Below are 1,153,433 nucleotides of genomic sequence, written 5' to 3'. Positions count from 1 at the left end.
CCGACTGAAACACGAAACCCAATGCAAGTCCATGGGGAAGCAAAGTCGGCAGGGAGTGGAGGCCAGGAAACACACCTACAGTGCCCTTTTGAATGCCAAAAATATCAAATCTTATTACTGAAGCTTTTCAACCTTAATTTACTTCATAATACTAGTTACGCATTGAAAAATGGGGGTTATTTGGCTAAATTTGTGGGGGGTAGGGCTAGCTCCAGGTTTTCATGTGCCCTGGGCCAAAGAGCGCCCTTTTAACACATACCACAACTCATGATGCTCCGATACGGCAGAGAAATAGCGGTATAGTACAATGAAAAATACTTCACTTTTTACATCTCATGACTGATATCCATTTTAAATTCTCCAATAGCTCCAAAAACGGACAGTATCTTACTCCATACAGTATTATGGCCACCGCATAATGCGCTATACAGAGTAATGAGGCCCATATATTTCACCATACAGAATCATTGGTCCCATATAATGTTTGAAACAGTATATGATGAGCTCCACATAATGCTACAGTATATGTTGGTCCCCATGGATGAAGCTGCACTGTCTTATGGGCACAAATAATGCTCTATATATAATGGGCCCCATTTCTAATGCTCTAGTGTATAATGGGCCCTGTAAATGCTGCTCCAGTGTCTGATGTCCACCTTTGGAATGCTCCAGTGTATGGTGGGCCCCATCTATCATTCTCCAGAGTATAGTGCTCCCCAAAAATTGCTGTCCCAACATTGAAAAAAATTAAATAAGTCTCCTCAAATAAGTCTCCTCGCTAGGGAATCCCTGTACTAGTCTGGACGTACAGACGTGATGTCATTGCGCTCTCTGATCAGAATATCACTGTCAGGAAATGCGGAAGACGTCATGGCGGTGGAGCAGGGAGAGATAAGAATTTCAACTTTGCAAGTGCTGTGATCCAGAGCAAGCAGGGGGGGCCCACTCGTTGGCGACGGCACTGGCACAGGGCCCCTCATAGTACGGCGGTGTGTCTGACGGCAGGTGGGCCGAACCTGCACTTTCAGCTGCACCTTCCTTTTTGTCACCTTGTAAGGTGGTACAGTATATGGGAAGGGTAACCTGAGTTTCATCTGGGACACATTCAGGCTGTGTATAGTGCGAGAGGAATGTATTGGTCTGGGTCAATGTACCAGCAGAATCATCTAGCAGTGGCTGGGCCTCAGTGCACTTGTGGTGCCTCCAGCAGTACGGTCACCACAGTGGCATTACCTTCCTTCTAGGGAGTGTGATGTCATGCTTGGGAGCAACGAAGGATCTCTCTAGCAGTTAAACCAACACACAACACATTTCCCACTCCAGGCCAGCAGGGAGACCTCTGAACCTGACTGCTGAGGTGCTGCTCTCTGTGGTCGGGAGGAGGTAAGTTAGGGCACTCTGTGAAGGGAAGGGGAAGTGTGTGGACGTGAGAAGGGGAGCTGGAGGATGAGCAGAGTTAAGGCTCACTCCTAGCTTGAGCGCATGGTCCGGATTCCGGTCTCCGAGTTTGTAGGGACACTGACGTTCCTGCAGCAGAAACCGGAGGAAGTAGCAGCTGTAAATGCTCTGTACCCAACTAAAGCTCGAAGGCCCCAGCAGCGACGTGTGGGTGCCAGAAGGAAAAGGCTACGGCTGTCTGCCATACGAGAAAGTTCCAAGAGAGAGTCAACAGGGGGAACTTCATTGAACTCAGCACTGCGAGTACCTCAGATAAGCGCTAGAACGGAGGCCACACTACCTATCTGCAGAGAGAGAATTCCAAATTGGCTTCCAGGCTGACCAACTCCTTCTCCATCTGTACTCTGGGTCCTGGACGGCACTTACCAAGTACAGGTAAAGGAACTGCACGACTGTGTCTGTCCTCTTTCTCCTGCGCCTGGCGCACGGCTCTGCTACATCCTGCACTGCACACCATCTACCAACTCTTTCATGTGCCCTGAGACAATGGCCATACCTGTGCAGGGCTTCTACATCTTAGCTGCACCACAACTTCTGTCCCAGAGAAGCGCCACTGCAGCGCTGGTCAATCTACTCAGAAACAACAGGTGGCGTCACGTATCATTCACCTATAAACGTAATTTACCCCTTTGCATGGACGCCCAGGGCCACGGAACGGGTCACCACCACTGTGACACATCCCAGGGAGACACCGTCCCGGTACCGATTAACCCCCCTGCCCTGCCTGGCCACCCACACTCCATGTCAGATTCATCTTGGACTTGGGAATTCACGATTTGACTTGATAACCCATGCATGGTATGATAGAAAGAGCTACATGGACTAATGTGAAGTGTGGCCTGCTGCATCATTCACTTTGGGTGGGGGTGCAGGAGACAAAGAAAGGGGTTCTTCCTGACCAGGAGCCAGCACTTGATGACTCAGTGCTTGCATTTTTTGAAACTTCAGAAGAGGAGGGCATATTTGCTGGAGTCTGTTTCGGCAATGTAAGCCCAAACCAGTTCCTCATGCTCTGGCTTTAAAAACAGTTAACCTACTCCCAGAAAAGGTAACCTTCTAGGCGTTCCGTAGACAGACCATGACGCAGGCTCAACACCTCCTGCCTTAGCTGCTATTGTGCTTTTGCCACTACAAGTAGATGCACCACCACCATCAGCACCAGCTGGCCCCCCCACGCCCACGTCCGTGGCCTCTTCCACCAAACTTCCAAATTTAGCACAAAATAGACACAAAATAACATCACATATATGGTACTATATCAGAAGTGTACAGCTCTATTCAGTCAAAGGATAATTGTCAATCTCCATATATTCCATGGCTCCCAGGCTCAGTATGGATTAGACAAGAATATAAAAAGTAGACAAAGCGTACAGTATCATCATATAGCAGGTATATATAGCATAGTTTAAACATTAACAGTGTACGTCTATATATCATGAGTAGTGTTGAGCCACCCCGCTAGTGTTTTGGTTCATAGAATCATAGAATCATAGAATCGTAGAGTTGGAAGGGACCTCCTGGGCCATCTGGTCCAACCCCCTGCTCAAAGCAGGATTCGCTAAATCATCCCAGTCAGATGTCTGTCCAGCCTCTGTTTGAAGACTTCCATTGAAGGAGAACTCACCACTTCTCGTGGCAGCTTGTTCCACTCATTGATCACTCTAACTGTCAAAACGTTTTTTCTAATATCTAATCTGTGTCTCCTCCCATTCAGTTTCATCCCATTGCTTCTAGTCTTTCCTTGTGCAAATGAGAATAAAGTTGATCCTTCTACAATGTGACAGCACTTTAGATATTTGTAGACAGCTATTAAGTCTCCTCTCAGTCTTCGCTTTTGCAAACTAAACAATCCCAAATCCTGCAACCTTTCCTCATAAGACAGGGTTTGCAGACAGGTCACCATTCTGGTTGCTCTTTTCTGAACTTGCTCCAGTTTGTTGATGTCTTTTTTAAAATGTGGTGCCCAAAACTGGACACAATATTCCAGATGAGGTCTGACCAAAGAGGAGTAGAGGGAAAAAATGACTTCACGTGATCTAGACTGTATGCTTCTGTTAATACATCCTAGAATTGCATTTGCCTTTTTTGCTGCTGCATCACACTGTTGACTCTTATTCAGTCTGTGATCTATTAGTATACCCAAATCTTTTTCACATGTGCTGTTGCTTAGGCCTATTCCTCCCATTCTGTATATGCTTTTTTCATTTTTATTGCACAGATGTAGTACTTTGCATTTTTCCCTGTTAAAAACCATTCTGTTAGTTGCTGCCCACTTCTCCAGTTTATTTATATCTTTTTGAATCCTCTCTCTCTCTTCTCTAGTATTAGCTATCCCTCCTAGCTTTGGTCATCAGCAAATTTAATCAGTTTACCCTCAATTCCTTCATCTAAATTGTTGATAAAGATGTTGAACAATACAGAGCCCAGGACAGAGCCCTGTGGTACCCCACTTGAGACATTCTTCCAACTGCATGTGCAGCCATTTACGACCACTCTTTGGGTCCGATCACTAAGCCAGTTATGAATCCACCTAACAGTTGCCTTGTCCATTCCATACTCAGTCATTTTTTCAATAAGGATTGTATGAGATACTTTGTCAAATGCTTTGCTGAAGTCAAGATATACTATATCTACAGCATTTCCTTGATCCACCCAATCAGTGATTCCATCAAAGAAGGAAATTAAGTTAGTTTGACATGACTTATTAGTTACAAACCCATGCTGACTCTGTTTAATCACTTCATTCTTATCCAGGTACTGACAAACATGTTGTTTAATAATTTGTTCAAAGATCTTTCCTGGTATAGAAGTCAGACTCACCGGCCTATAGTTGCCTGGTTCCACCTTCTTCCCCTTTTTGAAGATAGGAACAACATTTGCTCTTCTCCAGTCTTCTGGGACTTCTCCTGTTCTCCAAGAATTTTCAAAGATTATGGAGAGGGGTTCAAAAATTTCTTCTGCTATCTCCTTCAGTACTCTGGGGTGTAATTCATCTGGACCTGGAGACTTGAATTCATTTAGGTTAGCTAAGTGTTTCCTCACTATCTTTCTGTTTATAGATATCCTGGATTCTTCTATTCCCTTAATAGGACAGTGAAGAACAGTTGATGTTACATTTCTTTTCTGAGAGAAAACAGATGCAAAATAGGAATTTAAAAGTTCGGCCTTCTCAACATCCTGTCTTACCATTTCATCATTTTCATCCTGTAAAAATCCTATAGCATCTTTGACTTTTCTTTTACTTTTGACATATCCCCAAAATCCTTTATTATTGCTTTTGACATCTCTTGCAAGCCTCAATTCATTGTCAGCTTTAGTAATCTGATTTGTGCCCTGCAGGTTCTGCAGACAGCATTATATTCTTCTTTAGATATGCCTCCCTCTTTCCATTTTATAAACATTTTTTTCTTCCTTTTTAGCATATGCTTAAGTTCTGTGTTCATCCATCCTGGCTTCCTTAATGCTTCCTATTCTTCCCTCTTTTCGGAATTGTTAACAATTGTGCTTTGAGAATTTCATTTTTCAAGATTTCCCATCCTTCCTGGACATTTTTGTCTTTAAGGGTATCCAGCCAGGAGGCAAATTCGTCGAATGTTCGTCGAACCACACTGAAAACAATGGCAGGCAAACACAAACACATACTAACACATACAAAACAATTACAAAACACCTTAAAAAGTGTCCCAAAGCCAACAAAATGCTCAGAAGCCAAAAATAACATATGGAAAAGGGCAACTACATTTCCAAAAGAGGTGGAGGAGTAAAAGGAGGAGGTGGAGGAGACACAGATCAAGGCTTGTCATGCCCTTATGAAGTCAAGAAAGTCTGGACTAAAAATGTAAAAACCAAACCCAAAAAACCAAAATCTGAAAACGAACACGATCATATACCGTCGTACTTCCCACCAAGAAATTATGGCAACTGGCGATCGGGCGGCGTTATTCCCATGAACCTCCAAACAGCGTCCATGAAGCCAAAGTGTTTGCTTTCCGGGGGCAGTATGATTGCAAAGCTGAACCTTAAAGGAATGTCCAAAAGGGCACCACCAGGAGTGGAGCCTGCGGCTTAATTGGACTCCACCCGGGAAACCACAACCATGCCACCTCAAAAAAAGATGCACACATTGAAAGCTTTGTCGATTGTGTGTGTGTGGTGTGGTATGTCCGCTTGTAGTTGTGCTAGCGATATGTCAGCTTTATTCCGTTAACGAACGAGACTCCGGCATGCCCCTGCGGTACGCGTAAAGCTTACTAGAGGTATACGCGAGGCTCTGGCACGCGCGATCGAGCAATAACAGGGGGCTATCATGGCCTTCCATGTCTGGGGCTACATGCGTGCTACACTGAAAGGACCATCTTTTGTCGTTACAGCCGCTGAACACCGTTAGTGATGGGGATCTGGGATTCCAATAATTCGCCGTGAACGATGATTTCCCAGTAAGTGCAGGTCAACAGCAATTCCTGATTTCGGCCTAACCGCCATTCCAGAAAAAATGCGAAATATAACGTGTCCAAACCAAAGGTGCTGTAGATTGCTTAACAGCTCTGCAGCCGTTCTCAGGCCCAGTATGGATTCTACAAGATTCGAGAAAGTTGATAAAGGGTACAGTTTCACCGGATAACACGTATATATGTTGCATAGTTTACACATTAAAAACCTATGTGTATCGATCAGGAGGCAGACTCAGATGGTCTCAGTCCCAGTATGGATTAGACCAGAATGTACAAAGTTGAGATAGGGCACATTATCACTGGATAGCAGGTATATAGAGCATAGTTTAAACATTTAAAATCTCCGTGTTCTCTGCATGGATTACACAACATTCTAAAATCTAGAAAAAAGGAAATGTATTTCAAGTGTACACCATGTTACACTTTTGGTGGTATTTTTAAATCTTCATTTTTACTTCTGTCTCAGTAAGACAGCCCAGACTCTCTGCAATAGGAAATTAGATGCATACAATTATTTACCTAAAGTCTAGTGATTGCAGAAATCTACAAGTTACTATTCACGGGAACAACTTCCATCACAATTCTCAGAGGCGATGCTGACCCTCAATTAATTAGTGTGTGGACACAGCAAAAACCTTTCTTTGTGAAGAAAGTGTTGCTGTATCGCAGTACCGTTGATCCCATCACCGTTACTCATATCCATCCAATTTTGATCACAGGGAGAGATGTAAACATGGTGCTCACTGCCTATCATGATCTGTCACGTAACTTTGGAGTGCAAAACACAGAAGCCACAGGCCGTAGGCGATTCAATTGGATTGGCATGAGAGGGAGGGCACATTTAAAAATGTGCGCTGGAATGTCACACGTCTGTGGGTAGGAAAACTGTTAAAGCTGATGAGAAACCACCACTGCATCTCATTGTGAGTCGACGTCCATAAGAAATGGAAGCCATTGATCATCTGAAGCTGGATCCCGGCCAGCGGGACAGGGCATAGCTACGTCTTAACCATCATCTTCTATCAGTTCACCAAATTTGAAGTGCCAGTCCCAGTGATGGATTTGACAGCCCAGACTACACAGCGGAGGAGCAGGGAGAGGTAAACATTGCAAATGCTGGGGCCCACTCATGGGCGTCGCACTGGCACTGGGCCCCTCATAGTACGGCAGTGTGCCTGACGGCGGGTGTGCACCACCACCGTCAGAGACACTTGATTGCACTATGAGGGACCCTGTGCCAGTGCCCGCGCCCACGAGTCGGCCCACCCATCTGTCCTAGGCAATGGCACTCGCATGGTTGCGTGCGCTCGGTGGTGACCCCGGCCATTGGGGGGAGGAGGCTGCCCAGTTAGGGAGGTTTACAAAATGGCATATGTTGATGTGGGACATTCACCTGCTGCTAAAGGCGATAATGGTCAAGTCCCAGGAACAGGCGGACCAAAGAAAACAATTTTTCTGTCACCCTATGTGTCATCAGGGTAAGGTGGGACAAAATCCTTGGAAACCCATGCATGGTTCATTTTAATGAAGGTTAGATCATCCACATTTTGGGTCGACAGACGGGTCCTTTTTTATGTCAGTATTGATCCAGCAGCACTGAAGACTCTTTCCGATAGCACACTTGCAGCTGGGCATGCGAGCTCCTGTAAGGCATATTGTGCCAATTCAGGCAAGGTGTCCAGTTTAGCTGCCCAATAGTCAAATGGGAATGACCTGTGAGGGAGAACATCGATATGGGAGGAAAAGTTGTTTGTAACCATACTTGACAAGTGCTGTCTCCTGTCACTTTCAATCGATGCAGTATTACCAGTCGTGTGAGCGGGACTTGAAAAATCAGTCCACAACATGGTCATGAAACCCCTGTCTCCAACCCCACTTCTGATGTGTCCACCACCAACACCGCTTCCAAGTTGCCCCCGGCCCCTACAGCTCGTGTGAGAATCATCACCGCTGCTGTGTGCTGGGAATGCCTCAACCATCCGGTTTACCAGAGTAGCTTGTTTGTTAGCTAATATTAGGTCAAGGTTCTCCTGTGGCATTATGTTTTGGAATTTGCCTTTATAGCGTGGATCCAGGATGCTGGCCAACCAGTAGACGTCATCGTTCATCATTTTGGCAATGCGGGGATCCCTTTTTAGGATCTGCAAGGCATAATCTGACATGTGAGCTAATGTTCCCGGTGTAAATGATGCACTGCGAGTGCTGGGTGGAGGAGCACTTTCTGGCAAATCCACATCCCTCCAGTCACGCACAAACCCTGTACCAGAACTTGCAAAGCCAACATTTTCTCTTGCCCCACGAGAAGCATCCTCCTCCCCTAAATAATCATCCCCCTCCTCTTCCTCTTCTTCCTCCACCTTGTCCACGACAGTTCCCTGACCAGACAATGGCTGACTGTCATCAAGTCTTCCCTCTTCCTCTTCCTCCTCATCAACCTCGGCTGCAGACACCTGCTCCTTAATGTGCTTCAAAGTTTGCATGAGCAGACACATAAGTGGGATGCTCATGCTAATGATGGCGTCGTCAGCACTTACCAGCCGTGTGCATTCCTCAAATCACTGAAGGACTTTACAGAGGTCTTTCAGCTTCGACCACTGCACACCTGTCAACTCCATGTCTGCCCTCAAAGTGCCTGCTCGTGTATCCTCCCACAAATGTATTACGGCCTGCCTTTGTTTGCACAGCCGCTCAACCATGTGCAGGGTGGAGTTCCACCTTGTTGCAACGTCGATAATTAGGCGGTGCTTGGGAAGGAGGAGCAATCGCTGCAGCTTCTGCATACGACTGGAGTGTACCGGCGACCGGCAGATGTGCGAGCACAGTCTTCGAACCTTAAGGAGCAGGCCTGTTTAATCCAGATAATTAGTGGGGAAGCACTGCACCACCAGGTTCAAGGTGTGAGCCAAGCAAGTTATGAGTTTGAGCTTTGAAAGGGCTATGGCTGCCACAAAATTCTGGCCGTTATCACTAACTACCTTGCCTGCCTCAAGATGTAGACTGCCCAGCCATGACTCAGTTTGTCGCTGAAAGTAGTCGGCCAGTACCTCTGCGGAGTGTCTGTCGCCCAAACACATCATCTGCAACACAGCCTGCTGACGCTTTCCACTAGCTGATCGATAGGGGGACACCTCGTTTGCAACACTGTCAACTGCGGATGCAGTGCTCGTGCGACTGCGCTCTGTGGACCAGCTTTCGCTTCTGGAGGAGGAGGAGGAGGAGGGGGGTCGAATGCCTACAGCCAACTGTTTCCTATACCGTGGGCTAGGCAGCACTGTGCCACCACCGCTGTCCCCTGTGGTCCCTGCATCCACCACATTAACCCAGTGCGCAGTGATGGACACGTAACGGCCCTGGCCATGCCTACTGGACCATGCATCAGTTGTGAGGTGCACTTTTCCACTCACTGACAGCTTGAGTGCATGGACAATGCGGTCTTTCACATGAAGGTGGAGGACTGGGATGGTTTTGCGAGAAAAGAAGTGGCGACTGGGTAGTTCATAGCGTGGAACTGCGTAGGCCATTAGTTCGCGGAAAGCTGCACTTTCAACCAACCGATAGGGCATCATCTCTAACGAGATTAGTTTTGCAATGTGGGTGTTCAAAGCCAGTGTACGCGGATGAGAGAATGAGTACTTTTTTGTCCTACTCATAGTCTCTGGTAGGGTGAGCTGGACTTGAGAGCTGGATATGGTGCAAGTAGCGGTGGACATGGCGGACTGAGAGAGGGTTGATGATGGTGATGGATTCAGTCTTTCGTTGCAATAACAGTGTGATTCCCTGAATGATTTGCCCTTGCGACGACAACTCAACATTTGCTGCTGGTGGTGTGCTAACCGGTGGACTTACAGTGGGGGAAACAATGTTGCATTGCTGACTACCTTCTTTGGGAGCAGTAGCACATGTGGTACGTGAGTTTTGGTAGTCCATCCACGCTTGCAAGTGCATGGTGGTTAAATGTCTTAGCATGCAACTGGTATTCAAATTTCTCAGATTTTTCCCTCGGCGCACTTCTTACAGATTACCTTTGCCTGATCATTAGGATTTTGTTCAAAAAAGTGCCACACTGCACTCTTCCTACTAGGGAAGACAGTTTGAGGCCTTGCATGCTGTGCTTTTTTGACCGTCTGGCCAAGCTGTCCTGCAATTTTTGGGGTTTTTGTAACCCGTTTTTGGACTGCTCCGGGCCTGCCAGATAACAACTGTTGCGATGTCGATGCCCGCTGCGGATGCTCCTCCTCCTCTTCTGAGCTATTGGCAGTGGCACACTCTACCCCCAATGGATGCCAGTCTGGGTCAACAACTGGGTCATACATCACCTCCTCTTCAATGTCATGTGCACCTTCCTCTGTGTCACCGTGTATGGTGGTATAGTATGCAGGAGGGGGCAACTGAGTTTCATCAGGGTCAGATTCTGGCTCAGTACACTGCGAGGACAATGTAGTGCTCTGAGTGAATGTACCAGCAGATAAATCTAGCAGTGGCTGTGCATCAGTGCACTACATGTCAGATTCATCTTGGCCTGGGTAATTCACGATTTGACTTGATAACCCAGGCATAATATGTGAAAAGAGCTCCATGGAGTAATCTGTAGTGTGGCCTACCGCATCCTTCAATTTTGGTAGGGGTGAAGGACACAAGGAAAGGTGTAGTTCATGACCATGAGCCTCCAATGACGACTCAGTGCTTTTATTTTTTAAATCTTCAGAAGAGGAGGCAATAGAGCTGGAGGCTGAGTCAGCAATGTAAGCCAAAACTTGTTCTTGAAGCTCCGGCTTTAGAAGCGGTTTACCTACTCCCAGAAAAGGGAGCCATCGAGGCCTTGTGGAGCCAGACGATGATGCAGCCTCAACACCTCCAGTATTAGGTGCTATTTTGCTTTTGCCACTACCAGCAGATCCACCACCAACAACACCATCATTACCAGCTGCCAACCCCCGCCCACTTCCACGGACTCTTCCACCACACTTCCTCATTTTTTGGAAAAATCTACCCAAATTTACACCAACTCTCTGGTACTGTAAAACAAGGTACAAGGTGTATGTAGTACTGGGGAGAATTGGAATGTCTCTACACTTCAGGACACTGTGGGATTCAGTCAGGCCCTGTTTATTTAACACCGCAATATGACAGGCAGATTCTCTATGCTGTTAGAAGGATGTATAGAGGACTGTGTAGAATTGGAATGTCTCTACACTTCAGGACACTGTGGGATTCAGTCAGGCCCTGTTAATTTAACACCGCAATATGACAGGCAGATTCTCTATGCTGTTAGAAGGGTGTATAGAGGACTGTGGAGAATTGGAATGTCTCTACACTTCAGGACACTGTAGGATTCAGTCAGGCCCTGTTTATTTAACACCGCAATATGACACGCAGATTCTCTATGCTGTTAGAAAGGTGTATAGAGGACTGTGTAGAATTGGAATGTCTCTACACTTCAGGACACTGTGGGATTCAGTCAGGCCCTGTCTGTTTAACACTGCAATATGACAGGCAGATTCTCTATGCTGTTAGAAGGATGTATAGAGGACTGTGTAGAATTGGAATGTCTCTACACTTCAGGACACTGTGGGATTCAGTCAGGCCCTGTTTATTTAACACCGCAATATGACAGGCAGATTCTCTATGCTGTTAGAAGGATGTATAGAGGACTGTGGAGAATTGGAATGTCTCTACACTTCAGGAGACTGTGGGATTCAGTCAGGCCCTGTTTATTTAACACCGCAATATGACACGCAGATTCTCTATGCTGTTAGAAGGGTGTATAGAGGACTCTGTAGAATTGGAATGTCTCTACACTTCAGGACACTGTGGGATTCAGTCAGGCCCTGTTTATTTAACACCGCAATGTGACCGGCATAAATTGCCTAGTGTATGACAAACTACAAGGTGTATATAGAATTTGGCAGAACTGGAATCTCCCTACAGTGTAGGTCTGTAAGAACGGAACAACTCCTCGACTTATCCTTACAGAGTCACACACAGATAGCTTCACTGTGGCCGTGATAACAGCCGTTACACGGTACTGAGAGAGGAGCGTGCACGTACACCGCTGTCCAGTGTATGTAAAATTGTCAAGCTCTGTGTTTTAGTATACGGACTGACACATGCTGTCTCTCTATAGTTTTGAATGTAATCAAACAGCAAATATACTAAACTGTTTGAAAACCAGACAAAACTATAAGGTGGAGGTCTGTAAGAACGGAACAACTCCTTGACTTATCCTTACAGAGACACACAGATAGCTTCACTGTGGCCGTGATAACAGCCGTTACACGGTACTGAGAGAGGAGCATGCACGTACACCGCTGTCCAATGTATGTAAAATTGTCAAGCTCTGTGTTTTAGTATACGGACTGACACACGCTGTCTCTCTATAGTTTTGAATGTAATCAAACAAAAAAATATACTAATCTGTTTGAAAACCAGACAAAACTATAAGGTGGAGGTCTGTAAGAACGGAACAACTTCTCAACTTATCTTTACAGAGTCACACATAGATAGCTTCACTGTGGCCGTGATAACAGCCGTTACACGGTACTGAGAGAGGAGCGTACACCGCTGTTCGGTGTGTGAAAAATGAACGCTCAGTAACTCACAAGGATAAAACAATAAAATCTGGATTGCTTTGAAAAAAGCAGTTTGCTCAGCAGTGGGCACACAGCAATGCATCTACCAGGTAGCCTTAAAAGGCAGCCTAATAACCAACAGAGCTGATGCACCAAAATATAGCCTCCCCTTGCACTGCACAGTGAATGGTGTGTTGTACAGGCAAAATCGCTAGCAGCAGAATCAGTTTTTCATATCTTCTTCCCTGCCTAACACTCTCCCTACAGAATCAGCAGCAGCTCGCCCTTTTCTGAGATCAGCATGAGTAACATGGCGGTCAGTGTCCCCGCCCTCTTATACCCCCTGTGACGCTCCACAAAGCAAGCCAATCACTTGCATGCTCTTCTCAAAGATGGTGGTGACCACTGCCCATGTCATCACGTTGTCCACAGTGTCCGTTCTTCCTGATTGGCAGCAAAAAGGGCGCTCAAGCATCTTTTGAAACGTGACTTTGGCGCTAAAGTCACTGACCTCGTGGCCGACGTCACGCTAAGGTCGGGTTTCGTTTCATGAAACCCAACTATGGCGAATGTCGGCGACTTTTCAATTTTTTCAACCCGTTTCGCTCAATTCTACTATCTACAGCTTCTGCCTTCTCATACACCAGCCAATTTCTGCCTGTTACATTGCTGTGTAATCTGTCCTGGGCCTGAGACAATAGTTCAGCGTCCTCCAATCTACAGTGAGCTTCAAATTCTCACCAATACTATATACAGACTCTGCCTTCTCATATACCAGCCAATTTCTGCCTGTCACATTGCGGTATAATCTCTACTGGGCCTGATACAATAGTTCAGCGTCCTCCAATCTACAGTGAGCTTCAAATTCTCACCAATACTCTATAGACCATCTACCTTGTTTTACAGTACCATATAGCTGTTGTTATTTTAGGCACCTTTTTCAAAAAAATGAAGAAGTATGGTGGAAGAGACCGTGGAAGTGGGCGGGGGTTGCCAGCTGGTCCTGATGGTGGTGTTGATGGTGGTGCTTCTGCTGGTAGTGGCAAAAGCACAGTAGCAACTAAGGCACGAGGTGGAGAGCCTGCGGCATTGTCTGGCTCCACAAGGCCTCGTAGGCTCCCTTTTCTGGGAGTAGGTAAACCGCTTTTAAAGCCGGAGCTTCAGGAACAAGTTTTGTCTTACATTGCTGACACAGCCTCCAGCTCTATCGCCTCCTCTTCTGGTTTCAAAAAATAAAAGCACTGCGTCATCAGTGGAAGCTCCTGGTCAGGAACAACTCCTTTCCTTGTGTCCTTCACCCCTACCAAAAGTGAAGGATGCGGCAGGCCACACTACAGATTACTCCATGGAGCTCTTTTCTCATACCATGCAAGGGTTATCAAGTCAAATCGTGAATTCCCCAGTCCAAGATGAATCTGACATGGAGTGCACTGATACACAGCCACTGCTAGATTTTTCTGCTGCTACATTCACTCTGAGCACTACATTGTCCTCGCAGTGTACTGAGCCAGAATCTGACCCTGATGAAACTCAGGTGCCCCTTCCCGCATACTATACCACCATACACGGTGACACAGAGGAAGATGCACATGACATTGAAGAGGAGGTGATGGATGACCCAGTTGTTGACCCAGATTGGCATCCATTGGGGGAAGAGGGTGCCGCTGGCAATAGCTCAGAAGAGGAGGAGGAGCATGCGCAGCAGGTATCGACATCGCAAAAGCTGTTATCTGGCAGGTCAAAAACGGGTTACAAAAAACAAAAGATTTGCAGGACAGCTTGGCCAGATGGTCAAAATAGCACAGCGTGCAAGGCCTCAAAATGTCTTCCATAGTAGGAAGAGTGCAGTGTGGCACTTTTTTGAACAAAATCCTATTGATCAGGCAAAGGTTATCTGTAAGAAGTGCGCAAAGACCTTTAGCCAAGGGAAAAATCTGAGAAATTTGAATACCAGTTGCATGCTTAGACATTTAACCACCATGCACTTGAAAGCGTGGACGGACTACCAAACCTCACGTACCTCACGTACCACATGTGCAACTGCTCCCAAAGAAAGTAGTCAGCAACGCTCCATTGTTTCCCCCACTGTAAGCCCACGGTTAGCACACCACCGACAGGAAATGTTGAGGTGTCGTCGCAAGGCCAAAGCAGTCAGAGAATCACAATGTTATTGCTACGAAAGACTGAATCTAGGCCATCAGAAAGATCACCAACTCCATCACCATCATCAACCCTCTCTCAGTCCGCCATGTCCACCGCTAGTTCCACCATATGCAGCTCTCAAATCCAGCTCACCCTACCAGAGACTATGAGTAGGACAAGAAAGTACTCATCCTCTCATCCGCGTACACTGGGTTTGAACGCCCACATTGCAAAACTAATCTCATTAGAGATGATGCCCTACCGGTTGGTTGAAAGTGCAGCTTTCCGCGAACGCATGGCCTACGCAGTACCACGCTATTATTTACCCAGTCGCCACTTCTTTTCTCGGAAAGCCATCCCAGCCCTCCACCTTCATGTGAAAGACCGCATTGTCCATGCACTCAAGCAATCAGTGAGTGGAAAGGTGCACCTCACAACTGATGCATGGTCCAGTAGGCAAGGCCAGGGCCGTTATGTGTCCATCACTGCGCACTGGGTTAATATGGTGGATGCAGGGTCCACAGGGGACAGCGGTGGTGGGACAGTGCTGCCTAGCCCACGGTATAGGAAGCATTTGGCTGTAGGCGTTCGACCCTCCTCTTCCTCCTCCTCCTCCAGAAGCAAAAGCCCGTCCACAGAGCGCAGTCGCACGAGCACTTCATCCGCAGCTGCCAGTGTTGTACATGAGGTGTCCCACTATCGATCAGCTAGTGGAAAGCGTCAGCAGGCTGTGTTGAAGATGATGTGTTTGGGCGACAGACACACCGCGGAGGTACTGGCCGACTACTTTCAGCGACAAACTGAGTCATGGCTGGGCAGTCTACATCTTGAGGCAGGCAAGGTAGTTAGTGATAATAACGGCCGGAATTTTGTGGCAGCCATAGCCCTTTCAAAACTCAGACACATACCTTGCTTGACTCATACCTTGAACCTGGTGGTGCAGTGCTTCCTCAATAATTATCCAGAGTTAACAGGCCTGTTCAAGAAGGAAAGAAGACTGTGCTCGCACATCCGCCGGTCGCCGGTACACTCCAGTCGTATGCAGAAGCTGCAGCGATTGCTCCACCTTCCCAAGCACCGCCCAATTATCGACGTTGCAACAAGGTGGAACACCACCCTGCACATGGTTGAGCAGCTGTGCGAACAGAGGCAGGCCGTAATGCATTTGTGGGAGGATACAAGGCCAGGCACTTGTCAGGTCTGCAGTGGTCGAAGCTGAAAGACCTCTGTAAAGTCCTTCAGTGTTTTGAGGAATGCACACGGCTGGTAAGCGCAGACAACGCCATCATAAGCATGAGCATCCCACTTATGCATCTGCTCATGCAAACTTTGACACACATTAAGGAGCAGGCGTCTGCAGCCGAGGATGATGAGGAAGAGGAGGAGGGAAGCATTGATGACAGTCAGCCATTCTCTGCTCCGGGACCTGTCCTGGACGAGTTGAAGGAAGAAGAGGAAGAGGAGGAGGAGGATGATGATGGGGATGATTATTTAGGGGAGGAGGATGCTTCTCGTGGGGCTAGAGAAAATGTTGGCGTGGCAAGGTCTGGTACTGGGTTTGTGCGTGACTGGAGGGATGTGGATTTGCCAGAAAGTGCTCCTCCACCCAGCAGTCGCAGTGCATCATTGACACAGGGAACATTGGCCCACATGTCAGATTATGCCTTGCATATTCTAAAAAGGGACCCCCGCATTGTCAAAATGATGAACGATGACGACTACTGGTTGGCCAGCATATTGGATCCACGCTATAAAGGCAAATTCCAAAACATCATGCCACAGGAGAGCCTTGACCTAATATTGGCTAACAAACAAGCAACTCTGGTAAACCGCTTGGTTGAGGCATTCCCAGCACACAGTAGCGGTGATGGTTCTCACATGAGCCGTAGAGGTGTTCGTGGTGCACACATCAGAAGTGGCGTTCAAGACAGGGGTTTCATGACCATGTTGTGGACTGATTTTTCTAGTCCCGCTCACACGACTGGTGACTGACTGGTGACTGACTGCATCGATTGAAAGTGACAGGAGACAGCACTTGTCAACTATGGTTACAAACTACTTCTTGTCCCATATCGATGTTCTCCCTGACAGGTCATTCCCATTTGACAATTGGGCCGCTAAACTGGACACCTGGCCTGAATTGGCGCAATATGCCTTACAGGAGCTCGCTTGCCCAGCTGCAAGTGTGCTATCGGAAAGAGTCTTCAGTGCAGCTGGATCAATCCTGACAGAAAAAAGGACCCGTCTGTCGACCCAAAATGTAGATGATCTAACCTTCATTAAAATGAACCATGCATGGGTTTCCAAGGATTTTGTCCCACCTTACCCTGATGACACATAGGTTGCCAGAAAAATGGCTTGCTTTGGTCTTCCACTTCCTCGGACTTGAACAATTTTGCCTTTACCAGCAGCTGAATGTCCAACATCAATATATGCCATTTTGTAAACCTCCCTAACTGGGCTGCCTCCCCCCCATGGCCGGGGTCACCACCTAGCGCATGCAACCGTGCGAGTGCCGTGGACCTGGACAGGTGGGTAGGCCGACTCTTGGGTGCGGGCACTGGCACAGGGTCCCTCATAGTGCAATCAAGTGTCTCTGAGGGTGGGGGTGCACACCGCCATCAGACACACCGCCGTACTATGAGGGGCCCAGTTCGAGTACCAATGCCCACGAGTGTGCCCCCCTTGCTTGGGCAGGGCCCCAGCATTTGCAATGTTTACCTCTCCCTGCTCCTCCACTGTGTAGTCTGGGCCGTCAAATCCATACTGGGCCTGACACCGTCTGAGCCTGCCTCCTGATCTATAGACATATATTTTGAATGTGTACACTATGCTATCCATACATGTTATCCGGTGATACGGTACCCTTTCTCACCTTTGTGCAATCACGTGTAATCCATACTGGGCCTGACACCGTCTGAGCCTGCCTCCTGATCTATAGACATATATTTTGAATGTGTACACTATGCTATCCATACATGTTATCCGGTGATACAGTACCCTTTCTCACCTTTGTGCAATCACGTGTAATCCATACTGGGCCTGACACCGTCTGAGCCTGCCTCCTGATCTATAGACATATATTTTGAATGTGTACACTATGCTATCCATGCATGTTATCCAGTGATGCGGTACCCTTTCTCACCTTTGTGCAATCACGTGTAATCCATACTGGGCCTGACACCGTCTGAGCCTGCCTCCTGATCTATAGACATATATTTTGAATGTGTACACTATGCTATCCATACATGTTATCCGGTGATACAGTACCCTTTCTCACCTTTGTGCAATCACGTGTAATCCATACTGTGCCTGACACCGTCTGAGCCTGCCTCCTGATCTATAGACATATATTTTGAATGTGTACACTATGCTATCCATACATGTTATCCAGTGATACGGTACCCTTTCTCACCTTTGTGCAATCACGTGTAATCCATACTGGGCCTGACACCGTCTGAGCCTGCCTCCTGATCTATAGACATATATTTTGAATGTGTACACTATGCTATCCATACATGTTATCCGGTGATACGGTACCCTTTCTCACCTTTGTGCAATCACGTGTAATCCATACTGGGCCTGACACCGTCTGAGCCTGCCTCCTGATCTATAGACATATATTTTGAATGTGTACACTATGCTATCCATACATGTTATCCGGTGATACGGTACCCTTTCTCACCTTTGTGCAATCATGTGTAATCCATACTGGGCCTGAGAACGGCTGGCGAGCTGTTAAGCAAGCTACAGCACCTGTGGTTTGCACACGTAAGTTTTTAATTTTTTCAGGAATGACAGTTAGGCCTAATTCCGGAACTGCGGTTGACCTGCACTTACTGGGAAATCATCGTTCGCGGGTAATAATTGTAATCCCAGATCCCCATCACTAACGGTGTTCAGCGGGTTATCTGCACCTGTAAGCGACATACGCTGGCCCTTTCAGTGTAGCGCACATGCAGCCACGGACATGTAAGGGCATGACACACCAGTTATTGGCCAATCTCACGTGCCAGAGCCTCGCGTGTCCCTTTAGTAAGCTGGACTCGGACCGCGGGGCATGACGGAGTCTCGTTCGTTAACGGAATTAAGCTTGCAATGTGTGCATCTTTTTTGTTGCTGGGTGGTTGAGGTTGCCCGTGTCGAGTCAAAATATGCCGCAGGCTCCACTCTGGGTGGTGCCCTTCTGGGCATTCCTTTAAGGTTCAGCTTTGCAACCATACTGCCCACGTAAAACAAACACTTTGCCTTCATGAACACTGTTTGGAGGGTCGTGACTCGTGGGAATAACGCCGCCCAATCAGTTAACTTGCTAGAGAGATCCTTCTTTGCTCTCAAGCATGACATCACACTCCCTAGGAGGAAGGTAATGCCACTGTGGCGACCGTACTCCTGGGGGCAACACAAGTGCACTGATGCCCAGCCACTGCTCGATGAATCTGCTGGTACATTGACACAGACCACTACATTCCCCTCGCACTCTTCACGGCCTGAGTCTGACCCTGATGAAACTCAGGTTACCCTTCCCGTATACTGTTCCATCTTACACGGTGACAAAGAGGAAGATGCAGATGAAAGTGCAGGTTCGGCCCACCCGCCGTCAGACACACCACCGTACTATCAGGGGCCCTGTGCCAGTGCCGTCGCCAACGAGTGGGCCCCCCCTGCTTGCTCAGGATCACAGCACTTGCAAGGTTGAAATACTGTGCAGTGAGATGGAAGATGGGGACGACGAGGAGTCCAGACTAGTACAGGGATTCCCTAGCGAGGAGACTTATTTAATTGTTTTCAATGTTGGGACAGCAATTTTTGGGGAGCACTATACTCTGGAGAATGATAGATGGGGTCCACCATACACTGGAACATTCCAAAAGTGGACATCAGACACTGGAGCAGCATTTACAGGGTCCAATATACACTAGAGCATTAGAAATGGGGCCCATTATGTATGGAGCATTATTTGGGCCCATAAGACAGTGGAGCTTCATCCATGGGGACCGACATATACTGTAGCATTATGTGGAGCTCATCATATACTGTTTCAAACATTATATGGGGCCAATGATTCTGTATGGAGAAATAGATGGGCCTTGTCATGAGATGTAAAAAGTGAAGCATTTTTCTTTGTAGTATACCACTATTTCTCTGCCATATCGGAGCAGCATGAGTTGTGGTATGTGTTAAAGGGGCGCTCTTTCGCCCAGGGCACATGAAAACCTGGAGCCAGCCCTACCCCCCCACAACTTTAGCCAAATAACCCCCATTTTTCAGTGCGTAACTAGTATTATGAAGTAAATAAAGGGTGACAAGCTTCAGTAATAAGAATTTATGCTTTTGGCATTCAAATGGGCACTGTAAGTGTGTTTCCTGTCCTCCTCTCACTGCTGACTTTTCTTCCCCATTGACTTACATTGGGTTTCGTGTTTTAGTCGGACCCCCGACGTTTCCCTATAGTCGGCCGATTTCGTTCAACCCAACTTTTGTGAAAGTCGGGTTTCGCGAAACCCAACTTGACCCGAAAAAAGGCAAAGTCACTCATCTCTAGTTTAGAGTAATTGGAGGTAGAGACACACATGCCAATATGACCCCGCAATGTGTGATCTAAAAAAGAAATTGAAGAATTATCAAATTCATAAGTAAACCGCAAATTGAATTCATTATTGTTCAAATAATTGACAAACTCCGGTATGGCAGATATATCTCCCCTCCAAATAAGGAGGGTATCATCGATATATCTGCCATACCAGAATATGGAAGACAAAAGGATTGGATGAAGAATAAAGAAAAAGTTCCTCCCAATAGGACATCACCAGGTTTGCTACTGACGGAGAATGTTTGCCGCCCATGGATACTCCTCTGCACTGGAGATAATAATTCTGATCAAACATAAAATAATTATGATGTTATAGAAAATGTAACACCTGCAAAGCAAACTAAGAAAGATCGGTAGTATAGTCATTATATTTATACAGATGATATTCTACAGCCATAATAGAGACATTCTCAGGCTGGTTTCACACGCATGCATTTTTTCCCCTATATTTTGCATGGGATGCGCTTATGTGCGCATACCCATGAGTTTGTATGCGTTTTTATGCGCATGTGTTTTTTTGTAGTGTGCGCTCAGGCGCACAAAATGCATCCTGTTGCATCCTTTGGGCGTCCGACTTGCCTCAAAAAAATGCATGCACATGCAATGCGTTTTTTTACAGCAAGACACCCATTTTAAGTCTATGGGTGTGCATAGGTGCGCATTAGCATGCGCATGTATGCATTTTTTTGCGCATGCATTTTTTTGTTGACCATTGGTTAGACAATGGCTAAGGGTTAGGGTTAGGGTTAGAGTTAGGGTTAGTTAGGGTTAGTAGAGTTAGGGTTAGTAGGGTTAGGGTTAAGGTTTGGGTTAGTTAGGGTTTAGGATTAGGGTTAGGGTTAGTAGGGTTAGGGTTAGGGTTAGTAGGGTTTGGGGTTAGGGTTAGTTAGGGTTTGGGGTTAGGGTTAGTTAGGGTTTAGGGTTAGGAGTTAGGGTTAGTAGAGTCAGGGTTTAGGGTTAGGGTTAACCCTAACCCTAATAATTGTTATCTTGATTTTTTTTGGTGAGGAGAATGTTGAAAAAAACGCAAACGCACTAAAAACGCATGCAAACGCATAAAAACGCTGCGTTTTTTTCCTGCATGCACATAAAAATGCTTGAAAAAAACGCAACGTTTGTATGCATTTGTATGCGTTTTTTCCATGCGTTTTTTTGCACAAAAAACGTGCAGCAAAAAAACGCAAGTGTGAAAGTAGCCTCAGGTATAGATGTATATACATCGCAACTTATCCAGCAAAAATTCTCATTCCATACAACATCAGAGAGTTGTTCAAGAACATCTTTAGTGTCTCTAAGAACAGCAGGTGTGTATATACAGAGGGGTTGCAATATGGATTCAAGCCACTGGCTAAGATGTTCTGTAACAGAAGCTATGCCAGAAATAATGGGGTGCATTGGTGGCAGTGAAACACCCTTGTGAACTTTTGGTAAAGCATGCATGATTGGAAGTACAGGGCAATCAATCTTAAGATAATCATATTGAGATTTATTAATAACACCTAAAGAAAATCCTTCTTCAATCAATTTAAATGTTTCTTTTTGATATTGCACTGTAGGATCGCCTTTCAATTTAGTATAGGTAGTACTATCCTGTAATAAAAGATTAATTTGAATGCGATAGACAGAAGAATCCATTGCCACTACTAAGCCTCCCTTGTCTGCCATTTTTACGACTAAATCTGGCATGTTTTTAATCTCATTCAATGCTTTATACTGAGAAGGGGTTAAATTAGCATACCTATTGTTCTTAATTTGTCTATCCAGATTTTTTAATTCTCTTTCAATAACATTTTGAAATCGATCCATACAGTCAACCCTAGAATTAACAGGATAAAAATCAGGATTCTTAATGGTAAATCTGTCAGATAGATGGACATTTTTAACCCTTGACGCATCCTCACGATTCAATTCTTGAAAGTTCTTCAGGGCCACCTGCTCAATAAAAGACAACCTGCGGTATTCATTGTTAATTGTGTCCGATGGTTCCACATATGTGCTATCTGATGAAAAAAAGTCTTAATTGTGAGGTTCCGCACAAATTTGTTCACATCCAAAATAGTATTAAACAAATCAAAACGTCTGTCCGGTGCAAAATTCAATCCCAGGGAGAGAACATACATTTGATCATCTGTAAAATGTGTAACTTTAAAGGTTCAAAACATTAGAAAAACAGTCTTTTAATTTTTCTTGCAATGATGAGTTGTCATTCCTGCGGTTGTGGCAGTGTTTACGGGCCCGCACGCCGCTTTGGACGGTTTTTTTGAGAAAAAAATTGCTTTTTTGGTCGTCTATAATATGTGCTGTCATCTAAAGAAATATCATTAGACACATCATGTGAACTACTGTCAAACTATTCAGGCTCATTTGAACTAAAAGATACTCTCAAACCAGGAGAATCTGAGGTGTTACTAGCACATTTAAGAATTGATCGGGTGGTTTTCGGGGTTCTTTGCCACCTCCCCCAATCATACAGCTGGTCATCCTGATAATCCTTAAGATCACGTTGAAGCTTTGTTTTTTTTACAGGTTATAGTCGTATTTTCCAGTTTAGAAATACCTTGTTGGATTTTCTCCAAGGAATCATTAAATTGTGGTTCATCCACCTGTTGTATATAACTGGTTTTAATAGAAGAGATTTCTGTCCGCATATCTTTAAGTTTCAGTTCTTCATATTTGACAATAAGCTGCATCAGTTTTATGGAACATGATAACAATATTTGGTTCCATTCAGGGACAATTTGTTGAGAAAAAACAGAGGTAGGGATTTTTCTAATACGAAGACCTCTTGGGATCATGTTTCTCTGGATATAATTGCCCAAAGTTGTATAATCCCACCAAATTTTCATTTCACCTGTCATTAGTTTTTCCAATCTCTTGAAATCAGTAAATGGAACTTCATTGCTTGCTGAACCATTGTCCGATTCAATGGAAAACAATTGTGCAGCTTTTAATTTACGATTAGAGTCTGTATCCATGATAAATTAAATATGATCGACAACCACAACACCACAATTGAGGCTGTTTGTATAGGCAAAATGCATCAGAGTCCTTCGTTTGTGACTGAATTAGTTCACAGTGAGCATGGTAAAAAAAGACTGTGCAAGAAAAGAGAAATCCTACCAGCTCACCTGTAACAGCCTGTGGTGTGTGGGAGCATGGGATCATGTAGTCCAGCGTGTAATCAATCCAAAAAAAAGAAAAAATCCCAGCTTCTGAAAGATCCATTTATTGAGTAAAAAAGTAAGACAGGGTTCACATAAATGTCTCCATGACGCGTTTCGAACACCAGAACTGTGTTTTTTATCAAAAAGCTGACAACAAAGCTGGCAGGTAACATTTTATACACAGCTTCAGCCAATAGACAACAATTATACACGTGTCACATGCAATTAATTAAAATTACCACTAAAGGTAAAGAGTTTTTACTATAACACATAGGACAACATATAACAATTAAAAACCAAAAAATTTTAAAAAAATAATCACAAAAAGGAAAAAAGAAAAACTACACCATTTGAAAAGGTTTGCACATTAATAATGATATAAGATCTCTTTCTGTGCATTTAAACCGCCTGGTGTGCACGATCCTAACTAGAAAATCCAATAAGCTTCACGTGTCAATAAACGTTTTCTGACATTTCCTCCTCGCGGCTGCTTTACAATTCTTTCAATGTCTGTCACTTTGAGAGATGAAATATTTATCTGGTGGTAAAGAATAAAGTGTTTAGAGGCTGAAGATACATTGTGGTTAAAACTTCCTACCGAAACAATATCTGTGATATGTTCAGAAATGCGGGTTTTTAAATGTCGGGTGGTACATCCAACATAACTAAGATGGCAAACAGTACAGCTAATCAGATATATGACATTTCTAGAATTGCAATTAATGTATTGAGAAATCTTATATTGTTTGGAATTATCACAAATGGAAAATTCGTGAGCCACCACAGAATGAGCGCATGTTCTGCAGCGCATAGAACCGCACTTATAAAAACCAGAATAATTAAGCCACGTTTTGTGAATTTTATCTGAAGTAAATAAACTGGGAGAAATCATGTTACCAATGGTGGTTGTCTTTTTAGCCACTATATGGCAACCAGATGACAAAATAGATGATAAAATTTCATCTTCATATAAAATAGGGAGATGCTGTTGAATGATGGATTTAATCGAATTAAATTGTGGGCTATATTTTACAGATAGCACCATTTTTTTATGTAATTGATCATCTAGTTTATTACTCTTAGGAGCAAAAAAAATCGCACCTGTTTTTCTTCTGGACAATATTAATAGCTCTATTTAAAGACCATTCAGGATATCCTTTCCTTCTTAATTTATTGCAACATAATTCCATCTGTTTCTTTGTTTTTAATGGATTATTGCAATTTCTGGAGATTCGGGTTAATTCCCCCACAGGGATAGATCTGATTGCATGGTGCGGATGGCTACTTACGGGCATGCAGAATGCTGTTCCCAGACATGGGTTTAGAGTAAGTGGAGGTAGAGACACACATACCAACATGACCCCGCAATGTGAGATCTAAAAAAGAAATTGAAGAATTATCAAATTCATAAGTAAACCGCAAATTGAATTCATTATTGTTCAAATAATTGACAAACTCTGGTATGGCAGATATATCTCCCCTCCAAATAAGGAGGGTATCATCGATGTATCTGCCATACCAGAATATGGAAGACACAAAAGGATTGGATGAAGAATAAAGAAAAAGTTCCTCCCAATAGGACATCATCAGGTTTGCTACTGACGGGGAAAGTTTGCCGCCCATGGATACTCCTCTGCGCTGGAGATTAATTATTTTGCCTTATATACAATTCATTAACCTGGAAAGGATGTACCTTAACATATTTCCCAGCAAAATCCATTTTGGTTTAATTTTGGTATGTTTTTTGGTGCACCGGTAAAGATGGCATGAAACTCATAGAATCATAGAATTATAGAATCGTAGAGTTGGAAGGGACCACCTGGGCCATGTGGTCCAACCCCCTACTCAAAGCAGGATTCACTAAATCATCCCAGACAGATTGTTCGGGTTGCGGATTGCACTGAATATAAAATACTAGCTGAAGAGCCCGGCGCTGCCCGGGCATAGCAACTAAGTGTGGTTAGTTATAACAAATTATAATTATCCTCCATCCCATAGTCCCATGCCCATATACCCATCACACATCCTCTATCCCATAGTCAACCATTATGACATCATAATAAGCGGCGGGGTTTGCAACGTATGATGAATCAGCGTCGCCATGCAACCATTATGACATCATAATGAGGGGTGGGGCTTGATACGCACACACTGTTTCCCCATTATATAGAGAGGGGCATTATGACATCATAATGAGGGGCGGGGCTTGACACGCACACACTTTTTCCCCATTATGTAGATGGGGTAAAATTGTTTGGTGAATGGGAATGCGCGGGGTTAAAATGTTGCCTCACAACATAGCTTAGGACGCTCTCGGGGTCCAGACGTGTGACTGTGCCAAATTTTGTGGCTGTAGCTGCGACGGTGTGGATGCCTAACCCGGACATGCACACACACACATACATACATACACACACACATACATACACACATACACATTTTGAGCTTTATATATTAGATAATAAAGTGCGATCGCAACCCAGAGTCCATCGTGCATTGATGGTAAACTGCTGCTCGGTAATGGCGGACACTAACTGAACACCAGCGTAGTAACCGCTGAACTGGTGTGCACAGGAGCGAATGCTGTTACAGCACAGAGCAGCAGAAAGAGACGCTGAAACCTGTTACCTCACAGACTACGGCTTAGGGAACCGCTACTGCGGCGCCAGGGATTAACCCTAGAAAAACGCTGTGCCCTGTTAGCAATCACAGGGTGCAGCCGACAGTTGTGTTACCACACTGCGTGTGTACAGCGCCGTCCTGGCGGATGCCACTAGTCAGCCTAAGCTTAGCACTGGAAAGCGCAGAAACTGCGCACGGACACTGCAGCGTATGCGATACAGAGATGTCTCGTGCAGATGACACACTCTGGCTGAATGTGTGATAGGTGCTAGAAGCACTGCAGCGCTATGCAGTGTCACTGATTCAAGACTCTAAACCATACGTATCAAAGGGAATGGGTTTCTTAATGAGTCATTCAGCGGTTCACAAGTATCCATCATCACACACAACACTATCCATTACTGTCTATTCTAGCGCATGGCCGTGCGGCTATGCAACTCTTTTATAGCAGCATTCTTCCGGGACCTTCCTAGCGGTCCAATGGGAGCAGCAATAGGACCTGAGCATGTGACCTCAGACCTCCAATGAGAGGAATTCCAACGGGCATGCTCAGTGGACCGAAAGAAGGACTTAGTCCCAGGAGCTGCTCGCTGCTGGCTATTGCAGGCTACAATTGCTGAACCCTGATTAGCAGCAGTAACCAAGCGAACAGTAGCAGACTGAGCAAGACGATGACAACGACGTTTTTGCAGAGCAGGCTCCTCTGTGGCTGTAGAGGAATGGGAGACCGCAGATGGCAAGGCTCGGGATTCTTGCTGTGCAGAGGCAGAAACCCGACGCCTAACACAGTTGGAAGAAGCGCGAAACGCACATCAGGGGTGCCCAGACTGATAAGGTATGATACTCCATCTGCAGCAGCTTCTTTTTCCCTCTTTATTATCTGGCCAGTAGCAAGGGATACATTTATATGTACTGCACTATGCACTTTTTTATGGCCGATATGCGCTGTGGCCATCAATAATAGGAATCTAGCTGATTTGTAACTTTTGAGGTTTCTTTAATTTAGGACACATTTTGTCTGTTTATAATATGGAGATATCAAAGGAGATTTTTATATAGGAAGCCTGGATCATCGGGTTCCATTTATTAATATGAAACATTCCTCCTTATAAATACTCCTGTAGCATTGTTTTGTATATGGACTATTAGGATGCAAGTATATATATATATATATATATATATATATATATATACAGTATACAGTATATATATTTGAAACCCGTATGTACCTTTATCAGGTCTGTCTTTTGCATATGTCTGCCCTCATTTGAAGTATATTTTTATATTATTTTCTTAATATTTATTTTAATATTTGTTCAAATAAAATTGTATTTTATGGCATTTAGCTTCCTATCTGTTTTTTGGGGATTTTTTTAGCTATCCCTCCTAGCTTTGTGACATCAACAAATTTAATCAGTTTACCCTCAATTCCTTCATCTAAATCATTGATAAAGATGTTGAACCATAAAGGGCCCAGGACACAGCCCTATGGTAACCAACTTGAGACATTCTTCCAACTGTATGTGCAACCATTTACGACCACTCTTTGGGTCCAATCACTAAGCCAGTTATAAATCCACCTAACAGTTGCCTTGTCCATTCCATACTTAGTCATTTTTCCAATAAGGATGGTGTGAGATACTTTGTCAAATGCTTTGCTGAAGTCAAGATATACTATACCTACAGCATTTCCCTGATCCACCTAGTCAGTGATTCTGCCATAGAAGGAAATTAAGTTAGTCTGACATGACTTATTAGTTACAAACCCATGCTGACTCTGTTTAAAGGGAATCTGTCACCCCTTTTTTGAGATATCATATAATGATATCATTCAATTGTGTGTCACATAAGGATTATCTTAGTACTTTTGCTTCCCCCTGACCCCGCACCTTTCATGCATAAATACCTTTTTTATATTGGTTCAGATGTATGTAAACTGCCGCTGTCCGGTTCGCTGGGCGGGGCTTATTCAACTGCTCCCCCCCTCCCTGTCTTGCTCTACACAAGAAGAAATGCATAGAGCAAGACGGGGGGAGCAGGTGAATAAGCCTCGCCCATCGGACCGGACCGTGGCAGTTTACATACATCTGAACCGATATAAAATGGTATTTATGCATGAAAGGTGTGGGGTCAGGGGGAAGCAAAAGTACTAAGAGAATCCTTATGTGACACACAATTGAATGATATCATTATATGATATCTCAAAAAAGGGGTGACAGATTCCCTTTAATCACTTTATTCTTATCCAGGTATTGACATACATGTTGTTTCATAATTTGTTCAAAGATCTTTTCTGGAATAGAAGTCAGACTCACCGGCCTATAGTTGTCTGTGTCCACCTTCTTCCCCTTTTTGAAGATAGGAACAACATTTGCGCCTCTCCAGTCTTCTGGGACTTCTCCCATTCTCCAAGAATTTTCACAGATTATGGAGAGTGGTTCAAAAATTTCTTCTGCTTTCTCCTTCAGTACTCTGGGGTGTAATTCATCTGGACCTGGAGACTTGCATTCATTTAGGTTAGCTAAGTGTTTCCTCACTATATTTCTGTTTATAGATATCCTGGATTCTTCTATTCCCTTAATAGGACAGTGAAGAACAGTTGATGTTACATTTCCTTTCTGAGAGAAAACAGATGCAAAATAGGAATTTAAAAGTTTGGCCTTCTCCAACATCCTGTCTTACCATTTCATCCTTTTCATCCTGTAAAAATCCTATAGCATCTTTGACTTTTCTTTTACTTTTGACATATCCCCAAAATCCTTTTTTACTGCTTTTGAGGTCTCTTGCAAGCCTCAATTCATTGTCAGCTTTAGATAATCTGATTCGTGCCCTGCAGGTTCTGCAGACAGCATTATACTCTTCTTTAGAAATGCGTCCCTCTTTCCATTTTATAAACATTTTTTTCTTCCTTTTTAGCATGTGCTTAATTTCTGTGTTCATCCACCCTGGTTTCCTTAATTGCTTCCTATTCTTCCCTCTTTTTGGAATTGTTAACAATTGTGCTTTGAGAATTTCATTTTTCAAGATTTCCCATCCTTCCTGGACATTTTTGTCTCCAATTCTCTTTCTGAATCCCTTAAAATTTGCCTTTCTGAAATCTAACCTTGACGTCTGAGTCTTCACAGGTCTTCCTCCTCTAGTTATCCAAAATTCTAAAATAGCATGGTCGCTACCTCCTAGGGTCAAAGCCACTCTTACCTCCTCTACTATTTCCTCCATGTTTATGAGGATTAGATCCAAGGTAGCAGATCCCCTTGTTTTCTCCCCTATCTTTTGGAAGATAAAGTTGTCAGCAAGAGAGGATAAGAATTTTCTTGACCTGTTAGTTTTGCCTGAGAGATATTCCCAACAAATGTCTGGATAGTTGAAATCTCCCATGACAACTATGTCATATTTTTTGGAGAACTTGGCCATTTGATGAATAAAGAGTTCATCCATATCTTCAGCTTGCACAGGCATTGTAAATGCCTACAATGGTGTCCTTTCCATTGTTCTGTCCTTGTATTCTTACCCAAACAGTTTCCACAGAACTCCCAGTCTCTGAAGCTTCAATCTCTGTGCAGATATACGCATTTCTAACATACAATGCGAAACCTCCTCCTTGTTTATCAAGTCTGGTTCTTGCAAATAAGTTGTATCCTTCTAGCTTTGTATTCCAATCATGTGCATTGTCCCACCAAGTTTCAGTGATTCCAATGACATCATATATCTTTTCCTGTGTTAGTAGTTCCAATTCTCCTTGTTTGTTGCCCATGCTTTGTGCATTAGTATAAAAACATTTTAGTTTGTGATTGGTTTCTCTTTCTCCAATATTTATATTATTTAGATTTTTTTGTCTTTGTTCTTTCCTCTCACTTCTAGTAGCAGAATTCTCAATAGCATTTGTCAGGTGTATGGCTTTTTTGGGCCTTTTGCTTCCCTTCCCACATTGTTCTAGTTTAAATCTCTCCTGATGAGTGTAGCAAAGCGACTTCCAAATACATGTTTTCCAGTCTTCGTAAGGTGTACAGTACCCTGTCTATAGCAACTAGTCCAACGTATAGGTAATTCACTCCATGATCCAGAAATCCAAATCCTTGCTGATGGCACCATCGACATAGCTAGTTGTTCACCTGCAGAATCTTATTCCGCCTCCTTGTTCCATGGCCATCCACTGGGAGGATGGAAGAGAAGACCACCTGCCGTCCCATTTCTTTCAATTTCTTACCTAAGTTTTCAAAGTCACTGCAGATGGTTTCCAGGTCGTGTCTTGCGGTGTCATTTGTCCCCACATGTAGTAGCAGGAATAAGTAGTCTGGGCGGCATGGTGGCTCAGTGGTTAGCGCTGCAGCCTTGCAGCGCTGGGGTCCTGGGTTCGAATCCCACCAAGGACAACATCAGCAAGGAGTTTGTATGTTCTCCCCGTGTCTGCGCGGGTTTCCTCTGGGTACTCTGGTTTCCTCCCACATTCTAAAGACATACTAATAGGGAATTTAGATTGTGAGCCCCATCGGGGACAGTGATGATAATGTGTGCAAACTGTAAAGCGCACATGTTAGCGCTATATATGTTAGCGCTATATAAAAATAAAGATTATTATTATTTGTCTGAAGAGTCCTGATATCCTTTCAGACACATCTTTAATTTTTGCACCAGGAAGACAGCACATTTCTCTTGAGGTTATATCCAGTCTGCATATAGCAGCCTCTGTTCCTCTCAACAGGGAATCCCCCATGACCACCACTCTCTAACAACATTGTTTAAAGCTGTGAACTAGGAGTCAGAAATGCTTCCAGGTGCGATCCACATGATGTCCCCGTATCATTTGAGCAGTGTTTCCATCATTTTCAGATGTTTTTAGACCTTAAAAGGACCCCCAGGGATGATCGCGGTAAAAATACTCGGGTCTCCCATAGACTTACATTGGACTCGTTGTTCTGTCCGAGCATCTGTGTATTCCAATTTGCTTGACTCAAGCAACGAGCACCCGAGCTTTATAGTGCTCGCTCATCACTACTTGCAATCAATGCATAGATTAACAGTATGGGAGTACCAAATCAATAATGTGAACTTGGTTTTCATGTGGCCATACAGTAAGTTGGTTTAAAGTCTTATTGGTGTGCATGTAACTTTGTGGCAAGGCGGGCCTTGCATTCAATGCATAGGCAAACTGTATGGCAGTACCAAATAAATAACAATGGGAATTTTGGTTTCATGTAGGCTTCCAGGATGTCTGTTCCAAGGGTTATTGGGGTGCGTGTAACTTTGCGGCATGGCAGGCCTTGCATTCAATGCATGAGCTAAAAGTATGGCAGTACCAAATGAAAAATAATGGGAACTTTGGTTTCATGTGGTCATCAAGGATGTCTGTTCCAAGTGTTATTATGGTGCGTGTATCTTTGGGACAGGGCAGGCCAAGCATTAAATGCACAGGTAAATGCTATGATAGACCCATTTTCTTATAATGGGAACATTTTTTCATGAGGCCCTTCCTGTTTGTCTCGTCAAAGAGGTATTGGGGTGCATCTAAATTTGGGACAGGCCTTGCATTCAATGCATAAGCAATAAAAGTATAGGAGACCCACTATTTAATAATGGGAACAGCAAAACATAGCCGGCTGATGTCCCTTTAAGAATTTTAATGCTGCCTGATGCCCCTATAAAAATAGGCTTTGTGACTTTCAGAGTCCCTCCTTCATAAATGAAGCAGGATATGTCTGATGATGTGTTGTTAGGTTGTTAGGCTGGTTTCACACTTGCGTTTTTTGCGCTGTTTTTTAGCGCAAAAAAACGCATGCGTTTTTTTCCCTACACTTTAACATGGGTGCGCATATGTGCACATACATATGTGTTTGTACGTGTTTGTATGTGCATGCGTTTTTTTGCAGTGTGCACTTGGGCGCAGAAAATGCATCCTGTTGCATTTTTTGTGCGTCCGACTTGCCCCCAAAAAATGCATGCGCACGCAATGCGCTTTTTTACAGCAAAACATCCATTATAGTCTATGGGTGCGCATACGTGCGCATTGTAATGCGCACGTATGCGCAAAAAAACATGCGTTTTTTAAAAAATGCACCAAAACCTGCAAAAAAAGCACACAAACGCATGATGCGTTTTTTCATGCGTTTGTGTGCGCAAAAAACGCACAGCAAAAGAAAGCAAGTGTGAAAGTAGCCTTAAATGTTAAAATGACATTTCCCAGTGAATGAATTTGTCTTGGTTGAAATCAATGGTAAAGTTGAAAAAGGCATCAAAACGCAATGTGTGAACATAGTCCAAGTGGTAGAGGTGCATTATTTTTGTGTTCTTTATTTTGCCTTACATACAAATCATTATGCCCGAAAGGATGTTCCTTAACATATTTACCTGGAAAATCCATTTTGGCTTCATTTTTGTATGTTTTAATGTGTGCCTGTAAGTGACTCAACACTCTGACAACATTGCTCACAGCAGTTACCTGGGAGTCAGAAATTCTTCCAGGGGTCTTCCCCCATGATGTTCCCATGTCATTTGGGCACTGTTCTCATTGATTTCAGACATTTTTAGACCCTATAAGGACTCCCGGGGGGGATCGCGGCAAAAATGCTCAGTTTACCCATAGACTTACATTGGACTCGTTGCTCGGGTCAAGCACCCGAGCATTCCAATTTGCTCAACCCGAGAAACAAGCACCCAAACATTTTAGTGCTCACTCAACACTAATTAAAATCACCATCTCCCTAGCAAGAGGCCGAGAAGTTACTTATACCTGAAGGCTTTTGAGCTCATTCCACCAAAGCGGTAGTAACACCCCATAGAAAATCTTTGGAGGGATTTGAAAGTCTGTGTTGCCCAGTGACAGACCCAAAACATCACTGCTCTAGAGGAGATCTGCATGGAGGAATGGGCCAACATGTCAACAACAGTGTGTGCCAACCTTGTGAAGACTTACAGAAAACGTTTGACCTCTGTCATTGCCAACAAAGGATATATAACAAAGTATTGAGATGAAATTTTGTTAGTGACCAAATACTTATTTCCCACCATAATTAGAAAAAGAAATCTTGCCAAATCAGACAAAGTGCTTTTCTGGATTTGTTTTCTCATTTTGACTCTCATAGTTGTGGTCTACCTATGATGTCAATTCCAGGCCTCTCTCATCTTTTTAAGTGGGAGAACTTGCACAATTGGTGGCTGACTAAATACTTTTTTCCCACTGTATGCTAGGATGTTCGCTCATTAACAAGCAGTGTATTTTTGAATGATGTGTTGGAATTGGGTGGCATAAAAGTAAAGGTAAATTTAGTTTTACATCCTGATCACTATAGAACAGAGCAATATTCAATTGTTTCTATTATATAGAGACAAGAGGGTATTAGCCCCTTCCTGACATTTGACGTACTATCCCGTCCATGTGCCCTGGGCCTTCATGCCCATGGATGGGATAGTGCGTCATAGCGGTCAGCTGCTCTCACGAGGGGAACGCAGCTGATCGCGGCCGGTTGTCAGCTGATTATCACAGCTGACACCTGGCACTATGTGCCTGGAGCAGTCATGGACCACTCCCAGCACATTAACCCCTGGCACACTGCGACCAAACATGATCGCAGTGTTACAGGGGCATAGGGAAGCTTCCCTGAGTCCCTCAGAACAACGCAATGTGCTCACGTTGTTCCGAGGGCCTCCTCCCTGCAGGCCCCCAAATCCAAGATGGCTGACGGGTCCTTCCGGGTCCTGAATGGAGGTGGCTTCACAGTGCCTGCTGAGAGCAGGCTCTGAGAAGCTGCCTGCCCTGCCTGTCAGATCACTGATCTGACACAGTGCAGTGCAAAGTGTCAGATCGCTGATCTGACACTATATAGTAATGTAACACCCCCCCAGGGACAATGTAATAATGTAATAAGGTAAAAAAAAAACATGTAAAAATATTTTTTTTTAAATTCCTAAATAAATAAAAAAAATTCCCTAATAAATTCATTTTTTTGTAAATAAAAAAACAAACAATAAAATACACATATTTAGTATCATCGAATTTGTAAAGTCCCGCCCTATAAAACTGTCCAACTAGTTAACCCCTTTAGTGAACCCCTTCAAAAAAAAAAAACAAGGCAAAAAACAATGCTTTATCATCATACCGCCGAACAAAAAGTGCAATAATATGTGATCAAAAAGACAGAAATAAAAAAACATGGTACCGCTGAAAACATCATCGAAAAAATAAAAATGTTATAGCTCGCAGAATAAAGCGATGCAAAAACAATTATTTTTTATATAAAATTGTTTTTATTGTATAAAAGTGCCAAAACATAAAAAAAGATATAAATGAGGTATCGCTGTCATCATACTAACCCAGAATAAAACCGCTTTATCAATTCTACCACACGCTGAATGGTGTAAACGCCCCCCCAAAAGAAATTCATGAATTGCTGGTTTTTGTTAATTCTGCCTCCCAAAAATCGGAATAAAAAGTTGTAAAAAAAAGTCATGTGCCGGAAAATGGTAACAATAAAAACGACAAAAAAAAAAATAAGACCTCACATGACTCTGTGGGTCAAAATATGGAAAAATTATAGCTCTCAAAATGTGGTGATGTAAAAACTATTTTTTGAAATAAAAAGCGTCTTGTAGCTTGTGACTGGTGCCAAACATAGATACCCACTATAAATCATAAATCAAACCTGCCCTTTATCACCCCCTTAGTTAGGGAAAAATAATAAAATTAAAAGAATATAATTATTTCCATTTTCTGGTTAGGGTTAGGGCTAGGGTTAGGCTCAGGACTAGGGTTAAGGTTGGGATTAGGGATAGGGGTGTGTTGGGGTTAGGGTTGGAGTTAGAATTCAGGGGTTTCCACTGTTCAGGCACATCTAGGGCTCTACAAACGCGACATGGCGTCTGATCTCAATTCCAGCCAATTCTGCGTTGAAAAAGTCAAACGGTGCTCCTTCCCTTCCAAGCTCTGCCATGTGCCCAAACAGTGGTTTACCCCCACATATGAGGTATCAGCCTACTCACAACAAATTGCTAATCAACTTTTGGGGTCCAATTTCTCCTGTTACCCTTGGGAAAATAAACAATTGGGGGCAAGAAGATCAATTTTGTGGAAAAAAATATGATGTTTTTATTTTCATGCCCGGGCGTTATAAACTTCTGTGAAGCACTGGGGGGGTTCAAAGTGTTCACCACACATCTATATAAGTTCCTTGGGGGGGTCTAGATAACAAAATGGAGTCACTTGTGGGGGTTTCCACTGTTTACGCACATCAGGGGCTCTCCAAACGTGACATGACACCCACAGACCATTCCCTCAAAGTCTGCATTCTAAAATGTCACTACTTCCCTTCCAAGCCCCATCATGTGCCCATACAGTAGTTTTATCCCACATATGGGGTATCAGCGTACTCAGGACAAATTGGGCAACAACTTTTGTGGTCTAATTTCTACTGTTACCCTTAGGAAAATTAAAAAATTGGGGACTAAAAGATTATGTTTTTTAAAAAAATGTATGATTTTTTTATTTTCACGCCCAGGCGTTACAAACTTCTGTGAAGGACTTGGGGGTTTAAAGTGCTTACCACACATCTAGATAAGTTCCTTGGGGGGTCTAGTTTCCAAAATGGGGTTACTTGTGGGGGGTTTCCACTGTTCAGGCACATTAGGGGCTCTCCAAATGCGACATGCCGTCCGATGTCAATTCCAGCCAATTTCGGGTTGAAAAATTCAAACGGCGCTCATTCCCTTCCAAGCTCTGACATGTCCCAAACAGTGGTTTACCCCCACATATGGGGTATCAGCGTACTAAGGACAAATTGCACAATAACTTTTGGGGTCTTGTTTCCCTTGGGAAAATAAAAATTTGGGGTGAAAAGATTGATATTTTAATTTTACAGCTGTGCGTTATAAACTTCTGTGAAGCACTTTGGGGGTTCAAAGTTCTCACCACACATCTTGATAAGTTCCTTGGGGGGTCTAGTTTCCAAAATGGTGTCATTTGTGGGGGTTTCCACTATTTAGGCACATCAGGGGCTCTCCAAACGCAACATGGCATCCAGCCAATTCTGCGTTGAAAAAGTCAAACAGCACTCATTCCCTTCTGAACTCTGCCATGCGCCCAAAGTGGTTTACACCCACATATGGGGTATCAGCATACTCAGGACAAATTGCAAAACAACAACGTTTGGGGTCCTTTTACCCTTGGTAAAATAAAAAAATTGGACCTGAAGTAATTTTTTTGTGTAAAAAAGTTAAATGTTAATTTTTTTTTAAACATTCATAAAATTCCTGTGAAACACCTAAAAGATTAATAAACTTCTTGAATGTGGTTTTGAGCACCTTGAGGAGTGCAGTTTTTAGAATGATGTCAAATTTGGGTATTTTCTATCATATAGACCCCTCAAAGTGACTTCAAATGTGATGTGGTCCCAAAAAAAATTGTGTTGTAAAAATAAGAAATCGCTGGTCAACTTTAAACCCTTATAACTTCCTAACAAAAAATTGGTTCCAAAATTGTGCTGATGTAAAGTAGACATGTGGGAAATGTTACTTAAGTATTTTGTGTGCCATATCTCTGTGATTTAAGGACATGAAAATTCAAATTTGGAAAATTGCCAAATTTTTTAAATTTTTGCAAAATTTCCATTTTTTTCACAAATAATCGCAATTTATATTAATGAAATTTTACAACTAACATGAAGTATAATATGTCACGAGAAAACAGTGTCAAGATCACCTGGATCCGTGGAAGCGTTCCAGAGTTATTATCTCATAAAGGGACAGTGGTCGTAATTGTAAAAATTGGCCTGGTCATTAACATGCAAACCGCCCTTGGGGGTAAAAGGGTTAATACTTAGAATATTTGTTAGAAAAAGGCTCCTTTGCCTTTGTAGAATAAGCAATAGACATATTACAAAGTCTTTCTGCCCCCAAAATTATCCTTAATTAATATTAATGTTTAAAGTATCAGTACAATAGTTTTGTACATTAGAAAGATAGATCAGGCAGAGAAGCAATGAATTTCCTTATACATATCTGTCTAAAAGCTCGAGCAAGCTTTATTTTTCCAGCTTAAGTATTATTATTGTTTTAAAAAAAAAAAATCATTAGAGGGCTCTGTTTTACTCTTGGAATGTTGAGGGGAGCCAAATTTATCTGCACCTGGCATTCGTCCTAAAAGTCAGGGGTCTATACACAGACAGAGACCATCTATGGAGACAGGATTTTTATTTAATCAACAATAATGAACTTTTGACATTAATTTATTCACAAATCTCATAATTGTACAAATATAAAAGACTGTATTAAATATAACTAAAATGGTTTCTTACATGACAGCAGACTCTGCAGTGCTTAACATCATAATAAAGAGAAGAAATTACTGAGAATTAAGCAAATTAACAAAGTCCTTCTGACTAGAGAAGAGATTGCAATGTATGAAGAAATAGGGGGTTGACACAAGACATAAAAGAAACCCCCCATCTGCTTGGAAAGATTCTAGAAAATTCTTTCAGGATTCTTCCAGTCAGAAGTAAAACCCAAACTTCTGTCCATTCACCCAATTTTTATCTGCTACATTCGAGCAATGCTCCATTAATTAACCCCCATTTATGCATGGAATTCACTGATAAGCAGATGAGTTTACAAAGTTTCTCTTTGAACGTCCATATTTTGAGAAAACAGAAACTTTAATTTCTATCAGATGCTTTTTGCTGGAAATACAAACATTGGATATAGGATATAAGAAATATAAGTTACAAACATTGGATACAGTTTTCCTGATGTAGAAATGCAATAGTTTATAGGGAGCGTGGGATGGTCATTCTCTTCCCTGGTGGCCTGTGACTACTCAGTATATCATGCATTAAAAAGTGATTATTTTTCAGGAAAGAGTCCAGTGCGAGCACTCCCTTCTGATTACCCTGTCATAAGTACCATCAACATAGACACTCCTTGAAAACTAATGCCAAAAAGGGAAAGATATCACATATGTACAATAAGGTTGGAACTGAGGACAGAAGACATTTTACAAAACAGAAATGTGTTAATAATAATCTTTATTTTTATATAGCGCTTACATATTCCGCAGCACTTTACAGTTTGCACACATTTTCATCACTGTCCCCGATGGGGCTCACAATCTATATTCCCTATCAGTATGTCTTTGGAGTGTGGGAGGAAACCGGAGTGCCCGGAGGAAACCCACGCAAACACGGGGAGAACATACAAACTCCTTGCAGATGTTGTCCTTGGTGTTCAATATTTGGATTTGATCTTACATAAGGGAATCTCACACATGTGTATTCTTCCTACATGTTAGGCCGGGATCACACATGCGAGGAATATGGCCGAGTCTCGCATGTTAATACCCGGTACTGCGGCCGGCACTCGGATCAGAGTGTGCGGCTCCATGTATTGCTAAGCTGCCGCACGCTCCGCTCCTGAGTGCCAGTGACAGTGCCGGGTATTAACATGTGAAATTCGGCCGTATTCCTCGCATGTGTGATCCCAGCCTTAGAATCATTGTGAGTTGTGAGCATACCAAGTTGTCTAGTTCCACAAAGCTTCACTTTAATAAATAACTCCTTAAAGACCGAGACAATTTTGACCTTAATGACCAGGCTAAATTTTACAATTCTGACCAGTGTCACTTTATGAGGTAATAACTCTGGAACGCTTCAGCATATTCCACTGATTCAGAGACTGTTTTTTCATGACATATTGTACTTTATGATAGTGGTAAAATTTGTTTAATATGGCTTGAGTTTATTTGTAAAAAACTGGAAATTTAGAAAAAATGTAACACATTTCACAATTTTCAAACTTTTAACTCTCATGCCCTTTAGTCAGAAAGATATGTCACACAAAATAGTCAATAAATAATATTTCCCACATGTCACCTTTTCATCAGCACAATTTTTGAAATATTTTTTTTTTCGTTAGGAATTTATAAGGGTTAAATTTGACCAGCAATTTCTCATTTTTCCAACAAAATTTACAAACTTTTTTTAGGAACCACATCACATTTGAAGTGACATTGAGGGGTCTATATGACAGAAAATACACAAAAGTTACACAGTTTTAAATCGGAGCACCTCAAGGTGCTCTAAACCAAATTCTAAAAGTTTATGAATCTTTCAAGTGCTTCACAGGAACTGAAGCAATGTGTAAAGAAAAAAAATTAACATACATTAACATTTAATTTTTTTAGTCAAAAAATTACTGTAGAACAAAATTTTTTTACTTTTGCAAAGGTAACCAGAGAAACTGGAACCAAAAATGTCTTTATCAATTTCTCCTGTATATGCTGATACCACATTTGTGGGGGGAGATCCACTATTTGAGTGCAAGGCAGAGCTCAAAAGGGAAGGAGCACCACATTACATTTTGAATGTAAAATTTGCTGGAATAATTAGCAGTAGTGTTGAGCATTCCGATACCGCAAGTATCGGGTGTCGGCCGATATTAGCTGTATCGGAATTCCGATACTTAGTTCCGATACTTTTTTCATATCGAATACCGTAATCGGAAGTTCCCATAATGCTAGGAGCCCGCTCGATTTGATTCAGCCAATGGGGATCCTCAGAAGTGTGGGCACATCCTGTTAGGCAAGTAGGCATGTTAACTACTGGCATGGCTGTGATTGGCTGCTGAAATGATGTCATGATGCACTATAAAAACCGCTGCAGCCGCCATTTCTGGTCACTCTGCTGTGAATTCAGTTAGGAACAGGCTGCTGTTGAAGACTCTGAGAGACAGTTAGAAATAGCGATCATCAAAAATATCTGTTGCTCTACCCAGGCTATATAATCCACCACTGTAGCATTTTTGTAGCCCAGCAGCGCTGTTTTAATAGCTGTCTGCAAGGGCTGTGTGAGTGCAGACCCACGCTGTGTAGTGTGTCCTGCAGGCACGTCTGCTTGTAGGCTGCCCAGCGTGTGTCTCTGCCTCATACACATTTTTCTTTTATTGCTGCTTTTTTTTTCTCCTGTATAGTGTGCTTCCATACGTATCCATATACGTTGGTTGCAAACACTAAAGGAGTGGACAGCGGAGCCTTTCAGCAGCCTTTCAGTGCTATAGCCCATTTCTCTGCACTGTTTTTGGCTGTCTGATAGGTCTCTCTGTGTGTGAGTGCAGCTCACGTTCCAGTGTGTTCTACAGCCACCGCTGGTTGTAGTCCGCTCAGCGTGCGTCACTGCCTCATACACAGTCCTTTTTTTTTATTTATAGCAGCAAATTTGTCCAGATTTTTGCTCCTATATTAGTGTGCTTCCATCTGCATCCATTGTCATTGGTTGGTTGCAAACACTATATAGGATTAGATAGAGGAGCCTCTTTGCTGGCTTGTGCCCTTCAGGGCCAGCCAGACTAGTATCACCCTATTTTTTGGAGCCTCATCGATTGCATTGTAGGTTAGCTTCCTGCATTGTAATCGCTCCAAAAAGTTTGTGATACTATCGCTTTCAAACTTTGGTCACATCCTTTTATTTTTCCCAAAAAAAAAAAAAAAAAGGAAGTAAAGTTCACCCAACACTCCAATTTAGAGTTGTGCAGGCCACATTAGATCATATTAAAGTGTAGTACACACACTCTTGTCAAAATTAGTGTTTCTTTTACTGGTTAGCAGGTGTTCAGGAATAAGAACACTAAGCCCCCCCTTTTTTACTTTTCTGCCTATCTTTATCAGTCTACCAAGATGAAGAAGGCAGGGAGTAAGGCACGTGGTCGTGGCCATGGAGTTTCAGCAGGGAGAGGACGTGGGGATTCAGCAGGGAGAGGAGGTGGGGATTCGGTGCCTGCTGCGGCCACCAGTGACCCGGCATCCCCCACTTTTACCAGGCAACAGTCCTTCATGTGCAGCTTTGTAAGACCTCGCCGTACCCCACTGCTGCGTGACGAACAAATTGAAGCCGTTGTCGGATGGATGGCAGCTAACCCATCCACTTCAATTACTTCCGCATCCTCTCAGGTCCAGAGCACTGAAGAGCAACCATCTGTCTCTTCACCACCTGCCAAATTGCCCAGGCAGTCTGAGAGCCCTGGACAGGAGCCATCTCAATCTTTACTTCTGTTCTCAGAATCTGTTGGCTTGGAAAGAGGTGGCCAGCCAAGCAGCATTCTAGAGCGTGAAGAAGAGGGAGTATGGAGTGATGCGCAACTGCTTTGTCCCTCTGAATCTGCAGAGGTGGGTGGGCCAGTGCCTATTGTCAGCACACCTCAGTACTCATCTGATGATGATGAGACTCAGTTGCCAATTTCTGGTGTGTACGGTGCTGGCGAGACAACCCAGGACCAGCCGGTGCTTGAAGAAGGGAGTGTAGATGATGAGGTCCTTGACCCATCATGGCGTCAGCCACAGGAAGGTGGTGGGAGCAGCTCTGAGGAAGAGATTCCCCGAACGGCCAAAACAGGAGGGAGAGGGCGGGGGCAGACTTGGTTGCCTGTAGCCTCCACTTTGGCACCCCTGAGGAGCAATCCTCTTCCAAAACACAAAATGGGCGCTCCCAGGACTTGAAATGCGTGGTCTTTTTTTGACACAGTTGCAGATGACATTTGCTTTGTAAAAGCAAGCTGTGTCATCAGAAAGTTAAACGAGTGAAAAATGTGAGCAACCTCAATACCACAAATATGTGGGAACATGTGCGTACCAAGCACGAGGTGGAGTTACACAGACACACTGAAGATGTAGGCCAACCTTCAGCAGCACCTACCACCTCTTCAGCTCGTGTTGGGGCCTCTTCCTCCAGCTCACACACAGCTGGTTCGGCTTCCTCACTGGAACGCCATGGAAGAACCTCTGCCACTGTTGTCCAGAAACCCAGTGAAATTCCACCCACTGAACCACGTTCTCAGTCATCATCACACTCCCAGGCCACTCACCAGCAATCGGTAGCACAGGCATGGGAGAAAAAGCGGCCATACTCGGCAAACCATCCCCGAGCACTGGCTCTGAATGCAGGCATTGCCAAACTACCGGCCCTTGAGATCCTGTCATTCAGGCTGGTGGAGACTGACACCTTCCGGAACTTGATGTCATTGGCAGTTCCACAATACAATGTGCCCAGCCGCTTTTATTTCAGCAGGCAAGCCGTCCCTGCCCTGCAAAAGCATGTGGAGGGAAAAATTAAAAATGTGCTTCTAAACGCCGTCAGTAGCAAGGTCCACCTGACCACCGATGCGTGGACCAGTAGCCATGGACAGGGATGATACCTTTCCCTCACTGCCCATTGGGTCAATGTTGTGGAGCCAGGTACAGATCTGGAGAGTGGTTCTGTACGTATTCTGCCAACTCCAAGGATTGCGGGAATGCAGTCTGTACATATTGAGTCCTCCTCCTACTCTAGTTCCTCGGAATCAGCACTGCATGAGCCTGTTAGGACAGATATGAGCACAGGTGTGGCCAAACGTCAACAGGCCGTACTTAAATTAATTTCTTTGGGGAATCGGAGCCACACAGCACAGGAGCTCTGGAATGCCATCAAGCAGGAGAGCGATGTGTGGTTTGTGCCAGCGAATCTCCAGCCAGGTTTGGTAGTGAGTGACAATGGCCGAAATCTAGTGGCAGCTCTGGGCCTAGGCAACCTCACTCACATACCATGTCTGGCACACGTGCTCAATTTGGTCGTGCAGAGCTTTCTGAGGGACTATCCGGATCTTGATGCACTGCTGCACAAGGTTCGCCTAGAGTGTGCTCACTTGCGGCGTTCCAGCATGGCAAGATCGCGCATTGCATCTCTGCAACGCCGATTCCGCCTGCCAGAACATCGCATCATATGTGACCTCCCCACCAGGTGGAATTCAACTTTTGGAAGTGCATTGAGCAGCAAGGTGGTGTGCTGGTAAAAGGGGGAAAAAAAAAAAAAAAAAAACTCTTTTAAATCTTCTTCCTGAGCGAGTGTGAACGAGCTGAGTGTGACCTGAGCGTAAGTGCGAACTGTTGTAAGTGTGTGACTTGAAATTCAGTGAAGAGGTATTTGGAAAACCTATAACAAATACCTGTGTGAGTTGCTGAATTGTAAGTTGCTGAGTGCTTTCTACCTGTTCAATTTTTGCGGGGCTTTGGGGGCTTGTTTAACCTATATTTTCTCTCTTCAGGGTTAATCTCTTATTTTACTATCTGTGTTTTTAAGGGTAAACTATATTGCATTTAAATCTTGAGGTGTAACTATATTAACAAGGGGTTAATTAAGGGTGGGCGTTCATACAGTAATTAAGGGTTTATAAGGGGCAGCTGGTTGGGGCTCAACTCCTTTTGGAAGTGCATTGAGCAGCAAGGTGGTGTGCTGGTAAAAGGGGAAAAAAAAAACAAAAAAAAACCTCTTTTAAATCTTCTTCCTGAGCGAGTGTGAACGAGCTGAGTGTGACCTGAGCGTAAGTGCAAACTGTCGTAAGTGTGTGACTTGAAATTCAGTGAAGAGGTATTTGGAAAACCTATAACAAATACCTGTGTGAGTTGCTGAATTGTAAGTTGCTGAGTGCTTTCTACCTGTTCAATTTTTGCGGGGCTTTGGGGGGCTTGTTTAACCTATATTTTCTCTCTTCAGGGTTAATCTCTTATTTTACTATCTGTGTTTTTAAGGGTAAACTATATTGCATTTAAATCTTGAGGTGTAACTATATTAACAAGGGGTTAATTAAGGGTGGGCGTTCATACAGTAATTAAGGGTTTATAAGGGGCAGCTGGTTGGGGCTCAACTCCTTTTGGAAGTGCATTGAGCAGCAAGGTGGTGTGCTGGTAAAAGGGGAAAAAAAAAACAAAAAAAAACCTCTTTTAAATCTTCTTCCTGAGCGAGTGTGAACGAGCTGAGTGTGACCTGAGCGTAAGTGCAAACTGTGGTAAGTGTGTGACTTGAAATTCAGTGACTTTAGATTTAGGGAGTTTCCAAGGGAGGTCTTACTGAATTGCTGTTATATTAATACTTTTTTTTTTTTATTTTATTTTTGCTTATCCTATTGTATGGTGCAATCTCCATTAGGATGTGCTCCACTATTGCCAATGCCATCCAGTGCACGTCTTGCCGCATGTATGAAATCCTTGAACAGCCGGGGTGCATACTACTGTGCAAGATGTGAGCACGTTGTGCATTTGGAAGCCCAGATACTGGATCTAAATGTGCAGTTGGCAACACTGAGATCCATAGACAATATGGAAAGGAGTCTTCTGCTCACTGAGCAGACGCTCAATGGGATAGATGAGGGGGGGGATGCTAGGTTGGAGCTGCAGGACAGTGAAGCAGCTAGCTGGGTGACAGTTAGAAGGCGGGGTAGAGGGAAGAGCACCAGGGAGGCTAGTCCTGATCTGGCACACCCCAATAAGTTTGCTAAGTTGGCAGATGAGGGGAGTGTTAGTGCAGGAGTAGCACTGCTGCAACCAAGCAAGGCATGTCCTCTGAAAGCCGGAGGAGTGTCTGCTCCAGTAAGGGGGGAAATAGGAGAGCAGGGCAGGCCAGACAGGTTCTGGTAGTGGGAGACTCAATTATTAGGGGAACAGATAGGGCAATCTGTCACAAAGACAGGGATCGTCGAACGGTGTGCTGCCTACCTGGCGCTCGAGTCCGACACATCGCTGATCGGGTTGACAGATTACTGGGAGGGGCTGGAGAGGATCCAGCGGTCATGGTGCACATTGGCACAAATGACAAAGTTAGAGGTAGGTGGAAGGTCCCTAAAGATGATTTCAGGGAATTAGGCTGTAAGCTTAAAGCAAGGACCTCCAAGGTGGTATTTTCGGAAATACTTCCTGTACCACGTGCCACGCCAGAGAGGCAACGGGAGATTAGGGAGGTTAATAAGTGGCTCAGGAATTGGTGTAGGAAGGAGGGGTTTGGGTTCCTGCAGAACTGGGCCGACTTCTCAGTTGGCTACAGGTTCTACGCTAGGGACGGGCTGCACCTCAATGGGGAGGGTGCAGCTGTGCTGGGGGAGAAAATGGCTAGAAGGTTGGAGGAGTGTTTAAACTAGGGACGGGGGGCGAGGGTATTCCTTTTATAGGAGGGGAAGACAGTGTAGATAGAGACCTGGGCACAAATAATGACATTGGGGGTGGAGGTGGCATGGGGGGTGGGGTTAGAACAGTTAATAATTTAAGAAAGAATAGATGTACAGAGAGATACATAAAGTGCATGTATACTAATGCCAGAAGTCTCGCCAACAAAATGGAGGAATTGGAGTTAATGTGGTTGGAACATAATTATGACATGGTGGGGATATCTGAGACATGGCTGGATGAGAGCCATGACTGGGCTGTTAATTTACAGGGCTATAGTCTGTTCAGAAATGACCGTACAAATAAGCGAGGGGGAGGCGTGTGTTTTTATGTAAAATCATCCTTAAAACCCATCCTTCGTGATAATATATATGAATCTAATGAAAATGTAGAGTCCCTGTGGGTAGAGATAAGGGGAGGGGGGAAAAATAATAAATTACTGATAGGGGTTTGTTATAAATCTCCAAAAATAATGGAAGCTACAGAGAATATCCTCATAAAGCAAATAGATGAAGCAGCGACTCAAGGAGAAGTCATTATTATGGGGGACTTCAACTACCCTGAAATACATTGGGGAACCGAAACCTGCAGTTCCAGCAAGGGTAATAGGTTTCTGACAACGATGAGAGACAATTACCTTTCACAACTGGTTCAGGACCCAACAAGAGGGGGGGCACTGCTAGACCTAATATTAACCAACAGGCCAGACCGCATATCAAATATAAGGGTTGAGGGTCACTTGGGTAATAGTGATCACAAATTAATAAGTTTTCATGTATCCTTTAATAAGATGTGTAGTAGAGGGGTTACAAGGACACTAAACTTCAGGAAGGCAAATTTCCAACGGATGAGAGATGATCTTGGTGCAATTAACTGGGACGATATCCTGAGACATAAAAATACACAAAGAAAATGGGAGACGTTTATTAGCATCCTGAATAGGACCTGTGCACAATATATACCGTATGGGAATAAACATGCGAGAAATAGGAGGAAACCACTATGGCTAAATAGAGCTGTAAGGGGCGCAATAAGAGATAAAAATAAAGCATTTAGAGAATTAAAGCAAGTAGGTAGTGATGAGGCATTAAATAAATACAGAAGATTAAATAAATTCTGTAAAAAGCAAATCAAGACAGCAAAGATTGAGACAGAGAGACTCATTGCCAGAGAAAGTAAAAATAATCCCAAAATATTCTTTAACTACATAAATAGTAAGAAGCTAAAAAATGATAGTGTTGGTCCCCTTAAAAATAGTCTGGGTGAAATGGTGGATGAGGATGAGGAAAAAGCCAATATGCTAAATGACTTTTTTTCAACAGTATTTACACAAGAAAATCCCATGACGGATAACATGATCAGGGATAAAAATTCTCCATTAAATGTCACCTGCTTAACCCAGCAGGAAGTACGGCGGCGTCTACAAATCACTAAAATTGACAAATCCCCGGGCCCGGATGGGATACACCCCCGAGTACTGCAGGAATTAAGCACAGTCATAGATAGACCACTATTTTTAATCTTTAAAGATTCCATAATAACAGGGTCTGTACCACAGGACTGGCGTATAGCAAATGTGGTGCCAATATTCAAAAAGGGGACAAAAACTGAACTTGGAAATTATAGGCCAGTAAGTTTAACCTCAACTGTGGGTAAACTCCTGGAGGGTTTTCTTAGGCTACTTTCACACATCAGTTTTTTGCCGTCAGGCAGGATCCGGCTATTTTTAGAAAAAACGGATCCGGCATAAATTTTGGAGAACTGTAGAAACGGATCCGTTTTTTTGCTGGATCCGTCTAGCAGGTTATATCTGTTCCTGGGGGCTGGCCAATTGGATCTGAGCATGCGCAGACTTAAAAAAACCGGATCCGGTGGCTGGATCCGTCTTTTTCTGGATCCGGCGTATTCCGGCGCCCATAGACTTTCATTGTAGCAAAAAGCTGGAAGCGCCGGATCCGGCGCTTCCGGCTTTTTCGCCGGAGACAAAAAACGTTACAGTAGCCGTTTTTTCCAGACGCCGGAATGAGACAAGTTGCCGGATCCGGCAAAAAACGGATGAAACGCAATGCCATCCGGCGCTAATGCAAGTCAATGGGGAAAAACTGGATCCGGCATTGCATTTTGCCGGATCCGGTTTTACAAAAAAAAGCCGGATCGCGCCTGAAGGCAAAAAACTGATGTGTGAAAGAGGCCTAAGAGATACTATACTGGAGTATCTGGAGAAGAATAACCTTATGACCCAATATCAACATGGGTTTACAAGAGACCGTTCCTGTCAGACTAATCTGATAAGCTTTTATGAAGAGATAAGTTCCGGACTGGACCAAGGGAATGCAGTGGACGTGGTGTACATGGACTTTTCAAAAGCTTTTGATATGGTGCCACACAAAAGGTTGATACATAAAATGAGAACAATGGGGATAGGGGAAAATATGTGTAGGTGGGTTAAGAGCTGGCTCAGGGATAGGAAACAAAGGGTGGTTATTAATGGAGCACACTCAGACTGGGTCACGGTTAGCAGTGGGGTACCACAGGGTTCAGTTTTGGGCCCGCTTCTTTTTAACATATTTATTAATGACCTTGTAGGGGGCATTGAGAGTAGAATTTCAATATTTGCAGATGACACTAAACTCTGCAAGGTAATTAATACAGAGGAGGACAATTTTATATTACAGGAGGATTTATGTAAACTAGAAGCTTGGGCTGATAAATGGCAAATGAGCTTTAATGGGGATAAATGTAAGGTCATGCACTTGGGTAGAACGAACAAGTTGTATAATTATGTGCTTAATTGTAAAACACTGGGCAAAACAGTCACTGAAAAAGACCTGGGTGTATGGGTGGACGACAAACTCACATTTAGTGGCCAGAGTCAAGCAGCTGCTGCAAAGGCAAATAAAATAATGGGATGCATTAAAAGAGGCATAGATGCTCATGAGGAGAACATAATTTTACCTCTATATAAGTCACTAGTGCGACCACACTTAGAATACTGTGTACAGTTCTGGTCTCCGGTGTATAAGAAAGACATAGCTGAACTGGAGCGGGTGCAGAGAAGAGCGACCAAGGTTATTAGGGAACTAGGGGGTCTGCAATACCAAGACAGGTTATTACACTTGGGGTTATTTAGTTTGGAGAATCGAAGGCTTAGGGGTGATCTTATTACAATGTATAAATATGTGGGGACAATACAAAGACCTTTCTAATGATCTTTTTACTCTTAGACCTGTGACGGGGACAAGGGGGCATCCTCTACGTCTGGAGGAAAGAAGGTTTAAGCATACTCACAGACGCGGATTCTTTACTGTAAGAGCAGTGAGACTATGGAACTCTCTGCCATATGATGTTGTAATGAGTGATTCACTACTAAAATTTAAGAAGGGACTGGATGCCTTTCTTGAAAAGTATAATATTACAGGGTATATACACTAGTCTCCTTAATATTGCGTTGATCCAGGGAGCTAGTCTGATTGCCGTATGTGGAGTCGGGAAGGAATTTTTTTCCCCAATGTGAAGCTTACTGTTGCCACATGGGGTTTTTTTGCCTTCCTCTGGATCAACATGTTAGGGCAAGTTAGGATAGGATATGGGTTGAACTAGATGGACTTAAAGTCTCCCTTCAACCTTAATAACTATGTTACTATGTATGTTACATATGGTGGAGCGTTTGTGTGAGCAGCATGCAGCAGTAATGGAGTACCAGATGCATCAGGCGCAAACAAGTCGCACTGTGCGCCGGTCACACTTCACCACCACTGAGTGGGCCACTATGAGGGACAACTGCCAAGTTTTGCGTGCCTTCGATGACTCCATGCGGATGGCCAGTGCAGATGATGCACTAGTCAGCATGACTGTCCCCCTTATCTGTCTGCTTCAAAAAACCTTACAAGCACTAAGTGAGGAGGTTTTTGAAGAGGTCGAGGATGAGGAGTCAGAAATGCCATCTGCTTCTGGCAAGTCTGCGCATCTTGGTTCCACACAAAGGCCTAGGCAGGGAACACTTAGTGAGGAGGATGACGAGGAGTCAATGGAGGAGGAGGAGGAGGAACACATCTCTCCAGAGGAGAGAGGTACACAAGGCTCTAGTAGTCAGTGTGTACAGCGAGGGTGGGGTGATGCTGAGCAGGCTGAGATGCTGCCTCAAGCTGGGGACAGCGTTTCCGGTCCAGTTGGCAGTCTGTAGCACATGGTTGATTTCATGCTGCAGTGCTTGTTAAATGACCGCCGCATCGCCAACATTCTCCACATGGCTGATTATTGGGTGCGCACCCTCCTAGATCCTCGCTACCGGGACAACTTACAAAGCCTCATACCACAGTTGAACCAGGAGTGTAAAATGCAGGAATACCAAGAAACACTTGTGCAGGCCATCATGTTCTCCATTCCCCCCGCGAGTTTTGCTGGTAGTGCTTTTCAAAGCAGCCATGTGGGTAGAGGCAGTGGAGGAAGCTCTGCACAAAGAGGTAGCAGAGGCAGTGCCGCAGGACAAGGCAAGGCCAGTATGGCCCAAATGTGGAAAAGTTTTGTGGGACCGCCACAAATGTCTACACCATCACAGACGGCTCCAGTCAGCAGGAGGCAACGTTTCCGTCAGATGGTGACAGACTACATGTCTTGCCCTGTCAGTGTACTCCCAGACAGCTCTTCCCCCTTCAAGATTTGGGTCTCTAAGCTGGATACATGGCCAGAGCTTAGCCAGTATGCATTGGAGGTGCTGGCTTGCCCTGCTGCCAGTGTATTATCGGAACGTGTCTTTAGTGCTGCAGGTGGTGTGGTAACAGACCGTCGCACGCGACTATCCGCCGATAATGTTGACCGGCTTACTTTTGTGAAAATGAACAAGGCCTGGATCTCACCTGAATTTGCCAGTCCTCTTCCAGAATAAATAATTGGCTGGCAACAGGATCCAGGTCTCCTTTTGTGTTCATGTTTCTATGACCTGAACTGTAATTCCTGGGCTACAACAACACCCGTTGTTTTTTCTGTGCGTACAGCACTTCTGAGCACCAACTAGCGTTGTCGGAGCCCAGGAAAAATCAGGTAGTAGGCTGAGGCCTACTAGGTGGCAGTTTTAGATTGTTTCTAGACTACTACTAACTGTCAACGCACTCCAATTAGGCCTCTGTCTTCACTCTGTTTGAAGTATTTCCTCTGGCTTCCAAACACGACAGTTGCTGCTCTAAAATGCCATCTGCACAACCAACACTTGTTCCTGTGTTACTGGGGTTCTGTAACATCAGCTGATCTCCAGAGGTGAGTCCGGCAATGTCTCCCGCTTTGTCTACATTCCCACTACTTGTAGTGGAAAAGTGGACAGAGCAGGAGACATTGCCTGACTCACCTCTAGGGATAAGCTGCTGTTACAGAACCCCAGTAACACAGGAACAAGTGTTGGTTGTGCAGACGGCATTTTAGAGCAGCAACTGTCATGTTTGGAAGCCAGAGGAAATACTTCAAACAGAGTGAAGACAGAGGCCTAATTGGAGTGCATTGACAGTTAGTAGTAGTCTAGAAACAATCTAAAACTGCCACCTAGTAGGCCTCAGCCTACTACCTGATTTTTCCTGGGCTCCGACAACGCTAGTTGGTGCTCAGAAGTGCTGTACGCACAGAAAAAACACTCACTCTTGTGTTAGTGGGGTTCGGTAACGTCAGCTGATCCCCTGCTGTGTGTGTGGCAAAGTGTCCTGCTCCCTCCAAACTCTATGTACCTCAGATTTACACCTGGCTCCAAGTAGGCCTCAACCTACTACCTGTTTTTTCCTGGGCTCCGACAACGCCAGTTGGTGCTCAGAAGTGCTGTACGCACAGAAAAACACTCGCTCATGTGTAAGTGGGGTTCGGTAATGTAAGCTGATCCCCTGCTATGTGTATGGCAAACTCTCCTGCTGGCTACAACTTCTGACTACCTCTGATTTAATATGTTCTCTGATTTGCCCTCTGTCTCCACTCTGTTTTGAGTATTTTCTCAGGCCTCCAACACCGCCTGTTTCTGCTCTCTAGTGCCGTCTGCACAATCAACACTTGTTCCTGTGTTACCATGGTCCTGTAACATCAGCTGATCTCCAGAGGTGAGTCCGGCAATGTCTCCTGCTTTGTCTACATTCCCACTACTTGTAGTGGAAAAGTGGACAGAGCAGGAGACATTGCCTGACTCACCTCTAGGGATAAGCTGCTGTTACAGAACCCCAGTAACACAGGAACAAGTGTTGGTTGTGCAGAAGGCATTTCAGAGCAGCAACTGTCGTGTTTGGAAGCCAGAGGAAATACTTCAAACAGAGTGAAGACAGAGGCCTAATTGGAGTACGTTGACAGTTAGTAGTAGTCTAGAAACCATCTAAAACTGCCACCTAGTAGGCCTCAGCCTACTACCTGATCTCTCCTGGGCTCCGACAACGCTAGTTGGTGCTCAGATGTGCTGTCCGCACAGAAAAAACACTCGATCATGTGTAAGTGGGGTTTGGAAACGTCAGCTGATCCCCTGCTGTGTGGACGGCAAAGTGTCCTGCTCCCTCCAAAGTCAAACTACCTCCGATTTACACCTGGCTCCTAGTAGGCCTCGGCCTACTCCATGATGGTTCCTGGGCTCCAACAATGCCAGTTGGTGCTCGGAAGTGCTGTCCGCTCAGAAAAAACACTTGTTCATGTGTAAGTGGGGTTTGGTAACGTCAGCTGATCCCCTGCTGTGTGGACGGCAAACTGCTGCTACCTCCAAATTCTAACTACTTCTGATTTAAACATTCTCTGATTTGGCTTCTGTCTCCACTCTGTCTCGAGTATTTCCCCTGACCTCCTACACAGCCAGTTCCTGCTCACAGTTGCCGTCCACACATTCCACACTTGTTCCTGTGTTCCTGGTGTTCTGTTACGTGAGCTGATCCCCCACTGTGTGTCCGGCACTGTCTCCTGCGCTGTCCACCTTCCCACTACAAGTGGTGGGAAGGTGGACAGAGCAGGAGACATTGCCAGACACACATCAGGGGATCTGCTGACATTACAGAACCCCAGTAACACAGGAACACGTGTGGATTGGGCTGACGGCTACTGTGCGCATAAACTAGCGGTGTTGGTGGTCAGGTTAAATCCTGGAAACAGAGTGGAGACAGATGCCTAATTGGAGCATGTTGACAGTCTGTTGTAGCTTACAAACAATCTAAAACTACCACCAAGTAGGCCTCGGCCTTCACCATGATTGTCCCTGGGTTCCAACAACGCCAGTTGGTGCTTGGCAGTGTCTTTGGCACGGGTACTCCCTGTTGCCCAGCCTGGTTCCAGCACGCCAGCTGTTTCCGGGTAGTGTCAATTTCAATCCGTTGTCCTGTCGTCTTGCGTCCGGGTTAGCCGACTCTACGGTGCCTGCAGTTTAGGTGACTCCTATGTGGGCTACGGGAACTGGTACTGAAGGCTGGATCCGTAGTGCCAATCGGACATGGACCCCTGTAGGACTGTGGGTTTCGGTAACTGCGGCCGGCTTGCGGCCTTGCTACTTTGCTTTGGATGGGTACCTTCTGCTACCCACCCGGGTTCCAGCACTGTCAGCTGGTTCTCGCCAGAGCCTTTGGCCTAGGTGCCTCCATCTCGGTATCCGAAGGTCCAGCACCGTCAGCTGGTCCTTGGTAGTGCTTTCTAGCACAGGTACCTCCTGCCTAGTAACCGTGGTCCAGCACCGTCAGCTGTTCCTCGGTAGTGCCATTGGCTCTTGTAGCTTTTGCTACCCATCTGGGTTCCAGCACAGTCAGCTGGTTCTCGGCAGTGTCTTTGGCATGGGTACTCCCTGTTGACCAGCCTGTTTTCAGCACGCCTGCTGTTTCCGGGTAGTGTCAAGGTCACTATGCCACCAATCCATTGTCCTGTCGTCTTGCGGCCGGGTTAGCCGACTCTACGGTGCCTGCAGTTTAGGTGACTCCTATGTGGGCTGCGGGAACTGGCACTGAAGGCTGGATCCGTAGTGCCAATCGGACATGGACCCCCTGTAGGACTGTGGGTTTCGGTAACTGCGGCCGGCTTTCGGCCTGGCTACTTTGCTTTGGATGGGTACCTTCTGCTACCCACCCGGGTTCCAGCACTGTCAGCTGGTTCTCGCCAGAGCCTTTGGCCTAGGTGCCTCCATCTCGGTATCCGAAGGTCCAGCACCGTCAGCTGGTCCTTGGTAGTGCTTTCTAGCACAGGTACCTCCTGCCTAGTAACCGTGGTCCAGCACCGTCAGCTGTTCCTCGGTAGTGCCATTGGCTCTTGTAGCTTTTGCTACCCAAATGGGTTCCAGCGCCGTCAGCTGGTTCTCGGCAGTGTCTTTGGCACGGGCACTCCCTGTTGCCCAGCCTGTTTTCAGCACGCCTGCTGTTTCCGGGTAGTGTCAAGGTCACTATGCCACCAATCCGTTGTCCTGTCGTCTTGCGGCCGGGTTAGCCGACTCTACGGTGCCTGCAGTTTAGGTGACTCCTATGTGGGCTGCGGGAACTGGCACTGAAGGCTGGATCCGTAGTGCCGATCGGACATGGACCCCTGTAGGACTGTGGGTTTCGGAAACTGCGGTCGGCTTAAGGCCTGGCTACTTTGCTTTGGATGGGTACCTTCTGCTACCCACCCGGGTTCCAGCACTGTCAGCTGGTTCTCGCCAGAGCCTTTGGCCTAGGTGCCTCCATCTCGGTATCCGAAGGTCCAGCACCGTCAGCTGGTCCTTGGTAGTGCTTTCTAGCACAGGTACCTCCTGCCTAGTAACCGTGGTCCAGCACCGTCAGCTGTTCCTCGGTAGTGCCATTGGCTCTTGTAGCTTTTGCTACCCATCTGGGTTCCAGCACCGTCAGCTGGTTCTCAGCAGTGTCTTTGGCATGGGTACTCCCTGTTGACCAGCCTGTTTTCAGCACGCCTGCTGTTTCCGGGTAGTGTCAAGGTCACTATGCCACCAATCCGTTGTCCTGTCGTCTTGCGGCCGGGTCAGCCGACTCTACGGTGCCTGCAGTTTAGGTGACTCCTATGTGGGCTGCGGGAACTGGCACTGAAGGCTGGATCCGTAGTGCCAATCGGACATGGACCCCCTGTAGGACTGTGGGTTTCGGTAACTGCGGCCGGCTTGCGGCCTGGCTACTTTTTCTTTGGATGGGTACCTTCTGCTACCCACCCGGGTTCCAGCACTGTCAGCTGGTTCTCGCCAGAGCCTTTGGCCTAGGTGCCTCCATCTCGGTATCCGAAGGTCCAGCACCGTCAGCTGGTCCTTGGTAGTGCTTTCTAGCACAGGTACCTCCTGCCTAGTAACCGTGGTCCAGCACCGTCAGTTGGTCCTCAGTAGTGCCATTGGCTCTTGTTCCTTCTGCTACCAATCCGGGTTCCAGCACTGTCAGCTGGTTCTCGCCAGAGCCTTTGGCCTAGGTGCCTCCATCTCGGTATCCGAGGTCCAGCAACGTCAGCTGGTCCTTGGTAGTGCTTTTTAGCACAGGTACCTTCTGCTTAGTAACCGTGGTCCAGCACCGTCAGTTGGTCCTCGGTAGTGCCATTGGCTCTTGTTCCTTCTGCTACCCATCCGGGTTCCAGCACTGTCAGCTGGTTCTCGCCAGAGCCTTTGGCCTAGGTGCCTCCATCTCGGTATCTGAAGTCCAGCAACGTCAGCTGGTCCTTGGTAGTGCTTTTTAGCACAGGTACCTTCTGCTTAGTAACCGTGGTCCAGCACCATCAATTGGTCCACGGTAGTGCCATTGGCTCTTGTTCCTTCTGCTACCCATCCGGGTTCCAATACTGTCAGCTGGTTCTCGCCAGTTTCTCAGCCTTTTTGTACATTCTGCTACATTTCCAAGATCAAGCTTTTTGAAATTGTCTTTGGTAATCCTTATTGATCTCCATGACGACGACCCTGATGACGACAACCCTGAAGACCACACCAAAGAAGACCAGAAATATGACCCAAAATAATATGACGAACAGGACAAAGAACATGAAGACAACCACCAAGATACTGAACAAAAGACAGAATAACAAGAAGCAGAAGAAGCAAAAGCAGAAGAACAGAAAGCAAAAGAACATTAAGCATAAGACTAAAAATCAGCATAGAAGATATCAAGAATTATAAGCAGAAGAAGACTAAGCAGTAAATGGGGGTGAGTCCGTTCCTCCTCGTGGTGCCCCTGGATAATGCCTGCTGCTGCAGGCCAAACTGAACGCGGACAAATCCTGTTGTAAATCTTTTGTGACAGGCAGAACATAAGGTGTAATCTTATAACTTTTATAGATAAGTACTACAGGAATGCCTGTCACCATAAGAAAATGAAGAAGAAGAAGAATAGGAAGAAGATGAAGAAATAGCATATGAAAATTAATAATAGCTGAATATGAAGAATGGAAAAAAAAATTATGGGAAGAAGGTGAAGAAGAAGAAGATGAATAAGGTGAAGAAAAAGTTGATGAAAAAAATGCTACTGCTGCGGATCATGAAGGAGAAAGTGTGGGAGAAGTACAAAAGAAGGTGAAGAGCATAGAAGTTGTGAAACATACATATCTGACAAAATATAAAAAAAGGTTAACATAGTCAATATCTTTTTAACTCCGAACGTCTTGAAAAAAAAAATTGGAATTAATGCTATGCCATGTCATTTGAATAAACCTCTATGCCTTTAATGTCTCCTCCACCTCCCACAATACATTCTACATGATTCTTATTTGTTTTCAATTATGTAGAATTAGCCAACAAGGAAATAAAGGGCGTTTTTTAATTCCGATACCGGAAGTCCCATTGACTTGAATGGGACTTCCGGTATCGGAATCGGCGATACCCGATATTTTTTTCGTATCGGGCGATACCATCCGATACGATATTTTTGGGTATGGAATGGTATCGCTCAACACTAATTAGCAGACACCTTGTCACGTTTGGAGAGCCCTTGATGTGCCTAAACAGTGTAAACACCCCATAAGTGACCCCATTTTGGAAACCACACACCTCAAGGATTTTATCCAAGGGTAAAATGAGCATTTTGAACCCACAGGTATGATACAGAATTTCATAACACTAGGTCGCCATATTGAATAGGTTATTATTAGTGTTGAAAGCAAGTGCTCGCTAATCCAGTTTGCATCAATTATGCACTGAATGTCAGGGGGCTACAAAATTTACAAACACAGTTATATTCAACTAACGCCCATTTCAGTAAAGTCATTGTCTCCTGTAAAAAACAGAAAATAATAAACAACAATAATTAGCACCTGACGCCTCATTCTATTGAAGCCAGGAAATTAATGTCTTCAATGGAATGGGTGTTATGTGAGTATAATTGTGTTTATCTAATATATAAAGCTCAATGTGTGTATGTATGTATGTATGTATGTATGTATGTATGTATGTATGTGTGTGTGTGTGTGTGTGTGTGTGTATGTCCGGGATTGGCATCCGCACCGTCGCAGCTACAGCCACAAAATTTGGCACAGTCACACGTCTGGACCTCGAGAGCGTCATAGGCTATGTTGTGAGGTGAAATTTTAACCCCGCGCGTTCCAATTCACCAAACAATTTTGCCCCTATCTACATAATGGGGAAAAAGTATGTGCGTATCAAGCCCCGTCCCTCATTATGATGTCATAATGGTTGCCATGGCGACGCTGATTCATCATAGGTTGCAAGCCCCACCGCTCAATATGATGTCATAATGGTTGACTATGGGATTGAGGATGTGTGATGGGTATATGGGCACGGGACTATGGGATGGAGGATATGTATGATGGGTATATGGGCACGGAACTATGGGATGGAGGATGTGTGATGGGTATATGGGCACTCTACTAGGGGATGGAGGATATGTATGATGGGTATATGGGCACTCGACTATGGGACGGAGGATATGTATGATGGGTATATGGGCACGGGCCTATGTGATAGTGTATATGTATGATGGGTATATGGGCACGGGACTATGGGATGGAGGATATGTATTATGGGTATATGGGCACAGGACTATGGGATGGAGGATAATTATAATTTGTTATAACTAACCACAGTTAGTTACTATGCCCGGGCAGCGCCGGGCTCTTCAGCTAGTTTTTTTTATAAAAAAAGTAAAATGTGTATTTTTATTTCAAATAACGGATTTTATTCTGGGTGTGTGTTTATCTAATATATAAAGCTCAAAGTGTGTATGTATGTATGTATGTATGTGTGTATGTATGTATGTATGTATGTACGTGTGTGTGTGTGTGTGTGTGTGTGTGTGTGTGTGTGTGTATGTCCGGGATTGGCATCCGTACCGTCGCAGCTACAGTCACAAAATTTGGCACAGTCACACGTCTGGACCTCGAGAGCGTCATAGGCTATGTTGTGAGGTGAAATTTTAACCCCGCGCGTTCCAATTCACCAAACAATTTTGCCCCTATCTACATACTGGGGAAAAAGTGTGTGTGTATCAAGCCCCGCCCCCATTATGATGTCACAATGGTTGCCATGGCGGCGCTGATGTCATCAAGCCCCGCCGCTCATTATGATGTCATAATGGTTGACTATGTGATGGAGGATGTGTGATGGTATATGGGCACTGGACTGTGGGATGGAGGATATGTATGACGGGTATATGGGCACAGGCCTATGGGATGGTGGATATGCATGACGGGTATATGGGCACGGGACTATGGGATGGAGGATGTGTGATGGGTATATGGGCACGGAACTATGGGATGGAGAATATGTATGATGGGTATATGGGCACGGGACTATGGGATTGAGGATGTGTGATGGGTATATGGGCACTGGACTATGCGATGGAGGATATGTATGACGGGTATATGGGCATGGGACTATGAGATGAAGGATGTGTGATGGGTATATGGGCACTCGACTATGGGATGGCGAATATGTATGATGGGTATATGGGCATGGGACTATGGGATGGAGAATATGTATGATGGATATATATGGGCATGGGACATTGGGATGGAGAATATGTATGATGGGTATATGAGCATGGGACTATGGGATGGAGAATATGTATAATGGGTATATGGGCACGGGCCTATGGGATGGTGGATATGTATGATGGGTATATGGGCACGGGACTATGGGATGGAGGATAATTATAATTTGTTATAACTAACCACAGTTAGTTACTATGCCCGGGCAGCGCCGACCTCTTCAGCTAGTCTAATATATAAAGCTCAAAGTGTGTATGTATGTATGTATGTATGTATGTATGTATGTATGTATGTATGTATGTGTGTGTGTGTGTGTGTGTGTGTGTGTGTGTGTGTGTGTGTGTGTGTGTATGTCCAGGATACGCATCCGTACCGTCGCAGCTACAGCCACAAAATTTGGCACAGTCACACGTCTGGACCCCGAGAGCGTCCTGAGCTATGTTGTGAGGCGAAATTTTAACGACGCGCGTTCCAATTCACCAAACAATTTTGCCCCTATCTACATACTGGGGAAAAAGTGTGTGTGCATCAAGCCCCGCCCCTCATTATGATGTCATAATGCCCCTATCTACATAATGGGGAAACTGTGTGCGTATCAAGCCCCGCCCCTCATTATGATGTCATAATGGTTGCCATGGCGACGCTGATGTCATCATAGGTTACAAGCCCTGCCGCTCATTATGATGTCATAATGGTTGACTATGGGATGGAGGATGTGTGATGGGTTTATGGGCACTGGACTATGGGATGGAGGATATGTATGACGGGTATATGGGCACAGGACTATGGGATGGAGGATGTGTGATGGGTATATGGGCACTGGACTATAGAATTGCAGATATGTATGATGGGTATATGGGCACAGGACTATGGGATGGAGGATATGTATATGGGCATGGGACTATGAGATGAAGGATGTGTGATAGGTATATGGGCACTCGACTATGGGATGGCGAATATGTATGATGGGTATATGAGCATGGGACTATGGGATGGAGGATCTGTGATGGGTATATGGGCACTCGACTATGGGATGGAGGATATGTATGATGGGTATATGGGCACGGGACTATGGGATGGAGGATGTGTGATGGGTATATGGGCACTGGACTATGGGATGGAGGATATGAATGATGGGTATATGGGCATGGGACTATGGGATGGCGGATATGTATGATGGGTATATGGGCATGGGACTATGAGATGAAGGATGTGTGATGGGTATATGGGCACTCGACTATGGGATGGTGAATATGTATGATGGGTATATGGGCATGGGACTATGGGATGGAGAATATGTATGATGGGTATATGAACATGGGACTATGGGATGGAGGATGTGTGATGGGTATATGGGCACTCGACTATGGGATGGAGGATATGTATGATGGGTATATGGGCACGGGACTATGGGATGGAGGATAATTATAATTTGTTATAAATAACCACTAGAGTTGAGCGACTTTTGGTTTTTTAGGGTCGCGTTTCGTTTCGTGAAGCCCGACTTTTCCAAAAGTCGGGTCGAGCAAGATCGTCCGATTATAGGGAAAAGTCGGGGTCGTCCCGAAACACGAAACCCAATGTAAGTCAATGGGGAATAAAAGTCGGCAGTGAGAGGAGGACAGGAAACACACCAACAGTGCCCATTTGAATGCCAAAAGCATCAATTCTTCTTACTTAAGCTTGTCAACCTTAATTAACTTCATAATACAAGTTACGCACTGAAAAATGGGGGTTATTTGGCTACAGACTGTGGGGGGGGAGGGCTGGCTCCAGGTTTTCATGTGCCCTGGGCGAAAGAGCGCCCCTTTAACACATACCACAACTCATCATGCTCCGATACGGCAGAGAAATAGCGGTATATTACAATGAAAAATACCTCACTTTTTACATCTCTTGACGAGGCCCATCTATTTCTCCATACAGAATCATTGGTCCCATATAATGTTTGAAACAGTATATGATGAGCTCCACATAATGCTACAGTATATGTTGGTCCCCATGGATGAAGCTCTACTGTCTTATGGGCCCAAATAATGCTCCAAACATAATGGGCCCCATTTCTAATGCTCTAGTGTATAATGGGCCCTGTAAATGCTGCTCCAGTGTCTGATGTCCACCTTTGGAATGTTCCAGTGTATGGTGGGCCCCATCTATCATTCTCAGACGGTGTTAGGCCCAGTATGGATTGCACGTGATTGCACAAAGGTGAGAAAGGGTACCGTATCCCCAGATAACATGTATGGATAGTGTACACATTCAAAATATATGTCTATACATCAGGAGGCAGGCTCAGACGGTGTTAGGCCCAGTATGGATTGCACGTGATTGCACAAAGGTTAGAAAGGGTACCGTATCCCCAGATAACATGTATGGATAGCGTACACATTCAAAATATATGTCTCAGAAGGCAGGCTCAGACGGTGTTAGGCCCAGTATGGATTGCACGTGATTGCACAAAGGTTAGAAAGGGTACCGTATCCCCGGATAACATGTATGGATAGCGTACACATTCAAAATATATGTCTATACATCAGGAGGCAGGCTCAGACGGTGTCAGGCACAGTATGGATTTGACGGCCCAGATTACACAGCGGAGGAGCAGGGAGAGGTAAAGATTGCAAATGCTGGGGCCCTGCCCAAGCAAGGGGGGCCCACTCGTGGGCGTCGGTACTGGCACTGGGCCCCTCATAGTACAGCGGTGTGTCTGACGGCGGGTGTGCACCACCACCGTCAGAGACACTTGATTGCACTATGAGGGACCCTGTGCCAGTGCCCACGCCCAAGAGTCGGCCTACCCACCTGTCCAGGGCAACGGCACTCGCACGGTGTCGTGCGCTAGGTGGTGACCCCGGCCATGGGGGGGGAGGCAGCACAGTTAGGGAGTTTTAGAAAGTGGCATATGTTGATGTTGGACATTCAGCTGATGCAAAAGGCGAAATAGGTGAAGTACCAGGAAGAGGTGGACCAAAGCAAGCCATTTTTCTGTCACCCTATGTGTCATCAGGGGAAGGTGGGACAAAATCCTTGGAAACCCATGCGTGGTTCATTTTAATGAAGGTTAGATCATCCACATTTTGGGTTGACAGACGGGTCCTTTTTTCTGTCAGGATTGATCCAGCTGCACTGAAGACTCTTTCCGATAGCACACTTGCAGCTGGGCAAGCGAGCTCCTGTAAGGCATATTGGGCCAATTCAGGCCAGGTGTCCAGTTTAGCGGCCCAATAGTCAAAGGGGAATGACCTGTGTGGTAGAACATCGATATGGGAGGAAAAGTAGTTTGTAACCATAGTTGACAACTGCTGTCTCCTGTCACTTTCCATCGATGCAGTATTACCAGTTGTGTGAGCGGTATTTGAAAAATCAGTCCACAACATTGTCATGAAACCCCTGTCTCCAACGCCACTTCTGCTGTGTGCACCACGAACACCTCTGCCAAGCTGCCCCCGGCCCGTACGGCTCGTGTGAGAACCATCACCGCTGCTGTGTGCTGGGAATGCCTCAAGCAACCGATTTACCAGAGTTGCTTGTTTATTAGCCAATATTAGGTCAAGGTTCTCCTGTGGCATGATGTTTTGTAATTTGCCTTTATAGCGTGGATCCAGGATGCTGGCCAACCAGTAGTCGTCATCGTTCATCATTTTGGCAATGCGGGGGTCCCTTTTTAGGATCCGCAAGGCATAATCTGACATGTGGGCCAATGTTCCTGGTGTCAATGATGCACTGCGAGTGCTGGGTGGAGGAGCACTTTCTGGCAAATCCACATCCCTCCAGTCACGCACAAACCATGTACCAGACCTTGCCACGCCAACATTTTCACTTGTCCCATGAGATGCATCCTCCTCCCCTAAGTAATCATCCCCATCATCATCCTCCTCCTCCTCTTCTTCCTCCACCTCGTCCAGGAGACGTCCCTGAGCAGACAATGGCTGAATGTCATCAAGGATTCCCTCCTCCTCTTCCTCCTCATCAACATTGGCTGCAGACGCCTGCTCCTTAAGGTGCGTCAAAGTTTGCATGAGCAGACGCATAAGTGGGATGCTCATGCTTAGGATGGCGTCATCTGCGCTTACCAGCCGTGTGCATTCCTCAAAACACTGAAGGACTTTACAAAGGTCTTTCAGCTTCGACCACTGCACACCTGTCAACTCCATGTCTGCTCTCAAAGTGCCTGGCCGTGTATCCTCCCACAAATGCATTATGGCCTGCCTCTGCTCGCACAGCCGCTCCACCATGTGCAGGGTGGAGTTCCATCTTGTTGCAATGTCGATAATGAGGCGGTGGTTGGGAAGGTGGAGCAATCGCTGCAGCTTCTGCATACGAACGGAGTGTACAGGCGACCGGCGGATGTGCGCGCACAGTCTTCGCACCTTCTGGAGCAGGGCTGTTAACTCCAGATAATTTTTGAGGAAGCACTGCACCACCAGGTTCAAGGTGTGAGCCAAGCAAGGTATTTGGCTGAGTTTTGAAAGGGCTATGGCTGCCACAAAATTACGGCCGTTATCACTAACTACCTTGCCTGCCTCAAGATGTACACTGCCCAGCCATGACTCAGTTTGTCGCTTCAAGTACTCGGCCAGCACCTCGGCGGTGTGTCTGTCGCCCAAACACATCATCTGCAACACAGCCTGCTGACGCTTTCCACTAGCTGCTCGATAGGGGGACACATCGTGTGCAACAGTGGCAGCTGCAGATGGAGTGCTCGTACGACTGCGCTCTGTGGACGAGCTTTCGCTTCTGGAGGAGGAGGAGGAGGAGGAGGGTCGAACGCCTACAGCCAACTGTTTCCTATACCGTGGGCTAGGCAGCACTGTCCCACCACTGCTGTCCCCTGTGGACCCTGCATCCATCACATTAACCCAGTGCGCAGTGATGGACACGTAACGGCCCTGGCCATGCCGACTGGACCATGCATCAGTTGTGAGGTGCACCTTTCCGCTCACTGACTGCTTGAGTGCATGGACAATGCGGTCTTTCACATGATGGTGGAGGGCTGGGATGGCTTTGCGAGAGAAGAAGTGGCGACTGGGTAGGTCATAGCGTGGTACTGCATAGGCCATGAGTTCTCGGAAAGCTGTGCTTTCCACCAACCGAAAGGGCATCATCTCAAACAAGATTAGTTTGGCAATGTGGGCGTTCAAACCCAGTGTACGCGGATGAGAGACTGAGTACTTTCTTGACCTACTCATAGTGTCTGGGAGGGTGAGCTGGACTTGAGAGCTGCATATGGTGGAAGTAGCGGTGGACAGGGCGGACTGAGAGAGGGTTGATGATGGTGATGGAGTTGGTGTTCTTTCTGATGGCCTAGAATCAGTCTTTCGTTGATATAACAGTGTGATTCCCTGACTGCTGTGGTCTTGCAACGACACCTCAACATTTTCTGCTGTGCTAACCGGTGGGCTTACAGTGGGGGAAACAATGTAGCGTTGCTGACTACCTTCATTGTGATCAGTTGCACATGTGGCACTTGAGGTTTGGTGTTGTGTCCATGCTTGCAAGTGCATGGTGGTTAAATGTCTAAGCATGCAACTGGTATTCAAATTTTTCAGATTTTTCCCTCGGCTAAAGGTCTTTGCGCACTTCTTACAGATAACCTTGGCCTGATCATGAGGATTTTGTTCAAAAAAGTGCCACACTGCACTCTTCCTACTTTGGCAGACATTTTGCGGCCTAGCACGCTGTGATCTTTTGACCCTCTGGACAAGCTGTCCAGCAACTCTTTTGATGTTTGGAACCTGTCTTTGGAGTGCTCCGGGCCTGCCAGATAACAGCTGTTGCGATGTCGATGTCTGCTGTGGATGCTCCTCATCTGAGCTATTGGAAGCAGCACCCTCTTCCCCCAATGGATGCCAATCTGGGTCAACAACTGGGTCATCCATCACCTCCTCTTCTATGTCATGTGCACCTTCCTCTGTGTCACCGTGTATGGTGGTATAGTGTGCGGGAAGGGGCACCTGAGTCTCATCAGGGTCAGAATCTGGCTCTATACACTGCGAGGACAATGTAGTGCTCTGAGTGAATGTACCAGCAGAATCATCCATCAGCGGCTGTGCATCAGTGCACTCCATGTCAGATTCATCTTGGCCTGGGTAGTTCACCATTTGACTTGATAATCCAGGCATGGTATGTGAAAACAGCTCCATGGAGTAATCAGTAGTATGGCCTGCGTCATCCTTCAATCTTGGTTGGGGTGAAGGACACAAGGAAAGGTGAGGTTCATGAACATGAGCCTCCAATGACGACTCAGTGCTTTTACTTTTTACAACTGAAGAAGAGGAGGCGATAGAGCTGGAGGCTGAGTCAGCAATGTAAGACAAAACTTTTTCCTGATGCTCTGGCTTTAAAAGCGGTTTGCAAACTCCTAGAAAACTAAGCGTTCGAGGCCTTATGTAGCCAGACGATGACTCAGGGTCAGCACCTCCTGCATTCGGTCCTATTTTGCTCTTGCCACTACCATCAGATCCACCACCAACACCATCATTACCAGCTGCCAACCCCCGCCCAATTCCACGGCCTCTTCCACCAGCCTTCCTCATTTTTGGTAGAAATGTAGACAAAATCCAACAAACTATATAGTAATGTAAAACAAGGTACAAGGTGTCTATAGGACAGGGGAGATTTTGAATTTCTGCAGACACTTGTGGACACTGGACACTTTTGGATTGTGTGAGGCCCACTGATATCTGAGCGCTATGTGACAGGCTCGATGGCACAGCTGTGACCAAAGTGACTAGAGGATAAGGGAGATTTTGAATCTCTGCACACACTTTTGGACACTGGACACTTTTGGATTGTGTGAGGCCCACTGATATCTGAGCGCTATGTGACAGGCTCGATGGCACAGCTGTGACCAAACTGACTAGAGGATAAGGGAGATTTTGAATCTCTGCACACACTTTTGGACACTGGATGGACACTTTTGGATTGTGTGAGGCCCACTGATATCTGAGCGCTATGTGACAGGCTCGATGGCACAGCTGTGACCAAAGTGACTAGAGGATAAGGGAGATTTTAAATCTCTGCACACACTTTTGGACACTGGACACTTTTGGATTGTGTGAGGTCCACTGATATCTGAGCGCCATGTGACAGGCTCGATGGCACAGCTGTGACCAAAGTGACTAGAGGATAAGGGAGATTTTGAATCTCTGCACACACTTTTGGACACTGGACACTTTTGGATTGTGTGAGGCCCACTGATATCTGAGCGCTATGTGACAGGCTCGATGGCACAGCTGTGACAAAAGTGACTAGAGGATAAGGGAGATTTTGAATCTCTGCACACACTTTTGGACACTGGACACTTTTGGATTGTGTGAGGCCCACTGATATCTGAGCGCTATGTGACAGGCTCGATGGCACAGCTGTGACCAAAGTGACTAGAGGATAAGGGAGATTTTGAATCTCTGCACACACTTTTGGACACTGGACACTTTTGGATTGTGTGAGGCCCACTGATATCTGAGCGCTATGTGACAGGCTCGATGGCACAGCTGTGACCAAAGTGACTAGAGGATAAGGGAGATTTTGAATCTCTGCACACACTTTTGGACACTGGACACTTTTGGATTGTGTGAGGCCCACTGATATCTGAGCGCTATGTGACAGGCTCGATGGCACAGCTGTGACCAAAGTGACTAGAGGATAAGGGAGATTTTGAATCTCTGCACACACTTTTGGACACTGGATGGACACTTTTGGATTGTGTGAGGCCCACTGATATCTGAGCGCTATGTGACAGGCTCGATGGCACAGCTGTGACCAAAGTGACTAGAGGATAAGGGAGATTTTGAATCTCTGCACACACTTTTGGACACTGGACACTTTTGGATTGTGTGAGGCCCACTGATATCTGAGCGCTATGTGACAGGCTCGATGGCACAGCTGTGACCAAAGTGACTAGAGGATAAGGGAGATTTTGAATCTCTGCACACACTTTTGAACACTGGATGGACACTTTTGGATTGTGTGAGGCCCACTGATATCTGAGCGCTATGTGACAGGCTCGATGGCACAGCTGTGACCAAAGTGACTAGAGGATAAGGGAGATTTTGAATCTCTGCACACACTTTTGGACACTGGACACTTTTGGATTGTGTGAGGCCCACTGATATCTGAGCGCTATGTGACAGGCTCGATGGCACAGCTGTGACCAAACTGACTAGAGGATAAGGGAGATTTTGAATCTCTGCACACACTTTTGGACACTGGATGGACACTTTTGGATTGTGTGAGGCCCACTGATATCTGAGCGCTATGTGACAGGCTCGATGGCACAGCTGTGACCAAAGTGACTAGAGGATAAGGGAGATTTTGAATCTCTGCACACACTTTTGGACACTGGACACTTTTGGATTGTGTGAGGTCCACTGATATCTGAGCGCCATGTGACAGGCTCGATGGCACAGCTGTGACCAAAGTGACTAGAGGATAAGGGAGATTTTGAATCTCTGCACACACTTTTGGACACTGGACACTTTTGGATTGTGTGAGGCCCACTGATATCTGAGCGCTATGTGACAGGCTCGATGGCACAGCTGTGACAAAAGTGACTAGAGGATAAGGGAGATTTTGAATCTCTGCACACACTTTTGGACACTGGACACTTTTGGATTGTGTGAGGCCCACTGATATCTGAGCGCTATGTGACAGGCTCGATGGCACAGCTGTGACCAAAGTGACTAGAGGATAAGGGAGATTTTGAATCTCTGCACACACTTTTGGACACTGGACACTTTTGGATTGTGTGAGGCCCACTGATATCTGAGCGCTATGTGACAGGCTCGATGGCACAGCTGTGACCAAAGTGACTAGAGGATAAGGGAGATTTTGAATCTCTGCACACACTTTTGGACACTGGACACTTTTGGATTGTGTGAGGCCCACTGATATCTGAGCGCTATGTGACAGGCTCGATGGCACAGCTGTCACCAAAGTGACTAGATGATAAGGGAGATTTTGAATCTCTGCACACACTTTTGGACACTGTATGGACACTTTTGGATTGTGTGAGGCCCACTGATATCTGAGCGCTATGTGACAGGCTCGATGGCACAGCTGTGACCAAAGTGACTAGAGGATAAGGGAGATTTTGAATCTCTGCACACACTTTTGGACACTGGACACTTTTGGATTGTGTGAGGCCCACTGATATCTGAGCGCTATGTGACAGGCTCGATGGCACAGCTGTGACCAAAGTGACTAGAGGATAAGGGAGATTTTGAATCTCTGCACACACTTTTGGACACTGGATGGACACTTTTGGATTGTGTGAGGCCCACTGATATCTGAGCGCTATGTGACAGGCTCGATGGCACAGCTGTGACCAAAGTGACTAGAGGATAAGGGAGATTTTGAATCTCTGCACACACTTTTGGACACTGGACACTTTTGGATTGTGTGAGGCCCACTGATATCTGAGCGCTATGTGACAGGCTCGATGGCACAGCTGTGACCAAAGTGACTAGAGGATAAGGGAGATTTTGAATCTCTGCACACACTTTTGAACACTGGATGGACACTTTTGGATTGTGTGAGGCCCACTGATATCTGAGCGCTATGTGACAGGCTCGATGGCACAGCTGTAACCAAAGTGACTAGAGGATAAGGGAGATTTTGAATCTCTGCACACACTTTTGGACACTGGACACTTTTGGATTGTGTGAGGCCCACTGATATCTGAGCGCTATGTGACAGGCTCGATGGCACAGCTGTGACCAAAGTGACTAGAGGATAAGTGAGATTTTGAATCTCTGCACACACTTTTGGACACTGGACACTTTTGGATTGTGTGAGGCCCAATGAATATCTGAGCGCTATGTGACAGGCTCGATGGCACAGCTGTGACAAAAGTGACTAGAGGATAAGGGAGATTGGATTGCTTTTAAAAAAGCAGTTTGCGGAGCAGTGGGTAAACAGCAATGCAGGAATGTCAGGAAGCCTTAGAAGGCAGCCCAACAACCAACACCACTGATACACCACTATATAGCCTCCCCTTGCACTGCACACACAGTGACTGGTGTGTTGTGCAGGCCAAATTGCTAGCAGCAGAAGCAGTTTTTTTTTCTTCTCAGCAGGACAAAAAAAAAAAATTGGGATTGCTTTTAAAAAAGCAGTTTGCGGAGCAGTGGGTAAACAGCAATGCAGGAATGTCAGGAAGCCTTAGAAGGCAGCCCAACAACCAACACCACTGATACACCACTATATAGCCTCCCCTTGCACTGCACACACAGTGACTGGTGTGTTGTGCAGGCCAAATCGCTAGCAGCAGAAGCAGTTTTTTTGTCTTCTTCCCTGCCTAACGCTCTCCCTACAGAATCAGCAGCAACCTCTCCCTATACTAAGATCGGCAGAAGTAAGATGGCGGTCGGCGTGCACGCCCTTTTATACCCCCTGTGACGCCCACCAAAGCAAGCCAATCACTTGCATGCCCTTCTGAAAGATGGTGGTGACCCGTGCCTATGTCATCACGTTGCCCACAGTGTCCGTGGATCCTGATTGGCTGAAAAAGAGCGCAAAACAAACTTTTGAAACTCGACTTTGGCGCGTAAGTCGCCGACCTCGTGGCCGACCTCATCCTAGGGTCGGGTTTCGTTTCATGAAACCCGACTTTGCCAAAAGTCGGCGACTTTTGAATTTTTCGACCCGTTTCGCTCAACTCTAATAACCACAGTTAGTTACTATGCCCGGGCAGCGCCGGGCTCTTCAGCTAGTTTACAATATAACTATAGGATTAATAATGGATACGTCTTATAGACGCCTCTCCACTACTAATCCATAGTCATGATGTCACCGGACAATATAAAAGGGACATCAACCCCACAAATGTTAACCCCACTTGCCACCCTCACAGGGAAAGTTGGAAGAGTATGGCAAAGCGCCAGAACTGGCACATCTAATAGAAGTGCCTTTTCTGGGTGGCTGTGGGTCCCTCTTTTTACACTGGGAGGCCGATATCCATGGTTCCTTACCAGTCTGAGAATACCAGCCACAAACTGTCTGCTTTAGCTTGGTTGGCTGTCAACAATGGGGGGACCTCACACCTTTTTTTTTAATTATTTAATCTTTATTTATTTAAGTAATTTTAAAAAATGGTTTGGAACTCCTTGATAACCAGCCTTGCTAAAGCTGACAGCTGAGGGTTGCAGCCCACAGCTGTCAGTTATGCCTGGCTGGTTATCAAAAATACAGGGGAACCTATGTCATTTTTTTAAATTTAATTATTTATAGCGCAGGCGCCAGCCGACGAATACTCCCAACAGCTGGTGCCTGCTCTCACTATTATTAACATTAGCAGGCGTTAGTTGATGGGAGTAGTAGTCCCATCAGTCAACGCCTGTTACCAGAGGTAAACTTTTTATGCACATGACATCATAACTAGTGATGAGCGAGCACTAAAATGCTCTGGTGCTCGTTGCTCGAGTCGAGCAAATTGGAATACTCGGGTACTCGACCCAAGCAACAAGCCCAATGTAAGTTTATGGGAAAACTGAGTATTTTTACCGCGACCCCCCGGGGGTCCTTTTCAAGTCTAAAAACGTCTGAAAATGATGGAATCAATCCTCTAATGACATGGGAACATCAAGGTGAATGCCTCTGGAAGCATTTCTGTCTCCCAGGTCACAGCTGTGAACAATGCTGTCAGAGTCTTACGTAATTTTTACAGGTGCATCAAAAACATACAAAACCAAAATGGATTTTCCTAGGAAATATGTTAAGGAACATCCTTTCCAGGGTAATGACTTTTATATGAGGCAAAATAATTAACCCAAAACAAAAATGTTCCTCCACCACTTGGGCTATGCTCATATGTAGCGTTTTTGATGCTTTTTTTCAACTTTAGCTTTACTTTCAACTAGAGATGAGCGACTTTGCCTTTTTTCGAGTCGAGTCGGGTTTCATGAAACCCGACTCTCTCAAAAGTCGGATCGACCGAAATCGGCCGATTATCGTGAAAAGTCGAAGGCCGACTGAAACACGAAACCCAATGCAAGTCAATGGGGAAGCAAAGTCGGCAGGGAGTGGAGGACAGTAAACACACTTACAGTGCCCATTTGAATGCCAAAAACATCAATTTTTATTACTGAAGCTTGTCAACCTTAATTTACTTCATAATAATAGTTACGCACTGAAAACTGGGGGTTATTTGGCTAAAGTTGTGGGGGGGTAGGGCTGGCTCCAGGTTTTCATGTGCCCTGGGCCAAAGAGCGCCCATTTAACACATACCACAACTTATGGTTCTCCGATACGGCAGAGAAATAGCGGTATAGCACAATGAAAAATACTTCACTTTTTACATCTCATGACTGATATCCATTTTAAATTCTCCAATAGCTCCAAAAACGGACAGTATATTACTCCATACAGTATTATTGGCACTGCATAGTGCGCTATACAGAGTAATGAGGCCCATATATTTCTCCATACAGAATCATTGGTCCCATATAATGTTTGAAACAGTATATGATGAGCTCCACATAATGCTACAGTATATGTTGGTCCCCATGGATGAAGCTCCACTGTCTTATGGGTCCAAATAATGATCCATATATAATGGGCCCCATTTCTAATGCTCTAGTGTATAATGGGCCCTGTAAATGCTGCTCCAGTGTCTGATGTCCACCTTTGGAATGCTCCAGTGTATGGTAGGCTCCATATATCATTCTCCAGAGTACAGTGCTCCCCAAAAATTGCTGTCCCAACATTGAAAACAATTAAATAAGTCTCCTCACTAGGGAATCCCTGTACTAGTCTGGACTCCTCATCGTCCCCATCTTCCATCTCACTGCACTTGGCTATTTAGGCAGAGGGCGTACAGACGTGATGTCATTGTGCTCTCTGATCAGAATATCACTGTCAGAACACGCGGAAGACGTCATGGCGGTGGAGCAGGGAGAGGTAAGTATTTCAACTTTGCAAGTGCTGTGATCCTGAGCAAGTGGGGGGGGCCCACTCGTTGGCGACGGCACTGGCACAGGGACCCTCATAGTATGGCAGTGTGTGTCGGTGTGTCTGCACTTTGCGTACTATGAGGGGTCCTATGCAAGTGCCGTCGCCCAAGAGTATGCCCCACACCTGCTCAAGAAACCTGCACTTTCATCTGCACCTTCCTCTTTGTCACCGTGTAAGGTGGTATAGTATGCGGGATGGGGAACCTGAGTTTCCTCAGGGTCAGATACTGGCTGTGTAGAGTGTGAGGGGAATGTAGTGGTCTGGGTCAATGTACCAGCAGAATCATCTAGCAGTGGCTGGGGATCAGTGCACTTGTGGCGTCCCCAGGAGTACAGTTGCCTCAGTGGCATTACCTTCCTCCTAGGGAGTGTGATGTCATGCTTGGGAGCAATGAAGGATCTCTCTAGCAGTTAAACCAACACACAACACATTTCCCACTCCAGGCCAGCAGGGAGACCTCTGAACCTGACTGCTGAGGAGCTGCTCTCTGTGGTCGGGAGGAGGTAAGTTAGGGCACTCTGTGCAGGGAAGGGGATGTGTGTGGATGTGAGAAGTGGAGCTGGATGATGAGCAGAGTTAAGGCTCACTCCTAGCTGGAGCGCATGGTCCGGATTCCGGTCTCCGAGTTTGTAGGGACACTGACGTTCCTGCAGCAGAAACCAGAGGAAGTAGCAGCTGTAAATGCTCTGTACCCAACTAAGGCTCGGAGGCCCCTGCATCGACGTGTGGGAGCCAGAAGGAAAAGGCTACGGCTGCCTGCCATACGAGAAAGTTCCAAAAGAGAGTCAACAGGGGGAACTTCATTGAACTCAGCACTGCGAGTACCTCAGATAAGCACTAGAACGGAGGCCACACTACCTATCTGCAGAGAGAGAATTCGAAATTGGCTTCCAGGCTGACCAACTCCTTCTCCATCTGTACTCTGGGCCCTGGACGGCACTTACCAAGTACAGGTAAAGGAACTGCACGACTGTCTGTCATCTTTCTCCTGCACCTGGCGCATGGCTCTGCTACATCCTGCACTGCACACCATCTACCAACTCTTTCATCTGCCCTGCGACTACGGCCCTACCTGTGCAGGGCTTCTACATCTTAGCTGCACCACAACATCTGTCCCAGAGAAGCGACACTGCAGCGCTGGTTAAGCTAATCAGAAACCACAGGTGGCGTCACGTATCATTCACCTATAAACGTAATTCACCCCTTTGCATGGACGCCCAGGGCCACGGAACGGGTCACCACCACCGTTACACATCCCTGTGAGACACCGGCCCGGTACCGATTAACCCCACTGCCCTGGCTGGCCACCCACTCTCCATATCAGATTCATCTTGGACTTGGGAATTCACGATTTGACTTGATAACCCATGCATGGTATGATAGAAAGAGCTACATGGACTAATGTGAAGTGTGGCCTGCTGCATTATTCACTTTTGGTGGGGGTGAAGGACAAAAGGAAAGGGGTTCTTCCTGACCAGGAGCCAGCACTTGATGACTCAGTGCTTGCATTTTTTGAAACTTCAGAAGAGGAGGGCATATTTGCTGGAGTCTGTTTCGGCAATGAAAGCCAAAACCAGTTCCTCATGCTCCGCCTTTAAAAGCGGTTAACCTACTCCCAGAAAAGGTAGCCTTCCAGGCGTTCCGGAGCCAGACCATGACGCAGGCTCAACACCTCCTGCCTTAGCGGCTATTGTGCTTTTGCCACTACCAGCAGATGCACCACCACCATCAGCACCAGCTGGCCCCCCTACACCCTAGACCGCGGCCTCTTCCACCAAACTTCAAAATTTTGCAGAAAATAGACCCAAAATAACATCAGATATATGGCACTGTATCAGAAGCGTACAGCTCTATTCAGTCAAAGGATAATTGTCAATCTCCCTATATATTCCATGAGTCACATAGAGATGTGTTGTGAGTTCATTTTTCCCTTCACCATTGAGGCCTGATGAACTCCCTCCTCTGGTGAAGGAAGGTAGTGAGACTGATTACCAAACACCTGGGCAGCTAGATGATAACTGGGTGGCTGGAATTGAGGACTGGATATAAGGCTGCCGACGCCCTTCTTCCTGGCTGGTGATTTTCCTGCTGGATTCTTGGAGACCAGTCTGATTCCTGTGTCTCAAAGCTAAGTTTTTCTGCTCTGCTTTGTACTCCTCAGTTTTGTTTTTGTTTTGCCTTGTTTTTTGGGAGTTCTGCCATCCCCGGCTGGGGGTGAGCTGAATTCCATTTTTGTCTCTGATCTGTTGATCTTTTGCTCTGTCTTCAGAATATACCTGAGTGCTGATATAGTCTTTTGAAGCCTAGCGACTGATAGGAAAAACAGGCCCTGAAGTCGCTAGGCTTCAAAAGACTATATCAGCACTCAGGTATATTCTGATGACGGAGCAAAAGATCAACAGATCAGAGACAAAAATGGAATTCAGCTCACCCCCGGCCAGGGATGGCAGAACTCCCAAAAAACAAGGCAAAACAAAAACAAAACTGAAGAGTACAAAGCAGAGCAGAAAAACTTAGCTTTGAGACGCAGGAATCAGACTGATCTCCAAGAATCCAGCAGGAAAATCACCAGCCAGGAAGAAGGGCGTCGGCAGCCTTATATCCAGTCCTCAATTCCAGCCACCCAGTTATCATCTAGCTGCCCAGGTGTTTGGTAATCAGTCTCACTACCTTCCTTCACCAGAGGAGGGAGTTCATCAGACCTCAATGGTGAAGGGAAAAATGAACTCACAACAGAGACGCTCACAGGCTCAGTATGGATTAGACAAGAATATAAAGATTAGACAAAGTGTACAGTATCATCAGATAGCAGGTATATATAGTATAGTTTAAACATTCTAAATCTCAGTAGATATTTGAGGAGGCACACACAGACACTCTCAGGCTCAGTATTGGATTACAACACAATCTAAAAAGCTGTAAAACAGTAATGGATCTCAAGAGTACAGCTGTACACAGTGTAGGTGTCATTGTTCTCAATCTCAGTATTTATTTCCACAGTCAGAAAATAACTCTCACTTGGTCAGTTTGGATAAGACCAGAATATAACAAGCAGTAAATGGGTAATTTATCACAAGCGTAGAGCTGTATTCAGTGTTGGGGTAACTTTTAAATGTACATCTAAACTGCAGGAGTAACCCACAGACACTCAAACGCTCAGGATGGATCACACCACAATATAACAAGAAGATCCGCAAGAAATAATCACACATGTGGGACAATGTTACAGGTGTCAATGATACACTTAGAGTGTTGGTTGGAGGAGGACTTCCTGGCAGAAAGGGTACAGTATCAACACATACCAGGTATATATAGAATAGTTTAAATATTAACAATGTACGTCTATATATCAGGAGTAGTGTTGAGCCACCCCGCTAGTGTATTGGTTCGTCGCACAGGAGGCAAGTTCGTCGAATTTTCGGCGAACGTTCGACGAACACCGCCAAACCCCATTGAAAACAATGGCAGGCAAACACAAACACATACAAACACATAGAAAACAATTACAAAACACCTCAAAAGGTGTCCCAAAGCAGACAAAATGCTCAGAAGACAAAAATAACATATGGAAAAGGGCAACTACATTTAGAAAAGAGGTGGAGGAGTAAAAGGAGGAGGTGGAGGAGACACATATATAGGCTTGTCATGCCCTTATGAAGTCAAGAAAGCCTGGAATAAAAATGTAAAATACAAATACCAAAAAAAAAAAATTCTGAAATCGAACACGATCATATACCGTCGGACTTTCCACCACTAAATTATGCCAACTGCCGATCGGGCGGCGTTATTCCCACAAACCTCCAAACAGCGTCCATGAAGGCAAAGTGTTTGGTTTCCGGGGGCAATATGATTGCAAAGCTGAACCTTAAAGGAATGTCCAAAAGGGCACCACCAGAAGTGGAGCCTGTGGCTTAATTGGACTCCACCCGGGAAACCACAACCATGCCACCTAAAGAAAAGATGCACACATTGAAAGCTTTGTCGATTCTGTGTGTGGTGTGGTATGTCCGTTTGTAGCTGTGCTAGTGATTTCTCAGCTTTATTCCGTTATCGACCCGAGACTCCGGCATGCCCCCGCGGTACGCGTCAAGCTTACTAGAGGGATACGCGAGGCTCTGGCATGCGAGATCGAGCAATAACAGGTCTATCATGCCCTTACATGTTGGGGATGCATGTGCGCTACAGTGAAAGGACCAGCTTTTGTCGCTTACAGGTACATATAACCCGCTGAACACCGTTAGTGATGGGGATCTGGGATTCCAATTATTCCCCGCGAATGATGATTTCACAGTAAGTGCAAGTCAACCGCAATTCCGGAATTAGGCCTAACCGGCATTCCTGAAAAAATGAAAAAATTACGTGTCCAAACCACAGGTGCTGTAGCTTGCTTAACAGCTCGGCAGTCGTTCTCAGGCCCAGTATGGATTCGACAACATTGTAGAAAGTTGATAAAGGGTACAGTTTCACCGGATAACACGTATATATGTAGCATAGTTTACACATTAAAAACCTATGTCTATATATCAGGAGGCAGGCTCAGACGGTCTCAGGCCCAGTATGGATTAGACGTGATAGGACAAAGGTGAGAAAGAGTAACGTATCACCGGATTACAGGTATGTATAGCATAGTTTACACATTAAAAACCTATGTCTATTGATCAGGAGGCAGGCTCAGATGGTCTCAGGCCCAGTATGGATTTGACCAGATTGTACAAAGCTGAGAAAGGGTACATTATCACTGGATAGCAGGTATATATAGCATAGTTTAAACATTTAAAATCTCCATGTTCTCAGTATGGATTAGACAACAATCTAAAAAGTAGAAAAAAGGAAATGTATTTGAAGCGTACACCAGTATACATTTTTGGTGGTATTTTTAAATCTTCATATCTATTTCTGTCTCAGTAAGACAGTCCAGCCTCTCCGCAATAGGAAATGAGATGCATACAATTACTGACATAAAGTCTAGTAATTGCAGAAATCTAGGAATTACTAATCTCGGGAAAAACTTCCGTCACAATTCTCAGAGGCGATGCTGACCCTCAATTAATTTGTGTGTGGAGACAGCGAAAACATTTCTTTGTGAAGAAAGTGTTGCTGTATCGCAGTACCGTTGATCTCATCACCATTACTCATCTTCATCAAATTTTTATCACAGGGAGAGATGTAAACATGGTGCTCACTGCCTATCATGATCTGTCACGTAACTTTGGAGTGCAAAAGACAGAAGCCACTGACCGTAGGCGATTCTATGGGATTGGCATGAGAGGGCACATTTAAAAATGTGCACCGGAATGTCACACGTCTGTAAGTAGGAAAACTGTGAAAGCTGATGATAAACCACCACTGCATGTCATTGTGAGTCGACGTCCATAAGAAATGGAAGCCATTGATCATCTGAAGCTAGAGCCCGGCCAGCGGGACAGGGCATAGCTACATCTTAACCATCATCTATCAGTTCAACAAATTTGTAGTGGCAGTCCCAGTGAAGTATTTGATAGCCCAGACTACACAGCGGAGGAGCAGGGAGAGGTAAACACTGCAAATGCTGTGGCCCTGCCCCAGCAAGGGGGGCACACTCATGGGCGTCGGTACTGGCACTGGGCCCCTCATAGTATGGCGGTGTGTCTGACGGCGGGTGTGCACCCTCACCATCAGAGACACTTGATTGCACTATGAGGGACCCTGTGCCAGTGCCCGCGCCCAAGAGTCGGCCTACCCACCTGTCCAGGGCAACGGCACTCGCACGGTTGCGTGCGCTAGGTGGTGACCCCGGCAATGGGGGGGAGGCAGCTCAGGGAGGTTCACAAAATGGCATATGTTGATGTGGGATATTCAGCTGCTGCTAAAGGCGAAGTTGGTCAAGTCCGAGGAAGAGGAGGACCAAAGCAAGCCATTTTTCTGGCAACCTATGTGTCATCAGTGTAAGGTGGGACAAAATCCTTGGAAACCCAAGCATGGTTCATTTTGATGAAGGTTAGATCATCCACATTTTGGGTCGACAGACGGGTCCTTTTTTCTGTCAGATTGATCCAGCTGTACTGAAGACTCTTTCCGATAGCACACTTGCAGCTGGGCAAGCGAGCTCCTGCAAGGCATATTGTGCCAATTCAGGCCAGGTGTCCAGTTTAGCGGCCCAATAGTCAACTGGGAATGACCTGTGAGGGAGAACATCGATATGGGATGAGAAGTAGTTTGTAACCATAGTTGACAACTGCTGTCTCCTGTCACTTTCAATCGATGCAGTATTACCAGTCGTGTGAGCGGGACTTGATAAATCAGTCCGCAACATGGTCATGAAACCCCTGTCTCCAATGTCACTTCTCATGTGTGCACCACGAACACTTCTTCCAAGCTGCCCCCGGCCCCTACAGCTCATGTGAGAACCATCACCGCTGCTGTTTGCTGGGAATGCCTCAACCAACCGGTTTACCAGAGTTGCTTGTTTGTTAGCCAATATTAGGTCAAGGTTCTCCTGTGGCATTATGTTTTGGAATTTGCATTTATAGCATGGATCCAGGATGCTGGCCAACCAGTAGTCGTCATCGTTCATCATTTTGGCAATGCGGGGGTCCCTTTTTAGGATCTGCAAGGCATAATCTGACATGTGGGCCAATGTTCCCTGTGTCAATGATGCACTGCGAGTGCTGGGTGGAGGAGCACTTTCTGGCAAATCCATATCCCTCAAGTCACGCACAAACCCTGTACCAGACCTTGCCACGCCAACATTTTCTCTTGCCCCACAAGAAGCATCCTCCTCTCCTAAATAATGATCCCCATCATCATCCTCCTCCTCTTCCTCTTCTTCCTCCACCTTGTCCAGGAGAGGTCACGGAGCAGACAATGGCTGACTGTCATCAAGGCTTCCCTCCTCCTCTTCCTCCTCATCAACCTCGGCTGCAGACGCCTGCTCCATAATGTGCATCAAAGTTTGCATGAGCAGACGCATAAGTGGGATGCTCATGCTTATGATGGCATCGTCTGTGCTTACCAGCCGTGTGCATTCCTCAAAGCACTGAAGGACTTTACAGAGGTCTTTCAGCTTCGACCACTGCACATCTGTCAACTCCATATCTGCCCTCAAAGTGCCTGCCCGTGTATCCTCTCACAAATGCATTATGGCCTGCCTCTGTTTGCACAGCCGCTCAACCATGTGCAGGGTGGAGTTCCACCTTGTTGCACCGTCGATAATTAGGTGGTGCTTGGGAAGGTGGAGCAATCGCTGCAGCTTCTGCATTCGCTGGAGTGTACCGGCAACCGGCGGATGTGCAAGCACAGTCTTCGAACCTTAAGGAGCAGGCCTGATAACTCCAGATAATTATTGAGGAAGCACTGCACCACCAGGTTCAAGGTGTGAGCCAAGCAAGGTATGTGTCTGAGTTTTGAAAGGGCTATGGCTGCCACAAAATTCCAGCCGTTATCACTAACTACCTTGCCTGCCTCAAGATGTAGACTGCCCAGCCATGACTCGGTCGCTGAAAGTAGTCCGCCAGTACCTCGGCGGTGTGTCTGTCGCCCAAACACATCATCTTCAACACAGCCTGCTGAAGCTTTCCACTAGCTGATCGATAGGGGGACACCTCGTGTGCAACACTGGCAGCTGCAGATGGAGTGCTCGTGCGACTGCACTCTGTGGATGAGCTTTCGCTTCTGGAGGAGGAGGAGGAGGGTCGAACGCCTACAGCCAACTGTTTCCTATACCGTGGGCTAGGCAGCACTGTCCCACCACCCTGTGGACCCTGCATCCACCACATTAACCCAGTGCACAGTGATGGACACATAGCGGCCCTGGCCATGCCTACTGCACCATGCATCAGTTGTGAGGTGCACCTTTCCACTCACTGATTGCTTGAGTGCATGAACAATGCGGTCTTTCACATGAAGGTGGAGGGCTGGGATGGCTTTGCGAGAAAAGAAGTGGCGACTGGGTAGGTCATAGCGTGGTACTGCGTAGGCCATGAGTTCGCGGAAAGCTGCGCTTTCAACCAACCAATAGGGCATCATCTCTAACGAGATTAGTTTGGCAATGTAGGCGTTCAAACCCAGTGTATGCGGATGAGAGGATGAGTACTTTCTTGTCCTACTCATAGTCTCTGGTAGGGTGAGTTGGACTTGAGAGCTGCATATGGTGGAACTAGCGGTGGACATGGCGGACTGAGAGAGGGTTGATGATAGTGATGGAGTTGGTGTTCTTTCTGATGGCCTAGATTCAGACTTTCATTGATATAACATTGTGATTCCCTGACTGCTTTGGCCTTGCGACGACACCTCAACATTTGCTGCTGGTGGTGTGCTAACCGGTGGGCTTACAGTGGGGGAAACAATGTAGCGTTGCTCACTACCTTCTTTGGGAGCAGTTGCACATGTGGTACGTGAGGTTTGGTAGCCCGTCCACGCTTGCAAGTGCATGGTGGTTAAATGTCTAAGCATGCAACTGGTATTCAAATTTCACAGATTTTTCCCTCGGCTAAAGGTCTTTGCGCACTTCTTACAGATAACCTTTGCCTGATCATTAGGATTTTGTTTAAAAAAGTGCCACACTGCACTCTTCCTACTATGGAAGACATTTTGAGGCCTTGCACGCTGTGCTATTTTTACCGTCTGGCCAAGCTGTCTTGCAACTCATTTGGTTTTTGTAACCGGTTTTTGGACTGCTCCGGGCCTGCCAGATAACAGCTGTTGCAATGTCGATGCCTGCTGCGGATGCTCCTCCTTCTCTTCTGAGCTCTTGGCAGCGGCACCCTCTTCCCCCAATGGATGCCAATCTGGGTCAACAACTGGGTCATCCATCACCTCCTCTTCAATGTCATGTGCACCTTCCTCTGTGTCACCGTGTATGGTGGTATAGTATGCGGGAAGGGGCACCTGAGTTTCATCAGGGTCAGATTCTGGCTCAGTACACTGCGAGGACAATGTAGTGCTCTGTGTGAATGTACCAGCAGATAAATCTAGCAGTGGCTGTGCATCAGTGCACTCCATGTCAGATTCATCTTGGCCTGGGGAATTCGCGATTTCACTTGATAACCCAGGCATGGTATGTGAAAACAGCTCCATGGAGTAATCTGTAGTGTGGCCTGCCGCATCCTTCAATTTTGGTTGGCGTGAAGGACACAAGGAATGGTGACGACTCAGTGCTTTTATTTTTTAAAACTTCAGAAGAGGAGGCGATAGAGCTGGAGGCTGAGTCAGCAATGCAAGCCAAAACTTGTTCTTGAAGCACCGGCTTTAAAAGCGGTTTACCTACTCCCAGAAAAGGGAGCCTTTGAGGCCTTGTAGGGCCAGATGATGATGCAGGCACAACACCTCCTGCAATTGGTGCTATTTTGGTTTTGCCACTACCAGCAGATCCACCACCAACACCATCATTACCAGCTGCCAACCCCCGCCCACTTCCACGGACTCTTCCACCACACTTCCTAATTTTTGGGGAAAATGTACCCAAAATACCACCAACTATATGGTACTGTAAAACAAGGTACAAGGTGTATATAGTAGTGGGGAGTATTTGAATCTCTCTGCAGACTTCAGGACACAGTTGTATTCTGTCAGGCCCTGGGTATATTACACCTCAAAGTAACAGGCTGATTCTGGATGGTGTAAAAAAGGTGTATAGAGCACTGGGGAGAAATGGAATCTCTCTACAGACTTCAGGACACAGTTGGATTCTGTCAAGCCCTGTGTATATTACACCTCAAATTAACAGGCTGATTCTGGATAGTGTAAAAGAGGTATATAGAGGACTGGGGAGAAATGGAATCTTTCTACAGACTTCAGGACACAGTTGGATTCTGTCAGGCCCTGGGTATATTTCACCTCAAATTAACAGGCTGATTCTGGATGGTGTAAAAGAAGTGTATAGAGGACTGGGGAGAAATGGAATCTCTCTACAGACTTCAGGACACAGTTGGATTCTGTCAGGCCCTGGGTATATTACACCTCAAAGTAACAGGCTGATTCTGGATGGTGTAAAAGAGGTGTATAGAGGACTGGGGAGAAATGGAATCTCTCTACAGACTTCAGGACATAGTTGTATTCTGTCAGGCCCTGTGTATTTTACACCTCAAAGTAACAGGCTGATTCTGGATGGTGTAAAAGAGGTGTATAGAGGACTGGGGAGAAATGGAATCTCTCTGCAGACTTCAGGACATAGTTGGATTCTGTCAGGCCCTGGGTATATTACACCTCAAACTAACAGGCTGATTCTGGATGGTGTAAAATAGGTGCATAGAGGACTGGGGAGAAATAGAATCTCTCTACAGACTTCAGGACACAGTTGGATTCTGTCAGGCCCTGGGTATATTACACCTCAAAGTAACAGGCTGATTCTGGATGGTGTAAAAAAGGTGTATAGAGGACTGGGGAGAAATGGAATCTCTCTACAGACTTCAGGACACAGTTGGATTCTGTCAGGCCCTGGGTATATTGCACCTCAAAGTAACAGGCTGATTCTGGATGGTGTAAAAAAGGTGTATAGAGGACTGGGGAGAAATGGAATCTCTCTACAGACTTCAGGACACAGTTGTATTCTGTCAAGCCCTGTGTATTTTACATTTCAAAGTTACAGGCTGATTCTGGATGGTGTAAAAGAGGTGTATAGAGGACTGGGGAGAAATGGAATCTCTCTACAGACTTCAGGACACAGTTGGATTCTGTCAGGCCCTGGGTATATTGCACCTCAAAGTAACAGGCTGATTCTGGATGGTGTAAAAAAGGTGTATAGAGGACTGGGGAGAAATGGAATCTCTCTACAGACTTCAGGACACAGTTGTATTCTGTCAGGCCCTGTGTATATTACACCGCAATGTAACAGGCAGAAATTGCCTAGTGTATGACAAACTACTAGGTGTATATAGAATTGGGCAGAATTGGAATCTCCCTAGAGTGTAGGTCTCTAAGAACAGACAAACTCCTCGGCTTTTTCTTACAGAGTCACACCCAGATAGCTTCAATTTGGCCGTGATACCAGCCGGTACACGGTACTGTGTGAGGAGCGTACACGTACACCGCTGTATGGTGTGTGTATGTAAAATTGTCAAGTCCCGTGTTTTTGTGTACGGACTGACACACGCTTATGGGGGCAGTGCTCTAGAATCACTGGGTTGAGAAACACGTGATGGTGTCTCCGCAGTGTTGGATGTTGATCTCCATGAGTTCATTCATCCTCATTTTCACAGTCTTTTACTAGGCATTGCTCCTACCAGCCAGTTTCCTACTCCACACTGATGAGGGGCAATACCCCGAAACAGCTGTCTGTGAATGGATACCATGTTTTTGCATAGGTGGTTTCCTTCATTGGAGACTGCCCTTCCCGTGGTTGTTCCTTCCCGGGGAAAGACCTGGCTGGTCATTGCTTGCGTTGAGAAACATGTGATGGTGTCTCCGCGGCTTCTGTTTTGCATGTTTTGCATATTTCCCATAAGGGATGGGGGCAGTGCTCTAGAATCACTGCGTTGAGAAACACGTGATGGTGTCTCCGCAGTGTTGGATGTTGATCTCCATGAGTTCATTCATCCTCATTTTCACAGTCTTTTACTAGGCATTGCTCCTACCAGCCAGTTTCCTACTCCACACTGATGAGGGGCAATACCCCGAAACAGCTGTCTGTGAATGGATACCATGTTTTGGCATAGGTGGTTTCCTTCATTGGAGACTGCCCTTCCCGTGGTTGTTCCTTCCCGGGGAAAGACCTGGCTGGTCATTGCTTGCGTTGAGAAACATGTGATGGTGTCTCCACGGCTTCTGTTTTGCATGTTTTGCATATTTCCCATAAGGGATGGGGGCAGTGCTCTAGAATCACTGCGTTGAGAAACACGTGATGGTGTCTCCGCAGTGTTGGATGTTGATCTCCATGAGTTCATTCATCCTCATTTTCACAGTCTTTTACTAGGCATTGCTCCTACCAGCCAGTTTCCTACTCCACACTGATGAGGGGCAATACCCCGAAACAGCTGTCTGTGGATGGATACCATGTTTTGGCATAGGAGGTTTCTTTCATTGGAGACTGCCCTTCCCGTGGTTGTTCCTTCCCGGGGAAAGACCTGGCTGGTCATTGCTTGCGTTGAGAAACATGTGATGGTGTCTCCGCGGCTTCTGTTTTGCATGTTTTGCATATTTCCCATAAGGGATGGGGGCAGTGCTCTAGAATCACTGCGCTGAGAAACACGTGATGGTGTCTCCGCAGTGTTGGATGTTGATCTCCATGAGTTCATTCATCCTCATTTTCACAGTCTTTTACTAGGCATTGCTCCTACCAGCCAGTTTCCTACTCCACACTGATGAGGAGCAATACCCCGAAACAGCTGTCTGTGAATGCATACCATGTTTTGGCATAGGTGGTTTCCTTCATTGGAGGCTGCCCTTCCCGTGGTTGTTCCTTCCCGGGGAAAGACCTGGCTGGTCATTGCTTGCGTTGAGAAACATGTGATGGTGTCTCCGCGGCTTCTGTTTTGCATGTTTTGCATATTTCCCATAAGGGATGGGGGCAGTGCTCTAGAATCACTGCGTTGAGAAACACGTGATGGTGTCTCCGCAGTGTTGGATGTTGATCTCCATGAGTTCATTCATCCTCATTTTCACAGTCTTTTACTAGGCATTGCTCCTACCAGCCAGTTTCCTACTCCACACTGATGAGGGGCAATACCCTGAAACAGCTGTCTGTGGATGGATACCATGTTTTGGCATAGGAGGTTTCTTTCATTGGAGACTGCCCTTCCCGTGGTTGTTCCTTCCCGGGGAAAGACCTGGCTGGTCAGTGCTTGCGTTGAGAAAAATGTGATGGTGTCTCCGCGGCTTCTGTTTTGCATGTTTTGCATATTTCCCATAAGGGATGGGGGCAGTGCTCTAGAATCACTGCGTTGAGAAACACGTGATGTTGTCTCCGCAGTGTTGGATGTTGATCTCCATGAGTTCATTCATCCTCATTTTCACACACTTTGTATACGGACTGACACACGCTGTCTCTCTTTAGTTTTGAATGTAATCAAACAGCAGATATACAAAACTGTTTGAAAAATGGACAAAACTCTAAGGTGTAGGTCTGGAAGAACGGACAAACTCCTCGGCTTTTCCTTACAGAGTCACACACAGATAGCTTCAATTTGGCCGTGATAACAGCCATGGTACTGTGTGAGGAGCATGCACCGCTGTACGGTGTGTGAAAAAGTGAGCACTCAGTACCTCACCAGGACAAAACAATAAAATTTGGATTGCTTTTCAAAAAGCAGTTTGAACACCAGTGTGCACACAGCAATGCCGGTAGCCTTAAAAGGCAGCCTAATCACCACCAGCGCTGCTGCACAAAAGCAAAAATCTTCACCTTTCACTGCACACTAACTACAGTGAAAAGCGCTATCAGCAGATGCAGTTTTTTTTTCTTTTTGCCTTCCTAATGCTCTCCCTACAAAATCATCATCAGCAGCAGCTCTCCCTATTCTGAGATCAGCATAAGTAAGATGGCGGTCGGCGTGCACGCCCCTTTTATACCCCCTGTGACGCCACACAAAGCAAGCCAATCACTTGCATGCCCTTCTCAAAGATGGTGGTGACCGCTGCCTATGTCATCACGTTGCCCACAGTGTCCGTTCTTCCTGATTGGCTGAAAAAGGGTGCTAAAGCATCTTTTGAAACGCGACTTTGGCGCTCTGGTCGCCGACCTCATGGCCGACCTCACGCTAAGGTCGGGTTTCGTTTCATGAAACCCGACTTTGGTGAAAGGCGGCGACTTTTGAATTTTTTCGACCCGTTTCGCTCAACTCTACTTTCAACCAATACAAATGCATTCACTGGGAAATGTCATTTTAACAGTTTACAACCTACTTAGGCCATGTGGTTTGAGACACATCATCAGACACATCCTGTTTCATTTATGAAGGAGGTACTCTGAAAGTCACAAAGTCTATTTTTAGAGGGCCAGCAGTCAGCCCTCTCTAGGTAGCAATGATTTGTTGTTCCCATTATTAAACAGTGGGTTCCTTACAGTGTCATTACAGCTGCCCAGAATTTGGACGCACCCCAGCAACCCATTGAACAGACGTCGTAGATGACCAGGTACTCCCATACAGTTTGCTTATGCGCTGATTGCAAGGTCTGCCCTGCACCAAAGTTACATGAACCCCAATAAGCCTTTGAACCCATGTACTGGATAGCCACAGGAAAACAAATTCACAGTATTCGTTTGGTTCTTCCATACTGTTTGCTTATGCATTGAATGCAAGGCCTGCCCTGCACCAAATTTACACGCAACACAATAAGTATTTGAACCCACATACTGGATGGTCACAGGAAAACCCACTTCACATTATTCATTTGGTACTCCCATACTGTTTGCTTATGCATTGAATGCAAGGCTTGCCCTGCACCAAAGTTACATACACCACAATAAGTCTTTGAACTCACATACTGGATGGCCACATGCAACCAATGTTCCCATTATTATGTTTTTTACAGTCACCTAATGTTTGCCCATGGAGTGAATGCAAGGCCTGCCCAAAATATGCACACACTCCAATCCCCCAAGGAAGAAATGTGGAGGATGGCCTCCGAAAAATGTTTTCCCAGGTTAAAGGAACATGTCTCCTATACTTGCTATGCCCATACACTAAGTTTATTGGCTGACAAACATTTCCCCCTGGGGGTACACATCAACATACTGTGTAAAACATTTTTTTTACCGCCATCGTAAACACCCTTGCAAACAATAACGTGTCCTACACAGTAGCTGGTGGGAAGGTGCAGGTTTTTAGCAGAAATATGGTGGATGAGTCGTTGGATGAAGTGATCAGGAAAAGGGGCATGGTGACAGCAGGAATGGGAACATACAAGACTAATTACAGGGAGGCTATGGGAGGTATGCGATTCAGGATCCATCCTACAAAGATTAGTCATTTACCCACCACCAATTACCATAATACGTTTAATGCCTGTCAGAAGATTGGTGTAACAGATGCGCATCTGAAGCTCAGCCTAAAATATGCCCATTACAAATAGGTTGCCAAAGATGCACGTGTCCGTATAAAGAATAAGGTGCAAGATGCTCGTGAGATGCTTAATTCTAGAAAGCAGCAGATCACGTTGGAGGTAAACCAAACAAACTGATGGATTCTCGTGCAAAACAAAGTTTAAAGAGGAGTGCATCGGCCGTAACTATTAACACAACCATGGCACAAGGTTCTTCATCTTCACGCATACATATTACCAAGAACATCCAAATTTCACATCATCCAAAAACGATTTGATCTGGTGTAATGAACACCGTTAAATGAATGCCAATAAACGTAGTTAACCACGAACCTGTGAAACAGCAGATTTCCTCTTTAAAAGATAAGGACGATGATGGTTTTGATGACGACTTGGAACTTTCCAAAATTCCCATCAATGAGATGAAGATAACAGCTGCCCACAATGTGCATAAAAGGCCGTGAAAGTCTGTAAATTATTATTCTCTTGGCCAAACGTTACCTTTTAGTAAAGTGGTACAGAATGATGCATACACAGCTCCCATGTGTACTCAGCACAAAACCTCGCCACCTTTATTGCATACAAATGCTGTAACCAACGTGTCACAGACACTTGTCACAAAAGAGGCAAGTTAATCAGTAGGGCCCACACCAAAAGAGTCTGTCTTTTGCCCTTTCGAAGGCTCAGAAATGACCACTAATAATTTGCATCCAAGAGTCACTGAGGAAGATACCATGGACCTTTTCTATGTATGCAGTGCTTTGAATCACACCTGCTTGTTGAGTTGTGGATTTGCAGAGGTTGTCTTTGTAAGAAAGGAAGATGCAGAACCTCCTCCAGTGTTGCTTAAAATCCTCCAGCTGAAGTTGATCCTGATACTATCTTAAAAGCAATCTTTAAATCCTCAGGGTCATCAGCAATCATCCAACCACCTGCATTTAAGATTAAGCTCTGATGACACCAACAGAATTTGGAGACTGTAATAAGAGACATTCGGAATTCACATATGGGCACAGAGACACCTTTAAAAATAAAAAACCTTCATTTTTATTCTTGGTTTTTGTTTATCGTTGATGATCACCAGCAGGTAGTTGATGTTTGAAGGAGTCTGGCATCAGACATTGGACAATTAATCATGTTCCCAGCATTGTAGTACAGTTCACCTTCGTTTTGGGGCAGTTGTGTTATTGCATCAAGAATTTTTGTTTTCCCCTTGCTCTAGTCTTGTGAAACAGTATGATTTTGGTTCTACTGTTCTGCCAAGGGAGGTTAAAATACCTTGTTTACATTTGTTCAATAATCAGTTTCTATTTTAAAGATAATCTTTGCTGTTTTGTAGTTTTTAAATCTGAATTCCTACAAATGTACTGTACTTCCAGACCTTCATATTCTCGTAAATGGGGGGGGGGGGGAATTACTAAGTGTCCACCGACTGTGTTATAGACCAATACATTTTTCATGCCCAATTAATGTTTCACACTGTAAAATGTCATCCAGAACTGTTCAATCGTAGGCAATACTTATTGCCCTGCGATTGAAGGATGTTGTAATATGTGGGATCTGAAGACTGAGAAATGCTGAAGGGAAATCGATCACGCTAATAGTGATATAAATACTGAGATGTGTGCAGAGGAATGCTGGGAGGACACAGATTGTGGTTTTCTATCAACTTCGTCTGAATTTCAACATTTTTATGTAAGGATGGTAATTATTAAAAAAAATTACTCTAATGTTGGTAGGGTGCCGTGCCATACCACGACTATCTATTTGCCCTTCCTGTACAACCCTATAATTTTTTTCAAATTTATATTTATTTGGACTCCTCATTTCAAGGGGGAAACACAAGAAACAATTGGTGAACTCTGCTGAGAAAAGAAAGAGGCTAAAGGGGGTTTTACACATAGCGATATCGCTAGCAATATCGCTATAACGTCACCGATTTTGTGACATTATGGCGATATTGCTAGCGATGTCGCTATGTGTGATACTTACCTCCGACCGGCTCCCCCGCTGTCCATCGCTGATCGCGCGAGAATGTCCGGCTCCATTTCTCGTCGGCTGCTTCCTGCTGGGCTTCCTGTGGCGCCGACGAGCGACACGTGGAGGCGGGCGGGAGGATGTCTGGATCGCCGCATCTGAAAGGTAAGTATCGTCCGCTGCGTCGCTGCTGTATCGCTGTGAGATCTGTCTGTGTGACAGCTCACTAGCGATCATTTAGCGATGCACCAGAGATCCTGACCGGGTCGTATCGCTGGTCAGATGGCTGGTGCATCACTAAATGTAAAAGGGCCTTATGTCTTCAGCAGAAATGGGAGAAGAGGGGGGAGGTGCTGGGGGGACAGTGTAGAAATTTCTGTGAGTGTGAGCGAGTTTGTGGAGTGGGGGTTCTGCACATGGAGAGGAGAGGGAAGAGAATGTCAGTAGGTTGTGGTCACACAGGGGGAGGGGTGAGTTATTGAGATTAGTAAGGGAACAGAGGTGGGTGAAGATTTGGTCCAGCGTGTGACCATCTTTGTGAGTGGCCGCGGAGGACCATTGAGTGAGGCCAAAGAGACAGTCTTTGGTAAAAGATTAATGGCAGCTGAGGTCAAAGTGTCATTGGGGATATTGTAGTCACCCATGATGATAGAGGGGATGTCAGCAGAAAGGAAATTAAGTAGTCAGGTGGTGAAGTGGTCGATAAAGGTGGAGATGGCTTGTTCTGGGTGGTGTTAGATGACAGCCAGCTTGAGCTTGGAGGGGAACAGATTCAAACGTAGTGCACCTCAAACTAGGGAAGAGTAGCAGAGGGTGGTAGTGGAATTGTGGTAAAGGAGCAGGTATCGGACAGGAGCAAGCCAAGTTCTCCACTACATTTGTTGCTGGGGCGAGGGGTGTGTGAGAGAGATTGAATAGTAACTGAGGCAACTTGGCAGGAGGACACGCATATAGAGGACAGCAGGACACAGGCGGAGGGAGGTGTAACACCCCAACAGGCAGGAAGAAGCAGTGTGGTGGCTGCAGACAGAAGGCGGGCAACCGTTACTCGTAACACCAACACAACGAAAGTTGGCAGCACAACTGTTAGGTCTTCCCAAGTATGGTTGCTTTTTAAAGACTCTGCATATAACCCCAAACAGGCCATTTGCACCACCTGCCATGCCCGCATCAGCAGGGGTAGCAAAACTACCAGCCTGATCACCATCAGCATGATCAGGCACATGGCAGCAAAGCACCCAACTTTAACATAGTAAGATAGTAACATAGTTTTGAAGGCTGAAGGAAGACCTTATGTCCATCTAGTTCAGCCTATATTTAGTGCAGCTGTTCTGCATTGTTGATCCTGGGGAAGGCAAAAAACCCACAGAGTAGAAGCCAATTTTCTCCATAGGGAAAAAAATTCCTTCCCCTAAGCTGGGTCAACCATCTACCTATAATATTCTGTTATTCGTAACCTTCTATACTGTTACTCACAAGAAAAGCATCCATTCCTTTCTTAAATTCATTCAGTGAGTTGGCCATCACCACTTCCTCAGGAAGAGAATTCCAGAGCCTAACTGCTCTTACCGTTAAGAACCCTCTTCTATGCTGGTGCAGAAATTGTCTTTCCTCCAAATGAAGAGAATGCCCCCTTGTTCTTGTCACAGTCCTTGGTACAAACAGTTCATTGGAGAGATCTCTGTATTGCCCTCTGATATACTTGTACATATATATTAAGTCTCCCCTAAGTCTTCTCTTTTCTAGAGTAAATAGACCTAATTTTGATAACCTTTCTGGGTATTGTAGTGAACCAACTCCATTTATCATTTTAGTAGCCCGCCTTTGAACCCTTTCAAGTTCAGTAATGTCTTTCTTGAGCACCGGCGTCCAAAATTGCACACAATACTCCAAGTGTGGTCTGATGAGTGATTTGTACAGAGGGAGAATTATGTTTTCATCTCATGTCCTCAGACCTCTTCTAATGCATCCCATGACCCTATTTGCTTTGGTGGCAGCTGCCTGACACTGGGCACTCCAATTTCGCTTCTTATTGACTAAAATGCCTGTCTTTTTCCATGTCTGACTTCCCCAGCAGTTTCCCATTTAGTAAGTAATTATAGCATCTGTTTCTCCTTCCCATGTGCATAACCTTACACTTATCTGTATTAAACCTCATTTGCCATTTTTCAGCCCAATTCTCCAATTTACTCAAATCTGTCTGTAGTTGCAAACTGTCCTCCTTTGTGTTAACTACCTTACATAGTTTTGTATCATCTGCAAATACTGATATTTTACTGTGTAAGCCATCCACTAGATCATTAATAAATATATTAAATAGTAGGGGGCCCAATACAGAACCCTGTGGTACCCCACTAGTAACCTGGCCCAATCTGAGTATGCACCATTAATAACCACTCTTTGTTTTCTATCACTAAGCTAGCTACCTACCCATCTACACACATTTTCCCCTAGCCCAAGCTTTCTCATCTTACTTACCAATCTTTTATGTGGGACAGTGTCAAATGCTTTAGAGAAGTCGAGATAAACGACATCCAATGATTCTCCTTGGTCTATTTGAGAGCTTACATCCTCATAGAAGCTGATCAGGTTAGTTTGACAGGAGCGATCCTTCATAAATCCATGGTGATATGGAGTTAAACATTTATTAACATTGAGATATTCCATAATGGTATCCTTTAGAAACCCTTCAAAAATTTTATCCACAACAGATGTTAAGCTTACCGGCCTATAGTTTCCAGGTTCCCTTTTACACCCCTTTTTGAATATTGGTACAACATTTGCTTGCCGCCAATCAAAAGGAACAGACCCAGTTTCTATAGAGTCTTTAAATATAAGGAATAGAGGCCTGTCTATCACATTTCTTAACTCCCTTAATACCCGAGGGTGAATGCCATCAGGGCACTGCACTTCTTCCTGGGTTAATCAGGTAATACTTAATGGGGAGTTTACATTATCACTCTGCATTTCCCCTGGCAAATCCTTTTCCTGTGTGAACACTGTTGAGAAAAAAGTATTTAAAACATTTTCTTTTCCCACATCACTCATTGATCTTTAAAGGGCCGACACCATCAATTTTAATCTTTTTACTGTTTATATAATTAAAGAATAGTTTGGGGTTTGTTTTACTTTCCTTAGCAATGAGTCTCTCAGTTTCCACTTTTGCTAAATATATTTTTACACATTTTATTTTTTCTCTATAACTTTTTAATGTTTCTTCATTGCCTTCTTGTTTTAGCTTCCTAAATACCTTGTTCTTGTTATTTATTGCCCTTTTTACATTCTTATTTAGCCACATTGGTGTTCTCCTGTTCCTAGCCCTTTTATTTCTGTACGGTATGGCTAGCTCGCAGTGGGTGTGTAAAACTGATTTAAATATTTCCCATTTATTTTCTGTGCTCCTATTTTTGAGGACATTGTCCCAATCAATTCGGCGAAGGTCCTCTCTAAGTTGATCAAACTTTGCTTTCCTGAAATTCAGCGTTTTCGTAACCCCCTTCCAGGGCACCTTACTGAAGGACAAGTGGAATTGTATTATATTGTGGTCACTATTCCCTAGGTGCCCATCGACTCATACATTAGTGTGGGCTTTAAAGTGGACTTTATATATATAGACAGACTCCACCCCCTTTCCTTTTTTACGATCCCTCCTAAACAAATCATATCCTTGCAAGTTAGCCGCCCAGTCATAGCTGTCATCTAACCATGTCTCAGTTATTCCTACTATGTCGTATTTTCCTCATACACTACCAACTCCAGATCTTCAATCTTATGGGTCAGGCTTCTTGCTTTGGTCAGCATGCAGGAAAGAAGTTTTGCTTCATTTTTCTTAGCTTCCTTCTGAGTACCCTGTCTTGGGTCCTCTTTACCACATCTAGTATCCTTGATTAGTTTGTCCTTCTGCTGCATGTTCTTGTCTGCTGTTTTTCCTCCCATCCCCTCTTCTTCTAATATAAAGCCCTCCTGATGAGTGTGGCAAGTCTTCTGGCGAATGTGTGTTTCCCAGGTTTTGTGAGGTGTATCCAATCTCTTGCGAGAAGTCCATCGTAGAGGTGATTCATGCCATGGTCCAAGAATCCAAATCCTTGCTGCCTGCACCACCGTCGTAGCCAGTTGTTCACCTCTAGTATCCTATTCCATCTTCTGATGCCATGGCCATTGACTGGGAGGATTGATGAGAAAACAACCTGTACATTCCATTCCTTTATTTTCTTCCCCAGAATTTCAAAGTCTTTGCAGATAGTTCGTAGGTTATTTCTTGCCGTGTCGTTTGTGCCTACATGTATCAGTAGGAAAGGGTAGTCATCCTTGGATTTGAGGATAGTTGGTATCCTGTTGGCCACATCCTTGATTTTTGCTCCTGGGAGGCAGCATACTTCTCGTGCGGTTATGTCCGGCCTGCAGATAGTTGCCACCGTGCCTCTTAGTAGTGAGTCGCCCACAACTACAACTCTTCTTTTCTTTCTGGACGCACTGCTTGTTGCTCGTGAGTGTTTTTGAGTGTCATTTGTTTCCGCTTTTGTTGACAGAGTAACTTTTGTTGATAGTGTGTCTTCTCTTGTAGATACGGTATCATCCTGAGCTGTGCCATTTTCGTTCTCCAGCATGAGGGCTTCATATTGGTTGCTGAGCTGTGTGGGTGGTGATGACCACTTGATTAGTTTGCTTCTTTTCATCACATGGCTCCACTTTTCAGCCTCTGTATGTGCTCTGAAGCTTTTCTCACTTTCCAAATCCTGAATGGTTGCTTCTGCTTCATCCAAGAAGTCCTCATGTTCTTTTATTACCTTCAATGTTGCTATTCTTTCTTCCAGTCCCTGCACCTTTTCCTCTAAGAGGGCAACAAGTTTGCACTTCTGACAGGTAAAGTTGAGTTTTTGGGCCGGAAGATCCGTAAACATGTAGCATGTGTTGCAGGTGACCATGTGGATTTTCTTCTCTTCCATATTGCTGATGCAGGCTATGATGGGTTGAAACTCGAGCGCCGTACGGCGCGCGGTTTTGCGATGTCCTCAAACAGCGAGACCCGGCAAGTCCCAGCGATCGATCAGCTTAAGGCGACTCTTCTCCTCTTCCCAGAATGCACCGGAAATATGCAGATGAACTTCCTGCTTCACCAATCCCTAGTTTTGCGATGTCCTCAAACAGCGAGACCCGGCAAGTCCCAGCAATCTATCAGCTTAAGGCGACTCTTCTCTTCCCAGAATGCACCAGAAATATGCAGATGAGCTTCCTGCTTCTCCAGTCCCTGGTTTGTGGGCCAAACCCCAGGCTCCAGGAACAGTGTCTGTGAGTGACAGCACTGCTTCTTCCACTGTTGTGCGTGCAAGCCACTTCCCTGTTCATGGTGCATGCCAAGATGCCTCCTTCCCTGCACCTGTTGTTGGCCACACTCTGCTAGCACCATCATCAAGCACATCCACGTCCTTGTCCCAATGCAGCCTTCTGCTGTCCATACTCCAGTCATTGCAACACAAGGGGAAATACGCAGCCAATGCCCCACAGGCCACAGTACTTAATTCACACAAATCTCATCTGCTTTCACTCTAAAGGTTGCCTTTTAGGCTTGTGGAGATGGAAGCTTTATGTAACCTGATGGCGGCGGCCGTCCCAAGGTACTCGGTCTCCAGCTGCCACGGTTTCTACTGTGTGCCACATCGGCATTATACCATCAAGTACGTGTCCCACAGCATTACCCATGCCCTCAACAATGCAGTTACTGGGAAAGTCCAACTAACCACGGATACGTGGACAAGGGCTTGTGGGCAGGGATGGTACATCTCGCTGACAGCACACTGGGTTAACATAGTGGAAGCTTGGACCCAGTCGGACCTTGGGAGACCATGTCATAGATGTATGGAGGAGAGAGGTTGGGGATGGCTTGGTGTGTCATAGTTAAGGCTTTGAACTGTAGCCTCTGGGCAATAGGAAGCCAGTGAAGGGCCTGTCAGAGAGAAGAGGCTGTAAAATAACGATACTTGGGATGGAACACATCCTCCCAACGCCAAGGATTGCGGACCCTATGTCAATCTGGGTTGTTCCCACAGTCTACAGCACCTTCACCTCCTCCTCTTCAGCCTCCATCTCCCAAATGACCACATCAGTCACAAGCTGGAAGCACTGCAGCACTGCCTCAGGCAAGCAGCAACAGGCTGTGCTGAAGCTAATAAGCTTAGGTGACCAAAAAAACAATGCTGAAGAGTTGTGGACATAGACAGCTCTGAAAGAGCAGGTCGATCTGTGGCTGACACCGCTGAACCTACAGCCAGCCAAGGTCGTGTGACAATGGCAGGAACCCGGTTGCGACTCTGAGGCGAAGCAAGCTCACACACATATCATGCCTGGCCCGTGTGCTTTAACTCGTTGTTTAACGTTTTCTACAAAGCTACCCTGAGCTGCCGAATCTGCTTGGGAAAGTACGCTGCCTGTGTCCCCATTTTAGAAAGTCAGCTAAAGCTTCAGCAGCCTGGGCCGTGCTTCAGCAGTGTTCTCAGCTTCCGTCTTACCGACTGGTGTGTGATGTGACTCCCCACACATTGGAACTCTACACTGCAGATGTTGAAAAGGATTTTTGAGCAGAGGAGCGCAGCAGATGACTACCAGCATCAACAAGCGGTCACTATAATAATAATAATTGTTATTTATAGAGCGCAAACATATTCCACAGTTCTTTACAGTTTAACAGTTTCAAACACAACAGTCCTGAGTAACGTTAACAATAATACAATAATTAAATCTAAATAAATGTTTACAAGGATGCATTTACAATCCTTATTTACAGTCTGGCACGCATAGCTGAATTTAGGTTGCACAGCCTTTCATGTGACCTTTGAGTTCTCAAAATTTTGGTGACAGGCAATACTGATTGGTGACACTTCTAGATCCATGCTACTTATTCCGGAGGCAGACAGATGTACTAAAACGTTGCACTACCAGAGGGCCCTTCTTGCGGAATTACATTATTAAAAAAATTTGAGGTCCATAATTTTTGCGTTTATTTGTGAAAAAAGTGGAAATTTGGTGAAAAGTTTGAAAATTTTGCAATTTTCAAAATTTGAATTTTTATTCTGTTAAACCAGAGAGTTATGTGACAAAATATAGTTAATAAATATCATTTCCCACATGTCTACTTTACATCAGCACAATTTTGGAAACAAATTCTTTTTTGTTAGGAAGTTATAAGGGTTAAAAGCTGACCAGCGATTTCTCATTTTTACAAAAAATTTACAAAACCATTTTTTTTAGGGACCACATCACATTTGAAGTCACTTTGAGGGGTTTATTATGGCAGAATATACCAAAAAATGACACCACTCTAAAAACTGCACCCCTCAAGCTACTCAAAACTACATTCAAGAAGATTATTAATCCTTCAAGTGCTTCACAGGAACTAAAGCAATGTGGAAGGAAAAAATGGACATTTTAATTTTTCCAACAAAAATTTTCTTTTAGCATCAGTTTTTTAATTTTCACATGGGTAACAGGATAAAATGGATCCTAAAATTTGTTGGGCAATTTCTCCTGAGTACACCGATACTTCAAATGTGGTCATAAACCACAAAAGTTGTTGTCCAGTTTGTCCTGAGTACGCTGGTACCCCATATGTGGGGGGAAACCACTGTTTGGGCGCACGGCAGGGCTCAAAAGGGAAGGAGCATCATTTGACTTTTTGAATGGAAAATTAGCTCCAATTGTTAGTGGGCACCATGTCGTGTTTGGAGAGCCCCTGTGTGTCTAAACTTTGGAGCTCCCCCACAAATGACCCCATTTTGGAAACTAGATCCCCTAAAGAACTTATCTAGATGCATAGTGAGCACTTTGATCCCCCAGGTGCATCACAGAAGTTTATAACGCAGAACCATGAAAATAAAAATATATTTTTTTTCCTCAAAAAATGATATTTTAGCCCGCTATTTTTTAGCGGGCAGAAAATACCAAAAAGTGACACCACTCTAAAAACTGCACCCCTTAAGGCTTCTTTCACACTTCAGTTTTTTGCATCAGTCAAAATCCGCCAAAAGGACGGATGGCGGATCCGTTTTAGTACTGATGACAACGGATGCCACCTGTCCGTTTTTTTGACGGATCCGACAAATGAAGAATTTTAAAGGAATCGCTGCCTGGAAAAGGAGAGAGAGAGAGAGAGAATTTTTTTTTTTTTGTCCGGCACCCAGAAAGAATTTCGGGTTAAATGAGTGTCTGGAGGATCCGCCAGAGAAAAAAACGTTGCAAGCTCCGTTTTGAAATCTTTGAGGATGGTGATGGACAGCAACTTTTGGCGGATCCTCAAAAAAAACGGATGCAACGGACAGCAATCCGTCACAATCCGCCATTAATGGAAGTCAATGGGGAAAAAAAAAGGATCCTTAAAAGAAAATTGAGGATCCGTTTTTTTCAAAACCTTGCGGATTGTGACTGATTGTAAAAAACTGAAGTGTGAAAGAGGCCTAAGCTACTCAAAACTACATTCAAGAAGATTATTAACCCTTCAAGTGCTTCACAGGAACTAAAGCAATGTGGAAGGAAAAAATGGACATTTTAATTTTTCCAACAAAAATTTTCTTTTAGCATCAGTTTTTTCATTTTCACATGGGTAACAGGATAAAATGAATCCTAAAATTTGTTGGGCAATTTCTCCTGAGTACACCAATACCTCAAATGTGGTCAGAAACCACTGTTTGGGCGCATGGCAGGTTTCAGAAGGGAAGGAGTGCCATTTGACTTTTTGAATGGAAAGCATGCTTGAATATTTAGCGGTTGCCATGTCGCGTTTGGAGAGCCACTGTGCGCCTAAACATTGGAGCTCCCCCACAAGTGACCCCATTTTGGAAACTATACCTTCCAAGGAACTTATCTAGATGCATAGTGAGCACTTTGATCCCCCAGATGCTTCACAAATTGATCCATAAAAAAAGTACTTTTTTTTTACAAAAATTTTATTTAGCCTCAGTTTTTTCATTTTCACATGGGTAACAGGATAAAATGGATCCTAAAATTTGTTGGGCAATTTCTCCCGAGTACACCGATACCTCATATGTGGTCCTAAACCACTGTTTGGGCGCACAGCAGGGCCCAGAAGGGAAGGAGTGCCATTTGACTTTTTGATTGGAAAATTAGCTCCAATCGTTAGCGGACACCATGTCACGTTTGGAGAGCCCCTGTGTGCCTAAACATTGGAGCTCCCCCACAAGTGTCCCCATTTTGGAATCTAGACCCCCGAAGGAACTTATCTAGATGTGTGATGAGCACTTTGAACCGCCAAGTGCTTCACAGAAGTTTATAACGCAGAGCAGTGAAAATAAAAAAATCATTTTTTTGCTCAAAAATACATAGTAACATAGTTATTAAGGTTGAAGGAAGACTTTAAGTCCATCTAGTTCAACCCATATCCTATCCTAACTTGCCCTAACATGTTGATCCAGAAGAAGGCAAAAAAAAACCATGTGGCAAACAGTAAGCTTCACATTGGGGAAAAAGATTCCTTCCCTACTCCACATACGGCAATCAGACTAGCTCCCTGGATCAACGCAATATTAAGGAAACTAGTGTATATGCCCTGTAATATTATACTTTTCAAGAAAGGCATCCAGTCCCTTCTTAAATTTTAGTAAGGAATCACTCATTACAACATCATATGGCAGAGAGTTCCATAGTCTCACTACTCTTACAGTAAAGAATCTGCGTCTGTGAGTATGCTTAAACCTTCTTTCCTCCAGATGCAGAGGATGCCCCCTTGTCCCCATCACAGGTCTAAGAGTAAAAAGATCAAGTGATTTTTTAGCCCGCTATTTTTTATTTTCACAAGGCTAACAGAAGAAATTGGACCACAAAAGTTGTGGTCCAATTTGTCCTGAGTACACCGATACCCCATATATGGGGGGAACCACTGTTTGGGAGCATGGGAGAGCTCAGAAGGGAAGGAGCGCCATTTTGGAATGCAGACTTTGATGGAATGTTCTGCGGGCTTCATGTTGCGTTTGCAGAGCCCCTGATGTGCCTAAACAGTAGAAATCACCCACAATTGACCCCATTTTGGAAACTAGAACCCCCAAAGAGATTATCTAGATGTGTAATGAGAACTCTGAACCCCCAAGTGCTTCACATAAGTTTTTAAATGCAGAGCCAAGAAAATAAAAATATATTATTTTTTCCTCAAAAATGATTTTTTTTAGCCTGCTATTATTTATTTTCCCAAGGGTAACAGGATAAATTGGACCCCAAAAATTGTTGTCCAGTTTGTCCTGAGTACGCTGGTACCCCATATGTGGGGGGAAACCACTATTTGGGCGCACAGCAGGGCTCAGAAGGGAAGGAGCATCATTTGACTTTTTGAATGGAAAATTAGCTCCAATCGATAGTGGACACCATGTCGTGTTTGGAGAGCCCCTGTGTGCCTAAACTTTGGAGCTCCCAGACAATTGACCCCATTTTGGAAACTAGATCCCCTAACGAACTTATCTAGATGCATAGTGAGCACTTTGAACCCCCAGGTGCTTCACAGAAGTTTATAACGCAGAGCCGTGAAAATAAAAATATATTTTTTTCCTCAAAAAATGATATTTTAGCCAGCTATTTTTTATTTTCACAATTGTAACAGGATAAATTGGACCCCAAAAGTTGTTGTCCAGTTTGTCCCGAGTATGCTGGTACCCCATATGTGGGGGGACCACTGTATGGTCACACATTGGGGCTCGGAAGGGAAGTAGTGACGTTTTGAAATGCCGACTTGATGGAATGGTCTGCGGGCGTCATGTTACGTTTGCAGAGCCCCTGATGTACCTAAACAGTGGAAACCCCCCACAAGTGACCCCATTTTGGAAACTAGACCACCCAAGGAACTAACCTAGATGTGTGGTGAGCACTTTGAACTCCCAAGTGCTTCACAGAAGTTTATAACGCAGAGCCGTGAAAATAAAAAATATTTTTTTCCACAAAGATCATTTTTTAGCCCCCAATTTTTTTATTTTCCCAAGGGTAACAGGAGAAATTAGACCCCAAAAGTTGTTGTGAAATTGTTCCTGAGTACGCTGATATCCCATAAGTGGGGGTAAACCACTGTTTGGGCACACGTCGGGGCTCGAAATGGAGGGAGCACTGTTTGACTTTTTGAACGCAAAATTGGCTGGAATAAATGGTGGTGCCATGTCACATTTGGAGACCCCGTGATGTGCCTAAACAGTGGAAACCCCTCAATTCTATCTCCAACCCTAACCCCAACACACCCCTAACCCTAATCCAAACCCTAATCATAACCCTAACCACAACCCTAACCCTAACACACCCCTAACCCTAATCCCAACTCTAACCCTAACCACAAGTCTAACCGTAATCCCAACCTCAACCCACCCCTAACCCTAATCCCAATCCTAATTACAACCCTAACCCTAATCCCAAACCAAACCCTAATCCTAACCCTAACCCTAATCCCAACCCTAACCCTAATTCCAACCCTAAACCTTATTCTAACCCTAACCCTAATTCCAACCAAAACCCTATTTCTATCCCTAACCCTATTTCTAACCCTAACTCTAACCCTAACCCTATTTCTAACCCTAACCCTAATTCCAACCCTAACCCTAATTCTAACCCTAGCCCTAACCCTAATGGAAAAATAAAAATAAAAATATTTTATTTATTTTATTATTTGCCCCTACCTATGGGGGTGATAAGGGGGGCCGGTGATTTACTTTTTTTTTAATTTGATCACTGTTAATGTTTATCATAGTGATCAAAATAAATGAATGAATCTGCAGTGCTGCAGATTCGAGCCGGCTCACTGCGCATATACGCCCGCCATTTTACAAGATGGAGGCACCCATGATTCGGGACGGCAGGACACTGGGACGGCCAGAGGGACTTCGGAGGCACCGTGCGAGGGCGGGGGGAGCGGAGGAAAGATGGGGGAGCAGATTATTACAGCGGCTCCCGATCGGCATGGTCAGTTGGTGGCGATGGCCGATCGGTGCCATCAGTCGTTGTGGGGGGGGTCGAGTCTCAGTCTCCAGCCATGGCCGATGCTATTTCAGCATCGGCCATGGATGGATTGTAATATTTCACTAAATGTCATTGGTGAAATATTAAAATCGCTCTGATTGGCTGTTTCACTTTTAACAGCCAATCAGGGCGATCGTAGGCATGTGGGGGCTAATCCACGATCCCTGGGGTTAACTATCAAGTGTCCTGTGTGTGTGCTGGTCGGGTGACCTTTCAGTGACCCTGGTCACCCGACCCGCAGGAGGGCAATTAATTCATGACGCCACATAGGCGTCATGGGTCGTATTGGCACGACTTTTCATGACGCTTATGTGGCGTCAAAGGTCGGGAAGAGGTTAATGCAAGCATTATAGAAGGCATGTGATCCAATTTTCTAGTTCAACTTGTACATTACATCCAGAACAGTTTCACTTTGAAGGACTTTGTGGCTCACATCTATGCACAACATGATACTAGTCTCATACTTCACAATTTTGGTGGTAAATCCTTTCCACACAGATAGGTTGTGTGTTGTGACTTCTGTTTCATCATTTGGGTGATAATAATTCATACCTATCTGCTTCATATTTATCATCTTCAAGGCTTCAAAATATAATGTTGTAAAAGAGAAAGCAAGTTAGTGAAGTTATTGGTAAGTAGTTTGTGAAAGTAATTGTAATCTTTACTATTTGTCCATTGCGTGTGCAGCTACCCACCTCAATGATCTTAGTTTGCTTCTTTGGCAAGAAAAGAACAGCTCCATCAAAAGCACGTGCTTTTCCTATTAATTCATCATGCTGGTAAAGTAGAGGTGACCTTAGGGATCTACATTCTATCTGTGGACTGTAGTCAACATGGTACTGGGACAAGACCCACTGGGGTCTAGCATTCAATTTGACATAGTTTGCGCACAGCTGAATAGAATTGGCAGAAAAAACAGATTTGATTCTATGACATGTTGGATGGATTTAGTGGAAACACCCATACCATGGAAGTCACATTTACAACCACCACACTCTCCACTTGACAAATTTTGAAATACAGCCGAAATGTCAAAATCTCTAGCTTCTTTTCTAGCAGGTACTCCTTTTTGATGTCATCGTCATACAAGTTCAGTATTACTTCGTGATGGCTTGTCAGATTTTGGCCCAGGAACGCCAGGTTTGGGTGGTTGCAAGTCCTGGCATGCTCTTCCACGTGCTCTTGCTCTGGATCTTCCAGTCATGTCTAAAAAAGACATCAACAAACTGGAGCAAGTTCAGAAAAGAGCAACCAGAATGGTGATCGGTCTGCAAACCCTGTCTTATGAGGAAATGTTGCAGGATTTGGGAATGTTTAGCTTGCAGAAGAGAAGACTGAGAGGAGACTTCATAGCTGTCTACAAATATCTCAAAGGCTGCCACATTGGAGAAGGATAATCTTTATTCTCATTTGCACAAGGAAAGACTAGAAGGAATGGGATGAAACTGAATGGGAGGAGACACAGATTAGATATTAGAAAAAACTTTTTGACAGTTAGAGTGATCAATGAGTGGGGCAGGCTGCCATGAGAGGTGGTGAGTTCTCATTCAAAAGAAGTCTTCAAACAGAGGCTGGACAGACATCTGTCTGGGATGATTTAGAGAATCCTGCTTTGAGCAGGGGGTTGGACCAGATGGCCCAGGAGGTCCCTTCCAACTATGATTTAATCTAGAAGCTTTTGCCTTCATAATCTGCTGACAGAGTACAAATCCCACCCAAGCGTTCACCCTCTGCTCCTCATACTATCTATCTGCACAGTAACTGACTTTAGGCAGAAGATGATGGTGGTAGTAGTTGTTGCATTTGAGCCCCAGTCATGAAGCAGCCATAAGAAATTGAAACAGAAGTCTTTTTACTGAAGGTAATGGGGCAAATTATTATTTACAAACAGCAGTAAACTGAGGTACGGGATTACACTCACGATTGATGATTGCTGTGTACCTGCAGACAGGCATACGTTAGTAACCTCTGGTTTTATTAAGTCTGAATATCTCTTCTTCAGCACTGTGCTCTGTTTGTTCCCTGAGTTAATTCTCCCTCCTAGAGGTGCAGTGGTATTCATCCTCATGTGAAGACTATTAACTCCCCTTTTCGTGCCAGTCAAGTTTTTAAGCAAAGCGGTAAGGGAGCAAGTAGGTAATTCCTTCACCTACAAAATGGCCTCCTCTTACCAAGATGTCTGACCTCCAACTGCCACTTCAAAGTTTAAAACTCTGCCAAGGATTTGGCTCATCCCCCTTCTATGTGACGTTAGAGCTGAAGCCATTGGCTGAGTGCCCTGAGTCATTCTTCAAGAACCTTCTGCATATTAAAACAGAGCTGGGTCACTTGATCAAACCTGGGAGGAGAAGATGAATCTTTTTAGTGCTGCCTGTCAGCAGGTCTAACAATGTATTTAAAATGCCCAATCCCCATAAACATTCACAGCATTTATATGACAACACACAACACACTATATATCCAGTATCCCATACAAATGGCCACTTTGTGGGACACCACAGTAGCACACAGCAAAAGCAGTTCAATTTAGGCCTGAAATGCCACAATTTGTAGCCCACAGATAGATCAGGTATCTGACGGAGATACCACACTGTTCAAAATGTGGCCTGGATTTAATTATTTCTTACCCAAAAATACTGTATAAACCTAGAGTAACAGACAGCAAATGCAGTAGAATGGAGGCCTGAAATGCCACAATTTGTAGCCCACAGATAGATCAGGCGTCTGACAGAGATACCTTAGAAATGTAATAGTAGTGTGCACTCAGACAATACAGTGAGGTGCTGGTGTAACTAACTGAGAAGCCCCAATATCATAAAAGTCAGTAGTTCACTGCACACTCTTTAGGGTTAGGTGATGCAAATTAGATTTCCATTTATTGTGGTTTAATGAAACAAAAAAGAGCCAGTCTTACAAAATGATCATATAATGCAACCTCGGTAACAACAAGCAATAATGGCAACAAACATTTCAACCCTCCCGGGTCTTACTCATTGTATCGCTGAAAGAAAAAAAACAACATATAAGTACTGACAAATACAAAAAATCATAATCAACACATATTGGAATAGATCAGGAAAATAAAAATACCGAATGATCCCCAGATAGAATAAAAAATGAAAAATGAGAGGCTGAAATCATACAACAGTACGTAAAAAGAATTATAAAGAGTTCATCTAAAAAGGAGTGTAAAAAATTATATTTTTTATAGGTTTTCAAGAATTTTATGAAAAAAGCAAAGAAAAAATTAAATTAAAGAAGAAATTAGGTAATACAGCTTCAGCCCTCTTATTGAAATCAAACTCATGAGGTAATGTCCTCATATGAGTAACGAAAGGTATCCGGTAACAGAGGACAGGACAAGCTGAAATTAATGTGTTTGAGTATTCACCATATGTATAACACCTAATGACAGGTAACAAAACACAAGTTCAATGAGTTAGGAACACCATATTAGTAAAGAAGTATGTAGGTAACTCAATGTATGTCCAGTGTGTATGTTAACAATAGTAGCAGCTGCATAGTTTGCCAATGGATTTGTGTGTTACAAAAAGGTTTATATTGCTTTTGAATTACCTGTATACAATGTTTTGATACAGGTATCATAGCGACCTTTGACACACTCAATGCTGGAATGAATGTGTCACATGGATTTATGTCTTTTTACATCAATTAAGGAATTTGCTCCTAAGACCTTGTGGGGTCATTACAACACAGAACTAGACCCCAATCAGAGGACAATAAAACTTTCACTCCTTATCTATGAACTGGTCCAATATTTATGGCCATAACTGTCTATCACTCCCCCATAATGATAGTTCTGCTTCACGTCACTTGTCTTATCTATTGCATTTTTTCTGTGCTGTGTTGTGCATAAATATATGATTCTTCAGATTTTGTATTAGTCAATGCCTAATGAAGAGACCTGAGTAGTCTTGAAAGCTTGCAATTTGTAACAATCTTTTCCGTTAGCCATTAAAAGGTATCAATCACTGTGGACTCTCAATTCTGAATATTTTTCTGTGTACAATGAACAAGATCCATAGTGGGATTATCTGGGAGACCCAAGAGAAGAGTGCTGTGAAAAGTCATGAGAATCAGATATGGAAAACCTTGGTTTAGGGAACAGTCTGGTGTATAGTGGAAACCCGCTGAATACCTCATAAAAGTGGCTGCCAAACTTGGCGGTAACCTGATGTAGATAGAGTCAAGATCAGTACATAAGTATGGATAAGGCAATATTAATTATACTATACTTGATGTGGCCTGATGCTATCGCTTTGGGAGGGAAGTGTGTGTGTGGGGTGTGTGTGTGAGCACGTGTCTGTGTGGACATGTGTGTGTGTGAGTACATATGTGTGTACATGTGTGTGCGTGAATACATGTGTGTACATACATGTGTGTGTGTACATGTTTGTGTGTGTCCCGCAGCTGCCTGCCCACCCAACTCCGTGCAGTCACAGCCAGCAGGAAAGAGGGTGGTTGGCGGCCTGTGCTGGAGATGTGAGTACATGTGTGTGTATGTGAGTACGTGTGTGTGTGTGTGTGTGTGTTTGTGAGTACGTGTGTGTATGTGAGTACATGTGTGTGTGTATGTGAGTACGTGTGTGTATATGTGAGCACGTGTGTGTGTGTGTGTGAGCACGTGTGTGTGTGTACGTGTGTGTTTAAAGTATGTGAGTACGTGTGTGTGTGTGTATGTGAGAACATGCGTGCATGTGAGTACGTGTGTGTGCTTGTGAGTGTGTGTGTGTGTGTGAGTACGTGTGTGTGTGTGTGAATACGTGTGTGTGTACAGTATTTGAGTACGTGTGTGTGTATGTGAGTACGTGTGTGTATGTGAGTGTGTGTGCGCATGCGAGTACGTGTGTGTGTGAGTACGTGTGTGTGTGAGTACGTGTGTGTGTATGTGAATATGTGTGTGAGTACGTGTACGTGTGTATGTGAGTACGTGTGTGTATGCGATTACGTGTGTGTACATGTACTTGTGTGTGTATACATACATGTGTGTCTGTGTGTATGTACATGTGTGTGTATGTGCATGGTGGGCAGGCAGTGGCCGGTCCGGCGGCATGGCCAGTAGGCCAGCAGCGGCGGGACCAGCAGCGGCGGGGGGTTCAGCGGCAGCGGGTCCCGCGGCGGGGGGTCCTGGCGGCGGCCAGCCGGCAGGAAAGACAACGGGTTGCGGCCTGTGCTGGAGATGGGGTGCGGCACCACCAAAGGGCGCCTGCACCCCATCTCCAGCACAGGCTGCAAGCCGCGGTCTTTCCTGCCAGCTGTGATGGAGGTAGGTGAGCTGGCAGCGGCGGGTTCAGTGGGGCAGGTCTAGCAGTGGCGGCGGGTTCAGCAGCGGCTGCAGGGGGTCCTGGCGGTGTCCCGTTGGTGGTACTGTGGAAGGGCCTGGTACCACCAGCGGGTGCCATATTGGAATACCCATCACTTGGTTGTTCCAATATGGCAGATGGCATACTTCCGGTCGTGGTGCATTGTGAACGCGACACAAGCGCCGGAAGTGTGACAGGGTTTATTGGTAATTATATATTAGATTATGGCAAAAGTAATAGGCCGTCTTCCAAGGGGTAAAAGTAAGGCTTACCTGGTGGTCTCAGTGCAGAGCGGTGCTCCCACACCTTTGCTGTGTTGGCGTGTGTCTCATGGACTGAGCGAGGCACATTTAACAGCGGCGGTGGCCGTTGTACCTGAACTACGTCATCCGGCCGAACACCAGAAGTGATGTAGCGCCATGTGAGGAAAGACCTATATTGCACATGCATGCCGGTCACTAGGGACGCGCGGTTGCTACATCCTGTATGCAATATGAGAGAGGGGGCATGGAGCAAGTATGGGTGATCAACTAGTAAGAAAATTTACCAGTGCAATTTGAGAATCCGAACTGGGTACAGAAAATGTCATGTAATGTGTTGAAATGTAGTGTAAATGAGGAGGAATCAAAACAAAATAGCAGATGTTGTCACACGGTCCTAGTTCAAGAGACAATCCCTGCATGTTTATTGGCGCTCTAAAGAGTGCCAAACATGCAGGGCGGGGACCCGAGCTCCCGCCAAATAATCCCAGAAATGCTCGGTGCTCGCCGAGTACCACAAGTACAGCGATACTCGGACGAGTAGTGTCGAACATGCTCGCTCATCACTAATCGTGCCTAACACTGAATGTTTGGACCCCCATTCAAGTGAATTTGGTCCAATTTCTGGTTCGGGTACTGTTCTGGTACCCGAACTGAACTTTGCTTAGCTGTTTGGTCGAAACCGCTGGACCTGAGTATCCAAGGTTTCACCCATCACTAGCCATAAGATTAGTTCCATGGCTAAACCAATGTATCGCTGAGCTAGTGGAATGCAGACGAAGGCCATGTGCAAACATTGGATATTGAGGAAAAGTATAAGAAAAAACACGTGCACCATTTCTGCATTTTTTTCCCACTCTTGATTTTGGTTTACAAAGGTAGAAATCTCATCAAATATTGCATGTGTGCATATGGCCTAAGGGGGTTAGGATACTGTCCATTATGCCACTAATGTTGGACCAGTGTGAGATTCTCTTGTGAAGGTTTCTGCTTGTTTACTCTTTTCATCATTCGCATATTATTAACATGTCTATGGATCCTGTGATCTCCACTTTACAACTTTTCTTGTTGCTCCATCACAATAGGATTGTGGGAAACATTTCAGAATTGAAGAAAAAAAAAAATCTAGAGCAAATATGGAAAATGTAAACATGATCTTAATCAGAGTGGGTAATTCAATGACTAAAGGAAAGGAATTTTTTCCAGCTTCTTAAAATGTAAAAAATGTGTTGAATTACATTTTTAAAATACTATATGAGTACATGAATCCATACATATGATCAAGTGCAATGCGTTTTCAAATGCATCCCGGCGTTCTTTTTCAAAGCTAATAATGGTAGCTCACAATGGGATTAAGTACAAAGGCAGAATCAATGACAACTAATGCAAAAGTTAGTTATAATTAGTTATACCTGTTTATTTTTTGAGCTACTTTTGTTAGATGTGAGAAAGAACGCTGGAGTGTGTTTAAACCGTGTTGCCTTTGATCATGTATAGATACATGTTCTCAAATTTTAACCCCTTTACCCCCAAGGGTGGTTTGCACGCTAATGACCTGGCCAATTTTTACAATTATGACCACTGTCGTTTTATGAAATAATAACTCTGGAATGCTTCAATGGATCCCAGTGATTCTGACACTACTTTATCGTGACATATTGGACTTCATGATAGTGATAAAATTCTTTTGATATGACTTGCGTTTATTTGTGAAAAAAAACAAATTTGGCAAAAATTTTGAAAATTTAGCAATTTTCCAAATTTGAATTTTCATGCCCTTATATCAGAGAGATATGTCACACAAAATACTTAATAAGTAACATTTCCCACATGCTTACTTTACATCAGCACAATTTTGAAACCAAAATTTTTTTTAGTTAGGCAGTTATAAGGGTTGAAAATTGACCAGTAATTTCTCATTTTTACAACACCATTTTTTAGGGACCACATTACACTTGAAGTCACTTTGAGGGGTCTATATGATAGAAAATACCCAAAAGTGACACCATTCTAAAAACTGTACCCCTCAAGGTGCTTAAAATCACATTCAATAAGTTCATTAACCCTTCAAGTGCTTCACAGGAATTTTTGGAATGTTTAAAAAAAAAAGAACATTTAACTTTAACAAAGAAATTACTTCAGGTCCACTTTTTTTCATTTTTCCAAGGATAAAAGGAGAAGTTGAACCCCAAAAGTTGTTGTGCAATTTGTTCTGAGTATGCTGATATCCCATATATGGGGTTAAACCACTGCGTGCATGGCAGAGCTCGGAAGGGAATGAGCGCTGTTTGACTTTTTCAACACAAAATTGGCTGGAATTGAGATGAGACGCTATGTCGCCTTTGGAGAGTGTTAGGAGTGGCGGAAGGCACTAAATAAAAAATATAAATAAAGTGCCTTCGCCACTCCGGGTCCACCGTGCGGTAGTTGGAAAAACCGCAGCTAAGTGAGGCAGAGCAATCTGACGGTATTGTGCACAGGGTTAACAGCACCCAAGTGCACCTGAGCAAGCTCTGTTATAATCACAGAGCTGCATGCACAAAGAAAATACAGAAACGCTGAGTCTGTTTAAGATCACAGGACTCAGCGATGCACATGTGGTATGTGGTCACAGGAGTAGCCTTAGACAACAGGACTACTCCGTCTTGATCTACCATAGGAAAACGTGTGCGTGGTGTCGCAACTGCGAACGCCCGACAGAACTGCAACTGCAGCGCGGCGAGGACTAAGCCACTGGTAAGATGCCGCTATCACGCTGGCGCAATGTAGGCGCTAAGCTGCTAAGTTAGATGGAGCAAGAGCGCGCTGGTGCTAGCGCTGCTACTGGCAGTAACTCATACACTCACACAGACGTAGTATCAGAGGAATGGGGGTTTCAAATGAGTCATTCACCAGTCCAAGCATCCATCAACAAACATACAGCAGCAAGTATGAAATATATTAGCGCATGGCGGAACAGCCATGCGCACTTTTTATAGCGAACGGGACCTTCCGGAAATCTCCTGGTCTCCAAGAGGAGCCAATAGGATCCGACACAGGACCTGAGCACGTGACTCCCGAACTCCAATGGGAGTTCGTCCCATGAGCATGCTCAGATGAGGGAACAAAGGACTTAGCCTCTGGAGAGAGTTGCCGCAAGGCAATCTCCTCTGCAGCAGATGAAGGGCAGGAGACTGCAGAATGTGAGGATCTATATTTCAGCATAGGAGAGGCAGAAATCTGACTCCTAACATTACCCCCCCTCCTAGGGCCCCCTCCTCCCTGAGCCTTCCGGACCATCAACCTGTGCCCTGCGGTGATATAGGGCTCAAACTCGTCCAAAGGTGAGCTTTGTGTCCTGGTAGGTGATACAGTAAACCGGGACACTTGGAAGGCATCAGTGGAGGCAAGGTCGCCAGGTTTCAGAAGGGACACCTGGGAGATAGCAGGAGCGGCCGAAACAACAGAGCGCCGCCGAGAGTCAATGACCGTCACCACTCTCCGTCTAGGAAGGCTATCCTGAGCACACGAGGCGCAGGCCTGAATAAACTTTTTGATGTCCCGAGCCCTATGGGGCCACCAATACGCTCTGGCCAAAAGCTTCATGGCTTGCATATAGCCCCGATGGTTATGCGCATTGGACGCATGTGCCCAGGAGTGACAAAGGTCTCGTTGACCGGTTCAGACTCAGACCATTGCGGAGAGCTGGCTTCCGGAGAAGCCGCACAGACATGATGACAACCGCAAATGGACTCTTGGTCCGAGTCTGTATCAAAACCGGTGCGAGACACCTCCATGGGCTCAGGGGGTAGAACTTCTGGCTCAGGCAGCTCAAGAGGCTCAAAAAATTTGGGAGCCGAAACAGCTCTTCGCTTGGAGTGAGCACGCTCCATACCGCGCTCCGAAAAACGGAGGTCAATACGTGGGGAGACAGAGATTAGCTCCTCCAAGCTGGTGGGGATCTCTCTAGTAGAGAGAGCATCCTTGACGTGCTCTGCTAGACCTCGCCAAAAAGCGGGGATAAGGGCCTTATCGGACCATTCCAACTCGGACGCCAGTGTCCGAAAACAAACGGCATACTGGCTAACCGAGAGTGACCCCTGAGTAAGTGCGAGTAATTGCAGAGACGTATCGTGCGTGACCCATGGACCGAGGAAAACCTGCTTGATGGCCATTAAGAGGTGACCTGCGGTCCGGATATCGGGATCACCGTGCTCCCACAAAGGCGTAGCCCATTCCAAGGCCTTGCCCGACAGTAGGGAAATGACAAATGCCACCTTGGCCCATTCCGTAGGGAATTGCGCGGCCAGCAGCTCCAGGTGGATTGAGCACTGGCTGATGAATCCCCTACAGGAGGCGCCATCCCCGGAAAACTTATCTGGCAACGGGAGGCGGGTGACTGTCGGTGGAAGACTGGACACAGACATACGGGCTACCGCATCAGTTAGAGCCTGAACAGCAGCATCAGTAGCCTGTGCAGCGGCGAGAGCCTTCTCAACAGTGACTAAGCGGTTCTCAAGCTGCCGTATGCACTGCATAAGTTGCTGCTGATTTGCCATCACTAGCCAGACCCTGGCGCTAGTATAATGTTAGGAGTGGCGGAAGGCACTGAATAAAAATATAAATAAAGTGTCTTCGCCACTCAGGGTCCACCGTGCGGTAGTTGGAAAAACCGCAGCTAAGTGAGGCAGAACAATCTGGCGGTAGTGTGCACAGGGTTAACAGCACCCAAGTGCACCTGAGCAAGCTCTGTTATAATCATAGAGCTGCATGCACAAAGAAAATACAGAAACGCTGAGTTTGTTTAAGATCACAGGACTCACACACGGTATGTGGTCACAGGAGTAGCCTTAGACAACAGGACTACTCCGTCTAGACCTACCGTAGGAAAACGTGTGCGTGGTGTCGCAACTGCGAACGCCTGACAGAACTGCAACCGCAGCGCAGTGAGGACTAAGCCGCTGGCAAGACGCCGCTATCACGCTGGAGCAATGTAGACGCTAAGCTGCTAAGTTAGATGGAGCAAGAGCGCGCTGGCGCTAGCGCTGCTACTGGCAGTAACTCATACACTCACACAGACGTAGTATCAGAGGAATGGGGGTTTCAAATGAGTCATTCACCAGTCCAAGCATCCATCAACAAACATACAGCAGCAAGTATGAAATATATTAGCGCATGGCGGAACAGCCATGCGCACTTTTTATAGCGAACGGGACCTTCCGGAAATCTCCTGGTCTCCAAGAGGAGCCAATAGGATCCGACACAGGACCTGAGCACGTGACTCCCGAACTCCAATGGGAGTTCGTCCCATGAGCATGCTCAGATGAGGGAACAAAGGACTTAGCCTCTGTAGAGAGTTGCCGCAAGGCAATCTCCTCTGCAATCTCCTCTGCAGCAGATGAAGAGCAGGAGACTGCAGAATGTGAGGATCTAGATTTCAGCATAGGAGAGGCAGAAATCTGACTCCTAACAGAGAGCCCCTGATGTGCTTAAACAGTGGAAACCCCACACGTGACCCCATTTTGGAAACTAGACCCCCAAGGAACTTATCTAGATGTATGGTGAGAACTTTGAACGCCAAAGTGCTTCACAGGAGTTTATAACGTAGAGCCATAAAAATAAAAAATCATATTTTTTTCCACAAAAATGATATTTTTACCCCCAATTTTTTATTTTACCAAGGGTAACAGGAGAAATTGGACCCCAAGAGTTATTGTGCAATTTGTCCTGAGTATGCTGATGCCCCATATGTGGGGGTAAAGCACTGTTTGGGCGCATGGCAGAGCTTGGAAGGGAAGGAGCACCGTTTGACTTTTTCAACGCAGAATTGACTGAAATTGAGATCAGACGCCATGTTGCATTTGGAGAGCCCCTGATGTGCCTGAACAGTGGAAACCCCCCAATTCTAACTCCAACCCAAACCCAAACACCCCCCTAGCCCTAATCCCAACCCTATCCCTAACCCCAATGGGAAAATGGAAATAAATACCTTTTTTTTCATTTTTCCATAACTAAGGGGTTGATAAAAGTGGGTATGATTTACTATTCATAGCACATTTTTATGTTTGGCAGCTGTCACATGCTAATAACGCTTTTAACTGCAAAAAATAATTTTTGTATCATCACATTTTAAGAGCTATAATTTTTCTACATTTTGGCCCACAGAGTCATATGAGGTCTTATTTTTTGCGTGATGAGTTGACTATTTTATTGGTACCATTTTTGGGCACATTACCTTTTTTAGCGCTTTTTATTCCAATTTTTGGGAGGCAGAATGAACAAAAACCAGCAATTCATGAATTTCTTTTGGGAGGGCCATTATACCTTTCCACATGTAGTAAAATTGATAAAGCAGTTTTATTCTTCAGATCAGTACAATGACAGCGATACCTCATTTTTTCTTTTTTAGGTTTTGGCGCTTTTATACAATAAAAGCAATTTTCTATAAAAAAAATATTTTTGCATCGCTTTATTTTGTGAGCTATAACTTTATTATTTTTTTGCTGATTATGCTGTATGGCGACTCGTTTATGCGGGATAAGATGACGTTTTCAGCGGTACCATGTTTATTTATATCTGTCTTTTTGATCACGTGCTATTCCATTTTTTGTTCGGCATTATGATGATAAAGCATTGTTTTTTTGCCATGTTTTTCTAAAGGGTTCTGTAAAGGGGTTAACTAGTGGGACAGTTTTATATGGTGGGTCGTTACGGACGTGACGATACTAAACATGTGTACTTTTATTGTTTTTTTGAGGAATTTTTTTTCTTTATTTGGGATTTTTTTTACATTGTTTTTACACATGTTAATTTTTATTTTTTTAACTTTTTACTTACCTTGACAAAGACACTATGTGTGTCGTAACGCGTGGGTCCAAGTACTCTATATGCCTACTACAGGGGGTGACCATTTGACTCTTGGAGGGCTGTGATTTTTTCTTTGGGTAATTTACAACACATTGATTAATATTGTATGGCGTGCTTTATATTGATAACTTTAAATAGATATTATCTTTGAAATTGTTAAATCACATACCCATGTGGAGTTTAAATATGGGGCATTTATGCCTTGGTGCCTCTTTGTAGTGATGATAGCATGAGTAGATTGTTGGACAGTGTCGCAATTTGAATGTTCTAAATCATGGCATACGAATATTTTGAGTATTTTACTCTGTATTATAGATCTTTTTCTCTTGTGTGATGTACCCCAAGTGGGCTTTTAATTGTTTTTATCTGTGTTTTGACATGCAGGAGGTGATCCCAATAGAGATATTTGTGGTGGTGCCCCCTTGCCATTTTCTTTTCTTGGTAGGACCGAGAAAGATCCTACAGCCATCTTGGATTCGGGGGCCTGCTGTCATGTCGGACACGGTTCGCACCAGGTTGTCTGGCAGACAGCGGTAATACCCCATCCTACCACTTTGTTCTCAGCGGCGCCGGTTGGTCTTCTGATCCGACTTGGATTGGGTTAACCAGGTTGTTAGTCTGGGTGAGGGCTTAGCCACGCCTCCTGCCTTTAAATTGTCCTGCGTGACTATGGGCGTTGCCGACTATAGCTCTTGCCTTGTGCTATCGTTACCGGTCTGAAGGGGGCGTCTTAGGAGCATACAATATCTGGTGTAGTATATTCCGTTGTTGCCATTATTTCCTCCCTGCGTGGTATTATTTGGTTGCCCTTGCACCTTATTGTTTTCTCTTGTGTGTACGTGGTGTGGTGCGTTTCCCTTACCCTTGTCCATACTTATTTGTGGGGTCTGGTGTTTGGCCTCTTCACTGGGTGGAGGGTGGTGGGTTCAGCTTAGGGCTGGACAGGAGACAAGGACAGGGTGGAGGCCCAGGCAGGTACACCTTCAGTGTAAACCCTGGGTTGAGGGAAAGTCAGGGTTTCCTCTAGTCTGAGGGACACCGCAGGGGCCCCGGGGTTCAGCCTAGAGTTACATAAGCTTCCCGTGACATTATAGTCGGCCCAAGAATTAGTTACCATGGATCCTATAGTCTCCTTAACCAAGCAGCTGGAGGATCTGTCCTTACAGGTCACTGAACTGAGGGGGGCGGTCCAGCAACAAGGCCTGTCAGTTCCTGCTGTACAAACTGAGGCAGCAGTCAGGGCAGCTGAACCCAAGTTACCTCTCCCTGAATGATTTTCTGGTGATCACTGTAAGTTTGTTGTATTTAGTGAATCCTGCAAATTGTATTTTCGTATGCGTCCACTCTCCTCAGGAAATGAGGTTCAGCGTGTGGGCATGGTAATTTCCTTGCTGAGTGGTGATCCACAAACATGAGCTTTTTCACTACCTTCTGATTCACCTGCATTTGAGTCTGTAGACCTTTTTTTTCTGCTCTTGGTTTCATCTATGACGATCCTGACAGACTGGCGTTAGCAGAATTTAAAGTACGCTCTCTTCTCCAGGGTGAGCGACTGGCGGAGGATTACTGTACTGACTTTCGTCGCTGGGCTGTGGACACTCAGTGGAATGACCCTGCACTAAGGAGTCAATTTTTGCATGGGGTTTCTGGAAGGGTTAAACAGGCTCTGTTAATGTATGAGAATCCCGCCTCTCTGGAGGCTGCTTTGGTGCTTGTAGTACGCATTCATCGCCGCTTTCGTCAGAGTTCGCAGGAGAATTTTCCTGTGGGGGGGGCAGTTTTTGGTGAGGCTACTTCGGGTGAATCCGTTGAGCCTATGCAGATCGCTGGTATATCACATTCACAAAGTAACAATCATAACTGTCCCTTGCCCAGAAAGCAAGGGGTTTGTTTTTTTTTGTGGCAAGAAAGGACATTTTATTAATGCCTGCCGGCTGGTACCTAAGAAGGACGCGCCGGCGGAAAACTGCTAGGCTCAGAGGGTTTGGAGGAGTCTAATCAGAGCCTTTGCATATCCTCCATGCTGGTCTCCCAGTGTATGCTCCCTGCCAAGGTAGTAGTCGGGGGCCAAGAGCTGTCGATTACTGTATTTGTTGATAGTGGTTCAGCTGCTAATCTCATTGATGAGAGATTCGCGCGGACAGCGGGATTGAAGGTGGAGAAGCTGCCTAATCCTATTCGGGTGGTTGCCATCAATGCCTCCCCACTCTCACAAGGGGAGATTAAAGAGTTTGTGGCTGATGTACAACTCCACATTCGGGTCTTACACTCTGAGCAGGTAACATATAAGGTGCTCAGTAATTTACCAGCTCAGGTAGTTCTGGGGTTTCCATGGTTGTCTATGCACAATCCGGTGATTGATTGGAAAACCCAGGACATAATTCAGTGGAGCAGAGATTGCCAGGAGAGTTGTCTGGCCACTTGTATTTCCGTGGTGACTCCCAGCATCCCGGAGCCACTGATGGACTTTGCTGATGTATTTTCTGAAAAGGGTGGTTCAGAGCTGCCATCGCACCGACCCTATGACTGCGCTATTAGGTTAAAACCGGGAGCCAAGTTACCGAAAGCCTGGATGTTTAATATCTCAGGTCCGGGGAGGCAAGCTCTCAAAGAATACATTGCAGAAAGTCTAAGCAAAGGGCACATTAGGCCTTCATCATCTCCATTGGCGGCAGGGTTCTTCTTTGTCAAGAAGAAAGATGGCGGATTATGCCCGTGTCTGGATTTTAGGGAACTCAACCAGATTACGGTTCGTGACCCATACTCGATGCCATTCATACCCGATTTGTTCAACCAGGTGTCTGGTGCCAAATGGTTTTCCAAACTTGACCTCAGGGGGGCGTACAATCTCATAAGAGTCTGTCAAGGGGATGAATGGAAGATGGCATTTAATACCCCTGAGGGTCATTTTGAGAGTTTGGTGATGCCATTTGGGTTGACTAGCGCGCCAGCAGTATTTCAACATTTCATAAATGATGTCTTTTCTCATCTTTTGGGGAAATTTGTTATCATATACCTTGATGACATTCTTGTTTACTCACGCGACCATGATACACACATAGAGCATGTTAGGCAGGTATTACAGTTGCTCAGAGAGAACAAGCTCTATGCCAAGCTTGAGAAATGTGTATTTGTCATCCAAGAATTACCTTTTTTGGGTTATGTTATTTCCGCCTCGGGGTTTAAAATGGACACTGCTAATGTGCAAGCGGTGCTGCATTGGTATAGGCCTGATAATCTCAAGGCGCTTCAGCGGTTTTTAGGCTTTTCCAACTATTATAGGAAATTTATTAAGAACTAGCTGAAGAGCCCGGCACTGCCCGGGCATAGTAACTAACTGTGGTTAGTTATAACAAATTATAATTATCCTCCATCTCATAGTCCCGTGCCCATTTACCCATCATACATATTCGCCATCCCATAGTTGAGTGCCTATATACCCAACACACATCCTCCATCCCATAGTCCCATGCCCATATACCCATCATACATATTCGCCATCCCATAGTCGAGTGCCCATATACCCATCATACATATCCGCCATCCCATAGTCCCGTGCCCATATACCCGTCATACATATCCTCCATCCCATAGTCCAGTGCCCATATTCCCATCACACATCCTCCATCCCATAGTCCGGTGCCCATATACATATCCGCCATCCCATAGTCCCGCGCCCATATTCCCATCATACATATCCGCCATCCCATAGTCCCGTGCCCATATACCCGTCATACATATCCTCCATCCCATAGTCCAGTGCCCATATACCCATCACACATCCTCCATCCCATAGTCCCGTGCCCATATACATATCCGCCATCCCATAGTCCCGTGCCCATATTCCCATCATACATATCCGCCATCCCATAGTCCCATGCCCATATACCGATCATACATATCCTCCATCCCATAGTCCAGTGCCCATATACCCATCACACATCCTCCATTCCATAGTCCCGTGCCCATATACCCATCATACATATCGTCCATCCCATCGTCCCGTGCCCATATACCCGTCATACATATCCTCCATCCCATAGTCCCGTGCCCATATACCCATCACACATCCTCCATCCCATAGTCCCGTGCCCATATACCCATCATACATATCTGCCATCCCATAGTCCTGTGCCCATATACCCGTCATACATATCCTCCATCCCATAGTCCAGTGCCCATATACCCATCACACATCCTCCATCACATAGTCCCGTGCCCATATACCCGTCATACATATCCTCCATCCAATAGTCCAGTGCCCATATACCCATCACACATCCTCCATCCCATAGTCAATCATTATGACATCATAATGAGCGGTGGCAGGGCTTGCAACTTATGATGACATCAGCGTCGCCATGGCAACCGTTGTGACATCATAATGAGGGGCGGGGCTTGATACGCACACACTGTTTCCCCAGTATGCAAATAGGGGCATTATGACATCATAATGAGGGGTGGGGCTTGACACACACACACACACACACACTTTTTCCCCAGTATGTAGATAGGGGCAAAATTGTTTGGGGTTAAAGTTTCGCCTCACAACATAGCTTAGGATGCTCTCGGGGTCCAGACGTGTGACTGTGCCAAATTTTGTGGCTGTAGCTGCGACGGTGCGGATGCCTATCCCGGACATACACACACACATACATACATACATACATACACACTTTGAGCTTTATATATTAGGTTTTTCTATAATTGCTAAAGCGCTCACCGAAATGACTAAAAGAGGTACTAATTTTTCTGACTGGTCTGAGGCGGCGGTGCGCGCGTTTGAATTCCTCAAAAACAGTTTTGCTTCAGCTCCCATCCTGGTTCAGCCTGATGTCTCCCTACCATTTACCGTGTGAGGTGGATGCATCTGAGGTGGGAGTGGGGGCGGTACTGTCTCAGGGCCCATCCTTGGGCAAATTGCATCCGTGTGCCTACTTCTCCAAGAAGCTGTCGCCGGCTGAGCGCAATTACGATATTGGTAACAGGGAATTGTTGGCCATCAAGTTGGCATTTGAGGAATGGCGACACTTCTTGGAGGGGGCTGTCCATCAGATTACTGTTATTACAGACCATAAAAATCTGCTTTATTTAGAGTCTGCTAAACGCCTGTCCCCCAGACAGGCTCGCTGGGCGTTATTCTTCACCCGGTTCAATTTTTTTGTGACCTACCGACCAGGTTCTAAGAATACTAAGGCGGACGCCCTGTCCAGATGTTTTTCGGGGGGAGAGCCATGTGAGGAGCCCCAAGCCTTGGTTTTTCTGTGTGATGCATGTTATAGTGCTGAGCTGCCCGCCTGCTAAAATTATGGGCGTCATCAATAGATTGCTCTGACACATTGCATCACACTTATCAGTGTGACTTATGTCTTAAGCAAGCCTTATTAGTGTGCTTTTTTCCACTGGGCAGCCGGACCATATTGGGTTACTGGCTGTCCTCATCAGTGGTATGCACCTATGCTGCCCCAGCCTTTATCAATGGGGCTCTGCTGCATCCTGCCAGTGCATCAGTCAGGGCTTCGTGAGTTACCTTTCAAAAGATGTTGTTTTTTTGAAATTTTGGAAAAAAAATTTTTTCTCCTTATGTTCGCAGTTTAGATTTAGTGTTAGGGACTCACAATATCTGGGGACCCTTGACGTTGGGTTGTGAGCTTATCTGCTTTGGCCAAAATAGTAACTAATACCCCATATCTACTTATCTTTTTGCACTTTTTATCATTTTTGCAGGATGCAGTTAGAGCCCTTTATGTTGGCTTGGTTTTTCTGTGTGATGCATGTTATAGTGCTGAGCTGCCCGCCTGCTAAAATTATGGGCGTCATCAATAGGTTGCTCTGACACATTGCATCACACTTATCAGTGTGACTTATGTCTTAAGCAAGCCTTATTAGTGTGCTTTTTTCCACTGGGCAGCCAGAGCATAATGGGTTACTGTTATGATGAGTCACCGAAGGAAGAAAAACAAAATACCAGCTAAGTCCAGAAAAACCAGAGAGGTTGGCAGCTATCGGATTGCAGACCCCTGAACCTATCCACAACAACCAGCAGTAGCCGTGGGGGGTTCCTACGGTGCCCTAGACCCCTCGATCACAGCTGGAGAACTACATAGCCTAAAGACAGAAAGGGGAAAAACTAAACTGCCCAAGAGCAGACCCCAAAGCAATAGGCAGCCCCCAACATATAATGACGGTGAAGCAAGATGAAAACACTAACACAGATAGAAAGATAGGTTGAGCAAATGATGGGGCCCAAGCTAACTACATAGGACAGGATAGGAAAGCTGCTGTCTACCATCCGCAAAAACCCTATCAAAATGAGCCAACCGACTGATAGGAAAAACAAGCCCTGAAGTCGCTAGGCTTCAAAAGACTATATCAGCACTCAGGTATATTCTGAAGACAGAGCAAAAGATCAACAGATCAGAGACAAAAATGGAATTCAGCTCACCCCCGGCCGGGGATGGCAGAACTCCCAAAAAACAAGGCAAAACAAAAACAAAACTGAAGATTACAAAGCAGAGCAAAAAAACTTAGCTATGAGATGCAGGAATCAGACTGGTCTCCCAGAATCCAGCAGGAAAATCACCAGCCAGGAAGAAGGGCATCGGCAGCCTTATATCCAGTCCTCAATTCCAGCCACCCAGTCATCATCTAGCTGCCCAGGTGTTTGGTAATCAGCCTCACTACCTTCCTTCACCAGAGGAGGAAGTTCATCAGACCTCAATGGTGAAGGGAAAAATGAACTCACAACAGTACCTCCCCCTTGAGGGGTCACCGAACCCTCATCCATGCCACGAGGGCAATCCGGGTGAGCCCGATGAAAGGCACGCACCAATCTTTCGGCATGAATATCAGAGGCAGAGACCCAGCAATTATCCTCCTGACCATAACCCTTCCACTTAACCAAATACTGGAGTCTCCGTCTAGCCAGACGGGAATCCAGTATCTTCTCTACCTCATATTCCATGTTACCTTCAACCAATATAGGGTCAGGAGGTGCCACCACAGGAACTACTGGTTCAACAAACCTCTTCAACAAGGACTTATGAAACACATTATGAATTTTAAATGTGACAGGAAGAGCCAACCGAAAAGAGACCAGATTAATAATCTCCAAAATCTTGTAAGGTCCAATAAATCTAGGCTTAAACTTAGGAGAAGCCACCTTCATAGCGATATTTTTTGATGACAACTAAACCATATCATCCACCTTAAACTGGGGACCAACGGTCCTACGCCGGTTGGAAAACCGCTGGGCCTTTTCCTGGGAGAGAGACAACTTATCCACTACTTGGTCCCAGATCTGGTACATTGTCTCCACCACAGTGTCAACACCTGGGCAGGCAGAAGGCTCCACCTGCCCTGAAGAAAATCGAGGGTGAAAACCAAAGTTACAAAAAAAAGGTGACATCAAAGTGGCAGAACTAGCTCTATTATTTAAAGCAAATTCGGCCAAGGGCAAAAATGAAACCCAATCATCCTGATCGACAGAAATAAAACATCTCAAATACGACTCCAAAGTCTGGTTTGTTCTCTCCGTCTGCCCATTGGTCTGAGGGTGAAACGCAGAGGAGAAGGACAACTGAATTCCCAGCTTGGAACAGAAAGTCCTCCAAAATCTAGACACAAACTGAACTCCTCTGTCAGATACAATGTTCTCAGGAATCCCGTGCAAGCGAACCACCTGTTGCAAAAACAAGGGCACCAACTCAGAGGAAGATGGCAACTTAGGGAGTGGTACAAGATGGACCATCTTAGAGAATCTATCACAAATCACCCAAATAACAGTCATTCTCTGAGAGACAGGCATATCAGAGATAAAATCCATTGAAATATGGGTCCATGGCCTCCTGGGCACCGGCAAAGGCATCAACAAGCCACTAGAGCGAGAACAAGGTTTAGACCGGGAGCAAGTCCCACAGGACTGCACAAAATTCCTGACATCATGAGACAAGGCGGGCCACCAAAAAGAGCGACTCACCAGATCTCTAGTACCAAAAATACCTGGATGACCAGCCAATGCAGAGCAATGAACTTCAGACATCACTCTCTTCCTCCACTGGTCAGGAACATACAACTTTCCACTGGGACAACGCTCAGGTTTGTCCTCCTGAAACTCTTCCAGAGCACGTCTCAAATCGGGCGAGATGGCAGAAAGAACTACCCCCTCACCTAAGATGGTAGCAGGCAGATTTTGGAGGATTTTCTGTTCCAAGCTGGGAATTCAGTTGTCCTTCTCCTCTGCTTTTCACCCTCAGACCAATAGGCAGACAGAGAGAACAAACCAGACTTTGGAGTCGTATTTGAGATGTTTTATTTCCGCTGATCAGGATGATTGGGTTTCATTTTTGCCCTTGGCCGAATTTGCTTTAAATAATAGAGCTAGTTCTGCCACTTTGATGTCACCTTTTTTTTGTAACTTTGGGTTTCATCCTCGATTTTCTTCAGGGCAGGTGGAGCCTTCTGCCTGCCCAGGTGTTGACACTGTGGTGGAGAGAATGCACCAGATCTGGGACCAAGTGGTGGATAAGTTATCTCTCTCCCAGGAAAAGGCCCAGCGGTTTTCCAATCGACATAGGACCATTGGTCCCCAGTTTAAGATTCGTGATATGGTGTGGTTATCTTCAAAAAATATTGCTATGAAGGTGGCTTCTCCTAAGTTTAAGCCTAGATTTATTGGACCTTACAAGATTTTGGAGATTATTAATCCGGTCTCTTTTCGTTTGGCTCTTCCTGTCACATTTAAAATCCATAATGTGTTCCATAAGTCCTTGTTGAAGAGGTTTGTTGAACCAGTTGTTCCTGGGGTGGCACCTCCAGACCCTGTATTGGTTGAAGGTAACATGGAATATGAGGTAGAGAAAATACTGGATTCCCATCTGGCTAGACGGAGACTCCAGTATTTGGTTAAGTGGAAGGGTTATGGTCAGGAGGATAATTCCTGGGTCTCTGCCTCTGATATTCATGCCAAAAGATTGGTGCGTGCCTTTCATCGGGCTCACCCTGATCGCCCTGGTGGCGTGGTTGAGGGTTCGGTGACTCCTCCTCAAGGGGGAGGTACTGTTGTGAGTTCATTTTCCCCTTCGTCACTGAGGTCTGGTGAACTCCCTATTCTGGTAAAGGAAGGTAATGAGCCTGATTATCAGGCACCTGAGTCTAATGAGGATGACTGGTTGAGTGGAGTCACTGACTGCATTTATATATCCAAGGGCTGCCGATGCCCTTCTGCCCTGCTGGTGATTTCTCTGTGGACTTCTAGGACACCAGTCTGTTTCCTGCTTCCCTAAAGCTAAGTTTCTGCTTTGCCTGTTTGCATTTATGTTTTGTGTTTGTTTTCCTTTTCTGGATTCTGCCATTCCCTGCTGGGATGAGCTGAATCTCCTTTTGCCGGTTGCTCTGTCTTCAGAATATTCCTGAGTACTGACATAGCTTTTTTGAAGCCTAGCGTCTTCAGGGCCTTTTTCACTGTCAGTCTGTTGGCTCTTATTTTCATAGGGTTTTTCACGGATTGCAGACAGCAGCTTTCCTGTCCTTTCCTATCTAGGTAGTTTGGGCCCCGTCTTTGCTCATTCTATCTTTCTGTCTGTGTTAGTGTTTTCATCTTGCTTCACCGTCATTATATGTTGGGGGCTACCTATTGCTTTGGGGTCTGCTCTGGGGCAGTTTAGATTTCCCCTTTCTTTCTTTAGGCTTGTTTGGTTCTCCGGCTGTGACTGAGGGGTCTGGGGCATCGTGGGAGCCCCCCACGGCTACTGTTAGTTGTTGTGATGGGATCAGGGGTCTTAATCCGATAGCTGCCAACCTCTCTGGTTTTCTGGACTTAGCTAGCATTTTTGTTTTTGCCTCCTACGGTGACTCAATCATAACAACCACCCTTCCTAGTCAAATCCGTCAATGGCTTGGCAATACCAGAAAAATTAGCCATAAATTTCCGATAAAAATTAGCAAAACCCAAAAACTTCTGGAGGGCCTTCAAAGAAGTGGGCTGAACCCAATCATAAATGGCCTGTGCCTTGGCCGGGTCCATTTCAATAGTTGACGGAGACAAAATAAATCCCAAAAATGAAATCCTCTGTACCCCAAAAAGGCATTTCGATCCCTTGACATACAGGGAATTCTCCCTCAAAATCCGGAACACAGTTCAAACATGTTCCACATGAGAGTCCCAATTCTTGGAGAAGATCAAAATATCATCCAGATAGATAATCAAAAATGTATCCACAAAATCTCGAAATATATCGTTCATGAAGCACTGGAAGACAGAAGGGGCATTAGTGAGGCCAAAAGGCATCACCAGGTACTCAAAATGTCCCTCCGGAGTATTAAACGCCATCTTCCATTCATCCCCATGCTTAATGCGAATAAGATTATACGCCCCCTGAGGTCAAGCTTGGTAAACCAGCAAGCACCTTTAACTCTGGAGAATAGATCAGAAATCAGGGGTAACGGATACTGATATTTAACAGTAATTTTATTAAGGGCACGATAGTCAATACAAGGCCTTAATGAACCATCCTTTTTAGCTACGAAAAAAAACCCAGCACCTAAGGGTGAAGAGGATGGTCTAATATGACCCTTCTCCAATGCCTCCTTAATATAGGATTGCATAGCCTCGTGCTCGGGTACAGATAAATTGAAAAGCCGACCCTTGGGGAATTTACACCCCGGGTTCAGCTCAATTGCACAGTCATAACTCCTATGAGGAGGCAAAGACGCAGACTCATTCTCACTAAATACATCAAAAAGTCAGCCAAATAGTCAGGAACATCATGCGACTGGGGAGAGGTGGAGAAAACAGGAGCATCACTAAGGGCACACCGACAACCCCAACTCACCACAGACAAAGATTTCCAGTCCAGAACTGGATTATGGATTTGCAACCAGGGAAACCCAAGAACAATGGTATCATGCAAATTATGCAACACCAAAAATCTGCAATTTTCTTGATGGTCTGGGGCGACCCGCATTACCACCTGGGTCCAAAACTGAGGTTTATTCTTCGCCAAAGGAGTAGCATCAATACCCCTCAAAGGGATAGGCGTCCGCAGAGGTGTCATAGGAAATCCACAACGTTTAGCAAAATCCAAGTCCATCAGGTTCAGAGCTGCTCCTGAATCCACAAAAGCCTTGGCGGAAAATGTGGACAGGGAGCAGATCAGAGTAATTGCCAGAAGAAACTTAGGTTGAACACCACCCACAGAAAACGTGTGTGCACAATGTTTCTCTCGTTTAGGGCAGACAGAAATAATATGCGAGGCATCTCCACAAAAAAAAACACAGCTTATTACGCCTTCTGAACTCCTGACATTGCGCCCTAGACAAAACTCTATCACATTGCATAGGTTCAGACATTTGTTCAACAGGTGGCAACATCTCTCATGCAGTTTTGCGTTCACGTAAACGCCGATCCACCTGAATGGCTAATGACATAGAATCGTCAAGACCAGAGGGAACAGGAAATCCCACCATAGTATCTTTTACAGTTTCTGACAAACCCTTCCGAAAGAGGGCTGCCAAGGCACCATCATTCCAGGTAGTAAGGACCGCCCACTTTCGGAATTTTTGACAGTACAACTCTGCCGAATCCCGACCCTGGCTTAATGCCAACAGGGTCTTTTCAGCCTGATCAATAGCATTAGGTTCATCATACAACAACCCCAAGGCTTGAAAAAATGTGTTCACATTATTCAGAATAGGATCATCAGGTTTCAAAGAAAACGCCCAATCCTGGGGATCACCGCGCAGCAAAGAGATGACAATTTTAACCTGCTGCGCAGAGTTCCCCGACGAGTTAGGCTTCAAGGCAAAAAATAATTTACAATTATTCTTGAAATTCAAGAATTTAGACCGATCCCCAAAAAACACACATCAGGAGTGGGAATCTTTGGTTCAGCAGCATGTGAATGAGCAAGATAGGCGGAAATTCCCCGCACTTCAGCAGCGAGCTGCTCCACACGATCAGACAATTGCTTCATCTCCATTGAGAGAAAAATTCCCCCTACGGCCTCAGAGATATAGAGGAAAAAATATGCACACACAAAAAAAAAAATTCTGACACTTTTTTTTTCCTTATTTTTTTTATTTATTTTTTTTTACAATTCTCTCCTGCTATTGAGTACCCTAGGATCTGTGGTATGGCTGGTGATTCTGTTATGATGAGTCACCGAAGGAGGAAAAACAAAATACCAGCTAAGTCCAGAAAAAACAGAGAGGTTGGCAGCTATCGGATTGCAGACCCCTGAACCTATCCACAACAACCAGCAGTAGCCGTGGGGGGTTCCTACGGTGCCCTAGACCCCTCGATCACAGCCGGAGAACTACATAGCCTAAAGACAGAAAGGGGGAAAACTAAACTGCCCAAGAGCAGACCCCAAAGCAATAGGCAGCCCCCAACATATAATGACGGTGAAGCAAGATGAAAACACTAACACAGATAGAAAGATAGGTTGAGCAAATGATGGGGCCCAAGCTAACTACATAGGACAGGATAGGAAAGCTGCTGTCTGCCATCCGCAAAAACCATATCAAAATGAGCCAACCGACTGATAGGAAAAACAGGCCCTGAAGTCGCTAGGCTTCAAAAGACTATATCAGCACTCAGGTATATTCTGAAGACAGAGCAAAAGATCAACAGATCAGAGACAAAAATGGAATTCAGCTCACCCCCGGCCGGGGATGGCAGAACTCCCAAAAAACAAGGCAAAACAAAAACAAAACTGAAGATTACAAAGCAGAGCAAAAAAACTTAGCTTTGAGATGCAGGAATCAGACTGGTCTCCCAGAATCCAGCAGGAAAATCACCAGCCAGGAAGAAGGGCGTCGGCAGCCTTATATCCAGTCCTCAATTCCAGCCACCCAGTCATCATCTAGCTGCCCAGGTGTTTGGTAATCAGCCTCACTACCTTCCTTCACCAGAGGAGGAAGTTCATCAGACCTCAATGGTGAAGGGAAAAATGAACTCACAACAGGTTACTGGCTGTCCTCATCAGCACATAAAAACCCACCATAAATAGTAAATCAATCCCCCCTTAGTTTTAGAAAATTGATAAAATTAAAAAAATATATTTATTTCCATTTTCCCATTGGGGTTAGGGCTGAGATTAGGGATAGGGGTGTGTTGTGGTTAGGGTTGGAGTTAGAATTGGGAGGTTTCCACTGTTTAGGCATATCAGGGGCTCTCCAATCGCAACATGGCGTCTGATTTCAATTCCAGCCAATTCTGCGCTGAAAAACTATGCTCCTTCCCTTCCAGCTCTGCCATGCGCCCAAACAGTGGTTTACCCCCACATATGGAGTAGCAGCAGACTCAGAACAAATTGCACAAAAACTTTTGGGGTCCAATTTCTCCTGTTACCGTTGAGACAATAAAAAAATGGGGGGGAAAATATAATTTTTGTGGAAAAAAATATGTTTTTTTAATTTTTATGGCTCTACATTATAAATTTCTGTGAAGCACTTGGGGGTTCAAAGTGCTCACCAGACATCTAGATAAGTTCCTCGGGGGGGGTTTAGTTTACCACCATATTAAGTGGCCCTTCAAGTCAATATCCAGCTCTTTGGGTTTCAGCATACTCAGGACAAATTGTACAACAACATTTTGGGTCCAATTTCTCATGTTACCCTTGGGAAAATAAAAAAAATTGTGGAATAAAAGATCATGTTTGTAGAAAAAATATGATTTTTTTAATTTTCATACCCGGGAGTTATAAACTTCTGTGAAGCACTTGGGGGTTCAAAGTGCCCACCATACATCTAGATAAGTTACTTGGGGGGTCTAGTTTCCAAAATGGGGTCACTTGTGGGGGGTTTCCACAATTTAGGCACATCAGGGGCTCTCCAAACGCAACATGACACCCACATACCATTCCATCAAAGTCTGCATTCCAAAACGTAACTACTTCCCTTCCAAGCCCCAACGTGTGCCCGTACAATAGTTTTCTCCCACTTATGGGGTATCAGTGTACTCAGGACAAATTGGACAACAACTTTTGGGGTCCAATTTCTCATGTTACCCTTGGGAAAATAAAAAATTGGGGGCAAAAATATATTTTTTGTGGAAAAAATATGATTTTTTTTTATTTTTATAGCTCTACGTCATAAGCTTCTGTGAGGCCCTTGGGGTTGAAAGTGCTCACCACACATCTAGTGAAGTTCCTTGTGGGTCTAGTTTCCAATATGGGGGTCACTTTTGGGGGTTTCCACTGTTTAGGCACATTAGGGGCTCTCCAAACGCGACATGACACCCGCAGACCATTCCATCAAATTCTGCATTCCAAAACGTCACTACTTCCTTTCCGAGCCCCAACATGTGCCCATACAGTAGTTTTCTACCACATATGGGGTATCACCCTACTCAGGACAAATTGGAAACAACATTTGGGGTCCAAATTCTCATATTAGCCTTGGGAAAACAAAAAAAAATTGGGAACTAAAATAAACTTTTTGACACCTTTCACTACCTCCTCAGGCCGAGAGCACAAGCACAGACATTTGTGCTGATGACCTGGCCTCCCACTTTACAGAAAAAATAGATAATATCCGTCACGAAATCTGCTCCCAACCAACAAGTACTGTGACTCCCATCCCTTCCTGCATCTCCCCTGGCTCACTCTCCACATTTGATCCCATCACAGAAGAAGTCTCCAGACTCCTCTCTTCCTCTCGTCCAACCACATGCACTACCGACCCCATTCCCTCACATCTCCTCCAGTCTCTCTCTCCAGTCGTCACAACTCACCTAACTGCAATCTTTAATCTCTCCTTCTCCTCGGGCATTTCCCCATCCTCCTTCAAACACGCCATCGCTACTACATTACTAAAGAAACCCGCTCTTGACCCATCCTGTACAAACAACTACAAACTATTCTCCAATCTCCCCTTCATCTCTAAACTTTTGGAGCGCCTAGTTTACTCCTGCCTTACCCGTTACCTCTCCACTCTCTCCCTTCTAGACCCTTCACAGTCCAGCTTCCGCCCCCTACATTCGACTGAAACTGCACTCAAAGTGACCAATGACCTTCTGACAGCAAAACCTAATGGTGACCACTCTCTGCTCATTCTTCTCAACCTACAGTATCTACAGCTTTTGACACTGTTAACCACCATCTCCTACTCTCTAATCTCCAGTCACTAGGCATTAAGGACACTGCTCTCTCCTGGTTCTCTTCCTATCTTTCTGACCACTCCTTCATTGTTTTGTTCTCTGGCTCCACGTTATCTCCTCTTCCTCTCGCTGTCGGGGTACCTCAGGGCTCAGTCCTTGGCCCCCTTCTCTTCTCTCTCTACACAGCCCCAATTGGATAGACCATCAGCAGATTTGGCTTTCAGTATCATCTTTATGCTGATGATACACAACTATATACGTCATTCCCCAACCTTACCCCTGCTGTACTACAGAACGCCAGTGACTGTCTGTCCACAGTCTCCAACATCATGTCCGCTCTCTATCTGAAACTCAACCTCTCCAAAACTGAACTTCTTCTGCTCACGCTGTCTACTTACCTCCCTAAATCTCACAAAACAATCACTGACCTCAGGGAGACCAGTCAAAGAAAACACTGTGGCAGCCGGCAAAGGCACTCAATCACAGTGAAATCCTAGGTGCAATGCACACTGGGAAATACGAATATGCAAATACAGTCCAAGGAGCCTCATTTAAGAGTCTCAAACACGGGACTAGCCAGATCTTCCTCCAGGGAAGGACCCAGCAAAGGGGTGGCTCCTTTCGGAAACCACCATATTAAGTGGCCCTTTAAGTCAATATCCAGCTCTTTACGAGTTTACAGATATAACAATGGAAATACCAAGGCCAGGTATCCATCCACAGACAGCTGTTTCGGGGTGTTGCCCCTCATCAGTGTGGAGTAGGATTCTGGTTAGGTGGGAGCAATGCCTAGTAGATCAACATCACGAAACAATCACTGACCTCAGAGAGACCAGTCAAAGAAAACACTGCGGCAGCCGGCAAAGGCGCTCAATCACAGTGAAATCCTAGGTGCAATGCTCCTTGGGAAATAGCTCCTTGGGAAATACGAATATGCAAATACAGTCCGTGGAACCTCATTTAAGAGTCTCAAACGCGGGACTAGCCAGATCTTCCTCCAGGGAAGGACCCAGCCAAGGGGTGGCTCCTTTCGGAAACCACCATATTAAGTGGCCCTTTTAGTCAATATCCAGCTCTATGGGTTTCAGCATACTCAGGACAAATTGTACAACAACATTTTGGGTCCAATTTCTCATGTTACCCTTTGGAAAATAAAAAAAATTGTGGACTAAAAGATCATGTTTGTAGAAAAAATATGATTTTTTTAATTTTCACACCTGGGCGTTATAAACGTCTGTGAAGCACTTGGGGGTTCAAAGTGCCCACCATACATCTAGATAAGTTACTTGGGGGGACTAGTTTCCAAAATGGGGTCACTTGTGGGGGGTTTCCACAATTTAGGCACATCAGGGGCTCTCCAAATGCAACATGACACCTGCAGACCATTCCATCAAAGTCTGCATTCCAAAACGTCACTGTTTCCCTTCCGAGCCCCAACGTGTGTCCATACAGTAGTTTTCTCCCACATATAAGGTATCAGCGTACTCAGAGCAAATTGGAAAACAACATTTGGGGTCCAAATTCTCATGTTGCCCTTGGGAAAATAAAAAAAATTGGGGACTAAAAGATCATGTTTGTAGAAAAAATATGATTTTGTTATTTTCACACCCGAGCGTTATAAACTTCTGTGAAGCACTTGGGGGTTCAAAGTGCTCACCACACATCTAGATAAGTTCCTTGGGGGGTCTAGTTTCCAAAATGGTGTCATTTGTGGGGGTTTCCACTGTTTAGGCACATCAGGTGCTCTCCAAACGTGACATGGCGTCCGATCTCAGTTCCTGCCAAAATGCTGCTGATTCCCTTACGAGCTTTGCCATGCACCCAAATAGTGGTTTACCCCCACATATGGGGTATCAGCACACTCAGGACAAATTGCACAATATCATTTGGGGTCCTGTTACTTTTGGGAAAATAAAAATTGGGGGTGAAAAGATAATTTTTGTGGAAAAAATATGATTTTTTAATTGTACTGCTGTTTGTTATAAACTTCTGTAAAGCCCTTGGTGGTTCATAGTTCTCACCACTCTTGTTGAGCATTCCGATACCGCAAATATCGGGTATCGGCCGATATTCGCGGTTTCGGAATTCCGATACTGAGTTCCGATACTTTTATCATATCGAATACCGGAATCGGAAGTTCTCATAATGCTATGAGCCAGTTTCATTTGAATCAGCCAATGAGGAATCCTCAGAAGTGTGGGCACATTCTGTTAGGCATGTAGGCATGTTAACTAATGGCATGGCTGTGATTGGCTGCTGAAATGATGTCATGATGCACTATAAAAGCTGCCGCCGCCGCCATTTAGGGTTCACTCTGCTGTGAATTCAGTTAGGGACAGGCTGCTGTTTAAGACTCTGAGGGACAGTTAGAGATAGCGATTTGCTATATAATATTTTGCTTTACCCAGGCTACATTATCAATCACTGTAGCTTTCTTTTGCCTTGCAGCGCTGTTCACAGCTGTCTGTAAGGTCTGTGTGAGTGCCGCTCACGCTGTAGTGTGTCCTGCAGCCACCTCTGGTTGTAGGCCGCTCAGCGTGCGTCACTGCCTCATAAATATTTTTGTTTTATTGCTGCTCATTTTTCATTAATTCTCCTATTAGTGTGCATCCATCCATATCCATCTACATTGGTGGCAAACACTATAGGAGTAGACAGCGGAGCCTTTCTGCAGCCTTTCAGTGCTAGTGCCCAGTTCTCTGCACTGTTCATGACTGTCTGTGAGGTCTCTGTATGTGAGTGCAGCTCACGTTGTAGTGTGTTCTGCAGCCACCTCTGGTTGTAGTCCGCTCAGCGTGCGTCACTGCCTCATACATAGTCCTTTTTTGGTTTTATTGCAGCTCATTTTTCCTTATTTTTTTCTCCTATTAGTGTGCTTCCATCCATATCCATCTACATTGGTTGGTTGCAAACACTATATAGGAGTAGATAGAGGAGCCTTTTTGCTGGCATGTGCCCTGCAGCCGCAGCCAGATTAGTATTAGCCTATTTTTTGGAGCCTCATCTATTGCATTGTAGGTTGCCTTCCTGCATTGTAATAGCTCCAAAAAGTTTGTGATACTATCGCTTTCACATCTTTGGTCACATCCTTTTTGTTTTTTTGAAAAAAAACACGTAAATAAGTTCACCAAACACTCCACTTGACAGTTGTGTAGGCCACATTAGCTCATATTAAAGTGTAGTCCACACACTTTATAAAGTTAGTGTTTCTTAAACCTGTTAGCAGCGGTTCAGGAATAAGCACACTAAGCCCCCCATTTGTACTTTTCTGCCTATCTTTATCAGTCTACCAAGATGAAGAAGGCAGGGAGTAAGGCACATGCTCGTGGGCGTGGAGTTTCAGCAGGGATAGGACGTGAGGATTCTGTGCCTGCTGCGGGCACCAGTGACTCAGCATCCCCCAGTTTTACCAGGCAACAGTCCTTTTTGCGCAGCTTTGTAGGACCTCGCCGTACCCCACTGCTGCGGGACGAACAAATTGAAGCCGTTGTTGGAAGGATGGCAGCTAACACATCGACTTCAATTACTTCCACATCCACTCAGGGCCAGAGCACTGAAGAGCAACCATCTGTCTCTTCACCACCTGCCAAATTGCCCAGGCAGTCAGAGAGCCCTGGACAGGAGCCATTTCTACTTCTGTTCTCTGAATCTCTTGGCTTGGAAACAGGGGGTCAGCCAAGCAGCATTCTAGAAGGTGAAGAAGAGGGAGTATGCAGTGATGCGCAACTGCTTTGTCCCACTAAATCTGAAGAGGCGGGTGGGCCAGTGCCTATGGTCAGCACACCTCAGTACGCATCAGATGATGAGACTCAGGTGCCACTTTCTGGTGTGTACTGTGCTGGCGAGACTACCCAGGAGAAGCAGGTGTTTGAAGAGGGGAGTGTAGATGATGAGGTCCTTGACCCATCATGGCGTGAGGAACAGGAAGGTGGTGGGAGCAGCTCTGAGGAAGAGATTCCCCGAATGGCCAAAACAGGAGGGAGAGGGAGGGGGCAGACTTGGTTGCCTGTAGCCTCCACTTCGGCACCTGTTTGGAGCATTCCTCTTCCAAAACCCAAAACAGGCGCTCCCAGGACATGCAGTGCGTGGTCCTTTTTTGACACAGTTGCAGATGACATTTGCTTTGTCAAATGCAAGCTGTGTAATCAGAAAGTCAAAAGATGGAAAAGTGTCAGCAACCTGAATACCACAAATATGTGGAAAAATGTGCGGACCAAGCACGAGGTGGAGTTACAAAGACACACTGAAGACGTAGGCCAACCTACAGCACCACCTACCACCTCTTCAGCTCTTGTTGTAGAATCTTCCTCCAGCTCACACACAGCTGGTTCGGCTTCCTCACAGGATCGCCATGGAAGAACCTCTGGCACTGTTGTCCAGAGACCCAGTGACATTCCACCCGCAGCACCACGCTCACTGTCATCCTCACACTCCCAAGCCACTCTATAGCCATCGGTAGCACAGGCATGGGAGAAAAGGCGGCCATACTGGTCAAACCATCCCCGAGCACAGGCTCTGAATGCTGGCATTGCAAAACTACAGGCCCTTGAAATGCTCTCTTTCAGGCTGGTGGAGATTGACACCTTCAGGATCTTCATGGCATTGGCAGTCCCACAATACACCATGCCCAGCCGTTTTATTTCAGCAGGCAAGCCGTCCCTGCCCTGCTAAAGCATGTGGAGGGAAAAATTAAACATGCGCTACTAAACGCCGTCAGTAGCAAGGTCCACCTGACCACTGATGCGTGGACCAGTAACCATGGACAGGGACGATACCTTTCCCTCACTGCCCATTGGGTCAATGTTGTTGAGTCGGGTACAGATCTTGAGAGTGGCGCTGTACATGTTCTGCCAACTCCAAGGATTGCAGGAATCCAGTCTGTACACATTGACTCCTCCTCATACTCCAGTTCCTCTGAATCAGCGCTGCAGGAGCCTGTTACGACCGATATGAGCACAGCCGTGGCCAATCGTCAACAGGCCGTACTGAAATTAATTTCTTTGGGGAATCGAAGCCACACAGCGCAGGAGCTCTGGAATGCCATCAAGCAGGAGAGCAATGTGTGGTTTGTGCCAGCGAATCTCCAGCCAGGCTTGGTAGTGTGTGACAATGTCCGAAATCTGGTGGCAGCTCTGAGCCTAGGCAACCTCACTCACATCCCATGTCTGGCACATGTGCTCAACTTGGTCATGCAGAGATTTCTGAGGGACTATCCGGATCTTGATGCACTGCTGCACAAGGTCCGCATAGAGTGCGCTCACTTGCGGCGTTCCAGCATGGCAAGATCGCGCATAGCAGCTCGGCAGCGCCGATTCCACCTTCCGGAATATCGCATCATATGTGACCTACCCACCAGGTGGAATTCAACGTTACATATGTTGGAGAGGTTGTGTGAGCAGCAGGCAGCAGTAATGGAGTACCAGCTGCATCAGGCGCAAACAAGTCGCACTGTGCGCCGGTCACACTTCAGCACCACTGAGTTGGCCTCTATGAAGGACATCTGCCTCGTTTTGCGTGCCTTCGATGATTCCACGTGGATGGCGAGTGCAGATGATGCACTAGTCAGCATGACTGTCCTCCTTTTCTGCCTGCTTCAAAAAACACTGCAAGCACTAAGGCAGGAGGTTTTGGAAGAGGTGGAGGATGAGGAGTCACAAATGCCATCTGCTTCTGGACAGTCTGCGCAACGTGGTTCCTCACAAAGGCCTAGGCAGGGGACACTTTGTGAGGAGGATGAGGAGGAGTCAATGGAGGAGGAAGACATCTCTCCAGAGGAGGGAGGTACACAATGCTCTAGTAGTCAGTATGTAGAGCGAGGGTGGGGTGATGCAGAGCAGGCAGAGATGACGCCTCAAGCAGGGGACAGCGTTTCTTGGGCAGTTGGAAGTCTGCAGCACATGGTTGATTTCATGCTGCAGTGCCTGAGAAACGACCGCCGCATCGCCCACATTCTCAAAACGGTTGATAATTGGGTGTACACCCTCCTAGATCCTCGCTACAGGGACAACTTACAAAGCCTCATAACACCGTTGAACTGGGAGCGTAAAATGCGGGAGTACCAAGACACACTGGTGCATTCCATCATGTTCTCCAATCCACCCGAGAGCAGTGCTGCTAGTGCTTTACAAAGCAGCTCAGTGCGTCGAGGCAGTGGAGGAAGCTCTGCACAAAGAGGGAGCAGAGGCAGCGCCTCAGCACAAGGCAAAACCAGTATGGCCCAAATGTGGCAAAGTTTTGTGTGCCCGCCACAAATGTCTACACCATCGCAGACGGCTCCAGTCAGCAGGAGGCAACGTTTCCGTCAGATGGTGACAGACTACATGTCTGGCCCTGTCAGTGTACTCCCAGACGGCTCTTCCCCCTTCAAGTTTTTGGTCTCTAAGCTGGATACATGGCCAGAGCTTAGCCAGTATGCATTGGAGGTGCTGGCTTGCCCTGCTGCTAATGTATTGTCGGAACAAGTCTTTAGTGCCGCAGGTGGTGTACTAACAGACCGTCGCACATGACTATCCTCCAATAACGTTGACTGGCTTACTTTTCTGAAAATGAACAAGGCCTGGATCTCGCCAGCATTTTCCAGTCCTCTTCCAGAATAAATAATTGGTTGGCAACAGTATCCAGGTCTCCAGTTGTGTTCATGTTTCTACCACCTGAACTGTAATTCCTGGGCTCCAACACCGCCAGTTGTTGCTCAGAAGTGCCGTCTGCACAGAGAAAAACACTAGCTCCTGTGTTAGTGGGGTTCAGTAACGCCAGCTGCTCCCCTGCTGTGTGTACGGCAAAGTCTCCTGCTGCCTCCACATTCAAACTACATCACATTTTACGCTTGCTCCAAGTAGGCCTCAGCCTACTCCATGATTGACCCTGGGCTCCAACACTGCCAGCTGCTGCTCCGAAGTGCCGTCTGCACAGAGAAAAACACATGCTCCAGTGTTATTGGGGTTCAGTAACGCCAGCTGCACCCCTGCTGTGTGTCCGACAATATCTCCTGCTCTCTCCACATTCAAACTACATCAGATTTTACACTTGCTCCAAGTAGGCCTCAGCCTACTCCATGATTGACCCTGGGCTCCAACACTGCCAGTTGTTGCTGAAAAGTGCCATCTGCACAGAGAAAATCACATGTTCCAGTGTTAGTGGGGTTCCGTAACGCCAGCTGCTCCCCTGCTGTGTGAACGACAATATCTCCTGCTCCCTCTACATTCAAACTACATCAGATTTTACACTTGCTCCAAGTAGGCCTCAGCGTACTCCATGATTGACCCTGGGCTCCAACACTGCCAGTTGCTGCTCAGAAGTGCCGTCTGCACAGAGTAAAACACATGCTCCAGTGTTAGTGGGGTTTAGTAATGCCAGCTGCTCCTCTGCTGTGTGTCCGGCAAAGTCTCCTGCTGCCTCCACATTCAAACTACATCAGATATAAAACTTGCTCCAATTAGGCCTCAGCCTAAACCCTGATTGAACCTGGGCTCCAACACCGCCAGTTGCTGCTCAGAAGTGCCGTCTGCACAGAGAAAAACACATGCTCCAGTGTTAGTGGGGTTCAGTAATGCCAGCTGCTCCCCTGCTGTGTGTCCAGCAAAGTCTCTTGCTGCCTCCACAGTCAAACTACATCAGATATAAAACTTGCTCCAAGTAGGCCTCAGCCTACTCCATGATTGACCCTGGGCTCCAACACTGCCAGTTGCTGCTCAGAAGTGCCGTCTGGACAGAGAAAAACACATGCTCCAGTGTTAGTGGGGTTCAGTAACGCCAGTTGCTCGCCTGCTGTGTGTCCGGCAATGTCTACTGCTGCCTCCACATTCACACTACATCAGATATAAAACTTGCTCCAATTAGGCCTCAGCATAAACCCTGATTGAACCTGGGCTCCAACACTGCCAGTTGCTGCTCAGAAGTGCCGTCTGCACACGGCACTTCTGAGCAGCAACTGGCGGTGTTGGAGGCAAGGGTTAATACTAGAGACAGAGTGGAGCCAGAGGCCTATTTGGAGCACGTTTAAAATCAGTAGTAGTCTACAACAGATATTAAACTTGATGAAATTAGGCCTCAGCCTACACCCTGGTTGACCCTGGGCTCCAACATCGCCAGTTGCTGCTCAGAAGTGCCATCTACACAGTCAACATATGCTCCAGTCTAACTGGGGTTCAGAAATGTCATCTGATCCCCAGCTGTGTGTCCGGCAATTTCTCCTGCTCTGTCCACACTCACACAACTACAGATTTTAAACTTGCTCCAATTAGGCCTCTGTCTCCACTCTGTTTGTAGTATTTTCCCTGGGTTCCAGCACCACCAGCTGTTTCCCGGCATTGTCTTTGGCACAGGTATTCCCTCCTTCCCAGCCTGGTTCCAGCACGCCTGCTGTTTCCGGATAGTGTCAATGTCACTTTGCCACCAATACATTGTCCTGTCGTGTTGCGTGGTGTTAGCTGAGTCTATGGTGCCTGCAGTTTATGGGCTTCCTATGTGGGCTGCGGGATCTGGCAACAAAGGCTGGTTCCAAGCACCCCCTGTAGGACTGTGGGTTTCGGTAACTGCGGCCGGCTCGCGGGCTTGCAACTTTGTTTTTCATAGGTACCTTCTGCTACCCACCCGGGTTCCAGTACCGTCAGCTGCTTCTCGGCAGTGCCTTTGGCTTAGGTGCCTTCTTCTCGGTATCCGAGTTCCAACAACGTCTGCTGGTCCTTGGTAGTGCCATTGGCTTTTGTTCCTTCTGCTGCCCCTCCGGGTTCCAGCACCATCAGCTGGTCCTCGCTAGTTCCATTGGCTCTTGCAGCTTCTGCTATCCATCCGGGTTCCAGCACCGTCAGCTGGTTCTCGGCAGTGCCTCCTTCTTGGTATCTGAGTTCCAGCAACGTCTGCTGGTCCTTGGTAGTGCTTTCTAGCACAGGTACCTCCTGCTTAGTAACCAGGTTCCAACACCGTCAGCTGGTTCTCGGTAGTGCCATTGGCTCTTGTTCCTTCTACTGCCCCTCCGGGTTCCAGCACCATCAGCTGGTCCTCGCTAGTTCCATTGGCTCTTGCAGCTTCTGCTACCCATCTGGGTTCCAGCACCGTCAGCTGGTTCTCGGCAGTGCCTTTGGCTTAGGTGCCTCCTTCCCGGTATCCGAGTTCCAGCAACGTCTGCTGGTCCTTGGTAATGCTTTCTAGCACAGGTACCTCCTGCTTAGTAACCAGGTTCCAGCACCGTCAGCTGGTCCTCGGTAGTGCCATTGGCTCTTGTTCCTTCTGCTGCCCCTCCGGGTTCCAGCACAGTCAGCTGGTCCTCGCTAGTTCCATTGGCTCTTGCAGCTTCTGCTACCCATCCGGGTTCCAGCACTGTCAGCTGGTTCTCGGCAGTGTCTTTGGCACAGGTACTCCCTCCTGCCCAGCCTGGTTCCAGCACGCCTGCTGTTTCCGGGTAGTGTCAATGTCACTTTGCCACCAATACGTTGTCCTGTCGTGTTGCGGTCGGGTTAGCTGAGTCTATGGTGCCTGCAGTTTATGGGCTTCCTATGTGGGCTGCGTGATCTGGCAACAAAGGCTGGTTCCGTAGTGCCAATAGGACAAGCACCCCCTGTAGGACTGTGGGTTTCGGTAACTGCGGCCGGTTCGCGGCCTTGCAACTTTGCTTTTCATGGGTGCCTTCTGCTACCCATCTGGGTTCCAGTACCACCAGCTGGTTCTCGGCAGTGCCTTTGGCTTAGGGGCCTCCTTCTTGGTATCCGAGTTCCAACAACGTCTGCTGGTCCTTGGTAGTGCTTTCTAGCACAGGTACCTCCTGCTTAGTAACCAGGTGCCAGCACCGTCAGCTGGTCCTCGGTAGTGCCATTGGCTCTTGTTCCTTCTGCTGCCCCTCCGGGTTCCAGCACCGTCAGCTGGTCCTCGCTATTTCCATTGGCTCTTGCAGCTTCTGCTACCAATCAAGGTTCCAGCACCGTCAGCTAGTTCTCGGCAGTGCCTTTGGCTTAGATGCCTCCTTCCCGGTATCCGAGTTCCAGCAATGTCTGCTGGTCCTTGGTAGTGCTTTCTAGCACAGGTACCTCCTGCTTAGTAACCAGGTTCCAGCACCGTCAGCTGGTCCTCGGTAGTGCCATTGGCTCTTGTTCTTTCTGCTGCCCCTCCGGGTTCCAGCATCATCAGCTGGTCCTCGGTAGTGCCATTGGCTCTTGTTCCTTCTGCTACCCATCCGGGTTCCAGTACCGTCAGCTGGTTCTCGGCAGTTCCTCAGCCTTCTTGTACCTTCTGCTACATTTCCAAGTTCAAGCTTTTGAAAATCGTTTTTGGTTATCACTCTGGATCTCCCTGACGACGACCCTGAAGACGACCCTGAAGACCACCCCGAAGAATACGACGACCACAAAAACGATGACCCTGAAAATGACGACCTGGAAGACCACCCCAAAGAAGACCAAAAAGATGACACTGAAGAAGATGACCAAGAGGACAAAGAACATGAAGACAACCACCAAGATACAGAACAACAAGAGACAGAAGACCAAGAAGCAGAAGAACAAAAAGCAGAAGAACATTAAGCATAAGACTAAAAATCAGAGCAAAAGATATTTTCTAAATTATAGGCAGAAGAAGACTAAGCAGTGTATGGGGGTGAGCCCGTTCCTCCTCATGGTGCCCCTGGAAAATGCCTGCTGCTGCAGGCCAAACTGAACACGGACAAATCCTGTTGTAAATCTTTTGTGACAGGCAGAACGGAAGGTGTAATCTTCAAACTTTTGTAGATAACAACTACAGGAATGACTGTCACAAATAAGAATATGATGAAGAAGAAGAATAGGAAAAAGCTGAAGAAGTAGAATATGAAGAAGAATAATAGTTAAATAAGAAGAATATGAAGAATGTAAAAAAAAGAATAATAGGAAGAAGGTGAAGAAGAATATGAATAAGGTGAAGAAGAAGTTGATGAAAAAGATACTGCTGCTGCTGAGGATCATGAAGGAGAAAGTGTGAGAGAAGTAAAAAAGAAGGTGAAGAGCATGGAAGAAGTGAAACATACATATCTGACAAAATATTAAAAAGGTTAACATAGTCAATATCTTTGTAACTCCGAACGTCTTTAAGAAAAAAAAATATTCCTGCTATTCCACTTGATTGGGCTAAACCTCTATGCCTTTAATGCCTCTTCCACCTCCCCAATACATTCTACATTATTATTAGTTGTTTTTCTTCATGTAGAATTAACCTTACAAGGAAAGAAAGGGTTTTTTTAATTCCGATATTTCTGTCCCATTGACTTGCATTGGTTTCCTGTATCGGAGTCGGCAATATCCAATACTTTTTGGGTATAGGTCCGATCCAATCCGATCCGATATTTCACGATATCGAGGGTATCGCTCAACACTACTCACCACATATCTAGGTAACTTCCTGTGGGGGTCTAGTTTCCTAATCGGGGTCACTTGTGGAGGGTTTCTATCAGGATCCTGACAGCGCCAGCGTACTGCCTCCGCTGAGCAGGGACTCACCCGCACTGTAGGGACCCCTGGGGACCAGAATAGCCAGAAAGTATAGGTGCACAGGACCTTAGTAATGAAGTTTAGCAAGCCGGCACGGGACCTACGGTCATGTGACTGCAAGGGGGCGGGGCTTAGCGTCCTGCTTTCACAGAAGACAGCAAACTCAGAGTCAGGCAAAACAGAGGTCATTCACAGTACGGACAGCGAGGTACAGAAGGGGTAAACAGATGGCAGGTCAGACAAAGCCAAAGGTCATACACAAGAGGGCGACGCGGTACCAAGGGGACGAGCAGAGAGATGTCGGGTCACAAGCAGAGAGTCATACACGAGAGGTAGCGCAGTACAAGAGGGACAGGCAGAACTTGTAACAGGGACAGAACCGAATCAAAACCAAACAAGCAAGCTATCAGGCACAAGGCACACGTACGCACAAGGTCAACTAACTCAGCCGAGGGCAGGAGTATAACTGACACCGGACCTAGGTCCCTTGAGCATTAAATAGCTGCCCTCTGCCAGGGAGAGGCAGAATAATTAACCCCCGATCAGACCAGGACAGGCCAAAGTGAAACCCCATCCTGGATCATGATAGTTTCTACTGTTTAGGCACATCAGGTGCTCTCCAAACGTGACATGGTGACCAATCTGAATCCCAGTCAATTTTGCGTTGAAAAAGTCAACTGGCGCTCCTTCCTTTCCGAACTCTGCCATGCGTCGAAACCGTGGTTCCCCTCCACATATCAGATATCAGCGTACTCAGGAGAAATTGCACAAATACTTTTGCAGTCCAATTTCTCCTGTTACCCTTGGTAAAATAAAAAAATTGGACCTGAATTAATTTTTTTGTGAAAAAAAGTTAAATGTTCTTTTTTTTAAACATTCAAAAAATTCCTGTGAAGCACCTGAAGGGTTCATATACTTCTTAAATGTGGTTTTGAGCACCTTGAGATGTGCAGTTTTTAGAATGGTGTCACTTTTGGGTATTTTCTATCATATAGACCCCTTAAAATGACTTCAAATGTGATGTGGTCCCTAAAAAAAAGGTGTTGTAAAAATGAGAAATCACTGGTCAACTTTTAACCCTTATAACTTCCTAACAAAAAAAAAAAATTTGGCTCCAAAATTGTGCTGATGTAAAGTAAACATGTGGGAAATGTTACTTATAATTTTTTTGTGTGCCATATCTTTGTGATTTAAGGGCATAAAAATTTAAAATTGGAAAATTGCAAAATTTTCTAAATTTTCACCAAATTTCCTTATTTTTCACAAATAAGCGCAAGTTATATCAATGAAATTTTACCACTATCATGAAGTGCAATATGTCCTGAGAAAAACAATGTCAGAGTCACTGGGATCCATGGAAGCGTTCCAGAGTTATTACCTCATAAAGGGACAGTGGTCAGAATTGTAAAAATTGGCCCGGTCATTTATGTGCAAACCACCCTTGGGAGCAAAGGGGTTAATAGGCACTGTAAGTGATTTATACCTTGTGGGAATAAAAGGCTAATAAATAGGAAAAACCCAGTGTGGCTAAATAAAGAAGTAAGAGAGGCAACTAACAGTAAAATGAAAGCATTTAAACTACTAAAGCAGGATGACACCTTTGAAGCTGTAAAAAACTATAGGGAGAAAAATACTTTATCTAAAAAACTAATTAAAGCTGCCAAAGAGGAAACAGAGAAGCACATTGCTTAGGAGAGTAAAACCTGATCCCAAACTCTCCTTCAACTATATCCATAGTAAAAGAGTCATAAGTTAAAGTGTAGGCCCCTTAAAAAATTATGAGGAAAGAATGGTTGTAGATGACGAAGAAAAAGATAATTTATTAAACACCTTCTTCTCCACGGTATTCACGGTGGAAAATGAAATGCTAGGTGAAATGCCGAAAGACAAAGAAAACCTTATACCTATATTAAGGGTCATGAATCTAACCCAAGAAGAGGTGCAAAACCGGCTAAATAAGATTAAAATAGATCTCCGGGTCCGGATGGCATACACCCATGAGTACTAAGAGAACTAAGTAACGTAATAGACAAGCCATTATTTCTTATATTTAGGGATTCTATAGTGACGAGGTCTATTCCACAGAACTGGCGCATAGCAAACGTGGTACCAACATTTAAAAAAGGGCTCTAAAAGGGAGCCTGGAAATTATAGGTCAGTAAGACTAACCTCTATTGTTGGTAAAATATTTGAAGGGTTTCTGAGGGATATTATTCTGGATTATCTCAATGAGATGGTTTTATGATGGATTGCTCCTATCAAACCAATCTAATCAGTTTTTATGAAGAGGTAAGCTATAAACTGTACCAAGGTGAGTAATTACATGTGGTATATCTTGATTTTTCCAAAGCGCTTGATACCGTGCCACACAAGAGGTTGGTGAACAAAATGAGAATGCTGGGTCTGGGGAAAATGTGTGTAAATGGGTAAGTAACTGGCTTAGAGATAGAAAGCAGAGAGTGGTTATAAATGGTATATTCCCTAACTGGGTCGCTGTGACCAGTGGGGTACCTCAGGAGTCGGTGTTAAGACCTATTCTCTTCAACATATTTATTAACTATCTGGTAGAAGCAAAAAAAGAGGAAAAAATATTTAGCCTACCATACATCAGTGTCCATATAGACCATAAGCGGTCTGATGCCAGGAGATGTCCAGTGCGGTTCAACTGGCGCTATAAATCCAAATCCTAAGGAAAAAAAGAGGGGGTCTCCAGCACCAAAATTAGTGAAAAAAGATAAAACTCACATTTATTAGGAAGGTTTTAAAATCATATTAATAAGTCACCATGACAGGCAAGGCTACCTTATGCGTTTCAGACAGATATTACATGTCCTTAGTCATAGGTATATCTTATCAAAACTAGGAAGCTTAAATAAATGAATACATGAGGAGACTGCAAAGTGAACACCCAATTTCAGGTAATTAAATAGCTCCACCCTATTCAGACCTAAGCAATTAATGTTGCTAAACAAAGCTAACATATAAATAAGAAATATATGCTTGCAGACATAAATGAATACATGCAAAAACAGCAATAAACCATAAATCACAATAGACGTAAATAGATGAGTATTACAAGAAAAAAAAAACATATTACATTATATATTGCAAATCTGATCTATAATTTAAACCTTTCTGTGCACTAGCATCAAGAATCAGGATCCATTTAGCCTCAGTTGATAATAGTGCAGCAAACCAATCACCACCTCGCTCCGCTCTGTTAATTCTCTCTATGCCCCTCACGGACAATGCTGACAAATCACCTCCATGCACTCCTAAGAAGTGTTTTGATAAACCAGAGCTAGGTCTTTTATTGCTATAGCGATCTGTACTCTCCACAGGGGCAGAAGCAGAAATATGTTCAGCTAATCGTTTCTTTAACTTATGTGATGTACAACCAACATAATATTTGCTGCATGCTTCACAACTAGCTAAATACACTACATAAGTTGTTGAACAGTTTATAAATGTTTTTATCTTATAATTTTTACCATTATTATCTGAAAACTCTTTACAATTAGCCATATATCTGCACAGATTACATCTGGAGGTACCACACCTAAATGAACCCACTGTGCTGAGCCACATATCACTGTTTCTAGGGGTGATATACAAACTTGGTGATAGCAAATTGCCCAAATTTGTGGATTTTCTAGCTACAACGTTCACACCATTTGACAGAATTTCCTTCAGAATTGGATCCTGTTCCAGCATATACTTAAGAAAAGCCTTTTTTATGTTAATAAAATCCAGACTATATGGGGTAGAAAATGTAATCTGATTTTTATCATCTAATCCTGGTTCATTATCCCTCAACAAATCTGATCTTGATTTCTTAGTAGCAATAAATAAAGCCCTCTTAAGAGATTTATTGGAGTACCCTCTCTGTTTCAATCTATCAAATATAACTCCACATTCTGAATGAAAGGAAATTTCAGTCGAACACAATCTACGTGCCCTCACAAATTCTCCAATGGGTAAATTACGGATGGTATTAGCCGTGTGTGAACTTGTAGCATGTAATATAGAATTACCGCTTGTAGATTTTCTATATAAAGCAGTGGTGATCAAACCTGTCTTATCATCTCCATGTAGAAAAACATCCAAAAAAGGAGCAGAACTTTTATGAATATCCACCTTGAATTTCAAATTTAGGGGGTTATCATTCAGATATCTTTGAAAATCCACACAAGACATCTGTACATCGTGTTGTGTGTTAGTACGCCAGATAATCACCAAATCGTCTAAGTATCTGGCGTACCAGCAAATTTTGTCACAGAAAGGGTTAAATGACGAATGAATATAAGTGTCTTCCCACCAATAGTGCAAGTTCCACCACTTAAAAAGATGAGAGGCGTCTGTAATTTACATCATAGGTAGACCTCAACTATGGGAGACAAAATGAGAAAAAAAAAATCCAGAAAATCACATTGTCTGTTTTTTTTTCATTTTATTTGCATATTATGGTGGAAAATAAGTATTTGGTCAGAAACAAGCAATCAAGATTTCTGGCTCTCACAGACCTGTAACTTCTTCTTTAAGAGTCTCCTCTTTCCTCCACTCATTACCTGTAGTAATGGCACCTGTTTAAACTTGTTATCAGTATAAAAAGACACCTGTGCACACCCTCAAACAGTCTGACTCCAAACTCCACTATGGTGAAGACCAAAGAGCTGTCAAAGGACACCAGAAACAAAATTGTAGCCCTGCACCAGGCTGGGAAGACTGAATCTGCAATAGCCAACCAGCTTGGAGTGAAGAAATCAACTGTGGGAGCAATAATTAGAAAATGGAAGACATACAAGACCACTGATAATCTCCCTCGATCTGGTGCTCCACGCAAAATCCCACCCCGTGGGGTCAGAATGATCACAAGAACGGTGAGCAAAAATCCCAGAACCACGCGGGGGGACCTAGTGAATGAACTGCAGAGAGCTGGGACCAATGTAACAAGGCCTACCATAAGTAACACACTACGCCACCATGGAATCAGATCCTGCAGTGCCAGACGTGTCCCACTGCTTAAGCCTGTACATGTCCGGGCCCATCTGAAGTTTGCTAGAGAGCATTTGGATGATCCAGAGGAGTTTTGGGAGAATGTCCTTTGGTCTGATGAAACCAAACTGGAACTGTTTGGTAGAAACACAACTTGTCGTGTTTGGAGGAAAAAGAATACTGAGTTGCATCCATCAAACACCATACCTACTGTAAAGCATGGTGGTGGAAACATCATGCTTTGGGGCTGTTTCTCTGCAAAGGGGCCAGGACGACTGATCCGGGTACATGAAAGAATGAATGGGGCCATGTATCGTGAGATTTTGAGTGCAAACCTCCTTCCATCAGCAAGGGCATTGAAGATGAAAAGTGGCTGGGTCTTTCAACATGACAATGATCCAAAGCACACCGCCAGGGCAATGAAGGAGTGGCTTCGTAAGAAGCATTTCAAGGTCCTGGAGTGGCCTAGCCAGTCTCCAGATCTCAACCCTATAGAAAACCTTTGGAGGGAGTTGAAAGTCCGTGTTGCCAAGCGAAAAGCCAAAAACATCACTGCTCTAGAGGAAATCTGCATGGAGGAATGGGCCAACATACCAACAACAGTGTGTGGCAACCTTGTGAAGACTTACAGAAAACGTTTGACCTCTGTCATTGCCAACAAAGGATATATCACAAAGTATTGAGATGAAATTTTGTTTCTGACCAAATACTTATTTTCCACCATAATATGCAAATAAAATGAAAAAAAAACAGACAATGTGATTTTCTGGATTTTTTTTTCTCAGTTTGTCTCCCATAGTTGAGGTCTACCTATGATGTAAATTACAGACGCCTCTCATCTTTTTAAGTGGTGGAACTTGCACTATTGCTGACTGACTAAATACTTTTTTGCCCCACTGTATATAAATTCGCCAAAGATGGTGAAAAAGAATGTCCCATAGGGCAACCACACACCTGAATATAAAACTGCTTATTAAAACTAAAAAAAATTATGTTTAACCCCTTCACTACCAAGGGTGGTTTGCACGTTAACTACCGGGCCAATTTTTACAATTCTGACCACTGTCCCTTTATGAGGTCATAACTCTGAAACGCTTCCGTGGATCCCGGTGATTCTGACATTGTTTTCTCGTGACATATTGTACTTCATGTTAGTGGTAAAATTTCATTCATATAACTTGCGTTTATTTATGAGAAAAATGGAAATTTGGCGAAAATTTTGAAAATTCCGCAATTTTCCAACTTTGAATTTTTATGCCCTTAAATCATAGAGATATGGCACACAAAAAAGTTAATAAGTAACATTTGCCACATGTTTACTTTACATCAGCACAATTTTGGAACCAAAATTTTTATTTGTTAGTAAGATATAAGGGTTAAAAGTTGACTAGCGATCTCTCATTTTTGCAACACCATTTTATTTTTACGGACCACATCACATTTGAAGCCACTTTGAGGGGTCTATATGATAGAAAATACCAAAAAGTGACACCATTCTAAAAACTGCACCCCTTAAGGTGCTTAAAACCACATTCAAGGAGTTTATTAACCCTTCAGGTGCATCACAGGAATTTTTTGAATATTTAAAAAAAATTAACATTTAACTTTTTTTCACAGAAAAAATTACTTCAGGTTCAATTTTTTTTATTTTACCAAGTGTAACAGGAGAAATTGGACTGCAAAAACTATTGTGCAATTTGTCCTGAGCACGCTGATACCTGATATGTGGGGGGGAACCACTGTTTCGGCGCATGGCAGAGCTCAGAAGGGAAGGAGCGCCGTTTGACTTTTTCAATGCAAAATTGGCTGGAATTCTGATCGAACGCCATGTCGCGTTTGGAGAGCCCCTGATGTACCTAAACAGTGGAAACCCCCCACAAGTGACCCCATTTTTGAAACTAGACCCCCTAAGGAACTTATCTAGATATGTGGTGAGAACTTTGAACCCACAAGGGCTTCACAGAAGTTTATAATGTACAGCGGTACAATTAAAAAATCATTTTTTCCACAAAATGATCTTTTCACCCCCAATTTTTATTTTCCCAAGGGTAACAGGACCCTAAAAGTTATTGTGCAATTTGTCCTGAGTACGCTGATACCCCATATGTGGGTGTAAATGACTATTTGGGCACATGGCAGAGCTCAGAAGGCAAGCAGCGCCATTTGACTTTTTTGGCTGGAATTGAGATCAGACACCATGTCGCGTTTGGAAAGCCCCTGATGTACCAAAACAGTGGAAACCCCCCACAAATGACCCCATTTTGGAAACTAGACCCCCCAAGGAACTTATCTAGATGTGTGGTGAGAACTTTGAACCCCCAAGTGCTTCACAGAAGTTTATAACGCCCAGGCGTGAAAATAACAAAAAAAAATTTTTCCACCAAAATGATATTTTTGCCCCAAAATTTTTATTTTCCTAAGGGCAACAGGAGAAATAGGACCCCAAAAGTTGTTTTGCAAATTGTCCTGAGTAGGCTGATACCCCATATGAGGGGGTAAAACACTGGGTGCATGGCAGAGCTTGGAAGGGAAGGAGCACCATTTGACTTTTTCAACGCAGAATTGGCTGGAATTGAGATCAGATGCCATGTTGTGTTTGGAGAGCACCTGATGTTCGCAAATAGTGGAAACCCCCAATTCTAACCCTAACCCTAGCCCTAGCCCTAACCCTAGCCCTAACCCTAACCCTAGCCCTAACCCTAGCCCTAATGGGAAAATGGAAATAAATACATTTTTTTAATTTTATTATTTTTCCCTAACTAATGGGGTGATAACGGGGGGGTTTGATTTACTATTTATGGCGGTTTTTATGTTTGGCGGCTGTCGCACGCTTAAAGACGCTTTTTATTGTAAAAATAGTTTTTGCATCACCACATATTGAGAGCTATAATTTTTCCATATTTTGACCCACCGAGTCATGTGAGGTCTTATTTTTTGCGGGACGAGTTGACGCTTTTATTGGTATCATGTTTGGGCATGTGACATTTTTTGATCGCTTTTTATTTCGTTTTTTGGAACGCAGAATTTACAAAAACCAGCGATTCATGAATTTCTTTTGGGTGGTGCGTTTACGCCGTTCCGGGTGCGGTAAAATTTATAAGGTGGTTTTATTCTTCGGGTCAGTACGGTTACAGCGATACCTCATTTAGGTCATTTTTTTATGTTTTGGCGCTTTTATGCAATGAAAACAATTTTATATAAAAAATAATTATTTTTGCATCGCTTTATTCTGCGAGCTATAACTTTTTTATTTTTTCGCTGATGATGCTGTGTGGTGGCTCGTTTTTTGCGGGACAAGATGACGTTTTCAGTGGTACCATGGATATTTATAAAGAAAAAAGAGGGGGAGAAGCCAGCGCTGCTTGTGGTCAGAACGTAATACATAAAGTGTGAAAACACACATTGGTTTCTATCTGCATTCAAAAATGAGACCTTTAGCAAAAAATTGATCAATTGTTTGAGCTACCCCGCCACGTCAAGGCAGTCTCGTATGGGGAGTCCTACTCTACGTTTTTTATGTTCGCTGTGCCATTACGGCCTCCTAAATGTATAAAAGCAAGACCTCATTACATGCACACTGTACCTCAAGCATTTCAGAATCGCTCCTATGGCACCAGAGAGGACAAGCGCAGGTAAAGGTTAGCCAGGTCCATGCAGACATTTCAGGTCCAACCTCCACACTGCCTGACCAGCACCACAGATAAAGGACGATCCAGGCCCAGATACAGGTGCGTAATCAAATAAAGCCTAGGGCAGGGCAGGGCTGCCGTTAATGTGAACAGCAGCCTAGATCAATCACTAAGAAAACAGAAAGAATGGCGTACGTGACCCAGCGCGCACGGCTACAGTGGTGGTCAGCCACAAAACCAATATCAAGAAAAAAGAGGGGGAGAAGCCAGCGCTGCTTGTGGTCAGAACGTAATACATAAAGTGTGAAAACACACATTGGTTTCTATCTGCATTCAAAAATGAGACATTTAGCAAAAAATTGATCAATTGTTTGAGCTACCCCGCCACGTCAAGGCAGTCTCGTATGGAGAGTCCTACTCTACGTTTTTTATGTTCGCTGTGCCATTACGGCCTCCTAAATGTATAAAAGCAAGACCTCATTACATGCACACTGTACCTCAAGCATTTCAGAATCGCTTCTATGGCACCAGAGAGGACAAGCGCAGGTAAAGGTTAGCCAGGTCCATGCAGACATTTCAGGTCCAACCTCCACACTGCCTGACCAGCACCACAGATAAAGGACGATCCAGGCCCAGATACAGGTGCGTAATCAAATAAAGCCTAGGGCAGGGATGTGATGGATCTAGGCTGCTGTGCACACATACACAGCAGCCCCACCCTGCCCCAAGCTTTATTTAATTGTGCATCTGTATCTGAACCTGCATTGCCCTTCATCTATGCTTGCTGGTCGGGCAATGTGTGGAGGCTAAACCTGACACGTCTGCATTCAGACCTGGTTGGCCTTCATCCGCACTTGCCTTTTCTGGCATCATGGGAGCGATCCAGAAATACTCAGGTACGGATTGCATTTAAAGTGGTCTTGCTTTTAATGTATCTAGGAGGCCGTAATGGCACAGTGTTTATTAAAAACGTAGAGTAGGACCCCCCACATGAGATTGCCTTGGCGCGGCGGGGTGGCTCAATTGAATTGATCAATTTTTTTGCTAAATATCTCATTTTGAATACAGTTAGATGTTATGTGCATATGCACTTTATGTTATGCGTTCTGACCTTGGCAACGCTGGCTTCTCTTCTTCTTTTTTGTATATTGGTATGTGGCTGACCACCACTGTTGCCGTGCGCGCTGGGTTGTGTTCGCCATTTTTTATGTGTTCACTGTGATGGATCTAGGCTGCTGTGCACACATACACAGCAGCCCCACCCTGCCCCAAGCTTTATTTAATTGTGCACCTGTATCTGAACCTGCATTGCCCTTCATCTATGCTTGCTGGTCGGGCAATGTGTGGAGGCTAAACCTGACACGTCTGCATTCAGACCTGGTTGGCCTTCATCCGCACTTGCCTTTTCTGGCATCATGGGAGCGATCCAGAAATGCTCAGGTACGGATTGCATTTAAAGTGATCTTGCTTTTAATGTATCTAGGAGGCCGTAATGGCACAGTGTTTATTAAAAACGTAGAGTAGGACCCCCCACATGAGATTGCCTTGGCGCGGCGGGGTGGCTCAATTGAATTGATCAATTTTTTTGCTAAATATCTCATTTTGAATACAGTTAGATGTTATGTGCATATGCACTTTATGTTATGCGTTCTGACCTTGGCAATGCTGGCTTCTCTTCTCTTTTTATGGATATTTATATGCGTCTTTTTGATCGCGCGTTATTGCACTTTTTGTTCGGCGGTATGATAATAAATCATTATTTTTTGCTTCGTTTTTTATTTTTATTTTTTAAGGGGTTCGGTTAAGGGGTTAACTATTGGGACAGTTTTATAGGGCGGGTCGTTACGGACGCGGCGATACCAAATATGTGTACTTTTATTGTTTTTTTTTTTTTTTTTATTTCCAAAAAATGAATTTATTGGGGAATATTTTTTTTTTATTATTATTTATTTGGCGATTTTTTTTTTTTATTATTTTTACACTTTTTTTTAATTTTTTTTTTACTTTATTACAATGTCCCAGGGGGGACATCACTGTCCTGTGACAGATCGCTGATCTGTCACATCACAGATCACTGTGACAGATCAGCGATCTGTCACAGGCACTGCACAAGCTTCCTCATGCCTGCGCTTTGCAGGCAGTGAGGAAGCCAGCTTCCTGCAGGCCCCCGGAGGTCCACTTCGCCATATTGGATCCGGGGACCTGCAGGAAAGGAGTCCCCCGCAGCAGCGCTGCACATTGCGCTGCCGTGGGGGGCTCAGGGAAGCACGGAGGGAGCCCCCTCCCTGCTGATGCTTCCCTTTAACCCCCGGTACACCGCGATCGTGTTTGATCGCGGTGTGCAAGGGGTTAACGTGTCGGGGGCGGTCCGTGACCGCCCCTGACACATTGTGCCGGGTGTCAGCTATGATAATTAGCTGACACTCGGCCGCGATCAGCGGCGCTCACCACGTGGTCGCTGCTGATCGCGATGACGTAATATTCCGTCCATGGTAATTAGGTCCATGGTCACATGGACGGAATATTACGTCATTTGTAGGTAAGGGGTTAAGCAGAAAGTCTGCAACCTGTAGAATATACTCGGTGTGGGAAGCCTCAAAATCCCCATATTGTTCCAAATGGAAATTGAGAGCTCTGATAGCTAAATGGTGGGGGATATGAGAATATAGGGCTTCAACATCACAAGTAACCCAAATCGAATCTTTGGACCAAGACATACTGTATTTGACAGTGCTTGTAATAAGTGTTTCGTGTCTTTGATATAACCCACTGTTCTCTTAACAAATGGCTGCAAAATCTTATCCAGCCAGGCAGATAGTCTCTCTGTGCAAGATCCTATGCCAGCCACAATAGGACGAAAGGCAGGAGGAAATACCTCTTTATGCACCTTAGGCAGACCATGAAAAATAGCACACACAGAGTTTTCAGACACAAGATAATCAATCATTTTTCTGTCAAAAATGCCCAAAGCTTCCCCTTCACCTAATAAACATCTTAATTTCCTAGTAATTTCTGATGTAGGATCAGCGTCCAATTTTCTGCAAGTATTACAATCTGATAACATACTCTGAATTTCTCTCTCATATAAGGTATTATCCAAAATAGCCAGAGAGCCCCCTTTATCCGCAGGGCGGATCACAACATGATAAATCATTTAAAGCCTTTTTTTCAGCTTTTGTTAGATTGTTTACAGCTCCTATGTCAGTAGTTAGAATACAGTGGGGCAAAAAAGTATTTAGTCAGTCAGCAATAGTGCAAGTTCCACCACTTAAAAAGATGAGAGGCGTCTGTAATTTACATCATAGGTAGACCTCAACTATGGGAGACAAACTGAGAAAAAAAATCCAGAAAATCACATTGTCTGTTTTTTTTTCATTTTATTTGCATATTATGGTGGAAAATAAGTATTTGGTCAGAAACAAGCAATCAAGATTTCTGGCTCTCACAGACCTGTAACTTCTTCTTTAAGAGTCTCCTCTTTCCTCCACTCATTACCTGTAGTAATGGCACCTGTTTAAACTTGTTATCAGTATAAAAAGACACCTGTGCACACTCTCAAACAGTCTGACTCCAAACTCCACTATGGTGAAGACCAAAGAGCTGTCAAAGCACACCAGAAACAAAATTGTAGCCCTGCACCAGGCTGGGAAGACTGAATCTGCAATAGCCAACCAGCTTGGAGTGAAGAAATCAACTGTGGGAGCAATAATTAGAAAATGGAAGACATACAAGACCACTGATAATCTCCCTCGATCTGGTGCTCCACGCAAAATCCCACCCCGTGGGGTCAGAATGATCACAAGAACGGTGAGCAAAAATCCCAGAACCACACGGGGGGGACCTAGTGAATGAACTGCAGAGAGCTGGGACCAATGTAACAAGGCCTACCATAAGTAACACACTACGCCACCATGGACTCAGATCCTGCAGTGCCAGACGTGTCCCACTGCTTAAGCCTGTACATGTCCGGGCCCGTCTGAAGTTTGCTAGAGAGCATTTGGATGATCCAGAGGAGTTTTGGGAGAATGTCCTTTGGTCTGATGAAACCAAACTGGAACTGTTTGGTAGAAACACAACTTGTCGTGTTTGGAGGAAAAAGAATACTGAGTTGCATCCATCAAACACCATACCTACTGTAAAGCATGGTGGTGGAAACATCATGCTTTGGGGCTGTTTCTCTGCAAAGGGGCCAGGACGACTGATCCGGGTACATGAAAGAATGAATGGGGCCATGTATCGTGAGATTTTGAGTGCAAACCTCCTTCCATCAGCAAGGGCATTGAAGATGAAACGTGGCTGGGTCTTTCAACATGACAATGATCCAAAGCACACCGCCAGGGCAACGAAGGAGTGGCTTCGTAAGAAGCATTTCAAGGTCCTGGAGTGGCCTAGCCAGTCTCCAGATCTCAACCCTATAGAAAACCTTTGGAGGGAGTTGAAAGTCCGTGTTGCCAAGCGAAAAGCCAAAAACATCACTGCTCTAGAGGAGATCTGCATGGAGGAATGGGCCAACATACCAACAACAGTGTGTGGCAACCTTGTGAAGACTTACAGAAAACGTTTGACCTCTGTCATTGCCAACAAAGGATATATCACAAAGTATTGAGATGAAATTTTGTTTCTGACCAAAAACTTATTTTCCACCATAATATGCAAATAAAATGAAAAAAAACCAGACAATGTGATTTTCTGGATTTTTTTTTCTCAGTTTGTCTCCCATAGTTGAGGTCTACCTATGATGTAAATTACAGACGCCTCTCATCTTTTTAAGTGGTGGAACTTGCACTATTGCTGACTGACTAAATACTTTTTTGCCCCACTGTATCTCTTATTTCCTTCTCCAACACATCCTGAAAACTGTCCATGATGGGGACCCTTGCTGAAACAGATTAAAAGTCTGGATTTGGAGTTTGTATCGGCTTTAGTTCCATAGATTTTACAATCTTCCGATTAGTAACAAGGTCCATCAAGGTTTTAGATGCTATCTGTTCAGTCAAAGTCTTAGGCTAGTTTCACACTTGCTTTTTTTTGCAGCGCGTTTTTCCCGCAAAAAAACGCATTGAAAAAACGCATACATAAGCATACAACTGCTGCGTTTTTTTCAAGCATTTTTATGAGCATGCATGAAAAAAACGCAGCGTTTTTATGCGTTTGTATGCGTTTTTAGCGCGTTTTTACCGCGTTTGCGTTTTTTTCCAACATTTTTAGGTGGCCCCTCACACTACCCAAACCATGACTTTACTAACCCTAACCCTGACCCTAACCCTAACCCTAACCCTGACCCTAACCCTTAACCAAATCATACTTAACCCTAACCCAAACCCTAAACCCTAACTAACCCTAACCCTAACCCTGACCCTAACCCTAACCCTGACCCTAACCCTAACCCTAACCCTGACCCTAACCCTAACTCTAACCCTGACCCTAACCCTTAACAAAACCATACTTAACCCTAACCCTGACCCTAACCCTAACCCTAACCCTAACCCTAACCCTGACCCTAACCCTGACCCTAACCCTAACCCTAACCCTGACCCTAACCCTTAACAAAACCATACTTAACCCTAACCCTGACCCTAACCCTAACCCTAACCCTAACCCTAACCCTGACCCTAACCCTTAACAAAACCATACTTAACCCTAATCCTGACCCTAACCCTGACCCTAATCCTTAACAAAACCATACTTAACCCTAATCCTGACCCTAACCCTGACCCTAACCCTAACCCTAACCCTAACCCTGACCCTAACCCTAACCCTAACCCTAACCCTGACCCTAACCCTTAACAAAACCATACTTAACCCTAATCCTGACCCTAACCATGACCCTAATCCTTAACAAAACCATACTTAACCCTAACCCTGACCCTAACCCTAACCCTAACCCTGACCCCGACCCTAACCCTAACCCTAAACCCCCTTAACTAACCCTAACTCTAACCCAAACCCCTAAATTCCATGGTTTAAAAAAAAAAACGCATATGCAAAAAAACGCATACATGAGCATGCCAGTGCGCACATATGCGCATCCATAGGCTATAATGGCCATTTTTAGCGCAAAACGTGCGCATATGTGCGCATGCGCTTTTTTGCAGGGCCAAAAAATGCAACATGCTGCGTCTGGAAAATCCCAACGCACACCCCAAAAAAACGCAGCGCATGAAAATCGCATACATGCGCTGACCAGTGCGCAGGTATGCGCACCCATGTTAAATATAGGGGAAAAAACGCATGCGCAGGTGTGCGTTTTTTTCCAGCGCTAAAAAACGCAAATGTGAAACCAGCCTTAGACAGTGGAATAACAGGAAATTCAGACGCTGGATCAGCAATAGATGTTGACATAGTAGTAGAATCCGCCACAGATTGATGAAAGTGTTTTTTCACTGCTAACAAGCGAACAAACTTATTGACATCTTTAATAGTTTGTAACATATTGGCACGAACACTGGGTGCAAACTTGATTCCTTTCTCCAACACTTTAATCTGAGTATGAGTACATATATTTGCTGATAGATTAATAATGGAGTAATTAGACACCTCAGAAAAAGCTTTGTCTAATATCTGCGGCAATGTGACTGTCTCTTGGGGTATCTTTTTTCTCCTCCTGTGCCTCTTCCCTGCCCTATGCCATCTCTGTTTTGACGTTGACGGTACCACTGAATTGGGCACCCTAGCAGATGGAGGGGTAGGGGGATGAGTATCCACATCTGAGAGATCAGTATTATCACCAGCTGTCTCCTGATCTGTAACAAACTCCACTGTTTTATTTGGAGATTGACCCTTCTTGTTCTTAAGAATAGGTTTGATTTTTCTTGGAGGCTTCCAATGATAAACTTTATTCGTTTCATAATCAATACAATCACGTGAATATTTGCTATGTTTAATACTAATAATCTTCTCCTCTTCTTTATTAATTCTATGCAGCAATTTATCATTTTTGGCACTGAATTCAGGGTTCCCAGCAAAATCCTTCAAAGAATTATGATATTCCATAATGGATTTTTCCAACTCAATGACCTTATCAGTTTCCTCTTTAATAATAAGTTTCATTAGTTGCAATGAACAATCCGTAAGAATTTTATTCCATTCAGTCATAAATGACTCTGGAAAAGAATATGTTGGTATTTTCCTGATTCTCAGACCTCTAGAGATCATTGATCAATCAACATATTTTTGCAAAATAGTTGAATCCCACCAGGTCCTCAGTTTTTGTAGCATAGTTTTTTCCAGATCAAAGAAAATATTATCCAAATCTGTGCCAGCTGAATAATCAGAATTAGATTTGTTGGAGAACATAGAATCCAGTTTTTTAAGTCTATCCTCATTATTAAACAAAACCTTTGTGGCTGAATCCATGTTGAAAGAATGCAGCGAAGAAAGAGGATAATCGTCCAAAATCTAACTGCAAAAAGGTATTTTCAAAAGACTGCAAATGTATTTTTTTTTGCAATACTCATCTATTTACGTCTATTGTGATTTATGGTTTATTGCTGTTTTTGCATGTATTCATTTATGTCTGCAAGCATATATTTCTTATTTATATGTTAGCTTTGTTTAGCAACATTAATTGCCTAGGTCTGAATAGGGTGGAGCTAATTAATTACCTGAAACTCAGTGTTCACTTTGCAGTCTTCTCATGTATTCATTTATTTAAGCTTCCTAGTTTTGATAAGATATACCTATGACTAAGGACATGTAATATCTGTCTGAAACGCGTAAGGTAGCCTTGCCTGTCATGGTGGCTTATTAATATGCTTTTAAAACCTTCCTAATAAATGTGAGTTTTATCTTTTTTCACTAATTTTGGTGCTGGAGACCCCCTCTTTTTTCCTTTGGATTTGAATCTGGTAGAAGGTTTACACAGTAAAATATGAGTCTGAATATGAGTCAACAGTGTGATGCAGCATCAAAAAAGGCAAATGCAATTCTAGGATGTATTAACAGAATCATACAGTCTAGATCACGTGAAGTCATTATTTCCCTCTGCTCCTCTTTGGTCAGACCTCATCTGGAATATTGTGTCCAGTTTTGGGCACCACATTTTAAAAAAGACATCAACAAACTGGAGCAAGTTCAGAAAAGAGCAACCAGAATGGTGACCGGTCTGCAAACCCTGTCTTATGAGGAAAGGTTGCAGGATTTGGGAATGTTTAGCTTGCAAAAGAGAAGACTGAGAGGAGACTTAATAGCTGTCTACAAATATCTAAAGGGCTGTCACATTGTAGAAGGATCATCTTTATTCTCATTTGCACAAGGAAAGACTAGAAGCAATGGGATGAAACTAAATGGGAGGAGACACAGATTAGATATTAGAAAAAACTTTTTGACAGTTAGAGTGATCAATGAGTGGAACAGGCTGCCACGAGAAGTGGTGAGTTCTCCTTCAATGGAAGTCTTCAAACAGAGGCTGGACAGACATCTGACTGGGATGATTTAGCGAATCCTGCTTTGAGCAGGGGGTTGGACCAGATGGCCCAGGAGGTCCCTTCCAACTCTACGATTCTATGATTCTATGATTCTATTTCGATATTTGTAAAGCAGTAAATACAAGAGAAGATAGTATTCTGCTACAGATAGATCTGGATAAGTTGGAAACTTGGGCCGGAAGGTGGCTGATGCAGTTTAGCAAGTCATTATCACCACACTGAACGGGAAACCACTGGGTAAATCTGACAGGGAGAAGGACTTGGGGATCCTAGTTAATGATAAACTTACCTGGAGCAGCCAGTGCCAGGCAGCGGCTGCCAAGGCAAACAGGATCATGGGTTGCATGAAAATAGGTCTGGATACAAATGATGAGAGCATTATACTGCCTCTGTACAAATCACTGGTTAGACCGCACATGGAGTACTGTGTACAGTTTTGGGTACCGGTGCTCAGGAAGGATATACTGGAACTATACAGAGTACAAAGGAGGGCAACAAAATTAATAAATGGGATGAGGGAACTACAATATCCAGAGAGATTAGCAAAATTAGGATTATTTAGTCTAGAAAAAAGACGACTGAGGGACGATCTAATAACCATGTATAAGTATATAAGGGGACAATACAAATGTCTCTCCGAGGATCTGTTTATACCAAGAAAGGTGACAGTCACAAGGGGCCATTCTCTGCATCTGGAGAAGAGAAGGTTTTTCCACCAACATAGGAGAGGATTCTTTACTGTTAGGGCAGTGAGAATCTGGAATTCCTTGCCTGAGAAAGTGGTGATGGTGAACTCAGTCGAGGGGTTCAAGAGAGGACTGGATGTCTTCCTGGAGTGTAGCAATATTGTTTCTTACAGTTGTTAGGTTCTTTAGAAGGACATAGATCTGGGGATTTATTCTGAAGGAATATAGGCTGAACTGGATGGACAAATGTCTTTTTTCGGCCTTGCTAACTATGTCTCTTTTTTAAAGGAAATCTGTTACCAGGTTTTTCGACCTCGATTATGAAAGCAGCATAATGTAGTGGCAGAGACCCTGATTCCACTGGTGTATCACTTATTTTCAAGTTTGCTATAGTTTTGATAAAATCACTGTTTCATCAGCAGAAGATTATCAATACAGGACTAGTAAACTTGCTGCCACATAGACCTAAATATTCATGAGCTCTTTATAACCCCACTACTGATTTGCATTTTTCTTCCTGTGCACAGTGTAAACAGAATGCCCCCAATTAGTTGTGTGAGTGGGATAATACAGAGCTCTACATTCAAAGAACTGGTAGATTTGCAGCAGATAACTCCAGGGATTTTATCAAAATTATAGCAAGCAACCTAATAAGTGATGCATCAGTGGAATCAGGGTCTCTACCGTTACATTATGTTGCTCACAAATGGGTTAGCATAAACCTGGTGACAGATTCCCTTTTATAAAGATCCTAAGTGAATAAAGCTAGTAGAACGTTTACTGTAACATTTTTCTTCTATGTGCACCACATGAATATATTTTTTTATCTTAAATATTAATGAGAATGAGTGCTTTTTAACATGTTTGAATATTTACTGATTTTATTTAATGTTTACAGATTGAAATGTCCAATGCAGTGAGGCTTGAGAGTGCTTTATTGAGGGAGTGCAGATTATGGCAGCTGCAATGAATAAGGATTTGGGCGTATGGTCTATCTGCTCCCCTGGGCCCTGACCTGTTTGTAAGTTGTGCCACACGTTGTGCTGGAAGTATATTGTGGGGAATGAAATGTCACATTTGAGAAATGATTAATACCTTAGTGAGGTATGATGGATGACAGCAATTAATCATATCCTGAGCGTGGAATAGGGAGTAGAATTTAGGGAATTTAAATATACAAATAACGTGAATAAGTGAAATTTATGTCCAAACTACAAGTACAAAAGTCACCAGTGATAGCATTAAAGGAAGGATTTACGGTCTGTCTGGTTGTGTTTGGATGAAATTGACAAAGCATGAAATCTGCCTAATGTCAACACTCGTGGGTCCTCTTGACTTGACAAAACATATAAAATATTCCACTGCACTAATGTCAGGAACACCGCACTACACTCGCTCACTGAGCCAGTGCGCATGTCCTGAGTACAAAAAAAGTGCTCAAAGATACCTGTGGAGCAGGGCAGCAGCGGTGACAATGCATGCTTCAAACTATCAGGACCTGAAGCACGGACCAATTTTTTACATTTGCCCCTTAAAGAGTGAGGTCCGTCAAGGGTTTCACCACCTGCGAGAACCCTTTAATGAACTTCCTATAATAATTAGTGAAGCCCAGAAATCTCTGCAACCCCTTCAGGTCATGAGGCTGCTCCCAATCTGAAATGGCCTGAACGTTCCCTGGATCCATGCGGAATCCCTCCCCGGATACAATTACACCCAGAAAAGATAGTTCTTGCATAAAAAATGAGCACTTCTCCAGCTTAGCATACAAATAATTCTCCCGCAGTCTCATAAGAACCGTACGCAGATGGTGCAAGTGTGACTGACTATCCTCAGAGTAAATCAAGATGTCTTCCAGGTAAATGACTACGTAATGTCCAATCAAGTCAGAAAAAAAACCTTAATGAAGTTCTGAAAAACTGCAGGAGCATTAGTGAGGCCGAAGGGCATAACCAGGTTTTCAAACAGCTCCTCAGTTGTCAGGAACGCTGTTTTCCATTTGTCCCCCTCCCGGATCCTTATAAGGTTATAAGCCCCTCGTAGATCGAGCTTAGAAAACCATTTGGCCCCCATGAGTTGATTGCATAGATCAGGAATCAACGGGAGAGGGTACGTGTTCTCAACAGTAATTTTGTTCAGTTCTCGAAAGTCGAGGCACGGTCGCAACCCACCATCTTTTCTCTTTACAAAGAAAAACCCTGCTGCCACGCGTGAGACCGAGGGCTGAATATGCCTCTTGCGAAGGCTTTCTTTAATGTACTCTTTCATAGCTTGGGGCTCAGGCCCGGACAAATTAAACAAACGAGCCTTGGGTAATTTGGCTCCAGGTACTAAATCGATAGCACAATCATATGGTCTATGTGTTGGGAGCGCCTCAGCCTCGCTTTCAGAAAACACATCTTTTAAGTCTATCAGGTACTCCGGAATACCCTCCAGACCGACAGATGACACAGATACAGATTTTATCGGATTGACAAAAGGAACCGGGTTACAACACAGACCAATATCATTACATTCCCATTGGGTGATCTCCCCCTTCACTCAATCAATACGAGGATTGTGGAGTTGCAACCAGGGCATTCCCAATACCAGTCCTGCAGGCAGATTATTCATAATAAAACAACTTAAATTTTCCACATGAGTGAAACCCACTTTCATAGAAAAAACTTCAGACATAAAACAAATTCCATCCCGGGAAGGAGGGGATGAATCCACAGCCACAATTTTAACAGGGTCTTTTTACCTGACTGTCTCTATCTTATTAAGAGTCACAACTTGGGCATCAATCAGATTAATGGAGGAACCACAGTCGACAAAGGCGGTGGTCATAACAGGACCGCCAGCAAGTTCCAATTCAACCTGGAGCACCACTTTTATATGTGAGAAAAAATGTACCTGGGAGTCTGGACAACCTCCTCGATTGTTGCCCAGACTCAGTAGTTTCTCTGATGGTTACTCTGAAGAAGGGCAGGAGGGGCAATTCCTTATCCAATGTCCAGAGGCTCCACAGTAAAAGCATAGTAGGTTGTGTTTACGGTGCCTTCTCTCTTTCTCCTTAACCGAGACTGACCCAACCTCCATGGGCTCAGATACAGGTGCAGTGTCACACAATTTGGGGTACAAGGGAGACTCTTGTTGCATCATTCCTCTAGCACGGAGTCTCCGGTCCATACGGAGCGCCTGCATCATGGAGTCCTCCAGGGTGTCAGGAGGCGGATGTAATGCCAGAGCATCCTGCAGACGGTCATACAGGCCCCTGCGAAACAACCCTCTCTGGGTGCCGTCATTCCAGGATACTTCGGACGTCCAACGTCTAAACTCTGAGCAGAACCATTCAGCAGAGTGCCTCCCCTGTGTCACACTCATCACCATATCCTCTGCCAGACGCATTCTATCAGGCTCATCATAAAATGTGCCCCAGAGCCTCAAAGAACAAATTCACAGACATACATTCAGGAGCAGAGGAAGAGAGAGAGAAAGCCCATGCCTGTGGAGCCCCCCGAAGAAGGGATATATTGACCCCCCACCCTCTGGAACTCATCCCCAGAGGAGCGGGGCCTTAGAGAAAAAAAAAGCTTGCATCCTTCTCTGAAAGTCCTGAACTCCTTCTTATCCCCTGAGAAAGGGTCTGGCAATTTGACTGGAGATTTGGGGGACGCTAATGACACATCTCTACCCCCAGAACTAGAAGCCCCTGCATCGACAGCCCCCTGCACAGTAACCACCAACTGTTGCTGGGTATGAGCCATCGTGCGCTGTTCCACATTGGGTTTATGGAACATTTGGGTCAGGTGCTTGACCTGATCAGCCAAAGCTTGTATGGGATCCATGAGGATAACACATTTTTTTTTTTTCTAACTGAAACGGTCAGCTATAATGTCAGGAACACCGCACTACACTCGCTCACTGAGCCAGTGCGCATGTCCTGAGTACAAAAAAGTGCTCAAAGATACCTGTGGAGCAGAGCAGCAGCAGTGACAATGCATGCTTCAAACTATCAGGACCTGAAGCATGTGACTGCTGGGGGCGTGGCCTTAGCTTCACAGAGCTAGGAGCTGCAGGGAAACTCCTAGAAAGGAAACTATGGGACAAGTTACCAAGGGGCATAGACAGGGGCAGAAACCAGATCAAGCCGGGCTCAATGCATGAGATAGCAGGACTGTACCAAAGGGTTATTCAGAGTGGATAGTCAGGACGTAGCAATAGATCAGAAAACCAGAACGGGCAATAGACGGTACAATAGGGGCAAACGGTAGCGGAGTAACAATAGCCAAGCCAGGAGGTCAGAACCGGAGAAGACAATAGTACCTAAAACGTGAGACGGAGTTCAGAGTGAGGGGACAGGCCGGGTCATACACGGGAATCAAACAAGCAATGCAGTACACGCACACCAGGGGGGTTGGTCAGACACACAGGCAGAATAACAGTATAGCTGACAGAGAATGCTAGTCTGGAGTGAGTATAAATACCCCTCCCAGATCCAAAGAGAGGCCGGCAAAAGATAACCCTGTGAGAACAGGACATTAACCATGTCCTAACCATGACAACTATTATGAGGAGCAGAATTCACAATGTAGAAAATATTAACACATTTCAGTGGTGTTATGCTGTAATATATAATTTATATTATAATTTATAGAATAAAAATGTGTACACATACAGAGGCTCAATAGTTGCCCTTTAGTTTTAAATAGTAGCAGCAAGAAAATATCTTCCCATTTTTCTACTAAACAGCCTACTAAGGCTGCTCATCATTGACATATTTTCAGTCAACTGTTTTTGATGCCTTTTGGCTTTTCATACATTTGTATTCATCTTTTATGGTACAAACAATTAATTCGTAGCTAGTTATTATTTTATTTTATTAGTATTTATCAGATGTTTTGAATTAAAACTTTTCAGGTTAGAAACTGTACAAAATGGGACAAACAAAATAACAAACCCCATGCCACCCACCCCAACAAAGCTCAACAAAATGTGACATGGTACAGAAAAGGAAAGCAAAAATGCGCTTCAGTAAAGAAAGGAATAACTTTGTCAGGATCCTGTCAGCGCCGGCGTGCAGCCTCCGCTGAGCAGGGACTCACCCGCACTGTAGGAGGGGCCCGGGGTCAGGTACAGCCGGAAAGTACAGATACACAGGACCTGTGGATGCTGAAGTTTAGCAAGCAGTCACAGGACCTATGGTCATGTGACTGCAAGGGGGTGGGGCTTAGCATCCTGCAAAACGTCAGACAAAACGGAGGTCATACACAGAGATATCAGTAAAGTACCAGGGATGAGACAGAATGGAAAGTCAGGGCCAAGCAGAAGTCAAAACCAAACAGACATAGAAGGTACCAAGCAGAATCCAAAGCAATATCCAGAGAACAGACCGAGTCATACACAGAGAATCAAGCAACCATAACACAGCACAAACACACTCAGGGGTCACCACACAATGCCAAGGGCAAAAGTATAACTGACAGGGATGGGAGCATCCTGAGGCTATAAGAAGCCTCTCCCAGAACCAAGGAGAGACCAGAATCATAGCCCCAGGTGTGCAGGTAAGCCTGCACTTGGATCACAACCTTTAACCGCAGAAATGCCAGTCATCAGCACTGGTTCCAGACATTAACCCCATGTGTGCGAGTCAAACTGGCACTGAGATCATGACAGTAACCCCCTCTCAACGGGGGGCCTCTGGACCCCCAGGCTTGCCCTGGTACTTAGCATGGAAAGCCCGCCCCAGGCGATCAGCATGCATCAACCGTGCCGGTACCCAGGACCTCTCTTCCGGTCCATACCCTGTTATGAACGAGTCGCCGTAGGAGGCAAAAGCAGAAATGCAAGCTAAGTCCAGAAAACCAGAGAAGTTGGCAACTATCAGATTGCAGACCCCTGAACCTATCAACACAACTAGCAGTAGCCGTGGAGGGTTCCTACGATGCCCTAGACCCCTCGATCACAGCCGGAGAAATACATAGGCCTAAAGAAAGAAAGGGGAAATCTAAACTGCCCCAGAGCAGACCCCAAAGCAATAGGCAGCCCCCAACATATAATGACGGTGAAGCAAGATGAAAATACTAACACAGACAGAAAGATAGACGGGGCCCCAAAACTACCTAGATAGGAAAGGACAGGAAGGCTGCTGTCTGCAATCTGCCAAAACCCTATCAAAGACATAAGCCAACCAGCTGATATGAAAAAGGCCCTGAAGCAGCTAGGCTTCAAAAACTGAATCAGCACTCAGGTATTTCCAGAAGACAGAGCTAAATGAATTCAGCACACCCCAGCAGGGAATGGCAGAAATCCAGAAAAACAAAGCAAAAACAAAGTCAAAGCACAAAAGCAAAAGGCCGAGCAGCAAACTTAGCTTTGGAGGAGCAGGAATTCAGACTGGTCTCCCTGAATCCCACAGAGAAATCACCCGCAGGGCAGAAGGGCGTCGGCAGCCTTATATCCAGTCCATAACTCCACTCAGCCAGTCGTCATCATCAGCCTCAGGTGTTTGACAATCAGGCTCACTACCTTTCTTTACCAGAAGAGGGAGTTCCTCGGGCCTCAGTAATGAAGGGGAAAATGAACTCACAACAGTACCTCCCCCTTGAGGAGGGGTCACCGAACCCTCAACTACGCCACCAGAGCGATCAGGGTGAGCCCGATGAAAGGCACACACCAATCGTTTGGCATGAATATCAGAGGCAGAGACCCAGGAATTATCCTCCTGACCATAACCCTTCCACTTAACTAAATACTGGAGTCTCCGTCTAGCCAGACGGGAATCCAGTACTTTCTCTACCTCATATTCCATGTTACCTTCAACCAATACAGGGTCTGGAGGTGCCACCCCCGGAACAACAGGTTCAACAAACCTCTTCAACAAAGATTTATGGAACACATTATGGATTTTAAATGTGACAGGAAGAGCCAAACGAAAAGAGACCGGATTAATAATCTCCACAATCTTGTAAGGTCCAATAAATCTAGGCTTAAACTTAGGAGAAGCCACCTTCATAGCAATATTTTTTGATGATAACCACACCATATCACCAACCTTAAACTGGGGACCAATGGTCCTATGTCGGTTGGAAAACCGCTGGGCCTTCTCCTGGGAGAGAGATAACTTATCCACCACTTGGTCCCAGATCTGGTGCATTCTCTCCACCACAGTGTGAACACCTGGGCAGGCAGAGGGCTCCACCTGCCCTGAAGAAAATCAAGGATGAAACCCAAAGTTACCAAAAAAAGGTGACATCAAAGTGGCAGAACTAGCTCTATTATTCAAAGCAAATTCGGCCAAGGGCAAAAATGAAACCCAATCATCCTGATCAGCAGAAATAAAACATCTCAAATATGACTCCAAGGTCTGGTTTGTTCTCTCTGTCTGCCCATTGGTCTGAGGGTGAAAAGCAGAGGAGAAGGACAACTGAATTCCCAGCCTGGAACAGAAAGTTCTCCAAAATCTAGACACAAACTGGACTCCTCTGTCAGATACAATGTTCTCAGGAATCCCGTGCAAATGAACCACCTGTTGTAAAAACAGGGGCACCAACTCAGAGGAAGACGGCAACTTAGGGAGTGGTACAAGATGAACCATCTTAGAGAACCTATCACAAATCACCCAAATAACAGTCATCCTCTGAGAGACAGGCATATCAGAGATGAAATCCATTGAAATATGGGTCCATGGCCTCTTGGGGACAGGCAAAGGCATCAACAACCCACTAGAGCGAGAACACGATTTAGACCGGGAGCACGTCCCACAGGACTGCACAAAATTCCTGACATCATGAGACAAGGCGGGCCACCAAAAAGACCGACTCACCAAATCTCTAGTACCAAAAATACCTGGATGACCAGCCAATGCAGAGCAATGAACTTCAGACATTACTCTCTTCCTCCACTGGTCAGGAACATACAATTTTCCAATGGGACAACACTCAGGTTTGTCCTCCTGAAACTCTCCCAGAGCACGTCTCAAATCGGGCGAGATGGCAGAAAGATCTACCCCCTCACCTAAGATGGTAGCAGGCTTGGTCACAACAGGAGAATCAGCAAAGAAACTCCTAGAGAGGGCGGCTGCCTTGACATTCTTAGTGCCCGGAAGAAAAGAGACCACAAAATCAAAACGTGTGAAAAACAAGGCCCACCTAGCCTGTCTAGGATTCAAGCGTTTGGCGGACTCCAGGTAAATCAAATTCTTGTGGTCAGTAAGGACCACGACTTGATGCTTAGCTCCCTCCAACCAATGTCTCCACTCCTCAAATGCCCATTTCATGGCCAACAGTTCCCTATTCCCCACATCATAGCTACGTTCAGATGGAGAGAACTTTCGGGAAAAGAAAGCACAGGGATTCATTTTAGATGTTACAGGATCCTTTTGGGACAAAACAGCTCCTGCACCAATCTCAGAAGCATCCACCTCTACCTGGAATGGAAGTGAGACATCAGGTTGCCGCAAAACCGGGGCGGAGGTGAATCTTCGCTTCAGCTCCTGAAAGGAAGAAACAGCCTCCGGAGACCAATTTAACACATCAGCACCCTTTTTAGTCAAATCAGTCAATGGCTTGGCAATACTAGAAAATTTTGCTATAAATTTCCGATAAAAATTAGCAAAACCCAAAAACTTCTGGAGGGCCTTCAAAGAAGTGGGCTGAACCCAATCGTGAATGGCCTGTACCTTGGCCGGGTCCATTTCAATAGATGACGGGGACAAAATAAATCCCAAAAAAGAAATCCTCTGTACTCCAAAAAGGCATTTAGATCCCTTGACATACAGGGAATTCTCCCTCAAGATCCGGAACACAGTCCGAATATGTTCCACATGAGAATCCCAATCCTTGGAGAAGATCAAAATATCATCCAGATAGATAATCAAAAATTTATCGACAAAATCTCGGAAAATATCATTCATGAAGCACTGGAAGACAGAAGGGGCATTAGTGAGCCCAAAAGGCATCACCAGGTACTCAAAATGTCCCTCCGGAGTATTAAACGCCGTCTTCCATTCATCCCCATGCTTAATGCGAATAAGATTATACGCCCCCCTGAGGTCAAGCTTGGTAAACCAGCAAGCACCTTTAACTCTGGAGAATAGATCAGAAATCAGGGGTAACAGATACTGATATTTAACAGTAATTTTGTTCAGGGCACGATAATCAATACAAGGTCTTAATGATCCATCCTTTTTGGCTACAAAAAAAAAACCGGCACCTAAGGGTGACGAGGATGGTCTAATATGACCCTTCTCCAACGCCTCCTTAATATAGGATCGCATAACCTCGTGCTCGGGTACAGATAAATTGAAGAGCCGACCCTTGGGAAATTTACACTCCGGGCTCAGTTCAATTGCACAGTCATAACTCCTATGAGGAGGCAGAGACGCAGACTCATTCTCACTAAATACATCATAAAAGTCCGCCAAATAATCAGGAACATCATGCGACTGAGGAGAGGTGGAAAACACCGCAGCCTCACTAAGGGCACACCGACAACCCCAACTCACCACAGACACACATTTCCAATCCAAAACTGGATTATGAATCTGTAACCAGGGAAACCCCAGAACAATAGTATCATGCAGATTATGCAATACCAGAAATCTGCAATTTTCTTGATGGTCTGGGGCGACCCGAATTACCACCTGGGTCCAAAACTGGGGTTTATTTTTAGCCAAAGGAGTAGCATCAATTCCCCTCAAAGGGATAGGCGTCTGCAGAGGTGTCATCGGAAATCCACAACGTTTAGCAAAATCCAAGTCCATTAGGTTTAGGGCTGCTCCCGAATCCACAAAAGCCTTGGCGGAAAATGTGGACAGAGAGCAGATCAGAGTAATAGCCAGAAGAAACTTAGGTTGAACACCCCCAACAGAAAACGTGTGTGCAAAGCGTTTCTCTCGTTTGGGACAGACAGAAATAATATGCGAGGCATCTCCACAGAAAAAACACAACTTATTACGCCTTCTGAACTCCTGACGCTGCTCTCTGGAAAAAATTCTATCACATTGCATAGGTTCAGACATTTGTTCAACAGGTGGCAACACCTCTCGTGCAGCTTTGCGTTCGCGCAAACGCCGATCAACCAGAATGGCTAATGACATAGAATCGTCAAGACCAGAGGCAACAGGAAATCCCACCATAGTATCTTTTACGGCTTCTGACAACCCCTTCCGAAAGAGAGCAGCCAAGGCATTATCATTCCAGGTAGTAAGTACTGCCCACTTTCGGAATTTTTGACAGTACAATTCTGCAGAATCACGACCCTGGCTCAATGCCAGCAGGGTCTTTACAGCCTGATCAATGGCATTAGGTTCGTCATACAACAACCCCAAAGCTTGAAAGAATGCGTTCACATTAGTCAGAATAGGATCATCTGGTTTCAAAGAAAACGCCCAATCCTGGGGATCGCCACGCAGCAAAGAGATGACAATTTTAACCTACTGCGCGGAGCTCCCTGACGAGTTAGGCTTCAAGGCAAAAAATAATTTGCAATTATTTTTGAAACTCAAAAATTTAGATCGATCCCCAAAAAATACATCAGGTGTAGGGATCTTTAGTTCAACCGCACGCGAACGAGCAAGGTAGGTGGAAATTCCCCGCACTTCCGCAGCAAGCTGCTCCACACGATCAGACAATTGCTTTATCTCCATTGAGAGAAAAAAAAAAAATTCCCCCTACGGCCTCAGAGATAAATATACACACTTTTTTTTTTTTTTTTTTTTTTTTTTTACAATTCTTTCCTGCTATTGAGTACCCTAGAATCTGCGGTAAGGCGGGTGATTCTGTTATGAACGAGTCACCGTAGGAGGCAAAAGCAGAAATACAAGCTAAGTCCAGAAAACCAGAGAAGTTGGCAACTATCAGATTGCAGACCCCTGAACCTATCAACACAACTAGCAGTAGCCGTGGGGGGTTCCTACGATGCCCTAGACCCCTCGATCACAGCCGGAGAAATACATAGGCCTAAAGAAAGAAAGGGGAAATCTAAACTGCCCCAGAGCAGACCCCAAAGCAATAGGCAGCCCCCAACATATAATGACGGTGAAGCAAGATGAAAATACTAACACAGACAGAAAGATAGACTGAGCAAAGACGGGGCCCCAATACTACCTAGATAGGAAAGGACAGGAAGGCTGCTGTCTGCAATCTGCCAAAACCCTATCAAAGACATAAGCCAACCAGCTGATATGAAAAAGGCCCTGAAGCAGCTAGGCTTCAAAAACTGAATCAGCACTCAGGTATTTCCAGAAGACAGAGCTAAATGAATTCAGCACACCTTATATCCAGTCCATAACTCCACTCAGCCAGTCGTCATCATCAGCCTCAGGTGTTTGACAATCAGGCTCACTACCTTTCTTTACCAGAAGAGGGAGTTCCTCGGGCCTCAGTAATGAAGGGGAAAATGAACTCACAACAATACCCCTTCCAATGAACCAGGTACTGTACCGACCGCCGTACCAACCTGGAATCTACGATATGACCAACCTCCTACTCCACTTGCCCCTCGACCAAAACAGGAGGAGCAGCGGACTCGGAGTCTCCACGGACTGCTTCAAAAGGTTTCAGTAGAGATTTGTGGAAGACGTTAGGGATCTTGAAAGAGTGTGGAAGGCACAGCCTATACGCCACTGGATTGATTCTTTCCACAATCTTGTATGGGCCAATGAATTTGGGCCCCAACTTGGCTGAAGGAACCTTCAACTTAATGTTTCGCGTGGAGAGCCAAACCTTGTCTCCAACCTGAAACGTGGGCCCTGGTGTTCGCTTCCTGTCCGCAAAAAACTTATACCTGCCCTGAGACCTAGATATACTCCGCTGAACTTCTGCCCACGTATTCTGTAATCGCTGAACAGAGCCCTCAGCCCTGGAGCACCCCGAGTCCAGATGAGAAAACTCACCAAAATGAGGACTGAACCCATAATTGATCAAAAAAAGGAGTCATACCCGTGGATTGACTCACCCGACTAATGAAGGCAAATTCAGCCAAAGGCAGTGCAACGCACCAGTCATTCTGTCTAGCAGAGGTTAGACACCTGAGGATCTGTTCCAGGGACTGGTTAGTGCGCTCCGTCTGACTATTTCTCTCAGGATGGTATGCAGACGAAAAGGACAGACATCCCTAATTTTTTCCAGAAAGCACGGCAAAACTTAGCCACAAACTGCACACCACAATCAGACACCACATTCAGGGGTACCCCATGCAACCGGATCACATGCTGCACAAACAACCTGGACAACGTCTCAGCTGACGGTAGTGCGGACAGGGGTACAAAATGAGCCTGCTTAGAAAACCTGTCCACCTTACCCATACCACTGTACTACCCTTAGATGGAGGGAGATTGGTAACAAAATCCATGGATAAGTGAGTCCATGGTCTTTCGGGCACTGCCAAGGGCATCAGCTCCCCTGCCGGCCGGCTATGAGAGCTTTTAGAACGAGCGCAGACCCCACAACCAGCAATGAATTTTTTTATGTGTGAACCAAGGGTAGGCCACCAAAAGATCCTAGCCACCGCCAGACGCGTGGCTGAAATACCAGGGTGAGCACTCAGCTTGGATTCATGGAACTCCTGCAAGAGTTTCAGACGAAGTTGCTCTGGGACATACAACTTCCCCTCCGGCTTGGCCGCTGGAGCCCGCGACTGGCCCCCCTGAATCTCCCGTTCCAATTCAGACGAGACATCTGCTATCACAACCCCAGGGTGAAGAATGGAGGACGGTGGCTCAGGGGGAGACACCGGCTGAAAACTGCGCGATAAGGCGTCAGCCTTGACATTCTTAGACCCTGGACGAAACGTAATAGTAAACTGAAAACGGGAAAACAAAAAAAGACCAACGGGCCTGTCTGGGCGTTAGTCTTTTAGCAGACTCAATGTATGACAAATTTTTGTGATTCGTGATCACCGTAACCGGGTGACTGGCCCCCTCCAAAAAGTGCCTCCATTCTTCAAACGCCAATTTGACCGCAAGAAGCTCTCTATTGCCTACGTCGTAATTTCTTTCCGTAGCAGAGAACTTCTTGGAAAAGAAAGCACATGGCCTGAGGTTGGTTAGAGTGGCAGGCCCTTGGGACAACACCGCCCCCACCCCCACCTCAAAGGCGTCCACTTCCACGACGAATGGTTTGGACGGATCTGGCTGTACTAACACAGGAGCAGACATAAAGCTTCTTTTCAGGGTCGCAAAGGCCTCTTTTGCGAGTGAGGACCAGTTTCTCACATCCGCACCTTTACATGAGATCTGTGAGTGGTTTGACCACCTGTGAAAACCCCTGAATAAATTTGCGGTAATTGGCGAACCCCAAGAAGCGCCGAAGACCCTTAAGGTCTCGGGGTTGCACCCAATCCGCAATGGCCTGCACCTTCTTGGGGTCCATGCGAAAACCCTCACAGGACGCAATTAATCCCAAAAAGACAATTCTTGAACAAAAAACACACATTTCTCCAATTTGGCATACAGATGATTTTCCCTCAGTCTTTGGAGAACGGTTCCTACATGATTCAGATGAGATTGACTGTCGGGAGAGTATATCAGAATATCATCTAAGTAAATAACAACAAAACGACCAATGAGATCCGAGAATACCACGTTGATGAAATTCTGAAATATGGCTGGGGCATTGGTAAAACCAAACGGCATGACTAAATTTTCAAACAGTCCCTCGGTCGTGAGGAACACGGTTTTCCATTCATCCCCCTCCCGGACCCTTATCAAATTATATGCCCCCGAAGATCCAGTTTGGAGAACCATTTTGCCCCTGAAAGTTGGTTACACAAATCGGGAATCAAAGGAAGGGGGTACGTATTTCGTACAGTAATCTTGTTGCGGTCACAAAAATCGAGGCAGGGACGTAAACCACCATCTTTTTTCTTTACAAAAAAAAACCCTGCCGCCAAAGGTGAGACTGAGGGACGTATGTGTCCTTTGCAAAGACTCTCAGCAATGTAATCTTTCATGGCCAAGTGCTCAGGGCCAGATAAATTAAACAGACGGGCTATAGGCAATTTAGCCCCCGGGTCTAACTCGATAGCGCAGTCAAAGGGTCTATGTGGCGGCAACGTCTCGGCCTCGTTTTCAGAGAACACATCTTCGAATTCTTTCAGGCACTCCGGAATACCTTCCAGCTCGACAGATGACACAGATACAGATTTAACAGGTTCAACCAATAGTGCAGACTTATCACATAACATCGAATCATTAAACCCCCACTGAACAATCTCCCCCGTTTTCCAGTTAATGACTGGGTTATGGCGTTGTAACCAGGGCATGCCCAACACCAATCCTGCTGGTAGATTGTCCAGAACCAAACAACTTAATTTTTCCACATGAGTAGCACCCACTTTGAGCGAAAACAAGTCAGACATAAAGAGAATTCCCTCTTTAGTGAGGGGGAAGGAGTCAATGGCCACCACTTTGATCAGAACCTTAAGTCTAACTGTCCCTATCTTACAGCATGTGACCAATTGGGAGTCAATGAGATTGATGGATGATCCGCAGTCCACGAAAGCTGTAGAGGGAAAACAACAATCGTCCACTAACAGTTCCACATGAAGCAACACCTTAGAAAATGAGGAAAAGGGTACCTGAGGGTCTGAGTAGTCTCCCCGCTGACTACCCAGACCAAGTCGTTTCCCGTCGACCGGGTTGAGGATGGACTATCAGGACACTCCCTTTTCCAATGTCCCGTTTTACCACAGTAGAAGCATAACTGCTTTTCTCTCCAGCGTTGTCTCTCCTTTTCCTTCAGGGAGAGAGCCCCTACATGCATGGGCACAGAAACAGTCTCTTTTCCACTAGGGAACAATGGAGTCTCCGCCTGCATCACCCCCCTGGACCGCAGCCTGCGGTCCATCCGGACGGCCTGGGTCATGGCGTCCTCGAGTGAGTTAGGTGGGGGATGTAATGCCAAGGCATCCTGTAAGCGCTCGGACAAGCCTCTGCGAAAGAGTCCTCGGAGTGCAGCGTCGTCCCAAGAGACCTCTGTGGCCCAGCGGCGGAATTCTGTACAAAACCACTCAGCTGAGTGTTTCCCCTGACAGACACTCATCACCATGTCCTCTGCCAATCGCACTCGGTCCGGCTCATCATATATGTGCCCGTGGGCCTCAAAAAATACATTCACAGACACTCTCTCAGGGGCAGTGGGAGGAAGGGAGAAAACCCAAGCTTGTGGGGACCCTCTTAACACAGACATAATGACCCCAACCTTCTGATTTTCGTCCCCAGAGGAACATGGCCTCAAACTAAAGAAGAGTTTGCACTCCTCCATGAAGACCCTGAACTCCTTTTTGTTCCCAGAAAAGAAATCAGGCAGTTTAACAGGTGGTTCTGGGGACACCAAAACAACATCACTCGCCCCAGCCCCCAGAGACCCAGCAGCTAAAGCCCTCCTGCACTGTCTCAGAAACCTGCTGCTGAGAACGAGCCAGAGCTTGCTGCTCCAGCGATAAACCCTGAAACATCTGACTCAGATTTTTCATTTGCTCAGCAAGAGATTGTATGTGATCCATATTTTTCAGCAGAGAAAAAAAAAACCCAAAAACTTACCGGTCAGTTATAATGTCAGGATCCTGTCAGCGCCTGCGTGCAGCCTCCATTGAACAGGGACTCACCCGCACTGTAGGGGGGGCCCGGGGTCAGGTACAGCCGGAAAGTACAGATACACAGGACCTGTGGATGCTGAAGTTTAGCAAGCAGTCACAGGACCTACGGTCATGTGACTGCAAGGGGGCGGGGCTTAGTGTCCTGCTTTCAGAGATGGCAGGACACTATACAGAAAACTCAGAGTCAGGCAAAACGGAGGTCATACACAGAGATATCAGTAAAGTACCAGGGCCAGGCAGAGGTCAAAACCAAAGAGACATAGAAGGTACCAAGCAGAATCCAAAGCAATATCCAGAGAACAGACCAAGTCGTACACAGAGAATCAAGCAACCAGAAAAGAGCACAAACACACTCAGGGGTCACCACACAATGCCAAGGGCGAAAGTATAACTGACGGGGATGTGGAGCATCCTGAGGCTATAAGAAGCCTCTCCCAGAACCAGGGAGAGGCCACAATCATAGCCCCAGGTGTGCAGGTAAGCCTGCACTGGGATCACAACCTTTAACCCCAGAAATGCCAGTCATCAGCACTAGTTCTAGACATTAACCCCACGTGTGCGAGTCAAACCCGCACTGAGATCATGACAAACTTATTTGGTTACATATATTCAGCTTAACAGGATGTGTAGTGAATTTTAACAGTTGCTGATGTAATGTGAAGATAAACACTACTACGTATGCGATCACAAGTATTCTTGTATTACTGATTTTATGAATTTAAAATAGACCCAGGCGATATCTTTGTAAGTCTCGCAATGCCAAACCGGATCCGTTAATCCAATAGGCCCAAAGTTTTTCAAATTTAGTTACTATATTACTTCTTTCTATCTATATATATATTCATCTAATTCTGTCTGTCTGTCTGTTTGGAATGGAAATCCTGCGTCGCTGATTGGTCGCGGCAGGCCGGGCACGACCAATCAGTGACAGGCGCAGTCCGGCCGTGAATTGGCGTGGGATTCGAACGATTCACGCCACTGCCACCGTCGGGAGATCGCCGATCGTGGTGGACCGTCCTGGACCATCTTTTGAACGTCGATCTCCCTCTGGCCATGTTCTAGAATACCCGATGCTTTAGAATCGGGCCACCATCCAGTATTTAATAACCAGATAATCTTATTTATGAATTCTTGGATTATGGGAATTTGATCAGTTATCCAAAACTGAGCTATTAATTTCCTGACCATATACAACATTCGAGCAAAAGCATTTAAAATTTATCAGTGGCAAAATCTTTATTGTGCCTATAATGACTCTGTTGTCAGATTACCCAGGGCCAGGGGCTACTTCACTGTCCCTAACGCTAGGGGCTCCCTAGCTCTCCCTGGATTATTTCTGATGGTGAAGACACCGCGGCCACGTACCTTGCTGATCTCCTGAATCAGTCCTATATCAGTCCAGCTCCCCCAACCATAAAAGTGTGGAGTAATAGTGCTTGTATATACACAAAACAAACAAACAAGGAAAGCGGAACAGAGAAAAAGGAAAAATACCAATCCTACAAATATGCCTTCATGGACAACGGAGGGAAACACCGGGGAGAAAAGGAATGTAAACCAAAAAGGAGAGGAAGAGGATTTGCACACAGCCAAAGACTCCATGCAGCAGTCACAGAACAATACTTCAAATGCCTTTACTAACAACCGTCTCATCCACTTCTCACCAGGCAGTACACTACTTAACACTGGCAATTCAGATTGCCAGAGGCGAGTATATATAGCAGAAGGAATTGCTAATACTGCACAGCTGAGATAATTCAAGCAGGGAGGCTTCAGAATCATAGAATCATAGAATCGTAGAGTTGGAAGGGACCTCCTGGGCCATCTGGTCCAACCCCCTGCTCAAAGCAGGATTCGCTAAATCATCCCAGTCAGATGTCTGTCCAGCCTCTGTTTGAAGACTTCCATTGAATCTATTCTAAACAGAACAGTTTAACTGCTGCACTGCTAACAGAAACCTGCACCATTTAATAAGATGGAGACATGCTTCCAGTCAGTGCGATAGTATGTGAAATCAGACTCTACTTTCTTCTGGAAAGTAGAATAGAATAATATTTGTAATGTCTGAAAGTAGCTTGTGGCTCCTTTACTACAGACGAGGACACACTGCCAGAAACAGAGGATATTCGGGTCAGCCGCCAAGGAGCAGGGGCACCATAATGCTTCTCATAGGATGCCAAACTCCACTGGCTATCAGGTACACATGTTGTGCCCCTGAGGGTCCAGTCGCCACAGAGGTACTGCACCTCAGCCAGAGGTGTGGTACTCAGCTCTTGTGTAAGGAGGGAACACTACCCAGTACCCACACACTAGCACCCTACACTAGACCTCTCCAGGCCAGGGAGGTACTGGATAAAAGGTGTGGGTGGAGAAAGTAGAGAAGGGGAGTAGATTAAGGAAGTGACAGTTAGAGGAGTGTAGTTAGTTGGTGCTGGGGACTGGAGCAGTGAGGAACTCGTCCCTAGACTAGAGAGGAGTAAGAAGTGAACAGAAGGGGTCCTAGGGGCACGGGAAGTGAGTAATCCACCCATGGTACACAAATCCATGACAACTTTAGTCAGTTGGAGGGACTAGGTCGCAGTAGGGGACCGGCCCTGACTAGTGGAGATACTAAGGTCTCAGCTAGCAAACCGGAGGCTGTAGTATCTGTATGTGCTACAGCCAAATCCACACAAATTTGCTGAAAAGACAGTCATATAGGGTCAAGGGGACAAGTAGATTGTTGCCCGACAGAATTCGAGCCTGCTGGCTTGGGACACAGTGTGTGAGGCGCAGGGCAGGAGAGGCGGGAGCCAGCTCAGTGAGACGACCAGAGAAGAAACATAAGAAGGGGGTTCTGGAAAAATGTATCCCAAACTACCTGAGAGCTGGCTGAACCACTGACCCGGAGGACACAGCACCCCGGCTGGGGATTGTAACTTGAAAGATCATGAGTAAAAGTGTGAAGACTGCACTCCGCTGTGTCCTCAGATTTATTTAATGCGTCATCTGCCATTCATAACAATCATTACCATCATCTACTATCTTATATCTGCCCTGGGCCTAGCTCTACGCGTGGAGAGCTGTCAAATCTTTGCTGCGTCATCAACCGCCCCAGTGGATCTGAATTGCAGTGTCGGCCATCTTCTTTTTGCCGAACACCATGGGTGGTGTCATAACATAATTCCCCTATAAACTTTCCCCCTACATTTTAATGCATGCCCAGGGACATGGACCGGGTCACTGCTGCCGTGACATCCCTTGAAGAACTGACCGACCCGAGTACCCCCGGCCCTAGCGGGCGTCGCACACACATACAACTTTCCATGGTCTTTTTATATTTCCTGTTCAATATTTGTGTTGTGTGTGTCTTGTTCCATTATATGTCATAATGTGGCAGTATTAAAGCTGTTTAATTAAAGGTTATAATTTTACTATATTAGGTCCTTGTTTGGCTACTGTTTTCTGGCCTCTCTCTGTCCCAGTAAACCCGTGACAGTACCCCCCTTCTAAGAGCGACCTCCGCAACCTTAGACCCAAGTCTATCAGGGTGTGCTGCGTGAAAGAATTATATTAACTTGAGTGCATGGATATCAGCGGCTGGTACCCACATCCTCTCGTCAGGACCATAAGCCTTCCAGTGTAAAAAATACTGAAGAGACTGACAAACCAAGCAAGAACTCATGATCTTAGCCATGTGAAACTCCAAATTCCCATCAACAATGACCGAAGATGGAGGTGGTAGTGATGTTCAGAGGATGCAATGTATTTTTTTGGAACAAAGATCAGTGAAACACACTATGAATTGTAAAAGCAGGTAAAAGTAGATGGAAAACCAAGGTAAAACGTTACAGGATTGACAATGTTCACAATTTTCACAAGGACCGATGAACCTGGGACCCAATTTCCAAGAAGGGACCTTTTACTAGGGATGAGTGAGAACTGAAGTATTCAGACTCACTATACTCGTACCGAGTATACTGTAACACTCGGGTACTCTGTATGAGTAGCGAGACCAACAAAGCGGTCTGGGGCTGAGGAAAAGGCTAAAAAATGTGTAAATGTTAAAAAAGGTATGCTGTAAACAAATGTATATAACATGGGGGCACCTAGTCAAGGGTTGCACAAGTGGTTTTACACCACTGCTTCACTAGAATGTACAAATACTGTTTGAAGTCCTGTCGTTTTTTTGCCGGCAGAGCGGGACTCATACGCCACTTACGCAGTGCCAGAGATATATCAGAAGTGACGTATGAGAGTGATGATGGAGGCGATCTTCTGAGAGCTAAGTGTGTAAGTGGTGTAAGGAGAGCGATCTGCCCTAGAGGCTATGTGATGGATAATGCAGGAAGAAGCCACCCATCATCAGCATCACAAAGGATTCACAATTATAAAGCTTGGACTACTGGCCTTGTTGTTTCACTGCCCAATGTGTAGGCATAGACATAGTGTCTTCAAAATATTAGCCTTAGGGGCTGTCTCGTGGTTGATAAAGGAAGCAGGGCAGGTCTGAAGGGCCAAACAATTATGATGAAGCTAGGACTACCAGCACAGTAGTTGCAGTGCCCAGTGTCCAAGCATAGCCATAGTGTCTCCAAAAATTAGCCAAGGGGCATGATACCATGGTTGATGAAGGAAGCAAGGCAGGTCTGAAGGGCCAAACAATGATGATGAAGCTAGGACTACTAGCACAGTAGTTGCAGTGCCCAGTGTCCAGGCATAGCAATAGTGTCTTCAAAAATTAGCCCAAGGGGCTGTATCATGGTTGATGAAGGATGCAAGGCAGGTCTGAAGGGCCAAACAATTATGATGAAGCATGGACTACTTGCACAGTATTTGCAGTGCCCAGTGTCCAGATATAGCCATAGTGTCTCCAAAAATTAGCCCAAGGGGCATGATACCATGGTTGATAATGGAAGAAGGGTCTCACTCTCATTACAAGTGCCTCCAAAGGGAAATATTAAGTAATGGAACATTGTTTTTAGCTTATTGACCATGAGGTACATGTGTCAGAAGCACGATTTGAAAACATGTGTAAGAAGATGAAAAGGGGCTTGGATGAAGGGATGGATGTGATCACCAATTTTTTAAAAAAAATAACGTTTTGGGTGACTTTAGGTTGGTATACTGTCATCTGGAGGGCTTAAATATTGTTGCGAAATCCAGTCCTTGTTAACTTTTATCAGAGTCAGCCTGTTTGCATTCTCTGTAGTCAACCGTGTGCGTGTATCTGTGATGATTGCCCCAGCGGCACTGAAAACATGCTCTGACATCACACTAGCAGCAGGGCAGGCTAGCACCTCCAAGGCATATAAGGAGAGGTCTGGCCAACTATGCAGCTTGGATACGTGGTGTCTGAGGGTGCAGTTGCCATCAAATGATCGACAACAGCCCTCTTGAAGGATTCCATTGATAAATCCCTTGGTGATTGCAACTGTAGCAAAGGAAATTTGTCCTTGTACCATGGGTCTAGAAAGGTGGCCAACCAGTAAATGTTGGTATTGAAAATGTGGATTACGCGAGGACCTTGGCACAGACAGTCAGATATGAAGTGTCCCATGTGTGCCAAGCTGCAAAGAGGCAAATCTTCTGTGACCCCAGTATGAGGAACAATACCCATCCTCTCCACACACTGATTCTCCTCCTCCACCTCCTCCTCTCCAGCTCACCCATGCTGGACAGACATGAAGCTGGGGTTGGGATTGCCCTCTGTAGTATGAGATGTCCCCTCGGTACCACTGAAAAATAAATCCTCTCCCTCTTCGCTTTCATCATCATCTTCATCCCCCAATCTTGCCTGATGATATTGGCTGGGCTGGGTAAGGATCACCCATTGTGAAATCTTGCTCCATACCCAGCTGCTGGGTACGCAAAGGTTCCATTTTTTGATTCTGCAGCGATTTTTTTCAGCAGACATAGCATAGGGATGGTTATACTGATAATAGCCTGATCACGGCTCACAAGCTTGGTGCAGTACTCAAAGTTATCAAGCACCTCAGAAATATCAGTGATCCACACCCACTCGACAGTTGTTATGTGTCTTGGCTGAGACTCAGTGTGACGTGCATGTCTAAGCTGGTATTCAGCAAGTTCCCTCTGCTGCTCACTTATCCTTGCCAACATATGATATGTTGAGTTCCACCGTGTTGGCAGGTCGCAAATGAGTCGGTGGTTTGGCAAATTAAATTGCTTTTGAAGCGCTGCAAGTCTGGCAACAGCGGTTGAGGAATGGCGAAAATGGGCGCGAATACGGCACACCTTCTCAAGTAGGTGTGGCAAGTCAGGGTATGTTTTTATGAATTTCTGCAGCACTAGGTTCAGCACGTGAGCCATGCATGGCACGTGTACCAGCTTCCAGAGCTTTAAAGCCGTCACCGGGTTACGCCTATTGTCCCAGACAACCAGACCAGGTTGGAGTTGCAGTGGGGAGAACCACTGATCGGTCTGTTGTTTTAGTCCTTGCCACAGCTCTGCTGCAGTGTGCGGTGTTTTACCTAAGCAGATCAGCTTCAGCAGAGCATGTTGCCGCTTTGCCGATGCGCTGCTGCACAGCTCCCAACTTTGGAGTGATGTGGAGGGTAATTCAGCATAGGATGACGAGGCAGAGGAGAAAGAGGGGAGACAGGACATATATGATGAGGCGGAAACCCTGATTGAGGTTGGACCCGCTATTCGTGGTGTGGGTAGGATATGTGGTGGTCCAGTTTGAGACTTTGTCCCACCTTCCGCCAGGTTGAGCCAGTGTTCCGTGACAGAGATGTATCGTCCCTGGCCACAAATACATGTCCACGTGTCTGTTGTAAGGTGGACTTTTCCGGATACGGCGTTGGTGACCGCACGCTTTAGATTGTTTAAGATGTGCTGGTGTAATGCAGGGACGGCACACCGGGAAAAATAATGCCGGCTGGGAACTGAATATCGTGGGGCAGCCACAGCCAAAAGATCACGGAAAGACTGTGTCCCCACAAGCCTAAACTGCAACATCTCCACAGCTAGCAACTTGGCAATGTGCGCATTCAGTATTTGTGCTTGTGGGTGTGTGGCTTGATATTTAATCCTCCTTTCATACATCTAGGGCACGGACAATTGGACGCTTTCCTGGGAGAAAAGTGGTAAGCTTGTTGTGTCCTGTGTCTGTGCAACCGCAGCTTCTGAGCAAGAGGTATGATGATCACCTACCTCCTGCCCAGCAGATTGGGAAGGACGTTTCACAGGCGATATGGCAGTGGTTTGAAGTAGAGCAAGAAAAAGTCAAACCCATGAAAGGGAGCACCTCAATTGCATAAGAAATATATATATATATATATATATATATATATATGTGTGTAATACAAAATTTGAATTTTTATTATTCACCAAATAATTGGTATATATATATACCAAATATATGTGTAATACAAAATTTGAATTTTTATTATTCGCCAAAAAAATACATACAGAGACAGAGCAAAAAACATATAGTCTAAAGACAATTAAAATTGCATCTGTGTGCAAAGAAGACTCGAGACCAAATGCCACACCTCAGTATAAAGGCAATGACAAACCACAGCAGGCTGCCATAAAAGGTGCTGAATGAATAAATATAACTGGCTTTAGAAATGTATGCCTACAAATGTACAAGTATGTATCACAAAAAACTTATATAAATATAATATGTGCAAAAAAAAATTGCATATACATAGAGTGACAAATGACAACATTTAACAATGAGTATACAATACCAAAAGAGGGTCCAACAGCATTTGTGATCAAACACTGGTTTGAAAAAATATCTAGTTGCTAATATGAAACAATGGTAACCCCTCAAAAGGGGGGAATTTTATCACTGAGTCAAATGTGAAGGACATATAACGAAGAGAAATGTCCAAGAGATGGTAAGACTGAATAAGTGTGTAAAAACACACTAAGGTGCAGAGAAGCTGAGAATCAGGGCAATGGTATTTCCCAGAAACATGAAAAAAAGCCAGCAGCGCCAGCAGGGATAAGGGGAGCCAGTGTGTGGGATGAGATCCCACGCATATCGCCACACAAGAGGTGGCTTCCTCAGAGAAAAATAGCATGGTGTGTTTAACGTTCTGAAGCCATATATCCTCTTATCTGTATAATTAGCACATGGCTCACCTGTGAGGAGGAGGAGGAGAGAGTCGGCGTTCAAGGTGCACAATAGCACATATGCAGGAGAATGACCACAGCCATCTTGTGCATAGGGAGACGATTGAAATAAAGTTGAATTAAAAACACTTACTGCGCATGCGTCAGATTCTCTGATGCTAGTCTAAGGCCGGGGTCAAACTAGAGAGGAATACGGACGAGTGAGAGGCGTAAAAAGCACGCATTACACACGGACAAATGATTCTCTATGGGGTACCTCGCACCAGCCGTATATTTCTCATCCGTATTCTACGGTCCGTGCCAATCGCAGCATGCAGCGATTGTCAGCGTACTACGGCTGTAGTACGCCAATGCAAGTCTATGGGTGCACAAAAAATACGGATTAGTCAAGGAAGAGAAAAAAGGCACCACTGCAGTAAGCGCACACTAAACCACATAGAAATAAATTTTATTGATGCAAAAGGTAATACATTAAAAACACAATAAAACATGGTAAACCACCCACAATATATATAAGGTCAAACATGGCATGTATAACATGTCAGACCTAACACAATAATCCATTTATAATCCATATATAATACAACCCCACTATAATACCCATGACCAATGCCCTATATTTAGGCTCATAGAGACCGAGGGCAATTATTGCACAATAATACAATGTTTAATGCAACCAGCCCTGCATACTACCTGATAATGAATGTATGTCACATGCGGCCACAAAACAAGGTGGCCCAATAAATAACCAAAACTCAATTGTGCCCCATCAACAATAAAGGTACCACTAGGGGAAAATGAGGCTGCAACAAAACATATAGAGAAGTGGGTGCTACCCCAGGACCATACCCCACGCGTATCGCCACAACCCGTGTGGCTTCGTCAGGGGAAGTAACTGACCATGGTCCAAGCTCCTTAAATACCCTGCTAAGATCCAGGTGGAGAAGAGCAAGCATCACAAACAAGGGGGGACCGCCCCCATCTGGAAGTCCAGATTGGGAGACAGAGGGAGAGCAAAGACCGGCGTCCTGGTCATATGAAAGAAGATGGCCGCCACGCATGCGCAGTGTGCTGTGCACGCGACCCTGAGCACAAAGTGAAACAGATCTACCGCGCATGCGCCCAGTGGGACGCAAAAAGCTTTCCCATGGAACGCAGGCCGCATACTGATAATGGCCGCCACGCATGCCCAGTCTACTATATACAAAAACCGAGCATATAATACGCAAGCTATGCCGCGCCTACGTCCAGTGGGACGCAACAGGCTTACCCGTGGCACGCATGGCCTCACACCAATACCGTGTCCATCCTCACGGCGCATAGCGCAGTGGCACCAGGGCCACAACGCCGCGAGACACATAGTACTCCCGAGAGCGCGACACAAAGAGACAGACACAGGCAACACCACATACACAGGTACATAAGGGGGGAAACGAAGAACACACAGCCTAAGGGAAAAGGAATAAAAAAGGCCAATTAATGGCACTAACCTCCAAATATGCAAAAAAGGAGGACGTGATAATATAATAGCAAAAAGAGCATGGTTCAAAATTGTTCGATAGTATAAGGGGCGGGCACAAGAGAGGAAAAGCCCAAATCAAGGTATAACCTAGACCCCAATCTGCAATATAAAGGTGGATTAGAATAAACCAGCCAGCAATTACCAACCATTTTGATACATATACGTTTCCCCATTGACAAAATCCACATGGATCAATGGTAAAGACCCATGCACGAAACGAGCTTATGGTCCACAAAGCATACATGTACCCACCTTAGTCCCTAATACTGGGCACACATACACTACCCCCACAAAATGGGAAAGTAATAAATACGTATGAAACATGTATACATCAAATGTGCAAGACCAAAATATCCTAACGCCCCCCACAGGGTACAACCCTGTACCAATCGCCACAAGGCCCCATAATGAATCAGAAACCAATATCAACCAAACGGTCCCCATGAGCCCAAATCTAATGTTTATAAAGTGCGATTCAGTACAATGTAATTACGGAAACAATGGTAATAGATCTCTACAGCAAAACCCCACAGTACAAAAATCCCAATAATGTTGGAGTCAGCTACGGAGATCCAGCTGGCCCGGCATAAGCAGAGCCAGCAGGACACCCCCAGGACCCCCAGTCCGAAATTCAAAACATCCCATATCATATCCAACAGGACAAAAGTAACACGGCCAGTATCCAAAGCTTTATTAATATTAATGGTACATATAAGGAAAACAGGATCCAGTCCCAGCAAATCCTAAGGGTGATCCAGGGGAGTAAAAGAACCAACCATCCTCGGCATTGGTGGTGACATCCAGACCAAATAGCTGCATAAGGGAAGGAAAGAAGAAAGGGGGAAACAAGATAATTAGTCAACCTAGAAACCCCGTGAATAAGAGATCCTCATTTAACCCCCTCGGACTCAATGAGTCCAAGTTAAAGATCCATCTGGACTCTCTTTGCAGTAGCAATTTTTTAGGTGAACCCCCCCTACTTGATAATACTACCCTCTCCAATCCAACCACCATAGTGCCAGCAACCTTACCAGCATGGTGGGTAGGGAAATGGGCTGCCACAGATGTCAAGGTCTTGCCCTTAGTATGATCAATACGTGCCAAATTGATTGTCGAGAAGTGTTTCTGTATCCTCCTACGTAACTCCTGGGAGGTTTGGCCAATATATACCTGATGACATGGACAGATCAACGCATAAACCACACAAGTAGTTTTACAATTAATATATGACATTAATCTGTGTCTGGTACCATCTCTTGGATTCACAAAATAGTTCCGGGTAGAGTGCATATGGGGACATATGGTACAATTGCCACATGCAAATGACCCCCTTAATGTCATTCCCCTATCCAACCAAACAGTTGGCCTCATGTAATGACTCTTCATCAGAATATCCCTAAAATTCGGAGCCCTTCTTGCTGTGATGCAAGGCCGCTCCGATACAAGAGCGGATGTCTGCAAATCCGTCGTGAGTATGCCCCAATGTCTCCCAAGAATTTCTCTCACCTGTGACCATTGGTTATTGTATTGCGTGATGAACCGGGGCATCGAATCTCGAGTCCTCTCCCGTGGAACCAAAAGGGAATCCTGTGTACATCCAATTGCTCGTTGGTACGCTCGTGAAATACTACCCCGAGGGTAATTCCTCTTCTTAAAGCGTTTAGTAAGATTGAGGGCTTCCTCCCGGAACACATCATCCGATGTGCAATTTCTGCGCACCCTCAGAAATTGCCCAACCGGAATCCCATTCCTCGTGTGGGATGGATGGAAGCTAGTATAATCCAGCAAACTATTCGTGGCCGTGGGCTTCCTAAACAACCTTGTAGAAATACCACCATTCATCTTAGAAACCGTGAGGTCCAAGAAAGTAACTGAAATAGAGGATATATTATAAGTGAGCATGATATTATATGGATTAGAATTTAGTAATCCCATAAAAGCCTCACATTCCTCTACCGTTCCAAGCCAAACAAAGAAAATGTCGTCGATAAAGCGTGACCAATGTCGCACTTTATCCCTGAACATTCCTGTCACATATACCCGAGTGGCCTCCCACCATCCAAGAAATAGATTCGCCAAAACCGGGGCACACCTAGCCCCCATGGCCACACCTGAGGTCTGGAGGTAATAAGATCTGTCGAACAGAAAAAAGTTGTGCTTCATAATGAACCCAAGCAGATCCACAATAAATGAATCATGCATCCTATCCGATTGGACTGCCAAATCAAGAAAATACAACAACGATGTAATACCGTCCGAATGATCAATGTTCGAATAAAGCGATTCCACATCGCAAGTAACCAGCAGAGCCCCAGGGGGCAGGGTAACATCCCAGAATTTCCTAATAAAATTAGACGTATCCTGTATGTAGGAAGGTAAGGTCTTGACTATAGGCTGGAGAAAATAGTCAACATAGATAGACGCTTTCTCACATAAACTACCTATACTAGCCACTATCGGTCGGCCTGGCGGCTTCACAAGATCCTTGTGGACCTTGGGCAACATATAAAATGTAGGTGTAACGGGATGCTCGACCCACAAAAATTCCAGCTCTTTCTTATTTATAATATCCAACTCAAGAGCCCTATCCAATAGTCTTCTAAATTTAATAGAGAAGGGCCCCGTTGGATCTGATGGTAATCTTTTGTAAAATCGAGCATTATCCAATTGGCGGTGTGCCTCCTCCTGATATAGCTCATGCGGCCACAACACCACATTACCGCCCTTATCAGCCTCCTTAATAACAAACAATTTGTTAGACCTGAGGTTGTCCACGGCTGATCTTTCACCCACGTGTAAGTTATCCATATGGCGTGACCCCACTGGAATGGCCAGAAAGTTCTTTTTAACCAACTCTAAGAACACCCTAATAGCTGGAACCAACGAAAAAGGCGGGGCCACTATCGATTTATTTTTGTATGGAAAACGATTTTTACCATAAGTTGTGTCCTCCTGTAAAAGATCCAAAAGGTCCTGTAGCACCTGGCGATCCGTTTGATCCAAGCCATCAGCCACATGTGGTTTATTGTGTAGAACCTGGAGAACCAAGTGTCTGCAAAAGATATAAAGGTCCTTAACCAAGGTAAATTTATCCACACCCTTCACAGGGGCAAAAGTAAGTCCCCTCGGTAATACAGAGGTTTCCAACGAAGAAAGCTTATATTGAGACAGATTAATAATTTGAAGCACATTCTCCTGTACCTGTGTATCCATGATCCCGTCCTCCATGACATCCATCTCCTCTACTTGCGAAAATTCCTGTATTGATTGTATTGCGGGGGCCTTCGTCCCCTGAAGCGTGTGTTTCTCGTAAATAATCGGCCGCCTACGACGGCCCCTTCTGGTCCGTTGTCGGCCTCGCTCTCGGCTGAGGATAAAAAATCACTACCAGATGTGTAATCCGGCCTACGGGCCACCTCAGCTGTACTAACCGGGGCCCTATCCACAGGGGCCCTCCGTCTCATATTCCCTTTGTGCTTCCATTGAAAAACCTGGTTCTCCTCAAAATCTCTTCGATCCCTATGAAATTTAGATTTTTTCTTATTAGTGATCTCCTTATCATACCTATCCAGAGTCTCCTTAAGCTTAGTTTTAAAAGGCAACACCTGGGTCACTTCATCAAAACCGCCCAATTTAGTGTCTAATTCCTTAATCTGTTTTTTGACTGAAACCAACAGCTCCCTGTCATGTTCTAACAGCATATTCATAATAATACCAGAGCATCGCAAGAGTCCCTGCTCCCAAGTAGCACGAAAATCTAAGGAAGGCTCCCATGCCGGGTATATAGAGACCCTCAGGCCTCTAGGCACAATATTAGATTTAATATATTCTTCCAGGGACCGAATATTCCACCACAGTCTAATCCCCAGTTTATGTGCTGTTGTCAACTCTGATGTAACGCTGGCAAATTCTGTACTCGGTGTATTAATCTTGGAAGAGGAGAAAATATCCGAGGACTGCGCCCTCCAGGCTGCCTCCCTTATATCCCAATCCATTTCAGGACCAATAGCAAGGAAAAAAGAGCTGAAAAAAATAAATAACAAAAATTACATAAAAACCATTAAAAGGCGTATAATACACAACAACATATATTATCACCATGCATTAATTATATTACTAGTGCCCGGGTCATATAATAATGCACCAGGTCAATACATAACCACATACACTCCTGATTGAGTGTGTGCAGCCCCCAAGAAGGGCCGGTAAAGAACCGACCAAAACACGCAACAATAGTAATATAAACAATAGGGCGCACCAGCTGTATGAATAAACCAATATACAATTGAAAGGTATAGGTGCCGCAACAGTGGGAAACGCAATTAGTCAAGGAAGAGAAAAAAGGCACCACTGCAGTAAGCGCACACTAAACCACATAGAAATAAATTTTATTGATGCAAAAGGTAATACATTAAAAACACAATAAAACATGGTAAACCACCCACAATATATATAAGGTCAAACATGGCATGTATAACATATCAGACCTAAAGCAATAATCCATGTATAAACCATATATAATACAACCCCACTATAATACCCATGACCAATGCCCTATATTTAGGCTCATAGAGACCGAGGGCAATTATTGCACAATAATACAATGTTTAATGCAACAAGCCCTGCATACTACCTGATAATGAATGTATGCCATATGCGGCCACAAAACAAGGTGGCCCAATAAATAACCAAAACTCAATTGTGCCCCATCAACAATAAAGGTACCACTAGGGGAAAATGAGGCTGCAACAAAACATATAGAGAAGTGGGTGCTACCCCAGGACCATACCCCACGCGTATCGCCACAACCCGTGTGGCTTCGTCAGGGGAAGTAACTGACCATGGTCCAAGCTCCTTAAATACCCTGCTAAGATCCAGGTGGAGAAGAGCAAGCGTTCACAAACAAGGGGGGACCGCCCCCATCTGGAAGTCCAGATTGGGAGACAGAGGGAGAGCAAAGACCGGCGTCCCGGTCATAGGAAAGAAGATGGCCGCCACGCATGCGCAGTGTGCTGTGCACGCGACCCTGAGCACAAAGTGAAACAGATCTACCACGCATGCGCTCAGTGGGACGCAAAAAGCTTTCCCATGGAACGCAGGCCGCATACTGATAATGGCCGCCACGCATGCGCAGTCTACTATATACAAAAACCGAGCATATAATACACAAGCTATGCCGCGCCTACGTCCAGTGGGACGCAACAGGCTTACCCGTGGCACACATGGCCTCACACCAATACCGTGTCCATCCACACGGCGCATAGCGCAGTGGCACCAGGGCCACAACGCCGCGAGACACATAGTACTCCCGAGAGCGCGACACAAAGAGACAGACACAGGCAACACCACATATGTTGTCTTTCATATGACCGGGACGCCGGTCTTTGCTCTCCCTTTGTCTCCCAATCTGGACTTCCCCCCTTGTTTGTGACGCTTGCTCTTCTCCACCTGGATCTTAGCAGGGTATTTAAGGAGCTTGGACCATGGTCAGTTACTTCCCCTGACGAATCCACACGGGTTGTGGCGATACGCGTGGGGTATGGTCCTGGGGTAGCACCCACTTCTCTATATGTTTTGTTGCAGCCTCATTTTCCCCTAGTGGTACCTTTACTGTTGATGGGGCACAATTGAGTTTTGGTTATTTATTGGGCCACCTTGTTTTGTGGCCGCATGTGGCATACATTCATTATCAGGTAGTATGCAGGGCTTGTTGCATTAAACATTGTATTATTGTGCAATAATTGCCCTCGGTCTCTATGAGCCTAAATATAGGGCATTGGTCACATGGGTATTATAGTGGGGTTGTATTATATATGGATTATACATGGATTATTGTGTTAGGTCTGATATGTTATACATGCCATGTTTGACCTTATATATATTGTGGGTGGTTTACCATGTTTTATTGTGTTTTTAATGTATTACCTTTTGCATCAATAAAATTTATTTCTATGTGGTTTAGTGTGCGCTTACTGCAGTGGTGCCTTTTTTCTCTTCCTTGACTAATTGCGTTTCCCACTGTTGCGGCACCTATACCTTTCAATTGTATATTGGTTTATTCATACAGCTGGTGCGCCCTATTGTTTATATTACTATTGTTGCGTGTTTTGGTCGGTTCTTTACCGGCCCTTCTTGGGGGCTGCACACACTCAATCAGGAGTGTATGTGGTTATGTATTGACCTGGTGCATTATTATATGACCCGGGCACTAGTAATATAATTGATGGATGGTGATAATATATGTTGTGTATTATACGCCTTTTAATGGTTTTTATGTAATTTTTGTTATTTATTTTTTTCAGCTCTTTTTTCCTTGCTATTGGTCCTGAAATGGATTGGGATATAAGGGAGGCAGCCTGGAGGGCGCAGTCCTCGGATATTTTCTCCTCTTCCAAGATTAATACACCGAGTACAGAATTTGCCAGCGTTACATCAGAGTTGACAACAGCACATAAACTGGGGATTAGACTGTGGTGGAATATTCGGTCCCTGGAAGAATATATTAAATCTAATATTGTGCCTAGAGGCCTGAGGGTCTCTATATACCCGGCATGGGAGCCTTCCTTAGATTTTCGTGCTACTTGGGAGCAGGGACTCTTGCGATGCTCTGGTATTATTATGAATATGCTGTTAGAACATGACAGGGAGCTGTTGGTTTCAGTCAAAAAACAGATTAAGGAATTAGACACTAAATTGGGCGGTTTTGATGAAGTGACCCAGGTGTTGCCTTTTAAAACTAAGCTTAAGGAGACTCTGGATAGGTATGATAAGGAGATCACTAATAAGAAAAAATCTAAATTTCATAGGGATCGAAGAGATTTTGAGGAGAACCAGGTTTTTCAATGGAAGCACAAAGGGAATATGAGACGGAGGGCCCCTGTGGATAGGGCCCCGGTTAGTACAGCTGAGGTGGCCCGTAGGCCGGATTACACATCTGGTAGTGATTTTTTATCCTCAGCCGAGAGCGAGGCCGACAACGGACCAGAAGGGGCCGTCGTAGGCGGCCGATTATTTACGAGAAACACACGCTTCAGGGGACGAAGGCCCCCGCAATACAATCAATACAGGAATTTTCGCAAGTAGAGGAGATGGATGTCATGGAGGACGGGATCGTGGATACACAGGTACAGGAGAATGTGCTTCAAATTATTAATCTGTCTCAATATAAGCTTTCTTCGTTGGAAACCTCTGTATTACCGAGGGGACTTACTTTTGCCCCTGTGAAGGGTGTGGATAAATTTACCTTGGTTAAGGACCTTTATATCTTTTGCAGACACTTGGTTCTCCAGGTTCTACACAATAAACCACATGTGGCTGATGGCTTGGATCAAACGGATCGCCAGGTGCTACAGGACCTTTTGGATCTTTTACAGGAGGACACAACTTATGGTAAAAATCGTTTTCCATACAAAAATAAATCGATAGTGGCCCCGCCTTTTTCGTTGGTTCCAGCTATTAGGGTGTTCTTAGAGTTGGTTAAAAAGGACATTCTGGCCATTCCAGTGGGGTCACGCCATATGGATAACTTACACGTGGGTGAAAGATCAGCCGTGGACAACCTCAGGTCTAACAAATTGTTTGTTATTAAGGAGGCTGATAAGGGCGGTAATGTGGTGTTGTGGCCGCATGAGCTATATCAGGAGGAGGCACACCGCCAATTGGATAATGCTTGATTTTACAAAAGATTACCATCAGATCCAACGGGGCCCTTCTCTATTAAATTTAGAAGACTATTGGATAGGGCTCTTGAGTTGGATATTATAAATAAGAAAGAGCTGGAATTTTTGTGGGTCGAGCATCCCGTTACGCCTACATTTTATATGTTGCCCAAGGTCCACAAGGATCTTGTGAAGCCGCCAGGCCGACCGATAGTGGCTAGTATAGGTAGTTTATGTGAGAAAGCGTCTATCTATGTTGACTATTTTCTCCAGCCTATAGTCAAGACCTTACCTTCCTACATACAGGATACGTCTAATTTTATTAGGAAATTCCGGGATGTTATCCTGCCCGCTGGGGCTCTGCTGGTTACTTGCGATGTGGAATCGCTTTATTCGAACATTGATCATTCGGACGGTATTACATCGTTGTTGTATTTTCTTGATTTGGCAGTCCAATCGGATAGGATGCATGATTCATTTATTGTGGATCTGCTTGGGTTCATTATGAAGCACAACTTTTTTCTGTTCGACAGATCTTATTACCTCCAGACCTCAGGTGTGGCCATGGGGGCTAGGTGTGCCCCGGTTTTGGCAAATCTATTTCTTGGATGGTGGGAGGCCACTCGGGTATATGTGACAGGAATGTTCAGGGATAAAGTGCGACATTGGTCACGCTTTATCGACGACATTTTCTTTGTTTGGCTTGGAACGGTAGAGGAATGTGAGGCTTTTATGGGATTACTAAATTCTAATCCATATAATATCGTGCTCACTTATAATATATCCTCTATTTCAGCTACTTTCTTGGACCTCACGGTTTCTAAGATGAATGGTGGTATTTCTACAAGGTTGTTTAGGAAGCCCACGGCCACGAATAGTTTGCTGGATTATACTAGCTTCCATCCATCCCACACGAGGAATGGGATTCCGGTTGGGCAATTTCTGAGGGTGCGCAGAAATTGCACATCGGATGATGTGTTCCGGGAGGAAGCCCTCAATCTTACCAAACGCTTTAAGAAGAGGAATTACCCTCGGGGTAGTATTTCACGAGCGTACCAACGAGCAATTGGATGTACACAGGATTCCCTTTTGGTTCCACGGGAGAGGACTCGAGATTCGATGCCCCAGTTCATCACGCAATACAATAACCAATGGTCACAGGTGAGAGAAATTCTTGGGAGACATTGGGGCATACTCACGACGGATTTGCAGACATCCGCTCTTGTATCGGAGCGGCCTTGCATCACAGCAAGAAGGGCTCCGAATTTTAGGGATATTCTGACGAAGAGTCATTACATGAGGCCAACTGTTGGGTTGGATAGGGGAATGACATTAAGGGGGTCATTTGCATGTGGCAATTGTACCATATGTCCCCATATGCACTCTACCCGGAACTATTTTGTGAATCCAAGAGATGGTACCAGACACAGATTAATGTCATATATTAATTGTAAAACTACTTGTGTGGCTTATGCGTTGATCTGTTCATGTCATCAGGTATATATTGGCCAAACCTCCCAGGAGTTACGTAGGAGGATACAGAAACACTTCTCGACAATCAATTTGGCACGCATTTATCATACTAAGGGCAAGACCTTGACATCTGTGGCGGCCCATTTCCTGACCCACCATGCCGGTAAGGTTGCTGGCACTATGGTGGTTGGATTGGAGAGGGTAGTATTATCAAGTAGGGGGGGTTCACCTAAGAAATTGCTACTGCAAAGAGAGTCCAGATGGATCTTTAACTTGGACTCATTGAGTCCGAGGGGGTTAAATGAGGATCTCTTATTCACGGGGTTTCTAGGTTGACTAATTATCTTGTTTCCCCCTTTCTTCTTTCCTTCCCTTATGCAGCTATTTGGTCTGGATGTCACCACCAATGCCGGGGATGGTTGGTTCTTTTACTCCCCTGGATCACCCTTAGGATTTGCTGGGACTGGATCCTGTTTTCCTTATATGTACCATTAATATTAATAAAGCTTTGGATACCGGCCGTGTTACTTTTGTCCTGTTGGATATGATATGGGATGTTTTGAATTTCGGACTGGGGGGTCCTGGGGGTGTCCTGCTGGCTCTGCTTATGCCGGGCCAGCTGGATCTCCGTAGCTGACTCCAACATTATTGGGATTTTTGTACTGTGGGGTTTTGCTGTAGAGATCTATTACCATTGTTTCCGTAATTACATTGTACTGAATCGCACTTTATAAACATTAGATTTGGGCTCATGGGGACCGTTTGGTTGATATTGGTTTCTGATTGTTCATTATGGGGCCTTGTGGCGATTGGTACAGGGTTGTACCCTGTGGGGGGCGTTAGGATATTTTGGTCTTGCACATTTGATGTATACATGTTTCATACGTATTTATTACTTTCCCAATTTGTGGGGGTAGTGTATGTGTGCCCAGTATTAGGGACTAAGGTGGGTACATGTATGCTTTGTGGACCATAAGCTCGTTTCGTGCATGGGTCTTTACCATTGATCCATGTGGATTTTGTCAATGGGGACGTATATGTATCAAAATGGTTGGTAATTGCTGGCTGGTTTATTCTAATCCACCTTTATATTGCAGATTGGGGTCTAGGTTATACCTTGATTAGGGCTTTTCCTCTCTTGTGCCCGCCCCTTATACTATCGAACAATTTTGAACCATGCTCTTTTTGCTATTATATTATCACGTCCTCCTTTTTTGCATATTTGGAGGTTAGTGCCATTAAATGGCCTTTTTTATTCCTTTTCCCTTAGGCTGTGTGTTCTTCGTTTCCCCCCCCTTATGTACCTGTGTATGTCGTGTTGCCTCTGTCTGTCTCTTTGTGTCGCGCTCTCGGGTGTACTATGTGTCTCGCGGCGTTGTGGCCCTGGTGCCACTGCGCTATGCGCCGTGTGGATGGACACGGTATTGGTGTGAGGCCATGCGTGCCACGGGTAAGCCTGTTGCGTCCCACTGGACGTAGGCGCGGCATAGCTTGCGTATTATATGCTCGGTTTTTGTATATAGTAGACTGCGCATGCGTGGCGGCCATTATCAGTATGCGGCCTGCGTTCCATGGGAAAGCTTTTTGCGTCCCACTGGGCGCATGCGCGGTAGATCTGTTTCACTTTGTGCTCAGGGTCGCGTGCACAGCACACTGCGCATGCGTGGCGGCCATCTTCTTTCATATGACCAGGATGCCGATCTTTGCTCTCCCTCTGTCTCCCAATCTGGACTTCCAGATGGGGGCGGTCCCCCCTTGTTTGTGACGCTTGCTCTTCTCCACCTGGATCTTAGCAGGGTATTTAAGGAGCTTGGACCATGGTCAGTTACTTCCACTGACGAAGCCACACGGGTTGTGGCGATACGCGTGGGGTATGGTCCTGGGGTAGCACCCACTTCTCTATATGTTTTGTTGCAGCCTCATTTTCCCCTAGTGGTACCTTTATTGTTGATGGGGCACAATTGAGTTTTGGTTATTTATTGGGCCACCTTGTTTTGTGGCCGCATGTGGCATACATTCATTATCAGGTAGTATGCAGGGCTTGTTGCGTTAAACATTGTATTATTGTGCAATAATTGCCCTCGGTCTCTATGAGCCTAAATATAGGGCATTGGTCACATGGGTATTATAGTGGGGTTGTATTATATATGGATTATACATGGATTATTGTGTTAGGTCTGATATGTTATACATGCCATGTTTGACCTTATATATATTGTGGGTGGTTTACCATGTTTTATTGTATTTTTAATGTATTACCTTTTGCATCAATAAAATTTATTTCTATGTGGTTTAGTGTGCGCTTACTGCAGTGGTGCCTTTTTTCTCTTCCTTGACTAATTGCGTTTCCCACTGTTGCGGCACCTATACCTTTCAATTGTATATTGGTTTATTCACACAGCTGGTGCGCCCTATTGTTTATATTACCAAAAAATACGGATTACACACGGACCTAACGTGTGACCTGCGAGAAATACGCAGGTCTTTTGGCTGCTGCCAGGAAATGGCCCAATCCATCATCAGGAAGCTGAGACATGCAAATGAGCTCAAAAAGCGCTCCAGACATCCAGGAAGTACGCCTCCACGGAGTACAGCAGCATCATGGCGTCCACTTATCTTAATGTGGAAATGCTAATTGTCCTGGTGCAGGAGCGACCCGAACTATGGGACCAACGTGATGACCATTATGCCAACCGGGCAAGAAAGGAGGCGTCATGGAGGTGCATATGTAGGCAGATGTTCCATGACTTTGGTGATCGGCCACGTGAGGAGCAGCAGAAAATTAGTAAGTACAAGCCAAAAAATGAGTAAAATTAGCGCCGAACAAAAAATGAATATAGATTCAGCACCCCCCTTCCTGTGCTTGTACTTTTTTCCTCATGAGGCCGTTAGATTTTGATGTGACACGTGGTTTGACACTGCCATAATTTGGGCCAGGCCACAAGCTCCTCACCCTCCTAGCCAAAAAAGTTATTAAGTGTAGTTACTTGATGCATAAACTAATGTGACCCTGTGTATCTGGCCTGTATGCCCCAATTACATATGCCACCATGGGTAGAAAGCACACCCCAGAAGGCCCCATGCCTAGACTACTGGTAGCAAATGTGACCTATCAAATATGTGAATTTGACAATATTTCCTGTCACATTGCAGTGGAAGATGTCATGAGACGCTGGTGAAACATCCGGGACCAATACCGCCGGGAACGTCAGCCGCGGTCCAGGAGTGGGGATGCGGGGTATGTGAAGAGAAAGTACATCTACTATGACCGCCTCTCCTTCCTCGCCCCAATTCTGGATCTCAGACCGTAAGTAGATACCTCACACCACATTACACAGATACTTTACAGGGCCAAAAATATGTATTTGTTTTTGGCTCTGTTCTATTTCATAACAGAACTCAGTCCAACCTTACGGACAGAGGAACTGGCTCGGAAACCGACCCCATCATCGATCCTTGGTCTGCAGGGGAAGAGGAGGCTGGCCCATCTTCTCCCCCTACTATGAGCAGGGGTGAAGAATCGAGTCAGGATGTGCCATTACCTGCGCCCAAAAGCCCACCACCAGGACCATCTGGTGCTGCTGCAGCATCAGCAAGAGCAGAGGAGCAGGGCAACATCAGCAGCAGCCCAACTGGCCACAGCCGGGGCTCCCCACAGCCTGCTGCCACATCCCGGCGAGGAAGAAGCCGAAGGCGGCAAATACCTGCCACTGATACCCGCACTAATGTGAACACTGGGGTCCTAAATTATTTAGCCAGAGTAAATTGTGATGATGGGGAGGAGGCATACTCATGCAGCCTGGCCAATTATCTCCGTGCCCTTTTCCGTGAGGTCAGGCTCCGTATTAGAGGATGTTTTCAGATCCTGCTTGATGCGTGCACATACCCCAATACGCCCTACGAATTATTTGAATATATTGAGAGGTGGCAGCTTTCCCCAAGAAATCTCCTGCGCCTTAGGCACCCCCCACAAATGCATGCTCAAGCAGGATCTGAGGATCCTCAAATACGTGGGCCTACACCTCAACCCCTTCCTCCCACTACCCAACCTTCAATACAGCAGCCACAAATGTCTACCTCTAGCCAACCCCACCAATATGGCCACTTGTTCCCACCCAGTGTTGGAGGCTGGTCCCAACCTGGTTGGGGATGATATGGCTATGTTGGTGGGTATGATATGGCTATGTTGGTGGGTATGAGACACATGCCTACCACAGCCAACAAGATGCTCCTCCCCATTATTACTCTGGCCAGTACCCCCAACATTCACAGGAGGCAGGACACTTCCAACATCATGGGCATCAGTATGGCCCCACACAGGGCGATGTTGTGCACAGTAGCCAGCAGCAACCACGTTCTCCTTCCCCAACATATGAGAATTTATAATTCTCTGTCCACAATCAGTCTAATGCCAGGAGATGTTCAGTGCGGTTTCACTGATGCTACAAATACCAATCAAAAGGTAAAAACAGGTGGTCTCCATCACCAAAGTTTGTTAAAAATGTGAAAAGTCACATATTTGCAGAATGTTTTCTAATCAGATTAATAATCCACCATGACAGGCAAGACTACCTTACGCCTTTCAGACAGATATTACATGTGTGTAGAACAGAGAATATTTAACCATGCTATACTGGTCAAGTGAAAGGATGAAAATACACTACTCACTTGTTAAGACATAGAGAGAGCGTGATGTTATTAAGGCTGGTCACCTGGATTTGTTACTATACATAGCTGGCTAAAAAGGTGACTACTTCACTAAGGCCAGCAAGCCTTTCCTAGCCATTAGCAAGTGAGTAGTGTATTGTCATCCTTTCACTTTACAGTATAGCGCGGTGAAATATTCTCTTTTGTACAGACATGTAATATCTGTCTGAAAGGTTTAACGTAGCCTTGCCTGTCATGGTGGAATATTAATATGATTGGAAAACATTCAGAAGAAATGTGAGTGTTATCTTTTAGCAATAATTTTGGGGCTGGAGACTACCTCTTTTTTCCTTTGTATGGAAAATTTCTCATGTAGCAATGTTGTTATTGCATATTGTTTTTTTTTGTTTGTTTGAAAATGTTACTTTTCAAAAAAGTTTTATTATGCAAAAAGGGCAATTGGGCCCATTGCCATAGTTTGCATATGGCAATATTATGTTTGCCTTTAAAAGCAAAGAAAAAACAAGGCAAAAGTAAAACTTTGTCTACTACAGTTTACGTATCTGTGTGATTTCTCTAAAACAGTGTCAGCATACTAACATACACTTACCAATGCAATGAAACAGTCATAGAATCCGAAGGGGTATAAATATATATAATTGGACACACAGAAAGCCCAAAATTATAACATTGACACAGCATGCTCTTGCCAAGAAGTTTCCCCCTCAGGTGAGATAAAGTAATTTGTGAAAATATCACGCACTTTGAGACCAGAGAGCGGTCTACATTGAGGGTAGATAGGTGGTCTCACCCTACGCACATCACCAGGAGAGGAGGAACAATCATGTATCCTGGTGAAGTTATGAAGAACCACACAGGCTTTAACAACTTCATTAACATTTTGTTCACTCAGCTGAATGGCAGACTGGAGTACCCGCCATTTGGCACAAAGAATGCCAAAGGAACACTCCACCAGCCGCCGATCACGTGATAGGCGCAAGTTAAAAATTCTGCGCCTGTGGTCAAGGTTGCGGCGGGGATATGGCCTCATGACATTGTGCGTTAACTGAAACGCCTCATCTGCCACAAGGACATAAGGGACTGATTCTTCAGTGGAACCTTGTAGCTGGTGTGGTGGTAGAACCAATTGGTTGGTGCGTAGCCGCCAAGCCATTATGGAAGTATTGAAGACTCTAGAGTCTCCAGTCCTTCCATAGGCCCCAATGTCAACAATTATAAACTTGTATTGAGGGTATGCCAGAGCCAACAATACAACAGAAAAGTATTGTTTATAATTGAAGAATTGGGAGCCAGAGTTTGGCTGTTTACGCACCCGTATATGTTTTCCATCAAGGGCCCCAATACAATTAGGAAACTGGCATTCCTCCTCAAAGTCCCTTGATATCCTCAACCAGTCTTCCATCCTGGGCTCGGGCATGACGACTTGATGGAGTCTTGTCCTGATTTCTATACATGTTGACCTGACTATGCCAGAAATGGTAGACCTTCCAATGAGAAACTCATGGTGGAGGGCGGCATAAGACAGGCCAGTGGACAGGAAGCTGAAGAAAGACAGAAATGGATAATTTTAGAATGCAGAAAGAAAAAAAAATCATTTACATGCCGACCAAACTTGGTAGGAATTGAGATAGACTAGCACACACATATTTGGTTGCACAATGAGTCAGTGATATTCAGTACATATTAGACCTAACATTCTGGTCTGTAAGTTTAAACATATGTGGAATAAGATGAGGTCAATAAACTTAGTCCAATAAGCCAAAAATACATACTTTGGCCCACACATTATGAACGTAGAGAATGTGGTTTTGTAGTACATACCGTAATGTGAGTAGAAGTCGCTCCTCTGCAGATATAGCTTTGCGCATCCTTGTGTCCTGAAAGGTTATCCCAGGGTGCACTGTCTCCAAGAGTCGATCAAATGTGGCAATGCTCATGCGACAGTATTGGTAAAATTTAACAGGATGCTCCCGCATAGAAGAATAGAGGCGGTGAAAATGACCTCTTGTTAGTCGTTGCCTCAAAAGTGGATGTACCCACATGCATCTCCTCCTCCGCGGATCCACTATCACTGGGTATGGTTGCCCAAAGCGCCGTGACAAAAGCCAGTTGAAGAGAACCTGCTCAGTTGTATTGAAACTCAGACCCTCTGCCATGTTACACATACAACACCAACACACCTAGTGAAGGCAAGGTCACAAATGGACAGAATGGAGGCAGCCACCTGTTCCTGAGCCAATAAATAGGGTGCAGGCTAATGATTTAAATAGTTTGCATGCCTCAAAACCGTTAAATGTCCATTTTGCAAGGCTGCGAGAAAATCTCGCCATACGGACTGCATACGGATGCCATACGGATTACATACGGATGCTCACATGCGCAAAATACGCGACCACACCTTGCTTACGGATGACCTACGGAGCACTATTTAGAGGTCATTCATCCGTATTACGCCTGTAAACTACGGACCGTATTTTGCGCCAGTTAGTGTGACCCCGGCCTAAAGATGGCGCCGTTATCTCGTATTGGCACTCAAAGAACGCGATAGTACATACGGAAGGGAACATAGAATCCTTTTCTTGTACATAGAAATGGATTGACAATAAAGTTACATTGAAAGTACTTATTGCGCATGCGTCGGTTTCTCTGCTATTATGCTTTAAAGTAAAGCCGTCATTCCATACACCTCAAAAGCACGGAAAAAAAGAAAAGTAAGGAAAGAAGAAAATGAAAATGCTTACTGCGCATGCGTCAATTAATCAGACAAATACTCCCATATACCGCTATGATCTAATGTGTACAAGGGCGTAGCAACCAATATGCAAGAAAACTATATATAATCCCTATTACAACCGCGTCATCATCAAAGTAAGGGTATGTGCACATGCTGCGGATTCTGCTGCGGATCCACAGCGTATTTGGGCCTGCGGGTCCACAGCAGAATTTGCTGCGTTGTACAGTACCATTATATCCTATGGAAAATGGAAACCGCAGTGCAGACGGTGCGGAATTTTCTGCGCGGTTATTGCTGCGGTTTCTAATCCGCAGAAAGAATTGACTTGTCATTCTTTTCTGCGGATTCCGCTGCGGTTTGCCATCTCCTCCATTGAAGAGGTTATAAACCGCAGGGCAAGCCCGCAGGCTAATCTGCAGATAAACCGCAGGTCTTTTGACCTGCTGATTTACCTGCGGATTTTGCAAAATCCACATGGAAAAATCCGTTTACCAATCTGCAGCATGTGCACATAGCCTAAGTACCGCAACCAATTTGTTCAAACAGAAATATTTTGGGGAACCCTACGCACACAATAAATCTTATAAGAATTATAATGACCGCAAAACACCAAAAATATATTATCGCCGCGAATGAGTCAATTGCTCAATCGCATAGTGCCATTATGCAATGTGTACATAGAGGTACAGACATCAAAAAATGATAATGGACGCAAAACAACAGAGACATTTATCGCTGCACATGTGTCAATTGTTCAGTCAAATATTATCGCATAGTGCCGTTTTGCAATGTGTGCACAAAGGCACTAACGTCCATAACCGTGGTCTTATATATAACCGGCGGAATTGCCATAAAGAAGTAAAGAAACATAGCGCCACCATTTTGTTCAATCAAAGGCAGGCAAAGGTGTTAAAGGGATTACTCCACACATAGATTTTGATTAAGAAGTACATGTGTTGAATGTTAAATGCCACATATTATAAGCGCAAGCGCAAATTAGAAACCGTTAAGAATTTCCTGAAAAAAAAATTTCGGAAAAAAAACCCCCTGAAATTTTTTTTTTCAAAAAACTTTTTCCAAAAAATCCCCAGAGAGATTTATGAGATCACACAAGCCACATCTTGATGTAAATATACTACTGCCTAAAATGTGGATCTCTAAGGACTAGTGTTGAGCATTCCGATACTGCAAATATCCGGTATCGGCCGATATTCGCTATATCGGAATTCCGATACCGAGTACCGATATTTTTTCAATATCGGATATCGGAATCGGAAGTTCCCATAATGCAATGAGCCACTATTGTGGCTCTGATTGGCTGCCGAAATGATGTCATCATGATGCGCGGTCTGTGCGCATCATGATGCGCCGTCAGTTCGGGCCTTCCGGGGGGTCTGTGCCCACTGCCCGGGGGTCGGTACCGGCCTGCCCGGGGGTCTGTACCGGCCTGCCGGGGGTCTGTGCCGGAGGAATACAGTGCGGAAAGATACCTACCTCCCGTCATAGGATTCCTGGAGCCCGTAGAGTACGGTAGCATCAGCTGATGCTGCTGTTCTCCACGCAAGATCGTTGTGGGACACTCGTGGACTTCTGCGGATCAGGGGTAAGTATATTGGTGGTTTGTTATTTTATTATTTATTCCACAGATGACAATGGCTTCGGGGAACAAAGTGACAAGTGATGGTGAGTATGTACTCTATGTTATATGTACTGTATGTCTATATGTATGTATTGTATGAATGTATTGTATGTAGTATATATGTATGTTGCATGCATGTAGTATATATGTAGTATATATGTAGCATGCTTGTTGCATGCATGTGGTATATATGTAGTATGTTGCATGCATGTAGTATATATGTAGTATGCATGTTGCATGTATGTAGTATATATGTAGCATGCTTGTTGCATGCATGTGGTATATATGTAGTATGTATGTATGTTGCATGCATGTAATATATATGTAGTATATATGCAGTATGCATGTTGCATGCATGTGGTATATATGTAGTATGTATGTTGCATGTAGTATACAGTATATGTAGTATATATGTATGTTGCATGCATGTAGTATATATGTGGTATATATGTAGTATGCATGTTGCATGCATGTAGTATATATGTTGTATATATGTATGTTGCATGCATGTGGTATATATGTAGTATGCATGTAGTATATATGTGGTATATATGTAGTATGTATGTTGCATGCATGTGGTATATATGTAGTATGCATGTAGTATGTATGTAGTATGTATGTATGTTGCATGCATGTAGTATACACTGTGTTCCAAATTATTATGCAAATTGGATTTAAGTGTCATAAAGATGTAATTTTTTGTTTATCAAATAAACTCATAGATGGTATTGTGTATCAGGGCTCTTTGGATCAGTGAAATCAATCTCAAATGCCTGTGATAATTAGTTTACCAGGTGAGCTCAATTAAAGGAAAACTACTTAAGAATGATGTTCCACATTATTAAGCAGGGCACAGGTTTCAAGGAATTTAGGAAATAAAAAGGATCTCTCTGCTGCTGAAAAGCATCAAATAGTGCAATGCCTTGGTCAAGAGATGAAAACATTAGATATTTCCCAAAAACTTAAACGTGATCATTGTACTGTTACGAGATTTGTGGTTGATTCTGAGCACAGACATGTTTGTGCTGATAAAGGCAGAATGAGGAAGGTTTCTGCCAGGCAAGTTCATTGGATTAAGAGAGTGGCTGCTAAAAAGCCATTACAAACCAGCAAACAGATATTTAAAGCTGCTGGTGCCTCTGGAGTCCCTCGAACCTCAAGGTGTAGGATCCTTCAAAGGCTTGCTGTGGTGCATAAATCTACTATTCAGCCACCCCTAAACAGTGTTCACAAGCAGAAATGGTTGCAGTGGGCCCAGACATACATGAAGACTAATTTTCAAACAGTCTTGTTTACTAATGAGTGTCGAGCAACCCTGGATGGTCCAGATGGATGGAGTAGTGGATGGTTGGTGGATGGCCACTATGTCCCAACAAGGCTGCGACGTCAGCAAGGAGGTGGAGGAGTCATGTTTTGGGCCGGAATCATGGGGAAACAGCTGGTAGGGCCCTTTAAGGTTCCTGAAGGTGTGAAAATGACCTCTGCAAAGTATATAGAGTTTCTGACTGACAGCTGTCTTCCATGGTATAAAAAGCAGAAATGTGCCTTCAGGAGCAAAATCATCTTCATGCATGACAATGCACCATCTCATGCTGCAAAGAATACCTCTGAGTCATTGACTGCTATAGGCAAAAAGTAGATAAACTCATGGTGTGGCCACCATCTTCCCCTGACCTCAACCCTATAGAGAACCTCTGGAGCATCATCAAGCACAAGATCTATGAGGGTGGGAGGCAGTTCACATCCAAACAGCAGCTCTGGGAGGCTATTCTGACTTCATGCAAAGAAATACAAGCAGAAACTCTCCAAAAACTCACAATTTCAATGGATGCAAGAATTGTGAAGGTGATATCAAAGAAGGGTTCCTATGTTAACATGTAACTTGGCCTGCTAAGCTATTTAACTCCAAAATAACCTTTTTGTTCAGTGAATGTGACCTCCTAATGCTGCAAATTCCACAAATGAGCATTTTCAGTTCTTTAAAACAGATCAAATGTTTAGAAATTCTACTGTGCATAATAATTTGGAACAGTGCAATTTGAGTTTTTATTCATTTTGGAGATTATACTGTTATTATTGGGAGGTTTCTTCAATAAAATTTGATATATACTCTAACGGGTGATGACTTTTATTAGACTGACTGTCATTTGTACCGACTATTTAGGAAAATCAGAGAAAAATATCATTTGCATAATAATTTGGAACACAGTGTATATGTAGTATGTATGTTGCATGTAGTATATATGTTGTATATATGTATGTTGCATGCATGTAGTATATATGTTGTATATATGTATGTTGCATGCATGTGGTATATATGTAGTATGCATGTAGTATATATGTGGTATATATGTAGTATGCATGTTGCATGCATGTGGTATATATGTAATATGCATGTTGCATGCATGTGGTATATATGTAGTATATGTTGCATGTATATAGTATATATGTAGTATGCATGTTGCATGTAGTATATATGTAGTATATATGTATGTTGCATGCATGTAGTATATATGTGGTATATATGTAGTATGCATGTTGCATGCATGTGGTATATATGTAGTATGTATGTATGTTGCATGCATGTAGTATATATGTGGTATATATGTAGCATGCATGTTGCATGCATGTGGTATATATGTAGTATGTATGTATGTTGCATGCATGTAGTATATATGTAGTATATATGTAGTATGTATGTTGCATGTAGTATATATGTATGTTGCATGCATGTAGTATATATGTGGTATATATGCAGTATGTATGTTGCATGTGGTATATATGTAGTATGTATGTATGTTGCATGCATGTAGTATATATGTAGTATGCATGTTGCATGTAGTATATATGTAGTATATATGTATGTTGCATGCATGTAGTATATATGTGTTATATGTAGTATGCATGTTGCATGCATGTAGTATATATGTTGTATGTATGTATGTTGCATGCATGTAGTATATATGTGGTATATATGCAGTATGCATGTTGCATGCATGTAGTATATATGTTGTATGTATGTTGCATGCATGCAGTATATATATGGTATATATGTAGTATGCATGTTGCATGCATGTGGTATATATGTAGTATGTATGTATGTTGCATGCATGTAGTATATATGTAGTATGCATGTTGCATGTAGTATATATGTATGTTGCATGCATGTAGTATATATGTAGTATGCATGTTGCATGTAGTATATATGTATGTTGCATGCATGTAGTATATATGTGGTATATATGTAGTATGCATGTTGCATGCATGTGGTATATATGTAGTATATATGTATGTTGCATGCATGTAGTATATATGTGGTATATATGTAGTATACATGTTGCATGCATGTGGTATATATGTAGTATGTATGTATGTTGCATGCATGTAGTATATATGTAGTATGCATGTTGCATGCATGTGGTATATATGTAGTATGTATGTATGTTGCATGCATGTAGTATATATGTATGTTGCATGCATGTAGTATATATGTGGTATATATGTAGTATACATGTTGCATGCATGTGGTATATATGTAGTATGTATGTATGTTGCATGCATGTAGTATATATGTAGTATACATGTTGCATGCATGTGGTATATATGTAGTATGTATGTATGTTGCATGCATGTAGTATATATGTAGTATGTATGTAGCATGTATGTAGTATGTATGTAGTATGTATATATATATTTTTTTTACATTCAATACATTAGCCGGATGATGGGACTACTACTGTCCCATCATTGGCTAATGTGTCAATCACCGTCATAGTAGCAGGTATCGCCTGATGGGACTTGTAGTCCCATCGGACGATGCCTGCACAGACGCCCGCAGCCTGCACAGACCCCCGGACAGTTGGTTCAGACCACCGGCAGGCCGGCACAGCCCCCCAACAGGCCGGCACAGACCCCCGCAGCCTGCACAGACCCCCGGACAGTCGGCACAGACCCCCGGCAGCCCAGCACAGCCCCCCTGCAGGCTGGTACAGACCCCGGGCAGTCCGCACAGACCCCCGGGCAGTCGGCACAGACCCCCGGCAGGCCGGCACTGACTCCCCGAAGGTTCGTACACCCCCCCAAAAGGCTGTACAAGGACACAAAAGGGTTTTTCATATTCCCATACCGGAAGTCCCATAGACTTGAATGGGACTTCCGGTATCGGAATCGGCGATACCCGATACTTTTTTCGTATCGGGCCGATACCATCCGATCCGATATTTTAGGGTATCGGATGGTATCGCTCAACACTACTAAGGACACAAACAAACAGTGCAGTATATGTGCAAATTTTGCCATATATGAAAGATTACAATGTAGGCGAAGAGATAACCCAGATACGTACATTAGGGTAAAATTTAAGCATTCACAATATCACCCATAATTGAGTGTATGGGAAACCAAAAATCATATGTGCCAACATAAGTCTATGAGTGATTGTCACCAGGTGGTATGGTGAGAACAGATCCCTATGGGTGATCATCACCAAATGGTATGGTGAAAAAGATTCACATAGTATAAGAATACACAAACATAGATATATTAATTTTAAATAGGAGTCATCCTAAGAATGCATAAAAAATGCAGAATTCTTTATTATGTGGACAATTGTAAAACCACATATTGAATCAAGAGATCAAACAGGTGCAAAATATAAAGAAGGACCAAAGAGAGATCAATAAGGGCCAATAAGATAAGCAACAAATTTACGGCATGTGCCAAAAAGATTCAAGGAAATAGCTTTCTGGGGATTTTTTTGGAAGAAAGTTTTTTAAAAGAAAATTTTTTTCAGAGGGTTTTTGTCAAGAGATTTTTTCAGGAAATTCTTAACAGTTTCTCCCTTGCACTTGCGCTTATAATATGTGGCATTTAACATTCAACACATGTACTTCCTAATCAAAATCTATGTGTGGAGTAATCCCTTTAACACCTTTGCCTGCCTTTGAATGAACAAAATGGTGGCGCTATGTTTCTTTATGGCAATTCCGCCGGGTATATATAAGACCACGTTTATGGACGTTAGTGCCTTTATGCACACATTGCAAAACGGCACTATGCAATAATATATGACTGAACAATTGACACATGCGCAGCGATAAATGTCTCTGTTGTTTTGCGTCCATTATCATTTTTTGATGTCTGTACCTCTATGTACACATTGCATAACGGCACTATGCGATTGAGCAATTGACTCATTCGCGGCGATTATATATTTTTGCTGTTTTGCGGTCATTATTATTCTTATAAGATTTATTTTGTGCATAGGGTTCCCGAAATATTTCTGTTTGAACAAATTGGTTGCAGGACTTACTCTGATGATGACGCGGTTGTAATAGGGATTACAGTTGTTGCCAAAAGTATTGACACCCTGCAATTCTGTCAGAAAGTACTCAGTTTCTTCCTGAAAATGATTGCAAACACAAATTCTTTGGTATTATTATCTTCATTTAATTTGTCTTAAATGAAAAAACACAAAAAGAATTGTCCTAAAGCCAAATTGGATATAATTCCACACCAAACATAAAAAAGAGGACAAAAGTATTGGCACTGTTTGAAAAATCATGTGATGCTTCTTTAATTTGTGTAATTAACAGCACCTGTAACTTACCTGTGGCACCTAACAGGTGTTAGCAATAACTAAATCACACTTGCAGCCAGTTGACATGGATTAAAGTTGACTCAACCTCTGTCCTGTGTCCTTGTATGTACCACATTGACCATGGAGAAAAGAAAGAAGACCAAAGAACTGTCTGAGGACTTGAGAAACCAAATTGTGTGTTAGTGTGGGTGGTCTGGAGAAGGAACCTCCGGGAGTGGACCCTCTGGACCGTGGCACCGAGGGGCCCCGGGCGAGCTGCCAGATGGAACCGACCCTATACAGGAACCGTTAGGAGCAGGCCCAGGGGTTTGAGAACCACGGTAGCTGGTACCGAGAGGGGCGGCTCAGGATGGACCAGAGTAAGACTGAGACTGGAGTAAAGAATAACAGAACAAAACTGGAACCAGGAGGCTGGAATGAAGAGAGACAGAAGACTGGAACGAGGAGGAATGAGAGGAGTAGGAACACTGGAGACTGGACAGGAGTAGGACGGCAAGGACACTGAAGGCCGGACTGGAGTAAGGACGGCAGGAACACTGGAAGCTGGACTGGAGCAGGACGGCAGGAGTACTGGAGGCAGGACTGGAGTAGGATGACAGGAACCCTGGAGACAGGACTGGAGTAGAACGGCAGGAACACTGGAGACAGGACTGGAGTAGAACGGCAGGAACACTGGAGACAGGACTGAGTAGGACGGCAGGAACACTGGAGACAGGACTGGAGTAGGACGGCAGGAACACTGGAAGCTGGACTTGAGCAGGGCGGCAGGAGCACTGGAGGCAGGACTGGAGTAGGATGACAGGAACACTGGAGACAGAACTGCGGATGAGAGCAAGGAACACAGGTAGCAGGACTGAGAGGCTGCTGCAGAGAGCAGCCGAGAACGGAACTGCAGGAGCAAAGAGCACATGCTGAAGCGAGGCCAGAGTGCTAGGAAACACAACGATCAGGCGCCTCCCTCAGGGGGAAGCAGCCTGATACGGCCCCGTAACCCCATAACAGTAACCCCCCCCCTAAGCCGCCCCCCTCGGAGGTTAGCAAAGAACCTCTTGAGGATACGGGGAGCATTGATATTCTCCCAAGGCTCCCAGGATCTCTCCTCAGGACCAAAGCCCTTCCAATCAACAAGAAAGAAAGTCCTACCTCTAACCCACTTCACAGCGAGAATGTCCTGCACTTCAAAAACATCATTGGCACCTACCGGCTGCGGACCAGGATCAAGCGAGGAATGGAAGCGATTCAGCACCACAGGCTTCAGGAGAGACGTGAAAGGTGTTCGGGATTCGGAGAGAAGCAGGCAACTTCAATTTGTAGGTGACTTCGTTAATACGTCCCAGAATTTCAAACGGACCGATGTAGCGTGGACCTAATTTGTAGGAGGGCAGTTTTAATCGGACCAATTTGGAGGAGATCCAGACCTTGTCCCCAACACGATACAGAGGAGGATCCAACCTCTTTTTGTCCGCATAGTTCTTCATCTGATCAGCGGATCTCTTGAGTGATGTGTTGGTCTCAGCCCAAATCTTAGAAAATTCAGAGGGCAAGGCATTGGCCGCGGGTACCTCGGAGGCAGGGTTTATCTGAAGAGGAACACAAGGATGTCTGCCAAAAACAATGAGAAACGGAGACTTGGCCAAAGACTCACCAGCATGGTTGTTATAAACGAACTCTGCCCAGGGGAGTAAGTTGACCCAATCGTTCTGGTGGGCGTTGGAGAAGTGACGTAAGTACCCCGTAAGCGTCTGGTTGGTACGCTCTACCTGTCTGTTGGACTGTGGATGGTAGGATGAGGAGAAGTCGAGGGAAACGTTCATGAGCTTACAAAGCGAACGCCAGAAGTTGGAGGTAAACTGAACCCCTCGGTCAGACACAATGCGTCAAGGTAGTCCGTGAAGTCTGAAGATTTGATGAGTAAAGATTTTGGCCAGCTCCGGTGTAACGGGGTCTACCAAGCTGGAGTACCTCTTTCAGTACCACCCCGTGTTTTCGGAGGTCCACTCTGCGTTGGCTGGAGTTTGAATGAATGATGCTGGCTGGAATTCCTTGGTTACATGGGCGCATATAAAAGATCACTGCTTCTCCACGTATTTCCAGTCAGACAACACTTTACTCACAGGACACAGAATATATCACACAGATACAGAGGGCAGGCCAATAGAAAAGCGGCAGGCCAGACATGCATTACAAAAGCCGCAGGTGGCCGGAGCCTGCCGATGTTTACTGTGGGAATTACAAAGGTGGGGGGAGGGCGGACAAAAGGAGAATATCGTGTCCCCTCTGCCCAGGGGCGCAGCCTGTGGGCTGATGCATTAGGGACATGCATCTCACATAGAACCTATTATACATACATATAACTGCACAACATATTCTGGGTGCTGAGTGGTTCTCTAACACGTAACACGGCTCCCCTTTTCAGCGACGCAATCGGCATACACAGTCTGATCCTCAACGGATCGGTTTGGGGATGACCAAAGTTTATGGGGTTGGTACAAGTTCCATTTGTCGACTTAGTCCATCGGCGTTACCGTTTTGTTTGCCGGGTCTGTGGTGGATGGTGAAGTCCAGAGGTTGTAGGGCTAAACTCCACCGCAGAAATCTGGCGTTGTCTCCGAAGACCCGATTAAGCCAGACTAGGGGATTACGGTCCGTTAGGAGGGAAAACTATTGTCCATACAAATATGGTTGCAACTTCTTGAGTGCCCATACTACTGCCAGGCACTCCTTCTCGATGGCCGCATAGCTTACTTCACGGGGCAGTAGTTTCCGACTCAGGTAAGCTACCGGGTGTTCTTGGCCGTCCGTCTTGGCTTAGTACTGCCCCCAATCCAAACATAGAAGCGTCTGTGTGAACCAGGAAACGTTTAGTTGGATCGGGTGCGGCCAATACAGGGGTATTGGTGAGGGCGTCCTTTAGGTGGCGGAAGGCTTCCTCACACTCTGAGGTCCAGGTTACCTGGCGGGGTTGGTTCAGATCAGTGAGGGGCTTGGCTACGCTGCTGTAATTGGGAATGAATTTTCTGTAATACCCCGCCGTCCCTAGAAATGCCATGACCTGAGTTTTAGTGCGTGGGATGGGCCATTTGGCTATGGCCTCAATCTTGGCTGGTTCTGGTCGCTGTTTCCCACTTCCCACCCAATGCCCTAAATACTGAACCTCTGCTTTGCCCACGTGACACTTGTTTGGGTTCAGGGTAATTCCGGCCTGGTGGATCCTGTCCAATACTGTCTCTAGGTGATTTAGATGCTCTTCCCATGTCGCACTGTAGATGGCGATGTCGTCCAGGTAGGCACAAGCATAGTCCTGGAGACCATCCAGAAGCCGGTCAGCCAGCCTTTGGAAGGTCGCCGGGGCATTCTTCATCCCGAATGGCATAACTCGAAACTGGAATAAGCCAAATGGGGTGACAAATGCCGACTTGGAAATAGCGTCAGGACTGAGGGGAATCTGCCAGTAGCCTTTGCATAGATCGATGGTGGTCAAATACTTTGCCCCCGCCAGCTGATCTAACAACTCATCCACACGCGGCATGGGGTATACATCCATCACTGTTTTCTCATTGAGCTTACGATAGTCTACACAAAACCGTGTAGTCCCATCCTTCTTGGGCACTAACACTAAGGGGGATGCCCAGGGACTATCTGACTTTTCAATGACCCCTAAACGCAGCATCTCTTGTATCTCTTGTCGCATCCACTCTCGTACAGACTCAGGGACGCGGAAGGGGTTTTGTCATGGGGGGTCTGATCCTGGGTCTCAAGCTTGTGTTGTGCCAGGCGAGTGTACCCTGGTCTCTCTGAAAACATCCTCTGTTGCAGCCTCAACAACGCCTCCGCCTGCTGTCTCTCCCAGGGGCCTAGGTCTTCACCCAAGTGTACCTGGTCCCATGTTTTAAGCTGAGTCCTTTCCCCTAAGACATCCGGCAAGGGAAGTCCGGCTAAATCCCCTGCTTCAGGTGCACAGATGGCCACTACCTCTTCAGGGTGCTCCCGGTAGTGCTTCAGCATATTCACGTGGAACAGGCGGATAACCCTGGGGTCGTCACAATCGGCGACATTATAGGTTGTGTCGGCTATTTTCCCCACTACCTGGTAGGGCCCCTGCCATGCAGCTTGAAACTTATTCTGCTTAGTGGGCTCTGACACCAGGACCTTCTGTCCTATTTCCAAAGTGCGCTCTCTGGCCCTCCGATCGTACCACACGTGCTGGCGCCGCTGGGTCGCCTGCAGGTTCTCACGTACAACCTGGGTCAGCTACTGTAGGCGGTCCCGGAATTCCAGCACATAGGGTACAATAGGTACCCCTTCTATGAGGCCCTCCCCCTCCCAGTGTTCCAGCACTAAGTCTAGGGGTACCCTTACCCGTCTCCCGTATACCACCTCGAACGGGGAGAACCCCGTGGATTCTTGGGGCACCTCCCGATAGGTAAACAGGAGGTGTGGCAAGAATTTCTCCCAATCCCTGTAGGTCCTGATAAAAGTCCCAATGAGCTGTTTTAATGTCCCGTTAAAGCGTTCACACAACCCATTGGTTTGCGGGTGGTACGGGGCGCTTCTAATGGACTTCATGCCGCACAGCTTCCACAGTTGGTTGGTCACCTCAGCTGTAAACCAGGTACCCTGGTCTGAGATAATCTCCCGGGGAAATCCAACCCGTGAGAAAACCTGGAGCAGGGCGGCCGCCACCGTCTGTCAGTATGTTAGGTAACACAACCGCCTCTGGATACCGTGTGGCATAATCTACCACTGTCAATATATACTTTTTCCCTGATGGACTGGCTTTGACTAACGGCCCTATCAGATCGACCGCTTCTCGACTAAATGGTTCCTCCACAATGGGGAGGGGGCGTAATTTGGTCTTGCATTGATCCCCCCTCTTGCCAATGTGCTGACAACTGTCACAGGTCTGGCAGTACTGACGAACATCATAGGTCACCCCCGGCCAAAAGAAGTTTTATGCCAGACGATGCCTGGTGCGACTGACGCCGAAGTGCCCGGCCAAGGGTATACCATGAGAGATTCGCAGTAACTCCTGCCTATACTTCTTGGGAACTACCAGCTGTTGTTTTATAGTGGAGCTCGTCCCTGTGTGGTGCTGCTCTGTGATCCGGTAGAGGAGTCCCTGCTTCCATACAAACTGTTCCCCTTCCAGTACTCCTCTCCCCTCCTCTGCCTTCCCACGATATCCCTCTAATGAAGGATCCTCAAGTAACTCCCTCTTAAATTCATCTGGGGTGGCCCAAGAAATGTGTCTGGCTATGGGAATATGTGTAGGGCTGGGATGTCTTACCTGAGCCTCCTCTGAGTGTGATTCCGCCTCCGCAGCTCGAGCTTGTCTCCGGGTGGTCACAGGATAGGTCTCAGCCAGAGAGGCCACCAAGAATGCAGACAACATGGGCCCAAGTCATTTCCCAGCAAGACGTCTGCAGGCAAATCCTCCATCAAGTCGACCTCAACAAGGCTATCCCCAACTCCCCAGTCCAGGTGAATCCTGGCAGTGGGCAGTCGATGTATAGCTCCCCCTGCTACACGGACGGCCACAGTCCGGTCCGTCTTCTCTTGGTCCCGGACGAGATGAGGCTTCACAAGGGTCAAAGTTGCCCCAGAATCTCTTAGTCCCTGCATACGTTTCCCATTAACCCACACGACCTGTCGATGCTGTTGTCAATTATCTGCCCGGGCTGCCTGCACGGGGTCTACTTCATGCAGCTCTTCCTCCATCTCTTCCACCCCTTGGTTAGTCGTAGCCCCCAATGCCAGATCAGCTTCGCCTTGGTAGCAGTGTACAGCAGCCCGACTGAAGGTAGCTGTTCCCGCCTTTGGCCACTGGGTATGCTGAGTCCGGTTGGGACATTGTCTTTGCAGGTGGCCCAGCTGACGACAGGTGTGGCAACGCGCCCCAGGGGGACTGTGGTAGGCCGGGTTTCTAGCTAGTCCCCCTAGAATCTTCGGTGGTTTGGGGCCCTCCAGGTCCATAGGCGGGCCCCTAGTGACCACCTTTGATCCGGACAACTGCGGCCTCCTGGCATCATGATGTTCATCGGCCAGACAAGCGGCTTCCTCATGAGTCGTTAGCCGCCTGTCCCGAAGCCATTCCTGTGTCTCGGGGTTTAGTCCATTAAAGAATCGTTCTAACAGGATGAGCTGGAGGACGTCCTCCTTAGTGGTTGCTTGGCTCCGTTGTACCCACTGTAGCAGTGACCGCCGTAATTTACAGGCCCATTCAGCGTGGGTATCGGTTACGCGTTTTATAAGTCCGCAGAACTTTTGGCGGTAGGCCTCTGGTGTCAGCACATACCGGGCCAAGATCACTTCTTTGATCCGGTCATAGTCCATACAGTCCTCATCAGGTACCGTGCGATAGGCGTCCGCTGCCCGACCTGTGGGAATGTGGACAGAGCAGGAGACCTTGCCGGACACACATCAGGGGATCAACTGACGTGACTGAGCCCCAGTAACACAGGAACAAGTGTGGATTGTGCAGACGCCACTTCAGAGCAGCAACTGGCAGGGTTGGAGGCCAGGGGAAATACTAGAGACAGTGGAGCCAGAGGCCATAATGAAGCACGGTTAAAAATCAGTAGTAGTTCGATTGTGGAGGGAGCAGGAGACTTTGCCGCCACACAGCAGGGGAGCAGATGGCGTTACTGAACCCCACTAACACAGGAGCTAGTGATTTTCTCTGTGCAGACGGCACTTCTGAGCGACAATTGGCTGTGTTGAAGCCCAGGGATTACAGTTCAGGTGGTAGAAACATGAACACAACAGGAGACCTGGATACTGTTGCCAACCAATTATTTATTCTGGTAGAGGACTGGCAAATTCTGGCGAGATCCAGGCCTTGATCATTTTCAGAAAAGTAAGCCGGTCAACATTATGGGAGGATAGTCGCGTGCGACGGTCTGTTAGTACACCACCTGCGGCACTAAAAACGCGTTAAGATAATACACTGGCAGCAGGGCAGGCCAGCACCTCCAATGCATACTGGCTAAGCTCTGGCTATGTATCCAGCTTTGAGACCCAAAACTTGAAGGGGGAAGCGCCATCTGGGAGTACACTGACAGGGCAAGACATGTAGTCTGTCACCATCTGACGGAAACATTGCCTCCTGCTGACTGGAGCTGTCTGTGATGGTGTAGTCATTTGTGGCGGGCACACAAAACTTTGCCACATTTGGGCCATACTGGTCTTGCCTTGTGCTGAGGCGCTGCCTCTGATCCCTCTTTGTGCCGAGCTTCCTCCACTGCCTCGACGCACAGAGCTGCTTTGTAAAGCACTAGCAGCACTGCTGTCCGGTGGAATGGAGAACATGATGGACTGCACCAGTGTGTCTTGGTACTCCCGCAGTTTATGCTCCCAGTTCAGCGGTGATATGAGGATTTGTAAGTTGTCCCGGAAGCGAGGACCTAGGAGGGTGTACACCCAATAATCAGTCGTGTTGAGAATGTGGGCGATGCGGCGGTCGTTTCTCAGGCACTGCAGCATGAAATCAACCATGTGCTGCAGACTCCCAACTGCCAAAGAAATGCTGTCCCCTGCTTGAGTCGTCGTCTCTACCTGCTCTGCATCACCCCACCCTCGCTGTACATACTGACTAGAGCATTGTGTACCTCCCTCCTCTGGAGAGATGTCTTCCTCCTCCATTGAGTCCTCATCATCCTGCTCACAAAGTGTCCCCTGCCTAGGCGTTTGTGAGGAACCACGTTGCGCAGACTGTCCAGAAGCAGATGGCATTTGTGACTCCTCACCCTCCACCTCTTCCAAAACCTCCTCCCTTAGTGCTTGCAGTGTTTTTTGAAGCAGGCAGATAAGGAGGACAGTCATGCTGACTAGTGCATCATCTGCACTCGCCAGCCGCATGGAATCATCGAAGGCACGCAAAACGAGGCAGATGTCCTTCATAGAGGCCCACTCAGTGGTGCTGAAGTGTGACAAGCGCACAGTGCGACTTGTTTGCGCCTGATGCAGCTGGTACTCCATGACTGCTGCTTGCTGCTCACACAACCACTCCAACATATGTAATGTTGAATTCCACCTGGTGGGTAGGTCACATATGATGCGATGTTCCGGAAGGCGTAATCGGCGCTGCAGAGCAGCAAGGCGCGATCTTGCCGTGCTGGAACGCCGCAAGTGAGCGCACTCTATGCGGACCTTGTGCAGCAGTGCATCAAGATCCGGATAGTCCCTCAGAAAGCTCTGCACGACCAAGTTCAGCACATGTGCCAGACATGGGATGTGAGTGAGGTTGCCTAGGCCCAGAGCTGCCACCAGATTTCAGTCATTGTCACACATTACCAAGCCCGGCTGGAGATTCGCTGGCACAAACCACACGTCACTCTCCTGCTTGATGGCATTCCAGAGCTCCTGCACTGTGTGGCTTCGATTCCCCAAAGAAATTAATTTGAGTACGGCCTGTTGACGTTTGGCCATGGCTGTGCTCATATCGGTCGTAACAGGCTCCTGCAGCGCTGTTTCTGAGGAACTTGAGTAGGAGGAGGAGTCAATGTGTAGAGACTGGATTCCTGCAATCCATGGAGTTGGCAGAACACGTACAGCGCCACTCTCCAGATCTGTACCCGGCTCCACAACATTGACCCAATGGGCAGTGAGGGAAAGGTATCGTCCCTGTCTATGGTTACTGGTCCACGCATCGGTGGTCAGGTGGACCTTGCTACTGGCGGCATTTAGTAGCGCATGTTTTATTTTTCCCTCCACATGTTTTTGCAGGGTAGGGACGGCTTGCGTGCTGAAATAAAAGCGGCTGGGCACGGTGTATTGTGGGACTGCCAATGCCATGAAGTTCCGGAAGGTGTCAGTCTCCACCAGCCTGAATGAGAGCATTTCAAGGGCCGGTAGTTTGGCAATGCCAGCATTCAGAGCCTGTGCTCGGGGATGGATTGCCGAGTATGGCCACCTTTTATCCCATGCCTGTGCTACCGATGGCTGTAGAGTGGCCTGGGAGTGTGAGGATGACTGGGAACATGGTGCCGTGGGTGGAATGTCACTGGGTCTCCAGACAACAGTGCCAGAGGTTCTTCCTTGGCGATCCTGTGAGAAAGCCAAACCAGCTGTGTGTGAGCTGGAGGAAGAGGCCCCAACACGAGCTGAAGAGGTGGTAGGTGGTGCTGTACATTGGCCTACGTCTTCAGTGTGTCTGTGTAACTCCACCTCGTGCTCGGTCCACACATGTTTCCACATATTTGTGGTATTGAGGTTGCTGACATTTTTACCTCTTTTGACTTTCTGATGATACAGCTTGCATTTGACAAAGCAAAATGTCATCTGCAACTGTGTCAAAAAAAGGACCACGCACTGCAAGTCTTGGGAGTGCACGTTTTGGCTTTTGAAAGAGGAATGCTCCTAACGGGTTCCGAAGTGGAGGCTACAGGCAACCAAGTCTGCCCCCTCCCTCTCCCTCCTGTTTTGGCCGTTCGGGGAGTCTCTTCCTCAGAGCTGCTCCCACCACCTTCCTGTTCCTCACGCCATGATGGGTCAAGGACCTCATCATCTACACTCCCCTCTTCAATCACCTGCTTCTCCTGGGTTGTCTCGCCAGCACCGTACACACCGGAAAGTGGCACCTGTTGCGTACTGAGGTGTGCTGACCATAGGCACTGACCCACCTGCCTTTTCAGATTCAGAGAGACAAAGAAGTTGCGCATCACTGCATACTCCCTTTTCTTCACATTCTTGAAAGCTGCTTGGCTGTCCCCCTCTTTCCAAGCCAACAGATTCAGAGAACAGAAGTAGAGACTGTGATGGCTCCTCATAGAATCATAGAATCATAGACTCATAGAATCATAGAGTTGGAAGGGAACTCCTGGGCCATCTGGTCCAACCCCCTGCTCAAAGCAGGATTCGCTAAATCATCCCAGTCAGATGTCTGTCCAGCCTCTGTTTAAAGACTTCCATTGAAGGAGAACTCACAACTTCTCGAGGCAGCCTGTTCCACTCATTGATCACTATAACTGTCAAAAAGTTTTTTCTAATATCTAATCTGTGTCAGTTTCATCCCATTGCTTCTAGTCTTTCCTTGTGCAAATGAGAATAAAGTTGATCCTTCTACAATGTGACAGCCCTTTAGATATTTGTAGACAGCTATTAAGTCTCCTCTCAGTCTTCTCTTTTGCAAACTAAACATTCCCAAATCCTGCAACCTTTCCTCATAAGACAGGGTTTGCAGACCGGTCACCATTCTGGTCGCTCTTTTCTGAACTTGCTCCAGTTTGTTGATGTCTTTTTTAAAATGTGGTGCCCAAAACTGGACACAGTATTCCAGATGAGGTCTGACCAAAGAGGAGTAGAGGGAAATAATGACTTCACGTGATCTAGACTGTATGCTTCTGTTAATACATCCTAGAATTGCATTTGCCTTTTTTGCTGCTGCATCACACTGTTGACTCATATTCAGTCAGTGATCTATTAGTATACCCAAGTCTTTTTCACATGTGCTGTCACTTAGCCCTATTCCTCCCATTCTATATATGCTTTTTTCATTTTTATTGCCCAGATGTAGTACTTTGCATTTCTCCCTGTTAAAAACCATTCTGTTAGTTGCTGCCCACTTCTCCAGTTTATTTAAATCTTTTTGAATCCTCTCTCTTCTCTAGTATTAGCTATCCCTCCTAGCTTTGTGTCATCAGCAAATTTAATCAGTTTACCCTCAATTCCTTCATCTAAATCGTTGATAAAGATGTTGAACAATACAGGGCCCAGGACAGAGCCCTGTGGTACCCCACTTGAGACATTCTTCCAACTGGATGTGCAGCCATTTACGACCACTCTTTGGGTCCGATCACTAAGCCAGTTATGAATCCACCTAACAGTTGCCTTGTCCATTCCATACTTAGTCATTTTTTCAATAAGGATTGTATGAGAGACTTTGTCAAATGCTTTGCTGAAGTCAAGATATACAATATCTACAGCATTTCCTTGATCCACCCAATCAGTGATACCGTCATAGAAGGAAATTAAGTTAGTCTGACATGACTTATTAGTTACAAACCCATGCTGACTCTGTTTGATCACTTCATTCTTATCCAGGTATTGACATACATGTTGTTTAATAATTTGTTCAAAGATCTTTCCTGGTATAGAAGTCAGACTCACCGGCCTATAGTTGCCTGGGTCCACCTTCTTCCCCTTTTTGAAGATAGGAACAACATTTGCTCTTCTCCAGTCTTCTGGCACTTCTCCTGTTCTCCAAGAATTTTCAAAGATTATGGAGAGGGGTTCAAAAATTTCTTCTGCTATCTCCTTCAGTACTCTGGGGTGTAATTCATCTGGACCTGGAGACTTGAATTCATTTAAGTTAGCTAAGTGTTTCCTCACTATCTTTCTGTTTATAGATATCCTGGATTCTTCTATTCCCTTAATAGGACAGTGAATAACAGTTGGTGTTACATTTCCTTTCTGAGAGAAAACAGATGCAAAATAGGAATTTAAAAGTTCAGCCTTCTCAACATCCTGTCTTACCATTTCATCATTTTCATCCTGTAAAAATCCTATAGCATCTTTGACTTTTCTTTTACTTTTGACATATCCCCAAAATCCTTTATTATTGCTTTTGACATCTCTTGCAAGCCTCAATTCATTTTCAGCTTTAGCTAATCTGATTTGTGCCCTGCAGGTTCTGCAGACAGCATTATTTTCTTCTTTAGATATGCCTCCCTCTTTCCATTTTATAAACATTTTTTTCTTCCTTTTTAGCATGTGCTTAAGTTCTGTGTTCACCCATCCTGGTTTCCTTAAATGCTTCCTATTCTTCCCTCTTTTCGGAATTGATAACAACTGTGCTTTGAGAATTTCATTTTTCAAGATTTCCCATCCTTCCTGGATATTTTTGTCTTTAAGGATATCCAGCCATTGGATCCCTCCAATTATCTTTCTGAATCCCTTAAAATCTGCCTTTCTGAAATCTAACCTTGACGTCTGAGTCTTCACAGGTCTTCCGCCTCTAGTTATCCAAAATTCTAAAATAGCATGGTCGCTACCTCCTAGGGTTCCAGCCACTTTTACCTCCTCAACCATTTCCTCCCTGTTTATAAGGATTAGATCCAAGGTAGCAGTTCCCCTTGTTTTCTCCCCTACCTTTTGGAAGATAAAGTTGTCAGCAAGAGAGGATAAGAATTTCCTTGACCTGTTAGTTTTGCCTGAGAGAGATTCCCAACAAATGTCTGGATAGTTGAAATCTCCCATGACAACTATGTCATATTTTTTGGAGAACTTGGCCATTTGATGCATAAAGAGTTCATCCATATCTTCAGCTTGCACAGGCGGCCTGTAGTAAATGCCTACAATGGTGTCCTTTCCATTGTTCTGTCCTTGTATTCTTACCCAAACAGTTTCCACAGAACTCCCAGTCTCTGAAGCTTCAATCTCTGTGCAGATATACGCGTTTCTAACATACAATGCAACACCCCCTCCTCGTTTATCAAGTCTGTTTCTTGCAAATAAGTTGTATCCTTCTAGTCTTGTATTCCAATCATGTGTATTGTCCCACCAAGTTTCAGTGATTCCAATGACATCATATTTCTTTTCCTGTGTTAGTAGTTCCAATTCTCCTTGTTTGTTGCCCATGCTTTGTGCATTAGTATAGAAACATTTTAGTTTGTGATTGGTTTCTCTTTCTCCAATATTTTTATTAATTAGATTCTTTCGTCTTTGTTCTTCCTTTCCACTTCTAATAGCAGAGTTCTCAATAGCATTTGTCAGGTGTATGGCTTTTTCTGGTCTTTTGCTTCCCTTCCCATGTTGTTCTAGTTTAAAGCTCTCCTTACAAGTGTAGCAAGGCGACTTCCAAATACATGCTTTCCAGTCTTCGTAAGGTGCACCCCATCTCTAGCAAGTAGTCCATCGTATAAGTAGTTCACTCCGTGATCCAGAAATCCAAATCGTTGCTGACGGCACCATCGACGTAGCCAGTTGTTCACCTGCAGAATCTTATTCCACCTCCTTGTTCCATGGCCATCCACTGGGAGGATGGAAGAGAAGACCACCTGCGCTCCCAGTTCTTTCACTTTCTTGCCTAAGTCTTCAAAGTCTCTGCAGATGGTTTCCAGGTCGTTTCTTGCGGTGTCATTTGTCCCCACATGTAGTAGCAGGAATGGGTAGTCATCTGTAGGTCTGAAGAGTCCTGATATCCTGTCAGACACATCTTTAATTTTTGCACCTGGAAGACAGCACATTTCTCTTGAAGTTATATCCGGTCTGCAGATAGCGGCCTCTGTTCCTCTCAACAGGGAATCCCCCATGACCACCACTCTCCGTTTCTTCTTCACAACATTTTTCTTTCTCCATCCAGGAGGACTCTGAAGGCGTACAAGGTTGCTGTTTGTTGGCAAAGTCTTATCCTGATGTATTTCTTCATCGTTTTCCTGCGTGAGAGCCTGGTACTGGTTTCTGAGCAGTATGGGTGCTGACTGCCTCCTGATCCTCCTGCTTCTCTGGATCACATGTCTCCATTCCTCTGTTTCTTCAGGTGCACTTCGAATTTCTTCTCTTTCTGTAACATGAAGAGATAATTCTGCTCTGTCCAAGAACTCTTCACCTTCCTTAATGATCTTCAACGTAGCTAACCTCTCTTCGAGATTTTGCAACTTTTCCTCCAACAGGGACACAAGCTTGCATTTGTGGCATGTGAAGTTTGGCTTTTCCACTGGTAAATCTGTGAACATGCAGCAAGAAATGCAGCTCACCAAATGGCTCCTGGCCTCTTCCATCTTGAGATTTCTTAAAAACGATGAAAGATGAGCCAAAATTCGCATGCCGACAGGCGCGCGGTTTTTCCGATTTCCTCTTTTCAGCTGCAACGGCCAAAACCCAGTGATCATTGAGCTCGCGGAGACTCTTCACTTATCCCAGAAGGCACTGGGAATATGCAAATGATCTCCTCAAGACTCTTCCCCTGGTAACCTACAATGCAAAAGATGAGGCTCCAAAAATAGGTTAATACTAATCTGGCTGCATCTGAAGGGCACAAGCCAGAAAAAAGGCTCCTCTATCTACTCTTATATAGTGTTTGCAACCAACCAATGCAGATGGATACGATGGATGCATACTAAAAGGAGAATAAAAAATGAGCTGCAATAAAAGAAAAATATGTGTGAGGCAGTGACGCACGCTGATCGTAGCTGAAGGACACACTACTCAGCGTGAGCTGCACTCACATACAGAGACCTCTCAGACAGCTGTGAACAGTGCAGCAAACTGGGCACTAGCAGTGAAAGGCTGCAGAGAGGCTCCGCTGTCTACTCCTATAGTGTTTGCAACCAACGTATATGGATACGGATGGATGCACAGAGCACACTAATAGGAGAATGAGAAATGAGCAGCAAAAAAATAAAAATATGTATGAGGCAGTGACACACTGAGCGGCCTACTACCAGACGTGGCTGCAGGACACACTACTCAGCGTGAGCTGCACTCACACAGACCTTGCAGACAGCTGTGAACACTGCTGCAAGGCAAAAGAAAGCTACAGTGGTGGATTATGTAGCCTGGGTAAAGCACACTATGATTGTGAAAATCGCTATCTCTAACTGTCCCTCACAGTCTTGAACAGCAGCCTGTCCCTAACTGAATTCACAGCAGAGTGAACCAGAAATGGCAGCTGCGGCGGCTTTTATAGTTTATATCATGACATCATTTCAGCAGCTAATCACAGCCATGCCATTAGTTAACATGCCTACATGCCTAACAGGATGTGCCCACACTTCTGAGGATTGTCATTGGCTGAATCAAATCAAACTGGCTCATAGCATTATGGGAACTTCCGATTCCGGTATTCGATATGCTAAAAGTATCAGAACTCAGTATCGGAATTCCAATACAGTGAATATCGTCCGATACCCGATACTTGCGGTATCGGAATGCTCAACACTAATCCCGGAATATCTCATTGACGAACTCTTGAAAGACTGCAGGAGCATTGCAAAGGCCGAAGGGCATGACCAGGTACTCGTAATGGCCATCTCGACTATTGAAAGCGGTTTTCCACTCCTCACCTGCACGGATACAGACCAGATTGTAGGCTACTCTGAGGTGCAGCTTGGAAAAGACCCGAGCCCCTCTGAGACGGTCAAACAGCTCCGGAATGAGTGGAAGAGGGTACTGTTATGAATGAGTCACCGTAGGAGGCAAAGGCAGAAATACAAAATAAAAACAGAAAACCAGAGAAGTTGGCAACTATCAGATTACAGACCCCTGAACCTATCAACACAACTAGCAGTAGCCGTGGGGGGTTCCTACGATGCCTTAGACCCCTCGATCACAGCCGGAGAATTACATAGGCCTAAAGAAAGAAAGGGGAAATCTAAACTGCCCCAGAGCAAACCCCAAAGCAATAGGCAGCCCCCAACATATAATGACGGTGAAGCAAGATGAAAATACTAACACAGACAGAAAGATAGACTGAGCAAAGCCGGGGCCCAAAACTACCTAGATAGGAAAGGACAGGAAGGCTGCTGTCTGCAATCTGCCAAAACCCTATCAAAGACATAAGCCAACAAGCTGATATGAAAAAGGCCCTGAAGCAGCTAGGCTTCAAAAACTAAATCAGCACTCAGGTATTTTCAGAAGACAGAGCTAAATGAATTCAGCACACCCCAGCAGGGAATGGCAGAAATCCAGACAAACAAAGCAAAACAAAGTCAAAGCACCAAAGCAAAAGGCCGAGCAGCAAACTTAGCTTTAGAGGAGCAGGAATTCAGACTGGTCTCCAAGGATCCCACAGAGAAATCACCCGCAGGGCAGAAGGGCGTCGGCAGCCTTATATCCAGTCAGTAACTCCACTCAGCCAGTCATCATCATCAGCCTCAGGTGTTTGATAATCAAGCTCACTACCTTTCTTTACCAGAAGAGGGAGTTCCTCGGGCCTCAGTAATGAAGGGGAAAATGAACTCACAACAGTACCTCCCCCTTGAGGAGGGGTCACCGAACCCTCAACTACGCCACCAGGGCGATCAGGGTGAGCCCGATGAAAGGCACGCACCAATCTTTTGGCATGAATATCAGAGGCAGAGACCCAGGAATTATCCTCCTGACCATAACCCTTCCACTTAACCAAATACTGAAGTCTCCGTCTAGCCAGACGGGAATCCAGTACTTTCTCTACCTCATATTCCATGTTACCTTCAACCAATACAGGGTCTGGAGGTGCCACCCCCGGAACAACAGGTTCAACAAACCTCTTCAACAAAGATTTCTGGAACACATTATGGATTTTAAATGTGACAGGAAGAGCCAAACGAAAAGAGACCGGATTAATAATCTCCACAATCTTGTAAGGTCCAATAAATCTAGGCTTAAACTTAGGAGAAGCCACCTTCATAGCAATATTTATTGATGATAACCACACCATATCACCAACCTTAAACTGGGGACCAATGGTCCTATGTCGGTTGGAAAACCGCTGGGCCTTTTCCTGGGAGAGAGATAACTTATCCACCACTTGGTCCCAGATCTGGTGCATTCTCTCCACCACAGTGTCAACACCTGGGCAGGCAGAGGGCTCCACCTGCCCTGAAGAAAATCGAGGATGAAACCCAAAGTTACAAAAAAAAGGTGACATCAAAGTGGCAGAACTAGCTCTATTATTTAAAGCAAATTCGGCCAAGGGCAAAAATGAAACCCAATCATCCTGATCAGCAGAAATAAAACATCTCAAATATGACTCCAAGGTCTGGTTTGTTCTCTCTGTCTGCCTATTGGTCTGAGGGTGAAAAGCAGAGGAGAAGGACAACTGAATTCCCAGCCTGGAACAGAAAGTTCTCCAAAATCTAGACACAAACTGGACTCCTCTGTCAGATACAATGTTCTCAGGAATCCCGTGCAAACGAACCACCTGTTGTAAAAACAGGGGCACCAACTCAGAGGAAGACAGCAACTTAGGGAGTGGTACAAGATGAACCATCTTAGAGAACCGATCACAAATCACCCAAATAACAGTCATCCTCTGAGAGACAGGCATATCAGAGATGAAATCCATTGAAATATGGGTCCATGGCCTCTTGGGGACAGGCAAAGGCATCAACAACCTACTAGAGCGAGAACACGATTTAGACCGGGAGCACGTCCCACAGGACTGCACAAAATTCCTGACATCACAAGACAAGGAGGGCCACCAAAAAAAACGACTCACCAGATCTCTAGTACCAAAAATACCTGGATGACCAGCCAAAGCAGAGCAATGAACTTCAGACATCACTCTCTTCTTCCACTGGTCAGGAACATACAACTTTCCACTGGGACAACGCTCAGGTTTGTCCTCCTGGAACTCTTCCAGAGCACGTCTCAAATCGGGCGAGATGGCAGAAAGAACTACCCCTTCGCCTAAGATGGTAGCAGGCTTGGTCACCACAGGAGAATCAGCAAAGAAGCTCCTAGAGAGGGCGTGTGCCTTGACATTCTTTGTTCCAGGAAGAAAAGAAACCACAAAATCAAAACGTGTAAAAAAACAAGGCCCACCTAGCCTGTCTAGGGTTCAAGCGCTTAGCCGACTCTAGGTAAATCAAATTCTTGTGGTCAGTGAGGACCAGGACTTGATGCTTAGCTCCCTCCAACCAATGTTTCCACTCCTCAAATGCCCATTTCATGGCCAACAGTTCCCTATTCCCCACATCATAGTTACGTTCAGATGGAGAGAACTTTCGGGAAAAGAAAGCACAGGGATTCATTTTAGATGTTACAGGATCCTTTTGGGACAAAACAGCTCGTGCACCAATCTCAGAAGCATCCACCTCTACCTGGAATGCAAGTGAGACATCAGGTTGCCGCAAAACCGGGGCGGAGGTGAATCTTCGCTTCAGCTCCTGAAAGGAAGAAACAGCCTCAGGAGACCAATTTAACACATCAGCACCCTTTTTAGTCAAATCAGTCAATGGCTTGGCAATACTAGAAAATTTTGCTATAAATTTCTGATAAAAATTAGCAAAACCCAAAAACTTCTGGAGGGCCTTCAAAGAAGTGGGCTGAACCCAATCGTGAATGGCCTGTACCTTGGCCGGGTCCATTTCAATAGTTGACGGGGACAAAATAAATCCCAAAAAAGAAATCCTCTGTACTCCAAAAAGGCATTTAGATCCTTTGACATACAGGGAATTCTCCCTCAAGATCCGGAACACAGTCCGAATATGTTCCACATGAGAATCCCAATCCTTGGAGAAGATCAAAATATCATCCAGATAGATAATCAAAAATTTATCGACAAAATCACGGAAAATATCGTTCATGAAGCACTGGAAGACAGAAGGGGCATTAGTGAGCCCAAAAGGCATCACCAGGTACTCAAAATGTCCCTCCGGAGTATTAAACGCCGTCTTCCATTCATCCCCATGCTTAATGCGAATAAGATTATACGCCCCCCTGAGGTCAAGCTTGGTAAACCAGCAAGCACCTTTAACTCTGGAGAATAGATCAGAAATCAGGGGTAACGGATACTGATATTTAACAGTAATTTTGTTGAGGGCACGATAATCAATACAAGGTCTTAATGATCCATCCTTTTTGGCTACAAAAAAAAACCGGCACCTAAGGGTGACGAGGATGGTCTAATATGACCCTTCTCCAATGCCTCCTTAATATAGGATCGCATAGCCTCATGCTCGGGTACAGATAAATTGAAGAGCCGACCCTTGGGAAATTTACACCCCGGGCTCAGTTCAATTGCACAGTCATAACTCCTATGAGGAGGCAGAGATGCAGACTCATTCTCACTAAATACATCATAAAAGTCCGCCAAATAATCAGGAACATCATGCGACTGAGGAGAGGTGGAAAACACCGGAGCCTCACTAAAGGCACACCGACAACCCCAACTCACCACAGACACAGATTTCCAATCCAAAACTGGATTATGAATCTGTAACCAGGGAAACCCCAGAACAATAGTATCATGCAGATTATGGAACACCAAAAATCTGCAATTTTTTTGATGGTCTGGGGCGACCCGCATTACCACCTGGGTCCAAAACTGGGGTTTATTTTTAGCCAAAGGAGTAGCATCAATCCCCCTTAAAGGGATAGGCGTCTGCAGAGGTGTCATCAGAAATCCACAACGTTTAGCAAAATCCAAGTCCATTAGGTTTAGGGCTGCTCCCGAATCCACAAAAGCCTTGGCGGAAAATGTGGACAGGGAGCAGATCAGAGTAATAGCCAGGAGAAACTTAGGTTGAACACCCCCAACAGAAAACGTGTGTGCAAAGCGTTTCTCTCATTTAGGATAGACAGAAATAATATGCGAGGCATCTCCACAGAAAAAACACAACTTATTACGCCTTCTGAACTCCTGACGCTGCTCTCTGGAAAAAACTCTATCGCATTGCATAGGTTCAGACATTTGTTCAACAGGTGGCAACACCTCTCGTGCAGCTTTGCGTTCGCGCAAACGCCGATCAACCTGAATGGCTAATGACATAGAATCGTCAAGACCAGAGGGAACAGGAAATCCCACCATAGTATCTTTTACGGCTTCTGACAACCCCTTCCGAAAGAGAGCAGCCAAGGCATTATCATTCCAGGTAGTAAGTACTGCCCACTTTCGGAATTTTTGACAGTACAATTCTGCAGAATCACGACCCTGGCTCAATGCCAGCAGGGTCTTTTCAGCCTGATCAATGGCATTAGGTTCGTCATACAACAAACCAAAAGCTTGAAAGAATGCGTTCACATTAGTCAGAATAGGATCATCTGGTTTCAAAGAAAACGCCCAATCCTGGGGATCGCCACGCAGCAAAGAGATGACAATTTTAACCTGCTGCGCGGAGCTCCCTGACGAGTTAGGCTTCAAGGCAAAAAATAATTTACAATTTTTTTTTTAAATTCAAAAATTTAGACCGATCCCCAAAAAATACATCAGGTGTAGGAATCTTTGGTTCAGCAGCATGTGAATGAGCAAGGTAGGCGGAAATTCCCCGCACTTCCACAGCGAGCTGCTCCACACGATCAGACAATTGCTTTATCTCCATTGAGAGAAAAAAAAAAAATTCCCCCTACGGCCTCAGAGATATAGAGGAAACAATATACACACTTTTTTTTTTTTTTTTTTTTTTTACAATTCTTTCCTGCTATTGAGTACCCTAGGATCTGCGGTATGGCGGGTGATTCTGTTATGAATGAGTCACCGTAGGAGGCAAAAGCAGAAATACAAGCTAAGTCCAGAACACCAGAGAAGTTGGCAACTATCAGATTGCAGACCCCTGAACCTATCAACACAACTAGCAGTAGCCGTGGGGGGTTCCTACGATGCCTTAGACCCCTCGATCACAGCCGGAGAATTACATAGGCCTAAAGAAAGAAAGGGGAAATCTAAACTGCCCCAGAGCAGACCCCAAAGCAATAGGCAGCCCCCAACATATAATGACGGTGAAGCAAGATGAAAATACTAACACAGACAGAAAGATAGACTGAGCAAAGCCAGGGCCCAAAACTACCTAGATAGGAAAGGACAGGAAGGCTGCTGTCTGCAATCTGCCAAAACCCTATCAAAGACATAAGCCAACAAGCTGATATGAAAAAGGCCCTGAAGCAGCTAGGCTTCAAAAACTAAATCAGCACTCAGGTATTTTCAGAAGACAGAGCTAAATGAATTCAGCACACCCCAGCAGGGAATGGCAGAAATCCAGAAAAACAAAGCAAAACAAAGTCAAAGCACCAAAGCAAAAGGCCGAGCAGCAAACTTAGCTTTAGAAGAGCAGGAATTCAGACTGGTCTCCAAGGATCCCACAGAGAAATCACCCGCAGGGCAGAAGGGCGTCGGCAGCCTTATGTCCAGTCAGTAACTCCACTCAGCCAATCATCATCATCAGCCTCAGGTGTTTGATAATGAGGCTCACTACCTTTCTTTACCAGAAGAGGGAGTTCCTCGGGCCTCAGTAATGAAGGGGAAAATGAATTCACAACAGGGTACCTGTTCTTGATGGTAATCTCATTCAAGCCCCTATAGTCAATGCACGGCCGTAGAGTTCCGTCCTTCTTTTTGACGAAGAAAAACCCGGCTCCCGCGGTCGAAGAGGATTTCCGTATAAAGCCTTTGGCGAGGTTCTTTCGGATGTACTCGGACATGGCGGTGGTCTCTGTGGGAGACAGAGGGTAGATTCTGCCCCTTGGAGGGGTTGAACCGGGAACAAGTTCAATTGGGCAGTCAAACGGCCGGTGTGGAGGGAGGGACTCCGCTTCCTTCTTATCAAAAACATCGGCGTAGCAGCTGTAGGCTGGAGGAAGACCCGGGAGGTTTGGAGATGACCGAGGAGCGGCCACCAGGCGGACAGGAGTCAGACAGTGAGCTTGGCATGGGTGCCCCCCAGCGGAGTATCTCCCCAGAAAACCAGTTGAGAACAGGCTGATGAGTACTTAACCATGGAAGACCGAGTAGAATGGTGTGAGAGAGCTTAGGCAAAACGTAAAGGGCTATCTTCTTTCGATGTAAGGCTCCGACTTGCAACTCCACCTCTTCAGTGACCAAGGTGACGGTCACCTGTAGCGGTTTGCCATCCACGGTGGCAATCTGAATTGGGTTAGGTAGAGTGACTACAGGAATTTGGTATTTGTCCACCTCTTCCGGCCGAATGAAGTTACCCGCTGAGCCCGAATCCACGTAGGCCACCTCGGAACCACGCCTCCCTCCTGAAACCAAAAGCACAGAAATTGTAAGGGGTTGAGAGGGATCATCATCACCTAGGAAGGCCTCTCTTACCTGACCTAGGTGGAGTCGTTTCCCAGTCTCTTAGGACAGGTGCGGACATAGTGTGACGAATCACCGCAATAGAGGCACAGACCTTGTGCCCGTCTCTCTCTCTGATGCAACTTGGCCAACCGGAGACGGTCTATCTGCATGGGCTCACCCGAAGAGAGGGAAGAGGACCCGACCGAACGGGAGCTGACAGACCTGGTGAAAGGAGAAACTGACCTGGAGGACCACCTGTCTCTCGCTGACTTCCGAGCGCGCTCCAGGAAGTGCAGGTCAATGCGGGTAGCCAGCGAGATAAGGTCCTCTAAGGTGGACGGGGTATCTCGACCTGCGAGTTCATCCTTTATTCTACTAGAAAGACCGCGCCAGAATGCCCCCACCAAAGCCGTGTTATTCGAGCTGAGCTCAGAGGAGATAGTGCGAAAGCGAATAGCGTACTGTCCGACCATGAGAAAGCCCTGGTGTAAGTTAAAGAGTGACTCCGTGAGATAGGCTAACCGACCCGGCTCATCGAAAACCTTACGAAACGTATCCAGGAAAACTGGGAGACTCGAGACGACCGGGTCATCACGTTCCCAGAGCAGGTTTACCCAAGACAGGACCTCTCCCTCTAGATGGGACATGATGAAGGCCACTTTGGCCTGATCCGAGGGATATTGCTGCGGCAGCCATTCAAAGTGGAGGCTACACTGATTTAAGAACCCCCTACAGAGCTTGGGATCCCCGGTGAAACGAGGCGGCTTGGCGAGGCGGGGCGTCGGGAGAGCTGTAGGAGTGGAGGGAGGAGTCAGAGCTGCGGCGGCAGAATGTAGGGCCGACAGGCGGCTATCAAAGGAGGCCATATGAGACAAAATATGGGCTTGAGTATCTTGTTGCTGGACCAGCTCCTGTTGAAGACTGGTCAGTAACGTGGCAGTTCCAGGATCGGCCACCTGCAGGGCAGACAAACGGGTGTCCATGGACTTCATGATGGACATAATGCGTCCCTGATTCTCCTGCAGGAAGAGTAACTCTTTCTGGGTGGCAACTGTGGTACCGGCAGGATCCATGGCCTGATTGTACTGTAAGCGTGGGTAGTCTGGAGCCAGAAACTCCTGGAGTGGACCCTCTGGACCGTGGCACCGAGGTGCCCCTGGCGAGCTGCCAGGTGGAATCGACCCCTATACAGGGACCGTTAGGAGCAGGCCAAGGGGGAGGAGTCGGTACTGTAGTGGCAGCCTGGAGGGCCAACAAGCGACTATCCAAGGAGGCCATGTAGGACAAAATGTGGGCTTGAGTATCTTGCTGCTGACCCAGCTCCTGTTGGAGACTGGCCATTTCCAGGATCGGCCACCTGTAAGGCCGACAAACGGGTGTCCATCGACTTCATGACATAATGCGACCCTGATTCTCCCGTAGGAATAGCAACTCTTTCTGGGTAGCAGCCATAGTAGCAGCGGAGTCCATGGCCTGATCATACCGTTAGCATGGGTGGTCTGGAGAAGGAACCCCCGGGAGTGGACCCTCTAGACCGTGGCACCGAGGGGCCCCGGGCGAGCTGCCAGATGGAACCGACCCCTATACAGGGACCGTTAGGAGCAGGCCCAGGGGTTCGAGTACCACGGTAGCCGGTACCGAGAGGGACGGCTCAGGATGGACCGGAGTAAGACTGAGACTGGAGTAAAGAATAACAGAACAAGACTGGAACCAGGAGGCTGGAATGAAGAGAGACAAAAGACTGGAACGAGGAGGAATGACAGGAGTAGGAACACTGGAGACTGGACAGGAGTGGGACGGCAAGGACACTGAAGGCAGGACTGGAGTAGGACGGTAGGAACACTGGAGACAGGACTAGAGTAGAACGGCGGGAACACTGGAGACAGGACTGGAGTAGGATGGCAGGAACACTGGAGACAGGACTGGAGTAGGACAGTAGGAACACTGGAAGCTGGACTGGAGCAGGACGGCAGGAGTACTGGAGGCAGGACTGGAGTAGGATGACAGGAACACTGGAGACAGAACTGCGGACGAGAGCAAGGAACACAGGTAGCAGGACTGAGAGGCTGCTGCAGGGAGCAGCCGAGAATGGAACTGCAGGAGCAAAGAGCACATGATGAAGCGAGGCCAGAGTGCTAGGAAACACAACGATCAGGCGCCTCCCTCAGGGGGAAGCGGCCTGATATGGCCCCGTTTGGTCAGCCATTGGTCCAAAGGTGCTTCCGTGTCAGGGCACAGCCGGAGCATAAGAAGCAGGAAGGAGGCGCGGTCGCGGCTTATGGCGCATGCGCATAGCACGCAGGGAAGGCATTGATCGCGAGCCCGTCTCAGGTGACCGCCGTGGCTGTTGGGTGGAGAGAGGCTGCGACGTGGGAGCGGAGGTTGGGTGAGTATGGCGGAGCAGTGTAACATTGTGAGGAAGCATGAGCAATCTCAAGGCTACAAGTCCATCTCCAAAGACCTGGATGTTCCTGTGTCTACCGTGCGCAGTGTCATCAAGAAGTTTAAAGCCCATGGCACTGTGGCTAACCTCCCTAGATGTGGTCGGAAAAGAAAAATTGACAAGAGATTTCAATGCAAGATTGTGCGGATGTTGGATAAAGAACCTCGACTAACATCCAAACAAGTTCAAGCTGCCCTGCAGGCCAAGGGTACAACAGTGTCAACCCGTACTATCCATCGGCGTCTGAATGAAAAGGGACAGTATGGTAGGAGACCCAGGAAGACCCCACTTCTTACCCCGAGACATAAAAAAGCCAGGCTGGGGTTTGCCAAAACTTACCTGAAAAAGCCTAAAACGTTATGGAAGAATGTTCTCTGGTCAGATGAGACAAAAGTAGAGCTTTTTGGGCAAAGGCATCAACATAGAGTTTACAGGAGAAAAAAAGAGGCATTCAAAGAAAAAAACACGGTCCCTACAGTCAAACATGGCAGAGGTTCCCTGATATTTTGGGGTTGTTTTGCTGCCTCTGGCACTGGACTGCTTGACCGTGTGCATGGCATTATGAAGTCTGAACACTACCAACAAATTTTGCAGCATAATGTAGGGCCCAGTGTGAGAAAGCTGGGTCTCCCTCAGAGGTCACGGGTCTTCCAGCAGGACAATGACCCAAAACACACTTCAAAAAGCACTAGAAAATGGTTTGAGAGAAAGCACTGGAGACTTCTAAGGTGGCCAGCAATGAGTCCAGGTCTGAATCCCATAGAACACCTGTGGAGAGATCTAAAAATGGCAGTTTGGAGAAGGCACCCTTCTAATATCAGGGACCTGGAGCAGTTTGCCAAAGAAGAATGGTCTAAAATTCCAGCAGAGCATTGTAAGAAACTCATTGATGGTTACCGGAAGAGGTTGGTCGCAGTTATTTTGGCTAAAGGTTGTGCAACCAAGTATTAAGCTGAGGGTGCCAATACATTTGTCTGGCCCATTTTTGGAGTTTTGTGTGAAATGATCAATGTTTTGCTTTTTGCTTCATTCTCTTTTGTGTTTTTTCATTTAAGAAAATTAAATGAAGATAATAATACCAAAGAATTTGTGTTTGCAATCTTTTTCAGGAAGAAACTGAGTATTATCTGACAGAATTGCAGGGGTGTAAGTACTTTTTGCCACAACTGTATATAGTTTCCTTGCATATTGGTTGCTGTGCCCTTGTACACATTAGATCATAGCGGTATATGGGAGTATTTGTCTGATTAATTGACGCATGCGCAGTAAGCATTTTCATTTTCTTCTTTCTTTTCTTTTCCTTTTTTCCGTGCTTTTGAGGTGTATGGAATGATGGCGTTACTTTAAAGCATAACAGCAGAGAAACCGACGCATGCGCAATATGTACTTTCAATGTAACTTTATTGTCAATCCATTTCTATGTACAAGAAAAGGATTCTATGTTCCCTTCCGTATGTACTATCGCATTCTTTGAGTGCCAATACGACATAACGGTGCCATCTTTAGACTAGCATCAGAGAATCTGACGCATGCGCAGTAAGTGTTTTTTATTCAATTTATTTCAATCGTCTCCCTATGCACAAGATGGCTGCGGTCATTCTCCTGCATATGTGCTATTGTGCACCTTGAACACCGACTCTCTCCTCCTCCTCCTCACAGGTGAGCCATGTGCTAATTATATAAATAAGAGTATATATGGCTTCAGACCGTTAAACACACTATGCTATTTTTCCCTGAGGAAGCCTTTTTTTGGAAGTGCATTGAGCAGCAAGGTGGTGTGCTGGTAAAAGGGGAAAAAAAAAAAAATATTTTAAATCTTCTGCCTGAGCGAGTGTGAACGAGCTGAGTGTGACCTGAGCGTAAGTGCGAACTGTGGAAAGTGTGTGACTTGAGATTCAGTGAAGAGGTGTTTGGAAAACCTATAACAAATACCTGCGTGAGTTGCTGAATTGTAGGTTGCTGAGTGCTTTCTACCTGTCCAATTTTTGGGGGGCTTGGGGGCTTGTTTAACCTATTTTTTTTTTCTCTCTAATCTTTAATCTCTTATTTTACTATCTGTGTTTTTAAGGGTTAGCTATATTGCATTTAAATCTTGAGGTGTAACTATATTCACAAGGGGGTAATTAAGGGTGGGAGTTCATACAGTAATTAAGGGTTTATAAGGGGCAGCTGGTTGGGGCTTAACTCCTTTTGGAAGTGCATTGAGCAGCAAGGTGGTGTGCTGGTAAAAGGGGAAAAAAAAAACTCTTTTAAATCTTCTGCCTGAGCGAGTGTGAACGAGCTGAGTGTGACCTGAGCGTAAGTGCGAACTGTGGTAAGTGTGTGACTTGAGATTCAGTGACTTTGGATTCAGGAAGTTTCCAAGGGAGGAATTGCTGTTATATTTTATTAATACTTTTTATTTATTTTTGCTTATCGTATTGTCTTTTGCAATCCCCATTAGGATGTGCTCCACTATTGCCAATGCCATCCAGTGCATGTCTTGCCGCATGTATGAAATCCTTGAACAGCCGGTCGAGGGTGCATACTGATGTGCGAGATGTGAGCACGTTGTGCATTTGGAAGCCCAGATTCTGGATCTAAATGTGCAGCTGGCAACACTGAGATTCATAGACGATATGGAAAGGAGTCTTCTGCTCACTGAGCACACGCTCAATGGTGAGGGGGGGATGCTAGGTTGGAGCTGCAGGACAATGAAGCAGCTAGCTGGGTGACAGTTAGAAGGTGGGGTAGAGGGAAGAGCACCAGGGAGGCTAGTCCTGATCTGGCACACCCCAATAAGTTTGCTAAGTTGGCAGATGAGGGGAGTGTTAGTGCAGGAGTAGCACTGCTGCAGCAAGGCATGTCATCTGAAAGCCGGAAGAGTGTCTGCTCCAGCAAGGGGGGAAATAGGAGAGCAGGGCAGGCCAGACAGGTTCTGGTAGTGGGAGACTCAATTATTAGGAGAACAGATAGGGCAATCTGTCACAAAGACAGGGATCGTCGAACGGTGTGCTGCCTACCTGGTGCTCGAGTCCGACACATCGCTGATCAGGTTGACAGATTGCTGGGACATTGGCACAAATGACAAAGTTAAAGGTAGTTAGAGGTAGGTGGAAGGTCCTTAAAGATGATTTCAGGGAATTAGGCTGTAAGCTTAAAAAGCAAGGACCTCCAAGGTGGTATTTTCGGAAATACTTCCTGTACCACGTGCCACGCCAGAGAGGCAACGGGAGATTAGGGAGGTTAATAAGTGGCTCAGGAATTGGTGTAGGAATGAGGGGTTTGGGTTCCTACAGAACTGGGCCAACTTCTCAGTTGGCTACAGGCTCTACGCTAGGGACGGGCTGCACCTCAATGGGGAGGGTGCAGCTGTGCTGGGGAGAAAATGGCTAGAAGGTTGGAGGAGTGTTTAAACTAGGGATGGGGGGAGGGTATTCCTTTTATAGGAGGGGAAGACAGTGCAGCTAGAGACCTGGGTACAAATAATGAAATTGGGGGTGGGGGTGGCATGGGGGGTGGGGTTAGAACAGTTAATAATTTAAGAAAGAATAGAGGTACAGAGAGATACATAAAGTGCATGTATACTAATGCCAGAATCCTCGCAAACAAGATGGAGGAATTGGAGTTAATGTTGTTGGAGCATAATTATGACATGGTGGGGATATCTGAGACATGGCTGGACGAGAGCCATGACTGGGCTGTTAATTTACAGGGCTATAGTCTGTTCAGAAATGACCGTACTAATAAACGAGGGGGAGGCGTGTGTTTATATGTAAAATCATCCTTAAAACCCATCCTTCGTGATAATATATATGAATCTAATGAAAATGTAGAGTCCCTGTGGGTAGAGATAAGGGGAGGGGGGAAAAATAATAAATTACTGATAGGGGTTTGTTATAAGTCTCCAAAAATAATGGAAGCAACAGAGAATATCCTCATAAAGCAAATAGATGAAGCTGCGACTCAAGGAGAAGTCATTATTATGGGGGACTTCAACTACCCTGAAATACATTGGGGAACCGAAACCTGCAGTTCCAGCAAAGGTAATAGGTTTTTGACAACTATGAGAGACAATTACCTTTCACAACTGGTTCAGGACCCAACAAGATGGGGGGCACTGAAAGACCTAGTATTAACCAACAGGCCAGACCGCATATCAAATGTAAGGGTTGAGGGTCACTTGGGTAATAGTGATCACAAATTAATAAGTTTTCATGTATCCTTTAATAAGATGTGTAGTAGAGGGGTTACAAGGACACTATACTTCAGGAAAGCAAATTTCCAACGGATGAGAGATGATCTTGGTGCAATTAACTGGGACGATATCCTGAGACATAAAAATACACAAAGAAAATGGGAGACGTTTATTAGCATTCTGAATAGGACCTGTGCACAATATATGCCGTATGGGAATAAACATGTTAGAAATAGGAGGAAACTACTATGGCTAAATAGAGCTGTAAGGGGTGCAATAAGAGATAAAAAAAAAGCATTTAAAGAATTAAAGCAAGTAGGTAGTGATGAGGCATTAAATAAATACAGAAAATTAAATAAATTCTGTAAAAAGCAAATCAAAACAGCAAAGATTGAGACAGAGAGACTCATTGCCAGAGAAAGTAAAAATAATCCCAAAATATTCTTTAACTACATAGATAGTAAGAAGCTAAAAAATGATAATGTTGGCCCCCTTAAAAATAGTCTGGGTGAAATGGTGGAGGAGGATGAGGAAAAAGCCAATATGCTAAATGACTTTTTTCGACAGTGTTTACACAAGAAAATCCCATGACGGATAACATGATCAGGGATAAAAATTGTCCATTAAATGTCACCTGCTTAACCCAGCAGGAAGTACGGCGGCGTCTAAAAATCACTAAAATTGACAAATCCTCAGGCCCGGATGGGATACACCCCCGAGTACTGCAGGAATTAAGCACAGTCATAGATAGACCATTATTTTTAATCTTTAAAGATTCCATAATAACAGGGTCTGTACCACAGGACTGGCGTATAGCAAATGTGGTGCCAATATTCAAAAAGGGGACAAAAACTGAACTTGGAAATTATAGGCCAGTGAGTTTAACTTCAACTGTGGGTAAAATCCTGGAGGGTTTTCTAAGAGATACTATACTGGAGTATCTGGAGAAGAATAAACTTATGATCCAATATCAACATGGGTTTACAAGGGACCATTCCTGTCAGACTAATCTGATAAGCTTTTATGAAGAGGTAAGTTCCGGACTGGACCAAGGGAATGCAATGGACGAGGTGTACATGGACTTTTCAAAAGCTTTTGATACGGTGCCACACAAAAGGTTGATACATAAAATGAGAACAATGGGGATAGGGGAAAATATGTGCAGGTGGGTTAAGAGCTGGCTCAGGGATAGGAAACAAAGGGTGGTTATTAATGGAGCACACTCGGACTGGGTCACGGTTAGCAGTGGGGTACCACAGGGGTCAGTTTTAGGCCTGCTTCTTTTTAACATATTTATTAACGACCTTGTAAGGGGCATAGAGAGTAGAATTTCAATATTTGCAGATGACACTAAACTCTGCAGGGTAATCAATACAGAGGAGGACAATTTTATATTACAGGAGGATTTATGTAAACTAGAAGCTTGGGCTGATAAATGGCAAATGAGCTTTAATGGGGATAAATGTAAGGTCATGCACTTGGGTAGAACGAACAAGATGTATAATTATGTGCTTAATTGTAAAACACTGGGCAAAACTGTCACTGAAAAAGACCTGGGTGTATGGGTGGATGACAAACTCACATTTAGTGGCCAGTGTCAGGCAGCTGCTGCAAAGGCAAATAAAATAATGGGATGCATTAAAAGAGGCATAGATGCTCAGGAGGAGAACATAATTTTACCTCTATATAAGTCACTAGTGCGACCACACTTAGAATACTGTGTTCAGCGATAACCAGCGGGGGAGCGGTCGGAGGTAAGTATCATATGCAGCAATATCGCTAGCAATATCGCTGTAACGTCACAAAATCGGTGACTTTACAGCGATATGGCTAGCGATATCGCAGTGTGTAACGGGGGCTTTAGACCTGTGACGGGGACAAGGGGGCATCCTCTACATCTGGAGAAAAGAAGGTTTAAGCATAATAACAGATGCGGATTCTTTACTGTACGAGCAGCGAGATTATGGAACTCTCTGCCATATGATGTTGTAATGAGTGATTCCCTACTAAAATTTAAGAGGGGACTGGATGCCTTTCTTCAAAAGTATAATATTACAGGGTATATACACTAGTTTCCTTAGTGTTGCGTTGATCCAGGGAGCTAGTCTGATTGCCGTATGTGGAGTCGGGAAGGAATTTTTTTCCCCAATGTGAAGCTTACTGTTTGCCACATGGGTTTTTTTTGCCTTCCTCTGGATCAACATGTTAGGGCAAGTTAGGATAGGATATGGGTTGAACTAGATGGACTTAAAGTCTCCCTTCAACCTTAATTACTATGTTACTATGTTACCTCGTGTGTGGCGATACGCGTGGGATCTCATCCCACACACTGGCTCCCCTTATCCCTGGTGGCGCTGCTGGGTTTTTTTCATGTTTCTGGGACATACCATTGCCCTGATTCTCATCTTCTCTGCACCTTAGTGTGTTTTACACACTTATTCAGTCTTACCATCTCTTGGACATTTCTCTTCGTTATATGTCCTTCACATTTGACTCAGTGATAAAATTCCCCCCTTTTGAGGGGTTACCAATACATTGTTTCATATTAGCAACTAGATATTTTTTCAAACCAATCTTTGATCACAAATGCTGTTGGACCCTCTTTTGGTATTGTATACTCATTGTTAAATTTTGTCATTTGTCACTCTCTATATATGCAATTTTTTTTTTGCACATATATTTATATAAGTTTTCTGTGATACATGCTTGTACATTTGTAGGCATACATTTCTAAAGCCAGTTATATTTATTCATTCAGCGCCTTTTATGGGAGCCTGCTGTGGTTAGCCATTGCCTTTATACTGAGTTGTGGCATTTGGTCTTGAGTCTCCTTTGCACACAGATGCAATTTTAATTGTTTTTATACTATATGTTTTTTGTTCTGTCTTTGTATGTATTTTTTTGGTTAATAATAAAAATTCAAATTTTGTGTTACACATATATTTGGTATATATATATTTTTTAAGCAATTGAGGTGCTCCCTTTTTATGGGTTTGACTTTTTCTTGCTCTACTACATGCATACTCTGGTGAGACCTCTTGCTCTTACATATAAATATAAATCTCTCTGGTGGTGCCCTCCATTTATTGTGTATACATGGCAGTGATTTGACCCGCAGATACTGATTTGATACCTTGTTGTTCAGCCCACCAACTAGGGTGCTTGGCTGCCATGTGTTTCCGCATACTGGTGGTGCTTTGGTTGGCTTTACCCTGGCCTCTGCTCAGCTTCGTATGTCAGATGCTACAAATGACAACATTTGGTTCAGAAGGACTATCAGAAAAAAATTTCAAGACAGCGGCTGAATGCACCCTTGCCTTGACTTGGGGCACAGAGGGATAATAATAATAATCTTTATTTATATGGCACCAACATATTCCGCAGTGCTTTACAATTTAACAGTTTCAAAACACAAGTCATAAGTAACAACGTTAACAATACAATAATTAAAGCAAAATAGGATGACCCTGCTCGTGAGAGCTTACAATCTGCAATGAGGTGGGGAGATACAGAGTACAGGTGTGTATTTACAATGATGTATTTACAATGATGGTCCAGCCATCTTGAGGGAGAGATGGATAGATGGAGATAGTGAATGGGCTACACACGCACACTTACACATAGAATGACTTTGATTAGTAAACGTGATAGGCCGCTCTGAACAGATGCGTTTTGAGGGAGCGCCTAAAACTGTGCAAAATGTGGATAGTCCTAATTTATTGGGGTAGAGCATTCCAGAGGGATTGCTCTTGGCAACAGTTGATGCACTTCGCACTCTGCTAAAACCAGTAGCCCTTGGTGCCTTTGTTGGTGCTACATATCCACCTTCTTCCTCTGTGCTGGCTATGCCAGGTCAATATAAATCACCAGGAGAAACAAAGAAGACATACATCAAAAGCAGGGATCACCATAGAAAAATTATCAATTTTATTACATGAGATATACAAGACACCAAAAAAAGATTAAAAACATTTAAAAAAGACAAAGGTTATTAGCATAACCTATAACCCTGGGAGCAATGACAAGCCCTACAAAACACCACCCGGTTATATACATATAATGTGTGTGGCAAGTCCACATAACAGATATAATATGTATAATACCCTAAGCCCTCTACAAAGGATCTAGATATATAATATGGCAAGGTACATCAATTTAAAAACGCCAAGAGCCAAATCCTAAATGCAGATATTTATGAGTATGCATTCTGGGGCAAAAAGACACACAATGTGTATGGTTGGCTTTATGCAGCAAATTTAACCTACATGCAAATATTTAGGTAAAGGGAAGGAGGAAACAGGGGTATAAGTATATGAAAATACACTCCATGGAAGTTCTAAATCAATCAGAATGGAGTAATGTGGCATCAAATAATGGTCCAGTATAGTGAACAATAATAAAGGTCACTATATTAACCCGTGTTCAAAAATTCAAAGAGGTTGGTGTATGTGTCGTGAAATGTGTGCTGAGGGTGGTATATGTGTTGAAGCATGTGGTAGTGTGTGGCGCATTTTGTGTGTGTGTTCATATCGCCGTGTGTGGTGAGTATCCCATGTCAGGGCCCCAACTTAGCAACTGTACGGTATATACTCTTTGGCGCCATCACTCTCATTCTTTAAGTCCCCCTTGTTCACATCTGGCAGCTGTCAATTTGCCTCCAACACTTTTCCTTTCACTTTTCCCCATTATGTAGATAGGGGCAAAATTGTTTGGTGAATTGGAACATGCGGAGTTAAAATTTTGCCTCACAACCTAGTCTATGACGCTCTCAGGGTCCAGACGCGTGATTGTGCAAAATTTTGAGGCTGTAGCTATTACGGTGCAGATGCCAATACATACATACACTTTTGCCCCATTATGTAGATAGGGGTAAAATTCTTTGGTGAATTGGACGCGCGGGGTTAAAATTTCACCTCACAACATAGCCTATGATGCTCTCGGGATCCAGACGTGTGACTGTGCCAAATTTTGCTGCGGATGCCAATCCCGAACAAACATACATACATGCATACATACATACACATCCACATTGAGCTTTAGAGATTAATTAGCTGAAGAGCCCGGCGTTGCCTGGGCATAGTAACCAACTGTGGTTAGTTATAACAAATTATAATGATTATATTGCACATAAAAACCATGCATCTAATCCTATCCTGTGTGATACTGTCTGCTGAGCCATGTATCTATTCCTATCCTGTGTGATACTGACTGCTGAGCTGTGTATCTAATCCTATTCTGTGTGATACTGACTGCTGAGCTGTGTATCTAATCCTATCCTGTGTGATACTGACTGCTGAGCCGTGTATCTATTCCTATCCTGTGTGATACTGACTGCTGAGCTGTGTATCTAATCCTATTCTGTGTGATACTGTCTGCTGAGCCATGTATCTAATACTATTCTGTGTGATACTGTGTGCTGAGCAGCGTATCTAATCCTATCCTGTGTGATACTGACTGCTGAGCTGTGTATCTAATCCTCTCCTGTGTGATACTGGCTGCTGAGCTGTGTATCTAATCCTATCCTGTGTGATACTGGGCTCCCCCTGCTGTCTGTGTCAGAGGGTGGTCTGTGTTGGCACGGTAATAAATTGTGTTATTTCCAGCTTTATAGAAGGGCGATAACACCATAGAAATGATAAGAATAATAGGCCTCAGTTACCACAACTGTCTACAAAGAAAACTGTTGCTGATAGCAACCAATCACAGCTTATTTTTCATCTTTTAAACAGCTCTGGGACAGCGTGGCGAGTTTTGAGTGGCGATTTTTGTGTTTCGATTTTTATGTGGTGAGGTTGGTGTATGTGTGGTGAAATGTGTGCTGAGGGTGGTATATGTGTTGAAGCACGTGGTAGTGTGTGGCGCATTTTGCGTGTGTGTTCATATCCCGGTGTGTGGTGAGTATCCCATGTCAGGGCCCCACCTTAGCAACTGTACAGTATATACTCTTTGGCGCCATCGCTCTCATTCTTTAAGTCCCCCTTGTTCACATCTGGCAGCTGTCAATTTGCCTCCAACACTTTTCCTTTCACTTTTTCCCCATTATGTAGATAGGTACAAAATTGTTTGGTGAATTGGAATGCGCGGAGTTAAAATTTCACCTCACAACATAGCCTATGATGCTCTCGGGGTCCAGACATGTGACTGTGCAAAATTTTGTGGCTGTAGCTATGACGGTGCAGATGCCAATACATACACTTTTTCCCCATTATGTAGATAGGGGCAAAATTGTTTGGTGAATTGGAACACACAGGGTTAAAATTTCGCCTCACAACATAGCCTATGATGGTCTCGGGGTCCAGATGTGTGACTTTGCAAAATTTTGTGGCTGTAGCTGCGACGGTGCAGATGCCAATACATACATACACTTTTTCCCCATTATGTAGAATTTTGTAGATAGGGGCAAAATTGTTTGGTGAACTGGAACATGCGGGGTTAAAATTTCACCTCACAACATAGCCTATGACGCTCTCGGCGTCCATACATGTGACTGTGGCAAATTTTGTGGCTGTAGCTGCGACAGTGCAGATGCCAATCCCGGACACACATACATACATACTGTACATACATACACACATTGAGCTTTATATATTAGATAATAAAAAAGACGATAATGATTCCCTTTCTGATGTTTGTGGTTGCCAGGAGGGGATGGAGGAATAAAGTTTGAATGTTATCCCACCTCATGAAAGACACTGACCCATGAGCGTCTTCTTGCAGAAGTATCTGCACCATGATTGTTACCCGTATAGTTATGATTCAAAATAGTGCTGACTACTGGATTGCCAGTCTGTTCTATCCATGATACATACGTAAATTTTGCCAGTTGCTTCCCCCTTGGAAATAGATGTGCCCATGATGCAGTATCAACACATGCTTGAAGACAAACTTGACAATCGTTTTCCCCAAGACAGCAGAGAGACACAAAGTTTGCATCACAGTGATAGGCTTCCAACCTCATGAACATTGAGTCATCAATGCAAAAACATTAGCGGTCTTTCAGCGCTGGAGTATTGTGTTCCAACCCCATCAAGGACAGCATCTGCAAATAGTTTGAATGTTATCCCCGTGTTTGCAAGGGTTTCCTCCCAGTACTTATTTTTCTACCCACACTCCAAAGACATAAAGATAGTAAATTTAGATTGTGAGACCCAATAGTGACAGTGCCAGTAATGTCTGTATGAATCATTGACGCTATATAAGTGATAACAAAAAAAAAATTGAAATTGATGCTCATCCATGCTCAGGTGGCAGAAATATCAGTTTCATAGATTAATAGTCAGAAAAATGTAAGGAGAGTAACACGGGTAGTTGACTTAGTTGACTCAAAGAGTGGAGAACTGCCGGTATTGGAAGCCTCCTGCTACAGGCAACACACATGAAGGAGACTCAACCAGGAGAATACAAAATTTCCAAAAATGTATTTGCAGACACCAAAAAAGTGACATCAATTTCACCACAGTAGAAATAGTATATTAGGGACTGACAAGTCGTCCACTGCAACCAACCCAGCAGATGGACACCCAACCAGCAGTGTCCACTTTTCCAAAAATTAGTGGTAGAAACCAACAAAGTGGCATCAATTACACCACAGTAGAAATAGTGTAATAGTGACCTTCACCTTTTCAACTATACCCAACTCAGCAGATGTACACTCCACTAGGAGTGTTCACATTTCCAAAAATTAATGGTAGACACCAACAGAGTGGCATCAATTACACCACAGTAGAAATAGTGTGATAGGGACTGACAGGCGTTCCATTACACCCAACCCAGCAGGTGTACACCCAATCAGGAGTGTTCACATTTCCACAAATTAGTATTAACATCTGCAGCAGCAGGTATTACAGCAGGCATAGAATCCCCACTCAAGATATAACAGACTGTAATTACGCGAGAACAATCCAGTACACTAAAAAATACAACATCCAATAACAGAAGTTGTCAGTCTTTGGATAGGACATGATGTTGTTGGTTCACTAGTGCCTTCACAAACATTACCACCTACCCCACATACACTTTGAACACCAAGCCTAATCCTCCTTCCACCACCACCTCGCTTTTTCCCAGTCATGTATCTGAGATAGTGTGCTAGGAGCACAGTATCAGCAGCTAAAAATTTGATTTTTTTACTCTGCACACAGCTGAATTTCAGCAACATTAATGAGAAGGTGAAATATGGCATGCTGTATAATTTTAGTCATAAATAATAATAATAATAATAATAATAATAATATTTATTTATATAGCGCCAATATATTTTGCAGTGCTTTACAGTTTAACAGTTTGAAACACAACAGTCATAAGTAATAATGTTAACAATAATACAATAATTGAAGCAAAATAAAACGACCCTGCTCATGAGAGCTTACAATCTACAATGAGGTGTGGGAGGTACAAAGTACAGGTGTGTATTTACAATGATGGTCCATCCATCTTTAGTGAGAGGGGGATAGATAGAGATAGTGAATGGGCTACACACACACACTTACACATAAAATGACTTTGATTAGGGAACGTGATAGTCTGCTCTGAACAAATGTGTTTTGAGGGAGCACCTAAAACTGTGCAAGTTGTGGCTGGTCCTAATTTCTTGGAGCAGAGCATTCCAGAGGATTGTCGCAACATGGGAGAAGTCTTGGAGTCGGAAGTGGGAGGTACGGATTAGTGCAGATCTTATTTGAAAGTCAGTTGCAGAGTGCAGTGTTCAGCTAGGCCGATAGACAGAAATGAGGGAAGAGTTGTAAGGGGGTGCCGCACTGTGGAGAGCTTTGTGGGTGTGAAAAAGTACTTTGAACTGGTACCTATAATGAATGGGTAGCCAGTGAAACAACTGGCGAAGAGCGGTCGCATCCTAGTACCGATTAGCCAGATGGGCGGCCCAGGCTGCAGCATTAAGGATGGACTGGAGAGGGAAAAGTAGAGTGAGGAGAAGGCCAATTAATAGATCGTTACAATAGTCCAGGTGGGAGAGGATCAGGGCAACAGTGAGGGTGTTTGTTGTCTCCATGGTGAGAAAAGGGCATATTCTAGAGATGTTCTTTAGGTGTAAGCGGCAAGAGTCGGCAAGAGATTGTATATGGGAGGTGAAGGAGAGATTGGTTTCAAACATAACACCCAGACAGTGCACCTGCTGCGGGGGTGTAATTATGGTGCCACTGACGGAGAGGGAAATGTCAGATTTAGGGGGGCTAGTAGACAGTGGGAGCAGAAAAGTTCAGTTTTGGAAAAGTTGAGATTCAGGATTCAGATAGAGAGTGGGCATGATGTTGGAGACTCCGGACAGACAGTTACTGGCGTTCTGTAGCACAGCGGGGGTGTCATGTCTGCCCTGTCTGTTTTCTCTCAAGAACTCCTGGAGCGATGTGCATGCGCATATCTTGTCTGCTGTCCTGCTCATTCCCTAGAGCAGTGTGCACACTCACCTCATGTCTGAGCTGCAGGATGCCTGCGTTTCTGCTCTGTCTTCTGTGATCTTCTCATCATGTCTAGAATCTCTGATCAGGTGTCCCTGTTTGGATCCTGCACTGTCTGGTTCTGCAATCATCTCGTCATGTCTGGAACGCTGATCATGTGACCTTTCCTAGGATCCTGCACTGTCTGGTTTGGTAATCATCTCGTCATGTCTAGAACTCTGATCATGTGACCTGTCTAGGTTTCAGCACTGATTCTGCAGTCGTCTCGTCATGTCTGGAACTCTGATCATGTGACTACGCTCTGTTATCCTGTGAATCTGAACCCGGAAGTGCTCCCCTGGTCCTGACCTGGAAGAGGAGGTGCTATGCCCTATATCAGGCCGCCCCTTCCTATGCTCAGGGCCTGAGTATTGTGTTGTGTTCCTGCATGGCTGCTTGGTCTGTGGGGCGCTCCCTCTATTCTGTGCCCTTGCACCTAGCTCTGTCGTGCGTCTCTGCACACACTCCATGCTCGTATTCCATCTCTTGTCTTGTGCCATGTCTTGTGTTGTCTCTCGTGCCATGTTTTGTCCCTGCTCTGCTTTGTCTTGTAGTCCTTGTTTGCTCAAATTCTGTTCCGTGTTTCTGTCCTCGTGTCATGTCTCGCTCTGCTTTGTGGTTTCAGGTACCCTGCCTCTGTACCATGTCCCTGACGTGTCTCCTCACACGTGCAGGCCTCCGCTCTGAACCTCTCCCTGACGTGTCTCCTTACACGTGCAGGCCTCCATCTCTGTACCCTGCCCTGACGTGTTTCCCTACACGTGCAGGCCTCTGTCTCTGTCCCTGGCGTGTCCTTACACGTGCAAGCCTCCGTCACTGTACCCTACCCTGACGTGTCTCCCTACACGTGCAGGCCTCCGTCTCTGTACCCTACCCTGACGTGTCTCCCTACACATGCAGGCCTTCGTCTCTGAACCTGTCCCTGGTGTGTCTCTACACGTGCAGGCCTCCGCTCTGAACCTTTCCCTGGCATGTCTCTACACGTGCAGGCCTCGCTCTGTACCCTGTCTAGTCCCAAGGTCCTTCCTTGGCCCAGCTCTGGGCTTCGGCCTACACTCCGCTGCTAGACTGTCCCTGTCCCTGGCATGCTCTCCGCATGCTCAGGTCTCTGCCTCGTTCTTTGTCTTGTCCCTGTTGTTTCGTGCGCTCTTGCACACTTCGTACTAGGCTTTGCCATGCTGTCTCGCATGTGGCTCTGTCCTGTACCCTTTGCCTAGCCCTGCCTTGTGGGTCTGTGCCTCCGTGCACATGCCTGGTCGCCTGTGCCTGCCTGGTGTGCCTCAGCCTTGCCGCCTCTAGCCGTACTCGCCTGTGTGCCCCAGCCGTGCCTCGTCCAGTGCTATAGTGGTCTGGCTGTGTGGCCCCGCAGCGGTGCCGCATCTAGGCGTGCCCGCTTGCAACTGCCATCGTCGGTACCACCTGCCGGTGCTCCCAGCCGTGGTCTCTGTGCTTCCTTGCACTCACGCTGGTTCTCGCACTGTGCCTTTTCGTGCTACTCTTGCACAAAGCTTTTGTCTCTTTTGCTCTTCTCTGACCCCTAGTTTTCCTGCCGGATTCCATAACCTGCCGACCGCTGCCAGAGGTCCGGACTTAGATGACTGCGGCCTGATGTCCGGAGCTGATGTCCGTAGCCAGACACCTGGACCCTGTTGGTCGATGCCAGCATCTGGATTCCGATGCCACCGTACCTTGTGTCTCTCCCTGGCATGCCCCTTGGCATGCGCAGGCCACCATCCTGTGAACCTAATCCGTCCCTGGCATGCCCCTCGGCATGCGCAGGTCTCTGTCCTGTGAACCTGATCCTGGCGTGTCCGTTGACACGCACCATGTCATTAACCCTGTCTTGTTTCCTTGCATGGAACCCTGGATGACTTCTGGATGTCTGGATCCTGCCGATCACCCTCTGAGCTACAGGCCCTGATGCCCTGGTTGATCGTGGACTGTTGTCCGGAGTCCGATGTCCGCATACCATCTGCACGTTCCATGCTTGGACCTCAGCGTGCCATTGCACGCACCCTGTTCTACGAACTGTGTGTTCACGTTTGCTCCTGTTGCACCCTGAAGAGTTCCTCAAGTCTTGGACCTCGGCGTGCTCTTGCACGCACCTTGCCTTATGTTCTGTGTGTTTTGCACCTGTTGTACCTGAAGTCTTCCATAATGAAGTTTCTTTGAATTAACGACTCGTCTTGCCTTGTCTTGTTTCCCTGAGCCGGCCGTCTGGTCCAGCTGCCGTGGTGGCTCACCCCCTTGGTCTTGCCCCTGACACTCCCTGTATAGGGGGTGGTTCTCATTAGGTCAGCTCGCCCTAGGTGGGTGGGTGCCACGGCCCAGAGGGTCCACTCTTTCTAAGAAGAACGACTCAGCATAAGCTGACACTCGTCACAGGGGGTAAGGTCAGGGTATGACGTGTATAGTTGTGTGTCATCAGCATAAAGATAGTACTGAAACCTAAATCTGCTGATGGTCTATCCAATTGAGGCCGTGAAGAGAGAGAAGAGAAGGGGGCCATGGACTGAGTCCTGAGGTACCCCAACAGTGAGAGGAAGAGGAGATTAAGCGAACAAAACACTGAAGGAGTGGTCAGAAAGATAGAAAGCGAACCAGGAAAGAGCAGTGTCCTTAATGCCTAGTGACTAGAGCCTAGAGAGCAGGAGACGGTGGTCAACAGCAGGGCTGCCATCAGGGCATTACTGCCCTGACTGGAGCATGGGGTCCGATCAGCAGAGGGGGCCCGTATCGGGCCCGGTCTCTTCTGCTGATCGGGCCCCAGCGGCGGTGCAGTAACTGAACCTGCATCCGAGGCGCAAGTTCAGTTACTCTATTGCCTTGTGGGCCATGGTGTGTCAGTATTTGTTCCTTGCATGTGCTATTATTTGGTCACTATGTGATGGTAATGTGTGGTCTGGTTATGGTGTGGTGGTATTTGTTCTTTGTATGTGGTATTATTGGTCATCATGTGGTGGTAATATGTGGTCTGGACATGGTGCGGTGGTATTTGTACCCTGTATGTGATATTATTGGTCATTTTAAAAATTGAAAAATAAATAAAAATATACCTAAATTGCATTGGATATTTTAACAAATTTTAATAGATTAGAGTGGAGTAGGGCCCAGCCAAAAGAGTCTACCTTGTCATGGTGGTGGCTTAAAAAATCTTTTGACTGTGGACAGTTTGAGGGGTGGAGGCAGGGCTGGGGTGGAGCCTTGGGAGAGTCTCAAGTGGGCCCCGAAAATTTTGCCAGTATGGGGCCCCGAAATTCCTAGTGGCAGCCCTGATAGGGGGCTTAAACCTCTGTCTGTCCCTGTAATGGTTTGTCTAATGTCAAAATTTCTGACCATCTTTCTAGTAGGAATCATTGATTGCTTGCACATCCTGTGGGGAAGTTCATTTCAATGCATTTAAACAGGAAAAGCCTAAATTGGATTTACACAAACTATTTACAGAGACGATCCAGAATGACAATGTTCCTGTCACGGGGTTAGCACAACAGAGAGAATCCAGAACACCACAGTGTCAGATTGCTCCTACTGCGCTGAATAGAAGCACTTCATCTTCTTTTTAAACTGTGAAAATTTCTTTTGGCAGTGCAGGGGTTAATTCACTCTGTTGAGGGCTCTAGGAGCCTGGGCTCTCAACCGAGCACGGTTAGCCACTCTTATATCCTACATAATCTAGGTCTTCACTGACACACATCAGAGAGCTAGCTTATGCTGCATGGCTGGGAGGATAGTAGTTGGTAAGGGTAGGTTTTTGATGGTCTTATAGGTGATTGTTGCTTGGTTTAGTGAGTGTGATAATTCTTTTTTTCTCCTACTTTGGTTTTATCCCGTCCTCCACTCCCTAATGCATTACTCTGTTATATGTGTATGCCTGGCATTTTGCGTTTTCCCTGTTTGTGTTACCATGTTCATCTGGTTGGTGTAATACTGTGCACTGTCACTCCCCTCTTCCTTGAGAGGAGGAAGGGTACAAACAGAGGGCAGATTCAGGAAATAAGGAAAGGGACATGGCCCCAGCATCTTCACCTTCTGAAGTAACCCAGGGAACAGGGCGAGCAACGGCACCCCCTAGCATTAGGGGCAGAGAAGGAGGCCCTGGTCCCAGATCACCAGATAATGGATGAGACAGTTCCTGACACTTAAACTACATTAATTCTAATTGCAGTGGGTTTTTGACTGAGTATATGCTAGCCAAGATAAGATTAGAGGTGTCATGATCCATTCCTAGGTTTGTTCCCGGGATGGTCATGCGGGGGTTAATCTTCCCTGCCTCGTTTTGGGATCTGTCTGGCTATTTCTGTCTACTGTTATCTGCAAGCAGTGTCAGTCATAGTTCTTCTCTCTGGCTTGAGCAGGTGACCCGTTATACCCTGATTTGTCCTCTGCCCATTTTTACCAAGGTGCCGTTACTGTGTTCACCTGTGACTTCACTTGTCGTAGTACACGTTCTCGGTGTTGTGACCCCTTGGTATTTGACTCGACTTGACCTCTGACCTGTTTTCCATCTCTAGCTTTTCTGCTCCTGACCGGCTCCGACTTCTCTGGCTTGTTTCTGACCATGTGTATTGCTGTGATCTGTGGCACTTAGTTCCCTCTCTGTTGCTCACCTGGCTTTTCCAACTGCTCTTCTGCCACCTAGTGGCTCCTGCCTGCTGCTCTGTGGTTTCACTGTTAGTGTACCTGTTTTCCTTCACCCGCACTCCCTGGTGGAGGTTTTGCGCTACTGCGCTGCAGCAAGCATTACATTATAACTGACTATATATTTAGAGGGGTTTATTCATTTTTTTTACCTGGCTCTGATCCGCTGCGCAATCTGGCTGACCAGGTGTCCAGTTTGACGCAGATGATGCGGGAATTGTCGGTGGAACATAGGGCCCTGGCCACATCTCATACTCAACTGCAAAAAGAGTTGATGGAGACAATTGAAACTGTTGTCAGCAGGTCTGGCGATTCTATAGCTGTTGCCTTGCACTCTCCCGAACCCTCAATCAAGCTCCCTGAGACCTTTGCTGGTGAGAAGGATAAGTTTCATACATTCAGGGAGAGTTGAAAATTGTTGTTTTCACTTAGACCTTGATCCTCTGGGGATGAGAGTCAGCGGGTGGGAATAATTATTTCCTTACTCAGGGAAGGTCCCCAATCTTGGGCTTTCTTGTTGTCCTCTACTGCCCCTAAATGGTTGTGGGTGGATAAGTTTATTGAGGCCCAACGATTTATCTATGATGAACCAGAACATGTCAGGGTGGCAGAGTATGCTATCATCGTCTTGCTCAGGGAAAGCTCTCAGCCAAGTGGTATTGCTCGGAGTTTTGACCATGGTCCCCAGAGGTCTAATGGAATGACTCTGCACTCAGGTGCCAGTTCCGGAGGGGACTGTCTGACCATTTGAAGGATGCTCTGGCTCTCCATCCAACACCTAGTTCTTTGGAGGAAGCTAAATCTCAGGCCATCTGGATGGATCGAAGACTAAGGGAGAGGGGTGTCATACAGCGAGAAGGTCCTTTGCTTCTTAATAACCCTGAGGCTATGCCTCAGTCCGAGCCCATGGAGGTGGGGGTCACCACCATCACGGAAGGAGAGAGGAGATGATGGGAGACTCTTCTACTGTGGTAGTCTGGGACACTGGAAAAAGGACTGTCCCTCCTGTCCTCCTACTCCCAAGGTGCCGGGAAACGCCTAAGTCTGGGTAACTGTCGAGGAGGTTGCCCATACTCTCAGGTACCTTTTTCCTCATCTCATAAACTACTGTTGGAAGTAGAACTTTGTGTCAAGAATGGTTGTACCTCCCCTTCAGTTTTTGTGGGTTGTGGGTCATCTTTGAACTTGACTGACTCTGATTTGGTGGCTAAATGTAAGATAGGGACAGTCAGGTTGGAAACTCCCATTAATATCGTGGCCAGTGATAAAACACCCCTCACTAAAAATGTTGTTAAGTTTATCTCCGAGTTTATCCTTAAGATGGGGTCCTGTCATCAAGATTGTATTATATGTTTTATTATGGGCAACCAACCTGCTGGACTGGTGTTGGGGTTTCCCTGGTTACTGTTACATAACCCACCCATTGATTGGGAATTTCGGGGCTTTGTTAATTGGGGTCCTAATTGTTCTAAAGGTTGCCTTGTTAATGTGTATGTGTCATCCATCAGTCTGGAGGGTATTCTGGAGTATCTGAAGGATTTAGAGGATGTGTTCTCCGAAAAGGAGGCTGAGGTTCTACCATCACACCGCCCATTCAATTGTGCTGTTAATCTCATCCCTGGTGCCAAACTGCCCAAGGTCTGTTTATGCAATCTCTCCAGCCCTGAACAGGCAGCTATGAAGGAGTATATCTACGATAGTCTTCCTAAAGGGCACATTCGCCCCTCTGTTTCTCCTGTGGCGTTGGGATTCTTTTCTGTGAAGAAAAAAGATAGTGGTTTACGCCTATGCCTCGATTTTTGAGAATTAAACAAGACAACCCTGAGGAATACTTACCCCCTCCCACATATTCCTGATTTGTACGATCAATTGTCTGGGGCCAGGTGGTTCTCTAAGTTGGACCTCCAGAGGAGCATATAATCTCATCCGCATGAGGGAGGGGGATAAGTGGAAAACGGCTTACCTCACCTCCGTGGGTTTGTTTGAGAACCTTTGGTTTGACTAACGCGCCAGCGGTATTTCAGAATTTCATTAATCATGTTTTTTCGAATTTCATTGGGCACTTCATGGTAGTGTATCTTGATGATATTCTTATATATTCTGCTGATAAAATGAAACATATGGATCATCTCTGTGCTGTCCTCCAAAGGCTCAGGGCGAACTCTATCTCTTTGCTAAACTGGAGAAGCGTTCATTTTTTGTGCAAGAATTGTCCTTTCTGGGGTTTATTTTGTCTGCTGAGGGGTTTTGCATGGACCTTAGAAAGGTACAGGGTATTGTTGACTGAGTGCAACCCAATGACCTCAAGGGTCTTCAGAGATTTTTGGGTTCTGCCAGTTACTATAGAAAATTCATCAAGGGGTTTTCACAGGTGGTTAAACCTCTCACTGATTTAAATCGCAAGGGGGCTGATATCAAAAACTGGTCAGCTCCAGCATTAGCCGCATTTTCTTCTTTAAAAGAATGGTTTATGTTTGCCCCTGTACCGATTCAACCTGATCTGTTGGAACCATTTATCGTGGAGATTGACGCCTTGGAGGTGGGAGTGGGGGTGGTGTTGTCTCAAGGGCCCACCATGTTAACCAATTTAAGACACTGTGCATTCTTTTCTAAAAAGTTTTCCTCTTGTGAAAGAAGTTACGATGTGGGTAACCGAGAGTTACTAGCCATTAAATTGGCTTTTAAAGAATGGAGGCATTTTTTGGAGGGGGCTGCCTATCGAATCTCTGTCATCACGGACCACAAGAACCTATCTTACATTGTTGACCAAACGTTTAACCCTGAGGTAGGCGAGGTGGTCCCTTGTTCTTTCTCGATTTCAGTTTTCCATCACTTTTAGGTCTGGATCCAAGAATGTGAAGGCGGATCCCTTATCTCGCAGCTTGGATCCAATATCTCCTCCTGAACCTCCTTCCTCCATTCTTCAGCATGAGGTGGTTGTGGCGTTAGAGTGGGAGATTCAAGAGGCCCAGTCTCTTGCTCCTCCATCCATACCGGATAATACGTTTTTTGCGCCTGTCCAGTATCGGTTAAGGGTGCTCCGGGAATTTCACAACTCAGCTCTTAGTGGGCATCTGGAAATCTCGGCTGTTTTGGTGGTCTTTCACAGGTCTCTGATGTCACTGCATTTGTATCTTCCTGTGAGACCTGTGCCCACGCAAAACCCTCCCATAACCTGCCGGCTGGGGAGTTGGTACCATTGCCAATTCCAGATAAACCTTGTACCCATCTGTCCATGGATTTTATCATGGATCTTTCTTCTTCTAATGGCATAACTGTGGTCTGGGTGGTGGTGTATAGGTTCGGCTAACAAGCATATTTTGTACCTTTAGCAGAGTTGCCTAATGCAGAAACTTTGTTGAAACTTTTCATAGAGCATGTTGTGCAATTACATGGTGTGCCTATGAGTATTGTCTCTGATAGAGTGATAGAGGGGTGCAATTTGTGTCTAAGTTCTGCAGGGCTTTTTGTAAAAGGCTGGATATCAGTTTGACATTTTCTTCATCCTAACGGTCAGACTGAGAGGACCAATCAATCTTTGGAGAAAATTTTACGGGACATTGCCACGTCTCATCAGGATGATTGGTGCTCTTGATTACCATTGGCAGAATTTGCATTTAATAATCTTATTAATCAGTCCGCTGGTACTTCCCCATTCTTTAGCAATTATTGTTTTCACCCCCATTTTGGTGAATTTTATTGGCTGGATTCAGGGTTTCCAGGAGCTGGTGTTGCCAGTCATCGGTTGGGGGAGGTCTGGGGGATGTCCAAAGGAACATTGGGGAGGCACAGGGCAAGTATACATTTTTTCATGATAAACGACGGTCGGTGGGGCTGGAATTCCAGGTGGGAATAAGGTATGGTAATCCACTAAGAATATAAGGTTGAGGATTCCATCTGCTAAGCTGGGCCCCAAGCTTATTGGACCTTACAAAATTTTGGAGGTGGTTAATCCTGTTGCCTTTCCCCTGCACTTGCCTCTGTCGCTGCAGATCCCCAATGTGTTCCATAAGGCTCTTTTGAAACCGTGGGTATCTTCCTCGGGGGACTCTCTGTCGCATCCGCCTCCTGTTTTGGTGGATGATCAGACCGAGTAGGAGGTGGAATGGATTGTGGATTCTCAGATGTTCAGCCATTCACTTAAGTATCTGGTCCATTGAAAAGTTTATGGTCCGGAGGACCAGTCTTGGGTACTGGCGTGCTCGGTTCATGTGGATCAGTTGGTCCAGGCCTTTCATGCTTGGTATCTGGGGAAACCTGGGTGTCCGGTAGCCCCCCTTTGAGAAGGTGGTAATGTCTTAATCCAGTCCGGTGTTTGTTTCTGACTATTCTTTCCCCGGTATGGTCACGTGGGGGTCAATCTTCCCTGTCTTGTTTTGGGATCTGTCTGGCTATTTAAGTCCACTGTTACCTGCAAGCAGCGGCAGTTATAGTTCCTGTCTCTGGACTGAGCAGCTGACCCGGTTATATCCTGATTTGCCCTCTGTCCGTTTACCAAGGTCCCGTTCCAGTGTTCCCCTGTGACTTCGCACTTCATAGTACTCGCCAGGGCCGCCATCAGGGCATTACTGCCCTGACTGGCATATGGGGCCCTGTAGACAGAGGGGGCCCGCATCGGGACCCGTCACTTTCGCCGATCGGGCCCCACTGCCCATCAAATAACTGAACCTGCGTCCAAGACGCAGGCTCAGTTACTCTATTGCCATGCATGGTCCTGCGCACGGCAATAATTAAAGCTGCCAGCCAAATTGGAGGCTGGCAGCTGACGTAAGTGTGCACGCGCCTGTGTCTGACGTCACTGTCAGTTGCCGGCAGTGTGCACTACAACGGAGTTGATGGATCTTTGCCGCAGGACCGCGGCCAGGTAAGGAGAAAGTGTAGTTTTTTTTATTTTAATTGAAAGCGGCAAGCTGGGGGCAGAATGGATGACACAGGGGGCAGAATGGATGACACAGGGGGCAAAATGGAGGCACAGGAGCACAATGGACACAGGAGGGCAGAATGGACACAGGAGGGCAAAATGGACACAGGAGGGCAGAATGGACACAGGGAAAAATAGAGGCATGGGGCAGAATGGACACAAGGGGGCAGAATGGACAAAGGAGGGCAAAATGGACACAGGAGGGCAAAATGGACACAGGAGGGCAGAATGGACACGGGGCAGTGTGGACACAGGAGGCAAAATGGAGGCACTGGGGCAGAATGGCTAACAGAAAGAATTAAAAAAAAACTCACACCACAAGATATGGCTTTACCAAAACCCTGTCTGATGACAAATGCACATATAGCAGGATGCAGCGGGCCTCCACTAATAAAGGCAAGGGGCAGAATGGACACAGGAGGGCAGAATGGAGGCACAGGGCAGAAAGGACACAGGGGGGGCAAAATGGACACAGGAGGGCAGAATGGACACAGGAGGGAAAAATGGAGGCATGGGGGCAGAATGGACACAGGGGGGCAGAATGGACACAGGAGAGCAGAATGGATGGAGCAAAATTGACACAGGAAGGCAGAATGGACACAGGGGGCAAAATGGAGGCATGGGTGCAGAATGAACACAGGAGGGCAGAATGGAGGCACGGGGCAGAATAGACACAGTGAGGCAGAATGGACACAGTGGGGCAAGATAGACACAGGAGGGCAAAATGGAGGCACAGGGCAGAATGGACACAGGAGGGCAGAATGGACACAGGAGGGCAGAATGGAGGCACAGGGGGCAGAATAGACACAGTGGGGTAGAAGGGACACAGTGGGGCAAAAAGGACACAGGAGGGCAGAATGGACACAGGAGGGCAAAATGGAGGCACGGGGACAGAATGGACACAGGGGGGCAGAATGGACACAGGAGGGCAGAATGGACACCGTAGGGCAGATTGACACAGGGGCAAAATGGAGGCACTGGGGCATAATGGCTAACATAAAAAATTTAAAAAACTCACACCACAAGTTATGGCGTTACCAAAACCCTGTCTGATGACAAATGCACATATAGCAGAATGCCGCGGGCCTCCACTAATAAAGGCAAGGGGCAGAATGGAGGCACAGGGCAGAAAGGACACAGGGGGGCAAAATGGACACAGGAGGGCAGAATGGACACAGGAGGGCAAAATGGAGGCACGGGGCAGAATGGACAAAGGGGGCAGAATCGACACAGAAGAGCAGAATGACACAGGGGGCAAAATGGAGGCACTAGGGCAGAATGTACCCAGGGGGGCAGAATGGACACAGGAGGGCAGAATGGACAAGGAGCAAAATGGACGCAGGAAGGCAGAATGGACACAGGGGGCAAAATGGAGGCACGGGGGCAGAATGGACACAGGAGGGCAGAATGGAGGCACGGGGGGCAGAATGGACATAGGAGGGCAGAATGGAGGCACAGGGGGCAGAATAGACACAGTGGGACAGAATGGACACAGTGGGGCAAAATGGACACAGGAGGGCAGAATGGACATGGAGCAAAATGGACGCAGGAGGGCAGAATGGACACAGGGGGCAAAATGGAGGCACGGGGCAGAATGGACACAGGAGGGCAGAATGGACACAGGAGGGCAGAATGGAGGCACGGGGGCAGAATGGACACAGTGGGGCAGAATGGACAAAGTGGGGCAGGATAGACACGGTGGGGCAGAATGGACACAGCAGGGCAAAATCGATGCATGGGGCAGAATGGATACAGGGGGCAAAATGGAGGCATGGGGCAGGATTGGAGACACGGGGGCAGAATGTGCGACACAGGAGGGGACGGGATGGGAGACACAAGGTGCAGGATCATGGGGCAGAATGGAGACAGATGGGGAGGCAGAATCATGGGACAGATGAGGCAGGACCGGGAGATAATATGCGGCATAATGGATACTCATAAGGGCAGGACGGGAGAACATATGGCTGGAGCCAGAAATGAGATACACGGGGCCAGGATGGGGGATATTAGTACCATAGGGGCTAATTAATTAATTAATAATTTTACTCCAATGATGTATTTATTTTATTTTTTGAGGATGTTGTTTTAAATGGGGGGCGGTCCTGTTAATGTGCAGAGCAGCACTGTCGCCTTTTTTTCTTCATCTTGGTGTAGTGTAGAAGTTGGGAAAAAATTAAGTAATGTGTTCTGCAAGCGGAGCTCTAGATAACTGTGTTATTTCCTGCAGAGACGAGCTCTGGCTGGAAGATGTGATGGCGTTCTGTGCTGGATGACAGATGAAATGCGAAGATAAAGGACTTCACCTAGAGACGTCACTGGTGAGTCAGTGTGTTACCTGTACACTGACACTATACACTGTATACAGAGCTCCTGTGTACAATGTCACCAATAATCACTGTATTCCCTGTACACTGGCACCTATATACAGAGCACCTGTGTATGTCACAGGTAATCACTGTATTACCTGTGCACTGACACTTTATACAAAGCTCCTGTGTATAATGCCATCAATGATCACTGTATTTCCTGTACACTGTCACTGCATACTAAGTACAGATCTCATGTGTATAATGGCACTTATGGTGATAGTATTGTGTTTTTTTTATTAATGATCAATATTATAGTATTCAGTCACCATGTGATGGTAATATGTGGTCTGGTCATGGTGTGGCTGTATTTGTTCCTTGCATGTGGTATTATAGGTCAGTATGTGGTGTGTGGTGTAGTGACCACTGTGTCCGCTAGGGGGTGCTGTGTGGATGTCCTAGGAGAGAGGATGAATGGCAGAGTACTGAATGACCGTTGTGTATCTCAAGGTGGGTGGCCTTGAGATGGAGACTTATATGTGTGTTGCTCAGCAGTGATACTGCTGAGGTGCTGTTTCAATGTGTCCGGGGGAAATCTTCAGGTAGCTGGGGAGACGTTCGAGACTAGTTACCTACAAATCCACCCAAGGGTGTGGTTAAGAATGATATTGTAAAGAGTGTGAGAATGGTTCAAGGACCTGTGATGGGGTCATAGCCATGTGACCTGGTGGGCGTGGCTACGGACCATTTACGGTGGCCAGGGTAGGTCACATGGGTGAATGATGGGACCCGGTTGGTCCGTTGGTGGAAGGTCCCGCTGGGAGATGTGTCTCCTTTCCTGACAGCACGTGAATGCTGGGTTGAATGGCTGCACATGCCTGATGATTCCCTGGTGGGAATGGATGTCTGCAGCATGATGAAGGAACTATGAGGAGACCCTGACGTGGGTGAGATATCTGAGGCTGAAGAGCCTGCATATGCATAACCTGTGTGACCACAGGGATTTCAGAGCTGAACTCTGTCATGGATGCTATGCTGATTTGATGAACTGTATGTTACTGCTGTGGGTTTATGATGCTGAATAAACCGCATGGACTATAACTGTTTTATGAAAAACCCGTGCCGGACCTGGTGTTGTGGTGGCTAAGCGAGTATCTTGTACTTGAATAACAGCGCTACCTTACAGGTGGTAATATGTGGTCTGGACATGGTGCGGAGGTGTTTGTCCCTTTTGGATGTGATGTTATTGGTCATTTTAAAAATTCAAAAATAAATAAAAATATACATAAATTGTATTGGATATTGCAACAAATGTTCAATAGGTTAGAGTAGAGTAGAGTAGATCCTGGCCAAAAGAGTCTACCTTGTAGTGGTGGATTTAAAAAATCTTTTGGCCAGAACAAGAGCTGCAGGCTATGTGTGTGATCTGGTGATGGGAACTGCTAATGTGTGATTGGTGAGAAGTGGAGTTTTTCCAAGAGAGAGCAGTGGGACTGTGGACAGTTCGAAAGGTGGAGGCGGGGCTGGGGTGGAGCCTGGGCGGAGTCTCAAGGGAGGCCCCCAAAATTTTGCCAGTCTGGGGCCCCAAAATTCATAGTGGCAGCCCTGGTACTCGTTCTCTGTGTTGTGACCCCTTGATATTTGATTCGGCTTGTCCTCTGACCTGTTTGACTATCTTCCGTCTCTGGCTTTCCTGCTCATGACCGGCTCTGACTTCTCTGGCTTCTTTCTGAACACGTCCATTGCTGTGACCTCTGGTACTTCGTTCCCTCCCTGTTGCTGACCCGGCTTTTCTGATTATTCTTCCTCCATCTAGTGGATCCTGTCTGCTGCTCTGTGGTTTCACTGTTAGTGTACCTGTTTTCCTTTACCCGATCCCCCTGGTGGAGGTTGTGTGCTACTTCGCTGCAGCAGGCATTACAGGAGTCTCACACATCCTTTGCTTCTGTGATTACCGATGATGTTAAAAGTCAGCATTTTCCTCAACTTTTTCTGATGAAGCCTGTATTTATCCTGATGCAAAGGTGTGCTCAGAGACAGTCTTTTATTCCCTATTTCAGTATTGTAACCCCTCTGCATGGATAGGGGTGAGCACATTGGTGGTAAATAAAAAAAGGGTCTCATTAGCAACCACTACAAATGTAGCTGGTTCCCTGCCTGAGCAAGGTAGGATCTGTGGTGGTGGTGCACTCATTGGATTTCTCTGAAGCTGCCAACCCATATGGAAGAATTGAAGATTCAAGAATCTCCAGTTCTTCCATTGGCTCCGATAGCTACAATTATAAACTTGTAAGTGATGTCAGACAACACCAATGGCACTACAGAAATGTTTTGCCCCTTGAGTGTGGCGGTGTCTTCAAATGAATGTGTTTCCCATCCAGTGCCCCAATATAGTGGGGAAATTGGCAATGTCTTGCAAAGCTCCTGGCAACATGTTCACAATGTTGGAGGGTAGGCTCCAGAATCAACGACTGGTGAAGTTGGCGCAGATGACTTGACACGTGGACAGCACAGTGAGTGAAATGGTGGACTTGCCAACAAAAAACTTCAGATGCAAAGGTGCAAAAGAAGTACCAGTTGCCAGGAACTTGTAGGACAAACAATACATGAAATTCAATCATAACTTTAAAGAATGTGTCATGAATTTTGTGCAAATTTTCAATAATGGACCACATACATTTCTGGAATTAGGGTCACACTCACATACTCTATGAGTCACATGGTGCATGAACATTGTAATATGCATTGATGTCTATTATATGTTGCCTGGTAAGCACAATTTACAATTTATGAGAGGGGATGCTATGCTATAATGTGAACAAACCCATTCTGTAATCAACTAAGCTATAAATATACACATTTATGTATATATGTGCACCAGAAACTATGATAAATAAAAGTATATGAAGGCACACCATAAAAGTTCCATTTCTGAGACCTAGCAGAACTGATTGTACGCATGATGTCACAACATACGTCATGACCAGATTGCATGCTCAGAACTGACTAATTAGTTGTGACTAGAGATGAGCGACTTTGCCTTTTTTCGGGTCGAGTCGGGTTTCATGAAACTCGACTTTCGCAAAAGTCGGGTCGAACGCAATTGGCCGATTATCGTGAAAAGTCGGAGGCCGACTGAAACACGAAACCCAATGCAAGTCAATGGGGGAGAAAAGTCAGCAGTGAGTGGAGGACAGGAAACATACCTACAGTGCCTATTTTAATGCCCAAAACATCAATTCTTATTACTTAAGCTTGTCAACCTTAATTTACTTTATAATAATAGTTACGCATTGAAACTGGGGGTTATTTGGCTAAAGTTGTGGGGGGGGTAGGGCTGGCTCCAGATTTTCGTGGGCCCAGGGCCAAAGAGTGTCACTGGGCTCCTTTAACACATGCCACAATTCATGATTCTCTGATACGGCAGAGAAATAGCAGTATAGTACAATGAAAAATACTTCACTTCTTACATCACATGACTGATATCCATTTTAAATTCTCCAATAGCTCCAAAAACGGACAGTATATTACTCCATACAGTATTATGGCCACCGAATAGTGCGCCATACAGAGTAATGAGGCCCATATATTTCTCCATACAGAATCATTGGTCCCATATAATGTTCGATACAGTATATGATGAGCGCCACATAATGCTACAGTATATGTTGTTCCCCATGGATGAAGCTCCACTGTCTTATGGGCCCAAATTCTGCTCCAGTGTCTGATGTCCACCTTTGGAATGCTCCAGTGTATGGTGGGCCCCATATATCATTCTCCAGAGTATAGTGCTCCCCAAAAATTGCTCCCAACCTTTAAAACAATGAAATAAGTCTCCTCGCTTGGGAATCCCTGTACTCTGGACTCCTCATCGTCCCCATCTTCCATCTCTCTGCACTTGGACTGTTTAGGCAGAGGGCGTACAGACGTGATGTCATCGCGCTCTCTGACCAGAATGTCACTGTCAGGAAACGCGGAAGACGTCACGGCGGTGGAGCACGGAGAGGTAAGTATTTCAACTTTGCAAGTGCTGTGATCATGAGCAAGCAGGGGGGGCCCACTCATTGGCGATGGCACTGGAACAGGACCCCTCATAGTACGGCAGTGTGTCTGACGGTGGGTGGGCCCTGGGTGGGCCCTCCCTGGGTGGGCCCTCCCTGGCGGTGGGTGGGGTGGGCCCTCCCACCCGGCAGAGACACTTTTTCGTACTATGAGGGGCCCTGTGCCAGTGCCGTCGCCCATGAGTATGCCCCCCCACCTGCTCAAGGAACCTGCACTTTCATCTGCACCTTCCTCTTTGTCACCGGGTAAGGTGGTATAGTATGCGGGAAGGGGAACCTGAGTTTCATCAGGGTCAGATTCTGGCTGTGTACAGTACAGTGCGAGGGGAATGTAGTGGTCTGGGTCAATGTACCAGTAGAATCATCTAGCAGTGGCTGGGCAACAGTGCACTTGTGGCGCCCCTAGGAGTACGGTCACCACAGTGGCATTACCTTTCTCCTAGGGAGTATGATGTCATGCTTGGGAGCAATGAAGGATCTCTCTAGCAGTTAAACCAACATACAACACAGTTCCCACTCCAGGCCAGCAGGGAGAGCTCTGAAACAGACTGTTGAGGAGCTGCTCTCTGTGGTTGGGAGGAGGGAAGTTAGGGCAGTCTGTGAAGGGAAGGGGAAGTGTGTGGATGTGAGAAGGGGAGCTGGAGGATGAGCATAGTTAAGGCTCACTGCTAGCTGGAGCGCATGGTCCGGATTCCGGTCTCCGAGTTTGTAGGGATACTGACGGTCCTGCAGCAGAAACCGGAGGAAGAAGCAGCTATAAATGCTCTGTTCCTAACTAAGGCTCTGAGGCCCCAGCAGCGACGTGTGTGAGCCAGATGGAAAAGGCTACGGCTGCCTGACATACAAGAAAGTTCCAAAAGAGAGTCAACAGGGGGAACTTCAGTGAACTCAGTACTGCGAGTACCTCAGATAAGCGCTAGAACAGAGGCCACACTACCTATCTGCAGAGAGAGAATTCCTAATTTGCTTCCAGGCTGACCAACTCCTTCTCCATCTGTACTCTGGGTCCTGGATGGCACTTACCAAGTACAGGTAAAGGAACTGCACGACTGTGTCTGTCATCTTTCTCCTGCGCCTGGTGCACGGCTCTGCTACATCCTGCACTGCACACCATCTACCAACTCTTTCATCTGCCCTGCGACTATGGCCCTACCTGTGCAGGGCTTCTACATCTTTGCTGCACCACAACATCTGTCCCAGAGAAGCGACACTGCAGCGCTGGTCAATCTGACCAGAAACCACAGGTGGCATCACGTATCATTCACCTATAAACATTATTCACCCCTTTGCATGGACGCCCAGGGCCACAGACCGGGTCACCACCACCGTGACACATCCCCCTGAGACACTGGCCCGGTACCGATTAACCCCACTGCCCTGGTTGACGACCCACACTCCATGTCAGATTCATCTTGAACTGGGGAATTCACGATTTGAATTGATAACCCAGGCATGGTATGTGAGAAAGAGCTACATGGACTAATGTGAAGTGTGGTCTGCTGCATCATTCATTTTTGGTGGGGGGGTGAAGTACTCAAGGAAAGGGGTTCTTTCTGACCAGGAGCCAGCACTTGACGACTCAGTGCTTGCATTTTTTGAAACTTCAGAAGAGGAGGACATATTAGCTGGAGTCTGTTTCGGCAATGTAAGCCAAAACCAGTTCCTGATGCTCCGGCTTTAAAAGTGGTTAACCTACTCTCAGAAAAGGTAGCCTTCCAGGCCTTCCGGAGCCAGACCATGATGCAGGCTCAACACCTCCTGCCTTAGCTGCTACTGTGCTTTTGCTACTACCAGCAGATGCACCACCACCATCAGTACCGGCTGGCCCCCCCACGCCCACGTCCGTGGCCTCTTCCACCATACTTCCAAATTTTGGAGAAAATGTACCCAAAATAACATCAGATATATGGTACTGTATCAGAAACGTACAGCTGTATACAGTCAAAGGATAATTGAAAATCTCCGTATATATTTCATGAGTCACACAGAGACGCTCACAGGCTCAGTATGGATTAGACAAGAATATGAAAAGTAGAAAAAGGGTACAGTATCATCAGATAGCAGGTATATGTAGTATAGGTTAAACATTCTAAATCTCCGTATGTATTTCAGAAGGCAGACACAGACGCTCTCAGGCTCAGTATGGATTACAACACAATATAAAAAGCCGTAAAACGGTAATGGATCTGAAGCGTACAGCTGTATACAGTGTAGGGTTCATTGTCAATCTCAGTATTTGTTTCCAGAGTCAGAAACAGACTCTCACTTGGTCAGTTTGGATTAGACCAGAATATAAAAACCAGTAAATGGGTAATGTATCACACTGTATACAGTGTTGGGGTAATTTTTAAATCTACATATAAATTGCAGGAGTAACCCACAGACTCTCACACGCTCAGGATGGATCATGCCACAATATAAAAACAAGATCCGCAAGAAATAATCATACATGTGGGCCAATGTTCCAGGTGTCAATGATACAGTTAGAGTGGTGGGTGGAGGATGACTTTCTGGCAGAAAGGGTACAGTATCACCAGATACCAGGTATATATAGCATAGCTTAAACATTAAAAATGTATATATCAGGAGTAGTGTTGAGCCACCCCGCTAGTGTTTGAGTTCGGTTCGTCGAACAGGAGGCAAGTTCGTCGAATGTTCGTCGAACGTTCGACGAACACCGTCAAACCCCATTGAAAACAATGGCAGGCAAACACAAACACATACAAACACATAGAAAACACATACAAAACACCTTAAAAGGTGTCCCAAAGCAGACAAAATGCTCAGAAGACACAAATAACATATGGAAAAGGGCAACTACATATGGAAAAGAGGTGGAGGAGGAGACACAGATATAGGCATGTCATGGCCTTTTAAAGTCAAGAAAGGATGTCATAAAAATCAAAAACACAAAAAAATTCTAAAATTCTAAAATCGAAGACGATCATATACCGTCGGACTTCCCACCATAAATTATGCCAACTGCCGATCTGGCGGCGTTTTTCCATGACCCTCAGAACAGCATCCATGAAGGCAAACTGTTTGGTTTATGGGGGCAGTATGGTTGCAAAGCTGAACCTTAAAGGAATGTCCAGAAGGGCACCACCACAAGGAGCGGAGCCTGCGGCTTAATTGGACTCCACACGAGCAACGTCAACCATGTCAGCCACGGAAAAGATGGACAGATTGCAAGCTTTCTCGATTCTGTAGGTGGTGGTGCATGGCCGTTTTTAGTTGTGCTAGAGATTTGTCAGCTTAATTTCGTTAACGAACGAGACTCCGGCATGCCCCCGTGGTCCACGTCCAGCTTACTAAAGGGACACGCAAGGCTTTGGCACGCGAGATCGAGCAATAACAGGTCTGTCATGCCCTTACATGTCTGGGGCTGCACGTGCGCTACACTGAAAGGACCAGCGAGTGTCGCTTACAGGTGCGGGTAACCCGCTGAACCCCGTTATTGATGGGGATCTGTGATTCCAATTCTTCCACGCGAACGAGGATTTCCCAGTAAGTGCAGGTCAAGCGGAATTCCGGAATTAGGCCTAACCGGCATTCCAGAAAGAATGTGCAAAAATTAAGTGTCCAAGCCACAGGTGCTGTAGCTTGCTTAACAGCTGGGCTCCTCTGCTGAGTAGAACACAGTTCTTACATAAACAGGCGGCATAGCTTGGTTCACGGGTGGGCAACTCTGCTGAGTAGCAGACAGTGCTTACATAAACAGGCGGCTTAGCTAGGTTCACGGGTGGGCTCCTCTGCTGAGCAGTAGACACAGGTACTAGGCCCAAAGTATTGATTGGGCTAAATGGAGTTAAAAAATGGTTCTTACATAAACAGGCGGCACAGCTTGGTTCACAGGTGGGCTCCTCTGCTGAGTAGCAGACACAGTTACTAGGCCCAAAGTATTAACTGGGCTAAATGCAGTCAAAAACTGGTTCTTTCATAAACAGGCGGCATAGCTAGGTTCACGGGTGGGCTCCTCTGCCGAGCATTAGACACAGGTACTAGGCCCAAAGTATTGACTGGGCTAAATGAAGTTAAAAAATGGTTCTTACATAAACAGGCGGCATAGCTAGGTTCACGTGTGGGCTCCTCTGCTGAGTAGCAGACAGTGCTACAAACCCAAAAGGATTTTCTGGACAAGATGCGGTAAAAAATTAGTTGAAGCACACACGGTGTAGCTCCTTGACAGGTGTACTACACCGCTGGCTACCTGTCTATTAACATTGAAAAATAAAGTTACGCTTTTGGTGAACGAACCGTTCTCGAACAGAACCTCGAACAGCCGAATTTAAAGCAAAGTGTTCGAGTTCGACAAACGGCTCAAACACCGCCCAAAACAACTCGAATTTGAACTTGGCAAACAGTTCGACTCGAACACCGCTCATCTCTAATCAGGAGGCATACTCAGACGGTCTCAGGCCCAGTATGGATTCGACAAGATTGTAGACAGTTGAAAAAGGGTACAGTATCACCGGATAACAGGTACAGTATATATAGCATAGTTTAAACATTAAAAACCTATGTCTATATATCAGGAGGCAGACTCAGACGTTTTCAGGCCCAGTATGGATTCGACAAGATTGTAGAAAGGGTACAGTATCACCGGATAGCTGGTATATATATAGCATAGTTTACACATTAAAAATCTATATCTATATATCAGGAGGCAGACTCAGATGGTCTCAGGCCCAGTATGGATTTGACGTGATTGTACAAAGTTGAGAAAGGGTACAGTATCACTGGATAGCAGGTATATATAGCATAGTTTAAACATTAAAAATCTCTGTGTATATTTCCGGAGTCTGACAAAGACACTCAAAGCCTCAGTATGGATTAGACAAGAATCTAAAAAGTAGAAAAAGGGTAATGTATTTGAAGCGCACACCAGTATACACTGTTGGGGTATTTTTAAATCTTCATATATATTTCAGCCTCAGTAAGACAGTCCAGACTCTCCGCAAGAGGAAACGAGATGGATACAAGTACAGACGGAAAGTCGAGTGATTGCCGAAATTTTGGAATTATTAATCAAGGGAAAAACTCCCGGGAGAATTCTCAGAGGCGATGCTGACCCTCAATTACTTTGTCTGTGGAGACAGCGAAAACAGTTCTTTGTGAAGAAAGGGTTGCTGTATCGCAGTACCGTGGATCCCATCACCGTTACTCATCTCCATGAAATTGTGATCACAGGGAGAGATGTAGACATGGTCCTCACTGACTATCATGATCTGTCAGGTAACTTTGGAGTGCAAAAGACAGAAGCCACAGGCCGTAGGCGATTCTATTGGATTGGCATGAGAGGACACATTTAAAAATGTGGGCAGGAATGTCACACGTCTGTGAGTAGGAAAACTGTGAAAGCTGACGATAAACCAGCACTGCATCTGATTGTGAGTCGACGTCCATAACAAATGGAAGCCATTGATCATCTGAAGATAGAGCCCAGCAGGACAGGGCATAGCTACGTCATAACCATCATCTATCAGTTCACCAAATTTGTAGTGGCAGTCCCAGTGAAGGATTTAACAGCCCAGACTACACAGCGGTGGAGCAGGGAGAGGTAAGTATTGCAAGTGCTGGGGCCCTGAGCAAGCAGGGGGGCTCACTCGTGGGCGGCGGTACTGGCACAGGGCCCCTCATAGTATGCCGGTGTGTCTGACGGCAGGTGTGCACCCCCACCGTCAGAGACACTTGATTGTACTATGAGGGACCCTGTGCCAGTGTTGTCGCCCAAGAGTTGGCCCACCCACCTGTCCAGGGCAACGGCACTCGCATGGGTGCGTGCGCCAGGTGGTGACCCTGGCTCTGGGGGGAGGCAGCCCAGTAAGGGAGGTTTAAAAAATAGCATATGTTGATTTTGGACATTCAGCAGCAGCAAATGGAGGAATTGGAGAAGTCCGAGGAAGAGGAGGACAAAAGCGAGCCATTTTTCTGGCAACCTATGTGTCAGCAGGGGAAGGTGGGACAAAATCCTTTGAAACCCATGCATGGTTCATTTTAATGAAGGTTAGATCATCAACATTTTGGGTCAACAGACGGGTCCTTTTTTCTGTCAGGATTGATCCAGCAGCACTGAAGAGTCTTTTGGATAGCACACTAGCAGCAGGGCAAGTGAGCTCCTGTAAGGCATATTGTGCCAATTCAAGCCAGGTGTCCAGTTTACAGGCCCAATAGTCAAAGGGGAATGACATGTGAGGGAGAACATCGATATGGGAGGAGAAGTAGTTTTTAACCATAGTTGACAACTGCTGTCTCCTGTCACTTTCAATCGATGCAGTATTACCAGTCGTGTGAGCGGTACTTGAAAAATCAGTTCACAACATGGTCATGAAACCCCTGCCTCCAACGCCACTTTTTATGTTTGCACCACAAACACCTCTTCCATGTTGCCCCCTACGGCTCGTGTGAGAACCATCACCGCTGCTGTGTGGTGGGAATGCCTCAAACAAACGGTTTACCAAAGTTGCTTGCTTGTTAGCTAATATTAGGTCAAGGTTCTCCTGTGGCATGATGTTTTGGAATTTGCCTTTATAGCGTGGATCCAGGATGCTGGCCAACCAGTAGTCGTCATCGTTCATCATTTTGGCAAGGCGGGGGTCCCTTTTTAGGATCTGCAAGGCATAATCACACATGTGGGCCAATGTCCCAGGTGTCAATGATGCACTGTGAGTGCTGGGTGGAGGAGCACGTTCTGGCAAATCTACATCCCTCCAGTCACGCACAAACCCTGTACCTGACCTTGCCATGCTAACATTTTCTCTTGCCCCCTGAGAAGCATCCTCCTCCCATAAATAATCATCCCCACCATCCTCCTCTTCCTCTTCTTCCTCCACCTCGTCCAGGAGAGTTCCCTGAGCAGACAATGGCTGACTGACAACAAGGCTTCCCTCCTCTTCCTCTTCCACCTCGGCTGCAGACGCCTGCTCCTTAATGTGCGTCAAAGTTTGCCTGAGCAGACGCATAAGTGGGGATGCTCATGCTTATGATGGCATCGTCTGCGCTTACCAGCTGTGTGCATTCCTCAAAACACTGAAGGACTTTACAGAGGTCTTTCAGCTTCGACCACTGCACACTCGACAACTCCATGTCTGCCCTCAAACTGCCTGCCCGTGTATCCTCCCACAAATGCATTACAGCCTGCCTCTGTTCGCACAGCCTCTCAACCATGTGCAGGGTGGGTTCCACCTTGTTGCAACGTCAATAATTAGGTGGTGCTTGGGAAGGTGGAGCAATCGCTGCAGCTTCTGCATACGACCGGAGTGTACGGGCGACCGGCGGATGTGTGAGCACAGTCTTCGCACCTTATGGAGCAGGGCTAATTATTGAGGAAGCAATGCACCACCAGGTTCAAGGTGTTAGCCAGGCAAGGTATGTGTCTGAGTTCTGAAAGGGCTATGACTGCCACAAAATTTCGGCCGTTATCACTAACTACCTTGCCTGCCTCAAGATGTAGACTGCCCAGCCATGACTCAGTTTGTCGCTGCAAGTAGTCGGCAAGTACCTCCGCGATGTGTCTGTTGTCGCCCAAACACATCATCTTCAACACAGCCTGCTGACGCTTACCACTAGCTGTTAGATAGTGAGACACCTCGTGTGCAACACTGGCAGCTGCGGATGGAGTGCTCGTGCGCCCGAGCTCTGTGGACGAGCTTTCGCTTCTGGAGGAGGGTCGAACGCCTACAGCCAACTGTTTCATATACCATGGGCTAGACAGCACTGTCCCACTGCCGCTGTCCCCTGTGGACCCTGCATCCACCACATTAACCCAGTGTGCAGTGATGGACACGTAATGGCCCTGGCCATGCCTACTGGACCATGCATCTGTTGTGAGGTGCACCTTTCCACTCACTGATTGCTTGAGTGCATGGACAATGCGGTCTTTCACATGCAGGGGGAGGGCTGGGATGGCTTACCGAGAAAAGAAATGCCGACTGGGTAGGTCATAGCGTGGTACTGCGTAGGTCATGAGCTCGCGGAAAGCATCGCTTTCAACCAACCGGTAGGGCATCATCTCTAACGAGATTAGTTTGGCAATGTGGGCGTTCAAACACAGTGTGCGCGGATGAGAGGATGAGTACTTTCTTGTCCTACTCAGAGTCTCTGGTAGGGTGAGCTGGACTTGAGAGCTGCATATGGTGGAACTAGCGGTGGACATGGCGGACTGAGAGAGGGTTGGTGATGGTGATGGTGGTCTTGCTGATGGCCTAGATTCAGTCTTTCGTAGCAATAACATTGTGATTCCCTGACTGCTTTGGCCTTGCGACGACACCTCAACATTTGCTGCTGGTGGCGTGCTAACCGGTGGGCTTACAGTGGGGGAAGCGATGTAGCGTTGCTGACTACCTTCATTCGGAGCAGGTGCAAATGTGGTACGTGAGGTAGTCCGTCCACGCTTGCAAGTGCATGGTGGTTAAATGTCTAAGCATGCAACTGGTATTCAAATTTCTCAGATTTTTCCCTCGGATAAAGGTCTTTGCGCACTACTTACAGATAACCTTTGCCTGATCATTACGTTTTTGTTCAAAAAAGTGCCCCACTGCACTCTTCCTACTATGGAAGACATTTTGAGGCCTTGCACGCTGTGCTAATTTTACCGTCTGGCCAAGCTGTCCTGCAACTCTTATGGCTTTTGTAACCCGTTTTTGGACTGCTACGGGCCTGCCAGCTAACAGCTGTTGTGATGCTGCGGATCCTCCTCCTCCTCCTCTTCTGAGCTATTGGCAGTGGCACCCTCTTCCCCCAATGGATGCCAATCTGGGTTAACAACTGGGTCATCCATCACCTCCTCTTCAGTTTCATGTGCACCTTCCTCTGTGTCACTGTGTAAGGTGATATAGTATGCGGGAAGGGGCACCTGAGTTTCTTCAGGGTCAGATTCTGGCTCAGTACACTGCGAGGACAATGTAGTGCTCTGAGTGAATGTACCAGCAGAAAAATCTAGCAATGGCTGTGCATCAGTGCACTCCATGTCAGATTCATCCTGGACTTGGGAATTCACGATTTCACTTGATAACCCAGGCATGGTATGTGAAAAGAGCTCCATGGAGTGATCTGTAGTGTGGCCTGCTGCATCCTTCACTTTTGCTAGGGGTGAAGGACACAAGGAAAGGTGTTGTTCCTGACCAGGAGCCTCGACTGATGACTCAGTGATTTTATTTTTTGAAACTTCAGAAGAGCAGGCGATAGAGCTGGAGGCTGTGTCAGCAATGTAAGCCAAAACTTGATCCTGAAGCTCCGGCTTTAAAAGCGGTTTACCTACTCCCAGGAAAGGGAGCCTTCAAGGCCTTGTGGAGCCAGGTGATGACGCAGGCTAAACACCTCCTGCCCTAGGTGCTATTGTGCTTTTGCCACTACCAGCAGATGCACCACCACCATCAGTACCAGCTGACAACCCACGCCCTCATTCACGGCCTCTTCCACCATACGTCCTCATTTTGGGAAAATGTACCAAAAATGCCATCAGCTATATGGTACTGTAAAACAAGGTACAATGTGTATACAGTATTGTGGAGAATTTGAATCTCCCTTGAGATTTTAGGAGGCTGAACTATTATCTCAGGCCCACTATAGATTACACCTCAATGTAACAGGCTGAAATTGGCTGGTGTATGACAAAGTACAAGGTGTATAGAGTATTGGAGAGAATTTAAATCTCCCTAGAGATTTTAGGAGTCTGAACTATTATCTCAGGCCCACTATAGATTACACCTCAATGTAACAGGTTATAATTGGCTGGTGTATGACAAAGTACAAGGTGTATAGAGTATTGGGGAGAATTTGAAACTCCCTAGAGATTTTAGGAGGCTGAACTATTATCTCAGGCCCACTATAGATTACACCTCAATGTAACAGGTTGAAATTGGCTGGTGTATGACAAAGCACAGGGTGTATAGAGTATTGGGGAGAATTTGAATTTCCCTAGAGATTTTAGGAGGCTGAACTATTATCTCTGGCCCACTATAGATTACACCTCAATGTAACAGGCTGAAATTGGCTGGTGTATAACAAAGTACAAGGTGCATAGAGTATTGGGGAGAATTTGAATCTCCCTAGAGATTTTAGGTGGCTGAACTATTATCTCAGGCCCACTATAGATTACACCTCAATGTAACAGGCTGAAATTGGCTGGTGTATGACAAAGTACAAGGTGTATAGCGTATTGGGGAGAATTTGAAGCTCCCTAGAGATTTTAGGAGGCTGAGCTATTATCTCAGGCCCACTATAGATTACACCTCAATGTAACAGGTTGAAATTGGCTGGTGTATGACAAAGTACAGGGTGTATAGAGTATTGGGGAGAATTTGAATTTCCCTAGAGATTTTAGGAGGCTGAACTATTATCTCTGGCCCACTATAGATTACACCTCAATGTAACAGGCTGAAATTGGCTGGTGTATAACAAAGTACAAGGTGCATAGAGTATTGGGGAGAATTTGAATCTCCCTATAGATTTTAGGAGGCTGAACTATTATCTCAGGCCCACTATAGATTACACCTCAATGTAACAGGCTGAAATTTTCTGGTGTATGACAAAGTAATGAAGATGAATGTCCAGCTCCCCGATATAGTGAAATATAATTCTTTATTCACTCAGTCCATACAAGTGAGGTTAAAAGCCAGCATAAATTACAAGGCTTGCGATCTACGCGTTTCAAGTGACTAGGCACTCTTAATCATGAATTCATGATTAAGAGTGCCTAGTCACTTGAAACGCGTAGATCGCAAGCCTTGTAATTTATGCTGGCTTTTAACCTCACTTGTATGGACTGAGTGAATAATAAATTATATTTCACTATATTGTGGAGCTGGACATTCATCTTCATTACTTTGGGTTAAGCGCCTGGACACAGCGGTCTCGTGCTCCGATGTTGGAATGTTATGTCTGGTGAGCTGGATTTCTATCCTGATGTATGACAAAGTACAAGGTGTATAGAGTATTGGGGAGAATTTGAATCTCCCTAGAGATTATAGGAGGCTGAACTATTATCTCAGGCCCACTATAGATTAGACCTCAATGTAACAGACTGAAATTGGCTGGTGTATAACAAAGTACAAGGTGCATAGAGTATTGGGGAGAATTTGAATCTCCCTAGAGATTATAGGAGGCTGAACTATTATCTCAGGCCCACTATAGATTAGACCTCAATGTAACAGACTGAAATTGGCTGGTGTATGACAAAGTACAAGGTATATAGAGTATTGGGGAGAATTTGAATCTCCCTAGAGATTTTAGGAGGCTGACAATGATGCTCTCTGTCCAAGTATGGCAGCAGGCAGCCTAAAAAGCAGGACTGCTGCACACAAAAGTGTGGAAAAATGAACGCTTGGTAACTGTGCAGAAAAGAGGAAGAAAAGTACTTTTGCTTTTAAAAAAGCAGTTTGCACAGCAGTGTGAAAAGAGCAATGCAGCTATCAGGGAGCCTTATAAAGCAGCCTAATAACCACAGAGCTGATGCACAAAAATATAGCCTCCCCTGTCACTGCACACAAACTGTTGTGTTGCACAGTGAAAATCGCTACCAGCAGAAGCAGTTTTTTTGTTCTTGTTCCCTGCCTAACGCTCTCCCTTTTTCATAATCATCAGCAGCAACCTCTCCCTATGCTAAGATCGGCAGAAGTAAGATGGCAGTCGGCGTGCATGCCCTTTTATGCCCCCTGTGATGCCACACAAAGCAAGCCAATCACTTGCATGCCCTTCTCAAAGATGGTGGTGACCGCTGCCCATGTCATCGCGTTGCCCACAGTGTGCGTCCTCCATGATTGACTGAAAAAGGGCGCTGGAAGCATCATTTGAAACGCGACTTTGGTGCTCTGGTCGCCGACCTCATGGCCGACCTCACGCTATGGTCGGGTTTCGTTTCATGAAACCCAACTTTAGCGAAAGTCGGCGACTTATGAATTTGACCGACCCGTTTCGCTCAACTCTAGTTGTGACAACTCGAAATCCAACATAGTTTGAGAATATTCTAACACAAATAATGGGGAATCAGAATATACAGCAAGGACTGATTCGGGTAGCGCTGAGTAGCAGAGGAGATTGAGAGGTGAATGCTGAGATGAGTGTAAGGATTTTTTTAAATACATTTTGATGTCCTTTTGCAGTTCAGAAAAAAGGCATGTAGCGGTCATCATTGTGCTGAATCCACGCGGAAGTGAATTACAAAAAATCCACATTTTAGCCAATGTGGATTTTTGGAAAATTTGAGGAAGAATTCAATTCCACTTGAATTTATTAGCTCATCACTAATTTATATTTTAATCAAATTGTAAAGAGCTGCTTTTCCAAGGTTCCTTGCAAAACACATGAACATTTTAAACCGTGAGCTCATGTTCACATTGTCACAGTCACTAGGATTTTGGGCTTTAATCTTTGGCCAAACAAAAGCAAAGTTTATTTATAAATTGCAATGTTGTGTTTTTATCGACCTCACCACTATCACACAAGGTCCTTATGATTAGCTAAAGGCAGGAAGTTTGCAGGGGTTGTCCATGAAGAGAAAAGAAAAGAAGAAGAAATGCTTATGTGAAAAGTAACACTATAGGCCCTCATACAAAGAATGTTTTGTAGAGTTAGGTGGCTACAGAGCCCTGAGGCTATGCATTTAATCTAGTAGCTGCAGGCTATTGATTTTGTCTTGGGCTTTTTACATAAAACAAGTAAGTCTACCTTAATGTAAATTAGAAGTCTTTTTGCAGCAAATTGTATGTAAGAATTAAACAATGCTTATGCCATTAATAAACAAAGTAATGATTTTTCTTTTTCTACAGAATGGAGTATGCCTGAAATAGGATTGTTGCAAGCATTTCTAGACAAACGGTACTTTGTGTTGGTAAGTCTGCATTCCCACAGATCACTTGTCACAAGGAGTGGTGGAGCCTGTTTTTGTCATAACAAAAACAGAATGCTGGAAGCAGGGAGGGCTGTGGCACTAGTCCTTAATCACTTACAGACAATCTAGAAGCAATCCGTGGCCCAAATGGAAAATAAAAATCTGTTTGTGCACTCAAGTTTTCCATATTGTGCTTATACTGTAGATTTGACATCTCAATTTACTTTTGCAAAGTGACTATTTTAAGAAATCTGTAGGATAAAATCCCCTTAAAAATTCTATACAACTGTCTTAGGTATAGTTTGTGATAAGCCGGGAGCCACATACTTAGCTATGAAGTGTTCAAAAAGCAAGAAGAAGCCATGTCTAAAATATTATAACCTTTATTGAAATCAGATTAAAAGAGCTATGCATATAAAAATATCAGCATGATTATTAAAAGTGAGGGTACTACAAAAAAATCACCACAACAAGAGGTAACATGCACAAAAAATGTCCAAAATAAGTATATGTGAGGAGTAGAGTTGAGCGACTTTTGTTTTTTTATGGTCGAGTTTCGTTTCGTGAAACCCGACTTTTCCAAAAGTTGGATCGAGCAAGATCGGCCGATTATAGGGAAAAGTCGGGTTCGTCCCGAAACACGAAACCCAATGTAAGTCAATGGGGAATAAAAGTCGGCAGTGAGAGGAGGACAGGAAACACACCTACAGTGCTCATTTGAATGCCAAAAGCATCAATTCTTCTTACTTAAGCTGGTCAACCTTAATTAACTTCATAATACAAGTTACGCACTGAAAAATGGGGGTTATTTGGCTAAAGTTGTGGGGGGGTAGGGCTGGCTCCAGGTTTTCATGTGCCCTGGGCGAAAGAGCGCCCCTTTAACACATAATACCACAACTCATCATGCTCCGATACGGCAGAGAAATAGCGGTATAGTACAATGAAAAATACTTCACTTTTTACATCTCATGACGAGGCCCATCTATAAATAATAAATAAATAATCTTTATTTTTATATAGCGCTAACATATTCCGCAGCGCTTTACAGTTTTGCACATATTTTCATCACTGTCTCTCATGGGGCTCACAATCTAAATTCCCTATCAGTATGTCTTTTGCATCTATTTCTCCATACAGAATCATTGGTCCCATATAATGTTTGAAACAGTATATGATGAGCTCCACATAATGCTACAATATATGTTGGTCCCCATGGATGAAGCTCCACTGTCTTATGGGCCCAAATAATGCTCCAAACATAATGGGCCCCATTTCTAATGCTCTAGTGTATAATGGGCCCTGTAAATGCTGCTCCAGTGTCTGATGTCCACCTTTGGAATGTTCCAGTGTATGGTGGGCCCCATCTATCATTCTCCAGAGTATAGTGCTCCCCAAAAATTGCTGTCCCAACATTGAAAACAATGAAATAAGTCTCCTCGCTAGGGAATCCCTGTACTAGTCTGGACTCCTCGTCGTCCCCATCTTCCATCTCACAGCACAGTATTTCAACCTTGCAAGTGCTGTGATCCTGAGCAAGCAGGGGGGGCGCACTCGTTGGCGACGGCACTGGCACAGGGCCCCTGATAGTACGGTGGTGTGTCTGATGGCGGGTGGGCCGAACCTGCACTTTCATCTGCAGCTTCCTCTTTGTCACCGTGTAAGATGGAACTGTATAAGGGAAGGGTAACCTGAGTTTCATCAGGGTCAGGCCGGGTAGCGTGCGAGGGGAATGTAGTGGTCTGGGTCAATGTACCAGCAGATTCATCGAGCAGTGGCTGGGCATCAGTGCACTTGTGTCGCCCCCAGGAGTACGGTCGCCACAGTGGCATTACCTTCCTCCTAGGGAGTGTGATGTCATGCTTGGGAGCAACGAAGGATCTCTCTAGCAGGTTAACTGATTGGGCGGCGTTATTCCCACGAGTCATGACCCTCCAAACAGCGTTCATGAAGGCAAAGTGTTTGTTTTACGTGGGCAGTATAGTTGCAAAGCTGAACCTTAAAGGAATGTCCAGAAGGGCACCACCAGGAGTGGAGCCTACGGCGTAATTTGACTCAACACGGGCAACCTCAACCATGCCAGCTACAGAACAGATGCACACATTGCAAGCTTAATTCCGTTAACGAACGAGACTCCGTCATGCCCCGCGGTCCGAGTCCGGCTTACTAGAGGGACACGTGAGGCTCTGGCACATGAGATTGGCCAATAACTGGTGTGTCATGCCCTTACATGTCCATGGCTGCATGTGCGCTACACTGAAAAGGCCAGCGTTTGTCGCTTACAGGTGCAGATAACCCACTGAACAACGTTAGTGATGGGGATCACTGATTACAATTATAACTCGCGAACGATGATTTCCCAGTAAGTGCAGGTCAACCGCAGTTCCGGAATTAGGCCTAACCGTCATTCCTGAAAAAAATGAAAAACTTACGTGTGCAAACCACAGGTGCTGTAGCTTGCTTAACAGCTCGCCAGCCGTTCTCACGCCCAGTATGGGTTACACGTGATTGCACAAAGGTGAGAAAGGGTACCGTATCCCCGGATAACATGTATGGATAGCGTACACATTCAAAAGATATGTCTATACATCAGGAGGCAGGCTCAGATGGTGTTAGGCCCAGTATGGCTTGCACGTGATTGCACAAAGGTGAGAAAGGGTACCGTATCCCCGGATAACATGTATGGATAGCGTACACATTCAAAAGATATGTCTATACATCAGGAGGCAGGCTCAGACGGTGTAAGGCCCTATGTGTCATCAGGGGAAGGTGGGACAAAATCCTTGGAAACCCATGCATGGTTCATTTTAATGAAGGTTAGATCATCCACATTTTGGGTTGACAGACGGGTCCTTTTTTCTGTCAGGATTGATCCAGCTGCACTGAAGACTCTTTCCGATAGCACACTTGCAGCTGGGCAAGCAAGCTCCTGTAAGGCATATTGTGCCAATTCAGGCCAGGTGTCCAGTTTAGCAGCCCAATAGTCAAAGGGGAATGACCTGTGTGGGAGAACATCGATATGGGAGGAAAAGTAGTTTGTAACCATAGTTGACAACTGCTGTCTCCTGTCACTTTCCATCGATGCTGTATTACCAGTTGTGTGAGCGGTACTTGAAAAATCAGTCCACAACATTGTCATGAAACCCCTGTCTCCAACGCCACTTCTGCTGTGTGCACCATGAACACCTCTGCCAAGCTGCCCCCGGCCCGTACGGCTCGTGTGAGAAACATCACCGCTGCTGTGTGCTGGGAATGCCTCAAGCAACCGATTTACCAGAGTTGCTTGTTTATTAGCCAATATTAGGTCAAGGTTCTCCTGTGGCATGATATTTTGTAATTTGCCTTTATAGCGTGGATCCAGGATGCTGGCCAACCAGTAGTCGTCATCGTTCATCATTTTGGCAATGCGGGGGTCCCTTTTTAGGATCCGCAAGGCATAATCTGACATGTGGGCCAATGTTCCCGGTGTCAATGATGCACTGCGAGTGCTGGTTGGAGGAGCACTTTCTGGCAAATCCACATCCCTCCAGTCACGCACAAACCCTGTACCAGACCTTGCCACGCCAACATTTTCACTTGCCCCACGAGATGCATCCTCCTCCCCTAAGTAATCTTCCCCATCATCATCCTCCTCCTCCTCTTCTTCCTCCAACTCGTCCAGGAGAGGTCCATGAGCAGACAATGGCTGAATGTCATCAAGGATTCCCTCCACCTCTTCCTCCTCGTCAACATTGGCTGAAGACGCCTGCTCCTTAAGGTGCGTCAAAGTTTGCATGAGCAGACGCATAAGTGGGATGCTCATGCTTAGGATGGCGTCGTCTGCGCTTACCAGCCATGTGCATTCCTCAAAACACTGAAGGACTTTACAGAGGTCTTTCAGCTTCGACCACTGCACACCTGTCAACTCCATGTCTGCTCTCAAAGTGCCTGGCCGTGTATCCTCCCACAAATGCATTATGGCCTGCCTCTGCTCGCACAGCCGCTCCACCATGTGCAGGGTGGAGTTCCACCTTGTTGCAATGTCGATAATGAGGCGGTGGTTTGGAAGGTGGAGCAATCGCTGCAGCTTCTACATGCGAACGGAGTGTACAGGCGACCGGCGGATGTGCGCGCACAGTCTTCGCACCTTATGGAGCAGGGCTGTTAACTCCGGATAATTTTTGAGGAAGCACTGCACCACCAGGTTCAAGGTGTGAGCCAAGCAAGGTATGTGGCTGAGTTTTGAAAGGGCTATGGCTGCCACAAAATTACGGCCGTTATCACTAACTACCTTGCCTGCCTCAAGATGTACACTGCCCAGCCATGACTCAGTTTGTCGCTTCAAGTACTCGGCCAGCACCTCGGCGGTGTGTCTGTCGCCCAAACACATCATCTGCAACACAGCCTGCTGACGTTTTCCACTAGCTGCTCGATAGGGGGACACCTCGTGTGCAACAGTGGCAGCTGCAGATGGAGTGCTCGTACGACTGCGCTCTGTGGACGAGCTTTCGCTTCTGGAGGAGGAGGGTGGAACGCCTACAGCCAACTGTTTCCTATACCGTGGGCTAGGCAGCACTGTCCCACCACCGCTGTCCCCTGTGGACCCTGCATCCACCACATTAACCCAGTGCGCAGTGATGGACACGTAACGGCCCTGGCCATGCCGACTGGACCATGCATCAGTTGTGAGGTGCACCTTTCCACTCACTGACTGCTTGAGTGCATGGACAATGCGGTCTTTCACATGATGGTGGAGGGCTGGGATGGCTTTGCGAGAGAAGAAGTGGCGACTGGGTAGGTCATAGCGTGTGTCACGCGGCAGCTGCTGCGCACTCCTTCCCTTACCTCCCTCCGGCCCCGACTCACCCGCTCCCCGGTGGTCTCCTCGCTTCGGCGCCGGCCGCTGCGGGCCTCGGCGCGGTCTCCCCCGGTCATCCTTCCTCGGCCGGCGACCGCCTCCGTCCGGCCCTCTGGATCGCGCCTGGTGCGCGCCCCCGCTCCTCCTCCTCGGCGGGCGCGTCTCCACTCTATGGCCGGGCACGCGCTCTCCTCCACCTGAGGACGCGCGCCTCCTCCTCCTCCAACTGGAGGTCATGACCCAGAAGCCCTCCCACTTCCTATATCAGGCCGCCTCCTCCTGCGGGCGATGCCTGACTATCACTAGATCCTGCTAGTGACTCTGGCTCGCTCTCCTTGTGCTTCCCAGCTCCCTGTCTGTGCGTTTACTCATTCCTCCTTGTTCTCTCTCCTAGGTTCTGTGTCTCCAGGCCTTGCCCGTTACCCCTGTGTCTCCAATTCGTGCCATCACTCCTGTGTCTCCAAGCCGTGCCGTCACTCCTGTGTCTCCAAGCCGTGCCGTCACTCCTGTGTCTCCAAGCCGTGCCGTCTGTCCAGTGCATCCCATCCGGATCTACCTGTCTGTCCGCTTATACGTTCCCTGGGTACCAGCTGCCATGGTGATAGTTACCCGCGGGCTTGCCCCATACACTCCCTGTATAGGGGGTGGTCCACCTGGTCAGCTCGCCCTCGGGAGGTTCGTTGCCACGGTCTAGTGGGTCCACCCCAGGAGTACCTTACAGCGTGGTACTGCATAGGCCATGAGTTCGCGGAAAGCTGCGCTTTCCACCAACCGATAGGGCATCATCTCAAACGAGATTAGTTTGGCAATGTGGGCGTTCAAACCCAGTGTACGCGGATGAGAGACTGAGTACTTTCTTGACCTACTCATAGTGTCTGGGAGGGTGAGCTGGACTTGAGAGCTGCATATGGTGGAAGTAGCGGTGGACAGGGCGGACTGAGAGAGGGTTGATGATGGTGATGGAGTTGGTGTTCTTTCTGATGGCCTAGATTCAGTATTTCGTTGATATAACAGTGGGATTTCCTGACTGCTGTGGCCTTGCAACGACACCTCAACATTTGCTGCTGTGCTAACCGGTGGGCTTACAGTGGGGGAAACAATGTAGCGTTGCTGACTACCTTCTTTGTGATCAGTTGCACATGTGGCACTTGAGGTTTGGTGTTGTGTCCACGCTTGCAAGTGCATGCTGGTTAAATGTCTAAGCATGCAACTGGTATTCAAATTTTTCAGATTTTTCCCTCGGCTAAAGGTCTTTGCGCACTTCTTACAGATAACCTTGGCCTGATCATGAGGATTTTGTTCAAAAAAGTGCCACACTGCACTCTTCCTACTTTGGCAGACATTTTACGGCCTAGCACGCTGTGATGTTTTGACCCTCTGGGCAAGCTGTCCAGCAACTCTTTTGATTTTTGGAACCTGTCTTTGGAGTGCTCCGGGCCTGCCAGATAACAGCTGTTGCGATGTTGATGTCTGCTGTGGATGCTCCTCATCTGAGCTATTGGAAGCAGCACCCTCTTCCCCCAATGGATGCCAATCTGGGTCAACAACTGGGTCATCCATCACCTCCTCTTCAATGTCATGTGCACCTTCCTCTGTGTCACCGTGTATGGTGGTATAGTGTGCGGGAAGGGGCACCTGAGTCTCATCAGGGTCAGAATCTGGCTCTGTACACTGCAAGGACAATGTAGTGCTCTGAGTGAATGTACCAGCAGAATCATCTATCAGCGGCTGTGCATCAGTGCACTCCATGTCAGATTCATCTTGGCCTGGGTAATTCACCATTTCACTTGATAATCCAGGCATGGTATGTGAAAACAGCTCCATGGAGTAATCAGTAGTATTGCCTGCGTCATCCTTCAATCTTGGTTGTGGTGAAGGACACAAGCAAAGGTGTGGTTCATGAAAATGAGCCTCCAATGACGACTCAGTGCTTTTACTTTTTACAACTTCAGAAGAGGAGGCGATAGAGCTGGAGGCTGAGTCAGCAATGTAAGACAAAACTTTTTCCTGATGCTCTGGCGTTAAAAGCGGTTTGCCAACTCCTAGAAAACTAAGCCTTCGAAGCCTTATGGAGCCAGACGATGACGCAAGCTCAACACCTCCTGCATTCGGTCCTATTTTGCTTTTGCCACTACCATCAGATCCACCACCAACACCATCATTACCAGCTGCCAACCCCCGCCCAATTCCACGGCCTCTTCCACCAGCCTTCCTCATTTTTGGTAGAAATGTAGACAAAATCCTACAAACTATATAGTAATGTAAAACAAGGTACAAGGTGTCTATAGGACAGGGGAGATTTAGATTTTCTGCAGACACTTGTGGACACTGGACACTTGGATTGTGTGAGGCCCGCTGAATATCACAGCGCTATGTCACAGGCTCGATGGCACAGGTGTGAAAAAAGTGACTACAGGATAAGGGAGATTTTTAATTTCTGCAGACACTTGTGGACACTGGACACTTTTGGATTGTGTGAGGCCCAATGAATATCAGAGCGCTATGTCACAGGCTCGATGCAGCAGGTGTGAAAAAAGTGACTACAGGATAAGGGAGATTTTGAATTTCTGCAGACACTGGACACTTTTGGATTGTGTGAGGCCCAATGAATATCAGAGCGCTATGTCACAGGCTCGATGGCACAGGTGTGAAAAAAGTGACTACAGGATAAGGGAGATTTTGAATTTCTGGGAGATTTTGAATTTCTGCAGACACTTGTGGACACTGGACACTTGGATTGTGTGAGGCCCACTGAATATCACAGCGCTATGTCACAGGCTCGATGGCACAGGTGTGAAAAAAGTGACTACAGGATAAGGGAGATTTTGAATTTCTGGGAGATTTTGAATTTCTGCAGACACTTGTGGACACTGGACACTTGGATTGTGTGAGGCCCACTGAATATCACAGCGCTATGTCACAGGCTCGATGGCACAGGTGTGAAAAAAGTGACTACAGGATAAGGGAGATTTTGAATTTCTGGGAGATTTTGAATTTCTGCAGACACTTGTGGACACTGGACACTTGGATTGTGTGAGGCCCACTGAATATCACAGTGCTATGTCACAGGCTCGATGGCACAGGTGTGAAAAAAGTGACTACAGGATAAGGGAGATTTTGAATTTCTGCAGACACTTGTGGACACTGGACACTTGGATTGTGTGAGGCCCACTGAATATCACAGTGCTATGTCACAGGCTCGAAGGCACAGGTGTGAAAAAAGTGACTACAGGATAAGGGAGATTTTGAATTTCTGCAGACACTTGTGGACACTGGACACTTGGATTGTGTGAGGCCCACTGAATATCACAGTGCTATGTCACAGGCTCGATGACACAGGTGTGAAAAAAGTGACTACAGGATAAGGGAGATTTTGAATTTCTGCAGACACTTGTGGACACTGGACACTTGGATTGTGTGAGGCCCACTGAATATCACAGTGCTATGTCACAGGCTCGATGGCACCGGTGTGAAAAAAGTGACTACAGGATAAGGGAGATTTTGAATTTCTGGGAGATTTTGAATTTCTGCAGACACTTGTGGACACTGGACACTTGGATTGTGTGAGGCCCACTGAATATCACAGCGCTATGTCACAGGCTCGATGGCACAGGTGTGAAAAAAGTGACTACAGGATAAGGGAGATTTTGAATTTCTGCAGACACTTGTGGACACTGGACACTTGGATTGTGTGAGGCCCACTGAATATCACAGTGCTATGTCACAGGCTCGATGGCACAGGTGTGAAAAAAGTGACTACAGGATAAGGGAGATTTTGAATTTCTGGGAGATTTTGAATTTCTGCAGACACTTGTGGACACTGGACACTTGGATTGTGTGAGGCCCACTGAATATCACAGCGCTATGTCACAGGCTCGATGGCACAGGTGTGAAAAAAGTGACTACAGGATAAGGGAGATTTTGAATTTCTGCAGACACTTGTGGACACTGGACACTTTTGGATTGTGTGAGGCCCAATGAATATCAGAGCGCTATGTCACAGGCTCGATACAGCAGGTGTGAAAAAAGTGACTACAGGATAAGGGAGATTTTGAATTTCTGCAGACACTGGACACTTTTGGATTGTGTGAGGCCCAATGAATATCAGCGCTATGTCACAGGCTCGATGGCACAGGTGTGAAAAAAGCGAATTGTAGAATTGGGCAGAATAGGAATCTCCCTAGAGTGTAGGTCTGTAAGAACGGAACAAGTCCTCCACTTATCCTTCCACAGTGACACACAGATAGCTTCACTGTGGCTGTGATAACAGCCGTTACACGGTACTGTGTGAGGAGCGTACACCGCTGTATGGTGTGAATAAATGCACGCTCAGTACCTTAGCAGGACAAAAAAAAAATTGGGATTGCTTTTAAAAAAGCAGTTTGCAGAGCAGTGGGGAAACAGCAATGCAGCTGTCAGGAAGCCTTAGAAGGCAGCCTAACAACCAACACCGCTGATCCACCACAATATAGCCTCCCCTTGCACTGCACACACAGTGACTGGTGTGTTGCACAGGCAAAATCGCTAGCAGCAGAAGCAGTTTTTTTGTCTTCTTCCCTGCCTAACGCTCACCCTACAGAATCAGCAACCTCTCCCTATGCTAAGATCGGCAGAAGTAAGATGGCGGTCGGCGTGCACGCCCTTTTATAACCCCTGTGATGCCCACCAAAGCAAGCCAATCACTTGCATGCCCTTCTGAAAGATGGTGGCGACCCCTGCCTATGTCATCACGTTGCCCACAGTGTCCGTGGATCCTGATTGGCTGAAAAAGAGCGCTAAACAAACTTTTGAAACGCGACTTTGGCACGTAAGTCGCCGACCTCGTGGCCGACCCCATCCTAGGGTCGGGTTTCGTTTCATGAAACCCGACTTTGCCAAAAGTCGGCGACTTTTGAAATTGTTCGACCCGTTTCGCTCAACTCTAGTGAGGAGTGCTTGAAAAATAATATTAGTGCATAAGACTGGTAACTAATTTAAATGTTTGCTGGTGCTATGAAGTGGATGGAGACCATGGAATGCATAATTATAGTGAAAAACCACTATATTGTAATCCAAACGCTGCTAACTTCTTCTTATTATTCAGTTGATTTCCGCAATTAATGCGGCCCGAACCGCTACACGCACAGACTCCGTTGAGGCGTCGTTTCGAAGCCAGCGTCCACGAGTGGTGTGATAAGTATTTTTCATGTCGATCGGATTTATAGTTTTTGCGCAATTTGCGTTTGAAAAAACATTTTCCTGTCATTGGAATGCACTGTCTCAATGCATTTCAATTGGAAAATTTTGCCATAGGGAAAACATGAGGCAATCGTGAGGCGATTCAAATAACAGTTAAGCTCATTGATATGCGCAGGCACACCCAGTTACTATGCCAACGCCAACAAACTTTTCATGACCCCTCCAGGACAGAGTTTCTGGCAGATAATATCAGCTCTTAAAGCGAAACCCAGAGCACAAATGCAAATCTAGCTTCATCACATGATGCATGCCCCTGAGAGAGAATGTGTGCCAAAGTGGATTTAGAAGCCCAGTGCGCCAAACTGGCTCTTAAGCGACCGACGCGCCTAAGTGATTCTTAAAGGGCCGGCGCACCAAAATGAGTCTTAAAGGGCCGGCGCGCCAAATGGAAAGCTGAGTGACCCCAGGCTCCAAATCGGAGGCTGATTGACCCTGGCCTACAAATCGGAGGCTGATCGACCCTGGCCTACAAATCAGAGACTGAGCCACCCTGGCCTCCAAATCGGACCCTGAGGGGTCCCGCCCACCAAATCGGACCCTGAGGGGTCCCGCCCACCAAATCGGACCTTGAGGGGCCCCGCCCAATCGGACCCTGAGGTGCCCCGCCCACCCAATCAGACCCTGAGTGGCCCCACCCACCAAATCGGACCCTGAGGGGCTCCACCCACAAAATCAGACCCTGAGGGGCCCCGCCAACCAAATCAGACCCTGAGGGGCACCGCACATCAAATCGGACACTGAGGGGCCTCGCCCACCAAATCGGACCCTGAGGGGCCCCGGTCACAAAATCAGACCCTGAGGGGCCCCACCCACAAAATCGGACCCTGAGGGATCCCGGCCACCAATTCAAGCCCTGAGGAGCCCAGGCCACCAAATCGGATCCTGAGGGGCCCCACCCACCAAATCAGACCCTGAGGCCAAAGTGGCCCCTGAGAGGCACCCACAGTTAAAATGGATCCTGACTTGAAAGTCTTGCAGGGGCAGCAGGCAAGTCTCTCTTAAAGGGGCAACCCTGGCACCATTTCAAACCACTATCTGTACTTCCTTTAGGAAATACACATCTAGTTATAGTGGTTTGAAAAAACCACTATATTGTAATCCAAACGCTGCTAACTTATTCTTCTTCTTATTATTATTATTAAGTTGATTTCCGCAATTAATGCGGCCCGAACCGCTACACGCACAGACTCCGTTGAGGTGTCGTTTCGAAGCCAGCGTCCATGAGAGGTGTGCTAAGTATTTTTCGTGTCGATCGGATTTGTAGTTTTTGCGCAATTTGCGTTTGAAAATTTTTTTTCCCGTCATTGGAATGCACTGTCTCCAATGCTTTTCAATAGGAAATGGCAAAACGTGCCCTGAGGCGATTGAAATGACAGTTGAGCTCATTGATATGCGCAGGCAGACCCAGTTACTATGCCAACGCCTACGAACTTCACTTGAACCCCAGCACAGAGCCTCTGCCACATAATATCAGCTCTTAAAGCGAAACCCACAGCACAAATGCAAATCTAGCTTCATCACATGACACATGCCCCTGAGAGAGAATGTGTGCGCCAAAGTGGATTTAAAAGAAGCCCAGTGAGCCAAACTAGCTCTTAAAGGGCCAACGCGCCAAAGTGATTGTTAAAGGGCCAGCGCACTCAAATGAGTCTTAAAGGGCCGACACACCAAATCGGAGGCTGAGCCACCCCGGCCTCCAAATCGGAGGCTGAGCCACCCCGGCCTCCAAATCGGAGGCTGAGCCACCCCGGCCTCCAAATCGGAGGCTGATCAACCCCGGCCTCCAAATCGGAGGCTGAGCCACCCCGGCCTCCAAATCAGAGGCTGAGTCACCCCGGCCTCCAAATCGGAGGCTGAGCCACCCCGGCCTCCAAATTGGAGGCTGAGCCACCCCGGCCTCCAAATCGGAGGCTGAGCCACCCCGGCCTCCAAATCGGAGGCTCAGCCAAACCGTCCTCCAAATCGGTAGGCTGGTCGACCCCAGCCTCCAAATCGCAGGCTGGTCGACCCCGGCCTCCAAATCGGAGGCTGAGCCACCCCGGCCTCCAAATCGGAGGCTGAGCCACCCCGGCCTCCAAATCGGAGGCTGAGCCACCCCGGCCTCCAAATCGGAGGCTGAGCCACCCCGGCCTCCAAATCGGAGGCTGACCACCCAGGCCTCCAAATCTTACCCAGAGTGGCCCCGCCCACCAAATCGGACCCAGAGTGGCCCCGCCCACCAAACCGGACCCTGCGGGACCCCGCCGACCAAATCGGACTCTGTGGGGCCCCACCCACTAAATCGGACTCTGAGGGGCCCCGCCCACCAAATTAGACCCTGAGGGGCCCCACCCTCAAAATCGGACCCTGAGGGGCCCCACCCACAAATCCAGACCCTGAGGGGCCCCACCCACAAATCCAGACCCTGAGGGGCCCCGCCCACTAAATCGGATTCTGAAAGGCCCCAACCACAAAATCGGACCCTGAGGGGCCCGCCTACCAAATCAGACCTAGAGTGGCCCCGCTCACCAAATCGGACCCCAAGGGGCCCCACCCACCAAATCGGACCCCGAGGGGCCCCACCCACCAAATCAGACCCCGAGGGGCCCCGCCCACCAAATCGGACCCCGAGGAATCCCGCCCACCAAATTGGACCCCAAGGGTCCCCGCCCACCAAATTGGACCTTGAAAGGCCCCGCCCACCAAATCGGACCCTGAGGGGCCCCGCCCACCAAATCGGACCCTGAGGGGCCCCGCCCACTAAATCGGATTCTGAAAGGCCCCAACCACAAAATCGGACCCTGAGGGGCCCCACCCTCAAAATCAGACCCTGAGGGGCCACAGCCACAAAATCAGACCATGAGGGGCCCCAGCCACAAAATCGGACCCTGAGGGGCCCCACCCACAAAATCGGACCCTGAGGGACCCCACCTACAAAATTGAACCCTGAGGGGCCCCAACCACAAAATCGGATCCTGAGGGGACCCACCCACAAAATTGGACCCTGAGGGGCCCCACCCACAAAATTGGATCCTCAGGGGCCCCGGCCATAAAATCGGACCCTGAGGGACCCCGGCCACAAAATCGGACCCTGAGAGGCTCCGGCCGCAAAATCGGACCCTGAGGGGCCCCAACCACAAAATCGGACCCTGAGAGGCACCGGCCACAAAATCGGACCCTGAGGGGCCCCGGACACAAAATCGGACCCTGAGGGGCCCAACCCACAAAATCAGACCCTGAGGGGCCCCGCCCACCAAATTAGACCCTGTGGGGCCCCACCCTCAAAATCGGACCCTGAGGGGCCCCAGCCACAAAATCAGACCCTGAGGGGCCCCAGCCACAAAATCGGACTCTGAGGGGCCCCACCCACAAAATCGGACCCTGAGGGGCCCCACCCACAAAATTGGACCCTCAGGGGCCCCGGCCACAAAATCGGACCCTGAGAGGCTCCGGCCGCAAAATCGGACCCTGAGGGGCCCCAACCACAAAATCGGACCCTGAGAGGCACCGGCCACAAAATCGGACCCTGAGGGGCCCCGGACACAAAATCGGACCCTGAGGGGCCCAACCCACAAAATCAGACCCTGAGGGGCCCCGCCCACCAAATTAGACCCTGTGGGGCCCCACTCTCAAAATCGGACTCTGAGGGGCCCCACCCACAAAATCGGACCCTGAGGGGCCCCACCCACCAAATCGGACCCTGAGGGGACCCGGCCACAAAATCGGACCCTGAGGGGACCCGGCCACAAAATCGGACCCTGAGGGGCCCCGCCCACTAAATCGGATTCTGAAAGGCCCCAACCACAAAATCGGACCCTGAGGGGCCCCGCTGACCAAATTGAACTCTGAGGGGCCCCGCCCACCAAATCGGACCCAGAGTGGCCCGCCTACCAAATGAGACCTAGAGTGGCCCCGCTCACCAAATCGGACCCCAAGGGGCCCCACCCACCAAATCGGACCCCGAGGGGCCCCGCCCACCAAATCGGACCCCGAGGAATCCCACCCACCAAATTGGACCCCGAGGGTCCCCGCCCACCAAATTGGACCTTGAGGGGCCCCGCCCACCAAATCGGACCCTGAGGGGCCTCGCCCACCAAATCGGACCCTGAGGGGCCCCGCCCACTAAATCGGATTCTGAAAGGCCCCAACCACAAAATCGGACCCTGAGGGGCCCCACCCTCAAAATCAGACCCTGAGGGGCCACAGCCACAAAATCAGACCATGAGGGGCCCCAGCCACAAAATCGGATCCTGAGGGGCCCCAACCACAAAATCGGACCCTGAGGGACCCCACCTACAAAATTGAACCCTGAGGGGCCCCAACCACAAAATCGGATCCTGAGGGGACCCACCCACAAAATCGGACCCTGAGGGGCCCCACCCACAAAATCGGATCCTGAGGGGACCCACCCACAAAATCGAACCCTGAGGGGCCCCACCAACAAAATTGGACCCTCATTGGCCCCGGCCACAAAATCGGACCCTGAGGGACCCCGGCCACAAAATCGGACCCTGAGAGGCTCCGGCCGCAAAATCGGACCCTGAGGGGCCCCAACCACAAAATCGGACCCTGAGAGGCACCGGCCACAAAATCGGACCCTGAGGGGCCCCGGACATAAAATCGGACCCTGAGGGGCCCCGGCCACAAAATCGGACCCTGAGGGGCCCAACCAACCAAATCGGACCCCGAGGGGCCCCGCCCACCAAATCAGACCCCAAGGGGCCCCGCCCACCAAATCGGACCCCGAGGGATCCCGCCCACCAAATTGGACCCCGAGGGTCCCCGGCCACCAAATTGGACCCTGAGGGGCCCCGCCCACCAAATCGGACCCTGAGGGGCCCCACCCACCAAATCAGACCCTGAGGGGCCCCGCCCACTAAATCGGATTCTGAAAGGCCCCAACCACAAAATCGGACCCTGAGGGGCCCCACCCTCAAAATCAGACCCTGAGGGGCCACAGCCACAAAATCAGACCATGAGGGGCCCCAGCCACAAAATCGGACCCTGAGGGACCCCACCTACAAAATTGAACCCTGAGGGGCCCCAACCACAAAATCGGATCCTGAGGGGACCCACCCACAAAATCGGACCCTGATGGGCCCCACCCACAAAATTGGACGCTCAGGGGCCCCGGCCACAAAATCGGACCCTGAGGGACCCCGGCCACAAAATCGGACCCTGAGAGGCTCCGGCCGCAAAATCGGACCCTGAGGGGCCCCAACCACAAAATCGGACCCTGAGAGGCACCGGCCACAAAATCGGACCCTGAGGGGCCCCGGACACAAAATCGGACCCTGAGGGGCCCCGGCCACAAAATCGGACCCTGAGGGGCCCAACCCACAAAATCAGACCCTGAGGGGCCCCGCCCACCAAATTAGACCCTGTGGGGCCCCACCCTCAAAATCGGACCCTGAGGGGCCCCAGCCACAAAATCAGACCCTGAGGGGCCCCAGCCACAAAATCGGACTCTGAGGGGCCCCACCCACAAAATCGGACCCTGAGGGGCCCCACCCACAAATCCAGACCCTGAGGGGACCCGGCCACAAAATCGGACCCTGAGGGGCCCTGCCCACCAAATAGGACCCTAAGGGGCCCCGCCCACTAAATCGGATTCTGAAATGCCCCAACCACAAAATCGGACCCTGAGGGGTCCCGCTGACCAAATTGAACTCTGAGGGGCCCCACCCACAAAATCGGACCCTGATGGGCCCCACCCACAAATCCAGACCCTGAGGGGCCCCAGCCACAAAATCGGACCCTGAGAGACCCCGGCCACAAAATTGGACCCTGAGGGGCCCCAACCACAAAATCAGACCCTGAGGGGCCCCGGTCACAAAATCGGACCCTGAGGGGCCCCACCCACAAAATCAGACCCTTAGGGACCCCAGCCACAAAATCAGACCCTGAGGGGCCCCAGCCACAAAATCGGACCCTGAGGGGCCCCACCCACAAAATCGGACCCTGAGAGACCCCGGCCACAAAATCGAATCCAGAGGGGCCCCAGTCACAAAATCAGACCCTAAGGGGCCCAGGTCACGAAATCGGACCCTGAGGGGCCCCACCCACAAAATCAGACCCTGAGGGGCCCCGCCCACCAAATTAGACCCTGAGGGTCCCCACCCACAAAATCGGACCCTGAGGGGCCCCACCCACAAATCCAGACCCTGAGGGGACCCGGCCACAAAATCAGACCCTGAGAGACCCCGGCCACAAAATCGGACCCTGAGGGGCCCCAACCACAAAATCAGACCCTGAGGGGCCCCAGTCACAAAATCAGACCCTGAGGGGCCCCACCCACAAAATCAGACCCTGAGGGACCCCAGCCACAAAATCAGAACCTGAGGGGCCCCAACCACAAAATCAGAACCTGAGGGGCCCCACCCACAAAATCGGACCCTGAGGGGCCCCGCCCACCAAATTAGACCCTGAGGGGCCCCACCCTCAAAATCGGTCGCTGAGGGGCCCCACCCACAAAATCGGGCCCTGAGAGACCCCGTCCACAAAATCGAACCCAGAGGGGCCTCAGTCACAAAATCAGACCCTAAGGGGCCCCGGCCGCAAAATCAGACCCTGAGGGGCCCCACCCACAAAATCAGATCCTGAGTGGCCCTACCCACAAAATCAGACCCTGAGGGTCCCCGGTCACAAAATCGGACCCTGAGGGGCCCCACCAACAGAATCGGACCCTGATGGGCCCCACCCAAAAAATCAGACCCTGAGGGGCCCCAGCCACAAAATCGGACCCTGAGGGGCCCCACCCACAAAATCGGACCCTGACGGGCCCCGCCCACCAAATTAGACCCTGAGGGGCCCCACCCTCAAAATCAGACCCTGAGGGGCCACAGCCACAAAATCAGACCATGAGGGGCCCCAGCCACAAAATCGGACCCTGAGGGGCCCCACCCACAAAATCGGACTCTGATGGGCCCCACCCACAAATCCAGACCCTGAGGGGCCCCAGCCATAAAATCGGACCCTGAGAGACCCCGCCCACCAAATTGTACCCTGAGGGGCCCCACGCACAAAATCGGACCCTAAGGGGCCCCACCCACAAAATTGGACCCTGAGGGGCCCCGGCCACAAAATTGGACCCTGAGGGGCCCCACCCACAAAATCGGACCCTGAGGGGATCCAGCCACAACATCGGACCCTGAGTGGCCCCACTCACAAAATCGGACCCTGAGGGGCCCTACCCACAAAATCGGACCCTGAGGGGCCCCAACCACAAAATCGGACCCTGACGTGCCCCGGCCACAAAATCGGACCCTGAGGGGCCCCGGCCACAAAATCGGACCCTGAGGGGCCCCACCTACAAAATTGAACCCTGAGGGGCCCCAACCACAAAATCGGATCCTGAGGGGCCCCACCCACAAAATCGGACCTTGAGGGGCCCCACCCACAAAATCGGACCCTGAGGGGCCCCACCCACAAAATCAGAACCTGAGGAGCCCCACCCACAAAATCGGACCCTGAGGGGCCCCACCCACAAAATTAGACCCTGAGGGGCCCCACCCTCAAAATCGGTCTCTCTTAAAGGGGCAGCCTGGGCAGCATTTCAAACCACTATCTGTAGTTCCTTCAGGAAATACACATCTAGTTCTTCTTCTTATTATAGTGGTTTGAAAAAACCACTATATTGTAATCCGAACGCTGCTAACTTATTCTTCTTCTTCTTCTTCTTCTTATTATTATTAAGTTGATTTCCGCAATTAATACAGCCCGAACCGCTACACGCACAGACTCCGTTGAGGTGTCGTTTCGAAGCCAGCGTCCATGAGAGGTGTGCTAAGTATTTTTCGTGTCGATCGGATTTGTAGTTTTTGCGCAATTTGCGTTTGAAAATTTTTTTTCCCGTCATTGGAATGCACTGTCTCAATGCATTTGAATGGGGAAATGTTGCTATAGACAAAACATGCCCTGAGGCGATTGAAATGGCAGTTGAGCTCATTGATATGCGCAGGCAGACCCAGTTACTATGCCAACGCCTACGAACGTCACATGACCTCTCCAAGACAGAGCTTCTGCCATATAATATCAGCTCTTAAAGCAAAACCCACAGAACAAATGCAAATCTAGCTTCATCACATGACGTATGCCCCTGAGAGAGAATGTGCGCCAAAGTGTATTTAGAAGCCCAGTGAGTCACCCTGGCTCTTAAAAGGCCGACACGCCAAAGTGATTATTAAAGAGCCGGCGCACTAAAATGAGTCTTAAAGGGCCGGCGCGCCAAATCGAAAGCTGAGTGACCCAAGGCTCCAAATCGGAGGCTGATAGACCCTGGCCTACAAAAAGGAGGCTGAGCCACCCTGGCATCCAAATTGGACCCAGGGTGGCCCCGCCCACCAAATCGGACCCAGAGTGGCCCAGCCCACCAAATCAGACCCAGAGTGGCCCCACCCACCAAATTGGACCCTGAGGGGCCGCACCCACAAAATCGGACCCTGAGGGGCCCCGGCCACAAAATCGGACCCTGAGGGGCCCCACCCACAAAATCGGACCCTGAGGGGATCCGGCCACAAAATCAGACCCTGAGGGGCCCCGGCCACAACATCGGACCCTGAGGGGCCCCACTCACAAAATCGGACCCTGAGGGGCCCCACCCACAAAATCGGACCCTGAGGGGCCCCGCCCACCAAATTAGACCCTGAGGGGCCCCACCCTCAAAATCAGACCCTGAGGGGCCACAGCCACAAAATCAGACCCTGAGGGTCCCCAGCCACAAAATCGGACCCTGAGGGGCCCCACCCACAAATCTAGACCCTGAGGGGCCCCAGCCACAAAATCGGACACTGAGAGACCCCGGCCACAAAATCGGACCCTGAGGGGCCCCAACCACAAAATCGAACCCTGAGGGGCCCCACCCACAAAATCAGACCCTGAGGGACCCCAGCCACAAAATCAGACCCTGAGGGGCCCCAGCCACAAAATCGGACCCTGAGGGGCCCCACCCACAAAATCGGACCCTGAGGGGCCCCGCCCACCAAATTAGACCCTGAGGGGCCCCACCCTCAAAATCGGTCCCTGAGGGGCCCCGGCCACAAAATCGGACCCTGAGGGGCCCCGGCCAAAAAATCGGACCCTGAGGGGCCCCAACCACAAAATCGGACCCTGAGGGGCCCCAACCACAAAATCGGACCCTGAGAGATCCCGGCCACAAAATCGAACCCAGAAGGGCCCCACCCACAAAATTGGACCCTGAGGGGCCCCACCCACAAAATCGGACCCTGAGGGGCCCCGCCCACAAAATCGGACCCTGAGGGGCCCCGCCCTCAAAATCGGACCCTGAGAGGCCCCGCCCACCAAATCGGACCCTGAGGGGCCCCGCCAACCAAATCGGACTTGGAGGGGCCCCACCCACAAAATCGGACCCTGAGGGCCCCCAACCACAAAATCGGACCCTAAGAGGCCCCGGCCACAAAATCGGACCCTGAGAGACCCCGGCCACAAAATCGAACCCAGAGGGGCCCCGCCCACAAAATCGGACCCTCAGGGGCCCCGCCCTCAAAATCGGACCCTGAGGGGCCCCGCCCTCAAAATCGGACCCTGAGGGGCCCCGCCTACCAAATCGGACCCTGAGGGGCCCGCCAACCGAATCGGACTCTGAGGGGCCCCACCCACAAAATCGGACCCTGAGGGGCCCCACCCTCAAAATCGGACCCTGAGGTGCCCCGCCCTCAAAATCGGACCCTGAGGGGCCCCGCCTACCAAATCGGACCCTGAGGGGCCCCGCCAACCAAATCGGACTCTGAGGGGCCCCACCCTCAAAATCGGACCCTGAGGGGCCCAACCAACAAAATCGGACCCTGAGCGGCCCCAGCCACAAAATCGGGCCCTGAGGGGCCCCGGCCACAAAATCGGACCCTGAGGGGCCCCGGCCACAAAATCGGACCCTGAGGGGCCCCACCCACAAAATCGGACCCTGAGGGGCCCCACCCACAAAATCGGACCCTGAGGGGCCCCACCCACCAAATTAGACCCTGAGGGTCCCCACCCTCAAAATCGGTCCCTGAGGGGCCCCGGCCTCAAAATCGGTCCCTGAGGGGCCCCGGCCACAAAATCAGACCCTGAGGGGCCCCGGCCACAAAATCGGACCCTGAGGGGCTCCGGCCACAAAATCGGACCCTGAGGGGCCCCACCCGCAAAATCGGACCTGAGGGGCCCCACCCGCAAAATCGGACCCTGAGGGGCCCCACCCGCAAAATCGGACCCTGAGGGGCCCCACCCGCAAAATCGGACCCTGAGGGGCCCCGGCCGCAAAATCGGACCCTGAGGGGCCCCGGCCACAAAATCGGACCCTGAGGGGCCCCGGTCACAAAATCGGACCCTGAGGGGCCCCGGCCACAAAATCGGACCATAAGGGACCCCACCCACAAAATCGGACCCTGAGGGGCCCCACCCACAAAATCAGACCATGAGGGGCCCCACCCACAAAACTGGACCCTGAGGCATCCCGGCTACCAATACAAGCCCTGAGGAGCCCAGGCCACCAAATCGGATACTGAGGGGCCCCACCCACCAAATCAGACCCTGAGGCCAAAGTGGCCCCTGAGAGGCACCCACACTTAAAACGGATCCTGAGTTGAAAGTCTTGCAGGGGCAGCAGGCAAGTCTCTCTTAAAGGGGCAGCCTGGGCACCATTTCAAACCACTAACTGTACTTCCTTCAGGAAATACACATCTAGTTATTATTATTATTATTATTAAGTTGATTTCCGCAATTAATGCGGCCCGAACCGCTACACGCACAGACTCCGTTGAGGTGTCGTTTCGAAGCCAGCGTCCATGAGAGGTGTGCTAAGTATTTTTCTTGTCGATCGGATTTGTACTTTTTGCGCAATTTGCGTTTGAAAAATTTTTTTCCCGTCATTGGAATGCACTGTCTCCAATGCTTTTCAATAGGAAATGGCAAAACGTGCCCTGAGGCGACTGAAATGGCAGTTGAGCTCATTGATATGCGCAGGCAGAACCAGTTACTATGCCAACGCCTACGAACTTCACTTGAACCCCAGCACAGAGCCTCTGCCACATAATATCAGCTCTTAAAGCGAAACTCACAGCACAAATGCAAATCTAGCTTCATCACATGACACATGCCCCTGAGAGAGAATGTGTGCGCCAAAGTGGATTTAAAAGAAGCCCAGTGAGCCAAACTAGCTCTTAAAGGGCCAACGCACCAAAGTGATTGTTAAAGGGCCAGCGCACCCAAATGAGTCTTAAAGGGCCGACACAACAAATCGGAGACTGAGCCACCCCGGCCTCCAAAACGGAGGCTGAGCCACCCCGGCCTCCAAATCGGAGGCTGAGCCACCCCGGCCTCCAAATCGGAGGCTGAGCCACCCCGGCCTCCAAATCGGAGGCTCATCGACCCCGGCCTCCAAATCGGAAGCTCATCGACCCCTGCCTCCAAATCGGAGGCTCTTTGACCTCGGCCTCCAAATCGGAAGCTCAACGACCCCGGCCTCCAAATTGGAGGCTGAGCGACCCCAGCCTCCAAATCTTACCCAGAGTGGCCCCACCCACCAAATCAGACCCAGAGAGGCCCTGCCCACCAAATCGGACCCTGTGGGGCCCCGCCCACCAAATCGGACCCTGTGGGGCCCCGGCCACCAAATCGGACCCTGTGGGGCCCCGCCCACCAAATCGGACCCTGAGAGGCCCCGCCCACCAAATTGGACCAAGAGTGGTCCCGCCCACCAAATTGGACCCAGAGTGGTCCCGCCCACCAAATTGGACCCAGTGGGGCTCCGCCCACAAAATCAGACCCAGAGGGGCCCCTGCCACAAAATCGGACCCTGAGGGGCCCCAACCACAAAATCGGACCCTGAGGGGACCCAACCACAAAATCGGACCCTGAGAGGTCCCGCCCACCAAATTGGACCCAGAGGGGCCCCACCCACAAAATCGGACCCAGAGGGGCCCCTGCCACAAAATCAGACCCTGAGGGGCCGTGGCCACAAAATCAGACCCTGAGGGGCCGCGGCCACAAAATCGGACCCTGAGGGGCCCCAACCACAAAATCGGACCCTGAGGGGACCCAACCACAAAATCGGACCCTGAGGGGCCCCTGACTCAAAATCGGACCCTGAGGGGCCCCGGCCACAAAATCGGACCCTGAGGGGCCCAACCCACAAAATCGGACCCTGAGGGGCCCTGCCCACCAAATTGGACCCTGAGGGGCCCCGCCCACCAAATCGGTCCCTGAGAGGCCCCACCCACAAAATCGGACCCTGACGGGCCCCACCCACAAAATCGGACCCTGAGGGGCCCCACCCACAAAATCAGGCCCTGAGGAGCCCCACCCACAAAATCAGACCCTGAGGCCAAAGTGGCCCCTGAGAGGCACCCACAGTTAAATCGTATCCTGAGTTGAAAGTCTTGCAGGGGCAGCAGGCAAGTCTCTCTTAAAGGGGCAGCCCGGGCACCATTTCAAACCACTATCTGTACTTCCTTCAGGAAATACACATCTAGTATTATTATTACTATTCAGTTGATTTCTGCAATTAATGCGGCCCGAACCGCTACACACACAGACTCCGTTGAGACCTCATTTCGAAGCCAGCATCCACGAGAGGTGTGCTAAGTATTTTTCGTGTCGATCAGATTTGTAGTTTTTGAGCAATTTGCGTTTGAAAAAACATTTTCCTCAATACATTTCAATGGGAAAATGTTGCCATAGGGAAAACATGGGATAGTCGTGAGGTGGCAGTTAAGCTCATTGATATGCGCAGGCTCACCCAGTTACTATGCCAACGCCTACGAACTTCACATGACCTCTCCAGGACAGAGTTTCTGGCAGATAATTTCAGCTCTTAAAGCGAAACCCACAGCACAAATGCAAATCTAGCTTCATCACATGACACATGCCCCTGAGAGAGAATGTGCGCCAAAGTGGATTTAGAAGCCAAGTGAGTCAAACTGGCTCTTAAAGGGCCGACGCGCCAAAGTGATTTCTAAAGGGCCGGCGCACTGAAATGAGTCTTAAAGGGCTGGCGCGCCAAATCGAAAGCTGAGTGACCCCAGGCTCCAAATCGGAGGCTGAGCCACCCCGGCCTCCAAATCGGAGGCTGATCGACCCCGGCCTCCAAATTGGACCCAGCGTGGCCCCGCTCAAAAAATCAGACCCAGAGTAGCACAGCCCACCAAATCAGACCCTGTGGGACCCTGCCCACCAAATCGGACCCTGAAGGGCCGCGCCCACCAAATTGGACCCTGAAGGGCCACGCCCACCAAATCGGACCCAGAGAGGCCCCACCCACCAAATCGGACCCTGAGGAGCACCGCCCACCAAATCAGACCCAGAGTGACCCCACCCACCAAATCGGACCCTGAAAGTCCCCGCCCACCAAATCAGACCCTGAAGGTCCCCGCCCACCAAATCGGACCCAGAGGGGCCCCGCCCACCAAATCGGACCCAGAGGGGCCCCACCCACCAAATCGGACCCTAAGGGGCACCGCACACTAAATCGGACCGAGAGTGGCCTCGCCCACCAAATCGGACCCTGAGGAGCTCCGCCCACCAAATCAGACCCCCGGGGGGCCCCGCCCACCAAATTGGACCCAGAGTGGCCCCCCCACCAAATTGGACCCAGAGTGGCCCCGCCCACTAAAATGGACTCAGGGTGCTCTGCCCACAAAATGAGACCCAAGGGGTCCCACCCACAAAATCATACCCTGAGGGGCCCGGCCACAAAATCGGACTGAGGGGCCACGGCCACAAAATCAGACCCTGAGGGGCCCCGGCCACAAAATCGGACACTGAGGGGCCCCGGCCACAAAATCGGACCCTGAGGGGCCCCGGCCAGCAATTCAAGCCCTGAGGAGCCCAGGCCACCAAATCAGATCCTGAGGGGCCCCACCCACCAAATCAGACCCTGAGGCCAAAGTGGCCTCTGAGATGCACCCACAGTTAAAACGGATCCTGAATTGAAAGTCTTGCAGGGGCAGCAGGCAAGTCTCTCTTAAAGGGGCAGTCCGTGCACCATTTCAAACCACTATCTGTGCTTCCTTCAGGAAATACACATCTAGTTCTTCTTATTATTCAGTTGATTTCCGCAATTAATGTGGCCCGAATAGTGTTGAGCATTCCGATACCCGATACTTGCTGTATCGGAATTCCGATACCGACTTCCGATATTTTTTCAATATCGGAATTCGGCATCGGAATCGGAAGTTCAGTTGATTGACGGCCTGACGTCATCATGATGCGCGGTGTGTGCGCATCATGATGCGCCGTCATTTCGGGCCTTCCGGGGGTCTCTGCCGGCCTGCCGGGGGGCTGTGCCGGCCTGCCGGGGGGCTGTGTGGACTGCCCGGGGTCTCTGCCGGCCTGCCGGGGGGCTGTGCCGGCCTGCCGGGGGGCTGTGCACCCTGTGGGGGTCTGTACCGGCCTGCCGGGGGGCTGTGCCGGCCTGCCGGGGGGCTGTGCTGATGTCCGGGGGTCTGTGCAAGCATCGTCCGATGGGACTACAAGTCCCATCGGGCGATGCCTGCTACCATGACAGTGATTGACACATTAGCCAATGATGGGACAGTAGTAGTCCCATCATCCGGCTAATGTGTTAAATGTTAAAAAAAAAAAAAAAAAATACTACATACATACTACATGCTACATACATACTACATATATACTACATACATACTACATACATACTACATACATACTACATGCATGCTACATACATACTACATATATACTACATACATACTACATACATACTGCATGCTACATACATACTACATACATACTACATGCATGCTACATATATACTACATGCTACATACATACCACATACATACTACATGCATGCTACATATATACTACATGCATGCTACATACATACTACATATATACTACATGCATGCTACATACATACTACATGCTACATGCATGCTACATACATACTACATACATGCTACATATATACTACATACATACTACATATATACTACATGCATGCTACATATATACTACATACATACTACATATATACTACATGCATGCTACATATATACTACATACATACTACATATATACTACATACATGCTACATATATACTACATACATACTACATATATACTACATACATGCTACATACATACTACATACATACTACATATATACTACATGCATGCTACATATATACTACATGCTACATACATACCACATACATACTACATACATGCTACATATATACTACATGCATGCTACATACATACTACATATATACTACATGCATGCTACATACATACTACATGCTACATGCATGCTACATACATACTACATACATACTACATGCTACATACATACCACATATATACTACATACATACAATACATTCATACAATACATACATAGACATACAGTACATATAACATAGAGTAACATACTTACCAATACTTGTCACATTGTTCCCCGAAGCCATTGTCTTTCCGGAATAAATATTAACATAACAAACCACAAAAATACTCACCCACGATCCGAAGCAGTCCACGAGTGTGTCCCACGACGATCTTGGGTAGAGAACTGCATACGGGAAAATTGCTGTGTGGGAAATTCCCACACAGCAATGGCATAAAGTGAGACTAGGGACTTTTTTTTTTTTTAAGTGGCGGAGGAATACAGTGCGGAAGGATACCTACCTTCCGTCATTGGATTCCTGCAGCCCGTAGAGAACGGCAGCATCAGCTGATGCTGCAGTTCTCTACCCAAGATCGTCGTGGGACACACTCGTGGACTGCTTCGGATCGTGGGTGAGTATTTTTGTGGTTTGTTATGTTAATATTTATTCCGTAGACGACAATGGCTTCGGGGAACAATGTGACAAGTATTGGTAAGTATGTTACTCTATGTTATATGTACTGTATGTCTATGTATGTATTGTATGAATGTATTGTATGTATGTAGTATATATGTGGTATGTATGTAGCATGTAGTATGTATGTAGCATGCATGTAGCATGTAGTATGTATGTAGCATGCATGTAGTATATATGTAGTATGTATGTAGCATGCATGTAGTATATATGTAGCATGCATGTAGTATGTATGTGGTATGTATGTAGTATATATGTAGTATGTATGTAGTATATATGTAGCATGTATGTAGTATGTATGTAGCATGCATGTAGCATGTAGTATGTATGTAGCATGCATGTAGTATATATGTAGTATGTATGTAGCATGCATGTAGTATATATGTAGTATGTATGTAGTATATATGTAGCATGTATGTAGTATATATGTAGCATGCATGTAGCATGTAGTATGTATGTAGCATGCATGTAGTATATATGTAGTATGTATGTAGCATGCATGTAGTATATATGTAGCATGCATGTAGTATATATGTAGTATGTATGTAGTATATATGTAGCATGTATGTAGTATGTATGTAGCATGCATGTAGCATGTAGTATGTATGTAGCATGCATGTAGTATATATGTAGTATGTATGTAGCATGCATGTAGTATATATGTAGTATGTATCATGTAGTATGTATGTAGCATGCATGTAGTATATATGTAGCATGCATGTAGTATATATGTAGTATGTATGTTGCATGTAGTATGAATGTAGCATGTATGTAGTATGTAGTATGAATGTAGCATGTATGTAGTATGTAGTATGAATGTAGCATGTAATTTTTTTTTTTTTTTTTTTTTTTACATTTAACACATTAGCCGGATGATGGGACTACTACTGTCCCATCATTGGCTAATGTGTCAATCACTGTCATGGTAGCAGGCATCGCCAGATGGGACTTGTAGTCCCATCGGACGATGCCTGCACAGACCCCCGGAGCCTGCACAGACCACCGGCAGGCCGGCACAGCCCCCCGGCAGGCCGGCACAGCCCCCCGGAGCCTGCACAGACCACCGGCAGGCCGGCACAGACCACCGGAGCCTGCACAGACCCCCTGGCAGGCCGGCACAGCCCCCCGGCAGGCCGGCACAGCCCCCCGGCAGGCCGGCACAGCCCCCCGGAGCCTGCACAGACCACCGGCAGGCCGGCACAGACCACCGGAGCCTGCACAGACCCCCTGGCAGGCCGGCACAGCCCCCCGAAAGGCCCGTACAGACCCCAGAGAGGCTGTACAAGGGCAGGAAAGGGTTTTTCTTATTCCGATACCGGAAGTCCCATAGACTTGAATGGGACTTCCGGTATCGGAATCGGCGATACCGATACTTTTTTTAAAGATCGGCCGATACCATCCGATACGATACTTTGAAGTATCGGATGGTATCGCTCAACTCTAGGCCCGAACCACTACACGCACAGACTCCGTTCAGGTGTCGTTTCAAAGCCAGTGTCCATGAGTGGTGTGCTAAGTATTTTTCGTGTCAATCGGATTTGTAGTTTTTGCGCAATTTGAGTTTGAAAATTTTTTCCCGCCATTTGAATACACTGTCTCAATGCTTTTCAATGGGAAAATGTTGCCACAGTCAAAACATGCCCTGAGGCATGATGAAATGGCAGTTAAGCTCATTGATATGTGTAGGCAGACCCAGTTACTATGCCAACGCCTACGAACGTCACATGACCTCTCCAGGACAGAGTTTCTGGCAGATAATATCAGCTCTTAAAGCGAAACCCACAGCACAAATGCAAATCTAGCTTCATCATATGACGCATGCCCCTGAGAGAGAATGTGCGCCAAAGTGGATTTAGAAGCCCAGTCAACCAAACTGGCTCTTAAAGGGCCGACACGCCAAAGTGATTCTAAAAGGGCCGGCGCACCGAAATGAGTCTTAAAGGGCCGACGCGCCAAATCAAAAGCTGAGTGACCCCAGGCTCCAAATCGGAGGCTGATTGACCCCAGCCTCCAAATCGGAGGCTAAGCCACCCAGGCCTCCAAATCAGAGGCTGATAGACCCTGGCCTACAAATCGGAGGCTGAGCCACCCTGGCCTCCAAATCGGACCCAGAGTGGCCCTGCCCACCAAATTGGACCCAGAGTGGCCCCGCCCACAAAATTGGACCCTGTGGGGCCCCGCCCACCAAATCGGACCCTGTGGGGGCCCGCCCACCAAATCGGACCTAGAGTTGCCCCGCCCACCAAATCGGACCTAGAGTTGCCCCGCCTACGAAATCGAACCTTGAGGAGCCCCAGCAACCGATTGGACCCTGAGGGGCCCACCCACCAAAACGGACCCTGAGAGGTCCCGGCCACAAAAATCGGAACCTGAGGGGCCCCGGCCACCAAATCGGACCCTTGTCACGCTCACCTCCTCCCTAGCTCTGGTCCGCTCCACCGCTTGCAGCGTCTTCGGTCCCCGCCGCCTCCCGTGCCTCCACGCCGTCTGGGCCTCTCCGGCGCGTCCGCTCCTCTCGCTCCGCCTCCTCATCTGGCACCTGTCAATCATGCTTCCTGCTCCTTCACACAGGCGTACTGCTAGATACGCCCCCTAGACCTGGCGCCCTATCTCCTGGTCCCATGGTTCAGTTGCACTCTGACCCGGAAGTTATCTAGCATGTCATATATCAGGCAGTCTCACTCTATGCTCACTGCCTGACTATCATTTGTGGTATCGGGTCCACGCGCTCCTGCATTCCTCTTCGTTCCTGCGCTGTGTACCACTTTGTGGCCTCCGCTGTTCTTCCTGTTTGTGACGTTCCTGTGTTCCCTCCTAGATCCAGTCGGTTCCTGCTTCTGTTCTCTTGCTCTTGTGTCTTGTCCTGTACCGGCTCCTGCCTCCCGCCATTGCCAGTCTCGTCTGCCATCCACCACCGTTCCCGCAGTCTCAGCAGCCATCCCTGTGGCCGTCGTCATCTTTCATCTGGTCGCCAACATTTCCCTGCCTGCTTACTTACCTGGCTGTTCCCATGTATCAGCTTCCGCGGCGATAGTCTCCCTTGGGTCTGCCCCTAACGCTCCCTGTATAGGGGGTGGTCCACCTGGTTCAGCTCGCCCGAGGATGGTTCGTTGTCACGGTCCTGAGGGTTCACTCCGGAGGTCCCCAATCTCACAACCCTGAGGGGCCCCGGCAACCAAATCGGACCCTGAGGGGATCCGCCCACCAAATCGGACCCTGAGGGGCCCCGGCCACAAAATCGGATCCTGAGGGGCCCCGGCCACAAAATCGGAACCTGAGGGGCCCCGGCCACCAAATCGGACCCTGAGGGGCCCCGGCCACAAAATGTGACCCTGAGGGGCCCCACCCACCAAATCGGACCCTGAGGGGCCCCGGCCACAAAATCTGACCCTGAGGGGCCCCGCCAACCAAATTGGACCCTGAGGGGCCTCACCCACCAAATCGGACCCTGAGGGGTCCCGCCCACCAAAACGGACCCTGAGGGGCCCCGACCACAAAATCGGACCCTGAGGGATCCGCCGACCAAATCGGACTCTGAGGGGCTGCGCCCACCAAATCGGAACCTGAGGGGCCCTGGCCACAAAATCAGAACCTGAGAGGCCCCGGCCACAAAATCGGAATCTGAGGCGCCCCGGCCACCAAATTGGACCCAGAGTTGCCCCACCCACCAAATCGGACCCTGATGGGCCCCGCCCACCAAATTAGACCCTGAGAGGCCCAACCCACCAATTCGGACCCTGAGGGACCCCGCCCACCAAATCAGACCCTGAGCGGCCCCGCCCACCAAATCGGACCCAGAGTTGCCCCACCAACCAAATCAGACCAAGAGTGTCCCCGCCCACCAAATCGGACCCTGAGGGGCCCCGCCCACCAAATCAGACCAAGAGTGGCCCCGTCCACCAAATCGGACCCTGAGGGGCCCCGGCCACCAATTCAAACCCTGAGGAGCCCAGGCCAACGAAACGGATCCTGAGGGGCCCCACAGGCTAAAGTGGCCCCTGAGGTGGGCCCTCTGCCCACCAAATTAGACCCAGAGTGGCCCCGGCGACAAAATCGGACCCTGAGGGGCCCCGGCAACAAAATCGGACCCTGAGGGGCCCTGGCCACAAAATCAGACCCTGAGGGGCCCCGATCACCAAATCGGACCCTGAGGGGCCCCGCCCACCAAATCAGACCAAGAGTGGCCCCGTCCACCAAATCGGAACCTAAGGTGACCCGCTCACCAAATCGGACCCTGAGGAGCCCCGCCCACCAAATCGTACCCAGAGGCGCCAACCACCAAATCAGACCCTGAGGGGCCCCGCTCACCAAAGTGGACTCTGAGGGGCCCTGCCCACCAAATCGGACCCAGAGTGGCCCCCCATCAAATCGGACCCTGAGGGACCCCGCCCACCAAATCGGACCCTGAGAGGCCCCACCCACCAAATCGGACCCAGAGGCGCCGCCCACCAAATCGGATCCTGAGGGGCCCCGCTCACCAACGTGGACTCTGAGGGGCTCTGCCCATCAAATTGGACCCATTGTGCCCCCCCATCAAATCGGACCCTGAGAGGCCCCACCCACCAAATTGGACCCTGAGGGGCCCCGCTCACCCAATCAGACCCTGAGGGGCCCCACCCACCAAATAGGACCCAGAGTGGCCTCACCCACCAAATCGGACCCTTAGGGGCCCCGGCCTACAAATCGGAGGCTGATCAAACCTGGCCTACAAATCAGAAACTGAGCCACCCTGGCCTCCAAATCGGACCCTGAGTGGTCCCGCCCACCAAATCGGACCCTGAGGGGTCCCGCCCACCAAATCGGACCTTGAGGGGCCCCGCCCAATCGGACCCTGAGGGGCCTCGCCCACCCAATCAGACCCTGAGTGGCCCCACCCACCAAATCGGACCCTGAGGGGCTCCACCCACAAAATCGGACCCTGAGGGGCCCCGCCAACCAAATCAGACCCTGAGGGGCACCGCACACCAAACCGGACCCTGAGGGGCCTCGCCCACCAAATCGGACCCTGAGGGGCCCCTGTCACAAAATCAGACCCTGAGGGGCCCCACCCACAAAATCGGACCCTGAGGGATTCCGGCCACCAATTCAAGCCCTGAGAAGCCCAGGCCACCAAATCGGATCCTGAGGGGCCCCACCCACCAAATCAGACCCTCAGGCCAAAGTGGCCCCGAGAGGCACCCACAGTTAAAACGGATCCTGACTTGAAAGTATTGCAGGGGCAGCAGGCAAGTCTCTCTTAAAGGGGCAACCCTGGCACCATTTCAAACCACTATCTGTACTTCCTTTAGGAAATACACATCTAGTTCTTCTTATTATTCAGTTGATTTCCGCAATTAATGTGGCCCGAACCACTACACGCACAGACTCCGTTCAGGTGTCGTTTCGAAGCCAGTGTCCATGAGTGGTGTGCTAAGTATTTTTCGTGTCAATCGGATTTGTAGTTTTTGCGCAATTTGAGTTTGAAAATTTTTTCCCGCCATTTGAATGCACTGTCTCAATGCTTTTCAATGGGAAAATGTTGCCACAGTCAAAACATGCCCTGAGGCATGATGAAATGGCAGTTAAGCTCATTGATATGTGTAGGCAGACCCAGTTACTATGCCAATGCCTACGAGCGTCACATGACCTCTCCAGGACAGAGTTTCTGGCAGATAATATCAGCTCTTAAAGCGAAACCCACAGCACAAATGCAAATCTAGCTTCATCATATGACGCATGCCCCTGAGAGAGAATGTGCGCCAAAGTGGATTTAGAAGCCCAGTCAACCAAACTGGCTCTTAAAGGGCCGACACGCCAAAGTGATTCTAAAAGGGCCGGCGCACCGAAATGAGTCTTAAAGGGCCGACGCGCCAAATCAAAAGCTGAGTGACCCCAGGCTCCAAATCGGAGGCTGATTGACCCCAGCCTCCAAATCGGAGGCTAAGCCACCCAGGCCTCCAAATCAGAGGCTGATAGACCCTGGCCTACAAATCGGAGGCTGAGCCACCCTGGCCTCCAAATCGGACCCAGAGTGGCCCTGCCCACCAAATTGGACCCAGAGTGGCCCCGCCCACAAAATTGGACCCTGTGGGGCCCCGCCCACCAAATCGGACCCTGTGGGGGCCCGCCCACCAAATCGGACCTAGAGTTGCCCCGCCCACCAAATCGGACCTAGAGTTGCCCCGCCTACCAAATCGAACCTTGAGGAGCCCCGGCAACCGATTGGACCCTGAGGGGCCCACCCACCAAAACGGACCCTGAGAGGTCCCGGCCACAAAAATCGGAACCTGAGGGGCCCCGGCCACCAAATCGGACCCTTGTCACGCTCACCTCCTCCCCAGCTCTGGTCCGCTCCACCGCTTGCAGCGTCTTCGGTCCCCGCCGCCTCCCGTGCCTCCACGCCGTCTGGGCCTCTCCGGCGCGTCCGCTCCTCTCGCTCCGCCTCCTCATCTGGCACCTGTCAATCATGCTTCCTGCGGCCAGCTCCTGCTCCTTCACACAGGCGTACTGCTAGATACGCCCCCTAGACCTGGCGTCCTATCTCCTGGTCCCATGGTTCAGTTGCACTCTGACCCGGAAGTTATCTAGCATGTCATATATCAGGCAGTCTCACTCTATGCTCACTGCCTGACTATCATTTGTGGTATCGGGTCCACGCGCTCCTGCATTCCTCTTCGTTCCTGCGCTGTGTACCACTTCGTGGCCTCCGCTGTTCTTCCTGTTTGTGACGTTCCTGTGTTCCCTCCTAGATCCAGTCCGTTCCTGCTTCTGTTCTCTTGCTCTTGTGTCTTGTCCTGTACCGGCTCCTGCCTCCCGCCATTGCCAGTCTCGTCTGCCGTCCACCACCGTTCCCGCAGTCTCAGCAGCCATCCCTGTGGCCGTCGTCATCTTTCATCTGGTCGCCAACATTTCCCTGCCTGCTTACTTACCTGGCTGTTCCCATGTATCAGCTTCCGCGGCGATAGTCTCCCTTGGGTCTGCCCCTAACGCTTCCTGTATAGGGGGTGGTCCACCTGGTTCAGTTCGCCCGAGGACGGTTCGTCGTCGCGGTCCTGAGAGTTCACTCCGGAGGTCCCCAATCTCAAAACCCTGAGGGGCCCCGGCAACCAAATCGGACCCTGAGGGGATCCGCCCACCAAATCGGACCCTGAGGGGCCCCGGCCACAAAATCGGATCCTGAGGGGCCCCGGCCACAAAATCGGAACCTGAGGGGCCCCGGCCACCAAATCGGACCCTGAGGGGCCCCGGCAACCAAATCGGACCCTGAGGGGATCCGCCCACCAAATCGGACCCTGAAGGGCCCCGGCCACAAAATTGGATCCTGAGGGGCCCCGGCCACCAAATCGGACCCTGAGGGGCCCCGGCCACAAAATCTGACCCTGAGGGGCCCCACCCACCAAATCTGACCCTGAGGGGCCCCACCCACCAAATCTGACCCTGAGGGGCCCCGGCCACAAAATCTGACCCTGAGGGGCCCCGCCAACCAAATTGGACCCTGAGGGGCCTCACCCACCAAATTGGACCCTGAGGGGCCCCGCCCACCAAAACGGACCCTGAGGGGCCCCAACCACAAAATCGGACCCTGAGGGATCCGCCGACCAAATCGGACTCTGAGGGGCTGCGCCCACCAAATCGGAACCTGAGGGGCCCTGGCCACAAAATCAGAACCTGAGAGGCCCCGGCCACAAAATCGGAATCTGAGGGGCCCCGGCCACCAAATTGGACCCAGAGTTGCCCCACCCACCATATCGGACCCTGATGGGCCCCACCCACCAAATTAGACCCTGAGAGGCCCAACCCACCAATTCGGACCCTGAGGGACCCCGCCCACCAAATCAGACCCTGAGCGGCCCCACCCACCAAATCGGACCCAGAGTTGCCCCACCAACCAAATCAGACCAAGAGTGTCCCCGCCGACCAAATCGGACCCTGAGGGGCCCCACCCACCAAATCAGACCAAGAATGGCCCCGTCCACCAAATCGGACCCTGAAGGGCTCTGCCCACCAAATTAGACCCAGAGTGGCCCCAATCACAAAATCAGACCCTGAGGGGCCCCGGCGACAAAATCGGACCCTGAGGGGCCCTGGCCACAAAATCGGACCCTGAGGGGCCCTACCCACAAAATCGGACCCTGAGGGGCCCCACCCACAAAATCGGACCCTGAGGGGCCCCGGCCACCAATTCAAGCCCTGAGGAGCCCAGGCCAATGAATCGGATCCTGAGGGGCCCCACAGGCTAAAGTGGCCCCTGAGGGGGCCCACTCACCAAATCAGACCCTGAGGGGCCCCGCTCAACAAATCGGACTCTGAGGGTCCCCGCCCACCAAATCGGACTCTGAGGGGCCCCGATCACCAAATCGGACCCTGAGGGGCTCCGCCCACCAAATCGGACCCTGAGAAGCCCCGCCCACCAAATCGTACCCAGAGGTGCCGACCACCAAATCGGACCCTGAGGGGCCCCGCTCACCAAAGTGGACTCTGAGGGGCCCCGCCCACCAAATCAGACCCAGAGTGGCCCCCCATCAAATCGGACCCTGAGGGACCCCGCCCACCAAATCGGACCCTGAGAGGCCCCACCCACCAAATCGTACCCAGAGGCGCTGCCCACCAAATCGGACCCTGAGGGGCCCCGCTCACCAAGTGGACTCTGAGGGGCTCTGCCCACCAAATTGGACCCAGCGTGCCCCCCATCAAATCGGACCCTGAGAGGCCCCACCCACCAAATTGGACCCTGAGGGGCCCCGCTCACCCAATCAGACCCTGAGGGGCCCCACCCACCAAATCGAACCCAGAGTGGCCTCACCCACCAAATCGGACCCTTAGGGGCCCCGTTCACCAAATCGGACCCTGAGGGGCCCCGCCCACCAAATCGGACCAAGAGGGGCCCGCCCATCAAATTGGACACAGAGAGGCTCCGCCCACCATATCGGACCCTGATGGGCCCCACCCACCAAATCAGACCCTGAGAGGCCCAACCCACCAATTCGGACCCTGAGGGGCCCCGCCCACCAAATCAGACCCTGAGGGGCCCCGCCCACCAAATCGAATCCAGAGTGGCCCCGCCCACCAAATCGGACCCTGAGGGGCCCCACCCACCAAATCAGACCTAGACTGGCCCCGCCCACCAAATTGGGCACTGAAGGGCCCCGCCCACCAAATTAGACCCAGAGTGGCCCCAACCACAAAATCGGACCCTGAGGGGCCCTGGCCACAAAATCGGACCCTGAGGCGCCCCTGCCACAACATCGGACCCTGAGGGGCCCCGGCCACAAAATCGGACCCTGAGGGGCCCCACCCACAAAATCGGACCCTGAGAGGCCCCAACCACAAAATCAAACCCAGAAGGGCCCCACCCACCAAATCGGACCCTGAAGGGCCCCGGCCACCAATTCAAGCCCTGAGGAGCCCAGGCCACCGAATAGGATCCTGAGGTTCCTCACAGGCCAAAGTGGCCCCTGAGGGGCCCCACTCACTAAATCGGACCCTGAGGGGCCCCGCTTGCCAAATCGGACTCTGAGGGTCCCCGCCCACAAAATCAGACCCTGAGGGGCCCCACCCACAAAATCGGACCCTGAGGGGCCCCACCCACTAAATCGGACCCTGAGGGGCCACCCCACCCACCAAATCGGACCCTGAGGGGCCACACTCACCAAATTGGACCCTGAGGGGCCCCGCCCACCAAATCAGACCCAGAGTGGCCTCACCCTCCAAATCGGACCCTTAGGGGCCCCATTCACCAAATCAGACCCTGAGGGGCCCCGCTCACCAAATCGGACACTGAGGGGCCCCACAGGCCAAAGTGGCCCCTGAGAGGCACCCACAGTTAAAACGGATCCTGAGTTGAAAATCTTGCAGGGGCAGCAGGCAAGTCTCTCTTAAAGGGGCAGTCCGGGCACCATTTCAAAGCACTATCTGTACTTCCTTCAGGAAATACACATCTAGTATTAATATTATCATTCAGTTGATTTCCGCAATTAATGAGGCCCGAACTGCTACACGCACAGACTCCATTGAGGCATAGTTTCAAAGCCAGCATCCATGAGTGGTGTGCTAAGTATTTTTCGTGTCAATCTGATTTGTAGTTTTTGCGCAATTTGCGTTTGAAAATTTTTTTTCCCGGCATTGGAATGCACTGTCTCAATGCTTTTCAATGGGAAGGTAAAACATGCCATGAGGCAATTCAAATGGCAACTAAGCTCATTGATATGCGCAGGCACACCCAGTTACTATGCCAACGCCTACGAATGTCACATGACGCCCCCAGGACACAGTTTCTGGCAGATAATATCAGCTCTTAAAGCGAAACCCACAGCACAAATGCAAATCTAGCTTCATCACATGACGAATGCCCCTGAGAGAGAATGTGCGCCAAAGAGGATATAGAAGCCCAGAGAGCCAAATTAGCTCTTAAAGGGCCGACGCGCCTAAGTGATTCTTAAAGGGCCGGCATTCCAAAATGAGTCTTAAAGGGCCGACTCGCCAAATCGAAAGCTGAGTGACCCAAGGCTCCAAATCGGAGGCTGATCGACCCTGGCTTACAAATCGGAGGGTGAGCCACCCTGGCCTCCAAATCGGACCCAGAGTGGCCCCGCCCACCAAATCAGACACAGAGTGGCCCCGCCCACCAAATCGGACCCTGAAGGGCCCCGCCCACCAAATCAGACCCAGAGTGGTCCCGCCACAAAATCAGACCCTGTGGGGCCCCGGCCAGGAAATCAGACCCTGAGGGGCCCGGCCACAAAATCGGACACTGAGGGGCCCCACCCACCAAATCAGACCCTGAGGGGCCCTGCCCACCAAATCGGACCATGAGGGGCCCCGGCAACAAAATCAGACCCTGAGGGGCCCGGCCACAAAATCGGACACTGAGGGGCCCCGCCCACCAAATTAGACCCTGTTGGGCCCTGCCCACCAAATCGGACCCTGAGGGATCCCGGCCACCAATTCAAGACCTGAGGAGCCCAGGCCACCGAATCAGATCCTGAGGGGCCCCACCCACCAAATCAGACCCTGAGGCCAAAGTGGCCAAAGAGAGGCACCCACACTTAAAAAGGATCCTGAGTTGAAAGTCTTGCAGGGGCAGTAGGCAAGTCTCTCTTAAAGGGGCAGCCCGGGCACCATTTCACAGCACTATCCATACTTCCTTCAGGAAATACACATCTAGTTATAGTGGTTTGAAAAAACCACTACATTGTATTCCAAACGCTGCTAACTAGTGTTGAGCGATACCATCCGATACCCTAAAATATCGGATCGGATGGTATCGGCCCAATACGAAAAAAGTATCGGGTATTGCCGATTCCGATACCGGAAGTCCTATTCAAGTCTATGGGACTTCCGGTATCGGAATAAGAAAAACCCTTTTCTGTCCTTGTACAGCCTCTCGGGGGGGTGTACGGACCTCCCGAGGGTCTGTGCCGGCCTGCCGGGGGTCTGTGCCGACTGCCCGGGGGTCTGTGCGGACTGCCGGAGGTCTGTACCGGCCTGCCGGGGGGCTGTGCCGGCCTGCCGGTGGTCTGTGCCGACTGTCCGGGAGTCTGTGCAGGCTGCGGGGGTCTGTGCAGGCATCGTCCGATGGGACTACAAGTCCCATCGGGCGATGCCTGCTACCATGGCGGTGATTGACACATTAGCCAATGATGGGACAGTGGTAGTCCCATCATCCGGCTAATGTGTTAAATGTAAAAAAAAAAATACTACATGCTACATACATGCTACATACATGCTACATACATGCTACATATATACTACATGCATGCAACATACATACATACAACATATATACTACATGCATGCAACATACATACATACTACATATATACCACATGCAACATACAAACTACATATATACTACATGCATGCAACATACATACATACTACATACAGTGCCTACAAGTAGTATTCAACCCCTTGCAGATTTAGCAGGTTTACACATTCGGAATTAACTTGGCATTGTGACATTTGGACTGTAGATCAGCCTGGAAGTGTGAAATGCACTGCAGCAAAAAAGAATGTTATTTCTTTGTTTATTTTTTTTTTTAAATTGTGAAAAGTTTATTCAGAGAGTCATTTATTATTCAACCCCTCAAACCACCAGAATTCTGTTTGGTTCCCCTAAAGTATTAAGAAGTATTTCAGGCACAAAGAACAATGAGCTTCACATGTTTGGATTAATTATCTCTTTTTCCAGCCTTTTCTGACTATTTAAGACCCTCCCCAAACTTGTGAACAGCACTCATACATGGTCAACATGGGAAAGACAAAGGAGCATTCCAAGGCCATCAGAGACAAGATCGTGGAGGGTCACAAGGCTGGCAAGGGGTACAAAACCCTTTCCAAGGAGTAGGGCCTACCTGTCTCCACTGTTGGGAGCATCATCCGGAAGTGGAAGGCTTATGGAACTACTGTTAGCCTTCCACGGCCTGGACAGCCTTTGAAAGTTTCCTCCCGTGCCGAGGCCAGGCTTGTCCGAAGAGTCAAGGCTAACCCAAGGACAACAAGGAAGGAGCTCTGGGAAGATCTCATGGCAGTGGGGACATTGGTTTCAGTCAATACCATAAGTAACGTACTCCACCGCAATGGTCTCCGTTCCAGACGAGCCCGTAAGGTACCTTTACTTTCAAAGCGTCATGTCAAGGCTCGTCTACAGTTTGCTCATGATCACTTGGAGGACTCTGAGACAGACTGGTTCAAGGTTCTCTGGTCTGATGAGACCAAGATCGAGATCTTTGGTGCCAACCACACACGTGACGTTTGGAGACTGGATGGCACTGCATACGACCCCAAGAATACCATCCCTACAGTCAAGCATGGTGGGTGCATGCATGTAGTATATATGTAGTATGCATGTATGTTGCATGCATGTAGTAAATATGTAGTATGTATGTATGTTGCATGCATGTAGTATATATGTAGTATGCATGTTGCATGCATGTAGCATATATGTAGTATGTATGTATGTTGCATGCATGTAGTATATATGTAGTATGTATGTATGTTGCATGCATGTAGTATATATGTAGTATGCATGTTGCATGCATGTAGCATATATGTTGTATATATGTATGTTGCATGCATGTAGTATGTATGTATGTTGCATGCATGTAATATATGTAGTATGCATGTTGCATGCATGTAGTATATATGTAGTATGTATGTTGCATGTAGTATATATGTAGTATATATGTATGCTGCATGCATGTAGTATATATGTGGTATATATGTAGTATGCATGTTGCATGCATGTAGTATATATGTTGTATATATGTATGTTGCATGCATGTTGTACATATGTAGTATGCATGTAGTATATATGTAGTATGTATGTATGTTGCATGCATGTAGTATATATGTAGTATGTATGTTGCATGTAGTATATATGTAGTATATACGTATGTTGCATGCATGTAGTATATATGTAGTATATATGTAGTATGTATGTTGCATGTAGTATATATGTTGTATATATGTATGTTTCATGCATGTAGTATATATGTTGTATATATGTATGTTGCATGCATGTGGTATATATGTAGTATGCATGTAGTATATATGTGGTATATATGTAGTATGCATGTTACATGCATGTAGTATATATGTAGTATGTATGTATGTTGCATGCATGTAGTATATATGTAGTATGCATGTTGAATGCAGTATATATGTAGTATATATGTATGTTGCATGCATGTGGTATATATGTAGTATGTATTTTGCATGCATGTAGTATATATAGTATGTATATATGTTGTATATATGTAGTATATATGTAGTATGTATGTAGCATGTATATTTTTTTTAACTTTCAACACATTAGCCGGATTATGGGACTACTACTGTCCCATCATTGGCTAATGTGTCAATCACCGTCATGGTAGCAGGCATCGCCCGATGGGACTTGTAGTCCCATCGGACGATGCCTGCACAGACCCCCGCAGCCTGCACAGACCCCCGGACAGTCGGCACAGACCACCGGCAGGCCGGCACAGCCCCCCGGCAGGCCGGTACAGACCCCCGGCAGTCCGCACAGATCCCCCGGCAGTCGGCACAGACACCCGGGCAGGCCGGTACGGACCCCCGGAATGCCCGAACTGACGGCGCATCATGATATCGTCATTTCGGCAGCCAATCAGAGCCACGACAGTGGCTCATTGCATTATGGGAACTTCCGATTCCGATATCCGATATTGAAAAAATATCGGTACTCGGTATCGGAATTCCGATACAGCGAATATCGGCCGATACCCGATATTTGCAGTATCGGAATGCTCAACACTACTGCTACTTATTCTTCTTTTTCTTCTTCTTATTATTATTATTCAGGCGATTTTCTGCAATTAATGCGGCCCGAACCGCTACACGTACAGATTCCGTTGAGGTGTCGTTTCGAAGCCAGCGTCCAGGAGAGGTGAGCTAAGTAATTTTCGTTTCGATCGGATTTGTAGTTTTTGCACAATTTGCGTTTGAAAAAACATTTTCCTCAATGCTTTTCAATGGGAAAATGTTGCCACAGTCAAAACATGCCCTGAGGCGAGTGAAATGGCAGTTAAGCTCACTGATATGTGCAGGCACACCCAGTTACTATGCCAACGCCTATGAACTTCACATGACACCTCCAGGACAGAGTTTCTGGCAGATAATATCAGCTCTTAAAGCGAAATCCACAGCACAAATGCAAATCTAGCTTCATCACATGACGCATGCCCCTGAGAGAGAATATGCGCCAAAGTGGATTTAGAAGCCCAGTGCGCCAAACTTGCTCTTAAACGGCCGACACGCCTAAGTGATTCTTAAAGGGCCGACGCACCAAAATGAGTCTTAAAGGGCCGGCACGCCAAATCGAAAGCTGAGTGACGCCAGGCTCCAAATCGGAGGCTAATCGACCATGGCCTACAAATCGGAGGCTGAGCCACCCTGGCCTCCAAATTGGACCCAGAGTGACCCCGCCCACCAAATCGGACTCAGAGTGGTCCCGCTTACCAAATCGGACCTAGAGTGGCCCCACCCACCAAATCAGACCAAGTGTCGCCTCACCCACCAAATCGGACCCAGAGTGGCCCCGTCCACCAAATCGGAGCCAGAGTGGTCCCTCCCACCAAATCGGACCCAGAGTGGCCCTGCCCACCAAATCGGACCCTGAAGGGCCCCGCCCACCAAATTAGACCCAGAATGGCTCCGCCGACCAAATCAAACTCAGAGAGGCTCCACACACCAAATCGGACCCTTAGGGGCCCCGCCCACCAAATCGGACCCTGAGGGGTCCCACCCAACAAATCAGACCCAGCCCACCAATTTGGACCCTGAGGGGCCCCGCCCACCAAAATCAGACCCTGAGGGGCCCCGCCCACCAAATCGGACCCACTGTGGCCCCGCCCACCAAATCAGACCCTGAGGGGCCCCGCCCACCAAATCAGACCTAGAGTGGCCCCGCTCACCAAATCGGACCCTGAAAGGCCCCGCCCACCAAATTAGACCCAGAGTGGCCTCAACCACAGAATCGGACCCTGAGGGGCCCCACCCACAAAATCGGACCCTGAGGGGCCCCGGCCACCAAATCGGACCGAGGGGCCCCACCCAGAAAATCAGACCCTGAGGGGCCCCGCCCACCAAATCAGACCCTGAGAGGCCCAGCCCACCAATTTGGACACTGAGGGGCCCCGCCCACCAAATCAGACCCTGAGGGACCCCGTCCACCAAATCAGACCCTGGGGGACCCCGCCCACCAAATCGGACCCAGAGTGGCTCAGCTCACCAAATTGGACCCAGAGAGGCTCCACCCACCAAATCAGACTCTGAAAGGCCCAGCCCACCAATTCGGACCCTGAGGGGCCCCACCCACCAAATCAGACCCTGAGGGGCCCGCCCACCAAATCAGACCCTGAGGGGCCCCGGTTACAAAATCAAACACAGAGGGGCCCCACCCACCAAATCAGACCCTGAGGGGCCACGGCCACAAAATCGGACCCTGAGGGGCCCCACCCACCAAATCGGACCCAGAGAGGCCCGCCCACCAATTCGGACCCTGAGGGGCCCCACCCACAAAATCGGACCCAGAGGGGCTCTGCCCACTAAATCGGACCCTGAGAGGCCCCGCCCACCAAATTGGACCCAGAGTGGCCTCACCCACCAAATCGGACCCTTAGGGGCCCCGTTCACCAAATCAGACCCTGAGGGGCCCCGCTCACCAAATCGGACTCTGAGGGGCCCCGCCGACCAAATTGGACCCTGAGGGGCCCCACATGCCAAAGTGGCCCCTGAGAGGCACCCACAGTTAAAACGGATCCTGAGTTGAAAGTCTTGCAGGGGCAGCAGGCAAGTCTCTCTTAAAGGGGCAGCCCGGGCACCATTTCAAACCATCTAGTATTAATATCATCATTCAGTTGATTTCCGCAATTAATGAGGCCCGAACCGCTACACGCACAGACTCCATTGAGGCATAGTTTCAAAGCCAGCATCCACAAGTGGTGTTCTAAGTATTTTTTGTGTCAATCGGATTTGTAGTTTTTGCGCAATTTGCGTTTGAAAATTTTTTTTCCCAGCATTGGAATGCACTGTCTCAATGCTTTTCAATGGGAAGGTAAAACATGCCCTGAGGCGATTGAAATGGCAGTTAAGTTCATTGATATGCGCAGGCAGACAGTTACTATGCCAACGCCTACAAACATCACATGACGCCCCCAGGACACAGTTTCTGGCAGATATCAGCTCTTAAAGCGAAACCCACAGCACAAATGCAAATCTAGCTTCATCACATGACGAATGCCACTGAGAGAGAATGTGCGCCAAACAGGATATAGAAGTCCAGTGAGCCAAACTAGCTCTTAAAGGGCTGACGCGCCTAAGTGATTCTTAAGGGGCCGGTGTTCCAAAATGAGTCTTAAAGGGCCGGCGCGCCAAATCGAAAGCTGAGTGACCCAAGGCTCCAAATCGGAGGATGATCAACCTTGGCTTACAAATCGGAGGGTGAGCCACCCTGGCCTCCAAATCGGACCCAGAGTGGCCCCGCCCACCAAATCGGACCCAGAGTGGTCCCAGCCACAAAATCAGACCCTGAGGGGCCCCGGCCACAAAATCGGACCCTGAGGGGCCCGGCCACAAAATCGGACACTGAGGGGCCCCGCCCACCAAATCAGACCCTGAGGGGCCCTGCCCACCAAATCGGACCCTGAGGGGCCCCGGCCACAAAATCGGACCCTGAGGAGCCCGGCCACAAAATCGGACACTGAGGGGCCCCGCCCACCAAATCAGATCCTGTGGGGCCCTGCCCACCAAGTCGGACCCTGAGGGGCCCCGGCCACAAAATCGGACCCTGAGGGATCCCGGCCACCAATTCAAGACCTGAGGAGCCCAGGCCACCAAATCGGATCCTGAGGGGCCCCACCCACCAAATCAGACCCTGAGGCCAAAGTGGCCAAAGAGAGACACCCACACTTAAAAAGGATCCTGAGTTGAAAGTCTTGCAGGGGCAGCAGGCAAGTCTCTCTTAAAGGGGCAGCCCGTGCACCATTTCAAAGCACTATCTGTACTTCCTTCAGGAAATACACATCTAGTTATAGTGGTTTGAAAAAACCACTACATTGTATTCCGAACGCTGCTAACTAGTGTTGAGCGATACCATCCGATACCCTAAAATATCGGATCGGATGGTATCGGCCCAATACGAAAAAAGTATCGGGTATTGCCAATTCCGATACCAGAAGTCCCATTCAAGTCTATGGGACTTCCGGTATCGGAATAAGAAAAACCCTTTTCTGTCCTTGTAAGCCTCTCGGGGGGGTGTACGGACTTCCCGGGGGTCTGTGCCGGCCTGCCGGGGGTCTGTGCCGACTGCCCGGGGGTCTGTGCGGACTGCCGGGGGTCTGTACCGGCCTGCCGGGGGGCTGTGCCGGCCTGCCGGTGGTCTGTGCCGACTGTCCGGGAGTCTGTGCAGGCTGCGGGGGTCTGTGCAGGCATCGTCCGATGGGACTACAAGTCCCATCGGGCGATGCCTGCTACCATGACGGTGATTGACACATTAGCCAATGATGGGACAGTAGTAGTCCCATCATCCGCCTAATGTGTTGAATGTAAAAAAAAAAAAAATACATAAAAATACATACTACATACATACTACATGCTACATACATGCTACATGCTACATACATGCTACATATATACTACATGCATGCCACATACATACAACATATATACTATATGCATGCAACATATATTCATACTACATATATACCATATGCAACATACATACTACATATATACTACATGCATGCAACATACATACATACTACATATATACCATATGCAACATACATACTACATATATACTACATGCATGCAACATACATACATACTACATATATACCACATGCAACATACATACTGCATATATACCACATGCATGCAACATGCATACTATATAAATTCCACATATATACTACATGCATGCAACATACATATATACTACATATATACTACATGCAACATACATACTACATATATACCACATGCATGCAACATACATACATACTACATATATACTACATGCATGCAACATGCAAACTACATATATACCACATATATACTACATGCATGCAACATACATATATACTACATATATACTACATGCAACATGCATACTACATATATACTACATGCGTCATTGGATTCCTGGAACCCGTAGAGAATGGTAGCATCAGCTGATGCAGCTGTTCTCCACGCAAGATCGTCGTGGGACACTCGTGGACTTCTGCGGATCAGGGGTAAGTATATTGGTGGTTTGTTATTTTAATATTTATTCCACAGATGACAATGGCTTCAGGGAACAAAGTGACAAGTGATGGTGAGTATGTACTCTATGTTATTTGTTCTGTATGTCTATATGTATGTATTGTATGAATGTATTGTATGTAGTATGTATGTAGTATGTATGTTGCATGCATGTAGTATATATGTAGTATGCATGTTGCATGCATGTGGTATATATGTAGTATGTTGCATGCATGTAGTATATATGTAGTATGCATGTTGCATGCATGTAGCATATATGTTGTATATATGTATGTTGCATGCATGTAGTATATATGTAGTATGTATGTATGTTGCATGCATGTAGTATATATGTAGTATGCATGTTGCATGCATGTAGTATATATGTAGTATGTATGTTGCATGTAGTATATATGTAGTAAATATGTATGCTGCATGCATGTAGTATATATGTGGTATATATGTAGTATGCATGTTGCATGCATGTAGTATATATGTTGTATATATGTATGTTGCATGCATGTGGTACATATGTAGTATGCATGTAGTATATATGTAGTATGTATGTATGTTGCATGCATGTAGTATATATGTAGTATGCATGTTGCATGTAGTATATATGTAGTATATACCTATGTTGCATGCATGTAGTATATATGTAGTATATATGTAGTATGTATGTTGCATGTAGTATATATGTTGTACATATGTATTTTGCATGCATGTGGTACATACACTCACTGGCCACTTTATTAGGTACACCTGTCCAACTGTGTGTTAAGACTTAATTTCTAATCTGCCAATCACATGGCGGCAACTCAGTGCATTTAGGCATGTAGACATGGTCAAGACAATCTCCTGCAGTTCAAACCGAGCATCAGTATGGGGAAGAAAGGTGATTTGAGTGCCTTTGAACGTGGCATGATTGTTGGTGCCAGAAGGGCTGGTCTGAGTATTTCAGAAACTGCTGATCTACTGGGATTTTCACGCACAACCATCTCTAGGGTTTACAGAGAATGGTCCGAAAAAGAAAAAAAATCCAGTGAGCGGCAGTTCTGTGGCCGGAAATGCCTTGTTGATGCCAGAGGTCAGAGGAGAATGGGCAGACTGGTTCGAGCTGATAGAAAGGCAACAGTGACTCAAATTGCCACCCGTTACAACCAAGGTAGGCAGAAGAGCATCTCTGAACGCACAGTGCGTCGAACTTTGAGGCAGATGGGCTACAGCAGCAGAAGACCACACTGGGTACCACTCCTCTCAGCTAAGAACAGGAAACTGAGGCTACAATTTGCACAAGCTCATCGAAATTGGACAGTAGAAGATTGGAAAAACGTTGCCTGGTCTGATGAGTCTCGATTTCTGCTGCGACATTCGGATGGTAGGGTCAGAATTTGGCGTAAACAACATGAAAGCATGGATCCATCCTGCCTTGTATCAACGGTTCAGGCTGGTGGTGGTGGTGTCATGGTGTGGGGAATTTTTTCTTGGCACTCTTTGGGCCCCTTGGTACCAATTGAGCATTGTTGCAACGCCACAGCCTACCTGAGTATTGTTGCTGACCATGTCCATCCCTTTATGACCACAATGTACCCAACATCTGATGGCTACTTTCAGCAGGATAATGCGCCATGTCATAAAGCTCGAATCATCTCAGATTGGTTTCTTGAACATGACAATGAGTTCACTGTACTCAAATGGCCTCCTCAGTCACCAGATCTCAATCCAATAGAGCATCTTTGGGATGTGGTGGAACGGGAGATTCGCATCAGGGATGTGCAGCCGACAAATCTGCGCCAACTGTGTGATGCCATCATGTCAATATGGTCCAAAATCTCTGAGGAATGCTTCCAGCACCTTGTTGAATCTCTGCCACGAAGAATTGAGGCAGTTCTGAAGGCAAAAGGGGGTCCTACCCGTTACTAGCATGGTGTACCTAATAAAGTGGCCAGTGAGTGTATGTAGTATGCATGTAGTATATATGTAGTACGTATGTATGTTGCATGCATGTAGTATATATGTAGTATGTATGTTGCATGTAGTATATATGTTGTATATATGTATGTTTCATGCATGTAGTATATATGTTGTATATATGTATGTTGCATGCATGTGGTATATATGTAGTATGCATGTAGTATATATGTGGTATATATGTAGTATGCATGTTACATGCATGTGGTATATATGTAGTATGTATGTATGTTGCATGCATGTAATATATTTGTAGTATGCATGTTGAATGCATTATATATGTAGTATATACACTCACTGGCCACTTTATTAGGTACACCTGTCCAACTGTGTGTTAAGACTTAATTTCTAATCAGCCAATCACATGGCGGCAACTCAGTGCATTTAGGCATGTAGACATGGTCAAGACAATCTCCTGCAGTTCAAACCGAGCATCAGTATGGGGAAGAAAGGTGATTTGAGTGCCTTTGAACGTGGCATGATTGTTGGTGCCAGAAGGGCTGGTCTGAGTATTTCAGAAACTGCTGATCTACTGGGATTTTCACGCACAACCATCTCTAGGGTTTACAGAGAATGGTCCGAAAAAGAAAAAAAATCCAGTGAGCGGCAGTTCTGTGGCCGGAAATGCCATGTTGATGCCAGAGGTCAGAGGAGAATGGGCAGACTGGTTCGAGCTGATAGAAAGGCAACAGTGACTCAAATTGCCACCCGTTACAACCAAGGTAGGCAGAAGAGCATCTCTGAACGCACAGTGCGTCGAACTTTGAGGCAGATGGGCTACAGCAGCAGAAGACCACACTGGGTACCACTCCTCTCAGCTAAGAACAGGAAACTGAGGCTACAATTTGCACAAGCTCATCGAAATTGGACAGTAGAAGATTGGAAAAACGTTGCCTGGTCTGATGAGTCTCGATTTCTGCTGCGACATTCGGATGGTAGGGTCAGAATTTGGCGTAAACAACATGAAAGCATGGATCCATCCATCCATGTATCAACGGTTCAGGCTGGTGGTGGTGGTGTCATGGTGTGGGGAATTTTTTCTGGGCACTCTTTGGGCCCCTTGGTACCAATTGAGCATCGTTGCAACGCCACAGCCTACCTGAGTATTGTTGCTGACCATGTCCATCCCTTTATGACCACAATGTACCCAACATCTGATGGCTACTTTCAGCAGGATAATGCGCCATGTCATAAAGCTCGAATCATCTCAGATTGGTTTCTTGAACATGACAATGAGTTTACTGTACTCAAATGGCCTCCTCAGTCACCAGATCTCAATCCAATAGAGCATCTTTGGGATGTGGTGGAACGGGAGATTCGCATCAGGGATGTGCAGCCGACAAATCTGCGCCAACTGTGTGATGCCATCATGTCAATATGGTCCAAAATCTCTGAGGAATGCTTCCAGCACCTTGTTGAATCTCTGCCACGAAGAATTGAGGCAGTTCTGAAGGCAAAAGGGGGTCCAACCCCTTACTAGCATGGTGTACCTAATAAAGTGGCCAGTGAGTGTATGTATGTTGCATGCATGTGGTATATATGTAGTATGTATTTTGCATGCATGTAGTATATATAGTATTTATATATGTTGTATATATGTAGTATATATGTTGTATGTACGTAGCATGTATGTAGCATGTATGTAGTGTGTATATTTTTTTTAACTTTCAACACATTAGCCGGATGATGGGACTACTACTGTCCCATCATTGGCTAATGTGTCAATCACCGTCATGGTAGCAGGCATCGCCCGATGGGACTTGTAGTCCCATCGGACGATGCCTGCACAGACCCCCGCAGCCTGCACAGACCACCGGCAGGCCGGCACAGCCCCCCGGCAGGCCGGTACAGACCCCCGGCAGTCCGCACAGATCCCGGGGTAGTCGGCACAGACCCCCGGCAGGCCGGCACAGACACCCGGGCAGGCCGGTACGGACCCCCGGAATGCCCGAACTGACGGCGCATCATGATATCGTCATTTCGGCAGCCAATCAGAGCCACAACAGTGGCTCATTGCATTATGGGAACTTCCGATTCCGATATCCGATATTGAAAAAATATCGGTACTCGGTATCGGAATCGGATACCCGATATTTGCATTATCGGAATGCTCAACACTACTGCTACTTATTCTTCTTTTTCTTCTTCTTATTATTATTCAGGCGATTTTCTGCAATTAATGCGGCCTGAACCGCTACACGCACAGATTCCGTTGAGGTGTCGTTTCGAAGCCAGCGTCCAGGAGAGGTGAGCTAAGTAATTTTCGTTTCGATCGGATTTGTAGTTTTTGCGCAATTTGCGTTTGAAAAAACATTTTCCTCAATGCTTTTCAATGGGAAAATGTTGCCACAGTCAAAACATGCCCTGAGGCGAGTGAAATGGCAGTTAAGCTCATTGATATGCGCAGGCACACCCAGTTACTATGCCAACGCCTATGAACTTCACATGACACCTCCAGGACAGAGTTTCTGGCAGATAATATCAGCTCTTAAAGCGAAATCCACAGCACAAATGCAAATCTAGCTTCATCACATGACGCATGCCCCTGAGAGAGAATATGCGCCAAAGTGGATTTAGAAGCCCAGTGCGCCAAACTTGCTCTTAAACGGCCGACACGCCTAAGTGATTCTTAAAGGGCCGACGCACCAAAATGAGTCTTAAAGGGCTGGCACGCCAAATCGAAAGCTGAGTGACCCCAGGCTCCAAATCGGAGGCTAATCGACCATGGCCTACAAGTCGGAGGCTGAGACACCCTGGCCTCCAAATTGGACACAGAGTGGCCCCGCCCACCAAATCGGACTCAGAGTGGTCCCGCGTACCAAATCGGACCTAGAGCGGCCCCACCCACCAAATCAGACCAAGTGTGGCCCCGCCCACCAAATCAGACCCAGAGTGGCCCCTCCCACCAAATCGGACCCAGAGTGGCCCTGCCCACCAAATCGGACCCTGAAGGGCCCCGCCCACCAAATTAGACCCAGAATGGCTCCGCCGACCAAATCAAACCCAGAGAGGCTCCGCCCACCAAATCGGACCCTTAGGGGCCCCGCCCACCAAATCGGACCCAGAGTGGCCCCGCCCACCAAATCGGACCCTGAGGGGTCCCGCCCAACAAATCAGACCCAGCCCACCAATTTGGACCCTGAGGGGCCCCGCCCACCAAAATCAGACCCTGAGGGGCCCCGCCCACCAAATCGGACCCACTGTGGCCCCGCCCACCAAATCAGACCCTGAGGGGCCCCGCCCACCAAATCAGACCCTGAGGGGCCCCGCCCACCAAATCAGACCCTGAAAGACCCCGCCCACCAAATTAGACCCAGAGTGGCCTCAACCACAGAATCGGACCCTGAGGGGCCCCAGCCACAAAATCGGACCCTGAGGGGCCCCGGCCACAAAATCGGACCCTGAGGGGCCCCGGCCACCAAATCGGACCGAGGGGCCCCACCCACAAAATCAGACTCTGAGGGGCCCTGCCCACCAAATCAGACCCTGAGAGGCCCAGCCCACCAATTTGGACACTGAGGGGCCCCGCCCACCAAATCAGACCCTGAGGGACCCCGTCCACCAAATCAGACCTTGGGGGACCCCGCCCACCAAATCGGACCCAGAGTGGCTCAGCTCACCAAATTGGACCCAGAGAGGCTCCACCCACCAAATCAGACTCTGAAAGGCCCAGCCCACCAATTCGGACCCTGAGGGGCCCCGCCTACCAAATCAGACCCTGAGGGGCCCGCCCACCAAATCAGACCCTGAGGGGCCCCGGTTACAAAATCAAACAATGAGGGGCCCCACCCACCAAATCAGACCCTGAGGGGCCACGGCCACAAAATCGGACCCTGAGGGGCCCCGCCCACCAAAGCAGACCCAGAGAGGCCCGCCCACCAATTCGGACCCTGAGGGGCCCCACCCACAAAATCGGACCCAGAAGGGCTCCGCCCACAAAATCGGACCCTGAGAGGCCCCGCCCACCAAATTGGACCCAGAGTGGTCCCGCCCACCAAATCGGACCCAGAGTGGTCCCGCCCACCAAATCAGACCCTAAGGGGCCTCACCCACAAAATCAGACCCTGAGGGGCCCCTGCCACAAAATCAGACCCTGAGGGGCCCCCAAAAAAATCGGACCCTGAGAGGCCTCGGTGAGAAAATCGGACCCTGAGGGGCCCCGCCCACCAAATCAGACCCTGAGGGGCCCCACCCACCAAATTGGACCTAGAGGGGCCCCGCCCACCAAATCGGATCCTGTGGGGACCCGCTCGCCAAATCGGACCCTGAGGGGCCCCACCCACCAAATCGGACCCTGAGTAGCCCCGCCCAACAAAACAGACCCTAAGGGGCCCCACCCACAAAATCGGACCCTGAGGGGCCCCTGCCACAAAATCAGACCCTGAGGGGCCCCAAAAAATCGGACCCTGAGAGGCCTCGGCCAGAAAATCGGACCCTGAGGGGCCCCGCTCACCAAATCAGACCCTGAGGGTGGGTCCCCACAGGGTCCGATTTGGTGGGCGGGGCCCGCCCACCAAATCGGACCCTGTGGGGACCCGCCCGCCAAATCAGACCCTGAGGGGCCCCGCCCACCAAATCGGACCCTGAGTAGCCTTGCCCAACAAAACGGACCCAGAGTGGCCCCACCCACAAAATCGGATCCAGAGTGGCCCCACCCACAAAATCGGATCCAAAGTGGCCCCACCCACAAAATTGGACCCTGAGGGGTCCCGCCCAACAAATCAGACCCTGAGAGGCCCAGCCCACCAATTTGGACCCTGAGGGGCCCAACCCACCAAAATCAGACCCTGAGGGGCCTCGCCCACCAAATCGGACCACAGTGGCCCCGCCCACCAAATCAGACCCTGAGGGGCCCCGCCCACCAAATCAGACCTAGAGTGGCCCCGCTCACCAAATCGGACCCTGAAAGGCCCCACCCACCAAATTAGACCCAGAGTGGCCCCAACCACAGAATCGGTCCCTGAGGGGCCCCACCCACCAAATCGGACCCTGAGTATCCCCGCCCAACAAAACGGACCCAGAGTGGCCCCACCCACCATATCGGATCCAGAGTGGCCTCACCCACAAAATCGGATCCAGAGTGGCCCCACCCACAAAATTGGACCCTGAGGGGCCCCGGCCACAAAATTGGACCCTGAGGGCCCCACCCACAAAATCGGACCCTGAGGGGATCCGGCCACAAAATCAGACCCTGAGGGGCCCCGGCCAAAAAATCGGACCCTGAGGGGCCCCACTCACAAAATCGGACCCTGAGGGGCCCCACCCACAAAATCAGACCCTGAGGGGCCACACCCACAAAATCGGAGCCTGAGGGATCCCCGCTAACAATTCAAGCCCTGAGGAGCCCAGGCCAAGGAATCAGATCCTGAGGTGCCCCACCCACCAAATCAGACCCTGAGGCCAAAGTGGCCCCTGAGAGGCACTCACAGTTAAAACGGATCCTGAGTTGAAAGTCTTGCAGGGGCAGCAGGCAAGTCTCTCTTAAAGGGGCAGCCCGGGCACCATTTCAAACCACTATCTGTAATTCCTTCAGGAAATACACATCTAGTTATTATTATTCAGTTGATTTCCGCAATGAATACGGCCCGAACCGCTACATGCACAGACTCCGTTGAGGTGTCGTTTCGAAGCCAGCATCCACAAGAGGTGTGCTAAGTATTTTTTGTGTCGATAGGATTTGTAGTTTTTGCGCAATTTGCGTTTGAAATTTTTTTTTCCCGTCATTGGAATGCACTGTCTCAATGCTTTTCAATGGGAAACTTAAAACATGCCCTGAGGCGATTGAAATGGCAGTTGAGCTCATTGATATGCGCAGGCACACCCAGTTACTATGCCAACGTCTACGAACTTCACATGACGCCCCCAGGACAGAGTTTCTGCCACATAATATCAGCTCTTAAAGCGAAACCCACAGCACAAATGCAAATCTAGCTTCATCACATGACGCATGCCCCTGAGAGAGAATGTGCGCCAAAGTGGATTTAGAAGCCCAGTGAGCCACCCTGGCTCTTAAAGGGCCGACACGCCAAAGTGATTCTTAAAGAGTCGGCGCACCAAAATGAGTCTTAAAGGGCCGTCGCGCCAAATCGAAAGCTGAGTGACCCAAGGCACCAAATGGGAGGCTGATCGACCCTGGCCTCCAAATCGGACCCAGCGTGGCCCCGCTCAAAAAAATCGGACCCAGCGTGGCCCCGCCCGCCAAATCGGACCCAGAGGGCCCCGCCCACCAAATCGGACCCAGAATGTCCCCGCCCACCAAATCGGACCCTGAGGGGCTCCGCACACCAAATCGGACCCAGAGTGGACCCGCCCACCAAATCGGACCCAGAGTGGCCCCTCCCACCAAATCGGCCTCCGAGTGGCCCCGCCCACCAAATCGGCCCCCGAGAGGCCCCGCCCACCAAATTGGCCCCCGAGTGCCCCCCCACCAAATCGGCCCCCGAATGGCCCCACCCACCAAATCGGCCCCCGAGTTGCCCCACCCACCAAATCGCCCCCGAGTGGCCCTGCCCCCAAATCGGCCCCCAAGTGCCCCCCCACCAAATCGGCCCCCGAATGGCCCCGCCCACCAAATTGGCCCATGAGTGGCCCCGCCCACCAAATCGGACCCTGAAGGGCCCCACCCACCAAATCGGACCCACTGGCCCCACCCACCAAATCGGACCCCGAGGGGCCCCATCCACCAAATCAGACCCAGAGTGGCCCCACTCACCAAATCGAACCCCGAGGTGCCCCACCCACCTTATCGGACCCAGAGGGCCCCTACCACCAAATCGTACCCTGAGGGGCCCCGGCCACCAAATCGGACCCTGAGGGGTCCTGGCCACAAAATCGGACCCTGAGGGGACCCGGCCACAAAATCAGACACTGAGGGGCCCCTGCCACCAAATTGGACCTTAAGGGGCCCCCCACCAAATCAGACCCTGAGGGGCCCCGCCCACCATATCGGACCCTGAGGGGCCTTTTCCCACCAAATCGGACCCTGAGGGGTCTCACAGGCCAAAGTGACCCCTGAGAGGCACCCAAAGTTAAAACGGATTCTTGAGTTCAAAGTCTTGCAGGGGAAGCAAGCAAGTCTCTCTTAAAGGGGCTGCCCGGGCACCATTTCAAACCACTATCTGTACTTCCTTCAGGAAATACACATCTAGTTATTATTATTCAGTTGATTTCCACAATTAATGCGGCCCGAACCGCTACACGCACAGACTCCGCTGAGGTGTCGTTTTGAAGCCAGCATCCACGAGAGGTGTGCTAAGTATTTTTCGTGTCGATAGGATTTGTAGTTTTTGCGCAATTTGCGTTTGAAATTTTTTTTTCCTGTCATTGGAATGCACTGTCTCAGTGCTTTTCAATGGGAAACTTAAAACATGCCCTGAGGCGATTGAAATGGCAGTTGAGCTCACTGATATGCGCAGGCACACCCAGTTACTATGCCAACGTCTACGAACTTCACATGACGCCCCCAGGACAGAGTTTCTGCCACATAATATCAGCTCTTAAAGCGAAACCCACAGCACAAATGCAAATCTAGCTTCATCACATGACGCATGCCCCTGAGAGAGAATGTGCGCCAAAGTGGATTTAGAAGCCCAGTGAGCCACCCTGGCTCTTAAAGGGCCGACACGCCAAAGTGATTCTTAAAGAGTCGGCGCACCAAAATGAGTCTTAAAGGGCCGTCGCGCCAAATCGAAAGCTGAGTGACCCAAGGCACCAAATGGGAGGCTGATCGACCCTGGCCTCCAAATCGGACCCAGCGTGGCCCCGCTCAAAAAAATCGGACCCAGCGTGGCCCCGCCCGCCAAATCGGACCCAGAGGGCCCCGCCCACCAAATCGGACCCAGAATGTCCCCGCCCACCAAATCGGACCCTGAGGGGCTCCGCACACCAAATCGGACCCAGAGTGGACCCGCCCACCAAATCGGACCCAGAGTGGCCCCTCCCACCAAATCGGCCTCCGAGTGGCCCCACCCACCAAATCGGCCCCCGAGAGGCCCCGCCCACCAAATTGGCCCCCGAGTGCCCCCCCACCAAATCGGCCCCCGAATGGCCCCACCCACCAAATCGGCCCCCGAGTTGCCCCACCCACCAAATCGCCCCCGAGTGGCCCTGCCCCCAAATCGGCCCCCAAGTGCCCCCCACCAAATCGGCCCCCGAATGGCCCCGCCCACCAAATTGGCCCATGAGTGGCCCCGCCCACCAAATCGGACCCTGAAGGGCCCCACCCACCAAATCGGACCCACTGGCCCCACCCACCAAATCGGACCCCGAGGGGCCCCATCCACCAAATCAGACCCAGAGTGGCCCCACTCACCAAATCGAACCCCGAGGTGCCCCACCCACCTTATCGGACCCAGAGGGCCCCTACCACCAAATCGTACCCTGAGGGGCCCCGGCCACCAAATCGGACCCTGAGGGGTCCTGGCCACAAAATCGGACCCTGAGGGGACCCGGCCACAAAATCAGACACTGAGGGGCCCCTGCCACCAAATTGGACCTTAAGGGGCCCCCCACCAAATCAGACCCTGAGGGGCCCCGCCCACCATATCGGACCCTGAGGGGCCTTTTCCCACCAAATCGGACCCTGAGGGGTCTCACAGGCCAAAGTGACCCCTGAGAGGCACCCAAAGTTAAAACGGATTCTTGAGTTCAAAGTCTTGCAGGGGAAGCAAGCAAGTCTCTCTTAAAGGGGCTGCCCGGGCACCATTTCAAACCACTATCTGTACTTCCTTCAGGAAATACACATCTAGTTATTATTATTCAGTTGATTTCCACAATTAATGCGGCCCGAACCGCTACACGCACAGACTCCGCTGAGGTGTCGTTTTGAAGCCAGCATCCACGAGAGGTGTGCTAAGTATTTTTCGTGTCGATAGGATTTGTAGTTTTTGCGCAATTTGCGTTTGAAATTTTTTTTTCCTGTCATTGGAATGCACTGTCTCAATGCTTTTCAATGGGAAACTTAAAACATGCCCTGAGGCGATTGAAATGGCAGTTGAGCTCACTGATATGCGCAGGCACACCCAGTTACTATGCCAACGTCTACGAACTTCACATGACGCCCCCAGGACAGAGTTTCTGCCACATAATATCAGCTCTTAAAGCGAAACCCACAGCACAAATGCAAATCTAGCTTCATCACATGACGCATGCCCCTGAGAGAGAATGTGCGCCAAAGTGGATTTAGAAGCCCAGTGAGCCACCCTGGCTCTTAAAGGGCCGACACGCCAAAGTGATTCTTAAAGAGTCGGCGCACCAAAATGAGTCTTAAAGGGCCGTCGCGCCAAATCGAAAGCTGAGTGACCCAAGGCACCAAATGGGAGGCTGATCGACCCTGGCCTCCAAATCGGACCCAGCGTGGCCCCGCTCAAAAAAAATCGGACCCAGCGTGGCCCCGCCCGCCAAATCGGACCCAGAGGGCCCCGCCCACCAAATCGGACCCAGAATGTCCCCGCCCACCAAATCGGACCCTGAGGGGCTCCGCACACCAAATCGGACCCAGAGTGGACCCGCCCACCAAATCGGACCCAGAGTGGCCCCGCCCACCAAATCGGCCTCCGAGTGGCCCCGCCCACCAAATCAGCCCCCGAGAGGCCCCGCCCACCAAATTGGCCCCCGAGTGCCCCCCCACCAAATCGGCCCCCGAATGGCCCCACCCACCAAATCGGCCCCCGAGTGGCCCCACCCACCAAATCGCCCCCGAGTGGCCCTGCCCCCAAATCGGCCCCCAAGTGCCCCCCCACCAAATCGGCCCCCGAATGGCCCCGCCCACCAAATTGGCCCATGAGTGGCCCCGCCCACCAAATCTGACCCTGAAGGGCCCCACCCACCAAATCGGACCCACTGGCCCCGCCCACCAAATTGGACCTAGAGTGGCCCCGCCCACCAAATCGGACCCCGAGGGGCCCCATCCACCAAATCAGACCCAGAGTGGCCCCACTCACCAAATCGAACCCCGAGGTGCCCCACCCACCTTATCGGACCCAGAGGGCCCTTACCACCAAATCGGACCCTGAGGGGTCCTGGCCACAAAATCGGACCCTGAGGGGACCCGGCCACAAAATCAGACACTGAGGGGCCCTTACCACCAAATCAGACCCTGAGGGGCCCCGCCCACCATATCGGACCCTGAGGGGCCTTTTCCCACCAAATCGGACCCTGAGGGGTCTCACAGGCCAAAGTGACCCCTGAGAGGCACCCAAAGTTAAAACGGATTCTTGAGTTCAAAGTCTTGCAGGGGAAGCAAGCAAGTCTCTCTTAAAGGGGCTGCCCGGGCACCATTTCAAACCACTATCTGTACTTCCTTCAGGAAATACACATCTAGTTATTATTATTCAGTTGATTTCCACAATTAATGCGGCCCGAACCGCTACACGCACAGACTCTGCTGAGGTGTCGTTTTGAAGCCAGCGTCCACGAGAGGTGTGCTAAGTATTTTTCGTGTCGATCGGATTTGTAGTTTTTGCGCAATTTGCGTTTGAAAATTTTTTTCCCGTTATTGGAATGCACCGTCTCAATGCATTTGAATGGGAAACTTAAAACGCGCCCTGAGGCGATTGAAATGGCAGTAAAGCTTATTGATATGCGCAGGCACACCCAGTTACTATGCCAACGCCTACAAACGTCACATGATGCCCCCAGGACAGAGCTTCTGCCACATATTATCAGCTCTTAAAGCGAAACCCACAGCACAAATGCAAATCTAGCTTCATCACATGACTCATGCCCCTGAGAGAGAATGTGCGCCAAAGTGCGCCCCCGCCCACCAAATCGGACCCAGAGTGGCCCCGCCCACCAAATCGGACCCTGAGGGGCCACACCCACAAAATCGGATCCTGATGGATCCCGGCCAGCAATTCAAGCCCCGAGGAGCCCAGACCACCGAATCGGATCCTGAGGGGCCCCAACCACCAAATTAGACCCTAAGGCCAAAGTGGCCCCTGAGAGGCACCCACAGTTAAAACGGATCCTGAGTTGAAAGTCTTGCAGGGGCAGCAGGCAAGTCTCTTGTAAAGGGGCAGCCCGGGTACCATTTCAAACCACTATCTGTACTTCCTTCAGGAAATGCACATCTAGTTATTATTATTCAGTCGATTTTCTGCAGTTAATTCGGCCCGAACCGCTACACACACAGAACGGAGTTCGAAGCCAGCGTCCACGAGAGGTGTGCTAAGTAATTTTCGTGTCAATCGGATTTGTAGTTTTTGCGCAATTTGCATTTGAAAAACCATTTTCCTCAATGCTTTTCAATGGGAAAATGTTGCCACAGTCAAAACATGCCCTGAGACGATTGAAAATGGCAGTTAAGCTCATTGATATGCGCAGGCACACCCAGTTACTATTCCAACGCCTACAAACTTCACATGACCTCTCCAGGACAGAGCTTCTGCCACATAATATCAGCTCTTAAAGCAAAACCCACAGCACAAATGCAAATCCAGCTTCATCACATGGCGCATGCCCCCGAGAGAGAATGTACGCCAAAGTGGATTTAGAAGCCCAGTGTGCCAAACTTGCTCTTAAGCGGCTGACGCGCCTAAGTGATTCTTAAAGGGACGATGCACCAAAATGAGTCTTAAAGAGCCGACGCGCCAAATTGAAAGCTGAGTGACCCCAGGCTCCAAATCGGAGGCTGATCGACCATGGCCTACAAATCTGAGGCTGAGCCACCCTGACCTCTAAATCGGACCCAGAGTGGCCCCACCCACCAAATCGGACCCAGAGTGGCCCCGCCCACCAAATCGGACCCAGTGTGTCCCCGCCCACCAAATCGGACCCAGTGTGACCCCGCCCACCAAATCGGACCCAGAGTGGCCCCGCTCACCAAATCGGACCCTGATGGGCCACACCCACAAAATCGGACCCTGATGGATCCCGGCCAGCAATTCAAGCCCCGAGGAGCCCAGACCACCGAATCGGATCCTGAGGGGCCCCAACCACCAAATTAGACCCTAAGGCCAAAGTGGCCCCTGAGAGGCACCCACAGTTAAAACGGATCCTGAGTTGAAAGTCTTGCAGGGGCAGCAGGCAAGTCTCTTGTAAAGGGGCAGCCCGGGTACCATTTCAAACCACTATCTGTACTTCCTTCAGGAAATGCACATCTAGTTATTATTATTCAGTCGATTTTCCGCAGTTAATTCGGCCCGAACCGCTACACACACAGAACGGAGTTCGAAGCCAGCGTCCACGAGAGGTGTGCTAAGTAATTTTCGTGTCAATCGGATTTGTAGTTTTTGCGCAATTTGCATTTGAAAAACCATTTTCCTCAATGCTTTTCAATGGGAAAATGTTGCCACAGTCAAAACATGCCCTGAGGCGATTGAAATGGCAGTTAAGCTCATTGATATGCGCAGGCACACCTAGTTACTATTCCAACGCCTACAAACTTCACATGACCTCTCCAGGACAGAGCTTCTGCCACATAATATCAGCTCCTAAAGCGAAACCCACAGCACAAATGCAAATCTAGCTTCATCACATGACGCATGCCCCCGAGATAGAATGTGCGCCAAAGTGGATTTAGAAGCCCAGTGCGCCAAACTTGCTCTTAAACGGCTGACGTGCCTAAGTGATTCTTAAAGGGCCGACGCACCAAAATGAGTCTTAAAGGGCCGGCACGCCAAATCGAAAGCTGAGTGACCCCAGGCTCCAAATCGAAGGCTGATCGACCATGGCCTACAAATCTGAGGCTGAGCCACCCTGGCCTCCAAATCGGACCCATAGTGGCCCCGCCCACCAAATCGGACCCAGAGTGGCCCCGCCTACCAAATCAGCCTGAGTGGCCCCGCCCACCAAATCGGACCCAGAGTGGCCCTGCCCACCAAATTGGACCCAGAGAGGCCCCGCCCAACAAATCGGACCCTGATGACCCCACCCACAAAATCGGACCCTGAAAGACCACGCCCACAAAATCAGACCCTGAGGGGCCTCGCCCACTAAATCGGACCCTGAGGGGCCTCGCCCACTAAATCGGACCCTGAGTGGCCCCGCCCACCAAATCGGACCCAGAGTGGCTCCGCCCACCAAATTGGACCCAGATGGGCTCCGCCCACTAAATCGGACCCAGAGGGGCCCCGTCCACCAAATCTAACCCTGAGGGGCCCCGCCCACTAAATCGAACCCTGAGGGGCCCCATCCACCAAATCGGACCCTGAGGGGCCCCTCCCACCAAATCAGACCTAGAGTGGCCCCGCCAACCAAATCGGACCCTGAAGGGCCCCGCCCACCAAATTAGACCCAGAGTGGCCCCAACCACAAAATCAGACCCTGAGGGGCTCCGGTCACAAAATCGGACCCTGAGGGGCCCCTGCCACAAAATCGGACCCTGAGGGGACCCGGCTACAAAATCGGACCCTGAGGGGCCATGGCCACAAAATCGGACCCTGAGGGGCCCCACCCACAAAATCGGACCCTGAGGGGCCCCTGCCACCAAATCGGACCCTGAGGGGCACCGCTTACTAAATCGGACCCTGAGGGGCCCCTGCCACCAAATTGGACCCTGAGGGGCCCCGCCCACCAAATCAAATCGAGGGGCCCCACCCACCAAATCAGACCCTGAGGGTCCCCGCCCACCAAATCAGACCCTGAGGGGCCCCGGCCACCAAATTGGACCCTGAGGGCCCCTGCCCACCAAATTGGACCCTGAGGGCCCCGCCCACCAAATCGGACCCTGAGGGGCCCTGCCCACTAAATCAGACCCTGAGGGGCCCCACCCACAAAATCGGACCCTGAGGGGCCACACCCTCAAAATCAGACCCTGAGGGATCCCGGTCACCAATTCAAGCCCTGAGGAGCCCAGGCCACTGAATCAGATCCTGATTGGCCCCACCCAATCAGACCCTGAGGCCAAAGTGGCCCCTGAGAGGCACCCACAGTTAAAACGGACCCTGAGTTGAAAGTCTTGCAGGGGCAGTAGGCAAGTCTCTCTTAAAGGGGCAGCCTGGGCACCATTTCAAAGCACTATCTGTACTTCCTTCAGGAAATACACATCTAGTTATAGTGGTTTGAAAAAACCACTATATTGTAATCCGAACGCTGCTAACTTATTCTTTTTCTTCTTATTATTATTCAGTTGATTTCCGCAATTAATGCGGCCCGAACCGCTACACGCACAGACTCCGTTGAGGTGTCGTTTTGAAGCCATCGTCCACTAGAGGTGTGCTAAGTATTTTTCGTGTCGATCGGATTTGTAGTTTTTGCGCAATTTGCGTTTGAAAATTTTTTTGCCCGTTATTGGAATGCACTGTCTCAATGCATTTGAATGGGAAACTTAAAACGTGCCTTGAGGTGATTGAAATGGCAGTAAAGCTCATTAATATGCACAGGCACACCCAGTTACTATGCCAACGCCTACGAACGTCACATGATGCCCCCAGGACAGAGCTTCTGCCACATAATATCAGCTCTTAAAGCGAAACCCACAGCACAAATGCAAATCTAGCTTCATCACATGACGCATGCCCCCTGAGAGAGAATGTGCGCCAAGGTTCGCCCCTGCCCACCAAATCGGACCCTGAGGGGCCTCACCCACAAAATCGGACCCCGAGGGGCCACACCCACAAAATCGGACCCTGAGGGGCCCCGGCCAGCAATTCAAGCCCTGAGGAGCCCAGACCACCGAATCGGATCCTGAGGGGCCCCACCCACCAAATCAGACCCTAAGGCCAAAGTGGCCCCTGAGAGGCACCCACAGTTAAAACGGATCCTGAGTTGAAAGTCTTGCAGGGGCAGCAGGCAAGTCTCTCTTAAAGGGGCAGCCCGGGCACCATTTCAAACCACTATCTGTACTTCCTTCAGGAAATGCACATCTAGTTGTTATTATTATTATTATTCAGTCGATTTTCCGCAGTTAATGCGGCCCGAACCGCTACACGCACGGAACGGAGTTCGAAGCCAGCGTCCACGAGAGGTGTGCTAAGTAATTTTCGTGTCGATCGGATTTGTAGTTTTTGCGCAATTTGCATTTGAAAAACCATTTTCCTCAATGCTTTTCAAAGGGAAAATGTTGCCACAGTCAAAACATGCCCTGAGGCGATTGAAATGGCAGTTAAGCTCATTGATATGCGCAGGCACACCCAGTTACTATTCCAACGCCTACAAACTTCACATGACCTCTCCAGGACAGAGCTTCTGCCACATAATATCAGCTCTTAAAGCGAAACCCACAGCACAAATGCAAATCTAGCTTCATCACATGACGCATGCCCCCAAGAGAGAATATGCGCCAAAGTGGAATTAGATGCCCAGTGCGCCAAACTTGCTCTTAAACGACTGACGCGCCTAAGTGATTCTTAAAGGGCCGACGCACCAAAATGAGTCTTAAAGACCCTGAAAGACCACGCCCACAAAATTGGACCCTGAGGGGCCTCGCCCACTAAATTGGACCCCGAGTGGCCTCGCCCACTAAATCGGACCCTGAGTGGCCCCGCCCACCAAATTGGACCCAGATGGGCTCCGCCCACTAAATCGGACCCAGAGGGGCCCAGCCCACCAAATTGAACCGAGGGGCTCCGCCCACCAAATTGGACCCAGATGGGCTCCGCCCACCAAATTGAACCCTGAGGGGCCCCGCCCACCAAATTGAACCCTGAGGGGCCCCACCCACCAAATCGGACCCTGAGGGGCCCCGCCCACCAAATCAGACCTAGAGTGGCCCTGCCCACCAAATTAGTCCCAGAGTGGCCCCAACCACAAAATCGGACCCTGAGGGGCCCCGGCCACAAAATCGGACCCTGAGAGGCCCCTGCCACAAAATCGGACCCTGAGGGGCCCCGGCCACAAAATCGGACCCTGAGGGGCCCTGGCCACAAAATTGGACCCTGATGGGCCCCACCCACAAAATCGGACCCTGAGGGGCCCCTGCCACCAACTTGGACCCTGAGGGGCACCGCTTACTAAATCAGACCCTGAGGGGCCCCTGCCACCAAATCGGACCCTGAGGGGCCCCGCCCACCAAATTAGACCTTGAGGGGCCCCGGCCACCAAATCAGACCGAGGGGCCCTGCCCACCAAATCAGACCGAGGGGCCCCGCCCACCAAATCAGACCCTGAGTGGCCCCGCCCACCAAATCAGACCCTGAGGGGCTCCACCCACCAAATTGGACCCTGAGGGTCCCCGCCCACCAATCAGACCGAGGGGCCCTGCCCACTAAATCAGACCCTGAGGGGCCACACCCACAAAATCGGACCCTGGGGGGCCACACCCTCAAATTAAGACCCTGAGGGATCCCGGTCACCAATTCAAGCCCCGAGGAGCCCAGGCCACCGAATCAGATCCTGAGGGGGCCCACCCAATCAGACCCTGAGGCCAAAGTGGCCCCTGAGAGGCACCCACAGTTAAAACGGATCCTGAGTTGAAAGTCTTGCAGGGGCAGCAGGCAAGTCTCTCTTAAAGGGGCAGCCCGGGTACCATTTCAAAGCACTATCTGTAATTCCTTCAGGAAATACACATCTAGTTCTATATGTGATTTGTGTTGTCTTTTCCTCAGACCATTTTCATTGCTTCTCTTTGTTATTGAAGCTCATCTATAACATTGTTTATGTTGTATACTTAGGGCATTGTGCAGCATTTGACATGACACTGTGATCTTAGTCAGCAGGGCCTACTGAGAATTTGACTCTTTTTTTGGAAACAGTTTTTAGATGCTTTTGCTGTGTGCTTTTTTTGGGCTGTTTTTGTACACAAATAAAATTATGACTTTTTAATATACATTTTCCTAGTATTGGTGGTCCCTGTGGTTATGACATGTCTCCTCTCCTTGTACTAGCCTCACTTTTTGACAATGTTATCAGGTTGATCGCCTGTAGTGTATTTGACATACTTTTTGATGGTGCCCTCCATGTCTTTAATTTGTAACGCACCGGTTATCTACTTCAATGTCACCGTTTCGTATTTGTATGGTTGCAAATTTACCGCCATCTCCTGCTGATCTTTTTTTTATAAAGGAAACTAGTACATTTGTTTACTGATGGTGTTCATTCACATTAATTTACTTGGTCATGTTTACACTTATATTTTATTATAGAAACATAGAATGGTAGAGTTGGAAGGGGCCATCTGGGTTATCTGGTCCAAACCCCTGCTCATAGCAGGATTCGCTAAATCATCTCAGACAGATGTCTGTCCAGCCTTAATTTGAAGACTTCCATTGAAGAACTCACCACCTCTCGTGGCAGCGTGTTCCTCTTGTTGATCATCCTCACTGTCAAAAAGTTTTTTTATAATATCTATTCTGTGTCCTCCCATTCAGTTTGATCCCATTGCCTATAGTCTTTTCTTGTGCAAATGAGAATACAGATGATCCTTCTACAATGTGACAGCGCCTAAGATATTTGTACACAGCTTTTAAGTCTCCTCTCAGTCTTCTTTTTTGCAAGCTAAACATTCCCAAATCCTGTAACCGTTCCTCATAGGACATGGTTTACAGACCGGTCACCATTCTGGTCGCTCTTCTCTGAACTTGCTCCAGTTTGCTGATGTCTTTTTTAAAATGTGTTGCACCTATCTGGACACAGTATTGCAGATGAGGTCTGACCAAAGAGGAGTAGAGGGGGATAATGACTTCATGTGAACTAGACTATATGCTTCTGTTAACACATCCCAGAATTGCATTTGCCTTTTTTACTTCTGCATCACACTGTTGACTCATGTTCAGGGTCTGATCTATTAGTATACCCAAGTCTTTCTCACATGTGATCTAGACTGTATGCTTCTGTTAATGCATCCTAGAATTGCATTTGCCTTTTTTGCCGCTGCATCACACCGTTGACTCATATTCAGTCTGTGATCTATTAGTATACTCAAGTCTTTTTCACATGTGCTGTTGCTTAGCATTATTCCTCCCATTCTGTATATTCTTTTTTCATTTTTATTGCATTGATCCAGGGAGCTAGTCTGATTGCCGTATGTGGAGTCGGGAAGGAATATTTTTCCCCAATGTGACGCTTACTGTTTGCCACATGGGGTTGTTTGCCTTCCTCTGGATCAACATGTTAGGGTAAGTTAGGATAGGATATGGGTTGAACTAGATGGACTTAAAGTCTTCCTTCAACCTTAATAACTATGTTACTATGTAGATGTAGTACTTTGCATTTTTCCCTATTAAAAACTATTCTGTTAGTTGCTGCCCACTGCTCCAGTTTATTTATATCTTTTTGAATCCTCTCTCTCTCTTCTCTAGTATTAGCTATCCCTCCTAGCTTTGTGCCATCAGCAAAGTTAATCAGTTTACCCTCAATTCCTTCATCTAAATCATTGATAAAGATGTTGAACAATACAGGGCCCAGGACAGAGCTCGGTGGTACCCCACTTGAGACATTCTTCCAACGTTTCTTGTGTTAAATCACCTGCTGGTTTATGGAACAGCATAAACCATAGCAGGGTTCAGCAAAATAAACAGAGCCTTTCTAGCATAATGGTAAAACAAAAAGATAACATATAAGAAAGTCCACTTGTCTGAGGTTTTGTGTAAATCATGTTTATTGAATTAACAATATTAAAATAAAACATTGCTTTCAAAAATATCATGTCTGGTTGTTGAATGAAAAACAAATTGCATATTAATTCCATTGTTGCGTACTTAACACCAATATTATCTTCTAATTGGAATAACAACTATTAATACCATTCAGTCCAGAAAATTGTCATACACAAAACAACCTCTGTGTTGTGTATTCTCATGAAAATTAAAATAGAGGTTTGATGAGCAACATTAAGATAACAGGAAAAAAAAAATTAAAAAGTCAGAGGGAAGAAAAGAAAATGGAAAGAGAGGGGGAGAGAAAAAAAGGGGGGAAGTAGAGGTAAGGAGAAAGTTATAAGTAGAGGGTCAAGTAATCCAGACCCCCCTTGAGCACTTTTGTGTCCTCTGTCCCATACGGAGGAGATAATAAGTTGGTCAAAGCCATTTTAAGCCAAGGACAATCAGTTCAGACCAAGTGAACAAGATCTAAAGTGTACAGAATATTTCTGATGCTATCCTATATATGAATCAAGGTCCCGATAGTCAGATATCTAATTCCGGGGTTTCCCTGAATGGTAGCCAGGAGGCCCAAGTGTTATATAGTCTGTCAAGGTTCCCTGTGTGTAATGATGTATAGTAGGTTTCTATGAAGACAGTGGCTAGATGATAGAGTCACAGACACAGGTATACGTGAAAGTAGTTTGTATTAAACAAGCAGCACAGAACAGCACAGGTGCTGGCGGAGCCAGACAATGACAGCAGTGGTAACAGCAGCAGAACTCAGTCCAGTAGATAGCAAGTTGTACACCAGCACTATGTAGATGTAAGCAGACACAGTCTTAAGAATGCAGGAAAGGACAGTCACTTAGCCCTCTCCCTTGCGGGAGGGGAATCTTCGGGCACAGTGCAGTGGCAGAGAAAGTCACTAGGTAATTGATACTGGATGTGTAAAGGTAGCAGGGATAAGTCTCTCAGGTGAAACGCACACAGCAGTCAAGATCTTCAGCGCATACCGTGAGTGCTGTAGTAGCGGTGAGCGGTGGAGGCAGGGCTGGAAGGAGCCTTCAGGCCGACACCGTCAGAAGGTCCAGGCGGCGGCAGTTAGGCAGCAGGTAATCCAGGTGGATTCAGCAGGAAGGAAGGAGGTAGCACAGCGTGCAACTCCCAGCTAGCAGATCAGGTACAGAACGAGATATACAAGCAAGGTAGTCACATCCAGGAAAGCTATTTAAACCCGGCGGGCGGGACCAACAGGCGGTGATGTCACAGGAACCAGTATGGCCGAACGAAGCCAGGCTTAAGGGCAACAGTAAGGGCAAAGTCCGGAACACAGCAGAATAGGAACGATGCTTACATTATTCCCCCCTTAAAGAATGTCCTCCGGACAATCTTCGACCAGGCTTGTCCGGGTACCTTAGATGAAACTGCTCCAGCAGCCGCGGAGCACAGATATTCTCCACCGGTTCCCAGGAATTCTCCTCGACAGAGTATCCTTGCCACTTGACCAGGTATTGCAACTTCCTTCTGAAGATCCGTGAATCCAGAATCTTCTCCACGACATATTGTTCATGTCCATCAACGAGCACTGGAGCTGGAGGAGAGGAAGTACGCCCTGGGAAGGAATTTGGTACAACTGGCTTTAGTAGGGAAACATGGAACACCGGGTGAACCTTCCAGGCAGGGGGTAATTTCAGACGCACCGCTACCGAATTCACTAGAGCCACGATCTTGTATGGCCCTACAAACTTCTGCCCAAGCTTGACAGTCGGTGCCCTCACCCTCAGATTCTTGGTAGACAACCAGACCGTATCTCCCACCCTATACACCGGAGCCGGCCTCCTGGTACGATCTGCTGCTCTCTTATACCTTTCCTGCGCTGTCGTCAAGGTGGTCTTCAGAGCTTCCAAATTCTGCTGTAAGAAAGAAAGATGGTCAGACACGGCAGGCACTGCAGCCTCCTTGGGGAACTGCGGCAAGATGCTTGGGTGGTAACCCTGATTAGCAAAAAACGGTGACTGCTTAGTCGAGGAGTGCTGCGAGTCGTTATATGTGAACTCTGCCAGGGGAAGCAGATCTACCCAATCGTCCTGCAGATGACTTAAGTAGCAACGGAGGTACTGCTCCAGGGTCTGATTCGTACGTTCCGTCTGTCCATTGGTCTGTGGATGGTAAGCCGAAGACAGACTTACTCTAATATCCAGAGCCGCGCAGAAACACCTCCAGAACCTAGACGTGAACTGCACCCCACGATCCGAGATCACCTCATCCGGGACTCCGTGCAGACGGACCACCTCTTGAATCAACAAGTCTGCAGTCTGTTTTGCTGTGGGTAATCCAGCGCAAGGGATAAAGTGTGCTGCCTTAGTGAGGCGGTCCACGACCACTAGAATGGTGTTCTTACCCTTGGAGACCGGTAGTTCAACAATAAAGTCCATTGAGATGGATCTCCAGGGACGAGATGGTATAGGCAAGGGTTGTAACAACCCGGAAGGCGACGCACGAGGCGTCTTGAACCGAGCACATACCTCGCAGGATGACACGTATCCCTCCATGTCCTTCCGGTACGAAGGCCACCAGAAGTACCGAGCCAGGAACTCTTGGGTCTTCGTTATTCCACGATGTCCCCCAATCTTAGAATCATGGATCAGTCGGAGGACTTCAAGTCTTGTCACCTCTGGTACATACAGCCGATTCTCCTGTAACCACACTCCTCCACTGAAATTTAGGCTTACTTCGGGTGTAGGTTGCCTTAGCAACGGATCTGCTGCGTATGCTGCTTTGATCTCAGACAGAAGATCCAGATGATGGATTGCAGAGATGAAATGAGCGGGAGACACAACAGTACTAGGAGACGACTTAATCACTTCCTCAGGAGCAGCAATCCTAGATAGCGCATCTGCCTTACCATTCTGTGCCCCCGACCTGTAGGAGATGATGAAGTTGAATTGGTTTAGAAACAAGCTCCAACGTGCCTGACGTGGGTTCAAACATCTTACGGACTGCATGAATTCCAAGTTTCGGTGGTCGGTAAGAACTGTAATCGGAGTTGAGGACCCCAGCAGCAAGTGTCTCCACTCCTTGAATGCCGTCACAATCGCCAGTAACTCCTTGTTCCCTACGTCATAGTTCTTCTGCGCCGGGGATAGCTTCTGAGAAAGAAAGGCACAAGGATGAAGAACTGCCTTCTCACCTCCTCTCTGTGACAACACTGCGCCGATGGCGACATCAGATGCGTCCACCTCAAGAGTAAAGCTCAGGTCTGGGTCTGGATGTCTTAAGATGGGAGCCGACACAAATTTGTCCTTCAGCCGTGTGAACGCCTCCTGGGCTTGCGGAGTCCACCGGAATGGTACCCCCTTCTTAGTCAGTTGGGTGATGGGAGCCACAATCTCAGAGAAGTTACGGATGAAGCGCCTATAGAAGTTGGCGAATCCCACAAACCTCTGAACTTCTTTCACCGATCCTGGCGCTGGCCACTCCTGGATCGCTCTGGTTTTTTGATCGTCCATCTGGAGACCCTGTGGAGAGATGACATAACCGAGGAACTGCACTGTTGCCCTGTGGAACTCGCATTTCTCCAATTTGATGTAAAGATGGTTATGTAGCAGGCGTTGCAGCACTGTCCTCACGTGGAGCCGATGTTCCTCGAGATCACTGGAAAAGATTAAAATGTCATCGAGATACACAACCATAAATACATCGAGCACATCTCGGAAAATGTCATTAACAAAATGCTGAAAGGTTGCAGGAGCATTTCGTAGTCCGAACGGCATGACCCGTGACTCGAAGTGTCCATAACGGCAGCGGAAGGCCGTCTTCCACTCATCTCCAGACCGAATTCTCACGAGATTGTAGGCTCCCCGAAGATCCAGTTTGGTGAATATCTTAGCCTGCTTCACCCTCTCCAGTAGTTCAGAGATTAAGGGTAGCGGGTGCCGATTCATGACCGTTACCTTGTTTAAATCACGGTAGTCCATGCAAGGACGCAGACCCCCGTCCTTTTTCTTCACGAAGAAGATTGGTGCACCCACAGGAGAAGTAGACGGTCGGATGAAGCCCTTGGCGAGATTCTCGTCGATGAAGTCTTTCAAGGCCTTTAATTCAGGACCAGACAAAGGGTAAATATGCCTGAATGGGATCTCCGCCCCAGATACCAGTTCTATCGGGCAATCATAAGGCCGGTGGGGAGGTAACATATCTGCCCTCTTCTTATCACATACCTCTGCCAGATCCTGATACTCCATTGGTAATTGTCCCTCAGTCGTAGCTACTACCTTGGGGATAGCAGCGACCTTAGGAATAGCGGGGTTGCTGTTAGAACTTGGAGGGAACTGCACTTCCCTGGTCTCCCAGTTGATGCGAGGATTCTGAACCTGGAGCCAAGGTAACCCCAGGATAATAGGAAAGTGAGGAGAAGATATTAGTAAAAAGGACAAATGTTCCACATGTTCCTCTCCAATGCATACCTTCACCGACTCAGTCTCCATGGTTACCGGTCCAGATGTAAGTGGTGACCCGTCTACTGTCTCCATCAAGACTGACGACTCCCTCTTCACTGCCCTGATTCCATGCTTCCTTGCAAACGCGATATCCATGAAGTTTCCACTGGCCCCGGAGTCCAACATGGCGGCGCTCTCGACACACCGACCCTGGAAGCAGACCCTCAAGGATAGGTAATAGTGGGAATTCTTCTTAGTAGCGAAGTAGGAGGAAACGACGGATGTCATCGAGATCACCACTGCGTTCAATGGAAGAGATGCCAGCGAATTCATATCGGCAAAGTCCAGGTCTCTCTGATTGTCTCTGCCCCCGAATTGTTCAGATCTAGGACGCAGGACTCCCCCGCCTCGGAGTTACAATCAATGATAGCTGCAGCCGTCTTACGTCTCCTGACTGGACACTCGGAGATGAAGTGACCGGTCCCCCCGCAGTAGAAGCACAGGTTTTCCTTAAAGCGATGCTCCTTGCGGGCATCAGGAGGATTTCTACGTACGGCATCCACCTGCATCGGTTCGGGCTCGGGCTTCCTCCTGCTGGTGACATCTCTGGAGGGAGAAGAGAACGGAACAGTGTTATTAAACCGTAGATCAGACCAGCGCTCCTGTCTGCGCTCAGAGAGTCGATTGTCAATGCGGATGCAGTGGTTGATGAAGTCCCCAAGAAGCACGGGCGAGTCCCCGCGTGCCAGTTCATCCTTAACTGCCGTAGACAATCCCCTGCGGAAGATGGCCTGCTTGGCTGCCCCATTCCAGGTGGTGTCTAAAGCCCATCTACGGAAGTCCAATGCATACTCCAGCACCGAACGCTTCCCCTGCCGAAGGGTCAGCAGCGTCGTCTCAGCAGTATTAGCTCGGTTCGGGTCATCAAACATCTGCGTCATTGCTGCAATGAAATTGTCCATAGAGTTAAGCAGAGGGTCGTCGGTCTCAATCAAAGGGTTGGCCCACGCGAGCGCCTTACCAGACAGCAGCATGACTATAGTCAGAACTTTGGAGCGTTCAGTAGTGAACTGTGGGGCATGAGCAGCAAAGAAGATCCGGCACTGGTTCAAAAATCCTCGGAATTTATCCCTCTCACCAGCGAACCGGAAGGGTGGAAGCTTCGGGAAGGTCGGTGTAGTATCCCGGGCAACACCTGCTACCTGGGGCCTGTTCCAGAGCAGCAATCCGATCGAGCTGCATAGGAATCGCTTGCTCCAACGCCAGAACACGATCACCCTGAAGAGGAGCTGCTTGTTCCAGCGCCGTAATCCGATTTGCCAGTCGTTGCAACTGTGCCTCTGCTGCCCCGGCGTTGTGTTCGATACGTTGCTCCAGCGTGTCCAGCTGGGTCCTAATGCCTGCCACATCCTGCTGTATCAAAGCAAGCTGCTTGCTTACACGTTTCTCCAGGGACTCTACACCTGCGGTCTCCATATTGGTGGCTTGTATATCCTGTAATGATGTATAGTAGGTTTCTATGAAGACAGTGGCTAGATGATAGAGTCACAGACACAGGTATACGTGAAAGTAGTTTGTATTAAACAAGCAGCACAGAACAGCACAGGTGCTGGCGGAGCCAGACAATGACAGCAGTGGTAACAGCAGCAGAACTCAGTCCAGTAGATAGCAAGTTGTACACCAGCACTATGTAGATGTAAGCAGACACAGTCTTAAGAATGCAGGCAAGGACAGTCACTTAGCCCTCTCCCTTGCGGGAGGGGAATCTTCGGGCACAGTGCAGTGGCAGAGAAAGTCACTAGGTAATTGATACTGGATGTGTAAAGGTAGCAGGGATAAGTCTCTCAGGTGAAACGCACACAGCAGTCAAGATCTTCAGCGCATACCGTGAGTGCTGTAGTAGCGGTGAGCGGTGGAGGCAGGGCTGGAAGGAGCCTTCAGGCCGACACCGTCAGAAGGTCCAGGCGGCGGCAGTTAGGCAGCAGGTAATCCAGGTGGATTCAGCAGGAAGGAAGGAGGTAGCACAGCGTGCAACTCCCAGCTAGCAGATCAGGTACAGAACGAGATATACAAGCAAGGTAGTCACATCCAGGAAAGCTATTTAAACCCGGCGGGCGGGACCAACAGGCGGTGATGTCACAGGAACCAGTATGGCCGAACGAAGCCAGGCTTAAGGGCAACAGTAAGGGCAAAGTCCGGAACACAGCAGAATAGGAACGATGCTTACACTGTGGTTTGATTCAGCAAATACTCCATTCTATAAATATCATTGAGTTCTGCAACAAATTCAGAGCGAGAAGGGTATTTCTCTTGCTTCCAAAACCTGGGGATCAGATTCCGAGTAGCCGTGAGAAAGTGCCTGAGGAGATGCTTCTTAAAGGGAAGGTGCTGTGTTTTTTCATAATTTAATGTAAAAAAGAAAATAGTATAAAAAGATATTGTCCCCTAAGCTTGACTCAGTGGTGTGTATGGATTTTTTTTTTTCTGTAGTAATGCAGCCACTGGGGGCTGCCATCTTACCTCTCTGGCTGCTGAACGACACTTTCCATGCTCATTTACGGAAGTCCCTGGGCATAAGAGACAATAGTCGGCTGCCGACCCTATCTCTTTCATTGGAGCAGCATCAGCTGTGAACTAGGCACGCCTCTGTGGGCAGCTCAATTCACAGCTGTAGGTGTCGCCAGGCGCCATTTTATTAGAGCCCAGTGCTTTCCTTTTAGCTTCATTTACACTCTATTGCAAGCCCTGGATGCTGTACTGTTCCAGCATAACAGGGCTTGGAAGTTCACTCTGCACATACAACCTGCAGGAGAGAATACAGGACGAGCTCCTCGAGACCGAGCTGCTCTTTCCAAAACACACGGCCAGCTGCTGCCCCTGCTCTTGCAAAACATAGGAGGAGCTGCTCCCTGCTGTTTCAAAACACTTGGCAATCTGCTGGACATCTAATCCTCTCCTGTGTGATACTGACTGCTGAGCCCTGTATCTAATCCTCTCCTGTGTGATACTGTGTGCTGAGCCGTGTTTCTAATCCTATCCTGTGTGATACTGCCTGCTTAGCCGTGTATCTAATCCTCTCCTGTGTGATACTGTCTGCCGAGCCATGTATATAATCCTATCCTGTGTGATAATGACTGCTGAGCCATGTATCTAATCCTATCCTGTGGGATACTGACTGCTGAGCCGTGTATCTAATCATCTCCTGTGTGCTGAGCCGTGTATCTAATCCTATCCTGTGTGATACTGTCTGCTGAGCCGTGTATCTAATCCTCGCCTGTGTGATACTGTCTGCTGAGCCGTGTATCTAATCCTCTCCTGTGTGATACTGTGTGCTGAGCCGTGTATATAATCCTATCCTGTGTGATACTGTCTGCTGAGCCATGTATCTAATCCTCTCCTGTGTTATACTGTCTGCTGAGCCGTGTATCTAATCCTATCCTGTGTGATACTGACTGCTGAGCCGAGTATCTAATCCTCTCCTGTGTGATACTGTCTGCTGAGCTGTGTATCTAATCCTATCCTGTGTGATACTGACTGCTGAGCCATGTGTCTAATCTTCTGTGTTCTACTGACTGCTGAGCCATGTATCTAATCCTATCCTGTGTGATACTGACTGCTGAGCCGTGTATCTAATCCTATCCCGTGTGATACTGCTCTCCTGAAATACTCTGTGCTGCTGTCACCCTGCTCCTCCACCATATATCTCCCTCTGTGCCCCCCATAGACCAGCACACTGCTCTCCTGAAATACTCTGTGCTGCTGTCACCCTGCTCCTCCACCATATATCTCCCTCTGTGCCCCCCATAGACCAGCACACTGCTCTCCTGAAATACTCTGTGCTGCTGTCACCCTGCTCCACCATATATCTCCCTCTGTGCCCCCCATAGACCAGTACACTGCTCTCCTGAAATACTCTGTGCTGCTGTCACCCTGCTCCTCCACCATATATCTCCCTCTGTGACCTCCCCCATAGACAAGCACACTGCTCTCCTGAAATACTCTGTGCTGCTGTCACCCTACTCCCAGAATCCTTGCTGCCTGCCATCCTCGGTGACCGACGACCCCATTCCTCTACTCAGATCCCGTCCTGGCGATGTGTGAAAGCGAGGCGACAGGGGCCTGATATATGGTGGAAGGAGCAGGGCGACGAGGCGACAGGGGCCTGATATATGGTGGAAGGAGCAGGGCGACCGCAACACAGAGTATTTCAGGAGAGCAGTGTGCTGGTCTATGGGGGGCACCCTGTTCGGTGCCAGGGATTGTACATAGAGCGCTGTGTTTTACACACATGGATGGACCGTCTGCTTGTCTGCTCCACAGAAATCCAGGAAACATTTCTGCTGATTGATGGGCTGTTCTGATCCAGACTTTGCATGCAAACACAGTCAGTAACTTTGCAGGCCCCATCAAAATGGCTGCTCACTGTGTTCCTAGATGTCATCCTCTCTTTTCTCTTAGCAAACACCCAGAAGGGGAGGAGAGGAGTGACACCACACCCATGTCAGCAGATTCCGCCCATAATTACTGCAGGGCAGTAATGGGAGCTAGTTGTACACTAGGTTTTTGTGCCAAATTTCAGTAGCTGCTCCCCCTAGTGTTAACAAGTGGAAATGCCAAACTTTTCAAATTTATTTTTCATATTTTACAAAATTAAAAACATGATAATATTTTTTAAGAAAATGTAAACATTAATTCTTCACATTTTTTCAATTGCTGAAAAAAAAATTTTTGGATGGCACTTTCCCTTTAAACCTGGAAATCGACATATCACATAAAGATAAAAGTGCAAGTTCCACTGTAGGTTGAATTTGACATATTGATAGCCTGTTGTAGAGATTAAAAATCGACAACCACAACTTCTTTATAGGCGGGCAGTCCCACCATATGTGAACATATGTTCCTTTATCCTGTAAGCATCTCCAACATGTGTCCGGAATCACTGGAAACATAGAATGCACCATAGAGGGACACCAGTACCACCTTGTTAAAATCTTATAGCTCCTCTCCTGTGATACCGAGTGTAATGACGTTCTAAATGTAAATAGAAGCACCCTGCCCCTCTCCTCTTGAGATAGGGATCTCCCCAAGTCATGCTCCCATTTTGAGAAAAATAATGGGAAGTCACGAGTCGGAGCCTGATTTTTTTGAAAAAGACTGTACAGCAAGGAAACCGTGTGGGCTGGAGGGTCCCCAGTGACACAGAGCTCTTCGACGGGAGTTAAAGGTCTCCTGATATCATTTTGTTTGGATATAGCAGTTATAAAACTTCTTAGTTGTTCATAAAAGAACCAGGCACCTGTGGGTGGTACGCTGCCCTGAAATATCTCATCTAATGACCTCATATCAGATCGATCCACAAAACTAGCCCATGTATGCAACTTTAATTTAACTCTCCCAACACGTAGTGAGCTGGAGGAAAAATATCCTGGTTTCACATCACTGCCGACATTATGTGCAGTGACTAGTGTTGAGCATTCCGATACCGCAAGTATCGGGTATCGGCCGATACTTGCTGTATCGGAATTCCGATACCGACTTCCGATATTTTTTCAATATCGGAAGTCGGCATCGGAATCGGAAGTTCAAAGTTGATTGACAGCCGAAATGACGTCATCATGATGCGCGGTGTGTGCGCATCATGATGCGCCGTCATTTCGGGCCTTCCGGGGGTCTCTGCCGGCCTGCCGGGGGGCTGTGTGGACTGCCCGGGGTCTGTACCGGCCTGCCGGGGGGCTGTGCCGGCCTGCCGATGGTCTGTGCACCCTGTGGGGGTCTGTACCGGCCTGCCGGGGGGCTGTGCTGATGTCCGGGGGTCTGTGCAAGCATCGTCCGATGGGACTACAAGTCCCATCTGACGATGCCTGCTACCATGACAGTGATTGACACATTAGCCAATGATGGGACAGTAGTAGTCCCATCATCCGGCTAAAGTGTTGAATGTAAAAAAAAAAATAAAAAAATTACATGCTACATACATACAACATGCATACTACATATATACTACATGTAACATATATACTACATATATACTATATGCAACATGCATACTACATGCATGCTACGTACATGCTACATACATGCTACATTCATACTACATATATACTACATATATACTACATGCATGCAACATACATACTACATATATACTACATGCATGCAACATACATACTACATATATACTACATGCATGCAACATACATACAACATATATACTACATGCATGCAACATGCATACTACATATATACTACATGTAACATACATACTACATATATACTACATACATGCTACATGCATGCTACATACATGCATGCTACATACATACTACATGCATGCTACATACATACTACATGCTACATACATACTACATATATACTACATGCATGCTACATACATACTACATACATACTACATACATACTACATACTACATACATACTACATACAATACATACATAGACATACAGTACATATAACATAGAGTAACATACTTACCAATACTTGTCACATTGTTCCCCGAAGCCATTGTCTTTTAAGGAATAAATATTAACATAACAGACCACAAAAATACTCACCCATGATCCGAAGCAGTCCACGAGTGTGTCCCACGACAATCTTGGGTAGAGAACTGCAGCATCAGCTGATGCTGCCGCTCTCTACGGGCTGCAGGAATCCAATGACGGAAGGTAGGTATCCTTCCGCACTGTATTCCTCCGCCACTTAAAAAAAAAAAGTCCCTAGTCTCACTTTATGCCATTGCTAATTCCCACGCAGCAATGGCATAAAGTGAGACTAGGGACTTTTTTTTTTAAGTGGCGGAGGAATACAGTGCGGAAGGATACCTACCTTCCGTCATTGGATTCCTGCAGCCCGTAGAGAGCGGCAGCATCAGCTGATGCTGCAGTTCTCTACCCAAGATCGTCGTGGGACACACTCGTGGACTGCTTCGGATCATGGGTGAGTATTTTTGTGATTTGTTATGTTAATATTTATTCCGTAAAAGACAATGGCTTCGGGGAACAATGTGACAAGTATTGGTAAGTATGTTACTCTATGTTATATGTACTGTATGTCTATGTATGTATTGTATGAATGTATTGTATGTAGCATGCATGTAGTATGTATGTAGTATGTATGTAGTATGTATGTAGCATGTAGTATGTATGTAGCATGCATGTAGTATGTATGTAGCATGCATGTAGTATGTAGCATGTATGTAGTATGCATGTAGTATATATGTAGTATGTATGTTACATGTAGTATATATGTAGTATGCATGTTGCATGCATGTAGTATATACAGTATGTTGTATGTATGTTGCATGCATGTAGTATATATGTAGTATGTATGTTGCATGCATGTAGTATATATGTAGTATGTATGTTGCATGCATGTAGTATATATGTAGCATGAATGTAGCATGTATGTAGTATGTAGCATGTATGTAGTATGCATGTTGCATGTAGTATATATGTAGTATGTATGTTACATGTAGTATATATGTAGTATGCATGTTGCATGTATGTAGCATGTATGTAGCATGTAATTTTTTATTTTTTATTTTTTTTTTTTTTACATTCAACACATTAGCCGGATGATGGGACTACTACTGTCCCATCATTGGCTAATGTGTCAATCACTGTCATTGTAGCAGGCATCGCCCGATGGGACTTGTAGTCCCATCGGACGATGCCTGCACAGACCCCCGAAGCCTGCACAGACCACCAGCAGGCCGGCACAGACCACCGGAGCCTGCACAGACCCCCTGGCAGGCCGGCACAGCCCCCCGAAAGGCCCGTACAGACCCCAGAGAGGCTGTACAAGGCAAAAATAGGGGTTTTCTTATTCCGATACCGGAAGTCCCATAGACTTGAATGGGACTTCCGGTATCGGAATCGGCGATACCGATACTTTTTTTTAAGATCGGCCGATCCATTCCGATCCGATACTTTGAAGTATTGGACGGTATCGCTCAACTCTAGCAGTGACACATATCTCCCTTCATACACTTTGCCAGTGAAAGGCCATTTTCTCATCTTTTATTATATAATTGCTTTTTTAAATTTTGAGTAATTTATATTTTTTATTTTTGCTATTTTATTTATTTTTCATGTTTGTGTTTCATATGTATATATACACACACATACAAATGTGTGTACATTTATGTACTCAGTCACTCTTCATTCACTTTGGCACTTGCATGTTGTACTTTAGCACTTTTTCATTTTATTTCCCTCTTTTTTTATTTCTTTCACATTTTATTTAGTCATTATTGTTTTCATTGTAACCATTTTTTCTTATTAAACTTTTCATTAACCTTATTATTTATTGTGCTCTGATATGAGGATAAGTAAATCCATTATCGTGGAATGCATTCGCCATCTTCTTACACCCATTCTCCAAGCCCTGGAATGCATAACACATGACCACATCCAGTCTATGGTTCCTGGTCATGCACAATCTCTGCTTCGGTGCTTCACTATGTCTTGCTGTCGGCTTACACAGATGCATATCATGTTAATTAATTCACAGCCCATTCCAGATTATAAACAGAACATAATTGACACTGCATAAGTCACCATTGGTGAAGTTACAGTGGCAACGATACACATGGGGTGCCTTCCACCAGGCAATATATCCTTTTGGATTTTATAAGGTTATATTTTCATTATGCTATTACACTAGTAATATTGGATACTGATGTGTTTTTTGTCACTGTCATCATTTGGTTGGTTGCATGCTTGCATTTACTTGTTATTCACTTTAAATAATTACTTCATTTAAATTCTTTATATATTTTTATATTTCATTCATTATTTACTTTGTGACTTTCTCATATACATCCACAAAAATACAGTAATAGACAAAAGTGTTGGTACCCCTGAAATTGTTCCAGAAGATGAATTATTTCTCACCAAAAATTATGGTAATTACACATTTTGTTATACATGTTTATTTGTTTTGTGTGTATTGGAACAAAATGACATAGAAAAATTGGGCATCATTTCACACAAACCCCAAAATATGGGCAGGCAAAATTGTTGGCACATTTACAAAATTATGGGTAAACAACTTTGTTTTAAGTATGTGATGCTCATTCAAACTCACCTGTAGCAAGTAACAGGTGTGGAAAATCACTTCTGAAACCAGATAAAATGGGGAGAATTTGACTAAATCTTTGCAATGTGTGCCACACTAAGCATGGAGAACAGAAAGAGGAGCAGAGAACTGCATGATAACCTAAGAAATAAAATTGATGAACGATAAAACAATTTCAAGGTTACAAGTCCATCTCTTGAGATTGTGATGTTTCTTTGTCCACAGTGCGCAACATAATCAAGACCTTTACAACCCGTGGCACTATAGCTAATCTCCCTGGACGTGTGCAGCAAAGAAAAACTTATAATGGTTGCAACACATGATAGTCCAGATGGTAGAAAAGCAGCACCAAACAAGTTCCAAAGAAATTCAAGCTGACCTGCAGGCTCGAGATGAACTATCCATTGATATCTGAATGAAATGAAACAATGTGGCAGGAGACTCAGGATACAGGCATCTTTCTCAAGTGTATAAAACGTTACCAGTTGCGGAATTAAGCAGATTTTTCTGATAAGATAAATTATTGATTTATGCAAAGTTTGTTGAAAGTACTTTTCTTAAACTATTTTGTGTGTTTTGACTATGTTGTAAGGGCATAGAAATTAAAATTTAGAAAATCTTTTAGACGTAAATTTACCGTGATCATGAAGTAAAAGTGTCACAAAAGAAATAAACTCAGTATCAGCAGACTTGAAGAAGCAATTTAACAATATTACTACCAAAATTGACACATTTGAAAAATGGGGCTTTATTAAAAAATCAGAAATGGCTTTGGTGCTATGGAGTTGAATATGGAATAAAACTTTGCTTTTTTTGTTTTAAAGGAAATACACACTTCTATTGTTATGCTGCATAGGGTTTTCTAGTGTTGGGTGTTCCCAGTTACCTCTGAAACATCCAAATCTTGGTATATAATGAGTGCCAGACAGCACAGTAATACATGAGGGCTCAGATTCATCAAGATGGACGTTGTTCACAATGGTCTTAATGAGGGGGTGTATTGGCTTGAGAGGCACCTGATTCATTAGAAGGCATGAGCCTCTTAAAGGGAACCTGTCAGCAGGATTGTGCTCAGTAACATACAGAGTGTCAGGATGGCACCATTATATTGATTAAAATGATACCTTAGTTGATGAAATCCGTCTTGTGGTTATTGTTTAATCTTTATTTTTCAGTTAATGAGATTCTCGTGCTTCTTGTGGGGTGGGGGTAGGGCTTTAGATAGTGCTCTGCTTAGATATTCACACAGATGGCTTATGACAGGTCACTGATAAATCAGTGACCTGGCCCTTACTTTAAAAACTGTATATAAAATGAATTGATAGGTGACATCAAGCGCCTAGGTTAATAATGGAGAGGTGTCAAAAAGACGCCCCCATTACTAATCCCATATCGTATAAAAACACACACAGAAAAAAATCCTTTAATTGAAAGAGACAGGCTCCATTAATAAATCTTAGTTAAACCATACTTATGACCTCCATTACTAATCTCGGGGCTTGATGTCACCTGATAATGCAAAAGGTGACATCAAGAGCAAGGTTAAGTGCCAGAATTATATAATTAATCCATCCTCAAAGGACAAAGTTACACATAGGTGTACACCACCAAAAGATATAGCGTACAATACAGAAAAAAAAAAGTTATGTGTAACTAAAATTTAACTTTTATTCCAGATACACTAAAATAATTTGTATAAAATTAGTGTACATGCATCCAGTTTGGATGTATATTGGGTCACAGAGATAATTTATAGGGTGACCCAAAATTGAGAGTCTCAGCGGTTGATACCTTTTAATGGCTAACTGAAAAGATGGTAACACATTGCAAGCTTTCGAGACTACTCAGGTCTCTCCATCAGGCTACACTAATACAAAATCTGAAGAGTCACATATTTATGCACAATACAACACAGAAATAATGCAATAGATAAGACAAGTAGCGTGAAGCAGAACTATCATTATGGGAGAGTGATGGACAGATTTGGCCATAAACATTGGAGCAATTCATAGATAAGGAGTATGAAAGTTTTATAATCCTCTAATTGGGGTCTGTTTCTGTGTTGTGATGCCCCCACAAAGTCTTAAGGGCAAATTCCTTAATTGATGTGGACATAAATCCATGCAACACATCCATTCATGCTCTTGACTGTGTCAAAGGTGTGGCAATGAGAATTCATCCTTGTTCTCAGTTTTTGCCCGGTCTCCCCCACATACAGACCCCCAGTTGGACATTTAGTACAAATAATTAAGTACACCACATTAGATGTGATGCAGCTGAAAGTACCTGGGATCTTGTAGTCCTGATGAGAATTGGGGATCTTTATCTTGTTCGTGGTCATTATAAATGGACAGGTTTAACATTTTAATTTTTCTGGTTGCAAGGAAAGGTTCCTGCAGCTGTTGGAGAGGACAGGGAGCTTCTGACAATGATGCTTCTTGCATATATAGGAAGGAGAGAAGTCCGGCTTTCAGGATCGCGCTGTTCCAGTCCAAAGTTCACAAGGAGTTAATCCAAGGACCAAGCGTGACTTTGCTCCTGAAGAAGTGTACAGTATGTACACAAAACGCGTAGAGTTTATGGAATAAAAAGAAAGTTATAATCACTGCTTGGTCCTTGGATTAACTCCTTGTGAACTTTGGACTGGAACAGCGCGATCCTGAAAGCCGGACTTCTCTCCTTCCTATATATGCAATTCTAGTGACCGGCTGATTGCTGCAGTTCATCGGATCCTACCCATTTGTGCTTATGGTTGTTGTGTTCCACACAACTGAACCAGGTGAGCGGATCCATATCTGTGAAACGTTTATATCATTGGATAAGACCCTATTGTGCGCTTCTGTCTCCTTTTTTTAATGATGCTTCTTAGATTTGGGGGCTGCCTAAAACACAGCAGTGGGGGTCTGGAAAGATGTATTTTAATCCGGCATTTTTTTGTAGTAAAGGTTGTAATTTCCATGCAGCTCCCCTTAGCACTTCCAGATTTGGATTGCAGGTGACTACTAGAGGCACCCGATTATTTTCTTCTTTAGCTTTGTATGTAGCAGGTGATTCCTTGACATTCTGGTGGCTCTTGTAATTTGGTTTTGAATTGTTCATGGATGGCAGCTTTGACTCAATATATTATTGTGTGTGTGTGTGTGTGTATATATAAATATATATATATATATATATATACACAGTGCCTTGCGAAAGTATTTGTCCCCCTGCAACTTTTCAATCTTTTCCCACATATCATGCTTCAAACACAAAGATACCAAATGTAAATTTTTGGTGAAGAATCAACAACAAGTGGGACACAATTGTGAAACTGAACGAAATGTATTGGTTACTAGCTGAAGAGCCCGGCGCTGCCCGGGCATAGTAACTAACCGGGCCTATCCACCATCCCACAGGCCCGTGCCCATATACCCATTATACATATCCACCATCCCACAGGCCCGTGCCCACATACCCATCATACATATCCTCCATTCCATAGTCCCATGCCCATATACCCTTCATACATATTCTCCATCCCATAGTTCCATGCCCCATATACCCATCATACATATCCACCATCTCATAGTCCCGTGCCCATATACCCATCATACATATCCTCCATCCCATAGTCCTGTGCCCATATACCCATCATACATATCCGCCATCCCATAGTCCCGTGCCCATATACCCGTCATACATATCCTCCATCCCATAGTCCAGTGCCCATATACCCATCACACATCCTCCATCCCATAGTCCCGTGCCCATATACCTGTCATACATATCCTCCATCCCATAGTCCAGTGCCCATATACCCATCACACATCCTTCATCCCACAGTCCCATGCCCATACACCCATCATACATATCATCCATCCCATAGGTCCATGCCCATATACCCATCATACATATCCTCCATCCCATAGTCGAGTGCCCATATACCCGTCATACATATCCTCCATCCCATAGTCCAGTGCCCATATACCCATCACACATCCTCCATCCCATAGTCCCATGCCCATATACATATCCGCCTTCCCATAGTCCTGTGCCCATATACCTGTCATACATATCCTCCTTCCCATAGTCCAGTGCCCATATACCCATCTCATATCCTCCATCCCATAGTCCCATGCCCATATATATATCCGCCATCCCATAGTCCTGTGCCCATATACCTGTCATACATATCCTCCATCCCATAGTCCAGTGCCCATATACCCATCTCACATCCTCCATCCCATAGTCCTGTGCCCATATACATATCCGCCATCCCATAGTCCCGTGCCCATATACCCGTTATACATATCTTCAATCCCGTAGTCCAGTGCCCATATACCCATCACATCCTCCATCCCATAGTCAACCATCATGACATCATAATGAGCGGCGGGGCTTGCAACCTATGATGAATCAGCATCGCCATGGCAACCATTATGACATCATAATGAGGGGCGGGGCTTGATACGCACACACTGTTTCCCCATTATGTAGATAGGGGAATTATGACATCATAATGAGGGGCGGGGCTTGACACGCACACACAGTTTCCCCATTGTGTAGATGGGGGAAAAATTGTTTGGTGAATTGGAACGTGTGGGGTTAAAATTTCGCCTCAGAACATAGCTTAGGACGCTCTCGGGGTCCAGACGTGTGACTGTGCCAAATTTTGTGGCTGTAGCTGCGATGGTGCGGATGCCTATCCCTGACATACACACACATATACATACACACATACTGAAGAGCCCGGCGCTGCCCGGGCATAGTAACTAACTGTGGTTAGTTATAACAAATAATTATCCTCCATCCCATAGTCCCGTGCCCATATACCCATCAGACATATCCACGATCCCATAGGCCCGTGCCCATATACCCATCATACATATCCTCCATCCCATAGTCGAGTGCCCATATACCCATCATACATATCCTCAATCCCATAGTCCCATGCCCATATACCCATCATACATATCCTCCATCCCATAGTCCCATGCCCATATACCCATCATACATATCCTCCATCCCATAGCCCCATGCCCATATACCCATCATACATATCCTCCATCCCATAGTCCCGTGCTCATATACCCGTCATACATATCCTCCATCCCATAGTCCAGTGCCCATATACCCGTCATACATATCCGCCATCCCATAGTCCCGTGCCCATATACCCGTCATACATATCCACCATCCCATAGTCCAGTGCCCATATACCCATCACACATCCTCCATTCCATAGTCAACCATTATAACATCATAAGGAGCGGCGGGGCTTGATGACATCAGCGTCGCCATGGCAACCATTGTGACATCATAATGAGGGTTGGGGCTTGACACGCACAGAGTTTCCCCAGTATGCAAATAGGGGCATTATGACATCATAATGAGGGGCGAGGCTTGACGCGCACACACTTTTTCCCCAGTATGTAGATGGGGGCAAAATTGTTTGGTGAATTGGAACGCGCGGGGTAAAAATTTCACCTCACAACATAGCTTAGGACGCTCTCGGGGTCCAGACGTGCGACTGTGCCAAATTTTGTGGCTGTAGCTGCGACGGTGTGGATGCCTATCCCGGACATACACACACACATACATACACACATACATACATACATACACACTTTGAGCTTTATATATTAGATTTTAAATTTTTGCTGAAATTCAAAAACTGAAAAGTGGGGCGTGCAATATTATTCGGCCCCTTTACCTTCAGTGCAGCAAATTCACTCCAGAAGTTCATTGTGGATCTCTGAATGAATGGGTGGGACCGACTAACCACACATACACCGCCCACCTATGGGGTTGGTTATAGGTACATAACATGACCAGGGTTTGGGTCACAGGGAGAGAGTGTATGGACCTGAAAGGTCTGTGTTCTAAGGTCCTGTGAGCCAGGACAGGCATGTGTGTTGGAAGGTCCAAGGAGTGGACTTCCTGAAGAGCACATAGAGAGGCCATATGTGCAGAGTCTGAGGATCTGGACTATCGGGAGTGTCCTGGTCACAACGACAGTGATCCCAGTGAGAAAGCTTTCCAGGAGTGAGGACTGACGAGGAGTCAGTGTGTGGAGCAGGAGCTCCAGGAAGGTAACTCCAGATAAAAGGGGTTTCTATGAACTGTGCAGTTTCCCACGGTAACTGGACGAAGTGAAGTCCAGCATGATTAGAGACTGCGAACACCCTCGGTAACTAGTCGGAGGACTGGTGGGTGTATTGTCTGTAAAGTGATTAAAGCCGTGGGCTATGAAGTATCCTCTATTGGAACTTACTGTTAGTGCCTGTATTGTTCCGTGGATGTAACGTACAGGACTTTACGGTATGCGGTTTATGATGTTTAAACCGAATAAGACTGTTTAAGCGAGAAACCGTGTACTGTGTGCCTTAATCCCATTACCAAGCGAGTGTCCCCCAACACAAGCAGTAAGCGCTGTCTTACTATTATATATATATACACTATATACACTCACTGGCCACTTTATTAGGTACACCATGCTAGTAAGGGGTTGGACCCCCTTTTGCCTTCAGAACTGCCTCAATTCTTCGTGGCAGAGATTCAACAAGGTGCTGGAAGCATTCCTCAGAGATTTTGGACCATATTGACATGATGGCATCACACAGTTGGCGCAGATTTGTCGGCTGCACATCCCTGATGCGAATCTCCCGTTCCACCACATCCCAAAGATGCTCTATTGGATTGAGATCTGGTGACTGAGGAGGCCATTTGAGTACAGTAAACTCATTGTCATGTTCAAGAAACCAATCTGAGATGATTCGAGCTTTATGACATGGCGCATTATCCTGCTGAAAGTAGCCATCAGATGTTGGGTACATTGTGGTCATAAAGGGATGGACATGGTCAGCAACAATACTCAGGTAGGCTGTGGTGTTGCAACGATGCTCAATTGGTACCAAGGGGCCCAAAGAGTGCCCAGAAAAAATTCCCCACACCATGACACCACCACCACCAGCCTGAACCGTTGATACAAGGCAGGATGGATCCATGCTTTCATGTTGTTTACGCCAAATTCTGACCCTACCATCCGAATGTCGCAGCAGAAATCGAGACTCATCAGACCAGGCAACGTTTTTCCAATCTTCTACTGTCCAATTTCGATGAGCTTGTGCAAATTGTAGCCTCAGTTTCCTGTTCTTAGCTGAGAGGAGTGGTACCCAGTGTGGTCTTCTGCTGCTGTAGCCCATCTGCCTCAAAGTTCGACGCACTGTGCGTTCAGAGATGCTCTTCTGCCTACCTTGGTTGTAACGGGTGGCAATTTGAGTCACTGTTGCCTTTCTATCAGCTCGAACCAGTCTGCCCATTCTCCTCTGACCTCTGGCATCAACATGGCATTTCCGGCCACAGAACTGCCGCTCACTGGATTTTTTTTCTTTTTCCGACCATTCTCTGTAAACCCTAGAGATGGTTGTGCGTGAAAATCCCAGTAGATCAGCAGTTTCTGAAATTCTCAGACCAGCCCTTCTGGCACCAACAATCATGCCACGTTCAAAGGCACTCAAATCACCTTTCTTCCCCATACTGATGCTCGGTTTGAACTGCAGGAGATTGTCTTGACCATGTCTACATGCCTAAATGCACTGAGTTGCCGCCATGTGATTGGCTGATTAGAAATTAAGTCTTAACACACAGTTGGACAGGTGTACCTAATAAAGTGGCCAGTGAGTGTATATACACACTATATATATATATATATATATATATATATATATATATATATATATATATATATATATATATATATATATATATATATATATATATAATGTGTGTGTGTGTGTCACTGACATCTATATATCAACCAATACTATGTGTATATATCTATTCTAACCTGTCACTCTGATTTTACTGTATGCGGCACATGAATTGCAGGCTTTTACTCTAATATAAATAATATATATATATATATATATATATATATATATATATAATGTGTGCGCTTTGAAGAATATTTCCTTTGAAAATGGTGTGTAAATATCAGAATTGCTCTATGTAAATGCTCATGTTAAAATCGCATTGCAAACGGATAGCAATCGCACTGCATTCGGATGTAAATCGGATGCTAGGGGTGAAAGATCAGATTGTACTCGCATGACACTTGGATTACACTTGTGCGACTCTCGGCAGGGAGACTCGGACTGATTTTTCATACATTTAGTGTGACTCCAATCTTACAGATGCGATCATGCTGCAGCGCAGGTGCCTGCTGAATGTGGTTTTTTTTTCTCAATACCGATTACGTAGAATAGGGGGCAGGTTACTAAGGGATCAATTACCTGCCATAAGCCATGAATATGATCAGATGAATCAGAGCACCACATGAAGACCTCCTCCACTGGCCCACCCCAAAGCACTAGAATCTCATTAACTGAAAGCTGCAGTTAAAGATTAAACAACAACCACAAGACAGATTTCATCACTCAGGTATTACCATTCCCTATTTCAGTTACTCCCATTTTGGCGGTGCCGGACAAGCTATCATGAAAATGCCAAAAGTCACAATTTCTGCTTAATGCCATATTATGCAAAAACTTTGCAGATTCAAAGTGATTTACACCAGGTTTCTGGTGTAATCTCTTTGATGAATAGTGATAATGATTTAAAGATGAATCAATCACGCTTTTAAACCCACATACATTTAGCAGACTAGTATTAATATGCAGATTATGCAACAAGGTTCATTTGTATTTTAAATGTACAGCATTAAATATTTATTTTACGTTTTGGAGAATCTGTAGTCAGAATACATTATACTATCAAACAAGCAAGAATCAGTAAAGTAGCATGGGAAAAATCAAGCTCAGTTAGCAATTTTCCAAAGTCTAGTGAAGCTTTGCTTCGTTATGAAAAATCACAGTACAGTGGAGGCTTCTTTTTCATGTGCTGTATGAAATCCAATTCTTTAAACAGCTTCTTTTACTTTTTAATCCAAAGTCACTGTTCCCAAATCTCCTTTGCGGAAAGATCGAATGAAGTCATAAGCAGCAGCTGAGTAATTTGGAACTGTAATATTCACATTTCCTATAAATACACATTAACAAAAACAGGGTAGAATAAAAGGGTGAGGACATATTTTACTGAAAAGGCTTAAAAAGGAAAAACGTTATCATGTGCAATAAATATACACAAATATATGTTTCAAGTCAGTCACAAAAAATGAAAACAGTGTATAGTAGAAAAAAATTCTATTGAACGTTGTTTTTCTGTGATCTACGCCAAGTTCACTTTATAAAGGAAGAAGAAACATTTCTGACATAGGACATAATAGTGCAGCAGTGGAGATCTAAAACTCAGGTGCATCATATGGTGAGGCACATCTTTTTGATCCCAAAAATAAAGTAACTTGGGATTGTTTTTTCACAAATATCACTTTTATGACAAAGGAAATAAGAGCAACACAACCCAAGTTATATTGTGAGGTTTCATCCATTTTCAGAAGTATTCTCAATTTGACCATAATCTGCTTACTAGACATACAGCAGGGCCAAGAATGAAGGGAACACCATTTGACTTAAAGGGAATTATTTTGGCTAGAATTTCAGGCCTCATCACACGCTGGTAGAGGCATTGGGCTGTCAAAATAACAGAGACAACCCAGAAGTTTTAATATAGTGATTGAAGTACTAAGATTAAAACCTATAACATTTATTAAATTAATTTTAAATTATTTTATATCCCCCCCAAAAATGAGAAAATGGTGCAAAGAAATTCAGCACTTCAAATAGATTGCTAACTGTATTTTCAGGACATTTACAACTAAATAGAAGAGATTCTGAATAATGGTTAATAAATGCCTTATTTCAATTGCTTTGTAAAAAAGAATCAAAGAACCAAACTATCCCTTAAATCTTTATGTCAGTGTTAGCTTTAAATGGATTCACCACCCTAACAATGGCAATCATGCCACCGACTTGCAAACCTAGTCCTTATTCAAAGACCCTAAGAATCCTTTGAACATGCCTTCTGCCTCCTGTGCTAATTACAGTGGGGAAAAAAAGTATTTAGTCAGTCAGCAATAGTGCAAGTTCCACCACTTAAAAAGATGAGAGGCGTCTGTAATTTACATCATTGGTAGACCTCAACTATGGGAGACAAACTGAGAAATAAAAATCCAGAAAATCACATTGTCTGTTTTTTTTTCATTTTATTTGCATATTATGGTGGAAAATAAGTATTTGGTCAGAAACAAGCAATCAAGATTTCTGGCTCTCACAGACCTGTAACTTCTTCTTTAAGAGTCTCCTCTTTCCTCCACTCATTACCTGTAGTAATGGCACCTGTTTAAACTTGTTATCAGTATAAAAAGACACCTGTGCACACCCTCAAACAGTCTGACTCCAAACTCCACTATGGTGAAGACCAAAGAGCTGTCAAAGGACACCAGAAACAAAATTGTAGCCCTGCACCAGGCAGGGAAGACTGAATCTGCAATAGCCAACCAGCTTGGAGTGAAGAAATCAACTGTGGGAGCAATAATTAGAAAATGGAAGACATACAAGACCACTGATAATCTCCCTCGATCTGGTGCTCCACGCAAAATCCCACCCCGTGGGGTCAGAATGATCACAAGAACGTTGAGCAAAAATCCCAGAACCACGCGGGGGGACCTAGTGAATGAACTGTAGAGAGCTGGGACCAATGTAACAAGGCCTACCATAAGTAACACACTACGCCACCATAGACTCAGATCCTGCAGTGCCAGACGTGTCCCACTGCTTAAGCCTGTACATGTCCGGGCCCGTCTGAAGTTTGCTAGAGAGCATTTGGATGATCCAGAGGAGTTTTGGGAGAATGTCCTATGGTCTGATGAAACCAAACTGGAACTGTTTGGTAGAAACACAACTTGTCGTGTTTGGAGGAAAAAGAATACTGAGTTGCATCCATCAAACACCATACCTACTGTAAAGCATGGTGGTGGAAACATCATGCTTTGGGGCTGTTTCTCTGCAAAGGGGCCAGGACGACTGATCCGGGTACATGAAAGAATGAATGGGGCCATGTATCGTGAGATTTTGAGTGCAAACCTCCTTCCATCAGCAAGGGCATTGAAGATGAAACGTGGCTGGGTCTTTCAACATGACAATGATCCAAAGCACACCGCCAGGGCAACGAAGGAGTGGCTTCGTAAGAAGCATTTCAAGGTCCTGGAGCGGCCTAGCCAGTCTCCAGATCTCAACCCTATAGAAAACCTTTGGAGGGAGTTGAAAGTCCGTGTTGCCAAGCGAAAAGCCAAAAACATCACTGCTCTAGAGGAGATCTGCATGGAGGAATGGGCCAACATACCAACAACAGTGTGTGGCAACCTTGTGAAGACTTACAGAAAACGTTTGACCTCTGTCATTGCCAACAAAGGATATATCACAAAGTATTGAGATGAAATTTTGTTTCTGACCAAATACTTATTTTCCACCATAATATGCAAATAAAATGAAAAAAAAAACAGACAATGTGATTTTCTGGATTTTTTTTTCTCAGTTTGTCTCCCATAGTTGAGGTCTACCTATGATGTAAATTACAGACGCCTCTCATCTTTTTAAGTGGTGGAACTTGCACTATTGCTGACTGACTAAATACTTTTTTTCCCCACTGTATATACACTCCACAACACTGAAATTGTAACACCAAGAAAGAAAAGTAATGAAACAATTAAAATCACAGGATCTTTAGGCCTGTTTCACACTTCAGTTTTTGCCCATCAGTCAAGATCCGCCGTTTTGCAAAAAAAAGGATCAGCTATTTTGTTTGGCGGATCCGATTTTTTTTCCCATTGGGTTTCAATACCGGCGGATCTTGCAATACCGCCGACATGCCTGGACGGAGCATGTAACGTTTTTTCGGGCGGCAGGATCCGCACTTCACACTGTGCATGCCCGAAAGACTTCACTCAGCCTGAAATTTAACCCATCTGTTCTGGCGCCTGTTGAGAGGAACAGAGGCTGCTATCTGCAGACCGGATATAACTTCAAGAGAAATGTGCTGTCTTCCAGGTGCAAAAATTAAAGATGTGTCTGACAGGATATCAGGACTCTTCAGACCTACAGATGACTACCCATTCCTGCTACTACATGTGGGGACAAATGACACCGCAAGAAACGACCTGGAAACCATCTGCAGAGACTTTGAAGACTTAGGCAAGAAAGTGAAAGAACTGGGAGCGCAGGTGGTCTTCTCTTCCATCCTCCCAGTGGAGGGCCATGGAACAAGGAGGTGGAATAAGATTCTGCAGGTGAACAACTGGCTACGCCAATGGTGCCGTCAGCAACGATTTGGATTTATGGATCACAGAGTGAATTACCTTTACGATGGACTACTTGCTAGAGATGGGGTGCACCTTACGAAGACTGGAAAACATGTATTTGGAAGTCGCCTTGCTACACTTGTAAGGAGAGCTTTAAACTAGAACAACATGGGAAGGGAAGCAAAAGACCAGAAAAAGCCATACACCTGACAAATGCTATTGAGAACTCTGCTATTAGAAGTGGAAAGGAAGAACAAAGACAAAATAATCTAATTAATACAAATATTGGAGAAAGAGAAACCAATCACAATCTAAAATGTTTCTATACTAATGCACAAAGCATGGGCAACAAACAAGGAGAATTGGAACTACTAATGCAGGAAAAGAAATATGATGTCATTGGAATCACTGAAACTTGGTGGGACAATACACATGATTGGAATACAAGAGTAGAAGGATACAACTTATTTGCAAGAAACAGACTTGATAAACGAGGAGGAGGTGTCGCATTGTATGTTAGAAACGCGTATATCTGCACAGAGATTGAAGCTTCAGAGACTGGGAGTTCTGTGGAAACTGTTTGGGTAAGAATACAAGGACAGAACAATGGAAAGGACACCATTGTAGGCATTTACTACAGGCCGAATGTGCAAGCTGAAGATATGGATGAACTCTTTATGCATCAAATGGCCAAGTTCTCCAAAAAATATGACATAGTTGTCATGGGGGATTTCAACTATCCAGCCTGTCTGACTTGGGAGCCTTTCAAGTTTGAGTTCACCTCTGACCAGATGGTCCTTAAGTGATGTATGGATTTCTCTACCCCCGGGAGGTCCGACATCTTAGCCGAAAATGAACCAAAACGTGGGTGTAAACCAAGATTACAGAAGAACGGGGTGGTTTTGATGGATTCTTGGTATTGGTTATTTAGGGCGAATTCGGCTAACGGGAGATGTTCCACCCAATCAGATTGATGTTCCGAGACATAACAGCGGAGATACTGCTCTAGGCCCTGGTTAGTGCGCTCAGTTTGACCATTGGTCTCAGGGTGGTAAGCGGAGGAGAAGGATAATTCAACGCCAATCCGTTTGCAGAACGCCCTCCAGAATTTAGAGACGAACTGGGTTCCTCGGTCGGACACGATATTCACCGGGGCGCCATGCAGTCGTATTACATGAATAACGAACAATTTACTCAGCGTTTCTGCATTAGGTAGTCCAGACAGGGGAACAAAATGGCACTGCTTACTGAACCTGTCTACCACCACCCAGATGCATGTCTTCCCTTCTGAGGGTGGCAGGTCAGTAATGAAGTCCATGGAGATGTGGGTCCATGGACTCTCTGGGGCAGGCAAGGACTGGAGCCAGCCGGCAGGCCGATTATGGGGGGACTTAGCACGAGCACAAGTTTCGCAAGCCAGTACGTAATCCTTGCAGTCCTTAACCACCGTCGGCCACCAAAAATTCCTGGTCACTAGTCTGGCTGTATTATTAACACCAGGATGGCCTGCCAGGACAGAGTCATGCGACTCTTTCATAACTTGTAGACGCAACGGGGCCGGAACGAACAATTTCTGGGGGGGCGTCGTGTCCGGGACTTGTTCTGAGGATCTACGGATCTCCTCCAGAAGGTCCAGAGACACGGCCGACACGACGATCCCATTGGCCAGTATTGGGACTGGTTCCGAGTCCTCAGCCTGTGAGGGGCAGAAACTTCGAGAGAGGGCGTCAGCCCTTACATTTTTCGTCCCTGGACGAAACGTGATCACAAAGTTAAACCTTGAGAAAAATAAGGCCCACCTGGCCTGCCTAGGATTCAGTCTTTTAGCAGACTCCAAGTAGGTCAGGTTCTTGTGATCTGTGATCACGGTAACCTTGTGTTTAGCACCTTCAAGAAAGTGGCGCCATTCTTCGAAGGCCCACTTTATGGCCAACAATTCCCGATTCCCTATATCATAATTTTTCTCAGTAGGGGAGAATTTTCGGGAAAAGAAGGCACATGGGCGGAGTTGAGTGAGAGAGGCAGTGCCTTGGGAAAGCACTGCACCTACCCCAACCTCAGAGGCATCAACCTCTACCACAAAGGGGCGATCTAGATCAGGCTGAATTAATATTGGGTTGGCAGAAAAACACTCCTTTAAAACAGAAAATGCCTGAAGTGCCTCTGGCTTCCAATTAACCACGTCAGCCCCCTTCTGGGTCAGATCCGTGAGCGGTTTGGCGATCTCAGAGAAGCCTTTGATGAATTTACGGTAGTAATTAGTAAATCCCAAGAATCGCTGCAGCGCTTTTAGAGTTTTAGGTTGTACCCATTCTCTAATGGGTCGGATCTTGGCAGGATCCATGCGAAACCCCTTAGCAGAAATCATGTACCCCAAAAATTGTACCTCCTCAGCCATAAAAACACATTTCTCCAACTTGGCGTATAGAGAATGTTCTCTAAGTCTCTGGAGTACAGCACGGACATGTTGCACGTGTGTAAGAACATCAGCGGAGTAAATCAGGATGTCATCCAAATAAACCACTACACATACCCCACAAATATCCCTGAATATATCATTCACAAAGTGTTGGAACACGGCGGGCGCGTTACTCAATCCAAACGGCATCACAAGGTACTCAAAATGACCAAGAGGTGTGTTAAAGGCTGTTTTCCACTCATCCCCATTTCTTATGCGAACCAGATTGTAAGCCCCCCGGAGATCAAGCTTAGTGAACCAACGGGCTCCTAGTAGCTGATTAAACAGATCAGGGATGAGTGGAAGCGGATACTGATTTTTCACAGTAATCGCGTTCAGCTCACGATAATCAATACACGGTCTGAGTCCACCATCTTTTTTTTCTACAAAGAAAAACCCAGCCCCTACAGGTGAAGTGGAGGGTCTAATAAAACCTTTTTGCAAGCTGTCCGCTATGTAGTCTTTCATGGCTACACGCTCAGGACCAGAGAGGTTAAATATTCTCCCCTTAGGGAGACGAGCACTTGGAACCAAGTCTATAGGACAGTCATACTCTCTATGAGGCGGTAATTTCTCAGACTCCACTATGGAAAAGACGTCCTCATAGTCCCTGAATGCGTAAGGTATAAAGGGTGTTTTAATTTTAATTTGGTTCACTGACAGCGACATACAGTGATTCTGACACTGTGGACTCCAGCGCACGATATCCCCTTGGTGCCAGTCAATAATAGGATTATGCTGGCGCAACCATGGCATACCTAACACAACTGCATGTGATAAATTGGAAATAACAAAAAATGACATATGTTCTGTGTGTAATGCCCCCACTGACATAACAATCTCTGTAGTAACAAATTCCACTCCACCCTGGATAATGGATGTACCATTAATCGCCGTGGTTTGAATAGGAGCATTAAGCCTTAAAAGAGGTACACCGAGTTTCCTTGCAAGCAAAAAATCTATGAAGTTGCCTGCGGAACCACAATCCACATAGGCCTTCACACACAAAGATTTCTTTGAAAATAAGAGAGAAACGGGTAACAAAAGTTTAGCCGCATTTGCGGGCAATACCTGAGCCTCTGGGACAGCACGACCAGAGCTGCCCAGAGGCAGACGTCCCAGGAATGTGGATTTCTGACGCTCAGCATTTCCCTTGAAGCCTCCAGGCTGCAGCATGATGGTATAGGAAGATGGGAGTATTCCTTCAGACTGTGCACTGGAGCAGGTGTAGGCCAGGTAATCAGCTCAGGGAAAAAAAAAAAATCAGGAGACTGCTTTTATATATGATGGAAATACACACAAAAAGCAGTTCTTTTTTGGGCCGGATATAATGTGACGGCCGTCTGCGAATCTGGGCTGCAGTGGGGACAGCACCCCGAGTAACCCCGAGACCCTTAACCCCTATACAGGGATCTGGAATTGTAGCAAGGCCCAGGAGGTAGCTGTCTAGATTAGCAGTGGACCAGAGCAGGACGGCCACCAAGGGGTCAAAACTAAAACCCGTAATCAAGGTCAGGATGCAGGAGTCTGAGACCAGGGCGCCGCAGAGGCACAAAATCAGCAGACAGAGGGAGAGTCAAAAGTCCAGGCCAGGGTCAGTAAAACCAGGAGGGCAGCGAGGTACAGAATCAGCAGGCAGAAGGAGAGTCAGGAATCCAAGCAAAGGTCAGCATCAAAAAGTCGGAAGAGAGGCGGAGGTACAAAAACGGCAGGCAATAGAATGGTCAAGAATCCAGGCTGAGGTCAGAGTATACACTATAGAAATTCACACAGTAACACGCAGGGGAACCAAGAATATATCCGGCGGCTTGCAAGACCAGTCCCCAGGTATTTGAGGGATCAGGTCCTCCCTCACAGGTTCCCGGCCCGATGATGTAACCAGGACCGCCCCCGGACCAGGCCAGATGGACATGCAGTAAGCCCTACATGACTGACAGAGGGGCGGAGCCTGCGCCCACCAGATGCCTGTGCAGGAGCCCCCTCTCTGCCACCACCCTCACCCTGGAGCGAACCACGGCGCCTCCCAGTGGCTGAGGCAGGAATAGCCGTCCCCGAGTCCGACGGCGATGTGACGGTCCGGCGCCCCCGAGTGGCCGAGACCGGAACTGCAGGCCCTGAGTCTGGCAGTGACGTCCGGCGCCTCCTAGTGGCCGACGCTGGAACAGCAGGCCCTGAGTCTGGCTGCGACGTGACAGGTGGTGGGTTCAGCTTAGGGCTGGACAGGAGACAGGGACAGGGTGGAGGCTCAGGCAGGCACACCTTCAGTGTAAACCCTGGGTAGAGGGACAGACAGGGTTCCCCTAGTCTGAGGGACATCACAGGGGTCCCGGGGTTTTTGCCTAAAGTAACCTAGGCATTCCATGACATTATAGTCGGCCCAAATAATAAAGTGAGAGAGAAAAAAAAAAAAAAAAAAAGGTATAGATAGGGAATATAGGGGTTACTTACTATGGATCCTATACTTTCCCTAACCAAGCAGCTGGAGGCTCTATCCATACAGGTCACTGAACTCAGGGGGGCGGTCCAGCAACAAGGCCTGTCAGCTCCTGCAGTACCTGCTGAGGCTGCAGCCAGGGCAGCTGAGCCCAAGTTTCCCCTTCCTGAACAATTTGCTGGTGATCGTGGTAAGTTCACGGTGTTTCGTGAATCATGCAAATTGTATTTCCGTATGCGTCCACATTCCTCAGGTAATGAGGCTCAACGCGTGGGCTTGGTGATTTCTTTGCTGAGTGGTGACCCACAGGCCTGGGCCTTTTCACTCCCTTCAGACTCACCGGCATTTGAATCTGTAGATTTTTTTTTCTCTGCTCTGGGTTTGATCTATGACGATCCGGATAGATTAAACTTAGCAGAGTCTAAGATACGCTCACTGCTACAAGGTGATCGACCAGCTGAGGATTACTGCACGGAATTCCGGCGCTGGGCGGTGGACACGCAGTGGAATGACCCTGCGCTTAGAAGTCAATTTTTGCATGGGGTTTCTGGAAGGGTTAAACAGACTCTCCTAATGTACGAGACTCCCGCCTCTCTGGAGGCTGCGATGGCACTTGTAGTACGCATAGACCGACGTCTCCGTCAGGGGGTGCTGGTTTCGTTGCCTCCGGGAGGTGGGGGCGTGGTCGGTGAGGTTGCCGCGGGTGAATCCGTGGAACCCATGCAGAACGCTGGTATAGCACAGTCACCGAGTAACAAGCCTAAATGTCCTTGGCACAGAAGGCAGGGGCTCTGTTTTTTTTGTGGCAAAGGAGGACATTTTATTAACGCTTGCCCCCTGGTACCTAAGAAGGGCGCGCCGGCGGAAAACTGATAGGCTCAGAGGGTTTGGAGGAGTCTAGTCTGAGCCTTTGTGTATCCTCCGTCATGGTTTCCCAGTGTATGCTCCCTGCTAGGGTGGTACTTGGGGGGCAAATGCTCTCTATTACAGTATTTATTGATAGTGGCTCAGCTGCCAATCTCATTTATGAGAGGTTCGCGCATACAGCGGGATTTCCGGTGGAGAAATTGCCGAACCCCATCCGGGTGGTTACCATCAATGCTTCCCCGTTGTCTCAAGGGGAGATCACAGAGTGTGTGTTGGATATACAACTCCACATCGGAGTATTACACTCAGAGCGGGTAACTTGTAAGGTGCTTAGTAACTTACCGGCTCAGATGGTTCTGGGCTTTCCATGGTTGTCAATGCATAATCCTGTTATTGATTGGAAGACCCAGGACATACAGTGGTTCTGGGCTTTCCATGGTTGTCAATGCATAATCCTGTTATTGATTGGAAGACCCAGGACATACAGTAATTCAGTGGAGCAGGGAGTGTCAGGAGAGGTGCCTGGCTACATGTATTTCTGCTTTGACTCCCAGTATCCCGGAGCCGTTGCTGGATTATGCGGATGTATTTTCTGAGAAGGGTTGTTCGGAACTACCACCGCATCGCCCCTATGACTGTGCTATTAGGTTGAAACCAGGGGCCAAGTTACCTAAAGCTAGAATGTTTAATATCTCAGGTCCCAAGAGGCTAGCTCTCAAGGAATACATTGCGGATAGCCTGAGCAAGGGTCATATTAGACCTTCCTCTTCTCTGGCTGCTGGCTTCTTCTTTGTTAAAAAGAAGGATGGCGGTTTACGCCCGTGTCTGGATTTCAGAGAACTCAACCAGATTACGGTCCGTGATCCTTACCCTAAGCCACTTATACCCGATTTATTCAACCAAGTGGTTGGTGCCAGGTGGTTCTCCAAACTGGACCTCAGGGGGGCGTACAATCTTATAAGAGTCCGTCAGGGGGATGAGTGGAAGACAGCGTTCAATACCCCTGAGGGTCACTTTGAGAGTTTGGTAATGCCGTTTGGGTTGACTATGGCACCGGCGGTCTTTCAACACTTCATTAATGATGTCTTCTCTCAGTTGTTGGGGAGGTTCGTTATAATTTATCTTGACGACATCCTCATTTTCTCTCGTGACCATGATACACATATAGAGCATGTTAGACAGGTTCTACAGTTGCTCAGAGAGAACAGGCTCTATGTCAAGCTTGAAAAATGTGTGTTTTTCGTACAGGAGCTACCGTTCTTGGGTTATATAATCTCCGCCTCAGGTTTTAAGATGGACACCGCAAAGGTGCAGGCGGTACTACATTGGGATCGACCTGATAATCTTAAGGCGCTTCAGCGATTTCTTGGCTTCTCCAATTACTATAGGAAATTTATTAAGAACTTCTCTATGATTGCCAAACCACTGACTGACATGACTAAGAAGGGTACCGACTTTTCTGACTGGTCTGAGCCTGCGGTACAGGCGTTTGAATTCCTCAAGAATAGTTTTGCCTCAGCGCCCATTCTGGTGCAGCCCGATGTCTCCTTACCGTTTGTCGTGGAGGTGGATGCGTCGGAGGTTGGAGTGGGGGCTGTACTGTCTCAGGGCCCTTCTTGGGCCAAGTTGCATCCGTGTGCCTTCTTCTCCAAGAAGCTGTCGCCTGCGGAGCGTAATTATGATATTGGCAACAGGGAACTATTGGCCATCAAATTGGCATTTGAGGAGTGGCGACACTTCTTGGAAGGGGCTCTTCATCAGATTACTGTGATAACCGACCATAAGAATTTGCTTTATTTAGAATCTGCTAAGCGCCTGTCCTCCAGACAGGCTCGCTGGGCATTATTCTTCACCCGGTTCAACTTCATTGTTACCTATCGACCTGGGTCGAAGAATGTTAAGGCAGACGCTTTATCCAGGTGTTTTCCTGGTGGAGAGTTATTGTATGTGAAGAGCCGGTGCCTATTCTCCAAGAGGGTGTGGTGGTATCTGCCATCACGACAGAGATTGAGGCAGAGAATGCGGAGGCTCAGGAGGTGGTACCGCCGGGGTTGCCTGCTAATAAATCTTTTGTGCCGCTACATCTACACTCTAGAGTGTTGGGCGACACGGTACTGGCAGGTCATCCAGGGGTTAAGAGCACTCTGGAACTGGTATCGCGTCGTTTTTGGTGGCCTAAAATCCGGCAGGATGTGGCCTCATATGTGGCTGCCTGTACCACGTGCGCACGGGCCAAGACTACTCGTTCCCGTCCCGCTGGTAGCTTGCAGCCTCTCGGGGTGCCCAGTAAGCCATGGACTGAGATTTCCATGGATTTTATTACTGACTTGCCCGCCTCGGCAGGGAACTCTGTCATTTTGGTAATTGTTGATAGGTTCTCCAAAATGTCACATTTCGTTGCTTTACCGTCTTTGCCCAATGCTAAGACTCTTGCTCAGATATTTATTCGCGAGGTGGTCAGACTTCATGGTGTCCCATCTGACATTGTGTCTGATCGAGGTACGCAGTTTGTGGCAAAGTTTTGGAGAGCTTTTTGTTCTCGCCTTGGAATCAAATTATCTCATTCATCGGCTTTCCACCCTCAGTCGAATGGACAGACTGAGCGGATGAACCAAAACCTGGAGCAATACTTGCGCTGCTTTATTTCCGACAATCAGGAAGAGTGGTCAGCGTTTCTTCCTCTGGCAGAATTCGCTATAAACAACCATTACCAGGAATCGTCTGGGGAATCTCCTTTTTTTTGTGTGTATGGTCAACATCCTCAATTTTGCACCTTGCGTCAGGGGTGCTCAGTTGGCGTCCCTGAGGAGGACCAGTTGGGAGCTCAATTGTCGTCTGTTTGGAGGAGAGTCAAGCAGCACTTGTTGAAGGTGGGCTCCAGGTACAAACGGAAGGCTGACTGCAGACGTGTGCCAGGTCCGGACCTGTGTGTGGGTGATAGGGTGTGGTTATCTACTAGGAACATTAAGCTCAAGATACCGTCACTTAAGTTGGGTCCCAGGTTCATTGGCCCATTTAGAATCTCAGCAGTGATCAACCCCGTGGCATTTCGTTTGGAGTTGCCGGCTGTGTATAAGATTCATAATATATTTCACAAAGCATTGCTAAAGAAGGTCGTGGGTTTGGTGGATGGTTCTCCCGGGCCACCACCTCCCGTCTTGGTGGATGGCGCGTTGGAATTTGAGGTGTCCAAAGTGGTGGACTCTTGGGTTGTGCGTCGCACTCTACAGTACCTGGTCCACTGGCGTGGCTATGGTCCTGAGGAGAGGACATGGGTGCTGGCCTCTGACATTCATGCTGTTCGACTGGTTACTATGTTCCATCGTCGCCATCCGGACAAGCCAGGTCCTCGACATGGTGAGGTTCCGGAGGTCCCTCGTAGAAGGCGGGGTACTGTCATGTCGGACACTGTTCACACCAGGGTGTCCAGCAGACAGCGGTAATACCCTGTTGGGTATTCTCTTCCAGTCGGGATAGGGTTAACCAGGTTGTCATGCTGGCTTAGGGCTGGGCCACGCCCTTGGTCTTTAAATAGTTTGTCCTGACTATGGGCGTTGCCGACTATAGCTTTAGCCTAGTGCTAGCAATACCGGTCAGCAGTGGTGGTGTTGGAGCGTCTGATATCTGGTGCAGTATATCCCTCAGTGGTTCTTTCTCCAATCTGTTATATATATATTTGGTTGCCCTTGCACATTATTGTATTCCCTTGTGTATTAACTGTGTGGTGTTTCTTTTACCCCTGTCCATACGTATTTGTGGGGTCTGGTGTCTGGTCCCCTCACTGGGTGGAGGGTGGTGGGTTCAGTTAAGGGCTGGACAGGAGACAGGGACAGGGTGGAGGCTCAGGCAGGCACACCTTCAGTGTAAACCCTGGGTAGAGGGACAGACAGGGTTCCCCTAGTCTGAGGGACATCACAGGGGTCCCGGGGTTTTTGCCTAAAGTAACCTAGGCATTCCATGACAGGAAGTCTGTGTCTGTGGTGAGTTGGGGTTGCCGGTGTACCTTTAGTGAGGCTCCGGTTTTTTCCACCTCTCCTCAGTCGCATGAGGTTCCTGACTATTTGGCGGACTACTATGATGTATTTAGTGAGAATGAGTCTGCGTCCTTGCCTCCTCATAGGAGTTATGACTGTGCAATTGAACTAAACCCGGGGTGTAAATTTCCTAAGGGTCGGCTCTTCAATTTATCTGTACCTGAGCACGAGGCTATGCGGTCCTATATTAAGGAGGCATTGGAGAAGGGTCATATTAGACCATCCTCTTCACCCTTAGGTGCCGTTTTTTTTTTTGTAGCTAAGAAGGATGGTTCTTTAAGGCCTTGTATTGATTATCGTGCCCTCAATAAAATTACTATTAAATATCAGTATCCGTTACCCCTGATTTCGGATCTATTCTCTAGAGTCAGAGGTGCTTGCTGGTTTACCAAGCTTGACCTCTGTGGGGCGTATAATCTTATCCGCATTAAGCAGGGGGATGAATGGAAGACGGCGTTTAATACTCCGGAGGGACATTTTGAGTACCTGGTGATGCCTTTTGGGCTCACTAATGCCCCTTCTGTCTTCCAGTGCTTCATGAACGATATTTTCCGAGACTTTGTCGATAAATTTTTGATTATCTATCTGGATGATATTTTGATCTTCTCCAAGGATTGGGATTCTCATGTGGAACATATTCGGACTGTGTTCCGGATCTTGAGAGAGAATTCTCTGTATGTCAAAGGATCAAAATGCCTTTTTGGAGTACAGAGAATTTCTTTTTTGGGATTTATTTTGTCTCCGTCAACTATTGAAATGGACCCGGCCAAGGTACAGGCCATTTATGATTGGGTTCAGCCCACTTCTTTGAAGGCCCTTCAGAAGTTTTTGGGTTTTGCTAATTTTTATTGGAAATTTATAGCAAAATTTTCTAGTATTGCCAACCATTGACTGACCTGACCAGGAAGGGTGCGGATGTGTTGAATTGGTCTCCGGAGGCGGTTGCTTCCTTTCAGGAGCTGAAGCGTAGATTTACCTCCGCCCCGATTCTGCGGCAACCTGATGTCTCACTCCCGTTCCAGGTAGAGGTGGATGCTTCTGAGATTGGTGCAGGAGCGGTGTTGTCCCAAAAGGATCCGGTAACATCTAAAATGAATCCCTGTGCTTTCTTTTCCCGTAAGTTCTCTTCATCTGAACGTAACTATGATGTGGGTAATCGGGAACTGTTGGCCATGAAATGGGCATTTGAGGAATGGAGACATTGGTTGGAGGGAGCCAAACATCAAGTTGTGGTCCTCACTGACCACAAAAATTTGACTTACCTAGAGTCGGATAAACGCTTGAACCCTAGACAGGCTAGGTGGGCCTTGTTTTTTACACGTTTTGATTTTGTGGTCTCTTTCCTTCCTGGAACTAAGAATGTCAAGGCTGACGCCCTCTCTAGGAGTTTCTTTGCTGATTCTCCTGTGGTGACCAAGCCTGCCACCATCTTAGGCGAAGGGGTAGTTCTTTCTGCCATCTCGCCCGATTTGAGACTTGCTCTGCAAGAGTTCCAGGAGGACAAACCTGAGCGTTGCCCCAGTGGAAAGTTGTATGTTCCTGACCAGTGGAAGAAGAGAGTGATGTCTGAAGTTCATTGCTCTGCATTGGCTGGTCATCCAGGTATTTTTGGTACTAGAGATCTGGTGAGTCGCTCTTTTTGGTGGCCCACCTTGTCTCATGATGTCAGGAATTTTGTGCAGTCCTGTGGGACTTGCTCCCGGTCTAAATCTTGTTCTCGCTCTAGTGGGTTGTTGATGCCTTTGCCGGTCCCCAGGAGGCCATGGACCCATATTTCAATGGATTTCATTTCTGATATGCCGGTCTCTCAAAGAATGACTGTTATTTGGGTGATTTGTGATAGGTTCTCTAAGATGGTTCATCTTGTACCACTCCCTAAGTTGCCATCTTCCTCTGAGTCGGTGCCTCTGTTTTTGCAACAGGTGGTTCGCTTGCACGGGATTCCTGAGAACATTGTATCTGACAGAGGAGTTCAGTTTGTGTCTAGATTTTGGAGGACTTTCTGTTCCAAGCTGGGAATTCAGTTGTCCTTCTCATCTGCTTTTCACCCTCAGACCAATGGGCAGACAGAGAGAACAAACCAGACCTTGGAGTCGTATTTGAGATGTTTTATTTCCGCTGATCAGGATGATTGGGTTTCATTTTTGCCCTTGGCCGAATTTGCTTTAAATAATAGAGCTAGTTCTGCCACTTTGATGTCACCTTTTTTTTGTAACTTTGGTTTTCACCCTCGATTTTCTTCAGGGCAGGTGGAGCCTTCTGCCTGCCCAGGTGTTGACACTGTGGTGGAGAGAATGCACCAGATCTGGGACCAAGTGGTGGATAAGTTATCTCTCTCCCAGGAAAAGGCCCAGCGGTTTTCCAATCGGCATAGGACCACTGGTCCCCAGTTTAAGATTGGTGATATGGTGTGGTTATCATCAAAAAATATTGCTATGAAGGTGGCTTCTCCTAAGTTTAAGCCTAGATTTATTGGACCTTACAAGATTTTGGAGATTATTAATCCGGTCTCTTTTCGTTTGGCTCTTCCTGTCACATTTAAGATCCATAATGTGTTCCATAAGTCCTTGTTAAAGAGGTTTGTTGAGCCAGTTGTGCCTGAGGTGGCACCTCCGGACCCTGTATTGGTTGAAGGTAACTTGGAATATGAGGTAGAGAAAATTCTGGATTCCCGTCTGCCTAGACGGAGACTCCAGTATTTGGTTAAGTGGAAGGGTTATGGTCAGGAGGATAATTCCTGGGTCTCTGCCTGATATTCATGCCAAAAGATTGGTGCGTGCCTTTCATCGGGCTCACCCTGATCGCCCTGGTAGTGTTGTTGAGGGTTCGGTGACCCCTCCTCAAGGGGGGGTACTGTTGTGAGTTCATTTTCCCCTCCGTCACTGAGGCCTGGTGAACTCCCTATTCTAGTGAAGGAAGGTAGTGAGCCTGATTATCAGGCACCTGGGACTAATGAAGACGATTGGCTGAGTGGAGTCACTGACTGGATTTAAGGCAGCCTACGCCCTTTCTGCCCTGCGGGTGATTTCTCTGTGGACTCTTGGACACCAGTCTGATTCCTGCTCTCCTAAAAGCTAAGTTTTCTGTTTTGCCTTTTTGCATCTAAGATTTGTTTTTGTTTTTCTTGCTTTTTGGATTCTGCCACTCCCTGCTGGAGTGTGCAGTGTTCCTAGAGCTCTGTCTTCTGAAAGTACCTGAGTGCTGATTTAGTTTTTGAAGCTTAGTTGCTTCAGGGCCATTTTTATATCAGCTTGTTGGCTTTTGTCTCTGATAGGGTTTTGGCAGATTGCAGACAGCAGCCTTCCTATCTGCTCCTATCTAGGTAGTTTTTGGGCCCCGTCTTTGCTCAGCCTGTCTCTGTCTGTGTAAGTGTTTTCATCTTGCTTCACCGTCATTATATGTGGGGGGCTGCCTATTGCTTTGGGGTCTGCTCTGGGGCAGTTAGATTTCCCCTTTCCTTCTTTAGGCCTATGTATCTCTCCGGCTGTGATCGAGGGGTCTAGGTCATCGTAGGAACCCCCCACGGCTACTGCTAGTTGTGTTGATAAGTTCAGGGGTCTGCAATCTGATAGTTGCCAACTTCTCTGGTTTTCAGGACTAGCTAGCCATTCTGTTTTTGCCTCCTACGGTGACTCAATCATAACAGGAAGCATTTAAGGAAGCCAGGATGGATGAACACAGAACTTAAGCACATGCTAAAAAGGAAGAAAAAAAATGTTTATAAAATGGAAAGAGGGAGGCATATCTAGAGAAGAATATAATGCTGACTGCAGAACCTGCAGGGCACAAATCAGATTATCTAAAGCTGACAATGAATTGAGGCTTGAAAGAGATGTCAAAAGCAATAATAAAGGATTCTGGGGATATGTCAAAAGTAAAAGAAAAGTCAAAGATGCTATAGGATTTTTACAGGATGAAAATGATGAAATGGTAAGACAGGATGTTGAGAAGGCCGAACTTTTAAATTCCTATTTTGCATCTGTTTTCTCTCAGAAAGGAAATGTAACATCAACTGTTCTTCACTGTCCTATTAAGAGAATAGAAGAATCCAGGATATCTATAAACAGAAAGATAGTGAGGAAACACTTAGCTAACCTAAATGAATTCAAGTCTCCAGGTCCAGATGAATTACACCCCAGAGTACTGAAGGAGATAGCAGAAGAAATTTTTGAACCCCTCTCCATAATCTTTGAAAATTCTTGGAGAACAGGAGAAATCCCAGAAGACTGGAGAAGAGCAAATGTTGTTTCTATCTTCAAAAAGGGGAAGAAGGTGGACCCAGGCAACTATAGGCCGGTGAGTCTGACTTGTATACCAGGAAAGATTTTTGAACAAATTATTAAACAACATGTATGTCAGTACCTGGATAAGAATGAAGTGATTAAACAGAGTCAGCATGGGTTTGTAACTAATAAGTCATGTCAGACTAACTTAATTTCCTTCTATGACGGAATCACTGATTGGGTGGATCAAGGAAATGCTGTAGATATTGTATATCTTGACTTCAGCAAAGCATTTGACAAAGTATCTCATACAATCCTTATTGAAAAAATGACTAAGTATGGAATGGACAAGGCAACTGTTAGGTGGATTCATAACTGGCTTAGTGATCAGACCCAAAGAGTGGTCGTAAATGGCTGCACATCCAGTTGGAAGAATGTCTCAAGTGGGGTACCACAGGGCTCTGTCCTGGGCCCTGTATTGTTCAACATCTTTATCAACGATTTAGATGAAGGAATTGAGGGTAAACTGATTAAATTTGCTGATGACACAAAGCTAGGAGGGATAGCTAATACTAGAGAAGAGAGAGAGAGGATTCAAAAAGATATAAATAAACCTGAGAAGTGGGCAGCAACTAACAGAATGGTTTTAACAGGGAAAATGCAAAGTACTACATCTGGGCAATAAAAATGAAAAAAGCATATACAGAATGGGAGGAATAGGGCTAAGCAACAGCACATGTGAAAAAGACTTGGGTATACTAATAGATCACAGACTGAATATGAGTCAACAGTGTGATGCAGCAGCAAAAAAGGCAAATGCAATTCTGGGATGTATTAACAGAAGCATACAGTCTAGATCACGTGGGGTCATTGTTTCCCTCTACTCCTCTTTGGTCAGACCTCATCTGGAATATTGTGTCCAGTTTTGGGCACCACATTTTAAAAAAGACATCAACAAACTGGAGCAAGTTCAGAAAAGAGCGACCAGAATGGTGACTGGTCTGCAATCCCTGTCTTATGAGGAAAGGTTGCAGGATTTGGGAATGTTTAGTTTGCAAAAGAGAAGACTGAGAGGAGACTTAATAGCTGTCTACAAATATCTAAAGGGCTGTCACATTGTAGAGGGATCAACTTTATTCTCATTTGCACAAGGAAAGACTGGAAGCAATGGGATGAAACTGAATGGGAGGAGACACAGATTAGATATTAGAAAAAAAATGTTGACAGTTAGAGTGATCAATGAGTGGAACAAACTGCCACGAGAAGTGGTGAGCTCTCCTTCAAAGGAAGTCTTCAAACAGAGGCTGGACAGACATCTGACTGGGATGATTTAGCGAATCCTGCTTTGAGCAGGGGGTTGGACCAGATGGCCCAGGAGGTCGCTTCCAACTCTACGATTCTATCTCTCTCTCTCCTCCCCGGGCTGCGGTTCCTTTAAAATTCTTCATTCATTGGATCCGTCAAAAAAACGGTCCGTTGGCATCCGTTCACATCAGTTAGCAACGGATCCGCTTTCCGCCATTTTGGCGGATTTTACCTGACACAAAAAAACTGAAGTGTGAAACAGGCCTTAGACGTGCTAATATTATGCAAATGATAAAAAAATGAAAACATTTTCAAAATCATTATCAACTGAGTGCCACATGCAAAACACGCTATGGCATGTTATCAATGCGGTTATTTATGTCTGTCTGAGGACTGTTAAGGCTAGTTCCACACTAGCGTTACAGGGTGCAGCGCACGGCCGCCGCTAAGCCCTGCCCCCTCCAGTCAGTTCCTCCTCTGATCACATGATGCAGCATGCGATTAGCGAACCCTATATTTAGCATTAGGTACGCTGGTATGATTTTGCTGGCGTTGCGCCCAGCGCACAAAAATGCAATACAGTGCGTTTTTGTGCACTGGCCGCAAGATCCACTGTTGGTAGCTCTATTTGCATTAGTCAATCAATGCTGATCTAGATGTGCTCGATGGGAGACAAGACCATACATGATGTATGTCATAGTAGTACATTTAGGTCATGCAGGCTGTTATCAGTAGAATCAACAACATGTGGCTAGGAGATGTGTTGAAACAGGTCTCCTGAAACACTTTGCAGAATTGGAAGTACCAAGGGTTCCACAACCAAATCTATGTAAAGCAGAGCTGTTCGTGTATCCAGAATAAAGACTAGAGGGGTCTGTCTTCTGTATGTTATGCCACCATATGCAATAATACCAGAAGTAGGATCAGCAACCTTCCCGTGTGCAGGCCTGCCTCTTTATGGTGTTACCTTCGTGGTGTAATCAGGTTCAAAGAATAATACGTAGTGAAACATTCTGTACTGCAAATTAAATCAAACATCACTTTAAAAATCCAAGGTGTCAAACAGTGTCTACACAAACTATTAGAAGATGTTTGCACAACATTGGCTTACTAGGCAGACATCAAGATACAGGTCTTCCTTTAACCTCACACCAAATATCTCAAAGGCTATCATGGTGCAATGCAAGACAGCAATGGAGGTTGGTATGGAGAGCTATACTCTTCAGCGATGAGTCCTGCTTGAATGCAAGGATAGCTGGAGATTCATCTGTAACGCCATGAAGGGGCCTTTACTCGGGTACATGAAAGTGTCCCAGGAGTCGTTCTTCAATACTACAATACCAAGCAGTATTTTCACCATGCATGCATGGCTTAAATAACTTTCCATGGCCTGCAATGTTTCCATACTTGTCTCCCATTGAACACATAACGGACATCATTGGTCAGCAATTGGAAAGGGAGCCGTCAGCAGCAGATCTACTTGGCTTCCCAAGTGCATTCAGTGTGGCAGAACATTCCTCAGACAAACATTAATAACCTCATTACTAGCATGCCAAGGCGGGCAAATGCATGTATCTTTGCATGTGGACACACATACTGGATACACAGAGAGATTTGAAAATTTTGATCTTATTTTCTCGTCATTTCTATAATTCCATGAATTTTCCTTGCTGATTTTGCAATTTTAATTTTGAAGAGTATATATATGAAGAGATGGCAAATAAGCATAATTACTAGTGTTATCCATGGCATATTTCTAATGTGAACACTTAATATAAGTGTGCTTATGTAGACCAAAAATATAGAAGATTTAGAAGCTGAAGAAATAAAATGGCAACCCTGAGAGTGGCCATAAAAAATTGCTGAAATATGAGAATGCTCATAGAAAACTGGTTTAGCTCCTGTGTTTAATTATCATAGATGATCAAATATAAGTAGATTCAAATTAACCAAATTATGTGGGTTTTACAAAGAAATTCATTTCACAGCTAAGTTATTCTCCCCTGATTAGGCTGTAAAAAAAACAAACAAAAAAAATAATACCTCACCACTCCTCTCTATGGCTACGCTCGCTGCTGGCTCTCAGCTCTCGTGTACTTGGTAATTCTTACCACAATCATACACTGAAACCACAAGCATCTTCATGCTAGGCCACAACCAGGCCCAGACGTATCTGTACCTGCGAGTAGTACGAATGTAGCTCATATTCTGACGCAGGGCTCCTCAGTATCAGAGAGTGTGAATGCATAGAAGCAGAATTCCAGAATTTCTACACTAAAAATAGCTTTAACCCCTTTCTGCCATATGACGTACTATCCTGTCCATGTGCCCTGGGATTTAATACCAAAGGATGGGATAGTACGTCATATGCTGATCGCGGCCAGGTGTCAACTGATTATCACAGGCTAAAAACAATGCTTTATCATCATACCGCCGAACAAAAAGTGCAATAACGCGAAATCAAAAAGACGTATATTAATAAACCTGGTACCGCTGAAAACGTCATCTTGTCCTACAAAAAACAAGCCACCATAAAGTGTCATCAGCGAAAAAATAAAAAAGTTATAGCTCGCAAAATAAAGCAATGCAAAAATACTTATTTATTTATATAAAAATATTAAATTGTTTTTATTGTATAAAAGCGCCACAACATAAAAAAAATATATAAATGAGGCATCACTGTAATTGTACTGGCCTGAAGAATAAAACCGCTTTATCAATTTTACCACACGCGAAACGGTGTAAACACCCCCCAAAAGAAATTCATGAAATGCTGTTTTTTGTTCATTCTGCGTCCCAAAAATCGGAATAAAAAGCAATCAAAATATGTCACGTGCCTGAAAATGGTACCAATAAAAACAGCAACTCGTCCCGCAAAAAATAAGACCTCACATGACTCTGTGGGTCAAACTACAGAAAAATTATAGCACTCAAAATGTGTTGATGCAAAAACTATTTTTACAATAAAAAGCATCTTTTAGCGTGTAGCAGCTGCCAAACATAAAAAATTGCTATAAATAGTTAGTCAAACCCCCCTTTATCATCCCCTTAGTTAGGGAAAAATAATAAAATTACATTTTTTTTTTCCATTTTCCCTTTAGGGTTAGGGCTAAGGTTAGGGTTGGGATTAGGGTTAGGGGTGTGTTAGGGTTAGAGCTTGCGTTAGGGCTAGAGGTGTGTTGGGGTTAGGGTTGGAGTTACAATGGGAGGTTTTCCACTGTTCAGGCACATCATGGGCTCTCCAAACATGACAGGGCGTCTGATCTGAATTCGAGCCAATTCTGCGTTGGAAAAGTAAAACGGTGCTCCTTCCAAGCTCTGCCATGCACCCAAACAGTGGTTTACCCCCACATATGGGGTATCAGCGTACTCAGGACAAATTGCAAAACAACTTTTGGCGTTCAATTTCTCCTTGGGAAAATAAAAATTGAGGGCAAAAATATTATTTTTGTGGAAAAAAATCTGATTTTTTTATTTTCACGCCCGGGCGTTATAAACTTCTGTGAAGCACTTGGGGGTTCAAAGTGCTCACCACACATCTAGATAAGTTCCTTGGGGGGGTCTAGTTTCTAAAATGGGGTCATTTGTGGGGGGTTTCCACTGTTTAGGCACATCAGGGGCTTTCCAAACGCAACATGACACCTGCAGACCATTCCATCAAAGTCTGCACTCCAAAACGTCACTACTTCCCTTCCGAGTCCCAACGTGTGCCCATACAGTAGTTTTCTCCCACATATGTGGTATCAGCGTATTCAGGAAAAATTGGTCCCCAAAAGTTGTTTTCCAATTTGTCCTGTTACCCTTGGGAAAACAAAAAATTGGCGACTAAAAGATCATATTTGTGGAAAAAATATGATTTTTTTATTTTCACACCCGGGCGTTATAAACTTCTGTGAAGCACTTGGGGGTTCAAAGTGCTCACCACACATCTAGATAAGTCCCTTGGGGGGCGTCTAGTTTCCAAAATGGGGTCACTTGTGGAGGGTTTCCACTGTTCAGGCACATCAGGGGCTCTCTAAACGCGACATGGCGCCCAATTTCAATTCCAGCCAATTTTGCATTGAAAAAGTCAAACAGTGCTGCTTTCCTTCCGAGCTCTGCCATACACCGAAACAGTGGTTCCCCCCCACATATCAGGTATCAGCGTACTCAGGACAAATTGCACAATAACTTTTGCAGTACATTTTCTCCTGTTACCCTTGGTAAAATAAAAAAAATTGGACCTGAAGTAATTTTTTGTGAAAAAAAAGTTACATGTTCATTTTTTTAAACATTCAAAAAATTCCTGTGAAGAACCTCAAGGGTTAATAAACTTCTTGAATGTGGTTTTGAGCACCTTAAGGGGTGCAGTTTTTAGAACGTGTCACATTTGGGTATTTTATGTCATAAAAGTGACTTCAAATCTGATGTGGTCCCTAAACAAAAAAATGGTGTTGTAAAAATGAGAAATCGCTGGTCAACTTTTAACCCTTATAACTTCCTAACAAAAAAATGTTGGTTCCAAAATTGTTCTGATGTAAAGTAAACATGTTTTTTGTGTGCCATACCTCTGTGGTTTAAGGACATAAAAATTCAAAGTTGGAAAATTGCAAAATTTTCGCCAAATTTCCGTTTTTCTCACAAATAAACGCAAGTTATAAGAATGAAATTTTACCACTAACATGAATTACAATATGTCACGAGAAAACAATGTCAGAATCACCGGGATCCATGGAAGCGTTCCAGAGTTATTACCTCATAAAGGGACAGTGGTCAGAATTGTAAAATGTGGCCCGGTCATTAACGTGTAAACCACCCTTGGGGGTAAAGAGGTTAAAATATTGCCTTAATTTTGCAGTAAACAAAAAACTCTAAAAAGGGAAAACATAAAAAAGGATCAAAAATGAAATACTTTTTTTTTTTTGCTATTGCGCATCTTGGTGTGGATACTTGAAGAAAACATGCATATAAAAAGTAAGCAGAAAAAAACCCACAGCATTGTAAAAATGGCCAAAAAAAATCCTTGAAGCTCCTGTTGGTTGTATATAATTCAGATATACAAAATGTACGAATCACATTAATACTAAAAGGTGTGAATACAGGGCAAACCAGCATTACTGCTAGCGTCATGACTACCATCTTGTCTGGTTCTATAACTCTGCAGGATTTATCTTATTTTATTGCACTTATTCAGCTGCTAAATGCATAGATATTGTATAAGCCTCAAAAAATAGAAACACAAAACATTTGTATAGCATCAGTTAGACCCCAAAGATATTAAAAACAATTAGACTGCAAATGTCATCAGGTAATTAAAACTTGAAGATTATTTCACAAAAAAATTAAAACCAGGAATGATAGCACGTAGCAGACCTGGACTATAGAGTAATGAAACCACGGCTGACTAGTGTTGGCAGGCAGCTTTAATGATGGTCATGTTATAGAATAGAAGATACTATATAACATCTCTAGATGAAAAAAGTAAATACGGCAATTGTGACACCACACCTCCCCATCAGCCCAACAATAAAAAAACAATACATTTATTTTTTCAATAATCACACGTCCTATCAAGGCCATGTTCTCATGGATATTTAATTTAACCCCTCAATGAGCAAAGATTTAACTCCTCAAGGAACAAAGTGCCTAGGCTTGAAAATCCAAGAAGATTCTCTATTCGCAACCTCCCAAAACAATATGGATCAAATTCGTATAGTTGTTCTATTATTTTCAAACTTAAACAAGAGGGGTCTTTATTGTGTGTAGAACAAAAATGCTTAGACCAAGTATGATCTAAAATCCAATTTTTTAAGTTGTGTCTGTGTTTATTTATCCTTTTCCTAACGGTGTGAATAGTTCTCCAGACGAATTGTAAATTACAACTACATTGTATCAAATAAATAACAGAACTATTTCCTTTGTTTTTTACAGGATCCTTCCCATTTTATAGATGAATTAAGTCAAATATCTGTACTATTTCACTGTATCTTTTTTATCTACATGTAAATTCTTTATACTTTAATATTGAGCATAATTTGGGTATAGAAACCATATTTTATTAGAACTATTCTATATGCTGGGGATATTTTCTGTAGCTTCCTTTATATTTGGAGATTTAGAATAATAAAATACTGTTTATTATTTCTCCCTCCCCTTATCTCCACCCACAGCATCCCTAGATTTTCATGAGCCTTACATATACAGTGGGGCAAAAAAGTATTTAGTCAGTCAGCAATAGTGCAAGTTCCACCACTTAAAAAGATGAGAGGCGTCTGTAATTTACATCATAGGTAGACCTCAACTATGGGAGACAAACTGAGAAAAAAAAATCCAGAAAATCACATTGTCTGTTTTTTTTTCATTTTATTTGCATATTATGGTGGAAAATAAGTATTTGGTCAGAAACAAAATTTCATCTCAATACTTTGTGATATATCCTTTGTTGGCAATGACAGAGGTCAAACGTTTTCTGTAAGTCTTCACAAGGTTGCCACACACTGTTGTTGGTATGTTGGCCCATTCCTCCATGCAGATCTCCTCTAGAGCAGTGATGTTTTTGGCTTTTCGCTTGGCAACACGGACTTTCAACTCCCTCCAAAGGTTTTCTATAGGGTTGAGATCTGGAGACTGGCTAGGCCACTCCAGGACCTTGAAATGCTTCTTACAAAGCCACTCCTTCGTTGCCCTGGCGGTGTGCTTTAGATCATTGTCATGTTGAAAGACCCAGCCACGTTTCATATTCAATGCCCTTGCTGATGGAAGGAGGTTTGCACTCAAAATCTCACGATACATGGCCCCATTCATTCTTTCATGTACCCGGATCAGTCGTCCTGGCCCCTTTGCAGAGAAACAGCCCCAAAGCATGATGTTTCCACCACCATGCTTTACAGTAGGTATGGTGTTTGATGGATGCAACTCAGTATTCTTTTTCCTCCAAACACGACAAGTTGTGTTTCTACCAAACAGTTCCAGTTTGGTTTCATCAGACCATAGGACATTCTCCCAAAACTCCTCTGGATCATCCAAATGCTCTCTAGCAAACTTCAGACGGGCCCGGACATGTACAGGCTTAAGCAGTGGGACACGTCTGGCACTGCAGGATCTGAGTCCATGGTGGCGTAGTGTGTTACTTATGGTAGGCCTTGTTACATTGGTCCCAGCTCTCTGCAGTTCATTCACTAGGTCCCCCCGCGTGGTTCTGGGATTTTTGCTCACCGTTCTTGTGATCATTCTGACCCCACGGGGTGGGATTTTGCGTGGAGCACCAGATTGAGGGAGATTATCAGTGGTCTTGTATGTCTTCCATTTTCTAATTATTGCTCCCACAGTTGATTTCTTCACTCCAAGCTGGTTGGCTATTGCAGATTCAGTCTTCCCAGCCTGGTGCAGGGCTACAATTTTGTTTCTGGTGTCCTTTGACAGCTCTTTGGTCTTCACCATAGTGGAGTTTGGAGTCAGACTGTTTGAGGGTGTGCACAGGTGTCTTTTTATACTGATAACAAGTTTAAACAGGTGCCATTACTACAGGTAATGAGTGGAGGAAAGAGGAGACTCTAAAAGAAGAAGTTACAGGTCTGTGAGAGCCAGAAATCTTGATTGCTTGTTTCTGACCAAATACTTATTTTCCACCATAATATGCAAATAAAATGAAAAAAAAACAGACAATGTGATTTTCTGGATTTTTTTTTCTCAGTTTGTCTCCCATAGTTGAGGTCTACCTATGATGTAAATTACAGACGCCTCTCATCTTTTTAAGTGGTGGAACTTGCACTATTGCTGACTGACTAAATACTTTTTTGCCCCACTGTATTATTAAGTAGGATGGCTTAAAGGGATGATTTTACATATAAACAAAACCTACCAACCGCTTATTTATACAGTCACTAGATGGTGGCCCGATTCTAAGGTATCGGGTAGTCTAGAGTCTCTCTCTTTTGCTCTCTCTCCTCCCACGCCGCAGATCTCCCGACGGAGTCGTGCATCATTTGAATGCGCTGATTGGTCGCGGCTGGCCGGGCGCAGCTAATCAGCGCTGCGGGATTTCCGTTACAGACAGACAGAATTAGACGATTATATAGTAGATTCCAGAACAGCCCTGTAAATTAACAGTCAAGTCACAGCTCTCATACATCTTGGTTAACCCCACCATATCACTATTTTTTTCAACAAAATTAATTCTAATTCCACCAATCTTGTTGGTTATGCTTCTGGCATTAATGCTCACGCACTTTATGCACATACATTAATGCCTTGTCTACTGATTTATTGAGTGTCCTTAATCCCTCTTCCGATCCCTGTCATCCGAAAATTTACACTAAGGGTACGTTTCCACTGTCCGGATTACATCAGGATTTGCTGCGGATTGGACTCTGTGTACAACCGCAGTGTCCAATCCGAAGCGTCCAGATGTTACAGCATAGTGGAGGGGATTTTATGAAATCCCGTCTCCACTATGAGTGCAGGGCAGCTTCCGGCAGCCCTGCGTATCTGGACATGCGGCGCGTCTTTCCAGACCGCAGCATGTGTATTTATCTTGCGGAGACGCTCAATCTCCACAAGATACATAACCCAGTCTATGAATACGATGCGGTGATTCCGCATGTGTTCAATGAACACATGTGGTATCACTGTGTGTACAATAGGGGGCGGTGCTTTGGGCAGAGCGGGGTGTCCGCTCCGTCCAAAGCGCTGCCAGTACGCAGTATGGACACATACCCTAATTGCCCACCCCCCAGTCCCTAGTTTAAACCCTGCTCCAATCGTCTAGGCATATTTTCATCCAGCACAGCTGCACCTTCTCCATCAAAGTGCAGCCCATCCCTAGTATAGAGTCTGTAGCCAACACTGAAGTAGGCCTTGTTCACTTCTACACCAATTCTTGAACCACTTACCGTATATACTCAAGTAAAAACTGAGGGCCCTAATTTAACTACAAAAAACTGGGAAAACTTATTGACTCTAGTATAAGCCTGCTATACATTGTCCCCTCATCCCTATCATCGTCTGCATGGCTCCTCATCCCTATCCTTGTATGCATGGCTCTTCATTCCTATCCTGGTATGCATGGCTCTTTATCTCTATCATGGTCTTGTTTCGATGCCATCAGCTGCAGCGGTGAGGCGATGATGTTTGCCCGGTACTTAAGGGAATGAATAATATAATATTCCACGTGGAGATGCACACGTGATCGCCCGGTTGCTGCAGGAAGCCGGCGGCTGCGACTACTGTGCCCGCTATTAAAGAGGAATTACTATTCACTGCAAGAGCAGTGAATAGTCATTTCTCTTTATCAGCGGGCACAGTACTTAGCCATCGGCAGCCGGCTCCTGCCACGTAATACCCGCTGCCGCTCACCCTCCGTTTTCTGGGACCCTCACTCGAGAAAAGCTAAGGAGGGCTTTTTCAGCATAAAAAATGTGCTGAAAAACTTAGCTTATACTTTAGTATATACAGTATTCACCTCCCTAAATTTCCGCTCAAAAAAAAAGAAAGAATGAAATCCAGCTTCCAAAAATTCCAGACTTTTATTAGAAAAGTTTTAAAACACATGGGTACAAATATCATGGTGATCATGATATCATGGAGCAACGTGTTTCAAACTCCCTTTTGGCATTCTTACTCAAAGCTAATGAGTGTAGAGTTCCCACAGGGTTCACAACCATAGAAAAACCCTTACAAAAATCATGTGATCGAACTGCAATAAAACCAACAAAGATTCATGAACCAAAAAAAGATTTAATAATGAAACAATCTCCTTTTGGTTGTTTAAACCTGTAAGAGAACAAGTGGCAAGATTATATATCCAAAAAGCCAAATTTTTTCACTGACGACACCACATTTGAAGTGACTAATAGGCTTACATGACAGAAAATACCCTAATGTGACACCATTTAAAAAAACTGCTCAGCTCAAATTGCTCAAAATCACATTCAAGAAGTTTATTATAACTCTTCAGGTGCTTCACAGGAAAAAAAAGCTATGTGGAAGAAAAAAAATTAAATTTTCCATTTTCCTACAAAAATGTTGCTTTAGCCTCAAACTTAGCATTTTCACAAGAGTTACAGGAGAAAATAGACCATATAATTTGTTGAACAATTTCTCTTGAGTACACCGATACCCCATATATGATGGAAAACTACTATTTGGGTGCACGGCAGGTCTCGAAAGGGAAGGATTGTCTTTTGACTTTTTGAATGCAAAATTAGTCGGAACAGATACAGTGGACGCCATGTCGCATATTCATAGCCTCTGATTTGCCTAAACAATGGTAACCTCCAAGAGACGACCCCATTTTCAAAACTACACCCCTCAAGGAATTCTAGATGTGTGGTGTCAAAATATCACAGTCACAGGTCATCGTAAACCCACCTGCTGTTTTCTTTGGAGCAACAGTTCTATCGCACTGACAATTATTCGATTTACCGACAATTAACGGAGGAGACTGCAGGCTGTTTCCACTAAAAGGCCGGTTTATCGGGAAACTAACAATGAGCATATGGTATATACACCTTGGATTCTAAAATATGGCATTTATGTATATACAGTGTTGGCCAAAAGTATTGACACCCCTGCAATTCTGTCAGATAATACTCAGTTTCTTCCTGAAAATGATTGCAAACACAAATTCTTTGGTATTATTATCTTCATTTAATTTGTCTTAAATGAAAAAACACAAAAAGAATTGTCCTAAAGCCAAATTGGATATAATTCCACACCAAACATAAAAAAGAGGGTGGACAAAAGTATTGGCACTGTTCGAAAAATCATGTGATGCTTCTCTAATTTGTGTAATTAACAGCACCTGTAACTTACCTGTGGCACCTAACAGGTGTTCGCAATAACTAAATCACACTTGCAGCCAGTTGGCATGGATTAAAGTTGACTCAACCTCTGTCCTGGGTCCTTGTGTGTACCACATTGAGCATGGAGAAAAGAAAGAAGACCAAAGAACTGTCTGAGGACTTGAGAAACCAAATTGTGAGGAAGCATGAGCAATCTCAAGGCTACAAGTCCATCTCCAAAGACCAGAATGTTCCTGTGTCTACCGTGCGCAGTGTCATCAAGAAGTTTAAAGCCCATGGCACTGTGACTAACCTCCCTAGATGTGGACGGAAAAGAAAAATTGACAAGAGATTTCAACGCAAGATTGTGCGGATTTTGGATAAAGAACCTCGACTAACATCCAAACAAGTTCAAGCTGCCCTGCAGTCCGAGGGTACAACAGTGTCAACCCGTACTATCCGTTGGCGTCTGATTGAAAAGGGACTGTATGGTAGGAGACCCAGGAAGACCCCACTTCTTACCCCAAGACATAAAAAAGCCAGGCTGGAGTTTGCCAAAACTTACCTGAAAAAGCTTAAAACATTTTGGAAGACTGTTCTCTGGTCAGATGAGACAAAAGTAGAGCTTTTTGGGCAAAGGCATCAACATAGAGTTTACAGGAGAAAAAAAGAGGCATTCAAAGAAAAGAACACGGTCCCTACAGTCAAACATGGCGGAGGTTCCCTGATGTTTTGGGGTTGCTTTGCTGCCTCTGGCACTGGACTCCTTGACCGTGTGCATGGCATTATGAAGTCTGAAGACTACCAACAAATTTTGCAGCATAATGTAGGGTCCAGTGTGAAAAAGCTGGGTCTCCCTCAGAAGTCATGGGTCTTCCAGCAGGACAATGACCCAAAACACACTTCAAAAAGCACTAGAAAATGGTTTGAGAGAAAGCACTGGAGACTTCTAAGGTGGCTAGCAATGAGTCCAGACCTGAATCCCATAGAACACCTGTGGAGAGATCTAAAAATGGCAGTTTGGAGAAGGCACCCTTCAAATATCAGGGACCTGGAGCAGTTTGCCAAAGAAGAATGGTCTAAAATTCCAGCAGAGCATTGTAAGAAACTCATTGATGGTTACCGGAAGAGGTTGGTCGCAGTTATTTTGGCTAAAGGTTGTGCAACCAAGTATTAGGCTGAGGGTGCCAATACTTTTGTCCGGACCATTTTTGGAGCTTTGTGTGAAATGATCAATGTTTTGCTTTTTTCTTCATTCTCTTTTCTGTTTTTTCATTTAAGACAAATTAAATGAAGATAATAATACCAAAGAATTTGTGTTTGCAATCATTTTCAGGAAGAAACTGAGTATTATCTGACAGAATTGCAGGGGTGTCAATACTTTTGGCCATCACTGTACCTCTGATACTTCTCTATGTGTAAACACATGTCCGTATTGTTGTCCGGGCATCTGAAAGAACCTTTAGTGCCCAATAACCTGTTTATTCTAAGTCTCAGTTTTTCACACAAAAACATGCACTCTGGCACAACAGGGGTCCACTGTTTCAAAGGGAAATTGAATAGTAAACTATTAATATTCCTCACCCCTGGCTATAGGTAATCTACCACTTCCCTAGGTCAATTTGTGTAAGTCTAGGAGATTGCAAAAGCTGTCAGGTCTTGATGTCTCTAATGGAAATCTGTGCGAGCAGGGAGGAGGGAAGAGAGTGAATGCCCCCCCCTCACTGGCGGCTTTAGAAACATTATTCTCTATGACGCCACACTTTTTGAGATAGCATGGGGGCTGATTAACAGATCATCTGACAAGCGTACCTTATGGCTCCTCCCTTCCTGGATCCCACAGTACCCAATCCTTCTGAGGTTTGTAGATGGACTTCTCTGTGGGGTGACTCAGCACAGCCAGACAAGTCTGAGACTCCTAGCTAGAGGTAGCCAGACGTGACAGAAGTAACACTAAGGCCGGTTTCACACTAGCGCTTTTTCAGCGCGCGCACGGCCGGGGGTAGCTCCGCCCCTGAGCCGGCTCTCTGCCCGGCGTGCCCGCCCCTTCCTTGTAGCGCCGCCTCCTAGCGGACAGCGGCGCCTGCGATCGGCGCACCCTATCTTTAGCATAGGGTGCGCCGATCGTGCGCAGGCCGTGCGCTAGTTGCGCTTTGACCTGCGCTGCGCACTTTTGACGGTTTGATTTTGGCGCGCACGGCGCACCGTCAAAAGTGCGCAGCGCAGGTCAAAGCGCAACTAGCGCACGGCCTGCGCACGATCGGCGCACCCTATGCTAAAGATAGGGTGCGCCGATCGCAGGCGCCGCTGTCCGCTAGGAGGCGGCGCTACAAGGAAGGGGCGGGCACGCCAGGCAGAGAGCCGGCTCGGGGGCGGAGCTACCCCCGGCCGTGCGCGCGCTGAAAATGCGCTAATGTGAAACCAGCCTTAGTCCTGGTACCTGCTCTGGGCCAGTCACTTGTCCTGTTATCCCACTGGATGATGAGGGTCTAGAAGGCAGGGCCTGCATTCAGGGACAACATTTTCCTATTTGTCTGGTCAATTTACTTCTGAATATACCAACACCTCATATGTGGTGGAAAACTACCGTTTCAACACAGCACTACTGGAAAGGTGCGCCAGTTGAATTCTAGAGCGTAATTTTGGCTGGAATAGATTGCATATGCCACAACACATTTGAAGCATACTGACATGTCAAAACACAAATAGCCTCATTTTGGAAACTACACAGTTTGAATAATTAATCTAGGTGTGTACTGAGCATTTTTAACCCTCAGGCGATTCACAAAATTCTATAACATTGTGCCAAGTAAAAGGAAAATTACCATTTTCTCCACTAACACGTTGCCTTGGCCCAAAGTTTTTATTTTGAAAAGGGATAATAGGAGAAAATGAACCGTATGGTTTGTTAAGCAATTTCTCAGTACGCCAATACCCCATATGTGGTCGAAAACTACCTTTGAGGCAGAGAGCAAGGCTCAGAAGGCAAAAAATATCATATTGGACTTCAGATTTTGCTGGAACAGCTTTAGGATGCCTCATCACATTGGTAGAGCTCCTGAGGTGCCATAACAGCAGAACACCAAAAAGCGACCACATTTTACAAACTATATACAGCAATTAATTTAACTAAGGGTGTAGTGAGCATGTTGACACCACACGTGCCTCACAGAATTTTATACCATTGGGCAGTGAAATAAGAATAATTACATTTTAATCAATAAAATATTACATATAGTTACATAGGTTGAAAAAAACCCTAGGTCATTCAAATTCAACCTTTCTCCATTAGTTACTGTATATATTTTGTCAAATTTAACTATAACCCACAATATTATTTGTACTGAGGAAATCAATCAGCCCTTTTTTAAAAGCTGATCTAGTGTCTGTCATTACTCCCTTTTGTGATAGAGCATTCCACATTCTGACTGCTCTGACTACAAAGAACCAATTCCTATTTAGGTGCCAGAATTTCCATTCTTCTACCCATAATGAGTGCCCCCTGGTAATTAGTAGGGTCTTTGGAAAGAATTAGTCATGTGCCAGTCGTTTGTACTGACCAGTGACCACACAAATATTTATACATATAAAGATCTCTTCTGATGCGTCTTTTTTCTAAGCTAAACAAGCCAAACTTTTCCAACCTCTCACCATATGAGAGGTCTTCCATCCCTTGTAATAATCTAGTTGCCCACTATTGAACTGACTTATCCTTTTTTAAAATGTGGAGCCCCAAACTGGATCCCATATTCTAGATGTGGCTTCACAAGTGATTTATCAAGGAGTAACAATACGCCGATTTCAAGGGATTTTATCTCTCTTTTTCTACACTCTAATATCTTGTTTGCATGTGCAGCTGCTGCTTGACATTGAGTACTGTTGCTCAGCTAACTTATAACCAGAAAACCCAAGTCTTTCTCCTAGTCTGTAGTTCTGAGTATACTCCCGTTTATTGTATATGCAGCAATAGGATTATTCCTTCTTAGGCACATTACTTTACATTTATCAAGATTAAATTTCATTTTCCAAGTGTTTGCCTATTCAGACATCTTATCCAAATCATTTTGCGATATTTTAATGTTAGTCAGAATTTAATGTCCTACATATTTTGGTGTCATCAGCAAAGACTTGACACTTTACTCTCAATTCCATCCAAAAGGTAATTAATAAAGAGGTTAAAAAGAATTGGTTCTAGCACAGATCCCTGCGATACCCCACTGCTGAATATCTTCCATTTCAAGAATGTACCATCTATGAATCATTGTTTGCTGTGTTTTTCCCAATTTCCTACTGTGGTAGATCGGCTCACTTGGCTACACATAGAGTTAGACACAGGAACACTGTCACTTTAAATCTTCCACTGGTTTATTAAAATTACTGCATAAACCAGTGTAATGTTAGCGAAAAGTGAAAACCAGGCCTTCCTGGCCAAACAGGAAAACAAAAAAAAATAATGTAAAGCACATTCCTTGTTGCTACGTGATTCCACCCGCTTCAGGAACAAACAAAAAAAAGTTTAGCTTTCCTTAGCATGAAAACACAGTTCCAAAGCTTGCACCACACTGAATGCTGTAGAAGGCTGGATATTTATCCTCTGGACTCCTCCCACTCTACAGCTCTTCAACCAAGCTAGCACTAAACATAGCTGATTAACTCCTTTCAGCACTTAAGGGCCTGTCACACTAAGCGATATCGCTAGCAATATCGCTATAACGTCACTGTTTTTTGTGACGTTATAGCGATATTGCTAGCGATATCGCTATGTCTGATACTTACCTCCGACCGCTCCCCCGCTGGTTATCGCTGATCGCGCGAGAACGTCCTGGGCCGCTTCTCGTCGTCTGCTTCCTGCTGCGCTTCCTGCTGTGATGACGAGCGACGCGTGGATGCGGGCGGGAGGATGTCTGGATCGCCTCGTCTGACAGGTAAGTAGCGACCCCCGATCCCTGCGATGTCGCTGGTGAGATCTGCCTGTGTGGCAGCTCACTAGCGACCACTTAGCGATGTACCAGCGATCCTGACTGCGTCATATCGCTGGTCGGGATCGCTGGTACATCGCTAAGTGTGACAGTACCTTTAGTATGCTGGAGATATTTCCTAGGTTGATATCACTGAAGCTAACACCCTCAGTGAAAAATGCCTCTTTCTCCAGTACTTCGTGTAACAACCCTGCTGGCATCACTTCATGGCCTCCCATCCCCCGCACACCAACTTACTTTCTGCTTCAAGCCATGCTGTGAAATCTGTCTGTTGCCAGCCCTGAGCTCCATGTGCTATGCCTCTTGTTTTCCTGCTTGCTCTCCATGTTTCCTGACTGTGTGTATAGGGGGGCGGCGCCTGAACTCTCTGGTTCTTATGCAGTCTGGGTGCACCTGGGTAATCTGTCCCTGACCAATCACCTGGAGCCCTTGACTATTTAGTTTCGCCACTCCCACTGAAACATGGCCTGTGCAATGTCTAAACTCAGTTAGCTCCTTGCTGCTGAGCTAGCCAGGCCCTGTTCTGTGTATCTCCTTCTCTGGAGGTCTACTCCTAGACTTGCTTTGTACCTTGTCTGCCTGCCAGGAGGCTGAATATCCTGGCCCTTGAGTCTTGTTCCCAGTGCCTTGTCTGTTCTCTGTCCGCTTGCCAGGAGGCAGAATATCCTGGTCCTTGTGTCTTTGTCCCGGTGTCTCTGTCTGAACTCTGTCTTACCTGTGTCTGTCAGTCTCCTTGTTTGTGGTTCCTTCTCTGCCGTGTCTTTCCTTGTGTCCCCCCTGTCTGTGCATCTGCACCCTCGCAGCTTTATCTGTGCATCTGCACCCTCGCAGCTTTATCTGTGCATCTGCACCCTCGCAGCTTTATCTGTGCATCTGCACCCTCGCAGCTTTATCTGTGCATCTGCACCCTCGCAGCTTTATCTGCCGGCTCCGCACTCCTGCGGCTCTGCCGGCTCCGCACTCCTGCGGCTCTTCCTGCTCTGCACTCCTGAGGCTCTGCCTGCTCCGCACTCCTGTGGCTCTGCCTACCTGCACCCCCTGTGTGAACAGGTCCAAACCTGTTCTCTCATATACCACTCCTTCCTACCTATATCCATACCTGCATCTCCTGTGTGAACAGGTCCAAACCTGTTCTCTCATATACCACGCCTTCCTGCCTATATCCATACCTGCATCTCCTGTGTGAACAGGTCCAAACCTGTTCTCTCATATTCCACTCTTTCCTGCCTCTATCCATACCTGCACCTCTTGTGTGAACAGGTCCAAACCTGTCTCTCATACACCACTCCCTCCTGCCTACACCTGCTGTGTGAAGAGGTCCCTACCTGCCCCTTCTCTTACCACGCCCGCCTGTCCTGTGTCTCCAAGCCGTGCCCGCCTGTCCTGTGTCTCCAAGCCGTGCCCGCCTGTCCTGTGTCTCCAAGCCGTGCCCGCCTGTCCTGTGTCTCCAAGCCGTGCCCGCCTGTCCTGTGTCTCCAAGCCGTGCCCGCCTGTCCTGTGTCTCCAAGCCGTGCCCGCCTGTCCTGTGTCTCAGCCTGCTTGTCACTCGCACCTGTCCAGGTGTCCTGTTCCCGAGTGGGATCAGCAGCCACAGCCAGACACCACCCTGGAGTGGCACCCGGCAACTACCTGCCGCACAAGCCTGACCTCACCATCAGAGGCTCCAGTGAAGACCAAGGTAGCTGCCGTAGTTACGCCCCTTCCAGGGTAGTCTGGTTTGTGGCACAGTGGGGCCACAACCCCCGGCTCGCGCCATTCAGTCAAGGCGCGAGCGTGACACTTCGTCAGTGACTTTGTCACATATCCTCCCTCTGCCCAAAGCCAGGGGTTTTTGCACCTTCAGTCACCAAACAGGAAAGTCTAGACAGGGCATCTACATTACCATGCAGTTTCCCAGGCCTGTGTTACACATGAAAGCTCAAGTCCTGTAGCCCTGAGTTTCAACTCTTGGAATGCCATCTCTGCTTCAAGAGATCATTTGGCCATCAAAATAATAATAATCTTTAATAATCTTTATTTTTATATAGCGCTAACATATTCCGCAGCGCTTTACAGTTTGCACACATTATCATCACTGTCCCCGATGGGGCTCACAATCTAAATTCCCTAGCAGTATGTCTTTGGAATGTGGGAGGAAACCGGAGTACCCGGAGGAAACCCACGCAAACATGGGGAGAACATACAAACTCCTTGCAGATGTTGTCCTTGGTGGGATTCGAACCCAGGACACTGACTCACTAACCACTGAGCCACCGTGCTGCCCAAAATCTTCATGTCCTTAAGAAGGTCGGTCAGGGGTGCGGCTATCATGGCGAAATTCGGGATAAACCGCTGATAGTATCGCACCATTCCCAGAAATGCCCAAACCTGTTTCTTGGAGACCGGTTGCAGCCAAATCTGGATTGCCTCTCCCTTATTGACTTGCGGCTTTATTTCACCTTTTCCAAGGATGTAGCCCAAGTATTTTTCCTCCCTCCTGATTCTGACAGCTGACACCCGTCACACACAGCTCCCGGAACTTTAACCCCCTAAATGCTGCGTTCGCAGCATTCTGGGAGCCTGCAGATGGCTGACAGCCCCTCTGCCTTTGGATCGGAGACCATAAGGAGTGACGCGGGGTCCCGATAGTTGCCATGGTGACCCGATGTCACCAGATCTAGGATCAGCAACTTTCTCTGTCAGTGTAGAGCTGACAATTTCTACAGCACAGGGATGCTGCTGCATCCCCACACTGTAGAAGCGATCAGCCTCCAAAAACTGATAGCCCCATATTGGGACAACGTAAAAAAAAATAAAAAAAATATTTTTTTAAATAATTGTAAAAATATTAAAAATATATTAATATGACAAAAAAACAATAAAAGTTCACATATTTGGCATCACCGCGTCCACAACGACCTGATCTATAAAATTGTCACACTACTTAACTACTGTAGAGAACACGAAAAAAAAAAAAAAAAAACAAGGCAAAAAACAATGCTCTATCATCATATCGGAGAACACAAAGTGGAACAAAGCGCAATCAAAAAGACGTATATAAATAAACACGGTACCACTAAAAACATCAACTTGTCCCGCAAAAATAAGTCGCCACACAGCTTCATCAGCAGAAAAATAAAGATATAGCTTCCAGAATAAAGGGATGCAAAAATAATTATTTTTCTATAAAATAGTTTTCATTGTGCAAAAGCGCCAAAACATAAAGGTATAAATGGGGTATCCCTGTAATCATACTTACCCAAAGAATAAAATTGCATTATCAATTTTACCACACACTGAACAGCTGTGGAATCGTCCCCCCAAAAGAAATTCTTGAATTGCTGCAATTTGTTTTTTATGCCTCCCAAAAATCGGAATAGAAAGCGATCAAAAAATGTCATGTGCTCGAAAATGGTACCAATAAAAATGGCAACTCGTCCTGCAAAAAACAAGCCCTTACTAGACTTCATGAAACCAAAATTTGAAAAAATTATAGCGCTCAAAATGTGGTGATGCAAAAACATAAAAACCCAAAATAAATCTGGTATCTCTGTAATCGCACCGACCCAAAGAATAAATCACTTATACCACACGAAGAACGGTGTAAAAAATAAATAAATCACTTCTTCACCTGTTTTGTTCATTTTGCCTCCCAAAGATCGTGGTAAGGCTTGACGCACATTTATTCTGCGTTCTGCACTTGCACCGGGGTTTCCGTGTAAATCTTTGAAATACATGATTTGGACGGAACCTCTGGCGGAAGATTCCCTATAATGAGGCAGACTGAGGCACTAAGGACACTGTCTGACCTGTGATCCAGTGGTGTCCGTCTTTTTAGGATTGCATGAAAGTGCAGTCGTCCAGAGTTTTGTGCACTTCTAAAAACAAGGACACCGCTGAACACAGAGGCCAGACGGAGTCCAGAGTAACTCTGCTGCCTCATTATAGTGAATGGATCCCTTGGGGCTTTCATCTGAATAACGTCACTCAGAGATTTAGATGAACACCCCAAAGTGCTCAGCGTAGAGCGCCGCATAAATGTGATGCCAAACGTTATGTAAAATGTTCCCAGTAAAAGATTCAACTCAAGCCACAAAAAAGGAAGCCCTCGCTCAGGTCTGTCATCTGTTAACGAAAATACAGGAGGCTTCCATGTTACTGGTAGCACAAAGGCTCTGGAAAAGCAAAATGGCTTCTCACCCACCAAAAGAAATTCAGCAAATTCCCTGCTCCCAAATTCAAATGTCGCCTCCCTTCTGAGCCCCATAGTGTACCTAAACCACATATTGCATCCACATTTGGCATTTCTGAAGTGATCAGAGGCCGCCTAACATACAGGTGCATGCCTCCAGAAGCACAAACTGGACACAATATACTGGTCACTTCAACGGCAGTTTGCAACTTTCACTCGGCAACATTCATTGCTTCTTGTTTCTGGAAAATACTCATGAAGTCAAAATAGTCACTACACCTGTAAGTAAATTCCCCAAGAGGTATAGTTTCCAAAATGGGGTCACTTGAGGGGGGATTCTACTTTTCCACCAATGGCTCTGTGTATAGAGTCTGCAAATTGTTCTAGTAACATCTGCGCTTTAGGAGTCAAATTGCGCTCTGTTCCACTAGTCCTTCTCCATATGGCTAAGTAGTACTGTACAGCCACATATGGGGTATTGCCACATCCAGTAGAAATTGTGGGAGGAATTTTGGTGCCATATTTACCCACTTCTTGTGTGAAAATGTAAAATCTGAGGCTAAAACTAAATTTTGCTGGTAAAAATGTAGCTATTTTTTCTTCACTGCCCAATGGTATAATGTTCATTTACACACCCATGGTGTTAATATGATCACCTCTAGATTAATTCATTGAGAGGTGTAGTTTGCAAAATGTGGTCACTTATGGGGGGTTCTGCTGTTCTGGCACCTCATCGGCTCTCCCAGTGGGTCATTGCAGCTGCAAGCCATAGCAGTAAAATCTGGAGCTCCTTGTCTTCTGAGCTTTGCATTGTGCCTGAAAAATATTTCCCAATTACATGTAGAGTATTGGTGCATTCAGGAAAAATTGACCTGTTCGTTGTAAAAAAAAAATTCCTATTAGCACTTAGAAAAATTTGAAAACTTGGGGCTAAAAGAACATTTTAGTGGAAAAATGTAATTTATTCTTTCTTCACCCCTCAGTGGTATAAAATTTTGTGATGCACATTCATTGGGGTGTGTAGCTTGTAAAATGAGTTCACATATAGGGGGTTTCTATTGTTCTGGCATCTCAGGGGCTCTGCGAATGTGACATGGCACCCTGAAACCATTCCAGTAAAATCTGAACTACAATATGGCACCTCTTCCCTTCTGAGCTTTGCACTGTGTTTCAAAAGTAGTATTCCCCCATATATGGGTTCTCAGTGTACTCAGGAGAAATTGCATAACAAATTTTATGGTGCAATTTTTCCTGTTACCCTTATGAAAATGCTAAATTTGGGGCTAAAATAACATTTTTGGGAGGAAAATGTGATTTTATTATTTTCATGGCTCAATGTGAAGCACCTGGGGGTTCAAGGTGCTCACCACGCATCTAAATACATTCCTTGAGGGGTCTAGTTTCCAAAATGTGGTCACTTGTGAGGGATTTTCACTGTTTAGCCCCTTAAGCCCCAAGGGTGGTTTGCACGTTCATGACCGGGCCAATTTTTACAATTCTGACCACTGTCCCTTTATGAGGTTATAACTCTGAAACGCTTCCATGGATCCTGGTGATTCTGACATTGTTTTCTCGTGACATATTGTACTTCATGTTAGTGGTAAAATTTCATTCATATAACTTGCGTTTATTTGTGAAAAAAACAGAAATTTGGCGAAAATTTTGAAAATTTCACAATTTTCCAAACTTGAATTTTTATGCCCTTAAATCACAGAGATACGGCACACAAAAAACTTAATAAATAACATTTCCCACATGTTTACTTTACATCAGCACAATTTTGGAACCAAAATTTTTTTTTTGTTAGGAAGTTATAAGGGTTAAAAATTGACCAGCGATTTCTCATTTTTGCAACACCATTTTATTTTTACGGACCACATCACATTTGAAGCCACTTTGAGGGGTCTATATGATAGAAAATACCCAAAAGTGACACCATTCTAAAAACTGCACCCCTTAAGGTGCTCAAAACCACATTCAAGAAGGTTATTAACCCTTTAGGTGCGTCACAGGAATTTTTTGAATATTTAAAAATAAATGAACATTTAACTTTTTTTCACAAAAAAAATACTTCAGGTTCAATTTTTTTTATTTTACCAAGGGTATCAGGAGAAATTGGACTTCAAAAGTTATTGTGCAGTTTGTCCTGAGTACGCTGATACCTGATATGTGAGGAGGGACCACTGTTTCGGCGCATGCTAGAGCTCAGAAGGGAATGAGCGTTGTTTGACTTTTTCAATGCAAAATTGGCTGGAATTCAGATCGGACGCCATGTCACGTTTGGAGAGCCACTGATGTACCTAAACAGTGGAAACCCCCCACAAGTGACCCCATTTTGCAAACTAGACCCCCCCCCAAGGAACTTATCTAGATATGTGGTGAGAACTTTGGACCCACAAGGGCTTCACAGAAGTTTATAACGTACAGCGGTACAATTAAAAAATCATATTTTTTCAACAAAAATGATCTTTTCACACTCAATTCTTATTTTTCCAAGGGTAACAGGACCCCAAAAGCTATTGTGCAATTTGTCCTGAGTACGCTGATACCCCACATGTGGGGGTAAACCACATTTTGGGCGCATGGCAGAGCTCGGAAGGGAAGCAGCGCCATTTGGCGTTTTTGGCTGGAATTGAGATCGGTCACCATGTCGCGTTTGGAAAGCCCCTGACGTACCAAAACAGTGAAAACCCCCAACAAATGACACCATTTTGGAAACTAGACCCCCCCCCCCAAGGAACTTATCTAGATGTGTGGTGAGCACTTTGAACCCCACGTGCTTCACAGAAGTTTATAACGCCCGGGCGTGAAAATAAAAAAAATTGTATTTTTTCCACAATCATGATCTTTTAGTCACCAATTTTTTTATTTTCCCAAGGGTACCAGGAGAAATTGGATGCCAAAAGTTGTTGTCCAATTTGTCCTGAGTACTCCAATACCCCATATGTGGGAGAAAACTATTGTATGGGCACACGTCAGGGCTTGGAAGGGAAGCAGTGACGTTTTGGAAAGCAGACTTTGATGGAATGCTCAGCGGGTGTCATGTTGCTTTTGGAGAGCCCCTGATGTACCTAAACTGTGGAAACCCCCAACAAATGACACCATTTTGGAAACTAGACCCCCTAAGGAACTTATCTAGATGTGTTGTGAGCACTTTGAACCCCCAAGGGCTTCACAGAAGTTTATAATGCCCTGGCATTAAAATAAAAAAAATCGTATTTTTTCCACAAACATGATCATTTAGTCCCCAATTTTTTTATTTTCCCAAGGGTAACAGGAGAAATTGGACCCCAAAAGTTGTTGTCCAATTTGTCCTGAGTACGCTGATACCCCATATGTGGGAGAAAACTACTGTATGGGCACACGTCGGGGCTCGGAAGGGAAGTAGTGACGTTTTGGAATGCAGACTTTGATGGAATGGTCTGCGGGTGTCATGTGCATTTGGAGAGCCCCTGATGTACCTAAACTATTGAAACTCCCCACAAGTGACCCCATTTTGGAAACTAGACCCCCCCACAGAACTTATCTAGATGGGGGTTCAAAGTGCTCACCACACAAGTGCTTCACAGAAGTTTATAACGCCCGGGCGTGAAAATAAAAAAATAATTTTTATCCACAAAAATGATATTTTTGCCCCCAATTTTTTATTTTCCTAAGGGTAACAGGAGAAATTGGACCCCAAAAGTTGTTTTGCAATTTGTCCTGAGTAGGCTGATACCCTATATGTGGGGGTAAAACACTGTTTGGGCGCATGGCAGAGTTTGGAAGGGAAGGAGCACCATTTGACTTTTTCAACGCAGAATAGGCTGGAATTGAGATCAGACGCCATGTTGCATTTGGAGAGCACCTGATGTGCCCAAATAGTGGAAACCCCCCAATTATAACTCCAACCCTAACCCCAACACACCCCTAACCCTAATCTCAGCCCTAACTCTAGCCCTAACCCTAGCCCTAACCCCAATGGGAAAATGGAAATAAATACATTTTCTTTTAATTTTATTATTTTTCCCTAACTAAGGGGGTGATAAAGTGGGGTTTGAATTACTATTTATGGCGGTTTTTATTTTTGGCAGCTGTCATACGCTAAAAGACACTTTTTATTGTAAAAATAGTGTCATGATCCAGGACGGGGTTTCGCTTTGGCCCGTCCTGATCAGACAGGGGGGGTTGATTCTTTCTGCCTCTCTCTGGCAGAGGGCGGCTATTTAATGCTCACTGGACCTGGGTCCGGTGTCAGTTATACTCCTGCCCTCGGCTGAGTTAGTTGACCTCTTGTGTACGTGTGCCTTGTGCTTGATAACTTGTTGCTTGTTTGGTTTTGATCCGGTTCTGTCTCTGTTACGAGTTCTGCCTGTACCTCTTGTACCGCGCCACCCTCTTGTGTATGACTCTCTGCTTGTGACTTGACTACTCTCTGCTCACTCCTTTGGTACTGCACCGCTCTCTCGTGTATGACCTCTGCTTGTCTGACCTGCGTTTTCCTCTCCTCTACTACAGTATTCCTGCAGTAGGTACATTACATCATCTGCAGTAGTAGGACGCTAAGCCCCGACCCCTGCAGTCACATGATCGTAGGTCCTGGAACTCCTTACTATTTTCCGTGCCTCAGGTCCTGTCTGCTTAAACCTTCAATACCATAGTGGGCCCCGTGTTCTCCCGCAGTGTGGGTAAGTCACCCTGCTCAGCCGTGGCAGTTGCCGATGCTGACAGAATCCTGACAAATAGTTTTTGCATCACCACATATTGAGAGCTATAATTTTTCCATATTTTCACCCACCGAGTCATGTGAGGTCTTATTTTTTGCAGGACGAGCTGACATTTTTATTGGTATTATTTTCGGACACGTGACATTTTTTGATCGCTTTTTATTCCAATTTTTGGGACGCAGAATGAACAAAAAACAGCGTTTCATGAATTTCTTTTGGGGGGTGCGTTTACACTGTTCCGCCTGCGTTAAAATTGATAAAGCACTTTTATTCTTCCAGTCAGTACGGTTACAGCGATACCTCATTTATGTCTTTTTTTATGTTTTGGCGCTTTTATTCAATGAAAACAATTTTATATAAAAAATAATTATTTTTGCATTGCTTTATTCTGCGAGTTATAACTTTTTTATTTTTTCGCTGATGACGCTGTGTGGTGGCTCGTTTTTTGCGGGACAAGATGACGTTTTCAGCGGTACCATGGATATTTATATGCGTCTTTTTGATCGTGCGTTATTGCACTTTTTGTTCGGCGGCATGATAGTAAATCATTATTTTTTGCTTCGTTTTTTATTTTTTAAGGGGTTTGCTAAAGGGGTTGACTAATGGGACAGTTTTATAGGGCGGGTCGTTACGGACGTGGCGATACCAAATATGTGTACTTTTATTGTTTTTTGTCTTTTTTATTTCCAAAAAATGAATTTATTAGGGAATTTTTTTTTAAATTTATTTAGCGATTTTTAAAAAAATTATTTTTACACTTTTTTTTTTAACTTTATTACATTGTCCCAAGTGGGACATCACGGTCCTGTGACAGATCGCTGATCTGTCACATCACAGATCACTGTGACAGATCAGCAATCTGTCACAGGCACTACACAGGCTTCCTCCTTGCCTGCGCTTTGCAGGCATGAGGAAGCCAGCTCCCTGCAGGCCCCCTAAGGTCCCCGTCGCCATCTTGGATTTGGGGACCTGCAGGGATGGAGCCCCCCGCAGCAGCGCTGCACATTGCGCTGCTGTGGGGGGCTCAGGGAAGCACGGAGGGAGCCCTCTCCCTGCCGATGCTTCCCTTTAACCCCCGATACACCGCGATCGTGTTTGGTGTGCAAGGGGTTAACGTGTCGGGGGCGGTCCGTGACGCCCCTGACACATTGTGCCGAGTGTCAGCTGTGATAATCAGCTGACACCCGGCCGCGATCGACAGCGTTCACCACGTGGGCACCGCTGATCGCTGTGACGTACTATCCCGTCCCTGGAAATTAAGTCCCAGGACACATGGACGGGATAGTACGTCACATGGCAGTAAGGGGTAAAGGATGGAGGCAATATGATGCTCACTGTGTCCCTCTATTAGTAAAGCCAGAATTGAGCCCTTCTTTTCCTCACTCAAGACTTTTCCTTTCAACTCCTTTGGCATGGATAAAAGTTATGTATCAGATGACACTTCCTGTGACTTGAACGGCACTGCCCACTCAAGTAGTATCACTCACTATAAATAGACGCTACGGCTTAAGGGGGTTTTACACATAGCAATATCGCTAACAATATCGCTAAAGCATCACCGAATTGGTGGCGCAGCAGCGATATCTCTAGCGATATCGCCATGTGTGATACTTACCTCCGACCGGCTCCCCCGCTGTCCATCGCTGATCGCGCAGCTCCATTTCTCGTTGGGCGCTTCCTGCTGGCGCCGACGAGCGACGCATGGACATGGACGGGAGGACGTCAGGATCGCCGCGTCTGAAAGGTAAGTAACGACCGCTAGATCGCTGCTGCATCGCTGTGAGATCTGCCTGTGTGGCAGCTCACTAGTGACCATTTAGCGATGCACTAGCGATCCTGACCGGGTCATATCGTGGTCGGGATCGCTGGTGCATCGCTAAATGTAAAGGGGCCTTAACACACAGCGCTCCCTGCCTCCACACTGAAGCCATCACAAACAATGACACAGGTACTGTTTATCTCTACTCAAGAATCTGCAGCACTATTATAATATCCCTATGCAATAGCTAATGCCTTTTCTGGCCTTTCTACTGTCATTAGGCGGGAGCCACATGCCAAGTGCAATCTTCTGTATGGTATGTGCCCCATATACATACACAAGATACATAGATGTAGCATCCACCTTTTTTTTTTCCTATTTTTCTCTCTTTTATCCCTCTTTTTTTTTCTCCTTCTCTATTTCTTTTACACAGAAAAGTGATTAAGGCTCATTGTGGTCTGAACTACCTCTAATAACACTTTATGGGCATTTCATCATCTTTGCAAGGTAAAGAGATTAATTTGGTTAACCCATAGTATACTGACCATATATCCTATACTTATAGCTTGCTATTCTTACATGATATCCTCTTAAAACTCTAGATACAAAGGCTGAATTTACTTTAATACATCTGTATTCCTAGCAATTGATAACTGAGATAATCACTATTTCCTAGAATACATGATACACTAAAAACATGTACCTACACTTTGGTTTATCATTTGTTTAGAATTTGATTGTAATATATGCTCTTTTTTTTCTTATTATGTATGAACAGATTGTCTTCCTGACGAAGGCTCGTGCCTGAGCCGAAACGTTGCTCAGAAACCACTCTTTTTTGCACAAGACAAACTAATAAAACTCTAAAAGCAACAAGTTCTCTCTTTATATTTTTGGAGTGTGCCAGGGTTAGATCTTTTGTATTGCCTTTATGAGGTAATAACGCTAGAACATGTCAACGGATACCACTGAATCTGAGGTTTTTTTATCATGACATATTGAACTTCATGATAGTGTGCTAACATTTCTTAGCTGGGAAAAATTGGAATTTTGGTGAAAATTTTAAAAATGTAGCAATTTTCAAACTTTTATTTTTTATTTCCTTAAATCAGAGTTATGCTCCCAAACAGTTAATAAATTACATTTCCCACATGTCTACTTTACATCAGCAACATTTTTAAAACATTTTTTTTTCTTAGGAAGTTACAGGTGCATCTCACAAAATCAGAATATCATCAAAAAGTTAATTTCTTTCAGTTCTTCAATGCAAAAAGTGAAACTCATTATATAGCGTCATTACAGAGTGATCTATTTCAAGTGTTTATTTTTGCTAATGTTGATGATTACGGCCTACAGACAATGAAAACCCAAAAGTCATTATCTCGGTAAATTAGAATACTTTATAACATCAGCTTGAAAAAATGATTTTAAAATCTGAAATGTTGGCCTACTGAAATATATGTTCAGTAAATACACTCAATAATTGGTTGGGGCTCCTTTTGCATCAATTACTGCATCAATGCAGCGTGGCATGGAGGCGATCAGCCTGTGGCACTGCTGAGGTGTTATGGAAGCCCAGTTTGCTTTATTGCAGACAAGCTGAAGGCTGCTTTGCTGGGTCTGGAGTTCTTCATATTCCTCTCGACAATAACATAACACCTCAGCAGTGCCACAGGCTGATTGCCTCCAAGCCACGCTACAATGATGCACTAATTGATGCAAAAGGAGTCCCGACCAAACTATTGAGTGCATTTACTGAACAAATATTTCAGCAGGCCAACATTTCGGATTTAAAAATCATTTTTTCAAGCTGATGTTAAAAAGTATTCTAATTTACTGAGATAATGACTTTTGTTTTTTTATTGTCAGTAAGCCATAATCATCAGCATTAACACAAATAAACACTTGAAATAGATCACTCTGTTTGTAATGACTCTACATTGGGGAAAAAAGTATTTAGTCATCCACCAATTGTGCAAGTTATCGCACTTAAAAAGATGAGAAAGGCCTGTAATTGACTTCATAGGTAGACCACAACTATGAGAGTAAAAATGAGAAAACAAACCCAGAAAATCAACTTGTCTGATTTGGCAAGATTTAATTTTCAAATTATGGTGGAAAATAAGCATTTGGTCATTAACAAAAGTTCATTTCATAGTCCAGTCAAAATACGAAAAAAATCCTTTACCCTGAACAAATTCCAAGAAAGCGTTTTATTGTTTTTTGGTAGTATTACATGTAGGGAAAAACATACTAAAAGTTTACCAAGATAGGGTTACCACAAAGGGTCCAAATGTAACGTCAAAGAATATGGCCGCCAAAACTGTAAAATGATAAATGCGACTCGCCTTTCAGTGTCTATCATATTTCTTTTACAATTACTACTATTATTATGTTTATTATTTAACGATTTATTTATCTTCTTTTACAGAGCTGAGAATGATGGAAAGTCAAGAAACTTGCCCCTTATGCAGCCATGAAGTAGAAGATGACGGAGAAAGAGTGGTGATTGGTGCGAAAGGAGCTGAAGGGATCAATAAAGCCAGTATTGAGAGGGGCGTTAGCACTGTGGTAGCTGCTGGAGCAGTGGTGCACAAGAGATGTCGTATGAACTACATAAACAAGAAGCAAATAGACTTGCATAAGAAAGCTACTTCCGTTCATCGTTCACCTGCCAAGAGAGGTACACGGGTGTCTACTGGATCCTATGCTAGCACGACGCAGTGTTCTGTGGACATGAAGTGGTGAAGACAAGATCTAGTAGTGATTTCGATGACTATAGCTTTGTTAAAACGGATGGATTTGTAAGGTCCATCTTGTCACATTGCAAACAGCGTAATGATGACTGGGCAATCACCATTCAAGGGAGAATTGCGTACTTTGGGAAGGACTTACATGCTGCAGACTGCCTGTATCATCGTTCATGTGACATTAACTTTCGGACAAATTACGGAATTCCTATGAGTCATGGTGGTGGATCTACTACAAAGAAACCGCGGAAGGTAGGGAGGCCGATGAACATGGACCAAGAGCAAGCGTTCTTGAGAATGTGTGCATTTCTTGAGGACAACGATGAAGAGCAACTGACTGTCACAGATCTTGCAAAGAAAATGACGGAGCATCTTGTAGAAGGAGACAGTGCTGCCTATAGTAATAAATGGCTGAGGTATAGGCTGGAGGAGAGGTATGGCGATTCGCTATTCATAGCAGAGTGTGAAGGGTTGCCTAACATTGTAACGTTCCGTGAAAAGACCAGAATAATCCTGAGGGACTATTTCCGTAGTCAGGAAACGGATGAAGAAGCCCAGAAGAGCGCCATCATAGAGACTGCGGCCAAACTAATCAAGAGCGATATCAAGTCTAAGATCCCATCTTCAACCGATGAATATCCGAAGACTTCTTCGCTTGAATGTCAGTCTGCCTTAGATTATCTCCCCCTGAGTTTGCTTTGCTTGCTTGAAACCCTCTTCATTGGAAAGGACATTCACAGGAAGGTCGCAAGCATTGGACAATCAGTTGCTCAGGCTGTACGTCCCAGGGCTGTAGTAGCTCCATTGCAGCTTGGGTTAGCAGTCCAGCTCCATGATCATTTCAAGTCTCGTTTTATTGTAGACTGTCAGCCATGGGATATTGTTCATCATATTCGGAAGTTCAACGATTCGAGGAAAACGCTGCAGCTTCTGTTGGCCAGGATGTACTCGGTGGTACCATAGACAGACTAGATACGGCACTGCTGTTCGCTGCGGACAACGTCGATCATAATAACATCACATTAGATGGGAAGGGAACTTTCCACGGCATGGGGATGGTAGCTACTGTGACTCCAGGAAGGAAGGTCAGTCGCACTGTTCTCAGACGGAAGACTGCGGACTTGGAGATAGTTGAACAAAGCAGAGTTGATGTAAGGGAATACCGTTTCGCAAAACACACTCGCCGAAACATAAAATTCAAGCCCTTGCCATTTCTCGACGCCATTGACCATCGTGTTGAAGTATTGTGGGAGATGTCTTTACACTTCAAACAGCATGCACCGAGCTGGAATGGAATGATGCACATGCTACATAAAGACTGATCATCCGGGGTCGTCTTCGGTAATCTTCCTGCCCATCATTGACATGTATTCCGGAGACAAGTCATGCATATTCTCTACTCGAGTATCTGTGCAACCTTGCTGATAAACATCGATCCGCTGCAGTTGTTACATTCGATCAGCTACTCTACTGGAAAGCGTCAGAAATCAAACACGAGGTACCTGAAGACAGCCCGGTTCGAGATGTTGTCCTGATGTTCGGGAGCTTCCACACATTGATGAATCTTATGGGTGCCATAGGAACGTTGATGGATGGGAGTGGAATCAAAGAGATCTTGGGAACAATTTACGGTGACAATGCTGTGCAACACATCATGACTGGAAAGGCAGTTCAGCGTGCAGTTCATGGCCATCTCCTCCTTGATCAGTGTCTTACTCAGCAAGTTGCAGACAAAGTACTTTGCGACCATCCCGGTTTTGCAGACCTGTTGCAAGAACTTGAGCAGTTGTATGCTCAGACACTGACAGGGGAGAGTGACTTGAATTCGGTCATCACTTCTACCTGCCTTAGTGAAATTGTCCACCTCTTGTCCACCAAAAGAAATGGATTATCCGCTCACTCTCGCACCACTAAACTATGGCTGAATTACCAACAGATGGTTGGAATTGCAAGGGAGCTTATCAAGGCCGATCGTACAGGATCCTGGCTGATGCACCTTCATGCTGTAACCGAATGTTTGCCCATTCTTGCAGCTGCTGGGCATGGGAACTATCTGAAGGCCGCCTACCTTTACCTCCAGTCTATGACCACTCTGGAAGATGATATGCCATCAGTCTTCCATAGATTTATGAATGGCTTGCATGTTGTAAGGCAGACTGATCAGTACTGGGCAGGCCTGGGTTGTGACCTAGTCATCGAGCAACCTCTGATGCACTCCTTAAAAACTACAGGAGGACTCACTAGAGGAAGTGGAATGTCCAAACATCAGAGGGCCTTGTGGACTGTCTGTGCCAGTGTCCTCTTCCTACAGTGATGCAATGCAGGGTTTCACTCGCCAGAGCTTTGTCACCAGTGAACAACACAAGGAGGCAAGAACGTCAAGGACGAGAAGAGATCGTGAAGACCTGGAGAAAATTGCAGATAAACTCGAAACCTTTTCACCTTTCTCTGATGAAGTGTCTCTTCGCAACATTATCACCGGTGTCAATGCAAATAAGGATGTGAATGTCCATAACCTGTTCACCATTGGCAGAGAAATAGTGGCAACAATGGAGGGTCAATCACTGTTTTCAGTTAAGTACAAGCAGTCAATGAAAGCCAAGACCATGGCATCCAGTGAGGCTATTAACGTTGCTAAGGACAAAATAGACCTCGCTCTTTTGTTCCAAAGGTTTCTTGTGGTGTCTCAAACTGCTGATCTTTTCCTTGATGAGGTGATGGCCTATGAACTTTCACCATACCCACCATCCTTCTTTGAGGCAAAACATCTCTTACGCAAACCAAACAAAGCACAACTGATGGCTGCTATAAAAGAACAGAGTTCAGATGACGCAGTACTCAAGGATGTACCAGAAGTGGAACATTATGTTCTTGATGGAGGTTCTCTTCTCCATCGACTGAAGTGGTCAGAAGGAAAGACATATTGTTCAATCGCTGAAGACTATGCATCCTTCACACTAAAGCACTATGGTAAGGCTACGATAGTATTTGATGGTTACATTGGAGGACCAAACACTAAGGACATTACCCATCAGAGACGGGGCAAAAAACGAACAAGTAACAAAGTGAACATTGCTGAAGGAACTAAATTTGTCGGGAAAAAGGGGGACTTCCTTTCTAATGTGGAGAACAGACAGTCTCTTATCAATCTCGTTTCACAGCGCATGAATGACAGAGGTTGCCACGTAATACAATCAGAGGGGGATGCAGATGTGGAGATTGTTAAGGCAGCAGTGTCAATGTCATCCAACAAAAGTACTAGTCTCATTGGCGAAGATACAGATCTTTTGGTGTTGTTACTTCATCACGCGTCAACCAGCGATGGCAACAAGCTTTATTTCTACTCAGTTAAAGGGAGTCCTGCAACAGTATACGACATTAAGGTTATGAAGAAGTTCCTGGGAAACCATGTCTGCAGCAATCTTCTGTTCCTTCATGCATTCACGGGTTGCGATACCACTTCCGTGGTTTTTGGAATCGGAAAAAAACTCGGTCTACACAAGGTTTTGAAGGGAGACTCGGTCTTAAATAGCTGTGCTAAAATCTTTTCCACACCTGACAAAAACAGAGCTGAGATTGAAGACGCTGGGTGTAAAACGATGGTGGCATTGTTCGGGGGCAAACCTGGAGACAATCTGTCTGCAATGAGGTATTCTACTCTCTGCAAAAAAGTTGGTTCAGCCAAAATCTTTGTTACACCTGAACAGCTGCCACCGACCTCCTCTGCAACGAAGTATCATGCCCTTCGGATTTACCTCCAAGTGATGCTTTGGATGGACAATGGTGAGGCCATGGACACTACTGAATGGGGATGGGAATTGCAGAACAACAGTCTAGTTCCAGTGATGATGGATACTTCACCCGCGCCAGAAACACTTCTGAAAATAATTCACTGCAATTGTTCTCGTGGTTGTAGTACACTTCGGTGCACTTGCAAAAGACACGGACTTACCTGTTCACGGGTATGCGGACAAGAAGGGCAATGTGACAATATGAGTGAGGAAGCAGTGTCTGATGATGAAAATAGTGTCTACTGATCTGACACGCTTATTCAGTGATGAAGTAGGTCTTAAAATGCACTGTGTATTGATTCTATAATTTCTAGAAATGTACATATGTCATGACGTCATTGATGACATCATGACCTCGCCTGTCCATGTAGTTAGTATAAAACTTTGTATAAAAATTGTTATATGAAAATATATAGTATCAAAAATGCAAACTCTTCTGTAACCTAAAGCTACAGCTTTGAAATAGGGAAATATTCATTATTTTTAGTGCGATGGCTGTCATCGTCTTATGATGTCATAGTTAGGACCTTTGTGGTGATCAATTTTTGGAAAACTTTTAATATGTTGTTCCCCACATATAATAGTAATAAAAAAAATCATAAAACGCTTTCTTGGAATTTGTTCCGGGTCAAACCGTATTTTGACTGGACTATCAATATTTTGCTATTTATCCTTTGTTGGCAATTACAGAGGTCAAACATTTTCTGTAAGTCTTCACAAGATTGGCACACACTGTTGGTGGTATGTTGGCCCATTCCTCCATGCAGATTATCTCTAGAGCAGTGATGTTTTGGGCCTGTCGCTCGGCAACACAGACTTTCAAATCCCTCCAAAAGTTTTCTATGGGGTTGAGATATGGAGACTGGCTACGCCACTCCAGGACTTTCAAATGCTTATTATGAAGTCACTCCTTCATTGCCCTGGTGGTGTGCTTGGGATCATTGTCATGCTGAAAGATCCATCCACGTTTCATCTTCAATGCCCTTGCTGATGGATGGAGGTTTGCACTCAAAATCTCATCACACATGGCCCCATTCATTCTTTCATGAACATGGATCAGTCGTCCTGGTCCCTTTACAGAGCACGCCACCCCCATGATGTTGCCACCCCCATGTTTCATAGTAGGTATGGTGTTCTTTGTATGCAGCTCAACACGACAAGTTTTGTTTCAGCCAAACAATTCTACTCTGGTTTTATCAGACCATATGACATTCTCCCAATAATCTTCTGGATAATCCAAATGTTCTCTAGCAAACTTCAGACAGGCATGGACATGTACTGGTTTAAGCAGGGGGACACATCTGGCACTGCAGAATCTGAGTCCCTGGCGGCGCAGTGTATTACTGATGGTAGCCGTTGTTATGGTGATCACAGCTCTATACAAGTCATTCACTAGGTCCCCCATGTCGTTCTGGGATTTTTGCGCACCGTTTTTTTAAAAATCATTTTGACCCCACGGGGTGAGATCTTGTGTGGAGCCCCAGATTGAAGGAGATTATCAGTGGTCTTGTATGTCTTCCATTTTCTTATTATTGCTCCCACAGTTGATTTCGTCACACTAAGCTGTATGCCTATTGCAGATTCAGTCTTCCCAGCCTGATGCAGGGCTACAATGTTGTTTCTGGTGTCCTTCGACAGCTCTTTGGTCTTCACCATAATGGAGTTTGGCGTGTGACTGAGGTTGTGGGCAGGTGTCTTTTATACTGATAAGTTCAAACAGGTGCCATTACTACAGGTAATAAGTTGAGGACAGAGGAGCCTCTAAAAGAAGAAGTTACAGGTCTGTGAGAGCCAGAAATCTTGCATGTTTTTAGGTGACCAAATACTTATTTTCCACCATAATTTGAAAAATAAATCTTGCCAAATTAGACAAAGGTGATTTTCTTGATTTGTTTTCTCATTTTGACTCTCATAGTTGTGGTCTACTAATGATGTTAATTATAGGCCTCTTTCATCTTTTTAAGTGGGAGAACTTGCACAATTGGTGGCTGATTAAATATTTTCTTTCCCCATTGTATATAACATACGAGTTTCACTTTTTGTATTGAAAAAATGAAATAAATTAACTTTTTGATGATATTCTAATTTTGTGAGGATGCACCTGTATAAGGGTTAAAGCTTGACTAGAGATTTCTCAATTTTCCAACAAAATTTACAAAATATATATATATATATATTTTTTTTTAACGGACCACATCACATTTTAAGTGACTTTGATGGAACAATGTGACAGAAAATACCCAAACTGAAACCATTCTAAAAACTGCACCCCTTAAGGGGCTGAGATCCACATTCAAGACGTTGATTAACCCTTCAGGTGCATCACAAGAATTAATGGAATGTGGAAGGAAAAAATTAACATTTAACTTTTTTTTTTTCTTTACAAAAAATTTAGTTTAGACCCAATATTGTTTTCACTTTTAAGTGTGTAACAGGAGAAAATGGATCCCAAAAGTTGTTGTGCAATTTCTCCTCAGAATGCACATACCCCATACTTAGGGGAAAACCACTGCTTGGGTGCAGGGCAGTGCTCGAAAGGGAAGGAGCAAAATTTGACATTTTGAACGCAAAATTGTCTGGAATCGCGAATACCATGTCGTGTTTGGAGAGCCCCTGATGTGCCTAAACAGTGGAAATCTTCCACAAGTAACAAAATTTTGGAAACTAGACCTATCCCCCAAGAAATTTATCTAGATATTTGGTGAGCACCTTGAACCCACAGGTGCTTCACAAAAAAATTATAACATTGGTTGGTGAAAATAAAAAAAAAATCATATTTAAAAAAAAATGTTATTTTACCTCCCATTTTTTTTATTTTCACAGGGGTAACAAGAGAAAATGGACTACAAAAGTTGTTGTTTAATTTCTCCTCGGTACGCAAATACTCCATACGAGGGGGTAAACCACTGTTTGGGCGCACAGAAAGGTTCGGAAGGGAAGGAGCACCATTTGACTTTTTGAACGCAAAACTGGCAGAAACTGAGAGCGGAAACCATGTCACGTTTGAAGGCCCCCTGATGTAGCTAAAAAGTGGAAACCCCCAAGTGACCCCATTTGGGAAACTAGACCCCACAAGAAATATGTAGATATGTGGTGAGCACCATGAACCCCCAAAGTGCTTCACAGAAAATTATAACATTGATTCGAAAAAATGACCCCATTTTGGAAACTACACCCCTCAAGGAATTTATCTAAAGGCATAGTTTTATAGTAATGATGATAATGCTTTTAGTATGACTAATTTATGAATTTATAATGTGGTGTTATGTGTAAGTTGTGTGGAGTACATCAGATTATAAAAGTGTGTTGTGTCAGTCAACAGGGGTAAAAACAAATGATATTAATTTGTTTAAAAATACAAAAAAGGGCACTAAAAATTCACTAACCTTGCCAATCCTCACTTAGGTTCCCATACAGATGGAGACTTTAGTCTATGTGAAGATTGGCAAGGTTAGGGTCCTGGAAAATGAGAAACTCCTTAACGTGGCTTGCAGGTACACATAAATCTTCCAGGTACACATAAATTGGCCATTTTACGTGCTAAGCTTTCTCAAATTTTCATATTTCTAATGCAGTAATGCAATTCATTTTTCATATTTCATGTTTGCATGCTATGGCGCTACAGAGTGCTTCCTATTTTGTTTGAGTGTATATGAGTTGGTGACTATAGGTTAAGCACCTGTTCACACTGGGTTTATGCTTGGATGTGATGGTCTGTTTTTAGAAATTTGTGATCTCAGATAGGTCACACAGCAGCCAGCACATAGCACAAGACGCAAATCACAGAAGGATCTCGACACAGAAGGACGCACACATCGCAGGGGGATCGCACTGGGCACTAATTAATCTTTATCCCAGGTACATGGGGGGCTCACAACCGCTCTGCACATGAACTCTGAAGTAAAGATGGCATGCAGAGCGGGGATCGCTATTTTAGATTAACCCCTTTGGTGTCGGTTTGCTTAACAATAGTTTCTGGCCAATCATTGCCAAAGGGGTTAATCAGGCGAGGTGATATTGCGATCAACCATTGTGAGACAGCTGTAATTGGTGCTGTGTCACAAAGCACTGATCACAGCATGTCATTTTTTTTTGCTTTTCAACTTTAATGACAAATGGATGTGATTGGCTGGTCAGAATTGATCAACCAATCACAGCGATCAACACAGTGGGGTGGTACAGACACTTGGGGCGACTTGCAGGGATGGCCTGCTGTCAGAGACAGCAACCATCTTAAATCTTAACCCGGTCACTGAAGTGCTATATATATTATATATATATTTATACATAAATACATATATGGTACATACACTACCGTGTAAAAGTTTAGCGTCAATTAGAAAATTTCCTTATTTTTGAAAGAAAGCACCGTTTTTTCCAATGAAGCTAACATTAAATGATTCAGAAATACACTCTATGCATTGTTAATGTGGTAAATGACTATTCTAGCTGTCAGGTTTGTAATGCGCTGTCCACAGAGTATGGCATGGCGTTGCGAAATGGAGTGGTAGCCTTCCTTATTCAAAATCCTTTTTCCTTGTACAAATCTCCCACTTTACCAGCACCAAAGCAACCAAGAGCATCACATTACCGCCACCATGCTTGACAGATGGCGTCAGGCACTCTTCCAGCATCTTTTCAGTTGTTCTGCGTCTCACAAATGTTCTCCTGTGTGATCCACACACCTCACACTTGGATTCCTCTGTCCATAACACTTTTTTCCAATCTTCCTCTGTCCAATGTCTGTGTTATTTTGCCCATATTAAACTTTTCCTTTTATTAGCCAGTTTCAGATATGGCTTTTTCTTTGCCACTCTGCCCTGAAGGCCAGCATCCCGGAGTCGCCTCTTCACTGTAGACGTTGACACTGGCGTTTTGCTTGTACTATTTAATGAAGCTGCAAGTTGAGGACCTGTGAGGTGTCGATTTCTCAAACTACAGACTCTAATGTACTTGTCTTGTTGCTCAGTTGTGCAGCGGGGCCTCCAACTTCTCTTTCTACTCTGGTTATAGCCTGTTGGTGCTCTCCTCTTAAGGGAGTAGTACACACCGTTGTAGGAAATCTTCAGTTTCTTGGCAATTTCTCGCAAGGAATAGCCTTCATTTCTAAGAACAAGAATAGATTGTCGAGTGTCACATGAAAGTTCTTTTATTCTGGCCATTTTGAGAGTTTAATGGAGCCAACAAAAGTAATGCTCCAGATTCTCAACTAGCTCAAAGGAAGGTCAGGTTTATAGCTTCTCTAATCAGTCAGACTGTTTTCAGCTGTGCTAACATACTTGCACAAGGGCTTCCAAGGGTATTCTAACCATCCATTAGCCTTCTTACACAGTTAGCAAACACAAAGTAGAATAAGAACACTGGAGTGATGGTTGTTGGAAATGGGTCTCTATACATCTATGAAAATATTGCATTACAAACCAGACGTTTGCAGCTAGAATAGTTATTTATCACATTAACAATATATAGAGTGTATTTCTGAATCATTTAATGTTAGCTCCATTGGAAAAAACTGTGCTTTTCCTTCAAAAATAAGGAAATGTCTAAGCGACCCTAAACTTTTGAACGATACTGTATATATATATATATATATATATACACACATACACACACACACACACGCATATATACAAACACTGGGGGGAAAAAAGTATTTAGTAAGCCACCAAAAGATGAGAGAGGCCTGTAATTGTCACCATAGGTAGACCACAACTATGAGAGTCAAAATGAGAAAACAACTCCAGAAAATCACCTTGTCTGATTTGGCAAGATTTATTTTTCATATTTTGGTGGAAAATAGGTATTTGGTCACCAAAAAACATGCAAGATTTCTGGCTCTCACAGACCTGTAACTTTTTTTTTTTTTTTTTTTTTTTTAAGAGGCTCCTCTGTCCTCCACTCATTACCTGTAGTAATGGCACCTGTTTGAACTTGTTATCAATATAAAAGACACCTGTCCACAACCTCAAACAGTCACACTCCAAACTCCACAATGGTGAAGACCAAAGAGCTGCCAAAGGACACCAGAAACAAAATTGCAGCCCTGCACCAGGCTGGGAAGACTGAATCCGCAATAGGCATGCAGCTTTGTTATGATTGGGTCACCGAGGAGGAAAGCAAGACCAAGCTAAGACACAGAAAACCAGAGAGGTTGGTAACTAAGCAGATTGCAGACCCCTGATCCTATCCACACAACTAGCAGTATCCGTGGAGCGTACCTACGATGATCCTAGACGCCTCGACACAGCCGGAGAACTAAATAAGCCTAAAGCAAGAAAGGGGAAATCTAAACTGCCCCAGAGCAGACCCCAAAGGAATAGATAGCCCCCAAACATACTGTATATTGTTGGTGAGACAAGATGAAAACACAAATGCAGGTAGGAAAATAGACTGAGCAAACGATGGGGCCCACACTAACTAGACAGGACAGGAAAGGAAAGACACTGTCTGCAATCATGCAAAAAAACTTGCAAAAAATGCCCAACACGTCTGATAGAAAATTACTGAAGTCACTAGCCTTCTCCCACTATATCAGCACTCTGGTATATTCTGAAAGCAGAGCAAAAAGAGGCCAATCTAATAAGGGACAAAAACAAACTGTCACAAGCAGTAACATAAGGATGGAAATTCAGCGCAGCCCCAGCCGGAGCTGGCTGACCCACACAAAACTGAAATAGACAAAACCAGATCAAATGAGAACAATAGCAAAAGAACACTTAGTTGAGCATGCAGGGACTGAGCTGGAAACTAAGACCTCAGGAGGCAGGAAAATTCACCAGCAGGGATAGAGGGAGTCGGTGGTCTTAAATCCAGTCAGAAACTCCAGATCTCCAGTCATCCTCCTCATTATCAGGTGGCAGGCCTCTGTTAACTACATCAGCTCCATTACCTCCAGTAACCACCAGAGAGAGTCCGGCACTAGTAACCATAGGTAGGCCAGAAAGCGAATTCACAACACAGCTTGGTGTAAGGAAGTCAACTATGGGAGCAAAAATAAGAAAATGGAAGACATACAAGACCACTGATAATCTCCCTCAATCTGGGGCTCCATGCAAGATCTCACCTCATAGGGTCAAAATTATCACAAGAACATTGAGCAGAAATCCCAGAACCACATGGAGGGACCTAGTGAATGACCTGCATGGAGCTGAGACCACCATAACAAAAGCTACCATCAATAACACACTATGATGCCAGGGACTCAGATTCTGCAGTGCCAGACGTGTCCCCCTGCCTAAGCCAGTACATGTTCGGGCTGTCTGAAGTTTGCTAGAGAGCACTTGGATTATCCATAAGAGTATTGGGAGAACATCATATGGTCTGATGAAACCAAAGTAGAACTGTTTGGTGGAAACAAAACATGTGTTTGGAGGAGACAAAATGCTGAGCTGCATCTAAAGAACACCATACCTACTGTGAAGCATGTGGGAGCAACATCATGCTTTGGGGCTGTTTTTCTGCAAAGGGACCAGGACGACTGATCCATGTACATGAAAGAATGAATGGGGCCATGTATCATGAGATTTTGAGTGCAAACCTCCATCCATCAACAAGGGCATTGAAGATGAAATGTGGATGGGTCATTCAGCAGGATAAGATCCCAAGCACACCGTCAGGACAATGAAGGAGTGGCTTCGTAAGAAGCATATGAAGGTCCTGGAGTGGCAAACAAAATCTTTAGGACAGTATACATATTAATGAAGGTGGCCTTAGGGAAAAATGACCACCCCACCGCATGCAATAGCCATGGAATTACTCCCAGCAATACTGTATACAACAAAAAAAGGAGTAAAAAATCCACCAAAATTAAATAAAATCAGAAGTAGCTTTATTTATCTCATCAAGTATGAGACACCAAGACAAAATTACACAAGACAAGGTCACATAATATAGAATTCCAGTTAGAAAAGAATTTAGGTGCAGAAAAAACACACATGCAGCACTGTATTGTAGTCTTTATATCCTACAACCTACTCTTGCCAGGTTGTTTTGTGCTGCTGCATGTGTGTTTTTTCTGTACCTGAATTCTTTTCTAAAGGTACTGTCACACAAGGCGATGTACCAGCGATCCCGACCAGCGATATGACGCGGTCAGGATCGCTGGTACGTCGCTAAGTGGTCGCTAGTGAGCTGCCACACAGGCAGATCTCACTAGTGACATCGCAGGGGTCGGGGGTCGCTACTCACCTGTCAGACGAGGTGATCCTGACGTCCTCCCGCCCGCGTCCATGCGTCGCTCGTCGTCACAGCAGGAAGCTGATGACGAGAAACGGTCCAGGACGTTCTCGCGCGATCAGCGATAAACAGCAGGCGAGCGGTAGGAGGTAAGTATCAGATATAGCAATATCGCTAGCAATATCGCTATAACGTCACAAAAACCAGTAACGTTATAGCTATATTGCTAGCGATATCGCTTAGTGTGACAGGCCCTTAACTGGAACTCTATATTATGTGACCTTGTATCAGGTAATTTTGTCTTGGTGTCTCATACTTGATGAGATAAATAAAGCTACTTCTGATTTTATTTAATTCTGGTGGATTTTTTACTCCTTTTTTTGTTGTATACAGAAGGTCCTGGAGTGGCCTAGTCAGCCTCCAGATCTCAACGCCATAGAAAACTTTTGTAAGGGTTTGAAAGTCCGTGTTGGCCAGCAACAGGCCCAAAACATCACTGCTCTAGAGGAGATCTGCATGGAGGAATGGGCCAACATACCACCAACAGTGTGTGCCAACCTTCTAAAGACTTACAGAAAATGTTTGACATCTGTCACTGCCAACAAAGGATAAATAACAAAATATTGAGATGACCTTTTGTTAATGACCAAATACTTATTTTCCACCATAATTTGCAAAATAAATCTTGCCAAATCAGGCAAGGTGATTTTCTGGATTTGTTTTCTCATTTTGACTCTCATAGTTGTGGTCTACCTATGATGTCAGTGGGAGAACTTGCACAATTGGTGGCTGACAAAATACTTTTTTCCCCACTGTATGTATGTGTGTGTATGTATCTATATATCTAATATATAAAGCTCAAAGTGTGTATGTATGTATGTATGTATGTATGTATGTATGTATGTGTGTATGTCCAGGATAGGCATCCGCACTGTCGCAGCTACAGCCACAAAATTTGGCACAGTCACACGTCTGGACCCCGAGAGCGTCCAAAGCTATGTTGTGAGGCAAAATTTTAACCCGGCGCGTTCCAATTTACCAAACAATTTTGCCCCTATCTACATACTGGGGGAAAAAGTGTGTGCGCGTCAAGCCCCGCCCCTCATTATGATGTCATAATGCCCCTATTTGCATAATGGGGAAACAGTGCGTGCGTATCAAGCCCCGCCCCTCATTATGATGTCACAATGGTTGCCATGGCGACGCTGATGTCATCATAGGTTGCAAGCCCCGCCGCTCATTATGATGTCATAATGGTTGACTATGAGATGGAGGATGTGTGATGGGTATATGGGCACTGGACTATGGGATGGAGGATATGTATGATGGGTATATGGGCACGGGACTATGGGATGGAGGATATGTATGATGGGTATATGGGCATGGGACTATGAGATGAAGGATGTGTGATGGGTATATGGGCACTCGACTATGGGATGGCGGATATGTATGATGGGTATATGGGCATGGGACTATGGGATGGAGGATATGTATGATGGGTATATGGGCACAGGCCTATGGGATGGAGGATGTGTGATGGGTATATGGGCACGGGACTATGGGATGGCGGATATGTATATGGGCAAGGGACTATGGGATGGAGGATGTGTGATGGGTATATGGGCACTGGACTATGGGATGGAGGATATGTATGATGGGTATATTGGCACGGGACTATGGGATGGCGGATATGTATGATGGGTATATGGGCATGGGACTATGAGATGAAGGATGTGTGATGGGTATATGGGCACTCGACTATGGGATGGCGAATATGTATGATGGGTATATGGGCATGGGACTATGGGATGGAGGATATGTATAATGGGTATATGGGCATGGGACTATGGGATGGAGGATATGTATGATGGGTATATGGGCACGGGCCTATGGGATGGAGGATGTGTGATGGGTATATGGGCACGGGACTATGGGATGGCGGATATGTATATGGTAACGGGACTATGGGATGGAGGATGTGTGATGGGTATATGGGCACTGGACTATGGGATGGAGGATATGTATGATGGGTATATGGGCACGGGACTATGGGATGGTGGATATGTATGATGGGTATATGGGCATGGGACTATGGGATGGAGGATATGTATGATGGGTATATGGACATGGGACTATGAGATGAAGGATGTGTGATGGGTATATGGGCACTCGACTATGGGATGGCGGATATGTATGATGGGTATATGGGCACGGGACTATGGGATGGAGGATATGTATGATGGGTATATGGGCATGGGACTATGGGATGGAGGATATGTATGATGGGTATATGGGCACGGGCCTATGGGATGGAGGATGTGTGATGGGTATATGGGCACGGGACTATGGGATGGCGGATATGTATATGAGCACGGGACTAAGGGATGGAGGATGTGGGATGGATATATACCCATCACACATCCTTCATCTCATAGTCCCATGCCCATATACCCGTCATACATATCCTCCATCCCATAGTCCCGTGCCCATATACATATCCGCCATCCCATAGTCCCGTGCCCATATACCCATTACACATCGTCCATCCCATAGTCCCGTGCCCATATACCCATCACGCATCCTCCATCCCATAGTCCCATGCCCATACACCGATCATACATATCCTCCATCCCATAGTCCCGTGCCCATATACCCATCATACATATCCTCCATCCCTTAGGCCCGTGCCCATATACCCATCATACATATCCTCCATCCCATAGTCGAGTGCCCATATACCCATCACACATCCTCCATCCCATAGTCACATGCCCATATACCCATCATACATATTCGCCATCCCATAGTCGAGTGCCCATATACCCATCACACATCCTCCATCCCATAGTCCCGTGCCCATATACCTGTCACACATATCCTCCATCCCATAGTACCGTGCCCATATACATATCCGCCATCCCATAGTCCCGTGCGCATATACCCGGCATATATATCCTCCATCCCATAGTCCAGTGCCCATATACCCATCACACATCCTCCATCCCATAGTCAACCATTATGACATCATAATGAGTGGCGGGGCTTGCAACCTATGATGAATTAGCGTCGCCATGACAACCATTATGACATCATAATGAGGGGTGGGGCTTGATACGCACACACTGTTTCCCCATTATGCAAATAGGGGCATTATGACATCATAATGAGGGGCGGGGCTTGACGCGCACACACAGTTTCCCCATTGTGTAGATGGGGGCAAAATTGTTTGGTGAATTGGAACGCGCAGGGTTAAAATTTCGCCTCACAACATAGCTTAGGATGCTCTCGGGGTCCAGACGTGTGACTGTGCCAAATTTTGTGGCTGTAGCTGCGACGATGCGGATGCCTATCCCGGACATACACACACATATATACATACATACACACATACATACATACATACACACTTTGAGCTTTATATATTAGATTTATTAAGGATTGTACTCACTCAGGTGCGTAGGAGGAAACAGGAGGCACATTCTCTTCAACGTCCATGTGGGTTTATTTGCTTCATAAACCATCAAGTCAGCAACAAAATGGTAAACAGTCTACATCAGGCAGACACAGCATCAATGTCCATAGCAGAGTTCTGCTCTCCTAGGCCTGTGGGTACACATGCTGTGCAATGTCCAGCACTCAGGCTCTATCTGGAGCCACAGACACAGGAAGGCTTCTCCATCTCAAGACAGAGACCACTCTGCAATGTCCAGTCTAGACACATGGTCTGTCCACACTGTCAGACTCCCAAACACTCACTCCCATGTGCTAAACACATCTCAATTACATAACTTGTAACCACACCCACAGGTGAGGTATGGATCACATGCCTGGCCACATGGTCATGACCTCACTGCAGGTCCTGAAACTCACAACCACAAACACACAGGGAAAAAGGGGTACAGTGAGCACACTCACCCAGAGGTGATGTAATTATGGGTAGCCAGACACTCCAATCTCATAGCTACCTGCAACCTGGACCCAGATGCACTAAACTACATATTAGTGCTCATGTGCACTAAAGACAAAATATTCTGGGTTGCATTGCAGGCAACATCCATCCCTGTGACATATACCTCCCATTAACCATGCGACCACCAGTCACAGCACAATATATATTTATAAATATATAAGGTGCATATCGGGAACAGGTTAAAGAGAACCTGTCATCAGGATTTTGCTAAGTAAACTACAGACACTGTCAGTTTGGCACTGTTATGCTGATTAAAATGATACCTGGGTTGATGAAATCCATCTTGTGGTTGTTTAATCCTTATTGGTAGTTTTCAGTTAATGAGATCCTCTTGCTTTGGGGTGGCCTGTGTGTGTGTGTGTGTGGGGGGGGGTTATGTGGTTCTCTGCTTACATATTCATCAGTATGGGCTTATGACAGTTCACTGATCTGCTTCCTATTTTACATACTACATAGAAAATTGTGGGCTTAGAAAAAAAAAAATTACATCTAGCAAAATAACACCTGCGCATATGCAGCAGCATCTATCGCTTGCAGACAGATGCTACTCCGCAAGTGCCGTTGCCATTTTTCTGGAGGAAAAAATTGTAGTTACTTACCGATAACGGTATTTCTCTGATCCCATGACGGCACCACGGAGAGAGAGGGATCCGCCCTCAGGGACAGGAAACCTACAGATGAAAAAGGCGGTACCTCTCTCCCACATCAGTTGGTTTACAGAGCATTACACAGAACTTTCAGCTGAAACTCAAATGGTTATAAAAAAATCCACAATTAATCAAATTACTCAAGTTAAGCTTAATAGAGGCACCGTGTGGCCAAGTATCAAAGCTAACTAACTCACTCTATTGTGCACACCTGTGTGTGTGAAAGGGAGGGGATGTACTGGTGCCGTCATGGGATCAGAGAAATACCGTGATCGGTAAGTAACTATGATTTTCTCTTTCCCCCATGACGGCACCATGGAGAGAATTACAAAGATTGTACATCTAGGGAAGGACCACCGCCTCCAGAACCCTTTTCCCAAAGGTGAGATCTGAAGAGGAGGTCAAGTCTAGACGGTAATGTTTGAAAAATGTAGAGGGGGTAGACTAAGTGGCGGCTCTACATATCTGGTCTATTGAAGCGCCGGCTTTCTCCGCCCAAGATGATGCCACTGCCCTGGTTGAATGGGCCCTTATGTCCTCTGGGATGGCTGCCCCGCAGGAGGAGTAGGATAGGGTGATGGCTTGGCTTCTCTTATCCACCTCGCCAGCGTGGCCTTCGATGCTTTTTGACCCTTCCGAGGAACCTGAAAACAGACAAACAGAGCCCTATCCTTCCTAAACTCCCTCGTGGTTGTTATATACTGGACCAGGCATCTTTTTACATCTAAAGTGTGCCATAGCTCTTCTGTTTTGTTTTTGGGATTGGGACAGAAGGAGGGTAGGGAGATTTCTTGGGTCCTATGAAACTGTGAAGACACTTTGGGGAGATATGCTGGGTCGGTTCTAAGAATTACCCTATCATCCAGAACTTGCGTGAAGGGTGAGTGGGCAGACAAGGCTTGTATATCACTAATGTGGCGGGCAGAAGTTAAGGTTACGAGGAGGCAGGTCTTAAGGGACAATATTTTTAAGGGAGCCTCCGCCAAGGGTTCGAAGGGAGATTTGGTTAATGCGTTCAATACCAGGTTTAGATCCCAAGGGGGGTGGTATGTAGGGGGATCGACCTAGATCTACTTGCTGCCCTCATGAATCTCCTAACCCACCGATTTCCGGCTAAGTCATGATTATACAAAGCCCCTAAGGCCGCCACCTATACTTTCAGGGTGCTTGTAGCTAGTCCCTTTTCCAACCCTTTCTGTAGGAATTCCAGAATTTCCCCTATTGGGATCTCTCCCGTTGGGTCAGAATCTGAAACTGATAGGAATTTTTTCCACACCTTCCCATATGCCATAGTGGTTACTGGCTTTCTACTTTGTAGTAACGTGGTTATCAAGTTTGACGAGAAGCCCCTATTGCTTAGGAGTTTCCTCTCAAAAGCAAAGCTGTCATGTGTAGGTTTTTTATATGGGGGTGATACACTGGTCCCTGGGATAGAAGGTCCGGGGTTTCTGGTAGAACCCAAGGGTCTGTGACGGACATTTTTCTCAGCCAGGGGAACCATATCCTCCGGGGCCAGAAGGGCGCTATTACTACTACCGTCGCTTTGTCCCCCCATATTTTCCTCAGTACTAAGGGGATGAGAGATATTGGAGGGAAAGCGTAAGCCAGATGATAATCCCAGGGAACCGTGAAGGCATCTAGAGCTACTGGGCCCCCCCGGGGATCTATTGAGCAGAAGGTTTCCAATTTCCGGTTCTGACTGTTTGCAAATGTCTTTTTCTGGCCGGCCCCAGAGGTTCACAATCTGATTGAAGACTGACTGGCTTAGTTCCCACTCCCCCTGCTTTAGGCGTGTTCTGCTCAAGAAGTCTGCTGTTCGGTTTTCCGACCCTTTTATGTGGAGGGCTGTCAGGGATTCCAGATTGTGTTCCGCTAGGTGAAAGATGGATTTTGTTACTTCCATCAGTGCTCGAGACCTGGTGCCGGTGCCCCCCTGGTGGTTTAGATATGCTACCACTACCCGGTTGTCTGAGAAGATCCTTGTGTGTTGGGAGCAAAGTGAGTCTAGAAAATGAACGAGAGCTAGTTTTACTGCCAGCAGCGCCTTCATGTTTGAGGAAACTGACTCTCTTTTTTGAGCCCAGGGCCCTTGCGCTACCTGGCTGTCTAGATGTGCACCCCACCCCCAGGGGCTTGCATCTGTGGTTAAGATTTTTGTCATTGGTAACGCCCAAGGGACCCCCTTGGTTAGATTGGCTGGGTCTGTCCACCACGCTAAGGAGTGTATTGTGTTTGGTGAGATGTTTAACCGCCTGTCTAAATTCCCGTGTAGGGAAACGTCTGCGTCTAATATTTCCCACTGTAAGACTCGCGTGTAGCTTTGTGCCCACTGTACTGCTGGCATGCAGGCTGTCATTGACCCCAATAGAGACATTGCCTTTCTCAGGGTAGTGACTGGGGAAGCTATCATTTGTGACACCATCTGTGTCATCTTTTGAATCTTCGCCTGTGGAAGATAACATTTTTGTTAAGTTGAGTCCAGTATTATTCCCAAGTATTCCTGTACCTGACTTGGTACGAGTCTGGATTTGGGCAAATTCAGCATCCATCCTAAATTCACTAGAGATCCCAGGACCACCTGTGGTCTCTGTGAATAGGTACATGGTAGTATGCGTCTCTCAGGTCTAACACAGCCATGAAGCATGATGGGGGAAGCAATTTTACACAAGATTTTATTGTTTCCATCTTGAAACGCCCTCAGATCTTCACTGCCTCTCCCCACTCACCCTCAAGGCCCGCCGACCCCGGAGGTGGTGCTACGGGGGAAGCCTGCTTGAGGCATCGACCCAGCTGAGGCAGGGAGCCCCGCTGCCTATTACCGGACTGGTTCGGTCCCTGGCATCCCGCGTCGACTGCAGGTACGTGCTGTAGGTTCCCCGTCAGGGACAGGAAACCAACTGATGTGGGAGAGAGGTACCGCCTTTTTCATCTGTAGGTTTCCTGTCCCTGAGGGCGGATCCCTCTCTCTCCGTGGTGCCGTCATGGGGGAAAGAGAAAAATTGTGGCTGCAGCTAAATGGCAAGAGATAGACGCTACTGTGCAAGCGCTGCTGCAACCTTTTGCTAGATGTGATTTTTTTTTCTAAGCCCACAATTTTACATGCATTATGTAAAATAGGAAGCAGGTCACTGAAGGATCAGTGAATTGTCATAAGCCCATACTGATGAATATGTAACCATAAAGATTCACATGTAAGCAGAGCACCACATAAAGACCCTCTCCACAAGTCGCCTCAAAGCACAAGAAGCTCATTAACTGAAAACTGCGAATAAAGAATAAACAACCACACAATGGATTTCATCAACCAAGGTATCATTTTAATCAGTATAACAGCGCTAACCTGACACTGTCTGTAGTTTACTTAGCAAAATCCTGATGACAGGTTCGCTTTAAATGACAGGAAATTACAGTATGTACATAAAAACTGATATTAAAAAGTATTGCATACACATGTTACACGGATGCTAGGTGAGAAAAATCACATTATACTCGCATGACACTTGTCCTACTTTTCTCGATCAACATGGGACTAATTTTTTTATACACTAGTGTGACTCCAGCTCAACAAATTTTAGATGTTGAATACCTACCAATGCCAGTTATGGCTTTCACTCTCTGTGTCTTTCCTAGCTTAAGAGCAATCTTTTTCAGCAGGGTCTCTATGTTTGAGCAGGGTCCATCAAGCTCATATTGTTCCACATATCTGAGAAATAATAATATTCACAAACGGCATCAACAATTGCAACAACTCAATTGCTAAATAAATTCTATCAAAGACCAAAAACAACACATACATGTGATTATTACATGTGAATTATTGCAACAAACCTCTAACTTCAAAAACACCAATACAATCATTCAAATTCACCAAAAAGAAAATTAAGAACTTATTTTTATTCATTAATGATAACAAAACAAATACAAATGGAAGTGAGATTCAAAGTATGAAAGGTCAATCAGCACAATACAGAATTACAGCATTACATCCAAATAGAATAACTCTCTGGTATTGTCTTTAACTTTTTAACCTAAGTGTATATGTGAAACATCTAATATGACATCTTACCATGGACTCTGGTAAGAGGCTGTCAGTATGAACATGTGCACTGGAACCCGTACACTCGATTGCAGCACCGAAGGCTTCTGTAAGGCTGTGTTCACACGTCGCTGTATTTTTGCGTTTCCGCTGCGGTTTCAAATGCGCGATTTTGCAGCGAAAAATAAGCATCCCATGCATTCCTATGGGATTCCGCAATGCTGTGCTAATGCTGCGTTTTTTTCCGCGGCGGAATCGCTTCGCGGTAAAAAACGCAGCATGCTCATTAATTTGCGGAATTGCGGTGATTCCACCCACATAGGAATGCATTGTTCTGCTTACTTTCCGCATGTGGCAGTGCCCCACCATGCAAAAAGTCAGAACATTTGCAGATGGTACTCACGGCCCGGAGGAGAGGAGACTGTCCTCTGGGCTCTGGGTACCATATCCCTGTAAAAAATAGACTTTTAAAATAAAAAATATTGTTATTCGCACCTTCCGGCGTCCCGCGCAGCCTTCCCACCTCTCTCTCCACGCTCCCAGTCCCAGTAATCCTTTGCGAGAATGACCGCGACGACGTCGCGATCTCGCAGGAGCACGACGTCTCGCGGTCATTCGCGATGACGTCGTGGGAACACGACATCTCGCGGTAATTCGCGCAAAGGATTACTGGGACCGGGAGCGTGGAGAGAGGCGGGAAGGCTACGCGGGACGCCGGAAGGTAAGAATAACAATATTTTTATTTTTTTAATTATTTTTTACATCCTATCTTTTGCTACTGATGCTGCATAGGCAGCCTCAATAGTAAAAAGTTGGTCACACTCGTCAAACACTATGTTTGACGAGTGTGACCAACCTGTCAATCAGTTCTCCAAGCGATGCTACAGATCGCTTGGAAAACGCTAGCATTCTGCAAGCTAATTACGCTTGCAAAACGCTAGTTTTTCCCCTGGAAAATCGCGGGAATTTAAATGCGATTTTCCCGCGGAATGGAATCCGGAATTCTCGCGGTAATTTCCGCAAGAATTCCGCTATGTGTGCACATAGCCTTACGATGCATTCATGTCTGTGAAATCACAAAGAATTTCTCCAGGATATGAGTGTATTGTTTCCAAGGCCGGAAATGGTTCAATGTCAATGACACAGGTCCCAGTTTGTATGCCTAAGGCCTCTTTCACACATCAGGTTTTCGCCGTCAGGCGCGATCCGGCGCTTTTGACAGAAACCGGATCCGGCGAAATGCAATGCCGGATCCGGTTTCCCCCCCATTGACTTGCATTTGCGCCGGATCGCGCCGGATGGCCATGCGTTTCATCCGGTTTTCGCCGGATCCGGCAATGTGTCGCGATCCGGCGTCTGGAAAAAACGGCTACTGTAACGTTTTTTGTCTCCGGCGAAAAAGCCGGACACGCCGGATCCGGCGCGTCCGGCTTTTTCACACAATGAAAGCCTATGAGCGCCGCAATGCGCCGGACCCGGTTTTTTGGTCTGAGCATGCTCAGTAGCTCTGCCCACAGGAGATATATAAAAGCAAGACAATGGGACCCTCAGCCACACCCAACATGCCACCCAAGCCAAGAACCAGGAGCAGGAGAAGGCAGCAGACATCTGCAGCAGCAGCACCATCAGCACCACCCCAAATGGAGCAGCAAATGGAACATGCTGAGGAGGGGAGTCCAGCAGCAGATGAGAGATGGTAATTATCAAATCCCCCATTCCTCCAAACTAGGGCCATGGAATATCAAGATATTCATTGGCCCTTTGTTTCTCTTTATTCAACAGCCGCCAAAGAGATGCAGCAGCAGCAGCAGCAGCAGAAATGGCATCACTGGCAGCAGCAACAGCAGCAGCAATACCCACAGCCATGGAGTCTGGCCATCAACAGGACAGCACATCTTCTTCTGGGAGCCCTCCCTCGCATCGTCAGCGTTTGACGGTAAGTTTTTATTTCCAAAATCCATCATCTCTATAATATATGTCTATTCATTGCCTTTTATTTCAAAACAGGAATCACAAGATGAAGAGGAGCTCCCAGAAGAAGAAGGAAGGGGTGGACAGACACCTGGAGTGGGCTCACAATTGGTAAGTTTTTTGCATCAAACGCAGAAACACAACATCACACTACACACAACACATAGAAAACAATGTTCTGCAGACCACACACAGCAAACAAATGCCTACATCCAAAGACATAACATTTTTTGTTTTCTTCTCTAGTCTTCCCAATCTGGTGCTTGGCCAAGAGGTCCTCGCAGTGCCTCCCAGGGTCGTCGGCGACAGCAACGCGGCGGTCACCAGCGTGTAAGTATAAATATTTTTGCTTTGTTTTTTTGCACTTTTTATTTCATTTCTTTTGTGGAGGCTAATTATGTTATTTTTGTCTTTTTCTTTAACAGCCTTCACAGCGTGCTCCCGACTCTGACGGTGAGGATGGAGGGATTGATGTGGACCGCCTCATCGATCTCGTCAGAGAAAGGGAGCCGCTCTGGAATATGGCTGACCGCCGCCACGCTGACCTGATCGTTACCCGACGACTCTGGGAGGAAATCTGTTCGCTCCTTGTGGGCCGCTGGGAGGACCTCGATGTTCGGGCCCAGATTAAAGAGCGTAAGTATATACAGTACCGGTTGCTTGATGTAAACCAGTGTTTCCCGAACTCCAGTCCTCGTGGTCCCCACGGATCATGTGTTCAGGATTTCTATTTACTATGGAAATCCTGAAAACATGACCCCTGGGGACCATGAGGACTGGAGTTTGTGAAACACTGATGTTGTATACTAACCACTCCTTTCTCGTTTCAGGGAACAGAATTGTGAATCGGTGGCGGTCTGTGAGGGATCGTTTCAAGAAGGAGTTCAATAAAGAGATGCGGGCCCCGAGTGGATCTGGAGGACGCAGGAGCAAGTACAAGTACGCACAAGCCCTGTCGTTCCTCCGGGAAACAATGCTCACCAGAAGGTAAATATTACACACCACATGTGAAAAAAATGTTAGATGTAACTTTTTTTTTTCAGCCAGGGCCATACCATGTCAGTATTTTAATTGTTTTTTTTTCTCTTTATTCCACAGCACGGTGAGCAGCACTCGGGAGCCTGCACGATTGGACCCTTCTGAGGCGATCCCTGAGGAGACCGGCACCGAGGGACACTTCGACCGCCCCGGTACATCTGCACCTTCCCAGCCTTCCCACACATTCGACCCATCTGTCCCATCCACCAGCACAGGAGCATCGTGGCCGCCTACATTACATGAAGCTGCTGGTGAGGAGATCGCTTTCCCTTTACCCCACCCTTCTGCCCCTGCCACCTCTAGTACACCTGCGGGTACTGGGCGGCAGCGGCAGAGGGGTCAGGAAAAGAGTTATGCGCAAGAGTTCTTGCATCTGAATGCATCTTTCCAGAACTGTCTAAAAGTCTTGTCAGAGCAAATCTCCGCAGGCTTTCAGCAGATCAACTCCAGCATTCTGGAGGTGAAGACACTTCTGCAAACCATGCATTCAGAAGCAAGATCTTCGCCAAACCACACCTTTTTCAGGTCTGTTGTGGAGCGCATGGCAACACTATCTCCTACCCAGCAGATGCATGTAATGCATTCGTGCCACGGTGCTCTACAGCAGGTTACCTCCCAACCTCCACCTCCCACCACTGTAGTTCCTCCACCTGCACCCCCTCCAGCCACTTTCCATCCTCCCTCTCCTATTACATCTGCACCCCCTCCAGCCACTTTCCATCCTCCCCCTCCTATTACATCTGCACCCCCTCCAGCCACTTTCCATCCTCCCCCTCCTATTACATACCAGCAACCTCACCAGTACCAGACATCTCCCCACTTCCAGCAACCTGCCCCGTACCAAACTCCTTCCCCGTACCAAACTCCTTCCCCATACAACTTTCCATCAACATCATCTGCTCCTACAGTCCCTGCCCAACCCTCCACTCCACCGCCCACCACCTCTTCTGCCTCCCACATGTCCACCCATTCTGTAGCTTTTTCCACACCTTCACCTCTAACTGTTCCTTCCCCACCACGATCCCAGTCCTCTCTCCACACACCCAGTGTCGAAGTGTCCCGCAGCCCCTCCAGCAGTATTTCCACCCCACAGTACACAGATTTGTAATGTGTGTTTTTTGTAATAAAAATGCCCATTGGGTTTAAAACCTTTATTAAAAAAAGTTTTTTGCACTTTAAAAACATTTTACAAAAAAAAAAAAAAATTTTAAATAAAAGTTAAATTATCGTTTCACAATGGTTGTCTGTCATTTCTTTCTGCGGCGAACTATGTTTAAAAAAAAGGTTAAATACAGGGTATTTCAAAGGTAAAAAGGTATTCAAAACCAGGTATATAACGGTGGGTAAATTTTAGCTTTTTGCCACAGTTGTGTTCCTGGTTGTGTTTGAAGCAAAGTATTTCACCTAAAAAGTTGTGTTTATTGTTGGTGATTTCCTACCAATGTACACAACTTTTGTTAAAAGGTGAAATACTTTGCATAAAACACAACCAGGTACACACCTGTGGCCTAAAGGTAAAAATAGTAAGACCATGACAAGATAGCCAACTTTGGTTGGCAAAGGTATATACTGTTGGTCCAGAAGGTACACAAGTTTGGTTAGGGCACAAATCTTTCACACTCTGTCATCCCAGTGTACTCTGCCTTGAGGTGACATAAAGTATAGTGGAAAATTGTCCCTGAAACCGTCACAGAACTTCTAGTGGTAATATTTCCAATGACAACATCCATCTTCGCCAGTAACTTGCTCTTCTCTCCAACCTGCACTTTCTTCTCTACAACCTGTCAAAGAAGGGCTGTAGGAACATGCTATATATAGTTTTCCAGTAGCCAATCCCGTTCGGAAGGCCACAAGGGTCAATTTTAAAAACCGGATCCGGCGTAATCCGTCGAAAAACGGATAGAAAAACGGATGAACCGGATGAGACGGATCCGGTTTTGTCTGTCAAGAACAAGACGGATCCGGCAGAAAACCGGATCCGGCACATCAGGTTTTACAAAACATTTGCCGGATCCGGCATTCCGGCACGACGCCGGATCGCGCCTGACGCAGAAAACCTGATGTGTGAAAGTAGCCTTAACCAGATGGCGTGAATCAGACAATTTATGGCCACCATATGTAATCCAGGAAGACAGGACATGCATAACTGTATGTCTCAAAAAACTTATGCAAAATGCACATCCAGCCATTTGTCGGGATTAGCACTTGCACTTTATTATGAACTAGCTGAAGAGCCCAGCGTTGCCTGGGCATAGTAACCAACTGTAGTTAGTTATAACAAATTATAATGATTATATTGCACATAAAAACCACGCATCTAATCCTATTCTGTATGATACTGTGTGCTGAGCTGCGTATGTAATCCTATCCTGTTTGATACTGTCTGTTGAGCCGTGTATCTAATCCTCTACTGTGTGATACTGACTGCTGAGCTGTGTATCTAATCCTATCCTGTGTGATACTGACTGCTGAGCTGTGTATCTAATCCTATCCTGTGTGATACTGACTGCTGAGCCGTGTATCTAATCCTATCCTGTGTGATACTGACTGCTGAGCTGTGAATCTAATCCTCTCCTCTGTGATACTGACTGCTAAGCCGTGTATCTAATCCTATTCTGTGTGATACTGTCTGCTGAGCCGTGAATCTAATACTATTCTGTGTGATACTGTGTGCTGAGCTGCGTATCTAATCCTATCCTGTTTGATACTGTCTGCTGAGCCGTGTATCTATTCCTATCCTGTGTGATACTGACTGCTGAGCTGTGTATCTAATCCTATCCTGTGTGATACTGACTGCTGAGCTGTGTATCTAATCCTATCCTGTGGGATACTGCCTGCTAAGCCATGTGTCTAATCCTCACCTGTGTGATACTGACTGCTGAGCTGTGTATCTAATCCTATCATGTGTGATACTGACTGCTAAGCTGTGTATCTAATCCTATCCTGTGTGATACTGACTGCTGAGCTGTGTATCTAATCCTATCCTGTGTGATACTGACTGCTGAGCCGTGTATCTAATCCTATTCTGTGTGATACTGGGCTCCCCCTGCAGTCTGTGTCAGAGGGTGGTCTGTGTTGGCACGGTAATAAATTGTGTTATTTCCAGCTTTACAGAATGACGATAACACCATAGAAATGATAAGAATAATAGGCTTCAATTACCACAACTGTCTACAAAGAAAACTGTTCCTGATAGCAACCAATCACAGCTCATTTTTCATCTTTTAAACAGCTCTGCAACAGCGTGGCGAGTTTTGTGTGGCGACTTTTGTGTTTCGACTTTCATGTGGCGAAGTTGGTGTATGTGAGGTGAAATGTGTGCTGAGGGTGGTAGTGTGTGTGGCGCATTTTGTGTGTGTGTTCATATCCCCGTGTGTGGTGAGTATCTCATGTCAGGGCCCCACCTTAGCAACTGTACGGTATATACTCTTTGGCGCCATCACTCTCATTCTTTCAGTCCCCCTTGTTCACATCTGGCAGCTGTCAATTTGCCTCCAACACTTTTCCTTTCACTTTTTCCCCATTATGTAGATAGGGGCAAAATTGTTTGGTGAATTGGAATGCGCGGGGTTAAAATTTCGCCTCACAACATAGACGCTCTTGGGGTCCAGACGCGTGACTGTGCAAAATTTTGTGGCTGTAGCTACGATGGTGCAGATGCCAATACATACACTTTTTCCCCATTATGTAGATAGGGGCAAAATTGTTTGGTGAATTGGAACGCGCGGGGTTAAAATTTCACCTCACAACATAGCCTATGACGCTCTCGGGGTCCAGACGCGTGACAGTGCAAAATTTTGTGGCTGTAGGTACGACTGTGCAGATGCCAATCCAGGACATACACACATACGAGTACATACATACACACACATACACATTGAGCTTTATATATTAGATGAGCATTAGAGATGAGCGGTGTTCGAGTCGAACTGTTCGCCAATTTCAAATCCGAGTTGGTTTGGGCGGCGTTCGAGCCGTTCGCCGAACTCGAACACTTTGGTTAAAATTCGGCTGTTCAAGGTTACGTTCGAGAACGGTGCATTCACCAAAAGTGTAACTTTATTTTCACAGTAATAATGGTGTTCAATGTTAAGACACAGTTTCATGGCATAGTGGCTGGGGGTGGGGGATAGATCTGTGCTGATTCTGCTGAAATAATGCACATCTCCTCTTTTTTTTTCCCGCATTTACATTGGGGCGGTTCAGTCTCTTAGCCTATCAGCAGTGCACACTAGGGTGACCGCAAAAAATCGATGTCGGAATTTTGTCCGTCTGGACCCCACAAAACGATTCCCCTTTCCAGATATTGAGATAGCCAAAATTTGAGCTCGATCAAACGACGTTAACCCATGCCGCTCGTCGCTCAAAGTTTGAAAAAATCCAAATTGAGGTATTTTAAGATTTAGGTATTTTGCATAGTCTGTTAGACTATAAAGAATGTGACAACAACATTGCAGAAATAGCCCTGACCAAATTTTCAAACCATTTGTGGTATTTGAATGCAGAGTTGGTGGGATTATCGTTTTTTGATCCCACCATTACAGACAATGAAAAGTTGTTAATGGCTAATAAATTGCTCAGTAGCACAGATGAACCATCAGAGCACGCTAGGGTTGTAAATCCAAAAGTTAGGAAAGAAAAATTAAAAGAGGTAGGAAGTAACCGACTTTAACGACCTTCTGACAAAAGATGAAGAACAAAAGCAATATGTCCTGCAAGTTGTAAGCAAATGCCGAGCATTATATTCTGACATTTCAAAAACTACTTTAACAAAAGCTCTAGAATAGATTAGATAACTATGTAAAATTATCAACTCATGTAGGTTAGCGTGCTCTGATGGTTCATCTGTGCTACTGAGCAATTTATTAGCCATTAACAACTTTTCATTGTCTGTAATGGTGGGATCAAAAAACGATAATCCCACCAACTCTGCATTCAAATACCACAAATGGTTCGAAAATTTGGTCAGGGCTATTTCTGCAATGTTGTTGTCACATTCTTTATAGTCTAACAGACTATGCAAAATACCTAAATCTTAAAATACCTCAATTTGGATTTTTTTCAAACTTTGAGCGACGAGCGGCACGGGTTAACGTCGTTTGATCGAGCTCAAATTTTGGCTCTCTCAATATCTGGAAAGGGGAATCGTTTTGTGGGGTCCAGACGAACAAGATTCTGACATTTATTCCCCCCCATATGAGATCCGATCACCCTAATGCGCACACACAAAGCAAAATGCATGTTTTTTCACACAAGCAAGGGCATTGGCTGTGCATGTCACATGTCCTTGCCCTATAAGAAGCAGCCATTTCCCCCCATCGCCACCATTTTATCACTGCTGCAGCTTGTGTTAGACGGCACCGCTGCTGCTGTGGGCGCTCTACTGTAAAACAGTATGAATTTACAGCGAATTCAAGCTAACATACAGAGAGAGATTTAGGGAGTAGGGACTAGTTGTAATTACAGCCCTTTTCAGGGCTACGTTACAGCAGTTCATAGCAAGTGTAGGCAGGCAGGTCTGTGCCAGTGCTGTGCTAGTCTTTTTCATAGCATCTGTCCAAATCTAGCTCAGCCAATCCTAGCATTGTCTGTTACTTAGTGGTGTAGTCCACCTGTCAAGGAGCTACACCGTGTGTGTTTCTAATAATTTTTTACCGCATCTTGTCCAGAAAAACCTTTTGGGCATAGTAGCAGTGTGTGCTACTCAGCAGTGTAGTCCACCTATCAAGGAGCTACTCCGTGTGTGTTTCTAATAATTTTTTACCGCATCTTGTGCAGAAAAACCATTTTGATCCCTTTCTTGCAGACACGCCAATCACAAATTCCTGATGAGGCACAAAAAGAGTAGGTGCTTGAACGGATATCAAGTGCTCCCTCAAGTGGGCTCTCCTCCATCTCAACTACAACTTCACAAATACTCCAGTCCTCAGAGTTGTCACCCCCAGCGCACTTGCTTCCTCACAGCTTCCAAGTCTCCAGCCGCCCGTCGGAGTATAGTGCATCACAGATGGTTGAGTCTGCAGAGCTGTTTACTCATACTATCGCCTGGGAATGAGAAGTCTGCTCCAAAGCTTATGTGAGTCCAGGCGAGGAAATGATGTGCACTGATGCCCAGAAGCTTTGTGAGTCAGATCCAGGCCCAGATGAACAAGATTCTTCTGAGCATAATCTAGACCCTCGTTCCCAAACTGTAAGTCATGTTTGTGGAGAAAATGAGGAAGATGATGATGAGACTCAGATACCTGATTGGTCACGGCAGGAAGAGGTCGGTTCTGAGGACGAGGGGTGTGGGAACACAGAGTGGTGATGATGACGAGGTTGGAGATCCCACTTACCGTCAACCCACAGTCCTCCAGTCGATTAGGTCAGCAGTGGAGGTGGAGAAGGATGATAGTGACAAAGAGGTTAGGTTGCGCCTTCATGGACAGAGACCGAGTACTGGAAGCACGTCAACAACTGCATCCTCAACCACAACTGTACCTGTGAGCAGAAGTCGTGGTGGCTCCTCAGGTCGCATGGGCTCTAGGCCTTGCATAGCCTGGGCATTTTTTGAAATTCCAAAGGATGACCCAACGCATGTGATCTGTAAGATTTGTCACCAAAAGCTAAGCAGAGGGCAAAAACTCACTAGTTTGAGTACTTCATGCATGAACCGTCACATGGATATGAGGCATAAGGTGCAGTGGGAAGCTCACTGTGCTACAATGCGGCCCAGCCCAACCACCGTCTGCCCTATCTTGTGCATCTGCGGCCTCTTCATCCTCTGTGACTGGGGGGACAGCAGGCACACATGTGTTTGGACGCAGAACATCCACCTCTTTACCCAAAACAGCCAGTGTGCTTGGCAGGTCGTCCTTTAATTTGGAAGTGGAAACACCTGCTGGTGTGTCTGCGAAACCTCGAGAGCACCACATTCAGATCAAGGCAACATAATTGTTCCGCCTGCACCTTCCTCACAGACCAGCAGTTTGCCGAGGACACCCTACTCAACCCCGTCTACGAATGTCAGCCAGCCCTCTGTCCCTCAGATGTGGACAAGTAAAAGACCATTTCCTCCTACCCATGACAAAGCTAAGAGGTTGAATTTCACCATCTGCAAGCTCTTGGCTACAGAAATGCTGCCTTTCCGCCTTGTGGACACAGAGGATTTTCGAGACCTTAGGTCGGTCGCAGTGCCCCAGTACCAGATGCCCAGTCACCACTACTTCTCAAAGAAAGCTGTGCCTGCGCTACACCAGCTTGTTGCACACAACATCACCGTTTCCTTGAGAAACTCTGTGTGTTACCGGGTGTATTTCACCACAGACACGTGGACGAGTAGGCATGGACAGGGGCGTTACATGTCTTTGACTGGGCACTGGGTAACTATGGTGACAGCAGGAGAAGGGGCTGCTGTCCAAGTCTTGCCGTCCCCACGAGTTGCGCGTCAATCCTCTGTAGGTCGAAGTTCCTCCACTGCTTCTGCCTCCTCAACCTCCTCTGGGTCCTGCACCCAAAGCCTGTCTGGTAATGCCACCCTCTATGTAACTGCACAGAAGGATCTTATGATGAGTCACTGAAGGAGGAAAAAACAAAATACTAGCTAAGTCCAGAAAAACCAGAGAGGTTGGCAGCTATCGGATTGCAGACCCCTGAACCTATCCACAACAACTAGCAGTAGCCGAGGGGGGTTCCTACGGTGCCCTAGACCCCTCGATCACAGCCGGAGAACTACATAGTCTAAAGACAGAAAGGGGAAAAACTAAACTGCCCCAGAGCAGACCCCAAAGCAATAGGCAGCCCCCAACATATAATGACGGTGAAGCAAGATGAAAACACTAACACAGATAGAAAGATAGGTTGAGCAAAAGATGGGGCCCAAGCTAACTAAATAGGACAGGATAGGAAAGCCGCTGTCTGCCATCCGCAAAACCCCTATCCAAAATGTCAACCGACTGATAGGAAAAACAGGCCCTGAAGTCGCTAGGCTTCAAAAGACTATATCAGCACTCAGGTATATTCTGAAGACAGAGCAAAAGATCAACAGATCAGAGACAAAAATGGAATTCAGCTCACCCCCGGCCGGGGATGGCAGAACTCCCAAAAAACAAGGCAAAAGAAAAACAAACCTAAGTGTACAAAGCAGAGCAGAAAAACTGAGCATTGAGACGCAGGAATCAGACTGGTCTCCAAGAATCCAGCAGGATCACCAGCAAGGCAGAAGGGCGTCGGCTGCCTTATATCCAGTCCTCAATTCCAGCCACCCAGTCATCATCTAGCTGCCCAGGTGTTTGGTAATCAGCCTCACTACCTTCCTTCACCAGAGGAGGGAGTTCATCAGACCTCAACGGTGAAGGGAAAAATGAACTCACAACAGAAGGAATCCTGCACATCTCCTTACTATGCTGGCACCAGGGCTCAACGGCATCAGGCGGTGTTTACGTTAAAATGTCTGGGAAATGTGAGTCATACAACTGAGGAGTTGTGGTCAGCTCTGGAGACCGAGTTCCATCGATGGCTGACTCCACTGAACCTGCAGCCAGGGAAGGCCATGTGCCACAATGCTGCAAACCTGGGTGCGACCCTTCGCCGGGGCAATGTCACACACGTGCCTTGTATGGCTCACATGTTGAACCTGGTTGTCCAGCAATTTGTAGCCCGCTATCCTGGACTAGATGGCCTTCTGCAGAGAGCACGGTCGCTGTGTGCTCACTTCCGCCGTTCGCATCCCGCAGCTCAACGACTCACATCTCTCCAGAAGTCGTTGGGCCTGCCAGTTCACCGGCTAAAATGCGATGTGCCAACACGGTGGAATTCAACTCTGCACATGTTGCAGCGACTGTGGCAGCACCGACGAACCCTGGTGCAATACATTATGACGTATAGCCTGGGCCACCGGGATCCAGAGGTTGGGCAAATCACGCTGCAGGAGTGGTCTCAGATCAGGGACCTATGCACCCTTCTGCAGAATTTTGAAATGGCGGCAAAAATGTTTTGTGCTGAAGATGCCATTATCAGCATGACAATTCCTGTCATTTACATGCTAGAGCACATGTTAAACAGTATTCGGAGTCAGGTGGTGGGACAAGAGGAGGAGGAACAGGAGGAGTTGTATGCGGAAGGGACAATATCTCCAAGGTCCAGACGGGTGGCAGTACCAAGGCAGCTGGCATTGGAGGGTCTGGGAGAGGGAATAACGAGGGCGCATGGTAGCAGCCAAACTGTTGAGGAAGGCGCAGGAGCCGAGGAAGAGTTGGAGGATGAAATGGCGATGGGCATGGAGGACTCATCAGATGAGAGAGCTTGATGATACTTCTGCTGTGCGAGGTTGGGGGGAGAGGGCAGAGGAACGAAGCATGACTCTTGACCAAGACAACAAGGACTTGGTCCTCCTGGATGCGCAAGACATAGGAGTGCCTTCTTGCTGCACTACCTGCAACATGACCCTCGGATTGTCAGAATCCGAAGTAATGCCAACTACTGGGTTGCCACACTGGTGAACTAATTCCTACCATAGACAGGGATTCACGCATGCAGGAGTATCAGCAGGCTGTTACAGAATCTTACATCTACATTTCCACAAAACACCAGTGGTGCACGTTACGAATCTCAGAGTTCTAACTTGGCAACCGTGGGACTGTCGAGTCATCGCTCTAACCATACCACTAACATCGTATCTGGTGGTAACAGCAATTTTTTGCAGTCGTTTCACCAATTTTGTCGGCCATCCTTTGCAAGGCCACAGGAAACGCAAAGTCTGACACATAGTCAGCACCTAGAGAGGATGGTACAGGAGTATCTCCATGTTAACATCGATGCCATGACTGTGGAACTGGACCCTTGCTCTTTTTGGGCTTCCAATCTGCAAAAATGGCCTAAGCTCGCCACTCACACCTTGGAGATCTTGTCATGCCCTGCAGCCAGCGTTCTCTCTGAACGTGTGTTCAGCGCTGCTGGTGGTGTGCTGACAGACAAGCGCACGCGGCTCTCCACTGACAAGGTAGACAGACCTACGTTCATAAAGATGAACAAATCGTGGATCCACAAGGAATTTTCAACCCCTGTGTCATCCTGGGGAGACTAAAAGCGTAATGATTTATGAAAATCACCTCAGCAGAGTCAGCAAGCATTTTAAGCAACTCTGGGATAAGTGAAGACACTTAAGTGGTTTCTGTGCCCCAATTTTTGGACAAAATGGAGACACTTTTTGGAGTCCCCTTGCTGTGTTTTACATGGTGTTGACATCGGCAATTCAAGGTGGGTGGGGTCACCCCCCCTTCTAACCTCTGAATCACAGGCCATAGTATGACTAAAGAGGTCTGCAGACTCACCCATCTGTGTAACCCCAAGCCATAGTCATAGTCTGTAGTTACATAGACTATGGCTTGGGGTTACACAGATGGGTGAGTCTGCAGACCTCTTTAGTCATACTATGGCCTGTGATTCAGAGATCTGCTCCAAAGCTTCAGTGTCCGCTAGTCAGTGGAGTAGCCCACCCGTGAAGCAAGCTGCAATGCCTGTTTATGTAAGAAATAGTTTTTAACTCCATTTAGCCCAGTGAATATTGTGGGCCTAGTATCTGTGTCTGCTACTCAGCAGAGGAGCCCACCCGTCAACCAAGCAACCTAGCCCATTCAATCTTTTTGGGCCTTGTAGCTCTGTCTGCTACTCAGCAGAGGAGCCCAGCTGTTAAGCAAGCTACAGCACCTGTGCTTTGGTCACTTAATTTTCTCATTCTTTCAGGAATGCCTGTTAGGCCTAATTCCGGAATTCTAGTTGACCTGCACTTACTGGGAAATTGTCGTTCGCAGGGAAGAATTGGAATCCCAGATCCCCATCACTAATGGGGTTCAGCGGGTTACCCGCACCTGTCAGCGAAGAGTAGACACACGCTGGTCCGTTCAGTGTAGCGCGCGTGCAGCCCCGACATGTAAGGGCATTGCTGTTATTGCTCGGTCACGCGTGGCAGAGACTCGCGTGTCCCTCTAATAAGCTGGAAGCGGACCGCGGGTGCATGCCGGAGTCTCGTTCGTTAGCGGAATTAAGCTGACAAATCGCTAGCGCAACTAAAAACGGCCATGCACCACCACCCACAGAATCGAGAAAGCTTGCAATCTGTCAATGCTTTCCGTGGCCGGCCAGGGTGGTTTCCCGTGTGGAGTCCAATTAAGCCGCAGGCTCCACCTCTGGTGGTGCCATTCCGGACATTCCTTTAAGGTTCAGCTTTGCAACCATACTCCCCCCCCCCCCCCCCGGAAACCAAAGACTGTGCCTTCATGGACACTGTTTGGAGGGTCGTGGGAATAACGCCGCCCGATCGGCAGTTGGCATAATTTATGGTGGGAAGTCCAACGGTATATGATCGTCTTCGATTTTAGAATTTTTTTTTTATTTTAGATTTTTATTCCAACTTTTCTTGACTTTATAAAGGCATGACATGCCTATATCTGTGTCTCCTCCTCCTCCTTTTACTCCTCCACCTCTTTTCTATATGTAGTTGTCCCTTTTCCATGTGTTATTTGTGTCTTCTGAGCAGTTTGTCTGCTTTGGGACACCTTTGAAGGTGTTTTGTATGTGGTTTGTATGTGGTTTGTATGTGTTTGTATGTGTTTGTCTGCCATTGTTTTCAATGGGGTTCGACGGTGTTCATCGAATGTTCAACGAACATTCGACGAACTTGCCTCCTGTTCGACGAACCGAACCAAGCTTGAACACTAGGGGGGTGGCTCAACACTAATGAGCACCTTATTTTTCTATGAAACTATGGGACGAAGTTCAATAGTGATGATGACATGCATTGCCAGGTATACCTTATTTCAGTTTTGCATATAAACATTTTATGAACTCGTATAGGTGCACTCAATCATTCTGTTGGTGTATTGTATAAGACAACTTAATGCTAAATGACATGATATAGTTTTATACATGAAGGCTCCACTCTAGACAATGACCATTAGAAATTATACAAATCCATAAACAAAGAAATATCACAATTTCATTAAAATCTTACATGCATAGGGTAAAAACTGACCCATTTCTGATATACCTGCAACCTTGGTCATAGTTTAGTAACTGGAACAGAATACCTGTTTAAATAGGCTCCTCCAGTGCTCAGCATAAATGAGTACACTTCCTTAGAAAAGTAATATTTTAATCAATAGCTTACTGAATACAATTATGAGAAGACAGTTTCATGTAACTTGTTTGACCCATAACATGAAAGTATGGTTAATAGTATATGTCAAGGATGATACCGGGGAGATCACACAGATCACCTTGCCATCACCAGTTTGTCAGGGGACACAACTCCTTCAATCGTCAGTACAATTACACAGCTCATAGAAATTATAAACACTGTTTTGGTATACATTATATTACCACAAGTCAAACAATTACCAGATGGTGCAGTAGATTCCAAGAAAACCACCAGACTCTGCATTCATGATCTGTATGTTTTTGAGTCTGTGTATTAGAATAATTAATAGAAAGGGGGTGTGTTCAAAATAATAACAGTGTGGAGTTCAATTAGTGATGTCAATCATTCTGTGAAGGAACAGGTGTGAATCAGGTGGCCCTTATTTAGGGAGGGTGAAGCCAGGACATGTTGTGCATGCATTTCTCCTTGAAAGCCTGAGAAATATGGGTTGTTTGAGACATTGCTCAGAAGAACAGCGTACTTTGACTAAAAAATTGATTGGAGAGGGTAAAACTTATAAAGACGTGCAGACGATGATAGGCTGTTCAACTAAAGTAATCTCCAATGTTTTAAAATGGAAAGCCAAATCAGAGAAACGTGGATGAAAACTGAAGACTACCATTCGAATGGATGGAAGAATAGCCAGAATGGCAAAGGATCAGCCAATGATCATCTCTAGAGTGATTAAAGACAGTCTCAAGTTACCAGTGAGGACTGTGACACTTAGATTAGAAGATGCCTGTGTGAAGCTAATCGCTTAGCCAGAAGTCCCCACAAAGTCCTGCTGTTTAAAAAAACATGTACTGAAGTGGATACAATTTGCCAAAAAAACACATCACCTGGCCTATAGAGAAATAGAATTGTCCTTTTTGGGTCCAAGTGGCACAGACAGTTCGTCAGGTGACCCCCAAACTCTACATTCAAGCCACAGTACACGGTGAAGATAGAAGCATGGTGGTTCAAGCAATATGATATGGGCATATTTCTCTTACTATGGTGCTGGACCTATTTACCGCATACAAGGATTATGGACCAGCTAGCATATATTAACCCCTTAACGACCGCCGATACGCCTTTTAAAGGCGACAGTTAAGGGTACTTATGCCTCAGTGCCGTTTTTTAATGGCGCTGAGAAAAGTGTATAGTGCCCCCCAGAGTCAGAATTTCTGGGTCGTTTTTTTACCAACCCTAGTGTTGCGAACGATTAACGTAATAACAGCGACCTCAAAAGAAAAAAAATAATCCAATTTCCCATTTAATTTCTCTCTCCTCTGATGTGATCGCATATCAGAAGAGAGAGAAATGAGGCCCCCCGATCCTTCCCCCAGTACCTACAGTGTCCCTGCAACCCCTCATAAAGACACCCCGGGCCACCAGCGTCTTCTTCAGTGCGCCCGCTGAGATCTGCCGACTGGCATCCGGCAACAAAAGGAAATGTTTCCTATTGTTTCATTTTGATCACTGATAGGGTCTATCGTTAAGATCAAAATAAAAAAAACGTAGTAAATGAAACACCCCTTTATCAACCCCTTAGTTAGGTAAAAATAATAAAATGAAAAAAAAGTATTTATTTCCATTAGAGTTAAAGTTGGGCTAAAGTTAGGGTTGTGGTTATGGTTGGGATTACTGTTAGGGTTGGGATTAGGGGTGTGTTAGGGTTTGGTTTGTGGTTAGTATTATGGTTAGGCTTGAGATTAGGGTTAGGGGTGTGTTGGGGTTAGGGTTGGAGTTAGAATTGGAAGGTTCCACTGTTTAGATACATCAGGGTGCCTGAAAATGCGACATGGTGCCAACACTGATTTCACCCAGTTTTGGGTTCAAAAAGTCAAACGGTGCTCCCTCCCTTCTGAGTCCTGCCATGCACCCAAACAGTGGCTTTCCGGGGTATTGGCGTGCTCAGGAGAAATTGCGCAACAAATTTTGTGGTCTATTTTCTCCTGCTATCCTTGTGAAAATAAAAAAAATTGGTTCCAAAGTAAATTTTTTGTGAAAAAAGTAAAATGTTCATTTTTTTCTTTCCATAGAATCATAGAATCGTAGAGTTGGAAGGGACCTCCTGGGCCATCTGGTCCAACCGCCTGCTCAAAGCAGGATTCGCTAAATCATCCCAGACAGATGTCTGTCCAGCCTTTGATTGAAGACTTCTATTGAAGGAGAACTCACCACTTCTCGTGGCAGCCTGTTCCACTCATTGATCACACTAACTGTCAAAAAGTTTTTTCTAATATCTGCAGACCGGTCACCATTCTGGTCGCTCTTTTCTGAACTTGCTCCAGTTTGTTGATGTCTTTTTTAAAATGTGGAGCCCAAAACTGGACACAGTATTCCAGATGAGGTCTGACCAAAGAGGAGTAGAGGGTAATAATGACTTCACGTGATCTAGACTGTATGCTTGTGCTAATACATCCTAGAATTGCATTTGCCTTTTTTGCTGCTGCATCACACTGTTGACTCATATTCAGTCTGTGATCTATTAGTATACCCAAGACTTTTTCACATGTGCTGTTGCTTAGCCCTATTCCTCCCATTCTGTATGATTTTTTCATTTTTATTGCCCAGATGTACTACTTTGCATTTTTCCCTGTTAAAAACCATTCTGTTAGTTGCTGCTCACTGCTCCAGTTTATTTATATCTTTTTGAATCTGCTCTCTCTTCTCTAGTATTAGCTATCCCTCATAGCTTTGTGTCATCAGCAAATTTAATCAGTTTACCCTCAATTCCTTAATCTAAATCGTTGATAAAGATGTTGAACAATACAGGGCCAAAGACAGAGCCCTGTGGTACCCCACTTGAGACATTCTTCCAACTGGATGTGCAGCCATTTACGACCACTCTTTGGGTCCCATCACTAAGCCAGTTATGAATCCACCTAACAGTTGCCTTGTCCATTCCATACTTAGCCATTTTTTCAATAAGGATTGTGTGAGATACTTTGTCAAATGCTTTGATGAAGTAAAGATATACTATATCTACAGCATTTCCCTGATCCACCCAATCAGAGATTCGGTCATAGAAGGAAATTAAGTTAGTCTGACATGACTTATTAGTTACAACCCATGCTGACTCTGTTTAATCACTTCATTCTTATCCAGGTACTTACATACATGTTGTTTAATAATTTGTTCAAAGATCTTTCCTGGTATAGAAGTCAGACTCACCGGCCTATAGTTGCCTGGGTCCATCTTCTTCCTCTTTTTGAAGATAGGAACATTTGCTCTTCTCTAGTCTTCTGGGACTTTTCCTGTTCTCCAAGAATTTTGAAAGATTATGGAGAGGGGTTCAAAAATTTCTTCTGCTATCTCCTTCAGTACTCTGGGGTATAATTCATCTGGACTTGGAAACTTGAATTCACTTAGGTTAGCTAAGTGTTTCCTCACTATCTTTCTGTTTATAGATATCCTGGATTCTTCTATTCCCTTAATAGGACAGTGAACAGTTGATGTTACATTTCCTTTCTGAGTGAAAACAGATGCAAAATAGGAATTTAAAAGGTCTTCTCAACATCCTGTCTTACCATTTCATCATTTTCATCCTGTAAAAATCCTATAGCATCTTTGACTTTTCTTTTACTTTTGACATATCCCCAAAATCCTTTGTTATTGCTTTTGATGTCTCTTCCAAGCCTCAATTCATTGTCAGCTTTAGATAATCTGATTTGTGCCCTGCAAGTTCTGCAGACAGTATTATATTCTTCAATAGATATGCCTCCCTCTTTCCATTTTATAAACTTTTCTTTCTTCCTTTTTAGCATGTGCTTAAGTTCTGTGTTCATACATCCTTGTTTCCTTAAATGCTTCCTATTCCTCCCTCTTTTCGGAATTGTTAGCAATTGTGCTTTGAGAATTTCATTTTTCAAGATTTCCCATCCTTCCTGGACATTTTTGTCCTTAAGGATATCCAGCCATTGTATCCCTCCAATTCTCTTTCTGAATCCCTTAAAATCTGCCTTTCTGAAACCTAACCTTGATATCTGAGTCTTCACAGGTCTTCCGCCTCTAGTTATTCAAAATTCTAAAATAGCATGGTCGCTACCTCCTAGGGTCCCAGTCACTTTTACCTCCTCAACCATTTCCTCCCTGTTTATAAGAATTAGATCCAAGGTAGCAGTTCCCCTTGTTTTCTCCCCTACCTTTTGGAAGATAAAGTTGTCAGCAAGAGAGGATAAGAATTTCCTTGACCTGTTAGTTTTGCCGGAGAGAGATTCCCAACAAATGTCAGGATAGTTGAAATCTCCCATGACAACTATGTCATTTTTTGGAGAACTTGGTCATTTGATGCATAAAGAGTTCATCCATATCTTCAGCAGCTTGCATAGGCGGCCTGTAATAAATGCCTACAATGATGTCCTTTCCATTGTTCTGCCCTTGTATTCTTACCCAAACAGTTTCCACAGAACTCCCAGGCTCTGAAGCTTCAATCTCTGTGCAGATATACGCGTTTCTAACATACAATGCGACACCTCCTGCTCGTTTATCAAGTCTGTTTCTTGCAAATAAGTTGTATCCTTCTAGCCTTGTATTCCAATCATGTGTATTGTCCCACCAAGTTTCAGTGATTCCAATGACATCATATTTCTTTTCCTGCGTTAGTAGTTCCAATTCTCCTTGTTTGTTGCCCATGCTTTGTGCATTAGTATAGAAACATTTTAGCTTGTGATTGGTTTCTCTTTCTCCAATATTTTTATTATTTAGATTCTTTTGTCTTTGTTCTTCCTTTCCACTTCTAATAGCAGAGTTCTCAATAGCATTTGTCAGGTGTATGGCTTTTTCTGGCCTTTTGCTTCCCTTCCCACATTGTTCTAGTTTAAAGCTCTCCTGATGTGTGTGGCAAGGCGACTTCCAAATACATGTTTTCCAGTCTTCGTAAGGTGCACCCCATCTCTAGCAAGTAGTCCATCGTATAGGTAATTCACTCCGTGATCCAAAAAAAGATAAAATGGATTACTATGCTACACACGATTAAACCAAACAGCCTAAACGATTTGGTCAGCTTTGCTCCTTTCCTTTTGTAACTCTAGGCACTGTTATGTGATGTGGGGATCACAGTACGTATTAAGACGCATTTGTATATACTGTACTTTGACTCATTTTTCACTGTAATCTGTATATGAGATATCAGCCATGATTTACTATTCCAACCTAGAGTCTGTCCACCATATCTCTCTTGTAATATGCTGCCTTGACCTGCATACTAATATTATCTAAATTTATGTTCTCTACTATTCAAGATGCAACATGAATAATAACCACAAGATGGCAATATATCATCGCTATGATAAATAGAGATTGATGCAGGGATACAGAAAAACATTTAAAAGACTGAAAACAGCTGTAATCCTATAATGCCACTATACAATTGTTCTGTTTAATTCAGTATTGTAATTGCCCTTTGACAACATGGCTCTTCCCCACTCATCATGGGTGCGCATGCATTCTTGCCTCCCCTCGCCCGGTGTCCTATTGGAACTCCCTTCTGCCGACAGTGCAGGGGGATTTTGTAGACGCATGGAGTAACACGCGGTGGGTGGCATGTGTGCACCCAGGCACATGAAGTACGGTGGTGACGAGTCTTCGGTTCCTCCCTCCCCCTGCCCGGCATCCAATAGGGATTCCCACCTCACTGACATGCACCGTGGGACCCCTGTTTGTGCCTGGCGATGCTTGAGTACGTGTGGACAGCATCATTGACCTCCACCTCCCCCTGTCCGGCGTCAAATTGAATGTAATAGGCATTTCAATTGTATAGGGGTACCATGTCTAAGGTTATGCAATGGATACTCTTGTATTAAGCATCATTCTGACCTCTCTCTAAATATATCTATGTCTTATTGACAATATTATGATTATAAATGTTATATATATGTGTATACATTACGATTGTGTAATCATGCTTGATAACATATAACCTATAATGTGCAATGTTTACTGATAATTACATCATGAACCACACTGCCCCAAATAGGTTTTAAGGGGTTTTTAGGGCTTTGATTTTGTATTTAGTCTCTTGCTTGTGTGATGTTTAATAGAATCATGGTTATAAATTAAATATACTACATATGTATAATTCATTTTTAATTACACCTAAGTTGAGGAAATTATGGTATAGCGGGTACCCCCACATACCGTATATATAATTTCTTTAAAGAATGGGTCTATATCTCCTTTTTTCTGTATTACCGCCAGGCAGAGTCTGCATTTGTTTTGCAAGCACTGTCACAGGATACATGTTATGATCTAGAAAAATATGGTGGGTCAGCTACAATGTCACACCAGGGCAGAGATATGCCCAGTGTGTGACACAACAGCAGGGGGTGAGGAAGCTGGTAAAGGAAAGCCCTGATGATAGGGAGGAGGGGGGGATGATAACCTCAACACTAACCTTATGCTGAAACCTGTGATCACTATCATCCTAGTTGGGTTATTTCCTCCGTGCACCTTCAGGTGCTTAAGCCCTTACTGATCATGCACCTTGACCTCGTCACTGGTCTTAAAACTACAATAAAGACCACACAGGGAATGAGACAGACAGGGGAAAACACAAACAAATGGAAATCCAGAAGCTTCAAAAATCACAACAGTTACTCCAAGAACACCTTCTCCAGAGTAATCAGGCACAGGATAACAAAATAATAGCTGGCATGGGAGAAAGTCAGGAGCAGGTTTAAAATAAGGAAAAGGGAGTAGTTCTAACAAGCAAAAGCTGACAAGAGCCAATTGAAAGCTCAGCAGAGTTACAACAAGGAACTCTTAACTCCTTCTATACCACAAGAAACCAAAAACCTGTTCAACTCATGAATGGCTGTGAAGATTTCAAGGAGCACCTGTGCTCAGCTAATCAATGAGATCTTCTATTCCCAGATGCACTAAAAGTCCCAACAGAGTGAGGCACATTTGTGACAATTTGTCTCTGCAACTTGGATACTGGCAGGTTCATCATAGATTAACCCTTAAGGCCTGTTTCACACATCAGTTTTTTTCGTCAGTTAAAATCCGCTAAAATGGTGGACAACGGATCTGTTCCTGTGCTGACCACAACGTTTGGAACCGGACCGTTGTTTTAACGGATCCGGCGAAGGAAGAATTTTAAAGGAGAGAGAGAGAGACAGAGAGAGGGATAGAGAGAGAGAGAGGGAGAGAGAGAGAGAGAGGGAGAGAGAGAGGGGGAGAGAGAGAGGGGGAGAGAGAGAGAGGGAGGGGGAGAGAGGGAGGGGGAGAGAGGGAGGGGGAGAGAGAGAGAGGGAGAGAGAGAGAGAGAGGGAGGGGGAGAGAGAGAGAGGGGGAGAGGGAGCGAGGGAGGGAGAGAGAGAGGGAGAGGGAGAGAGGGAGGGAGAGAGAGAGAATTTTTGCAGACGCCAGAACTGAGATTAGGGTTAAATTTCCGACACAGGCATTTCTCCCGGGCATGTGCAATAGAAAATGCGGATCCGGCCAGGGGAAAAAACCTTTCATTGTCCGTCCTGTCCGCTTAGCGGACGGCAAAATCTTGGCAGATCCGTAAAAAAACGGATCGAACGGATGACCATCCGTCAAGATCCACCGTTAATACAAGTCAATGGGGGAAAAAAACGGATCAGCCAAGAAAAATGGCGGATCCTTTTTTTTGCAAAACGGCGGATTTTGACTGATGGGGAAAAACGGATGTGTGAAACAGGCCTTAGGCGTAAAAAACAAAACAAAAAAAAACCATCAACAGATGACCCTTCTGGTTTGAGGGGGACAAAGAAAATGCCAAGTCTGAGGACCCCTTCACAGTAAGGACATGATTATTTCCACCCACTTGGAACACATTCCATGATGACTGGGGCTGCAGGGTAAAAAACAGCCTACAGGATGTCATAGCTTATGCCATTAGTGGAGAGCTATGGGAAGTTTCATTAAACTAATTATCTGACCCTGCAACTGACATTGCGATGATTCAAGACTCTGGTATTCCCTGGTCAAATACTGATTCATCTGCACCAGATTCGCCACCTGGTCAGAGAGCGTGTGAACAGGATCCATACTGGTGAAAAAAAAATGTATGGGACAATTGTAATGTAGTCATTATTCACAGACAAAACGTAAGGCTGGGTAGTCACAGACAAAACGTAAGGCTGGTTAGTCAAGTGGTCCAAGGTCAAAAGTCAGGAGGGTACATCATAAACAAAGGGGTGAGGCAGAGAGCTGGCTTAATAGCCGGGAAATTACTCTGCACAGGAGACACATGGATGAAGCCTCGACGCACCCTGGTTCTCATTGGAAGGCTAAGCTGACATTCAAGACACTGACAGCTCAGAACACCCCAGCATCTGATTGGATGGCTGAGCTGTCCATCACCATACTGATAGCCAAGTACGCCACGGTCTTAGATTGTACGGCAGAACGTTCATTCACTGTGTCCAGACACACTGATAGGGGGAACTGTGAAATCTGTAGGCAAAAATTTTTTTTATAGCTTTCAATACAAAAATATATTTTTGCTTAGTGTGTGATAGTATCTGTGAGGAACTGGCTACTTACTAAAATCTATAGGACGAATGCCCATAGAGCATAGAGTCTACGGCTCTAAAGCATGCAGACTTTTCCAACACAGAGCACAATTTCAGTCGATATTGTTGAGCTTTATTAGATATTTGTTTGCTTTGTTTTATTATTGATTTGCTTGCTCATCAGTTCATCCTCAAAAATCAATGTTTCTATTCAGTGACAACAGAGGATGACATGCTGGATGAATCCTATGTATACCTAAGGCCAGACAGGAGATTGCTAAAGGTAAATGTAAAGCAATACTTCTGGCAATCGCATCTGTATCTCAAGGTCTCAAGGCATTGTGCCTCCAAGCAACTAGGCCCATTGTATGGATGGGGATAGTAGACCCATGGGAGCGGTCTCTACAGGGGGTCTCACATGCAATCCCAGGTGATGGGGGCACAGCCTGACTGAGACAATTCCACCAATGTACAGTTAGTTTTGGGAGGGGAGTGTTTCCCAAGGCCGGGCTCAATTCCTGGGTCGGCTTGGGGTATTGAAAAATGAAAAGGAAATGTTATGGTGTTGGAGTGACTTTGAAGAGAGAGGATTGAGGATGACGACCTGGAGGACATGTATGGATGGAGTTTGGAGATTGGTTGCTGGCTGGGCTGAACACACGTGCTGCTGTTGAGGCATTTGTCGTCTGGACTTCAGGAACTTTCTTAACTGGAACTGTTGCTGCAGGATACATGGGCTTTGATTGTGTTACCTGTCATTTGGAGGAGTCTGGACTGTGATTACAAACTATACTGGCGGGAGTTACGAAATCTGGGGGCCAACCTGGTACAGGTGCAGTGGGACTATTGGCCCCGGGGAAAAGACCTTGTGTACTGAGGACATTGTATTTTGGCCATCTACCTTGATTTGTTGTAAAACCATGGATGTATGGAATAAAAAACTGTTGCATCTTTAACCTGCCTAGGTTATCACAACCTCAGATCTTCACAAGTGGTGGCAGCTCGTGGGATCACCTATCTCTGGACAGCATACCAGGGAAAGTTACTGAACGGTGACTTGGCAGAAGAGATGGAAGACTCCTTCTACAAGAGCCTCCAGAATTAGGAGCTGAGCGCTCTTTGCTCAGAGAGCTAGAGTGGTTGCCCAAGGACAGCTGAGTTACCAGAATATAACGCTTGGACGACTGGGACCATGAACATCCACAGGAGGTCAGTTCAGATGTGAAAGAGGGCATCTTCCTGGAGGGACCACATCCCAGGGCTTTCATTCAGATGTCAAAGGATTGACTGAGTTGAGGCAGATGCTGGATGTGGTAGGAGAGCGGGCAACAGAGATAGCGCAGGTGGCAATGTTGATCGAGTGTTGAACTGGGTGTGCATGTAGCAGTACCCCCACCTTTTACCAGAGCAGAGCACAATGGATAACAGGAGAGAGGGGCAAGCATCTTTAAGGTACCGGGATATACCACAGTTCAATGAGGACACCTTTGATATTGATGAACATCTCTGATTATATGAGAACCCCTGCCGGCTGCATGAGGTGTAAGTCAGTGACTGGCCCAGATTTCTGAGCGTTGGCCTGACTGGAAAGCAAGAGAAGCTTTTAATAACTTGTCTTCTAGGGAACAGAGATGTTACAATACCATTCGCAGTGCATCACTAGAGAGGTATGTCATCATTCTTGAAACCTACTGGAGGAAGTTTCGGGAAGCTGACAAGCCCGATGCACACACCCACCAGGAGTTTGCCAACACAATACTTCCACACACATCCACACAGTGTCCTCCACCATGCATCTGCGGAGGTACACTGCTCTCTGCACCACAGAGCAAAGGAAAAGGGCAAAGGAAAAGGCCAAAGAGCGCCAGCACATGAGCAGTACAGGGCAGGGCAGAGAAGTGTGCCTGCATAGGAGGGCGACGCTGAAGACACTACGTGGATGATGTAGAACGGTTCATCCACATGAAGCAAGAAGAGATGAGGTGTCTGATCAAGACCAGCGACACCCATGGTACCGGACTGCCCTGTAGGCGAGTATAATAAAAGTTATTTTTTGTTATATGGAGAGTGCATTTGGGACATATAGACAGCATACTAAAATGCGGTCACATAAGGCTTACAAGTGCTGGCTCCACTTTACATGGGAAAAACCTGGTGACAGTTTCCCTTTAAACGAGTTGTCCCATGCCCAGGAGCTGTGGTATCTTTAGACCATGTTCCTACATGTAAAGTACATGGAATGGGCACATTTATAAGACTATCTCAGTAAGGAAACTTTTGTTTAATACATCCAACTGTGAAACTTGTTTTTATTCCAATTTTTATTGACAAAAAAATGTACTTTATTTGTGGGATAACCCCTTTATTTCCTGTGAAGTACTTTAAGGGTTAATAAACTTTCTGAAAGCGGTCATATGTTGAGAAGTGCAGTTTTGAAAATGGGGTTTGTAGGGTTACTAACATATCAAATCACTCTCAAATCACTTAAAAAGTGAAGAGATCCCTAAAAATACAGATTTTGTAAATTTACTCAAAAAAAAGAAAAATGGCTTTAAAAAGTATTTTAAGAAATTATGCTGATGTAACGTTGACCTGTGACAAATATTATTTACTATTTTGTGTGGCATAACTGCCTTTTTAAGTGCATGAAAACTCAAAGTTTGAAAATTGCAATTTTTCAAAGTTTTCATAAATAAATGCAATCGACTTTATTTACCATTAACATGAAATACAATGTGTCATGAAAAAAGTCTCAGAAATCACTGGGATACATTGGAAGAATCAGGAATTGTTACCACATAAAATAACACTCGTCATAATTGAAACATTTGCCCTGGTCAGGAAGGTAAAGACAGGTTTGGCAGGAAGGGGTTGATAAGAAAACCAGCATTATAAAGAGATTAAAGGGAACCGTCACCTCATTTTGCCGCTATAAGATGCAGCCACTGCCTTTTGGGGCTTATCTACAGCCTTCTATAATGCTGTAGATAAGCCCCCAATTTGACCAGTGCGCAGGCGCTGGGCCTCTCTGACCTTACCAGGCGCCTGCACACTCTTAGTACTTTGCTCTGCCCTCAACAGGGCAGATCAGTAAGCCTGCGCAGGAACGAGGCATGAAGCAAGCAGGATGATGATATTGCATGAAGATGGGAGGCGTCGGACCCGGGACCTGCGACACCCATCGGACCAGACCACCCCCGGGTGAGTATAATAAAACTTGTTTTTCTTCTCTTTCAGGGCAGACCGGGGGCTTATCTACAGCATTATAGAATGCTGTATTTAAGCCCCGAAAGGCAGTGGCCGCATCTTATAGCGGCAAAACGAGGTGACTGGTTCCCTTTAAACCATTGCCGTAAGAGCATCTTTCAGCTTTTTTGCTTTCATTTTGTCCTCCCCTTACACGGCTATAACTTTTAATTTTTTTTCGCTTATACAGCCATTTGAAGACTTATTTGTGGGATGAGTTGTACTTTTGAATGATACCATCAAATTTATCATGTGATGTACTGAAAAGCAGGAAAAAGCAATGTTTTAATTATTTTATTTACAGCATTCTTTGAACGGTAAAAATGACCTAGCAATATGATTCTCCACGTGAGTATAATTACGGTGATAACAGACATGAATATTTGTTTTATTTAAGCGGTAAAAATAAAAGCAGACATTTGTTAAAAAAAAAATTTGCAGAATCACGCAACCCTCACCAGGGGGTGCTGGTGAGGGAAGAAAGGTTGCACTCACAGCGTAACACCACAGTGCGGCTGCACAGGCCCTACTAGGTGGCATGAGAGAGGTCAGACAAGCCGGGTCAGGAACGGACAGGAAACGCAGTCCAGAGGAAACCGCAATAAACGTGGTCAGACACAAGCCAGAGAATTCGAAGCCAGTCGGGAGCAGAGAGGCCAGAGACGTAAGGCAGTAAAAACAGGTCTGAGTGCAAGCCGGGTCCGATACCAAGGTCACAGCACGGGGAGATAACAAGACAAGTGGGGTAGCAGGAATGGGATCTGAGTAAATGGGCAGGGGACAAATCAGGGTGTAACAGGGTCAGTCCCTCAAGCCAGGGGCAGGAAATATAGCTGACGCTGCCTTCATGCAGCCGCAGGCTGAAATAGCCAAACAGATCCCAAAACGAGGCAGAGAAAATTAATCCCACATGACCAGCCCAGGGAGAGAATAGCAAGAAACAAACCCCAGCCTGGATCATGACAGTACTCCTCTCAATGGGGGGCCACCGGACCCCCAGGTTTCCCTGGATACCGAGCGTGAAAGGCCCGGACCAACCGATCCGCATGAACCAAGCGCGTTGGTACCCACGACCAATCCTCAGGACCGTACCCCTTCCAATGAACCAAAGACTGAAGTGACCGGCGGAGCATACGAGAACCATCATTGCATAATTTTGATAGAGTTTCAGCATTAGGCAGTCCCGCCAACGGTACAAAATGCACCTGTTTGCTGAACCTATCCACCACTACCCACACCACAATTTTGCCATTAGAAGAGGGAAGATAGGTGATAAAATCCATGGACAGATGCGTCCAAGGTCTATCTGGAATTGGCAATGGCACCAATTCCACGGCCGGCCGGTTACGGGAGGTTTTAGCGAGGGCACATGTTTCACAGGACACAAATATTGCAACATCAGAAGCCAAAGAGGACCACCAAAACAGCCTAGCAATGGCTTTAAGGCGGGGCCAAGATTCCAGGAAGTCCACACAGGGCCGAGTCATGGAATTCCCGCAGCACCCTTAGCCGAAACTGGCTGGCACAAACAATTTATTATCAAAGTACTTGTTCTCACCCACAAAGCTCTCCACAGTGCGGCACCCCCTTACATCTCTTCTATCATTTCTGTCTATCGGCCTAGCCGATCGCTGCGCTCTGCAAACGACTTTCGACTAACCTCTGCACTAATCCGTACCTCCCACTCCCGACTCCAAGACTTCTCCCGTGCTGCTCCTATCCTCTGGAATGCTCTACCCCAAGAAATCAGGACTATCCACAATTTGCATAGTTTTAGGCGCTCCCTCAAAACACACCTGTTCAGAGCGGCCTATCACATTCACTAATCAAAGTCATTCTCTGTGTAAGTGTGCGTGCGTAGCCCATTCACTATCTCCATCCATCCTTCACTCCTGCAAGATGGCTGGACCTTCATTGTAAATACACCATTGTAAATACACACCTGTACTCTGTATCTCCCTCACCTCATTGTAGATTGTACGCTCTCACGAGCAGGGTCATCTTATTTCGTCTTATTTTGCTTTAATTATTGTATTGTTAGCGTTGTTACTTATGACTTGTGTTTTGAAACTGTTAAACTGTAAAGCGCTGCGGAATATGTTGGCGCTATATAAATAAAGATTATTATTATTATTATCCGGCGCAGATGGAGAAGCAAGAGACTGGGCCTCCCGAATCTCCTGCTCCAATGCCGAAGAAACCCCAGCCACCACCACTCTGTGCTGAAGAATTTAGGAGGGAGGTTCAGGAAGTGATATTGGATCCAAGCTGCGAGATAAAGCATCAGACCTCACAGTCTGGGACCCAGACCTGAAAGTGATAGAAAACAAATTGAGAGAAAAAAAGTGACCACCTCGCCTGTCTCGGAGTTAAATGTTTGGTGGATTCAATGTAAGACAGGTTCTTGTGGTCTGTAATGACTGTGATACGATGGACAGCCCCCTCCAAAAAATACCTCCATTCTTCAAAAGCCAGTTTATTGGCCAATTGTTCCCGGTTACCCACATCATAATTCCTTTCCGCAGAGGAAAACTTTTTTGAAAAGAAGGCACAAGGTCTTAAATTGGTTGTGACAACACCGCCCCCACTCCCACCTCTGAGGCATCCACCTCCATGATAAATGGTTCAGATAAATCAGGTTGAAACAGCACAGGGGCAGATATAAAACCTTTTTTTTTAAAGAAGAAAATGCCACCAAAGCTGGAGCTGACCAATTTTTGAGATCAGCCCCTTTATAGTTAAATCAGTGAGGGGTTTGACCACTTGAGAAAACCCTCGATGAATTTTCTATAGTAACTGGCAAAACCCAGAAAATGTTGAAGACCTTTGAGATCTCTGGGTTGCACCCAATCCATGATAGCCTGTACCTTTCTAGGGTCCATGCGAAACCCCTCAGCAGACAAAATGAACCACAGAAAGGACAATTCTTGAACAAAAAACGAGCACTTCTCCAGTTTAGCAAAGAGTGAGTTCTAAGTAAGCCTCCAGAGGACTGCACAGAGGTGACCGATGTGGTTCTGTTTATCAGCAGAATATATGAAGATATCATCCAGATAAACTACCATGAAACGCCCAATAAAATCAGAAAACACATGATTAATAAAATTCAGAAATACCTCTGTCGCGTTAGTCAGACCAAAGGGCATAACCAAGTTATCAAACAAACCCTCATATATGAGGAATGCAGTTGTCCACTCATCCCCCTCCTGCATATGGATGAGATTATATGCTCCCCTGAGCTCCAACTTAGAGAACCACTTGGCCCCAGACAATTGGTTATACAAATCAGGAATAAGTGGGAGGGGGTAAGTGTTCCTTACAGTGATTTTATTTAATTCTCGAAAATCAAGGCATGAGCGTAAAAGAACCCCACCACCACAGGAGAAACAGAAGGCCGTATGTGGCCTTTATGAAGGCTATAAGAGATATACTTCTTCATAGCGACCAGCTCAGGGCCGGAGAGTTTGTACAAACTGGTCTTGGGCAATTTGGCATCAGGAATAAGGTTAACAGTACAATCGAACGGGCAGTGTGGTGGTAGAACCTCAGCCTCCTCTTCGGAGAACACATTCTCAAAATCCTTCAGGTACTCCAGAATACCCTCTAGACTGACAGATGACACAGATGCATTAACAAGGCACCCCTTACAACAATTGGGACCCCAATTAACAATGTCCCGAGCTACCCAGTCAATGACGGGGTTATGTACCAGTAACCAGGGAAATCCCAACACCAATCTTGCAGGAAGATTGTCCAGAACAAAACATGTAATTAGTGATGAGCGAATGTGCTCGCCACTACTCGCCCGAGTATCACGGTACTCGGTGTACTCGGCAAGGACCGAGCATTTCCGGGATTACTTGGCAGGAACTCGAGTCTCCACCCAGCTTTTTTGGTGGTCTATATAGACTCAATCACGATGCAGGGATTGTCTGCCAGGCAATGAAAAGCTGCAGCCATCTTGGTTGTGGTCATGCAGTGATTGGCTGGCTACACAGCATCATCAGGGGTATAAAAGACCGGACGCCGCCCTCTTTGGCGCATTCAGCTCCGGATTTAGAAAGTGAAGGGAGAGCTGCTGCCGCCGAGACAGGGTCAGATTTGGGGATTTCTTAGTCAGTGTGGGGTCTACCATCCTAAAGTACTCAAATACAGCTAAACAAACAGTCCTTCTAAGAACTAATTGCGGAGTATATACAGTGGGGCAAAAAAGTATTTAGTCAGTCAGCAATAGTGCAAGTTCCACCACTTAAAAAGATGAGAGGCGTCTGTAATTTACATCATAGGTAGACCTCAACTATGGGAGACAAACTGAGAAAAAAAATCCAGAAAATCACATTGTCTGTTTTTTTTTCATTTTATTTGCATATTATGGTGGAAAATAAGTATTTGGTCAGAAACAAAATTTCATCTCAATACTTTGTGATATATCCTTTGTTGGCAATGACAGAGGTCAAACGTTTTCTGTAAGTCTTCACAAGGTTGCCACACACTGTTGTTGGTATGTTGGCCCATTCCTCCATGCAGATCTCCTCTAGAGCAGTGATGTTTTTGGCTTTTCGCTTGGCAACACGGACTTTCAACTCCCTCCAAAGGTTTTCTATAGGGTTGAGATCTGGAGACTGGCTAGGCCACTCCAGGACCTTGAAATGCGAAGCCACTCCTTCATTGCCCTGGCGGTGTGCTTTGGATCATTGTCATGTTGAAAGACCCAGCCACGTTTCATCTTCAATGCCCTTGCTGATGGAAGGAGGTTTGCACTCAAAATCTCACGATACATGGCCCCATTCATTCTTTCATGTACCCGGATCAGTCGTCCTGGCCCCTTTGCAGAGAAACAGCCCCAAAGCATGATGTTTCCACCACCATGCTTTACAGTAGGTATGGTGTTTGATGGATGCAACTCAGTATTCTTTTTCCTCCAAACACGACAAGTTGTGTTTCTACCAAACAGTTCCAGTTTGGTTTCATCTGACCATAGGACATTCTCCCAAAACTCTTCTGGATCATCCAAATGCTCTCTTGCAAGCTTCAGACGGGCCCGGACATGTACAGGCTTAAGCAGTGGGACACGTCTGGCACTGCAGGATCTGAGTCCATGGTGGCGTAGTGTGTTACTTATGGTAGGCCTTGTTACATTGGTCCCAGCTCTCTGTAGTTCATTCACTAGGTCCCCCCGCGTGGTTCTGGGATTTTTGCTCACCGTTCTTGTGATCATTCTGACCCCACGGGGTGGGATTTTGCGTGGAGCACCAGATCGAGGGAGATTATCAGTGGTCTTGTATGTCTTCCATTTTCTAATTATTGCTCCCACAGTTGATTTCTTCACTCCAAGCTGGTTGGCTATTGCAGATTCAGTCTTCCCAGCCTGGTGCAGGGCTACAATTTTGTTTCTGGTGTCCTTTGACAGCTCTTTGGTCTTCACCATTGTGGAGTTTGGAGTCAGACTGTTTGAGGGTGTGCACAGGTGTCTTTTTATACTGATAACAAGTTTAAACAGGTGCCATTACTACAGGTAATGAGTGGAGGAAAGAGGAGACTCTTAAAGAAGAAGTTACAGGTCTGTGAGAGCCAGAAAACTTGATTGCTTGTTTCTGACCAAATACTTATTTTCCACCATAATATGCAAATAAAATGAAAAAAAAAAGACAATGTGATTTTCTGGATTTTTATTTCTCAGTTTGTCTCCCATAGTTGAGGTCTACCTATGATGTAAATTACAGACGCCTCTCATCTTTTTAAGTGGTGGAACTTGCACTATTGCTGACTGACTAAATACTTTTTTGCCCCACTGTAGGTTGCAGTGTTAGGTAGGCAGGGGATTGTACACCTATCTATACATATCTTTGCAAGGCCAGGTTAATAGAGCTTATTTTATTGCAAAGCAATCCAGAGCATTTTTTTTTTCCATTTGCTTTTTGACAGTGCAAAATACAGCCAGATCCTTTTCCTAGCACAACATGAAAATCCTGCAATTTTAAACGAGTCCAAAAAAATCACTTGAGTGCGCAGAGAAATATTTAATTTTTATGTGGTACAGTAGAGCAGAATTTTTTTTGAGTGTCTTACACATTTTCTTGACACCATTTTGCTGAACCCCCCAAAAAATACATACAGGCCACATATTTTACAGTGCGGTATATCTGTGATACGCCTCATCCATCCGTCTGCTAAAAAGTTTGGTCATTTTAGCCCTAAATTCCTTTTTTTTTTTTTTGCAATCTGTCACTGTCGCTTTATACAGCACTATTTAGCCTAAAAAAGCAAAAATTACAGGCCACAGATTTGTCAGTATGGAATCTCCATGCCAGCTCATATATCTGGCATGCTCCAAGTTTGCCCATTTTAGGCCTGTTTTCCATTGTTTTCCTGTGTGTCACTTTAGTTATATTCAGCACTATTTAGCATAAAAAGGCAAAAAATACAGATTTGTTAGTGTGGTATCTCCGTGCCAGTTCATATATCTGCGTGCTCTAAGTTTGGGCCTTTTAGGCCAGTATTCAATTCAATTTTTCCTGCCATCTGTCACTCTAGTTATATACAGCACTGTGTCGCTTTGTTAAAAAAAAAACAGGCCGGATATTTTACAGTGTGGTATATCTGTGATACGCCTTTTACATCCATGTGCTCCAAATTGGTACATTTTAGATCAGTAGTCCTGTGCTTTCCTGTCTGTTACGCAAGTTATATACAGCACTATGTTGTTTTTTTTAAATAAAACAGCCCACATATTTTACAGTGTGGTATACCGGTGACACGCATCATACATCCGTGTGCTACAAATTTGGGCATTATAGGCCTACCTATTCTAGTGTTTTTGCTGTTTGTTACGGTACTTAGGCCTGTTTCACATTTCAGTTATTTGACGTCAGTCAAAATCCGCCAGGTTGTGAAAAAACGGATCCGTTTCCGTTGTGGCACAAACGGATTCCACTGGATCCGTTTTTTTGACGGATCCGCTTTAGCAGCTAGTGACTGAAATTTAAAGAAACACGAGAGAGAGAGATTTTCCGCCAGAACGGAATTTGGGGTTAAATTTTTGGCAAGGAAATTCTTCCGGACATGCTCAGTGTAAAAAAGCAGATCCATTGCCGGTTTCAGTCAATTAACGGTTGGCAACGGATCCGTTGCCCATAGGCGACCATTATAACGAATGGCGGATAGCGGCGGATCCGTTGCGATCCGCTGTTTTGACGCAGACATAAAACATTTCATTGTCTGTCCACTCAAGATAGCAGACGCCAAAATTATGGCAGATCCGTCAAAAAACGGATCCAATGGATGACCATCCGTCAAAATCTGCTGCTAATGTAAGTCAATGGGAAAAAAAACTGATCCGTCAAAAATAATGGCGGATCCGTTTTTTTGCAAAACGGCGGATTTTGACTGATGGCAACAAACGGAAATGTGAAACAGGCTTTAATGGCATCAATTGGCTAAGCAAAAAAACATTTGTAACTACAGTCCACATATTTTAAAGTGTGGTTTTCCCACACACTTATCACATACAAGTTCGCTCCCAATTCATCCATTTGTAGTGAACGTGTATAATGTTCTAGTCCATTTACAATGGAAAGGCGCGTGGCAAGGGACGGGGAAGTGGCCATGATGGTGATGGTGCATGCTGAGGCAGAGGCCGTGGGCAAGCTGAAATTGGGCCAACAAAAACACCCACATCTTCTCACTGGACCTTAGTTTCCAAAGTCCTAGGGGACCACAGCAAGACAGCACTACTTAAGCCAGAGAAGTGAAAAGGTTGTTGGTTGGATAGCGGATAATACGTCCATGTTGTGAGTTCATTTTCCCCTTCACTACTGAGGCCCGAGGAACTCCCTCTTCTGGTAAAGAAAGGTAGTGAGCCTGATTGTCAAACACCTGAGGCTGATGACTGGCTGAGTGGAGTTACTGACTGGATATAAGGCTGCCGACGCCCTTCTGCCCTGCGGGCGATTTCTCTGTGGGATCCTTGGAGACCAGTCTGAATTCCTGCTCCTCTAAAGCTAAGTTTGCTGCTCGGCCTTTTGCATTGGTGCTTTGACTTTGTTTTGCTTTGTTTTTCTGGATTTCTGCCATTCCCTGCTGGGGTGTGCTGAATTCCTTTAGCTCTGTCTTCTGAAAATACCTGAGTGCTGATTTAGTTTTTGAAGCCTAGCTGCTTCAGGGCCTTTTTCATATCAGCTTGTTGGCTTATGTCTTTGATAGGGTTTTGGCAGATTGCAGACAGCAGCCTTCCTGTCCTTTCCTATCTAGGTAGTTTTGGGCCCCGTCTTTGCTCAGTCTACCTTTCTGTCTGTGTTAGTGTTTTCATCTTGCTTCACCGTCATTATATGTTGGGGGCTGCCTATTGCTTTGGGGTCTGCTCTGGGGCAGTTTAGATTTCCCCTTTCTTTCTTTAGGCCTATATAATTCTCCGTCTGTGATCGAGGGGTCTAGGGCATCGTAGGAACCCCTCACGGCTACTGCTAGTTGTGTTGATAGGTTCAGGGGTCTGCAATCTGATAGTTGCCAACTTCTCTGGTTTTCTGGACTTAGCTTGTATTTCTGTTTTTGCCTCCTACGGTGACTCATTCATAACAGAATCACCCGCCATACCGCAGATCCTAGGGTACTCAATAGCAGGAAAGAATTGTAAAAAAAAAAAAAAAAAAAAAAGTGTGTATATTTTTTCCTCTATATCTCTGAGGCCGTAGGGGGAATTTTTTTTTTTCTCTCAATGGAGATAAAGCAATTGTCTGATCGTGTGGAGCGGCTCGCTGCGGAAGTGCGGGGAATTTCCGCCTACCTTGCTCATTCACATGCTGCTGAACCAAAGATTCCTACACCTGATGTATTTTTTGGGGATCGGTCTAAATTTTTGAATTTCAAAAATAATTGTAAATTATTTTTTGCCTTGAAGCCTAACTCGTCAGGGAGCTCAGCGCAGCAGGTTAAAATTGTCATCTCTTTGCAGCGTGGCGATCCCCAGGATTGGGCGTTTTCTTTGAAACCAGATGATCCTATTCTGACTAATGTGAACGCATTTTTTCAGGCCTTGGGGTTGTTGTATGACGAACCTAATGCTATTGATTAGGCTGAAAAGACACTGTTGGCATTGAGCCAGGGTCGAGATTCTGCAGAATTGTACTGTCAAAAATTCCAAAAGTGGGCAGTACTTACTACCTGGAATGATAATGCCTTGGCTGCTCTCTTTCGGAAGGGGTTGTCAGAAGCCGTAAAAGATACTATGGTGGGATTTCCTATTCCCTCTGGTCTTGACGATTCTATGTCATTAGCCATTCAGGTTGATCGGCGTTTGCGCGAACGCAAAGCTGCACGAGAGGTGTTGCCACCTGTTGAACAAATGTCTGAACCTATGCAATGTGATAGGGTTTTTTCCAGAGAGCAGCGTCAGGAGTTCAGAAGGCGTAATAAGTTGTGTTTTTTCTGTGGAGATGCCTCGCATATTATTTCTGTTTGTCCTAAACGAGAGAAACGCTTTGCACACACGTTTTCTGTTGGGGGTGTTCAACCTAAGTTTCTTCTGGCTATTACTCTGATCTGCTCCCTGTCCACATTTTCCGCCAAGGCTTTTGTGGATTCGGGAGCATCCCTAAACCTAATGGACTTGGATTTTGCTAAACGTTGTGGATTTCCGATGACACCTCTGCAGACGCCTATCCCTTTGAGGGGGATTGATGCTACCCCTCTGGCTAAAAATAAACCTCAGTTTTGGACCCAGTTGGTCATGCGGGTTGCCCCAGACCATCAAGAAAATTGCAGATTTTTGGTGTTGCATAATCTGCATGATACTATTGTTCTGGGGTTTCCCTGGTTACAAATTCATAATCCAGTTTTGGATTGGAAATCTGTGTCTGTGGTGAGTTGGGGTTGTCAGTGTGCCTTTAGTGAGGCTCCGGTGTTTTCCACCTCTCCTCAGTCGCATGATGTTCCTGATTATTTGGCGGACTTTTATGATGTATTTAGTGAGAATGAGTCTGCGTCTCTGCCTCCTCATAGGAGTTATGACTGTGCAATTGAACTGAGCCCGGGGTGTAAATTTCCCAAGGGTCGGCTCTTCAATTTATCTGTACCCGAGCACGAGGCTATGCGATCCTATATTAAGGAGGCATTGGAGAAGGGTCATATTAGACCATCCTCCTCACCCTTAGGTGCCGGGTTTTTTTGTAGCCAAAAAGGATGGATCATTAAGACCTTGTATTGATTATCGTGCCCTCAACAAAATTACTGTTAAATATCAGTATCCGTTACCCCTGATTTCTGATCTATTCTCCAGAGTTAAAGGTGCTTGCTGGTTTACCAAGCTTGACCTCAGGGGGGCGTATAATCTTATTCGCATTAAGCATGGGGATGAATGGAAGACGGCGTTTAATACTCCGGAGGGACATTTTGAGTACCTGGTGATGCCTTTTGGGCTCACTAATGCCCCTTCTGTCTTCCAGTGCTTCATGAACGATTTTTTCCAAGATTTTGTCGATAAATTTTTGATTATCTATCTGGATGATATTTTGATCTTCTCCAAGGATTGGGATTCTCATGTGGAACATATTCGGACTGTGTTCCGGATCTTGAGGGAGAATTCCCTGTATGTCAAAGGATCTAAATGCCTTTTTGGAGTACAGAGGATTTCTTTTTTGGGATTTATTTTGTCCCCGTCAACTATTGAAATGGACCCGGCCAAGGTACAGGCCATTTACGATTGGGTTCAGCCCACTTCTTTGAAGGCCCTCCAGAAGTTTTTGGGTTTTGCTAATTTTTATCGGAAATTCATAGCAAAATTTTCTAGTATTGCCAAGCCATTGACTGATTTGACTAAGAAGGGTGCTGATGTGTTAAATTGGTCTCCGGAGGCTGTTTCTTCCTTTCAGGAGCTGAAGCGAAGATTCACCTCCGCCCCGGTTTTGCGGCAACCTGATGTCTCACTTCCATTCCAGGTAGAGGTGGATGCTTCTGAGATTGGTGCAGGAGCTGTTTTGTCCCAAAAGGATCCTGTAACATCTAAAATGAATCCCTGTGCTTTCTTTTCCCGAAAGTTCTCTCCATCTGAACGTAACTATGATGTGCGGAATAGGGAACTGTTGGCCATGAAATGGGCATTTGAGGAGTGGAGACATTGGCTGGAGGGAGCTAAGCATCAAGTCGTGGTCCTCACTAACCACAAGAATTTGATTTACCTAGAGTCGGCTAAGCACTTGAACCCTAGACAGGCTAGGTGGGCCTTGTTTTTTACACGTTTTGATTTTGTGGTTTCTTTTCTTCCTGGAACGAAGAATGTCAAGACAGACGCCCTCTCTAGGAGCTTCTTTGCTGATTCTCCTGTGGTGACCAAGCCTGCTACCATCTTAGTCGAAGGGGTAGTTCTTTCTGCCATCTCGCCCGATTTGAGACGTGCTCTGGAAGAGTTCCAGGAGGACAAACCTGAGCGTTGTCCCAGTGGAAAGTTGTATGTTCCTGACCAGTGGAAGAAGAGAGTGATGTCTGAAGTTCATTGCTCTACTTTGGCTGGTCATCCAGGTATTTTTAGTACTAGAGATCTGGCGAGTCGGTTTTTTTGGTGGCCATCCTTGTCTCGTGATGTCAGGAATTTTGTGCAGTCCTGTGGGACGTGCTCCCGGTCTAAATCGTGTTCTCGCTCTAGTGGGTTGTTGATGCCTTTGCCTGTCCCCAAGAGGCCAAGGACCCATATTTCAATGGATTTCATCTCTGATATGCCTGTCTCTCAAAGGATGACTGTTATTTGGGTGATTTGTGATAGGTTCTCTAAGATGGTTCATCTTGTACCACTCCCTAAGTTGCCGTCTTCCTCTGAGTTGGTGCCCCTGTTTTTACAACAGGTGGTTCGTTTGCACGGGATTCCTGAGAACATTGTATCTGACAGAGGAGTCCAGTTTGTGTCTAGATTTTGGAGAACTTTCTGTTCCAGGCTGGGAATTTAGTTGTCCTTCTCCTCTGCTTTTCACCCTCAGACCAATGGGCAGACAGAGAGAACAAACCAGACCTTGGAGTCATATTTGAGATGTTTTATTTCTGCTGATCAGGATGATTGGGTTTCATTTTTGCCCTTGGCCGAATTTGCTTTAAATAATAGAGCTAGTTCTGCCACTTTGATGTCACCTTTTTTTTGTAACTTTGGGTTTCATCCTCGATTTTCTTCAGGGCAGGTGGAGCCCTCTGCCTGCCCATGTGTTGACACTGTGGTGGAGAGAATGCACCAGATCTGGGACCAAGTGGTGGATAAGTTATCTCTCTCCCAGGAAAAGGCCCAGCGGTTTTCCAACCGACATAGGACCATTGGTCCCCAGTTTAAGGTTGGTGATATGGTGTGGTTATCATCAAAAAATATTGCTATGAAGGTGGCTTCTCCTAAGTTTAAGCCTAGATTTATTGGACCTTACAAGATTGTGGAGATTATTAATCCGGTCTCTTTTCGTTTGGCTCTTCCTGTCACATTTAAAATCCATAATGTGTTCCATAAATCTTTGTTGAAGAGGTTTGTTGAACCTGTTGTTCCAGGGGTGGCACCTCCAGACCCTGTATTGGTTGAAGGTAACATGGAATATGAGGTAGAGAAAGTACTGGATTCCCGTCTGGCTAGACGGAGACTCCAGTATTTGGTTAAGTGGAAGGGTTATGGTCAGGAGGATAATTCCTGGGTCTCTGCCTCTGATATTCATGCCAAAAGATTGGTGCGTGCCTTTCATCGGGCTCACCCTGATCGCCCTGGTGGCGTAGGTGAGGGTTCGGTGACCCCTCCTCAAGGGGGAGGTACTGTTGTGAGTTCATTTTCCCCTTCACTACTGAGGCCCGAGGAACTCCCTCTTCTGGTAAAGAAAGGTAGTGAGCCTGATTATCAAACACCTGAGGCTGATGATGATGACTGGCTGAGTGGAGTTACTGACTGGATATAAGGCTGCCGACGCCCTTCTGCCCTGCGGGCGATTTCTCTGTGGGATCCTTGGAGACCAGTCTGAATTCCTGCTCCTCTAAAGCTAAGTTTGCTGCTCGGCCTTTTGCATTGGTGCTTTGACTTTGTTTTGCTTTGTTTTTCTGGATTTCTGCCATTCCCTGCTGGGGTGTGCTGAATTCCTTTAGCCCTGTCTTCTGAAAATACCTGAGTGCTGATTTAGTTTTTGAAGCCTAGCTGCTTCAGGGCCTTTTTCATATCAGCTTGTTGGCTTATGTCTTTGATAGGGTTTTGGCAGATTGCAGACAGCAGCCTTCCTGTCCTTTCCTATCTAGGTAGTTTTGGGCCCCGTCTTTGCTCAGTCTATCTTTCTGTCTGTGTTAGTGTTTTCATCTTGCTTCACCGTCATTATATGTTGGGGGCTGCCTATTGCTTTGGGGTCTGCTCTGGGGCAGTTTAGATTTCCCCTTTCTTTCTTTAGGCCTATATAATTCTCCGTCTGTGATCGAGGGGTCTAGGGCATCGTAGGAACCCCCCACGGCTACTGCTAGTTGTGTTGATAGGTTCAGGGGTCTGCAATCTGATAGTTGCCAACTTCTCTGGTTTTCTGGACTTAGCTTGTATTTCTGTTTTTGCCTCCTACGGTGAATTATTCATAACACGTCCAGTTACATGGCCACCACCAACAGCACCCTGTCAAACACACGGTCAAGTCTGAGTAGCCATGAATCTGGCCAGCATATTCCTTATCCTGATCCTCCTTCCTCCCACCTTGCTGAGTGCCCTGAGACAACTGATCCCACACTTGGACACTACGAAGAGCTTTTCACTTTTCCATTTACATATTCGGGCCTCTCACCCGCTCCACTTGAAGCGGGGCAAGATGAGATTCCATGTAGCGATGACCAAATATTTGAGCAGCCACGGTCAAAAAAATGGACGATGATGAGACACATTTGCCGGAAAGTCAGTACTAGGACCAGGGTGCGGAAGTGGAAGATGAGGTGGTTGATAATATAGTGACTGACCCAACCTGGCAGGAGGACATGCAGAGTGAGGACAGCAGCACACAGGGGGGAGGCAGGCGTAGCACCCCTTCAGGCAGGAAGAAGCCTGTGGTTGCAGACAGAAAGGCGGGTAACTGTTCCCCGTAACACCAACATGATGGAAGTTGCCAGTCTAACTGTTAGGTCTTCCGGAGTCTGTTTTTTTTAAGTACTTTTTTTAAATTAAAAAATTCAGGCTACATATTGAACAGTCTGGTATCGCTATCAGACGTCTGATGTATTTGTAGACCCTAAATTGTGGCAAATCAGGCCTACATTCCACTGTATTTGCTGTCTGTTACCCTAGTTATCTACACTATTTTTGGGTAAAAATACAGCCCAAATATTGCAGTGTGGTATCTCGGTCAAAATACTTCTGTTTCAAGTTTTTATGGCTGCTTCATGACTGTCTTAAATACTCCAACTACTACCACCATCATCATCTTCTGCCTAGAGTCTGTCACTGCACAGATAGAAAGTCAAAGGAGCATAGGGTGAACGCTTGGGCGGTGTTGTACTCTGTCTCTGGATTACGAAGGCAAAATGTTCTAGATTAAATCATGAATGGAAGAGCCGGAGGAAGAGCACCTGGAAGAGCACGGGGCCAGGACTTGCAACTACTGAAGCCTGGTGTTCCTGGGCCAGATTCTGACAGGCCATCACCTACAAATACTGAACTTGTTGTACAATGATGTAAAAAAGGAACCCTGCATTTTCTATAACAGAAGCTAGAGCTTGTGACATTTGGCTGCATTTCAAGAGGTATCAATTGGAGAGCGTGGTGGTCGTATATGCGACTTGTACACCACCACCTGAGCTGCCGCACCCCCGAACTTCTGTCTCTTCCCCATTATCCCGCAGACTAAGTCCGCAAGGACAAGGTCCTCTCCCCTCTGTACCAGTTTGTCATTTTAAATTTGTTAACTGTAAGGCTGAGTTCACACGTGGCGTTTTTTTCGCGTTTCCGCTGCGGTTTTAACCGCGCGATTTTGCCGCGAAAACGCGAAAAATAAGCATCCCATGCATTCCTATGGGATTCCGCAATGCTGTGCTAATGCTGCGGTTTTTACCGCGGCAGAATCGCTTCGCGGTAAAAACCGCAGCATGCTCATTAATTTGCGGAATCGCGGCGATCCTGCACCCATAGGAATGCATTGTTCCGCTTACTTTCCACATGTGGCTGTGCACACCATGCGGAAAGTAAGCAGAACATTTGCGGATGGTACCCATGGTCCGGAGGAGAGGAGACTGTCCTCCAGGCTTTGGGTACCATATCGCTGTAAAAAATAGAATTTAAAAATAAAAAATAGTTATTCTCACCCTCTGACGTCCCGCGCAGCCTTCCCACTTCTCTTCACGCTCTCGTTCCCAGTAGTCCTTTGCGAAAATGCCCGCGATGGCGTCCGTTCTCGCGGGATCGCGAAGTCTCGCGGTCATTCGCGCGACGTCATCACGAATAACCGCGAGACATCGCGATCCCGCGAGAACGGACGTCATCGCGGGCATTTTCACAAAGGATTACTGGGAACGGATGCGCGGGACGTCGGAAGGTAAGAATAACACAATTTTTTATTTTTTTTTACATTTTATCTTTTACTACTGATGCCGCATAGGCGGCCTCAGTAGTAAAAAGTTGGTCACACTCGTCAAACACTGTGTTTGAGGAGTGTGACCAACCTGTCAATCAGTTCTCCAAGCGATGCTACAGATCGCTTGGAAAACGCTAGCATTTTGCAAGCTAAATACGCTTGCAAAATGCTAGTTTTTCCGCGGGAAAATCGCGGGAATTTAAAATGCGATTTTCCCGCGGACTGGAATTCCGGAATTCTTGCGGTAATTTCCGCGAGAGTTCCGGTACGTGTGCACTTAGCCTAAAATTCAAAGAAGCTTTATTGGCAGGACTAAATACACATTAGTTTTGCCAAAGCAAGTGTACAAAAAGGAATAGGGATAGGGACTGTAGGGATGTTGGGTAGAAGCTGTAGGAAAGATGGATGGGGGCAGATCCAGGATAGGGCTATAGAAGTCCATGGCATAGGGAAGGTGGATGGGGGCAGATCCAGGGTAGGGGCTATAGAAATCCATGGCATATCATAGTTCTCTTTCTCCCAGTCTATGACATTCGCTCACATACCATGCTGCTATCTCCAGTGCTCTCTCTTCTTCCCCCAGCAGGATATAGGTTTTCTCTTTCTCCTTCATGGTGATGAAATCCAGGAAGAGATGTGAGTCTCCTGAAGTGAGTGTCCCTCACTGCTGAGTATTTGGAGCAGTGTAGCAGGAAGTGGGTTTCGACCTCCAGGGCCTCCTGGTCACAGTGTTGGCACAGTCTTTCCTCCCTGGGCTTGTAGCTCTGCCTGTGTCGGCTGGATTCGATGGCCAGACTGTGGGCACTGAGTCTATATTGGCTCAGGATCTTGTGGTGTCTGGGGTCTGGGAGTTTCTCCAGATATGGGGCCAGTCTGTAGTCTCTCTGTAGACTCCGGTACATGGTCAGTTTCTGTGAGCTGATGATGTCGTTCTTCCAGTCACTTACGTACCTCTCCTGGCCTTCGTCTACCATCTACCTGATTCCGGCTTTTGTCAGGTTGTTGTGATTGGTGTTCTGGTTAGGTTGGGTTTGGGTGGGCTGTTCCGAGGGTCCTGATTTTTCTGTTTCACCTACATGTGTAAGGGCTTTATGGTGATGGGAGCTTGGATTGCTCCTATGTAGGTGAGCCCGGAATGACAGTGCCCTCTTTAGAACCATTAGGTGTAGAGGGAATCTGCCCAGCTTGGCCCGGCAGGCACTGTTGGAGGTGCTCCGTTGGACGTGGAGAGGGTGCTTGCAGAATTCCAGGTGGAATATTTCTACTGGGCTGGAATCCCACCTTGACCAGTCTGGGTAGGTTTGAGGACCCCAGACTTCGCTGCCATACAGGAGGATTGGGGCGATGATAGAGTCAAAGATTTTTAACCAGACCCTCACTGGTGGCTTCAGATGGTAGAGTTTCCTTCGGATGGCACAGAAGATTTTGCAGGCCTTGTCTTTCAGGGTCTCTATGGCTTGTTTGAAGCTCCCTGACCGGTTAATCTCTAGGCCCAGGTAGGTATATTTGTCCATTCCAGTAAGGGCGCAGTTGTTGAGGACAAATGAAGGGTGCTGGTCTAATTGTCTTTACTCTTCTGGAACACCATGATGTTGGTTTTCTTTAGGTTGACCGGTAGTGCCCAGGTGGAGCTGAATTTCTCTAAGATTTTCAGGTTGTCTTGGAGGCCTTTCTCGGTTGGTGACAGAAGCAGCAGGTTATCTGCATACAGCAGGAATTTCACCTGCGCATCGTGGAGGGTGAGACCTGGTGCTGTGGAAGATTCCAGAGTGGTAGCCAGCTCGTTGATGTAAATGTTGAAGAGCGTTGGGCTTAGGTTGCAGCCTTGTCTGACTCCACGGCTCTGCTGGAAATAGGCCATTCTTCTGCCGTTCACACTCACGCTGCAGAGTTTCTCGGTGTAGGAGCTTTTGATAACATCGTAGGTCTTTCCTCCTATTCTGCTCTCCAGCAGTTTCAGGAATAAACCTGGACGCCACACCGAATCAAAGGCCTTTTTAAAGTCCACGAAAAAGGCGTATATCTTCCCGTTCTTTGCATTGTGGACATGTCTGAGGCTGTGCAGGGTATAGATGTGGTCAGTGGTGCGGTGGTTCGGCATGAACCCTGCTTGGCTCTTGTCGAGGACGTTGGACATTGTGCTCGGTGAGGAAACTGAGAATCCTCTTGTTCAGGATGCTGTTGAACATTTTTCCCAGGTTGCTGCTGACACATATGCCTCTGTAGTTGGCTGGGTCATACCTGTCCCCATACTTGTGGATGGGTGTGATGAGGCCTTGGTTCTAGGTATGAGTGAAGTAGCCAGCACTTTGCACAGTATTGAAGAGTTTAATCATTGCAGCCTGTATTTCTGGTGGGCTGTACTTCAGCATTTCTGGTAGGATTCCATCCAGGCCACCGGCTTTTCTACATCTTATGGAAGAGATTCTCTCTGCTACTTCCTGTAATCTAATAGGTGTATCCACGGGGTTTTGGAAATTTTTTACTTTTTCCTCAAATTGATTTTAGTTTTGCCATTATGCTTTCCTGTTCTTGGCTTAGTTCTTCCTTTGGAATGTCTTTATAGGAGGTCTCTGAAGTACTGGAGCCAGATGTTGCCATTTTGGATATGGATGTTGCTTTTCTTGTCTTTTGTGCCCATATGGTTCCATAGTTCCCCGAAGGAGTTGTCTTGGAGGGCATCTTGGAGTTGGTTAAGCTTGGTAGAGATGTAACTCTGCTTCTTCCTCCTGAGGATGATTTTCTATTGCCTTTGTATGGTTTCATAGGCTTCCCTCAGACCCGGGTGTTTGGGGTCTCTGTGTTTTTTGTTCGAGGCTGTTCTCAGGGTCTTCCGTACGGCTTTACAGTCTATGTCAAACCATCCAATGATGTTTTTCTTTTGGTCTCTTGTAGTTGACTTTAAGGTCGGACAGTCTGGCCATTGCATAGAATATATTGTTGAGGTCTTTTACAGCTTGACTCACTCCCTTTGGGTTAGGCTGGTACTCATATTTGTAGAAGTGGTGGAGCATCCGCTGTATTTCAGATCTGCTGGGAGCCTCTTTATACTTTAATGCCGACATTTTGTGCCATTTATAGGATGGAGGCCGGTTGAAGAGGCTGCTCTGCTGTGGCTTTTGAGTAGATGTTTTCTCTGTAGATTTCAAGTACAGAAGAAGTTGGCTGTGGTCTGACAGGTGCGTTTGTGGGGAGACTATGAAACCGCTGATATTTGGCAGGTTCATATCTGTAATGGCATAATCTACTACACTTCTCCCTACATGGAGTGTACACCTCCCTAAAGAATCTCCTTTGGTTTGTCCATTAAGAATATGAAGTCCTAAACTTCTACATATGTTCAGGAGCTTTTTACCACTTTTGTTGACTGTACTGTCATAGCTGTTTCTCTCTGTGAGTACTGAGTCTTGGCCGTCATTCTCTGCTCCAAATATGTAGATGTTCCCTTCCGTGGTCAGGAAGTCGTTTTCTCTCCCTGTTCTTGCATTGAGGTCTCCAAAGATGAGAATTTTGCCCAGGGCCTGATAATGGGCGACTTCTCTTTGTAAGATCTCGAAGCAGTCTGGATTGAAGAAGGGTGACTCTGGTGGTGGTATATAGGTGGCGCAGAGATCGACATCACACAGAGGTGAGGATGGAGCTGCTGATCCTGATCCATATGTGGCTGCCTCCTCTCTTCACTGGTTTGATGTACTGGTGGAGCTCCTCTTTAGACCAGATCAGTATTCCTCCTGAGCTCTGGCCCTATTTGATGTTTTCATTTTTCAGGGCAGGGACAGAGATTTCCCTGTATCCGATGGGCACCAGAGATTCGTTTTCGGCTCTGGTCCATGCTTCCAGGAGGATCTGAATGTCTATATTTTTCAGTCTTTGTATAAAGTCAGGGTCATTTGTTTTACATCCAAAGGCCGAGGTGTTGAGACCCTGAATATTCCAGCTGCTGATTGTAAGTGAAGTCATTTTTCTATATATCTTGGGTATATATACCTTGTATATACCTTGATATCTATTACTTTGTATGTAACCCCTTCTCATGTACAGCACCATGGAATAAATGGCGCTATATAACTAAATAATAATTGTAATACTACTATATGGGTGTTTCAACTTGACAATCCATCCAACATGTTATTGATTCAAAATCTTGTTTTTCTGACAACTCTTTTCTGCAGTGCACTATGTGAAATTGTTAGTTAAACCCCAGTAGGTCTTGGTACAGTGTCATGTTGACTACAATCCCGAGGTGTTATCTAGATCCCTAATCTCATCTCTACTTTACAAGCATGATGAATTAATTGGAAAAGCACATGGTATTGATGGAGCTGTTGGTTTCATGCCAAAGAAAATCACTAAGATCAATGAGGTGGGTTCCGCACACGGAATGGAGAAATAGTAAAGATGACAATTATTTTCACATTTGAGTTTAAACACACTTCACCAACTTTGTTTTCACTTTTACAACATTATGTTCGTAAGCCTTAAAGTAAAAGATGAATATATTGTGAAGCAAATAGGTATGAATAATTATTATCACCCAAATGATGTTACATAAGTCAGAACATACACAACCTATCACTGGGGAAATGATTTTCCACCAAAAATTAGAAGTATGAGACTTTTAGTGTCATGTTGTGTTAGGCGTCGGTTTCCTGCAGAGCCTCACATTCTGCGGTCTCCCATTATCTATCGACCGCAGAGGCGTTTACACAGCAGTCCAGGCGTTACAGACGCTCTGCCCAGACCTGCTCTGTGGGTCTGGCTGTTGCTGCCATCTTTGGGTCAGCAATAGCAATGCAGGCTGCTCAGCAGCAAATCGTTCCAGAGGCTAAGTCCTTCTGTCGCTCCACTGAGCATGCTCACGAGACGATCTCCCATTGGAGATCGGGAGTCACATGTCCAGGTCCTTCTCCAGATCTGATTGGTCCATCTCAAGGATCTGGAAGCTTCCGGAAGATCCTGGCTATAAAAGGTTCGCAGGGCCGCTCGGCCATGCGCTAGTATAGGCTCTAGTTGCTATCTGTGTGAATGATGATGGATGCATGTACCTGCGAATGACTCATTAAGATCCCCTCCCTCTGATATTACGCGTGTGGATAGGGACTTAGTCTTAGAGTCAGCACCAGTAAGTGGCACGCTACATTGCACATCTACACAGTACTAGCGTCTGACAGTGCGCCCCCTCTTGGGCATTATCGTATAGAGGCTGGTTCAGTCACCGCGCTGCAGTCAGCAGCACTTGTGGGCATCAGCGGTGGCAACGCCGCACGCACAGTAGGTCTAGACGGACTCTGACCCTCTGCCTAGGGCCCAGCTCCTGTGACCATATACCGTGCGTGCATTTCTCAGAGACCTGTGAGTCCAACAGGCTCAGCATTTATGTTAATGCCTCTGTGAAGCTAACAGAGAACGCCCAGTGCACACCGGGTGACGTTTAACCCATGTGCGATATACCGCCATATCGTGCGTCTGCCATTATATAGCAGCAGTTTAACACCTCTGCACGGTGGACCCCGGGCGGCGAACACACTTTCTATTATTTTATATTTAGTGTGTTCCGCCATCCCTAACATGTTGTGGAATGATATGAGCTACAAAGTCCTTCAAATTGACACTGTTCTGGATGTAATGTACAATTTTCTCTTTAAAATTGGAAGAACATGCCTTCTGTGATGCTTGCATTAAAGAACTGATTGGCCAGATATGTACGGATTCAGGATGACCGGGCTGCGGGTACCTGTGCTGCGACCGGGTCTGGAACTGTCAAGGCTGCGTTTCCTGTTTCCCGGGGGAAGGAATAGGGGAACAGACAGGTCCCAGTACCCATGAAGAGGGGACGTGTTTAACGTGTTTAAACAGGGAACCTTTGCGGAAGGTGTGGGAAAAAAAATGAAAAGCATGAGTGAGTCCCCAGCTGTGAGCATGAAGGGAGGCAGTGCACTACGCACCCGAAGCGCCAATGCTGTGGCAAACTGCAGCAGACAGACAGACCCGTTGACCTACAGGCAGGGGGCCAGCTTAACACAAAGCGGGCACGACAACATAGATTTTTGGCTTGCACAAGCAGCGCATAGGAGGCTGAGCAGTATGCTCCGTCCTTAGAGCACTGGCACTGCAAAGGACTGTTCCCGTTGGCTCCTGCCACTAAAAGCGGTACTGCCACTTAGCGAGGCGCCGGGTGCCCAGTGACTGCCAGAGAGCAAAGCGCCGTATGCTCCTTGACTGTGAGTACAGCGCACGTGCGCAGTACAGAGAGTCAGGTCATGCCACGTGTTCAGCATGGATATCCAATAATTATAAAGGCACAGAGGAATGACAGAGGACATTGGTACGGTCAGCAAGTTACTCCCTTTCACAAACTTTTCACTCCTTGTGAGAGTCCACCGCGCCTCAGGGCCAGGGCGATGGGAGGGTCTTAGAAAACTCTCCCCGAACTTTGCCAGTGTTCCACTGCCTCTGCTGGATTGGAGTTGTGTCTCTCTCACCTGTACTCCTTGCTTGGCCAACAAACTCTGACCTCAGCTGCCAGCGTTTTAATATGGGAATTTTTTTAATAATTCCGCAAGAAGGGCCCTCTGATCCTCCAACATTTTAGTACACCTGTCTGCCTCTGGAATAAGAGATAGAAAGTTCTCCTGTTAGTGTGGGTCTAGAAGTGTCACCAATCAGTATTGCCCGTCACCCAAAATTATGAGAACGTGAGGGTGACGGGAAAATCAGCGTAAAATAAACTCCGCAGTCTTGCACGCATAGCTAACAGTCAATACTTTTATGTCCTCACCAAGAGGACGACTGACCATGCTCTCCTTCTCCTCCTTGTCCTCAGACCTCCACGACTTTCGACTAACCTCAGTAATATAATTGTAAATAGTATACATCATTGTAAATACATTATTGTTAATACACCCCTGTAGTTTATATCTCCCCCATCTCTTTGTAGATTGTAAGTTGTCACGAGCAGGATTTTTTAGGGGGTTAATTATGGTTATCGTTGTTACTTATTGTAGATTGTAAGCTGTCACGAGCAGGGTTGTTTTATTTTGGTGTAATTATTGGATTATTGTTATCATTGTTACTTAGGACTTTTGTCTTCCAAACTGTTAAAATGTAAATGTGTTTGTGCTACATAAATAACTATAAATATTCATATTAGAACACAGAGAAGCAGGATGGAGATGATAACTATGGCGTCATTGACGCTCACCATCTTGTTAGATTCCTCAAAGTTTTGGAGGATGGTACATATGTTTGACATCCATGTCCACTCCTGAGATCTTATGTGTAAACTCAGAACTGAATACCGACAACCTTGTTGATGCAGGTTGACTAGTCACCAACTGCCCTCTTCTGCTCACAAATCCTTTCCAACATCTGCAGTGTAGAGTTCCAACGCCTGGGGACATCACACACCAATCGGTTAGCTAGAAGCTGCAAGCGCTGCTGAAGCACGGCAAGGGCGGATGAAGCTGTAGCTGACTTTCTAAAATGGGTACACAGAGCGTTGTACTTTTCCTAGCAAATCTGGCAGCTCCGTGTTGCTTTTCAGAAACCGATGACCAATGAGGTTAAGCGCATTAGCCAGGCATGGCACGTGTATGAGCTCACCTCGCCACAGAGAAGACACCAGGTTCCAGCCATTGTCACACACAATCATGCCTGGCTGTGGGTTCAGCGGTGTCAGCCACACATCTGCCTGCTCATTCACAGCTGTCCACAACTCTTCATCATTGTGCGGTTTGTCACCTAAGCACAGCCTGTTGCCGCTTTGATGAGGTAGTGCTGCAGAGCTTCCAGTGTTTGACTGATGTGCTACTTTTGGAGATGGAGGCTGAAGTGGAGGCAAAGGAGAAGGAGTAGGTGCAGGAGCTGGGGGCAACCCAGATTGACATAGGGCCCACAATACTCGGGGTTGGGAGGACATGCACCATACCAAGGTCGGAGTGGGTCCCGGCTTCCACTATGTTAACCCAGTGTGCACTCAGTGAGATATACTGTCCCTCACAACAAGCACTTGTCCACGCTTTTTTTGGCTAGGTGGACTCTCCAAGAAACAGAATTGTGGAGGGCATGGGTAATGTTGTGGGACACATGCCTGTGTAATGCTGGGATGGCACACTGTGACAAATAGTCCCGCATGTTCATGGCCTTGGGGTGATTCTCGACTCTGCCCTCTCTTTCAAGCTACATATCCAAGCCCCTGCCTCCTCCGGCCCACTACAACTCAAACACATTTCATGGATTCGTACATACCAAGAAACTACAAAAATGTTTGTGCACGCCCTCATGATCTCCTGCCTCGACTATTGCAACCTTCTACTCTCTGGCCTCCCCTCTAGCACTCTTGCAACACTCAAATCTATCCTAAACTCTGCTGCCAGAGCATACAAAGCCTTGGACAACCTGTCTCCTCCATACATCTGTGACATGGTCTCCCAATGTCCGACTGGGTCATGACTTCTTCTACGCTAACCCAGTGTGCCGTCAGCGAGATGTACAGTCATTGCCCACAAGCAATTGTCCACATGTCCATGGTTAGGTGCACTTTCTCTGTAACAGCATTGTTGAGGGCCCGGGTAATGTTGAGGGACACGTGCTTGCTTGTGTAATGTCGTGACGGCAGACTGGGAGAAATAGTGGCAGGTGGGGACCGAGTACCTTGTTACGGTCACTGGCATCAGGTTTCCACAAGCTTCCAAGCCTAAAATGAAACATTTCCATCGCAAACAGATAAGAAATGTCTGAATTTAGTACTGTGGTGTTGGCTTCGTATTTCCACTTGCGTTCCAAGGACTGGGATATGGACAACTGAACGCTGCGTTGGGACAAGGATGTGGACGTGATTGTTAATGGTGCTAGTTGAGTTTGTGTGCAACTACAGATGCAGGGTAAGAGGCATCTTTGCATGCACCATGGACAGGGGATTGGCATGCACACACAACAGTGGAAGATGCAGCGGTATCACTCGCAGACACTGTTCATGGCGCCTGGTGTTCAACCAACAAAGTCGGGTGCTTTGCTGACATGTGCCTGATCATGCTAGTGGTGGTAAGGCTGGTAGTTTTGCTACCCCTGCTGATGCGGGCATGGCCAGTGGTGCAAATGGCCTTTTTGGGGTTATCAGCAGAGTCTTTAAAAAACAACCAGACTGTTAGGGTGACATAACTCTCCTACACCACCTCCTCACCTCGACACCTGTCTTTCGGTGTTCCCTGTTGTGAGTTCATCTGTTCATTCATCTTTTGTGTCCGAGGATCTCCCTCTTCTGGTGAAGGAAGGTAGTGAGGCTGATTTAGATGAAAGAAACCAAACACCTGATCAGGTAGATGGTGACTGGGTAACGGGATCTTCAGACTGGATATAAGGCAGCCGACGCCCTTCTGAGTCTCTGGTGATTTCTCTGCTGGATTCTTGGAGACCAGTCTTATTCCTGCTTCCCAAAGATAAGTTTTTGCTCTGCTATTGAACTTATTAGTTTTGGTTTTGTTTACCTTGTTTTTTGAGTTCAGCCATCCCCGGCCGGGGGTGTGCTGGATTCTTTTTCCTTGATCAGTGTTCTCTTTTGCTCTGCTTCCAGAATATTCTGAGTGCTGATATAGGGTTTGAAGTCTAGTGACTTCAGGGTCCTTTTTGCTTATCAGTTGTGTTGGTAGTATTTTTTGGCAGGGTTTTCTCGGATTGCAGACAGCAGCTTTTCTGTCCTGTCCTTTTTAAGGGCATGTCACACTAAGAGATATCGCTAGCGATATCACTATAACTAGTGACGTTATAGCGATATTGCTAGCGATATCGCTGTGTCTGATACTTACCTACGACCGGCTGCCCTGCTGGTTATCGCTGATCGCGCGAGAACAGGCTGGACTGTTTCTCTTCGTCTGCTTCCTGCGGCGCTTCCTGCTGTGACGACGAGCGACTCGTGGAGCCGGGCGGGAGGACACAGGATCGCCTAGTGTGACAGGTAAGTAGCGACCCCTGTTGTGAGTTCATTTTCCCCTTCGTCACTGAGGTCTGGTGAACTCCCTATTCTGGTAAAGGAAGGTAATGAGCCTGATTATCAGGCACCTGAGTCTAATGAGGATGACTGGCTGAGTGGAGTCACGGACTGGATATAAGGCTGCCGATGCCCTTCTGCCCTGCGGGTGAGTTCTCTGTGGACTTCTAGGACACCAGTCTGATTCCTGCTCCTCTAAAGCTAAGATTTTTGCTTTGCCTGTTGCATTTGTGTTTTGTTTTTGTTTTCCTTGCTTTTCTGGATTCTGCCATTCCCTGCTGGGGTGAGCTGAATCTCCTTTTGCCTGTTGCTCTGTCTTCAGAATATTACTGAGTACTGACAAAGCTTTTTGAAGCCTAGTGTCTTCAGGGCCTTTTTCACTGTCAGTATGTTGGCTCTTATTTTCATAGGGTTTTTCACGGATTGCAGACAGCAACCTTCCTGTCCTTTTCTATCTAGTTAGCTGGGGCCCCGTCTTTGCTCAGTCTATCTTTCTGTCTGTGTTAGTGTTTTCATCTTGCTTCACCGTCATTATATGTTGGGGGCTGTCTATTGCTTTGGGGTCTGCTCTGGGGCAGTTTAGATTTCCCCTTTCTTTCTTTAGGCCTATTTAATTCTCCGGCTGTGATCGAGGGGTCTAGGGCATCGTAGGAACCCCCCACGGCTACTGCTAGTTGTGTTGATAGGTTCAGGGGTCTGCAATCCGATAGCTGCCAACTTCTCTGGTTTTCTGGACTTAGCTAGCATTTCTGTTTTTGCCTCCTACGGTGACTCAATCATAACAGACCCCCGTCCCCAGCGATGTCGCTAGTGAGATCTGCCTGTGTGGCAGCTCACTAGCGACCACTTAGCGATGTACCAGCGATCCTGACCGCGTCATATCGCTGGTCGGGATCGCTGGTACATCGCTAAGTGTGACAGTACCCTTAGTTAGCTTGGACCCCATCATTTGCTCAACCTATCTTTCTATCTGTTTTAGTGTTTTCATCTTGCTTCACCGTCATTATATGTTGGGGGCTGCCTATTGCTTTGGGGTCTGCTCTGGGGCAGTCAGTTTTTCTCTTTTCTCTCTTTAGGCTTGTGTATATCTCCGGCTGTGACGAGGTGTCTAGGATCACCGTAGGAACACTCCACAGGTTCTGCTAGTTGTGTGATAGGATCAGGGGTCTGCAATCCGCTAGTTTCCAACCTCTCTGATTTTCTGGGCTGAGCTTGTGTTTTGTTTTTTCCTACTCAGTGACTCAATCATAACAGTTCCCCTAGCCTCTGTTCTAGGACTCCTACTCTTCTCCATCTACACCTTCAACCTGGGACAGCTGATGTACTGGCACAGTTTGCAATATTATCACTATGCCGATGACACCCAGATCTACCTATATGTACCTGACATCACCTCCTTACAGACCAAAATCACACGTCTTCCCGCTATATCATCCTTCTTTTCTGCTCGCTTTCAAAAAGTGGACTTGGACAAATCAGAATACATCATCTCACGCTGAGTAGACATGAGAGCTGTATATGCATCATTCAGTATCACTTAACTAAGAGGGTAACAGCCCTAGAGAAAATGATTTTCAAGACATTCACGGCCTTTTTTGCATGTTTTGCAGCTGTGATCTTCATCTTATTGGTGTGGATGTGGTAAATTTCAAAGTTGTCATCAATACCATCATCGTCCATATCTTGTAAAGAGGAAATCTGGTGTTTCCAACGGTTGTGGTTATGTACGTTTAGTGGCATTCCTTTAACAGTGTTCATTACACTAGTACAAAATTTTCGACTGGGACATTTGGATATTATTGGAAATATGTATGGGTGAAGATGAAGAAGCTTTTGCCACGAGTGGTGTTGAGCATTCCGATACCGCAAATATCGGGTATCGGCCAATATTCGCGGTATCGGAATTCCGATACTGAGTTCTGATACTTTTAGCATATCGAATACCGGAATTGGAAGTTCCCATAATGCTATGAGCCAATTTGATTTGATTCAGCCAATGACAATCCTCAGAAGTGTCGGCACATCCTGTTAGGCATGTAGGCATGTTAACTAATGGCATGGCTGTGATTGGCTGCTGAAATGATGTCATGATGCACTATAAAAGCCGCCGCCATTTCGGGTTCACTCTGCTGTGAATTCAGTTAGGGACAGGCTGCTGTTCAAGACTTTGAGGGACAGTTAGAGATAGCGATTTTCCAAATAATATTGTGCTTTACCCAGGCTACATTCTCAATCAGTGTAGCTTTCTTTTGCCTTGTAGCGCTGTTCACAGCTGTCTGCAAGGTCTGTGTGAGTGCAGCCACGTCTGGTTGTAGGCCGCTCAGTGTGCATCACTGCCTCATACATATTTTTCTTTTATTGCTGCTCATTTTTCATTCTCCTATTAGTGTGCATCCATCCGTATCCATATAGATTGGTTGCAAACACTATAGGAGTAGACAGCGGAGTTTTTATGCAGCCTTTCAGTGCTAGTGCCCAGTTATCTGCACTGTTCACGGCTGTCTGAGAGGTCTCTGTGTGTGAGTGCAGCTCACGCTGTAGTGTGTCCTACAGCTACGTCTGGTTGTAGGCCGCTCAGCGTGCGTCACTGCCTCATACATATTTTACTTTTATTGCAGCTAATTTTTCATTAATTCTCCTATTAGTGTGCATCCATCCGTATCTATCTACATTGGTTGGTTGCAAACACTATATAGGAGTAGATAGAGGAGCCTTTTTTCTGGCCTGTGCCCTGCAGCTGCAGCCAGATTAGTATTACCCTATTCTTTGGAGCCACATCTTTTGCATTGTAGGTTACCTTCCTGCATTGTAATAGCTCCAAAAAGTTTGTGATACTATCGCTTTCAAATCTTTGGTCACATCCTTTTTGTTTTTTTGAAAAAAACAAAAACAAAATAAAGTTCACCAAACACTCCACTTGACAGTTGTGTAGGCCACATCAGCTCATATTAAAGTGTAGTCTACACACTTTATAAAATTAGTGTTTCTTATACCTGTTAGCAGCTGTTCAGGAATAAGCACACTAAGCCCCCCCCTTTGTACTTTTGTGCCTATCTTTATCAGTCTACCAAGATGAAGAAGGCAGGGAGTAAGGCACGTGGTCGTGTGCGTGGAGTTGCAGAAGGGAGAGGAAATGGGGATTCTGTGCCTGCTGCGGGCACCAGTGACTCAGCATCCCCCAGTTTTACCAGGCAACAGTCCTTTATGCGCAGCTTTGTAGGACCTCGCCGTACCCCACTGCTGTGGGACGAACAAATTGAAGCCGTTGTCGGATGGATGGCAGCTAATGCATCGACTTCAATGACTTCCACATCCTCTCAGGGCCAGAGCGCTGAAGAGCAACCATCTGTCTCTTCAACACCTGTCAAAATGCCCAGGCAGTCAGAGAGCCCTGTACAGGAGCCATCACAGTCTCTACTTCTGTTCTCTGAATCTGTTGGCTTGGAAAGAGGGGACCAGCCAAGCAGCATTCAAGAATGTGAAGAAGAGGAAGTATGCAGTGATACACAACTGCTTTGTCCCTCTGAATCTGAAGAGGCGGGTGGGCCAGTGCCTATGGTCAGCACACCTCAGTATGCATCAGATGATGACAAGACTCAGGTGCGACTTTCTGGTGCGTACGGTGCTAGCGAGACTACCCAGGAGAAGCAGGTGTTTGAAGAGGGGAGTGTAGATGATGAGGTCCTTGACCCATCATGGCGTGAGGAACAGGAAGGTGGTGGGAGCAGCTCTGAGGAAGAGATTCCCCGAACGGTTAAAACAGGAGGGAGAGGGAGGGGGCAGACTAGGTTGCCTGTAGCCTCCACTTCGGCACTCGCTAGGAGCATTCCTCTTCCAAAAGCCAAAACGGATGCTCCCAAGACTTGCAGTGCGTGGTCCTCTTTTGACACAGTTGCAGATGACATTTGCTTTGTCAAATGCAAGCTGTCTCATCAGAAAGTCAAAAGAGGGAAAAGTGTCTGCAACCTCAATACCACAAATACGTGGAAACATGAGCGGACCAAGCACGTGGTGGAGTTACAAAGACACACTGAAGACGTAGGCCAACCTACAGCACCAAATACCACCTCATCAGCTCGTGTTGTAGCCTCTTCCTCCAGCTCACACACAGCTGGTTCGGCTTCCTCACAGGATCGCCAAGGAAGAACCTCTGGCACTGTTGTCCAGAGACCCAGTGACATTCCACCCACAGCACCACGTTCCCGCTCATCCTCACACTCCCAGGCCACTCTACAGCCATCGGTAGCACAGGCATGGGAGAAAAAGCGGCCATACTCGGCAAACCATCCCCAAGCACAGGCTCTGAATGCTGGCATTGCAAAATTACTGGCCCTTGAAATGCTCTCATTCAGGCTAGTGGAGACTGACACCTTCCGTAACTTCATGGCATTGGCAGTCCCACAATACACCATGCCCAGCTGCTTTTATTTCAGCAGGCAAGCCATCCCTGCCCTGCAAAAGTATGTGGAGGGAAAAATTAAACATGCGCTACTAAACGCCGTCAGTAGCAAGGTCCACCTGACCACCGATGCGTGGACCAGTACCCATGGACAGGGATGATACCTTTCCCTCACTGCCCATTGGGTCAATGTTGTGGAGCCGGGTACAGATCTGGAGAGTGGCGCTGTACATGTTCTGCCAACTCCAAGGATTGCAGGAATCCAGTCTGTACACATTAACTCCTCCTCATACTCCAGTTCCTCAGAATCAGCGCTGCAGGAGCCTGCTATGACCGATATGAGCACAGCCGTGGCCAAACGTCAACAGGCTGTACTGAAATTAATTTCTTTGGGGAATCGAAGCCACACAGCGCAGGAGCTCTGGAATACCATCAAGCCGGAGAGCGACGTGTGGTTTGTGCCAGCGAATCTCCAGCCAGGCATGGTAGTGTGTGACAATGGCCGAAATCTAGTGGCAGCTCTGGGCCTAGGCAACCTCACTCACATCCCATGTCTGGCACATGTGCTCAACTTGGTCGTGCAGAGCTTTCTGAGGGACTATCCGGATCTTGATGCACTGCTGCACAAGGTCCGCATAGAGTGCGCTCACTTGCAGCGTTCCAGCACGGCAAGATCGCGCATTGCAGCTCTGCAGCGCCGATTACGCCTTCCGGAACATCGCATCATATGTAACCTACCCACCAGGTGGAATTCAACGTTACATATGTTGGAGCGGTTGTGTGAGCAGCAGGCAGCAGTAATGGAGTACCAGCTGCATCAGGCGCAAACAAGTCGCACTGTGCGCCGGTCACACTTCAGCACCACTGAGTTGGCCTCTATGAAGGACATCTGCCACGTTTTGCGTGCCTTCGATGATTCCACGCGGATGGCGAGTGCAGATGATGCACTAGTCAGCATGACTGTCCCCCTTATCTGCCTGCTTCAAAAAACACTGCAAGCACTAAGGGTGGAGGTTTTGGAAGAGGCGGGGGATGAGGAGTCACAAATGCCATCTTCTTTTGGACAGTCTGCTGTTATGAATGGGTCACCGAGGAGGAACAACAAAAAGCTAAGTCCCAGAAAACCAGAGAGGTTGGTCACTATGCAGATTGCAGATCCCTGATCTTAACCACACAACTAACAGTAGCAGTGGAGCGTTCCTACGTTGTTCATAGACGCCTCGTCACCGCCGGAGGACTACATAAACCTAAAGCAAGAAAAGGGAAAACTAACTGCCCCAGAGCAGACCCCAAAGGAAAAGACAGCCCCCACACATGTATTGACGGTGAAGCAAGTTAAAAACACAAACACAGGCAGGAAAATAGGCTGAGCAAACGATGGGGGCCCGACTAACTAGAAAAGACAGGAAAGGAAAGCCACTGTCTGCAATCTGCCAAAAAACCCTACCAAAAATAATGTCCAACACGTCTGAAAGCAAAATTAACCCTGAAGTCACTAGACTTCTCCCACTATATCAGCACTCTGAAATATTCTGAAACAGAGCAAAAAGAGGCCAATCTAATAAGGGACAAAAAGGCAAATTGGCAAATACAGATAAATAGGAGTGGAAGTTCAGCATAGCCCCAGCAGGGGCAAGCTGACCACACAAGAAACTGAATTGACCAACAAGCGCAAGTGTGAACATTAGCAAAAAAACAAACTTAACTTAAGAAGACTGGAAGAGAGCTGAAGTCCAAGACCTGAGAAGCAGACTGAATCACCAGCACTAGGATAGGGCGTCGGCTGTCTTATATCCAGTCTGATACTCCAGAGATCCAATCATTATCCTTCTCATCAGGTGGCAGATCACTACCACTTAAACCAACCTCACTACCTCCTGTCACCACCAGAGGGAGAACGGAAGGAGAACTCTCAACTGGTGGAGCAGAAAATGAGCTCATAACAGTACCCCCCTTGAGGAGGGGTCACCGAACCCTCATCCTTGCCACCAGGCCGATCAGGATGGGCCCGCTGAAAAGCACGAACCAATTTATTGGCATGAATATCAGAGGCAGAGACCCAAGAATTATCCTCCTGGCCATAACCCTTCCATTTGACCAAATACTGGAGTCTCCGTCTAACCAAACGAGAATCCAATATTTTCTCTACCTCATATTCCACATTGCCTTTAACCAATACAGGGTCAGGAGGTGCCGCCACAGGAACTACTGGCTCAACAAACCTCTTCAACAGTGACTTGTGAAATACGTTATGGATTTTGAACGTAACTGGAAGAGCCAATCGAAAAGAAACAGGATTAAGAATCTCAAAAATCTTATCAGGACCAATAAACCTGGGCTTAAATTTTGGAGATGCAACCTTCATAGGAATATTCTTAGACGACAACCAAACCATACCACCCACTTTAAACCGGGGACCAATGGTCCTATGCCGGTTGGAAAAATGCTGGGCCTTTTCCTGAGAGAGTGACAACTTATCCACCACTTGGTCCCATATCTGCTGCATTCTCACAACCACAGTGTCCACACCTGGGCAGGACAAAGATTCCACTTGCCCTGAAGAGAATCGAGGATGAACAACAAAATTACAGAGAAAGGGGGACATCAAAGTGGCAGATCTAGCTCTATTGTTCAGCGCAAATTCGGCCAAGGGCAAAAATGAGACGCAATCATCTTGATCAGCAGATATAAAACATCTTAAATAAGACTCCAGGGTCTGGTTTGTTCTCTCAGTCTGCCCATTGGTCTGGGGATGAAACGCAGAGGAGAAGGATAACTGAATTCCCAGATTGGAACAAAAGGCTTTCCAGAATCTTGAAACAAACTGGACCCCTCTATCGGACACAATGTTATCAGGAATCCCGTGTAACCGAACCACCTGTTGTAAAAACAAGGGTACCAACTCAGCGGAAGATGGCAACTTTGGGAGTGGTACAAGATGGACCATCTTCAAAAATCTATCACAAATCACCCAGATAACAGTCATTCTCTGAGAGACAGGAAGATCAGAAATAAAATCAATTGAGATATGGGTCCATGGCCTCTTGGCCACCGGCAGGGGCATCAGCAACCCACTAGAACGAGAACAGGGTTTAGACCGAGAACAAGTCCCACAGGACTGTACAAAATTCCTGACATCACAAGATAAGGCAGGCCACCAAAAAGACTGACTCACTAAATCTCTGGTACCAAAAATACCCGGATGACCAGCCAATGCGGAGCAATTGACTTCAGACATCACTCTCCTTCTCCACTGGTCAGGAACTTACAATCTTCCCATAGGGCAACGCTCAGGTTTATCCACCTGAAATTCCTCCAGGGCCTTGTCTCAAATCGGGCGAAATGGCAGAAAGAACTACCCCCTCACCTAGGATAGTAGTAGGCTCGGTCACATTAAGAGAATCAGCAAAGAAACTCCAAGAAAGGGCGTCTGCCTTAACATCCTTAGTGCCCGGAAGAAAAGAGACCACAAAATTAAAATGCGTGAAAAACAAGGCCCATCTAGCCTGTCTAGGATTCAAGCGTTTGGCCGACTCCAGATAAATCAGATTCTTGTGATCGGTGAGGACCACAAATTGATGTCTAGCTCCCTCCAACCAATGTCTCCACTCCTCAAATGCCCATTTCATGGCCAACAATTCCCGATTCCCCACGTCATAGTTGCGTTCAGATGGGGAAAACTTTCGAGAAAAGAAGGCACAGGGATTCATCTTAGAAGTCACAGGGTCTTTTTGGGACAAAACAGCTCCTGCACCAATCTCAGAAGCGTCTACCTCCACTTGAAATGGAAGTGAGACATCAGGTTGCCGTAAAACTGGAGCTGAAGTAAATCTCCGCTTAAGCTCCTGAAATGCTGAGACAGCCTCAGGAGACCAATTCAGCACATCAGCTCCCTTCTTGGTCAGATCAGTCAGTGGTTTGACAATACTAGAAAAATTACCTATAAATTTACGATAGAAATTAGAAAAACCCAAAAACTTCTGGAGAGCCTTCAAAGAAGTACGCTGAACCCAATCATAAATGGCATGTACCTTGGACGGGTCCATTTCAATAGTCGATGGAGACAAGATAAATCCCAAAAATGAAATCCTCTGTACACCAAAGAGGCACTTCGATCCCTTAACAAACAGGGAATTCTCCCTCAAAATCCGGAACACAGTCCGGACATGTTCCACATGGGAATCCCAATCACTAGAAAAGATCAAAATATCATCCAGATAGATGATCAAAAACTTATCCACAAAGTCTCGGAAAATATCATTCATAAAGGACTGGAAGACAGAAGGGGCATTAGAGAGCCCAAAAGGCATCACCAGGTACTCAAAATGTCCCTCCGGAGTATTAAACGCCATCTTCCATTCATCCCCGTACTTGATGCGAATAAGATTATACGCCCGCCTGAGGTAAAGCTTAGTAAATCAGCAGGCACTCTTAACTCTGGAGAATAAATCAGACATCAGAGGTAACGAGTACTGATATTTAACCGTCATCTTGTTAAGGGAAAGATAATCAATACACGGTCTTAATGAACCATCTTTCTTGGCCACAAAAAAAAAAAACCAGCACCTAAAGGTGACGAGGATGGTCTAATATGACCTTTCTCCAACGACTCCTTAATATAGGATCGCATAGCATCATGTTTGGGTACAGACAAGTTGAAAAGCCGACCCTTGGGAAATTTACACCCAGGCATCAAGTCAATTGCACAATCATAACTCCTATGAGGAGGTAAAGACGCAGACTTACTCTCACTAAATACATCAGAGAAATCAGTCAGATAATCAGGAACATCATGAGACTGAGGAGAGGTGGAGAAAACAGGAGCGTCCCTAAGAACACACTGACAACCCCAACTCACCACAGAGACAGATTTCCAATCCAAAACTGGGTTATGAGTTTGCAACCAGGGGAACCCCAGAACAATAGTTTTGTGCAAATTATGCAGCACCAAAAATTTACAATTTTCTTGGTGGTCTGGGGCAACTCGCATTATCACCTGGGTCCAAAACTGAGGTTTATTCTCCGCCAAAGGAGTGGCATCAATACCCCTCAAAGGAATAGGCGTCTGCAGAGGCGTCATGGACAAACCACAATGTTTAGCAAAGTCCAAATCCAATCCATCAGATTCAGAGCTGCTCCTGAATCCACAAAAGCCGTAGTGGAAAATGTGGACAAGGAGCAGATCAGAGTAATTGCCAAAAGGAACTTACCGTATATACTCGAATATAAGCCGAGATTTTCAGCCCGTTTTTTTGGGCTGAAAGTCCCCCTCTCGGCTTATATTTGAGTCATATACACCGGGGGGTTGGAGGGGGAGAGGGGGCGGGGGTGTCAGGTCATACTTACCCGTCCTGACGCTGTCTCTTGAGCCCCCAGCTTCTCCGCGCTCTCTGTTCCTGCCTTCAGCGGTCACGTGGTACCGCTCATTAAAACTCATGAATATGCGCATATTCATGAGTTTTAATGAGCGGTATCACGTGACCGCTGAACGCAGGAAGAGAGAGCGCAGAGAAGCTGGGGGCTCAAGCGACAGCGTCAGGACGGGTAAGTATAGCGATACTCACCTGTCCTGCGTCCATGGCTGCTTGCTGCTGTCTGTCATCGGTCAGTGACTTGAGACAGCAGAGGGCGCGGTGACGTGATTAGTGCGCGCCGCGCCCCCTGCAGTCTGAACGTCACTGACTGATGACGTGGCAGATAGCGGTGAGCAGCCATGGACGCAGGACAGGTGAGTATCTGACACCCAGCGACGGAGAGGTGAGTATGTCATTTTTTTTATTTTTACATGCTGCAGCAGCGGCAGCACATGGGGGAATAATCTATGGAGCTTCTAATGGGGGCAGTATATGGGGGAATAATCTATGGAGCTGCTTATGGGGGCAGTATATGGGGCAGTATATGGGGGAACAATATGGAGCTTCTAATGGGGGCAGCATATGGGGGAATAATCTATGGAGCTTCTAATGGGGGCAGCATATGGGGGAATAATCTATGGAGCTTCTTATGGGGGCAGTATATGGGGGAACAATGTATGGAGCTTCTTCTGGGGACACCATATGGGGGAATAATCTATGGAGCATTTCCCACCCTAGGCTTATACTCGAGTCAATAAGTTTTCCCAGTTTTTTTGTGGCAAAATTAGGGGGGTCGGATTATACTCGAGTATATACGGTAGGTTGTATACTGCCCACAGCAAATGTGTGTGCAAAACGTTTCTCTCATTTAGGGCAGACAGAAATAGTATGAGAGGCGTCTCCACAGAAAAAACACAGCTTATTACGCCTTCTAAACTCCCGACGTTGTGCCCTAGACAAAACCCCATCACATTGCATAGGTTCAGACATTTGTTCAAAAGGTGGCAGCGCCTCCCGTGTAGATTTACGTTCACGTAAACGCCGATCAACTTGAATGGTTAATGACATAGAGCCATCCAGACCAGAAGGAACAGGAAATCCCACAATAACATCTTTTACGGTCTCTGACAAACCTTTCCGAAAGAGAGCCACCAATGCACTATCATTCCATGTAGTAAGGACCGCCCACTCTCGGAATTTTTGACAGTACAACTCTGCAGGATCCTGACCCTGGTCTAATGCCAACAGGGTTCTCTCAGCTTGATCAACAGCATTAGGTTCATCATACAACAACCCCAAGGCTTGAAAAAATGCATCCACATTAGTCAAAATAGGATTTTCAGGTGTCAGAGAAAAAGCCCAATCCTGGGGATCGCCGCGCAGCAAGGAGATGACAATTTTAACCTGCTGCACAGAGCTCCCCGATGAATTAGGCTTCAAGGCAAGAAATAATTTACAATTATTCTTAAAATTCAGAAATTTAGACCGATCCCCAGAAAACACATCAAGAGTAGGAATCTAAGGTTCAGCAGCATGTGACTGAATGAGGTAGGTGGAAATTCCCTGCACTTCAGCAACAAGTTGCTCCACACGATCAGACAATTGCTTAATCTCCATTAGAAAAAAAAAAATCCTCCTATGGCCCCAGAAAAAAAAGAGGAAAATATATACCAAGAAAAAATAAAAATTCTGACACTTTTTTTTTCCTTTTCCTTTTCCCTTAAACAATCTTTCCATGCTTTTGAGTACCCTAGAATCTGCGGTGTGGCTGATGATTCTGTTATGAATGGATCACCGAGGAGGAACAACAAAAGCTAAGTCCCAGAAAACCAGAGAGGTTGGTCACTATGCAGACTGCAGATCCCTGATCTTAACCACAAAACTAACAGTAGCAGTGGAGCGTTCCTACGTTGTTCCTAGACGCCTCGTCACAGCCGGAGGACTACATAAACCTAAAGCAAGAAAAGGGAAAACTAACTGCCCCAGAGCAGACCCCAAAGGAAAAGACAGCCCCCACACATGTATTGACGGTGAAGCAAGATGAAAACACAAACACAGGCAGGAAAATAGGCTGAGCAAACGATGGGGCCCGACTAACTAGAAAAGACAGGAAAGGAAAGCTACTGTCTGCAATCTGCCAAAAAACCCTACCAAAAATAATGTCCAACACATCTGATAGCAAAATTAACCCTGAAGTCACTAGACTTCTCCCACTATATCAGCACTCTGAAATATTCTGAAACAGAGCAAAAAGAGGCCAATCTAATAAGGGACAAAAAGGCAAATTGGCAAATACAGATAAATAGGAGTGGAAGTTCAGCATAGCCCCAGCAGGGGCAAGCTGACCACACAAGAAACTGAATTGACCAACAAGCGCAAGTGTGAACATTAGCAAAAAACAAACTTAACTCAAGAAGACTGGAAGAGAGCTGAAGTCCAAGACCTAAGAAGCAGACTGAATCACCAGCACTAGGATAGGGCGTTGGCTGTCTTATATCCAGTCTGATACTCCAGAGATCCAATCGTTATCCTTGTCATCAGGTGGCAAAACCAACCAACCAACCTCACTACCTCCTGTCACCACCAGAGGGAGAACGGAAGGAGAACTCTCAACTGGTGGAGCAGAAAATTAGCTCATAACAGTCTGCGCTACGTGGTTCCTCACAAAGGCCTAGGCAGGGGACACTTTGTGAGGAGGATGAGGAGGAGTCAATGGAGGAGGAAGACATCTCTCCAGAGGAGGGAGGTACACAATGCTCTAGTCAGAATGTACAGCGAGGGTGGGGTGATGCAGAGCAGGCAGAGCAGATGCCTCAAGCAGGGGACAGCGTTTCTTGGGCAGTTGGTAGTCTGCAGTACATGGTTGATTTCATGCTGCAGTGCCTGAGAAACGACCGCCGCATCGCCCACATTCTCAACATGGCTGATTATTGGGTGTACACCCTCCTAGATCCTCGCTACCGGGACAACTTATAAAGCCTCATAACACCGTTGAACCGGGAGCGTAAAATGCGGGAGTACCAAGAGACACTGGTGCATTCTATCATGTTCTCCATTCAACCCGAGAGCAGTGCTGCTAGTGATTTACAAAGCAGCTCTGTGCGTCGAGGCAGGAGAGGAAGCTCTGCACAAAGAAGGAGCAGAGACAGCGCCTCAGCACAAGGAAAGACCAGTATGTTCCAAATATGGCAAAGTTTTGTGTGCCCGCCACAAATGTCTACACCATCACAGACGGCTCCAGTCAGCAGGAGGCGACGTTTCCGTCAGATGGTGACAGACTACATGTCTTGCCCTGTCAGTGTACTCCCAGATGGCTCTTCCCCCTTCAAGTTTTGGGTCTCTAAGCTGGATACATGGCCAGAGCTTAGCCAGTATGCATTGGACGTGCTGGCTTGCCCTGCTGCCAGTGTATTATCGGAACGCGTCTCTAGTGCCGCAGGTGGTGTACTAACAGACCGTCACACGCGACTATCCTCCGATAATGTTGACCGGCTTACTTTTCTGAAAATGAACAAGGCCTGGATCTCGCCAGAATTTGCCAGTCCTCTTCCGGAATAAATAATTTGTTGGCAACATTATCCAGGTCTCCTGCTGTGTTCATGTTTCTACCACCTGAACTGTAATCCCTGGGCTTCAACACAGCCAGTTGTTGCTCAGAAGTGCCGTCTTCACAGAGAAAAATACTAGCTCCTGTGTTAGTGGGGTTCAGTAACGCCAGCTGCTCCCCTGCTGTGTGAACGGCAATATCTCCTGCTCCCTCCACATTCAAACTAGATCATATTTTCAACTTGCTCCAAGTAGGCCTCAGCCTGCTCCATGATTGATCCTGGGCTCCAACACAGCCAGTTGTTGCTCAGAAGTGCCGTCTGCACAAAGACAAACACTAGCTCCTGTGTAAGTGGGGTTAAGTAACGCCAGCTGGTCCCCTGCTGTGTGTACGGCAATGTCTACTGCTGCCTCAACATTCACACTACTACTGATTTCAACCTTGCTCCAACTAGGCCTCTGGCTCCACCCTGTCTCTAGTATTTCCCCTGGCCTCCAACACCGCCAGTTGCTGCTCAGAAATGGCGTCTGCACAATCAACACTTGTTCCTGTGTTACTGGGGTTCACTAACGCCAGATGCTCCCCTGCTGTGTGGACAGCAATATCTCCTGCTGCCTCCACATTCAAACTAGATCACATTTTCAACTTGCTCCAAGTAGGCCTCAGCCTGCTCCATGATTAATCCTGGGCTCCAACATCGCCAGTTGTTGCTCGGAAGTGCCATCCGCACAGATAAAAACACTAGCTCCTGTGTCAATGGGGTTCAGTAACATCAGCTGCTCCCCTGCTCTGTGGACGGCAATATGTCCTGCTGCCTCCACATTCAATCTAGATCATATTTTCAACTTGCACCAAGTAGGCCTCAGCCTGCTCCATGATTGATCCTGGGCTCCAATATCGCCAGTTGTTGCTCGGAAGTGCCGTCCGCATAGAGAAAAACACCAGCTCCTGTGGCAGTGGGGTTCAGTAATGCGAGCTGCTCCCCTGCTGTGTGGACGGCAATATCTCCTGCTGCCTCCACATTCAAACAACATCAGATATAAAACTTGCTGCGGTTAGGCCTCAGCCTACTCCATGATTGACCCTGGGCTCCAACATCGCCAGTTGTTGCTCAGAAGTGCCATCTGCACAGAGAAAAACACATGCTCCAGTATTAGAATCATAGAATCATAGAATCATAGAATCGTAGAGTTGGAAGGGACCTCCTGGGCCATCTGGTCCAACCCCCTGCTCAAAGCAGGATTCGCTAAATCATCCCAGTCAGATGTCTGTCCAGCCTCTGTTTGAAGACTTCCATTGAAGGAGAACTCACCACTTCTCGTGGCAGCCTGTTCCACTCATTGATCACTCTAACTGTCAAAAAGTTTTTTCTAATATCTAATCTGTGTCTCCTCCCATTCAGTTTCATCCCATTGCTTCTAGTCTTTCCTTGTGCAAATGAGAATAAAGTTGATCCTTCTACAATGTGACAGCCCTTTAGATATTTGTAGACAGCTATTAAGTCTCCTCTCAGTCTTCTCTTTTGCAAACTAAACATTCCCAAATCCTGCAACCTTTCCTCATAAGACAGGGTTTGCAGACCGGTCACCATTCTGGTCGCTCTTTTCTGAACTTGCTCCAGTTTGTTGATGTCTTTTTTAAAATGTGGTGCCCAAAACTGGACACAATATTCCAGATGAGGTCTGACCAAAGAGGAGTAGAGGGAAATAATGACTTCACGTGATCTAGACTGTATGCTTCTGTTAATACATCCTAGAATTGCATTTGCCTTTTTTGCTGCTGCATCACACTGTTGACTCATATTCAGTCTGTGATCTATTAGTATACCCAAGTCTTTTTCACATGTGCTGTCACTTAGCCCTATTCCTCCCATTCTATATATGCTTTTTCCATTTTTATTGCCCAGATGTAGTACTTTGCATTTCTCCCTGTTAAAAACCATTCTGTTAGTTGCTGCCCACTTCTCCAGTTTATTTAAATCTTTTTGAATCCTCTCTCTCTCTTCTCTAGTATTAGCTATCCCTCCTAGCTTTGTGTCATCAGCAAATTTAATCAGTTTACCCTCAATTCCTTCATCTAAATCGTTGATAAAGATGTTGAACAATACAGGGCCCAGGACAGAGCCCTGTGGTACCCCACTTGAGACATTCTTCCAACTGGATGTGCAGCCATTTACGACCACTCTTTGGGTCCGATCACTAAGCCAGTTATGAATCCACCTAACAGTTGCCTTGTCCATTCCATACTTAATCATTTTTTCAATAAGGATTGTATGAGAGACTTTGTCAAATGCTTTGCTGAAGTCAAGATATACTATATCTACAGCATTTCCTTGATCCACCCAATCAGTGATACCGTCATAGAAGGAAATTAAGTTAGTCTGACATGACTTATTAGTTACAAACCCATGCTGACTCTGTTTAATCACTTCATTCTTATCCAGGTATTGACATACATGTTGTTTAATAATTTGTTCAAAGATCTTTCCTGGTATAGAAGTCAGACTCACCGGCCTATAGTTACCTGGGTCCACCTTCTTCCCCTTTTTGAAGATAGGAACAACATTTGCTCTTCTCCAGTCTTCTGGCACTTCTCCTGTTCTCCAAGAATTTTCAAAGATTATAGAGAGGGGTTCAAAAATTTCTTCTGCTATCTCCTTCAGTACTCTGGGGTGTAATTCATCTGGACCTGGAGACTTGAATTCATTTAGGCTAGCTAAGTGTTTCCTCACTATCTTTCTGTTTATAGATATCCTGGATTCTTCTATTCCCTTAATAGGACAGTGAATAACAGTTGATGTTACATTTCCTTTCTGAGAGAAAAGAGATGCAAAATAGGAATTTAAAAGTTCAGCCTTCTCAACATCCTGTCTTACCATTTCATCATTTTCATCCTGTAAAAATCCTATAGCATCTTTGACTTTTCTTTTACTTTTGACATATCCCCAAAATCCTTTATTATTGCTTTTGACATCTCTTGCAAGCCTCAATTCATTTTCAGCTTTAGCTAATCTGATTTGTGCCCTGCAGGTTCTGCAGACAGCATTATATTCTTCTTTAGATATGCCTCCCTCTTTCCATTTTATAAACATTTTTTTCTTCCTTTTTAGCATGTGCTTAAGTTCTGTGTTCATCCATCCTGGTTTCCTTAACTGCTTCCTATTCTTCCCTCTTTTCGGAATTGTTAACAACTGTGCTTTGAGAATTTCATTTTTCAAGATTTCCCATCCTTCCTGGACATTTTTGTCTTTAAGGATATCCAGCCATTGGATCCCTCCAATTCTCTTTCTGAATCCCTTAAAATCTGCCTTTCTGAAATCTAACCTTGACGTATGAGTCTTCACAGGTCTTCCGCCTCTAGTTATCCAAAATTCTAAAATAGCATGGTCGCTACCTCCTAGGGTCCCAGCCACTTTTACCTCCTCAACCATTTCCTCCCTGTTTATAAGGATTAGAGCCAAGGTAGCAGTTCCCCTTGTTTTCTCCCTTACCTTTTGGAAGATAAAGTTGTCAGCAAGAGAGGATAAGAATTTTCTTGACCTGTTAGTTTTGCCTGAGAGAGATTCCCAACAAATGTCTGGATAGTTGAAATCTCCCATGACAACTATGTCATATTTTTTGGAGAACTTGGCCATTTGATGCATAAAGAGTTCATCCATAGCTTCAGCTTGCACAGGCGGCCTGTAGTAAATGCCTACAATGGTGTCCTTTCCATTGTTCTGTCCTTGTATTCTTACCCAAACAGTTTCCACAGAACTCCCAGTCTCTGAAGCTTCAATCTCTGTGCAGATATACGCGTTTCTAACATACAATGCGACACCCCCTCCTCGTTTATCAAGTCTGTTTCTTGCAAATAAGTTGTATCCTTCTAGTCTTGTATTCCAATCATGTGTATTGTCCACCAAGTTTCAGTGATTCCAATGACATCATATTTCTTTTCCTGTGTTAGTAGTTCCAATTCTCCTTGTTTGTTGCCCATGCTTTGTGCATTAGTATAGAAACATTTTAGTTTGTGATTGGTTTCTCTTTCTCCAATATTTTTATTAATTAGATTCTTTCGTCTTTGTTCTTCCTTTCCACTTCTAATAGCAGAGTTCTCAATAGCATTTGTCAGGTGTATGGCTTTTTCTGGTCTTTTGTTTCCCTTCCCATGTTGTTCTAGTTTAAAGCTCTCCTTACAAGTGTAGCAAGGCGACTTCCAAATACATGCTTACCAGTCTTCGTAAGGTGCACCCCATCTCTAGCAAGTAGTCCATCGTATAAGTAGTTCACTCCGTGATCCAGAAATCCAAATCGTTGCTGACGGCACCATCGACGTAGCCAGTTGTTCACCTGCAGAATCTTATTCCACCTCCTTGTTCCATGGCCATCCACTGGGAGGATGGAAGAGAAGACCACCTGCGCTCCCAGTTCTTTCACTTTCTTGCCTAAGTCTTCAAAGTCTCTGCAGATGGTTTCCAGGTCGTTTCTTGCAGTGTCATTTGTCCCCACATGTAGTAGCAGGAATGGGTAGTCATCTGTAGGTCTGAAGAGTCCTGATATCCTGTAAGACACATCTTTAATTTTTGCACCTGGAAGACAGCACATTTCTCTTGAAGTTATATCCGGTCTGCAGATAGCGGCCTCAGTTCCTCTCAACAGGGAATCCCCCATGACCACCACTCTCCGTTTCTTCTTCACAACATTTTTCTTTCTCCATCCAGGAGGACTCTGAAGGCATACAAGGTTGCTGCTTGTTGGCAAAGTCTTATCCTGATGTATTTCTTCATTGTTTTCCTGCGTGAGAGCCTGGTACTGGTTTCTGAGCAGTATGGGTGCTGACTGCCTCCTGATCCTCCTGCTTCTCTGGGTCACATGTCTCCATTCCTCTGTTTCTTCAGGTGCACTTCGAATTTCTTCTCTTTCTGTAACATGAAGAGATAATTCTGCTCTGTCCAAGAACTCTTCACCTTCCTTAATGATCTTCAACGTAGCTAACCTCTCTTCGAGATTTTGCAACTTTTCCTCCAACAGGGACACAAGCTTGCATTTGTGGCATGTGAAGTTTGGCTTTTCCACTGGTAAGTCTGTGAACATGTAGCAAGAAATGCAGCTCACCAAATGGCTCCTGGCCTCTTCCATCTTGAGATTTCTTAAAAACGATGAAAGATGAGCCCAAATTTGCGCGCCGATAAACCCAGTGATCGTTGAGCTCGCGGAGACTCTTCACTTATCCCAGAAGGCACTGGGAATATGCAAATGATCTCCTCAAGACTCTTCCCCTGGTTTTCCGATTTCCTCTTTTCAGCTGCAACGGCCAAAACCCAGTGATCGTTGAGCTCGCGGAGACTCTTCACTTATCCCAGAAGGCACTGGGAATATGCAAATGATCTCCTCAAGACTCTTCCCCTGGTTTTCCGATTTCCTCTTTTCAGCTGCAACGGCCAAAACCCAGTGATCGTTGAGCTCGCGGAGACTCTTCACTTATCCCAGAAGGCACTGGGAATATGCAAATGATCTCCTCAAGACTCTTCCCCTGGTTTTCCGATTTCCTCTTTTCAGCTGCAACGGCCAAAACCCAGTGATCGATGAGCTCGCGGAGACTCTTCACTTATCCCAGAAGGCACTGGGAATATGCAAATGATCTCCTCAAGACTCTTCCCCTGGTTTTCCGATTTCCTCTTTTCAGCTGCAACGGCCAAAACCCAGTGATCGTTGAGCTCGCGGAGACTCTTCACTTATCCCAGAAGGCACTGGGAATATGCAAATGATCTCCTCAAGACTCTTCCCCTGGTTTTCCGATTTCCTCTTTTCAGCTGCAACGGCCAAAACCCAGTGATCGTTGAGCTCGCGGAGACTCTTCACTTATCCCAGAAGGCACTGGGAATATGCAAATGATCTCCTCAAGACTCTTCCCCTGGTTTTCCGATTTCCTCTTTTCAGCTGCAACGGCCAAAACCCAGTGATCGTTGAGCTCGCGGAGACTCTTCACTTATCCCAGAAGGCACTGGGAATATGCAAATGATCTCCTCAAGACTCTTCCCCTGGTTTTCCGATTTCCTCTTTTCAGCTGCAACGGCCAAAACCCAGTGATCGTTGAGCTCGCGGAGACTCTTCACTTATCCCAGAAGGCACTGGGAATATGCAAATGATCTCCTCAAGACTCTTCCCCTGGTTTTTTTTTAGTGGGGTTCAGTAATGCCTGCTGCTCCCCTGCTGTGTGTATGGCAATATCTCCTGCTGCCTCCACATTCAAACTACATCACATATAAAACTTGCTGCAATTAGGCCTCAGCCTATTCCATGATTGACCCTGGGCTCCAACACCGCCAGTTGCTGCTCAGAAGTGCCATCTGCACAATTCATACTTGTTCCTGTGTTACTGGGGCTCAGTCACGTCAGTTCATCCCCTGATGTGTGTCCGGCAATGTCTCCTGCTCTGTCCACATTCCCACTACTAGTAGTGGGAATGTGGACAGAGCAGGAGACATTGCCGGACACACTTCAGGGGATCAGCAGACGTTACTGAACCCCAGTAACACAGTAACAAGTGTTGATTGTGCAGACGGCACTTCTGAGCAGCAACTGGCGGTGTTGGAGGCCAGGGGAAATACTAGAGACAGAGTGGAGCCAGAGGCCTAATTGGAGCACGTTTAAAATCAGTAGCAGTCTAAAACAGATATAAAACTTGATGAAATTAGGCCTCAGCCTACACCCTGATTGACCCTGGGCTCCAACATCGCCAGTTGCTGCTCAGAAGTGTCTTTGGCACGGGTACTCCCTGCCCAGTCTGGTTCCAGCACGCCTGCTGTTTCCGGGAAGGGTCAACGTCACTTTGCCACCAATACGTTGTCCTGTCGTGTTGCGGTCGGGTTAGCCGAGTCTATGGTGCCTGCAGTCTGCTACCCCTCCGGGTTCCAGCACCGTCAGCTTGTTCCAGGCAGAGCCTTGGGCCTAGGTGATTCCTTCTCGGTATCCAAGTTCCAGCAACATCTGCTGGTCCTTGGTAGTGCTTTCTAGCACAGGTACCTCTTGCTTAGTAACCGTGTTCCAGCACCGTCAGCAGGTCCACGGTTGTGCCATTGGCTCTTGTTCCTTCTGCTGCCCCTCCGGGTTCCAGCACCGTCAGCTGGTTCTCAGCAGTGTCTTTGGCACGGGTACTCCCTCCTGCCCAGCCTGGTACCAGCACGCCTGCTGTTTCCGGGTAGTGTCAACGTCACTTTGCCACCAATACGTTGTCCTGTCGTGTTGCGGTCGAGTTAGCCGAGTCTATAGTGCCTGCAGTTTAGGAGTTTAGGTGCTTCCTATGTGGGCTGTGGGTTCTGGTAATAAAGGCTGTTCCGTAGTGCCAATAGGACAAGCACCCCCTGTAAGGACTGTAGGTTTCGGTAACTGCTGCCGGCTCGCAGCCTTGCAACTTTGTTTTTCATGGGTACCTTCTGCTACCCATCCGTGTTCCAGCACCGTCAGCTGGTCCTCGGTAGTGCCATTGGCTCTTGTTCCTTCTGCTGCCCCTCCGGGTTCCAGCACCGTCAGCTGGTTCTCGGCAGTGCCTTTGGCTGAGGTGCCTCCTTCTCGGTATCCGAGTTCCAGCAATGTCTGCTGGTCGTTGGTAGTGCTTTGTAGCACAGGTACCTCCTGCTTAGTAACCGTGTTCCAGCACCGTCAGCAGGTCCACGGTTGTGCCATTGGCTCTTGTTCCTTCTGCTGCCCCTCCGGGTTCCAGCACAGTCAGCTGGTCCTCGCTAGTTCCATTTGCTCTTGCAGCTTCTGCTACCTATCCGGGTTCCAGCACCGTCAGCTGGTTCTCGGCAGTGCCTTTGGCTTAGGTGCCTCCTTCTCAGTATCCAAGTTCCAGCAACGTCTGCTGGTCCTTGGTAGTGCTTTCTAGCACAGGTACCTCCTGCTTAGTAACCATGTTCCAGCACCGTCAGCTGGTCCTCGGTAGTGCCATTGGCTCTTGTTCCTTCTGCTGACCCTCCGGGTTCCAGCACCGTCAGCTGGTCCTCGCTAGTTCCATTTGCTATTGTTCCTTCTGCTACCCATCCGGGTTCCAGTACCGTCAGCTGGTTCTCGGCAGTTCCTCAGCCTTCTTGTACCTTCTGCTACTTTCCTAAGTTCAAGCTTGTGGAAATGGTTTTTGGTTCTCACTCTGGATCTCCCTGACGACGACCCTGAAGACGACGACCCTGAAGACCACACCGAAGAAGACCAAAAAGATGACCCTGAAGATGACCAAGAGGACAAAGAACATGAAGACAACCACCAAGATGCAGAACAACAAGAGACAGAAGACCAAGAAGAAGAACAAAAAGCAGAAGAACCAAAAGCAGAAGAACCAAAAGCAGAAGAACATTAAGCATAAGACTAAAAATCAGAGCAAAAGATATTATCTAAATTATAAGCAGAAGAAGACTAAGCAGTGTATGGGGGTGAGTCCGTTCCTCCTCGTGGTGCCCCTGGAAAATGCCTGCTGCTGCAGGCCAAACTGAAAGCGGACAAATCCTGTTGTAAATCTTTTGTGACAGGCAGAACGGAATGTGTAATCTTCAAACTTTTATAGATAACTACAGGAATGCCTGTCACAAATAAGAATATGATGAAAAAGAATAGGAAGAAGATGAAGAAGTAGAATATGAAGAAGAATCGTTGAATAAGAAGAATATGAATAATGTACAAAAAAAATATTAGGAAGAAGGTGAAGAAGAAGATGAATAAGGTGAAGAAGAAGTTGATGAAAAAGATGCTGCTGCTGCTGAGGATCATGAAGGAGAAAGTGTGGGAGAAGTAAAAAAGAAGGTGAAGAGCATGGAAGTAGTGAAACATACATATCTGACAAAATATAAAGAAAGTTAACATAGTCAATATCTTTGTAACTCCGAACGTCTTAAAAAAAAATGTATTCCTGCTATTCCATTTGATTGGGCTAAACCTCTATGCCTTTAATGTCTCCACCACCTCCCCCAATACATTCTACATTATTCTTAGTTGTTTTTCTTCATGTAGAATTAACCTACAAGGAAAGAAAAGGGTTTTTTTTAATTCCGATATTTCTGTCCCATTGACTTGAATGGGGCTTCCAGTATCGGAATCGGCGATACCCGATACTTTTTGGAAATAGGTCCGATCCGATCCGATATTTCACGATATCGGATGGTATCGCTCAACACTAGCCACGGGTGTGTTTACAGTTATGGATGGTGGACTCCTCTTTAAACTTAGTGTTTCACGAGCATCCATCAGTTTGTTTGGTTTTCCTCCAACACTGATCTGCTTTCTCTAATTCAGCATCTCACGAACATGTACTTTGACCTTCATACAGACACGGGCTGTATCCTCGATCTCATACCTCCCAAAGCCACTGCTGTTATTAATCATGTACTTTCCCATTCCTGTCATCACCATGCTCCTTTTCCTTTTCACTTCATCCAACGATTCGTCCGCCATATTTCTACTAAAAACCTGCACCTTCCCAGCAGCAACTGTGTAGGAAACCACATTACAGTTTTGCAAAGTGTTTATGAGGCCCCTAAAAAAAACCATGTAGACACTATGTTGATGTTTACCCCCAGGGGGAAATGTTTTCCAGCCAGTGTATGGGCATTACAAGTCTAGGAGACCAGCTCCTTTAAATAGGGCATAGTTTTTAATCAGGCCTTCCTCCACGTGTCATCATCCACCACCACTAGATCACTAGGGTTAACATGTTCCATGCTGCTACAGCCAGTGACGAATTATTAACAAGGGTCGGCGGTTATGCTGGGCATAAAATACTTCTTCAGAAAAAGGTTGCGGTGTACCCTACAGGGGAAATGTTTGCCAGCCCATACACTTAGTGCATTCCAAGTCTAGGAGATCGGCTCCTTTAAATTGGGCATAGTTTTTAATCAGGCCTTCCTTCACGTGTCATCATCCGCCGCCACTAGATCACCAGCATTTACATGTTCCATGTGGCTACAGCCAGTGTCAAATACCTAACATGGGTGGGTTGTTTTGCTGGGCGTAAAATACTTATTATGGAAAAGGTTGAGGTGTTCCCCACAGGGGAAAATGTTTGTCAGCCCAATACACAGTGCATGGGCATTACAAGTCTAGGAGACCGGCTCCTTTTTAATGGGCCTTTTTTTTTCTTCTTTTTAAGAGGCCCTCATCCATGTTTCTTCCAAGGGGGGAATGGGGTGAGTATGACTTGGTAGCAAGGCAGGCTTTGCCGTCAATGCATAAGAAACCAGAATTGGAGTACAAAATGAATATTGTGAAGTGGATTTTCCTGTGCCCATCCAGTACTTGGTGTCACGCCGCCTGTCACGCCGCTCTCACTTTGGGGCGGGACCTCGGTCCTGACGTCACCTCTTCTGGAGCAGCGGCAGCTCCGGGGTTCCCGTTGGGTGCGCACGCGCATCTCTCGTACCTAGTTCCATGTTTGCACCATGTTCTTTGTGCGCACGTGCACTCTTCTCAGCTCTGCCTCCGGGCCTGTCCTCTCTATGGTATTGGAGGACCTGACTCGGAAGTCCTAGTGATCATGTGCTATATCAGGCTGCCTCTTCCTATGGGAGGTGCCTTATTGTTGTTGTGCTTCCTGGATTGGTCTGCCTTGTCCTTGCCTAGCTGTGCGCTGTATTCGGGTCCTCTGCCTTGTGCTCAGTTGTGCCTCCTGGCACACGCTCTGATCCTGTACTCTCTGCCTTGTGGTCAGTTGTGCCTCATGTAACACGCTCTGATCCTGTACTCTACCTTGTGCTCAGTTGTGCCTCCTGGCACACGCTCTGATCCTGTACTCTGCCTTGTGCTCGGTTGTGCCTCCTGGCACACGCTCTGATCCTGTACTCTGTTGCGCCTCCTGGCACACCTTCTGCTTAACTCTGTACTCTGACGTGCTCCTGTGCACGCATCCTGCTTTGCTCGCACCCGGGTGTGATAGTTGGTGCACGCCATACGTGCTCTCGTGTACCCGCCTTGCACTATCCTGTATCTATCGCACTCCCATGTACATGCCTTGTGTTCTCCAGTACTCTCCGTGCCTCCGTACACTCGCCCTGTGCCTTTCTGTAACCGGCGTGTCCCTGTGTCCACGCTTTGCACATTCCGGCAAACACACTCACTCGTGTCTCCTGTGAGCCGGCCACCTGGTGCCAACAGTCTTGGTACCTTAACCCCTTGGGCTTGCCCCTAACACTCCCTGTATAGGGGGTGGTCGTCACTAGGTCGGCTTGCCCTGGGAGGGTTGGTGCCACGACCCAGAGGGTCCATCCCAGGAGTCGTCACACCTGGGTTCAAAGGCATATTGGGGTGCATATGACTTGATAGCAGGGCAGGCCTTGCAGTCAATGCATAAGAAAACAGAATGGGAGTACAAAAATATTGTGAAGTGGATTTTCCTGTGCCCAACCAGTACCTGGGTTCAAAGGCTTATTGGGTGCATATGACTTGGTAGCAGGGCAGGCCTTGCAGTCAATGCATAAGCAAACAGAATGGGAGTACAAAATAAATATTGTGAAGAGGATTTTCCTGTGCCCAACCAGTACCTGGGTTCAAAGGCTTATTGGGTGCATATGACTTGGTAGCAGGGCAGGCCTTGCAGTCAATGCATAAGCAAACAGAATGGGAGTACAAAATAAATATTGTGAAGTGGATTTTCCTCTGTCCATCCAGTACGTGGCTTGAAAAGGTTATTGGGGTGCATGCAAATTTGGGGCAGGCCAGGCCTTGCATTGAATGCAACATTTTTTCAGGAAGCCCTCCTGTACCTCTTGTGAAAGGGATATTGGGGTGCGTCGTAATTCTTGGCAGCCCATTCACTCACTGCATAGGCTGTAACAGCATAGGGTAGACCCACTTTTGGCCCTTTAAGAAGATTAATACTGCCTAATGCCCCTGTAAAAACAGGCTCTGTGACTTTCGGAGTCCCTCCATAAATAAAACGAAATGTGTCTGCTTATGTGTCACACACCACATGGCCAGCTAGGGCTGATAAATGTTACAATGACATTTCCCAGTGAATGCATTTCTATTGGTTGACAGCAATGCTAAAGTTGCAAAACGCCTCAAAAACACTGTGTGTGAACATAGCCCAAGTGGTGGAGGAACATTTTTGTTTTGGGTTAATTATTTTGGCATAGATAAAAGTAATTAACCTGGAAAGGATGTTCCTTAACATATTTCCTAGCAAAATCTATTTTGGTTTTGTTTTTGTAGGTTTTTGCGCCTGTAAAAAGGGCGTGAAACTCTTTTTGGAAGTGCATTGAATCACAGAATCATAGAATCGTAGAGTTGGAAGGGACCTCCTGGGCCATCTGGTCCAACCCCCTGCTCAAAGCAGGATTCGCTAAATCATCCCAGTCAGATGTCTGTCCAGCCTCTGTTTGAAGACTTCCATTGAAGGAGAGCTCACCACTTCTCATGGCAGCCTGTTCCACTCATTGATCACTCTCACTGTCAAAAAGTTTTTTCTAATATCTAATCTGTGTCTCCTCCCATTCAGTTTCATCCCATTGCTTCTAGTCTTTCCTTGTGCAAATGAGAATAAAGTTTATCCTTCTACAATGTGACAGCCCTTTAGATATTTGTAGACAGCTATTAAGTCTCCTCTCAGTCTTCTCTTTTGCAAACTAAACATTCCCAAATCCTACAACCTTTCCTCATAAGACAGGGTTTGCAGACCGGTCACCATTCTGGTCGCTCTTTTCTGAACTTGCTCCAGTTTGTTGATGTCTTTTTTAAAATGTGGTGCCCAAAACTGGACACAATATTCCAGATGAGGTCTGACCAAAGAGGAGTAGAGGGAAATAATGACTTCACGTGATCTAGACTGTATGCTTCTGTTAATACATCCAAGAATTGCATTTGCCTTTTTTGCTGCTGCATCACACTGTTGACTCATATTCAGTCTGTGATCTATTAGTATACCCAAGTCTTTTTCACATGTGCTGTCACTTAGCCCTATTCCTCCCATTCTATATATGCTTTTTTCAATTTTTATTGCCACGATGTAGTACTTTGCATTTCTCCCTGTTAAAAACCATTCTGTTAGTTGCTGCTCACTTCTCCAGTTTATTTATATCTTTTTGAATCCTCTCTCTCTCTCCTCTAGTATTAGCTATCCCTCCTAGCTTTGTGTCATCAGCAAATTTAATCAGTTTACCCTCAATTCCTTCATCTAAATCATTGATAAAGATGTTGAACAATACAGGGCCCAGGACAGAGCCCTGTGGTACCCCACTTGAGACATTCTTCCAACTGGATGTGCAGCCATTTACGACCACTATTTGGGTCCGATCACTAAGCCAGTTATGAATCCACCTAACAGTTGCCTTGTCCAATCCATACTTAGTCATTTTTTCAATAAGGATTGTATGAGAGACTTTGTCAAATGCTTTGATGAAGTCAAGATATACTATATCTACAGCATTTCCTTGATCCACCCAATCAGTGATTCCATCATAGAAGGAAATTAAGTTTGTCTGACATGACTTATTAGTTACAAACCCATGCTGACTCTGTTTAATCACTTCATTCTTATCCAGGTACTGACATACATGTTGTTTAATAATTTGTTCAAAGATCTTTCCTGGTATAGAAGTCAGACTCACCGGCCTATAGTTGCCTGGGTCCACCTTCTTTCCCTTTTTGAAGATAGGAACAACATTTGCTCTTCTCCAGTCTTCTGGCACTTCTCCTGTTCTCCAAGAATTTTCAAAGATTATGGAGAGGGGTTCAAAAATTTCTTCTGCTATCTCCTTCAGTACTCTGGGGTGTAATTCATCTGGACCTGGAGACTTGAATTCATTTAGGTTAGCTAAGTGTTTCCTCACTATCTTTCTGTTTATAGATATCCTGGATTCTTCTATTCCCTTAATAGGACAGTGAAGAACAGTTGATGTTACATTTCCTTTCTGAGAGAAAACAGATGCAAAATAGGAATTTAAAAGTTCAGCCTTCTCAACATCCTGCAGGGTGGTGTGCTGGTAAAAGGGAAAAAAAAATCTTTTAAATCTTCTGCCTGAGCGAGTGTGAGCAAGCTGAGTGTGACCCTGAGCATAAGTGCGAACTGTTATGAGCTCATTTTCTGCTCCACCAGTTGAGAGTTCTCCTTCCGTTCTCCCTCTGGTGGTGACAGGAGGTAGTGAGGTTGGTTTAAGTGGTAGTGATCTGCCACCTGATGAGGAGGATAACGATTGGATCTCTGGAGTATCAGACTTGATATAAGACAGCCGACGCCCTATCCTGGTGCTGGTGATTCAGTCTGCTTCTCAGGTCTTGGACTTCAGCTCTCTTCCAGTCTACTCAAGTTAAGTTTGTTTTTTGCTAATGTTCACACTTGTGCTTGTTGGTCAATTCAGTTTCTTGTGTGGTCAGCTTGCCCCTGCTGGGGCTATGCTGAACTTCCACTCCTATTTATCTGTATTTGCCAATTTGCCTTTTTTTCCCTTATTAGATTGGCCTCTTTTTGCTCTGTTTCAGAATATTTCAGAGTGCTGATATAGTGGGAGAAGTCTAGTGACTTCAGGGTTAATTTTGCTATCAGACGTGTTGGACATTATTTTGGTAGGGTTTTTTGGCAGATTGCAGACAGTGGCTTTCCTTTCCTGTCTTTTCTAGTTAGTCGGGCCCCATCGTTTGCTCAGCCTATTTTCCTGCCTGTGTTTGTGTTTTCATCTTGCTTCACCGTCAATACATGTGTGGGGGCTGTCTATTCCTTTGGGCTCTGCTCTGGGGCAGTTAGTTTTCCCTTTTCTTGCTTTAGGTTTATGTAGTCCTCCGGTGGTGACGAGGCGTCTAGGAACATTGTAGGAACGCTCCACTGCTACTGTTAGTTGTGTGGTTAAGATCAGGGATCTGCAATCTGCATAGTTACCAACCTCTCTGGTTTTCTGGGACTTAGCTTTTTGTTGTTCCTCCTCGGTGACCCATTCATAACAGCGAACTGTGGTAAATGTGTGACTTGTGATTCAGTAACTTTGGATTCAGGGAGTTTCCAAGGGAGGTATTACTGAATTGCTGTTATATTTTATTAATACTTTTTATTTTTGCTTATTTTTTGGCTGGTACAATCCCCATTAGGATATGCTCCACTAATGCCAATGCCATCCAGTGCACGTCTTGCCGCATGTATGAAATCCTTGAACAGCCGGTCGAGGGTGCATACTGCTGCGCGAGATGTGAGCACGTTGTGCATTTGGAAGCCCAGATACTGGATCTAAATGTGCAGCTGGCAACACTGAGATCCATAGACAATATGCTCACTGAGCACACGCTCAATGGGATAGATGAGGGGGGATGCTAGGTTGGAGCTGCAGGACAATGAAGCAGCTAGCTGGGTGACAGAAGGCGGGGTAGAGGGAAGAGCACCATGGAGGCTAGTCCTGATCTGGCACACCCCAATAAGTTTGCTAAATTGGCAGATGAGGGGAGTGTTAGTGCAGGAGTAGCACTGCTGCAGCAAGGTATGTCCTCTGAAAGCCGGAGGAGTGTCTGCTCCAGTAAGGGGGGAAATAGGAGAGCAGGGAAGGCCAGACAGTTTCTGGTAGTGGAGACTCAATTATTAGGGGAACAGATAGGGCAATCTGTCACAAAGACAGGGATCGTCGAACGGTGTGCTGCCTACCTGGCGCTCGAGTCCGACACATCGCTGATCGGGTTGACAGATTACTGGGAGGGGCTGGTGAGGATCCAGCGGTCATGGTGCACATTGGCACAAATGACAAAGTTAGAGGTAGGTGGAAGGTCCTTAAAGATGATTTCAGGGAATTAGGCTACAAGCTTAGAGCAAGGACCTCCAAGGTGGTATTTTCGGAAATACTTCCTGTACCAGAGAGGCAACGGGAGATTAGGGAGGTTAATAAGTGGCTCAGGAATTGGTGTAGGAAGGAGGGGTTTGGGTTCTTGCAGAACTAGGCCGACTTCTCAGTTGGCTACAGGTTCTACGCTAGGGACAGGCTGCACCTCAATGGGGAGAGTGCAGCTGTGCTGGGGAGAAAATGGCTAGAAGGTTGGAGGAGTGTTTAAACTAGGGACGGGGGGGGAGGGTATTCCTTTTATAGGAGGGGAAGACAGTGCAGATAGAGACCTGGGCACAAATAATGAAATTGGGGGTGGGGGTGGCATGGGGGGTGGGGTTAGAACTGTTAATAATTTAAGAAAGAATAGAGGTACAGAGCGATACATAAACTGCTTGTATACTAATGCCAGAAGCCTCGCCAACAAAATGGAGGAATTGAAGTTAATGTTGTTGGAACATAATTATGACATGGTGGAGATATCTGAGACATGGCTGGACGAGAGCCATGACTGGGCAGTTCATTTACAGGGCTATAGTCTGTTCAGAAATGACCGAACAAATAAGCAAGGGGGAGGGGTGTGTTTATATGTAAAATCACCCTTAAAACCCATCCTTTGTGATAATATATATGAATCTAATGAAAATGTAGAGTCCCTGTGGGTAGAGATAAGGGGAGGGGGGAAAAATAATAAACTACTGATAGGGGTTTGTTATAAGTCTCCAAAAATAATGGAAGCAACAGAGAATATCCTCATAAAGCAAATAGATGAAGCTGCGACTCAAGGCAAAGTCATTATTATGGGGGACTTCAACTACCCTGAAATACAATGGGGAACCGAAAGCTGCAGTTCCAGCAAAGGTAATAGGTTTTTGACAACTATGAGAGACAATTACCTTTCACAACTGGTTCAGGACCCAACAAGATCGGGGCCCTGCTAGATCTAATATTAACCAACAGGCCAGGCCAGACCACATATCAAATGTAAGAGTTGAGGGTCACTTGGGTAATAATGATCACAAATTAATAAGTTTTCATGTATCCTTTAATAAGATGTGTAGTAGAGGGGTTACAAGGACACTAAACTTCAGGAAGGCAAATTTCCAACGGATGAGAGATGATCTTGGTGCAATTAACTGGGACGATATCCTGAGACATAAAAATACACAAAGAAAATGGGAGACGTTTATTAGCATCCTGAATAGGACCTGTGCACAATATATACCATATGGGAATAAACATGCTAGAAATAGGAGGAAACCACTATGGCTAAATAGAGCTGTAAGGGGTGCAATAAGAGATAAAAATAAAGCATTTAGAGAATTAAAGCAAGTAGGTAGTGATGAGGCATTAACTAAATACAGATTAAATAAATTCTGTAAAAAGCAAATCAAGACAGCAAAGATTGAGACAGAGAGACTCATTGCCAGAGAAAGTAAAAATAATCCCAAAATATTCTTTAACTACATAAATAGTAATAAGCTAAAAAATGATAGTGCTGGCCCCCTTAAAAATAGTCTGGGTGAAATGGGGGATGAGGATGAGGAAAAAGCCAATATGCTAAATGATTTTTTTTCAACAGTATTTACACAAGAAAATCCCATGACGGATAACATGATCAGGGATAAAAATTCTCCATTAAATGTCACATTAAATGTCACCTGCTTAACCCAGCAGGAAGTACGGCGGAGTCTAGAAATCACTAAAATTGACAAATCCACGGGCCCGGATGGGATACACCCCCGAGTACTGCAGGAATTAAGTACAGTCATAGATAGACCATTATTTTTAATCTTTAAAGGTTCCATAATAACAGGGTCTGTACCACAGGACTGGCGTATAGCAAATGTGGTGCCAATATTCAAAAAAGGGGACAAAAACTGAACTTGGAAATTATAGGCTAGTAAGTTTAACCTCAACTGTGGGTAAAATCCTGGAAGGTTTTCTAAGAGATACTATACTGGAGTATCTGGAGAATAATAACCTCATGACCCAATATCAACATGGGTTTACAAGGGACCTGAACCTGCGATCATCCAATCGCCTGCCATATATATAGCAATAATAATCTTTACTTTTATATAGCGCCAACATATTCCGCAGCACTTTACAGTTTGCACACATTTTCATCACTGTGGCATTGCTGTATACAGCAAAAGTCACAGTATCCTGTTATGTTAGCTAAGCACTTTTTTTTCAAAAGAATACAGTGAAAACAAGAACGGGGTCTTCCGCAGACTCTTGGCCATAACGGTAATCCATTGGCATGATGTGATCACGTCAAGGGAGCGCTGATTGGAGCATAGAATGAGGCGCCCCACTGCCAACACGCTGTAAATGCCGATGTCAAAGGAGGACAGCAACATTTAACAGGTAAACAGCAGAAGGTAGACCTTCGCACCACCCAGGGCTGATAGACGTAGATGATGGTTGAATTACACAGAAATCATCTGCTGGGGTAACTGCAGGTATGGCTTACTAGCTCGCATCAAAGTAAGAGAGCCGGTATGACTTTCCCGTACATATGTCAAGAAGGGTTTAAATTCAAGAGGATATGACAATATACTTCTGAATCAAGCTGAAAAAATGGATGCTCTGAAACAGGGAAATTTTATCTACATCCTGAAAACCAACCAAAAAGAATGACCATAATGCAATTCCCACTTTTGCAGCATACCATTTGCAATATAACAAAATAAAAAATAATTATGAGGAAAATTAATTATAAGAGAAGACAGTTTATATATTGTGATTCACACCACCACTTTATTATTGCATAAGTGGCAATATAGCAATATAGGTTAATTGTGTGTTTTTTTTGCTGTAGATAAAATCAATAAGCATATCTGTGGTAGTGACTGAAGAAAAGCGTTCTTAGAGAAAGAATATTGAAAAATTATTACAAAAAGTATAAACTTTAAAAGCAACTTGTGTATTTATTAAATCATTCAGTCATGGCTAAAAATGTTGGCACACTGGAAATTGCTCTAGAATATAAAGTATTTTTTCCAGAAAACAACACACAAATACCAAGAAAAAAAGGAAAACTGGATATAATTTCACACAAAATCCCAAATAAGGAACAAACAAAATTGCTGGCAAGCTCAACTTAATATTTGGCAGCACACCAAAGATCATTGATCATTAGATCATTGAAGGCCACGTCAGAACTCTCCAGTGCTTTGCTTCCATCCATTCCTGGGTGCTTCTTGAAATACATTTGGGGCCATTGTCCTGCTGACCTAGGATGCAACCCAGCTTTTTAACACTGGGAACCACATTGCAACTCAAAATTCTTTGGTAATCTTCAGATTTCATGCTTCTTTTGCACACAGTCAAAGTACCCTGTGCCAGAGGTAGCAAAACAACCCCAAAATATCTTTGAACCTCCACCATATTTGACTCTAGGTACTGTGTTCTTTTCTTTGCATGCCTCAATCCATTTTCGGTAAACACTAGAATTATGTAATTTGCTAAAAAGCTTTAAATTGGTCTCATCTTTCCACAAGATATTTTCCCAGAAGGATTTTGGCATACTCACATACATTTTGGCAAACTGCAGTCTAGTTTTTTAATGTTTCTGTGTCAGCAGTGGGGTCCTCCAGGGCCTCCTGCCACAGTGTTTATTTTCATTCAATTATCAATGGATAATTCATGCTGACACTGATGCACCCTGACAGCTTAAATGTCTTTGGAACTTGATTGGGGTTGCTTATCCACAATCTGTACTATCCTGCATTGCAACCTTTCATCAATATTTCTCTGCCGTCCACGTCCAGGGAGATTAGCTATAATGCCATGGGTTATAAACTTCTTGATTATGTTCTGCAATGCAGAAAAAGGAATATCAAGATCTCTGGATATGAACTTGTAACCTTAAGATTGTGGATATGGTTTAACAATTTTGGTTTGCCAATCTTTACAGAAGAGTTCTGTCTGAGGATTTGCAGACACCTGGACATTTGGGTCTTGCGGGTTCGGCTGAAGAGTTAAAAAAAAAAAGTTCTGGTTCGGGTACCAGAACAGTATTCAGACTTGAACCCGATTCACTTGACTGGGGGACCCAAACATCCAGTGTTTGCCACGCTTTCATGTGCATGACAGCACAGCAAACATTGTTCCTGATTAGTGGTAAAATCATTACCGCCCATCAGAGAGCCATGGCTCCCACTTTGTCAGCTCGAGCCCCCAGCTGTGATTGGAAGTAAAAATTTTGGCTCCGGTCACTGTTGTCAGCTGATGGGACTACTATTCCCATTAGCCTATACCTGCTGCCGCTAATAACAGCGAGAGCAGGCGGTGGCTGCTGGGAGTATTCATCAGCTGTCGTCAGCGCACTAAATAAAAAATTTTAAAAAAGGAGTTGGTTCTCCTGTATTTTTGATAACCAGCCATGCAAAACTGACAGCTATGAGCTGCAACTCTCAGCTGTCAGAGTTAGAAAGACTGGTTATCATGAACATAAGGGTCCCCTTGCTGTTTCTTTCAATTATTTAAATAGATTATTAAAAAAATGGGTTTAGGTCTCCCCCATTTTTTGACAACCAGCCAAGCTAAAGCAGACAGTTGTAGGCTGGAATTTTCAGGTTGGTAAGGGGCCATGGATATTGGTCCCACAGCCTAAAAACAGCAGCCCACAGCTGCCCAGAAAAGGTGCATAGGTGGCAAGTGGGGTTCATATTTGTTGGGTTGATGTCACCTTTGTATTGTCTGGTGACATCAAGCCCACGGCTTAGTAATGGAGAGTCATCTATTCGACCCTTATCCATTACTAATCCTACAGTTATTTAAAAAGAACAAACACAGTTATACTCACCTAACATTCATTCCATTGAAGCCATTGTCTACTATAAAAAATATAAAATAATAAATAAAAATACTCAACTAACCCCCAATTCCACTGAAGGCAACATCTCCTGTAAAAAAATAAAAAATAACAAACAACCATATCCCACACCTGTCCGATTTTCTGTCCCATGCCATAATCCATATCTGGGGATAAACAGTTTTCAACCTAGATGGTGCCAAGATGCAACCGTCCAGGCTGAGAACCAATGAGGAATGAGCTGCTGCGAGCTCAGCCTCAGTGACTAGTGGTGATGTCATCGAGGTTACCGCAGGTCATTGAAGCTGCATTCCAAACTGGGCCACTGAATTGCGGTGACCTCGGTGAGATCACCGCTCGCAAAAGGAGTAAAAAAAAAAAATCTCACGGTGCAGCAGTGAGTTCACCGAGAGAAATTTCTCACTTTGCTTCATAGTGCTATCAGTGATAACCGTAGTTCAGAGACCTGCTCACTGAAGCTCATTGTTCCTTGCTTCTCAACATAAACAGTAGCATGATGCCACCGTTCATCCTGAAGAGCACATGTCGCACAGACGGAATACAGCGTGAAACACTATGGATTCCAGCCAACCCTGCATCCAGCCACCCATCCCTCATCCATCCAGCCAACCCTCATCCATCCATCTATCCTGCCATACATCCCTACATCCATCCAGCCATCCTTCCAGGCATCCATCCCCTACTCATCCATGCATCCCTCATTCAGCTATCCCTGCATTCATCCCTTACAGCCTCAGTGACCGGCTCATTCTGCCAGTGGTTCTCATCTTGGACGGTCGCATCTTGGCACCATCTAGGTTAAAAACGGTTTATCTCCAGGTATGGATTATGGTATGGGACAGAACAACAGACAGGTGAGGGATATAGTTGTTTTTTTTTTTGTTTGTTTGTTTCATTACAAGAGACTATGGCTTTAATGGAAGGCGTGTCAGGTGAGTATAACGGTTTTCCATTTTTGCTTAAAAATAACAAAGTGTGGTTTATTTTATTTCAAATAAATTCTCACGGTGCAGCATTGAGTTCACCGGGAGAAATTTCTCACTTTTTTTCATTGTGTTAGCAGTGATCACCACAGATCAAGGGCCCGCACACTACAGCTCAATCTTCCTTTCTTCTCAGCATGAACGATGCTGAAAAGCACATGCCGCACAGATGGATTACGGCGTGGGACACAATGGATTCCAGCCATCCCACCATCCAGCTACCCATCCATCCATCCATCTCACATCCATCCTATTCTAGGGAGGAAGGGGCATGTTTCAGTTCCTAAAGTACATGTAAAGGCATAAGTACTCTGGAAACGCGTCAGATTTTACCCCATGCATGTAAGATTTGAGTGTATTTTAAATAAACCTTATTTTATTATGTATTGTTATAGCTCCATTTATTCTATGTGGCTTGACATGTGAAAAGGGGTATACATAACAAAAAAGTACAATAATCTTCGAACAATACAAGTCAACGACTGGTAGAAGAGAGAGAACCCTGCCCGCAAGGGCTCACAGTCTACAAGGGATGGGTGAGGATACAGTAGGTAAATGTACAGCTGCAGTGGTATGACAGAACGAGGGTTAACTGTAGGTTGTAGGCTTGTCAGACGACGTAGGTCTTCAGGTTCATTTTGAAGGTTTCCATAATTTTAGGGATTGAGGATATGTAACAACTCCTTCTCTTTTGAATCATACAATTTTATATTACGCTAGTTGTCCCCTAATCCTTTCTATTATCAAACAATTTATTTGTTTTTTTTATCATTATTTAATAAAATCAAATTAAAAATATACTCTTGGTGAATTTGAATGACTACTGTTGATCTTTGCATAATGGAATTTATGCTAAAGTACTTCACCTGTAATAATTACGCTAATGTTGTGGAGAACATTTTCTTACTATTTGGCCGAATGTTCCTATCCCAGAAATTCTGCAATTTGATGTATGCATCATGAATACACTGATAGTTATATTAGGAAATTATAGAAACAGAGTGGCCATATTATTTCATTACTGCAGTTGGGAATATACAAGGGGTGAAAAAACTATTAAACAATGCCACCTATTTTCTAAGTAAAAATATTTCTAAAGGTGCTAATGGCATGAAATTCTCACCAGATGTCGGTTACAACCCATCCAATACACACACACAAAGAAATCAAACCTTAGATGTCCATAAATTATGTTATGTGTAATAATGAGAAATGGCACAGGAAAAAGTATTGAAGCAAAAAGCCATGGAAAGTTGTGACACCGGCTGAAATTATCAAAAGCAATCCTGACACTTTGTAAAAAAATAATATCAGCTGGGTCAAGTGACTGCCTGTGAAAAGGTGTCCCATTACCAAGGTGCCACACAAAAAAAATTGGTGTAATGATGAGAAATAACACAGGGAAAATATATTGAACACGCTTACTGAAATTTCATTAATACTTTGGACAAAAGCCTTTGTTGATGATGACAACTTCAAGATGCCTCCTGTATGGAGAAACTGGTCACATGCTTTATTCAGGTGTGATTTTTGGTCCATACTTCCACACAAATACTCTTCAAATTCTGTGGTCTCCTATGAACTCTAAGCTTTAGTTTCTCATATAAATTTTCAATTGGATTCAGGGCAGGTGTTTGGCTGGGCCATCCTAGCAGCTTTATTTTTTTCTGGAGCCAATTGAGCAATTCCTTGGCTGTGTGGGATCACTGTTTTGCTGAAATGTTAACCTTCATTTCATCTTCATCATTCTGATAGATGGCAGCATATTTTTATCAAGAATTTCTTGGTAAATTTGTCCATTCATTTTTTTTTCAATTATAAGAAGTTTGCCAGTGTCATATGCTGAAAAACAGCCCCACATCATGATGTTTCCACCTCCAAACTTCATTGTTGTTAAGGTGTTTTGGGAAGGTACGCAAAGCCTTCTGGCCTTCAAACATAGTGTGTATTATGGCATCCAAAGACTTCAGTTTTGGTGTCATCTGACCAGATTATATTCTCCCAGTATTTAACAGGATTTTCTAAATGTTGCTGAGCAAACATTAAACATGCTTTTTGTCCAGTAATGGAGTGTGTGCATACAGGTCATGGAGGTTGAGCGCACTACTTATTTTCTTTGAAACAATTGTACCTGCTGAATCTAGGTCTTTCTGTAGCTCTACACAGGTGGTTCTTGACTCTTGGACAATTCATTTTACTCCTCTGTTTGAAATCTTGCGGGGAGCACGTGGTCGTGGCTGGTTTAAGATGAAATAATGTTCTTTCAACTTCCAGTTTATGGCCCTAACAGTGCTCGCTGGAACCTTCAAAAGTTTAGAAATTCTTCTGTAACCAATGGCCTCAGTATGTTTTGCAACAATGTGTGTTGAGGAGGTCTTGAGATCGCTCACTGGTTTTACCCATCATGAGATGCTTTCTAACTAATGGGACACCTTTTCACGTCAGTCACTTGAACCAGCTGATATTTTTCACGAAGTGTCAGGATTGCTTTCTAATTATTGAAATTTCGGCTGGTGTCATAACTTTTCATGGCTTTTTGCTTCAATAGTTTTTCAATGTGCCATTACTCATTATTTATTACACATAACATAATTTATGGACGTCTATGGTTTTATTTCTTTGCGTGTGTGGAATGGATGGGTTGTTACTGACTTCTTGTGTGAATTGCATTTCAGTAGCACCTTTACAGACATATTTACTTAGAAAATTGGGAATGGCTTCAATATTTGCTTTAAGTTGAACCAAAGTTTAGTTTAATTTCTCTTCCATGTTTTCTAAGCTTAGTAGAGAAGAGTGCCTTGTCTGTCATACATTCAGCCTCACATAGACCAGTTAGGGGATTCTCCATACAAAATAAGGGCCTCAATAGAATGTAATAAAGCAAGCTCATATACATATGATATGGGGCATTTATATTAATGCAAAATGCACATTTGCATTTTCCATGCCTTGATAAGGCACTTCTGGGCTCTGAAGACTCAAGATGCATTCACGGTGAGCTGGAGTTTATTTTATCATTTATATTAATACTGCAATCATGCTCAGTATGTAATTGCATCATGTTGAAGATTCCTCATTACTAATATGTTTCCTTTAGCCCAAGAAAGTTCAATAGAGTAGAAGTGTGTTTTATCGAATGCACTGCAGTTGTGTCTGGGAGGAGAAATAGGGTACGAAAGACAGGAGAATTCAGAGGTCAGTATTGACACACTTACCTGTGTTGTGCATGTTCATTAAGAGTATAGAGCAGATAATCAGCTATTATATCTTCACCAACCAAATGATCAAGAATAGTTCCTGCAATTAGATTACGTTTTGTAAACATTGCTGTCATACAGTTGAGGTAACATTATTGATTACATATATAAAAAAGTCAATATCGTAAGTATATTTCTTCAACATTAAAAATTGACAACTCAACATTCAAGCAGTCAAGAAAAAAAAAAGAGAAAGTTGAAACAAAGTACCGTATATACGCGTGTATAAGCCGACCCAAGTAAAAGCCGACCCCATTAATTTTCCCACAAAAAACTGGGAAAACTTATTGACTCGCGTATAAGCCTAGGGTGGAAAATGCAGCAGCTACTGGTAAATTTCAAAAACAAAAATAGATACCAATAAAAGTAAAAGTAATCAGTAGGTTAAATGTTTTTGAATATCCATATTAAATCAGGAGCCCCATATAATGCTCCATACAATTCATGATGGCCTCATAAGATTGCTCCATACAAAATACGCCCCATATAATGCTGCACAAAGGTTAATAATGGCCCCATAAGATGCCCCCTAGAATATGCCCCATATGCTGCTCCATAAAGGTTATGGCCCCATAAGAAGCACCATAGATTATGCCCCCATAAGATGCTCCGTAAGGTGCTCCATAGATTATACCACCATAAGATGCTCCATAGATTATGCCCCCATAAGATGCACCATAGATTATGCCCCATAAAATGTCCCATAGATTATGCCCCCATAAGATGCTCCACAGATTATGCCCACATATGCTGCCCCATAAAATGCTCCATAGATTTTGCCCCATATGATGCGCTGCTGCTGCAAATAAAAAAAGTAATGACATACTCACATCTTGTCACTGGGGGCCAGGTGCCGATGTCCTGAGTAGGCGGGGACAGGTGCCGGTGTCACCGCTAGCTCAGGGCCTCGGCGCCTGCTAGTCACCTGTCCCCGGTCCATCGCTGCGCCCGCTCTGTCTTCCGAGTGCTCTGTCAGTGATGTTCAGGCAGCAGAGGGGGCGGCGTGCACTAACTACATCATCGCGCCCTCTGCTGCCTGACCGTCACTGACAGAGGACGCGGAGGACAGAGCGGCATGCAGCAATTGACCGGGGACAGGTGAATATCGCATACACTAACCCCCTCCTGGCGTGGTCTCTGCAGCCCCAGCGTCTCTGGCAGCTCTTCCTTCCATTAGGGGTCACGTGGTACCGCTCATTAAAGTCATGAATATGCGCATACTCATGACTTTAATGAGCAGTACTACATGACCGCTGAAGGAAGGCGTGGGAGAAGCAGGGGGGCTGCAGAGACATGCCGGGGGGTAAGTATGATCTGACACCCCCGCTCCCCCAACGAGTCCTGGTATATGACTCGCATATAAGCCGAGAGGGGGACTTTCAGCCCCAAAAAATGGGCTGAAAATCTCGGCTTATACGCCAATCACCTGTCTGCTAGTGTTTTCTTCCACTGCAGTTCTTTTAAGCTCTTGAATGTTAAAAGATCTGAAATCTGGTATTGGGAAAAGTAATCCAGCAAAGTTTTTCCATTCGCTTTAGCCCCTTAGTGACGGAGCCAATTTGCAGCTTAATGACCAGGCCAATTTTTACAACTCTGACCAACTGTCACTTTATGAGGTTTATAACTAGCTGATTCTGAGACTGTTTTTTCATGACATATTGTACTTCATGTTAGTGGTAAAATTTCTTCGATATGACTTGCATTTATTTATGAAAAAAGGAAATATGGTGAAAATTTTTAAAATTTTGCAGTTTTCAAACTTTTAAATTTTATGCCCTTAAATCAGAGAGGTATGTCACACACAATACTTAATAAATAACATTTCACACATGTGGACTTTACATCTGTACAATTTTGGAACTTATAAGGGTTAAAAGTTGGCCAGCAATTTCTCATTTTTACAAAACCATTTTTTTTAGGGACCACATCACATTTGAAGTCACTCTGAGGGGTCAATATGACAGAAAATACCCAAAAGTGACACCATTCTAAAAACTTCACCCCTCAAGGTGCTCAAAAACACATTCAAGAAGTTTATTAACCCTTTACGTGCTTCACAGTAACTGAAGCAATGTGGAAGGACAAAAATAACATTTTACTTTTTTTCTTTTCACAAGTATAAAAAGAGAAAATGAACCACAAAATTTGCTGTGCAATTTCTCCTGAATACGCTGATATCCCATATGTGGGGGTAAACCACTGTTTGGGCGCACGGCAGGGCTTGGAAGAGAAGGAGCGCAATGCAGAATTGGCTTGAATTGAGATCAGACGCCATGTCGCGTTTGGAAAGCCCATGATGTGCCTAAACAGTGGAAAGCCCCAACACGTGACACCATTTTGGAAACTAGACCCCTTAAGGAACTTAACTAGATGTTGTCACAATCCATTCTTGGATCTGTGGCAGAGTCTGGATTCTCTTTTATAAACCTTTTTCCTTTTAGGCCTCGGGGGTTAATATGAGTTTTTGCCCCCGGTGGCTGCTGGTGTTACTACAACTGTAGTTGGTCAGGTGCTGGGGTTTCCCCCCTCCAGTGGCCGCTGCTGTTACTACAGTTTAATTAGTCAGCAAGTGGTGACCTCCCCCCTCCTTTCTATAAAAAGTCATCAGCTGCTGCAGCTCCCTGTTGGTAATATTGGCCATTCACTAACCAACCTTGCTGAAGAGAGGAGCTATCTGGATCAGTGCTGTTGCAGCTTCTGGAGCCTTTGTGTTTCTGCTAGAAGCTTTGTCCGGGGCGGTCTGGTGCATGACTGCAGTACAAGCTAAGTGTTGTTTGTTTTTCCCTGTCTGTTGTTTTCCCTGGTGTTTTATTAGCGGTGAGGACCAGTGTCCGCACTTGCCAGTTCCCTAGTAAGGGATAGGTGCAGGGAAAGTGAGGGACTGAGGTATCCTGGTCGGCGACAGGTTGAAAGAACCTGTATAGCGAACATGAGGAGAGTTCAGGGCTCTTCCTTAGGAGAGTGCAGGAGGTGTCCACTTCCCCGTTCCTTATCATAGAGCCCACCGTTGTAATTGTTTCTCCTGTGTCCCCTTGGCTGCCTTGTGGTTTTGTGACCAACTGATCATCGGGTCACGTCACGCAGAGCCAGACATATTGTGACAGATGTGTGGTGAGCATTTTGAACCTCCAAGGGCTTCACAGAAGTTTATAACATAGAGGCATGAAAATAAAAATAGTTTTTCCCAAAAAATTATTTTTTAGCCCGCTATTTTTCATTTTCACAAGAGTAACAGGGATAAATTGGACCATAAAAGTTGCTGTTCAATTTGTCCTGAGTACGATGATACCCTATATGTGGGGGAGAACAACTGTTTGGCGCATGGCAGAGCTCATAAGAGAAGGAGCACCGTTTTGGAATGCAGACTTTGATGGAATGGTCTGCGGGCATCATGTTGCATTTGCAGAGTCCTTGATGTGCCTAAACAGTGTAAACCCCCGACATGTGACCCCATTTTGGAAACTAGACCCCCAAAGGGGCTTTTCTAGATGTGTGGTGAGCACTTTGAACCCCTAAGAGCTTCACAGAAATTTTTTATTTTCCCAAGGGTAACAGGAGAAATTAGACCCCCAAAGTTGTTGTGCAATTTGTTCTGAGTACGCTGATGACCCATATGTTGGGTTAAACCACTATTTGGGCACACGTCGGGGCTCGGAAGGGAGGGAGCACCGTTTGACTTTTTGAACGCAAAATTGGCTGGAATCAATGGTGGCGCCATGTCGGGTTTGGAGACCCTGTGATGTGCCTAAACAGTGGAAACCCCTCAACTCTAACTCCAACCCTAACCCCAACACACCCCTAACCATAACTCTAACCAGAAACCTAATCCCAACACACCCCTAATCCTAGTCCCAACACTGACAACCCTAACCCCAACACACCCCAAACCCTAATCCCAACCCTAACCATAACCCTAACCACAATCCTATCCCTAACCCTAGTCCCAACCCTAACCCCAACCCTAATTCCAACCCTAACTCTAATCCTTAACCCTAATCCCAACCCTAACCATAATTCCAACCTTAACCCCAATTCCAACCCTAACCCTAATTCCAACCCTAACCACAACCCTAATCCCAAGACACCCATATCCCTAATCCCATGCATAGTACAAGTTATTTTTAATTGTTTCAGCACTCCAATTATTTTACTAATTATATATATCTATATATAATTCCCCCACATGTGCTCAGAAGCCCCTCCTCCAGCTTGCTGTATCATGCCATGTGGCACACATGAGGCCCCCTCCTTCAGCTTCCTGCATTCTGCCATGTACTGGTAAAACAGTAAAACAGGTTTTCATTATTGAGGGTATGTGCTTTTTAGTCAATGGACAATAGACTTGTGACATCATTCCCCACACAGTGGGGCTGGACACCTTTTTTTGCTTCTGTTTCTTTTCCTTCCTGGAGGACGAGTAGTGGACTTCTATCTGAATAATGTAACGTATGAATAATGCTCGTTTCTGAGTTATGCATATGTATTTATAGTTTATACTGTTTATTATTTAATCTTATCACTTATTAAGTAAATCAATTTAAGTAAATTCAGTTCTTGTGTGAGCATTTTCTTTTTCATTACAATCCTTGGAACCCCTTTCAATACAAACTGGTGGGAGTGGTGGGATTGTTTTGAATAAAAAAGTTTGCAAAATTGAATAAGTTTGTTAAGGATAGGAAAGCAATTGAGAGTAGTGTCAGATCCTTGCCAGAATGGGTGTTATCAGGAAAGTGGACCACAATGGCACAGGAATGTAACAAATACAGTGGGGCAAAAAAGTATTTAGTCAGTCAGCAATAGTGCAAGTTCCACCACTTAAAAAGATGAGAGGCGTCTGTAATTTACATCATAGGTAGACCTCATCTATGGGAGACAAACTGAGAAAAAAAAATCCAGAAAATCACATTGTCTGGTTTTTTTTTTCATTTTATTTGCATATTATGGTGGAAAATAAGTATTTGGTCAGAAACAAGCAAACAAGATTTCTGGCTCTCACAGACCTGTAACTTCTTCTTTAAAAGTCTCCTCTTTCCTCCACTCATTACATGTAGTAATGGCACCTGTTTAAACTTGTTATCAGTATAAAAAGACACCTGTGCACACCCTCAAACAGTCTGACTCCAAACTCCACTATGGTGAAGACCAAAGAGCTGTCAAAGGACACCATAAACAAAATTGTAGCCCTGCACCAGGCTGGGAAGACTGAATCTGCAATAGCCAACCAGCTTGGAGTGAAGAAATCAACTGTGGGAGCAATAATTAGAAAATGGAAGACATACAAGACCACTGATAATCTCCCTCGATCTGGTGCTCCACGCAAAATCCCACCCCGTGGGGTCAGAATGATCACAAGAACGGTGAGCAAAAATCCCAGAACCACGCGGGAGGACCTAGTGAATGAACTGCAGAGAGCTGGGACCAATGTGACAAGGCCTACCGTAAGTAACACACTACGCCACCATGGACTCAGATCCTGCAGTGCCAGACGTGTCCCACTGCTTAAGCCTGTACATGTCCGGGCCCGTCTGAAGTTTGCTAGAGAGCATTTGGATGATCCAGAGGAGTTTTGGGAGAATGTCCTATGGTCTGATGAAACCAAACTGGAACTGTTTGGTAGAAACACAACTTGTCGTGTTTGGAGGAAAAAGAATACTGAGTTGCATCCATCAAACACCATACCAACTGTAAAGCATGGTGGTGGAAACATCATGCTTTGGGGCTGTTTCTCTGCAAAGCGGCCAGGACGACTGATCCGGGTACATGAAAGAATGAATGGGGCCATGTATCGTGAGATTTTGAGTGCAAACCTCCTTCCATCAGCAAGGGCATTGAAGATGAAACGTGGCTGGGTCTTTCAACATGACAATGATCCAAAGCACACCACCAGGGCAACGGAGTGGCTTCGTAAGAAGCATTTCAAGGTCCTGGAGTGGCCTAGCCAATCTCCAGATCTCAACCCTATAGAAAACCTTTGGAGGGAGTTGAAAGTCCGTGTTGCCAAGCAAAAAGCCAAAAACATCACTGCTCTAGAGGAGATCTGCATGGAGGAATGGGCCAACATACCAACAACAGTGTGTGGCAACCTTGTGAAGACTTACAGAAAACGTTTGACCTCTGTCATTGCCAACAAAGGATATATCACAAAGTATTGAGATGAAATTTTGTTTCTGACCAAATACTTATTTTCCACCATAATATGCAAATAAAATGAAAAAAAACCAGACAATGTGATTTTCTGGATTTTTTTTTCTCAGTTTGTCTCCCATAGTTGAGGTCTACCTATGATGTAAATTACAGACGCCTCTCATCTTTTTAAGTGGTGGAACTTGCACTATTGCTGACTGACTAAATACTTTTTTGCCCCACTGTATACGGAGGGACAGCGCTTATCAAATCCCCAGGATGTGGCTGCCAATTTAAATCTCTCAAGGTATGATGCAAAAGAGCAGAAAGCTGCTGCAGCGGTTGGATGGGTTTGCATTCAAGCATTTCAAAGCTTACAGGAAGAGATTGATAACTTGCGTTTAGAGCTGCATACAGCTATAGAGCAAAGGATTAGCTTGCAGTCGGCCTTGAGAGACCAAATGAAACAGCATGACAACATGCAAAGGAATTTTGAAGCTTATGTAATGAAAAATGTGAATAAGAATAGGCGCAGGAGGAGACAGCAGCCAGTGTCAGATATTCGTACTGCACAGATTAGAACCATGATTGCACGTGAGAAATGGTCAGATTTGCTAGAATGGGATGGCTCTGACAGTGAGACAGATGAGGAAGAAAGGCAAGCCAGACCAATATTAACAACAAAAACTAAGAGAGAAGTCACACAGCGTAGTGGAGATGGGATGCATGCAGGAAACGCAGCTACAGGAGCAGAAGCTTCGATGACAGGTGAAACTAGGAATTATACAGCCGGAGAATTAACAGAATAAGCTACCAGTTACAGGCAGCAAGCAGAACATTTGTTAGCATGGATTTTCAGGTTATGGGATCAGAGAGCAGATACGATAATTTTGAGAGAAATCGCATGCATCGGTGGTATAACTCGCAATCCTTTGCCAGATCTGAATGATCACTTTGCTCTTGTTGAGGATTGGAAGGGACCAGATGCTGCAATATTGACAGTATTGATGAAGAATAAGTTCATAGAAGGTGCCCCAGCTGCTTACAAAGCCCCATTGTTCACTATGTTCAGTGCACTTATGGGAAATTCTACTACTGTCTACACAGCATGCAATCTAATCTCCCAGCTATCTGCTCTAGAGAGAGCAAAAGTGTCAAAAAATAGTACCATAGAGATAGTAGATCAAGGAAGGAGAAAAGAAGATGATACCCAAATTAGAAAGAGCAGGAAGGAGCTATTTTGTGACCTGATAGCTAGTGGAGTTCCATTCCAGGAGATAGATGGGATCTCTACAAGTGACCTGTTGAGGAGATGGAAAGATCTGAGGAGAAAAGGTAAATTGCAACTCGCCAGTCCCAGGAGGGTGACGACAAATGAGCTAGGGGGTTGGAAAGATACAGGTGGGACACCTGATGGAGGCATGCAAAGCCCCTACTGTAACCGCCCCTTACACTCCTCCAACACCATGGCATACTACACCCCCTGCCATGATTCCCTCATGGACTAATTAAAATGCAGATTTTAGATAAAAGTTGTGGAACATCCCCTGAAAATTGTGCTTGAACAGTTTTGCCATTTTTTGATGTCTAATGAGGTTTGTTTTCGTTCTAGAGGTTTTTTTTAAGAAAATAAATATTCCTGTGAGCATACTATGACATATGCGCTGGCTGAGATATGATGAATTGGGTTTGGTCTTGGTGATGCATAAATGTGCATTTCTCACTTGAGGGTTTGTAATAGACCTTGATGTTTAAACAGGCAAAAGACCACAGCAGATGTAAGATGACTCTGTATGTGGGAGCCATGTGAGAGAAACATACAAGGAAAAGAGGGAGTGACATGACAGACAATGAATTTAAGACTGAACTAGATTTTGATGACTGATAATATACTGGGGGGGTTTACTAAACAATTGGATGACTTATTTGTACTACATGTTGTCATTGTCACTGTATGTTTCTTGTGTATTTGTCATGGATATCCTTTGTTAAATTGGTTCACAGCCAAAGAAAAAATCCACGTGGTATTTTATTTTTACTTTTTATTTGGTTTTTTTTTTTTTGCATGAGCTCAATCTTTTCAATTCAATTTTGTTTGTACTGTGTTTAGCATTCTTGATTTTTAAAAGGAACTGTTTTTTTCTCTTTTCAGCCAACCACATGTTGGATTGGGGGGTGGGTTGTGTAATTAACCTTTGTTTGCAGGAGTGAAAGAAGAAACCTTGGCTATTTAATTAACATGTAAATACAGTGCACAGTAAATAGTTCATTTCTGTAGTACTGAAAAAAGGAGTCCATCTACATAATATAAGATGATATTTTATGACTTATTTTTGAGTTTTTCACATTTTTTCACACAGGAAAGAGGTATATCTTTGTACCGTGTTAGCCAGTGAATAGAAAAATATTCAGGATTGAGAGTCCTCAGTAGTTGATACCTTTTAATGGCTAACAGAAAAGATGGTAACACATTGCAAGCTTTCGAGACTACTCAGGTCTCTTCATCAGGCTACACTAATACAAAATCTGAAGTCACATATTTATGCACAATACAGCACAGAAAAAATGCAATAGATAAGACAAGTGATGTGAAGCAGAACTATCAATATGGGAGAGGGAAAAACATAAATATAAACATTGGACCAGTTCATAGATAAGGAGTCCGGATGTTTTATGGTCCTCTGATTGGGGTCTAGTTTTAAAAGGAAATTCCTTAATTGATGTAAAAAGACATAAATCCATGAGAGAGACGAGTTTGGGAGTACAAATTTATGACGAACTTTGACACTCTCAGTGCTGGAATGAATGTGTCGCATGGATTTATGTCTTTTTACATCAATTAAGGAATTTCCTTTTAAAACTAGACCCCAATCAGAGGACCATAAAACATCCGGACTCCTTATCTATGAACTGGTCCAATGTTTATATTTATGTTTCTCCCTCTCCCATATTGATAGTTCTGCTTCACATCACTTGTCTTATCTATTGCATTTTTTCTAGGCTGTATTGTGCATAAATATGTGACTTCAGATTTTGTATTAGTCTAGCCTGATGAAGAGACCTGAGTAGTCTGGAAAGCTTGCAATGTGTTACCATCTTTTCAGTTAGCCATTAAAAGGTATCAACTACTGAGGACTCTCAATCCTGAATATTTCACATTTTTTCATTATTTTTTGGGAGCTCCCGTGCATTTTGGGTTTTGAAGAACGTATATGTTAAAGAAATGATTTCAGTGAATATTTGCTTGTTGATGTCAGTCTATTCTTCTTGGTATAACTTTGCACCTATACCTGAATATGGTATCAGCCTGCAATACAAATGTATGGTTACCCAAAAGTGTGTGTTTGTCTATATGTAAATGAGAATCTCTCCTGCTTACTGAATAAATGCATTAGGTGAAGCCAGAGTGTGTGTCGATATAATGTGTATATTATGATGCAAAAATAATAATTTGCTAGAACTGGGTTAATATTGGTTTCGGTTCTGTTTTCCTTAAAAAATTTGGAAACATGTAATTTTACTGATTTTGATTTAGTGGTAACATTATTTTGTGGTCTCAATTAACACGATTGTACTGGTAATTATGATCATCAATATTATGCAAATGTGATTTACATGAATTTGATGTGTTTGATAACTGGTGTCTGATATTTTGATATTATGATTTATTTCAGTGTATAAGTCCATACACATATGATATATTCTATTTAGTAGTTATAATCTAGAACAGAAATATTTGCTACAGTAGAAAATTTCAAAGGTCATTCTGGGCACAGTTAATTTGGACCAACAAACCTACAGTAATTCTGTTTTATTCATTTGATCAAGGGGTGGAAAAACACGCCACCAGGACTAAGTACAAGTTAGGCTAATTTCACATTAGCGTTTTTTGCGCAGCGCATCGTGCGCAATAGAAACGCATGCAAAAAACGCATCATGCGTTTTTGCATGCATTTGCGTTTTATATGCGCATTCGTTCTCTAGGGGGTTAAAACCAGTGTCTACACATTTTTAAGCCAAAAATGCATGCGCACGGAAACGCAGACGAACGCATGTCCATGTCCCATAGACTAATGCGTTATTTTATCGCATTCCGTGCGCAAGCGTGCACATGCATTATTTAACGCCTTTCAGTGGACCCAAAAATGCAACAGGTTGCGTCTGGCGCGCCTAGGCACACACCTTGAAAAAACGCTTGCGCACGAAAATGCATACGAACATGTGCAAACGCAAGACCATGCGCACGCCATGTTAAACATAGGTACGCATGACGCATGCGCATGGACGTACACGATGCGCTGCGCAAAAAAACTCTAATGTGAAACCAGCCTTAATCTATCTTGGACTGTTGCTTTGGACTGAGTTATTTTGGACTGTTGCTTTGGACTGAGTTAACTCTGCTAAGACTTTGGAACTTCTTCAGGTATGATTTTGAATTTCACTTTCACACAGAGCAGTCTGTGTCTTGTGCGTAGACTGAAGATGTCCAATTGAGCGCTGAGACTGAGCCCAGATGCTGTTGAACCATTACCAGGGTGAATCCTACAAGCGAGTGGACAACTAACTCTAGAAGCTTCTGCTTGAAACCAAATGGCGTAAGGCCCTGAACAGCGGCAGCAATAGAAGATGAAGGGACTCTTATGCTCAGCCATGGACACCTGCACTCCCCTCACCCACTGCCATTGATCATGAATCGATCTAAAGGATCAGCAGCAGCAGAAAAATTACAAAAGTTTGCCAAACCCAACCACTCTGATAGTGCACGGTCAGAAATAACCCTTCACAAGCTCAGCGTAAAAATCGTCCCTCTGGGGGTGAGGAGGAGAATGAGCAGGGAGAGCTGACCCTTAAAAAGGCATCTGAACAGCTGATGCAGGCCATCTCCCTAACTACGACATCCCTGACTGGGAAAATAGAGGACGTTTACACTGAGGCGGTGAGACTTCGACAAGATATGCAAAGCCATGCGGGGACGCATTATGGAAGTGGAGACAAGAGTGTCCCAGGTAGAGGACACCATCACACCTATGGAGGCCAAATTAACAAAGGTGGCAGGCTCTATGAACGCCTGGAAACAGAAGGCGGACGTACTGGAGAACAGAATGTGTCGGAATAATATCCATGTCATCGGTCTGCTGGAGCGCTCAGAAGGTCAGCATCCTGAGCAGTTTCTGGAGTGCTGGCTCAAGGCCTCTCTGGGGGATGAATTCTCTTCAGTATTCGCTGTTGAAAGGGCTCATAGGGTTCCTACAAAACCCCTTCCTCCGGGAGCCCCACCTAGACTTTTCCTGGCATGTTTCCTCAACTGTAAAGACAGAGATACCATTCTGCGTCTCGCACGGCAAAAAAGCCCCATCAAGTTTGACAATGCTGTGATCTCGATTTTCCCATGGAACTTCAGAAACAGCGGGCACAATTCGTCGAAATTAAGAAGCGGCTCAGGGAGAGGAACATTATGTATTCAATTATCTATCTGGCCTGGCTCAGGGCTGTCCATGGGCGTTCCTCCGTGTTTTTCACATATCCAGCGGAGGCGACTGAGTGGCTGCGGTCCCATAAGGGATCCCCTGCAAAGGAATCCTAATGTACACAATAGGGTGACCGCAAAAAATCGATGTTGGAATTTTGTCCGTCTGGACCCCACAAAACGATTCCCCTTTCCAGATATTGAGATAGCCAAAATTTGAGCTCGATCAAACGACGTTAACCCGTGCCGCTCGTCGCTCAAAGTTTGAAAAAATCCAAATTGAGGTATTTTAAGATTTAGATATGGGTTGTAAATCCAAAAGTTAGGAAAGAAAAATTAAAAGAGGTAGGAAGTAACCGACTTTAACGACCTTCTGACAAAAGATGAAGAACAAAAGCAATATGTCCTGCAAGTTGTAAGCAAATGCCGAGCATTATATTCTGACGTTTCAAAAACTACTTTAACAAAAGCTCTAGAATAGATTAGATAACTATGTAAAATTATCAACTCATGTAGGTTAGTGTGCTCTGATGGTTCATCTGTGCTACTGAGCAATTTATTAGCCATTAACAACTTTTCATTGTCTGTAATGGTGGGATCAAAAAACGATAATCCCACCAACTCTGCATTCAAATACCACAAATGGTTCGAAAATTTGGTCAGGGCTATTTCTGCAATGTTGTTGTCACATTCTTTATAGTCTAACAGACTATGCAAAATACCTAAATCTTAAAATACCTCAATTTGGATTTTTTCAAACTTTGAGCGACGAGCGGCACGGGTTAACGTCGTTTGATCGAGCTCAAATTTTGGCTCTCTCAATATCTGGAAAGGGGAATCGTTTTGTGGGGTCCAGACGAACAAGATTCTGACATTTTTCCCCCCCATATGAGATCCGGTCACCCTAGTACACACTGTCAACCTGAATCCTTCAATTCAAGGCCTAGTAGGGGCTTTCTTGGCGGTTATCCAGTTTACCAACAATACCGGACACTGAGTTCAGTGATGGTATCCCCTTGTTTGCTTTTTGATAGGGGCGTGGAAATTTGCTCCTATATTATTAGGTTCTTATTCTGTTTTCTTTTTTTCAATAGTTTTAGTCTTAATTGTTATTTAGGTAGAAGTCGCAGCCAACAGCAGTCCTGTTATCTATGTGATGTCTCTAAATTTTGCTCGAGCACTAATATGCACCATATCCAGATAAGCAAAAATGGGGTCTGAAATAATATGCATGACCTGGAATGTGAGGGGTATTAACCCCTTCCTGACATGTGACATACTATCCCATCCACGGGACCTGGGCCCCGATGACCGGGGACGGGATAGTACGTCATCGTGATCAGCGGCGCTCACGGGGGGAGCGCCGCTGATCGCGGCCGGGTTTCAGCTGTTTATCACAGCTGACACCCGGTACTATGTGTCAGGGGCAGTAACAGACCGCCCCTAGTACATTAACCCCTGGCACACTGCGATCAAACATGATCGCAGTGTACCGGGGGTTTAGAGAAGCATCGGCAAGGAGGGGGCTCCCTCCATGCTTCCCTGAGACACCGAGCGCGATGTGCTGCGCTGCTCTGGGGGCCTCCTTCCCTGCAGGTCCTTGGATCCAATATGGTGGTGGGGACCTTCAGGGGCCTGCAGGGAGGCGTCTTTCTCAGTGCCTGATGAGAGCAAGCTCTGAGAAAACCTGCAGAAGCGCCTGTCACATCGCTGATCTGACAGAGTGCTGTGCAACCTGTCAGATCAGTGATCTGGCATATTACAGTGATGTCCCCCCGGGACAATGTAATAAAGTTAAAGAAAAAACGTGTAAAAATAATTTATGAAAAAAAAAATTGCTAAATAAATTTAAAAAAAAAATATTCCCTAATAAATTCATGTTTTGGAAATAAAAAAAAATAAAAATACACATATTTAGTATTGCCGCATCTGTAACGACCTATCGTATAAAACTGTCCCATTATTTAACCCCTTTAGCGAGCCCCTTAAAAATAAAAATAAAAAACAAAGCAAAAAACAACTCTTTATTATCATACCGCTGAACAAAAAGTGCAATAACGCACGATAAAAAGACGGATATAAATAACCATGGTACCGCTGAAAAGTCATCTTGTCCCGCAAAAAATGAGCCACCACACAGCATCATCAGCAAAAAAATAAAAAAGTTATAGCTCGCAGAATAAAGTGATGCAAAAATAATTATTTTATATAAAATTGTTTTTATTGTATAAAAGCACCAAAACATAAAAAAATGACAAAAATGAGGTATCGCTGAAATCGTACTGACCCGAAGAATAAAACTGCTTTATCAATTTTACCACACGTGGAACGGTGTAAACACACCCCCAAAAGAAATTCATGAAACGCTGTTTTTTGTTCATTCTGCATCCCAAAAATCGGAATAAAAAGCAATCAAAAAATGTCACGTACCCGAAAATGGTACCAATAAAAACGACAACTCGTCCCGCAAAAAAATAAGACCTCACATGACTCGGTGGGTCAAAACATGGAAAAATTATAGCTCTCAAAATGTGGTGATGCAAAAACTATTTTTACAATAAAAAGCGTCTTTTAGCGTGTGACAGCTGCCAAACATAAAAACCCGCTATAAATAGTAAATCAAACCCCCCTTTATCACCCCCTTAGTTAAGGAAAAATAATAAAAGTTTAAAAAAAAATGTATTTATTTCCATTTTCCCATTAGGGTTAGGGCTAGGGCTAGGGCTGAGATTAGGGTTAGGGGTGTGTTGGGGTTAGGGTTGGAGTTAGAATTGGAATGGTTTCCACTGTTTAGGCACATAAGGTCAAATTGCAAAACAACTTTTGGGGTCCAATTTCTCCTGTTACCCTTAGGAAAAATAAAAATTGGGGGCAAAAATATAATTTTTGCGAAAAAAAAAAAATGATTTTTTTATTTTCACGCCCGGGTGTTATAAACTTCTGTGACGCACTGGGGAGTTCAAAGTGCTCACCACACATCTAGATAAGTTCCTTGGGGGGTCTAGTTTCCAAGCTGGGGTCACTTGTAGGGGGTTTCCACAGTTTAGGTACATCAGGGGTTCTCCAAAAGCAACATGACACCCACAGACCATTCCATCAAAGTCTGCATTCCAAAACGTCACTACTTCCCTTCCGAGCCCCGACGTGTGCCCATACAGTAGTTTTCTCTCACATATGAGGTATCAGCGTACTCAGGACATGTTTGTGGAAAAAATATGATTTTGTTCTTTTCACGCCCGGGCGTTATAAACTTCTGTGATGCCACTGGAGGTTCCGAGTGCTCACCACACATCTAGATAAGTTCCTTGGGGGGTCTAGTTTCCAAAATGGTGTCATTTGTGGGGGGGTTTCCACCATTTTGACACATCAGGGGCTTTCCAAATGCGACATGGCGTCAGATCTCAATTCCAGCCAAAAAAGTCAAATGGTTCTACTTCCCTTCAGAGCTCTGCCATGCACCCAAATAGTCGTTTACCCCCACATATTGGGCATCAGCGTACTCAGGACAAATTGCACAATAACTTTTTGGGTCCTGCTACCCTTGGGAAAATAAAAATTGGGGGGTGAAAAGATCATTTTTGTGGAAAAAATATGATTTTTTAATTGTACGGCTGTACGTTATAAACTTCTGTGAAGCCCTTGGGGGTTCAAAGTTCTCATCACATATCTAGAGAAGTTCCTTGAGGGGTCTAGTTTCCAAAATGGGGTCACTTGTGGGGGGTTTCCACTGTTTAGGCACACATCGGGGCTCTCCAAACGGTTTTGAGCACCTTGATGGGTGCAATTTTTAGAATGGTATCACTTTTGGGTATTTTCTATCATATAGACCCCTCAAAGTGACTTCAAATGTGATGTGGTCGGTAAAAATAAAATGGTGTTGCAAAAATGAGAAATCGCTGGTCAACTTTTAACCCTTATAACTTTCTAACAAAAAATTGTTGGTTCTAAAATTGTGCTGATGTTAAGTAAACATATGTGAAATGTTATTTATTATGTTTTTTGTGTGCCATAGCGCTGTGATTTAAGGGCATAAAAAATTCAAAGTTGGAAAATTGCGACATTTTCAAAATTTTTGCCAAATTTCCGTTTTTTTCACAAATAATCGCAAGTTATATCAATGAAATTTTAACAATAACATGAAGTACAATATGTCACGAGAAAACAAGGACAGAATCACCGGGATCCATGGAAGCATTTCTAAAGGGACAGTGGTCAGAATTGTAAAAATTGGCCCGGTCATGAATGTGCAAACCACCCTTGGGGGTAAAGGGGTTAAAACCCCTTGGAATAAAATTAAGGTGTTCTCACAGATTAGGCAATATCGCCCTCACATTGTGGCCTTAGTTGAGACACACCTGACCAGAGACAGTGTGCAAAAACCGTGGGCACAATGGTTCATTCATGCATTCCATTCCAGCTATTCAAGGGGGGTTTCACTACTGATACATAAGGACGTTAGGTGGGAGGCCAGGGAGGCCCGGAGGGATCCCGAGGAGCATTTCGTATTTGTGCATGTACTAACTCTAGGAAATACTTTATTTTGTGTATTTATAACCCCCCCAGCTAATATATCAATTCTCCAGAAGGCAATGAGTTTTGCCCTGAACTATCCAAATGCAGATGTCCTCTGCATGGGGGATTTCAACCTGGTCATGAATAATCATCTTGACAGACTGAGTTTGGGTGATATGATACAGGGAGAGACCCCCCTGCCGACTACATCCCAACTGTCACAGCTTATGGAAGGTAGTGGATGTCTGGATCTATGGAGAACGTGACACCCTGAGACGAGCAAATATACTTGCCAGTCATCCACTAAGCACTACTTGTCGCGCATAGATTATATATTTGGATCCAGCGGTCTAGTAGTGTGGGTGGATAATATAGAACATGGCAGTAGGGGGATTTCAGATCATAGGCCGGTCATTCTTAAACTTAAATACGGACTGCTAAATAACAGGGTGGTATGGAAATTGAACCCCTTCTGGTTGAAGTTGGTGGAATCACCCGACAGAACGATCGATCAGTTACATTGCTTCGTCTCGTCCCACCCTGAACCCCGCAATATTAATTTATTTTGAGATGCCCTTAAGGCATATTTGAGAGGTTGCTTATTCTCTATGATTTCTTACATCAAACGGGTGACATCAAAGGAGGATGATGAGATGGAGCAACGTTTGAAAGATTCGGAGGCCGCTTACATATCTGATCAGACTAGTGGTAATAGGGTGGAGTGGTTGACTGCTCAAAGGTTATATACTCAACACAGACACAAAATCCAAGCGTAAATTATTTTTTGCCCGTCAATCCTATTTCGAGTTGGGGAATCAGGCAAGTAAATTCTTGGCCTACGGTGCGTCAACATAATACTAATAATACAATATTACAGATTTGCAACGTAGATGGTACTTTTGTATCCTCAACTGAAGAAATACTAAGCTGTTTTCATGATTATTATAGATCATTGTACAACTCTAAAAATGACGTTGACAGCTAGGAGTGTCTAGACTACCTGTCAGATATAACATTTCCCACACTAAGCCCTTCCCAGCGAGCCTTTATGGATGCTGAATTCACTCTGAAGGAGACAGAGAACACCATAATGGACATGGCCTCCGGGAAGGCCCCTGGACCAGATGGGTTTCCCATCGAATTATACAGGAAATACCGGGAGATATTAGTGCCACTTTTGTTGCTGGTGTTTCGGGGGATTTGGGAAGGGGGATCCATGTCGGAGTCCTTCTACGAGGCTAATATGATAGTGCTTAAAAAGGAGGGGAAGGACCCTTTAGACTGTGTGTAACAACCCTGCTGGCGTCACTGCATGGCCTCCCATCCCCCGCACATCAACTTACTCACTGCTCCGGGTCATGCTGTGAATTCTGTCTATTGCCAGCCCTGTGCTCTGTGCCTCTGCTCTTCTGTAAGTTTCCTGGCTATGTGTGTATAGGGGGCGGCGCCAGAACTCTCTGGTTCTTATGCAGTCAGGGTTCACCTGTCTAATCTATCCCTGACCAATCACCTAGAGCCCTTGACTATTTAGTTCCACCACACCCACTGAAACATTGCCTGTGCAATGTCTATACTCAGTTAGTGTCTTGCTGCTGAGGAAGCCAGGCCCTGTTCTGTGTATCTCCTTCTCTGTAGGAATACTCTTAGCCTTGCTTTGTGTTCTTTGTCTGCCTGCCAGGAGGCTGAATATCCTGGCCCTTGAGTCTTGTCCCAGTACCCTGTCTGTACTCTGTCCTACCTTAGTCTACCTTTCTCCTTGTCTGTGGCTTCCTTCCCTGCTGTGTCTTTCCTTGTGTCCTCCCTGTCTGTGCATCTGCACCCTTGCAGCTCTGTCTGTGCATCTGCACCCTTGCAGCTCTGTCTGCGCATCTGCACCCTTGCAGCTCTGCCTGCTCGGCTCCCTAGCCGCTCTGCCTGCACGACTCCCTTGCAGCCCAGCCTACTCCGCACTCCTGCGGCTCCGCCTACTCCGCACTCCTGCCTATATCCGTACCTGCACCTCCTCTGTGAACTGGTCCAAATCCTGTTCCAACATACACCACTCCCTCATGCCTACACCTACACCTGCACCTGCTGTGTGAACAGGTCCCTACCTGTCCTTTCTTACACCGTGCTCGCCTGTCCTGTGTCCACCCTGGAGTGGCACCCGGCAGCTACCTGCCGCACAAGCCTGACCTCACCATCTGAGGCTCCAGTGAAGACCGAGGTAGCTGCCGTAGTTACGCCCCTTCCAGGGTAGTCTGGTTTGTGGCACAGTGGGGCCACAACCCCCCGGCTCGCGCCACTCAGCCAAGGCGCGAGCGTGACACTGTGGATCTTATCGCCCCATATCATTAGTGAATGAGGACTATAAGATTTTTACGAAAATCCTGGCCACCAGGTTGAACTCAATTATACTGGAACGTATACACCCTGGCCAAACCGGTTTTATGCCTGGTAAGAGCACTTCCATTATTAGACGAGTCCAGTCAGTGGTCCAATATAGCTGTCTGGTACCAGACAATAAATGGGCATTGGCATAGCTAGATGCGGCCAAGGCTTTTGACTCCCTTGAATGGCCTTTCCTCTATGCATGTTTTCAAAAATATGTATTTGGTGACAGGTTTCTAAAATGGGTTAATATATTGCAAGCATCCAGAATTGCAGAACGGCGCTGGAAGAAAACGCATTCGCAAGACGACTTCATTGCACTCAAACAAGCAACACTTGCATTCAAATCTGCCCTCACCTCTGCTAAACAGGCCTACTTTACATCCCTTGTATCTTCCTTATCCCACAACCCCAAACAGTTGTTCAATATTTTTAACTCCCTCCTCCGCCCACCACTGCCCCCTCCGACTTCCCTAATCTCTGTCGAGGACTTTGCTGCACACTTCAAAAACAAGATAGACCAAACACGGCAAGTCTTTATTGCTCAACCACCACAACCCCTTTGTATACCAGACCTATGCCCAAACCCTATAACCTCCTTATCTAACATCACTGAATGGGAGTTTGCTCATCTTCTCTCTAAATCACACCTCACCACTTGTGCACTTGACCCGATCTCATCCCACCTCCTCCCCAACATCACCACCACTCTTATCCCATCCTTAACCCACCTCTTCAACCTATCATTACCTTCTGGTACCTTCCCTTCTGCTGTCAAACATGCCACAATCATGCCTATCCTTAAAAAGCCAACCCTCGATCCAACAGCTATTGCCCAATATCGCTGCTCTCATTCGCTTCTAAACTCCAGGAGCAGCATGTCCACACTGAACTTTCCTCCCACCTCTCATCTAACTTGCTCTTTGACAATCTACAATCTGGCTTCCACCCCCCATCATTCCACTGAGACAGCCCTGACCAAAATTACCAACGACCTACTCATAGCCAAAGCTAACGGACAATACTCTATACTCTTTCTAGACTTGTCCTCTGCTTTTGACACAGTTGACCACTGCCTCCTACTACAGATCCTCCCCTCCTTTGGCATCAAAGACCTCGCCCTATCCTGGATCTCCTCATACCTTTCCAACCGCACAATCAGTGTCTCCCACTCCCACACTACCTCCTCATCCCACTCTTTCTCTGTTGGAGTCCCCCAAGGCTCTGTTCTAGGACCCCTACTCTTAATCTATACACTCGGCCTGGGGCAACTCATAAAGTCCCATGAATTCTAGTACCACCTTTATGCCGATGATACTCAGATCTACCGCTCTGGCCCAGACGTCAGCTCTCTGCACTCCAGAATCCCAGAGTGTCTATCAGCCATATCCTCCTTCGCCTCTCGCTTCCTCAAACTCAATGTGGAAAAATCTGAACTAATCATCTTTCCCCCATCCCACAGATCTTCCCTACCCGACCTTTCTATAACAATTGACATCACGCTTTCCCCTGTACCGGAGGTCTGCTGCCTCGGAGTAATCCTTGACTCTGCCCTGTCCTTCAAACCGCACATCCAAGCTCTCTCCACCTCCTGTCACCTCCAGCTCAAAAATATTTCCAGAATCAGTCCCTTCCTCAACCCACTAAACTACTTGTGCATGCCTTCATCTCCCGCCTCAACTACTGCAACATCCTTTTCTGTGGCCTTTTATGAGTTCATTTTCCCCCTTCACCATTGAGGTCTGATGAACTCCCTCTTCTGGTGAAGGAAGGTAGTGAGGCTGATTACCAAACACCTGAGCTGGTAGAAGATGACTGGGTGACGGGAATTGCTGACTGGATATAAGGCAGCCGACGCTGTTGTGAGTTCATTTTCCCCTTCATTACTGAGGCCCGAGGAACTCCCTCTTCTGGTAAAGAAAGGTAGTGAGCCTGATTATCAAACACCTGAGGCTGATGATGATGACTGGCTGAGTGGAGTTACTGACTGGATATAAGGCTGCCGATGCCCTTCTGCCCTGCGGGTGATTTCTCTGTGGGATCCTTGGAGACCAGTCTGAATTCCTGCTCCTCTAAAGCTAAGTTTGCTACTCGGCCTTTTGCTTTGGTGCTTTGACTTTGTTTTGCTTTGTTTCTCTGGATTTCTGCCATTCTCTGCTGGGGTGTGCTGAATTCATTTAGCTCTGTCTTCTGAAAATACCTGAGTGCTGATTTAGTTTTTGAAGCCTAGCTGCTTCAGGGCCTTTTTCATATCAGCTTGTTGGCTTATGTCTTTGATAGGGTTTTGGCAGATTGCAGACAGCAGCCTTCCTGTCCTTTCCTATCTAGGTAGTTTAGGTAGTTTTGGGCCCCGTCTTTGCTCAGTCTATCTTTCTGTCTGTGTTAGTATTTTCATCTTGCTTCACCGTCATTATATGTTGGGGGCTGCCTATTGCTTTGGGGTCTGCTCTGGGGCAGCTTAGACTTCCCCTTTCTTTCTTTAGGCCTATGTAATTCTCTGGCTGTGATCGAGGGGTCTAGGGCATCGTAGGAACCCCCCACGGCTACTGCTAGTTGTGTTGATAGGTTCAGGGGTCTGCAATCTGATAGTTGCCAACTTCTCTGGTTTTCTGGACTTAGCTTGTATTTCTGCTTTTGCCTCCTACGGTGACTCATTCATAACAGAATCACCCGCCATACCGCAGATCCTAGGGTACTCAATAGCAGGAAAGAATTGTAAAAAAAAAAAAAAAGTGTGTATATTTTTTCCTCTATATCTCTGAGGCCGTAGGGGGAATTTTTTTTTCTCTCAATGGAGATAAAGCAATTGTCTGATCGTGTGGAGCAGCTCGCTGCGGAAGTGCGGGGAATTTCCGCCTACCTTGCTCATTCACATGCTGCTGAACCAAAGATTTCTACACCTGATATATTTTTTGGGGATCGGTCTAAATTTTTGAATTTCAAAAATAATTGTAAATTATTTTTTGCCTTGAAGCCTAACTCGACAGGGAGCTCCACGCAGCAGGTTAAAATTGTCATCTCTTTGATGCGTGGCGATCCCAAGGATTGGGCGTTTTCTTTGAAACCAGATGATCCTATTCTGACTAATGTGAACGCATTCTTTCAAGCTTTGGGGTTGTTGTATGACGAACCTAATGCCATTGATCAGGCTGAAAAGACCCTGCTGGCATTGAGCCAGGGTCGTGATTCTGCAGAATTGTACTGTCAAAAATTCCGAAAGTGGGCAGTACTTACTACCTGGAATGATAATGCCTTGGCTGCTCTCTTTCGGAAGGGGTTGTCAGAAGCAGTAAAAGATACTATGGTGGGATTTCCTGTTCCCTCTGGTTTGACGATTCTATGTCATTAGCCATTCAGGTTGATCGGCGTTTGCGCGAACGCAAAGCTGCACGAGAGGTGTTGCCACCTGTTGAACAAATGTCTGAACCTATGCAATGTGATAGAGTTTTTTCCAGAGAGCAGCGTCAGGAGTTCAGAAGGCGTAATAAGTTGTGTTTTTTCTGTGGAGATGCCTCGCATATTATTTCTGTCTGTCCTAAACAAGAGAAACGCTTTGCACACACGTTTTCTGTTGGGGGTGTTCAACCTAAGTTTCTTCTGGCTATTACTCTGATCTGCTCCCTGTCCACATTTTCCGCCAAGGCTTTTGTGGATTCGGGAGCAGCCCTAAACCTAATGGACTTGGATTTTGCTAAATGTTGTGGATTTCCGATGACACCTCTGCAGACGCCTATCCCTTTGAGGGGGATTGATGCTACTCCTTTGGCTAAAAATAAACCTCAGTTTTGGACCCAGGTGGTAATGCGGGTCGCCCCAGACCATCAAGAAAATTGCAGATTTTTGGTGTTGCATAATCTGCATGATACTATTGTTCTGGGGTTTCCCTGGTTACAGATTCATAATCCAGTGTTGGATTGGAAATCCGTGTCTGTGGTGAGTTGGGGTTGTCGGTGTGCCTTTAGTGAGGCTCCGGTGTTTTCCACCTCTCCTCAGTCGCATGATGTTCCTGATTATTTGGCGGACTTTTATGATGTATTTAGTGAGAATGAGTCTGCGTCTCTGCCTCCTCATAGGAGTTATGACTGTGCAATTGAACTGAGCCCGGGGTGTAAATTTCCCAAGGGTCGGCTCTTCAATTTATCTGTACCCGAGCACGAGGCTATGCATCCTATATTAAGGAGGCGTTGGAGAAGGGTCATATTAGACCATCCTCGTCACCCTTAGGTGCCGGTTTTTTTTTTGTAGCCAAAAAGGATGGATCATTAAGACCTTGTATTGATTATCGTGCCCTCAACAAAATTACTGTTAAATATCAGTATCCGTTACCCCTGATTTCTGATCTATTTTCCAGAGTTAAAGGTGCTTGCTGGTTTACCAAGCTTGACCTCAGGGGGGAGTATAATCTTATCCGCATTAAGCATGGGGATGAATGGAAGACGGCGTTTAATACTCCGGAGGGACATTTTGAGTACCTGGTGTTGCCTTTTGGGCTCACTAATGCCCCTTCTGTCTTCCAGTGCTTCATGAACGATATTTTCCGAGATTTTGTCGATAAATTTTTGATTATCTATCTGGATGATATTTTGATCTTCTCCAAGGATTGGGATTCTCATGTGGAATATGTTCGGACTGTGTTCCGGATCTTGAGGGAGAATTCCCTGTGTGTCAAAGGATCTAAATGCCTTTTTGGAGTACAGAGGATTTCCTTTTTGGGATTTTGTCCCCGTCAACTATTGAAATGGACCCGGCCAAGGTACAGGCCATTCACAATTGGGTTCAGCCCACTTCTTTGAAGGCCCTCCAGAAGTTTTTGGGTTTTGCTAATTTTTATCGGAAATTTATAGCAAAATTTTCTAGTATTGCCAAGCCATTGACTGATTTGACTAAAAAGGGTGCTGATGTGTTAAATTGGTCTCCGGAGGCTGTTTCTTCCTTTCAGGAGCTGAAGCGAAGATTCACCTCCGCCCCGGTTTTGCGGCAACCTGATGTCTCACTTCCATTCCAGGTAGAGGTGGATGCTTCTGAGATTGGTGCAGGAGCTGTTTTGTCCCAAAAGGATCCTGTAACTTCTAAAATGAATCCCTGTGCTTTTTTTTCCCGAAAGTTCTCTCCATCTGAACATAACTATGATGTGGGGAATAGGGAACTGTTGGCCATGAAATGGGCATTTGAGGAGTGGAGACATTGGTTGGAGGGAGCTAAGCATCAAGTCGTGGTCCTCACTGACCACAAGAATTTGATTTACCTAGAGTCGGCTAAGCGCTTGAACCCTAGACAGGCTAGGTGGGCCTTGTTTTTTACACGTTTTGATTTTGTGGTTTCTTTTTTTCCTGGAACAAAGAATGTCAAGGCAGACGCCCTCTCTAGGAGCTTCTTTGCTGATTCTCCTGTGGTGACCAAGCCTGCTACCATCTTAGGCGAAGGGGTAGTTCTTTCTGCCATCTCGCCCGATTTGAGACGTGCTCTGGAAGAGTTCCAGGAGGACAAACCTGAGCGTTGTCCCAGTGGAAAGTTGTATGTTCCTGACCAGTGGAAAAAGAGAGTGATGTCTGAAGTTCATTGCTCTGCTTTGGTTTGTCATCCAGGTATTTTTGGTACTAGAGATCTGGTGAGTCGTTTTTTTTGGTGGCCCTCCTTGTCTCGTGATGTCAGGAATTTTGTGCAGTCCTGTGGGACGTGCTCCCGGTCTAAATCGTGTTCTCGCTCTAGTGGGTTGTTGATGCCTTTGCCTGTCCCCAAGAGGCCATGGACCCATATTTCAATGGATTTCATCTCTGATATGCCTGTCTCTCAGAGGATGACTGTTATTTGGGTGATTTGTGATAGGTTCTCTAAGATGGTTCATCTTGTACCACTCCCTAAGTTGCCGTCTTCCTCTGAGTTGGTGCCCCTGTTTTTACAACAGGTGGTTCGTTTGCACGGGATTCCTGAGAACATTGTATCTGACAGAGGAGTCCAGTTTGTGTCTAGATTTTGGAGAACTTTCTGTTCCAGGCTGGGAATTCAGTTGTCCTTCTCCTCTGCTTTTCACCCTCAGACCATTGGGCAGACAGAGAGAACAAACCAGACCTTGGAGTCATATTTGAGATGTTTTATTTCTGCTGATCAGGATGATTGGGTTTCATTTTTGCCCTTGGCTGAATTTACTTTTTTTTGTAACTTTGGGTTTCATCCTCGATTTTCTTCAGGGCAGGTGGAGCCCTCTGCCTGCCCAGGTGTTGACACTGTGGTGGAGAGAATGCACCAGATCTGGGACCAAGTGGTGGATAAGTTCTCTCTCTCCCAGGAAAAGGCCCAGCGGTTTTCCAACCGATATAGGACCATTGGTCCCCAGTTTAAGGTTGGTGATATGGTGTGGTTATCATCAAAAAATATTGCTATGAAGGTGGCTTCTCCTAAGTTTAAGCCTAGATTTATTGGACCTTACAAGATTGTGGAGATTATTAATCCGGTCTCTTTTCGTTTGGCTCTTCCTGTCACATTTAAAATCCATAATGTGTTCCATAAATCTTTGTTGAAGAGGTTTGTTGAACCTGTTGTTCCGGGGGTGGCACCTCCAGACCCTGTATTGGTTGAAGGTAACATGGAATATGAGGTAGAGAAAGTACTGGATTCCCGTCTGGCTAGACGGAGACTCCAGTATTTGGTTAAGTGGAAGGGTTATGGTCAGGAGGATAATTCGTGGGTCTCTGCCTCTGATATTCATGCCAAAAGATTGGTGCGTGCCTTTCATCGGGCTCACCCTGATCGCCCTGGTGGCGTAGTTGAGGGTTCGGTGACCCCTCCTCAAGGGGGAGGTACTGTTGTGAGTTCATTTTCCCTTCATTACTGAGGCCCGAGGAACTCCCTCTTCTGGTAAAGAAAGGTAGTGAGCCTGATTATCAAACACCTGAGGCTGATGATGATGACTGGCTGAGTGGAGTTACTGACTGGATGTAAGGCTGCCGATGCCCTTCTGCCCTGCGGGTGATTTCTCTGTGGGATCCTTGGAGACCAGTCTGAATTCCTGCTCCTCTAAAGCTAAGTTTGCTGCTCGGCCTTTTGCTTTGGTGCTTTGACTTTGTTTAGCTTTGTTTTTCTGGATTTCTGCCATTCCCTGCTGGGGTGTGCTGAATTCATTTAGCTCTGTCTTCTGAAAATACCTGAGTGCTGATTTAGTTTTTGAAGCCTAGCTGCTTCAGGGCCTTTTTCATATCAGCTTGTTGGCTTATGTCTTTGATAGGGTTTTGGCAGATTGCAGACAGCAGCCTTCCTGTCCTTTCCTATCTAGGTAGTTTTGGGCCCCGTCTTTGCTCAGTCTATCTTTCTGTCTGTGTTAGTATTTTCATCTTGCTTCACCGTCATTATATGTTGGGGGCTGCCTATTGCTTTGGGGTCTGCTCTGGGGCAGTTTAGATTTCCCCTTTCTTTCTTTAGGCCTATGTAATTCTCTGGCTGTGATCGAGGGGTCTAGGGCATCGTAGGAACCCCCCACAGCTACTGCTAGTTGTGTTGATAGGTTCAGGGGTCTGCATTCTGATAGTTGCCAACTTCTCTGGTTTTCTGGACTTAGCTTGTATTTCTGCTTTTGCCTCCTACGGTGAGACTCATTCATAACACGACGCCCTTCTGCCTCGCTGGTGATTTCTCTGAGGGATTCTAGGAGACCAGTCTGATTCCTGCTCCTCAAAAGCTAAGTTTTCTGCCTTGCTTTTTGCATTTGTGTTTTGGTTTTATTTTGCCTTGCTTTTCTGGATTCTGCCATTCCCTGCTGGGATGAGCTGAATTCCTTTGTGTCTTTTTGCTCTATCTTCAGAAAATACCTGAGTACTGACATAGTCTTTTTGAAGCCTAGAGTCTTCAGGACCTTTTTCCCTGTCAGTCTGTTGGCTCTTGTTTTGATAGGGTTTTTGGCGGATTGCAGACAGCAGCTTTTCTATCCTGTCCTATCTAGTTAGCTTGGTCCCCATCATTTTCTCAGTCTATCTTTCTATCTGTGTTAGTGTTTTTTCTTCTTGCTTCACCGTCATTATTTGTTGGGGGCTGCCTATTGCTTTGGGGTCTGCTCTGGGGCAGTTTAGATTTCCCTTTCTGTCTTTAGGCTATGTAGTTCTCCGGCTGTGATCGAGGGGTCTAGGGCACCGTAGGAACCCCCCACGGCTACTGCTAGTTGTTGTTGATAGGTTTCAGGGGTCTGCAATCCGATAGCTGCCAACTTCTCTGGTTTTCTGGACTTGGCTAGCATTTCTGTTTTTGCCTCCTACGGTGACTCGTTCATAACAGTGGCCTCCCTGATAACACCCTTGCACCTCTCCAGTCCATCCTCAACTCTGCCGCCCGACTAATTCATTTCTCTCCTCGCTACTCCTTCGCTTCTCCCCTCTGCAAATCTCTTCACTGGCTCCCATTCCCTCAGCATATCCAATTCAAATTACTAATACTGACCTACAAGGCCATCTACAACCTATCTCCTCCATACATCTCTGAACTAATCTCCCGATACTTTCCTTCAAGTAATCTCCGGTCCTCCCAAGACCTCCTTCTCTCCTACACTTATTCGCTCCTCACCCAACCGCCTCCAAGACTTCTCCCGAATAGTCCCCATCCTTTGGAATTCCCTGCCCCAACACGTCCGGCTATCATCCACACTCGGATCCTTCAGACGGAACCTGAAATCCCACCTCTTCAGGATAGCCTACAGCCTGCAATGATCCCCGCTGCCTCCTCACCACTACTGGAGCTACCGCCTCATAATTACTGGAGCTGCTGCAACCCCCCAACCTACCGTCTCCTTCCCCACCATCCTGTAGCATGTAAGGCCGAAAGGGCAGGGTCCTCTCTCTTCTCTATATCAGTCTGATTGTTAGTTTGTTTACTGTAAGTGACATCTATAATTTGTATGTAACCCCTTCTTATGTACAGCACCATGGAACCAATGGTGCTTTATAAATAAATAATAAAAATATATGAAACCTAAAGCTCATGTCATTGTAAATAGTTCCATATCTGGGTCCTTTTCACTACATAGGGGAACACGTCTAGGGTGTCCCCTTTCCCCGGCCCTTTTTGCTCTTGCGATCGAGGCATTGGCAATTTGCATAAGATCTTCTAATATTGAGGGCATAGAAATAGCTTATCGGGTAGACACTATGGGCTTATATGCTGACGAAATGGTGATATTTATGGATAGAGTGGAGGAAACCCTGACACGAGTGATTGCCACTATAAATAAATTTAGTAAACACTCCGGCTTGCATATAAATTGGGAGAAATCTGCCCTGATACCTCTCTCCCATGCTCCGATGCCACGACTTGAGACTCTCTCCTCATTGTCTATTGTCCCCAGTTTTAAAAATCTGGGTGTCCATATATCCCAAAGCAGCATGCTTGATTTACGGCTTAACATACACCCATTGCTAGAGATGGTTAAAGTTAAATTCACAATTTATAGTAAACTCCCGCTGTCTATAGCCAGACGCATTAACTTAATCAAAATGATATTACTCCCAAGTCCTTCTTTGCGAATTTGAACTCCCAAATTACATCCTTTATAAGGAGGAAAACTAGGCCCAAACTCAAGCTGTCCACCCTGCAAAGACCTAAAAGGGGGGAGGCAGTGTTACCAGAACTTTTTCTATATTATCTGGCTGGACAGGCCAGAGCTATAAGTAAGTGGATGCCCGGTAATTATCTCCCTAACTCTGAAAATCACCTGCTTCATGCCGCACATGCTAATTGCCTATTGGGCTTTCGGGAATTGGGGAAAATAAATGTCCCCCGTTTGCTGCCCCTACTTCGTCTGGCACGATCAGTGTGGAGACAGATTAAGAGGGTGATTGGATTTGTGGACATTGTAGCTATAATGCCCTTTTGAATAATAGTTATCTTCCAGGACTACTTGAACACCTGTCCGCTGAATTCTGGACTCAACACAATGTCTCCTCGATAGGCGATTTGCATGATCATGGAACTTTGTTGTCTTTTGAACAATTACAGGTTAAATGCGATGTCCCGAGATCCCAATTCTTCCGCTATTTGCAATTAAGATCGGCCTTTCAGTCACACATGAGATGTGTAGGTGTAAACAATGCCATTTCGTCTATACCCTTGATAGGAATCCTTAAATCGCAGGGTCCCCAGGGTCTCATCTCCTCTCTGTATACATACATGCTGTCAGTAGGGGCAGAATTCGCCATAAACTCAATTAAAGGGAAATGTGAAAGGCTCATCCCTGATATACAAGGAGAGGAGTGGGAAGAAATTTTGGAGTCTCCGATTGGGGTGTCTCCGTCTATTAATAACAGAATGATACAGCTATATATCATAAACCAATCATATCTGACTCCAACTCGACTCTTTATCCTCTTAACCCCCCGAAGCTTTTTTCGATTTTTCGTTTTCCGTTCCCCTCCTTCCCAGAGGCATAACTTTTTTATTTTCAGTCAATATGGCCATGTAAGGGCTTATTTTTTGCGGTATGAGTTGTACTTTTGAATATGACATCACTGGTTTTAGCATGTCCTGTACTGTAAGTGCAATCCCACACTTGTTTTTTGCTTGGCTTTTTTGCTAGGTTCAATAACTACAAAAACTGACCTACCATTATGATTCTCCAGGTCATTTCGAGTACATAGACACCAAACATGTCTATGTTCTCTTTTAACTAAGTGGTGAAAAAAAATAAAGTTTGCTTAAAAAAAAAAAAAAAAGCGCAATTTTCCAAGACCCGTAGCGTCTTCATTTTCATTCATCTGGGGTCGAGTGAGGGCTTATTTTTTGCATGCCGGGCTGATGTTTTAATGATACCACTTTTGTGCAGATACGTTCTTTTGATCGCCCATTATTGCATTTTAATGCAATGTCGAGGCGACCAAAGAACGTAATTCTGGCGTTTTTAATTTTTTTCTCGTTACGCTGTGTAGCGCTTGGGTTAATGCTTTTTTAATTGATAGATTGGGCAATTCTGAATGCGACGATACCTAATATGTGTATGTGGGATTTTTTTTAATAGTTTTATTTTGATTGGGGCGAAAGGGGGGTGATTTGAACTTTTAGGTTTTTTTAATTTTTTAATTTTTAAACATTTTTTTTTAAATTTTGGCATGCTTCAATAGCCTCCATAGGAGGCTTGAAGCATGCACAACTTGATCAGCTCTGCTACATATGGGCGATGAGCAAATCGCCCATATGTAGCAGATTTGCTGCAGTGCTTTCAGCGCCGACCACCCGGACCTCTGGTTGTCCAGGAAATGTGACGCCGACCCCCGATCACGACGGGGGTCGGCAATGAGCTCATTTCCGGCCTGGCGGCCGGAAACGCTAGTTAAATGCCCGCTGTCAGCGCTTGACAGCTGGATTTAACTAATTAATAGGCGCGGGCGGCCGGTGATTCTGCTCGCGCCTATTGCAGGCACATGTCAGCTGTTCATAACAGCTGACATGTCGCGGCTTTGAGGTGGGCTCACTGCCGAAGCCCACCTCAAAGCAGGGGAGTCCGACCGCTGACGTACTATCCCGCCAGCGGTTGGAAAGGGGTTAAGATAGGCCGATTCCAATCATCGGAATGTTTAAGATGTCATTCATTAGATGCAGACTTTATTCACATGATCTGGCAGTGTCCTATTATCTCACAATATTGGAAGGAGGCGATGTCATTATTAACTTCCCTGGTACAAGCTCCTGTTCCTCTTGAACCACTGGTTTGTTTGCTTGGGGTATGGGATGAGGAGACATGGGGTCACTATGCTGGGATTTTTTTGCAGGAGACGCTATTTATGGCATGAAAGGTACTGGCACTGCGGTGGATGGGAGGCTCATACCATTCCCTTAAGATTTGGATTGATTTGGTGAATTCAATTATCCCATATGAGCGTACGCTGTATCGAAACAGAGAATGCCGGGTAAATTTGAGAAGATCTGAGAGAGGTGGATTTTCTCTCATCTTACTCTGTAGAGCGGAGACGTCACATGATAAATAGTTGATTGTGTGGAATCAGGCTGCGAAATAGTAGTTTTGTAGTTATTATAGTTATGGTTTAGAAAGTTAGATAGGTTTTATTACTTGAGCAATAATATAAAGGCTTGTGTAATTTAATTGACATTATGTTTTATCCCGTATGTAAACCGGTATGCACATTTTGCTTTGCATTTAATGTTATGTGAAATATATATATTCTATACAGTACTTATCACCATATGCAAGTATGTATGCTGAATACTTTGTTTGTGGTTTAATTAATAAACAAATTAAAAAAAAAAAAAAAATGGTATAGTTTAGTGGCAGGTTAATTAATTAAAGTGATTGAAACCAGGGGTGGAATGCATAGTACAAGATATTTTTAATGGTTTTAACAGTCCAATTAATTATTTTACTAATTATATATATCTAAATACAGTATAATTCCCCCAAATGTGCTCAGAAGCCCCTCCTCCAGCTTGCTGGTATTATGCCATGTGGCACACATGAGGCCCCCTCCTCCAGCTTCCTGTATTCTGCCACGTACTGGTAAAACAGGTTTTCATTATTGAGGGGATGTGTATTTTATTCAATGGACAATAGACTTGTGACATCATTCTCCACACAGTGGGGCTGGACAAACCGTTTTTTTTTTAGCTGGACACAAGGAACTAGGACACATGTGCTTCTGTCTCTTTTGCTTCCTGGAGGATGAGTAGTGGACTTCTATCTGAATAATGTAACGTATGAATAATGCTCATTTCTGATCGATGCATGTGTATTTATAGTTTATACTGTTTATTATCACTTATTAAGTAAATCAATTTAAGTAAATTCAGTTCTTCTGTGAGCATTTTCTTATTAATTACAATCCTTGGAATCCCTTACAATACATCCCAACCCTAACCCTAATCCTGATCCCAACCCTAAGGGTACCGTTACACCTAGCAATGCACCAGCGATCCCGACCAGCGATATGACGCAGTCAGGATTGCTGGTGCATCGCTAGGTGGTCGCTAGTGAGCTGCCACACAGGCAGATCTCACCAGCGACATCGCTGGGGACGGGGGTCGCTACTTACCTGTCAGACGCAGCGATCCTGCGTCCTCCCGCCCGGCTCCACGCGTCGCTCGTCGTCACAGCAGGAAGCGCCGCAGGAAGTGGCCGACGAGGAATGATCCAGCAGCTTCTCGCGCGACCAGCGATAACCAGCGGGGGAGCCGGTCGGAGGTAAGTATCACATGTAGCGATATCGCTAGCAATATCGCTGCAACGTCACAAAATCAGTGACTTTACAGCGTGTAACGGGGGCTTAAGGGCTCATACCCACTTGCGAGAGACTTGCACAATTCTCGTAAGGCTATGTGCACACGTAGTTTTTTGGGTGTGCGGATTTTGTAGAGAAAACCGCAGGTAAATCCGCAGGACCAAAGTCCTGCGGTTTATCTGCGGTTTTGCCCTGCGGATTTACACCTTATAATGGATGAGGTGTAAAACTGCAGCGTTTCTGCACCAAGCAATTGACATGCTGTGGTTTGTAAACCGCAGCAAAACCGCGTGGAAAAAACCGCAGCATGTGCACAGCTTTTTTTTTATTTCCACAGGAAATAAAGGTACTGTACAACTCAGCAGAATCTGCTGCGGACCCGCAGGTGCAGAAACAGCAGGGGAGATCCCCTTTAGCTCTGGACAGACTCTGCCCTGTCACAGGCAGAGACCTGCACTGCCTGTGTAAATATCACTCCTGACAGTTCCCCCTGTCCTATGTGACTCATCTACCAGATAGGGAAACCTCTCACAAAACTATGCCCTCCTCCAGCTTAATTTACAGTCTGGCTGAACTCTGGACTTCATTTTCTGTTTAAACAGTCTCCTGCTCTTAACTTGTTTTATTATGTGAACTCTTTACTGGAAAAAAAAAAAAACTGACCTTCATCTAGAAGTGCTGTCTTCAAGAGTGGCATCCCAGAGAACCTCCTGGCCACTACGGAAAATACTGCACACGCTGCAGTACAGTTTCAGTGTGGGTGTTTATTCAAACTTTCCGACAAACTTATAATATATTACATTGCTAAAAAGGCCTAAGAACTTTTCCTTATTATAAAGGGCTCTTCTCTGGCTCTCTGCTTACATCAAGTGGCCTATTCGTTTAACCACATCTTTATTTCCAAGTATAAGTGATTATATCTACACAAACTCTGACAACACTTTAATGGTCTTCAGTCTTCACTATATCCTACTCTACTATCAAGTCCCTAAAGCACAGGAATACCTGCATGCAAGAGAAAACAAACGTAGGACATGGATTCTACTACCCGGCAAAAAAAATAAATAAAAGGGGCCACACACGGTCCCTACCCCAGAACCAATGGAGAAAAAGACGCCCGGGAAAAAACTGGATCCCTGCAGACCTCATTAACTAATTCTCGGATTTGACAATTTCCTTAGTGTACCTGACAATTCTCAAAGTGGAGAATTACTCCAAGGCACTCCTCCACACGGATTGTTCCACTGACACGCAATTTTAGTGTGCCACCAAGACAACCTTGGAGTTCTGACACTTTCTTATTCTGCAAATATTACTGGTCCAACAACTCTATGCATCATTGAAAAAGCAGGTACAACAAAATTACACCAAAATTCTGCTCTAGCATCTCACCAGGGGGACTCTGAGACATTGATAATTACCTCAAATTTCTTTCCCTCAGCTCTGGAATTTAAACCATCACCAGATAAATCCCCTTTGACATCCTCAACAAAAGATAAAGATAAATCTGTCCATCCTCAATAAAAGCTAAGAAAGCTGGAAAGCCTATAGAAAAATCCCTTGAATCCAATATGCCTCCTAAACCACAAAGACTTCCATCAAAGGGCATAAATAAGGACACACGCCTGTGCAGGCCGAACCGACCCTCCAGAGCAGGGTTCTCCAGCTCCAGTCCTCAAGGCCCACCAACAGGTCATGTTTTCAGGATTTCCTTAGTATTGCCCAGGTCATAATTGCATCACCTGTACAATACAAGGGAAATCCTGAAAACATGACATGTTGGTGGGCCTTGAGGACTGGAGTTAGAGAACCCTGCTCCAGAGGACCTAGGAGCAACCCCATTTCTTTTTGGCCTTATGGAGGATTCAGAACGATTGAACAACCACCTTGACTACATTTCTTCCATTACTAATTCTCCTTTAAGATCCTCTATTCCCGAGGAAGTACATTCCTATTTACAACAAACATCCACTAAGACTATGTGTGCACGTTGCGCATTTGCTTGCTTTCTACATCTCTTGGTCACCTCAAAAAACAAATCCTATGTTGCTGTTTTTTGTTCATTCAGCCTTCCAAAAATCTGAATAGAAAGTGATATAGAAGGGTTAATGGTTTGCCTTTAATTCTTTAATTGCCTTTTGCCTTTAATTGCTAGAATTTATTCTCATGATGCAGCAGTCTGTCAGTCTCCTCTTCACGGAGACTATACTTATCATATATGTTCTCAATAGTCAGCCACAACATGTTCTGGGTACATGATAAATAAGAATAACCCTGGGTAACGGTGGGGGCTACATGAGCTGCATAGAGTTACATTTGTTGTAAATAGTATAAAATATTGCCTCGTGTTTTCAGTAGATCAGATAAAGTGATTTGCCCACGACCTGTGTGCAGTCCCAGTTATCTGCAATCGCGTTTGTAAATTAAGGGCGTAAACTCCTAATTTGGCCTTACTGGTGATCTGGCATGCCTGAATTTGGGTCAGAACAAAAACAGCTACAACAGTTTTGGCACCTGAACGCGGGACCATGGTAACCAGCCTATTCGGAATCCGTATGTGGGAGCTTCCTGGGAGATTGAACATGCAAATCCAGCTGCAGCAAGGTGAGAGATTTTATTCTTACATTTTGCTTTGCACTTGCAATCTCTCTGGATCTCTCCATATCTCTGGGTAAAGGCTGTACAACACGGTTCAAAAGAACCTAAATCACAGTGAGTTAATAGAGTAATAACATAATAATTGTCATCTGTATTATCTGTCAATATACTAACTGGTTGTGTACTGTGTAGCACAGAGCTGGGATAGACTCTGTGCAGTGTTGTTATTTTGGTTATTTTGGATTGGCAGTAAATCATATGAGACAGTATTTTGTATAGAGCTGTGGTTTTTGGCTTTTGTTGTTCTTGTTTAAGAAGTTGGCTTTGGTGTTCTCAGAGTGTCAGTGGACACTGCTGTAGTTTCATAAGTTGTGTTAGTTCCAAAGTGCAAAATAGGCAGGCTGTGTGAGTCCTTGTATGTATGTCTATGAGAACCTCTGAATGAGATGAGAGATGAGTAATTGAGTAAAAGAGATATAAATAAATCCCTGATTGATGAGGGGTTCTGTTAGGTGTGGTCCTCTGTATGTGACAGAGGACATTATCAACTCACTTTGAGCTAAATCAGGCAGAGTGGATGAGATAAGGGATTTTGTTCTCTTTTTATAAAATCAACTGATCACTGAAAAGTGAAAGAAGGGAAAAAAAATCCTGAATGAGCACGTATGAATAAATCATCACACAGCATTTTGTGTCAAGACATTGTTACCTTTCCAGTTCTTGTGGGAGATCCCAGACAGATGCGTTATAGATATTTCAAATCTACATCTTAGACTGAATGAATTGAGTAATGATATAGCTCATGTTATATATGGCATGACATTGGAAAGTTTCCTGAATGTATTTGGCCAGAAAAGGGCAAGGCTCGGTTACTCACATTATACAGTTATCTGCTCTTACAGTGAAATCCCACGATTTAAGTGTTTTGTAGAAATCGATTTTGATTAGGTCTAAGAACTGCTGCATTCTGTGTGAAGGACACTAACTTTCTAAAATTCTGATGGGAGGTGTGAATGATGCCACTGCGTGGATTCTCCATTTCTGTCCTTGGTGTAATGCTCGCAGGAGATTTGTGCATTTAAAGCATCATTACTTAATTGAAGTGGAATTAAATTTTGTAAGTTGAAGTTGGAAGTTGAAAGTAAAATATGGTGCCTAATTTAGAAGGAAACTTTTAAGTGATTGTTTGGTCATTAATGTGTTTGTACTGCTTCTAGTTGTGTGATTGATATATAGCAAATTGAGGATCAGCAGAAGGAGGTAGCCAACTGCATGGCTGATATAGTAGGTTAGAGGTCTATTGTGAGTTCATTCTCTGGTCCACCAGTGGTGAGTTCGCCTTCCAGACTCCCTCTAGTGGTGACAGGAGGTGGTGAGCCTGATTTGGTCAGTGGAGATCTACCACCTGATGGTGATGATGACGATTGGACCTCAGCAATCTTAGATTGGATTTAAGACTGCCGACGCCCTAAGTCAGTGCTGGTGATTGCTTCAGGCTGCTCAGGTCTTGGTTTTCAGCTCTGTTCCAGCCTTCTCAAAGCTAAGTGTTTTTGCTAATGTTCACACTTGATTTTGTTGGTCTATTCAGTTTTTTGTGTGATCAGCCAGCCCCAGCTGGGCTGTGCTAAATTTCCACTCTTATTTATCTGTATTTGCCAATTTGCTTTTTAGTCCCTTATTAGATTGGCCTCTTTTTGCTCTGTCTCAGAATATTTCAGAGTGCTGATATAGTGAGACAAGTCTAGTGACTTCAGGGTTAATTTTGTTATCAGAAGTGTTGGACATTATTTTGTAGGGTTTTTTGGCAGATTGCAGACATTGTCTTTCCTTTCCTGTTCTTTATAGTTAGTTGGGCCCTATCGTTTGCTCAGCCTATTTTCCTGCATGTGTTTGTGTTTTCATCTTGCTTCACCATCAATACATGTGTGGGGGCTGTCTATTCCTTTGGGGTCTGCTCTGGGGCAGTTAGTTTTCCCTTTTCTTGCTTTAGGTTTATGTAGTCCTCCGGCGGTGACGAGGCGTCTAGCAACATCGTAGGAACGCTCCACTGCTACTGTTAGTTGTGTGGTTAAGATCAAGGATCTGCAATCTGCATAGTTACCAACCTCTCTGGTTTTCTGGGACTTCGCTTTTTGTTGTTCCTCCTCGGTGACCCATTCATAACAGAGGTCTATCACATCTGGGCCTTCTTACTTTAGGCAGCGGGTGTTTTGTTGTGGGTGAGAGGCAAGGGCAAGGAGCCTTCCGGCTACACCTTAGCAGGCTCGCTCTGACTTGCTACGTGTGGCCTGTAAGACAAGGTCCAGGCACACTAAAAGGGCATTTCAGAATAAAGGTAAGCAGTCTGACGAATAAGTTGAAGCCATGGCAACTTATTCTGTGTGTGCAGTCAGGGCCCCCCAATGCGATCCCGAACCACTATGCAGATTGTAAAAGACAGAGAAGAAAGGAAGCAGTAAACGATGTGGGACCAATATTGAAAAAGGCAAAAATGCTAGAGTGTGAATGCTGGGTTGTACAAAAAAGGCACAGACAAGGGAAGAAAATAGAAAGTGAATAAATGATGTTTGAGAATGTGCAGCAGTATGGAAGTAAGGTGTATTATGATTATTTTGATTTACAAAGTTTAACCAGAGACCCAGACAAAACAGGTGGACTTGTAAACAATGTGGTCAGACTCAGACAAACCCAGACTGAATAGCTATTTGTGTGACCTGTGCTGCCGACCTAAGCGAGTTGCGCTAAATCCTGTCCGGACAAGATCACATGTAGTGACATAAGAAGCTGACATAATAGTGTGGTTAGTGGGGACATTGACCGTTGGGGAGCTAGCTGACAGTAGACACCAGACGACCAACCACATCAGGACCTAGAAGGGTGACTAGAGTAAGAAAGATGCAGGAGTGTTATCCCTGGAGCCCCTCTGACCAGCTAGCTATGCTGAAGCAGCTGCCTGATCCTGAGTACCAACCTTTCCCATTTTATAGACAAATAAAGGAAATCCAGTGGACATATAAGTGTACCTGGGCAGATCTAGAGAGGTTGGTGAATTTAAATGCAGGTGACGTACTAGGACACATAATTAAGACACATACAGATGTGGCAAAGAATCAGGCGGAGCATGGATGATAAATCTGCACGGTCTGGGGAGACGTACTCTGAATCACTAAAACAATGGGCTACAGTAAAACAATCAGAGCAGTCTGTACTCCTGACTGACGTGACACAGCAAAAAGGAAAGAGTGTAGAGATGTACTTTGGATGGTTACAGCTGAAATGGGCAGACATGGGGTACAGTCACATAAACCCACTTGATGTTAAAATACTGGTGAATGCATTCATTGACGGTATGAACAAAGACTTACGAGACGCAGTACAGACAGCCAGACCTGAATGGAGACATGTAGATCCGAAAGACCTCCTTAAGGTAGCTAAAAAAGTTGAACAAACAAAGACGATAAGACAACCTGTCACGCATGCTGGAGCACAAGGAAAACAGTGGAGACGTAGTAGGGGACCTAGAAACAGTGAGGTGCTGGAATTTTGGAGGCAATGGACATTACGCCCGCCACTGCAGAAACCCTACTAAGGAGACTAAGAAGACAGATCTTTGACCTCCTTCACCTTCAGACTAGGAAACTGGTAACCCAGTGACAAATGTGTACCCTTTTCTTGTCCCCTCCGAACCTGGTCCTGCCTTGATGACCACCATAACAATGTCAGGAGGGGAAGAGGCAGAATTTTTGATTGACACTGTGGTACACAAAGACTTGATTATGCCCAGACATGATTACTAACGAGATTGTGGAATGTATGGGGGGAGTAGAGGGACAAGCGAGTGAAGCCCCAATGACTAAACAAATAAGACTAAAATTACGAGATAGCCAAGAGCTGCTTACAAAACTTATTGTTAGTGACAATACCCCTATGAATTTACTGTCATGATTAAATTGAACGAAGGAACCACTTCTACTTGTTTAAAGCAATACCCCTTGAGATTAGCCAAATCACTGGCCCGGAGCAGGGATATTAAAGAGTATGTTCTGATGCAAAGACCTTCCCCCCGGAACACCTCTTTGTATCCCATAAAAAAAAAAAAAGGACCCAAGGGTTCCCCTGACACAGAATTGTTCATGACTTGAGGGCTATTAATGATGTTACAGAGAGTGTGACCTCAATTGTCCCTGACCAACACACATTTGTCACAAATCCCAGAGATGTCAAAATGTTTCACAGTTATCGATTTGGCAAATGCATTTTTCTCTGTACCCCTGCACCCTGACTATCAGTATCTTTTTCTTTTACTCATGAAGGTAAACAATATTGTTGGACGGTCCTCCCACAAGGGGGAAAGAAATCCCCTGCCATCCATTCAGCAACGATGGCAGGGTTCCTTGAGTAGTGGCAACCACCTCATCCGCAGATTGTACTATTACAGTACGTGGATGACCTTTTGCTCTTCTGCCTGGACCAGATGTCCTGCAGGGAAGCTACAGGTTTCTTGCTATTCTTTTTAGCAGGAAAGTGTTGCAAAGTCTCACGTGACAAACTATTGCAAACAAAAGGTGACATTTCTAGGCCACTGTATTGCTAAAGTATAAGACACCTGACTGAAAACAGGCGGTGCTGACAACAGCATGGAGGAAAACAGCGGAAAACAGAGACTGATAGCTTACTACTTAGCACAATTAGACCCAGTGATCAGAGGGTCTTCTACGTATGTCCATGCTGTAGGAGCTGATGCACTATTGCTAGGCATCTGAGACCACGCTGACTTTTCGTTTGACAATTTATTCCCCACATGACATCCATTCCATACTCGTACAAGTTCAACCAAAAGATCTGTCTATGGTCAGACAGCTCCGACTTGAATGTGCTCTACTAATTCCTGAGTATGTCACCCTCAAAAGATGTAACGTTCTGAATCTAGCCACCCTCCTGCCTGTGAATTCAGAAAAGTGGGAATTGGTGACCGTATTAGCAAGTGAGGAAGAATACTTTGACATGATGCATGAACATGACTGCATAGAACTGATGAGTCAGGAGACAGTGGGTTTTGCACACATTCATGAAAAAACCCTGTTCCTAATGCAGATTGAGTTTTTTTTTGTAGATGGCTCCAGATACCACCAGAATGGACGATTCTACACTGGATATGCAGTAGTATCCTCACATGAGGTAATCCAAGCTGAACCACTCCCTCCTCACATGTCGGCACAGGAGGCAGAGTTAAAGGCACTCACTGTGGCGTGTAGAGCCGCTGCAGGTAAATTATGCATGGGGAATAGCCCATGATTATGGCCCTATCTGGAGAAGCAGAGCATTTATTACATCAGACGGTAAGCCCATTAAGAATGCAGAGATGGTGAAACAATTGATGGAGGCATTGATGTTGCCAGTCTGGGTTGGCATTGTCAAGGTAAAAGAACACATGAACGGTGACTCCGTGAAGGTAGAGGGCAACAGAAGGGCGGACGAGGCTGCTAAAGTAGCAGCAAGGCGGCCTAGGGAGCAGTGGATGGTGGCAGGGAATCAGCATATTCCAGTCACACTGAGCCAAGATGTCCTGAAATCCCTTCAGCAACAGGCTGCCCAAACACAGAAGGAACACTGGGAGAGAATGGGAGCTGAACTGAACTCAAATGGAGTATGGGAGAATAAGGATAATTTTTGTTTACCAAAATCGCTGTTCCCAATCATGGCGCAAGCAACACATGGCCCTACTCACACCTCAAAAAGTCACATGTGTGCCATGGAAAATGCCTTCAGGATCGCTCATGGTTTCAGTTACGCAGAAGCGAAACTCGTACAATCATGCCTCATCTGTGCACAGCACAACCCAGGTAAAACAGTCAAAGTCCCTAAGAAAGCGACATCCAGACCTCCCTACCTGTTTGAGAGACTGCAGATTGACTACATACAGTTACCCAAGGTAGGAGTGTATGCAAATGTCCTAGTATGTGTAGATCCCTTATCTGGTTGGCCGGAAGCCTATCCGGTAAAATGTGCAAATGCTAAAACGACTGTAGACAAACTGAGGAAAGAACTGATCTGCAGGTATGCTGTCCCAGAAGCCATAGAGACCGATAGGGGTACACACTTCACAGGAGAAATAATGAGGGAAGTCATGCAGGCCCTGGGTGTACAGCAAGCATATCATACACCATATAGACCACAAAGTAGTGGGAAAGTGGAAAGACAAAATGGGACACAAACTGAAAATTCAGAAGGCCATGGCAGACACAGGAAAAAGCAGGGTAGGGTGCTTCCCTCTTGCACTCTTTTCAGTCAGACACACTCCAAATAGAAAGACAGGCTTGTCTCCTTTTGAAGTCCTGTTTGGTAGTGCATCAAAGACTGGTCTGTACTTCCCACAGGTGCTACAAATGCAACACGGTGCTATGACAGCCTATGTCCGGGCCTTGCAGAAAAGACTTAATGTGGTACATAAACATGTGTTCTCATCCATTCCAGATCCTAATGCCAGTGCAGACGTGCATCAGCTGAATCCAGGTGTTTGGGTGGTTATACACAGACACGTGAGAAGGAGTCTGGACCCACGATTTTACGGCCCCTTCCAACTCCAGCTGACCACATCCACCTCAGTAAAACTTGAGGGAAAGCCCACCTGGATCCACGCCAGTCACTGCAAGAAGATCCTTTCACCAGCAGAATGACTGTTCTCCTAATCACCTTGCTGGCAGTGACAGGGTTACTGCACTCTACAGACACACAGGATCAACTCTTAAATGTTGACTGGGATAACAAACCTATTCAACATCATGCTCTTCTTATAAAGGACATGGAAGGACAGAAACTGAAAGACTGTTGGATCTGTACACACAGCCCAGTATCTGCGTGGACTATGCCATACTTAGACTTACCTCTGGAGCCATGGAAGGTATTAACCCCACACTGCATACACAATGAGGCTTGGACTCAAACTAGGTTTTGGGGAAAAGATGTGCCCCGTGATATATCTGCCTCACTGGCTATAATCGGATGGGCCGCTAATCCCTGGTTTCAGTTTAATATAACACCGCCTAAGGTACAAATGTGGTGGCGGGAGTATGATTCAGACGTCTGAAATTTGGTCGCCAGGAGGAGGACTGAAATCCCTCACTCAGACCCCATTCCCAATGGTGGACTGTGGTTCAGTCTTCAACACACTGGAGCAAATACCTGTGGTGAGGACAATAATTGCTTCCGTATATACACTCATGATCAAACACAGGTTAATGAGACGGTATACCAAGATGGTGTTGAAGGCTGTAAAGCATCTATGGGTAAAATAGTGAGGAAAGAAAGGGGTAAATGTACATTTGGTATAAACGGAAAACAAATGAATAATACTTGGTGTACCCATAAACCTATGTTAGGACTTTTGAGTTTATACCAATGTATACTTTACAGACCCTGGTCACGTTTGTGATCTCCCAGAAGGAGTATTCTTAGTGTGCGGACATCGTGCTTACAGGTGGGTGAGCCCAGACATAAAAGGGGTTTGCACTCTTGCCTAACACAAGTCACTTTCATAGTTAGGGGTAGCACGGTGGCTCAGTGGATAGCACTGTAGCCTTGCAGCGCTGGAGTCCTGGGTTCGAATCCCATCAAGGACAACATCTGCAAGGAGTTTGTATGTTGTCCCTGTATTTGTGTGGGTTTCCTCCCACATTCCAAAGACATACTGATAGGGAATTTAGATTGTGAGCCCCACCAGGGACAGTGATGATAATGTGTGCAAAACTGTAAAGCGCTGCGTAATATGTTAGCGTTATATAAAAATAAAGATTTATTATTATAGTTCCTCATAGTAAAATAGACACAGCAGCAGTTCCAATTCACACCTTGTATAGAAGGGCTGCAGACAATAAGCTGCAGACAATAAGCCCCATCCAAATGGTAGGCCGCATCTAGTAGAAATTGGGATAACAAACAAAATATTCAGTAGTATGCTAATATACCACTTCATAACACAAATGTGAGAAAAATTAGTGGAAGCTACCGACTACCTGGATGATCAGATTTTCCAGATTCTTGAAGTTCTTAATGAAACTAATACAATACAGAGACAATTAATCATAGTTACTAACCAACATATAGTACTAGATTACCTGACAGCAAAAGGAGGAATGTGTCAAATAATTGGTCCCACCTGTTGCAACTAAACCGACCCTGCTGGCAATCTCCAGATCAGGGCAGTATAGACAAAATTGGTGAACTTAGAGACCAATGGTTAAAACAACACAGTGCAAATAGACACTCCTGGTGGGGTAACACAGCGCAAATAGACACTCCTGGTGGGGTAACACATTTTCTTTTTTAAATCCAGCTAATTGGTTTAATGGCGTAGCAGGATGGATTTTTGGCATTGTACAGACTTGTATGCAAATTTTGTTGTTTTGTTTATTGTTTTATGTAGCCATAAAAGCGCTAATATATGTATTATTTAAGCTACTGAATAATGTATGTGTGAAAAAGGAATCTAAGGCTGAACCTTCCGTAGTGTATCATAGACCCCAGATGGCCATTGCTGACGGGGAAAGCGAGTGTCCACACTGAGGGTGGATGGGCGAAGCAGGTATCCCCCTGGTTGAAGCTAACGCGAAACGCGCGTCGGGGACCCTCACACCTACAGGTCGTATGCTCCATTTGTATTGCACTTTCTTTGGCACTTGCCTTTCATGCTATAATATAGTCCACCTTGCACATTGCAACTTTATTTGCGTGTAGCCGATTTTGCATGCTTTGTAGCTACGTGCTACTTTGCATCTCTCCAGAACAGGTGTGGTGTCCATCATGGAACTGTCCGTGTATTACTCAGGGACACATCCTGCTTAAATATTCACAAGTTTAATTTTAGCACTGTTCTAGGACACATCATCTCCTAGGTATTCTCTTACATCAGTGATAGACAGTACTTGTTTAGTACTTATATCTCTCTATTCACTTTGTTAGCCCTGGCCTTCTTGCTATGGTGGAAACACCTTGTAGTATATTACCTAGGCTGGACGTTGGTGCCACTAAGTTGCATCATTTATAACTCTTAGTGTAATTGTCCTTGCCCTACATTGGGGATATATCTTACTGATTTGCACCTTTTGGGCTAATATTACTTAGCCTATTTATTCTAGTTGTGCTGGCTTCATTACTTAACATTATTTCATATCATTTTGATACAGAATTGCTCATAGGTGTTGTACATGGTGTTAACAATATATGTACCATTACTATAGTGCATACGTACTCTGGGGTGTTATATTGGATAACTCATCTCCTTTTATTATATTTGTTCATGTCTATGTGTTTTTTGTATTGATTGAATAAAATGGAAATATTTTATGGCTATATGCTTCCGTAAATCTCTTTTGATGATAGTGCTATTGGAAGAGCCATTTTTCTAGGCCTAATTGCGTTGTATATCTACAATCGTTCAACTGACTATACGCAACCAGAGATGGGTGAGTCTGAAGAGATGTTCACACATTCTATCCCATGTCCATCAGAAGTGTACTCAAAAGCTTCGCAGAGTCAAGAGGAGGAAATATGCACCGATGCCAAAAATTTTTAAGCTTGGATCCGGGGCTGGACGAAGTAGGGTCTGAACAGCATCCTGGACCCTTGTCATCAGACGTTAACCCCTTGGAGGGAGGTGATCCTGATGAGACTCATATCTGAGGCTCACTCGGGCTGTACTGTGCTGTAAGTGCAAGAAGAGGAGGAGGGTGACTCCAAGGGAGAGAAATGTGTAACAGAGAATGATGATGATGAGGTGTTAGATACCAGTTGGCGTAAACATAGCGGCACACAGCTGAGTAGGTCATCTGATGAGGAAGACAAGGAGGTTACGTTGCGTCATACGTCGCAGACATGTAGTGATGCAGACACAATGAGCAATTCATCCTCAGCCACAACTGTGTCTGTGACAAGCAGCGTCTGTAGCTCGCAGGGGTGGCAAGGGTTGCCTAGCCTAGGACTTTGACACTGCAATGGATGAGCCAACTCGCGTAATCTGCCAACTTTGCAAAAAAAAAGTCGAGGTAAAAAGTGCAATAATTTGACTACTATATATATGAACCTTTACATGTTCAATCAACATGCTTTACTGTAGGAATCCCACTGCGCAAAAATGTGGAACAGCGCACCTCAACAACCTTCAGTCGCCCCATCAATCGCATCTGCTGCTTCTTCCACCTTCTCTGTTACCGTGCCAACTATTGAGATGCAGGTCTTTGACCGCAGAACCTCGGGTTCTTTACCCACTCCAGTCATGCTGACTGAGAGCCCTTCGTCAGCTGTAATGGAAGCGGTCATGCCTGCTGTTTTTGACCGATGTCGGAGAAAGATCCACCGTAACATCTCAGCCTGCACCTCTTGCACAGTCCAGCAGTTTGTTCAGTTCAGCGTACTCCACCCAGCCCACAGTTCAGCAGTTGTGGTCACGTAAAATATTGTTTCCTCCTACGCATGACAAAACGAAGAGGTTGAACTCCACCATCTCCAATCTGTTGGCCACAGAAATGCTGCCTTTCCGCCTGGTAGATACAGACGGTTTCTGAAAGCTGATGGCCGTCGATGTCCCCCAGTACCAACTGCCCAGTCAAAATTTCTTTTCTAAGAACGCCGTGCCTGCGCTTCACCAGCATGTCGCAGACAACATCACAGTCCCTTGACTAAATCTCTCTCTGCCAGGGTGCATTTCACCACAGACACTTGGACGAATAAGCATGGCCAAGGGCGTTACATCTCGTGGACTGGGCACTGGGTGGCTCTGGTGGTTGAGGAGACAGGTGCTGCTCCACAAGTCTTGCTTGACAAACCTCTACATTTAACACTTCCACCACTGTTTCTGCTTCCTCTAGGGCCTCCACCTGTGCTCTCAACTTCTGCCTTAACGAGACATGCGTTCCAACAGTGCAGACTGAATCCCCACCACCTCCATACTGCGCAGCCAGGGCTCACCGCAATCTAGCAGTATTAAAAGTGATATGTCTTGGAGACTGCAGTCACACAGCTGAAGAGTTGTGGACAGCTCTCCAGGCTGAGTGTGATCAATGACTGTCTCCACTGAACCTGGATCCAGGGAAGGCAGTGTCCGATAACAGTGCAAACCTGGTGGTGGCCCTACAGCAAGGCAAGCTCACACACGTGCCTTGCATGGCTCCCGTCCTCAACCTGGTGGTACAGCGTTTTCTCCACCACTCTCCTGGCTTGGGTGATTTGCTCCAAAAAGCACGTAAGGATGTGGCGCGTATCATTTAAAGAGTGGGCACAGATTAAGGACCTCTGCACCCTTCTGCACAGTTTTGAAATGGCTAATAAAATGGTTAGCACTGACAACGCAGTCATCAACTTCACCATTTCGGTCAATCTATATGCTGGAGCAAACTTTGAATAGCCTGCGGGAGGAGATGGTAGTTCCAGAAGAAGAGGAGGAAGCAAAGTGTCATGCCCTCAGCCGCAGGCCCGGTCTCTGCTGCGTAAGGAGACCGACACCTATCACGCAGCTCTACTGGTACTACTCACTCTGTGGCTCCTCTTGGCAGGTCTCCTGGTAATGCTCTTAGGAGGCGCGCCCCGCTTCCTGCACATACTTAAAACAGCAGGGCTGTCTGTGCTGTAATGTTCAGTGCATAAAAGGCATCCTCCCCTTAAGGAAGGTGCATGAGCAACATGTTCATTCTCTGGGATTGTTGCCTCAGCTTCAGGCCACGCTCTGCTGTGCACTATACTGACTTCTCCATTTTCACAGAATCCTCTTCTGGCGACTCCTATCCTGGATTCCTCTGGTCACTCCAGTTCCCACTCCAAGCTAACTTAGCCTCTCCTCACAGAACCCTCCAGATACTGCTAACGGCGGGATCAGCCTTTCTGGGACTTCACGGAGCTTCCGCGATTCTCTCCACCAGCACAGCCAAGTATTCCATAGTGTTTTTATTCGGTCAATACGGGTCGTCCTCTGGTCCAGGATTCGCGGCATTTAGGCCACCTGGTGTTGTGACGGGGGAATCCCTGTATAGGGGTACACCTTGCCCTGTGCTCCACTATGTGGTACAGTGCCATGATCCAGAGGTTCCTTTCCTCTGACACCATTTCTCTTTTTATTTAACCTTGTTAATAAATATATTTTAGTTTACGAGATCCACTCTCCTGTCTCTTGAATATCGAATATACAGCCGCCATTGCGCCATCAGTGGTCTAGTGAGTCCACTATACTTTATCACGACAAAAATTGGAAAGTAAGGAGGAAGGGAAAGTACTCCAGCCCAGAAATAAAATAAAATATAAAAAAAAAAAAAAAAAACTTTATTTCGACATGTCAAACCAAGTTAAAAACAAACACCGGTCGCATTTCTGGGGCATGAAAAGCACCCTTTATCATGCGCCAGCAACGCGTCAGATGTTTTTTTTTTTTTTTTTTTATTTTATTCCTGGTTTGGAGTGCTTTCCCTTCCTCTTTCCTTTCTAGTTTTTGCTGTGCTCACCGGTGGATAGAGCATCCACCCAGTTTTTGAATTGGACTCAATCATTGCCTGGATAACGTCTGCAGCTCCATACCTCTCGCTCTCAAACTTTATCACGCCCTGTGGGCGTAACACAGTGGAGGATGCAGAAGGGATAATACTGTTCAAGACTGTCATCACACAGGGGGGGGTAGCAAGGGAGGGTGGAGTACTGCGATCGAGGTGGGCTGGTGATAACAGACAAACTTATCAAAGGTGCAAAATCAGAGGAACAAATGGAGGAAGAGGTGATGGGTGTGCAACTGTCACATGAAGAGGATAATCCTCCCCTCTCTGTCGTTTGTGGTTGGCGGGAGGGGACGGAGGAAACAAGCCTAATTTTTTCTCAGCCACCAACACAGCATGTGCTTGCACGTCATGGTAGAGCCCAACATATGAGTGCCTTCTTGCTGCACTATCTGCAACATGATCCCCGTATAGTTATGATTAGGAATAATGCTGACTATTGGGTTGCCACATTATAAAACCAAATTTTGCCAGAAGATTCCTGCCCGGGAAAGGGTAACGCGAATGCTGGAGTAACAAAACACCCTTTTACACAAACCTTAAGAGAGCTTTTCCTCAAAGACAGCAGTGAAGCACACAGTTAGCATTGCAGCTCTAGACTTCCAACCTCAAGCACGTCAATTCGACAATGCCAAAACATTTGCAGCAGCATTGGCGGAAGTAGAAGAAACAATTTCTGTGAGCGCTTTGGCACTCTTTTTAGACCAACTCGTTCACCAGCACAACAATCCAAGTCTTAAGGTACTGTCACACTTAACGATGCACCAGCGATCCCGACCAGCGATATGACGAGGTCAGGATCGCTGGTGCATCGCTAAGTGGTCGCTAGTGAGCTGCCACACAGGCAGATCTCACCAGCGACATCGCTGGGGACGGGGGTCGCTATTTACCTGTCACACCAGGCGATCCTGCGTCCTCCCGCCCAGCTCCACGCGTCGCTTGTCGTCACAGCAGGAAGCGCCGCAGGAAGCTGACGACGAGAAACAGTCCAGCCTGTTCTCGCGCGATCAGCGATAACCAGCGGGGGAGCGGGTTGTAGGTAAGTATCAGACACAGCGATATCGCTAGCAATATCGCTATAATGTCACAAGTTATAGCGATATTGCTAGCGATATCTCTTAGTGTGACAGGCCCTTTACACGTGGTGAAAGAATGGAGAGGATGGTGCAGGAGTATCTAGAACTGAATATAAATACCATCAGGGAGGGTTTGGGCCCTTTCACATTTTGGTCTTCCAAAATGGATGAGTGGCCTGAGCTCTCCTCACACACCTTGGAGGTTTTATTGTGCCTGGCAGACAGCGTTCTCTCCGAATGTGTCTTCAGCGCTGCTGGTGGTGTCCTGATGGATAAGCGCAGCCGGCTGTCCCCTGAAGTTGTAGACCGCCTAACTTCATCAAGATGAACAAGTCATGGATCTCCAAGGACTTTTGCACCCCAATTGCAGACTGTACAGATTAGGTGATATACCATTTTTCAGTGTGATGCATTAATGTCACGTAACTGTACTTTGTGATATCTTTAGTGTGGCTTTTATGCCTTTTATGCCTGCTGCTGCTTATGTTAACACTAATTTGTGGAAATGTGAATAGTCATGGTTGGTCTACATCTACTGGGTTAGCTGTAGTGGAGGACGTCTTGGACCCAATTATACTATTTCTAGTCTCGTGACAGTTATTCCACTTCGGTGGTGTCAGGCATTCATTTGTTTAAATGTGAACACTCCAGGTTGGGTGTCCATCTGCTGGATTGCGTGTAGTGGAAGACCCGTCAGTCCCTATTATACTATCTATACTGTGGTGAAATTGATGCCACTTTTATGGTGTCTGCCACTAATTTTTGGAAATGTGAACACTCCTGGTTGGGTCTCCTTCATGTGTGTTGCCTGCAGCAGTAGGCCTCCAAGACCGTCAGGGCTCCACTTTCTTGGACTCAACAACCCTTGTTACTCTACTTAAATTTTTCTGACAATGGTAGTCTACAAAACTGATATTAATCTGATTAAACTGATATTAAGACTACCAATTGAAATATTCGCTCATCTCTAGTCAGGGGCTCTTCAAAAGTGAAATGGGGTTAGCCACCTACTCCAGCCAAAATTGTGCTCCTTTCCTTCAAAGCTGTGCCATGTGCCCAAGCAGTCGTTTTCCAACAAATATGGGGTATTGGTGTACTCAGGAAAATTGCACAACAAATTTTGGCATCCATTTTCTCTTTATACCTTTATGAAAATAATTTGTGGGAAAAACACGAGTATTGCATACCTGGTAATGTGTTTCTTCATGAGACATGACGGCACCACGAGAGAGAGGGGATCCGCCCTTCAAGGACAGGAAATCTTCAAGATAAAAGGGGCGGCTCCTCTCTCCGCATCAGTTGTTTTACAGAGCATGAGAGGAACTCCACAGGTTAGTGTACATATAAATAATACATCCTTTATACTACTAAATTTCCAACACCGAAGGGAGTGTATAAAGCTAATAATGCACCCAACTAATGATGTGATCAATTGGGAGGGAATAAGGGTGCCGTCATGTCTCATGAAAAAACACATTACCAGGTATGTAATACCCGTGTTTTTCCATCATACATGAGAGCACCACGAGAGAGTTACAGAGATTTGTATTCTCTTAGGGAGGGATTACTGCTTGTAACACTCTTCTCCCGAATGTGAGATCAGAGGTAGCAGATAGATCTAACCTATAATGTTTGAAAAAGGTCGACGGAGAGGACCAAGTTGCCGCTTTACAGATTTGGTCGATGGAGGTGTCTGCTCTCTCCACCCAGGATGTCACCATGGCCCTTGTGGAGTGGGCTTTTAGACCTTCTGGAACAACCATGCCTGCACGACTATACGCTAGGATACTGGCCTGTCTCACTCATCTAGCTATAGTCTGTTTAGAGGCTTTATGGCCCTTCCTTGCCCCCTGGAATGAGACAAATAAGGCCTCGCTACCTCTAAATACTGCAGTATACATCTTCTAACGTCTAGGGAATGAAGCCTCTCCTCCTTCTGGTTACTAGGGTTAGGGTAAAAGGATGGTAAGATTATCTCCTGAGCCCTATGATATTTTGATACCACCTTGGGGAGATATGCTGGATCTATATTTTAACACAACTCTACCTTCCATGACCTGAGTGTAGGGAGGGTCTGCTGACAGTGCATGTAAATCCCCAACCCTACAGGCCGATGTGACTGCCACTAATAAGGCTGTTTTTAAAGTTAGAATTTTATCTGATGCTGTGTTTAGTGGTTCAAACGGACTCTCTGTAAGAGAAAATAGGACTAAATTTAGATCCCAAGGAGGAGGAGTAGGGGACAGGACAGAGTCAGCTCTAGTACAGGCCCAGATAAACCTGGCCACACATCTATTGTTTGCCAGGTCGCAGTTGAATAAGGCTGCCAGGGCTGAGACATGTACTTTGAAGGTACTGACCGCTAACCCCAACTCTAAACCTTTCTGCAGAAAGTCCACAACTGCCACTATCGAGACTTCCCCTTCCAGTATTGGACCTGAGGTGGATAAGAATTTTTTCCATATGCTTCCATAAATTTTTGTAGTCACTGGTTTTCTGCTACTGAGTAAGGTGGATATTAACCCTGCTGAGAATCCCTTTTTTTCTAGTAGTGACCTTTCAAATTCCAGGCTGTCAAATGCAGCCTGGACTTCTGAGGGTGATAGAAGGTCGTGGTCTTCTGGGAGCACCCATGGGTCTGTCACTGACATCACTCTCAGCCAGTAAAACCATGGTCTTTTCGGCCAAAAGGGAGCTATCCTAATCACTCTGGCTCTGTCCTCCCTGATCTTCCTCAGAACCGCTGGTATGAGGCATATTGGAGGGAAGGCGTACAGGAGACCTGATGTCCACTTTATCCTGAAGGCGTCTACTGCCAACGGCCTGTCTCCTGGACTTAGGGAGCAGAATTTCTGAACCTTCCTGTTGTCTTTTGAGGCGAAGGGATCTATCCTGGGTTTTCCCCACATGTGCACTATCCGTTAAAAAATGGACTCTTTTAGGCACCATTCTCCTTGCCTCAAGTAGTTCCTGCTCAGAAAGTCTGCTTTCGATTGTCTACACCTCGGATCTGCAGGGCTGATAATGAAAGGAACTGGTGTTCCGCCAGAGTCATGATCCTCTTTGTTGTCTGCATCAAGGACTGAAAACAGGTGCCCCCTGGTGGTTTACATATGCAACCGCTGTTCGGTTGTCAGATAAGAGGACACCATGTGAGAGTCCTAGGTGTGTCAACAACCCTTTTAGTGCCCTAGAAGTTCCCAATCGTTTGAGGATGGATTTCTTTCCTCCTGGGCCCAGGGATCCTGGAGCCATAGTGTGTCTAGATGGGTTCCCCACCCCCAAGGACTGGTGTCCGTTGTGACTACCTTGGAGGCTGTGTATGTCCAGGGTACTCCTCTCGGAGAAGACTATCTGTAACTACCACCTGAGTGACTGGAGTACAGAGTCCGGGAGGGTGAGCTTTTGCTCTACCTGTCCCTGAAGTCTCAGGTCGTTTTGTAGCACACACCATTGTAGCTCCCTTGTGTGGAACTGGGCCTATTTCACCGCCGGTATGCAGGAGGTTAGAGACCCCAACACTGACATGGCTCATCTCAGAGTCACTTCTGGGTTTTTTTATTGTTGTTACGATTAGTTTTTTGATCTTTTCTTCTTTCTCCTCTGGGAGGCGACACTCCTGCACCATTTTCATTTGCACAAGGAAAGACTAGAAGCAATGGGATGAAACTGAATGGGAGGAGACACAGATTAGATATTAGAAAAAACTTTTTGACAGTTAGAGTGATCAATGAGTGGAGCAGGCTGCCACGAGAAGTGGTGAGTTCTCCTTCAATGGAAGTCTTCAAACAGAGGCTGGACAGACATCTGACTGGGATGATTTAGCGAATCCGGCCTTAAGCAGGGAGTTGGACCAGATGGCCCAGAAGGTCCCTTCCAACTCTACGATTCTATGATTCTATGAGTCCACTATTAACCCTAAGAAATTCTGGATCATTGCTGGTTCCAGTTTGGATTTTTTGAGGTTCAGCTGCCATCCCACCATCTGTACTGTCTCCATCACTATTTTGACTTGTTCTTGACAGTGAGAGAGATTTTTTCCCACTATCAAGAAGTCGTCCATATTGTCACGATCTATGCTGGATTGTGACAGATAAAAGCGTATATAACCTTCTTTTTCCCTTTAAGCTGGTTGCTTAAAGTTAGTTTTGCCTCCGGTGGCTATTAGGGTCATTACACAGTGGTGTCTTTTGTTCTAGTTTGCCCCCCCGGTGGTGGATAGCTTTATTACACGGGAATCACTAACAGGTGTGATTGTGCTGGCTTACCTATAAAGGAGGGTCAGGTGGTTGCAATCACTGGTGGTGATAGTGGTCATTTTAAACAATCCAAGGTGGAGGAAGGAGCTGAGAAGAAGTTCCTTGCGGCTCTGTCAGAGTCCTGGCGTGAAAGGAGCCACAGAGAGGAGTTCCTTGCAGCTCTGACAAAGCTTGGTGAAGTAGCAGCTATTCTGGAGGAAAGCTGAAAGCTGTACTGAGGCGCTGGACTCTGTTGCTGGGAGCAATAGCAACAGAGCAAAGCTAAGTGGTGTTATCCCTGTTTGTGCCTTTCCTTTTGTGTGTTTCAGTGCAGTGGCGGGATTAGTTTCTGAACCGTACATTTCACTTGAAAGAGTTAGGTGCAGAGCGAGCTAGGGTTTTTAGGTATCCTGCTCGGCGCCAGGTGCGGAACCTGCATAGTGACTGTCAGGAGTGTAGAGACACTGACTCAGGGTAGTGCAGGAGGTCTCCACGTTGCCATTCCCTATCGCAGGGCCCTCCATTGTATCGGTTCCCTGGTGTTAACCTATATTATTTAAATTTTCCCTGCTGTAGGCGGTGTATCTAGATACACGTGTAATACTGAAATTCGCCTGTTGGAGGCGGTGTATCCGGCTGCACGTTATATAATTTAAATTCGCCCTACTGGAGGCGGTGTATCCAGGGTCACGTGTGTCAGAGAAATTCGCCCTACTGGAGGCGGTGTATCCAGGATCACGTGTGTCAGAGAAATTCGCCCTGCTGGAGGCGGTGTGTCCAGTCACACGTAACCATCTCACAGATATAGTATCACCAGAGTATCTTTTTCCCTGAGATGTGCTGTGACCTCTGCAATTATTTTCATGAAAACGTGGGGGGCTATTGCTACCCCAAAGGGCAGAGCCCTGTACTGAAAGTGACGCCACTGAGATGTCATCTGGACTGCCACCCTGAGGTATTTGCGATCTGGTTGTCGGATCGGGACGTGGTAATAAGCGTCCTTTAGGTCCAGGACTGCCATATAGCACTGAGGAAAGAGAAGCGTCACTGCAGATCTTATTGTTTCCATCTTGAGTGATGGGATTATCAGGTACTTGTTGAGGCCTTTTAGATTTATAATTGTCCTCCAGGAATTGTCAGTTTTTTTATGAGAAATAGGGGCGAGTAAAAACCTTCCTTTCTTTCCTCTATCGAAACCTCTTCCAGGACATGTTTGTCTAGGAGCGAGATTACTTCCCCTTCCAGACTGTCTTGTTTTTATCGAGAGGACTGTACTGGAGTCTGCATGTATCTTCGTGGCGGCCAGTGGTGGAACCTTAACTTCAGACCTGTTCCCACAATTTGCCGGATCCAGGTGCTGGATGAGATCCTCTCGCAGGCTGGGAGGAAGTGAGAGAGCCTTCCCCCCACCTGAGGACAGTCACTGGGAGGGTTTTTTGGTGTCTTTGGAGGGCTTGCCAAAATAGAAACCTCTCTCTCCTCTGGATCGCTTGTCAGAGTTATTTCGACCTTGATCCCTGGTACTGCTGTCTTCTGAATTTTTGGCCCTTCGGAAAGGAGCGCCGAAAGGCCTGAAATGGCTGTTTTGGGAAATTCTTTTTGTCGCCGGCTTTCTCCAACACGTCATCCAACACCGGTCCAAACAGGAAATTTCCCTCACACGGCAGAGCGCAGAGTTTCATCTTTGCCTGTGTGTCCCCCGGCCAGCATTTGAGCCGTACTGCACGGCGTCCCACATTAGTTAAAGCTGCTGATTTTGCTGCTAGCTTTGCTGAATCCGCCGAAGCCTCAGCTAGAAAACCTGCCGCTGCTCTGATGGCCGGTATTGCTTCTGAGATAGACTCCCTGGGTACTCCTTGCTCTAGCTGATCCTCCAAGTTATCAACCCATATTTTTAGGGATCTAGCCACACAAATGGCCGCGATGGCCAGCCTTAGTGCCCCAGCCGAGGCCTCCCAGGCTGTTTTAAGACAATTATCTGTCTTTCTGTCCAGAGGTTCTTTCAGGGAACCTAGATCCTCAAAGGGTAGGGAGGCTTTTCTGGCGACTTTTGAGATCCCTACATCAATCTTTGGAGCTCTATCCCAGGATGAGGATGCCTCTTCATCAATGGGGTACCTCCTTTTCAGGGAATTGATTATCTGGGGCTTTTTCTCTGGTTTTTACCATTCCCTTTTTATGAGCCCTTTCAGCTTTTCGTTAAGAGGGAAGGCTCTACGTTTCTTCTTTTGCAAACCGCTAAACATGAGTTCCTGAGCCGTCTTTTTTGCTCGCTCATCTACCAGCCCCATGGCAGATTGGATTGCTTTTTTAAGCTTATCTGTAGCTTCCACCGGGAATGCGTCTTCCTCATCAGAACTGCTATCTGAATATCAGGATTTATCTGAGTCCTCCTCTGTTCTTGTGGAGTCCTCCTGAGAGACCACTGAGGGGCTGGACCTGTCACTTGCTTTGCTATCCGTATCCATTGATTGTAAAGCCTTTACTGATTTACAGACTTCTGACTGAATCAGGGATCTCAGGCTATCAGCGAAAGAGGGTGTCTCTTCCACTACTTTCTTATCAATACAGTCCTGGCACAATCTTTTATTCCAAGATGCTCCTAAGGGACCATTGCATAAGGGACATTCTTTATGCTTAGATTTTTATCTACTCTTTTTAGGGACCTCCTATACTCCACCCCACCAATGTATGTAAAAAGAGGGGAGAGAGGAGACAAGAGAGAGAGAAAAAGAACAGACATTAGCGTGCTGGACTTTCTCGAAGCACACTCACCACTCGGACGCGTCACAGAACGGGTACAGGATCTGCAGGCTGACTGGTCATCTCACTGTCTCCCAAAGAGACTAAGGACCCCTCCTTTTTGGAACGATAACGATCCGCCCGTGCGGCTCCCACTGCTGCTGCGGTGCGTCTGGCTCTTCTCATTTGAGCGCGACTGCCTCTCCTGCACCTCCTGGTGCGGCTGCAAGTGCTCTGGCAAATGGCTCTCCATCTTACAAGCTGCTTTAGCTGCTGCTTCCTGACGAGAGTCAGTCACATTCAACCTGGTAACGGCTTGGTGATGCCCGCCAGCATTTCTGTTGTGTTTAAATATCAGCATTCCCATTTTTTTTTTAATTAATTGAACACCTGGTTGATCCTGCACCTGTTGCCGCGTGCGCTTCCAGTATCACGTGTGCACTCTGTGCCCAGTCCTGTGCGCGCCCCCGGCAACCACAACCGGTGCGCGCTGTTTTATTTGGTGCCCGTGCCCCCTTCCAAACTATCCGGGTGTATATGCGGCTTGCGCCCCCCCCCCCGGCTGAGTCAGGCACGCGCGCACCCGGCAACCACATCCGCACTGGACTGTTTGACATCCGGAGCGCGCCAGACTACCTCTAGTGCGCGCTCCCCTGGCTCTGGCGCTGCCTTGGTGTGCTGGTCCCTGGGTGTACATACCCGCTGTGCGCACCCGGCTTCACTTCCCATGCGTGCCCCGGGTCACTTCTGGTACGCCCCCGAAGCACATCCGGCGTACCTGTAGCATGTTCCCGGCATTCCACGCCATGACCCCCGCTATAGTGCTGCCAACAAGCCGCACCGGATAGTCATCCACGCTGTCTCATACCTTGCCTGGTCCGGAGGAAGCATCCACACTGCCACCACAGCAGGTATTTCTCCCCCGGGGCAGCTCTTAGTGCCTGGCTCTTACCTGCTCAACAGGGAGGGTACACACATGTGGCCTCCGAGGAGCTTAACTTCTGCCCGGTCAACGATGTGCCACACGTGCTGCATGGCCCCCATATGTTAACAGGGAGGGTGCACAGAAAGTGGCCTCCGTGGACTTCTATGGGGCATGTTGGCATCAGGGAGGGTACACCGAATGTGGCCTCTGAGGCTCTAAACTTCAACCGGGCATTGCCTCACGAACTGTGGCCATGCATTCGTTCAGGGGGCATGGAAATACTTGGCCCCCGAGGCAACTACCGGTACCTGGTGACGGATGTAGCAAACCGGTGCCTGTCAGTAACCATCTGACCCAGGCAGCCTCTTCTTTCTTCCAAAAATCTTCAAGAGTCTTCATCTTGATAGTTCCCCATCAAGGACAGGCATCCAACTGATGCGGAGAGAAGAGCCACCCCTTTTATCTTGAAGGTTTCCTGTCCTTGAAGGGTGGATCGCCTCTCTCTCGTGGTGCCGTCATGTATTATGGAAAAATATTTTTTGGGATTTTCACGGCTCAACATTATAAAATTCTGTGAAGCCCCTGAGGGTTCAAAGTGCTCACCACAAATCTAGATAAGTTCCCTGATGTGATCTAGTTTAGTTTCCAAAATAGGGCCATTTATGGGGGCTTCCACTGTTTAGGCACATTAGGGGTCCTCCAAACGCGACATGGCATCAGCTATCAGTTGCAGACAATTTCCCACTTCAAAACTCAAACTGTGCTCCTTCCCTTCTGAGAACTGAGCTGTGCACACCAACAGTAGTTTTTCACCACATATGGGTTTTGATGTACTCAGGAGAAATCGCACAACAAATTTTATGGTGCATTTTATCCTGCTACTCTTGTGAAAATGAAAAATTTGGGGATAAAGTAACATTTTTGCAGGCTAAAGTTAAATTTTCATTTTTTCCTTTTCCACATTACAAAAATTTCTGCGAAGCATCTGAAGGGTTAATAAACTTCTTGAATGTGGTTTTGAGCACCTTGAGGGGTGCAGTTTTTAGAATGATGCCACTGTTTGGTATTTTCTGTCATAAAGGCCCCTCAAAGTCACTTCACATGTGAAGAGGGTCGTAAAGAAAACAATGGCTTTGTAAATTTTATGGCAAAATGAGAGATTGCTTTTCAACTTTTACCCCTCCTAACTATTATGTTTCAAAAAATTGTGCTGATGTACAGTAGACATGTGGGAAATGTTAATTATGAACTACTTTGTGTGACATAACTCTATTGGTTTAAGGGCATAAAAATTTAAAAAGTATGAAAATTGCAAAATTTTATACATTTTTGCCAAATTTCATATATTTTCAGAAATAATAGTTATAGCGGAAATTTTTTACCTCTATCTTGAAATACAGTATGTTTTTTTCAAGACAATCTCAGAATCACTGAGATACGTTGAAGCATTCCAGAGTTATTATCTCAATGTAACACTGGTCATACAGTTGTGGCCTAGAGTATTGACACCCCTGCAATTTTGTCAGATAATACTCAGTTTCTTCCTGAAAATTAATGCAAACACAAATTCTTTGTTATTATTATCTTCATTTAATTTGTCTTAAATGAAAAAACACAAAAAGAATTGTCCTAAAGCCAAATTGGATATAATTCCACACCAAACATAAAAAAAGAGGGTGGACAAATGTATTGGCACTGTTCGAAAAATCATGTGATGCTTCTCTAATTTGTGTAATTAACAGCACCTGTAACTTACCTGTGGCACCTAATCGGTGTTGGCGATAACTAAATCACACTTGCAGCCAGTTGACACAGATTAAAGTTGACTCAACCTCTGTCCTGTGTCCTTGTGTGTACCACATTGAGCATGGAGAAAAGAAAGAAGACCAAAGAACTGTCTGAGGACTTGAGAAACCAAATTGTGAGGAAGCATGAGCAATCTCAAGGATACAAGTCCATCTCCAAAGACCTGAATGGTCCTGTGTCTACCGTGCGCAGTGTCAACAAGAAGTTTAAAGACCATGGCACTGTGGCTAACCTCCCTAGATGTAGACGGAAAAGAAAAATTGACAAGAGATTTCAACACAAGATTGTGCGGATGTTGGATAAAGAACCTCGACTAACATCCAAACAAGTTCAAGCTGCCCTGCAGTCCGAGGGTACAACAGTGTCAACCCATACTATCCGTCGGCGTCTGAATGAAAAGGGACTGTATGGTAGGAGACCCAGGAAGACCCCACTTCTTACCCCGAGACATAAAAAAGCCAGGCTGGAGTTTGCCAAAACTTACCTGAAAAAGCCTAAAACGTTTTGGAAGAATGTTCTCTGGTCAGATGAGACAAAAGTAGAGCTTTTTGGGCAAAGGCATCAACATAGAGTTTACAGGAGAAAAAAAGAGGCATTCAAAGAAAAAACACGGTCCCTACAGTCAAACATGGCGGAGGTTCCCTGGTGTTTTGGGGTTGCTTTGCTGCCTCTGGCACTGGACTGCTTGACCGTGTGCATGGCAATATGAAGTCTGAAGACTACCAACAAATTTTGCAGCATAATGTAGGGCCCAGTGTGAGAAAGATGGGTCTCACCCAGAGGTCATGGGTCTTCCAGCAGGACAATGACCCAAAACACACTTCAAAAAGCACTAGAAAATGGTTTGAGAGAAAGCACTGGAGACTTCTAAGGTGGCCAGCAATGAGTCCAGACCTGAATCCCATAGAACACCTGTGGAGAGATCTAAAAATAGCAGTTTGGAGAAGGCACCTGTTGTGAGTTCATTCTCCCCTTCACCTTTGATGTCTGATGAACTCCCTCTGCTGGTGAAGAGAGGTAGTGAAATTGATTGGGATGGGAAGAACCTGTCATCTGAACAGGTGGAGTGTGATTCGACATCTGGAATTTCTGAGTGGATATAAGGCAGCCGACGCCCTGCAGGGCTGCTGGTGATCCTTTCTGCTCTGAGCTCTTGCATCCAGCTTGGTTCCTGTCTACTAAAAGCTAAGTTTTTGCCCTGCTGTTGTTCCATGAGATTTTGTCTGGTTTGCTTAGTGTTTGTGTTCAGCCAGTCCTGGTTGGGACTGGCTGAATTCCATTTTTGTCTCTGATCAGTTGATCTCTTTGCTCTGTTTTCAGAATATACCTGAGTGCTGATATAGTGATTTTGAAGTCTAGCGACTTCAGGGCCTTTTTCCCTATCAGACGGTTGGGACATTTTTGGTAGGGTTTTTTGCGGATTGCAGCAAGCATCTTTTCTGTCCTGTCCTATCTAGTTAGTTGGGCCCCATTGTTTGCTCAGCCTGTCTTTCTGTCTGTGTTTGTGTTTTCATCTGTTTTTCACCGACAATACATGTTGGGGGCTGTCTATTGCTTTGGGGTCTGCTCTGGGGCAGTTTAGATTTCCCCTTTCTTTCTTTAGGCTTATGTAGTTCTCCGGCTGTGACGAGGGGTCTAGGGCACCGCAGGAACCCCCCACGGCTACTGTTAGTTGTGGTGTATAGGATCAGGGGTCTGCAGTCCGATAGCTACCAACCTCTCCGGTTTTCTGGACTTAGCTTGTATTTTTGTTTTCTCCTCCTCCGGTGACTCATTCATAACAGGCACCCTTCTAATATCAGGGACCTGGAGCAGTTTGCCAAAGAAGAATGGTCTAAAATTCCAGCAGAGCATTGCAAGAAACTCATTGATGGTTACCGGAAGCGGTTGGTCGCAGTTACTTTTGCTAAAGGTTGTGCAACCAAGTATTAGGCTGAGGGTGCCAATACTTTTGTCTGGCCCATTTTTGGAGTTTTGTGTGAAATGATCAATGTTTTGCTTTTTGCTTCATTGGCTTTTGTGTTTTTTCATTTAAGACAAATTAAATAATAATACCAAAGAATTTGTGATTGCAATCATTTTCAGGAAGAAACTGAGTATTATCTGACAGAATTGCAGGGGTGTCAATACTTTTGGCCACAACTGTAATTGAAAAAAATGGGCTGGTCACGAAGATGAAAACAGGCTCTGGCGCGAAAGATTTAATAACCTCACTGTTAGCAGCCAAGGTGTGTAAATGCATACATTTCTGCATGTGGTGCGATCATTCAATAATTGCATTAATCTCTATCTTGCCATTTCAATGCTGAGGAGTGTATATGAAAGTGAGAGCAAGGTATAGCTGTAGTTTTTTACCACATAGTGCCAACTTCATTCCGGTCTCAACCGATTCAACCTGAGGTGAAAGGATGCCGGGCGTATCCAAAAGGTATATAAGGGGATTTTCTGAAACCTGTAAAAGTGAAAGGTGTACATAAGTAAGTTATACAACCCATTATCTATTCCACAAAATTTAACAGACTCTTATGTACATTTAACCCCTTAACCTCGTAGACCATTTTCATTTTTGTGTTTGTCTTTTGCTCCTCCCCTTCTTCACAGAGCCATAACTTTTTCATTTATCTGTCAATATGGCCATATGAGTGCTTATTTGTGTTATGAGTGGCGGAAGACACTAAAAAAAATAAATAAATAAAGTGCCTTCGCCACTCGGGGTCCACCGTGCGGTGGATGGAAAAACCGCTGCTGAGAGAGGCAGAGCACTAAAGTGTTAATGTGCACAGAGTTCTAACTCACCCAGGTGCAATAAAGCAATCTCTGTTAAGGGACACAGAGCTGCACAGGTAAACAATAAAAAAGTAGTAACGCTGAGCCTGTTAACAGCACAGGATTTCAGCGGCACACGTACGGTAGCCGGTAACCGGAGTAGTTCTATATCGTCACTACAACCGAGCGGACTTACCGTAAATAAACGTGTGCTCGGCGTCGCAACTGCGCACGCCTGGAAAGACTGCAACCGCAATATCGCAAGCGTGATGCAGGACGCTTAGCTGCTGTAGCAGGTGGAGCTGTGCACGCTGGCGCTAGCGCTGATACTGACTAAATACCACACACTCACACAGACGTATTTTCAGAGGGAAGGGGTTTCTTAATGAGTCAGTCACCAGTCCAAGCATCCATCACGATACACACAGCAGCAGTATGAAAATACTAGCGCATGGCAGAATAGCCATGCGCACTTTTTATAGTGAACGAGACATTCCGGAAATCTCCAGAGCCCTGAGCTGAACCAATGAAATCAGGAGCAGGACCTGAGCACCTGACTCCTGAACTCCAATGGGAGCTTGTCCCGTGGGCATGCTCAGAAGCTGGAAAAAAGGACTTAGCCTCTGGAGATAAATGTGAGAATCTGGATTCCTGCATAGGCATCATAGAAACCAGATTCCTAACAGTTTGTGCGGTACGAGTTGTACTGTTTAACAAAACCATTGTTTTTACCATATATTGTACTGGGAACCGGGAAAAAAATTCAAAGTGAGGTGAATATGCAAAAAAAGTGCAATTCCACAATTGGTTTTTTTTTTTTAACATATTAATTAAATGCTAAAACTGATTATGACCATTATGATTCTCCAGGTCATGACAAGTTCATAGATATCAAACACGTATAGCTTCTTTTTTATTTAGTGGTATAAAAAAAAAAATCCTAAAATTTGTTTTAAAAAAATTGCGACTTTTCCGAGACCCGTAGCATCTCCATTTTTTGCGCCAAGCTGATGTTTTTAGTGATACCATTATGGCGTGGATACAATGTTTTGATCGCCCATTATTGCATTTTAATTAAATGTTGTGACGACCAAAATAACGTAATTCTGGTGTTTTCACTTTTTTGCTTGTTACACCGGATTGCTACGAGCGCCGCCCAGCAATGCCTGAAGCAGACCCCTGGTTGTCATGTCCACATGGGTGCCGATGTGAGGAATAAGTGACACTCTTCTGATGCGATCATGTTAAATGCAGCTCTCAGTTATTGACAGCAGCATTTAACAGGATAACAGCAGCGGGTGGATCGCAATTCCACTCTCGGCTGTTAGGGGCACATGTCAGTTGTTGAAATCAGCTGACGTGCAGGAAAAGGTGCGGACTCCGGGCAGGAGCCTACATCAAAAGGTGGAGACCCAACATGACTGTACATTTATGACGCATGTCATGAAGGGGTTAATCAGTGTACTGCAATGTATAATTTTTCATATTTTACGCTAAAACTAATTAGCTGCAAAAAAAATTGTGCACCAGTCATAAGACTAAAATCTGAGTTACCACCACTGCACTTCACAATATCCATTAAAGAAGCCCTCAAAGAGATTTTTATGTCTAACCTTTTGTGACTGATGTAAATAGCTCACATAGGATACACCAAAACTGTACCATATACATCACATAGGATATGCCGAGATTCTGCCGTATATACACTTCAGTTCAGAAATATATGGACAGTGATCGGATCTTAATGATTTGGGCTCGGCATACCACTATTTTTTTTATTTAAAATGAAACAGATACAATTGAAATATAAACTTTCAGATTTAATTAAAGGGGTTGCACAAAAATTTCATGTAAAACGTTTAGGAATTGCTAACATTTTTCTACAAAGCCTCCTCATTTCAGGGACTCAAAAGTAATTGCACAAATTAACTTTAAATTTATTTTTACTTTGCAGAGAATCATTTGCAGGCAATACCTGCCTGAAGGCAGGAAGGCATGGATGTCATCAAATGAGGTGTTTCCCTTTGTGGTGCTTTGCCAGGACTTCAGTTGTTGCTTGTTTGTGGATCTTTCTGCTTTACAGAAAAGCGGGGAAAATGTCTGAAGCAAGTTACTTAGTTATCTGCTCCCTGAGCTGTCAGACCTGCGACCCTTGGGAGGTGGAGTGGGGATAACTGGAATAACTGACACACTTCTGCTGCTGCTTTCAGAAATCTGTGTTCTGCACTGTCAGACCTGTATGAGGTGAGAACAGGGAAACTATGTTGTGCACACTGGGGGTGGGGGCATCTTATGACAGGTACAGCGCAAACTCTGTCAGCTGATTGGTCACTTCGAGGACGGAGAAAGCTTGCAGATGGAATAACACCAGGGGGCACCAGTGAACATATCTCAGAAGATAAAAGCTTGGTATTTTTTGAATGGAGCATAATTTTCAATCAATGTAAATTACAAAACCATTTATTTCCACCTTTTCTGCTTGGTTAAATGTATTTTTATGGTGGCAAAACCCCTTTAAGTTTAGACCTAACCCCTTCAACCCGAAGCCCGTTTTCACCTTCCTGACCGGGCCAATTTTTACAATTCTGACCACTGTCACTTTATGAGGTCATAACTCTAGAACGCTTCAATGGATCCCACCAATTCTAAGACTCTGTTCTTGTTTACGATAGTGGTAAAATTTCTTTGCTATATCTTGTGTTTGTGAAAAAAATCAGAAATTTGGCAAAAATTTAGAAAATTTTGCAATTTTCAAACTTTCAGTTTTTATGCTCTTAAATCAGAGAGTCATGTCACACAAAATAGTGAATAAATAACCTTTCCACATGTTTACTTTACATCAGCACAATGTTTGAAAATTGTTTTCGTAAGAAAGTAATAGGGGTTAAAAGTTGGCCAGCAATTTCTCATTTTTACAACAAAATTTGCAAAACTATTTTTAGGGCCCACCTCCCATTTGAAGTGACTTTGACGGGCCTATATGACAGAAAATACCATTCTAAAAACTGCACCCCTCAAGGTGATCAAAACATTTGGGGATAGTCCAAACCCCTTACTAGCACACCGATACAGTGTGGAAACTGTGCGTTTTTTTGGAAGTCCTCTGCTATAGCTAGCCAGTTTCCTGTTTTGGTGGAGCTAAAACAATTTCCTTTAGGCACTCCTACAATACCAAACAGGTGTGCGCAACTATCTTGGACTCTGTAGTAGTCCCTAACAGGAACTCAAAATGAAGTGCCGAGAAAGAGTTGCCTGTTGCAAGGAATCTGTAATTTAAAAAAAAAAAAAGGGCGGTAGACATTAATCATCTATTATGAAACATTAAAAGCCTAAATTAGAAATTTAAAATAATCTTGTCATTACCTCAATGTCACAATAAGCCGCTGTTCCGGAGATAGGCAGCGAATCATTCTGGTATCCTTGAATGTAATCCAGGGCCGCACCTCTGACAACAGCAAATCAAAAGTTTCCACGGACATACGGCAGTATGTAAAGAATTTCTCCGGGTGCTGAAGCAAGTCACTGTACAGCGTATGGAAATGACCCTTCCACGAACGCTGCAACAGAATTGGGTGCACCCACAGCCTCCTTGGTGCAAGTGCAGATGCTGCTGCTGCTCTCTGCTCATGCTCTAAATGCTGGTTAAGGAACCAACACAGAATCACATCATCTTCAAAACGCCTCAACATGGTCAGAAAACTGAAATCCAAAGTTTGCAACAAACAAAGAACATAGAGCTCTGCACACTGTGAAGACCAGACAAAAATGGCACTGGAGAAAGGGTGGATTCTTTTTTTGAGGTTTTTTTTTCCTTTTTCTTTATTGTTCCTTGACAATTTCCTGTTTTTTCAAAAGCTATTCCAAACCAGAAAAAAGGCAATCCGAGATTTTTGCAGACCGTTTCTGCGTAATACCATGAAAATTACGTCAATACGGCCCGCAAGAACCATGGAAAGTGTAAAAGCAGCCTTACAAGAGTAACAGGAGAAATTGCACAACAAATTGTATGGTCCATTTTCTCCTGAGTACTCCGATAACCAATATGTGGAGGAAAACAACTGTTTAGGCGCACGACAAGGCAAAGGCTAATTTCACATTAGCGTTTTTTTGTGCAGCGCCTCATGCGCAGTGGAAATGCATGCAAAAAATGCATCATGTGTTTTTGCATGCGTTTGTGGTTTGTGTTTTTTGGCGCATTGGTTCTATGGGGGTTAAAACCAGGGTCTACACATGTGCATGTCTGTGATCTCATAGACTGTAATGTGTTATTTTGGCGCATTCCGTGCGCTAGCGTGCGCATGCGTTTTTTTACACCTTTCGGCGAACCCAAAACAGGTTGCGTCTAGGCACGCCTAGGCGCACACCTTGAAAAAATGCATGCGCGTGGAAACGCAATACCATGCGCCCCCATGTTAAACATTGGGACGCAAAACGCATGCGCATGGACACGCACGATGCACTGCGCAAAAAACCGCTAATGTGAAACCAGCCCTAGAAGGGAAGATTTTGACTTTTTGAATGCAAAATTTGCTGGAATAATTAGGGGATGCCATGTCGCATTTAGAGAGCCCCTGATGTGCCTAAACTGTGGGAATCCCCCACAAGTGACATCATTTTGGAAACTAGACCCCTTTAGGAATTTGTATAGATGTGTATTGAGCACCTTGAACCCCCAGGTGCTTCACAGACGTTTATAACGTTAAGCCGTGAAAAAAAAAAATCACATTTTTCCTACACAAAATCTTTTTTTAGCTCCAACATTATGTATTTTCACAAGGGTAACAGGAAACATTGTACAAATTTTGGGGATAATTTTCTCCTGAGTTCATTGACACCCCATATGTGGTTGAAAACTACTTTTGAACAGTGCAAAGCTCAGAAGGGAAGAAATGCCATATTACAGTGTAGATTTTGATGCACTAGTTTGAGGGTGCCATGATACATTGGCAAAAGCCCTGAGGTGCAAGAACAGCAACCCCCCCCCCCAATAAGTGACCCCAAACTAAACCTCCCAATGAATTCATCTAGGAGTGCAGTGATTATACTGACATCACAGATGTGTCAAATACTTTTATACCATTGGATAGTGAAAAAATAATAATTTTCATTTTTACCACCAAGATTGTGTTAGCCCCAAGGTTTACATTTTCATACTGGGAAATAGCTAAAAATTGCACCAAAATGCGTACCGTAATTTCTGCTAAATGTAGAAATACTCCATAAATGGATGTATAGTACAGCTTAGCCATATGGAGAGACTTGAGGATGACAGAGCGCTATTTGCCTCGTGGTGTACAGATTTTCCTAAAATAGTTTGCGGATGCAATATAGAGAGTCCCTAACTGCTAGAAAAGCAGAATCCCCACTCAAGTGACCCCATTTTGGAAATTATAACCCTTTGGGAATTTATTTACAGATGTAGTGATGATTTTGGCTCCTTGGGCGTTTTCCAGAAACAAGCAGCAGTGGATGTTGCTGAGTGAAAATTGCAAACTGCTGTTGTAGTGACCAGTACATTGTAGTGACCAGTATATTATGACGAGCTCATGTGTTGTGAATTCGCTTTCTAGCCTCCTTCTGGTTATTACTGAAGGTAGCGGAGCTGATCAAATTGACAGAGGGGTTGCAAGTTCTCTTTCTGGGCTCCCTCTGGTGGTTACTAGAGGAAATGGAGCTGATCTGATTAACAGAGGCTTGCAACCTGATAATGATGACGACGATTGGAGATCTGGGGTTTCAGATTGGGATTTAAGACAGCCGACTCTCTATACCTGCTGATTTTCTTCCTGCCTCCTGAGGTCTTTGTTTCCAGCTCAGTCCCTGCATGTTCAGCTAAGTGTTCATTTGCTATTCTGTTTACATTTGATCTGGTTTTGTCTATCTCAGTTTTGTGTGGGTCAGCCAGCTCCAGCAGGGGCTGTGCTGAATCACCGTCCATATGTTACTGCTTGTACCAGTTTGTTTTTGTCCCTTATTAGATTGGCCTCTTTTTGCTCTGCTTTCAGAATATACCATAGTGCTGATATAGTGGGTGAAGTCGTGCAACTTCAGAATTTTTTGCATCAGATGTGTTGGACTTTTTGCAGGGTTTTCTGCGTGATTGCAGACACTGTCTTTCCTTTCCTGTCTAGTCAGTGTGGGCCCCATCATTTGCTCAGTCTATTTTCCTGCCTGCATTTGTGCTTTCATCTTGTCTCACCAACAATATATGTTTGGGGGCTATCTATTCCTTTGGGGTCTGCTCTGGGGCAGTTTAGATTTCCCCTTTCTGGCTTTAGGCTTAGTTAGCTCTCCGGATGTGCCAAGGTGTCTAGGATCATCGAAGGCACGCTCCACGGCTACTGGTAGTTGTGTGGATAGGATCAGGGGTCTGCAATCTGCTTAGTTACCAACCTCTCTGGTTTTCTGTGGCTTAGCTTGGGCTTGCTCTCCTCCTCGGTGACCCAATCATAACACTCATGCTTCTGGAGATATGCACCTGTAAACTAAGAGCACTCTCATCACTACAGAAATGCCACTTATATGGGCGCTCAATGTGGTTTAGGCAGGCTAAAGCTCAGAAAGGAAGGGGGGGCATTTTTACTTGGGAGCGGAGAAATTGCTGAATTTCATTTGGGGTATGAGGAGCCATTTCACTTTTCCAAAGCCTTTGTGCTATCAGTAACGTGGAAGCCCACTATATTTCCGTTAGAAGATGACGGATCTGCATGGGGACTTCCTTTTTTAATGGATCAAGTTGAAGCTTTTATTGGGAACATTTTACATAACATTCATGATCACATTTCTCTGGCGCTCTACGCTGAGCAATTACGTCTAAATCTCCGAATGATGTGACAGATGAAACCCCGATGGAGCCATTCACTATAATGAGGCAGCAAAATTATTGTGGACTATGTCTGGCCTCTATTCAGCATTGTCCTTTTCAGAAGTGAGCAAAACTGTGGCTGACGGCCCTTTTATGCAATCCTAAAAAGACGGATACCGCCGGAGCACAGGTCCTATGGAGTCCACAGTGCCTCCATCTGCCTCGTTATAGGGAATCTTCCGCTGGGGGTTCTGTCTGAATCACGTATTTCGGAGATGTGCACATAAACTCCAATGTAAGCGCTCAACGTAGCGCACAGGATAAATGTGCGCTGAGCTATACTGCGATGTTTGGGAGGAAGAATGAAAAAAATCAACAGCAGGTAAAGAATTGGTTTATTTAGTTTTAATGCCCTTCCTCATCCAGTATAAGTGATTAGGTAACTTTATTCTTCGGGTCGGTGCAATTACAGAGATACCAGATTTATATCGGGTTCTTATGTTTGGCTGCTGTCACACATTAAAGGATGCTTTTTTTCCGAAAACTAGTTTTTGCATCACAATATTTAGACAGCAATAATTTTTCCATATTTCAGTTGATAGTCATGTGAGGACCTGTTTTTTTGCGGGAAGACCTGATATTTTTATTGGTACCATTTTTGGACAGATGACTATTTTTGATTGCTTTCTATTCTGATTTTTGGGAGACAAAATTAACAAAAACCCAGAATTCAGGAATTGCTTTTTGAGGTTTTATTATACTGTTCAACATGTGGTAAAATTGGTAAGGTAGTTTTATTATTCGGGTCAGTACAATTAAAGCAATACCCAATTTATATTTTTTTAGGTTTTGGAGCTTTTACAGAATAAAAAATATTTTACAGAAACAATTTTTGCATCCCTTTATTCTGCGAGCATTACTTTCTTATTTTTCCGCTGATGGAGCTGTGTGACAGCTTGTTTTTTGCAGGACAAGATGAGATTTTCAGAGGTAGCATTATTTGCATTCATGATTTTGATTGTTTTATTGCACTTCTTGTTCAGCAGTATGATAAAGTGTTTATTTACTTTTTTACAGTGTTCATTGTATGAGTTAACCAGTGGGACAGTTTTATAGAGTGGGTAGTTACGGGAGCGACAACAACAAATATGTATGGTTCTATTGTTTATTTTTTTATTTACAGAAAGAAATGTTTTCATTGGAAAAATAGGGTTTTTTTGTTCTTTATTTGGGGAAATATTTTTTACACTTAATTTTTTTTTATTTTACATTGTCCCAGGATGGTACATAACTGTATAGCATCACATCAGCGTCTAACAGGCAGGGAAGGAGGCATCTCAGGTCCTGCTCTGAGCAGGCACTAACACGCCACCTTCCCTGAAGGACCCCGTGGCCATCTTGCAGCCAGCGGGCTCTATGAAGACCATCAGGACAACAAGATTGCATTATTGATCATATGATCAATTATTTTATCACAGAATTAAATCCACTATTTTAAACTGTTTGTGGGTAAAAAAAATAGTTTCAAGCAGGTGATGCTCATTGAGGCTCACCAATGGCAAGTAGAAGGTGTGGGTAGTATGAAAATCACATGAGAAAACATAAAAAAGGAAGAAGTTGACTCAATCTTTGCATTGTGTGTGTATGCCACACTATGCACAGAAAACAGAAAGAGTAGAAGTAAACTGATGACTTGCGAGCCAAAATCGTTGCACAATATCAACAAGGTTACTGTCACAGTTCCACCTCAGGGTGTCTGGTATGCAGTTACTGACAGCTCGGCCATCCAATCTGGTACAGGGGTGTGCTGAAGCTGTCAGTACTGTGATTGACATCATGGTCATCCAGTCTGATTCAGGGGCGTGCTGAGCTGTCGGTGTGTTTATAGACAGCTCAGCTAGCCAATCTGTGACTGCGGAGCGTCAGCTGTCTCATGTGTTCATTATTCCAATTAATGGCCATGCTTCTTAACTGAGCTGAGTTTCCCAGACCACTGCCAGACGTATATTCATCTTGTGAGGTTTGTGCTCTCCTGTGCCTTAAGTTCTTTATGCTTGATCTGTTGCCTGACTTTGGGCTTTGTTCTGACAATCCGCCTGTTTAACCCCTTCAGCTCTGATCCGTTATCCTCACGGTACTCTGACCTCGGAACGTTACCTGACTATGCTTTTGTCTCTACCTTCTGTTTATGACGTACCCTCCTGGCTTCTGACTTTGGACTCTTTGACCAATCTGACTCACGGCTTGGCTGTGAGAAGTGACTAGCGTCTGGCCGCTACGTTTTTCTTTTTCGCCAGTATGGATCCTGTTCACATGCTTTGTGACCAGGTGGCATATTTGATGCAGATGACTCAGGATCTGGTGAAGGATTGCCAGAGTCTGTAAACATCACAATATCAGTTGCAGGGTCAGATAAAAAAACTTGATGAAGACCTCCTATAACTCCTCCACTGCCGGCAGTGACCGTGACGTCAGTACCCTCTCATGTACAGTTGGTCTCTCCTGAATCTGTCATATCCCTCCCTGATAATTTTTTTGGGGAGAAAGACCAGAGTAGGGTATTCGGGGAAAGATGCAAGTTATTTTTTACCCTGCATCCCCGGTCGTCAGGGGAGGAGTTCCAGCGGGTGGGAAAAAGCATGTCCCTACTGCAAGGGGGTCCTCAGACCTGAGCATTTTCTTAGTCCCCACAAGACCCTGAACAGTTTCCCGTTGATGCCTTTTTTTGACAGTTTAGGTCTGATACATGACGAACCTGACAGAATCGAGGTCACGCAAAGCTATGATCATGAACCAGGCCCAGGGGGGTTGCACAGCTAAGGACTACTGTACTGAGCTCCTGCAGTGGTCTGCCAAAGTTCTATGGAATGATGCTGCTCTCAGATGACACTCAAAGATGCTCTGGTCCTCCATGATGCCCCTTATTCTCTGATGGAGGCCATGACTCGGGCCATAAGAATGGACCGCAGAATCCGTGAGACATGCTGAACAGCAGGCCGCATGTTATACTACCTCGGAACAGGTCCATTTACCCAAGGTTAGAGTTGCCAGTCTTTGTGTTAAGGAGAGAAGAGGGAGACAAGATCTCGAACTCTTTCTATACTATAGTCTCTCTGGACATTTTCTTAAGAATTGCCCAACTCATCCCCAAGCCATCAAACCATGGGGAGAATGTCTGAGTCTGGGTGACGACCACGGAGGTTACCCAGACTCTCAGGTACCTTTTTCTTCCTCTGATAAAGTACTGGTAAATACAATGATTTCCTGCGTACTAGGTGTTATCAACATTGACATTTATTGACTGTGGGTCTGCTGCTAACATTATTGATTCGGGACTGGTTCTGAAGTTAGCGTTAGGGACAGTTAGTTTAGAAAGACCCAATCAAATAATCGCCTTTGACAAGACACCGTTATCTCACAATTTGGTCAAGAGCGCAACAGTGGATTTCACTCTCTAAGTGGGAGCTCTCCACTCTGAATCCATCTCCTGTTCTGTGTTGGATAATTTATCTGCTGGATTGGTACTGCGGTTTCCATGGTTGCAGATTCACAATCCAGTTATTGATTGGTGTCTGAAGGAGACTGTGAAATGGTGCCAACTGTTCCAATGTTTAAAAATTGTACAAATATGTTCCGCTAGTCTGGAGGGTCTTCCGGGATACCTGAAGGACTTTGGACATGTGTTCTCAAAAAAAGAGGTGGAGATACTACCTCTCATCGGCCCTATGATTTTGCTATTGACCTTATTCCTAATGCAAAATTGCCAAAATCTCGCCTTTACAATTTGCCGGGGCATGTATGGGTCGCCATAAAAGAATATGTTAATGAAAGTTTATAGAAGGGTCACATCCGTCCTTTCTCCTCCCCTGTAGCTGCTGGATTTTTTTTTTTTTTTAAAGAAAGATGGGGAGGGGGTCTCTGTCCTTGCCTTGATTTCCGAGAACTAAACAAGATCATGGTTAAAAATACCTACCCACTTCCACTCATCCCCGACCGACATAATCAGCTTCTGGGGGCCAGGGTATTTTCTCAACTTGACCATAGAGGGGCTTACAATTTGATATGCATCCGGAAAGGTGATGAGTGGAAAACAGCGGTTTTAACATCTGAGGGTCTGTTTGAAAACCTTGTCATGCCTTTTGGATTATCTAATGCACCTGCTCTGTTTCAAAATTTCATGAATGATATTTTCTCTGATTGCATTGGAAGATTTGTTGTAATATACCTCGATGACATTCTAATTTTCTCGCCGCACTTGGACACTCACCAGGAACATGTCCGTGTGGTGTTACAGAGACTGAGGGAGAACTCTCTGCATGCTAAATTAGAGAATTTTCTGTTCAAGAGATCTCTTTTTTGGGGTTTATTTTGTCAGCAGACAAGGTGCAGGCCATAATTAATTGGGTTCAACTTCGTGATCTTAAGGCTTTGCAGAGTTTAGAGGGATTTGCCAATGTTTATAGAAAATTTATCAAGGAGTTTTCACAGATTGCTAAATCACTTACTGACCTTATACGTAAGGGAGCGAATCTCAAGGTTTGGTCGCCGGGTGCTATCAGGACTTTTGAAAGATTAAAAGATTCAACCTGATCTCCAAGAACCGTTCATTGTGGAGGTGGGGTTACTTCCACAAGGATAGCCATCACTAGACTTTTTTGGCGGCCATCCATGCATAAGGATATTAAGGATTTTGTATCTGCTTGTGAAGTCTGCACACGCGCCAAATTCAGTCATTGCCGGCCGGCTGGGGAATTGGCTCCATTGCCTATTCCAGAAAGACCATGGACTTATCTGTCCATGGATTTCATTACTGATTTGGAAAACTGATGGAAAAACTGCTATTTGAGTGGTAGTTGATCAATTCAGAAAACAAGCGCATTTTGTTCCTTTGTCAGGATTATCTAATACAGAGATACTCTCCAGTTTATCCTCATATCGTAAGATTACATAGGCTCCCTCTGAACATTGTGTCTGATAGAGGAGTACAATATGTCTCTAAATTTTGGAGAGCTTTTTGCAATAAACTAGGGATTGCCTTGTCATTTTCATCCACTTATCCTCAAACCAATGGTCAGACTGAGAGGACAAATCAATCTTTGGAACAAATTTTAAGATGCTTTGTGGCAGCGCGACAGGAGAACTGGTCTTCATTTTTAAATCAATCTACCGAAACCTCACCTTCCTTCTGTAATTATGGTTTTCATCCCCATTTTGGTGAATTTTCTAGGATTAGTTCTGAATGCCCGGGGGTAGAGGTCACCATGCAGAGACTTGGGGACATCGGAGGTTCAAAAGAATATTGGGACTGCCCAGATTCACCAAAAATGAAAGGCCAATAGAAGATGGTCAGTTGGTCCTGCTTTTAAGATTGGGGATAAGGTTTGGTTGTCATCTAGGAACATTAAACTTTGGGTCCAAAGTTTATTAGTTCATATGAGCTCCTAGAGGTGGTCAATCCTGTGGCATTTAGGTTAAAACTTCCTCCATCCCTTTGCATCCCTAACATATTCCATAAATCCCTATTAAAGGAGTATGTCCCTTCTGCATTGTCTCCCTCTTCCCCTACCTCCTCCAATTTCAGTAGACTGTGGCCTGGAATATGAGGTTCAGAGGATTGTGGATTTTTGGAACGTTCATAATTACCTTTAGTACCTCATCCACTGGAGGGGATGTGGACCAGAGGAGAGATCCTGGGTCCCTGCTCGAGATATAAAGGCCAGTTGGTTAGTCAGGGCCTTCCATCTAAAATTTCCTGGGAAGCCTGGGGGTGCAGTGCCCCCCCCCCTAGAAGAGAGGGTACTGTCACAGTTTTACCCCTCAGGGTGCCTGGGATGCAGTTACTGACAGCTCAGCCATCCAATCTGGTACAGGGATGTGCTGAAGCTGTCAGTACTGTGATTGACAGCATGTCTATCCAGTCTGATTCAGGGGCGTGCTGAGCTGTTGGTGTGTTCTTTGACAGCTCAACTAGCCAATCTGTGACTGCGGGGCATCGGCTGTCTCATGTGTTCTTTATTCCACTTAATGGCCATGCTTTTTAACAGAGCTGAGTTTCCCAGAACATTGCCACACGTACATTCATCTTCTGAGGTTTGTGCTTTCTGCTCTCCTGTGCCTTAAGTTCTTTATGTTTGATCTGCTGCCTGACTTTGTTCTGACAATCCGCCTGTTTAACCCCTTCAGCTCTGATCAGTTATTCTCACGGTACTGTGACCTCGGACCTCTGACACATGTTGGCACCATTATCTGCAAGGACTTTGAAGAGCTGGGGAAGAAAGTAAAGGAACTGGATGCGCAGGTAGTTTTTTCTTCTATCTTTCCAGTAGACAGACATGGCACCAGGGATTGGAACAGTATCCTTGATATGAACATCTGACTAATACGATGGTGCAGTCAACAAGGATTCGGATTCATGGACCACGGTGTGAATTACCTGTACAACAGAATCTTGGCGAGAGATGGACTACACCTCAACAAACCTGGGAAACACACATTCGCCAGAAGACTCGCTACACTCATAAGGAGGGCGTTAAACTAAAACAAGAGGGGATGGGAAGAAAAACATTAGACTCGCACATGAAGCCAGAAAATTTACTGATTAAGTATATGAGGTGCGGCAAAGAAGACCCGATGCAACATACTCAGAATGGAGGTAAGAAAATTTCTAAAAACAATCCACAGGGGGTGGATTGGAACAAAACAAAATCCTCTAAACTGCATGCTCACAAAAGCCAGAAGTCTGACAAACAAGATGGAAGACCTAGAAGCAGAAATATCTACAGGTAACTATGACATAGTGGGAATAAAAGTGACATGGTTAGATGAAAGCTATGACTGGGCAGTTAACTTAGGGTACCGTTACACTTAGCGATGCACCAGTGATCCCGACAACGATATGGATCGCTGGTGCATCGCTAAGTGGTCGCTAGTGAGCTGCCACACAGGCAGATCTCACAAGCGACATAGCAGGGGTCGGGGGTCGCTACTTACCTGTCAGACGCGGCGATCCTGACGTCCTCCCACTCGCGTCCACGCGTCGCTCGTCGGCGCAACAGGAAGCGCCCAACGAGAAATGATCCAGGACCTTCTCTCGCAATCAGCGATAAACAGCGGGGGAGCGGTCGGAGGTAAGTATCAGACATAGCGATATCACTAGCAATATCGCTATAATGTCACAAAAACCAGTGACGTTACAGCGATATTGCTAGCGATATCGCTATGTGTAAAGGGGGCTTTACAGGGTAACAGACTGTTTAGAAAGGATTGCAAAAGTCGTAGAGGAGGAGGGGTTTCTCTTTATGTAAAGTCTTGTCTAAAGTCCACATTAAGAGCGGATATTAACCCCTTCATGACCCAGCCTATGTTGACCTTAATGACCTGGCATTTTTGCATTTCTGACCAGTGTCTCTTTATGAGGTAATAACTCTAGAACGCGTCAACGCATCCTAGCGATTCTGAGATTGTTATTTCGTGACATGTTGGGCTTCATGATAGTGGTAAATTTAGGTCAATAATTTTTGCGTTTATTTGTGAAGAAAATGATAATTTGGCGAAAATTTTGAAAATTTCGCAATTTTCAAATTTTGAATTTTTGTTCTGTTAAACCAGAGAGTTATGTGACACAAAATAGTTACTAAATAACATTTCCCACATGTCTACTTTGCATCAGCACAATGTTGGAAACAAAATTTTTTTTGTTAGGACGTTATAAGGGTTAAAAGTTGACCAGCGATTTCTCATTTTTACAACAAAATTTACAAAACCATTTTTTTTAGGGACCACCTCACATTTGAAGTCACTTTGAGGGGTCTATATGGCAGAAAATACCCAAAAGTGACACCATTCTAAAAACTACACCCCTCAAGCTACTCAAAACTACATTCAAGAAGATTATTAACCCTTCAGGTGTTTCACAGGAACTAAAGCAACATGGAAAGAAAAAAATGGACATTTTAATTTTTCCAACAAAAATTTTCTTTTAGCATCAATTTTTTCATTTTCACATGGGTAACAGGATAAAATGGATCCTAAAATTTGTTGGGCAATTTCTCCTGAGTACACCGATACCTCATATGTGGTCATAAACCACTGTTTGGGTGCACGGCAGAGCTCAGAATGGAAGGAGCACCATTTGACTTTTTGAATGGAAAATATGCTGGAATATTTAGTGGTTGCCATGTCGCGTTTGGAGAGTCCCTGTGTGCCTAAACATTGGAGCTCCCCCACAAGTGACCCCATTTTGGAAACTAGACCCTCCAAGGAACTTATCTAGATGCATAGTGAACACTTTGAACCCCCAGGTGCTTCACAAATTGATCCGTAATAAAAAAAAAAGTCCTTTTTTTCACAAAAATTTTCTTTTAGTCTCAGTATTCTTCATTTTCACGTGGGCCACAGGGTAAAATGGAAAATAAAATTTGTTGGGCAATTTCTCCTGAGTACATCGATACCTCATATGTGGTCATAAACCACTGTTTGGGCGCACGGCAGGGCACAGAGTGGAAGGAGCACCATATGACTTTTTGAATGGAAAATATGCTGGAATAATTAGCAGTTGCCATGTCGCGTTTGGAGAGTCCCTGTGTGCCTAAACATTGGAGCTCCTCCACAAGTGACCCCATTTTGGAAACTAGACCCCCGAAGGAACTTATCTAGATGTGTGGTGACCACTTTGAACCCCCAAGTGCTTCACAGAAGATTATAACACAAAGCAGAGAAAATAAAAAAATCATTTTTTTTCCTCAAAAATTATATTTTAGCAGGCTAATTTTTATTTTCCCAAGGGAAACAGGATAAATTGGACCACAAAAGTTGTTGTCCAGTTTGTCCGGAGTACGCTGGTACCCCATATGTGGGGGGGAACCACTGTTTGGGCGCACAGCAGGGCTCAGAAGGGAAGGAGCGCCATTTGACTTTTTGAACGGAAAATTAGCTCCAATCGTTAGCGGACACCATGTCGTGTTTGGAGAGCCCCTGTGTGCCTAAGCTTTGGAGCTCCCCCACAAATGACCCAATTTTGGAAACTAGACCCCCAAAGGAACTTATCTAGATGCATAGTGAGCACTTTGAACCTCCAGGTGCTTCACAGAAGTTTACAACGCAGAGTCGTGAAAATAAAAATATTTTTTTTCCCTCAAAAAATTATTTAGCCCACTAATTTTCACAATGGTAACAGGAGAAATTGGACCCCAAAAGTTGTTGTCCATTTTTTCCTGAGTACACTGGTACCCCATATGTGGGGGGAACCACTGTTTGGGCACACGTCGGGGCTTGGAAGGGAAGTAGTGAGGTTTTGAAATGCTGACTTGATGGAATGTTCTGCGGGCGTCATGTTACGTTTGCAGAGCCCCTGATGTACCTAAACAGTAGAAACCCCCCACAAGTGATCCCATTCTGGAAACTACACCCCCCCAAGGAACTTATCTAGATGTGTGGTGAGCATTTTGAACCCCCAAGTGTTTCACAGCAGTTTATAACGCAGAGCCATGAAAATTAAAAATCATTTTTTTCCTCAAAAAAATATTTTTAGCCCACAATTTTTTATTTTCACAAGGGTAACAGGATAAACTGGACCCCAAAAGTTGTTGTCCAGTTTGTCTCGAGTACGATGGTACCCCATATGTGGGGGTAAACCACTGTTTGGGCACACGTCGGGGCTCGGAAGGGAAGTAGTGACGTTTTGAAATGCCGACTTGATGGAATGGTCTGTGGGTCCAGAGCCCCTGATGTGCCTAAACAGTGGAAACCCCCCACAAGTAACCCCATTTTGGAAACTAGACCGCCCAAGGAACTTATGTAGATGTGTGGTGAGCACTTTGAACCCCAAAGTGCTTCACAGAATTTTATAATGCCCAGGCGTGAAAATAAAAAATTTTTTTTCCACAAAAATATTTTTAGCCCCCTATTTTTTATTTCCCAAGGGTAACAGGAAAATTTAGACCCCCAAAGTTGTTGTGCAATTTTTCCTGAGTCCGCTGAGTGGGGGTAAACCACTGTTTGGGCACACGTTGGGGCTCGGAATGGAGGGAGCACTGTTTGACTTTTTGAACGCAAAATTGGCTGGAATAAATGGTGGCTCCATGTCGCGTTTGGAGACCCCCTGATGTGCCTAAACAGTGGAAACCCCTCAATTCTAGCTCCAATCCTAACCCCAACACACCCCTAACCCTAATCCCAACCCTAATCATAACCCTAACCACAACCCTAAACCCAATACACCGCTAACCCTAACCACAAGCCTTTCCCTAATCCCAACCCGCCCCTAAACCTATTCCTAACCCTAATTCCAACCCTAACCCTAATACCAAACCTAATTCCACCTTAACCTTAATTCCAACCCTAATTCCAACCCTAACCCTAATACCAACCCTAACCCTAATACCAACCCTAATTCCAACCCTAACCCTAGCCCTAACCCTAGCCCTAATTGAAAAATAAAAATATTTTCTTTATTTTATTAAATGTGCCTGCCTATGGGGGTGATAGGGGGGGCGGTGATTTACTTTTTTTTATTTTGATCACTGTGAGAGTTTATCACAGTGATCAAAATAAAAAAATTGAATCTGCATACGGGAAATGCCGGCGGGCGCACTGCGCATGCGCCCGCCATTTTCCAAGATGGCGGCGTCAATGCAGGAGGGACGGCGGGACACCGGGAGGCAGAACGGGACATAGGAGGTACTGGGGAGGGTGAGGGGGGGATCGGACAGCGGCGGGGACAGGAGGAAAGGGGAGGGGGAGCAGATCGTGACGGCAGCTGCCCATCGCTGCCGTCAGTCCGTGACGGGGGCCGATTGCCCCCGCCAGCCGGTGTGGGGGGGTTAAATTAGTGTCTCCAGCCATGTCCGATGCTAGTGCAGCATCGGCCATGGCTGGATTGTAATATTTCATCAATTTTCATTGATGAAATATTACTTTCGATCTGATTGGCTATTTCACTTTTAACAGCCAATCAGAGCGATCCTAACCACGTGGGGGCGAAGCCACCCCCCCTGGGCTTAACTCAATGCTGTCCTGTATCTGCGGGTCGGGTGATATTTCAGTGACCCCGGTCACCCGACCCGCAGGAACGCCATTTATAGCATGACGCCTACGGGGGCGTCATGGTTCGTTTGGGCACGACTTTTCATGATGCCTACGTAGGAGTCATGGGTTGTGAAGGGGTTAACGAAGGGAATGAGAATGTTGAGTCCATAAGGGTTGAAATACATGGAGGGAAAAATAGTAACAAAATTCTCATTGGGGGTCTGTTACAAATCCCCAAAATATAACAGAAATCATTGAAAGTCTACTACTAAGGCAGATAGATGAAGCTGCAACCCATAATGAGGTCCTTGTTATGGGGGACTTTAACTACCCGGATATTAACTGGGAAACAGAGACCTGCGAAATTCAAAAGCAACAGGTTCTGCTAATAACCAAGAAAAATTATCTTCCACAATTGGTGCAGAATCAAACCAGAGGAGCAGCACTTTTAGACCTAATACTATCTAATAGACCAGACAGAATAACAAATCTGCAGGTCGTCGGGCATCTAGGAAATAGCGACCACAATATTTTACAGTTTCACTTGTCTTTCGCTAGGAGGACATGTAGGGAGTCACAAAAACACTGAACTTTAGGAAGGCAAAGTTTGACCAGCTTAGAGATGCCCTTAATCTGGTTGACTGGGACAATGTCCACAGAAATAAGTATACAGATAATAAATGAGAAATGCTTAAGAACATCCTAAATAGGCAAGGTAAGCGGTTTACACCTTGTGGGAACAAAAGGAAAATAAATAGGAAAAACCCAATGTGGCTAAACAAAGAAGTAAAAGGGTTAATTAACAGTAAAAAGAAAGCATTTAAAACTACTAAAGCAGGATGGCACTGTTGAAGCTCTAAAAAACTATAGGGAGACATACTTTATCTAAAAAACTAATTAAAGCTACCAAAAAGGAAACAGAGAAGCACATTGCTAAAGAGAGTAAAACTAATCCCAAACTGTTCTTCAACTATTTCAATAGTAAAAGAATCATAAGTGAAAGTGTAGATTCCTTAAAAAATTGTGAGGAAAGAATGGTTGCAGATGACGAGGAAAAAGCTAATATATTAAACACCTTCTCCACAGTATTCACGGTGAAAAACAAAATGCTAGGTGAAATGCCGAGAGACTGAGAAAACCCTATATTAAGGGTCACCAATCTAACCCAAGAAGAGGTGCAAAACTGGCTAAATAAGCTTAAAATAGATAAATCTCCGGGTCCGGATGGCATACACCCACGAGTACTAAGAACTAATATAATAGACAAGCCATTATTTCTTATATTTAGGGACTCTATAGAGACGGGGTCTGTTCCACCGAATTGACGCATAGCAAATGTGGTACCAATTTTCAAAAAAGGCTCTAAAAGTGAACCTGAAAATTATAGGCCAGTAAAGTCTAACCTCTATTGTTGGTAAAATATTTGAAGGGTTTCTGAGGGATGTTATTCTGGATTATCTCAATGAGAATAACTGTTTAACTCCATATCAGCATGGGTTTATAAGGAATAGCTCCTGTCAAACCAATCTAATCAGTTTTTATGAAGAGGTAAGCTATAGACTGGACCAAGGTGAGTCATTGGACGTGGTATACCTTGATTTTTCCAAAGTGGTTGATACCATGCCACACAAGAGGTTGGTACACAAAATGAGAATACTGAGCCTGGGGGAAAATGTGTGTAAATGGGTAAATAACTGGCTTAGTGACAGAAAGCAGAGGGTGGTTATAAATGGTATTGTCACGTCGCCGTCAGACTCGGGGCCCGCTGTTCCGCCCACAGCCACTAGGAGGCGACGGACTGTCACGCCGCCCTCGGGCTCGGAGCCTGCTGTCCAGGCCTCGGCCACCAGGAGACGCCGGACTGACATGTCATCGTCGATCTCGGGGCCTGCTGTTCCGCCCTCAACCACTAGGAGGCGCCGTGGCTCGCGCCCGAGTGAGGGCGGCAACAATGAAAGGGCTTCTGCGCAGGCGTCTACTGGACGCAGACTCCGCTCCTCTGTCAGTCATGATGGGGCTGGTGCATCATCGTCAGGTCTGGTCCTGGGGGCGGTCCTGATGACATCACCAGCCCAGGAGCCTGTGAGGGACGACCTGATCCCTCAAATACCTTGGGACTGGGCTTGCAAGCCGCCGGATATATTCTTGGTTCCCCTACGTGTTACTTGTGATTGCCTATCGTTAACTCCGACCTCAGCCTGAACTTCTGACTACTCTGTTGCCTGCCGTTTTTGTACCTTGCATTTCTCCTGATTACTGACGCTGACCTTGGCCTGGATTCCTGACCCCTCTATTGCCTGACGATTTTGTACTTCTGCTATTCTCCCGGTTTTTGACTTTGGCCTGGATATTCTGACTCTTCTACTGCCTAACGATTCTGTACCTCTGCTGCCCTCCTGGTTTTTGACTCTGACCTTGGCCTGAATTTGACTCTGCTATTGTCTGCCGTTTCTTGTACTTCTGCTGTCCGCTTGGTTAAGACTCTGATTCCCGACTACGCTTTTGGTCCCGTTTTTATTCCTCTCTGACGACCGTCCTGCTCTGGTCACTGTTCATATTCAGACAGCGCCTCCTGGGCTCTGCTGTAAATCCAGATCCCTGTATAGGGGTAAAGGGTATCAGTGTTTCTCGGGGTGTTGTCTGGCTGCAGCCCAGAACCGCAGACGGACGTTACAGGTATATTCTCCAATCCACTGGGTAAATCTGACATAGAAAAGTACTTGGGGATCCTAGTAAATGATAAATTTACCTGGAGTAGCCAGTGCCAGTCAGCGGCTGCCAAGGCAAACAGGATCATGGGGTGCATAAAAAGAGGTCTGGATACACATGATGAGAGCATTATACTGCCTCTGTACAAATCACTGGTTAGACTGCACATGGTGTATTGTATAGCGTTTTGGGCACCGGTGCTCAGGAAGGATTTAAGGGAACTACTGTAGAGCGAGTACAAAGGAGGGTGACAAAATTAATAAAGGCGATGGGGGAACTACAATACCCATAGAGATTAGCAAAATTAGGATTATTTAGTCTAGAAAAAGACAACTGAGGGGCGATCTTATAACAATGTATACAATGCCTTGCGTAAGTATTTGGCCCCCTGGAACTTTTCAGCCTTTTCCCACATATCAAGCTCCAAACAAAGATACCAAATGTAAATTTTTGGCGAAGAATCAACAACAAGTGGGACACAATTGTGAAGTTGAACGAAATTTATTGGTTATTTTAAATCTTTGTGGAATTTCAAAAACTTATAAATGGGGCGTGCAATATTGAAGCCCCTTTACTTTCAGTGCAGCAAACTCACTCCAGAAGTTCATTGTGGATCTCTGAATGATCCAATAGTCATAAATGACTAATGATGATAATTATAATCCATCTGTGTGTAATCAAGTCTCCGTATAAATGCACCTGCTCTGTGATAGTCTAAGAGTTCTGTTTGATGCACAGAGAGCATCATGAAGACCAAGGAACACAACAGGCAGGTCCATGATACTGTTGTGGAGAAGTTTAAAGCCGGATTTGGATACAAAATGATTTTCAAAACTTCAAACATCCCAAGGAGCAGTGTGCAACCGATCACATTGAAATGGAAGGAGTATCATACCACTGCAAATCTACCAAGACCCAGCTGTCCCTCTAAACTTTCATCTCAAACAAGGATAAGACTGATCAGAGATGCAGCTAAGAGGCCCATGATCACTCTGGATGAACTGCAGAGATCTACAGCTGAGGTGGGACAGTCTGTCCATAGGACAACAATCAGTGGTACACTGCACAAATCTGGCCTTTATGGAAGAGTGGCAAGAAGAAAGCCATTTCTCAAAGACATCCATAAAAAGTGTTGTTTAAAGTTTGCAAAAAGCCACCTGGGAGACACACCAAACATGTGGAAGAAGGTGCTCTGGTCAGATGAAACCAAAATCAAACTTTTTGGCAACAATGCCAAACGATGTGTTTGGCGTAAAGGCAACACAGCTCATCACCCTGAACACACCATCCCCACTGTCATACATGGTGGTGGCAGCATCATGGTTTGGGCCTGCTTTTCTTTAGCAGGGACAGGGAAGATGGTCAAAATTGATGGGAAGATGGATGGAGCTAAATAAAGTACCATTCTTGAAGAAAACCTGTTGGAGTCTGCAAAAGACCTGAGACTGGGACGGAGATTTGTCTTCAAACAAGACAATCCCAAACATAAAGCAAAATCTACAATGGAATGGTTCACAAATAAACGTATCCAGGTGTTAGAATGGCCAAGTCAAAGTCCAGGCCTGAATCCAATCTAGAATCTGTGGAAAGAGCTGAAAATTGCTGTTCACAAACGATCTCCATCAAACCTCACTGAGCTCGAGCTGTTTGCCAAGGAAGAATGGGCAAGAATTTCAGTCTCTCGATGTGCAAAACTGATAGACATACCCCAAGTGACTCGCAGGTTTAATCGCAGGAAAAGGTGGCGCAACAAAGTATTAAGTTAAAGGGGCCAAATAATATTGCACGCCGCACTTTTCAGTTTTTGAATTTCCACAAAAATTTAAAATAACCAATATATTTTGTTCAACTTCACAATTGTGTCCCACTTGTTGATTCTTCACCAAAAATTAACATTTGGTGTATTTATGTTTGAAGCATGATATGTGGGAAAAGGTTGAAAAGTTCCAGGGGGCCGAATACTTTCGCAAAGCACTGTAAGGATATAAGGGGACAATACAAAGATCTCTCCGAGGATCTGTTTATACCAAGGAATGTGACGGTCACAAGGGGGCATTCTCTGCCTCTGGAGGAGAGAAGGTTTTTCCACCAACATAGAAGAGGATTCTTTACTGTTAGGGCAAAGAGAATCTGGAATTCCTGGTCTGAGGAGATGGTGATGGCGAACTCAGTCGAGGTGTTCAAGAGAGGCCTGGATGTCTTCCTGGAGCGTAACAATATTTTATCTTACAGTTATCAGGTTCTTTAGAAGGACATAGATCTGGGGATTTATTCTGACGGAATATAAGGTGAACAGGATGGACAAATGTCTTTTTTCGGCCTTGCTAACTCTGTAATGTTACCATACTAAGCTGTTGTCTCTTCCTTCTGTTTATGACGTACCCTCCTGGCTTCTGACCTTGGACTCCTTGACCACTCTGACTCACGGGCTTGGCTAGCATCGCAGTTACAAGTCCATGTCCAGAGATCTTTGTTTTTTTTTGTCACTATTCCTCTACTCAGTGAGTGATTGTTATGCGGTCCTATGGAAACTGGGTCATGCTGAGTTGTCAGCGTTTTGAATGACAGCTCGACTGTCTAATCTGTGTCTGGGAAGTGTGGAAATTTCTCCAGTTGTTCAGTGTTCTGGAGATTGTCCAAGCCATTCAACTGAGCTGCCTGGCCCTGATCTCTGCCAGATGTAGTTTGTGCTTTCTGGTGAGTGTTTGCCTGATTCTGTCATTCTGGTCTTCTGCTGCCTAACACTTCAGACCGTGTTATGACTATCCCTTTTGCTTTGATGTGCTATATCCAGTGATGCTCAAGGAGTGCTGGACACCTATGGAGAAAAACCCGCACACCAGAAGACTTCATCCACTTCAAATTTATATTAAGAACCTATAACGCTGCCCTTCACCTCGCCAAACAGACATACTTCACCACCCTGATCTCCTCACTAGCCAACAACCCCAAGAATCTTTTTGACACCTTTCACTCTCTCCTCAGGCCGAAATCACAAGCCCCTATCACAGACATTTGTGCTGATGACCTGGCCTCCCAATTTACAGAAAAAATAGATAATATCCTTCAGGAAATCTGCTTCCAACCACCAAGTGCTGTGACTCCCATCCCTTCCTGCATCTCCCCTGGCTCACTTTCCACATTTGATCTCATCACAGAAGAAAAAGTCTCCAGACTCCTCTCTTCCGACCACATGCACTACCAACCCCATTCCCTCACATCTCCTCCAGTCTCTCTCTCCAGTCGTCACAACTCACCTAACTGCAATCTTTAATCTCTCCCTCTCCTCGGGCATTTTCCCATCCTCCTTCAAACATGCCATCGTTATTCCATTTCTAATGAAACCCGCTCTCGACCCATCCTGCACAAACAACTACAGACCAGTCTCCAATCTCCCCTTCATCTCTAAACTTTTGGAGCACCTAGTTTACTCCCGCCTTACCAGTTACCTCTCCAATCACTCCCTTCTAGACCCTTCACAGTCAGGCTTCCAACCCCTACATTCCACTGAAACTGCACTCATCAAAGTGACCAATGACCTTCTGACAGCAAAATGTAACGGTGACCACTCTCTGCTCATTCTTCTTGACCTATCTGCAGCTTTCGACAATGTTGACCACGATCTCCTACTCTCTAGGCTCCAATCACTAGGCATTAAGGACACTGCTCTCTCCTGGTTCTCTTCTTATCTTTCGGACCGCTCCTTCAGTGTTTCGTTCCCTGGCTCCACGTCATCTCCTCTTCCTCTCACTGTCGTGGTACCTCAGAGCTCAGTCCTTGGCCCCCTTCTCTTCTCTCTCTACAGAGCCCCAATTGCACAGAGCATCAGCAGATTTGGCTTCCAGTATCATCTTTATGCTGATGACACTCAACTATATACGTCATTCCCCAACCTTACCCCGCTGTACTACTGAACACCAGTGACTGTCTGTCCGCAGTCTCCAACATCATGTCTGCTCTCTATCTGAAACTCAACCTCTCCAAAACTGAACTTCTTCTGCTCCCGCCCTCTACTAACCTCCCTAAATCTGACATTTCCCTCTCCGTGGGTGGCACCATAATAACACCCCGGCAGCAGGCGCGCTGTCTGGGTGTTATGTTTGACACCAATCTCTCCTTCACATCCCATATACAATCGCTTGCCCGCTCTTGCCACTTACACCTAAAGAACATCTCTAAAATCTGCCCTTTTCTCACCATGGAAACAAAAACAACCCTCACTGTAGCATTGATCCACTCCCGCCTGGATTAATGCAATGCTCTATTAATTGGCCTCCCCATTACTCGACTATCCCCTCTCCAGTCCATACTTAATGCAGCAGCCAGGGTCACCTATCTGGCTAATTGGTACTCGGTGTTACGGTTGTGCTGTGAAGGGGTGACAACACTAGAACAACCCGAAGTGGACCCTCTGGGTCACGGCTCCAGAGCCCCCACTGGCGAGCTGACCAGGTGGAGCCACCCCCTATACAGGGAGTTTTAGGGGCAGGCCCACAGGGGATGGAACAGTGACTGCCGGAGCCAAAAGGGGCGACTGGGGTAGGCACCAGGGACACAGAGGTAGAGAGTCCGAGCTGTAACTGAAGTGGGGACTACAGGGACCACGTAGCGAGAAAGGCGAAGGGGCCAGGAGCACCTGGGGATGGCGGAGGCTGCAAGAGAGAGAGAGAGATAACAATAATACAGCAGACAAGAGGGCTCAGGGTGGACAGATAAGGGCGCCCGCAGGCACGAGGTACACAGACAGCATGCCAGAGATGGTAGTATGGAGGGAGACACAGGAGCAGGGACAGAGACAGGGACACGGAGCGAAGCAGGAGGAGAACACAGAAGCTACCAGTGGTAGCGCAGGCAGAACAGCAAAGATAGCGGTATAGGGCCTGAAGGAAAAGCGAGTGCTGGCAGAGCAGACAGCGTTCACCGCATAAGATAATCAGGCGTCTTACCTGGGTTGACGCCGAGTAGAAATAGGCGGTGGGTGCCGCCATGTTGGGGGCGGAGCCACCGCGTCACTGCTCCCAGGAGTCAGGCGCAGGATCGACGCCAGGGACGCCGGATGTCAGAAGTGGGGACACGCCGTGGAGCGGGAGCGCGCCAGGAGGTGCGCACGGGACCACGCAGGTAAGTAACGGCGCCGTGAGGGGCATGACACTCGGACACATCCGCTATTCATCAGTCCTTACATTGGCTGCCCATTCATTATAGGATCCAATTCAAAGTACTTGTTCTCACCCACAAAGCTCTCCACAGTGCAGCACCCCCCTACATTTCCTCCCTCAATTCTGTCTATAGTACTAACCGACGGCTGCACTCTGCAAATGACTTTCAACTAACCTCTGCACTAATCCGTACCTCCCACTCCCGACTCCAAGACTCCTCTGGAATGCTCTACCCCAAGAAATTAGGACTATCCACAATTTGCATAGTTTTGGGCGCTCCCTCAAAACACATTTGTTCAGAGCGGCCTATGACGTTCACTAATCAAAGTCATTCTATGTGTAAGTATGCATGTGTAGCCCATTCACTATCTCCATCCATCCGTCAAGATGGCTGGACTATCATTGTAAATACACCATTGTAAATACACACCTGTACTTTGTAGCTCCCCCACCGCATTGTAGATTGTAAGCTCTCACGAGCAGGGTCGTCTTATTTTGCTTTAATTATTGTATTGTTAATGTTGCTACTTATGACTTGTGTTTTGAAACTGTTAAACTGTAAAGTGCTGTGGAATATGTTGGCACTCTATAAATAAAGACTACTACTACGCATTTTGACCCCACACCGTGACCTCACTTAAGTCTTTGTCTTTTTATTTGGTTATCTATGTCCTGTCTTGGTACTGACCCAGGAATGTCTGACTTCTCTGCCTCACGGTCTGTCCGCGAGTAATGACTAGTGTCACATTACGTTGTCAGGCCATTTCCTTTTTTTTTCCCTATGGATCCAGTTTGTGCATTATGTGACCACGTGACGAATCTCATGCAGATGGTTCAGGATCTGGCCAGGGACACCAGAAGCTAGAATCATCAGCTGCAGGGTCAGTTTAGTACTCTGGGTGCTTCCAAAGTTTTCCACTATCGATAGTAGTTATGTCTTCTGGGCCCGCTGATGTGCACTTTATCACCCCATGACCAATTGTGGCACTTCTTGACAGATTTCTGGGGGGGGAGAGCATTCAGTTTAGAGTATTCAAGGAGCGCTGTAAATTATTTTTTACTCTACTGTATGACCCTGGTCTTCTGGGGATGAGTCCCAGCGTGTGGGTATAATCAAGTCCTTATTGCGTGGAGGTCCTCAGACTTGGGCATTCTTTTTGTCCCCACTAGCGCTAGAATGATCTTCTGACGCCTTTTTTGACACTTTAAGAATGATTGATGATGAACCAGACAGAGTACATGTCGCTGAGGCTAAGAGCATGAACCTGATGGGGGGGGCGCACCGTTGAGGATTATAGTTCAGAAGACAATTGCTGGAACTCTGAGGTATTATGGAATGATGCTGCTCTCAGGTGTCAGTTTCGCTGTGGCCTTATGGTGTTAAGGGGAGAATATGGCATATGAATATATACAAGAATCAAAATTATATTACTATATGCACGCTTTGCAGAATATGAGAATCATGTAGCTTTAAGACGTTTCTGTTTCTCTAAGACTTATTTCTGTATTGTATAATTCAGCTAGTTTCACTGAAACCAGGTTAGACTATGAACAATAATCAGTTGCAGAATAATTATATAGTAAAAAGGACATTGTATGAATAGGACATCATATAGTAGATAGGACATTTTATGAATAGAACATTGTATGAATAGGACATTGTATAGTAGATAGGACATGTGAGCTCAAATAGTAATTTGTGATTTGTTATAACCAATAATTTGAAAAACCCATGATGTAAGACAGCTCGATTTCTTGCTATAAAACTGTACACATCTCTGATTAAAGGTAGAGAAGAATAATTTAAGACTCGATCCACCTTGTCTTGTGTATTCTTTTCTCCGTGCACGTGCCATCTCTACCAGAGATCCAATTCGGCAGCAGACAATTAAGACGGGACACACTTTGGTGTGACGGAAATTCACAATTGGCACCCAATGTGGGGCTCAGTACGATACCAGACGATCGCAGCCACAAAACATCTCTCCCAGGATGGAAGTCTTTCAGCGGGACGAGACTGCAGCTCAATAACCAGGTGAGAAAATATATCATCTTACCTACCCCTCTGTATTCAAGTCCGGGCTGGGATGAGATAGTTGGCTGTCTTCTCTGGAAATTTAACTGACCACGTTTTGAAAGTCCTGAGCCTACGGACCCGGTCAGATATATAATTCCTTAATTGTCTGTATCTGTGTGTATTGTCCGGTCTAGCTAATTCGGAGGGTGTGTCTAGTATCTGTTGCCATCCTATACTGCACTAGGGCTACTAGGAAAATACAGTACGGAGTGCGAAGAGAGGTGTCATCACGAGGCAATCGCCCTGGTTCCGACGTTAAACGGTCAAAGAAATTATATAGGTGCTCACGTCCGGCTATACACCCATAGTATACAAAATTGGGTTCAGTGACGTGATGGACACGGCATATACATTTTTTTTTTTTTAAGGAAAGAGGCGATTGTTATCCCCCCCCTCTGCAATTGTATAAATTAAGTTGATCTTTAACAGTACTGCTCTTTCACTACAGCTAGAAAGTAACAAAGGTCAGCCCTAGTTGCCTTGGTAACAGAAAACAGAAGAGGGGAGAGGAATATATTAACTATTACACCGCTATTCACAATAGTCTCATGTCTTGCCCTCACTGTGTACAAACACTAGTTCTCGCTATCTCAGAACAAGGTTGGCGCATTGTTAAGGTACTAAACACACCCGTCCACAGAAACAACACTGGTTATACTGCTTATTCAGCTGAATTTCCTGAACTGAAAGTGTTTAGATTGAATATTCACGCTAGACTATCCATTTCTAGTCCAGAAGGTACACTACTATGCTACGTTGAAGCTAACAGGCTGTTTCATCCTACACACACAGTACCATTTAGGTGTACCTACAATTACGGTAGCCAAGAAATTTATGAGGCTTTTGCAAAGCAAGAAGTACAGTGGTAGGGAATTAAGCTGTAACATGGGTCATAACGAGTCTAAACCCAATCATTTTTCCGCCCAGGAAATAGTGGCAGAAAGAGAAGGGAAACAGTATGTTAAAAATATGAAACTTCTCCTGAAACTTACGGGATCCACAACCCGGGAGGGGAGGCTTGATGAGATAGAATGAAAAAGAATGTTGATAAGTAAGAAAAGACTTTTACGAGATAATAATGTTTTAATAGATGCTGAAGCATGGTATAGAACAGCAAGAGAAATTAAGAAACAAATGTGGGTTGAAGAATGCAATTCTGCCACTGGTGAATATATTTACAGGCCACCTCTCAACAAAATGACTCCGGCTTTGGCAACTGCACCTACACTGCGCAAACCACCTTCATATTGTCCTAAAGGGTGGATATGTGCTGTCTGCCAGAATCAGAACCCAGATTGGAGAGACATATATGCCGTTTATGGGGCGCCACGCCCTCGCAAGCCTACTCTCCTGTACCCAGTTCTCAACGCAGATGGCACACCCCATGTCCCAGAGGCCGTCTTGAGGCAGACCACACCCACAGTTACACCCACACCTACACCGGCCGCCATTTCACGCAAGGGTACACGTCATTCAGCAGCCATTTTAGCTCCGGTAGTGTCTGGCATATATACAAATGGTGAGCAAGATAAGGATGAAGAAGGAGAAGTTAAGGAGGAAAACGTAGAAACCTGTCACCCTACAGTCACATCCTTACAGCAGGATGCAGACCCGAGCAGTAGTAAAGGTGCACCAGCCCCCAACCAAGGGGGTTAACTATGCCTTTGTACATAGATGGATGCCCAAGCAGGTCTGAGTCTATAAGTGATTTCAACCCACACCGTACTAGGCGTATGGCTCCCATCAACGATATTTTTATGCCTTCCAGACGTAGCACCCGATATGTGAGCTGGAAACCCCAGGAAGCTGCCACTCTAGTTAACAGTCTCCTAGACCCAGAAGGGCATCCTATGCCTTTCTATAGGAAGATGAGTCAGATATACAAAACACATGCTGTTTCATGGATAGATTTAATGGGATTAGCTGAGATCAAAGCAGGTAATTCATTCTGGCCTGTAATGGAACCAGCATTGAGACCAATGAGTGGGATGCCTGAGTACTATCAGTCCTTACCATCTGGGCAGGACTTCCTAGAAAAGCTCCAACTCTGGGCCAAGGACCGCCTAAAGGTACTGTCACACTTAGCGATGCACCAGCGATCCCGACCAGCGATATGACACGGTCAGGATCGCTGGTACATCGCTAAGTGGTCGCTAGTGAGCTGCCACACAGGCAGATCTCACCCGCGACATCGCAGGGTCGGGGGTCACTACTTACCTGTCAGACAAGCCGATCCTGACGTCCTCCCGCCCGCGTCCACACGTCGCTCGTCGTCACAGCAGGAAGCCCCAGCAGGAAGCTGACGATGAGAAACGGTCCAGGACGTTCTCGCGCAATCAGCGATAACCAGCGGGGGAGCGGTCGGAGGCAAGTATCAGACATAGCAATATCGCTATAACGTCACAAAAACCAGTGACGTTATAGCGATATTGCTAGCGATATCGCTTAGTGTGACAGGCCCTTTATAGATCAAGCCACTTCCCTGCAAGACACAAAGCAGGAAAAAGGCGAATCTGTGGAAAAATATTACCACAGGTTAAACCAAATGTTTACTGATCTAGCATTTGATCACCTGGACAAGGCCCACCATCAAATCTGGGTGCAGGCCTTTGTAGTGGGTCTCCGAGAGCCAATACGCAAACAACTGCAGACCACCAGGCCAGAATACCGCAGGCTAGAATCAGAAGTGCTACACACAGTGGCAAAGGGATTAGAGTTGAATCAGCCAACCAAAACCCGTACTACCCTTCTGTTGTCTCAGGACCCTTCTCAAGACAACCCCAGATGGCCAGACCTAGGGGTGCCTGCTTCAACTGTGGAAAAGTAGGGCACCTAAAAAGGAACTCCAGGTCAGCTCCACTCAGGAAAGGGCCAGAACAGCAACAGCAGCCCACCCAGGGACCACCTGGACCCCATCCACAATAGGACATTGGCAACCTGGATCCACCACACACCCCACTACTCTTGCACTCCACAAAACAACCAAGTGGATCAACACCTACTATCCATTAAGAGGTTGAGGGCAGACGCCTCACTTTCCTAGTGGATACCGGTGCAGCCAGAAATGTAATCAGGAACATTGACTTACCAGACCCGGACTGTCTCACGGATGAAGTAGTGCCTTGTGTGGGGGTGGATGGAAATACTCGGTACACTCCAATGACCAGACCTCTCCATATAGGCCTCCAGCCAACACAAAACATGTCCCAATTAGTAGTCTCAGCCACATGCCCTGTCAACCTACTAAGATCAGATCTGTTGTCAAAACTCCAAGCCAAAATTATGTTTCACGAAGATGGAACAGTCAGTCTTACCATTCCACTCACTCAGGAGCATTCTGCAGAAGTATGCGCCCTCTTCCCTCTGCAGCTCAGTAGCCAGACCACACCCATAGATGACGTAGACACTGAATTCATGGCACTGATTCCACACTCACTGTGGGCACGAGGCCCAGAAGATATTGGCAGGCTCAAAGTTCAGCCTGTAAAGGTGGAGCTGAAGCCTGGAGCTCTGCTACCAAGGAAACCGCAGTATCCACTCTCCATCGCACAATCTGCCGCCATTACACAGCAACTGAAAATCTATATAGAAAATGGAGCCATCACCCCCACCAAGTCACCCTGTAACACTCCTCTGTTTGCTGTAAAGAAGAAGACACCTAAGGCCTCTTTCACACATCAGGTTTTCGCCGTCAGGCGCGATCCGGCGCTTTTGACAGAAACCGGATCCGGCGAAATGCAATGCCGGATCCGGTTTCCCCCCCATTGACTTGCATTTGCGCCGGATGGCCATGCGTTTCATCCGGTTTTCGCCGGATCCGGCAATGTGTCGCGATCCGGCGTCTGGAAAAAACGGCTACTAACGTTTTTTGTCTCCGGCGAAAAAGCCGGACACGCCGGATCCGGCGCGTCCGGCTTTTTCACACAATGAAAGCCTATGAGCGCCGCAATGCGCCTGATCCGGCGAAAGCCGGATCCGCTGGCCGGATCCGGTTTTTTTGGTCTGAGCATGCTCAGTAGCTCTGCCCACAAGACATATATAAAAGCAAGACAGTGGGACCCACAGCCACACCCAACATGCCACCCAAGCCAAGAACCAGGAGAAGGCAGCAGACATCTGCAGCACCATCAGCACCACCACCACCCCAAATGGAGCAGCAAATGGAACATGCTGAGGAGGGGAGTCCAGCAGCAGATGAGAGACGGTAATTATCAAATCCCCCATTCCTCCAAACTAGGGCCATGGAATATCAAGATATTCATTGGCCCTTTGTTTCTCTTTATTCAACAGCCGCCAAAGAGATGCAGCAGCAGCAGCAGCAGAAATGGCATCACTGGCAGCAGCAACAGCAGCAGAAATACCCACAGCCATGGAGTCTGGCCATCAACAGGACAGCACATCTTCTTCTGGGAGCCCTCCCTCGCATCGTCAGCGTTTGACGGTAAGTTTTTATTTCCAAAATCCATCATCTCTGTAATATATGTCTATTCATTGCCTTTTATTTCAAAACAGGAATCACAAGATGAAGAGGAGCTCCCAGAAGAAGAAGGAAGGGGTGGACAGACACCTGGAGTGGGCTCACAATTGGTAAGTTTTTTGCATCAAACGCAGAAACACAACATCACACTACACACAACACATAGAAAACAATGTTCTGCAGACCACACACAGCAAACAAATGCCTACATCCAAAGACATAACATTTTTTGTTTTCTTCTCTAGTCTTCCCAATCTGGTGCTCGGCCAAGAGGTCCTCGCAGTGCCTCCCAGGGTCGTCGGCGACAGCAACGCGGCGGTCACCAGCGTGTAAGTATAAATATTTTTGCTTTGTTTTTTTGCACTTTTTATTTCATTTCTTTTGTGGAGGCTAATTATGTTATTTTTGTCTTTTTCTTTAACAGCCTTCACAGCGTGCTCCCGACTCTGACGGTGAGGATGGAGGACTCGATGTGGACCACCTCATCGATCTCGTCAGAGAAAGGGAGCCGCTCTGGAATATGGCTGACCGCCGCCACACTGACCTTATCGTTACCCGACGACTCTGGGAGGAAATCTGTTCACTCCTTGTGGGCCGCTGGGAGGACCTCGATGTTCGGGCCCAGATTAAAGAGCGTAAGTATATACAGTACCGGTTGCTTGATGTAAACCAGTGTTTCCCGAACTCCAGTCCTCGTGGTCCCCACGGATCATGTGTTCAGGATTTCTATTTACTATGGAAATCCTGAAAACATGACCCCTGGGGACCATGAGGACTGGAGTTTGGGAAACACTGATGTTGTATACTAACCACTCCTTTCTCGTTTCAGGGAACAGAATTGTGAATCGGTGGCGGTCTGTGAGGGATCGTTTCAAGAAGGAGTTCAATAAAGAGATGCGGGCCCCGAGTGGATCTGGAGGACGCAGGAGCAAGTACAAGTACGCACAAGCCCTGTCGTTCCTCCGGGAGACAATGCTCACCAGAAGGTAAATATTACACACCACATGTGACAAAAAAATGTTTAGATGTAACTTTTTTTTTTCAGCCAGGGCCATACCATGTCACTATTTTAATTGTTTTTTTTCTCTTTATTCCACAGCACGGTGAGCAGCACTCGGGAGCCTGCACGATTGGACCCTTCTGAGGCGATCCCTGAGGAGACCGGCACCGAGGGACACTTCAACCGCCCCGGTACATCTGCACCTTCCCAGCCTTCCCACACATTCGACCCATCTGTCCCATCCACCAGCACAGGAGCATCGTGGCCGCCTACATTACATGAAGCTGCTGGTGAGGAGATCGCTTTCCCTTTACCCCACCCTTCTGCCCCTGCCACCTCTAGTACACCTGCGGGTACTGGGCGACAGCGGCAGAGGGGTCAGGAAAAGAGTTATGCGCAAGAGTTCTTGCATCTGAATGCATCTTTCCAGAACTGTCTAAAAGTCTTGTCAGAGCAAATCTCCGCAGGCTTTCAGCAGATCAACTCCAGCATTCTGGAGGTGAAGACACTTCTGCAAACCATGCATTCAGAAGCAAGATCTTCGCCAAACCACACCTTTTTCAGATCTGTTGTGGAGCGCATGGCAACACTATCTCCAGCCCAGCAGATGCATGTAATGCATTCGTGCCACGGTGCTCTACAGCAGGTTACCTCCCAACCTCCAACTCCCACCACTGTAGTTCCTCCACCTGCACCCCCTCCAGCCACTTTCCATCCTCCCCCTCCTATTACATCTGCACCCCCTCCAGCCACTTTCCATCCTCCCCCTCCTATTACATCTGCACCCCCTCCAGCCACTTTCCATCCTCCCCCTCCTATTACATACCAGCAACCTCCCCAGTACCAGACATCTCCCCACTTCCAGCAACCTGCCCCGTCCCAAACTCCTTCCCCGTACCAAACTCCTTCCCCGTACCAAACTCCTTCCCCATACAACTTTCCATCAACATCATCTGCTCCTACAGTCCCTGCCCAACCCTCCACTCCACCGCCCACCACCTCTTCTGCCTCCCACATGTCCACCCATTCTGTAGCTTTTTCCACACCTTCACCTCTAACTGTTCCTTCCCCACCACGATCCCAGTCCTCTCTCCACACACCCAGTGTCGAAGTGTCCCGCAGCCCCTCCAGCAGTATTTCCACCCCACACTACACAGATTTGTAATGTGTGTTTTTTAATAAAAATGCCCATTGGGTTTAAAACCTTTATTAAAAAAGTTTTTTGCACTTTAAAAACATTTTACAAAAAAAAAAAAATTTTAAATAAAAGTTAAATTATCGTTTCACAATGGTTGTCTGTCATTTCTTTCTGCGGCGAACTATGTTTAAAAAAAAGGTTAAATACAGGGTATTTCAAAAGGTAAAAAGGTATTCAAAACCAGGTATATAACTGTGGGTAAATTTTAGCTTTTTGCCACAGTTGTGTTCCTGGTTGTGTTTGAAGCAAAGTATTTCACCTAAAAAGTTGTGTTTATTGTTGGTGATTTCCTAACAATGTACACAACTTTTGTTAAAAGGTGAAATACTTTGCATAAAACACAACCAGGTACACACCTGTGGCCTAAAGCTAAAAATAGTAAGACCATGACAAGATAGCCAACTTTGGTTGGCAAAGGTATATACTGTTGGTCCAGAAGGTACACAAGTTTGGTTAGGGCACAAATCTTTCACACTCTGTCATCCTGCCAGTGTACTCTGCCTTGAGGTGACATAAAGTATAGTGCAAAATTGTCCCTCATTACTGAAACCGTCACAGAACTTCTAGTGGTAATATTTCCAATGACAACATCCATCTTCGCCAGTAACTTGCTCTTCTCTCCAACCTGCACTTTCTCCTCTACAACCTGTCAAAGAAGGGCTGTAGGAACATGCTATATATAGTTTTCCAGTAGCCAATCCCGTTCGGAAGGCCACAAGGGTCAATTTTAAAAACCGGATCCGGCGTAATCCGTCGAAAAACGGATAGAAAAACGGATGTACCGGATGAGACGGATCCGGTTTTGTCTGTCAAGAAAAAGACGGATCCGGCAGAAAACCGGATCCGTCACATCCGGTTTTACGAAACATTTGCCGGATCCGGCGTTCCGGCACGACGCCGGATCGCGCCTGACGCCGAAAACCTGATGTGTGAAAGTAGCCTAAAGGACAACCTACTAAGTTCCGCATGGTACATGATTTGCGTGCGGTCAATGAAGCCACAATACTGGACACACCTATTGTGCCCAACCCACACACACTGCTTTCATCAATCCCGCCCACCTCCCAATGGTTCACGGTGATTGACTTGGCCAATGCCTTTTTCAGTGTGCCCCTACATCCTGACTGCCAGTATCTGTTTGCTTTCACACATGAGGGTCGGCAATATGCTTGGACTGTGATGCCTTAAGGGGCACAAAATAGCCCCTCTATGTTCACCCAAGCCATGATGACAGTCTTGGACCCCTGGAAGATGACACATCCCACTGTCGTTCTCCTACAATATGTGGATGACCTCCTCCTCTGTGCTGACACCCTGGAAGAAGCTCAGACAGAATCCATCTCCTTACTACAGTTCTTGGCGCATAATGGATGCAAAGAATCGAAGGACAAACTGCAGTTCTGCAAGGAGAAAGTTGTCTCTTTGGGACACTGCATCTCCCATCAGACCAAACACCTGACCGAGGACAGGAAAACAGCCGTTCAGAATATACCTCTACCAACCAAGCCCCCACAGCTGCAGACCTTCCTTGGCCTTGTCTCCTACTGCCGTCCCTGGATCCTTGATGCCTCTCTGCACATGCAACCCTTGTATGACTGCCTCAAGGAAGATCCATTCAGTCTAACCAAAGAAGCCATTGATGGATTCTACATGCTAAAGGCTGCCATCACATCCTCTCCAGCCCTAGGACTATCGGACTACAATAAACTATTCTGCCTGTTCGTCATGGAAAAACAAGATCATGCAACTGGAGTCCTGACACAGCTCCACGGAGGCAGACAACGCCCTCTTGGGTATTACTCTGCCAGACTAGACCCAGTGGCCCATGGAGCCCCAACTTGCATGAGAGCCATGTTTGCAACCCACCTGCTCCTGGACAAGACATCTGACATCATACTGGGCCACCAACTGAAGATCATGGCACCTCATGACATTACTGCCATCCTGGCCCAGACACAGCCGAAGCACCTGTCTGCTGCCCGCCACTTACATCTCCAATGTTCCCTTCTGCTTCCAGACCATTTTACCATCTCCAGGTGTGCTGTCCTCAACCCAGCTACTCTCCTACCTCTGCCAAGAGGGGAAGAGGGTGAAGACCACATCTCTGACACATCAGTGGAAGAGGTAGTCGACTCAGAAATAGCTCCGCATGATTGTCTAGCCATGATGAGAGAGGAAACCTCCGGATTCGACTCAGTCACTGACTTGCCTTTGGAAAATCCTGACCTGACGCTTTTTGTGGATGGATCAAGGTATGCAGACCAAGAAGGCCACTTTCACACGGGTATGGCAGTACTCACAGAAGATACTGTGCTACTAGCACAACCATTACCCTCATCCATCTCTGCCCAGGAAGCAGAACTACGAGCCTTGACAGAAGCATGCAAGATGTCTGCCCAACGCACAGCCATGATATACTCTGATTCACGCTACGCTCATGGTGTTTGTCATGACTATGGACCAATCTGGAGGGCAAGAGACTTCATCACATCCAACGGAATGCCTGTCAGACATCACAAAGCCATACAAGAATTGATGGAGTCTTTATTGATGCCAGAAAGAGTTGCGGTGGTAAAAGTACACACTGGAGGAATTTCAAAGGAAGCAGTGGGCAACAGACTGGCTGATGTCACAGCAAAAGAAGCAGCTTTACTACCACTTGACACAGAAGCGGCTCATCTTTACTCTCTCAAGGAATCAGAAACAGAGGAAAAGAAGGAGCCTTGGGAGAAGACACTCTCAACACTCCAGAAACGAGCATCCAAGGAAGAGAAGGACAAATGGACCCAAGATGGAGCCACAGAAGATGCAAGACACCTGATGATGAACAAAGGAAAGCCCTGCCTACCAAGAGTCCTCTACCCTATGGTGGCAAAATGGGCCCATGGCACAACTCATCAGTCCAAGAGCAAGATGGCTTTTCAACAATAGCCACCAACATCACAAAAGGATGTCTTGTCTGTGCCCTATGTAAACCAGGGAAAACAGAAAAGACACCTCAGAAATGCACACCCGGACCCTTGCACCCTTTCCAGCGCATACAGATAGATCACATACAAATGCTGCATTCAGGGGGTTTTGAGTATGCTTTAGTGGTGATAGACATATTCTCAGGGTGACCAGAAGCTTTTCCAGTCAAGAACCAATCGGCAAAAACCACTGCAATGAAGCTCCTCTCTGAGATAGTGTGCAGGTATGGGCTCCCAGAAGCCATAGAGAGTGACCAAGGGCCTGCATTCACAGCCAATCTCACAAAGGAGATATGGGAAGCCCTCGGGACCGAGTTGGCCCTACACACCCCATATCACCCGCAGAGCAGCGGCAAAGTTGAGAGGTTGAATGGGACATTGAAGTGCAAAATGCTCAAAGCTGCACAGAAGACAGGGAGGCCATGGCATGAGAGTCTTCCCCTTGCACTGTTCAGTGCCAGACATACACCAGCTGGACCCACTAAGCTTAGTCCATACGAGATCCTGTTTGGAAGTGCCCCCAGACTAGGACTGTATTTCCCACAGCAGTTGTCCATGCAGTATGACACTTTGACTAAGTTTGTGATTGAATTAACCAAGCACTTAACTAAAATACAGTCTCGAGTTTTTTCATCCATCCCAGATCCACAGGACCTAGAAGGAACTCACCAGATCCAACTCGGTGATTGGGTCCTTACCAAGATATTCAACAGACGTACTCTGGAGCCTAGATACGATGGCCCGTACCAGGTCCTGCTGACCACTACCACAGCAGTCAAGCTTGAAGGAAAGCCCGCATGGATCCACGCTTCACACTGCAAGAATGTGCCAGATCCAGAGGCCGGTGGCGACCGCCACTCTTCATCCACCTGATACTTATCCTTTACCTAGCCCAACCAGTAGTCAGTCTCCAAGGGACAATCGCTCACGAGGAGGGTATGGTGACTTTCTGGTATAATGTCTCCACCCCCAGGGTAACATATCAATTTGACTACTGCCTCATAGTAGAATGCCCAGGCCCCATGGCACAATTTGATATTTGGTTGGGTACCCAATTCATCTGTGTAACCACAGCTGAAAGGGGGGAAGGGTCAAACTGTGAGGACTGGGCACTTGTTGGATGGAATACCAGTGAACATTATTGGAAATATCAACCAATCTCAGCACTAGAGCGAAGGGACAAGTGGGGAGCCAGCCTATTAGCCCGCATGACCCTGACTAACGCCCCTTTTAAAGGCCAGAGAGCCTTTTCAGGCCTACCCATTCCCACCACCCACTGCCCCAGCGAAGGATGTATAATTCTCTACCTTACTATTGACAACCCCTCAGAGGATGACCAATGGTTATACGTACTCGGTTCAAGTAACAAGGCCGGTAGAGCGGGGGAGGGTGACAGAATGAGTAAATTCCGATTGTGAAACCTTGAATCCAGATGACTAACTGAAGAGACAGATGAACCTGTACCAGGAGCCAAGTTTCTATTAGATTTGACATGTGAAGAAAAACTTGCTATAGAAACAGGATTTTCTGACTCCAATGTCTGGCTCAAGTGGGTGAGATATACTGCCACTAATGCAAATCGCTCCTCATGTATAGCCTGCACCACAGCCAGACCTCATTTAGGCACAGTACTTTTCCCAATAAACCCATGGGTAGATTGAGAAGGGATTCCTGTGTGCTCTCTCTCTATACATGAATAATCAACCAGGTGACTCACAAGAATGCCAATCCATATCCCATATACACCCACCTCACCAAAGTACCGAACCAACTGGACATGGGATCACCCCCTACCAAGGTAATTACACCTGTTTTCAACTAAATGCTCCTGGTAGACAGGTAGACAACATACCATCTAACTACTGTAATGATCAAGTTATTCAGGTCTAGGAAGGTAGCCTATATAACGACTCCTTATTAGTAGGCCAGATTTAACAGTTGCCCGATGTATATTGGTTATGTGGGGACATGAAGATTAGGCCAAGATTCACTGTTCCATGGAAGGGACAGTGTGCCATGGTAAAAGCCCTTATGCCATTCCATATATTTGATCTACCCAGCTGGGATCAAGTACTCCAAGAAAATCGCCTGCCAAAAAGGGTAAAAAGGGAACTACAAGGTTCCTTCGATCCCCATATTTACATAGACTCTATCGGGGTTCCACAGGGGGTACCTAATGAATTTAAAGCCATAAATGAGGCAACAGCTGGTTTTGAATCAATTATCCCCATGATTGAGGTAAATAAGAATGTAAAATGGATAAATTACCTATACTATAATCAGCAGAGGTTTGTTAATTTTACTAGGGATGCTATACGGGGACTTGTTGAACAGTTAGGTCCCACATCCATCATGGCCTTCCAGAACAGGATGGCCCTAAATATGATCCTAGCGGAAAAAGGCGGAGTCTGCGAAATGATAGGTACCAGCTGCTGCACTTACATACCCAATAATACTGCCCCCACTGGAAGCATATCCAGAGCACTTAAAGGCCTCACTGACCTATCTGAAGAGTTAGCTGGAAACTCTGGTGTAGATGATCAATGGGACACCTGGTTTGGGTGGTGGGATGGCTGGGAAAGAGCACTCACAAAGTTTGGAATAGCTGTTTTATGTGTTTTAATTATTTTGGCCTTAATCTTATGCTGCTTAGCTCCATGCCTCAAGAAGATGATGATGAAAACCATGGAAGCTACAGTGATGACCATGCATGCCGATTTCGAAGATCCCCTGTATGAAAGATGCCCTTACGAAACCATGCCAGTACCACCCCCGGAATATGCCAGCCTGAAGCAATAACCGATCACTAACCGATAGTGATTAAAAAAGGTGGAAGGGGATGACCAGGTGGCCGCCTTACATATCTGGTCAATTGACACTCCCGATCTCTCTGCCCAAGATGATGACATAGCATGAGTGGAATGCGCCCTCAAATTCTGTGGAGCCGGACCGCCACCTGCTGTGTAGGCAACAGAGATAGCCTCCCTAATCCACCTTGCTAACGTGCGTTTTGATACTCTACATCCTTTCCTGGGACCTTGGAAGGATAGGAATAATGCATTCTCCTTCTTCCAAGGATCCGTGACTGATACATTTTTAAGTAAGCATCTTTTAACATCTAATGCCTGAAGTTTTTGTTCCTTAGGATTGGTCGGATTAGGGAGGAAGGAAGGCAGAACTATCTCTTGTGTCCTGTGAAAGTGTGATGCTACTTTGGGAAGGTATGCCGGGTCTGGCCTTAGGATTACTCTATCCTGTAAGAACTCTGTTTAAGGGGGCAATCTGGAAAGTGACTGTATGTCACTTATTCTACATGCGGATGTTATCGCTACCAGAAAGGCTGCCTTAAGTGATATAACCTTTCATGAGGCCGAATCTAGAGGTTCAAATGGTCCTTCTGTCATGGCTGTAAGGACTAAATTTAAGTCCCAAGGTACACATCTGTCTTTGTGTATGGGTCTCGATCTAGCCGCTGCTTTGATGAACCTCGCTACCCAATAGTTATTCGCAATATCACATGCAAACAGGGCCCCTAAGGCTGAAACCTGTACTTTTCATGTACTTGTGGAGAGACCCAATTCGAGACCCCTCTGGAGAAATTCCAGAATTTGTTTCGTGGGAATTCCGTCCCTGATATCAAACTGAAAGGTGGACAGGAATCGCCTCCAAGTTCTAGCATAGATATTTGTGGTAGTTTTTGCTCTTCAGGAGGGTATCAATTAAATTTTGGGAGAACCCTCTATCCTTTAATAGTGTCCTCTCAAAACACCACGCCGTCAAATGGAGTCCCGCTACCTGTGGGTGGCAGACTGGCCCCTGGTAGAGGAGATCCGGAAGGTTCGGCAGTACCCAGGGATCGCATACAGACATGGTCCTCAACCAAGCGAACCAGGTCCTCCTGGGCCAGAAGGGGGCAATTAATATGACCCTTGCCCGATCTTCCCTGATCTTCCTTACTACCAGAGGTAGGAGATTTAATGGCGGAAAGGCATATGCTAGAGAGAAGTCCCATCTTATGAGGAGGGCATCCACTGCCAGTGGATTTTCCCTGGGATTCAGAGAGCAGAACGATTTTTCTATCCTGTTTTCTCTGGTGGCAAAGAGGTCTACCTCTGGCTGACCCCACTTGCGGACTATCTGGTGGTAAATATCCGTGTTTAAAGCCCATTCTCCTTGCTTCAGGGCCCTGCGGCTTAGAAAGCCTGCCTTCATCTTGTCTTTTCCCCTGATGTGGAGTGCAGTTAAAGATATAAAATATTTCTCGGCTATCTGAAGGAGACGTTCCGTTATCCGCATCAGGGCGTCGGAGCGAGTTCCACCTTGGTGGTTGACATAGGCTACTGCTACCTGGTTGTCCGAGAGTATCCTCACGTGATGGCCCTGTAGGTACATAATGAGTTCTTTGACTGGCAACTCAATCGCCAACAGCTCCCTCTGGTTAGATCAGGTCTCAGCATCGGAGTCCCAATGTCCCTGTACCACTATGTCCCCAATATGGGCACCCCAACCCAAAGGACTAGCGTTTGTGGTTATTATGCGGGTTATCTGTGTCAGCCAGGGCACCCCGGAGGCTAAGTTTCCGTCATCGAGCCACCACCTAAGAGATGTAAGAGTCGAGAGGCTTAGCAATACTTGACCCTGTAAGGAGCCCTCTAAGGCCCTGCTATTAACCAGGACGTCTTTCTGAAGGGCCCTAGTGTGGAATTGCGCCCACATGACTGCTGGGATACATGAGGTTAGAAAGCCTAACTGAGACATGGCCTGCCTGAGGGTCATGGAGGGTTTATCAATTGCCCGAAGAACCTGCTGCTGTATCTGTTGTAATTTATCTAATGGGAACAGACACTGCTGAGTTTCTGAATTTAACAGCAAGCCTAGAAACTTCTGGACCCTTAAGGGCAGAAATCGGGATTTTTCATAATTTATTATCCATGCGAGGTTCTCTAATCTGGACTTAGCTTTCTCTATCTGGGATAGACAATGGCCAACCAAATTTCCCACAATCAAAAAATCATCTAAGTATGGGACAATTAAGATGTTAACTTCCCGTAAATGAGCCATAACTTCGGCTACTATTTTTGTAAATACCCGGGGCGCTGCTGAGAGACCAAAGGGAAGGGCTCTATACTGATAATGACAGACTATACCGTCTATTGAAACCGCCACTCTCAGGAACTGCTGGAAATCTGCGTAGATAGGTACATGATAGTACGCGTCTTTCAAGTCCACGACTGCCATAAAACACCCTTCAAACAGCATTTTTATTGTTGAATTGATGGATTCCATTTTAAAAAGGTGCGATTAACCAAAAACTCATTAAGGAAATGTAAATTAATAATGGTTCTAAATGTTTTATCCGGTTTTTGGATTAGGAATAAGGGAGAGTAGAAACCTCTACCTCTCTCAGATTCTGGAACCTCTATCAGGACGTTTTTCCGGCAGAGGCTCAAGACCTCCGCTTCTAAAGCAGCTTGTTCGAGTGGTGAAGATCTTAAGAGAGTTGGTTTAAAGGTATCTCGTGGAACATGAGTGAACTCCAACCTGAGCCCGGTGGATATTAAATACCGCACCAAGTCAGTATTGGTGATCTGTAACCATGCTGGGAGGAAGGATGACATTCTACCCCCCACAGGAATTGCTAGTCATTGGTTCTGTCTCTTTCGTTCTCTCGACGAGCGCCTGAACATGAAGCCCGTACCTCTTCTTCTTCTATCCTCCCATCTGGGACGGTCTCTATTAGGTGAAGGATTGCGCCTTCTCCCCTGACCGAATCTCCTTCTATTAAATGGACGTCAGTAGGACGCGGACCAAAGATTTGGGAATTTTTTCTTATCGTCCCCAGCCTTCTCAAGCAGTTCGTCCAGGACTGCTCCGAACAAAGATTCCCCCTCACATGGGATAGTACAGAGTTTCGCCCTGGATTGAATATCTCCCTGCCAGCACTTTAGCCACAGGGCTCTACGAGCTGCATTAGAGAGTCCTGCTGCCCTGGCGGCCATTCTTACTGCATCAGCCGAGGCATCCGCTAGGAAGGCTGCGCCCTCCTGGATTATTAGTAGGGCCCCAAGAATTGTCTGTCTAGACATTCCCTGTTTTAAATGCGACTCTAACTGGTCCAACGAGACCATCATGGACCTGGCCGTGCATGTTGATGCTACTGCTGGTCTTATGGAACCGGCTGCCATCTCCCAGGTATTTTTAAGGAAGGTATCTGCCTTCCTGTCTAAAGGATCTTTAAGGGACCCCATGTCCTCAAAAGGTAGTGAGGATCTTTTTGATGCCTTCGCAATTGCCGCATCTAATTTGGGGGCCTTGTCCCAAGTATTCACTGTCGGATCATCAAAGGGATATATACGCTTGAGGGCTGGTGGTAGCGACCCTCTTTTATCTGTTTTTTTCCACTCTCTGCGGATCAGATCCTGAATTTTTTCGTTCAATGGGAAGACTCTTCGCTTCCTCTGCTCCAGCCCCCCGAACATGACATCCTGCATAGATAACTGAGGCTTAGGCGCCTCCACTTCCATTGTCCCTCTGACTGCTTTTACTAGCTTGTCTACTCGGTCAAGTGGCAGACAAAACCGACCAGAGTCCTCTTCTTCTGAGGAGGACGAGGGAGATGAAACATGGGAGCCCTTACTTCTCCTCCCTTCTGCTGAGGAATCGGACTCCACAGGGTCCCCACCCCTTAAGCTTTCTGGTTGGGACAGGGATCTTAGGGTTTCCTTCATCTCTGCCCTGACTATGTCCCTTAAACTCGCAGCTACCACGGGCGACTCTTCCGCCACTGTCTGCTGGATACAGGGGGGACTCAGCCTTTTGGGGCATGAGTCTGGTAATGAGCATGCACAGAGTGCACATTCCCTGTGTTTGGTTTTACTCGTAGCTTTCTTCCCCTAGAATAAAACACAGAAGGAGGCCCCGTCACAGAGTGAACATTCACGAAGATCACTTACCAGTGCCACAATTAAGTACCGGAGAATGAGGGGGATTTTTCTCAGTCGATGCTCCTGTGCGCCTAGAGGAGCCTTTATGACTGGATTGGTCACTTCATCCCGCACGCTCCTTACTGTCACGGGACTCTCTTCTTTTGTTTGACCTGCCGAAGGTCATCCAGGGGCGGCAGTGATTATTGTCGCTGCTGTCGCCGTTGCCGCTGCTGCTGCTGCTGATCGCTCTCCATTACTGCGCGCAATAATGTGGCCAAGGCATGGCACCCATCTAGGGTCCTGCCTATATACCCCTCCTCCGGACAGCAGATTTTCCTCCTGCCACGCCCTCCCCCCTAATAGGGCCCCCCTCCCCAGCTGGCGCCGCTCCTGGCAGGAGAACCGGCGCTTACCGGCGTCTCTCCGATGGGCACCACAATCTTGGGTCCTCGCGCCTGCGCAGTGGCGCCGCCGACCCGGAAGCGCCCCCAGGCTCCGCCCCCTGACATCATCGCAACTCCGACGTGACCGGAAGTCACGCGGGGCGCCTGGGCGCTCCAGTATGCAGAACTCCCCAGCTTCAGAACCCTGCAGCCGCGCCCGCCCCCCTGACAACCGCGATCGTGCCGTCGGAGCTGGGAGCCCCCAGGGGGCATACATACTGGCGGCGGCTTCTTCTATGGAGACGGACCTCCTCCCGACGCCGCTCCCTGCTGCACACGCCACCGCCGTGCCACCCTTCCTGGCCCACCGTGGCGTCCTCCAGGAGCTCCGCACCAGGCCGAGGTAGGAGACCACCTCGCTACCTGCACCGGCCGGCCTGGGATTCGGTCTTCTGTAGGATCCCGTCCCCTCAGGAACAGGAAACCAACTGATGCGTGGGAGAGGTGCCGCCCTTTTATATCTGTAGGTTTCCTGTTCCTGAAGGGTGGATCCCCTCTCTCGTGGTGCTGTCATGGGAGTCCGAATAAATAATATAATAATCTTTATTATTACCCACTTTCACTCATTCCCAACCTATAAAATTCAGCTTACTGAGGCTAAGGGCCCCGTCACACACAGCGAGATTGCTGATTTTGTGACGCATCAGCGATCTCTCCAGCGATATCGCTGTGAGTGACGGGGATCAGCGACCAGCCCCCCTGCCGGGTATCGCTGATTCGTGCAGGATCGTCCAGGGCCATTTTTTGATCGTTGGTCTCCCGCTGGCCAGCACGCATCGGGTAACAGAGTCGCGCGGATCTTGGATACCCACTGTTTACCCTAGATACCAGCGCACGCAGGTTTCCAACGTAAACAGTGGTTATCCAAGAGCCACGCGGCTCTTAGATACCCGATGTTTACGTTGGAAACCAGCGTGCACGCTGGTATCTATAATAAACAGCGGGTATCCAAGAGCCATGCGGTTCTTAGATACCTGCTGTTTACATTGGAAACCAGCTTGCTCGCTGGTCTTGATCGCTGGTGGGGCTGTCTATGTGACAGCTCACCAGCAATCAGCCTAACGATGTCCCAGCGATCCCATCCATGTCAGATCGTTGGTGGGATCTCTGGGACATCGTAATGTGTAACGGGGCCTTAAATGGTTTTCTAAACTTGACCTTAGAGGGGCTTATAATCTGATACATATCTAGCAGGGTGATTAGTGGCAGCGTTTATAACATCTGAGGGTCAATTTGAGATTTTTTCTGATATTATTGGAAGGTTTATTGGGGTATACTTTTATACACTAATTTTTTTGTCTGATCTGAATTCACACTATGAGCATTTTTGTTATGTTTTACAAAGACTCAGCGAAAATTATTTGTCAAATTAGAAAAGTGTACTTTTTCAATTTATTTATATAGTGTTCTGACTATCACTTTGTCTTGTCAGTTTGGTTTTAACCGCTATATCCTGGTATTTTGACCCAGACCTGACTTATGCCTGTGTCTTTTCCCTTGGCTATCTACATGCTGTCTTGGTACTGATCCTGGAACGTCTAACGGCATCACTGTCTGTCTCTGAATACTGGTTAGCTTCACATCTTTGATCACAGTGCACAACATAAAATAAATTTAAAGCCTATGACATTGTAAATAAACGCCATGGTCATGGACAGCAGAGAAAAATTGATGAAAGGATGAAATGCAGGACAGCCTCTGGATGGTGGATAATTAGTCCCAGTCAAGTTCCAAAAAAATTCAAGCTGTCCTGCAGGCTCAGGGTGAAACCATATCAGAGAGTGATTAAAGGAGTTGTCCAGTTTAAAATGGGCACCACCATCCAGTTGTCCATGTGACTGCAGACTTGTGAATTCTTCCAGCGGACACTACTAGCTGTGAGGATTCTCCGCTGTAGGTACAAGGAATAAAGGGGGGGGGATAAAATCCCTTTCCTTTTTGTTTGTCCATGATCTCGCATACAACCTGCTTCTCTACTAGGCCCAAGATCTGTCTCTAGGGCAAGCTGATCTTCTGATAGGGGTTATTACAAAAAACTGACGATGCAGATGGAAAAATTATATTTTCAGGCCTTTCCTTACTATAGCCAGGATCCAGGTGCTAGGAGATATATTCTCCCAGGCCTGAATGAAGAGGGAAAGCCTTCCTGCTACTGCTGGCCTGGCATCATTGTGAGGATTTTTTAGAAGCAGAGGAGGGACCTTTAAACATGAAACTCTCTTATTCTTAAATTTCCATTTCCTTATCTCCCCTGGAAGACGTCCCCTACTAAATTTTTTACTCCTAAAAGAAGCAATCTGTGAATCCCCTGAAAATCTAGGAAAGCACTTTTTCTGGTCACCGCCTCCTTTCTAGGATGTTGTCTAACTTTTATCCAAACAAAAATTGGCCATCACACAGTATAGAGCACAATTTATTTTTTGATTGCAGATATCCCGGACAGCATAACCAGGAAAGACAGGGCAGTACAGACGCAGAATACAGAGGCAAAGTCAGGGGACAAACAAGATCATACACAGCGAAACACACATGCACAGAGGCACAAAGACTAAGGACGAGTAACCTGGGTCAGCAACCACAAACCGAGTATACGGAAGCATCACCGACACCATCCCCAGGAACTACCACCATTAAATAGCCGCCCCAGAACCAAAGAGAGGCGAACTAGAATTAACCCTGACCTGACCATGATGGAGGCGGAACCATCCTGTCATGACCGTACCCCCTCTCAACGGGGGGCCATTGGACCCCCAGGTTTCCTAGGAAAGCGGGCATGAAAGGAGCGCACTAGACGATTGGCATAAACTGATCGGGCAGGAACCCAGGACCAGTTCTCAGGCCCATACCCCTTCCAGTGCACAAAATACCGGAAGGAACGGCGGACCAACCGGGAATCTACGATGTGCTACACCTCAAATTACTCCTGACTATCCACCGATACAGGCGGCGAGGGACCCAATGATGCTTCTTCCATGGCCTCAATGGTTCCAGCAAGCCCCTATGGAATACATTGGGAATCTTAAAAGACACTAGAAGACGCAAATGAAACACCACTGGGTTAACCAACTCTGTGATCTCATAAGGGCCAAAAAACTTAGGCCCCAATTTTGGGAAGGAACCTTAAGCCTAATGTTCCTAGTAGACAGCCACACTTTATCCCTAACCTGAAGGGTGGGTCCCACAGTCCGTCTCCTGTCCACAAAAAACTTTAACTTTCTCTAAGCCTCCCCAATATTCTTTAGGACCTTTTTGGACCTCCCTCCATAAATTCCCCAACTGCTGTACAGCTAAACCAGCCCTCGGGCAAATGGAGTCCAGATGAGAAAATGCCCCAAACTGTGGATTAAACCCATAAATACAAAAGCAAGGGGAGGTACCTGTAGAGTGGTTAACATGGTTATTGAACGCAAATTCTGCTAAAGGCAAGACATCGGACCAATCATTTTGTCTGGAAGTGGAAAGACAGCGCAAAATTTGCTCTAACAACTGATTGGTCCGTTCGGTCTGCCAATTGGATTCTGGATGGTATGCAGACGAAAAGGTCAACTCAATACCCAACCTTTTACAAAACTCCTTCCAAAACCTGGACACAAACTGCACACCATGGTCAGACACCACATTCAGGGGTACACCATGCAAATAAACCACATGTTGAACAAACAACCTAGTCAAAGTTTCAGCAGAGGGCAGTGCCACTAAGGGTACAAAGTGTGCTTGCTTCATAAACCTGTCCACCACCACCCAGATGACAGCATTACCCCTGGAAGGAGGAAGATTGGTGATAAAATCCGGAACTGGCAAAGGTACCAATTCCCTTGCCAGCCGGTTATGAGAGCTCTTAACACGGGCACAAACTTCACAGGCAGACAAATTTTTTCACATCAGATGTAAGCAAGGCCCACCAAAAAACCTTCGCGATGGCCTCACGAGTAGCCGAAATCCCAGGATGTCCACTCAGCGCCAAATTGTGAAACTCCTGGAGGACTCAGTCGAAATTGAACAGGAACAAACAATTTATCCACCGACTTGGATGAATCTCCCGTTCCAAGCCAGCCGACACCTCAGCCACCACCACCCTGGGTTGAAGAATAGAGGCTCAGGGGGAGAAACTGGATCAAGTCTCCGGGACAAGTCATCAACCGTCACATTCTTGGATCCCGGATTTAGAATTAATCGAGAACTTGAACCGGGAAAAAAAAAATGACAATCCAGCCTGCCTAGGGGTCAACCTTTTAGCAGACTCAATATACACCAGGTTCTTGTGATCAGTAACTACAGTAATGGGATGAACCGCCCCCTCCAAAAAATGCCTCCATTCTTCAAAGGCCAACTTAACCACAAGAAGTTCCCAATTACCCATGTCATAATTTCTTTCCGCCGGGGAGAACTTCTTTGAGAAGAAGGCGCATGGTCTCAACTGATCAAAGTGGCGGGTCCCTGGAACAACACCGCCCCCACTTCCGAGGGTCAACCTCCACCACAAAGGGCTCAGATGGATCTGGTTGAACCAGGACCAGGGCAGTCATAACACTTATTTCAGAGTGAGAAACGCCACTACCGCTGAGGTAGACCAATTCTTAACATCAGCCCCCTTCAGCGTCAAGTCCGTAAGGCACTTGACCACTTGAGAGAATCCTTTAATAAACCTCCGGTGATAATTGGCCAACCCCAAGAAGCGCTGAAGGCCCTTCAGGTCCCAGGGTTGCACACAGTCCACAATGGCCTGAAACTTTTTGGGATGCATACGAAACCCCTCACTACAGACAATGAACCCCAGGAAAGGCAGTTCCTGGACAAAAGAATGAGCATTTCTCTAGTTTGGTTCTCCCTGAGTCTTTGAAGAACCACCCGAAGGTGACCAATACGTGTCTGCTTAATGAATAAGCTAGAATGTCATCTAAGTATATAACCACAAACCGCTCAATAAAATCCGAGAACACATGATTGATGAAATTTTGTTAGACCGCAGAAGCATTAGTCAAACCAAACGGCATAATTAAGTTTTCGAACAGCCCTTCTGAGGTGAGGAATGCAGACTTACACTCATCCCCCTCCCGCATCAGATAAGGTTATATGCCCCCCTCCGCAAGTCCAGTTTTGAAAAACATTTGCCCCCAGACAACTGCTTACACAAATTGGGAAAGAGTGGGAGGGGATATGTGTTTCTTACAGTAATCATGTTAAATTCCCAAAAGTTAAGGCATGGGCGGAAACCACAGTTTTTGTTTTTTTTTTACAAAAAAAAAAAAAACCCTGCAGCAACAGGAGACACGGAAGGGCGTAAATGCCCTCTGCGGACACTCTCAGATATGTACTCCTTCATGGCGGCCCACTCGGGACCAGAAAGGTTAAACAACCGAGCCTTAGGCAATTTAGCCCCAGGAATTAGGTCGATGGCACAATCAAAAGGGGGTGCGGTGGTAGCCCCTCGACCTGACTTTTGGAGAAAACGTCCTCAAAGTCCTTCAGGTAATCCGGAATACCTTCCAGACCAACAGACGACACAGACACAAAATTCAAACATTTGTTTACACAGTTGGATCCCCATTTAACATTCTCCCGTTCCTCCCAGTCAATGACTGGATTATGACATTGTAGCCAAGGAAATCGCAAAAACAAACTTGCAGGGAGGTTGTCCAGAACGAAACAGGCCATATGCTCCAGAAGAACAGACCCCACCTTAAGGACTTATTCTTTAGTAGCGGAACAGATCCGGTCCTTGGTGTATAGGGTTGAGTCAATGGCCACCACTTTCATGGGTTTATCCAACCTGACTGTCCCTATCTCACAATGGGCCACCAACCTAAAGTCAATCAAGTTTACTGATTTTGAATCCACAAAAGCAGAAGAGGAAAAAAAATAACAATTGTTCACACCAACTTCCACTTTTAAAAATTGTTTAAAGGTTGAGGAAAAAAGTACCTGTGGGTCTGGGTAACCTCCTCGGCAGTTACCCAGACCTAGTCGTTTCCCGAGACCTTGGAATACGGGAGACAGGAGGGACAGTCCTTTGTCCAATGACCCGGCGCTCAACAATAGAAGCAGAGTTTTTTCTCTCTGCGACGCCTCCTCTCCTTTTCCTTCATGGAAACAGCTCCCACCTCCTTTTGCTCAACGATGAAGGCTCTGGTTTCCTTGGCAACAGAGGAGCTCCACGTTGCATGACTCCTCTCTCTCTTAATCTGCAGTCCATACAGATAGCCTGGGTCATGGCTTCCTCCAGAGAATAGGGCGGTGGGTTCAGGGCCAAGGCAACCTTTAAATGCTCAGAGAGACCCCTATGGAATAGCCCCGAGTACCAAGAAACTTTTGCTGCCCATCGCATGAACTCGGAACAGTACCACTTAGCAGAGAGCTTTCCCTGGGTGAGACTCATAATCGTGTCCTGCGCCAATCTCACTCGATCAGGTTCATCGTAAATTAGACCCAAGGCCTCGAAGAACTGATCAACAGACATTCTCTCGGGGGAGGTAAGGGAGAGGGAGAAAGCCCAGGATTGCGGCCCGTCAAGTAACAGGGAAATAACTATCCCCACCCTTTGACTCTCATCACCCGAGGACAGAGGACGCAGGGAAACAAGTAATTTACAGCTATCCCTAAACACCTGAAATTTTCTCTTATCCCCAGAAAAGGTATCGGGAAGTTTGACAGAGGGTTCAGGAGAGGATGGAGAAACATCAGACAGTACCCCCCACATTGTCAGACAAAGAAGAAGCACCCTGAACAGTATTAACTGTATCCGCCAACTCCCTCTGTACCAGTTGGTGAGAAGCAACCAATGCTCTTTGCTCTACTGAGTCATTTTGGTCAGGTTATATACCTGATCCGACAGAGCACACAGCGGGTCCATAACACCAACACACAAGACCCCCTGAAAAAATGTAAAGGCCGGGAATGAGAGCTGGGAGTGAAGGAACTAGGCACGCTGTGCGCAAAGACATGAGGCTAGCAGAGAGCACAGGACCTGGAACTAAGCAGTCACGTGATCACAGGGGGTGGAGTCACTGCACGTGCGACTAGGGAAGGCAGCAGAGAGCGCGGAATGCCGGGTACAGAACAAAAACGTAGTCAAAGGAGAGCTGAGGGTCAAAAGCCAGACAGGAGCGTGGTACCTAGGGATAAGACAAAGAGTAAACAGAGACAAGCCAAGAGGTCAGATATCCAGGAAAGACAGGGCAGTACAGATGCAGAATACAGAGGAAAAGTCATGGAACAAACTGGGTCATACACAGTGAAACACACTCACAGAGGCACAACGACTAAGGACGAATAACCTGGGTCAGCAACCACAGAGTATACGGAAGTATCACCCACACCAACCCCAGGAACTACCAACATTAATTAGCTGCCCCAGAACCAAAGAGAGGTGAACTAGAATTAACCCTGACCTGACCATGATAGAGGTGGAACCATACTGTCCAGAGTCATGACATGCAGGCTAGACAAAATCTGATGTCTTGAGATTTAATTTTTGAGATGTTTCTCCAGCTGTTGCAGTCAAATTTTAAGGGATCGGGCAGTAAGAGTTCTGGCAATTGCCAGCTTCAGACCCCCTGCCACCACCTCCCATGTGTGCCTTAGATATGCGTCCGCTTTCTTATCCAACGAATCTCTGACCATCCCTGAATCCTCAAAGGGTAACACTGACCTCTTTGATCTTGATACAGAGCCATCGATCCTAGGGTCCTTATCCCATAAAACACAATCTTTTTCCTCAAAAGGAGATCTCCTTTTTGAGGATGAGGACAAAGCACCTGTTTTCTTCAGTTTCCTCCACTCTCTGCTAATGAGTGCCTGGTTCTTACACTAATGACCAGAAAGGTGTGTTTCTTTTCCTCCTCTAACCCTCCAAACATGACGTCCTCTAGAAATTTAGCTGTCTTCTCCTTTAAGTCCATAGTAGATCTATCGGCTTTAAGTAGCTTATCTGTATCATCCAATGGAAAGCACGATCTGACCCTCATGATACGGTCCTTTGCAGTATGAGGACCCGCTATGGTGTGGGGAGGAGGACTCCCATAGAGTGACTGGGCCAGAACCAAGGGTATCGCCACCAGAGTTCCTGAAGGAACAACACCGGGGGGGCAACGAAGAGAGACACACTACTGACGCTGTCAGGGCAACAGGGGGCGGGGCGAGGATAAAAGGAGCAGGGGGCGCGCTCAGGAGTCAGCTGGCAGAGAGGCTGACAAGAGACAAGAGTCCGTGTTTTTCAGAGGGAGATGGTGTAACGGGCGTGGTGGTGTTGAGAGACCAGCAGGGGTCTGTGAAGGGTAAGCGACTGACTGACCGTCAAGTTGCATGTGCCTGACCCCCACCGGGAGCTGACCGCCATCCACGTTCAAAAACACCAGGGCTCGCTTTTCCTCGCCACGTCGCGGCTGGTCCGCTACCCCCAGCCGCTGCTGTGACTGCGCACCGACAGGCTTCAGCGGCCTGGACACTACCTCCCTGTCTCCGCCCACGGCTGCAGCCCTTCCATCACCGGCCTCAGTGGACACCTTCCCACCATCGGCGACAGCAGAGGCCCACGTCACGTCCACAAAGAGACCCTGAGCCAAGGCCGGTCAACGGTCACCTGAGAGTCTGCGACATACCTGCGCACTGGGAACAGGAGCCGACTCAGATTCTTCAGGGCCTGTTGTGCCCCAACAGCACAGATCCTTCAGGGCCTGTTGAGCCCCGACGGCACAGATCCCTCCGGGCCTGTTGTGCCACAACAGCACAGATCCTTCAGGGCCTGTTGCGCCCCGACGGCACAGATCCCTCAGGGCCTGTTGTGCCCCAATAGCACAGATTCTTCAGGGCCTGTTGAGCCCGAACAGCACAGATCCCTCAGGGCCTGTTGCGCCCCAACAGCAGAGATTCTTCAGGGCCTGTTGAGCCCCGACGGCAAATTCCTCCGGGCCTGTTGTGCCCCAACGGCAACGATCTTTCAGGGCCTGTCGAGCCCAATCATCCCTGGCTATCGGGGCACCAGGGCAGCCACATCAACGACCTCTACGCGGCCACGCTTGTGATCCTGAAAGACCCCTGGAAGGATAAGTTTACTATAGGAAATAGGTCTAAGGGGTAAGGTTTCTCCTTGTGGAGAGTGACATACCAGCTCTGGCTTGTCAAGGTAAGGAGGCTTATTCGCCGTGCAATGCTCCTCTGGGAAATTGTATATGCAAAGAAGAGGAAGAGGCAATTTGCCTATAGGAAATAAGGACCCATAGTTTGGCCATACGTGGCCTATAACACCCGGGCTAACCGGGTTAGTCGCATTTATAATAAGAAAAGCGTTGTTAATTTTGTTGAGTCCCTGCGTGGACCGATTGTTGTTAACCCCTTTGTTTGCTCAGCATAGCCCCAGCGGCTACAAGTTATAAAAGTTGATTTCACAAACCACACTCAGTCTCGTGTCTCGTCACTGCATCCTGAGAACCTGCTGCACCCTTACAATGGTATTGTCCTTCTGATAATGGAGATGAGTCAGAGTTAAAAGAAACTTACCGAAGTTTTTTTCTTCCTTTTTTAATAGAGATTTTAGGGAGCCCTCCACTTCAGATTGGATGACGGACCCAAGGCTTGCTGCAAAGTCAGGGGTCTCCTCAGTAATAGTCCTCTGTGGATGCAGTTTGAGCAGAGATCCTTCTGCCAGTCAACTGCTAGCAGGTTTTTGCATAGCACACACTCCCTGTTCCTTTTCTTAGTACTAGCTTTTCTAGGCCTCTCCTAGTGATTTCAACAAATAATAGGCCTCTTAACAATTAGTGACATTCACAAAGATCACTCACCACCAGCTGTCACTTAAGAGTACTGGATGTCGGCGGCTGTTGTGGGATAGTCATAGCATGAGATGCTGTGCTCCTCTGGCTGGGATGACTGCTGCTCCTGCCACTCAAAAGGCTGCCTCCCCTGTGCCCACGTTGATTGTGAGCTAGCGGCTGCTGCTGCTTATTATCTTGGTCCTACATGACAACCAGATAAAGTAAGCAGGAGTGTAAGCAGCATTCTGCTCTCCTTTAAGAAGGGGGAGCCAGAGCCATCTTCTGGGTCCACTTCCTCCGATGACTGCCCCCCCTCCCCTCCATGCGCGAAAGCCGACCGCATGCACCGGCCACCATTTTCTTCAGGCGTGACCCCTGACGTCACCCGAGCATGCCCATTCCCAGCGTGTCTTCCGCCCAAGACATCAGCAGTGCACGCCATCGGATATGCTTTTCGGATGCAGGCTGCAGTGACCGATCTGAGGCTTGTCTTGAACCGCTGCAGCCTGCGTCTGCACATGAACAGAGCCGCCATGGGACTCGTGAATGGTGCTTCCAGTTACCTGAAGGCAAGCGCCACAGGCACACAACCTGCTCTTCCGGACAGTGGGACAAGACTGTATGAGGTTCCCATCAAGGACCAGAAACCAACTGATGCAGGGGAGAGGTACCGCCCATTTATTTCTGTAGTTTTCCTGTCCATGCAGGGCAGATCCCTCTCTCATGTGTGCAATTTGGGAGGAAAAAGGGTGTGTGCTTTATAATCTGAAGTGAGCTTACTTGGGGTTGGCTGCAGAGGAGTGGGTTCACAGGAGCCAGGGTCGTTGCTTCAGGAGGCAGGCGGCGGCAAAAGTGCGGCGATGCTGTGGTGAATGGGATCCCAGATGTCGGTGCCGGTGAGCGTTGTCCATTTTCCCAATGATTTCCCTGCAGTGGGCTTCGGGAAAATGGCTGTCAGAGGCGGCGAATGGGCAAAATGAGACCTCGGGAGACAACATCTGGAGATGAGATCTCATCTCCTGAGATCTCAATCTCTGCATGAGCCACCTCCGCCTTCTCTAAGCCCGCTACAGAGATAACTTTAGGAAAATGGACTCACCTGTGCCGACATCTGGGATCCCAGACACTGCAGCATCGCCTCGCTCCTGCCGCCGTCCTCCTTAAGCAGCAATTCTGGCTCCTGAGACTTCACTCTACCACAGCCATGCCCCCCTACCAGGTAAGCTACTGTGGGAATAAAAGACAAACCACAATTTTATTTAAAAATATTTTTCCTATTTTCCACCCCAAAATTTGGGGTGCATCTTATAATCCACAAAATACAGTACATCACGTAGGATACACAAAGACTCTGCCGTATACAGTTAGGTCCATATATATTTGGACAGAGACAACATTTTTCTAATTTTGGTTCTACACATTACCACAATGAATTTTAAACAAAACAATTCAGATGCAGTTGAAGTTCAGACTTTCAGCTTTCATTTGAGGGTATCCACATTAAAATTGGATGAAGGGTTTATGAGTTTCAGCTCCTTAACATGTGCCACCCTGCTTTAAAGGGACCAAAAGTAATTGGACAATTGACTCCAAGGCTATTTCATGGACAGGTGTGGGCAATCCCTTCGTTATGTCATTCTCAATTAAGCAGATAAAAGGCCTGGAGTTGATTTGAGGTGTGGTGCTTGCATTTGGAAGGTTTTTCTGTGAAGGAAACAAGCGGTCAAAGGCGCTCTCCATGCAGGTGAAACAAGCCATCCTTAAGCTGAAAAAACAGAAAAAACCCATCAGAGAAGTTGCTACAACATTAGGAGTGGCAAAATCTACAGTTTGGTACATCCTGAGAAAGAAAGAAAGCACTGGTGAACTCATCAATGCAAAAAGACCTGGGCGCCCATGGAAGACAACAGTGGTGGATGATCGCAGAATAATCTCCATGGTGAAGAGAAACCCCTTCACAACAGCCAACCAAGTGAACAACACTCTCCAGGAGGTAGGCGTATCAATATCCAAATCTACCATTAAGAGAAGACTGCATGAAAGTAAATACAGAGGGTTCACTGCACGGTGCAAGCCACTCATAAGCATCAAGAATCAAAAGGCTAGACTGGACTTTGCTAAAAAAAAATCTAAGGCTAGTTTCACACTAGCGTTTTTGAGCGCAGCGACGGCCTGCGCACGCCCGCCGCTAAGCCCCGCCCCCTGCTGCGCCTCCACCGGTAGCTCTGCCTACCGGCGCATGACGCTGCATGCGCCCTGCGTCCCCTATCTTTATCACTGGGGGCGCAGGCCGTGCGCAGTATGCGTTTGGCGGCGCATGCGTCCTTTTGACGGTGCGCCGACCTGCGCCAAACGCAACCTGCTGCAGTTTGGTTGCGCCGGCGCACCGTCAAAAAGGCGCATGCGCCGCCAAACGCATACTGCGCACGGCCTGCGCCCCCAGTGATAAAGATAGGGGACGCAGGGCGCATGCAGCGTCATGCGCCGGTAGGCGGAGCTACCGGCGGAGGCGCGGCAGGGGGCGCTCAAAAACGCTAGTGTGAAACTAGCCTAAAAAAGCCAGCACAGTTCTGGAAAACATTCTTTGGACAGATGAAACCAAGATCAACCTCTACCAGAATGATGGAAAGAGAAAAGAATGGCTAAGGCGTGGTACAGCTCATGATCCAAAGCATACCACATCATCTGTAAAACACGGCGGAGGCAGTGTGATGGTTTGGGCATGAATGGCTGCCAGTGGCACTGGGTCACTAGTGTTTATTGATTATGTGACACAGAACAGAAGCAGCCGAATTAATTCTGAGGTATTCAGAGCCATACTGTGTGCTCAGATCCAGCCAAATGCAGCCAAACTGATTGGTCGTCGTTTCATACTACAGATGGGCAATGACCCAAAACATAAAGCCAAAGCAACCCAGGAGTTTATTAAAGCAAAGAAGTGGAATATTCTTGAATGGCCAAGTCAGTCACCTGATCTCAACCCAATTGAGCATGCATTTCACTTGTTAAAGACTAAACTTCAGACAGAAAGGCCCACAAACAAACAGCAACTGAAAACCACCTCAGTGAAGGCCTGGCAGAGCATCAAAAAGGAGGATACACAGCATCTGGTGATGTCCATGAGTTCAAGACTTCAGGCAGTCATTGCCAACAAAGGGTTTTCAACCAAGTACTAGAAATGAACATTTTATTTACAATTATTTAATCAGTCCAATTACTTTTGGTCCCTTTAAAAACAGGGTGGCACATGTTAAGGAGCTGAAACTCCTAAACTCTTCATCCAATTTTAATGTGGATACCCTCAAATGAAAGCTGAAAGTCTGATCTTCAACTGCATCTGAATTGATTTGTTTAAAATTCATTGTGGTAATGTGTAGAACCAAAATTAGAAAAATGTTGTCTCCGTCCAAATATATATGGACCTAACTGTATATATTACATGGGATGCAACGAGGCATTGCCATATATACAGTTGTGGCCAAAAGTATTGACACCCCTGCAATTCTGTCAGATAATACTCAGTTTCTTCATGAAAATGATTGCAATCACAAATTCTTTGGTATTATTATCTTCATTTAATTTGTCTTAAATGAAAAAACACAAAAGAGAATGAAGCAAAAAGCCAAACATTGATCATTTCACACAAAACTCCAAAAATGGGCCAGACAAAAGTATTGGCACCCTCAGCCTAATACTTGGTTGCACAACCTTTAGCTAAAATAACTGCGACAAACCGCTTCCGGTAACCATCATTGAGTTGCTTACAATGCTCTGCTGGAATTTTAGACCATTCTTCTTTAACAAACTGCTCCAGGTCCCTGATATTTGAAGGGTGCCTTCTCCAAACTGCCATTTTTAGATCTCTCCACAGGTGTTCTATGGGATTCAGGTCTGGACTCATTGCTGGCCACCTTAGAAGTCTCCAGTGCTTTCACGCAAACCATTTTCTAGTGCTTTTTGTGTGTTTTGGGTCATTGTCCTGCTGGAAGACCCATGACCTCTGAGGGAGACCCAGCTTTCTCACACTGGGCCCTACATTATGCTGCAAAATTTGTTGGTAGTCTTCAGACTTCATAATGCCATGCACACGGTCAAACAGTCCAGTGCCAGAGGCAGCAAAGCAACCCCAAAACATCAGGGAACCTCCGCCATGTTTGACCGTAGGGACCATGTTCTTTTCTTTGAATGCCTCTTTTTTTCTCCTGTAAACTCTATTTTGATGCCTTTGCCCAAAAAGCTCTACTTTTGTCTCATCTGACCAGAGAACATTCTTCCAAAACGTTTTAGGCTTTTTCAGGTAAGTTTTGGCAAACTCCAGCCTGGCTTTTTTATGTCTCGGGGTAAGAAGTGGGGTCTTCCTGGGTCTCCTATCATACAGTCCCTTTTCATTCAGATGCCGATGGATAGTACGGGTTGACACTGTTGTACCCTCGGACTGCAGGGCAGCCTGAACTTGTTTGGATGTTAGTCGAGGTTCTTTATCCAACATCCACACAATCTTGCGTTGAAATCTCTTGTCAATGTTTCTTTTCCGTCTACATCTAGGGAGGTTAGCCACAGTGCCATGGGCTTTAAACTTCTTGATGACACTGCGCACGGTAGACACAGGAACATTCAGGTCTTTGGAGATGGACTTGTAGCCTTGAGATTGCTCATGCTTCCTCACAATTTGGTTTCTCAAATCCTCAGACAGTTCTTTGGTCTTCTTTCTTTTCTCCATGCTCAATGTGGTACACACAAGGACACAGGACAGAGGTTGAGTCAACTTTAATCCATGTCAACTGGCTGCAAGCGTGATTTATTTATTGCCAACACCTGTTAGGTGCCACAGGTAAGTTACAGGTGCTGTTAATTACACAAATTAGAGAAGCATCACATGACTTTTCGAACAGTGCCAATACTTTTGTCCACCCTCTTTTTTATGTTTGGTGTGGAATTATATCCAATTTGGCTTTAGGACAATTCTTTGTGTTTTTCATTTAAGACAAATTAAATGAAGAAAATAATACCAAAGAATTTGTGTTTGCAATCATTTTCAGGAAGAAACTGAGTATTATCTGACAGAACTGCAGGGGTGTCAATACTTTTGGCCACAACTGTACATCACATAGGATACACCGAGACTGTTGTATACATCAAATAGGAAATAGTGAAAGACTGCCGCATCCATCACATAGGATATACTGAAATACTGCCTTATACATCACATAAAATAAGCAGCGTATACGTCACATAATAAGCCATATACATCACATTAGATACACCAAGATTCTGACACACATATTAGTTAGGATATGCCGAGACTCTGACATATATACATCAATTTAGGCAGACTGCAGTATTCATCACATAGGATATGATGAGGTTCTGCCATATATACATCACTAAACTTAGTAGCATATCCACAGAAGAGGACTAAAAATCCTCCCAAAATTCTATTTAGTATTTTGCACCTGTGTTTTGCAACATCTTTGTTATATGGGTTGGCTGCATACTGTAGTGCATTTGTTCAAAGACCTGGGCAGGTAAACGGTGCTGCCATTTTTCATATATAAATAGGATATGCGGAGTCCCTGTCGTACACATCACATAGGATGCACGGAAACAACTGTGTACATCACATAGGATATTCAGTTAGCAGAAAACAAAAATGGTTACAAATACAAAAATCAACAAAAATCAGTAATCTTGGCTTTATTTTAGTTGCATTAGAAAGGCACCATAAAAGTAAAATACATGATGTAAATAACTGGGTTCCAAAGTGAATACACTGTAAGAGTGACTAAAGCCTATAACTGGATAATATTACTGACCTGAATTTTATAAAGCACTGAGCGGGTAATTCCAGGTTCTCCCCCGACTTTAGAGGCTTTTCCTAGAATAAACATATTAGGATGTTTTATGCATACAGAACTACTAATTTTAGGGAAACATTGCAAAAAGAGTGTTTGTACCTTTTCGTAGATGCATTCTGCGCAGAGCATTTACTAGAGAGGATTTTCCCACATTAGGAATTCCAGTCACCATAATGGATATATCTAGGCTCTGTATTGGGTAAGCATAGATAGAATATAGAATACATAATAGAATGTATTGGGTAAGCATACAATAAAGAAAACCGGTATAGTGGATCTAGCAGTCTTATATTGCTGCTATGTAAGGAGAACATATTAAAGCTCCTACTAGTCACATTTATACAAATTATTTTGGGGGCATCTGATTTATAGGAGATATATGAGAGTACTCATCAGAAGACCATTACCCTTGCACCAAAATGCAGTGATTGAAAGGCTGTTACACATGTTGTGTCAGCAGATAATCACAAGGGTATTACACAAAGATCCTACATCAGCATTTCTTACATGGATATCAATATACCACATCATCCCGTCAGCCAGAGCCACCAGACTACTACCCCTAATATCCCACATCATCCCGTCAGCCTGAGGTCAGAACCAGAGCGCTGAGTGGAACGGTCCTAACTTCCATACCGGGGATCCCTTTAAGAGAGGCATGGGGTCAGTACCAAAGTGCAGAGTGGATTTAGTAACATAGTAACATAGTTATTAAGGTTGAAGGAAGACTAAGTCCATCTAGTTCAACCCATTATCCCATCCTAACTTGCCCTAACATGTTGATCCAGAGGATGCCCTCACTTCCATACCGGGGATCCCTTTAAGAGGGGCCTTGGGTCAGAACCAGAGCGCTGAGTGGATTTGCCCTATCTTCCATACCGGGGATACCTTTAAGAGAGCCTGGTATCAGAACCAGAGTGCTGAGTGGATTTGTCCTGACTTGCATACCAATGATGCCTTTAATAGAACCCTGGGGTCAGAATCAGAGCGCTGAGGGATTTGCCCTAACTTCCATACCGGAGATCACTTAAAGAGAGCCTGAGGTCCGTAACAGAGCATTTGAAGGCAATTGCCCTGACTTCCATATCAGGGATCCCTTTAAGGCTATGTGCACCCGGTGCGGATTTTGCGGCGGATCTGCAGCATTTCAGGCTCTGCGGGTCCGTGGATTTAGGTGCGTTGTACAGTACCATTGTTTTCAATGGTAAACTGAAAAACGCTGTGCACTTGCTACAGATTTATCCGTGTGGATTTGCTTCGGGTTCAAATCCACAGCATGTCAATTCTTTGTGCGGATTCCGCAGCGGTTTCACACCTTCTCCATTGTAGAGATGTGAAACCGCAGGGCTAAACCGCAGGCTAATCCGCAGGTAAACTGCAGGTCTTTTGACCTGAGAATTTACCTGCGCATTTTTCCAAATCCGCGTGGAAAAATCCGCAAGACCAAAATCTATGTGTGCACATAGCCTAATAGAGGCCTGGGGTCAGAACCAAAGCGCTGGATGGATTTGCCCTGACTTCCATACCAGAGATCCTATTAAGAGGGGCCTGGGGTCAGTACCAAAGCACAGAGTGGATCTGCCCTGACTTCCATACCAGAGATCCCTTTAAGAGGGGTCTGGAGTCAGTACCAAAGTGCAGAGTGGATTCCCTACAATTTTAAGCATGCCCTAAAAACGCATTTATTCATTCAGACTGGCCTACCGCCTCAACACACTAACCTAACTATCCCTGTGTGGCCCAGTCAAAAGTTTTACCATAACCAGGTTCCCCGCATCATGTTCCAACATGCTTTATGCATCTATTATCCCTCTGTGTCCATACTGTTACATACTCAACACTATGGCTGGTCTGAACAATGAAGGCAACTGTTACCACCCACCTTTCGTGTCTCCCTTTTTTCCACATAGATTGTAAGCTCGTGAGGAGATAATTTGCATATTCCCAGTGCATTCTGGGATAAGTTAAGAGTATCCGCTAGCTCAAACGCCACTGGATTTCGGCCGTTACAGCTGAAAGGAGGACATCGGTAAACCAGGGGAGGAGTCATGAGGAGATCATTTGAATATTCCCAGCGGGCTCAAAGAACACGGGATTTTGGCACGTTTTTCAATGCTTTCATACAGCTCTGGAAAAAATTAAGAGACCACTGCACAGTTTTATAAAAATCAGCTTGTCTGACAGTCATTCTATTCCAGTGTCAGTTGAATTCCAGCCAGAGTACACCTCATTCTACTTAATGTGCTTCTGATTAGGTGATCACCTGAACTAAATCTTATTTAACGAAGGAAAGTATAAAAAAAACCCTGCTGTGGTGTTCACAATCCTCTTGCAATAGGACAAGCTGGATGGCAAAACAAGTTCTAGCAATATCCCAAAAGAAATAGGAATGAAAAAATAACCATGCCAAAGGAGTTGAAAAGAAGTCTTAAATGAGGAAAAGAAGGGCTCAATTCTGACTTTACTAGCAGAGGGATACAGTGAAAGTCCATTACAACAAGGTCAAGCAGCAGACATTGGGGACAACAAAGCTACAGACCGGCAGAGGGCGAAAATGACTCTCCACTGACCAGGATGACCATCATCTTATTCGAATGTCACTCAGCAACAGCAAGATGACATCAAGTGACCTACAAAAGGAATGGCAAATGGCAGCTGGGCTGAAGTGCACGGCAAGAATAGATCATAACAGGCTCCTAGAGGCAAGGCTCAAGTCATGTAAAGCTAGAAAAAGCCTTTCATCAATGAGAAGCAAAAGAGAGCCAGGCTGAAGTTTGCCAAAGACCATAAGGATTGGACCATAGAGGACTGGAGTAAGGTAATCTTAACTGATGAGTCTAATGTTCAGCTTTGCCTAACACCTGATCGTCTAATGGTTAGACGGAGACATGGAGAGGTGCACAAGCCACAGTGTGTTGCACCCACTGTGAAATTTGGTGGAGGATCGGTGATGATCTGGGGGTGCTTCAGCAAGGCTGGAATTGGGCAGGTTAATCTTTGCGAAGGACGTATGAATCAAGCAGCATACAAGGTTATCCAGGAAAAACTGTTGCTTCCTTCTGCTCAGGCAATGTTCCCCAACTCTGAGGACTGGTTTTTCCAGCAGGAAAATGCGCTAAGCCACACAGCTAGGTCAATCAATGTGTGGATGAAGGACCACCACATCAAATCCCTGTCATGGCCAGCCCAATCTCCAGACCTAAACCCCATTGAAAACCTCTGGAATGTAATTAAGAGGACGATGGATAGTCACAAGCCATCAGACAAAGAAGAACTGCTTACATTTTTGTACCAGAAGTGGCATAAGGTCACCCAAAAACAGTGTGAAAGACTGGTGGAAAGCATGCCAAGATGCATAAAAGCTGTGATTAAAAATCATGGTTATTCCACTAAATATTGATTTCTGAACTTTTCCTGAGTTAAAACATTAGTATTGTTGTTTCTAAATGATTATGAACTTGTTTTCTTAGCATTATTTGAGGTCTGCAAGCACTGCATTTTTTTTTTTTCATTATTTTGACCATTTCTCATTTTCTGAAAATAAATACAAAATTTAGTGCTTGGAAATTCAAAGACATGTTGTCAGTAGTTTATAGAATAAAAGAGAAATTTACATTTTACTCAAAAATATACCTATAAAGAGAAAAATCAGACAAAATGAAAATTTTGCAGTGGTCTCAATTTTTGCCAGAGCTGTATAAACAGCAGCTAGACAATCTCCAGACTATGAAATTTGTTTTGGGCCATCCTGGTTAATGAAAGTATGTAGGCTTACCTGGAATATGCTGACCTCAAATTTGGGGAGCATATTAAACCTCACAGATCGGCTTTAATACTTTCAATTACCATTTACATTTGCAAGTTATTTTAAAATAGTTTTTTTATACAGTTGTGTCAAAAAGTGTTTGCCGCCTTCCTGATTTCATATACTTTTGCATGTTTGTCACATTTAAATGTTTCAGATCACCAAACAAATTGAAATATTGGACAAAGATAACACAAGTAAACTCAAAATGCAGTTTTTAAATTAAGGTCTTTATTATTTAAGGGAAAAGAAAACCAAACCTACAGGGCCCTGTGTGAAAAAGCGATTGCCCCCTAAACCTAATAACTAGTTGGGGCACCCTTATCAACAACAACTGCAATCAAGAGTTTGCGATAACCGGCAATGATTCTTTTAGAATGCTCTCGATTAATTTTGGCCCACTCGTCTTTGCAGAATTGTTGTAATAGGAGGGTTTCTGAGCATGAACCGCCTCTTTAAAGTCATGCCACAGCATCTCAATCGGATTTAAATCAGGATTTTGGCTAGGCCACTACAAAATCTTAATTTTGTTTTTCTTAACCAATTCAAAAAGAGAACTTGCTGGTGTGCTTTGGATCATTACCATGCTGCATAACCCAAGTACACTTTAGCTTGTGGTCACGAACAGATAGCTGTACATTTTCCTTCAGGATTTTTGGTAGACAGCAGAATTTATGGTTCATTTACCACAGAAAGTCTTTCAGGTCCTGAAGCAGCAAAACCGCCCCAGACCATCACACTACCACTACTATATTTTATTGTTGGTATGATGCTCCTTTTTTGAAATGGTGCATTACTTCTGTGTCAGATGTAATGGCTCATACACTTACCAAAAAGTTCAACTTTTGTCTTGTCAGTTAACAGTATTCTCCCAATCACTTTTTTACTCAGGACCTGTAGGTTTGGATTTCTTTTGCTCTTGACCCCTTAGTGAGAGCCAATTTGGTACTTAATGACCAAGCCAATTTTTATAATTCTGACCACCTTCACTTTATGAGGTTATAGCTCTAGAACGCTTGAAAGTATCCCACTGATTCGGAGATTATTTTTTCGTGACATATGTGTTAGTGGTAACATTTCTTCAATATAATTTGCTTGTATTTATGAAAAAAATGGAATTTTGCCAAAAAATGTTAAAATTTTGCTATTTTCAAACTTTTAATTTTTGTACGTTTAAATCAGAGGGAGGAGTCACACAAAATTGTTAATAAGTAACATCTCTCACATGTATACTTTACATCAGCACAATTTTGGAAAAGTCTAACAGTTGAAATTCCAAATGCAAATGTAAAGAAGAAGTGGTACAAACAACGGACGATGGCCGTTTCGAAACAGCAGTCGTCCGTTGCATCTTTTCTTCCCACTTCCTTGCTGTTTTTATGTGATTTCCAAATAAAGGACATAAATGGGACGGTGAGTGCCTGTACCACAATTTTGGAAACAATTTTTTTTTTCTTAAGATGTTATAAGGGTTAAAAGTTGACCAGCGATTTCTAATTTTTCTAACAAAATTTACAAAACCATGTTTTTAGGGACCAGCTCACATTTGAAGTGAGTTTGGGGATCAATATAACAGAAAATACCCAAAAGTGACACTATTCTAAAAACTGGACCCCTCAAAGTGCACAAAACCACATTCAAGAAGTTTATTAACCCTTCAGGTGCTTCAGGTGCTTCACGAGAATTGAAGCAATATGGAAGTAAAACATGAACATTTTACTTTTTTCACAAAAATTTATTTTCGCAAGCGTATCAGGAGAAAATGGACCACAAAATTTGTGGTGTAATTTCTCCTGAGTACACCAATAGCCTGTATGTGGGGAGAGCTACTGTTTGGGCGCATGGCAGGGTTCAGTAGGGAGGAAGCACCGTTTGACTTTTTGAACGCAAAATTGGCTGGAATCAATGATGGAGACCCCATGATGTACCTAAACGGTGGAGCCCCCCAATTCTAACTCCAACCCTAACGTCAACACATCCCTACCCTAACCCCTAGCCCAACCCTAACCCTAACAGAAAAATGGAACTAGTAGAATTAGACCTACCAGTAATTCGGTTTCTAGGAAATTTCCACGACAGTATAGGAAATTGTCTCCACATCCTAATTGGGGACAGGAAGCACAAAGAGGATAAAAAGCCCCTCCCACCTCCTACTCACCAGTGACTTATAACTAACACCATAGCACCTGTTACCTTTTGGGTTCCCAGGAGTTATACAAGGAACATAGGGAGGGAATTAGCGCTGTCGTGGAAGGCTCCTAGAAACCGAATTACCGGTAGGTCTAATTCTATTTTCTCTAGTCACCTTGCACGACAAAATAGGAGGAATACCAGCCAATTCTGAATTAGGGGAGACAACAGCCTGGAGTACTTTCCGGCCAAAGGCTAGATCCCTATTGGACAATAAGTTCAATCTATGGTGCCTGGTAGAGGTATGAAGTGAAGACCATGTTGCAGCCCTGCAGGTCTGCTCGGTGGATGCGCCCGCTCTCTCAGCCCAGGAGACTGAGGTAGATCTTGTAGAATGGGCCTTGACTCCATCCGGGGGTGTCCTGTTTTGAGTCAGATACGTTTTTGATATGGCCCTCTTGATCCAATTCGTGATGGTACTCTTTGCCACATTCTTCCCTTTATTTCGACCCGATGGATGTACAAATACATTTTGGTCAACTCTCCAGGAACTGGTTTGTTCCAAGTAATGTAAGATTATACACCAAACATTGAGAATATGGAATTCCTCCTCTTTTGGATTTGTTGGATCCTGGCAAAAAGAGGGGAGGATGATATCCTGTGACCGGTGGAAATCAGAGACAACCTTAGGAAGAAAGGATAGATCAAGACGGAGGACTATAGAGCGCCTCTAATTATTAAATAAGGTTCTCTTATTGATAAAACTTGCAACTCCCCTACATGTCTTGCTGTAGTTATGGCAATAAGAAAATCTGCTTTGTATGAGAGGAGTTGAAGAGTACAGAAGATGCTTGAATGGTGGACCTGTGAGACGTTTGAGGACCAGATTTAAATCCCAAGGAGGGACATCAGTCTGTTTTCTGGGATGCAGTCTAAGGGCTGATACCATGAACCTCCTAATCCAACAATGGTTGGCTAAGTTTTGATCAAATATGGAATTAAGGGAAGAGACCTGAACCTTCAGAGTACTGGGTTTAAGGCCTAATTCTAGCCCTTTTTGTAGAAAATCCAATATTTGTGATACATTTGGGTGGAAGGGATCAGGTAGATTACGAAGGCATCAGGATGAAAACTTCTGTAAAGTACTAATTGCTGTGTCCGAAAGTCCTCTAGCACACAACCCCTGGACTTCAGTAACCAGGCAGCTAGATTCAGCATTTGAGGATTCGGATGACGAAGAGGCACCTGCAAAAGTAGGTCGGTGTCCACCGGTAAAACTGGCCTGACTATTCAGAGCTCGACTATGAGGATGAACCAGCTCCTCCTTGGCCATACAGAAGCAACTAGGATGGTTGGTATCCGATCCTCCCAGATCTTCCAGAGAGTTTTTGCCAGCACTGGAATCAGAGGAAACGCGTATGCCAACTGCAAGCTCCACTTTTGAGCAAAGGCATCCACTCCCATGGACTTGTCCCTGGGTTAGGGAAAAATAGGCTTTGACCTGTGCATTTTGACTCGAAGCGAGTAAATCGATTTCCGGTAGGCCCCACCTGTCTACCAGCATCTTGAAGATTCCCCTGTTCAGGCTCCATTCTCCCGGCTCTATGTTCTGACGGCTCAGGAAATCTGCCTGAAGGTTGGAGGACCCTTTTAAATGGAAAGCTGTCAGGGAGAGAAGAGGGTTTTCGGCCCAACAGAATATTCGGCTTTAATTGCCCCTTAAGACTGTTGAACCTCGTGCTGCCCTGATGTTTGATGTGGGCTACTGTAGTCATGTTGTCTGAATACAAACTGATGTGATATCTGGAGATCAGACTGCTTGCCACCAGGAGAGCTTCCTCCATTGCCGTGAAGTTGGAGGACTTTTCACTTATCTCTGGACTCCAGTGTCCATGGAAAGGGGTATGTGATTCTATAGCCCCCCCAGCCTCTCCTTGTTGGCATCAGATGTTATAATAACCAGAGGAGGTTGAGACCAGCTTACACCTCTGTTAAGATTTTTGGGGCTCAGTCACCAAGCCAGGGAGACTCTTACATGCCCTGGAGTCTGCACTCTTGTTCAGCAAGCTGGGATTCCCATTCCAGTTCTCGAGAATGTGGACTTGAAGAACTCTGGAGTGGGCCTAATCCCAGGACACTGATTGAATAGAAGCTGTCATGGAGTGTAGAACTGACATGGCTGCCCAAAGGGTAGGGGACTTCTGTTATCTGAAATCTGAGATCTTTGCCATCACAGCCAGGCAATAATTTTCTGGTAGAAAGGACATCTGTTTCTCAGAGTCTAGAAGGACCCCCAGAAACCTCATTTTGGAGGGCTGAAGCTGAGATTTCTTTAGATTTGGGAGCAACCCCAGATTTCACAGAATTTCCAGAGATTTCGCCACGTAACTCCTGAGGATCTGAGCGGTAGGGTCTATGACCAGCAGATCTTCCAGGTAAGGCACAATGCAGATGCCCTGTCCCTGGATATATGACACAGCCTCTGCCATTATCCTGGAGAAGACTCTTGGCGCCGAGATGCCAAAGGGGAGAACGTTGTACTGGTAGTGCCTTACTTGATGGTTCTGCTGTACCGCAAACCTCAAACACTTCCTGTGCCGAGGATGAATTGGCACATGGAAGTAAGCATCCTTCAGGTCGATGGTTACCATGAAGAAATGAGGACCTATCAAGGGAATGGCCGATTTTACTGATTCCATCTTGAACCTGCGATAGGAAATGTAATGATTGAGATTCTTTAGATTTATGATGATACGAGCCTCCCCTGAAGGCTTTTTTTTTACCAAGAAAAGACGGGAATAGTGGCCTCTTCCCCACTCGTCCGCTGGTACTGGGGAGATTGCGTCAGGTCTTAGTAGATCTTGGGGACCTAACATCAGCAATGTCTGGGCTCCATGAGACGGTAGAGAGGTGACTCTCAGATCCTGAGGAGGGGAGGACTCGAACTCTATATTAAGGCCCTCCTTTATAATATTGAGGACCCAACAGCAATTGGAAATGGCCTGCCAAAAGGTAGAAAAAAATCTGTGAGCCTCCCCCCATTGGGTCGGAGTCATTGTTTATCCTGTTGGTGCTGTGGTTGGGAAACAAGGATGTTCTTCCCCTTTCCCTTAGGATAACTCCATCTCCCAGTTTTTCTTTTTCCCTTTGCTTGGGGGGTTTGAGGCTGAGAGGCATGAAAAAAGCACTTCCTGGGGGTTTATTGCTCAGGAAGGGCCTTTTTCCTATCTGTGGCTTTCTCCAGAATTTCGTCAAGAGCTGGCCCAAAGACGTAACTGCCTTTAAAGGGGATGGAGCATAACATAATTTTAGAGGTGACATCCCCACTCCACATTTTGAGCCAGAGGGCTCTTCTGGCGGAGTTAGATTGAACCAGGGACCTGTGTTATGAATGAGTCACCGCAGGAGGAAAAAACAAAAATGCAAGCTAAGTCCAGAAAACCGGAGAGGTTGGTAGCTAACGGATTGCAGAATCCTGATCCTATTCACACAACTAACAGTAGCCGTGGAGTGTTCCTACAGTGATCCTAGACACCTCGTCACAGCCGGAGAGCTAAATAATCCTAAAGAAAGAAAGGGGAAATCTAAACTGCCCCAGAGCAGACCCCAAAGCAAAAGACAGCCCCCAACATGTATTGTCGGTGAAAACAGATGAAAACACAAACACAGAAAGAAAGACAGGCAGAGCAAACGATGGGGCCCAACTAACTAGATAGGAAAGGACAGAAAAGATGCTAGCTGCAATCCGCAAAAACCCTACCAAAAATGTCCCAACACATCTGATAGGAAAAACGGCCCTGAAGTCACTAGACTTCAAAATCCCTATATCAGCACTCCGATATATTCTGAAGACAGAGCAAAAGAGATTTAACCGATCAGGGACAAAATGGAAATTCAGCAAAGCCCCAGCCGGGGCTGGCTGAACACAAAACTAAGCAAATCAGACAAAATCTCATGGAACAATAACAGAGCAAAACTTTGCTTTCAGAAGACAGGAACTGAACTGGAGGCCAGAGCTCAGAGCAGAGAAATCACCAGCAAACTTACAGGGCGTCGGCAGCCTTATATCCACTCAGAGATTCCGGATGTCCAATCGCAATCCACCTGTTCAGATGACAGGTTTCTCCCATCCAAATCAGTTTCACCACCTCCTTTCACCAGCAGAGGGAGTTAATCGGACATCAAAGGTGAACGAGAAAATGAGCTCACAACAGACCTGGCCACGATACGAATCTATTCCATAGATGCATCGACCAGGAAGGCAGTCACCCTTTGGAGTCTAGGTAGAGTGTCCAACAATTCCCCTCTTGAGGTTCCCTGAGATATATGATTTTCCAACTCATTCATACATCGAAGAGGGATCTGGACACACAGGTGGAAGCTATGTTGGACCTTAATGCAGAGATGGATTGTCACGATCCACCGCTGATACGGGTATGCCAACGGACGTTAGGGACGTGATGTACTGCCGACACATGGCTATCACAGGCACAGTGGGGGCTTATCTCAGTTATCCCACCACTGGCACCATGTGACATAAATACAGCAAGCTAGTCTTGCCCTAACAATTTATCGCAGGGGGGATTATTTTGGATGCCCCACCACTGCTAACAACCTTCCAAGAACTGCAGGGATTTATGGATATCACACTTTTCAGTTCCATTTTGGAACTCGCAGCTCTCCGGTGCCCCCCTTTACCCTAAGGTCAGTCAGGGAACTACACCTGGGATAATTGGTCACCGGCCGCCTGTTTCATTGAGGTCTGGCCACCCGGCACGCTGCAGTGAGGGAATTATAAACGCTCTGGTCGCAGCCACCCAATTAGCTTATCAAATCCCTTTCCGTCACAGCCAGCTGTACCCGGGGCCCAAATCACATTTTGCCGCCACCAGCTACGATTCACTTAATCAATGAGTTAATTAAGAGGGTCTGTAGTAAACCCCCAAATTAGTAGCGATTATCTAAAGGCGCTTAAGTTCGTTTCTTAGAGCATGAAGGCAGACTGATAACTTTATGATTTATTCCCCAAAGTCGGGCAGTGATTACAAATATAAAAAGTTGTTACAAAGTTGAGACAATATGTACAGTGGGGCAAAAAAGTATTTAGTCAGTCAGCAATAGTGCAAGTTCCACCACTTAAAAAGATGAGAGGCATCTGTAATTTACATCATAGGTAGACCTCAACTATGGGAGACAAACTGAGAAAAAAAAATCCAGAAAATCACATTGTCTGTTTTTTTTTCATTTTATTTGCATATTATGGTGGAAAATAAGTATTTGGTCAGAAACAAAATTTCATCTCAATACTTTGTGATATATCCTTTGTTGGCAATGACAGAGGTCAAACGTTTTCTGTAAGTCTTCACAAGGTTGCCACACACTGTTGTTGGTATGTTGGCCCATTCCTCCATGCAGATCTCCTCTAGAGCAGTGATGTTTTTGGCTTTTCGCTTGGCAACACGGACTTTCAACTCCCTCCAAAGGTTTTCTATAGGGTTGAGATCTGGAGACTGGCTAGGCCACTCCAGGACCTTGAAATGCTTCTTACGAAGCCACTCCTTCGTTGCCCTGGCGGTGTGCTTTGGATCATTGCCATGTTGAAAGACCCAGCCACGTTTCATCTTCAATGCCCTTGCTGATGGAAGGAGGTTTGCACTCAAAATCTCACGATACATGGCCCCATTCATTCTTTCATGTACCCGGATCAGTCGTCCTGGCCCCTTTGCAGAGAAACAGCCCCAAAGCATGATGTTTCCACCACCATGCTTTACAGTAGGTATGGTGTTTGATGGATGCAACTCAGTATTCTTTTTCCTCCAAACACGACAAGTTGTGTTTCTACCAAACAGTTCCAGTTTGGTTTCATCAGACCATAGGACATTCTCCCAAAACTCCTCTGGATCATCCAAATGCTCTCTAGCAAACTTCAGACGGGCCCGGACATGTACAGGCTTAAGCAGTGGGACACGTCTGGCACTGCAGGATCTGAGTCCATGGTGGCATAGTGTGTTACTTATGGTAGGCCTTGTTACATTGGTCCCAGCTCTCTGCAGTTCATTCACTAGGTCCCCCCGCGTGGTTCTGGGATTTTTGCTCACCGTTCTTGTGATCATTCTGACCCCACGGGGTGGGATTTTGCGTGGAGCACCAGATCGAGGGAGATTATCAGTGGTCTTGTATGTCTTCCATTTTTTAATTATTGCTCCCACAGTTGATTTCTTCACTCCAAGCTGGTTGGCTATTGCAGATTCAGTCTTCCCAGCCTGGTGCAGGGCTACAATTTTGTTTCTGGTGTCCTTTGACAGCTCTTTGGTCTTCACCATAGTGGAGTTTGGAGTCAGACTGTTTGAGGGTGTGCACAGGTGTCTTTTTATACTGATAACAAGTTTAAACAGGTGCCATTACTACAGGTAATGAGTGGAGGAAAGAGGAGACTCTTAAAGAAGAAGTTACAGGTCTGTGAGAGCCAGAAATCTTGATTGCTTGTTTCTGACCAAATACTTATTTTCCACCATAATATGCAAATAAAATGAAAAAAAAAACAGACAATGTGATTCTCTGGATTTTTTTTCTCAGTTTGTCTCCCATAGTTGAGGTCTACCTATGATGTAAATTACAGACGCCTCTCATCTTTTTAAGTGGTGGAACTTGCACTATTGCTGACTGACTAAATACTTTTTTGCCCCACTGTACAAGGCAAATACAAAATAACAAGGATTAAAAAACAGAGATTAACACTTACATGTGCTTAGTTGGTATTAGGCAAACCATGTGGGGAAAGAAGGCGGAGCCAGATGTCCCCCTGCATCTGGGGCTCTTGTCAGCACAGACTCTGCAGCTTCAACTCAAGAATTTTAAGGGAGGGATATCTTATAGCCTCTGCTGTGTGACATCACAAAAGGGGCTGGCTGGAGAGGGTCTGCCCCCTACTCTCTAAGTTGCAATTTAACTAAAAACTTATACTAACTATATCTCGACGAGAAAAGCTCGTATAAACACGCCGATGGCATCATTTTCCCCAGTTTATCGAATCCAATAATTAAAACCTAAACATGCAGTAGTTCGGACACACCATTTGGGAATAATCCATATCTCAGTTCCTGGAGGGGTTAGAACCGTGAAAATTAGGGGTTAGAAAGCTGGTTTTGTCTCCTATGCAGGGATGTGATTATTATATCTCTGTGATGTATGGTTCTTGCGATAGAGCTTCTTTTATTAATCATACTTGGATTGGCCGCATGGCCGGGACAAAGATTCCTTTCACTTAGCTAATCAACATTCCATAGCTTCACAGGAAATGGTCGGTGCCCTGTTTCAGATGCAGGCAGAGCAGATACACAAACTCAGTTGCTAAGGAGTGAAGGGGGGTTGCGGGGGCTGACAAGCAGCATCTCCTCTGGAGTGTAATGCTCAGACAACCTTACGTCATATCATACAGTAATATCTTACTTAACATTACATGGATATTTCACAGGATTTTTTAGCAGACTTTCTATCCATTGGATCCTTCAGCTGTGAAGAATCCTCAAAGGGGAGTGCAGTCTTTTTGCTACTCTCACCACTTGTACATCCACCTTTGGAACGTCCCATTTAGGAGATTCACCCTCCAGAGGAAACATATGCTTAAATTTTAAGGGGGTGCTCAGACATTTCTCTGGAAGATCCCATTCCTGAGAGATCATATCCTGGATCTTTTTATGCACCGGGAAGTCAATCTGTCTGTTTTTAATCCCCCAAACATTTCATCTTGAACAGACTGGGGAACAGACTCCCTTCTCCAACCCCATAGTGCTACGTACAGCGCTCACCAGCTCCTCTATATACTCTGAGGACAAAAGATATTTTCTAACCTCCAAAATTTTAGGGACTGTAGACTCTTCCCATTTCCCCGAAGATGAAGCATAAGAGTGTTCGAACTCGGAGTCCTCAATTTGGATTTTCCTCTTTTTAGAGGGAAATGGTCCCATAGAAGGAGGTGGAGGAGGGGAAAGGTGGCTACGGAGGATTGAACCTCCTGCTTAACAAGGGTATGGATTTGCTCAAGGAGAGAGTGCTCTAACCACTTTATCTGTGCACACTTGAAAAAGCTTTTTCTACCATAGCGAGGAAAGCATCATATTGCAGATGGCACTTTTAGGAGTCTTTTTGGCAGAGGCTTTATAGGCAGACTTGTCTCCCTGAAAGAAAGAGAGAGAAGTGTAAGTAGAGGGACATCTAACTCAATGCCCAGGACCCTAGCCTAGGACCCACCTCACACACAGACTTACTGAGGCTGGACCAGTGCTGGGCTCTGCAGAAACAGGGCAGGAAGCACCATCCATACTGAGGTGATCAGTCTTACTTGGAGGCGTCTTCTGGCAGGTTTAAATAGAATCAAACCCTGCCCTCCTCCTCCCCAGGTCCTGAGAAGGCTTCTTTGTTCTCTGCACGCCATTCGGCGATCTGGAGGCCGCAGGAGGCCGAAACCGGAAGTCCATGCATTCCAGCGTGGAATGCAAAGCCCGTAAGTGACATGCGCCCTTTGATGACCTCACTTCCAGGATGCCAAACAGCGTCCGGTATGGGTATCACAGGACCACTTTACCCCCATGCAGGGACGCAGGTGGGCCAGGAAGGTCCCAGAAACCACCGACAAATGGGGAGACGAGAGCAGTACAGAGGAGGAAGGCAGAGCCCACAGTCACCACTGCCCAGCTACTTCTTTTTAAGGTAAACTGCAGTCGCCAGCCACGCAGCACACATGATAACCTCTCCATGCCCCATGGGGTACAGGAAAGACACTGGCGAGTAGGAGGTGGGAGGGGCTTTTTAACCTCTTTGTACTTCCTGTCCCCCATTAGGGTGTGGAGACAACCTCCTATGCTGTCCTGGAAGGTGACTAGAGAAAAAAAAAATATTTTATTATTTTTACCTAACTAAGGGGGTGATTTACTATTTTTTTATTTTAATCACTGTGATAGGGTCTATCACAGTGATCAAAGTGAACGAATAGGAAACATTTCCTATTGTTGCTGGGTGTCGGCCAGCACATGCGCCCGCCATTTCTCTTCCCGGAAGACGCCAATGGCAGGGACTTTACGGGGGAATGCAGGCACATCGGAGATACCGGGGGCAGGGGTAGGTGAAATCGGGGAGCCCCATTTCTCTCTCCTCTGATGTGACTGCATCAGAGGAGAGAGAAATTAAATGGAAAATTAGACTTTTTGTAGTCTCCGTTATTCCGTAACACTGAGGTCGGTAAAAATCATCCCGAATCATGTTCTTTGGGGTCTAGGCTACCCCCGTTAGCCGAGACCCTGGAGAAATTCCGACACTTGGGGGGGCGCTATACACTTATTTCTCAGTGCCGTTAAAAAGTGGCGCTGAGGCATAAGTACCCTTAATTGCCATTAAAAGGCGTATTGGCGGTCGTTAAGGGGTTAATAATAAAGACCTTCATTTGAAAATAGCATTTTTTGTTTACTTACATTAACTTACTCTAATATTTACATTTGTCTGGTGATCTGAAACAATTAAGTGTGAAAAACATGCAAAAGAATCGTAAATCAGGAATGGGGTAAACACTTTCACACTACTGTATCTTAATGTGCTGACCTCTGAGGTTTCTCAAAAGACACTAGCAGCAAGATCGTACTGATATGTTTAGTGTAGGTATGGAAAAACAGATTTCAAACTTCTAAATAACACCTGTGGTGACTGCAGGAAAGGCACTACAGAAATCACTTGCACAATGCAGTGTTGGAGGAATTGATTGCGCTCACTGCAACATTTTTTATCTATAGTGGAATATTTCTCATAGGTTTAATAAGGATAAAAATCAAATCCCTGCTGTAAAGGAAGTGGACAAGTCGATAATATATCATGACTAAAGACTACTTCTACATGTCCATCTAAAACCTCACCAATGCTCTGTTGAATCGAGGATTATTTCCAATTAGTTCCGTAATAGCAGGGACAACCTAAAGTTCAAAAGAATAAAATACAGCAAAAGTCTTAAATGCATAAAATATAAAAATTGACTCATGAGATAAAACATTTTTAAATGATGCTGTAGAAAAGTAGAAGACAGGCGTTACTGAACAAAGCTGAGATGGTTCAAAGATACAGTAGTTCATGTACAGATGGTGCACCATTGCTTTCAAATATTCCAGCGTGGGTATTATATACATAGTAAATTAGAAACTGCCAATGCAAATACCTACTCAAGTTTATTTATGAAAAAATTGGAAAAAATGGAAGAATTCATAATTTTTGAAATGTGAATTTTTATGCCCTTTTAATAGTTAGAAGTAGAGTCATAACACTAAACATAACTACCGTAATACCATTTGCCATATGTCTACTTTATATCAAGATCATTTTAGAAATAAACATTTCTTTCTTGGAAATTAAAAAGGCTTAAGAGTGTATCAGCAATTTTCACTTTTAATACCAATTGTACAAAACCTATTTTCTTAAACGGACAAAAGTTAGCCAATTTTAAAAACTGCAATCTTTAAGGTAATCAAAACCACATTTAGAAAGTTTGCTAACCCTTCAGGCACTTCATAGGAATTAAAACAAAGAGAAAACAAATTAAAAATTTAATATTTTATACAAAAATATTGCTTTCACCCAATATTTTTCTTTTTCACAGCCATAAAATCATGAGAAAATTGACCATACAATTTGTGAAATTTCTCCTGAGTACGGCAATGCCCCATACGTGAGGGAAAGCTACTGTTTTTTGCACATAGCAGTGCTCGGACAAAAATGAGCGATATTTGAATTTTGGAGGACAATTCGCCTAGAACAGATTGCAGACATTATGCTGCAGTTGCCAAGCTCCTTAGGTGCCAAAACAGCAGACACTCCCAACAACTAAAACCAATCTGGAAACCACAAACCTCAATGAATTCATGTAAGGGTATTGTGAGCCTCTAGAATCCACATGTGCTTCACACAATGTTATAACTAGTGATGAGCGACCGTGTTCACCACTACTCGTTACTCGCCGAACACAGAGCATTTCCGGGATTACTCGGCGGGAACACGGGTCTCCACCCAGCTTTTTTGGCGGACTTTACAGAACCAATCACGATGCAAGGATTGTCTGCCAGGCAATGAAACGCAGCAGCCATCTTTGTTGTGGTTGTGCAGTGATTGGCTGGCCGCACAGAATCATCAGGGGTATAAGAGACCGGACGCCGCCCTGCTTGCCGCATTCAGCTCTGGATTGAGATAGTGTAGGGAGAGCTGCTGCCTTGATAGAGCCACAATTGGGGATTAGTGAGTGTGGGGCCTACCATCCTAAACAACTCAAATCCAGGTAAACCAATAGTCCCTCTAAGGAATAAATCCGGAGTATATAGGTTCCAGTGTTAGGCAGGCAGGGTAGTGTACGTCGCTGTATACACCATACATACTCCCAACTTTTGAAGAAGGGAAAGAGGGACAAAGGGTGCGGCGCGCGCAGCAGCAAATTTTAGGCCACACCCCCAACCACACCCATTTCACTAGTCACACCAATGTCCATGCCCCAGCCACACCCATTTAGCACTGCTGATCACACTGACTGGTACTGAGGGGACAGTGGCTGGTACTGTGAGCACACTGACTGGTACTGAGGAAAAGAAAGGAAGAACAGAGAGAGAAAAAAAGAAAACAGAGGGAAAGAAGAAACAGAGAGAAAGAAAGGAAGAACATATAGAAAGAAAAAGGGGACAGAAAAAAAAGAACAGAGATAGAAAAAAAGAAAGAGGGGAAAGAAAGAACAGAGAGGGAGAGAGAAAGAAAGAGTGGAAAGAAAACAGAGAAATAAATAATGGAAAGAAAGAAAGAACAGAGAGAAAGAAAGGGGAAAGAACAGAAAAAAGAAGAACAGAGAGAGAGAAATAAAGAAAGATTAGAGAAAGAGAGAAAGAAAGAGAAAGAAAAAGAACAGAGCGAAAGAACAGAGAAAGAAAGAAAGAGGGGAAAGAAAGAACAGAGAAAGAAAAAAAAGAACAGAGAAAAAGAGAAATATCAGAGAGAGAAAGAGGGGAAATAACAGCAAGAGAAAGAACAGAGAGAGAAAGAAAGATTAGAGAGAGAAAGAGGGGAAGGAAAGAAAGAACAGATAGAGAAAAGAAAGATTAGAGAGAGAAAGAAAGCGGGGAAAGAAAGAACAGAGAGCGAGAGAAAGGAAGAGGGGAAAGAAAGAACAGAGAGAAAGAAAGAGGAAAGAAAGATTAGAGAGGGAAACAAAAAGAGAGAGAATGCCTACCTGAGCCTCCCAATACAGGATATATCATGATCCGCTCACATGGCCGACATCTGAGTCCAAGGCGATCCTGCTGTCCGCGCTATTGGAGGAGGACATGGTGATGGATCTGAAGCATTCTCTGAAGTGCCTCCATGGTTTCGTCACAATCTCCTCCCAAAATTACTGTACCTCATTTCCGGTCAGCTTTGAGTACGTCGCTTCCGTTGGAACGTCACGTGTGAATTTTAAAGTGATCTTTGGGGCTCCACCGTGTACTCCTGTGTCAGCGGGAAAAGTAAGCTCCCGGCCAGGGCAGTGAGACTGAATCTCAAAATCGGGACTGTCCCGCTGGATCCAAGACACCTCACACACACAGTTCCGCTCCGTACATCTCGCACACATGACTCCACTCCGTAAACCTCGTACACATGCGGCTCTGCTCCGTACACCTTGTACACACGGCCACGCTCTGTAAACCTTGTACACATGTGGCTTTGCTCCGTACACCTCGTACACGCGCGGCTCCGCTACATCCACACTGTAAACCCATCCTAACCCCACATATAAACTTCCCCTCATCCAGCACCATGACAACCAGCACAGCAGAGTCCTGCATACACCGAGGGCTGTGCCACAGGACCTGTGATGAGGTCACAGGAGGGAAGAAGTCAGGGGTCACATAATCAGGGGCCTCGGACAGAGGCTCCTAATCATGTGACCCCTGACTGTGCACAATACAGCCAGATCCTTTTCCTAGCACAGCGTGAAAATCCAGCAATTTTAAAGGGGTCCCAAACATCCCTTTTCAGTGTGCAGAGAAATATTTATTTTTTATGTGGTATGGTTGAGTATTTTTTCTTTTTTTGAGTGTCTTACACAATTTCTTGACTATTTTGCTGAACCCACCAAAAAATACAGACAGGCCACATATTTTACAGTGTGGTATATCTGAGACATGCCTCATCCATCCGTCTGCTAAAAATGTTGGTCTTTTTAGCCCTAAATTCATTTTTTTTTTTGCTGTCTGGCACTGTACTTATATACGACATTTAGCCAAAAAAAATTTAAAAAAACAGGCCACACATTTTTTCTGTGTGGTATCTGCGTGCCAGCTCATATCTGTGTGTGCTCAAAGTATGGAGAGGTTATGGCAGTTTTCTTTTTTGGTCCGGGGTGTCACTGGAGTTATATACAGCACTATGTTGCATTATTTTAAAAAACAGCCCACATTTTACAGTGGGGTATATCTCTAACACGCCTCATACATCCGTGTCTCAAAAATTGAGGCATTTTTGGCTTAAATTCCCTTTTTTGCCAGTCAGTCACTCTTGTTATATCAGCACTCTTTTGCATCCAATAAAAAATATATATATTTTACAGTGTGGTATATCTGTGACACACCTCATACATCTGTATCATTAAAATTTGGGGATTTTAGGCTGATATTCCAGTGTTTTCCTGTCTGTTACTCCAGTTATATACAGCACTTGCTTTTTTACAAAAAAATAGAAAGTCTGAGTAGCAGAGGGTGAACGCTTAGGCACTCTTGTACTCTGTCTCTGTATTATGAAGACAATCTTCATGATGAAATCATGCCTGGAAGAGCCAGAGCAAGATTACTTGGAAGTTCATGGGGACAGGACTCACAAGAACTGAAGCCTGGTGTTCCCGGGCAGGATTCTGACAAGCCTTCACCTACTAATGATTAACTGGTTGGCCGCTGACGTTTAAAAGGAGCCCATGCATTGTCTAGAACTGAAGATAGAGATTTTGACATTTCAGCTACATTTCAAGAGATGTCAATTGGAGAGCGTGGTGGTCGGAGATGTGACTTCTCCACCACCTGATTTGCCGCACCCCCACCTTCTGTCTCTTTCCCATTCTCACGCAGAATGAGTCTCCCCTCTGTAACAGTCTGTCATTGTAATTTTTTGGGGTTTAAACGATATTTATTCTTTTGTATGTAACCCCTTGCCATGTACAGAACCTTGAATTTAATGGCGCTATATAAATAACTAAATAATACTATTAATAATACTATAATAATAATACTATATGGGTATTTCCTAGAGACAATCCATCATACTGTTAGGCGTCGGATTTCTGGCTCTGCACAGCAGGAATCCAGAGCCATACATTCAGCGGTCTCCCATTCCGCTCCGACTGCTCAGGCCCTGCTCAGCAATCACGGCGAGTCAGGCGTGATTGCTCAGACTCGTTCTGTGAGCCTGGATGTTGCTGCCACCTCTGGTGCAGCAATGGTAGCGCAACCTGCCCTGCAGGGAACCGCTCCAGAGGCCAAGTCCTCGTGCCGTGCTACTGGGCATGCCCGCAACTTGACCGCTCACTGGAGAGCAGGGGTCACATGCTCAGGTCCTGCGTCGGATCTGATTGGTTCTTTCCAGGGCACTGGAAGGTCCCGGAAGCGCATGGCTATAAAAAGCCTGCATGGCAGCTCGGCTATGCGCTAGTGTAGTCTAAGATTGCTATGTGTGTATGGTGATGGATGCATGGACTGGTGACTGACTTATTAAGAAACCCCTTCCCTCTGATAATACGAGTGGTTACAGAGTGTTGTTTAGTCAGCGCCAGGTTGTGGCAAGCTACACGCCACTGTGCTTACCGCACCTACACTAGTGTCCATCGGTGTCGGCTCCTCTGGCACCGTCGTTCAGCGGCTATCCTTACCGCCGCGCTGCAGTAGCAGCAGTCACTGGTGTTCGCGGCTGCGATGCCACACATCGGCCGACCTGTGGAGCTAACAGGTCCAGCGTTTATTTCTAGTTTATGGTAGGGCGGCCCTGTGGTTTAACAGAGTTCGCCTTCAGGCTCTCAGGTGACGTTAACCCGAGTGCTGTACCGCATCTCTAGCGTATCTGCCATTGTCCAGCAGCGGTCTTGTCATCTACCGCATGGTGGACCCCGGGCGGCGAACGCACCTCCTATTATTTAAATCTGGTGTGTTCTGCCGACCCTAACACATATGTGTTATTGAAGGATTTTTTTTATGACAACTCTGTTCAGCTGGGCACAAACTATGTCAAATTGGTAGCTATACCCCAGTGGGTGTTGGCACAGTGTCATGTTGACTACAGTCCCCAGATGTTATGTAGGTCCCTAATCTCACCTCTACTTCAGCAGCATGATGAATTAATTAAAGCACCAAAAGACTAGTGTTATCTTGTGGAATATGAGCCACAAAGCCCTTCAAATTGAAACAGTTGTGGATGTACTGCAGAATTTTCTCTTGAAATTTAAAAGTACATGCCTTCTATGCTGCTTTGATTAAATACTGATTTGCCAGATATGTACGGAGTCAGGATCACCGGTCCGCGGGTGCCTGTGCTGCGCCGGTTCTGGATCTGTTTTGGCTGTGTCCCCTGTTTACCGGCGAAAGGCATAGGAGAAAGGACAGACCCCATTACACAGAATGAGGGGTTGTTTTTAGACAGGGAACAAGCCCGGAAGCTGAAGGGAAAAAAAAAAAGGAGCGAGTCCCCTGCTGTGACTGTGTGTGAGCAGCAAGGGGGGCAGGGCAATATGCACCCGAAGCGCCGACGCTGTGGCAAAATGCAGCAGACAGACAGACCCGGTGACCTAGAGGCAGGGGGCCAGATTAAGAGTAAGCGGGCAAGACAGCAATGAATTTTGGCGTGGACAAGCAGCGCATAGGAGGCTGAGTGCTCCGTCCTTAGAGCAGTGGCGCTGTAAAGGACTGTTCCTTTAGTCTCCCACCACTAAAAGCAGTACTGCCATTTAGCAAGGCACTATTTGCCCAGTAAGTCAGAGAGCCAGGCGCTGTGCGCTCCTTGACTGAATACAGCGCACGTGCGCAGTAGAGAGAACCAGTTCATGCCACATGTTCAGCTTGGATAACTAATATTTATAAGGCACAGACGAATGACAGAGGACATTATTATGGTCATCAAGGTACTTCCTCAGCATCTTCCAAAACATTGCATTCCTTGTGACAGTACCCTGCGCCTCTGTCAGGGTGATGAGAGGGTCTGTTAAAACTCTACAAGAACTTTGCCAATGTTCCACTGCCTCTGCTGCTCTGGAGTTGTGTCTCTCTCACCTGTACTCCATGGTTCGTCAACAAACTGTGTCCTCTGCCGCCAGTGTTTGAGATAGTAATTTTATTAATAATTCTGCTATAAGGGCCCTCTGGTACTGCAACATTTTAGTACACCTGTCTGTGTAAGGACTAAGAGATAAAAAGTTCTCCGTTTACCGTGGGTCTACAAGTGTCACAAATCAGTATTGCCCGTCTGTCATCCAAAATTTTGAGAGCGCAAGGGTCACGGGAAAGGCAGCGTAACAAAGTCAGAACAATGTGTCCCAGATTGCTAACAAGACTTCTGGGTTGTCACCAAGGGGGCGACTGGCCATGCTGTCCTCCTACTCCTTGTCCTCAGGCCTACAACACTTACAATATACCTCAGTTAGATCATAGTACAAACATTATTGTAAATACCTTCTTGTAAATACTCCCCTGTATTTTTTTTTTTTTATCTCCCCCACCTCATTTTAGATTGTAAGATGTCATGAGTAGGATTGTTTTGTTTGGGTTAAATTATTGTTATCGTTGTTACTTAGTGTAGATTGTAAGCAGTCACGAGCAAGGTAGTTTTATTTTTAATTATTGGATTGTTATTTAGGACTGTTGTGTTTGAAACTGTTAAACTGTAAATATGTCTTCATTCTGTAATAACGCTCAATATTCAAATTAGAACACAGATAAGCAGGATGGAAACGTTAATTATGGTGTCATTAACGCTTATCCTCTTGGTGGATTTCTCAAAGTTTTGGAGGATGGTACACATGTCAGACATCCATGTCCACACCTCAGATGTTATGTGTGAAGACAGAACTGAATACCGACAACCTTGATGATGCTTGTAGATTAGTCACCAATTGCCCTCTTCTACTCAGAAATCCTTTCCTACATCTGCAGTGTAGAGTTCCAAGGCCTAGGGGCATCACCCACCAGTCGGTGAGCTAGAAGCAGCAAGCGCTGCTGAATCACGGCAAGGGCGGATGATGCTGCAGCTGACTTTCTAAAATGGGTATTTAGAGCATTGTATTTTTACCAGCCGATCTGCCAGCTCAGTGTCGCTTTTCAAAAAACGTTGACCTATTAGGTTAAGCGCTTGAGTCAGGCATGGCACGTGTGTGAGATCGCCTCGCCAAAAAACAGCCACCAGGTTCCACCCATTGTCACACACAAACATGCCTGGCTGTGGGTTCAGCGGTCTCATCCACGATATGCCTGGTGTTTCAGAGCTGTCCACAACCTTCAGCATTGTGGCGTTTGTCATAGAAGCATATTAGCTTCAGCACAGCCTGTTCCCGCTTTGATTAGGCAGTGCTGCAGTGCTTACAGCTTGTGACTGATGTGGTACCTTTTGGAGCTAGAGGCTGAAGAGGAGGCAAAGGAGGAGGTACAGGAGCTGCACACTGTGGGGGCAACCCAAATTGATGTAGGGCCCTCAATACTCTGTTTGTGAGTACGGCCACCATACCAGGGTCTGAGTGTGTCCCGGATTCCACTATATTAACTCTGCGTACCCTCAGTGAGATGCATCATCCATGACCACAAGCACTTGTCCACGTGTTTGTGGTTAGGTGAACTTTCCAAGTACCAGCATTGTGTAGAGCACGGGTAATGTTGTGGGACACGTCCCTGTGTAATGGCGGGACGGCAAGCCGGGACAAATATTCCCACATGTTCGTGACCTTGGGGTGATCCTCGACTCTGCCCTCTCTTTCAAACTACATATCAAAGCCTTTGCCTCTTCCTGTCCATTACAACTCAAAAACATTTCCTGGATCCGTACATTACAAGAAACTTAAAAAATGTTTGTGCATGCCCTCATGATCTCCTGCCTCAAATATTGCAACCTTATACTCTGTACCCTCCTATCTAGCACTGTTGCACCACTCAAATCTATCCAAAATTCTGCTGCCAGAGTAATCCAACTGTCCCTCCGTTATTCCATAGCGTCTCCTCTCTGCCATGTCCTTCACTATCTTCCTATTGCCCATAGGCTACAGTTCAAAACCCTAAATATGACATACAAAGTCTCCTCCATACATCTGTTACATTGTCTCCCAATGTCCGACTGGGTCAAGACTTTTTGTACACAAACACAGTGTGCAGTCAGCAAGATGTACCGTCCCTGCACACAAGCACTCGTCCGCGCATCTGTGGTTAGGTGCACTTTCCCTGTACCAGCAATGCTGTCGGCACTGGTAATGTTGTGGGACACGTCCTTGCATGTCTAATATCGTGACGACAGACCGTTAGAAATAGTGACGAATGGGGACCGAGTACCTTGTTACGGTCACCGCCATCAGGTTGCGGAAAGTGTCCATTTTCCAAGAGCCTAGAATGCAACATTTCAAGCGCAAACAGAAGACAAATTTGTGAATTTAGTACTGTGTCCTGTGGGCCGTTGGCTGAGTCTTTCCGCTTATGGTCTAATGACTAGGGTATGGAGAACTGAAGGCTGTGCTGGGACAAGGACATGTACGTGCTTGATTATGGTGCAATTTGACTGTGGTCAACGACAGGTGCAGGGCAGGAGGCATCTTCACATGCACCATGGACAGGGGATTGGCTTGCACGCACAACAGCAGAAGCAGTGGCATCACCCACAGACACTGTTCATGGAGCCTGGTGTTCAACCAACAAAGTCGGGTGCTTTGCTGCCATGTGCCTTATAATGCTGGTGGTGGTAAGGCTGGTAGTTTTACTACCCCTGCAGATGCGGCCATGGCCGGTGGTGCAAATGTCCTTTTTGAGGTTATTGGCAGAGTCTTTAAAAAAACAATTAGACTGGTAGGGGGACATTCATTGACTCCCTCTACCACACCACCTCCTCACCTCGACACCTATCTTTTGTTGGTCCCCAAGGCTCTGTTCTAGGACCCCTACTCTTCCCCATCTACACCTTCAGCCTGGGCCAGCTGATGTAATGGCACTGCAATATCATCATAACACCGATGACAAGTAGATCTACCTATCTGTACCTGACCACCTCCTTACTGACCAAAATTGTCAGGAACACCGCACTGCACTTGCTCACTGAGCCAGTGCGCGTGTCCTGAGTAAGACAACCTGTGCTCAGAGATACCTGTGGAGCAGGCAGCAGCAGAGAAGATGCGTGCTTCAGACCCACAGGACGTGAAGCATGTAAATGCTGGGGGCGTGGCCTAAACTCCCGAGAGCTAGGAGCTGCAGGAAAACTCCTAGAAAGGTAACTATGGAACAAAGTTACTAATTGGCATAGACAGGGAAATAAACCAGATCAGGCCGGGGTCAAAGCACGAGATAGCACGACAATTACCAAAGGGCAAGACAGAACGGCTAGTCAAGACGTAGCCAAGAAGTCAGAAACCAGAGAAGCAGATATACAGTACAGAATCGACAGGCAAACTCACAACAGAGGACAGAACCGAATCAGAACCATATAAGCAATCTAAGACAACGAACAGGCACACAGGGGTCACAAGACTCGGCCAAAGGCAAAAGTATAACTGACAGGGATTGGAGCATCTCAGGGAAATAAAAAGCTCTGCCTGAACCAAAGAAAGACCACAATAATTAACCCCATGTGTGCAGGTCAAAACCTGCACTGAGCTCAAGACATTAACCCCTGACGTGCAGGTCAAAACCTGCACTGGGATCATGACAGTATCCCCCTCTCAACGGGGGGGGCCTATAGACCCCCAGGCTTCCCCGGGTACTTGGCATGGAAAGCCCGAACCAGGCAATCTGCATGTACAGAGTGAGCAGGGACCCATGAGCGATCCTCCGGTCCATATCCCTTCCAGTGGACCAGGTACTGCAAAGGGCGGCGCACCCGCCGAGAGTCCGCAATATGTCCAACCTCATACTCCAATTGACCCTCCACCAACACTGGAGGAACAACAGACTCTGAGTCCTCCTTCACAGACCCCATGGGTTTCAACAGAGATTTATGGAACACATTTGATATCTTTAAGGAGGCGGGGAGATGCAACCTATATGCCACCGGGTTCACTATCTCCACAATCTCGTACGGACCAATGAACTTTGGTCCCAATTTAGCTGACGGTACCTTCAAGTTGATATTACGTGTGGAAAGCCAAACCTTCTCCCCCACCTGAAACATGTGTCCCGGGGCCCTCTTTTTGTCAGCAAAATATTTGTACCTCCACTGGGCCCGAGAGATATTACGCTGGACTTCAGCCCAGAGGTTTTTTAACCGTTGGACAGACCCTTCTGCCCCTGGACAACCGGAATCCACCCGTGAAAACTCCCCAAAATGGGGATTAAACCCATAATTGATTAATTAATTCCACCAACGGTAACGCATCACACCAATCCTCCTGTCCTGTCTCCTGTCAATTTATCCCCTGGCCTGGTCGTCGGAGCTAGGAACTGAGCCCTCAAAATTTCTTGTTTCAACTCTGATGAGACCCCCACCACTACCACCCCTGGGGGAAGAATGGAGGACGGCGGCTCGGGGGGAGAAACCGGTTCAAAACTTCTGGACAGGGCATCCGCTTTAACATTTTTGGACCCTGGTCGAAAAGTAATGGAGAATTGAAAGCGTGAAAAAAAAAAGTGACCAACGGGCTTGTCCATGAGTAAGCCTCTTAGCAGATTCAAGGTATACCAAATTTTTGTGATCCATGATAATAGTGATAGGGTGAGTCACCTCTTCCAAAAAGTGCCTCCATTCTTCGAATGCCAGCTTGACCGCAAGAAGTTCTCTATTGCCTACATCATAATTTCTCTCGGCGGATGAGAACTTCTTGGAGAAGAAGGCACAGGGTTTGAGATTAGTAAGGGTGGCCGGACCTTGGGACAATACTGCCCCCACCCCTACTTCAGAAGCATCCACCTCCACAATAAATGGTTTGGACGGGTCTGGCTGGACCAACACCGGGGCGGACATGAAACATTTCTTAAGAACTGAGAAGGACTCCTTAGCGAGTTCCGACCAATTTTTTACATCAGCCCCCTTCTGGGTAAGATCTGTGAGTGGTTTAATCACTTGAGAGAAACTTTTAATAAATCTCCGGTAATAGTTTGCAAATCCCAAGAAGCGCTGGAGCCCCTTGAGATCATGAGGCTGAACCCAGTCTGCGATCGCCAGCACCTTCTTAGGGTCCATACGAAACCCCTCACAAGATACTATCAGCCCCAAAAAAGACGGTTCCTGTACGAAAAACAAACATTTTTCCAATTTAGCAAACAGGTGGTTCTCCCCTAGTCTCTGGAGAACTGTCTGTAGATGTTGTAAGTGAGACTGACTGTCCGGGGAATACACCAAAATGTCATCCAAATAAATGACAACAAAATGGCCTATCAGGTCAGAAAACACAACATTGATAAAGTTCTGGAAAATAGCAGGGGCATTAGTTAACCTCAGGGCATAACCAGGTTTTCAAAGAGTCGCTCAGATGTGAGGAATGCAGTTTTCCACTCGTCCCCTTCCCGAACCCTTATCAAGTTGTAGGCCCCCCAGAGATCTAATTTGGAGAACCATTGGGGCCCACATAACTGATTACATAGGTATGGGATGAGGGGAAGTGGATAAGTGTTCCTAACCGTTATCTTGTTAAGTTCCCGAAAGTCAATGCACGGCCGCAAACCACCATCTTTCTTCTTCACAAAGAAGAATCCTGCTGCCACGGGTGACACAGAAGGCCTGATATGCCCTTTGCGGAGACTCTCAGCTATGTACTCCTTCATGGCTTGGCGCTCAGGCCCGGACAAATTGAACAATCGAGCCTTAGGTAACTTGGCTCCGGGTACTAAATCAATGGCACAATCGTAGGGTCTATATGGTGGCAGCACCTCAGCCTCACTTTCGGAAAGCACGTCTTCGAAATCCTTCAGGTACTCCGGAATACCTTCCAGACCGACAGACGACACAGATACGGTTTTAACAGAGTTAACAAAAGGCCCCAGGTTACAACACTTATCTTTACATCCCCATTGAGTGATCTCCCCTGTCACCTAATCAATGGTAGGATTATGGCGTTGAAGCCAAGGCATCCCCAGTACCAGTCCTGCAGGCAAGTTATCTAACACAAGACAAGTTAATTTTTCCACATGAGTGGAACCCATTTTTAGAGAAAAAAGTTCAGACCTGAAACAGATACCGTCCCGGGTAAGAGAGGACGAGTTAATTGCCACAAGTTTAACAGGATCTTGAAGCCTGACTGTCCCTATCTTATTAAGAGTCATAATCCGGGCATCAATCAGGTTAACAGCAGAGCCACAGTCAACAAAGGCGGTTGTTATGAGCTCATTTTCTGCTCCTCCAGTTGAGAGTTCTCCTTCCGTTCTCCCTCTGGTGGTGACAGGAGATAGTGAGGTTGGTTTAAGTGGTAGTGCTCTGCCACCTGATGAGAAGGATAACGATTGGATCTCTGGAGTATCAGACTGGATATAAGACAGCCGACGCCCTATCCTGCTGCTGGTGATTCAGTCTGCTTCTCAGGTCTTGGACTTCATCTCTCTTCCAGTCTTCTTAAGTTAAGTTTGTTTTTTGCTCATGTTCACACCTGCGCTTGTTGGTCAATTGAGTTTCTTGTGTGGTCAGCTTGCCCCTGCTGGGGCTATGCTGAACTTCCACTCCTATTTATCTGTATTTGGCAATTTGCCTTTTTGTCCCATATTAGATTGGCCTCTTTTTGCTCTGTTTCAGAATATTTCAGAGTGCTGATATAGTGGGAGAAGTCTAGTGATTTCAATGTTAATTTTGCTATCAGACGTGTTGGACATTATTTTTGGTAGGGTTCTTTGGCAGATTGCAGACAGTGGCTTTCCTTTCCTGTCCTTTCTAGTTAGTCAGGCCCCATTGTTTGCTCAGCCTATTTTCCTGCATGTGTTTGTGTTTTCATCTTGCTTCACCATCAATACATGTGTGGGGGCTGTCTTTTCATTTGGGGTCTGCTCTGGGGCAGTTAGCTTTCCCTTTTCTTGCTTTAGGTTTATGTAGACCTCCGGCGGTGATGAGGCATGTAGGAACAACGTAGGAACGCTCCACTGCTACTGTTAGTTGTGTGGTTAAGATCAGGGATCTGCAATCTGCATAGTGACCAACCTCTCTGGTTTTCTGGGACTTAGCTTCTTGTTATTCCTCCTCGGTGACCCATTCATAACAGGCGGTAGTCTGAACAGGACCATCACCAAGTTCCAGTTCCACCCGAAGCACAATTTTTGCAAGTGAGGAAAAAGGTACCTGAAGGTCTTGGTAGCCTCCTCGACTACTACCCAGACCTAGTTGTTTCCCGCCACCTTGGAGGATGACGGACAGGACGGGCAGTCCTTCTTCCAATGTCCAGATTCCCCACAATAGAAGCACAACTGCTTCTCTCGGCGGCGTCTTCTTTCCTTCTCATCACAGGTGACAGTGCTTACCTCCATAGCCACCGGAGGAGTCCGGGTCTCAACTCCACTGGAGAATAATGATGTTTCAAGTTGCATAACACCTCTTGCCCGCAGTCTGCGATCCATGTGAACCGCTTGGGTTATGGCATCCTCCAGGGAGTCAGGTGGAGGATGGAGTGCCAGGGCATCCTTCAGAAGTTCACACAGGCCTCTACGGAACAGCCCCCGAAGGGCGGAATCACTCCAAGAAACCTCAGCTGCCCAACGCCTAAATTCAGAACAGAACCACTCGGCCGAGTGCTTCCCCTGACAGACACTCATGACCTTGTCCTCAGCCAAACGCACTATCTGGCTCATCGTAAATAAGCACTAAGGCCTCAAAAAATGCATCCACAGACATTCTCTCTGGGGCAGAAGAGGAAAGAGAAAATGCCCAGGCTTGTGGGGACCCCCTAAGGAGGGACGTTATGTTTCTCTGTTTCTCATCCCCAGAGGAGCGGGGTCTCAAGGAGAAAAAGAGCGCACAGCCCTCCTTAAACGCTCTAAATTCATTTTTGTCACCAAACGTATCTGGTAACTTAACCGGGGATTCGGGTGGGACTAAAATGACCTGTATTCCCCACCTGCTGAAAGCCTGCGAAAAGCACCCCCTGAACCGAGTCCGCAACCTGCCGTTGGGACTAGGCCAGAGCTTGGTGTTCCAAACTTAGCTTCTGCAGCGACTGAGTCAAGCATTTCACCTGCTCAGATAAGGCATGCATTGGGTCCATGCTGCAGAAGTGAGGAGAGAAAAAAAAAAAGTTCAAGGTCAGTTATAATGTCAGGAACACCACACTGCACTTGCTCACTGAGCCAGTGTGCGTGTCCTGAGTAAGACAACCTGTGCTCAGAGATACCTGTGGAGCGGGCAGCAGCAGAGAAGATGCGTGCTTCAGACCCACAGGACCTGAAGCATGTGACTGCTGGGGGCATGGCCTAAACTCCCGAGAGCTAGGAGCTGCAGGAAAACCCCTAGAATGGTAACTACGGAACAAAGTTACTAATTGGCATAGACAGGGAAAAAAACCAGATCAGGCCAGGGTCAAAGCACGACAATTACCAAAGGGCAAGACAGAACGGATAGTCAAGACGTCGCCAACAAGTCAGAAACCAGAGAAGCAGATATACAGTACAGAATCGACAAGCAAACTCAACGGGGGACAGAACCGGATCAGAACCATATAAGCAATCTAAGACAACGAACAGGCACACAGGGGTCACAACACTCGGCCAAAGGCAAAAGTATAACTGACAGGGATTGGAGTATCTCAGGGCAATAAAAAGCTCTGCCTGAACCAAAGAGAGGCCACAATAATTAACCCCAGGTGTGCAGGTCAAAGCCTGCACTGAGCTCAAGACATTAACCCCTGACGTGCAGGTCAAAACCTGCACTGAGATCATGACAAAAATTACACGTCTTCCCCCGTAATCAAACTTCTTTTCTGCTCGCTTTATAAAAGTGGACATGGACAAATCAGAATACATCATCTGTCAAGCATCTCACCCTGAGTACACCAGAGAGCTGTGTACGCCTCATTTGGTACCACTTTAGTAAGAGGTAAACTTTGACCTAGAGAAAGTTATTTTCAAGACATTCACTGCCTTTTTGGACCATTTTTTGCAGCTGTGATTTTCATCTTCATGGTGTGGATGTGGAAAATTTCTAAGTCGTCATCAATACCATCATCGTCCATATGTTGTAAAGAGGAAATGAGGTTTTTCAAAGGGTCGTGGTTATTTACGTTTTGTTGCATTCCTTTAACAGTGTTGGTTACACTTCGACAATTAATTTTAGACTGTGACCTTTGTATATTATTGGTAATATGTATGGGTGAAGATGAAGAAGCTTGTTGCACGGGTGTGTTTATAGTTATGGTCGGTGCACTCCTCTTTAGAATTAGTTTTTCACAAGCATCCATCAGTTTGTTTGTTTTTTCTCCTACACTGATCTGCTTTCTATAATTCAGCATTTTAATAACATGTTGCACTTTTCCCTATATACAGACACATGCGTGTTTGACAACATATTTTGGATGGGTATTTCTTAGGTCGAGGCTCACATGTGCATCTGGCACACCGATCTTCTGAAGGGCATGAAACCGATGATGGTAATTGATGGTGGCTAAACGACGAATCATTGTTGGCTGTATCCTGGATCTCATACCTCCCATAGCCACTGTTATTAATCGTGTACTTTCCCATTCCTGTCATCACCATGCCCCTTTTCCAGATCATTTCATCCAACGATTGTTCCGCTATATTTTTACTAAAAACCTGCACCTTCGCCAGCAGCAACTGTGTATGAAACGTTTTGCAAGCTGTTTATGATGCTATGATGCCCCCCCCAAGAAAAGGCCACACTATTGATATCTACCCCCAGGGGCAAATGTTTGACAGCCAACACACTTAGTGTACAGGCATTACAAGTCTATGAGACCTGCACCTAGAAATTGGGCCTATTTTTAAAATCAGGCCTTCCTCCAAGTCTCATTATCCACTGCCACTAGATCAAAAGGGTTTACGTGTTCCATGCAGCTACAGCCAGTGTCGAATTATTAACAAGGGTGGATGGTTATGCTGTGCGTAAAATACTTGTTCTGAAAACAGTTTAGGTGTACCCCACACGGGAAAATGTTTGACAGCCCATACACTAAGCAAATGGGCATTCCAAGTCTAGGAGACCTGCTCCTTAAAATTGGCCATAGTTTTTAAATCAGGCTTTCCTCCACGTCTCATCATTCACCACCACTAGATCACCAGTGTTAACGTGTTCCGAAGAAACATGTGAGGAAGAAATTTATTGAAACGCGCGTTAAGTGGGACCCTGGGTGATTCTTTTATTCTCGTAAATATGTTATTGCTTTAATTCTCTAGCCATGAGGTGTATTTCCCTTACTTGATCCTCTCTATACCCACATCATTTATTTTTTAGGAAGGATTCTTTCCTTCTGAGGAGATCAGTTATGGGAAAACCAGCAATGTCTAGGTTTCATCTATTTCATTGTGCATAATGTCACTGCAGGCTTCATTTAACATGCTATTAGGCTCTAATATGTGAGATTATATCATTAATATTATCTATTTCTGATTGCTGCACCAGAATTGTTTTATATCCCCTCATGTGCTACATTATTGTACCAGTCATTTTATAGTTCTTATGTTTGTCAAACAGTGTCATGTGATTTTCCACTTTCTGTATGGTTTGCGGTTTCTTTTTATTTTTTGTGTTATTTAATAAAATTTCAATATTTTATATAATATCCTTGGAGGACCTTTTTTTCTCTATAGTGTTTATACTCATTATCAGGGGGCAAGCCTCTGTTAATCAGATCAGCTCCATTACTTCCAGTAACCATCAGAGTGAGCCCAGAAAGAGAACTCGCAACCCCTCTGTCAATTTGACCAACTCCACTACCTTTAGTAGTAACCAGAGGTAGGCTAGAAAGTGAATTCACAACAGACAATGTTTGTCAGCCCAATACACTTAGTGTCCGGCCATTACAAGTCTAGGAGACCCGCTCCTTTTTCATGGTACATTTTTTGTTAAGAGGCCCTCCTTCATGTTTCTTCCAAGGGGGATTGGGGTGCATATGACTTGGTAGCAGGGCAGGCCTGCAGTCAATGCATAAGAAAACAGAATGGGAGTACAAAATGAATAATGTGAAGGGGATTTTCCAGTGGCCATCCAGTACGTGGCTTGAATTAGCTTATTGGGGTGCATGTAACTTTGGGGCAAGCCAGGCCTTGCATTCAATGCAACATTTTTTCTGGAAGCCCGCCTGTACTTCTCGTGAAAGGGGTATTGGGGTGCGTCATAATTCTTGGCAACCCATCCACTCACTGCATAGACAATAGCAGTTTAGGAGACCCACTGATTAATAATGGCTTTTTAAGAAAATTAATGCCGCCTGATGCTCTGGTAAAAATAGGCTCTGTGATTTTAAGAGTCCCTCCTTCATAAATGAAAGAAGATGTGTCTGCTTATGTGTCATACACCACATGACCAGCTAGGGATGTTAAATGTTACAATGATATTTCCAAGTAAATGCATTTGTATTGGTTGAAAGCAATGTTAAAGTTGAAAAATTCTTCAAAAACATAGCCCAAGTGGGGGAGGAACATTTTGGTCTAGGGATAATTATTTTGCCTTATATACAAGTCATTAACCTGGAAAGAATGTACCTTTACATATTTCCCAGTAAAATCCGTTTTGGTATGTTTTTAGTGCAGCGGTAAAAATGGAATGAAACTCTGACATTGCTTAAAGCTGTGAACTAGGAGTCAGAAATGCTTTCAGGGGTGATCCCCATGATGTCCCAGTGTCATTTGAGCAGTGTTTCCTTCATTTTCAAACGTTTTTAGACCTTAAAATGACCCCAGGGGGGATCGCAGCAAAAATGCTCGGGTCTCCCATAAACTTACATTGGGCTCATTGTTAACATAGTAACATAGTTAGTAAGGCCGAAAAAAGACATTAGTCCATCCAGTTCAGCCTATAAAATTCTGTCAGAATAAATCCCCAGATCTACGTCCTTCTAAAGAACCTAACAATAACTGTAAGATACAATATTGTTATGCTCCAGGAAGACATCCAGGCCTCTCTTGAACCCTTCGACTGAGTTCGCCATCACCACCTCCTCAGGCAGGGAATTTCAGATTCTCACTGCCCTAACAGTAAAGAATCCTCTTCTATGTTGGTGGAAAAACCTTTTCTCCTCCAGACGCAGAGAATGCCTCCTTGTGACCGTCACCTTCCTTGGTATAAACAGATCCTCGGAGAGATATTTGTATTGTCACCTTATATACTTATACATGGCTATTAGATCGCCCCCTCAGTCGTCTTTTTTCTAGACTAAATAATCCTAATTTTGCTAATCTCTCTGGGTATTGTAGTTCCCCCATCCCCTTTATTAATTTTGTTGCCCTCCTTTGTACCCGCTCTAGTTCCATTATATCCTTCCTGAGAACTGGTGCCCAAAACTGTATACAGTACTCCATGTGCTGTCTAACCAAAGATTTGTACAGAGGCAGTATAATGCTCTCATCAGGTGCATCCAGACCTCTTTTAATGCACCCCATGATCCTGTTTGCCTTGGCAGCTACTGCCTGGCAATGGCTGCTCCAGGTAAGTTTATCATTAACTAGGATCCCCAAGTCTTTCTCCATGTCAGATTTACCCAGTGGTTTACCGTTCAGTGTGTAGTGGTGATATTGATTCCTTCTTCCCATGTGTATAACCTTACATTTATCATTGTTAAACTGCATCTGCCACCTTTCAGCCCAAGTTCCCAACTTATCCAGATCCATCTGTAGCAGAATACTATCTTCTCTTGTATTGACTGCTTTACATAGTTTTGTATCATCTGCAAATATCGATATTTTACTGTGCAAACCTTCTACCAGATCGTTAATAAATATGTTGAAAAGAATAGGTCCCAACACCGACCCCTGCGGTACCCCACTGGTCACAGCGACCCAGTTAGAGAATATACCATTTATAACCACCCTCTGATTTGTATCACTAAGCAAGTTACTTACCCATTTACACATATTTTCCCCCAGACCCAGCATTCTCATTTTGTGTACCAACCTCTTGTGTGGCACGTTATCAAACTCTTTGGAAAAATCAAGATATACCACATCCAATGACCACATTCAATGTCCAGTCTATAGCTTACCTGTTCATAAAAACTGATTAGATTGGTTTGACAGGAGCAATTCCTCATAAACCCATGCTGATATGGTGTTAAACAGTTATTCTCATTGAGATAATCCAGAATAACAGCCCTCAGAAACCCTTCAAATATTTTACCAACAATAGAAGTTAGACTTACTGGCCTATAATTTCCAGGTTCACTTTTTCCCTTTTTGAATATTGGTACCACATTTGCTATGCACCAGTCCTGTGGAACAGACCCCATCGCTATAGAGTCTCTAAATATAAGAAATAATGATTTGTCCGAGTACCTGAGTACTCCAATTTGCTCAACCCAAGCAATGAGCACCTAAGGCCTCTTTCACACTTCCGTTTTTTACAATCAATCAAAATCCGCCAGGTTTTGAAAAAAACGGATCCGCAATTTTTTTTTGCGGATCCGTTTTTTTCCCCATTGACTTCCATTATAGGCGGATTCTGACGGATTGCCGTCCGTTGCATCCGTTTTTGTGAGGATCCGCCATAATGTTGCTGTCCGTTAACATCGTCAAAGATTTCCAAATTGAGCTTGCAACGTTTTTTTGGCCGGCAGATCCTCCAGACACTGATTTAACCCGAAATTCTGTCTGGGTGCCGGACAAAAAAAAAAAAAACTCTCTCTCTCAACCAGCGGTTCCTTTAAATTACCTCATTTTGGGGATCCGTCAGAAAACGGATCCTGTGTCATCCGTTCACATCAGTTAATAACGGATCCGCTTCTCCACCTTTTTGGCGGATTGTGACTGACACAAAAAACTGAAGTGTGAAAGAGGCCTAAGCATTTTAGTGCTCACCCATCACTAGTTATAACATTTGACTGCCAAAATTAAAAAATGAAATTTTTTTCCACTAAAATGTTGCCTTGGTCCCAAATATATCATTTTCAAAAGAGTAGCACTAGAAATTGAACCCCACAATTTGTTGTGCAATTTCTCCTGGATACGAGGATATCCCAAAACGTGCCCACAAACTAATTTTAGGCACACAGCAGGACTCGGAAGATAAACAGCGGTATTTGAATTTTGGAGTGCCCTTTTGGCTGGAATAGACTGACATGCCAAAAAGGGCTAATAGGAGAAAGTGGACTACTTTTGAGGCACAATGCAAAGCTCAGAAGGGAAGGAAAGCCATATTAGCATGCAGACTTTTATGGAATGGTTTGTGAGGGCCATGTCACATTGGCACCCCTTTACCTCACACCTCCCAAAAAAGTGACTCCATTTAATAAAGTATACCTCAATAAATAAATCTAGTGGTGCAGTAAGCATATTAACTCCACAGGTGTGTCAAAGTTTTATACCATTGGGCAGTAAAGAATATTTTTTCACCAAAATGTTGTCTAAGGCCTCTTTCACACATCAATTTTTTAGAATCAGTCGCAATCTGTCAAAGTGTGCAAAAACAGATCCTGCGCAGATTGGAAAAAACTGATGCACCGGATCGTTTTTTCTGATGGATCCGACGCAGCAGACACCATAGTAATTTTAAAGGAACAGAATTCTGGGGAGGGGGAGATGGAGAGATGGAGAGAGAGAGAGAGATGGAGAGAGAGATTTTATGTGCCAGAATGGAAAAAGCAGCTGTGGGGGGTTAAATTAAAGGAGAAGAAACAATTCCGGCCATGCTCAGTTGTAAAAAAAACGGAATCCGGCGACTGATCCATCTTTTGACGGACAGCGACTGATCCTGCGCCCATAGGCTTCCATTATAGCCAACGACGGATGGCGCTGGATCCGTCGCTGTCCGACTTTTCGACATACACAAAAAACGTTCCTATGTCCATTGTATCCAGCCGACAGACACAGAATTTCCAACAAACCCGTCAAAAGATGGATGAAACGTGTGGCCATCTGTCGCAATCCGACGCTAATACAAGTCTATGAGAAAAAAACGGATCCAGCAGCATCAGTTGCTGGATCGTTTTTTTTTTTTTTTTTCACAAAACGACGGATTGAGACTGATGGCAAAAAAGCTGATGTGTGAAAGTGGCCTTAGCCCCAAATTTTATTTTTTATAAAGGCTAATGGGAAAAAGAATGGACCATTTTGTTGTTCAACTTCCCCTGAGTGTGCCAATACACTACATGTAACTGGAAACTACTTTTCAGGCACATGTCATAGTGCAGATTTTGCTGGAATGGTTTGAGTGTGCACATAAGGGATCATATTTTACAAACTTCAACCCTCAATGAACTCATCTAGGGGTGCAGTGATCATATTGACACCACAGGTGTGTCACAGAATTTCATAACATTGGATGGTGAATAAAAAAATAATTACATTTTTCCTACTAAAATTTTGTTTTAGCCCCAGATTTCACATTTTCACATGGGAAAATGGGTAAAAATGGCCCTATAATTTGTTACACAATTTTACGGATTGTGGCAATATCCCACTTGTAGCTGCACAGTCTCTGGAGGGAAGAAGCGCCATTTCATTCCTGAAGCATAGATTTTCTGAGACTATTTTGCAGACTCCATTATACAGAGCCACCAAGTACTAAAAGAGCAGAGGCCCCCCTCATGTGAATCCATTTGGGAATTTTGGAATTTACAACCCACTGAAAAATTGACATACACCCAGTATATTAAGTGGACTCTCTTAGCTAAAAGTACTTACAAACAAGTGGATGCTAAAATTTGTTTTTGGCACCAGTAACGTTGAAATCCCTATACTTTCATTAATAGATAAAGGACCTGAAAGGGGAATTTTTTTTTCATTCCGTTGAGTTAATTTGTTTTTTTTTTATTGCCATTTACTATTTGATAAAAGTAATGCGAGGGCTTTATTCTTCGGGTCAGTATGCTTGCTTTTACACAAACAATTTAATAGAATTGCTTTTCTATCACCATATTCTAAGAGCTACAGCTTTTGTATTTTTACGCTGTCAGAGCTGAGTGGGGGGCTTATTCTTTGCAGGATAAGGTGACGATTTCATGGATTCCACATTTGATCCCATCACAGAAGAAGTCCCCAGACTCCTCTCTTCCTCTCCTCTGACCACATGCACTACCGACCCCATTCCCTCACATCTCCTCCAGTCTCTCTCTCCAGTCGTCACAACTCACCTAACTACAATCTTTAATCTCTCCCTCTCCTCGGGCATTTTCCCGTCCTCCTTCAAACACGCCATCGTTACTCCACTACTAAAGAAACCCACTCTCGACCCATCATGCACAAACAACTACAGACCAGTCTCCAATCTCCCCTTCATCTCCAAACTTTTGGAGCGCCTAGTTTACTCCCGCCTTTCCCGTTACCTCTCCACTCACTCCCTCCTAGACCCTTCACAGTCCGGCTTCCGCCCCCTACATTCGACTGGAACTGCACTCGAAGTGACCAATGACCTTCTGACAGCAAAACGTAACGGTGACCACTCTCTGCTCATTCTTCTTGACCTATCTGCAGCTTTCAACACTGTTGACCACCATCTCCTACTCTCTAGGCTCCAGTCACTAGGCATTAAGGACACTGCTCTCTCCTGGTTCTCTTCCTATCTTTCTGACTGCTCCTTCAGTGTTTTGTTCTCTGGCTCCACGTCATCTCCTCTTCCTCTCGCTGTCGGGGTACCTCAGGGCTCAGTCCTTGGCCCCCTTCTCTTCTCTCTCTACACGGCCCCAATTGGACAGACTATCAGCACATTTGGCTTTCAGTACCATCTTTATGCTGATGACACACAACTATATATGTCATTCTCCGACCTTACTCCCGCTGTACTACAGAACGCCAGTGACTGTCTGTCCGCAGTCTCCAACATCATGTCCGCTCTCTACCTGAAACTCAAACTCTCCAAAACTGAGCTTCTTCTGGTCCTGATGTCTACTAACCTCCCTAAATCTGACATTTCCCTCTCCGTGGGTGGCACTATAATAACACCCCGGCAGCAGGCGCGCTGTCTGGGTGTTATGTTTGACACCAATCTCTGCTTCACATCCCAATATACAATCTTTTGTCCGCTCTTGCCGCTTACACCTAAAGAACATCTCTAGAATCCGCCCTTTTCTCACCATGGAAACAACAAAAATTCTCACTGTAGCATTGATCCACTCCCGCCTGCATTACTGCAACGCTCTATTAATTGGCCTCCCCGTTACTCGACTATCCCCTCTCCAGTCCATATTTAATGCAGCAGCCAGGGTCATCTATCTGGCTAATCGGTACTCGGATGTGTCTGCTCTTTGCCAGTCCTTACGTTGGCTGCCCATTCATTATAGGATCCAATTCAAAGTACTTGTTCTCACCCACAAAGCTCTCCACAGTGCAGCACCCCCCTACATCTCCTCCCTCATTTCTGTCTATAGTACTAACCGACCGCTGCGCTCTGCAAACAACTTTCGACTAAACTCTGCACTAATCCGTACCTCCCACTCCCGACTCCAAGACTCCACTGGAATGCTCTACCCCAAGAAATTAGGACTATCCACAATTTGCATAGTTTCAGGCGCTCCCTCAAAACACATTTGTTCAGAGCGGCCTATCACGTTCACTAATCAAAATCATTCTATGTGTAAGTGTGCGTGTGTAGCCCATTCACTATCTCCATCCATCCCTCACTCCCTCAAGATGGCTGGACCAACATTGTAAATACATCACTATAAATACACACCTGTACTTTGTATCTCCCCCACCTCATTGCAGATTGTAAGCGCTCACGAGCAGGGTTGTCTTATTTTGCTTTAATTATTGTATTGTTAACGTTGTTACTTATGACTTGTGTTTTGAAACAGTTAAACTGTAAAGCGCTGCAGAATATGTTGGCGATATATAACTAAAGATTATTATTATGGATACCATTGCTATTTACATTTGATTCTTGCCACATTTATTTTTCTTAGTGTTAATTAGAATCACAGTTTTGTAGATCAGGTTGTTCTGGAAATGGGAATTCCAAATAAGTATATATTTTTTGCTTATTTTTGTTATTGCATAAATATTAGTAATTTTTAATGAGTGTGTGTGTGGTGGAGTATTAACTTTTTTTTTTACTTCAGCTATGGGACTTTAGCTTTTATTAGTCTGATCACTGGTCTAATGTACTGCAATGGACATGCATTGCAATGCATTAGACCCGTCAATGTTACACTGACAAACCACCTTTTATTCTATGCTCTTGGCATGGACAAACAAGCCACCCACCATAGCTAGCAAACCAGGAGGTCATTATTTGACCTCCTGCAGTCATGGTAAACATCGGATTGTTGATCGAATGAGAACACAGTCCCTCTCTCAACCTTCTAAATGCTGCGATCGATACTTACCACAGTATTTTGAGGGATAAACATCCAGGGTGGCTGCCGGCACTGGCTGTTACTAATGGGGCTCAGCTGTCACCAAAGACTTATAATCACCAGGATGTACAGGTATGCCCATTTGCGGGAACACAGTTCAAAATAGAACGTACCAGTACATCCAATGTCGGGAAAGGGTTAATATTTTATTGCACAAATATGAGGCAAACACTGCAAGCTATCGATTTCTGTAACTTTTAATTAGACTAATGTACTTGTTTCCAGGTATTTATCCCACTCCACGTGAGCAAATTGCTTCAGGTGTGAAGGCACTTCTTTAGATGGCATGTTTCGGCTTCTTCCACAGTTGTTCAATAGGATTTAGTTCAGGGCTCATTAAGCCCACTTCACAATAGTCCAATGCTGTTAGCTATTGAACATTTTTATCTGTTTTGCACAATTACCCTTTTGCAGGACCCATGACCTGCAACGCAGAACAAGCTTTCTGACACTGTGTATCACATTTCACAGCCCAAAAACATAGCCAAAAGTCTGCTCCATGTTTTTCTCTATAAGTTTCATTTTTGCGTCTGTAAATATAGAGCTGATGAACTTGCCAAAAAGATCCAGTTTTGTCTCATCTCTCCAAAGGATATTCTCCAAGAAGCTTTGTGGCTTGTCAATATGCATTTTGGCTAGTGCTAGTCTGGCTTTTTTAAGATTTGCTTTCAACACTGGTTTCCCCCTTGGTCGTCTTCCATAAAGTCCACTTCAGCCAAGACATTGATCGCTGGTGCGATCAATTACTGATGTACCTTGACCTTGGAATTTCACCTCTAATCTCTTTTGAAAGTTGTTCTTGGGTCTTTGACTACCATTCGTATCATCAGTCTCATCCATTTGTCAGTTTTCCTCGTGACCACGCCCCTAGGAGGATGGATACAGTAACAGACCTTAAAAGCCTAAATAATAAGTGTAATTGTAGTAACAGGAACATTAAGCCTTTTAGAGATGGTTTGGTGTCAACACTCTTCTTAGATTTCTTTAGTCCATGTTCATTGTGGTTTTCAGCAAATGATCTACTAGCTAGAAATAATATCTTCACCAGCAAGCTAGACAAATACTAGAAATTAAAACTAATAAACTTTATTTTAAATTGATTAAAAAGGGACTTAGTCCATTTTAAAAAATGCACATGTACAAAAACACAAACACAAACAAAGAAACCGCTAAATGCGGTAAGACCAAACTTCAGAAACTTTCTGGTTTACTCTTAGTGTCGTAGTCCAAATAATACACAGGCACTCCTTCAGAGTATCCGCTTAGTATAAATTTGTTTGGAACAAGCACTCTTATAGTGCCGTAAATTGTCTATATTAAATCCATTGCTTTTAAATCGATGTGTTACTTCTGTGTTACATCCATCATTCACACTCACAATGATTTTTGACAATTTTTACAACAGCCTATACTATACACAATGGCATGGCACACAGTCTGAGATTCTTCAACTCGGTGTGAACCTATACATTGCTCTACTTATGCAGTTCACCACCTCCACAGACTTCTTTTAGAAAAAAAAAATCTCGTATATCATGGAGAGATCTCACCCAAATATTTCTCAGTAACGGGTTCCTCCTTGTGACGCTCCCTTCTCCCTACGCGTTTCACCGTCCAGATCATCAGGGGAGTCTCTGGGTCAAAACTTAATACCTTCATGGAAAAAGTGCCATCACAGGGCTGTTCATTTGCTTGCTTTTTATAACATGCACTCATTAGTATGTTCCCGCCTCCTACAAGTAGGCCGGGTGTATGCCCATGACCACTTCCTGTTGATGCGTTACCATAGTGATAGACCTATTACTCATGTTTCCAATACCACCTTCTGACTCATTCAAATTAAACCCTTATCACAGGTGTACTTAGACATATTACTAATCTATGATTGCGCAGGAATCAACCTTCTCATAGGGTATACACTCATGCGCGCTCTTTATACTTCGTTCAGCTTATCGGGTTGCCTGGTAACGCGCTGACGTCACTCCTCTCTCCTTCCTTTCTGGCGTGGACGCACCGCGCCTGCGCGCTCTGCCGTGTCAAGTCCAACCCTCTTTCCTATGTCAGAGCGCCTATTTCCTCCCATCACTGAGTCACCATCCAGGGGCACACCGCGCCTGCGCACTCCATATGCAGCCGCTTCTTAAAAGCTCCATCCTCTGAGTGCATATAATCCCATCACACGGTTATCACACGGGAGCATTTGTATATCTATCTACCCTTCACATGCGCTTCATCTAACACTTTCTTTGCGTCTGTCAGCTTATGTCAATTTTCATATAAGTATAATCAGCGTTATTTAACGAAGCAACAGTATATGAAGACTTTAGTATTTTTTTACAAAGTCAATAACGATCTATAACCGCATATAATTACAATTAACATATTTTAGCGTTATATGGCAGAAGTCCCCTGCTATTTGATAGTAAATGGCATATATATACTTTAATCACTATTATTAACGGAAGTGTTCCCTCTACAATCCCCAGGATACATGTGGGCATAGATTTTACCCTTGTATAAGATATTGGAGTTAATACATAACAGTCTTTTTGGGCATACTTCACAAATTCATCATCCGATATTGAGATCTTTAAGTAATAATACTCTGTTTCAATACTTCTTGATTTTCTCTTTTCAACTATCTCAATCGATCACCTAGGACTACGTACAGTACTTGACTTGGACTTAATACATCTACCTTCGAGACGAAGCTTCTTGTCGTCTCTTTGTCTCACTTTAGTTTATTAAACGGCTTACCCCACACTTAAGGGAACAAAAAAAGACCATAAGTCCTATTAAAAAGGTGTAACCCCTTCGGTCTCCCTCCAGAGTAACCCCACTACCCTTTAACCCCTATACAGGGATCTGGCTTTACGTGGGGCACAGTGGAGTTTGTCCTCTGGGGCTCAGCATTCATTGTATGTGGTAGGATAGGTTATAAAAAAGCCGCAAAGGATAGTTGGTCGTTCAGGCCTGTTGGTTGGAGTGTCCTCAACCAGAAAATCCATTTACATTCTCTCTGGAGGATCACTCTATCCCAATCTCCTCCTCTATGGGGGTAAGGAACTTTCTCAATCCCAATAAATTGAATTTTACTATAATCACCTTGATGTATCCTATTGATGTGGTTTGCTATGGCTGTATCTCTTCGATTCACCACATCACCAACATGTTCACGTATCCTCTTCCTGAACTCTCTTCTGGTTTTCCCTACATATTCCATCCCACATATACAGGTTGCCTTATAAATCACCCCACTAGTGCGACAATTAGTAAACTGTCTAATAGTGTAAATTTTCTTGTTGTTCGTACTCATAAAAGTTTTCCCTTGCGTTACTGACTGACATGCTATACAGTTACCGCATCTATAGCACCCTTTTACCTCCCTTTCTAACCAGGTGCGTGCTGGAATCTCTCTGAAATGACTGTGCATGAGTCTATCGTTTAAAGATTTATTCTTATCCAGGTACATGTATGTCAGTACCTGGATAAGAATGAAGTGATCAAACAGAGTCAGCATGGGTTTGTAACTAATAAGTCATGTCAGACTAACTTAATTTCCTTCTATGACGGAATCACTGATTGGGTGGATCAAGGAAATGCTGTAGATATAGTATATCTTGACTTCAGCAAAGCATTTGACAAAGTATCTCATACAATCCTTATTGAAAAAATGACTAAGTATGGAATGGACAAGGCAACTGTTAGGTGGATTCATAACTGGCTTAGTGATCGGACCCAAAGAGTGGTCGTAAATGGCTGCACATCCAGTTGGAAGAATGTCTCAAGTGGGGTACCACAGGGCTCTGTCCTGGGCCCTTTATTGTTCAACATCTTTATCAACGATTTAGATGAAGGAATTGAGGGTAAACTGATTAAATTTGCTGATGACACAAAGCTAGGAGGGATAGTTAATACTAGAGAAGAGAGAGAGGATTCAAAAAGATATAAATAAACTGGAGAAGTGGGCAGCAACTAACAGAATGGTTTTTAACAGGGAAAAATGCAAAGTACTACATCTGGGCAATAAAAATGAAAAAAGCATATACAGAATGGGAGGAATAGGCCTAAGCAACAGCACATGTGAAAAAGACTTGGGTATACTAATAGATCACAGACTGAATATGAGTCAACAGTGTGATGCAGCAGCAAAAAAAGCAAATGCAATTCTAGGATGTATTAACAGAAGCATACAGTCTAGATCACGTGAAGTCATTATTTCCCTCTACTCCTCTTTGGTCAGACCTCATCTGGAATATTGTGTCCAGTTTTGGGCACCACATTTTAAAAAAGACATCAACAAACTGGAGCAAGTTCAGAAAGGAGCAACCAGAATGGTGACCGGTCTGCAAACCCTGTCTTATGAGGAAAGGTTGCAGGATTTGGGATTGTTTAGTTTGCAAAAGAGAAGACTGAGAGGAGACTTAATAGCTGTCTACAAATATCTCAAGGGCTGTCACATTGTAGAAGGATCATCTTTATTCTCATTTGCACAAGGAAAGACTAGAAGCAATGGGATGAAACTGAATGGGAGGAGACACAGATTAGATATTAGAAAAAACTTTTTGACAGAGTGATCAATGAGTGGAACAAGCTGCCACGAGAAGTGGTGAGTTCTCCTTCAATGGATGTCTTCAAACAGAGGCTGGACAGACATCTGACTGGGATGATTTAGCGAATCCTGCTTTGAGCAGGGGGTTGGACCAGATGGCCCAGGAGGTCCCTTCCAACTCTACGATTCTATGATTCTTTTTATATGTCACTTGTGGTTTGGAGCCTAACGTTTTCTCAATATCTGTATCCATTTTAAGGACTGGCCAGTGTCGTTCTAAAATTTCTTTGAATTTTTCTGACCCATTCGAGAACTTAGTAATAAACCATGTGACCTCTTTGTCTTCTTTTTTTTCTTTTTTCCTTAATAGTTCTTTTCGATCTTTCTTTAAAGATTCCCCATAAGCGGCCTTCAAAACATGATCTGGGTATCCTCTCTCCCGGAATCTCTCCCTCATATCATCGGCTTGTTCTTTAAATTTCTGAGGGTTTGAGCAGTTACGACGTAACCTCAAATATTGTCCTTTTGGTATCCCTCTTTTTTGTGGAAGAGGATGATTGCTCTCCCATCTTAGAAGTGAGTTAGTAGCTGTTGGTTTCCTATAATTGCTCGTTTCTAGGATTCCATCAATTCCCTTTTTGACACACACATCCAAAAATCTCATTTCTGATCTATGTACCTCATATGTGAATCTAAGGCCTAAATCATTACAATTAAGGTCATTCACAAAAGAGACAAATTCAGATTCTGTGCTCCTCCAAATCATAAAAATATCATCAATATAGCGTAGCCATAGGGCTACGCTATCATGTCGAGAATTCATATCGTTAAACACAATTTTTTCTTCCCACCAGCCCAGGAGCAAATTTGCATAAGTGGGCGCACATGGGCAGCCCATTGCAGTGCCCCTGAGCTGGTGGAAGTACTTATTCCCAAAGAGAAAGACATTATTTGTAAGGCAGAATTTCAAAGCTTTTAAAACGAAATCATTGTTTCATAAAGAAGCGTCCCCGAGACTTAAGATAGTATTCCACGGCCATCATGCCTTTTTCGTGGGGTATCGAGGAGTACAAAGCCTCCACATCTATGCTCCCAAAAATCATGTCTTTCTCAAGGCATATACCATCCAATCTACATAGAAGATCACCTGTATCTCTAATATATGAACTCAAGTTCATCACAAAAGGTCTTAATATCTGGTCAAGATACATTCCTAGATTCTGGGTCACACTATTAATACCTGCCACTATGGGTCGACCCTTTAAAGGGGTAAGACCTTTATGGATTTTTGGGAGGCAGTAAAAAGTCGCCATAGTAGGATGTGAGGGAATCACGGTAGAGCGCGCAGGCGCGGTGCGTCCACGCCAGAAAGGAAGGAGAGAGGAGTGACGTCAGCGCGTTACCAGGCAACCCGATAAGCTGAACGAAGTATAAAGAGCGCGCATGAGTGTATACCCTATGAGAAGTTTGATTCCTGCGCAATCATAGATTAGTAATATGTCTAAGTACACCTGTGATAAGGGGTTAATTTGAATGAGTCAGAAGGTGGTATTGGAAACATATGAGCAATAGGTCTATCACTATGGTAACGCATCAACAGGAAGTGGTCATGGGCATACACCCGGCCTACTTGTAGGAGGCGGGAACATACTAATGAGTGCATGTTATAAAAAGCAAGCAAATGAACAGCCCTGTGATGGCACTTTTTCCATGAAGGTATTAAGTTTTGACCCAGAGACTCCCCTGATGATCTGGACGGTGAAACGCGTAGGGAGAAGGGAGCGTCACATGGAGGAACCCGTTACTGAGAAATATTTGGGTGAGATCTCTCCATGATATACGAGATTTTTTTTTTCTAAAAGAAGTCTGTGGAGGTGGTGAACTGCATAAGTAGAGCAATGTATAGGTTCACACCGAGTTGAAGAATCTCAGACTGTGTGCCATGCCATTGTGTATAGTATAGGCTGTTGTAAAAATTGTCAAAAATCATTGTGAGTGTGAATGATGGATGTAACACAGAAGTAACACATCGATTTAAAAGCAATGGATTTAATATAGACAATTTACGGCACTATAAGAGAGTGCTTGTTCCAAACAAATTTATACTAAGCGGATACTCTGAAGGAGTGCCTGTGTATTATTTGGACTACGACACTAAGAGTAAACCGGAACGTTTCTGAAGTTTGGTCTTACCGCATTTAGCGGTTTCTTTGTTTGTGTTTGTGTTTTTGTACTTGTGCATTTTTTAAAATGGACTAAGTCCCTTTTTAATCAATTTAAAATAAAGTTTATTAGTTTTAATTTCTAGTATTTGTCTAGCTTGCTGGTGAAGATATTATTTCTAGCTAGTAGATCATTTGCTGAAAACCGTATAAGTATAGGTTATGGCAGGTTTCTTGACTACAGGTATTGATACAAACCTATGGATTACAGAGGCCAAAGAAGTTTTCTCTGATAAAGTGTTTACACAAAAAAGATATACCCCGACATATAGTGCGGCTTTCAAAGAACTGGATAAAATCTATAGGGATCAGATAGCCTCATGGTGGGAGGTTCAGAGTCTTGAGAATTATATACGATCAGGCATTGTACCTCGCCATCTGAGGATTACCCTCACCCCAGGTTTCAGATATAGGAGTGCATCCCTACTCACCAAGTGGGAAAAAGAGGCAACGGAGAGTTCAATCAGATTTATGAGACTCCTCTTAGAGGAAGAAAAAAGTAATCTTAATAAACTTACAGAATCTCAGAGAGCAGATTGAGATCACGAAAAAATATTCGAGTGAGTCTGATTTCTCTGTAAAAGAGGTCAATCTGCAAAACACTCTGGAAAAATTTCAGTACCATTTGAAAGAGAAGAAACACAAGTTATATAATAGAGATCTCCAAGAGTTTAGAGATAATAAAGCCTACTCAGTACAAGTAGTCAGGAATAATAGACCAATAGAAACTGATATATCCTCATCAGAGGCAGAATTTTCTGACACAGAGTAGATCAAGACATTTCAGAGGTAGAGGAAGAGGAGGACAAAAGGGGTAAATTTAATAGAGGCTCCCATAAGAGGTCACCGAAGAGAGATTTTTTAGACCTAAGTTATCCAATAAGAAACCGCTTAAATCCACACAGCGGACCAGAGGGCCAGAGGTAATTAATTTATCACAACGCCCCCTGACTGAAACTGAGATGTGTGTGCTTAGTAAAGGCCTTTCTTTTGTACCAACGTCAGACATAGACATCTTTGAAACAGTGAAAGATCTACACCTGTTTGCCCGTAAATTAAAATGGAAAAAGCATTTTTCTAAACAAGATCAGAGGTTTTCCCAAGAACTGGGTATCTCCGAAGATTTATTACAGGATGTACGGTTCCTGTTTCACCTGGGGGATGATAATCCTAATCTTAGAGGTGAGGGCCCATTTACAGACCTAAAGAAAAAAAGTACGGTTTGCCCCCCCCACAGGTGATGTTAACTCAATTGATATCTTTGTTAATCTTGTTACAAATGATTTGATGAAATCAGGAGATCTCTTGAACTCAAGATTCTATAACCTGGGAAAAGAGGAGATGGAAAGTCTAAAGAGACTTGAGAATGACAGGAGTGTCATTATAAAAAGCTCCGACAAAGGAGGGAACATTGTTGTTATGGATACGTCTAGTTACAAGAACATGTGCCTCTCTATATTAGAGGACAGGTTGAGTTATGAGATATTATCATCTAACCCCATAGTGAGTATATGTGATTCTCTTAGGATGTTAGTTAATGAAGGCTTTGATTCGGAAGTCATTGATAAAAAAGAGAAAGACTTCCTGATTCCCTCACATCCTACTATGGCGACTTTTTACTGCCTCCCAAAAATCCATAAAGGTCTTACCCCTTTAAAGGGTCAACCCATAGTGGCAGGTATTAATAGTGTGACCCAGAATCTAGGAATGTATCTTGACCAGATATTAAGACCTTTTGTGATGAACTTGAGTTCATATATTAGAGATACAGGTGATCTTCTATGTAGATTGGATGGTATATGCCTTGAGGAAGACATGATTTTTGGGAGCATAGATGTGGAGGCTTTGTACTCCTCGATACCCCACGAAAAAGGCCTGATGGCCGTGGAATACTATCTTAAGTCTCGGGTACGCTTCTTTATGAAACAATGATTTCGTTTTAAAAGCTTTGAAATTCTGCCTTACAAATAATGTCTTTCTCTTTGGGAATAAGTACTTCCACCAGCTCAGGGGCACTGCAATGGGCTGCCCATGTGCGCCCACTTATGCAAATTTGCTCCTGGGCTGGTGGGAAGAAAAAATTGTGTTTAACGATATGAATTCTCGACATGATAGCGTAGCCCTATGGCTACGCTATATTGATGATATTTTTGTGATTTGGAGGAGCACAGAATCTGAATTTGTCTCTTTTGTGAATGACCTTAATTGTAATGATTTAGGCCTTAGATTCACATATGAGGTACATAGATCAGAAATGAGATTTTTGGATGTGTGTGTCAAAAAGGGAATTGATGGAATCCTAGAAACGAGCAATTATAGGAAACCAACAGCTACTAACTCACTTCTAAGATGGGAGAGCAATCATCCTCTTCCACAAAAAAGAGGGATACCAAAAGAACAATATTTGAGGTTACGTCGTAACTGCTCAAACCCTCAGAAATTTAAAGAACAAGCCGATGATATGAGGGAGAGATTCCGGGAGAGAGGATACCCAGATCATGTTTTGAAGGCCGCTTATGGGGAATCTTTAAAGAAAGATCGAAAAGAACTATTAAGGAAAAAAGAAAAAAAAAGACAAAGGTCACACGGTTTATTACTAAGTTCTCGAATGGGTCAGAAAAATTCAAAGAAATTTTAGAACGACACTGGCCAGTCCTTAAAATGGATACAGATATTGAGAAAACGTTAGGCTCCAAACCACAAGTGACATATAAAAAGAATAAATCTTTAAAAGATAGACTCATGCACAGTCATTTCAGAGAGATTCCAGCACGCACCTGGTTAGAAAGGGAGGTAAAAGGGTGCTATAGATGCGGTAACTGTATAGCATGTCAGTCAGTAACGCAAGGGAAAACTTTTATGAGTACGAACAACAAGAAAATTTACACTATTAGACAGTTTATTAATTGTCGCACTAGTGGGGTGATTTATAAGGCAACCTGTATATGTGGGATGGAATATGTAGGGAAAACCAGAAGAGAGTTCAGGAAGAGGATACGTGAACATGTTGGTGATGTGGTGAATCGAAGAGATACAGCCATAGCAAACCACATCAATAGGATACATCAAGGTGATTATAGTAAAATTCAATTTATTGGGATTGAGAAAGTTCCTTACCCCCATAGAGGAGGAGATTGGGATAGAGTGATCCTCCAGAAAGAATGTAAATGGATTTTCTGGTTGAGGACACTCCAACCAACAGGCCTGAACGACCAACTATCCTTTGCGGCTTTTTTATAACCTATCCTACCACATACAATGAATGCTGAGCCCCAGAGGACAAACTCCACTGTGCCCCACGTAAAGCCAGATCCCTGTATAGGGGTTAAAGGGTAGTGGGGTTACTCTGGAGGGAGACCGAAGGGGTTACGCCTTTTTAATAGGACTTATGGTCTTTTTTTGTTCCCTTAAGTGTGGGGTAAGCCGTTTAATAAACTAAAGTGAGACAAAGAGACGACAAGAAGCTTCGTCTCGAAGGTAGATGTATTAAGTCCAAGTCAAGTACTGTACATAGTCCTAGGTGATCGATTGAGATAGTTGAAAAGAGAAAATCAAGAAGTATTGAAACAGAGTATTATTACTTAAAGATCTCAATATCGGATGATGAATTTGTGAAGTATGCCCAAAAAGACTTATGTATTAACTCCAATATCTTATACAAGGGTAAAATCTATGCCCACATGTATCCTGGGGATTGTAGAGGGAACACTTCCGTTAATAATAGTGATTAAAGTATATATATGCCATTTACTATCAAATAGCAGGGGACTTCTGCCATATAACGCTAAAATATGTTAATTGTAATTATATGCGGTTATAGATCGTTATTGACTTTGTAAAAAAATACTAAAGTCTTCATATACTGTCGCTTCGTTAAATAACGCTGATTATACTTATATGAAAATTGACATAAGCTGACAGACACAAAGAAAGTATTAGATGAAGCGCATGTGAAGGGTAGATAGATATACAAATGCTCCCGTGTGATAACCGTGTGATGGGATTATATGCACTCAGAGGATGGAGCTTTTAAGAAGCGGCTGCATATGGAGTGCGCAGGCGCGGTGTGCCCCTGGATGGTGACTCAGTGATGGGAGGAAATAGGCGCTCTGACATAGGAAAGAGGGTTGGACTTGACACGGTAGAGCGCGCAGGCGCGGTGCGTCCACGCCAGAAAGGAAGGAGAGAGGAGTGACGTCAGCGCGTTACCAGGCAACCCGATAAGCTGAACGAAGTATAAAGAGCGCGCATGAGTGTATACCCTATGAGAAGGTTGATTCCTGCGTAATCATAGATTAGTAATATGTCTAAGTACACCTGTGATAAGGGTTTAATTTGAATGAGTCAGAAGGTGGTATTGGAAACATAAGAGCAATAGGTCTATCACTATGGTAACGCATCAACAGGAAGTGGTCATGGGCATACACCCGGCCTACTTGTAGGAGGCGGGAACATACTAATGAGTGCATGTTATAAAAAGCAAGCAAATGAACAGCCCTGTGATGGCACTTTTTCCATGAAGGTATTAAGTTTTGACCCAGAGACTCCCCTGATGATCTGGACGGTGAAACGCGTAGGGAGAAGGGAGCGTCACATGGAGGAAGCAGTTACTGAGAAATATTTGGGTGACATCTCTCCATGATATACGAGATTTTTTTTTTCTAAAAGAAGTCTGTGGAGGTGGTGAACTGCATAAGTAGAGCAATGTATAGGTTCACACCGAGTTGAAGAATCTCAGACTGTGTGCCATGCCATTGTGTATAGTATAGGCTGTTGTTGTAAAAATTGTCAAAAATCATTGTGAGTGTGAATGATGGATGTAACACAGAAGTAACACATCGATTTAAAAGCAATGGATTTAATATAGACAATTTACGGCACTATAAGAGAGTGCTTGTTCCAAACAAATTTATACTAAGCGGATACTCTGAAGGAGTGCCTGTGTATTATTTGGACTACGACACTAAGAGTAAACCGGAAAGTTTCTGAAGTTTGGTCTTACCGCATTTAGCGGTTTCTTTGTTTGTGTTTGTGTTTTTGTATATGTGCATTTTTTAAAATGGACCAAGTCCCTTTTTAATCAATTTAAAATAAAGTTTATTAGTTTTAATTTCTAGTATTTGTCCATGTTCATTGTGGTATACACCATGACCGCAAAAGGCACAGTGACTACTTTTCCCCCTTCAAACAGACAGATTGACCAATTACAAGTTTGTAGATGCTGGTTTTGCTAATTACAGGATAAACTTTATTTTAGCATGTCTCTATGGTCAAGTTATTTTCAAACCTTTCTAGAGGTAAAAACATAGTACAGGCTATTTTCACTAGTTTTTGTATTTACATTTTTCTGCTTAAACACGATTCTAACGCAATGTCTGATTTGCATTATTTGACAGTAAATTTTATTTGAAAATTACTTTTGTCAGTTTCAATATATGTCAGTAAGCATTGTGGCATTTGTGAGTTTTTCTTACTTTAACCCCTCTCTGATATTAGACGTACTATTCCATCCATGTGCCCTGGGACTTAATTACAATGGACGGAACAGTACATCATAGGCAATCAGTCGCGCTCATGGGGGGAGCGCGGCTGATCGCGGCCGGGTGTCAGCTGATACTCACAGATGACACCTGGTACTGAGTCACGGACCGCTCCCAGCCCTTTAATCCGCAGAACACTGCAATCAAACATGATCGCAGCGTTCCGAAGTCGGCAGAGGGGCTGAATGCCCCTCTGCCTTTGGATCGGAGACCCCGCAGCATGATGCGGGGTCCTGATCGCTGGCATGGGCACCTGATGTCCAGGTCTCCAGACCTGAGAGACTCCCTGTCATGCGCAGTGATGACCAGGAAGTCTCTCAGGTCAGTGTATTGAAGCTGCAGCGCTGACAGCTTCTATAGCATGCAGATATGCATGCTATAGAAGCGAGCAGCTACACAAAATGAGTGTCCCATAGTAGGACAAAGTCTAAAAGTAAGAATTAAATAAAACCTTTTTTAAAATTGTAAAAAATATTTAAAAAAAATAAAATCAATATTTCTTGCATGTAATATATAATTATCAATCTGTTCTGCCCTCTGAACATAGGGCAAATTATGTTTGCATTATGTGCTGGTTTAGTTAGCACCATCAAGTGTTGGCTGAATTTATAGCTGTGTCTTTAATAGCTTTACAGCCTGTATCTTTAACAGAGCAATGCATTGTGGAATTGAAGCAATGTATTCTGGGATGAGGGAGCGTGACGGACTCTGCTTCTGCTGAGCCCATTTTCCTTTTTAGAGTAGACCCTCTGGGCCGTGGCATCCACCCACCTAGGATGAGCTGACCTAGTGAGAACCCACCCCCTGTATAGGGAGTGTCAGGGGCAAGACCAAGGGGGTGAGCCACCACGACTGCTGGGACCAGACGGCTGGCTCAGGGGGACACTACGGGAGTGTCTGACGACCAGGGACAGGCAGGAAACAAGACAAGACAAGAGGTAAGTGCAAGGTATCTTCATTAAGATCTTCAGGATCACATTCAGTGCAAACATGAAAACAAGCAAAACGTGCAAGGTGCGCTCGTGGGCACGCCATGGTCCATAGCATAGTACGTGCCAGGTGGCACACCTAGGTACAGGTAAAGGCACAATGGCATCGGACTCCGGACCGCTGGCAACTATCGACATGATCAAGGCATCAGGCTGCGGACATCAGCTCCGGACATCAGGCCGCAGTCAACCATCTTACGATCTCTGGCAGCGATCGGCAGGTTCCGGGCATCCGGCAGGCAAACCAGGGTTCAGGCAAGGAGGCACGTCAGATATCCAGGCATGGTGCGTGTTACGGAACACGCCAAGGTCCAAGGCTAGGTGCGTGTGTAGGGGACACATCAGGGTTCAAGGCTAGGTGCAAGGCAAGGTGCGTGTGTAGGGGACACGCCAGGGTTCACAAAACGAGACAGGGTGCGTGTGTAGAGACACGCCAAAGCAGAAGGTAAGAGAGTGCGTGTGTAGAGACACGCCAAGGCACAAGGTAACAAAGCAGAGTCCTGTGCGTGCAAAGAGGCATGCCAGGGTCAGGCGAGGCAGAGTCCTGCGCGTGCAGAGAGACACGCCAGGGTCAGGCGAGGCAGAGTCATGCGCGTGCAGAGAGGCACGCCAGGGTCAGGCGAGGCAGAGTCCTGCACATGCAGAGAGGCACGCCAGGGTCAGGGTTCCAGGACAGGGTTAGGGCCTGTGCGTGCAAGAGGGCACGACAGGGGACATGGCAAAGCCTGCGCGCACTTTTAAAGAAGCACGGGGAGGTATGCCATGTGCAGGCGAGGCCTGCGCGTGCTATAGAGAGCACGTAGAGCACAGTGCAGAAACAGCGTGAGATGCAAGGGAGCACAGAGGGCACGGCTGGGGCACTGGCTAGCTGATCGGGCAGCAGCACTGACAGACGGGCAAGACTCCAGAGAACCTGAGTGAGGCATGGCAGACGACACAGCTGACACTGACCAACGAGCACGGCTGAGGCACAAGCAGGCGGGCACAGCTAGGGCGGGCATGACTGAGGCACAAACAGGAGGCTAGGAAGGCCAGGCGCATGCAAAGGGCACACGAAGAAACAGAGCAAGGGAAGACAAGACGAGAAACAAGACAGAGCTTAGGCAGTGTACGGAAACAGGGACGGAAGCATAGGCAGAAACACGGAATCAGGTCAGAGCAAGAACAGAGCTAGCAGCGGAGCGTAGGCCGAAGCCCAGAGCCGGGTCAAGGGAGAACCTTGGGATTAGCCTAGAAACGTGCAAGAGAGCATAATAGGAAAGAGTCTAGCAGCGGAGCATAGGCTGAAGCCCAGAGTCGGGTCAAGGCAGAGCCTTGGGACTAGACATGGAAAAGAGCACAAAAGGAAAGAAAGGAGGGATGGTGCGTGTGCCAGGGAGCACTACAGAGCACCATAGGAGAGAGCAAGGCAGAGCAAGCAAAGACTGAGAACATAGGGAGGAACAAGGCAGAGCAAGGCAAGGTACGAAACAAGGCACAGCGAAAACAGGCAAGGCAGAGAATAACAGGACTACAAGTCCAAGCAGGACAAGGACGAACATGGCACAATGGACAAACATAAGACAAGGCACGGGACAAGAGACGGAGAACGAGCACGGAGCGTGTGCAGAGACGCACGACAGCGCAAAGTACAAGGGCACAGAATAGAGGGAGCGACCCAGCAGACCAAGCGGCCATGCAGGGAAGCAACACAATACTCAGGCCCTGAACATAGGACGGGGCGGTCTAATACCTGCACCGGTCAAGACACAGGAGCCGCGGACGAGACACGGGGATCCAGTGGGGAGGACTGCGGGTAGACAAGCAAGTCTTCTTACTCTGGCTGCCATCATTTCCATCAGAAAAGTGGCCGGGGTACCGCCAATTTTCAAGCAAGTTCAGGAGACAGCGCAGATTCTTCATCAGACAGGTGGCCGAGGTACCAGTGGAGTCCATGGCCTGAGAATTCTGTGACGGACTCGGCTTCTGCTGAGCCCATTTTCCTTTTTAGAGTGGACCCTCTGGGCCGTGGCACCCACCAACCTAGGGCGAGCTGACCTAGTGAGAACCCACCCCCTGTACAGGGAGTGTCAGGGGCAAGACCAAGGGGGTGAGCCACCACGACTGCTGGGACCAGACAGCCGGCTCAGGGGGACACTACGGGAGTGTCTGACGACCAGGGACAGGCAGGAAACAAGACAAGAGGTAAGTGCAAGGTATCTTCATTAAGATTTTCAGGATCACATTCAGTGCAAACATGAAAACAAGCAAAACGTGCAAGGTGCGCGTGTGGGCACACCAAGGTCCATAGCATAGTACGTGCCAGGTGGCACACCTAGGTACAGGTAAAGGCACAATGGCATCGGACTCTGGACCGCTGGCAATGATCGACATGATCAAGGCATAGAATCATAGAATCGCAGAGTTGGAAGGGACCTCCTGGGCCATCTGGTCCAACCCCCTGCTCAAAGCAGGATTCGCTAAATCATCCCAGTCAGATGTCTGTCCAGCCTCTGTTTGAAGACTTCCATTGAAGGAGAACTCACAACTTCTCGAGGCAGCCTGTTCCACTCATTGATCACTCTCACTGTCAAAAAGTTTTTTCTAATATCTAATCTGTGTCTCCTCCCATTCAGTTTCATCCCATTGCTTCTAGTCTTTCCTTGTGCAAATGAGAATAAAGTTGATCCTTCTACAATGTGACAGCCCTTTAGATATTTGTAGACAGCTATTAAGTCTCCTCTCAGTCTTCTCTTTTGCAAACTAAACATTCCCAAATCCTGCAACCTTTCCTCATAAGACAGGGTTTGCAGACCGGTCACCATTCTGGTCGCTCTTTTCTGAACTTGCTCCAGTTTGTTGATGTCTTTTTTAAAATGTGGTGCCCAAAACTGGACACAGTATTCCAGATGAGGTCTGACCAAAGAGGAGTAGAGGGAAATAATGACTTCACGTGATCTAGACTGTATGCTTCTGTTAATACATCCTAGAATTGCATTTGCCTTTTTTGCTGCTGCATCACACTGTTGACTCATATTCAGTCTGTGATCTATTAGTATACCCAAGTCCTTTTCACATGTGCTATATAAAATAGATATGACAGGCTCAAACCCCAACTTAGGTGCTCTGGGAAAAAACAAGACTAAAGTATAGGAGTAACCCCGGCACACTAATAACATGAAAGTAAAGTCTTTTCAACGACAGTCTTTAATTGTTGTGATTTTATTGATTGTGAAAAAAAGGGTGGTGTTACAATCCAAAAAAGAGTGGTGTTACAATCGAACGTTTCAGCTCTACTTCTCGAGCTTTCATCAGGGATATGACTACAATATATACAATAAAAGAACAAAAATCAATAAACAAACTTTATAAAGTATTATAAAACCAAAAATCTAGTGATAGGTGATACATAAGGTGGGGACAGTGTCATACATCCTTTGTGAAGGTGTGTATGGATCTATAATGATGTGAGGCCAGTGAGTATGTATTGTGGTGTGATACGGTGAACATGTGAGAGGTTGAACAGAGGAATAGAGTGAAGGTGTAAGGAGTTGAAAAGCATGAATGTGTAGGTAGTGTTGAGAAAAGGCATTAGGGGACAGTGAAGTGGAGTGGGAATAAAAGTGAGGTCATCTAAGGAGGCAGTGTGTAAGGGGTGCTCTTGGAAATGTTAAGGCATAAGGTATAAATACCTAGATCCTTGGTTTTGAGGTGTGTGTATAAGTGGTATAGGTTTGCCTTTGTAATCCAGCTGCTGGAACGGTACCTATAGTAACCACTGAGAAAGGGTATAGGTTAAGGAATAGCAAGGTATATAGAAAGAAAAGATATAAAAGAAAGTTTTAGGGGTCACATACCGATGTGTAGGGTCAGCACATGACTCCCGTCCTAAGGACAAAAAAGCAGGTCAATAAGCTGAGATGGAGAAAGGAAACCCAGTCTATGAAGACTGTAGGGCACCATTACCTTGTGTCCTAAATCTAGTCAGGTGTGGAGGAGGCCGGAAGTGCATGTGGCTTAGTGCAGTGATGTTAAATACTGTCAAGCACTTCCTGATTGGGTGGGGAAGGGGCGGGAATGGGGGGGAAGGGCCATCGCCATCTTAGTGAGGTCAAAAATGTCTGAATGAATGTACTGAGCATGTGCAGGGCGGGGATAGAGAATGAGCATGTTTTGACTTGACAGGAAGTGATGGTGGCAGTCGCCATCTTGGTGAGGTCAAAAAATGTCAGAATGAATGTACTGAGCATGTGCAGGGCGGGGATAGAGAATGAGCATGTTTTGACTTGACAGGAAGTGATGTTGGCAGTCGCCATCTTGGTGAGGTCAAAAATGTCAGAATGAATGTACTGAGCAGGTGCGAGCCATTCAGGAAGTGAAGTAAAAAAGGGAGGGTTGTGAGGAAATGTCACATGCATACAGGCGGCCATTTTAACGGTGGGACTGTGCTGAATTCATGCACGGTGATAATTTCAGTGCTGGTTGTGCCTATCAGGTTTCAGAGAAACTTCCTTTTCCTGCCTAAAAACAAAGAAAGGTAATTAGAGCAAGGTTTACATACAAAGAGTAAAATGGCGTTCATATTAACACACTTATGTCAGAAATATCTCCTATAAACCAAAAAACGTTGTGTAGGAAAAGAACTTATTTGGTAGTGATTTTAAAATCCTGATGAAAAACAAAACTAATTCAATATGAAGTGGAATTTAGAAGGGATTAATAATACATTTCAGACTCTCTATTGAGACCGTGTGGATGGAGGGTATTTAGGTGATATATCCAATACGCTTCACGCTCTTTGAGCGTTTGGATTCTATTACCCCCTCGTCTGGGTACAGGGATTTGTTCGATAACCTGAAATTTCAGTTGGCTTACAGAGTGTCTATTTTCCACAAAATGGGCAGGAATTGGTAAAAGTGTGTTCTCACACCGGATGGTTGATTTATGTTTGGAGATGCGGTCTTTCACATGCTGGGTGGTTTCCCCAACGTATCCTAGGCCGCATGGGCATTTGATTAAATAGACGACAAAATTTGAGTTGCGGGTAAAATAGCCATTGATCTTGTACCGTTTGCCGGACCTCGGATGGGTGAATGAATCGCCTTTACTAACATTCGTGCATTGTGCGCAACCCAAACAAGGGAAGGTTCCATTGCGCACCGTGCTAAATGTCTTCTGCCTGAATGTCTTGAAGTGGGAGCCCACGTCGGCTCTAACCAAAGTGTTTTTTAGGTTCTGAACCCACTTATGGCAGATGAGAGGAGGATTTTGGAAATTTTCAATCCCCGGGTAAGCCTTTTCTAGTAGGGGCCAGTGTTCAAGGACTGCTTTTTTGATCAGAGGAGAGAACGGGTGATAGGTGTTGATGAACTTAACCCTATTCTCTACATCACAGTCACGTTGGGTAATTCTGGTTTGTTGTTCAGCGTTAATTTTGGGGTATCCTCTTGTTTGAAACTTTTCAGTCATCTCGTCATGTCTCATTTGCCTGACTATTACGGTCTGTAGGTTTGACGTAAAGGTCACTTGTAAGGGTGCCAGAGTCAGTTTTAGAGATCGTGGTGTCAAGGAAACTGACAGACTGTGTGTTGGAATGTGAGGTAAAGGTTAGGTTCAGCTTATTGACCTGCTTTTTTGTCCTTAGGACGGGAGTCACGTGCTGACCCTACACATCGGTATGTGACCCCTAAAACTTTCTTTTATATCTTTTCTTTCTATATACCTTGCTATTCCTTAACCTATACCCTTTCTCAGTGGTTACTATAGGTACCGTTCCAGCAGCTGGATTACAAAGGCAAACCTATACCACTTATACACACACCTCAAAACCAAGGATCTAGGTATTTATACCTTATGCCTTAACATTTCCAAGAGCACCCCTTACACACTGCCTCCTTAGATGACCTCACTTTTATTCCCACTCCACTTCACTGTCCCCTAATGCCCTTTCTCAACACTACCTACACATTCATGCTTTTCAACTCCTTACACCTTCACTCTATTCCTCTGTTCAACCTCTCACATGTTCACCGTATCACACCACAATACATACTCACTGGCCTCACATCATTATAGATCCATACACACCTTCACAAAGGATGTATGACACTGTCCCCACCTTATGTATCACCTATCACTAGATTTTTGGTTTTATAATACTTTATAAAGTTTGTTTATTGATTTTTGTTCTTTTATTGTATATATTGTAGTCATATCCCTGATGAAAGCTCGAGAAGTAGAGCTGAAACGTTGGATTGTAACACCACTCTTTTTTGGATTGTAACACCACCCTTTTTTTCACAATCAATAAAATCACAACAATTAAAGACTGTCGTTGAGAAGACTTTACTTTCATGTTATTAGTGTGCCGGGGTTACTCCTATACTTTAGTCTTGTTTTTTCCCAGAGCACCTAAGTTGGGGTTTGAGCCTGTCATATCTATTTTATATTTGATCTATTTTAGACAGTTGTCTCCCCCTCTAAACCATATTTTCTCAATTTTTCATGGCCTCCTTCGGTGTCTTCTCCTTCAACGAAGAAGAAAGATCTAGTATTCTTTCTACGGTCAGAGAAACTGACAATTTCCTGAATATCCCTACCCGTGAGGTGAAATCGAGGGATTATGAAAAGGAATTGAAGAAACTTTCATCTTTTGAATTGCATGCGTATACTTTAGCTCAATACACGAAGGCACAGCGGATTCCGAGGGGACTCAGGGTCTCGTTACGACCAACCCTCTTCAGTGACAATGAGGAATATTGTCAACTTTTTGAAAATATTCTAAATAAGTGCTCTATAGATTTAATGGTGTTGACCATCAAATTTCTCCAGGAGAAAATACAGAAGGTGAAAGATCAGGTTGCTGCTATCGAAAATCAGTTGAATAACACCCTTTCTCCAACAGATCTCGCTAGCCTTAAGGCAAGAGCCAACAAAACTCTACAAGACTACACCAATGAACTGAAAACACGAAAAAAGAACAAGTTTCTGAGAGACCAGGACGACTATCTCAAAAACCAGGTCTATAGATGGAACTATACCACACTTCCAGATGGTCCCCCTTACAGAAACCGATATGGCTCATCAGGTTCTTCAGGTTCGGATGGTGGTCAAGTTGGACGAGGCGGCAGAGGAGGACGCGGTGGGAAACCGCCCAAGTCTTTTTTCGACCCGCGCAAGAAACCCCCGGCACCTCCAAACACAGTTTCAGACGAGGAGGAAGAAGAAAAAAAGAGACGAGGACCCCCAGAGGGATACACGCCCCAATACTCGATCTCAGGTAAGAACAATCTTGTCTTCAACATCTCTACCTATTGTCTCTCACCTGCCGAGATCCGAGTTCTCCAGAGGGGCCTCTCATTCTGTCCCACTCCCTCCTTTGATCCGTTCCTCGTACACCAAGAGTTAAATCGTTTTTACCGCTCTTTGAGACTTAAGGTACATTTTGACAAAGATGGCGGAGACAAACACCAACCAGGTACCTTTCTCCTCGGGAACCAGCACCCAAGAGACGTTTATTCTTAAAGATCTCGGACTCAAGATCCCGAGCACGTTTCAACCACCTCGCCTCTATCATTCTGTCGAGACGTATATTTCACTTGTTAATGCTTCTGTGGATAAGTATATAGATGAAATCAAACATGGTAAATACCACCTTAAGCATAACCTTAATAGAGAAGAATCATTAGCACTGAAAAGTCTTAAAAACAACAAGGACATTGTCATAAAGCCTGCTGATAAAGGTGGCTCCATTGTAGTACTGGATAAGAAATACTATCTGTCTGAAATCCAGAGACAACTCTCTGACGTCACGACATACAGACCCATCCCCACGAATCCTATCTACTCCATAGAGAGAAAGATAGACAATTTGATCAACTTCCACTTAAATTTGGGTACAATTGATTCTAAACTGGCAGAGTATTTGCACAAACAAAGTCCCATAACTCCAGTCATTTATATACTCCCCAAAATACATAAAAATTTGGAAAAGCCCCCCGGTAGACCCATAGTGGCATCTACCGACTCTATCCTCTCACCCCTGTCAATAACCTTGGAAAAGATCCTCACTCCACTAGTACCAAAAATTCCATCTTATCTCAAAGACACCGGTGATTTTCTGAACCACGTTAGAACCCTCCATGACATTCCTTCCTTTTGTTTATTAGCCAGTCTAGACGTCAACAGCCTATATACTAGTATAGATCACGATCTTGGCATCGAGGCTGTCAGATGGTTCCTAGATTTACAATCCTCTCTTAGCGAACCCCAGAAATTGTTCGGTACCGATACACTCAAATTGGTCCTCAACAACAACTATTTCCTCTTTGAGGACCAATTCTACCTTCAGGCACGGGGTACCGCGATGGGGGCGAATGTAGCCCCCCCGTACGCTAACATCTTCATGTGTAAATTTGAGGCTGACTTTGTCTACACACATCAGCTATATAGAAAACATGCTCTTACCTGGCTCAGATACATAGACGACATCTTTTGTGTATGGACAGGTGACACCAATAGCCTCACAGATTTTGTACATGACCTCAACCAGAGTATACCGAAACTAACCTTTACCTCACATTCCAACACACAGTCTGTCAGTTTCCTTGACACCATGATCTCTAAAACTGACTCTGGCACCCTTACAAGTGACCTTTACGTCAAACCTACAGACCGTAATAGTCTACTACACTGGTCCAGTTGTCACCCAAGACACGTGAAGATAGCTCTACCTAAATCCCAACATGACAGAATTGACCGCATAGTCTAAACACCTGATATCAGGCAAATGAGACATGACGAGATGACTGAAAAGTTTCAAACAAGAGGATACCCCAAAATTAACGCTGAACAACAAACCAGAATTACCCAACGTGACTGTGATGTAGAGAATAGGGTTAAGTTCATCAACACCTATCACCCGTTCTCTCCTCTGATCAAAAAAGCAGTCCTTGAACACTGGCCCCTACTAGAAAAGGCTTACCCGGGGATTGAAAATTTCCAAAATCCTCCTCTCATCTGCCATAAGCGGGTTCAGAACCTAAAAAACACTTTGGTTAGAGCCGACGTGGGCTCCCACTTCAAGACATTCAGGCAGAAGACATTTAGCACGGTGCGCAACGGAGCCTTCCCTTGTTTGGGTTGCGCACAATGCACGAATGTTAGTAAAGGCGATTCATTCACCCATCCGAGGTCCGGCAAACGGTACAAGATCAATGGCTATTTTACCTGCAACTCAAATTTTGTCGTCTATTTAATCAAATGCCCATGCGGCCTAGGATACGTTGGGGAAACCACCCAGCATGTGAAAGACCGCATCTCCAAACATAAATCAACCATCCGGTGTGAGAACACACTTTTACCAATTCCTGCCCATTTTGTGGAAAATAGACACTCTGTAAGCCAACTGAAATTTCAGGTTATCGAACAAATCCCTGTACCCAGACGAGGGGGTAATAGAATCCAAACGCTCAAAGAGCGTGAAGCGTATTGGATATATCACCTAAATACCCTCCATCCACACGGTCTCAATAGAGAGTCTGAAATGTATTATTAATCCCTTCTAAATTCCACTTCATAGTGAATTAGTTTTGTTTTTCATCAGGAGTTTAAAATCACTACCAAATAAGTTCTTTTCCTACACAACGATTTTTGGTTTATAGGAGATATTTCTGACATAAGTGTGTTAATATGAACGCCATTTTACTCTTTGTATGTAAACCTTGCTCTAATTACCTTTCTTTGTTTTTAGGCAGGAAAAGGAAGTTTCTCTGAAACCTGATAGGCACAACCAGCACTGAAATTATCACCATGCATGAATTCAGCACAGTCCCACCGTTAAAATGGCCGCCTGTATGCATGTGACATTTCCTCACAACCCTCCCTTTTTTACTTCACTTCCTGGATGGCTCGCACCTGCTCAGTACATTCATTCTGACATTTTTGACCTCACCAAGATGGCGACTGCCAACATCACTTCCTGTCAAGTCAAAACATGTTCATTCTCTATCCCCGCCCTGCACATGCTCCGTACATTCATTCTGACATTTTTTGACCTCACCAAGATGGTGACTGCCACATCACTTCCTGTCAAGTCAAAACATGCTCATTCTCTATCCCCGCCCTGCACATGCTCAGTACATTCATTCAGACATTTTTGACCTCACTAAGATGGCGATGGCCCTTCCCCCCATTCCCGCCCCTTCCCCACCCAATCAGGAAGTGCTTGACAGTATTTAACATCACTGCACTAAGCCACATGCACTTCCGGCCTCCTCCACACCTGACTAGATTTAGGACACAAGGTAATGGTGCCCTACAGTCTTCATAGACTGGGTTTCCTTTCTCCATCTCAGCTTATTGACCTGCTTTTTTGTCCTTAGGACGGGAGTCACGTGCTGACCCTACACATCGGTATGTGACCCCTAAAACTTTCTTTTATATCTTTTCTTTCTATATACCTTGCTATTCCTTAACCTATACCCTTTCTCAGTTGTTACTATAGGTACCGTTCCAGCAGCTGGATTACAAAGGCAAACCTATACCACTTATACACACACCTCAAAACCAAGGATCTAGGTATTTATACCTTATGCCTTAACATTTCCAAGAGCACCCCTTACACACTGCCTCCTTAGATGACCTCATTTTTATTCCCACTCCACTTCACTGTCCCCTAATGCCCTTTCTCAACACTACCTACACATTCATGCTTTTCAACTCCTTACACCTTCACTCTATTCCTCTGTTCAACCTCTCACATGTTCACCGTATCACACCACAATACATACTCACTGGCCTCACATCATTATAGATCCATACACACCTTCACAAAGGATGTATGACACTGTCCCCACCTTATGTATCACCTATCACTAGATTTTTGGTTTTATAATACTTTATAAAGTTTGTTTATTGATTTTTGTTCTTTTATTGTATATATTGTAGTCATATCCCTGATGAAAGCTCGAGAAGTAGAGCTGAAACGTTGGATTGTAACACCACTCTTTTTTGGATTGTAACACCACCCTTTTTTTCACAATCAATAAAATCACAACAATTAAAGACTGTCGTTGAAAAGACTTTACTTTCATGTTATTAGTGTGCCGGGGTTACTCCTATACTTTTTTCACATGTGCTGTCACTTAGCCCTATTCCTCCCATTCTATATATGCTTTTTTCATTTTTATTGCCCAGATGTAGTACTTTGCATTTCTCCCTGTTAAAAACCATTCTGTTAGTTGCTGCCCACTTCTCCAGTTTATTTAAATCTTTTTAAATCCTCTCTCTCTCTTCTCTAGTATTAGCTATCCCTCCTAGCTTTGTGTCATCAGCAAATTTAATCAGTTTACCCTCAATTCCTTCATCTAAATTGTTGATAAAGATGTTGAACAATACAGGGCCCAGGACAGAGCCCTGTGGTACCCCACTTGAGACATTCTTCCAACTGGATGTGCAGCCATTTACGACCACTCTTTGGGTCCGATCACTAAGCCAGTTATGAATCCACCTAACAGTTGCCTTGTCCATTCCATACTTAGTCATTTTTTCAATAAGGATTGTATGAGAGACTTTGTCAAATGCTTTGCTGAAGTCAAGATATACTATATCTACAGCATTTCCTTGATCCACCCAATCAGTGATACCGTCATAGAAGGAAATTAAGTTAGTCTGACATGACTTATTAGTTACAAACCCATGCTGACTCTGTTTGATCACTTCATTCTTATCCGGGTATTGACATACATGTTGTTTAATAATTTGTTCAAAGATCTTTCCTGGTATAGAAGTCAGACTCACCGGCCTATAGTTGCCTGGGTCCACCCTCTTCCCCTTTTTGAAGATAGGAACAACATTTGCTCTTCTCCAGTCTTCTGGCACTTCTCCTGTTCTCCAAGAATTTTCAAAGATTATGGAGAGGGGTTCAAAAATTTCTTCTGCTATCTCCTTCAGTACTCTGGGGTGTAATTCATTTGGACCTGGAGACTTGAATTCATTTAAGTTAGCTAAGTGTTTCCTCACTATCTTTCTGTTTATAGATATCCTGGATTCTTCTATTCCCTTAATAGGACAGTGAATAACAGTTGGTGTTACATTTCCTTTCTGAGAGAAAACAGATGCAAAATAGGAATTTAAAAGTTGAGCCTTCTCAACATTCTGTCTTACCATTTCATCATTTTCATCCTGTAAAAATCCTATAGCATCTTTGACTTTTCTTTTACTTTTGACATATCCCGAAAATCCTTTATTATTGCTTTTGACATCTCTTGCAAGCCTCAATTCATTTTCAGCTTTAGCTAATCTGATTTGTGCCCTGCAGGTTCTGCAGACAGCATTATATTCTTCTTTAGATATGCCTCCCTCTTTCCATTTTATAAACATTTTTTTCTTCCTTTTCAGCATGTGCTTAAGTTCTGTGTTCACCCATCCTGGTTTCCTTAAATGCTTCCTATTCTTCCCTCTTTTCGGAATTGTTAACAACTGTGCTTTGAGAATTTCATTTTTCAAGATTTCCCATCCTTCCTGGACATTTTTGTCTTTAAGGATATCCAGCCATTGGATCCCTCCAATTCTCTTTCTGAATCCCTTAAAATCTGCCTTTCTGAAATCTAACCTTGACGTCTGAGTCTTCACAGGTCTTCCGCCTCTAGTTATCCAAAATTCTAAAATAGCATGGTCGCTACCTCCTAGGGTTCCAGCCACTTTTACCTCCTCAACCATTTCCTCCCTGTTTCTAAGGATTAGATCCAAGGTAGCAGTTCCCCTTGTTTTCTCCCCTACCTTTTGGAAGATAAAGTTGTCAGCAAGAGAGGATAAGAATTTCCTTGACCTGTTAGTTTTGCCTGAGAGAGATTCCCAACAAATGTCTGGATAGTTGAAATCTCCCATGACAACTATGTCATATTTTTTGGAGAACTTGGCCATTTGATGCATAAAGAGTTCATCCATATCTTCAGCTTGCACAGGCGGCCTGTAGTAAATGCCTACAATGGTGTCCTTTCCATTGTTCTGTCCTTGTATTCTTACCCAAACAGTTTCCACAGAACTCCCAGTCTCTGAAGCTTCAATCTCTGTGCAGATATACGTGTTTCTAACATACAATGCGACACCTCCTCCTCGTTTATCAAGTCTGTTTCTTGCAAATAAGTTGTATCCTTCTAGCCTTGTATTCCAATCATGTGTATTGTCCCACCAAGTTTCAGTGATTCCAATGACATCATATTTCTTTTCCTGTGTTAGTAGTTCCAATTCTCCTTGTTTGTTGCCCATGCATTAGTATAGAAACATTTTAGTTTGTGATTGGTTTCTCTTTCTCCAATATTTTTATTAATTAGATTCTTTCGTCTTTGTTCTTCCTTTCCACTTCTAATAGCAGAGTTCTCAATAGCATTTGTCAGGTGTATGGCTTTTTCTGGTCTTTTGCTTCCCTTCCCATGTTGTTCTAGTTTAAAGCTCTCCTTACAAGTGTAGCAAGGCGACTTCCAAATACATGCTTTCCAGTCTTCGTAAGGTGCACCCCATCTCTAGCAAGTAGTCCATCGTATAAGTAGTTCACTCCGTGATCCAGAAATCCAAATCGTTGCTGACGGCACCATCGACGTAGCCAGTTGTTCACCTGCAGAATCTTATTCCACCTCCTTGTTCCATGGCCATCCACTGGGAGAATGGAAGAGAAGACCACCTGCACTCCCAGTTCTTTCACTTTCTTGCCTAAGTCTTCAAAGTCTCTGGTCATTTCTTGCGGTGTTATTTGTCCCCACATGTAGTAGCAGGAATGGGTAGTCATCTGTAGGTCTGAAGAGTCCTGATATCCTGTCAGACACATCTTTAATTTTTGCACCTGGAAGACAGCACATTTCCCTTGAAGCTATATCCGGTCTGCAGATAGCGGCCTCTGTTCCTCTCAACAGGGAATCCCCCATGACCACCACTCTCCGTTTCTTCTTCACAACATTTTTCTTTCTCCATCCAGGAGGACTCTGAAGGCGTACAAGGTTGCTGTTTGTTGGCAAAGTCTTATCCTGATGTATTTCTTCATCGTTTTCCTGCATGAGAGCCTGGTACTGGTTTCTGAGCAGTATGGGTGCTGACTGCCTCCTGATCCTCCTGCTTCTCTGGGTCACATGTCTCCATTCCTCTGTTTCTTCAGGTGCACTTCGAATTTCTTCTCTTTCTGTAACATGAAGAGATAATTCTGCTCTGTCCAAGAACTCTTCACCTTCCTTAATGATCTTCAACGTAGCTAACCTCTCTTCGAGATTTTGCAACTTTTCCTCCAACAGGGACACAAGCTTGCATTTGTGGCATGTGAAGTTTGGTTTTTCCACTGGTAAATCTGTGAACATGTAGCAAGAAATGCAGCTCACCAAATGGCTCCTGGCCTCTTCCATCTTGAGATTTCTTAAAAACGATGAAAGATGAGCCAAAATTCGCGCGCCTATCGGCGCGCGGTTTTTCCGATTTCCTTTTTTCAGCTGCAACGGCCAAAACCCAGTGATCGTTGATCTCGCGGAGACTCTTCACTTATCCCAGAAGGCACTGGGAATATGCAAATGATCTCCTCAAGACTCTTCCCCTGGAAGCTGTGGACATCAGCTCCGGACATCAGGCCGCAGTCATCCATCTTACGACCTCTGGCAGCGATCGGCAGGTTCCGGGCATCCGACAGGCAAACCAGGGTTCAGGCAAGGAGGCACGTCAGATATCCAGGCATGGTGCGTGTTAGGGAAAACGCCAAGGTCCAAGGCTAGGTGCAAGGCTAGGTGCGTGTGTAGGGGACACGCCAGGGTTCAAGGCTAGGTGCAAGGCAAGGTGCGTGTGTAGAGACACGCCAAAGCACAAGGTAAGTCAGAGTGCGTGTGTAGAGACACGCCAAGGCACAAGGTAACAAAGCAGAGTTCTGCGCGTGCAGAGAGGCACGCCAGGGTCAGGCGAGGCAGAGTCCTGCCCGTGCAGAGAGGCATGCCAGGGTCAGGCGAGGCAGAGTCCTGCGCGTGCAGAGAGGCACGCCAGGGTCAGGGTTCCAGGACAGGGTTAGGGCCTGTGCGTGCAGCGTGCAAGAGGGCACGACAGGGGACATGGCAAAGCCTGCACGCACTTTTAAAGAAGCACGGGGAGGTATGCTATGGGCAGGTGAGGCCTGCGCATGCTATAGAGAGCACGTAGAGCACAGTGCAGAAACAGCGTGTGGTGCAAGGGAGCACAGAGGGCACGGCTGGGGCACTGGCTAGCTGATCGGGCTGCGACACTGACAGACGGGCAAGACTCCAGCGAACCCGACTGAGGCATGGCAGGCGACACAGCTGACACTGACCGACGAGCACGGCTGAGGCACAAGCAGGCGGGCACGGCTAGGGCGGGCACGGCTGAGGCACAAACAGAAGGCTAGGAAGGCCAGGCGCATGCAAAGGGCACACAAAGAAACAGAGCAAGGGAAGACAAGACGAGAAACAAGACAGAGCTTAGGCAGTGTACGGAACCAGGGACGGAAGCATAGGCAGAAACACGGAATCAGGTCAGAGCAAGAACAGAGCTAGCAGCGGAGCGTAGGCCGAAGCCCAGAGCCGGGCCAAGGCGGAGCCTTGTGTTGTGAGTTCATTTTCCCCTTCACCATTGAGGTTTGATGAACTCCCTCTTCTGGTGAAGGAAGGTAGTGAGGCTGATTACCAAGCACCTGAGCAAGATGATGATGACTGGGTGACTGGAATTGCTGACTGGATATAAGGCTGCCGACACCCTTCTGCCTTGCTGGTGATTTCTCAGAGGGATTCTAGGAGACCAGTCTGATTCCTGTTCCTCCTGCTAAGTTTTCTGCTCTGCTTTTTGCATTTGTGTTTTGGTTTTGTTTTGCCTTGTTTTTCTGGATTTCTGCCATTCCCTGCTGGGGTGAGCTGAATTCCTTTTGCTCTGTCTTCAGAAAATACCTGAGTACTGATCTAGTCTTTTTGAAGCCTAGCGTCTTCAGGGCTTTTTTCCTTATCAGTCTGTTGGCTCTTGTTTTGATAGGGTTTTGTGTTATGAATGAGTCACCGTAGGAGGCAAAACAGAAATGCTAGCTAAGTCCAGAAAACCAGAGAAGTTGGCAGCTATCGGATTGCAGACCCCTGAACCTATCAACAACAACTAGCAGCAGCCGTGGGGGGTTCCTACGGTGCCCTAGACCCCTCGATCACAGCCGGAGAACTAAATAGCCTGAAGACAGAAAGGGAAATCTAAACTGCCCCAGAGCAGACCCCAAAGCAATAGGCAGCCCCCAACATATAATGACGGTGAAGCAAGATGAAAAAACACTCACACAGATAGAAAGATAGGCTGAGCAAATGATGGGGCCCAAGCTAACTAAATAGGACAGGATAGAAAAGCTGCTGTCTGCTGTCTGTGATTTCACCACACACGGAACGGCATAAACGCCCCCCCACCAAAGAAATTCATGAATTGCTGTTTTTTGTTCATTTTGCCTCCCAAAGATCAGGATAAAAAGCAATCAAAAAATATCATGTGACCGAAAATGGTAGAAATATAAACGTCAACTCGTCCCGCAAAAAACAAGACCTCACATGATTCTGTGGGTCAAAATATGGAAAAATTATAGCTCCCAAAATGTGGTGATGCAAAAACTATGTTTTGCAATAAAAAGAGTCTTTTAGTGTGTGACAGCTGCCAGACATAAAAACCCGCTATAAATAGTAAATCAAACCCCCCCTTTATCACCCCTTGGTTAGGGAAAAATAATTAAAAAAAAAAATGTATTAATTTCCATTTTCCCATTAGGGTTAGGTTTGGGGCTAAAGTTAGGGTTGGGAGATTAGGGTTAGGGGTGTGTTAGAATTGGGGGGTTTCCAATGTTTAGGCACATCAGGGACTCTCCAAAAGCGACATGCGTCTGATCTCAATTCCTAAACACGGGACTAGCCAGATCTCCCTCCAGGGAAGGACCCAGCCAAGGAGTGGCTCCTTTCGGAAGCCACCATTACCACCATATTAAGTGGCCCTTTAAGTCAATATCCAGCTCTTTACGAGTTTACAGATATGACAAGGTAAATACCAAAGCAAGGTATCCATCCACAGACAGCTGTGTCGGGGTGTTGCCCCTCATCAGTGTGGAGTAAGATTCTGGCTAGGTAGGAGCAATGCCTAGTAGACCAACATCACAAAACAATCACTGACCTCAGGGAGACCAGTCAAAGAAAACACTGCGGCAGCCGGCAAAGGCACTCAATCAGTGAAATCCTAGGTGCATTGCTCAGAATCCTACTCCACACGGATGAGGGGCAACACCCCGAAACCGCTGTCTGTGGATGGATACCTGGCCTTGGTATTTCCCTTGTCATATCTGTAAACTCGTAAAGAGCTGGATATTGACTTAAAGGGCCATTTAATATGGTGGTAATGGTGGTTTCCGAAAGGAGCCACTCCTTGGCTGGGTCCTTCCCTGGAGGGAGATCTGGCTAGTCCCGTGTTTGAGACTCTTAAATGAGGCTCCACGGACTTTATTTGCATATTCGTATTTCCCAGGGAGCAATGCACCTAGGATTTCACTGATTGAGCGCCTTTGCCGGCTGCCGCAGTGTTTTCTTTGACTGGTCTCCCTGAGGTCAGTGATTGTTTTGTGATGTTGATCTTAATTCCTGCCATGCGTCCAAACAGTTGTTTACCCCCACATATGGGGTATCAGCATACTCAGAACAAATTGCACAACAACTTGGGGGACCAATTTCTCCTGTTAGGCTAGTTTCACACTAGCGTTTTGGAGCGCAGCGACGGCCTGCGCACGGCCTAAGCCCCGCCCCCTGCCACGCTCCGCCCACCTGTGCATGACGCTGCGTGCGCCCTGCGTCCCCTATCTTTATCACAGGGGGCACAGGCCGTGCGCAGTATGCGTTTGGCGGCGCATGGGCCTTTTTGACGGTGCGCCGACGCAACCAAAATGCAGCAGGTTGCGTTTGGCGCAGGTCGGCGCACCGTCAAAAGGACGCATACGCCGCCAAACGCATACTGCGCACGGCCTGCTCCCCCTGTGATAAAGATAGGGGACGCAGGGCGCACGCAGCGTCATGCGCCGGTGGGCGGAGCTACCGGCGGGGGCGCGGCAGGGGCGGGGCTTAGCGGCGGCCGTGCGCAGGCCGTCGCTGCGCTCCAAAACGCTAGTGTGAAACTAGCCTTACCTTGGGAAAATAAAAAATTGGGGGCGAAAAGATTATTTTTGTGAAAAAAAATATGATTTTTTATTTTTACGGCTCTACATTATAAACTTCTGTGAAGTACTTGGGGGTTCAAAGTGCTCACAACACATCTATAGGGTGGGCCATGTATATGGATACAACTAAATAAAATGGTTGAGCATATCAACTTCCTGTTTGTGGCACATTAGTACGAGTATATGGGAGGGGGAAAACTTTTCAAGATGGGTGGTGACATGGTGGCCATTTTGAAGTCATTTTTTCCCAATGGGAAGAGGGTCATGTGACACATCAAACTTATTGACAATTTCACAAGAAAAACAATGGTATGCTTGGTTTTAACGTAACTTTAGTCTTTCATGAGTTATTTACAATTTTCTCTTTGTTTACGCCATTGACATATCGCAGAGGTTAACATGTGAGGAGCGGATAGAAATCGTGTTGATGTCTGCTTAACGCAGTACCCAGGTCATTGCAGAAGATTTCAATGCAAGACACCCTACGTAAGAAAACTGTCACCATTCCGATTTTATTTTAGTGTATCCATATAAATGGCCCACCCAAAAAAGTTTGCTTCATCACTGAACATAATGTTCTGTGTAAACTGAGGGTCATGTTTCAATTTTTGTTTTGCCCATTCTGCAAATTCAGCACGCCAATCTGGGTCATCCTCCTTGAGATGCTGCAGCAGCTGGATTTTGTAAGGGTGCCATTTGTGAGTAGCTAATATCCACCAAAGGGATGTTCGACTGATGCCAATTCGGCTCACAGAATTTGCTTTATTAGTAAAATAAAACAAATTGGATCTGAAGTAAATTTTTTGAAAAAAGTTAAATGTTCCAAAAATTTCTGTGAAGCACATGAAGTGTTAATAAACTTCTTGAATGTGGTTTTAAGTACCTTGAGGGGTGCAGTTTTTAGAATGGTGTCACTTTTGGGTATTTTCTATCATATAGACCCTCAAAGTGACTTTAAATGTGATGTGGTGCCTAAAAAAAAAAAAAATATGGTGTTGTAAAAATGAGAAATTGCTGTTTAACTTTTAACCCTTATAACTTCCTAACAAAAAAAAATGTTGGTTCCAAAATTGTGCTGATGTAAAGTAGACATGTGGGAAATATTATTTATTAACTACCGTATTTTTCCAACCATAAGACGCACTTTTTTCCCCAAAAATTTTGGGGGAAAGTGGGGGGTGCGTCTTATGGTCGCAATACACGGTACTAACCTGGTGGCAGCGGGCGGGGCTCTGCGGTGCGGTGGTGGCAGCGGGCTGTGCTCCGGTGCAGGGGCCGCGGCTCCGCCGGCATTTCTTCGCAAGACGGAGGCCCCCGCACTTCCCTTGCTGGCCGCCGCCATGTTGCGGTGGCCTCCGGGCGCATGGACGCCAGGAAGATGGCCGCCGGTCCGGGGATGGCGCATGCGCAGCTTCAGATCTCGTCCCGAGATCTCGGGGGACGAGATCTCGTTGCCGAGATTTGAATCTCGGCCCCCGAGATCTCGGGACGAGATCTGATCCCGCGCATGCGCCGTCCCCGGACCGGCGGCCATCTTTCCGGCGTCCATGCTCCCGGAGGCCACCGCAACATGGCGGCGGCCAGCAAGGGAACTGCGGGGGCCTCCGGGCTGCGAAGAAATGCCGGCGGAGCCGCGGCCCCTGCACCGGAGCACAGCCCGCTGCCACAACCGCACTGCAGAGCGCCGCCCGCTGCCACCACCGCAGAGCCCACCTGCCCCAGCCCCAGCACAGCTGCCCCTGCCTCAGTACAGCTGCCCCAGCCCCAGCACTGCTGCCCCAGCCCCAGCACTGCTGCCCCAGCCCAGCTGCCCCTGCCCCAGCCCAGCTGCCCCTGCCTCAGCCCAGCTGCCCCTGCCTCAGCCCAGCTGCCCCTGCCCTGCTGCCCCTGCCCCAGCCCAGCTGCCCCTGCCCCAGCACAGCTGCCCCTGCCCCAGCGCAGCTGCCCCAGCACAGCTGCCCCAGCCCCAGCACAGCTGCCCCAGCCCCAGCACAGCTGCCCCAGCCCCAGCACAGCTGCCCCAGCCCCAGCACAGCTGCCCCAGCCCAGCTGGCCCTACCCCAGAGCAGCTGCCCCAGCACAACCAACCTGCCCTAGCACAGAGCCACCACCGCACGAGCCTGGACCACTGAAAGACTCCTGTGACTACTTCTCCACCTGTGCCGGATCCCTTCCCAGGTAAGCTGAATTCGGACTGTAAGACGGACCCCCATTTGACTTTTTTTTCCCTATTTTCCTACTGAAAATTGGGGTGCGTCTTATGGTCCTGTGCGTCTTATAGTCCGAAAAATACGGTACTTTGGGTGACATATTTCTCTGTTTTAAGGGCATGATAATTCAAAGCTGGAAAATTGCAAAATCTTCAAAGTTTTTGCAAATTTCCGTTTTTTTTTTCCACAAATAAACACAAGTAATTTCAAAGAACTTTTACCACCATCATGAAGTACAATATGTCACGAGAAAAGAGTAACAGAATTATCGGGATCTATGGAAGCGTTCCAGAGTTATTACCTCATAAATGGACAGTGGTCAGAATTGTCAAAATTGGCCTGGTCATTAACATGCAAACCACCCTTGGGGGTAAAGGGGTTAACAGAAGCGTACCAACAATTTTGGCTGTCATCACACCAGTAATTGGGACTCTGGTTATCACTACTGAGGAGGGAGTGCGCTCGAAATGTCCCATGACAATCTCTCAGAGATGAATGTGGCTCTCAAGTTAAGAAAGGTAATTGGTGTAGAGTATAGCAGAGTTATGTGTCATTGCAAACATCTCTGGCATTTCTAATCTTATGCCATTATCAGCTATGCTATATTCTCCCTACCCTCACACTAATTGTCAGAAAAAAGCTGCAAGAGGTGGTTATAGTGACTCATAGCTCTATTCTAATTATCTATCACCACCACACCAACTGCCATGAGATGAAATCTATAAGGCGTTTGTAAGGACATATACAGTACCTTCACAAAGTATTAATATTCAAAGTATGAATCTTTCCATTTCAGGTTTTTTTTTCCTTGGCATTCATCCTCTGAGATGAACAAAAAAGCATGGTAGATCACGCTATTGTGTTCACCTAAAAAGATGTACACCACCGGCAAGGAGGTAAAACAGAGGGCAAAGTTCATATTTGGCACACTGAAGGCAAGAGAGAGAGAGAAAGGGAGAAATGGAGAAGGAGAAAGGGAGAAAGAAAGAAAGAGAGAAGACAAAAAGAGAGGGGAGAGAGACAGAGATTGAGAGAGATTTTAAGGAATTTTTATTTCTTACTGCAAAGGCAAAAATTTACATATATGAAGATTACTATGCCTTTAAACAATACTGGACTGCCCATATGATGTTGTCATGTATTTGGAAGCTTCTGATCGTTTTGTTTTGGCAACATCCAAGTCAATTAGAGACACACCTGTAGATGTATTTTCATGCACACCTGCAACACACTGCTTTTTTGTGTAGCATCATGGGAAAGTCTCAAAAAATCAACCAATATATCAGGAAGAGAATTGTGGATATGCACAATTCTGGCTCATCCTTGGGTAAAATTTCAAGATACATTAAGTTGCCTCGCTCATCTGTATAAACAAATACACAAGTACAAACAAGATGGGAATGTCCAGCCATCATATCTCTCAGGAAGGAGACTGGTTCTGTGTCCCAGAGATGGACATGCTTTGGTCCAACATGTGCATATGAACCCAAGGTCAAAAGCCTTTGCGGGGATGATGGCAAAAGCTGGTAAAATTGTGTCAATATCCACAGTGAAATGAGTACTGCATCAACATGGGCTGAAAGGCCACTCTGCCATGAAGAAGCCTTTACTCAAAAAGAAAAACGCCAGATTAAAGTTTGCAAATGCACACAGGAACAAAGACCTTAATTTTTGGAGACCTGTCCTGTGATCTGATGAAACTAAAATTGAACTTTTTGGGCATATTGACCATCATTACATTTGGAGGGAAAAAGGAGTGGCTCAGAAGCCTAAGAACACCATCCCAACTGTGAAACATAGGGGTGGCAGAATCATGCTGTGGGGTTTTGTTCTGCTGTAAGAGGGACTGGTACACTTCACAAAATAGATTGCATCATGAGAAAAGAAGATTATGTGGAAATACTGAAGCAACATCTCAAGATATTAGCCAAGAAGTTAAAGCTTGGGTGGAAACAGAGCTTCCAAATGGAAAATGACCCGAAGCATACTGTCAAAATCGTAACAAAGTGGCTTAAGGACAACAAAGTCAGTGTTTAGAAGTGGCAATCACAAAGCCCTGATTTCAAACCTATTGATGAGCAAAGCTGAAAACGAAGGTGTGAGCAAGGCGACCTACAAACCTGGATCAGTTAAACCAGTTTTGTCAGGAGGAACGAGCCCAAATTCTGACAAGCTTGTGGAAGGATATCCCAAACGTTTGACCCAAGTCATTCACAGTTTAAGGGCAATGGTACCAAATACTAATGAAATGTATGTAAACTTTTGATTTTGCAGTAAGTAATATAAAATCTTAAAACATTCTCGCTCAATATTCTGGCATTTGGCAAATATTGATAATTATGGTAATCCTAACTGACCTAAAACGGGAAAGCTTTATTCTGATTTGATGTCAGATATTGAGAAAAACATGCATATGTGTCTTTATATAGTGTATGTAAAAATCTTGTTTCAACTGTAAACACTACACTGCTCAGAAAAATAAAGGGAACACTCAAATAACACATCCTAGATCTGAATGAATGAAATATTCTCATTGAATACTTTGTTCTATACAAAGTTGAATGTGCTGACAACAAAATCACACAAAATCATCAATGGAAATCAAATTTATTAACCAATGGAGGCCTGGATTTGGAGTCATCCACAAAATTAAAGTGGAATGTAATGTCCTTAAAACAAGTCAAAATGATGCTCAGTATTATGTGCGACCTCCACGTGCCTGTATGACCTCCCTACTGTACAACGCCTGGGCACGTTCCTGATGAGGCGGCGGATGGTCTCCTGAGGGATCTCCTCCCAAACCTCGACTAAAGCATCCGCCAACTCCTGGACAGTCTGTAGTGCAACGTGACGTTGGTGGATGGAGCGAGACATGATGTCCCAGATGTGCTCAATTGGATTCAGGTCTGGGAAACGGGCAGGCCAGTCCATAGCTTCAATTCCTTCATCTTGCAGGAACTGCTGACACACTACAGCCACATGAGGTCTGGCATTGTCCTGCATTAGGAGGAACCCAGGGCCAACCGCACCAGCATACGGTTTCACAAGGGGTCTGAGGATCTCATCTTGATACCTAATCGCAGTCAGGCTACCTCTGGCGAGCACATGGAGGGCTGTGCAGCCTTCCAAAGAAATGCCACCCCACACCATTACTGACCCACTGCCAAACCAGTCATGCTGAAGGCTGTTCCAGACAGCAGATCGCTCTCCACGGTGTCTCCAGACTCTGTCACACGTGCTCAGTGTGAACCTGCTTTCATCTGTGAAGCGCACAGGGCGCCAGTGACAAATTTGCCAATCTTGGTGTTCTGTGGCAAATGCCAAGCGTCCTGCAAGGTGTTGGGCTTTGAGCACAACCCCCACCTGTGGACGTCAGGCCCTTAGACCATCCTCATGGAGTCTGTTTCTAACTGTTTCTGTAGACACATGCACATTGGTGGCCTGCTGGAGGTCATTTTGCAGGGCTCCAGCAGTGCTCCTCCTGTTCCTCCTTGCACAAAGGTGGAGGTAGCGGTCCTGCTGCTGGGTTGTTGCCCTCTGGAAACTACGCTGACAGACACAGCAAACCTTCTTGCCACAGCTCACATTGATGTATCATCCTGAATGAGCTGCACTACCTGAGCCACTTGTGGACAGTTTGATTTCACAGAAGTTTGATTTACTTGGAGTAATATTCTATTGTTTAAGTGTTCCTTTATTTTTTTGAGCAGTGTATGTTTCAGGTATTCTGAAAGAAACCCATGAAAAAGTGCTGAGTGAAAACCAGGGTGTGGTGTGAGGCCAGCATAAAATCCATATAAAATGAGGGTGTGTAATTGTGTGGACATATTTAATTTGCGGGTATGTGCCTTAGTATTCATCATGTCAAATATAAAAAAAAAAAAAAAAATCCTTGCCCTCCAGATACCCTTTAGGCCTCTTTCACATTTCAGTTTTTTGCATCAGTCAAAATCCGCCAAAAGGACGGATGGCGGATCCGTTTTAGTACTGATGACAACGGATGCCACCCGTCCGTTTTTTTGACGGATCCGACAAATGAAGAATTTTAAAGGAATCGCAGCCGAGAGAGAGAGAGAGAGAGAGAGAGAGAGAGAGAGAGAGAGAGAGAGAGAGAGAGAGAGAGAGAGAGAGAGAGAGAGAAAATGATTTTATTTTTTTGTCCGGCACCCAGAAAGAATTTCGGGTTAAATGAGTGTCTGGAGGATCCGCCAGAGAAAAAATCGTTGCAAGCTCCATTTTGAAATCTTTGAGGATGGTGACGGACAGCAACTTTTGGCGGATCCTCAAAAAAAACGGATGCAACGGACGGCAATCCGTTACAATCCGCCATTAATGGAAGTCAATGGGGGAAAAAAACGGCTCCTCAAAAGAAAATTGAGGATCCGTTTTTTTCAAAACCTGGCGGATTGTGACGGATTGTAAAAAACTGAAGTGTGAAAGAGGCCTTAGTCAAAAGAAACAAACAATTCCCACCTTGTTGATGTTTCCATCCCGGATGCAATCAGTGTAAATGACATTTCGATCTCCATGTTTCTCTAAGTGGGTAACAATCCTCTGAAAAAGGACAAAGTACATAATGTAAAAATACAGTACACGAAAGCAAGTTGTTCATTTAAAAAAAATAATGATCTGCCAATATTGCTATAAATAAAGTTACATTTTAAAATACAACAATTATACTGGTCACTGGAGCCAGGAGGAAACGACAGTTCTCACATAGCGGTGGTGCCGTACGGGAGAGCACTGGAGCTGATCAGCTGATGAACTCGAGTGACCTCTCTCACGACAGCTCAGTGATACACTGCAGGAGTGATTACCTCCTGTCAGTGTATAGCCGTCTGTCTTTGAGAGCATGTTGAGGGTAGAGCAGAGTACTGCAGTGCGCAGGCGCCAAACCTTTCTGACCTTTCCCGACGCCTGCGCACTGCAGTACTCTGCTCTGCAACGGGAAGCAAATTAGAGGATGTCCTCGCTAGAAGATGGGAGGTGCTGGACCGGACCACGACACCAATCAGACCCGGACCGGACCGCCCCTGGGTGAGAATATTATCACTCGTTTTTCCTTCTCTTTCAGGTTACATTGGGGGCTTATCTACAGCATTACGGAATGCTGTAGATAACCCCTTGATGGCGGTGGCCACATCTTATATATGAAAAAATAGGTGACAGATTCCCTTTAAAGAATGTTGAATGTGCAGTCTAAAGTTTCAGCCATACAAATATTGTCAATGGATACCGCCTTTTCTGCCCAGGAGGCTGCCACAGCTCTGGTAGAATAAGCTTTGATGCCTTCTGGAACCAGAACATCACTGGCAGAGTAAGCTAAACTAATAGCCTCCCCAATACTTCATGCTATATGGTACTTTTTAATACCTTACATCATTTTATGTTGCCCTGAAAAGATACAAACAAGAATTGGCTTACTTTCTCCACTGACTAGATACATACATATATTCTAACACTGTTCTTCTGACATCTAAACTATGGTAGCTAGAAGGAATATAGAACGCACATAGGGTCTTATCCGAGATAAAGGGAATATTCGTGAGAGATAATACAAATTCAATCACCTATTATGGTTGTGTGAAACACAGCTACTGCACTTCCTATTGGCGGTGGCTGCAAGCCCCGATATGATGATCCTTTGCTAGGTTAAGAGAATGGGGTATCAGACTGCGTTTGCTCCCTTTCAGGATAATGTACCAAAGAAGTCCAAGTAGATGTAATGGAGAAAAGACTTTATTTCCACGCTTTTCGTGGTGATTGCACCACTTCCTCAGGACAGTCTATACACACACAGGGTCTGTTATTTATAGCAAAGGAAGGCAAGGCACATGGAGACGCGTCATTTCAAAAAAAAAACACCACACCCAGAGGGTGAGGAATCAGGCTTCACATATACACATCATAAAACACACACAAAACTATCATAAAACATAATGGATTATATCACTTAAAACCATTGCTGATACATGTAAAAGTCTAAATACAGAGAAACACAATAATAAAGTAGTTAAAGTAGTTAAATAAATGAGTACATTTTGCAAGCTGGGGGAGTGCTTGAACCTATGGTGTTAAAATATTCATTCTTTGTCAGGACCCTGCTAACTATATCACCCGCTTAGTTAGGGAAAAATAATCAAATTAAAAAAAATGTATTTATTTCCATTTTCCCATTAGGGCTAGGGCTGAGATTAGGGTTAGGGGTGTGTTGGGGTTAGGGTTGGATTTAGAATTGGGGGGTTTCCACTGTTGAGGCACATAAGGTGCTCTCCAAACGCAACATGGCGTCTGATCTCAATTCCAGCCAATTCTGCGTTGAAAAAGTCAAATGGTGCTCCTTCCCTTCCAAGCTCTGCCATGCACCCAAACAGTGTTTTACCCCCACATATGGGGTATCAGCCTACTCAGGACAAATTGCAAAACAACTTTTGGGGTCCAATTTCTCCTGTTACCCTTAGGAAAATAAAAAATTGGGGGAAAAAATCATTTTTGTGGAAAAAAAATATGATTTTTTTATTTTCACGCTCGGGCGTTATAAACTTCTGTGAAGCATTGGGGGGTTCAAAGTGCTTACCACACATCTAGATAAGTTCCTTGGGGGTCTAGTTTTCAGAATGGGGTAACTTTTGGGGTGTTTCAACAGTTTATGTACATCAGGGGCTCTCCAAAGGCAACATGACACCAGCAGACCATTCCATCAAAGTCTGCATTCTAAAACGTCAATGCTTCCCTTCCAAGCTCCGACGTGTGCCCATATAGTAGTTTTTTCCCACATATGGGCTATCAGTGTACTCAGGACAAATTGGACAACATCTTTTGGGGTCCAATTTCTCCTGGTACCCTTGGGAAAATAAAAAAATTTGGGACTAAAAGATCATGTTTGTGGAAAAAATATGATTTTGTTCTTTTCACGCCTGGGCATTATAAAATTCACAATAACTTTTGGGGTCATGTTACCCTTGGAAAAATAAAAATTGAGGGTGAAAAGACCATTTTTGGGGAAAAAAATATGATTTTTTTAATTGTACGGCTGTACGTTATAAACTTCTGTGAAGCACTTGGGGGGTTCAAAGTTATAACCACACGTCTAGATAAGTTCCTTGGGGGGTCTAGTTTCCAAAATGGTGTTTGTGGGTGGTTTTCACTGTTTTGGCACATCAGGGGCTTTCCAAACACGACATGGTGTCCGATCTCAATTTCAGGTAAAATAAGTCAAATGGCGCTGCTTCCCTTCCGAGCTCTGCCACGCGCTCAAATAGTCGTTTACACCCACATATGGGATATCAGTGTACTCAGGACAAATTGCACAATAACTTTTGGGGTCCTGCTACCCTTGGGAAAATTGGGGGTGAAAACATCATTTTTGTGGAGAAAATATGATTTTTTTTCATTGTACGGCTGTACGTTATAAATTTCTGTGAAGCCCTTGGGGGTTCAAAATTCTCACCACATATCTAGATAAGTTCCTTGGGAGGTCTAGTTTCCAAAATGGGGTCACTTGTGGGGGGGTTCCACCGTTTATTCACATAAGGTGCTCTCCAAACGTGACATGGCGTCCGATCTCAATTCCAGCCAATTCTGCGTTGAAAAAGTCAAGTTCTGAGCTCTGCCATGCGCCCAGTGTTTAACCCCCACATATCAGGTATCAGTGTACTCAGGACAAATTTTAAACTTTTGCAGTCCAATTTCTCCTGTTACCCTTGGTAAAATAAAAAAAATTGGACCAGAAGTAATTTTTCTGTGAAAAAAAAAGTTAAGTTTTTTTTTTTTTTTTTAAACATTCAAAAATAAATTTCTTGAATGTGGTTTTGGGCACCTTGAGGGGTGCAGTTTTTAGAATGGTGTCACTTTTGGGTATTTTCTATCATACGGACTCCTCAAAGTGACTTCAAATGTGACGTGGTCCCAAAAAAAAAAAAAATGGTGTTGTAAAAATGAGAAGTTGCTGGTCAACTTTTAACCCTTATAACTTCCTAACAAAAAAAAAAAATTTGGTTCCAAAATTGTGCTTATGTAAAAGTAAACATGTGGGAAATGTTACTTAAGTTTATTGTGTGCCATATCTCTGTGATTTAAGGGTCTAAAAATTTAAAGTTGGAAAATTGCAAAATTTTCGCCAAATTTCCATTTTTTTCACAAATAAACGCAAGTTACATGAATGAAATTTTACCACTAACATGAAGTACAAAAAGTCACAAGAAAACAATGTCAGAATCACCGGGATCCATGGAAGCGATCCAGAATTAAAACCTCATAAAGGGACAGTGGTCAGAATTGTAAAAAATTCTATTCTCTTCACCACAAAGGGTCACATACAGAAACATTTCAACAGCTCATCTTTAAGGAGGTTCGCTCGCTATCCCCTGGTAAGAAGTTAATTACTAACCTGAGCACTGGTGAAAAGGCAGCCATCAAGTCCCTTCATGAGAACAGCAATATTATCATAAAAAATGCAGATAAAGGGGGCGGGGTGGTTATAATGAATAGGGGATCCTATATCCAGGAAGAGTTCAGATTACTCAATGATCCGGATTTCTATTCTAGGCTGGACCATGATACCTCTATCGATATTTTTCTTGAATACACTGCATTCATTAAGGGAGCCCACTCTTTAGGTATCTTGAATAAAAAAGAATTTAAATTCCTCAACATCCCCCATTTCAAAACTCCATTCTTTTACTTTCTACCAAAAATCCATAAGAACCCGCTTAACCCTCCTGGACGCCCTATCATTTCCGGCATTGGCTCAATTACGAGTAATCTATCCCATTATGTAGATCTCTTTCTTCAGAAGTATGTTATGGGTGTAGACTCGTATCTTAAAGATTCCTCCCACCTCATTGATTTCTTTCAAAGAATACCACCTATTCCTAATTGCCTTCTTGTCACAATGAATGTTCAAGCACTCTATACGAATATATCTCATGATCGAGGCATAGAGGCTGTAGACCAATTCCTTTCCACTGATGCATTATTGCCCCCTCTTCAACGGGAATTCCTAAAAAATGCTATTCATTTTGTGCGTAATAATAATGTATTTTCTTTTGAGCATTCCTTCTTTCGTCAGGTCAAGGGCTGCGCGATGGGGACGAGATTCGCCCCGTTATGCAAATCTCTTCATGGGGGCATTTGAATCTCTCTTCATCGCACAGTCTGACCTGGCATGGGGCAAAATAGCCTTTTATAGACGCTTTATAAATGATCTGTTCATCATCTGGACTGGCACAGAGGAGGAAGCACTTGAATTCATCCGCAATCTAAATTTGAATGCCTGGGGCCTCGGCTTCACAGCTAATACCTCCACTAAGTCCATCCAACTCCTGGACCTGTTGGTACATGTTGATAAATTGGGACGGTTTTTCATCACCACACATTTTAAAGAAGTAGATATGAACAGCTACCTTAGTTTCAGCAGTGGTCATCTACCCAAGTGGATTCAGAACATTCCATACGGGCAATATTGGCGTATAGGAAAAAATTGTACAGAGGATACTGACTTCATTGAGGCAAAAGTTCTGAAACAGCGGTTTCAGTAGAAAAGGTGCCCTTAAAAATTGGTCCAAGTTGCATTCCTGAGAGCCAAAACTTTCACACAGAAAGACTGTATAAGCAAGATTATGAGTAATAAATCCGCTTGTTCTTCTGGTACTGAGCTAGGTAGATGGAGTTTCGTTACCACTTTCAACCAATCCTATGGGTTGATTAAGAAGCTCCTTACCAAGTACTGGTTCATCCTGAAAGGGGACCCAGTTTTGACCAAGCATATTCCCCCCCGACCTAGAACGGCATTCCGCAGAAACCGCACGTTACGGAACCTTGTTGCACCAAGCAACACCACCTTGAGTTCAGGCTCCCTATCCTCTCTCCCAATTTCTCTGAACCCTGGTTGCTATGCATGTACAGCCCCCAAATGTCTTTGCTGCACCTCCATTTTAAATGGGGTGCATGAATTTAAATCCAACACTACAGGTACCTCATATAAAATTAATTTTCATGTTAACTGTCAATCTATTTTTGTGGTATACTTGATTGAATGTGGTTGCGGCCTACAGTACGTAGGTCGAACCATACAAACGATGCATGCTAGACTGAACAAGCATCGACAGAATATCCGAAATGGCTTTCTCCTTCACAGCCTTTCTAAACAATTTTTAACTGTGCATCAAAAAATCCAAAAACTTTGAAACCAACGATTATTGACCACATACCTGATACCGTGGCTGATCGCTTCAACAGTTTAATCAATAGAGAAGGCTTTTGGATATTCAAGCTTGGCACACTTGTCCCTGAAGGTCTGAATTTAAACTATAAAGTGACCAGATAACTTTATTTGCCTTTTTATCATCAGTGCGTTTTACATAGATGCTATTGTTTACATGCTTTTATTATTAATATGGGTTCTCGCTTTTTTATTGGTCTTTTTACTGGTCTACTAACCTGTTAATAATTTTATTCATTTCTATCGATATTATTTTATTGCTCCTTTTTGCACATTTTATACAATTAAAACTTGTTTACCTCATGCTGTTTTATCTCCCGTTTTATATAGGTTGTTTTTATCTTTTTTTTTTTTTTTTATTATTATAATACATGATGTCATCTTGTCGTAACATGTGACTATCATAACATGTGACTGTTTTGACTGTTGTGATTGGCTGCTTCCCATTTAAATACCCCATCCCTTATGTCATTAATAAACTTCCACCTGATGAAGACGGATCCTCTGTCGAAATGCGTTGTGGTTTAAACCCATCTCTTGTCAGAGTCTCTTTCCTGCGCTCCTAAGACCGTTTTCTTTTTCTCATCAGAATTGTAAAAATCGTTCCGATCATGAACGTGCCAACCACCCTTGGGGGTAAAGAGGTTAAAAAACAGACCACCATTGCTGAAGCTGCAGCAGAAAGAATCACTCTGGTGTCTATGAAATTGTTGCCTTTTAATACACACCCTGAATACAATAAAATAAATTCAGCTATCACTACAAAAATTCTACAACTAGAGCAGGAAATGATTTAAAAAAAAAAAAAACTTTATAGCGATAGCGAGGATTATAACTCCAGTAGCAAGAGAGCCCCTAAGAAACTCTTTAGCACTCAGTCCGGTGTCTCGACCTCCCAACAGAGGGGGGGAATTCATTCACAAAAGGAGGTTCACTAATAGCAATTACAAGAGAACTGGGTCCCCCATAGGGAATCGCCCCCCCAAAAAATTCCTTCCCATCCAAAAAAGGTCATACGCCTACTTCTAGTCCATGGACAAACATGCTCCTCAAACAAAAAGAAACTGACAATATTGTGACATGGGTGGTAAACGAACCGTTGGAGCCACTGAAACGTTTTCTCAAGGCCGAAGTGAGCCCCTTTTTTATGAGCTTCGGTGGCCAGCGTAGGCAGTACTGTCTCCGGTATCACCACCTGCCAGGAAGCTCCCAGTTCTCCCCAAAGTTGTACCTTCCGATATGACAGTCCGTTTTTCATCTGCAGACGCTCTCACTGCCGGAGGATTTCCAATGCTTCTGGGGTCAAAGCACTTCGCTGCTCTGGACTAGGCAGCTTCTCCACCATCACTCAGTGCCTGAACAAAGCGAGTTCACGGTCCTCCTGCTGCAATTGGACCCACTCATTCCGAGATCTTCCCAATACTCCTTCATGACGGAGGGTCTGTATTTGGTCAAGTGTGGCCGCCACCGTCCCAGCGGTCCTTAGAAATCGGGGTACCTTTTCTCCTTCCAGCAATTCATCCCTACTCTCCCCTGGTGGTGCATGCCTTGCTTTAGACAGGGCGTCAGCGTGCGTGTTCTCTGCTCCCCTCCTGTAGGCGATTCAGTACCAGAACTTTGCCATCAGGGCCACCCAGCATTGTTCCAAGCTGCCTAGCTTAGAGTTCTCCCGGTGTGCCAATGGGTTATTATCGGTACGTACTAGCACCTCCAAGCCAGACAGGTATTCCGTGAATCCCTCCGTCATAGCCCACACCAACGCCAGCAACTCCAGCTTGAAGGAGGTGTAATTGTCCAGGTTGCATTCGGAATGGTGATGGGACCAACTAGCATAGGCAATCACCCTCTCTCTCCCGTCTGGCACCTGCGACAACACAGCTCCATGTCCGTGCGAGCTGCAGTCAGTGTGAAGAATGAACGGTATAGAGAAGTCCGCATAAGGCCTCGGTCAGTGCCTTTTTTTTAAGCTTACAAAACGCCTTCTCCTGCCTTTCTTCCCAGCGAATGGATCGAACCTTGGCATTCTCAGGAGTTCGAGTAACGGTTGCAGTACCCAAGTAAAGTTTTTCACGAAGCAACGGTAGTATCCTGTTAGTCCCAGGAATGCACGTACATCCTTCATGTTCTCTGGAGTCGGCCAATCTCTGATCACCGCAATCTTTTCCTGTGACGGCCTCACTCCTTCGGCGGAAACGATGTGACCCAAGCACTCGATCTGAGTCCGGGACAGGTGACATTTTTGGGGTTTCATTTTCAGCCCATACTTCTGTAGACGTCTCAGCACCTGCTCTAGTCTCCGTAGATGGTCTTCAAATGAAGCAGCATACACGATTATGTCATCCAAGTAGATAAGGGTGGCCTCAAAGTTCAAGTCGCCCAGACACCAGCATCAGCCGTTGGAATGTACCAGAGGCATTGGCCAAGCCGAACGGCATTCGGTTGAATTCAAGAGGCCCATGGGAAGTATAAAGGCCGTCTTCGCCCGATCCTTTTCCAACATGGGCACTTGCCAGTAGCCACTGGCGAGATCCAGAGAGGAGAAGAACTTGGCTTTCCCCAATGCACAGAGACTCCTCAATCTGGGGCAGAGGGTATGAATCACATACAGTATAGGCGCTAAGCTTACGGTAGTCCACCCAGAACCTCAAGGTCTTGTCCTTCTTCCGCACTAGTACAATGGGGGCCACCCACGGACTCTGGCTTTCTCTAATGACACCTGCCTGTATCATCTAAATGAGCATTTCCCTTACTTCTTGGTACAACTGAGGGTGGATCTGGCGGTAACACTCTCGAATGGGTGCTGTCTCCCCTGTGGGAATTTCATGAGTAATTGCCGTGGTGCAGCTGAAGTCATCTTCGTTACTCGAAAAACAAGATCGGTATCGCCCCAGCAACGCCTCCACTTGATACACACTTGGGTGGTCGTGAGCTCGGACAGTTCAGCACGCATCTGTTCTAAGATGCGCCGACCCTCTTGGATGTATTGAGGTTCGTTTGTCGGAGAGGTAGTGACTTTCACCATCCATGGGTCTTCCAGACTCACTGCTAGCTGTATGTCGTGGGGCGGTATGACTTCTTCAGGCATGCCCACTACTCGAGCTACTTCGCCTCTGATTGAACCGACACTCTGCTGATCAGTGAGGTTCACACAATGCACCAGAATCGTTCCCTCTCGCATCACAGCCAGTGTCTGGGCCACCAAGAGTCCCGCAGGCAGTTGTTGTACTACCGGAGGTTCCAACTGAACTTCCACCCCCTCCAGCGGGGCCTGAGCTTGGACGGGTAGACACAGTCTGTCCCGGTGGTAGGGCGAGTTGCGTGGATGTCGGTACTACCTTTTTCCCCAGTGTTGCCCCTTGACTGGAAACTTCCTGCACCTGGGATATACGAATCAACTTTCAAACACCCGCTGCTGGGGGGTGTGCTGTCTTCCAGGTGCAAAAATTAAAGATGTGTCTGACAGGATATCAGGACTCTTCAGACCTAGAGATGAATACCCATTCCTGCTACTACATGTGGGGACAAATGACACCGCAAGAAACGACCTGGAAACCATCTGCAGAGACTTTGAAGACTTAGGCAAGAAAGTGAAAGAACTGGGAGCGCAGGTGGTCTTCTCTTCCATCCTCCCAGTGGATGGCCATGGAACAAGGAGGTGGAATAAGATTCTGCAGGTGAACAACTGGCTACGTCGATGGTGCTGTCAGCAACGATTTGGATTTCTGGATCACGGAGTGAACTACTTATACGATGGACTACTTGCTAGAGATGGGGTGCACCTTACGAAGACTGGAAAGCATGTATTTGGAAGTCGCCTTGCTACACTTGTAAGGAGAGCTTTAAACTAGAACATGGGAAGGGAAGCAAAAGACCAGAAAAAGCCATACACCTGACAAATGCTATTGAGAACTCTGCTATTAGAATTGGAAAGGAAGAAAAAAGACGAAAGAATCTAATTAATAAAAATATTGGAGAAAGAGAAACCAATCACAAACTAAAATGTTTCTATACTAATGCACAAAGCATGGGCAACAAACAAGGAGAATTGGAACTACTAACACAGGAAAAGAAATATGATCACTGAAACTTGGTGGGACAATACACATGATTGGAATACAAGACTAGAAGGATACAACTTATTTGCAAGAAACAGACTTGATAAACGAGGAGGGGGTGTCGCATTGTACGTTAGAAACGCGTATATCTGCACAGAGATTGAAGCTTCAGAGACTGGGAGTTCTGTGGAAACTGTTTGGGTAAGAATACAAGGACAGAACAATGGAAAGGACACCATTGTAGGCATTTACTACAGGCCGCCAGTGCAACCTGAAGATATGGATGAACTCTTTATGCATCAAATGGCCAAGTTCTCCAAAAAATATGACATAGTTGTCATGGGAGATTTCAACTATCCAGACATTTGTTGGGAATCTCTCAGGCAAAACTAACAGGTCAAGGAAATTCTTATCCTCTCTTGCTGACAACTTTATCTTCCAAAAGGTAAGGGAGAAAACAAGGGGAACTGCTACCTTGGATCTAATCCTTATAAACAGGGAGGAAATGGTTGAGGAGGTAAAAGTGGCTGGGACCCTAGGAGGTAGCGACCATGCTATTTTAGAATTTTGGATAACTAGAGGCGGAAGACCTGTGAAGACTCAGACGTCAAGGTTAGATTTCAGAAAGGCAGATTTTAAGGGATTCAGAAAGAGAATTGGAGGGATCCAATGGCTGGATATCCTTAAAGACAAAAATGTCCAGGAAGGATGGGAAATCTTGAAAAATGAAATTCTCAAAGCACAGTTGTTAACAATCCCGAAAAGAGGGAAGAATAGGAAGCATTTAAGGAAACCAGGATGGATGAACACAGAAGTTAAGCGCATGCTAAAAAGGAAGAAAAAAAATGTTTATAAAATGGAAACAGGGAGGCATATCTAAAGAAGAATATAATGCTGTCTGCAGAACCTGCAGGGCACAAATCAGATTAGCTAAAGTTGAAAATGAATTGAGGCTTGCAAGAGATGTCAAAAGCAATAATAAAGGATTTTGGGGATATGTCAAAAGTAAAAGAAAAGTCAAAGATGCTATAGGATTTTTACAGGATGAAAATGATGAAATGGTAAGACAGGATGTTGAGAAGGCTCAACTTTTAAATTCCTATTTTGCATCTGTTTTCTCTCAGAAAGGAAATGTAACATCAACTGTTATTAACTGTCCTATTAAGGGAATAGAAGAATCCAGGATATCTATAAACAGAAAGATAGTGAGGAAACACTTAGCTAACCTAAAATGAATTCAAGTCTCCAGGTCCAGATGAATTACACCCCAGAGTACTGAAGGAGATAGCAGAAGAAATTTTTGAACCCCTCTCCATAATCTTTGAAAATTCTTGGAGAACAGGAGAAGTGCCAGAAGACTGGAGAAGAGCAAATGTTGTTCCTATCTTCAAAAAGGGGAAGAAGGTGGACCCAGGCAACTATAGGCCGGTGAGTCTGACTTCTATACCAGGAAAGATCTTTGAACAAATTAATAAACAACATGTATGTCAATACCTGGATAAGAATGAAGTGATTAAACAGTCAGCATGGGTTTGTAACTAATAAGTCATGTCAGACTAACTTAATTTCCTTCTATGACGGTATCACTGATTGGGTGGATCAAGGAAATGCTGTAGATATAGTATATCTTGACTTCAGCAAAGCATTTTACAAAGTCTCTCATACAATCCTTATTGAAAAAATGACTAAGTATGGAATGGACAAGGCAACTGTTAGGTGGATTCATAACTGGCTTAGTGATCGGACCCAAAGAGTGGTCGTAAATGGCTGCACATCCAGTTGGAAGAATGTCTCAAGTGGGGTACCACAGGGCTCTGTCCTGGGCCCTGTATTGTTCAACATCTTTATCAACGATTTAGATGAACGAATTGAGGGTAAACTGATTAAATTTGCTGATGACACAAAGCTAGGAGGGATAGCTAATACTAGAGAAGAGAGAGAGAGGATTCAAAAAGATTTAAATAAACTGGAGAAGTGGGCAGCAACTAACAGAATGGTTTTTAACAGGGAGAAATGCAAAGTACTACATCTGGGCAATAAAAATGAAAAAAGCATATATAGAATGGGAGGAATAGGGCTAAGTGACAGCACATGTGAAAAAGACTTGGGTATACTAATAGATCACAGACTGAATATGAGTCAACAGTGTGATGCAGCAGCAAAAAAGGCAAATGCAATTCTAGGATGTATTAACAGAAGCATACAGTCTAGATCACGTGAAGTCATTATTTCCCTCTACTCCTCTTTGGTCAGACCTCATCTGGAATATTGTGTCCAGTTTTGGGCACCACATTTTAAAAAAAGACATCAACAAACTGGAACAAGTTCAGAAAAGAGCGACCAGAATGGTGACCGGTCTGCAAACCCTGTCTTATGAGGAAAGGTTGCAGGATTTGGGAATGTTTAGTTTGCAAAAGAGAAGACTGAGAGGAGACTTAATAGCTGTCTACAAATATCTAAAGGGCTGTCACATTGTAGAAGGATCAACTTTATTCTCATTTGCACAAGGAAAGACTAGAAGCAATGGGATGAAACTGAATGGGAGGAGACATAGATTAGATATTAGAAAAAACTTTTTGACAGTTAGAGTGATCAATGAGTGGAACAGGCTGCCACGAGAAGTGGTGAGTTCTCCTTCAATGGAAGTCTTCAAACAGAGGCTGGACAGACATCTGACTGGGATGTTTTAGCGAATCCTGCTTTGAGCAGGGGGTTGGACCAGATGGCCCAGGAGGTCCCTTCCAACTCTACGATTCTATGATTCTATAACTCCACTGACTTAAAAGACAAGTGTGAAGGATCATCACTCAGCAACTTTCCAAACTCTTTCAGGATAATCATCCCTAATGTTACAGTGTGACCATGGCCCGACTCTCCCTAGGTCAATACGATAACCCTCCGTCCAAGATCCTTCCCACACAGGAAGACCTGCATCCATACCACCCCTGCGACCGGGATGGGTAGGTGATTTGCAGCCGTCAACGGAAATATGTTTCCAGCATCGTGGTTACTTGCAACCCCGTATCCACCAAGCAACGCACGGGCCCGACCATCGAATTCAGCCCATACTAGAGGACATGCTGAAACTAAATTTGTAGGACTTTTACTACTCCTTTCTTTCCATTCTAGCTAGGGGTGACGTCCCCCAAGCTTGGAGCCCTTTGGTTTAATGGGCGGTGGGGACGAGGCGTGGCCCGTCGTGGACACTCCCTAGCCAAATATACTATCTCTCTACAATTATAGCATGCAAAAGACCTCGGCCAATGGACTTTTGGGCCCTCGTTATGGGCATTTGCTTTGCCTTGACTTCTGGCGGTACACTGGCCGGTCTCAACTTTCTTTCATTTGGGCCTTGAATATTCACCAGTTCTCTTTGCATTTCTTTGACCCATTGGGGATCAACTGTCGATTGAACTGCGACTCCACCACTATGGACCTTCCCTACTGGGACTGTCACCCCCTGCTCTTGTTCACGTGAGCGGGCTTCTCTCCTTACGTCAGCAAAAGTGATATGAGGGTCTACCCGTACCCGCTCTCTCAGAGTCTGTTTGGTCAAGACATCCCGTAGGCCGGTCACCAACAAGTCACACAGTACAACATCTGTCGGCTCTATCCCCATCTCATCTTTTCTGACAATGGCGGTGTGTAGTTCTTATAGGGCATTCTAAGATCTGGAGTACTTTAGAAATCGTGTCTCGGTCTCGGGGGGTACGCAACATCTTGAGCTTCTCAGTCTAAAGCCATAATGGCCACCTCAGCCTCGAGTGTGGGGGTCATCGGGTGCATCTTAGGGCAGCTCGGTGGCTCAGTGGTTAGCGCTGCAGCCTTGCAGCGCTGGAGTCCTGGGTTCGAATCCCACCAAGGACAACATCTGCAAGGAGTTTGTATGTTCTCCCCGTGTTTGCGTGGGTTTCCTCCCACACTCCAAAGACATACTGATAGGGAATTTAGATTGTGAGCCCAATTGGGGACAGTGAAAATGTGTGAAAACAGTAAAGCGCTGCGGAATATGTTATCGCTATATAAAAATAAAGATTATCATCTTCGTCATACCCCTCATACGTTCAGTCCAACTCCATGTTATATTAGACCCCGTTAACTTTAGTAAGTTGCTCAGCATGGCCCCCAAAGAGATACTAGTTATGGGCCCAACCGCCTATTCTGCTGTCTCCGCGCTACCAGACTGCATCCTGCCGACTACGCCAAAATATAAGGGAGAAACAGAAGGGGTTAACAAGAATATACTGAACAATCAATACTGTGCAAATTAAATTGGGACAAAGCATTTTTTTTTTTTTAAGTAAAATCGTAAGTTGGTTACCAGTCAGTGATTCAAACCAGTTTTAACTGCTTTGAACAGGCACTCACACCTGTTCAAAGCAGTTAAAACTGGTTTGAATCACTGACTGGTAACCAACTTACGATTTTACTTAAAAAAAAAAAAAAAATGCTTTGTCCCAATTAATTTGCACAGCACTGTAACAATAATACTCCAAGCAGGGAGGAAAAGGCAATGGCAAAAGAATATACAAGATAAACGGGACATTTATTGATTGCAGTTCTGGTAGGGGGAAGGCTGGAATATCTCCCGGCGGCGTCTCAAACGATGCACAAAGTCTCTGGCTCTGTTACGAAGAAACGAGTAACACTGCCGCCCACCAGTGTCGAAGGATTCAGTCCTGTTTGTCTTGAGTACGCTGGAATGTAGAAACAGTCCTTCGTGTGAATTCCTCAGAAATGGCGCCGGGGAGTAGTCTCTAAACAGTTGCTCCGGTATCTCGGGTGAAGCAGGGGTATTCAACAGTGCAAGTACAGACGGTAACGGAATAGCATCAGGAGAAGTCTCAAAGTCAGTATATGGAGGTCTGGAAACAGAGGAGTTGTCAGTAGGAGCAGCGGAGAGGGAGTAAGCCGTCTCCTGTCACCTTCCTGCCAAGTCTGCCTCGTTCCCTCGCTCAGGTCTCCTTTTGTACCCCGCACCCCATGCTGTCTGACAGAAAGGTCTCTGTAATAAGTAAGATATGACTTCTCTGGAACATTCCAAAATCTCCCATTCTCTATCCACAGAGAAGACTTTTGCCTGTCAGCTCCTGCGGCCTCCTTCTCCAGCCAGCTCACACACTGTGCAGCCCTGTGTAATCTGAGATCACAGTGAGTATCCCCCCTCCTCCCCCTCTCTACAGCTAAGGAATGTTAATTAGCTAAGTGGAAAGGATGTTCTTTGTTCTCTCGCCATGCGGCGAGTTCAGTTATGGAAAATATTAAAATGGGCCTACTTCGGACCCCATTTGTGATGGAAAAATGAAACTGACAATTCTGTGATATGCTCTGATCCGGTTTCAATACGGTGGTTCTTGCGAAGTTCTATCCCCAGCAGAAACCGAGAAATTAATTCCTCCTAAATGGTGTGACATAATTACTGCATGTTTGGTCTTGAATTATACTCTCCAATAGGCTAAAGAAAATGATACCATGTGCGTGTTTATACGAGGTATAATAAGTTTAGTAGTCAGAATTGTACTCCGAGAGCTGGGGGAGGACCAACCCTAAACGGCCCCTTTTATGATGTCACCGACCCTAGGCTATAAGGTATTCCTCCCCTAAAATTCAGGATTCCTGCTAGAAATCTCATGCCAAGAAGATCCCAGATGTAGGGAGACATCTAGCCCCGCCTCCCCACATGGTTAGCCTAAGTCCATCTAAGCAACTGTAAGTGCTACTCTCTGTTCTGTTACTCCCGTTTATTTTATATTTGCATTGTACATATCTAATGTCACAACTTTGCAACATCTTTTCTCTGTGTAATCACTGCCCTTTTGAGAATAAATTATAAAACTTATTAGCTCTGTCTTCATGCTCTAAGACGAATTTATGCGCCTTTAAGATAATTACGCTACTAATTTGGGGGTTTGCTACGGACTCTCTTAATTAACTCATTGATTAAGTGAATCGTAGCTGGTGGCGGCGAAGTGTGGTCTGGGTCCCGGGTACTGCTGGCTGTGACAGAAAGGGATTTTATAAGCTAATTGGGTGGCTGCAGCCAGAGCATTTTATAATTCTCTCACTGCAGCGTGCCGGGTAGCCAGACCTTATTGAGGCAGCCGACCGGCGACCAATTATCCCAGGTGTAGTTCCCTGACTGACCTGACGGTAAGGGGGGCGCCGGAGAGCTGCGAGTTCCGAAGTGGAACTGAAAAGTTTCGTTAAGTATTGTGGGCAGTGGGGGGAAAACCAAAAATACCCCCTGCGGTAAATTGTTAGGGCATGGCAAGCTTGCTGTTTATCACATGGTGCCAGTGGTGGGATAACTAAGATAAGCCCCCTGTGCCTGTGATAGCCATGTGTTGGCAGTATATCGCGTCCCTCCATCCGTGACATATCGGTGTCAGCGGCGGGATCGTGACAGTCTCTCCTTCTAAGAGGAAAACTCCTCCACCAACAGTGGTGACAGCCCCGATAGTTCCGGCCTTAAAGGGGGGCACCGGACACCGCTGACTCAGTCTTATCTCACCTTCTTACACCATCACTAAAAGTAATATTTTCAATTTACCCAGTTATAACCTTTCTTCTACAGAAACCTCTCTCCTACAGAAAGGTCTTTCTTTTTGCCCCACCCATAACACTAGAGACATAGATCTATTTATGGACTTCCAGTCCTTTATAAGAAAGCTAACACTTAAGCAACATTTCTCCAAAGAAAACCCACTCCAGAACACCAAACAACAGAGGATCCTATTTATCATACAGGATTGAAGGGAAAGTCTAATTTTTACCCCATCCAAAGTAAAGGCCACCATCTGAAAACTTTCTCTGATCATGTTTCAAATGGGGAATCCAATCTTAACCCAAAAGAAAGAGGTATTAGAATCCATAAAGAGCAATCCAGACCTTGTCATCCGCATGGCAGACGGGGGGGGGGGGGAGGGGTAATAGTGGTACAGGACTGGGGGGATTATCAAGCAGAAGCATTTAGACTGTTATCTGACTCCAAGACTTACAACAAGGTCGATAGCACTCAATATAATAGTGCAGTGATTACTTATAACACTTTAATATCAAAAGCTGATAAACAGAATATTCTGAATAAAACAGAGAAAACATTTTTAAGAGTTGTCAATCCCCCGATTGCCTTTATATCACCACCCAAAATCCACAAGAATGCTAAAAGACCCACTGGGAGACCCACAATTTCAGGGATAGGGTCCCTGACATCAAACCTTGCAATTTATGTGGATGCAGTGATGCACACACAGAGACCAACTACACAGTTACTTGAGGGACTCCAGTCATCTAATCTGACTTACGAAGGACATCCCATGGAAGAACACTTTTGTTTTCATTTGCATGGATGTATCTGCTCTCTATTTCAGCATTCCCCCATGATTTGGGACTGGTGTGTCTTAAAACGTTCATAGACATTGATCCACGGTTGACATCCATACAAAGATTTTTTATATGAAAGCATGCAGTTCATATTCCATAATAATTTCTTTACCTTTCTAGATACCCTATACCATCAGATACTCAGGACCGCAATGGGCTCGAAGGTGGCACCAACTTATGCAAATTTGTTCATGGCCATCTTTGAGTCCATCTTCATATACAGTATTATACATGCACCCAAAAAAATCATTTACAAACGTTACATAGATGATTTATTGTTTATTTATGATAATTCAAACGATGATGTGGGGTCCTTACTCAGGACAATTGAAGATAACACATGTGGTTTGGGTTTCACCCTGTAGTAAATCCAAACACAGTTGACTTCCCTGAGATCACTTTCTTTCATGACAATATATAAATTCACACAAGAACCTACTTCAAACATGTGGATGCGAACAGTTTTGTCCGTTATCAAAGTGGACACTACATCAAATGGTTGAGGAATATTCCGCTCAACCAATACAAAGGAATCAAAAGGAACTGTAGTGTGGATATAGATTTCATCAACCAATCAAAAATTTTATCACAGATTTCTTGAAAGAAGTTACCCCAAAAAATTGATCCATAGAGCCTTCTCTGAAAGCAAAAAAATAGAACAGACATACTTAAGCTCTAATAATATAAAAAGAAAAAAAATCAGCATCTGATACTAATGTTCAACTTCAATTTTATTACCACTTTTTCAGCCCAGAACAAGAGAATTCGTCTGGTTCTGAAAAAACATTGGGGCATACTTCTTAATGATCCCATATTGGGGAAGCTTCTTCCCAACAATCCCCTGATAACTTTGCGAAGGGCCCCGACATTAAAAAACATGTTAGCCCCCAGCCGGCTAAAGAAAAAGGAGGATTTCAATCACTCTGCAAAAAATCCCAGACAAGGCTCATATAGATGTGGCATCCCGAGATGTCTATGTTGCTCCAGCATCATTCATGATGCAAAAATTTTCATCAGACAGTGGAAATTCAGATGAGTTTCAAATCAGATACCATTTGTCTTGCCAATCCAGTTTCGTCATCTATGTCATTATATGCGAATGTAAGAAATAATATGTGGGCAGGACAACGCAACAGCTACATAAAAGAAGAAACTCACACAGGTATATTATAAAAGAAGGATTTTTACAGAATGGCCTTTCCAGGCATTATGCGATATATCACAACAAAAGGATCTCCTTCAGGATGATCTCTATTGACCATGTCCCCCTTGTTAACCGTAATAGAGTCCAGACTCTTAACCGGAAAGAAAACTTCAGGATTCACAAGCTGAACACTATAATCCCCATGGACTCAACGAAACAACTGATTTGTTCAATTGATTTGGATATTTCTATGGATTCTGTGCTGTTCCCCTGTACAACCTCCTTTTTTCTCTGCACTTTAGAAATTATAAATGCTACAGATCTGACAAATATCTACTCCTTGTTATGAAGAGGTTGCATCCATTCATAGTGGTTATTATGTTTTCACTGTTCTAGAAAATTGTCAATTTTTTTTTAAATTTTTTTCAAAAGTTTTTGTTTTCATTATTGTCGCTTTGATTTCATAGACTCTTGTGAAACTACAACCAAATGAAGAGATCCAATCAAATCCACCCACGGCTCAATGGTTTAAAACATTAGTAGCAGGGTCTGAGAAAGAATGAAAGGGTTAACACCATGGCTTCAAGCACTCCCCCAGCTTGCAAAATTTACTCATTTATTTAAAGGGAACCTATCACCCCCCCAGGCGTTTTTAAGTAAAAGCCACCTTGTGCAGCACTAATGCTGCATTCTGTCAAGGTGGCTCTTTTATTTAGCGTCCCTTCCAACGCAGAAATAATCGTTTATAAAATTGGTCAGACATACCTGAAGTTTGACCGGGGGGCAGGTCTTTCCCCATCTGACACAGATGCCTCACATCCATCATTAATTTCTTCGTTCATTTCTGCCCCGCCTTCTCAGCATTCATTTGAAATCCTGGTGTCCGCACTGTACTAGATTTTCTTGGACATGCACAGGTAGCGCTGCCCGTGCTCTGACATCACATGTCCTTGCTATCGCGCATGCGTGGACGGGCTGTCATTGATCCCGCCCCACGGTCGCTTATGATTTATTCACACTGTGGGGCTGGGAATCTTGGGCATGCGCAGTACTTCTCTGCGGCTCTCCGACTCTCTCAAATCCCTCCGCCTCTTTCCTACAGTGCAGCGTCATCGGTGGAATCGTCAGCTTATCCCTAATTGCTGTGGCATCGCCTCTCGCCTCCAAAAGTCGGAGAGCTGCAGAGAAGTACTGCGCATGCCCAAGATTCCCAGCCCCGCAGTGTGAATAAATCATAAGCGACTGCGGGTCAGGATCTATGGCCACGTGTCCACGCAGGCGCGATAGCAAGGACATGATGTGATGTCAGAACATGGGCAGCGCTAACTGCGCATGCCCTAGAAAATATAGTACAGCGCAGACGCCAGGATTTCAAATGAATGCTGAGAAGGCGGGGCAAAGAATGAAGGAAGAAATGAATGAGGTATGCGAGGTGTCTGTGTCAGAGGGAGAAAGACTTGCCCCCCGGTCAAACTTCAGGTATGTCTGACCAATTTTCTAAACGATTATTTCTGCGGTGGAAAGGATGCTAAATAAAAGAGCCACCTTGACAACAGAATGCAGCAGTAGTGCTGCACAAGGTGGCTCTTTTACTTAAAAACGCCTGGGGGGGTGACAGGTTCCCTTTAACTACTTTTTTTTGTGTTTCTCTGTATTTAGATTTTTACATGTATGAGCAATGCTTTTAAGTGATATATTCAATTATGTTTTATGATTGTTTTGTGTGTGTTTTATGATATATGTGTTTAAATATGTGAAGTCCGATTCCTCACCCTCTGGGTGTGGAATTGTTTTGAAATGAGGCATCTCCATGTGCCTTCCTTTGCTATAAATAACAGACCCTGTGTGTGTATAGACTGTCCTGAGGAAGTGGTGTGATCACCACGAAATGCGTAGAAATAAAGTCTATTCACCATTACATCTACTTGGTACATTATCCTGAAAGGCGAGCAGCGCAGTCTGATGACATCTAAACTAAGAAATTTTTCCGCCCCTGGGTTTCTAGGATTATTACAGAAGGAAAGTAGAATTATGTCCTGACTAGTGATGGGCAGACACCTGGAGGTTCAGGTACGTATGAAGTTAGAAAATGTTTGGGTTCAGGTACCAAAACAGTACGAAGACTTGAACACAGAACCCACTCACCTGAATGGGGGGCCCTAACACCCAGTGTTTGACACGCTGTTATGTGCATGACAGCACAGCAAACGTCGCTGCTCCCATCGGCCAAACCTGCTGCTGCTAATAACAGTGAGAGCAGGAGCGGCTGATGGGAATATTCGTCAACCGGCTCCTGTGCTATAAATAAACACCCTGTATTTTTGATAACCAGTCAGGCCAAACTCACAGTTGGAGGCTGCAACCCTCACCTGTCAACTTCAACAAGGCTGGTTATGAACAGTAGAGGGGTCTCAGTCCATATTTTTTAATTATTTCAATAATTATAAAAACAGCGTGGGGGGTTCCCCATTTTTGACAATTAGCCAAGCTAAAGCAGACAGCTGGTATTCTCAAGCTGGCACCCAAAGCCTGAAAATAGCAGCCCGTAGCCGCCCAGAAAAGGCACATCTGTTATGAGCTCATTTTCTCCTTCACCTTTGATGTCCGATGAACTCCCTCTGCTGGTGAAAGGAGGTAGTGAAATTGATTTGGATGGGAAAAACCTGTCATCTGAATAGGTGGAGTGTGATTGGACATCCGGAATCTCAGAGGATATAAGGCCGCCGACGCCCTGCTGGGTTGCTGGTGATCCTCTCTGCTCTGAGCCCTGGCCTCCAGTTTAGTCCTGTCTACTAAAGCTAAGTTTTTGCTCTGCTATTGTTCCATGAGATTTTGTCTGGTTTACTTAGTGTTTGTGTTCAGCCATCCCTGGTTGGGACTGGCTGAACTCCATTTTTTGTCTCTGATCAGTTGATCTCTTTGCTCTGTTTTCAAGATATACCCGAGTGCTGATATAGTGATTTTGAAGTCTAGTGACTTCAGGGCCTTTTCTGTCAGACGTGTTGGACATTATTTTTGGCAGGGTTTTTGCGTGATTGTAGACAGTTGCTTTTCTTTCATGTCCTATCTAGTTAGCGAGGGCCCCATCGTTTGTTCAGCCTGTCTTTCTGTCTGTGTTTGTGTTTTCATCTGTTTTCACCGTCAATACATGTTGGGGGCTGTCTATTGCTTTGGGGTCTGCTCTGGGGCAGTTTAGATTTCCCCTTTCTTTCTTTGGGTTTATTTAGTTCTCCGGCTGTGAACGAGGTGTCTAGGACCACCGTAGGATCACCCCACGGCTACTGTTAGTTGTTGTGAATAGGATCAGGGGTCTGCAATCCGCTAGCTACCAACCTCTCTGGTTTTCTGGACTTAGCTTGTATTTTTGTTTTTTCCTCCTCCGGTAACTCATTCATAACACACATATATTAGATGTGCCAATTCTGGCGCTTTGCCCCGCTCTCCTTACTTGCTCTGTAGTGGTGGCAAGTGGGGTTCATGTCTGTGATGTCACCTTTGTATTGTCTGGTGACATCAAACCCACTGCTTAGTAATGGAGAGGAGTCTATAAGACACCTATCCATTACTAATCCTATAGTTGTATTGTAAATAAACACACAGCCAAAATAAAGTTTCTTATTTGAAATAAAACACAGTTATACTCGCCATCAGCCGCTCCTGCTCTCATTGCTATTAGCAGCAGCAGGCGTCAGCTCACGGGGGCAGCAGTCCAGTCAGCTGACACCAGTGACCAGTGGTATACAGTTGTGGCCAAAAGTATTGACACCCCTGCAATTCTGTCAGATAATACTCAGTTTCTTCCTGAAAATGATTGCAAACACAAATTCTTTGGTATTATTATCTTCATTTAATTTGTCTTAAATGAAAAAACACAAAAAGAATTGCCCTAAAGCCAAATTGGATATAATTCCACACCAAACATAAAAAAAGAGGGTGGACAAAAGTATTGGCACTGTTCGAAAAATCATGTGATGCTTCTCTAATTTGTGTAATTAACAGCACCTGTAACTTACCTGTGGCACCTAACAGGTGTTGGCAATAACTAAATCACACTTGCAGCCAGTTGACATGGACTAAAGCTGACTCAACCTCTGTCCTGTGTCCTTGTGTGTACCACATTGAGCATGGAGAAAAGAAAGAAGACCAAAGAACTGTCTGAGGACTTGAGAAACCAAATTGTGAGGAAGCATGAGCAATCTCAAGGCTACAAGTCCATCTCCAAAGACCTGAATGTTCCTGTGTCTACCATGCGCAGTGTCATCAAGAAGTTTAAAGCTCATGGCACTGTGGATAACCTCCCTAGATGTGGACGGAAAAGAAAAATTGACAAGAGATTTCAACGCAAGATTGTGCGGATGTTGGATAAAGAACCTCGACTAACATCCAAACAAGTTCAAGCTGCCCTGCAGTCCGAGGGCACAACAGTGTCAACCCATACTATCCGTCGGCGTCTGAATGAAAAGGGACTGTATGGTATGAGACCCAGGAAGACCCCACTTCTTACCCCGAGACATAAAAAAGCGAGACTGGAGTTTGCCAAAACTTACCTGAAATAGCCTAAAACGTTTTGGAAGAATATTCTCTGGTCAGATGAGACAAAAGTAGAGCTTTTTGGGCAAAGGCATCAACATAGTTTATAGGAGAAAAAAAAGAGGCATTCAAAGAAAAGAACACGGTCCCTAAAGTCAAACATGGTGGAGGTTCCCTGATGTTTTGGGGTTGCTTTGCTGCCTCTGGCACTGGACTGCTTGACCGTGTGCATGGCATTATGAAGTCAGAAGACTACCAATAAATTTTGCAGCATAATGTACGGCCCAGTGTGAGAACGCTGGGTCTCCCTCAGAGGTCATGGGTCTTCCAGCAGGACAATGACCCAAAACACACTTCAAAAAGCACTAGAAAATGGTTTGAGAGAAAGCACTGGAGACTTCTAAGGTGGCCAGCAATGAGTCCAGACCTGAATCCCATAGAACACCTGTGGAGAGATCTAAAAATGGCAGTTTGGAGAAGGCACCCTTCAAATATCAGGGACCTGTAGCAGTTTGCCAAAGAAGAATGGTCTAAAATTCCAGCAGAGCATTGTAAGAAACTCAATGATGGTTACCGGAAGCGGTTGGTCGCAGTTACTTTGGCTAAAGGTTGTGCAACCAAGTATTAGGCGGAGGGTGCCAATACTTTTGTCTGGCCCATTTTTGGAGTTTTGTGTGAAATCATCAATGTTTTGCTTTTTGCCTCATTCTCTTTTGTGTTTTTTCATTTAAGACAAATTAAATGAAGATAATACCAAAGAATTTGTGTTTGCAATCATTTTCAGGAAGAAACTGAGTATTATCTGACAGAATTGCAGGGGTGTCAATACTTTTGGCCACAACTGTACTTTATACCTCCGATCACAGCTGCGGGCTTACGCTGTCATTACCCAGATAGATTAGCAAAATTAGGATTATTTAGTCTAGAAAAAAGACAACCGAGGGGTGATCTATTAACCATGTATAAGTACATAAGGGGACAATACAAATATCTCTCCAATGATCTGTTTATACCAAGGAAGGTGATGGTCACAAGGGGGCATTTTCTGTCTGGAGGAGAGAAGTTTTTTCCACCAACATAGAAGAGGATTCTTTACAGTTAGGGCAGTGAGAATCTGGAATTCCTTGCCTGAGGAGGTGATGATGGCGAATTCAGTCGAGGGGTTCAAGAGAGGCCTGGATGTCTTCCTGTAGCATAAGAATATTGTATCTTACAGTTATCAGGTTCTTTAGAAGGACGTAGATCTGGGGATTTATTCCGGCGCAATATAGGCTGAACTGAATGGACAAATGTCTTTTTTCAGCATTGCTAACTATGTTGCTAACAATGTTACATTAATTAGGCCGTTAAGGTTATGACTTGCACGTTGCGGAGGATGCCATTCAGGAGAGAGATCCACAATACTTGAGCAAGTAGTACTTCCATCCACAATTGGACATATCATTTTACACCCACACTTTGGTCTCTTCTCTCTCCCTCATATATATTGTCTATCTGTGCCTGCACTTTCCTTGACATAAATATGATTATAATAGCACTTGATTATATGTAGATCACATGCAGTGATTATTTTTCAGCATTTTGCACAAAGCACTTTATTAATATGATGCATTTCTTTAGATATCTTGATCCTTTTTTTTTGTATTAGTACATGATAGGCACATCAATGGAATAAGTTGTACAGTGTGCTTGGCATGGTACCTGTGGCCCTAATCAGGGTGGATAAAAATCTTGATTTTTTTAAAAAAATCAAAAAAATCAGATTTTTTTGATTTAAATCAGATTTAAATCATTTTTCTTTTCATAGACTTTAACCATCCCAGTAAAATGTCTGTTAAAAAAATAGGTTGTAAATTAATTGCCAGACTTACCACTAGTACTAGGCTCCTGGTGCATAAGAAGCTGTGGGGGTTCATTGACATTAGTTGTATCACTATCAACATCTTCATTTCCCTTCTGGTTGCAGTTTTCATAATGTGATTTCAAACGGCAAACAAGTCCTTGGATATCCTTTTGACAGTATTTGCACTTTGCTCTTGCACCTTTCTTTCCAAGATCTGCTGCTGGCATCTCAACAAAATGAACCCAAATAGGGTCTCTCTTACGACCTGCTGCCATGGCTCACACAGATCACTTATGAAGTTTGATTGTTACTACAGCCTGAGCCAAGCACTGCTGATGTTACTACAGCCTGAGCCAAGTACTGCTGACTATCCAACAAGTTTGGGCATGTCAACTGAATGCAGGGAAAAAGAAACTAAACCAAAACTGAAACCAAGCTAGAAGTGTGGAATTAAAGGGGCAGTATGAACAAAATGTGGAGGCTATTAATAGTTTATACAATTAAGACATGCTGCTTTTAAACACCTACCTATTGCCATATAGTAAAACAAAAAAGATTTTTACTTACTTTGGGGTCCCCCCCTCACCCTGGCGTTAGATCGTTGCCCCTAGTTTCGTCCGTGTAACTATGGGCGCACATGCACACTGCTCTCACTTCATTTTAATCGTGATTTATATTAAAAAAAAACCTTTTGATTTAAATCGATCCGATTTAAATAGAAAAAAATCTTTTGATTTAAATCGTGATTTAAATCATGATTTAAATCGGCGTGATTTAAATCAATCCACCCTGGCCCTAATGCAATATTATTTGGCCAGATTTTTTGGTATCCTGTTTGTACGTCCTTGTTTTTATGCTTTTAATATTATTCTATGCCCATTGATCTGTTGCTTCCTATTTGTTCCTGTATTTCATTACTATCAATATTATTAAATTATTTTCTGATTGGACGTTATGGTCGCCATTTTTTCTTTTTTCCTTGTGCCAAAAAACAGCAGCCATGGGTAGTTCTAAGCAGCTGATTAGCACTCTGAAAATGAAAATGGTGGAGGTCCATAAAGCAGAAGGCTATAGAAGATAAAGCCCTTTTAAGTTGCCCTTTCTTCACTTAGAAATGTAATTAACAAATGGCAGTTAACAGGAGCAGTAGAGAACAAGGCAAGGTCTTGAAGACTAAGCAAACTAGTAGCTAGAGCTACTCGTAGGATTGTTAGAAAGGCAAATCGGAACCCCCGCTTGACTGCAAAAGACCTTCAGAAAAATTTAGCAAACTCTGGAGTTATGGTACATTGCTCTACTGTTCAGAGACACCTGCACAAATTTGACCTTCATGCAAGAGTCATAAGAAGAAAACTTCTCATGCATCCTCACCATAAAATTCAGCGTCAGAAGTATGCAAAAGAACATCTAAACAAGCCATATGCATTTTGGAAACAGTCCAGTTGACCAATCAGATTAAAATAAAACTCTTTAGCCACAATGATCAAAAGGTTTGTATGTAGAAAAAAAGGCTCATAATTTAAGGAAAAGAACACCTCGCCAACCATTAAGCATGTGGATGGAGCTGTAAAAATGCTTAAATTGAAAAGAGGATTGCTTCTACAAATGGATAAATTATCCTAAAAACACGTCAAAATTCACAATAGACTACCTGAAAAGGTGCAAGCTGATGGTTTTACAATGACCCTCATAGTCCTCTTATCTGAACATCATTGAAAATCTGTGACTAGACCTCCAAATAGCAGTGTATGTGAGAAGACCCAGAAATCTCATAGAACTGGAAGAATTTTCCAAGAAAGAGTGGCTGAAAATCAGATTTGGGCGAACCTAAACAGTAAAGTTTGGCGTCCGTACTGAACACCTACTGTTCAGACACGGACTTCAACAGGAAGTCCGTGTTATTGTTCGGGTTTGGCCCCCCGAACACCGAGTATTTGTTATGCTGTCATGTCAGGAAGATAAAGTTTAGGAGCAAAGAGCAGAGACATTCTGTGGATGACTGCAAAGAGATATTGATATGTAGACAGTTTCACCGAGAACAGCTGGCAGCACAGTTTGTTAGTTGGTGCTGTTCGCAGTTGGGCGAGCAGAGATTAGATACACCACCTGTATCGCACATGATGGGATGAGATACAGACCTCAACAGCAGGTAATCACACAGGATAGGCCTAGATACAGGCCTCAGCAAAGCATCTCACAGGATGGGATAAGATTCTGGGTTCTTAACAGAGAATCACACAGGTTGTGATTAGATTCTTTGAGTATATTACAGAGACACAGGGCTCTGCGGATTGTATAAGAGGATGAGACTAGAGGATGAGGGTGAGAATAGAGGTATGGTTAAGCAGACCGTGTCATGGGTAATGGGGTTAGATGCACAGATCTGCCCAGTGTAAAGCCTCATTAAGATGTCTGTAATGCAGGGACATCTGAAGAGGCTTTACTGCTTTTTCTACACATACAGACCTTTGATGCGCTTTGCATACCCAACAGTAAAGCCCCAACCAGATGTCCCTGCACACAGAGACATCTGAATGAGGCGTTACTTTGACAATGTTCAGATCACAGCAGTGAGAGGATTTCTCTGTGGTGCCCTGAACACTGCAGTGACAGCAATGGAGAGCACAGGTCAACAGCATGACATTGTATTAATAATACCAGGCTACCAAGCAGTTCTCACATTGCTTAGAGCAGAGATACCTTCTTCCAGCAGTGAGAGCAGCCTGGTACTAGTAGTACATTTCCAGGTGGCCTGACCTGTGTACAGCTCCACTGCCCCATGTGTACTCATCATCTGTACACAGTTACCGCTCACTACTTTTGTGACTGCAGAATACAACTCCTTCCTGAGCTCAGAACATGTGCCCAGTTCACAGCTGAGGTAGTCACAGTGCAAGAGATTATGTTGGCTGCAGACTGTAATCTCCTAGCCTCCTATGCCTTGGGGGTGCCATATCTGCGGTGTGTAGGAGTCATGCTCAGTCCCTAGCGGCTGCAGAAAAAAATGAATAAATGTTAACAGTTCATGCCATTTTCTAATAAGAATTGTTGATTGCATAAATTTTTTTTAATGCAAAAATAAAGAAATATGATATTCCTTTTAAAGTAAGGCTATGTACTGAGAGTTAAAAAGAATATTTTATGTGATGCTTACCATCCATGATCTATGATTGCATTTGTTGTTCTTTCTTACCTTTTCATGAGAGAGGTCTGCCAAGTCCATCTTGTTCAGTATAAGCAAGTGAGGTTTTAGTCCAAGGTATTCTTTAAAAAGAGGATTTCTACCCGAAAATGGGATTTGTTCATAGTTAAGGACATCTCTGGATAATTGCCTGAACTGAGCAAAGTATATATTGGAAAATCAATTACAAGCATATTTCTTTCTAAGGCAATATTCACACTACATTTAAGTGAAGCAATCACTAGAATTTTTTTTTGGCAAATGATTGTTATTACCAATGCTTTTAAATTAAATCATAACAACAAGCCTCTCATTCAGTAGAGCCGACTTCAGCTGACTTGTCCCCAGGGATGGGAATTCCCACTTTCCCCTGCTCTGCTGTACTCATTGTGCCCCTCCCTGACTGTGTCATAGCAAACAGGGGTGAGAGGAGAGGTGCTGGCAACAGAAGCTACCTACTCAAAGAAGGGGCATGCTGGACAAGAAGGGTTTTATTTATTTCCAAATCCTGTATATGGGCACTGCGTATCATTTGTGTATGTTTATACATCTGTCAAATGTTTGCATATGGGTAACGTGCATGCATGAGTGTCAAGTGTATACACACACACTGTGTAACAACCCTGCTGGCGTCGCTGCATGGCCTCCCATCCCCCCGCACATCAACTTACTCACTGCTCCGGGTCATGCTGTGGATTCTGTGTTGCCAGTCCTGTGCTCTGTGCCTCTGCTCTCCTGTATGTTTCCTGGCTATGTGTGTATAGGGGCGGCGACAGAACTCTCTGGTTCTTATGCAGTCAGGGTGCACCTGTCTAATCTGTCCCTGACCAATCACCTTGAGCCCTTGACTATTTAGTTCTGCCACACCCACTGAAACATTGCCTGTGCAATGTCTAATCTCAGTATCTTGCTGCTGAGGAAGTCAGGCCCTGTCCTGTGTATTTCCGCCTTCTCTGTAGGAATACACTTAGCCTTGCTTTGTGTTCTTTGCCTGCCTGCCAGGAGGCTGAATATCCTGGCCCTTGAGTCTTGGTCCCAGGAACTTGTCTGTACTCTGTCCTACCTTAGCCTCCCTTTCTCCTTGTCTGTGGCTTCCTTCCCTGCTGTCTCTTTCCTTGTGTCCTCCCTGTCTTTGCATCTGCACCCATGCAGCCCCGTCTGTGCATCTGCACTCTTGCAGCTCTGCCTGGTAGGCCCCCCCAGCCGCTCTGCCTGCTCGGCTCCCCAGCCGCTCTGCCTGCTCGGCTCCCCAGCCGCTCTGCCTGCTCCACACTCCTGAGGCTCCGCCTACTCCACACTCCTGCCTATATCCATACCTGCACCTCCTGTGTGAACAGGTCCAAATCCTGTTCCAACATACACCACTCCCTCCTGCCTACACCTGCTGTGTGAACAGGTCCCTACCTGTCCCTTCTCATACCACGCCAGTCTGCCCAGTGTCTCCAAGCCGTGCCCGCCTGCCCAGTGTCTCCAAGCCGTGCCCGCCTGCCCAGTGTCTCCAAGCCGTGCCCGCCTGCCCAGTGTCTCCAAGCCGTGCCCGCCTGCCCAGTGTCTCCAAGCCACGCCCGCTTGCCCAGTGTCTCCAAGCCACGCCCGCTTTCCCAGTGTCTCCAAGCCACGCCCGCTTGCCCAGTGTCTCCAAGCCACACCCGCTTGCCCAGTGTCTCCAAGCCACACCCGCTTGCCCAGTGTCTCCAAGCCACTCTGGAAAAATTGCACAACAAATTTTAGCATCTATTTTCTCCTGTTACCCTTGTGAAATAAATAAAACATCTGGCGAAAAACATTTTTTGTGGGAAAAAAAAAGTTTTTATTTTCTCGGCTCAACGTTCTAGTTTTCTGAGAAGCACCTGGGGGTTCAAGATGCTTATCACAAAAGTACTTGGGAAGTATAATATCCAAAATGGGGTCATTTGTGGTGAGATTCTACTGTTCAGGCACTTTAGGGGCTCTCCAAACATGACATAGTATCAGCTATTTATTCAAGCCAATTTTGAATTCCAAAAGTTAAATGGCGATCTTTCCCTTCCGAGCCTTGATGTGCGGGCAAAAAGTAGTTTTCCTCCACATATGAGGTATCAGTATACTCAGGAGAAATTGCACAACAAATATTGTGGAACATTTTATCTTGCTACCCTTGTGAAAATAAATATGCGGCTAAAATAACATTTTTGTGGGAAAATGTTTTTTTCATTTTCACGGCTCAACAGTATAAAATTCTGTGAAGCCTCAGAGGGTTCAAGGTGCTCACCACATATATAAATTCCTTGAGTGGTCTAGTTTCCATAATGGGACAATGTGTGTGGTTTTACACTGTTTAGGCATATCGATTCCAGCTAATTTTGCATTACAAAACTCAAATGATGCTCCTTCCCTTCTGAGCCCTGCTATGCGCCAAAAACGTTTTCCACCACATATGGAGTATTGGCATACCACCCAACAAATTTTATGGTGCATTTTCTCTTGTTAACCATAAAAAAGTGGTTTTGTTAATTAAAAAAAAAAAAATATGTTTCAAAATTTGTGCTGATGTGAAATAGACATGTGGGAAATGTTATTTATGAACTATTTTGTGTGACATAACCCTCTGGTTTAAGGGAATAAAAATTAAAAGTTTGATAATTGCAAAATTTTCGCCAAAGTTTCAATATTTTCAGAAATAAACGCAAGTTAAAGCGAACAAATTTTACTAGTATCATTAAGTACAATATGTCACAAAGAAAATCTCAATCACTGGGATACTTTGAAGCGTTTCAGAGTGATTACCTCATAAGGTGACACTGGTCAGAATTGTAAAAAATTGGTCTGCCACGAAGGTGAAAACTGGCTCTGGCGCGAAAGGGTTAAACCAGTTTTGCTTTAGCACTATGCTTTCGGTCAGTGTCTTGTTGGAAGGAGAACCTCCTTCCCAGTCTCAAATCACTGACAGACTAACAGGTTGTCACGACTCAGCTGTCCTTCCCTGTCCCCAACACTAGGGGGTGCACTAGTATGCCCTATTCCCCAGGATACCTCTGAAGTCCAAGATGCCGGGGCCTCCACCCTTGCCTTACCTCCTGAATCAGTCCTCTGTTCCCTTCCCCCACCAAGTAAAATAATGAACATGGAAGAGAGCAGCATGAGAAGCACCTGGTGATTTGTTGGGGATATTTCAATGGAAGGTGGTGGGACTAGCCTCTCATCTGGAAGAGTTGTGCACCACTGCACAACCTTGGCAGTGGGCTTCACGTATACTCCTGCTGTGTGGCTCTGAGATCACTCCTGTGCTGTGCTTCCTGGTGTGGTCACGAGGACATAAGATGCACTCACGTGATACCACTTCACATTCACGTCACCTCAGGTCTTACTCCTGGAGATACTCTATAAAGCCCCAAGCTGCTCCAGCCACAACCCCTCAAGGGGAATTATCAACGTTTTTTGAATAAAAAAAATGTATGTATGTGGTCAATTTAAGGAGCGCTATGGCTATAGAACACACTGCAATAGGTTAGTGGTGAACAACCCTTTTATTAAACTATTAAGCGTTTTGGCAGCGGACCACTACCTTCCTCAGTTGGATTTAAATCCACCCGAGGAAGGTAGCGGTCCGCGGACGAAACGCATAGTGGTTTAATAAAAAGTTTGTTCACCACTAACCTATTGCAGTGTGCTCTACAGCCATAGTGCTCCTTAAATTGTCCACATACATTTTTTAGGTACAAAATTTAGGTACCAAATAGAATAAAAATATTGATCACTTTATTGAACAATTAAAAAATACACAACATATACAGTGCCTTGCGAAAGTATTTGGCTCCCTGGAACTTTTCAATCCTTTCCCACATATCATGCTTCAAACAAAGATACCAAATGTAAATTTTTGGTGAAGAATCAACAAGTGGAACACAATTGTGAAGTTGAACGAAATGTATTGATTATTTTAAATTTTTGTGAGAATTCAAAAACTGAAAAGTGGGGCGTGCAATATTATTCGGCCCCATTAAGTTAATACTTTGTTGTGCCACCTTTTTGCTGCGATTACAGCTGCAAGTCGCTTTGGGTATGTCTATCAGTTTTGTACATCAAGAGACTGAAATTATTGCCCATTCTTCCTTGGCAAACAGCTCGAGCTCAGTGAGGTTTGATGGAGATCGTTTGTGAACAGCAGTTTTCAGCTTTTTCCACAGATTCTCGATTGGATTCAGGTCTGGATTTGACTTAGCCATTCTAACACCTGTATACGTTTATTTGAGAACCATTCCATTGTAGATTTTGCTTTATGTTTGGGATCATTGTCTTGTTGGAAGACAAATCTCCGTCCCAGTCTCAGGTCTTTTGCAGACTCCAACAGGTTTTCTTCAAGAATGGTCCTGTATTTGGCTCCATCCATCTTCCCATCAATTTTAACCATCTTCCCTGTCCCTGCTGAAGAAAAGCAGCCCCAAACCATGATGCTGTCACCACCATATTTGACACTGGGGATGGTGTGTTAAGGGTGATGAGCTGTGTTGCCTTTAAGCCAAACATATCGTTTGGCATTGTTGCTCATGATCATGGGCCTCTTGGCTGCATCTCTGATCAGTCTTCTCCTGGTTTGGGATGAAAGTTTAGAGGCACAGCCGAGTCTTGGTAGATTTGCAGTCGTATGATACTCCTTCCATTTCAATATGATCGCTTGCACAGTGCTCCTTGGGATGTTTAAAGTTTTGAAAATCATTTTGTATCCAAGTCTGGCTTTAAACTTCTCCACAACAGTATCACGGACCTGCCTGTTGTGTTCCTTGGTCTTCATGATGCACTCTGTGCTTCAAACAGAACCCTGAGACTATCACAGAGCAGATGCATTTATACGGAGACTTGATGACACACAGGTGGATTATATTTATCATCATTAGTCATTTAGGACAACATTGGATCATTCAGAGATCCACAATTAACTTCTGGAGCGAGTTTGCTGCACTGAAAGTAAAGGGGCCGAATATTGCACTTTCAGTTTTTGAATTCCCACAAAAATTTAAAATAACCAATAATTTTCATTCAACTTCACAATTGTGTTCCACTTGTTGATTCTTCACCAAAATTTTACATTTGATATCTTTATGTTTGAAGCATGATATATGTGGGAAAAGGTTGAAAAGTTCCAGGGAGCTGAATACTTTCACAATGCACTGTATAATGTCAAAAGACAGGTTAAGGGAAAAATGGGGGTGGGAAAAAAATAAAATAGTGAAACTAGAGGGACAGGGATGAGTGTGCACTTAGTACAGAATATTGTAGATAAAACAATTGATCAGTACCTAGTAAAGAACTACCAGCAAAATATATTACTATTAATAAATATAAAATATATAAAATGATTGTGCTTGATCTGTAAACAATATGTCAGGGAGCGAAACGTGCATTGAAGTAGGTGGAGGGGGCTATGTTGTGCCTATGGTCAGTTCCTGTTTGCCTATTTTTTATTTATTTTTTGATGAATTGATGTAGCAGTTGACCAACTGATCCATACTGATTAGGCATGCATTCTCTTTTCATTAATTTACATGCAAAGCCTAGCTACGTTTTGTGGGAATATGCATGTCTGATACTTCTCTTATACACTATGGTCATAAATATTTGTATATAAATTATTCAATATTCATTATCTCTATTCACTATCCACTAAAAGGAACACAAACAGAATATAACTCCAAGTAAATCAAACTTCTGTGAAAACAAACTGTCCACTTTGGAAGCACTGATTGACAATCTATTCCATTTGCACAACAGCATGTGAAATTGACAACAGATGGAAATTATTGGCAATTAGCAAGACACCCTCAATAAAGGAGTGGTTCTGCAGGTGAGGACCACAGACCACCCCTCAGTACCAATGCTTTCTGGCTGATGTTTTGGTCACTTTTGAATGTTAGTTGTGCTTTCACACTTGTGGCAGCATGAGTCGGACTCTACAACCCACACAAGTGGCTCAGGTAGTGCAGCTCACCAGGATGGCACATCAATGAGAGCTGAGGCAAGGTTTCCTGTGTCTGTCAGAGTAGTGTCCAGAGGCTGGAGGCGCTACCAGGAGACAGGCCTGTACACCAGGAAACGTGGAGGGGGTCTTAGGAGGGCAATAACCCAGCAGCAGGACTGCTACCTCAGCCTTGGTGCAAGGAGGGACAGGAGGAGCACTGCCACAGCAAAATGACCTCCAGCAGGCCACAAATGTGCATGTGTCTGCACAAATGGTTAGAAACCGACTCCAAGAGGATGGTCTGAGGGCCCGACGTCCACAGATGGGGGTTGTGCTCACAGTCCAACACCTTGCGGGATGCTTGGCATTTGCCACACAACACTAGGATTGGCAAATTCGCCACTGACGCCCTGTGCTCTTCACAGATGAAAGCAGGTTCACACTGAGCACATGTGACAGACGTGACAGAGTCTGGAGACACCGTGGAGAGCGATCTGCTGTCTGGAACAGCCTTCAGCATGACCGGTTTGGCAGTGGGTCAGTAATGGTGTGGGGTGGCATTTCTCTGGAGGGCCACACAGCCCTCCATGTGCTCACCAGAGGTAGCTTGACTGCCATTAGGTACCGAGATGAGATCCTTAGACCCCTTCTGAGACCATATGCTGGTGCCGTTGGCCCTGGGTTCCTCCTAATGCAGGACAATGCCAGACCTCATGTGGCTGGAGTGTGTCAGCAGTACCTGCAAGATTAAGGCACTGAAGATATGGACTGGCCCGCCTGTTCCCCAGACCTGAATATGATTGAGCACATCTGGGACATCATGTCTCGCTCCATCCACCATCACGTTGCACCACAGACTGTCCAGGAGTTGGTGGATGCTTTAGTCCAGGTCTAGGTGAAGATCCCTACTGTACAACGCCTGGGTATGCTCCTGATGAGGCGGCAGATGGTCTCCTGAGGGAGGTCGTACAGGCACGTGGAGGCCACACACAATACGGAGCATCCTTTCCTTGTCATGAGGCATTTCCACTGAAGTTGGATCAGCCTTTAATTTGATTTTCCACTTTGATTTTGAGTATCATTTCAAAAATTAGATATCAAATAGATTGGATCAGCCTGTAATTTGATTTTCCACTTTGATTTTGAGTATCATTTCAAAAATTAGATATCAAATAGATGGATAAAATATTGATCACTTTATTGAACAATTAAAAATATTACAAAACATTCATAATGTATAAAGATGGGGAAGGTGAAAAATGGCAGTGGGAAAAATTTAAATGGTTAAACTAGAGGGAGAGGGATTAGTGTGCACTTAGTAGAAAATATTGCAGATGACCATGTAATTGATTAGTACTTGGTAACCATTTTTGGATATAGTGGTTTAGGTCTATATATGTGGGTTTATGCTTAGGCTGTTTCAAATTTGGATATTTTAGGCATTTCATTCTTCTGTAGGTGTGCAGTTTACTCAAGGATATCCCTGTATTTTGCACCATCCAACTTCCCCTTGACTCGTACCATTTTCCATGTCCCTGCTGCCGAAAAACATCTCCACAGTATGCTGCTGCCACCACCATGTTTCATTGTGAGAATGGTGTTCTTGGTGAGAAGAGCTGTGTTGGTTTGACGCCAGCCACAGCGTTTAACTTGGTGGCTAAAAGTTCAATTCTGGTCTCATTGGACCACAGCACCACCTTCCATACATTTGGAGAGTCTCACACATCTTTTGGCAAATTCAAAATGAGCCTTACAATGTGTGTGTGCAAGTAAAAGTTTTTTTTCTGCCCATTCTTCCATAAAGGCTACCTCTGTGGAGTATATGGCTTATTATGGTCATATGGACAGATACTCCAGTCTCTCCTTAAGAACTCTGCAGCTCCTTTCATGGTTACCTTTGGTCTCTGTGCTGCCTCACTGATTAATGCACTTTTTGTCCAGGCTGAGAGTTTTGGTGGGCTTATCTCTTTTGGCAGGCTTGTTGTGGCACCATTTTTTTCCATTTGATAATAATGGATTTGATGGTGCTTCGGGAGATCATCAGAGATTGGATTTTTTTTTTTTTAGTTAATCCAACCCTGACTTGTACTTCAACAACTTTGTCTTGTTTGGTGATCTCTTTGGTCTTCATGGTGTTGTAGGGTTAGTTGTGCCTTTTGCTTACTGGTGTTACAACCTATGTGCCCTTTCATAAAAGGTGTGTACATATTGACAGACCATGTGACACTTAGATTGCACACAGGTGTACTTCCTTTCACTAAGCATGTAACTTATGAAGGCCATTGCTTGCACCAGAAATTTTCACGGGTTCCATAGCAAAAAGGGTCAAACAATATGCACATGCCAATTATTAGTTATTTTATCCCAATTAAATTTAATAAATTTTTATCACTTCACCAACTTAAAACTATTCAGTGCTGATGCATCAGACAAATTTGGATTACAAAAATATTTAAACACAGGTCATAATGTAACAAAATAGCCAAAAAGTGTATACTTTTGCAAGCCACTCTATTTAGTGTAGGGACAATAGCTGCTGGAGAATGTGAAGTGAGTTATAGGCCATGCTGGTGAAAACCCTATCACAAAATAGTTCTTTTCAGGGCTACATCTATTCCATTCAATACTTCTGTTAGCTGCACTATTTAGTGTAGGCACAGATCACTGCTGCAGTAGTGCATTACAGGCCTTAGTGCAAAACCAAAAACTAACAGTCATTATCAGGGCTAAAGCTATTCATTACTAGTCCCAATTAATACTGCTTTTAGCTGTATACCCAATTTAAAATGTGCAAAGCGTTCAGTAAGGGACAGGGAAGTGGACGTGCTACTGAAGGTGCATGAAGAGGCCAAGGTTCAGGTGCAACTGTGCCTGCTGTGGGAGAACAACAAATACGCTCACCCATGACACCTAGCTTACTATTCTATTTTGCAGGGGGTTGCAGGACACCACTCTTGAAGTCAAAATGAAGAGGTGGTCAGTTGGATTTCAGAAAATACTTCCAGTCGGCTTCGCAGCACCACCCAGTCTTCCACACAGTCCAATCTCACTAGCCAAGAGTCTGGACCACATAATCCTTGCCTTGTTCCTCTTTCCTCCCAACAAGCTGAGTCCCAGAACACTTTTGGACATGCTGAGGAACTCTTTACATTTCCATTTATTGATTCTTGCCTCTCGCCCTGCACATTTAAAGAGGAACATGAGGAGATGGTGTGTAATGATGCCCGAATATTACAGGAGCCACAGTCAGAAGAAGACAATGATGGGGTACAGCAATCAGTGTCTTATGAGGTAGATGATGAGGCACAGGTGCCAACAAGTCTTGGTCTCCTCACTTGTAGCCTTAACATCATGAGTGTGGAAGTGGAAGATAAGGTGGTGGACGATGAAGTCACTAAGCCAACCTGTGAAGGTGTCATGCAGAGTGAGAACAGTAGTGCAGAGGGGGAAGGATCCATAGCAACGCAACAGGAAGGGGCAATGGGGTGGCCAAAGGGAGAAGGCAGGCAACCATGTCCACCCACACGAGGCAAAATCCTTGGCCTAGGGTTAGGTGTTCCCCAGTCTGGCGCTTTTTTTTTTTTACTTAAAGAGTGGAAAACAAGAAAACGGTCATTGTAAACCTGTGCTATTGCAACATCAGCAGGGGCATGATCACTACCAGCCCAATCATCACCAGCATGCTCAGGCATGTCATTCAAGCACCCATCTAAGTGGGCTGAATGCCTGGGTCCACAATGTCTGTGAGAGACACCACTGCCTCTTCCCCTGCGCTACCAGCTTGCCAAACCCCTGTCCATCAAGCAGGTGCCAATGCCTACATCCTTAGACCTGTCGTTCAACCTTTGCAAGCACCATCAGCAACCTTATCCACTTCCTTGTCCCAATGCAGTGTTAAGCTGTCCCTACCCCAAGCCTTTGAACATAAATCAGAAATATGCAGCCATGCACCTACAGGACCAAACACCAAAATACCAAATTTCCATACTACTAGCCATAAAAATGTTGCATTTAGACTTGTACACAGGCTTTCCACAAACTCATGGCAGCAGCAGTCCCTCTGTACACACTTCCCAACCACTACTATCTCATTGTGCCGTAAGACTGTACAATATCTTCAGAAATAAATGGAAATGTACCAAAGTAATATCCTCAGGATTGTTGAATTCGCGGCCAAAGTAACGCAATAAAATTGTTTTCCAGAAGGTCTCTCCTGACAGCAGCATGGAGGTTGTTCTATCCTTATAGGGACAGGAAACACACGAAAGGTTAAAAGACCCCTCCCACCCGCACTCACCAGTGATTTTCTAAGTACCATACCAGGATGGAAGCAATTCTTATTTACTGAAATTCTGTACAAGTTAATCATCACAAATACAAAATTTAAAAAGAGGAAATCACTAGGATGGACTCATGGAAACAATATTACCGGTAGGTATAATCCCCGTTTTCCAGGCCGACCCTCCTGACAGCACCATGGAGAATACCAAAGAAATACATCTCTAGGGTGGGGACTGCCTGCTGAACCTTCCAACCAAATTCCATCTGGCTGCCTGCCAGCATATCTAGCTTATAATGCTTACAGAATGTATTTAAGGCAGACTATATAGCTGCCCTACAAATCTGTTCTACTAAGCCCAAGCCCTTTCTGCCTATGATTTTGCTACCGCTCTGGTAGAATGGGCCCTGGGGTATAGGCAATATCTTGGCCTCATATGCTAGGGAGATGGTGGTTGTTATCCATCTAGCTAATGAAGGTTTTGATGCCTTTTTCCCCTTTATTTATACCCACATATCAGATAAATAGATTAGTGTCCTGTCTCCACTCACGAGTGGCCTGTACGTAGTAAATAAATGCCTGCCTAACATCCAAGGAAGAATTTTTCTTTTGTTTTTTTGGGTGCCAGCAGAAGGAGGGAAGTATTATCACCTGATTTAAATTCCGAGAGGAGACTTAAGGCAAAAAAAGTGGTTAAGTTTTAGAACTATACGGTCGTCAAAGATCTGAATATATGGGGTCTGCACTGAAAGAGCCCGAATTTCTCCCAGTTTCTTAGCTAAGGTGATGGCCACTAGACAGACTGTCCTGAATTTGAGTGTTGCGATATTAATACTCTCTACCGTCTCATATGAGGCTTGGCACAGGGCGTTAAGGACCAGATTGAAATCCCATGGCAGGACCGATTTTCTTACTGTGGGCCTTAATCTCTAAATGGCTCTAGAAAATCGTGCTACCCATGGGTGAGATGCCAGGGGGGAAAATAGAAGAAAATACTGAGGGCCGCTATTTGCACCTTTAGCGTGCTTGGTTTCAACCCTTCATTAAATCCTTCCTGAAGGAAATCCAGGTTCTTTGGGATGTCAGGCTGAGAAGAGGATATAGAAGAGCTACCACATTCCAAGCAAAACCTCTTCCAGATTTTATTGTAAACTGCGCAACTGACTTACGGCTGGCATGGATCGTGGAGATAACCTGGTCGGACAGATCCCTAGCTATTAAGATCTTTCAGGATCCATGCTGATAACTGTAGACTCGTCAGATCTGGATGTAGAACTAGCCCTTGAGAAAGCAGGTCTTTTCTCTCTGGTAGCAGGAGTGGGTCTTCCTGGGACATCTTCCTTAGCAAGGGAAACCAGCTTTGCCTTGGCTAAAATGGGACTAACCAGTATTACCAATGCTCCTTCCTCCTCGATCTTCCTGAGGACCTTTGGGATTCTGGCAATGGGAGGAAAGCCGTACAGGAGAGATCTTCCCATACCTGGTTTAGGGAATTGATCTCTTCCGGGTGGGTCTGCTGGATTGAGAAGATAAATTCTTTGGACATTGTCATTATTCCTGGTCGCAGAGGTCCAGTTGGGGGGTTCCTCACTGGTGACATGGGTAACTGAATATTTCCCCATTCAGTTCCCAAATCGGTGGACTGGATTGTTAGTCTTCTCAAGTAATCGGCAACCGTGTTTCTGGATCCTTATAGATTTACTGTTGATACTGACCAGAATCCCTTCTCAGACCAGGCAAATATCCTTGAGGACAGGTCCTGAAGGGGCCGGTGTTTTGGGCCCCCCTGGTAATGAAGAAATGACACAGTCGTCATGTTGTCTGACAATCTTTATATGTCGACTTTGCAAGCAGGCCTGATTCCACTTCAGGGTCTCCACAACTGCGCGTAACTCTCGGAAATTTGAGGACTGGGATCTGGTGTCTGGAGACCAAGCTGCCTGGAAATATCTTCCTTACAAGCTTGCATCTGTGACGATCGTTATGCACGGCGACAATATCCACGGAACTCCTTGACTGAGGTTTTTGGAAACGGTCGACCATTCCAGCGACGTCTTTAATGCCGGAGATAGACTAATCTCTCTGTCCAAGGAAATTTGTTGCCTGTCCCAGGTTGAAAGGATTGCTATCTGTAGTCCTCGTGTGGAACTGACCCCATCGGACTCATGATATGCAAGCCGCTATTGTTCCCAAGACCTTCATTTCCATTCTGATGGAAACCATTCCAAAGGAGCAGCCAGATCTAGCATTTCATCGCTTTCTGCTTCTCCTCTGGAAACTGCGAGATTCTTTGCTTGGAATCCAGAATAGCACCTAGAAACTTCTTCCTGGTTCCTGGTAGTAAGTCTGATATCTCCTGGTTTAGGATCCAACTCAGATTTTCCATTGTAGAAATCACCAAACTGAGCTGCTCTTCTAGTTCGGTCTCTGAACCAAATATCAGCAGAAAATCATCCAAATATTGAACTATGACTGCGTCCCTCAGGTAGGCGACGATCTCGACGACCAGCTCTGTACAGACCTGAGGCGTCGAATCAAGACCAAAAGAAAGGGAGCAAAATTGGAAGTGGTAGCACTTGTTTCTTATTTTTTTAGAGCGAACCGTAGGTACTTTTGAGAACGAAGGTGGATCGGAACATGGTAGTACATGCTCTTCAGGTCTATTGTGCACATCACTGCATCTTTGTCTATGAGGGGGAATGGTGGTCTTTAGAGACTTTATTCTGAAACGCTTGCATCTTATCCACAGATTCAGGGGCTTTCTCCCGACCTTTTTTTGAATGTAAATAGGATTGAACCACTACTCTTGATCTTAAAAGGTCCTTTACATCTGCCCATATAGGGGAGGTGAGGGTTTTGGAAAGGGGATCTGTAACCACAAACAAACCAGTTTCCTGAACCTGATCCAAAATGTGAGGATGGGACTCTACTTTTACACCTTTAGAGTTGTTCCACTGACTAGACTTCACTTTTCCCAAAAATTCCTGCCTCTGGGAGGGGTGGGTCCTCTGAAAAGGGTAGTATGTCTTAGATGTATCCTCAGGAAACCCCTTTATTTTATCGGTGGTATTTTCTAAAATATTATCTAGAACCAGCCCGAACACCCTTAATCCTGAAAAGGTATGGCACTGTTTATTCTTAGACTGATAATCCCCCAACCATCTTCATCCAGATGGATCTACAAGCTCCGTTAGATAAAGAATTGTTTCGGGCTGCAAACAATTGAGGCATTCGCCAAGAACCCTGTTGCAACTCTAAATATGGGAAGACCCTCGAACACATTACTCCTAGAAGTTTTCCCTTTTAGCTGGTCCTCCAGTTGGTCGGTCCATAAGTGCATGAATCTAGCAACTGATGTGGCAGCTATGTTAGTTTTCATAACTACTACTGACACCTCTCTAGCCCTTGAAAAGGAACCTGTCCACTTTCCTGTCCATAGGCTCTCTGAGGCTAGAGGAATCTTCAAAAGGAAATTGAGGTCTTTGACACTAGCCATCGGAACGTCTATTTTCGGGATTTCATCCCAGGTCTTTATATCCTCTAGTCATCTCTCGAGATTTCAAACTTCATCTGCCATTTGAACCAAATGTTTATCCACGTCCTACCACTCTCCCAGAATCATTGCCCAGATGTGGTCGTTTACTGGAAAAACCTGACGTATCTGACCTCAGGCCTCTAAACATTTCATCCTGGACTGACTGAGGCTTTAGGGTTTCTTTAATCTGCATCATGTTTCTTACAGCCCGCAGTAGCTCATCTGCGCCCTCTGATGAATAAAAAAAGTACCTTTTGCCCACTTCCGGCAGTTCCAAGGTAATTTCTCCTTCTACCTCTAGGTCTGAGCTTAAGGACTTGGGCCTTGTCATCTGAGGATTGTTCCATTTCCCATCTCGGTCTCTTGAGATGGAAGCCAGGATTTCCTCTCTGACCACAGTGAGCATTTCCATTAGGAATGAGGCTTGCTTGTCTCTGATGACCATAAGGGTGCACATCCTTCACATAGCTGCTTAGCCGACGACTCCAATTTCTTGATATTATGCATACGGAAGTCCTTCATGCGGCACCAGGAAGTGACACGTGCAGTCTACTGGCATCGGTGGAAGCAGAGAGCCCTCCATGGGAAGGAAGCGGCTCTAAATATTATACATAATAGATTCCTTGATAGGGCGTCGATCCAGGGAACTATTCTGATTGCTGTATGTGGAGTAGATAAGGATTTTTTTCCCCAATGTGGAGCTTAGTGTTTGCTGCATGGGTTTTTTTCGCCTTCCTCTGGGTCAACATGTTAGGCTATGGGGTTGAACTAGATGGACTTAAATTCTTACTTCAATCTTAACTATGATAGCATGTAAGCCCGGAGCCCCTGCTCGATTGGGCATGCAGCTGAGGAACCCCATTTGGGGGTGTCCCGGAACCTCTTGACAGGGAGAAGGAAAGGATGGACCCCAGCTCCCCCTGAGCCCACATGGTAACCGAGGAAGAGCCAGAGCTCCCACATCTTCTCTCGTGTCTGTCCTTACAGGGACAGGAAAAACACTGGTGAGTGTGTGTGGAAGGGGTCTTTTAACCTCTCGTGTGTTTCCTGCCTATAAGGGTAGAAGGACAACCTCCATGGTGCTGTCAGGATGGACTTCAGGAAATACTACCAGTAGGTCTAATCCTTATTTTTCAACTTAGATGTTGCAATTTCAAAGAAACAGAATAAATTGCATGTGCAGCAATAAATCTACTCCTAATTAATACTTTGATGCACACCTTTGGGCATAGATAAGAGCCTTCAAAGGTTTCTTGTAGCCATATAGAAGCCAATTGCACATCTCAGCTGGTATTTTCTCCCACTCTTCCTTTGCAGTTTGTTCAAGCTCTTGAAGGTTTGCAGAGTTCATTTTCCCAATTGCAGAATACAGATCACCAAAAGATTTTTCATTGGATTAAGTTCAGGACTCATTGATGGCCATTTTAAAACAGTCCATTATTTTTTTTTAACCATTCTTGTGTACGTTTGGATGTGTGCTTTGGGTTATTGTTTTGCTGGAGAACCCCTAATCTTCAACCCAAACCAAATTTTCTTTCACTGGGTAGGACTTTTTGCGCTAAAATCTCTTGATAATTCTCCGATTTCATGATTCCTGTGATACGGTCAAGGCCTCTAGTGCTAGACACAGCAAAGCAACCCCTACAGCATTAAGGATCCTCATCATGCTTAACTGTTGATAGTCTTCTTTTCCTTATTAGCTTCATTTTGCAGTCTGTAAAAATGCTACTTTGCATTGCCAAAAAGCCATTTTTGTTTCATCTGTCCACAGAACATTTTCCCAGAAGGATTTTGGTTTATCAAGGTAACAGTTAGCAAGGCCGAAAAAATACATATTTTTCCATCCAATTCAGCCTATATTCCATCAGAATAAATCCCCAGATATACGTTCTTGTAAAGAATCTAATAACTGTAAGATACAATATTGTTACAATCCAGAAAGACATCCAGGCCTCTCTTGAACCCCTTGACTGAGTTTGCCATCACCACCTCCTCAGGCAAGGAATTCCAGATTCTCACTGCCTTAACAGTAAAGAATCCTCTTCTATGTTGGTGGAAAAATCTTCTCTCCTCCAGACGCAGATAATGCCTCCTTGTGAACGTCACTTTCCTTGGTATAAACAGATCCTCGGAGAGGTATTTGTATTGTACCCTTATATACTTATACGTTATTAGATCGCCCCTCAGTCTTTTATCCAGACTAAATAATCCTGGCACTGGCTGCTCCAGGTAAGTTTATCATTAACTAGGATCCCCAAGTCTTTCTCCATGTCAGATTTACCCAGTGGTTTACCATTCAGTGTGTAGTGGTGATATTGATTCCTTCTTCCCATGTGTATAACCTTACATTTATCATTGTTAAACTGCATCTGCCACCTTTAGGTCCAAGTTTCCAACTTATCCAGATCCATCTGTAGCAGAATACTATCTTCTCTTGTATTGACTGCTTTACATAGTTTTGTATCATCTGCAAATATCAATATTTTACTGTGTAGACCATCTACCAGATCATTAATAAATATGTTGAAGAGAATAGGTCTCAACACCGACCCCTGCGGTACCCCACTGGTCAGTGACCCAGTTAGAGAATACACCATTTATAACCACCCTCTGCTTTCTATTTAGCCGGTTTCGCACCTCTTCTTGGGTTAGATTGGTGACTCTTAATATATGGTTTTCTTGGTCTCTCAGCATTTCACCTAGCATTTCATTTTCCACAGTGAAAAAGGTGTTTAATGTATGAGCTTTTTTCTCATCATCTACAACCATTCTTTCCTCACAATTTTTTAAGGGGTCTAACACTTTCACTTATGATCCTTTTACTACTGATATAGTTGAACAACAGTTTGGGATTAGTTTTACTCTCCTTAGCAATTTGCTTCTCTGTTTCCTTTTTGGCAGCTTTAATTAGTTTTTTAGACAACGTATTTTTCTCCATATAGTTTTTTAGAGATTCAACGGTGCCATCCTGCTTTAGTAGTTTAAAGGCTTTATTTTTACTGTTAATTGCCCCTCTTACTTCTTTGTTTAGCCACATTAGGTTTTTCCTATTTCTTGTCCTTTTATTCCCACAAGGTATAAACCGCTTACAGTGCCTATTTAGCATGTTCGTAAACATTTCCCATTTATTATCGGTATTCTTATTTCTGAGGACATTGCCCCAGTCAACCAGATTAAGTGCATCTCTAAGCTGGTCAAACTTTGCCTTCCTAAAGTTCAGTGTTTTTGTGACTCCCTACATGTCCCTCTAGCAAAAAACAAGTGAAACTGTATAATATTGTGGTCACTATTTCCTAGATGCCCGACGACCTGGAGATTTGATTTTCTGTCAGGTCTATTAGGGTCTAAAAGTGCTGCTCCTCTGGTTGGATTCTGCACCAATTGTGAAAAATTATTTTTCATTGTTATTAGCAGAAACCTGTTGCCTTTATGGATTTCGCAGGTCTGTTTTCCAGTTAATATCTGGGTAGTTAAAGTCCCCCATAACAAGGACCTCATTATGGGTGGCAGCTCCATCTATCTGTCTTAGTAATAGGCTTTCCATGATTTCTGTTATATTTGGGGATTCACTAAAATCCTCCCTTTAAGTGGACTTTAGACAAGACTTTACATAAAGACAAACCCCTCATCCTCTCCTATTTTATACGATCCTTTCTAAATAGACTGTAACCCTGTAAGTTAACTGCCCAGTCATAGCTTTCATCTAACCATGTCTCGGTTATTCCCACTAGGTCATAGGTACCTGTAGACATTTCTGCTTCTAGTCCTTCCATCTTGTTTGTCAGGCTTCTGGCGTTTGTGAGCATGCAGTTTAGAGGATTGTTTTGTTCCAATCTCCTCCCTGTGGATTGTTTTAGAAATCTCACCTCCCTTCCGAGTATGTTGTCTTGGGTCTTCTTTGCCACACCTCATAACCTTCATAAGTTTATTTTCTGGCTTCATGTTCATGTTTAACATTTTTCTTCTCTTTCATCTTTCTTCTATTTTAAATGCCCTCCTGATGAGTGTAGCGAGTCTTCTGGTTAATGTGCGTTTCCCAGGTTTGTTGAGGTGTAGTCCGTCTCTTGCGATGAGTCCGTCGTACAGGCAATTCACACCATGGTCAAGGTATCTGAATTCTTGTTGACTGCACCATCGTCTTTGCCCTGTTTCACACTTACATTTTTTCTGTCAGTTGCAATCCGTGAAAAAGGTGTTCGTTGAGACACAAACGGGTGCCACCGGACCGTTGTTTTAACGGATCTGCCGAAGTCTGCATTTTAAAGGAACCGCAGCCTGGGGAAAAAGGAGAGAGAGAGAGAGAGAGAGAGAGAGAGAGAGAGAGAGAGAGAGAGAGAGAGAGAGAGAGAGAGAGAGAGAGAATTTTTTGCCACTCCGGGAACGGCATTTCATGGTTAAAATGCCTCCTGGAGTAAAGCTCCCGGGCATGCGCACTTAAAAATAGCGGACTGTCAAGGCAAAAAAACGTTGCATTGTCCGTCTCATCCGCCCGGGAGCCGCTAAAATCTTGGCGGATCCGTCAAAAAACAGGTGGGACGAACGACCGTCAGTCAAGATCCGCCACTAATGTAAGTCTATGGGGGAAAAAAATGGATCCGCCCTTTTTGGCGGATCCGTTTTTTTCTAAAATTGGCGGATTTTGACTGACGACAAAAAACAGAAGCGTGAAACAGGCCTTAGCCAGTTGTTTACATCAAGGATCGTGTTTCATCTCCTGGTGCCATGCCCATCTACTGGAAGGATAGAAGAAAAAACTACCTGTACATCCAGTTCCTTTACTTTCTTCCCCAACTCTTCAAAGTCCTTGCAGATTGTTGGTAGGTTCTTCCTTGCTGTGTTATTGGAGCCAACATATATCAAAAGAAATGGATGGGCGTCCTTGGAACTGATGAGCTTTGGTATCCTATCGGTCACATCCTTGATCTTCGCACCTGGGAGGCAGCATACTTCTCTTGAGGTTATGTCCGGTCTGCAGATGTCTGCTTCTATGTCTCTCAGTAGTGAGTCTCCCACCACCACCACTCTACCACTCTTCTTCGCTTCTTGGCTGTACATTTTGTTGTCACTTCTGGGTGTTGCTATTTGCCCTTTTCTTCTTTGCTTACTGGTAGTGCCTCATCCTTAGCTGTGCCATCTTCGTCCTCCAAAAGGCCTTGGTGTCTGTTTTTAAGTTGTGTGGTTGGTGAGGTCTCCATGGTCTTTTTGCTTCTTTTATTCATGTGCTTCCACCCATCTGCTTTTGGAGGTGTTCTGACACTTTCTCCTCCTTCTGTAACCAGCAGAGATGCTTCTTTTCTGTCTAGGAAGTCTTTTTCTTTGTTTCAAAGTTGTAATTCTTTCTTCTAGACCTTTTCTTCTAAAAGGGCCAGTAGTCTTACACTTCTGGCAGGTGAAGTTGGATTCTTCTGGTTGATCTGTGAACATGTAGCACATGTTGCAGCTCACCATGTAGGTTGTCACATCTGCCATGTTGATCATAGATCCTGCTGACTTGCTGTGTGTCACTTTCTTGTGTAATCTGCTGTGTTTTCCTTCTTGTGTAACCTACTCAGCCAGCCAAGCTTTCTTGCAATAATGTCAGAAGCAAAATTTACAGCGCGTGGGTTTGGCGATGCTTTCCAAGCAGTGGATCCTTGCTGTACCAGTCGTCTTGCTGAGGGAGACTTCACTTTTCCCTGAAAGCACCTGGGATATGCAATTTGTCCTCTTCAAGCTTCAATCCCTGGTTTTTAAGCTTGAAGAGAACGCTTTGTCAAAGATCAGTTGTTCCTTTTTATGCATTTTCTTCAGTAACAGTGTCTTCCTTGGCCTTCGCCCATAAAGCTTTGCTTGGCTAAGGCTAGTTTCACACTTGCTTTTTTTTGCAGCGTGTTTTTCCTGCAAAAAAACGCATTGAAAAAACGCATACAAAAGCATACAACTGCTGCGTTTTTTTCAAGCATTTTTATGAGCATGCATGAAAACAACGCAGCGTTTTTAAGCGTTTGTATGCGTTTTTAGTGCGTTTTTACCGTGTTTGCGTTTTTTTCCAACATTAGGTGGCCCCTCACACTAACCCAAACCATGACTTTACTAACCCTAACCCTGACCCTAACCCTGACCCTGACCCTTAACCAAACCATACTTAACCCTAACCCTGACCCTAATTCTAACCCTAACCCTGACCCTAACCCTTAACCAAACCATACTTAACCCTAACCCTGACCCTAACCCTTAACCAAACCATACTTAACCCTAACCCTGACCCTAACCCCAACCCTAACCCTGACCCTGACCCTAACCCTAACCCTAAACCCCTTTAACTAACCCTAACTCTAACCCAAACCCCTAAATTCCATGGTTAAAAAAAAAACGCTTGTGCAAAAAAACGCATACATAAGCATGCCAATGCGCACATATGCGCACCCATAGGCTATAATGGCCATTTTTAGCGCAAAACGTGCGCATATGTGCGCATGCGCTTTTTTGCAGGGCCAAAAAATGCAACATGCTGCGTCTGGAAAATACCAACGCACACCCCAAAAAAACGCAGCGCATGAAAATCGCATACATGCGCATGCCAGCGCGCAGGTATGCGCACCCATGTTAAATATAGGGGAAAAAACGCATGCGCACATATGCGTTTTTTTCCAGCGCTAAAAAACGCAAATGTGAAACCAGCCTTAGTGTGAGGCAATGGTAACTGTTGAAACCATGACCTCCCACTGTTCCAGGTTGGCCTTCATGTCGTTAAATGTCTGATGTGGTGTTTTTTCCACCATTGGCACCAACCTTCGAAAACATCTCTTCAATTTTCCACTGTCCCCCACACTCAGCGAGGTTCTTGATGGTTCCATGCATGGTTAACTTCTTAATGACACTGTGCACTGTTGAAACTGGGATACCAAGGTCTTTGGAGATGACCTTATACCCTTTGTAAGTCTAGTGTTTGCTAATAATAGCAGTTCTGATGTCATCAGACAGCTCCTTTGTCTTCACCATTGTGACAAAAGAACAGGGCCTACCATGTGGCTTTTTAAAACATTGAAGTTATCATTCATTGGCCAATTCATGTCACATAGGCACAGACAATCATACGTGATTTACCACAGGCGAGTCAAAATGTGTTACCATACTAATTTAATGTAAGAGGGTGCTAAAGCCAATGTCACAAAGATTTTATTTTTTGTCTATTTTTCCCTACCATCGGTCCGTGTTTAAACTCACCGTTTATCATTTCCTCTTTTGGATTTAACACAAGTGCGCTATACAAAAAAACAGTTTCATTTTATTCATTTTTTTTCAGGAGATATTCCACATTATGTACTTAAACTTCATGGGTGCCAATAACGATGAGCATTACTGTAACTCACTCGTGCCCCGACCAACGCTGTTACAGGGGAGGTTCACTTAACTGCCAACATGTGGACAAGTGCTTGTCGACAGGAACGCTACATTTCCCACACGGCATAAGGGGTGAAATTTGTGGAGGTTGAGGCCGGGTCAGACCCCGGGAGGGCACATGTGCAACAAACACCTAGAATTGTGGGACCAAGTTCTATGAGGGTTTCCCCCACAGAATGCATCAATTCCTGCACTTACTCCTCATCCTACATCTCCAAATTGCTGTCCATATCAGTCACAAGCTTGAAGCACTGTCTCAGTGAAGCGGCAACAGGCGCTCCGGGAAATTTGTTTAGGTGAAAAACAGCACACAGTTGCTGAAAGGTCTAACAAACCAGACAGATCTGTGGCTCTCACCAACCTACAACCAGGCATGGTCGTGCGCGATTATAGCCGTAACCTGATTGTGGCTCTGAAGCTTGCAGTCTAGCACACGTACCATGCCAGTCCCACATGCTCAACTTAGTGGTTTATCACTTTCTGAAAGCCCAGATCCCAGATTTGCCTGAACTACCTTTGAAAGTACTCCAAGTGTGCTTGGATTTCCGCAAGTCAGCAATAGCTGCAAGTGCTGCAGCAGTGCTTGCAAGTGACATCTCACCTACTAGTGTGCAACATGAACACGCACTGGAACTTTTTACTGCATATGTTGGCAAGGCTTTTTTAGCAGCGGAGGGTAGTAGCAGCAACATGCCAGTCAGTTTTCCCGTCAACCTCCGCACATAACTGACAAGTGGTTGTGGATGTCGGACATCTGAGTTTCTACAAAACTTTGAGAAATCAACCAAGATCGTGAGGTGATGACACCATAATCAGCCTAACCATCCCACTTCTGCATCTACTCAAATGTTCGCTGCTCACAAGTAAAAAAAAGGAAGTTATGCATATAGACCAGATGGAGGAAGAAAGAACACAGGGTGATACTACATAGAGAGGAGTATGGAGGAGGAGGATGACTGATTGTTCACCCTTCTCAACACACGCTACAAGGAGAACTTTCCATCTCTACTTTTTGAAGCAGAGATAACTAGTAAAATGGTGCAAAACCAGAAGGCCCTATTTGCACAGTTACTACAGTCATGGCCAAAAGTTTTGAGAATGACACAAATATTAATTTTTACAAAGTCTACTGCTTCATTTTTTCTAATGGCAATTTGCATATACTCCAGAATGTTATAAAGAGTGATCAGCTTAACAGCAATTACTTGCAAAGTCAATATTTGCCTAGAAAATGAACTTTATCCCCCAAAACACATTTCAACATCATTGCAGCCCTGCCTTAAAAGGACCAGCTAACATCGTTTCAGTGATTGCTCCATTAACACAGGTGTGGGTGTTGATGAGGACAGGGCTGGAGATCAATCTGTCATGATTAAGTAAGAATGACACCACTGGACACTTTAAAAGGAGGCTGGTGCTTGGCATCATTGTTTCTCTTCTGTTAACCATGGTTATCTCTAAAGAAACACGTGCAGTCATCATTGCACTGCACAAAAATGGCCTAACAGGGAAAAGTATTGCAGCTAGAAAGATTGCACCTCAGTCAACAATCTATCGCATCATCAAGAACCAAGGAGAGAGGTTCCCTTGTTGCCAAAAAGGCTCCAGGGCGCTCAAGAAAGACCAGCAAGCGCCAGGACCGTCTCTTAAAAGTGTTTCAGCTGCAGGATCGGGCTACCAGCAGTGCAGAGCTTGCTCAAGAATGGCAGCAGGCAGGTGTGAGTGCATCTGCACGCACTGTGAGGCGGAGACTCTTGGAGCAAGGCCTGGTCTCAAGGAGGGCAGCAAAGAAGCCACTTGTCTCCAGGAAAAACATCATGGACAGACTGATATTCTGCAAGAGGTACAGGGAGTGGACTGCTGAGGACTGGGGTAAAGTAATTTTCTCTGATGAATCCCCTTTTCGATTGTTTGGGACATCTGGAAAACGGCTTATTCGGAGAAGACCAGGTGAGCGCTACCACCAGTCTTGTCTCATGCCAACAGTCAAGCATCCTGAAACCATTCATGTGTGGGGTTGCTTCTCAGCCAAGGGAATGGGCTCTCTCTCAGTCTTGCCTAAAAACACAGCCATGAATAAAGAATGGTACCAGAATGTCCTCCAAGAGCAACTTCTCCCAACCATCCAAGAGCAGTTTGGCGATCAACAATGCCTTTTTCAACATGATGGAGCACCTTGCCATAAAGAAAAGGTGATAACTAAATGGCTCAGGGAACAAAACAGAGATTTTGGGACCATGGCCTGGAAACTCCCCAGATCTTAATCCCATTGAGAACTTGTGGTCAATCATCAAGAGACGGGTGGACAAACAAAAACCTTCAAATTCAGACAAAATAAAAGCATTGATTTTGCAAGAATGGACTGCTATCAGTCAGGATTTGATCCAGAAGTTGATTGAGAGCATGCCAGGGAGAATTGCTGAGGTCCTGAAGAAGAAGGGTCAACGCTGCAAATATTGACTTGCTGCATTAACTCATTCTGTCAATATAACCTTTTGTTACTCATAATATGATTGCAATTATATTTCTGTATGTGATAAATACATCTGACAAACACACATAAAAACCAGAGGCCAGCAGATCATGTGAAAATATATTTGTGTCATTCTCAAAACTTTTGGCCATGACTGTACAAAAAATATCTGACAACACTGAAGGCAGAGGTCATAGTTCCTTGGACAACCAAGGAGAAGAGATGAGGGAGACACACACCAGGTCCATCAGGGACAAGGGAAGACTATCAAAAGTCTGGGACAGTTTCTTGAAGGTGGTGAGGGAGTACATAAACCATATCAGCATCCTACGTGATTTATCTGATGCACTATTGGGTATTCAAGCTGGACACCTGGCATGAACTGTCCCTCCATGTCTAGGAAGTGCTGGCCTACCCTGCCGCTAGTGTTTTGTCAGAGAGGGGTTTTTTAGTTCCCCCGGGGCATAATCGATAGGCGCATCTGCCTGTCAACCGAAAATGGTGACAGGCTGACTTACTAAAATGAACAAGGGTTGAATTGGCCCATACTTTACATCCCCACCGGATGACATCAGGGGAACAAATAGCTTAGTTACTCACCGATAACAGTGTGAGTCGGAACCCATGACAGCACCACGGAGAGAGGGGATCCGCCCTTCAGGGACAGGAACCTACAGATAAAAGGGCGGTACCTCTCCTCCACCTTCAGTTGGTTACAGAGCATCAGAGGGTCTCCATGTTAGTTAGACAACAGAAATATATACACCATATTATAATACTGCTTATTTATCAAAAGCACCGTGCCTAAACGGAAACACTCTACTAACAGTAAAACGTGCTCACCACATTCGTGAAGGGGAGGGGAATAAGCGGGTGCTGTCATGGGTTCCGAGAAACACCGTTATCGGTGAGTAACTAAGCTATTCTCGCTCACCCATGACAGCACCACGGAGAGAATTTCAGAGATTGGTAGCTTAAGGAGGGACCACCGCCTGAAGGACCCTTTTCCCGAAGGTCAGGTCAGACGTAGAGGCTAGATCTAATCTATAGTGCCTGAAAAAGGTCGAAGGTGATGACCAGGTGGCCGCCTTACAGATTTGTTCTATTGATACCTCAGATCTTTCAGCCCATGAGGTCGCCATTGCCCTTGTGGAATGGGCTCTCAGCCCCTCTGGGATGGTATTTCCACTGGATGAGTATGCCAGGGCAATCGCATCCCTTATCCACCTTGCCAGGGTACTCTTGGATGCCTTGAGCCCCTTCCGAGGACCCTGGAAACATACAAAGAGCCTTCCTTCCTACATTTTTTGGTGGCCTCTAAGTACTGTACTAGGCACCTTTTAACATCTAAAGTGTGGAATTTTTGTTCCCCCTTATTTTTTGGATTTGGGCCTGTGGAAATGTGATGATACTTTAGGTAGATAGGCCGGGTCAGGTTTTAGGATGACCCTATCCTCTAGAATTTTTGTAAAAGGAGGCCTTGCTGATAAGGCTTGGATATCGCTCACTCTTCGAGCTGATGTTAGTGCCACCAGAAGCACCGTTTAAAGCGATAGGATTTTTAGGGTTGATGAGTGAATTGGTTCGAACGGAGGGCCTGTCAGTGTTGAAAGTACAAGATTCAGGTCCCATGACGGTAACCTTTGATTAGCAATTGGCCTAGATCTGGTTGCAGCCTTAATAAATCGTGCTACCCAAGGGTCACCTGCCACATCATGGTTAGAGAGAGCGCCTAACGCCGCTATTTGTACGTTTAATGTGTTGACCGCCAGACCCTGTTCTAGGCCCTTTTAAGAAATTCTAGGATGTTATCAATCTGAACCCCGTCCTGAACCTTTGCTCTACAGGTGGATAGGAATTTTTTCCATGTTCTCCCGTAAGCTCTCATCGTAACCGGTTTCCTACTTTTTTGAAATGTAGTTATAAGGTTCTCTGAAAATCCCCTGTCCCTCATCAGTGCCCTCTCAAATTCCATGCTGTTAAATGGAGATTCGGTGCCCAAGGATGTAACACTGGGCCCTGCGACAGCAGGTCCGGGAGATCCGGTAGGATCAATGGGTCAGTTACTGAGAGCATTCTTAGCCAGGAAAACTAGGTTCTTTTGGGCCAGAAAGGGGCTATCAGCATCATTCTTGCCCCGTCCTCCCTGACTTTCCTTAGGACCGCTGGAATGAGTATGATTGGGGGAAAGGCACATGTTAGACTCTGTGTCCATGGGAGCATAAACGCGTCCAGAGTTAGAGGACTCCCTCTGGGATCTAGCGCGCAGAAGGTTTCTACTTTATTGTTTTTGAAATCGGCAAACAGATCTATGTCTGGGGTCCCCCACATTTTTACAATCTGCCGAAAAATGGACCACTTTAGTACCCATTCCCCTTGTCGCAATTGGGTGCGGCTCAGAAAGTCTGCCCTTTGATTCTCTGTACCCCGGATGTGTAGGGCTGATAGAGATAGCAGGTTTGCCTCCGCTAGTTTGAGGACTCTGGCAGATATGTCCATTAGGGTTTGGTACCTGGTTCCCCCCTCATGATTTATATAGGCCACTGTGACTCGATTGTCCGAAAGAATGCGGACATGGTGATTCTGGAGCAGGGGTAAGAAGTGTGTTAGTGCATAGCCTACTGCTAGAAGCTCTTTTTGGTTTGAGGAGGCTTTTAATTCTTGATCTCCCCTCACGTCCTGAGCTACCTCGTTGTTCATGTGTGCTCCCCATCCCGTGGGACTGGCATCCGTTGTCACTATGTGTGTTATCTTTGTTACCCAGGGGATCCCTTTGGACAGATTTTCCTGGTTTCCCCACCAAGCTAGGGAATGAATAGTTCTTGAATATAGGGTAATACAACCCTCCAGGTGTCCCCCTATTGCTGCCTGGTTGGCTAATACGTCCCACTGGAGATCTCTCGTGTGTAACTGAGCCCATTGAACTGCTGGCAGGCAGGCAGATAGGGAACCCAGCAGTGACATAGCTTTCCTTAATGTCATAGAGAGATTTTGGATTGCTCTTGCTGTAATTTGAGCGATTTTCTCCTTCTTGTGGTCTGGGAGGCGACACTCCTGAATGTTTGAGTCCAGTATTAGGCCCAAGAATTCTTGTACCCTGCTGGGCTCCAATCTTGAATTTTTTAGATTTAGCCTAGACCTTGTAGAGTGTCCATCACCCTGTCCCTCTGTTCTCTGCATTTTTGAGCCGAGCTGCCTGCTATTAGGAAATCGTCTAGATACGGGAATATTACTATGTCTTGTTCCCTTATATGAGCCATCATCTCTGCTACTATTTTGGTAAATAACCGTGGGGCTATCGATATTCTGAACGGCAGGGCTCTGTACTGGAATTCTTTCACTTTGCCCTTTATTGAGACGGCTAACCTGAGATATTCTCTGGAGTCTTTGTGTATAGGGACGTGATAATAGGCGTCGCTTAGATCTAACACCGTCATGTAGCAGTTTGGGAACAGGATTTTGGTGGTGGACCTGATCGACTCCATTTTGAAGCTCTGATTCCTGACGTATTCGTTTAACTTTTTCAGGTTTATGATCGTTCGAAGGGTGCCGTCCGGTTTGGTTACTAAAAAAAGAGGGGAGTAGAACCCTCTGCCCATATCCTGCAGGGGGAACTCCTGGAGGACTCCATTTTTACTAGGCCTAGGACCTCGCTTTCCAGCGCTTCCTGTTCTCGTGTACTGGATCTCAGTGGCGTTATTACATACTTTTGAGGTGGAAGAGAGAAAGTCTATTCTTAGGCCCTCCTGGATTAGATTTACTATCCATGGGTTGTTTGAGATTCTCCTCCAGGCTGGAAGAAAAAGGGTTAACCTTCCCCCCACCCTGGGCGTACTGTCACTTGGGGGGCTTTTTGTCCCGGGAAGAGTTACTAAAGAAGAACCCTCTATCTCTTCTTTTGTCATCCCACTTTTGTTCCCTCGGTGGTCTCCTCTGAAAAAACCTCCTATTCCGAAAGGGTCTTTTAAATGCTGCTGGCCCCAAATTTGGGAACCCTTTCTTCTTTGTCCCCTGCTTTCTGGAGGATATCATCTAATGTCTCCCCAAAAAGGATTTCCCTTCACAGGGGATTGAACATAATTTCATTTTGGTCTGTAGGTCCCCTGGCCAACTTTTAAGCCATAGTGTTCTTCGGGCCGCGTTTGAAAGTGCTGCTGCTTTGGACGATAGCCTGACTGAATCAGCCGATGAGTCAGCTAAGAAGGCAGCCGCTCCCCTTATTACTGGGATAGAATCTAAGATCTTATCCCTTGGTGTCCCTTCCCTCAGCTGTTTCTCAAGTTGGTCCACCCATACCATTAGGGCTCTTGAGGTACATGGCATCACTATGGCTGGCCTAAGGTTACCGCCTTCTGACTCCTATGCCCCCTTTAGAAAGGTATCTGCCTTTTTATCTAGGGGGTCCCTATGTCTTCAAAGGGAATGGCGAATTTCTTTGAGGCCTTTGCGACTGCTACGTTGAGCTTCGGGGCTTTATCCCAAGACGTAGATGCCTCCTCCTCAAGGGGATATTTTCTTTTAAGGGAAGGGACCGTAGTATTTTTCCTGTCTGGCTTATCCCATTCTTTTTTGATTAGACCCTTGACAATTTCGTTAAGCGGAAATACTCTCCGTTTTTTCTGGCCTAGTCCCCCGAACATTATGTCTTGGACTGTTTTATCCGGCCTAGGGTCCATTACCCCCATGGTACACCTTACAGCTTTTACTAGTTTGTCTACCTCTTCTAGGGGAAAAGAGTGACGCCCTCCCGTTTCCTCGTCTGAGGATGGAGAGCCGGATTCTGAGGTTTTAGACGAGATTTCTCCGGACGTGGAGGAGTCTGACTGGGAGGTTCCTATTGTGTCTTTCTTCCTCGTTTTGTCCCTATGCTTAAGGGATACGAGGGCGCTCTGGACCTCTGATTTGATTGCGGCCCTTAGGTCGGATGCGAAATCCGGGGTCTCCTGACAAAGAATTTCTTTTGTGCAAGACTCACATAGTTTTTTCTCCCATGATACAGGTAGGGGTCTAGTGCAAGTGGGGCATTCCCTGTTCTTTTTTGCCTTCTTTCCCTAATAAGGGAGAGGAATTATATTACAAGGGTGAACATTCACGAAGATCACTTACCCCCAAAAGGTGCGCGGCTGCAGGTACCGGTTCGGGAGATGGAGTCAGGTCCTGTATAGGCTGATCTCCTGGTGGCGATTTGCTCCTTGCTGCTGGCGTACTACGCCGCATGGAGTGACTGCTGGAACGGCCCTCTCTGTTTCGTTCCTTTTGTCGGTGATTGTTGGTGGTGCTGCTGCTGCTTGAGCTGCTGCTTGGCAAGCTGCTCCTGTTGCTGGTCGCTATCCTCCTTTATTAGGATCGCTTCCAGCCAGGAGTTCCTGTATCCACCATTTTTAAATTTGCCGCCTCCGTGACGTCACTGCTCCCATCCTTCATCGCGCTGGTCTGGGAGCGCGCTCCTGCGCATGCGCCTGATTCAAGGACCTGGAAGCCGCTCCTCTACTTCCGGGGCAGCGGCCATCTTGGTACTCTCTGTACCATGGCGCTGCCCGCACTTCCACCGGGTCCCCGCGAGCCCCGATCTCCTTTCCGATCTCCTTTCCGGAGCGGCGACTCCGGCGTCTCCCCCCGGTCACCCGGCAGCCCGCAACGGCCACAGCGGTGGCGGCTTCGGGCACCGTTCCTGCCGCGACAGTGGCCTCCCCGCTGCCGAATACTGGACAGGCTGGCCCCGGATCCGGACTCTTCCTTTGATACACAGGTACGCCGTACTGTGGGTCCCCCCGTCAGGGACAGGAACCCAACTGAAGGCAGAGGAGAGGTACCGCCCTTTTATCTGTAGGTTCCTGTCTCTGAAGGGCGGATCCCCTCTCTCCGTGGTGCTGTCATGGGTGAGAGAGAAAAGTCAATTCTAATATTCCTTTTTTACTGCTGTATTTTCATGCACACCTTCCCAACCACACAAGGGTATACTTATTTTGGTTTCTTTTTTCTCCTGTCCTCCTCCAATATATCTGAAGGGTCATGATGCAACCTTCAATCTTAATTTTTACAGGGTGTTTATGACACAAACCTCTACAATTCTCTTACACACACACACACACACACACACACACACACACTATATACATATATAATGTATATACATAAAGTGGCATGAAAAAGTTAGGGCACCCCAAATGTTTGTCACCCTTGGAGTTTTGTGTGCTCAGACAAATTTATCAAGGTTTCAGATATTAGACTGTTAGTGTTATGGCTTGTTCACCATCATCGTTAGGAAAGGTCAGGTGATGCAAATTGCCCAGCTTTATAAAAAATCAGCCTCTTCTATCCTTGCACCAAAAAACCGCAGCCATGGGTTCTGATGAGCAGCTGCCTAGCACTCTGGAAATAAAAAAGGTGGAAGCCCACAAAGCAGCAGAAGTCTATAAGAAGATAGCAAAGCGTTTTCAAGTTGCCCTTTCCTCAGTTCAAAATGTAATTACGAAATGTAAGTTAAGAGGAACCGTGGAGGTCAAGTTAAGGACTGGAAAACCACACAAAATTTCAGTGAGACACGCTCGTAGGTTTGCTAGAGAGGCAAATCATAACCTCCGCTTGTCTCGAAAAGAAATTCAGAAAGCTTTAGCAGGCTCTGGAGTTGTGGTACATTGTTCTACTGTTCAAAGACACCTGCACAAATATGGCCTTAACGGAACAGTCATCAGAAGAAAACTTCTCCTGCATCCTCACCATAAAATTCAAGGTCAGAAGTATGCAAAAGAACACCTAATCAAGCCTGATGTATCTTGGAAACAAGTCCAGTGGACCGATAAGGTTAAAATAGAACTTTTCAGCCACAATGATCAAAAGGTATGTGTGGAGAAAAAAAAGCACAACATTTTGAAAAAAAAACCAAACATCTTGACAACCATTAAGCATGAGGGTGGATCAATCTTGCTTTGGGGTTGTGTTGCAGGCAATGACATAGGGAACATGTCACATGTATAGGGAATAATAGATTCAATTCTTGATCCAAGCATAACACCATCTGCATTTAAAAAAAAAAGCTGACATTGAAAAGAGGATGGCTTCTACAAAAGGACATTGATTAGAGAGGAGCGAGCACTAACATGCTAACATGCTCGAACCAAGCAATTCCTAATACTCGCATGTTCGTTTCAAATGGACATAATGGGAGTCACTGGGAAATTCAAGCTTTTTTCCAGCAGACCCTACAAAGAAGTCTGTGGTGGGAGGGGGGGCAGGCAGTTAAAATGTTCAAATAGATGGGAAAAGTGCTAAATGGAAAAAGAATGGCATGGGAAAGGCCCCTGGAAGCAACTCTGACTCCCAAATCCCTGTTGAGAACAATTGTGTCACACTTTTACTCCACTTTAAGGATTGACACTAAAACATTCCCAACCTAAAAAGAAATTGCATTTAATAGGAAAAAAAGTTAAACATTTTTTTTCCTGTATAATGACATATATAAGGCAACATTTAAAAAAGGACTTAAAAACATTTAATTTAAGTAAACCAAAACTGATTTTAAATAAAATAGGAAATTTTTGCGTGTTTATGAAATAAGCAAGATCTGCCAAAAATAAGGGACTCAGACACACCCTGTATTAGACATAAAACAGGGCCCCATACAGAGTCTGTTCAAATTGTTATGTATTGGTACTCCTAGACTCAAAGGCTATGCACATTGGAGGGTTATATACCAAGGAAAAAGTACTCCAGATCATGGTATAGTGTATAGGTGAGTAATATAATACCGATAAAATTTGGAACAAGTTTTTTTTTGGGGGGGAAATGTCTTGCAGACCACAGAATAGTCTGGGTGAGCAACATAATACAGATAAGGGTTTGTGTATATGTTGCATACAAATTCTGCATCTCTTGGCAGGAAAAATGCAGCTGCTAAAATGCACATTTTTGGTGCGTTTTTATTTGATTTGAGTCAAGTAAATGGGGAAAAACGCAGTGCAAAAAGGCACAGAGAATTGACATGCAGCAGATTTTATGCACCAAATCTGCAAGTCAAAAATACCCAACATGTGCATGACACGTCGGTTTCTCATTCACTTTAAAAGCATCAGATTTTGTCACAAATCCATGCAGAAAAAAAACATGACAAATGCATCAAATCTGCAACGTGTGCACACAGTCTAAGTTTTTAAATACTCTTGAGAATTATATGCCAACGAAATGTACTCTAGACCACAGAATAGTTTATGGATGAGCAATATAATACTGAAATTTTTAACACTTTTTTGAGGGTTATATACCAAGGAAATGTACCCTAGAAGATGTAATACCCTATGATTGAGCAATATAATGCCGATAACCTTTTTAACAATTTTTTTTGATGGTTATATACCTAGGAAATATACCCAAGAACAAACAATACTGTATGACTAAGAAATGTAACCCAGCAAAGTTTTAAAACATTTTTTTTAGTCTTCTATGTCCCAAAAATGTAACCCAGAACACGGATTAGTGTAGGTATAAGAAACGTGAACAAACATGCAACATTTTCAAATGCTTTTTACACTTTTATATACCACCAAAATGTGACAGATCCCATAATACTCTATGGATGAGGGGGGGGGGGGGGGGAAGCGTACAAATATTTCACAGTTGAATTAAAGTTTTACATACCACCGAAATTAAGTCACTTTGAGGGGTTCATATGAAAGAAGATAGTCAAAAGTGACATCATTTTAAAAATTGCACCCCTCAAGGCACTAAAAACCACATTCAAATAATTTTATTAACCCTTCAGGTGCTTCACAGGAGTTTTTGGAATGTGAAAAAAAAAAAAAATGAACATTTAACTTTTTTCACAAAAAAAAAAAAAACAAAATAGACCACAAATTTTGTTGTGTAATTTCTCCTGAGCATGCCGATATACCATATAAATGAGAAAACCACTGTTTGGGCGCACGACAGGGCTTTGAAGGGAAGGCACGTTTTTTGAATGTAAAAAACTGTAGTCATTAGCGGACGCCATGTCCCATTTAAAGAGCCCTTGATGTGCCAAAACAGTGGAAACTCCCCACAACTGACCCTATTTTGGAAACTAGACCCTTTAAGGAATGTATTTAGATGTGTGTTGAGCACATTGAACCCCCAAGTGCTTCACAGAAGTTTATAACGTTGAGCCGTGTAAGTAAAATCACATTTTCCTCACAAAAATGTTATTTTAGCCCCAAATTTGGAATTTTCATAAAGGTAACAGGAGAAATAGCATAATACAATTTGTTGTGCAATTTCTTCTAAGTATGCCAATATCCCATATGTGGGGGAATACTACTACCATATTGGAGTTCAGATTTTGCTAGAATGGTTTGAAGGTGCCATGTTACATTGGAATAGCCCCTTAGGTGCCAGAACAGAGACCTCCTATATGTGAACACATTTTACAAACTACTGTATTTTTTAGACTATAAGACGCACTGGACCATAAAACTCACCACAAATTTTGGTGTGAAAATAGCAGAAAAAAAGATTTTTATAAGATGGGGGGCCATCTTATTGTTCAAATTTAAGGTATCTTACCTGAGGGCTGGCGGTGGTACAGCAGGGTCACAGGAGGCATGGTCCCTTCCTCAGGCATAGGCTGGAGTCACACACAACCATTAAAAAATCGGTCCCATTTTAACGGTACGAAATCGCACAAAGAATTCTTGGCCAGATATCCGTCTGTCATCCCATTTTCCGGGATGACAGGAAAGGAACAAATTTTAATTGCATCTAAGCATCAAATTGACATCCAATGCCAATGCCTGATGCCCTATCCTGTAGACCTGGAGAAGTTGTGCGATTTAATCGCAAGTCACACGTTTGGTGCGCTTTCCATGCTTTTTTTATTGCATCCATAGACTTGCATTGGGGAATCCGATCCGAAAATCGGTGACAATCGCAGCATGCTGTGATTGTCTCGGTCCGAGGATCGGATGCAATAAAAAAAAAAAAAAAAAAAAAAAAAAAATCGCATGATGTGAGCTGCCCCATAGAATAACATGGGTTCGAATGCAATGCGATTTTTTATCGCATTGCATTCGACCGTTTTAATCGCTAGTGTGACCCCGGCCTTAGTCCGGTGACGGCGGGGCTGATGATAGGTGTGGGCTGTGGGTAGTGCACGGGTTAATCATGGGTTTCTCGGTGGCGGCGGCCATCTTCCTGAGGCAGCGCGTGCGCAGATTGAGTCATCTGCTTTCCGGGGCTTTAGGAAAATGGCCGCAGGAGGCAGCATGTGTGCAGATGGTGATCGCGGCAGCCATTTTCCTGAAGCAGAGATCTCAATCTGCGTACGCACGGCAATTTTCCTGAAGCCCCGGGAAGCAGAGAACTCAATCGGCACACAAGTGGCCTCAGGAAGATGTCCGCCACCACCGAGAAACCCGTGATTCAACCGGATCTGCTCTCTGTGGACACCGGGCCGCAGTGTCACCTCACCTGAGGAAGGGACCCTGCTAAGGAGCACGCCATACCACCCCTCAGCATCTCCACACCACTGCCACAAACCCCCGGGAAGCCTGTGTTCGCACTATAAGACGCACTCCCCATTTTCCTCACAATTCTTTTGGGAAAAAAGTGCATCTTATAGTCTGAAAAATACGGTACACTCACCAATGAATTCATCTAGGGGGGCAGTGATCATATTGACACCCCATGTGCCTCACAGAATATTATAAAATTGAAAGATGAAGAAAGAGTAAGTCACATTTTCACCACTAAAATGTTGTTTTAGCCCCAAGTATTTTTTTTCCTAAGGGCGAATTTTTTTTTTTTTTTTTTTTTTTTTTTTAACAACAAAACTGAGGTTTATTCTTTCCTGAGTGCGCCAATACCCCACATGTAAATCGAGAAATATTTTTCAGGCACAGTGCAAAATTCAGAAGGCAAAGAGTGCCAGATTTTACTGTTTTGGTTTGCAGGTGCCATAACCCACTGGGAGGACCCATGAGGTGCCAGAACAGCAGAACCCCCATAAGTGACCCCAATTTACAAACTACATCTCTCAATGAATTCATGTAGGGGAGAAGTGATCATATTACTCACACCAGCACATGTCCAGGCCCATTTGAAGTTTGCCAATGACCATCTGCATGAGCCAAAAGAGGCATGGGAGAAGGTCATGTGGTCAGCGGATACCAAAATAGAACTTTGAGTAAGTTCACACTAGGCATTTATTCAGTGTTTTTTTCTGCAGCAAAACCTTATCTCTTTGCAGGAAAGAAGCATATTTTCCTTCTGCTTTTTGCGCCTTTTTTCATGCATTTTAATGATGGTTTTGGCATGCTAGAATTAATTTTATCAGTATGCAAATGAGACAAGTGTTGAAAAAAAAAAAAAAAAAAAAAAAAAAAAGACCTATTCCATAGAATCAGGTTTTGGCACAAAATACGCAGCAAAACAACCTGTGTTTTAGGTGAGCTTTTTCACCATGCAGTCAAGTTAATGGGTGAAAAATACTGAAAGAATTGACATGCTCTATGTCCCAAAAACCATGCACAGCACAAAATACTGATGACAAAAAAAAAAAAAAACAATGTGTGTGCATGAGACTTCTGAAATCTCAGGCTTTGCTGGTACTGTAGAAAGCAGCTGAAAACTAGCATAAAAAAACGCCTGGTGTGAACTTAGCCTTAGGTGTTAACTCCACTTGCCGTGTTTGGATGAAGGAGGAAGGACGAGTACAACCCCACAAACACTGTCCCAACCGTTAAGCATGGCAAAAGACTTTGGGGGTGCTTTTCTGCAAGGTGGAATATTTTCCAGCAAGACAATAACCCGAAACACACAGTCAGGACAACTAAGGAGTGGATCCATAAGAAGTATTTCAAGGACCTGGAGTTGCCTAACCAGTCTATAGCCCTGAACTCAATAAAAAATCTTTGGAGGGAGATGAACCTCAATGTTGCCTAGAGACAACCCCGCAATCTGCTGTAAGTTCTTGAGAAGATTTGTATGGAGGAGTGGCCAAAAATCCCTGCTGTATTGTGCGTGCAAATTTAGCCAAGAACTACAGGAAACGTCTCACCTGTAATTGCAAACAATGGTTTCTGTAACAAATATTACTGTATATTCTGTTTTTCTATTGAATCAAATAATTAAATTGAATTTTATTGCATGAAATAATTATGTAAAAATCATACAATGTGATTTTCTGTTTTTGTATTTTTAGATTCTCTCAGTTGAAGAGCACCTACTATAAAAATTACAGACCTCTCCAATCTTTATATATATGTAAATGTATTTTTTTTTGGCCTAAAATACAAACAGAAATGTACAAAAGATATACGGCTCTCCTGCTTAAGAGATGAGGTGCCCAAGTAAGATTTCAACCCGTAGTCCAAGTAAATGAGGAACTCTGCACTCAAAAAGTTGCAGTGAATGAAACAAGTTTTATTAGCAATCTTAGTGGGTTAACATTTTGACAATCAGTTCTAATGAAAGTCTATGTTCAGGACTGAAACGTTAACTATAAATATTGCCAATAAAACTCGCTTCATTCACTGCAACTTTTTGAGGGCAAGGTTGCTCACATTCAAAGTAAATGTGTCATGCTGAACTTTAGGCCTTTCAGAGATCATTTCATCTTCAAATTTCTTAAATGTTCACAATAACAGTAATTTTGACCAGGGTGCTCTAACTTTTACATGCCACTAAAATTATAATATCTGATACTAGCTTGGCCAGTGCGAAATATTCGCACATTGGTCGTCGGGGCGCAGGCAATTTCAGAAAAAGCAAGCTGGTCAAATGTAAATTTATTTCATGAGCTGATGTACACATACAGGTATTTATATATGTAGCTTGGTAATACAATAAATTGTTTGGTAAGTAGAGGCCAAAAAATGTTTTCTGGTTGAGGTGCCACCTGCAGGTCATTGTGTCTTTCTTGCAGGTCTATGAAAATGAATGTTTAAACTATATTTAGTGATAAAATCGTGAATGTGTGGTTTGTTTGGCTGCTTTCTTTCTCAAGGGGGCAAGTTTACCTTTCAAATGGTGTATCATTTGTGTGTGTGGGCACAGTATGAACGAGGATAGAAAGGAATCAACGAAAAAACAGTGTTTAGGAATAATAGAATAGATCATAGTTACCACTCTAGGCATTCCACTCCTGGGAAGAAATGCTATCCAAGGCCCTCCTCTGCATGTTGTCCAGGGTGTATTGGAGTGCATCTTTTTAATTTTTGGCAACCCTTGCACTTAGTGCATACGCGTTACCAGTCTAGGAGGTCCACTCGTTAAAAATAGGAAAAACATTTTTTCTCAGACCCTCCCACAAGCGTCTTCCAGGGGGTATTGCAGTCTCTCAATCTAATATTTGTTAGACCTTGCACTTAGTGCATAGGCTTTATTACTGTACACCAAAATTTAATCCGAGGCTCTCCCATACGTGTCTTCCAGGGTGTATACAGTGCCTCCTTTAACCCCTTTCTGCCATATGATGTTCTATTCCATCCATGTGCCCTGGGACTTAATCCCTAGGGACGGGATAGTACGTCCTAGCGATCAGCGGCGCTCACCACGTGAGCGCCGCTGATCGCGGCAGGGTGTCAGCTGATTATCACAGCTGACACCCGGCACTATGTGTCAGGGGCGGTCACAGACCGCCCCCGACACGTTAACACTGTGATCAAACACGTAATAAAGTAAAAAAAAAAAAATGTAAAAATAATTTTTAAAAAAATAAATAAATAAATTTAATATTCTTTAATAAATTCAATTTTTGCAAATAAAAAAAAAAATAAATAAAAAAGTACACATTTGGTATCACCGCGTCCGTAACGACCCGCCCTATAAAACTGTCCCATTAGTTAACCCCCTTAGCGAACCTTTTAAAAAAAATAAAAATAAAAAACAAAGCAAAAAATAATGCTTTATCATCATACCGCCAAACAAAAAGTGCAATAACGCGCGATCAAAAAGATCGATATAAATAACCATGGTACCGCTGAAAACGACATCTAGTCCCGCAAAAAACGAGCCATACAGCGTCATCAGTGAAAAAATAAAAAGTTATAGCTCGCAGAATAAAACGATGCAAAAATTATTTTTTATATAAAATTGTTTTCATTGCATAAAAGCGCCAAAACATAAAAAAAGACATAAATGAGGTATCGCTGTAACCGTACTGACCCGAAGAATAAAACCGCCTTATCAATTTTATTGCACATGGAACAGTGCAAATGCACCCCCCCAAAAGAAATTCATGAAATGCTGGTTTTTGTTCATTCTGCGTCCAAAAAAAAAATTGGAATAAAAAGCGATCAAAAAAGGTCACGTGCCCGAAAATTGTACCAATAAAAACGTCAACTCGTCCCGCAAAAAATAAGACCTCACATGACTTGGTGGGTCAAAATACGGAAAAATTATAGCTCTCAAAATGTGGTGATGCAAAAACTATTTTTACAATAAAAATCGTCTTTTAGCGTATAACAGCTGCCAAAAATAAAAATCCGCCATAAATGGTAAATCAAACCCCCCTTTATCACCCCCTTAGTTAGGGAAAAATAATCAAATTAAAAAAAATGTATTTATTTCCATTTTCCCATTAGGGTTAGGGCTAGGGTTAGGGCTGAGATTAGGGTTAGGGGTGTGTTGAGGTTAGGGTTGGAGTTAGAATTGGGGGGTTTCCACTGTTTGGGCACATCAGGTGCTCTCCAAACGCAACATGGCGTCTGATCTCAATTCCAGCCAATTCAGCGTTGAAAAAGTCAAATGGCGCTCCTTCCCTTCCAAGCTCTGCCATGTGCCCAAACAGTGTTTTACCCCCACATATGGTGCATCAGCCTATTCAGGACAAATTGCAAAACAACTTTTGTGGTCCAATTTCTCCTGTTACCCTTAGGAAAAAAAAAATTGGGGGCAAAAATATCATTTTTGTGGAAAAAAAATATGATTTTTTTATTTTCACGCCTGGGCGTTATAAACTTCTGTGAAGCACTGGGGGGTTCAAAGTGCTCACCACACATCTAGATAAGTTCCTTAGGGGTCTAGTTTCCAAAATGGGGTCACTTGTGGGGTTTTCCACTGTTTAGGTACATTGGGAGCTCTCCAAAGGCAACATGACATCCGCAGACCATTCCATCAAAGTCTGCATTCCAAAACGTCACAACTTCCCTTTCGAGCCCTGACGTGAGCCCATACAGTAGTTTTCTCCTGCATATGGGGTATCAGCGTACTCAGGACAAATTGGACAACAACTTTTGGGGTCCAATTTCTCCTGTTACCCTTGGGAAAATAAAAAAACTGGGGACTAAAAGATCATGTTAATGGAAAAAAAATATGATTTTTTTATTTTCACGCCCGGGCATTATAATCTTCTGTGAAGCCCTTGGGGGTTCAAAGTTCTCACCACACTTCTAGATAAGTTCCTTGGGGGGGTTTAGCTTCCAAAATGGTGTCATTTGTGGGGGGGTTTCCACTGTTTTGGTACATCAGGGGCTTTCCAAAAGCGACATGGTGTCCGATCTCAATTTCAGCCAAAAAAGTCAAATGGTGCCACTTCCCTTCCGAGCTCTGCCATGCGCCCAAATAGTGATTTACCCCCACATATGGGGTAGCAGCCTACTCAGGACAAATTGCACAATACCTTTTAGGGTCCTGTTACCCTTGGGAAAATAAAAATTGGGGGTGAAAAGATCATTTTTGTGGAAAAAAAATGATTTTTTAATTGTACGGCTGTAAGTTATAAACTTCTGTGAAGCCCTTGTGGGTTCAAAGTTCTCACCACATATCTAGATACGCTCCATGGGGGGTCTAGTTTCCAAAATGGGGTTACTTGTGGGGGGTTTCCACTGTTTAGGTACATCAGGGGCTCTCCAAACGTGACATGGTGACCGATCTAAATTCCAGACAATTTTGTATTGAAAAAGTGAAACGGCGCTCCTACCCTTCTGAGCTCTGCCATGCGCCGACAGTTGTTTCCCCCCACATATCAGGTATCAGCGTACTCAGGAGAAATTGCACAATAACATTTGCAGTCCAATTTCTCCTGTTTCCCTTGGTAATTGAAGTAATTTTTTTGTGAAAAAGTTAAATGTTCATTTTTTTAAGCATTCAAAAAATTCCTGTGAAGCACCTGAAGGGTTAATAAACTTCTTGAATGTGGTTTTGAGCACCTTGAGGGGTGCAGTTTTTAGAATGGTGTCACTTTTGGGTATTTTCTATCATATAGACTCCTCAAAGTGACACTCAAATGTGATGTGATCCGTAAAAATAAAATGGTGTTGCAAAAATGAGAAATCGCTGGTCGACTTTTAACCCTTATAACTTCCTAACCAAAAAAAATTTTGGTTCCAAAATTGTGCTGATGTAAAGTAAACATATGTGAAATGTTATTTATTAAGCTTTTTGTGTGCCATATCTCTGTGATTTAAGGGCATAAAAATTCAAAGTTGGAAAATTGCGAAATTTTCAAAATTTTTCGCCAAATTTCAGTTTTTTTCAGAAATAAACTCAAGTTATTTTAATGAAATTTTACCACTAACATGAAGTGCAATATGTCACGAGAAAACAGGGTCAGAATCACCAGGATCCATGGAAGAGTTTCAGAGTTTTTACCTCATAAAGGGACAGTGGTCAGAATTGTAAAAATTAGCCCGGTCATGAACGTGCAAAACACCCTTGGGGGTTAAGGGGTTACATTTTTGGCAGCCCTTGCAGTTAGTTCATAGCCTTTATGAGTATAGATACTAATCCACCTGTCTCCCCGCTATTCCCCAGCCTTCCCCCTATGCGAGGCCCTTCACTGGCTTCCTATTGTCCAGAGGCTCCAGTTCAAAACCCTAACCATGACATACAAAGCCATCCACAACCTGTCTCCTTCATACATCTGTAACATGGTCTCCGGGTACCTACCCGCACACAACCTCCGATGCTCTCAAGATCTCCTTCTCTACTCCCCCCTCATCTATTCTTCCCACAACCGCATACAAGACTTCTCCTGTGCTTCCCCCATACTCCGGAACTCTCAGCCACAACACATCAGACTCTCACTAACAACAGAAACCTTCAAGAACAACCTGAAGACCCACTTCGACAAGCCTACAGTCTGCAATGATCCTCGGTCTACTGAACCACCGCACAACCAGCTTTACCCTCTCCTAGTGTATCCTCATCCATCCCTGTAGTGTCATGATCCAGGTTGGATCTGACAGATTAAATGGACAAAGTAAACTTTTTTTCCTTTGGCTCTGTGCCAAAGTTTGGTTTTTGCCCCGGTGGCCATTAGGGTCATTGCAGAAAAAATCGCAGCATTAGCACAGCATGTGCGGAATACCATAGGAATGCATGGAGTGCGTTCTGTATGTGTTTTTTAAGCAATTTTGCTGCATTTTCGCAGCGAAAATCGCAGCAAAACCGCTTAAAAATCGCAACGTGTGCACACAGCCTTAAAGGTAGCCTTTCCCATTTGCTGCAGGCTCTGGCAATGAGCCAACAACTTTGGCATATGCAAGTTGATCTGAACAGCGGGCATTTAACACGAAGCGCGTCACTAATCCCGGCCAACGGCGCCTGTGGAACATGACCGTGGGTCGCCAATGGATTGGCATGATAACCACAGGGGTCTCCTGCTGACCCCAGGTTATCATTGCCGCATTGCTATGAGCACTGCCCTGTGGTCGGCGCTGATAGCAAGTGATCATTTTAACTACAAAGAGCAGAGCTGAAGCTCTGATCTGTGTTGCACTAGCGATCAGATGATGGCAGCTTCTAGTCTCCCGTGGAGACTATTGAAGCAGGTAAAAAGTAAAAAGAAAATATATATTTAAAAAAAAAATTAAAAGCTTAAAATCACTCCCATTCGCCCCATTCAAAAAATAAAAAAAAATATACATTTATATTTATTTTTATATACATATATATATATTCGAGTATAAGCGGCGGTTTTCAGCATTTTTTGCGCTGAAAAAGCCCCTCCCCCAGCTTATACTCAAGTGAGGGTCCCAGAAGATGGAGGGGCACTGTGTCACAGAAGGCAGGAGCTGGCTGCTCTGGCTAAAACCTGTGCCCATTGCTGAAATGAATTTTCACTGCACTCGCAGTGAACATTTATTTCTCAGTAATAGCGCACAGTAGTAGCAGCCGCAGACTTCCTGCAGCAGCCGGGCAATCACATGTGCCCGCTACTGAAGAGAAAAGAATATTCACTTCTCTCCACTCCCATGAGCGTGGAGGGAAGTGAATATTCATTCACTTAAGTAGCAGCACATGTGATCGTCCGGCCGCTGCTGGCAGCTGTGGCTGACAATGTGTGCACTAATAAATGGGAATGAATACTCAATGAACTCCACGCACATAGTCCCAACATGGAGAGCGGTGAGTATTATGGCAGATGTCCTCTTCTTTTTAGCAGCGCATGACGTCACTGCCATTTGCTGCTTACAAGCATAAATCAGCTGCTAGCATCAGAACAAGATACTGCGAGGGAGCGCAGGAAGGCAAGTGTGAGATATGGGTAAATGTTATTTTGATTTCTGATGGAATTCCCCATCTAGATAAGTTTAGACCAAAAATACTTGCTTCAGACCACTCAGCCCCCTCCCTTGGAATTCCCCAAGGCCATAAAAAGCCATGTAATGTTTATCTTTAATTAAAAGAGCTAGGAAGAAACTCTTTGAAGCTCGGGCGACTAGCAATTTGCACCAAGGGGTGAGCTCCCTGCAGCTTCACAGCAAATGATTCCTTTGTGTGACTGAAGCACATGGAAACACGGTCAAACAACTAGTCACAGCAGACTGAGGTACTGAGTCTGGAAAATGACCTATAATAACAGAATGCAATATCTCTGAGCCTAGCCGAGCACATTATCGGAATCGGTATTCCTTTCACCAGGCACCCATATTATTTAGCCACCACCAGAACCCTGCATTATGGAGTTATAAAGCATAGCTAACAGGAAGTATACGGTAGGCATATTTAGTCTCTATGTGCAGATAAAATCTAGCGGAACCCATTGGAGGCGCCACCGACCCAATCAGAGCATCGGGTGGAAGGTTATGAGCCATCCACAATTCTGGGCAGAAAATCATATTCTCAGACATGGGAGGAGGCAGCCCAGCCCAGGTTAGGCAGCAGAGTGTGGGATGGAACAGCCTGGGAGATATAAGGCAGACCCTCATTTTGGACTTAAGTTTTCTAATGGCAGGAGGATGTTAGCTGACGCAGCCAGGAAAGCCTATATCTAAGATTTGAGCCTGTGATCCATCAGCGCCACCCTGTGGTCACATGCTACATAACATGGTAATTGCAACCTATCCTTGCTCTTGTAATTATATACCTGTACATTTCTAGTGCACTTTTTTGGCAATTAAACATAAAATTAATCTTGGACTGCTCTTTTATCTCGATTCACGAATCCCCAGTCTCAGTTTGTCAATTGTATGCTACCCGGGTTGGTTTCTGACCCGATATAGGCCTGTTGTTGGACGGGGCTTATGTCGAAAGAGGAATTGGTGGCAGAATACCGTATGGTTTTAGTGAGGAACTCTGGCAGTGACAACCGGGAGGCTTAAATATATATCTTCAGCCTGGACTGGTGATATACAGTGGGGCAAAAAAGTATTTAGTCAGTCAGCAATAGTGCAAGTTCCACCACTTAAAAAGATGAGAGGCGTCTGTAATTTACATCATAGGTAGACCTCAACTATGGGAGACAAACTGAGAAAAAAAAATCCAGACAATCACATTGTCTGTTTTTTTTTTCATTTTATTTGCATATTATGGTGGAAAATAAGTATTTGGTCAGAAACAAAATTTCATCTCAATACTTTATGATATATCCTTTGTTGGCAATGACAGAGGTCAAACGTTTTCTGTAAGTCTTCACAAGGTTGCCACACACTGTTGTTGGTATGTTGGCCCATTCCTCCATGCAGATCTCCTCTAGAGCAGTGATGTTTTTGGCTTTTCGCCTGGCAACATGGACTTTCAACTCCCTCCAAAGGTTTTCTATAGGGTTGAGATCTGGAGACTGGCTAGGCCACTCCAGGACCTTGAAATGCTTCTTACGAAGCCACTCCGTTGCCCTGGCGGTGTGCTTTGGATCATTGTCATGTTGAAAGACCCAGTCACGTTTCATATTCAATGCCCTTGCTGATGGAAGGAGGTTTGCACTCAAAATCTCACGATACATGGCCCCATTCATTCTTTCATGTACCCGGATCAGTCGTCCTGGCCCCTTTGCAGAGAAACAGCCCCAAAGCATGATGTTTCCACCACCATGCTTTACAGTAGGTATGGTGTTTGATGGATGCAACTCAGTATTCTTTTTCCTCCAAACACGACAAGTTGTGTTTCTACCAAACAGTTCCAGTTTGGTTTCATCAGACCATAGGACATTCTCCCAAAACTCCTCTGGATCATCCAAATGCTCTCTAGCAAACTTCAGACGGGCCCGGACATGTACAGGCTTAAGCAGTGGGACACGTCTGGCACTGCAGGATCTGAGTCCATGGTGGCGTAGTGTGTTACTTACGGTAGGCCTTGTTACATTGGTCCCAGCTCTCTGCAGTTCATTCACTAGGTCCCCCCGCGTGGTTCTGGGATTTTTGCTCACCGTTCTTGTGATCATTCTGACCCCATGGGGTGGGATTTTGCGTGGAGCACCAGATCGAGGGAGATTATCAGTGGTCTTGTATGTCTTCCATTTTCTAATTATTGCTCCCACAGTTGATTTCTTCACTCCAAGCTGGTTGGCTATTGCAGATTCAGTCTTCCCAGCCTGGTGCAGGGCTACAATTTTGTTTCTGGTGTCCTTTGACAGCTCTTTGGTCTTCACCATAGTGGAGTTTGGAGTCAGACTGTTTGAGGGTATGCACAGGTGTCTTTTTATACTGATAACAAGTTTAAACAGGTGCCATTACTACAGGTAATGAGTGGAGGAAAGAGGAGACTCTTAAAGAAGAAGTTACAGGTCTGGGAGAGCCAGAAATCTTGATTGCTTGTTTCTGACCAAATACTTATTTTCCACCATAATATGCAAATAAAATGAAAAAAAAACAGACAATGTGATTTTCTGGATTTTTTTTTCTCAGTTTGTCTCCCATAGTTGAGGTCTACCTATGATGTAAATTACAGACGCCTCTCTTCTTTTTAAGTGGTGGAACTTGCACTATTGCTGACTGACTAAATACTTTTTTGCCCCACTGTATATCCCCCCTCACTGGGAGCACCTCACTAACTCACACATATAAGGGAAGCCTTTTTGGGACTATTTGCCCTCGGTGCAGTTCCCTGACTGACCTGGAGCAAGTGGTGGTGCCAGAGAGCCAATCGATGTGGGTCCTTCTCTCGCCTCCCCCGAGGTGAGTGAAATCAATGCCCCCTTCCCCTGTGAGAGCCCTCACAGCAGGCATAATGGTTTATTTTTTTGTTTTTCTGATGGGGGCCATGCATACCAGGATTGGGGTGGGGGACAATTTTAGCAGGATAAGGAGGGGGCCATGCACACCAGGATAGGGATGAGGAGCCATGCACACCAGGATAGGGATGAGGAGCCATGCACACCAGGATAGGGATGAGGAGCCATGCACACCAGGATAGGGATGAGGAGCCATGCACACAGGATAGGGATGACGAGCCATGCACACCAGGATAGGGATGACGAGCCATGCACACCAGGATAGGGATGACGAGCCATGCACACCAGGATAGGGATGACGAGCCATGCACACCAGGATAGGGATGACGAGCCATGCACACCAGGATAGGGATGACGAGCCATGCACACCAGGATAGGGATGACGAGCCATGCACACCAGGATAGGGATGACGAGCCATGCACACCAGGATAGGGATGACGAGCCATGCACACCAGGATAGGGATGACGAGCCATGCACACCAGGATAGGGATGACGAGCCATGCACACCAGGATAGGGATGACGAGCCATGCACACCAGGATAGGGATGACGAGCCATGCACACCAGGATAGGGATGACGAGCCATGCACACCAGGATAGGGATGACGAGCCATGCACACCAGGATAGGGATGACGAGCCATGCACACCAGGATAGGGATGACGAGCCATGCACACCAGGATAGGGATGACGAGCCATGCACACCAGGATAGGGATGACGAGCCATGCACACCAGGATAGGGATGACGAGCCATGCACACCAGGATAGGGATGACGAGCCATGCACACCAGGATAGGGATGACGAGCCATGCACACCAGGATAGGGATGACGAGCCATGCACACCAGGATAAGGATGAGGAGCCATTCTTACCAGGATGGGTGATGAGGAGCCATGCAGTCCAGTCCCTATTACTACAGTCCCTCTCATCTCTTGGCATCACAGACTTGGCCCTATCTTGGATTGCATCATACCTAATAGACCAGACATTCAGTGTTTTCCATTCACACACCACCTCCTCACATCACCCCCTGCCGGAGTCCTGCAAGGTTCAGTCATAGGGCCCCTGCTCTTGCCCATTTACACCTTCTGCCTGGGACAGCTCACAGAATCTCACAGCTTGCAGTATCACCGCTATGCTGATTACACACAGATCTACCTCTCTAGGCCAGATATCACCTCCCTACTAACTAAATCCTACAATGTCTGTCGACTATTTTCATCCTTATCCACTAGATTTCTAAAACTTAACATGGACAAAACAGAAATCTTCTTTCCCCCATCTCATTCGACTCCCCCAACAAACCTATCCATTAAAGTACATGGCTGCTCACTCTCCTCAGTCCCACAAGCTTGCTGCCTCAGGATAATACTTGACTCTGATCTCTCCTTCAAATCACATATCCAAGCTCTTTCCACTTCCTGCCGACTTCAACTCAAAATGATCTCCCGGTTCCGTACATTCTTCAACATAGAATCTGAAAAATACTCTAGTGCATGCCCTCATCTCCTGCTTTGACTACTGCAACCTCCTGCTCTGAGGCCTCCCCTCTAACACTCTCGCACCCCTCCAATCTAGCCTAAACTCTGCTGCCCGACTAATCATCCTATCCCCCTGCTATTCCCCGGCCTCTCCTCTGTCAATTCCGTCACCGACTCCCCATTACTATGGTATACAAAGCCATCCAAAACCTGTCTCCCCCATACATCTGTGACCTTGTCTCCCGGTACCTAGCAGCACGCGACCTCCAACCCTCACAAGATCTTCTTTTCAAGTCTTCTCTTCCCACAATTGCATCCCCCCTCCTCTGGAACTCTCTACCCAAACATATCAGACTCTCGCCTACCGAGGAAACCTTCAAAAGGAAACTGAAGACCTACCTCTTCTGACAAGCCTACAACCTGCAGTAACCACCGATCCACCAAACCGCTGCATGACCAGCTCTGCCCTCACCTATTGTATCCTCACCCATCCCTTGTAGATTGTGGGCCCTCACGGGCAGGGTCCTCTCCTCCTCCTGTAGCAGTCGTGACTCGTATTAAGATTGTACTTGTGAGGAGGAGTATACATTAAAAAAACATGTAAAGCACCATGGAATAAATGGAGAGGAGGTGGTGAGATATCGGGGGTAAGATGTGATCAGAGCCTGTCATCATTACAGTACAGACTGCGATCACCACTCATGTGTATGTGTTTAGAGCACCGCCGGGAAATCATCACGCTGCTGTGGTCTGAACAAACTGACACGAGTGGACACCATTCTGCCTGAGAGTGGAGGGAACACGAGTAGAAGAGTGTGTTTTTTCTATGCATTCAATATATGGGGGAGAAATGCCAGAATAGGGAGGGGAACATATGCCAGGGTGGGGTTGGGCGAAGGTTTGGGAGACACATACCATGATGGATGAGTGGGGGTGGAGGAACATATACCCGGGTGGGGGGGTTATGGAGTAGGAAATAAACCAGGATTTGGGAAGGAAATAATATACCAAGATGGGGGTGGGAGTGGGGATGATATTATACCAGGATGCACCACGTGGGGCACATTATACTGTGAAGAACATTTTACGTAGGGTCAGTACAGTTGTGTGAAAAAGTGTGACTCGATTTCCTATTCCATTGCATGTTTGTCACACTTAAGGCCCCGTCACACATAGCGACTCACCAGCGTTTCTGACAACGATATCAACTTGTCAGGATCGCTGGCGAGTCGCTACATGATCGCTGGTGAGCTGTCAAACAGACAGCTTCACCAGTGATCAGCACCAGCGACACCGAGCGCCCGGCATTGCTGTGTACGTTAGTTAGCAGCGCACTGATGCACATCGGGTTTCTAAGCAGCGCGCATCACTTAGAAACCCGATGTGTACCTTGGTTACCAGCTCCCTGCATCAGCGTGCTGGTAACTAAGGTACACATCGGGTTTCTAAGCACCCCATGGTGCTTAGAAACCCTGCATTTACCCTAGTTACCAGCGCGCTGATCGCTGGTCTCCCGCCTGTCACACGCAGCGATGCGTACTGGCCAGCGGGAGACCAGCTATCAAAAAAATGTCCTGGCTATTCCAGGATGATCAGCGATAACCGACAGGGGGGACGGTCGCTGGTCAGTGTCACACACAGCGATCTTGCTGGTGAGATTGCTGTTGCGTCACAAAAATTGTGACTCAGCAGCGATCTCGCTAGCGAGATCACTATGTGTGACGGGGGCTTTAAATGTTTCAGAAAACCAAACAAATTGAAATATTAGACAAAGATAACAAGCATTTACAAAATGCAGTTTTTAAATGAAGGTCTTTATTATAAAACTAGATGGTGGTCCGATTCGAAAGCATCGGGTATTCTAGAATATGTATGTAATTTATTTAAAGGGAATCTGTCACCCCATTTTTGCCGCATAAGCTGGGGCCACCGCCATCATGGGCTTATCTACAGCATTCTGTAATGCTGTAGATAAGCCCCCGATGAAACCTGAAAAATAAGAAAAACACAGATTATACTCACCAGGGGGCAGGTGTGGTGGGTGTCGCAGTCCAGCGCCTCCCATCTTCCTACGATGAGGTCCTCCTCCTTGCTTCTCCCTCGGCGCCTGCGCACTGCAGTACTCTGCTCTGCCCTCAACAGGGCTGATAAAGTACGCGTGCGCAGGAGCCGAGGGAGAAGCAAGGAGGAGGACATCGTATGAAGATGGGAGGCGCCGACCGGACCACGACACCCACCGCACCCGCCCCCTGGTGAGTATAATCTAAAGTGTTTTTATTATCTTTCAGGTTTCATCGGGGGCTTATCTACATTACAGAATGCTGTAGATAAGCCCCTGATGGCGGTGGCTGCAGCAGATAGGCCACAAATGGGGTGACAGACCCCCTTTAAATTCTGCGCCAATATCACTGATTGTGGTAAATCCGTGCGGCAGGAGATGACCCGCGGCAACCTTCGGGAGATCAGCGGCTAGCGCCGCAGATCTCCCAACAGTAGCGGTGGTGTGCGTCGTTTGAATTCCGCACCAATTCACAGCCGGACTGTGCCTGTCACTGATTGGTTGTGGCCAGCCGGGCGCGACCAATCAGCGACGTGGGATTTCTGTTACAAACAGACAGACATAATTAGACTATTATATAGTAGATTAACCCCTTAAGCCCCAAGGGTGGTTTGCACGTTAATGACCAGGCCAATTTTTACAATTCTGACCACTGTCCCTTTATGAGGTAATAACTCTGAAACGCTTCCATGGATCCCGGTGATTCTGACATTGTTTTCTCGTGACATATTGTACTTCATGTTAGTGGTAAAATTTCATTCAAATGAAACCTCTTGCGTTTGTGAAAAAAACGGAAATTTGGCGAAAATTTTGAACATGTCGCAATTTTCCAACTTTGAATTTTTATGCCCTTAAATCACAGAGATATGGCACACAAAAAACTTGATAAGTAACATTTCCCACATGTTTACTTTACATCAGCACAATTTTGGAACCAAAATTTTTTTTTGTTAGGAAGTTATAAGGGTTAAAAATTGACCAGCGATTTCTCATTTTTGCAACACCATTTTATTTTTACGGACCACTTCACATTTGAAGCCACTTTGAGGGGTCTATATGATAGAAAATACCCAAAAGTGACACCATTCTAAAAACTGCACCCCTTAAGGTGCTCAAAACCACATTCAAGAAGTTTATAAACCCTTTAGGTGCGTCACAGGAATTTTTTGAATATTTTAAAAAAAAAAATGAACATTTAACTTTTTCACTAAAAAAATACTTCAGGTTCAATTTTTTTTATTTTACCAAGGGTAACAGTAGAAATTGGACTGCAAAAGTTATTGTGCAATTTTTCCTGAGCACGTTGATACCTGATATGTGGGGGGGAACCACTATTTCGGCGCATGGCAGACCACAGCAGGGAAGGAGCGCCGTTTGACTTTTTCAATGCAAAATTGGCTGGAATTCAGATCAGACGCCATGTCGCGCTTGGAGAGCCCCTGATGTACATAAACAGTGGAAACCCCCCCCCCAAGTGACCCCATTTTGGAAACTAGACACCCCAAGGAACTTATCTAGATATGTGGTGAGAACTTTGAACCCACAAGGGCTTCACAGAAGTTTATAACGTACAGCGGTACAATTAAAAAATCATTTTTTCCACAAAAATGATCTTTTCACCCCCAATTTTTAATTTTCCAAGGGTAACAGGACCCTAAAAGTTATTGTGCAATTTGTCCTGAGTACGCCGATACCCCATGTGGGTGTAAATGACTATTTGGGCGCATGGCAGAGCTCGGAAGGGAAGCAGCGCCATTTGACGTTTTTGGCTGGAATGGAGATCGGACACCATGTCGCGTTTGGAAAGCCCCTGATGTACCAAAACAGTAGAAACCCCCCACAAATGACACCATTTTGGAAACTAGACCCCCTAAGGAACTTATCTAGATGTGTGGTGAGCACTTTGAACCCCCAAGGGCTTCACAGAAGTTTATAATGCCCAGGCATGAAAATAAAAAAATCGTATTTTTTCCACAAACATGATTAATTAGTTTCCAATTTTTTTTTATTTTCCCAAGGGTAACAGGAGAAATTGGACCCCAAAAGTTGTTGTCCAATTTGTCCTGAGTACGCTGATACCTCATATGTGGGAGAAAACTACTGTATGGGCACAAGTCGGGGCTCGGAAGGGAAGTAGTGACGTTTTGGAATGCAGACTTTGATGGATTGGTCTGCGGGTGTCACGTGCATTTGGAGAGCCCCTGCTGTACCTAAACTATTGAAACTCCCCACATGTGACCCCATTTTGGAAACTAGACCCCCCACGGAACTTATATAGATGTGTGGTGAGCACTTTGAACCCCCAAGTGCTTCACAGAAGTTTATAACGCCTGGGCGTGAAAATAAAAAAAATCAATTTTTCCACAAAAACGATATTTTTGCCCCGATTTTTTATTTTCCTAAGGGTAACAGGAGAAATTGGACCCCAAAAGTTGTTTTGAAATTTGTCCTGAGTAGGCTGACACCCCATATGTGGGGGTAAAACACTGTTTGGGCGCATGGCAGAGCTTGGAAGGAAAGGAGCACCATTTGACTTTTTCAACGCATAACTGGCTGGAATTGAGATCAGACGCCATGTTGCATTTGGAGAGCACCTGGTGTGCCCAAACAGTGGAAACCCCCCAATTATAACTCCAACCCTAACCCCAACACACCCCTAACCCTAATCTGAGCTCTAACCCTAGCCCTAACCCTAATGGGAAAATGGAAATACTTTTTTTTATTTTATTATTTTTCCCTAACTAAGGGGGTGATAACGGGGGGTTTGATTTACTATTTATGGCGGTTTTTATGTTTGGCAGCTGTCGCATGCTAAAAGACACTTTTTATTGTAAAAATAGTTTTTGCATCACCACATATTGAGCTATAATTTTTCCGTATTTTGACCCACCAAGTCATGTGAGGTCTTATTCTTTGCGGGACGAGTTGACGTTTTTATTGATACCATTTTCGGGCACGTGACATTTTTTGATCACTTTTTATTCTGATTTTTGGGACGCAGAATGAACTAAAACCAGCGTTCCATGAATTTCTTTTGGAGGGGTGCGTTTACACCGTTCCGCGTGTGGTAAAATTGATAAAGCGGTTTTATTCTTTGGGTCGGTACGGTTACAGCGATACCTCATTTAGGTCATTTTATGTTTTGTTGGTTTTTTGCAATGAAAACAATTTTATATAAAAAATAATTATTTTTGCATCACTTTATTCTGCGAGCTATAACTTTTTTATTTTTTCGCTGATGACGCTGTATGGCGGCTCGTTTTTTGCGGGACAAGATGACGTTTTCAGCGGTACCATGGATATTTATATGCGTCTTTTTGATCGTGCGTTATTGCACTTTTTGTTCGGTGGTATGATAAATCATTTTTTGCTTCGTTTTTTATTTTTACTTTTTAAGGGGTTCGCTAAAGGGGTTTACTAATGGGACAGTTTCATAGGGCGGGTCGTTACGGACGCAGCGATACCAAATGTGTACTTTTATTGTTTTTTTTATTTTCAAAAAATGAATTTATTGGGGAATATTTTTTTTTTTTTTTTTTTTTTTACTAATTTAGCGATTTTTTTTTTTAAATTATTTTTACCCTTTTTTTTTTTTTTTTTTTAACACTTTATTACATAGTCCCAGGTGGGACATTACTGTCCTGTGACAGATCGCTGATCTGTCACATCACAGATCGCTGTGACAGATCAGCAATCTGTCACAGGCACTGCTGCAGACTTCCTCATGCCTGCGCTTTGCAGGCAGTGAGGAAGTCCGCTCCCTACAGGCCCCCGAAGGCCCCCATCGCCATCTTGGATCTGGGGGCCTGTAGGGAAGGAGTCCCCAGCAGCAGCGCTGCACATTGCGCTGCCATGGGGGGCTCAGGGAAGCACGGAGGGAGCCCCCTCCCTGCCGATGCTTCCCTTTAACCCGCGGTACACCGCGATCGTGTTTGATCGCGGTGTACAAGGGGTTAACGTGTCTGGGGCGGTCCTTGATCGCCCCTGACACATTGTGCCGGGTGTCAGCTGTGATAATCAGCTGACACCCGGCCGCGATCAGCAGCGCTCACCACGTGGGCGCCGCTGATTGCATTAGACGTACTATCCCGTCCTTGGGAATTAAGTCCCAAGGCACATGGATGGGATACTACGTCTAATGGCAGAAAGGGGTTAACACTGTGTGCTGGAAAACGGGAAAACAGTTCAAAGTGCAATGAAATTGCAAAAAAGTGCAATCCCACACTTGTTTTTTGTTTTGCTTTTTTACTAGGTTCACAACATGCTAAGACTGACCTGCCATTATGATTCTCCAGGTCATTATGAGTTCATAGACACCAAGCATGTCTAGGTTCTTTATCTAATTCCAAACTTTGTTAAAAATAAAAAAAAGTGCAATTTTCCAATACCCATAGCGATTACATTTTTCATTATCTCGGGTCGGGTGAGGACTTATTTTTTGCGCGTTAAGCTGACGTTTTTAATCATACCATTTTGGTGCTGATATGATCTTTTGATCATCCGTTATTGCATTTTAATTCAATGTCGCGGTGACCCCAAAAAAAAAAAAAAAAAAAAAATTCTGGCGTTTTGACTTTTTTTTCTCGTTACGCCGTTTATCGATCAGGTTAATCTTTTTTTTGTTGATAGATGGGGCAATTCTGAACATGGCGACACCAAATATGAGCATGTTTAATTTTTGTTTTATTTTGAATGGGGCGATGCGGGGTGATTTGTTTTTTTTTTTGTTTTTTTATATATTTTTAAAAACTTTTTCACTTTTGGGATGCTTCAAAAGTCAAGAAAAGAAGCTGCTATAACCCGATCAGCACTGCTACATACAGGCGATGATCAGATTGCCTGCATGCAGCAGAATTGCTGACTTGCTATGAGCTGTGCAAAACAGCTGACATGTACCGGGAAAGGTGCGGGCTCCGGCGATTAGATAAACTGATAGATCAGTCATTGGTCGTTAAAGGGGTTAAAATGGCAGATTTTTCCCTTAAAAATGAAGACCTTCATTTAAAAACTAGATTTTGGGTTTACTTTTGTTATCCCATTTTTAAAGGCGTGGACCTCCTAGACTGGTAACGCGTATGCACCAAGTGCAAGGGCTGCCAAAAATTAGAAGGATGCACTCCAATACACCCTGGACAACATGCAGAGGAGGGCCTTGGAAAAGATTTCTTCCCAGGAGTGGAATGCCTAGAGTGGTAACTATGATCTATTCTATTATTTCTAAACACTGTTTTTCAGGGAATCCTTTGCTTCCCTGTTCATACTGCACCCACACACAAATGATACACCATTTGAAAGGTAAACTTGCCCCCTTACTCCCTGGACAACATGCAGGAGGGCCTTAGAAAACGTTTCTTCGCATTAAGGAGTTGGATGCCTAGAGTGGTAACTACAGTGGGGAAAAAAAGTATTTAGTCAGTCAGCAATAGTGCAAGTTCCACCACTTAAAAAGATGAGAGGCGTCTGTAATTTACATCATAGGTAGACCTCAACTATGGGAGACAAACTGAGAAAAAAAAAAAACCAGAAAATCACATTGTCTGTTTTTTTTTCATTTTATTTGCATATTATGGTGGAAAATAAGTATTTGGTCAGAAACAAGCAATCAAGATTTCTGGCTCTCACAGACCTGTAACTTCTTCTTTACGAGTCTCCTCTTTCCTCCACTCATTACCTGTAGTAATGGCACCTGTTTAAACTTGTTATCAGTATAAAAAGACACCTGTGCACACTCTCAAACAGTCTGACTCCAAACTCCACTATGGTGAAGACCAAAGAGCTGTCAAAGGACACCAGAAACAAAATTGTAGCCCTGCACAAGGCTGGGAAGACTGAATCTGCAATAGCCAACCAGCTTGGAGTGAAGAAATCAACTGTGAGAGCAATAATTAGAAAATGGAAGACATACAAGACCACTGATAATCTCCCTCGATCTGGTGCTCCACGCAAAATCCCACCCCGTGGGGTCAGAATGATCACAAGAACGGTGAGCAAAAATCCCAGAACCACGCGGGGGGACCTAGTGAATGAACTGCAGAGAGCTGGGACCAATGTAACAAGGCCTACCATAAGTAACACACTACGCCACCATGGACTCAGATCCTGCAGTGCCAGACGTGTCCCACTGCTTAAGCCTGTACATGTCCGGGCCCGTCTGAAGTTTGCTAGAGAGCATTTGGATGATCCAGAGGAGTTTTGGGAGAATGTCCTATGGTCTGATGAAACCAAACTGGAACTGTTTGGTAGAAACACAACTTGTCGTGTTTGGAGGAAAAAGAATACTGAGTTGCATCCATCAAACACCATACCTACTGTAAAGCATGGTGGTGGAAACATCATGCTTTGGGGCTGTTTCTCTGCAAAGGGGCCAGGACGACTGATCCAGGTACATGAAAGAATGAATGGGGCCATGTATCGTGAGATTTTGAGTGCAAACCTCCTTCCATCAGCAAGGGCATTGAAGATGAAACGTGGCTGGGTCTTTCAACATGACAATGATCCAAAGCACACCGCCAGGGCAACGAAGGAGTGGCTTCGTAAGAAGCATTTCAAGGTCCTGGAGTGGCCTAGCCAGTCTCCAGATCTCAACCCTATAGAAAACCTTTGGAGGGAGTTGAAAGTCCGTGTTGCCAAGCGAAAAGCCAAAAACATCACTGCTCTAGAGGAGATCTGCATGGAGGAATGGGCCAACATACCAACAACAGTGTGTGGCAACCTTGTGAAGACTTACAGAAAACGTTTGACCTCTGTCATTGCCAACAAAGGATATATCACAAAGTATTGAGATGAAATTTTGTTTCTGACCAAATACTTATTTTCCACCATAATATGCAAATAAAATGAAAAAAAAAACAGACAATGTGATTTTCTGGATTTTTTTTTCTCAGTTTGTCTCCCATAGTTGAGGTCTACCTATGATGTAAATTACAGACGCCTCATCTTTTTAAGTGGTGGAACTTGCACTATTGCTGACTGACTAAATACTTTTTTTCCCCACTGTATAATATCAGATATTATAATTTTAGTGGCATGTAAAAGTCAGAGCACTCTAGTCAAAATTACTGTTACTGTGAACAGTTAAGAAAGTTGAAGATTAAATGATCTCGAAAAGGCCTAAAACTAAAAGATGACACATTTCCTTTGTAATTTAGGCCAAAAAAGAATATTTTTCCTCTTTTATATTTTAAAAGTTACAAAAAAGAAAATGAGCCAATGAAAAAGCTTGGGCACCCTGCATGGTTAGTGCCTAGTAGCACCCTCTTTTGAAATTATCACAGCTTGTAAACACTTTTTGTAGCTAGCCAAGAATGTTTCAATTCTTTTTTGAGGGATTTTCATCCTTTGTTCCTCGGAAAATTCTTACTCATGTGAGATTCCCGGATTGCCTTGCATGCACTGCTATTTTGAGGTCTTGCTACAGATTTTCAATGATGAGGGGACTGTGAGGGCCATAGTAAACACCATCAGCTTGCGCCTTTTGGAGGTATTCCATTGTGGATTTTGACCTGTGTTTAGGAGTATTTTCCATTTGTAGAAGCCATCCTCTTTTCAACTTCACTTTTTTTTTTTTTTTTTTTTTACAGATGGTATTATTTACATCAAGAATTTGTTGACATTTCATTGAATCCATTTTTCCACCTACCTGCAAAATGTACCCTGTGCCATTGGCTGCAACACAACCCCAAAGCACAATTGATTCACCCCCATGTTTCATGGTTGGCGACATATTCTTTTCCTGAAATTATGAGCCCTTTTTTCTCCACACATTCCTTTGATCATTGTGGCCCAAGAGTTCTATTACTCTCTTTGGTCCATAGGACTTGTTTCTGAAATGCATTAGGCTTGTTTAGATGTTCTATTGAACACTTCTGAAGCTGAATCTTATGGTGAGGACGCCAGAGAGGTGTTCTTGTGATGACTCTTCCATGAAGGCCATATTTGTGCAGATGTCTCTCAACAGCAGAACAAGGTACCACAACTCCAAAGACTGCTAAATGTTTCTGAAGGTCTTTTCCAGTTAAGCGAGGTGGGGGCCTGATTTGCCTTTCTAGCAATCCTATGAGCAGCTCTCAATGAAAGTTTGCTTGGTCTTCCAGACCTTATCTTGACCTCCATTGTTTCTGTTAACTGACATTTCTTAATTAAATTTCAGACAGAGGAAAGAAAAACGTGAAAATGCTTTAGTATCTTCTTGTAGCCTTCTCCTGCTTTGTGGGCCTCTATTTTTATTTTCAGAGTGCTAGGCAGCTGCTTAGAAGAACTCATGGTTGCTATTTTTTTGTCACAAGGTTAGAAGAGGCTGGATTTTTATAAAGCTGGGAAAATTTGCACCTTCTGGCCTCTCCTAACAATTCTGTAGTGCATGTTAGAAAAACCACGTCATCGGGACAGCTGGCCAATAATCTCACATCTGACGTCTCCACACATGTCGCATCTCTTCACTCAAGTGCACAGGTCTTATGACTTAGTTCAATTTAATTGTCAGTGCGCAAGTTAAAAAAAAAAATAAAAAAAAATAAAATAAACTTAAAACATATATTCATTTTATTTAGTGATATAAATTTCTTAAGAAAAAAAAAAAAAAATCTTCCTCAAAATGGTGACAGCAGCCCCTGCACAGCAGCTAAAATTGGAATGCAATAGAAGCTACTGCACAAGCGCCATTGGAGGAAAAAAAAATTGTCTCCAAGATGGCGCTGGCCGCACCTGCGCAGTAGCATCTGTTTTGTTCTGAAATAAGCTACTGTGCAGGCGCAGTGTCACCATTTTGAGGAAGAATTTTTAATTCTTAAGAAATTTATATAGCTAAATAAAATGAATATATGGATATTAGAGATTCAGTCATGCTACAGCGCTGGTGCCTGCATGATCACAGTTTTGCTTTTTTTTTTCACAAAAGAATACTTTTCCTGAGATTAATGTATCAGCGAGTGCCTCATTTAGGATAGTCTCCAAATCTTTAAGAAAAGTTTCAGCGGGATTATCTCACTGAATAGTATATACATTTTAGTATCACTCAAATTTCTAACTATTTACATATAGTTCATATAGTTCGTAAAGTCCATTAGGACTATATTTAATCCTTTACCAGAAGGTTTGTCAAGTCATCTCTAGGCATTAGCTCTTTTAACCCCTATACCACCCCCCGAGGGTGGTTTGCATGTTAATAACTGGGCAAATTTTTACAATTCTGACCACTGTCTCTTTAAGATGTAATATCTCCGGAACGCTTCAGTGGATCCCGGTGATGTTGAGACTGTTTTCTCGTGACATATTGTACTTCATGATAGTGGTAACATTTACTTGATATGACTTGCGTTTATTTGTAAAAAAAATTTAAATTTGGTGAAAATTTTACAACTATGAATTTTCATGCCCTTTAATCACAGAAATATGCCTCACAAAATGGTTAAAGCGAACCTGTCAGCAGTTTTGGCTGATATAAGATATGGCCACTGCCTTTCAGGGCTTATCTACAGCATTCTATAATGCTGTAGATAAGACCCCGATCCGACCTGAAAGATACGAAAAACAACTTTTATTATACTCACCCGTGGGTGGTTCGGTCCAATGGATGTCACAGGTCCGGGTATGGTGCCTCCCATTTTCTTGTGATGCCACCCTCCTGCTTGCTTCACAGGCTTCCACGGACTGTGTGTCTGTGGGCAAAACACACTGACATGTCCATTTTTTAATGTCAGAACGGGCCACAAAATGTCCCGTATACATGCATACGCATAACACACATGGATGTCATCCATGTGACATGCATTGGTGACAGGGAAGAAGCGCTGTTACCCGGCACCAGGTGCTGAACATAGCTCTCAGCATACAGTCACTGGCAGGGCCGGACTGGGACTAAAATTCAGCCCTGGCATTTGAAGTTACACAGGCCCACTAGTCACTTGGTGACTATATAATATCTTTGTACACTTGTAGTTTACAAGAAGTGAGAGGAGATTAGCCGCCCCTATCATACCTCCCAACTTTTGAAGAAGGGAAAGACGGACAAAGACTGCGGCGCGCACAGCACGCCGCTGCAAATTTTGGCCACGCCCAGCCACACCCATTTCACAACTAGTCACACCCATGTCCACACATAATCGCACCCATTTAGCACTGCTGATCACACTGACTGGTACTGAGGGCACAGTGGCTAGCATTATGGGCACACTGACTGGCACTAAGGAAGAGAGAAAACAGAGAGAGAAATAAGAAAACAGAGAGCGAGAAAGAAAGGGGAAAGAAAGAAAGAGTGAGAGACAAAGAAAGAACAGTGAGAGAAAGAAAGAGGGGAAAGAAAGAACAGAGAAAGACAGAGAAAGAACAGAGAGAGAAAGAAAGAAGTAAAGAAAAGAAAGAACAGAGAGAGAAAGAAAATGAGGGAAAGACAGAACAGAGAATGAAAGAACAGAGAAAGAAAGAAAAAGAGAGAAAGAAATAAAGATTCTACAAAGATACTATAGCAGCCCGGCTCCCATTGTAGTGCCCACCTGAGCCTCCCGGTGCAGGACCTATCATGATCCGCTCACATGGCCGGCATCCCCGATTCCAAGGCGATCCTGCTGTCTGTGCTGTCGGAGGAGGACACTGTGATGGGTCTGAAGATTTCCTGGTTCCGTCACAATCTCCTCAAGAAATTATCTCATTTCCGGTCAGCTTCCAGCACATCACTTTAGGTGGAACGTCATGTGTGTGTTTTAAAATGCTCCTCGGGGCTCCGCCGTGTACTCCTGTGTCCGTGGGAAAAGCCCGCTTTGTATGCTTCGTACACACTTGGCTCCGCTCCGTACATCCCGTACACATATGGCTCCACTCCATACACGCGCAGCTCCTCTCCGTACACCTCGTACACGCGCGGCTCCGCTCCGTACACGCGCGGCTCCGCTCCGTACACGCGCGGCTCCGCTCCGTACACCTCGTACACACACACGGCTCCGCTCCGTACACCTCGTACACACACGGCTCCGCTCCGTACACCTCGTACACACACGGCTCTGCTACATCCACACTGTAAATCCTGACCCCACACATACTTACCTCAACCAGCACCATGACAACAGCAAAGCAGAGTCTTACAGACGGTAGAGGTAAGGCTGAGCGCACAGGACCTGTGATGAGGTCACAGGAGGGGCGGAGTCAGGGGTGACATGATCGGGGGTCTGGACAAAGGCTCCTGATCATGTGACCCCCTGACTCCTCCGCTCCTGTGACCTCATCACAGGTCCTGCGAACAGAGCGAGCAGGCAAGCGAGTGCGACGCTGTGAGTGGCTGCGGGGGGGGTGTCTCATGCTACGGCGAGGATGGGGTGTGTGTGGGGGGGGCGTGGTGGCTTATCTCCCTGCAGTGCGGGAGGAACTTTAAACTATCACCGCCGTGCCCGCAGAGGGCCGGCGGCAGGAGCAACAGTGGCTGCAGCGGCTGGCAAGCGGCCAGATGATCGGGCGCTGCCGCCCACGGCCCACGTGACAGCGGCCCAGCGGGAAAATGCCCGGTTGGTTATATTGCCAATCCGGGCCTGGTCACTGGGCTTCGCTTCCAGCCGGGCTGAGCTGTGGTGAAATCCCCACTAGCACCGTGAGTGCTAACGGCGCTATTGGGGATCTGACCAAAGTCACTGCAGTTCGGGTCAGCTGGGAACAGAGCCTCAGTGACCAGAAGTAACCATTATGACGTCACCTCATCACTGACGCTGCGTTCCCAGAATCTCATCCACCAGTGGTTCTCAGCCTGGACAGTCGCATCTTTGTTCTATTACAGGAGACCAAGGGCTTTGGTGGAAAAGGAGTTTGGTGAGTATAACTGTTTTACTTTTTTTTTTTAAAAAATAACAAACTGTTTAATTTCTAATAAAAGACTTTATTCTAGCTGTGTCTCTATTTATCATGTAACTAAAGGATTAGTAATGGATAGGTGTCTTATAAGTGGGGGGGGATATCCATGGCCCCATACCAGCCGGAGAATACCAGCCCCCAGCTGTGAGCTTTAGCAAGGCTGATCGTCAAAAGTGGGGGGAGGAAATTTTAAATTACATAAAAAAAAAAAACAAGCATGGGGACCCATCTATTCTTGATAACCCACCTTGCTGAAGATGACAGCTTAGGATTGCAGCCCCCAGCTGTGCGTTTCGCCTGGCTGGTTACAGAAAATACAGGGGCACCCATGCAGTTTTCTTCATTTATTTATATACTTCCATCAGTCACTATTGCTTTCACTGTTATTAGCAGCAGCAGGGGTAGGCTGATGGGAGTAATAGTCCCTTCAGCTGCCGCCTGCTCTTTTATTACGTAAATATTGCCGACTGCTGGCAAAGCATGGGAGAATGATGAGAGCAGTGTTCAGCATCAGGCGCCGGGGACGTCCTTACTGTAACGCTTCTTCCCTGGCACCCGTCTGTGTGGTACTGATGCGGCACACGGTTGCCACACGTATTACAAACATGAACATATCCAGAAATATCAGGACATGTGAAAGAGGCGTTATAGCGAGTTTTTAATGTTTGGCTACTGTCACACACTAAAAGAAGCTTTTCATTGCAAAAAAAAGTTTTTACATCACATTTTGAAAGCTATAATTTTTCCAGGATGGTGTACAGTCCCTTTGCAATTCCTCTAATATACGAGTCGCTTATCCTTTCTTACCATCAAAGTGTCCCTATCTTTGTTCAAATGGTATTTATGCAATGCTGGGTTTCTAGCAAATTAACTCAGATCCTTAGTCCAATTGAAGGGACCAAAGGAGGATGTAGGAGTAAAAAAAGACCTCGTTTCAAAAGTGAAATGGACGTTACCTGATGAGCCAAGGAATGATTAAAGATTTAGAGATCACTCATCCTTAATCCATCTGAAACATCTAATTCAAGTGTTGAGATCCTAAAAAAAGAGGAAGTTTGCTGGGTAATACCCGTGAAAATAGGGAAGCGAGTCTTAGCAGTTAGGCTGGTTTCACACTTGCGTTGGTCAGAGCTGCAGAGTGCTGCGTAGTTCCTCCATTAAGCCCCACCCACTACCGCACCTCTTCTATTCAGCTCCGCCTACGTCGGAATGCGTCCTGCATACCTATCTTTAACATTGGGTACGCAGGCCATGTGGATGTATGTGGATGTCTCAGCATGCGTCGTTTTGACGCTGCGTCAACCGAAACAAAATGCAACTTGTGTTCGACGCAGTCAAAATGACGCACGCGGAGGCATCCGCATACATTCGCAGGGCCTGCATACCTAACATTAAAGATAGGTACGCAGGACGCATGCTGAAGTAGTCGGAGCTGAATGGAAGGGGTGTGGCAATGGGCGGGGCTTAACAGAGGAACTATGCAGCCCTCCGCAGCTCTGCCCAACGCAAGTGTGAAACCAGCCTTAGTGTTCTGGAGTGGATAGGTAAATGATTTGGGGTTTTAACCCCTTTAACCCCAAGGGTGGTTTGTATGTTATAATGACCACACCAATTTTTACAATTCTGACCAGTCCCTTTATGAGGTAATAACTCTGCAATGCTTCCATAGACCACGGTGATTCTGACAATGTTTTCTCGTGACATATTGTACTTCATGATAGTTGTAAGATTTCTTTGATATGACTTGCATTGAAGAAAAAAAAAAAAAAAAAACAGAAGTTTGGCGAAAATTTCACAATTTTCCAACTTTGAATGTTCATGCCCTTAAATCAGAGATATGTCACATAAAATACTTAAACATGAGGGAAATGTTACTTATTACTGTACTTTAAACAGTTTTGGAATTAATTTAAAGTTAAAAGGTTTTAGACTATATGCACACGTTGCGGATTTTGATGCGGATCCACAGCGTTTTTGGACACGCAGAATTGCATCAAATCCGCAGTGTTGTGCATAGACAGAAAACGCTACAGATAGGGAGGAACGTGTGTGGGCCAAGACTATGGTTGTGAAGAATGTGTGTGGGTCTGTCTGCGGGTGCACGGTGTGTGTGTGCGCGTTTGTGTGTGTAGACATCGACCAATGGGACTACTAGTCCCATCCGGTTATGTCTGCTACAGTGACAGCATTAGCCGATGTTGGAACAGTAGTAGTCCCATCATCCAGCTACTGAGTTGAATAGTAAAAAAAATAAAAAAAAATAATACAGTACATGCTCACCAAACAGCTAATCCCCAAGACCCTCGATCGCCTGCAAAATAAATAAAACAGACCAACAGTATACTCCCTGTTCCGATGTAATCCATTTAATAATGAGTGTCCCACGACGATCCCCCGTGTAGAGCTGTCACATTGAGAGATGTGACAATTCTACAGGGGCTCTGGTGTACAGTGACAGGAGAGGATCCTCTGCAGTGTATCCATTCCTTCCGCCGCCTAGAGGTCTCGAGAGTTCGTCCTGTCACTTGCGACACAGCGATAGTGCTGTAAAGTGAGAGCATGAACTCCGATGAAGTACACTGCGGGAGTATTCTCTCCGGTCAGTGTGTCACCGGAGGCCCTTAGAGCGGTCACATCTCCAGATGTGACAGCTCTACACGGGAGATCGTCGTGGGAGTATTTTTGTTGGTTTATAATTTTATTGCAATAGATCGAGGGCATCGGAGGAACTAGGTATATAATAAATATGGCAAACTGTGTTGTGTTTTATTTAATTAAAATACATTATTCTGGCTGCATCTTTATTTAACCTGTAACAACTAAAGGATTCATGAAGTCGTGGGCTTCATGTCACCTTACAATACAAAGCTGACATCAACCCCACAACTAGTACCCCATATGCCACCACTACAGGGAAGAGAGGATAAGTGCCAGAATTGGCGCATCCTAGAGATGCAACATTTCTGGGGTGGCTGAGAGCTGGTGTTTGTAGCCGGGGGGTCCCAAATATCCATGGCCCCTTCCTAGGCTACTAATAGCCCGCAGCTGTCTGCACAGCCTTTTCTGGTTATTAACCCCTTTCCTACATTGGACGTACTATTCCGTCCATGTGACCTGGGACCTAAGTCCCATGGACGGAGCAGTACGTCACACGAACAGCGGCACTCCCTGGAGGAGCGCCGCTGATCGAGGCCGGGTGTCAGCTGATTCCCGACACTATGTGCCAGGGACGGTCACGGACCGCCCCCGGCACATTAACCCCTGGCACACTGCGATCAAACATAATTGCAGTGCACCGAGGCACAGAGAAGAATTGCGCAGGGAGGGGCTCCTTGCGTCCTTCCCCGAGACCCTCGGAGCAGCATGACATTGTACTTCATGTTAGTGGTAAAATTTAATTCATATAACTTGCGCTTATTTGTGAAAAAAGCAGATATTTGGCATAACATTTTGCAATTTTCCAACTTTGAATTTTTATGCCCTTAAATCACAGAGATATGGCACACAAAAAACTTAATAAGCAACATTTCCCACATGTTTACTTTACATCAGCACAATTTTGGAACCAAATTTTTTTTTGTTAGGAAGTTATAAGGGTTAAAAGTTGACCAGCGATTTCTCATTTTTACAACTTTTTTTTTTTTTTTAAAGGACTGTTCTGTCTCCGACATTTAATTCAGAATCCCCGATTATCTGCTTGTTGGATGTTTTCTGGCTCCATCTAGTGACCAAAGTCATAACCGCAATGTTATTGTGTGTTTTACTTTCATTTTCCCATTTCCCTCCGCTGGCAATGCACCCTGGTAAGTTTTGCAAAGGATTATGGTTAGTCCAGCCCCTATTTTCCCTCCAGTTCTCCATTTTTCCCCTCAGCCTGCATCCTGGAAGCATCTCATTTCTCTTCTCCCCTTGTGACAGCATTGCTGGGATGTAATCATGCTTCCTGTATATAATTTCTGTTCCATATCAGCCTGGTTAATCAATCCTTCCCCTGGTTAGCTATTAGTGCAAATGTTGATTTGTAATTATTATGTATATTATGTATTCCTATGCACCCCATACTGACTGACTGTATACGCTTGTATTGTAGTTTCACCGCACCAATATACCACCACGTTCAATAAAACACAGATTCAACCTACAGTCTCCTTATTGGACCCCGGTATAGCGGTTTAGCTGCCTGTATAAGCTACCTGAAGTCTGCTTCATTTAGTGAGGACAGAACAGTGAAACAGCGGCCCTCCAGCTAGTGGGAATTCAGGGAAGAGACAGTCTTACATCTTGCAGGATCGCAGTGAAACAGCGGCTATCCAGCTAGTGGAATTCAGGGAAAAGACAGCCCTTCATCCAGCTTGCAGGAACTAGTGAAACTGCACTAACCCACCTCGTGAGATTCAAGTCACCGGCTACACAGAGACTAATACAGCTACAGCAATCTCTGCACAGCCAAGCATTCCCCCAAGACACCATGTCCCACAAATCACAGAGGGCAAAATCTGTTACCTCTGTCTCCTCAAAGACTGTATCCATTAGCAGCACGGTCGCCATTGCCTGTGCAAATGCTGAAGCCACGAAAATGCGAGCAACCTTTGCTGTAGAAGAGATGGAACTTAAATTAGGGAAAGCATGATTAGAAGACCAAGAGAGAAGGTCACGCATAGAGAGAGGATCAAGAGAGAAGGTTACGCTTAGAAAGAGAGAAGTCACGCTTAGAAAGAGATGAGCAAGAGAGAAGGTTATGCTTAGAAAGAGATGAGCAAGAGAGAAAGATGCAGTAAGAGAAAGCACGTGTGGATGCCGTCTTAGAGAGCCTAGCAGTTAAAAGAGAAGCTGCCGCAGCACTAGCCAAAGCAGAATCACTAGAAACCGCGCACAACCCTAAGCCTCATAGCCGAAGTAGTACGTCAAGTCTGGAGTTGCCACTGCAAGATTCGCCACAAAGCACATCTCAGTATGTTAATGAACTTCCTGATCCAAACTATAACCAAGAACACTATTGCAAAGGAATGGGGAGACAAAAAAGCGCAATAGGTCATTATCCACGTTACAAAGGAAGAAATATAACAAGAAACTTGCTCACCTGGTTAGGATGAGATAAGAGCATATAGTCTAGCAGCTGCTGCAGATCCACAGGTCCTCAGGGACGAGAAGAAAACATGTATTCAATGTGAATTTGCAGTTAAACTCCGCGCTGCTGCAAGGATAAAGTCCAGGAGAGAGATGTCATAGATTCACAATGGCTCTATTCAACGCGTTTCAGGGGTCTCATGCCCCCTTCATCAGGAAATAAGGCCCCTGAAATGCACTGAATAAAGCCACTGTGAATCTATGACATCTCTCTCCTGGAATTTATCCTTGCAGCAGCGGAGTTTAACTGCAAATTCACATTGAATACATGATAACTAAGAACACGACACATCCAGTGAAGCAAGTGAGTAATCATGAGGCTCAGCTCCAGGAAAACGTGGAGCAAAACAGTTCTGCTAATGACTACCTTGCCCCTCGCCAGGTAACCCAATGTGAATCACCTTGCTGACACACCGCACGTCAGACCGAAGCAATATGACACCGGCTGGCGCCACCCTGAGGATACTAACGGGTATGAACACACCTCACATCACTATCAGAGTCACCCCATCACCAGTATACTCTGCTGACTACCGGTTCACAACAGAATTTACTAAGCTCTTCACACGACGTGATCTGGTTGCCAAGGGACTCATGAAATTCACTGACCATGCTGAAGGTTACATAGCTTGGAAAGCTTCCTTCCAAAATGTCACTAGAGACTTAGGGCTACAACACAGAGAAGAGATAGACCTCTTAGGCTAGTTTCACTGGCCTGCGTCGGTCTGCGCGCGGCCGCCGCTAAGGCTAGTTTCACACTTGCTTTTTTTTGCAGCGCGTTTTTCCCGCAAAAAAACGCATTGAAAAAACGCATACAAAAGCATACAACTGCTGCGTTTTTTTTCAAGCATTTTTATGAGCATGCATGAAAAAAACGCAGCGTTTTTATGCGTTTGTATGCGTTTTTAGTGCGTTTTTACCGCGTTTGCGTTTTTTTCCAACATTTTTAGGTGGCCCCTCACACTACCCAAACCATGACTTTACTAACCCTAACCCTGACCCTAACCCTAACCCTGACCCTAACCCTTAACCAAATCATACTTAACCCTAACCCAAACCCTAAACCCTAACTAACCCTAACCCTTAACAAAACCATACTTAACCCTAACCCTGACCCTAACCCTAACCCTGACCCTTAACCAAACCATACTTAACCCTAATCCTGACCCTAACCCTGACCCTAACCCTTAACAAAACCATACTTAACCCTAATCCTGACCCTAACCCTGACCCTAATCCTTAACAAAACCATACTTAACCCTAACCCTGACCCTAACCCTGACCCCAACCCTAACCCTAACCCTGACCCTAACCCTTAACAAAACCATACTTAACCCTAATCCTGACCCTAACCCTGACCCTAACCCTTAACCAAACCATACTTAACCCTAACCCTGACCCAAACCCCAACCCTAACCCTGACCCTAACCCTAAACCCCCTTAACTAACCCTAACTCTAACCCAAACCCCTAAATTCCATGGTTAAAAAAAAAAAAACGCATATGCAAAAAAACGCATACATGAGCATGCCAGTGCGCACATATGCGCATCCATAGGCTATAATGGCCATTTTTAGCGCAAAACGTGCGCATATGTGCGCATGCGCTTTTTTGCAGGGCCAAAAAATGCAACATGCTGCGTCTGGAAAATACAAACGCACACCCCAAAAAAACGCAGCGCATGAAAATCGCATACATGCGCTTACAAGCGCGCAGGTATGCGCACCCATGTTAAATATAGGGGAAAAAACGCATGCGCACATATGCGTTTTTTTCCAGCGCTAAAAAACGCAAATGTGAAACCAGCCTAAGCTGCGCCCCCGGCCACGCCTCCTCCCGGCCGCTCCGCCTAAGGGCGCATGACGCTGCATGCGACCTGCGTACCCTATCTTTAGTCAACAGACCGACGCAGGTCAGTGAAACGCCAGTGTTAAACTAGCCTTAGTCAAATACCTGGGAGAAGAGTCAAACACGCAGTAAGGATCAGAGACATTAATATAAACCACCCTCAAATTGGCCTTAAAGAGATCTGGAAGAGGCTAGATGAGTGTTACGGCTCAGCAGAGGTAATAGAGAGCACCTTGTTCAAAAGAATCAATGACTTTCCTAAAATATATAACAAAGGTCTCCAGAAACTTAGAGAACTAGGTGACCTGCTAAAAGAAGTCCTAGTTGCTAAATGTGAAGGTGACCTACAAGGACTTGCATTCCTTGACACAGCCAAAAGGTGTTCACCCTATAGTCCAAAAGTTGCCCTACAATCTACAGGAGAGGTGGCTCACACGTGGTGCCACGTACAAACACAGTGTTCCATTCCCTCCCTTCTCCGTTTTTGTTGATTTTATACATGAACAAGTGACAATCAGAAATGATCCCAGCTTTGACTTCGCAATGTCATATGCCACACAGTCACCAGCTGCAAATCCACGCAGAACATCTGTGGCAGTGCACAAGACTAAGGCTATGTGCACACATACTTATGAGAGCTGCGGATTTGTCCCCGGGGATCTGTAAAAAAAACGCAGGTAAATCCGCAGGTCAAAAGTCATGCGGTTTGCCTGCGGTTTAGCCCTGCGGTTTCACATCTCATAATGGATAAGGTGTGAAACCACAGCGGAATCCGCACAAAGAATTGACATGCTGCGGATTGTAACCTACGGAAAAATCCGCAGCATGTGCACATTGTTTTTGGTTTTACCATTGGAAACAATGGTACTGTACAACGCAGCAGAAACTGCTGCGGACCCTCAGGGCCAGAAACCCCTGCGGATCCGCATCAGAATCCGCAGCGTGTGCACATAGCCTTATGTTTCTTCTCCAAGTTCCAATTACAGGTCTGCTGGCCGCTCTCAATCAGAGACAAAGGTACAGGACCCTGACAAGCAGTGCCCGCTCCATCAGAAGCCTCATCCTCTCCCGAAATGCAGAACCTTCAGGGGAAAATCTATCCCAGATTGCAGAAGCTTCCTGAAAGACAACTGTATCTGCTACAAGTGCTGCTCATCCACCACTCATCTCACCAAGGATTGTAAGGTTAGTGTAAAATGCACAGAATGTGGCACCACAGAACATAACACTGCCCTACACCCTGGCCCAGCTCCATGGAGTGTACAAAACACACCAGTTCACAGTGAGCATGGCGGGGAGGAAAGGAGCACTGATGCAGCTACGCCAGAGATCACTTCACAATGTACTGAAGTCTGTAAAGGGACAATAGACAGTAGGTCCTGTTCAAAGATATGCCTCGTCAGTGTACCCAAAGGGCCATAGAGACAAAGCTGTGAGACTGTATGCTATTTTGGATGATCAAAAAAGAGACTAACAGCTGGGTCGCACCTCTTCCCTTCAGAACCCACAGACCACGTCTACCGAACAATAGAAATCAAGCATTAAAATGTTTCTCCTCTCTTAAACATAATCTACAAAGGAAACCAGAGATGAGAGATCACTTTTTCTCCTTCATGTCAAAGATTTTTGAGAACTGCCATGCAGAGCTAGCTCCCACTCTCAAAGACTCTGAAGAATGCTGGTTCCTACCCATGTCTGGAGTATACCACCCCAAGAAACCGGGCCAGATTAGAGTGGTGTTTGACTCCAGTGCTAAGTTTGATGATATCTCCCTGAATAATGTTCTGACAGGACCAGAACTCAATAACAAACTGCTGGGAGTACTTACGCGCTTCCATAAGGATTCCATTGCTTTCGTCGCTGACATCCAGCAAATGTTCCATTGTTTCCTTGTGAGAGAGAGAGATAGGAACTTTCTAAGACTCCTTGTGAGAGAGATAGGAACTTTCTAAGATTCTTCTGGTACAGAGACAATGATCCTACTAAAGAGGTCACAGAGTATCGCATGAGAGTGCACATCTTTGGCAATAGTCCTTCTCCTGCAGTTGCCATTTATGGATTCAAAAGGTTAGCTCAAGAAGGAGAAACAGAATACGGATCAGACAATTCATAGAAAAGGACTTTTATGTTGATGACTGCCTGAAAGCCATGCCTTCAAATGAGACTGCCATCAGTCTTCTCAGGAGAGTCCAAGAGATGCTTGCTTGCTCTAACCTCAGGCTTCACAAAATAGCCTCAAACAGCCAATAACTCATTCCCTTCACAAGACTTGTGTAACGGTCTCAGAGACCTGGACCTGGGGTCAGACCACACACCAATGCAACGCAGCCTCGGGCTTCTCTGGAATCTACAGTCAGACACTTTCACCTTTCTGGTCAGCCAGGAAGAAAAGCCTTTCACACACAGAGGTGTCCTGTCTACCATCAACGGCTTGTATGATCCCTTGGGTTTGCAGCTCCTGTTACAGGCAAAGCCATACTAAGGTACTTAACTAAGGAGACATCTGACTGGGATGCACCTCTGTCACCTGATAAGAGGATCCAGTGGGAAGTATGGAAGAACTCTTTAGCAGCCCTCTCCAACATGAATGTGCCAAGGACCATACACCCCTATGCCATCTACAGAAATACAAAGCCAAAGACTGTACGTATTCACAGATGCTTCTGTCAAAGCAATTGCCTATCTCAAAACTGTAGACTCCAAATGTCAAAGCCACATTGGATTCGTTATGGGGAAGGCCAAACTTGCTCCACAACCAGAGCACACTATACCCAGGTTAGAACTTTGTGCTGCAGTCTTAGCCGTCGAGTTAGCCGAGTTCATCGCATCCGAGATGGATATTGACCTGACAAGCCAAGTTCTACTCAGACAGCAAAGTAGTCCTGGGACACATCCACAATGAAACTAGACGATTCTAGGTTTGTCAACAACAGAGTGCTACGAATTAGGAGATCAGTTCATCCAAAACAGTGGCATTACATTCCTACGGACCAAAACCCTGCAGATCACGCAACTACAGCAGTTGACGCAAGTCGACTAGGAAGCACAACATGGCTCTCAGGACCAAAACTATTGTACACTGAGAAACGTTTTCCCAGACACCTTTGAACTAGTGGGAGAGGACTCAGATGCTGAAATCTGCCCTCAGGTGTCTACACTTCATACAATGACTCCAGCTACTCTCCTCACACAGAAAACAGCACTATCCAGTGCCCCTCCAGGAGGATTTGACGCTAAGGACCTCTACAAGCGCCAATGGAGACAGGTACAAAGTCTTGCAAACACATTCTGGGACAGGTGGCGCAAACAATACTTGTCTACCCAGCAGCCACGGACGAAGTGGCAATCTACCAGGCCTAATCTGAAGATTGGTGACCTCGACCTAGTGAAAGACTGTCAAGTCCATCAGAACCAGTGGCCACTTGGAATAGTGACCGCAAGATTCCCAAATAAGGATGACAACGTCCACAAAGTCGAACTGAGGATGGCCAAAGGGAATGGACTTAAGACATTCTCCAGACCAGTAACTGAGCTGGTCTTATTGTTGTCTTTGGAGAAAAAGAATAGTGACATCCATTTGATGCCAGACGGGGAGTGTTCTGTCTCCGACATTTAATTCAGAATCCCTGATTATCTGCTGGTTGAATGTTTTCAGTGTTTTCTGGCTCCGTCTAGTGACCAGTCATAACAGCAGTGTTATTGTGTGTTTTACTTTCATTTTCCCATTTCCCTCCATTCGCAATGCACCCTGGTAAGTTTTGCAAAGGATTATGGTTAGTCCAGCCCCCATTTACCCTCCAGTTCTCCATTTTTCCCCTCCCTCAACTTGCACCCTGGAAGCATCTCATTTCTCTTCTCCCCTTGTGACAGCATCGCTGGTATGTAATCATGCTTCCTGTATATAATTTCTGTTCCATATCAGCCTGGTTAACCAGTCCTTCCCCTGGGTTAGCTATTAGTGCTAATGTTGATTTGTAATGTATTATGTAGTTAGGTCCATATATATATTTGGACAGAGACAACATTTTTCTAATTTTGGTTCTAGAAATTACCACAATGAATTTTAAACAAAACAATTCAGATGCAGTTGAAGTTCAGACTTTCAGCTTTCATTTGAGGGTATCCACATTAAAATTGGATGAAGGGTTTAGGAGTTTCAGCTCCTTAACATGGGCCACCCTGTTTTTAGAGGGACCAAAAGTAATTAGACAATTGACTCCAAGGCTATTTCATGGACAGGTGTGGGCAATCCCTTCGTTATGTCATTCTCAATTAAGCAGATAAAAGGCCTGGAGTTGATTTGAGGTGTGGTGCTTGCATTTGGAAGGTTTTGCTGTGAAGGAAACAAGCGGTCAAAGGAGCTCTCCATGCAGGTGAAACAAGCCATCTGTAACATCCGTCTGCAAGTCTGGGCTGCAGAAAGACAGCACCCCGAGTAACCCAGATACCCTTTACCCCTATACAGGGATCTGGATTTACAGCAGAGCCCAGGAGGCACTGTCAAAATAGGGGCAGTGCGCCAGAGCAGAACGGTCGCCAATAGAAAAGCAGGAAGGAGCCAAAAACGTCGTCAGAACCAGGCAAGCAGTGGAGGTACAGAAACGGCAGGCAGAGGCAGAGTCGAGAGTCCAGGCCAAGGTCACAAAACAGGAGGGCGGCAGAGGTGCAAAAATGGCAGGAGGTAGCAGAGTCGAATATCCAGGCCAAGGTCACAAACCGGGAGAATAGCAGAAGTACAGAATCAGCAGGCAGAAGAGAGGTCAGGGATCCAAGCCAAGGTCAGCGTCAGTAGTCGGGAGAAAGGTAACGGTACAAAAACGGTAGGCAATAGAATAGTCAGAAATCCAGGCTGAGGTCAGCCTAAACTATAGTAAATCACAAAGTAGCACACAGGGGAACCAAGAATATATCCGGCGGCTTGCAAGCCCAGTCCCAAGGTATTTGAGGGATCAGGTCATCCCTCACAGGCTCCCGGGCTGATGATGTCATCAGGACCACCCCCAGGACCAGACCTGACGATGATGCACCAACCCCTTCATGATTGACAGAGGAGCGGAGTCTGCGTCCACTAGACGCCTGCGCAGAAGCCCTTTCACTGTTGCCGCCATCACTCGGGAGCGAGCCACGGCGCCTCCCAGTGGCCGAGGCAGGAACAGCAGGCCCCGAGTTCGATGGCGATGTGTCAGTCCGGCGCCTCCTGGTGGCCGAGGCCTGGACAGCAGGCCCCGAGCCCGAGGGCGGCGTGAGAGTCCGTCGCCTCCTAGTGGCTGAGGGCGGAACAGCAGGCCCCGAGTCTGACGGCGACGTGACACCATCCTTAAGCTGCAAAAACAGAAAAAACCCATCAGAGAAATTGCTACAACATTAGGAGTGTCAAAATCTAGTTTGGTACATCCTGAGAAAGAAAAGAGCACTGGTGAACTCATCAATGCAAAAAGACCTGGGCACCCACGGAAGACAACAGTGGTGGATGATCGCAGAATAATCTCCATGGTGAAGAGAAACCCCTTCACAACAGCCAACCAAGTGAAAAACACTCTCCAGGAGGTAGGCGTATCAATATCCAAATCTACCATAAAAAGTAGACTGCATGAAAGTAAATACAGAGGGTTCACTGCACGGTGCAAGCCACTCATAAGCATCAAGAATCAAAAGGCAAGACTGGACTTTGCTTAAAAAAAAAAAAAAACATCTAAAGCCAGCACAGTTCTGAAAGAACATTCTTTGAACGAAACCAAGATCAACCTCTACCAGAATGATGGAAAGAGAAAAGTAAGGCGAAGGCGTGGTACAGCTCATGATCCATAGCATACCACATCATCTGTAAAACACGGCGGAGGCAGTGTGATGGCTTGGGCATGCATGGCTGCCAGTGGCACTGGGTCACTAGTGTTTATTGATGATGTGACACAGGACAGAAGCAGCCAAATGAATTCTGAGGTGTTCAGAGCCATACTGTGTGCTCAGATCCAGCCAAATGCAGCCAAACTGATTGGTCATCGTTTCATACTACAGATGGACAATGACCCAAAACATAAAGCCAAAGCAACCCAGGAGTGTATTAAAGCAAAGAAGTGGAATATTCTTGAATGGCCAAGTCAGTCACCTGATCTCAACCCAATTGAGCATGCATTTCACTTGTTAAAGGCTAAACTTCAGACAGAAAGGCCCACAAACAAACAGCAACTGAAAACCATCGCAGTGAAGGTCTGGCAGAGCATCAAAAAGGAGGATACACAGCGTCTGGTGATGTCCATGAGTTCAAGACTTCAGGCAGTCATTGCCAACAAAGGGTTTTCAACCAAGTACTAGAAATGAACATTTTATTTACAATTATTTAATCTGTCCAATTACTTTTGGTCCCTTTAAAAACAGGGTGGCCCATGTTAAGGAGCTGAAACTCCTAAACCCTTCATCCAATTTTAATGTGGATACCTTCAAATGAAAGCTGAAAGTCTGAACTTCAACTGCATCTGAATTGTTTTGTTTAAGATTCATTATTGGTAATGTCTAGAACCAAAATTAGAAAAATGTTCTCTGTCCAAATATATATGGACCTAAGTGTATATTATGTATTTCTATGCACCCTGTACTGACTGTATATATGTTTGTATTGTAGTTTCACCGCGCCAATATACCACCACTTTCAATAAAACACAGATTCAACCTACAGTCTCCTTATTGGACCACAGTACAGCGGTTTAGCTGCCTGTATAAGCTTCCTGAAGTCTTCTTCATTTAGCGAGGACAAAACAGGGACCACATCACATTTGAAGTCACTTTGAGGGGTCAATATGACAGAAAATACCCAAAAGTGACACCATTCTAAAATCTGCACCCCTGAAGGTGCTCAAAACCAGAATACAAGAAGTTTACCAACCCATCAGGTGCTTCACAGGAATTTTATTAACCCATCAGGCTGGTGCTTCTTGTATTTTTTGAATGTTTAAAAAAAATTAACATTTAACTTTTTTTTCACAAAAAATGTAATTTAGAGCCAATTTTTTTATATTTTACCAAGGGTAACAGGAGAAATTCAACTCCAAAAGTTGTTGTACAATTTGTCCTGAGTACGCTGATACCACATATGTGGGGGTAAATTACTGTTTGGGCGCATGGCAGAGCACAGAAGGGAAGGAGCGCCGTTTGACTTTTCAATGCAGAATTGGCTGGAATTGAGATTGGACGCCATGTCACATTTGGAGAGCCCCTGATGTGCCTAAACAGTGGAAACCCCCCAATTCTAACTCCAACCCTAAACCAAAACCCTAACCGTAACCAAACCCTAACTTTAGCCCAACTCTAACCCTAATGGGAAAACCGAAATACATATTTTTTTTTATTATTTTTCTTTAAGGTGGTGATAAAGGAGGGTTTGATTAACTTTTTTTTTTATTTTGATCATAACGATGGACCCCATCACAGTGGTCAAAATGAAATAGGAAAAAAAATTCTATTGTTGCCGGCCGATCTCGGCAGGCACCCTGCGCATGCGCCCAACATTTTCTCCCGGAAGAAGCTGGAGGCCCGAGGGACAACGGAGGTACCAGGGAGGTGATCAGGGGACCCCATTTCTCTCTCCTCTGATGTACGATCACATCTGAGGAAAGAAATTAAATGGAGGGGGGGATTGGGCTTTTTTTTCCGGTTGCAGATATAAGGTTAATAACGGTGATCGCAACATGTTCTCTGGGGTCTCGGCTACCCCCGACAGCCGAGACCTCGGAAAAACTCCGACGCTATGGGGGGGGCGCTATAATTTTAAACCTCAGCGCCATTAAAAAAGAGGTGCTGTGGTTTAAGTACACTTAACTGCCGCTGTTAAAAGGCGCATCGGCGGTCGTTAAGGGGTTAAATGTAACTCATCATTCTCCCCTGCTCGCCCCGATGGCCAGCAGAGAAGGGGAGAATGATGAGAGCAGTGTTCAGCACCCAGCGCTGGGTAAAAGCACTTACTGTAACGCTTCTTACCCGTCCATGTGGTACTGATGCAACACACACATTCCACAGGTGTGCCGCAAGTATTACACACATGGACACTGACATCTCCTGTACCAAAAATATCAGGACACGTGAAGGAGGCCTTATAGCAGGTTCTTATGTTTGGTAGCTGTCACACACTAAAAGAAGCATTTTATTGCAAAAAAGTGTTTTTGTATCACCAAATTTTGAGAGCTGTAATTTTTCTATATTTTGTTTTTGCATCACTTTATTCTGATATTTTTTCGCTGATGACGCTGTATGGTGGCTTGTTTTTTGCGGGACAAGATGACATTTTCAGTGTTACCATGTTTATTTATAGCCGTCTTTTTAATCGCATGTTATTCCACTTTTTGTTAATGATTTTTGGGGGGGTTTATGGGGTTAACTAGTGGGAGAGTTTTATAGGTCGAGTCATTACGGACACGGTGATACCAAATGTGTACTTTTATTTAGATTTTTTCATTTATTTAGTGATAATAATCAATATTTAGTCTATTTTTTAAAACATTTTTACAATTTAGTTTGTTTTTTTTTTTACTTCATTCTAATTTTTACACTGTCCCATAATGGGACCATCACTTTTTGCAGGCTGATCACTTATATAGCATGCACATGAAGCCGCATCTGCATGCTATAGAAGCTGTCAGCACCGCACTTACTGCACACTGACCTGAGAGACTTGGTGATCATGCACTGTGTAGGATGGGAAGTTTCCCAGCTCTGATAACCCGATTGTTGTCATGACGATATGGGGTTACCATGGCAGCGATCGGGACTTCGCTTCATGCCATGGGGTCTCCGATCCAAAGGCAGGTCAGCCCTCTGCCTGCTCCTGGAATGTTGCCATTCTTTTCGATTGCAGCATTTCGGGGGTTAAAGTGCCGGGAGTGGTCCGTAAGTCAGCTGTGAGAATCAGCTGATACCCGGCCGCACACCACCCGTGTGTGTGGCCGATCGCTATGACATATTATACCGTCCATGGTCAAATTGTGCCGGTTCACATGAACGGTATAGTACATCAGCTGTCAGAAAGGGGTTAATTTGTGAGAAAAATGTCATCTGGTCATTAATGTCAAAATTGGCTCGGTCACTAAGGAGTTAAATAAGGTGTATTTTCCCCCTTGGTAATGTGTTAATATTAACCATGTACACTGCACATTGGGTTATTGGTGGACCTAGACCAATAAAAGGGGAATACTTAATTGTGGTCCATTATATTTAGGCCTATTGAATAAGAACAATTTTTAAATATATACAAGTCATTTTAAATATTATAATGTATATTTTACTATATCGGTTCACATACCCTATCTTTTTTCCCCTTTCAATACGGTCTTGTGTGAATTATACAATAGTAATTTCGCTAATCTAATATGGCAAAAAAAAATTGTACTCAGACCAAATGTTATTCAATGAGGCCGTGCAGATCTGCATATTTCTTCGCCGTTGTATTGGGTATGAGAAAATAATCTCAGCATGCTACGATATAAGTCTAGAATCTGATGGGTGGGAGAAATAAATCCCGTATATGAGTGTGTATAAGCCAACCAGTGTATAGGCCGACCACCCTAATTTTGCCTCAAAAAACTGGGAAAACTTATTGACTAGCATAAGCCTAGGGTGGAAAATGCAGCAGCTACTGGTAAATTTAAAAAAAAGGCTATGTGCACACGGTGCAGATTCTACTGCAGATCCGTAGCTTTTCTGGCCCTGCGGGTCCGCAGAAGATTTAGGTGCGTTGTACAGCACCATTGTTTTCAAAGGTAAACTGAAAAACGCTGTGCACATGCTGCGGATTTTTCCGCGCGGATTTGCTGCGGGTTCAAATTCGCAGCATGTCAATTCTTTTTGCGAAATCCGCTGCGGTTTCACACCTTCTCCATTGTAGAGGTGTGTAACCGCATGGCTAAACCGCAGGCTAATCCGCAGGTAAACCGCAGGTCTTTTGACCTGCGGATTCACCTGCAGATTTTTACAGATCCGAGCGGGAAAATCCACAGCACTAAAACTACGTATGCACATAGCCTAAAAATAGATACCAATAAAAGTAAAATTAATTGAGACATCAGTAGGGTAAATGTTTTTGAATATCCATATTGAATCAGGGGCCCCATATAATGCTCCATACAGTTAATGATGGGCCTCATAAGATGCTCCATACAAAATACACCCCATATAATGCTGCACAAAGGTTAATAATGGCCCCATAAGATGCTCCATAAAATAATATGCCCCATATAATGCTCCATAAAGGTTATGGCTCAATAAGATGCTCCATAGATTATGCCCCCATATGCTGCTCCATAGATTATGCCCCCATAAGATGCTCCATATATTATGCCTTTATATGCTGCAAAAAAAAAAAAAAAGTCATACTCGCCTCTCCTGCTCAGGACCCGGCACCTGAGATATTCACCTGTCGGGGGTCCATCGCTGCTCACCGCTGTCTGCCGCTTCCTGTGTCAGTCACCGTTCAGCCAGCAGAGGGTGCAGCGCGCACTAACCACGTCACCACGCCCCCTGCTGCCTAAACGTCACTGACAGAATGCAGCAGACAGCGGTGAGCAGCGATGGACCCCGAACAGGTGAATATCGCTATACTTACCCCTTCCTGGTGCGGTCTCTGCAGCTCCGCTTCACCAGGGTCTCCCTTTCTGATCACTTAAATTACTGGGTGCATCTGTTCTGACACAATGAAGCAGAGCAGAGAAAGCTGCTCCTGCCCACACTAGGCTCTGTATGTACGATGTCCATAGACAGTGAAGTGACAATCACGTAGAATGTAAGTCCGCAAGGACAGGGTACCCTCCCCTCTGTACCAGTCTGTCATTGTAAATTTGTTTACTGTTAATGATAGCTATAACTTTGTATGTAACCCCCCCTTCTTATGTACAGCACCACGGAATTAATGGCACTATATAAATAAATAACAACAACAACAACAGGAGGGGGAAAATTCAGACCAGAAGTCATGTGACCCAGTAATAAGCTCCTGGTGCTAAAACAATTACAGCAAGCAAACAAAACAGAGTTTGAGAAGAAAAAAAAAAAAAAAGACTGAATTCTATGTTTTAACCCCTACCTCATGCGGTCTTCAGATTACATAGTAAAAACCTGCTGACCGATTCCATTTAAAGCGAACCTTCAGCAGTTTTGGCCGATATAAGATACGGTCACTGTCTTGAAGGGTGTAATGCTGTAGATAAGCCCTGAATGGCAGAGGCCGTATCTTCTATCGGCCAAAACAGCTGACAGGTTCACTTTAAAGAGAACCTGTCAGAAGGATTGTGCCGAGTAACCTACAGTGTCAGGTCGGCGCAGTTATACTGATTAAAATGGTACCCAAGTTGATTAAATCAGTCTTGTGGTTGCTGTTTCATCTTTATTTTCAGTTTTCATTTAATGATATGCTTGTGCTCCGTGGTGGCCTGTGTGGGGGTTTTCACGTGCTGCTCTGCTTAGATATTCATCTGTATGGCTTCTAACAGGTAAGTGATCCCTCTGTGACCTGCCCCCTATTTTACAGTGTGAGGAACTGGCCACTTAATAGACTATAAGACAAATGGACATTGTGATGAAGGAGCAGCCGCCATCTTAGGTATGGGGCCTAATGCTCGCCTCATGTCTGAGCTTGGCATCCATTTTGGTCTGAGTTCACCAGAACTACAGGCAGCCAACTGCTCCTACCCCCCCCCCCCGGGCCTGTGTGCATAGTGAATAAAGCAGGAATTAGTGCTCCAATGTTGAATAGCAAGGCCTTTTAGTATGATAATGAGATAAGGCCTAAAACAGAACTTCAAAGCTTAGGTAAGGAGCCGTGCCAGCATGGGGCAGGAAAATGCCTGAGGGCTTTAATTAGAATAAACCTGTCAGCCAGACACAGGAATACACATCCATTGTGTGTCCCAGTCTCTACGGCTCCATCCTAAGATCATGGATTATGAACACATCTTGCGAGTTATGGACTCCTATCAGAGTGACCCTGGGGAAATTGCGCATCTGGCAGTGTGACTCCTGAGTCGGTGAGGGCGCTGGGACCTGAAATATAGAGATTGGCCCTCCACAGCGACCCAATGGGGCCATGTTTGCTCTCCACACGACAGGCAAAACAAACCGCATTCACTGGTACCTCTCATGTCCTGATCCAACCATGCTGTAGAAAGTTACCCCCTTTCTTAGATATTGGGAATAAGTTCTGCAGAGAGCTAAAGGGTGGAGATTATTAGCCCACCCTCTGACATAGGGGGAGGAACCTAGCGTGTTTAAGAACTAGCAGCCCATGGCAGAGACAGACACTCACACAGAAGAACCAGACGATGATGATCTAAGAAGGAACTGGGGACAGATCTGCCAAGGGGAGCAGCGGCCCATGCTTTGGGGGTCTGTCCAGCAACTAAGATTCTTGTACCTGTGGACTGCAGAGCACCCGGCACCCACATGCAACCTAGCAAATTGACATCCAGCTTAATATCTCTTAGTCTTGTATCCTATTGTTATAGTTTACTCTGACTGCAAATCCACTGTAATTCCATTGTATAGCTTTCTGTAATTATCTAGTGCGCCCTTAAGGCAATTAAACTATAAAATTAATCTTGGGCTGATGCTTTTACTCTGATCACGAATCTTAGAATACCCAGCGGGACAGGACATCCTCCCCGGCGGCCATTTGCTCTAGGTGCAGTTCCCTTACTGACCTGAGAGACCAGGGGGGCGTCGGAGAGCTGTGCCTGTGTAGTTACGTCACAGTGGTGACGTGGGAGGAACGGGTCCTGTGTCCTCCACATTGGTGGCAGCGGTGGGATCAGAGTAATAGTGTGCGTGGGACCCCTACTCCCAGACACTAGAGACTACCAGCGGTAACTTTCACTGCTGTGGTCTTAAGGTCAGCCCAGCACTAGACGGTCAGAGTGCAAATATAATAAGTTGTGTGCGAGGCCAGTGTTGCAGCTGTGTCAGTAACCAGAGGTTCCCAAGATGGCGGAAGGCACCAGGAGTAAGGCAAAGGGGGAGGCCAATGCTATGGTCTATGAGGAGGTGGTGGAGGACAATACCAATGAAGGCAAGGGGGAGCACAGCCAGGGCTCCCCAAGGAGCCAGACCCCCGTGCTCAGTCCCGCAGTGGACTGTCCAGCACCTGCCCACCCCAGCCTGTACAGATCGGAGGCCCTTTTCCAAGCGGCTATGGCACAGCTCGAGGCTGGTAACAACGCCGCCCATGACAGACTCCTGGTGGCGGCAGAGAAAGCAGCGGAGCGTGAGCATGCCGAACGTGTGCTGCAGGCTGCAGAACGCCGTGAAGCTGCGGAGCGCCGGCACCGACTGGAGATGGCTCAGCAAGGGCTCACGCTGGACACTCCAGCCCCATCGGGGACCAAGGCTTCCAAGGTCCGGGCGGAGGGCTTCCCCCTGCTTGAAAAGGATGGAGACCTGAATTCCTTTCTGCTGGCCTTTGAGAAAACCTGCCTCCAACACCATCTGGCCCTGGATCAGTGGGCAAGGTACCTGACCCCCCGTTTGAGGGGTAAGTCAATGGAAGTTTTGGGGGACTTAACTGCCGGGGAGGAGCAGGACTACAACAGCATCAAGCGGGCCCTGATCCAGCACTACAACCTCACCCCGGAGTCGTACAGCAGGAAGTTCCAGAGCCTGCAGCGGGGCTCAAAAGACACCTGGACCGACCACATGCGGGCCCTGCTGAGAGCTGCGGAGCACTGGACCTCGGGTCTAGAGCTCACCACCCGCCAGGAGGTCCAGGAACTGTTTGTCACGGAGCAGTTCTCGTGGAACTGCCCAGAGGACCTCCAGCAGTTCCTCCGTGACCGGAAACCAAAGGGGTCTTCTGCTACAGCCGCCCAGGCAGACGAGTATGCCAACAGGGCCTCCGAGCCAAAGAAGCCTGCCAGCAGCACCTGGAGAGGGGGTAAGCCAGGAGCAGAACCTAGACGTTGTCATCATTGCAACCAGCCGGGACACTTTAAGGCTGCGTGTCCCCAGCGCCATAAAGTCCCATCACTGTCCCAGAAACCGTCCACTGTTTTGTGTGTGGGAGGGGGTGGTGGGAGGTCCCTGGACAATTACCAACCCGTCATCATCGGCCGCTCAGCGGTCATGGGACTGCGGGACACAGGCGCTGAACGAACCCTGATACGTCCTGAGGTGGTGTTCCCTCAAGATTTGGTGCATGGGAAAACCCTTTCCATCTCCGGAATTGGAGGTGTTGAACCGGCGCTGCCTGTCGCCAAGGTGTTTTTGGACTGGGGCGCCGGGAGGGGAATGCGGGAGGTGGGAGTAACGCCAAATATTCCTGCCAATGTGTTGCTTGGGACCGATTTGGGGCGGCTAGTGTCTCAGTATGTGGCCACTGAACCCCCAAGTCCGGCTCCCCAAGAATCTCATGACTACTGTGAATGCTAATGTTAATGTGTTGAATGTGCCTTCAACAGTGGAGGAGGGAGTGAAACCTGATAGTAAGCCATGCACTGACACTACACACACAGGGCTCACAGTGAGGACAGGTGAGAAGACTGCAGGGCAGAGCTCAGAGGTGGAGGGAGGGGCTGCTATGGGCAGTATAGGGCCCCTAAGTGAATCCAGCCTGCTGAGTCTAGGGCCTCTGCAGAAAGAGGAACAGGCCATGGGGGGAGGGGCGTCCCGGGAGAGGAGCCACCAAGCAAGACCCCAGGGCAGGAGTTCCCCGCATCCGGGATGTCAGGAGGCCAGGGAAGTCTGCCTGACCCGGCGACTTGGTCGGGGGCCGAGGGGAAGCAGGCGCAACCTGTGGTCTCAGCGGTCATGGCCGCTGTTACCAGGAGTAGGAGCGCCGGAGCCCAAGGAGCCTCGCGGAGGTCCGACGGTTTACCCCTCTCCGACCAAGTGGCTGCCGAGTCAGACAGTGGCCAGGAGACAGATCCCGGGGAGCTGACAGAGGATGTGGCAGTTTCGTCAATTCTTGCCACATCGAGTCAGGGATTTCAGGCAGCATTGGAAGCTGACGCTAGCCTGAAAGCTCTCAAGGAGCAGGCGGCACAGCCTCCCCTGGAGTCCGACCGTGAGCGAGTGGTCTGGGACCAGGGACGGCTGTACCGGTTAACGGTCCAGCCAGGTTCACCGGAGGCGTGGCCCAGGGACCGACAATTAGTGGTATCCTATCCGTTCAGGGCAGAATTGTTGCAGATCACACACAGGATTCCCAAGGCCGGACACCCAGGGATCACAAAAACCAGGGCCAGGCTAGCTCAGCATTTCTACTGGCCGGGAATGAGGACCGAGGTGATTACCTACTGCCGCTTGTGTGACACCTGTCAGAGGGTGTGGAAGGCGGGGCGGCGCCCCAAAGCCCCACTGGTAACTCTGCCCATCATCGAAGAGCCTTTCTCGAGGGTGGCTGTGGATCTCATTGGACCTCTGTCCGCTCCCAGCCGCTCCGGGAAATGCTTCATACTAACGGTAGTGGACTATGCCACCCGGTACCCGGAGGCGGAAGCTTTGTCGTCCATTCGGGTTGACAAAGTGGCCACTGCCTTACTGGAGATTTTCTCCAGAGTGGGGTTTTCCCAGGAAATGCTCACCGATCAAGGGACCCAGCTCATTTCGCAGCTGATGGAGTCTCTCTGTAAGCAGGTACAGGTGCAACATCTGGTAGCCAGCCCGTACCACCCACAGACCAAAGGCCTGTGTGAGCGGTTCAATGGCACCTTAAAGCAGATGCTGAAGATGTTGGTCGACTCCCACGGGAGAGACTGGGAGCGGTATCTCCCACATCTGCTGTATGGCTACCGGGAGGTCCCACAGGCCTCAACGGGGTCCTCCCCCTTTGAGCTCCTGTACGGGTGACGTGTACGGAGGCCCCTTGCTCTGGTGAAGAAAGCATGGGAAGGGGATTTGGCCATCCCTGAAGTGTCGGTCATTGAGTATGTCGTGCGCTTCCGGGACAGAATAATGGCCTTGACACGGCTGGTGCCTGACAATATGGCCCAAGCCCAGGCTGACCAGAAGCAGTGGTACGACCAGAATGCTTGTGAGCGGACCTACGAGGTGGGCCAGAAGGTGTGGATACTGGTCCCAGTACCTCAAAGCAAGCTTCAGGCGGCCCAAGAGGGTCCATACCTTGTGCACCAGCGGCTCAACGCTGTCACCTATCTGGTCACCCTGGACCACGCCCGTGGAAGGAGGAAGGCCTTCCACGTAAACATGATGAAGGCCCATCATGAGCGGGAAGCTTGTGCCCACCCAGTGTGCAACCTTCCCGAGGAAGGAGAGGTAGAAACCCTCCTGGATCTGCTCACCCAAGCCAAGGCGGGTGGATCCATCGAGGATGTGGGGGTTGGCCACCAGCTCTCGGAGGAACAACGTTCCCAGCTGGCGGTCACCTGCACCCCTTTCGGGAGCTGTTCAGCAGCCTGCCCGGAAGGATTGAGACAGCCGTTCATGACGTGGACACCGGCAATCACCCCCCGACCCGGCGTTCAGCATATCGGGGCTCTCTTGAGGTGCAGCAGCACATGCTCCAAGAGATAGACGAGATGCTGAAGCTGGGGGTGATCCAAGTGTCCAAGAGCGCGTGGGCTTCGCCTGTAGTCCTCGTCCCGAAAAAGGACCGAACTACGTGGTTCTGGGTGGACTACCAGGGGCTCAATGCTGTGACGGTCACCGATGCGTACCCAATGCCGCGCATCGATGATCTGCTCGATCAGCTCGCCGGAGCCAAGTAACAGACCATCATGGATCTGAGCAGGAGGTATTGGCAAAGTCCCCTGACCCCTGGGGCACGGGAATGCTGTGCCTTTATCAACCCATTCGAGCTGTACGAGTCCACGGTGATGCCATTCGGCATGAAGAATGCCCCTGCCACTTTTCAGAGGATGGTCAACACGCTGTTTGAGGGACTGGAAGGGTATGCAACCGCGTACCTAGATGACATCGCCATCTTCAGTCCCACCTGGGAGGATCACCTAGAGCACCTGGCGCAGGTGCTCCGGCGGATCCAGCGAGCAGGCTTGACCATTAAGCCGGAAAAATGCCAGCTGGGTATGAGAGGTCCACTACCTGGGACACCGGGTAGGTGGGGGGAGTTCTGAAGCCAGAGCCCGGGAAGGTGGATGCCATCGAATCCTGGCCCACCCCCAGGACCAAGAAGCAGGTGATGTCCTTCTTGGGGACTGCCGGGTACTATAGGAGGTTTGTTCCACACTATAGTGCCCTGGCCAAGCCCCTGACGGACCTCACCAAGAAGAGGCTGCCCGTCGCAGTCGACTGGACAGTCGCCTGCGAGACAACTTTCCAGGCGCTCAAGAACGCCCTTTCTAGTTTTCCGGTACTACAGGCGGCCGACTTCACGCGGCCGTTCGCAGTGCAGACCGACGCCAGCAACTTCGGCCTCAGTGCTGTGCTCAGCTAGGTCGACAGTACGGGTAATGAACACCCCGTTCTGTACCTGAGCCGGAAGCTCCTGCCGAGGGAAGTGGCCTATTCCACGATGGAGAAGGAATGTCTGGAAATTGTGTGGGCCCTGCAGCGTCTGCAGCCATACTTGTACGGACGCCAATTCACCGTGGTAACAGACCACAACCCCCTCAGCTGGTTACACACGGTCTCTGGGACGAATGGGAGGTTGCTACGCTGGAGCCTCGCTCTCCAGCAGTATCACTTCACCATTCGCCACAAAAGAGGCAGGGACCATGGTAACGCTGATGGATTGTCCCGGCAAGGAGAGGGTGCGGAAGGGCACATGGGGGAACACAGGATTGTGATACCCCCTAGCACCCTCTAAAGAAGGGAGGTTTGATGAAGGAGCAGCCGCCATCTTAGGTATGGGGCCTAATGCTCGCCTCATGTCTGAGCTTGGCATCCATTTTGGTCTAAGTTCACCAGAATTACAGGCAGCCAACTGCTCCTACCCCACCAGGGCCTGTGTGCATAAAGCAGGAATTAGTGCTCCAATGTTGAATAGCAAGGCCTTTTAGTATGATGAAATAAGGCCCAAAACAGAACTTCAAAGCTTAGGTAAGGAGCCGCGCCAGCATAGGGAAGGAAAATGCCTGAGGGCTTTAATTAGAATATACCTGTCAGCCAGACACAGGAATACACATCCATTGTGTGTCCCAGTCGCTACGGCTCCATCCTAAGATCATGGATTATGATCACATCTTGCGAGTTATGGACTCCTATCCGAGTGACCCTTGGGAAATTGCGCATCTGGCAGCGTGACTCCTGAGTCGGTGAGGGTGCTGGGACCTGAGATATAGAGATTGGCCCTCCACAGTGACCCAATGGGCCCATGTTGGCTCTCCACACGACGGGCAAAACAAACCGCATTCACTGGTACCTCTCATGTCCTGATCCAACCATGCTGTAGAAAGTTACCCCCTTTCTTAGATATTGGGAATAAGTTCTGCAGAGAGCTAAAGGGTGGAGACTATTAGCCCACCCTCTGACATAGGGGGAGGAACCTAGTGTGTTTAAGAACTAGCAGCCCATGGCAGAGACACTCACACAGAAGAACCAGACGATGATGATCTAAGAAGGAACTGGGGACAGATCTGCCAAGGGGAGCAGCGGCCCATGCTTTGGGGGTCTGTCCGGCAACTAAGATTCTTGTACCTGTGGACTGCAGAGCTCCCGGCACCCACATGCAACCTGGTAAATTAACCTCCAGCTTAATATCTCTAAGTCTTGTACCCTATTGTTATATTTTACTCTGACTGCAAATCCACTGTAATTCCATTGCATAGCTTTCTGTACTTATCTAGTGCACCCTTAAGGCAATTAAACAGGAGAAATTGGACTGCAAAAGTTATTGTGCAATTTGTCCTGAGTACGCTGATAACTGATATGGGGGGGGAACCACTGTTTCGGCGCATGGCAGAGCTTAGAAGGGAAGGAGCGCCGTTTGACTTTTTCAATGCAAAATTGGCTAGCATTCAGATCGGACGCCATGTCACGTTTGGAGAGCCCCTGATGTACCTAAACAGTGGAAACCCCCCACAAGTGACACTGTTTTGGAAACTAGACCCCCCAAAGAACTTATCTAGATGTGTGGTGAGAATTTTGAACCCCCAAGGGCTTCACAGAAGTTTATAACGTACAGCCGTACAATTAAAAAATCATTTTTTCCATAAAAATGATCTTTTCACCCTCAATTTATTTTTCCAAGGGTAACAGGACCCCAAAAGATATTGAGCAATTTGTCCTGAGTACGCTGATACCCCATATGTGGGGGTAAACCACGATTTGGGTGCATGGCAGAGCTCGGTAGGGAAGCAGCGCTATTTGACTTTTTTGGCTGGAATTGGCATTGGACGCCATGCCGCGTTTGGAAAGCCCCTGATGTGCCTAAAACAGTGCAAGCCCCCTATAAATGACACCATTTTGGAAACTAGACCCTCCCCCAAGGAACTTATCTAGATGTGTGGTGAGCACTTTGAACCCCCAAGGGCTTCACAGAAGTTTATAATGCCCAGGCGTGAAAATAAAAAAAAAATCATTTTTTCCACAAACATGATATTTTAGTCCCCAATTTTTTTATTTTCCCAAGGGTAACAAGAGAAATTGGACCCCAAAAGTTCTTGTCCAATTTGTCCTGAGTACGCTGATACCACATATGTGGGAGAAAACTACTGTATGGGCACACGTCAGAGCTCGGAAGGGAAGTAGTGACGTTTTGGAATGCACACTTTGATGGAATGGTCTGTGGGTGTCGTGTTGCCTTTGGAGAGCCCCTGATGTACCTAAACAGTGGAAACCCCCTACAAGTGACCCCATTTTGGAAACTAGACCCCCCACGGAACTTATCTAGATGTGTGGTGAGCACTTTGGCGTGAAAATAAAAAAAATCTTTTTTTTTGCACAAAAATGATATCTTTGCCCCCAATTTTTTATTTTCCTAAGGGTAAAGTTGTTTTGCAATTTGTCTTGAGTAGGCGGATACCCCATATGTGGGGGTAAAACACTGTTTGGGCGCATGACAGAGCTTGGAAGGGAAAAAGTACCATTTGACTTTTTCAACGCAGAATTGGCTGGAATTGAGATCAGACGCCATGTTGCGTTTGGAGAGCACCTGATGTGCCCAAACAGTGGAAACCCCCCAATTCTAACTCCAACCATAACCCCAACACACCCCTAACCCTAATCTCAGCCTTAACCCTAGCCCTAACCCTAGCCCTAACCCTAATGGGAAAAAGGAAATACATTTTTTTAATTTTATTTTTTTTCACTAAGGGGGGTTTAAACGATTTACTATTTATAGCGGTTTTTATTTTTGGCAGCTGTCATACGCTAAAAGACGCTTTTCATTGTAAAAATAGTTTTTGCGTCACCACATTTTGAGAGCTATAATTTTTCCGTATTTTGACCCACCAAGTCATGTGAGGCCTTATTTTTTGCGGGACGAGTTGACGTTTTTAATGGTACCAATTTCGGGCACGCGATATTTTTTCATCGCTTTTTATTCCGATTTTTGGGGCGCAGAATGAACAAAAACCAGCATTTCAAGAATTCCTTTTGGGAGGTGCGTTTACACAGTTCCGCGTGCGGTAAAATTGATAAGGCGGTTTTATTCTTCGGGTCAGTACGATTACAGCGATACCTCATTACAGCCATACCTCATAAAAACATTTTTATGTTTTGGCGGTTTTATGCAATGAAAACAATTTTATATAAAAAATAATTATTTTTACATCGCTTTATTCTGCGAGCTATAACTTTTATTTTTTCGCTGATGACGCTGTGTGGCGGCTTGTTTTCTGCAGGACAAGATGACGTTTTCAGCGGTTCCATGGTTATTTATATCCATCTTTTTGATCGGCGGTATGATAATAAAGCATTATTTTTTGCTTTGCTTTTTATTTTTTAAGAGGTTTGCTAAAGAGGTTAACTCATGGGATAGTTTTATAGGACGGGTCATTACAGACACTGCGATACCAAATGTGTACTTTTGTTTGTTTTTTTTTTTATTTCCAAAAAATGAATTAGGGAATTTTTTTTTTTTTTTATTTCTTTGGCGATTTTTTTTTTTTTTTTTTTTTTTTTACAAATTTACACTCTTAACTTTATTACATTGTCCCAGGGGGGACATCACTGTCATGTGACATTTTGCTGATCTGTCTCATCACAGATTGCTGTGACAGATCAGCGATCTGACACAGGCGCTTCACAGGCTTCCTCATGCCGGCGCATTGCAGGCACTGAGGAAGCCGGCGCCTTATTGGTTCCAGGGACCAGCAGGGAAGGAGGCCCCCGAAGCAGCGCAGCACATCGTGTTTGATCGCAGTGTACCAGGGGTTAACGTGTCGAACCGCCCCTGACATAGTGCTGGGTGTCAGCTGTGATAATCAGCTGACACCCGGCCGTGATCAGCGGCGCTCACCACGTGAGTGCCGCTGGTCGCTATGACGTACTATCCCGTCCCTGGGAATTAAGTCCCAGGGCACATGGACGGGATAGTACGTCATATGGCAGAAAGGGGTTAAAAAGCTTCAGCCCATATTTTCGCAATGTGCTCCTGGAAAACAAGCAGAGCTGCATTAACAGGATCAACAGTGTAATCTACATAAGTTCAAAAGAACCCCATCCAATTGATTTGAGGCTATTGGTGGGTTTAAGCAGTCACTGAGGCATAGAGTACACGATTCTTTCATGCAGTGTCAGGGTACTGCAACTCTGCCAGTCTTCCGGGGGCACATTGCAATTTCAGGGCTCATCTAGTCTTTTTAGCACTCCTCAATCTTCTGAACATTCCTTGACCATGTCATCCCCAATATCCTTAATATGTGAATGGAATTGCAACCTGACCAGTTATAATTATAAATGCCTTTTCTTTTTTTTCTTTTTTTTTTTTTTTAAAGGCCATGTGGGAAATGTTTGTTTTTTTGTATTTCAAAAATATTTTTGAATAAAATATTTTGACCAAAAAAAAAAATTGTTAAAATTAAAATTTAGTAAAGTACATTTGTGAGAATGTGTTTTGATTTTGATCAGTAAGTCCAGGGAAATCAGCCAGCACAATCCACACTTTGGGTCTTAATATTCATTTGATGAAATGGCCACCTGCTGCCAGGAGACCGCTCCTTGGGAAGACACAAAATCTGCAAAAACCTCTCGAATTGCAATTGCAGCTGCAGCAGGGCGACCAAAATTAACTTGCTGATCCAATGTGTTGATTGTGCTGTCCGATGAAGTTTCCACAGAAAGCAAGGGTTCTTTGTTAACTTCATGCCGTCTAACAAAATTGTGTAACACCACACACGCCTTTCCAATATTTGTTGCACTCTCTGGTCCCACTTCCATGTAGCTCATGAGTACACGCTACTTTGCTGACAGGATCCCAAAGGCACACTCAATGTACCTTCGTGCTCTAGTAAGTCTATAATTAAAGATCCTCTTCCGAGAATCTAAAGACTGTCGGGAAATGGCAGCATGACACTTGGGGAGAGTCCAAAACCCTCATCAGCAACCAAGACATATGGAAATAGGTGGTTTGTGTTGTCGGTAATGCAGCAGCTTCAGGGACATTTAATTGCTTGTTCCTCAAATGGTATTCAATTCAAGAGCTACTCAAGATCCTTGCATCAGATGTGCTCCCATAAGCCCCAATGCTGACCATTACAAATTATAATTGCTGTCAGCAATAGCCATTAGGACAATAGAAAAATAATGTTTATAACTGAAAAATTTTGAGCCGGAGAAGGACAGTTTTTTGACCCGGATATGCTTCCCATACAGCGCACCGATACAGTGTGGAAACTGCGTTTGCTTGGAAGTCCGCTGCTATAGCTAGCCAGTAGTGATGAGTATACTCGTTGCTCGGGTGACCTCCGAGTATATTAGCGTGCTCAGAGATTTAGTTTCTGTCCATGCAGCTGCATGATTTATGGCTGCTGGACAGGCTGAACACATGTGAGGAATGCCTGTTTGTTAGGGAATTCCCATGTGTATTCAGCTTGTCCTGCAGCCATAAATCATGCAGCTGAGGCGACAATCTCCGAGCAGACCAAAATACTCGGGAGATCACCCGAGCATGCTCGGGGAAACCTGAGCAACAAGTATACTCGCTCATCACTACTAGCCAGTTTCCTGCTTTGGTGGATCTAAAACAATTTCCTTTAGTCGCTCCCACAATATCAAACAGGAATCTGCAACTACAGTATCTTGGACACTGTAGTAATCCCTAACAGGAACTCAAAATGAAGTGCAGAGAAAAAGTTGCCTGTTGAAAGGAATCTATAGACATCAGTAAGTATTAAAACATTAAAATCCTAAATTAGTTATTTAAAATAAGGTTGTCATTACCTCAATGTCACAATAAGCCGCTGTTCCGGAGAATTGAGAACGCTGCAACAGAATTGGGTGCACCCACAGCCTCCTTGGTGCAAGTGCAGATGCTCTCTGCTCATGCTCTAAATGCTGGTTAAGCAACCAACACAGAATCACATCATCTTCAAAACGGTTAGACATGTTCATAAAAGTGAAAACCAAAGTTTGCAACAAACAAAGGACAGGGAGCTCTGCACACTGTGAAGACCAGAAGAAAATGGCACTGGAGTTTTTTATTTTTTCTTTGTTCCTTGACAATTTCCTGTTTTTTTTTTTCCAATTTTATTGATAACGTCCTTACCACCCACCCACCACCCCTCGACTTTTCAAAAGCTATTCCAAAAAAGAAAAACGGCGATCCGAAAAGATTTTTGGGGCCCCTACCGCCGCATTTGTGGTGTATCGCAATAACGGGTCGCAAAAAAATGTTTGCGGATCGCCTTTTTTTCCCCCAATACTATGGAAATAGTATTGGAGAAAAAAAAAACGGCGTGCCGCAAAAACAAACTGAGTTTGTTTTTGTGGCTCCATTGATTTAAATGGGCACCGTGTCCATACGCCTCGAAAATTATCGAGCAAGCTCGATATTTTTTCACAGCCGTATATATGGCCCTCACAGCCGTACGTTACACGGCGCACCATTGAATTTTTGCGGGCGGATTCTGCGGCCCCATAGAAAGCTATTGGGGCCGCAAAATCGGCATGCAAAAATACGCTAAGTGTAAAACCACCCTAAGGGATACAGACTTTTTCCCCAACACAAAGCACCAGTTGCATTGATATTGTTGTATATTAGATATTTGCTTGCTGTGTTTTATTAGCGATTTGCTTATTCGTCAGTTCATCCTCATCTATGTTTCCATCCAGTGACAGCAAGCAGAGGAAGGCATGCAGGTTGGATCTTATGTATACCTAAGGTCAGACAGGAGATTGCCAAAAGGTAAATGTAAAGCAATCCTTCTATTAAGGCTAAGTTCACACTTGTTTTTCTCTTCTGTGTTTGGCTGCGTACTTCCTCCCTTAAACTCAGCCTACTTCCGCATGCGTCCTGTGTCGTCCTGCGTACCCATCTTTAACATTGGGTACGCAGGGACATGCGGTTGTATGCGGATGTGTCCGCATGCAGCATTTTGACGTGCGGCCGAACACTATGTTGCATTCTTGCGTTCAGCTGGCACGTCAAAACGCTGCATGCAAACGCATCCGCATACAACGCAGGACGCGTGCTGAAGTAGGTGGAGCTTAAGGGAGATAGTACGCAGCCATACGCAGAAGAGAAAAACGCAATTGTGAACTAATCTCATCCTTATCTGAAACCGTAGTACTCTCAGTCTTAGGCACATTGTGTGGATGGGGATAGTAGACCCAGGGGAGCAGTCCCCACAGGGGGTCTCACATGGAATCTCAGGTGATGGGTTTATGGAATATGCTTCATTCTTTGAGCTAAAAGGAAAATGTTTAAGGGGGAGGGAGAAAAAGATGTCACAGGTTTAGTCAGGCAGCTGTTGGAGTGACTTAAAAGGGAGAGGATCCAAGCTGAGAAGGATTTATGGTCTATGGAATTTTGGAGATCAGTTGCGGGCTGGGCTGGATCCCCCTGCTATGGATGAGGGATCTGTCATTTGGATTTCAAAAACTTTGAGGATCATTGGTTCAGGATACATGGACGTCGGTTGTGTTATTTGTTGTCTGGAGGAGCCTAGACTGTGCCTACAGACTAAACTAACGGGAGATACGAAATCTGTGGGCAAACCAAAAGTTGCGAGACCATGAGTATTGACTGGCACCGGGGGAGTGGGACCAACGGTTTCGGGGAGGTGATCTTGTGGACACTATATTTTGGTCATCTACCTGGATTTGTTGCAAAACCTTGGATGTATGGAATAAAAAACAGTTGCATCATTAACCTGCCTAGATGATTATTACAACCCACAGCCTCAGATCTTCGCTAATGTAATATAATTATATTAAAAAGGCTTCAGCACGATCGCATGTGTAATGTGCCTTTATTTTATTTGTAGCTATAAATAAAAAAAAAAAAAAATGCCTCCTCCATGATAGCTGATAGATGGTATTGCACAGGCGGCACCATCTTGCTAGAGAAATAAAATGGTCTCCCGATATATGCTATTGTGCAGCTGCTGGCAGAGCCATCTTTGAGGAGACAATTTTTTTTCTACTCTAGCAAGATGGTGCCGCCTGCACGGTACCATCTATCGGCGCCGTCTTAGAAGAGGGTTTTTTTATGAATTTATTTATTGCATCAAATAAAATGCACATTATAGTTGCAATCATGCAGCAGGTGATTTTTTAATTTTTTTCATATAATATATATATATATATATATATATATATATATATATATATATATATACACACACACACACACACACTAGGAGATATGGTTGGGAAATGTGGCTGAGAAGCGGTGCTTCAGTGGTAGGGAGTAAAAATGGCATTCTAAGTTGAACATAAAAGAAAAAGTGATGTATTGAAGTGTCAGCAGTTATTGCTACATGTAATTCAATGTCCTACTCTTCTGTCCGGACAGGACAGCAAAGCAAAACTTGCATTATATGGAGCAATCACATAAACGAGGGGGTACCCCCCAAAACAAGAATTACTTATTTAAATTACTTATTTTACAAAAACTGCGTGTATATAGCTATTATATAAAGCTCAAGTGTGTATGTATGTATGTATGTATGTATGTATGTATGTCCGGGATAGGCATCCGCACCGTCGCAGCTACAGCCACAAAATTTGGCAAAGTCACACGTCTGGACCCCGAGAGCTGTTGTGAGGCGAAATTTTAACCCCGCGCTTTCCAATTCACCAAACAATTTTGCCCCTATCTACATACTGGGGAAAAAGTGGGTGCGTATCAAGCCCTGCCCCTCATTATGATGTCACAATGGTTGCCATGGCGACGCTGTCATCATCATAGGTTGCAAGCCCCGCCACTCATTATGATGTCATAATGGTTGACTATGGGATGGAGGATGTGTGATGGGTATATGGGCACTGGACTATGGGATGGAGGATATGTATGACGGGTATATGGGCTCGGGACTATGGGATGGCGGATATGTATGATGGGTATATGGGCATGGGACTATGAGATGAAGAATGTGTGATGGGTATATGGGCACTCGACTATGGGATGGCGAATATGTATGATGGGTATATGGGCATGGGACTATGGGCTGGAGGATGTGTGATGGGTATATGGGCATGGGACTATGGGCTGGAGGATGTGTGATGGGTATATGGGCATGGGACTATGGGCTGGAGGATGTGTATGATGGGTATATGGGCATGGGACTGAGATGAAGGATGTGTGATGGGTATATGGGCACTCGACTATGGGCTGGAGGATATGTATGATGGGTATATGGGCATGGGACTATGGGCTGGAGGATGTGTGATGGGTATATGGGCATGGGACTATGGGCTGGAGGATGTGTGATGGGTATATGGGCATGGGACTATGGGATGGAGGATATGTATGATGGGTATATGGGCACAGGTCTATGGGATGGTGGATATGTATGATGGGTATATGGGCACGGGACTATGGGATGGAGGATAATTATAATTTGCTATAACTAACCACAGTTAGTTACTATGCCCGGGCAGCACCGGGCTCTTCAGCTAATATATATATCTATCTATATTTATTTAGTAAAATAGGGGGCAGGTCAGTGAGGGATCAGTGACCAGTCATAAGCCATCAGTATGAATACCTAAGCAGAGCACCTCAATAAAAACCCCTCCCCCACAGGCCAACTCAAAACTGAAAATAAAGATTAGACAACAACCACAAGACAGATTTCATCAACCAAGGTATCATTTATTTTAAACAGTATAATGGCGCCGACCTGACTGTAGGTTACAGTGCACAATCCTGCTGACAGGCTCCCTTTAATAACTACTAAAAAAGAAGGATTACATACAGACAGCACATGGATGAGAAGTGAGAAAAAAAATAAAAAAAAGGACCACTTTTCTGAGTGAGAGAATGGGATCGATTTTTTATATGCTAATATGCGAGTTAGGGCTCGCTCGCTCACTCAATCTCCTTTGAAGCTCAGTCTGTGGCTTAGCTCCTGATGAGTTCAAAGATTGTTTCCGTCTGTCACACTAACCCATTAGCACCCTGTAGTCGTGTCACAGGGTGGGGAAAATCAATATGAACAAATAAGGAAGCACACGGACTGGCTGCAGCAGCATTTAAACGATGCAGTCTGTGCTTCACAGAATCATGTAAATTAACAGCAGCAACTGAGGTTCACTTGAATAGCTACTGTTCTGATCAGATGCTGGCAGTCCATTACAAAAGACATTTGCTAGTTATGGTCCTGAGCCTGCTCCACACATGCGCGCACTATTATGTACAGTTATGTCAGAGGGTGCAGAAAGGTTAAAATGTGATGTATGAAACTTGTTACTCCACCAAAAGGATATTCGGGCATCATGCACTTCCACAATGCAGTCAACTTTGCCAAGTTTAGCTCTCATTTGTTTAAGCCCTGCAAAAGAAAAAAAAAAACCTTAAATCAAAAGAGGACTATGGAAGCCAGCAATAAAACAGTGTCCAGTCTGATTCTCTTGTGAGATAAAATTAAGAAATTAAGGGTTCTTTTATACTTGCCGTGTCTTTGCGGCCCCAAAAGATTTCTATGGAGCCGCAAAAAATGCATCGGAGCACCGTGCGCTGTATATACGGCCGTGAAAAAATATCGAGCTTGCTCAATATTTGTCATGGCTTACGGACACGGCCGCAATAGATTTCAATGGTGCCGCAAAAACATATGGTAGTTTGATTTTGTGGTACACGTGTATTTACGGAACGCCAGTTTTTTCCCCACCAATTTGTCAAAACAGGGAAAAACGGTGATATGAGAAAGTTTTTTTTGCGGGAGACAGTGAAAATCATTGCAATACGGCCACCAAAAAATGCTCACAAAAAACACGTGAAGTGTAAAAGAAGCCCAAGCAGGAGCAGAGATATATAAAACACATTCTTACTGATTCTTGTGATAGGCGTTGACTTGTGGCTTAAAGGGGGGGTTCTCCAAGAACAGAAAAAAAATAAAGAGGGAAATGCACTACCGTTCAAAAGTTTAGGGTCGCCTAGAAATTTACTTTTGAAAGAAAAGCACAGTTTTTTCCAATGACGCTAACATTAATTCAGAAATACACTATACATACATTATTAATGTGGTAAATGACTATACTAGCTGCAAACGTCTAGTTTGTAATGCAATATCTTCATAGGTGTATAGAGGCCCTTTTCCAAAAGCCCAGAAGGTATAGGAAACGTCAGTGAAAACAGAAGTCACTAGGGAGTGCCGAGAACTAAAGGCCCTTTTACATTTAGCGATGCACCAGCGATCCGACCAGCGATACGACCCGATCAGGATCGCTGGTGCATCGCTAAATGATCGCTAGTGAGCTGTCACACAGAAAGATCTCACAGCGATGCAGCAGCGACGCAGCGCACGATACTCACCTTTCACACAGCGACCCAGACGTCCTCCCGCCCGCCTCCAGCGTCGCTCGTCTCACACAGCAGGAAGCCCAGCAGGAAGCAGACGACGAGAAATGGAGCCGCCTGATCTCGCGCGATCAGCGATGGACAGTGGGGGAGCCGGTCGGAGGCAAGTATCACATGTAGCGATATCGCTGCTGCGTCACAAAATCAGTGACGTTTTAGCGATATTGCTAGCGGTATCGCTATGTGTAAAACCCCCTTAAGCCTCTGGAGGTAGTTTTAAAGATTAAGAAAAAAATTTAAAAAAATTTTTAAAAAAAGGTAACGCCGTGGCAGCTCCTGCCGAGTACCCTCAAAGAGGGACAGGAAACAAAACACAAATAAAACGACTGTCAAGGAGCGATTTAAACAAGCAATGTGGGAGAATTTTAGCTAAAGAATTTTCCCAACCCTGGCATTGCTTGCTTGAGCGCTCCTTGACCGTCATTTTATTTGTATTTACATTTCCATCAACCATCACTCCAGTGTTCTTATGGTACTTTGCGTTTGCTAACTGTGTAAGGCGCTTATGGATAAGTTAGAATACCTTTGAAAACCCCTTTGCAAGTATGTTAGCACAGCTGAAAACAGTGACTGATTAGAGAAGCTACAGTTAGGTCCATATATTTGGACAGAGACAACATTTTTCTAATTTTGGTTCTAGACATTACCAATAATGAATTTTAAACAAAACAATTCAGATGCAGTTGAAGTTCAGACTTTCAGCTTTCATTTGAAGGTATCCACATTAAAATTGGATGAAGGGTTTAGGAGTTTCAGCTCCTTAACATGGGCCACCCTGTTTTTAAAGGGACCAAAAGTAATTGGACAGATTAAATAATTGTAAATAAAATGTTCATTTCTTGGTTGAAAACCCTTTGTTGGCAATGACTGCCTGAAGTCTTGAACTCATGGATATCACCAGACGCTGTGTATCCTCCTTTTTGATGCTCTGCCAGGCCTTCACTGCGGTGGTTTTCAGTTGCTGTTTGTTTGTGGGCCTGTCTGGTTTAGTCTTTAACAAGTGAAATGCACGCTCAATTGGGTTGAGATCAGGTGACTGACTTGGCCATTCAAGAATATTCCACTTCTATGCTTTAATAAACTCCTGGGTTGCTTTGGCTTTATGTTTTTTGGGTCATTGTCCATCTATAGTATGAAACGACGACCAAGCAAGTTTGGCTGCATTTGGTTGGATCTGAGCACACAGTATGGCTCTGAATACCTCAGAATTCAGCTGCTTCTGTCCTGTGTCACATCATCAATAAACACTAGTGACCCAGTGCCACTGGCAGCCATGCATGCCCAAGCCATCACACTGCCTCCGCCGTGTTTTACAGATGATGTGGTATGCTTTGGATCATGAGCTGTACCACGCCTTCGCCATACTTTTCTGTTTCCATCATTCTGGTAGAGGTTGATCTTGGTTTCATCTGTCCAAAGAATGTTCTTCCAGAATTGTGCTGGCTTTTTTAGATTTTTTTTAGCAACGTCCAGTCTAGCATTTTGATTCTTGATGCTTATGAATGGCTTGCACCATGCAGTGAACCCTCTGTATTTACTTTCATGCAGTCTACTTTTTATGGTAGATTTGGATATTGATACGCCTACCTCCTGGAGAGTGTTGTTCACTTGGTTGGCTGTTGTGAAGGGGTTTCTCTTCACCATGCAAATTATTCTGTGATCATCCACCACTGTTGTCTTCCGTGGGAGCCCAGGTCTTTTTGCATTGATGAGTTCACCAGTGCTTTCTTTCTTTCTCAGGATGCAACAAACTGTAGATTTTGCCACTCCTAATGTTGTAGCAATTTCTCGGTTAGGTTTTTTCTGTTTCTGCAGCTTAAGGATGGCTTGTTTCACCTGCATGGAGAGCTCCTTTGACCGCTTGTTTCCTTCACAGCAAAACCTTCCAAATGCAAGCACCACACCTCAAATCAACTCCAGGCCTTTTATCTGCTTAATTGAGAATGACATAACGAAGGGATTGCCCACACCTGTCCATGAAATAGCCTTGGAGTCAATTGTCCAATTACTTTTGGTCCCTCTAAAAACAGGGTGGCACATGTTAAGGAGCTGAAACTCCTAAACCCTTCATCCAATTTTAATGTGGATACCCTCAAATGAAAGCTGAAAGTCTGAACTTCAACTGCATCTGAATTGTTTTGTTTAAAATTCATTGTTGTCTAGAACCAAAATGAGAAAAATGTTGTCTGTCCAAATATATATGGACCTAACTGTATAAACCTGACCTTCCTTTGAGCTACTGTAGTTGAGAATCTGGAGCATTACTTTTGTTGGTTCCATTAAACTCTCAAAATGGACAGAAAAAAAGAAGTTTCATGTGAAACTCCACAGTCTATTCTTGTTCTTAGAAAGGCTATTGCATGCGAGAAATTGCCAAGAAACTGAAGATTTCTTACAACGGTGTGTACTATTCCCTTCAGAGGAGAGCACAAACAGGCGCTAACCAGAGTAGAAAGAAGTGGGAGGCCCAGCTGCACAACTGAGCAACAAGACAAGTACATTAGAGTCTGTAGTTTGAGAAATCGACACCTCACAGTTCCTCAACTGGCAGCTTCATTAAATAGTACACGAAAAACACCAGTGTCACCGTCTACAGTGAAGAGGCGACTCCAGGATGCTGGCCTACAGGGCAAAGTGGCAAAGAAAAAGACATATCTGAGACTGGCTAATAAAAGGAAAAGATTAATATGGGCAAAAAGAACACAGACATTGCATAGAGGAAGAGTGGAAAAAAGGTTTTATGGACAGACGAATCCAAGTTTTAGGTGTTTTGATCACATAGAAGAATAACTGAAAAGATGCTGGAAGTTACTGACGCCATCTGTCAAGCATGGTGGATGTAATGTGATGGTCTGGAGTTGATTTGGTGCTGGTAAAGTGGGAGATTTGTACAAGGGAAAAGGGATTTTGAATAACGAAGGCTATCACTCCATTTTGCAATGTCATGCCATACCCTGTGGACAGCGCTTGATTGGAGCCAATTGCATTATACAACAGGACAATGATCCAAAGCACACCTCCAAATTATGCAAGAACGATTTAGGAAAGAAGCAGCCAGCTGGCATTCTATATGTAATGGAGTGGCCAGAGCAGTCACCAGATCTCAATCCCACTGAGCTGTTGTGGGAGCAGCTTGACCGTATGGTATGCAAAAAGTGCTCATCAAGCCAAACCAACTTGTGGGAGGGGCTTCTGGAAGCACAGGGTGAAATTTCTCCAGATTACCTCAGCAAATTAACTGCTAGAATGCTAAAGGTCTGCAATGCTTTAATTGCAGCAAAGGGAGCATTCTTTGACAAAAGCAAACTTTTAAGGAGAAACTATTTCAAATAAAAAAAAAAAAAAGTATGAGTTTTCTTGGAAAACACAAAATTGTCTCGGGGACCTTAAACTTTTGAACGGTAGTGTATCTGTGTACTCAGGAGAAATTGCCCAACAATTTTCGGGGTCCATTTTCTCCTGTTACCCTTGTGAAAATTCTAAGTTTGGGCCTAAAAGAGCATTTATGGAAAAATAGAATTAGACTCACTGGTAATTCGGTTTCTAGTAACCCACCACGACAGCACACCTGGAGGAGGTTACCCCTTTCCTAACAGCAACAGGAAATGACAAGAGGTTAAATAACCCCTCCTATATCCTCCCGGTCAGTGTTATTATAAAGGACCACAGGAGAAGGAATGCTTCAAGTTATATTTATTTTTTAAAGAACGAAATTTAAGCAAAGGGAGGAATTACCCATGCTGTCGTGGTGGGTTACTAGAAACCGAATTACTGGGAAGTAATTCTATTTTCTCTAGTAACCCCCCCACAACAGCACACCTGGACCAGTACCCAAGAACAATTTTTTAGGGAGGAACTACAGCTTGGAAAACTTTTCTCCCGAAGGCTAAGCCTTCTTCTGACATCAGGTCTAGCCTGTAATGCTTGGAGAACGCATGGACCGAGGACCAGGTAGCAGCTCTGCACATATATGCTCGATGGAAGCACTGGCTTTCTTGGGCCAGGAGAAAGATGTTGCTCTGGTAGAAGGAGTTGTATATAACAAGAGAAGCAACAACTATCTCCTTCCACTATCTCTACCACATCACAAAGGAGTAGGAAATATAGCAAAACACTTAGATTTTACTAACTAGTTTTCTAAAAGGGGTTTTCACCATTCTAACTCTAAAGTGAATCAATACACTAGTGCACAAATACAAAAACAATATATAATATAAAACACTTGTTTACATCCCTGTCCAGGATATTTTGTAAACTTATTCACTCCCTGTTTGGGAAGAGAATTCAATTCCTTGACTTTTTCATCATAATATAGAACTAAGTGGATCCAAAATTAGCTCAACCAATTCAAAGGCATTTCCTTAGGAGCTCAAAAATACAATATCCAAATAAAATATTCAAAAGGATAAAAGGAACAATCTCACCCATTGTTGGTTTTCCTCTATCCAATTCAAGGAGCCAGGGTCTATATATTGTCCCTATCAGTCCCTTTTATGGACTGATCCTGACACTCCAAGACTCCTTCCCTTACAAGAGCAGTCCACAGCTAGCCCTGCCACTAGCCAGCCCTGGACTGACCCTGTGTGCCTCCCGACGTGTTTCCTCAATATCTTGCTTCATCAGGGGATTAGCACATATCTTCCTTTTCCAGGAGTAACTGGGCAGCATATCCCACCAGGGATAGCACAGAGGTACTGGCAATGGCACTCACAATAACTCAAGTCACCTCTCATATAGTAAATCCAATCAATGATCAAAAGTCAAAACACCTGATTGAAAATGATTCAGGTTCCATATGGGATATAGGTCTATTCTTAATCAATCCGCAGCGCTCATTGAACATAAACAGCACAGATATGGTAATTACTTTGTTCTTAAAATCCCCAACAAGTGTAGTTTATTCAAGCTTTTTACTCACAGGTAGCGTACCATCAGCTGTGCCATTTCCTGATTTCCACAACCAGGTACGCCTCCCTATCTCCTTTCCGGTGTGTGGGACGCTAATACTGCTTCCGGTTTTATGGCCGTGCGTTCCACCCGGTCTTCTTAATAATCAAAGTATGGGGCCTTTCTCAACCCCTTCCTGTGCATGGAGTGCCAATACCACTTCAAGACATATAAATGAGATTCATCAGGTTAAAAAATCGGCAATTAAATTCATTGGCATGGAAAAAGTGAGGAAACCAGTAAGAGGGGGGAGACTGTAATCGTTTAATCCTACAGATGGAAGCGAGATGGATCTTTCATCTAAATACAGTCTCCGCTCTTGGCTTGAATGAGCAGTTGACATTTGCTTGTTTTATTTAAAAGTACTTTTCTTTGGAGGAAACTTGCTGTAATACCTGGAATCCACAAATATATGACATGGAATAATAATATTGTCTCCATTTCTAACTGGAGTAAAAAATCCCCTTATTAAGTATTAAAATATATGTATATTTACATATATATGGCTTTGTTGTAAATGTGCCCCCGGAGTAAGGAAATACAGATAATCTTATTACTTGCGCTCTACACGTAATAGGTGGAGCAATAATGATTTAAAGTATTGGTGCAACACAGACAAAACCGGAAGTGCTCTGTGCGGTTCATGCACCGGAAGGGGAGGGAAATGCACTGTGGTGTGATTTCGTGGAGCGCACTCCGGGGAAACCAGAAGTGGTATTGGCACTCAACGCACAGGAAGGGGATGAGAAAGGCCCCATACTTTGATTATTAAGACGACCGAGTGGAACGCACACCGGTAAAACCAGAAGTAGTATTGGCGTTCCACACACCGGAAAGGAGATCGGGAGGCATACCTGGTTGTGGAAGTCAGGAAGTGGACGCTATAATATGGCACGGTTGATGGTACGCTACCTGTGAGTAATAAGCTTGAATAAACTACACATGTTGGGGATTTTAGGAACAAAGTAATTGCCATATCTGTGCTGTTTATGTTTAATGAGCGCTGTGGATTGATTAAGAATAGACCTATATCCCATATGGAACCTGAATCATTTTAATCTGGTGTTTTGACTTTTGATTATTGATTGGATTTACTATATGAGAGGTGGCTTGAGCTATTGTGAGTGCTATTGTCTCTGTGCTATCCCTGGTGGGATATGTTGCCCGGTTACTTCTGGCAAAGGAAAATATGTGCCAATCCCCTGGTGAAGAAAGATATTGAGGAAACGCACCAGGAGGCACACAGGGTCAGTCCAGAGCTGGCCTGTGGCTGGGCTAGCTGTGGACTGCCCTTGTAAGGGAAGGAGTCTTGGAGTGTCAGGATCAGTCCATAATAGGGACTGATAGGGACAATATATGGACCCCGGCTCCTTGAACTGGATAGAGGAAAACCAACAATGGGTGAGATTGTTCCTTTTATCCTTTTGAATATTTGATCTGGTAGAGTGAGCCATAAATTTCTCTGGCGGTGGAAGGCCTTGGACATGATATGCCTCCGAGATTGCCCTCTTGATCCAGTTGGTGATCGTGGATCTGGAAGTCTTCTTTCCCTTATTCTGGCATCAAAAAAGTGAACAAACAACTTTTTGACCTTCCTAGTTTTTTCCGTCACATGAAGGTAATGGAGTACCGTTCTCCGGATGTCCAAAGTGTGGAGCTCTTCTTCCTTATTTCCCGGCTCTTCATAGAAAGAGATAAGAATTATCTCCTGAGACTTGTGAAATTCTGAGACTTCTTTGGGAAGAAATGACGGATCCAAAAGCAGAATAAGTCGGTCCTGCAATATCTTCATGTAGGGTTCTTTGATCAAAAGAGCTTGTAATTCGCCCACTCTCCTGGCTGTAGGTATTGCTACCAGTAAGGCCACTATGTCTTCGTCTATGGAGGACAAGGGCTTGAAAGGTGGTAGTGTGAGCCCCTTCAAGACCACACTGAAGTCCCAGGATGGAACCAAGTTCGTAGCTCTTGGACTTATGCGAGAAGCTGCTGTCATAAACCTTCTAATCCATCAGTGGTCAGCTAACGTCTGGTCAGTATATGAGCTTAGGGTGGCTACATGAACTTTGAGGGTGCTAGGTCAGACGCTTCTCTAGCCCTTCTTGCAGAAAATCCAGGATCCTAGCCAAGTTTGGCTGGTGTGGGTTTGGCCATTCGGGTGCAATCCATGAAAATAAAGGTCTTCCATATCTTCTGGTATATGGAGTTTGTCACTGCATTTTGACTTTTCTGCAGTGTCATAATGACCCTTTCTGACAATCCTCTGGTCCTTCAGGATTGAGAACTCAAAAGCCAGGCCTTCAGATGTAACCTCTCGGGATCTGGATCAAATATTGGTCCCTGGTGGAGGAGGCTTCTGACCAGGGGTAGCTCTACTGGCCCTTCTATCCTGAGGTTGGCAAAAGTCCAGAACCAGCTTCTTTTGGGCCAGAATGGCACTACCAAATTACCCATCTTACCAAGGGTTCTACAAAAGATAAGCGTGGAAAGGGTCAAGGTAATGGAGGGAAGGCATAGGCCAGTCTGAATGTCCATGGGTGGCCTAATGCATCTACACCTAAGCAGGGTTCGGCTGCATTTAGTGAATACTCATCCACTTTTGCGTTCTGTCCACATGCAAATAGATCTACCTGTGGATGGCCTCACCTTCTGGTCAGTATCTGAAAGACCTCTGGATCTAGACTCCATTCCCCTGGATAGAGTTCTGTTCTCCACAGAAAAATCAGCCTGTACTTTTACCGCACCCTTTATGTGCAGAGCTGACAGGGAGAGGTGGTGTTCTTCGGACCACAAGAATATTCTGTCTGATATTGCCTTCAGGTCCTCGTGTCTTGTACTTCCTTGATGACTAAGGTGGTCAACTGTTGTCAGAGTATATTTTGACATAGGTATCATGGACTAGGGTTACTGAAGTCCTGAGGACCTCTTCTACCACCTTCAGTTCTCTGTAGTTTGAGGATCGTCGGCTTATCTTGTCTGACCAGCATCCCCGGAATACGTGTTGAGATACCAAGGCTCCCCATCCTTTCCCGCTGGCATCCACTTTTATAGTGATCGCTGGGTCTTATGTCCAGTGAACCCCTCTGCTCAAATTTTCTGTTTTTAGCCACCATGCCAATGAGGTCTTTACACGAGGCGGCAGCCAGATCTTCTTGTTCAAGGATTCGGGAGATCTGTCCCAGTTTGCCAGGATGTGTGTCTGAAGTGTTCTGGTGTGTGCTTGTGCCCAGGATACCAACTGGATGCAGGGTGTCATAGATCTGAGACAACATGGCCAATCTTAATGACACCACTTTCTTTTCTTTCTGTAGTATCTTTATCTTTGATTTTAACAAGATCCGTTTTTGTTTGGGCAAGATAGATGTTTGGCTGTGTGAGTCTAGTAGGACTCCCAAGAACGTCTTTGTTGTTGTAGAAACCATATCTAATTTTTTGAGGTTCACTATCCAGCAGGACGATAAGATCTGGGTTGTCATCTGTAGATGTTAAGGGGGTTTTACACATAGCAATATCGCTAAAGCGTCACCGATTTTGTGACGCAGCAGCGATGTCGCTATGTGTGATACTTACCTCCGACCGGCTCCCCCGCTGTCTGTTGCTGTCCCTGTTTAGAATTGTCCTTATAGGAAATCCTCCCCTGGGAGGTTTTAATGCCGTTGCCTGTTGGTGTTGAAGTCTGGTCGTTGCATCTTCGCACTAGATTGATGAAGGTATCGTGAACTGGCGGGACTTGTCGATGCTCGCCCTTCGGACACGTAGATATATATTGCTAGCATTCTCTTCGCTCCGAACTTTGTTTTTTTTTTTTGCTTTATGGGGGTTTTCTTTTCTTTTTTTTTCCCCTGACAGCCAGTGAAGTAATTTTAGTAATTTTATTAGTTTGTTCGGGCTGGTGAGATGGAAGTGGAAGGTCACGGTGGAAAAAATGGAAGTTCTTGTGACACATGTGGTAAAGGGGGGAGGGGGAGGGAAAATTGGGGAAGGGGATGTTGTAAATATTTCTCATTGGGGTATTTAATTCAAGATTCAGTCTTCCATCAATGGACATGTACTGTAACGTCTTGGATGCTTTCGTCATGTTGCGGTCTACGCCTTTCAGCACATCTGGACGCGGTGGTTGGTTGTCCCGCCCAATACTTTTTATGCAGCCAGACTGTAAGATATTGAAACAAGTCACTGACAAGCATGGTTAGGATTAACACGTGGAATGAAAAGGGTCTTAAGACCCCAGAAAAGAGGTCCCTGGTACTTAGACACTTAAAAAGACTATAGGGGGACAGTTTGACTCCAGGAGACGCACTTGCCTCAACACATGTTCCCTATGCACAGATTTTGGGTGGGAGCCAAAGGAAGGCAGGAGGAGAAGGGTGATCATCCTTGCCAATAAATCACTTCCACATAAACTGGTAACGTATCAACATGACGATCAGGGGCGACATGTACGAGTGGTTTTAGAAACCCCCAGCGGAACACTAGACATCCATAATGTCTACACTCCTAAAGCTGGAGTCACACATAGCGACTTACCAGCGATACCGACACCGATATCAAGGTGTCAGGATTGCTGATAAGTCGCTATGTGATCGCTGGTGAGCTGTCAAACAGACAGCTTCACCAGCGATCAGCACAGCGATGCCGAGCGCCCGGCATCGCTGTGTTCGCTGATGCCATCCCTGTAAAAAATAGAATTAAAATAAAAAATATTGTTATTCTCACCTTCCGACGTCCCGCGCAGCCATCCCGCCTCTCTCCACGCTCCGGTTCCAGTGCTCCTTTGCGATAATGACCACGAGACGTCGCGATCTCGTGGGAGCGCGACATCTCGCGGTCATTCTCGCGAAGGAGCACTGGGACCGGGAGCGTGGAGAGAGGCGGGAACGCTGCGCGGGACGTCGGAAGGTGATGTGATAAAACACTCCGGGATCGCCTTTGCTGGGGTCAAAGGTCACGTGGGTTCAGCATGAAACTCAGGCGCAGAGCTGGGATTCGGGTATAACTGACACTGGGTCAGGTTTATTAACGGTGAAAACAATGCATAAAAGAATAAAACAAAATAAATCCTTGCCTGTCCGGCACTAACTAAACAAGGTACAACCTAACTACCAACTGGCGGGCTTCTCCCGTCCAGCCAAACCACAGTTGCAGTTTGCACTGCTTCCACTCACGTGTATGTCTCACACAGACAGGCTCTCTATGTTCCCAGGCTGAGACACTCACACAACCACCTGGCATCCTTTTATATCCGCCTCCCATTATTCATTAGTAACCTGGTGCGATACTGACCAGACTAGGCCACATAGGAAAGGTATCTGGGCGAGATATACCTGCCCTCATCCACTATTCCCACATGATTCTCACAGTGAGAATAACAATATTTTTTATTTTAATTCTATTTTTTTACAGCTGATCGCTGGTCTCCCGCCTGTCACACGCAGCGATGTTTGAGGGTGATACATGGATGTGCATAACGGTTCGATTTGTAACAACTGGCAGAGCTCCTTCACTACCCTGGACATAAAGGGGGTCCCCTGGTCGGTGAGTATCTGTTTTGGTATACCAACCCGACTAAACACATGCACCAGTTCCTTGGCAATCGTCTTGGTGGCCGTGTTACGCAAAGGGATGGCCTCTGGGTAACGAGTGGCATAATCCAAGATAACCAGGATATGTTGGTGTCCACGTGCAGACCGTGGAAGGGTCCCTACTAAATCCATCCCAATCCTCTCAAACGGGACCTCAATAATAGGTAGGGGTACCAAAGGGCTACAGAACCGGGGCTTAGGCGCCGAGGCGTGGCAGTCAGGACAAGACTCACAATATACACGAATATCGTGATGCATGCCTGGCCAAACAAAACAGTGTAATATCCTTTCGGTGGTTTTCTGGACACCCAGGTGACCTCCCATCACATGTCCGTGGGCCAAGTCCAGCACCTGCCGCCGGTAGGGTTTGGGCACGACTAATAGTTGCACCGTGTCTTCCCCCTTTTTCTCTATCTGATAGAGTAACTCATTCTCCAGAACCATGTAAGGATATGCCAAACCTAGAGCCAGGTTCTACGGGTACCCCATTTAATCACTTTTACATTTGTCCTTGCCTGAGAAAGGGTAGGATCCTTTATTTGCTCGCTTTGGAAGTCATCTTTCTGAACTTCCAAATCCGGCAAATGGAGAGGTTGACGGCTGTCGGCCCACTCCTCTTCCCTGGTCTCCTCCGTATCACCCGCCATGACTGAAAACGGGAACTGCAGGTCATTTCCAGCAGACTCCTCCCCCGAGTCTTTCGGGGAGACCTCTTCCAGGGGTTCGGGACCCACACGCTCCCTGGGAGAAGAATCATGGACACTATTACCCTGGGGTATCAACTGATTCTCCCACAATTGCCAGAAGTGGGGAAAATCCCAGCCCAGGATAACATCATGCAATAACGCCGGGACGAGTCCCACTTTATGTTGCACAGACCCATAGGAAGTAGTAATGCATATGACCGTGGTGAGGTACGAACAGGTGTCTCCATGCACACACGTTACAGAAAATTTGTCTGATGGTCCAGTCGGGGCTGACACCAGACTGGCCTTCACCAGAGTCACCACACTTCCCGAATCTAACAATGCCACCACATTTTTTCCATCAACAGTTAAATCACACAAGTGTTTTTCCACCTCCTTTTGACCAGCATTCACACTCACTACCCGTGCAACCATAGACATGCGGTTTTTAGAGTCTGTGACGTCGCATTGCATGGGTTCAGTAGTGAGCGGACAGTTCGCAACAATGTGTCCCATCTCTTGGCAGCGGAAACACCTAACGGGCCCCTTGCTTAGACCATAGTTCGTTACTCTCGGCCTCGCAGTGCGGGCAGTCCCGTTTTCCTCCCCCACTGTCTTAGGGATTTTTCCATCTCCTCTACTCCCTGGAACAGTCTTACCGGTTCCACGTGGAGACGATGAAGAACGAGGTGGGGTAGCGTCTCGGAGTCCTTCCGCCACGGAGTAACGTTCTACCAGATCCACCAGTTGATCTGCCGTCGTAGGATTTCCATGGCTTACCCACTTCCTCAGGGCTGGCGGTAGAGCTCTCAGGTACTTGTCCGTGACGACTCTCTGGATTATCTCTGGCGCTGTCAGCACCTCGGGTTGTAGCCACTTCTTCGTCACGTAGATCAGGTCGAACATCTGTGACCGCGGTGGTTTATCCGGCTGATAAGTCCATTGATGCACTCTCTGTGCACGGACAGCGGTCGTCATTCCCAGCCGGGCCAAGATCTCGGCTTTCAGTTTGTCAAAGTCCTGCGCAGCTTCAGGCTCTAAGTCATAATAAGCCTTTTGGGCCTCATCGGAAAGAAACGGGGCAATCAGGCCGGCCTTCGTGCCTTCGGCCATTTTTCTCGCACTGCCGTCCGTTCAAACGTGGTCAGGTATGCCTCGACGTCATCTTCGGTCGTCATCTTCTGCCAGTACTGACTCACGTGAATCACTCTCGACTCGGCTTCCAGGTTAACCTCATGTAGGCTTGCCAGGCGCTGCGCCACCTGCTGGAGAAGCGAACGATCGGTAGCTGTCATGTCCACCAACTCCTTCAGCTGAGCCATCATCACGCGATTAGCTTCTTGCTGGACTGTACCAGCGCTTTCACCACGTCCTCCATGCTCATGCTTGCAACGTGATGCCCGCGTTCTCCACCACAATGTGATAAAACACTCAGGGATCGCCTTTGCTGGGGTCAAAGGTCACGTGCGTTCAGCATGAAACTCAGGCGCAGAGCTGGGATTCGGGTATAAATGACACTGGGTCAGGTTTATTAACGGTGAAAGCAATGCATAAAAGAAATAAAACAAATCCTTGCCTGTCCGGCACTAACTAAACAAGGTACAACCTAATACCAACTGGCGGGCTTCTCCCGTCCAGCCAAACCACAGTTGCAGTTTGCACTGCTTCCACTCACGTGTGTCTCTCACACAGACAGGCTCTCTGTGTTCCCAGGCTGAGACACTCACACAACCACCTGGCATCCTTTATATCCGCCTCCCATTATTCATTAGTAACCAGGTGCGATACTGACCAGACTAGGCCACAGAGGAAAGGTATAAAAACCAAGAGAAACGGAGTACTCGAATCCAGAGTTGTGTATAAAAATATCAAATTTTATTAACACCCAAAAACACAGGGAAAAAAAAAAAGCGTACAAAAATCATAGCATAATTGCATATAAAATATGACACCAAAAACCAAGAAAAGGGATATGTGGGGGTCACACATTGAGCACCATCACGTAAAGCCCACCCATATAAATAAGCCCTAAAATTAGTACATACAGAGTGACACTGCCTATATGGGAGAACATATAATGGTTAAAGCCATAGTGGATATCAAAAAATGGCAGGGGCAAACTGCACATAGCGGAAAGAAAAATGGGTGGTCATGGTCCAAGAGCCACCAGCAGTGCCATGGTAATAAACAGTACAATAGCAATGGGAATATTTGCCTAAGAAAGCTCAAGTGGCCAGGTTGTGAAAAAATATCCATATAGGAGTCACAACTAGGGCGCCACTGCACTAAGCCCACCTACAGTGGGTGAGCCCTTACAAAGTGCGGGCAAAAAACTGCTGCCTATGTATAAAAATAAGTATATCATAACCGGAATAAATATCACATGGCAGGAGTAAGTAGAGCATAACAAATAAGCAGTCACGGTCCCAAAAACGCTAACAATGCCATGGTCACAAGGAGTGGTCTGGCGTTAAGTACACTTACCTAATGGTGCTCAAGTGCCCCAGGCTGTGAAAACATCTCCGACGGGCGTTTCGCGCTTACAGATAGCGCTTTCTCAAGGAGATATCTCCTATTTTATATGCAATTATGCTATGATTATTGTACGCTTTTTTTTTTCCCTGTGTTTTTGGGTGTTAATAAAATTTGATATTTTTATACACAACTCTGGATTCGAGTACTCCGTTTCTCTTGGTTTTTATAGATATCTATGGAGTAGAACCATCTATGATTATGGCAGGCCCTTACCTGAGGCCATTGCCATTTGTTTTGTATAAAGTATTGGGCTATCCTGTTGTATTCACAGAGGAAAGGTATCTGGGCGAGATATACCTGCCCTCATCCACTATTCCCACATGATTCTCACAGTGAGAATAACAATATTTTTTATTTTAATTCTATTTTTTACAGCTGATGGCTGGTCTCCCGCCTGTCACACGCAGCGATGCGTGCTCGTCAGCGGGAGACCAGCGACGAAAAATATATCCAGAAGTTTCTTGCAGCGATCAGCGATACCGGCAGGGGGGGCGGTCGCTGATCGCTGTCACACACAGCGATCTCGCTGGTGAGATCGCTGTTGTGTGACGGGGCCTTAACTCTTCTCAGGATGTTTTCTTGCAGACCCTAAGCACTTCAATACTGACGACTGGTACACACAATCTGATAATCGGAGGTGACATGAATGAGGTCATGCTAGACTATCAAGATTTGGGGGAGGGAAGAGTGGCTTTGCTTTGGGGGGGGGAGGGACCTCTCCGCTTTGCAACCTTGCTTCTGATCTGAGGACTCAGGATGTATGGAGACAACACCCGATCGAATATCAATATACTCACTATTCACACCCACATAATACATGGTCCCGTATTGACCTGTTCTTAGTTTGTGAGAATGTGACATTCAAAAGTAAAAGAGGCTGAGATAGATGACCTAGTCATTTCCAATCATGCCCCAGTTACCCTGACACTTCTTGACATGCACCCAAGAGGCTCGGACACAATATGGAGGTTCCCTCATTTCTTAAAAACTGACAAAGATTTTGCTAAATTGCTGGGAGAGTGGTGGACGGAATATCTGCATCATAACCACCAGTCTACAACGGATCACACACTACTCTGGGAGGCGGCCAAAGCCGTTCTCAGGGGTAAAATTATAGTTCATACCTCAGTGATAAAGAAAAGGGTGGCCAATCAATATTTAAAGACGAGTAACTGTTAGACAAGTGTACAATAAGTTTCAAGAGCAACCCGCAGAGGATAACAAAAAAGCTTGGCTGGAGGCAAAACTAGAATTTGATACGTGGGCTAGAAAAAGGGAGATGATTGGAAAGTCTTTGAGAGATGTGGAGCTTCATAGGTTTGGAGACAAGGCAGGGTGCATGTTGGCAAATCTTGCCAGAGGCCGTCGTCCAGGGACCCAAATGGCAGCGCTCAAACGGCAGGATGATTCCACAACGACTAATCCACGAGAGATAAATAACATTCTGGGGAGGTTTTATGCTTTACTGTACGAGCCCTGGCGTTCTGACCAGGCACAGGGCGGGAGGTGGTTGGAGGGTGTGGAGCTCCCGATGATCCCGGAGACTGAGCTACTAGAGCTTAATAGGGAAATTTCAGAAGAAGAAATCTCTAAAGGTTATTGATTCATAAGGCTCCTGGCCCGGACGGGTTCGACGCTAGTCTATTTAAAATCTTGAAGGAGCAGATTACCCCATACTTAAGAAAAAATCTATATAGACTTCCTGAAGAGTAAAGCCATTCCTGATAATATGAACACAGCTTATATCAAAGCTCATTCCTAAGGGCGACTGGAACGGGGTCTTCCAAGCTGGGGTACCTCTTTCAGTACCACCCCGTGTTTTCGGAGGTCCACTCTGCGTTGGCTGGAGTCTGAATGAAGGACGCTGGCTGGAATTCCTCTGAGTGCATGGGCGCATATAAAAGATCACTGCTTCTCCATGTATTTCCAGTCTGACAACACTTTACTCACAGGACACAGACTATATCACACAGATACAGAGGGCTGGCCAATAGACAAGCGTCAGGCCAGACATGCATTACAAAAGCCGCAGGTGGCCGGAGCCTGCGTATGTTTACTGTGGGAATTACAAAGGTAGGGAGAGGGCGGACACTGCTGATACATTAGGGACATGAATCTCACATGGAACCTATTATATATACATATAACTGCACAACATATTCTGGGTGCTGAGTGGTTCTGTATCACGGCTCCCCCTTTTCAGCGACGCGATCGGCATACACAGTCTGATCCTCAACGGATCGGTTTGGGGATGACCGAAGTTTATGGGGTTGGTACAAGTTCCGTTTGTCGACTTAGTCCATCTGCGTTACCATTTTGTTTGCCGGGTCTGTGGTGGATGGTGAAGTCCAGAGGTTGTAGGGCTAAACTCCACCACAGCAATCTGGCGTTGTCTCCGGAGACCCGATTAAGCCAGACTAGGGGATTATGGTCCGTTAGGAAGGAAAACTGTCGTCCATACAAATATGGTTGCAACTTCTTGAGTGCCCATACTACCGCCAGGCACTCCTCCTCGATGGCCGCATAGCTTACTTCACGAGGCAGTAGTTTCCGACTCAGATACGCTTCCGAGTGGTCTTGACCGTCCGGCCCGATTTGGCTCAGTACTGTCCCCAATCCAAACATAGAAGCGTCTGTGTGAACCAGGAAACGTTTAGTTGGATCGGGTGTGGCCAATACAGGGGTATTGGTGAGGGCGTCCTTTTGTTGGCGGAAGGCTTCCTCACACTCTGGGGTCCAGGTTACCTGGCGGGGTTGGTTCTTATGGGTCAAATCAGTGAGGGGCTTGGCTACGCTGCTGTAATTGGGAACGAATTTCCTGTAATACCACGCTGTCCCTAAAAACGCCATGACCTGGGTTTTAGTGCATGGGATGGGCCATTTGGCTATGGCCTCAATCTTGGCTGGTTCTGGTCGCTGTTTCCCACTTCCCACCCAATGCCCTAAATACTGAACCTCTGCTTTGCCCACGTGACACTTGTTTGGGTTCAGGGTGATTCCGGCCTGGTGGATCCTGTCCAATACTGTCTCTAGGTGATTTAGATGCTCCTCCCATGTTGCACTGTAGATGGCGATGTCATCCAGGTAGGCACAAGCATAGTCCTGGAGACCATCCAGAAGCCGGTCAGGAAGCCTTTGGAAGGTCGCCGGGGCATTCTTCATCCCGAATGGCATAACTCGAAACTGGAATAAGCCGAATGGGGTGACAAATGCCGACTTGGGAATAGCGTCAGGACTAAGGGGAATCTGCCAGTAGCCTTTGCATAGATCGATGGTGGTCAAATACTTTGCCCCCACCAGCCGGTCTAACAACTCATCCACATGCGGCATGGGGTATGCATCCGTCACTGTTTTCTCATTGAGCTTACGATAGTCTACACAAAACCATGTAGTCCCATCCTTCTTGGGCACTAACACTATGGGGGATGCCCAGGGACTGACTCTTTAATGACCCCCTAAACGCAACATCTCTTGTATCTCTTGTCGCATCCCCTCTCGTACAGACTCAGGGACGCGGAAGGGGTTTTGTCATAGGGGGGGGTCTGATCCTGGGTCTCAACCTTGTGTTGTGCCAGGCGAGTGTACCCCGGTTTCTCTGAAAACATCCTCTGTCGCAGCCTCAACAACACCTCCGCCTGCTGTCTCTCCCGGGGGCCTAGGTCTTCACCCAAGTGTACCTGGTCCCATGTTTTAAACTGAGTCCTTTCCCCTAAGACATCCGGCAAGGGAAGTCCTTCTAAATCCTCGCTTCAGGTGCACAGATGGCCACTACCTCTTCAGGACGTTCCCGGTAGGGCTTCAGCATATTCACGTGGAACATGCGGATAACCCTGGGGTTGTCACAATCGGCGACATTATAGGTTGTGCCGGCTATTTTCCCCACTACCTGGTAGGGCCCCTGCCATGCAGCTTGCAACTTGTTCTGCTTAGTGGGCTCTAACACCAGGACCTTCTGTCCTATTTCCAAGGTGCGCTCTCTGGCCCTCCGATCGCACCATACGCGCTGGCGCCGCTGGGTCGCCTGCAGGTTCTCACGAACAACCTGGGTCAGCTCCTGTAGGCGGTCCCGGAACTCCAGCACATAGGGTACAATAGGTACCCCTTCTATGAGGCCCTCCCCTTCCCAGTGTTCCAGCACTAAGTCTAGGGGTCCCCTTACCCGTCTCCCGTATACCAGCTCGAACGGGGAGAACCCCGTGGATTCTTGGGGCACCTCCCGATAGGCAAACAGGAGGTGTGGCAAGAATTTCTCCCAGTCCCTGTAGGTCCTGGTAAAAGTCCCAATGAGCTGTTTTAATGTCCCATTAAAGCGTTCACACAACCCATTGGTTTGTGGGTGGTACGGGGCGCTTCTAATGGACTTTACGCCGCACAGCTTCCACAGTTGGTTGGTCACCTCTGCTGTATACTGGGTACCCTGGTCCGAGATAATCTCCCGGGGAAATCCAACCCGTGAGAAAACCTGGAGCAGGGCGGCCGCCACCGTCTCTGCCAGTATGTTAGGTAACGCAACCGCCTCTGGATACCGTGTGGCATAATCTACCACTGTCAATATATACCTTTTGCCTGACGGACTGGGTTTGGCTAACGGCCCTATCAGATCGACCGTTACTCGGCTAAACGGTTCCTCCACAATGGGGAGGGGGCGTAATTTGGCCTTGCATCGATCCCCCATCTTGCCAATGCGCTGGCAACTGTCACAGGTCTGGCAGTACTGACGAACATCATAGGTTACCCCCGGCCAAAAGAAGTTTTGTGTCAGACGCCTGGTGCGACTGACGCCGAAGTGCCCGGCCAAGGGTATATCATGAGAGATTCGCAGTAACTCCTGCCTATACTTCTTGGGAACTACCAGCTGTCGTTTTATAGTGGGGCTCGTCCCTGTGTGGTGCTGCTCTGTGATCCGGTAGAGGAATCCCTGCTTCCATACAAACTGTTCCCCTTCCAGTACCCCTCTCCCCTCCTGTGCCTTCCCACGATATCCCTCTAATGAAGGATCCTCAAGTAACTCCCTCTTAAATTCATCTGGGGTGGCCCAAGAAATGTGTCTGGCTATGGGAATACGTGTATGGCTGGAATGTCTTACCTGGGCCTCTGAGTGTGATACCGCCTCCGCAGCTCGAGCTTGTCTCCGGATGGTCACAGGATATGTCTCAGCCAGAGGGGCCACCGAGAATGCAGACAACATGGGCCCCAAGTCATTTCCCAGCAAGACGTCTGCAGGCAAATCCTCCATCAAGCTGACCTCAACAAGGCCATCCCCGACTCCCCAGTTCAGGTGAATCCTGGCAGTGGGTAGTCGATGTATGGCTCCCCCTGCTACACGGACTGCCACTGTCCGGTCCGTCTTCTCTTGGTCCCGGACGAGATGAGGCTTCACAAGGGTCAAAGTTGTCCCGGAATCTTAGTCCCTGCATACGTTTCCCATTAACCCACACGACCTGTCAATGCTGTTGTCGATTATCTGCCCGGCTGCCTGCACAGGGTCTACTTCATGCAGCACTTCCTCCATCTCTTCCACCCCTTGGTTAATCGTAGGCCCCCCAACGCCGGGTCAGCTTCGCCTTGGTATCAGTATACAGCAGCCCGGCTGAAGGTAGCTGTTCCCGCCTTTGGCCACTGTGTATGCTGAGTCCGGTTGGGGCATCGTCTTTGCAGGTGGCCCAGCTGACAGGTGTGGCATCGCGCCCCAGGGGGACTGTTTTAGGCCAGGTTTCTAGCTGGTCCCCATACAATCTTCGGTGGTTTGGGGCCCTCCAGGTCCATGGGCGGGCCCCTAATGACCACCTTTGATCCGGACAACTGTGGCCTCCTGGCATCATGATGTTCATCGGCCAGACAAGCGGCTTCCTCAAGAGTCGCTGGCCGCCTGTCCCGAAGCCATTTCTGTGTCTCGGGGTTTAGTCCATTAAAGAATCGTTCTAACAGGAAGAGCTGGAGGACGTCCACCTTAGTGGTTGCTTGGCTCCCTTGTACCCACTGTAGCAGTGACCGCCATACTTTACAGGCCCATTCAGCGTGGGTATCGGTTACGCGTTTTATAAGTCCGCGGAACTTTTGGCGGTAGGCCTCTGGTGTCCGCGCATACCGGGCCAAGATCACTTCTTTGATCCGCTCATAGTCCATACAGTCCTCATCAGGTACCGTTCGATAGGCATCCGCTGCCCAGCCTATCAGCTTCCTGGCCAGAATCTGAACCCGTTCCTCTGGCTTTACTTGATGAAGGGAACACTGCCGCTCAAAGTCCTGCAGAAAGCCATCAATGTCTTCCTCAGCCTTCCCCAAATGTCGGAAGGCATTGTACTGGATCTTTTTGTGGCTTACTGTTGAAGGTACCTGGTGGAAGGCCAGAGCTCCCCCTGCTCGCTGACTCTCCTCTCTCCGCTCTGCCATCTCCATCTTGGCTAGCTCTATCCTGGTCCGCTCGGCCCTCTTTTCCTTCAGATCAGTACGCACATCAGCCATCACCTCTCGTATGATCTCTACTGCAGGGTTTGGGCCATAGAACGCCAGTCTGTTCTTTACCTCCCTCTGGAATTCGGTCTCCTCCACATTCACATTGGGGGGCACTGCACTGTCGTGTTCCATGATGGCTGCTATCAAATCCGCTTTTGTTTTGTTGCTGGCGATCAACCCTCGGTCTTCCACCAGGTCTTTTAATGTAGTCCTCTAACTTCTGGTAATTATTTTCCATTCATTCCTTTCCTCCTGTAGAAGGGGTATCAAATCCCGCTGTCTGCCACCAGTGTAACGGGGTCTACCAAGCTGGGGTACCTCTTTCAGTACCACCCCGTGTTTTCGGAGGTCCGCTCTGCGTTGGCTGGAGTCTGGATGGCTGGCTGGAATTCCTCTGAGTGCATGGGCGCATATAAAAGATCACTGCTTCTCCATGTATTTCCAGTCTGACAACACTTTACTCACAGGACACAGAATATATCACACAGATACAGAGGGCCGGCCAATAGACAAGCGTCAGGCCAGACATGCATTACAAAAGCCGCAGGTGGCCGGAGCCTGCGTATGTTTACTGTGGGAATTACAAAGGTAGGGGGAGGGCGGACACTGCTGATACATTAGGGACATGCATCTCACATGGAACCTATTATATATACATGTATCTGCACAACATATTCTGGGTGCTGAGTGGTTCTGTAACAGCGACAAACCCACGGACAACCCGGCCAGTTTTCACCCTGTTTCACTGCTTAATCAAGACTTAAAGATTATGTCAGAAATTATGGCAGACAGACTACCCGGGATCATTCCTAAACTACTGGGTCCAGAACAAGCGGGATTTGTGAGAGGGAAGTCGGCATTGGGGAACATAAGACGCTCTATGATGGTACTGGAGGCGGTTAGGTTGGGAGATCATCAAGGGTGAGCTCCAGCCGTGGTCATGCTTGATGCAGAAAAAGCATTTGACAGTGTGGGATGGCCATGGCTGGAGCAGGTGCTGGATAAGTTTGGCGTGCAAGGGGGGGGGGGTTTAGAAACTTCCTGTTATCAGTATACACTAACCCCAATGCAAGAGTCCACACACCAGGGTTTTTGTTAGATATGATACCATTAGGGAGAGGCACGAGGCAGGGCTGCCCCCTTTCACCACTATTGTTTAACCTAGCCATAGAACCACCTGCTAGATTAATTGGGGGGGGGGGGGGGGGGGGTCAAGCTTCCAAGGGATTAAAGTGGGCGAAAGAGAGATAAAATCCAGTTTTTTTGCGGACGATATTCTTTACATGACAGATCCAATTAGAGACCTCCCTAGGTTGATGAGGGAGCTAGATTCCTTTGGAGAGATATCAGGGTTTAGACTTAATAACGCCAAATGTGAGGCCTTGTTTCTCACTCATGGGCCCCAGGGCCATAGACAACAGGAACAGGGACAAGCTTGCATACCAATAGCAAGCAAGGCAATAAAATATCTAGGGATTTTCTTGGGAAGAGACACGAGATATCTATAGACTTAAATTATGCTGCTATCAAACAAAATCTTGCATGAACTAAAAAGATGAAAAGACCTACTGTTGTCGCTCTTGGGAAGAAACTACTTGATCAACATTATTAGCTTTTCTCGTTTGCTGTACCCCTTGCAGACCCTGCCCCTCCTGAGACACGTAGATGTAAATAAACTAAACAGGGCCTTTTTTCGGAATTCTTGTGGAGGGGACGCAGTAGCAGAATCTGCAAACGCATGTTGATGCTCTTGAGGAGGAGGGGGGATAGCACTACCTAATATCAGAGGGTATAACTTGGCCTGTATCGCCAGACACGTTTGATTGGTTAAGGCATACAAATAAGCACTCTGACTATACACTAGAAGCCGATTGGTGTAAGCCTTGGGATCTCATAGTGATTTTGCACTCAAGTGTGGTGCTGGACCCAAAAGTGAGAAACTCAGTGATTTTTCGGGACACTAGGGCGGCTTGGAAAGCCATTAGATGCAAATTGGGTATGGCATGGAAGATATCCAAATATTTGACACCTTGGGGACATACTGATTTTCGACAAGAAAAAGACAATGCTTTGTTTAAAATCTGGAAGGAAAAGGGAATTAACACTATGGAGGACCTGATGCAGATTCAGGAGGGTAGATGGATGACTGCGGACAAAATTTATACTAGGTGGGGGCATGACCCATCGCATGCCCTGCAGTATGCTCAAATACCAAACCACCAGTTTACTTGACTGCGAGACATACACAAAGACTGGCTAGTTCTGAAGAATGGCAATCTTTTATCTAGGCATATATCCGATGTGAGCATCTCGACGATTTATCTGACCATGAGACGGTCCCTACTACCACCAGGCCCACAAGAATTGGTTAAGGGTTGGGAAAGCAGACTACAGGAAATTGGGAGTGGGGGAGTCGATTGTGTCTGGGTGGAACGAGTTATGTAAACATGTGAGTAATGAGGGGTGGAGGGACACCCATTTCCAAATGATGCACAGAGCTATATTGGGTTTTAATTTACCAGCTACGCAGGCTAACCAGGAAAGGCGACAGGCCTGTCCATAATGCTATACCCCAATACAGACATGTTTCACGGAGTATGGGAATGTGATTGAGTATGTATACAATGGGAAGAGGTAAAAAAATTTGGTGGGCGGCCTGTTGAATATCCACCTTTCATTGGACAAAATGTTGTGGATTTTTCATAAGATAAACGTCCCTGGGTTGTCCAAACCTAACACTCAACTATTACACACAGTAGCAATCTTATTTAAACGACTTATTCTAATGCAGTGGTTGGACGGGAAAGCCCCTAGCCTCCGCCAGTTGATGATGGAACTAAAAAGAGTTATGATATTAGAGAAAACAGAAGCAGAGAGTGACAAAGACACCAAGACGACGAAATTTTTTGCAAAGTGGAGGGACTTTATTATTCAACATCTCTCTAGGGAGGATAAATATAAATTGGTCTTGCCTTTCCGCAACACAACCTGGTACAGCCTAGAAGACCTGCAGGGAACGTTCAGAGAGTCAAGGTTAAGGGATGAATCTCGTTCATGAGCAGAGGGTTGGGAAGTGGAGGGAGAACCACGCCGCGATGTGCAAGGAGCGTTATTTATTCTGAAAGCATCATATGACTGAAATAGAAGGAGGCGGGGGGGGGGGGGGGGTAAGTTATGCTATTCTGTTATTTGACCACTGTCGGAAATGGTTTCGACATGTATGTAACATGCTGATATACGAGGAGATGTTCTGAGTTTTACCAATACTGTCAGACCTTCGACTTGTATGTTTTTGTTTATAGGTTTTGAAAACCCAATAAAAAGGATTTACAAAAAAAAAAAAAATTTTAAAATTTATTAGCCATATATTTAATACAAAAATAGTACTAACATACAAATACAATGAAGATCAGGTAATATCAACTGCCAATATCCTGACAAACAAAATAAAGTGCTAAGTGCTTAAGGGGCAAAATGACTGGGATTCAGTATTTCATGGGGATAACAAACAGGTGCTCATCCTAAGAATGAACCCCATTACCCAATGCAATAGTGCTTAACAATCATGGATATAGTCAAGACACATGCAGCTCCACCACCGATGTGCGTTTCGCCTCTTCCTCAAGGTGCGGTGGTGTGTTGTATAATGGATCAGGGTTAAAATACAGTTTCACAGGTGTTCGTATTACCGGCGCATGTGTCCCGCCCCGCGACCTGGAAGTTGCACTACTTCCGGCGGCAGCAAGGCGCTGCGTGCCAGAAGACGTCGCAATCACGTCACTAACACGCACACGTCATGATACCACGCCATTGGCAATGCTGCGGGAGACACAGGACGCAGACATGTGCACAGCGAACATCTAATTAAAAGGGGGGATGACCACAGGGAACAATAAGAAAAAGAAAATGCATACAAGTGTATACTATACTTCTCTCATTAAAGTGCATAGAAAATAACAAATTATCTTATACATATGTCTATATCAATAGGTGTACAATGTGAAATAGTATTATACCATATATAAATATAAAGTGCTTTTACATCATATTTAATATATTCCAAAGTCAACATAATTGTTGAATATTCAAACATAAAAAATTACCCCAATACCAGCCCACTATTAGATACTCCGTAATTGTGACCTATTATAAAAAAAAAAAAAAAAAAAAAAAAAAAAAAAAAAAAAATATATACATATTCTATTTCATCCCGACTTGAAATAATTCCACTTGTCCACAGAGTATAAGCCACTGATCCAACCAGGTCTCTATCACTCCAACACGTCATGGTAGTAGATTATATTAAATCACGAGATCAAACTAATAAAAATACAAAAAATAAGTTAAAAACAATGAAAAACAATACAACACACAAACTATTATTAAAAAAAAAAAAAAAATGAACCAAAACTCAAATGCTCACTGGAACCTGCCGGCGTGATGATATCAAGTACCGTAATCCACCGACATTCTCTGAGCTAGCACATGCTTTGTGTCACCCCCCTTATTCCTACACGGACCGTCAATACCCCAAGCCCGAAGACCCTCTGGATTACAGTTATGTTTGAGACAAAAATGTCTAGGGATTGACTTAAGGCTATTAACATCCACTTCACGGGCGGCCACAATGTCCCTTACATATTCGCGTATGCGAATACGCAAATCACGAGTAGCAAGTCCCACATATATTAACCCACATGGGAATACTGTGTAGTATACCGCATGTGTGGTACTACAGGTACTACAAGTAATAAACTCTGACTTTGAATTCTTTGCGACCGTCCGATGAAGTGAAGGAGACAGACCTCCTTAGATTTTTACATGCTAAACACCCACCACATGGAAAAAAGCCACTTTTTGGTGTTCCAGCTTGAAAGAGGTCTGGTTTCTTCGTAACAAGCATGTCTTTAAGGATGTTGCACCTCCGTGCAGTCATAAGGGGCGTTCAGGAAGACATCCACGTAAGACTGGATCAGTTCTCAATACAGCCCAATGTCGATTCAATATCGACCTCATCATGTCCCATTTATGGTTATAAGTTGATATATATCTTACCTCTCCATTTTTTGCTTTCGGCACCCTTCACCTGTTCGCCAGCAGATAAGCCCTAGATGCCCTTTTTGCATGCCAGTATCTATTCCTAATACACCTCCTACTATACCCTCTATGGGAAAACCTCCCCCCCAAGGACCCCCCCCCTCCAAGGTCCACAGCTTGTGCCTCAAATAAGGCCTCGGTAGTACATATCCTCCTGGCACAAAAATTGCCCAACCGGAATTGATCTAATTGTGGAACGCAGATGTGTCGAGGATGCATGTAAGACGGCATTCACAGAAGTATCCTTTCGATATAAATCAGTATGGATATACCCATCATCCTATATCCATGATGGGTAAGCACTATTGCATTGGGTAATGGGGTTCATTCTTAGGATGCGCACCTATTTGTTATCCCCATGAAATACTGAATCCCAGTCATGTTGCCTATTAAGCACTTAGCACTTTGTTTGTCAGGATAATGGCAGTTGATATTACCTGATCTTCATTGTATTTGTAGGTTAGTATTATTTTTGTACTGAATATATGGCTAATAAATTTACATTTTATAATTTTGGACGTGAACTCCTCTTTGTTCTCATGTCGATATGCTATTTTGGAGTGTCCATATAAGACTTGAGGAGACAAAGTCCATTATCCCTTTGGTGTCTCTATGCTACTGTTCTCTATGGTTTTGTTTATATGTTGTCTTTATTGTTTCTGTAGGATACGAGGCAAACTATCTTTATTTCTTCCCTGACTGATGGTAGAGTCCATTGATCTGAGCAGATCTTGTGCCACTGTAGAAGAAAGTCTGAGATACAACCACCCACTGTGTTGGCATCATGGCTTCTTTTGTCTCTGGGGAAAAAAAAGATTTCTGTATTTTCCTCCTTTCGGTTAGCTCCAGCGACCAGACTTGTCCTTCCTCTTATACTGAGGTCTATGCTCTTGCTGGGGGCGGAAGGGTCTTTTCCTAGTCTTTCTAGGTTGGTTCCGGTAAGGTCTTCTATTTGTCTGAAGCCTTCGCTAACAGCTCATCGATGGCAGGACCAAACATGCATTTCCCTTTGAAGGGGATAGAACAACGCTTCCTTTTTGAAGTCATGTCCCCGCTCCAAGATCTCAGCCAGAGAGCTCATCTCAGAGTTTGACAACCCTAACGATCTTACTGCCACTCTCCCAGATTCTGCAGAGGCATCGGCTAGGAACCCTGTTGCCTTCTGGAGGAAAAGCAGAGAAGTTGGTACGTCCTCTCTGGGAGTACCTGTGGACAGGTGTTCCTCCAGCTGTCCCATTTAACGGTACATCGCTAGGGTCACCGGTAGATACGGTGATGATATTTAGTAAAGATGCTGAGGTTTCCTATGATTTCCTCAGTAGCCCATCCATCTTGTGTTCAACTGTGAGGAATCTTCAAATGGTAGTGTGGTATTTTTAGCTACCCAAGCAATCTGGACGTCAACCTTTGGAATCTCTGACCAGCATGATGCAGTCTCGTTCACAGGGAACTTGTCCTTCATCTCCGCTGGAATGGTCAGCCTCTTTTCTGGGGATTCCTATTCTTTTAGGACCAGGTTGCAGATGTTTTTTTATGAATGGGAAATTCCTGCGTCTTCTTGGAACAGAGCCCCGCCCCCCAAACACTTCTTCCTGTACCGTCTGGGCAGTCTTCTCCTCCTCAATTTAAATGGTCCTGCTTACTGCTGTGAGTAGTTCCTCTATATCACCTGAGGAGAAATATCTTTCCTGTTGGGAGACCTCTGGGTCCAGGATTAATTTGCCTTCTTCCAGAAGTTCGACTGGGATCGAAGCTTCATCATGAGGGTCATCATCCCTTTCCTCCTCTAAACTAGGCTTCCTCCTTTTTGCTTCTAAAGGGCCACTGGGAGAGGTTGCGTGCAGGCTGGGAAAAGACGGCCAGGGAGGTTTTCATCTCCAGTTGGATTAGGCCCTTAATCTTCCATCAAGTATGGTTGCTCTTCCCCAATTACTTTTTCAGTGCACTCTTTGCAGAATGTCTTCTTATGCGAAGAGGCCAGCCTCTTTGAACAAAATGCACATGTCTGCGAAGTCTTGGACTTGCTTCCTGGTGCAGGTTCCTTGCTCCCCTACAAGAAAAGGGAGGAATAAGGCTCTAAACCTGCACACAGGGAATGGACACCTCGTGCCAGAGTACTCAATGGGACCGGGAGGGAGCTAGGATCTGCAGAGCAAGAGGAACCTGACACCTCCATGCTGTTTACTACACAGTGATCCCATCTTAGATGTCTTCCTTGTCCAGGTCTCATGTGGGCGACCGGAATCCAGCACCTGTCCTCTGATTAGTGGACCTCCTCCCTCCGATGTCCAGGTGTGGGGGGTGGGGAGGGGCCCGCTGACACCACCTGTGCTGTAATTTGCTTATTAGTTCCAGCATGGAACACATGAATCCTCTCTGTATGCTGAAGCCGGCAACCGTGTGATATCACATCCTGCCGCAGGCATCAGACCTGGAACTCTTAGCGCGTGCGCGCCCAGCATGACACACTGCTCTGGATCCACAACGTCTGAGAAGGGGCTGGAGAGCTCAGAGAAGCCTCCAGCAGAAGAATCCCCCCGCAGACCTTACCTGAAGGTGTGGACTGAAGGGGGGGGCGGTCCCCCAAGCCCAGGATGGAGATGGGAGCAGCGCTTGGGGGAGGAGCGGTAAGTCTGCTCCATGGCTGCCCGGTCTGAATCTCTTTCCCCCTAGTGACTTGTCGGCAAAGCACACCGTGGATGACCTTTTCATCCCTAGTAGGGATAAAAAAGAAAAATGAGGGGGAAGGTTGCAGGAGGGGGTTATTAAACCTCTGTCATTTCCTGTCTCTATTAGGAAAGGGGTAACATCTGCTGTCTTGGGGGTTGAGAAAAATGTGTTTTTTTATTTTTACTTCTACTACACTTTTTGTTATATATTCAGTAACACTAATATATGCAATAAAATGTTCATATACACACTATTTATATATTCTCTCTCTATAGTATATACACCACCAAAAAATTGTCATCCTTGCCTATACTTATTACATGAATCGTTCCTCACACAGCTTAATCACACTATTCTTTGTCTCTCCAATGGATCTTCGAATCCCTTGTTTTTCTTATTTCTACCACTCTACGAGTGGCTAATGACATGTAACTTTGGCCCCGGTTAATAATGAACACTCAAACCAGTTTGAATCCACCCATTTTATATATTATATTTTCTGAATGTTGGAACACTTATATCAATAAACTTTTAATTATGTAAATTATACTGCATTTTAGAAAATGTCTTAAATGTTTTTCACCTTTTGGCACAGGATGTTATCCCTGATCATATGATATTTGAGGTCCTGTCATGATAATATAGATCTGCTCATATCCTAAGTACACTTCCAGAACTTTCCTCTGCATTTACTGGGACACACACACAGCCCCTTCCCCCTATTAGGTGTCTAGAGTGTACACACAAAGCACCTTGCAGGCACATGGTTGCAAGCTCACTCTTCCTCCCTGCTGGAATTCCTGCAATCGGACTAAACATCTCAGCGCCACTTGTCCGGAGAAGTAGAAGAACCCCCAGCCATGGCCTCAGGACCTAATGCAGCAGTTTTGTGGGTGGGCGGTTGGGAGGGTTTGTGACAATGTGCAGCAAGTAACTGTGGGGAGCCACGTCGCTAAAAGCTTCAAGGACACCGGGGCTGAACGAACTCTCATTCGACTCAAACTGGCAGACCCCTGAAGAGGTTATTCCAGGGAAAACCCTGACTGCCACTGGGATTGGGGGCGTCCGCTGCCCCTTGCCGATGGCCCGGGTCTTTATAGATTGGGGTGCCAGGAGCAGGGTGAAGGAAGTGCGGTTGTCCGAAAACTTTCCCACCGACGTTTTAATGAGTACTGATTAAGGGAGAATGTCCCTGACACCCCTCCGCAATCTGATACTAAGGTTGATGCTAATGCTGATAATGATGTCAAATTGCATGCGTTACCTGACAATGATACATCTGATAACTATCTGAAAATGATGATGTGTGAGAAAGGTGATGCCATGCAACTGACCAGTACCACAGTGGAAGGTAACTGCCCCATATAAAGCCCTGCTTCTAAGGTATTGGGGGTGGATGGGGAGGTAGAACCCATAGCAGCGCCAGTTGATGGATCTGTGGAAATCCCCGGGGAGAAAGCCTACGTGGCCCCTGTCACCTGCAGAGTGCCCAGAATGTAGGCAACACCCTGCCTTCTGGACCCTCCTCAGTCAGAGGGTTGACTGAACTGGATATGGACCCAGGGCAGGTCCCAGAGCGTTCCCGTGGGGAGGTGACCTTGACGTCCCTTCTGGTTGCCTCCAGCCAGAAGTCCCAGGCTGCTCTGCGCTCATATGCGAGCTTGGATACCTTGAGACGCCTCACCCAGAAGCCCACCTCCAAGACTGAAAAGGAGAGGGTGTTCTGGGAATGAGGGAAGTTATACCAGGAGACAGTTCCACGTAAATCCCAAAAGGAGTGGTTGACGGAAAGAAAGCTGGTCATCCTGTACCAATTTAGGGGAGAGTTGTTGCAAATTGCCCATGAGATACCACTCGGACACTTGGGGGGGGAATCAGCAAACCTAAAGGCCCTTTTACATTTAGCGATGCACCAGCGATCCGACCCGGTCAGGATCGCTGGTGCATCGCTAAATGATTGCTAGTGAGCTTCCACACAGGAAGATCTCACAGCGATGCAGCAGCGACGCAGCGGAGGATACTTACCTTTCACCCACAGCGATCCTGACGTCCTCCCGCCCGCCTCCAGCGTCGCTCGTCTCACACAGCAGGAAGCCCAACAGGAAGCAGATGACGAGAAATGGACCCGGCCGATCTCTCGCGATCAGCGATAACCAGCGGGGAAGCCGGTCGGAGGTAAGTATCACACATAGCAATATCGCTAGCAATATCGCTATGACGTCACAAAATCAGTGACGTTTTAGCGATATCGCCATGTGTAAAACCCCCTTAAGGTCTTGCTGTCTCAACACTTCTATTGGCCAAAGATAGGGACAGATGTGACCAACTACTGCCACTCTTGTATCATCTGTCAGAGTGGATAAGTCAGAACCTGTTTCCAAGGCTCCCCTGATCTCTCTGCCAGTGATACAGGAGCCTTTCTAGAGGATTGCAGTGGACTTTGTGGGCCCACTGGCCAACCCCAGCAGCTCTGGAAAGCAATACATCCTCACTGTTGCAGACTCTGCTACCCGGAGGTGGTGGCTCTGTCCTCAACTAGGGCGGAAGAGGTGGTGGATGCACTGTTGGCCATCTTTTCACAAGTAGGATTTCCCAAGGAAACGCTTACTGACCAGGGGACTCAATTTATGTCTCGCCTAATGGAGGCACTCTAAGAAAATGCAGGAGAAGCCTCTGGTATCAAGCGCAAATCACCCCCCAAAAAATGGTTTGTGTGAGCGCTTCAACGTTACACTCAAACAGATGCAATGAATGCTGGTTGAGACCCAAGGGCGCGACTGGGAACGGTACCTCCCACACCTGCTAGTCGCTTACCGAGAGGTACCGCAGGCGAGTCCGGGGACCCCTTGGGTTGGTAAGCGAGTCCTGGGAAGAAAAGCCGAACCCTTCAGAAGAAGTGTCCATCGTGGAGTATGTCATGCACTTCCGTGACAAGATGCAGACCTTGTGTTATAACTTTATATACTCTGTGTAATGGAGGTCAGTGACGTGGATCAGAAAAGAGGCCTGAGCTCATAGGTTTTCAGTTCTGTAGTATTTATCAGAATCAAGCAGGTTTACAGATAAGACACAGCAGGGTAAAAGCAGATGAAGGTAATAACGCAGTGAGCAAACGTACAGACCGTGGAGACGTATGAAGTCCAAGTTGCCAGATCTGGAGACCTGGAGAGCAGGCCAGGCCTGCTAGCAGGAAACAGTCCTTGAAGTGGAGGTGGGTACAGAGCTGATCCGAAGAAACAAGTCTTTACAATGAGACCAAGATTCACAGGCAGGCGGGGTATCCCAAGGTAACGAAGAGACGAGCTAGGTAGCAGTCCTTCCAGCTTGATAACAAGTCCAAGAACAAGTATACTCAAGCAATGAGTAATCATACAGAGCATCCTTATATACAGAGCAGACAGGAACAAGAGAGATCAACACAGGAAATAAGATGGCCCCCGTTGAGGCTCGTGACTCCATCTTGGATGAGGGCAAAAATGAACTAAACTAAGGGCAAAGCAGAAACTGAGCGACAGACATAAGGCAAGGATTTCAGAGAAACGGATATGAAGGCCAAGTCCTTACATTACTCTCCCCTTAAAAGACGTCCTCTGGACGATCTTAAGTCCGGCTTATTGGGATATCTGCTGTGGAACAGTCTGATTAAGTGAGGAGCATGGACGTTCTCCACTGGTTCCCAGGAATTCTCTTCAGCCGAATATCCTTGCCATTTTACCAAGTATTGGAGACGTCTCCTATGAACCCGTGAATCCAAGATCCTTTCCACGATGAATTCCTCTTGCCCGTCAACGAGAACTGGGTCAGGAGGAGCAGAGGTGCGTCCGGGAAAAGGGTTAGGCACTGCCGGCTTTAACAAAGAGACATGAAAGACAGGATGAATTTTCAATGAGTTAGGCAACTTGAGTCGACAGGCTACAGAATTCACTATACTGCTGATCTTATATCGGCCGACATATTTTTGCCCCAGTTTAGACGTTGGGATCCTGAGCTTCAAGTTCTTAGTAGAGAGCCAAACCATGTCTCCTACCTTGTACATTGGAGCTGGCTTACGGAATTTGTCTGCTGCCTTCTTGTATCTTTCCTGTGCTGAACCTAAAGTGTCTTTAAGAACTTCCAAATTGCATTGCAAGGATGAAATGCGGTCAGCTACCGCAGGCACAGACATGTCTATTGGAAGTCGAGGAAGAATACTGGGGTGGTATCCCTTGTTGGCAAAGAACGGAGACAATTTGGTGGAAGCATTCTGAGAATTATTATATGTGAATTCAGCCAACGGAAGCAAACTCACCCAATCGTCCTGTAGGTGGCACACATAGCAACGCAGATATTGTTCCAAGGTCTGATTGGTCCGTTCAGTTTGGCCGTTAGACTGTGGATGAAAAGCAGATGACAGTTTTACTTTGATGTCCAGAGCAGCACAGAAGCTTTCCCAAAACCGTGAGGTAAATTGTACCCCACGATCCGATATTACTTCATCCGGAGCTCCGTGCAAACGAAAAACATTTTGTACAACAAGATCTGCTGTTTGTCTGCTGTTTGTTTAGCTGTTGGTACACCAGCACAGGGAATGAAATGAGCAGCTTTAGTCAGCCGGTCAACTACTACTAGAATGGTGTTTTTCCCCTGTGACAGAGGCAACTCAACAATAAAGTCCATTGAAATAGACCCCCAAGGACGAGATGGAACAGGCAGACGTTGCAAGAGTCCTTTCGGTGAGGAGCGAGGAACTTTTGACCTGGCACATACCTCACATGACGACACATACTGAAGCACATCTTTCCGAAAGGTTGGCCACCAAAAAAAACGAGACAGAAATTCCTGAGTCTTCTGAACTCCCCTATGGCCGGCAAACTTTGAGTCATGCATTAGTTTTAAGACACTCAGTTTTACTGTTTCTGGAACATACAAACGCTGTCCTTGAAACCAAAGTCCATTCTTGAAAGTTAGATTTACCTGGGTGGGGGGTAGCCCCAAAAGCAAATCTGCAGCATAAGCCTCCTTAATCTCCGTTAAGAGATCTTGATTATGTAGGACACTTACAAAGTTCTTCTCAGATAGAATGGTCCTTAGAGGCGAAGCCGGAGTTGCTTCATCTGAATGAATCCTGGACAGTGCATCAGCCTTTCCATTGCGAGAGCCCGGCCTATAGGAGATGACAACATCAAACTGGTTAAGGAAAAGATTCCACCGAGCCTGTCTGGGTTTTAGACATCTTGCCGACCTCATAAATTCGAGATTCCGGTGATCCGTGAGTATAACAATCTGTTGGGATGCTCCTTGTAACAGATGTCTCCATTCTTTAAATGCGGTTATAATGGCTAACAGTTCTTTGTTGCCAGCGTCGTAATTCCTTTCGGCAGGTGATAACTTTTGAGAGAGAAAGGCACACGGATGCAAGAGATCTTTCTCACCTGTCCTTTGCGAGAGTATGGCCCCTACCGCACAGTCCGAGGCGTCCACTTCGACTATGAAGGCCTTGTCTGGGTCAGGATGTACGAGAACGGGAGCGGTCGTAAATTTAGACTTTAATGTGGAAAATGCTGTTTGAGCTTGAGGTGACCAGACAAATGGTGTCTTCTTCCGGGTTAAATGAGTGATGGGTGCAATGATTGCTGAAAAATTTTTAATGAATCGTCTGTAGAAATTAGCGAATCCGATGAATCGCTGTACCTCCTTCATTGATTTGGGAGTTGGCCACTCCTGAATGGCTTGCATCTTGCTTACATCCATGCTGAGACCCTGGGGAGAAATAACATATCCCAAAAATTGAATTTCTGTTTTGTGAAACTCACATTTTTCTCCAGTTTAATGTATAAATGATTTTGCCGTAGACGATCCAAAACCATTTTCACGTGTCGCTGATGATCCTCGATATTGCTGGAAAAAATTAAAATGTCATCCAAGTAAATCACAACAAAAATAAGTATGTCTCTGAAAACATCATTTGCCAAGTGCTGGAACGTAGCTGGTGCATTACGGAGGCCAAAGACATAACTAGGTACTCGAAATGTCCATAACGTGATCGAAATGCCGTTTTCCACTCGTCGCCAGGACGAATCCGTACTAAATTGTATGCTCCACGAAGATCTAATTTAGTGAAGATTTTGGCGTGTCGAACTCTCTCAAGTAACTCGGGAATTAGTGGAAGTGGGTAAGAGTTCCTGATTGTGATTTTGTTGAGCTCCCGGTAGTCAATCCATGGACGAAGTGAACCATCTTTCTTTTTGACAAAGAAGATTGGGGCACCCGCGGGGGAGGAAGATGGTCGTATAAACCCTTTAGCTAAATTTTCGTCAATATACTCTTTAAGAGCTTTTAATTCCGGACCAGACAGTGGATAAATATTCCCGAATGGAATTGCGGCACTAGGCAATAATTCCACGGGGAAATCATATGGCCGATGTGGCGGTAATTTATCCGCATTTTTCTTGTCACACACATCACTAAAATCCCGATACTCTACCGGTAGTGTCGAGTCGACCGCGGCTGCTGTTTTCACTGGAGCCAGCTCTCTGGACGCTGCTGATTCATTTGGAAATTTTAACTCCTTTGTTGTCCAATTGATCGTAGGATTACGCAGCCGTAACCAAGGCAGACCTAAAATAGGAAAATTAGGAGAGGAAATCCGTAAAAAAAGACATTTTTTCCGAATGATCTGCCCCCATATGGATCTTTAGTGGGACTGTTTCGAGTTTCACAGGCCCAAATATCAATGGAGACCTGTCCACGGTCTCCATAAACACCGGAGAGTCCCTCTTTCGTGAAAGAATGCCATGTTTCTCAGCAAACGAAGTGTCCATGAGATTGCTGCAAGCTCCAGAGTCTATCATGGCGGAGCACATGATCCAGCGGGAATGTACCCAGATCTTGATAGAAATGCAACAGAGCGAATCTCTCCTGGCTGTGGTAGAACTCGCAGAAAGTAAGGCGATATCCACAGGTGATGAGGCCTCCAATGAATCAGGGAAATCAAAATTTGCAGCCATTATTTCCTGACTGTGTGACTGAGAACCTACCGAAGAAATATCTGAAAAGTCAAGTTCGGTCACTGCAGCTGCGGACTTGCGATTTTTCCCAGGGCACTCCGATATATAATGACCCGACTTTCCGCAATAGAAACACAAGTTCTCCTTGAAACGATGTTCCTTACGTGTATCAATGACTTTTCTCCGTACTGCGCCGACCAGCATAGGTTCAGACTCTGTCTGGGATAAAGTCTTGCTCGACGCCTCCCTGGTGGAGGAAGGGAAAGACATGAGGTTATTACGATTAGCCTCAGCCCATTTTTCCTGTCGACGTTCAGTGAGACGAATGTCAATCCGAATACAATGATGTATAAAGTCAGCTAGATTAGTAGGTGATTCTCCTCGAGCCAGTTCGTCCTTAATTGAAGCAGACAAACCTCTCCTGAACACTGCATACTTTGAAGAATCGCACCATGTCGTATCCAGCACCCACCTCCGGAACTCTATTGCATATTCCACCACCGGACGCTTCCCTTGACGAAGTGTCAGTAATGCGGTTTCTGCTGTTAAACTTCGGTTGGGGTCATCAAACATTTGAGACATTGCGGCAGTAAAGTCATTCAAAGAATTCAGGCATATATCATTAGTCTCAATTAATGGATTAGCCCAGGCTAACGCTTTGTTAGCAACATAATCATAGTCAATACTTTATCTCGATCAGTTAAGAACTGGGCCGCAAGTGCAGAGAAATACAGCTGACTGATTCAAAAATCCCCAAAATTTCTCTCTTTCACCACCGAACCTGAATGGTGGGAGTTTAGGAAAACCCGGACCCGGAGCTGGAATTGAAGCCGGGGCAGCAACCACAGCTGCAGTCTCTACATTTGAAAGTTGAGACGCTAAGGCCTGAATAGACGTATCGGCCACATTCGCATTATGATTGGCTTGCGATTCTAAGGTCCCCAGCTTTGTTTTAATAGCCTGCAGCTCCCCATGAAGTCCAGAAACAAATGAGCAAAGTTTCTTCATTCGTACCTCCATAGAATCTGACCCAAAGATCTCCATATTTGATGGCTTGAGTATTCTGTTATAACTTTATATACTCTGTGTAATGGAGGTCAGTGACATGGATTAGAAAAGAGGCCTGAGCTCATAGGTTTTCAGTTCTGTAGTATTTATCAGAATCAAGCAGGTTTACAGATAAGACACAGCAGGGTAAAAGCAGATGAAGCTAATAACGCAGTGAGCAAACGTACAGACCGTGGAGACGTATGAAGTCCAAGTTGCCAGATCCGGAGACCTGGAGAGCAGGCCAGGCCTGCTAGCAGAAAACAGTCCTTGAAGTGGAGGTGGGTGCAGCGCTGATCCGAAGAAACAAGTCTTTACAATGAGACCAAGATTCACAGGCAGGCGGGGTATCCCAAGGTAATTAAGAGACGAGCTAGGTAGCAGTCCTTCCAGCTTGATAACAAGTCCAAGAACAAGTATACTCAAGCAATGAGTAATCATACAGAGCATCCTTATATACAGAGCAGACAGGAACAAGAGAGATCAACACAGGAAATAAGATGGCCCCCGTTGAGGCTCGTGACTCCATCTTGGATGAGGGCAAAAATGAACTAAACTAAGGGCAAAGCAGAAACTGAGCGACAGACATAAGGCGAGGATTTCAGAGAAACGGATATGCAGGCCAAGTCCTTACACCTTGACATAGTTGGTGCAGGACAACATGGCGCAGGCTCAGGCTGACCAGAAGCACTGGTACGACCAGAACGCCCAGGAGCGCGGACCTAACAAGTGGGTCAGAAGGTGTGGGTACAGGTCCCTGTACTAAAAGATAAGCTTCAGACAGCCTGGGAAGGCCCTACGTCGTACACCAACGGCTCAACCCAGACCTACGTGGTCAATCTTGACCACGCTCGGGGTTGACGTAAGGCCTTCCACGTCAATATGATGAAGGCTCATCGAGAACATGAAGCCTGCATCCTACTGGTCTGTAACCTGCCTGAGGACTGGGGGGTAACATGGAGGTAAGCGCCCTGCTATCCACACCCCAGTGATCACAGCTGAGAGTCATGCTGGAACACTTCCGGGCTGTGTTTACCAACCGACCCGGAAGGACTGAGTTAGCGGTCCATGAAGTGGACACCGGGAAACATGCCCCACTACGGCAGACACCCCTTCGGATCTCCAACGAAGTGCAGCATGTCATATGCCAGGTGATCAATGAGATTTTGCAGCTGGGGGTGATTCAAAGGTCCAAGAGCACGTGGGTCTCACCTGTAGTCCTAGTGCTAAAGAAGGATCGGGCCACCCAGTTCGGTGTGGACTACAGGGGGCTCAATGCCATCACAGCCTCTGATGCGCACCCACTGCCACGCATCGAGGAGCTGCTTGAGCTGTTAGTGCGCGCCAGCTATCTACCCATTATGATTTGAGTCAGGGATATTGGCAGATTCCCCTGAGCCCCGAGGCGCAGAAGTCCATGGACTCGTACAGTCCAAAGGGGATAATAAAGGCAGCCATGCTGTTAGGCATGAAGAATGCCTCTGCCACATTCCAGTGGATGGTCAACCACCTGCTTCAGGGACTGGAGAAGTACGCAGTGGCGTACTTGGAGGACACTGCCGTCTTCAGTTTCTCCTGGAACACCTTCAGCATCTCCAGGAGGTGCTCAGGCGCATCCACCAAGAGGGCTTGACCATCAAGAAAGGAAAGTGCCAGATGTGCATGAGCAAGATCCACTGCCTAGAGCACCAGGGTAGCCAGGGGGGGTTCTATGAGGTTATAGCCTGGGAAAGTGAGTGCAATCGTGTCCTGGCCCACCCCCCAGGACCAAGAAGCAAGTGATGTCTTTCCTGGGCACTGCAGGGTACTATAGGCGCTTTGTATAATACTATAGTAGACTGGCAAAACCCTTGACGGATCTCACCAGGAAGAAGCTACCCCAAACAGTTGACTGGACAGACGGCTGCGAGGTGGCTTTCTGGGCTTTGTAAACGGCCCCGAGCAGTTCTCCTGTACTAAAGGCAATCGACAGCGCTCGACCGTTCTTGGTACAGACAGACGCCAGCAAGTTTGGTCGGTGCTATGCTTAGCCAGGATCACTATGGAAACCAAGAGCACCCAGTTTTGCACCCAAGCCGGAGGCTTCTGCCGAGGGAAGTGGCCTATTCCACCATAGAGAAGGAGTGCCTGGCCGTGGTTTGGGCCCTTCAACGTTTGCAGCCCTACTTGTACAGACGCATCTTCACCGTGGTGACCGACGACAACCCCCTGAGCTGGCTGCACACTGTGTCCGGTACGAACGGAAAGTTGCTGCTCTGGAGCCTTGCCCCAAACAATACGACTTTACCGTTAAACGCAAAAAGGACAGCGAGCATGTCAATGCAGACGGGTTGTCCCGCCAGGACGAGCCTGCCGAGGTGTGCATGAAGGAGTACCGAGAGGTCCTGCCTCCGCAACGCAGTCCAAAAGGGGGAGGTGTCACGATAATATGGATCTGTTCATATCCAAAGTACACTTCCAGAACTTTCCTCTGCATTTACTGGGACACACACGCCGCCCCCCCCCCCCCCCCCCCCAAATTAGGTGTCTACAAGTACACACACAAAACCCCCTGCAGACACAGGCTGCAAGCCCCCCTCTTCCTCCCTTCCGGAATCCCCCCTTCACCCTCCCTCCAGCTACACACGCTGTTGTAACGTGAAACCATGGTATGGAGGGTTCGATCTGGACGTAACAGGTTAGGAGCACATGGCAAACCAATGGCTCGTTGTTCATGCAAACTTTAATATTATAGCACTGATTATTGATAGAAGCCGGGCAAATACATTTCTGGCATCTACATTGGTAGAACCACGAACCAGTGAATTTATAAGCCCTGGCAAGCAGCAGAATCTAAGAAATGGATTTCTACCCAACCGGGTTATACAGCCACCCCATGTTTAGACTTAAAATGTAAGCTAATTTTGTAAGACATATAATACTTCCGTCGTCCCTCTACAAGCTTTCCCCCAAGAGTTATGACTAATAGGTTTTTTCGTAGCTTTCCAAGGGGGGGGGTATCCAGCCACCCAGTGAGGTCACCACAGGGGGGGGGGGGGGGGTTTTCCTTAGTTTCTGGGCCAACTATAAAATAGGAACAGACATTTTGCAGCTTGTTCAGTACTTGGGAGGAGCACAGCTAATTACCATCCATGCTGTGGACTGAATCTTGCCCCCCCCCCCCCCCATCCACATGGCGTACTACTGACTGAAACATGTAATCTCTTTTAAGCCATCTTTAATTTGCAATTGCCTGTACATACTGTGATTGTCTCATTTGTAACATCTTTTATATACTTTTTGTAAACACTGCATATTTCTTTTCGGAGTAAAAGATAGAATATTTACTAGATTTGTTTTCCTTGCTCTAATACCTTATTGCCACGTTCTCCGAACTAAATCTACACTACTGATTGGGTTGGCTCCGGACCTGATATTAATCATACAAACTAGGAGCTGGTGGCAGCAAAGTGTTCTGGGCTTTTGAAGTGACTGATGGAGATTTATTAGTGCATTTCCTGCCTGAGACTGGGAATGGTTATATCGCCCTCACTGCAGCATGCACAATAGCCAGTACACAGCAAGGAGGCCCTTCTGGCAACTACTTATCCTAAGTGTAGTTCCCTGACTGACCTCTAGGTAAGGGGGGCGCCAGAGAGCTGCAAGTTCCAAACCGGAACTGGAAAGTGGAATAAGTTCTCTGACGAACTGGGGGCAACCAAACACCTCCAGTTCATGACAGGTCCGTTAACATACAAGTGTATTTTCTAATGTAATGTCTATTTATACCTCCATTGTATTACACACTGTGGTTTATCCTAATGAAGAAGTTTGGAATTTTGAGAAGTGCTGACAAAAAACACATTCCTGCATAGTTTTCCTCTTCTATGCTTGAGCAGCTCAAAATTGACCCACTTGAGTTATCTTAGCTGTGGGTCTGCAATAGGTTTGAGCCTTTCAGTGATTGTGGTCACCAGGGGTGTAGCGTTGGTGTACATTTTGGTGGAGTCGGTATAAAATGAACAGACTAGTAGTTCAGTGCAGGATGTGCTGTAAATATTATATTAAAGGGAATCTGTCACCGGAAGTTGGCAGCCTATGTAAATGGCCTGTGTCCGGTCCGATGGGCGGTGTTTCTTTTTTTCTCCTCCCCATCCTTGGCCCCCCGTCCGCAATCTTTTCCGGAATTCTAGTAGCTGTACTCCATAGTTCGCGCGTGCGCAAAGCAATCTTGCTTCACGCAATATGCTTCGCCAAACTGCGGGCAAAGCCAAAAATCATTACTGCGCATGCGCCGGTACACTATGTCCCAGAAGTATTTCGCTGTGTTCCAGGACATAGTGTACCGGCGCATGCGCAGTAATGATTTACGGCTTTGCCCGCAGTTGGGCAAAGCATAATTGCGCGATTGTTTTGTGCATGCGCGAACTATGGAGAACTACTAGAATTCCAGAAAAGATTGCAGATAGGGGGCGGGAAAAAAAAAAAGAAACACCGCCCATCGGACCGGACACAGGCCATTTACATATGCCGCCAACTTCCAGTGACGGATTCCCTTTAAGAATTTGGGAAAGTTATGAAATGTCCAATAAATGTCTGTTCTGTTCCTGATTTTTAGTTGAGATGAATCTGTGCTGCCCTTTATGTACAGGCTCAGTAGTGAGGCAGTGCTGTGTTGTGAGGGAAATGTCCTATAAGGCTATGTGCACACGTGTGGAATTCCCGCGGAAATCAGCATTTTAAATTCCCGCTGAAAAACTAGCGATTTGCAAGCGTAATTAGCTTGCAGAATGCTAGCGTTTTCCATGCGATCTGTAGCATCGCTTGGAAAACTGACAGGTTGGTCACACTTGTCAAACAGTGTTTGACTAGTGTGACCAACTTTTTACTATTGAGGCTGCCTATGCAGCATCAGTTGTAAAAGATATAATGTTAAAAATAAAAAAATAAAAAAATAAAAAAAAAAGTGTTTCTCACCTTCCGGCGTCCCGCGCAGCGTTCCCGATCCTCGCAATGCTCCCGGCAAGTCCCGTTACCAGGGATGCCTTGTGACAATGACCTTTGATGTCTCTGTCTCGCGAGACCACGACGTCATCAAAGGTTATTGTCGCAAGGCATCCCTGGGAACGGGAGTTGGCGGGAGCATCGCCAAGGCTTGGTGACGCCGGAAGGTGAGAACATGAATCTCCTCTCCTCCAGATCGTGGGTACCATCCGCACATTTTCCGCTTAATTTTCGCATGGTGGGCATAGCCACATGCAAAGTAAGCTGAACAATGCAATCCTGTGTGCGGGAATTTTCCCGCGATTCCGCACAAAGAATTAACATGCCGTGTATTTTCCCGTAATGCAATGCTGCTGCGGAAAAATACGCAGCATTAGCACAGCATGTGCAGCATGCCATAGGATTGCATGGGATGCTTTTTTCTGCGTTTTCACGGCAAAATCGCGTGTTTAAAAACGCCGCAAAAATGCGAAAAAACAGGACAGAAAAGATGCTGGCTGCAATCCAAAAAAAAACCTACAAAAATGTCCCAACCGTCTGATAGGAAAAAAGGCCCTGAAGTCGGTAGACTTCAAAATCACTATATCAGCACTCCGGTATATTCTGAAACAGAGCAAAGAGATCAACTGATCAGAGACAAAAATGGAATTCAGCCAGTCCCAACCAGGACTGGCTTAATACAAACACTAAGGAAACCAGACAAAATCTCATGGAATAATAGCAGGGCAAAACAGCTTTTAGTAGACAGGAACTAAAACTGGATGCCAGAGCTCAGAGCAGAAAAGATCACCAGCAAACCCTGCAGGGCGTCGGCTGCCTTATATCCACTCAGACATTCCAGATGTCCAATCACACTCCGCCTGTTCAGATGACAGGTTCTTCCCATCCCAATCAATTTCACTACCTCTTCACCAGCAGAGGGAGTTCATCAGACATCAAAGGTGAAGGGGAAAATGAACTCACAACAGAGTGCTTGAGGTAGGCCCTAGCTCTAAACCCTTCTGTAGGAAATCTAGGAGCAATATTTGGATGGAAGGGTGTTATGAATGGGTCACCGAGGATGACAACAAAAAGATAAGTCCCAGAAAACCAGAGAGGTTGGTAACTATGCAGATTGCAGATCCCTGATCCTAACCACACAACTAGCAGTAGCAGTGGAGCGTTCCTACGATGATCTAGACGCCTCGTCACCGCCGGAGGAGTAAATAAGCCTAAAGCAAGAAAAGGGAAAACTAACTGCCCCAGAGCAGACCCCAAAGGAATAGACAGCCCCCACACATGTATTGACAGTGAAACAAGATGAAAACACAAACACAGGCAGTAAAATAGGCTGAGCAAACGATGGGGCCCAAACTAACTATAAAGGATAGGAAAGGAAAGACACTGTCTGCAATCTGCCAAAAACCCTGCAAAAATAATGTCCAACACTTGTGATAACAAAATTAACCTTGAAGTCACTAGACTTCTCCCACTATATCAGCACTCTGAAATATTCTGAGACAGAGCAAAAAGAGGCAAATCTAATAAGGGACTAAAAAGCAAATTGGTAAATACAGATAAATAAGAGTGGAAATTCAGCACAGCCCCAGCTGGGGCTGGCTGAACACACAAAACTGAATAGACCAACAAAATCAAGTGTGAACATTAGCAAAAACACTTGGTTTTCAGCTCTGTTCCAGCCTTCTCAAGCTAAGACCTGAGAAGCCAGAAGCAATCACCAGCACAGAGTAGGGCGTCGGCTGTCTTAAATCCAGTCTAAGATTCCTGAGGTCCAATCGTCATCCTCATTATCAGGTGGCAGATCTCTACTGATTAAATCAGCCTCACTACCTCCTGTTACCACCAGAGGGAGTCTGGAAGGAGAACTCACAACTGGTGGACCAGAGAATGAACTCACAACAGAAGGGATCAGGGACACTAGGAATACACCAGGAAAACTTCTTCCATACTTTGCCATATATGGCATTGGTTACCGGTTTCCTGCTTTTTTGAAGGGTCCGGATTACCCCATCCGAGAGACCTCTGGCCTTCAGGATGTTGGCCTCAGTAACCAAGCTGCCAGGTTCAGTTTGTTGGGATTTGGGTACAGTAGTGGACCCTGATGAAGGAGGTTGGTTTTTTGGGGTAGGAGTAAGGGACCTTCCTGGGCCATGTCCAACAGGGTGCTGTACCAGCTTCGCCCTGGCCACAATGGAGCAACCAGGATTGTCGTGACCTTTTCCAAACGGAACTTTTGTAGCGTCCTTGCCAGCATAGGGATCGGCAGGAAGGCATAAGCTAGTCTGAAGACCCATGGATGGGCAAAAGCGTCTGTTCTCCGTACGTGAGACTGAGGGAGAAATATGTTGCCGTCTTTGCGTTTTGAGCATTCACAAATAGGTCGACCTCTGGGTCCACCCATCTCGCGGTCAGAGATTGGAAGACCGCTTGGGTTCAGACATCATTCCTGCTGAGGAAGTCGGCCTGGATGTTGTCTAATCCTTTCAGGTGTACCGCTGAAATGGACAAGAGGTGATTCTCCGCCCAGAGGCAAATTCTTGCCGCCACTGCCTTTAGGCTGGCATACTTCGTACCCACCTGGTGTCTGAGGTAGGCTACCATGGTTACGTTGTCGGAATAGATCCGAACGTGATGGTTCTGGATAAGGGATGAAGCGGCTATTAGTGCTTCTTCCACCACCTTCAATTATCTTAGATTCGAAGATCTGGCTCTTATGTCCTGGGACCATCGTCACTGGAAGTAAGATTCCTCCACCATGAGTCCCCCACCCTCCCAGGCTGGCATTGGCACAAAGTATTTTCAGGGGAAGCTGATCCCAGCTTACACCCGGCCTCAAGTTTCAGTAATTCAGCCACCACAAGAGGGCCGATTTCACGTGTCCTGGAAGAAGAATTCTTCTTGACAGATTGTTTCGATACTTCGAGTTTACCAAGACATATGAATGAAGGATTCGCTATGTGTCTGAGCCCAGGACACCGCCTGGATACACAACATCAGGGACCCCAGAACAAACATGGCGTCCCTCAGAGTCAGTGCCCTTTCTTTGTTCTCTGAATCGGACGATTCTCTGACGATGGTCCAGTTGACGATCCTCGGGAAGAAAGGATGTCCTTCACCCACCCCCAAGTCTAAGAGAACCACCAGGAATTTTTTTTCCTTGGGGAAGGTCCGACTTCTGAAGAATCAGGATCCAACCTAGGGATTCGAGGATCCGCAGGGTCTTTGACACGTCCTGGTTTAGTCAAGATATCGATGGAGCGATAATGAGCAGGTCATCTAAATATGTCACAATAAATATTCCTTTAAGACGGATGAAAATAACTGCTTCCCTCACAATTTTTGTAAACACCCTTGGTGCTGGAGACACGCCAAACGGGAGGGCATTGAACTGGAGATGGCTGATCCCCCGATCGTGGGAGACCGCGAACCTCAGGAACTTTCTGATCCAGACGGATTGGGACATAATAAGCATCCCTCAGGTCTATCATAGCCATCAGCCAGCCTCGCCCAATAAGAGGGATCGCCGATTTCAACGACTCCATCTTGAACCTCCGGTATTTGATGAAACCCCTGAATCGATTTAAGTTTATGATGAGCATGTATTTTCCGGAGGGCTTCCTCATGAAGAATAGGCGGGAATAATGTCCTCTGCCTATTTCCTGCTGAGGTAGGTATGAGATTACTTCTTCTCGTAGCAGATCTTGTAGTTGAAGGGAGGGGGTTGTTCAAACACCAATTTCAGCCCGAATTGTATGGTGTGAAGGATTTACTGGTTCGAGGTCATGGACTGCCATCGGGCGAAGAACTGAGTGAGTCAACCCCCCCCACCGGAAGTCACTGTTTGTCCGGGGGTTGCTGTTGCTGAGGGACGAGGATGTTCTTCCCTCTACCCCCCTTCGGGTAGCTCCACCGTCCCATCTTGCCCTTCCCCCTGAACTCCTTCTGGGAGGACTGCTCTTGTGGGGGACGAAAAAACAGTCTCCTGGAAGTTTTCTGTTCAGGAAGCGATTTCTTTATCCGAGGCTTTCTCGAGGATGTCATCCAAGACTGGACTGAACACGTGGTGCCCTGGAAGGGGATGGCACAGAGCTTTGTCTTAGAGGTGATGTCACCTCCCCACGACTTCAGCCAAAGGGTCCTTCTAGCCGAATTAGAGAGGACCAAGGACCTTGCCGCTACCCGCACCGTCTAAAAAGCCCGTTGCTTTTTTGGAGAAGGGGAAGGGAATCTAAGATTTCTTCCCTGGGAGTACCCAGAGAGATGCTCCTCTAGCATGCGAAGCCAGAGAAATAAAGCTCTGGCGACACAAGTAGAGGCTACATTTGTTTTGAGCAAATTCGTAGATGCTTCCCAGGATTTTTTAAGGCGACATTCTATTTTATGATCCATGGGATCTTTCAATTGAGAAGAATCCTCGAAGTGGAGGGAAGTCTTCTTAGTTACTTTAGAGACTTGGACATCTATCTTAGGGATATCCCAAATAGAATTGTCACCCTCGAGAGGAAAGAGATTTTTGAGTTCAGAGGGTACACCAAGTCCTTTTTCAGGGGAGGACCACTCCTGAACTATCAGATTTTGGACATTTTCATGTACTGGAAAACCTTTCCCACCTCTGGGTTTCAGCCCCCCAAACATCTCATCCTGAACTGAGAGCTTCAACTCCTCTTCCTCAACCCCCATGGTGTTTCTCACCATGGAGACCAGCTCTTCCATATCCTCAGAAGAGAAGTAGTACTTTTTAGTGTCGGGTTTGGGGGTGGATGTGGAGCCATCTTTTTCCCAAATGTCCTCAGACCCCGAGGTACGGACTGCACCCGAATCTGAATCGGTCTCCGTAGGTGCTACTTTCCTCTTTATTTGAAGAGGGGGCTGAGGCACCGAGGTCTGGGCAAATGCTGCTATGGAGGTCTGTACCTCCTGCTTAATGAGCGTTTTGATACTGTCAAACAGGGAGGGCTATTCGGTAGGTAGGAAGTCCTGCGTATAAGGTTGGCATAGCTTTTTATAATCAGAGGGAAGCCTTGCACCACAGATGCCACACTTGCAGCTGGGTTTATTCCTTGGGCCAGAGACCTTTTCTTCCTGAAAGGAGAGAGAATGTATACTCAATGACCCGTGCCACCAAAGATTGGACAGTATGGGACCGGCCCTGCTACTCACAGTAGGAGGGGGAACGCTGGGCTCCGCAGATGCAGATGTCGAGGATTTGTCGCCGTCCATTGTCAGCACCAGACACCAACAGATAAACTGCGCTTACCAAGAGCTTGTGACCCAGTTATATGGGCGCTCATAGCGATCAGTGATTGTGCCCCTCCTTCCTCCTGGTCCACGGGGAGGAACCTCTGGGCACAACCCTGGCTGCCATTGTATCCTCCAGGTGCCCGGCGCATACATTACACCCTGGAACGCAGGAGGACGCGAAACCGGAAGTGCGCCGCCACAAACGTTGAGATGCGACATCACCTCCAGTGCGTGCGGGCCCGGTGTCGACTGCGTGGGAGGAAGGAGGATGCCGGGGAGCTACCAGAGGACTCCGGCTGCATTACACCGCCCCGCTTTACCCCAGAAGAGGCACGGGAGAGGTCCTGAGTCACATCAGATAGAGATGAGAGCAGCCCTGTGGAGGAGGAGAGGCGAACCCCCCCCCAGACCTCAGCTGCCCGGCATGCAAGTCCATAGGGCTCCGCTCACCGGCCACGGCAACCCTTGTAACCTCTCCATGCCCCACTGGGGGGGGGGGGGGGGGGGAACAGGAAAACACTGGAGGTAGCAGGAAGGGGAGGGTTATTTAAGCTCTTTGTGTTTCCTGTCCCCCATTAGGGCAGGGAAACATCCTCCCAAGGTGACTGTCGTGGAAGGTGACTGGAGAAATGTCCTATAAATGTCTGTTCTGACCCTGGTCTCAGCTTTTAGTTGGTAACCAGTGTTCAAGAGCCGTGTTGCTCGAAACACGTATGGTCTTATTACACATCACTCCCGTCACTGCTGTGCCATGTGAGATGTCTGTTTTGTCATTTTGAATTTAAGGATCATCCAATAAAAGTTTTCTAATTTTTAAATAAGCCCTGTGAGTGAGCTGGATCCACTTCTATTTTTCCTGCTGCCCTTTATGTACATGCTCAGTAGTGAGCCAGTGCTGTGGAGTCAGGGAAATGTCCTATAAATGTCTGTTCTGTCCCTGATCTCGGCTTTTAGTTGAGATGAATCTGTGCTTCCCTTTATGTACATGCTCAGTAGTGAGGCAGTGCTGTGGAGTCAGGGAAATGTCCTATAAATGTCTGTCCCTGATCTCGGCTTTTAGATGAGATGGATCTGTGCTGCCCTTTATGTACATGCTCAGTAGTGAGGCAGTGCTGTGGAGTCAGGGAAATGTCCAATAAATGTCTGTTCTGTCCCTGATCTCGGCTCTTAGATGAGATGAATCTGTGCTGCCCTTTATGTACATGCTCAGTAGTGAGGCAGTGCTGTGGGGTCAGGGAAATGTCCAATAAATGTCTGCTCTGTTCCTGATCTCGGCTTTTAGATGAGATGAATCTGTGCTTCCCTTTATGTACATGCTTAGTAGTGATCAGTGCTGTGGGGTCAGGAGTCAGGGAAATGTCTGTTCTGTCCCTGATCTCAGCTTTTAGTTGAGATGAATCTGTGCTGCCCTTTATGTACATGCTCAGTAGTGATCAGTGCTGTGGGGTCAGGGAAATGTCCTATAAATGTCTGTTCTGTTCCTGATCTCGGCTTTTAGTTGAGATGAATCTGTGCTGCACGTTATGTACATGCTCAGTAGTGACCAGTGCTGTGGAGTCAGGGAAATGTCCTATAAATGTCTGTTCTGTCCCTGATCTCGGCTTTTAGTTGAGATGGATCTGTGCTGCCCTTTATGTACATGCTCAGTAGTGAGGTAGTGCTGTGGGGTCAGGGAAATGTCCTATAAATGTCTGTCCTGTTCCTGATCTCGGCTCTTAGTTGAGATGAATCTGTGCTGCCCGTTATGTACATGCTCAATAGTGATCAGTGCTGTGGAGTCAGGGAAATGTCCTATAAATGTCTGTCCTGTTCCTGATCTCGGCTCTTAGTTGAGATGAATCTGTGCTGCCCGTTATGTACATGCTCAATAGTGATCAGTGCTGTGGAGTCAGGGAAATGTCCTATAAATGTCTGTCCTGTTCCTGATCTCGGCTCTTAGTTGAGATGATCTGTGCTGTACTTTATGTACATGCTCAGTAGTGATCAGTGCTTTGGAGTCAGGGAAATGTCCTATAAATGTCTGTTCTGTCCCTGATCTCGGCTCTTAGTTGAGATGAATCTGTGCTGCCCTTTATGTACATGCTCAGTAGTGATAAGTGCTTTGGAGTCAGGGAAATGTCCTATGTCTGTTCTGTCCCTGATCTCGGCTCTTAGTTGAGATGAATCTGTGCTGCCCTTTATGCACATGCTCAGTAGTGAGGCAGTGCTGTGGGGTCAGGGAAATGTCCTATAAATGTCTGTTCTGTCCCTGATCTCGGCTCTTAGATGAGATGAATCTGTGCTGCCCTTTATGTACATGCTCAGTAGTGAGGCAGTGCTGTGGGGTCAGGGAAATGTCCTATAAATGTCTGCTCTGTTCCTGATCTCGGCTCTTAGTTGAGATGAATCTGTGCTGCCTTTTATATACATGCTCAGTAGTGATCAGTGCTGTGGAGTCAGGGAAATGTCCTATAAATGTCTGTTCTGTCCCTGATCTCGGCTCTTAGTTGAGATGAATCTGTGCTGCCTTTTATATACATGCTCAGTAGTGATCAGTGCTGTGGAGTCAGGGAAATGTCCTATAAATGTCTGCTCTGTTCCTGATCTCGGCTCTTAGTTGAGATGAATCTGTGCTGCCCTTTATGCACATGCTCAGTAGTGATCAGTGCTGTGGAGTCAGGGAAATGTCCTATAAATGTCTGTTCTGTCCCTGATCTCGGCTCTTAGTTGAGATGAATCTGTGCTTCCCTTTATGTACATGCTTAGTAGTGATCAGTGCTGTGGGGTCAGGAGTCAGGGAAATGTCTGTTCTGTCCCTGATCTCAGCTTTTAGTTGAGATGAATCTGTGCTGCCCTTTATGTACATGCTCAGTAGTGATCAGTGCTGTGGGGTCAGGGAAATGTCCTATAAATGTCTGTTCTGTTCCTGATCTCGGCTTTTAGTTGAGATGAATCTGTGCTGCACGTTATGTACATGCTCAGTAGTGACCAGTGCTGTGGAGTCAGGGAAATGTCCTATAAATGTCTGTCCCTGATATCGGCTTTTAGATGAGATGGATCTGTGCTGCCCTTTAGGTACATGCTCAGTAGTGAGGCAGTGCTGTGGAGTCAGGGAAATGTCCTATAAATGTCTGTTCTGTCCCTGATCTCGGCTTTTAGTTGAGATGGATCTGTGCTGCCCTTTATGTACATGCTCAGTAGTGAGGTAGTGCTGTGGGGTCAGGGAAATGTCCTATAAATGTCTGTCCTGTTCCTGATCTTGGCTCTTAGTTGAGATGAATCTGTGCTGCCCGTTATGTACATGCTCAGTAGTGACCAGTGCTGTGGGGTCAGGGAACTGTCCTATAAATGTCTGTTCTGTCCCTGATCTTGGCTTTTAGCGGAGATGAATCTGTGCTGCCCGTTATGTACATGCTCAGTAGTGACCAGTGCTGTGGGGTCAGGAGTCAGGGAACTGTCCTATAAATGTCTGTTCTGTCCCTGATCTCGGCTTTTAGTTGAGATGAATCTGTGCTGCCCTTTATGTACATGCTCAGTAGTGATCAGTGCTGTGGAGTCAGGGAAATGTCCTATAAATGTCTGTTCTGTCCCTGATCTCGGCTTTTAGTTGAGATGAATCTGTGCTGCACGTTATGTACATGCTCAGTAGTTAGGCAGTGCTGTGGGGTCAGGGAAATGTCCTATAAATGTCTGTTCTGTTCCTGATCTTGGCTCTTAGCTGAGATGAATCTGTGCTGCCCTTTATGTACATGCTCAGTAGTGATCAGTGCTGTGGGGTCAGGGAAATGTCTGTTCTGTCCCTGATCTCGGCTTTTAGTTGAGATGAATCTGTGCTGCATGTTATGTACATGCTCAGTAGTGACCAGTGCTGTGGAGTCAGGGAAATGTCCTATAAATGTCTGTTCTGTCCCTGATCTCGGCTTTTAGTTGAGATGAATCTGTGCTGCCCTTTATGTACATGCTCAGTAGTGATCAGTGCTGTGGGGTCAGGGAAATGTCCTATAAATGTCTGTTCTGTCCCTGATCTCGGCTTTTAGTTGAGATGAATCTGTGCTGCCCTTTAGGTACATGCTCAGTAGTGCGGCAGTGCTGTGGGGTCAGGGAAATGTCCTATAAATGTCTGTTCTGTCCCTGATCTCAGCTTTTAGTTGAGATGAATCTGTGCTGCCCTTTAGGTACATGCTCAGTAGTGCGGCAGTGCTGTGGGGTCGATGGTTGGAGCCATTGTCTCTCAGATAAACCCCTATTGCATTATTTCAGTTTTTCTACTTTAAAATTAATGGAGTCATTCAGAAGTGCAACTCGTTATGCAAAACCAAGTCATCATATTGCTCTATGAAGAGGAGGAAAGATAAAAGCACAAATACAGAAATTGGCTCAAGGAGGGGTTAATGACATTTCCCTTAGTTATTTGTTTTCTATTCTTGGAAAGCCCTTTTAAAGGAAACTTATCACTGGATTCATGCTTTACTTTGAGTAGCTTTTCTAAGACTTAAGTTTAAAAGGGAACCTGTCACCATTTTGTCACATATGAAATAAGACTATGACCTTATTCAGCAGCTGTGTTGCCGTCCAGAAATACTTCTATAACCCCGACTTCCCCTGTATAGTTCTAAAAACCTTATTAAGTTCTCCAACGCTATATGGTATCAGGTCGGTCCAATGGGCGTGGTTTGTGGCCTCTCCATCCCTCACCCCCAGCTTCTGCTTGCTGGCCTCCTTTAACTGACATGGACGACGCCTTACATCATACACACTGCTGGGTTAAATCTTGAGCCTGCGCAACATGCTTAGCCCTATCGCGGGCACACTTATGTTTTTTTGGCTCAGCTCGCAGTAGGGCAAAGCACAGAGTAGGCATGAGCCACGATTTCTGTGCACAAGATTTCACCCGGAAGTGTGGATGACACGAGGACTCGTCCATGTCAGTTAAAGGAGTCCGACAAGCAGAAGATAGGGGAGGGATGGAGAGGCCAGAAACCACACTCATCAGACCAACCTGATCATCATACAGCGTGGGAGAACTTGAAAAGGTTTTTGAGGGGTATTGTTATGAATGGGTCACCGAGGAGGATAGCAGGCCCAGGCTAAGCCACAGAAAACCAGAGAGGTTGGTAACTAAGCGGATGCAGACCCCCCGATCCTGTCCACACAACTAGCAGTAGCCGTGGAGCGTACCTACGATGATCCTAGATGCCTTGGCACAGCCAGAGAGCTAACTAAGCCTAAAGCAAGAAAGGGGAAATCTAAACTGCCCCAGATAGCCCCCAAACATATATTGTTGGTGAGACAAGATGAAAATACAAACGCAGGCAGGAAAATAGACTGAGCAAACAATGGGGCCCACACTAACTAGACAGGACAGGAAAGGAAAGACACTGTCTGCAATAACACAAAAAACCCTGCAAAAGTCCAACACGTCTGATGCAAAAAACACTGAAGTCGCACGACTTCGCCCCCACTATATCATCACTCTGATATATTCTGAAAGCAAAGGAAAAAGAGACCAGTATAAAAGGGGACAAGAACTGGCACAAGAAGTAACATATGGGCGGTGATTCAGCACAGCCCCAGCTAGCTGACCCGCACAAAGCAGAGACAAAACCAGATCAAATGCAAACAGAATAGCAAAAGAACCACTTAGCTGAACATGCAGGGAAAGAGCAGGAGACACCAGACCTCAGGAGGCACAGAAAAAAAAAGTCACCAGCAGGGATAGAGGGAGTCGGCTGTCTTAAATCCCAATCAGAAACCCCAGATCTCCAATTGCCTTCCTCATCAGGTGGCAAGCCTGTCAATCAGATCAGCTCCACTACCTCCAGTAACCACCAGAGGGAGCCCAGAAAGAGAACTCGCAACCCCTCTCAATCTGCCCAGCTCCACTATCTTCAGTAATCACCAGAGGGAAGCCAGAGAGAGAATTCACAACAGGGTATACAATTGGGGTGGGGTGGAATCAGGGGGTTATAGAAGCATTCCTAGACAGCAGCGCTGAATAAGGTCAGTTGATATGACAAAACTGGTGACAGGTGCATTTTAAGAAGTCAGTGGGGACTAGAAAGAGTTTGGATTAGTTCCATAGGCGACTCCAGAGGATGAACTGCTCTCCCCTCCCCCCTAGTGACGGGCAGTCTAGCTCTTTTTGGTGATCTGGCTCCGCTCACCAAAAAGAGCCGGCTCTTTTTGGATCCTAAATGCAACCCTATTGCATATGTGCTCAGGCATCCGAAACCCCACCCACTTTATAGGACCCGTTTAAATTGCAGAGCGGGCGGAGTTGTGTTTGGGTGGGCAGAGATACGTCTGCTTAACACCGCGATTTTATGCCCAGTGAGAGCCATTCAGGGATTTTCGTGGCTCTCCGTTCACAGCAGAGAGCCGGCTCTTGTCTTGGATCGTTCATGGACGACACATCACTACCGCCGCACACGCTCCCCCCCATGGTCACCGGCTGACCGCCGCACACACGCGCTCCCCCCCATGGTCACCGGCTGACCGCCGCACACACGCGCTCCCCCCCATGGTCACCGGCTGACCGCCGCACACACGCGCTCCCCCCCATGGTCACCGGCTGACCGCCGCACACACGCGCTCCCCCCCATGGTCACCGGCTGACCGCCGCACACACGCGCTCCCCCCCATGGTCACCGGCTGACCGCCGCACACACGCGCTCCCCCCCATGGTCACCGGCTGACCGCCGCACACACGCGCTCCCCCCCATGGTCACCGGCTGACCGCCGCACACACGCGCTCCCCCCCCATGGTCACCGGCTGACCGCCGCACACACGCGCTCCCCCCCATGGTCACCGGCTGACCGCCGCACACACGCGCTCCCCCCCATGGTCACCGGCTGACCGACGCACACACGCGCTCCCCCCCATGGTCACCGGCTGACCGCCGCACATGCGCTCCCCCCCATGGTCACCGGCTGACCGCCGCACATGCGCTCCCCCCCATGGTCACCGGCTGACCGCCGCACATGCGCTCCCCCCCATGGTCCCCAGCTGACCGCCGCACACACTCTCTCCCCCCCATGGTCCCCCGCTGAATGCGGCACAGAGTAGCCATGCCTCAGGTGGCAAAGGACCAGTGCTTCTACGGGACGACTCATTCTTCCAGTCATGTGCAGCCAGAATCTGTCGCACAGGATTCCGCCTTTCATGCCGCTCTCCAAACACAGGGCTAATGTCCCCACGGTAAGAACTGCTTCACTCACCCTTAGCCATATGCCCCGGAAACCAACGTGCGACCTCCCGCTGACCAAAGTCAAACGACCGTTGGAGGAGACAGGTGAGCCTCATCTTCCCGTACTAGGTAGGTAGCAGCCACTAGACGATAGATGCTAGACTGTATGGGCTTCTTCCAGGTGTGATGTCATTTCTGGGGGCGTGTCATACGGAGGGGGCGTGTCCTCACAGCAAAGGCAGGAAGAGAAGACGCCATTGTCTCTGCCGTCTGGTGCAGGGTGAGAAGCCTTCTTTACACATGTGTCTTAGCGGTCTCTCTGGTGCCCGCGTCAGTGAGCAGTGTGGAGAGAGGTCAGTGACTGGCAGGAGTGTTTAGTAAGTAATAGGGTGGGGTCTTCTTAGATGTTTGGTTGATGGGGGCTGATACTTGGGGCTAACTTGTGGGATTTGGGTGTTTAGCTGGGAGCTGTTGGGCTCCGGAGTGAAGTGGGAATTAATGCACGCTGGTGGGGGGGGGGGGGGGTGTGTGTGTGTTAATGCATGCTTATGGGGTCTATTTGGGGTCGGGGGGGGTGGAGTTAATGCACGCTTGTGGGTTCTTTGGGTAGGGGTTAATGCACGCCTATGGGGTCTGTTTAGGGTCTGGAGGGGTTAGTGCTTGCTTGTGGGGTCTGCTTGGGGTTAATGCATGCTTGCAGGGTCTATTTGGGGTCTGGGGGGTTAATGCATGCTTGTGGGGTCTGTTTGGGTAGGGGTAAGGGTTAATGCATGCTTACAGGTCTGTTTGGGGTCCGGGGGGCTTAATGCATGCTTGTGGGGTCTGTTTGGGGCAGGGGGCTGGGGGGTTAATGCACGCTTGTGGGGTCTGGTTGTACTTCGGGGGGTACTAATGCATGCTTGTGGGGTCTGTTTGGGGCAGGGGGTGCGGGGTTAATGCACGTTTGTGGGGTCTGGTTGTACTTCGGGGGGTACTAATGCATGCTTGTGGGGTCTGTTTAGGGCAGGGGGTGGGGGTTAATGCACGCTTACGTGTCTGGTGAGGTCCAGGGGGTTAATGCATGCTTGTGGGGTCTGGTTGGGGCAGGAGGGTGGGGGGTTAATGCACACTTGTGGGGTCTGGTTGTACTTCTGAGGGGGGTACTAATGCATGCTTCTGGGGTCTGTTTGGGGCAGGGGGTTAATGCATGCTTCTGGGGTCTGTTTGGGGTAGGGTGGTGGGGGTTAATGCACGCTTGTGGGGGTCTGGTTGTACTTGGTGGGGTACTAATGCATGCTTGTGAGGTCTGGGTGGGGGTTAATGCACGCTTGTGGGGTCTGGTTGTACTTTGGGGGGTACTAATGCATGCATGTGAGGTCTGCTTTGGGCTCCCAGGGGGGTTAATCCACACTTGCGTGGTCTGTTGGGTCAGGGGGGGGGGGGTGGTTAATGCACACTTGTGGGGTCTGCTTGGGCTCCCAGGGGGGTTAAGGCTGGCTTGTGGGGTCTGTTTGGGTCAGGGGGGGGTTAATGCACGCTTGTGGGGTCTGGTTGGGTCCTGGGGGGGTTAATGCACGTCTGCGGGGTCTGGTTGGGTACTGGGGGGTTAATGCACGTTCCCGGGGTCTGGCTGGGTACTGGGGGGTTAATGCACGCTTGTGGTGTCTGGTAGTCCCGGGAGAGGGGGGTTTATGCACGCTTGTGGTGTCTGGTAGTCCCGGGAGAGAGGGGTTAATGATGCACGCTTGGGGTGTCTGGCAGTCCCGAGAGAGGGGGGTTAATGATGCACGCTTGGGGTGTCTGGCAGTCCCGGGAGAGGGGGGTTAATGATGCACGCTTGGGGTGTCTGGCAGTCCCGGGAGAGGGGGGTTAATGATGCACGCTTGGGGTGTCTGGCAGTCCCGGGAGAGGGGGGTTAATCATGCACGCTTGGGGTGTCTGGCAGTCCCGGGAGAGGGGGGTTAATGATGCACGCTTGTGGGCTCTGGTTGTACTTCGGGGGGGGGGGGGTACTAATACATGCTTGTGGGGTCTGCTTGGGCTCCCAGGAGGGTTAATGCACATTTGCCGTGTCTGGTTTGGTCCCGGGGGGGTTAATGCACGCTTGCCGTGTCCGTTTGGGTCCCGGGGGGGGGGGGTTAATGCACGCTTGCCGTGTCCGTTTGGGTCCCGGGGGGGGGGGGTTAATGCACGCTTGCCGTGTCTGGTTGGGTCCCGGGGGGGGGGGTTAATGCACGCTTGCCGTGTCTGGTTGGGTCCCGGGGGGGGGTTAATGCACGCTTGCCGTGTCTGGTTGGGTCCCGGGGGGGGGGTTAATGCACGCTTGCCGTGTCTGGTTGGGTCCCGGGGGGGGGGGGGGTTAATGCACGCTTGCCGTGTCTGGTTGGGTCCTGGGGGGTGGTTAATGCACGTTTGCCGTGTCTGGTTGGGTCCGGGGGGGGGGGGGTTTAATGCACACGCTTGCAGGGTTAATGCACGCTTGTGGGTTCTGTTTGGGTCCCGGGGGGGGGGGTTTAATGCATGTTTGTGAGGTCTTCTTGGGCTCCCGGGGGATTAATGCACTCTTATGGGTTCTGGTTGGATCCCAGGGGTAGTTAATGTACGCTTGTGGGTTCTGTTTGGGTTTCAGGATTAGCAAATGCTTGTGGGGTCTGGGTGGGCTCCTCACTGTGGGGCGGATTAGTGCACATTTTTGTGGTTTGGTTGGGCTCCAGGGGGGGGGTTAATGCATGCATTTGGGGTCTAGTTGGGCCCCGGGGGGGGTTAATGCACGTTTGCGGGGTCTGGGTGGACCCTGCATTATCCTACCCCAGAAGCCCACCAGATCCCACAAGTGCGGACGGTTTAATGCACGCTTGTGTGTCTGGTTGGGCTCACGGGGAGGGGGTTAATGCATGCTTTTGTGGTCTGGTGGGCTCCTTGGGGGTCTAATGCAGGGCCCAACCAGACCTCTCAAGCGTGCATTAATCCTCCCCTGGGGCCCTACCAGACCCCACAAGCATGCGTTAATCGACCCCCAGAAGCCCAACCAGACCCCACGAGCGGGCACTATCCCCAGTAGGGACACCCCGGGGACAAACAGACCCCACAAGCGTGCATTAACTCCTGGTCTGGTTGGGATCTTGGGACCGGGGGGATTTAATGCACAATTGTGGTGTCTGAGTGTCTTGGGGACTTGATGCTTGGGCAACGGGGCCTGTCTGCATCTGTTGTGACTTGAAGGGGGGGATTGATTTTGAGGTAGGCATTCGACTGGTAGGGCTTTTTGTTTGGGGAAGAGGTGCCATCTGGTGGGGGTTAATACTTGGGGAAGCTGGACATCCGATGGGACTTATGCTGGGAGGGGGTGGACGTCCGATGGGGGTTTGTGCTTAAGGGGGGGTGGACGTCCGATGAGGTTTATGCTGGGGAGGGGGTCAGGGGTGGACGTCCGATGACTGTTTTATGCTGGGAATGGCATCCAATAGGGGCTTATGCTTAAGGGGGGTGGACGTCCGATAGGGGCTTAGGCTTAAGGGGGGGTGGACGTCCGATGAGGGTTTATGCTTGGGGGGGACGTCCGATGGGGGTTTATGCTTGGGGGCGTGTGGACGTCCGATGGGGGCTTATGCTTGGGGGCGTGTGGACGTCCGATGGGGGCTTATGCTTGGGGGCGTGTGGACGTCCGATGGGGGCTTATGCTTGGGGGGGGGGGGGGAGGAGCATTTGGGCTTTGATGGGTTTATCCTGTGGGGTCCACTGATTAGTGTGAGGTGGAGGTTTATGATTGGACAGGGGGGTTTACCCTGTGTGTCCCTCTGGTTGGTGTGCGGGGTGGTTAATGCTTCATTGGGGTACACAGAAAACTATGGTTGTATGCTGCTTATGCTAGGAGGGTAAACCAACTGGCATGAAGCTAATCTGTTTTAGCTTAGTGTCAGTAGGAGGCAGACATGGGTCTGGACCACCCAGGCTGGTTTCTGCCTTAGGTCTTGATTTTTTTATTAATGATTTCCCTTTTTCTTTCAGATATGGCTTTTAAGGGCGACAGAGTGGAGTTATCACTCTGATCTCCCACCTAGAATTGTCACTACCATATCATCTGTGGTCTACGAGGCAGGGCCCTAACACATCAAGAGTGTTTGCGGTTTTCCGTTGGACAGTCCTTACCACTAATCCCCTACCCTCTCACCCCTCCCCAGAGCCAGATAGAGTAGGGAGGGAAGACAAATCCGTTACCTGCCAGCCGCCAGAAAGTGTAAAGGTTAGGATTTGAAATCTTCAGGACCGGTATATCCTTCCAGGCAGTGAGGGGGCTCCATTAAAAAAATGAAGGGACAAGACAAATATGTCCTAGTTTTCCCCTGAGCAATATGGACATCTCCTGGGGAAACCTTCCTATTCATGCAGCCTCCATGTTTGACAGAGGCTCCTGCGACCCTACTCTTAAAAAAAAAAAAAATCCGGCTCATCTAGCCTCTGATGGCCGGGCCACACCATCAGCGCCCTGAACAATCATGCTCGCCAACTTTCTAGTGCTTCCTGCCCTCTACCTATCAGGGTAAGAGTACTTTTCTTCTGCAACAAAAGACTAAACTCCTGCTTCCCAAGAGGCGCACAGTCCAATTGTGGTTGTTTTGGAAATGTTCAATCCAAAAAAGCAAGCAACAGGACAACTCTCCTACCCGCCAGGAAAAGAAACCTTCCTTCAGGCCCAACCCCTTCCTGGCGTCCACAAACCCATCAGTGCTGGTCTACTACGCCTGGATCTAGCAGATTCCCTTTGGCATGACGGGGCATTCACACCTTGGATGTCTCTCATGGTTGGCTGCCGTCTCCTTCACTATTCAAGGCTGGTATTATGATATCTGGTCCTAGACACCAGAAGCAGGCGCCGGGGGGGCCGAGCCACAGACTCTCCCATCAGTCCTTCCCGCATGCACCAACAGCATATTACAGTTGTACAATACATAAATGCATTGCATGAAACAGGCAAAAGTTTTCAATGCAAAAAAATGCACTTTTATAAAATTAGAAAGGTTTCTATATATGTAAGAATGTTATTTAGCCAATATTTCTGTAAGTAAAAGTCTGAGATTTCTGTGGGAAATCTTAATTTGTTCCTCTTAAACTGGTTCTGAATGTAAATAAAACATTTCTCTGATTTAAGTCTCCATGTTGTAATTTAGCCTTTTATTTCATGCATGGACAAGCCCATGATGCATCTGTGTAACACATGGAAGGTACTGTAATAACTGAGTTATCTCCTACTATCGCACATCTCTGCATGCGATCTGCGCACCCTATCTTTAGCATAGGGTGCGCAGACCGTGCGTTAGTAGGATTTTGCGTGTGCTGTGGTCTTTTGACGGTGCGCCGAGCGCACTAAAATGTAACATGGTGCGTTCGGTGCACCGTCAAAAGGGCGCAGCACACGCAAAATCCTACTAGCGCACGGTCTGCACACCCTATGCTAAAGATAGGGTGCGCAGATCGCATGCAGCGATGTGTGATAGTAGGAGGAGATGACCGGAGGGGGCGGGGCTTAGCGGCGCTGCGTGTAGATACGCTAGTGTGAAACTAGCCTTAGACAGGTAAACCACTTTTGAGACAGTGAAGTTGACTTGTACAAGCTGCATAGATGCAAGCCTGCCTAAAGGGAACATGTCACCAGGATTCCCCATAAAAAACGATACAAACTGGTGTGCATGGAGCGTGTAAGCGCACGTTCACACTGGCCACTGAACAGAAAAAAAACAAACATGATAGAATACCCTGCAGTAAATGGCATAGTGCATGAAAATAATATAGGGGAATTAGTTAACATATTCTTTATTAAAAAAGCCAAAGCCATCCCACCACTTCAAGGTGATGTAATTGGGACAGTCCTAACTAATATTAAAAACCTTACCGCTTTGTCCTGTGACTTGCTTGTGGATAAGGATTGAGAAGGATTAGGCCCAAATAGTGGACACACAGGAATGGGAAATATATAAAGGTTTTTAATATCACTGTCCCAATTAGGGTCACTGTGAAGTCGTAGGCTGGCTTATGCATTTTTTTTTTTTTTTTTTTTTTTTTTTTAAATCGAGCGTGTTAACTAAGTACCTTATATTTTCATGCATTATTGCGGTTTATTTACTACAGGGTATTCAATCATTGTTTATGCCCCCCCCCCCATATAAAGTACTACCACTACCTGTATGTCGCCATATACAGCATTCTAGAATGCTGTATATATAGTACGACCACTACCTGTATACCCTCTATATACAGCATTTTATAAAGCACGTCCACTATCTGAATGCCAATATATATACACACAACATTCTAGAATGCCAATCTGCATAACTTTGTTTTTTTTTTATTAGATTTGCCTGCGGGGCAGTCCCATCCAATGGGCTTCGCTAGTCTTAATCTGGTGCCTCCTCTTCTATCACTGTCCTTCTTTCTTTGAGTCGGCGACGCGTCCTAAGTCCATCCACACAGTGTCTTCCATCGTGCTCCGGTGCAGACTCGCTTCTCTCTGCGCTTTGCAATACTTTGCTTTGTGATTGGCAGGGCAGAGACGTGTTCCTGCACAGAAGCGTCACGGGGGAGGTTGTGTGGATGATGTAGGACGCATCATCCATGGGAAGGAGGACTGTACTGGAAGAAGAACAGTGACAAACATAATACCAGACCGCCCCATAGGTGAGTATAAGATGTTATTCACATTTGCCTCAGACCACACGTGAGGACGTTTCGAGACCGTGCCTCAGACCACACGTGAGGACGTTTCGAGACCGTGCCTCAGACCACACGTGAGGACGTTTCGAGACCGTGCCTCAGACCACACGTGAGGACGTTTCGAGACCGTGCCTCAGACCACACGTGAGGACGTTTCGAGACCGTGCCTCAGACCACACGTGAGGACGTTTCGAGACCGTGCCTCAGACCACACGTGAGGACGTTTCGAGACCGTGCCTCAGACCACACGTGAGGACGTTTCGAGACCGTGCCTCAGACCACACGTGAGGACGTTTCGAGACCGTGCCTCAGACCACACGTGAGGACGTTTCGAGACCGTGCCTCAGACCACACGTGAGGACGTTTCGAGACCGTGCCTCAGACCACACGTGAGGACGTTTCGAGACTGTACCCGCCAGACATCAGACCACACAGGAGAACATTCCTACGTTGTGCCTGCCATGCCTCAAAGTGGCACAGAAAGCAGAGTAGAAAGTTGGTCATTGTATTTTAATCCCTTCATGACCAAGCCTAGTTTGACCTTAATGACCAGGGCATTTTTTGCAATTGTGACCAGTGTCCCTTAATAACTCTGGAACGCTTCAACAGATCCTATCAATTCTGAGATTATTTTTTCGGGACATATTGGGCTTCATGTTAGTGGTAAATTTAGGTCGATAGTTTTTGCGTTTATTTGTGATCAAATCAAATTTGGCGAAAATTTTGCAATTTTCAAATTTTTAATTTTTATTCTAGTAAATCAGAGTTATGTGACACAAAATAGTTACTAAATAACATTTCCCACATGTCTACTTTACATCAGCACAATTTTGGAAACAAATTTTTTTATTGTTAGAAAGTTATAAGGGTTAAAATTTGACCAGCGATTTCTCATTTTTACAACACCATTTAATTTTTAGGGACCACCTCACATTTGAAGTCACTTTGAGGGGTCTATATGGCAGAAAATACCCAAAAGTGACACCATTCTAAAAACTGCACCCCTCATGGTACTAAATACTACATTCAGGAAGATTATTAACCCTTCAGGTGCTTCACAGGAACTAAAGCAACGTGGAAGGAAAAAATTGACATTTTAATTTTTCCAACAAAAATTTTCTTGTAGCATCAATATTTTTTTTTTTTTTATTTTCACATGGGCAACAGGATAAAATGTATCCTAAAATTTGTTGGGCAATTTCTCCTGAGTACATGGATAACCTGTTTGGGTGCACAGCAGGGCTCAGAAGGGAAGAAGCGCCATTTGCCTTTTTGAATGGAAAATATGCTGGAATATTTAGCGGTTGCCATGTCGCGTTTGGAGAGCCCCCACAAGTGAAGGGGTTAAGTCACTACTTGTAGGGGGTCATTATTGTATATACAGGAGATGTGGTGGGTACATACTTCATATAAAGATCTGTGTGGCCCGGTAGTGTACAGTGATGTGAAATACTTTTTGCCCACCCCTCCTGATTTTTTACTCTTGCATGTTTGTCATACTTACAGTTGTGGCCAAAAGTATTGACACCCCTGCAATTCTGTCAGATAATACTCAGTTTCTTCCTGAAAATCATTGCAGACACAAATTCTTTGGTATTATCTTCATTTAATTTGTCTTAAATGAAAAAACGAGAATCAAGCAAAACATTGATCATTTCACACTCAACTCCAAAAATGGGCCAGACAAGAGTATTGGCACCCTCAGCCTAATACTTGGTTGCACAACCTTTAGCCAAAATAACTGCGATCAACCGCTTCCGGTAACCATCAGTGAGTTTCTTACAATGCTCTGCTGGAATTTTAAACCAGTCTTCTTTGGCAAACTGCTCCAGGTCTCTGATATTTGAAGGGTGCCTTCTCCAAACTGCCATTTTTAGATCTGTCCACAGGTGTTCTATGGGATTCAGGTCTGGTCATTGCTGGCCACCTTAGAAGTCTCCAGTGCTTTCTCTCAAACCATTTTCTAGTGCTTTTTGAAGTGTGTTTTGGGTCATTGTCCTGCTGGAAGACCCATGACCTCTGAGGGAGACCCAGCTTTCTCACACTGGGCCCTACATTATGCTGCAAAATTTGTTGGTAGTCTTCAGACTTCATAATGCCATGCACACGGTCAAGCAGTCCAGTGCCAGAGGCAGCAAAGCAACCCCAAAACATCAGGGAACCTCTGCCATGTTTGACTGTACGGACCGTTTTTTTTTTCTTTGAATGCCTCTCTTTCTCCTGTAAACTCTATGTTGATGCCTTTGCCCTAAAAGCTCTACTTTTGTCTCATCTGACCAGAGAACATTCTTCCAAAACGTTTTAGGCTTTTTTAGGTAAGTTTTGGCAAACTCCAGCCTGGCTTTATGTCTCGGGGTAAGAAGTGGGGTCTTCCTGGGTCTCCTACCATACAGTCCCTTTTCATTCAGACGCCGACTGATATTACGGGTTGACACTGTTGTACCCTTGGACTGCAGGGCAGCTTGTACTTGTTTGGATGTTAGTCGAGGTTCTTTATCCAACATCCGCACAATCTTGCGTTGAAATCTCTTGTCAATTTTTCTTTTCCGTCCACATCTAGGGTGGTTAGCCACAGTGCCATGGGCTTTAAACTTCTTGATGACACTGCGCACGGTAGACACAGGAACATTCAGGTCTTTGGAGATGGACTTGTATCCTTGAGATTGCTCATGCTTCCTCACAATTTGGTTTCTCAAGTCCTCAGACAGTTCTTTGGTCTTTCTTTTCTCCATGCTCAATGTGGTACACACAAGGACACAGGACAGAGGTTGAGTCAATTTTAATCCATGTCAAAAATCATGTGATGCTTCTCTAATTTGTGTAATTAACAGCACCTGTAACTTACCTGTGGCACCTAACAGGTGTTAGCAACACCTGTTAGGTGCCACAGGTGCTGTTAATTACACAAATTAGAGAAGCATCACATGATTTTTCGAACAGTGCCAATACTTTTGTCCACCCTCTTTGTTATGTTTGGTGTGGAATTATATCCAATTTGGCTTTAGGACAATTCTTCTTGTGTTTTTTCATTTAAGACAAATTAAATGAAGATAATACCAAAGAATTTGTGTTTGCAATCATTTTCAGGAAGAAACTGAGTATTATCTGACAGCATTGCAGGGGTGTCAATACTTTTGGCCACAACTGTAAATGTTTCAGAGTAACAAACAAATTAAAATATTTGACAAAGATAGCACAAGTAAACACAAAATTCAATTTGTAAATGAAGGTCTTCATTATTAATGGGGAAGAAAATACAGGGCCCTGTGTGAAAGTTATTGCCCCCTACTTTTTTTTTAATGGTGGTTTGTCACATCTTTGAAAAGCAAATTTCAGTTTCCCTAGTCTTACCCAGGCCTACTTTCTGCCACACCTATCCTCAATCAAAAAATCACTTAACTTTGTCAGGCAGGTCCTATTTAAGTAGACAAAAAGATCCTCAAAAGGTAGACATCATGCTGCGATCCACAGAAATGCATGAACAAATGAGATGGAAAGCAATTCAGATCTATTAGTCTGGAAAAGGTTATAAAGCCATTTCTAAATCTTTGATATTCCAGCGAACCACGGTGAAACCCATTATCCACAAATGGAGAAAACATGGTACAGTGGTGAAACTTCCTAAAAAAGTGGTCTGGTCAAAAAAAGTACTGGGGGGGGAGATGAAAAGGTTATTGAAATTGGCATTTTTTTAAGTTTATTTTATATGAAAAAAATATTTTCTTTAACTGTACAATATAGGAACATAGCAATGTGTCTATTTACAATGTAACTGTACTTATATTCTCTGCTTCTGAACGCACAACCTGCAGTACAGCTCACTATTAACAAATGTTGCAATATTTTTTCAGTGTGGACGGAAGATCACTGATAGAGCTGTTACCTGTGGGCGTTATTTTTCATGATTTTAATGTTTTGAATAAAGTTTTTAGTTTATTTCTATTTTTTAATAATGTAGAGTTATTTTTCTCTCTTTGTATATACTCCATTCCGATGTCATCACTGATACAAGTGTGTTCAAAAGTTTACATACTGCCGTAGAACTTTTGCTTTCTTGGCCTTTTTTCAGAGAATATGAATATCAAAACTTTTTGGTAGTCAGTTTGGTCAGCTTTACCATCTGAGAAAATAAAGAACCTTATCCATAACTACCACAAACGACTTCAAGCAGTCAATTGATATTAGAGGGGGCAATACATGGTATTAAAAAAAAATGTAGAATGTAAACTATGATCAGGGTGATTTGGATGTTTTGGGTTGTCATTATAATTAAAGAGAAAACACAGTAGTATGACAATAAATGGCTTCACCCCAACACTAACCATGAGTGAAGAAAAAGTTTTGATGTTATCATTCATATTCTATGAAAAAAGGCCAAGAAAGCAATAATTCTGCCGGGGTATGTAAACTTTTGAGCACAACTGTATACCTGACAGGCCCATACATTCTGATATCATCACTAATATATACCTGACAGGGGCTCATACATTCTGTATCTACAATAATATATACCTGACAGGAGCCATACAGTCCACATCTACAATAATATATACCTGACAGGAGCCCGTACAGTCTATATCTACAATAATATATACCTGACAGGAGCCATACAGTCTGTATCTACAATAATATATACCTGACAGGAGCCTGTACAGTCTGTATCTACAATAATATATACCTGACAGGAGCCATACAGTCCACATCTACAATAATATATACCTGACAGGAGCCCGTACAGTCTATATCTACAATAATATATACCTGACAGGAGCCATACAGTCTGTATCTACAATAATATATACCTGACAGGAGCCTGTACAGTCTGTATCTACAATAATATATACCTGACAGGAGCCCGTACAGTCTATCTACAATAATATATTTTTACCCAAGGTGTCATACCTAATTGATCAAACCATCTATTTCAAAATTAATCAGGCAACTCCATATGAAACAAGCCTACAAAATACAAGAGTTCAAAACGCCTGGATTCAAAAAAATCCCAATGAATCACAAAAATCAATTTTTTTGTGCAAAATCCATTAAATTTATTTATTAGTGACCTCATAAAAACGCGCATACATATATATATACATACACAAAACAATTGAGTACATAAGGTGGAAGACTAACAGCAGGATCACCTGAAAAGATTGTAGTCATAACAACTGGCACCATATAGGTGAAATGGACGAGAGGCAGTACCTGATGTCATTATTATAGTAAAACATTACAGGGATAACAATGTATCCTAAAAGAACTGTGTATAGGGACGCAACCAGTTTCAAACAGCATAGTGCACAAAGATCATATCAAGTAAATTGAGGGACAAAGGCCCTACAATAGTATACCTGGGACCTCCCTAATTACCCAATCTATTAATACCATGCCAAAACATCCGAGTATAAAGTTAAAGTCTCTTACCCATGTGGGAATTTCAGGTGGCGCTGACTAGGCCCTGACGCGTTTCGCTCCAAAGGGCTTCCTCGGGGGGCTGTGTGACTTGTATTATGGGTTAAAGACCCTTTTATAGAGGCTCTAATCTCCCTGACGTGCGCGGCCATTTCTAGCCGCGCATGCGCGGTGGACACGGAGTCCCCGCCACGTCATTTCCTGCCACCCCGGAAATCCACGCGCGTCATGGCATCCACATCACTATGGAGACCCGACGAGCGCCGAATCCGTTCGGATGCCTTTCACAACGCGGCGGGCATGTGCACAACGCATGCGCCTGCCACAAAAGCCTTAACTAAAGAAGTGAATAGGCTCAAAGGCAAAGTGCAAATGTGCACACAAGCCTAACCGCATTTACAAGAGCCAATCATAGATATGTCAACCAATAATCATTAAGGAGACTATATCAAGGTAACATCCTTCAATGCACATTACATTACAACCATTGTGGCCAGGGCACAAAAAAGCATATCCAAAAAAGCATATACAAAAATAATATATTACATAAATAATGAATAATGCATAAAAATAATAATAAAAATAAATAGTAATAAAAAAAATGATAAATATATAATGATAAATAATAAATAAACAAAATATGTCCTACCACAAAAAACATACTAATATCATATCCAGATCAAGAATCGTATATAATTAAAGATACATAATAAAATACAACATTAAACATGATACTAGGTTGAACATATCAATGCATTAAGATCATAAATAACTCTTCTTCAGATTGGGCTATAAACAGGGTCCAAATCTTCACAGCTTGTTGAAAAAGATTGTCTTCAATAGTCCAGATGGTCATATATACTCATACTAAACAAATAAAAAAATATCAATAAAAGCAACCCACAACACCAATTAAAATCAAGAGAGAACAAGGACAGATTATAGGAATGGTACAGTCTATCTACAATAATATATACCTGACAGGAGCCATACAGTCCACATCTACAATAATATATACCTGACAGGAGCCTGTACAGTCTATATCTACAATAATATATACCTGACAGGAGCCTGTACAGTCTATATCTACAATAATATATACCTGACAGGAGCCTGTACAGTCTATATCTACAATAATATATACCTAAAATAGGCTAGTTTCACACTAGCGTTTATGAGCGCAGCGACGGCCTGCGCACGGCCGCCGCTAAGCCCCGCCCCCTGCCGCGCCTCCGCCGGTAGCTCCGCCCATCGGCGCATGACGCTGCATGCGCCCTGCGTCCCCTATCTTTATCACTGGGGGCGCAGGCCGTGCGCAGTATGCGTTTGGCGGCGCATGCGCCTTTTTGACGGTGCGCCGACGCAACCAAACTGCAGCAGGTTGCATTTGGCGCAGGTCGGCGCACCGTCAAAAGGACGCATGCGCCGCCAAACACATACTACGCACGGCCTGCGCCCCCAGTGATAAAGATAGGGGACGCAGAGCGCATGCAGCATCATGCGCCGGTGGGCAGAGCTACCGGCGGGGGCAGGGCTTAGTGGCGGCCGTGCGCAGGCCGTCGCTGCGCTCATAAACGCTAGTGTGAAACTAGCCATATATAGAAAAAACAGCGAAAAAAGGAAGTCCAATACAGATTTAGCAAATTTGTAAACAATTTTATTCAAGTATATCAGGATAATCAAAAAAAGGGGGGAAGTGAGACAATGATGACCATAAAAGGTACATGGGCAAAAACAATAGGGCACACAATGGTGTCAGGACATGGGAATATACATAGTATTACAAGTATATCATACAAAATTAGAACATGCATCATAATCCCAAATGTAGAAAATGTTAGTAACCAGTCATAATGACCCCTAATCCGGGCTAGACAGCACTAACATAGGCTGTGGAACCAGCCACCACTCATGGTAAGTGCTAACAACAAGTTAAACACAAAATATACACACGTCGTCATATTATCTTCAGACTGGTCAGTAAAGTGAGTCCACCCAAGTGTGCCCTCCCCAACGCACGTTTCGGCTAGATGGCCTTCCCCCCTTTTTTGATTATCCTGATATACTTGAATAAAATTGTTTACAAATTTGCTAAATCTGTATTGGACTTCCTTTTTTCGCTGTTTTTTCTATATATTTTATACATTTCTTTGCGATTGTCCTCTAGGTCTGTATAAATTATATCCCATTGGTTGGTAATTTATATATATAAGTGTATTTGTTTTACTATTTATTAATGGGTTATTTTTCCTTGATAATACTATAATAATATATACCTGACAGGAGCCCATAGTCTATATCCACAATAATATATACCTGACAGGAGCCTGTACAGTCCATATCTACAATAATATATACCTGACAGGAGCCCATACAGTCTATATCTACAATAATATATACCTGTCAGGAGCCCATACTGTCTATCTACAATAATATATACCTGACAGGAGCCCGTACAGTCTGTATCTACAATAATATATACCTGACAGGAGCCCACACAGTTTATATCTACAATAATATATACATGACAGGAGCCTGTACAGTCTATATCTACAATAATATATACCTGACAGGAGCCCATAGTCTATATCCACAATACTATATACCTGACAGGAGCCTGTACAGTCCATATCTACAATCATATATACCTGACAGGAGCCATACAGTCTATATCTACAATAACATATGTGACAGGAGCCTGTACAGTCTATATCTACAATAATATATACCTGACAGGAGCCCATACAGTCTATATCTACAATAATATATACCTGTCAGGAGCCCGTACTGTCTATATCTACAGTAATATATACCTGACAGGAGCCCATACAGTCAATATCTACAATAATATATACCTGACGGGAGCACGTACAGTCTATAGCTACAATAATATATACCTGACAGGAGCCCATACAGTCTACAGTATATCTACAATAATATATGTGACAGGAGCCTGTACAGTCTATATCTACAATAATATATACCTGACTGGAGCCCGTACAGTCTATATCTACAATAATATATACCTGACAGGAGCCTGTACAGTCTATATCTACAATAATATATACGTGACAGGAGCCTGTACAGTCTATATCTACAATAATATATACCTGACAGGAGCCCACACAGTTTATATCTACAATAATATATACCTGACAGGAGCCAGTACAGTCTGTATCTACAATAATATATACCTGACAGGAGCCCATACAGTCTATATAATAATATATACCTGACAGGAGCCCATACAGTCTATATCTACAATAATATATACCTGACAGGTGCCCGTACAGTCTATATCTACAATATATGCTTGACAGGAGCATGAACAGCCTATATCTACAATAATATATACCTGACAGGAGCCCATACAGTCTATCATCTTCAGTAGTGAGCCGGCTAGACTGTATGGGCTGCAGTTAGGACCTGGAAGGAGCCCATACAGTCTAGCATCTTCAGTAGTGAGCCGGCTAGAATGTATGGGCTGCAGTTAGGACCTGGAAGGAGCCCATACAGTCTAGCACCTTCAGTAGTGAGCCGGCTAGACTGTATGGGCTGCAGTTAGGACCTGGAAGGAGTCCATACAGTCTAGCACCTTCAGTAGTGAGCCGGCTAGACTGTATGGGCTGCAGTTAGGACCTGGAAGGAGTCCATACAGTCTAGCACCTTCAGTAGTGAGCCGGCTAGACTGTATGGGCTGCAGTTAGGACCTGGAAGGAGCCCATATATTCGGCAGGCATTAATAATTTATGCCTTGAAGGAGCACATACATTCTAGTGTCATGTATGGGCTGCAGTCCATAATGTATGCAGTCCATACCTGGAAGGAGCCCATACAGTCTAGCATCTTCAGTAGTGAGCCAGCTAGACTGTATGGGCTGCAGTCAGGCACCTGGAAGGAGTCTATACAGTATATTCAGCTGGCTTTAATAATTTATACCTTGAAGGAGCACATACATTCTATTTTCATGTATGGGCTGCAGTCAGGGCCAGGCAGCAGCCCATAATGTCTGCTATCTTCAAGAAAATATACCTGGAAGGAGCCCATACAGTCTAGCATCTTCAGTAGTGAGCTGGCTAGACTGTATGGGCTGCAGTCAGGCACCTGGAAGGAGCCCATACAGTCTAGCATCTTCAGTAGTGAGCCAGCAAGACTGTATGGGCTGCAGTCAGGACCTGGAAGGAGCCCATACAGTCTAGCATCTTCAGTAGTGAGCCGGCTAGACTGTATGGGCTGCAGTTAGGACCTGGAAGGAGCCCATACAGTCTAGCATCTTCAGTAGTGAGCCGGCTAGACTGTATGGGCTGCAGTTAGGACCTGGAAGGAGTCCATACAGTCTAGCACCTTCAGTAGTGAGCCGGCTAGACTGTATGGGCTGCAGTTAGGACCTGGAAGGAGCCCATATATTCGGCAGGCATTAATAATTTATGCCTTGAAGGAGCACATACATTCTAGTGTCATATATGGGCTGCAGTCCATAATGTATGCAGTCCATACCTGGAAGGAGCCCATACAGTCTAGCATCTTCAGTAGTGAGCCGGCTAGACTGTATGGGCTGCAGTCAGGCACCTGGAAGGAGTCTATACAGTATATTCAGCTGGCTTTAATAATTTATACCTTGAAGGAGCACATACATTCTAGTTTCATGTATGGGCTGCAGTCAGGGCCAGGCAGCAGCCCATAATGTCTGCTATCTTCAAGAAAATATACCTGGAAGGAGCCCATACAGTCTAGCATCTTCAGTAGTGAGCTGGCTAGACTGTATGGGCTGCAGTCAGGACCTGGAAGGAGCCCATACAGTCTAGCATCTTCAGTAGTGAGCCGGCAAGACTGTATGGGCTGCAGTCAGGACCTGGAAGGAGCCCATACAGTCTAGCATCTTCAGTAGTGAGCCGGCAAGACTGTATGGGCTGCAGTCAGGACCTGGAAGGAGCCCATACAGTCTGGCATCTTCAGTAGTGAGCCGGCTAGACTGTATGGGCTGCAGTTAGGACCTGGAAGGAGCCCATACAATCTAGCATCTTCAGTAGTGAGCTGGCTAGACTGTATGGGCTGCAGTCAGGCACCTGGAAGGAGCCCATACAGTCTAGCATCTTCAGTAGTGAGCTGGCTAGACTGTATGGGCTGCAGTCAGGCACCTGGAAGGAACCCATACAGTCTAGCATCTTTAGTAGTCAGCCGGCTAGACTGTATGGGCTGCAGTCAGGCACCTGGAAGGAGCCCATACAGTCTAGCATCTTCGGTAGTGAGCTGGCTAGACTGTATGGGCTGCAGTTAGGACCTGGAAGGAGCCCATACAGTCTAGCACCTTCAGTAGTGAGCCGGCTAGACAGTATGGGCTGCAGTCAGGCACCTGGAAGGAGCCCATACAGTCTAGCATCTTCAGTAGTGAGCTGGCTAGACTGTATGGGCTGCAGTTAGGACCTGGAAGGAGCCCATACAGTCTAGGCTCAATCGAAACATGACTCGGAGTGGATTTTTGAGGGAAGGAAGTCACCGGAAGAGGCGGGGCCGATACAGGAAGCCGCGCTGTGCTGAGGGTTGCGTCTATATCGGAGGTGATTCTTTGCGGTCCTCACTGGAGCCACTGTGCTGTAGTCAGTGCTGAGGTGACTAAATGGGAGTTGCTGGAGCGAGGACCTCAGACGATCAGTTCAGCACTGACAGGAGTAGAATGGAGGTAGTTCCTGCAGCTCCTCATACAGACTTCATTGTAGTCCCCACATCTGGCTTTTTAATGTTTTTTTTATGGATTTGCTAAAGGTTTTAATGGAGCAAGCATCACAAGTCAGACATGAATATTTTTTACACTGTAAGACTATTTGCACACGGTGCGGATCCTCCCGTGGATTTTACTAAATGCGCAGGTCAAATTACCTGCAGATTTAGGCTGTATTCACACCCAGCGGTTTTTTCGCGGTTTTCCTGCAGATTTACCAAAAAAATCTGCTTAAAAGAAGCTTCCCATTCATTTTAATGCATTTTCCACTTTTTGTGCATATTGATGCGTTTTTTTCGGCGAAAAAAAACGCTTCGTGGTCTTTAATTTCACGGAAAATTCCGCATTTCTAGCTATTTTCTATGTGTCTGGACGCGCGGTAAAAATCGCGTGGAAAACTCGCGTTTTCTGGGAAGGAGTCCGGTTTTTATGCAGAAATTTTCTGCATACGTGTGCATATTGCCTTAGTGCCTTTTTTGTGAGGATTTAATGCCGTTTTTGTGCGGTTTTCCACTTGGGGATTTGTAGAATGGAGCAGGTGGAAAAGTGCAGCAAAACCGCACAAAAGAAGTGATATGCTGCTTTTTTTTGCCGCACGAAATCCGCGCGGAAAAAGCCACAGCATATGCACAGCGGGGTTTTTTTTTTTTTTTACATGGGCTATAATGGTTCTGTACATCACCTGCCGTTCTGCTGCGGCTCCGCAGGGCCAAATCCGCTGCAGATCCGCAGTAGAATCCGCACCGTGTGCACAGACCCTTATATATTTTGCGTATTTGGGGAAAAATTGTTTTTTTTTTTTCCTGATTTTTAAAACTTACATTTTTAGTTTGGCTTTTTGTAATATTTAGGGTGTGTGCACACGTTGTGGATTCTCCTGCGGTGTACAGTACCATTTTAACCAATGCAAAATAAAAAACGCTGTGCACATGCTGCAGATTTGCTGCGGATTTGAATCCGCAGCATGTCAATTCTTTGTGCGGATTCCGCAGCGTTTTTACACCTGCTCCATTATAGGAATCCGCAGGTGTAAAAATGCAGGAGAAATCCGCACAAAAACTGCAGACAATCTGCAGGTAAAATGCAGATCAGGTAACAGGTTCCCTTTAAGCACATCCTTACCTCTTCCATAGATGTTAAAAGGGTAAGTAGTTGCCAACCACCCAACTACTGCTAATCAAATGCTTTTGGTTAATTGATCATAAGCAAGTATGACTTCCTCTATAAAAGCAGAAGTTTTGATAGTTTGCTGGCCTGGAGCATTCAAGTACGTGGTCGGCAGATTCGCTTGAATTAGGCATGAACGGGGGGCATGAAGTCCAATCTTACTCTCTTCAATTCCGTACACCTTGTATGGAGTTATCATTGCATCAAACACTATTCTTATTAGTTAAGAGCCAACAAGTCAGTCTTACCAGACAAAAGAGAAAACAATATAGTAATATAATTATTTATGCCCTTATCCATCTCACTCAGTTTTTATTAGGTATATACTGTATATATAGTATGATGGCCCTAGTTCTCCCATATATAAATATAAAGCATGATGGCCCCAGCCCCTCATATATACAGTATGATGGCCCCAGCCCCCATATATGCAGTATGATGACCCCAACCCCCATATATATAGTATGATGGCACCAGTTCCTCTATATGTACATTATCATCGCCCCAGCCCCCATATGTACAGTATGATGGCTCCAATTCTTCCATATAAAATATGATGGCTCCAGCCCCCATATATGCAGTATGATGGCCTCAGTTCCCCCATATATGCAGTATGATGGCCCCAGTTCCCCCCAAATATAAAGTATGATGGCTCCAGCCCTCATATATACAGTATGATGGCCCCAGTCCCCATATATACATATATGGGGGAACTGGGGCCATTATAGTGTATATATGGGGCTGGGGCAATCATACTTCATATATGGGGGAACTGGGGCCATTATAGTGAAGTATGATTGCCCCAGCCCCATATATACAGTATAATCGCCCCAGTTCCCTTCATATATAAAGTATGATGGCCCCAGTTCCCCCATATATAGTATGATAGCCTCAGTTCCCCCATATATAAAGTATGATGGCCCCAGACCCCCATATATACAGCATGATGGCCCCAATGCCCCTCCATATATATAGTAGGTTGGCACCAGCCCCCATATATACAGTATGATGGCCCCAGTTCCCCCCATATATAAAGTATGATGGCCCAGCCCCCATATATACACAGTATGATGGCCTGTCATGCCGCCGCCGCCTCCCGAGCCCCGGCATACTTACCGGTCCTCGGCATCCTGGCGCGCTCCTGCAGCTGGTGCGCGTCACACGGCATCTGCTTCCCTGCTCTCGTGGCCATCCCCTGGCTCCCATTGGAGCGCACCTCTGCTCCCAGCCGCTCCTTTCTGCCTGCTTTATGCCCAAGGAGGACCCTGACCCGGAAGTCCCATGGCACGCTCTGCTTATCAGGCAGCCTCTTCCTCCTGGCTACGCCTGACTATCAATTGTGCCTCACACTTGATTCTGGCCCCACGCTTACCTGCGGTCTCTTGTTCCCTGTCTACCTGTTCCGCCGTGTGCGCTTGCTGTTTTACCCTCAGTCCTCACCCTGGTCCTCCTCTCTGCTCTCTCTCCTAGTGCCTGCCTGCCAGTGTCTCCATCCTGCTCGTGTACCTGTGTCTCAGCCATGCCTGCCTGCCTGTGTCTCAGCCGTGCCTGTCCCTCAGCGTCTCACTCCTGTCCGTGTTCCTGTGTCTCAGCCGTGCCTGCCCGCCAGTCTCTCAGTCCTACCAGTCTCTCCTCCAGTCCTTCCTGATTCCTGCCTGTGACTCTTGTTATCCACCCCTGGGTACCAGCTGCCATGGCGATAGTCTCCCCTAGGTCTGCCCCCAACGCTCCCTGCATTAGGGGGTGGTTCACCAGGTCAGCTCGCCCGAGGGAGGTTCGTCGTCGCGGTCCAGCGGGTCCATCCTAGGAGTTCCTCAAGTTCTCACATGGCCCCAGTTCCCCTCCATATATACAGTGGGGAAAAAAAGTATTTAGTCAGTCAGCAATAGTGCAAGTTCCACCACTTAAAAAGATGAGAGGCGTCTGTAATTTACATCATAGGTAGACCTCAACTATGGGAGACAAACTGAGAAAAAAAAATCCAGAAAATCACATTGTCTGTTTTTTTTTCATTTTATTTGCATATTATGGTGGAAAATAAGTATTTGGTCAGAAACAAGCAATCAAGATTTCTGGCTCTCACAGACCTGTAACTTCTTCTTTAAGAGTCTCCTCTTTCCTCCACTCATTACCTGTAGTAATGGCATCTGTTTAAACTTGTTATCAGTATAAAAAGACACCTGTGCACACCCTCAAACAGTCTGACTCCAAACTCCACTATGGTGAAGACCAAAGAGCTGTCAAAGGACACCAGAAACAAAATTGTAGCCCTGCACCAGGCTGGGAAGACTGAATCTGCAATAGCCAACCAGCTTGGAGTGAAGAAATCAACTGTGGGAGCAATAATTAGAAAATGGAAGACATACAAGACCACTGATAATCTCCCTCGATCTGGTGCTCCACGCAAAATCCCACCCCGTGGGGCCAGAATGATCACAAGAACGGTGAGCAAAAATCCCAGAACCACGCGGAGGGACCTAGTGAATGAACTGTAGAGAGCTGGGACCAATGTAACAAGGCCTACTATAAGTAACACACTACGCCACCATGGACTCAGATCCTGCAGTGCCAGACGTGTCCCACTGCTTAAGCCTGTACATGTCCAGGCCCGTCTGAAGTTTGCTAGAGAGCATTTGGATGATCCAGAGGAGTTTTGGGAGAATGTCCTATGGTCTGATGAAACCAAACTGGAACTGTTTGGTAGAAACACAACTTGTCGTGTTTGGAGGAAAAAGAATACTGAGTTGCATCCATCAAACACCATACCTACTGTAAAGCATGGTGGTGGAAACATCATGCTTTGGGGCTGTTTCTCTGCAAAGGGGCCAGGACGACTGATCCGGGTACATGAAAGAATGAATGGGGCCATGTATCGTGAGATTTTGAGTGCAAACCTCCTTCCATCAGCAAGGGCATTGAAGATGAAACGTGGCTGGGTCTTTCAACATGACAATGATCCAAAGCACACCGCCAGGGCAACGAAGGAGTGGCTTCGTAAGAAGCATTTCAAGGTCCTGGAGTGGCCTAGCCAGTCTCCAGATCTCAACCCTATAGAAAACCTTTGGAGGGAGTTGAAAGTACGTGTTGCCAAGAGAAAAGCCAAAAACATCACTGCTCTAGAGGAGATCTGCATGGAGGAATGGGCCAACATACCAACAACAGTGTGTGGCAACCTTGTGAAGACTTACAGAAAACGTTTGACCTCTGTCATTGCCAACAAAGGATATATCACAAAGTATTGAGATGAAATTTTGTTTCTGACCAAATACTTATTTTCCACCATAATATGCAAATAAAATGAAAAAAAAACAGACAATGTGATTTTCTGGATTTTTTTTTCTCAGTTTGTCTCCCATAGTTGAGGTCTACCTATGATGTAAATTACAGATGCCTCTCATCTTTTTAAGTGGTGGAACTTGCACTATTGCTGACTGACTAAATACTTTTTTTCCCCACTGTATAGTAGGATGGCCCCAGCCCCCCATATATACAGTATGATTGCCCAAGCCCCCATATATACACTATGATGACCTCAGCCCCCAGATATATAGTATGATGGCCCCAGCCCCCATATATACAGTATGATGGCCCCTGTTGCCCTCCATATAAATAGTAGGATGGCCCCACAGCCCATTTATGTTGAATCTGTTTTATTGAAAACAATTAGACACAACATATAAGACAACAACAAGAATTGTACACCAAACCACACTTGATTATAGTATAATCAGTCTCCTGTAAAGGTAAGATGTCTTCCGGCTCATATGTTCGTATGCCTTGGTCGAGCGAAGATCAACGCACCTTCCTCAAAATTATCTTATGTAAGAGAACAAACAGGAACTTGTCTTCGTATCTTAATTGACTCAACTGTAAGAGCATTTTTCATACCGTAGCTACTCATATATAATAAAACAACATGTAAAAAGTGTCATTATGCTCAGTGTGTCCTCTAGTACATTATCAGCATCCCTGATCAAATATAAGGAGATAATAATTGCGAACATACACAACGGTACATTTGCTTGTAACCAATGGGAGTGCACTCCCAAGACAAAGAAGAAAGAAGTTAAGAAAGGGAAAGGAAACTCACAGGAGAGGATGTAGGGGAAAAGGAAATGAAAGAGAGGGGAAGGGGAGGGGTGAGGAAAGGAAAAGCGGGCCACGGATTTCCGAACCGACCATTAAGGAGCTTCCTCGAGCAATCGAGGGAGTTCAGATGTTTCCTTGAATAAAATCCAAGGCTGCCACGCTCGGACCAACCGGGTGTTATCACCTTCCATTTCAGCCAATAATTCCTCCATACGGAAAATGTCTGCAAATTCCGCCAACCATTCTGCCATAGTTGGCGCCCACAGCCCATTTATATAACAAATAATGAAGTTTATACGCACCTCATCCTGATTCCCGGCACCGCAGCCTCCGTTTTCTTTTCTGGCCTGTAGAGCGGCGAGACAATGACGTTTTCGCGCCCCCTGCGTGAGCATACTGAGGTCTCACAAGCCACGGTCTATGGCTTATGAGACAGACTGATGCGCGTGTCCATTCTACTGCCCTGCACAGCTGCTGGGGTAGTGGCCCTGGGGGTATTTGCCTCCCTGCCACCTGGCTTAAGTCCTGATCCATTAAACCAGAAAGAAATCATAACTCTGACGAACATGCTTTATATTTGGTATTAGAATCTCCTGGAAAAAATGCTGTCTTTGATTGTCTTTATTTTTTGTCCAAAGCATATTTTTATAAAGGTAAAAATATTTAGTTTTCTTACTTTGTTTTTTTTGAGATTTTATGCACATTTTTCTGTTATATACAGTCATATGTTAAAGTTTGGGCACCCCTATTAATGTTAACCTTTTTTCTTTATAACAATTTTGTTTTTTGCAACAGCTATTTCAGTTTCATATATCTAATAACTGATGGACTCAGTACAATAAACCTCATTTGAATCCAGAAATATAACTAACAGAAAATGTGCAATCTGCATTTAAACAAAATTTGACCGATGCAAAAGTATGGGCACCCTTATTTTCTTGATTTGAACACTCCTAACTACTTTTTACTGACTTCCTGAAGCACTAAATTGGTTTTGTAACCTCATTGAGCTTTGAACTTCATAGCCAGGTGTATCAAATCATGAGAAAAGGTATTTAAGGTGGCCACTTGCAAGTAGTTCTCCTATTTGATTCCCCTATGAAGAGTGGCATCATGGGCTCCTCAAAACAACTCTCAAATGATCTGAAAACAAAGATTATTCAACATAGCTTTTCAGGGGAAGGATACAAAAAGTTGTGTCAGAGATTTAACCTGTCAGTTTCCACTGTGAGGAACATAGTAAGGAAATGGAAGAACACAGGTACAGTTCTTGTTAAGCCCAGAAGTGGCAGGCCAAGAAAAATATCAGAAAGGCAGAGAAGAAGAATGGCAAGAACAGTCAAGGACAATCCACAGACCACCTCCAAAGACCTGCAGCATCATCTTGCTGCAGATGGTGTCACTGTGCATCGGTCAACAAACAGAGTCACAAACGCCACAAACAGAGTCGCCTGAGGTATGCAAAAGCACATTTGGACAAGCCAGTTACATTTTGGAAGAAGGTCCTGTGGACTGGTGAAACAAAGATTGAGTTGTTTGGTCATACAAAAAGGCGTTATGCATGGAGGCTAAAAAACACAGCATTCCAAGAAAAACACTTGCTACCACAGTAAAATTTGGTGGAGGTTCCATCATGCTTTGGGGCTGTGTGGCCAATGCCGTCACCGGGAATCTTGTTAAAGTTGAGGGTCGCATGGATTCAACTCAGTATCAGCAGATTCTTGACAATAATGTGCAAGAATCAGTGACGAAGTTGAAGTTACGCAGGGGATGGATATTTCAGCAAGACAATAATCCAAAACACCGCTCCAAATCTACTCAGGCATTCATGCAAAGGAACAATTACAATGTTCTGGAATGGCCATCCCAGGCCCCAGACCTGAATATCATTGAACATCTGTGGGATGATTTGAAGCGGGCTGTCCATGCTCGGCGACCATCAAACTTAACTGAACTGGAATTGTTTTGTAAACAGGAATGGTCACAAATACCTTCATCCAGGAACTCATTAATAGCTACAGGTAGCGACTAGAGGCTGTTATTTTTGCAAAAGGAGGATCTGCGAAATATTAATGTCACTATTATGTTGAGGTGCCCATACTTTTGCACCGGTCAAATATTGTTTAAATGCAGATTGCACATTTTCTGTTAGTACAATAAACCTCATTTGAATCCAGAAATATAACTGAGTCCATCAGTTATTAAATATATGAAACTGAAATAGCTGTTGCAAAAACCAAAATTGTTATAAAGAAAAAAGGTTAACATTAATAGGGGTGCCCAAACATTAACATATGACTGTACATAAGGTACAGACTTCGTCTACTGGATTTGATAAGACAGGTCATGTGACCGTGTGGGGAATTGGTCTTTTTTGATGTTATGACCTCAGAGTGGGCATTGAGGCATAGCCAGCTCTGAAAAAGCCAGAGCGAAGGGGAAAGGCAGAATGGCTTAGCAGTAGCCTAAGCAAGTCATTGGTGGTCTTGGCCAAGAGCTACACAGGCAAAGACAGCTAGGTGAAGCTAGGTGTGCATCATTATTTATTGTTTAACCTCTTCCTAACCCATCCATTTATTATGATTTGAGGTCAGAAGATGTGGGATAAAATGAATTTTACTGTAGAAAGATTTAATAAACCTTTCCGCAATCCAGTCACATGCATATTTACAAATTCAAAAGTATTGGTATAAACCTATACAAATAGATCTAATGTGAAGAAGAAAAGGACATGAATCTTTATGTGTTGAATCCTCAATGCAAGTACCACCATCTGCTTATTCCGGATTTGCAGTTTCCATAGCTGGTAAGCTGTTTATTTAGTACTGATTTGGTGAAACAAGATAGTAAATCCCTGTAGAAGTGTCATGTAAAAACCTGTGCCTCATTCAGCTGTGCTGTCAAAGCACGTCTGCACACTCACAGCTCATTGGTCCCATGGTAGGGTTTTACCAGGAATTGAAAGATCGGAGCTCCAGCATCAGCAGGATTCAGCACTCTTGGGGAGGATCACAGGCTTGCAAAAATCAGAAGTCTGCCAGCAGATCCACTGAGAGAGTGCAAGCTGGCGAACACAAGGAAGATTAATCACCAACCCACCGCTTCAGGCTAATGACTACTTATGTTGTACATGTTGAGGTGGAAAACTTAACCCATTTTATAGCCGGGCCTTCCGCTCCACATTGATGACCGATGCAAAAATAAAAGAATATATATGTACATATATTATCTGTGATGTATCAATGTCATGTCTTAAAGTTCATGATTATTTTTTTTAAAATAAAATGTAATCATTGTAAAATGAACGAGGTCCCAATCGACAGCAACAGAAGAGATTTGTACAATTTGTGGAATTTAAACACGCTAGCCCACATTTATCAAGGACGGTTTCTCTTAGGCCAGTTTCACACATCAGTGGCTCCGATACGTGTAGTGACAGTTCTCTCATGTACCGGAGACACTGACACACATAGACACATTCTAATGAATGTGTCAATGCAGATGTCAGCGTGGTTTCATAGACCATGTGTCCGTGTGCAAAATACGCTGACATGTCCGTTTTTGTGCAACAGCACGGATCACACGGACCCATACAAGTCAATGGGTCCGTGTAAACACGTACCGCACATGGATGGCATCCGTGTGCATTTTTAGGAGTCATAGGGTTAACATTGAAATCAATTTTTTCACTACACGGACAGCATACGGATCACATACGGATGGTACACACGGACATACGGATAGCACACGGATCACACACGGATGGCCTACGTATCCACACGGACATTGATAGCTCCGGTACCAGAATTATCTGGACGTGTGAAACCGCCCTTAACGGCAGCCTGAAGAAAAAGATGTAGCGATTTGAAACAAATTGATTAAAAATCAAACAACTATATAAATTTGTTGCAATTTGTATTGTCACATTTCTGTGTGTAATATAATTTATGCATTCAAAATGATACATTGTTTAGTGACAATTCTTTTATTTACGTATGTCTATCAATCTATACATATATAATATATATATATATTGTGATAAAACACTTCGGGATCGGCTTTGCTGGGGTCAAAGGTCACGTGCGTTCCGCATGAAACTCAGGCGCAGAGCTGGGATTCGGGTGTAACTGACCCTGGGTCAGGTTTATTAATAGTGAAAGCAATGCAAAAGGAAATAAAACATAAAACAAATCCTTGCCTCTCCGGCACTAACTAAACAATGGACAACCTAACTACCAACTGGCGGGCTTCTCCCGTCCAGCCAAACCACAGTTGCAGTGGGCACTGCTTTCACTCACGTGTGTGTCTCTCACACAGACAAGCTCTCTGTGTTCCCAGGCTGAGACACTCACACAACCACCTCCCCTTATCCATTAGTAAGCAGGTGCGATACTGACCAGACTAGGCCACATAGGAAAGGAATCTGGGCGAGATATACCTGCCCTCATCCACTATTCCCACATGATTCTCACATATCCCCCCTTCTGCTCAGACCACTCCGGTCGAGCAATGACACCCGCCAAACAGTGCACTCGGGACAGGGCATCTGCATTTCCCATCTGTACCCCTGGGCGGTGCTACACCGTAAAAGTGTAGGCCTGCAGGGCAAGGAACCACCGGGTCGCCCGGCTATTCCGTTCCTTGTTCAAGTGCATCCACTTGAGAGGGGCATGGTCAGTGATCAGCCTGAACTTTCGGCCCACCAGGTAATATTTGAGGGCCTCTAGAGCCCACTTAATGGCGAGGCACTCTTTTTCTACGACTGCATACCTTTGCTCGTGTTTATTCAGCTTCCTGCTGAGATAGAGGACTGGGTGTTCCACTCCGTCCCTCACTTGTGAGAGTACAGCCCCGATACCGGTATTAGAGGCATCCGTTTGTACCACAAAATCACTGCGGAAGTCCGGAGTCACCAGTACGGGCTGAGAGCAAAGTGCCCGTTTTAGGCTATGGAAGGCTTCTTCAGCCGCTAAGCTCCATTTAATCATGACGGAGTCTTTCCCTTTTGTAAGATCCGTCAGGGGGGTAGCGATGGCTGCAAAATTGGGTATGAACCGGCGATAATAACCGGCGATCCCCAGGAAGGCTTGCACCTGCTTCTTGTTGACAGGTTGTGGCCAGTCCTGAACCGCCTGAATCTTATCAACCTGGGGTTTAACAACACCCCTCCCAATTACATACCCCAAATACCGGGCTTCTTCTAGCCTGATGTGACATTTCTTGGGGTTCGCGGTTAGACCTGCCTCCCACAGGTCGTCAATCACAGCTTGTACTTTCTGGAGAGGAGTCTCCCAGTCCAAGCTGTAAATGACAATGTCATCCAAATAGGCCGAAGCATACCGCCTATGTGGCCTCAAGACTCGATCCATCAGTCTCTGGAAGGTCGCCGGTGCCCCGTGCAGTCCAAACGGCATATACACATACTGAAATAAACCTTCCGGCGTAGCAAATGCCGTCTTTTCTCTGGCAGCCTCCACCAGAGGGATCTGCCAATACCCCTTTGTTAGGTCTAGGATCGTAATATACCGGGCTTTTCCTAACCGATCTATTAACTCGTCGACCCGGGGCATGGGGTAGGCATCAAATTTTGAGACCGCATTCAGTTTCCTGAAGTCATTGCAGAACCGGATGGTGCCGTCCGGTTTAGGAATTAGCACTATCGGGCTGGACCACGCACTGTGCGATTCCTCAATGACTCCTAACTCTAACATTGCCTTCACTTCTCGGGAAACGGCTTCACGGCGCGCTTCCGGGATTCGGTAGGGCTTTACGTGAACTGTGACACCAGGTTCCGTTACGATGTCATGTTTCATTAGCATAGTCTGCCCGGGTTTTTCTGAGAAAAACTTTTGGTTGTGAAGTAGAAACTGCCTGACTTCCGTCTTTTGCCGCTCCGAGAGAGTCTCTGCAACCCGTACCTCCGGTACGGTATGCGAGCAGACAGGACGGGCCAGCTCCGCTGACAAGGCAGACCGATCCTTCCAGGGCTTTATCAGATTTACATGATAAATCTGTTCAGGTTTCCGTTTACCTGCCTGGTATACTTTGTAGTTTACTTCACCAACTCTTTCCTTGATCTCAAAGGGGCCCTGCCACTTTGCCAGGAACTTACTGTCCACCGTGGGGACCAGGATCAACACCCTATCTCCGGGTGCAAACGTACGGATCTTGGCGCCCCTATCATAGATTCTTTTTTGGGCTCCTTGAGCCTGTATCATGTGTTCTTTGACGATAGGCATAACAGCCGCAATACGGTCCTGCATTTGTGTGACGTGATCTATCACTGTTTTAAATGGAGTGACCTGACCCTCCCAGGTTTCTTTTGCAACATCTAACAGTCCGCGAGGACGTCGGGCGTACAATAACTCAAAAGGCGAGAATCCCGTGGAAGACTGGGGTACTTCCATGATGGCAAAAAGCAAATACGGAAGTAAATAGTCCCAGTTCTTCCCATCCTTGTCTATCACCTTTCTCAGCATCTGCTTCAGAGTTTTATTGAACCGTTCAACCAACCCGTCTGTTTGAGGGTGATACACGGATGTGCGTAACGGTTCGATTTGTAACAATCGGCAGAGCTCCTTCATTATCCTGGACATAAAGGGGGTCCCCTGGTCGGTGAGTATCTGTTTTGGTATACCGACCCGACTAAACACATGCACCAGCTCCTTGGCAATCGTCTTGGTGGCCGTGTTACGCAAAGGGATGGCCTCCGGGTAACGAGTGGCATAATCCAAGATGACCAGGATATGTTGGTGTCCACGTGCAGACCGTGGAAGGGGACCAACTAAATTCATCCCAATCCTCTCAAACGGGACTTCAATAATAGGTAGGGGTACCAAAGGGCTACAGAACCGGGGCTTAGGTGCAGAGGCTTGGCAGTCAGGACAAGACTCGCAATATACACGTATATCATGATGCATGCCTGGCCAAACAAAACAGTGTAATATCCTTTCGGTGGTTTTCTGGACTCCCAGGTGACCTCCCATCACATGTCCATGGGCCAGGTCCAGCACCTGCCGCCGGTAGGGTTTTGGCACGACTAATAGTTGCACCGTATCTTCCCCCTTTTTCTCTATCTGATAGAGTAACTCATTCTCCAGAACCATGTAAGGATATGCCAGCCTAGAGCCAGGTTCTACGGGTACCCCATTTATCACTTTTACATTTGTCCTAGCCTGAGAAAGGGTAGGATCCTTTATTTGCTCGCTTTGAAAGTCATCTTTCTGAACTTCTAAATCCGGCAAACGGGGAGGTGGACGGCTGTCAGCCTCCTCCTCTTCCCCGGTCTCCTCATTATCACCCGCCATGACTGAAAACGGGAACTGCAGGTCATTTCCCGCAGACTCTTCCCCCGAGTCTTCCGGGGAGACCTCTTCCAGGGGTTCGGGACCCAGACGCGCCCTGGGAGAAGAATCATGTACACGATTACCCAAGGGCATCAACTGACTCTCCCACAATTGCCAGAAGTGGGGAAAATCCCGGCCCAGGATAACATCATGCAATAACGCCGGGACGAGTCCCACTTTATGTTGCACAGACCCATAGGAAGTAGTAATGCATATGACCGTGGTGAGGTACGAACAGGTGTCTCCATGCACACACGTTACAGAAAATCTGTCTGATGGTCCAGTCGGGGCTGACACCAGACTGGCCTTCACCAGAGTCACCACACTTCCCGAGTCTAACAATGCCACCACATTTTTGCCATCAACAGTTAAATCACACAAGTGTTTTTCCACATCCTTTTGACCGGCATTCACACTCACTACCCGTGCAACCATAAACATGCGGTTTTTAGAGTCTGTGACGTCGCACTGCATGGGTTCAGTAGTGACCGGACAGTTTGCAGCAATATGTCCCATCTCTTGGCAGCGGAAACACCTAACGGGCCCCTTGCTTAGACCATAGTTCGTTACTCTCGGCCTCGCAGTGCGGGCAGTCCCGTTTTCCTCCCCCACTGTCTTAGGGATTTTTCCATCTCCCCTACTCCCTGGAACAGTCTTACCGGTTCCACGTGGAGATGATGAAGAACGAGGTGGGGTAGCGTCGTCTCGGAGTCCTTCCGCCACGGAGTAACATTCAACCAGATCCACCAGTTGATCTGCCGTCGTAGGATTTCCATGGCTTACCCACTTCCTCAGGGCTGGCGGTAGAGCTCTCAGGTACTTGTCCATGACGACTCTCTGGATTATCTCTGGCGCTGTCAGCACCTCGGGTTGTAGCCACTTCTTCGTCACGTGGATCAGGTCGAACATCTGTGACCGCGGTGGTTTATCCGGCTGATAAGTCCATTGATGCACTCTCTGTGCACGGACAGCGGTCGTCACTCCCAGCCGGGCCAAGATCTCGGCTTTCAGTTTGTCAAAGTCCTGCGCAGCTTCAGGCTCTAAGTCATAATAAGCCTTTTGGGCCTCACCGGAAAGAAACGGGGCAATCAGGCCGGCCCATCGTGCCTTCGGCCATTTTTCTCGCACCGCCGTCCGTTCAAACGTGGTCAGGTATGCCTCGACGTCATCTTCGGTCGTCATCTTCTGCCAGTACCGACTCACGTGAATCACTCTCGACTCGGCTTCCAGGTTAACCTCCTGTAGGCTTGCCAGGCGCTGCGCCACCTGCTGGAGAAGCGAACGATCGGTAGCTGTCATGTCCACCAACTCCTTCAGCTGGGCCATCATCACCCGATTAGCTTCTTGCTGGACGGCGGTGGACTGTACCAGTGCTTTCACCACGTCCTCCATGCTCATGCTTGCAACGTGATGCCCGCGTTCTCCACCACAATGTGATAAAACACTCCGGGATCGGCTTTGCTGGGGTCAAAGGTCACGTGCGTTCCGCATGAAACTCAGGCGCAGAGCTGGGATTCGGGTGTAACTGACCCTGGGTCAGGTTTACTAATAGTGAAAGCAATGCAAAAGGAAATAAAACATAAAACAAATCCTTGCCTGTCCGGCACTAACTAAACAATGGACAACCTAACTACCAACTGGCGGGCTTCTCCCGTCCAGCCAAACCACAGTTGCAGTGGGCACTGCTTTCACTCACGTGTGTGTCTCTCACACAGACAAGCTCTCTGTGTTCCCAGGCTGAGACACTCACACAACCACCTCCCCTTATCCATTAGTAAGCAGGTGCGATACTGACCAGACTAGGCCACATAGGAAAGGAATCTGGGCGAGATATACCTGCCCTCATCCACTATTCCCACATGATTCTCACAATATATATAAAGCTGAATGTATGTATGTGTGTGTATCAAGCCCAGCCCACTCCACACGCAAAGCCCCGTCCACACGGCTCACGTTGTTAGCGCACACGGGCAGAGACACATTCACCTTGCACAGCACCCTGCAAAGCTCACCAGCTGTGACTTCCCAGCCACTGCGAGCTACAATCAGAGCCGCTGCCTTCAGAGTATCAGTGCGCGGCATGCACAGGCCACATCTAGCTTCATCATGTCTAGAATGGAGTTGCTCCTGTGAAGCATGATGTCAAGGGAAAGGGAGGAGCCTCATGGATTGCACCGCTGTCCTCATAACAGGAAGTTACTGTATGTTGCTGCAGAAGTAGGCTGTGTATACATTACACTTTACGGCAATTAGTGCAATTTCTCTCGTGATCAAGTGTTTCCAACTGTATATGGAAAAGGAGTTTAAGGTGCTGCCGGAGGAGTCTGCTATAAAGGAGAAAAGCTGTGCTGCAGAAAAATGCTGTGTATAAAGGAGGAGCGTGAAGTGCAGCAGGAGGCTGTATAAAAATAAGGAGCATGAGGTGCAGGAGGAATAAGGCCCCTGTGAGGTAGCGCTGTCATTCAAGGTTGGGGGACACTCGCTTGGCAGCCACACAATCAGATCCAGCACCAGGATTTCCATAACTATAACAGCCCGTGCGGTTAATTATTCAGCATAAACCCAAGGAAGCACCACAAAGTTCATATCAGCATAGCGTCCATTATATAGGCTATTCAGCCTCATCATTATCTCACCCGTCAGGGTTCCTTATGTGGCTTCACCATCGCATACGTTAGTTCCCTCCAGGGAGCTTGCAGGCACACATCGCCATTGCTCACACAGCCGCTCCACAGGCTGTTAGTGAGGAGATCCTTCTCCTCATGGGACCTTCCAAACTGGACCAATCAGGTCCCAGCATTCACTCCATGTGACCTACCCTGGCCACCATATATGGTCAGTAGCCACGCCCACTGGGTCACATGGCTATGACCTCATCACAGGTCCTTCACATACTCACATAGCCTTTTACTATAGGTGTTATCAGACACACCCCTGGGTGGATCTGTAGGCAGCTAGAACCCGCCCATCTCCAGCTGCCTGAAGGCTTCTCTCTAACACATAGACACGAAAGATCAGCTCTGCTGATCAGCACATAACCAAGCCTTCATCTCAAAGCCACCCACTTTGAGATACACAACGGCCACTCAGTATTCTGCCACTCGTCCTCTCTCTTGGGACATCCACACAGCGCCCCCTAGCAGACACAGTAGTCATTACACCACATACCCCGCCACTCTGTTCAAACTTGTGGGGTTGAACACACAATCTTACACCAGGATCTCGAGACTGGGCACTCATCACACATTGCCCCATAGGTCGAGAGAACCGTCTCCCTCTGTCATCCGGCCTCATTTCTATGTTAGGCCGCCTCCAGCAGTCAAAATATCAGTCATTGTCATTGACCCTCCAGTTACTGTCTGTCTGCGTCATCAGACACTGTTTATTCACCACCCTCCTAGAGTGCGCTTCGTCACCTGACCGTTCTCCCACTGACCGGCTCTCCAGGTTGGTATGGTCATCAGTCTTAATCAGTCCTACTGTCTGGCCTGAGTCTGACCCATTCAGTGTCTCACAGGAACTGCGGTCTCTCAGCCTCCCACGGCCCGTCGAACTGCCCCTTGCTGACATTCTTCGGCCCCCTGCCATGTCACTACTTGGAGGAACCCTTCGGGTCCTTACATCTTGGGTTGGAGGCGGCCACCACCTGGTATTCCGTACTTCTTTATTAATTCGCTGACGGTCCAGCCTCAACTGCTCAATTTCTTGCAGGTACCCCACTCGATACTTCACGAGCATCCGAAAGTCTCTCAGGCTCTCCATGGAGCCAAGCAGGATGATGGGAATTCTACCCACTTCACTGGATACCGGGTCTTCATTATCAGGAGGGATCCTCACCCTCACCACACTGGAGATATTCACGAGGTCTTGCATCACCTTCCCGGATCTTCCAATGATTCTCCCAATCAGAGTTTTGGGTACCGAAACCACATCTTTCCGCAAACCCAGCTGATCCATAGCCTCCCTTGCTAACTCTAGGTGTCGAGCAGCCTTCACATTACTCTGCCTGACCTGCTGTTTGGTGTGGAGACATTGTAGATGCATCTCTTTCAGGACAGCTACTTGGTTTGATGTATCTTCTCTGTCCGATACTATCACCAACTGCCGAGTCTCAGGTGCCCAGTGCACCTCACACGCCTTGACCGCCTTCTTGAAAGCCTCTTGCACACCTTCCTCCGCACAGGCGTCTTGCATGTCTTCTGGAACGTCAATCACAGTCTTGAAGGATGTGGTCTTGCTCTCTTCCAGGCCAGGAGGCTCTGGCCTTACCGCGGACACTTCCCTCACTACAGTTGACCCAACCGTGTGACTGTCTTCTTCAGTTCTTAACTCATCAACTTCACACGATTGGATCACTTCATGACCCTTGGCCACTATGGCTACTGGCAGTTCTGTCTTATCACTCACGCTCACACACGGTAAGTCTTCGTCCAATTTCTCCCGCAGAAGACTGTTAACTACTCCTCTGAGTTCCTCCATCTCTTCCTTGAGGTTCTTGTTCACACTTTGCCAAGTGGACAGGTGACCTCTGAGCTCCAAGATCTCTTTCTTGAGCTCCTCGACCCTGTGCTCAGCCATTTGTCTCAGGACTCTTTCTCGTTTGACACATTCATCCACCTCCTCTCTGAGGGCCTTATTCAGTCCTTGCCACGTTACCATGTGGCCTTTGAGCTCAGAGACTTCTTTCTCTAGCCCTTCTATTCTGTGCTCCCTTTCTTTCTCAGAGCCACAGTCACCCCCAGAGATTAAGTTATCCCTCCAGTTACTCATTAACCGTGTGACTACTTCAGCCGTCTTATCCACCAGGTCAGCGTCAGTTTCGTCACGAGATGTCAGGTCCGTCCGTTGGGCTGACATACCCCTTTTTCCAGTAACTTCCACCTCTGACCTCTCCACGTCAGGAGCCGTCACCGTCTTCGTATGGGTTAGCCCCACAGTAGGAACGTCTCCACCCTCGTGGCATATATCATCAAACCTGACAAAGTCCCGGCTCCACTCCAAGGCATACACTAAGTCTGATGGTATACTGCCCCCTTGGCACTCACTACCTTCGAGCCCCTCAAACATTATTCTGTCTACCGCATAGTTCACTGTGACCACATGTGCACAGCGAACCTGGACCATTTTCTCAGTCAGACAGAAAGTGAGAGGAGTTCCTACCAGCGTCACCTGACTCTGAGTCCAACCGTCCCGAGATCCCTTCCCGGTGTAGCATCACGGAACACACTTGCGGCCAGTCATCACTAGGAAAGAATATCCCACATTCTGGAAATGACATACATGAACACTTCAGTTTCCCAGACATACCCACTGAGCCAACTAGTGCTGCCATTTCTTCAAATTCGGCCCCTTTCTGGACCACCACCCCAATTTCGGTTACCGCCTCCCTCTGAGACTCCACCCCCTTTTGTGACTCCACTTTTTTGGTAACCACCCCAATTTGAGACTCCACCCCCTTTTGGGCTACCACCCCGATTTGGGTCACCGCCCCCTTTTGCGACTCCACGTCTGTTATACCGGTCTACTCAGACCACAGTTCACACCACACAGTTTATGTCTCTTACGATACCACACAAGTCTTTGTTGGCACCACCACAGCTCCTGCTGTCACCGATCACCGGCACCACCGGCTGCTGTTCACACACAGTGGCTGGTGTCACTGCAGCTCCTGCTGCGCAGTCTTCGTGGACCCGCCGGTCCACCGGAAGCCGCTTGTCACCTTCGTAACCCCGCCGAGCTACCAGAAGCCGCTTGTCACCTTCTTGCCCCACTGAGCCACATCAAGCCACTTGTCACCTTCTTGACTCCCACTGAGCCACCGCAGGCTGAGTCGAGAAAAAAGAAGAAAAAAAACACCACAAAAAAACTCACGTGTCCTGACTGTGTGCTATTCAGGACGCTCCTGTCTTCACCTGAGACCATCCAACACACAGGGCGCACCGGGTGCGATTCAGGGAGCGACCCTCCTCCCAGGGTCTCCCCACACACCGGCCTCACCAGGTCCAGGGGCTCGGCGGGTGCTCTTCAGGACATCTGTCTCCGCTTGAGACTGCGCAACAGTCGCGCCTCACCAGGTCAAAGGTCACACCACGTGCTCCTGGAATCCGACTCTTCTCCCAGGGCTGACCCTCCAGGACCTTTCCTCACTGAACCCTCCAGGTACAGTGTCTTCCTCACTGACCCAGGTCAGTACCACACGAATACCTGTTCGATACCTGTGTCGGCCACACGGGTCACCGTTTTACTCATTGACCCAGGTCAGTACCACACGAACTCCAGTCCGTTTCTCCTGTGTTGCCCACACAGGTACTCGAGTACCTCTTCTCCGCAGAGGCACCCTAGCAACTACCAGTCTCTTTCTCCTGGGAAAGCAGCCACACTGGGCTCACCGATCCGGACAGTGCCTTACTCACTAGGCCGCCCCATGGTTTCCAGAGCCACAGCTGGACAGTGGCTTCCCCACTTGCAGGCCATCACAGGCTCTACTCACATGTGGCCGGTCAGCAGCACATCACACGGCTTCCACAACCGTCAGCCCTCCTGGCTCAGCGTTGCTCTTTGCCACCGAACTTTGCAGTCCTTATCCGTTGCTCCTAGCAACAAGGCTACACCATTGCCTATAGCTTCTCCACCAATTGTGAGGTAGCGCTGTCATTCAAGGTTGGGGGACACTCGCTTGGCTGCCTCACAATCAGATCCAGCACCGGGATTTCCATAACTATAACAGTCCGTGCGGTTTAATATTCAGCATAAACCCAAGGAAGCACCACAAAGTTCATATCAGTATAGCGTCCATTATATAGGCTATTCAGCCTCATCATTCTCTCACCCGTCAGGGTTCCTTATGCGGCTTCACCATCGCATACGTTAGTTCCCTCCAGGGAGCTTTCAGCCACACATCGCCATTGCTCACACAGCCGCTCCACAGGCTGTTAGTGAGGATATCCTTCTCCTCACGGGACCTTCCAAACTGGACCAATCAGGTCCCAGCATTCACTCCATGTGACCTACCCTGACCACCATATATTACTGGGTCACATGGCTATGACCTCATCACAAGTCCTTCACATACTCACATAGCCTTTTACTATAGGTGTTATCAGACACACCCCTGGGTGGATTTGTAGGCAGCTAGAACCCACCCATCTCTCCAGCTGCCTGAAGGCTTCTCCCTAACACATAGGCACAAAAGATCAGCTCTGCTGATCAGCACATAACCAAGCCTTCATCTCAAAGCCACCCACTTTGAGATACACAACGGCCACTCAGTATTCTGCCACTCATCCTCTCTCTTGGGACATCCACACAGCGCCCCCTAGCTGACACAGTAGTCATTACACCACACCCCTTAACTGCTGCCATTAAAAGTCATATTGGCAGTCGTTAAGGGGTTAATATTGTGTTTAAAAAATATTTTGCTTCAACAAAATGGCGCCGGTTGTGTTCCGTGTACTAGTGCAGGAGCGTTGTTATGTTCAACAGTGACAATTTTTTTTTCTTGAATATATGATGTGAAATGTTTTTATGTGCAATATAATCATTATAATTTGTTATAACTAACCACAGTTAGTTACTATGCCCGGGCAACGCCGGGCTTTTCAGCTAGTATAACAAATTCTGAAATATTACAGATTTATTTGACGTGTGTGTCATGCCCGCCATGTCTGTTATGCCTGTCATGCCCGCCATGTCTGTTATGCCGCATGACCCCTGGAGCAGTGTGCACGTGCACCGAACTATGATGTCCGCCATGTCTGGTATGCTGCATGACTTCTGGAGCAGTGTGCATGTGCACTGAACTCTCATGCCCATTATGTCTCATGCTGCAAGATCCCTGGAAGCATTGTGCACACGCACCTCGTGACTGTTGTGCTGCAAGATGCCTGTAGCAGTGTGCACGCGCGCCTCATCTCATGGCTGCCTGCCATTGCCAGTGCGCATGTGTGTTTTACCTCATGGCTATACGCCGTTGCTGTGTGACCAGCCGTCTCTGCTTTGCCTGCAGCAATCCTCTCTGTGTTCCTGGAGCCCCTGATCATGTGACCTTTCCTATGTTCCAGCACTGTCTGATCCAGCTATTCTCTCTGTGATCCTGGAGCCCCTGATCATGTGACCTTTCCTATGTTCCAGCACAGCCTGATCCAGCAATGCTCTCTATGGTCTTGGAGGACTCGCCAATGTGACCCTCTCTATGATCCTGGAGGATCTGAACCGGAAGTGCAGGTGCTATGGTGCTATATCAGACTGCTCCTTCCTATGGTCGGGGCCTGAGTATCGTGTTGCTTCCCGGCATGGCTGCTTGGTCTGCTGGGTCGCTCCCTGTATTCTGTGCCCCTGCACTCTGCCCTGTCGTGCATCTCTGCACACGCTCTGTGCTTGTACTCTGTCTCTTGTCCTGTGCAATGTCTTGTGTTGTCCTTTGTGCCATGTTTTGTCTCTGCCATGCTTTTACTTGTAGTCCTTCCTATGTTCTCTGCCTTTGCCTGTTTCGCCATGTCTTGTCTATGCTATGCTTTGCCTTGTGGTTCTTCCGCTACCCTGTTTCTGCCTGGTCTTCCTTGTTCTGTCTTATGGTGCTATGTTGTGCCTCGGCACAAGCACCATTCTTGCTCTTTGACCTATGGTGCTTTGTTGTGCCTCCTGGCACACGCACCACTCCTCCTCCCTGACCTATGGTGCTCTGTTGTGCCTCCTGGCACACGCACCATTCCTCTGCTCTCTGACCTATGGTGCTTCTCCAGCACATTTCCAGGCTAGTCTCAAGGTTCTTCCTTGACCCAGCTCTAGGCTTCGGCCTACGCTCCGCTGCTAGATCTTTTCTCTCTCTGACCCCGTTCTGTGCTTCTGCCTACATTCCGCTCCTTGTTCTGTACCTTGCCTAGCATTGTCTTGTTTCTTGCCTTGCCTTATTTCTTCGTGTGCCCTTTGCATGCGCCTGGCCTTCCTAGCCTCCTGTCTGTGCCTCAGCCGTGCCCGCCCTAGCCTTGCCTGCCTGCTTGTGCCTCAGCCGTGCTCGTCGGCCAGTGACAGCTGTGTCACCTGTTATGCCTCAGCCAGGTTCACCTCATTCTTGCCCGTCTGTCTGTGCCTCAGCCTGACCAGCTAGCCAGTGCCCCAGCCGTGCTTTCTGTGCTTCCTTGCACCCACGCTGTCTCTGCACTGTGCTTTGCATGCTTCTCTAATAGCACGCGCAGACCCTAGCCTGCTCCTTGGCATACCTCCCCGTGCTTCTGTAAAAGTACATGCAGGTCTTGTTATGTACCCTATCGTGCCCTCTTGCACGTACAGGCCGTAGCCTATACCCTATCGTGCCCTCTTGCATGCACAGGCCCTAGCCTGTACCCTGGCGTGCCTCCTAGCACGCGCAGGCCCTTGCCTTAGCCTGAACCATGGCATGTCTCTTAGCACGCACCCTGATTTGAACCTGATCCTGGCGTGTCCCTCGGCACGCGCAGGACCTCGCCTTGAACCCTGGTGTGTCCCTCGGCACGCACAGGACCTTGCCTTGAACCCTGACCCTGGCGTGTCCCTTGGCATGCGCAGGACCTAACTTTGAACCCTGGCATGTTCCCTACACACACACCTTGCCTTGCACCTTGCCCTGGACCCTGGTGTGCCCCTAGCACGCACCCTGCCAGGAACTTTGCCTTGGACCTTGGTGTGTTCCCTAACACGCACCATGTCTTGGACTCTGTCGTGCCTCCTTGCTGGAACCCTGATTTGCCTGCTGGATGCCCGGAACCTGCCGATCGCTGCCTGGGATCCTGAGCTCGACGACTGCGGAGCTGATGTCCGCAGCCTGAAGCTCTGATCCTGTTGATCGATGCCATCGACTCCTTGCCGGTATCCTGGCATGCCACCTGGCACGTACCATGCCATGGACCTTGGCGTACCACGCACGCACCTTGCTGTGTTTTGCCTGTTATCATGCTTTGCATCTGATGGTACCCTGAGTTTGCCTTAATGAAGATGCCTTGAATTCACGTCTTGTCTTGTTTCCTGCATGTCCTTTATTGTCAGACGCTCGTACTTAGTGTCTACCCGAGCCGGCCGTCTGGTTCCAGCAGTCGTGGTGGCTCACCCCCTTGGTCTTGCTCCTGACACTCCCTGTATAGGGGTGGTTCCTCACAAGGTTAGCTCGCCCTAGGTGGGTGGGTGCCACGACCCAGAGGGTCCACTCTAAAGAAAACGACTCCGTCACAGTGTGCTGGTTCTGGATTGTAGCCAAGTAGGCTGTACTGAACTGGAGAAGAATCTGACTCGGAGGTGTAACTAAGGTTTTGGTTGAGGGGGAGAAACTTCAGAGTGGGCCCCTAACCAGGTAACCTTGATTTCAACTGGGTGATGCACCCTAATAGTGGATGTAGGAGAACTTCAGCAGATGGCCTCGTTGTTGCTGAAAATAATCTCTACAAAGACCAACATTGATATTACCACCATATGGTCAGTGGTAGATACCAGTCTTACGATACATATAAGAGATTACAGTACAGTTAGAGATGGTGACTTACAGCTGGAAAAAATAGTGATGTTCCAGCTCCTTAAAAATCTTCAGAATTTATTGATCCAACATGGAAATACAGCAATAAAACTTCTTTAAAAAGTGAACCTCAGGGGTTAAAGCTACGCGTTTCGATCTGGAACAGATCTTTATCAAAGCTGTTCCAGATTGAAATGCGTAGCTTTAACCCCTGAGGTTCACCTTTTCTAAGAAATCTTATTGCTGTATTTCCATGTTGAATCAATAAAGTATGGAGATTCTTAACCCCTTTCTGATATCTGACATACTATCCCGTCCACTGTACCCGGGCCCGTATGACGGAATAGTACGTGTCACGCTCACCTCTTGTTCCACGTCTCCCGCTCACCCTGCGGCTTCTGCGGCCGCTGCTCTGACCACCGCTGCCGCAGCTTCCCCTGGCCGCCTCTGCCGCAGCTCCCATGGTCTCGGCCGCCTCCCGTGTCTCCACGCCGTCCAGGGTTCCCCGGCGCTCCCAGTCCTCTCGGCCCGCCTCCACTGCAGGCGCCTGTCAGTCAACTGTCTCTCTTCCTGTCCTGCGGTCGGCCACTGTTCTCTCTCAGGTACGCAGGTGCACATCTAGGCACGCCCCCCTAGACTAAGGCGCCCTATCCCTTGGTCAGGAGTGAACCTAGCTTCTCTGCTGCCTGAGGCGAACAGCAAAATGACGCCCCCCCCCATCGCACACAAAGTAAATTTTCATATCCTGTAAAACAGTTCAATAGCGGACATTTTGATTTAGATAAATAGAAAAAAAAGGTGTCCAAACACAAGGATGTCAGCGCCATCACACGCACATACAAGAACAGCACAGAAGTATTCAGAACAAGGGCCATTAATGGCAGTGGTAGGCCTGGTACAGGGCCGGACTGGGACAAAAATGCAGCCCTGCCACACAAATCCCACCAGCCCACAAACTATAGCACTCCTCACCCCGATCAGTGAATTTTTGCTATACTTTGTCGCCCCATATCACTCTCTTCAAGGAGTTATTTGAAGAGCCACATGTGAATGGCACCATAGTGCGTATGATTGACCACAGCTCCATTTACATGGTGCTCTTCAAAGCTACGTTTCCTAGGATCATGGGGGTCCCAGCGGTCAGATCCACAACAAACAGAAAGTCATCCCTTATCCCCACATAATGCTTCATACAGTATTATGGGCCCCATATATTCAGGCATACATTATAATGGGCACCATATACTACTTCATACAGCATAATGAGCATGATATATTACTTTATACAGTGTAATGGGCCCCATATAATGCTCCAGACAGTATAATGGGCCCCATATAATTCTTCTCCCCAAACCCTGCTGCTCTGGTCTCCTCAGTGAATTCTGATCCTCCGCACTGCTTGGCACAGGGACATCATTACCTTTACGTATATACAGTCATGGCCAAAAGTATTGACACCCCTGCAATTCTGTCAGATAATATTCAGTTTCTTCCTGAAAATGATTGCAAACACAAATTCTTTGGTATTATTATCTTCATTTAATTTGTCTTAAATGAAAAAACACAAAAGAGAATGAAGCAAAAAGCAAAACATTGATCATTTCACACAAAACTCCAAAAATGGGCCGGACAAAAGTATTGGCACCCTCAGCCTAATACTTGGTTGCACAACTTTTAGCCAAAATAACTGCAACCAACTGCTTCCGGTAACCATCAATGAGTTTCTTACAATGCTCTGCTGGAATTTTAGACCATTCTTCTTTGGCAAACTACTCCAGGTCCCTGATATTTGAAGGGTGCCTTCTCCAAACTGCCATTTTTAGATCTCTCCACAGGTGTTCTATGGGATTCAGGTCTGGACTCATTGCTGGCCACCTTAGAAGTCTCCAGTGCTTTCTCTCAAACCATTTTCTAGTGCTTTTTGAAGTGTGTTTTGGGTTATTGTCCTGCTGGAAGACCCATGACCTCTGAGGTAGACCCAGCTTTCTCACACTGGGCCCTATATTATGCTGCAAAATTTGTTGGTAGTCTTCTGACTTCATAATGCCAAGCACACGGTCAAGCAGTCCAGTGCCAGAGGCAGCAAAGCAACCCCAAAACATCAGGGAACCTCCGCCATGTTTGACTGGGGACCGTGTACTTATCTTTGAATGCCTCTTTTTTTCTCCTGTAAACTCTATGTTGATGCTTTTGCCCTAAAAGCTCTACTTTTGTCTCATCTGACCAGAGAACATTCTTCCAAAATGTTTTAGGCTTTTTCAGGTAAGTTTTGGCAAACTCCAGCCTGGCTTTTTTATGTCTCGGGGTAAGAAGTGGAGTCTTCCTGGGTCTCCTACCATTTTCATTCAGATGCCGACGGATAGTACGGGTTGACACCGTAGTACCCTCGGACTGCAGGACAGCTTGAACTTGTTTGGATGTTAGTGGAGGTTCCGCACAATCTTGCATTGAAATCTCTTGTCAATTTTTCTTTTCCGGCCACATCTAGAGAGGTTAGCCACAGTGCCATGGGCTTTAAACTTCTTGATGACACTGCGCACGGTAGACACAGGAACATTCAGGTCTTTGGAGATGGACTTGTAGCCTTGATATTGCTCATGCTTCCTCACAATTTGGTTTCTCAAGTCCTCAAACAGTTCTTTGGTCTTCTTTCTTTTCTCCATGCTCAATGTGGTACACACAAGGACACAGGACAGAGGTTGAGTCAACTTTAATCCATGTCAACTGGCTGCAAGTGTGATTTAGTTATTGCCAACACCTGTTAGGTGCCACAGGTAAGTTATAGGTGCTGTTAATTACACAAATTAGAGAAGCATCACATGATTTTTCGAACAGTGCCAATACTTTTGTCCACCCTCTTTGTTATGTTTGGTGTGGAATTATATCCAATTTGGCTTTAGGACAATTCTTTTTGTGTTTTTTCATTTAAGACAAATTAAATGAAGATAATAATACCAAAAAATTTGTGTTTGCAATCATTTTCAGGAAGAAACTGAGTATTATCTGACAGAATTGCAGGGGTGTCAATACTTTTGGCCATGACTGTAATTGTCCACTTGGACTGATAGTAGTAGTGATTTGTTAGTACCCTGTTGTCTGGGGCTGGCCCTCTTTAAGGGGCATATGATTATACACCAATAAAAAGTATGAGAGGCTCAAAGTGACCAGTGCCACCTAGTTTCCTACCCCCCTTATTCTACTGGTACTGTGGGCACGCTGACTGGTACTGAGGAAAAGAAAGAAAGAACAGAGAGAAAAAAAAACAGAAAGAAAGAACAGAGAGAGAGAAAGAAAGAGGGGAAAGAAGAGAGAAAGAAAGGGGAAAGAAAGAACAGAGAAAGAAAGAAGAAAGAAATAACGGAGAGAGAGAGAAAAAAAGAAAGATTAGAGAGATAAAGAAACAGAGAGAGAAAGAAAAATTCTATAAAGATACTATAGCAGCCCGGCTCCCACTGTAGTGTCCACCTGAGCCTCCCGATGCAGGACATATCATGATCCGCTCACATGGTCGGCATCCCAGAGTTCAAGGTGATCCTGCTATCCACGCTGTTGGAGGAGGGCACGGTGATGGATCTGAAGCATTCCCTGAAGTGCCTCCATGGTTCCGTCACAATCTCCTCCCGAAATTACCTCATTTCCGGTCAGCTTCTAGCACGTCACTTCCGGTGGAACGTCACGTGCGAATTTTAAAGTGCTCCTCGGAGCTCCGCCGTGTACTCCTGTGTCCGTGGGAAAAGTAAGCTCCCAGCCGGGGCAGTATCTCTCAAAATCGGGACTGTCCCGCTGGGAGGTATGAATGCTCCCCACCATACACGGTTCTGCTTTTTATGCCTTTTTATGCCTTGTACACACGGCTCCGTTCTGTACACCTCGCATACACACGGCTCCACTCAGTACACACATGGCTCCACTCCGTAAACCTCGTACACATGCAGCTCTGCTCCGTACACCTTATAGGCACGTGGCCACGCTCTGTAAACCTTGTACATAATGGCTCCACTCCGTAAACCTTGTACACATGCGGTTCCGCTCCATACACCTCACACACGCGGTGCCGCTCCATACACACACGTGCGGCTCTGCTCGGTACACCTCGTACACGTGCGGCTCTGCTCCGTACACCTCGTACACACACATGGCTCTGCTCCGTACACCTCGCACACACGGTTCTGATACATCCACACTCTAAACCCTCCCTGACCCCACACATAAACTTCACCTCATCCAGGACGATGAGAACCAGCACAGACAGCAGAGTCCTGCATAAACCAAGGGCTGATACTGGGTACTGGGGGAACATTATACTGTGTGGAGGGGTGACGGTAGTGGGGAACATTATACTGCGTGTGGGGGAAGGCGGTACTGCGGGAACATTATACTGTATGTGGGGGAATGGCTGTACTGGGGGAACATTATACTGTGTATGGGGGGATGGCGGTACTGGGGGAACATTATACTGTGTGGGGGATGGCAGTACTGTGGGAATATACTGTGTGGGGGGGGACGGTAGTGGGGAACATTTTACTGCGTGTGGGGGATGGCGGTACTGGGGGAACATTATACTGCGTGTGGGGGATGGCAGTACTGGGGGAACCTTATACTGTATGTGGGGGGATGGTGATACAGTGGGAACATTATACTGTGTGTGGGGACAGGAAAGGGACATTGTAATATGTGTTTTGTTACTTCCTGTTTTCCATACTTGGGTCATATGCATCTATCAGAGGAAAAGGAACAAAATGCTATGATTCTTAGAAAGTGACAACAAAAAAGCACCAAGATAGTCTCAGCTCTGAAAAGGTTACTGCCCCCGTGCCCTGTAATGGGGAATCTCCAGCACCTACCTCCACCCGCAGAGCCACACTCCACATGGAGGCCCCATTATTCTCTATGTGGATTGTGGCTCTGCGGGTGGAGGTCAGTGCTGGAGGCTCCATTATTCTCTATGTGGAGTGCGGCTCTGCGGGTGGAGGTCGGTGCCGGAGGCTCCATTATTTATGTGGAGCGCGGCTCTGCGTGTGGAGGTTGGTGCTGGAGGCCCCATTATTCTCTAGCACCGACCTCCACCCGCAGAGCCGCACTCCACATAGGTGCTGGAGGCTCCATTATTCTCTATGTGCAGACTCAGAGGCTAAATTGTAGGTGCTGCAGGTAGAGGAGCGCATAATGCCGCCCCCTGTTGCCTGCCGCTTCAGCAGGTGGCTCAACTTGACTCATTATAGCTGCGGCCCTGCTCTTGGTCCCCATGATACTGGTGCACCCTGACCTGGAAGTCCTGCAGCGTGTCCTATATCAGGCAGCCTCACCCTATGCTGTCTGCCTGACTATCAATTGTGGTTCACGCTCTCCTGTGTTCCTCCTGTCTCTGCGCTTTGTACCTTTCCTGGTCCTCCGCTAGTTCCCTACTTGTGACCTCCCTGTGTTCCCTTCCAGGTCCAGTCTGTTCCTGCTTTCATCTGCCTGTTCCAGTGTCTCTCCCAGAACCCTTTCCTGCCTCCTCCCTTTCCGTCCACCTCCATTCCCATGGCTACAGCAGTATCCCCTGTGATCATCGCCATCTCCCATCTGCTCGCCTGTACGTTCCCTGCCTGTGTCTCCTTCTGGCTGTTCTCAAGTATCAGCTTCCATGGCGATAGTCTCCCCTGCATCTGCCCCTAATGCTCCCTGTATAGGGGGTGGTACACCTGGCCATCTCGCCCAAGGGAGGTCCGTCGTCGCGGTCTTGAGGGTTCAACTCCCGGAGCTCTCCAGTCTCACAGTATAGTCAGGCCATGGACCCCGCTGGTACCTCGACCCCGACTCAAAAGGAACTACTGTTCTTACGGGAGAAACAGACGAGGATAATGTCCTTCCTCAAATCCATGGAATCCCATCTGTCGTCCTTACAGGCCTCTGACCCCACTAGTGCTCCCCAGATGGCAGGAGCTTGCACAGCAGCGCGACACTCAGGCCCATATTTTAAATTACATGGCCTCAGTGGATAACCGTCTCCTGGCTCTCCAGACTGTGGCCTCTGCTCCAGCCCAGGCGGCAACCCTCCACCCACCACCCCGTTTGGCAAAACCCCCACGGTATAACGGCGATCCCAAATTATGTAGGGGGTTCCTGAATCAATGTCAGCTACACTTCGAGCTGTCCCCTCTGCAGTACCCTACTGACTGGGCCAAGGTGGCCTTTGTTGTGTCCCACTTGGAGGGTGAAGCCCTAGCTTGGGTAAACCCTCTCTGGGAGCGGGACGACCCCATTGTCTCCCAACTCCCCATTTTTTGGACACCTTTCGTAAGGTGTTAGATGAACCAGGTCGCTTGGTATCTACTACCGAGGCGCTGTTTAATCTCCACCAGGGCAGGCTCTCGGTAGGTCAGTACGCCATTCGGTTTCACACCCTGTCCTCATAATTGGGGTGGAACAATGAGGCCTTGGTGGGAGCCTTTTGGCGGGGACTCTCTGGTCGAGTCAAGGACGAGTTGGCGGGACGAGATACTCCAGCCTCCCTGGAGGATTTGATCTCCTTGGCCACCCGCATCGACCTACGCTTTCAGGAGCGATCCCGAGAAGCAGCTAGAGAGAGAAGACCTCGCGTTCTTCCAGCCGCCCGTTATCAGGATTCTGTCAGCACCGGCGGACTGCCGCGGCTGAACAGGGTAACTCACCCAGACTACGGGAGGACCCAGGGTCCGATACTGCAGGGAAAGTTCAGATAACAGGACCTGCAACTCTGAAAGTAGTTTAGCAGCACAAGGACCTACGATCATGTGACCACAGGGGGCATGGCTTAGCGTCCTGCTGCTGGAGAGAGCTATAGGGTTCTATTACAGGAATCCTGGAGTAAAGGCTAGGGTAACTCAGGTCAGACAAGCGGGGGCTATACACGAGGGCGGTGCGGTACCAGAGAGACAAGCAGAGAATAGTCAGAACGTAAGCAATGAATCATACACAGAGATAGCAACGCGGTACAAGGGAGGCAGTCAGAGAGTAGTCAGGTCCAAGGCAAAAGAGTCATGCTCGGGAATAGCAGAGCAGTACAAAAGGAACAGGCAGAACTCGTAACAGTGACAGAACCGGATCAAAACCAAGCTGTCAGTATCTAGCCCTGGAATCTGTTTCTCTTGCCCTTAGACTTGCCCATAGTTAACATGGATCTTGATGTTTCCACGTCGGCCATCTTGCTTCCTGCCAAAGCTGTAGATAAAGCCAGCACCTGCTCTGATTCATTGCTTGTGTATTATGTATTGGACTTTGTGCCTCTGCAGTCCCAAGCCTGGACTTACTATCCCTGTTGGTCCTCTCTTAACGGCGGAGTCCTCTGCCAACCTGCACGTCTGGATCCCTGCCTGCTGACCGAGTGATTGCTGAACACTTGACTTCAGGAACCTCTGCCTGACTACACCTGCGGTGAAGTAAGAACTCCAGCCAGCTAGTGTGTTCCTCCACCCTGCAAGAGTCTGTGTCTTGTGCCCTCATTGCTCAGAGACTTTGCATGCTGTGTCGCAGAGTATCAGCTCTGCTATTACCGTTTATCCGATTGACTGAACATTTATCTGGACTTATATGCTATATTGCATTCAGATCACTAATACAATATTGCTTGCACTACCCATTGTGTCTGCAGTCTCTTTGACCTAGCCACTGGTGTCCAGTTGTATCCACTAGTATCGTGACAGGATACACAAGCCCTAAAAAATGGATGCCGCTGGGTCAGAGACTTTAGAAGTGCGTGTTAAGAAGCTAAATAATATCACTGCCACTGTACACGCTGAAGTGCAGACATGGAAGAGCAGAATAGAAGGCCTAGAGGGGCAGACTAAATATGATATGCAAGTGCTCAGTCAGACCCTTCAGGAATTGCGTGGCCGAGTTGCGGCTCTGGAGGCACAATCTCAGGCTTCTGTTCCTACCATCCCCAAACTACCGCCATTTAGGTTTGGTGGCGACCGAGACAAGTACCGTGGGTTTCTGAACCAGTGTCGTTTATACTTTGCTGCACATGTCACACAGTTTCCTACAGACCGATCCAAAGTATTGACTATCATCATGTTGCTGACTAATAAGGCCCTTGCCTGGGCAAACCCTCTGGTAGAATCACAGGATGCATGTCTGAATGACTTCAATATGTTTATCGCCGCCATGGGGCAGATGTTTGACGATCCGAACCGTGGCCTTACAGCTGAGACGGCACTGTTGAATTTGCGTCAAGGTAAACGCCCAGTGACTGAGTATGCTATGGATTTTAGAAGGTGGGCTCAGGACACCACCTGGAATAATGCAGCGAAGTACTCTATATTTAAGAAGGGGTTGTCCAGTTCTATCAAGGACGAGCTTGCACGTGCGGAGGCTCCCACTGCTCTAGGTGATTTCATCAATCACTGTATTCGCCTAGACGCTCGCATCTCCGAACGAAAACTAGAAAGGTGGTCTGAGATGAACCGCAGCAATAAATCGCTTCTTCCTTTCCTTCCTAAGGAGATTCCGGACCCAAGTCCTCAGGAGTCCACACCTGAGCCGATGCAGGTAAATTCCCTACGAAGTCAAGTAAGTGACGAACGGAAGGAATTTCGCTTCAAGGAGAATTTATGTTTTTACTGTGGGAAGTCAGGACATTTTATTATCAACTGCCCCAATCGTTCTCGCAGAACAACCGCAGCCGTGGTAGAACGTGACTTCTCTGAATCATACTCCATGACTTCCGAATCAGGGCCACCCGAAATTGCAGCAACCGCTCCTGATTATGACTTTTCAGATATGAACTCTGTTACATCCGAAACGATACTACCCATTAATGCTGTTATTCTATCTTCTGCAGTTTCATACCCTTGCAATAAGAAAAAAGATTCACATTGTTACCTTCCTATCAAGATCTGGATTGACTCCCGTTGGGTGAACAGTTCCGCCATGATAGACTCTGGGGCTAGCGGTAACTTCATGGACACTTCTTTTGCTAAGGAATATGGAATCCGATCACAGAGAAAAGTGTCTTCAATTCTGATGGAGACTGTGGATGGGTCCCCTTTGACCTCGGGGCCCGTAGACCAGCAGACTGAACCACTGAAGGTCCTCATGGGAGATGATCACCAGGAGAAATTGCCCTTCCTTCTGATTTCCTCTCCACATTTCACTATTATCTTGGGTTTACCCTGGTTGCAGGCTCAAAATCCCATCATTGACTGGGAGACTAAGAGATTGCGCTTCCCAGCTAAAGAGGTAACTTCTGAGAAATCGACTGATTCATCTCCGGCCAACCCACCATCGGACCTAGAGTTACCGGCAGTTTATAAAGAATTTTCGGACGTGTGCGATAAAAAGAATGCAGATAAATTACCACCACACCGCTCTTATGACTGCCCAATCAAGCTTCTGCCTGCTGCTACCATTCCTTTTGGTAATATTTATCTATTGTCCGGTCCTGAGCTCAAGACTCTCAAAGAATATATCGACGAGAACCTGTCTAAGGGGTTTATACGCCCCTCATCCTCTCCAGCCGGTGCACCCATCTTTTTCGTTAAAAAGAAGGATGGATCCCTCAGACCCTGTGTTGATTACCGGGAAATTAACAAGGTAACCATCAAGAACCGCTACCCCCTGCCATTAATTCCGGAGCTTCTCGAGAGAGTTCGTCAGGCCAAGGTCTTTTCAAAATTGGACCTACGCGGGGCATACAATCTAGTCCGTATAAGACCTGGAGACGAATGGAAAACAGCATTTAGGTCTCGATATGGACACTTTGAGTATTTGGTCATGCCATTTGGACTTTGCAATGCCCCAGCAACGTTCCAACATCTCGTAAATGATATTTTCAGAGACATTCTTGATATTTTTGTCGTAATCTATTTGGATGACATTCTGATTTTTTCTAGCTCCATGGAGGAACTCAGCAACACGTCAAGAATGTCTTGCAGCGGTTGAGGGAACACCAGCTGTACATCAAGCTGGGGAAATGCAAATTTCACAAGTCGAAGATCCAATTCTTAGGTTATGTAATTTCTCCACAGGGTCTGAGTATGGATAACAGCAAGATCAAGGCGATTCAGAAGTGGCCAATCCCCAAGAACGTCAAAGAGGTCCAACGTTTCATCGATTTTTGCTAACTTCTACAGACGTTTCATCAAGAACTTCTCTGACATCGTCTCGCCCATCACCCGGTTGACACAGAAGAAGACAGCATTTATTTGGTCCCTTCAAGCCCAAGAAGCATTCTCTCGGCTCAAGACCGAGTTCACGTCAGCACCAGTACTGATCCACCCTGACCCGGAACTCGCCTTCATTATTGAAGTGGATGCCTCAAACTGTGCCACCGGGGCTATACTGTCCCAAAGAACAGGTGAGAAGAATTTACTTCATCCTTGTGCTTTTCTTTCCAAGCGACTGTCTCCTGCCGAAAAGAACTACGATGTAGGAAATAAAGAATTACTGGCTATCATCGCCGCCTTCAAGGAGTGGAGACATCTTCTGCAAGGAGCCTCACAGCCGATTGTGGTCCTCACGGATCACCGCAACCTTGAGTTCATTAGGTCAGCAAGATGCCTGACCCCACGGCAGGCCCGCTGGAGTCTTTTCCTTAATCAATTCAATTTTACAATCTCTTACAGACCAGGTTCTCGCAATGGAAAAGCAGATGCTCTATCCCGGATGTTCTCCACTGACGCTGTTCCAGATGCTCCACCTAAGACGATACTTTCTGATTGCAATTTTGTAAGAGTCATTCAGAATCAAGATTTGCTGCAGGTCATCAAAGAAGCTTACAACTCTGATCTTTTCCTGTCTCAGCCATCTGATGAGGTAAGCCTTCTTTTTAGGAATGGAGTTTGGACCCGGGAACGGCGCCTCTACATTCCTGAAGCCGTGAGGTTAAGAGTGTTGAGATTGGTTCATGATTCCAAGGTTGCAGGGCACAGAGGAATTCAGAAGACTCAAGAATTCTTATCTCGCTTCTTCTGGTGGCCAGGTTTTCGGAAGGATGTCCAGAAGTACGTTTCATCTTGTGAGGTATGTGCCAAATTCAAGGTTCCACGTGCCTCCCCTACTGGTCTGTTACAGCCTTTGCCGGTGCCATCTCGCCCGTGGGGATCCATTTCTATGGACTTTATTGTAGAACTGCCCCTTTCTGAGGGAAAGAGTACGATTTTGGTGGTGGTCGATCGCCTGACCAAGGCGGCCCATTTCATCCCTTGTTCCGGTTTACCCTCTGCGAAGGACACTGCTGACCTAATTATCCAGAACATCTTTCGCCTGCACGGGGTTCCGGATGAAGTTGTTTCTGACCGTGGAGTTCAATTTACTTCAAAGTTTTTGCGAAGCTTTTGTTCAGCATTAGGCATAGAAGTTAACTTATCTTCTGCTTTCCACCCACAGTCCAACGGGCAAACAGAACGTACCAACCAAACACTAGAGCAATACCTTCGCTGCTACGTTTGCCATTTGCAAGATGATTGGGTAAGGCTACTCCCCTTGGCCGAATTCTCTTATAACAACTCCCAGAGTGCCTCCACCAAACAGTCTCCATTCTACGCTAACCTGGGATATCACCCTAGCATTCTTCCCAGATTACCGGTAGATACATCTTTACCAGCAGTTGCCGACAGGATCTCTTCACTTCAACAGAACCTTGAACTTCTGAAAGAGACTTTGGGTTCCGCACAAGAGAGGTACAAGAATGCAGCTGACAGATTTTGCAAACCAACACCAACATTAAAGGTAGGAGATTTAGTCTGGTTATCTACGAAGAATTTAAAGATGAAGATCCCTTCCCCTAAGTTGGGACAGAAGTACATTGGTCCTTATAGGATCAGTGGTCTGGTAGGTGCTGTTGCATGTCGCTTAAAACTCCCAAGAACACTGAAGATACATCCTGTCTTTCATACTTCCCTACTAAAGACTGTAGTACCAAATCCTTTTCCAGGACGTTCATCTCCTCCTCCCGATCCAGTTCGTGTGGATGGTCAAGAGCAGTTCATCGTTGAGAGGATTCTGGATTCAAGAATCTACAGAAATCGACTGCAGTATTTGATTAAATGGCAAGGCTATTCCTCAGAGAATTCCTGGGAACCCGTGGATAATATTAACGCCTCCCGACTGATTGAGCAGTTCCATCAAAGGTACCCTGGCAAGCCTGGTGTAGGGTCGTCCAGAGGCCGTTCTTGAGGTGGGAGTAATGTCAGTATCTAGCCCTGGAATCTGTTTCTCTTGCCCTTAGACTTGCCCTTAGTTAACATGGATCTTGATGTTTCCACGTCGGCCATCTTGCTTCCTGCCAAAGCTGTATATAAAGCCAGCACCTGCTCTGATTCATTGCTTGTGTATTATGTATTGGACTTTGTGCCTCTGCAGTCCCAAGCCTGGACTTACTATCCCTGTTGGTCATCTCTTAACGGCGGAGTCCTCTGCCAACCTGCACGTCTGGATCCCTGCCTGCTGACCGAGTGATTGCTGAACACTTGACTTCAGGAACCTCTGCCTGACTACACCTGTGGTGAAGTAAGAACTCCAGCCAGCTAGTGTGTTCCTCCACCCTGCAAGAGTCTGTGTCTTGTGCCCTCATTGCTCAGAGACTTTGCATGCTGTGTCGCAGAGTATCAGCTCTGCTATTACCGTTTATCAGATTGACTGAACATTTATCTGGACTTATATGCTATATTGCATTCAGATCACAAATACAATATTGCTTGCACTACCCATTGTGTCTGCAGTCTCTTTGACCTAGCCACTGGTGTCCAGTTGTATCCACTAGTATCGTGACACAAGCAAGCATAAAGTATCACTGTCACAAGGCACACCAGGGTCACACACTCGGCCAAGGGTCTGAGTATAAGCGACGAGGAATGAGCCAACAATGAGGCTATAAAAAGCCTCCCATAATCTCAGAGTGAGGCCGTCCACATTAACCCCAGAACTACCTAATCCCACAAGCTGAGCAAACCATGACACCCGTAGTCCGCCCCGCTCCCGTTCAGTGTCGTCTTCTGCAGCTCCTGCACCGGAACCCATGCAAGTGGATCGTCTCAAACCGGTGGAGGAGCGTCGGAGAGAGAGGGTCAAACAGAGGCTCTGCTTCTATTGTGGGAGTGCATCCCACTTCCTCCGCTCCTGTCCTATACGCCCGGGAAACGCCTCCGCCTAGGACAGGTAAGAGAGGCCTCCCTAGGTAATTGTGTTTCCTCTCTACCCTTGATTCTTTCAGTCCTTTTGCATATACTGTAGGCTCCAAACGTTCCTCTGAGTGGGCTTACACTGATTCAGGCACAGCGGGCAACTTTATTCAGTTTGAGGCGGTTAAGAGACTTCGGATCCCTGTCCGATCCCTGGAGACTCATCGGCAGATTGCTTCGGTCGACCCTTGCGGATGTCCGTTACTCTGGTCACTGAAGAAGTGGAACTTCAGATTGGAGCCTTACACCGGGAGAAGGTAGTCTTTTGTGTGCTGCCCTCGCTATCTCATACCATCCTCTTGGGTCTACTCTGGTTGAGAGCTCAAGAGCCTATCTTGGAGTGGCGCTCCGGGGATATCCTGCGTTGGGGATAGTCATGTCAAGACAAATGTCTGTCTTCCGTTCAACCGAAGAACTTCACGCCTCCCACTTCTGTCTCTACAGATTTACCCTCGACCTATTGGGCTTTCGCTGACGTCTTTAACAAGAAGGAGGCGGAGGTCCTGCCCCACATCGGCCCTACGATTGCCCAATCGACCTTGTCCCTGGTTCTACTCCACCCCGTGGTCGGATCTATCCACTATCCCCCTCCGAGACTCTGGCCAAGACCGAATATATCCAAGAAAACCTGGTCAGAGGCTTTATTCGCAAGTCGTCTTCGCCTGCAGGAGCAGGTTTCTTTTTTGTCAAGAAGAAGGATGGATCCCTTCGTCCCTGCATTGACTACCGGGGTCTCAATGATATCACTATCAAAAACAAATACCCGCTGCCTCTCATTCCGGAGCTATTCGACCGTCTACGGGGAGCACGGGTCTTCACGAAATTAGATCTCTGAGGGGCCTATAATCTGATCCGCATTCGTTCCGGAGATGAATGGAAGACCGCTTTCAATACCAGAGACTGCCCCTATGAATATTTGGTTATGCCCTTTGGCCTGTGCAATGCTCCCGCAGTGTTCCAGGAGTTTGTCAACGACGTGTTTCGAGACCTTCTCTACTGTGTGGTGGTGTATTTGGATGACATCCTTGTGTTTTCCTCGGACCTGGCTACCCACAGAAAAGACGTCCGCCAAGTCTTACTACATTTAAGAGAGCATCGCCTCTATGCCAAACACGAGAAGTGCGCCTTCGAGCAGTCCTCCCTGCTGTTTTTGGGTTATATCATTTCTGACTCTGGCCTACGTACGGACCCTGGAAAAGTGTCCGCCGTGCTCAAATGGCCGCGTCCCCAGGATATCAAGGCGATCCAACGATTCCTTGGTTTTGCTAATTACTACCAGCAGTTTATTCCACACTTTTCCACACTTTTCTACCTTGACCACTCCTATTTCCGCCTTAACCTGTAAGGGAGCCAACCCTCACCTCTGGTCCCCGGAAGCCGAAAATGCCTTTCAAACCTTGAGACAAGCTTTTGCTACAGCGCCCGTACTCCATCGTCCTGAAGTTAACAAACCCTTTATCCTCGAGGTAGATGCGTCAGCCATCGGAGTCGGGGCGGTTCTTTCCTAGAGATCTTCCTCCAGTCGACTGCTCACCTGCAGTATCTTCTCTAAGATGTTCCCCACCACAGAGAGAAACTACGCCATTGGTGACAGAGAGCTGCTCGCCATCAAATTGGCCTTGGAAGAGTGGCGGTATCTTCCGGAGGGGGCTGTACATCCGTTTAAAATCTACACCGACCACAAGAACCTGGCATACTTCCGGTCAGCACAGAGACTTAATCCCTGGCAAGCCAGGTGGTCACTATTCTTTGCCCGGTTCGATTTTGAGCTTCATTTCCGTCCCGGTGACAAGAATCTTAAAGCAGATTCTTTATCCAGGTCCTTTCTGGTCTCCGATAATGAGGAAGACACATTGTAGACCCCAGTAAAGTTATCATGGTCACACCCATTAGCTTGACTTCATTGCCGCCGGGTAAGACCTTTGTGCAAGAAAGCGAGAGGAAGCGAGTATTACACTGGGGTCATGCCTCCAAGCTAGCCGGCCACGTGGGCCTCAAGAAAACGCTCCTTCTCATCTCTCGTTTCTATTGGTGGCCATCTCTTCTTCAAGATGTCCGAAGTTTTATCGCCTCCTGCCCGTCGTATGCCAGAAACAAAGTCCCTCGGCATCTACCCTCTGGACGCTTACACCCGCTTCCGGTTCCTTCGGCTCCCTGGCAGCATGTCGTAATGGACTTTATTACTGATCTGCCTCAGTCTTCTGGCCACACCGTCATCTTGGTCGTGGTGGATCAATTTTGCAAGATGGCTCTGCCAGGTTTACCCTCTGCACCCGAGTTGGCGAGGATCTTCGTCACCCATGTTCTCCGGATTCATGGTTTCCCCAAACATATCGTTTCCGACAGAGGGGTTCAGTTCACCTTGCGGTTTTGGAGGGCCCTATGCAGTATGATGGAAGTAACGTTGGACTTCTCCTCTCCTACCATCCCCAGACCAACGGCAGGCAGAACGTACATATCAGATCCTTGAGACTTATCTCCGGCATTTTTCCAACGCTCACCAGAACGACTGGTCCAGCTTGCTCCCGTGGGCCGAATTCACCTACAACAACCATACCAGTGAATCCTCCTCCAAATCACCCTTCTTTATTGTCTACGGGCAACATCCTGGTGTTCCTCTGCCGTTACCTCCTGTCTCGGGTGTGCCGGTGGCCGATCTTCTGACTGAGAAGTTCTCCAGGGTCTGGCAGGAGACCAAAACCGCGCTTGTCCGAGCTCAAGGCAGGATCAAGAGACATGCCAATAAAAAACGCCTGGATTCTCCACTGTACCAACCCAGAGATAAAGTATGGCTGTCTTCAAAATTTGTCCATCTGAAGCAACCCTCGTATAAACTGGGTCCTCGGTATATAGGTCCGTTTGAGGTCTTAGCTCGTATCAATGATGTGGCCTAAAAGTTAAAACTTCCCGCCTCGCTAAGGATTCCTAATTCCTTCCATGTTCCCTCTTAAAGCCTGTTATACTTAACCGCTTTCATCCTTCCACTGGCTGCTCGCCCCCGCCTGTGTCCGCACAGGATGTCTTTGAAGTTAAAGACATTCTCGCTATGAAAAGATCTAGAGGTAAGACCCTCTTCTTAATTGATTGGAAGGGTTTTGGTCCTGAGGAGAGATCTTGGGAGCCCCGGGAAAACATCCAGGTTCCTCGTATTTTGGCCAGATTCCTTTCCGGTCTTAAGAAGATGGGGCGTAAGGAGGGGGGTACTGTCACGCTCACCTCTTGTTCCACGGCTCCCGCTTGCCCTGCGGCTTCTGCAGCCGCTGCTCTGACCACCGCTGCCACAGCTTCCCCTGGCCTTGCTCCTGCCACCGTTGCTCTGGCCACGGCTCCCCCTGTCACAGCGCCGGTGGTCCCAGCCGCTTCCCGTGTCTCCATGCCACCCAGTGTTCCCCAGTGCTCCCGGTCCTCTCAGCCCGCCTCCACTGCAGGCGCCTGTCAATCAACTGCCTCTCTTCCTGTCCTGCGGTCGGCCACTGTTCCCTCTCAGGTACGCAGGCGCACATCTAGGCACGCCCCCCTAGACTAAGGCGCCCTATCCCTTGGTCCCCATGATACTGCTGCACCCTGACCCGGAAGTCCTGCAGCGTGCCCTATATCAGCCAGCCTCACTGTCACGTCGCCATCAGACTCAGGACCTGCTGTCCCGACCTCGGCCACTAGGAGGCGCCGGACTGTCATGTCGCCGTCAGACTCAGGGCCTGTTGTCCCTGCCTCGGCCACTAGGAGGCGCCGGACCGTCACATCGCCATCAGTCTCGGGGCCTGCTGTTCCTGCCTCGGCCACTGGGAGGCACCGTGGTTCGGCCCCGAGTGATGGCGACAGAGAAGGGGCTCCTGCGCAGGCATCTGATGGATGCAGGCTCCGCTCCTCAGTCGGTCGTGGAGGGGTTGGTGCATCGTCGTCTGGCCTGGTCCTGGGGGCGGTCCTGATGACATCAGCAGTTCGGGAGCCTGTGAGGGATGACCTGATCCCTCAAATACTTTGGGACTGGTCTTGCAAGCCGCCGGATATAGTCTTGGTTTCCCCTGTGTACTACTTGTTATTTGCTATCTTTGATTCTGACCTTTGCCTGGATTTCTGACTCTGCTACTGCCATCCTCTGCCGTCCTCCTGGTTTATGACTCTGACTTTGGCCTGAATTTGACTCTGCTACTGCCTAACGATTCTGTACCTCTGCCGTCCTCCTGGTTTATGACTCTGACTTTGGCCTGAATTTGAGTCAGTGATAAGCGGTCATAGAGGAGCGCTTAGGAAGCAACCCAGGGGCAGACAAAAATGTCAGGTCTCCACGGCAGCTCCAGCCGAAAACCTCCAATGGAGGATAGTAGCAAGGAGAAAATGGAAACGGTCTTAGGAGCGCAGGAAAGAGACTCAGACAAGAGATGGGGTTAAACCACAACGCGTTTCGACGGAGGATCCGTCTTCCACCTGATGAAGACGGATCCTCCGTCGAAACGCGTTGTGATTTAACCCCATCTCTTGTCTGAGTCTCTTTCCTGCGCTCCTAAGACCATTTCTATTTTCTCTTTGGCCTGAATTTGACTCTTTCGCTTTTGTTCCCGTTTTTAACCCCTCTCTGGCGACCGTCCTGCTCTGGCCTGCTGCTCATATTCAGACCGCCTCCTGGGCTCTGCTGTATATCCAGATCTCTGTATAGGGGTAAAGGGTATCGGGGTTGCTCGGGGTGCTGTCTTACTGCAGCCCAGACTTGCAGGCGGACGTCACACTCACCCTGTGCTCTCTGCCTGACTATCAATTGTGGTTCACGTTTGATATCGGGTCCACGCTCTCCTGCGTTCCTCCTGTCTCTGCGCTTTGTACCTTTCCTGGTCCTCCGCTAGTTCCCTACTTGTGACCTCCCTGTGTTCCCTTCCAGGTCCAGTCTGTTCCTGCTTTCGTCTGCCTGTTACAGTGTCTCTCCCAGAACCCGTTCCTGCCTCCTCCCTTGCCGTCCACCTCCATTCCTGCTGCTACAGCAGTCTCCCCTGTGGTCGTCACCATCTCCCATCTGAACGCCTGTACGTTCCCTGCCTGTGTCTCCTTCCGGCTGTTCCCAGGTATCAGCTTCTGCGGCGATAGTCTCCCCTGGGTCTGCCCTTAATGCTCCCTGTATAGGGGGTGGTACACCTGGCCAGCTCGCCCGAGTGAGGTTCGTCGTCGCGGTCCTGAGGGTTCAACTCCCGGAGCTCTCCAGTCTCACAGTACGTTATAGCGATCGGGAGCGCCGCTTATCACGGACGGGTGTCAGCTGATTATCACAGCTGACACCCGGCACTAGGTGTCAGGGGCGGTCATGGACTGCCCCCGGCACATTAACTCCTGGCACACTGCGATCAAATATGATTGCAGTATCAAGCACAAAAGAGAGAATAAGCTATGGAATGGGGGATCACCACAGACAAATGATTGACATTTAGAAAGGCAATTTTTATTGACATGTATAGACCACAAAACAACTATAAAAACATTAAAAAGTCACACATGACATGACAACAGCAATCAATGGCTCGTAATAGAGCCTACACCCTGTAATTGCACTCCACAATGGTAGGTGACCAGATACCTGCCTATATAAACAGCATACCATCTGATAACTGGATGTGTTGAAGTAAATGCCTCCAAAGAGATATAAATGCAGGTGAGCTAGGATGGTATCCCCTGTGCCTAATTTGAAGGAAAAGACCCCAGAAGGACTTTATGTGAGTCAGAGGTAAAAACTATTACAACAACTGAATAGAAACCATAAATGTAATTAAGGACAGGTCACCAAGGCCAACAATGCCTATGATAAGGGTCATACATGGACATAAGACAATGAATAAATACATTCTAAGACCCAGCAACATAGGCACACAAGCTATAATGAACAGAATCAATCACCCATACATTGCGGCCTAAAGTGCTGGCGTCAGTTGGCAAAACCCATGTGGAGTGAAAACAGGGAGAAGGAATGCCCGACGCGTGTCACCACCCACAGTGGCTTCGTCAGGGGTAGTGAATGCAGCCTTAACAAGTCCTTATATACATGGAGTAAAGTACATCATGGTGCACAGCTACGCCACTTACCAGGCAAAAATCGGGATGAATTAATATCCAGAGGGGTGTGTAGCAGAGACCCACCATGATCAGCAATACTGCGCAAGCGCCAGCGTTCAGTGACAGGAAGCGCGTCATAACTCACGGTTGCCATGGAGGCCAATACACAGACATATACGTGCGCTCCAAGTCAGCAATACAGCGCATGCGCCAGCGTTCAGTGACAGGAGACGCGTCATGACTCATGGTTACCATGGAGGCCAATACAAAGAGATATTACATGTGCCCCAGGTCAACAATACAGCGCAATCGCCAGCGTTCAGTGATGGGAAGCACGTCATGACTCACAGTTGCCATAGAGGCCAATGCACAGTTACTGCTCGTGCCCAGGATCAGCTACTGCTTATCCATAAGGCAGCGAGATGCGGCGGCCAGGAAATACATCATAGCGCCGAAGAAACCTTATGGAGACCAATAGCATAATTAAATGCGAGTACTACCATACACGCACGTAAGCGAATTCAATACAGCGTGTAGATACGGGTCACAAATGTATACAGCACTCACATGAACCAGTTACTTCCATATCGATGCAGTGGATAATGCCAGTACACTGGGAATAATTAAGCTAGAAATAAGTGGGCCTAACTATAAGCCCAAAAATGCTTCTATTATCAATGTGGTACGCGTGCGCTTAGTCCCCAATAAACAGAAGGCTTATCAAAATGCAGGGTTTCCCACAAATGCATCATGACGAAAGAAGACCATAGAAGCCGAGACGCTAATCACCTGCAAGTATTGCGAGATAGTTAAAGCGCGCATATAGATGAACATGATACGATGCGCACATAATGCTCCAAAATACTCGGTATGCCAAGTGAGCAACAAACTTAAATATCGACACAATACAATATTTAGGTACAGATAATAAGCCCACTATTGCGATTTGAGTGACCAGCTTCAATAGCGACGCAGAGCAATGTTCTGAAGGAAAGGATACCCCCACTATATGAATAAGAAGAGGACAGGTATATACAGGTAAGCAACAAACTTGAGCAGTGACGCAGTACAATATTTACAAACAGATGCCAGGTGAGCGACCAGCTTCAATGGCGACGCAGTATAGTGTTCTGAGGGAGAGAATACGTCCACTATTTGAATAAAAGGAGAACGGGTATATAAAGGTTGCCGGGACTTAGTCTGATATACTGCGGGTGGGCCAGCCACCATGCGTCAAGAAGCATGTGCTGATCCAGAATAAACATAGGGACCCATAACTATTCCGCTGCACATACTCCTGAGACACACGCTAATGGAGCAGATTGTAAAGGCGCATGTTGTTAACCAGTCATCTGAACGGTCAACTGGTACAATGGAAAATCGCATGGTGGCGTGACAATATGTCCATACACTACCGAATACATGGTATGACATAACACATGTGCTGCAACTTTATGTGTCATAAGTCCCTTCAGGTTCCTCCAGGTAGGCCTATTGTGTCTGAGATGGGTGGCTTGTTGGAACGTCCCTGCGTGTATGTAGATTTTTTCTTACAGCCACTGGTGACTTCTGCAAATCTTATGTGAGAGATTCTACTCATCTGATTCAACAGCTACAGGTTCTCACATTTCCACCTGGTGCGTGGCTTGTTACATTAGATGTTGAGTCGTTGTATACCTGTATACGCCATGATCTCGGTATTCAGGCGGTTTCTTTTTTTCTGGACCAGTGCTCCACAGGAGATAGAAAACAAGACTCGTTTCTATTGGACTTGCTCTTCTTCATTTTGGACAAAAATCATTTCATTTTTGACCTTGTCCATTATAGACAAGTCACTGGGACTGCGATGGGCGCACGTTGTGCGCCCTCGTATGCAAACCTATTTTTGGGTTGGTGGGAGGTCACCAGGGTGTTTTGTCTGGAGGCATTTTCTAGGTACATTACCAACTGGTACCGTTATATTGATGATATATTGTTTCTCTGGACTGGCACCCTGGATGATTGTCGGCACTTTGTGGATTCTTTGAATACCAACCCTTGGAATATCCGATTGACCTCACACTTCTCACAAAGTGAGGTTGAATTTCTGGATCTTAAACTTTCCCTTAATGGGTCTCGGATTATCACTACTCTATACCGGAAGCCCACATCCACGAATAGTTTGCTACACTTTACTAGTTTTCACCCTCAACATCTTAAAAAGGGCATTCCCAAAGGCCAATTTTTTCGGGCCAAAAGAAACTGCAGCAAAAAAGACGATTTTCTGTCCCAGGCACGGGACCTGACCTGCCGTTTCAAGAACAGGGGATACCCCAAGAAGGTAATCTCAGTTGCTTTCAGGACAGCTAGAGATGCGGATAGGGAGAGTTTGCTACAGCCTCGTGTTAAGGGTCCTCCTAAACCACTGGGTCTAATAACTACCTATAACAACCAGTGGCATAACATACGAGGTATACTCACTAGACACTGGGGAATTCTCCTTAGTGAGTCGAGATTGAAGCCCCACATTTCCACACAGCCTGATTTGGTGGCAAGGAGGGCTAGAAACCTTAAGGACTGTTTGAGTCACAGTCACTTCAAATGCCCGGTCACCAGGCTCAATAGGGGTATACGGCTAAGGGGTACTTTTCCTTGTGGAAACTGCAATATCTGCACTTATATGATTAATGGCAATTCGCTGACTCTCCCCTTTTCTCCATTCCAGATTACAACCAAATCTTATTTTAACTTCAAGTCACGTTATGTAATCTACGCTCTAGTATGTCCCTGTCAGAAGGTATATGTGGGACAGACCACCCAGGAGCTGAGAAGACGGATGCAGCAACACTTCTCAAATATTACTACGGCTAAGAAGGATAAAGAAAAGGGCAACACGCTCACGTGAGTGGCTTCGCACTACCTTGCTGCACACAACTCACAGTGGAATGGAACGAGGATTTTGGGATTGGAGTCTGTGCAACCTGACATCAGAGGTGGTGACATAACACTGGAGCTCCTTAGACGAGAGTCTAAATGGATTTTCAATTTGAACTCTTTAGCTCCCACGGGCCTCAATGAGGATTTACTGTTTACAGGGTTTTACAAACAGAATTGATCTTCACCCTAGTATTATATCTCTGTTAATCAACCCTTTTTTTGGGTTGAACAGGGATTGCTTGACCACATGGGGTGTTTTTGGTTTTTCATGTGCTCTTTTTGGTGCTGCCCGTGTGTACATCTGTATCCCTTTTGCTCATATATAAACAGCATACCAGCCTCTGTTTGGTTACTTCTTACATGGGTAAGACATTTGCCTTGTTCCTTGATTAAGCCCTCTCACCATTTGGGTGTCCTTTCATCTTGTATGGAACTGCCCAATGTGTGGGTTGATGTGGGCTCTCATACTACTTTAAGGACCACAACATGCCCAATATAGATTTTTATTATTTTAAAGGCTGTATAGTGTATTCAAATAGTACGTTGTCTATTTTCCCTATATCATAATTCAAAGGAGCTGTTATTATCTTTTTGAAAGAATAAATATGTGTCTTCATAAATCCTCTTACAAACACTTGTTTATTGTCTGCATACCAACCATGGATGCTGGGTTCTTTTATATCAGTTTCTTGCAGCTCATGCCCACATTCAGCTGAGTTTGCAGATTCTTGGTTTGAGTTCTCGGTGACACATTTCCAGTGACGCTGATGGGTCACCATATGGTTGCATTCTGTTTCCTCTTAGTTTTGACTCAGCCAATGGCGTTGGGGTCTGTTTGTTTGCACCTTTCGTCTGAAGATTTAGATTGCTGCCTGACACATAAAGTTGCAGCACATGTGTTATGTCATACCATGTATTCGGTAGTGTATGGACTTATTGTCACGCCACCATGCGATTTTCCATTGTACCAGTTGATTGTTCAGATGACTGGTTAACTACATGCGCCTTTACAATCTGCTCCATTAGCGTATGTCTCAGGAGTATGTGCAGCGGAATAGTTATGGGTCCCTATGTTCATTCTGGATCAGCACATGCTTCTTGACGCATGGTGGCTGGCCCACCCGCAGTATATCAGATTAAGTCCCGGCAACCTGTATATACCCGTTCTCCTTTTATTCAAATAGTGGACGTATTCTCTCCCTCTGAACACTATACTGCGTCGCCATTGAAGCTGGTCGCTCACCTAGCAACAGTGAGCTTATTCTCTGTTTGTAAATATTGTACTGCGTGACTACTTAAGTTTGTTGCTTACCTGCATATACCTGTCCTCTTCTTATTCATATAGTGGGGGTATCCTTTCCTTCAGAACATTGCTCTGCGTCGCTATTGAAGCTGGTCGCTCAAATCGCAATAGTGGGCTTATTCTCTGTATCTAAATATTGTATTGTGTCGATATTTAAGTTTGCTGCTCACTTGGCATACCGAGTATTTTGGAGCAGTATGTGCGCATCGTATCATGTTCATCTATATGCGCGCTTTAACTATCTCGCAATGCTTGCAGGTGATTAGCGTCTCGGCTTCTATGGTCTTCTTTCATCATGATGCATTTGTGGGAAACCCTGCATTTTAATAAGCCTTCTGTTTATTGGGGACTAAGCGCACGCGTACCACATTGATAATAGAAGCATCATGGACATACTTATACAACATGATCAGGGTACCTTGACTGTGATTAAGGACAAAATTAAGGCCCTTGAGGCAAGGTTGGACAAATTTGATAAAAAATCTTTGGTTGAACCATTTCAAACCCAATTTAAGTCCACCATTGATAAATTTGAGAAAGAGGTGATTGGGGGTAAGAAACAAAAATTTAAAAGGGATCAAATGGACTTTGAAAGTGGGCGTGCCTACAGATGGGTGCACAGGGGCAATAAGAGGGTCACCAGTAACGTCAGTGGGGCCAACAGCAATATGGCCACCCTGTATGAACTTCCCTCAAGTGATTTTTTTGTCGTCCGAGCAAAGCGACGCAGAAGGCGCAACAGGAGGGGCCGATGGAAGAGGCACCACACAGAGAAAGCGGACCCGCAATTACAGAACTTGGTCTCCCAAGTACCAGCGGGAGACCAGACAGAACAGGAGACGGTAACACCCCTGCCTCCGGCGTTGATTCCCCCCAAATCTGGTAAGCTACAGATTATTAATCTATCATCTTATACTCTCTCTCATGCTGAGATTGCTGTTTTGGAGAAGGGACTTTCTTTCTGTCCAACTAATGGTCTCCTCCCTGCAGGCCCCCAGATCCAATATGGCTGCGGGGGCCTGCAGGCAGGCACTGAGAAAGCCTGTGCAGCGCCTGTCCGATCGCTGATCCGACACAAGGCACTGCAAAGTGTCAGATCAGAGATCTGACACTTTATTGTAATGTCCCACATTGGGACAATATACTGTACGGTAATAAAGTGAAAAAAAAGTGTAAAAATAATTTATAAAAAAATCCTAAATATACAATAATAAAAAAAATCCCTAATAAATTCTTTTTTTTGTAAATAAAAAAAAAATAAAACAATAAAAATACACATATTTAGCATCACTACGTCCGTAACGACCCGTCCTATAAAACTGTCCCACTAGTTAACCCCTTAAAAAAAAACTAGGCAAAAAACAATGCTTTATCATCATACCGCCAAATAAAAGTGCAATAACACACAATCAAAAAGACGTATATAAATAAACATGGTACCGCTGAAAACATCATCTTGTCCCGCAAAAAAAGAGCCACCATACAGCATCATCAGCAAAAAAATTAAAACGTTATAGCTCGCAGAATAAAGAGATGCAAAAATAATTTTTATTGCATAAAAGCGCCAAAACATAAAAAAAGACATAAATGAGGTATCACTGTAATCGTACTGACCTGAAGAATAAACCGCTTTATCAATTTTACTACACGCGGAACGGTGTAAACGCACCCCCCAAAAGAAATTCATGAAATGCTGCTTTTTGTGCATTCTGCATCCCAAAAATTGGAATAAAAAGTGATCAAAACATGTTACTTGCCCGAAAATGGTACCAATAAAAACGTCAACTCGTCCCACAAAAAAAAAGCCCTCACATGACTCGGTGGGTCAAAATATGGAAAAATTATAGCTCTCAAAATGTGGTGATGCAAAAACTATTTTTACAAGAAAAAGTGTCTTTTAGCGTACGACAGCTGCCAAACGTAAAAACACACCAAGAATAGTAAATCAAACCCTCGTTTATCACCCCCTTAGTTAGGGAAAAATAATAAATAAAAAAAAAAATGTATTTATTTCTATTTTCCCATTAGGGTTAGGGTTGGGTCTAGGGTTAGGCAGGGGCGGGACTACTGCAGTCGTAGGGCTCGCAGCTGCGACGGGGCCCGGAGTGTTTAGGGGCCCGATCGCGGAGCTGCAGCCGCTCATTGGCTGTGCAGCGCCTTGCTTTGAGTGGCTGTGTGTGTGTGATGGCTGCACACAGGACCTGTGATGAGGTCACAGGAGGGGAGCCTCAGGATCCTCATGTATGCAGGACTCTGCCGACCTGGTTGTCATGGTGTTGGCTGGATGAGGGTAAGTTTATATGTGGGGTCAGGAGGGGTTTACAGGGTGGATGTAGCAGAGCCGTGTGGGTATGAGGTGTATGGAGCTCAGCCGTGTGTGTGCGGGGTGTACTGAGCAGAGCCATGTGTGTACGAGGTGTACGGAGCGGAGCTGCATGTGTACGAGGTGTATGGAGCGGAGCCGCGTGTGTAGGAGGTGTACGGAGCGGAGCCGCGTGTGTAGGAGTTGTATGGAGCGGAGCCACGTGTGTACAAGGTGTACGGAGCGGAGCCGCGTGTATATGAGGTGTACGGAGCGGAGATGTGCCTGTATTTTGGCATGGGGGGCCCCATTTGAAAGTTCGCACCGGGGCCCATAACTTTGTAGTTATGCCACTAGGGTTAGGACTAGAGCTGAGATTAGGGTTAGGGGTGTTGGGGTTAGGGTTGGAGTTAGAATTGAGGGGTTTTCCACTGTTTAGGCACATCAGGGGCTCTCCAAACGCAACATGGCGTCTGATCTAAATTCTAGCCAATTCTGCGCTGAAAAAGTCAAACGGTGCTACTTACCTTCCAAGCTCTGCCATGCGTCCAAACAGTGGTTTACCCCCACATACAGTGTTGGCCAAAAGTATTGACACCCCTGCAATTCTGTCAGATAATACTCAGTTTCTTCCTGAAAATGATTGCAAACACAAATTCTTTGGTATTATTATCTTCATTTAATTTGTCTTAAATGAAAAAACACAAAAAGAATTGTCCTAAAGCCAAATTGGATATAATTCCACACCAAACATAAAAAGGAGGGTGGACAAAAGTATTGGCACTGTTCGAAAAATCATGTGATGCTTCTCTAATTTGTGTAATTAACAGCACCTGTAACTTACCTGTGGCACCTAACAGGTGTTCGCAATAACTAAATCACACTTGCAGCCAGTTGACATGGATTAAAGTTGACTCAACCTCTGTCCTGTGTCCTTGTGTGTACCACATTGAGCATGGAGAAAAGAAAGAAGACCAAAGAACTGCCTGAGGACTTGAGAAACCAAATTGTGAGGAAGCATGAGCAATCTCAAGGCTACAAGTCCATCTCCAAAGACCAGAATGTTCCTGTGTCTACCGTGCGCAGTGTCATCAAGAAGTTTAAAGCCCATGGCACTGTGGCTAACCTCCCTAGATGTGGACGGAAAAGAAAAATTGACAAGAGATTTCAACGCAAGATTGTGTGGATTTTGGATAAAGAACCTAGACTAACATCCAAACAAGTTCAAGCTGCCCTGCAGTCCGAGGGTACAACAGTGTCAACCCGTACTATCCGTCGGTGTCTGAATGAAAAGGGACTGTATGGTAGGAGACCCAGGAAGACCCCACTTCTTACCCCGAGACATAAAAAAGCCAGGCTGGAGTTTGCCAAAACTTACCTGAAAAAGCCTAAAACATTTTGGAAGAATGTTCTCTGGTCAAATGAGACAAAAGTAGAGCTTTTTGGGCAAAGGCATCAACATGGAGTTTACAGGAGAAAAAAAAGAGGCATTGAAAGAAAAGAACACGGTCCGTACAGTCAAACATGGCGGAGATTCCCTGATGTTTTGGGGTTGCTTTGCTGCCTCTGGCACTGGACTGCTTGACCGTGTGCATGGCATTATGAAGTCTGAACACTACCAACAAATTTTGCAGCATAATGTAGGGTCCAGTGTGAGAAAGCTGGGTCTCCCTCAGAGGTCAGAGGTCATGGGTCTTCCAGCAGGACAATGACCCAAAACACACTTCAAAAAGCACTAGAAAATGGTTTGAGAGAAAGCCCTGGAGACTTCTAAGGTGGCCAGCAATGAGTCCAGACCTGAATCCCATAGAACACCTGTGGAGAGATCTAAAAATGGCAGTTTGGAGAAGGCACCCTTCAAATATCAGGGACCTGGAGCAGTTTGCCAAAGAAGAATGGTCTAAAATTCCAGCAGAGCATTGTAAGAAACTCATTGATGGTTACCGGAAGCGGTTGGTCGCAGTTATTTTGGCTAAAGGTTGTGCAACCAAGTATTAGGCTGAGGGTGCCAATACTTTTGTCTGGCCCCTTTTTGGAGTTTTGTGTGAAATGATCAATGTTTTGCTTTTTGCTTCATTCTCTTTTCTGTTTTTTCATTTAAGACAAATTAAATGAAGATCATAATACCAAAGAATTTGTGTTTGCAATCATTTTCAGGAAGAAACTGAGTATTATCTGACAGAATTGCAGGGGTGTCAATACTTTTGGCCAACACTGTATGGGGTATCAGCCTATTCAGGACAAATTGCACAACAACATTTGGGGTCAAATTTCTCCTGTTACCCTTAGGAAAATAAAAAATTGGGGGCAAAAATATCATTTTTGTGGAAAAAAATATGATTTGTTTTATTTTTATGGCTCTACGTTATAAACTTCTGTAAAGCACTTGGGGGTTCAAAGTGCTCACCACACGTCTAGATAAGTTCCTTGGGGGGTCTAGTATCCAAAATGGGGTCACTTCTGGGAGGTTTCAACAGTTTAGGCACATCAGGGGCTCTCCAAACGCGAAATGACACTCGCAGCCCATTCCATCAAAGTCTGCATTCCAAAACGTCACTACTTCCCTTTCAAGCCCCGACGTGTACCCATACAGTAGTTTTCTCCCACATATGGGATATCAGCATACTCAGGACAAATTGGACAACAACTTTTGGGGTCCAATTTCTCCTGTTACCCTTGGGAAAATAAAAAAAATTGGGGACTAAATGATCATGTTTGTGGAAAAAATACGATTTTTTTATTTTCACGCCCGGGCATTATAAACTTCTGTGAAGCCCTTGGGGGTTCAAAGTGCTCACCACACAGCTAGATAAGTTCCTTAGGGGGTCTAGTTTCCACAATGGTCTCATTTGTGGGGGGTTTCCACTGTTTAGGTACATCAGGGGCTCTCCAAAGGCAACATGACACCCGCAGACCATTCCATCAAAGTCTGCATTCCAAAAAGTCACTACTTCCCTTCCGAGCCCCGACGTGTGCCCATACAGTAGTTTTCTCCCACATATGGGGTATCAGCATACTCAGGACAAATTGGACAACAACTTTTGTGGTCCAATTTCTCCTGTTACCCTTGAAAAAATTGCGGAATGAAAGATCATGTTTGTGGAAAAAATGTGATTTTTTTATTTTCACGCTCGGGTGTTATAAACTTCTGTGAAGCACTTGGGGGTTCAAAGTGCTCACCACACATCTAGATAAGTTCCTTGGGGGTAGGGGGTATAGTTTCCAAAATGGGGTCACTTGTGAGGGGTTTCCACAGTTTAGGCATATCAGGGGTTCTCCAAAGGCAACATGACACCCGCAGACCATTCCATCAAAGTGTTACGGTACTGCAGCACAGGACTAAGGAAGGAGGGGAGAAAACTGACCCTGCTGTGACGGACTCAGCTCCTGCTGAGCCCATTTTTTGAGTGGACCCTCTGGGTCGTGGCACCCACCCACCGAGGGCGAGCTGACCTTGTGAAAATCCACCCCCTATACAGGGAGTGTCAGGGGCAAGACCAAGGGGGTGAGCCACCACGACTGCTGGGACCAGACGGCCGGCTCAGGGGACACTAGACGAGTGTCTGACAACAAGGACGAGCAGGAAGCAAGACGAGACAAGACGTAGGTGCAAGGTATCTTCATTAGAATAACACAAGATCACATACAGAGAAAACAAGCAAAACGTGCAAGGTGCGCGCGTGGGCACGCCAAGGTCCATAACATGGTACGTGCCAGATGGCACGCCTAGGCACAGGTAATGGCAAGATGGCATCGGACTCCGGACTGCTAGCAAACCGACAGGGTCCAGGGATCAGGCTGCGGACGTCAGCTCCGGACATCAGGCCGTAGTCATCTGGTTCCGGACCTCTGGCAACGGTCGGCAGGTTCCGGGCATCCGGCAGGCAAACCAGGGTTCAGGCAAGGAGGCACGACAGATATCCAAGCAGGGTGCGTGTTTAGGGAACACGCCAAGGTCCAAGGCTAGGTGCGTGTGTAGGGGACACGCCAGGGTCCAAGGCTAGGTGCGTGTGTAGGGGACACACCAGGGTTCATGGCTAGGTGCGTGTGTAGGGGACACGCCAGGGTTCAAAGCGAGGTGCGTGTGTAGGGGACACGCCAAGGTTCGCAAACGAGACAGGGTGCGTGTGTAGCCACGCCAAAGCATAGAATAAGACAGTGCGTGTAGAGACACGCCAAGGTACAAGGTATAAGACAGAGTGCGTGTAGAGACACGCCAAGGTTCAAGGTACAAGACAGAGTGCGTGTAGAGACACGCCAAGGTACAAGACAGAGTGCGTGTAGAGACACGCCAAGGTACAAGACAGAGTGCGTGTAGAGACACGCCAAGGTACAAGACAGAGTGCGTGTAGAGACACGCCAAGGCACAAGACAGAGTGCGTGTAGAGACACGCCAAGGCACAAGACAGAGTGCGTGTAGAGACACGCCAAGGCACAAGACAGAGTGCGTGTAAAGACACGCCAGGGTTCAGAGCAGGGTGCGTGCTAGGAGCCACGCCAGGGACGCACACCTCACTGGCCAATGCACACGGCTGTAACGCCAGCACGAGGCACGACTAAGGCACAGGAGGGGGCAAAGGAACCTTCGTGCTAGGAGCCACGCCAGGTTCAGGGCAGGGTGCGTGCTAGGAGCCACGCCAGGGTTCAAGGCAGGGTGCGTGCTAGGAGCCACGCCAGGGCACAAGGAAGGGCTGCGTGCTAGGAGCCACGCAGGGGGCACGCCACACTGGCCAGTACACACGGCTGTACACAAACACGTGGCACTTACCACGGCACAGGAGACGGCCAAGGGGAACCCACGCCGGGGTTCAATGCAAGGACAAGGCAGGGAACAAGGCAAGGAACACAAGCAGAAACAGAGCCAGGTCAGAGCGAGGACAGAGTCTAGCAGCGGAGCGTAGGCAGAAGCCCAGAGCCGGGCCAAGGGAAGACCTTGGGACTAGACAAAGAAACGAGCACTAAGGAGAGGAGAAATGGTGCGTGTGCCAGGGAGCACTACAGAGCACCATAGGAGAGAGCGAGGCAGAGCAAGCAAAGACTGAGACCATAGGGAGGAACACAAAGCAAGGAATAGCAAGGCAGAGAACACAGGGAGGACTACAAGTCAAAGCACAGCAAAAGCAAGACATGGCAAAACAGGCGAGGCAGAGAACAAAGGAAGGACTACAAGTCAAAGCATAGCTAAGGCGAGACATAGCAAAACAGACTAAGACAAAGAACAGCAGAAGGACTACAAGGCAAAGCAAGGCAAAGACAAACATGGCACGAGAGACAACACAAGACATGGCACAAGACAAGAGGCGGAATACGAGCACGGAGCGTGTGCAGAGACGCACTACAGAGCAAAGTGCAAGGGCACAGAATAGAGGGAGCAACCCCACAGACCCAGAGCCTTGCAGGGAAGCAACACAATAATCAGGCCCTGAGCATAGGAAGAGGCGGCCTGATATAGGGCATAGCACCTCCTCCTCCAGGTCAGGACCAGGGGAGAACTTCCGGGATTCTAGACATGACGAGATGATAGCAGAACCAGACAGTGCAGGATCTTAGGAAACGTCACATGATCAGGGTTTCAGACATGACGAGATGATCACCGAACCAACCAGTGCAGGATCCTAGGAAGAACACATGATCCGGGATTCTAGACATGACGAGATGATTGCAGAACCAGACAGTGCAGGATCTTAAGAAACATCACATGATCAAGGACTCCAGACATGACGAGAAGATCACAGAAGGCAGAGCAGAAACGCAGGGATCCTGCAGCTCAGACATGAGGTGAGTCTGCACACAGCTCTAGCGAACATGCAGGACAGCAGACAAAACATGCGCATGCACATCGCTCCAGGAGTTCTTGAGACAAACAGACATGGCAGACATGGCGGACGTGACACCTGCATTGCGACTAGGCTGATACCCTAAGACGGAGTGGGCGACCCATTCCTTGCGAATAGACCCACCAGCGATCCTAGGATAATCTCAAGCGAAGACCTATAGATAGGGGGAAGGGGGTCCCTGAAAGAACTGGGCACAAACACGGGTCACCTCCTACTAGAAAACAAAGAGAAGGCTGCAGAAACAAACAGAAAACAGAAACTAAGACTAGCAGAACCAGAGGTCCCAGCACTGCACTAATTAAACACACAAAAGGCAAAGCAAGTGTTAGGGTTTGTGGATCGCACCGAATATAAATTATAAAAAGGTGCGATGCCAACCCAGGGTCCACCGTGTAGAGATGGTATACTGCTGCTATACAATAACGGACATCGAGTAGAAAAATGCTCGCTTGACACCGGCAGGTAACCACTGACACGGTGTGATAGGAAACTGGCTCTGTTACTGCACAGAGTTCGCTGAAACCAATGCCAAAGCCTGTTAAACCTCACAGGCTACGGCTAGAGGAGCGCTAGCGTGAGGTCACAGGACACTGCTTCTGAGACACGAGAAGCGTAACTCTCTAGACCCACTAACGCCTGAACCGCTACTGCGGAGCCAGGGAAAGTTCCCCCTGGAACGCTGTGCCCTGTTAAATGTCACAGGGTGCAGCAAGCATTAGCCTATCGCTCTGAGCGTGTACTGGGTCTGCACTTGGGGTCGCCACTAACCAGCCTGAGCTTAGTGCTGGAAAGCACACTATCTGTGCACGGCGTCGTACAGATGGACGCTGCAACATATGCGGTACTGTGATGCCTGTGCTGACTGGCGCCCAATGGTGCTAACGGATGAGTGAGCTGAATGCACTCTGGCCCTAGGCAGTACCAGTACTAACTCTAACCTCTAAACCCTACTAACACGCGTATCAAAGGGAAGTGGTTTCATAATGAGTCATTCACCTGTCTCATACATCCATCATCACACACACCACTATAAACATAACAACTAATGTCTATCATAGCGGATGGCGGGGTGGCCATGCGAGGCTTTTATAGCCAAGACCTTTCGGGACCTTCCTGATGATCCAATCAGAGCAGAAGTAGGACCTGAGCATGTGACCTCCGATCTTCAATGAGAGATCTTCGTCCCTGGCATTGTTCGCTGCTGACCAGCATGCGTTGCTATAGCTGGACCAAAGGTGGCAGCAGCAACCAAACCTACAATGCTAGTCTAAGCAGAGCTTTGGGATCGACGAGTCTGCTGAGCAGCCTCCTCTGCGGCCGGAAAGGAATGGGAGACTGCCAAAGGCAAGGCTCGGGATTCCTGCTGTGCAGTGACAGGAACCTGATGCCTAACTTTACCCCCCCTCCTAGGGCCTCCTTGTAACATCTGTCTGTTGCGAGTCTGAGCTGCAAGAAAGACAGCACCCCGAGAAACCCAGAGACACTTTACCCCCATACAGGGATCTGGAATTACAGCGAAGCCGAAGGGGTAGCTGTTATGAATGAGTCACCGAGGAGGAAAAAACAAAAAGCAAGCTAAGCCCAGAAAACCGGAGAGGTTGGTAACTAGCGGATTGCAGACCCCTGATCCTATCCACAACAACTAGCAGTAGCCGTGGAGTGTGCCTATGGTGGTCCTAGACGCCTCGTCATGAACGGAGAACTAAAGAAAGAAAGGGAAAATCTAAACTGCCCGAGAGCAGACTCCAAAGCAATAGACAGCCCCCAACATGTATTGTCGGTAAAACAAGATGAAAACACAAACACAGAGAGAAAGATAGGCTGAGCAAACGATGGGGCCCTCACTAACTAGAAAGGACAGGAAAGAAAAGCTGCTGTCTGCAACCACACAAAAAACCCTGCCAAAATGTCCAACACGTCTGATAGAAAAAAGCCCTGAAGTTGCTAGACTTCAATTCCCTATATCAGCACTCAGGTATATTCTGAAGACAGAGCAAAAGAGATCAACTGATCAGAGACAAAATGGGGATTCAACCCAGTCCCAGCCAGGGGTGGCTGAACACAAAAACCAAGTAAACCAGCCAAAAACTCATATGAACAATAGCAGAGAAAACTTAGCTTTAAGAAGGCAGGAACCAAACTGGAAACCAGAAGCCACAGTCAGGAAAAATCACCAGCAAGAAACTAGGGAGTCGGCTGCCTTAAATCCAATCAAAAACTCCTGATGTCCAATCACAGTCCTCTTCCTCAGGTGGCCTGTCTCTGCCATTTAGATCAGCTTCATTACCTCCCTTCACCAACAGAGGGAGTCCAGATAGAGAACTCACTACTCCTCTGTCAGCACAGCCAGCTCCATAACCCTCACCAGAAGCCAGAGGCAAACCCGAAAATGAGCTCACAACAGGTAGCTGCCTATGAGAGCAGCGGACCGGAGCAGGACGGTCGATACGAAGGGACTATTAAATGGAACCAAAAGCGTAGTCAGGAGTCCAAGTCAAAACCGGGCGAGGAGCAGAGGTGCAAAATCAGCAGGCTCTAGAAGGGTCGAAAAATCCAAGCTAAGGTCAGAGTCAAAATAGTAATTCACACTAGATCACTGAGGAAACCAAGACTCTATCTGGCGGCCTTCAGGACCAGGCTCCAAAGTATTTGAAGGACACGGCTACCTCTCATAGGCTCACAGCCTGATGACCTAATCTGGACCTCCTCCAGAACCAGGCAAGATGGTGATACACGACCGGCACCAACCACTTGACCTTTAAAAGATGAGCAAAGTCTGTGCCCACCAGACACCTGCGCAGAGACTACTTCTCTGTCACCACCATCACCCACAGGAGAAACACGGCAGTGCCCAATGACAGAGGCATGCGTCAAAGGAGCGAGACCATATGAGGATATAGCCTTCCTATCACCGGCACCACCAGTCGAAGGAGTTTGGCGCCTCCCAGCGTCCGAGGCCGGAGCACCAGCCACCGAGTCCAACGGCGACCTGACAGGAGTGCGGCGCCTCCCAGCAGTCAAGGCCGGAGCACCAGCCACCAAGTCCAACGGCAATGTGACAGGAGTCCGGCGCCTCCCAGCGGCCGAGGCCAGAGCACCAGCCACCGAGTCCTACAGCGACTTGACACCATTCCTCTCTGAGCCTCACTACGCTCAAATGCTGCAATGAGGAGCGGAACACGGATGTTTTCCACTGGCTCCCAGGTCCGAGCCTCTGGACCATGACCCTTCCAGTCCACCAAAAAAACCTTTTTTCCACGTACCACCCTGCATCCCATGATGGCATTAACCTCAAACTCGTCCAAGGACAGGTCTGATGTCCCGGCAGATGACTCAGAGAACCGGGACATGTGGACAGGCTTAAGGAGGGACACGTGGAAGGTGTCAGTGATAGCCAAGTGTGGTGGAATGGCCACAGGGTTGATCTGCTCAAGGACCTTAAAGGGCCCAATTTAGCGAGGTGCGAATTTGGTGGACTCGACCTGCAGCCTGATATTACGGGCGGAGAGCCACACTAAGTCACCAGGAGCAAAGGTCGGAGCAGGGCTCCGGTGCGTGTCTGCAGAGACCCTCATTCTCTCCTTGGAGGTCCGGATGGCACCCTGAGTGCGATCCCAAATATCACGTGCCTCCACCACCCAGCCTGACCGGTGGAATCGGCCACAGCGTTGTTCAAAGCAAACTCCGCCCACGGTAGCAAGGCTGCCCAGTCATCCTGCCTGGCCGAGACAAAATGTCGTAGGTATGTGACCAGGGTCTGGTTGGCTTTCTCTACCAACCCGTTCGTCTCGGGATGATAGGCCGTGGAGAGATTTAGCTCAATGCTGAGCATATTACAAAGCGCTTTCCAGAACCGAGATGCAAACTGTGAAACCCGGTCACTGACTATCTTGTCTAGCATGCCACGCAAGCAAAAGACATGCCTAATGAACAAAACTGACATGCCCCGTGCAGAAGGTAGCTGCGAGAGTGGCACCAGGTGCACCATCTTGGAGAAATGGTCGGTGACAACTCAGATAACCATGCTGCTACTGGACTTGGGCAGGCCCACCACGAAGTCCATGCCGACCATTTCCCAGGGACTGTCCGCCACCAGCAGGGGGTAAAGTAGCCCAGCGGGCCTTTGCCGAGAAGACCTGTTCTGGGCCCAGGAGACACACGCCGAATGTAGTCTCCAACGTCCCAGGCCATATGCGTCCACCAATATGTTCTCGCCAGGAGTTCAGTTGTCCGCTTTGTACCAAAGTGACCGCCCACCCTGGACGCATGAGCCCAAGAGAGGACCTCCGGTCGCAGACGGGCGGGGACAAAAGTCTTGCCCGGGGGCACCAACTCAAGAGTGACCGGACCCACGGTCCTCAGGCTCTCGGATGGGACGATCAGTCAAGGCTTAGTCTCCTCCTCCTTCGAGGACACCATGGAGCGAGAGAGAGCATCTGGCCGGATGTTCCTCTCACCAGACAGATAATGAAGGATAAAATGGAATCGGGAGAAAAATAGCAACCATCTGGCCTGGCGAGAATTTAGCCGCTGGGCCGTTTGCAGGTATACCTGGTTTTTGTGGTCGGTGAACACCTGGAAGGGAAACCAGGCCCCCTCCAGGAGATGTCTCCACTCCGAGAATGCCAACTTCATTGTCAGCAACGCACTGTCCCCGGTGGAATAGTTCCTCTCCACCGGTGAAAAGGTCTTAGAGAAGAAAAAACATGGGTGCTTCCAACCTTGAGCGTCCTTCTGAAAAAGGACCACTCCAGCACCGATGGAAGAGGCGTCCACCTCCAGGATAAAGGGTTTATCCACATCGGGATGGTGGAGGATGGGAGCGCCAGCAAAATGAGTCTTGATGGAGGAGAAGGCCTTGGAGACCTGTTCTGATCATACGCTGGGGTTGGCTCCCTTCTTGGTGAGGGCAGCCAAGGGAGCTACCAAGGTGGAGAAGTGGGGAATGAACTGGCGACAGTAGTTAGTGAACCCCAAAAAGTGCTGCACTGCTTTAAGGGAGTGGGGTTCCTGCCAGTTCATTACCACCTGCAATTTGGCAGGACTCATAGCCAAACCCTGGGCCAAGATGATATAGCCCAGGAAAGGCAAGGACTCCTGCTCGAACAGGCACCTCTCCAACTTGGTGTAGAGGGAATTCGCCCGTAAGCTGTCGAAGACCTTGCGAACCTATCTCAGGTGGGAGTCCAAATCTGGAGAGAAGATAAGAATGTCATCCAGATATACCACCACAGAGGTGGAGAGTATACATCTCGAAAGACATCATTTACAAAGTCTTGGAAGATGGCTGGGGTATTACAAAGGCCCAAGGGCATGACCAGGTACTCATAGTGGCCATCCCTGGTGTTGAAAGCCGTCTTCCATTCGTCTCCCTCACGGATACGTATCAGGTTGTAGGCCCCTCGCAGATCTAGCTTGGAGAAATCCTCGCTCCACCCAGCCTATCGAACAGTTCTGATATCAGGGGCAGAGGGTATTTGTTCTTAACGGTTATGGCGTTAAGACCCCTGTAATCGATAAAAGGATGTAGCTCTCCAATCTTCTTCTGAACGAAGAAGAATCCCGCCCCCACTGGTGACACAGACTTCCTAATGAACCCTTTTGCCAGATTCTCCCTGATCTATTGTGACATGGCCTCATTCTCCGGGAGAGACAGGGGTAGACTCGACCCCGGGGAGGCTCCGCACCAGGCAAGAGGTCAATAGGACAGTCACAGGGGCGATGCGGCGGAAGAGTCTCTGCCGCTTTCTTGGAGAACACGTCCGCGTACTGCTGATAGTGCTTAGGGAGCGAGGAAAGGTCTGCGGGAACCTCAGTGGAGGCAACCTGTATGCATTCCCTCAGACATCTACCCTCACAGGACTTACTCCACCCAAGAATTCTCCCCGAGGACCACTCTATATGAGGAGAGTGGCAACGCAACTAGGGAACCCCTAAGAGAACCTGATTGATACCTGTTACGTGTTACAGAACCGCTCAGCACCCAGAATATGTTGTGCAGTTATATGTATGTATAATAGGTTCTATGCGAGATGCATGTCCCTAATGCATCAGCCCACAGGCTGCGCCCCTGGGCAGAGGGGACACGATATTCTCCTTTTGTCCGCCCTCCCCCCACCTTTGTAATTCCCATAGTAAACAGTGGCAGGCTCCAGCCACCTGCGGCTTTTGTAATGCATGTCTGGCCTGCCGCTTTTCTATTGGCCTGCCCTCTGTATCTGTGTGATATATTCTGTTTCCTGTGAGTAAAGTGTTGTCAGACTGGAAATACGTGGAGAAGCAGTGATCTTTTATATGCGCCCATGTAACCAAGGAATTCCAGCCCGCATCATTCATTCAGACTCCAGCCAACGCAGAGCGGACCCCCGAAAACACGGGGTGGTACTGAAAGAGGTACTCCAGCTTGGTAGACCCCATTACACTGGTGGCAGACAGCGGGATATGATACCCTTCTACAGGAGGAAAGGAATGAATGGAAAATAACTACCAGAAGTTAAAGAGGACTACATTAAAAGATCTGGTAGAAGCCCGAGGGTTGATCGCCAGCAACAAAACAAAAGCGGATTTGATAGCAGCCATCATGGAACATGACAATGCAGCGCCCCCCAATGTGAATGTGGAGGAGACCGAATTCCAGAGGGAGGTAAAGAACAGACTGGCGTTCTATGGCCTAAACCCTGCAGTAGAGATCATACGAGAGGTGATGGCTGATGTGCGTACTGATCTGAAGGAAAAGATGGCCGAGCAGACCAGGATAGAGCTAGCCAAGATGGAGATGGCAGAGCGGACCAAAGTGGAGCTGGTGAAGATGGAGATGGCAGAGCGGAGAGAGGAGAGTCAGCGAGCAGGGGGAGCTCTGGCCTTCGACCAGGTACCTTCAACAGTAAGCCACAAAAAGATCCAGTATAATGCCTTCCGACAGTTGGGGGAGGCAGAGGAAGACATTGATGGCTTTCTGCAGGACTTTGAGCGGCAGTGTGCCCTTCATCAAGTGCAGCCGGAGGAATGGGTTCAGATTCTGGCCAGCAAGCTGACAGGCCGGGCAGCGGACGCCTATCGCACGGTACCTGATGAGGACTGTATGGACTATGACCGGATCAAAGAAGTGATCTTGGCCTGGTATGCACTGACACCAGAGGCCTACCGCCAAAAGTTCCGCGGACTTATAAAACGCGTAACCGATACCCACGCTGAATGGGTCTGTAAATTACGGCTGTCACTGCTACAGTGGGTACAAGGGAGCCAAGCAACCACTAAGGAGGACGTCCTCCAGCTCTTCCTGCTAGAATGATTCTTTAATGGACTAAACCCCGAGACACAGGAATGGCTTCGGGACAGGCGGCCAATGACTCTTGAGGAAGCCGCTCGTCTGGCCGATGAACATCATGATGCCAGGAGGCCGCAGTTGTCCGGATCAAAGGTGGTCACTAGGGGCCCGCCCATGGACCTGGAGGGCCCCAAACCACCGGAGATTGTAGGGGGACCAGCTAGAAACCCGGTTTCGTCAGTTGGGCCACCTGCAAAGACAATGTCCCAACCGGACTCAGCATACCCAGTGGCCAAAGGCGGGAACAGCTACCTTCAGCCGGGCTGCTGTACACTGCTACCAAGGCGAAGCTGACCCGGCATTGCGGGCTACGACTAACCAAGGGGTGGAAGAGATGGAGGAAGAGCTGCATGAAGTAGACCCCGTGCAGGCAGCCCGGGCAGATAATCGACAACAGCATCGACAGGTCGTGTGGGTTAATGGGAAACGTATGCAGGGACTAAGAGATTCTGGGGCAACTTTGACCCTTGTGAAGCCTCATCTCGTCTGGGACCAAGAGAAGATGGACCGTACAGTGGCAGTCCGTGTAGCAGGGGGAGCTATACATCAACTGCCCACTGCCAGGATTCACCTGAACTGGGGAGTCGGGGATGGCCTTGTTGAGGTTGGCTTGATGGAGGATTTGCCTGCAGACATCTTGCTGGGAAATGACTTTGGGCCCATGTTGTCTGCATTCTCGGTGTCCCCTCTGGCTGAGACCTATTGGCAAGAGGGGGGATCTATGCAAGGCCAAATTACGCCCCGTCCCCACTGTGGAGGAGCCATTTAGCCGAGTAGCGGTCGATCTGATAGGGCCGATAGCCAAACCCAGTCCGTCAGGGAAAAAGTATATATTGACAGTGGTAGATTATGCCACACGGTATCCAGAGGCGGTTGCGTTACCTAACATACTGGCAGAGACGGTGGCGGCCGCCCTACTCCAGGTTTTCTCACGGGTTGGATTTCCCTGGGAGATTATCTCGGAGCAGGGTACCCAGTTTACAGCAGAGGTGACCAACCAACTGTGGAAGCTGTGCGGCGTAAAGTCCATTAGAAGCGCCCCGTACCACCCGCAAACCAATGGGTGTGTGAACGCTTTAATGGGACATTAAAACAGCTCATTGGGACTTTTACCAGGACCTACAGGGACTGGGAGAAATTCTTGCCACACCTCCTGTTTGCCTATCGGGAGGTGCCCCAAGAATCCACGGGGTTCTCCCCGTTCGAGCTGGTATACGGGAGACGGGTAAGGGGACCCCTAGACTTAGTGCTGAAACACTGGGAGGGGGAGGGCCTCATAGAAGGGGTACCTATTGTACCCTATGTGCTGGAATTCTGGGACCGCCTACAGGAGCTGACCCAGGTTGTACGTGAGAACCTGCAGGCGACCCAGCAGCGCCAGTGCGTATGGTACGATCGGAGGGCTAGAGAGCGCACTTTGGAAATAGGACAGAAGGTCCTGGTGTTAGAGCCCACTAAGCAGAATAAGTTTCAAGCTGCATGGCAAGGGCCCTACCAGGTATTGGGGAAAATAGCCGACACAACCTATAATGTCGCCGATTGTGACGACCCCAGGGTTATCCGCATGTTCCACGTGAATATGCTGAAGCCCTACCGGGAACGTCCTGAAGAGGTAGTGGCCATCTGTGCACCTGAAGCGAGGATTTAGCCGGACTTCCCTTGCCGGATGTCTTAGGGGAAAGGACTCAGTTTAAAACATGGGACCAGGTACACTTGGGTGAAGACCTAGGCCCCCGGGAGAGACAGCAGGCGGAGGCGTTGTTGAGGCTGCGACAGAGGATGTTTTCAGAGAAACCGGGGTACACTCGCCTGGCACAACAAAAGGTTGAGACCCAGGATCAGACCCCCCTACGACAAAACCCCTTCCGCGTCCCTGAGTCTGTACGAGAGGGGATGCAACAAGAGATACAAGAGATGCTGCGTTTAGGGGTCATTGAAGAGTCAGATAGTCCCTGGGCATCCCCCATAGTGTTAGTGCCCAAGAAGGATGGGACTACACGGTTTTGTGTAGACTATCGTAAGCTCAATGAGAAAACAGTGACGGATGCATACCCCATGCCGCGTGTGGATGAGTTGTTAGACCGGCTGGCGGGGGCAAAGTATTTGACCACCATCGATCTATGCAAAGGCTACTGGCAGATTCCCCTTAGTCCTGACGCTATTCCCAAGTCGGCATTTGTCACCCCGTTCGGCTTATTCCACTTTCAAGTTATGCCATTCGGGATGAAGAATGCCCCGGCAACCTTCCAAAGGCTGGCTGACCGGCTTCTGGATGGTCTCCAGGACTATGCTTGTGCCTACCTGGACGACATCGCCATCTACAGTGCGACATGGGAAGAGCATCTAAATCACCTAGAGACAGTATTGGACAGGATCCACCAGGCCGGAATCACCCTGAACCCAAACAAGTGTCACGTGGGCAAAGCAGAGGTTCAGTATTTAGGGCATTGGGTGGGAAGTGGGAAACAGCGACCAGAACCAGCCAAGATTGAGGCCATAGCAAAATGGCCCATCCCACGCACTAAACCCAGGTCATGGCGTTTCTAGGGACAGCGTGGTATTACAGGAAATTCTTTCCCAATTACAGCAGCCAAGCCCCACACTGATCTGACCCGTAAGAACCAACCCCGCCAGGTAACCTGGACCTCAGAGTGTGAGGAAGCCTTCCGCCAACTAAAGGACGCCCTCACCAATACCCCTGTATTGGCCGCACCCGATCCAACTAAACGTTTCCTGGTTCACACAGACGCTTCTATGTTTGGATTGGGGGCAGTACTGAGCCATGTCGGGCCGGACGGCCAAGAACACCCGATAGCTTACCTGAGTCGGAAACTACTGCCCCGTAAAGTAAGCTATGCAGCCATCGAGAAGGAGTGCCTGGCGGTAGTATGGGCACTCAAGAAGTTGCAACCATATTTGTATGGACGACAGTTTTCCCTCCTAACGGACCATAATCCCCTAGTCTGGCTTAATCGGGTCTCCGGAGACAACGCCAGATTGCTGCGCTAGAGTTTAGCCCTACAACCTCTGGACTTCACCATCCACCACAAACAAAACGATAACGCCGATGGACTAAGTCGACAAATGGAACTTGTACCAACCCCATAAACTTCGGTCATCCCCAAACCGATCCGTTGAGGATCAGACTGTGTATGCCGATCGCGTCGCTGAAAAGGGGAGCCGTGTTACGTGTTACAGAGCCACTCAGCACCCAGAATATGTTGTGCAGTTATATGTATGTATAATAGGTTCTATGTGAGATGCGTGTCCCTAATGCATCAGCCCACAGGCTGCACCCCTGGGCAGAGGGGACACGAAATTCTCCTTTTGTCCGCCCTCCCCCCACCTTTGTAATTCCCACAGTAAACAGCGGCAGGCTCCGGCCACCTGCGGCTTTTGTAATGCATGTCTGGCCTGCCGCTTTTCTATTGGCCTGTCCTCTGTATCTGTGTGATATATTCTGTGTCCTGTGAGTAAAGTGTTGTCAGACTGGAAATACGTGGAGAAGCAGTGATCTTTTATATGCGCCCATGTAACCAAGGAATTCCAGCCCGAGTCATTCATTCAGACTCCAGCCAGCGCAGAACGGACCTCTGAAGACACGGGGTGGTATTGAAAGAGGTACTCCAGCTTGGTAGACCCCTTTACAATACCCTCGGGCATAATAAGGAGAGATAATGTTTCGTGGTGGGACGGAGACAACGAGAGCCTTAGTGGAGCAGTTTGATGGGTGATCTGTGAGGGTAGTGTCGAGCCGTTCACCACTCTGATGGTAATAGGATGAGGTAACAAAACCATGGGGATTGCGTGCCGTTGAGCAAAGGCTGAGGACATAAAATTACGTCCTCTCCGGAGTCCACGCAAACCTCTACCACCAGAGTGGGGGGACCGAACTCTAGCATCCCCTTGAAGGACAGCTTGGAGGAGAAAGTTCCGGTGTCTAGCAGGCCTCCTACTACTACCACTAGATGCGGGCATTTCCCGACCGCTGTGGGCACCTGTTAGCCAGGTGACCAGGCTGTCAACATTGGAAACAGACTAGGGGGTTGCACACTAAGTGGGACTTGGAGCCCATGCAAGACACCTCCATGGCCTCAGGAGGCTGGAACGCCCGATCGGAGGGTTCCAGAGGTTTAGAGAAGGATGGGGCCAACCTAAACCTCGGTCTGAACTGGAAGCGCTCCAACCCTCGCTCCGTGAAACGGAGGTCAATGCAGGTGGAGATGGTGATAAGCTCCTCCAGAGTAACAGGAACCTCCCTGGTGGCCAGAGCGTCCTTGACATGTTCTGCCAAACCTCTCCAGAACATTGTTATAAGCACCTTGTCCGACCATTCCAGCTCGGAGGCCAGTGTCCGGAACCGGACGGCATAATGTCAGGAACACCGCACTGCACTTTCTCACTGTGCCAGTGCGGGTGTCCTGAGTACAAAGACAGTACTCACAGATACCTGTGGAGCAGGGCAGCAGTGGTGACGATGCGTGCTTCAGAGTATCAGGACCTGAAGCACATGACTGCTGGGGGCGTGGCCTAAGCTCCACAGATCTAGGAGCTGCAGGGAAACTCCTAGAAAGGTAACTACGGGGCAATGTTACCAAGGGGCATAGACAGAGACAGAAACCAGACGAAGCCAGGGTCAAAGCACCAGATAGCAATACAGTACCACGGGGTTTAGACAGAAAGGATAGTCAGGACGTAGCAATAGGTCAGAAAACCAGAACGGGCAATAGACGGTACAATAGGGACAAACTGTAACGGAGTAACGATAGCCAAGCCAGGAGGTCAGAACCGGAGAAGACAGTAGTACCAAAGCGAGAGACGGAGTACAGAGTGAGGGAACAGGCCGGGTCATACACGGGAATCAAACAAGCAACGCAGAATACACGCACACCAGGGGTCAGACACACCAGAACAACAGTATAGCTGACAGAGAACCCTGGTAAAGAGTGAGTATAAATACCCCTCCCAGATCCAGAAAGAGGCCACGAACACTTAACCCTGTGAGTGCAGGGCAAGAACCCTGTTCAAACCATGACAGTACCCCCCTCTTAATGGGGGGCCACTGGACCCCCAGGCTTGTCTGGGTATCTGGCGTGGAAAGCCCGCACCAGACGATCGGCATGCACCGAACTGGCCGGAACCCATGACCGATCCTCCAGAGAGTACTCCTTCCAGTGTATCAGATACTGGAGTCTCTGGTGCACCCACCGGGAGTAAACAATGCGCCCTACTTCATACTCCAGCTGCCCCTCTACCAGCACTGGTGGAGCATTTGATGAGGGATCCTCTCTCACCGTCCCCACAGGCTTTAACAGGGACCTGTGGAAGACATTAGAAATTTTAAAGGAGGTGGGCAGCTGCAGTCGGTAGGCTACTGGGTTAACAACCTCCACAACTTTGTATGGGCCAATAAACTTGGGGCCCAGCTTTATAGAAGGTATCTTAAGCTTGATATTGCGGGTGGATAGCCACACCTTCTCCCCTACTGCAAATGCTGGACCTGGCCCCCTCCTCCTGTCAGCAAACCGCTTATAGTTTTCCTGGGCCTTGGAAATATTCCTCTGAACCTCTCTCCAAAGAATTCTAAGACGTTGTGTCACATCCTCAGCACCTGGACAACCTGAATCCATACGGGAAAACTCTCCAAAATGTGGGTTAAAGCCATAGTTGACTTGAAAAAGAGACTTCCCAGTAGACTGACTCACACGACCGTTGAATGCAAACTCTGCCATGGGCAATACCTCACACCAGTCCTCCTACCTGGAAGAGGCCAAGCATCTCAGAATCTGCTCCAACGATTGGTTCGTGCGCTCCGTCTGTCCATTAGACTCTGGGTGGTAGGCAGAGGAGAAGGACAATGAAATCCCCAGCTTTTTGCAAAAAGCCCTCCAGAACCTGGCTACAAACTGTACCCCTCTGTCTGACACCACATTCATAGGCACTCCATGTAACCTAATTATATGCTGCATAAATAAGCGGGCCAGGGTTTCAGCAGATGGTAACGCGGGGAGAGGTACAAAGTGAGCTTGTTTTGAAAACATATCCACCACCACCCATATCACCAAGTTGCCCCTGGAAGGGGGAAGATTTGTGATAAAATCCATGGACAAATGTGTCCATGGTCTATCCGGAATTGGCAAAGGCACCAATTCCCCGGCCAGCCAGACCTGAGAACTTTTAGAACGAGCGCACACCCCACATGTAGTCACAAACTTTTTAATATCTGTTACCATAGAGGGCCACCAGAAATCCCTCGCAATTGCCCCCCGGGTAGCTGCAATCCCAGGATGAGCACTCAACACAGAATCATGAAATTCCTGCATAAGTCCGAGACGGAAACGTTCCGGTACAAACAATTTACCCGGGGGTTTACCACCAGGAGCCCGAGCCTGGTCCTCCAAAATCCCTCTCTGTAACTCAGATGAGATTTCGGCCACCACTACTCCTGGCTGAAGAATGGAGGAGGGAGGTTCTGGAGGGGACACCGAATCAAAGCTTCGGGATAAGGCATCAGCCTTGATGTTTTTAGATCCCGGGCAGAATGTGATGGTAAACTGAAAACGAGAAAAAAAAAAGTGCCCACCGAGCCTGTCTGGGGGTCAATCTCTTGGCAGACTTGATATAGGCCAAATTTTTGTGATCAGTGATGACTGTAATGGGATGAACAGACCCCTCCAGGAAGTGCCTCCATTCTTCAAAAGCCAACTTTACCGCCAACAACTCTCTATTGCCGACATCGTAATTTCTCTCAGCAGAGGAAAATTTTTTAGAGAAGAAGGCGCAAGGCCTCAGGTTAGTAAGGGTAGGAGTGCCCTGAGACAAAACTGCCCCCACCCCCACTTCCGAGGCGTCAACCTCCACGACAAAAAGGTCTTGACGGGTCGGGTTGTACCAATACAGGGGCTGAAGAAAAGCACTTTTTTAATGTCATGAAAGAGTTTTTTGCAGCTACAGACCAATTTTTTACATCAGCTCCCTTGAGAGTGAGGTCCGTTAGAGGCTTTACCACCTGCGAAAAGCCCTTAATAAATTTCCTATAAAAGTTGGCAAAGCCCAAAAATCGTTGCAACCCTTTCAAGTCATGAGGTTGCACCCACTCCGTAACAGCCTGGACTTTCTTAGGATCCATGCGGAACCCCTCTCCTGACACAATCAACCCCAGAAAGGATACTTCTTGCATGAAAAATCAGCATTTTTCCAGCTTGGCATACAATTGATTCTCCCTCAGTCTCATGAGAACCATCCGCAAATGGTGCAAGTGAGATTGACTGTCCACCGAGTACACCAGAATGTCATCCAAATAGATAACCACAAAACGACCGATTAAATCAGAGAAAATTACATTAATAAAATTCTGAAAAACAGCAGGAGCGTTGGTGAGACCAAAGGGCATAACCAAGTTTTCGAACAGCCCTTCAGTCGTCAGGAATGCTGTTTTCCATTCGTCCCCTTCACGGACTCTTATAAGGTTATATGCCCCACGTAAATCCAGTTTAGAGAACCACTTGGCCCCGGTGAGTTGGTTACATAAATCAGGAATTAGGGGGAGAGGGTATGTATTTTTCACAGTAATTTTGTTTAATTCCCGAAAGTCGAGGCACGGCCGCAAACCACCATCTTTTTTCTTAACAAAAAAGAAGCCCGCTGCCACAGGTGAAACAGAAGGCCTAATATGCCCTTTGCGGAGACTCTCAGTAATGTACTCCTTCATGGCTAGACGTTCGGGCCCGGACAAATTGAACAGGCGAGCCTTGGGTAACTTGGCTCCAGGGACTAGATTAATGGCACAATCAAAGGGTCTATGTGGTGGTAGCGCCTCAGCCTCACTTTCAGAAAATACGTCTTGAAAATCTTTCAGGCACTCCGGAATACCTTCCAGATCGACAGACGACACTGACAAAGATTTTACTGGGGTGACAAGGGTTGTCAAGTTACAACATAGACCATTAGCCATACAACCCCACTGAATGATCTCCCCTGTGACCCAGTCAATAGTAGGATTGTGACTTTGAAGCCAAGGCATACCCAGTATCAGTCCAGCCGGCAGATTATTTATGACAAAACATCTTAATTTTTCCACATGAGTGGAACCCACTTTCAGAGAAAAGGTATCAGTCATGAAACAAATTCCCTCCTGGGTGATAGGAGAAGAATCAATTGCCACGATTTTAACAGGATCTTTTAACCTGACTGTCCCTATCTTATGAAAAGTCACAACTTTGGCATCGATCAGATTAATAGAAGAACCACAGTCAACAAAGGCGGTAGTCCCAACCGGGCCGCCTGTAAGTTCCAGTTCCACCGGAAGCAGAATTTTAGTAAGCGAGTAAAAGGGTACCTGGGAGTCTGAGCAACCTCCTCGATTGTTACCCAGACTCAGTCGTTCTCCTGACGGCTTCACTGAAGAAGGGCAAGTAGGACAGTTCCTTCTCCAATGTCCAGCGGATCCACAGTAAAAGCACAATTGGTTGTTTCTTCGGTGTCTCCTATCTTTTTCCTCCAATGACGTAGCACCAACCTCCATGGGCTCAGGACTAGATGCAGAGTCTCTCAGATTGGAGAATAAAGGGGTCTCCTGCAGCATGACCCCTCTTGCCCGCAGCCTACGGTCCATGCGCACAGCCTGGATCATAGCGTCCTCCAAAGAATCCGGTGGAGGATGAAGGGCTAGGGCATCTTTCAAACGTTCGGACAGGCCTCTACAGAACAAACCCCGGAGGGCAGCGTCATCCCAGGAGACCTCCGCTGCCCAGCGTCTGAACTCAGAGCAGAACCATTCAGCAGAGTTCCTTCCCTGTGTCACACTCATCACCATATCCTCTGCCAGACGCACTCTATCAGGCTCATCATAAATGTGCCCCAGAGCCTCAAAGAACAAATTCACAGACATGCGTTCAGGAGCAGAGGAAGAGAGAGAGAAAGCCCATGCCTGTGGAGCCCCCCGAAGTAGGGAAATGACGACCCCCACCCTCTGGAACTCATCCCCGGAAGAGCGGGGCCTCAGAGAAAAAAAAAGATTGCATCCTTCTCTGAAAGACCTGAACTCCTTTTTATCCCCTGAGAAAAGGTCTGGCAATTTGACCGGAGATTCTGGGAATGCCAATGACACATCTCTATCCCCAGCACAAGAATCCCCTGTAGAGGCAGCCCCCTGTACCGTATCCACCAACTGTTGCTGGGTCTGGGCCATCATGCGCTGTTCCACATTAAGTTTGTGGAACATTTGGGTCAGGTGCTTGACCTGATCAGCCAAGGCTTGTATGGGATCCATGAGGATAACACTTTTTTTTTTTTTTTTTCCTCAGAGGGGGAGAAAAAAAACCTGAAATGGTCAGCTATAATGTCAGGAACACCGCACTGCACTTGCTCACTGTGCCAGTGCGGGTGTCCTGAGTACAAAGACAGTACTCACAGATACCTGTGGAGCAGGGCAGCAGCGGTAACGATGCGTGCTTCAGAGTATCAGGACCTGAAGCACATGACTGCTGGGGGCGTGGCCTAAGCTCCACAGATCTAGGAGCTGCAGGGAAACTCCTAGAAAGGTAACTACGGGGCAATGTTACCAAGGGGCATAGACAGAGACAGAAACCAGACGAAGCCAGGGTCAAAGCACCAGATAGCAATACAGTACCACGGGGTTTAGACAGAAAGGATAGTCAGGACGTAGCAATAGGTCAGAAAACCAGAACGGGCAATAGACGGTACAATAGGGACAAACTGTAACGGAGTAACGATAGCCAAGCCAGGAGGTCAGAACCGGAGAAGACAGTAGTACCAAAGCGAGAGACGGAGTACAGAGTGAGGGAACAGGCCGGGTCATACACGGGAATCAAACAAGCAACGCAGAATACACGCACACCAGGGGTCAGACACACCAGAACAACAGTATAGCTGACAGAGAACCCTGGTAAAGAGTGAGTATAAATACCCCTCCCAGATCCAGAAAGAGGCCACGAACACTTAAGCCTGTGAGTGCAGGGCAAGAACCCTGTTCAAACCATGACACATAATAGCTGACTGTGGAGGGTCCCTGCGACAATGTCAACAACTGGAGAGCGGTATCGTTTGTGACCCGTGGCCCCAGAAAGACCTGTTGTTTCAGGGAGGCCAGGAACTGGGAGGCACTCTGAACCACGGGGTCACCAGGCTCCCACAGTGGAGTTGTCATGCTCGCCATGTCTGTCATGTCCGCCATGTCTGTTTTGCCACAAGAACCCCTGGAGCGATGTGCACGCGCATATCATGTCTGCTATCCTTCGTGTTCTCTGGTGCAGTGTGTACACTTACCTTGTGACTGTTGGGCTGCTAGATGCCTGCGTTTATGCTCTGCCTTCTGCAATCATCTTTGCATGTCTGAAACCCCTGATTATGTGACCTTTCCTAGGATCCAGCACTGTCCGGTTCTGCAATCATCTCTGCATGTCTAAAAGCCCTGATCATGTTATCCTTCCTAGGATCCAGCACTGTCCGACTCTGCAATCATCTCTGCATGTCTGAAACCTCTGATCATGTGACCCTTTCTAGGTTCTAGCACTGTCTGGTTCTGCAATCCACTCTGCATGCCTGGAATCCTGATCATGTGACTGCTCTCTGTTATCCTGAGGATGTGAACCGGAAGTTCTCCCCTGGTCCTGACCCGGAAGTGGAGGTGCTAATGCCCTATATCAGACCGCCCCTCCCTATGGTCAGGGCCTGAGTATTGTGTTGCTTCCCTGCATGGCTGCTTGGTCTGCTGGGTTGCTCCCTCTATTCTGTGCCCTTGCACTCTGCCCTGTCGTGCGTCTCTGCTCACACTCCGTGCTCGTACTCTGTCTCTTGTCCTGTGCCTTGTCTTATGCTTGTCCGTTGTGCCATGTTCATCTTTGTCCTGCTTGGACTTGTAGTCCTTCTGTTATTCTCTGCCTTGCCTGTTTCTGCCATGTCTTGCCTTCGTTAAGCTCTACCTTGTGTTTGCTCCTGTGTTGTCCGTCTCTGCCTGTTATTCCTGCTCTCTGTTCTATGGTGCTCTCTAGCACGTTCTCTGACTAGTCCCAAGGCTCTGCCTTGGCCCGGCTCTGGGCTTCGGCCTACGCTCCGCTGCTAGCCCTGTTCCTGCTCTGACCTGACTCTGAGTTTCTGGCTACGCTTCCGTTCCATGCTCTGGTCTGGCTCTGCCCGGTTTCTCGTCTTGCCTTGTTTTGCTGCTTCATGTGCCCTTTGCCGTGCTCGTCGGTCAGTGACAGCTGTGTCGCCTGCTATGCCTCAGCCGTGTCCGCTGGAGTCTTGCCCGTCTGTCAGTGCCGCAGCCCGATCAGTTAGCCAGTGCCCCAGCCATGCTCTGTGCTCCCTTGCACCTCACACTGTTTCTGCACTGTGCTCTTCGTGCTCTCTATAGCACGTGCAGACCCTCGCCTGCCCTTGGCATACCTCCCCGTGCTTCTGTAAAAGTGCGCGCAGGTTTTGCCATGTAACCTGTTGTGCCCTCTTGCACGTTCAGGCCCTAACCCTGTCCTTGAACCCTGTCCCTGGCGTGCCTCTCTGCATGCGCAGGACTCTGCCTCGCCTGACCCTGGCGTGCTTCTCTGCACGCGCAGGACTCTGCGTCGCCTGACCCTGGCGTGCCTCTCTGCACGCGCAGGACTCTGCCTCGTCTGACCCTGGCGTGCCTCTCTGCATGCGCAGGACTCTGCCTCGCCTGACCCTGGCGTGCCTATCTGCACGCGCAGGACTCCATCCTTGTTTGTATTGTACCTGTCCCTGGCGTGTCCCTCTACACGCGCAGGTCTCCGTCCTTGTTTGTCTTGTACCTGTCCCTGGAATGCCCCTCTACACGTGCAGGCCTCCGTCCTTGTACCTGTCCCTAGCGTGTCACCTAGCACGCACCCTGCCTCGTATCCTGGTTTGCCTGCCGGATTCCTGAAACCTGACGACCGCTGCCAGAGGTCCGGAACCAGATGACTGCGGCCTGATGTCCGGAGCTGATGTCCGCAGCCTGATGCCTGGATCCTGTCGGTCATTGCCAGTAGTCCGGAGTCCGATGCCATCGCACCCTGTCTTGGACCCTGGCATGTCTCCTAAGCACGCACCCTGCCTTGGACTCCGACGTGTCTCCTAGCACGCACCCTGTCTTGGACTCTGGCGTGTCCTAGCACGCATCCCTCCTAGGAGCTTTGTTGTGATCTCTAACACGTACCCTGCCTTGGACCCTGGTATGTCTTCCAGCACGTGTTATGTGTGGAATATTTGGCGTGCCCTAGCACGCACCTTGCCGTGTTTCACTGTTTGTGCCCTGCACCTGATTCCCTGTTTATGCCTTGCACCTGAATAAAGTGTGAAACCACGTTTTGCTGAAGAAACCCTGTGACTTCATTTTTTGTTTGGTATCCCGTCCGTCCTGTTGCCAGACACTCAATAGTATCTCCCTGAGCCGGCCGTCTGGTCCAGCTGCCGTGGTGGTTCACCCCCTTGGTCTTGCCCCTGACGATCCCTGTACAGGGGGTGGTGTTATGAATGAGTCACCGAGGACGAAAAAACAAAAAGCAAGCTAAAACCAGAAAACCGGAGAGGTTGGTAACTAGCGGATTGCAGACCCCTGATCCTATCCACAACAACTAGCAGTAGCCGTGGAGCGTGCCTACGGTGGCCCTAGACGCCTCGTCACGGCCGGAGAACTAAATAAGCCTAAAGAAAGAAAGGGAAAATCTAAACTGCCCCAGAGCAGACCTCAAAGCAATAGACAGCCCCCAACATGTATTGTCGGTGAAACAAGATGAAAACACAAACACAGAGAGAAAGATAGGCTGAGCAAATGATGGGGCCCTCACTAACTAGAAAGGACAGGAAAGCAAAGCTGCTGTCTGCAATCACGCAAAATACCCTGCCAAAAAAAATGTCCAACACGTCTGATAGAAAAAGGCCCTGAAGTCACTAGACTTCAAAACACTATATCAGCACTCAGGTATATTCTGAAGACAGAGCAAAAGAGATCAACTGATCAGAGACAAAATGGGGATTCAGCCCAGTCCCAGCCAGGGCTGGCTGAACACAAAAACCAAGTAAATCAGACAAAACTCATAAGAACAATAGCAGAGAAAACTTAGCTTTAGGAAGGCAGGAACCAAACTGGAAACCAGAAGCCACAGTCAGGAAAAATCACCAGCAAGAAACTAGGGAGTCAGCTGCCTTAAGTCCAATCAGAAACTCCTGATGTCCAATCACAGTCCTCTGAAGCTGATCTAAATGGCCTATCTCTGCCATTTAGATCAGCTTCATTACCTCCCTTCACCAACAGAGAGAGTCCAGATAGAGAACTCACTACTCCTCTGTCAGCACAGCCAGCTCCATAACCCTCACCAGAAGCCAGAGGCAAACCCGAAAATGAGCTCACAACAGTACCCCCCCCTTGAGGAGGGGTCACCGAACCCTCATCCACGCCGCCGGGCCGATCAGGATGGGCCCGATGAAAAGCACAAACCAATCTATCGGTGTAACAACCCTGCTGGCGTCACTGCATGGCCTTCCATCCCCCGCACATCAACTTACTCACTGCTCCGGGTCATGCTGTGAATTCTGTCTATTGCCAGCCCTGTGCTCTGTGCCTCTGCTCTTCTATATGTTTCCTGGCTATGTGTGTATAGGGGGTCGGCGCCAGAACTCTCTGGTTCTTATGCAGTCAGGGTGCACCTGTCTAATCTGTCCCTGACCAATCACCTAGAGCCCTTGACTATTTAGTTCTGCCACACCCACTGAAACATTGCCTGTGCAATGTCTAAACTCAGTTAGCTCTTTGCTGCTGAGTTATCCAGGCCCTGTCCTATGTCGTGCCTTCTCGGAAGGCTCTTATTGCATATTCCTGTGTCTTGGTACCTTGCCTAGTACTTCTCTGTCCGCCTGCCAAGAGGCTGAATATCCTGGCCCTTGAGTCTTGGTCCCAGTACCTTGTCTGTACTCTGTCCTACCTTAATCTCCCTTTCTCCTTGTCTGTGGCTTCCTTCCCTGCTGTGTCTTTCCTTGAGTCCTCCCTGTCTGTGCATCTGCTCCCTAGCCGCTCTGCCTGCTCGGCTCCCTAGCCGCTCTGCCTGCACGGCTCCCTAGCCGCTCTGCCTGCACGGCTCCCTAGCCGCTCTGCCTGCACGGCTCCCTAGCCGCTCTGCCTGCACGGCTCCCTAGCCGCTCTGCCTGCACGGCTCCCTAGCCGCTCTGCCTGCTCGGCTCCCTAGCCGCTCTGCCTGCTCGGCTCCCTAGCTGCTCTGCCTGCACGGCTCCCTAGCCGCTCTGCCTGCACGGCTCCCTAGCCGCTCTGCCTGCACGGCTCCCTATCCGCTCTGCCTGCACGGCTCCCTTGCCACTCTGCCTGCTCGGCTCCCTTGCAGCCCAGCCTACTCTGCACTTCTGCGGCTCCGCCTACTCCACACTCCTGCCTATATCCATACCTGCACCCCCTGTGTGAACAGGTCCAGATCCTGTTCCAACATACACCACTCCCTCCTGCCTACACCTGATGTGTGAACAGGTCCCTACCTGTCCCTTCTCATACCACGCCAGTCTGTCCAGTGTCTCCAAGCCGTGCCCGCTTGCCCTGTGTCTCCAAGCCGTGCCCGCTTGCCCTGTGTCTCCAAGCCGTGCCCGCTTGCCCTGTGTCTCCAAGCTGTGCCCGCTTGCCCTGTGTCTCCAAGCCGTGCCCGCTTGCCCTGTGTCTCCAAGCCGTGCCCGCTTGCCCTGTGTCTCCAAGCTGTGCCCACTTGCCCTGTGTCTCCAAGCCGTGCCCGCTTGCCCTGTGTCTCCAAGCCGTGCCCGCCTGCCAGTGTACCAAGCCGTGCCTGCTTGCCCTGTGTCTCAGCCGTGTCCGCTTGCCCTGTGTCTCAGCCTGCTTGTCACTCGCACCTGTCCAGGTGTCCTGTTCCCGAGTGGGATCAGCAGCCACAGCCAGACACCACCCTGGAGTGGCACCCGGCAGCTACCTGCCCCACAAGCCTGACCTCACCATCAGAGGCTCCAGTGAAGACCGAGGTAGCTGCCGTAGTTACGCCCCTTCCAGGGTAGTCTGGTTTGTGGCACAGTGGGGCCACAACCCCCCGGCTCACGCCACTCAGCCAAGGCGTGAGCGTGACAGTCGGCATGAATATCAGAGGCAGAGACCCAAGAATTGTCCTCCTGGCCATAACCCTTCCACTTGACCAAATACCGAAGTCTCCGTCTAGCCAGACGAGAATCCAGTATTTTCTCTACCTCATATTCCACATTACCTTCAACCAATACAGGGTCAGGAGGTGCCGCCATGGGAACTACTGGCTCAACATATCTCTTCAACAGCGACTTATGAAACACATTATGGATCTTAAACGTAACAGGAAGAGCCAATCGAAAAGAAACCGGATTAAGAATCTCCAAAATCTTGTAAGGTCCAATAAATCTTGGCTTGAACTTTGGAGAAGCCACCTTCATAGAGATATTCTTTGATGACAACCAAACCATATCACCCACTTTAAACCGGGGACCAATGGTCCTATGCCGGTTAGAAAACCGCTGGGCCTTTTCCTGGGAGAGAGACAACTTATCCACTACTTGGTCCCAAATCTGCTGCATTCTCTCTACCACAGTGTCAACACCTGGGCAGGCTGAAGATTCCACTTGCCCTGAAGAAAATCGAGGATGAAACCCAAAGTTACAGAAAAAAGGCGACATCAAGGTGGCTGAAGTAGCTCTATTATTTAAAGCCTATTCGGCCAAGGGCAAAAATGAAACCCAATCATCCTGATCAGCAGATATAAAACATCTCAAATAGGACTCCAAAGTCTGGTTTGTTCTCGCCGTCTGCCCATTGGTCTGAGGATGAAACGCAGAGGAGAAGGACAACTGAATTCCCAGCTTGGAACAAAAGGCTTTCCAGAATCTGGAAACAAACTGAACTCCTCTGTCCTATACAATGTTCTCAGGAATCCCATGCAACCAAACCACCTGTTGTAAAAACAAGGGTACCAACTCTGAGGAGGATGGCAACTTTGGGAGTGGTACAAGATGGACCATCTTAGAGAATCTATCACAAATCACCCAGATACAGTCATATGTAAAAGTTTGGGCACCCCTATTAATGTTAACCTTTTTTCTTTATAACAATTTTGGTTTTTGCAACAGGTATTTCAGTTTCATATATCTAATAACTGATGGACTCAGTTATATTTCTGGATTCAAATGAGGTTTATTGTACTAACAGAAAATGTGCAATCTGCATTTAAACAAAATTTGACCGGTGCAAAAGTATGGGCACCTTTATCATTTTCTTGATTTGAACACTCCTAACTACTTTTTACTGACTTCCTGAAGCACTAAATTGGTTTTGTAACCTCATTGAGCTTTGAACTTCATAGCCAGGTGTATCAAATCATGAGAAAAGGTATTTAAAGTGGCCACTTGCAAGTAGTTCTCCTATTTGATTCTCCTATGAAGAGTGGCATCATGGGCTCCTCAAAACAACTCTCAAATGATCTGAAAACAAAGATTATTCAACATAGCTTTTCAGGGGAAGGATACAAAAAGTTGTCTCAGAGATTTAACCAGTCAGTTTCCACTGTGAGGAACATAGTAAGGATACAGCGCATGCATAAGCCTTTTTGTATGACCAAACAACTCAATCTTTGTTTCATCAGTTCACAGGACCTTCTTCCAAAATGTAACTGGCTTGTCCAAATGTGCTTTTGCATACCTCAGGCGACTCTGTTTGTGGCGTGCTTGCAGAAACGGCTTCTTTCGCATCACTCTCCCAGCTTCTCCTTGTGCAAAGTGCGCTGTATTGTTGACCGATGCACAGTGACACCATCTGCAGCAAGATGATGCTGCAGGTCTTTGGAGGTGGTCTGTGGATTGTCCTTGACTGTTCTCACCATTCTTCTTCTCTGCCTTTCTGATATTTTTCTTGGCCTGCCACTTCTGGGCTTAACAAGAACTGTACCTGTGTTCTTCCATTTCCTTACTATGTTCCTCACAGTGGAAACTGACTGGTTAAATCTCTGAGACAACTTTTTGTATCCTTCCCCTGAAAAGCTATGTTGAATAATCTTTGTTTTCAGATCATTTGAGAGTTGTTTTGAGGAGCCCATGATGCCACTCTTCATAGGAGAATCAAATAGGAGAACTACTTGCAAGTGGCCACTTGAAATACCTTTTCTCATGATTTGATACACCTGGCTATGAAGTTCAAAGCTCAATGAGGTTACAAAACCAATTTAGTGCTTCAGGAAGTCAGTAAAAAGTAGTTAGGAGTGTTCAAATCAAGAAAATGATAAGGGTGCCCATACTTTTGCACCGGTCAAATTTTGTTTAAATGCAGATTGCACATTTTCTGTTAGTACAATAAACCTCATTTGAATCCAGAAATATAACTGAGTCCATCAGTTATTAGATATATGAAACGGAAATAGCTGTTGCAAAAACCAAAATTGTTATAAAGAAAAAAGGTTAACATTAATAGGGGTGCCCAAACTTTTACATATGACTGTAACAGTCATTCTCTGAGAGACAGGAAGATCAGAAATAAAATCCATTGAAATATGGGTCCATGGCCTCTTATGCACCGGCAAAGGCATCAACAGCCCACTAGAGCGAGAACAGGGTTTAGACCGGGAACAAGTCCCACAGGACTGCACAAAATTCCTGACATCACGAGATAAGGCGGGCCACCAAAAAGACCGACTCACCAAATCTCTGGTACCAAAAATACCTGGATGACCAGCCAATGCGGAGCAATGAACTTCAGGCATCACTCTCTTCCTCCACTGGTCAGGAACATGCAATTTTCCCATAGGACAACGCTCAGGTTTGTCCTCCTGGAATTTTTCCAGACCACGTCTCAAATCGGGCGAGATGACAGAAAGAACTACCCCCTCACCTAGGATGGTAGTAGGCTTGGTCACAATAGGAGAATCAGCAAAGAAACTCCTAGAAAGGGCGTCTGCCTTATCATTCTTAGTGCTGTGAGAATCATGTGGGAATAGTGGATGAGGGCAGGTATATCTCGCCCAGATACCTTTCCTATGTGGCCTAGTCTGGTCAGTATCGCACCTGGTTACTAATGAATAATGGGAGGCGGATATAAAAGGATGCCAGGTGGGTGTGTGAGTGTCTCAGCCTGGGAACACAGAGAGCCTGTCTGTGTGAGAGACACACGTGAGTGAAAGCAGTGCCCACTGCAACTGTGGTTTGGCTGGACGGGAGAAGCCCGCCAGTTGGTAGTTAGGTTGTACCTTGTTTAGTTAATGCCGGACAGGCAAGGATTTGTTTTATATTTTATTTCCCTTATGCATTGCTTTCACCGTTAATAAACCTGACTCAGGGTCAGTTATACCCGAATCCCAGCTCTGCGCCTGAGTTTCATGCTGAACGCATGTGGCACTTCTGGCAATTGTGGGAGAATCAGTTGATACCCCAGCGTAATAGTGTACTTGATTCTTCTCCCAGGGCGCGTGTGGGTCCCGAACCCCTGGAAGAGGTCTCCCCGGAAGACTCGGGGGAAGAGTCTGCTGGAAATGACCTGCAGTTCCCGTTTTCAGTCATGGCGGGTGATACGGAGGAGACCAGGGAGAGGAGGAGGCCGACAGCCGTCCACCTCCCCGTTTGCCGGATTTAGAAGTTCAGAAAGATGACTTTCAAAGCGAGCAAATAAAGGATCCTACCCTTTCTCAGGCTAGGACAAATGTAAAAGTGATAAATGGGGTACCCGTAGAACCTGGCTCTAGGCTAGCATATCCTTACATGGTTCTGGAGAATGAGTTACTCTATCAGATAGAGAAAAAGGGGGAAGACACGGTGCAACTATTAGTCGTGCCAAAACCCTACCGGCGGCAGGTGCTGGACCTGGCCCACGGACATGTGATGGGAGGTCACCTGGGAGTCCAGAAAACCACCGAAAGGATATTACACTGTTTTGTTTGGCCAGGCATGCATCACGATATTCGTGTATATTGTGAGTCTTGTCCTGACTGCCAAGCCTCTGCACCTAAGCCCCGGTTCTGTAGCCCTTTGGTACCCCTACCTATTATTGAAGTCCCGTTTGAGAGGATTGGGATGGATTTAGTTGGGCCCCTTCCACGTCTGCACGTGGACACCAACATATCCTGGTCATCTTGGATTATGCCACTCGTTACCCGGAGGCCATTCCTTTGCGTAACACGGCCACCAAGACGATTGCCAAGGAACTGGCGCATGTGTTTAGTCGGGTCTGTATACCAAAACAGATACTCACCGACCAGCTCGATAAGATTCAGGCGGTTCAGGACTGGCCGCAACCTGTCAACAAGAAGCAGGTGCAAGCCTTTCTGGGGATCGCCGGCTATTATCGTCTTTTCATACCCAATTGTGCAGCCATCGCTACCCCCCTGACGGATCTTACAAAAGGGAAAGACTCCGTCATAATTAAATGGAGTTTAGCGGCTGAAGAAGCCTTCCATAGCCTAAAACAGGCACTTTGCTCTCAACCAGTACTGGTGACTCCGGACTTCTGCAGCGAGTTTGTAGTGCAAACGGATGCCTCTGATACCGGTATCGGGGCCGTACTGTCACAAGTGAGGGACGGAGTGGAACACCCAGTCCTCTATCTCAGCAGGAAGTTGAACAAACATGAGCAAAAGTATGCAGTCATAGAAAAAGAGTGCCTAGCCATTAAGTGGGCTCTAGAGGCCCTCAAATATTACCTGGTGGGCCGAAAGTTCAGGCTGATCACTGACCATGCCCTTCTCAAGTGGATGCACTTGAACAAGGAACGGAATAGCCGGGTGACCCGGTGGTTCCTTGCCCTGCAGGCCTACACTTTCACGGTGGAGCACCACCCAGGGGTACAGATGGGGAATGCAGATGCCCTGTCCCGAGTGCACTGTTTGGCGGGTGTCATTGCTCGACCGGAGTGGTCTGAGCAGAGGGAGGGGACATGTGAGAATCATGTGGGAATAGTGGATGAGGGCAGGTTTATCTCACCCAGATACCTTTCCTATGTGGCCTAGTCTGGTCAGTATCGCACCTGGTTAATAATGAATAATGGCAGGTGGATATAAAAGGATGCCAGGTGGGTGTGTGAGTGTCTCAGCCTGGGAACACAGAGAGCTTGTCTGTGTGAGAGACACACGTGAGTGAAAGCAGTGCCCACTGCAACTGTGGTTTGGCTGGACGGGAGAAGCCCGCCAGTTGGTTGTTAGGTTGTACCTTGTTTAGTTAGTGCCGGACAGACAAGGATTTGTTTTATGTTTTATTTACTTTATGCATTGCTTTCACCGTTAATAAACCTGACCCAGTGTCAGTTATACCCGAATCCCAGCTCTGCGCCTGAGTTTCATGCTGAACGCACGTGGCCTTTGACGCCAGCCAAGGCGATCCCGGAGTGTTTTATCACAGTGCCTGGAAGAAAGGAGACCACAAAATCAAAACACGTAAAAAACAAGGCCCACCTAGCCTGTCTAGGATTCAAGCGTTTGGCCGACTCAAGGTAAATCAAATTCTTGTGGTCAGTGAGGACCACAACTTGATGTCTACCTCCCTCCAACCAATGTCTCCACTCCTCAAATGCCCATTTCATGGCTAACAATTCCTGATTCCCCACATCATAGTTGCGTTCAGATGGGGAGAACTTTTGCGAAAAGAAGGCACAGGGATTCATTTTAGACGTCACCGGATCTTTTTGGGACAAAACAGCTCCTGCACCAATCTCTGAAGCGTCTACCTCCACCTGAAAAGGAAGTGAGACATCAGGTTGCCGCAAAACCGGAGCAGAAGTGAACCTCCGCTTCAGCTCCTGAAAGGCGGAAACAGACTCTGAAGACCAATTCAGCACATCAGCACCCTTCTTAGTTAAATCAGTCAGTGGTTTAGCAATACCAGAAAAATTAGCTATAAATTTACGATAAAAATTAGCAAAACCCAAAAACTTCTGGAGAGCCTTCAAAGAAGTGGGTTGAACTCAATCATAAATGGCCTGTACCTTGGCCAGGTCCATTTCAATAGTTGACGGAGACAAAATAAATCCCAAAAATGAAATCCTCTGTACACCAAAAAGGCACTTCGATCCCTTAACATACAAGGAATTCTCCCTCAAAATCCGGAACACAGTCCGAACATGTTCAACATGAGAATCCCAATCCCTGGAAAAGATCAAAATATCATCTAGATAGATGATCAAAAACTTATCCACAAAGTCTCGGAAAATAGCATTCATGAAGGATTGGAAGACAGAAGGGGCATTACTGAGCACAAAAGGCATCACCAGGTACTCAAAATGTCCCTCCGGAGTATTAAACGCCATCTTCCATTCATCCCCATGCTTGATGCAAATAAGATTATATGCCCCTCTGAGGTCAAGCTTAGTAAACCAGCAAGCACCTTTAACTCTGGAGAATAAATCAGAAATCAGGGGTAACGGATACTGAAATTTATCCGTAATTTTGTTGAGGGAACGATAGTCAATACAAGGCCTTAATGAACCATCTTTCTTGGCCACGAAAAAAAAAACCCAGCACCTAAGGGCGAAGAGGATGGTCTAATATGACCCTTCTCCAACGACTCCTTAATATAAGATCGCATAGCCTCGTGTTCGGGTACAGATAAATTGAAAAGTCGACCCTTGGGAAATTTACACCCAGGTCTCAACTCAATTGCACAGTCATAACTCCTATGGGGAGGCAAAGATGCAGACTTGCTCTCACTAAATACATCATAAAAATCAGCCAAATAGTCAGGAACATCATGCGACTGGGGAGAGGTGGAAAAAACAGGAGTGTCGCCAAGAGCACACCGACAACCCCAACTCACCACAGACACAGATTTCCAATCCAAAACCGGATTATGGATTTGCAACCAGGGAAAACCCAGAACAATGGTATCATGTAAATTATGCAACACCAAAAATCTGCAATTTTCTTGGTGGTCTGGGGCGACCCGCATTCACACCTGGGTCCAAAACTGAGGTTTATTCTTCGCCAAAGGAGTAGCATCAATACCCCTCAAAGGAATAGGCGTCCGCAGAGGTGTCATAGGAAAACCACAACGTTTAGCAAAATCCAAGTCCATTAGTTTCAAGGTCGCTCCTGAATCCACAAAAGCCTTTGCGGAAAATGTGGATAAGGAGCAGATCAGAGTAATTGCTAAAAGAAACTTAGGTTGTACACCACCCACAGCAAATGTGTGTGCAAAACGTTTCTCTCGTTTAGTGCAGACAGAAATAACATGAGAGGCATCTCCACAGAAAAAACACAGCCTATTCTAAACTCCCGACGTTGCGCCCTAGACAAAACTCCATCACATTGCATAGGTTCAGACATTTGTTCAAAATGTGGCATCACCTCCCGTATAGTCTTGCGTTCACGTAAACGCCGATCAACTTGAATGGCTAATGACAACTAATCGTCAAGACCAGCGGGAACAGGAAATCCCACCATAGTATCTTTTAAAGTCTCAGACAAACCCTTCCAAAAGAGAGCTGCCAATGCACTATCATTCCATGTAGAAAGGACCGCCCACTTTTGGAATTTCTGACAGTATAACTCTGCAGGATCCTGACCCTGGTTCAATGCCAATAGGGCTCTCTCAGCTTGATCAATAGCATTAGGTTCATCATATAACAACCCCAAGGCTTGAAAAAATGCATCCACATTAGTCAAAACAGGATCTTCAGGTATCAAAGAAAACGTCCAATCCTGGGGATCGCCGAGCAGCAAGGAGATGACGATTTTAACCTGCTGCGCAGAGCTCCCCGATGAGTTAGGCTTCAATGCAATAAATAATTTACAATTATTCTTAAAATTCAAAAATTTAGACCGATCCCCAGAAAACACATCAGGAGCAGGGATCCTTGGTTCAACAGCATGTGAATGAGTGAGATAGGCGGAAATTCCCCGCACTTCAGCAGCGAGCTGCTCCACACGATCAGACAATTGCTTAATCTCCATCAAGGAGAAAAAAAAAAAAAAAAGAATCCTCCTACGGCCCCAGAAAAAAAAGAGGAGAAAATATACATAAGAAAAAAAAATTTCTGACACTTTTTTTCTTTTTTACAATTCTCTCCTGCTTTTGAGTACCCTAGAATCTGCGGTATGGCTAGTGATTCTGTTATGAATGAGTCACCGAGGAGGAAAAAACAAAAAGCAAGCTAAGCCCAGAAAACCGAAGAGGTTGGTACCTAGCGGATTGCAGACCCCTGATCCTATCCACAACAACTAGCAGTAGCCGTGCAGCGTGCCTACGGTGGTCCTAGATGCCTCGTCACGGCCGGAGAACTAAATAAGCCTAAAGAAAGAAAGGGAAAATCTAAACTGCCCCAGAGCAGACCCCAAAGCAATAGACAGCCCCCAGCATGTATTGTCGGTGAAACAAGATGAAAACACAGACACAGACAGAAAGATAGGCTGAGCAAACGATGGGGCCCTCACTAACTAGAAAGGACAGGAAAGAAAAGCTGCTGTCTGCAATCACTCAAAAAACCCTGCCCAAAAAAATGTCCAACACGTCTGATAGAAAAAGGCCCTGAAGTCGCTAGCACTCAGGTATATTCTGAAGACAGATCAAAAGAGATCAACTGATCAGAGACAAAATGGGGATTCAGCTCAGTCCCAGCCAGGGCTGGCTGAACACAAAAACTAAGTAAACCAGACAAAACTTATAAGAACAATAGCAGAGAAAACTTAGCTTTAGGAAGGCAGGAACCAAACTGGAAACCAGAAGCCACAGTCAGGAAAAATCACCAGCAAGAAACTAGGGAGTCGGCTGCCTTAAATCCAATCAGAAACTCCTGATGTCCAATCACAGTCCTCTTCCTCAGGTGGCCTGTCTCTGCCATTTAGATCAGCTTCATTACCTCCCTTCACCAACAGAGGGAGTCCAGATAGAGAACTCACTACTCCTCTGTCAGCACAGCCAGCTCCATAACCCTCACCAGAAGCCAGAGGCAAACCCGAAAATAAGCTCACAACAGGATGGGTTCTCACTAGGTCAGCTTGCCCTAGGTGGGTGGGCGCCACGGCCCAAAGGGTCCACTCCAAAAAGGAAAAACGACTCAGCGTGAGCCGACGCTCGTCATGGGAGTGGCCCACTCCAGAGCCCTGCCCATCAGGAGGGAGATAATAAATCCCACCTTAGCCCGCTCTGAAGGGAATTGCATAGCCAGCAGCTCAAGCTGAATAGCGCACTGGCTCACGAAACCCCTACAGGAGAGAATTTTTCGGGCAGCGGGAGACGGGACAACGTCGGGGCAGGGATGGACGTGGAGGCGCAGGAGATTTCCTCTGTGGCTGCCTGAACAGCGACTGCAGTAACATCCACAGCTGAGGTTGACCCCTCGAGAGGTGCCAACCTGCCCTCCAGCTGCTGGATATATCTCTGCAGACGCTGATCGTCTGTCATTGCTAGCCAGACCCTGGCGTTATGATAATGTTAGAGTTTGTGGATCGCACCAAATATAAATTATGAAAAGGTGCAATCACAACCCGGGGTCCACCGTGCAGAGACGGTATACTTCTGCTATACAGCAATGGACAGCGAGTAGTAAAATGCTCGCTTGACACTGCCTGGTAACCACTGACCTGGTGTGATAGGAAATGGGCTCTGTTACTGCACAGAGTCCGCAGAAACCAATGCTGAAGCCTGTTAAACCTCACAGGCTACGGTTAGAGGAGCGCTAGCATGAGGTCACAGGACACTGCTTCTGAGACACAAGAAGCGTGCCCCTCTAGACCCACTAGCGCCTGGAACCGTTACTGCGGAGCCAGGGAAAGTTCCCCCTGGAATGCTGTGCCCTGATAAACGTCACAGGGTGCAGCAAGCACTAGCCTACCGCTCTGAGCGTGTACTGGGTCTCCACTTGCGGTCGCCACTAACCAGCCTGAGCTTAGTGCTGGAAAGCACACTATCTGTGCACGGCGCCTTACAAACGGACGCTGCAACATATGTGGTACTGTGATGCCTGTGTGACTGTCGCCCATTGGCGCTAACAGATAAGTAAGCTGAATGCACTGCGACGCTAGGCAGTACCAGTACTAAGTGCTGATTCTAACCTCTAAACCCTACTAACATGCGTATCAAAGGGAAAGGGTTTCATAATGAGTCATTCACCTGTGTCATACATCCATCATCACACACACCACTATAAACATAAGAACTAGTGTCTATCATAGCACATGGCGGGGCGGCCATGCAAGGCTTTTAGCCACGACCTTCTGGGACCTTCCTGATGATCCAATCAGAGTAGAAGCAGGACCTGAGCATGTGACCTCCGATCTCCAATGAGAGATTGTCCCACGGGCATGCTCAGTGGACCGAAAGGAGGACTTAGTCCCTGTAGTTGTTCGCTGCTGACCAGCATGTGTTGCTATAGCTGGACCAGAGGTGGCAGCAGCAACCAAACCTACAATGCTAGTCTTAGCAGAGCGTCGGGATCGACGAGTCTGCTGAGCAGCCTCCTCTGTGGCCGGAAAGGATTAGGAGACTGCCGAAGGCAAGGCTAGGGATTCCTGCTGTGCAGCGACAGGAACCCGACGCCTAACAGCAAGGCTCCAAGCCAGACTTCAAGTGGATTAACACTGTTATCCAGCAAGGAATGGGAGACAGGTGCAGATTAATAAAGGGTGAAACAATCACCTGACCCAAGACAAACCCAGCACCAGGGGAAAAAGACCAGTAGCCAGAACACTGCAAGAAAATGGCGGATAGTCACAAACTGAACAGTTTCTAACAGTACCTCCCCTTTAACGAGGATCCCCAAGATCCTCTAAACCGAGCCTTATTCGGAAATCTCCTGTGAAAAGCCTTAATTAGTCTTGAGGCTGAGATGTCCACAGCTGTTACCCAGGAATTGTCTTCGGGACCGAAACCCTTCCAGGACACGAGATACTGTAACCCTCCTCTGTGCCACCTGGAATCAAGAATGCATGAAATCTCAAACTTGCAGTCCTCATCAATTGGAGCAGACAGCATAGCCACCTTATCAGGCGTGTCAACTTTCTTCAGCAAAGATACATTAAAAACTGAATTAATTTTCCAGGATGAAGGAATGTCCAATCTGACCGCTGCCAAGTTGACAATCTGAGCCACTTTGAAGGGTCCTACAATCTTTGGCCCCAACTTTTTAGAAGGGATCTTTAAACGCAGATTCCTAGAGGACAACCAAACCATGTCCCCAACAAGCAACCTCGCCTCCCTTCTTTTCTTGTCAAAATATTTCTTAGACCTCCTATTAGCCTGATTCAGATTATGGCGCACACTGGTCCAAGCCCTTTCCAAATTTCCAGAAAAGCTCTCCTCCTCATGCACCACTGCCCCAATCCTAGAAAAAGGACCGAAAGATGGATGCTTCCCAGTACAACAAAAAAAGGAGAACACCCAGCCGAAGAAGATGTATGATTATTGAGAGCAAACTCAGCTAATGGTAGATATTCCGACCACATCTCCTGATTGTCTGCTACAAAACATCTCAAAAACTGCTCAACGTCCTGGTTCTTCCTCTAGGTCTGTCCATTGGACTCCGGATGATAACCCGACGAAAATTACAAATGAACCTTAAGTCTGTCACAAAAGGCACTACAAAATCGAGCCACAAACTGTGGTCCCCTATCGGAGACAATGTCCGTGGGGACACCATGGAGTCTGACAATCTCTTTCACAAATGCCCTGGCAAGTGTTTTAGCGCAGGGAAATTTATTGAACGGGACCAGATGACACATCTTACCACTGGTCTACCACAACCCAGATGACAGAAAAACCCTCAGAGATCGGCAGGTCGGTGATAAAATCCATTGCCAGATGCATCCATGGGGAACTAGGAACCTCTCATGGGCACAACAACCCTGCCACTGGAGCATGAGAAGCCTTAGACCTAGCGCACACGGTACACTGATGCACCCACTTAAAAATTTCTTTTAGCCACCCTAGCCACCATAAATTCCGACCGATCGACTTTCTAGTTTTGGCGATCCCTGGACGACCCGCCAAACAAGACTCATGACATTCTGTAAACAAAGCTCTTCTCAGGGCTTTAGGCACAAATAATTTCCTATACGGTGTGTTGGTTGGTGCTGCTTCCTGGGCTTTAAGAATGCTATTTTCCAACTCAAAACCTTAAGCTGCCACCACCACCCCTTTAAGCAGAATAGATTCCTCCTTTTCAGTATTAACCGCTGGGGAGAAACTTTGAGACAAAGCATCAACTTTAACATTCTTTGTCCCAGGGATATATGTCACAGAGAAATGAAACCGGGCAAAAAGCAATGCCCACCTAGCTTGTCGAGCATTAAATGTTTAGCAGCATCCAGATAGATCAGATTCTTATGATTAGTAAAGACTTGTATAGGATGTCTAGCGCCCTCCAAAAAATGTCACCAATGCTCAAACGCAAGCTTAATAGCCAGCAATTCTCAGTTCCCAACATGGTAGTTGAGCTTAGAAAAAAATGCAAGAGATGTACCCCATCCTCTCCATCCTGTGACAGAATAGTCCCCACTCCTACTGATGAGGCATCCACCTCTACCAGAAAGGTCTTAGTCTCGTCTGTCTGGATCAACGCAGCAATTTTTAGATGCATCAGCGTGCGCATGACGACAAAAAAACACAGCGTTTGTATGCGTTTTCATGCTTTTTTGCATGTGTTTGCGTTTTTTATGCGCATGCGTTCTCTAGGTCTCACATTTCACAGGAGGAAAAACCTGGAAATATACTCCACCAATGGGACACCAGTGGGCGTGTGTCATGGGAATTCTTTATATATACCCTGTTTACAGCGGAATTCTTCAGATTTTGTTGCTTTTTCCTTTGTCAACACGGATCTGTGGTGGAAGAGTTTTCGCTTCAACTTGGATCTGGACATCGCGATGTCTCAGGCTTTTGCATTTGCTTGCCAGCAAGAAAGGCAGAGAGAGAGACAGCGAAGACAGCAGCGGTGGCATTTGTGGATACATCCGATTATTGAAGTCCGGAAGAGCTGTGGAGCGTACCACACCCTCTATAGCGAGCTCCAGGCAAACCAATCAAAATTTAGTGACTATACCCAGATGTCCCAAGAAAGCTTCATGGATTTGCTTGCTCGTGTTTAAGGAGCCATCCGGAGATAGGACACACAGCTACATTGTGTGATTCCTCCTGAGGAACGGCTCCTGGTCACATTACGGTACATAATATTTAAAAACCAATTCCTGCATAATTGTTTTTGTTCTGCCATGTACTATTCCAAAGCCTGCAGAATTATTGTTCTGCCAAGTAGTAAACAAAAGCCTGCAGAATTATTGTTATGCCATGTACTAATATTTTTTCATTTCAGTGTTCAACAAAACTCTAGACATAAATATTAATTTTTGTTCTCTTTGTTTGGCAGATTCCTGGCTACTGGAGAGACCCTATCTTCACTCCACTTCCAGCATCGGCTTGGAATCTCCACCTTGTTGGGAATAGTTGCGGACACCTGCCGGACTTTGTGGGACTTTCTCTGTCCAGAATTTATGCCCCTGCCCACCGTGGAAAAGTGGATTGATATTGCTGAAAAATTCTGGACAGTCTGCAACTTCCCCAACTGTTTGGGGGCGGTTGATGGGAAACACATAAGGATAACCAAACGCGCAAGAAGTGGATTGGAGTACTATAACTATAAAAAGTACTTTTCTACAGTACTCATGGCCATTGCAGATGCAGACTGTCTGTTTGTTGCAGTGGACATTGGGGCATTTGGCCGGGGGAATGACTCACAGGCTTTTAAGAACTCGGACATGGGAAGTAGGTTGTATGGCAACCATTTACATTTCCTCATGCCTGTTCCCCACTTTGAAGGTCTGCCACAGCCATTTGTAATGGTTGGGGATGAGGCCTTTCAAATGTGCCAAAACCTGCTGAAACCCTACTCCAGCCGGGGCTTGGACCACACAAAAAAAATATTTCATTACAGACTGATCAGGCATGAAGAACTATAGAGTGTGCTTTTGGAATTCTTGTCTCCAGATGGTGCATTCTCGGTACAGCCATTATTCTTAAACTGGAAACAGTGGATGAGGTGGTGAAAACATGTGTGGTTCTTCACAATTTTGATATGTCTAAAGAGCACCCTAACTTTGAAATAGATGAACCAGCTGCCAACCCATTGCCTGATTTCAATCAGCACCCTCTCAGATCATCAGTTGAAGTTGGCCAAATGAGGGACCAATTTGTGGCCTACTTTATCTCTGATGTAGGACGTGTGGAATGGCAAGATCAAATGGTGTAAAATTGTTTTCTTGTGTGTATGTAAATAAAAAACTTGTTTTGATACCTGTGCCAAGTGCACTCTGTTTTTATACACTCCAATACAATAATCACCTGCCCAGGTGTCCCAGTGAATTCAGGATGCTGTGTTTTGTGCATCATGACTTTACTAGTACTCCTGACCAGGTGACTCTACATACACAAGTTGTATGACCTTTATCATCTCTCCAGTCTGTGTTCAATAATGCAGATTGCAGCGACGGTGGAGATAATACAACTAATATTTATATCACCTGTCCTGATGTTACAAATAGTGTTTTGGGGATCCCCTAGCATTCTTCACTGTTTATGACACCTGACCATGTGAGTATAAATATTAGTTGTAGGATCTAAACTGTGGCTTCAGTATGTACGCAGACTGGAGAGATGATAAAGTTTATACAAATTCTACAATCCCCAGGCCTGGTGTCATGCTGTAGTGAGGATGCCCAAAAAACGCATCCTGACTTCAGAACGTTATCATACCTGGGCAGGTGAATACACATATAAGTGAACCAGCAACATCTCTCCAGTCTGCGTGCAATAGATAATGCAGACTGAAGGGATGCTGCAGATGACAACTCATAGGTATGGTCACCTGGCCAGGTGTGATAAATAGTTATGATATAAGGCCAGGGCATTGTAGATATGACGTGTATGTTCTCCATCCTCTCTTCAGTATATTCACCACAGACTGAATAGATGATGTGGTTAATTACAAGGTATATCTAGAATCCCCTGGCCTTGTGTCACAAAGAGTGAAATGATGATGACCAAAACACACCATCCTCAATTCACTCTTTATGATACCTGGCAAGGTAACAATAGATATGCCTTGCACTCAACACCATCCTCTATTCAGTCTGTGGAATATTAGCAGACTGAAGAGACTGGTGGTGAAAATACAAGTCATATATTTGTGTTTTTTACAACACATATCTCCAGGACTGACACAAGAAACGTGTCAGTAATGGAGCTATGTGGTGGCAAAAACACAAAGTGTATGGCGCAGTGTGTGTACGACGCAGTGTGTGCAGGCGGCAAAAGACACAATAACCAAACAGTATTAGGGGAAACCAGAATTTTACATTTATTTAAAAAAAAAAAAAAAAACAACAACACAGTTTTTACTGGGATCAACATTTGGGGGAATATGGTGGCAAGTTGGGGGTGTGGAGAGACGAGGAACGGCTTAAAGGGGAAGAAGTGGTTCTAGGGGAAGGAGCGACAAAAGTAATGGGGGAAGGAAGCTCAGGGATGGAACTGGAGGCAGGGTGAGACACAGTGTGAGGTGAAGGGGAGGGACATACAAAGTTTTTTGCTTTTTGGGTCTCCTGTGTCCTGGTGTGTCCTGCCTGGACCTCCTGCAACTGTGTAACCACCTTGACCTGGGTGACCGCCTGGAGCTGGGAGACCATTGCTGTGTTTCTGCAAAAATTGAATGGGGGTCACCCCTCTGCTGCTGCTGCTCGGTTGTGGCAGTGCTGGTCCAGGCAGGAGGAGTGGTGGTGGCGGTGGTGGTCCAAGCAGGAGGAGTGGTGGCGGCGGTGGTGCTCCAAGCAGGAGGAGTGGTGGTGGTCCAGGCTTGAGTGGTGGTGGTGGTCCAGACAGGAGCAGCGCTTGCCATGGCGGTGGCGGTGGAGTGTTCAGCAGCACTCGGCATTAGGGTGGTGTACAGGTGTCCGGCTTGGCTTGGAATGCAGGTGGCCGTGCAGTGGTATGCAGAAGAAGTCGGTAGTGAGGTGAAGCGAGTCAGTGGTGGCACAGTTGGAAAGGACACCACTGACTGCTGCATGTACTGACTCTGCTGCATAGCCTGCATGAAAGCAGTGTTGCAGGCCTGCATCACAGTCAGCTGGAGATCTGGACTAAGCAGTTCCGCCATGCCCTGTTCAATTTGGTGGAAAAATGGTGTGCTGGTCTGTTGAGGTAGGCTTCCAGACGGTCAAGGTGATGGTCGACAGCCTGGAAGTGGTTTTCCATGAGGGCAAAACCACTTTCCAGTCTGTCTGACAGTGCCTTGAGGCCATTCTGAAAGACCAAGCTCAAGTGAAGGAACTCGGGCATGACAGATGTTATGAATGAGTCACCGAAGTAGGAAAAAACAAAAATGCAAGCTAAGTCCAGAAAACCGGAGAGGTTGGTAGCTATCGGATTGCAGACCCCTGATCCTATTCACACAACTAACAGTAGCCGTGGGGGGTTCCTACGGTGCCCTAGACCCCTCGTTCACAGCCGGAGAACTAAATAAGCCTAAAGAAAGAAAGGGGAAATCTAAACTGCCCCAGAGCAGACCTTAAAGCAATAGACAGCCCCCAACATGTATTGTCGGTGAAAAGCAGATGAAAACACAAACACAGAAAGACAGGTTGAGCAAACGATGGGGCCCAACTAACTAAATAGGAAAAGACAGAAAAGATGCTGGCTGCAATCCGCAAAAATTCTGCCAAAATAATGTCCAACACGTCTGATAGAAAAAAGGCCCTGAAGTCACTAGACTTCAAAATCACTATATCAGCACTCGGGTATATTCTGAAGACTGAGCAAAAGATCAACTTGACCAGAGACAAAAATGGAGCTCAGCCTGTACCAACAAGGGCAGGCAGAACACAAACACTAAGTAAACAGACACAATCTCATGGAAAAATAAGAGAGCAAAAACTTAGCTTTCAGAAGACAGGTACTGAACTGGTTTGCAAGAGCTCAGAGCAGAAAGGATCACCAGCAACCCTGCAGGGCATCAGCTGCCTTATATCCACTCAGTGATTCCGGGTGTCCAATCACGCTCTGCCTGTTCAGATGACAGGTTTTTCCCATCCCAATCAATTTCACTACCTCTCTTCACCAGCAGAGGGAGTTCATCAGACATCAACGGTGAAGGGGAAAATGAACTCACAACAGTACCTCCCCCTTGAGGAGGGGTCACCGAACCCTCATCCACGCCACCAGGGTGATCAGGATGGGCCCGATGAAAAGCACGAACCAATCTTTCGGCTTGAATATCGGATGCAGGGACCCAAGAATTATCCTCCTGGCCATAACCCTTCCATTTAACCAAATACTGGAGTCTGCATCTAGCCAGGCGAGAATCCAGTATCTTCTCAACCTCATATTCCACATTACCTTCCACTAATACAGGGTCAGGAGGTGCCACCACAGGAACTACTGGCTCAACAAACCTCTTTAACAGAGACTTATGAAACACGTTATGGACCTTAAATGTAACAGGAAGAGCCAATCGAAAAGAGACAGGATTAAGAATCTCCAAAATCTTGCAAGGTCCGATAAATCTAGGCTTAAACTTTGGAGAAGCCACCTTCATAGAGATATTCTTTGATGACAACCAAACCATATCACCCACCTTAAACTGGGGACCAATGGTCCTATGACGGTTAGAAAACCGCTGGGCCTTTTCCTGGGAGAGAGACAACCTATCCACCACTTGGTCCCAGATCTGGTGCATTCTCTCCACCACAGTGTCAACACCTGGGCAGGCAGAAGACTCCACCTGCCCTGAAGAGAATCGAGGATGAAACCCAAGGTTACAAAAAAAAGGTGACATCAAAGTGGCAGAACTAGCTCTATTATTTAAAGCAAATTCGGCCAAGGGCAAAAATGAAACCCAATCATCCTGATCAACAGAAATAAAACATCTCAAATATGACTCCAAAGTCTGGTTTGTTCTCTCCGTCTGCCCATTGGTCTGAGGGTGAAACGCAGAGGAGAAGGACAACTGAATTCCCAGCTTGGAACAGAAAGTCCTCCAAAATCTAGAATTAAACTGAACTCTTCTGTCAGATACAATGTTCTCAGGAATCCCGTGCAAGCGAACCACCTGTTGCAAAAACAAGGGTACCAACTCAGAGGAAGATGGCAACTTAGGGAGTGGTACAAGATGGACCATCTTAGAGAATCTTTCACAAATCACCCAAATAACAGTCATTCTCTGAGAGACAGGCATATCAGAGATAAAATCCATTGAAATATGGGTCCATGGCCTCCTGGGCACCAGCAAAGGCATCAACAACCCACTAGAGCGAGAACAAGGTTTAGACCGAGAGCAAGTCCCACAGGACTGCACAAAACTCCTGACATCACGAGACAAGGCGGGCCACCAAAAAGACCGACTCACCAAATCTCTAGTACCAAAAATACCTGGATGACCAGCCAATGCAGAGCAATGAATTTAAGACATCACTCTCTTCCTCCACTGTTCAGGAACATACAATTTTCCAATGGGACAATGCTCAGGTTTGTCCTCCTGAAACTCTTCCAGAGCACGTCTCAAATCGGGCGAGATGGCAGAAAGAACTACCCCCTCACCTAAGATGGTAGCAGGCTTGGTCACAACAGGAGAATCAGCAAAGAAACTCCTAGAGAGGGCATCTGCCTTGACATTCTTAGTGCCAGGAAGAAAAGAGACCACAAAATCAAAGCATGTGAAAAACAAGGCCCACCTAGCCTGTCTAGGATTCAAGCGTTTGGCCGACTCCAGGTAAATCAAATTCTTGTGGTCAGTAAGGACCACGACTTGATGTTTAGCTCCCTCCAACCAATGTCTCCACTCCTCAAATGCCCATTTCATGGCTAACAGTTCCCGATTCCCCACATCATAGTTACGCTCAGATGGGGAGAACTTTTGGGAAAAGAAAGCACAGTGATTCATTTTAGATGTTACCGGATTTTTTTTGGGACAAAACAGCTCCTGCACCAATCTCAGAAGCGTCCACCTCTACCTGAAACGGGAGAGAGACATCAGGTTGCCGCAAAACCGGAGCAGAAGTGAACCTTCGCTTCAGCTCCTGAAAGGAAGAAACAGCCTCCGGAGACCAATTCAGCACATCAGCACCTTTCTTAGTCAAATCAGTCAATGGTTTGGCAATACCAGAGAAATTAGCTATAAATTTGCGATAAAATTTAGCAAAACCCAAAAACTTCTGGAGGGCCTTCAAAGAAGTGGGCTGAACCCAATCATAAATGGCCTGTACCTTGGCCGGGTCCATTTCAATAGTTGACGGAGACAAAATAAATCCCAAAAATGAAATCCTCTGTACCCCAAAAAGGCATTTAGATCCCTTAACATTCAGGGAATTCTCCCTCAAAATCCGGAACATAGTCCGAACATGTTCCACATGAGAGTCCCAATCCTTGGAAAAGATCAAAATATCATCCAGATAGATGATCAAAAATTTATCCACAAAGTCTCGGAAAATATCATTCATGAAGCACTGGAAGACAGAAGGGGCATTAGTGAGCCCAAAAGGCATCACCAGGTACTCAAAATGTCCCTCCGGAGTATTAAACGCTGTCTTCCATTCATCCCCATGCTTAATGCGAATAAGATTATACGCCCCCTGAGGTCAAGCTTGGCAAACCAGCAAGCACCCTTAACTCTAGAGAATAGATCAGACATCAGGGGTAACGGATACTGATATTTAACAGTAATTTTGTTGAGGGAACGATAGTCAATACAAGGCCTTAATGAACCATCCTTCTTGGCCACGAAAAAAACCCCAGCACCTAAGGGTGAAGAGTATGGTCTAATATGACCCTTCTCCAATGACTCCTTAATATAGGATCGCATAGCCTCGTGCTCGGGTACAGATAAATTGAAAAGTCGACCCTTGGGAAACTTACACCCAGGGCTCAGCTCAATTGCACAGTCATAACTCCTATGAGGAGGCAAAGACGCAGACTCATTCTCACTAAATACATCATAAAAATCAGCCAAATAGTCAGAAACATCATGCGACTGGGGAGAGGTGGAGAAAACAGGAGTGTCACTAAGGGCACACCGACAACCCCAACTCACCACAGACACAGATTTCCAATCCAAAACTGGATTATGGATTTGCAACCAGGGAAACCCCAGAACGATGGTATCATGCAAATTATGCAACATCAAAAATCTGCAATTTTCTTGATGATCTGGGGCGACCTGCATTAACACCTGGGTCCAAAACTGATGATTATTCTTCGCCAAAGGAGTAGCATCAATACCCCTCAAAGGAATAGGCATCTGCAAAGGTGTCATAGGAAATCCACAACGTTTAGCAAAATCCAAGTCCATCAGGTTCAGAGCTGCTCCCGAATCCACGAAAGCCTTAGCGGAAAATGTGGACAGGGAGCAGATCAGAGTAATTGCCAGAAGAAACTTAGGTTGAACACCACCCACAGCAAATGTGTGTACAAAACGTTTCTCTCGTTTAGGGCAGACAGAAATAATATGCGAGGCATCTCCACAGAAAAAACCCAGCTTATTACGCCTTCTAAACTCCTGACGTTGCGCCCTAGACAAAACTATCACATTGCATAGGTTCAGACATTTGTTCAACAGGTGGCAACACCTCTCGTGCAGTTTTGCATTCGCGCAAACGCCGATCAACCTGAATAGCTAATGACATAGAATCGTCAAGACCAGAGGGAACAGGAAATCCCACCATAGCATCTTTTACAGTTTCTGACAAACCCTTCCGAAAGAGAGCTGCCAAGGCACCATCATTCCAAGTAGTAAGGACCGCCCACTTTTGGAATTTTTGACAGTACAACTCTGCAGAATCCTGACCCTGGCTCAATGCCAGCAGGGCCTTTTTCAGCCTGATCAATAGCATTAGGATCATCATATCACAGCCCTAAGGCTTGAAAAAATGCATTCACATTAGCTAGAATAGGATCATCAGGTTTCAAAGAAAACGCCCAATCCTGAGGATCGCCGCACAGCAAAGAGATGACAATTTTAACCTGCTGCGCGGAGCTCCCTGATGAGTTAGGCTTCAAGGCAAAAAATAATTTACAGTTATTCTTAAAGTTCAAAAATTTAGACCGATCCCCAAAAAACACATCAGGAGTAGGGATCTTTGGTTCAGCAACATGTGAATGAGCAAGATAGGCGGAAATTCCCCGCACTTCAGCAGCGAGCTGCTCCACATGATCAGACAATTGCTTCATCTCCATTGAGAAGAAAAAAAATTCCCCCTACGGCCTCCTCAGAAACTGTGGACGATGAGGTTTGAAAAAGAAAAAAAATTAATTTGCCACTTGTGTAGATGCGACAGCGAGTACTTACCCACACAGTAGGGAAAGAAGGTACTCACTTCACGCTCTGCTTGGGCCAGTTCACCATGGGCCAGTCTGTTTTCCTCTCCAGAAGACATGCTGCAATAAAAAAAGAGACATTAGTACATAATAAGTTAAGAAAAACGGACAGGCAGACATTAGGTTTAGAATACTCACATTATTGAAGTTGCTGCTTCTCTCCAAATTTAAAAACGCTGCTTGTCTCTTCAAGGCTGGCTGTAGAGTAGTGGTCTGCCAGTGCCAACACCTTCTTTTATATACACTACCCCTCATACAATGTTTCTTTGTGTAGGGGGTGGTTTAGACCAGTGTCTAGACATAAATTAGTTTAAGATTAACACACTGACGCCAGTCCACTTGGACAGAGAAGGAAGGTCCGCTATTCCCAGATGCATCTGGTGAATAACAGGCTCTGTGCTGGTGCCTGTTTAAAAGAGCTAAAGCTGATGTAAAAAAGCATTACAGTCTATAAGAACGCAGGCGTGCGCGTGGACATGCGCACGCCTGCGTTTTCTAACGCATGCGTTGTAAAAGTTAAACATGTCTAGACACTGATAAGAAAAGAAATACAGCGCGCTATACTGGGAAATGAAAAAATAATATAACTGAGTACTCACTTGCTGATGTATGACAAAATCACGTGGTGGTGGATGTATAGCAGTATCCTGAGACTATTCACCTTGTACCTTGTCATTGATGTATATTGCCTTTCATTTGGATGCCAAAACTGCTGAGTAGATAATATAGGGTTAAATAGGGGTGAGCCTGTTAGTGTGTTTCAGAGAAAAAAAATAATGAACTAAGCTTAATTTCTCACTTGAGTATGTCGAACTATATAAAATACATGCTGTAAATGTAGCCGTTGCTAGGTATTAAGATTGGAATGTTGCAGCCTGTTTCTGATGTAAAAAAAAATATAATAGTTGAAAAATAAAATGAAACACCAAAAAAAGAGGGGAATAAATAGATGTTTGGGATAACTGAATGCTGACCTTACTGCATGCCAATTTCAACAGGAAAGGTCAGAATGATTTATCCTGTACAAAACAAATGATGGCACAGGTCCTGCAAAGTGAATGAGCGTTAGTGACAGCTTGTGGCCGCTAGTGGAATGGGGTGCTTGATTCTGGTGCACTTACTTGCAGGGCCAGTGTTCAGTGAGGCAGGCTTGGGTGCTCAGTGTGGGGGCTGCGGCTCACCGCTATTTAACCCTATATTATCTACTCAGAAGTTTTGGCATCAAAATGAAAGGCAATATACATCAATGACAAGGTGAATAGTCTCAGGATACTGCTATACATCCACCACCACGTGATTTTTTCATACATCAGCAAGTGAGTACTCAGTTATATTATTTTTTCATTTCCCAGTATAGCGCGGTGTATTTCTTTTCTTATCAGTGTCTAGATATGTTTAACTTTTACAAGGCATGCATTCGAAAACGCAGGCGTGCACATGTCCACGCGCACGCCTTCATTCCCATAGACTGTAATGCGTTATTACATGATGCGATCGCATGAGTTCTTTTAACGACGTTGGGCGGACCAAAAAATGCAACATGTTGCGTCTAGGCGCACACCTGGAGAAAGCGCATGCGCACAATAACGCAGAGGAAAGCATGCAAGCACAAGACCTTGTGCCCGCCATGTTAAACATAGGGGCGCATGGCGCATGCGCTAAAAAACGCTAAAGTGAAACCAGCCTTAGTCAGATCAGTAAGGGGTTTGGCGATAACAGAAAAATTCTTTATGAATTTTCTGTAATAATTAGCAAACCCCAAGAATCTCTGAATTGACTTCAAGCATTCAGGTCTAGGCCACTCCAATACCGCCTGAACCTTCACCGGGTTCATCTCAAACCCATTGTGACGGACTCAGCTCCTGCTGAGCCCATTTTTTGAGTGGACCCTCTGGGTCGTGGCACCCACCCACCGAGGGCAAGCTAACCTTGTGAGAATCCACCCCCTATACAGGGAGTGTCAGGGGCAAGACCAAGGGGGTGAGTCACCACGACTGCTGGGACCAGACGGCCGGCTCAGGGGACACTAGACGAGTGTCTGACGACAAGGACGAGCAGTAAGCAAGACGAAACAAGACGTAGGTGCAAGGTAACTTCATTAGAATAACTCAGGATCACATACAGTGTAAACAAGCAAAACGTGCAAGGTGCGCGCGTGGGCACGCCAAGGTCCATAACATGGTACGTGCCAGGTGGCACGCCTAGGTACAGGTAATGGCATGATGGCATCGGACTGCGGACTGCTGGCAACGAACGACATCATCAAGGCATCAGGCTGCGGACATCAGCTCCGGAGGTCAGGCCACAGTCATCCAGCTCGTGATCTCTGGCAGTGAACGACAGGTTCCGGGCATCCAGCAGGCAAACCAGGGTCCAGGCAAGGAGGCACGAAGAAATCCAGGCAGGGCGCGTTTTAGGAAACACGCCAAGGTCCAAGGCTAGGTGCGTGTGTAGGGGACACGCCAGGGGTCAAGGCTAAGTGCAAGGCAAGGTGCGTGTGTAGGGGACACGCCAGGGTTCAAGGCAAGGTGCGTGTGTAGGGGACATGCCAGGGTTCAAAGCGAGGTGCGTGTGTAGGGGACACGCCAAGGTTCACAAACGAGACAGGGTGCGTGTGTGTAGAGCCATGCCAAAGCATAGGATAAGACAGAGTGTGTGTAGAGACACGCCAAGGCACAAGGTACAAGACAGAGTGTGTGTAGAGACACGCCAAAGCATAGGATAAGACAGTGCGTGTAGAGACACGCCAAGGCACAAGGTACAAGACAGAGTGTGTGTAGAGACACGCCAAGGTTCAAGGCAGGGTGCGTGCTAGGAGCGATGCCAGGGTTCAAGGCAGGGTGCGTGCTAGGAGCCACGCCAGGGACCAAGGTACAAGACAGAGTGCGTGTAGAGACACGACAAGGTTCAAGGCAGGGTGCGTGCTAGGAGCGACGCCAGGGTTCAAGGCAGGGTGCATGCTAGGAGCCACGCCAGGGCACAAGGAAGGGCTGCGTGCTAGGAGCCACGCAGGGGGCACGCCACACTGGCCAGTGCACACGGCTGTACACAAACACGTGGCACTTACCACGGCACAGTAGAGGGCCAAGGGGAACCCACGCCGGGGTTCAATGCAAGGACAAGGCAGGGAACAAGGCAAGGAAAAAGCAGAAACAGAGCCAGGTCAGAGCGAGGACAAAGTCTAGCAGCGGAGCGTAGGCAGAAGCCCAGAGCCGGGCCAAGGGAAGACCTTGGGACTAGACATAGAAACGAGCACTAAGGAGAGGAGAAATGGTGCGTGTGCCAGGGAGCACTACAGAGCACCATAGGAGAGAGCGAGGCAGAGCAAGCAAAGACTGAGACCATAGGGAGGAACACAAAGCAAGGAATAGCAAGGCAGAGAACACAGGGAGGACTACAAGTCAAAGCATAGCAAAAGCAAGACATGGCAAAACAGGCGAGGCAGAGAACACAGGAAGGACTACAAGTCAAAGCATAGCTAAGGCGAGACATAGCAAAACAGACTAAGACAAAGAACAGCAGAAGGACTACAAGGCAAAGCAAGGCAAAGACAAACATGGCACAAGAGACAACACAAGACATGGCACAAGACAAGAGGTGGAATACGGGCACGGAGCGTGTGCAGAGACGCACTACAGAGCAAAGTGCAAGGGCTCAGAATAGAGGGAGCAACCCCACAGACCCAGAGCCTTGCAGGGAAGCAACACAATAATCATGCCCTGAGCATAGGAAGGGGCGGCCTGATATAGGGCATAGCACCTCCTCTTCCAGGTCAGGACCAGGGGAGCACTTCCGGGATTCTAGACATGACGAGATGATAGCAGAACCAGACAGTGCAGGATCTTAGGAAACGTCACATGATCAGGGTTTCAGACATGACGAGATGATCACCGAAACAACCAGTGCAGGATCCTAGGAAGAACACATGATCCAGGATTCTAGACATGACGAGATGATTGCAGAACCAGACAGTGCAGGATCTTAGGAAACGTCACATGATCAAGGACTCCAGACATGACGAGAAGATCACAGAAGGCAGAGCAGAAACGCAGGCATCCTGTAGCTCAGACATGAGGTGAGTGTGCACACTGCTCTAGGGAACATGCAGGACAGCAGACAAAACATGCGCATGCACATCGCTCCAGGAGTTCTTGAGACAAACAGACATGGCGGACGTGACACCCATCACTGGAAACAATGTACCCCAAAAAACTAATTTTCTGTACCGCAAACTCGCATTTCTCCAGTTTAGCAAAGAGTGTGTTTTCTCAGAAACTGCAGAACCTCGCGGACTCTCTGCCAATGTGACTCCAGATCGGGCAAGTAGATCAAAATATCATCCAAATAAACGATAACACTCCTACCGATCAAAGACCTCAGAATGTCATTGATGAAATTTTGAAAGAACGCCAGAGCATTTGTAAGGCTGAAAGGCAATACTAGGCACTCAAAATGACCTTCTGGGGTATTAAAGGCTGCCTTCCATTCATCACCTATTTTAGTCCACAACAAATTATATGCCCCACAGAGAACAATCTCTGGTTAAACAAATCCGGAATTAGCGGCAAAGGGTAAGGATTGCGCACAGTGATCTTGTTAATCTCCCTGAAATCCAAACACGGCCTAAGACCCCCATCTTTCTTTTTGACAAAAAAGAATCTCACAGCCACAGTGGACTTGGAGGGTCTTATATGACCTGCAGCAAGACTAGTCTGCAGGTATTCCTTTAAGGCCTCCCTCTCGGGGATTGTCAGATTAAATAAACGACTCTTAGGGAGAGTAGCACCTGGGATGAACTCAATAGCGCAATCGTAATCTCTATGCGGTGTTAGAGCTTGTGACTCAACTTCAGAAAATACTTTCCAGAATTCCTGAATGGCTTCATGTAGCTCATTTATCACCACAGCAGCAATGTGTACATCACAACATTTCCCATAACACCCCTGACCCCAGGATCTTATAGTATTTGACAGCCAGTCCAGTACAGGATTGTGCACTTTTAACCAGGGCAACCCCAGGACGACTGGAAAAGGCAATTTATCAAGTACAAACAAATCTAGAGATTCCTGGTGCTCCATATTGACAGTCAGTGGAAATCCGGTGACCTTTCGAGAAACGCACCCATGCTCTAGCGGAGTGTTATCAATCGTCACTACAGGAAAAGGGGATGACAAAGGTCCCGACTCAATTTAGAAATTGTTGATCGATCAAATTCAGTGCAGACCCACAGTCCACCATCACTTGAAAATCCATAGTATGACCATGACAAATAGAACTACCAGAAAAAGAAACTCCTGCGGACTGTAGAAATGTAATACGAACGGGAGGGTCACTCTGACCTCTTTTTTTTTTTCTTTTCCTGATTTATGCGACCTTCACATCGCTTGATAAAATGGCCAGTCTTACCACAATAAAGGCATAGCCCCTCAGAGAACCTTCTCTCCCTTTCCTGGGAACGAGAGGACATCGCGCCAAGTTGCATGGGTTCCCCATAGTTCACGGGGGTCTCTTGAGAGACAGGACCCAGCAGAATTGAAGCCTTCTCTTCATCCTGCCGGTCTCTCAATCTTCTATCCACGCTGATGGCTAACTGCATTGCAGCCTTAAGTGTAGCAGGTGCAGGGTATGCAATGAGTAAGTGTTTAACCCTGTAATTCAGACCTGCTAAAAACTGACTTTTGAGCGCTTGATCATTCCAGCTGACTTCTTCAGACCATCATCTGAACTGGGTACATTATCCCTCAGCGTCACCAGAACCCTGTTTCAGCCGTCTGAGTTTAGCCTCAGCTGTAGCGACCCAATCCGGATCGTCATACTGTATATTAACTCCATAGCAGAAAAAAAGTTTCTACTGACACCAAACAAGAGTCATCTGAATGCAATAAAAATGCCCAAATTTGCGGCTCCCCTCGCAATAAGGACCTAATAATCCCCATACGCTGTAATTCAGCTCCTGAAGACCTGGGTCTAAGCCGAAAATACAGTAAAGTAAACATGCATTTTTGAACGAAAAAAATTCCTGCCGTTTACCAGAAAAACATTCAGGCAAACTCACCTTAGGCTCTTCAGGGCGGACCCATGGGCAATTACTCACGTGTTGTTGTAAGCTGGAAATTTCCAACGTTAACCGTTGCAGGCGTTGAGCGAGATCTTGAATGCTGTTCATATTGCAGAAATCCGGGAGGGTTTTTTAAAATTTTTGTTATTCTTTCTCGGGCTAGGCAAACTGTTACAGTACTGCAGCACAGGACTAGGGAAGGAGGGGGAAAACTGACCCTGCACTGTGACTATGATGATACCCTACAATGGAGTGGGCAACCCATTCCTTGCAAATAGACCCACAGATGATCCTAGGTTAATCTCAAGCAAAGACCTATAGATAGGGGGAAGGGGGTCCCTGAAAGAACTAAGGACTGGGTACAAAAACGGGTCACCTCCTACTAGAAAACAAAGAGAAGGCTGCAGAAGCAAACTGAAAACAGAAACTAAGACTAGAACAACCAGAGGTCCCAGCACTGCACTAACTAAACACACAGAAGGCAAAGCAAGGCTCCAAGCCAGACTTCAAGCGGATTAACACTGTTGTCCAGCAAGGAATGGGAGACAGGTACAGGTTAATAAAGGGTGATACAATCACCTGACCCAAGACAAACCTAGCACTAAGGTAAAAAGACCAGTAGCCAGAACACTACAAGAAAATGGTGGATAGTCACAAACTGAACAGATTCTAACACAAAGTCTGCATTCCAAAACATCATTACTTCCCTTCAGAGCCCTGACGTTTGCCCATACAGTAGTTTTCTTCCATATATGGGACATCAGTGTACTCAGGACAAATTGGACAACAACTTTTGGGTCTAATTTCTCCTGTTACCCTTGGAAAAATAAAAAAAAATTGGGGACTAAAAGATCATGTTTGTGGAAAAAATATGATTTTTTTATTTTCACGCCCGGGCGTTATAAGCTTCTGTGAAGCCCTTGGGGGTTCAAAGTGCTCACCACACATCTAGATAAGTTCCTTGGGGGGGTCTAGTTTCCAAAATGGTGTCATTTGTGGTGGGTTTCCACTGTTTAGGCACATCAGGGGCTTTCCAAAGGCGGCTTGGCGTCCGATCTCAATTCCAGCCTAAAAAGTCAACTGGCGCTGCTTCCCTTCCGAGCTCTGCCATGCGCCCAAATAGTGGTTTACCCCCACATATGGGGTAACAGCGTACTCAGGACAAATTGCACAATAACTTTTGGGGTCCTGTTACCCTTCAGAAAATAAAAATTGAGGGTGAAAAGATCATTTTTGTGGAAAAAAATGATTTTTTTAATTTTACGCCTGTACATTATAAACTTCTGTGAGGCCCTTGGGGGTTCAAAGTTCTCACCACATATCTAGATAAGTTCCTTGGGGGGGTATAGTTTCCAAAATGGTGTCATTTGTGGGGGGTTTCCACTGCTTAGGCACATCTCCAAATGCAACATTGCATCCGATCTCAATTCCAGCCAAAAATGTCAAATGGCGCTGCATCCCTTCCAAGCCCTGCCATGCGCCCAAATAGTCGTTTACCCCTACATATGGGATATCAGCATACTCAGGACAAATTGCACAATAACTTTTAGGGTCTTGTTACCCTTGGGAAAATAAAAATTGGGAGTGAAAAGATCATTTTGTGGAAAAAATATGATTTTTTATTTGTACGGCTGTACGTTATAAAAGTCGGGGAAAGTCGAGTAACGGAGAGGCCAGTTAATAGAGCATTGCAGTAGTTCAGGCATGAGTAGATCAATGCGAAAGTGAGGATTTTTGTTGTTTCCATGGTGAGAAAAGGGCGAATTCTGGAGATGTACTTTAGGTGTAAGTGGCAAGAGCGGGCAAGAGATTGTATATGGGATGTGAAGGAGAGATTGGTGTCAAACATAACGCCCAGTGTGCCTGCTTCCGGTGTGATATTATGGTGCCACCCACAGAGAGGGAAATGTCAGATTTAGGGAGGTTAGTAGACGGCTGGAGCAGAAGAAGTTCAGTTTTTGAGAGGTTAAGTTTCAGATAGAGAGCGGACATGATGTTGGAGACTGTGGACAGACAGTCACTGGCGTTCTGTAGTACAGCGGGGGTAAGGTCGGGGGATGACGTGTATAGTTGTGTGTCATCAGCATAAAGATGGTACTGAAAGCCAAAACTGCTCATGGTCTGTCTAATTGGGGACTGAGCCCTGAGGTACCCCGACAGCGAGAGAAAGAGGAGATGACATGGAGCCAGCGAACAAAACACTGAAGGAGCGGTCAGAGAGATAGGAAGAGAGCCAGGAGAGAGTGATGTCCCTAATGCCTAGTGACTGGAGCCTATGGAGTAGGAGACGGTGGTCAACAGTGTCCAAAGCTGCAGAAAGGTCAAGAAGAATGAGCAGAGATTGTTCACCGTTACATTTTGCTGTCAGAAGATCATTGGTAACTTTGATGAGAGCAGTTTCAGTCGAATGTAGGGGTCGGAAGCCAGACTGTGAAGGGTCTAGGAGGGAGTGAGTGGGGAGGTAACAGATAAGGTGGGAGTAGACTAGGCGCTCCAAGAGTGTAAAGATGAAGGGGAGATTGGAGACTGGTCTGTAGTTGTTTGTGCAGGATGGGTTGAGAGCAGGTTTCTTTAATAATGAAGTAATGATAGAGTGTTTGAAGGAGGATGGGAAAAAGCCCGAGGAGAGGGAGAGATTAAAGATTGTAGTTAGGTGAGTTGTGACGACTGGAGAGAGAGATGGGAGATGTGAGGGAATGGGGTCGGTAGTGTATGTAGTCGGATGAGAAGAAGAGAGGAGTTTGGAGACTTCTTCTTCTGTGATAGGATAAAATGGGGAAAGTGAGCCAGGGGAAATGCAGGTAGGGATGCGAGTCACACCACTTGGTGGTTGGGAGCAGATTTCCTGACGGATATTATCTATTTTCTCTATAAAATGGGAGGCCAGAAGCTTGAGCTTTTGGCCTGAGGAGGGAGTGAAAGTGTCAAAAAGTTTCTTGGGGTTGTTGGCTAGTGAGGAGAACAGGGTGGTGAAGTAGGTCTGTTTAGCGAGGTGAAGGGCAGAGTTATAGGTTCTTAACATAAATTTGAAGTGGATGAAGTCTTCTGGTGTGCGGGTTTGGATGCTCTAGGAATGCTGAACGCCGATGGAGAAAAACTCGCACATCAGGGCTGGCTTCTAAACCTGAAAAAAATTGAGGTTGGAGCCCAGCAAAGTTCAGGAGTTCCTAGGACTAACACTGGACTCAAACACCCAAGAGTGCTACCTTCCGGACCGCAAAAAAGAGAGGATTGCTCAAATGGTAGCGATTCAGAACCCTTCCATGACGCTAAGAAAAGTGATGTCACTACTAGGGTCCCTCTCCGCCTGCCTTCCGGACAATCAAGTGATGGTGGCCATAAAAATCACCAAGGGGAACCAGGACCTGAGCACTAATGAACACATCCTCCAAAATCCTCACCCTAGCCGAGACAAACTTACTATCCCTCTCTGCACTGCATATACAGGGAACAGAAAACCAGAGAGCAGACTTTCTGAGTCGCACCCAGTTACGCCAGGGAGAATGGGTCCTAAAACAGTCCATTTTACTGCAGATTGAAGAAATGTGGGGAACCCCAGACATAGATCTGTTTGCCGACCACAAAAACAAAAAAAGTGGAAGCATTTTGTTCCCTAGACCCCAGGGGGAATCCCCGGGCCCTGGACACATTTATGATCCCATGGACACAGAGCCTAATGTATGCCTTTCCGCCGATCATTCTCATCCCAGCGGTCATAAGAAAATTCAGAGAGGACAGAGCAAGAATGGTACTAATAGCCCCCTTCTGGCCAAAAAGAAATTGGTTCTCCTGGCTGAGAATGCTGTCAATAATCGACCCTTGTGTCCTACCAGATCTCCCGGACCTACTGTCTCAGGGACCAGTGTTACACCCTCGGGCAGTGAACTTCCATTTAACAGCATGGAATTTGAAAGGGCACTGCTGAGGGAAAAGGGGTTCTCCGAAAACCTGGTTTCTACACTACAAAAGAGTAGGAAACCAATCACAAAGAGAGCATATGGGAGAACTTGGAGGAAATTTCTGTACACTTCCAGGGCAAGAGTTCAGGATGGAGTCCAGATGGACAAAAGGGGGGGCTTAGAACAGGGGCTGGCGACTAACACATTGAAAGTACAGATAGCGGCCTTAGGTGTCCTTTATAACCAGGACGTGGCAGGCAACTCTTGGATAGCATGGTTTATCGGTTTATCAGGGCCGCAGCCAGGTCTAGGCCAATAACTACCCAGAAATTACCATCATGGGATCTAAATCTAGTACTATCTGCACTAACAGGTCCCCCATTTGAACCCATCCAGTCAGCACCCCTAAAAACCTTGTTGGAACAACCCTGCTAGCGTCACTGTATGGCCTCCCATCCCCCGCACATCAACTTACTCACTGCTCCGGGTCATGCTGTGAATTCTGTCTGTTGCCAGTCCTGTGCTCTGTGCCTCAGCTCTCCTGTATGTTTCCTGGCTATGTGCGTAGAGGGGGGCGGCGCCAGAACTCCCTGGTTCTTATGCAGTCAGGGTGCACCTGTCTAATCTGTCCCTGACCAATCACCTAGAGCCCTTGACTATTTAGTTCTGCCACACCCACTGAAACATGGCCTGTGCAAACTGACACGCTCGCGCCTTGGCTGAATGGCGCAAGCTGGGGGTTTGTGGCCCCACTGAGCCACAAACCAGACTACCCTGGAAGGGGCGTGACTACGACAGCTACCTCGGTCTTCACTGGAGCCTCTGATGGTGAGGTCAGGCTTGTGCGGCAGATAGATGTCGGGTGCCACTCCAGGGTGGTGTCTGGCTGTGGCTGCTGGTCCCACTCGGGGACAAGTCACTTTGACAGAAGCTATAGACAGGCAGGCAGGTAGACATGACAGGCACGGCTGAGACACTGGGCAAGCAGGCGTGGCTTGGAGACACAGGGCAGGCGGGCACGGCTTGGAGACACAGGACAGGCGGGCACGGCTTGGAGACACAGGACAGGCGGGCACGGCTTGGAGACACAGGACAGGCGGGCACGGCTTGAGACACAGGACAGACTGGCGTGGTATGAGAAGGGACAGGTAGGGACCTGTTCACACAGCAGGTGCAAGTGTAGGCAGGAGGGAGTGGTGTATGTTGGAACAGGATTTGGACCTGTTCACACAGGAGGTGCAGGTATGGATATAGGCAGGAGTGCGGAGTAGGCGGAGCTGCAGGAATGCGGGGTAGGCGGAGCCGCAGGAGTGCGGAGTAGAGCTGAACCACAAGGTCTGTGGAGGAATTGCAGCAAGAAGTTCTGCAACAGCAGAGAAGACAGAGCTGCAAGGGCGCAGATGTACAGACAGAGCTGCAAGGGTGCAGATGCACAGACAGAGCTGCAAGGGTGCAGATGCACAGACAGAGCTGCAAGGGTGCAGATGCACAGACAGAGCTGCAAGGGTGCAGATGCACAGACGGAGCTGCAAGGGTGCAGACGCACAGACGGAGCTGCAAGGGTGCAGACGCACAGACGGAGCTGCAAGGGTGCAGATGCACAGATGGAGCTGCAAGGGTGCAGATGCACAGATGGAGCTGCAAGGGTGCAGATTCACAGATAGAGCTGCAAGGGTGCAGATGCACAGACAGGGAGGACACAAGGAAAGACACAGCAGGGAAGGAAGCCACAGACAAGGAGAAAGGGAGACTAAAGTAGGACAGAGTACAGACAAGGTACTGGGACAAAGACTCAAGGGCCAGGATATTCAGCCTCCTGGCAGGCAGACAAGGTACAAAGCAAGACAAGAAGTATTCCTCCAGAGAAGGAGGAAATACACAGGACAGGGCTTGGCTTCCTCAGCAGCAAGATACTGAGATTAGACATTGCACAGGCAATGTTTCAGTGGGTGTGGCGGAACTAAATAGTCAAGGGCTCTAGGTGATTGGTCAGGGACAGATTAGACAGGTGCACCCTGACTGCATAAGAACCAGAGAGTTCTGTCGCCGCCCCTATACACACATAGCCAGGAAACATACAGGAGAGCAGAGGCACAGAGCACAGGACTGGCAAGAGACAGAATTCACAGCATGACCCGGAGCAGTGAGTAAGTTGATGTGCGGAGGATGGGAGGCCATGCAGTGACGCCAACAGGGTTGTTACATTTGTCATTAAAAACTGTGCTTCTAGTGGCCCTAACATCGGCTCGCAGGGTGAGCGATATTCAAGCTCTGTCAGCAGCGCCACAGTTTACTAAAATTCTAGATGATAGAGTCTGTGACGTATACTGACGACGGGTAGGTTACGGGTAGAGTGGACCCTCTGGATCGCGGCACTGGAGCTCCCAGGGGCGAGCGCGCCAGGTGGTGCCGACCCCTATACAGGGGCCGTTAGGGGCAGGCCCTCGGAAGACAGATGCAGCGACAGCTAGACCCAAGAGGGGCGGCTCACAGGACTGAGTGAGGTGTGCCGGACTGAGGCACGGAATGCAGAAGGGAGTAGGAAGTACGGAGAGGGAGCAGGGCAGAAACACGGAGTATAGGACCAGGCACCAAGAGGGGAATACGGGACGGAGACACAGAGTACCGGACTGGGCACTGGAGTACAGGACGGAGACACGGAGTATAGGACGGGGCACTGGAGTACAGGACAGAGACATGGAGTACAGGACGGGGCACTGGAGTACAGGACGGAGACACGGAGTATAGGTGTCATGATACCAGTGCTGGGTGACCGGCACTTCTGGGGTTAATGTTCTGATCTCAGTGTAGACTTTCACCTGCACACCTGGGACCTATTATGGTGGCCTCTCTTTGGTTCTGAGGAGGCTTCTTATAGCCTCAGGAAGCTCCCATCCCCCGTCAGTTATACTTTCGCCCTTGGCATTGTGTGGTGACCCCTGAGTGTGTTAGTGCTGTGTTCTGGTTGCTTGATTCTCTGTGTATGACTAGGTCTGCTCTCTGGATATTGCTTTGGATTCTGCCTGGTACCTCCTATGTCTGTTTGGTTTTGATCTCTGCTTGGCCCTGATTATCCGTTCTGTCTCCTCCCTGGTACTGTACTGATATCTTGTGTATGACCTTTGGCTTTGTCTGACCTCCCGTCTGTTTCTCCCTCCTGTACCTCACTGGTCTGTATGGTGCATGACCTCTGCTTTTCCTGACTCTGAGTTCTCTAGCTTCTCTGAAAGCAGGACGCTAAGCCCCGCCCCTTGCAGTTACATGACCGTTCACATGACCATAGGTCCTATGCCGGGTTGCTGAACTTCAGCATCCACAGGTCCCGTGCATCGGTACTTTCTGGCTGTACCTGCACGCCAGCGCTGACAGGATCCTGACACTCAGGACACGCGCACTGGCTCCGTGAGCAAGTACAGTGCGGTGTTCTTGACAATAGGATGGAGACACTGAGTATAGGACTGAGACAGAGAGTGTGAAGGGGAAACCCCTAAACACTTGGCCAGGATACTGTAGGAAGGCACACGATAATCAGGTGTCTCCACCATGTTGGAGACGCCTGATATACCCTGTGCTGCCGGCTGATTGGGAGCCTAGGCTTCTGGGCGGGCACTCCAGGGTTAAGAGACCTGGAGAGCGCACGCCCGAGGCCTAAGGCGCCCGCAGGAAGCAGGCACACGCCGGACAGAGGAGAAGGAGGAGGAGGCGGGCACAGAGCGGGGAGGTGAGCGCCGGTAAGTATAGGCGGCGGCAGGCCCCGCCGCTGCTGGGGCGGCGGCGGCTACCGCCGCCGACGTGACTGTGCCCCCCCTTTACGTCTCCCTCTCCTGAGGTTAGACAAAAATCTCCTTAATAGAAGAGGAGCATTAATATTCTCCCTGGGTTCCCAGGACCTCTCCTCGGGACTAAAACCCTTCCAATCAATGAGGTAGAGGATACGCCCCCGAACTTTTTTCATGGCAAGAATTTCTTTCACCTCAAAGACTTCATCGGCCCCTACTGGCTGAGGAAAAGGAGGTGGAACTGAGTGATACCGATTCAGAACAACAGGCTTAAGGAGCGAGACATGGAAGGCGTTAGGGACCCGAAGCGAAGCCGGCAACTTCAATTTATAAGCCACGTTGTTAATGCGTCCCAAAACCTCGAACGGACCGGTGTACCGAGGACCCAGTTTGTAAGAAGGTATCTTCAAACGGATATACTTAGTTGACAGTCAAACTTTGTCGCCAGGTTGGTATGGTGGAAGATCTCTGCGCCTCTTGTCTGCATGTCTCTTAATCCGGATACTAGATCTTTCAAGTGCCTCTCTGGTTTCCTTCCAGACTTGAGAAAATTCGGTAGCGAGGGCATCTGCTGCGGGAACACCAGAGGGCGTAGAGAGAAGTAGTGGAACACCAGGGTTCTGGCCGGAAACCACAAAGAACGTTGTTTAGTGGTGGACTCATTAGGATGATTGTTGTGGGCGAACTCTGCCCACGGCAGACGAGACACCCAGTTGTCTTGATGGGCGTTAGAGAAATGACGCAGGTAGACTGTTAATACCTGATTGATCCATTCCACTTGCCCATTGGACTGAGGGTGATAAGCGGAGAAGTCCAGAGACATACCCATGAGCTTGCTGAGTGCCCTCCAGAAAAGGGAGGTAAATTGGACCCCTCGATCGGAGACAATTCGTTGAGGAAGTCCGTGAAGCCTAAAGATGTGTATGAAGACCTTGGCTAGCTCAGAGGCCATAGGCAACCCGGGCAGCGGGATGAAATGGGCCATCTTGGAGAAGCGGTCGACCACTACTAAGATGGTAGTGCACCCGGAAGAGCATGGTAGATCGGTGATGAAATCCATACCAATCTGTCGCCAAGGGGCTTCAGGAAGAGGCAGAGGGTAGAGCAGACCGGACGGCAGACTTCTAGGTACCTTGTTCAGAGCACAAGTCGTTCAGGAGGCTATATAATCGGTCACATCTTCTCGAAGGGATGGCCACCAGTTGTAGCGTGAAAGGAGGCTGAGGGTTTTCTTGACCCCAACGTGACCCGCAACCTTGGAGGAATGCCCCCAATCCAGGACCTCTGACCTCTTATTCTGCGGGACGAAGGTTTTGCCTGGCAGTATGGGAGAGAGCGTCACGGGCGCCACGGTGATAACTTTGGCAGGCTCAATGATGTGAGACGAACCCTCCTCTACCTCAGGTGACTGTAGGGACCTGGACAGAGCGTCTGCCTTGATGTTTCTGTCCCCAGGCCGAAAATGAAGTTTGAAGTCAAACCGGGAGAAATATAGCGACCACCTGGCTTGCCTGGACTTGAGCCTTTGCGCGGACTGAAGATACGCCAAATTCTTGTGGTCCGTGAAGATTATGAAGGGATGAACTGCCCGTTCTAAAAGATACCGCCACTCCTCCAGAGCCATCTTAATGGCCAGTAATTCCCGGTCTCCAATTGCATAATTGCATTCTGCGGGAGAGAATGATTTAGAAAAGTACCCACAAGGTACCACTTGACCCGAAGTTGTCCGCTGAGAAAGGACCGCTCCCGCACCAGTAGAAGAGGCATCCACCTCTAGGATGAAGGGCCTATTGACTAGCGGCCGATGTAAAATCGGGGCGGAAGCAAAGGACTGTTTCAAGGCGAGCAAGGCTTCTTCAGCCTCTGGAGTCCAGGCATTTGGTTTGGTCCCTTTCCGGGTCAACGCAGAGATGGGCTTAGTCACCGAAGAGAAGAAGGGCACGAACTGTCGGTAGTAATTTGCGAAGCCCAGGAACCGTTGGATGGCTTTTACTCCAACCGGACATGGCCATTTGAGCATAGCAGATAACTTTTCGGGATCCATCTTTACTCCGGAGTCCGTGATGATATACCCTAGGAAGGGCAGTGAGGTTTGCTCGAACAGACATTTTTCTAGTTTAGCGTAGAGTCTGTTCTCTCGTAGATGTTGCAGAACCAGCCGAACACTCCTTCTGTGAGTGGATAAGTCAGGGGAAAAGATGAGAATGTCATCTAGGTATACGACAACACATGAGTAGAGTAGGTCTCGAAAGATCTCGATAACGAACTCCTGAAAAACCACCGGAGCATTACAGATGCCAAAAGGCATAACCAAATACTCGTAATGCCCGTCCCGAGTATTGAATGCCGTCTTCCACTCATTGCCGGCGTGGATCCGGATCAAGTTATAGGCTCCCCGCAGATCCAATTTGGTAAAGATCCGGGCCCCTCTCAAGCGGTCAAAGTGTTCAGGGATCAACGGAAGGGGATACTGATTTTTGACCGTGGGGTAGTCAATACATGGCCGAAGGGACCCGTCTTTCTTCCGAACAAAAAAGAATCCTGCCCCAGCAGGAGAAGATGACTTCCGAATAAAGCCAAATTTTCCTGGACATATTCGGACATGGCCGCGGCTTCTGCCAGAGACAAAGGATAAATTCTTCCCCTGGGAGGAGTCGCTCCTGAAAGAAGCTCAATTGGGCAGTCGTAGGCACGGTGCGGCGGTAGAGTCTCCGCCTCCTTCTTACTGAAGACGTCGGCGTACAAGTGGTAAGCCAAAGAAAGCCCGGGAAGATCGATAGGAGCTTGCTGCGGACTTGGGCGAGATATGGGGCAACAGGCAGCGTTCATGGCAAAAGTGTCCCCAGCGGAGGATCTCCCCGGAACGCCAATCTAGAATGGGCTCAAGTAGACGAAGCCAGGGTAAGCCGAGGAGCACAGCGTGGGACCAACTGGGCAAAACATAGAAGGCGATTTTCTCTCGGTGAAGAGCTCCAACTTGTATCTCCACCTCGACAGTGACCATGGTGATGGGTTCAGGTAGTGGTTTGCCATCCACGGAGGCGATAGAGCGTGGATTCTCTAATGTAACAACTGGAATTCGGAACTGGTCCACTTTGAGCCGGATGAAGTTACCAGCCGCACCCGAGTCCACATACGCCTCCACCGAACTGCGCTCCCGACCTAAAACAATTAGAGCTGAAATAGTAAGGGGCAGAGAGGAATCGGTATCACCTAGGAAGGCCTCTCTTACCTGGCCTAGGCGGAGGCGTTTCCCGGCCGTACTGTGCAAGTACGCACAAAATGATTAGCCCCGCCACAATAAAGGCATAGGCCCTGCGTCCTTCTCTCCCTGCGTTCTTGCTCGGACAACTTTACTCGGTCCACTTGCATGGGCTCAGGAGTGGAATTACTAGAAGACACCGGGGAGCGGGGGATGGGCGCTTGGTATAGCCTAAAAGATCTTTTCTCCCTAACTGACTCCCGGGTGCGTTCCTGAAACCGTAAGTCTATACGGGTAGCTAGAGATATGAGATCCTCCAGAGTGGTAGGAGTGTCTCGGCCGGCAAGCTCGTCCTTTATTTTACCGGAGAGGCCCCTCCAAAACGTCCCAACCAAAGCCTCATTATTCCACCCCAGTTCCGAGGACAGTGTCCGGAAGCGGATAGCATACTGTCCCACGGTGAGGGAGCCCTGGCGAAGATTGAAAAGAGCCTCAGTGGTGGAGGCCACACGGCCAGGCTCATCAAATACCCTGCGGAAAGTATCCAAGAAGTTATAGATACTTGATACCACCAGGTCATCTCTCTCCCACAGGGGATTCACCCACGCTAAGGCCTCCCCCTCAAGATGGGACACAATGAAAGCTACCTTGGCACGATCAGAGGGATATTGCTGCGGCAGGAGCTCAAAGTGCAAGCGACACTGGTTTAAAATCCCCCGACACAACTTGGGGTCGCCACTAAACCGGGGAGGTTTCCCTAGGCGTGGTGGTGGATGGGATTGGTGGTCCCGAGGTAGGGCTGAGGCGGCCGCAGAGGACTGTAGGGATTGGAGTCGGTCGTCCACGGACGCCATGTAGCTCAGAATATGGGACTGGGTGTCCCGCTGCTGCGCGAGCTCCTGCTGGAGTCCCGCTAGTAACGGGGCGCTCCCCGGATCGGTAGTTTGCAAGGCAGAAAGGCGGGTGTCCATGGACTTCATAAAGGACATTATCTTAGTTTGATTTTCCCGCAAGAAGAGCAATTCCGTCTGGGTGGCAGCCGAGGCGCTAGCAGGGTCCATGGCCTGATTATACTGTGACGTATACTGACCACGGGTAGGTTACGTCCAAGAGTGGACCCTCTCGATCGCGGCACTGGAGCTCCCAGGGGCGAGTGCGCCAAGTGGTGCCGACCCCTATACAGGGGCCATTAGGGGCAGGCCCTCGGAAGACAGATGCCGCGACTGCTAGACCCAAGAGGGGCGGCTCACAAGACTGAGTGAGGGGTGCCGGACTGAGGCACGGAATGCAGAAGGGAGTAGGAAGTACGGAGTGGGAGCAGGGCAGAAACACGGAGTATAGGACCAGGCACCGAGAGGGGAATACGGGACGGAGATACGGAGTACCGGACTGGGCACTGGAGTACAGGACGGAGACACGGAGTACAGGACAGGGCACTGGAGTACAGGACGGAGACACGGAGTACAGGACAGGGCACTGGAGTACAGGACGGAGACACGGAGTACAGGACTGGGCACTGGAGTACAGGACAGAGACACACGGAGTACAGGACAGGGCACTGGAGTACAGGACGGAGACACGGAGTACAGGACGGGGCATTGGAGTACAGGACGGAGACACGGAGTATAGAACGGAGACACGGAGTATAGGACTGGGCACTGGAGTACAGGACAGAGACACGGAGTACAGGACGGGGCATTGGAGTACAGGACGGAGACACGGAGTATAGAACGGAGACACGGAGTATAGGACTGAGACAGAGAGTGTGAAGGGGAAACCCCTAAACACGGCCAGGATACCGTAGGAAGGCACACGATAATCAGGCGTCACCACCATGTTGGAGACGCCTGATATACCCTGTGCTGCCGGCTGATTGGGCGCCTAGGCTTCTGGGCGGGCGCTCCAGGGTTAAGAGACCTGGAGAGCGCGCGCCCGCGGCCTAAGGCACCTGCAGGAAGCAGGCACGCACCGGACAGAGGAGGAGGAGGCAGGCACAGAGCGGGGAGGCGAGCGCCGGTAAGTATAGGCGGCGGCAGGCCGACGTGACAGAGTCATATTGAAACCTGACCCGGCATATCTACCTAAGGTGGCAACACACTTTCATAGGTCCCAAGAAGTAGTCCTTCTCTTCCTTCCTTTTGCCCAAATCCCAGAAATAGGGGAGAGGGGAGATTTCACACCCTAGATGTGAAGAGGTGCCTAGTTCAGTACTTAGAGGTCACCAAGGGATGTAAGAAGGAAGGCTCTCTCTTTGTGTGCTTCCAGGGACCTCGGAAGGGACTCAAGGCATCTAAGAGTACCCTGGCAAGGTGGATAAGGGATGCGATTGCCCTGGCATATTCATCCAGTGGGAATACCATCCCAGAGGGTTTGAAAGCTCATTCCACAAGGGCAATGGTGACCTCATGGGCAGAAAGATCAGAGGTATCGATAGAACAGATCTGTAAGGCGGCCACCTGTCAACACCTTCTACCTTTTTCAGACACTATCGTTTAGATCTAGCCTCTACGTCTGACCTGACCTTCGGGGGAAGGGTCCCTCCCTAAGTTACCAGTCTCTGTAATTCTCTCCGTGGTGCTGTCATGGGTGAGAGAGAATAGCTTAGTTACTCACCTATAACGGTGCTTCTCGGAACCCATGACAGCACCCGCTTATTCCCCCCTTCACGTGTGCGGTGAGCACGGGTTACTGTTCGTAGAGTATATTCATTTAGACACGGTGCATCTTGATAATATGCAACATTATAATGTTATGTACATACTTTTGTTGTTAACTAACCTGGAGACCCTCTGATGCTCTGTAACTAACTGGGGGCGGAGGAGAGGTGCCGCCCTTTTTATCTGTAGGTTCCAGTCCTTGATGAGCGGATCCCCTCTCTCCATGGTGCTGTTATGGGTTCCGAGAAACACCGTTATTGGTGAGTAAATAAGCTAATTCAACTTCTGATCTGCATCAGCCTGCATGTATTTCACTCCATTCAATGTTAGCAAGCAGTATGAATGGTAAGCATGTTATTCAACTTCTGATCCACTCCAGCCTGCATGTATCTCACTCCATTCAATGTTAGCAAGCAGTGTGAATGGTAATCATGTTATTCAACATCCTGGGCCGTTTTTTGATCGCTGGTCTCCCGCTGCCCAGCGCGCATTGCTGCGTGTGGCAGCCAGAGACCAGCGATCAGTGACGCTGGACGCTGGTTTCTAATGTAAATGTCGGGTATCTAGCAGTCCCGCGGCTCTTGGATACCCGCTGTTTACCTCGGAAACGAGCGTGCACGCTGGTTTCCAGGGTGAACAGCGGGTATCCAGGAGTCGCGCAGCTCCTAGATACCCGATGTTTACCTTGGAAACCAGTGTGTACGCTCATTTCCGAGGTAAACAGCGGGTATCCAAGAGCCGCGGGACTGCTAGATTCCCGACGTTTACATTAGAAACCAGTGTCCAGCGTCGTTGGTCCTGATTGCTGGGGCTGTCTATGTAACAGCTCACCAGCGATCAGCCTAACGATGTCCCAGCGGTCCCATCATGTCGGATCGTTGGTGGGATCGCTGGGACATCTTTATGTGTAACAGGGCCTTAAGTTCTGAGAACAATATATAAGATGAATTATAGCAAAGAAGTTGAATAACATGATTACCAGTCACACTGCTTGCTAACATTGAATGGAGTGAGATACATAAAGGCTGGTGCAGATCAGAAGTTGAATAACATGATTACCTGTGTGACGAGAGAAGGTGGATGTTTATTCCTTGTCAAGGAGTAAAGGTACTGTCACACTTAGCGATGTGCCAGTGATCCCGACCAGCGATATGACGCAGTCAGGATCGCTGGTACATCTCTAAGTGGTCGCTAGTGAGCTGCCACACAGGCAGATCTCACCAGCGACATCGCAGGGTCGGGGGTCGCTACTTACCTGTCAGACGAGGCGATCCAGACGTCCTCCGCCCGCGTCCACGCGTCGCTCGTCGTGACAGCAGGAAGCGCAGCAGGAAGCAGACGACCAGAAACAGCCCAGGACGTTCTCCCGCGATCAGCGATAACCAGCGGGGGAGCGGTCAGAGGTAAGTATCAGACATAGCGATATCGCTAGCAATATCGCTATAACGTCACAAAAACCAGTGACGTTATAGCGATATTGCTAGCGATATCGCTTAGTGTGACAGGCCCTTAATTGTCTTTTGCTGGATGCACCTCTCCTGAGATAACATCTCCAGTGATTCACCCCCATGGATATAAAACAGTAAATCCTGAGAACAATGAAACAGATGAATTATAGCAAAGAAGTTGAATAACATGATTACCATTCACACAACTTGCTAACATTGAATGGAGTGAGATACATGCAGGCTGGTACAGATCATAGGTTGTATAACATGATTACCATTCATCCTGCTTGCTAACATTGAATGGAGTGAGATACGTGCAGGCTGGTGCAGATCAGAAGCTGTATAACATGATTACCTGTGTGAAGAGAGAAGAGGAAAAGGTGTATGTTAATTCTTTGTCATGGAGTAACTGTCTTTTGCTGGATGCTTAGCTAATGCGATGCTTTGCTGAATGAGTGCTAGCCCCACATATGCGTGCACCCCTTAGAATCATTCTATTTTTATACACCCCAATACAGGGCCAGGAGAGAGGGATTGTGGGAGCTGCTTAGTTATAAATTAGCAACAGCTGCTCAACACCTCTTGGTGTGCAAAAGGTGATCAAAGACGCAGTCCTGATTCCATCTCTATGCTAAAGCACCTCATTTCCAGTGATTCCCCCCATGGATATACAACAGTAAGGGCCCTGTCACACACAATGACTCTACAGCAATCCTGCTAACGATACAACCAGATAAGGATCGTTGCTGCATTGCTGTGTGATCGCTAGTGAGATGTCAAACTGACCGATCTTCCCAACGAAGCAGCATCGATATGGCGATCCATAGCGACCTTTGTAACGATCTCGGCGGTCGTTGAAACCCTGTCACACTACTTTTGTTCTGACGATGCAGTACACGATGAGGGCTGTACTTTGTGACATTGCAGGCACCCAGGCGTGTGTCATGTCCGCCATGTTTGTCATGTCTGCCATGTCTGTTTTGTCTCAAGAACTCCTGGAGCGATGTGCATATCTTGTCTGCTGTCCTGCATGTTCACTAGAGCAGTGTGCACACTCACCTCATGTCTGATCTGCAGGATGCCTGCGTTTCTGCTCTGCCTTCTGTGATCTTCTCATCATGTCTAGGAGTCCCTGATCATGTGTCCCTGCCTGGATCCTGCACTGTCTGGTTCTGCAATCATCTCGTCATGTCTGGAACGCTTATCATGTGACGTTTCCTAAAGATCCTGCACTGTCTGGTTCGGTAATCATCTCGTCATGTCTGGAACTATGATCATGTGACCTGTCTAGGTTTCAGCACTGGATCTGCAGTCGTCTCGTCGTGTCTGGAACTCTGATCATGTGACTGTGCTCTGTTATCCTGTGGATCTGAACCCGGAAGTGCTCCCCTGGTCCTGACCTGGAAGAGGAGGTGCTATGCCCTATATCAGGCCGCCCCTTCCTTTGCTCAGGGCCTGAGTATTGTGTAGTGTCCCTGCATGGCTGCTTGGTCTGTGGGGCGCTCCGTCTATTCTGTGCCCTTGCACTCTGCCCTGTCGTGCATCTCTGCACACGCTCCGTGCTCGTACTCCATCTCTTGTCCCGTGCCTTGTCTTATGTTTGTCCGTTGTGCCATGTTCGTCCTTGTCCTGCTTGGACTTGTAGTCCTTCTGTTATTCTCTGCCTTGCCTTTGCTATGCTCTGCCTTGTTCCTCCCTATGGTCTCTGCCTTTGCTTGCTCTGCCTCTCTCTCTCTCTCTCTCTCCTATGGTGCTCTGTAGTGCTCCCTGGCACACGCACCATTCCTTCTCTCTTTCCTCTTGTGCTCTTTTCCATGTCTAGTCCCAAGGCTCTCCCTTGGCCCGGCTCTGGGCTTCGGCCTACGCTCCGCTGCTAGACTCTTTCCTATTATGCTCTCTTGCATGTTTCTAGGCTAGTCCCAAGGTTCTCCCTTGGCCCGGCTCTGGGCTTCGGCCTACGCTCCGCTGCTAGCTCTGTTCTTGCTCTGATCTGATTCCGTGTTTCTGCCTATGCTTCCGTTCCTGGTTCTTTACTCTGCATAAGCTCTGCCTTGTTTCTCGTCTTGTCTTCCCTTGCTCTTTCTTCGTATGCTCTTGCATGCTCCTGGCCTTCCTAGCCTCCTGTCTGTGCCTCAGCCGTGCCCGCCCTAGCCGTGCCCGCCTGCTTGTGCCTCAGCCGTGCTCGTCGGTCAGTGACAGCTGTGTCGCCTGCCATGCCTCAGCCGGGTTCGCTGGAGTCTTGCCCGTCTGTCAGTGCCGCAGCCCGATCAGCTAGCCAGTGCCCCAGCCGTGCTCTCTGTGCTCTCTTGCACCTCACGCTGTTTCCGCACTGTGCTCTGCGTGCTCTCTAAAGCACGCGCAGGCCCTTGCCTGCTCATGGCATACCTCCCCGTGCTTCTATTATAGTACGCGCAGGTTTGGCCATGTACCCTGTCGTGCCCTCTTGCACGCACAGGTCCTAACCTGGTCCTTGAACGCTGTCCCTGGCGTGCCTCTCTGCACGCGCAGGCCTCTGTCTCGCCTGGACCCTGGTGTGCCCCTTTGCACGCTCAGGACTCTATCTCGTACCTTGTGCCTTGGCGTGTCTCTACACACGCACTCTGTCTCGTGCCTTGGCGTGTCTCTACACGCACCCTATCTTGTGCCTTGGCGTGTCCCCTACACACGCACCTTTGTCTCGCACCTAGCCTTGGACCTCGGCGTGTTCCCTAACATGCACCAAGCCTGGAGATCTGTCTTGCCTCCTTGCCTGAAACCTGGTTTGCCTGCCGGATTCCCGTAACCTGCCGACCGTTGCCAGAGGTCCGGAACCAGATGACTGCGGCCTGATGTCCAGAGCTGATGTCCGCAGCCTGATGCCTGGACCCTGTCGGTCGTTGCCAGTAGTCCGGAGTCCGATGCCATCGCACCCCGTCTTGGATCCTGGCGTGTCCTAGCATGCATTCCTTCTAGGAACTCTTGTGTGATCCCTATCACGTATCCTGTCCTGGACCCTGGTATGTTTTCATGCACGTGTTATGCCTGGAACATTTGGCGTGCCCTTGCACGTATCCTGCCGTGTTTCACTGTTTGTGCCCTGCACCTGATTCCCTGTTATGCCTTGCACCTGAATAAAGTGTGAATCCACGTTGAGGAAAAAACTGTGTGACTTCACTTTATGTTTGGTATCCAGTCCGTCTTGTTGACAGACACTCAATAGTGTCTCCTTGAGCCGGCCGTCTGGTCCAGCAGTCGTGGTGGCTCACCCCCTTGGTCTTGCCCCTGACACTCCCTGTACAGGGGGTGGATTCTCACAAGGTAAGCTCGCCCTCGGCGGGTGGGTGCCATGACCCAGAGGGTCTACTCAAAAAATGGGCTCAGCAGGAGCTGAGTCCGTCACAGCGTGGATTAGCGTTGCCTTTTCCGCGCCCCCTAATCTCCGATTGGTGGTCACTACAGCGTTCTGATTGGCGGAGCATTTCTTCTTTGTTTGACCGCTTGAAAAGGCACCCTCGCAGTGCTTCTGTTCTTTGTTCCTGCCAGCGTATTTCAGATCATAGTAGCGTTCTTTGTTCCTGTCAGCGTATTTCAGCTCATAGTAGCGTTCTTTGTTCCTGCCAGTGTTTTTCAGATCATAGTAGCGTTCTTTGTTCCTGCAAGACCATACTAGCGTTCTCCGGCTGCGACTCCAAACAGAATTCCATTTTTACGGTAGGTATATTAGGGGTCTCAAATGAGATGAAATTTGAAGAACATCCAATTTACAAAAGTGATCGATAGTGAGAGAGAGAGGACGTGGCATCTATCAGTGTCCCTATGCTTTTACATGGGCAGCCATTTTTATTGGCCTTGTGTTCACACACCCATGAAAACACGTGTTATGCCGCAAAGTTGTGCGCTTCCAATTTTTTATTTCATATATTTTTGGTGTTCTTAAAGTAACGTTTGTGGTCGCTAATGTTTTTTCATTTTATAAATTTTATTGAACCACTACAAGTTCTCTGCTTTCTTAGCTCTTGAGGACGTGGCTCTGTTTGTGGATGGGCAGCCATTTTAGGTGGGCTTGTGTGCGCACACTCAGTTTTTCACGACAACAGTGCTGCGCTTCAATGTTTCGTATTTGTTTTTTTCCCATTTTCCATGTATGCTCACTACATGCTATTCTTTATTTCAGATGTATTACAATACAGAGGAGTTTATTCGTGAACTCATCGAACTGTATCGGTCTCTGCCATGCCTTTAACAAATTAAGTCGGCCGATTACAGTAATCGCATAAAAAAACGGGAGGCACATGAGAAGATGATTGCCCTCTTCAAGCGGCATAATCCGGCCGAGAAGGTGGATGAAGGTCTTGCTCGCAAAAAAAATCCAAGGTCTACGCACTGTCTATAAAAAGGAGTTAAACAAAGTGGAGAAGTCAAGGAAGTCTGGTGCCGGCACGGACGAGGTTTATGTGCCCTCGTTGTGGTACTATGACTTACTTGGCTTCACCCGTGACCAGGAGCTGCCATGGGCAACAGAATGTTCGGTGCGGCAGACCTTGGATGAAGACCCAGCGATCCAAATTGATCAAGATTCCCCGGTTGGAGATGTAAGTACCTTGTTTGCTTTGCAGAATATAGCAATTTAAATTTGTATGTGCATTTGTATCGTAGAATTGACAAAAAATAACAAAAGTTTTACCTTTTTAATTCTGCAGTTTACAAACGTTTTCCATGCCAGCTCAGATAAGTAAACAAATAATCTTTTTGCTTGACTCTGTTCTCATTACCTTGAGTTAACCTATGGTGGTCATGAGAAATCGAATGACAACTAATTATGTGGTGTGCTGCATGATGTTCATAGATAATTTCTTGTGTTTTTCTTTAACCGTTATTTTCTTTTTCTGCAGCCCCATTGACAAGAACTTGGTACTCCAACAACTGCTGAACAAACTTGTAGTGAGAACAGTATGGAGGACCCTTGTGAGGGGTATAGTCAAGACCAAGCGCCATCTACTCTTCCTTGTCGTCAACCGCTTTCAAGAAAAAGAAAGGCCGCCGTGCAGCCATCCCCCGACCTCCTATTTTTGGCTAATCAAATTATGGCAAATCAGGCCAAGACCACCATGGATACCTTTGCAAACTTTGCGGATAGACTTGGAAAGCTGGATGCTCAACAAAGGAAACACGCCGAAAGGGTGATCTTTGAAATGTTGAGTAAAGCCGAAGAAGGACAACTGAATGAGTCTTCAACTGTCCGAAGTGTGCTCGACCGTGATCCTTCTGAACAGTCATGGACACAAATGCCGGAGCCACTTCGGAGCACGCCTGTGCGGAGGTTTAGTCATTCTCAAAACCGGGTTTCCCCCACCACCACCACCCCCAGAGTATCCCACTTTTTCCCAAATCTTTTTTGCCACAAATGTCTTCGCCGCCCAGGCGTGGTTATTCGACAGAAGAAATCCAGTACCAGGAATTGGAGCGCCGTTTAACTATTTTTTTTTTAATTTCTATTGATACATTGTAAAATAATTGTACATTCCAAATTTTATTAACTTATGTTTTGTTTGAAATATTTGTTTTTTTTTTTCTAAAAATTGTTTTTGTCTTATAACTTGCATGAGGCTTTGATGAATTGAGCATCTGCTTTTGCCAGGTCAACTTGGCGGGTGAATGGGCTTGGTGCATCAATATTTATGCGTAAATGTTGTGGATGTGAGTTGATGTAATGAATGTGCTATATCAGGGTGTTACAAACACGTCAGAGTAAATGGGCCGCACTTACAAAAAAATTTTACACGGAGGCCCCTGATCATGTGACCCATGACTCCTCCACCTCCTGAGACCTCACCCCAAGAAAAAAAAACACTACACAACTGCGGATATAAAGTATACCTTTTTTTTTTATAACAGGGCTGAACAGTGCCTGGATATGTTAACAAAAAACAAAGGAACAAAAAAAAAAAAAAAAATGAAAAGGCTGCCGCCCCGTTCTTGGCCAGCCAAGGAGCGTAGCAGGAGAATTCTCAGATGTTCCAAGGCTTCAATTGCCCTCCCCAGTGAAGCCACAATTTCTTGATTTGTAGGTGTTCCTTAAAAGGAAATGGATAGTTTAATTTTTAATTCTATCCAAGGATTAAATTTACAGGTACGTGTTTGTTATTTCACACTTACGGTTTTGTGCTTCCTGATTATTAACCCCTTTCTACCATGTGACGTACTATCCCGTCCATGTGCCCTGGGACTTAATTCCCACGGACGGGATAGTACGTCACAACGATCAGCTGCGCTCACAGAGTGAGCGCCGCTGATCGCGGCCAGGTGTCAGCTGATTATCACAGCTGACAGCCGGCACTATGTGTCAGGGGCGGTCACGGACCACCCCCGACACGTTAACCCCTTGCACACCGCGATCAAACACGATCGCGGTGTACCGGGGTTAAAGGGAAGCATCGGCAGGGAGGGGGCTCCCTCCGTGCTTCCCTGAGCCCCCCCACAGCAGCGCAATGTGCAACGCTACTACGGGGGGCTCCTTCCCTGCAGGTCCCCGGATCCAAGATGGCGACGGGGACCTTCGGGGGCTTGCAGGGAGCTGGCTTCCTCAGTGCCCGCAAAGCGCAGGCATGAGGAAGTCTGCTTCAATGCCTGTGACAGATTGCTGATCTGTCACAGCAATCTGTGATGTGACAGATCAGCGATCTGTCACAGGACAGTGATGTCCCCCCTGGGACAATGTAATAAAATATAAAAAAAAGTGTAAAAATCACTAAATAAATTTTAAAAAAAATATTCCCTAATAAATTCATTCCTTGGGAAAAAAAAAAACAATAAAAGTACACATATTTGATATCGCCGCATCTGTAACGACCCGCCCTATAAAACTGTCCCATTAGTTAACCCCTTTAGCGAACCCCTTAAAAAATAAAAATAAACTAAGCAAAAAATAATGATTTATATCATACCGCCCAACAAAAAGTGCAATAACGCACGATCAAAAAGACGCATATAAATATCCATGATACCGTTGAAAACGTCATCTTGTCCTGCAAAAAATGAGCTGCCATACAGCGTCATCAGTGAAAAAATGAAAAAGTTATAGCTCGCAGAATAAAGCGATGCAAAAATAATTATTTTTTATATAAAATTGTTTTCATTGCATAAAAGTGCCAAAGCATAAAAAAAAAGACATAAATGAGGTATCGCTGTAACCGTACTGACCCGAAGAATAAAACTGCCTTATTAATTTTACCGCACGCGGAACGGTGTAAACGCATCCCCCAAAAGAAATTCATGAAACGCTGGTTTTTGTTCATTCTGCGTCCCAAAAATTGGAATAAAAAGTGATCAAAAGATGTCATGTGCCCGAAAATGATACCAATAAAAACGTCAACTCCTCCCACACAAAATAAGACCTCACATGACTCGGTGGGTCAAAATACGGAAAAATTATAGCTCTCAATATGTGGTGATGCAAAAACTATTTTTACAATAAAAAGCGTCTTTTAGCGTGTGACAGCTGCCAAACATCAAAACCGCCATAAATAGTAAATCAAACCCCCCGTTATCACCCCCTTAGTTAGGGAAAAATAATAAAATGAAAAAAATGTATTTATTTCCATTTTCCCGTTAGGGTTAGGGCTAGGGCTAGAGTTAGGGCTGAGATTAGGGTTAGGGGTGTGTTGGGGTTAGGGTTGGAGTTAGAATTGGGGGGTTTCCACTGTTTGGGCACATCAGGTGCTCTCCAAACACAGCATGGTGTCTGATCTCAATTCCAGCCAATACTGCATTGAAAAAGTCAACTGGTGCTCCTTCCCTTCCAAGCTCTGCCATGCGCCCAAACAGTGTTTTACCCCCACATATGGGGTATCAGCCTACTCAGGACAAATTGCAAAACAACTTTTCGGGTCCAATTTCTCCTGTTACCCTTAGGAAAATAAAAAATTGGGGGCAAAAATATAATTTTTGTGGAAAAAAATATGATTTTTTTATTTTCACGCCCGGGCGTTATAAACTTCTGTGAAGCACTTGGGGGTTCAAAGTGCTCACCACACATCTAGATAAGTTCCTTGGGGGGTCTAGTTTCCAAAATGGGGTCCCTTGTGGGGAGTTTCCACTGTTTAGGCACATCAGAGGCTCTTCAAAGGCAACATGACACCCGCAGACCATTCCATCAAAATCTGCATTCCAAAACGTCACTACTTCCCTTCCGAGCCCTGACGTGTGCCCATACAGTAGTTTTCTCCCACATATGGGGTATCAGCATACTCAGGACAAATTGGACAACAACTTTGGGGTCCAATTTCTCCTGTTACCCTTGGGAAAATAAAAAAATGGGGACTAAAAGATCATATTTGTGGAAAAAATATGATTCTTTTATTTTCACACCCGGGCGTTATAAACTTCTGTGAAGCACTGGGGGGGTTCAAAGTGCTCACCACACATCTAGATAAGTTCCTTAGGGGGTCTAGTTTCCAAAATTGTCTCACTTGTGGGGGGTTTCCACTGTTTAGGTACATCAGGGGCTTTCCAAAAGCAACATGACACCCGCAGACCATTCCATCAAAGTCTGCATTCCAAAACGTCACTACTTCCCTTCCGAGCCCTGACGAGTGCCCATACAGTAGTTTTCTCCCACATATGGGGTATCAACGTACTCAGGACAAATTGGACAACAACTTTTGGGGTCCAATTTCACCTGATACACTTGGAAAAATAAAAAAATTGGGGACTAAAAGATCATGCTTGTGGAAAAAATGCGATTTTTTTTATTTTCACCCCCAGGCATTATAAACTTCTGTGAAGCACTGGGGGGTTCAAAGTGCTCACCACACATCTACATAAGTTCCTTGGGGGGTCTAGTTTCCAAAATGGTGTTATTTGTGGGGGGTTTCCACTGTTTTGGTACATCAGGGGCTTTCCAAACGCGACATGGTGTCCGATCTCAATTCCAGCCAAAAAAGTCAAATGGAGCTGCTTCCCTTCCAAGCTCTGCCATGCGCCTAAATAGTCATTTACACCCACATATGGGGTATCAGCGTACTCAGGACAAATTGCACAATATCTTTTAGGGTCCTGTTACCCTTGGAAAAATAAGAATTGAGGGAGAAAAGTTCATTTTTGTGGAAAAAATATGATTTTTTTAATTGTACGGCTGTACGTTATAAACTTCTGTGAAGCCCTTGGGGGTTAAAAGTTCTCACCACACATCTAGATAAATTCCTTGGGGGGGTCTAGTTTCCAAAATGGGGTCACTTGTGGGGGGTTTCCACTGTTTAAGTACATCAGGGGCTCCCCAAACGTGACATGGCGTCCGATCTGAATTCCAGCCAATTTTGCATTGAAAAAGTCAAATGGCGCTTTTTCCCTTCTGAGCTCTGCCATGCACACAACAGTGGTTACCCCCCACATATCAGGTATCAGCGTACTCAGAACAAATTGCACAATAACTTTTACAGTCCAACTTCTCCTTTTACCCTTGGTAAAATAAAAAAAAATTGAACCTGAAATATTTTTTTTGTGAAAAAAAGTTAAATGTTCATTTTTTTTTAAATATTCAAAAAATTCCTGTGAAGCACCTGAAGGGTTAATAAACTTCTTGAATGTGGTTTTGAGCACCTTAAGGGGTGCAGTTTTTAGAATGGTGTCACTTTTGGGTATTTTCTATCATATAGACCCCTCAAAGTGGCTTCAAATGTGATGTGGTCCGTAAAAATAAAATGGTGTTGCAAAAATGAGAAATCGCTGGTCAACTTTTAACCCTTATAACTTCCTAACAAAAAAAATTTTGGTTCCAAAATTGTGCTGATGTAAAGTAAACATGTGGGAAATGTTACTTATTAAGTTTTTTGTGTGCTGTATCTCTGTTATTTAAGGGCATAAAAATTCAAATTTGGAAAATTATGAAATTTTCAAAAATTTCGCCAAATTTCCATTTTTTTCACAAATAAACGCAAGTTATATGAATGAAATTTTACCACTAACATGAAGTACAATATGTCACGAGAAAACAATGTCAGAATCACCAGGATCCATGGAAGCGTTTCAGAGTTATTACCTCATAAATGGACAGTGGTCAGAATTGTAAAAATTGGCTCGGTCATGAACGTGCAAACCACCCTTGGGGGTTAAGGGGTTAACACTGGATGCGCCTTCCATCGATTCGGGTGGAGATGGGCTCACGGACCACCCCAATCCTCTCGCATCCTCGGGGTCTCGGGAAGTTGTGTCCTGCTGTTGTTCAGGCTCATCATCTGACTCCTCCTCCTGTGGTTCCGCGTCTGCAGGTGCAGGAGAAAAGAATGCCCCATAAAGATTAATCCAAAGTTTAATTAAATGACATGACTGATATCTATTTTAAATTCTACAATACCTCAAAAAAGGGCAGTATATAACTCCATACAGTATTATGCTCCATATGTAATCTGGCCCATTTATAATGCAACGGTATATGATGGGCTCCATGGATGCTGCTACAGTGTATGATGCGCCCAAATAATGCTCCATATATCATCAGGCCCATTTATAATGCTACGGTATATGATGGGCTCCATGGTTGCTGCTACAGTGTATGATGCGCCCAAATAATGCTCCATATATCATCAGGCCCATTTATAATGCTGCGGTATATGATGTGTTCCATGGATGCTGCTACAGTGTATGATGTGCCCCAATAATGCTCCATATATCATCATGCCCATTTATAATGCTGCAGTATATGATGGGCTCCATGGATGCTGCTACAGTGTATGATGCGCCCAAATAATGCTCCATATATAATCTGGCCCATTTATAATGCTACGGTATATGATGTGCTCCATGGATGCTGCTACAGTGTTTGATGCGCCCCGATAATGCTCCATATATCATCAGGCCCATTTATAATGCTACAGTATATCATAAATTTTTCAATATTTTTTTTTCACATTATTCCCTTATTGAATTATTAATTATTACATTGCACAGGGTGGGGGGAGGGGTTTAACACTCACCACGATGGGATGCGCTCTGTGAGCATATGCTTGCAAGGTGGTCACGCGATCTGTACCGCAGATCTGCCAATTTTTTGCGTATCTGGGTGGTGGAGCGGTGAATCCCAAACCGTGTTGCCAGGCCATGCTTTATCCTGCGCAGCACAGCTTGTTTGTGCAGGATCGGGTGCTCATATTGTTCAGCGCACTCATAGTCCCTGGCCTGCATCTCTTCAATGAGGTAACGTACCTCTGGCTCCCCCCACGACGCCTGGCTGCCATTTTAACGCCTCTCTACAGTGACTAGGCCGCAACAGCATTCTAAAACATGCCCACGACGCATTAGCTCCGCCCAGTGTTATCGGTGGGGGGCCCGGCTATTAGAGAGCGCTAATGCGTTCATTCCTATGATGCAATTGCGTCCTGAAATTGATGTTTCTTCAATTATGCGTTATAGATCATAAAATAAACTATATTTGTATGCATGCATGTATGTAAAAGTTTGAATGTGTATATGTGGGTTTGTGTATATATGTGTGTTTCTATATATGTGTGTAGATGTGGAATATGTATGTTAATATGTATGTATGTATTTATCAGTATACTAATGTGCCTAAGTTGGTTTAAGAAACTTAACAAAAAGAAACATTGAGAAACCAAGGTTTTGTTATAGAAAAGAACAAAGTTTATTATCCAAAGCATTAGAAAACTGTTAAAATATTGAATACAAACATAATTATCCATAACCTAAAAGACACATAATATTATCAAAAAATGTCCAAAAATGAAAGTAATGTTAACTTTATCATGAGTAGTCCGCTATAAGTTGTGGTGCTGCCAATTAACAGCACCGGGACCTTTAAAATAGGCACAGTAATTGTCTCTGCAGGTCTTTGCATCCTGTGTGTTTCTTCCGGGTCCCAAAGGCCGAAGGCCAGCAATTGCATGTTCGGTTGCCCGCCATTCGCCGAGCTAAACTTCTCCGCTCTGGTTCACAGAGTCCACAAAGCCAGGAGGACAGTATGAAATTGAATCCCGGCGGCGAAGGAAATTGTGAAGCACACAACAGGTTAAAACTACAGTCAATAGAGTCAAGTTTGAGGTTAATGGGTGTGTGCACAACACGACGTGCCCTTGATAAACGGTAATTATAAATTCTCCATTCCGGTGTGAGAGTTTTTGAGGGAAAGGCTTAATAAGATTGGGATGAAGCAGGAACAAAGTTCAGGTTTCCTCTTGTGTTTGAGTAGGAAGGCAGGTGAAGTTCGGAGTTATACAAACGCTCTCAAAAATAAGTATTCTCCGAAACCCCACCATCGGAAACCCTTCCATTCATTCCAACGTCAACATAAATGAACTCGTAGTAGTCGTTTACAAGGGCCATCAGTATGATGCTGAAATAGCCCTTGTAGTTGTAGAAATATGATCCACTGTTAGGTGGTTGACTTATACGGACATGTTTACCATCCAAAGTGCCACCACAGTTCGGGAACTGCCACAACTGATCAAAATCGTTGGCGATCTCGGAAAGCCTCTGTGGTGGGAAACTCCATGTAGGTCCAAAGACAACTAAAAATCGCCTTACACGTTTCCGGAATGAGAACGCTCAGCAGTGGCCTTGAAATGGCAGAAGAAAAATGCCAATCTTGCAAGGAGCGTCCGGTGGCCAGGTAGCGTAGCGTGACTGCCAATCTCTCATCTGCTGGGTTGGCAGCACGCATTACTGTATCCAGGGGCGTAACTAGAACTGATTAGGCTCCATAGCAAACTTTTAAACGGGGCCCCCTCAAAGACACACCCCTCAAAGACACCCCCCTTCTAGACGCACCCCCTTCTAGACGCACCCCCTTCAAGACGCACCCCCTTCAAGACGCACCCTCTTACCGTTAATGCATACTAGAGTTGGCTGAGTGGCTGGCCTGGCATTAATTAAGCTGAGACAGTGAGGGCTGCCTGCCTTCCTCCGCGCAAACCGACCTCCAGGAACTACATTTCCCAGAGGTCCATGCGGCAGGCAGCTCTGCAAAGAGCTAATAGACAGCGAGGGCTCAGGGAAGGGGCGGGACTGAACTAGTCTGAAGCAATACACTGGCTGCAGGCAGGGAGGCGGGCCCAATATGTGCTTCGCTCCGCACAGCAGGCACAGAAATGCAGCGTAGGCTGCAAAATCATAGTGTACATTTTTTTCCACCGGGGCCCCAGATCCCCTACACTACACACTCCGGGCCGGCGGGCCCCCAAGACAGCGTTGGCCACAGCACCTGCCGGAGCGCCGCGGTAATGTGCCGTATATACTCGTGTATAAGCCGACCCGTGTATAAGCCAACCCGCCTAATTTTGTCACAAAAAACTGGGAAAACTTACTGACTCACGTATAAGCCTAGGGTGGAAAATGCCGACGCTACTGGTAAATTTCAAAAATAAAATGGGCCCCGTAAGATGCTCCATAAAGTTCATGATGGGTTTCATAAGATGCTCCACACAAAAATATGCCTAATAATGCTGCACAGTGAATAATGGTGGCCCTATAACATGCTCCATAATTACATATGCACCATATAATGCTGCAGTGATTGGTGGCCCCTTGTAATGCTGCACAGTGATTAATGGCCCCTTGTAATGCTGCACAGTGATTAGTGGCCGCTTGTAATGCTGCAGTGATTGGTGGCCCCTTGTAATGCTGCACAGTGATTATTGGCCCCTTGTAATGCTGCACAGTGATTGGTGGCCCCTTGTAATGCTGCAGTGATTAGTGGCCCCTTGTAATGCTGCACAGTGATTAATGGCCCCTTGTAATGCTGCACAGTGATTAATGGCCCCTTGTAATGCTGCACAGTGATTAATGGCCCCTTGTAATGCTGCAGTGATTAGTGGCCCCTTGTAATGCTGCACAGTGATTATTGGCCCCTTGTAATGCTGCAGTGATTAGTGGCCCCTTGTAATGCTACACAGTGATTAGTGGCCCCTTGTAATGCTGCAGTGATTAGTGGCCCCTTGTAATGCTGCACAGTGATTACTGGCCCCTTGTAATGCTGCAGTGATTAGTGGCCCCTTGTAATGCTGCACAGTGATTGGTGGCCTCTTGTAATGCTGAAGTGATTAGTGGCCCCTTGTAATGCTGCACAGTGATTAGTGGCCCCTTGTAATGCTGCAGTGATTGGTGGCCCCTTGTAATGCAGCACAGTGATTAGTGGCCCCTTGTAATGCTGCACAGTAATTGGTGGCCCCTTGTAATGCTGCAGTGATTAGTGGCCCCTTGTAATGCTGCACAGTGATTGGTGGCCCCTTGTAATGCTGCAGTGATTAGTGGCCCCTTGTAATGCTGCTCAGTGATTACTGGCCCCTTATAATGCTGCACAGTAATTATTGGCCCCTTGTAATGCTGCAGTGATTATTGGCCCCTTGTAATGCTGCAGAGTGATTAGTGGCCCCTTGTAATGCTGCACAGTGATTAGTGGCCCCTTGTAATGCTGCACAGTGATTACTGGCCCCTTGTAATGCTGCACAGTGATTAGTGGCCCCTTATAATGCTGCACAGTGATTACTGGCCCCTTATAATGCTGCACAGTGATTACTGGCCCCTTGTAATGCTGCACAGTGATTAGTGGCCCCTTGTAATGCTGCACAGTGATTAGTGGCCCCTTGTAATGCTGCACAGTGATTAGTGGCCCCTTGTAATGCTGCACAGTGATTGGTGGCCCCTTGTAATGCTGCAGTGATTAGTGGCCCCTTGTAATGCTGCACAGTGATTACTGGCCGCTTGTAATGCTGCACGGTCATTAGTGGCCCCTTACAATGCTGCTGCCGCTGTCTCTATTAAAGAAAAAAAAAAACCTATATACTTACCTCGTCTCTGCTGCTGCAGCTGCTGCTCCTCAGCGTTGCCGGCCCTGCACAGTGACTGTTCAGGCAGAGGGCGCCTGCTAACTACATCATGGCACCCTCTGACCTGAACGTCACTGCCAGAGGAAGCAAGACAGCAGAGCGATGCGCAGTGGTGGAACGGGGGACAGGTGAATATGGCTCCCTCCGTTATACTCACCTCTCCTGCATGTCTCTTGCAGCCTCCCCCCCATGCTTATTCCATCTCAGCGCTGTTCTTCCTGCTTTCAGTGTCCATGTGGTGCCGCTCATTACATATGTGCATATGTAATGAGCCGCTCATTACATATGCGCATATGTAATGAGCGGCCGCTGAAAGCAGGACTAACAGTGCTGAGAAGATGGAATAAGCAGGGGGGAGGCTGCAAAAGACATGCAGGAGAGGTGAGTATGTACTTAATTGCACTACCCGGGTAGCGCCGATCGGAGCCGGGGACCCGGGCCCCTATTTAGGCTGGGCCCCAAAGCATCCGCTTCGGCTGCTACCCCGGTAGTTACGCCAGTGACTGTATCCTTGCATTCAATAAGTGGTATAATTTTGTCCAGTAAAAATCAGAATGATTCCTCAGACATCCGCAGATAATTGCAGAAATCATGCAGATTTTTTTCCTGAAGCTCTTTCACCAACTGCATGTGGGACAATTCGGACCTCCTCTGCAGCCAATCTCTTGTCCACATGTGACGCTTTCTTTTTGAACGCCTCTCCTGCATCCGAGATTCTTCTTGACTCCGATGTTCCTCAACAAGTAAAGGTACTGTCACACTTAGCGATGTACCAGCGATCCCGACCAGCGATATGACGCGGTCAGGATCGCTGGTACATCGCTAAGTGGTTGCTAGTGAGCTGCCACACAGGCAGATCTCACCAGCGACATCGCAGGGGTCGGGGGTCGCTAATTACCTGTCAGACGAGGTGATCCAGACGTCCTCTCGCCCACGTCCATGCGTCTCTCGTCTCCACAGCAGGAAGCGCAGCAGGAAGCAGACGACGAGAAGCAGTCCAGGACGTTCTCGCGCGATCAGCGATAACCAGTGGGGGAGCGGTCGGAGGTAAGTATCAGACATAGCGATATCGCTAGCAATATCGCTATAACGTCACAAAAACTAGTGACGTTATAGCGATATTGCTAGCGATATCGCTCACTGTGACAGGCCCTTAAAGCAGCGACCACGACAGCACACTCTGCATTGTTCATGATGGTGCTAACTGAGACAAACAAACAAAAAAAAACATTAGTTGTTTTGTGTTGGGGGTTGGGTGTGTGCATACAAGACCACCTAAAATGGCTGACCCAGGTATTAAACATATGCACAGACAAAGAAACCACACCCTCCCTCCAAAAAGCGGTATGAAAACATATAATTGGTAACTGTTCTATAAATTAGTTAAAATGGAAACGCAGTTGAGACCACAAATGATACCTACTGTGAGCAGGAGAACCGTTGATGAATAGAAATCTCAGTGATGAATAGCAAGCCAGAGAACGCTAGAACAGCGATCGGCAAGAAGGTGCAAACTGAAATAAAAAAAAAAAGTTACAATAGTTGTTTTGTTGGGGGTTGGGTGCGCGCACACAAGACCACCTAATATGGCAGACCAGGCATTAAATATACGCAGAGACAAAGAAACCACACCCTCCCTCCGACAAGATCAATGAAAGCAGAAAATTGGTAAATGTTCTATCAAGTTGTGAAAATGGCAATGCTGTAGAGACCCAAAATTATACCTACTGAGATCAGAAGATCCGTTGATGAATTGATATAGCAGTGTGAAATCACAGCCAGAGAACGCTATTTCGATGTGTGACCGGCAAGAAGGGACAAAGAACACAAACGCTGCTAAGCTGCCTTCTTCATGGGGTCAGGAACAAAGTAGAAAAGCGCCACTGTGTTACATTCTTTAAGGGCAAAGGCGCCAATCAGAACGCAGTAGCGACCACCAATCCCAATCGGAGCTAAGGGGCGCGGAAAAGGCACCGCTTAAACACGCCCATTGTTTCTCGTTTCAAGTTGCTAGCGAGGTCGTTGGTTTGATGTCAAACAGAACGATGCATGCTACCCAGCGGGGCCTCAACGACCAAAAAAATGTCCAGACTTTTGTGAAACGACCACGTCACACGTAGCGATATCGCTTGTAAGGTTGCTGCTGTGTCACAAAACTTGTGACTCAGCAGCGATCTCGCTAGCGATCTCGCTGTGTGTGACGGGGCCCTAAGGGCCCCGTCACACATAGTGAGATTGCTAGCGAGATCGCTGCTGAGTCACAAGTTTTGTGATGCAACAGCGATCCCACCAGTGATATCGCTGTGTGTGACACATCAGCGACCGGCCCCCATGCTGGGTAGCGCTGATCATGCTCGAAAGCTCTGGACATTTTTTTGATTGCTGAGGTCCCGCTGCGTAGCATGTATCGTCATGTTTGACACCTACCCAACGAGCTCGTTAGCGACTCAGAAGCGAGACAAAGGCATGGATTTGCGTTCCCTTTTCCACGCCCCCCTCTGCTCCGATTGATGGTCGCTACCGCGTCCTGATTGGCGGCCTTGCTTTTAAAAGAAGGTAACATAATAGCACTTCAGTTCTTTGTTCCGGACCGGGTGCGTACTTGTTTGCAGATCCTAGTAGCGTTCACCGGCTGTGACTCCACATTGTCTCATCTACTATTTCATCTATATTCAACGGTACACCTATACTCTGTGATCACGGTATGTATAGTTTGGGGTCTCAAATGCGTTGCCATTTTACTTAATTTCTAGTATTCTTAAAATTCAGTGCTATCATTGCTCTAGAGGGAGGGAGAGAGTTGGTTGATGGCTTGACTTCTATCTGTGTACATAGGCTCTTGAACAAGCAGCCATTTTAGGGTGTAACGAGTGCACACACAGACCAAACAGTATTCCATTTCAAATTTTTTTTTTGTTTATTATTTACTTTTGACAATGTTCCATGTATGCTCACTGTATGCTATTCTTCATTTCTTTTTTTACAGATGTCTTATAATAGTGAGGAATTTGTACGTGAGCTGAATCGGTCTCTGTCCTGCCTTTGGCAGATTAAATCGGCCGACTACAGCAATAGAATCAAAAAAAGAGGCATATGAGAAAATTATTGCCCTCTTTAAGCGGCATAAGCCCACCGAAAAGGTGGATGAAAACCTTGTTCGGAAGATCCAGGGTCTACGCACCATGTAAAAGAAGGAGCTCAACAAGGTGGAGAAGTCAAGGAAGTCTGGTGCCGGCACAAATGAGGTTTACGTGCCCTCGTTGTGGTACTATGACTTGCTTGGCTTCACCCGTGACCAGGAGCTTCCTCCGAAAACATTTTCTTCGATGCGGCCAAACATGGAGCAAGACCCTGAGATCCTGAATGATCCAGACTCCCCTGTTGGAGATGTAAGTACCTTCTTTGTTCCCCTGGAAATAGCATTTTTACTTTGTATGTACATGCCATGGTTGAATTGAAAATAGTAACTATGGTTTTACCCGCTTAATTCTGCAGTTTACTAAAGTTATCTCTTCCAGTTCAGATAAGTATACTCCTTTACTATTTTCACCCCACTCAGTTCTCATAACTAGAGTTGAGCGATACCAGCCGATACTTGAAAATATCGGATCGAATGGATCGGCCGATCTTAAAAAAAAGTATCGGTATCGCCGATTCTGATACCGGGAACCAATGCAAGTCAATGTGGCCAAAATATCGGAATTAAAAAAAACCCTTTCTTTCCTTGTAGGTTAATTCTACATGAAGAAAAACAACTAAGAATAATGTAGAATGTATTGTGGGAGGTGGAGGAGACATTAAAGCCATAGAGGTTTAGCCCAATCAAATGGAATAGCAGGAATTAAACTTTTTTTTTAAAGACGTTAGGAGTTACAAAGATATTGACTATGTTAGCCTCATTTATATTTTGCCAGACATGTATGTCTTCTTCTTCTTTCTTCTTCTTTCTTATTCCTCTTCCTTTTTTTACCTTCTTCTTATTATTATTATTATTCCTTTTTTTACATTCTTCTTCTTCTTCTTCCTTTTTTTACATTCTTCTACTTCCTTTTTTTACATTCTTCTTCTTATTCCTTTTTTTACATTCTTCTTCTTCTTCCTTTTTTTAAATTCTTCTACTTCCTTTTTTTACATTCTTCTTCTTCTTCCTTTTCTTACATTCTTCATATTCTTCTTATTCAACAATTATTATTCTACATATTCAACTTCTTCATCTTCTTCCTATTCTTCTTCATCATATTCTTGTTTGTGTCAGGCATTCCTGTAGTTGTTATCTAGAAAAGTTAGAAGTTTACACCTTCTGTTCTGCCTGTCACAAAAGATTTACAACAGGATTTGTCCGCGTTCAGTTTGGCCTGCAGCAGCAGGCCTTTTCCGGGGGCACCACGAGGAGGAACGGACTCACCCCCATACACTGCTTAGTCTTCTTCTGCTTATAAATAAGATATTATCATTTGCTCAGAGTATTAGTCTTATGCTTAATGTTCTTCTGCTTTGTTTTCTTATGCTTCTTTGTCTTCTCTCTCTTGTTGTTCTGCATCTTGGTGGTTGTCTTCCTGTTCTTTGTCCTCTTGAACCAGCTGACGGTACCGGCACCCGGAGGGGCAGCAGAAGGAACAAGAGCCAATGGCACTACCGAGGACCAGCTGACGGTGCTGGAACCCGGTTACTAAGCAGGAGGTACCTGTGCTACAAAGCACTACCAAGGACCAGCAGACGTTGCCGAAACTCGGATACCGAGATGGAGGCACCTAGGCCAAAGGCTCTGACGAGAACCAGCTGACGGTGCTGGAACCCGGAGGGGTAGCATAAGCTGCAAGAGCAAATGGAAATAACGAGGACCAGCTGACAGTGCTGGCACCCGGAGGGGCAGCAGAAGGAATAAGAGCCAATGGCACAACCGAGGACCAGCTGACGGTGCTGGAACCCGGTTACTAAGCAGGAGGTACCTGTGCTACAAAGCACTACCAAGGACCAGCAGACGTTGCCGGAACTCGGATACCGAGATGGAGGCACCTAGGCCAAAGGCTCTGACGAGAACCAGCTGACGGTGCTGGAACCCGGAGGGGTAGCATAAGCTGCAAGAGCAAATGGAAATAGCGAGGACCAGCTGACAGTGCTGGCACCCAGAGGGGCAGCAGAAGGAATAAGAGCCAATGGCACAACCGAGGACCAGCTGACGGTGCTGGAACCCGGTTACTAAGCAGGAGGTACCTGTGCTACAAAGCACTACCAAGGACCAGCAGACGTTGCCGGAACTCGGATACCGAGATGGAGGCACCTAGGCCAAAGGCTCTGACGAGAACCAGCTGACGGTGCTGGAACCCGGAGGGGTAGCATAAGCTGCAAGAGCAAATGGAAATAACGAGGACCAGCTGACAGTGCTGGCACCCGGAGGGGCAGCAGAAGGAATAAGAGCCAATGGCACAACCGAGGACCAGCTGACGGTGCTGGAACCCGGTTACTAAGCAGGAGGTACCTGTGCTACAAAGCACTACCAAGGACCAGCAGACGTTGCCGGAACTCGGAAACCGAGATGGAGGCACCTAGGCCAAAGGCTCTGACGAGAACCAGCTGACGGTGCTGGAACCCGGAGGGGTAGCATAAGCTGCAAGAGCAAATGGAAATAGCGAGGACCAGCTGACAGTGCTGGCACCCAGAGGGGCAGCAGAAGGAATAAGAGCCAATGGCACAACCGAGGACCAGCTGACGGTGCTGGAACCCGGTTACTAAGCAGGAGGTACCTGTGCTACAAAGCACTACCAAGGACCAGCAGACGTTGCCGGAACTCGGATACCGAGATGGAGGCACCTAGACCAAAGGCTCTGACGAGAACCAGCTGACGGTGCTGGAACCCGGAGGGGCAGCTGAAGTTACCCCTGAAAAGCAAAGTTGGCATGCCGCAAGCTGGCCGCAGTTACCGAATCACACAGTCCTACAGGGGGTGCTTGTCCTACTGGCACTACGGAACAAGCCTTTCTTACCAGAACCCGCAGTCCACATAGGAAGCACCTAAACTGCTGGCACCCTAGCCTCGGCTAACCCAACCGCAACACGACATGGCAACTTGGGGTGGCAAACTGACATTGACACTTCCCGGAAACAGCAGGCAGGGCTGGAACCAAGCTGGGCAGGAGGGAGTACCCATGCCAAAGTCAGTTATGAGCAGCAACTGGCGATGTTGGAGCCCAGGGACAAGCACTTAGCAGGCTGAGGCCTGATGTGCTGTCAATTGGGAGGCAGCAGGACAGATTGCCATCAAAACAGCAGGGGAACAGCTGACGTTACTGAACCCCACAAACACAGGAGCTAGTGTTTTACTCTGTGAAGACGGCACTTCCGAGCAACAACTGGCTGTGTTGAAGCCCAGGGACAAGCACGGAGCAGGCTGAGGCTGCATTGAAGAAATTTTAAGATCGGTTGTAGACTTCTACAAATTTTAACCAAGCTCCACTTAGGCCTGTGGCTTCACTGATATTCGGATTTCCCCTGTCCTCCAACCCCGCCAGTTACAGCTCCGAAGTGGCGTCTGCACAATCCACACTTGTTCCTGTGTTACAGGTGTTCAGTCCGGTCAGTCCGGTCATAACTAGTTATGGGAATGTGGACAGAGCAGGCGACATTGCCGGACACACATCAGGGGATTAACTGACCGGACTGAACACCTGTAACACAGGAACAAGTGTGGATTGTGCAGACGCCACTTCGGAGCTGTAACTGGCGGGGTTGGAGGACAGGGGAAATACGAGAGACAGTGGAGCCACAGGCCTAATTGGAGCACGGTTAAAAATCAGTAGTAGTACGACTGTGTAGGCAGCAGGAGACTTTGCCATCCACACAGCAGGGGATCAGCTGACGTTACTGAACCCCACTGAGACACGGGAGCAAGTGTCTCTTTCCGTGTGGACGGCACTTCCGAGCTACAACTGGCTGTGTTGAAGCCCAGGAAATAGGAGGGTGTAGGCAGAGGCCTACTGTATTTGGAATGTGGAGACAGCAGGAGAGACTGCCATCCACACAGCAGGGGATCAGCTGACGTTACTGAACCCCACTGAGACACGGGAGCAAGTGTCTCTTTCCGTGTGGACTGCACTTCCGAGCTACAACTGGCTGTGTTGAAGCCCAGGAAATAGGAGGGTGTAGGCAGAGTCCTACTGTATTTGGAATGTGGTGACAGCAGGAGAGACTGCCATCCACACAGCAGGGGATCAGCTGACGTTACTGAACCCCACTGAGACACGGGAGCAAGTGTCTCTTTCCGTGTGGACGGCACTTCCGAGCTACAACTGGCTGTGTTGAAGCCCAGGAAATAGGAGGGTGTAGGCAGAGGCCTACTGTATTTGGAATGTGGAGACAGCAGGAGAGACTGCCATCCACACAGCAGGGGATCAGCTGACGTTACTGAACCCCACTGAGACACGGGAGCAAGTGTCTCTTTCCGTGTGGACGGCACTTCCGAGCTACAACTGGCTGTGTTGAAGCCCAGGAAATAGGAGGGTGTAGGCAGAGTCCTACTGTATTTGGAATGTGGTGACAGCAGGAGAGACTGCCATCCACACAGCAGGGGATCAGCTGACGTTACTGAACCCCACTGAGACACAGGAGCAAGTGTCTCTTTCCGTGTGGACGGCACTTCCGAGCTACAACTGGCTGTGTTGAAGCCCAGGAAATAGGAGGGTGTAGGCAGAGGCCTACTGTATTTGGAATGTGGAGACAGCAGGAGAGACTGCCATCCACACAGCAGGGGATCAGCTGACGTTACTGAACCCCACTGAGACACGGGAGCAAGTGTCTCTTTCCGTGTGGACGGCACTTCCGAGCTACAACTGGCTGTGTTGAAGCCCAGGAAATAGGAGGGTGTAGGCAGAGGCCTACTGTATTTGGAATATGGTGACAGCAGGAGAGACTGCCATCCACACAGCAGGGGGTCAGCTGACGTTACTGAACCCCACTGAGACACGGGAGCAAGTGTCTCTTTCCGTGTGGACGGCACTTCCGAGCTACAACTGGCTGTGTTGAAGCCCAGGAAATAGGAGGGTGTAGGCAGAGGCCTACTGTATTTGGAATGTGGAGACAGCAGGAGAGACTGCCATCCACACAGCAGGGGATCAGCTGACGTTACTGAACCCCACTGAGACACGGGAGCAAGTGTCTCTTTCCGTGTGGACGGCACTTCCGAGCTACAACTGGCTGTGTTGAAGCCCAGGAAATAGGAAGGTGTAGGCAGAGGCCTACTGTATTTGGAATGTGGTGACAGCAGGGGAGACTGCCATCCACACAGCAGGGGATCAGCTGACGTTACTGAACCCCACTGAGACACGGGAGCAAGTGTCTCTTTCCGTGTGGACGGCACTTCCGAGCTACAACTGGCTGTGTTGAAGCCCAGGAAATAGGAGGGTGTAGGCAGAGGCCTACTGTATTTGGAATGTGGAGACAGCAGGAGAGACTGCCATCCACACAGCAGGGGATCAGCTGACGTTACTGAACCCCACTGAGACACGGGAGCAAGTGTCTCTTTCCGTGTGGACGGCACTTCCGAGCTACAACTGGCTGTGTTGAAGCCCAGGAAATAGGAGGGTGTAGGCAGAGGCCTACTGTATTTGGAATGTGGAGACAGCAGGAGAGACTGCCATCCACACAGCAGGGGATCAGCTGACGTTACTGAACCCCACTGAGACACGGGAGCAAGTGTCTCTTTCCGTGTGGACGGCACTTCCAAGCTACAACTGGCTGTGTTGAAGCCCAGGAAATAGGAGGGTGTAGGCAGAGGCCTACTGTATTTGGAATGTGGAGACAGCAGGAGAGACTGCCATCCACACAGCAGGGGATCAGCTGACGTTACTGAACCCCACTGAGACACGGGAGCAAGTGTCTCTTTCCGTGTGGACGGCACTTCCGAGCTACAACTGGCTGTGTTGAAGCCCAGGAAATAGGAGGGTGTAGGCAGAGGCCTACTGTCTTTGGAATGCGGAGACAGCAGCAGAGACTGCCATCTCCACAGCAGGGGAACAGCTGGCAGTGCTGAACCCCACTAACACTTGAACGAATGTGTTTGGCTCTGTGGAGACGACACTTCTGAACACCAACTGATGCTGTTGGAGCCCAGGATTAGGCGAGGAGCAGGCTGGGGCCTGTTGCTTTTGGCAGGTGAAGGCAGCAGGAGACTTGCCATCTCCACAGCAGGGGAACAGCTGGCAGTGCTGAACCCCACTAACACTTGAACGAATGTGTTTGGCTCTGTGGAGATGACACTTCTGAACACCAACTGACACTGTTGGAGCCCAGGATCAGGCGTGGAGCAGGCTGGGGCCTACTGGATTTTGGCAGGTGTAGGCAGCAGGAGACTTGCCATCTCCACAGCAGGGGAACAGCTGGCAGTGCTGAACCCCACTAACACTTGAACAAATGTGTTTGGCTCTGTGGAGATGACACTTCTGAACACCAACTGACGCTGTTGGAGCCCAGGATTAGGCGAGGAGCAGGCTGGGGCCTGTTGCTTTTGGCAGGTGTAGGCAGCAGGAGACTTGCCATCTCCACAGCAGGGGAACAGCTGGCAGTGCTGAACCCCACTAACACTTGAACAAATGTGTTTGGCTCTGTGGAGATGACACTTCTGAACACCAACTGACGCTGTTGGAGCCCAGGATCAGGCGTGGAGCAGGCTGGGGCCTACTGGATTTTGGCAGGTGTAGGCAGCAGGAGACTTGCCATCTCCACAGCAGGGGAACAGCTGGCAGTGCTGAACCCCACTAACACTTGAACGAATGTGTTTGGCTCTGTGGAGTTGACACTTCTGAACACCAACTGACGCTGTTGGAGCCCAGGATTAGGCGAGGAGCAGGCTGGGGCCTGTTGCTTTTGGCAGGTGAAGGCAGCAGGAGACTTGCCATCTCCACAGCAGGGGAACAGCTGGCAGTGCTGAACCCCACTAACACTTGAACGAATGTGTTTGGCTCTGTGGAGATGACACTTCTGAACACCAACTGACGCTGTTGGAGCCCAGGATCAGGCGTGGAGCAGGCTGGGGCCTACTGGATTTTGGCAGGTGTAGGCAGCAGGAGACTTGCCATCTCCACAGCAGGGGAACAGCTGGCAGTGCTGAACCCCACTAACACTTGAACGAATGTGTTTGGCTCTGTGGAGATGACACTTCTGAACACCAACTGACGCTGTTGGAGCCCAGGATCAGGAGTGGAGCAGGCTGGGGCCTACTGGATTTTGGCAGGTGTAGGCAGCAAGAGACTTGCCATCTCCACAGCAGGGGAACAGCTGGCAGTGCTGAACCCCACTAACACTTGAACGAATGTGTTTGGCTCTGTGGAGATGACACTTCTGAACACCAACTGACGCTGTTGGAGCCCAGGATCAGGCGTGGAGCAGGCTGGGGCCTACTGGATTTTGGCAGGTGTAGGCAGCAGGAGACTTGCCATCTCCACAGCAGGGGAACAGCTGGCAGTGCTGAACCCCACTAACACTTGAACGAATGTGTTTGGCTCTGTGGAGATGACACTTCTGAACACCAACTGACGCTGTTGGAGCCCAGGATCAGGCGTGGAGCAGGCTGGGGCCTACTGGATTTTGGCAGGTGTAGGCAGCAGGAGACTTGCCATCTCCACATCAGGGGAACAGCTGGCAGTGCTGAACCCCACTAACACTTGAACGAATGTGTTTGGCTCTGTGGAGATGACACTTCTGAACACCAACTGACGCTGTTGGAGCCCAGGATCAGGCGTGGAGCAGGCTGGGGCCTACTGGATTTTGGCAGGTGTAGGCAGCAGGAGACTTGCCATCTCCACAGCAGGGGAACAGCTGGCAGTGCTGAACCCCACTAACACTTGAACGAATGTGTTTGGCTCTGTGGAGATGACACTTCTGAACACCAACTGACGCTGTTGGAGCCCAGGATCAGGCGTGGAGCAGGCTGGGGCCTACTGGATTTTGGCAGGTGTAGGCAGCAGGAGACTTGCCATCTCCACAGCAGGGGAACAGCTGGCAGTGCTGAACCCCACTAACACTTGAACGAATGTGTTTGGCTCTGTGGAGATGACACTTCTGAACACCAACTGACGCTGTTGGAGCCCAGGATCAGGCGTGGAGCAGGCTGGGGCCTACTGGATTTTGGCAGGTGTAGGCAGCAGGAGACTTGCCATCTCCACAGCAGGGGAACAGCTGGCAGTGCTGAACCCCACTAACACTTGAACGAATGTGTTTGGCTCTGTGGAGATGACACTTCTGAACACCAACTGATGCTGTTGGAGCCCAGGATCAGGCGTGGAGCAGGCTGGGGCCTACTGGATTTTGGCAGGTGTAGGCAGCAGGAGACTTGCCATCTCCACATCAGGGGAACAGCTGGCAGTGCTGAACCCCACTAACACTTGAACGAATGTGTTTGGCTCTGTGGAGATGACACTTCTGAACACCAACTGACGCTGTTGGAGCCCAGGATCAGGCGTGGAGCAGGCTGGGGCCTACTGGATTTTGGCAGGTGTAGGCAGCAGGAGACTTGCCATCTCCACAGCAGGGGAACAGCTGGCAGTGCTGAACCCCACTAACACTTGAACGAATGTGTTTGGCTCTGTGGAGATGACACTTCTGAACACCAACTGACGCTGTTGGAGCCCAGGATCAGGCGTGGAGCAGGCTGGGGCCTACTGGATTTTGGCAGGTGTAGGCAGCAGGAGACTTGCCATCTCCACAGCAGGGGAACAGCTGGCAGTGCTGAACCCCACTAACACTTGAACGAATGTGTTTGGCTCTGTGGAGATGACACTTCTGAACACCAACTGACACTGTTGGAGCCCAGGATCAGGCGTGGAGCAGGCTGGGGCCTACTGGATTTTGGCAGGTGTAGGCAGCAGGAGACTTGCCATCTCCACAGCAGGGGAACAGCTGGCAGTGCTGAACCCCACTAACACTTGAATGAATGTGTTTGGCTCTGTGGAGATGACACTTCTGAACACCAACTGACGCTGTTGGAGCCCAGGATCAGGCGTGGAGCAGGCTGGGGCCTACTGGATTTTGGCAGGTGTAGGCAGCAGGAGACTTGCCATCTCCACAGCAGGGGAACAGCTGGCAGTGCTGGCAGTGCTGAACCCCACTAACACTTGAACGAATGTGTTTGGCTCTGTGGAGATGAAACTTCTGAACACCGACTGACGCTGTTGGAGCCCAGGATTACGCATGCCGCATGCAGAGGCCAATGGGCAGCGGTTTTTATGGAGGTTGTTGATTACTACTGATTCTAACCATGCTCCACTTAGGCCTCTTTGGAGATCCAGGCCTTGTTCATTTTCAGAAAAGTCAGCCGGTCAACATTATTGGAAGATAGTCGCGTGCGACGGTCTGTTAGTACACCACCTGCGGCACTAAAGACACGTTCCGATAATACACTGGCAGCAGGGCAAGCCAGCACCTCCAATGCATACTGGCTAAGCTCTGGCCATGTATCCAGCTTAGAGACCCAAAACTTGAAGGGGGAGTACAGTGACAGGGCAAGACATGTAGTCTGACACCATCTGACGGAAGCGTTGCTTCCTGCTGACTCGAGGCGTCGCTGATGGTGTAGACAATTGTGGTGGACACACAAAACTTTGCCACATTTGGGCCATAGTGGTCTTGCCTTGTGCTGCGGCGCTGCCTCTGCTCCCTCTTTGTGCAGAGTTTCCTCCACTGCCTCGACGCACAGAGCTGCTTTGTAAAGCACTAGCAACAATGCTGTCGGGTGGAATGGAAAACATTATGGACTGCACCAGTGACTCTTCGTACTCCCGCAGTTTACGCTCCCGGTTCAACGTTGGTATGAGCCTTTGTACGCTGTCCCGGTAGCGAGGATCTAGGAGGGTGTACACCCAATAATCAGCCGAGACGAGAATGTGGGCAATGCGGCGGTCGTTTCTCAGGCACTGCAGCATGAAATCAACCATGTGCTGCAGACTCCCAACTGCCAAAGAACCGCTGTCCCCTGTTTGAGGCGTGACCTCGGCCTGCTCTGCATCACCCCACCCTCGCTGTACATACTGAGTAGAGGTTTGTGTACCTCCATCCTCTGGAGAGATGTCTTCCTCCTCCATCGACTCCTCCTCATCCTCCTCACAAAGTGTCCCCTGCCTAGGCCTTTGTGAGGAAACACGTAGCGCAGACTGTCCAGAAGCAGATGGCATTTGGGACTCCTCATCCTCCACCTCTTCCGAAACCTCATCCCTTAGTGCTTGCAGTGTTTGTTGAATCAGGCAGATAAGGGGGACAGTCATGCTGACTAGTGCATCATCTGCACTCGCCATCCGCGTGGATTCATCGAAGGCACGCAAAACGAGGCAGATGTCCTTCATAGAGGCCCACTCAATGGTGCTGAAGTGTGAACGGCGCACAGTGCGACTTGTTTGCGCCTGATGCAGCTGGTACTCCATGACTGCTGCCTGCTGCTCACACAACCGCTCCAACATATGTAACGTTGAATTCCACCGGGTGGGTAGGTCACATATGATGCGATGTTCCGGAAGGCCAAATCGTCGCTGCAGAGCAGCGAGGCGCGATCTTGTCGTGCTGGAACGCCGCAAGTGAGCGCACTCTATGCGGACCGTGTGCAACAGTGCATCAAGATCCGGATAGTCCCTCAGAAAGCTCTGCACGACCAAGTTAAGCACATGTGCCAGACATGGGATGTGTGTGAGGTTGCCTAGGCCAAGAGCTGCCACCAGATTTCGGCCATTGTCACACACTACCAAGCCCGGCTGGAGATTCGCTGGCCCAAACCACACATCGCTCTCCTGCTTGATAGCATTCCAGAGCTCCTGCGCTGTGTGGCTTCGATTCCCCAAAGAAATTAATTTGAGTACAGCCTGTTGACGTTTGGCCATGGCTGTGCTCATATCGGTCGTAACAGGCTCCTGCTCTGCTGTTTCTGAGGAACTTGAGTAGGAGGAGGAGTCTATGTGTACAGACTGGAGTCCTGCAATCCGTGGCATTGGAAGAACACGTACAGCGCCACTCTCCAGATCTGTACCCGGCTCCACAACATTGACCCAGTGGGCAGTGAGGGAAAGGTATCATCCCTGTCCATGGTTACTGGTCCACGCATCGGTGGTCAGGTGGACCTTGCTACTAACGGCGTTTAGTAGCGCATGTTTTATTTTGCCCTTAACATGTTTCTGCAGGGCAGGGACGGCTCGCCTGCTGAAATAAAAGCGGCTGGGCACGTTGTATTGGGGGACTGCCAATGCCATTAAGTCCCGGAAGGTGTCAGTGTCCACCAGCCTGAATGATAGCATTTCAACTGCCAGAAGTTTGGCAATGCCAGCATTCAGAGACTGTGCTCGGGGATGGTTTGCCGAGTAAGGGCGCCTTTTATCCCATGCCTGTGCTACCGATGGCTGTGATGGATGGGAACGTGCTGCTATGGGTGGAATCTGACAGGGTCTCCGGACAACAGTGGCAGAGGTTCTTCCTTGGCGATCCTGTGAGGAAGCCGAACCAGCAGTGTGTGAGCTGGAGGAAGAGGCCCCAACACGAACTGAAGAGGTGGTAGGTGGTGCTGTACGTTGGCCTACGTCTTCAGGGTGTCTCTGCAACTCCAACTCGTGCTTGGTGCGCACATGTTTCCACATATTTGTGGTATTGAGGTTGCTGACATTTCTCCCTCTTTTGACTATCTGATGAAACAGCTTGCATTTGACAAAGCAAATGTCATCTGCAACTGTGTCAAAAAAGGACCACGCACTGCAACTCTTGGGAGCGCCCGTTTTGCCTTTGGAATGAGGAATGCTCCTAACGGGTGCCGAAGTGGAGGGTACAGGCAACCAAGTCTTCCCCCTCCCTCTGCCTCCTGTTTTGGCCGGTAGGGGAATCTCTTCCTCCGAGCTGCTCCCACCACCTTCCTGTTCCTCACGCCATGATGGGTCAAGGACCTCATCATCTTCCCTCCCCTCTTCAAACAGCTGCTTCTCCGGGGTTGTCTCGTCAGCACCGTGCGCACCAGAAAGTGACAACTGAGTCTCGTCATCATCTGATGCGTACTGAGGTGTGCTGACCATAGGCACTGGCCCACTCGCCTCTTCAGATTCAGAGGGACAAAGAAGTTGCGCATCACTGCATACTCCCTCTTCTTCACATTCAGGAATGCTGCTTGGCTGGCCCCCTCTTTCCAAGCCAACAGATTCCGAGAACAGAAGTAGAGACTGTGATGGCTCCTGTCCATGTCTCTCTGACTGCCTGGGCACTTTGGCAGGTGGTGAAGAGACAGATGGTTGCTCTTCGGTGCTCTGGTCCTGAGAGGCTGTGGAAGTAATTGAAGTCGATGCGTTAGCTGCCATCCATCCGACAACGGCTTCAATTTGTTCCTCCCGCAGCAGTGGGGTACGTTGAGGTCCTACAAAGCTGCGCATAAAGGACTGTTGCCTGCTAAAACTGGGGGATGCTGATCCACTGGTGCCCGCAGCAGGCCCAGAATCCCCACGTCCTCTACCTGCAGAATCCCCACGTCCTCTCCCTGCAGAATCCCCACGTCCTCTCCCTGCTGAAACTCCACGCCCACGCCCACGCGCCTTACTCCCTGCCTTCTTCATCTTGCCAGACTGCTTAAGATAGGCAGAAAAGTACAAAGGGGGGCCTTAGTGTGCTTATTCCTGAACAGCTGGTTACAGGTACAAGAAACACTAATTTTATGAAGTGTGTGTGTGTGGACTACACTTTAATAGGAGCTGATGTGGCCTACACAAGTTCCAAATGTAGTGTTTGATGAACTTTTTTTGTGGTTTCTTTGTTGGAAACAAACTCAAAGTATGTGAACAAAGAATTGAAACTGATAGTATCACCAACTTTTTGGAGCTATTACAATGCAGGCAGGTAACCTACAATGCAAAAGATGAGGCTCCAAAAAAATTGGGTAATACTAATCTGGCTGCGCCGGCAGGGCACAAGCCAGAAAAAAAGGCTCCTCTATCTACTCCTATATAGTGTTTGCAACCAACCAATGTTGATGGATACGGATGGATGCACACTAATAGGAGAAGAAAAAATGAGCTGCACTCAAAGACAAATATGTGTGAGGCAGTGACGCACGTTGAGCGTCCTACAACCAGACGTAGCTGCAGGACACTCTACTCTGCGTGAGCTGCACTCACACACAGTCAGAGACCTCTCAGACAGCCGTGAACAGTGCAGCTAAGTGGGCACTGGCACTGACAGGCTGCAGAAAGGCTCCGCTGTGTACTCCTATATAGTGTTTGCAACCACCGTAGATGGAGACGGATGGATGCACACTAATAGAAGAAAAAATGAGCTGCAATAAAAGAAAAATGTGTGAGGCAGTGACACGCTGAGCGTCCTACAACCAGACGTAGCTGCAGGACACACTACTCAGCGTGAGCTGCACTCACACACAGTCAGAGACCTCTCAGACAGCCGTGAACAGTGCAGCAAAGTGGACACTAGCACTGAATGGCTGCAGAAAGGCTCCGCTGTCTACTACTAGTGTTTGCAACCAACGTATATGGATACGGATGGAAGCACACTAGATTGAAATTATGTAAAAAATGCAGCTCAAAAATTAAAAGATGTATGAGGCAGCAGTGAGGCACGCTGGGCAGCCTACAACCTGACGTGGCTGCAGGACCCACTCCACAGCGTGAGCTGCACTCACACAGCCCTTGCAGACAGTTGTGAACACTGCTGCTAGGGCAAAGAAGGCTACAGTGGTGGTTTATGTAGCCTGGGTAAAGCACTAGATGTTTGGTGGAATCGCTATTTCTAACTGTCCCTCACAGTCTTCTACAGCAGCCTGTCCCTAACTGAATTCACAGCAGAGTGAACCAGAAATGGCGGCTGCGGTGGCTTTTATAGTGCATCATGACATCATTTTGGCAGCCAATCACAGCCATGCCAATAGTTAACATGCCTACATGCCTAACAGGATGTGCCCACACTTCGGAGGATTCCCATTGGCTTAATCAAAGCAAGCAGGCTCATAGCATGATGGGAACTTCCGATTCCGATTCCGGTATCCGATATGACAAAAGTATCGGAAGTCAGTATCGGAATTCCGATACCGCTAATATCGGCCGATACCTGATACTTGCGGTATCGGAATCCTCAACACTAGTGGTAGAGGTTTTTTCACCGCTTAGCATATATGTTTTTCCTTTTGTGCCTCAGCTCTATATGGACCTATCTACTTCATCCTGGACTATGCAGTACTAGTTCCCAACAGATTAAACGTCCACGATACCTCTAAGGAGTTCTATACATTTTCCTATGTATAATTATACATTCCTTATGCAAGGTATATAATTTAACTATATCCACTCATTCTTTACTTATCCTTGTGAGACAAAAATAAAGTATTGCAATATTTTATCATTTTTTTCATTTATTTATTATTTTTTATTTTTTATTTCTCATTTCCCAGGCATTTAATTCAGTATACCTACTCTTATAATAATAGGAGATACCATTTAGATCAACATGATATTTTATAGTAGGTATGACTACAACATTCTTCTAATGATACCACTATGAGTAGATATTTCACTACCATAACTATCCACCTGATTCACCATAGATCTCCATAGGAATTCTTACTTGGGTACCGGATTATCATTCCGTGATAGCAGTCGGGTATGTCCCCTCCCTTTCTTTTCTTTTATTTCAACTTTATTTTCCCTTTTCACCTGGTTCTCCTTTCTCAATATTGTGATATATATTGCTCTGTACATAATGTGATCACCACTATATGATTATATTACCTGTGATTTACATTAAGATCACTAATTAATATGTTTGTACAACATTGTATATTGTATAATTTTTATGAGGACCTGTTATGATTTTCTTCTGTATATATCTTGTACTTTTATATAGCAGACTGAGGAAGGCCGATAATAGGCCGAAACGTTTCCAGGACTGCAATAAAATATAAAATAAATCTAATTTGCAAAGGATTCAGTGGAGTGCCAAGTTGTCATGCTCGCCATGTCTGTTATGTCCGCCATGTCTGTTTTGCCTCATGACCCTAGAGCAGTGTGCACACTCACCTCATGTCTGCTGAGCTGCAAGATGCCTGCGTTTCTGCTTTGCCTTCTGTGATCTTCTCGTCATGTCTAGAATCCCTGATCATGTGTCTTTCCTAGGATCCTGCGCTGTCTGGTTCTGCAATCATCTCGTCATGTCTGAAACTCTGATCATGTGACCTTTCCTAGGATCCTGCACTGTCTGGTTCTGCAATCATCTCGTCATGTCTGAAACCTTGATCATGTGACTGCACTCTGTGATCCTGGAGCATCTGAACTAGGAAGTTCTCCCCTGGTCCTGACCGGAAGAGGAGGTGCTATGCCCTATATTAGACCGCCCCTTCCTATGCTCAGGGCCTGAGTATTGTGTGGTGTCCCTGCATGGCTGCTTGGTCTGTGGGGCGCTTCCTCTATTCTGTGCCCTTGCACTCTGCTCTGTCGTGCATCTCTGCACACGCTCCGTGCTCGTACTCCATCTCTTGTTCTGTGCCTTGTCTTATGTTTGTCCGTTGCGCCATGTTTGTCTTTGTCCTGCTTGGACTTGTAGTCCTTCTGTTATTCTCTGCCTTGCTTGTTTTCGCTATACCTTGTTTCGTACCTTGCCTTGCTCTGCCTTGTTCCTCCCTATGGTCTCAGTCTTTGCTTGCTCTGCCTCGCTCTCTCCTATGGTGCTCTGTAGTGCTCCCTGGCACATGCACCATCCCTCCTTTCTTTCCTTTCATGCTCTTTTCCATGTCTACTCCCAAGGCTCTGCCTTGGCCCGGCTCTGGGCTTCGACCTACGCTCCGCTGCTAGACGCTTTCCTATTATGCTCTTGCACGTTTCTAGGCTAGTCCCAAGGTTCTCCCTTGGCCCGCCTCTGGGCTTCGGCCTACGCTCCGCTGCTAGCTCTGTTCTTGCTCTGACCTGATTCTGTGTTTCTGCCTATGCTGCTGTCCCTGGCTCTGTACTCTGTCTATGCTCTGCCTGGCTTCTTGTCTTGTCTTCCCTTGCTGCTTCGTATGCTCTTTGCATGCGCCTAGCCTTACTAACCTCTTGTTTGTGCCTCAGCCGTGCCCGCCTGCTTGTGCCTCAGCCGTGCTCGTCGGTCAGTGACAGCTGTGTCGCCTGTCATGCCTCAGTCGGGTTCGCTGGAGTCTTGCCCAGTTGTCAGTGCCGTAGCCCGATCAGCTAGCCAGTGCCCCAGCCATGCCCTCTGTGCTCCCTTGCACTTCACGCTGTTTCCGCACTGTGCTCTGCGTGCTCTCTAAAGCACGCGCAGGCCCTCACCTGCCCATGGCATACCTCCCTGTGCTTCTGTATAAGTACGTGCAGGCTTTGCCATGTTCTCTGTTGTGCCCTCTTGCATGCACAGGCCCTAACCCTGTCCTGGAACCCTGACCTTGGTGTGTCTCTACACACGCACTCTGTCTTGAACCTTGTGCCTTGGCGTGTCTCTACACACGCACTGTCTTGTGCCTTGGCGTGTCTCTACACACGCACCCTGTCTTACCTTGTGCTTTGGCGTGTCTCCAAGCACGCACCCTGCCTTGAACCCTGGCGTGTCTCCAAGCACGCACCCTGCCTTGAACCCTGGCGTGTCTCCAAGCACGCACCCTGCCTTGAACCCTGGCGTGTCTCCAAGCACGCACCCTGCCTTGAACCCTGGCGTGTCTCCAAGCACGCACCCTGCCTTGAACCCTGGCGTGTCTCCAAGCACGCACCCTGCCTTGAACCCTGGCGTGTCTCCAAGCACGCACCCTGCCTTGAACCCTGGTGTGTCTCCAAGCACGCACCCTGCCTTGAACCCTGGCGTGTCTCCAAGCACGCACCCTGCCTTGAACCCTGGCGTGTCTCCAAGCACGCACCCTGCCTTGTACCCTGGCGTGGCTCCAAGCACGCACCCTGCCTTGAACCTTGGCTTGCTTGCCGGATTCCTGAAACCTGCCGACCGTTGCTAGAGGTCCGGAACCAGATGACTGCAGGCTGATGTCCGCAGCCTGTTGTCTGGACCCTGTCGGTCTTTGCTAGTAGTCAGTAGTCCGGAGTCCGATGCCATCGCACCCCGTCTTGGATCCTGGCGTGTCCTAGCACGCATCCCTCCTAGGAACTTTTGTGATCCCTATCACGTAACCTGTCCTGGACCCTGGTATGTTTTCCTGCATATGTTATGCTTGGAACATTTGGCGTGCCCTTGCACGCATCCTGCCGTGTTTCACTGTTTGTGCCCTGCACCTGATTCCCTGTTATGCCTTGCACCTGAATAAAGTGTGAATCCACGTTTGAGGAAGAAACTGTGTGACTTCGCTTTATGTTTGGTATCCTGTCCGTCCTGTTGTCAGACACTCAGTAGTGTCTCCTTGAGCTGGCCGTCTGGTCCAGCTGCCATGGTGGCTCACCCCCTTGGTCTTGCCCCTGACACTCCCTGTACAGGGAGTGGGTTCTAACTAGGTCAGCTCGCCCTAGGTGGGTGCCACAGCCCAGAGGGTCCACTCTAAAAAGGAAGATGGGCTCAGCAGAAGCCGAGTCCGTAACACAAGTTACTTTATTATAAAACACGCCCACGACACAACAGCTCTGCCCATGGTCTTATTGACATGCGGCGGTTTAGAGGACGCTACTTTGTTCTCGAAGGAACCGTTGCCATGCGGTTGGTTGCACCGGAGACGCTACTGCGTCCCAAAACCATAATTTGTGTAAAATAAGCACATATTAAATGGATAAAGAATATATGTATGACTTTCAGTATGTGTGTAAGTATGTGTTTATTTAGGTTACGGTATATGTGTGTATCTGTGTAGATTGATATGTACCTGAAAATGTATGTTACACAAAGAATGAGAAAAAAAACTTTTTCTAGTTAAAACACTTAGTTTATTAAACAAAAAAATTAAAATTTTTAAACACTTTACAAATAAACAGTGTTGTACTCAGTGCTGATGCTGCCAAGCAACAGCACCAGGACCATTGAAAAAATTGCAGTACTTGTCGTGGCTGGTCTTGGCATCGTGGGTGTTTCTGCCGGGCCCCAATGGTCAAAGGCCTGCAATGGTGGGTTCGTTTGAACGCCATTCACCCAGCTGCACTTCGCCATTAGTTTGGTCCACAGAGTCCACGAGCCCAGGCGGACAGTACACACTGGAATCTCGCCACCAGAGAAAGTTATGAAGCACACAGCAGGCCAACACTACAGAGTCAATTGATTCCAGCTTCATGTTTATAGGCGTGTGCAAAACGTGGAATCGATTGGCCATGATCCCAAAGGCATTTTCAACCACCCGACGTGCCCTTGACAAGCGGTAGGTGAAAATCCTTCTTTCAACAGTTAGAGTTTTTTGGGGGAACGGTTTCAGCAAATTTGGATGAAGCGGGAAGGCCTCGTCGCTGACAAAAACAAAGTTCAGGATTCCTCTTGTCTCGGAGTTGGGAGGCAAGTGAAGGTCTGAGCTAAATAAACGTTCTCCAAAATGAGTATGCTCCAAAACTCCACCATCGGAAACCCTTCCGTTCATGCCCACGTCCACATAAATAAATTCATAGTTTGCGTTCACAAGGGCCATCAGGATGATGCTGAAATAGCCCTTGTAATTAAAGAAATAGGACCCGCTGTTGGGTGGTTGTGTGATGCAGACATGTTTGCCGTCCAAAGTCCCACCACTGATGGGAAACTGCCAAAGTTCCTCAAAATCGGAGGCAATCTTTCTCCAATCCTCCTCTGTATTTGGAAACTCCATGTACCTCCATAGACATTTGAAAATAGCTCGACAAGTCTCCGGAATAAGAGCACTCAGCAGGGGCCTTGAAATAGCAGCAGAAAAATGCAAGTCCTGAAGTGAGCATCCGGTGGCCAGGAATCGCAGCGTGACTGCCAATCTTTTATCTGCGGGGATGGCAGCACGCATTTTTGTATCCCTCCGTTCAATAAGTGGAGTAATTTGCTCCAGTAAATATAAACGATTCCTCAGACATCCGCAGATGGTTCCGGAAATCAAGTGGATTTTTGTCTTGCAGCTCTCTGACTAGTTGCATGTGCGACAATTCGGACCTCCTCTGCAGCCATTCTCTGGTCCACATGAGACTTTTTCTTTTAGAACGCCTCTCCAGCATCTGGGCCTCATCTCGACGCCGAGCTTCCTAAACCAACAAGGCAGCCACCACAACCGAACACTGCGCATTGTTCATGATGGAGCAAGCTGAAGAAAAAAAAGGAGAAATATTATAAAAGTTTCAACAAAACCAAAAATGCAAATATTGTAACTACATGCAATGTGTGATGCAAAATTGCATACCATTCTATTAGTGGGCGTGCCAGTAAACGAGCTTTGACCAACTAAAATGGCTGACCATACAAAAGCCTATGTACACAGATAGAAGCCAAGCCCTCCCTCCAGAGCAATAATAGCTGATAATTGTTAGGTGTCCTATAAATTAAGCAAATGGAAACGCATTTGAGACCCCAAAGATACCCACCGTGAACACAGAGTTTAGGCATCTGACCAATCGATGTGGAGTCACAGCCGGTGAACACTACTAGGACAGCCGGTGAATGCTACTAGATTCAGCAAGCCAAGGACATACGCGGTCAGAAACAAAGAACTGAAGCGCTACTATGTCACCTTATTTTAAAGGCAAGGCCGCCAATCAGGACGCGGTAGCGACCACCAATCGGAGCTGAGAGGGCGTGAAAAAGGGAATGCAATCCACGCCTGTGTGAATACAGCGTCACACAGTACATCCCTCATCGAGGTGTGAATCGTGACAGGGTCCCAACGACCGCTGACATTGTTACAAGGGTCGCTACGGCACGCCGTATCGTTGCTGCGTCGTTGGGTAGATTGGACTGTTTGACATCTCACCAGCGACCACATAGCGATGCAGCAATGATCCCTACCAAGTGGTATCGTTGTCGGGATCGTTGTTGCGTCGTTATGTGTGACGGGGCCCTAAGTCCTGAGAACAATGTAACAGATGAATTATAGCAAAGAAGTTGAATAACATGCTTACCATTCACAATGCTTGCTAACATTGAATGGAGTGAGATTCATGCAGGCTGGTGCAGATCAGAAGTTGAATAACATGATTACCATTCACACTGCTTGCTAACATTGAAAGGAGTGAGATACATGCTGGCTGGTGTGGATAAGAAGCTGGATAGCATGATTACCATTCCATCAGGATCCTGACAGCGCCGGCGTACAGCCTACGTTGAGCAGGGACTCACCCGCACTGTAGGGACCCCTGGGGACCAGGACAGCCAGAAAGTATAGGTGCACAGGACCTGCGGGCTGAAGTTTAGCAAGCCGGCACGGGACCTACGGTCATGTGACTGCAAGGGGGCGGGGCTTAGCATCCTGCTTTCAGAGAAGATAGAAAACTCAGAGTCAAGCAAAACGGAGGTCATTCACAGTACGGGCAAATGAGGTACAGGAGCGATAAACAGACGGGAGGTTAGACAAAGCCAAAGGTCATACACAAGAGGGCGACACGGTACTAAGGGGACGAGCAGAGAGAAGTCGGGTCACAAGCAGAGAGGCATACACGAGAGGTAGAGCAGTACAAGAGGGACAGGCAGAACTCGTAACAGGGACAGAAGCGGATCAAAACCAAACAAGCAAGATATCAGGCACAAGGCACACGTACGCACAAGGTCAACTAACTCAGCCGAGGGCAGGAGTATAACTGACACTGGACCTAGGTCCAGTGAGCATTAAATAGCCGCCCTCTGCCAGAGAGAGGCGGAACAATTAACCCCCAGTCAGACCAGGACAGGCCAAAGCGAAACTCCGTCCTGGATCATGACAGTACCATCCTCTCAATGGGGGGCCACTGGACCACCAGGTCTCTCAGGGTACTTCGCGTGAAAGGCCTGGACCAACCGATCCACATGAACCGATCGAGCAGGAACCCATGAGCGTTCTTCTGGACCGTAGCCTTTCCAATGTACCAGATATTGAAGGGCACGACGGACCAACCTAGAGTCGACAATTCGTTCCACCTCGTACTCCGACTGCCCGTCTACCAAAACCGGTGGTGGGGAAGCTGATGATCCCTCCCCAGCGGACCTCACAGGTTTCAAAAGGGCCTTATGAAAAACATTTGGGATCCGCAGAGATGGCGGGAGACGCAACCGAAAAGCCACCGGGTTCACTGCTTCGGTAATTTCATAAGGACCGATAAACCTGGGTCCAAGCTTCGCAGAGGGGACCTTGAGCTATTCTTGGTGGACAACCATACTTTATCCCCAATCTGAAACACCGGTCCCGCGGACCGTTTTTTGTCCGCAAAAAATTTAAATTTGTCCTGGGCCTTCGTAATGTTACTCTGGACCTCTCGCCATACCTCCCCCAACCGCTGGATCGTCTCATCTGCTCCAGGACACCCAGAATTCAAACGGGAAAATTCTCCAAAATGAGGATGGAGCCCATAATTGCAGAAAAAGGGAGATGTACCCGTAGACTGGTTAATGCGGTTGTTAAATACAAACTCAAAGATAAAATATATATACAATATACCAATGGCGCTAGTGTGCAGGGTTGATTCAGCAGCGAGTAAGGAACCCCCACACCACCAGGGGTGAAAATAAACAATTTAAACAAAATGATACTCGCGCTATGAATCAATGGAGAATATATATATATATATATATATATATATGCAAACTCAGCCACCGGTAACACGGAACACCAATCATCTTGTCGGTCTGAGGTCAAGCAACGCAGAATTCGCTCCAGAGACTGATTGGTCCGCTCGGTCTGCCCATTAGTCTCTGGATGATAAGCGGATGAAAAGGACAGACCAATCCCCAACCTCTTACAAAAAGCCCTCCAAAATCTGGAAACAAATTGCACTCCTCTATCAGACACCACATTCAAGGGTACCCCATGCAACCGCACCACATGCTCAACAAACAATCTGGACAATGTTTCCGCATTAGGTAGGGCTGCCAAAGGGACAAAATGTGCCTGCTTACTAAACCTGTCCACCACAACCCAGATGATGGTATTACCCTTGGAGGGGGGATGGTTGGTGATGAAATCCATGGACAAATGAGTCAATGGTCTCTCAGGAATTGGCAGTGGTACCAATTCCCCGGCCGGCCGGTTATGGGGGGTTTTCGCAGGGGCACAAACATCACATGGAGACACATTCCTCAACATCCGAGGCTAAAGAAGACCACCAGAATACTCTAGCAATGGCCCTCCAGGTGGCCGAGATCCCTGGATGTCCACCCAGAACTGAGTCATGAAACTCCCGGAGGACCTTAAGGCGAAGCTGAGCTGGCACAAAAAGTTTGTCCACCGGCTTAGCCGGCGGTGCAAGTGACTGGGCTTCCCGAATCTCTCGTTCCAACATATTCGAAATACCTGCCACCACCACCCCAGGCTGAAGAATGGAGGATGGAGGTTCCGGGGGGAGACCGGATCTAGACTGCGTGACAAAGCATCCGCTCTGACATTTTTGGAACCTGGCCGAAAAGTGATCGAGAAGCTGAATCGGGAAAAAAAAGTGACGATCTAGCCTGTCTAGGAGTCAACCTTTTAGCTGACTCAATATAAGGTAGGTTTTTGTGGTCCATAATTACGGTTATAGGATGGACAGCCCCCTCCAAAAAATGCCTCCATTCTTCAAAGGCTAACTTAACGGCCAGAAGTTCTCGATTTCCCACATCATAGTTTCTCTCCGCAGGAGAGAATTTCTTTTTTTTTTTTTTTTATTTTCTAGAGAATTTCTTTGAGAAAAAGGTGCAAGGTCTTAAATTGGTCAAAGTGGCGGGTCCCTGGGACAATACCGCCCCCCCACCCCCACCTCTGAGGCATCTACCTCAACAATAAATGGTTCAGACGGGTCCGGTTGAGTAAGAACCGGGGCAGACATGAAACATTTTTTCAAAAACTGAAATGCCGCTACCGCTGCGGTTGACCAATTCTTGATATCGGCCCCCTTTTGAGTCATATCTGTGAGGGGTTTAACCACCTGTGAGAACCCCTTTATAAATTTACGATAGTAATTGGCGAATCCTAGGAAACGCTGCAGAGCCTTCAAATCACAAGGTTGAACCCACGCGACAATGGCCTGCACCTTATTAGGATCCATGCGATACCCTTCAGCAGACACGATGAACCCCAGAAAGGACAGTTCCTGAACAAATAACAAACATTTTTCCAGTTTAGCAAAGAGACAGTTCTCCCGGAGCCTTTGGAGAACTGCCCGAACATGACCAATGTCAGTATGTTTATCAGGAGAATAGATCAATATGTCATCCAAATATACCTGTCATGATCCGAAGTGGATCTGACAGTTTTAAGTGCACAAAGTGAACTTTTTTCCTTTGGCTGGGTGCCAAAGTGGTGTGATTGCCCCCGGTGGCCATTAGAATTATTGCACTGTGATGTCGTTCATTCTAAGTTGCCCCGGTGGTGGTGAGTGGTAATACACTTTAGTTAAAGTGCACATGATTATAATGCAGGTGTGACGCTTTATAAAAGAGTGTCAGGTGTGTGCAGTCACTTGTTGGTGATATTGATAGTTCGTCATTTGGGAAGCAAGCCTGGGTGATGAAGGAGCTGAATGTGAGTCCTGGGCAGCCCAGCCAGAGGGGTTGAGTCAGCTATGGAGTCTGCAGAAAGTGCTGGCATGGATTGGTGGAGTTCAACAATGGTGTCTGGAAGAAGGGCTGGCATGGCGTGGTGGAGTCGCAGTTTATGGTGTCAGCAGGAAGTGCTTGCATGGCTCGGTGGAGTAGCGACTATGGTGAGAGTTGCACTCAGCATGCTGGACTTGGTTGTTGAAAACTGGACTCAAGCATGCTGGACTTCTTGGCAGAAAAGTTGGACTCAAGCATGCTGGACTTTTTGGCAGAAGCTGGACTCATCCTTGGGACTCTGTTTACTGGGCAGCTGCAACTGGTGGTGGACTCTGCTCCAAGGCTGCACTATGGTGATGGATCCGGTTATGGTGATGGATCCAGGTGGAGGAGAAGATGCACGCAGCTGGTGGGCTGTGTTGCTAGGAGCGTACGCAACAGAGCAAAGCTAAGTGGTGTTTTCCCTGTTTTGTCATGTTTCCTCATGTGTGTTTAGTGCAGTGGTGGGATTAGTTTCTGCACCGACCAATTCCCTAGTGAGGGTTTAGGTGCAGGGCGAGCTAGGGTTTTTAGGTTCCTGTGCGTCGCCCGGTGCGGAACCGGCATAGGGAACGTTAGGAGTGCAGGGACACTGGCTCAGGGGAGCACAGGAGGCCTTCACGTCCCTATTCCCTATCGCAGTGCCCACCATTGTTAATGTTACCCAGGTTTCCCCTTTATTATTTAAATTCGCCTTACTGGAGGCGGGGTTTCCAGACTACTGTATAAATAACGTGTATTACCTAAATTCGCCAGTTGGAGGCGGTGTATCGAGCTGCACGTTTTATTATTTAAATTCGCCCTACTGGAGGCAGTGTATCCAGGGTCACGCATGTCATGGGTTCGCCTTGCGGTACTCGCTGCGTCCAGATACTCGTGACCGTGACAATACCACCAAAAAACGTCCAATAAAATCAGAGAACACGTGATTTATGAAATTTTGGAAGACCGCTGGAGCATTGGTCAAGCTGAAAGGCATGACCAGATTTTCAAACAACCCTTCAGTAGTGAGAAAAGCGGTTTTCCATTCATCTCCGTCTCGGACTTGGATAAGGTTATACGCTCCCCATAGATCTAATTTTGAAAACCACTTAGCTCCGGACAATTGGTTGTATAAATCAGGAATAAGTGGAAGGGGAAACGTATTCCTCACAGTTATCTTATTTAACTCACGAAAATCGAGGCATGGGCGTAAACCACCGTCTTTTGTCTTTACAAAAAAGAACCCCGCCGCCACAGGAGAAACAGAAGGACGAATGTGTCCCTTACGGAGGCTCTCGGAAATATACTCCTTCATCGCAGCCCGTTCTGGACCCGAAAGGTTATACAAGCGCGCCTTGGGCAATTTAACACCTGGAACCAGGTCAATGGCACAATCAAATGGGCGGTGTGGTGGTAAAACCTCAGCCTCTTTTTCGGAGAAAACGTCCGTTTAGTCTTTCAGGCACTCTGGAATACCTTCCAGACCCACGAACGACACAGACACAGTATCAAGACATTTCTCAGAACAATAGGGACCCCATTTAACAATGTCCCAAGATTCCCAATTAATTACAGGATTATGCAATTGTAACCAGGGGAACCCCAACACCAGTCCCGCTGGCAGGTTGTCCATCACAAAACATGAAATATGTTCCTGTGCAAGGAACTCACTTTAAGGAGAAACTCTTCAGTACGAAACATAATGTCATTCTTTACCAGTGGTGTTTTGTCAATGGCCACAATGTGAATAGGAGTCTCCAACCTAACTGTCCCTAACTTACACCTGGACACCAAATCAGAGTCAATAAAGTTCAATGCTGATCCGAAATCCACGAAGGCAGAAGTGGATGTGGAGACACTCCCACAACAAAGTTCCACTTGCAACATTTTAGAGAAGGTGGAAAAAGGTACCTGAGAGCCTGGGTGACCTCCACGACAATCACCCGGGCTCAGTCGCTTGGTTAGTGGACAGAAGGGGTAATCCTTTTTCCAATGTCCAGAATTGCCACAGTGAAAACAGCATTTTCCCATGCGCTGTTGTCTCCATTCATTTTCTTTGAGGTGGATGGTTCCCATCTCCGTGATCTCCAATATAGGACTGGCTCCCCTTCCTTGGGAGAATAACAGACTTTCACTTTGCATCATTCCCCTCACCCGTAGCCGGCGATCCATTTGGACAGCCTGTGTCATAGCCTCCTCCAGGGAATCCGGCGGAGGGTGGAGAGCCAAGGCATCTTTCAGATATTCAGACAGGCCTCTACGGAACAAACCCTGGAGGGCGGCATCATTCCAATAGACCTCAGCAGCCCAGCGTCTGAATTCTGAACAAAACCACTCAGCTGAGTGCTTCCCCTGGCACACACCCATCACCATGTCCTCAGCCATACGCATACGATCAGGCTCATCATAAATAAGCCCCAGGGCCTCAAAAAATGCATCTACCATCATACGCTCAGGGGCCATGGTCAGAAGGGAGAAAACCCAAGCTTGGGGGGCTCCCCTTAACAGAGATATAATGACCCCCACTCTCTGACTTTCATCCGCAGAAGAGTGTGGTCTTACGGAAAAAAAAGTTTACAGCCCTCCTTGAAAACTCTGAACTCTTTTTTATCTCCAGAAAAGGTATCCGGTAACTTCACTGGAGACTCAGGGGAAACTAATGTAATATCCCGAGCCCCTGATGAAAAAAACCCCTGCACAGTGTCAGCGATCAGCTGCTGAGACTGAGCCAGGACTCGTTCTCCAAGGAGTTTCTGAGACATCTAGGTCAGGTGTTTTACCTGCTCAGAAAGAGCGTGCATAGGATCCATCACACACACAGGAGACGGGAGCAGAGAAAAAAATGGTATTGGTCAGTTATAATATCAGGATCCTGACAGCGCCGGAGTACAGCCTCCGCTGAGCAGGGACTCACCCGCACTGTAGGGACCCCTGGGGACCAGGACAGCCAGAAAGTATAGGTACACAGGACCTGCAGGCTGAAGTTTAGCAAGCTGGCACAGGACCTACGGTCATGTGACTGCAAGGGGGCGGGGCTTAGCATCCTGCTTTCAGAGAAGATAGAAAACTCAGAGTCGGGTAAAACGGAGGTCATTCACAGTACGGGCAAACGAGGTACAGGAGGGATAAACAGATGGGAGGTCAGACAAAGCCAAAGGTCATACACAAGAGGGCGACGCGGTACCAAGGAGACGAGCAGATAGAAGTCGGGTCACAAGTAGTGAGTCATACACGAGAGGTAGCGCAGTACAAGAGGGACAGGCAGAACTCGTAACAGGGACAGAACCGAATCAAAACCAAACAAGCAAGCAAGATATCAGGCACAAGGCACACGTACGCACAAGGTCAACTAACTCAGCCGAGGGCAGGAGTATAACTGGCACCGGACCAAGGTCCAGTGAGCATTAAATAGCCGCCCTCTGCCAGAGAGAGGCGGAACAATTAACCCCCAGTCAGACCAGGATGGGCCAAAGCGAAACCCCGTCCTGGATCATGACACATTCACACTGCTTGCTAACATTGAATGGAGTGAGATACATGCAGGCTGGTGCAGATCAGAAGTTGAATAACATGACTACCATTCACACTGCTTGCTAACATTGAATGGAGTGAGATACATGCAGGCTGGTGCAGATCAGAAGTTGAATAACATGATTACCATTCACACTGCTTGCTATTATTGAATGGAGTGAGATACATGCAGGCTGGTGCAGATCAGAAGTTAAATAACATGATTACCTGTGTGAAGATAGAAGGTGGATGTTAATTCCTTGTCATGGAGTAACTGTCTTTTGCTGGATGCTTATCTAATGCGATGCTTTGTTGAATGCATGCAAGCCCCAGACATTCTTGCACCCCTTTGAATCATTCTAAATTTATACACCCCAATACAGGGCCAGGAGAGAGGGATTGTGGGAGCTGCTTAGTTATAAATTAGCAACAGCTGCTCAACACCTCTTGGTGTGCAAAAGATGATCAAAGACGCAGTCCTGATTCCATCTCTATGCTAAAGCACATCTCCTGAGATAACATTTCCAGTGAGTCCCCCCCATGGATATACAACAGTAAAGGGCATGTCACACTAAAGGGCCTGTCACACTAAGAGATATCGCTAGCAATATCGCTATAACTGGTGACGTTATAGCGATATTGCTAGCGACATTGCTGTGTCTGATACTTACCTACGACCCGCTCCCCCGCTGGTTATCGCTGATCGCGCGAGAACGTTCAGGACTGTTTCTCGTCGTCAGCTTCCTGCGGCGCTTCCTGCTGTGAAGACGAGCGACGCGTGGAGCCGGGCGGGAGGATGCAGGATCGCCTGGTGTGACAGGTAAGTAGCGACCCCCGTCCCCAGCGATGTCGCTAGTGAGATCTGCCTGTGTGGCAGCTCACTAGCGACCACTTAGCGATGTACCAGCGATCCTGACAGCGTCATATCGCTGGTCGGGATCGCTGGTACATCGCTAAGTGTGACAGTACCTTAAGAGATATCGCTAGCAATATCGCTATAACTTGTGATGTTATAGCGCTATTGCTAGCGACATCGCTGTGTCTGATACTTACCTACGACCGGCTCCCCCGCTGGTTATCGCCGATCGCACGAGAACGTCCTGTACTGTTTCTCGTCGTCAGCTTCCTGTGGCGCTTCCTGCTGTGACGACGAGCGACGCGTGGAGCCGGGCGGGAGGACGCAGGATCGCCTGGTGTGACAGGTAAGTAGTGACGCCCGTCCCCAGCGATGTCGCTAGTGAGATCTGCCTGTGTGGCAGCTCACTAGCGACCACTTAGCGATGTACCAGCGATCCTGACCGCGTCATATCGCTGGTCGGGATCGCTGGTACATCGCTAAGTGTGACAGTACCTTAAATCCTGAGAACAGTGTAACACGTGAATTATAGCAAAGAAGTTGAATAACATGATTACCATTCACACTGCTTGCTAACATTGAATGGAGTGAGATACATGCAGGCTGGTGCAGATCAGAAGTTGAATAACATGATTACCATTCACACTGCTTGCTAACATTGAATGGAGTGAGATACATGCAGGCTGGTGCAGATCAGAAGTTGAATAAGATGATTACCTGTGTGAAGAGAGAAGGTGGATGTTAATTCCTTGTCATGGAGTAACTGTCTTTTGCTGGATGCTTAGCTAATGCGATGCTTTGATGAATGCGTGCTGACCCCTCACTTGATGTTTGTACTATGATCTTACTGAGGTTCATTGTAAGTGTTGTAGGCCTGAGGACAAGTAGGAGGAGGACAGCATGGTTAGTCGCCTCCTTGGTGACGACACGGAATTCTTGCCTGTTAGCAGTCTGGGGCACGTTGAGCTGACTTTATGTTATGCTGCCTTTCCCATGACCCTCGTGCTCTCAAAATTTTGGATGACAGACAGGCAATACTGATTTGTGACACTTTCAGACCCACGATAATCGGAGAACTTTATATCTCTTAGTCCTGAGGCAGACAGGTGTACTAAAATTTTGCAGTACCAGAGGGCCCTTATAGCGGAATTTGTAATAAAATTACTATCTCAAACACTGGCGGCAGAGGACACAGTTCGTTGGCCAACCAAGGAAAACAGGTGAGAGAGACACAACTCCAATACAGCAGAGGCAGTGGAACAATGGCAAAGTTCTTGTAGAGTTTTAACAGACCCTCTCATCACCCTGACACAGAGGCACAGGGTACTGTTACAAGGAATGCAATGTTTTTGAAGATGCTGAGGGAGTACCTTGCTGACCGTACCAACGTCCTCTGTCATTCCTCTGTGCCTTATAAATATTGGTTATCGAAACTGGACATGTGGCATGAACTGGCTCTCTCTACTGCGCTCGTACGCTGTACTCACGGTCAAGGAGAGCACGACGCCTGGCTCTCTGGTGGTTACTGGGCAAACGGCACCTTGCTAAATGGCAGTACTGCTATTAGTGGTGGGAGACTATGGGAACAGTCCTTTGCAGCAAAACTGCTCTAAGTACAGAGCACACTACTCAGCCTCCTATGTGCTGCTTGTCCATGCCAAAAATCATAGCTGTCTTGCCCGCTTCCTCTTAAGCTGGGCCCCTGCCTCTTGGTTACCGAGTCTGTCTGCCTGCTGCATTTTGCCACAGCGCGGTTGTCAGAGACACCGCACTGCACTTGCTCATAGAGCCAGTGCGCGTGTCCTGAGTACAGAAGCAGTGCTAAGAGTTACCTGTGGAGCAGGGCAGCAGAGGTGACCATGCGTGCTTCAGGCTAATAGTGTCAGGGTCCAGTCAGCGCTGGAAGGTAAAGAAGCACGGGACCTGCGGACACTGAAACTGAATAATCTGCACGGGACCTATGGTCATGTGACTGCAAGGGGGCGGGGCTTAGCGTCCTGTATTCAGATAGGACAGGACACCACACAAACAACTCAGAGTCAGGCAAAACAGAGGTCACAGCAGTACAGGCAAACGAGGTACAGGAGGGACGAACAGACGGGTAGTCAGACAGAGCCAAAGGTCATACACAAGAGGGCGACGTGGTATCAAGGGGACAAGCAGAGAGAAGTCGGGTCACAAGCAGAGAGTCATACACGAGAGGTAGAGCAGTACAAGAGGGTCAGGCAGAACTCATAACAGGGACAGAACCAGATCACAACCGAACAAGCAAGCAAGATATCAGGCACAAGGCACACGTATACAAGAGGTCACTTAACTCAGCCGAGGGCAGGAGTATAACTGACACTGGACCCAGGTCCAGTGAACACTAAATAGCCTCCTGCTGCCAGAGAGAGGCAGTACAATTAACCCATAGTCTAACCAGGACGGGTCAAAGCGAAATCCCGTCCTGGATCATGACAGCAGTGCTTTGGGTGCATATTGCACTGCCCCCCTTGCTGCTCACATGGTCACAGCTGGGGACTCACTCCTTGTAATTTTTTCTCCTCAGCTTCCGGGCTTGTTCCCTGTCTAAACACAATCCCTTGTTCTGTGTAATTGGACCTGCCCGTTCCCCTATTCCTTCCGCTGGTAAACAGGGGACGCAGCCAAAACATGTCCAGAACCGGCGCAGCACAGGTACCCGTGGACCAGTCATCCTGACTCAGTACATATCTGGCAAATCAGTTATTTAATGCAAGCAGCATAGAAGGCATGCACTTCCAAATTTAAAGAGAAAATTCTACAGTACATCCACAACTGTTGCAATTTGAAGGGCATTGTGGCTCATATCATTCCACAAGATAACACTTGTCTGATACTTTTCGTTGGAAAATAATTTCACCACTGATAGGTTGTGTATGTTTAGAATTATGTAACATCATTGGTGTGATTAATTATTCATCCCTATTAGCTTCACAATATATTCATCTTTTTCTTCAAGGCTTTTGAATATAATGTGTTGTAAGAGTTAAAGGAAATTGTTGAATTTTGTTTTACCTCAAATGTGAAACTACCTGTTAATTGTCATCTTTACTATTTCTCCATTCCATGTGTGGCTAACCACCTAATTGATGTTATTGAGTTTCTTTGGCAAGAAAACAACAGCTACACCAATACCACGTGCTTTTCCAATTAATTCTTCATGCTGCTGAAGTAGAGGTGAGATTAGGGACCTACATAACTTCTGGGGACTGTAGTCAACATGACACTGTGCCAACACCCACTGGGGTATAGCTACCAATTTGACATAGTTTGTGCCCAGCTGAACAGAGTTGTCATAAAAATATCCTTCAATAACATGTATGATGAATTGTCTCTAGGAAACACCCATATGGTATTATTAGTATTATTATTTAGTTAGTTATATAGCACCATTAATTTAATGGTGCTGTACATGACAAGGGATTACATAAAAAGGAATAAAATAAACCAAAAAAATTACAATGACAGACTGTTACAGAGGGGAGTGGACCTTGTCCTAGCAGACTATCATTCTGCGAGAGAATGGGAAAGAGACAGAAGGTGGGGTGTGCGGCAAATCGGGTAGTGGAGAGGCGACAGCTTGTGTAGTGGTGTAGAAGTCACATCTCCGACCACCATGCACTCCAATTAACATCTCCAATTGACATCTCTTGAAATGCAGCCGAAACGTCAAATTCTCTATCTTCAGTTCTGGACAATGCATGGGCTCCTTTGAAACATCAGCAGCCACCTATTTAAGTATTAGTAGGTGAGGGCTTGTCAGAATCCTGCCCAGGAACACCAGGCTTCCATTGTTGCGAGTCCTGTCCCCGTGAACTTTCACATAATCTTGCGTTGGCTCTTCCAGGCATGATTTCATCACAAAGATTTAGCCTTCGTAATACAGAGACAGAGTACAAGACAGAGTACAACAGCGCCTAAGCGTTCACCCTCTGCTACTCAGACTTTCTATCTGCACAGTGGCTGCCTCTAGATGATGGCGGTGGTAGTACTTGGAGCATTTAACACAGTCATGAAGTTGCCATTACAACTTTAAACTGAATTCTTTTTACCGTCATTTCACACTGTAAAATGTGGCTTGTTTTTTTTTTAAAAAAAGCAACAGAGTATATAACTGGAGTAACAGACTGGAAAATACTGGAATACCGGCCTAAAATCCCCAAATTTTAATCACATGGATGTGAGGTGTGTCACAGATATACCACACTGTAAAATATATATATTTTTTTTATTGGATGCAAAAGAGTGCTGGATATAACGAGAGTGACAGAAAAATGCCTCAATTTTTGAGACATGGATGTATGAGGCATGTCACAGATATACCCCACTGTAAAATGTGGGCTGTGTCATGATCCAGGATGGGGTTTCGCTTTGGCCCATCCTGGTCTGACTGGGGGTTAATTGTTCCGCCTCTCCCTGGCAGAGGGCGGCTATTTAATGCTCACTGGACCTTGGTCCGGTGTCAGTTATATTCCTGCCCTCGGCTGAGTTAGTTGACCTTGTGCGTACGTGTGCCTTGTCCCTGATATCTTGCTTGCTTGTTTGGTTTTGATCCAGTTCTGTCCCTGTTACGAGTTCTGCCTGTCCCTCTTGTACTGCACTACCTCTCGTGTATGACTCTCTGCTTGTGACCCGACTTCTCTCTGCTCGTCCCCTTGGCACCGTGTCGCCCTCTTGTGTATGACCTTTGGCTTTATCTGACCTCCCGTCTGTTTATCCTTCCTGTACCTCGCTGTCCGTATGGTGAATGACCTCAGTTTTGCCCAACTCAGAGTTTTCTATCTTCTCTGAAAGCTGGACGCTAAGCCCCGCCCCCTTGCAGTCACATGACCGTAGGTCCCGTGCCGGCTTGCTTAACTTCAGCATTCAGGTCCTGTGCACCTATACTTTCTGGCTGTCCTGGTCCCCAAGCGTCCCTACAGTGCTGGTGAGTCCCTGCTCAGCGGAGGCTGTACGCCGGCGCTGTCAGGATCCTGATTTAGCAGACGGATGGATGAGGCATGTCACAGATATACCATACTGTAAACTATATATATTTTTTATTGGATGCAAAAGAGTGCTGGATATAACGAGAGTGACAGACTGGCAAAAAGGAATTTAAGCCAAAAATGCCTCAATTTTTGAGACACGGAAGTATTGAAGCGTGTCACAGATATACCTCACTGCAAAATGTGGGCTTTTTTTAAAGTAATGCAACATAGCGCTGTATTTAAGTCCAGTGACACACTGAACCAAAACCAAACCAATATAAGAAAAGTGACACGCCAGACCAAAAAAGAAAACAGTCGCAAACTGGCCAAACTTTTAGCACACACAGATATGAGCTGGCACGCAGATGGCCTGTATTTTTTTAATTTTTGGGCTAAATACTGCTGTATCTAAGTCCAGTGACACACAGGACCAAAAAAGAAAATAGGCCATAAAGTGGCCAAACTTTGAGCACGCACAGATATGAGCTTAACGGAGATACCACTACGACAATTTTTTTATTTTTTATTTTTTGGGGGTAAATACTGCTGTATATAAGTCCAGTGACACGCCAGACCAAAAAAGAAAACAGTCACAAACTGGCCAAACTTTTAGCACACACAGATATGAGCTGGCACGCAGATACCACACTGAAAAATGTGTGGCCTGTATTTTTTTAATTTTTGGGCTAAATACTGCTGTATCTAACTCCAGTGACAGCCAGGATCAAAAAAGAAATCAGCCGTAAACTGGCCAAACCTTGAGCATGCACAGATATGAGCTGGCACAGAGATACCGCTATGACAATTTTTTTTGGGGGGGTAAGGGGGGGTAAATACTGCTGTATATAAATCCAGTGACACCCCGGACCCAAAAAGAAAACGGGCATAAACTGGCCAAACATTGAGCACACACAGATATGAGCTGGCATGCAGATAACACACCGAAAAATGTGTGGCCTGTTTTTTTTTAATTTTTTGGCTAAATAGTGTGGTATGTAAGTACAGTGCCAGACAGCAAAAAAAATGAATTTAGGGCTAAAAAGACCAAAATTTTTAGCAGACGGATGAATGAGGTGTGTCACAGATATACCACACTATAAAATATGTGGCCTGTCTGTATTTTTGGGGGGGTTCAGCAAAATAGTGTCAAGAAATTGTGTAAGACACAAAAAAAACTACTTAACCATACCACATAAAAAGTAAATATTTCTCTGCGCACTCAAAAGGGATGTTTGGGACCCGTTTAAAATTGCTGGATTTTCATGCTGTGCTAGGAAAAGGACATGACTGTATTGTGCAGTGTCAAAAAGCAAATGGAGAAAAAAAAAGAGCTATGGATTGTTTTGCAATAAAAAAAGCTCTATTAGCACTGGCCCAAAAAAATTTCAAAGCCAATTAGACCTGGGGCTAGGTATATACGGCCAATATATCCCACAGGTAGCAGCAGCAGCACCAGAACACATGACCCTCTTGATATATGCAATGATATGTACTGTATATACACACATACAGTGCCTGTAGGCCTTGCACTGATGTGTATAAAGCGACGTACACTACCCTGCCTGCCTAACACTGGAACCTATATACTCCGGAATTAGTCCTTAGAAGGACTGTTGTTTTAGCTGGATTTGAGTTGTTTAGGATGGTAGACCCCACACACTAATAAATCTCCAATTCTGACCCTATCAAGGCAGCAGCTCTCCCTACACTATCCCAATCTGGAGCTGAATGCTGCGAGCAGGGCGGCGTCCAGTTTTTTATACCCCTGATGATGATGTACGGCCATCCAATCAACAAATATGGCTGTGGCATTTGATTACCTGGCAGACAATCCCTGCATCGTGATTGGTTCTGTAAAGTCCGCCAAAAAAGCTGGGTGGAGACCCGAGTTCCCGCCAAGTAATCCCAGAAATGCTCGGTGCTCGCTGAGTACACAGAGTACAGTGATACTTGGGTGAGTAACGAGTAGTGGCGAACATGTTCGCTCATCACTTCAGGTCTCCAGTAAAAAAAAAAAAAAAAAAAAACAACCCCAACAATATCCCTCACCTGTCCTGCATACTGTCTTACGATGTAATCCATGCCTGTGATAATCGGTTTTCAACCTGAACGGTGCCAAGATGTGACAGTCCAGGCTGAAAACCATGGGAAACTGACCTGCTGCAAGCGCAGTGTCAGTGACTAGCGGTGACATCATCGAAGTTACTGCAGATCACTGAGGCTTCTGTTCCAAGTTCACTTCACTGTGAGCTGGGCCTATGAACTGCAGTGAACCTAGTGAGATAACCACCAGCACCTTGAGAAAAAGTCTCAAGGTCAGCCTTGAGCTCAGTAAGTTCACCGCAGTTCACAGTGAGGAATTTCTTACAGTGAACTCACTGAGCTCACACTGAAGTGAGCTAGGAAAGCAGCCTCAGTGACCTGTGGTAAACTCAATGAGGTCACCACTAGTCACTGACTCTGCATTGGCAGCAGCTCATTCTCCCGTGGTTTCAGCCCGGATGGTCGGATCTTGGCACCATCCAGGTTGAAACCAATTGTTGCAGACAGAGAAATGAAGAGTCCCCGACCACAAGCACTTGTCCATGTGTCGGTCATTAAGTGGACAGTCCCAGTAAGTGCGTTGGTAAGGGCACAGGCGATTTTCCTGGATGCTTGCTGGTACAATGCGGAGAGTCCACACTGGGAGAAATTGTGGAGACTGGGGGCCATGTACCAAGGGACTGCTGCCGCCTAAGTCAATTAGCAGAATTGAAACCAATTGTACAAAATTAAATTGTCAAGCACAAATATAAAATAAAATTCTACAAAAAAGTATGCAAAAAAGACAAAAGTATCAAAAAGTATATATAAACAATTTTTTATTGAATAATAATAAATAAAATCAAAATTAAAATACAGCTGAATCAATCTGGAGCACGTATTGGAAGATGTATAAATAATATAAAAAATATATATACTATATATACTACTCAAAAAAATAAAGGGAACACAAACAGCCTATTGCAAATGGAATAGTGTTCCCTTTATTTTTTTGAGTAGGATATATATATAGCTGTAAACCAAGCCACAGTATTCACACTAAGGTAGAAAAATGACAATATACACTGTTTACACAAAAGTGCAACTTGTGGAAAGCCCTTAGATATATAACACAAAAATAGTGCAAAAAGGTGAATTTACTCAAAATATAAAAGATATATAATAAATAACATAATAGGATCACAAAACAAAAAGTGCTGCAGTGCATCAAAATATGCCGTGTTGCAAAATGGCAGAGGATCCCCAAATCCAGATGTAAAAAACTTGTTACATCATTCCCAAGACGACTCATGGCTGGACTAGCTCAAGAGGGTGGTTCTACTCAATACTGAGCAAAAAGTCTGAATACTTATGACCATGTGATATTTCAGTTTTTCTTTTTTATTTTCAAATGATCTTTATTGGTATTTTAAATTTTTTAAAAGGTATGGGTAAAGGGTAGGGAAAAGTGGTAGGAAAGTAAGGTGATAAGGAGGAAAGGGCAATGGAACAAGGGAAAGAAGGGATGGGGAAAGAAGTAAAAAAAAAAAACCCTATAAAGATAGGGGAAAGACAGGCATACATATATACACTATCATGGGTTATTAACAGTTGAACACGTAAAGCTTAATAAAGTATCCAGTAAAGGATTGTGTGCATATCATACAGTAAATCTGCACAAGGTTTAAGTTGCTTATTACAAACACCAACACCTGTAAATAAAAAAGCAATACAACAATATACCTCAATGAATCCTAAGTTACTCCTAGCAAAACACGTACAGTTTAATACAGAAGCTGAGAAAGTTGCTTATTATAAACGCCAACACTTGTTAAAATACAAAAAGACAGTACACAAAGTATATAGTTTTACAATACTTGAGACTACAGATCACTGCAAGTAATCGCTTAATAAATATATATAGACCTGTCGCGTCCGGGTGCACATATAAGTGACCCTAAGACCTTGGGGAGGTAAAGTCCGATTCATTCAAAAGCCATAAAGTGGAAAATACTTCTTTGCCAATCAAAATACTTATAAACCCCAAGACACTCAGTTTGGACACGGATCTGAATTGGGCGGCGAGGAGGATCCAATTGAGGCCCCAGAAGAGATTATTCCAGCAGATATTAAAAAGTCGATTCCCTCTTCTGGTAAGGAAACAGGAATTATTCTGGATGCAAACTTCACTTGCAAAGTAGAAAATTGAGTCCAGTTATGAGATTCCGCTACACAGGAGCTTACGGGTGGTAAATTGAAACAGCTTGCGTTTTTGTAGGGTTGATCTAGACAGGTCCTTAAAGAACATCAGGTGTTTATATGGAGACTGTAGTAGTAGCGGATCTTTTGATATCCCTAAAAGTGTATTCCTTACCCAATTGGGGTAAAATGAGACAATAACGTCTCTGCTTACACTTGAGGGCAGTGAAGGCGGTCTACGTATTCTGAAAGCTTTTTCAATCAAATTGGTTTCTTTAAGATTCGGGATCAAATGGGAGGTCATCATGGAAATGTATTCTTTCAGTTGTGAGGACTGCACTGATTCAGGGATTCCTCTAATCTTTATGTTATTTCTCCGCTTATAATCCTCAAAACTAGCCAAGGAATCCCTAAAGGTGATAATGTCTTTTCGTAATTTATCCATTGATTCCATGAATGTAGGGAGGATCTGAGGTAGTTTTGAATCTATAGTGTCATAATTTTTAAGAGAATCCGGTATTTTTTGATTTTTTGTAAATTTATCAAAATCCTTAGTGGAATTTGGATAGGAATAATCAGTTAAACGCAGCAAGGTGTCTTTAAAGAAATTTTTTACAAAAACCTCAGATGCCTTAGATTCTGTATGTTGCTTAACCCCTTCCTGACATGAGACGTACTATCCCGTCCACGGTACCCGGGCCCGTATGACCGGGGACGGGATAGTACGTCTACCGCGATCAGCGGCGCCCACGTGGTGAGCGCCGCTGATCGCGGCCGGGTGTCAGCTGATTATCACAGCTGACACCCGGCACAATGTGTCAGGGGCGGTCACGGACCGCCCCCGACACATTAACCCCTTGCACACCGCGATCAAACGCGATCGCGGTGTACCGGGAGTTAAAGGGAAGCATCGGCAGGGAGGGGGCTCCCTCCGTGCTTCCCTGAGCCCCCCACGGCAGCGCAATGTGCAGCGCTGCTGCGGGGGACTCCTATCCTCCAGGCCCCCGAATCCAAGATGGCGACGGGGGCCTTCGGGGGCCTGGGGAAGCTGGCTTCCTCAGTGCCTGCAAAGCGCAGGCATGAGGAAGCCTTGTGCACTGCCTGTGACAGATTGCTGATCTGTCACAGTGATCTGTGATGTGACAGATCAGCGATCTGTCACAGGACAGTGATGTCCCACCTGGGACTATGTAATAAAGTAAAAAAAAATTTAAAAAAAAGTGTAAAAATAAATTTAAAAAAATCGCCAAATAAATTAGTAAAAAAAAAAAAAAATATTCCCCAATAAATTCATTTTTTTAAAATAATAAAAAAAACAAACAATAAATGTACACATATTAGGTATCGCCGCGTCCGTAACGACCTGCCCTATAAAACTGTCCCATTAGTTAACCCCTTTAGCGAACCCCTTAAAAAATAAAAATAAAAAACGAAGCAAAAAATAATGATTTATTATCATACCGCCAAACAAAAAGTGCAATAACGCGAGATCAAAAAGACGCATATAAATATCCATGGTACCGCTGAAAACGTCATCTTGTCCCGCAAAAAACAAGCCGCCACACAGCATCATCAGCAAAAAAATAAAAAAGTTATAACTCGCAGAATAAAGCGATGCAAAAATAATTATTTTTTATATAAAATAGTTTTCATTGCATAAAACCGACAAAAACATAAAAAAACGACCTAAATGAGGTATCGCTGTAACCGTACTGACCCGAAGAATAAAAGCGCTTTATCAATTTTACCGCACGCGGAACGGTGTAAACGCACCCCCCCCAAAAGAAATTCATGAAACGCTGGTTTTTGTTCATTCTGCGTCCCAAAAATCGGAATAAAAAGCGATCAAAAAATTTCACGTGCCCGAAAATGGTACCAATAAAAACGTCAACTCGTCCCGCAAAAAATAAGACCTCACATGACTCGGTGGGTCAAAATACGGAAAAATTATAGCTCTCAATATGTGGTGATGCAAAAACTATTTTTACAATAAAAAGCGTCTTTTAGCGTGCGACAGCCGCCAAACATAAAAACCGCCATAAATAGTAAATCAAACCCCCCGTTATCACCCCTTTAGTTAGGGAAAAATAATAAAATAAAAAAAATGTATTTATTTCAATTTTTCCATTAGGGTTAGGGCTAGGGTTAGGGCTAGGGGTGTGTTGGGGTAGGGTTAGGTTAGGGTTAGGGCTAGGGTTAGGGTTAGGGCTAGGGTTAGGGTTAGGGCTAGGGCTAGGGCTAGGGCTAGGGTTAGGGCTAGGGTTAGGGCTAGGGTTAGGGCTAGGGTTAGGGGCGTGTTGGGGTTCGGGTTGGAGTTAGAATTGGGGGTTTCCACTGTTTGGGCACATCAGGGGCTCTCCAAATGCAACATGGCGTCTGATCTCAATTCCAGCCAATTCTGAGTTGAAAAAGTCAAATGGTGCTCCTTCCCTTCCAAGCTCTGCTATGCGCCCAAACAGTGTTTTACCCCCTCATGTAGGGTATCAGCCTACTCAGGACAAATTGCAAAACAATTTTTGGGGTCCAATTTCTCCTGTTACCCTTAGGAAAATAAAAAATTGGGGGCAAAAATATCATTTTTGTGGAAAAAAAATGATTTTTTTATTTTCACGTCCGAGTGTTATAAACTTCTGTGAAGCACTTGGGGGTTCAAAGTGCTCACCACACATCTAGATAAGTTCCGTGGGGGGTCTAGTGTCCAAAATGGGGTCACTTGTGGGGAGTTTCAATAGTTTAGGTACATCAGGGGCTCTCCAAACGCACATGACAACCGCAGACCATTCCATCAAAGTCTGCGTTCCAAAACGTCACTGCTTCCCTTCCGAGCCCCGACGTGTGTCCATACAGTAGTTTTCTCCCACATATGGGGTGTCAGCGTACTCAGGACAAATTGGACAACAACTTTTGGGGTCCAATTTCTCCTGGTACCCTTGGGAAAATAAAAAAAATGGTGACTAAAAGATCATGTTTGTGGAAAAAATACGAATTTTTTATTTTCACGCCCGGGCGTTGTAAACTTCTGTGAAGCACTGGGGGGGTCAAAGTGCTCACCACACATCTAGATAAGTTCCTTGGGGGGTCTAGTTTACAAAATGGTGTCATTTGTGGGGGGTTTCCACTGTTTAGGTACATTAGGGGCTCTCCAAAGGCAACATGACACCCGCAGACCATTCCATCAAAGTCTGCATTCCAAAACGTCACTACTTCCCTTCCGAGCCCTGACGTGTGCCCATACAGTAGTTTTCTCCCACATATGGGGTAGCAGCGTACTCAGGACAAATTGGAAAACAACTTTTGGGGTCCAATTTCTCCTGGTACCCTTGGGAAAATAAAAAAAATGGTGACTAAAAGATCATGTTTGTGGAAAAAATACGAATTTTTTATTTTCACGCCCGGGCGTTGTAAACTTCTGTGAAGCACTGGGGGGGTCAAAGTGCTCACCACACATCTAGATAAGTTCCTTGGGGGGTCTAGTTTACAAAATGGTGTCATTTGTGGGGGGTTTCCACTGTTTAGGTACATTAGGGGCTCTCCAAAGGCAATATCACACCCGCAGACCATTCCATCAAAGTCTGCATTCCAAAACGTCACTACTTCCCTTCCGAGCCCCGACGTGTGCCCATACAGTAGTTTTCTCCCACATATGGGGTATCAGCATACTCAGGACAAATTGGACAACAACTTTTGGGGTCCAATTTCTCCTGGTACCCTTGGGAAAATAAAAAAATGGTGACTAAAAGATCATGTTTGTGGAAAAAATACGAATTTTTTATTTTCACGCCCGGGCGTTGTAAACTTCTGTGAAGCACTGGGGGGGTCAAAGTGCTCACCACACATCTAGATAAGTTCCTTAGGGGGTCTAGTTTCCAAAATGGTGTCATTTGTGGGGGGTTCCACTGTTTTGGTACATCAGGAGTTTTCCAAACGCGACATGGTGTCCGATCTCAATTCCAGCCAAAAACGTCAAATGGCGCTGCTTCCCTTCCGAGCTCTGCCATGCCCCCAAATAGTGGTTTACCCCCACATGTGGGGTATCAGCGTACTCAGGACAAATTGCACAATAACTTTTAGGGTCCTGTTACCCTTGGAAAAATAAGAATTGAGGGTGAAAAGATCATTTTTGTGGAAAAAATATGATTTTTTAATTGTATGGCTTTATGTTATAAACTTCTGTGAAGCCCATGGGGGTTCAAAGTTCTCACCACACATCTAGATAAGTTCCTTAGGGTGTCTAGTTTCCAAAATGGTGTCATTTGTGGGGGGTTTCCACTGTTTTGGTACATCAGGGGTTTTCCAAACGCGACATGGTGTCCGATCTCAATTCCAGCCAAAAACGTCAAATGGCGCTGCTTCCCTTCCGAGCTCTGCCATGCGCCCAAATAGTGGTTTACCCCCACATGTGGGGTATCAGCGTACTCAGGACAAATTGCACAATAACTTTTAGGGTCCTGTTACCCTTGGAAAAATAAGAATTGAGGGTGAAAAGATCATTTTTGTTTAAAAAATATGATTTTTTAATTGTATGGCTTTATGTTATAAACTTCTGTGAAGCCCATGGGGGTTCAAAGTTCTCACCACACATCTAGATAAGTTCCTTAGGGGGTCTAGTTTCCAAAATGGTGTCATTTGTGGGGGGTTTCCACTGTTTTGGTACATCAGGGGTTTTCCAAACGCGACATGGTGTCCGATCTCAATTCCAGCCAAAAACGTCAAATGGCGCTGCTTCCCTTCCGAGCTCTGCCATGCGCCCAAATAGTGGTTTACCCCCACATGTGGGGTATCAGCGTACTCAGGACAAATTGCACAATAACTTTTAGGGTCCTGTTACCCTTGGGAAAATAAAAATTGGGGTGAAAAGATCATTTTTGTGGAAAAAATATGATTTTTTAATTGTACCGCTGTACGTTATAAACTTCTGTAAAGCCCTTGTGGGTTCAAAGTTCTCACCACATATCTAGATAAGTTCCTTGGGGGGTCTAGTTTCCAAAATGGGGTCACTTGTAGGGGGTTTCCACTGTTTAGGTACATCAGGGACTCTCCAAACGTGACATGGCGTCCAATCTGAATTCCAGCCAATTTTGCATTGAAAAAGTCAAACGGCGCTCCTTCCATTCTGAGCTCTGCCATGCGCCGAAACAGTCGTTCCCCCCCACATATCAGGTATCTGCGTACTCAGGACAAATTGCACAATAACTTTTGCAGTTCAATTTCTCCTGTTACCCTTGGTAAAATAAAAAAAATGGAACCTGAAGTATTTTTTTTATGAAAAAAAGTTAGATGTTCATTTTTTTTTAAATATTCAAAAAAATTCCTGTGACGCACCTAAAGGGTTAATAAACTTCTTGAATGTGGTTTTGAGCACCTTAAGGGGTGCAGTTTTTAGAATGGTGTCACTTTTGTGTATTTTCTATCATATAGACCCCTCAAAGTGGCTTCAAATGTGATGTGGTCCTAAAAATAAAATGGTGTTGTAAAAATGAGAAATCGCTGGTCAACTTTTAACCCTTATAACTTCCTAACAAAAAAAAATTTTGGTTCCAAAATTGTGCTGATGTAAAGTAAACATGTGGGAAATGTTAGTTATCAAGTTTTTTGTGTGCCTTATCTCTGTGATTTAAGGGCATAAAAATTCAAAGTTGGAAAATTGCGAAATTTTCAAAATTTTCGCCAAATTTCCGTTTTTCTCACAAATAAACGCAAGTTATTTGAATGAAATTTTACCACTAACATGAAGTACAATATGTCACGAGAAAACAATGTCAGAATCACCGGGATCCATGGAAGCGTTCGAGAGTTATGACCTCATAAAGGTACAGTGGTCAGAATTGTAAAAATTGGCCCGGTCATGAACGTGCAAACCACCCTTGGGGGTGAAGGGGTTAAGTGGGTTTCCCTGGACAACGTGATTTCCAACGGAAACATCCAAAGATTCCAAAAAAGCTCTAAGCATTCTGGCTACAAAGCCTTCTGTGGGATAGTCATCTGAGGCAGGTATGTCATCTAATAATGAGGTAATTTTCTCGAGCCTGTCCTTTACCTCTAAAGATGAATGTGATGAAGAAGTCTCATTAGACACCCTGTCCATAGAGGAATCGCTCCCATGATCATTATATGAATCAGCCTCCACCACAAACTCCTCTGAATACAGACTATCAAGATCTTCCAAAGGACTTGAGGAATTTAAAGAATTTCCGCCTTGATCCAAATGGAGATTCATGTCACAATAGTCCCCCAAGGATGACTGAGAAAGATCAGAACTTTTACCATCATGTGTGTTAGCAGCTCCATTCTGCTGCACTCCCTCAGTAAATTGATACACTTCCCCTTTAAGCATAGGAATACTAACAAATGGGTTAGGGGATATCTCTCCATTATTAACCCCTGGAACAGATCTATATTCCGCTGACCTGTCAGCTTGTATTTTGTCATCAGGGGGAGATTTTAGCTCTGTGGGTGTATGAAAGAATCGCTGTGTGTTGTTTCCCATCTCCTGTATTAAATTAGCAGTCTCTCTAATTAAAGTAAAAAGCTCATCTTTATTTGTGGTATACACAGGGGGTTCATTGCCTAAAATCTCTCTTCCCAGCCTCACAGTGATCCCCCTCCCCGGAGTGGCAGTCTCGTTTCCCCCTGGTGTGCAGCAGCTGACAGGCACCCTCCTCTGGTTTTACCTGTGGTTCCAATGCCCGACTCTCTTCACTACGAGCTGATCTTGGAACAAACACTGGGGCATCTAAACTGAGGGTCCCTGCTGTGTCTCGCAGTGCTGTTGAAGTCTCTGTAATCAGCTGTGACTGCAGAGCTGAAGTTGCTGAGTCACTGCTCTCTCTACCTGGCCTCATCAGCTGTTCCCCTGCTTCTGAACACGCTGCGGCTCCTGGGCACTTCCTCACATTGCTGCCAGCAGGCAGAAGAGCAGATACAGACATCAGTTCCTCTGAGGGCAACCTGTGGGCTGGTGAGTCTCCTGGGGCATCCAGATGGTGGGTCTCTCCTGGGTCTCCCTGCGCTATGGAAGTCTCTGCAATCAGCTGTGGCCCCAGGGCTGAAGCTGCTGAGTCACCATTGTCTCTTCCCTGCCACATCAGCTGTTTCCTGACGCCTGAGCGCTTCCTCACATTACCGTCAGCTGGTAGTGGAGCCGCACCATGCATCGGCTTCTCCGAGGGCGACCCATGGGCCTGTAAGTCTCTTGGGAGTCCCGATTTTACTGCTGGTGAGCTGGAGGCTTTTGCTTGTAGCATCGTCTGTGTTGTCCTCCAGCTGGGAGTGGGCCCCTGCCAGGTTCTCCCCGACCATTCACATGTCTTGTTAGGGGATTTTTCTTTGTAGATCTGAGTCCATGCATCCTGTAGTCAGTTCCAGGCATATTTCTTCAGCTTTTAATCCAAAAAATTCCACTTTTGGTAAGCTTTTAGTAGCTTAAATAGGGGATTTTTCAGGAGCTTCTGAAGCACAGGTCTGCTCCCTTCCCCTGCAAACCACGCCTCCCAGTTTTTCTTTTTTAATAAATTTGCAAAAAAATTCTACATTTCTGTTTTTTTTCAGTCAAGATGGGGTGCAGAGTGTACATTAATGAGAAAAAAATGCCCCCTTTTTAAATTTACCAAATGGCTGCAGTGAATCAAAGAGTGAAAAATTTACAGGGGTCTGAATACTTTCCATAGCCACTGTAGTTATTAAATTATTGAAATTTTTGCCTCTATTGATTTTTTGCAAATATGGCAGATAATGTGAGATGTGTCATCCATTGTGGTCTCAAAAAAGCCCAGGCTAAGCTACCCTTGCCGCCCCTGTGAACTGCACACTCATGACCGGTGCTGGCCACTGCCAGAGTCATGGCTGAGTATGCAGTGCTTGTCGTGGTTGCATTACTTTGTGTCCCGGAAAACCGCAACATAACCTCCTCATCTTCCTCCTCCTCCACCTCCCTTGCTGAGCTACTCAGTTACGTACCTCTGGGTTCACACTAAGTGGGATCTACAACCTCATAGTCACCCCGAGAGTCAGCCTCTTCTTCTTCCCGCCCTGACATGACAGTACAGTCCCCATGCGCCTCTGGTATCCGAGTCTCATCAGGATCACCTCCACCCCGGTGGTTAATGTATGGTGATGAGTGCCTGGATTCTTCTCAACCCTACTTTGCCCGGCCCCGAAACCAATGTAGGATCATGTGCCGACTGGGGGGTTGTCCCTACAGCAGGCTGCCGTCGTTACCAAAGACAAGAATCTGTAGCCCCAAGTTGTATCAACAGGTTTTTCTTTATTTAGATTCCTTTCTTCAGTAGCAGCAATTTCAGACAGATTCTGCACACCTGCCTAGGTGTTAGCGAGGTGCTTGACTAGGGGTTTTCCCGGAGTGGACCCTCTGGACCGTGGCACCGAGGGACCCCGGACGAGCAACCTGGTGGAACCGCCCCCTATACAGGGAGCATTAGGCGCAAGCCCAGGGGTTCGAATACCACAGCAGCCGGAACCAAGAGGGGCGGCTCGGACTGGACTGGAGTGAGACCGAGGACCTAGTCCAACGGGCACAGGGAGGACATAGGCCTCAGGGAAGCCAGGAGTAAGATAGGCAGGAGTCTGAAACGCGGGTAAACAGGACCGGAGCCGGACTGCAGAAACCAGGCACAGGCAGGCGGAGTGGAGTAGGACTGCCGGAGCAGGTACAGGAAGGCACAGACTGGCAGGACCGGAGCAGGACTGCTGGAACAGGCACAGGAAGGCACAGGCAGGCAGGACCGGAGCAGGACTGCTGGAACAGGTACATGAAGGCCCAAGCTGGCAGGACCGGAGCAGGACTGCTGGAACAGGTACAGGAAGGCACAGGCTGGCAGGACTGGAGCAGGACTGCTGGAACAGGCACGGGAAGGCACAGGCAGGCAGGACCGGAGCATTACTGCTGGAACAGGTACAGGAAGGCACAGGCTGGCAGGAACGAAGCAGGACTGCAAGGGACAGGCACGGGAAGGCACAGGCAGGCAGGACCGGAGCAGGATAGCTGGAACAGGTACAGGAAGGCACAGGCTGGCAGGAACGAAGCAGGACTGCAAGGAAGCACAGAGGGGTGAGAGCAGGAGCAGACAAGGCACGGGGACCTAAGGCTGAAGATACAGCAACGATCAGGCGCCTCCCCTAAGGGAGGGCGGCCTGATATAGCTGAGGATCTGCCCCCATTGGTCCGGCGGTGCTACCGGGTCAGCGCACTGCCGGAATAGAAGATCAGGCAGGGAGAGCCGGCCGCGACCTATGGCGCATGCGCAGGAGTCGCAGAGACGTCACAGGCTGCAGACTGGTCAGATGAGGACGCCGCCGGCGCTGGAGGGAGGAAGGCTGCTGTGCAGGCAGGTATGTAGGAGCGCGTGCGACGGGGGCCGTGGCATGGCGAGTGGTGGGGGCCGTGACAGGGCGCGATGTGGGGGCCGTGACACTAGGTACCCGTAAACAAGTTTCTTCCTTTCCTCCCCTGCTTCCCCGATGCAATGTCGTTTCAGTCTCTCACTGTGGCTGCCTTTAGGACCACAGCCACAGCGATCACCTACTCGGCCCGTCCACCCGCTGCCACACCTACTTCTCTTCGGTGCCCAGCTCTCCAGCAGTTCGGTACCCCAGGCTCCCTGTCCCTTCCCCTGTCTTCAGAGCCACCACCCTTTCTGTGCTCTCTCTCTCTTTCTTCTCTGTTTCTCTCTTCCTGCGCTCTTCTTCCCTCTGTCTCCTCCTGAGCTCTTCTCCCCCTAGGTCTTGGAACCCCCCCTTTTATCCCTTCAACCTGAAAATCCCATCTCCTGTTCCATTAGGTCAGCCCACCATGACTTGGCTTTTCCTAGCATTAGTTGTTGTTAAGACCTATTCTCTCTCTGTACTGTGTCTCCCCCTAGTGGCCAAGCTCTGTACTCCACTGTCTCTAGCCAATCCCTTCTTCATCCTTCGTGTACACATATATGTGTTACAGTAAAACATGTTACACAGCACATATACATTTGTCCCTTTACACCCAGATTGGTCCACATTTTAGTCCACCCTCCTACATACTCCCTTCTTTTAACCATTGTTATCCCCAACAATCCTGTAACTTTCTTTTTTTGTACTTCCCCACTTTGCTTTTGTCTGTGTGGCTGGTTGCCGAGCAGAGCCCTGAGCACTTTAGCTCTACACGGAGTGCTGGGCAAAGCCTGGAGCAATTAAGCTCTGAGTAGCCGATGGCTACTCGCAGGCGCTTGCGCCTATATGACAATTTCCATTTTATTGGGGTAGGACCACATGGACTCCTCATCGGGTACTCCGCCCCCACGTATCTTACACTCCTGGATCCAGCTTTTAGTTTTCGGGGTGGAATGACCGAGGCTGCCCTGGAGCCTACCAGGTAACTATTTTCCAGCCTCCCTCTTTTGGGTACTTCCCACCAGGGACCTAATCCATGGACTATTGTCTGTTCCAAACCAGGAACCATCATATCAGAATGTCATATACCCTCTTTTACATATTATCATGGCAGGCATTTCACTTTTTCCTAGATATCTACATTTTAACATTTTTAACTTTGTTCAACACTTTAACATTTTCTCACTTTCAACAGTAGCGCTCCCCCTTCCTTTGCGGGAGCACAGCGTACAGTGGGGAAAAAAAGTATTTAGTCAGTCAGCAATAGTGCAAGTTCCACCACTTAAAAAGATGAGAGGCGTCTGTAATTTACATCATAGGTAGACCTCAACTATGGGAGACAATCGGAGAAAAAAAAATCCAGAAAATCACATTGTCTGTTTTTTTTTCATTTTATTTGCATATTATGGTGGAAAATAAGTATTTGGTCAGAAACAAGCAATCAACATTTCTGGCTCTCACAGACCTGTAACTTCTTCTTTAAGAGTCTCCTCTTTCCTCCACTCATTACCTGTAGTAATGGCACCTGTTTAAACTTGTTATCAGTATAAAAAGACACCTGTGCACACTCTCAAACAGTCTGACTCCAAACTCCACTATGGTGAAGACCAAAGAGCTGTCAAAGGACACCAGAAACAAAATTGTAGCCCTGCACCAGGCTGGGAAGACTGAATCTGCAATAGCCAACCAGCTTGGAGTGAAGAAATCAACTGTGGGAGCAATAATTAGAAAATGGAAGACATACAAGACCACTGATAATCTCCCTCGATCTGGTGCTCCACGCAAAATCCCACCCCGTGGGGTCAGAATGATCACAAGAACGGTGAGCAAAAATCCCAGAACCACGCGGGGGGACCTAGTGAATGAACTGCAGAGAGCTGGGACCAATGTAACAAGGCCTACCATAAGTAACACACTACGCCACCATGGACTCAGATCCTGCAGTGCCAGACGTGTCCCACTGCTTAAGCCTGTACATGTCCGGGCCCGTCTGAAGTTTGCTAGAGAGCATTTGGATGATCCAGAGGAGTTTTGGGAGAATGTCCTTTGGTCTGATGAAACCAAACTGGAACTGTTTGGTAGAAACATAACTTGTCGTGTTTGGAGGAAAAAGAATACTGAGTTGCATCCATCAAACACCATACCTACTGTAAAGCATGGTGGTGGAAACATCATGCTTTGGGGCTGTTTCTCTGCAAAGGGGCCAGGACGACTGATCCGGGTACATGAAAGAATGAATGGGGCCATGTATCGTGAGATTTTGAGTGCAAACCTCCTTCCATCAGCAAGGGCATTGAAGATGAAACGTGGCTGGGTCTTTCAACATGACAATGATCCAAAGCACACCACCAGGGCAACGAAGGAGTGGCTTCGTAAGAAGCATTTCAAGGTCCTGGAGTGGCCTAGCCAGTCTCCAGATCTCAACCCTATAGAAAACCTTTGGAGGGAGTTGAAAGTCCGTGTTGCCAAGCGAAAAGCCAAAAACATCACTGCTCTAGAGGAGATCTGCATGGAGGAATGGGCCAACATACCAACAACAGTGTGTGGCAACCTTGTGAAGACTTACAGAAAACGTTTGACCTCTGTAATTGCCAACAAAGGATATATCACAAAGTATTGAGATGAAATTTTGTTTCTGACCAAATACTTATTTTCCACCATAATATGCAAATAAAATGAAAAAAAAAACAGACAATGTGATTTTCTGGATTTTTTTTTCTCAGTTTGTCTCCCATAGTTGAGGTCTACCTATGATGTAAATTACAGACGCCTCTCATCTTTTTAAGTGGTGGAACTTGCACTATTGCTGACTGACTAAATACTTTTTTTCCCCACTGTATGTCCATGCTGCCGGAGCCAGGGTTTTTCTTACCCTGAGGGAAGCGGAACAGTCCCCAGGCTGTGCAACGTTGCACAGCAGTCTCGCAATCGGATGCCTCAGTGGTGCTCCAGGTCTCCCCCTGCTAACCGACCAGGGTCACCGGCCACAGGGAACTCCACCACCGCGGAGCTCCCAGGATGACTGCCAGTTCCAGGGTCATGAGTGTCCACCTTCCCCGTAGTAGTTCTGCTTCAGGAGCGCAACAGGTGCCCCACAAAAATTTTCCTCAGGTCCCGTAAACCATCATGGACTCTCCAGATGAGCGTTGCAGGGTTCCCTACCCTGGGGGGAATGTGGGGCAGTCCCAGAAGGTGCCAATGTGCACTAGAAGGGCAAGAAGGGGCCACGGAGAGTTCCACGGTGCGGATCCCGTATCGTATCCCTACGGGAGACCCGGGCCCTGGCTCGTGCAGAGGAGGACTCTGTAACCGCAGAGCCCCAAAACTGAGGGGGAAGAATGAGGGACAGAGGCATCCTCAACTGCCATTGCATGGGGACTAACATCTTCTCCGGAGGGCACGGTGGTTTCAGGGGATGACGAGCCTGAGCGCGGGTGCTCGGTGACGTGGACCTTGTGCCCCGTGTCCACACAGGGGGACAGAGCCGAGGCTATGCAGTCCACCACCAGCCGGGGTAGAGATGCACTCACCCCCTCTGATGTCGCTGCTCCGCTCTGTCCGGTTCTCAGCTCCTGCAGGTACTGCAGCATGCGGGAGACCGGGGTCTCCATCGGCTCCTCCTGAGTTGTCTTCGCTGCCTCGCCGTCACTTCCAGTGCCGCCATCTGGGGTGCGCTGTGGTTCTACTCCCTGCCGTCCGGCAGGAACAGTCTCCAGGCACGATGGTTCCGCGGGGAGTGTGAGCGGTATTTCCTCCGGCTGAAGAGCTGGTTCCGGTTCACGCACTGTCTCCGATTCCGGCGTGGACTGCAGAGAGCGCAGATGCATCTCCGCTGGACGATCCAGCTCCGGGGCTGCAGGCTCAGATGTCGGGGACTCCAACTGCGGCAGGTCTTCAAGACGGGTGAGAGCTTGCTGGTGTTGTAACTGCTCCCAGCTCCGCAGGTCCGGCTGTCGGGGACTCCACCTACCACTGTAGTCTTCTAATGTAGAAGAGTGCCCTGTTTTCCTGTAACGGCACCCAGCTTTCCTAGCAGTGTCACTGCCGTTCCAGGGTGGGGCTCTCATTGGCCTCTCCACCCATTTTCCAGCATTCAGAGTGAAAGGGCGCTTGCTCTTGATGTACACTACTCTGTTGTGAATGGGTGACCGAGGAGGAAAGCAGGCCCAGGCTAAGCCACAGAAAACCAGAGAGGTTGGTAACTAAGTGGATGCAGACCCCTGATCCTGTCCACACAACTAGCAGTAGCCGTGGAGCGTACCTACAATGAACCTAGACACCTCGGCACAGCCGGAGAGCTAACTAAGCCTAAAGCAAGAAAGGGGAAATCTAAACTGCCCCGGAGCAGACCCCAAAGGAATAGATAGCCCCCAAACATATATTGTCGGTGAGACAAGATGAAAACACAAACGCAGGCCGAAAAATAGACTGAGCAAACGATGGGGCCCACACTGACTAGACAGGACAGGAAAGGAAAGACACTGTTTGCAATCACGCAAAAAACCCTGCAAAAAGTCCAACATGTTTGATGCACAAAAACACTGAAGTCGCACGACTTCGCCCCCCACTATATCAGCACTCTGGTATATTCTGAAAGCAAAGCAAAAAGAGACCAATATAAAAGGGGACAAAACAAACTGGCACATGCAGTAACATATGGGCGGTGATTCAGCACAGCCCCAGCCGGAGTTAGTTGACCAGCACAAAGCAGAGATAAACAAAACCAGATGAAATGCAAACAGAATAGCAAATGAAACACTTAGCTGAACATGCAGGGAAAGAGCAGGAGACCTCAGACCTCAGGAGGGACATGAAGAAAATCACCAGCAGGGATAGAGGGAGTCAGCGGTCTTAAATCCCAATCAGAAATCCCAGATCTCCAATCGTCTTCCTCATTATCAGGTGGCAAGCCTCTGTCAATCAGATCAGCTCCACTACCTCCAGTAACCACCAGAGGGAGCCCAGAAAGAGAACTCTCAATCTGACCAGCTCCACTATCTTCAGTAATCACCAGAGGGAAGCCAGAGAGAGAATTCACAACAGTACCCCCCCCTTGAGGAGGGGTCACCGAACCCTCATTCTCGCCATCAGGCCGGTCAAGATGGGCCCGGTGAAAAGCGCGAACCAATCTTTCAGCATGAATGTCAGAAGCAGAGACCCAAGAATTATCCTCCTGGCCATAACCCTTCAATTTGACCAGGTACTGGAGTCTCCGTCTAGCCAAAGGAGAATCCAATATTTTCTCTACCTCATACTCCAAATTACCTTTAACCAATAAGGGGTCAGGAGGCACCGCCATGGGATCTACTGGCCCTACAAACCTCTTCAACAAGGATTTATGGAATTTATGAATCTTAAACGTAATTGGAAGAGCCAAATAGAAAGAAATGGGATTAAGGATTTCCAAAATCTTATAAGGCCCAATGAATCTTGGCTTGAATTTTGGAGACGCAACCTTCATAGAAATATTCTTTGAAGACAACCAAACCATATTACCCACTTTAAACCAGGGACCAATGGTCCTATGCCGGTTGGAAAACCGTTGTGCTTTTTCCTGAGAGTGGGACAACTTATCCACCACTTGGTCCCAAATCTGCTGCATTCTCTCTACCACAGAATTCACACTTGGGCAGGCCGAAGATTACACCTGCCCTGAAGAAAATCGAGGATGAAACCCAAAGTTACAGAAAAAGGGCAACATCAAAGTGGCAGAACTAGCCCTATTGTTTAGCGCAAATTCGGCAAAGGGCAAAAATGAAACCCAGTCATCCTGATCAGCAGATATGAAACATCTCAAATAGGATTCCAAAGTCTGGTTTGTTCTCTCAGTCTGCCCTTTGGTCTGAGGATGAAATGCAGAGGAGAAAGATAACTGAATTCCCAGTTTGGAAGAAAAAGCTCTCCAAAATCTGGAAACAAACTGGACTCCTCTGTCTGACACAATGTTCTCAGGAATCCCGTGCAACCGAACCACCTGTTGTAAAAATAAGGGCACCAACTCAGAAGAAGATGGCAACTTTGGGAGTGGTACAAGATGGACCATCTTAGAAAATCTATCACAGATCAACCAGATAACAGTCATTCTCTGAGAGACAGGAAGATATGAAATAAAATCCATTGAGATATGAGTCCATGGCCTCCTGGGCACCGGCAGGGGCATCAACAACCCACTAGAATGAGAACAGGGCTTGGAACGAGAACAAGTCCCACAGGACTGTGCAAAATTCTTGACATCACGAGATAAGGCATGCCACCAAAAAGACCGACTCACCAAATCTCTGGTACCAAAAATACCTGGATGACCAGCCAACGCTGAGCAATGAATTTCAGACATTACTCTTTTCCTCCACTGGTTAGGGTCATACAATTTTCCCATAGGCCAACATTCAGGTTTGTCCTCATGAAATTCCTCCAGGGCATATCTCAAATCGGGTGAGATAACAGAAAGAACTACATCCTCATTTAGAATGATAGTAGGCTCGGTCACATCAAGAGAATCCGCAAAGAAACTCCTAGAAAGGGCGTCTGCCTTAACATTCTTAGAGCCCGGGAGAAAAGAGACCACAAAATTAAAACGCGTGAAAAACAAGGCCCACCTAGCCTGTCTAGGATTCAAGCGTTTGGCTGATTCAAGATAAATCAAATTCTTGTGGTCGGTGAGGACCACAACTTGATGTCTAGCTCCCTCCAACCAATGTCTCCACTCTTCAAATGCCCATTTCATGGCCAACAATTCCCGATTCCCCATGTCATAGTTATGTTCAGATGGGGAGAATTTTCGAGAAAAAAAGGCACAGGGATTCATCTTAGAAGTCACCGTATCTCTATGGGACAAAACGGCTCCTGCACCAATCTCAGAAGCATCTACCTCCACCTGAAATGGGAGTGAGGCATCAGGTTGCCGTAGAACCGGAGCAGAAGTGAATCTCCGCTTAAGCTCCTGAAATGCCGAAACTGCCTCTGGAGACCAATTCACCACATCATCGCCCTTTTTGGTCAAATCAGTCAGAGGTTTATCAATACCAGAAAAATTACTTATGAATTTACGGTAGAACTTAGCAAAACCCAAAAACTTCTAGAGAGCCTTCAAAGAAGTGGGCTGAACCCAATCTTAAATGGCCTGTATCTTGGCCAGGTCCATTTCAATAGCCGACGGGGACAAGATGATTCCCAAAAATGAAATCCTCTGTACACCAAAGAGGCACTTCGATCCCTTAACATACAGAGAATTTTCCCTCAAAATCCGGAACACAGTCCGGACATGTTCCACATGAGAATCCCAGTCACTGAAAAAGATCAAAATATCATCCAGATAAATGATCAAAAACTTATCCGCAAAGTCCCGGAAAATATCGTTCATAAAAGACTAGAAGACAGAAGGGGCATTAGGGAGCACAAAAGGCATCACCAGGTGTCACGCCGTGCTCACCTGGGGGCGGGACCTCGGTCCCGACGTCATCTCTTCCGGAGCTGCGGTCACTCCGGGGGTCCCGTAGGGTGCGCACGCGCAGCTCTCGTCCCCGGGTCTCCTCCTACATGTCACGTTTGCGCTTGCGCGCTCATGTCAGTGCTGTATAGGGCTCGGTCCTCTCTATGGTAATGGAGGACCTGACCCGGAACCTGTAGTGGTCATGTGCTTTCTGGCTAGGTCCTGACCCGGAACCAGTAGTAGTCATGTGCTATATCAGACGACCTCCCCCTAGGGGAGGTGCCTGATTATTGTTGTGCTTCCTGGCTTGGTCTGCCGTGTCCCTGCCTGGCTGTGCGCTGTACTCAGGTCCTCTGCCTTGCACTCTGTTGTGCCTCTTGGCACACGCTCTGAATCTGCACTCTGCTTTGTACTTGGTTGTGCCTCCTGGCACACGCTCTGACCCGGTGTTCTGTCTCGTACTCGGTTGTGCCTCCTGGCACATGCTCTGACTCTGTACTCTGTCTCATACTCGGTTGTGCCTCCTGGCACACGCTCTTACCCTGTACTCCGTCTTATACTCAGTCGTGCCTCCTGGCACACACTCTGATTTCGTGCTCTGTCTTATACTCAGTTGTGCCTCCGGGCACACACACTGATCCTGTACTCAGTCTCTTACTCTGTTACACCTCCTGGCACACCTGCTGCCTGACTCAGTGCTCTGACGTGCTCCTTGCACACTTCCTGCTTCACTCACACCCGGACGAACGAAGTCTCTGTATACCACGTGTTCCCGTGTCCACACTTTACACGTTCCTGCAGACACTCTCACCCACTCGTGTCTCCTGTGAGCCGGCCGCCTGGTGCCAGCAGTCGTGGTGCCTCACCCCCTGGGGCTTGCCCCTGACGCTCCCTGTATAGGGGGTGGTCTTCACTAGGTCAGCTCGCCCTGGGAGGGTTGGTGTCACGACCCAGAGGGTCCACTCCAGGAGTCGTCACAGTATAATCAGGCCATGGACCCCGCTGGTGCCACCACCTCCATCCAAAAGGAACTGGTGTTCCTACGGGAGAGTCAGACCAGGATTATGGTCTTTTTGAAATCCATGGAGTCTCGTTTGTCGGCCATACAATCCGTTTCTGCCCAGTCCTCGGCCCCGCATCCGATGCCGCGCCTCGGCAAGCCACCCCGATATAGCGGGGACCCTAAGTTTTGTCGAGGATTTCTGAACCAATGCCGGTTACATTTTGAGCTTTTGCCGCAGCACTATCCCACTGAGCGCGCCCAAATTGACTTTATTGTTTCACACTTAGAGGGGGAGGCATTAGCATGGGTGAACCCCCTCTGGGAGCGCAATGACCCACTCGTCTCTCGGCTTTCCACCTTTTTGGACACCTTCCGCAAGGTCTTCGACGAGCCGGGTCGGCTGGCCTCTATCACCGAGTCCCTCTTTAACCTCCATCAGGGTACGCTACCGGTAGGACAGTATGCCATCCGTTTTCGTACCTTGGCCTCCGAACTCGGTTGGAACAACGAGGCTCTCGTAGGGATCTTTTGGCGTGGCCTGTCCAGTCGGATCAAAGACGTACTGGCAGGTCGGGATACTCCCACCTCTTTAGAGGATCTGATCTCACTGGCGAAACGCATCGACCTGCGGTTTCAGGAACGTGCCCGTGAATTAGCCAGAGAGAGGAGTTCCTCTCACCTCCTCCGTTCCTGCTCCAAGAAGCCGGGAAACTTCTCCGCCTAGGGTTGATAGGAGAGGCCTCCCTAGGTGTACGTGATTCCTCTCCTCCCCTGCTCGTGTCCGTATTATTGAATCTCGGTGCCAAGCGTTATTCTGAGGAGGCTTTCCTGGATTCTGGCGCGGAGGGGAATTTTATCACACTCGAGGCGGTTAAAAAATACCGGATTCCTGTCAGATCCCTGGAGACTCCTCGGTCGATTGTTTCGGTCAATGGTACGTCCGTGCTGGAGTCCGTTACCCAGGCCACCGAAGAGATCGAGCTACAGATCGGAGCCCTGCACCTGGAGAAGATCTCCTTCCTCGTCTTGTCCACCATGTCTCACGCACTTCTTCTAGGCCTCCCTTGGCTACGGACTCATGAGCCAACCCTGGACTGGCGGTCGGGCGAGATACTCCGGTGGGGACCGTTCTGTCAGAAGTGCCTGTTGCCCGTCCGTCTGATGAACTCTGCCGGTCCATCCCCGGCACCTACAGGTCTGCCGTCGGCTTACTGGTCCTTTGCAGATGTCTTCGACAAGAAGGAGGCCGAGACTCTGCCCCCCAATCGGCCATATGACTGTCCGATTGACCTCATTCCTGGTTCTACGCCACCCAGGGGTAGGATATACCCGCTATCCCCTGCTGAGACCCAAGCTATGTCTGACTATATCCAGGAGAACCTTGCTAGAGGTTTCATCCGTAAGTCCTCCTCGCCCGCGGGAGCAGGATTTTTCTTTGTAAAAAAGAAGGACGGCTCCCTCCGTCCTTGCATAGACTACCGAGGCCTGAACAATATCACGGTCAAGAACAAGTACCCATTGCCATTGATCCCGGAGCTCTTTGACCGACTTAGAGGAGCTCGAATTTTCATCAAACTGGATCTTCGTGGGGCCTACAACTTGATCCGCATTCGTTCCGGGGATGAGTGGAAGACCGCCTTTAACACCAGAGACGGTCACTACGAGTACTTGGTCATGCCCTTCGGCCTCTGCAATGCCCCAGCGGTTTTCCAGGAGTTCGTGAATGACATCTTCCGGGATATGCTGTACTCCTGCGTGGTAGTCTATCTGGATGACATCCTCGTTTTTTCTCCAGACCTCTCCGCCCACAGAAAGAACGTGCGTCAAGTCCTCCAGCGCCTGAGGGAGAACCGCCTTTATGCCAAGCTCGAGAAATGTGCCTTCGAGCAAACTTCCCTGCCATTCTTGGGGTACATTATCTCAGAATCAGGTCTATGCATGGATCCGGCAAAAGTGTCCGCCGTCCTCGATTGGCCACAGCCCCATGGGGTGAAGGCAATCCAACGCTTCCTTGGTTTTGCGAACTACTACCGACAGTTCGTTCCTCATTTTTCCTCGTTGGTTCGCCCCATCTCGTCCCTTATCTGCAAGGGAGCTAACCCAAAGGCTTGGCCCTCTGAGGCTGAAGAGGCCTTCCAGTCATTGAAACAAGCCTTCGCCGCTGCTCCGGCGCTTCACCGACCTGAGGTTAGTAGACCTTTCACTCTCGAGGTAGACGCATCCTCTACTGGGGCTGGCGCAGTCCTTCTGCAGAAATCCTCTTCTGGACGTTTTGTCACCTGTGGCTTATTTTCTAAAGTATTTTCCTCCACTGAGCAGAACTACTCCATCGGCGACAAAGAGCTATTGGCCATTAAGTTGGCCTTGGAGGAGTGGAGGTACTTACTGGAGGGTGCCATACATCCATTCAAGATCTTCACAGACCATAAGAACCTGCCGTACATCCAGTCCGCACAGAGGCTCAATCCTCGGCAAGCCAGGTGGTCCCTATTCTTCGCCCGCTTTGACTTTGAGCTACATTTTCGGCCCGGCGATAAGAACGTTAGAGCGGATGCGCTGTCAAGATCATTCCTGTCGTCTGATGCAGAGGAAGAACCCTCTCATATCATTGATTTATCCAAAGTAATTACTGTGGCTCCTGTCAAGTTAACCACGTTACCTCCGGGAAGAACCTTTGTGGCTGAGAATAACCGAAAACGAGTGCTAAATTGGGGACATTCATCCAAGATTGCCGGCCACGTTGGTGTCAAAAAGACTTTGGACTTAATCTCTCGCCATTATTGGTGGCCTTCACTCTCCCAGGATGTTAAAGATTTTGTAGCATCTTGCCCGTCCTGTGCCCAGAACAAGATACCCAGACAACCACCCTCCGGTCTTCTGTTCCCGCTTCCCATTCCGTCGGCTCCATGGCAGCACATAGCCATGGATTTCATTACTGATCTGCCTTGTTCTTCCGGTTGTACTGTGGTCTTGGTGGTTGTAGACCGATTTTCAAAGATGGCTCACTTCATTCCTCTTCCCGGACTACCCTCTGCTCCTGACTTGGCGAAGATCTTCATTTCCCATATCTTCAGGATTCACGGCTTCCCCCAGCACATCGTGTCGGATAGAGGGGTCCAATTCACCTCCCGGTTCTGGAGAGCTCTATGCGGACTCATGAAAGTGTCATTGGATTTCTCCTCCGCCTATCACCCCCAAACCAATGGGCAGGTGGAACGTACCAACCAGATCTTTACATCCTATCTCCGGCATTTTTCTAATGCTCATCAGAATGACTGGGTCGGTCTACTTCCTTGGGCTGAGTTCGCCTACAATAATCACTCCAGTGAATCGTCTACCAAGTCTCCTTTCTTCATCGTCTTTGGACAGCATCTCAATGTGCCTCTACCGATACTTCCTGTCTCGGGGGTACCTGCTGCCGATTCTCAGTCTGTGGAGTTCTCCAGGGTATGGCAGGAGACCAAAACCGCTCTCGAGAAAGCACAGGACAGAATGAAATTACACGCTGACAAGAGGCGCCTGGACGTTCCTCCATTTCTCCCTGGTGACAAGGTGTGGCTCTCCACCAAATACGTCCGCCTTAAGGTACCATCTTACAAACTGGGTCCCCGTTACATTGGTCCTTTTGAGGTCCTCAGGCGGATTAATGATGTTGCTTACAAATTGAAGCTGCCTCCTTCACTCCATATTCCCAATTCCTTCCATGTGTCTCTCCTAAAACCTGTGGTTCTTAACCGATTTCATCCTTCTCCAGGCCACACACCCCAGCCTGTTGGCTTGGGGGATGAGTTTGAGGTGAATGACATTTTGGCCATGAAGAAGGTAAGAGGGAGAACCATGTTCCTGGTCGATTGGAAGGGTTTTGACCCCGAGGAGAGGTCATGGGAACCCAGGGAGAATATCCACGCACCCCAGATTTTGTCTAAGTTCCTCTCCAGTTTTAGAAAGAGGGGGCGTAAAGGGGGGGTACTGTCACGCCGTGCTCACCTGGGGGCGGGACCTCGGTCCCGACGTCATCTCTTCCGGAGCTGCGGTCACTCCGGGGGTCCCGTAGGGTGCGCACGCGCAGCTCTCGTCCCCGGGTCTCCTCCTACATGTCACGTTTGCGCTTGCGCGCTCCTGTCGGTGCTGTATAGGGCTCGGTCCTCTCTATGGTAATGGAGGACCTGACCCGGAACCTGTAGTGGTCATGTGCTTTCTGGCTAGGTCCTGACCCGGAACCAGTAGTAGTCATGTGCTATATCAGACGACCTCCCCCTAGGGGAGGTGCCTGATTATTGTTGTGCTTCCTGGCTTGGTCTGCCGTGTCCCTGCCTGGCTGTGCGCTGTACTCAGGTCCTCTGCCTTGCACTCTGTTGTGCCTCTTGGCACACGCTCTGAATCTGCACTCTGCTTTGTACTTGGTTGTGCCTCCTGGCACACGCTCTGACCCGGTGTTCTGTCTCGTACTCGGTTGTGCCTCCTGGCACATGCTCTGACTCTGTACTCTGTCTCATACTCGGTTGTGCCTCCTGGCACACGCTCTTACCCTGTACTCCGTCTTATACTCAGTCGTGCCTCCTGGCACACACTCTGATTTCGTGCTCTGTCTTATACTCAGTTGTGCCTCCGGGCACACACACTGATCCTGTACTCAGTCTCTTACTCTGTTACACCTCCTGGCACACCTGCTGCCTGACTCAGTGCTCTGACGTGCTCCTTGCACACTTCCTGCTTCACTCACACCCGGACGAACGAAGTCTCTGTATACCACGTGTTCCCGTGTCCACACTTTACACGTTCCTGCAGACACTCTCACCCACTCGTGTCTCCTGTGAGCCGGCCGCCTGGTGCCAGCAGTCGTGGTGCCTCACCCCCTGGGGCTTGCCCCTGACGCTCCCTGTATAGGGGGTGGTCTTCACTAGGTCAGCTCGCCCTGGGAGGGTTGGTGTCACGACCCAGAGGGTCCACTCCAGGAGTCGTCACAGTATAATCAGGCCATGGACCCCGCTGGTGCCACCACCTCCATCCAAAAGGAACTGGTGTTCCTACGGGAGAGTCAGACCAGGATTATGGTCTTTTTGAAATCCATGGAGTCTCGTTTGTCGGCCATACAATCCGTTTCTGCCCAGTCCTCGGCCCCGCATCCGATGCCGCGCCTCGGCAAGCCACCCCGATATAGCGGGGACCCTAAGTTTTGTCGAGGATTTCTGAACCAATGCCGGTTACATTTTGAGCTTTTGCCGCAGCACTATCCCACTGAGCGCGCCCAAATTGACTTTATTGTTTCACACTTAGAGGGGGAGGCATTAGCATGGGTGAACCCCCTCTGGGAGCGCAATGACCCACTCGTCTCTCGGCTTTCCACCTTTTTGGACACCTTCCGCAAGGTCTTCGACGAGCCGGGTCGGCTGGCCTCTATCACCGAGTCCCTCTTTAACCTCCATCAGGGTACGCTACCGGTAGGACAGTATGCCATCCGTTTTCGTACCTTGGCCTCCGAACTCGGTTGGAACAACGAGGCTCTCGTAGGGATCTTTTGGCGTGGCCTGTCCAGTCGGATCAAAGACGTACTGGCAGGTCGGGATACTCCCACCTCTTTAGAGGATCTGATCTCACTGGCGAAACGCATCGACCTGCGGTTTCAGGAACGTGCCCGTGAATTAGCCAGAGAGAGGAGTTCCTCTCACCTCCTCCGTTCCTGCTCCAAGAAGCCGGGAAACTTCTCCGCCTAGGGTTGATAGGAGAGGCCTCCCTAGGTGTACGTGATTCCTCTCCTCCCCTGCTCGTGTCCGTATTATTGAATCTCGGTGCCAAGCGTTATTCTGAGGAGGCTTTCCTGGATTCTGGCGCGGAGGGGAATTTTATCACACTCGAGGCGGTTAAAAAATACCGGATTCCTGTCAGATCCCTGGAGACTCCTCGGTCGATTGTTTCGGTCAATGGTACGTCCGTGCTGGAGTCCGTTACCCAGGCCACCGAAGAGATCGAGCTACAGATCGGAGCCCTGCACCTGGAGAAGATCTCCTTCCTCGTCTTGTCCACCATGTCTCACGCACTTCTTCTAGGCCTCCCTTGGCTACGGACTCATGAGCCAACCCTGGACTGGCGGTCGGGCGAGATACTCCGGTGGGTCTCTTACTCTGTTACACCTCCTGGCACACCTGCTGCCTGACTCAGTGCTCTGACGTGCTCCTTGCACGCTTCCTGCTTCACTCACACCCGGACGAACGAAGTCTCTGTATACCACGTGTTCCCGTGTCCACACTTTACACGTTCCTGCAGACACTCTCACCCACTCGTGTCTCCTGTGAGCCGGCCGCCTGGTGCCAGCAGTCATGGTGCCTCACCCCCTGGGGCTTGCCCCTGACGCTCCCTGTATAGGGGGTGGTCTTCACTAGGTCAGCTCGCCCTGGGAGGGTTGGTGTCACGACCCAGAGGGTCCACTCCAGGAGTCGTCACACCAGGTACTCAAAATGTCCCTCTGGAGTATTAAACGCCGTCCTCCATTCATCCCCGTGCTTGATGCGAATAAGATTATACACCCCCCTGAGGTCAAGCTTGGTAAACCAACAGGCACTTTTAACTCTGGAAAATAAATCAGAAATCAGGAGTAATGGGTACTGATATTTAACAGCGATTTTGATAAGGGAACGATAGTCAATACATGGCCTTAATGAACCATCTTTCTTGGCCCCAAAAAAACCCCAGCACCTAAAGGTGAAGAGGATGGTCTAATATAACCCTTCTCCAACGACTCCTTGATATAAGATCGCATAGCATCATGTTCGGGTACCGATAAGTTGAAAAGCCGACCCTTGGGAAATTTACACCAGGGCATTAACTCAATTGCACAGTCATAACTCCTATGAGGAGGCAAAGACGCAGACTTACTCTCACTGAATACATCCGAAAAATCAGCCTTAATAGGAATATCATGAGACTGGGGAGAGGTGGAGAAAACAGGAATGTCATTAAGAACACATTGACAACCCCAACTCACCACAGACACAGATTTCCAATCTAAAACAAGATTATGAGTTTGCAACCAAGGGAAACCCAGAACAATGGTATCATGCAAATTGTGCAACACCAAAAATTTACAATTTTCTTGGTGGTCCGGGGCGACCCGCATTATCACCTGGGTCCCAAACTGTGGTTTATTCTTCGCCAAGGGAGTAGCATCAATACCCCTCAAAGGGATAGGAGTCCGCAGGGGTATCGTGGGAAACCACAATGTTTAGCAAAGTCCAAATCCATCAGATTCAAAGCTGCTCCTGAATCAACAAAAGCCTTAGTGGAAAATGTAGACAAGGAGCAGATCAGGGTAATCGCCAAAAGGAACTTAGGCTGCACACTGCCCACCGCAAATGTGTGAGCAAAACGCTTTTCTTGTTTAGGGCAGACAGCAATAGTACGCGAGGCGTCCCCGAAGAAAAAACACAACTTATTACGCCTTCTAAACTCCTGACGTTGCGCCCTAGACACAACCCTATCACATTGCATTCAAGTTAGATTATACTGTTGAGGGCAGAGCAGAGTCCTGCAGTGCACAGGCACCGGGAGAGGTCAGAGAGGTCCGGAGCCTGCGCACTGCGGTATTCTGCTCTGCCCTCAATAGGACAGAGTAGTGTGTCTGCGCCGGAGACACAACAGGAAGGAAAGAAGAGGACTGCATCATATGAAGATGGGAGGCGCCGGAAAGGACCGCGACACCAATCGGACCGGACCGCCCCCCCGGGTGAATATAATCTAACTTGTTTTTCTTATCTTTCAGGTTACATTAGGGGCTTGAAAACCGAAAAGGACTCTTTTAATTCCCGACGAAGCCATAGGCGAAACGCGCGTCGAGGCTCCCGGTGTCCCACACGTGCCTGCTGCACTTTCTGCTACACCATGACTGAAGGTATTTAGTATATGGACATATCTATTCATCTGCTCCTACTTACGTCTTGTAATGAATGGCATAGCGGTTACTCCACTTGCTGATGAGATCTTTATAATAGCCATGTTAGATATGTTAAAGGTGAACATTTAACCCCTTTGAGAGCAGCTGCAGTAATCTTATAAGGCAGTGTGAGACAGTTTCCCTTGTCTCATGTCTATATACCTTGCATAGGGGGACATATGTCCTTTTCATATGTTTTTGCACGTTTTTATGTGTATATTCAGCTATTTTAGCTAACATTTTTGAGAATATTCTATGCATCTATTTGCTGTTTACCTTTTTACATTAAACTGTGCTTAGATACACTGTTTTGTATGAAGGACATGTGTATTCTCCTAGCCTTGGTCATCTATGACATTCCATACTCATAATTTTCACTGTCCCGTGTTTCTTTTGCTCTCATGTTGTCACTATTTATGTATTATGCTTAATAAAAATTTTCTATGCTTGTTATCAATTATGTATGGAGCCTCTATTTTATCAAGGAGTAATACCATAATATATTTATATTTGTGGTTATGAATTGGTGAAGGACATTTAATCTATGAGACTTTATTGATAATTCTCGATACATATATATATTTTTTCTTTCACCATAGAAGAATCTTTTTTGCCCTTGATTTCTTTGACCTTAATGGTCCTTTTCGGTTTTCATGTTCGCGGTCTAGAGGCTTTTTCCACCTGACCATGTGGAATTTTGTTTCGGTTGAATGCTGTAGATAAGCCCCTGATGTAGGTGTCGGCAGCTAATAGTCAAAAAAAAGGGTGACAGATTCCCTTTAAGAACGTTCACGAGAGGCTGCCAGGGAGCGGAGATCCTTTAGGCCTTCCTCTTTTTCTTCTGCCCAGAGACCACCCAGTCCTCGGCCTTCGGGTTCCTCCGGCTGTTCTGCACCTGAGCCTATGCAGGTAGCCCGGTTTAAGTTGGCGGAACAACGTCGGAGAGAGAGGTTGGCACAAGGCTTGTGCTTATACTGCGGTGGAACGTCTCACATTCTACGCTCCTGTCCAGAGAGGCCGGAAACGCCTCCACCTAGGTCTGGTAAGAGAGGCCTCCCTAGGCGTGTCTGACTCCTCTCCTCCTCTTACTCTTTCTGTTTTGATTGTCCACGGTCTGAAGTGGCGTATGTGGATTTGAGCGCGGCAGGCAACTTTATTCGGCTTAAGGAGGTGAAGAAATACCGGATTCTCGTGATCTCCTTAAAGCACCCTCGTATGATTGCTTCAGTAGATGGTAAACTTCTGCTAGAGTCTGTCTCCATGGTCACGAAGGAGGTGGTTTTGCAAATTGGGGCCTTACATCAAGAGAAGATCATAGAATAGAATTGCAGAGTTGGAAGGGACCTCCTGGGCCATCTGGTCCAACCCCCTGCTCAAAGCAGGATTCGCTAAATCATCCCAGACAGATGTCTGTCCAGCCTATGTTTGAAGACTTCCATTGAAGGAGAACTCACCACCTCTCATGGCAGCCTGTTCCACTCATTGATCACTCAAACTGTCAAAAAGTTTTTTCTAATATCTAATCTGTGTCTCTTCCCATTCAGTTTCATCCCATTGCTTCTAGTCTTTCCTTGTGCAAATGAGAATAAAGATGATCCTTCTACAATGTGACAGCCCATAGAATCATAGAATTCTGTCTAACCTGTCTCATGCGCTGCTTCTCGTCCTTCCTTGGCTTCGGACTCCTGAGCCCATTCTGGATTGGCATTCGGTGGGGGCATCCGTGTCAAGAGAGATGCTTGGGGTCTGTCAGTCCAGTCACTTCCCCTCAACCCTCTCCAGGTCGTGCGGGACTGCCTTCTGCCTACTGGTCTTTTTTGGACGTTTTTGATAAAAAGGAGGCGGAGACCCCACCACCTCATCATCCCTACGACTGCCCAGCTGAGCATCGATCGGGAAATACCACACACTCTGTGCTTGTACTCCGTCTCTTGTCCCGTGCCTTGTCTTATGTTTGTCCGTTGTGCCATGTTCATCCTTGTCCTGCTTGCCCTGTCGTGCGTCTCTGCACACACTCTGTGCTTGTACTCCGTCTCTTGTCCCGTGCCTTGTCTTATGTTTGTCCGTTGTGCCATGTTCATCCTTGTCCTGCTTGGACTTGTAGTCCTTCTGTTATTCTATGCCTTGCCTGTTTCTTCCATGTCTTGCCTTCGCTATGCTCTGCCTTGTGTTTCCTCCACTGTTCTCTGTCTCTGCCTGTTATTCCTGCTCTCTGTTCTATGGTGCTCTCTAGCACGTTCCCTGGCTAGACCCAAGGCTTTGCCTTGGCCCGGCTCTGGGCTTCGGCCTATGCTCTGCTGCTATCTCTGTTCTTGCTCTGATCTGACTCTGCATTTCTGCCTTAGTGTCATGGTCACGTGTGTCAGGTCGCAGATGATGTCGCAAGGCGAACCCATGTGACACACGTGACCCTGGATAAACTGCCTCCAGTGGGGCGCATTTAAATAATAAAACGTGCAGGTGGATACGCCGCCACCACCTGGCGAATTTAGGAATTACTCGTTAACATATACATTTCTGGAAACACCGCCTCCAGTACGGCGAATTTAAATAATAAGGGGGGAACCTGGGAAACTTTAACAGTGGTGGGCCCTGCGATAGGGAAAAGGGAATTGGAGACCTCCTGAGCTCCCCTGAGCCAGCGTCCCTGCACTCCTAACGTTCCCTATGCCGGTTTCGCACCGGGCGCCGCACGCGTACCTCAACGCCCTAGCTCGCCCTGACCCTAAACCATCACTAGGGAATAGGTCGGTGCGGAAACTAATCCCACCACTGCACTAATAACACACATGAGGGAAGAGACAATACAGGGGGAACACCACTTAGCTTTGCTCTGTTGCGTGCGCTCCTAGCAACAGAGCCCACCACCTGCGTGCATCTTCCCCTCCACCTGGATCCATCACCATAACTGGATCCGTCACCATCGTGCAGCCTGGGAGCAGAGTCCATCACCACTTGCAGCAGTCCAGTACACAGAGTCCCAAGATGAGTCCAGCCTCTGCCAAGAATCCAAGCATGCTCGAGTCCAGTTCTCAGCAACCAAGTCGAACATGCTGAGTGCAACTCTCTTCCTAGTCGCCACTCCTCTAAGCCATGCCCGCACTTCCCGCCGACACCATAAACTGCGACTCCACCAGGCCATGCCAGTCCTTCCTGCAGACACCATTAGCTGGCACTCGTTCTCTCTGGCTGACTGCGCAGGACTCCTATCCAGCTCCATCATTCCACCAGGCTCTCCAACAACTCAGCAAGAAATATCACCAGCAGTGAGTGAACACCTTGAGACCCATTTATAGAGTGTCACACCTGAACCATAATTAAGTGCAACCTAACCTAAGGTGCAATACCACTCACCACCACCGGGGACAGTCAAAACATCTTTGAACTTAACCAAAGTAAAAAAAGTTCACTTTGTGCTTTTAATACCGCCAGATCCAACACTGGATCATGACAGTACCCCCTCCTTAATGAGGGGCCTCTGGACCCTCAAGACCACCCCTCATTAGGGAAACACCTACAGCGGGGACGCCCAGATCCTGAGTTCACCCCACCACTACCTGACACTTCAGGTTTATGACAAACGCACCGCTGGTATTGGCAATATATGTTCAATTTGGAGGCACCACTCATCTCCACAGCACCGACCTGGGGAACGAGATTATGTATGTGTATGTATGCTAAGAGCTGATCAGACTCCACAACACATTTCCAAGATGTTTTTTGGTGTCACCCATACATGCTCGTTCACACACAGGTCCGGACCTGAACGTTTATTGCACACATTCGATTGTCATAATTGGTGAACTCACTCTGGACTTGACAACAGAGGCGTCCCCCTGTGTCACCACACTCACACCCCCACTATTCACCAAGGGACACCACCCTCCAACCCTTTCACCATGAGGACTGCGCCTCCTAGGGTTGGTTAATGGCGAGGGTAGAGATTTGTCCCTACTCCCCCGCAGCACACCTGCTGCACACACCAGGAGGAGAAGGGGACCGGGAAATGGAGGAAATATACTCTCGCTGGTCACCTCCGCACGACCAGGAGGGCGGCTTCTTCGATGGTATGAAGATTTGGCGTAAAACCCCGCGGACTATCAAACAAGTCAGCTCACCACAGGGGCGTACCCCTTCACCTCGGGGAATACCAGGCAGCTCCGTGGGGCACCATTCCTCCCACCTGCCTGGGTGCGCCCGCCAGCATGAACCAGTCCTGCTCCCCAGCAGCGACTCTAGGGGGTTTTAGTACCATAGCCGCAGGAATATGGAGGAAAATATATACACTCGCTGGTCGCCCCCACACGACCAGGAGGGGCGGCATCGAAGATTTGGCATGAGCCCCGCGGACTATACACCAATCTGCTCCCTACAGGGACATACCCCTTCACCTCGGGGAATGCCAGGCAGCTCCGTGGGGCACCATTCCTCCCACCTGCCTGGGTGCGTCCCCTGTAAGAGCAAGTCCCGCTCCCCAGCAGCGACTACACACCTAGTCTGCTCACCACAGGGATGTACCCCTTCACCTCGGGGAATACCAGGCAGCTCCGTGGGGCACCATTCCTCCCACCTGCCTGGGTACCTCCCCGTGCATGAGCAAGTCCCGCTCCCCAGCAGCGACTCTAGGGGCTTTTGCCAGACCGCAGCCGCCATTTTTGTTTCTCTGGTTATCTGAGCAGAGGCCCCAGACCCTGATAACTGCTGCTGCAGCAGCTTAACAAACCATGCCGCTCCCCACTGCACCTCAGTGAGGCCCGGCCACAATTACCACAGGTCTCCACATGGCCAAAGCTCACCAGAAAAAAAAAGTAAGGGCTGGTGATAATGTCATGGTCACGTGTGTCAGGTCGCAGATGATGTCGCAAGGCGAACCCATGTGACACACGTGACCCTGGATACACCGCCTCCAGTGGGGCGCATTTAAATAATAAAACGTGCAGGTGGATACGCCGCCACCACCTGGCGAATTTAGGAATTACACGTTAACATATACATTTCTGGAAACACCGCCTCCAGTACGGCGAATTTAAATAATAAGGGGGGAACCTGGGAAACTTTAACAGTGGTGGGCCCTGCGATAGGGAAAAGGGAATTGGAGACCTCCTGAGCTCCCCTGAGCCAGCGTCCCTGCACTCCTAACGTTCCCTATGCCGGTTTCGCACCGGGCGCCGCACGCGTACCTCAACCCCCTTGCTCGCCCTGACCCTAAACCCTCACTAGGGAATAGGTCGGTGCGGAAACTAATCCCACCACTGCACTAATAACACACATGAGGGAAGAGACAATACAGGGGGAACACCACTTAGCTTTGCTCTGTTGCGTGCGCTCCTAGCAACAGAGCCCACCACCTGCGTGCATCTTCCCCTCCACCTGGATCCATCACCATAACTGGATCCGTCACCATCGTGCAGCCTGGGAGCAGAGTCCATCACCACTTGCAGCAGTCCAGTACACAGAGTCCCAAGATGAGTCCAGCCTCTGCCAAGAATCCAAGCATGCTCGAGTCCAGTTCTCAGCAACCAAGTCGAACATGCTGAGTGCAACTCTCTTCCTAGTCGCCACTCCTCTAAGCCATGCCCGTACTTCCCGCCGACACCATAAACTGCAACTCCACCAGGCCATGCCAGTCCTTCCTGCAGACACCATTAGCTGGCACTCGTTCTCTCTGGCTGACTGCGCAGGACTCCTATCCAGCTCCATCATTCCACCAGGCTCTCCAACAACTCAGCAAGAAATATCACCAGCAGTGAGTGAACACCCTGAGACCCATTTATAGAGTGTCACACCTGAACCATAATTAAGTGCAACCTAACCTAAGGTGCAATACCACTCACCACCACCGGGGACAGTCAAAACACCTTTGAACTTAACCAAAGTAAAAAAAGTTCACTTTGTGCTTTTAATACCGCCAGATCCAACACTGGATCATGACACTTAGTTTCCGCTCCGTATTCCTTACCTGCCTAGCTCTGCCTTGTTTCTTGTCTTGCTTTGCTTTGTTGCTTCATGTGCCCTTTGCATGCGCCTGGCCTTCCTAGCCTCCTGCTTGTGCCTCAGCCGTGCCCGCCTGCTTGTGCCTCAGCTGTGCTAGACGGTCAGTGACAGCTGTGTCGCTTGCTATGCCTCAGCCGGGTTCGCTGGAGTCTTGCCCACCTGTCAGTGCTGCAGACCGATCAGCTAGCCAGTGCCCCAGCCATGCTTTCTGTGCTCCCTTGCACCTTACGCTGTTTCTGCACTGTGCTCTTCGTGCTCTCTATAGCACGTGCAGGTCCTCGCCTGCCCATGGCATACCTCCCCGTGCTTCTGTAAAAGTATGCATAGGTTTTGCCATGTAACCTGTCGTGTCCTCTTGCACGTACAGGCCCTAACCCTGTCCTTGAACCCTGATCCTGGCGTGCCTCTCTGCACGCGCAGGTCTCTGCCTCGCCTGACCTTGGCGTGCCTCTCTGCACGCGCAGGACTCTGCCTCGCCTGACCCTGGCGTGCCTCTCTGCACGCGCAGTACTGTGCCTCGCCTGACCCTGGTGTGCCTCTCTGCACACGCAGGACTCTGCCTCGCCTGACCCTGACGTGCCTCTCTGCACGCGCAGGACTCTGCCTCGCTTGACCCTGGCGTGCCTCTCTGCACGCGCAGGACTCTGCCTCGCCTGACCCTGGCGTGCCTCTCTGCATGTGCAGGTCTCTGCCTCGCCTGGCCCTGGTGTGTCCCTCTACAGGCTCAGGCCTCCATCCTTGTACCTGTCCCTGGCGTGCCTCTCTACACGCGCAGGCCTCCGTCTTTGTACCTGTCCCTGGCGTGTCCCTCTACACGCACAGGTCTCCGTCCTTGTTTGTATTGTACCTGTCCCTGGCGTGTCCCTCTACACGTGCAGGCCTCCGTCCTTGTACCTGTCCCAGGCGTGTCACCTAGCACGCACCCTGCCTCGTATCCTGGTTTGCCTGCCGGATTCCCGAAACCTGCCGACCGCTGCCAGAGGTCCGGAACCCGAATGACTGCGGCCTGATGTCCGGAGCTGATGTCCGCAGCCTGATGCCAGGATCCTGTCGGTCGTTGCCAGTAGTCCGTAGTCCGATGCCATCGCACCCTGTCTTGGACCCTGGCATGTCTCCTAAGCACGCACCCTGCCTTGGACCCTGGCATGTCTCCTAAGCACGCACCCTGCCTTGGACTCTGGCGTGTCTCCTAGCACGCACCCTGTCTTAGACTCTGGCATGTCCTAGCACACATCCCTCCTAGGAACTCTGGTGTGATCCCTAACACGTACACTGCCTTGGACCCTGGTATGTTTTCTAGCACGTGTTATGCCTGGAACATTTGGCATGCCCTTGCACGCACCTTGCCTTGTTTCACTGTTTGTGCCCTGCACCTGATTCCCTGTTTATGCCTTGCACCTGAATAAAGTGTGAAACCACGTTTGCTGACGAAACTCTGTGACTTCGCTTTATGTTTGGTATCCTGTCTGTCCTGTTGCCAGACACTCAATAGTGTCTCCCTGAGCCGACCGTCTGGTCCAGCTGCCATGGTGGCTCACCCCCTTGGTCTTGCCCTGACACTCCCTGTGCAGGGGGTGGGTTCTCACTAGGTCAGCTCGCCCTAGGTGGGTGGGTGCCACGGTCCAGAGGGTCCACTCAAAATAGGAAAACGACTCAGCATAAGCTGACGCTCGTCACAATGTTACATTTCCTTTCTGAGAGAAAACAGATGCAAAACAGGAATTTAAAAGTTCGGCCTTCTCAACATCCTGTCTTACCATGTCATCATTTTCATCCTGTAAAAATCCTATAGCATCTTTGACTTTTCTTTTACTTTAGACATATCCCCAAAATCCTTTATTATTGCTTTTGATATCTCTTGCAAGCCTCAATTCATTGTCAGCTTTAGATAATCTGATTAGTACACTGCAGGTTCTGCAGACAGCATTATTTTCTTCTTTAGATATGCCTCCCTCTTTCCATTTTATAAACATTTCGTTCTTCCTTTTTAGCATGGGCTTAAGTTCTGTGTTCATCCATCCTGGTTTCCTTAAATGCTTCCTATTCTTCCCTCTTTTCGGAATTGTTAACAATTGTGCTTTGAGAATTTCATTTTTCAAGATTTCCCATCCTTCCTGGACATTTTTGTTCTTAAGGATATCCAGCCATTGGATCCCTCCAATTCTCTTTCTGAATCCCTTAAAATCTGCCTTTCTGAAATCTAACCATGACATCTGAGTCTTCCTCCTCTTGTTATCCAAAATTCTAAAATAGCATGGTCGCTACCTCCTAGGGTCCCAGCCACTTTTACCTCCTCAACCATTTGCTCCCTGTTTAGAAGGATTAGATCCAAAGTGGCAGGTTCTTTTCGAAGGCCTTTTCTCCAGTGGAGTGCAACTATGCCATAGGGGACTGAGAGCTATTAGCCATAAAGATGGCTTTGGAGGAATGGCGCTACTTACTGGAGGGGGCAGTCCATTCTTTTACCATCTTCACTGATCATAAGAACCTGGCCTACCTTCAGTCATCCCAAAGGCTAAACCCCCGACAGGCCAGGTGGTCCCTGTTCTTTGCCCGTTTTGATTTCGAGTTGCATTTCCATCCTGGTCAGAAGAATGTCAAGGCTGATGCGTTATCTCGGTCTCTACAGCCTCCATACTTGGAAGAGGAGCCTTCACACATTATTGATCAGCTCAAAATCATCACGGTGGCTCCCGTAAAGCTGATCACCCCGCCTCCAGGCAAAACCTTCGTTCTTGAGGCTGATAGGAGATTGGCTCTGTATTGGGGACACTCCTCCAAGATCTCTGGACATGTCGGAGTAAAGAAGACTGTGGATCTCATTTCCCGGTTTTACTGGTGGCCTTCTCTCCACCAAGACGTGATTGACTTCACTGCTTCATGTCCCTCCTGTGCCATAGTTAAGGTCCCCAGGCAGCTACCTTCAGGTCTCCTGCTTCCGTTACCTGTTCCATATTCTCCGTGGAAACACAAAGACTTGGACTTTATTACGGACCTACCTCACTCTTCCGATAGCACCACCATTCTGGTGGTAGTAAACCGATTCTCTAAGATGGCACACTTTGTTCCACTACCAGGACTGCCCTCTGCACCCAAATTGGCAAATGTCTTTGTCCAGCACGTCTTCCGACTTCATGGATTCCCAAAACACATTGGTTCTGATCGCTGTGTCCAATTCAAGTCTTGGTTTTGGAGGGCCTTATGTGGACTCTTGGAGGGGAGATTGGATTTCTCCTCTGCTTACCATACGCAAACCAATGCCCAAGTGGAGCGTGTAAATCAAGTGCTGGCATCCTATCTTCGTCATTTCTCCAACTCTCATCAGGATGACTGGTCCAGTCTTCTTCCATGGGCCAAGTTTGCCTATAATAACCATCCCAACGAGTTTTTGGCCAAGTCTCCATTCTTTGTAGTTTTTGGCCTGCATCCCGGCATTCCTTTACTGGTCTCTGCCACCTCCAGTGTTCCTGCAGCCGACTCTGTAACTTTGGAATTCTCCAGCATCTGGCAAGAGACTAAAGAGGCGCTCGAGAAAGCCTGGAAGCGCATGAAGAGACACGCTGACAAGAGGAGCTTGGATGCTCCAACCTGTTGTGAACTCATTTTCTGGTTTACCTCTGGCTTCTGGTGAGGGTGCTGGAGCTGGCTGTGTTGACAGAGGAGTTGTGAGTTCTCCATCCGGGCTCCCTCTGGTGGTAACAGTAGGTAATGAAGCTGATCTAAATGGCAGAGACCTGCCACCTGAGGAGGAGGACTGTGAGTGGACATCAGGAGTCTCTGACTGGATTTAAGGCAGCCGACTCCCTAATTTTGTGCTGGTGATTTTTTCCTGCCCTGAGGCTCTGGTTTCCAGCACTGTTCCTGCCTTCTCAAGCTAAGTGTGCTCTGCTATTTTTCACATGAGATTTGGTCTGGTTTACTCAGTTTTTGTGGTCAGCCAGCCCCTGCTGGGGCTGTGCTGAATTTCCATTCTTATGTCTCAGTTTATGCCAGTTTGTTTTTTGCCCCTGATCATATTAGTCTCTTTTTGCTCTGTCTTCAGAATATACCAGAGTGCTGATATAGGGAATTGAAGTCTAGCGACTTCAGGGTTTTTGTTATCAGAAAGTGTTGGACATTTTTTGGCAGGGTTTTTGTGCGTGATTGCAGTCAGCATCTTTCCTTTCCTGTCCTTTCTAGTTAGTGTGGGCCCCATCATTTGGTCAGCCTATCTTTCTATCTGTGTTTGTGTTTTCATCTCGTCTCACTGACAATACATGTTTGGGGGCTGTCTATTGCTTTGGGGTCTGCTGTGGGGCAGTTTAGATTTCCCCTTTTCTTGCTTTAGGCTTATTTAGTTCTCCGGCTGTGACGAGGCATCTAGGATCATCGTAGGCACGCTCCACGGCTACTGCTAGTTGTGTGGATAGGATCAGGGGTCTGCAATCCGCTTAGCTACCAACCTCTCTGGTTTTCTGTGGCTTAGCTTGTTTTTGTTTGTCCTCCTCGGTGACTCATTCATAACAGAATCACCAGCCATACCGCAGATTCTAGGGTACTCAAAAGCAGGAAAAAAAATTGAATAAAAAAAGTGTCAGAATTTTTTTTTTTGTATATGTATTTTTTCCTCTATTTCTCTTTGGCCGTAGGAGGATTTTTTCCTTAATGGAGATTAAGCAATTGTCTGATCGTGTGGAGCAGCTCGCTGCTGAAGTGTGGGGAATTTCCGCCTATCTCGCTTAATCACATGCTGTTGAACCAAAAATCCCTACTCCTGTTTTCTGGGGATCGGTCTAAATTTTTGAATTTTAAGAATAATTGTAAATTATTTCTAGCCTTAAAGCCTAACTCATCGGGGAGCTCTGCGCAACAGGTTAAAATTGTCATCTCCTTGCTGCGCGGCGATCCCCAGGATTGGGCGTTTTCTTTGACACCTGAAAATCCTATTCTGACTAATGTGGATGCATTTTTTCAAGCCTTGGGGTTGTTGTATGATGAACCTAATGCTATTGATCAAGCTGAGAAAGCCCTATTGGCATTGAACCAGGGTCAGGATTCTGCAGAGTTATACTGTCAAAAATTCTGAAAGTGGGCGGTCCTTACTACATGGAACGATGGTGCCTTGGGAGCTCTCTTTCACAAGGGTTTATCAGAAACCATAAAAGATATTATGGTGGGATTTCCTTTTCCCTCTGGTCTTGACGATTCTATGTCATTAGCCATTCAAGTTGATCGGCGTTTACGTGAAAGTTAAACTACACGAGGTGATGCCACCTTTTGAACAAATGTCTGAACCTATGCAATGTGATAGAGTTTTGTCTAGGGTGCAACGTCAGGATTATAGAAGGCATAATAAGCTGTGTTTTTCTGTGGAGATGCCTCTCATATTATTTCTGTCTGCCCTAAACGACAGTAATGTTTTGCACACACATTTGCTGTGGGTGGCATACAACCTAAGTTTCTTTTGGCAATTACTCTGATCTGCTCCTTATCCACATTTTCCGCCAAGGCTTTTGTGGATTCAGGAGCAGCTTTGAATTTGATGGATTTGGATTTTGCTAAACGTTGTAGTTTTCCCATGATACCTCTGCGGACGCCTATTCCTTTGAGGGGTATTGATGCTACTCCTTTGGCGAAGAATAAACCTCAGTTTTGGACCCAGGTGATAATGCGGGTCGCCCCAGACCACCAAGAAAATTGTAGATTTTTGGTACTGCATAATTTGCATGATACTCTTGTTCTGGGTTTTCCCTGGTTGCAAATCCATAATCCAGCTTTGGATTGGAAATCTGTGTCTATGGTGAGTTGCGGCTGTCGGTGTGCTCTTGGTGACACTCCTGTTTTCTCCACCTCTCCCCAGTCTCACGATGTTCCTGACTATTTGGCTGATTTTTATGATGTATTTAGTGAGAGTAAGTCTGCGTCCCTGCCTCCTCATAGGAGTTATGACCGTGCAATTGAGTTGAGGCCTGGGTGTAAATTTCCCAAGGGTCGGCTTTTCAACTTATCTTTACCTGAACATGAGGCTATGTGATCTTATATTAAGGAGTCGTTGGAGAAGGGTCATATTATACCACCCTCTTCGCCCTTAGGTGCTGTTTTTTTTTCATGGCTAAGAAAGATGGTTCATTAAGGCCTTGTATTGACTATTGTTCCCTTAACAAGATTACGGTTAAATATCAGTATCCGTTACCCCTGATTTCTGATTTATTCTCCAGAGTTAAAAGGTGCCTTCTGGTTTACTAAGCTTGACCTCAGGGGGGCGTATAATCTTATTCGCATCAAGCATGGGGATAAATGGAAGACGGCGTTTAATACTCCGGATGGACATTTTGAGTACCTGGTGATACCTTTTGGGCTCACTAATGCCCCTTCTGTCTTCCAATCCTTCATGAATGACATTTTCCGGGACTTTGTGGATAAGTTTTTGATCATCTATTTGGATGATATTCTGATCTTTTCCAGTGATTGGGATTCTCATGTGGAACATGTTCGGACTGTGTTCCGGATTTTGAGGGAGAATTTCCTGTATGTTAAGGGATCGAAATGCCTTTTTGGTGTACAAAGTATTTCATTTTTGGGATTTATTTTGTCTCCGTCAACTAATAAAATGGACCCGGCCAAGGTACAGGCCATTTATGATTGGGTTCAGCCCACTTCTTTGAAGGCTCTCCAGAAGTTTTGGGGTTTTGCTAATTTCTATCATAAATTTATAGCTAATTTTTCTGGTATTGCCAAACCACTAACTAATCTGATCAAGAATGGTGCTGATGTGCTGAATTGGTCTCCAGAGGCTGTTTTGGCATTTCAGGAGCTGAAGCGGAGGTTCACTTCTGCTCCGGTTTTACGGCAACCTGATGTCTCACTTCCATTTCAGGTAGAGGTAGATGCTTCGGAGATTGGTGCAGTAGCTGTTTTGTCCCAAAAAGATCTGGTGACTTCTAAAATGAATCCCTGTGCCTTCTTTTCCAGAAAGTTCTCCCCATCTGAACACAACTATGATGTGGGGAATCTGGAATTGTTGGCCATGAAATGGGCATTTGAGGAGTGGAGACATTGGTTGGAGGGAGCTAAACATCAAGTTGTGGTCCTCACTGACCACAAGAATTTGATTTACCTAGAGTCGGCTAAACGCTTGAACCCTAGACAGGCTAGGTGGGCCTTGTTTTTTACACGTTTTGATTTTGTGGTCTCTTTTCTTCCTGGAACTAAGAATGTCAAGGCAGACGCCCTCTCTAGGAGTTTCTTTGCTGATTCTCCTGTTGTGACTAAGCCTGCTACCATCTTAGGCGAAGGGGTAGTTCTTTCTGCCATCTCGCCCGATTTGAGACTTGCTCTGCAAGAGTTCCAGGAGGACAAACCTGAGGGTTGTCCCAGTGGAAAGTTGTATGTCCCTGACCAGTGGAAGAAGAGAGTGATGTCTGAAGTTCATTGCTCTGCATTGGCTGGTCATCCAGGTATTTTTGGTACTAGAGATCTGGTGAGTCGCTCTTTTTGGTGGCCCACCTTGTCTCATGATGTCAGGAATTTTGTGCAGTCCTGTGGGACTTGCTCCCGGTCTAAATCTTGTTCTCGCTCTAGTGGGTTGTTGATGCCTTTGCCGGTCCCCAGGAGGCCATGGACCAATATTTCAATGGATTTCATCTCTGATATGCCGGTCTCTCAAAGAATGACTGTTATTTGGGTGATTTGTGATAGGTTCTCTAAGATGGTTCATCTTGTACCACTCCCTAAGTTGCCATCTTCCTCTGAGTTGGTGCCCCTGTTTTTGCAACAGGTGGTTCGCTTACACGGGATTCCTGAGAACATTGTGTCTGACAGAGGAGTTCAGTTTGTGTCTAGATTTTGGAGGACTTTCTGTTCCAAGCTGGGAATTCAGTTGTACTTCTCCTCTGCTTTTCACCCTCAGACCAATGGGCAGACAGAGAGAACAAACCAGACCTTGGAGTCGTATTTGAGATGTTTTATTTCCGCTGATCAGGATGATTGGGTTTCGTTTTTGCCCTTGGCCGAATTTGCTTTAAATAATAGAGCTACTTCTGCCACTTTGATGTCACCTTTTTTTTGTAACTTTGGGTTTCATCCTCGATTTTCTTCAGGGCAGGTGGAGCCTTCTGCCTGCCCAGGTGTTGACACTGTGGTGGAGAGAATGCACCAGATCTGGGACCAAGTGGTGGATAAGTTATCTCTCTCCCAGGAAAAGGCCCAGCAGTTTTGCAATCGACATAGGACCATTGGTCCCGAGTTTAAGATTGGTGATATGGTGTGGTTATCATCAAAAAATATTGCTATGAAGGTGGCTTCTCCTAAGTTTAAGCCTAGATTTATTGGACCTTACAAGATTTTGGAGATTATTAATCCGGTCTCTTTTCATTTGGCTCTTCCTGTCACATTTAAAATCCATAATGTGTTCCATAAGTCCTTGTTGAAGAGGTTTGTTGAACCAGTTGTTCCTGGGGTGGCACCTCCAGACCCTGTATTGGTTGAAGGTAACATGGAATATGAGGTAGAGAAAATACTGGATTCCCGTCTGGCTAGACGGAGACTCCAGTATTTGGTTAAGTGGAAGGGTTATGGTCAGGAGGATAATTCCTGGGTCTCTGCCTCTGATATTCATGCCAAAAGATTGGTGCATGCATTTCATCGGGCTCACCCTGATCGCCCTGGTGGCGTGGTTGAGGGTTCGGTGACCCCTCCTCAAGGGGGAGGTACTGTTGTGAGTTCATTTTCCCCTTCGTCACTGGGGTCTGGTGAACTCCCTATTCTGGTAAAGGAAGGTAATGAGCCTGATTATCAGGCACCTGAGTCTAATGAGGATGACTGGCTGAGTGGAGTAACGGACTGGATATAAGGCTGCCGACGCCCTTCTGCCCTGCGGTTGATTTCTCTGTGGACTTCTAGGACACCAGTCTGATTCCTGCTCCTCTAAAGCTAAGTTTCTGTTTTGCCTGTTAGCTTTTTGTTTTCTTTTTTGTTTTCCTTGCCTTTCAGTATTCTGCCATTCCCTGCTGGGGTGAGCTGAATCTCCTTTTGCCTGTAGCTCTGTCTTCAGTATATTCCTGAGTACTGACATAGCTTTTTTGAAGCCTAGCGTCTTCAGGGCCTTTTTCACTGTCAGTCTGTTGGCTCTTATTTTCATAGGGTTTTTCACGGATTGCAGACAGCAGCCTTCCTGTCCTTTTCTATTTAGTTAGCTTGGGCCCCTCTTTGCTAAGTCTATCTTTCTGTCTGTGTTAGTATTTTCATCTTGCTTCACCGTCATATGTTGGGGGCTGCCTCTTGCTTTGGGGTCTGCTCTGGGGCAGTTTAGATTTCCCCTTTCTTTCTTTAGGCCTATTTAATTCTCCGGCTGTGATCGAGGGGTCTAGGGCATCGTAGGAACCCCCCACGGCTACTGCTAGTTGTGTTGTTAGGTTCAGGGGTCTGCAATCCGATAGCTGCCAACCTCTCTGGTTTTCTGGACTTAGCTAGCATTTCTGTTTTTGCCTCCTACGGTGACTCAATCATAACAATTATCCCAAGCAATTTGGATTATGCAATGAGTCCTGGAGCCTGCAAAACATTATTAGCAAAGGATTTATATTATGAAATGTGGGCTGATGGTGGAACCACAGAATTAGCAGAAAAGATTTTGATTATGAAATGAGGTCTGGTGCCTGCACCAGTCAATTATCCCAAATGACTTGGATTAGCAAATACGGCCTCCTGGCTGAACCGCAATATTAGACCTAACAATTTTTAAGGGGAAATGTGGCCTTCTTATTCCTCACTGCAACACAGTGTCATAATTCCACCCCTGTGTCTGGGAGACAGTTATTGACAGCTCAGTCATCCAGTCTGGTACAGTGGCATGCTGAGCTGTCAGTGTGTTGATTGACAGTTTGACGATCCAATCTGAGACTAGGAGGCACAGTATATGTCCAAGTGTTCATTATCCCAGGTGATTGCCATGCTACTTAACTGACCTATGTCTCCCAGACCTCTGCTAGACATACATTCAGCTAGTGAGGTTTGTTCTTTCTGTGCCTTGAGTTTTGTATGCTTGTGTGAGCAGGTTGCAGGATGCAGTGATGAATAGGAGGCAGATTAAGGGTTAACAATTTTTAATAAACAGGGGCAGGGAGGTAAACAGTTAAATGAGTGAATAAACAGTTCAATTTGCAAAAGATATGCAGAGTTCAGGAACAGTGAATCAGGTAAAGGCAGTTCTTGTGAAACACTTGTGTCAGAATTTCCTCAAACTGTGACTCCTGCTGGGAAATCAATAGCCCCGGCAACTGCTGGCTCGAAGTCTTTTCCAATGTGGTCCTGTGGGCATCAATGCCCCATCTTCTGGCGGCAACGGTCGGTCTCCGGTACCTTCCGCTGAGCCCCTAGTCCATATACTCAGGGCTACCTCTAGGAATTTCGGGGCCCCATACTGGCAAAATTTATGGGGCCCCCCCTTGAGACTTCACCCAGGCTCCACCCCCAGTTCCGCCTCCACCCTAGCTCCTCCTCCACCACGCAAACCTTCCAAAATCCCTCTGCCTTTTCTTGGAAAAACAGCTGAGCTGCAGCTGGAGACAGTCAACATGCTGGTACTGTGCAGCACAGTCTGTGCTGACTAAAAGGATAGGACAATGGCTGAGCTGCAGGTGGAGACAGTCAGCATGCTGGCATTGTGCAGCACAGTCTGTGCTGACTAAAAGAATAGGACAACAGCTGAGCTGCAGGTGGAGACAGTCAGCATGCTGGTACTGTGCAGCACAGTCTGTGCTAACTAAAAGGATAGGACAACGGCTGAGCTGCAGGTGAAACAGTGGAGACAGTCAGCAGCATGCTGGTACTGGTCAGCACAGTCTGTGCTGACTAAAAGGATAGGACTACACCTGAGCTGCAGGTGGAGACAGTCAGCAGCATGCTGGTACTGGTCAGCACAGTCTGTGCTGAATAAAAGGATAGGACAACAGCTGAGCTGCAGCTGGAGACAGTCAACATGCTGGTACTGTACAGCACAGTCTGTGCTGACTAAAAGGATAGGACAACGGCTGAGCTGTAGGTGGAGACAATCAACATGATGGTACTGTGCAGCACAGTCTGTACTGGCTAAAAGGATAGGACAATGGCTGAGCTGCAGGTGCCACAGTGGAGACAGTCAGCAGCATGCTGGTACTGTGCAGAACAGTCTGCGCTGCTGACTTAAAGGATAGGAGTCGTACAACGGTCGGCTGAGCTGCAGGTGGAGTGGAGACAGTCAACATGCGGCATGCCTATGGACGCTGGAGATTTGTTCCCCACAGCCCCACTCCCGCCCCAGCCATCATGAGCCCGGGCCCACGCCACCGGAGACGTTGGAGAGAGAGACAGACTGAGACACAGACAGACTGATTACCTTACCCTGCTACCACCTCGTGACTCTGCGGCTCTGCCTGCTGTCGGTCTGTGCCTCGCCGTCCCGCCGCCGTCCACGTCCACCGTCTTCTGCGAGTCCGACTGCACCCACTGCCTCCCAGTCCCACGTGGCACACAGCATGCTGCTCTGCTCCGGAATGAGGAAGTGGAGCCACTGGCGTAGCGTGGGGGGGGCGGGGGCGGGGGGGCGGTCCGCCCCAGGCGGCATGTGTGTGGGGGCGGCGCGGCAGCAGCAATTCCACCCTGCAGTGCAGTGCAGCGGCGGGCAGGGAGCGATGCGATCACGGCAGCTCCGCTGCCTGCAAGAGTGAATAGCAGGAACGGAGCGGCAAGGGTCCGTCCTGCTTCCTGCCCGGAGGCCGCGCTTCCTGTTTCACACAGAGGAGCGCCGCTGAATGACGTCATCATTCAGCGGCCGCTGCTGTGTGAGGGAGGAAGCGCTGGCGATGCTGCGGACAGGTGAGAGGAGAGAGGTGGTGTCTTGTGTGTATGTATGTGTGTATGTCTCTGTGTGTGTATGTCTGTGTGTATGATGGAGCAGGCAGTGATGGGAGTGATGGTCTAGAAGGCAGTGATGGGGTGAAGGAGCAGACAATGATGGGGGTGATGGAGAAGGCAGTGATGGGGGTGATGGAGCAGGCAGTGATGGGGGTGATGGAGCAGGCAGTGATGAGGGTGATGGAGCAGGCAGTGATGAGGGTGATGGAGCAGGCAGTGATGAGGGTGATGGAGCAGGCAGTGATGGGGGTGATGGAGCAGGCAGTGATGGGGTGATGGAGCAGGCAGTGATGGGGTGATGGAGCAGGCAGTGATGGGGTGATGGAGCAGACAATGATGGGGTGATGGAGCAGGCAGTGATGGGGTGATGGAGCAGGCAGTGATGGGGTGATGGAGCAGACAATGATGGGGTGATGGAGCAGGCAATGAGGGGAGTGATGGGGGTGATGGAGCAGGCAATGATGGGGTGATGGAGCAGACAATTATGGGAGTGATGGAGCAGGCAGTGATGGGGTGATGGAGCAGACAATGATGGGAGTGATGGGGTGATGGAGCAGGCAATGATGGGGGTGATGGAGCAGGCAGTGATGGGGTGATGGAGAAGGCAGTGATGGGATGATGGAGTGATGGAGCAGGCAATGATGGGGGTGATGGAGCAGGCAGTGATGGGGTGATGGAGAAGGCAGTGATGGGGTGATGGAGAAGGCAGTGATGGGGTGATGGAGAAGGCAATGATGGGAGTGATGGCGTGATGGAGCAGGCAATGATGGGGGTGATGGAGCAGGCAATGATGGGGTGATGGAGCAGACAATGATGGGAGTGATGGGGAGAAGGCAGTGATGGGGTGATGGAGAAGGCAGTGATGGGGAGAAGACAATGATGGGGTGATGGTCGAGAGGGCAATGATGGGGTTGTGGGTGAGAATGCAATGATGGGGTTGTGGGTGAGAATGCAATGATGGTGGTGGTGGAAAGGGCATTAAATGGGGGTGGTGGAGGAGGAGGAAATGATGGAGGTGGTGGAATGGGCAATGATGGGAGTGGTGGGGGAGAAAGCAAAGATAGTGGTGGAGAAGAAAATGATGGAGGTGGGGGAGAGGACAATAATGGGATGCGAGGGGAGGAGGACAATGAGGGGTGTGGGGGATTGGGATATACATAATAAAGGAGACTATGTAATATATACCTGTATGTATGTGTGTGTGTGTGTGGCTATATAACATCAATAATCTATATATATGTATATATACACACACGTAGCTTTGACGCCATAAAAGGAGGGGGGCCCGGACACATTTCTTGCACAGGGACCCCAAGCTGTCAGTGTCCGCCCCCTGTCCGCCAAAATAATTTGTACTTTCTGTTTTTTTTTCTGTCACATTATTAAAAATTAGTATTAAAAAAAGCCATTAGGTCTTCATCCAGCATCATCAAGCTAATACATACATATAGAGAACTGCAAGAAGTTGAAAGTCTAGAAATTTAGAAATAATAGCAGAGTTAGTAGCAGACTAAAAATTAGATCTTTGAGTGTAGTGTGGGCTCTTCGGATGCTTCCGAATTATCAACGACCAAAGGGGCGGCAAATTTTTCGACCGCCCCGGGCGCCACAAACAGTTGCTACGCCACTGAGTGGAGCAGAGCGGCGTGTGACGTCACGTGACAGCGACGCTGTAGCTGGACCATTGTGCACAAGGGGGATTGTGGTGCGGGCTGGACCATGGTGCGGGGGGCCCACCCGGGGGGATCGGCAGGCACTGGGTTTTGATTTAATATAAAGCTGGAGAAGCCTGAACAAAAAAGCAGCCGGTTTCTCCAACCGGGGAGATGCAGAGCCGCGATCCAGTACTTTGTTACAGGAGGAGCAGAAGAGGACTCTTGCTCTGCATTCTAGCCCCACCTGACGGATACCCCGCACTGATATGTGCACTGACTGGGACTGAGCACACCCCGCCGGACCCCGGGCACTGATACCTGCGGCAGTGTGGCTATTGGGTATCTGGAGCTGGAGGAGTCACCACGCATCGCTACCCAGTGTGAGCTGCGCTGGACTCGAGTCTGCGGTCTGCCTGTGCCAGATCATCTTCATCACCCCGGCCCGGTCACCGATGCGTACCGTGCAGTGGTGTGCTGTCAGTTTGTGTGTGCATGGTGGAGCAGGACGGACGGTGCGTGAGGTGCGGGGCCTGGGGGCCATCCAGGAGGCCTGGTCAACCGCGGGACTTACTTCAGACGCAGCCTGTCACTGTGTACTGTACCACTCCAACGCCAGCTCAGTATGTGCTGTTGAGAAGTTAGTATGGCATTCTACACGCACTAAACAATTGGTTGCACCCAGACTAGACATGACCTGCCTATTGGGGGCCAATGCTGCCTATTGGGGACCTGTGCTGCCTATTGGGGACATTTTCCTGCCTATTGGGGACATTTACCTGCCTATTGGGGACCTGTGCTGCCTATTAGGGACATTTACCTGCCTATTGGGGACCTGTGCTGCCTATTGGGGACATTTACCTGCCTATTGGGGACCTATACTGCCTATTGGGGACATTTACCTGCCTATTGGGGACTGGCCAGAATGTGCACTGTTCTGATCTCATTCCAATTTATTTTTTTTTCAACTGTTTGATTGCGCCCCTACTTGTATACGGTATGTTTGAGGAAAAGGTGTGGCTTAATAATGGGTGTGGCTTAATAATGGGCGTGGCTTAAAATGGGCACGCTTTTCCTACACACAAACACAGAACCTGTTGTTAAAAATTTGAATCCCATCCCTGGTAGTGGGGCCCTAGCGCAGACCGGGCTGCCAGCGTGCTCGGACCCCCTAATCACCGGGCCCCATACACTTGTAAGGGATGTCATGCCCTGATGGCGTCCCTGCATATGCTGCAGTGGCTGACAAGGGTGTGGGCCACAATCCTGTATGAGCCCAACGTGGCTCGGCAAATATACACTGGGAAAGTCAGGGCGCAGGTGTCTGTCCCGTACCCGGTCACTCTTATGTGGCACGTACACTGTACTCACGGACATGGAGCGTACGGTGCCTTACTCTTTGGTAGTCACCGGGCACACACTGCATGTCTCCCTCTCTCTGATAATCACCGGATACACAATGCATATCTCCCTCTCTCTGGTCCCCGCTGTTGGCGCTGGGAGGTGCCGGACGCTGTATTCCCAGGAGGGAGAACTCCTCTCTCTGAACTGCTGCAGTACGCATGGCTCCTCTCCTGGCAGCGTTCCTTTTGGAGACGGTGGGGCCGGTCGCAGCGCCTGACCGCTGCCCTGGGTTGGCGTCCAACTGCGCTGATGCGCGCGCTTTTCCTTTATATCTCCCCGCCCCCCTCGGTCAGGAGGAAGGTCCAGCTTGCTATTGCTTCCCCCAGACAACAGGGGAAGCAGCCTCAACAATTTTGGACCCGGCACGCAGGTACCTGCGGTACAGTCGTCCCCCTTACACTTGATCTTTCTTTTGCTGAAATTGGAGCTCATTCTGACCATCCGTCTGTTTAACCACTTCTGCTCTGATCCGTTATCTTCGTGGTATTCTGACCTTGGTACATTACCTGACCACCCTTTTGTCTCTTCCTTCTGTTTATGATGTTCCCTCCTGAGTTCTGAAAAAACACAAAAATTGAGCTTGGTTTGAGTTGGTATACTTGCAGCACATAAACGCATGTTCACATTGGCCATAAAGCATACAAAACCTACAAGAGACAAAATGAGAAGAATCCTGCTGTAACTAAATAAGTAAAAAGCAAAATGCATCCAAGTGTTCATTATCCCAGGTGATTGCTATGCTACTTAACTGACCTATTTTTCCCAGACCACTGCCAGAGCTACATCACCGAAGGAGAGCTTACTCATCTCCTTTCCAAATCACACCTCACCACCTGTGCACTTGACCCCATCTCTTTCCACCTGCTCCCCAACCTCACTAACATGATTATTCCAGCACTAACCCATCTCTTCAACCTTTCACTATCTTCTGGTACCTTCCCCTCTGCCTTCAAACATACCACCATAACACCCATCCTCAAAAAATCAAACCTCGACCCAACTGCTATGCCCAGCTATCGCCCCATATCACTGCTCCCGTTTGCTTCCAAACTCCTTGAACAGCATGTCCATGCTCAACTTTCCTCTCACCTCTCATCTAACTCCCTCCTTGACATCCTCCAATCTGGCTTCCGCCCCCACCACTCGACTGAAACTGCCCAGACCAAAATTACTAATGACTTACTCAGCCAAAGTTAACAGACAGTTCTCCATCCTCCTCCTTCTCAACCTGTCCTCTGCCTTCGACACAGTCGACCACTGTCTACTGCTACAGATTCTTTCTTCAAAGACCTTGCCTTGTCCTAGATTGCCTCATACCTTTCTGACCGCACATTCAGCGTTTCCCACTCCCACACTACCTCCTCCCGCCCTCTATCTGTTGGAGTCCCCCAAGTCTCTGTCCTTGGGCCCCTACTTTTTTCCATCTATACTATTATGGTAAACGGCATCACGCTCTCCGGCACCTGAAATCCGCTGCCTCAGAGTAACTCTTGATTCTGCCCTGTCCTTCAAACCACACGTCCAAACTCTTGCCACATCCTGTCGCCTCCAACTTCAAAATATTTCCAGAATCCGTCCCTTCCTCAGCCCTCAATCTACTAAAACTCTTGTACATGCCCTCATCGCCCAGCTTGACTACTGCAACACTGTTCTCTGTGGCCTCCCTGCTAACTCTCTTGCACCACTCCAGTCTGTCCTCAACTCTGCTGCCCGACTAATACACTTCTCTCCTCGCTACTCCCCTGTCTCTCCCCTCTGCAAATCCCTCCATTGGTTCCCAATTCACCAACGAATCCAGTTCAAACTACTAACACTGACCTACAAAGCCATCCACAACCTGTCCCCTCCCTATATCTCTGAACTAATCTCCCAATATCTTCCCTCATGTAATCTTCGATCCTCTCAAGATTTCCTACTCTCCTCCACACTTATTCGTTCCTCACAGAACCGCCTCCAAGATTTCTCCCGAATATCCCCTATCTTCTGTAATTCCATGCTTCAACACGTCCGATTATCCATCACCCTCGGATCCTTCAAATGGAACCTGAAAACCCATCTTTTCAGGAAAGTTTACAGCCTGCAATTACCATCCTGCGGCCTCACCACCGCCCGACCCGCCGCCTCAAAGCCACCAGAGCTGCTGCACCCACGACCTTCTGTCTCTTCCCCACTATCCCATAGAATATAAGTCCGCAAGGAGAGGGTCCTCTCTCCTCTATACCAGTCTGTCATTGTAAATTTGTTTACTGTTAACGATGTCTACCTTTGTATGTAACCCCTTCTCATGTACAGCACCATGGAATTAATGGTGCTATATAAATAAATAATAATAATAATAATAATAATAATAATAGTGAGGTTTGTTTTTTCTGTGCCTTGAGTTCTCTATGCTTGATCTTTCTTTGACTGAAATTGGAGCTCATTCTGACCATCCGTCTGTTTAACCCCTTCTGCTCTGATCCATTATCTTCATGGTATTCTGACCTTGGTAGGTTACTTCACCACACTTTTGTCTCTTCCTTCTGTTTAAGACATACCCTCATGGGTTCTTACCTTGGACTCCTTGACTACTCTGACTCACTGCTTAGCTGAGAGAAGTGACTAGCGTCACACACAGTTTAAGGCTGAGTTCACACGTGGCGTTTTTCTCGCGTTTCCGCGGCGGTTTTAACCGCGCGATTTTGCCGCGAAAACGCGAAAAATAAGCATCCCATGCATTCCTAAGGGATTCCGCAATGCTGTGCTAATGCTGTGGTTTTTACCGCGGCAGAATCGCTTCGCGGTAAAAAACGCAGCATGCTCATTAATTTGCGGAATCGCGGCGATCCCGCACCCATAGGAATGCATTGTTCCGCTTATTTCCCGCATGTGGCTGTGCACACCATGTGGAAAGTAAGCAGAACAATTGTGGATGGTACCCATGGTCCGGAGGAGAGGAGACTGTCCTCCGGGCTTTGGGTACCATATCCCTGTAAAAAATAGAATTTAAAATAAAAAATATTGTTATTCTCACCCTCCGACATCCCGCGCAGCCTTCCCGCTTCTCTTCACGCTCTCGTTCCCAGTAATCCTTTGCGAAAATGCTCGCGATGACGTCCCTTCTCGCGGGATCGCGAAGTCTCGCGGTCATTCGCGCGACGTCATCGCGAATGACCGCGAGACGTCGCGATCCCACGAGAACTGACGTCATCGCGGGCATTTTCGCAAAGGATTACTGGGAACGGATGCGCGGGACGTCGGAGGGTGAGAATAACACCGTTTTTTATTTTTTTTTTTACATTCTATCTTTTACTACTGATGCCGCATAGGCGGCCTCAGTAGTAAAAAGTTGGGCACACTTGTCAAACACTATGTTTGACGAGTGTGACCAACCTGTCAATCAGTTCTCCAAGCGATGCTACAGATCGCTTGGAGAACGCTAGCATTTTGCAAGCTAAATACGCTTGCAAAATGCTAGTTTTTCCGCGGGAAAATCGCGGGAATTTAAAATGCGATTTTCCCGCGGACTGGAATTCCGGAATTCTCACGGTAATTTCCGCGAGAGTTCCGGTACGTGTGCAATTAGCCTTATCCTAAACGATTTGGCCTCCTGGCTGAAACACTATATTAACGATTTTTAATTGGAAATGTGGCCTTCTGATTTCTCACTGCAACCAAGTTTTATCACATACGGTTTGGATTAGCAAGTTGGTCCTCCTGGCTGAACACCAATTTAAGACCTAACGATTTTTTAGTGGAAATGTGGCCTACTGATTTCTCACTGCAACATAGTTTTATCACAAATGATTTGGATTAGCAAATTGGGCGTCCTGGCTGAACCTCATATGAGGCAGTGAGGGGGATCATATGCGAAGATCGATTTGTATCCCCCAGAATCCGCATAGAAGCATATTATACCCACTGGAGTACATTGCAGTCAAAGATATAGCTGTGACTGCAGTGCAAAATAAAAGTAAGTGTGGACCTGGTCAAGTTATTTGACCAAGGCAATGATTAGGAAAACCCATTAAGGGCTGTTATTTTTTAGCAAACTACAGGATGGTAGTAGGTCAGTTTGCTTCCTCCAGACCAGGTCTTACAAGTGGCCCATGGCCACAGATTACATTTAAACCCTGCAGCAAAGGGTTGGGCATATCAGTCTTGGTTTGCAAACTGTAGAGCAGGTGGCTCTGCAAGGTCCAGCCTGTGTGAAGTAACACGGAGCCAAGCGAAGCCAAAAGGCCTGGCACCCCTGAGCGTGACACGGTGCTGCAGTCGCCCACGGCACCCAGTCTTGAATATGTACTGTCTTGATTCCCGGCTGTGATCCGGAGGATACCATTTGTTTTCCGTTTGTGAGTACGTTGGACAATAAAGTCACTTTGTTTTGAACTTTGCTGTGGTCACTGCCTGTCTATCACACTGCACCAACCACTTTGCACTACACCCAATATTAAGCCTATCAATTTTTAAGTGGCCTTCTGATTTCTCACTGCAACACAGTTTTATCTCAAACGATTTGGATTAGCAATTTGGGCCTCTTAGAGCAATTTTGGAGCAAATGAGAAACAAACTGATCTGAAAGTAAACACCCGCGCTCCACCTAATGCAAACTAGAGCTGCAGGCACTGAGGCAGCCTCTGTGCTGGTGGCTGTCAAGAAAGGAATTTACAGGAGAAGGACAAAAGAGCACTGCGCTAGAGTTGTAAAAGTCTCAAAAGTATTGACTAAAGATCAAGAAGATTGTCATGGTATGCCTAGGTTACTTTAGGCAAAAACCCCGGGACCCCTGCGATGTCCCTCAGACTAGGGGAACCCTGTCTGTCCCTCTACCCAGGGTTTACACTGAAGGTGTGCCTGCCTGAGCCTCCACCCTGTCCCTGTCTCCTGTCCAGCCCTAAGCTGAACCCACCACCCTCCACCCAGTGAGGGGACCAGACACCAGACCCCACAAATACGTATGGACAGGGGTAAAAGAAACACCACACAGTTAATACACAAGGGAATACAATAATGTGCAAGGGCAACCAAATATATATATATAACAGATTGGAGAAAGAACCACTGAGGGATATACTGCACCAGATATCAGACGCTCCAACACCACCACTGCTGACCGGTATTGCTAGCACTAGGCTAAAGCTATAGTCGGCGACGCCCATAGTCAGGACGAACTATTTAAAGACCAAGGGCGTGGCCCAGCCCTCAGCCAGCATGACAACCTGGTTAACCCTATCCCGACTGGAACAGAATACCCAACAGGGTATTACCGCTGTCTGCCGGACACCCTGGTGTGAACAGTGTCCGACATGACAGTACCCCGCCTTCTACGAGGGACCTCCGGAACCTCACCATGTCGAGGACCTGGCTTGTCCGGATGGCGACGATGGAACATAGTAACCAGTCGATCAGCATGAATGTCAGAGGCCGGCACCCATGTCCTCTCCTCAGGACCATAGCCACGCCAGTGGACCAGGTACTGTAGAGTGCGACGCACAACCCTAGAGTCCACCACTTTGGACACCTCAAATTCCAACGCGCCATCCACTAAGACGGGAGGTGGTGGCCCGGGGGAACCATCCACCAAACCCACGACCTTCTTTAGCAATGCTTTGTGAAATACATTATGAATCTTATACACAGCCGGCAACTCCAAACGAAATGCCACTGGGTTGATCACTGCGGAGATTCTAAATGGGCCAATGAACCTGGGACCCAACTTAAGTGACGGTATCTTGAGCTTAATGTTCCTAGTAGATAACCACACCCAATCACCCACACACAGGTCCGGACCTGGCACACGTCTGCAGTCAGCCACCCGTTTGTACCTGGAACCCACCTTCAACAAGCGCTGCTTGACTCTCCTCCAAACAGACGACAATTGAGCTCCCAACTGGTCCTCTTCAGGGACGCCAACTGAGCACCCCTGACGCAAGGTGCAAAATTGAGGATGTTGACCATACACACAAAAAAAAAAAAGGAGATTCCCCAGACGATTCCTGGCAATGGTTGTTTATTGCGAATTCTGCCAGAGGAAGAAACGCTGACCACTCTTCCTGATTGTCGGAAATAAAGCAGCGCAAGTATTGCTCCAGGTTTTGGTTCATCCGCTCAGTCTGTCCATTCGACTGAGGGTGGAAAGCCGATGAATGAGATAATTTGATTCCAAGGCGAGAACAAAAAGCTCTCCAAAACTTTGCCACAAACTGCGTACCTCGATCAGACACAATGTCAGACGGGACACCATGAAGTCTGACCACCTCGCGAATAAATATCTGAGCAAGAGTCTTAGCATTGGGCAAAGACGGTAAAGCAACGAAATGTGACATTTTGGAGAACCTATCAACAATTACCAAAATGACCGAGTTCCCTGCCGAGGCGGGCAAGTCAGTAATAAAATCCATGGAAATCTCAGTCCATGGCTTACTGGGCACCCCGAGAGGCTGCAAGCTACCAGCGGGACGGGAACGAGGAGTCTTGGCCCGTGCGCACGTGGTACAGGCAGCCACATATGAGGCCACATCCTGCCGGATTTTAGGCCACCAAAAACGACGCGATACCAGTTCCAGAGTGCTCTTAACCCCTGGATGACCTGCCAGTACCGTGTCGTGATGTTCGCCCAACACTCTAGAGCGTAGATGTAGCGGCACAAAAGATTTATTAGCAGGTAACCCCGGCGGTACCACCTCCTGAGCCTCCGCAATCTCTGCCTCTATCTCTGTCGTGATGGCAGATACCACCACACCCTTTTGGAGAATAGGCACCGGCTCTTCACATAACTCTCCACCAGGAAAACACCTGGATAAAGCGTCTGCCTTAACATTCTTCGACCCAGGTCGATAGGTAACAATGAAGTTGAACCGGGTGAAGAATAATGCCCAGCGAGCCTGTCTGGAGGACAGGCGCTTAGCAGATTCTAAATAAAGCAAATTCTTATGGTCGGTTATCACAGTAATCTGATGAACAGCCCCCTCCAAGAAGTGTCGCCACTCCTCAAATGCCAATTTGATGGCCAATAGTTCCCTGTTGCCAATATCATAATTACGCTCCGCAGGCGACAGCTTCTTGGAGAAGAAGGCACACGGATGCAACTTGGCCCAAGAAGGGCCCTGAGACAGTACAGCCCCCACTCCAACCTCCGACGCATCCACCTCCACGACAAACGGTAAGGAGACATCGGGCTGCACCAGAATGGGCGCTGAGGCAAAACTATTCTTGAGGAATTCAAACGCCTGTACCGCAGGCTCAGACCAGTCAGAAAAGTCGGTACCCTTCTTAGTCATGTCAGTCAGTGGTTTGGCAATCATAGAGAAGTTCTTAATAAATTTCCTATAGTAATTGGAGAAGCCAAGAAATCGCTGAAGCGCCTTAAGATTATCAGGCCGATCCCAATGTAGTACCGCCTGCACCTTTGCGGTGTCCATCTTAAAACCTGAGGCGGAGATTATATAACCCAAGAACGGTAGCTCCTGTACGAAAAACACACATTTTTCAAGCTTAACATAGAGCCTGTTCTCTCTGAGCAACTGCAGAACCTGTCTAACATGCTCTATATGTGTATCATGGTCGCGAGAGAAAATGAGGATGTCGTCAAGATAAATTATAACAAACCTCCCCAACAACTGAGAGAAGACATCATTAATGAAGTGTTGAAAGACCGCCGGTGCCATAGTCAACCCAAACGGCATTACCAAACTCTCAAAGTGACCCTCAGGGGTATTGAACGCTGTCTTCCACTCATCCCCCTGACGGACTCTTATAAGATTGTACGCCCCCCTGAGGTCCAGTTTGGAGAACCACCTGGCACCAACCACTTGGTTGAATAAATCAGGTATAAGTGGCATAGGGTAAGGATCACGGACCGTAATCTGGTTGAGTTCTCTGAAATCAAGACACGGGCGTAAACCGCCATCCTTCTTTTTAACAAAGAAGAAGCCAGCAGCCAGAGGAGAAGAGGAAGGTCTAATATGACCCTTGCTCAGGCTATCCGCAATGTATTCCTTGAGAGCTAGCCTCTCGGGACCTGAGATATTAAACATTCTAGCTTTAGGTAACTTGGCCCCTGGTTTCAACCTAATAGCACAGTCATAGGGGCGATGCGGTGGTAGTTCCGAACAACCCTTCTCAGAAAATACATCCGCATAATCCAGCAACGGCTCCGGGATACTGGGGGTCAAAGCGGAAATACATGTAGCCAGGCACCTCTCCTGACACTCCCTGCTCCACTGAATTATGTCCTGGGTCTTCCAATCAATAACAGGATTATGCATTGACAACCATGGAAAGCCCAGAACCATCTGAGCCGGTAAGTTACTAAGCACCTTACAAGTTACCCGCTCTGAGTGTAATACTCCGATGTGGAGTTGTATATCCAACACACACTCTGTGATCTCCCCTTGAGACAACGGGGAAGCATTGATGGTAACCACCCGGATGGGGTGCGGCAATTTCTCCACCGGAAATCCCGCTGTATGCGCGAACCTCTCGTCAATGAGATTGGCAGCTGAGCCACTATCAATAAATACTGTAATAGAGAGCATTTGCCCCCCAAGTACCACCCTAGCAGGGAGCATACACTGGGAAACCATGACAGAGGATACACAAAGGCTCAGACTAGACTCCTCCAAACCCTCTGAGCCTATCAGTTTTCCGCCGGCGCTCCCTTCTTAGGTACCAGGGGGCAAGCGTTAATAAAATGTCCTCCTTTGCCACAAAAAAAACAGAGCCCCTGCCTTCTGTGCCAAGGACGTTTAGGCTTGTTACTCGGTGACTGTGCTATACCATCGATCTGCATGGGTTCCACGGATTCAGCCGCGGCAACCTCACCGACCACTCCCCCACCTCCCGGAGGCAACGAAACCAGCGCCCCCTGACGGAGACGTCGGTCTATGCGTACTACAAGTGCCATCGCAGCCTCCAGAGAGGCGGGAGTCTCGTACATTAGGAGAGTCTGTTTAACCCTTCCAGAAACCCCATGCAAAAATTGACTTCTAAGCGCAGGGTCATTCCACTGCGTGTCCACCGCCCAGCGCCGGAATTCCGTGCAGTAATCCTCAGCTGTTCGATCACCCTGTAGCAGTGAGCGTATCTTAGACTCTGCTAAGTTTAATCTATCCGGATCGTCATAGATCAAACCCAGAGCAGAGAAAAAAAAATCTACAGATTCAAATGCCTGTGAGTCTGAAGGGAGTGAAAAGGCCCAGGCCTGTGGGTCACCACTCAGCAAAGAAATCACCAAGCCCACGCGTTGAGCCTCATTACCTGAGGAATGTGGACGCATACGGAAATACAATTTGCATGATTCACGAAACACCGTGAACTTACCACGATCACCAGCAAATCGTTCAGGAAGGGGAAACTTGGGCTCAGCTGCCCTGGCTGCAGCCTCAGCAGGTACTGCAGGAGCTGACAGGCCTTGTTGCTGGACCGCCCCCCTGAGTTCAGTGACCTGTATGGATAGAGCCTCCAGCTGCTTGGTTAGGGAAAGTATAGGATCCATAGTAAGTAACCCCTATATTCCCTATCAATACCTATTTTTTTTTTTTTTTTTTTTTCTTCTCACTTTATTATTTGGGCCGACTATAATGTCATGGTATGCCTAGGTTACTTTAGGCAAAAACCCCGGGACCCCTGCGATGTCCCTCAGACTAGGGGAACCCTGTCTGTCCCTCTACCCAGGGTTTACACTGAAGGTGTGCCTGCCTGAGCCTCCACCCTGTCCCTGTCTCCTGTCCAGCCCTAAGCTGAACCCACCACCCTCCACCCAGTGAGGGGACCAGACACCAGACCCCACAAATACGTATGGACAGGGGTAAAAGAAACACCACACAGTTAATACACAAGGGAATACAATAATGTGCAAGGGCAACCAAATATACATATAACAGATTGGAGAAAGAACCACTGAGGGATATACTGCACCAGATATCAGACACTCCAACACCACCACTGCTGACCGGTATTGCTAGCACTAGGCAAAAGCTATAGTCGGCGACGCCCATAGTCAGGACGAACTATTTAAAGACCAAGGGTGTGGCCCAGCCCTCAGCCAGCATGACAACCTGGTTAACCCTATCCCGACTGGAACAGAATACCCAACAGGGTATTACCGCTGTCTGCCGGACACCCTGGTGTGAACAGTGTCCGACATGACAAAGATATAACAAGCGGATGAGAGAATCGTCTGCCTACCTTACAAGGATTGAATGGTCCAGTGTAAGTAAAGTGATCCTATGAAGGAGATTCCTGATCCACCAAAAGACCCATAGAAGTGGCTGCAGCAGTGGAGTCTGTGTGCTGAAGCAGGGAGGTGGGAGCCAGTGAATATGTAGGTACTGGCATTAGACACCGACAGCACAAAGAGAGTGCTGTACACTCCAGGCAGAGGACAAGTGGGGACAGGGGAGCATCCCCCCCGGATAGTGGGGCCCACCTGAACCTCACCAAGAGTGGAGGCGTGCGGCGTGCAGCGGCCGATAGACGCCACTGACAGTGCCGAGGTGTTGGGGGCGTGGTCTGGGTGACGTCACCTTGAGCAGGGAACTGAACACAGGGGGAACGGAGGCTGGGAGAGACCAATCGCCTACGCGTTTCGAAGGTTAGCAACACAAAAGATTGAATCACATGTCCTTGTAACAAAATTTACGTGGGCCGTACGAAACGCAAGCTCACGGATCGGATTAAGGAGCATTTTAATAATATTGAAAAAGGTTTTATTGGGCACCCCTTATCTAGGCACTTTAGGGATCACCATAAGAAATCAGTGAAAGGGGTACACTTTTGTGGGATCCAAAAGGTACACAAAAATAAGAGAGGTGGCGACTACCTTAAACGGATGTCGCGTACTGAATCCAAATGGATCTTTACTCTCGATTGCTTAGCCCCTAAAGGGCTGAACCACGAGATAGAGCTCTATGCCTTCTCATGATCCTATAGCTGTTGCCCCAATTTTAATATCTAAAGTTGTCTATGAACCTCTGCTCACCCTCCTCGGGTCCGACGCTGAGCTTTCGCCGCTGCTCCAGGTGTCTATTACTGATCTAGTGTTATGTCCATTTATTTATGTATAGTGAGGTAGCGCTGTCATTCAAGGTTGGGGAACACTCGCTTGGCAGCGAATAAGTCACATCCAGCACGGGTTTTCATAAAGCAGTATAATCCATGCGGTTTATTTCAGCTTCATAAACCGTCACAGCAACAGAAAACAGCATACAGTCAGCATTGCGTCCATTACAGAGTTCAGCTCTGTTATCCTTGCATCACACAAATTATGCACTTTTCAATGCGCAGGCTTTCTAGCCACCAAGTTATCTTACCCACGTCAGGGTTGCCTCGTGCTGTTTCACCATGCTGCACGTTTATTCCCTCCAGGGAACAAACAGGCACACATCGCCATTACACACAGCGTCCACATGTGCTGTCAGGCAGGAAGCCCTATGTCAGCGGGACCTTCCTCTCTGGACCAATCGGGTCCCTGCATTCACCCCCATGTGACCAGACCTCAGGTACCTTATATGGTCCATAACCACACCCACAGGTGATCACATGGCTATGACCTCACCCAAGGTCCTATTGCAGACAACCACACACAGGCTTCCCTGACACATTGTAACGGAACGTGCTACTCAGCAGTACCTCTGCTGATCATTATGATCTTTCAGTATCCTACACCTATCAGGGCAATGGAAATGTTTATACGGCTGTCCTGGGACACCCACACAGCGCCCCTTAGCGGACCCAGCGGTCACTGCACCACATACCTCCCCCCTATGTTCAAACCTGTGGGGTTGAACACACAGCATAACCCCCGGCTCTCGAGACTGGGCACTCACTACACCTTGCCCACCAGGTCGAGAGAACCGTCTCCATTTGTCATCCGGCCTCATCTCTACGTTAGGCCTCCCCCGCTCCCAGCGGTCATAATACCGGTCATTGTCTTTGACCCCCCAGTCACGGTTTGTCTGCGTCATCAAACACTCTCTAGTCTCCACCTGTCTGCAGTACGCTTCGTCACCTGATCTTTCTCTCACTAACCGTCTCTTTCGGTTGGTGCGGTCATAAGTCTTAGTAGAGCCTGCTGTCTGGTCTGAGTCTGACTCAGTCAGCGTCTCACAGGAACTATGGTCTTTCAACGTCATCCTACCAGTCGAACTACCCCTTGCTGACACTCTTCGGCCATCTGCCATGTCACTTCTTGGAGGAACCGTTTGTGTCCTTACATCTTGAGTTGGAGGCGGCCGCCACCTGGTATTCTGTATTTCTTTATTAATTCGCCGACGGTCCAGCCTCAACTGCTCAATTTCTTGCAGGTACTCCACTCGATACTCCACGAGCATCCGAAATTCTCTCAGGCTTTCCACGGAGCCAACCACCATGATGGAAATCCTATCCACTTCCCTGGATACCTGGTCATCATCAGGAGGGATCCTCACCCTCACCACACCGGAGATATTCACAAGGTCTTGCATTACCTTCCCGGACCTTCCAATGATTTTCCCAATCAGAGTTTTGGGTACCGGAACCACATCTTTCCTCAAACCCAACCGATCCATAGCCTCTCTTGCTATCTCTAGGCGTTGAGCAGCCTTCATATTACTCTGCCTAACCAATTGTTTGACACGTAGACACTGCAAATGCATCTCTTTCAGGACAGCTACTCGGTTTGATGTATCTTCCCTGGCTGATACTATCACCAACTGCCGAGTCACAGGTGCCCAGTGCACCTCACACGCTTTGACCGCCTCTTTGAAAGCCTCATGTACCCCTTCCTCCGCACAGGCTTCTTGCACGTTTTTGGGTACCTCGATCACAGATTTGAAGGTCGTGGTCTTGCTCTCTTCCTGGACAGAAGACTCTGGCTTTACCACGGACACTTCCCTCACTACAGTTGACCCGACCAGGTTACTGTCTTCTTGGGCTCTTTGCTCACCAACTTCAGGAGATTTTCTCTCATCGCGAGCCTTTTCCAAGATAGGTACCGGCAGTTCCGTCTTGTTATCACTCGGACCCAGCTGCTGCACATCTCCGTCCAAGCTCTTCTCCCGCAGAAGACCTTCTACTACTCCTCTGAGTTCCTCAATCTCTTCCTTAAGGCTCTTGTTCACACTTTGCCAGGTGGACAGGTGACCTCTGAGCTCCAAGACTTCTTTCTCGAGCCCCTCCACCTTGTGCTCGGCCAATTGTCTCAAGATTCTCTCTTGTTTGACATGTTCTTCCACTGTCTCCTTTATTAGTTGTATCTCCTGATCTTGTTCTCTTTTGGCCAGCACATGTCGCACCACTAATTCTTTAACTATATCATCAAAGGGTACCACTGAGTCAGTCCTATCAGTCGAGTGAACCCCCCGGTTACCCTCTGACTGTGTTTCTATTCCCGTTATCCTCTCGATCAGGTTACCAGCAGTCCTGTCATGAGTTTCAGTCAGCACAGCATTAGATTCTGTCCTAGTGGTGGCTACTGGCAATAACACGTCACAGTCACACCACACCGTACGGTGAACCCCCAAGACACTCTCTATCCGTGTGTCAGCTCCGCTCTTTTTGTTTACCACACCATTCTCATTCACACTGTGGAACGCTTCAGGTGACGTCAGGTCAGTAAATTCGTCTGACGCAATTCTTTCTCCGGTCGCCCTTACGTCTGGCCTGTCCACGTTAGGAGGCGTCAGCGTCTCAGTGTCTGCTAGCCCTACAGTAGAAACGTCTCTATCCTCCTGCCCCACATCTTTAAACATGACAAAGTCCCGGCGCCTCTCAAAGGTATGCACTAAGTTTGGTGGCATACTACCACTTTGGCACTCTCCCTTTGTCATCTCAATTAGGACTCTGTCCACCTTATAATTCACGATGACCCCGTGGAGGCAGCGAACTCTGACGTTTTTCTCGGTCAGAGCTAAAACGAGCGGAGTTCCTGTGAGAGTCACCTGACTCTTTGAGTCCAGCCTACCAGGGACTCCTTCCCGATGCAGCATCACGGTACACACCTGCGGCCCATCGTCACTATCCGGAAAGGATATCCCACATTCTGACCAAGTCATACACACACACTGCGGTACTCCAGACATACCCACTGAGTCATCTAGTGCTGTCATTTCTTCAAACTTGGCCCTTTTCTGGACCACCACCCCACTTTGGGTTGCCGCCCCCTCCCGGGACTCCACCCCTTTTTGGGTTACCGCGCCAATTTGGGACTCCACCCCCATTTGGGCTACTACCCCGATTTGGGTCACCGCCCCCTTTTGGGACTCCACCCCCTTTCGGGATCTCCCCATGTCTGTTATACCGGTCTTCTCAGACCACAGTTCACACCACACAGTTTGTGTCTCTTACGATACCACACAAGTCTTTGTTGGCACCACCACAGCTCCTGCTATCACCGATCACCGGCACCACCGGCTGCTGTTCACGCACAGCTGGTGGTGTCACTGCAGCTCCTGCTGCGCCGTCTTCATGGACCCGCCGATCCACCGGAAGCCACTTGTCCCCTTCGTAACCCCGCCGGGTTACCGGAAGCCGCTTGTCACCCTCGAAGATAAAAGAAACCACAAAAGCGCGCCCATAGGGCCTTACCAGTGCAGGTATAATGGGTATAAAGAAATAAATCAGGGTACTCACTCTTAATAGTTGTGTAAAGCCACAACTACTGTATCCGCTTAGTCACATGCAATAAAGCTGCAGCAGGATGGTGTAGACAGACAGCGTCTGCTACCAATGCTGAAAGAGGAGATCCCAAAAAAGAAAAACACCAGGTCCCTGTGCTGCGAGACCTTCGTGACCCCACTGAGCCACAGCAAGCACCTTCAGGTTTTGCAGAGGAAAAAAAGAAAAAACACATGCACGAAAAAACTCCAAAACTCACGTATCCTGTCTGTGCGCTATTCAGGACGTACCGTCTCCGCCTGAGACCGTCCAACACACAGGGCACACTGGGTGCTATTCAGGGAGCCGACTCTCCTCCCAGGGTCTCCCAACACACCGGCTTCACCAGGTCCAAGGTCATATCACGTGTTCCAGGGATCCGATTCCTCTCCCAGAACCTCCCAACACTGACCTTCCGGGACCTTGCTCACTGATCCAGGTCAGTACAACAACGAACACCTGTCGTTACCTGTGTCGGCCACACAGGTCCTCGGGTACCTCTTATCCGCAGAGGCACCCTAGCAATCACCAGTCTCTTTTACTGAGCTGCTGTCAGTATACGGCTTTCACAACCGTCAGCCCTCCTGGCTCAGCGTTGCCAGCACTGCAACATGTGCTGTTGGAACCGCAGCCCTTAGCAACAAAGTTTTTTTTTTTGGGCAGTCCTTTTCCGTTGCCCCCAGCAACAAGGCTACTATATTGCCCTTAGCAATTCTCCACCATTTGTGAGGTAGCGCTGTCATTCAAGGTTGGGGAACACTCGCTTGGCAGCGAATAAGTCACATCCAGCACGGGTTTTCATAAAGCAGTATAATCCATGCGGTTTATTTCAGCTTCATAAACCGTCACAGCAACAGAAAACAGCATACAGTCAGCATTGCGTCCATTACAGAGTTCAGCTCTGTTATCCTTGCATCACACAAATTATGCACTGTTCAATGCGCAGGCTTTCTAGCCACCAAGTTATCTTACCCACGTCAGGGTTGCCTCGTGCTGTTTCACCATGCTGCACGTTTATTCCCTCCAGGGAACAAACAGGCACACATCGCCATTACACACAGCGTCCACATGTGCTGTCAGGCAGGAAGCCCTATGTCAGCGGGACCTTCCTCTCTGGACCAATCGGGTCCCTGCATTCACCCCCATGTGACCAGACCTCAGGTACCTTATATGGTCCATAACCACACCCACAGGTGATCACATGGCTATGACCTCACCCAAGGTCCTATTGCAGACAACCACACACAGGCTTCCCTGACACATTGTAACGGAACGTGCTACTCAGCAGTACCTCTGCTGATCATTATGATGTTTCAGTATCCTACACCTATCAGGGCAATGGAAATGTTTATACGGCTGTCCTGGGACACCCACACAGCGCCCCTTAGCGGACCCAGCGGTCACTGCACCACAGTATATATCTGTACTCTAGAGACTCATTTTAATATTTTATAAGTACACTACCAAAAGTGCCTTTGTACCTATACTCTTACATGTTCCTTAGTATATGGGTATTTTTTAGGATGCACTATGTATTAATTTTAATTAATTCTAATAAAGTGGTTAAAAATTGTTTAAAATATTTTCTTGTACCTTATTAAATATTTTCAGATCAAGTCTACTAGAAACATTATTCTGCTTTGCTATGGAGCTTTTAGGGAGGTGGGTATAGTACAACAAAGAGGCAGAGACCTTGTCTTCATATTTAAGGGTTAGGACGGTGGCCAGACCAACAGCCCTGACGAAGAAGGTCCATGCACCTTTGAAACGCGTAGGCGATTGGTCTCTCCCAGCCTCCGTTCCCCGTGTTCAGTTCCCTGCTCTAGGTGACGTCACCCAGACCACGCCCCCCAACACCTCGGCACTGTCAGCGGCGTCTCTCAGCCGGTGCACGCCGCATGCCTCCACTCTTGGTGAATTTCAGGTGGGCCCCACTATCCAGGGGGGGACGCTACCCTGTCCCCACTTGTGCTATGCCTGGAGTGTACAGCACTCTCTTTGTGCCGTTGGTGTCTATTGCCAGTACCTACATATTCACTGGCTCCCACCTCCCTGCTTCAGCACACAGACTCCACTGCTGCAGCCACTTCTATGGATCTTTTGGTGGATCAGGAATCTCCTTCATAGGATCACTTTACTTACACTGGACCATTCAATCCTTGTAAGGTAGGCAGACGATTCTCTCATCTGCTTGTTATATCTTCTTGATCTTTAGTCACTACTTTTGAGACTTTTACAACTCTAGCGCGGTGCTCTTTTGTCCTTTTCCCGAGAAACAAAGTGAGATTTATTAGTTTGGAAAAGGGTATAAAGCCATTTTTAAAGCTTTGGGACTCCAGCAAACAACAGTGAAAGCCATTATCCACAAATGGCGAAAACATGGGACAGTGGTGAACATTTCCAGGAGTAGCTAAAACTACATCAAGAGCGCAGCGAAGATTCATCCAAGAGGTCACAACAGACCCCACAACAACATTCAAAGAACCGTAGGCTTCACTTGCGTCAATGAAGATCGGTGTTCATGACTCCACCGTAATCAAGAGACTGGGCAAAAATGGCCTACATGGCAAAGTTTCAAAACAAAAACCAGTGCTGAGCAATAAGAACATAAAAACACATCTCAGTTTTGCCAGAAAACATCTTGATGATCCCCAAGACTTTTGGGAGAATACTCTGTGGACTGACGAGACAAAAGTTTAACTTTTTGGAAGGTGTATGTCCCATTAAATCTCGGGTAGAAGTAACACAGTATTTCAGAAAAGGAACATTACACCATCAGTGAAATATGGCGGTGGTATTGTAATGATCTGGGGCTGTTTTGCTGCTTCTGGATCTGGAAAACTTGCTGTGGTATACGGAATCATGAATTCTGCTGTCTACCAAGAAATCCTGAAGGAGGATGTACTGCCATCTGTTATCTCAAGCTGAAGCTCATTTGGGTTATGCAGCAGGACAATGATCCAAAACACACCAGCAAGACCACCTTTGAATGGCTTAAGAAAAATAAAATGGTTGTGGCATGACCTTAAAAAGGCAGTTCTTGCACGGAAACCCTCCAATGTGGCTGAATTACAACTGTTCTGAAAAGATGAGTGGGCCAGAATTACTCCAGGGTGATGTAACATTGACAGTTATCAGAAACACTTGACTGCAGTTCTTGCTGCAAAGGGTGGCCCAACCAGTTATTAGGGGCAATCACTTTTTAGGTTTGGATTTCATTTTCAATTAATAATAAAGAACTTAAAAACTACATTTTGTGTCTACTTGTGTTATCTTTGTCTAATATTTAAATTTATTTGGTGATCAGAAACATTTAAGTGTGGCAAACTCTTTTTCACACAACTGTCCGTTGTTTGTATTTTCTATGGTGATTTAATAAATGTTAATTTTAATATTGCTAGGTCCCCATAGGATTTTCTACTGATTGATACCTTAAGACACTATATTTTCTCAGAGATGTTGTTCAGGCATGATCACACTGTGGACCATACAGTAACCAGAGCACTGATGAGACATAGTATCAGGATCCTGTCAGCGCCGGCGGACTGCCGCGGCTGAGCAGGGAAACTCACCCAGACTACAGGAGGGCCCGGGGTCCGAAACTGCAGGGAAAGTTCCGAGAACAGGACCTGTGACACTAAAGGTAGAAAGGAGTACAAGGACCTATGATCATGTGACCACAGTGGGCGGGGCTTAGCGTCCCACTGCTGGAGATGACTGTAGGATTCTACTACAGGGATTCTGTAGTAGTGGCGAGGGAAACGCAGGTCAGACAAACGAGGGGGTCATACACGGAGAGGGCGGCGCGGTACCAGAGGGTCAAGCAGAGAGTAGTCAGAACAGAAGCCAAGAGTCATACACAGAGATAGCAACGTAGTACAAGAGGGACAGGCTAAACTCATAACAGGGACAAAACTGGATCAGAACCAAACAAGCATAAAGTATCACAGTCACAAAGCACACCAGGGTCACACACACACACACTCGGCCAAGGGTCTGAGTATAAGCGACGAAGAATGAGACCACAATGAAGCTATAAAAAGCCTCCCAGAATCTCAGAGTGAGGCTGTCCAGATTAACCTCTGAACTACCTAATCCCACAAGCTGAGCAAACCATGTCACATAGTCAGTATCACAAGTAAACATTTTTATCCAGGTACGGTAGGTACCTTACAGGTGATATCTTTTCAAAATGGAGTCTTTCTCATTCCTTTTGTCTCCATTCAGCACAGAAACAATGATGAGATTTCAGTCCTACAGCTCAACTCTGCAGAGTTCCCTCTTCCGTCTTCACCAGCACTTCCCACCATGGTGCACTTAAAAATTAAAACATCATTCTACACCTCATGGTAAAATGATCATGATAAAATTATCTCCCATACTGAGACCTTGAATAAATAATATCCCTTCAATGTGCTACCTGTATAAATATCCCCCGGCCTACCACTTTCCATAATATCACCACCACAATGCACCTCTCCATAATGCCCCCGCAAATTGCCCTTCTCCATAATATTCCCCCAAACTTCCCCTTTCTATAATATTCCCCAAACTACCCCTTTCCATAATATCCCCCCACACTGGCTCTCTGCATAAAGTCTCATCCCACCCCACTGCCCCTGGCTGTACTACGTCTTTCACAATTCCCCTAATTGCACCATAATAACCCTGTTAGGAACGGCGGAACGCACTAAATAAATAAATAATAAAGTGCATTCACCGCTCGGGGTCCACTGTGCAGAAGGTGTTAACACTGCTGCTAATTAATGGCAGACGCGCTATATGGCGGTATAACGTGCACGGGTTCAACATCGATGTGCGCAGAGCGGACTCTACTAACTCAC

General features: G+C 46.3%; 2 protein-coding genes and 3 long non-coding RNA genes across 9 annotated transcripts; 2 read left to right on the top strand and 3 right to left on the bottom strand.

Moving 5' to 3' along the window:
- Positions 1-359,107: 359,107 nt before the first annotated feature.
- On the bottom strand, positions 359,108-895,414 carry MTG1 (mitochondrial ribosome associated GTPase 1). 5 transcript variants are annotated; one of them, XM_073552078.1, is made up of 12 exons: positions 895,255-895,367; positions 869,681-869,844; positions 840,739-840,802; positions 745,678-745,783; positions 717,781-717,861; positions 654,883-654,939; positions 639,145-639,235; positions 639,004-639,065; positions 578,240-578,336; positions 518,254-518,335; positions 427,288-427,400; positions 359,108-359,451 (listed from the first exon to the last, which is right to left on the bottom strand). In XM_073552078.1, exons 3-12 carry the CDS (start codon positions 840,789-840,791, stop codon positions 359,354-359,356), a joined length of 840 nt encoding a protein of 279 aa, XP_073408179.1. In that variant the 5' UTR covers positions 840,792-840,802; positions 869,681-869,844; positions 895,255-895,367; the 3' UTR covers positions 359,108-359,353. The 5 variants fall into 5 exon arrangements, with proteins under 5 accessions (XP_073408179.1, XP_073408177.1, XP_073408181.1 ...); XM_073552076.1 differs by lacking the exon at positions 869,681-869,844 and having other exon boundaries at positions 895,255-895,414; XM_073552080.1 differs by lacking the exons at positions 427,288-427,400; positions 869,681-869,844 and having other exon boundaries at positions 895,255-895,414.
- On the top strand, positions 699,406-703,965 carry LOC141055116 (uncharacterized). The gene is made up of 2 exons (XM_073552081.1): positions 699,406-700,180; positions 702,653-703,965. The coding sequence occupies exons 1-2, from the start codon at positions 699,406-699,408 to the stop codon at positions 702,673-702,675; spliced, it is 798 nt and encodes a 265-aa protein (XP_073408182.1). The 3' UTR covers positions 702,676-703,965.
- Positions 895,218-900,355, top strand: LOC141055117 (uncharacterized). The gene is made up of 3 exons (XR_012221478.1): positions 895,218-895,328; positions 895,405-895,576; positions 899,211-900,355. It is a non-coding gene; the product is annotated as an uncharacterized lncRNA (long non-coding RNA).
- A 137,922-nt stretch (positions 900,356-1,038,277) lies between these two features.
- Positions 1,038,278-1,065,230, bottom strand: LOC141055085 (uncharacterized). The gene is made up of 4 exons (XR_012221475.1): positions 1,065,172-1,065,230; positions 1,048,569-1,048,659; positions 1,042,348-1,042,570; positions 1,038,278-1,038,385 (listed from the first exon to the last, which is right to left on the bottom strand). It is a non-coding gene; the product is annotated as an uncharacterized lncRNA (long non-coding RNA).
- Positions 1,065,231-1,095,606: 30,376 nt separating this feature from the next.
- LOC141055084 (uncharacterized) lies at positions 1,095,607-1,145,819 on the bottom strand. The gene is made up of 3 exons (XR_012221474.1): positions 1,145,268-1,145,819; positions 1,134,480-1,134,530; positions 1,095,607-1,096,359 (listed from the first exon to the last, which is right to left on the bottom strand). It is a non-coding gene; the product is annotated as an uncharacterized lncRNA (long non-coding RNA).
- Between the last annotated feature and the right edge of the window lie 7,614 nt (positions 1,145,820-1,153,433).

This window comes from Dendrobates tinctorius, unplaced genomic scaffold (genome assembly GCF_039654945.1).
Source record: "Dendrobates tinctorius isolate UK_male_01 unplaced genomic scaffold, ASM3965494v1 ptg000184l, whole genome shotgun sequence".
NCBI lineage: Eukaryota > Metazoa > Chordata > Amphibia > Anura > Dendrobatidae > Dendrobates > Dendrobates tinctorius.
This window is presented reverse-complemented; position numbering and strand designations above follow the sequence as displayed.

Excerpts from the sequence above, each read along its gene's own strand:
- LOC141055116 (XM_073552081.1), top strand. The coding sequence starts at position 699,406 with ATGGCCTCCTTCGGTGTCTTCTCCTTCAACGAAGAAGAAAGATCTAGT. Across the intron at positions 700,181-702,652 it reads GCCCCAATACTCGATCTCAG|GCAGGAAAAGGAAGTTTCTC; the intron begins GTAAGAACAATC and ends CTTTGTTTTTAG.
- MTG1 (XM_073552076.1), bottom strand. The coding sequence starts at position 895,339 with ATGAGGCTCACCTGTCTCCTCCAACGGTCGTTTGACTTTGGTCAGCGG. Across the intron at positions 745,784-840,738 it reads GTGGAAGTGCATGATGCCCG|AATCCCATTTTCGGGTAGAA; the intron begins AATATCCTTTTG and ends TAACTATGAACA. Across the intron at positions 518,336-578,239 it reads AATGAAGTTGGCACTATGTG|GAACTATTCTTGATCATTTG; the intron begins GTAAAAAACTAC and ends ATCTAATTGCAG.